The 1014757-nt window shown below is 37.6% G+C and overlaps 5 protein-coding genes, 2 long non-coding RNA genes, 2 other non-coding genes and 1 pseudogene across 17 annotated transcripts; 5 read left to right on the top strand and 5 right to left on the bottom strand.

Annotated features, from left to right (window-relative positions):
• The first annotated feature begins 43011 nt into the window (after positions 1-43011).
• Positions 43012-594345, top strand: SPIDR (scaffold protein involved in DNA repair). 8 transcript variants are annotated; one of them, XM_020992493.2, is made up of 20 exons: positions 43012-43196; positions 59162-59302; positions 62237-62306; positions 67170-67319; positions 79477-79646; positions 200583-200842; positions 208915-209015; positions 232551-232770; positions 367919-368129; positions 369838-370109; positions 467249-467410; positions 529262-529349; positions 530473-530616; positions 530716-530778; positions 549378-549579; positions 550598-550750; positions 573127-573223; positions 577359-577473; positions 577842-577895; positions 592059-594345. In XM_020992493.2, exons 1-20 carry the CDS (start codon positions 43149-43151, stop codon positions 592188-592190), a joined length of 2853 nt encoding a protein of 950 aa, XP_020848152.1. In that variant the 5' UTR covers positions 43012-43148; the 3' UTR covers positions 592191-594345. The 8 variants fall into 8 exon arrangements, with proteins under 8 accessions (XP_020848152.1, XP_078009554.1, XP_078009555.1 ...); XM_078153428.1 differs by having other exon boundaries at positions 577359-577456; positions 592059-592147; XM_078153429.1 differs by lacking the exon at positions 592059-594345 and adding an exon at positions 589403-589562 and having other exon boundaries at positions 577359-577456.
• LOC110212510 (putative monooxygenase p33MONOX pseudogene) lies at positions 386182-387047 on the bottom strand (annotated as a pseudogene).
• CEBPD (CCAAT enhancer binding protein delta) lies at positions 594161-596028 on the bottom strand. Its single transcript, XM_020992497.2, has one exon. It carries the CDS (start codon positions 595740-595742, stop codon positions 594693-594695), a length of 1050 nt encoding a protein of 349 aa, XP_020848156.1. The 5' UTR covers positions 595743-596028; the 3' UTR covers positions 594161-594692.
• A 15866-nt stretch (positions 596029-611894) lies between these two features.
• LOC110212511 (uncharacterized) lies at positions 611895-621294 on the top strand. Its single transcript, XR_013486227.1, has 3 exons — positions 611895-613828; positions 616152-616231; positions 620380-621294. It is a non-coding gene; the product is annotated as an uncharacterized LOC110212511 (long non-coding RNA).
• Positions 618734-784803, bottom strand: PRKDC (protein kinase, DNA-activated, catalytic subunit). Its single transcript, XM_020992492.2, is given in 87 exon segments — positions 618734-620586; positions 621459-621598; positions 622295-622483; positions 622793-622994; positions 623072-623143; positions 626574-626663; positions 630056-630148; positions 630624-630844; positions 633003-633070; positions 634690-634894; positions 636183-636326; positions 636679-636766; positions 637988-638199; positions 641430-641590; positions 642197-642377; positions 643796-643986; positions 644989-645163; positions 651720-651909; positions 653956-654067; positions 655422-655530; positions 656342-656566; positions 657068-657256; positions 661703-661841; positions 663605-663813; positions 669328-669507; positions 673014-673145; positions 675815-675927; positions 677142-677357; positions 678094-678277; positions 679070-679277; positions 681162-681260; positions 682311-682484; positions 683551-683700; positions 683795-683919; positions 691041-691152; positions 692522-692653; positions 693915-694066; positions 694672-694815; positions 695864-695983; positions 696400-696537; positions 698909-699057; positions 700001-700073; positions 700941-701006; positions 701335-701503; positions 702020-702198; positions 703089-703293; positions 704787-704914; positions 706610-706777; positions 707481-707585; positions 707984-708169; positions 708803-709006; positions 712550-712708; positions 714405-714537; positions 719612-719820; positions 720762-720985; positions 723254-723508; positions 732468-732601; positions 734144-734243; positions 736786-736880; positions 741205-741431; positions 745909-746016; positions 748588-748664; positions 748667-748739; positions 749766-749929; positions 750683-750773; positions 751816-751922; positions 755049-755208; positions 755480-755599; positions 756325-756411; positions 760546-760705; positions 761140-761255; positions 763162-763314; positions 764172-764309; positions 767224-767273; positions 767909-768077; positions 768444-768608; positions 769013-769159; positions 771753-771910; positions 772612-772642; positions 772741-772796; positions 774952-775051; positions 775144-775259; positions 775753-775861; positions 777107-777181; positions 777785-777877; positions 777978-778054; positions 784551-784803. Coding segments are annotated over 87 exon segments (12417 nt in total). The 5' UTR covers positions 784711-784803; the 3' UTR covers positions 618734-620381.
• Positions 784804-785510: 707 nt separating this feature from the next.
• MCM4 (minichromosome maintenance complex component 4) lies at positions 785511-807399 on the top strand. Its single transcript, XM_020992585.2, has 17 exons — positions 785511-785604; positions 785817-785923; positions 788154-788318; positions 789399-789562; positions 790079-790180; positions 790856-790951; positions 791057-791152; positions 792390-792528; positions 794899-795119; positions 795802-795922; positions 796881-797140; positions 798940-799305; positions 799635-799762; positions 800610-800817; positions 804187-804415; positions 806571-806704; positions 807053-807399. The coding sequence occupies exons 2-17, from the start codon at positions 785851-785853 to the stop codon at positions 807143-807145; spliced, it is 2595 nt and encodes an 864-aa protein (XP_020848244.1). The 5' UTR covers positions 785511-785604; positions 785817-785850; the 3' UTR covers positions 807146-807399.
• A 10750-nt stretch (positions 807400-818149) lies between these two features.
• Positions 818150-818222, bottom strand: TRNAA-AGC (transfer RNA alanine (anticodon AGC)). Its single transcript has one exon. It is a non-coding gene; the product is annotated as a tRNA-Ala (tRNA).
• A 3838-nt stretch (positions 818223-822060) lies between these two features.
• Positions 822061-822133, top strand: TRNAA-AGC (transfer RNA alanine (anticodon AGC)). The gene has a single exon. It is a non-coding gene; the product is annotated as a tRNA-Ala (tRNA).
• Positions 822134-873801: 51668 nt separating this feature from the next.
• On the bottom strand, positions 873802-884290 carry LOC144456978 (uncharacterized). The gene is made up of 2 exons (XR_013486226.1): positions 884149-884290; positions 873802-883315 (listed from the first exon to the last, which is right to left on the bottom strand). It is a non-coding gene; the product is annotated as an uncharacterized LOC144456978 (long non-coding RNA).
• A 23-nt stretch (positions 884291-884313) lies between these two features.
• UBE2V2 (ubiquitin conjugating enzyme E2 V2) lies at positions 884314-937193 on the top strand. 2 transcript variants are annotated; one of them, XM_020992491.2, is made up of 4 exons: positions 884317-884397; positions 922049-922197; positions 928345-928470; positions 934758-937193. In XM_020992491.2, exons 1-4 carry the CDS (start codon positions 884382-884384, stop codon positions 934902-934904), a joined length of 438 nt encoding a protein of 145 aa, XP_020848150.1. In that variant the 5' UTR covers positions 884317-884381; the 3' UTR covers positions 934905-937193. The 2 variants fall into 2 exon arrangements, with proteins under 2 accessions (XP_078009551.1, XP_020848150.1); XM_078153425.1 differs by lacking the exon at positions 922049-922197 and having other exon boundaries at positions 884314-884397.
• Positions 937194-1014757: the final 77564 nt, after the last annotated feature.

Here is a 1014757-nt window from a genome sequence, read left to right as displayed (position 1 = left end):
TCTGGTCTTCCTGGCACATCCCACCCCTTTCAGCTCTTTTCCTCCTGACCCTCTCCCACACATCCTGGCTGTATTAGCTGGAATCCATTTAAAGCATTATACTTTCATATAATATTTTCATCTTAATTAGGAACTCGACCACCAAAACAAAAAATACTTCTCTGGTTGTTTTTGGGGGGTTTTTTTGCTAGGCAATGGGGTTAAGTGACTTGCCCAGGGTCACAGAGCTAGTAAGTGTTATGTGTCTGAGGCCGCATTTGAACTCAGGTCCTCCTGAATCCAGGGCGGGTGCTCTATCCACTGTGGCCATCTAGCTGCCCCACAAAAAAAAAAATCTTCTAACCCCAAAAGAACAAATCTCCAAACACAAGCCATAAAGTTCATAAGATCATGGTCTTACAGTGGCCATTTAATCCCACCCACTCATTTTTTAGTTGAGGAAACTGGGACCCAAGAAGGTTAAGGGATTGCTCCTATTGAAGGCCCTGTCAAAAGGTGGCATCATAGAAGAAAAGCAGAAACATGGTTATGGCTAAGTATGAGAAGCATGGGTATGAAAAAGAAAGGACAGGGAAAAAGAAAGCAAAGAAGGAGAGGGAGAAAAAGGAGAGGTAGCCGAGTATCTGGATCATCAACAAGAATTATGGAAATTTCTCTGTTAAAGACTTTTACTGAAAACATCACAACTGAGAATCTCTTGCTCATTGTTCTAGTGACTTACTGTTGGGTTAAAATGCACTCGGGCAAGTGGACATGTGGAACTTGAACTAATTACAGGTGCTCTTTAACATATGGTCACTGGAGAGCACATATCTGATCAATTAGAGCAATGGTAGAAAAACACCTGCCACAGGTGATGTATAGTCCGACTAGGGGGTTAGAGGCTTTAAAAAATAAACAGAAATCTGAGTGACTGGGTAAACAATGATTAAAATTGGAGGTGTGCCACGCTTTCTTTTAAAGGCATTCCTAAAACTTTTAATAAGTGCTATCATATTCTGAATGCACTAGATAAATTTACTCTTGAAAGAATACTATGGGGAAAAACATTCTTAAAGTGGACAATCCTTTCATAATAGGAATAACAGCCCCCTAATATATTTGTTTCATAAATTTATACTTTCACATATGGTTTAAACTTAAAGAAATATCTGTATCATAAATACAAGTCCCAAGGACCCAGGCCTACCACCAGCACTCGGTGCTAGATGAATGAATGAATAAGCATTTCAGTATTTACTTTCAGTGTGGTCTTTAATCTCAATGTGGTTCATACTCAAAGATTTTGAATCCTGTGAAATCAATGAGGCCAGTGCACAGCTCATAGGTAGAAGTCATAAAAATATGGACATTCACACAAGTAAAGTATAACTTTGTTCAAAACCTAAATTCACAACAGCAATAAATCTATGTTAAATATAAACAAAAGGAAGTCAAGAAAAAAGCAGGACAATTTTGATAATACCAGATAAATATCAATGTATATTTTTTGCTTTGTACTTAATAAAATGGTAAATAAGTTTACAAATATGTATAATCACTGAATCTGTTTTGAAACATGCTTTAATTTATTTTCTTTTGTTTCTGTGAACATATTTGAATTCTAACACTTGTCAAAGAAGTGAAAGGGAAATTAATTTTAAAAATTAGTTTGGAACTTAAACTGTAATCAAAATGTTTTAATTTTTTTAAATTAATTAGCTAATTTATTTTTAGTTTTCAACATTCAATTCCATAAGCTTGAGTTTTAAATTTTCTCCTCCTTGCTCCCCGCCTCCCTGCCTCAAGACAGTGAGCAATCTGATATAGGTTCTACATATACATTCCTATTAAACATATTTTCACATTAGTCGTGTTATAAAGAAGAATTAGAACCAATAGGAGGAACCACAAGAAAGAAGAAATAAAACAAAACAGAAGAAAAAAAAAGAGCAAATTGTATGCTTCGATCTGCATTCAAACTCTATAGTTCTTTCTCTGGATGTCGCTAGCATTTTCCATCATGAGACTTTTGGAGATGTCTCAGATCCTTACATTACTGAGAAGGGCTAAGTCTATCAAAGTTAGTCATCATACAACTTGGCTGCTATTGTGTACAACATTCTTCTGGTTCTGCTTACTTCACTCAGCATCAGGCCATAGAAGTCTTTCCAGGTTTTTCTGAAGTCTGCTTGCTCATCATTTCTTGTAGCACAATAGTATTCCATTACATTCATATACCACAACTTGTTCAGCCATTCCCCAATTGATGGGCATCCCCTCAATTTCCAATTCTTTGCCACCACAGAAAGAGCTGCGATAAATAAAAAATTTAATTTAAAAAAAAATTAATTCTCCCAACCCAACATTCTAAACACTGTTATTGTGCTGAAAAATTGAGAAGTCATCAAAATTTTGTCTTTGCTACCTTCACAGGGTTCCATTCATTGCCCTATTTTCAAGTCCTATGCCCTTGGCAGACCCCTACTCATACCATAGTCCTAATTTGTTCTCAGCTATCTGTCAACTAACTATTTTCACGGAAGAAGCACAGAATATTGGAGTTCAAAGGAACCTTGAAGATTTTATTTGATCCTTATTGGTGAAACTTAAACTAGAAAACTGAACTGATTTGTCCAAGTTCTGAATCTTTCTAATGGTGGAATTTCAGACACTCTGAATGGAAAGTTGGAAGGTTTGCCACTCCCTCAAATCAACCGGGTAGGGCCCTTAAGATCTGGTTACTCATATGCTGATTTCATTGAAGTCCTGACAGTTTTTGCTTTTCATCCTCTCCCTTTCTATAGTCTCTCTTCTACTCCAGCCTTTTTTCACCTCCTGCTTGTGTTTCTACAAGAGATTTCTTGATGGTTTCCCTGCATATACTCAGTCTATTCTATACATGCTGCTAGAATATTCTTTCTCTTAAACTATTTCCTACATTTCCTGCTCATGCTCAAGAAGTTTTCATTTAAATAGCATTTTACTGTTTGCAAAGCACCTTATATGCATTACCTCAACTGATCCTCAAAATTCTGAGAGATGATGCACATATTAATACTTTCATCATATACATAAATATAGCATACACATATATGCACATGTATATACAAACACATATGAATACATATACATGTGAGGAAAATGAGGCTAAAAGAGGTTGACTTTTTCTTATTTATCCTGTCTTATCTTCTAGTCCAGGGGTGGGGAACCTATGGCCTGGAGGCCACAAGTGGCCTTCTAGGTCCTTGGGTTTAGCCTTTTGACTGAGTCCAAGTTTTACAAAACAAATCCTTTTATTAAGAGGATTTGTTCTGAGAAGTTTGGATTCAGAGTCCAAGTTTTATAAAACAAATCCTTTTATTAAAAGGATTTGTTCTGAGAAGTTTGGATTCAGTCAAACGGCCACACCCAAGTGCCTAGGAGGCCACATGTGGCCTCGAGGCCACAGGTTCCCCACCCCTGTTTTGTCCCTCCACATTCTAGTCAGAGCAATTTCCTTACTGTCCCCAATACAATCTTGTTTATTCTTACTGCTGTGCTCCGGTTAAAATGCCCATCTGCTTTTTTTCTTGACCAATCCATATCTATGACTTCCTTCAAGAATTTACCAAATAAATTTTTTCAAGGAATTTTCCTGGCCAAGTTCACCCTACACTGATCAATTCCTTGCTATGTGTTCCATAGTAGCTAAGAAGATAGACTACTTAGTTTGTATTTTGCTTCTGTTTTTTCCTTCAAATAAAATGGGAAATATAGAAATTTGGGAAATTGCTGGAAAAGATAGGGAAAAGATGGCAAAAATACAGGAAAAAAAAAGTTGGGGAGTAGAAATGCACAATAAGTGGGGAGATAAATAGAGAACAGAGCTCTCTTCAAGAAGTTCAAGGTACCAGATCTAGATAAACTGTATCTTGGGGTACCAAAAGAACCAGCAGGTGTGATTACTGAGCTGTAGATTGTAGTCTTGGAAAAATATTTGAGGGGCCTGTAAGAAAGACAAATGACTTGATTTTCCAAAAATGGAAGAGTTGGTAAACAATAGACTTTGATTCCTACCAAATTCTAGAATGTATTATTAAAGGAATCTTTAGTGACCATCTAGAAAAGGAAGTAATGATCACAAAGTGCCAAGATGACTTCATAAAAAAATAGATCATAACAGGCAAACTTCAATTTTCTTTTTTATAGAGCTTAGTAACTGGTAGGAGTCTACTAGTAGAGCAGGAGAATGTTGTTTAGCAAAGTAGTCAGCAGCCTCTTGTCCTATTCTTTGGACAGACCTTATATCTCTTCTGAACTCCAGGCCCACATATCCAACTGCTTACAACAAACCTCCACCTTGATGTCCCACTGTTACCCCCTCTCAAAATTTTATCTTTCTTTAAAGTTTAACTCATTTTATCTCCTGAAGGAAACTTTCTCTGACGGCCTCCTCCCTTAGGTACAAATCATCTTATATTTACTTCACCTGTGAATCTCAAACTCTAAAACTCAGCTTATTATCTTTCCCACAAAACCTGCCCCTTCTTTGACTTTGCTATTCTGTCAGTGGCAGTATTAATTATCTAAAACCTTGATGTTATCTTTGATTCTTCCATTACCTCACCTCTCTTAGCCAAGATGCCATTAATTCCTCCTGATTTCACCTATAAAACATCTTTCGCAACCATCCCGTTCCTTCTACTCCTGCCTCAGCCCTAGTAGGGGCTATCTTACCTACCTGGACTATTGCCAATAGCCTTTTGATAAGGCTTCCTGACTCCAATCTTCCACTCCTCTTTCATATTCATCAGACTATGTTCTTTATTCAAAGATATGATTACGTCACTCCTCTGATCAAAAATCTTCAGCAATCTCCTATTGCCTACTGACTGATATTCATACTTGGTTTTTTTTTTTGGCCTGGCATTCAAAGACCTCTATAGCCTGACAACACTCTACCTTTCTCCCCTGAGATCACATTATGTTTTTTCCATGTATTTCCTGCTGCAACCAAACTGCATTACTTCCTGTTCTTTGAACTTTCCCATCTTCATGAATTGGCTCATGTTATTCCTTATGTCTGGCATTTCTTCTCTCCCTTTTTGCCTGCTGAATTCCTACTCATCCTTCAAAGTTCAACTTAAATTCTTTCTCGCCCAAGAAGTTTTTCTAATTTTTCTTCTTAGTAATAATCTGCCCCCAAGAGCACCTTTCTGTAATCCTTTATAATGCATTTACAAAGTATTTTGTGTTGCAGTTATTTGCTTTTGGATTCTTATCTCCCTAGTGATAAGCTCTAGGAGGAAAGATAGACTTTATATAAACTTTGGATCACCCCTGGTGACTGACATAACTTTCTGCACACAATAGCTGCTTAATATTTGTTAATTACTAAAAGGTTCCAGGAGGGTGTATTCGGTGTTCTTATATGTATATAGTTCATTGATCAAGTAGTTTGGGACTGAAGGCACAGAGAAAACCTAAAAGAAAATGGTTGTGATGAATTTGTGTCCCAGGAAAGCAAAAACTGTATACTTGATTCTATCTTCTGAGTCATTATTTCCCCTTTGAGGTGTGCTGGTAGAAACTAGTAACATAGCAGAAAAGATTATTTCTCAATTCTCCTCGAATTCTAAGATTCTGTGATCTCCTTTGATATAAGTTTGACCTGCTATATGACTGATGAATTTTCATGAAATAAGATACGAAAGGCTAAAAAGAATCTTTTTGCCTGGGAGATCTTTTCTGAAGCATGTCTTATTCTAAGAACAATTTATCTTTTTGTACTGTCTAATGTTTCCCCAACACGTGATGGAACCATAAACTGGGCCCTTTGCTTTTAGGGGATCTCTGCAGAGATTATCTGTCCAGGACTTTTGATTCTAGATACCCTGGACTGCAAGATCCTAGAGAAATTTGGCAAGATAAATGTATAGCTGATTTTTTATAATTTTGCAGTTTTTCATTTGTTGATTGTTTGACTGTTTTTGAATACTAATACCTTTTATAATATTGAAATCTGTATAAGTATTGATATACTGTTGCCTGATACTGATAACCTGATGCTGATACTATTTTGTACTACTGAATCTTATGTAAATAATGATATTGTTTCATGTGAGAAATCTGGAATTACTAGATTGCTACTTCGTAGTAGAAATGTTCATGCTCTTTTAGCATTTAGAGAGACAGTGCCCTGAGATGTATTTGGAGCATGCCTAGATTGTCCACCACTCTGTGTCCACCACTATGGGGGTTGGATTTTAAAGACACTCTTTCTGCCTCATCTTATTTCCTGCACAGAGAGCGAAGGTCACAGCTCATCCCCAGCAGAGTGGAGAGGGGAAGGACTTCCTCTGCTCTCCTCTTTTACTCCCAGTTACATTCACTCTGAGTCAATCAGGACCCAAACAATGATTAACTGGCACATGGTCTGGGACCTATTGTTGGCCAATCAACGAGAGAGAGCCAATGATTTGGCTTTAATGTGCAGTCCTTAAGGAAAAAAAAGGTTTCAGGGGTCAAAATTTAATGCAGAGCACCTGCATTTAAGGGTGTAATGCCCTATATTAGCAAAGGGAATGGAAAGAAAGAGAGAAAAAATTAATTAATATTAATGTTATTAATGTTAATATATTATTATATAAATCTATATAAAGGAAGGAAGAAGGAAAGAAAGAAGGAAAGAAAGAAGGAAAAGAAAGAAAGAAAGAAAGAAGGAAAGAAAGAAAGAAAGAAAGAAAGAAAGAAAGAAAGAAAGAAAGAAAGAAAGAAAGAAAGAAAGAAAGAAAGAAAGAAAGGAGGGAGGAAGGGAAGGGAGGGAGGAAAGGCAGGGAGGAAGGAAGGAAGGAGGAAGGAAGGAAGGAAGGAAGGAAGGAAGGAAGGAAGGAAGGAAGGAAGGAACTGTGTTGCCCAACCTTCTAGTTCCAGTTGGATCCCTAGCCGGGCAGTTTCTGTTTTCTACTCACAGAGGTTGTTGTTTTGTCCTTCATTCTAGAAGAGGACCATGACATCAGAGAGGTGATGCCATGACATGCAAGTGAATTGGATTTAAGTGAGAGAGGTCTGTGCAAAGTCACCAGCCTCACTTTCTTCCCCAGAGCCATCTAGGTCTAGTGGTAAGATATAGATCAGGATGACTGGAGATGGCCCTGGATGCAGTGAGAGACATTGGCCTTTTTAAGAGAAGGTCTTTAACATGTCTCAGTTCACTGAGGCAATAACCCATTCCTGTGATTAAGGCTAGGTAAGAAATGAGGCAGAGAATGGCCTCCTTACCTAGTCAAAAGAAAAAAATCAATCTGGCAGGGGAAAGACCCTCAGTGTTTCTGGCCAAAACAGAAACAATTGCTGTTTACATTCACTCTGGGCCATGCACATATACATCAAGGGAAAAAAAAAAAACAAAAGGGAATGTAGCAAAAATTTTAAAGAAAAAGCATCGTTTGAAAGAGATGTGACAAGACATCCCCATCCTATCACTTTGCAAAGAGGTGAGAGGTCCACAAGTGTACATTGCACAAATTTTTAGACATTTCAATGTATTGCTCAGCTATACAGATTTTTTCCCTCTTTTTTTCTTTAAAAAATACTACTTATTGTATGGGATGGTTCTCTGAAAGAGTGAAGGAAAGGTATACTGAGGAAAATTATGATAATATTTTAAAAAACAAAAGATATCAATAAATACCTTAAAAAAGTTGTCTTCCTATTTCAGAAATATCCGTATAGAGCTTCCCTGACCATGTGGAGCATTCCCTAAAGGGATTTAGAACCTAGGGTTGACTGACTCCTTAGGTGAGAAACCAGACTAACTTGGCTTGGTGTCTGCAATCAAACCTAGACCTGATGGAGATGGGATACTTCACCTTTTCCCTTTTCCACTACCACCATCTCCACCTACCCAACTCTTACACCTATGTGGAAAAGAAGATTAATGGGGGCGTGGGATAACTTGGATGTGCCAAGTGTGGAAAATAGTGTCTCAGAGGGTCATGAACCCAGTGACCTCCTGCTGTCTCTAGAAGAGCATTACACCAGAGATCCAGCAATACCTCTCCAGTGACTGAGACCTGTGTATATTCTTCTTTCTAAATCTCTCTTTCCTTGTTTCTTAATGTCTCTGGATATCTGAGCATAAGCCTTATGCCTAATGTTGTGTGAGAAATGTTCCCACAACTAAGACCTATTGCTTTTATAGTGGAGTTCCTGATCAACTTGATGAGCTATAGGGAAAATTGTTTTGAGTTTATCTCCTTGATTGGGATGAATTTATAGGCTTGGGCTATGATGAATCAATTGGGAATGAATTGGGTGGCTCTAACACTTATGGGTCAGAGCCACCCTCTTTGAATTTACCTATAAAAATGAGGCTCAGTTGAAAATGAGGATCTTTTAAAAAGAGCTCCAGAAGAACTAAAAACAAATTTAGATGCTGAGAAAAGTTTTCCTCCCTGGGAACTGCCATTGTTTGCTTTAGGGCAAATATATACATACATACATACATACATATATATATACACACACACACACACACACACACACACACACACACACATATGAGTTGCATTTACTTTTATCCACACACACCAAGAAGAGAATTCCTGGAATCCAAATTTTTGGTTCAAGCCTTGGAAAGGGAAGTGGTATAAGCCCTGTGACAAGAGTATTTTTGGCTCAGGCTTCTTGCTGCAACAGTGATAAGAGAAAGACTGTAACGGGAATGAAACTCTAGCTCATACTTCTTGTCACCACTATGATAAGAAGACTGCCCCAGTCTCTATTTTGAGCTTCCAAACATTGTTCCTGAAAGCTAGAAGGTCACAGCACCTGCAGAATTAAGGTTGGGAAACAACTCACAGCTCCAATTTTGACCAGAGAGTGAGTGTCCTTATTTTCCCCTTTTTGTTTCTTATTTCTAGACATGTATACCCTTGTCTTTCCTTCTTGCTTTCTATAAAATTCTATTTTCCTATGTTGCCTATGTATGTAGAATGTGATACACTCTACATAAGGTTGCTTAAGCTGATGCTCTAGGCTCACTGACTTTTGTACACAGTTGAGCCTGCACTCTAAGAATAATAATTTTTAAAAATTAATAGTTACCTATCTCTGCATCATTGATTTAATGATTGATAGCAGTATCTAATCAATGGACTCACAGATAATTTTTATCTCAGCTCTTAGCTCAAGATATGGCAGTACTGCAGAGGGTAACCACATAGACAAATAGTGATAGTCTCAATCCCAAACTTCAGCCATCTAGAGAGAGGTGGATAATACCTGAGCTACCACCAGCCTTGGACTACCTCTGTAGCAACCCCAGGTTTGAGAATTTGGGGATCCAGCCTCCCAAATAAGAGGCCATTGGGGCAGAGAACAAATATGATCCCTGACTTGGCAGCAAGGAACTAAAACCACCGCATGGGAAAGTAAAAGATGTGGATTTTGCCTTGTCTTATTTTCATGAATTATTTGGATACTGCAGATCTGATGGGAGGAAGGTTGTCTCAAATAATCTCAAATTTATTAATTTTCTAGGATTATTCCAAGATCTTAAAGTAGAGCTAAAAGGCTAGAGTCCCATACACTTTTCTAGGGTGAAAGAAGGATTCTCTAGAATGTTTGGGGGAATTGCCTAATATTTTCCTTCTGGGAGAGTCCAAGCTCTCAGGGTGGTATTATAAAGCTACAGGCCCATACAGTATGTACCCCCAGGATAAAAATGGTACAATCTACAATGTTGGAGGGTTTATCAGTCTAACAGTCACAAGTTTATTTCCCTGCTGAGGACAGTCCAAACCACAAGTTTGGTTCTCTGACTCTAAGGAACCGTACAGGGCCTTGGAGATAAGTAGGATTGGAGAGGGAGGAGAATTGTCTTGATTATTTTTATGCTACTGTGAGCCTTTTTTGTATTTTCTGAATTTGCTGTGGTGGGATAAGATAAAGATTAAAGATAAAATAAAGAACCTGATATTCCTTGAAGCCCTGAGTGCTTTAACAGGAGCTAGGGACCCTTTAACCCACAACTATAGAGATATGGATATGAGTTAAATATTTCCCAGAGCTAATTCTCAAACCAGGGAGGTCTTTCCCCTTTTGGGGGCTTTCCTGGAAGATAAGTCTAATATGTATAAGCCCATAGCTTAGGGTACTGGATCACATGATATTCAGTTTGATTTTTTTGTGAAATTATCTTAAGTCTTGAATCATCTGCAACATATCTGGATACATTTGTATAGTACTTTACAGGGTTTTCTTCATTTTTCAATCAATTTTTCAATCATGTCCAACTTTTCATGATCCTATTTGGATTTTTCTTGGCAAAGATACTAGAGTGGCTTCCCATTTCCTTCTCTAGCTCATTTGACAGATGAGGAAACTGAGGCAAACAGGGTTAAGTGACTTGCCCAGGGTCACACAGCCGGTGTCTGAAGCCAGGTTTGAACTCAGGAAGAGTCTTCCTGACTCCAAGCCTGGCACTGTACTCACTGTGCCATTTAGCTGCCCCACTTTAGAGTTTACAAAGTGTCAAATCTTGATTTCTGCCACCAGGCACAGTCTAGGGACAGGCAATTGAGCTCTGGTATAGAGGATCAGGTTGTAAAATCATTGGATTGCAAATCATAAGACCATAGATTAAAACTGGCAGAGACCTTAGGCATCATTGAATCCAACCTCTTCCTTTTACACATAAGGAAATTGAGTCCCAGAGAGGTTAAGTAACTTGTCAAAGGTCACACTAATTGTTTGAGACAGGATTTGAATTCAGTATTTATGAAGTTCTTACTACATGTGAGGCTCTGTACTAAGTGATGGAAATACAAAGAATGGCAAAAACAAACAAACAAACAAAAACGACTCAGCATCTTTGCCCTCAAGGAACATGCAAACAACTATAGACATAAAGGATGCATACAGTATAAATAGGAGATGAACTCAAGAGGAAGGCAGTGGAAGAAACAGGAAACCTCTTGCAGTGGTATTTGAGCTGTCTTTTTTTTTTGCAATATACATTATTATTATTTATTAATTTATTGTTATTTTCAGAACACGTAATACAATAGAAATATAGCTGAATATATCTCTGAAAGACCTCTTCACAGTCTCAGACATTGCTGGAACAATGATTTTTTGTCACTCTGAATGGTACCAAGTGCGGCCACAAGCTATTGGATACCTAAGGGAGTGATGTAGACACTATCCCTGCCTATTTCCCTGCCAGTTAGCATACAGGGAAAGAGAAACAAAGATCTGTCCACAGCAGGGAAGTTTCTCTTCAGGAATCTACTCAGGTGACAAAAAGTGCTCTTCTTAAGTTCTAGAGGATTGCCTCAGTCTTATTTTCACTCTGAGCAACTTAAGGGAAACTAGGTGGCAGAATATATAGATTGCTAGGCCTAGAGTCAGGAAGACTCATCGTCTTGAGTTCAAACCTGGCCCCAGATTCTTACTAGCTATGTGACCGTGGGCAAGTCACTCAACCCTGCTTGTCTCAGTTTCTTGAACTGAGTCTTGAAGGAAGCCAGCGAAACCTAGAGGCAAAGGTGAGGAGGGAGAGCATGCCAGGCATGAAAAGGCGTGGAGTTTGGAGATGGACAGCGAGGTGTGAGGAATAGCAAAGAAGACAGTGATCCTGGATCATACGATATGTGGAGGGGATTAATGTGTAAGAAGACCAGAAAAGTGGGAAGGGGCCAGGTTACCAAGTGATTTAAAAGCCAAATAGAGGATTTTATCTTGATACTTGTGTTTATTGAGGGAGGCAACAGGGTCAAATTTGTGCTTTAGGAAGATCATTTTGGCAACTAGATGGAAGACAGACTTGATTGGGCAGAATCTTGAGGCAGAGAGACCAACCAACAGGTTCTTATAATAGTTCAGGCAAGAGGTGAAATGGTCCTATACCAGAAATATATAAGAGATGTTATGAAGGTAGAAATTACAAGATTTGTCATCAGATTGGATATATGAGGGATGAATCAAGGGTGATACTAAGTTGCAAGCTTCAGTGACTGAAAGGATGGTGGAACCTTCAATAGAAACAGGGAATTTAGATAAAGGGGAGAGTTTTGGAGGTGGGTGGGTGGATGGGAAGGATATGAGTTCTGTTTTGGACAGGTGAAGTTTGAAATATATGGAGCATCTAGCTTTAGATGTCCAATAAGCAGTTGTTGATATGAGACTGGAGGTCAGAGGAGAGTTTAGGGCTGGATAAGGAAATCTGAGAATCATCTTCATATATATATATATATAAAACAAAACATAACATAACATTATATAATTATACATAATTATATATTACATGCATATTTTTTTTTGGAGAGCCAGATGGTAAATATTTGCCAGCATAGCGATGACTACAGACCAAGTGTTTGGGACATATCATTGTTTATATATCTTCTTTGCTATATTCTGGGTCTAGACTCTGGAACACAGGCCTGCACTGTGAAATCAACTGGCTATATTGGCATACCCCTAGAGACAAAACTCTTGATTAACTGAGACAATGCCGAGCTCAAAGCTGAACCTTAACCTTACCTAAGTAAGGGACTTCAGTTTGTGGTAGAATCTTGGGAGAGGAATTTCAGAGACACATAGAAAGAAGAGTCTCAGGAAGGTGGTCAAGAGAGACTTTGAATGTTGGACTAGAGTACTTGGAGACACGCACGTGTACAGCGACCAGCCCCATTATGTTCCTTAACTTTAAATCTTGAAATTCTAGAGGCTCCTGAGAGGGGATCTCCCCTAGCTAAGACCGTTCCTTCATCTTGGTTTGAGCTAAAATCTTATTTCCTTCCCACCTGAAGAGCTGATTTATTTTGGCATATTTTAATCTAATCCCCCATTTCTGTTTGCTGTTTTGCTTAGATAAATGAATTAACTATTCACTGTTTTTTATGGTCTTTTGTATAAGGAACTACATACCCTCTCCCTTAAAGAAGATCAGAGAATTCATTTTCCTTTTAAATACAGCCTAATAATCCTACACTAGACATTTTTGAGAGGTGGCAGATGGATATATTTTAGCTTGATACTTCTAAATATAGTAAATATTACCTAGCTTCTAATAGCACCAAATCTTGCCTCTCCTTCTTTCTAACTAGCATGCTGGTCCTGCTCCTACTCTTGGCAAAGGTGAGCCAGACCTTAGATCATAAACAGTCCCACTCACATACCTTACATATATGTGTCATATATTTACCAAAAATAGTCTTATTCACTGTTTATTGAATTTGATTTATCATACTTGACTTTAAATGACTTTTGACTAGTCCCAACAAAAAAAATTGATCCTTAAAAGACAAAGATTTATCACTGCTGAGGATATTCAAAAGAAGATACTGCAGGTTCTGCAGGAATTTTGAGGAACACCAAAAGAAGAGTTCCAAATACATTCTGAGCTTTGTCAAAATAGATATAATAGCCTCCTAAGGTGACTGCTTTCAAGGGAATAACACTCATTTGGAAGTATAAGTTCTTTTGTTTATTTGTTGGCTTATTCATTCATTCATTTCTTTGTTTATTTTAAGATGTATTACTCATGGTATTTGAAATACAAGGGAAATTTGAAAGGCATTTTTTTGTCTTTGGATGGTTGAAAACAATGCATCTCTCCATAAATAATGCCACTGGAACATTAATAACAATAAAATATTTTCAAGTTCTGTTTCAGATTATCTAAGAACGTTTCTTCTTTCAGCTAGGTGATGTTAGGCTAAGTAAATGTGCTAAGTTCCATGACCTTCTGAAGACCAATAAGCTGAAGAAGATATTAATAATGCAAAAGAGATTGTGTGGGAGGTGATCTAGGCCCTTATTTCTAGAAGATCGATGTATAGAAGACAGTATTTCCAATAGCTTTCCTCCACTCCACCAGAAATCAAGCCATTTGGATAATTCCCCAAATTCGTCTTCTCACTGTTGCTTTCACGAAGAGAGGTTGTGGCACAATGGAAAGAGCATCAAACTAGGTGTCAGGAGACCTCAATTCCTGTCTAGGTCCACCACCTTGAGCAAATCATTTTAACTCTTTGGATCTCACTTTTCTTGTGTGTAAAATTGCAACTCTAAAATTCTATGAAAGCAAAATAGCAAAGAAAGAATAAAATAATGTTGTCAACTGTCTAAAAACATTTCCACCAAAATGCTATTTTTTAAATACAAGTAATGCTTTTCTTCATTTTTTAGCAGTGGTAATAATTGGAGTTCTGACACTATAATATTCCAGAATTAGTAAAGGACTCAATTATCTATAGAAAAGTTTACTAGGGGGGCAGCTAGGTGGCACAGTGGATAGAACTCTGGCCTCGGAGTCAGAAGGACCTGAGTTCAAATGTGACCTCAGACACATGATATTCACTAGCTGTGTGACCCTGGGCAAGTCACTTCACCCCAAGGGCCTAGCAAAAAGAAAAAAAAAGAGAAGAAAAGTTTACTAGGGCATTACTGGAACATTAGTATTTCCTGTACCTGGAATTCCCTCCCTCCTTACCTTTACTTTATAGAGTCCCCATCTTTCTGTAAGATGATACTCAAATGCCACCCTTTGTGTGAATCTTCTCCTGATCCCTTAACTCCTCATGCCTTCCTTCCTGCTGTATCTTGTACTTAACTACTTTGTATATATTTAACATTTATTAACTTTATATACATATATACGTATATGTACTTGTCTCAGAGATTATTTTATCCTTTGTATTTTTATCTCCAGTACCTAGCAAGGTGGTTGGCACATGGTAGATGTTTAATAAATATTTGATGAATTGATTTTATAGTAAAATTATTCCCAATAATAATAGTGAATAAATTCATTGTTTTCTATATTACCTGCCTTTAATTCTATACTTACTGGAGGTTAAAAAAAAACAACCACAACCAAAAACAGAATAAAACAAAAACCTTAAACCACATCTTTTCCAAATGTACAAGCCTCTGAAAAATTTATTGGCAGAAACATTTTTGCATTTCTTCTTTAGTCTAGGTTCTGATCAGCTACAAGTTTTAGCTGATGTAGACTATCCTTATGAAAAAGATACAGTGTCTCCTTCAAGCTGCTGTTGTGTGATGCCTTTGTTTTCCTCTCTTAGCTGGATGTGCCCTTTGTTTTCATTTGGACAGACATTTGCATGGCTATGATATTCAGCTTTCATTAGGACCCTTGGAGTGTTTCTCTTGAAATAAAGCAATATTTTGAAGACTGCTTCTTTGCCCTCAATATTTTAACTTGTTACTCCTGCTACAAACTCTGTTATTAATTTGAGACATATGTAAAATGTAATCAAAGCTTTATGAGGAATGTGAGTTGAGTGTATGAAATTCTTCTTTAAAAAGAAATAGTAGTGGCAGCTAGGTGGTGCAGTGGGTAGAGCACCGGCTCTGAAGTCAGGAGGACCTGAGTTCAAATATGGTCTCAGACCAAACACTTAACACGTATGAGCTGTGTGACCCTGGGCAAGTCACTTAACCCCAGTTGCCTAAAAATAAAAACAAATAATAAAAGAATAGCTGTTGGTGGGGGTACATTTTCATCACATACTATGAATTACTGTTAGCAAGATGATCTGAAGACTTATCTTTGAGAGTAAAGTAGCAATTTTGCCATATTTGCTAGGCAGCATTTTGGTATTGTCTCCAGCCACAATATCTTTAGGTACTCCAGAAGTAACGCAGGGGTGAACCAGAAACAAACATTGAAAAGATCTTAAGTTAGTCTACAGAAAACTTTTGAAGTGGACTTTTGTTATCAATCAAAATGCACTCTGCAATACAGTACAGCATTATTTAACAATAAAAAGTAAGGCTGTGCAACCATAAATGTGTTGCCTTTAAAAAAAATAGAAAATGGCAAATCAAAGTCTAGTCGCTGTACTTCAACTGTTTGGGATATTTTCAAATATTGTGTTATATATGTATGTGTGTATATATATATATATATATACATACACACATATATATCCATATACATGTGTGTATATGCTTATATCACATATATATGTATGTGTGTATATACCTATATTATACATGTGCGTTTGTGAGGGTGTGTACACATACACATACATAAGAAAGATCTATCAATCTTTAGAGGTCTAGATATATCTAGAGATGGATATATCGATGAATCAATCTCCCTTCTTATGCAAATGATTCACACTTGAAACATTTTACGTATGTTTCCATATATCCATGTATATATGTATGTATACACATGTTTATACATATATATTGATGCCTACCTCTCTGGTAGTCAGATTTTAGGCAATTCCAGCTACCCATAATATAGCTGAAAACCTATAAGTAAGGCAGCAAGAGAAATTAATGATCACAAAGGTTTAACTCCAACTGAGAAGGTAGAGTTCCCCTTAAGCCTTTAACTAGAAGTTGACTTAGAAATGTGCATAAAATGCAATTATTGATTCAATATCTTAGAAGTCTGATTCCATTCAGTTGTTTTTAGATTTAGGGAACAGTAATTTAGAAATAACATGAGAAGTTCCCAGACAGGGATTCTTTATCCATGAAGAACAAACATTTTTAATGATTTTTGATAACTATATTTCAATATAACTGCTTTTCTTTATAATCCTATGCATTTAAAAACATTCTAAGAAAGGGTCTATAAGAGATCCATGACACAAAAAAAGATTAAGAATGCCTATTCTAGGGGCAGACACACTAAAAAGCAGTATGAAATGACAGCTGCAAAAAGAAAGGAAAATAGCACTATAAAAATCAGGCAAAGTGTATTAGTATAGCATAAGATCAAGCCACCATATATCACTCAGTAGGGAGTAATAGTTTATACATTACAGTATAAACAGGGGAGGGAAATGAACTGATAATAATAATAATTGATATTCACATAATATTTTAAAGCTTTCAAAGTGTTTTACATATGTAATAGGTGAGGGCCCAGACTTAAGAATCTGCTCTGATTTGTCCCTCTTGGTGGGTTACACAAAGAATTTACCTATATAACCTGCTGACTGCTGCTCATCTAACATGTGGAACTTTGAGCCAGTATCAAAGCATGAGTGAATAGGCCCTAGTCAGGAGGGGTGAGGAACCTGCAGCCTTGAGGCCACATGTGGCTTTCTAGGACTTCAAATGCAGCCCTTTGACTGAATCCAAACTTCATAGAACAAATCCCCTTAATAAAAGGATTTGTTCTGTAAAATTTGGACTGTCAAAAGGCTGCACCTGAGGACCTAGAAGCCCACATGTGGCCTAGAGTCCACAGGTTCCCCACCCCTGAGGTGCATAAGTAAGTGACTGTGATTATGAAATATCTTCTAGTTGACTGAGAAGCTGGAAGGACAAATAATTCAGTAGAGACTGAGCCAAAATTTTGTACATATAAAAGGTTTGAGAGGACAATTCCCTCTCAAGGCCACTTTTGATTAAGAAGTCCTATGAGCCACCGTTCCCTATTTGGCCTCCATCTATCTCTATGCATACGGTGCTTCTGCTGTGTTACTTCATTCCTAGGTGACTAAATATCTTGACGTAAGAGAAGAATGCCTCCTAAGACAGGAAAAGCCTGAGTATCTTGAAATGGGAGCACCCAGGTTCCCCAGGAGACCAGGAAATCCGCCAAAGCCATCAAAGAGATATTGCTGACAATTGGAGCCAGTAGCAGCAGTAGCAGCAGAGTGGGTAAAGCAACCCAGGAGCCTAGCAAAGCCTAGCAAGGGACCTTCCCAGCTGAGCAAGGAAGTAATGTGTCTGTTGGTAACACTACACCCAGAAGTTGTGTAACTGATGGGAATGCTGAGAAAGCAATCAAAGAACTTTCGAAGACAAAAGGAACCTCTTTATCTAACATATTCTCTTGCTTTCAGTTTAAAATCTTACTTTTTCCATATATCTCAATGCAAAAAACTTTTCTAAAAACGAACCATGAATGATATACATATGGATGTACATCTTTGCTTGATGCACCCTAATTTTCACAGTTTGCAATATGAAGCTTGAAAACACTAAAAAGCAATGCCCTTTAGCCCACTTGTCAAATTCTAACTCTGTTCCATATGCATACTCCAGAGACACCATGGAGGAATCATATCAGGATTCAACACAGATCCCCAAAGTCTGCAGTTACCACAAGCGTGTGTTTCTTGAAACTTGGCAGACTCCAGATACAGAAAACTAATGGAAGAATGGATAGATTCTAGGGTTGATCTTAAGGGGTCAAGAAGAACAAGTAGGAATACAGAAAGGGAGCTAGGCAAAAGGAAGAGTGGGGTGCTATAGTGGAATGTTTTGATACAGAGGTTGAAAATCTTGAATCTAAATCAATTCCATGTAAATCAATTAATTTTAATTTAACAAACATTCACTAAAAATGCAGAAAAATATAATTCAAGGTAGAGTATGATAGGAACGATGTAGGGATCCAGATTGTGTGCTCTAGAAAACTTTGAGGAGGGGGAACCATTTAAAGCAGAGAGAAATCAGGAAGCCTTCATGTAGGAGACAGTACCTAAGGTTATCCTATAAGGAAATGGAGAATGCCAAAGGTAGAGATGAAAAGGGAATAGAGTACAGGTATGGAATTCAGCTTTTGTGAACGCACATATAACACCACAAATGGAATAGTCTCTTCTGATGTCTCCAAAATTTAACAAGAATGTTATAGTAGGACCTACAAAGTATAAACAGCCACCCTATTTCTTGGATTTGTCTAAATCACCCCAACCTGCTCCTATACTATCAGGTCTAATTTCCTAGAGACAGATCACTACCACATGGTTACATTCCCATTTTCTCAGGGTGATAGGGATAATCTTGCTGAAAGAAAATATACTTCCCATACTGATCATGATGGCTCTTTTAGAGCCATTGGATGAAAAACATCCAATTTGTTTTCTTTCCAAAATACAACCAATCATTGACAATAATGACACTTCGGGATCTTAAAAATAACCATTTACTTAATAATAATTCAGAAGAAGTAATAACATTATAGATAGTGCTATATTAAAGCAAATAAATGAAGGGAGGAAGGAAACAAGTGTTGATTAAGTGCTTACTGTATACTGTGCTGAATGCAAGCAAAAAGAAAAATAGCCTCTACCCTCAAGGAACTTACATTCTAATGGGGGAAGACAATGTACAAATAGGAGCTGAAAGGGGAGTGGGGTACCTAGTGCAGGGCATGGTTTTGAAGTCTGAAAGCCAAGAACAGGATTCCGAGGGGAATGAAGGCCAGCTTGGGACCCTCCACAAAATGGAGGCTCCAGGAGGAACTTAACAATGTGAGAAGGGAGCCTTACAGAGGGATATTCCAGGTTGAGAGCGCCTCACAGTAGGTTGGGTGTTTGAGGACAAGGACATATCTACATGTCTATCTACCTATCTACCTGTCTATCTATCTGTCTACACACACAGACAGATACACACACATATATAGATATGTGTATAGAAAGACAGACACAGAGACAGAGAAAGGATATATCACAATACACATAGAAACTAGAGCACATTCTTTCACTAATACACTCAATAGCTATAGCAAAGAGTGGACACACATACTTACAGGAACCTGGTAGAAAAACAAGAGGGAAGAAATTCGTTTGCTTAAGGTATCTCACAACTCTAGACTGCAAGCCTCAATGTTATTGGTCCATTCAGGAACATTTGGACCCATGAAACTGCTCCTCTACTCAGAGTTTGGCTGTTGATCCTCACCACCCAACTAGAAAATTTTTTTTTCTTCTCCACTTGAGTTTAGCTACTCTAGGTCTTTTCATCAAATAACCATCACCTCATAAAGGACTTGTAGAAAGTGTTAGAAATTGATATGGGAATATGTTTTGACTTCACATGTCATGTAAAAGGCTGCTGGGGGCCAGGATGAGCATCTTCCATCTGTCCCAAAGCAACCACTTCTATCTGTACCAGCACAAGACGACACCTTCCATCTCCTAATGCCAGCCCAGTCTTCCAAATAGGACATGGAGAACCTCTGCAGGAAAAAAGAGCAACCTTCCCTTCAGCTTCAGGTCTCCTATCTCCCACTGCCCTGTCCTTTGTGGGTAGAGGAGTGATATTCTCCACTCAGTGATGAACATTCTCACATCTGGTCATACTCTTCACATCTGAGCACCTCTACAGGCAGCTAGGTAGCACAGTGAATAGAGCTCTGGCCTTAAAGTCAGGAGGACCTGAGTTCAAATCCAACCTCAGACACTTGACTCTTACTAGCTGTGTGACCCTGGGCATGTCACTTAACTCTGATTGCCTCACCAAAAAGAAAAAAAGAAAAAGAAAAAAACACATCTGAGTAACTCTGTCTGAATAACTTCATGTCTGAACTCCTGTAGATCATCATCAAAACCCCACTCAACACCCTTTACCACTCAATTCCTCATTCCTATCACCTTCAACCTTTCTACCTCAAAATTTCATCCTAACTCCACCCAGCCCTTTCACTGTACCCTCTGGAATGCTGGTTTCATAGGCAAAAACACTGCCCCCTCCCATCTTAAATCTATACCTTTCCCACTCCTTCCACCTACTAGCCCTCACTGAAACCTGACTTTCCCCTGATGACACAGCCACTCTGGCCACCTCTCCAGTATTGGTTGTACCTGTATTCGTTCTACTTGGCTCACTGGTTGAGGTGAAGAAATTGGAATATTCCCTTTTCCCCATTGCCACTTCCAGGTTCTCTCCCTTTCTCCTTCACTCGGTAACCTCTCTTCCTCTGAGATTCATGCTATTCATATCTCCTACCCAATGAAAATCCTGGTAGATGTTATCTACAGACCCCCCCCCATCACTCTCCTTCCTTCCTCAATGAGTTCAATGCTCAGCTTACAATTTTTCTCCTTCCCAACTCTTGCCCTCATAATAGGGGACTTCAGTGTACATGTTGGTTCTCCCTCAAATGGCCTAAACACTCAGTTCCTCAATCTACTCTCCTCCCATGAGCTACTTCTCCATACCACCTCAGCCACACATAAAGATGGTCATACCCCTGATCTTGCTATCACCCACAAATGTACTACCTCCATGTTCAAGAATTCTGAAATCCCTTTATCTGACCATAATCTATTGGCTTTTTCCCTCTCCCTCAAGTTTCCCTTATATAACCATTCTCTTCATGCTACTATGACTTCCAAACCCTTGACCCTTCAATTGCCCCTCTCTCCTCTTCTCCCCATTCTTGAATCCTTAGTCCTCTTGTATTGCTGATTATGCCCAGCCAAATCTCAGCCTTGGATCACTCCCTCCATGCATCACCTTTACACCTATACGTGTACTGCTGAACAAAAGTGGAGAAAAATCACATAATTATTCTGTCTCCATCCACTACAAATTTATGTTACATAAGCTCAGCTGGGCCCTTACTATACCTACTATGCCTCCTATATCAATTCATTATCCCACTGTCCACAGCATCCCTCCTCAAACTTTCCATGACTCCATCTCTTCCCTTCAGCTGAGAACTTTGCCTCATATTTTACCAAAAAAAATTAAGGCAATTCACTGTGAACTCCCTATTCTCCCCTCTTCTTCATCCCTTATCATTCAGGTATCTTCTGCCACTTTCTTTTTCACTCCTGTTTTACATGATTAAGCGACCTTGCTCTTTACCAAGGCTAACCCCTTCACACGTTCAAGCAATCCCATTCTATCCAGTCTCCTCCAACGTATTGTCCCTTCTTTCATCCCCATTCACTTATTTGCAATCTACTGCCCATAAACATGCCCATGTCTCCCCTATCCTGAAAAAAAAAAACTCACTTGATCCTTCCATTCCCGCTATCATCCTATATCTCTTCTACCCGTTGGGGCTAAACTCCTCAAAAAGTCCCTCTACAATAGGTGTAGAATACAATACTCTACTTTTCTCTGTTCACTCTTTTCTTAAACCCTTACAATCTGACTTCTGACCTTTTCATTCTGCTGAAACTACTCTCTCTAAAGTTACTAATCATCCCATGTAGTCAAGGGAGGGTTTTCCTCATGGTGGGAGATCTGTATGTTTGGAGGCAGTGAGGAATAAGGAAACAGGGAAAAATCAAAGATGAGAGACCAAAAGAGAGAATGAGTGTTTGATAAGGCAAGCTGTCCTAAAGAAGACAATAGGGTACAAGTGGAGGTATTGGTTTGGATATATAGTAGGTTCATTTTACTCTGAAACTAGAGGTAAGCAGAAAAGAAAAGGTGAATATCTAAAGAGGTTCTCAGAAGGGGAGTTGAGAGAGAGCCTCAATCTTCTTAGTAAAGTAGGTGATGAGGCCATCTTTTGAGAAGAAGGGGTGGGGATATTGGGGGACTGCAAAGGGAGAGGAAAGGTTGGTAGAGTTGCTGAGGGCTGTGTGGTAAGAAGTCAAGCACTGAAATTATGAGGGCCCAGTTGAGATTAGATAGCATGAATTTGTAGGGGACTGAGTAAGCATAGTTTTGTGACATCCTTCAGCTGTTTTCAGCAGTTCAGTAACAGGAAACTCTAAAAGAATGGAAGTGATACCAGAGAGGCAGTGCCATGAAGAGGAAAAACACTAGATCTGGAGTCAAAGGATCTTGGTTCAAATTCCACTTTGGTCAGTTGGTGCCTAGGCTCTTGATAAGTTGCTTTATTTCTTTAGGTCTGCATTCACTGATCTGTAAAATGATGGGGTTGGACTAGGTGATCGCTGAGCTTGCTTCTAGCTCCAAATCTGTGATACTATGATGTGGTTGATGTAGGTAGAGAATAGGGAGGTATCAAAAGACTTGTTCATAAATAATAAGAAAAAACTGGTTAGGAAGAAATGAGGCAGTGAAAAATACAGAATGACAGGACATTATGATTAGAGGGACATTTTAGATCTACAGCACTATAAAATAAACCTAAATTTAAAAAAAACTATTTAAAATAATAGACAGTTAGGATTTCCATTACGGGTTTCTATAGATTTAAAAAATTTAAGCAAACATTTCAGTAGTTTATATGTTGTTAATATTTATTTGTTACTTAACAGGTAAAATTCTAAGAGCTACAAATTGTCTAATTTTTAAATATGTCATGCTTTTAAATTACTTTCTTACTCTTTTTTTTAACCTGCTTTAATTCCAGGACAGAAAAAATTAATCCTAGAACTACATTAATTGTGTCATTTATAACATGCTTTGAAAATTAATAAGGCTGTGAAAGAGATTAACAACCACATTATTTTGGAATAGAATTTGGTTCCACTGCATATGAAGAGCAAGTCAAACCAGTCAAACCTGATTTCCTTTTTTGGGAGGATTATTAGATTAGGAGAATGCTATAGATACAATATATCCTGTTTCCAGCAAGGCATTTGTCATAGTTTTCTCACAATGATCTTGTGAACAAGATAGAGGGTGTTGGCAGGACTTAAGGTGGTTTAGAACTAGTTGAATTTTCAGATCCAAAGAGTAGTCAAATGGACTGATGTCCTAGAGGAAGGTCTTTAATGGAGAGCCATGGGCTCTACTTAATATTTTTATAAGTGACTTGGATGAAGAAGAATCTGGGGATTGACAATATTCAATAACAGAACTTTCAAAAAGATTCAAAAGGATTCAAAAAGATCCTAATGTGTAGAACAATAGACCAAATGTAATAAGATAAATATATATGTATGATAATTTAATAAAGATAAATATAAAAAGTGGCCTGGTCATGTAATGACAGTGACGATTAACAGATACACTTAATAGAAGCCTACTTTTCAGAATGAGGAAGGCGACAGTCTGCTGTGTTCTAGCAGATTTCAGCCGCCTGGAATAGTGTACTCAATTCTAAGCATCACATTTTAGGAAATACACTGATAAACTGGAATTCATTCAAAGAAGAATGACCAGGATAATGAGAGACCTCAAATCTTGCCATAGGAGGAATGGTTGAAGAAACTGTTTACATTTAGCTCGGAGAAGAGAGGACTCAGAGGATGCCATGACAGTTGCCTTTTGGGATTTTAAGATCTATCAAATAGAAGAGGGATTGTTATCTCTGGCTTCATACACAACTAAGAGAAATTGGTGATAACGTTAGGGTTAGTTTTCAGAACTGATTTAAGAAAAACTCCAGAACGATTAGAGCTGTCCAAAAGCAGAACAGGCTGAGGGAGCTCCAGATCACTGAATGATTTCAAGCAAAGGCTATATGATAGTTTGTCTGGGATTTTATAGAAGAGATTCTTGTTAAAGTGTGGTCTACATAAGGATCCCTTCTAACTCTCTGATTTTATCATTTTTTAAAAAAATATTTTAAAGCTAACCAAGCTTTTTGGAGTGCCTCAGAAAAGGGAATATAAACAGTATAAGGGGTAAGAACTGCATTTTGTTGTTCTGTTGTGTCTGACTCTGCATGATCCTGATGGGGTTGTTCAGCTATTTCAGTTATGTCTGAGCCCTTGTGACCCCATTTGGGGTTTTCTTGACAAAGATATTGGAGTGGTTTGTTATTTCCTTCTCCAGCTCATTTTACAGATGAGGAAACTGAGGCAAAGCAGTTAAGTGACTTGTCCAGGGTAACAGCTATTGAGTATCTGAGGCCTAATTTTAAAAAATTAAATATTTTTGTTAATCAACAAGGATCTGCCTTCTCTCTCTCCCACACCTCCCCTTTCCCCCAAAAAATGAAAAAGAAAAATATAATCCATGTTACAAACATATATGCAAGCAAAACAAATTCCCATATTATTGAAGGCAGATGTGAAGGCATTCTACCTACTGCACTGTCTAGCTGTCCAAGAGCTATTTATTTGTTGGCAAACTCTTAATCCAACTCTCTCTAAGGACTGAAGGGTTTCGAGAATTTACCTGAGGCCAATTAGCTTATTTTTTGTTTGACACTGACCTTGAAGGGGACTGGTGGAAAATGAAACAAAAAAATTAAGCCAAGCAAGTGAGAGAAGGAGAATCAAGGAGGGAGGAAGAAAGGATAGTGCAGCCTTGAAAACTGATGGAGAATGAGAGAGGTTTAGAATCAGAGAGATTTTCCAGTGGGAACCTCAAGGCAGAACTCTACCAGAGAAGGAGGGTGGAGTTAAGTGATATTAGACATGGCTACAAGCCAGCAACAGAAACTCAGAACTAGCCAGTTAGCATCTGAGATACAGCAAAGAGGCTGTGGTGAATCTACCAAGCATTGAATTTCCTCTCTGCTTTTCCAGGGCAGAAAGCCTCTCACCTGTTAGGTAACAAGATATTAGCTTGTTTTGAGCAAGCTCAAATTGGATTGAGAGCTGATTGTTAAATTTTCAATGAGCATTTTTCAGAAATCAGGATAGCTACAAACCAAGGTTTGACTCTCCCCCCCTCCCCATTGTCTAGATGGAGGAAGTGTTGATAATGCTGATTCAACTTAAAATGAGGACAGCGAGGCATGCTGTCATCACCCCCAGACACACAGTGAGCCAACTGTTAAACATTTCCTGGTATACCCCTGCCTCCACCATTAGACACACGAATGTGCACTACCCTTGCCTCCACTCACTCCCTTTGTATCAGCAGACCATGGCTACTTTTAAAACTGTCATTTCTGTAAACCAAATGGTTTTTAAATATTTTCTCAGTACAATTGTGTCTATATATTAGAGTTTGGGTGGCCATTCAAATCTGTGCTGTTTCTGTTTACCTGAATGTTAGTAGTGAGAGCAGGAACTGAGGGAGGACAAAGTGCTGAGAGGGAGTATTGAGTTGCCAGAGGTTCAAAGAGCCAAATATTAAGGGAGACTTTGGTTTATTTAAACAAGGAAAAATCGTTGAGACTTGCGAGAAATGCTGAATTATTAGGTTCCCACATAAGTTGCAAAAATACCAGGAAAGGTACTGAATGGCTAACTAATTAAGGGGAGAGTGACATTCCTCAGGTCCTTTAAGACAGCAGGGTTCCTGTCTTTACAGCCCAAGGCCCAAACCAGTTCAAGTCGTTTGGGTGTCAATGTCCAAGCACAAGAATCTGCTACTACTCAGGCTCTGTGAATCTCATGCATATGCTAACTAAAGGATCAGGATTTTCCACCAATTGTAACTCGGACTGAGGTTTCTCTAATTAGTATATGGAATTGTGAACCTAGCCAATTGTGAAACTTTTGATAGTAACTCGGACCAGTCTTGGAGGGTGGGGTAAGAGGACCAGACTAACAGTATAAAGCTCGCTCTCGCTTCTATGCTCAGTGTTTCCTTCTTGGCAGGGAGCACACCCAATTCTTGTGAGAACTGTTGACTCTCTGCTGGTGAAGCAGTGGGCAACGGCAGCTTGTCCCCTGCTCACTCCTCAATCTTGCTTGTCCTGCAGGTCCTTTATAACAGGACTTTATACCCCTATAAGCCTGATGGACTAGGAGGGGTGAATAATACACTAGGCAGACACTCTCTTACTTTTGCTCAGAGAACCATTAGGGACTTGAAAAGACTGTGAAGAGGAGGGGGCATAACTTATATGGATATTCCTAGGCCACCGGTCCTGGCTCAGACGACCGGTAGTACAGCTGTTGTACTCCTGAGTGCCACCTTCTGGTTACATAGGAATTAATGTTCCCTAAGTACATGATCCTGATTACAGCTACAATACACTGCACTGATAAAATATACCTGATCTGGCCCGTCAATTCCCTTGACTGTTTAACTTGCAAAGTTCCTCCTAAGTCACAGGAGATTGATAGAGGTAGAAGAGAATGAATGAGGTTAAAACACTAAGTCAGGGCAACAACTTTGGTGTGATGGCTATCTCATGACAAAATTGTTGTTGTTGTTGTTTATTCTTCATTCCCCAAGAAGATCATAACATCAGGGAGGTGATGCCATGACATACTGGTGGATTGGATTTAAATGAGGGAGGGCTGTGCAAAGTTACCAGCCTCACTTTCTTCCTCCAGAGCCATCTGGGTCCGGTGGCAAGATACAGATCAGGATGACTGGAGATGGCCCTGAATACAATGGGAGACCTTGGCCTTTTTAAGCTAAGGTCTTTAACATGTCTCAGTTTGCTGAGGCAATACCCATTCCTGTGATTAAGGCTAGGTAAGAAATGAAGTAGAGAATGGGCTCTCTACGTAATCAAAAAAACAAAAACAAAACAAACCCAAACCCAAACCCAAATCAATCAGGGAGGGGAAAGACCCTCAGCTTTTCTGGCCAAAAGAGAAACAATTGCTCTTTACATTCACTCTGAACCAATCAGGGCCTAGAAAATGACCAAACAGGGCTTGGCTTGGGACCCATTATCGGACAATAAATGACAAAATTACTTTAATAAGAATGAAAAAGACACATTTGTGTTAGTTCTACAAAACATCTACTGAGGTTTGATTTAGCATATTTAATTTATTATGTTTTAAACAAAATCTTTACCTTTTGAGATAATTTCACTGCAAAGCCCGCATAAAAGAGAGACAGTGTGATGAGAGGGAGGCGAGTACTATTTAAAATGGGATTTTTCATCTACGGTGTTTTGTTATTGTCGTTCTTAGTGAGTAAAAGCGATGGCCCCCGGAGGCAAGCCTGTGGTACCCAAACTCGCCTCACAAAACGACTGCAGCAGTTTCTCTCTTCAACCAACCGACATCGGGCTGCTGCTGTTGTGTTGCTCCTCTCCAAACCTACACTCTAACTTTAGCCTCTGACTCACCCTCCTCCCAACTAATGTGTGTCCAGGCACAAGTTCCTTCAAGAATCTCTGTCCCAGGGCAGGGAGGAAAACAATGCTACAATTTCCAAAATTTCAGATCCATTCTTTACCTGCAGGGAGTATTTGAATACCTGGTTACCTTCAGCTTTTGCCTAACCTTAGGGAACTGAGCTTTCATCAAGCAAACCACCTTAGGATGTTACTAGACAAAAGACTATATTTTGCCTGTACCCCCATAGAACTTTCCAGTTAAACTCTTTGTTTTCCATCAGTTCTTCTGCTTGGTTTTCCACTCCACGAACATCATGCTTTCCCAAGGATAAGCTCATCACCTGAAATCTCATCAACATGAAGTTGATCCAGATTTGATGCTCAATACCTTCTCAGAGGGCAGCTAGGTGGCATACTGGTTAGAGTGCTGGGCCTGAAGTAGAAAGACTCATCTTCCTAAGTTCATATCTGGCCTCAGACACTTATTAACTGTGTGACTGTGGGCAAAATCACTTAACTCTGCCTCAGTTTCCTCATCTGTAAAATGAGCTGGAAAAGGAAATGGCAACCACTTCAGTATCTTTGCCAAGAAAACTAATAGGGTTATGGAGAGTCAGACATGAGTGAAAAGCATCCTCGCCTCTCTGATTAGAGGGCAGGAAGAGTAATAAACTTTTTCCAAAGCTTCAGAACTTTTCAAGTAAACTTTTCATTTTCCATTAGCTGCTCTGCTTAGTTTTGATTTCACCAACATCATGCTTCTGTACTAGTTACCTTTCGGTGGTGTCCCCTCCCCACTTTTTCTGCTTCCTTTTGTATACTGTCTTTCCCCATTATATTGTAAGGTCCTTGAGGATAGGAAATGTATAATTCTTATTTGTATCCCCAGGGCTTGGTACAGATTTGTCATATAGTAGACATACTTAATAAATATTTATTGACTATGACCATAACCTCTACTTAATTTTAAAATGAACGATGATGCCATTTCTCCATATTTCATTTTCCCTCCAAGAAGACCTTGATAATTCCAAGAAAATATTAGATATGTTCTTATTTTCCTTATATTGTAAATGCAGGCATTTCTGAAGTGAGATAGAACAATGGTTCCAGAATTGGGGCTGATGGGGATGGTATTTGAACCCCTAAAAGGAAAAGACCATGAATTTTGGATCTGGACCCCAAAAAGGAAAAACCCTGAACTTTCCCACATGGTCAAGTCTCTGGCATATAATCCAGAGGCCATAATCCACTCAACTGGCCTTTCATTCTCCCAATTTTGTTCTATTACCTCCCAATCACCCCTGGCAACTTCCTACCCTTAATCCTATCTAAACTCTATTCTCCCTTGGCCACATGGTCCAGGTCCCTGGTGTTCTGTTACCTCACAGTCACCCCAGTTTACTGACCACCCCCATCAAGATCCTCCCTAAACCCCTCCTCCAGTACTCTAAACTACTTGGCCACTCCTAGATCCCTCCCACAGTCTTTCTGCATATAAATCCATCTTGCCTCCATTAAGGCACTCTGATTAATAAAATCTAGCCAACGCTCAAATTCTTAAAATCTGGCCCATGGCTTATATTCAATCTAGCCTGCTTGTCAATATGAGCATCACAAATGTTCAGATTCCTTAAGAGTCTGGCCAATACGGTGAATCTTTAATAAACCTTGTCTTTGGCTGAAAGAAGGCTTGGTCAAATTCATTTGGGCAGGACCTATGTGTCGCTATTTTGGGGTCCCAGCATCCCTAAACCTCTAAACCCCAACAAGGCTACTTGCTTGTTTCAATAACGTCTTACAGGTCAAAGTAATTATTCACCTCTGGTTAACTACATATATGTCAGTAAAATAGATATTAATCATTTGCTTGGTCTGTATATATTCTCAAGGAATTCTAGAATAAAGTACTCTTTACTTCTCATATCATAAAGGTAACTCAATCTAAATACTGTAAAGACTCAGGGTCAGAAATTTATGGATTCTACTCTGGCCTTCTTACCGGCTCACATTTCTTTCATAATAATATTTTTTCCAGTTACACATCAAGATAATTTTTAGCACTCATTTTTACAAGATTTTGGGTTCCAAATTTTTCTTCCCTTCTCCCCTCTTCTCTTCCAAAAATGCTAGGAAATTTGATATAGGTTATACATGTGCTATCATGTAAAACATATTTCCATTAGTCACAGTTGTGAAAGAAACAGATCAAAAGGAAAAAAAAACATGAAAAAGTATGCTTCAATATACATTCAGAGTCCATCAGTTCTTTTTTCTGGATGTGGATAACATTTTCCTTCATGAGTCTTTTGTACTTGTTTCTGTGCTTCACATTTATGGATAAATCATTTAATTTCTTGCAAACACTACCTTGTAATTACATTACAAATTATCTAAACAATTTATATGGGTACTGTTGCAGTCTACGGGTGCTGAGAACCCCAAAATTCAAGGGCAAAAGGCTTGGGTCCTGCCTCAAAAGATTTCCACTCAAGTCTTCATTCAGTCAGAGATAAGGCCAATAGAAGTAGGCAGCACTTTTAAGAACCAGCACATTTGTGACACTTGCCAAAGGACCAGACTCTTAAGGCATATGAGCAATTTGGTAGATGAGACTGACCTTTTTTATAGTGTGGCCAATAGCTTGGGGTGATTGGGAGGTAACAGAGAAGGGATCTAGATGGGATTAAAGAGTGCCGGTCTAGGCGAGGCCAGGTGCAGACAATGAGGGCCACAATGAAAGGGCAGTTGAAAGGATTATTAACTGGGAAGGGTCGGGTGACTCAGGCAAATGCCAGAGATCTGGTTCAGGGGCTTTGGGGTCTTTTTAGGGGTCCAGCTCAAATCCCATCCCCCATCACGTACCTTATAAGCTAATAAGTTTCTCTTTACTACCAATAAATCAAGTAAATCAAGGCAAGAGAGTTAGAAAGGTCACAAAGTAGACACAGAGCCTAGAATGCATTGTTTTCCCTAACTAGTCATAGCAGTAACCTTAGCAAAATGTTGACCTTAAGCTGCTCAGTCATGCTAAGCCTCCTACTTTTACTTCTACTATTAAATTTGAAGGTAAAATTTATGTGAGAATTTCAAGTTGTTCAATTATATATTTTATTATACTTGTTTTCTTTTTCATGCTTATGTTAAACACTTCCATTTTTGGAGTTGATTACATTTTAAATGCTCTTTAGATGGAAAATCCAGAAATTTTATTGACCTCATTATAGCATGGAAATGACCCTGGCTTTTTTGAAGGTTATCACACTGTATCCCACATTTGTGTATGGACTATTTTCTATATACTTTATATAAACAGTATTCTGTAGCAGACCACTTTTTTTTAGTCATATAATTGGCTAAAATGCATAAAGAATTTTTTTAAATTTTGGTAGAGAAAATGCAGCATTTAAAGTTCTCCAAAAAGGTTTTCATCTTGTAAACGAAACAATGACTTATAGAATCCCTGAGGACTAGGTGTGTCACATTTCACCCCTCCCCCAGGATTATCTAAGGGTTGGGGGACCTCCTCTCTGCCAGTGGCTCAAGCCATACCAACTGTGTTCCTTCCCCTTCTTTAGGGGATCACCAGTTTCCTTTAACCACTTAATAGTCAAATTAGCTTTTTTTAATGACAAATTATTTACTTTCATTTTTTTTTAGAGATGAGGAAAAAAAGTCGGCAATTTGAGTTTTACATTGAGAAAGTCTGAAAAAGATGTGCAATACCTGTGGACTTCCCACTTCCATGAAGGGAAAGGTTGTGGGTGTCTTCTCATATCTCTTCATTTGAGTCTACTTGATCTTCATAATTTTGTTATAATTTACTTTTGATTTTTTTGGTGTGTAGCTGTTCTTTCCATTTGCGCTGTTGTGTTCTGTGTATATTATTTTTTTGGCTCTGCTTACTTCACTCTGCATTAGTTCATATCCAAATTAGCTTTTATAAATCAATATTCACTTCAAAGGTATAGCAAAAATAAACACACAGACATTCCTTCCAACACGACAGGGGCATAATCTTCTGTATAGTACCACCTGTATCTCCTGGGAGGGAAGGGCAAAGTTCACAGATTAACTCAATTCCTACATAGTATTATTCCTACCAAGTTCCAAGTTCATCGGTCTCCCTTTGATTTGCCTCCCAAGACCTTGGTTTCTTAGGGCTTCCCCGCTGGGTAGTAGCAACATCCAGTCTGGAATCCTTAGTTCCAAATTCTCCAAAGCTATGTTGGGAATAATGATGTTATAGCATGAGCAACTCCATTTTATTTTAAGTCTACATTTTGTGATTAAATAATTGTCATGTAAGTTGTTCCTCTGTAATAAGATAGGCATTTGTGAAGTTTGGTAATGTGTGTGTGTCCCAGATCTGGCAAACAACTACTAATGACATGTCTGTGTACCAAATCTGGTAACCAAATGACATGTTTCTGTTAATGGCGTACGTGTCCCCCAAATTGGGTAGACAACTTATAAATACTTTCTAGATATATTAGCTTTGATTGTTAGTTTTCTTTTATTATTAGGTTAGATTAGGTAATCAATCAATTACTCATCAAAATTTGGATGTAACTTGTAAATGCCCTTAACCAGAACCATAAAGACCTAGCTACTAGTCTACTTCTGGGTGGCCACAAGAACTGATTTCTTGATTTCCCATCTTGGAGATGAGAACATCTTATATTCATTTGAGAGTAGTGCTATTGACGGAGACTTGACAAAACAGAGAAACTTGCCACTTTAGATAGAGACGGAGACAAATAGACACTTCCGGCTGGACAGAAAGGGAGTCTTATTGTGAACATCAATACAGGACATGCTTTGTTGTTCAGTCATTTTTTTAGTCATATCCAATTCTTTGTGACCCCATTTGGGTTTTCTTGGCAAAGATCCTGGAGTACTTTGCTTTTTCATTTTCCAGCTCATTTTACCAATGAGGAAACTGAGGCAAACAAAGTTAAGTGACTTGCCCAGGGTCACACAGTGTCTGAGGCCAGATTTGAACTCAGGAAGATGAGTCTTCCTGGCTCCAGGCCTGGCACTCTATCCACTGTACCACCTAGCTGCCCCCTCATGCTTACTAGGACCTTTAGGAATCAGGTTGGTGGTTTGTTTTTAAAGGGGTTAATGTTTGTATTGTTTGTCTGCATGCATTAATGAGTGTAAGTTTTATTGGTGTTCTATTAGCTCCAATAAGTACATGGAGTGGTAAATCAGTTTTATGTGTGCACCATGAGTTACGATGGCTCAGGCTCCCAGGTCCAAAACTCTACTCCCAGAACTAGAACTCAACAGGGCAAAGGAAAAAAGATTATAACCCCAAGCCCAATACTCAGAGCCACATGACTTGGGGGGAGGGGAAGGCATCCTTTCCCAACCTGGCTTGCTGCCTGGTATGTCTTCTATGAAAGAGTGAATGACTCCTTCAACACTAGACTCCACTTGGAGAGCAACTGCACCTCAGTTAGGTAGATTTAAAGATATAGCCAGTTCCTGCTATACAACCAATGGAAAAAAGCTGTTCCATCCATGTGGTAGGCCAGCACAGGAAGTCTTTTTCCAGAAACAGGTTTCTAGCATCACCCATATGAGTGCTTAGAGGTCTAGGTATGTGCCAAAGTCTATATGCCTATACACACACATACATATGTATATACATAAACATATATGTATATACATAAATAAATGATCGCTTGATAGTTATAGTCTCTAAAATTGTTTTAAAAGATAATTATAGTTCCTACTTGCTTATTCCAAAATTAAGAAGAAAATTTTGAAAAGAAAGGAATTCTCTCTTGAATCTATCATAGCCACAACATGTCCTTCCTTTCAGGGCCTTCTAAAAATAAAGCAAAACTATACTTGTAATGAGGAACTAGCCAAGCCCAGCCCTTATGTACACATACAGCTTGGATGGCTGGTGCGATCCCCAGACAGTCTTTGGAGCATACACAGACATTCTGTAATTGGTTTGCCTCTTCTCAGTGGTGAAGAGGTAGGCTTTTGATTGGCTACTGAATTAGAACTGAGAGGCATCTTTTTTCTCCTTCTTGCCTTGCTATATTTCAATGAGAAGGCAAGGACCACTGGAAGTTCCCTTCAGGGAGAAAGCCTTAGGACTTTATTCCCACCTCTCGGGCAATGCTTCCATATAGCCTGTGAGAGCATGGCCCTACTGTTGCTTCCACCTCCACTGGGTTTATTTTATTCCTCCTGCTTTTAGGGGAAGGAACATTGAAAATGGCCACAACCTTGTAAGGACAGAATAGTAACAGTCAGAAGTCTATGAGTGGGAGTCCATGCTGGGATTTGCAAAAGGTGGAGCACAGGTGAAGCAGCCACTAAACCACTGAAAAGAAACCTGCTTAACCTAGAACAACTACAGCAGAAATGTGAATTTATCTATCCCTTGACTATGACACATTTGGAAGTGAACTTGGTAGGGTGACTGCTTTGCTGCAAGTGCTTTAAGTGTGATACCTACTATTTCCAGGAACTATAAATGGGATAATGTGACTCCCTCTTCTATCCCCCTCCCACCTTTTTTTGTAACTCCTGTTCTTCCAATATCTTTACAATACATATCCCTTTGTGAAAGCTAACCATGTTGATTGTTTAAATGAGACTGGGGCATTAATCACTGGTAGCTAATATTGAGAAGAACATACTGGAATGGAATCTTGAGGTGACAGCATTAGAGATTCACTCCCAAGTCTTGGAGGCAACCCTAGAACCATGGGAGCGTATGTCACTGGGTTCAGGGCAAATGATCCATCAGTAAGAATATGGGATATCCATGCCTGTTCTTTATATGGACTGAATACTTCAGAAATTCCATCTTTAAATCAATAAGTTGTGCAGTTATCAGGCAATTATTAAAAAATGCTAATTACCTGATAACCATATCATTTCTATATCAAGTAAAACATAAGATATAGGCTAACTAAAGGTGTTTGCATCTGTCTCTGAGATTATCCAGTGTATAATACAAGCGAAACTAGATAAGAAATGTATATTTAATGACTACTATATACAGAACACTGAAGATACAAAGACAAAAATGTAAAATGATCTATCCTTAAGAAGCCTACATCTTACTACAGGAGACAACAGATTAGTGAGGAAGAATGGAACACTAACAACAAAGTTGATCAGGAAAAGCTCAAGAACCTGAGCTCAGCCTTGACTGAAGCTAAGCATTTTAGGAGATAGAAGTGAGGAAGCAGTGCACTACAGACATGGGGGACGGCACAGTTAAGGGGCAGAGGTAAGAAATGGAATACTGAGTTTGAGAAACAGCAACTAGGCCATGTTGGTAGAATGCAAAATGCATGAAGGGGAGTAATGTGAAATAAGAGCAGAAATGTAAGCTGTATCTACATGCTGAAGAATAAGTCCCTTCAGGTGGTGTGATCCTCCACACCTTATCTATATTTCTCAGTCAGTTTTAGAGTTGAAAGTTGTACAGTTGTAAAGATGATATCTTTTCTTACTTTTTAACAATGATAATTTTAATGCATGCAGAAACAATTCTTATTATGATTTCATAAAGATAAAATATGGGCTTGTAGTAGATGCTCTTATTTGTAGACACAGACACTCTGTATCAAGCCCCATAAAATTGTAGAGGTTTCCCCCGCCCCCCAGAATGAGATCTGTAACCATTCAAAATAGGTTGACTCAATAATCCACACAGGAAAAACCAAATGGATAAAGAATGACTATTGTTTATACTATAATATGCTGTTGGATGGACAGCCCATTGAGTTGTTCTCTCACTAAATTTGTCTTGGATCAATGTTCCAGATATATAATGAGCTGGACCCACAATTGAACAGAGGGAAAAGAGCAGGAGTCAAGGAATAGGAACTAGATCTGTGATTCCATTAGCATGCGGAACTATTTGATGAAGAAATTACCTTTTATCAAAAGAGGTCAGCACCCTCTCTGCAAAGAGTGGCCTGGAGCAGAGGCATCAAACACTGGTCTCTGCCACACTCCTTATTATTGTTGAAACAGATTGAAATGTAATTGGGAAATAATTAACAAAATAAATAAAAAACACAGTAGAAAATAATGTTAATAAGTAGTTTTCTAAGTTACCACGCAGCCTGTTAGGATTCTTACGTTCAGGTTTAGTGGCCCCTTTTCTATTTGAGTTTGACACAAGTGGCCTAAAGCTCTGAGGGACTGACTGACTTGCCTAAAATCACAGAGCCAGGGTAATTCAGAGGACAGATTTTTACTCAGGTCTTCCTGGCCCTGAGGCCAACTGTTTAACCATTATGAAATGTTGTCTCTTAAGAACATCATAAAATTATTAAATTGATTATATTATGGCTTACTGGAAGTAATAGATGTAATAATTTCAGAATCAGTTATTTATGTGCTGCATGACCACTGACTTACCAGGGCAAGGTCAAAGTAAAAACCAAATGAATACAAAGGGAAAAGAGGAGAAAAAGACACTGTGGATACTTATAGCAACTCTAACCTAAGCTGTTGAAAGAATGTATCAATTCGGAAAAAAAAAAAGAAAAATGGACAAAAGTGAAAATATTGATTACCACTATTTCTTAGAAAATTTGGACAGAAAATAGTCACCACAGCCAATAGGCCAAAAGCCCAGAAACTACTTTAACCCAAAGACATTTGATCTCCTTTCTAAGAAGAGAGATATGATCAAACATCAGTTCATATTACAAGCCTATTTTCAAAACATAATTAAATAACAAGATGGAAGATTGTGATTAGAAGCAGTATCTCCTCAGAAAAAAAGTGGGGATGGGGTGGGGGAGGAGAAGAACTAACCACTGAGAAGAAAACCAACCTTAGAGTTCCAGCTAAGCCACAACATTTTAATTTTAGACAAAATAAAAGAGAACAATAATCAGACAAGAAACAGAATATATCTGGTATTTCTCCTGTGATATAGGATCATCATTTGGAAGCCTCCATCTCAGTAGCCAATGTATTACTAAGTGAAGAAGTGGCAAAAGATGAAGTTGAGTAGAATGCCTAGATTTGAGCAAATAAATAGAGAAAAGTATGTACAATTTAAAAGATACTCAGGAACTGATTTTCAAGATATGTCTAAGAAGGGAAGAGGCTGAAGGAATGGAAAAGATCTTGTATCATATATTTACCAAGGAAAAGGCAACCAAGCCTATATTTTATCTTAATGAGAATTGTTTCTGCATAGTTTGAAAGTATTGTTGATGAAAAAATAAGAACAAGTAAATCTTTACAACTATACAACTTTTAACTCTAAAACTAACTGATATATATGTGTATATATATATATATTTTCCTATGTAAAGTTCCTGCTGTGCTTATTCATAAAACAACATATTTGAGTTGGTTGAATACAATGGCATCTTAAAGGCTTTTATTTTCTTTTTTTAAGCTGGAAGTTTATTTTGTTTTAAAGTAAATAGTATTTTATTTTTTTCCAATTATATGTAAAGACAATTTTCAACATTCATTTTTTATGAGATTTTGAGTTCCAAATTTTTCTCCCTCCTCTCCCCTCCCCCCTCCTCAAGAGGCAAGCAATCTGATATAGGTTATATATGTTCAATCATGTAAAATATATTTCCACATTAGTCATGTTGTAAAAGAAGAAACAGAAGAAAAGGAAAAAAACATTAAAAAAACCCCAAGTAAAAATAGTATGCTTTGATCTGCTTTTGGACTCCATCAGTTCTTTCTCTGGATATGGATAGCATTTCCATCATGAGTATTTTGGAACTGTTTTGGATCACTGCATTGCTGAGAAGAGCTAAGTCAATCATAGCTGATCATCTCACAATGTTGCTGTTACTGTGTACAATGTTCTCTTGGTTCTGCTCACCTCACTGAAAACATCAGTTCACGTAAGTCTTTTCAGATTTTTCTGAAAGCATCCTGCTCATCATTTCTTATAGCACAGTAGTATTCCATTGCATTCATATGCCACAACTTGTTCAGGCATTCTCCAGTTGATGGGCATCCCCTTAATTTCCATTTCTTTGTCACCACAAAAAGATCTGTTACAAATATTTTTATACATGTAGATCCTTTTCCCTTTTTATGATCTCTTTGGGATACAGACCTAGTAATGGTATAGCTGGATCAAAGTGTATATCCAGTTTGATTTAAAGGCTTTTCACAAATAAAGTGTCTCCTATATTATATATTAAAATAATGTAAAATTCTGTGATAGATAAAATTACTTTATAAATATATTTATAATTATTGTTCAATGATTATAGGTATCAGCATTAAAGTAAAGCATAAAACAAAGAGATATATGTTCATGTAAGGTGTTATCAGTGTCATGGAAAATATTCTGCACAAAATCCAAAAAAGAGTCTTTATTAATGAGAAGGTTTTCCAAATGTTTCTATTTGTAGATGATATGTCATGTATTAACCAGGTTTCCAATAATTTCTGTGGCATTTTGCATTCTGTTACATGTGGATAAGGAGACATGATACCTTATTGATGGAGAGAAGGTTGATCAGGATGATGTATAACTATGTGACTTAGAGAAGTGGGGGCAGAGCTTAGGAAAGAGACATGTGGTTCTAGAAACACTCATTGGGAGAGACACAAGTGGAGAGAAGCTATAGATATTCAGGGAAAGATGGCTCCTCAATATGTGCCTGATTTTCAAGAACATGCCTCCCCAGTGATCACTTGTATGTATATCTCTTCTGGTGAAATCAGGTCCTCTTCTGGGTTGAACTGATATATTAATTTACTCAAGACAGTTCATATAATTTTTTTAAAAAATGTTTTAATTAATGTCTTTTTAAAAAATCACTGTAATTTTCCCCAGTATTCCTTTCCCTCCTCCATTTAGAGAGCTATATCCTATAACAAATATTTTTTAAAACAAAAGCAAGAAAAAAGAAAAAGAGGGAAAAAGTCAGCACAAATGATCAGAATATCAATAAAGTCTGGAAATTTGTGCAATGTATAACATTTGAGGACCTCTGCAAGGCGACTGGGAGTGTATATCTTTTCTTTTGAGCCATGTTTATTATTTATAATTTTTCAACATTCACTTGGCTCTTCTTACTTCAATGTGCTAATATGCTTATCTTCCTCTTTCCCTAGTTTTTGAGTTTTGCTTATTTTATTGGTTCCTTTTTCTTTCTTTCTTTTAATTAGTTTTTTAATTATTCCCTTCTTTATTTTCTTCTCAGTTAAGTCAAGTAGAATCTCCCTTCCTATCCTTTGCTTCAACTTATATCATTCATTTGTTTTAAAATGGTCATTTCCTGTGCCTTTTCTAAAAAGAATTTCTTCCCCTCATTCTCGTCATTATTTATCTTCCCTTTCTGCTTATTTTAGATTTTTATTCTATGATTCATAGCCCTTATACATACTTAGTTCTTCTTTAGTCTCTGTATTCCTCACGGAAATAAAGTTTCTAAGGTTCCTATTTTGGATTTCTATTTCTAAACATTTCTATGCTATTACCTTGTACATCTTACCCATTGGCCCTTCTTTTGTGTCTCACTCTTAGAATAACAGTTCCTGCATGTGATAGAGAAGATATTGCCACATAGTAGGAATTTTCTTATATCCCTTATGGTTCAGTTAATTTGACCTCCTCATGGTCATTTTTCTCCCATTTGCCATGGAATCTCCTCCCAGTATCCATGCTCCCCAATTCCATTCTTCAGGGTGCCATATGCTCCCAGAAATTGATTCCTCTCCTCCTAAGATAGGGTAAATAGTCAATCAATTGGAGAGTAAACACATTTTAAGTTCCCCATTTCTTTTATAGAGTATCTTTCTTCCTACTATGTGGCAATATCTTCTCTATCACATGCAGGAACTGTTATTCTAAGAGTGAGACACAAAAGAAGAAGGGCCAATGGGTAAGATGTACAAGGCAATAGCATAGAAATTGTTTAGAAATAGAAATCTTGACTCCAAGGCCGAGGCTTGCCCCGTTTTTTTTTTCCTTCTTGCATTATGGTGTTCAGGTTGTCCTGCTCTGGGAGATTTATATTATTTAAGTTGTCTCTATGTATCCCATCTTTGAGATCAATATGGAGATTATGCTTTCATTTAACATTATTTTTTTTCTCTTCTTCCAGACTGTCTTTTATTTCTGTGTATTTCCATTCTTCATCAGTTATTCTCTCTTTTGTGCCTTTGGTTAGCCTTGGCACTGTGGATTCAAGTTCTGTTTTGCCAATTATTTTGGCTGAGCAGGACATAATTCTGCTTTCACAATTCTTTTTTCTCTTTTAAGTCATTTGGAACATTCTGCTGTGGTTCCATACTCTCTTAGGGTTGGGGCAGCTAGGTGACGCAGCAGACACAGCACTGGCCCTGAAGTCAGGAGTATCTGAGTTCAAATCTGGCCTCAGACCAAACACTGATACTTACCAGCTGTGTGACCCCGGGCAAGTCACTTAACCCCAATTGCCTTAAAAAAAAAAGGAATTCACAGGGTTTTTTGCCCCATCAGGTACTGATTTTTTTCTCTTTGTTTTTCAATATTTATTCATAGATGTCTGGACCCCAATTTAGGTGATATTGAGGCCATATTCACTACTGTTTTAATATATTCCCTTATGGTTTATCTCCATATGTTCAAGGTATTTAATTTCGTTTTCTTCCTCCAGAGATCTTTGATAATTTCAGTCTTCTTTTCCTCTTCTTTTCCTCTATTACTCCCTTTCTGACTCCCTATGCTGCTTCAGCCTTCTCCCCTATGCTGGGCAATTCAATTCACCATAAATTTCTTTCCCAAATGACTTCTGGGATGGGGCAGAGTACGGTAGACCTCACCTCAGCTGCATGCTGAGCTCTTTTCTTAGGGCTTAATGGAGTGCCACACAGCCACACACAGCATCTTTTCCTCAGTTCTTAGGCTGAACTATTGTAGCACTGCTGAGTTGCTGTCACAGATTGAGAGCAAGCTTCTGCCTTTTGGTACTCCCAGTCACTAAAAGGAGTAGGGTGGAGCTGAGTTCTACTACACACCCATGGGTTGGCTTGTGCAGTCCTGCCAGAGATGTGTGTGTGTGTGTGTGTGTGTGTGTGTGTGTGTGTGTGTGGTGTTACTTAGGGTTTTAGAGTTTAAGGACTGGCCTTCTCTGCTGTTAGTTTATCAAACTGTTACCTCTTTAGGGTTGGTGGTGTCCTCGACCTTGGAGACAATTGAAACTGATTTATCACTTGCTCTTGAGTCCTACTTTGGAGAGATTAGACAAGTTCTAAGGATTGGAGAAAATGTCTAGTTGTCTATTTTATTCAAGTTATATAACCTAATCTGCAAATCTCCAATTTTAGTTTGCTGTTTTGATTAGATAAATGGATTTATTTACTATTTGTGATAATCTTTTATGTAACAAGTATTTAGTGGGAAGAAATAAGCTGGTAAGTAGCTTTGGTAACCTCAGGATTAAACATCCTTAAAAGTGAAGCAACTTTCCTTCTTAACTCAGACTAGCACTCCTAATCTGAGATATTTGAGGGGGATAGGAGCTATAATTCTAGTCCAATACTCCTCTCAAGGACTGGAGGAAAGAACAGAGGCCTGTCTATTTCTCCTCAGCTAGTGTGCTGGCTAGATAGGCACCGCCATTGGCTGTCAAATGCTCTGCAGCAGTGGGCCAGGTTTCTGATAATATCTACCCTTGCTAACTATGATCCTTGTCTATATATTTAGATAACTCATGTGGACATAGTTACATAAAATTGTAAACTCTGGAATCTTATGAAGCCTCTCTGTTGACACCATAATTATTTGAATGGGATCAGCTTAACAACCCATACTGGAAAAATAAACTGGACAGAAATAAATTAATATTGCTCAGTTTATGACATGTTGCCAGATAATTTATAAATTTGCATATTTTGGTTGATCACTTCAAACAGACAATGAACCAGAAGAAATCATTGTGTTTTGGAGGATTTTATTTTTAATGACTTTAAACTGGGTGCTGAAGCAATATCTCACCTCATTAAAGTTAACATTCTCTCGGTGATGATACATGGCTGCACATCACAATCTCAAAAGAAACAAAAGCTGAGTGACTCAAATGGCAATGACTGGTCACATGGTCAGTGCAAAGAGACTGCAACATATTACCAGTTATGACTTGTGATAGAGTGGCATAAAGGACACGTCATCAAGACATATGTGACTGAAAAAGGAGGTACGTTGTAGAAATAACCTAGTGTGGTAGAAAAGAGGCCTGCATTGGAAGTCAGAGAATTTGGGTTTAAATCTTGACGCTGATACTTATAATTGTATGACACTGGGCAAATTACTCCACATCTTGGTGTCTCGGTTTACTTGTCCGTAAAATAAGGCTGGATTAGATTACTTCTAATGTTCCTTCCATCTTAAATCTGTGATCTCATGATCCTCTGTATCAACAGAGACAATAGACACACAGCTAAAATGCTACATTGGTACCTCTGAGCTTCTGAAGAACCAGAGATAAGCCTGCAATATTGGGTCCACTCTCGAAGGAGGTTTTATGGAAGAACACAAACACAAGAAATTTATGGAGGGATTTATGCACATCAATGAAATTACTGCTAGGCAGATTTCTTACTTATTCGCCCTTAATTACCCCATTCTCTACTCAGGTTTTTCCTCAAATGGTAGCTGGTTATCAGGCAATTAGTGTTTCTGCAAAATTACAAATGGATGGATTCCTTACTTGCCATTAATTAGCCTTTTGTTAAAACCCATTCTCTACTCAGCACAGCTAGGTGGAAAAAAGCCAGGAGTCAGAGTCTGGAGGACTCTACCTCTACTACTTCCTAGCTGTGTGACTCTAGGCAAGTCACTTAACCCTATTTACCTCAGTTTCCTCACCTGCAAAATGAGCCGGAGAAGGAAATGGCCAACCACTCCAGTATCTTTGCAAAGAAAACCCCAAATGGGGTCACAAAGAGGTCGTGACTGAACAACATTCCCTACTAAGGTTTTTCCTCAAATTTTGTTTGGTTATCAGGCAATTGGTATTTTCCCTTTTTTATATCCCCAGCGCTTAGCACAGTGCCTCATACACAGTAGTAGCTTAAAGAATGCTTACTGAATATATGAATGAATGAGTGGGTGGCAAGAAGCCAAGGGGGAAAATGCCACGTCGACTTTTCCAAAATTTCCCATGTTTCCCATGGTTGCTAAGGACTGTGGAAGCCATCTGGCCTCTCTTTCCAACTGGCTATAAAGCTCTCACGAAGAGGGTCGCCTTTGCCTCCAAATTGGAGTAAAGACCTTCTTGCTTTGGAAGCACCCCGCCGGAACACCACAGAAGAGCCCCGGGCCTGGACTGTGACCTTGGCGCATGCGCAGTCCGAAGTCCGCCCCTTTCCTCTCCGGCGCTAAAGAGCTCTATGGAGAGACTTGACTGGGAGAGAAGCTCCGCCCCTCCCCTCATGCGAACCAATCAGAGGGAGGCGGCGCAGCGCGCCAAGCTAGAAAGGGACCGGCGTGGCTGGGCTGGTTCGTGCTCCGCCTTCTCCTTCTTGGTCTTCCGGGGAGTTCATCTCAAACTCTCTTTTCCCCTCCTTCCGTATCAGCCCTCCCCCCATTCCCAACCCCGGCGTGACGGAGGCGCTCGGAGAGATGCCCCGTGGCGGTAGCAGCAGCCGCCTCTGCCGCAGCGGCCGGAAGGTACGGTATAGCGGCGGGAGCAGGAGCGAGGGTCGCGGGCGACGAACCTGCTGGGCCCGCTTCCAGCTAAGTGCTCACTCCCTCCTCCTCCCCCTCGGTCATCGTCGCCCGCTGAGCCAGAGCTGCCTGCCAGTCAGGAGGCGGCCCCCTCCGCGTGGCCTGCTTTGGACTCGCTGAGACTACGAGTCCCAGGCTGCCCCGCCGTCTCCAGCCCTCCCATTGGCCCCGCCGCCTGAGGGGGCGGGGAGGACACCTCCTGCTCCGACCTGTTGCGTTTCATCTCCTGTGTTAGCCCTAGATCTGGACCAGTGCGGGTCCAAGACCCGAGGCGGGAGCATGTCCCGCCTTTTCTAGACCTCCCCTGGAATTTCACTGTCGCTTGGCATTCATCACTGTCCCTTTCTTTCATCCTTTCTTTATTCATCCTTCACAGTAGCTGTTCCAAAGCTTTTCGATCCTCAAAGATCTAGAACTGGAAGGAATTTAAGACGTCAGTGCAGTCCAGACCCCCTAGTTTTACAGAAGCCCGTAGACCAGCCGTTCCCAGAGTGTGATTCTGGGGGTCCCTGAGACCCTTTCAGGAGGTCTTCGAGGTCAAAACCCTTCTTACAATTCTAAGACATTTTAATTTCAAGTAAAATACCAGTTGACCTAACCTGCATAAGCAAAAGCTCTTTGGCGTCTTCAGTAATTTTTAAGCGTAAAGAGTTCCAGACTCTAGCGTGGCCTCTCCGTGCACCCTGCACACACGTGTGAATTCTTTTAGCCGGGGCTCCTGGGAGTCTTACGTCAGAGGTTTTCCCCAGGGATTCACAATTTCACCTCCACCCCCATCCCCATGGATAGATTCCAGGGGGTCAGAGAACTTGGAATGGAAAAAAAAAGTGTATATCTTCATTTTCACTAGGCTCTAACTGACATTTAGCATTTCCTTCAATTTTTAAGAAACATTATTCCATGAAGGGAGACCATAGCCCCATCAGACTGTCAAAGGGAATAGGTAAAAAAACTCTTGTCTAAATAGGTCATTAAGCAAGAGTGGTCTATTAAAGTGGTGGTTTAAGATGACCAATTTTGTTATCAGTATGTAGGTTGCATCCTAATGCTTTCAGTTATCTCATTCATCCTTCCTGGTGGTCATTCTAAAGCTTTTCTGTTCTCATAGTTTTATAGATTTAGTTCTACAAAATGAGAGTTGAGCTGAACCTTGAAGGAAGCCTGAAGTTGAGCAAACAGAGCTTCCCAGGCTGGGGATAGCCAGTGAAAAGGCATGGAGTTGGGGGATGGAGGGTCCTGTGTACCAGAAACAGGAAGTAGGCCAGTGTTGCTGGATCTTGGAGTACATGGAGGGGACTAAAGTGTAAGAAAACTGGAAATGGAGGAAGAGGCCTATAAAGTGAATAGGGTGGATTAGATGATATAAGGTCCCTTCCAACTTTATGTTTATAATCCTATGATTTTCAGCTGTCTGTGGGACAGCTCTACCACATTTTCCACTAACCTTAAAATAATTAAACTTAAATTCATCATATCACTTCTGCCCTTTCCTTATCCCCTTCCAAGCTCTTTTTGCTAATTTCTTTACTTTTGTTGAGGGTGTAACACTGCCTTTTCCCCAGTCATCCAGGCTTGAAACCTTACCTTTTCACTTTTTTGCTGATTATAACCCCCCTTCTCCCCATCCTAACAATCACAAATTGTGTACATTTTTCCTTTCCGCTCCTCCCCCTCACCCAGTTTAAATTCAGATGACATACCTGGATAATAGCTTCCAAACTAGTTTTCCTGTCTCCACTCTTTTATACTTTGCTATCCCATTGACATCCTCTATAACCATTTTGATCTTTTCAAGCTCTTGTGGAACCCAGTTTCCTAGGATATAAAACCTGGCATTCAAAGCCCCAGCACAGTTTGGTCTTACCATACCTTTCTAATGTCTCCAATTATTCCCCTGACCAAACTACTCTATATAATTTCATTGCATTTCCTGTCTTTCCTTACTATATTCTTTCCATCTGGAATTTTTTTTTTTTGAGTGAGGCAATTGGGGTTAAGTGCCTTGCCTAGGGTCACATAGCTATGTCAAGTGTCTGAGGTCACATTTGAACTCAGGTCGTCCTGCAGGGCTGGTGCTCTATCCACTGTGCCACCTAGCTGCCCTTAGAATATTCTTTTAGCTCTCTGTGTTGAGATCCTACACATTCGTTGAGGCCCAGATCAGATTTCATTTATTTATGCCTTTATCAGGTCAGCCACCTTCTGAATTTCTGTAGCACTTTGTTTATGCTGTTTTCATTTCGTTTGTCTAATGCTATTTATATACTCTATTGTAACTATGGCTCTAAACACAGTACTCTGTAGGTAATTGAATCTTAGTAAATAATTTTTGGATAAAAGAAAAGGAAATTTTTTTTTGGGAAATTATAAGGCATCATGGAAAAAACTTTTTAGTAAGAATCAGGAGACCTCAGTTTTAGTTCCAGTTGCTCTGTGACCTGGGTCAAATCACTTGACATTCCTGGGCTTCTGTGACTCAGTGATAAAAGAGGAGAGAGTTGGTAGGGGCCTAAAATAAGATGGTGGAATAGGAAGTACAGAGAATAGGTTTAATCAGGGGGGAAATTATGAATGTAAATCATCAATTGTGAGTGTATGTACATTTGCTTATGCTCAACTAATGCTTTTGATGGAATAATGGTTGTGAAAAAAGCTTTTTAAAATGTTTCTATTGTATAAATGCAAGGGATTATTTGGATGAGAAGGAAGTTTTACATACTTTATTCAGGGATTGAATCTGAATCTAGTTTTGGAATTGATTGCCGTTGATGGCAATATATTAGGTCGTTGTCATCTTAATTGTTTTTATTGTAAACTTTATCAAAAAATCAAATAACTACATGAAAGAATAAATTAATGCATAAATGATAAATTCCATGCTATTTATAATTTTTTTGAAAAGAAAACAGCTTTATAAATTTTAACAAAATAATAATTGTTTTGGTTTTTTTTGTGTCCCCTCCAATCTTTTTTCTGTCTGTACGCTTCTTAGATTTCCTTGCTATTGTTTTATATATAGCTGTAGTCAATGTATATATTCTCATTTTATTGTCTTCTATTTCAAATATTTGTAACATATCATAGAATTCAAGCTAGAAGGAATCTTAAAGGTCACTTATTTCAATATCCTTGTTTTACAAATAAGGAATCAGATCTAGAGAGGTTCAGTGACTTGTCTCATAGGTAGTAAGTGTTATAGCTGGGATGTAAATTTCAGCTCTCTGACTGCAAATTTACTTCTTCTACCCCACTGAGGGGTGTTGTGACTCTCTAGGGAGGTAATGGATGTAAAGCACTTTGAAAACCTTACAGGGCTATATAAATGCAAATTGTTGTTGTTATTGTTATTATTATTATTAGCCTTCATTCACCAGACCTCTAGTCTGGTCATAACTTCATTTCTTGAGCTTACAGTAGCACTCCTGCTGAGCTCAAACAATGTTTATAGAGAAATTGTGGGGTGTGCTGGTAAATGTTTATCAGTTGAGCTATCTAGCCACCTATACTTTTAAGTTTGGTCTGAATTATTAACACTTTTTTAAAAGTGGACAGTCAATGAAACAATAAATCAAACTCTGATTTGTAGCCGTTTTTGATTTCTGAGGTATAAACGCTCACAGTGAAATGGAAACCTGTCTAAGCTGGCTTCCTCACTCTTCCTACCCTGAAATATTAATTTTTCTTTGTATTCTTCATATTTTTATGGCACAATTGTATTACATTGATTATATCAACATTTATGTGGCCATTTCCTAATTGTTGAACATAGAGGTTGCTTGTTGTTATTACAGATAAAAGTGCTATGAATATTTTTATACCAGTAGGTCTTCTTTCTACCTTTTAGTAACATCTTTGTAGGCTATCTAGATCTACAAACACATGTACATACATAACAAAAATGTATATATGTAGTTATACATATATGCACACGTTTGTATAAACACATGCCCACATACGTATACACAGACACATATTTTAGTGGGATTTCTCATCCCCACCCCCAGTTAAGGATCTTGCTTCAGACTACACTGGAAAAAAAATGAGGTATTTTAAAAAGAAGTTTCTATATTGTTTAATTCATTTTCTTTTTAAGGACTGGACCTATGATTTCACTAGTGCAGGGAGCTTCTGGTGTGAAAACTTCTTCTATCCATCAGCAGCTAATATGGAACTTAGTCTTGGGGAGTCACCTGGAGCATTAAGAAGTTAAATGACTGGCCTTTGGTCAGGTAGCTATCAGGGGAAGGATCTGAATCCATGTCTTTCTAGACTATGTGAGATAATGTGATTTTAATCTCTTCTCCTCTCATATTACTCAAACATATTATTCCATTATCTCATCCTTCACTTGTGTCTTGGATGAATAGGTGGTCATACTCTTTATCAAGATGAACCCTACAAATGTGTCCTTGATCCACTCCCCTCTGGTCCTCTCTAGCTGGTTGCCTTTTCTGTCATTCCTGCTTTCTTTCTCTTTCTGATCCTGAGTCTCCATATCTAGTGGGTCCTTCCCTACCACCTGCAAACACAGCCAAGTCTCCCCTATACTTTATAAACCCCCTCTTTTGATCCAACATTCTCACTGAGTATTATTCTATATCCGTCATCCTCCTCCATTAAACTCCTTGAGAAAGACTTCCTGCATGCCTCTCTACTCTCATCTTCCAAATTTTCTACTATCTGGCTTCTGCCGTTATCATTCAACTGAGACTGCTATTTCCCAAAGTTAGCAATGATCCTTTTTAATGATTTATAGGAGAAGAGAGGCAGTATAATGTAGTTTGTAGGGTGCTAACTGCTCCTTCTCAGGCTCCTTTGCCTTGATCTTCACCCAGGTCACTGGCACTCATTCCATATAACCACTCCATTGCCAAATCTTGTCATTTCTACCTTCACAACATCTCTAATATATACTCTAAGCAAGAGGTGATGAGGGCCTGAATTAGAAATGGTAGCCAAGTGAGTATACTCCACCATTTCTAATTCAGGCCCTTATCACCTCTTGCTTAGACTATTCAAATAGCTTTCTAACTGACCTTCCAGCCTCAAATCTCTCCTCACTCCAACCCATTCACTACCCAGATTACAGTGATTTTCCTAGAGCTCAAGTCTGGCCATGTCACTCTCCCCTCAGCCCCATTTACTGAGGGGGGAGTGACATGGCCAGGAGTGTAAATCGTGTGTTTGTTGCCACACAGTTTTGTTTGCATAGAATTTTATTTTTCAAAAATAAAATTTGTCAATTTTATCGATGTTACTTTACTCTGAATTCTTTTGTTTGGTAAGAAGTTTGAACTATTTTCAAGTGATTATGAATAGTTTCTCTTTATCAAAAAGCAGCATGGTGTAGTAAATCAAGGGTTCACCTAGGAGTCAGAAATAAATGGTGATATCGAATATTTCTATAAGTCTTTAAGTTTTGCAAAGCACTTTACATACATTATCTCATATGATCTAGAAAGACATGGATTTAAATCTTCCCTGTGATAGCTGCCTGACCATAGGCCAGTCATTAAATTAAATGAGAAATAAATTAATGTTCCAGGTGACTCTCTAAGACTAAGTTCCAGATGAACTGCTGATGAGTTAGAGGAATTTTCACACCAGAAGTTCTCTCCTCTGGTGAAAATCACAGGTCCGGTCTAAAGAATACAGACAACACTTTGAAGAATTCTTTATATCCTTTGATCATTTATCTGTTGGGAAATGAGGGTTATTCTTGCAAACTTGTATTAATTTCTTATAGATTTTCTAAGTTAACCAAATGGAAAGAGACTAGAGCTAGATAGAGAGACCTGGGTGTCGTCTGCATAGAGATCATAATTGAACCCAGAGGAGCTGATGAAATAAAGTGAGATGGTTTAGAGCAGGTTCTCACTCCTGGTATAGAGGGAGAAGAGAAGAGGGCCCAATGCAGTGCTTTAGGGATTACCCAGTTGCTGGGTATGATGTAGATGAAGATCCAGCCCAGGAGACTGAGAAGGAACAGGCATACAGGTAGAAGAACCAGGAGAGAGCAGTGTCATGAAAACTTAGAGAGGAAAGTGAATCCAGGAGGTTATTAAGCAATTGAAAGCAATTTTTCATGTGGTTTTTAATAGTTTCTTTTCCACCTTCTTGCACTTGCTTCTTTTGGCTAGCTCTACTAGTTTGATGGGTTACCTAAGGAATAGAAATCTGGAGATAACAGAGCATTCACTTAATCAAGGCTTTATTTCTCTAAAGCAGGTCTACTCAAGGTTTGCATCAGAGTTTATAGATTGTTACTACATTGAAAGCCTCTTTGAGGGCAGAGTACAATCTCTACTAACGAGTTTTTGTTAGCCTTGTTGTTGTGTAAAGTTATTTCACAGATTAAAACTGATTGATGACTGTAGTCCTTCCTCCCTAATATCTGGTATTTGAACTTGAGCTATCTCCATCTCTCCTTAGTCTTTTCTCCTTTTGCTCAGCAAAGGAATTAGTGATTTTAGAGAACTTGGTAACCATGAAAGGTTTTGATGACATTTTTAGGAGATGCTGGTGGCCCCTGAATTCAGATTGCTTTTCCTGTGAGTGGACCCTTAATTTCCGAAGCAACTTGCCCCACCAGAGTAGAAGTAAAGGTTTCATTGGGATGTGTCTCCTCTGCCCCCCTCTGTAGTGCTAGATACCAGCTGTGTACAGATCAGCCATAGACTGACTATGGGTATCTGTAGGGATGATTTCTCTAGTTACAGTACTTTGTAATTAGAGAGCTGTACTTGCCCTTTTGATGAAGAACCATTAAACTTCTTTGTGTTAAGTAAGCAAAAAGATAATGTTTCACTGGCTTTTCTTCCTTTGCAGTTCAGAGGACTTGGGACTATCTTAAATGCGCCTGATGCTTTCCCCCCCCCTCAAATATGACAGTAAATGCAGAGTTCTGCACCCCTGGTCCCTCACCTGTCCTAAGAAGGGAAGGAGGTTAATTTTTCTCATCTCTTCTTTGGGACCAAGTTTCATCATTGTAATTATATAGGATTCAGGTTTTTTTCCCACTTCCTTTGAAGGAAGCCGGTAGGGAGAGCATTCTAGACATGGAGGACATCCAGTGAAAAGATGTAGGGTCAGGATTATTGCCATCAGTTATATTATTTTAATGTTTGTACAACTATCTCTCTTCCCATCAGTCCCTTGGCTGCTTCATAGTCTACATATTCATTCTTTCCTGTGGCATTGTAATATTCTATTATATTCATGTACTGAAATATGTTTTAAGCATTCTCCTGGTGAAAGACATTTGTTTGTTTCTACCTCTTTGTTATCACAAAAATTACCCCTTAAAATATTCTGAGATAACCATCTATCTATCTATCTTTCTCTCTCTGTATATGTGTATACATATACATATATACACATATATATATATACATACATATATATGTAGTTTTTTTATAGTCTGGCGCTTTAAAAAGTCTTTCATTTTAGCTTGAAGCTTTTTAAGTGCTTTGATACTCCATGTCATTTGTATTCTAGGTGACAAGTAAAAAGATTCAGCATTTTCATTGTTTGGCTCATACAGGCCCTGTTCTATGCCTGGAATGAATCCTTCTCTTTCTTCAAGGCCTGGTTCAGGGCACCACTTCTTCCCATTTTGTTTGTGTCTCCCAAGTTTGTGGATTCCTTAATTATTCATAGTCCTTATACCTGTTGAATTGTTTTACCTTTGGTCTTTTATAAGCCACATTGTCCCTTTACTATAGACTCAGATTTTGATTTTTTCTTTGCTGTGCTAAATACAGTAAACAGTATATAATAGAGCTAGACTTTGAAAATAGTGAGCTCTGTGAGGAAAGGGGTTAGCCTCATCTCTGGGCCTTGAATTCTTCCACTTTATCATTATGATCATCATAGCTAACACTTATATAGTGCCTGCTACGTTTCAGGTACTTTGTTAAATACTTTACAATTAGTTTCTCATTTTGTCCTCATAAGAACGCTGGGAAGTAAGTGCAATTATTATTCTCATTTTGCAGATGAAGGCACTGAGGCAGATGGGTAAAGTGACTTGCTCAGGTCAGGAAGCTATTGTCTAAAGATTAATTTGATCTCAGGCTTTTCTGACTCCAGGCTCTGTGCTTGATGCGCTGTGGCGCCACCTAGCCACCACTACAGTGCAGGATTGTCTGGGCGTTTTATTATTTCCTTAAAGGATATTTTTCTTATTCTGACTTTAATGTGATAATTCTAGGAAATTACAAGATCTTGCAGACTGAATTTACCACCAGTTTGTGCTGGGGTATCATAATAATAATAGCACCTCCGTACTGCCTGGTAATCCTTTCATTCCACTTTTATTGCCTTTCACATTCCAAATAATCAATCAGCAAGCATATATTAATTACCGCCTCTGTGCCATGCACTGTTCTAAGTGCTTTGGATACAAAGACGAAAATGGAACAGCTCTTGCCTTAGGCTGGTGGTGGTGCAGTGGACAGATGAGCCCCGAGGTAGGGAGATTTGAGTTAATATCCTGCCTCAGACACTCACTACCTGTGTAGTACTAGATAAGTCATTTAACCTCTGTCTTCCTCAGTTTCTTCATCTGTAAAATAGTAATAGTAATAGCACTTCCCTCCTAGAGTAGTTGTGAGGATCAAATGAAATAATAATTGTAAAGTGCTTAGCATGGTACTTGCCACATAGTAGGTGCTATAGAAATACTTATTCCTTTCTTTCCTTCCCAGTTCCCTTCAAACTCACATACCATTGAGGATACAGAATATACATATACAAGTTCTCTGTGCATCCCCATTGCTTTCTTTATACTATTGTCCTCTTTCCCCCCCACATGAGGATTGTTTTTCTTGTGTTTTCAAAATTCCATTCTTAACAATTTCCTATGGCTGATTTCCATCAGGGGCTCTTACCTATTCATTCTCTGAACCCTTTAAAACCAGTAACCAGGAATTCTTGGAACTGTATGCTAACACAGTGCAAGCAGGTCCTTATCGGTCTTACCAAGCTGGAAAGTCTTCTAGTATGGGCTTAGCTACAGCCTAGAAAAGTTCAATGAATCATGACCAGAAATTTGGCTCATATTTGATTAAAAAAATTGTTTTGGCCACAGCAGTTCATGAATTTGACCAGTAAGGTATAGAGGGATAGCAGTGAAATCACAGACTTTTTGAAAGTGTTCAGGTATTGAATATATTCATGTTTCCTAGAAAGAAATTTGAAAAAAAATCAATTGACAGTTAAACTTTGTAGAGGGAACACAAAACTTAATGCAGCAAATACTAAAAACAAAAACCTATATTCTATGTTAGGATTAATCATGGAAGATAGTGGAATGAGAGAAGTATAGGAAAATGGAAGAACAGAGGGAAGTTAGGAAATAAGTACAGAGTCTATCAGAGTCAGTAAACATTAAGTTCCTACTTTGTGCTGGCACTTGTGCTAACCTGTGAGGATATAAAGAAAGGCTTAAGACAGTCCTTGCCTTTAAGCAGCTCACTGTCTAATGAGGGAAGACAATACACAGACGCTAAAAAGGGGAAGGGGGTGGAAGGTTACCCAGTGGGAGGGGGCTTGATGAAATCCTGCAGCTGGGAAGGGAGATGATCTGAGGAGGTAAGAGTTTTAGAGTTTATTTCATTTTGAAGAATTATGAGTTTCTAGAGATTGTGAAGTCCAAGAAAGTAGCCACATTGAGAAATGATGATGGCCTGGCTACCGAATTGAACATCAGGGCCTGATTTAGAATCCTGGCTTTGCTCCTTGTTGTCCATATGACCTAAAAAGTGGGACCTGGAACTGAACATCATATTCCAAATATGGTACCTCTCTGGGCCAAGTTTTTCCCATTTATGAAATTAGGTAGAAGATTTCTTCTACTTTGAATATTATGATCCTCCTGAAAGACAGGGATAGGAAGAAAGAGCTACTAGGTGTCTTTGGGGAAGAAAAAGGAAAAAGGGGATGATAACGAGAGAAAGAATAGGTTCAGAGGTTTTTATTTGGTTTGTAGGTGTAGGTGTAAGTTACTGCTTCCTTTTGAAATGGTTTTAACTGCTAATTGGTGGTAGAGAGATCCTAGCATAGAGTTTCCTTAATTCTATCTTAGTGGAGTTTAATTTTGCCGGTGAGAACACATTCTAACTATCTGTATCGTCGCAGATCTTGAATTGGGGAAGGGACCTTGGAGGCCATGTAGTCTAGTCTGTACTTGGTTAAGCATCACCATTACAGCATCGGTAACATGTGATCATGCAGTCTTCATTGGAAGACTTCTGGTGAGGAGACATTAAATAGTAGATTTCATGTCTTGTAAGATGCCTTTTATGAATATATCCAGCAGGGGGAGTATGTACTCCTAGTTTGGATTTAGGAAGGTGAGGAGAGTGAGGAGGTTGTGTGTAGAATAAATCATAAAATAAATCTCTTGAAGTTTACACTTGTGGCTTAGTCCCAGTTTATATCTTTTTACATTTTTGAAAAAGTATATGTGCCCTCCTTGCTTCTTTGCAGAGGTTGAGGACTGTGGGTGTGAAATAGTAAATATGCTGTCACCTTTGACTATGTATTTGGTTTTGCTGCATAACTTTTTCCTTTTTAAAAATCTTTATTAACAAAACAAGACTTATGGAATAGGGGATGTATATATTCAGAAAGGAAGGTGACAAAAGATAACTTTGAAAAGTATGTAGGACTTGTTTTGGGGTCCTTGTTTGTCCTCACTTCAGTGGCTAGAATAATCTTAATTCCTTCCACAGTCTTACCCTAGTCTGCTTTTCCAGAATCAATTTTGCATTTCTTCCATATCTACATTTGAATTTCTTAGAATCCAAGACTGATGCAGAATTAGTATTAGCAGGGCTTGGTAAATGACTGAATAAAGTTGCCAATCTGGAGCCACTGGCAGAAATAATGATTTCAATCAATTAACAAGCATTTATTTAATGTTTACTGTGAGGCAGGTTCTGTGCAAAGTAATGAGGATACCAAGAAAGGCAAAAGCAGTCTGTTACCTTAAGGAGCCTATCTTCTTATGGAGGGAGACAACATGTAAACAAATAGGTACTTATAAGATACGTACAGAACAGATGGAAGGTGATCTTTTAGAGCAGCTGTGAGACCAGGAAAGGCCTCCTGCAAGATGTGTTTGAGCTGAGTTTTGAGCCACTGGAGTTTATTGAGTATGAGAGTGATATGCGAAATGACTTTGGCAGCTCCGTGTAGGATAGATTGTAGACTTCAGTTAAGGAGACTGATTAAAAGACTTTTATAATAGTCCAGGTGAGAGGTTCCTCTCCAGGCTGTACCCTGGACTTCATGTAAGGAGGGTGCCCAGGACAGCCATACCTCTTTCTTTTCCAGGCTGCCATCCAGAGTTCCTCTGCCGTGCCTCCCTCTTTCCCTCCCTCCTACTGGGTACTTCTTTCTTCCTGTCCCTTCTCCTTCTGTTCCCTTCTCTCTGTCCTTTTCTGTTTCATTTTATGTATTATTTTCTCCCAATAAAATGTAAGCTCCTTAAGGATAAACACTATTTTTCTTTCTGCTTGTGTTTCTGCCGGTGCTTAGCATAGTACCTGGCACGTAATAAATGCTTGTTGAGTGACTGACTGAACTAAGGTAGTGGCTGCATGAATGGAGATCAGAGGGGACACATGAGAGTTGTTGCGAAAGTAGAAATGACAAGATTTGGCAGTGGATGGGATATATGGGGTGTGAGTGAGGGGGTGAGGGTGACACTAAAGATGTGAACCTGAGAGAATTGTGTTATCCACAATAACAGTAGGACATTTCATAAGGTGGCACAGTTTTTGGGAAAAATTAAGCCTAGTTTTAGACCTGTTGAGTTTGAGGTGCCATAGAGACCTTTAGATAGAGGCGACCTATAGGCATTTGAAGGTTTGTGTCTGGAGCTTAAAAATGTTAGGATAAAGATTGAGGAGTCAACTGGATGATAACTGAAGTCCTGAGAGAGCGTGAGTTTGTTAAGAGAATTGAGAGAAGAGAAAACAACCAAATGGAAGAATAAATGAATAAAATATTTGTTAAGTACTTTCTGTGTGCCAACCAGTGTGCTAAGCATTAGGGATACAGATAGAAAAGCAAGAGAGTGCTTGTTCACAAGGAGCTAACATTCTGATTGAGGGAGACAGCACACACAGGTTGGATGTAAGTAGATAGAGAAATCTATTTGATCTGAAATCTAATCTGATCCTTGGGTTTCAGCTTCAGAGAAGATGGCAATGCCTGGGAGGGCCAGTGGCAGGCCGGGTGATAAGGCCTGGTGGTCCTGCAGCAATTTCCTGGAGAATTTATTCCTGTGAGAACTTATTTTCTTAGGGAGGTGCAGTACCATTAGACCGCTCTGCCCTCTGTGGCCCAGCAGATGCCAATCCCACAGCCTGAGGTTAAGGAACAAGATGCCTGAGTTGCTGCTGTTGCCCTTTGCACCATCTGTTATCAGCCAACATCACTGTCATGGTTAGCAGGCTTGGGTGGCTGTGGTAAATGAGGAGGAGACAGTGGGTTCAGAGGAGCCCACTGGTGGTGGGAGCAACATCAGGAATGCAGGTGTAGGAGCACGGTCCAGACCAGATCCAGAACCTTGGGAATCTCCTCACTTAAGGTCATAAGGAAGATGAGGAGCTTGAGAGAGAAACAGAGGAGGAGTAAGAGAAGAAAGAGAGTCCAGTGTTTCTGAAATTGAGAAAGAAAAGATCATGCAGAAAGAGAAGGTGGCAAATGCTGTCAAGAAGTCAAGGAGCATGAGAAGTTTTTGCTGTTGTTCTGTTGTTTCAGTTATATCTGACTCTTCATGACCCCATTTGGAGTTTTCTTGGCCAATATAACTGAAGTGGTTTGCCATTTCCTTCTCCAGCACATTTTACAGATGAGGAACTGAGGCAGATAGGGTTAAGTGACTTTCCCTGGGTCACACAGCCAGTGAATGTCTGAGGCAGGATATGCACTCATGAAGGTGATGAATCTTTCTGACTCCAGACCTAGCACTCTACTACACCACCAGGCTGCTCTGATGAGAAGTTTAGGCCTCCAGACTTTTTTGGTTGGGAGGTCGTTGGTGGGCTTTGACTAAGCAGTTTCAGTAGAATGGTGGTGCCAGATTGCAGTGGGCTGTTGGGGGCCACTGATTAGTGAGGAAGTACTAAGCGCAATGGCTGACACATAGTAGCCATTTGATAAATGCTTGTTGACTTGAGTTGGGAACATCAGACGTAGATAACTTTTCCCAGAAGTTGGACATTGAAGAGGAATAGAGATATAGGACAGTTACTGGGTCAAGGGAAGACTGTTTTAGGATTTTTTGTTTTTGTTTTTTGGTGAGACAGTTGGGGTTAAGTGACTTACCCAGGATCACACAGCTAGGAAGTGTCAAGTGTCTGAGGCCGGATTTGAACTCAGGTCCTTCTGACTCTAAGGCCAGAGCTCTATCCACTGCTCCACCTAGCTGCCCCTTAAGGCTGTTTAGGATTGAAGAGAATTGAGCATATTGATTGGTAGAGAAGAGGGAGAGAAGATAAATGCTGGAGTAAGGTCCTGAACAAGCCAGGAAGGAAAGGGATTTCCCTTAGCAAGGAGTTGAGATAGTTCTTGCACTGACCCTGGAAGAAGGAAGAAAAGAATTGGTGATGATGATGATGAAAATTTTTTTGAGAATTGGAGAAAAGTTGAAGGAGTCCCTATCTGGCCTCAAAATTCACAGTGACTTTGGAGACTGTCATTTCCTGTATAAGTAAGAGCGTGTGAGTGTGAGAGAGTGTGTGTGTGTGTGTGTGTGTTTGGTGGGGAGAGAGATTAGAAGCATGGGGCTTAAAAGGAGAGGGTAATTTTAGTACAGTTCCTGTGGAAAATGATAAAAGAACTCTCTAAGGCTAGAATAAGAGGATTTGCCAGGTAGCAGTGAGGATCCTGCACATATTAAACATCACATATTTATAGTGAATGAAATCAACTCAATTTAATGACTTTTTCTTAGTTACACATACAAACCTGAGAGTATATTTGTTTTACAGAATGCTTTTTCATTAGTGTAGGAGCAGGGGAGCACCTCCTATTTTTGGAGCATGTGAATATGATCACATGTTGGATATATTGGGAGCAGGAACAGAGCAAGTATATAGGAGCTACCCAGAGTTGAGGATTAACAGGTTGGGAATTGGCAGGAAGTCAGGGGTGTGAGTAATTCTAGGGTTGTGGCTTAATGAATCATTCACAGGACACACAGTGGGGTCAAGACTGAGTTTGGAGACTAGGGAAATCAGAGCAGGGGAGATGACTGGGAGTAATAGTGACTGAATTGAAGGATCAAAAGTGTTGCTGCAGGTGACAGACACTTTTATTGTGAGTAAAAAAGCGAGGGGTGAAAACAATCAGAGATAGTAGAATGTTATGAAGTCATCAGTGATGTCTAGGGTGTGACCATGCTAAAGTAGTCTGGTGGAGGACTTACTGGACATAAACAGTGGTGTGGTCAACATCATAGAGAGGGAAGGTAGAACCGAGGTGATGGAGTAATAGTCATAATGATAGCTAGCATTTGTATGGTGCCTACTGTGTGCCAAGCACTTTATGAAAGAGGCACAAGTTCCATCTTCTTCTTTCCTTTCAAACAAAACTACTCCAAGCATATCTAGAAAACACACTAGACCAAATCTTGACTAGCAAATCCAAGAAAAGAGTCACAGTGAGTCATTTTTCTAGTGTAGGAGACAGGCTGAGAGATCTGTGAACATTCCTTCCTTTTCTAGATGTTTATTAACCATGACATTGTGATTTAGAACTTTCTCATGAATTGAGATCATGCTCATTGACCTATAACTTCCTTTTCCTTTGTTGAAAATTGGGAGAACCTTTGTTCTTTTAAATCCTTTGGTACTTCTCCCATTCCCTATAATTTTTCAGGTATCACCAATGATGGTCCAATAACTATTTCCGATTTCTTTAAGTACTCAAAGATGTAATTCATCTAAGCCAGATGACTTGGATTAGTTAAGGGCAACTAAGTGTTCTCTTTATATCTTTTCATTTCTCTTAGGATTCAAGATAAGTAAGTGATTCTAAAGTGAGGGTCTGACCATGACACCACCTGCTCAGTGAACTTGGGGGCTCTCTTTTGCCTTCTGAATCAAATACAAAGTCCTTCCTCTGGCATTTAAAATTCTTTATAAGCTCACTTGTTCTCCTACCTTTACAGTCGTGTCTTCACAAACTCCGTGACCCAGCTACAGTGGCCTGCTTATAGCGTCCTGAACATGACCCTTCATCTTTTGTTTCCATGTCTTTGCGTTGACTGTCCCCTGTGTCTATTATGTTCTCCCTCTTAGGTCTGACCCTTAGCTTCCCTGGCTTCCAGGAGGGTAGGCAAAGAGAGACTTTGGCAGTTGATTAGGTGGGTATCATATGCTTCTAAGTCATTTGTATTAATTTGAAGTTTGGTAGTTTGTGAAAAGAATCTTAATTATGATTGAAATCCAGGTGAGTAATGCATAGCTAGGATGTAGCCAAACTGATACTTAACTAACCTGGGAAATGTTTTAGGCATCTGAATTAACAAAGAATATAATTCTTACCTTCTTCCAATTCTGATTGAGGAAAAGTTTCAGAGATGGAAATACTGCGATAATCTAGAATGTAGGTTATTACCCTGTGTCAGTTGGTGTGTAATACTATAATGTACCACAATGAAAGTGCTTTTCAAAATTGGATGTGTTTTAAAGCCCTCTAAAAGTGACTTGAAGATTCTTTTTTACCTTCGATTCTTTGTGTAACTTTCTCCTTTAGCATGGTTAATTGAGAGTTTACTTTTTATTTGGCATAATACTGATTTGTTTGTTGTTTTCACTTTTTAAAAATATTAAAAATATTTAATATTTAATATTTAAATATTTAAAATATTTAAAATATTATTTTTACAGCGAAGAAAGACGTGGGATACAGAATGCACACTCTTTCCAGGAGAGAGTGTATCTAGCTTCGGAAAAGAAGATGCAAATACATCCCTCTCCAAAGCATGGCTTAAGTGTGGTGATGGCTTTCAAAGTGACTCTGTGCCGCCGGTAAGGGTCTTTTCAAATTACTCTCCTTGAAGGTCAGAGATGGTTTTCCAGCATGTTGTAGTGGAAGGAATGTTGATGTAGACGTGTTGAACTGGAAGTCATGGGACTTGAATTCCTTTTCCAACTTGACTACTTACTATCTGGGTGACCTTGGGCAAGTCCGTCCATCTCCCTGGATGTCAGTTTCCTAATCTGTAAATTGAAGGGATTGGACTAGATGGCCTCTGTTGTCCTTTCAGCCTTTAAATCTTTGATCGTTTGGTTCAGTGTTTGAGTGGGGTATGATTTAGGACAGCTGCTATCTGGGGTTTCATGCATTTTTAAAATTTATCGTCTAATTCTCATCTTAGCTGTACATAATAAGCCTGACTTTTCTGCTTCCTCATACGATTCTGTTTGAATCTAGTGACCTTTTCATGTAGAATTTTAAAAACTGGGGAATTACATTAGGCCACAGCAACAGAAAAGTAAAGGATATTAGAATAATAACGTGTTGTGGTATCTGTTGCTACCTTCTTTGCCCAGAGTGGTAATTGTGCTCTTTACCTTAGGGCTTTACCTTTAATCTTCAGTACTTTTTAGAGTGTCTTCTTCTAGCATTTCTTCACCTGCTATTGGAACAGGTTGTACTATGGGTTGAAGGATGACATTGGATTGTGGAATTAAAAAATTACATATTTGCCTAAAATGTTAATTCCTGAGCTGCAACAGTCTGTCCTAATAGTTCTCTCCAAGGGTTCTGTTGGGGTCCATTGGAGTGTTCTTTTTGCATTGAATTGTAAACTACTCAGTACAAAGGATTATTGTAGTCCCTATTGTTTCCATCTTTGAGTCTTCTCCTTAATTTATATAGTGCTTACTAAATTCTAACTGAGTGGAAATGTTCCCTAATTTTCCATACCATTTATTATTACCTGCTACCGCACTACTGGCGTCCTCAAGTTGAGAGTCTTCTTTCAGATTTTCTGGTTTACTTTAATGTTGCATTGGCTTTTTTTTTCTTTTTTAACAACTTTATATAATTCAGGCTGATGAAATTGCATCTCACCAGCATTCTTCCCTATGATCAACAAAATATTCTGATTTTTCCTCTTATTCCAGTATTCCTTCCTGTTAATGGAGTTGGTTTAATTTTCTCCTCAGGTTAGATGTAACTGCTAGTTTCCAGGAAGGCTTAATTATGACTGGAGAAGGCCTTGCAGTCATTTATTCTTTTCTCCTCCACTTATTCTCATATCTAACGATCTTAGACTGATGGATATTTTTGAGATTAAAACCAAAAAATCAAAGTGTTAAGAGTGAGGGCTACCATGCTAGTTAGGAGGCCTAGTTTGGTTTAGTTTAGTTTATAAAAATAGCTCTGCCACACTAAACTTTTTGTAGTGGACTGGGATGAGAACATTGAACTTGGAACTCAGGAGACTGGGTTCCATTTATATTTGTTGAATTGGATTGAATGGCCTTAACACTTAGCAGCTGTATGACTTTCATTGGGCAAGCCTTTGAGCTTCAGATTACTTGTCTGGAAAATTGAGATGGTAATATTTGTGCTATTTTCTATATGTGCTATTCATGAGGAAAGTACTATATAAAATGCTATAAAATATTAACTATAATAACATATTCAATTGATAGTTGATTTCTACCACCCCCCCCTACACTTTATTATGTGTTCATTCTTTGAAGTATTTTAGTTTTATATAAATAGTTCTATTTATAGTAATTGTCTTTATTCAGAAGATTGCTTAGTGGGATAATTTAGTTAATTGAATATTTGTACTTGTAACTGATAATTGGAAATCTATGTACAGTATATCTAATAACTTTTAAAGAATTGGAACATGGTAAGACATGACCTTAAATTGTTTTGAACTATCCATCATTTCATTAATGGGTTACTATTTCCGCTGATGCAGATCCCAGCATCTCCATGTTTTATGTTTTGAGGAATAAAAAAATTACTTCCCTAGTTGTCAGCTTTCTGGTGATAGGCCTGTCAGCATATAACAGCTTAGCTTAGGGTAGAGCTTGTCCCACCTTCCACTCTTCTGGCATGACCTTTGGCATGGTTACCTTCACGCCACCTCGAAGTTACAGAGTAGGACATTAGTGGAGCATCATAACATGTACATTACAAAAACTATCCTGAACATATTTTAATTCTGAATTCCTAAAGCATTGCAGGTTTTTAAGTGTGTTAGGTTCATTTTGAATGTCAGTTATCATTTTTTATATTATTGTACATAAAACTTAAGATAATATGCTTTCTTTTTGTTTAAATTGTGAAAAAATGGTAGTTTACTGTATAAGGACTTCGAATCAGAGAATTTTAGAGCTGGAAGGGACCTGTATGATATATCTAGTCCAACACCCTCCTTTTGCAGATAAGGAAATGGAGCCTCAGAAAAGGGAAGAGAGGAGGGAACAAGTATTTATAAAGTGCCTAATATGTTCCAGGCACTTTGCTGAGCACTTTACCATTATTATCTTCTTTGAGCCTCACAACAGCCTTGGGAAGTAGATGCTATTATTATCCCCATTTTGCAGTTGTGGAAACTGAGGCAAACAGGGTTAAGTGACTTGCCCAGGGTCACAAACTTAGTAAGTGTCTGAGGCTGGATTTGAACTCAGGTCATCTTGACTCCAGGCCCAGCTTTCTATATACTTTACCACTTAGTTGCCTATGACTTGTTCATAGTCTTAGCTGTAGTTAATGCTTTATTGTTTTGTTTTTTTAAAAATCATGATATAGCATAATTGTGCTGTGAAGAATACTTCATTTGTTAAATAAAAGCCAAGGGAGTGGTAATGACCCAGGATTGCTGTGGTGGGCAGTAGGATGTTCTTGTCTCTTCTTAGTGGATAGTATATGTAGTATTGTTGCCTCTTATTTATAGACACTTGAAGTTCTTTCTTCTTACTTTTTGCCCACAGATTATAGAATTGTCCACTGAGATGGCTGTTATGAAGAAGCACCTTGAATCCTCCCTCAAGCCTAAGGAAGGTAAATTTTTCTCCCTGATTTCAAGATAGTAAAAGGCCTCCTCTGACATCTCATCGTGATGCATTCTTGAAGGATATGCCAATTAAGTACAAGCTTGGGCAGGTCCTGTAAACCAGGAAGGATTTGCATACGCACTCAATAATGGGATTGACTATCCTAAACTCACAGAATTTCCTCACCTGGGTGCTGGTGGATTGATACTTTTTTTTTTCTTGGCCACATCCACTTTTGTTAAAATTAGAGAAGAATGATGATTTTCTTTGGTAGAAGGATTGTCCACACTGATGAAAGCACAGATCTTTGCAGTACTGGAGGTTTTTGGTGTAAGAGGCGACTACTTTCTTTGCTTAGACCTGGGGCCTGAAATAAGTCTGGCTGAAAGCATATGTCCCAAGTTCTTGAGATTGTGTTTCTGGCACTCGATGTACAAGAGATTTAGGCCAAAAAAAATTTAAGGGGTCACTACAGACTAATTTTCCCTATTTCCTGAGTTCATATTGAGAGTGGTGGTTCTTAGAAACTGAAAAATTCAGTTCAGTTCACATTTATTAAGAACTTACTTACATATTAAGAACTGGACATTCTGGTAGGCACTGAATCTTCCAATCTGAATCAGTTCTTTTGAGAATCACTGTATGCTATTACTAAATAGTTGTATGAACTCAGGTAAAAACTAAGCAATACTTGTTTATGGCGTACTCCCTAGGGACAAGGCACAGTGTGATAGATCTCATTTTCCCCACGTGTAAATGAAAGATTAAAGCATGATTCCTGCTTACAAAGAGAAATTGTGGACATAATAGCTATAATACAGAATTGGATGTAATAAGTTTAAAGTGGTATGAGACATAAGGAGAAATTTTATTTTCAGTCATAAAAGAAAAATTTAATTATGTTTAGTATACCATATTAAGACAGAAAAGGATATTCATACATTTTATAAAGGTTTTCTAGTTAATTTTCTAGTTAATTCTCACTTAACCAAAAATCAAATTAATCAGGCTGTCAGTTTACATGCTGGTTAATCTGGTTAATCAAGATTTTACTGTATATTTATGGAATACTTATCTGAGGAACTCAGTGTATGATTCATAACACTTCAAGTCTTGTGTCATGGAAGCCTGTCAGTATTGTTGTGAGATACAAATATGATCCATTTATTCTTCAGAAATTAGTAACAAAAGTATTAAAGCAAATAAAGCTACATAAACATTTTTTCCCCCAGAAATGACAAAATGAACTAATGATCATTGTGGACTTAAGGTGTCTTGATTTCTTGGCCTAATCTGTATTTACTGGATAGGTGGTTATTGAAATTTTTCATCCCATTTGTAATTCCTTCAAGAGAGTAGAAACGAAACTCTTTATTATTATCCTTGTGTCTTTCTCCAGTGCTGAGGATAGTGCTTGGCATATAATAAATGCATTGAATGAAGGGTTATGGAATGAATATCATCTTTATTCTTCCCTTTCCCAAAGCCTTCTTTCATCTGTTATGCTCCATGTTACCTTTCCTAAATAGCATTTCCCCCCCTATTTTTCCTTTTTTAGGCAGTTGGGGTTAAATGGCTTGCCTAGGGTCACACAGCTAGTAAGTGTCAAGTGTTTGGTCTGAGGCTAGATTTGAATGCAAGTCCTCCTGACTTCAGGGCTGGTACTCTATCTACTATGCCACCTAGCTGCCCCTAAATAGCTTTTAAAAAACAGTTTATCTCCCTCTTGTCATTACCATGGAATTTAAATGTTGGGAGAAAAGGAATGAGTGGGGGAGGGAATAAATATTTGGATAGCACGTACTATGTGCCAAGCACTGTGCTGAGCATTTTGCAGATATCTGATTTGATCCTGACGACAACCTTTCAAGGTTGGTGCTATTATTGTCCAAATTTTACAATTGAGTTTCGAAAGTGAGGCAGACAAAAGTTACGTGACTTGGCCAGAGTCACACAGCTAAAGTGTTTGAGGCTGGATTTGAACTCATCTTCCTCATTCCAGGTCTAGTGCTCTATGTACTGCACCACCTTGCTGCCTCAAAAACAGCGTAGGGGTAACAGGAAATCAATCAGAAGTCAACTCATTAGTCACAGGTTACTAGTGGTAGTACCCAGTCTTTGTTGGCAGCTCCACATTGGGGCTTTGTCACGTTTTTAGAACTTAAACCTTAAATTCTGATCTCTAGCATCCAGATCTCTGGCTTTAGGCACATTGTACTGAACCTGAGGTTCTCTGATGTTTTCATTCAGTGACAGATCCCTCCCCTTCACTCAGCTCTACCAAAAAAACATGTTAAGATAGCCACCCCACTCACGATCACCATAGCAACATCCTTACCTTTTGTCTTTCTTATTTCAGAATAAATCAGATCTTACCTTATTTTGTTTGATTAAGAGTAGGACCAGGTAGAGGGAATAGAAGGGGAGGTAGCCAGAGAACAAGATGCAGTTAATTGCAGAGAAGTATGTAAGGAGCTGAATATAGCTCTTCTGTTATTCTCTGAGACACTAGAATCATTTTGACAAATGCCTGTTAAATGCCTTCTGGCACTAGAGAATCACTTACTGTAAGGCACTAGACCAGGGGTACAAAGATGGGGAAAAGAATAATGTAATTCTTGCTTTTAAGTAGCTGAAAATCTAGGAAAAGGGTTATAGGACATGACATGTATTTATTTGTACATTTGGGGGGAAAGGAGAGACCCAAAGCTCTACAGGGAAGGAAGAGAAAAACTTTCAGCTGGGGAGATCAGGAATTGTGTTTCATAGCCAGCATTTTTGGGAAATGTGGACAGAATAATTATCTCCTTATAATGAATAGCTTTTTAAAATTTTTTTTGCTTTTCTCCTATTTTAAAGTTTTGGTTTCAAAAACTAACATTAACTATTTTATTGAGTCCACTACTATAGGCAGGGTACCAGAGTAAAATTGTGCTAGAGGAAAGCTCAAGAGGATTCATATCATCGTTAACAAATATTTATTGAGTACCCCATGAGCATTCTTGGAAATTATAGCCTCATAATTCATTGTCATAAAATTCCTTTCTGAGTCCTTTGTCCATGCTTCAGTGGCTTTGCTAGTCTTTTATAAAACTTTTGTATCAAGTCTAAATCTTTTTATTTTTTAAAAATTTTATCACATATTTAATCTCAACAAAAATGAAGAATATACAGACTACAGACAAGAACTACATTTCTGCAGTACATGAACTTGGAATATTTTGCATTTTGGTAAAAGAAAAAAATATAACCCTTAACAAAATCATAGTAATAATAACTTATTTGTTCTGTCCCTCCCTCTGGTCTCTTTTGTTTCTGTATGTTTTCTTTGGTTCACAATTAAGATAGATATATTATCTTTTTCTTCAGATTTTTTTTTTGTGGTTTTATGTTTTTAAATCATTGATCCAATTGGAATTTTTATAGTATATACTGTGAGGTGTCAGTTTAAATTTGTTTCTTTTTCCCATTGCTATCCATTTCCCCTCAAATTTTTATTAAATAATTCTTAATTTTCCCAATGTCTTGTAGTCTTGCATTTATCAAATGCTAACTTTTCATACACATTTGCATATACTTTTTTTTCCTTCTTCTTTTTTTTTTTTTTTTTTGCTTTTTAGGCAGTTGGGGTTAAGTGACTTGCCCAGGGTCACACAGCTAGTAACTGTCAAGTGTTTGGTCTCAGGCCAGATTTGAAGTCCTCTTGACTTCAGGGCCAGTGCTCTATCCACTGCGCCACCTAGCTGCCCCTGCATATACTTTTCATATATATTTAGTTCTATTTAGCTACAACTATTTTGTCTTTATTGGCATTTCTCTATCCTTCTTAGCTGCATTACCTGCCATTCTGTCTTTGATTCTGTTAATCTTGCTTTTAGTTCATGGTATTTTATACTTTTTCTCCTGAAGTCATTTTGCAAGGCCTCTTCAGTAGATTTTTAAAGGCTATGCCTGAGAATGTATGCTCTGGTAGGTTCTTCTAAGATGAAAAGGCCAGGATTTTTTATTGTCTGAGGACAGCTTCGCTGAATTTGGGAGATTCATCACCAAAAGCTTGGCTACCCTGTGACTTAGTTTAGTCATAGCAGCTCCTGAAGAATGTCTTCTAAGTCACATATGGGTTGCAATCTACATTGGTAGAGGCAATACCTATTCTGATTAATCAGATTCTTTGAAATATTTTTAATTTGGGAGAATTTTGTCATCCTTTTCTCCCAAGATTTATAACTCAGTTCTTTATTTAATTCTTTTTATGCTCTTTATTTTTGGGTAAGTGGAGGCTGATTTTTATTATTTTAGTTCTTTGCATATATCTATTTATGATTTTTATTTCTCTGGATTTCTTGTATTTCTAGTGCTGCTATGGCTGTTATTGTTGTAATATTTGTACTTTTATTTTATCACCCACCTTCTTTTGTTTGTTCATCAACCTTTTGATGAGGATTGATTTTCATGTAAGAATTGCACAACTTTGTTTCTTCTCCCAATTTCTTTTGCTACTTTTGAAGGGGAATCATAAGGAGCCAGGCCTTCTTATGCTCTCTCACTCTGCAATCTACTTCTCTGTCCTCCTTCATCTTATTTTGTTTCTCTTACATGAAATTATTTGTTTTTTGCCCTTGTAATAGATGGTGCTCTGGGCAGATGCTTGGCTTATATCATTATTGAAGTAGGCTTATTTTTTGGTAAGGCATCCCTTCATTTATGAGAGCCTGGTAGAGTGTCTAGCATATATTAGCCATTTAATATCTATTAAATTGAATCTTAAATCTTCATGCAATTAATTAACATTGATGAAATAATTCATTTTGATCAACAAACAGCTTAATTTAATTGATTTTTTCTGATTTTTTTGTGTTTTCTAAAATAGTAGCTTTTCCATCTGAAGCTTCAAAGGGACCTTCTGACATAATATGGAGCTCTAGTGGGAGTGATCTCTCAGAAGAAGATAAAGAGATGCCATGTCAATCTCAGAAATATAAAAGATGTTCTCCCAACATAGATGACAGCAGCAGTGAAGGTAAGTTGATAGATTTTTAAGAAATTCAAGTTCTGTTGCATTTTTTCTTCAGAACCAATGATAATGATATTATATGGTTTGGCCAACTTGTGTTTTTGATTAAAAGTGTAAGAATTAATGGTTAGAAGAAATACTTTCTTGGTTTAGTTATGATAATGTTTTAAATTACATTCATTAGTGTTCTTGGTCATTTGTAGGTCATATGAAAGCTAAGAATTTTAATTATGCTAAAAGCCTTAGATGAACTAAAGTCACATTTACAGCTTTTTAATTATCTGTATCACTTTGGTGATGCTGGACAACATTTAAAAAGGTTTATTTGAAAGGCACGCATTAGAGAGGCCAGTTTTTCCCTTAGTTACTGTGCCTATAATTCTAGGAACTGAATGTGACATAGTGTCAATGATGTAATTAATTGCATTGCTATTTACTTTGATGCTTTGAAAGATCCTTGGTTTCATTCTATGTAAATTGCAATCCCACTGCACTTTGTTGTTATGAGAGATTCTTGTTCATATTTTCACTTTAAAACATCTGTGGAAAATGCCGTCTTGTTCTTTTAGTACATTGTTGATACCGTTGTTGTCCTTCTGTTGCTTCTCATCATTACTCCATATAATCTGAGTTTGAATGAACCTTAGAGACCATCTAATCCATGTATGAATAACACAGGACAAATGTTCCCCTGGCCTTGTCTTGAGGACCGTTATTGTGGGGAATCCACTGTTTCCTTAGGCAACATGTTCTACTTTTGTTCAGCTCTAATTATCAGGAAGTCTTTCCATATGCTGCATTAAAATTGGCCCTCTCTAGTTTCCAGTGATTAGTTCTGTCTTCTGGGGCCAAGCAGAACAAGCTCATCCCTCTTAACAATCCTTCCAGTACTCAAAGATAGTTATCATATATCCATTCTTCAGGCCTCCACATCTTCTCTTTTCCAGGCTGTCCATCCCCAGCTTTTTTAATCAGTCCTCATATGGTATGATCTCAATGCATTAACTATTTCCTCTGGACACTAACCAGCTTATCAGTATTATTCTTAACATTTTGTGCCCAGAAGTATTGGAACACCATTCCAGATATTCTCCAAACAGTGAAAAGTTATCTAGGACTGCGCCCTTCCTAGATTTGGATACAGTCTAAGATGACATTACTTTTCTTTTCTTTTTTTTTAGTTATTGTAGTATGATATGAAACCTTTACAGAAGAGAAATTGTGGCCGAGTTACAATTTGTAGTGGGGTGAAATAAGGGATCTTGTTGACACATTGAATTTGTAGTTTAGTAAAATGACTAGATCAAAGGTTTTTAATTTTTTTTTATGTTAGCCTTTGGCTGTCTAATGAAGGCAATGAATCGTTTCTCAGAATAATGTTTTTAAATACAGAAAATGCAATAATATTACAAAGCAAACCAGTTATATTGAAATACAGTTGTCAAAATATGAAAAGAAACAAGTTCCTGGATCCCAGGCTACAATCTCTGGTCCTAGTTATTTTTCAGGTAAAATGCCATCTAGTTACTCCTTCCTTATATTTTATTTGTGAAATTGATATTTTTAAATCTAAGTGTAAAATTTTACATTTATCTCTATTAAATTTCATTTTATTACATTCAGCTTCATATTTTAGCGTTTCAGATGCTTTTAGATCCTGACTTTGTTTTCCATTGTGTTTTAGTGACCCTTCTCAGCTTTATATTATTTGTCTTTCTTTTATAATTTTTTTGATAATTAATTTATTTTTAGTTTTCAATATTCACTTCCATAATATTTTGAGTTTTAAATTTTCTCCCCCTTTTCACTGCTCCCTCTATCCCAAGATGGCATGCAATCTGATATAGGCTTTATTTATACATTCATATTAAGCATATTTTCCCGTTAGTCACGATGTAAAGAACAATTAGAACTAATGGGAGGAGCCATGAGAATGAAGCAATAAAACAAAACAACAAAGGAAAAGGAGAGCAAATAGTATGCTTCTATTTGCATTCAGACTCTGTAGTTTTTTTTCTGAATGTGGATAGCAGTTTCCATTGTGAGTCTTTTGGAGTTGTCTTAGATCCTTGTATTGCTGGGAAGAGCCAAGTCTGTCAAAGTCAGTCATCACACAGTGTGGCTGTTACTGTGTACAATGTTTTCCTGGTTCTGCTCATTTCACTCTGCATTAGTTTATGTGAGTCTTTCCAGGTTTTTTTAAAGTCTGCCTGTTCATCATTTCTTATAGCACAATAGTATTCCGTTATATCCATATACCACAACTCGTTTAGCCATTCCCCAGTTGATGGGCATCCCCTCAATTTCCAATTCTTTGCCCACACAAAAAGAGCTGCTATAAATATTTTTGTACTTGTGGGTCCTTTCACTATTTTTATGATCTCTTTGGGATATAGACCTAGAAATGCTATTGTTGGGTCAAAGGATATGCACATTTTTATTTATTTATTTTTTATTTTTAGGCAACTGGGGTTAAGTGACTTGCCCAGGGTCACATAGCTAGTAAGTGTCAAGTGTTTGGTCTGAGGCCGGATTTGAATTCAGGTCCTCCTGACTCCAGGGCTGGTGCTCTATCCACTGTGCCACCTAGCTGCTCCGGTATACACATTTTTATAGCCCTGTGGGCATTGTTCCAAATTGCTCTCCAGAATGGTTGGATCAGTTCACAACTCCACCAACAATGCATTAGCGTTCCAATTTTCCTACATCTTCTCCAACATTTATCATTTTCCTTTTTTGTCCTATTAGCCAATCTGATAGGTGTGATATGGTACCTCAGAGTTGTTTTGATTTGCATTTCTCTAATCAATAGTGATTTAGAACTTTTTTTGTATTACTACAAATAGCTTTAATTTCTTCCTCTGAAAACTGCCTGTTCATATCCTTTGACCATTTATTAATTGGGGAATGACTTGTATTCTTATAAATTTGACCCAGTTCTTTATATATTTTAGAAATGAGGTCTTTATCGGAGATACTGGTTGTAAAAATCCCTTTCCAGCTTTCTCTTTCCTCCTAATCTTGGAAGCATTGGCTTTTGGCAAAAACTTTTCAGTTTAATGCAATCAAAATTATGTATTTTGCATTCATAATGTTCTCTATCTCTTGTTTGGTCATAAATTCTTCTCTTCTCCATAGGAAAGTAAACTGTTCCTTGCTCTTCTAATTTGATTATAGTATCACTCTTTATATCTAAATCCTGTACCCATTTTGACTTTATCTTGGTACAGGGTATAGGGTATTGGTTTATGCCCATTTTCTGCCACATTTTTTTCCAGTTTTCCCAGCTGTTTTTGTAAAATAGTGATTTCTTATCCCAGAAGCTAGAGTCTTTGGATTTGTCAAATAGTAGATTAGTATAGTCATTGACTGTTGTGTTTTGCATATCTAACCTAGTCCACTGATCCACAGCTCTATTTCTTAGCCAGTACCAACTAGTTTTGATGATTGCTGCTTTATAATATGATTTAAGATCTGGTACAGCTAGGGCACCTTCCCATGCATTTTTCATTAGTTCCCTTGATATTCTGGACTTTTTGTTTTTCCAGATGAGTTTTGTTACTGTTTTTTCTTAGCTCTATAAAATAATTTTTTTAGTAGTTTGATTGGTATGGTGCTGAATAAGTAAATTAATTTAGGTAGAATTGTCATTTTTATTATATTAGCTCAGCTTACTCATGAGCAACTGATATTTTTGAAATTATTTAGATCTGACTTTATTTGTGTGAAAAGTGTTTTGTAATTGTATTCATATAGTTCCTGGTTTTGTTTTGGCAGGTAGTGATGCCAATGATTTGTATGAACTTATTTTATATCCCACAACTTTGCTAAATTTGTTTATTATTTCAAGTAATTTTTTACTTGATTCTCTAGGATTCTCTAAACATCCCATCATTCATCTGCAAAGAGTGATAACTTGTTTCTTTTTTGCCTATTCTAATTCCTTCAATTTCTTTTTCTTCTCTAATTGCTACAGCTAACATTTCTCACACAGTATTGAGTTATACTGGTGATAATGAATATCCTTGTTTCACCCCCCTGATATTATTGGAAATGCTTCTAGTTTCTCCCCATTACATATAATGCTTGCTGATGGTTTTTGATAGATGCTGTCTATCATTTTAAAGAAGACTCCATTTATTTATGTGCTCTCTGGTATTTTTAATAGGAATGGGCATTGTATTTTGTCAAAAGCCTTTTCTGCATCTATTGAAATAATCATATGATTTCTGTTAGTTTTGTTGTTGATATGGTCAATTATGCTGATAGTTTTCCTTTTTAGGGTATTTTTCTCCTCATTGGCTTTTTTGGACCTCTTTTGCCATTTGGGTTAGGCTATTTTTTAAGGTGTTATTTTCTTCAGTATTTTTTTGGGTCTCCTTTAGCAAGCTGTTGACTTGTTTTTCATGATTTTCTTGCATCACTCTCATTTCTCTTCCCAGTTTTTCCTCTACTTCCCTTACTTGCTTCTCAAAATCCCTTTTGAGCTCTTCCAAGGCCTGGAACTGATTCATATTTTTCTTGGAGGCTTTGGATATAGGAGCTTTGACTTTGTTGTCTTCTTCTGGTTGTATCTTTTGATCTTTTTCACCAAAGTAAGATGATATAGTCTGACTCTTTTTGCGCAGCTTGCTCATGATCCCAGCCAATTACTTGAGTTTTAAACTCTTTGTTAAGGTACGAATCTGTTTCCAGTGTGGAGAATGTACTGTCCCAAGTTTCAGGGGTTTGTACAGCTGTTTTCAGAGATCCTTGTAGGGCCCTGTAAGTTTTCAGTTCTTCCAAGGTGGTATGATAAGGGGCGAGGTGTTTACTCCTTTCCTGGCCTGCGACTACAAGTACTTCTTTCTGTCCTGTAACTGTGAGGAGGGATTCCTCTCCACAATTACTACAAGCTCCACCAAGCCAGCGTTCCTCCTCACCCCAGCACTGCTGCCCAGAACTGTGGCACAGATCCAAACAGGGGGCAAAGCAAGAGATTCCTGCCTCAGCACTGGCAAAGAGATCCCTGCAATCCCTCTTTGATCAGCCACTGGATTCCCCCTCAGTCTGTGGGCCGGAAGCTTGGGAAGCAGCTGCCCCCCCAGCGCCACACTCTTGGGGAATAGAGCTGAAACCCCGCCTTCCTTTCTCAGCACCGACAGAAACAGACTTTTCCCACTGACCTTCTAAGTTGTCTTTGGCATTGGTGGATTGAGGAGTCCAGAAACCTCCACAGCTGCCCGAGATTCAGTCCTCTGAGGCCTGCTCCAGGTTCGCTGTGGCCTGCGGGCCCATGCCCTGCTGCGCTGAGTTCCCAGCCTGGCGTGATACACCTTTCTGATCAATCATCCAGGTTGTCTTGGGCTGGAAATTTGTTTCACTCTGTCTTTTTGTGGGTTCTGCTGCTTCAGAATTTGTTTAGAGCCATTTTTTATGAGTATTTGGAGGGGTTTGGAGGAGAGCTCAAGCAAGTCACTGCTTTCGCTCTGCCATCTTGGGCTCTGCCTCCCTGATAGTTTTCCTAATATTGAACCAGCCCTGCATTCCTGGTATAAATCCTACCTGGTTGTAGTGTATTATTCTTGAGATAAGTTGTCTTTTTGCTGATATTTTATTTAAAATTTTTGCATCTATATTCTTTAGGGAAATTGGACGATAATTTTCTTCCTCTGTTTTGGCTCTTCCCGCATTAGGCATTAGCACCATATATGTATCATAAAAAGATTTTGGTAGGATTCCTTCTTCACCTATTTTCCCAGATAATTTATATAGTATTGGAATTAATTGTTGTTTAAATTTTTGATAGAATTCACTTACAAATCCATCTGGCCCTGGAGATTTTTTCTTATGGAGTTCATTGATGGCTTGTTCAATCCAGCTTTATATTATTTGGAAAATTTTATAAGTATGTCATCTATACCTTTCTTTAAGTCACGGACAGAGCAGATAAGTTCTTATTGTTGTAATTATGGTGCTAGTCCAATCCATGCCTTCTTTATAACAATTCCCTAAGTAGTCATCCATCTTCTACTTCATGACCTTCAGTGACGGGGATGTTGTTGCCTCATGAGGCAGCCAGTTATACTTTTGTATAGTTCTAATTGTTAGTGAATTTTTCTTTATATCAAGGAAAAAATATTATCTATATTTTCTACCTGTTCCTTGTAGTTTCTTGTCTTGGGGGCTAAACAGAACAAGTCTGATCCTTTTTATCATTTTTTTTAACATGACAGTTCTTGATAATGTTACACATAGCCGTCATAGGTTCTCTTCCCCAGCCCTCAGGGTTTTCCTTTAGATTAAATATCCCCAATTCCTTCAATCAGTCCTTGCCATCATGGTCCATAATCTTCCTGGCAAAATTCTAGCACACATTATTAAAAGGTGTGAGCACCATGTATTTGGAAGGCATTGCTTCAATCCTTGCCATTTTTGTCAATTGCCTTTCTAATGTGTTATGTTCACACATTATCTTTTTAATAATATATGTTAGATATAGCTATAGATGGCAGAGTGGGTAGAGTGATGGGCTTGGAGTCCTGAAGACCTGAGTTCAGATGCAGCCCCAGACACTTCCTAGCTGTATGATCTTGGGCAAGTCACTTAAACTCTGTCTGCTTCAGTGTCCTCATCTCTGGGTATCATAATAAGATCTACTTCCCAGGATTGTTGTGAGGATCATCAAATGAGATAATACTTGTAAAGTACTTGCAAAACCTAAAGTGCAATATAAATTCTAGCTATTGTTGTTGCTGTATGTTATTAGAATTTTTCTAGGAACATAAGCCAAGGTCATCAGCTCATAGTTTAAAGAATCCACTTTCTTTCCCTTTTTGAAAATTGGAACAGTATTTGCCCAAGTTCATCCTGAACCAGTTCTGTTGATCAGAGGTTTCTGAGATTACTAACAATGGCACAGCAATGACATCTACAGATTTCTTTATATACCCTTGTATACCTACATTTAAGGGGCCCAGGAGACTACAAGTCATTGAGGACAAATAGATGTTCTTTACCAGTTCTTTTTATTTTGCATTTCAATTCATTGTTAATTATTTTTGTTCTTTCATTCCCAGTTTGTAGATCCATCTAACTTGGAATAGGAAAGAAAAATCAGAATAAATTGAGAGTTAGGCCTTTTTGGATCTTCCATTATAATTTTCTAATCTAACATAATGTCTCATTCCTTCTTTTTCCTCTTAACTATAACATAGCTTTAAAACAGTTTTTGTTGTCTTGAGCATTTATTGCAAATGCCGCTTTGTTCTTGGATTTAGTGTTTTTGAAATTATTCTTGTAGGAGCTTGTCACACGTTATTTATCCTCAGTCACCTGGCTTTCGTAAATCATTTTTTAAAATCTGAGTTAGTTGCTGGGTTCTTTGTTACATCAATATTGTTCTCTTCAGGTAGCTTTTTTATTCCTTATCAGGAGCATTAGTGTTTATGCCTTCATAATTCTCTTTTTGAGAATGTTGTACCCATCTTAAGCCAGCTTGGAGGCAGCTAGTTAATGCTAGACTTGGATCCAGAAAGGCCTGAATTCAAATGCAGCTTCAGACACTTAGTAGCTATGTGACTTACTTAATTCCTCCCACTCTTAGTTTCTTCATCTCTAAAATGGGGGAATAATAATAGTACTTACCTTCCTGAATTGATGTAAAGATAGAATGAGATAATATTTGTTAAGTGTTTTGCAGACTTTAAAGCGCTATATAAATGCTAGCTAGCTATTATCAATGATTTTTCTGTTGAGTTATAGACCATGATTTAATATCCATTCTCTGAACTCTTTGAAATCTGCTGTACCCACATCTAGGTGTGTGCCAGCCTATACCTGACTTTAACACTATTAATAATAGCTCACAATTCTATAGTGCTTCTAGGTTTATACAGCACTTTCCTTACAACAACCTTGTGAGTTACATTGTCTAAAAATTGCTATCCACATTACACAGATGAGGAAATTGTGTCTCAGGGAGGTGATTTGCGTAAGATAAACATGGCTAAATGTCGGGCGGGACTTGAATCCATTCCTCCTGACACCAAATTCCATGTTCTTCCTTCTATACCACGTAGCTTTCTCCCCCCTTGTATGTCATGGACCTTAAGATGCTATGACTTCTCTTTCATGTGGCCTGATCAAGATGGTTTTAAACTTGAAAGTATTCTTTGCTTTCCTCAAATTGTCCCAGATTGCATTGTCTGGATTGTTCCTTTGCCTTTGTATGTCATTATATTAAGTCCTTATGATTTTGTCAGACTCTACCAGATCAACTTTCACCTTGTCTATAACTTAGTCTTAAAGGTGTCAGAGGCAGGATTTGAAACCAGGTCTTCTTGTCTCTAACTACAGTTTTATGGTAACTGAGCTATCTTACTTTTTCTTTTCCCTGTTCCACCAGCTATCTCTCACACATGTGGAAAGGGATGAATTTGTAATCCTCGGTGACAGAAAGAATATTATAAAAGGCAGAGTAGACTATATAAAAATAAAAAGCTTTTGTACAAAAAATACATGCCTCTAGAATAAGAAGAATGGGTGATGACCAGGGGAAAATAAAATAATGCTGTAGGTCACAATGAATATGAAATAGTCATTGAAATATGAGGAGATTTTTATGAAATAATACATTGAGCAAAACAGAACTAAAAGAAAGACACAGATGTCACAACCATGTAAATGCAGACAACTTTAAATGACAACAAAACTATCAGAAACATTGGGCAATTTCTCATTTGCCTAGGAGGTAGATACTTGACAACCTGCAACTTCAGTTTTCTTGGAACACGGCCGAGAACTAGAAAGTAAGCAAAAGAGAGTGCTGAAATGATTATGTGCTTTGGGTAGTATGCCTGACTGTGTAGGAAAGTCCCTAAGGTCATCACTCAGACTTTTATTATCTTTTAATTTATACAAAGTTTTAGCAACCTTGGTTTTCTGGTTTCTTAAACCTTAGTACTTTTGAGGCAGCAAATCAGAATGGAGGAGTGCTGAAAGTAAAGTATAGAGGTACTGATTAAAGAAGTAAGAGATGATAGCAAAAGAAAATTCGGGAAAAACTACTATACCACTTTAAAGACCAATAATTGAGGGCCATGATATTATCCCATCGTCAGGAAAAGATTATATTATGTTCAGTATACTTTCTTATCCTTAAGAAAGCATGTAATTATGTAATGCTTTTTGGATTCAATAAAAAATGGCTAAAGTTAACATTTTTTCTACTTAAAAGAGTAGATTGTATTTTTCTGGAAAATCCATTTGTATGAGACAGGCTTTTTTTTGGGGGGGGTGTGGAGAGGATTGGCTGAGGTGAGTTACAGACCTATTAATTTATCAGCATAAGAAACTGCCAATATGGGAACTTCCTCTCACCAGTGGCGACTATCTTAAGAGAGTTGCTTGGGGAACTGAGAAATTATGTGATTTGCCCATGGTCAGACTTTATCTGAGGCAAGACTTAAACTCTGATCCTCCTGACTCTTAAGGCTGGATCCCTATCCACTATACCATGCTTTCTCTCCATGTAGAAGATATCCTTCTTTGAAGTTAATATATTATGACAATTATCCACACTAAGTGGTTGTTGTTCTACTGGACCCCCAGGTAATTTTCCCTCTTTTTGGGGGGAGTTTAACCTTTGGCTCACTGTTCTCTTCTCCTTCCCAATTCCTGCCTTATACTAGGAGATTTCAGCAACTATGTTGATGCTCCCTCAAATGCCTTAATTTCCCATTTTCTCAGTCTCCTTAAATCCATGACTTTTTCCTTTACTGTACCTCAGCCATATACGGGATGGTCATACCATGGATCCCACCATTAATCATGAGTTTTCCAATTCCTTAGTCAAAAACTTTGACCTTCTTTGGGATCATATTCTCCTATCATTTCATCTGTCACTATGCCTCATCTTTCTTAAACTTATTCTTCACCATCATCATGACTTCTACCCCTCTGTAGTTTCTTAGGCCATTATTCTAGTTCCAACTTCACTTTCTTCTCTTCCTAGTCTCAACCGTATAGTTAACTTTCTTAACTCCATACTATCATCAGCTCTCAAACACCTCACTCCCTTGGACTGCTGCCACTCACCCCTCGCCAAACCCCAGACCTAGGTTTGCAACTTTGGTGTTATACTTAATCTCTTCATTTTCCCTCACTTAACATATCTAATCAGTTGCCAGATCTTGCTGTTTCAAAATAAAATTGTATCATTTTAGATTTTCAAGGCTAGTGCAATATCATGCTTGTTTTTCTATAATAGCACTAGCATTACAATTTATAGCTTTAAAAGTGGTCTTTTCTTTTTAATTAATTAATTAACTTTTAGTTTTCAACTTTCACTTCCATAAGCTTTTGAGTTTTAAATTTTCTCTCCTTTCCTCCTTCCCTTCCCAAGGCGGCATGCAATCTGATATAGGGTATACATATACATTCCTATTAAACATATTTTCAAATTTGTCATGTAAAGAAGAATTAGGACCGATAGGAAGAACCACAAGAAAGAGGCAACAAAACAAAACAGAAGTAAAAAAAGAGCAAATAGTATGCTTCAATCTGCATTCAGACTCCATAGTTCTTTCTCTGGCTGTTGATAGCATTTTTTATCATGAGACTTTTGGAGATGTCTTAGATCCTTGCATTGCTGAGAAGAGCTAAGTCCATCAAAGTTAGTCATCACACAACGTGGCAGTTACTTGTGTACAACATTGTCCTGGTTCTGCTTACTTCACTCAGCGTCAGTCCATAGAAGTCTTTCCAGGTTTTTCTGAAGTCTGCTTGCTCATCATTTCTTGTAGCACAATAGTATTCCATTACATTCATATACCACAACTTGTTCAGCCATTCCCCAGTTGATGGGTATCCCCTCAATTTCCAATTCTTTGCCATCACCAAAAGAGCTGCAATGAATATTTTTGTACCTGTGGGTCCTTTCACTATTTTTATGATCTCTTTGGGATACAGCCCTAGAAGTGCTATTGCTGGGTCAAAGGGTACGCATGTTTTTATAGCCCTTTGGGTGTGGTTCCAGATTGCTTTCTAAAATGGTTGTATCAGTTCACAACTACATCAGCAATGCAGTAATGTTCCAGTTTTCCCACATCTTCTCCAACATTTATCATTTTCCTGTTTTATCATGTTAGTAAATCTGATAGGTGTGATTTGATACTTCAGAATTGTTTTGATTTGCATTTCTCTAATCAATAGTGATTTAGAGCAAAAATGATCTTTTCAAATGTGTAACTTGGAGTTATATTTCTCTGCATTTGAATGCTTCTTCATGTAGTTATTGATAATTTGTGTTTCTTCTTTTTGGGAACTCCTGTTCCCAAACATCCTTTGATCAACTGCTCAGTAGATTATATTGTTTTAGATTTTCTGAATTCCTTTAGGATATTCTATGGAAAGAAAATGACAGTGCAGGTTTTCCTGTCTTAGAAAGAACTTGGGAAGATTTGGGATCATAACCACAAAAATCATCTATTCTAACCCTTTCATTTAAGCGATGAGCAAAATGAGGTCTATAAAGATTAAGTGACTTGCCCCAGATTACTCTGGAAGTAAATGGCAGAACAGAGATTCAAATTCCAGTCTTGTAACTCCAAGTTCAGTGCAAAGTCTTTCCCTGCCACTTCTCAGTGTTGGCTGTGTGCCACATGGGGTGACTCAGGGTATGTGTGGTGACCCCTGACACACAACTACTGCCCTCATTTCTAGCCCTCTTGTTCTTGTCCTGTGGCAAGTGTCCTGAGTATTCTTAAGTGGTGGCTTCTGAATACTTTTTGTCATGTTTGAGCGACTTGTGTGTTATCTGAAAGATTAAAATATCTAATTTTAATTTAACGAAATTTTGCAAAGATCACGCCCAGTTAGGCTTCACTTACTACATCAGTAATTTCTTTAGTGTAAAGTACTCTTAGAAAATTCTTTCTATAAATGTATATTGGCAACTTTCCTCCATCTTAGATCATTTGAATTATCTGAGTCACTGAGAGCTGAAATTATTTGAAGTGATAGAAGCAGTGCTTGAATCCAGGTCCTCTTGATTCTAGGCCAGCTCTATCGCTATACGAAATGACTATTTTAGCTCATTCCTCAATGTTGAATAAAATCTATGTAGGTATTTATAGAGTTGAAATTACAGTTCATTGTAATTTAGTGTAATTTGTATTGTCAGGTGAGCCTCAATTCATTGACTGGGAGAATGATAGTAATAGTGAAGAAGGTGGTGATAATGAATGTCCTGAATTTGGAGAAAATGAGAGTGCTGTGGAAATATCAGACTGTATTTCCTGTGCAAGCAGCAGTCCTCGGACTAGTGAGGAGAGAGAACACGACTTTTCTCAAGTAAGTATATTTTTCATTTCAATATTGGAATATAAATTAATCTTTTTTCAAAAAATCAATATACTTAATTGTTTTCTGTCCTGTGTGTTTGTTGACAAGTAAATTCTCTCCCCCTGCTGTCATCTTGGAGTTAGGGTTTAAGTTCTTTTGTTCCCCCTGAGTTTTACCTGGTTTAAATCTAAAGAAACCACGGAAACAAGAAAAGGCCTTACTATATTCAGCCTTAATAGATTCCTGGGAAGACAGGACCTCTGCAGGATGTTTAGAACCTAAATTCTTAGTTGTAACATTGATCCAACTGTATTAGGTCACTTTATTGACCTAAAGGTGAAGTGCAGTTTAAATGTTCCACATTCCCCCTCCACATAGCAGATTAACCAGAAATTGGGGCAAAATCCAAATTTGTTCATAAATGTTAGTAGAAATAAACCATTTTTATTAATAGTTGAACTGACTTTTAACAACATTTTCAAAATTCAGACATCAATACAGGCATACTGCTTTTAAGAATCACAAAAATTCAAAAGAAGAGGAGTGAACAGCTGACTGACAATGGAAAAGAATCTTAGAATCATAAAATTTCAGAGTTGTAAAGAACCTCAACAGTCATCTAACTGGAAAAGAATCTTTTCTACAACATAAAGGAAAAATTGTCATTGGTTTTTTCCCAGGCCAAACATGAATTCCATGTGATGAGTTTCTAGAAGTCCTCATTTATTTCCTTGTTCCGTTTGTGTGGCCCCAGTGTAATCTGATGTGCAGCCTCAGTGTGATCTGATGTATGGTCCAGTGTGATCAACTTGTCTCTGCCTCCGTTGATCTTCGCCCAGATGTTCTTCATCATATTCCCCCTTCTTTTTTTCCTAGATTTCTTCAGTTGTGTGCATCTTCTTAATATGTAATTCTGCCCTGTCCATTCCCTTTTCCTTATCTTTTTCCTTTTTTAATTCAGTGTACCCTTCCAGAGCCCTGCTCAAGCTGTGGTTGGAGGTAGTGCCTCTGTTTCTTGTATAGTTTGCAGAGATCACAAACAGTGCTCATTGGTCACATCTTTCCCTCCTCTGAGGCGAAGTTCATGTGGACCTGGTGTCCAGAACTCATTGATGGCAGCTCTGCAATCCCTTATCTTCTCATTTATCTTGGGTTTTACTTCTTAACCATTTTTTGTTCTGTTCTTCTCACTTTAGAGGTTGTTCCATGTTACTTCCAAAAGAATCAGAGAGAATAGTGCTCCCTTTTCTCTGTTATGCGTCCTCATCATTCCATCAACCCAAATAGTCTGTGGGCTCGCTACCCCCTTTTCATTTTCCCCTTGCTTCCAAAATAGCAGGAAAGAAGTCCTTTGTGTTCTTCTTAGTGTTGATGGTTATCCTCAGCTTATCTGGAGTTTTAGTTCTCCTAATACTTCTTACCTGTGACTATGCCAATGTTTTTATTTTTGTTATTCATTCTCTGTCCTTGTTTTTCATCTTCTTTACCTGCTTTTTAAAGGCTTGGATTGGCTTCTGTGTCTGAGGTGAAATTTGAACTCGGGTCTTCTTGATTGTAGGCCTAGCGCTTTATTCACTATACCACCTAGCTGCCTGTAGATAAAGAGAGGTGGGACTAGCTTATTCGAAGTCACACAGGTAATAAATGACAGAGCTGGGCCTGAATTTTAGGCTGGTTTCCTTTTAGCTGCCTGTAGATAAAGAGAGGTGGGACTAACTTATTCAAAGTCACACAGGTAATAAATGACAGAGCTGGGCCTGAATTTTAGGCTGGTTTCCTTTCTGCTTGACTGAGTCTTGGACTGAAAGTCAGGAGACTGGGGTTCTAGCTTCCCAGTGACTTGCAGCAGGACTTCATATATTCCCTTGTATTGTACTTAGGTCTTCATTTTTAAATTAGGAATAATTGCTCTAGGAATCATAGAGTATCAGTAGTAGATGGGACCATAGAGATCATTTATCCCTCCCTGTCTTTTCATTTTTACTAAATAGGAATCTGGATTCCAGAGAGTGAATATGTTAAGGTCACACAGAGAGGATTTAGGATTTAGATTCAGCTCTCTTGTTACTATCTTGTATGGTTTGTGCTTTGCCATATATCCTCCCTGCTTTCATGTTATGAAGCTGTTATAAGAGCCTATGAGGTAATACTTAGAACAGGGGTCCTTAAATAGAGACCCATGAATTTTCTTTTTAAAAAATTTATTATTTTGACAATAATATTTCAGTATGGTGATTTCCTTTGTAATCCTGTGTATTTTATTTTATGCTTTTAAAAACATTATTCAGAGAAGGAGTCCATAGTCTTTACCAGACTGCCAGAGGAGTCCATGATCTTTACCAGACTGTTAGAGGAATCCATCACACAAAAAAGGTTAAGAACCTCTGTGCTATAATTTCATTTTAACTCTGTTTGTACAGCTCAGTATTGTACCTGCAGGGCTGTGTTTGGAACCTGACTCAGGAAGGGATGGTCATTGAATTAGCAAGTAGTTCCACTGTACAGACCTCAAGAATAACATTGTAGTGGGCTGTGTTAGATAGACACATGAATTTTTTAAAAATTTATTTACTTTGAGTTTTCAACATTTACTTCCACAAGATTTTGAGTTCCAAATTTTCACTGCATCTCACCCCTCTGCCACCCCAAGATGGCATGCATTCTGAATATCCCTTCCCCTAGTCTGCCCTCCCTTCTATCTCTCCCCCCCTTCTCTTATCCCCTTCCCCTTCTACTTTCCTGTAGAGCAGGATAATTTCTGTACCCCATTTCCTGTATTTTCTTGTTTCCCAGTTGCATGTGAAAACATTTTTTTTAAATCATGTGTTTTTAAAACTTTGGGTTCCAAATTTTCTCCCTTCCTCCCTCCCCACCCACTCTCATTGAAAAGGCAAGCAACTCAATATAGGTTATACGTGTGTAGTTATGCAAAACGCTTCCATAGTAGACATGTTATGAAAAACTAACTCTATTTCCTGTAATCCTGTCCTGCCCCCCCATTTATTCTATTCTTTCTTTTGACTCTGTCCCTCCTCAGAAGTGTTTGCTTCTGATTAACCCCTTTCCCAATCTGCCCTCCTCTCTATTACCCCCCTGCTCTCTTGTCCCCTCCTCCCCCTATTTTCCTGTAGGGTAAAACAGATTTCCATGCCCAATTGAGTGTGTATGTTATTCCCTCCTTAAGCCAAATCCTATGAGAATAAGATTCATTCATTCCCTCTCACCTTCCCATTTCCCACTGTTCCTCCACTGTGTGAAGCACCTGAATTTCTTGAAGAACATTCATACATAATATGAATCAAAAGTTGCAGTGACACTCTTTTTGGGACAGCAGGGTGTGTGGGGGTGTCTCATGAGTGATGTGCTATAGTGGAAAGAGTGAATTTGTGGTCAGAAGACCTGTGTTCTCTTCCTGGTTCTGTGGCCCTGGGCAATTCACCTAAATTCTCTGGGCCTCATTAAAATGAGGGAGTTGGCCTGGGTGATCTCTCAGGACCATTCTAGATCTAAATCCTCTCATCTCTGCAATGCTTTCTTTCAGGACCCTTAATAAATCCAAATCATTAATTTCCATTTTCTCCAGTAGACGGCACCCTAGCATTAAAGTCATTTTCCTGTAACTCATGTTAGCAATGCCTGCCTAACTACTTCCCTGTAGAGAGCAGCAGAGACATAGCAGATGGCGTACTTTTATCTGTGTATATTCTTAAGGAAGTATGAAGGAAATTGGATTTAAATGAGACTTGTTATGTAATTCCAAAGTTCGTTATGTAGTGACAAATGTGGAAATACTGTGCAGGTTTATAGTCATAGTAAACAGCAAGCAGCCTCAGCATTTTCAGGCCCTGGGTAAGGTGAGCAGTTGAGACTGGCTCATAAGATTAAAGTAGGTCATGTACTATTGAAAAGAAAGCTAATACAGCTTCACCAAGTTAGAAGATTTGTGACTGAATTGCAGATCCTGGTTATGGAACAAATGTTATATTCTTTTGCCCTGGTGGGTCAGAAGAACAGTTCTGAAGCTAAAGGATAGTGGGGCATGAGAAAGCTCTCCTAGCAAGATGTGGAAAAGTTTAGGGGTGCATGTAAATGGCCTTCTTTCTGAGTTATTGACCTAGGAGATAGATGAACTAAAAGATGTCTGAACCCATTGATGTACTTGGCAAAATTTGAAAGTAATAAATTCAATCTGATGATGTCATTTTTTTATGTCAGTTTTAATAAGGAATCATAACATCTTAAATCATAGAATTGTTCAAACAATGCTTTTTAGGTTATGTGTGGGCTATAGTTTTTACAAAAGCACAAAAGGTCTGGGCTAAAGTTTAGAAAACTCTCCACATTTTATGTATATTTATACTAAAATTTATATTCCTATTTCTGATCTCATCAAGTTTTTAGATATCATTCTATTTATAAAAATTACTGAGGAAGGCAACTTCATTCTTGAAATTCTTGCCAAAAATTGTTTTCTTATCTTTCTCACAAATCGCTTCTTAGTTGGATGAGCTCTAAGCTTAGAATTTGTAGTACTGAATAATTGGAACTGTGGCAATCATTGGTTAATTTCTTTTCCTCCTTCTTACCATTCCTTACTACTCCTTCCACCCCCACTTCCCCCTACTCTCATTTCTTTTTTTTCCCCATTCCCTTTTCATAATCAAATGCTTTAGTCTTTGGTTTAGGAGACTCATAAATAAAACAAAAAGCCTTACTTTGTAAACATTTCTCTTGCCTTTTAGCAACATTTTTTTCTCTTCAGAAAAAGAAATGGCTCCTATAAATCATCATATGTAAATATTTTATAGTGTTCTTGGGTTTCTGGTTCAAAAATTCCTGCTTAAGGAATATAAAACTAAGTGACTTTTGAAGACATGCCTTTGCATTCACTTAGGTGAGTATCTTGGATTTCTCTTGCTTGGAGAGCCAGAATGGGTCCAGAGCTTTCCTAGTGTAGTACAAAGTTCTCTGAAGGTTCCCACTAGTCCTGTGTAATTTTGCTTATAGAGTAGTTTTCTAACCAAAGCATTTTGGTCACTATGCATTTTGTATTATAAAAAGATTTGGGTGAGAGTATTTTTCAAAGAATTGGAAAACCTTGATACAAAAAGCCATTGTACTACCATGGATCAGAAAGTGACTGTAGGAAAATGATTTCTCACACAAAAAATTGTTCTACTGGCATAAAAGTTTGTAGGCATTGGAAGGCAAGCATAGATCTGAAGAAACTGGTCAAAATAGTTAGACAGAAGTACAGAATAGAAGTATACTCTTGACGGTTTTGTAGATCGGTTGGGAGTTTTTTTGTTTCCATGGACCCCCTAAGGCTCATGAATGTAATATGGTCTAGACACAGGGATGGGGAAGATTGCAAGGTCACATGTGGCCCTCTAGGTCCTCAAGTGTGGCCCTCTGACTGAATCCCTTGGGGCTGCTCTTGAGGACCTAGAGGGTCACATGTGGCTTCTGAAGCCTCAGATTCCCTGCCCCTGGTCTAGAGGAACTGAGCTGTGTCATCCAGTGAAGGACAAAGTTAGGAGCTTAGACTATCTTCTGGAAACCTTGGCTATTGGAAGAGGGGTTTAGTGTGTAACAGATTTATATCTAGATTGTCACAAATGAACTTTGTTGGACTGCGTATTTTTCAGATGGCTAGGCAGAGAAGAATGTAAAAAATACATGGACTTTTATTTATGTCTTATTTGGCTAGAAGTGATGTGATTTCATTTCTTGATAGTTGCCTTCTTGATGACTAGCTTCTGATGAAATTTGCATTTAGACAAAGAGTATTATTCTCATCAGGACTCTCAGAGATAATACCAAGGCAGAATAGTCATGCTGATAAAATGTCATCTGCTGTTGGCAATTTCTTGCCGTGTGTGTGTGTGTGTGTGTGTGTGTGTGTGTGTTAAGAGAGAGAGAGAGGGCTATAAGAAATGATGAACAGGCTGACTTCAGAAAAACCTGGAAAGACTTGTATGGTCTGATGCTGAGTGAAACGAGCAGAACCAAGAAACGTTATATACAATAACAGCTATGTTGTGTGATGACTAATATCGATAAACTTAGCCCTTCCTAGCAATACAAGGATCTAAGACATCTCAAAAGGCCTCGTGATGGAAAATGCTATCCACATCCAAAGAAAGAACTATGGAATTTGAATGCATATCGAAGCATACTATTTGCTATTCTTTTTCTCTTCTGTTGAGTTTTATTTCTTCTTTCTGGTGGTTTCTCCTATTGGTTCTAATTTTTACTTAATACCATCATTAATCTGAAAATATGTGTAATAAGAATGTATATATATAACCTATATCAGATTATGCGCTATCTTGAGGAGAGTGGTGGGGAGGAAAGGGGAGAAAAATTTTAAACTCAAAAGCATATGGAAGTGATTGTTGGTAAATCAAAATAAATTAATTAGAAAAAAGAGAGAGAGGTGGGGAGAGAGAAGATGCGTGTGAGGATGTCATGGAGTTTAACGGCCAAATGTTCCTTCTCTCCTTCCCTTCATTACTTATGACCTGAAATTGATCATAAGATCTTAGACTTGGAGTTAAAAGGGAAGTGAGAGGTTATCTCATCCCACCCTTTCTTTTTAGTAAGTGACTTTTCCTGAGTCTGTGAAACCTGATATGTGAAGCGATTTCCCCAAGCCATGTATAGAAAGAGGTGGCAGAGGGGCCACTTGAATCTAGTTCCGCTGTTTCTAGAGGTAGCACCCGTTTCACTCTACCAAGTTCCTGGTTGCCTGAGTTTTACCTTACTAGGAGCTATGCATGGCTCTACCTTGACCATTGGGGTAGTTCTGGATGGAAGGATTCAGGACTTGGCAGTTATTTAAATGTGCCTTGTGTCATAGATTTTTGTGCCTGTGCCTTCTTACTCCCTTTTATTTACTTTGCAAATCTTAAAAGTGTTAATAAATTCTAGTTTTTATTACTGTTATTAAATTCTAAATTCTTTGAGAGTGGGCTGTTTTATTTCCAGCACCTAGCACACAGTACCTTCTGTGAGATAGGCACCTAATAAATATTTATTGAATTTAATTTAGACAAATTACAGTGTTAGTAACTATCAGATAATCATTTGAAAATTTTGGCCTTGTCTGTTGACATTTGATGAGTGCATTTGCACAAAGTCTTAGTTATAGCTAAAAGTCCTTATCTCCATGATTTGGCTTTATTCCCCAGAGAGAGGATTAGAAAGTATTTTTTTTAAAATACTCTTAAAAAATTGTTGTTTAAAAAAAGAAAAATGTGATTTATTAGAATCCTGATGTAGAAACATGCCATTTGCAGAAGGTTGTGCTTATCTAAAATTGATCTGTCCAATTGTAGAAAAATCATTAAGATTATTGCCTCTGACCTGAGCTAACCAGAATAAGGCAAACACTTTCCTAAGCCTACTTCAGAACCAGCATCATCAAAATCAAGTTCATCAAGCTCAGATACCTATTAAATGCCTTTTAATCTTTTTTGTTTTGTTTTTTGTTGTTGTTGTTGTTGTTATAGGTTAATATCAACAGTTAGAGAAGACTTGACGTTTGTATTACTTATAGCTGGCTTAGATTGTTAACGTTTTGGTTAGTTTTGAATGGCCCAGAGGTGTTATTGTTTGAATATGACTGATGCGCAAACTGCTATATAGAGTTTTTGATCATTCAGTGGCCAGTGAATAGGAAGAGGAAAAGGAATAAGTAAAAAATTATTTTTTCTAGCCTGGGGAGCTGGGAAATGATGTTATTAACATCCAAATAGAAATCAGCACATGGCAGGAGATATGGGAATGTAGTATGGAGAAGAGGACAGAGCTAAAGAAGTATATTGTGGGGTCCTCTGCATAGATATGAAAATATTATGCTGGAATATTTTAAAATGATTATTAACATTTAAGAATCCTTCAACATTATTAGTACTGAATAGGATCTTTCAAGGAACTCTTCAGGATTTAAATTGGTTACAGTTAGATTTCAGGTTTGTAAAACATTTCTAGGAACATGGTCAGATGAATTTTAATATTATTTTACTCTGTATAATAGAACTCATGTGATATAAGCCTCTGAACCTTAAATGAATGACATAGTGGAATTTTTTAATTTTTCAAAGAAGCCTTACTCTAGGGCTCTGTGTTTTTGCTTTTGTTTTGATCTGTTATTTCATTGTTGGGGAGAACTTACCCCATGGATGCTTAGTTATAACTCTTCTCTGAGCCAGTCTTAGAGAGTTGACAGGGGTATTGAGAGGAAAAATGATTTGCCCATAGTTGTTCAACTAGTGTATGTCAGTAGTAGGACTTGGACCTATGTCTTCCCAGCTCTAAGGCCAGCTCTTTATTTACTGTGCCATGTCTGTCAAAGCTCACTTAGATAAATTGTTGTCCTATACAAGTCCTATCTTTGAGCAGTTGATATCCCAACACTATTTTGGTATCCAAAGATTATGATGATGACATCATCATCATCCTCCTCACTGTTATCTCCATTTTACAGATGAGGAAATTGAAGTTGAGCAACCTTTCCAGGGTCACATAGCAAATAAATATTAATATTCACACTTGAATCTGGTCTCTTGATTCTAAGATCAGTGCATTTTGCACTGAAATGTGTATAGTAATTGATCTCATATACTAGAGTAATGAATGGATGTGTAAAATGCTTTAGATATTCCAGTTTTAATTATTAAAGTTGTTTTCACAGAGGTAGGTTTTCAGGTCAGTGCCCATAAGCAGCTTCTAATTATAGGGAGGACAGCTTAAGAGATCACCCCCATTTTTAAAAAAATTTAATCTTGATAAGAGTAGTTGATAACTATTATCTTCTATAGCTAATGGAATTGGTTTCCATATTCACAGAGAGTCCATTGTCATCCTGTCATTGAGAACAGATAAGTTCTGCCTTGAAGATAAAGGCAATTCTCTCATCATCTCTTTCATCTTCTTTTTAAAAATGCATTTTCCTTAATTTTTAATGCTTTTCTGAAAAGAATGGTAGAGACATGGAAGTAAAGCTTAGTGTGTATTATATTAGTCATTGCTATGTTGAGAGAGATAACATGATGTCTTCAGTTTCCTTTATTGTTGCCATGTTAAAAATGGACAGTTGGATGCCTAATTACTTGCCAAGCAGTGACAGAAGTACAAATTAATTTCCAATTTGTAAAGTTAAATATAATTTTCTCCTTTTTGGGGGTTGGGGAAATAAGAACCTTGTAATTCATTTCAACAATTCAAAAAGAAGTTATAATAATACTTTCCCCCATATGTTATACTTTGTTTTTAGAGCATTTTACAATCAGTTAATTGACAGATGACCTTGGAGGTTGAGGTCAGTGTTTTGCATTGTCTTAAATGTTGTTGGCAGTCTTTTTTGTTTTTTTTTTAAACTGTTTTAGCTTTGTTTTACAGATAAACAAATCTTCAACATACTAGAATTCACTACTTTTCTTCCAGTATGTTCCCAAACTACATTTATTCTTTGCAGTATCTTAAGGGCACCTGATGATTCACTATTACTGTTTAAAAGTCAGCCCAAATTTTTTTGTTTTTGTTTTTAAGCTAATGAAACAAAATTTTCATATGGTCGCAGCCAGGTATGTAAAATAATTGACTCTTGCCATGTTAATTTGTAAAAATATATTAAAACTTTAAAATTCATATAGTTATTTGCTAATTCCTACTGATATCTCCTGAAAATATAAAGGAAAATGAAGTAATGTGATCATTGAATCATAAATTTTAAGTTAGAAGAGGTATTAGCAAATATCTACTCTGTGCTTTCATTAGTATAGGGAACTCCCAGGGGACAAAATTACTTCTGCCATTGCAGATCTGCAATTTGTAGTCTTAAAGAGCTGCCTAGAGCTTTGAGAGGTTAAATGACTTGCCTAGGGTCACACAGCCAGTATTTTTGTTATGTATAAATTGTGCTTTTGTTGTTGCTCACTTCCCTTGGCATCAGTTCATAAAACACTTCCCAGGTTTCACTGGAACTGTCCCTCTTATTTCTTTCTTTCTTTCTTTTCTTTCTTTCTTTTTTTTTTTTGCTAGACAGTGGGGTGAAGTGACTTGCCCAGGGTCACACAGTTAGTAGGTGTCAAGTGTCTGCGGTCGGATTTGAACTCAGGTCTTCCTGAATCTGCAGTTGGTGCTTTATCCATTGTGCCACCTAGCTGACCCCTGTCCCTGTCATTTCTTATGGCATAGTTAGTCTTTTATATTCACATGCCATAATTGTTCAGCTGCTTCCTACCACCTAATAAGAGACTTAATTGAAACTGAGGCACAGATAGCTTAAATGTTTTATCAGTTTGGCAAAGGTAATAAATAGATGATCCGGATTCAAATTATAGACTCACTGAGACCAGATCTACTTCTTTTTCTATTATGCCATGCTTGTATCCATTCTTTTTATGTTTGTTTGTGTGTATATGTGTGTCTATATGTATATATCTCTATCTATCTAGTTTCCCCTGATAGAATATAAAGCCCTTGAGAATAGAGGTGGTTCTATTTTGTGTGTGTATTCGTATCCACAAGGCCTGCATCAGTGCCTGACACATAGTAGGCATTTATAAATGGATTTTGTAAGTATAAATAAAGATCTTTTAATTAAGCAGAGATGGAGAACTCAACAAAGAAAATGTCTTTAGTGAAACACTGATTTACATTATCCTGTTCATGTACTTTAGGGAAAAATGAGTCTTTTTTTTTTTTCAACCTCTCAAGGTAAGACAAATATTGTAATTTCTGCTGTGTTTTCATTTTACTTTCCATGTATAGATTTCCAAAGGATTTCAACTAGAATATACTGATGGTAGGTTAGTACCTTACCCAAACAGGTGTTTAACATTCTTTAATGTTTATTTTATATATTCTTTTTTTTGTTTTGTTTTGTTTTGTTTTTAGGCAATTGAGGTTAGGTGACTTGCCCAGGGTCACACAGCTAGTAAATGTCAAGTGTTTGGTCTGAGGTCGGATTTGAACTCAGGTCCTACTGACTTCAGAGCCAGTGGTCTATCCTTTGTGCCACCTAGCTGTCTCCCCCCCCCCCCCGGTAATTTTTATTATCCTATCCAGTTAGTCTCACAGCCTTCACTAAATGCCTCATATATACATGGCTACACTACAAAGGCAAAATTACAAACAATTCCTGTTCTCAAGGACCTTTCATTTTTCTTCCTTGAGCAGTGAGCAGAGTAGAATGAGTAAAGTTGCAGTCAGTACTGGAGACAGTGGCCAGGAAGGCTGTATTATCAGGGGGAAGCCAGGTTTTAGTGATAGCTAGAAGATGAAAGGAGTGGGAGAGGAAGTGACTGAGGATGAAGCTTTGTTTGTCTCCTATGGAACAGGCATTCCAGAGGGCACAAAGGAAGGGCTGGGCGGTTGGTGTTTGGTTGAGACTTTGGGGTGGGAGGGTTTAGGGGGATGGGAATGAGGAATTGGATGGCAGCAGCGGGAAATGGGTTTTGGATGATGGTCTGTAGGAGTTCAGAGTTGCTGAGACGTGAAGGATATGACCAGGTGTGAGAATGTTCATCCTGAGCAGAGGGTGCCATTTTTCCTGTATGTTCATCATATCGTAGCCATTCATCTTTCCCACTGCCTCATGTCTGCTAAATTTGTTCTTTTTTTCTCAGTTTGACTTTGAGTTGCGCTGTCCTACTTTGTTTTCTCAATGTATTACCAAGCTCTGGTCTCACTTTCTTCTCTCTACAATATTGATATGCAGTAATTGACCAGTTTGTATACTATCCTGTCCATTTGAATTCTTCATCTCCTTCATCCTGCTGGTGTCCGTGGACTGCAAGTCCTCAGGTCTGGGTCATTTCTGTTCTCTTCCACCCTCCCATGTTTGTGAACACCTCTGGAGGAAGCCATGCAATCTTGCTAACAAGGTCTTTTAAAAAGTCTATATTTCAAAATGCCAGACAGTTTGTATTTTGGTAAAATGTGTGTGTGTGTGTGTGTGTAAATAACAGTAACCACATTAAAAGAGGAATCATTATAGAAGCACTATGAAATTCATATCTATTGAATTACACTGTAGGTAAAATCTACATAGTCTTTTGAGCAAAAATTTAAATTTAGCTCAACGGTAATGAATAGTTTAAAATGTTCATTTAATGCTGTAGAGTCAGTGTTTTTCTAGACAGCACCTTGTAATAGTCATTTCACATTGTAAGTTTTCTTAAACTTGGAAAGCACAGAATTTTCAGAGTTGAAAGGGACCTTGGCAGCCAGCCGGTGTAATAACCCACATCCCGGAAGGAATCTCCTCTGTGTTCACCTTTTAAATGCTCATCCAACCTCTTCTTAAAGGTCTCCAGTGAGAAAGGACCCACCGCCTCTCAGCAGTCATTCCACTTAGGGATAATGCTAATTGTTAAGTTTTTACTGATGTCAAACCCATATTTTTTTTCTTTGTGACTTTTACCAGTTCCTTCTGGTCTTGCCTCTGGGGCCAAATAGAACAAGTCAAATATCTCTTCCACATGACAGCCCTCAGATACTTGAAGACAGCTATCATTAGTAATGTGTTTTCCTTGCTTTTTTATCTTTAAAAGACAGAATAAATTGTTGCAGTTCCTGGTAAGTGAGGAAGATTTCCCCCCTTCATATATTAAGATATTACCAGAAAAGAATGTGGATAATGCAGTGTAGCCACCTTCTTTTCAATCCTTTTCTTGGCCTACTATAACTTGTTGGATTTATAATAAAAATTTAAGAGTTAAATATATTAGTTTCTCTTTTTAATGCTATAGCTTGTAATGATTAATTTTAGATCGTTCTCCTCTTGGGCTTCATTATAGGATGGAAAAGCCCCCAGGTCTGTTATGGCCGAGCCAGAGGAGTGACGATGTACTGGGAGAACTGGTCCTGGCTGCAGGCTTTCTGCTTTCTGAGGTCAGCCTAAACTGGTTTGGGGAGGCTCATCACTAGCAGGCTAGCCATTTGGTGATGAATTCTTTGGCCATGACAACCCAAATATAAATAGTATATGCTTTCTTTATTTTTATATATGTGTGTGTGTATGTAAATGTATACATTCACACCTATCTTTTTGTTTATACACACTATATACACGTGTTTATAAATACACATACCCCTGAGACATTATCGGTTGGATATGCAATTTGGCAGGGTTTTATTTCCCCCTATGACTAATGTCAGTCTGCCTCATGGAGCCATTCACATTTATGGCTTTTTTCACTTTTTTGTAAGTGATATTTGGTTCTGAAATACCTAATTAAGATTAGGGGATAGTTTGTGGCCTTGGAACAGATGATATTTTATTCTCTATCTCTAGGAATCGTACTAGCCTTAAAAGGTTAGATTCAATAGTCTCTAAGATCCCTTCTACGTTTAAATCTATGATTCATAAATGACAAATGACTGTATCATATCATGTGGATATATATGTGTGTGTGTGTGTGTATGCACATATTTCATGTAAATATATGTACATACAGGCATACATGTATATATATCTGTGTGTTTATTAATGAAATCTCTCATTCTATGAGTGAGTAATGATGGTCTTGTTCATACCATGGTCAAGCGAAATTAGTATCAGAAATTATATCCTTAACCCTGGCCCACCAACTTGCTCACATCTCTTTGTTCATTAGGGATTTAGGTTCAAATCTGTGGCACACGATACGTAACACTATTTATATGCTGTAGGCAGGACATTTTTGTGCTTAAAGACCAAACCAGCACATTTATTAAATGTGGGTAGATACAGATTATGAATAGTCATCTGTAATTGGAGTGTCTTTCAGGTCTATTTTTACAATCCAACAAGCTTGACATTGGAAAAATGTAATCATTCCTTAGTGTTGAAATGACAGCGATTAGGGTTTTTAAAAAGGAATGAATATATGAATAAATATGTAGTATCAGATAATTTGTTTTAAAAGCAGGAGATTACTTACTGCTATGATTCCTTAATAGAATGAAGTGGAGAAAGTGTTTCAGATAAAGTGAGTGGAGAAGTTGAGAGTTTCACTAAAAGCCCTTTTTCATTGAATTCTGTGCTAAAAGGCAGTGAGTGGTTGGCTTAATCCAACCCTGTGAACAGAATGTGGGTGCGGGCCATTTGCATGGCAACGAGGAGCCAAAAGGATTGGAAAAAGCCACAGAAGATCCAGTAGCAATGTAGGGCAGAGACAGGAATATGCTGCTCATTTTGGGCTTCTTCTTTGCTCTAGACTATTTACGTCAGAGTCTGAGCAGCCCCCTAATCCTTCGGCTCTGCTCTGTTTAATCTTTGGCTTTTCTTAAGAATTGCTTTCCTTCCAAACTCCTCTGGAAAGAGGGGGGAAAAAACCCCAAATCCTAATGTAGCCAAAGATAGTATTTTGGGACTGTCATTTCCTGCTCTGCTGCATGCCAGATATATTTGAAATAACTTAAAAAGTTGTCATTTTGATGATCTAGAGGTGTGGAGTTCTTGACAATTATAAGTCAGCATGTTTGACATAGACAGTTTTAAAAGTTGTGTTTCAGGTATGAGTATTCCTAGGCCATCTAGAACCATATACAGTTTGGTTGATAGTGGATCTGCTGAGGACTGAAATGATTCATAGTGCTGTTACTTTAGAGGATTGGATTCTGGCTTTGAGGTCTCACCTTCCTGGTTCTAAGGTTCTGTTCCTAGTCCAGGGTGAATTTGCTTGGGGGAAGGATGGGAAAAATGAAAAGGTCAGCTGTGTTTGCAGTATTCCCTTTGAGGTAAAAAACTATTGCTTAGGGTATGACTTTTTGGGTGAGGAGGGACTGAGCAATGAGGAAGTAAAAACTAAGACCTACCTTCTTTGGCAAGTCCTGTGATCTTTGTCTAAATATGACCTACCTTGGAGAGAATTTGGCTTCAGGGTAAGAGATAGCAGAGAAACTAGTATATAAGAAGTTAGTAGAATAATTTTGTTTGTATAGCCTCAAGCCTGGTAGAAGTCAAAATCATCTAGGGATTCATTTATAAGTAGATTTAATACAGATCAGTAAACACCAAAATCTTGCAACAGAATATTTATTTTTAATTTCTATTTAAGTAATTGATTTTTAAAAATATGACAGAAAAAGAAATTGCATATGAAATCTTGAATCTATTATACAGGGTATCTAAAAGTCTTTTGTTGTTGTTGAGTCATGTCTAATTTTTCATGACCCTATTTGGGGTTTTCTTGGTAAAGATACTGGTTTGCCATTTCCTTTCCCAGCTCATTTTATTGAGGCAAACAGAATTAAGTGGGGGGCGGAGCCAAGATGGCAGAGTGAAAGCAGTGACTTGCTTGAGCTCTCCTCCAAACCCCTCCAAATACTCATAAAAAATGGCTCTAAACAAATTCTGAAGCAGCAGAACCCACAAAAAGACAGAGTGAAACAAATTTCCAGCCCAAGACAACCTGGATGATTGATCAGAAAGGTGTATCATGCCAGGCTGGGAGCTCAGCGCAGTGCAGTATGGGCGCACCCCACGCGAACTTGGAGCAGGCCTCAGAGGACTGAATCTCGGGCAGCTGTGGAGGTTTCCGGACTCCTCAATCCACCAGCTGTGGAGGTTTCCGGACTCCTCAATCCACCAATGCCAAAGACAACTTAGAAGGTCAGTAGGAAAAGTTTGTTTCTGTCAGTGCTGAGACAGGAAGGCGGGGTTTCAGCTCCATTCCCCAACAGCGTGGCCCTGAGGGGGAGCAGCTGCTTCCCGAGCTTTCGGCCCACAGACTGAGGGGGGAATCCAGTGGCTGATCAGAGAGGGACTGCAGGGATCTCTTTGCCAGTGCTGAGGCAGGAATCTCTTGCTTTGCCCCTGTTTGGATCTGGGTCACAGTTCTGGGCGGCGGTGCTGGGGTGAGGAGGAACGCTGGCTTGGTGGAGCTTGTAGTAATTGTGGAGAGGAACCCTTCTTCACAATTACAGGACAGAAAGGAATACCTGTGGTCACAGGCCAGGAAAGGAGTAAACACCTCGCCCCTTATCATACCACCTTGGAAGAACTGAAAATTTACAGGTCCCTACAAGTATCTCTGAAAACAGCTATACAAACTCCTGAAGCTTGGGACAATACATTCTCCACATTGGAAGCAGACTCTTACCTTGACAAAGAGTTTAAAACTAAAGTAATTGGCTGGGATCATGAGCAAGCAGCGCAAAAAGAGTCAGACCATAGAATCTTACTTTGGTGAAAAAGAAGATCAAAATGTACAACGAGAAGAAGACAACAAAGTCAAAGCTCCTACATCCAAAGCTTCCAAGAAAAATATGAGTCAGTCCCAGGCCTTGGAAGAGCTCAAAAGGGATTTTGAGAAGCAAGTAAGGGAAGTAGAGGAAAAACTGAGAGGGATGCAAGAAAATCATGAAAAACAAGTCAGCAGCCTGCTAAAGGAGACCCCAAAAAATACTGAAGAAAATAACACCTTAAAAAATAGCCTAACCCAAATGGCAAAAGAGGTCCAAAAAGCCAATGAGGACAAGAATGCCCTAAAAAGCAAAATTGGCCAAATGGAAAAGGAAGTCCAAAAGCTCACTGAAGAAAATGCTTCCTTAAAAATTAGAATAGAGCTATTGGAAGATAGTGACTTTATGAGAAATCACGACACAGTAGAACAAATCCAAAAGAATGAAAAATTAGAAAACAACATGAAATATTTCATTGGAAAAACAACTGACCTGGAAAATAGATCCAGGAGAGAGAATTTAAAAATTATTGGATTATCTGAAAGCCATGATCAAAAAAAGAGCCTAGACACCATCTTTCAAGAAATGATCAAGGAAAACTGCCCTGATATTTTGGAACCAGAAGGCAAAATAGAAATTGAAAGAATCCACAGATCTCCTCCTGAAAGAGATCCCCAAAGGAAAACTCCTAGGAATATTGTAGCCAAATTCCAGAGTTCCCAGGTCAAGGAGAAAATATTACAAGCTGCCAAAAGGAAACAGTTCAAGTACTGTGGAAACACAATCAGGCTAACACAAGATTTAGCAGCTTCTACATTAAAGGACCGCAGGGCATGGAATATAATATTCTGGAGGGCAAAGGAGATAGGATTACAACCAAGAGTCACCTACCCAGTAAAATGAGTATAATCCTTCAGGGGAAAAAATGGTCATTCAGTGAAATAGAGACTTTCAAGCATTCTTGATGAAAAGACCAGAGCTGAATAGAAAATTTGACTTTCAAATATGAGACTCAGTGGAACATGAAGAGGTAAACAGGAAAGAGAAATCACAAGAGACTTATTAAGATTGGACTGTTTACATTCCTGCATGGAAAGATGATATTTATAACTCATGAGAAGTTTGTCAGTATTAGGGTAGTTGGAGGAAAAAAATTATATGTATGTATATGTAGATAGATAGAGGGCACAGGGTGAGTTGAAGATTAAGGGGTTATATCTGGAGAATAAAATTAAGCAATGAGAGAGGATTATACTGGAGAAGAAGAAAGGGAGAGGTAGAATGGGGTAAATTATCTCACAAAAAAACCAGAAAAGTCTCCTACAGTGGAGGGGAAACTGGGGAAGGTGAGAGAGAATGAGTGAATCTTATTCTCATAGGATTTGGCTTAAGGAGGGAATAACAAACACATTCAATTGGGCATGTTAATCTGTCTTACTCTACAGGAAAATAGGGGGAGAAGGGGACAAAAGAGCAGGGGGGATAGAGAGGAGGGCAGATTGGGAAAGGGAGTAATCTCAGAAGTAAATACTTCTGAGGAGGGACAGAGTCAAAAGAAAGAATAGAATAAATGGAGGGCAGGATAGGATTAAGGGAAATAGTTAGTTTTTCACAACATGTCTACTATGGAAGTGTTTTGCATAACTGCACATGTACAGCCTGTATTGAGTTGCTTGCCTTTTCATTGGGGTGGGTGGGGAGGGAGGAAGAGAGAAAATTTGAAACCTAAAGTTTTAAAAACATATGTTTAAAATAAATGTTTTCACATGCTACTGGGAAATAAGAAATACAGGAAATGGGGTACAGAAGTCTATCCTGCTTTACAGGAAAATAGAAGGGGAAGGGGATAAGAGAAGGGGAGAGAGATAGAAGAGAGGACAGACTAGGGGAAGGGATATTCAGAATGCATGCCATCTTGGGGTGGGAGGAGGGGGGAGATGGGGTATAAATTTGGAATTCAAAAACTCGTGGGAGTGAATGTTGAAAGCTAAAAATAAATAAATTTGTTAAAAAAACCCCACCAAACCCCCCCCAAACAGAATTAAGTGACTTGCCCAAGGTCACACAGCCAGTTAGTGTCATTAATGTCTGAAGCTGAATTTGAACTCATGAAGAGGACTCTTCCCATATTCCAAGCTTAGTGCTCTATCCATTGTGCCACCTGGCTAGTAGCCCTGCCACTAAGTCTTAGTGCAGCTTTAAACTTTAATAACTTAAGAAGTCTACATGCTACAAACTTATAAAAAAGATTTGAAAGGTTTATCATTTAAAATATTGATATATTTCTTTTAAAAATTTAACATAATTGCTGTGCAACCATCCCTCTAATTGATTTTTGAACTTTCTAAAAATTTTAATCAGCTGCTGTTCAGTAACGTAATAATGATCAATAATAATAGTTAAAACTTAAATAATGCTTTAAATTTTGCAAAGTGCTTTTCAAATATTATTTTATCCTTAAAATAACTGTGGGGGTACGTGCTATTATTATTTACATATTACAGATAAGGAAATAGAGGCAGATGGACGTCAAGTGACTTGTTCAAGGTCAAGCAGCTACTAAGTGTATGAGGCAGGATTTGAACCCAGGCCTTCCTGACTCTAGGCCTAGTTCTCTAGGGACACCCTGCATACAGTTTTGCTTTTAGAACCTATAATAAATTCAACATATTACTTTCAAAGCTTCCATGCTTATCTTTGTTTACTTCCAAATTTCCTTCTGTTCTTTTCTGTGAACCTTTTTTTTTTTTACCAGTTTTAATGATTTTTTCTTCCTATTGACAGTACTGTTGCTAGCCCTTCTTTCTTCTCAAATTCCTTCTCTATTGAAAAAAAAGAAAAAAATCTTTGTAGTAGCTTATTATAGTCAGGCAAAACAAATAATATCAAAAGCACTGACCGTATCCTGACAAAGGGTTTCTCATTCTTTACCTTTATTTAGTCCATTACTGCTATCAGCAGGTGGGTAGTTTGATACATCGTTGGCCCTCTGGAGTTGTGATTGGTCATTGCATTGATCAGATTTCTTAGTCTTTCAAATTCTTTTTTAAATATAATGTTGTTATTGTAGAAATTATACTCCTGGTTCCACTTACCTCACTTTGCTTCATTTCATACAAGTCTTCCCAGGTTTGTTTGAAACTGTCCTTTTCACATTTCTTAAGGCTCAACAACGTTCATTTATATTTGTATATAATAATTTTTTTAGGCATTCACCAGTTGATGAACACTCATTATTTCCAACTTTTTGCTACAGCAGAAAGAGCTTTTAGAAATATGTGCATATATATAGGTTCTTTTCTTCCTTCTTTGATCTCTTAAGGGTATATGCCTAGTAGTGGCATTTCTAGGTCAAAAGACATGCACAGTTAATCTTGGTCTGTAGTACCAAATGGCTTTCCAGAAGGTCTAGACCAGTTCACATTTCATATTTCAATTAAAAAAAAGTCTTCTTTTCCTGAAATAGTACAGCAGTGATAAAGACTTCTAAACAAATTTCACAAAGGTTGAAATTCATGTTGATTGGGGTTTTCTTTATGATTTATTTAAAAAAGGAACCTTATACTGTAAACATTGTATGAATTTATGCCTATCAAGGTGTTTGCACCAAAAATCCTTGTCTCTAGTTTGCCATTCTTGCTACTAATAACCAAATATTTCTATGGAATTAAGAGAAATGAATTCTTTAGAAGATAGTAAATCACCAGCCATATCTTTTATAAAACACAAGCCACCTATATCTTTCCCTTTTATTGTTGTTTCTCTTACTTGTTTGCTTATATAGACTCTGAAGAGGCTGTTACTAGATGTTGATGATATCAGTGACCACCAAACATTGAGACTTTCCTACCAAGAAATTAACATGTATTTAAGCAATACTTGGTTACTGCAGCGTAGTGTAAAGAGTGTTAGATTTGAATTCAGGGGGTTTGTGTTTGAAAACTGACTGTGCTACTTAAATTTATGATTGGGTAATTCACTTCTCTGGATCTTTTTCTTCATGTGTGAAGTAAGACGACTGGGCTAGATGACTTGAAATCATTGACAGCTTAAAATCTTTGATCCTGTGATGTTTGAAGCATGGATGATTGGCTGCGTAATCTTCAGAGTATCTATGTAAACAAAATATTTTGACCAACAATTTCACATTCTTCAAAAATGGAATTTTAAATGATAAAATGCAAATAAATTTATCATTTTTGTTAGCAGGTGGTTTTGTTCAGCTTTTGTTCAGATTAAACCTTAGAGATGGAATTGTCAATTAAATCTTAGGAATCAAAATAAAGGAAAAGTTATGAAGGGACATATGTGACCATTTTGTCTGTCTGCCTCCTAGAATAGGATTGTATGTTTCCCTTCTAGGTGTTTTGTTAAGTTTTATTTTCAGTGCCCTGAGGTTAGTACTCCCAACTGATAACTACATATCTGATTTCCAGTTTTGTGTGAATTCTGTTTTTAGATCTGAATGGAAGATTGTGATTTTCTCTTAGTATACTCTTCCTATTTGTACAAATATTCTCCCATAAACCTTAGTGGGATTCACTCATTGAGCTGTTAAGTAATTGAGATGTGCTCTGTATATCAGCGGAGACTCTATTTAAACATTTTTATTTTTAGTTAACATATATATTTTTATTGCCATTATAGCCCTTTGGCTTAGTATAGTAATAGTCTGCTCTAAGTGCTTATAGATAGAAGATTTATTAACTGTCTTGAAAGGCAAGTTTTTTTTTTAAATAAATGAATCATCCCAAATTTATAAATAACAATTGCTTGTCTTTCATATTAACTTTGTCAAACTATTGTTGTTGTTTATTATTTCAGTTGTGTCTGACTAGTTGTGACTTCATTTGGGCTTTTCTTGGCAAAGACACTAGAGTGGCTTGCCGTTTTCTTCTCCAACTCTTTTTACAAATAAAGAAACTGAGGCAAACAGGGTTAAGTGGTTTGCCAGGAGTTACACAGCTACTGAGTGTCTTAGGCTGGATTTGAACTCAGGTCTTCCTGACTCCAGGTTCAGTGGTCTGTCCACTGTACCACTTAGCTACCCATTGGCCTGTATTAAGAAATCAGTAATTAAACATCAAAGGAGAGCTCAAAGGAATGAAACAAACAGTAAACACTTCTTAAGTAATTACTTTGTGCCAAGCATTTTGCTAAGCACCAAGAATACAAAGACAAAAGTGAGATAATTCTTTCCCTTAAATAGCTTACCTGGAGTAGATGATACATAAAAAAAATGGAGTCTAAAGAAGAAGGATATGCGTCTGGGAATCACGAAGATAAAGACTTGAAAAATAGAGCAGACCACCAACATGCCCCTTCCAAAGGCAATGGTACTGGTTATTTGATTACAGTTCTCATAGAAAGAGGTGAAAGAGGAGTGGATAAGGTAGGAGGGGCAGTGACAGGATAGAAATGGCCAGAATGCAGATAGGGCTGCTTAGTTTTAGGCAGTGCACATCCAAAAGGGTTAGCTCTCTCTCTCTCTCTCTTTTTTCTTTTTTTGGTGAGGTGATTAGGGTTAAGTGACTTGCCCAGGATCACACAGCTAGTAAGTGTTAAGTCTGTGAGGCTGGATTTGAACTCAGGTCCTTTTGACTCCAAGGCCAGAGCTCTATTCACTGTGCCACCTGGCTGCCCCCAAAAGGCTTAGCTCTTTACAGGCATGGTCTTTGGTCAGGTTTGGAGGCTGAAGCAACAATGATGGCAGGGCAGAAAGTGGTTTGAATTAAGATTCAGAGTGCACTGTGTGTATGTAGGTGGCAAAGAAGAGTCCAGCTGGTCTGCATTCTGAGATACATAGATATAGTAATATGAGAGCAGTAAGATGCTATAAGATTGTGGAGCATCTTGATGTCAAGCAAAAGAATATGAATTTTACTTGGTAAGCAGTAGTGAAGGCCTAAAGACTTTTGAGCAGAAAAAGAATGTAATCACATATCTGCGTAGGTTGACAGTGTTTTGACAGTTGTATGACGAATGGGTTAGAAGAGAGTAGAGTCTGGAAGAAGTGTTAGGAAGGTGTTACAATAGTCCAGGTGGGTGTTAATGAGTCTTGTTCCAGGGTGATGGCAGTGGTAATAGAAAAGAAGTTTTTGAGGTTGATGTTGTAGAGGTTAATTTGATAAGATATGGAAGACATTGTATATGAAAAGTAAAGGAAAAGGAGAAAAGTCAAAGATAGACCCAATGTTGTGAACATGTAGACTGGATGAATGGTGGTGCTATGCATAGAAATTGTAGAAGAAAGAGTGGGTTTTTTTAGAGGGAGTAGGGGGAGGGTAAGAACCTAATCTCTATTTTTGATTTGTTGAATTTGAGATGTTGGTGAGACTTCTAGGTAGAGAGTGCCATGTCCTGTAGGCCTTTGGAAATATTCATCTAGTGTTCAAAAGAGATGTCAGGACTGTATAAACGGATTTGGGAGTTCTGTACAAAGATGGTAGTTGCACCTGTAGTAGTGAATTACCAAATGAAATTGCATAGAGAGAAGAGGGACAAGGGCATTATGTTGGGGAACAACCACATTAAGAAGACCTGTGGAAAATTAGGAACAAGAAGACTATAAGATTTTATGATTTTATGATTGTAAGATTATAGATTTAGAGCTAAAAGGAATTTTAGAGATCATCATTAACTGTTATTTTTTTTTAAAGATGAGAAAACTGAGGTCCAAAGAGAGGCAAATCGACTTATTCACTCAAGTAGTAAGTGCTAGAACTGAACCTATGTCCTTTGACTTCAAACTGAGCACTTAAAAAATTGGTATTTTTGTTTTTATAATATCTTCATTTGCTTTTTTTGACCTCCTCTCACCTCTTCAATAAATCATCCCTTATAACACCAAAGAATAAAAAAAAAAGTGTTTTAGCAGAACCAACCAAAACATAACCAAGTGACAGTATACAATATTTCACACCCAGAGTCACTCATCTCTGCAAAGAGTGGTAGAAAATGCATTTTCTTTCTTTTTTTTAAGTAGTATTTTATTTTTTCCAATTACATGTAAAGACAATTTTAACACTCATTAAAAAAAATTGAGTTTCAAATTTTCTCCCTCCACTCCTCCCCAAAAAAGCAAGAATTTTAAATAGATTACATTATGTGCAGTCATGTAAAACAGATTTCTATGTTAGTCATGCTGTGAAAGAAGAAACAGACCAAAAGGAAAAAAAAACCCATGAAAAAGATCAAGAAAATAAAAATAGTATGCATCAATCTACATTCAGATTCCATCAGTTCTTTTTCTGGATGTGGATAGCATTTTTCATCATGACTCCTTTGGAATTATCTTGGATAATAGGATTGCTGAGAAGAGCTGAGTTTTACATATTCGATCATCACACAACGTTGCTGTTACTGTGTACAATGTTTTCCTGGTTCTACTCATTTTACCTTGCATCAGTTCATGTAAATCTTTCCAGGTTTTTCTAAAATCTGCCTGTTTGTCATTTCTTATAACACAATAGTGTTCTATTGCATTCATATAGCACAACTTGTTCAGCCATAGCCGAATTAATGGGCATCCCTTCAATTTCCAGTTTTTGATATCACAAAAAGAGCTGTTATAAATATTTTTACTTCCCTTTTTTTATGATCCTTTTGGGCTACAGACCTAGTAGTGGTATTACTGGATCAAAGGATATGCAATTTGATTGCCCTTTGAGCATTGTTCCAAATTGATCTCCAGAATGGCTGAATCAGTTCATAACCCCACCAACAATGCATTGGTGTCCCAATTTTCCCATATCTTCCTCAACATTTATCATTTTCCTTTTCTGTCATATTAACTTTTTCTGTCATATTAGCCAGTCTGATAGGTATGATGTGGTATTTGCGTGTCTCTAATCAATAATGATTTAGAGCATTTTTTCATATGACTATAGATAGCTTTGATTTCTTTGTCTGAAAACTGCCTGTTTATGTCCTTTGACCATCTATCAATTGGAGAATGACTTGTATACTTAGAAATTTGACTCAGTTCTCTATATATTTGAGAAATTAGGCCTTTATCAGAGATACATGTAAAAATTATTTCCCACCTTTTCGTTTTCCTTCTAATCACGGTTGCATTGGTTTTGTTTGTACAAAAGCTTTTAAACTTAATATAATCAAAATTATCTGTTTTACATTTCATAATGTTGTCTGTCCCTCGTTTGGTGAAAAATTCTTCTCTTCTTCATAGATCTGACAGATAAACTATTCTTGCTCTCCTGATTTGTTTATAGTATCACCCTTTCTGGCTAAATCAGGTACTTGTCTAGGCCTTGTCTTTGTGTATGGTGTGAGATGATAGTCTCTACCTCGTTTCTACCATATTGCTTTTCAGTTTTCCAAGCAGTTGTTGTCAAATAATGAGACCCCAGAAGTTGGGGTCTTTGGGTTTATCAAACACTAGATTACTATGGTCATTTACTACTGTGTTTTATATTCCTAATCTATTCCACTAATCCACTACTCTGTTTCTTAGTTGGTACCAGGTAGTTTTGATGATTGCTGTTTTATAAGATAGTTTGAGATCTGGTGTGGCTGGGCCACTTTTCTTTGCATTTTTTTTCATTAATTCCCTTGATATTCTTGACCTTTTGTTCTTCCAGATAAATTTATTATTTTTTCTAGTTGTATAAAATAATTTTTTGGTAGTTTGATTATAGCATTGAATAAGTAAATCGATTTCTATAGAATTGTCATTTTTGTTATGTTGGCTTGGGCCACCTATGAGCAATTGATATTTTTCCAGTTGTTTAGATCTGACTTTATTTGTGTAAGAAATGTTTTGTGATTATGTTCATATAGTTCCTTGGTTTGTCTTGGCAGGTAGACTCCCAAATACTTTATATTGTCTAAAGTTGTTTTAAATGGAATTTCTCTTTCTGGACTTTGTTGGTAATATATTGAAATGCTGATGATTTATGTGGGTTTACTTTTACATGCTTTAACTTAGCTAAAGTTGTTAATTATTTCAAGTAGTTTTTTAGTTGATTCCATAGGATTCTCTAAGTATAGATTATATCATCTGCAAAGAGTGATGATTTTGTTTCCTCATTGACTATTCTAATTCTTTCAATTTCTTTTTCTTCTCTTTTGGCTATGGTTAACATTTCTAATACAATATTGAATAGTAGTGATGATAATAAGCATCCTTGCTTCATCTCTGATCATACTGGGAAGGCTTCTGGCTTATCCCCGTTACAGATAATGCTTGCTGATGGTTTAAGATAGATACTGTTTATCATTTTAAGGAAAGCTCTATTTATTCCTAAGGTCTCTAGTTTTTTTAATAGGCATGGGTGCTATATTTTGTCAAAAGCTTTTTCTGTACTTATTGAGATAATCATATGATTTCTATTGGTTTTGTTATTGATATGGTCAATTATTCTGATAATTTTCCCAATATTGAACCATCCCTGCATGCCTGGTATAAATCCCTCCTAGTCATAGTATATGATCCTTTTGATATATTGTTGTAATCTCCTTGCTAGTATTTTATTGTAAATTTTTGTATCAGCATTCATTAGGGAAATTGGTCTTCCTGTTTCAGATATCAGCACTATATTATATGTGTCATAAAAAAATTTAGTAGGACTATTTCTTCTCTTTTCCCAAATAGTTTATATTGTATTGGAATTAATTGTTCTTTAGATGTTTGGTAAAATTCACTTGTAAATTCATCTGGCCCTGGGGATTTTTTCTTAGGGGGTTAATGGCTTGTTCATTTTTTTTTTTCTAAAATGGAGTTAAGTATTCTATTTCCTCTTCTGTTAATCTGGACAAATTTATATTTTTGTAAATATCCATTTCACTTAGATTGTCAGATTTATTGGCATACAATTGGGCAAAATAGCTCCTAAATATTGCTTTAATTTCCTCTTTGTTGGTGGTGATTTCCCTTTTTCATTTTTGATACTGGTTATTTGGTTTTCTTCCTTTTTTTTTTTTAAATCAAATTAACCAATGGTTAATCTATGTTATTGTGTTTTTTTCATAAAACCAGCTCTTAGTTTTATTTATTAGTTCAACAGTTTTCTTGCTTTCAGTTTTATTAATCTCTCCTTTGATTTTCTGAATTTCCAATGTGACATTAATTGGGGCTTTTAAATATGGGTTTTTTTTTTTTAGCTTTTTTAGTTGCATGCCCAGTTCATTGATCTACTCTTTCTCTATTTTATTGATGTAAGCCTTTAGAGATATAAATTTTCTCCAAAGAACTGCATTGGCTGCATCCCATAAATTTTTGTATGTTATCTCATTGTTGTCTTTCTCTTTTATGAAATTATTGATTATTACCATGATTTATTGTTTGACCCACTCATTCTTTAGGATTAAAGTGTTTCGTTTCCAATTAAATTTTAATCAATCTTTATTATTGCATCATGATCTGAAAAAGATGCATTTAACATTTCTGCCTTTCTGCATTTCATTATGAGGTTTTTATACCCTCATACAATGGTCAGTTTTTGTGTAGGTACCATGTCCTCCATAGAAAAAGGTATATTCCTTTCTGTCCTCATTCAGTTTTCTCCAGAGGTTAGTCATATCTAACTTTTCTAAAATTCTATTCATCTCCTTAACTTTATTTATTTTGTGGTTAGATTTCTCTAGTTCTGAGAGGGGAAAGTTGAAGTCAACTTCTGTATAGTTTTATTGTCTTATTTCCTCCTGTAACTCATTTAACTTCTTTAAAAATTTGGATGCTATACCATTTGGTATATATATGTTTAGTATTAATATCACTTCATTGTATATGGTACTTTTTTTTTTTAGCAAGAAGTATTTCTCTTCCTTGTCTCTTTTGATTAGATCTGTTTCTGCTTTTGCTTTTTCTGAGATCATGATTGCCACGCCTGCTTTTTTTTACTTTAGCTGATGCATAATTATTCTGCTCTAGCCCTTTATCTTTACTGTATGTGTATCTTTCTGCTTAAGTGTGTTTCTTGTAAACAACATTTTGTAGAATTCTAGTTTTTAATTCACTCTGCTATCCATTTCTGTTTTATTGATGAATTTATCATATTCACATTCATAATTTTGATTACTATTTTCCCCATTTATACTTTTCTGTCCCTCTCCTTTCACCCAGTCCTTCCTCACCAGTGTTTTCCTTCTGACCATCACCTCCCTCAATATGCCTTTCCTTCTACTGGCCCCCACCCTTCTTTTCTTGTCCCTCTCTTCTTCTACTTCTCTGTAGGGTAAGGTAGATTTCTGTACTCAAGTGTATGTTATTCCATCTTTGAGTCAAATCTGATGAGAGTAAGGTTCAAGCAATGTTTACCCCCTTCCTTTCTTCCCTTCTACTGTAGTAAGTCTTTTGTGCCTTGTCATGTAATATAATTTACCCCATTCTGCCTCTCCCTTCCCTTTCTTCCGGTGGAATCCTCTTTCACATCCCTTTTTTTATATCATCCTGTCATAGTTAATCCGTACTCTCTTACTATGTATACTCTTTCTAACTGTATCTAAGAAAGACAAAGAAGAGTTACAAGTATTATCTACTCATGGAGGGGTATAAGCAGTTTTAACCTTATGAATAGCTTATGTTTTTTCTTTGCCGTTTACCTTTTTATGCTTCTCTTGAGTCTTATATTTGAAAATCAAGTTTTCTGTTTAACTCTGATCTTTTCAACAGGAATGTTTGAAAGTCCCCACTTTCATTGAATATCCACTTTTCCCCCTGAAAGATTATGCTCAGTTTTTCTGGGTAGTTGATTCTTTGTTGTAATTCAAGCTCCTTTTTCTTCTAGATTATCATATTCCAACCCTTCCCATCCTTTAATGTAGAAGCTGCTAAATCCTATGTAATCCTGACTGAGATTTTTCAGTATTTGAATTGTTTCTTTCTGGCTGCTTGAAGTATTTTCTCCTTGACCTGAGAGTTCTGGAATTTGGCTGTAATATTCCTGAGAGCTTCCATTTTGGGATCTCTATCAGGAGATGATTGGTGCAGTCTTTCAGTTACTATGTTATCATCTGGTTCTAGGATATCAGGGCAGTTTTCTTAATAATTTCTTGAAAGATGCTGTCCTGGCTCTTTTTTTGGATGATAGCTTTTAGGTACTCCAGTAATTCTTAAATTATCCCTCCTGGATCTATTTTCCAGGTTGGTTGTTTTTTTCAGCGAGGTATTTTACATTTTTTCTACTTTTTCTTTCTTTTGATTTTATTTGATTTATTCTTGATATCTCATAGAATCAATCATTAACTTCCACTTGCCCAACTCTAATTTTGAAGGAATTATTTTCTTTAGTTAGCTTTTGTACCTCCTTTTTCATTTGACCAATTCTGCTTTTTAAGGAGTTGTTTTCTTTTTCCAGGCTATTAACTCTTTTTCATGATTCGTGCATAACTCATTTCTTTTCCCAGTTTTTCTTCTGTCACTCATATTTGATTTTTGAAATCCTTTTTGAGCTATTTCAGGAGGACTTTTTGGGCCTGAGACCAATTTGTATTTCTCTTTGAGCTTTTGTATGTAGGTGTTTTGACTTTGTTGTCTTCTTCTGAGCTTGTTTTTATCTTCCCTGTTGCCATAATAGTTTTCTATGATTAGGGCTTTCTTTTTTTTTTTCTTATTTTCTAGCCTGTTTTGTGACTTTTAAAGTTGAGCTATGCTCCTGGGGTGCTGTTCTAAGCTTCATGTGCTGGGGGCACCACGGGTCTTGTCACTAGCTGTCTGAGCCAGGGCTTCTGGGCCTGGTGGTTGACAGTTGTGCTGGGGTCTTTGGGCCTGCCAGGCCTGACCACTAGTGTGCTGTGTCAGTGCTGGAGGCCTCTCCACTGCCTTGCTGTGCTGCTAACCTGCTGAGCTGGGACCACTGGACCTCAGTTGCTGATCTGTTCTGGGCTTAGAGGCCTCCCGCTGGCTTGCCAGGACACCATTTGTTCATTTACCTAAGTGAAATAGACCTTTCCTGTAGTCTTTCTATGTTATCATGGCCTGGAAAATTACTTTACCCTCCCTTTCATGGGTTCTGTCACTCCAGAATTCATTTTGAGGTGTGATTTAAAGTTGTTTCTAGGGAAATTGGGGAGAACTCAGGCAACTTCCTGCCCTTTCTGCACCATCTTGGCTCCACCCCCTCTATTCGGAATGTGTATTTTATAAACTCTTCTGGTACCAGCTTGTAATTACACAGGATGCAGCGTTTGATGACATGTTATTTTTCTTTCTTTCTATTTGCATCATTGTAATAATTTTTTTATCTTTGTTTTTTAGAGGGGGTGGTTAGGCAATGGGATTCAGTGACTTGCCCAAGGTCACACAGCTACTAAGTGTCAAGGGTCTGAGGCCAGATTTGACCTCAGGTCCTCCTGACCCCAGGGCTGGTGCTCTATCCACTGTACCACCTAGCTGCCCCAATAATTTTTTTCTGGTTTTCCTTACTTTTACATCATTTCATGTCTTCCTATATTTCTCTGAATTCTTCATATTCATCATTTTTTATGGCACAGTATTCTGTCACATTCATGTATCCTAATCTGTTTGTCCATTTCCCAATCAGTGGGACTCTGGGAGAGGGGAAATGCTGTGCATGGAAAATAATTAGATGGACATTTTGTCTGAAACACAAAGTACATGAAGAAGAATATAAATTATGAAAGAAGCCTAGAATAGTAGGGCAAAGCCATAATTCTATTTGGCTTTAAAATCCCGACTGACTATTTTGCATTTTATCCCAAAGTCTATAGGAAATCACTGAAGAGTTTTGAGTAGGCGAGTGACAGTCAAATCTGTGTTTTAGGAATTTTGCAGCTGTATGGAGGATGAATTGGAGAAGGGAGAAACTGGAAAGAAAAACCCAGCATTCTTTGCGGAGGAATGATTTGTGAGGTAGGAGAAGTAGTAGAATATGACATCTTTGAAGCTGGAGAAATTCTTCAAGGGGGGTGCAGGGGGTAGGGTAGGATCATTAGTTTCTAATGTTTCCAAGAGTTCAAGGAGGATGATAACTGGGGGGAAAACCAGCTGTTTTCATGATTTTAAGATCATTGGTGATATTAGACCTTTGCCCTGCAGTAGTGAGTTCAAATGCCTGATCACAAGGGATTGAGGAGAGGGTGGGTAGTTGAGAAAGTGGTTGCAACAACCATTCCAAAAACTTTAGGAGTATACTTCCTTTTGTGGGCGGAGGGGTTTGTTACTAAGGACAGAACGATCAAGGAGATGCTTCTTTTTTCTTTTTTAGTATTGAGAAAAGAGGGGGGAAATTTTTTTTTAAAAAGATTGAAAATGCATGAATTGAAGGAGCGGTTGAGTGCTGGAATAAAATCCCAATGCAGCCAGGTGGGGAGTGAGATAAGCATGGAGAGGAGGATTAACCTTAATGAGTGTCAGGGATCTCTCCTGTGACCAGAAGGAAGGAAAAATAGAGTATGGTAGTGGGAATTGTTGAGGAATGGAGGAAGGAATAGGGCATTTCCTGTAGTATGGCCTGAAGCATCTCAGTGATGCTGGAAATGGGGAAGGGATAAGAGTCAGGTTGGTGGGGAGATCAGAGAAGGATAGGTTTGGCACAGTCACTGTACTTATTGTTGGGATGAGATGAGATGTAGATTGAGAAGGATTACTAAGCGGTATTTAAGATCCTCTGGTGACATTGGGGAACTGATAAAATTAATTTGCTTTCATGCATTTCTCCATTCCTGCTCTATAGCCCTAGAGCTGAAATGGAGACATCAGATGATGAATATTGCCCACGTATTCAGTTAAATTCAGTAAAAATATACGAAATGTCTACAGTTGTGGGAGACATTGTGCTAGGGCTACAAGGACAAAAACGACATTGTTCCTGTGCAAAAGGGTTGACATTCCGCTGGAGGGATACAACAGGTACAATAAGTAAGCAAAAACAAAGTATGTTTATATATCAGTTCTTTTTAAGAGAGGGAGAGTACATATACCGGGAGCATCATGAAAAGTCTCATAAAGGAAGTAGTAACTGAACTTTTCTTAGAAGGAAGCTAGGGATTCTACAAGGTAGAAGTTAGAAGGAGCACATCCAAGACTTGTAGAAAGGTAACATTTGCAAGTCAGAAATATCAGGAAGTTAGAGAAGCAAGGGAGTTTGAGACAGTAGTATCTAGCCAAGTATTGAAGTGTTAAATCTAGGGGCTGATTGCTGGTTTTGGAGACACATGAAATTAGAGTAGGAGAGGTAGACTGAGAGAATCAGAATGTTATGAGACCAAAGCTCTCTGAAGGTAGAGAGTATATTTTAGAGTCAGAGGTAGTATGAAAAGTGAAAATATAGGAGGTTGAAGTTAAAGAGTTGAATTTGTTTTCTGTGTAGTAGCAGTGTGATTTTTAAAGATACTGAAGTATAAGAGGTAACTGTATTAGTGCCTATCTAAAGTATGGTGGAAAAGGCCTTTAGAGTGGCAGTGTCAGGGGGATCAGGTTTTCAAGGAAGTTGTCAACATGAATGTTAATGATGGCAGGGGTGGGTGTTGAAAGGAGAATCATGAGCCAAAGACTAAATGGCTGAAAAAGTTGGGAGAATGAAGAGACTTGGGTAAATGATAGCAGTATAAGGTATTCAAGCCATTTGCATGGATTTTAAAAGGATTTTTAAAAAAAGAGTGGCGGTAGAAGAATGGTCTGAAAGTGGCAGTGGTTAATGAGAAGTGTGCCTGTTTCTTTCTTTGATTCTTTGGGTTAGGAAAAAGGAACAGAGGAGTGGTTATCATTGAAACGAGTTGCAAAGTGTTGTCTTCAGGTCAAGCTAAGTTTTAATGAAAGGGAGGTGGAAGGAATTTTGGCTCAGAAGGTCAAAGCTATGGGGGAGTTGATCAAGAGTAGAGCTAGAGTTCTAATGGGTCAAGTGGATAGTGATGGGTGATTAGCACACTGAAGTGAAGTTGGATAAAGGAGGAGAAAGGTTGATTGGAACAACATTACAATAGTAGGTGCACCCTTAAGTGATGGGATGGCTGTTTGGAGCTTAAGGAGCCAAGAGAACATGAGATAGACTGCCATGGCGTTTTGGTAGTAGAGATTTCTGGGAGTCATTTTTAATTGCTCCTATAAATAGTTTATACTTCATTTGGTGGGTGATGAGGAGCCACTGAAGGTAATTTTATAAAGCAAAATGTCCTTCTCGGGCTACCACTTCAATATGTGTGTTTTCTCCCCCTCTTTAGAATGTAAGCTTCCTTTTCATATTTGTATCACTAACACTTAATATAGTGCTTGATACATACTAAGTGCTTAAGAAATGCCTTTTTATTCATTCATTCTTCCAGTCATGAGTGAATGATGTGATCAGAATGAAGTATCATGAAGACTGTAGGGGCAGTTGTGTGAAGGATGGATTAAAGAAGGGACACATGAGAGTGAGGAATACTTATTAGGAGCCTGTTATTATGTATGATCTAAGGGAAGTGTGATGAGAGCCTAATCTAGAATGATCAAAGCTGGAAAGTAGAAAGGGTAGAATGGACATGAGACACTGTACACAGAGAATCCACAAGACCTGTTACATGCTTGGCTACAGAGGGTGGGGAAAGGGTAGACTCAAAGACGATTCTTAAGTTTGGGTCTTGGATGACTGGGAGAATGGTCTGGTAAACAGAAGTAGAAACATCAGAACCAGCACTTTTGGGGAGAAAGATGAATCTTTTGACTATTTTGGGTAATGTCTTTTTTCTTTCGTAGGAATTCTGCTTTGATGTGTTTGATTGTCATCTTCTAGTTCTTATTTTTCTAAGCTCTTCATCATCGTTACCATTTATCCACCAGGTGTAGTATTCTGTTGTATTAAGAACTCATTTGAGCTACGTTGTTCTCATGTTTATCAGCATCTTATACCATACTTTGAAATACTGTTTAATTCATTATTTTTGAAGGCTATTTTTAGAACAAGTTTTAAAGTCCCTTCTTTATGGTCTTTATAGTTATCACTGGAATTTTGAATACTGTTGCTCTGCAATGCTAGGTTATCTGGCCTCCTTGCTTTTTCCATCTGACAAATAGATTGTATTAATATTCCAATTATGAATATTATTTTACTATTATTACTCAGAAATCAGAAGTCTCATTTGTGAATACATACTTAGATTATATTATTCACTTGTAAGAACAATTTATCTTGTACTTTTTTGCATGTGTTAGAAAATTTTAATCATACACGTACTCTGTTCTACAGCTTTTTAATCTTTAGACCTGTTATATTAGGACAAAACCAAATCAATAAACATTTATTAAATGCTTACTTTGTGCTGAGTGCTAGGAATAAAACTTGAAGCAGAAAGAAAGGCAGCACCATCCCTCAAGGAGCTTACATTCTAATAGAAGAAGGCAACATATATAAGTGGTGATTGGGGATAAATGGGGGGAAGGAGGAAGTCCCTAGGCGTGGGCATGGTAGAGCATGTCCGTGAGTTGGGGAGGAGAAATGAAGACAAGACTGACTTGGATGATTTCCTTAAAATGGAGGTTCTGGGAGGACTGAGCCTATCAAAGGAAGGGGGCCACAGGACCAAGAGTACTCCAATGTGAGAAAGCCTGGGGTTGGATCTAATTTCTAGGGTAAGGAGCCTTCTGTGCCATAGTAGGGAAAGTCCCAAAGAGTCAAGAATAGAAGCCTAGAAGGAATGAAGCAGGGGGGATTTATGTTTCATCATGTTAAGTTGACATCATGCAATTTGAAATGAACTTTTTAATCTAAGAAAGATGTCTAGTTTCCTAAAAATCTAATTCTTGTTCTTTCTCTTATTCTTTAGGTTGATCTGCTACTTTTTTCTTTTCTTATTACAAAACATTCTTCTTTCCCAATTCCTAAAATATTTAAGATAATGAGTAGAATTATTGAAAACTGGAATTACTTCATTATAGTATCTTATTTTACTGAATTGGTTTTTTTACTAGCAAAAATGTGTATAGTCTAAATGTAAGAATTTGATAATGGATTTAAAATAAAATATCAAAACAAGAAAATAAAAGTTTCCATATCTTTTGTTGCAGTTCATGCTACAAATATCCAGGAGTCAATTTTGCTGGTATTCAGGAAAAGACAAGTAGCAAGACAGGAATTCCTGATGTGTGTGCTGATGTGTGATAAGATTAGTTAAGTTCTTACCAGAGATCTCTGAGCAACAAGTGGTTGACTTATTGAGGTGATCCATGGGAAAGATGGAATGTGTAATTTAAGATATATTCACAAAGTCTGAGGTGATTTTTTGGAATGAACTCCTTCCTCATCACTGGCTATTAAATCATTCTTCAGAGTTCAGTCCGGGTGCACCAGTGTCTTCATGAAACTTCTCATCCTTCTCACCCCCCAACCCCAGTTTGCTTTTGTCTTTCTTTTTTCTGTATCACCTTCTGCCTTTTTATCCTAATCTCCATATGTGTTGTCGTCCCCAAGGTAAGCATCTTGAGATAGGGCAGCTAGGCGTTACAGTGGTTAAAATGCTGGGCCTGGAGTCAGGAAGACCTGAATTCAAATGTGGCCTCAGATACTTAGTAGCTGTGTGACCCTGGGCAAGTCACTTAGCCTTGTTTGCTTTAGTTTCCTCATCTGTAAAATGAGCTGGAGAAGGAAATGGCAGAACACTGCAGTAGCTTTGCCAAGAAAACCCCAAATGGGTTCACGAAGAGTTGGACACAACTGAACAACTACATATGATAATATTGTTGGAAGTAGGAGAGCACTGATATAATGGTAACAGTTCTGAGTACCCCTTAGTGGTTAACAAGGCAAACTTAAAAATAGTAATAAAATACCACAATTTTAAAAAGTGTTTACAATGAATGGTAAAAATGACATGAAAGTCATATGCATTTGGATGCATATACCTTGGACAGACGCTGTAGATAGATAATTAACTGGGTCTAGAATTGAATGCTAGAAGAGCAGACTGGATTGCTTTTAGGAAATTATCCAGTCCTCTTAATGACCTCAGATTTCTCCTTCAAACAAAAATCTAGTTTTTTAATGCCATTATTTCTCTGGAGTTGCTGTGTGGTGGCTGTGAGTTGTAGACTATTGCAGTCTCTAAAGAATTAAAGTCTCCATTGCCAGATGGCAAGGGAGTGAGATTCATGGTTGACATGAGCAGGCTGCAGCATGTTACCAATAAAGAATTACTTGTGAGAAGTGGTATAAAGGTCACTATGGAAATATGGATCTAAAATGGAGGTGAGCCTATCATGTAATGTAAGCCAGTGACAACTGATGGCCAGCCCATGGTATATCAAGAAATCTAGAAGAACACCCAGCACATTGGATGGACCCCACCAAGGATATATAGGAGGATGTGGACTATTAGTCACACAGATTGAATCAGCATGAATGGGCTGTGATTTTCAATTTTGTAGGAAGGGCACACATAGAGTAAGGTACCTTTTTCCTTTTCAGATATATATGGAGAGTGTGTCCTATCCTGGAGCTGAGATTTGTGCTAAAATTAAATAATTATACATGATGGGGCATCATTTTCCTCTTTTGAGAAACTGATATTTGGATTAAGAAAAAAGAAAAAAATCGAGGAAACTATATTTTATATATATTATATTAAGCATTAACATGTATAATTTCTTATTTTATTGTAATAGTAGCCATCATTTATATGACATCTAAAATTTTTAAAAATTTTAAAAATTTTAAAATTAAAAAAATTTTTTATATGACATCTTAAAGTTTGCAAAGTGCCTTATATATTATGCTTATATGTTTACATATATAATTTCCTGTTGTATTACAAAATTATTAATAGCTGTTATTGAATAGATAACAATTTAAAGTTTACAAAGTAGTTTACATGTATTACATATATTTGTCATATAACTTAACATTTTATTCTAATAATAGCTTACATTTCTATTTGCACAGTGTCTTATATATATTTACATCGTAATCTCCTATTTTATTCTAACCATAGCTATTATAATATTTTAAAATTGGCCAAGTTTATGTATGTTATCTCATTTGATCCTAACAACTCTGGAAGAGTTGTTATAGATTAGTAAAAAGGCCGAAAGAGACCTAGGGTCTGAGGCAGGCTTTAAACTTGTCTCCCTGACTTCAGTTTGAGTGTTCTTTCTTACCTTCTTACCTATCTTACCTTACCTTTTTTAACTGTCTCATTTAATAATCTCCATCTCTGGTCGAGGCTTCTATCTTAGACTCTTAATTCTTTATCACCAACTTCATGATGGATAGTTTTACTTGGATATTCTACTCTCTCCCCATACTCAATTACATATATGTAATTTAATCATCTTATTCCTTAGCTCTCTCTCAACACACAACGAAAAAGAATTTCACTTCAAGACATCCCTTTTTCTTTCTTTTTTAAAAATAAGTTTTTATTGATATCTTCTGTTTCTTACATCATTGTAGTTATGCCAAGTATCCTTCCCTCTCCCAGAAAGCCGTCTCATATAAAAAGTATTTTTTAGAATGGAAAAAAAAATCAGCACAACTGATCAATGCATTGAAAAATTCCAAAAACATTTGCAATGTATAGCATTTGTGGACCTCAAACCTCCAATGAAGGGGTAGATTGGAAGTGTCCTCTCATATCTCTTTATTTGAAGACTATTGCTTTAGCTGCATCCTAGAAATTTTGGTATGTTGTTTCATCATTATCATTTTCTTTTTAGATAGTTACTGTTTCTATGATCTGTTTTTGAGCAATTTGTTATTTAAGATTTTGTTGTTAAGTCTCCAGTATCTTTTGTTTGTGGTCCCTGAATCAATTGCTGTTTTTATTGCATTATGGTCTTTAAAGGATGTATTATCTATTTCTGCTTTTTTACATTTGTTTGCAATATTTCTGTGCCTAGTACATAGTTTTTGTAAAAGTTCCATGTGGTCTTGAAAAATATGTATATTCTTTAACTGTCCCATTTAGAAAATGCCATGAGTCTTTTAACTGTAGTTTCTCCAGCAGTTTGTTCAGTTCCATGTTTTCCCTTCTTTTTATCTTTCTGCTAGGCTTATTCAGAACTGGGAGAGGGATATTGAAATTTCCTATCCCTGTTGTGTCTGTGTCTTCTTATAGCTTAGATAATATTTCCTCTACGAACTTGGATGCTGAGGCATTTGGAGCAGATAAGTTTATTACTGGTATCAGTTTGTAGTTTATGGTTCCTTTCAGAGTAATATAGTTTCCTTGTTTATCCCTTTTCATTTTTTTTTAATGTTTTTGCTTTGTCAGCGTGATTGTAACACTTGCTGTTTTGGATTCGCCTGATGCATAGTAAATTTTTTTTCCCATCCCTTCAGTTTTATTTTTGCCTGTCTTTGTTTTATAAATGTGTTTCTTGAAAGCAACAGATTGTAGAGTTTTGTTTTATCATTCGATCTGTCACTTCATTTTATTGAATTGTTTAATACATTCATATTTAAAGTTATGAGAGTTAAGTTTATATTTGCCTCCATCTGTCTCTAATATTGTTTTTTTTTTCTTCAAGTTACAATTTTTTTTGCCCTCTTCTGCTTCAAACACAGTACTGTCTTCCTGCAGTTACTTAACCTTAATCTGTTTCCACTGGCTTTCTACCCCTGACCTTTCCTGTTTTTTGTTGCCCCTTTCCTTTTGGGTTTTGCTTATTAGTTCCTCTTTTTCTCTTGCTTTTATCTTTTCCTACCTTTTTTTTCCCTCTGTTGATCAAGTAGATTCTCCCCCTTCCTGTCCTCCCCTTCAACCAGTTCTAGTCATTACTTTTAAAAATTTCACTTTTTTGTGTCCCTTTCCAAAAAGAATTTTCTCACTCTCTTCATTATTCTTCCTTGCTTCCTTCCTTCCCCCCCCTTTTTCTGTCTCTTTCTTTCTTTGTTCTCTAGACCCTTATTCTTTGATTTATGATCTCTTTAATTATGTAATCTCTCTCTTTTCTCTGCATCCTCATGCTATTGAGGTTTGTAAGTTGTCTGTTCTAGGTTCTCCTCTCTAGGTGATTTATACCACTGCCTTGTCGAGCTTACCCTGTAGATTCCCCATTTCCATTGTTTCTTACCCTTGGAACAATGCCAGTTATTCCAGGTTTTAGAGAAGACCCTGCCTCTGATAGGGCCCCTCCTCTACCACATCCTTGTTTATGCAGCCCACTACTAATTTATACCCTCCTAGTTACCTTTCTTTCCCCATTTACCTCAAAATCTCCTGCTTGGGTTTGTGCCAGGGTTGGGAAACCTTCAGCACTGAGGTCACATGTAACCCTCTAGGTCCTCAAGTGCAGCCCTTTGACTGAATCCAAACTTCACAGAACAAATCCCCTTAATAAAAGGGTTTGTTCTGTAAAATTTGGGCTCAGTCAAAGGGCTGCACTCGAGGCTCAAGGCCGTAGGTTCCCCACCCCTGTCTATGTTCTGCTCTGCCAGATGCCAGTTGCCCATAGGAGTTCCAATTCCCTTCAGTAGACTTTTTAAGTACCAGAGAGTTGTCTACCCTGGCACTGGCTCTGCTGGTGCTATGGGGTTGTCTGCACAGACACTAGTAGTTTAAAATTTTGCAGTGCTGGTGCTTTGAAGTTGTGACCTTCAGGCTTTTGCTTCTGTCCAAGCTGTCTGTCTGTTGAGGCTTCGGCATATTTCTGTGGCCTGGACCTAGGGGCTCCATGGCACTGGAAAGAGGTGTTGGGGGGGGAGGGGAGGTTGTAAGGCTGTGTTTGGTCCCAGGGTCTGCTTCCAGTAGCATGGGGACTTAAGGTATGCTGAATGAGTTCAGGATCAGTAAGCATCAGTTCACGGATTATAGGGGTTTTTTACTTACCTTCTTTTAGATTCTTGGTGTTTTAGACCATGCAGACAGCTGAGTTGCTTTATCTTTGGTGCATAATTTCTGTTTTGGTAGAGGTTTGAGAAGTTGTGGGGATCAGAGAAAAATGTCTAATCCTCTATCTTGTTGTTCATGTGACCTAGAGGTCTTTACTTTTTATTTGAATGCTGTGATGGTCTTAGTCATCTAGTATTGAAATCTTGGAGTAATCTTTGACTTTCTCTTCCCTTTCAGTTCTACCTCATGGCAGTCATCAAGCCCCATCAGTCAATTCTTTGTAAAGTCTCTGAAATGGATTTCTCTTTCTATTCTGGCTTCTGGGATGGGCCTTTCTTTTCTGGACTATGACACGTGTGAACTAATATGCCTGGACTATTACAGTGAATCTAACATTTATATTTTCAGTCTCTTTCCTTTTCAGTCATCTTGTATACCACAGACATTTTGATTTTCCTGAAGCACTTGGCCTTGTGCCCTGTTGACTGTAGGATAAACTCGGAGAATCATAGAATTTTAGAATTGGAGGGAACCTTAGCAATCATGTCATCCAACTTGCTCATTTTATAGATTCATATTAGTTAGTGGCAGAGTTGATTCAGTGTTCATTTCCACAACACCAGAATATCCATGACTTTTTAACCTACACAATCTAGCTCAAATGTACTTGTCTGACATTATTGTTTGCTGTTCTTCTTCACAAACCTATTGTTTGAGCCAGATTGGTTTTCATGTCCTCTATGTCAAATGCACATCAGCTCCTCATATTCTCTCACATCTTTTTCAGGCACTCCTGCCTTCTTTGTTTATCTTGTCCTGCCTATCGTTTAAGAACCTAACTTGGGGCAGCTAGATGGCACAGTGGAGAGAGCACCGGCCCTGAAGTCAGGAGGACCTGAGTTCAAATCTGGCCTCAGACCAAACCCTTGGCACTTACTAGCTGTGTGACCCTGGGCAAGTCACTTAACTCCAATTGCCTAAAAAAAAAAAATTAGAATCTACCTCCCCTTCAGCTTTCACTGACTGACAATTCGGGGCTGCCATGATCTTGACTTCTGACGTACTGTGGGAGCATTTCTTGTCAACCAGTCATTTGGGACTTGTCAAATGTTACTGTTGACTTTATATATCAAATGCTATGTTGACTTTATATATCAAATACTACTGTTGACTTTGTGTGTGTGTGTGTGTGTGTGTATATATATACATACATATCTCCCCCCCCCCCCGTTTTGCTTCTAAGCTCTTTGGGGCCAATGACTGTCTTTAATTTCATTGTATCCTCCATAGCACTTTTTACTTTGTAGCTTTCGCACAATAGGTATTCAATAAACATTTGGTTAATGTTTCAGTTTTTCAAGTTAGCAGAAAGGTGAATGTGAAATCCCACCTATGGAATGAATTTTGTCTTTTTTTCCCTCCAGGTGAAGGCCATGATATGCAGTATAGATTTTAATTTGAGCATTTCTAGACCTAAGACAGAGAATTGCCAAGATAAAACCGAGAAAGGTTAATGTGGGAGAAGTGTGCTTAAGTATAGATTACTTTACTTCCCTTGTTTGTTTAGAGATGTGTAGACAGACTGCAACTATAGGTTGGTGTTGATCTCAGTTCCTCTTCCTTCTTTACCCCTTGAAGTACAAATACCTATTGATGACCATTATGGTTGGTGTTTCTTTTAAGGTTTGTATGTCATAGGATGAGGCTCTCAGAATTCATGGGCTCATTGTGTTTCCCATTATTTGTTAATTCTTTCAAATTGATTTCTTTAAACATTAGAAGAGAGTAAAACTAGAGGCTTTGTACCAGAGTGTTGGTAAAAGCATTATTCTGAAAATCAGAAAACTTGGATTCATTCATATCCAAATATTGCCACTTACCAGCCATTTGATGTTAGGCAGATTACTTCACCTCTGAATCTAAATTCTTCCATCTATAAAATTGTGATAATAATAATTGCATTCTTTACTTTTCAGTACATTACTTTTTAAACCATAAAAAACTGTATATATGTGAACTATTATGCTATTATTATTAATATCACTAGTTGAGTTAAATTAAATGATAGCCATTGTTTTGTTTTTAGGCACCATTTCGAGAGGGTAATTTGGAATTCAACTTTTCTTTTAATGTTTTGGTGCACTTTGATAATATTTAAGATAAAGAATGATTTGTTCTCAAATGATGGTGCTATGGTATCACTACAGATTAACAAAGAGAAGAGAGTGTATTTAAAATGTATCTATAATTGGTAGTATCATCTGAAAACACAGATTGTAGGCATTTTACTGTGATCTATCAAATTGAAATAAATTTTTATATTTGAGGAAGGGTTTTGAGAATTGCAGCAATCTTCCACTTTATCAGGTGTAAGAATTTGAAACTTGAGTAGGTGAAGCAAATAAATAAGTTGAACCATTTAGTAGGTAATTTTTATAACACATTGCTAGGCCAGTCTCATCTTGTTTGAGCTAAAAGTCTCGTGCATTTGTGTAGTGACTACCAACTACTTGGCATATTATTTAAAAATGAAACATTCATTATTGTGGGAAGTATGTCATATCCGCTTGCCAATTCAATCCTCCTAAGAGATTACAGAAGTCTCTAGTGGTGTGCCCATTAATCAAAGGGGAGTGGCGTTAAGGAAAAAAAAAAACAACCAAAACTTCACAAACCTGTGGATCGTGTTCTTGGGAGAACTTTCAGACTAATCTTCAACTTAACCTGTAGCCATTTGCCAAGTAGCGTGTTAGGAAATAATCCATATTAATGACACTGATGTTTAGAAGATGCCTTTCTCTGAAAGTCTCAAGCTCTATTGCATATGTATGTCCTAATTATCATCATGAAAATCTAGTGAGGTAGGGTGAGGGATTTGATATCCCTTTTTACTGCTCAGGAGACAAAGGAATAGAAATATTTTGACTGGAAGTAAGCTGGTGTATCAATTTTGGAGGAAGAAACACACCTCACAAGTATAAATAAAACTTTAGAAATGTCTCCCCTTAGGAAATGATAATTCTGTTATGTCTTGTTTAGGGGTAAACTATGAAGCTTGTCCTGTCTTCATCTCTCCCTCTGCCTCCTTCCCTTTTTTCTCACTTTTCTTCCCCCCCTTCCTTTTCTTGCCTGGGTAGCCCAAGATATCTGCTTCTTTATAACTAGGCTTAATTTGAACAGAATACCAAATCAATCAATCTTTTTTTTTTTTTGAGAAGCAAAGCATCCTAATGCATAAAATCCTCACTGTATTTGGAATCAGAGGGCTTGGATTTGTTTGATGTTTGGCTTTGCTGTTTATTACCTGTGTGACTTAGGACAAGATACATCACTTCTCTGGCTCTTAGTTTCTTCATGTGTAAAATAAGGGGGTTGGGCTAAATAAATTCTCCAGTCTCTTCCAGTTCTAAATCTATAATTCTAAGAATGATGGTGAATTCGGTACTTATAATTCTTGTTTTTTGTTTTGGGTAGGCAGGGGGGTTAAATGACTTGCCCAGGGTCACATAGCTAGTAACTGTTATGTGTCTGAGGCCGGATTTAAACTCAGGTCCTCCTGAATCCAGGGCCAGTGCTCTATCCACTGTGCCACCTAGTTACCCCAGGGTACTTATAATTCTTTCTGAGACCCTTGGGTAGTATGCAGTTTTCAACTTTCCACCTGTTGTGTAGATTTGGCAGCTTTTGCAAGAGTGACTAGATGTAAGCTACTTATTTTTTTCTTAATATGTATTTTTAATTTTATCATTTAACTGATTACATATACACATATGTAATTAAAGTCCTTAATTCATCTATGGGGAATATATAGGAAGCAATGATCCATTCTTATTCTTGTAAGGATGTCTAAGAAACAGTTATTTGGCTTACCATATTATAGTTAGACACTTAAAAAAACTGACTTGTCTCTTGTTTTTTTTCTGTTCTAAAAAATTTGAATTGTCTAATTATGCACACACACATACATGTATGAATTCATTTTATGTTACCATAGCAAAGTGAACTCTCCATTTTTTACATACAAAATAACAATATCTGTTAGGTTTTAAGTATGTGATTGATATTAGATGTTCTAGATTGCATGATTCTTAAATGCCAGAGTTTTCTGGTTTCTTGAAATAGTTCTGATTATAACCTGTTGAACTGCACAAAACATAATCAGTCTGAACAAGTGTGCTTTTTACTTAAAGTATGGTTCTCAGATTAGCTTTAAAATTCATGTTGCCACATATTTTATGTTAAGTTCATGTTAAGTGTAAAATACATTGAAATATGTTTGTTCAACAAGGAGTATGCAGAATGGACTTTTTTTAATTCTAACATGGCTTGCCATTATCACGCAGTGCATTTTGGTACCTCATCCTCCCGCTTATCAGTTTATGTGTACTTAGGAAATGCAAATTTACCTTAAAGTTTGTTCAGAAACCTTAATTACGAAGATAATGTGCTAGAAAACATATTTCACTGAAAGTTGATTATACTAGTTGATTTGTTATTTAATTTGTTCTTGCCTTAGTTCACATGCCTTAATATTGTGTAAAGCTTCCTGAGTTCAAATCTGGCCTCAGTCACTTACTAGCTGTGTAACCCTGGGCAAGTCACTTAACCCTGTTTGCCTCAGTTCCTCATCTGTAAAATAAGCTGGAGGAGGAAATGGCAAACTTCTTAATATCTTTGCCAAGAAAACTCCAAATGCAGTCACAAAGAGTCAGACACCACTGAAATGATTGAACAATGGCAACAATTATAAAATAATTATTATAGTGTTATAATTTTATCATTAAAGGAAAAGGGTTTAAAGGACCTTTTGCCTATAGATGATAAGCATTTTAGAATTTCAAAAGTAACGAGATTAAAATTTGCAATGTTGTTCACTTCTTTGATCTGATATAGATAATGAGCATCAACATTACTATTAATTTGGTTGTTTAGGTATGTAAAAGATGTGAACACCAAGTTGTACTTTCCCAGCCACTAGAAATGCTATACTACAAGAGGAGGACTCATTTCAACACAAGCTTTAGCAGCTTAAAAGTTAATAGTTTGAACATCTAGGCCAAAAATCATGGGACAAGAGCCAAGAGAATGAATAGTCCAGTGATCCCTACCATTCAGGCTGTCTTTTGCCTGCAGGATGCTTTGTGGTTTGGGGGTTGTCTGCTGTGAACTCTACAGCAGCAAACTTAGGGTTTTCCCCCACTGTACAGGGTGATTCTTTATGAGTGCTTCTGCTCTGAGTGGTAAAGGAATAACTCAGTCTTTTACTAATGAATTTTTTTGGGGGAGGGGAAGAAACAGGGTGATGGTAGGAAGAGAAAGGGAAGTATAGAAAAAGAAAGGGGAGCGTTCTTTTTACCTAGAAGGAAGTGTGTAGACTCCCTGGCGAATGAAGCATTTACATACCTTCTTATTTGCATTTTACCTTATGGTAGATTTAGCATAACCTGTATAGGAATGACATAACTTTACTGCCAATTACCTGGTCAAATAGCATCGCGTGAGAGTTCTGCATTGTGGCTTCATTTTTGCTTTAAGGCTTTCAGCGGAAGTGAGTCACACATTGTTTCTGAGTTTACACGCTGTCCCTCCCTTTGCTCACTGGCTAAAGGTGCATTGGAATTTTCCAGGTACGATGTTGGAGGAGATGCAGAGGGAGGAGGAGCAGAGCGTGGGTTTGATGTTCTTGAGAGAAGGATTGAGTGATTGTTTCACACAGACTTAGATCTTTGAAGCATTGAATGACTGCACTGGTAGGAAAAATTTTAAAAAAAACTTTAACAATACACACATACCATGTATTCAAACACCATTGTTGACTTTGCTGACTACTATTTTATTAGTGTCTATTTCTCTTATTGATTTGAAATGTATACTGAGATTCTCCTCAGCAGGATTTCAACACATTTTTGTGTTTATGCCAAGAACACAGTGTTCTGTTAAGTCATTCAGTGACGATAATTACTGGAATAAAGCCAAGCAGGGTCAAGTTCATTCAAATAAGTCTGAGCGTAGCTTCTCGCTGAGTGAGGAATGCTAGTCTTGTCTTCACATGATAGGTGGGTTTGGGATGTTGGTTGTTCCAAATAAGAGCTAAAAATTATTCCATTAACTTTTTGTTTTTTGAGTTTTCTTGTTAGCGCTTCCTATGTGAACAGTGCCATGGTGCAGAGATCATACCATTGTTTGGCTTCCTACCTGGACCAATGAAATTCTGAAGCTCTGCGAAAATGCCTATTAGATTGGAACCTACTTCTTTCTGCCAGTATTTGATCTAATAATGTCTATTTCTGAACACCACTGTCATATAAGCTATTTATTTAAATGCTGAATGAAGTACGTTCAGAAAGTCCTATTTTCAATTCTAAACAGTGATGAGATAAACAGAAAGGAGGATTGAAGATAGAGAAGAATTACATCTTGTCTTGAATGAAGAATATGTATGTAAAATCTTTGTTTGAGGATTATATTCTGTTAAAATGGGAGTGAATGGAGGAATTGAGAGAGAGTTTATCCCCTGTAGTTTTATATGTACTTTACTCAAGTCTTTTGCTTGTTTATCATTTGGGCTGCTAGACTCTTTCCAGACATTGTCACTTAGCACCTGTATGGTCTATAATATTGACCTTGGATGAGTACAGAGAGCCCAAAAAAGCTGAGTAAGGACTAGAATGGTCTGTTTCACTCATCTGACACTTAGCAGTATGCTGCCTTGTGTTATTAGAACCTGTGTGTGTCCATCTTCTGCTAGATTGCAGACACGCTATGCCTGAAACCATTTTTTTGTGTGAGAATTTAGCAAAGTGCTAGACATAGAATTCAAACTCAGTGATTATAGGTGGTGAGAAAGTAATAAAAGCTTGCCTTGGTGTCTTCTGGGGTATAGATAATTTCTGATAATATGCAGCAAATTAACATATTTGCTCTTACTGACCTGAAACCAGAACTGTATTTACTGATGACTGGTGCCTCATTAGGGGCAGTTTTTATATTGAAGTTCTTTTCTAGTTTGATAAAATTAATACATTTAAATATAGAATTAGAAGGAACCTTTAAAAGTCAGCAGGTTTAACCCTTTAATTTTATAGTTGAGGAAACTGAGGGGAGAAAGGTTAAGTGACTTGCCTTACTGAGGTTACATAATAAGTGACAGAACTGTGATTTGAACCTGAGTCTTCTGACTCCAAGTAGAGCAGTCTTTCCATTGTACTACATTGCCTCCTAATGTTGCTGGAAGTTAGCTGGAATTAGATTAGTTAGCACATATACCAGAGGAAACAAGGCATACCATAGAGAGGTAGTGTCATGTAGCGGATAGGATACTGATTGGTCCTTCCCAGTCTGTTAGATCTTCATCTATGTTGTGCGCACTAACTATAGGTGTCCCCTAAGCTCTGTCTTAGTATCTCTTTTCTTCTCTCTATTCTGTCTTGCTTGGTGATCTCATCAGCAACCATGGGTTCAGTTATCATCTCTATGGTCGTGATTCTCAGATCTGTTTATCTAGCCCTAACTTCTTTCTTGATCTCCATTTTCACATCTCCGACTGCCTTTGAACATCTCAAAGTGGATACCATGCAGAGACATCTTAAACTCAACATGTCCTAAAATGAGCCCCTTCTCTTTCCCCCCAAACCCTCACCTTTTCTGAATTTCTCTGTTGCTGTAGTGGGTACCACTATCCTCCCAGGCACCCAGGCTTACAATTTAGGTGTTCTTGACTCTTCCACTCTGTCACCCCGCCTATCCAAGATGTTGCCAAGTTCTGTTGATTTTCACTTCATAACATCACTTTTATGTGCCCCCTTCTCTCCTCTGACACAGCCACCGCCCTGGTACAGGCCTTTATCACCTCATGCCTGCAATAGCCTGCTGGTGGATCTGCTGCCTCAAGTTCCTCCCCACTCCAGGCCGTCCTTCACTCAGCTGCTGAAGTGATCTTCCTTAAGTGTTGGTCTGACCATGGCACCCCCTGTTCAATAAACTCTCATGGCTCCCTTTACCTCCTGGATCAAATATAAAATCCCGTTTGGCTTTTAAAGCCCCAATACACCCTGATTTCTTTCTGCTTTTCCAATCTTCTTACATAATGGCTTCCTTGCTCTTCTTCCGTCTCCCAACTTTGCACTTTTTCACTGACTGTCCTCCATGCCTAGAATTCTCTTCCTTCTCATCTGTGTCTCCTGGTTTCCTTAGCTTCCTTTGTCTCTCCTAAAACCCCAACTTCTGCAGAAGTGTTTCCTAGGCTCCCATAATGCTAAATATCTTCCCTCTGAGATTACCTCAAATTTACCCTATAACTATCTTGTCTGTACACAGTTGTTTTTGTATATTGTTTCCCCGATTAGAATGTGAACTCCATGAGGGCAGAGACTGAGTTTTTTTGTTTTTGCTTTTCTTTGTATCCCCAGTACTTGATATAGCGTTTGGCACATAGTAAGCACTTAATTAATACTTGTTGGACTGAGAATTAGGAGACACCCGAGTTTGAGTCCTACCTCTGCCATTTAGTAATTTCTCATCTGGAGATAGTAATACTTGTAGACCTCATCTCACAAGGTTGTGTGTGTGTATATGTTGCAAACCTTTAAAGTGGTTTATACATGTCAGCTTCTGTGACTATTCCTATTAGACCAACTGGTAGCAGCACCGGGTCGAGGTTGCCTATCATAACATGTTGACAGATATCTCAGTTAGTATAAGGAATACTGTTTTTTATACTGTGTTTGACACTGAGAGCAATTCCAACTGTAATGAATTAACATATTTAGTGACTTTCTACAAGGAATACCTGTGACTGCAGACAAAAAAAATTTGCTATTGTGACACCCATTGAAGATTCATGGAGTCAAAAAGGAGGATTAGTGAAACAGCTATGTGGGATAGACTGATGTCCCATATTCTCTCCCAATTTCCATCAGTCATTTTAATGCTAAAGGGAAGGTGGGGCTGTATGAGCACAGTTCCTCAAAGATTAGAGGGCTAAACCCAGAAGCCAGAATGGTGGTTGATGAGGTCTTAGAACAATTAGTCATTGTAAAATCCCTTTTTTTCCAAAATGATTTTCTCTGACCAAGCCTTCAGAAAAGCAGCATACTGGAAAGAGATCTATCAGAAGACAACCTGAATTTGTATCTTTGACTTATTGCCTATGTGGATTTCAGTTCCCTGTCCAGTGAGGGGGGTGGCTTACATGATGACTCTGGTCTTTTCCACCTCTAACCAGGTGGATCCTAAGCTCTCTTATAGTTTTGAGTCGGTGTAATGCAATGGATAAAGAATGAATGAATAAATAATGAAGTACTTATTAAATGTTTACTGGGGGCTAAGCTCTGGGAGAGAGCAAGAGAAAGTAAGAGAGTGCCTGCCTTCATAGAGTTTATATTCTAATGAGGAGAGACTACAGATAAAGGGGAGCTAGTGGAAGGGAGGAGGTAATTATGCTGAGTCATGTTTGAGGGATGGCTAAGGAGTGATGTGGAGGCCAGGTTCTCACCAAGATAAGGCAGAAACTCACCTGAGGTCAGGCAGAGTCAAAGCTTCTGGTGGGGAGGGGTTTGAGGAGGATTAGGATGAATATAGGCGGCTGTTTTGAAATCAGAAAGACCTGGCTTCAAGTCCCACCTCTGTTACATCCTGGGCATGTGATCAGTCCTATGGACAAGTCACTTCACCTTCAAAGGTCCAACTGGCAAAGATCTAAAACTATGCTGGAGAGAAATTTCAGGTAGAGAAGTTATCCTCATCTCAACACAATGAAATCATAGGACAAAAAAAGAAGGAAAAACGCCTCTTTTCGGTTTTGATGGAAATAATCAAACATGGTACACAGTTAATGAATGCTCAAGGATAATGCAACTTAATCCCTTTGACTAACCTCTTACAGGGGTTATATGGTGGAGTTAAATATACATAAATCAACAAAGAACACTCCATTAAATATCAGAATTCTTAAGTGTGATTATTATATGTCGTGGCAACTTTGTCCCCTTATGAGAGTTTTCCTCAAAAATTAAAATGGAATCCAAGGGAATACTATTATTCCATAGACAGATATTTGCTTTATGCACAATTGAGTGAATGTGTCTGGTACATAAAATGAGACCAACTAATAGCAAAAGTAAAACTTGGAATAACATGGGGGGCTCTTTTAATAGAGCATTCAAGGAACTAGGTAGTAAGATGACAAAGAATGCTCCAGCACTATAAATATTCAGATGTGTGTGCTTGAGTAAAATGGAGGAATGTCAAGAGAAATGTGGAAGAAGGTGCAGATTTAACAGGCAGCTAGATAAGGAAGTTAAAATTTCTGTGCTAGTAAGTTTTGTATTCATCTTATACTTAGGAGTCTTGCATCTAAATTTCTGGGCCTTGGCTCACTTTGGTATTTGGATCTGAGGGAGGGAAAAATAATTTCACCAGGTTCCCATGGTCCAACACCCACGCCCTACCTACCTGTCAGAACTTGCTGTGCTTATCTTGACTGTGTGGGAGACTGGTTTATCAGCACTGTACTTTGCTAGGTATATCTGTCTTGTAGATACTTGAAACATTCCGTTAGGTTTTAGGAATAGAAGCTCGGGAAAAAGAAAGTCTGTGGAGGTGTTCAGGAGGGATGCAAGGAGGAAAATGTGCTTAAATCAGTTGTCTTTTTCTGTTATCTTGGCTTCCTCAGTCTTTCATTTGCTTTGTGGATAGCATTCTTCCTGTAAAATCGTGGAGCAAGTTAGCATTTACATTCTTCCCTACATAATTTTTGGTTCTTTTGTTTTAATTTAGCTGAATATCCACAAGGGAAAAGTAACAGAGAGCTACTCCATGTTCTTTTTTGAATAGGCCTTTTAGAAAGAGGCTTAGAATTTGGAATTCAGGAAAAAATAGGACCACAAAGAGGGAGGGGCAGAAGAGAAGTAAAACCATGTCTGCAAAGCAATTTGGGCTTTTGAGAGAGTTTGTTTTATTTCTTTTAAGGAGCTGTGGGGTCATCATCCTCATCATCATAAGAGTAGGTGATAATCAAGAAGTTTAAATACCGACATGCTTATGTATCTTACTAATTCTGCTTGGTTGTGTTTAGTCATTTCTCTGAGAAATACTGTGACATATTGATTTTAGTCTTTTTTTGTTAATATCTTTTCCTCTAGATAGGTGATAGTCAGCAATCTATTAATTATAGTGGTATCACTACTATAGTAAAATGATAGTATACCACATTCATAATTTAACTTAAAAAAGGAATGTAAAAATTGAGAAAGAATCCCTTATGTATTGAAATAATTTTCTTAACTGCATCAGAAGTTAATACAAAAACTGTACTTATTCTTCCTTGTCTAGGACAAATGTTGCTGTTGGGATAAGAGATGTGCCTTTAGACTGCTTGCTTTTCAGGGAAATCTGGGATTTATGGGTTGGGACTAGGAATTATCTACACTCTTCTTCACCAATACAATTATACAAGAAGGTGGTTGTGGGGGATTTTTTGGTTCTGTGCAGTCCCTTTATAATTTGTCATTAGCCTAACCTAAATGGTACATTCTAACTGGTACCTGTGGCATCATGTGACAGTGGAAAGACTCCTGGATTTGGAGTCAGTGCTCCTAGGTTTAAATCCTTGCTCTTTACTAGCTGTACAATCACTTTATCCCCCTTGATCTCAATTTCCTTATCTGTTAAAAAATGAGGGAGTTAGATTAGATGACCGCTAAGGTACCAGAGTTAGAAATGACCTCAGTAGGCGTCACGACTAACCCACAACTGAAAAAGATAGCCATTCTGATGAGCTTGTAAGTGGTGTTCATCCTACTTTTTCTTGGAGAACTTCAAGGAGGAGGAACATGTTGTCTGTGGAAGCAACCTGGATAGATCCAATTGATAGGAAGTTTTTCCTGACATTAAGCCTAATTCTACCTTTTTGCAAGCTTCTACATACTACTGCTGGTTTTCCCCTCTGGGGCTATACAGAATAAGTTTAATGCTTCTTCCATATTGCAACTGTTCAGATATTTAGACATCAATCACATGTATCTTCTCCACTCTCCTTCCCCCACAAGGTGTCTTCCTTTTCAGGTTGAACATTCCCAGTTCCTTTAACTGATCCGTCTATGGCATGGACTCAGAGCTGTTCATTATTCTGGTTGCTCTTCCCTGAATTCTCACCAGCTCTACAACTATAATCATATGAAATTCTTTCCCAAATGAAAGCTTATTGTCCTTCATTTTAGAATTTTATGTATAGTCATAGTGGAAAAATAAAGTGCTTATATTTTTTTTTTTGTAGAACACAACGCCAGTTTATGTTGTTCCGGATTTCAGGCTTCTCCAAAGTTTCCGCCTTTACGATGTAATTTTATCTATTGACATCTAATACTTTTGCATGTGTTTGATTTCATAGGTACTAGTGGTGTGAATTTGAAGGGTAAAGATATAAATGTTTACATTTATTAATTTCTAATATAACTTTGATTTACTTTGTTTGCCTTGGCAGAGTAGGAGAAGAACTTACATCACCTCTCTTATCACTGTGCTGGGAGAAAACTCATAGTTCTAAATTTTCAAACTCTTCATGAAATTGTGGGGTCAAGGTATCTGTCTCTGTTTGTTTGGGATTACTGAGTATTTGTTTTGTGTGTCAGAGCAATTCTGTGATGCACACAGTTGGAGTTATCCTCCCTTTCCAGCTGGTTCAATCCTGTTTGCTGGAGTAAATGTCTAATGAATGCAGGGGTGTGAGTTAGGTTTCATTTTTCCTCAAAGGTGGGAGTTGGTGTTTGGTTTCCCCAAATTCTTGCTCTGAGCCTCCTAGAAAATCTGTGTAATCCCAGTAAATAAACTTAAACAAGATTATTCTAGCCAGGTAACCCACCAAGTTCTCTGTAGAGGTAGCAGATAGTATTTTGCAGTTGACTGTTTTCATTAGAGCGAAAGTACCTAAACTAAAATAAACTTCATCACTTTATACTACTTCAGTTTGCTAGATGGGGCAGTAGATAGAGTATGGGACTTGGAGATGGAAAGACCCAAATTCAGATCCTGAATTTGTTAGCTATGTAGGCTTGGACACCTCACCTATCTTCTGCCTGCCTCAGTTTCCTTATCTGTTAAAAATGGAGATAATAACTCCTCCTTGGGGTTGGTGTGAAGATCAAAGGAGATAACATAAAGAGATTTACAAGTCTCAAAGTGCTATATAAATGCTAGCTGTTGTTATTTAAAGCATTTATTCTGGCCTTCTTACTTATCTTTGTTCCACATCAATTCAATCAAGTATTTGCTTTAGGGTATCTGATTATCATCATGTACAAATCTAGTGCATGGAAATTATGCCCTGGTGATCATCGCTTTGATGCTGGCAAACTATACTCAATCAGTGTTTGTTGGCTTGATGAATAAATATTGATAGTGCATAGGACCTCATTGTCATAGGTCTAGTTCCCATTTTAATGATAACTTTGGCTTATAAGTCAGGGGCATCTAAGCTCTGGGCCTGGAGTCAGGAAGACCTGAGTTCAAACTGTGTGATCCTGGGCGAGTCACTTAACCTCAGTTTCCTCATTTGTGAAAAATGCTTAGCAATTGCCTGGCAGGTAGTAGACTATGTAAATGCATATTGCCTTTCCCTTTCCACCTTATTCAATAACCTGATTATTAACATGTAAAATACAGAGACTTGCTCCCCAAAAATATTCATTGCAGTTATTGGAGTATGTTCTGTTCTGTGTCTAAATGGAAGGGGGATTCCTTATGGATGAGCAGGTTAAACAGATGTTAGTGATTGTTAATGGCATCATGCAAACTATATTAAGCCTTAGGATACCTTAGGACTGCCTACTCAAAAGAGATTGGTCATTTAATAATCCCCTCAGGAAAAAAACAAGTGGATAAGGAATATCTAGATTCTACATAGAAGCATCTGTAATGTAAGGGACAAAACACCAGAGCTAGAGTCGGGTCACCTGAATTTGAATCCCAGTTCTGCACATTCTTGGAGAAGTTACTCAGCTGTTCTGTTCCTCAGTTTCCTCATTTGCAAAATGGAATAAAAATAGCTGTAACTTCCTTTGTAGGACTGTTAGAGTATCAAGTGAAATGTAAAAGTACTTTCTTGAATCCAGATGTTGCATATAAATGCCAATTATATTGATTATAATAATGATGATGACGACTTGGATGGGCAGTCCATTAAGTCTGTCCATCAGTACACGTATCTTGGACAAACACTGCAGATGGACAGTGATTTGAACTGGAGGAAGAGAAAGAGAAGTAATAATCATTGTGCTAAGCTTCAGGGATCCAAACAAGTTAAGTCAACAAGCATTTATTAAGTAACTTATATGTGCCAGGCACTGTGCTAAGCACTGGTGATACCAAAAAAAAGGGGGAGTGGAATATATTCCATGTTCTCAAAGAGCTCACAATCTAGTGGTAGAAGCCATCTGTATACCACTAGGTACAAACATAGGACATATGTGTGTATATAAAATATATGTATATAAATATATATGTATATAAATTAAACATACATATTTATATGTATGTATATACATACATATATAATATTTGTGTATGTATGTATGAGACACTGACACAGGACCTCCCAGCATGGTGTGCCCTCATTAGAGAAGGTGCTGTGCTCTATGAGCAAAGCAGAATTGAAGTAGCTTAAAAGAAATGCAAGATGTACAAATTTAGAGAATCTATCCCAAATGTTCATAGACTATTTGTGTCTGACCTGTAGTCGAGCATCTTGAGCTCGTATTGGTCTGATCAGCTGACTGATGCATTTTAACTTGACTGTAACATAGTGATGTCATTTTGGTCCTCTTCAAGAACGAAGGACAACAACTCTGTGTGTGTGTGTGTGTGTGTGTGTGTGTGTGTGTGTGTACGTACGTATATGAAATTAGAGATAACCTTAGAGGGAAAGCGCTAACCTATAGGAGGACCTGGAAAGGCTTCTCGGAGGAGATGAGATTTTAAGAAAGAGATTTCAAAGAAGCCAGGAATGCTGGGAAATAGAGATAAGGGAGGAGGGAATTCCATATAAGCGGGACAGCCAGACAAATAGAAAAAAAAAATCTCCAAGCAGAGAAATAGTTTCTAACATGAAGGAGTTTACACCTAACTAGAGGGTTATAGTGTTTATGCAGATTACAAATGCAGAGAATTTTGAGGAGAAAGTGATGCTAACAGCTAGGGGAATCTGGAAAGGTTATCCTTAGGAGGTAACTCTTGAATTGAGTTTGATGGAAGCTAAGATTTTTAAGAGGTAGAAGTGAGAAAGGGGAGTGCATCCAGAAGTAAGAGAAGTAGATTTTCAAAAAGAGGGTATAGAACAGGGTCTGCAAAATATAGGCCAGTGAGCTGTGCTTCAATTCCTGGGAAAATTCTACAATGGATCGTTATAGGGAATGTTGACAAATATCTGGAAAGAGAAGTAATGATTGCAAAGACCCAGAGTGGCTTCATGAGAACAAGTCATGCCGGACTAGCCTCTTGCCCTCATCCTGTGGCCTTTTATGCCTCGTCAAATCCCAACCATGGGTTATCCCCACCAGTCACTTTCTCCATTCCTGCTCTTGTGCTGGTAAAACCTGCTGGAAAAGGACTCTCAATGCTGAGTTTGGGGGACAATGAGTAGGTTAATTTGACTGAAATGCAGTGTGTAATAGGAAGCAACTAGGCTGGACCAAATTTGGGAAATTATTTAATACCATGATTAAAACCTTATTGCTAATGGCTCTACCCCACCCATTAAAAAATCTCCAAGAAAACACTCTGGTTCTATTAGGCTGTGAATCATGCAATACCATAATCTCAGAAGACTCAAAATCTCAGGTGGCCCAAAGGGAAATGGAAAGTTGCATGTTGGACACCCTCATGGGTAGCATGATACATTGGAAAGCATGTCATGTTTGGAGTACCATTTTCTCATCTATTAAATAAAAGGGTTGGATCAGATGGCTTCAGAGGTCCTTTCCAGTTGTAAATCTCATTTCTAAGTAGTTTCTAGTATGTTATTAGTGATGGTGATGTGAACAAAAGTAGTGAACAGGGCACTAATCAAGGATGTGTAGAACCAGAAAAAGAATGTGAAAAATCTATGTTTAGATTTTCAAAAAGAGCGTATAGAACAGGATCTGCAAGGTATAGGGCCAGTGAGCTGTGCTTTAATTCCTGGAAAAATTATAGAATGGATCATTATAGGGAATATTGACAAATATCTGGAAAGAGAAGTAATGATTACAAAGACCCAGAGTGGCTTCACGAGAACAAGTCATGCCGGACTAGCCTCTTGCCCTCATCCTGTGGCCTTTTATGCCTCGTCAAATCCCAACCATGGGTTGTCCCCACCAGTCACTTTCTCCATTCCTGCTGTTGTGCTGGTAAAACCTGCTGGAAAAGGATGTCAGCCATGCCATTTGGGTCCACTACAAATCTGTGTTGTTTGTTCTTACCTGGACCCTCATTGATCCGTGGCAATCCCTTTTTTAAAAAAATTAATTTATTTTGATTTATCAGCAATCACTTCCGTATACTTTTGAGTTTAAAATTTTTCTCTCCCTCCCTACCCACCACCCTCCCCAAGACGGCACACAATCTGATATAGGCTGATACATTTACATTCCTATTAAACGTATTTTCATATTAGTGATGTTGCAAGTAAGAATTAGAACCAATAAGAGGAACCACCAGAAAGAGGAAACAAAACTCAACCGAAGGAAAAAAAAATAGCAAATAGTATGCTTTGATCTGCATTCAAACTCCATAGTTCTTTCCTTGGATGTGGATAGCATTTTCTATCATGAGGCCTTTGGAGATGTCTTAGATCCTTGTATTGCTGGGAAGGGTTAAGTTTATCAATATTAGTCATCGCACAACGTGGCTGTTATTGTGTACAACGTTCTCTTTGTTCTGCTCATTTCACCCAGCATCAGATCATAGAAGTCTTTCCAGATTTTTCTGAAATCAGCCTGTTCATCATTTCTTATAGCACAATAGTATTCCATTACATTCATATGCCACAACTTGTTCAGCCCTTCCCCAATTGATGGGCGTCCCCTCAATTTCCAGTTCTTTGCGTGGCAGTCTTTTTATTGACCTTATCACATGCTGCACAGTGGATAGTCCATGACAGGGGTGGGGAGCCTGTGGCCTTAAGGCCACATGTGGCCCTCTAGGTCCTCAAGTGCAGCCTTTTGACTGAATCTAAACTTCACAGAACAAATCCCCTTAATAAAAGGATTTGTTCTATAAAACTTGGATTTAGTCAAAAAGCTGCACCCATGGACCTTGAAGGCTACATGTGGTCTCAAGGCCACAGGTTCCCCCTTCCTGGTCCATGCCTTTTCTTGTGTCATGCTGTTATCTCTACCATCTTACCCCTCTTCTAAACCAGAAGGCTATTGTCTGCTTTACTGAGAAAATAAAAGCAATCTGTTATAGTTCCCTTTTCTCTGTTATAGCCCAACTTAGAGCCACTTTACATTGTCCTGTTTTCTCCTATTTGGTTCTAGTCTTTGAGGAAGAGATGACCATTCTCCTGGCTAAGACCAACCCATCTACTTGTGCTCTTGATTCCATTCTATCCTGTCTCTTCTTTTTTTTTAAATTTCCATTTATTTTGTTAAATATTTCCCAATTACATATAGAATTTTAACTCATTTTTAAAAGTTTTGAGTCCCCCCTCTTTGAGTAGGCAAACAGTTTTGTATTGATGATACATATGAAGTCATGCAAAACATATTTCCATATTAGCCATGTGGCAAAAGAACACACAAACAAAATAAAGCAATACAAGTAAAGAAAGTGGAAAAAGTATGCTTCATTCTGCATTCGGAGTTCATTGGTTCTCTCTCTGGAGGTGGATAGCATCTTTCATCATGGATCCTTTGGAATTGTCTTGGATCATAGTCTTGATCAGGGTAACTGAGTCTTTTGCAATTGATCATCATTACAATGTTGCTCTTAACTGTACACAGTGATCTCGTGGCTCTCACTTCACTTTGCATCAGTTCATGTAGGTCTTGCCATATTACTTCTCAAACCACTCTCCTCATCATTTTTTTCTTTTACAGCTAGTAAATGTTATGTGTCTGAGGTCAAATTTGAACTCAGGTCCTCCTGACTCGAAGGCCAGTGCTCTATCTACTGTGTCACCTAGCTGCCCCCTCATCGTTTTTTTTTTTTTTTAGTCAGTTGGGATTAAGTGACTTGCCCAGGGTTACACAGCTAGTTAAGTGTCAAGTGTTTGGTCTGAGGCAGAATTTGAACTCAGGTCCTTCTGACTTCAGGGCCGGCGCTCTATCCACTGTGCCACCTAGCTGCCCCATTCCCTCATTGTTTCTTATAGTACAATAGTACTCCATCACAATCGTATGCCACAATTTGTTCAGCCACTATTTGATTGATGGACAGCCCCTTGATTTTCACTTCTTTGTCACCACTAAATAAATAAATAAACGAGCAAGCAAGCAAATAAATAAATAAATGAAGCTGCTATAAATGTTTTGGTACAAATAGATCCTTTCCCCTTTCCTTTGATCTCTTTGGGTTATAGACCTAGAAGTGGCATTTCTGGGTCAAAGGGTATGCAGAGTTTTATAGCTCTTTGGGCATAGTTCCAGATTCTTCTCCAGAATGATTGGACTAGTTCAACACCTTTATCAATAGTGCATTAGTGTCCCAGTTTTTACACGTCCCTTCCGGCATTTGTCATTTTCTTTTTCTGTCGTGTCAGTTGACTTCATAGGTGTGAGGTGGTGTCTCAGAGTTGTTTTAATTTGTATTTCTCTAATCAGTAGTGATTTAGAGCATTTTTTTCATATGACTATTGATATCTTTGATTTCTTCTTCTGAAAACTACCTGTTCATATCTTTTGACCATTTATGAACTAGGGAATGGATCCTATTTTTGTAAGTTTGCCTCAGTTCACTATATATTTTTAGAAATGAGCCCTTTATTAGAGAAACATGCTCTAATCCCTCTCTCTCCCCCCACCCCATTCCTGTTTTCCTTCTACTTTTTTTTTTTTGGTGAGGCAATTGGGGTTAAGTGACTTTCTCAGAGTCACACAGCTAGTAAATGTTATGTGTCTTGAGGCTAGATTTGAACTCGGGTCCTCCTGACTTCAGGGCCAGTACTTTGTCCACTGTGCCACCTAGCTGCCCCTTCCTTCTACTTTTGACTTTTTTTTCATGTAATTAAAATTAGGGGCAGCTAGATGGCTCAGTAGATAGAGCATTGGACCTAGAGTCAGGAAGACCTGAGTTCAAATTATGCCTCAGACACTAGCTGTGTAACTGTGGGCAAGTCATTTAACTTTGTTTACCTCAGTTTCCTCATCTGTAAAATGAGCAAGAGAAGGAAATGGAAACCACTCCAGTATCTTTGCTAAAAAGACCCCAGATGGAGTCCCAAAGAATCATACACAATTGAAACAGCTGAACAGCAACAAAAATCAGAATTGTCTATTTTACTTTCCATAATCCTCTCTATCTCGTTTGGTTATAAACTCTAACCTTACACATAGATCTGATAGGTACATTTTTCCATGCTCCGTAATTTTCTTATGCTATCACCCTTTATGCTGAAATCATTTATCCATTTTGACTTAATTTTGTTATACTGTGTGAGATGTTGGTCTATGCCTAGTTTTTGCCAGACTACTTTCTAGTTTGCCCAGTAATTTCTGTCAAATGATGAGTTTTTACCCCAAAGCTTGGATCTTTGGATTTATCAAACACTAGATTACTATGATTATTTACTCCTGTGTATTATGTACCTAATCTGTAACACTGATCCACCACTCTATTTTTCAGCCAGATCCAGATTGTTTTGATGATTACTGCTTTGTAATATTGGTTGAAATCTGGAATTGCTAGGCCACCTTCCTTGACCTTTTTTTTTTCGTTGATTCACTTGATATTTTTGATCTTTTGTTCTTCCAGATGAATTTTGTTACTATGTTTTAGGTTTATAAAATAATTCTTTGGTAGTTTGATTGGTATGGCACTGAATAAATACATTAACAGTTAGAATTGTCATTTTTATTATATTGGCTTGCCCTACCCATGAGCAATTAATATTTCTCCAGTTCTTTAGATCTGTCTTTTTATTTGTGAAAAGTGTTTTGTAATTGTGTTAATATAATCCCTGAGTTTGTCTTGGCAGGTAGACACTTAAGTATTTTATATTGTCTGCAATTATTTTAAATGGAATTTCTCTATCTCTTGCTGCTGGGTTCTGTTGGTACAATATAGAAATGTTAATGACTTATATGGGTTTATTTTATATCCTGCAATTTTGCTGAAAAGTTGTTTATTGTTTCAACTAGTTTTTTAGTTGATGCTCTAGGGTTATCTAAGTATGCTATCGTATCATCTGCAAAGACTGATAGTTTTTTTTCCTAATTGCCTATTTTAATTCCTTCAATTTCTTTTTCTTGTCTTATTGCTATAGCTAACAATTCTAGTACAGTATTGAATAAGATAATGGACATCCTTGTTTCACTCCTGATTTTATTGGGAAGGCTCTTGGTTTTGGATAGATACAACTTATCATTTTAAGAAAGGCTTCATTGTTTCCTGTCTTTGTAGTGCTTTTAATAGGAATGAGTATTGCATTTTGTCAAAGCTTTTTCTGCATCTATTAAAATAATCATACAATTTTTAGTGTTTCTTTTATTGATGTGGTCAATTATGCTGATAGCTTTCCTAATGTTGAACCAGCCCTACATTCCTGGTATAAATCCCACCTGGTCATAGTATACATAGTATACATAGTATACATAGTATACATAGTATACTTGATTGCAAGTATTTTATTAAAAATTTTTCATTGATATTCATTAAGGAAATTGGTCTAATTTTCTTTCTCTGTTTTTACTGTCCCTAGTTTAGGTATTATAACTATATTTGGGTCATAAAAGGAGTTTGATAGGACTCCTTTACCTATTTATTTTTCAAATAGTTTATTACTATGGGGGATTAATTGTTCTTCAAATGTTTCGTAGAATTCACTTGTAAATCCTTCTGGTCCAGGCTATTTTTCTTAGGGAGCTCATTGATGGCTTGTTTAGTTTCTTTTTCTTAGACAGAATTGTTTACTTTTTCTAAGATAGGATCATTATAGTATCATATTTCCTCTTCTGTTAATCTGGGCAATTTATATTTTTGTAAATATTTATAAATTTGGATTTTTTAACTTGGATTTAACTTGGCATACAATTGGGCAAAATAGCTCTTGGTTATTGCTTTTAATTTCCTCTTCGTTGGTGGTGAATTCACCCTTTTCATTTTGATACTGGTAATTTGGTCTTCTTCTTTCCTTTTTCTTTTTTTTAAAATCAAATTAGTCAGTGGTCTGTTTTATTTTGTTACCAACTCCCCCCCCCCGTATCCCAAACAGCTCCTAGTTTTATTAGTTCAATGGTTTTCTTACTTTCAACTTTATTAATCTCTTTTGATTTTCAAGATTTCCATTTTGGTATTTAATTAAGGATTTTTAATTTGTTCTTTTTCTATTTTTTTTAATTACATGCCCAATTTATTGATCTGTTCTTTCTCTCTTTTATTGATGTACACATTAAAAGATAATATTTCCCCTAAGTACTGTTTTGGCTGCATTTTGGTATGTCTTCTCTTTGTTGTCATTCTCTTTAATGAAATAATTGATTGCTGCTATAATTTGTTCTTTGGCCCACTCATTCTTTGGGATTAGATTTTTTAGTTTCCATTTAACTTTTAATCTGTGCTTCCATGGCCCTTTCTTCAGTGTAATTTTTTATTGCATTATGATCCAAAAAGGATGCACTTAATATTTCTGCTTTTCTGCATTTTTGTGAAGGTGCCATATAAAATTGAGAAAAGTGGACACTCCTTTCTGTTGTCATTCATTTTCCTCCAGAGGTCTATCCCTTCTAACTTTTCTAAAACTCTATTCCTCTCCTTCTTTCTTATTTATTTTAAGGTTAGATTTATCTGGTTCTGAGAGGGCAAATTTGAGTTCCCCCATTTGCATAGTTTTCATTTCTATTCACTCCTATAACTTATTTAACTTTTCCTTAAAGAATTTAAATGGGGGCAATTAGGTGGCACAGTGGATAGAGCATCAGCCTTGGAGTCAGGATGACCTGAGTTCAAATCTGGCCTCAGATACTTGGCACTTAACTAGCTGTATGACCGTGGGCAAGTCACTTAACCCCATTACTTATCCAAAAATAACCGAAACAAACAAAAAAAAGAATTTGCATGCTTTGCCATTTGGGGTGTGTGTGTGTGTGTGTGTGTGTGTGTGTGTGTGTGTGTGTGTGTGTATACACATATATACGTATATATGTATGTATGTATATACATTTAGAAAGTGAGAGAGAGAGAGTATTGCTATTACTTCATTGTCTATGGTTCTTTTTAGTAAGATGTAGGTTTTTGTTTGTTTGTTTTTGTTTTGTTTTGGGTGAGGCAGTGGGGTTAAGTGACTTGCCCAGAGTCCCACAGCTAGTGAGTGTTGTGTGTCTGAAGCTGGATTTGAACTCTGTGACTCCAGGGCTGGTGCTCCATCCACTGTGCCAGTTTGCTGCCCCCAATAAGATGTAGTTTTACCCGCTTATTTCTTTTAATTGTGTCTATTTTTGCTTTTGCTTTGTCTGAGATCATGATTACTATCCCTGCCTTTATAACTTCAATTAAAGCATAATAGATTCTGCTCTAGTCCTTTATTTTAACTCTACATGTCTCTCCATTTCAAGTGTGTCTCTTGTAAACAGCATATTGTTGGATTCTGATTTCTAATCCATTCTGTTATCCGTTTCCATTTTATGGGTGAGTTCATCTCATTCACATTCACAGTTATGATTAGTAACTGTGCATTTCCCTCCATCCTATTTTCTTCTATTTATACTTCTTTTTCTCTTCTTATCCTGTCCCTCCTCTAAAGTTTGTTTTGCTTCTGACCGCTGCCTTTTATCTGCCTTCCCTTTTGTCACACACTCTTTCTCCCCACCCCCCATGCCCTTCTCCTCCTACTTTCCTGTTGGATAAGATAGATTTTTATTACCATTTGAGTATCTATCTTTTTCCTTTTTGAACCAATTTCGTACAAGTGGGGTTCAAGTGTTGCCCTCCCATTCTCTCTTCTACTGTAAAAGCTCTTCCTTGTGCACTTCTTTTATGTGAGATAGTTTTCTCCATTCTTCCTCTCACTTCCCCCTTCTGTGAAATCCCGCTTTCATTTTTATTTTACATCTTCCCAATATAATTGACTCATTCCCACAGCCCTTTTCTATATAGAATCCTTCTAACTGCCCTAGTAATGATAAAGTTCTTAGAATATACATATGTTATCTTCCCATATGGAGAGGCAAACAGTATGACCTTATTGAATCCCTTATGATTTCTCTTCCATGTTTACAATTTTATGTCTCTCCTGTGTCTTGTATTTGAAAGTCAAATTGTCTGTTCATCTCTAATATGGAATCAGGAGTGCTTGAAAGTCGTGTATTTCATTCAATATACATTTTTCCCCTTGAACAATTATATTCGGTTTTGTTGGCTAGGTTATTCTTTGCTGTAATCCCAGCTCTTTTCCTTCCAGAATGTATTCTCAGGCCCTTCTCTCCTTGAATGTGGTAGCTGCCATATCTTATGTGATCCTGAGTGTAGCTCCATGATATTTGTCTCATAGAATCACTAGCTTCCATTTGCTGAGTTTTAATTTTTAAGGAATCATTTTCTTTAGTGGGATTTTGTACTTCATTTTCCGTTGAACAATTCTGCTTTTAAGGAGTTCTCTTTTTCAGCAGATTTTCGTACCTTCTTTTCTGTTTGGCTAATTCTCTGTTTTTGGGAGGGGAGCCGAGGCAGTGGGGTTAAGTGACTTGCCCAAGGTCACACAGCCAGTAAGTGTTATGTGTCTGAGGTCGGATTTGGACTCAGGTCCACCTGAATCCAGCGCTGATGCTCTATCCATTTTACGATTTTTTTTCACATTATTTTTTGTGCCTCTTTTCTCAAGCTGTTGTCTTTATAATTTTCTTCCTTTGCTTTCATTTCTTTGTCTGTTTTTTCCTCTACCACTCTTATTTGATTTTGAAAAACAATTTTTACTTCTTCCAGAAATTCTTGTTGATCTTATGTCCAGTTCACATTTTTCTTGGAGGTTTGCTTGTAGCTGTTCAGACTTCATTGTCTTCTTTTCAATTTGTATCTTAAATCTTCCCTGTCACCATAGTAGCTTTTTACAGATTCTTTTTTTTTTTTTGGTTACTTGCTAATTTTTCTACCCTGTTTCTTGATTTGGAACTTTATGTTAATGGTTGGGCTTTATTCCCATCATGGTGGGTAGAGGGGCACTGTCCCAAGCTTCAGGTTTTTTCACAGTGATGTTTTCAGAGCTGATTCTGGGGGTTTGGAAGTTTTCAGTGCTTCCAAGGTGGAGTGATCTAGGGAGATGTGTGGTCACCACTCTCCTGGTCTGCACTCTGGTTCTTACCTAGAAAGGGCCCCTGATCCCTTGGGTTTGCTATCAGTATTGCAGGTATCAGTCTTTTATCCATTGGGACTGGAAGTGACCCACTCCTGCTTAAAAAAAATTTTTTTTTAAATTAATTTATTTTGATTTATCAGCAATCACTTCCATAAGCTTTTGAATTTAAAATTTTTCTCCCCCTCCCTCCTTACCTTCCTCCCCAAGAAGGCATGCAATCTGATATAGGCTATACGTATACATTCTTATTAAAAATATTTTCACATTAGTCATGTTGTAAGGAAGAATTAGAACCAATAGAAGGAACCACAAGAAAGAGGAAACAAAACAAAACAGAAGGAAAAAAAGAGCAAATAGTATGCTTCAATCTGCATTCAAACTCCATCATTCTTTCTTTGGATATGGATAGCGTTTTCCATCATGAGATTTTTGGAGCTGTCTTAGATCGTTACATTGCTGAGAATGGCTAAGTCTATCAATGTTAGTCATTGTACGATGTGGCTGTTACTGTGTAAATGTTCTCCTGATGTCACGCTCAGCATCAGTTCATATGAGTGTTTCCAGGTTTTTCTGAAGTCTGCCTGCTCTTAGTTTCTTACAGCACAATAGTATTCCATTACATTCATCTACCCCAACTTGTTCAGCCATTCCCCAATTGATGGGCATCCCCTCAATTTCCAGTTCTTTGCCACAACAAAAAGAGCTGCTATAAATATTTTTGTACCTGTGGGTCCTTTTCCCGTTTTTATGGTCTCTTTGGGATACAGCCCTAGAAGTGGTATTCCTGAGTCAAAGGGTATGCACAATTTTGTAGACCTTTGGGCATAGTTCCAAATTGCTCTTGAAGATGGTTGGATCAGTTCACAACTCCACAAACAATGCATTAGTGTTCCAATTTTCCCACATCTTCTCCAACATTTATCATTTTCCTGTTTTGTCATACACTAGCCAATCTGATAGGTGTGATGTGGTACCTCAGAGTTGTTTTGATTTCCATGTCTGTAATCAATAGTGATTTAAAGCATTTTTTCATATGACTATAGATGGCTTTAAATTCTTCATTTGAGAACTGCCTGTTCATATCCTTTGACCATTTATCAATTGGGGAATGACTTGTATTCTTATAAATTTGACTTAATTCTCTATATATTTTAGAAATGAGGCCTTTATCAGAGACACTGGTTATAAAAATTCTTTCCCAGTTTTCTGCTTCCCTCCTAATCTTGGTTGCATTGACTTTGTTTGTCCAAAAACTTTTCATTTAATGTATTCAGAATTATCTATTTTGCATTTCATAATGTTCACTATCTCCTGTATGGTCATGAATTCTCCTGTTCTCTATAAATCTGACAGGTAAACTATTCCTTACTCTCCCAGTTTGCTTATAGTATCAGCCTTTATATCTAAATCATGAACCCATTTTGACTTTATTTTGGTATATGGTGTGAGATTTGGGTCTATGCCTAGTTTCTGCCATACTCTTTTCCAGTTTTCCCAGCAGTTTTTGTCAAATAGTAAGTTCTTGTCCCAGAAACTGGAATCTTTGGGTTTATCAAATAGTAGATTACTATAGTCATTGACTACTGTGTCTTGCATACCTAACCTATTCCACTGATCCACCACTCTATTTCTTAACCAGTACCAAGTAGTAGAGAAAGAGGAGATCAATGAATTGGGCATGCAACTAAAAAAACTAGAAAAAGAACAAATTAAAAATCCTCAATTAAATACCAAATTAGAAATACTGAAAACCAAAGGAGAGATTAGTAAAATTGAAATTAAGAAAACTATTGAACTAATAAATAAAACTAAGAGCTGATTTTATGAAAAAAAACGGATAAACCTTTGTTTAATTTAATTTTAAAAAAATTACCAGTATCAAAAATTAAAAGGGTAAATCTACTACCAAGGAAGAGGAAATAAAAACAATAATTAAGAGCTCTTTTGCCCAACTGTATGCCAATAAATTTGACAGTCTTAGTGAAATGGATGAATATTTACAAAAATATAAATTGCCCAGATTAACAGAAGAGATAGTAAAATACTTAAATAACCCCATCTCAGAAAAAAAAAATTGAACAAGCCATTGATGAACTCCTTAGGAAAAAATCTCCAGGGCCAGATGAATTTACAAGAGAATTCTATTAAACATTTAAAGAAGGATTAATTCCAATACTATATAGACTATTTGGGGAAATAGGTGAAGAAGGAGTCTTACCAAATACTTTTTATGATACAAATATGGTGCTGATACCTAAACTTGGAAGAGTCAAAACAGAAAAAGAGAAAAATATAGACCAATTTCCTTAATGAATATAGATGCAAAAATTTACATAAGAGATTAGCACGTAGATCACAGCCACTTATCACAAAAATAATACTGTATGACCAGGTAGGATTTATACCAGGAATGCAGGGCTGGTCCAATATTAGGAAAACTATCAGCATAATTGATCATATCAACAACAAAACTAACATAAACCACACAATCATCTCAATAGATGCAGAAAAAAAGCTTTTGACAATATACAATACCCATTCCTATTAAGAACATTAGAGAGCATAGGAATAAATGGAGTCTTCATTAAAAGAAAGAACAGCATCTACCTAAAACCTTCAGCAAGCATCATATGTAATGGGGACAAGCTAGAACCATTTTCCGTAAGATCGAGGGTGAAACAAGGATGTCCATTATCACTACTGTTGTTCAATATCATACTGGAAACGTTAGCTCCAGCAATAAAAGAAGAAAAAGAAATTGAAGGTATTAGAATAGGCAAAGAAGAAACAAAGTTATCACTTTTTGCAGATGATATGATGATATACTTAGAGAATCCTAGAGAATCAAGTAAAAAACTGCTTGAAATAATAAACAACTTTAGCAAAGTTGCAGGCTATAAAATAAACCCACATAAATCATTCACATTTCTGTATATTACCAACAAAGCCCAAGAGCGAGAGATAGAAAGAGAAATTCCATTTAAAGTTACTGTAGACATTATAAAATGTTGAGGAGCTTACCTACCGAAACAAACCCAGGAACTATATGAACAAAATTACAAAACACTTTTCATACAAATAAAGTCAAGTCTGTTAAATTATTTTTTATTTTTTGTTTTTTGGTGAGGCAATTGGGGTTAAATGACTTGCCTAGGGTCACACAGGTAGTGTCAAGTATCTGAGGCCAGATTTGAAGTCAGGTCCTCCTGACTCTGAGGCCAGTGCTCTATCTGCTGCACCACCTAGCTGCCCCCAGATCTAAATAATTGGAAAAACATCAGTTGCTCATGAATAGGCCGAGCTAATATAATAAAAATGACAGTTCTACCTAAGCTAATTTACTTATTCAGTGCCATACCAATCCAACTACCAAAAATTATTTTATAGAGCTAGAAAAAATAATAACAAGATTCATGTGGAATTTAAAAAGGTCTAGAATATCAAGAGAACTATTGGAAAAAAAATGCAGGGGAAGGTGGCCTAGCCATTCCAGATCTTAAATTGTATTATAAAGCAGCAATCCCTCTTGACTGAAAGTGCTTCTCCCTTTCCTTGAACTATGACCAGAAGTGGGTATCAGCAATACAGCTGTCAAACAGCATCTGGTCCTGGATCCAGTGCTAGGACTGAGGCCCCCTGTAGTCTCTTTCTAACCAGTTGCCAGGTCCCCTCACCATTTCTGCCTTGGGAATTCCCAAAGCTGTTGTTTCTGTCTCCACAACCTAGTCCTATCACTGGTGTTTCATTCATGTAACTCTGGGCCAGCTTCCTCCTCCATGTCACAGATCTCCCTTTGTGACTTCCTGTGTTGTCTTGGGCTGGAAGAATGTCTCACTCTAACCTTTTGTTGACTCTGCGACTTCATGATTTGATTTGAGGCATTATTTTAAAATTCTTTGGAGGGGAATATTGGGAAAGCTCAGCTGAATACTTTTTCCTGCTCTGCCATCTTGCCTCCACCTATCCTATCTCTTCTGAAGTTTTATTCTTTAACCTTTTTTATATCTGCTGAAGATTATGGACCCCTTCTCAGAATAATCTTTTTAAATGCATAAAAAGATACATATTTTACAAATAAAATACACATCAAGGATTGTAATGGAAACCAATTATGTTGAAATAAAGATGTAGATATAGAGACAAATACATATGTATAAATATATGTGTATATGTATATATGTATGTATATGTATATATGTATATATATTCCCGTCAAAATTCCATGAACCCTCTGAAATTTTCCCATAGGTACATGGGCTTGAGGTTAAGAAGCCCTACTACAATCATATATTTTCTCTCTCTCTCCCTTACCCCCTGTGATCTCTCTGTATATGTAGAGAGAGACACACACTAACTCATAGATATAGGTAGATAGATATAGATATCTATATACTTCACTGCTGTAGCCTTATAACTTATCTCTCTGTTTGTCACAGATTCCTAGAAAGAGTCATCTATACTCATTACCTCCTTTCTATAACTCCTACTCACTCTTCAGCTCATTGTGTTCTGACTTCTAATCTCACATTCTACTGAAACTACTTCTATCAAGCTTAACAGTAATCTCTGAACTGCCAAATATGACAGCCTTTTCTCAGTCCTTATTAACCTTTCTTCATTTTCAACACTTGACTCCTCCAAACTCCTGAGACTCCTCATTTTTTGGTTTTTGTGATAATGCTTTGTCATAATTCTTCCTGACAAAGATCACATAATTAAATGTACAGAATTACTCCAGCAATGAAAATGAAGTTAACACAGAGGAGCAAATAAACCCTGGTCAAATAAAACAGTTTGTACCATCTTGTCAAAGTTAAATGACACATCTCTACTTTCTGTTGACCATAGATAATCATCATTTTGGGAAGAATGTATTTTGTTAGGGATGTTGTTTGGAGAGACTAATTTTATCAAAATGAAATATATTGATACTTTTTTTTGGTAAGTCCTTTTTGGATCATTCATCTCCCACCCACTATGCATGGATGTCTCTCTATTCCAGCTATGTGCAGAACTACTTTCCATTTTCCACTACACAAATACAAGATGGTTGGAAACAGGAATGTGCAAATGTCGTTTTGACTTTACCTATCATTACATCTTTTTTCCTTTTCCTTCCTTTAAGAATTTCCTTAGAAGCCACCTTTTTTTTTTTTTTTTGGCCAAGGCAATTGGGACTAAGTGACTTGCCCAGGGTCACATAGCTAGTAAGTGTCTGAGGCTGGGTTTGAACTCAGGTCCTTCTGACTCCAGGGCTGGTGCTTTATCCACAAAAGCCACCTTTCAAAAGCTTTCCTTGATTAATCCAGCCTTACTCAGATCACTACTTCATCTTCTTAGAGGACTTCTATTATAGCGTTTTTCATTTGTTTATAGAGAACAGACTAATTAAGCTGCATAATTAAGGTCTGTGTCTAGTTTATGCAGAGATCAAAGTAAACATGAAGTTATGCCTTATACTAACTTGAGTGTGATGAGAGAAATTTTTTAAATCCCTTTTAAAATTCATGCCAGCTCTCTGATAATTGTTTTTTATGACTTTTCAATGAAATTGGAAATTTTCTGCTAGCTTCTTAACAAAGTATTAAGTCCTATAATGGCTATTATACTTGTGTGGTATTTTTGCCGCTACAGGTTACATTATGTTCTACTAAACTCCTAATCTGCTACCTCATTGTGGCTTGGAGGTAACCTTGACTTTTCAGAAGTGTATAGAACAAAATTTGTACAAGTCCTAACAAGTTGGAAAGGCTTCAAGTACAGACTAGTCAAAAATTTGGGTTTTTTTTGAAGGACCTACCTACCTATGTTTGGAAAGGTTGAACAACAGAAGATTGACCACCAGAAGATGGTTTTTGTTTCTGTGTCCATGAATGAAAATGTTCTACAAAGTCTTGAAGGGCTTGTGACTTGTAGTTACTGGAGGCAGTATTCACGCTTATTATAACCTCCATCCTTTTGATATATTTTAGGAAGAAGTTGTATCAAGGAATGTGATAACTTTTTGGGAAGCATTTGGAGTAAACATGAGGATGTCATTTTTAGCTTTATTTTGGGCAAAGGTCAAGGCTTCTCAGCTGACTTTAGTTTCTGGACAGGTCATCAGACGCAGCATCTCCCTTAGAGAATATTTTTGGTCTGCCCCAATTAAGGGCAGTCCAGACTGAGTGAATAAGACTAGTCAGGCTGATTGGGAAGGCTGTCGGAAAGAAAACATTAACATTGACAATCTTACATTGTTTCCTGATGGCTTTTATTTTTTCAGAAATTAAGAACTTACATTTATTCATTTTCATTAGAGGGTATAGGAGCATATGAAGGAGGAAAATCTGGTATCATCTCTTACTGCTTTTCATTTTGAGAAACAATGTCACCATCAATGGATAGACTTTTGGACTTTGTGTCAGGAAACCCTGAGTTCATATCCAGCCTCAGACACATGCTAACTGTGTGACACTGGCTGAACTTCTGACTTAGTTTCTTCATTTGTAAAATGGAGATTAGAACTAGCACCTGCCAACCAGGAATATTGTGAGCATCAAATGAGATAACATTTGTAAAGTATTTTGCAAACCTCAAAGCACTACATAGTTGCTGTTGTTATTATTAGTATCATCATCATTGTCATAAAAAAAAAGCATCTCTGGAATGTGTAACCTTACTGTGTCAGTGGAATGATCTGTAATGTCTTTATCAAGAGGAAAGAAAGATTTCAATTTAGAATTCCTTGAAAAGCTTCCTAAAGAGACCTTGATCATTTAAATAATCACAGAAAGCCCTTCTTAATTCTAAGAATAATAACAATTGAATGTTTTATGATTATTACAACTAGCATATTCAATATTTCTGATATTTGCTAATTGTATTATTGATATGCTATATGTATACTTAAAAAAATACTTTGTAACATACAAGATTGAATCTGTCTGGTATTCACATAAAATCAGCCCCCTCTGTCCCTCTGATTGTACCCTCTGACTAGAGGACAAGACCATGGGCTCCTTGTATAAAGTGATGGCTCAGCACAGCTTTCTCCCCCTTCCCCACCAGGTACACTGCTTTTGGACTTCTTTGGAACTCTGAGTCCCTCCCCAACTCCCTCCTTCAGCTTCCTTTTATGGATTGTCTTCCCCAATCAGATGGTAAACTCCTTTAGGGCAGGACCATCTTTGTATTTGTATCTCCAGGATTTTTGTAGTGTCTGACATACAGTAGACACTTAATAAATAATTATTGACTTTTATTGCCCCCTTTGTAATCAATATGTATTCATTTATTTGAAAAAATTACTTAAGAAGCTACTGTATACAGTGGGAGGCACTGGGGAGATAGATAAGACATACTTTTCCTAATTTAGCTTATGATCTAGGGGAAGGAAAAGTTACAAACACAGTTAATATCTAATATACAATCTTAGGGGCTAAGTGTTTTGGAGATGTATTTATTGCACAAGATAACATTGAGAGGTCTGAGGGAGAGGATAGAAGAAGAGGAGAGGAGAGGACACATCTCAGGCATAGGAAACAGTGTGATCAAAGGTGAGAAGAGTGCAGCCAGGTGTAGAGTAGGGCATGGCCCAGTTTGCCTAGATGACAACACATTGTCTGTGTAGGCAACAATATGAGAGAAGTCTGGAAAAGAGAGATTGGCTCCTGACTGTGAAACATCTGTAAATATCGGGCAAAGGAGTTTGAACTTTAGTGGGTAGGTACTGGGGAGCCACTAAAGAGTTTTGAACCATAGAATAACCAGATCTATCCATAAAGAAACTTATTCTGGCAGTAGGATGAAGGATAAATTGGAAGGGAGGGAAGAGCGGAGATTGGAACATTCTTTGCAATACTGTGCAATAATCCAACTGAGTCATAGTGAGGGCCTGTACTGTGGTGGTGGCAATGAGAAAAGAGAGGAGATAGATGAATGCAGTGGGTCTTGTGAATTCAGAATCAACAGGACTTGCTCTTGCTAACAGCCTGCTGGAAGTCTCTACCCAAATGCCCTGTAGGCATCACAAACTCAGTGTTCAAGTCAGTATTCCTCCAAACACATTCCTCTTTTAAACTTTCTCATTTCTGTCAATGGCACCACCATTCTTTTAGTCATTGAAGTTCACAGGCTTGGAGTTACCTTTGATCCCCCCACTCCTCCAGTCCTCCTATCTAATCAGTCACTAAGTTTTCTCTCTCCTACTTTGGAGACATCTCTTGTATCTGTCCCCTTCCCATTCCGATAGCTTCAACTGTAGACCCTCATCACCTCTCACCTAGGTAACTGTAACCGATTCACTGATCTCCCTACCTCCCCCTTTTCCTCCTCCTTTTCCCCAACCTTCGGCTTTATTGTTATCGTTCTGTCATGTCTGACTCTACGTGACCCCATGGACTTTGCCCAAGGGGTTTTCTGGGTAAAGATATTAGAGAGGTTTGCCACTTCCTTCTACAGTGTGTCTGCATTTTACAGATGAGGAACTGAGGCAAATGGAGATTAAGTGACTTGCCCAGGGTCACACAGTTACTGTCCGAGACTGGATTTGAATTCAGATCTTCCTGATTGTAGGCCTGGTGCTCTATCCACTGCACTACTTAACTGCTTCCACCAAATTGATATTCCTAAAATAGAGATCTGACCATTCTACTTTCTAGAACTAAGAAATCTTCAATGATTCCTTCTGACCTCTAGGATAAACACAAAATTCCATTGCTTGACGATAATGGCACCTATACATACTCTTTCATATGTACTTCTTTCAGTTGAACTGGCCTGGTAGCTGTTCCCTATACAGGGCATTCCATCCCTTCTCACTTGTTGTTCCTGTGCTTGGATTGCCTTTCCTCTTCCCCTGTGTGTCTTAGAATCCCTAGCTTCCTAGAAAGATCGCAACTCAGTTGATCTCCTCAATTATTCCTTAATAAGTGATTGATTATATTTAAAAACCTTTTAGTAGACTCTGCTGTTTTGCAATCTGGTATGATCTTTGAGAATCTAAGGTTGTCTGTGCCAAGATGAGGTAACGGAATTGGACTTTCATGGAGGCATAGTCCATGTTTATATATATATACACATTTACAGTTTGTGATTGTAGAGATCAAGAGTGGCATCTTTGCTTTTATGACATAATTCTGGTCATATCTCTGATTTCTTTGATGCTACAGCCATAGCCACAAGTGTAACGCCCATTATAACTGTCTTCTTGTGATATCACTTGATATGGTTTCTTATCCGTTTTGTAATACAATTTTTTTGTGTGTGTTTACAGTACAATTTACAGAGCTTGTTTTAGAATGTTAAATTTTTCATGTTCATAGGACATCTCCCCAAATAAGCTGCTTTTATATAGTGATTGCATCTTCTATTTTTTGTATTCTAGTTTAACAGTTATTAGTGTAGTGAAATATAAGTGGAATAATTAATAATTTTTTGAGACACTATAAATAATTGCTTAATCCCTGCATAGAGTCTGATAAAATCCATCTAGAGTAAAGGTTCTTAGATTGGGGTACATAAACTTGCTTTTTAAAAAAAATTTAGTAACTATTTCAATAGAATTGGTTTCATTTGCAATCTTATGTGCTTTATTTCATGCATTTTAAACTTTTTGTTTATAAGGGGTCTGTAGTCTTCACTTGACTGCCAGACCCCTGTGACAGGGGTATATGATCCCAAAAGGCTGAGAATACCTGATCTTGAGATTTGGACTTATAATAACTACGGTAACTAGGGTTATCTGATGATATGCTAGAAAGTAACTCACTAGTCACGCATGTCGGTATTAACACTAAAGTTTCTATGCTTAGAGAGGGATGTTACATGTTATGAAGCCATATGAGGCAGCTAGGTGGTGCTGGAGTCTGGAGTCAGGAAGACCTGTATTCAAATCCAGACTCAGATGCTTACTAGCTATGTCATCCTGAGTAAGTAACTTAAAACTTTTTGCCTCAGTTTCCTCAGCTGTAAAATGGGGATAATAATAGCACCAACCTCTCTGGGTTGTTGTAAGGATCAAATGAGATAATATTTATAAAATGCTTAGCACAGTGTCAGGCACGTAGTAGATTCTATATAAATTCTTATTCCCTTCTCCCTTCCCTCATAAAGCTCTTTGCAGATGTGATCTGTTTCTAGGACCTTTACTTTAAGCTGTTAAGAAGTTGGTTTTAGTATATAAGTTCTCTTTTAAATGTTAGTTATATTACAGATTAACATTATATAACTCATCTGGCTTCCAGGGACTTTGGTCATTCCACCCATGCATAGGAAGCTACTGAAATCCTATAAAAGGGAATCTTTGAAAATTTAGCAGAAAAGACAACATGGGTTTAATAAAAGGAATTAGTGCCTTACTAAATTTATTAAGGCATTTTGAGGAGGCAAATAAACCATGTATTCTAAGGGGAGCCTAGTGACCCTAATGTGTTTAAAATTTCAAGAATTTTTTCCATCTCTAAAACTGATTCTCTGACAAGCTCGTATACCAAAGATTGTAAAAGGAAAACAAAGTTATAATAGAAATGAGGATAATTTTTTTAAAAACGCATAGGAAATCCTTTTGGAAATAGGAAATAAAGACTATCGATAAAGGAAATAAAAGGTTTTGATCATTTTTTTCAAGTTTATGCTGTGTGTATCCTCAGGGTTCCTTACTGAGCTGGTCTTAAATGGTAAATAGTGACATTGCTACATTTTCATACGGTGCTAGGCTCTTTGTGGTATCAGACACCAAACCGATTTAGGGAAATTGCACTAGGCTGGGAATAGAGAGAAGAACAACAGATGAGCTTCAGTTCAGGCAAAATGTAATGCAGTTCAACTCAACTTGCTTTTTTTTTTCCAGTGTGGTTTGGACTAAACCACTGAAGACCCTCTTAATCCTAACAGTCTCTGATTCTATGGTTCTGTGAACATTAAATTCCTTACAATCTAAAAGGCACCGAGTACACAAAGATAAAAATGAAAAATAATCATGGCCCTTTAGTTTACATTGTATTGGAATGTAAGTTAGCTGATGAGTAAAAAAATAATATTATTATTATAATGATTTGAGAGAAGAGGGAGCAGTGGCAACTAGAAACATCAGAAACACCTTCCTTTAGTGGGTGGCAAATGACCAAGGCTCTGAAGATAGCTCAGGATCCTAAAAAGCAGAGATGAGGAAGGAAGTACATTCAACACTTGGGGAATAGCTTGTGCAAAGGCGTGGAGGTAGGAAATGGAATTCTGATTTTGGAGAATAGCAAGTAGGCCTGTTTGGTTGGAATGCAGATTATGTATGGAAGGCAGTAATGGGAAATTAGGGTGGAAAGGTAGTTTGGAGTCAGATTTCTGCAGGTCCTTAAATGCCTAGGAGAAGAATTTGTATTTTATCTTAGAGGCAATAGGGAGCCATTGAAGAAGTTTGAGCAGGCCACTAGCAACCTCATGGAAAATGAATTGGAGAAAGGAGAGTACAGAAGTCCGTTAGGAGGCTCCTCTGTGTGTGTGTGTGTGTGTGTGTGTGTGTGTATCTCTTTGCCTGTTTGTCTATCTATTTTTCTGTCTATCTATATTGTTTCCCCCAATGAAAGTAAGCTTCTTTTTTATATGTTTTATTTTTTCCAATTATATGTAAAAACAATTTTGGCATTCTTTTTTAAAAATCCTGAGTTCCAAGTTCTCCTTCTTTCCTCTTCCCTCCCCCCAGACAGCAAATAATTTGATATAGATTATACATGTGTAGTTATGCAAAACATACTTCCATATTAGTCATGTTGTAAAAGAAAATGCAGGACCCCCCCCAAAAAAAACCCGACATAAAAACCAAGAAAATAAAAAATAGTATGCTTCAATCTGCAATTCAGACTCCATCAGTTCATTTTCTGGAGGTGGATAGCATTTGTCATTATAAGTCTTCCAGAATTGTCCTGGATCTTTGTATTGCCGAGAACAGCTAAGTCACTTACAGTTAGTTGTTGTACACCATTGTTTTTACTGTGTACAGTGTTCTCCTGGTTCTGCTTGCTTTGTTAAGTTCATGTAAGCCTTTCCAGGTTTTTCTGAAAGTATCCTGCTCATCATTACTTAATAGCACAATAATCTACCGCAATCATATACCACAACTTGTTCAGCTATTCCCCAAATGAGGGGTATTCTCTCAATTTCCATGTCTTTGCAACTCAAAGAAAGCTGCCATAAATACTTTTGTACATATAGATACTCTTCCTTTTTTTTTTTTTAAATTCTTTGGGCTACAGACATAGTAGTTGTATTGCTGGATCATAGGGTGTGCATAGTTTTATAGCCCTTTGGGCATAGTTCCAAATTGCTCTGCAGAATGGTTGGAATCAGTGTCCCAGTTTTCCCACATCCCCTCCAGTGTTTGTCATTTTCCTCTTCTGTCATATTAGCCAATCCCGTAGGTGTTAGGTGGTATCTCGGAGTTGTTTTAATTTGCATTTCTCTAATGAATAGTGATTTAGAATATTTTTTCATATGACTATAGATAACTTTGATTTCTTTGTCTGAAAACTACCTATTCATATCTTTTGACTGTTTGTTGTTGTAGTTGTTGTTTGTCCTTGAAGAGGACTAAGGATGCAGTGACCATTTATCAATTGGGGAATGACTTGTATTCTTATAAATTTGACTCAGTTCTCTATATATTTGAGAAATGAGGCCTTAATCAGAGAAACTTGCTGTAAAAAATTTTCCCCTAGTTTTCTGCTTTCCTTCTAATCTTGGCTCCATTGGTCCTTCCTGCAAATAAACCCTTTTGTATGGAACTCAGGGTGGGTTATTTTTTCTTAAATAGCAGGGGCAGAAAGGCAGCATGACATAGCCTGGGAGACCTGGGTTCCATCCAGCATTTGGTACATAGTGGCCAAGAAAGGTCTTTTACGCCTTTTTGACCTGAAGAGAAGTATTTGTAGGGGAAGTTTTCCTCATAGGAGTTTTTCCTACATCAATGAAATCCCACGTCCAGCTCTAGCTGAGCTTTTTCTTAAACTCTGAGCATCTCCCTTTTAATAGTTCTTTTTTTTTTTCCCCTTAGCTATGTGCATGTTAGATCAACACAGATTGATCAGAGGAGTGCTTTTGCCTTTGCTCTCTGACAGGTACTGTAAAAACACATAGAAAAGGGTGAATCACATCAGCCAAGTAGTGTTTAAAACTTAACTCTTTAATTTTATTCTCAGAAAAGCAAAAATATTCTGTTCTTTAATTTATTCTGGGAAATAATGAGTTGAAAATTTTAGTGATGAAGTGATGGCTAAGCACATGTAGGCTGTTTTTCTGGTTTTTACCTCTGTGTGTGTGTGTGTGTGTGTGTGTGTGTGTGTGTGTATGAGAATGTGTGTAGTAAAATTACTCTCTGCTGGTAAATTGTTCAGTGTTATTTCTGGGCCTTAGGGAAGGGTGACTAATATGTCTGTTAGAGAGAAGAAGATGCTTATCTTGAATACAAGGACCTGGGGTTCTATGTGCAGTTGGAACTTTTGTTTCACTGGAAAATATGATAAATGAGTAGGCTTTATATGCTTATTAAAGTTATTATTTAGTTATTTAGGAGGGGAAAAGTTTCCTTTAATGAACTTTTTGTGTGCATTTTGCCCAGGAGAGCAGCTGATCATATTTATAATCCCTTTGTATTCTTTTGAAATACATCCCAGCTGTTTACAGCTACTTAAATTTTATTTTTTTGTCCTCTTTGGCATAGTCGAACTAGAGTGAAGCTAGGCTATGCCTGCCATATAAGATGACTTTCTAGGTCAGGAAGTCTCCCCTGTGTAAGATCTTTCTGTTGGAGCTCACCTGAATAAGCTATTTCCCATACATTGACCTATAAGACGGAGCCTGTCCTATGAACTGGAAGAGCATCCTGGATGCTTTTTTCAAGGGCAGTATTCAATGTTTTTAATCCCACAACTTCAAAGAAAGTTTTTGGTTTTGTTATATGCAGAGCAGAGATCCCACCACTGGATGAGAGACTCTGCTAATTGGTTAAATCTGTTCTTTTGTCTAATTACCAGTTGGTAGCCGTAGCAGTTTCTGTAAAGTTCATAAATGGAATTCTCGGCCGGAATGTTTTCATCATTTATTTGCAATATATCTATGATCTATGATCTAGATTGCAGAATTATTTTTAAAATGGTCTTTCTTGGTAAGTCTTTTTTCAGTGCCACCCCAGGATTTGGAAAAGAATATAATCAAAGAGTTCTCTAATACTTATTTTTAAACCTCAAGTTTTATGGACTAGACCTGTCTTAGATTAGATTAGGGCAAGGCTTGAGGCAGGGAGACCAAATAGGTGGCTCTTGCAGTAGGCTGGGCTAGAGGTGAGGGAGACCTGTACTATAGGGGGTGAGGTAGAACAGAGAGAGGGAAACATATGTAAGAGATATTGTTGGATGGAGGGTGCTAGATGCCTTAGAGAAAGATAGGACCAGAAAAGATGTTGCAAGAATTAGGGATCACTGTTTGATATATCTGCCCCAGTATTCACTATACAATGTCAAGAGATCTAGAGAGTCTCCCAGTATGCTGGGTGGACCCCTGTGGAAGATTAAGGAGAAGAATCAAACCCTACCAAAAGGTGTGGTTCAGCAGCTTTCTGTACCTTTGCAGAGAGTACTCACATCGTTGAGATCCCAGATAGATCTAAGTTTTGAAATGCTTCTCCCACCTTTTTTTTTTTCTGGGATTTTCCTGACTTTTAACAAATTTTTTAAAAATTATTTAATTTTTTTTTTGCTATTAACTGAGGTTATTTGTTTAGATGAATTTGATATGCAATCGCATTCTCGTCAACTGTTGTCTAGTACTGTAAGATCTGTAGAAATCTGATTTTGCACTACCTCTTGTGCCTTCCTTTATATTATCAGATATCAGGCTTTGGCTATCTTTTGTCTCTCTTCTGTTTGAGAAGACAGTAGAGAGAGAATAATCAGAGAGGGAAGAAATAAATATTATAAAAGAGGAAGGATAAAGGCTTTTCAAAGTAGAGCTGGTAGTTTATGCAGAGGTGTCAAACTCAATCCCAAGTGTTGGCTGGAACCAGATTTAAATGTAATTGGAAAATGCTGAATAAAATAAATTAAGAAAACAATAAAACATAGATAATGTTAATTTGTGGTTTTTTCCTTTTTTCACTCAATATGTGGCCCACAGGGATCCATTTCTATTTAAGTTTGATACAAGTGGTTTGCAGGGTCAAATGTAGGTGTGACATTAAAAAAAAATTCAGTCACTAATTAAGCACTTACCTTGTGCCAGTCACTGCACTAACTACAGAATATAGAAAGAAAGACAAAAACATTGCTTATTCCCTCTAGGAACTCATATTCTAATGGGGGGAGATAATATCCAAATATTTGTGCATACAAGATAAATACAGAGGGAAGGCAGTAGCATGAGTAAGGGGAAGGGGGGAGGGGGAGGAGTGTTGGGTGGGACTGGTAAAGGCTTCTTGGAAAAGCAGCAGCTTGAGTTGTGTTTTGAAGGAGGCCAGAGAAGTCTGGAGGTGAAGGTGAAGATGGGGGAGCATTCCAGGGCACAGCCAGCGAAAAGGCAGAGTTTTGGATGGATTATCCTGTATAGCAACAAGTAGGCTAGTGTTGCTGCATCAGAATATCTCTAATCCATAGTAATGGGGCAGCTAGGTGACACAGTGTATAGAGTCAGGAAGACTCATCTTCTGAGTTCAAATCCAGCTCCAGGCTCTTACTAGTTGTGTGAGTCTGTTTGTCTCAGTTTCCTCATCTGTATCCTCATCCAGATGAACTGGAGAAGGAAATGACAAGCCATTCCACTATTTTTGCCAAGAAAACCCCAAATGGAGTCGTAAAGAATCAAATATTACTGAAAATGACTGAACTACAAAATCCATCATCATCATCACCACCATCATCATCATCATCATCATCATCCATCATCATCATCATCATCATCATCATAACTAACATTGCTGTACCTAGGGTCACAAAGCTAGTATCATAGAGTATGAATAATATGTAAAATAACTGGGAAGGTAGGGAGGGGCCAGGCTTTTTTAAAAATTAATTTATTTTGATTTATCAACAATTGTTTCCATAAGCTTTTGAATTTAAAATTTTTCTCTCCTTCCCCAAGACAACATGGAATCTGATATAGGCTATACATATACATTTCTATTAAACATATTTTCATATTAGTGATGTTGTAAGTAAGAATTAGAACTAATAGGAGGAACCGCCAGAAAGAGGAAACAAAACACAACAGAAGAAAAAAAAATAGCAAATAGTATGCTTCGATCTGCATTCAAACTCCATAGTTCTTTCTTTGGATGTGGATAGCATTTTCCATCATGAGGCCTTTGGAGATGTCTTAGATCCTTGTATTGCTGAGAAGGGTTAAGTCTATCAATATTAGTCACCTCACAGCATGACTGCTACTGTGTGCAACATTTTTGTATTTTTTGGCTTTTTTATATATTCTTTAGCTGAGCAGTCAGCTATTTATAGTTTTTCCAAGTTGGGATATGGTTCTGTGTAGAGTAGAAGGTAAATAGAAAAAAGTAAGGTGATCATACAGAGAATGGAAATGTCTGTTTTGGAGGGAGGTGAGGGGGAGGTTAGTGGTTCATGTCATGGGGGTAAAAAGGAAGGGGTGACCAACATTCTTACTCTTCTTCATGCGCTTTGTAGTAATTGAAGCATAGAGATGGCCTTCCGGTCTTTTGTACTTTGTGAGCCTACTTTATCACCTGATATTTTGCCAGGAGATTTGGTTTGCAAAGAGTATGAATGAACAGTGTGTAAGAATGACAATGTGCCCCACAAAAGTGATTGGATATTCATAGGTTAATTTCCCCCCAATATTTCATGTTTTGTGGATTCAGATTTATAATAGCAAAAATGTTCTTAAGCTTCGTGGTGTTTTAAAACTGTATTTGAGACCACAAGTAGTTTCTTCATGTATCCTCTGAAGTTCTTAGGACACTTAATTCTCCCTCTTGACTTCCTCTTTGACTAGTGACTGCAATTTCCTCTACAGGAAAACTTCCCGCTGGGTACTGTTCAGCTCTGCCACTTCTGTCTTGGATTACCCTGTGTTTTTTATCTAAAGCCATAAATGAATTGCAACATTTGACCATTTCATCACAGAATAAATTGGGGAAGTCTAGCAGGAAATCACAAGTTGACCGGCCCAAACAAGAACTTTGTGTCTCTGGGTTGCTGTGTCATGATAAGCAGTTAGTGTTTGGAGCAGCAGTTATAAGTGGCCCTTTTATGAAAGGATTGCAACTCTCTGGTGACACATGTTTGGGAGTCATTGCTTTGGAGAACTAAAGGAATTCAGAGAACAGATGGGCAGAGGAAAATGACCTTACCCCCAGCCCTCACACATTCCTCTCCTTACCTTTATCCCGCTGCCCCCATTCTTCCTCCTCTACTTCCCCCTAAACCAACATTTTCCTGGATTTAGTATTTGTTTAAAAAAAAAAAGCAAACTAATAGCTTATAATACCGTAAGTTTAACTGAACTTGACCCAGGGTGATGACTGGTTCTGGTTTTTACTGAAGGTCATGTCCAGTTCCTTAAGTAATACGTAACAGAGGTTTTGTCAGTACATTTAAAAAAAGTGTGCCTCTCTGCAGTCATCTTACAGGAATCTACACTTCTGACTACATTGGAAAAAACTTGTCTGCCATGTTTCCTTCATCTCTCATCCTTTCTCTCTCTCTCACTTGTTTTTCCCCAAGTGCTTTTGCCTGGCAAGTTCATTATGTACTGTTGACCTCATCTTTTCTCTACAAGTGCCCTCACTGATCAGGAAGCATGATTACCTGCTGAAAACCTGAGTTTCTTGCAGCCAAAACAACATTCCAGAGTGATAGCATTTCACCCATTAAACTACAACACATGTGAAATCAGTCATTTTTGTTCTTTCACCTTGCTGGCTTGCTCTGTGGTATAGAAACCAGTGTTAAAAGGAAAAGTTTTTGGACCTTTCAAAATACAGAAGGGACCACTTTGATTTCCCTCTGAATCAACTGCAGAAGCCAAAATCCATTTCCATTTTATGGTGCCTTTAGAGAGAACTATTAACACTAGATCTTCCAATGCTTAATGGAAAGGTACCTTGTTAACTTTTGTACGCTATTTACCTTCTGTTAGAGAATAAGCAGTGAGTTTTTAGTAAAATAGTACATTAAATTCATTTAGCACCTTTGATCTGAAATTCAATTATACTCTATTTTATTTGTCCTTAAAACATCTCCTTTATAAGAGAGGGTAATTACTAGATTAGGGTTGGGGGGGAGGGAAGGAAAAGAAGGGAATATAGTGCCTACTACATGCCAGGTAATATGTTAAACACTTTACAAATATTATCACATTTGATCCTTATAATGACCCTGAGAGGTAGGTGCTATTATTATCCCCATTTTACAGTTGGGGAAACTGAGGGAAATAGGTTAAGTGACCTGCCCATACTCCCATAGTTAGTACGTATCTGAGGCTGGATTTGAACTCAGGTCTTCCTGATTCTATGCCCAGTACTCTATTCCCTGAGCCATCTAGCTGCTTCTAAGTCCTACCGTGAAAGTGTAGGGTAGATAAATATTTATTATATCCTGCCAGAAGAGCATAATGTAGTAGAAAGGGCCCATTCGAATACTTCTCTTTATTATCCCTGAAATAATAAAGGGGCAAATCACTTAATCTTTTTGAGCCTAGGTTTCATCATCATCTGTAAGATGAGGGGGTTAGAGCTAGACAACACTGAGGTTTTTTCTCCTAGCTCTAAATTCTATATTTCTGTAAATTAGCATTTTTCTGCTCAGAACTCTTGAGAGTCCACCAGATATATCATTCAATGTACTAGAATATTAATTTATTAACAAACAGAAAACAGTAATGGGATTTCACAGTTTTTTTTTCCTTAATAGGATCTCTCATCACTGTCAATTAACATTTGATGAAATCAGATAATGTTAAGAGTAGGAAGAGACTTCTTCTTGCCATCCAGCCTATCACCCTATCAATGTCAGGTCTCTTTTATACATTGTTTATCAATCTATCACCTGCATTTATTGAGGGGGTGCTCTGTATTAGGCCCTGGAATCATAATTACACTTGAGGCATTTCTTGCCCTCAACCTGCATCTGTTTTGTCTCATTTAGCTTCTGCTTGCACATTTCCATTACTGTGAAATTCAGTATCTCACTGTTCACTCCTTCTACTTTTGAATAGCTGCAAAATCCTTCTTCACATTGGTCGAAGAGGAGTTACACCGAATATGTCTAGTTTATTCAATTCAGCAAACATATGACACACTTAATTCAATTTATAAGAGCTTCCTAAGTGCCAGTCACTGTGCTAAGTCTAGAGATTCAAATAAGAAAAAGAGACAGTCTCTGCCTTCAAGGAATTTGCAATCTAATGGGAGAAGATAATACACAAAGGGAAGATGAAAAGAGGGGAAGTTGTAACCGGGGGTTACAGATTTGAGGATACCCTCAAGTTTCAGAGGCCTAGGAGAGCTGCTGACAGAGAATGGACTTTGCCACAAGGTTGGCCATCAATAGAGGAAGGCTTTGGGAAGAATTTAGTGCTCACCCTCCAGCCCTCCAATCAGAAGGGAGAGGTAAAAGGAAACAGCCTTTGTCTTCAAACAGCTTATTTCTACAGATCGATGGAGTGTGAATATAATATATAAAGAAATAATGTACACATATTCTTTTTTTTTCTTTTTGAAGGCAGTCGGAGTTAAGTGACTTGCTCAGGGTCACACAGCTAGTAAGTATCTGAGGCCCAATTTGAACTCAGGTCCTCCTGACTCCAGGGTCAGTGTTTTACCATGCCACCTAGTTGCCCCAACATTAGATATTGGAGTTGGAAATAACACTAATAATTGTGGAGATGAGAAAAGGCTTTTAATGGGAGATGGTGTCTGAGCTGAGCCTTGAAGAATATTTAAGATACTGGAAGGGGGAGGCAAAGAAGGAGTTAGGAATTGGAAGGAGGGGGCAGCCTGTGTGGAAGCCCAGAACTAGGAGATAGAGCATATAGTTTGGGGAATATCAAGTAAGCCAGTTTATCTAGAATATTGAGTATTATGTCAAGAGGAATAAAACAGAATAAGTTGGAAAGTCAGGTTGAAGCCAGAATGTGGAGGACTTTAATGGTTTTTTTTATGTTACCTTCATTTCCCATATGTTCTTTCCCCTTTCTCTACCCGGCCAGCCTTAGTCCCCCACTTCTACAAAAAAGACAGGGAGAGTTTTGCATTTTCTCATCTCTCCTTCACAGATGAGTTTGGATATTATAATTTTATAATCTTTGGTTTCATTTTCTGTTCTTGCCATTTGTGTTTTTGTAGGCACTGTATATTTTGCCATCCTATATCTCTATCTATCTATCTATCTATCTATCTATCTATCTATCTATCTATCTATCTCTATCTATCTCACTATATATTTTATTACTTCACTGTATCAATTCATGTGTATTCCCACATTTCTCTAAATTCTTCACATTTGTATTTCTTATGGCACTGTAAAATTCCATCATATTCATCTATAATTTGTTTTACCATTCTTCAGCTAATACACTTGTCTTTAGTTCTTTGCTATGACATAAAGTGCTGCTATGAATAGGGGACCTTTCTCTCTGCTTTTGACTTCCATGGGGTATATGCCTAGAAGTTAGAATTCTGGGTCAAAGGATATGGACATTTAGTCACTTTTGGAAATATATTTTCAAATTGATTTTCAGAATTGTTATATCAGTTCTTACTACGATCAACACTGTATTCTCTTCAGGTACCTGTTTTTCCCTACAGTCTAAGTAGAGTTTTCGATGCCAGGCTGAGGAGTTTCTATTTTTCCAGGAAGCCTAAGATTATAGCTTTAAGGCTAGAAGGGCTCTCAGAGGTTTAGTGCAGCTCCTTTTTATAAATGATGAAACTGAGACAAGGAGGGTTTCTGACTTGCCCAAGGTCACATTCTAAGGATGTGAGGTGGGATTCAAACCCAGGTTTTCTTGACTCTTAATTTCAGCACCCTAATTACTAGAAGGGGTAGCTAGGTAGTGCAGTGTATACAGGCCTGGAGTCAGGAAGACTCTTCTTAATGAGTTCAAATCTGGCCTCAGACATTTACTAGTGGTGTGACCTGGGCAAGTCACTTAACCCTGAGTGCCTTAGTTTCCTTATCTGTAAAGTGAGCTGGAGAAGGAAATGGCAAACCACTCCAGTATCTCTGCCAAGAAAACCCCAAAAGGATTCGTGAAGAGTCAATACAACTGATCAACAACATTCATTAGAGAATAATGTTCCACTGAAGATTTTTTAGCAGGGCAATTACTTGGTTAGACCTCTACCATCCTTTGAAATTTTGTTGTGTTTGTAATCTTATTGATGTAGCTACTCTTTCAGCTTTACATTTTGCAGACCCATCCATGCCGTATCAACCTGTGAAGCCCTTGTCCATGTCCTGTAAATTTACCATTGCTCTTGGTGTGATTTGTAACGAATTCTTGAGTGTCAATGATGTTTTATGATTTACAGTCACTTACAGCACCATTGTTAAGAATATTGATGCAAAAAAAGTGAGCTTTTGTTTTTGCAAGATTGTTGTGGTTATTAAGCACACTGCACAATTTCCCAAAGGCAGTTCAGGCCACTTTCCTCCTATTTAATTCTGGGAAAAATGTCTAAGATTGTGTACTGGTGATCAAATGAGATAATTGTGTGTAAAGCACTTTGTAAACCTAATAGTGCTGTATAGTGCCAGCTATTATTGTTATTGTTGTCGTTGACCATTTGTAGTATTATTCCTGAGTAAATAAACTGAACTCTTGAGTGATTATGATTTTCCTTTAGGAAATGCTGCAGTGTTTGATGCTATCCTCACAGTGTTACAGCATCTGGAGGGTGTTTTCTGTAGTGAAGATTCTTAACCTTTTTTGTGTCACGTACACCCCTTGATCCCAAGTTGGGTAAAGCCTATAGACCCTTTCTCAGAATGGCAGGCAACAAGCATTTATTAAATGCTTACTATGTGCCAGTCACTGTGCAAAGTCATAGGTGTATAAATATAAGCAAAGAGAAAGATCGTTTTTGCTCTCTTGGAACTTACATTCAAATAAGGGAAGACAACTCATAAAAGGTAGCTGAAAATCAGCGTGGGAATGGGGAAGGGGAAGAACTATTCAGTGGGGAATATGGTAGCAAAGTAAATAGAGGCAGAAGCATAGTCAGCAGTAGGAGAATGAAGCATACCTGGCCTGGGCTAGAGTCCCTGGAGGGATCTCATCCATCAGAGAAGGGGGCCATCATGGTGGAGGCATGTTTCAGAGTACAAAGGTCCCATGTGTTAAAGGAAGTTCCAGCTAAGAAAGCAACTAAGTCATGGTGTTGGGTCTATAGAGTCAGGAGCATTTAAAAAAAAGTTTTAAAATTCATTTTAAAAAGGCATAGAATTACAAAGAAAACCAATTATGTTGAAATGGTTATCGGAATATTTTTTAAACAAACAACTTTTAGGATCCCAGGTTAAGAAGCTCTATCCTATAAGGAAGTTCTCCCATTTGTACTTTATGTGTGTGAAGCATTTTCAATGACAATGGCAAATTCTTAGCCCCTGTACCCCCCCAAAAGAGGTACAAAGCTCTCCAAGCCCTTCCACTGCAGAAGTAGAAGCTTAGGGGCCATTTTGTCTTTTTTGTTTGTTGTTTTCTCAGGTTATTGTAAATTCTCAGGCCACGTAAATCATGACCAAGGATTCAGCCTACTGGTGATGAGTCCTCTGGGGCCTCAGAAAGCAGACTATTGTTGGAACTTTCTTTGAAGCTCTCCTAAGTATTGTAGAATCCGTCAAAGTTTCTTCACTGACGTAGCCATCAAGGCCTCAGGGTCACCCCAATGCAGTGATGAGGAAATCAATCACAATTTTGTGGCCTGGATAATTAATCTTTGCCTTAGGAAGATTATTTTAGCAGTTGGGTGGTCAATCAGTTGGAGAAGGAAGAGGCTAGAAGCAGGGAAACAAATAGGGGGCTATTAAAATAAACAAGACAAGAGTTGATGAAAGCCGAACTAGAGTAGTGGCTTTGTGAGTGGAGAAAAGGGAATGGCTGTCAGAAATGTTGTGAAAGTAGAATTAGTATGACTTGACTGTTGATTGAATAGAAGAGTGAGAGAAAAGAAAAAGAGACAAGAATGATTATGAGATGGTGAAGTGGAGTGACAGGAAGGGTAGTCACCACTCTTAGGGAGGTTATGGGGAGGGTAGATTTTGGGGGTAAGACAATGAATTTCATTTTAGACATGCTGATTTAAAAGTACTAATGTGACATAAAAGTGACTGTTTCTAGCAGACAATTGATAGTCTAATCCTTTATGTTGAACTTACATAAGGTGTTTGGGGAGAACTAGCACCTCTGGTGTGAAGGCTTACTGAGCCCTTTTCAGGGCTGTACATCTGTCTTTGGTGTCCACCTTTTACCTAGTTCTCACCTGGCTCCAAGAAGCTGTAGCATGCACAGCAGCCACACCCTGGTAAAACTATCTCAGCAGGTGGCTAAATCAGTTTGAGGGGTAACTGACAGTCCTCAGACCCATCAGTTAGTTATGGGGATGTCTAACCGAAGCATGTGAAGATCTCCCCCAGCAGAATGAGTGTATGAGAACCTTTTGTTCCAATGGCCATGAAGGCAGCTGAAGTAGGGCAGGTGCTGTGTGGCACTTAGAGTTTGGTCAGGCATGCATTCGATGACCCCGCATTCCGGGCCATCACTGGTTGTGTTGACTTTTGTCCAGCCACTGGACTTGGATGACTTAGGAAGAGAGAGTGAGACTGACAACTTTGCCCATCTTTGCCTCACCTAAATCCAATTTATGTGCATGTCAGGACATCACCTCGTGATGTCATTGGTTCTCTTTGAAAATGAAGGATAAACAACAACATTTGTATTCCCAACACATAGCCCAGTGCATGGCTCTTTAAAAATTTTTTTTAACATAATATTTTATTTTTCCCAATTACATGTTAAAACAATGTTTAAACATTTTTTAAAAAAAGTTTTGAGTTCCAAATTCTGTCTTTCCCTCCATCCTTCCCTTCCTCCTAAGATGATAAGCAATCTGATATAGTTTATACATGTGCAATTATATAAAACATTTCTATACTAGTCATTTTGTACAAGAAGACTCAAATTTTCAAAAAGAGTGAAGGAAAGAGAAGGAAAGAAAGAGGAAAATAGCATGCTTCAGTCTGTATTTAGATAGTATCAGTTCTTTCTCTGGAGGCATATAGTATGCTTCATCATTAGTCCTTTGGAGTTGTCTTGGATCATCGTATTGCTGAGAATAGCTAAATCATTCACAGTTCTTCATCGTACAATATTGCTGTTACTGTGTACAATATTCTCCTGGTTCTGCTTGCTTTACTTTTCATCAGTTCATGTAAGTCTTTCCAGGTTTTTCTGAAATCATCTTGCTTGAGATTTCTTAAAGCACAATAATATTCCATCCCAATCATATACCATAGCTTGTTTACCTATTCCTCAGTTGATGAGCATCCTCTCGAATTACAATTCCTAGCCAACACAAAAAGAGCTACTGTAAATATTTTTATACAAACAGATCCCCCCCCCTTTTTTGATGTCTTTTAGATATAGACCTAGCAATGATATTGTTAGATCAAAGGGTACACACAGGGTATGGATCATAGGGTAAGTTCCAAATTGATCTCCAGAATGGTGGGATCAGTTCACAACTCTACTAACAGTGCATTAGTGTCCTGTTTTCCCACATTCCCTCCAACATTTATCATTTTAGTTTTCTGTCATATTAGTCAATCTGATAGGTGTGAGGTGGTACTTCAGAGTTGTTTTAATTTGTATGTCTCTAATAATGCTTTAGAGCATTTTTTTATATGATTATAGATAGCTTTGTTTTCTTTGTCTGAAAACTACCTGTCCATATCCTTTGACCATTTGTCAATTGGGGAGTGACTTATATTTTTATAAATTTGACTCACCTGTCTGTATATTTGAGAAATGAGGCCTTTATCAGAGATACTTGTTATAAAAATTCCCCCAGTTTTCTGCTTTCTTTTAATTTTGGTTGTATTGGTTTTGTTTGTTCAAAGCCTTTTAAATTTAATATAATCAAAATTATCCATTTTACATTTTATGGTGCTCTCTGTATTTTCTTTGGTCCTAAATTCTTCCTTTGCCCTTGGATCTGACAAATACATTATTCCATGCTCCCCTAATTTGCTTATGGTGTCACCTTTTATGTGTAAATCATGTACCTATTTGATCTTATCTTAGTATATGGTGTGAGATGTTGGTCTGTACCTAGTTGCTGCCATACTATTTTCCACTTTTCCTAGCAGTTTTTGTCAAATAATAAGTTTGCTCCAAAAGCTTGGATCTTTGGGTTTATCATATACTAGATGACTATGGTCTTTACTGTAATGTAATGTGTACCTAATCTATTCCACCTTTTCTACCAACCTATTTTTTATCCAGTACCAGATTGTTTCGATAATTACTGTTTTGTAATACAGTTTGAGATCTGGTATGGCTAGACCACCTTCCTTCACAAATTTTTCATTGATTCCCTTGATATCCTTGGCCTGTTGTTCTTTGAGATGAATTTTGTTATTGTTTTTTTCTAGCTTCTGTAAGATAATATTTTGATAGTTTAGTTGATGTGGCCCAGTGCTTGGCTCTTAGTAAATGCTTAATAAATGTTTGTTGACTGACTTCAAGAGGAGTTTCTAATCTGGTAATGGAGGAGGGGGAAGGAGAAAGAACATTGAGTATAACTTCTGTTATGTAGAAATGGTTGTCAAACCACTTTTCTGTCTTATTATTGGCTAACTCAATGTTTCTTTTGTCGTATTGTGTTGTTATTAATACCTATGTACAAATTCCAATTTAGTGGAGCAATCAGGTGAACACTTAGAGTTCTTTGAGACTTTAGAGACAAAAAAAATTATCTCCATTTCAGTTATGGAGAAGTTGTAGCATAGAGTGTCATTATTAGCCTAGGATCCCAAAGTTAAAATCACAGCCATTGTGATATGCTAAGCTTGTGAATTTCCTGAACCCCAACTGAAGTAGTAAATGAATGTTTCAAAAGTATTTTTTTTCTGTCAACAATTTAATCAGTTCTCTTTCATTTTGCAAGATGGCTTCTTTTCACTCCAAACCATTTCTCCTCTCACTACTTTCCAAGGAATATTTTTTCTCTCCATGCCATGTGCTTCTCTTCTTCTTTTAGATAAACTTAATGGGATGATATAACTTGTTTTTAAGTTTAGTTACAAAGAGTTAAAGAAAAAAGTGATCAAATTGTTTAAAATTAGACAAGGAAATTAAATTAGCATGATGAGAGAGTATTCTCTTTATTCATGAGGAATGTGTTGTTTCTATTGTGTATTTCAGGATATCAAATTGGTACTCTTTGGCTCATTTATGGGATGTTTTGGTAGTCCAGTTCAATACAGCAGCTCTTTTTTCGTTATTTGTGTTGGCATTTAAAAGTTACTGAAACTGGGAAAGGGATAATAAGTTCTGCCCTGAAGCTGGTATAATCATTTGCTATTTAAAATGTTTTAATAGCTCTTGATTGAAGTTGTTATATAAAGTAAACACTGCCTAAGTTCATTAAATATTTTTTTTCACCTTAGCTCTTCAGATTTATCTAGATAAAATTTCTCAAAATTTTTCCTATGAGGTTCCAATTTTTGATGTTAACCTGTGACATAGTGAGACGCCTATTGAACTTTTAGTAGTTCATAGTACCATGAGCTCTGTTTTTTAGAGCTTAAGTACAAATAGTTTTTCAAAAAGTAACCTTGGTTAAAAAGGTAAACATCATGAATTATTGGTGTGGTAATTCTTATTTGAGTCATTTATAATGAATTAAAACTGTCTTTTACATAAAATACTTTAAAAATTATTATGAAAACATCAGCCCTTGAAAAGTTTTTGTCCTGGGTGTGTGTGAAAGAATTTGGCATGTGGTTGGTACATATAATAATTTTACTTGATTTTGGCACTTCATAGGGAAAATACATTTAAAGTGACTGAAGTTTCCAGGTTCAAAAATTGGCTGTAGCATATGTGCAGTTTTTTTTTCAATAAAAATATGAAAGCTTTTTATCATGTAGCATATTGAACAGGAGCTATGGCCAGATTGGTACAGGGGCTCCAAAAGAAATCCATCATTTGAGTAATTTGCAAATCAACAAGGATTTTAGTGGAGTTGGTCCCAAGCAACTGCTGTTCAAAACGTTTCTTGAGTATATGTTAAAGGTGTCATAATGTTGCCCAGAATGAGAATTACAGAACTTCGGAGTTGGAAGAGACCTCTGTAGACATCTAGTTCAATGCAATCTTGAAAAAAAATTTCCATTACAGTACATCTGACAAGTGGCCAGCCAGCATTTTCTTCAATACTTCCACTGAGAGGGAACTCACTGCCTTGTGAGGCACCCCTTTCCACTTCTGCATAACTAATTGTTTGGAAGGTTTTCAAGAAATAAAGTTTAAATTTCCTTCTTTGCCATTTCTACCCATTGCTCCAAGTTCTTCCCTCTGGGATCAGACAATACAAATTAAATCTTATTAAATCTTTCTTCAACATGACAGACTTTACACTACTTGAAGATGACTGTCATGTCTCTCTTGAATATTTATTTGTCTGGTTAAACATCTCCAGCTCCCTCACCAGATACTCATGGCATAGAGTTAAATCATGTAAAATATGATAAGTTATGTAAACATTTTTGTTGTTGAGTCCTTTCAGTCATGTCCAACTCTTTGTGACTCCATTTGGGGTTTTCTTTGCAAAGATACTGGAGTGGTTTGCCATTTACTTCTCCAGCTCATTTGACAGGTGAGGAAACTGAGGTAAGCAGGGTTAAGTGACGTGCTGAGGGTCACACAGTAAGTAACTGAGGCTGGATTTGAGCTCAGTTCTCCCTGATTTCAGGCCTAATGCTCTATCCACAGAGCCACTTATCTGTTGTAAACAGTTTGCAAACAGTTTGCAAACCTCTCTGGGTTTTCATGATACTGATAATTATCCATATCACAGCTCCTAACGTTGTGTTTAGGCTTCATCCTAGTCCCTTTTCTGTCTCTTATGAACCTCATCAGCTCCCATGGCCTTAATTACTATCTCTGTGAGGATAATTCACAGATCTGTACATCCAGCCTATCTCTAACCCAAGATTCAGCTCTGTGTCACCAGTAATTTGGACATTTCAAACTTAATGCCACGGATTCAGCTTAAGATCAAAATGTTTACAGCAGAACTCATTATTTTCCCCCCCAAACCCACCTCTCTTCCAAGTTTCCTATTTCTGTAGGAGACACCAACATTTTTTCAGTCTTCCAACCTTGGTGTTACCCTTGACTATTTCTTCTCCCTCATCCCACAAATGCAATCAGTTGCCAGATCTTCGCTGTTTCTGCCTCCACGATATCTCTCACATCTGACCCCTCTACTCATGTAACCACCACCTTTCGTGTAACCTATTGCAGTGACAAAGTATAACTAATTGTGAAACAAAATGTAACAAAAACAACTAAGCAAATTGTACATGGCATGATTTTTCTTATATCTCAGACCAAAAATCCCCATCAAATTTCCCCCCAATCTGATCCATCCTCTCCATAGTTGTCAAAGTGATTTTCCTTATGTGCGCATCTGACCACATCACTCCCTTACTCAATAAACTCCACTGTCCCTGTCACCTCTATTAAATACAGATTCCTTTGCTGGACTTTTAAAATCCTTTGCAACTTGACTTCATTCTATCTTTCCATCCTCATTGCACATTACTCCCTTTCCCACACTTAACAATTCAGCCAACTATCCTCTCTTTTTCTCTCATCCACCACCTTTTGAGTCGTCCATCCATCTCCACGTACTGAATGTGTCCTCTCTTCACCTGTACCTCATCAAATCTCCATCTTCCTTCAAGAATAAGGTCAAGAACCATTTTTTCCACTTAAGCACCTATCACAGTACTTAGCACATAGTAGTTGCTTATTAAATGTTTATTGATTTATTCGTTTACTTGACCTGCTATAAAAGCGCAAGCTCGTTTTTACCATTCTAGTTTTTATCCTCTGGACGTTTTCCAGTTTATCAATATTCTTCCTAAATTGTAGTGCCTATAACTACGCTCATAACTCCAGATATGGTCTGACCAGGCAGAATAAAATGGGATTATGACCTCTTTATTTCTGGAAGATCTCTCGTAATGTAGACCAAGATTGCATTGACCTTTTTTTGGCTGTCATATCACACTGTTGACATATTGAGTTTGTGTTTCATTGGTCTTTTTTCAGACAAACTACTGTTTAACAATACCTTGTTCATCTTGTACTTGCGAAATTAATTTTTAAAAAACTAAAGTTTAAGTCCATATTTGTCTCTATTAAATTTTATCTTATTTGATTAAGCCCAATCAGTCAGTCAATCAACATTTATTAAGTATCTGCTATGTACCAGAGAGCAGTCAGGTGGCTCAGTGGATAGAGCACCAGGCATGGAGTCAGGAAGACCTGAGTTCAAATGTGACATCAGACACTTACTACATGGGTGACCCTGGCTAAGTCACTTAATCCTGTTTACTTCAGTTTCCTCATTTGTAAAATGAGCTGGAGAAGGAAATGGTAAACCACTCTTGTATCTTTGCCAAGAAAACCCCAAGTGGGGTCACGAAGAGTCAGATGCAAATGAAACGAATAAACAAAAAAAAAATTGTAGTGGTCACTGTACTAAAAGCTGGGGATGCAGAAAGACTTAAAAGATAATACCTGCCCTCAAGGAATTTACAGTCTAATGGAGATTAAGCCTGTCAAGAGCCTTTTGGATTCTTTCATACAGTATGTTAGATATCCCTTCTGGCTTTGTATCGTCTGCAGATGTAACAGGGATGCCATCCAAGTCTTTATCTAAATTATTGAGACAAACGTTAAATAGTTCAGATCCCTGATTCTTTCAAGTAGAGACTTCCTTCCAAGCAGACCTCTAACCATTAGTGGCTATGCTTGAAGTCCAGCTGTTTACCTCACGTAGAATTCATCTGACTGTATTATTGTGAAACCACATTTCTCCATCTTTTCCAAAAGAATAGCAGAGATACTTTATCAAAAGCTATACTAGAACCTAGGTATGTTATATTGGTAACATTCCTCTGTTCTACTATTTTAATAACCCTGTCTTTCCACGTATTTGCATTCACTGAGATCTGGCTTCTCTTTGATGCTAGATCCTTGGCCATCGTCTCCAACAGTGGTAGGACTTTGTCTCACATTTCCAGTCCTACTGGTCCTGGAGGGGGAAGATGAATACTCCTTGCTTCTCATTGTCTCTCCACATTCTCTCCTAGCCTTCTTCTCTCTGGAACCTTTCCTTTTTTGGAATCCATACAATTAAAGGCTTGCTTTCAATCAGAATTATGGCAGTCATCGTATAATGATGCCCAGGTCATTCTCCCTTCTTTCTCAAGGAGTTCAGTAACTGGCTCCCTATATTTCTCTCCACTCCAAGTCTTGCTATTATACTACGGCACTTTAGTATTCCTGTACATGCCAGTCAGTCAGCAAACATGTATTAAGTGCCCATTGGGGATCTAAATAAGAAAAAGAAAGACATTCTTTGCCCATAAGGAGCTTACAATTGAATGGGGAAAGACTACACAAAAAGAAGCTGAAAGGGTGGTGCACCAGGGTGGTTTGGTGTTTGAAGAGGTGAAACCAAGCAGAGCTACTGATGGAAAATGAAGATAGAAATTCTTCAGTTATTGTATTAACGGCATTGCCCTCTTTTCTGTAGAATATAGGAAAACATTGTGCTTCAGGGCAAAGAGTGCTGCACCTGGAGGCAAAAGACCTGAGTTCAAATACTATCTCTTCTATTGCTCTCTGTATGACCTTGGGTAAGTCAATTCCCTTCGGTGGGCCTTGACTGTTTTCTTATCTGTACAGTGAAAGAGTTGGATTAGATTGACTTATAGCTCTACATCTATTTCAATATTCTCATGTTCCTGAACTTGCTATCTATCCATAGCCTGTGTACTCTTACTTTTTCTAGGAATAATAATGTGAGGCCCTATACATATTCATCCATCTGATCAACTTTAAATGCCTTAATTTAATTGAACTTCTCTGACAAAAGCAGTTTAACAGTAGTAGCAGTAGTAGTAGCAGTAGTAGTAGTAGTAGTAGTAGTAGTAGTGGTGGTGGTGGTGGTGGTGGTGGTGGTGGTGGTGGTGGTGGTGGTGGTGGTGGTGGTGGTAGTTGTGGTTGTTGTTGTGGTTGTCCTTTGTTCTTGAAGAGGGCCAAAATGACACCACTATGTTAGAGTCAAGTCACAGTGCATCCGACTGTGGCTGATCAGATCAATACGAGCTCAGAATGTTATGTTCTCCCACCGGTCGGGCACAAGTAGTCCATGAGAACATTTGGGGTGAATTCTCTAAATTTGTGCATCTTGCATTTCTTTTGAACTATTTCAATTCTGCTTTGCCTGTAGAGCAGAGCACCTTCTCTGATGTGGGCACACCATGCTGGACAGTCCTGTGCCAGTGTCTCCCATGTCACACAGTCGGTTCTAAAGTTCTTCAGAGAGACCTTGAGAGTGTCCTTGTATTCCTTGGAGAATAAGCAGAATAGGGATTTAACTTTTCTGGAAGTTAACAACTTAATAGAAACTGGTTTGCTGTAACTGATAATTAAAAACTTTTTTTTGGTGTGTATAGCCTAAGTTTAAAAAAAAACTTTAAATAAGTCTAAGTTTCTGTATTTATCTTAAGATCACTAGTGATATATATAAAATTTAAGGACACAGATTATAGTTTGAACAAAATAAATTAGAGCAGTCTCTGTGATACCCAGGAGTACAGATGAACATTTCAAATTGCCTTCCTTTTGATGTATTTCCAAACATTTTGGATTTTGTTATTTTGACTTGAGAATATATTTTCATGTCTAAATGTCTTGACTGGTCTTTTTTTGTTTGTTTGGCTCAAGGGTCTATGAAATAGAGAATACCTTCCCATTCTCAGTCTACTCAGTGTATCTCCCTCGCAGTTTCATATTAGATGTTGTCCCCTTTTCTTGCGTCTGTTGTTCTGGAAAATTCAGCTTTCAATTATACCTAATTCAATAAAGAAGACAAACCCTCCCATTACAAGAAATACTATTAAAAAGCAGACAGCATTTTAATTATAATAGATGAGTTGGTGTGTTTGATAGCCAAGAGTTGGCAGACAGTTCTCAAGGCATGCTATTTTCTCCCTTGGTATCCTGCCCTTGCTTTGTTTGTAGGATGCAATTGCACTCATATGGAAACGTCAGTTACCCGTTTTTGTCTTTGTATTTCTTTGTGTGTTCAGAACTGTTCTGTGTGGCAGAAGAGATCCAGCATTGTCACGGGCATAAAGAAAACCTTCTGTGTTGGAAGAAGTAGATAGCCACTGTCTTCTCCATATTTTTGGGCTTTCAGAAGGTTCTGGTTTAGTTCCTTTATTTTCAGAATGTGGTTTGCACTGAAACTAATTATTTTGGAATAAGGAAGAATTCAGAGTATAGAGAGGAGTCCTTAAGAGGGAAAGCATACTGTTTGCCTTGGACCAGGGCTTCTTATCCTTTTTTGGTGTCGTGGACCCTTTTGCCATTCTAGAGAAACCCGTGGACCCCTTCTCAGAATAATGCATAGAGCATGTGACCCCTTCTCTCCTCTGACACGTTTGCCACTGGGGGCAGGCTCTGCTCACCTCATGCCTGGATTACTTCAATAGCCCGTTCATTGGTATCTTTGCCTCAAGTCTCTCCTCATTCTAGGCATTCCTCTACTCTGCTGTCAAAGTGATCTTCCTAAAGCACAGATCTGATAATGTCACCTTCTGTCCTCAATAAACTCCTGTGGCTCCTTGTCACCTCCAGGATCAAATGCAGAATCTTCTGGCATTCAATGCCCAGATAACCTTGCCTCTCACCTCCGGCCTTTCCAGTCTTCTTGCACCTCACCTCACCCCCTCTTCCTTACCCTAACCCCTAACCCTGATCCTAAGCCTCTCCCCACATATTCTTCCATTCAGTGACAACTGGCCTCCTTGCTACTCCTAGGACACAATGCTGTCGTGATTTCATGCCTGGAATATGTTCCCTCCTTATCTCTGCCTTGTGACTTCCCTCTTTTCCTAGCTAAAAATCCTACCTTCTACAGGAAGCCTTTCCCAATCTCCCATCATGTTAGTGCTTTCCTTCTGTGACTTATCTCCAGTTCATCCTGTATGTAGCTTGTTTGTATGCAGTTGTTGTCTTTCCCGTTTGAGGCAGCCAGGTGGTGCAGTGGATGCAGCATAGGGCCTGCAGTCAGGAAGACTTGAGTTCAAGTGAGTCCTCAGACACTCACTAGCGGTGTGATCCTGGGCAAGTCGTCTAACCTGGCTGCCTCAGTTTCCTCAACTGTAAAATGGGGTTAATAACAGCACCTACTTCTCAGAATTGTTGTGAGGAGTAAATGAGATATTTGTGTAGTGCTTAGCACAGTACTTGGCACATACACAGGCACCTATGTAAGTGCTATTATTGTTGTTGTTGTTATTGCTGTTTTTAGACTCTGAGCTCCTTGAGAGCAGAGACTGTCTTTTGTCTTTATTTGTATCCCCAGCACTTAGCACAGTGGCTGTCCCTTAAAAGGCTCTTAAAAATGTTTACTGATTGACTGAATTGCAGAGGAAACTGCTTATATTTTATACATATAAATAAATTATAATTATATATTTTATAATATACAATAATATATAATACATAATATAATTTATGTGTTGCATAAATTATATTATATATTATATAAGTAATTGTCAAAACATTAAAAAAAAATCACAGACCCCACTGTGTCCCTGTACAGAGGCAAGGAATGTAGGTACAGAATGAGACATGCGTTTGTAGACTTGGCCAGTGTGTTGACTTTTTTTACTTGACTGTACTTATATTTGTATTATAACCATGTATCCTAGCAGGCATGGGGAACCTGTGACCCTTGAGGCCACATGTGACCCTCTAGGTCTTCAAGTGTGGCCTTTTGACTGAGTCCAAGTTTTACAGAACAAACCCTTTTATTAAGGGGATTTGTTCTGTGAAGTTTGGATTCAGGCAAAGGGCCACACTTGAGGACCTAGAGGGTCACATGTAGCCTCAAGGCCACAGGTTTTCCCACACTTGGCTAAGGGATGGGGGTTCTTTTAGGGAATGGAGGAATCACTGGGAAACCAGTTTTTTTCTTTAAAGAAAACAACCTCAATAGAACATTTAAAAAGATAAAAAAGAAGTCAAAAAGAAAAAAGAAGTCCCCCAGTGCTATAGAATAGTAATTCACTTTCATTGCACTGAGAGCCTTGTCCAGTAAGTTCCATCAGAATCCACAGAAACAGTTAATGAGATTTTGTGAGATGGAACACTTTTGTGCTCCTTTGACGGACTCTAAGATCCTATAGTATTTGACATGTAATAGACTTTTTTTTTCTGTCTTTAATTTCTGCGGGTTTATGTCAGCTACTTGGTCAAAAGCTATTGACAGTTTAATCACTTATCTTGCATAATTCAAAACTGATATTCAGAAGTGCTGAACCAATAAACCAGCAGTATGTCGCTCTGCCTGTCTTCTCACAGTTAAGCCTCCATCACTGTCCCCGTTTTTTTTAGTCAACTCTGCCAACTTGACAGGTGAGAAGTATAAACTTGGAGTTGTTTCAATTTATATTTATTTTACCATATTTGTAACTTTGCCATATTAAACTTATATTTTTTAAATCACTCTTAGTGATTTGGAGCATGTTTTCACATGGCCATGTGTAATATAAATTTTTTAAAAATAAAATTTGATAATTTTTTAGTTTTGGAAAATGTTAGTGCATGTCCTTTGACCATTTATCTTTTTGAAGATAGCCTTGGGTATCATATTTGTGCCAGTTATCTATATGTTTTGAATATCAGAATCTTCTTGGTGATATTTGATGCAGATATTTTTCCTACTCTGACATTTCTCTAATTCTGTCTTCATTTACTTTTTTGTAAAACCTTTTTAATTTTATTTACCTGAAATGGCCTGATTTGTCTTTTATAACCTTCTCTATTTCGTGTTTGGTTAAAAAGTCTTATGCTAGCCATAGTTGTATAAGATAGCTCTTGGCATTCTCTTCTAATGTTTTAAAATTTATCTGGGGCAGGGGGCAGCTAGATGGCACAGTGGATAGAGTACTGACCCTGGAGTCAAGAGGACCTGAGTTCAAATCCCAGCCTCAGACATTTACTGGCTGTGGGCAAGTCACTTAATCCCTGATTGCCTCACCGAAAAAAAAAATTTATCTGAGGCAACTTCTTGGAGGGAATAGAGAGCTAGTCGAGCATTAGGAAGAAGTGGTTCCAGATCTGGCCAATGAGACTTACTGGTTAGTTAAAACTTACCAGGTAGCCTCTCAGGGCTTCAGGAAATTCTCAGAGACTATAAATTGCAGGGCCAATACAGACCTGCATCAGCAGAGGGAGTTTCCTGCAGCCTTAATATTCCAGTGAAGAACTATCAGTCACATGGTCTCTGGGCTGAATGCAGCCCACAACCCTAATCAGTACCACTTGAACCAGATTAAAATGTCATTGGGAAATATCAAACAAAGTAAGTAAAAATGCAATACGACTCAATAATGTTATTATCATTATTATTATTATATTTTAAACTAAGTCAATATGAGAGCCTCAGGAATCCTTATGTATGGATTAGTGGCCCCCATTCCTATTTGAGTTTGATATCATTGTTCTAGTTTTGCCACAGCCCCCCAACATTGGCCATTTTCCTTGTTTTTTGAGGGGGTGTTCCTTTTTTTTCCCCCTAATCTTATGGGTATGAGGTAGAATCTTAGAGTTGTTTTAATTTGCATTTTTCTATTTATTAGTGATTTGAAGCATTTTCCCCCAGAATTCCTTTTTTAACATTGAGATTCAATTAGCCTTTTCAACTTTCACCCATTGCTCCCAGCACTGGCTTTTACAGCAGGCAGAACACGTCTAGTTCCTTTTCTACATGGCTGGCCTCCAAAGACCTGAAAAACAACTGTCATGTCTTCTCTCTGTCTTCTCTTCTCTAGACTGAACTTGTACAACCTGCATAAGCGCTTTCTTCTCTAATTTTATGAATTTTTAAAAATAAATAAAAATGCATTTTCTTTCCCTACCTCCCTGCCTTGAAAAAGAAAAAGAAAACTCTTGTAACAAATACTACATAAGTACTTGTACACAATTCAGTATGATTAAAATATTTTGGTGGGAACTGTCTAAATGTTAACTAGTGAAAAATAAAATATATTTCTACAACAATTTGTCCCACAGACATATTTTAACTCCTAGAATGCCCTGGAAGTTGCTTGTGTTCATAGACAAGAAAACCTTGCTTATCAAATTTACAGGAGACACAAAGTCAGGAGGGCAAGATAGTTAAAGTGATAAATAACACATTCAGTATTTTGAATGATCTTGGCAGGCTAAAATGTTGAATCAGATCTAATAACATGAACTTTAATGGAGATAAATGTGAAGCTTTACTCCTGGGTTCAAAAATATCAGCTTCACAAGAATAGGATAAGGGTAGGTATGGCTAGATAGCAGTTGATATGAAAAATACTTAATGTTTTTGTGGATTGTAAACTCATTAAGATTCAAGGACATATAATATGGGGACATATAATATGGCAACATTAAGAGAAACCTTGTGTCCTGGGCAGTGGAGGTAGTAGCACCACCATGATAGGCATCATGCCATATATGGAGTTCAAGGCAACACATTATAGGAAAGGTTAATAAGGCATTGGTCACAGGGGTGGGGAACCTGCAGCCTCAAGCCACATGTGGCCCTGTAGGTCCTCAAGTATGGCCCCTTGACTGAATCCAAACTTCACAGAACAAATCTCCTTAATAAAAGGATTTTTTCTATAAAACTTGAACTCAGTCAAAAGGCTGCACTTGAGAACCTGGAGGGTCACATGTGGCCTCGAGGCTGCAGGTTCCCCACCCCTGGTATAGGGTATCCAGATGAGGATGAGCAGGATGCTAAAGGGCCTTGAGTTCCTGCCATATAAGGACAGGTTGATGAAGTTGAAAATGTTTGGCCTAGACAAGAAAAAACTTAAGGGAGACATGAGAGCTTATATGTAAGTCTTTGAAAGACTGTCATATAAAAAAGAGATTAGGCTTATTCTGCTTGACTTCAGAAGGCAGAACCAAGAGTTATGGGAACTTACAAGAAAGCAAATTTAGGTTGGGTGTAAGGGAAAAAATTCTTAACAACTAGATCTAGCAGAAAATGGAATGGGCTGCCTTGGTGGGAAGTGAGTTAGTTTCTTTTCCCTTGAGATAATCAATCAAAGGAAGGCTAGATGAATATGTGTTTGGGGGTATGGCATAGCAATGATTCGTGTTCCAGGTCAAGTTGTCCTGAATGGCCTCTGAATTCCCTTACAACTATGAGATCCTGTGATTCAACAATCAGGTTTTTTGACATGTCAAATCCAGGTAATTAGATTAGTAATTTACCAGAGTGAGATCAGACTTTGAAATTTGCCTCAAAAGAGGTAACAGATTTTTTTTTCCCTTGACAGTAGGAAGAAAGTTTGGGTATTAAAATCTACTGACTTTCCATGTGATTATACTGGCAACGTAGTTTCCCCAAAGAAGGACGTTTGCCCAATACCCCATATGCTATCTATTGTCGAAGGATGGAATGTTCTCTGAAAGGTTCTGTATCCAGCTGCTGTCCCAAGAATGTTTTAGTACATGACCATTCTGACACATACCAATGAGCTCTCATTCATAGAGGTTTTTTTATGGGTTGGCCATTTTTTCCAGTTCTGGCTCTGGCATTACCTCTTGTATGATTCTGTCATTCCCTTAGTTAGAAATGTTCCCTCCCTCTTTACTGGCCTTTGGCCACTGTGACTTCTTTGTACTTAATCACTTTGTAGCCTGAATTATAGTTATTTGTGTATATATTTCATCCCCTACCACATTGGAGAATCCTTGAGGTTAGCAAATGTGTTTTATTTCATCTTTGATTTTTCCAGTGCCTAACATGAATACAGCTGATATTTTAAAAAAATGTTTGTTGCCTTTGTGGATTCATGTGACCTCTGTGCATGTCTCTCATGCACTGTCCATTCAATTCAGTAAGCATTTATTAAGTGCTGATTCTGTGCCCTGATGATACAAATATATGTTTACAAATCTACTACCCTTGACCCTGACCACCACTTGGCTTCCTCATACTGGTCCATGTGAGTCCTAACACTTAGATGTCCCTGCCCTGTCTTTGTGACCTCACTTAGAATATAAGCTCCCTGAGAGCAGGTGTTGTTTCATTCATTGTATTTTTTATCCCAAAGGCCTAGCATAGTACCTGGCACATAGTAGATACTTAATAAATGCTTGTCAATTGGTTGATTAGGACCTCTGTTTTTTATTTTGTTTTTTGAACAAATTGCCCTTCGTTTTAGACGTATCTCCTGGGAAATTACTTTACCTCTATTTTCTATTAACAGATACATACATACATACATACATACATATATATATATATATATATATATATAATATACATACACACACACACACAGACACACACACGCTATTTCTCATTCATAGAACACAAACTCCTTGATATCAGGGACTGTTTTGTTTTGTCTTTGTAGCCTATACATATTTATATGTATACACACACAAATATATGTTTGTGTATATATATGTATCTAGCACAGTGCCTAGACCAAATAAGTGCTTAGTAAATGCTCAGTGAATTAGATTTATTTGAAAGTAGATTTTCTGCACCTGTTGCATTGAATTATAGATACTAAAACAAGTAGGATATTGAACCAATTATCAGTAAGTATTTATTGAAGTTTTGTAAGCCATTCATGGCTTCAGCCACATTCCCAGCTTCTGAAAGCTACAAAATAGTGTCACCCATCTCATTAAATTACTTAGAATGAGAAATAAGCATACTTTATATTAGCTGAATAATGATGGCTACTCATTCTTGTTAATTGTATATAGATAATGTGATTAATAAAGTATAAATTTCATCTGAAAGTGTAATTTAATTCACTGCAGCTTTTTGTCAGTATGTATTTTTCTCAAACAATAGATATTAATAGTATAATGACTGTCATGTCAAGGTTAGAGAAATATTTTGATGTTAAAAAGTCTTCCAACTCAAAAAGGTTGGAAGTCACTGAGCTACCTGGATCAGATGAAGTGATTTGTCTGTAGTCACACTATGAACTAGTAAGTGGTTAAACCAGGAGTTAGACCCCGATCTAGAGATCATTGCAGATTGAGGAAAACCTTGGTCTAGGCTTAGATTGATTTTATTTTTTGGTAATCAATTTATATATCTCTTTTAGGAGAATTGTATTTTAGTACCTATCTATCTATCTATCTATCTATCTATCTATCTATCTATCTATCTATCTATCTATCTATCTGTCTATCTCTATTTATTGTTTGTTTGTTTGTGTTAGGTAGTTGGGTTAAGTGACTTGCCCAGGGTCACACAGCTAGTGTGTCAAGTGTTTGGTCTGAGGTTGAATTTGAACTCAGGTCCTCCTGACTTCAGGGCTGGTGCTTATCCACTGCTCCACCTAGCTGCCCCCCTTTAGTATTTATTTAAAAAAAATATTTATCTTTTGTTTTATATTACTAAAATATATCGTATTGGAAAATGTATGTGATATAATTTTAGAATTTTCATATATCAGGGTGTTTTATTTAAGGGATGAGGAAAAAGGGGAAATCTTGGATTTTTAAAAATTTATACTTTGTATTTCTTATCTAAGTATCTCTTTTCACCCAGAGGATTTTTGGTCTGAGATTTGAGAAAAATCATCCCATGTAAAATTTGCTTACATTTTTTTATTATGTTTTACTTTGCATTTAGATTTACAAATTCTTTAATTAGTTTCCAAAGAATCAGTCACTTAGTAAACATTTACTAAATATCTGCCATGTGCTGGGCATTGCTCTAAGTTCTGGGAATACAAATACAAAAAAAAGAAGACTGTTCCCGCCGTCCAGGAGCTTACTATTTAATGGGGGAAGACATCTACTGAAAAGAGGAGGGGGCAAGGTACCATGGAGGTGACATGATGTGTCAGAGAGATGGAAAATGAAGGATGGCTGGCCTGGGAGCCTATTTTAACTGGAGGTGCTAGGAGGAGTTCTCTGCTTAGATCTTCAGTCTGAGGGGCTGCAGAGGTCAATGGTCCTGATGAGGTGTTTAGTTCTAGGGCTGATTTATCCTGCAGTCTGAAGAGATTCCTGGGACATAATGAAAAAGTCCAGAGAAGGCCATTGGGGTAGGAAATGAAGAAAGGAAGAAGGGGAATTCATCTTTCTCTAAGTTCTTGCTAGCCTCAGATTATTTGTTTTAATTTTTAAAATTTGTATTCAAGTATAACTGATATTTCTTCCTAAAAGAACATATCTCACAATTATAAAACACTGTTATTAGTAGTTAAAATTTAAAAGTATGCTTTTCCTGTTGATTGAACTCCTTAGCATTTTGTTATTTCCAAGTAAACAGTACTAGCATGACTTCATAAATCAAGCCTGGGACAACTTTGCAGTCACATGGGCTTTAAAAGCATCATCCAAATAAACAGTGTTTTGCTCAAATACACAATTGGGGCCAAGTCTTTTTATGAGAGTGGAATCTTTCAAGAACTCCTATGGCCTATCCTAGTTTTAGAAGTACTTCTCTCAATAAGATGCAGACAAATTTTCATTTTTCATGCTGTTAAAAGAATGGCAAACCGCCAGTCGTTTATTCAGAGATGACTGATTCTCTCATAATCGTGGTCTCGTCCACTGTAGCTAATAAAATTCCAAAGAGCATATTAAACTTGATCTTTAGCTATTGAAGCAGTGATTAAACAAGAATTGTGAAACATTAAGCCTCTTAAACTCCCTAATCTTCAATTCCTGGGTGTCTCTTTCTCTTTTTTAAACCTTATGGTTATGGAAAAATGCATCGAATGACATAGTTCCTCCTTTCTGGACAACTCATTTCACCTCTCCTCATGCCTCCTTTCCTTTATTAATGGTTAAGTATTCACTCCCCTCTGAAGTATTTTGGCTGGAACTGTTTTTTGTTGAAAGTCTGTTCTATTATGGGCTAGTGCCCTGTGTTTAGAGTTCCAGGGTTTCATTTTTGTTTGTCTTCTAACCAATAGGGCTATAAATATAGGTCATTTTTCCACCTCAGTTTTCCCTTCTTAACATTAAGATGTTAACATTTACCTCCTTCCAATTCCTGGGAATTTTGGGGAGATTTGTGTTGCTAAAATTCAGTCCTTTTGAAGAAGTGTTCTTATAGATAAGAAATGTTAGTACAATAAAATCCCACTCAGAAGTCAGAATTATAGCAATTTTACCTCCTGAACATAAGCCCCATATCTGGAAGTAATCTAAAAAGGGCTAGACACAAAAAATGACAGTAATCACTGTTGGAGGGTTATGGAAGGACAGGTACACTAATACATTGTATGTAGAGCTGCGAAATTGGGGAATTTCATCCACTGGGGAATGGTTAAATAAATTGTGGTACATGAATGTAATGGAATATTATTGTGAAGGAATGTATGATGAATACAGAGACGCATGAAAAGATCTGTACGGACTGATGAAGAATCAGTCATAGCCAACAAAACAGTATACACAGTGACCTACAACAATGTAAATGGAAAGAACAGTGACATGTCAGAAAATCAAAAGTAAATGTAACAAAATTGTAGCGATCAAACAGGATTTGAATGAAGGTATATGAGAGTATATGCCCAGTATTTTTGGGAGGTGGGAGATCCATGGGTATTACACATTGCACTTCTTTTAAGACTTTTTCAATGTATTGATGAATTGTGTTGATATTTTTTTTCCTCTCTAAAAATACTCTCTCATGTAGAGATGGTTCTTCATGAAGGGAAGGGGAAGGGATGCATGCAATACTATGGTAATGTAAGAAAGAGAAAATGTCAATAAAAACAAAACAAAAAAGGGCCTAGGCTCTGGAAATAACCGTCACAAAACCTGTGCCCTAAAGTCATTTTATTTTTTAACTTCTTAGGTTCTCATTCAGAGCCCTTTTGTGTGTCTGTCTTTTTCTTTCAATATAGACTTAGGATTTTATTAGAGTAATGAATTCTCAGTGAGAGAACTAGTAATTTAGATCGCCACTTGGGCTGCACTATGTTGTCTAAGAAAATTATTTGGAGACACTGAGAGATGAAGTGATTTAGCCAGGGTCACACAGCCAGTGTGTGTCAAAGGCAGCACTTGAATCCAGGCATTCCTTACTTTGAGTCCTATTCTCCTATCACTCCTCACTGTTGCTTATTTTTTCTTATTCTTTTTTTATGCTGCATTTTAAATAGTATTTTACTTTTCCCCAATTACATATAAAGATAATTTTAAACATTCATTTTTAATAAAATTTTGTGTTTCATATTTTTCCCTCCCTTCCTTCCCTCCTCCCCTCTCTAAGATGGTAAGTAATTTGATATAGTTTATGTATGTTCAATCATGTAAAACATATTTCTATATTAGTCACATCGTGAAAGAAGTATTCTTATTCTTAAGAAATTTGGTATTTGATAGCATCTGAATACAGATTGAAACTTACTATTTCCACTTTTTTCCCCGTAGTTTTTCCCTTTTGTTCTATTTCTTCTTTCACGACATGACTAATATGGGAATGTTTTACATGATTGCACATATATAGCTTATATCAAATTGCTTGTTGTCTTTTAGGGGAGGGAAGTAGAGAAGGGAGAAAATTTGGAACTCACAATTTTGTTAAAAAAAGTGTTTAAAATTGTATTTATGTGTAATTTGGAAAAAATAAAATATCATTTGAAAGTCAAATTTTCTATTCAGCTGTGGTCTTTTCATCAGGAATGCTTGAAAGTATTTAACTGAATGACCATTTTTTCCCCTGAAGGATTATACTCAGTTTTGCTGGGTAGGTGATTCTTGGTTGTAATCCTATCTCCTTTGCCCTCCGGAATATTATATTCCATGCCCTGCGGTCCTTTAATGAAAATATCATTTAAAAGGAAAAAAAGAAGAAATTTGTTGTATTCCTAGCCCAATATGGATTGAATTCATGAACTAAAAAGAATGTGTTTTTGTGAAGAGGGGGTTAGATAAAAAAGGCTGTTAGAAGGAAGCAGTGGCCTGATAGCCAGCAGTCCGGTAGTATTTACTGTGTGCGTAGTAAATACACAAGATTATGTACACAAGTCACACAATCTCTTGGGGTCCCAGTTTCCCCAACTAGAAAATAAGGAGGTTGGACTAGATGCCCTCTAAGGTTGTTTTCAGCTCTCATTCCATGATCTTAGCATCAAGAGAAAAACCAAAAAAAAAGGTTAAAAAACAAAAAACAAAGTTAAAAGTAGAATAATACCAAAATAAAGTAGAATAAATGAAAGTAGATAATGTATAGATAAAAGTATAGTAGATAAAATATAAAAGAAAAATGTGGTAGATAAAAAAGTAGGTAAAGTAGAATAATACCAAAATGGTAACAACTGAAGGGGAGAGTGTGATATGTATACACATTATTTACATTATACATAAACTGTACATACATATTATTTATCTAGTATTCATATGAACCCTGTAAGATAGGTAAAGCAAGTATTATCTTTATTTTACCATTGAAGAAATTGAGGCTCAAAAGTGATGAAAAATTGGACAGCTATTTCATGGTAGAGTCAGGGTTAGAAGCCAGGCCTTATGACTCCAAATCTAATGTCCTTTCCAGTGTATTACCTTACAGAACAGTATTTCACGTTTTATAATGATGACTCAAGACAAAGGTTAAATTCTGTTCATTGTGTTTGGGAAAGAATGGCAGAGTGACTAGAGATCTGGTTTCCTAGTCAGCAAGAACAGGCTTTTCTTCTGCCATACTATTTGTGTGATCTTGCTGTGAGTTTAATAACTTTGATAACCCTGGGTGCTCTTATTTTGCTTGAGAGAATTCCATAGGAGTAAAATCATAGATCCTGACAAAAATCTTGGACGACCTGTGCCTAAATCTAGCCTCAAGTTGCTTAAGCTCTGTTCACCTCAGCTTCCTCAACTATAAAATAATACCTACCTTGCAGGGTTGTTGTAAGAATCAAATTATGTAATATTTGCAAAGTGCTTAGCACGGTGCTTGACACGTGGTAGGTACTATATAAATACCATAATAATGATGGTGGTGATTAGTGTTTAAATTTTAAAAATAATTTCCAACAAAATATTTGAAAATAAAAGTCTTAATGCTTAAATGGATAAATTTCATCTATCTGGAAAAATTCATTTGTTTAGCAGTATGGTATGATGGTTAGGGAGTGACCCTAGAAGACAGGAAGACCTGGCTTTATATCATTCCTCTGACACATAATGTGTGAACCTGGGCAAATCACTTAGACTCTCAGTGCTCAAGTCTAGACAACTTCTTTGGTAGAAGGAGGCCTCTCACCTGAGAGTTCCCTATGGCAATTAAATCAAATCATACATGTGTGTATCTTATATGTATGTATACATATGTAGGTATGTTATATGTATATATACACACATATCATATAGCAATTAAATCATCTCTATCCTTATTCTTTGACATTTCCTAGACAGACAGTTATTTACATATCTAAATTGTGGAGTTCTGTATTGAATTATTGTTGTTGTTCAGTCACTCAGTAGTCTTTGTGACTCTGTGGACCATAGCATGTCAGCACTGTCCTTGAGGTTTTCTCAGCAAAGATACTGAAGTGGTTTGCCATTTTCTTCTCCAGTGGATTAAGGCAGACAGAGGTTAAGTGACTTGCCCAGGATCACACAATTAGTTAGTATGAGAGTCTGGATTTGAACCCAGGTCTCCCTGATTCCAGGCTCAGTGCTTTATCCACTGAGCCACTTAGCTGCCTCCATATTGGATTACAGAACTGTCTAATTTTTAAAGGAGAAAGGGAGCTTGCAGAACAAAAGGGAATGATAAGGGGAGCGGGGGAAACCCAGAAATGTGACTTGGAAAGAAACCTATCCTACAATCAGGCAGCTTGGTTTCTAGTCCATGACCCCATTGGGTATGGCACTTTCTGTTTCTTTATTTTACAGATGAGTAAATTGAGGACCAGAAAAAATCTGGACTTCTTCCCTTGCTCCTTAGCTCCTGTCTTCCCTGACTGCCTACTCTAGGCCTCTTTCCTAAAACACATTTTCTTGCTTCCATTTTTCCCATCTCATTCCCTTTGTTTCATATTATTAATCAACATATTCTCTTTTATTCTGAAGTTTAATTGTATTCTTAATGTTCATCTCTGAATTCTTTTCTTTCTTTCCTTTTTTTTTTTTTTAAAAACTCAGCCTTCTGGTTGGGAAGTTTGTGGGGGTTTTTTGTTTGTTTTTTGTTTTTGTATGCAAACAAACACCTTGTCACTGCTTGCTGCCAACTTATCTCTTGCATTTTCATTTGGGAGCCTTTATGAAATGGACAACATATTTGTAAAACAGTAATCCTTCTGTTTGTTTTCCTCCTACCTTTGAGCAGGTCCCTTTGAAAGTGGTACTTGTCTGAGGACTCCTCAATCCCCTGGGGTGGGCAAACACTGTGGGTTCTTTTTTTTTTTCCCTTCTGTGATTCTCTGGAAACAAGTCCTGTAAATGTGACTTGCAACAATGTTTGAAACAAGGCAAATAGTTGATCTTATACTCCTAACATGGTTACAAACCCTGTTCTGCACTTTCATCCCTAGGCCACCCTAGATGCAGATGGGAAAGGAGCCAGTTTTCTTCTAAAGATCTAAAATCACTGCTTACCCTGGAAAGGCGCATATTACAAGACCTATCCATGTCTGCTACTCCCCTAGGCTTGGAATGATTTATTCCCCTGCTGAACCAGGACTGACACCTTGCTCAGGGCCCTTCTTGCTATCGTGGTTTCCCCAACTAATAATTCCTTTCCTTGAGGACAAGGAATTATTTTTATAATTTTTTTATCCATCCCTACATTTCGTTCTTTAAACTCTGTGTGATTTCTCCACTTAACTTAGAAACTGCCCTTTAGCCTTACATGTTCCAGTTAGTTCCCACATGCTGAAATGCTGTCTCTAATCTATTCTGAGAGCAGAGATTTCTGAAACAAAAAGGTGCTTTTTGGATCCTAAATTGATATAGCCTGAATCCTCTGTTGCTTGTTTGGCTTGAAGGTGAACTTGGAAGAGCCAAGTTTGTAGGGAGACCAGCGGTTGGTGAAGGTGGTACTGGGTGTGTCTCTCGTTAAACCTGTTTACCTTAAAAAAAAAAAGAAAAGAAAAAAGGGATTATTCTCTTGAACGTTTGAGAAAATGTACAGCTTTTGTTTCTTTCCTTGCTCCCTACATCCTGTGTTCTGTCTAAAGTTTCAGTAATCCAATGGTGCCCTTCTCCCATCCTTTGAAAAATGGGAAGCTAATTAGCATTTCTGTAACATTTATCTAAATCCTCCCTCCTCCCCAGTTTACAGATGTGGAAACTGAGGCCTAGAGAGGTTAACATGCCCAAGGTCATGCCATAAGCTAGCTAGCATTTATATAACATTTATCTAATTCTCCTTCCTCCCCAATTTACAGATGAGGAGACTGAGGCTTAGAGAGGGTGACTTGCCCAAGGTCACACAGGTATTAAGTGACAGGGACTGGACTTTAACCCAGGTCCTTTGAATCCAAGCCTTAAACTCTTTCAACTCTGCTGCATGGTGTCCAGACCAAGGAAAGTGTTAGTTTCAGGCCCTGGTCAGGTCACACTTGGAGTATTCTGTTCGGTTCTGGGTACTACATTTTAGGAAGGGCAGTAGCAATATCTTATGAATGAACCCACAGCCATTTAGTAGTGACTGTGTAGACATTTTAATTTCATTTTTAAGAGGAGTGAGTTATTCCATTTTTACATGGAGAATAGAGTTTCTTGGCTTTTTAAAAATGATACATAATATACTTAATAATCTTGCTTCTAAATATCTCACCAAGCTCATCTTTTGCCAGAAGCTATATGGGAACAGAGTTCTTTGTGTTAATTCTCATTTCAGCAGTTTTGCCATCTCTCCTTGCCAAAATAAATTGAGCCTTGTATGGAGTCCATAGTGTGCTTTTGTTGTCAGCTAAATATCTTTCTTTCAAGGGCTTAGGACACCTTAAGAATATTCCCACTACTACAGTAACATTTTGGCATTTACAGAAATAGAAACTGAGGCATAGTGAAACAAGATATCATAGGATTCCATCTCAGGACAGGAGGCAGCAGAGAACAAATTCATTTGCTACCTATACCTACCTGTTGTCTTCATTTCTGCTACTTTTGAGCCTCATTTTGGGATATAATGATTTATTTCCTTGTTATTCATACCATGAAATTATATAGTATTTCATGCTTTACAAATAATCATTTCCTTACTGATTTTTTAGTGAACTCTATTGTTTCAAAGGCTTTGTTTTCCTGACAGGCATGTTTTTGGTAAGCAGGTATGATTGACTTTATTTCTTTGTGGTGGTGGCGGCTTAAATTCCTTAGAATAGAAACTTCAGTGAATCTAGTGCTAATATAGAAACTAACACAGCTGTATTCCTGTGATCTCATCAGATCTTACAACCTCTGCAGGTTTAGGCCTGGTCAAAAATTGGTTAGAAGGTCTTTAAGAAAAAAACACCCATCTTCAGGATGTGGTAGAGAGGATGAGTTCTGAGGCAGCATGAGCCAACGCCCAGATGTGACATTGCAGGGCACGAGGTTTCACAGGTTCTTAATCACAGAATCCTTCAACTGAGAAGCTGACTATCCTTGGATTTATTTGTAAAACTAAAGATAGAATACTAGTGCTTTTCCCTGACGTCTGAGATGGATAAAATATTATTTTATTTTTTTCCCACCTGAAATGGCCCTATTGTAGAGTACCTTAATATCTTAGCTTTCTCTTTGATTACTTTTCTCCCATTTTGTGTTCTGCCTGAGTGGGTGTGGTTCTTGGTACCTGGTGTTTGTTTAGCTTAGAACAAGGACCTTTAGGCAGAAAAGTGAGATTTCAAAATGAAGTGATCATTAATTACATTGTGCTGCATTATACTGTTGCCCTGAATCTGACCTCTGAATTTAATCTTTCTATAAATTTTAAGGATTAAAGTGTGTGTTTCGTGTTTCATTATTTCATTTGTCATTGCAGTTAGCTCTACCCCCAGGTTGCTTCTTAATCTTGAAGCTTTATTTCTGACTCTTAGATACCACTTTTGTTCCTATATGTGGCAGGTTTTTAGACATGAAGATTTATAAATGCTATATCAATGTGAATTGTTGTTGATGTTCTTTGTCATGGTGATGATAAAATGGTAGAATTCATTTCTAACATAATACAAGTTTTACCTTTTATTCAGCATAATTTCTTCTGTTAGTTCTGAGCAATTTTGGAAAATAAAATAGTAAGAAAGATTCAAGAAGTAACCTCCAAGAGTATTTAATAAAGGAAAGATTCCGTATGTCCAGTATTCGTATTAATATAATGCTTTCTTTGATTTAGAAGCTTGGAAAAAAGATAATTCCTCAATTTTGGTACCATTTAAGAGTGTTAATCAAGAAATGAATAGAAGTAAGAACTCCGGGGGGGAGGGTGTGATTTTGATCCATCGTACTTTACTAAACAATAACGTATAGTAATGTAGTCAGCAGCCTAAATTTTTAGAGCTAAAATGGAAACTTAGGCATTATCTAGTTCAATACATTTTGTACACTTATACGTTAGGAAAATGGGAGCTAGAGAGACCATGTGTCTTGTCGAGAGTCATACACAGGGAATAGTCAAGCCAAGATTAAAACTAAGGTCTTCACCAAATCCCTGTCTTACTAGGTGCTGGTTAGAACACTTGAGCAAATGATAAGTGGCAGTACATTCTTCCATGTTGGTAGACGTGATTGAGCACTGAACCTGGAGTTGGAAAGAAGAAAAAAAAAGGCTGGCTTCACATCACAGCTGTGTAGCATTAGTAGTTAGGCAGTTGAGTAAACCACTTAATTTCCCTGATCTTCATTTTACAAAATGCAAAGCAATGTACTAATATAATATACTGCTATATGAATTTTAATGTATCTGTACCTTTTCTTCAAATCTGTCTTGTGTGGAATGTAAGTTTGATCCAGAAAATTATTTTTAGTGTGTATGTGGGTGTATATGTTTGTATACACTTAAACACGTGTATTCTTCTCTATTCTATCTCCACCATTTTAGTGGCTTATATCTAGACAAATATGGTAAGAAAAGTTTTTTTTCTTTTCCTTTTTTCCTTCCTTTCCTTTCTTCCTTTTTCATTCTTCCCTCCTTCTTCTTTTGTCCTTCCACATTTCTTTTTCTGATCTTTAGTTCTCCTTTTCTTTTTTTCTTTTCCCAGATTATGCTTTAGGTTAGTCAGTACCTTAAGCCTGCCAAAGACCAGTGCTTAACCTTTCTGGTGGAACTCAGGGCAAAAGAGGGGGCTGACTCCTGTTACATCAGCACTTATGCTGTAGTCTTTTGGCAGAGCCAAAGTAACCGGATGATCAAATTCAGTACAACCTAGCACTGCTTGATTGCCTTGAGTATGCATTATTTCTTAATATGTGTTAAATGAAGGTTGAAATATTGTTAGCTGGATAAGCTCACATATGCATGATGAAAGATTTGTACAGTCTGTTTTCATGCATCTTATGTACTTCTTCCTTATGTACCTCTTGGCTCACTTTCTACCCAGACTGAATTTCCCTTGCATGCAGTCTATGTAATATGCTATTCTTCATGGTTACAAGTGAGTGATAATAGAAATGCTAAAGTACAAGCGGTAATTTCATGTATTATAGCAAAACTTTCCAAAATAAAGACATCTTATGTGCATATGAACTTTCTCTCTTTCTTTTTTTTGCTTCCTTCTTCCTTCCTTCCTTCCTTCCTTCCTTCCTTCCTTCCTTCCTTCCTTCCTTCCTTCCTTCCTTCCTTTCCTTCCTTCCATTGGGGTTAAGTGACTTGCCCAGGGTCGCACAGCTACTAGGTATCAAGTGTTTGGTCTGAGATTAGATTTCAACTCAGTTCCTCCTGACTTCAGGGCCAGTGCTCTATCCACCTAGCTGCCCCGTTCATATGAACTTTCATTAGGAAGTTGATTAGAGACACTTATTCCATCGGAATTTCAATGGGTGTATTTTGATTTGGTGCAATATGGTCAACCTATTATGGTTGTCCCACTAATAACCATTTTTGAACATGCATATCTTGCTTTTTCATGTTGGAGCCTCATGTTCTATGACCAGATTAAAGAATTGTAAATAGGGTAACATCTTAGGAAAATTTATGACCCATTTGATGGTGTTATATTATAGTAGAAAGTGCACCTAGACTTGAAATTAGAAACCTTGGGTTCGTGGGACCTTTCATTATTCAGCAGCAATCTCTGCTGACCCAAGGCTCTGTTCCCTTTTCCCTTCTACCTTTATTCCAGAGAGAACAACCTAGGATCCATGGATCTATTTCAGGGCACCTGCGAATATAGATGGGGGAAAGATTACATTTGCATTTTTTATTAATCTCTAACTGAAATTTAGTATTTCCTTCAATTATTTAAAAACATTCTGAGTAATAGGCTTCACCAGAACACCAAAGGGGTCAGTAATACAAAAAAAAAAAAGTGGTAAGAACCATTGCTCTCATTAGCTGTCAACTTGACAATTGCATTTGGCCTTGTGTCTCCAGTATCTTCTACCTAGCTGCTAAAGTAATTTTCATTTTTGTTTTTTGTTTTTTTGTTTTTTTGGCTAGGCAGTTGGAGTTAAGTGACTAGCACTCTATCCACTGAGCTACCTAGCTGCCCCTAAAGTAATTTTCACTCAAAAAAATTCCAAGTTGCTCTTTTTTGCCTGTAGGCTACAATATAAACTCTGTTTCACTTTTAAAGCCCTTTACAACCTAGTCCAAATCTATTTTTCCAGTGTCATTGTGCATTCTATACTCTGCATTCTGGCCAAACTACCGTCTCTCTGTTCCTTGGACATGACACTCCACCTTCTGTCTCTGTACCTTTGTACTGGCCATCCCCAATGGCTAGGATGGCCTCCCCTACTTCATTGAACCCTTACGTCTATTACTCAGCTCAAGCCTCACCTTCTCCATTAAACTTTCCTTGATCCACCCCAAATGCTAGTGCCTTGCCTCCCAAACTACTTTAACTGGTATTTTTATTTGTGTTATTCTCTTTATAGTTATTATTTATAAATTTGTATACTTAACTTTTTGTTTCCCTTTAAGGGTGAAAGCTTCCAGCATGAGAAATCAGTCCTACATTTTTCACCTCAACTATTGTGCTAACTTCTAACCCTACTTCTAAATGTTTTCCTTTGCACCGCTCCTGTCTACCCTCCCTCCTCCCAGTTCATCCTACATACTGCCAGGAGATTAATCTTACTGGAATTTGGAAATGTGGTTAAGATTGAACATCTCCTGGTTCTGGGGTAGTGTTGAGTGGTTATTGGTTTGGGGACAAAACCTGAACTATATCTGTATGATCATTAAAGTAGGTCCCAGAGTAGGGGGCTAATAGGGTTTCCTCTTTCTCCATACCTTAATGTTGCCATTTGGAATTTTTAATGTCTTTTTAAAAAACCATTAGTTCAAAAGTTTATAGAGGGGAAAGAAAGAACCTCAACATCTTTGACTCATAATTTCTGACCAACTTGTTACCAAAGAAGAGTTATGTTAAAATGACAGATGATATGTATACTTTCTTTTTTTTAGACTGGGCATTCGAATACCTTTGACATGTTTTACCAATGTAGTGGTTTTTTTTTTGCTACCAAATATGCTTGTTTGTCTTTCCATTTTTATTTGTATAACCCTCTCATGCAACTGGAATAAGTCATCTTATTGAAAGCTTTCATTGGATCTCCTTTGGTTAACTTTCAGAGAGAAGCTGGGGAAAATACTGGAAAAAATAACAGTAGTTTCAAAGAAAAATAAAAAGCAAACCTTCACTCTGGTACTAGAAATCCATAATTCATTCCAAGTAATCCTTTTATAGTAATGGTGATTTAAGGAAAGAGGCAGAATTTCCAAGGAGCAAAAACTTTGCACTCCTGTGTCAGGTTACTACAAGGAATGGGCAACTTACCATGAACTGCAAAGCTTTTATTTTTCCTTGCTGGAAAACTTTTATGTAAAACAATCTTGTCATTAAACTGCTAAAGATGACAATCCTAGTCACAAGCCCCTCTACTCCTCTCACCTTCTAACCTCAGCATATTACTTAGAAAATGGAAAATTGATTTCTCTTTTTGTTAGAACCTGAGGCTTTTAGGCTTGCTCCTTTGACTGCATTCTCCCCATCTGGTGAGCCTATGATGCCCTAGGATCCTAGAAGGAGTACATAGCCACCTATACAAAGCCAAGGTCAGGAATTAGCGTATGATGGCAGAGCTGGACTTGAAAACTTAGGTTGAAGGCACAGGGCAGGAGCTCTGGAATCAAGATGGGACTTGATAGAAAGGTAGGTACGTATTGAATTCTCTAGAATGGCAGACTTTCTGTTTCCGTATTGAGAGAGTGCTCAAAAAACTTATATTGGGAGGCCCCCAAAATACATTTTATAGAAGCCATAAGTTTTGCTAAATTTTCCTTTCCAATATTATAGTTGATCTGTGATTTCATTCAGTGTGTTGCATTTTATTCCCAACAGTGCAGATAGCAGTCTGTCCATGTCTGCCCATTTTGAGTAACTCCAGTCCATGCTTTTTTCATAAATTCACCACAAGTCAAGGGAATCCTCTACGTTTTCCTCATAATAGCAGGCATCCAGTGGGCCACTTGAATTGACCCAACAGCTCACTTTTTCTGATGTAAACAGTCCATATTTTTGGCCTTTTAACGTTAGTATATTTCTGACTCTTCATCTTGTTGTCCAAAGCATTATTTTTTTAAAATTTAAATATTAGGGATTCTTGTCATTCTTTGTTAAAAGAAATATAACCTTGTTTTGCAGTTATGTGGTAGTGTAAAAAAGACTGGCTTTGTAATTGGAAGACCTAAATTTGAAGCCTGATACTAATACTTCCTACTTGTATGACCTGAAGTAAATTACTTTGTCCCTCAGGCCCTCAGTTTCTTCATGTGTAAAATGGAGACCTAATTCAGAAACCTATGGAATTGTCATCAAATTCTACAATACCTTTTGTAAAACTTTATGTAATCTTGTTTGGTGATTGCCCCATCATAGCTTTAGGTGATGTCTTCCTGTAAATTTGAGTTTAGGGGTCGTGTGAGGTCTTTAAGAGACTGTAGGCCTAGTTTTTAAGCTCATGACTGGCTTTAGCATTGATTTTGATGATATCGATAGATGATGATATATTGATTTATATATTTTTTTGCACATAGTAAGCACTTACTAAATACTTTTAAATTCATTCATTCATTTCTTTAGAAATTAACCTTAAATAAATTTACTTCTCTGTGCTTCATTTTTTTGGTTTTTAAAATCAAGACAACATAGACACAGGAAGAGGTTGTTACTACACATGAAATATTCTTCCAAAAATGTTATATAGTTATCAGTTGACATTATTTTTCAAGGAGAACCATGGAGCTTTAATGTAATTATTATAATAAAGCTATAAAAAATAAATCATTATTTTAAGTAAATCATTTATTTCTGTAGGCATTTATTATATTCCTGCTATGTGCAAAATGCCAAGTTAGCTTTGTGGGAATGGAAAGACAAAAAATGAGAAACAGTTCCTAGATTTAAGGAACTGATTTTGCACTAGAGTCTAGTTTCTACTGAAATTTTTATTTTCTCTATTCAGGTATAAAACTTTGGATAAGTTTTAATTTGAGATAATATTTAGGGACACTTTTTAAACTTTTGATTTTTCACCAACAGTCCTTTGTAGTCATTCAGTGACTTTATAAAAAATCATCTTTATAAAAATAATTGTTCCTATTGAATTTAACTGTTGGCTTTCGCCTATGCTTATATTGAACCAAGAGAAGATGTTTTGTGATTTAGAGTCATAATTGAAAATTGTGAAAGGTCCCTTCCAACTCTAAATGTATGATCCTAAATAATGGATGTTACCGGGACTGTGTTTTCTTCACCGTTACTTATTTTCATTTCCAATGTATGCTATGTAAAATAGCTATAAAAAGTTAACTTAATAGCTTAACTCATGTATCTTCTGAAAGGCTATACCTGATCAGCCTTGAGTAATAATACCAATAGGTGACTTTACCATGTTTCTCCATCTGGTTTCTTGATTTCCTGATGTGAAGATATCTTCTTAATATACTCCATGCTCTTTTCTTTTCTTCTATCCCCATCACCTTCTGCCTTTAGCAGAAGAATTTCTTTTTGTATAAGATAGATTCTTTCAAAGCAGAATTCTATATCTGGGCTCTATCTTGCATTTTTCCAGTATTCTCTATCATATTAAATAAGCCTCCTGACATTAGAATGTCTTTTATATGTTGTACATAGATATTTGAGGCTTTTTTTTTTTTGGTAGGTTCTGCCTTAGATATTGCTTTCTCTGAATTTCTAGGCATCTCTACTACATTCACTCCTCTATGGTGTAGCTATTCTCTATAGTATCTGGATTGTGGGTATACACAGGTGATTTTCTCCCTTTCCCCTTTGATTCAGTTCAGAGCCATTTTGATTAATTTGCAACACACTAGTCTTGTTCATACTTACCCACACTGATTTATTTAAATATTTTACTTCCTTTTCTGTTAATCTGAGCAATTTATATTTTTGTAAATATTCATCCATTTCACTAAGATTGTCAAACTTATTGGCATACAGTTAGAAAAAATAGTTCCTAATTATTGTTTTAATTTCCTCTTCATTGGTGGTGAATTTACCCTTTTCATTTTTTATACTGGTAATTTGGTTTTCTTCTTTCTTTTTTTTAAATTAAATTAACCAAAGGTTTGTCTATTTTATTTTTTTTCATAAAACCAGCTCTTAGTTTTATTTATTAGTTCAATAGTTTTCTTAATTTCAATTTTATTAATCTCTCCTTTGGTTTTCAGTATTTCTAATTTGGTATTTGATTGGGGATTTTTAATTTGTTGTTTTTCTAGTTTTTTTTATTTTAGCTGCATGCCTAATTCATTGATCTCCTCTTTCTCTATTTTATTCATGTAAGCATTTAGAGATATAAAACTTTCCCTAACAACTGCTTTGGTTGCATCCCATAAGTTTTGGTATGTTGTCTCATTATTGTCGTTCTCTTGGATGAAGTTATTGATTGTTTCTATGATTTGGGGTTTGACCTAATCATTTTTTAGGATTAGATTATCGAGTTTCCAATTAATTTTTAGTCTGTTTTTCCATGGCCTTTTATTACATATAATTTTTATTGCATCATGACCTGAAAAGGATGCATTTAATATTTCTGCCTTTCTGCATTGGATTGTGAGGTTTTTATGCCCTAGTACATGGTCAATTTTTGTGTATCTCACAGTGGTTTAGTGCCTATTGTTCCTGTCCAGAGCTGTAGTCTTTTCTCTGCCAATACTGAGCTATGTGACCTTGGACAAGCCAGCTAACTTCATGTGGCCTCAGTTCCTTAGTGTAACATAAGCTCCTTGAGAACAAGGATTGGGTCACTTTTGTGTATTATATCTACAGGATCTAGCAAAGTAGATCATAGGATCACATATCTTTCATTGAAAGGGACCTCACACATTTATACAACCTTCTTGCTGGTCCTTGAAATGTAATACTTACGAGAGTACTTATGCAGAAGAGTCTCTTGAGAAATTTTCAACACGTTTATTGAGTATCTATTGAGTGTCCACGAAAGTTAATCAGTGGTAGTACCCATTATATGCCCTCATAGAGTTCATATTCTAAGATGGACAAATTTTCATAGATAAAACCAGAGTAAAAGAGCCACATGAGGCTGACCAATGTGAATAAGGTAGCATTTTTTGGTCAAACATATAAGGAAATGCCTAAATTTGTTTCTATAACAAATGACATTTTTAGGGATTAATTGGGGAAATTATGAAAAGTACCGAACATGAATGCTAAAGAATTCTTTTTCCTCTCAGGACTTGGTAATATCCTGAATTATGCTATTTTGGTAAAAATATTATCCTGGGAATTTGAAATCAAAGCTTAGACAAAAAGATTCATTTTAGAAAAAGAAGCTGTGACTCATTTATAGTTTCTTAAATTATTTGTTAATAGCTATATAAAATAGTATAAGAGAATATTTAGTTGCATTATGCTAAGAAATTAAAATTTACTTCTCCTTTAAGAGAGTCTTATTAGATTTGGTTTAATGGGGAAGAGAAGATGCTTATTAATTTTTGAAACTTTTCACATAAAATATTTTAAACCAGATGTACATTGACAACCTTTCAAATATTTGATGGCAATTATCATCTATGGCTCCTCTATCACTTCTTTTTTCTTCCTTAAAACCATTCCTTCAATAGTTCCATATATGAATGTAAGCTCTTTCAAGCCAGAAACTACTTTTCATTTTGTTCTTTGTAACTCCAACTGATGATTGAATGTTCATTATTCAGCATAAACCTGAACATAAAATAGTCTCATCCTTTTAGGTGCCTACTTGCTAAGTCAGGTATGAACTCATATGAAGCATACAATCACAACATGGTATTCTAATGTTCAGCAAACCCCAAAACTCTAGGTACTGGGAAAAGGATTTACTATTTGACAAAAACTTCTGGGAAACTGGAAAGCAATCTGGCAGAAATTTGTATTAGATCAACATCTTATACCATAAACCAAGATAAACTCAAAGTAGATGTATGACATAGATATAGGTAGACTAGAGGAACAAGAAGAAATCACCTTTCAGATCTAGGATAGAAGAACTTCAGCATTACCATGGAGGCAAGTGGCTCAGTGGATAGAGTGCTGGGCCTGAAGTCAGGAAGACTTGAGTTCAAATCCAGCCTCAGACATGCACTAGCTATGTGACCTTGGGCAAGTTACTTAATCTCTGTTTGCCTTAGTCCACTAGAGAAGGAAATGGCAACCACTCCAGTATATTTACCAAGAAAATCCCATGGACCAATATATTGACATGATATGGTCCCTGGGGTTATGAAGAGTCAGACATGATGGAACAGCAACAACAATCATTTCCTCAGTGCTTTTCTAAACATAAGAAATGTGTATCTTTGAATTTATTGAATATTGGATTAACATAGATGCAGCCTAACTTGATGAGACTAGAGCAGAGATAAGTGGATCAGAATACTGTTATTTACTTACATGATGCTGTAGGGCTACTTGTGAAATCTGATCACCTTTTTTGCTTCTGAATAGAAGTTGTTAGTAAAGGTATAGAATTTTTAGTGTTATTTTTAATAGACCTTTTACATTTCTTGAGAGATCTAGAATAGTAATATACACAGATGAGGTCATCTATTAATTCAGTTACATTTATCTTCATTTCTCTAGATAAGTTCCACTGAAATTTTGGAATATTCCTCAGATGTTGAAAAACAAGAAGATGTAAAGAATGTGTTACCCACCAATTTAGGAGCTGCTCACAAATACCACTTGAATTTTGGATTAGATTTAGAACAAGACAAAGGAAGACCTGCAAGTGACTGGATAAAATCTGCACAGGTCCTTTTACATACCCCTAAGAAAGAAACAGATAAGACTCCTAGGACTCCAGAAGATTCTGCAAAAAAAAAGAAAAAGAAACTATTAAGGTAAACTTATGACTTTTTTTATTATTTGGCTTTTGTAGTTTTTCTCTTTAAAAGCCCCAATATTTTTAAAATACTGTTTTTTTTTTAACTTATTTGCCTGCTTTTAAGGGGAAACTGGCAGAATAAGATTGCAGTTCTTATAAGCAATTAAAGAAGGCCTATGATTTGCATGAGAATTTCTACAAGTTCGGCATTCACAATTTTAGTAGTAACCATTCTGTACTCCCTTAGATTCAGTGACACTGCTTATTCTTGGTTTCTTGCTGTTATTCTTTCCTCTCCTACTCAGTGTTATTATCACTGCATTTGGTCATTATCAAAAACAAGTGTCATGTGTGTTATGAATACATGTTGACCAGTGTCAATGGAGGATCCATTTTGTGGGACATGAATTTGTATAGAGAAACTATGTCCAACCATTTGATAATAGTCTAGTGAGAGAATATGTTTAAACAAATATTCTCCACCAATTTTAAGATGTCATTTTTCTTCATAATTTCTAATAAATGTGATGAAATGAAGGCTCTTTTATAAGCCTTTAACATCATTTCATTATAGTCAAGTCATGTCAGCAAGCATTAATTAAGCATGTACTATGTGCCAGGCACTGTACTATGTGCTGGTTAAGCTCTTTATAGAGCTTTCTGTCCTACTTAATCAATATAGGCTCCATTTCTTTAGTGTCACCACCACCTTCCTTGGTGTCATGTTTGGCTCTTTCCTTTCCCTTGCCATACATATCTGATCATTTGCAAAGTTCCGCCTTTTCTACCAATTTGTAGTATGTCTTTCACCCAACTCCACCTGTCTATTACCGTTTGGGACCCCAGTTGTTTCAGGCACTTACCTCTTTTCCTCTAGACTATATAATACCCTCTTAATTGGTCTTCTTTTTCTAGTCTGTCTCTTCCCTATTTAATCTTCTTAACTGTTACCTAAACAGTCTTCTCTGAGATCTGCTATTATCATACCACTCCTCTATTCAAGGACCTTTCATTGACTCACTTTACCTACTACTGGAGAGGCATCATATTGTAGTGGAAGGTTTGCAGGCTGAAGAATCAAATGAACTGGGTTCATTTCCCAGCCCTAGTACTTACTAACTCTGTGATCCTGGGCAGGCAGCTTAACCTTTGTAAGCCTCAGTTTCCACTTCTGTAAATTGATAATAATGAATGAACTATCCATTTAACAGTATTGTCAGAAAAAATGTTTTCTAAACTTTTTTCTCCAAGGTCACTAATTCCTAGAAAGAGTCATTTACATTTACATTCGCTTCCTTACCACCCACTCATTTCCCGATAACTTTCAATTTTTGAAAATCTCAGTTGAAACTATTGAAACTTCTCTGTGAAAGTGCTTAAATGCCAACTCTGGTGATCATTTCTCAAATCTCATCCTCCTTGATGCTTTGTAGCTTTTTGACACTGTTGACCTCCTTTCTTGTCTTTGATAACTTTACTCACTGACCGTTAATATCTCACCATTTGTGATTATCTCAGCTGAGCTGGGAGGCAGGTACAAATTTCCCTTTCCTTACATTTGTATTTGGACTAAGTGATTACATTTTATATTTTTGTTCTGGAGCTGTTTCCTTTGGGGGGGTGTTCGTTCAGCATGTACTTACTAAATGTCTACAACATTTAAGGAATTGGGCTATATGCATGGTACCAAATACAAAGGTCTCTAGCTCTGAAACTATCGACAAGTCACTTAATCTCTCTGAGGTTTAGCTTCCTCATCTGTAAAATGGAGATAATAATACCTGTAACAACTCTTTCACAAGGTTATTCTGAAGTTCAAAGAACATATTGTGTGTTTGGTGCCTTATAACCTTTAAAGTTCACTATAAATTTTCAAGTATACATAATTAGATTATGGTAATTTAGTTATCAAGCACAGATTTCTGAATGATCAGATGAGCAGATTTAAATGGTTGACATGGATCACTGAATTTATGTTGTGTATTATGCTTGTGAAGCCTTTCACAGCATGGGTGATAGTTAATCTTATAAAGTAGGTCAATAGTTTCATAGGTCATTGATCATAGGTACTTTCATACTTTAAATACCTATCAGTACAAAATTTGGAATTATCCTTATTAAGGCCTTTTATAAGATGTGCTCTACACCTCTGTGTAAGTATTAAAAATGTAAGTATTTATGATATTACTTATATACTGGTTATTTAATATTGCTACATGCACATACCCTACAGTGTAGAAAATTGCCTAAAAGAATTTTATTCAACTTACTCAATTTTTGTCAGATCCATCCTTCATTTACTCTTTCTGTTTTAGTCATCTCTACTTTCTCTATTCCTACTCACAAAAGATAACCTTTATCTTCGAGTACGTACATGGGATTTCCCATTAAAGTCTTGAGAAAACCCAAATTAAAAGACGATGATCTTTTATTTTAATTTTATTACCAGATTTCCTTTAGTTCTACCTTAGATCTTTATTTTATTTTGAGCATATTCTTGCCTAATCAGTCTTTTTCTTATCCTATATTTGAGGTAAAGGGCAGTAGGGATTCTAGCCATGTACTATTTTGCCTAGTAATATAGCCTTGTTCTAAATCAGAGATGTCAAACGTGTTGCTGACAATGCTGCCTGAACCAGATTAAAATGTAATTGTGAAATATTTAACAGACTAAATAAAAACAAAATAAAACAGATAATGTGTGGTAAGTGCCTCATAAACTTTAAAGTTCACTTTAAATTTTCAAGTAGACATAATTAGATTATGATAATTTAGCTTATCAAACACAGATTTCTGAATGATCAGTTGAGATTTAAATGGTTGACAGGGATTACTGAATAGTCCCTGGCTACTATAGTGTTTCTCTTCAACAGATGTTCTGCTCTATAATAGTTAATAATAATAATAGTGAGTGGGGGCAGCTAGGTGGCATAGTGGATAGAGCACTGGCCCTGGAGTCAGGAGGACCTGAATTCAAATGTGACCTCAGACACCTGACACTAGCTGTGTGAACCTGGGTGAGTCACTTAACTCCGATTGCCTCACCAAGAAGCAAAAAATAATAATAATAATGATAGCTAGTATTCATATAGTGCTTTAAGGCTTGCAAAACACTGGGTATATATTATATTATTTCATTTGATCCTCACAACAACCCTGGGAGGTAGGTATTTTATTATTATTCCCACTTTACAGGGGAGGAAACTGAGACCAATATTTCTTTCTTGTATGAAGGTTGGCCTAGATTCCCAAAGGTTATGCCAGTTGAGCTGGAAAGGCTTCAAGTGCAGTTTTGGCAAGAGAATGTATCAGCTGTCCAAGGACTTTTCCTAGTTAAATAGGGCGAAGCAACCCAGGAAATATGGACATGGCAACCCACAAAAATTTTTTTTAGAAGTTCAAAATGACTGCCAGTCTTGTGCTACTCTCTTCCAAATCTACACCGATGATGCTGGAAAGAAGCAGAAGGGTCCTGGATTCATATAATTTAGACTGTATGTAGATATAACTTTTGGTACTCTAAATATGAGTTCCTTATTCAAAGACCAACAGATTGATATATTTCTACAACAACTGAACCTTATCAGGAATGACATTCTTGCTATCAGTGAAACCAGAAGAAATGAAGAGTTTCAATGAAATTGAAGACTGGCTTACAGGTTTCTACAGAGGGAAATGAAAGAGCTGGTATAAGTGGTTTCATGGTATATATAACAGCAGGAGAAATTAATTTCATGGGATGTTTTGGCCATCTCATCTTTCAGTGCTCATGCCGAGCACAGGCAAAAAGACTTCTGTTAAGATAATCACTGCTTATGTGCCAACATTTGTTGCAGAGGATGAAGAAGTAGAGAAATTTTATAAAGAATCTGACAAGGTATTCTCAACCAGTTCAACATCATCCTTAATCTTTGGTTGCCGCAGGACCGAATAGCAAAAACAAATAAATAAATAAATAAAATAAAATAAAATAAAATAAAATAAAAGGAATTAAGAAATTAAAGAGGCCAGAGCCTTGTTTTATGTAGCCTTACATCTTATGAATAATTTTTTCCCAGAAACAGTCTTTTGGTGCCAGTCATGATAAACTTTATACCCAACAACATCACACAAAATGAAATATATCTTAAGGGACAGGAAGTACTTGATTGTTGATGTGGATGGGAGTAATTTCAGAATTACTTGTCCATTTGTAGTCAGATTATAGACTAATTTGAGAAAAGGTCAAATTAGAAGAAAGGATAAGGAAGGTGACAGTAGAGTTAGAAGAACTCTAATGTGACCTGTTGAAGCATATCTTTGATGCTGAAAAAAATAGAACATGGGTAAAAGTGAAGACACTAACTTTGATTATCAATTTTTTTTTTAAAAAAAACAGCCTTATTGTTCTTTGATGTCTTTACATCATAATTATTTCACATGGCCCTCTACATTGAATCTTGCCTTGTGACAAAGGAAAACAGTTGAGCAAAAATAGTCAATGCAGTGACCACATCTGATAATTAAACAATACTGTCTCCTAGTAGTGCTCTGGCTGTCTGCCAAGAGAAGGTCTGTTTCATTATCTTTTCCGTGGTAACTTCACTGGTTTTATGTTACTTAGAGTTTTACTTCTTTTAGTGATCTTTTCATTTACATTGCCATGGTTATGTATATTGTTCTCTTGGGTCTGCTTATTTTGGTCTTCATTAATCTATATAAATCTTCCCATGTTTTTCTCTATTCATCATTTCATACTGTGCAATAGTATCCCATTATAGTTATATATTGAGCATCTGGGTGAGGCAGTGGATAGAGTACCAGGCATAGAGTCAGGAAGATGGGTCTTCTTGAGTTCAAATCCAGCCTCAGACACTAGCTGTGTGACTCTAGGCAAGTCACTTAACCCTTTTTACCTCAGTTTCCTCATCTGTCAAATGAGCTGAAGAAGGAAATGGCAAATCACTCTTTGCCAAGAAAACCCCAAATGGGGTCACAAAGGGTATGATTCTACTGAAATGACTGAACAACAGTAGTAATATATGTGTATATATATGTATATGTGTGTGTGTGTATGTATGTGTGTGTGCATATATGTATATATATATATACACATATATATATGTGTGTGTATATATATATATATGTATGTATGTATGTATGTATTTTTTCCCCAACTATTCCTCTATCAGTGAGCTCCACCAGTATCTCACAGCTCCCCACAGTATTTCTCACAGCCCATCCAGTATTGATTTTTCTCCTCTTTTGTCACCTTTGCCACTTGACGTGGTGTGAGGTGAAACTTTAGTTACTTTAATTTGTATTTCTCTTGTTATTAGTGATTTGAAGGATGTTTTCATGTGGTCATTTACAGTTTGAATTTCTTCTGAAAACCTGTTTTAGATCTTTCAATTACTTATCTTTTGGGGAATGACTGTCCTGCTTTTTGTGTATCTGGTCTATTCTAAGGATCTCTTTTCCTGTTTTTTTTTAAAACAGCACCAAATTGTTTTGATGGTTACTATTCAGCAAATTATAATGCCTCCCCATAACCCCCATGATCAAATATAAAATCCTCCATTTGGCTTTTGTATCCACCAAAGTGTAGTCCAACTATGTCACTCCCCTACCCAGTAAACTTTAGTGGCTCCCTATCGCTTTAAGGATCAAATACACATTTCTCTGTTTGACTTAAAAAGCCCTTCATAACCTATTCCTCTCTTACCTTTACACCTTAATCTCCAATGTGTACTCTTCAATCCATTGACACTGGCCTCCTTACTGTTCCATGAGCAGCAAGGCTCTAGGTATTTTTTTTAGCGATCCCCCATTCCTGAATTCCACCTACTGACTTCTCTGACTTCCTTTAAGGCCCATCTAAAATCCCATCTGTTACAGAAAGCCTTCCTTAACCTCTCTTAATTCTAGTGCTTTCCCTCTGTTATATTTCACCTGTACATTTCTTGCTTTATATATATTTCTTTGCATTTTGTCTCCCTCATCAGATTGTCCTCCTTGAGGGGTAGGGACTATTTATTTTTGGCTCTTTTAGTATTCTTAAGGCTTAGCATAGGATACTTACAAGGTTAAAACATTTGACTTAAGGTGACCAAAAGTTACTCTTGTATAGTTTACCTCTTTGCCAAATGGAATACTAATTCTTGACTAATTTAATTACAGTAGGCTCTTCATAAATGTTTTTTGATTGATTGAAAACCGTTTATAATCTGACCCTTTCATAACTTTTCAGTCTTTCCTAGACTTCACTCCTGACCCTCTGACTTTATTTTTCATGCCATGAAAGTCTCCTTACCATGGAAGTTCACTTCACTCTGGATTTTTTACACTGTCCCTGTGGTCCTTTCCCTTGATTGTCCAGTTCTTTCCAGGAACCCCATTTGAAAGAGAATGCTCAACTCAGCCATGTCTTCATTCTTTCCTGACTCTCCAGGATTTCTCTACCATGCCCTCACTTAGGGTAACTTTTATGTGTTGTCTTCCCTCACTAGAAAGTTATGTCTTAGAGGGCACAAGGAACTGTCTTATTTTCTCCTATATTTGCATTCTCAGCTCTTAGTATAGTGCCTGACATCTTATACCTTACCTGGCTCCAAGGAATTTAAAATCCACTCTGGCCTACTTTCTGTTCCTGGAACAAGATACTCTGTCTCCTAACCCCAATACATTTTCATTGACTATCCCTCATGCTTGAAATTCTCTCCCTCATTGTGTCTGCCTCCTGGCTTCCATAGCTCCCTACACGTAGTCTCAGCTTAAATCTTACCTTATCCGAGAAGCCTTCCCTAGTCCTTCTTAATGGTAATTCCTTTCCTCTGAGATTATCTCCAATTTATCCTTTATATTTCTTGTTAGTATATAGCTATTTGCATATTAACTTCCCTATTAGATTGTGACTTCCCTGAGTATAGAGATTATTTGTCCCTGTCTTTGTATCCCCAGCACTTAGTACCATGCCTAGCACAGAATAAGCGCTTGCAGACTTTTCTTGACTTGTCTAATATTTTGTAGTATAATTTGAAGTCTTATAATACTATATTCCCTTCACTTGTACTTTTTCTCATTATTTCCCTTTAGGTTTGGACCTTTTGTTCTTCTAAATGAATTTTTAAATATTTTGCATAATTTATTATAAAGTTATCCCTAGGCAATTATTGGTTAAGCACTATATTTGTAAATGGATTCTGGTAATGTCATTTTTTTTACTACATTGGCGCATCCAAAATACAAGCCCTTATGCAAATCTCCCTTTATTTATATAAAGTGTGTTTTGTAGTTGTATTTATGTATGATCCATGTGTCTTGGTAGAGTACTTCCAGATATTTTATGTTTTTTGTAATTACTTTGATTATAATTTGTCTTATCATTTCTTCTTGGCTTTTATTAGTACTGTATAGAAATACTCATGATTTTTTGTGGATTTATTTTGTGTCTTGCTGACTTACTGAAGTTATTGTCTTAGTTTCTTTGCTGATTCACTTGTATTTTCTAAATAGAACCTCATGTTATATGCAGATAGTTTATTTTGTCTTATCTTTGATGATATGTTTACCTATACATTTATTCTCATTTTTTCTTACTATAGCATTTCGATGATTATACCAAATAATAGTAGCATTTTGCATCTGTTTGTACTTGAAAAGCTCCTAGAGTTTTCCTATTGATACAAGTAACTCCTTATTAATTGTATATGTATTCTCCATAAACTTGCAAATGTACATATTGTTTCTTCTGATAAAATTTAAGTTCCTCTAGATCAGAGGCTGTTTCATTTTTGTCTTTGAATGCCCAGAATGTATCACAGTGATTGGCACATAATAGGTGCTCAATAAATGCTTTTTTACAGACTGATTGAACTTGAAGTTGTCTACCACAATAGAAGTACAGATCTATATTTCTTTTTTTTTCCTCTAGAAGTCAAAGCTCTCTTTTAGAGATAAAGCTCTGAGGAGAATTCCATGACAAGATACTTATAAGTTTAAAACATTTGACTTAAGGGGACCAGAAATTACTGTTGTTGTATAGTTTACCTCTTTGCAAAATGGAATACTAATTCTTGACTAATTTAAACATTTTTTTTCCCTCAATAGGGGGGGACTAGCAGAAAGGTTAAATCGATTACAGAACAGAGAGCGGTCTGCCATAACTTTTTGGAGGCATCAGAGTTCATCTTCTAACAAAACGCTTCCAGGTAAAACTTGCATAAATATGTATGCTGGGAAATTACCAGATGAACTTATGTGGACATTTCAATTGCATTATTGATTATGTATATTATACTTTGTAAATGGATTATATTTTCCTTATGTTTCAATCATTCTCTAATAAAATTTGCCAAGCGTACAAATCCATACTCCTAAGATCAAACAAGAGCCTTAAAGCCACAGAAATTTTTCTGATATATATATATATTTAAACTAATTTTGAAAACCTTTCTATGATGCTAATGGAGTAGAACACTGAATACACATACATTTTCAAGGATTCAAGGGTAGTTCCTTTCCTGAACAACCCTTTCTCTATTCTTCCATTTGTCCTTTGTGGGGAGGGGTAGCAACTTTTTTACCCTAGAATCATTTCTCTAGGTTAGAGAACATTAACCTGGAGTTTGTGAATTTGTTTTTCATTTTGATCACTATATTTCAGTATGATTGACCTCTTTTGTATTTTATTTCATGCATTTAAAAACATTATTCTGAGAAGGGATCCATAAACTTCACTGGACTGCCAAATCAGTCCAGGATAAAAAAAAAAGTTAAAAATCCCTGTTCTAGGAGTTCTTTTTTTTTTTTAATTTATTTTATTTATTTTTAGTTTTCAGCATTCACTTCCATAAGCTTTTGAGTTTTCAGTTTTCTCAACTTCCTTCCTCTCTATCTCCCCAAGACGGCATGCATTCTGATATAGGCTCTACATATACATTCATGTTAAACATATTTTCACATTAGTCATGTTGTAAAGAAGGATTAGAACCAACGAGAGGAACCAGGAGAAAGAAGAAACAAAACAAAACAACAAAAGAAAAAAAAAGAGATCAGATAGGATTCTTTGATCTTCATTCTGACTCCAGAGTTCTTTTTCTGGACGTGGATAGCATTTTCTGTCATAAGTCTTTTGGCGTTGTCTTAGATCCTTGCGTTGCTGAGAAGAGCCAAGTCTATGAAAGTTTGTCATCACACACTGTGGCTGTTATTGTACAATGTTCTTTGAGTTTTGCTCACTTCACTTGGCATCAGTTCATATAAGTCTTTCCAGGTTTCTCTTAGTCTTCCTCTTAACATTGTTCACCTAAGCACATCACCCCAATTATGTCTCTCTGAAAGGTCTTTCTTAATTTATGAATCCATCTAAAGCCAAGTTCCTGCTAACCTAAAACAAATCTGTTCTTTTGGAATATTTTCATTTGGAGTCCCCACTATAGGCTTGCACTTTTTTTTAAACTTTGATTTATTTATTTAAAGCTTTTTAAAAAAATTTTGAGCTCCATATTCTCTCTTCTTCCCTCTAGCCCCTCTCCTATTCACTAAGAAGCAAGTGATATATCAATTATACATGTGAAATCATGCAAAACATATTTTCCTATTTTACTTCTAAATTAAATTTGTAATCGTTCACACTTTTAGATGACCTATACACTCAAGAACATCTGTGTTCTTTGAGTGGTGTGCATGCAGGGATCTTCCTTGAGGCAGAGGCCTGCCATCAGGTACCTATCTACCTGTCTAAGGCACCTGTTTTACATAGCTGTCCCTCTTTTTCCTTGCCACATGTTGAATTTTACAAATTATGGTGCTAACTCATATTTTTTTGAAGTCCATTTTATTTGGTTTTATTTTTTAGTCAGGAAAATAACATCCTGAGTATAAAAATAAGTCTGATTATTGAGTCTTTAGTCTTATATTTCATAAAATGTCAACCAGAACAATATGATGTTTTACCATTCAAGAGCCCATCATACTCATAGTGCTTTTTTGTTGTAGTGATCTTTGTTATTGTAACTCATTACAGATGTTGAAGGCATGTGCTTAAGCATCTCACATACCATTAGCTTTGAGAATTGGAGTAACTTTTTTGGTACTACCCTCACCCTTTTGGTCTCTGTTTTCCCAGTACCTGGCATACAATAAACACTTAATAAATGTTTATTGACTGACTCAACAAAATGATCTCTTCTACTAATAATCTAAAGTGATATAGTTATGCCCTAATAATTTTAACATTTCTATCAACTCAGGGAATACAAAGAAGGGTAAAGGGCAATTTGCCATCAAAGAACTCACAATCTAATGAAGGAGATGACAAGCAAAAAAAAAAAGATGGACAAAGCTATATACAGCATAAATAAGAAAAGATTAAGAGAAGGAAAGGCGCTAGAATTAAAAGGGGTTGAGAAAGGCTTCCTGTAGAAGATGGGATCTTAGCTGGGACATAAAGGAATCCAGGGAAACCAGTAGGTGGAGATGGAGAGGGAGAACATTCTAGGCATGGGGGGATAGCCAGAGAAAATGCCCAGAGCTGAAAGATGGGGTGTCTTGTTTGTGGAAAAGCCAGGAGGTCGGTGTCACTTCGTTGAAGAGTATGTATTGGGGAGTAAGGTGTAAGAAGACTGGAAAGGTGGGAGGGGGCTAGGTTATGAAGGGCTTTGATTCTGCAGGTGATAAGGAGCCACTGGAATGTATTGAGTAGAAAAGGTGACATAGTAGTAGTTGGATGAGTGGGGATGGAGGGAAGTTTAAGAAAAAAGAGAGCTAGAGAAATGAACTGGACATCTTGCTTTTCCTAAAGTGCCTATAGGGAGGAAAACCCTAGTTGCACAAGAAAAAAAAAATCAGTACATTATCTAATTGTATATTATCCATAAAGATATTAGAAAAATAGACAGGTGAATTGAACATTAATTAAGCACTGCTGTGTGTCAAGCACTATACTAAACGTTGGGGATATAAAACCAAAATACAAGAACAGTCCCTGCTCAAGGAGTTCAGATTTTAATAGGGAAAGACAGAACATACTGGGATAAGCTGTGTGGAAGGAGAGCAAACTTAAGAGTGAGCTAGAGGTGAAGTGAGAGATTTTGTATATTATGAGAGACTTTGTCAAATGAACTGCTGAAATCTAAGTCTACTCCATTAGCATTCCCCTCACTTATTAATGGGCAGCTAGATGGTGCAATAGATATCGAGTGCCAGGCCTGGAGTCAGGAAAACTCATGTTCCTGAGTTCAAATCTGATCTCAGACAATCCCTAGCTGTGTGACCTTGGGCAAGTGAGTAAACCCTATTTATCTCAGTTTCCCCATCTGTCAAAAGAGCTAGAGAAGAAAATGGCAGGGGCAACTAAGTGGTGCAGCGGATAGAGCACTGGGCCTGGAGTCAGGAGGACCTGAGTTCAGATCCGGTCTCAGACCAGACACTTGACAATTACTAGCTGTGTGACCCTGGGCAAGTCATTTAACCCCCAATTGCCTTGCAAAAAAAAAAAAAAAGGCAAACCACTTCAGTATCTTTGCCAAGAAAGACCCCAATGGGATCACAAAGAGTCGTTCATGACTGAAACAACTGAACAACAGCAATCTGACTTATTCCCCTGGTCTTTTCCTCCGTATAACCAGATAAGTCTATCTATTTATAGTCCTGTCATACTAAAGCTTCTGTTTTTCCTTCTTTGTTCTTCACCCAAATGCTGTCACCGAGCCTGCGCATTTTGATGCATGGTCTTCCTTCCTAAAGTTTGTCATCTTGATATATAATGCTTTAATCTGTTTCTTTTGAATGAAAGACAAATCCTTCCTTTCTTCCTTCCTATCCTTCCTTCCCTTGCCATGTTATAATCACTAGTCATAGCCAATCAAGTCTTAGAGACATCTTGTTTTCTTTTTTGTTACTCATGCAACGTACATTTATGTGGATAACAGTCTATAATTAGTAAGACTTTTTTATATACAGAATTCTATTTCTCCACTGATAGTCTTATTTCCCTTGTGTCCTATGTGCTACTTTCTGTGGTGTCTGGCTTAGCAAAAATATGGGGGATAATTTTCTTCCTTCTCATTTCTTTCTAATTGAAAACCTATATGAACAGATCAACAAGACTCCAGCCATCTACAGCCTTTGTATATGGAAACAGTAGTTGTGTTTGGTACGTGTTAAATTCAGAATTAAAAAAAAAATTGGGTTGACTTGAAGACCTATGAAGAAACTTCTAATTCTGAGCTTCTAGAATTCTTTGTGGTACTGTCAAAACAAATCTCTGGCTGGGTTACAAGCAATGGCTGGATAAATCATGACCATTTCATGTGATATGCATGCTGTCAAGCAAAATTTACCTTCCACTGGAGGGGGCAGTTTGTTGTTTTCTTAGTTACACTGGACATTACTAATTTTCTATCATTATCTTTATAAATGTCCCAGTCCTGACTCAGCATAGTGCACTGTACCGGAAAGACAGGAAATTCCAAAGTTCTTATAATGTCTTCTGTAGCTTTGAGTAGAAGTGTTCAGTAAGAAAAAAGCTATTGTTTAACTGAGTGGAATAGGGAAAGAATTACATTTTGTAAGAATTCCCCCAAACATTGGTTTGCTTAAGTGTTTATCAACCAGTTCCCTTTCAAATAGTATAGCCAAAATGGGAATGGGTTGTATTACTGTGGTGGGCATGGAATGCAACATAAATCTCAAATGCATACTAGTCAAATAAAGGTATTGTACCAATCCTCAACTGTTATTTAGTGACTGTAGTGTACAACTCACTCTACTTACTGGATGATATAAGGAATACAAGAGAAATAGACATGCTTCGTAGGGTTGACCATTTAGTTGAGGAGAGAGGGCATACCTATATGAAATAGCTAATAACAAATGTGAATGTATGATGATTTCATGGAAGATGGCTGAAATTAAAGTAATGGGGGAGAGGGTGGCCTGCCCTAATGGAGATCTGAGACTGGAAGGATCAAGGGAGAGAAATGGGTAAAGGGAAAGCCAGAAGAGGGAGAATGTCTGCAGCCTCCATACAGGAGGAAAAGCATTTCAACTATGGAGGGTAAGGGGACGGCATCTTCTGAGGCAAAGAGTCAGGATATGGAATGCAGAGTTCAGGGAACAGCAGGCAGGCCAAGAGGTTCTGGGAGACTGGAATAGTGAAAATTGTTGGAAAAGCACAATCACTTTAAAATCTCTCACATTAAAAACAGGCACATATTTGGCTCTGATTACATATTAAGCTGAAATATAATTTCTTTCATATATATTTATTTCTTTGTTGGAAGGGTTCATGACTTCAAAATAGAAAATGATAAATGAATGAAAAAAGCATTTTTTGGTATATTGTCTCCAAGAATGTATGCTAAAATTATGGTTTGAAAAATATTTTACTAATTAATAAATATTAACTACTAATTACATAACATTGCATATGTACACACATACCCCACACTCAAGATACTTGTTTTCTACCATTCTGACTTTCAGTGAGCTATTCAAATATAACCAAAGACCTCAATAAAGGTCACAAATAACTCCCTTTGGGCCTTGTTTCATTGTCACATGAAGTGATATTTCTGATACAATATAAGGCTCTATTTTTTTAGATTAGGGTGACCTTTGAACCCTCCCTCTTTGATCTCCAGTCTTTATGGCAAAGAAATGGCCTTTCTTCATCACAGTCATGGATTAATATCATTGACTGAGTATGTAAATGCATCCAGTCACAGCATACACCTTTTCTAACAAGAGGATTTTAGAAACCAAGTGATTATTTTATGAACCACACCTTTTTTTGGGTTCTTGTTGTTGTCCTTATGAAGTGTACTTGTCCCACCCGATCTTTTCTTATTTATGTCCTCCAGAGCATGAGACATTATGGTTTACAAAATTAAGCCATTTATTGTATGTTGTAATCCCTTGATGGGAGGGATGGTTTGGGGTTTTTTTTTCTTTTGGTCCTTTTCATCTTTTTAGAATTATTCAGTTCTCTGGTAATGAAAAAGAACACATATTCATTTAATGTAATATAATACACAAGTGACCTTTCTCCACCAACATTTTCTACCTTAAAAAAAAAAAAGAAATCTGAACATTTTTGTTGCTTGAATGTTAATTTGTGTCTTTTCTCATTTTTTATTTTTTAAGATACTTCCCTGCCCTATACCGTACCCTTCCACTTCTACCACCCAAATGCACTCTTAATAATCAAAGCCCATTCTCCTGTGCCTTCTCTTCCTCTAGGGCCATTAGAAAGTCACACCTTGTTTTGTCAGTCACGTTGGAACTAGTCCCACCTGCTTCCCAGATTTTTTTTTAGTTTATTTTCCATGACAATATTTCATTGCTATTTATTGAGAAACCATGTCATTTTCTTTCTTCCCTGGTTTCTGACAGGGTGGTGGTAGAGAAGCTCAATTGGGTATGTATCAGGGGGAGAAGGGGTGGGGAGAATAATTTCCAAGACAGATACTTGATTGTCTTAAGCTATAACAAGTATCTAGATAGTATCTCCAATGAGTTTTCATTTGATTGTATTTGTGTGATGTCAAATCCACACTAAAGAAATGGAAACATAGGGTTGAGGCATGAATTAAGTTCTAGGCACATTAATGTTGGTCCTGCTTCTCAGTTTTTTACTCTTTGGCATCTGCTCAGGAACAGCTGGGACAAGTATTTTCACAATGCCTTGGATATCAAGAATCGTAAACTAAAAATAGCCATGTATGTTCCTAAATGAAAACCAATAAACTTCAATATCACATCCTGCAATCCTAAGAAGGCTTATCTGTCTGCTTTTTTTTTTTTTTAACTCAAACTGCTATTAGCGTAGAGACATTTTTCAGGACAAGAGGTATTAACTTTTTGTTTCATAGACCCCTGTGGCAGTCTAGTGAAGCCTAGGGACCCCTTCTCAGATTAATGTTTTTAAATGCATAAACCTGCAGGAGTGGGGAACCTGTGGCCTCGAGGCCACATGTGGCCCTCTAGGTCCTCAAGTGTGGCCTTTTGACTGAATCCAAACTTCACAGAACAAATCCCCTTAATAAAAGGATTTGTTCTGTAGAACTTGGACTTAGTCAAAAGGCTACACTTGAGGACCTAGAAGGCCACATGTGGCCTCAAGGCCGTAAGTTCCCCACCCTTGGATAAAGTATAATCCATAGGATTACAAAGGAAACTAATTATATTGTGATAATGATATATTTATTTTTCCCATACAAATTCACAGACCTCTTGAGATTTTTTTCAAGAGTCATGAAGGACGTCCCCCAGGTTAAGAACCCCTTTCTAGTGATTATTGGTTTGTATATTTTTTGTGGATGCAAGTTTTATCTAAACCTTTAAGGAAAAGGGAATCTCTTTCTGTGGGAATATTTGAGCTTTTCTATAAGGTTTTCCAAACCAGTTGTATTTTAAAAGCATACCAAAAATTTCTTCATGCTGAATTTAGCTCAGAATTGACAAAGCCCCAATTATACAAAAGCAGACTCTTAAAAACCATGTAGGTATTGCAAAATAAGATGCTATCGGGCTTAACCAGTGTTGAGGTTTGTGAGATCTCCCTCTTGGCATATGCCCTTATACTCTTCCATCTTGTCATTCTGCACTTCAAAAATATTGCAGGACAAATTTGTGGGTAACCTAGAACCATCTCATGAAGAAAAATGCCAGGACACTTTACAAAGTCATCCTGACTATACATATTTCTCTTATATTGTGGGTGGCCTACCCAGGCCGTTCTCTGGATTAAAAGTGCCTAGTTCTCCTCAGTAAAAGTGTTCACTTCAGCCTAGGGTTTGTCAGAGTAACTTCCAATTATCAATCTAAAATAGACCTTTAGCAAGACCCAAGTTTACAGAAAATAACTCAGGATTTTAGGTATCTTTCATTCCACTTTCTTCCTCAGATTTAATTTCCCTTATGTCCCTTTTCCTTAAACAATTATTTCCTGAGTCCTCCCACCATGACTTTTACAAAATTACATTCACCACCTCTCTAATTTTTTGGTGCCGCATTTTATTGCACATTGTCGCCTTTGTGAGTTGTTGGGGTTTTTTGTTTTGTTTTTTGTTTTGTTACTTTTCCAGATAGAAAACTGGGCACCAAACGCTGGAACAGATGCCCTTTCTGGTTTCTGACCCTCTCAGATCTCAGGCTTTCCAGGCTGAGAAAATTGCCAGATATGATGCAAGGAGATAAAATAATGGAGTCACGATTATCTCAGATGTAAAACTTTTCCTTCCAAATTTGAAAAGTTATTCAGAGTCCCTTTCTGTAGTCATTGCTGCCTTTGCTATTCAGTTGTAGGCATCACTGGCTGCTTTTTGTAAGTTGTTTTGGCTGAGTTTTGTGTTTTTTATATCCCTTCCCTGGTAAACTTGAGAATACTTCTGAAAGTTTTAGAGTAGTTTTAAAACCCTAATTATTGGGATGGTTTAAGGAGAGTGAGTTATTAATCTTTACATTTTATTGCTTGACAGTAGTCAAGTGGTATGCTGAGTATTGTATGAAGGTTTAAAGGAAAAGAGGAAAGGATCATAGAATAGCATCAGGACTTCATGCTCTCCCGTGTTATCATTGCCTCCATACCCTCCCAGTCCTGGTCAGTCTCCAATTCCCTTTTGTCAGGTTGATATTCCCCATCTGTAAAATGGGGCACCTACCCTCCAGGGTTGTTGTAAGGGGGAAAAATGAGGTTATACCTGTAAAATGCTTTACAAACCTTGAAGCTTTATGTAAACACTCGTTCTTATGTAAGCTGTAGAGGGACAATGTGGTGTAATGATTAGAAAGCTGGACATATATGAGCACAGATCCCATCTCTGATGCTTGTTAGCTGTGTGACCATGGGCAGGTCTCTTAAAATCTCTCAAGCTTCAGTTTCCTATTGTAAAATGGGGACAATAACTATAATATATACTTCACAGGGTATGTATGTTCCTAAATGAAAACCAATAAACTATAATATCACTTCCTACAATCCTAAGAAGGCTTTATTTCTCTGATTTTTTTTTTCCTCACTCAAACTGCTAATAGCACAGAGATTCTTTTTAGGGCAAGAGTCCTTAAGTTTTTGTGTCATGGACCCCTATGGCAGTCTGGTGAAGCCTAGAGGCATTAGATAATTCCTGTCTTCAGGAAGCTTATGGTCTAATTTAGGCATATGAAATACTATAGAAATTGCCTGATATAAGATAGAACTTGATAGGAGTATATATTTAAGAGCTAAAAAGTACCATAATAATTCTGAAGAAGGAAAGATCATTTCTGACTTGGGAGATCAGGGTAGCCTTCATGTAGGAAACACATTTGAGTAGGGTCTTAGAAAATGGTTGGGAATATAGCAGAAAGATGGAGACAGAGCTGTTGATGCGACAGTCATTTGCCTTTTGTAAGTGCTTGATCAATATCTTTTGAATGAATGATAAGCCTCTTTATTAGCCACACTTTGACAGGAGTGGTAGTTTTAACCCAAATGGGGACACGGCACTCTATTCCATCCTAGAATAGCTATGTGCTTAGGTTAGGGATTCAGATAATGTTGTCACCTTATGTGTAGGACCAAGCAGAAACTTCTTTATCTTCAGTCCACAGGATGGGGCTGTAGTGAAATCTTGGTCCTTCATTACATCATCAAATTGTTGTGGATTTATACCAGAAGCTCTTTCAACTTTCTTAAGGCAGACAAGTGTAATAGAGGCAGCTGGATGGTACAGTCGATAGAACCCAGGGCCTGGAGTCAGGAAGCTCTGAGTTCAAATCCAGCCTCAGGTATTTACTAGCTGTGTAACCCTAGGCAAGTTTGCCTCAGTTCTGTCATCTGTAAAATGGGAATAATAATAGAACCTACCTCTCAGTGTTGTTGTGAAGAAAAAATGAAATAATATTTGCAAAGCACAGTGCCTGACATCTAGTAGGTGCTATATCAGTACTTATTCCTTTTCCTTATTTCCCTATAATAACTTAGTATTATAGATTTAGTGCTAGCCTCACACGTCACCTAGTCCATCTTATAAATGATGAAACAGAGGTCCAGACAGGTAAAGTGAAGCCTGAAGTTATACAGGTCATTAAGTAGCAGGAATAGGATTTGAGCCAAGCCCTTCCGACTCCTGATCCAGCACTTGTGACACTTGATTTGAGGCCTGACTTGTGCACTTACTAGCTACTGAACAAATTACCGAATTGCTTTGAGCCTCAGTTTCCTCATCTATAAAATAGGGATAATATTTACATGACCCACCTCACTGGGTTGTGAGAAAAGGGCTTTGTAAAGAATGTATCTATATCTATGTCTACATTTAGATGTAGATCTATAGGCTATATCAGTATCTTTAGCTAAACATACATATTTCCATATATATGTGCACACATTTTTCTCTATACATGCTTTTATATATATATACATATTTCTATATGTTCACAGAAACAGATTTCTCTATATATATTTCTATATATTTTGTTGTTGTTCAGTCATTTCAGTCAGTTCCAACTCTTGGTGACCCTGTTTGGGGTTTTCTTGGCAGAAATACGGGAGTGGTTTGCCATTTCCTTCTCCAGCTCATTTTACAGGTGAGGAAGTTGAGGCAAACAGGGTTAAGTGACTTGCCAAGGGTCACACAGCTAGTAAGTGTCTGAGGTCAGATTTGCATTCAGGAAAATGATTCTTCTTTATTTGAGGCTCAGTGCTCTCTTCACTGTGCCACTAGCTGCCCATTTCTATATGTACACACACACACAACATATATATATATATATATACGTCTGTATATACACACATTTATATATTTCCCTCTCTATACACACATATGTTTTTCCATATATATTTATACACATACACACGTATTTATGTAGCTGTGTGACCCTGGACAAGTCATTTAACCCCATTTGCCTCAGTTTCCTCATCTGTAATATGAGCTAGAGAAGGAAATGACAAACCACTCTAGTGCCTTTGCCAAGAAAATCCTAAATGATAGGGGCAGCTGGGTGGCATAGTGTATAGAGCGCCAGCCCTAGAGTCAGGAGGACCTGAGTTCAAATCCGACCTCAGACACTGACTAGCTAGCTGTGTCCCTGGGTAAGTCACTTAACCCCCATTGCCCCCCCCCACAAAAAAAAGAAAGTCCTAAATGGGGTTACCAAGAGTCAGACATGACTGAAATGACTGAATAACAATAGTTATCTGTCTACCTATGAAAATGTGAGTTAGAGAGAGAGAGAGAGAGAGAGAGTGTGTGTGTGTGTGTGTGTGTGTGTGTGTGTGTGTGTGTGTGTGTGTGTACTCAATACATCTATCTATGTGAATCCTTTGTGGGGAGTGGTGATTTCTTTAATATTTCCCTGTAGTTCAGGATTGCAAAGCTTGAATTCCCCTGCAGGTCTTTTCAGGGAATCGGAATCAGGATAGGTTTGGCCCCATGCCTAGTTTCACAGCAGATGCCAGGGAACTCTTCTGAGCTGCTTTGAAATGCCGGCAATAGCCTTGTTCTAAAGTTACCCTTTCAGTTAATGGAGTGGGAGAAGCCATGCTCTGGTGATCTTGATTTTCTGTGTAGAAATTGAAGAGTAAGGGGGAAGGAAAGCTCAGAGTTAAATAATACCTCCTAGATTGGAGGATCTAAAAATGCCCATACTAATTTAACTGATGCAGCATTTTTTACTTTGAATTAAAGGGTAACTAGGAGTGGAGAATGCCATGCTTATCATTAACTAACTAGCTTGCTTTGGTAAATAATAAAACAGTAGTTTGTTTCCTTGCAAAAGGATTGTTAAAGCAGCACAGAAGGTGGAGTTTGGACCTCCCTGATGGAGACAGCTTCACCTCTGACCATGTTTGGTTTTTTTTTTCCCAAAGAAAGACCAAAAAAAAGAAATGGTTTCTTTCCTACAGTAAATGCCTGAATTTCCATTATAATCTTTTGTTTTGTAGTAAGCTGTATTTTTCCCCCCATTTAAAAGAAGCTCAGACTGCTATTTAGTTTAGGTGTAAGAAGAGAGACTGGAATAAGGGATGAGGAAGAATGTTGAATTTCTAGTCTGAAATCTCTCCCCCTCCTTTTATTTTGCTTATTAAAACAGCCATTTCATGTTTATTCCTACAATCATCTTTAGGCCCTTCTGACTTATCTAACACATCCTTTGTTCCAGTTAAAGGAAGGCTGATTATAACTTCTTTGGACTTTTTCAGTGCTGTTTTGGCAGGAGAAGATTTAGTTTAGTTCCTCTTCTTGCTTCCTCTTTTCCCTGGGGTCAAATGTGCTGCCTTTGGAATATCTCCAGCTTCTCTCTGACCAATAAAGCCAGAAAACCAATTACCGGATTCAAGCTTGGATTTTACTCTCTATAATACCCAAATCTCAATGCATCCAATGATATTTAAGTTGGTTGTTGGTGGCTTTGGAGGAGAAGAGGTCAAATGAACTGTTAACACACAATCACCTGAATCATTAAAATCAGAAAGCAGGAATATAATATTGGGCCTCTAGAATATAAGGCTATGACTTCATATCCTGGATATTTGTGATTCTAAATGACCTTTTTAATAGTAAATTAGCAGAGGTATGAAAAGTTCATCCTTAGAGGTTATTAGACTATCAAAGCATTTAGAATTTTTATTGGGAATAATTAGAGAGCTTAAACAACTCGACTAAGGATGATATAATAGCCAATTCTTGATTATTCATGGGGCTAAATAGTCCATTTTATAGGGTCATCTAGCTCTCTTGCTTCTCCTTCTCCTTACTTTTCCCCTTCATCTTAGCCATTTAACTCCTTGTTAACACCTCCAGAAAATGATTTGTATAGGATGTGAGACACATACCAGTCTCTAGGTTCCCTTCCAGTTCTAAATCCTATGAAGCACTGTCTGTTTTCTCATTTACTCTTAAGAGTAAAGAAGAAGGCCTCCAGGGTGAGGAGTTTGATGCTGTTGGACAATTCTTTTGGATCAACTGTGGATTTCATTTATCTAGGCTTTCACTGTCCCTCAACACTATGGATAATTTAAAAACTGTTAATGTAATAGTATTTTGGGATCATTTTCTTTTAGCTTTAAGTTTTGAAAAAAATCTTTCCTTTGTGCTTTTTAATTTTTTTCCAGAAATAAGACTGCAAAATTACCATAATGGGATCAACCATCTGAGGAAAAACTTGCTTGTTGGAGGAGTCTGTATTTGGTTTGGCAAAAATTTATATTTAGGGGGTTAAATTCAGCCACTGTTAATGACACATATTATCTATATGTTGAAAATCTTGCTTTTGGCCTTCAAAAAGGTCACTGTTATTGGCAAGGCAAAGTTTTCTTTGGCTTTCTAAATTGCTTATCATTTTTCTTTCCAACATAGTTCACTGTTACTCTGGCATCTTGCTACAATGTGAAAAAAATTTATATATTGTACTTAGTAAAGACTTATTGAATTGAATTGATATGCTCTTTTCATCTTTTTGAGGCAGTTGGTGGCTCAGTGCCTAGAGCACTGGGCCTGGAGTCTGGAAGACCTGAGTTCAAATTCAGCCTCAGACACTTCCTAGCTGTGTAACCCTGGGCAAATCACTTAACTTCTGATTGCCTGACAAAATGGCTTCAGTGGAGAAGGAAATGGCAAACCACTCCAGTATCTTTGCCAAGAAAATCCCAAATGGGGTCATAGTTAGAGACAACTGAAACAACTGAGCAACAGCAGCGATTTTTCCACCAAGCTCGTTGTTGCTTATTCCTCAGCTCAATTTTTTTCTTTTTTTTTTTGAAAGAAGAGATTATGGGATTTTATGCGTAGTGTCTTCTTGAATAAGCTGCTGTCATAGTTCAAGCTCAGTCTTGATACCCTTGACATCTCTCTCAGGAGAGATTCCAGGTAGGGTGAGTGCATCCTGTCCTTTCAGCCCTTGTGTTTGCATGATTTTCACTGAAGTAAGAATACCCGGTCTGTGGATTTCTGGTTCCTGATTAGACTCTAGTCATTCAATCAATCAATCAGTAAGTACCTTCTGTGTACGAGCACTATGGTAGACCCTGGGGAAGAAACAAAGTTTAGATCAGAGCCTTTTCCTTTATGGACCAAGTCTGGTTAGAGGCAGTGGATGTGCTCTAGTAAATTTGAGTTAATCTTTTTTTTTTTTATTAAGTTCCTTTATTAGTTAGGAAAAGTCATTTCACAGAATCTTAAATTTGGAAGGACCTTAGAGGTCATGGAGTCCAAGCTCTAATACGTCATCAACACATTATTAAACAGTCTCTGAACAAACACTTCAGTGACAATATTCCACTGGAAAAAAATTTGGCCCCTGGATTTAAAAATAAAATCACATTAGAAAATGCAGCAGATTATTTAAAATCACATAAGCAAAGGAGAAACTATCATGTGTCTATGTTGTTACTACTAATAAAGTCAGTCCATCGCTCAAGTAGTATTTATCAAAAACCTAATATTTCCTGGGCATTGTGGTAAGCACTGGTGACACAAAGAAAGGCATAATAACAACAATAATAATAGTAATAATAGTAATAGTGATAATGATAATGGATCCCTCCTCTTAATGAGTTTATCCTCTAATGAGGGAGACAAGCTGCAAATAATCGTGTACAAACAAGATATAGAAAGGATAAATTGGGAATAGGGTCAGAGAGAAGCTACTAAGATTAAGGAGGGCTGAGAAAGGTTTCTTGCAGAAGGTGAGACTTTATCTGGGACTGGATGGAAGCCAAGGAAGTGCCACTGGATTACAAGAAAGTTAGGAAGAAACTAGATTATGACAGACTTTGAAAACCAAATATATGGTTCTATATTTGATCCTGAAGGTAATAAAGAGCCACAAGTGTATTGACTAGGGAGTGATATGGTCAGATCCACATTTTAGGAAGATCAGTTTGATAGTTGAGTAGTAAATGAACTGGAGAGAGTTAAGGAAGGTAGACCAACTAGCAGGCTATGCAATAATGCAGATGATGAGGACCAGCACCAGGGTGGTGGCAGTGTCAGAGGAGAGAAGGATGGGTGTGTGTGTGCGTGTGTGTAATGTTGCATAGATAGAAAGGACAGAATTAACAAATGATCAGCTACGGGGTTAAGAGAGAGTAAAGAGTCAGGAATGATAACTAGATTGTGAGCTTAAGTAAGTGGGAGGATAATGGTGCCTTCCAGAGTAATAAGGAAGTTTTGAACAGGGGAGGGTTTTAAGGGAAAGATAATGAGTTCCATTTTAGACATGTTGAGTTTGCAGATGTCTGTGGAACATTCAGTTTGAGATACCAAGTCAACAGTTGGAGATGTAAAACTGGAAGTCAGCAGAGAGGTTAGGACTGGAAAAGAAAATCTGAGAGCCAGATGCATAGTGATGATAAATATTAATTCAAAATATTGATGATATAGTAATGTCAAAATAGGGCAGCGGGGTGGCACAGTGGATAGAGGGGTGGGCTTGAAGTTAGGAAGACTCATCTTCCTGAGTTCAAATCTGGGCTCGGATACTTCCTAGCTGTGTGACCCTGGGGTAAGTCACTTAACCCTGTTTGCCTCAGTTCCTCATCTATAAAATGAGCTGGAGAAGTCAAAATATTAATGATATATTAAATTCACAATGTCACAAAATTGGGGCAGCTAGGTGGCACAGTGGATAGAGCACCCACCCTGGATTCAGGAGGACCTGAGTTCAAATCCAGCCTCAGACACATAACACTTACTAGCTGTGAGACCCTGGGCAAGTCACTTGACCCCATTGCCTAGTGCCCCCCCCAAGTCACAAAATAGTATATCCTTAAATATAGTACTACATTAAAAATTCCACAGTATGAATGTTTTTTACTTCCTCATCAGGAATTCTTGTTGTAATGATTTGGCTAAACTTAAGCCATTTTCTGGACAGGTAGGTGGTACAGAGAATAGAGCACTGAACCTGAAGTTAGGGAAATATGAGTTCAAATTTGGCCTCAGAAACTTATTAGCTATGTGACACTAAACAGATCACTTAACCTCTTTGTCTCAGTTTCCCCGTATGTAGAATGGGAATGATAATAAAAGTACTTACCTCCCAGAGTTGTTTTGAGGATAAAATGAGAAGACTTTTAAAGCACTTTGCAAACCTTGAAACACTATATAAAAGCTAACTATTATTATTTTTATTATTATTACCTTAATATTTCTAACTTTACGTTCAAGGAATTTTTTCCTTTTGCCTGCATATATAGAGCCATGTTGTTTAATCATTTTTCGGTTGTGTCTGACACTTCATGACCCCATTTGGTGTTTTCTTGGGCAGAGATACTGGCATGGTTTACCATTTCCTTCTTCTCATTTTACAGATGAGGAAACTGAGGCAGAGTTAAGTGACTTGCCCAGGGTCACATAGCTAGTAAGTGTCTGAGACTAGATTTTAACTCAGGAAGGTGAGTCACCTAAGTTGTCCATATATAGAGCCTTAGTTTCAACAAATTTTAGGATTTCAGTGTTTGCTTATTTTATCGATGAGAAAACTTATGTTCCTCTGAAAAGACAGTAACACTTTTATATTTTGGATGGAAGGTTATGGGCCTGAAAATTAAGTAGTAAAATGCCTAATTTTTACAGAGCAGTAGAAATCCTACTCATCATTCATTGTAACATATAGTTGGGTAATTAAAAGAGTTTTAAAAATCCATTGATTGGATGCCAGCCTAATGATTTATTCAAGTGGTGGCTAGCCTAACTTACCAAGTGACATTGGGTGAGTTGTATCGCCTTTCTAGGGGTTAGTATCTTTATATACAAAATAAATGGGATTCAGCTATATGCTTCTCCAGAGTTATCTAGCTCTGACACCTCATCAGGGACTGATAGCATTTCGAATAGTGTTATTTGAATTTAGCTAAATGTTTGTTCATGTGGAGGAGAATGTGGAACTTTCAGCTAGTGTAAACAACAGGGACAATGTAAGATTATTTAGCCCCAACTCCAAGAATGCTTTTTTTAGAGCACATAATAAATAAAGCCAGACAAAGTGCGTGCTGTGATGTAGAGGTGCTGTTGTATGGAATCAATTTTGATTTAATTCTGTGAATTATCAGGAGTTTGAAAATGTGTAATATTGCATCTTGGCTTTCCTGGGTGCCTTCAAGGCCTGAATAAAATCTCACTTACTAGAAGATACCTTTCCTCATTCTTCTTTAATTCTAGTGACTTCCTTATGTTGATTATTTCCAGTTTATCTTGTTTTGTTTGAGGCAGCTAGGTAGTGCAATGGATATAGCACTGGGCCTGGAGTCAGGAAAACCTAGTTTAAATCCAGCCTCAGACACTTCCTAGCTGTGTGACCCTGGGCAAGTCACTTAATCTCTGTCTCAATCCACTGGTTAAAGAAATGGCAAACTACTCCAGTATCTTTGCCAAGAAAACCCATGGACAGTGTGGTTCATGGGATCAAGAAGAGTCAGATAAGACTGAACAATAGTAACAAAAGCAACGTATCTTGTTTATACATAGGTGTTTGCATGTTATCTCCCCCATTAGATTGTGAGCTCCTTGAGAACAGAGACTGTCTTTTTACCTTTTTTTGTACCTCAATGCTTAGCATAGTGCCTGACACATAGTAGGTATTTAACAAATGTTTATTGATTGACTGAGAAGGGTTAGACAACATCTAAAAGCTTTAGGGACATCATAGTATAATAATAGTAACTAGAATAGTAAAATAATCCCATATTTTTTTCTTTCTTGGTATGATACAATTTTCTAATACGTTTATGTTTTAAAACATTGATGAATTCATGAACTCATCGCTCTCCTTCTTACCGGTTTTTAACTGAAAATTAATTCTACACCTTCTCATTCTTCCTTTTAATTTGAAGTACCATTGACAAAAAGGCCTCCTCTGAGCCAAAAATATTGAACAGAAGTACACAATGAAAAAAAAAAATCTATTTGTAGTTTAATGTTTGGTCTGTCATGCTTCCATAAGCAATAAGGAATAAGGAAGTAATGCACAATGAAAAACAGACTGTATAATCACAGTTGAGGCTCTGTTGATCAGCTCTATCTGACTGAATAAATACTAGCTGTCGAGAACCTCCTCTTTGAAAGTACATAATGCAGTATAGTTTTTTGTCTGCTTATTTTCCTTAAAGACTAACATGATATGTCTATTATGATTTTAGAATTTTCATACAGTTTTTGGAGTTAGAATGTAAGCAAACTAACTTATGAATCCCTTGAAAAGGTATTCTTCCATTAACAGTTTACCTTTATACTGGAAATTACTGGGTAATCTACCAGATTATGGTGATTGCAATTAGGATAACTCTGACCTAGCAGGATTTGTCGATGGTTGTAAGGGGACAAATTAGGGTTTAGTTACGAAAATCCCTTGGGACTGTAGAAGAGCATTTAGATTGTTTGGTCAGACTTGTTGTTTAGATTTTTTTTTTTAAGCTTTGGTTTCAGATTTCCATTTCATGTTTAGAATTATTGTGGCTTTGCCCTAAGAATGTTTTAGACTGGGTGAAAGGCAAAAAAAAAAATGCGGAATGGAGAAGTGAGAGCATTATTGTTTACTGTTCAGTGAGTGAGTCCTTGTGGTTAGGAAATGCGTCTGTTTGGAGATTGCTGGATGACTTGAGACTTGATGGAGGACTGTAATTCTTTAGACGCAAAGAAATCTTGTTCTATCAGGATGGGAGTGTAAAGTTTTTCCAAAATATAGTTTCTGTGCACCATAAACTGTATCTTCTGACTTTCCTCATGAATTTTATCCAGTAATTATGTGTGAACTGAATTTAATGGTAGCTTGTTAGCATTTATGGAGAGGATTAGTATTATAGTTTTGAGTGAAATTTCAAAGTAGTTATAATGTTTAGCAGCACAGTAAAATTAATTTGACAGATATTTATTCGGCAAGGCACTAGGTTAATCAGTGTATTTGGGTAGCTAGGTGGCATAGTGGATGGAATGCAGTACCTGGAGTCAGGAAGATCTGAGTTCAAATTCAGCCTCAGACTCTATCAATATGACCTTGGGCAAGACACTTTACCTCTGACTGCCTCAGTATCCTCATCTGTAAAGTGGGGATAATAATAGCCCTTCACTCTCAGAACTGTTGTGAGAATCAAATGAAATAATATTTGAAGTGCTTAGTGTAGTGCTCTGCATAGAGTAGTTGCTACATAAATGCCGCTTATTTATTATTATCCTCATCATCATCATCATCATTGTTATCATCGGTGTTTGGATGTTTTATATGCACTATTGGCTTTTCTTTTCTCTTACAGCAGGTTTACCTTTCTGATCATAGTTTTCATATGTTCATATTAAAATTAATTTGCATTTCCTGAACAAATACTAACTACAGTTGAGAAAAGCAGTAAAGAAACCTAAAAGCATCCTGGCCGGCAATGAAAAATGTAATTAATTTGTGTGTAGTCTACACATACAAGTACTTGATGTATAATTTACTGAGTTTGTGTTAAAGTTAGGGAGACTATAGTAATAAATAATAGTAATAAGAATAATAATGATATATTTATGTAGCACTTTGAGGTTTGTAAAGCGCTCTACTCATTAGAAAGAGCTTTTAGAGGAAGCAGCCTGTTGTCAATCTTGTTACAGCTTCTCTCAGAGCAGTTCCTTTTTTCCCCACTCACTCAGCTTCTGTCCTGGTGGAGGGCCTCACAATCTATCCTGGATTGCTGCAATTGTCTTCTATCTGGTTTCCCTGCTTCCAGCCTCTCATTTCCCCACACAACTGTTTTCCTGTAGCAAATGACTTACCATGTCAGCCTTCTCTTCCTCCAACTTCGGAAACTCCAGTGGCTCTCTAGGATCAAATATTAAACTCCTCTGACTTTTCAACCCCTTTACAAACATGGCTCCAACCTATACTTCTCATGTCACAATACATTACTCGCTTTCTTGCACTCTGCAGTCCAGCCAAGTAGGCCCTTACACATGAAATCCCCTCTCCCTTTTCTATGCCCTTGTCTCCATTCCTGGAATGCATTTTTTCCAACTTCCACCTTTGAGAACCCCTGCTTTCCCTGAGAGCTCTGCTCAATCACCACTTTCTACACGAAGCCCTTTCCTAATTCCTTTCCTTGGATGTTAATGTCTCCCCTTCACAGATTACTTCATATTTATTTTATATATATGTGTAAATGTCCATGTTGTCTTTTCCAATAATAATAATAATAATAATAATATTGCTATATAATAATAATATTATGAGTTAAATAATTTAATATTAATTATATAAATATAAAAATATATTTATATAAATAAACAAAATATATAAATAAAATATAAAATATAATATATAATATATAAAATAATAATAATAAATAAGCTCTTTGAGTTTAAGAAGTTTCACTGATGTCTTTGTGTCTCCAGAGATCAGATTACAATCCTGCCACATAGTAGATGCCTAATAAATGCTTGTTAACCTGATCTAGCCATTTTGGAGAGCATTTTGGAACTATGTCCACAGGGCAATCAGACTGTGTCTACTCTTTGATCCAGTAATACAACCATTGGGTCTGTATCCCAAAGAGATCACAAAAAAGGAAAAAGGACCTACAAGTACAAAAATATTCATGGCAGCTCTTTTTTTGTTGTGGCAAAGATTGGAAATTGAGAAGATGGCCGTCAATTGGGAGTGGCCGAATAAGTTGTGGTATATGGGTGTAATGGAATACTATTGTGCTATAAGAAATGATGAGCACATAGATTTCAGAAAGGCCTGGAAAGACTTACTTGAGCTGATGCAGAGTGAAGTGAGTGGAACCAAGAGAATATTATACATAGTAACAGCAACACTGTGTGATGATCAGCTATGAATGGCTTAGCTATTCTCAGCAATACAATGATTCAAGACAATTCCAAAGAACTCATGATAAAAAAAAAACGTGATGAGTCTGAATGTAGATTGAATCATGCAATTTTCATTTTATTTTTTTCATGGTTTTTTTCTTTGGTTCTTTTTCTTCTTTCACAACATGAATAATATGGAAATATGCATGTATATATGTATGTGTGTGTGTATATATATATATGCATATGCTTAGTATCTTAGGGAAGGGGGAGGGGAGGGAGGAAGAGAGAAAATTTGGAACTCAAAAATTTTTTAAAGTGAATGTTAAAATTTGTTTACATGTAATTGGAAAAAACAAAATACTGTTAAGGAAAAAATAAAAAAAAAATGCTTGTTAACTGAGAATATAAAAGTAAAGATGTTCTGAATATTGAAATCTTGTATTAGCTAGAAGGGTAGTAGTATTAAAGAATGAAGAGAGATTGGAAATTATTGACTTACAGATAATAGTAGAGTTTTATGGAATGGGTGATTTTCCTGAGGGATTTATCCTTCTGTAAGATAATTTATTATTGACTTTTAATTGGTTTAACTCAATGTCTAAATGCCTATTTATGAAGCAGTTTATCTGTTTTCAAGTTACAACTCTGTTGACTCCTATTCCTCTTACTCTGAGAATGTGAGTAGAAATGACAAATCTTATATAACACCTCATTTAAAAATGATTAATAGGAAATACCTTGAATTATTACCAAAACACACTTAATACGAAAGTAGAAAGGCTAATAATGGAGAGCTTCAAACTTTCTTTCTGGATTGAATTGCTGATTTAATTCATCATATACAAATCTGGGTTTTGTCTCCAGACATCTGTTTGTTCAACCCTAAGGTGCCTAAAAAGAATGAGATGAGAAATGATTAATATTCACCTTTAAAATAAAAGAACTTTATACTATATGTGTACCATTTGTATGAATAGAAATTACTAGGGTTCTTGGTACTTTTTTCCCTACATATATGCATTTACCATCACAGATTAATTATTATGTTCCCAAATCTGATTGCTTTCTACCTTTTACTGTTATTTCACTTTGAAGCTACTGACTGAATATTTGAGTTGCTGGAGAGTGAGGGATTGAGGATAATTCTGAGGTTACACACCCGGGAGACTAGGAGATCAGGGGTTCTTAACTAAGGGGGGTGGTTTATGAACTTGTTTTAAACACATTTTGATGACTGTATTTCTATATAATTTATCTCCTTTGTAATCCTATGTATTTTATTTTATGCATTAAAAGCATTATTTTGAGAAAAGGTCTATAGGCCACCAGACTGACAAAGAGGGCCATTATACAAATAGAATATTAAGAACCTCTACCTTAGGCAGAAATAAAGAGGTACTTATAGAGAAAAAGATTTGGGACAGATAGTTAATTAGTTCTATTTTGAACATGTTGAGTTTGAGATTTCTTTTTAATATCCGTTTTGAAATTCCCAACAGTCCAGTGGTGATGTAGGACTGAAGGTCATGGGAGAGAATAGGCCTATACACACACACACACAATGTCTGTGAGATGATAAAACCAGGGGAGCTAATTAGATTACCAAGAAAAAGATTGTAGAGGAAGAAGAAAAAAGGGTCAAGGATAGAGCCTTGGCAGTCATTTGAAATTAGGAAATGTGTTTTGGTTAATGAGCCAGCAAAGGAGACTGAGAAGAAACAGTTGGACAGGTAGGATAAAAGTCAAGAGAATCTTATCATGAAAACTCAGAGAGAAGTCACTGTCTAAGAGGAAAATGATTTTCAACATAAAATGCCCAGAGAGGTCATGAGGAATTACAGCTGCAAAAAGAACATCAGATTTGGCAATTAAGAGATCATTGGTAACTTTGAAAAGAGCATTTTCAGTTTAGTGATGACATCAGAATCTAGATTGCCAGGGGTTGAGGAGTGAGTTGGAAAAAAAAAGAAGGGACAACAAATATAGACAACTTTTTCTAGGATTTTGGCTAAGAAAAGGAAAAAAGATATAGGATGACAGCTTAAGGGGATGGCAGTCTAACAGGTTGGGTTTTTTTTTTTTTAGGATGGAGAGACTTGAGCACATTTAAAGACAAAAAGAAAAAAAACCCAGCACATATAGAGAGTGAAGATTAGAGAGAGAAGGGTGGGAGGCTAGTGGGAGGGAGGAATGATTGACAGAGGAATGTACTAAAGATGTTGGGAGAATATGGGATGAAGTGCAGATGTAGAGTTAGCCTTAGCAAGGAGGGGGGCCACCTTATCATCAGAGTATGGAAAAAAGGAGGAGAAGGTAAGGAAGTTTTCAAGGACTTTTGAAATGAGAGAACAGGAGGAAAGAAAGTTCATAGTGAATAGCCTCAATTTTCTCCATAATGTAAGAGGTGAGGTCCTTGGCTTAGAGAAAATGGGGAGGGGGAAGTGTGAAATTTGAGAAGAGAAAGTTTGGAATAGTTTCCATAGGAAGTGACATGGAGAATCTACTTTGGAGGAATAAAATATAAAGCATCTATGAAATATATGTGTAAACCAGCTGATGGGAAAAAATTCCATCCAAAAAGTGTTATGCACCATTGTTTTCCTGGAGAATAGGAAAAACACACACATAGTTTAAATATTCCATAAATACAAGTTATGAATAGCTAGATAGCTATACATATATATATAATATATATATTTGTATAAATACACACATACATATATACATATACACATATATTACATAAATGGATTAATTTATTTTTTACTTTTTCACATTTTTATGTGCAACATATAGGCCTGTTTATATATTTTTGATGGCTAACAAGAATGTTGTCCATATTTTGCCTTTGCAGAATATCTATAATCCGTCTATCGCCATGTTTTCTCTTGAAGTGGGAAAAGGGAGGAGGAATTCTTTGTATAAGTGCATCTTTTTGAACTTTTTTGTTTCTTTCTTTTCATTTTGTAGGCAAAAAATCTGGAGTGTTGATTGTAAAGATTATAGAGATGCATGAAGAATGCACAATGCAGATTGCCATCTGTGAGTTGTTAGAGATGTCTCCTGCTGACAGCCCTTCTAAAGATGCTATCCTGGACCCTGGAACCCAACTCAAGGTCCTGTTCACGAAGGAAACTGCAGTTCACCTAAAGGGAGGTCCACAGGATATCATCCATATCTACCCTCCCTGGTAAGTACAAAGAGTTGATTGTAGTAACTGCAGCTTGTAACCTTGTCTCTTTCAAAAAAAGCATTTTTATCTGGAACATTTTTGTCATGTTATTATAGAGAAGCCTCCTGCATAAGGGAGCCAGGTTTCATCTTATGTTTTATGTAACAGAGACGATGAACTGTCTTTGGCGGCTTATTAGTGCTTCTGGCAGGCAGATTAGTGCCTGGAAGAAAAAAAAAATCAAGATTCCTGCCTGCTAAATGTTGTTTTAAGAATTGATTGCTTTTGTTTTATCTTTGTTTTTGTTTGTTTTTTAAAATTGTTTTTCCAAGAATAGCATTAGTGGCCTAATACGATGACTGATTAATATAAATATATTAATAATAAATCAGTGAATTTCTTACATAATGCTGGATTTAGCTTCCTGAAAAGCACCAAATATATGTGACAGTGGGATGCTAATTTTTGCAAGTTTTAGTACTGTCTTTTGTTTTTAGTATAACCACGTTATCTTTAATAAAGTAATTTCCCCTTAACACTCTTCCCTTTCTCTGTCCTGTTCCATTCCCCCCTTACCCCCAGTAAAATCATTAAATCCTTACCAAAAAGAAAGAAAAACATTTTAGGAAAGCCATCCAACACAGTGACTACATCTGACAACATAAACATGTTTCATATTTGAGTTCCCTGCCTCTCCACTTGAAGGAGGAAGATATGTTTCTTTAGCAGTTTTTCAGAACCAAAATTATTCACTATCATTCATCCAGTTTTTATCATGTACATTATTATGTCATTGCATATATTATTATTTTGATTCTGCTTTTTTTACCCTATCACTTCATACAAGTCTTTCCATTTTTCTTTATATTTCTCATGTTCATAAATTTTTTTGGCAACATTTGTATACAAAAATTTGGTTAGCCATTGCCCAAACAATGAACATTCATTTTATTTTCAGTCTTTTTTTGTTTTCAGGCTTGGTTTTGCTATAAATGTTGCTATTTTGTTATCTATAGCATCTTTCTTTCTTTCTATCATTGATTTAACTTTAGACATAAGTTCAGTAGTGGGATTCTTGGGCCAAAGGGTATGAACACTTCAGTCATTTTTTAAAAATTCTGAATTGTTTTCCAAAGTGACTCTGGACCATTTCACAGCTCCACAAAGTATGTGTTAGTGTCTTTGCTCTTTCCTCTAATGACTGTCTCCATTTTTTTTCCTTTTTGCCAATGTGATAGGTGTCGGATAAAACCTCAATTTCTTTAATTTGCATGTCATTTTATTATTTATGACAGTCTTTTATGGTTGTTGATTATTTGTATTCTCTCAAACAGTTCGAGAATTGTTTTTTCAAAGCCTTTTGACCAACCACTGGAGAGTGGATCTTGGACTCATATGCAGAATCAATTCTGTGCATATCTTATATATCAGACTTTTATGGTAGATATTTAAAGGAAAGGTGTTTTTTTTCCCCCCACTTGATAGTTTCTGGCAACATCGATTTTAGTGTAAAAGCCATTTAACTTTTGTGTAATTGACACTTTATTTTGTTCTATATTTTCACCTCTATGCCTTGTTTAGTTAAGAATTCTCCCCCTAAGGCTGGGACTGACGGTACTATTGGGTTTTCAGAAGCTGGTGGATCTTTTAAGCTTGGGAGTTCTGAGCTGCTATATGGGTGTTTGAACTAAGTCTGGCTCCATTATGGGGAGCCTCTGGGAATGGGAGGCCACCAGGTTTCCTAGGGAGGGGAATACTGGCCCAGGTTGGGAGTGGAGCAGGTCAAAGCTTTTGAGCAGATTGGTGGTGGGTTTGGGTCCATGAGTCACCGCTGTACTTCCTGGGTGAGATAGAGAGACCAGGCTCCCCTCTCTCCATCCCACTCCCCAAAACATATACCATATCTATGAAAAGAATCTCTTGTTGTCCACAACATTTTTTTAAAGGTTTGACCTTTTATATTTAGGTTTTGTATCCATTTGGAGCTTATTGTAGTATGTGGTATAAATGTTGACCTGAACCAAACTGTCTTCTAGTTGTCATAGCAGCTTTTGTGGAATACATTCATCAAACACTGGACTACTGTTGTTTCTTCTCTTCCCAGTCTCACTTATCTAGTCTGCTTCACTAATCTACTTTTGCATTTTTTTTAAACCAATACTAAATGGTTTGGGGAATTACTGCTTTATATTAAAGTTTGAGAGCTATTAATTCTATGCCTCTTCTGTTGTTGATTTTTTTTTTGTATTTGTCCTTGAATTTTCTAGACTTTGTTCTTTCAGATGAATTTTGTCTAATTTATAAAGTAAACCTTTGGTATTTTGTTTTGGTTGTATAGTCATTTTATTAATAGTCATTATTATAGTCATTTTTATTATTGGTATACTCTAGCCATATACAATGAATCTCTCTCCAAATATGTCTTCCTTTTATTTGTAAGAAGTGTTTTATACTTGTATTTATATAAATATAAACTGTCTTTTGGTAGATTAATAGCTGACTTTGTAGTAATTTTGAATAGAGTTTCTCTTTTTATCATTTTCTCCTGGTTTTTCATTAATACTATGTAGAAATGTCACTGATTTTTGTGAATTTGTTTTGCATCTTGCCATTTTACGGAAGTTATTAATCACTTACTTTCTTTACTGATTCCTTGTGGTTTTCTCAGTAAGCCATCATATATATATATATGTATATACACACACACACACACACACACACACACACACACACACACATACAAATAGAAACTTTTTTTCCCTCCTTTTCAGTATTTATGCCTTTAATTTCTCTCTTTCACCTTATTGCTATAGCTAGCATTTCTAGAATTATTTAAACTATGGGACAGTAATTTTCATAAGAGAAGAAATTCTAAGTCTTTGTGAAAGTAAGAGTAAGCATTCGTTTTTTGATAATATTCAGTTTTTCATTGGCATCCCCTCTCTGCCACCCCCAGTTGCTTCTTAGAGTCACAGAATTTTAGAGGTAACAAGTACGTTAAAGTTTCTAACTCTAACATCCCACCTAATGTAGCAGTTCTCTCTATGATATCTCTGACACATGATCATCCAGCTTTAGCTTAAACACATTCTGTTTTTAGCAGCTCTGATTACTTAGAAAGTTCATATATTTATGTTCTATTTACTCTTGATTCTTTTCCCTGGAGGCACACCGAATACTTAGACTCTGTCTTCCATAGCACAACTCATCGGATATCTGCAGACTACTGTTATATCCTCCTGTGTATTCCCTTCCTCAGGATAAGCCAATACAAATCCTTGAACCAACCCTTGTGTGTTCTCATTACAGCAGCCAAATGTCACAGTGAACAGAGCACTGGACCTGGAATCAGGAGACACTTGCTATGTGAGGATAATAAGAACAGCTAGCTACCTCCAAGGGTTGTTGTGAAGATCAAATAAGATACTTGTAAAGCAAAACAGTTTTGGAAAGGTGTTATCTAAAAGCTTGCTATTATTATTTTTATGGCAGTTTTCAGACTATCCACTATCTTTGTTACCCTTTTCTACTTATAGTTTTTTTTTTCCTTTAGGAAGGAATAAATTGAACTTGAAATTAACTGGATTCATTAAAATACAGTCAGTGAAGATAGCATAAGACTTTTAAAAACTTAAAAGACTGAAAATGAGGAGCTTCTATTTTCCTGGCTGTTCTGTTTTCCAGGCTGTTTTATCTGAAATCTACTTTGGTGTAGATAAAGGTAAAACTCAATCATGGGAAGCATATTTCATTTTATCTGGGGTATATAGCATTGAAGGGGCAAGAGTTCTAAGTATTCCCTGCAGGATCAATTGACAGTGTTAGTTCAAATTAAAGTGAGGAAGCCATTGACTAAAAAGCATACCTGACAGCTGGTATTCAGATATTCTTATCATAGCAGAAAGCCTCAGAATGGATTCTTAACAAGTATCAACTTAAAAGATACCTCTATTCAAAACTCCCCCCCAAAAAAAAAAAGTATTAATGCTTCTTAAGGAGCTGCCTCACTTCATTTATTTGCCGTTCAGAAGAATAGGTAACATTAAATTACCAGGCACATAGTAAGGACTTAATAAATGCTATATGCCTGGAACATAGTAAGTGCTTAATAAATGCTTGTTGATTGACTATGGACTTTAATTCTTCAGGTTCTTGTGGGAATTATGTTCCATTTAAATATTTTAAAATAATTTTTTCAAAGATTGTTTGAAGTAATGCTTAGACTTAAGGAGAACTTGGGATAAGGAAAGTTTCTTAGTATTAGAAGACTTTTGTTACACTGATACTATTTGGAAATGAATTAATTTTTAAAATATTCATCAAAAATTTATAGCATCCATTTTTTGTGTTTCCTTAAACAAATCTCTTAAACTTAAGACCCTTAAGCAAAAATGATTCATGAAGTGGATGAATCTCTGTTTCTGGCACTCTTTTTTTTCCTCTGAGTTTTCACCCAGAACATTGAAAACCATAGGGGCTTTGTTGACTTAACTGAATTTTGTACATAACAATAGAGTTTCCTACTCGGTACTGCATATTGAATGTTCTCTGCATCATTTCTGCTTGTCTTTCACCTCCAAACTTTCTCTCTCACTACTAGTTCCTCCTCCTTTGCCTATTACAAATATGTCTAAGTGTCCTCTTTTCTAAAACAAATCCTTTTCCTTGACTAGGCATCCAATTAAATATCAAATCATTTTTCTCCTTCACTGTTAAATTTCTAAAAGGGAATAGCTCACCTTTACCTTCTCTGTTTCATCACTCGCTCACTCCTGATCTCTTTGTAATTTGGCTTCTATCCCTACAACCCTGTTGAATCTCATCACTCTAAGGCTACTAGTAATCAACACTTCTTTCCCATGTCCAGTGTCCTTTTCTCTGTTGCTATCTCACTTTACCTTTCTGTAGCATTTCATGATATTGAACACCTTCTTATTCTTAAACCTTCCTTATTCTCTGCCTCAGTGATAGTAGTTTCCCTGTCATTGGTTCACCTTCTTTTATCTCACAAATGTGAGAGTCCTCCATGATTGTCTTCAACCCTCTTCTCTGTGTATTCTCTTTCCCCTAGTAACTCCAACTATTCCTAGGATCTCAGTTATCATCTTTTTGCAGATGATTCCCAAATGTATACATCTAGCCCTAATTTCTCCTGTGAGTTCTTGGCCCTCAAATCCAAATACCTCCTGGAATTTCCCCTAGATGTCCTTTTGGCTTCTCAAACTTAACCTGTTCCAAGTAGAACTCATCATCTCTCTTCATTTACTAACCTCATTGCCAAATATAGCCCTCTTTCTACCTTGACTATTTCTGCTGATAGCATATAGACTATTTCTGCTTTCTAGTCATCCAGATGACATTTCATCATGGTAAAACCGTATCACATTTTTGATTCTTCTATCTCCATCATCTCCCTGTCCTCTGATCAAAATTTTCTCTCCGTTACCTGAATTCATCCCTTCTTCTCCAATCGTGTTGCTGCTACATTGGTATAGGTTGTCTTTACCCTACTACTACCACCACTACCATCATCACCAGGAACTCTGCTAAGTGCCAGCAACCTAGTAAGTGCTGTTATTATCCCCATTTTATAGAAGAAGAAACTGAGGCAAGCCAAAGTTAAGTGACTTGCCCAGGGTCATGTAGCTAATAAGTGTCTCAGGTCAGATTTGAACTCAGATGTTCTTGACTCCAGGTGTAGTGCTGTATCCACTGCACCACCTAGCTGCCCAAGTTTCTTAACTTTTTTTTTTTGGCTTCTCTCTTCTCTTATCCATAATTCACACAACTGTGAAAATTATCTTCCTGTAGGTCTGATAATATCACTGTCTTTCCTGTAAACTTTCAGCTGATCTCCATTTCTCTTTGGACAAAATACTCTATGGTCTGGCACTTAACACTTGCTACAGTCAGGCTTCAGTCTATTGTTCATACATGTTGTCTAACTCTTTTTTGTGTACTGTATGTTCCAGTTGAACTGGCTCTTCCTCAGTCTCATCCTATCTTCTCTTCCAAAAGTTCCACATTCACAGTGGCCATCAAGACTATAATGTCCTTTGTTTTTATCTTTACCTGTTGAAAGTTTTTTTCTTCTGTAAGACCCAGCACGCATATCTCCTGTGTGAAAACTTCCCTACGTATTTCTAGATAAAGTGTTTATTTTGTCCTCAAATCTTCTCATCATATGTTGGATTCTTTCTTTGCCCTTACCATGTTTTACCTTGTATCATCCTTATCATTATACCTGTCATATTTCCTCATTTATTTCTCAAAGGCAGGGACTGTGTCATTTTTCACTTCTTATTTTTTTTTGTATTCTCTTAAGAACATAGTACTTAGCCCTTAGTAGATACTTAATATGTTAATTGGGTTAAATTTTTATATTAATGGGATCATAGATCTAGTCTTGGAAGGCATCTTAGAGACCATTTAGTTCAGTGCCTTCATTTTGTAAGTGAAGAATGTAAAGACCAGAGAGCTAGTTAAGTGATTTTCCCAGAGTCACTCAGATAACAAACATCAGAGGTGGAATTTGAAATCAAGTCTTCTGTCTCAAAAGTCAGTATTTTTTTCTGTTACTTTATGCTTCTTACAGATACATCTAAAGAGAAAGAAGGACAAGAAAGGAATTTATAAAGATGCCAGTCAGATTGGGTGATATCAAATCTAGCATATCCCCTCTTCATTTTCCAGCTCTTTTGTTTCCTAAATTATCTTAATGGTTTGGAATTGGAATATGTCTGCACTTTAATTCAGAATTCTTTGTCTTTGGCCAAATGTAGAATGAAATTAGTCTGGATGCCACTTAAAAATAGCTCTCCCTCTTTCTTAAAAATTGAAGACTGGATTTAAAAAAAAAACTACATTAAATTGGGAACTTGGCATAGAACAAAAAAGTATTTCCTCCCCTTGGGCCATCTCATCTTTCCCCACCAGAGAAGTGTTGTGTTCATCTAAATTGTTCTTTTAAAAGAGAGACAGTTTACAAGACCAATGGCTTTAAAATATCTCCTGTTTTTACTTAAATAACAGCAATAATAACAATAAAACTTTATATTATTAATTGTAGCTTTGTCTCCTGAGAACTTGAAAGTTAATTGTGGGCCTTCTAATAAATCTTTACTAAATCTCTGTGAAACAAAATGGAGAAGTTGAAACATTTAGATTTTGGAAGTGATTTGCCTAGGATTACAGTGGTAACATTACTTGCATTGCACAGTACACATGGATGTATAGAATAGTCAGCAACTTTTAAAAGGGAAAGTTCTGTGGTAGTTCTATATTTAAATTGAGCCAAAAGGAATATTTTGGCAATGTGATCCTGGGACAGGAAGTAGAAGATGTCTTAAAAAGTGGAAGGAAAAGAACTTTGCAAGGCTTAAGGATTAGTTATTCCATATTAGACTATGGCAAGAAGAGGGGACTTAATTGATTTTATAATATTATATAATACTATATTATATAATGATATATCATTATCATATCATATAATATTATATATCATGTAATAATATGATAATAATACTTATGGGAGCCTGAATTATTTTAGCAGCTCCTTTTTAGGAGCTGGTTTAAGTAGGATTGATACAACCATAAGGACCAACCCATACTATTCAACTCCTTCAATAATATTATTATTGTTGTTAATAATGATAGTTAGCATTTTTATGCTGCTTTGAGATGTGCAAAGCAATTTGAAAATATTAGTTCATTTGATCCTCACAACAACCCTGGTAGTCAAGTGCTTCATTATCCTCTTTTTACATATGAGGAAACTGAGGCAGACAGAGTTTAGTGAGTTGCCCAGGGTCACACAGCTAGTAAGTGTCTGAGGCCAAATTTGAAATATGATCTTCCTGACTCCAAGACCAATACTTCATCCCCTATACCACCAGCTCACCCAACTTGAAATTCTTTTGTATTCATACATATCACCTAGTAGCCAGTTTTCTGTTAATGAGCTTTGCTGATCCAAACATATGGTAACTAAAGGTGTGGGCAGCCAGGTGGCATGGTGGAAAGAGTGCTGGTCCTGACGTCAGGAAGACTCATCTTCCTGAATTCAAATCTGGCCTCAGACATTAGCCATGTGACCCTGGGCAGGTCACTTAACCTTGTTTGCCTCAGTTTCTTCATCTGTAAAATGAGCTGGAAAAAGAAATAGCAAATCACTCCAGTATCTTTGCCAAGAAAATCTCAAATGAGGTAGACAGACTGAACAATAACAATAACCATATGTGTGAACCAAGACCTTGGTAGTACTATGCCCTTTAAAAAGTTTGAGAGCCATAGTTTCTGGGTAATTAATCATTTTATTAATAATGCTAGAATATTATTGATAACAGGGTCAGTGACAGTGTCAAATGCCAAAGGCCTCTGATGGAACCCATTCCATGCTTTATATGCCCTTAGAATGGTGGCTTTTGCTGAGGGTGGCAATTGACTCGGATTGGTTAATAAGTAATGAGACAGAATGAATATTATAATGAGCAATATTATAATGAGAGGTGGACCTAGTCTAATGAGGGGCTAGGGAACATGACTTTGGTCATATAATTTACTTCTAAATCATCTCCAGTTGGGCAATTTAATCAAAGAATTTACTTCCATCCAGACCTGAGTAGAACACTACGGGCTTCCCTACCTGGATGAGGTTTGAAGGAGATTGAGGAGAAAGTTAATTAATCTCATATCAGCAATGGCCTTCAGAGACTAAAAATTTACAGACTTCTGAAAAAATCCTGGTCCTAGTTCAGTAATTGATTATTAATATGAAAGAGAAATAATTATTCTCTCAGGACCTACTTCTGTTGATAAACCTGAGGACCTACTAGGGTCCTAGACCCTTTGTGCCATGATTGGAGTAGAACTTCAATGGAAGTCCCCGTTCTTCAAAGAAAATTAATTGGGTTATTATGTTTTTATCAGAACATTTATAAGAAGAAGACTTTCAAGTTATCTCTAGTAGTAAGTACAATGATAATAAATCTCTATGAGATGTAGGGAGAAGTTTAAGTTGACAATAATTGCCCTTAAGAGTTTCAGTTAAACTTTATTCCCTATGGACAAAACTGCCAAAACTTTGACTTCTTTTCTTAAAAAAATAAAAGTTGTTATTAAAGCACGAACAAGTTATAAAAAGTATCTGAAAATAGAGGTGTTATTTAAATTATGAGCTTTCTGTTTTTTAAGATATAATTTATTTGAGGAATTTAACCACAGTTAAAAAACAAAGGAAATTAAATATAAAATGCTATGTTAAAATAAGGTTGAGGTTTAAGTTGAATCAACAAATCACAGAAAGCCATCACAAAAATGGCTTCTTCAATCCTTAAATTATCCTGAACTGTCTGAGACCCTGATAGGGTGGAAATTTTTTGGAGTAACATTCAGTCATTATGATAGAATGAGATGACCTATTTTTGTAAACTTTTAATAGTATAAGTCAAAGTTCTTCAGAGAGGCAACATTCTATGGTAGCTAGAGTGCTGGATTTGGAACCAGGAATACATTAGTTTAAATCTTCTGACACTAGCTTTGTCACCCTGGGCAAGTTACTGAAGATCTTTGAGACTAAGTTTCCTTATCTATAAAATGAGGAGGTTGGACTAAATATAGCCTTAAAGTTTCACCCAATTTTAAAGCTATGATCCTCCATTATGGGGACGGGTTCAAGAACACCATGCTTAATTCCTTTCCTGACTTTGATTCTGACTCTCAGAATTTGGCAACCATACCTCAGTTTCCTTCTCATCTTGGAACTTCCTTTTATGCCCGGGGCTTTCTCACCATAAAATATCCCTCTGCCTCAACAGTCATTTCTCCCATTGGTGAGTTCTTTCTGGGTCTCATTTTTGGGGACAAGCCTAGGTTGGCCATGTTTAATTTCCCTCCTGGATTGACTTCTGCCTTTCATGACTTTGGCACTTTACCTTCACATGGGTTCCTCCTGTGACTTCAGCCCCTTTTGGCCCCCTTTAGTGTGTTGTGTTGCCTACTCAGAAGTAAGCTATTTGACGGCAAGCAGTGTCTTTCTTTTTGCTTGTGTTTGTATCCTTACACTTAGCACAGTGCCTGAAGCTTAGTAAGCATTTAATAAATGTTTATTGCCTTGCCTTCGTGCCATCTGTTGCATGAGAATATACTTAGATATGAATTAAACTTGGTCCTCTGACTCTATATCTAATAGTCTTTCCCTTGTAGCAGACTGCCTTCAAGTTAGAATTAAACTTACCTCCCTCAGATCCCATATACTAGCACATTTTAACCTCATTTATGAACTTAACGACATTCTAGTCTTTGATATAGTTACTAGCATATGTTTAATATAGTTACTTGCAGTATGCTATATTGTAATCTTAACAAAGATGAAGACTATGTTTTATTTATAATTATATTTTCCCTAGGGCCTCGCATAGTGCTGTATGCACAACTGCTTAATAAATATTTGTTGAACTGAATGAATAAATCAAAGTGTGTCCCTCAGTGTGTACATGCTTTCAGATGGTACAGCTCTAGTGATTTAAAACCTAAGAAAATGGAAAATTTACATGAACTGGTACAAAGTGAAGTGAGCAGAACCAGGAGAACATTGTACATAATAACAGCAATATTGTATGAAGGTCAACTGTGAATGACTTATCTATTCTCAGAAATATAATGATACAAGACAGTTCCAAAGGACTCATGATGAAAAATGCTGTCCACCTCTAGAGCAAGAACTGATAGAGTCTGAATGCAGATTGAAGCATAATTTTTAACTTCTTTATTTTGGGGTGTTTTTTAAATTCTGTTTTCTTTGACAACCCAATTGATATGGAAATATGTTTTGTATGACTGCACATGTATAATCCATATCAAATTCTTGGCTTCTCAATGAGGGGGAAGAAAAGAAGGGAAGGGAGAGAATTTGGAATTCAAAGTTTTAAAAAATGAATGTAATTAGAAGAAAAATAAGTATTAAAAAAATGAAAACTTGGAAAAGAAAATAGTTTGACAATTCATAGAAAATACCCTATCATTAACTTCTTGTTATCAAAATCTGATACCTGCTTATAGTCATGCCTCTACTTACATTGATTTTAATGAGAGTTTATTGGAAAGAAAAATAGTTATTAAAAGCATGACGCTTTCTTGATGAAAATAAGAGTTTGGATTGCATATGCCAGCATTTAAAAAAAATTTTATGAGTACAAGCATTTAGCCTAAGGAGCATAAGCAAAAAAAAAAAAAAGCGAAACCTTTTGCTAAAACAGGTAGTGTTATAGATACAAGGTTAAAAAGTGTTCTCTGCCACAGTAAATATCCAGTCTAATGATTGGAAGATAGAGATATTTTTCTGTTTTGATCATTTTGTTTTGCTTTGGGATTACATTTTTCTAAGACCTACCTTCAGTAAGATTAATACACAAAGTTTTGTTTCAGAAGAGATTTGTATTAACCATTGTACATATTTTCTTCATCTAGATATCTACGTTTTTATACAGTCTCTCTATTTGTATAAGGTGGAGAAGAAAATAATGCCTTTAATCATTGAAAATAAGTTAGTTTTTCACAAGCTTCGTGGTAAATGTAGTGATCATTAAAGTGTCAGATGTCTTCAACTTGTAAATTAAAAATGAAAGGAAATGCTTACAATGAAAGAAAAAGATTATATCTTTATGCAAGTCCTGAAATTTCAGAAATATTTTAGAGGTTTTAGATGCCTTTGTTTAATATGGATTCGTGGAATTATTTATAATTATGGTACAGTCCATTTTGCCAGAATTAAGGAGAAGCCTGACATTTTTTCATTATGTACCTCAAATGAAGGAAAATTGCTTGTTTTCCCCAAAATATTGTTATTTGTCCTCCATTCTTAAAGAGGACCGTGACATCAGGAATATGATACCATGACTTGCAAGTGAATTGGATTTAAGTGAGGAGAGCTGTGCAAAGTCACCAGCCTCACTTTCTCCTCCACAGCCATCCAAGTCCAGTGGTCAGATATAGATCAGGACAACTGGAGATGGCCCCGGATGCAGTGTCAAAAAGGACAGACTGTTTCACTTCCCATCTTAATTTCCACTGACACTAGGAGACCATTTTAGATGTGCCTAGAAGGGGGAGAGGATGATTTTTTTTCTTGTTGTAGGTTGCTACTATTCTATGAATCCATGGGTTTTGAGTGATACAACTAAATCAGATCATCCTAAAAGTGTTCAGAGATGATGGAGGGAGAACAGAGACAAAATGAAATCAATCTCCTTGTGTTTTTATAATGACATTTTCACCAGCATTGATAGGGAAACTGCCACATTTGAAGTCAACCACCTTTTCCAGTGTATTATGTGAGAAAGTAGTAAGGGCAGTTAAAAATAAGATGAAGTCAGGCAGAGTGAATGGACCTGACCAAATATGCACAGATGGAATTCGTATTGGATGTGATAGACTTTTGAAGTTACTCTGACATCATGGTTCAAGATGCCTTAGAGAAGGAAAATTTCCAAAAAGTTAAAAAGATGATGCTATCTACATCCAGAGAAAGAACTGATAAATAGAAGTTTGTATAGAATGATTTTACATATATATATATGTGCATATATATATCTATATATAGATATATACACACACACATATACACATATAAATAATGGATCCCTCAAAATAATTAGTAACAATAGCTGGCATTTTCATGATGCTTTAAAACCTTCCTTACCCAGCCTTTGTATTCTGTTGTAAGTTCATGTTGTTTCACATGCCTGAATGTAAATTCCAAGGAATGTCAGATTTTTTTTATCTGTCTCAGGACTGATCAGAGTCCATAGTCACCATTTAGTGAAAACTTATTGATTGATTAAAGATATGCAAAGCAGTTTGCAATATTATTTCGTTTGATCTTTACTGTAACTCTGTGAATATCAGAGTTGAGCTGTTACCAGGTCTTGTGGGAAATCTGTTTGCATAATGTTTTTTTTTTTTTAACCAGGCTCGGGCTGACCACATCCTGGCTACGCAAAAATAACCCAATCAACAGATTTAAAATATAAAGGGCATTCAGTTCATTTACCTCCAGCTAAGGCAATATTTCCTATCCATATGGGCTTGGCTCTTACACTGTAAATTAACAATTCTTGGTTTGGTTAAAATGTTAATCCCCTTGTTTTTACATGTACATACCAATAAAATGGAAAGAGCCTTGCCTTGACTGTCAGACGATTTAGGCTTAGATCCCATCTCTGTCTAGCCTTTGGCAAGTCATTTAATTTTTCTCAACCTCAGTTTCTTCCTCTGTAAAAATTATAGGGTTGAACTAGAGCCTCTAACATCCCTCCACCTTTAAATTTATGATTTTGTTAACATATGCACCTACATGAATACCCTTGGATACACGTAATTGGCAGTTCTGTTGTACTTATGTTGTGACAAAGATAGTTGAATCTATCTGTATAACCCCAGAGCCCTGTCTTTTCATATCCTGATTGGATTTTTAAAGTGATGTAAAAAACTCTAGTGAAGTCTGTGTTCCAGAAAATCTGAGAATTATGGAATTCCTTCTTGAGGGTAGCAAGTGGAATTGAAATGCCAGGGGCCAATGTGTGAGCCCTGATGGATTTAATTAAAATATTTTCCTCTCATCCAAAACAGAAGTGATCACAAGTACACTGCATATGATTTAAATGTAAAATTATATTTGTGAAATAGCCCTAAACACCACAAAATAATGTTAATGCCAGTTTGCTGACTTTTGAGAGGTGAAGAAAGATTTATAAAACTTAAGAGTCTCAAGGTCATTTTAGAACACATATAAGGAAGAGAGAATAGCTGTTTAAGTTAAAAATGTGCAAAACATTGGAAGCCTGTGATCTGAAACTCATTGTTTTTTATGTCAGCTGTATGGAAAGTTGCTGTCAGGGAGGTAGGCCATTTTTTTTATCCAGCTTTGAAAAATTCGTTGAGGAACTTTATTGTTTAAACAATAAGCTTTTAGTTAAATATTAAATATTATTAAGTGAATGGAATGCTTCAAGTCCAATGCAGCCTTCTAATTGGCTCATTTGTAGTCCTTACTGTAAAGACAAAGGTTATAAATTCTTGTTTTAGAAAAATTATACCTTTTTCTTTTTTAAAAGGAAAATAAAGGGATCTGTCTATCCACTGTCTTCCTGGCTAGAATTGAACTTAGCCTCAGAGTGTCGTATCATGGGAAATCTAGTTAGTTACCTATGATTTTCTGCTTCTAAGAACTATAAGAAAGTATTTAGTATCTTCTCCTTTCCTCCCTTAAATTCCCCTCTTTAAGCTTTCTTCCCATGCTACTTCACTTTCTTTCCCATGTATACATACTTCATGATGTTATGTTAAAAAACAAATTTTAAATGATCCCAGATATATTATTGATATTACAAATTCTCCAAGTACAAAAGAGGCTTACATCAAGCCTAAATCTGTCTTTCTTTTACTTCTGCCTGTTGCCCTCCAGGAACAAGGAGGACACAGCTGATCCTTCCACATGAGCCCTTTAAATACCAGAAGACAGCTATTCTTTTTTTTCCCCTTTCCCCACTCAGCATCTCTACCCTCTTCTCCAGAGTAAAATGCTCCAGTTCCTTCGTCTGGTTCGTGTACAAAATGATCTGGAGATTTCTGACTGCCCTGATCACCCTCTTTTGCATGTTTTCCAATCTATGAATGACCTTCCTCAAATGTTGTGCTATTCCATCTTAGAATTTGTGCTAGAAGAAGAGAGGAGAATTGGTCAGAGTCACACGAAGAACCTATATTTTTGGATTGCACATTTCAAAGGGTTCAGAAAAAGAAAAATAAGACTAAAATTCTAGAATGGAATTTAGCCATGGAGGGATGGGAAACTTTCAAAAACAAAATTTAGAATATATAAAAGGAAACTTTCAATGAGTAGAAAAAGAGAGAGCTGTCTAAAAATAACAGTGTGGATGCCAAAGGTGTTAAAAAGCCATGTAAGAGATGTTAAACTGCCCATACCCTTTGACCCAATAATACCACCACCAAGTCTGTTTCTCAAGATGATTAAGAAAAAAACAAAAGAACCTATGTGTACTAAAATGTTTATAGCAGCTTTCTTTGTGGTGACAAAGAACAGGAAATTGTGGGGATGCCTATCAATTGGGGAATGGCTGATTGTGATGGAATGCTATTATGCTATAAAAAGTGACGAGCTCAGTGATTTTAGAAAAACATGAATAGACTTGCACGAAATAATGAAGAGCAAAATGAGCAGAACCAAGAGAATGTTGTATACAGTAAGAACAACTTTGAGCGATCAAGTCCTTTTCACTATTATCAATACCCAAATTAATTACAAAGGAGCTGTGAAGGAAGACACTACCTGCATCCAGAAAAAGAATTGATAAATAGAAGTATGTATAGAATGATTTTACATACACACACACATACACATATATGTATATATATATATACATATATATGTATATATATATATGTATATATATATACACACACACACACACACACACACACACACACATATTTGTGTCTAATAGTAGCCATTTCTAGGGCAGGGGAGGAGAAAAAATATATTTACATGATAATTTTATTACATATTTAAAAGGAATAGCTAATTGTACATAATACATTTGTAGTTTCATGTGCGATAATCTTTTTTTTTTATTATACAGTGTTATGGAAATGTTTGTTTTATTCCACAAATTAAAAACAAAAATAATTTTTTTTTAAAACACATGTATAAGGTGGTAACAAGGGCAAGTAACTGAAACTGACCACAAAAGGATGACATGGCCAAATCCAGCAACAGTAGTTTTGGGAATAGGCAGCTTCAGTTCTTTCATCTGAAAAATAGCAAAAATAATATCCCTGATCAAATAGGGTTGTTGTGAGGATCAAACAAGACAATATATTTAAAGCACTTCCCAAACCTTAAAGCTCTGAAAAGAATGTAAGATGGCTAATATATAGGATAACAATCACTATCCAAAAAGACCCTCAGCAGATTAAAACATTGAACCAAATCTAATAAGATTACATATATATTCCTATTAAATTTCAAGTATTATACTTGGGTTAAAAATCAGTGTCACAAGTACTAGTTTGGGAAGGTGTGGCTAGAAAGCACCTTATCGGGAAAGAATTGTGGGGTTTTTCTGTTCTGTAAGCTTATAGGGAGACAGCAAGGTGATAGGATAACCAAAAATGCTAATGTAACCTTAAGACTGCTGTAAGAAAAGTATAGTGTCCATTACTAGGGAAGGGATAGTGCTGTTATATTCTGCTCTGGTCAGACCACATCAATAATTCATTCAGTTAACAAGTTTTCTTTTTTTGTTTGTTTTTGTTTTTATATATTTGCTAAGTATAAGCCATTGTTTCATAAAAACAAAATAACTCCTGCCATTAAGGATCTTGCATTCTGTTGGGAAAACAAGCTGTACACATCTGGAATATTGTGTCTGGCTCTGGGTGCCACATTTCTGACAGAGCATTGATAAGCTGGAGGCTGTTTGGAGGAAGATAACCAAGGTAGAGAAGTATTTTAATATCTTACCATATGAGAATGGACTGAATAAATGGGGCATATTTAACCCCAAAAGAACTTAGAATGGATGGACATGAGAGTTATCTTCAGGAATTTGAAATGTTATCATGAGGAAAAAAAGAATTAGACCTATTTTCAAAGAGCTGAACTTAGGACAGTGGGCTGGAATTGGAAAAGTACAAATTTAAGCATTGTTTGAAGAAAAACTTCCTGAGAATTAGAGCTAGCCAAAAGTGAATGGGGTTGCTTTAGGAGGTAGTGAGCTCCCATTTATTGGAAATATTCAGGTCTGTATGTGGGGATTTTGTACAGGGGATTTTTGTTCGGCTATGAGTTGAACTACTAGGCCTCTGAAATCATTTCCAGCAGTGATTATGTGATGATCCTTGGCTTTGCTTTCTAAACTCCTTATGATAGTCTTCTGTGTCTCCATTTGATAATGTCAAAAGTGCATTGTTGAATTTGACCGTCCTTGGAAGCTCCATCTTCCCATCCTGGATACATGACCCAGGAAGACAGAACTGTTCTTTTTGTCAGGTTTATGTCAGGTGCCTCAGTACTCCTCATCATAGAGTCACCAGCCACCATACTCTTCTCTTTTTCCCCTATCCCATTATTAGATGACCTCTTACCTGGTGGCACAGTATCACGATGACTTGTTCATTGAGAGATGATCCCTGAGGGTGACTTCTGTGTTCAGGGGTGTTCAGGGAGGGCTAGCATCTCTGGTGTGAGGGCATGCTGAGTCCTTTTCAGCACTGCTTATCCACCTTTGGTGTTCCCCCTTTCACGCAGCTCTCACCTGTGACTCCAAGAAGCTGTAGCATGTGCAGTGGCCACACCCCAGTAAAACCATGTTGGTAGACAGGCTAAACTAGATTGAAGGTAACTGACAGGCCTTGAACCTGTCAGTGAGTTAAGGGGATGTCTACCTCAAGCAGGTGAAGACTTTCCACAGCAGAATGGGTGAAAGAGAACAGTTTATTCAATTGGCCATGCAGGCGGCTGAAGCAGGCCCTGTGGAGAATTTAGAGTTTGGTCAGACATTGGAGTTGTCAAGGTAATCCACTGCATCCTGGGCTGTCTCCCGTCATCTTGATTTTTGTCCTAGCATGGACTTTGATGGCTTAGTAAGAGAGCATGAGACTGACAACTTTGCACAACTCTGCTTAAATTCAATCTCTCACTAATGACATCACCCGTGATATCATTGGTCCTTTTTGAAAATGAAGAATGAACAACAATAGCTTCATAGTCATTATACGACTCCATATGTTTAGTAGTCTTTCTTCCCTTCTTTCTCTGTCACATCTGTCGATTTTCCAATGTGACACAGCTGAGAATTCCTACCTGCTTCTTTGTATTGTCTCTTTTTTGCTCCTCTCTTCATTGGCATATTTCTTGAATTCTTTCAAGAAGCATTTCCTTCTCTGTATCACCTGAAGAATAGAAATTTATTCCCTCCCAGCCCTTACACTTTCTCATCTAGTACCAGCTCACAAGTTGTACATAGGTTTTAGATAGAATTGGCAGAAACACAACACACCCTCTGCTGGCACCAGCATATTTTTTTCCCTGAATATTTGGTTTCAAAGTAAGTTTCACATTCTTTTGTCTTCTTTTGGGTAGTTTTCTTGGCTAATTCTTGTGGCTTACTACTGCAGCACAAATTCTGTCTATGTGACATGGGACCCAAGATACAAATATAATGAGATCACCTACGTCATTTCACCCTTCTGCTTCCCTCTATTTCTGTAGATTCTGTGTTGTCTGGCATCACTTTATTTAGTAGGCAGGAACACATAAGACATCGAGACATGTCAAAATCCTATTGTCTAATGAAAGCTGTAGACCGTATTTTCCCCTTACTGCTACTCTACTTGTATCTTGAGCCAAAATATCTCCCTTTGCCTCAGATACTTACTTGCTGTGTGACCCTGGGCAAGTCTCTTAACTCTGTTTTCCTCAGTTTCCTCATGTATAAAATGAGAGAAAAATGGCAAACCATTCCAGTGCCTCTGCCAAGAAAACCCCAAATGGGGTCACAGAGTCAGACATGGTTAAATCAACTCAGCAGTGGCAATAATAATTTTCACATTTTTTTTACATTATCTTTTGACACTTTCTAAGCATGTGGAGGTATCACTCATGGCCCTCTTCCACATCTTTTCCTTCCCAGGGCAAATACACACGGTTCTTTATGTAGATGGTTTCGAGACCATCTTCTCATTGTTCTGTCTCGAGCCCTTTTCTCTTATCCTTCTATAGTACTTCATTTGGTGATCTCAACAGCTCACATGGATTTAATTAATTTAATCACCATCTCCATGCTAATAATTCTCAAATCTGTCTACCCTAACTTCTCTACTAACCTCCAATCTTTCATCCCGGTTGCCTTTTAAGCTTAAACTGAATGTCCAGTAGACAACTGTGTGGCTTAAAATCCACATGTCCAAAATAGAAGTCATTGTCTCTCCCCCCTTCCCTTCCCTGTTATTGTAGAGGGCAGTGCTATCCTGCCAATCCCTCAGGCTCAAATTGAGGTGTTATCCTTGTCTCCTCACTGTATCTCACCCCCGTATCCAATTTGTTGCCAAGACCCATTGATTTTGTCTTTGTAATATCTCTGAAATACTTCTCCTTCTCACTGACACTTCTTCACTCCTGTACTATTGGAGCAGCCTGCTTAAGGGTCTCTTCTGTTTCAAGTATCACCCCACTTGGAAGGAGGGAGAGAATTTGGAACTCAAAAATTTTAAAAAATGAACGTTAATTTTTTTACATGTAACTGAGAAAAAAAATAAAATAAGGAAAAAAGAATCAGCCTAAAAAAGAAGTATCTTCCCACTTCAATCAATTCAGCCACCAAAGTGATTTTCCTAAAACACAAATCTGACAGTATCACCCCTCCTACTCAGTAAACTCTTTTGATTTCCTGTTTCCTGTTTACAAAATGCTCTGTTTGACATTCAAAGCCCTTTCTAACCTAGCCTCTCCCACCTTTCCACCGTTTTCTTATACCTTACTCCCTACCACGTACTCTTCTATCCAATGACATTGGACTCCTTGCCGTTCCACAAATGAGATACTCCATTTCTTGCCTCTAGGCATTTTCTCTGGCTGTCCCCCATGCCTGGAATGTTGTTCTTCCTCATCTCCACCAACAGAGTTTTCTGACTTCCTTTACGTCCCAGCTAAAATGCCATCTTTTCTTAACCCCTCTCAATTCTAGTACCTTCCTTCTTATAATGATTTCCTTTTGTTCTATACACAGCTTGTTTGTACATATGTGTTTGCTTGTTGTCTCCTCCATTAGATTGTGCACTCCTTGAAGGCAGGGACTGTCTTTTACCACTTTTGTCACTTTTGCCACAGTGCTTGGCACTTATCTTTGGCTAAATAAATGTATATTAACTATTAATTCACTGTACTTGCCTTCTTCTGAATTCATCCCAGTTTGAATTCAACAGTAGTCCTTCCCCAGTAGAGGAAAACTGACAAAAGTCTTTCCCAGTTAATGGTTATTGGGTTAAAGCTCTGTTTTCCTGCACTTTCTACCCTCCAATGCTAAGTTTATCATAGAGAGAATTTTTGGAACGTAGCACTTGATAAACTAGAGCTTGTTTCTCTAAATGGTATTTAGAATATTTCATAAGAGTAAAGAGAAAAGGAAAAAAATCAAAGAACATGTGGCATTTTGAAAGCAGTGCCTCCTCACTCCCAGATTGCTTAATTAACTCCCCCATAAAGCTGCTGTACCCAGTTGTTAGGGGGGCGCTGTTGATAGAATAACTTAGTAGAAAAAAAGATATATCATTCGGGGGGGATAAAAAACAACACCCAAAATATTACTCGTGGCAGGGCTGATATTTATTTTCACCCAACTTTCTGAAAACTTGGCTTGCCCTTACAAAGGAAGAGGCGTATGGTGAACAGTTTACCTTTGGAAGTGAACACATGAGTTCAGATGCCTCAGTTACGTAGCATGTAATTTATGAGAAAAACAAAAAGGACTGTATCTCCCTTTGTTTTTCTGAATTGATTTTGAGCACATACCTAGGTCCTTTATCCTACAAACAGAGTTTGTGAGCTAATAATAATAGTAACAATGACAACTTCTTATATAACACTTTAAAGTTTTCAAAATACTATAGACATTCTCATTTCATTCTCACAGCAAGCATGTGAAGAAGGTGCTGTTTTTAATCTCCATTTTACAGAGGAGGAAATTGAGGCTCAGAGAGAGTAAGTGACTTGCCCAGGGTCACACAGGTAGTAAGTGTCTGAGCTAGTATTCTAATTTGGGTCTCCCTGACTTCAAGTCTAGCCCTCTACCTATTCTAATTCTATCTCTGCTACAGTCCTACTGTATAATCCTGTTCTGGCTTCCCGAAAAAATTGATTGTCCTCCAAAGAACTACTGTGGAAGGATCTGGCCCAACAATCATTAATTTTTACCCCTGTTCTTGTGTGATGAGTCAGTGTCATTTACTATTCCCATTTTACAGATTAGGCTACTAGAGGAGCTGAGCAATTAGAGAGCTAACTAGATTGCTCCAGGCCATAAAGCAAAGCTGTGGCCAGATCACATGAACGTTTAGAATTCCAGCCTCCCAAGTGTGTGTTGGCCATGTCCCTTTATCCCTATCATCAGTAATTTTTACAGGGAGGGCCAAAGGCTCTACTACCTGACTCTTCAGAAGTCTTTTTTTTTTCATAATGCCTTTCCAGTAACTTCCAGAGGAAGAGCAGTTTTAGCTTCATGTGGAACTTGATTCATAACCTTCTTTATCACTGAGGAAGTGGGATTGGGGTCAAAAGACAGTTTGTGTCAGGAACTGGAGATACTGACTTGGAGTATTTGAAAGCTGTAATAACGTCCTGGAACTACCCTGAATAGAAATACAGCTGGAGTTATTCATCAGCTTCGGTCTTTTCTTCACTCCAGCCCAGCACAAGGGAGCTACCAAAGAGAGTGCCAACAGGGAAGGCAGACTGTGTGGCACTTTATAAGGCATTTATCAAGCCTAGATTTCATGTATCAGCTGGTAATTGGCACCTTGTAGCCACCCACATTAACCTTTTTTCTTTCCCTTCCCCCCTACGTCCCTAATGCCTAGTGCTTCCCAAGATTCATCAACGGAGAGCATGAGACAATGCAGCTGGGCAGTCAGGTAATCAAGTCTGTTGCCACATTTTCATTTAGTTCAGAACTATCATTAAGGAAGAATTAAAAGTTTTTTTCTCTCTTCTTTCCTTCCTGTCCATGAAAAAAACCCATACATTGTTGAGGAGAAAAGTATGTCCATGTTTAAAGTAGAATTTCATTAAAATTAGACTTTTCCCATGGAAATTGAATTCCAAAATTCATTCAGGAAGAGTAAGTATGGTGGTGAATTGTAGTTATAATAAAATGTCAGCTCTCTTAATTTTTCTGGATTGTTAATTTTTTCCCCTAGCTAGTTGAGGATTAACCTGTTAAGTTGGTTTAGGATGTAAAACTTTTAAAATTGAACTCTATTCTTCCTTGCATTCTTAAACAGAAGACAACTGGACATGGGATTCTTTGTGCCCACATCTTTGAAGTATGCCTATAAGTGCGGATAGTATGGTATGTAAGGTGGAATGGGTAGAGACCCTTACCTAGAACTTGCTTCATTAATAAATTTCCTGATGTCAACTTGCGTTTTGGTCATTCATTCATTCAATGAACCATTACATACTTAGTGCCTATTATATTTACAGCACTTCAGTGGATGCTGAAAGGAGTCAATTTTCTCTTTTCAGAATGACACACTGAGGCCCATATAGGTGCGTGCCCTTATGGGCCAGTGTAACGAAGCTTCCTCTCTATAAAGTTAAATAGGGAATCCTGCACTGAAGTGGCCTCCTTACAAGAGATTTCCTTTCCTTCCAAAATTTATCTCCTCCTTCAGTATTGCTTTCAGTGATTTCATTTGAATTATAAACACTGTAAAGATACATCATGAACATTTACCATGAAAGTGCTTGGCATATATTAACTTGAGATATGTAGTAATATGAATAAATGACCAAAAAGGACATCGGGAAATTTATTAATAAAGCAAGTTCTAGAGCCATGGATGAGTCAGTCACCATTCAACCTTCTGTATTACACTATATGCATTTATAGGTATATTTCAGTTAACCACACAGATCCATTACTTTGATCTTGCTAACACAGTGGATCTACAGATCATTATCATTCTTAGACCCCTCATTTGTAAGGTGAGAAGGTCCAAGGACATTTCTGGCTACAATGTTCTGTGAGTCTCTTTTTTTTGTCAAGGTATGAAAGGAAATACCCATCAGTGTTCAGGGATTTTTTTGCTGAGATGTTTGAAGACCTACTCTGAAGTCTATAAATTTTTATCATTTCTTTTCATCTTCCTCCTACTCCTATTCATCATCATCATTATTGTCATCATTACCATCAAAAAGTGGCATTGTTACAAATAGGCACCAAAATTTTGTCCAAGTTTCCCTTACTGTCTGACTTCAAATGAAATTCAGGGTTCAAGCAATGTCAAAAATTATATCCATAATATTAAAACAAGGAGCTAAGTCCCCTCTGGTATCCAAATGATAGTTTAACATCCTTACGAAATCTTCTTTAATATTGTATATAATTCTATGTAATACCCTGGTCCACAGATTGAATCATAGTTATATAATGTCTATCCTCTTAGAACTTGAGTCATCCCATCTTTAAAATGAAGATAAAACCTATAGTACCTACTTACCTCTTGAGATTGTTATGAGTCTCAAATGGGAAAAAGTATATAAAGCATTTTGCAAACTTTAAAGTGCTATATTAATACCAGCTGTCAACATCATGATCTAATCTAGAGTGGGAAACCTGCGGCCTTGAGGCAACATATGGCCCTGTAGGTCCTCAAGTGTGGCCCTTTAACTGAATCCTTTAACTGAAACTAGTTTGGATTCAGTCAAAGGGCTGCACTTGAGACCCTAGAGGACCAGTGTGGCCTTGAGACCATGGGTTCCCTACCCCTGATCTAATCTATATCAAAACATTGGGAGACAGGAATATAGTAAAAATTATTTCCAAACACTAATCTTGCTTCCCTAGACTAGAGTATGCTTCTCAGTACTGTTGTTGAGCAATAGCATAGATTTGGCATTCTCAGGTAAACTTGTCGTTGTGAAATGGACTTTCACCAAAGATAACAGAAAGGTGATGGAACCAGTCTATTTTTTTTTTGGCCATCTATTTTAGCTTTCTGGAAAAAAAAAACCAGCAGGTAAATGAGTAACCCCTTTTAAAGTCCAGTCCTAGAATGATGAAATGCTTCGCTCTCTTGGGTTACATATTTATAATATGTCATTTAGGCTACTGTAAGGATATACAAAATAAGAAATGAGAATAAGAATATGTTATGACTTGGCTTAACCTAGTTGGAGTTATACCCTCTAGGGTACATTTAATTGAGGCATTAGATCAGTCCAGTCCTACAGACATTAGAGATGTCCTGTGTTTTCAGACACTAAAACTGTTGTGAAGCATGTCTCTATTTGTACACATAGACATCCTGTACAGCAGAGCTATTCAATTCCTTCCCTCCCTCTTTGTAATCACCTTTTTTTTTTAAACACTCAGAGTTTAGCACAGTTACTGGAACGTTATGAATTGTGCTTAACAAATGTATGTTGAATTGAAATGTTCTTGTTGCTTACTGACTGTTCACTTTATATAACCATTCCCGCCACTTATAGTTATATCTGCCTTTTGCCTCTTGTCTCTGAATAACAGTGTCAGGGAATGTGAGAGTTGGGATGGACCTCAGTGGCTCTCTAGTCTAAATCATGACCAAAAGGAGCCCTCTCTACAGCGTATGGAAAAAAGTGGTCATGAAGCCTCTACATGAGGACCGTGGAAGGACAACTCATGCCCCACAGGGCAACATGTTCCACTTCTGAACAGCTCTGTTGAGGAGTTTTTTTCTTCTTCCTTACATCAGCTCATTTCTTCTTTACAATTTCCAACCATTTCTGCCGATTCTGTCATCTGAGGCCAAACTAGAAAAGTCCAATTCCTCTTCCTCCTTTGTATACTTGAAGACAACTATTATGAAACTCTTAGTTTTCTCTTGCTCAGGCTAAATAACCCCAATTCCTTCAGCCAGTCCTCATATGGCATAGATTCCAGGCACTTGAAGATATTGGTTGAACATATTGGAATCTTCAGGATTCCAGATTATCAATATCCTTGAACTGTGGCACCCAGAAATAAGCACAATACTCTGAGATCTGACAAAAGCAGAGCAGAGTGAGATTATCACCTCTTTTTATCTGGAAGCTGTGAATCTCATTAATTCATTCTGAGATGAATTAGGTTTTTTGAATGACACGTGTTGATTAACTTATAATGATCTTGCAGTCCACAAAAAAAACCCCCCCACAAACCAAAAAAACCCAACAACACCCAAATCTTATCCAGAACAAATTTCTCTATCCATGACTCTCTCCCCTATCTACTGCTTGTCTTGATAATTTTTTTTTTTTGCACAATAGGGTATTCATCATTAGTGAACTTTATCTTATTAGTTTTAGCCAAGAACTCTAGCTGGCCTAGATTTTTTTGGAGTTAACGTGTAGTGTCTTCACTATCCCTCCTAGGTTTGTCTCATCTGTAAATTGGTTGAACATCTATTCCTTTATCTAAGTCATTGATAAAATGGTTAACCAAACCATGGTTAATGTACTGTACTATAATCAGTACGTAGGCATATAGACGCCGGGGGTGTTCTACTAGAGACTCCTGCCCTATTGACATTTAACCTGACTTCCTTTAAATCCCAACTGAAACCCCATTTTTTTACATGATGTCTTTCTCAACCTCCCCTAATTCTAGTGTCTTCCATCTATTAATTGTTTCCTATTTACTTTGCATTTTCTCTATAGTTGTTTGCATGTTGTCTCCCCCCATTAGAATGGAAGCTTCTTGAGGGCAGGGACTGTTGTTTGCCTCTTTTTGCTAGTGTAAGTTCTTAAATGTTGTCACTGGGAATTTTGAGCACGTAGGATCATTCAGTATAATGGTACTTTTCCTTAAGGGATACTATCTTAAGGGAATAAAATCTTGAGTTAGTTTTAAACAGTGATTTAAATGTCTTTTTTTAGTGGATAAGCTAATAAATGTCATCTTAATGCCACTTATCAGAACATTAATATATTGCCTCTTTAGAACAGGACCATTTAAGGCATCAGAATTACTCACCTTTAGAATATTGAATTCTCCATTTTCATTTAAACATAGCATCTCTACACGTCTTGTCAGAATTGGTTTATCTTTCTTTCATTGAGCTCTGGGGGCTGCTCAATTGATGACTCAGACCCAGAAATCTAAATTGCACCCACTCTAAGCCTCTCAATAAGTATCTCCCTCTGATAGTAACCCTGGGACATGGGAACAGTTGATACAATGGCTCCCCCTCATTCATGTTCTAGTTGTCATCTCTTTTATGCTTCTTACTTCATTAGAAGGACTTATCTCTAGAGTTTACTTCCTTTTACATGATGATTTTCTGGCAGGTCACTTGGAGAATCTGCAAAAATTGTTTCCCAAGTTGTACCCATGTTTGCAGTGTATCCAGAGGGAGAAAGTGGAATTCATTCATATGCTGCTGTATTTCACTATTTCATGTATGTGCCTTGGCCCCTTAAACTAGATTGTTAAATTCTTTGAGGGTAAATCTTTTTTCATAATTCCTGTGGTACCCGACACTATTGAGAATGGTAAAGATGTTCTAATTAAGCTTAAAAGAAATTAGCAATTGATATTTATCAGATTATAGAAGTACTGTCATGTACTGTAAACTCTTTTACTAGAAGACTAGTTTATCCTCTTTGCAAATTATCCAGACCTTTTGCTTCTTCCTTCTCCAATCCATCTTTTTTTTTCTCCCCTTTCTCTAAACTTATTAAAATCTCTTACTGATTGTGGGCAGAAGATAAATAAAAAGTGGCACTTATTGGTAGTTCTGGTAAAGCCTTCAGGTAAAAAGATGGAATTATAGAAGAATTTCAGCTTTCTGTGCTTTTTACCCATCTTTCATGGTCAAATTACATTATATTTTCCTTTTTTTTTTTTTTGGGTGAGGCAATTGGGGTTAGGTGACTTGCCCCAGGGTCACACAGCTAGTAAGTTTCAAGTATCTGAGGCCGAATTTGAACTCAGGTCCTCCTGACTCCAAAGCCAGAGCTCTATCTACTGTGCCACCTAGCTGCCCCATTTTATATCTTCCTTACTCAATTTATAATCTCTTATTTCATGGTCTGTGAAACATTTTTTAGTTGGTGTCTCCCCACTGACAAAACGAGAAATGTACATTGCCAGGCTCCGGATAGCAGTGATGTCTGTAGTTAATGTCAGCAGACCACCCTCCACCATGATGTTGTGGAAAGAACACTGAAGTTGGTGTTCTTACATTGCCTCCAGCAAAAAGAAAAAAAAGTAAACCCCTTGGGGACAGGAACTATCTTGATTTTTTTCCCATCATAAAGGATGTCTAGCACAGGGTCTAACACTTAATAAATGTTTATTGAAGTTATGGTTATTCAGTCATTTCAGTCTGTCCAGTTCTTTGTGACTCCATTTCCGGTTTTCTAGACAAAGATGCTAGAGTGGTTTGCCATTTCCTTCTCCAGCTCATTTTACAGATAAGGAAACTGAGGCAAACAGGGCTAAATGACTTGCCTAGAGCCACCCAGTTAGTAAGTTTCTGAGACCAGATTTTAACTCAGGAGGATGAGTCTTCTTGACTGCAGGCCCAGCACTCTGTCCACTATGTCACCTAGCTGCTTATTAAAGACCTGAGTTCAAATATGGCCATGTGACCCTGGGCAAATCACTTACCCTCTATTTGCCTTAGTTTCCTTAACTGTCAAATGTGGAGAATAATGGCACTTACTTTGAAGGGTTTTTGTAAGGATCAAATGACATGATATTTGTAAAGGGCTTAGCAGCCCACATGACCTCGAGGCCATAGGTTCCCCACCCCTGGCTTAGTGCTTGGCACTAGTAAATGCTTCTTCTCTCCCCTGGACTGAAGTAAATTGAACTGCCTTAGGTCAGAGAGCCTCTGCTACTTACTGTGTGTGCAATCCTGGGTCAGTCATGTCTAGGGCTCACTTTCCTCATCTTTAAAACGAAGGGCCAGCGCTAGGTGATCTGTGATGTGCTGTCCAGATCCAAATCCATGATCCTATGATTTCAGCCACAGTTTGTGTTCCATCTGTAGGTACAGATGAAATGGTTTTTGATTCTGGGTCAGGTTCCCTTAACTCCCCTCAAACATTTCTCACTTTGTTTAGAACCTGGCTGTGAGGCAGTATTTGTGGTCAAGAAAAACAAAAGATTTTGAAAAGATTAGGACATGTCAGATTGTGAAGGACTATTTTCCTGGGTGAGATTTCTTGGCTCTTTGGTATTATCTTTTACTTAAAGATCACAGCATGGTCACATCTGTGCACATGGACACATCTGTGTCATGTGCAGACTGAATTACTACGGAGAATTACCCTTGGACAAAGTGAAAGTTGATATGTCATTATCTGCTTTGTGGCTGTTTATTATATCATCCTGAGAATGTTGGGATTTGATAAACACAATATGTTTTACATGCAATTAATCATCTAACTTTTATTATGTGGGTTAGCATGATTTGGGGTATGCTGGTAAATGTTTAACAACCAGCTCTCCAGAAGAAAAGAAATTTATGCACAGCATACTTTTATTTTTAATCTGTATTATTAGCATTTTCCTTTATCCTTTCTTAAGTCTAGAGAATCAACAAAACAACAAATCAAGCCTTGATTTGTAGCATTTACTGATTTTAAGATGTAAATATACTGAAACAGAAAATTTAACAGTTGGCTGTCATGAGGTAGTTGTAACTAGCTCCAGTACCTCCCTGATATACATGCTCTTGTTGAGAGGAAAGCAGGAGATGGAAGCTTTCTTTGAATTATTATAGAACAACTCTCAAGAAAAGCTTCAGATTAAATTATTGTTTAATTAATACCGATAACAAAATTATGTTGACCTACATAAAAAAGCAGAGACAAAGACTGCCTTTAACTTAAGATGGAGTGAAATTTTATACTAATCTTCAGTCTGCAATTTGCATGTTGAAGGTTTTCAGAGACCTGAGCCTTTTTGGTTAATTCAGCAGGCTTGATTTTTATCATCCCCAGAAAATCTAACTTGTGATTGATTAACTTGGTTTAGAACATGAGGCGAGTTGGGCTCAGGTCACAGGTCCACAAGAAACAATTAGATTCGTCCTTTTCTGTGGCCACAGATATAACCCTAGTATAGGCCAGTGATCTAAAATATTTGCCTTTTGTCCCAAAGGGATCTAGATGGTAGAAAGTAGACATTAGAAATCATTAACCGTCACTGGAACACAAAGTATATAATACCTCTTGGCAGTGGTTCAGTACTATGTTTGTATGCCAAGTTAGCAAATTACATCTATAATTAAGACTGGGATAGTGAAAAGTGCATAGGACCTGGAATCAGAAGACCTAGGTTCAAATCTCAACTTTGTCACTTAGTACCCAGCAGATCTGGGTAAATTACTTGGCCTCTCTGATTCTTAGTTTTCTTATCTCTGAAATGGGTATAATAATACTTACACTAGCAAAATACCTCACAGGACTATTCATTCTAATTCAATAAACATTTATTAAGTGTCTGGTATGACCCTTTCTAAATCTTAGTTCCTCGTCTGCAAAATGAAAGGCGTGGACCTCGCTAAGGGTTTTTCTACCTTTAAATCTATGTTCCTATAATCCTACCAACAATAAGACTTGGGGAAGACATTTTGTAGGAGGTTGGAGTTGGATTTAATCATGATAATAACAACTTACATTTGCATACTGCATTAAGGTTTACAGGTATAACCCTGTAAGTTAAGTAGTACAAGTATTAAATCTCTATTTTATTTTATTTTAATTAAAAAAATATTTTTTCAACATTCGTTTTTTAAAAAATTTTGAGTTCCAAAATCTTCTCTTCCCTCCCACCCCACCTCCACTCATTGAGAAGGCAAGAAATGTAATATGAATTACACATGTGAACTAATGCAAAACATATTTCCATATTAGCCATGTTACAAAAAAAGCAAGAAAAGTAAATAAAGTGAAAAAAATATGCTTCAGTCTGCAGTCAGATTCCATCAGTTCTTTCGCTGGAGGTGGATGACATTTTTCGTCATAAATCCTTTGGAAATTGCATTGATCAGAATAGCTAGGTCATTGGCAATTGATCATTATACAGTATTGATATTAGTATGTATAATGTTCTCTTGATATTACTTCACTTTGCATGAGTTGCATGACTCCTTCTTTACTTATTTTCCCAAATAGTTTATATAGTATAAGAATGAGTTGTTCATTAAATGTTTTGTAGAATTCACTTGTGAATCCATCTATTCCTGGGGATTTTTTCCTTAGGGAGCTCATTTATGGCTTGTTCAATTTCTTTCCCTGTGATAGGATTATTTCCATTCCTTTTCTGGGCAATTTATATGTTCGTAAATATTTATCCATTTTACTTAGATTGTCAGACTTACAGGCATATTGTTGGGCAAAATTGCTCCTAATAATTGCTTTAATTACTTCTTCATTGGTGGTGCATTTATCCTTTTCATTTTTGATATTGATAATTTGGTTTTCTTCTTTCTTCCTTTCTTTTTTGGTAAATAAATTTTTTTAGGCTACTCTCTCTCTTTTTGCATGTGAAATTATGTAAAACATTTCCATATTGGCCATTTTGTACAAGAGGACTCAAATAAAAGAAAAAAATGAAAGTGGAGAATATCATGCTTCAGGCTATATTCAACCAATATAAGTTCTTTTTCTGGAGGTGGATAGTATGCTTCATCATTAGTCCTTTGGGATTGTCTTGGATCATTAATTGCTGAAAATATCTAAGTCTTTCACAGCTCTTCACCAAACAATATTCCGGTTACTGTGTAGAATTTCTCCTGATTCTTCACTTTCACCATGCATCAGTTCATGTAAATCTTTCCAGGTTTTTCTGAAATCATTCTGCTTGTTGTTTCTTATAGCACAGTAATATTCCATCACAATCACATACCAAAACTTATTTGGCCATTCCCCAGTTGATGAGTATCCTCTCGATTTCCAATTCTTAGCCAACGCAAAAAGAGCTGCTATAAATATTTTATTTAATTTTTATTTTTAGTTAATAATTTTACAATGATATAATAAAATAAAATAATAATTTAATTATAAATATTGTACAAATAGCTCCTTTCCCCTTTTTTTTGAATGTCTTTGGAATAGCAGTGGTATTCCAGTTTTATAGTCCTTTGGGCATGGTTCCAAATTGTTCTCCAGAATGGTTGAATCAGTTCACAACTCCACCAGCAGTACATTAGTGTCCCAGCTTTCCTACATCCCCTCCAATATCCAATATTTTTCTTTTTTTGTCATATTAGCCAATCTGGCAGGAATTAGGTGGTACTTCAGACTTGTTTTAATTTGTATTTCGCTGTTCAAAAGTGACTTAAAGCATTGAATTCTTTGTCTGAAAGCTCCCTGTTCATTTCCTTTGATCATTTATCATTTGGGAATGACATGTATATTTATAAATTTGACTCAGTTCTCTATGTAGTTGAGAAATGAGACCTTAATCAGAGATACTTGTTGCAAAAATTTTTTCCCCAGTTTTCTACTTTCCTTATAATTTTGGTTACATTGGTTTTGTTTGTGCAAAACTTTTAAAATTTAATATAAACAAAATTATCTACTTTACATTTTGTAATGCTCACTGTATCTTCTTTGGTCCTTAAATTCTTCACTTATCCATAAATCTGACAGATAAACTATTCCATGCTCTCTTAATTTGCTTATGGTATTGCCCTTTATGGTAAATCATGTACCCATTTTGACCTTATCTTGGTATATGGTATGAGATGTTGATCTATATCTAGTTTCTGCCATATTGTTTTCCAGTTTTCCCAGCAGTTTTTGTCAAATAATGAGTTTTTGTTCCAAAAGCTTAAATCTTTGGGTTTATCATACACTAGATTACTGTGATCATTTACTACAATGTAATTTGTGCCTAATCTATTCCAGTGATCCACCACTCTGTTTCTTAGCCAGTACCAGATTGTTTTGATAATTACTGCTTTATAATACTAATAGAGATCTGGTATGACTAGATCACTTTCTTTGGCTTTTTTTTTCATTGATTCCCTTGATATCCTTAAGCTTTTGTTCTTCCACTTGAACTTTATTATTTTTTATAGCTCTATAAAATAATTTTTGATAGTTTGATTGGTATGAAACTGATTAAATATGTTAATTTAGGTAGAATTGTTATTTTTATTATATTGGCTCAGCCTACCATGAGTAATTAATATTTTTCCAATTGTTTAGATCTGACTTTATTTATGTGAAAATTTTGTAGTTGTGTTCATGTAGTTCCTGGGTTTGTCTTGGCAGGTAGACCTCCAAGTATTTTATATTGTCTACAGCTATTTTAAATGGAATTTCTCTTTCTCTCTCTTGCTGCTGGACTTTGTTGGTAATATATAGAAATGCTGATGATTTATGTGGGTTACTTTGTATCCTGCAGCTTTACTAAAGTTGTTAATAATTTCAAGTAGATTTCTAGTTGATTCTCTAGGATTTTCTTAGTATAACATCCTGTCATTTGCAAAGAGTGATAGTTTTGTTTCTTCCTTGCCTATTCTAATTCCTTTAGTTTTTTTCTTCTCTTATTGCTATAGCTAACATTTCTAGTACAATATTAAGTAATAGAGGTGATAATGGACATCCTTGCTTCACTCTGATTGTATTGGGAAGACTGCTAGCTTATTCCCATTGCAGATAATTCTTGCTGATGGTCTTAGATAAATATGACATCATTTTAAGATAAGCTCCATTTATTCCTATGTTCTGTAGTGGTTTTTTTGTTGTTGTTATTGTTGTTGTTTTGGTTAGGCAGTGGGGTTAAGTCACTTGCCCCGGGTCACACAGCTAGTAAGTGCTATGTGTCTGAGGCTGGATTTGGTCCTCCTGAATCCAGAGCTGGTGCTCTATCCACTGCGCCACCTAACTGCCCCATGTAGTGTTTTAATAGGAATGGGTGCTGTATTTTGTCAAAAACTTTTTTTTGCATCTGTTGAGATTTCTGCGGATTTTGTTATTGATACAGTCAATTATGCTGATAGTTTTATAAATACCATCTGATAATAGTGTATGATCCTTGTGATATGTTACTATTATCTCTTTACTAGTATTTTATTGAAAATTTTTACATCCATATTCATTAGGAAAATTAGTCTATAATTTTCTTTCTTTGTTTTGGCTCTTCCTGGTTTGGGTATCAGTACCATATTTGTGTGGTAGGACTCCTTCTTCATCTATGTTTAAAAATACTTTGTATAGTATTGGGATTAATTGTTCTTTAAATGTTTGTGAATCCATCTGGTCTTGGGAATTTTTTCTTAGGAAGTTCATTGATGGTTTGCTTGATTCCTTTTTCTAAGATTTCATTATTTAATATTGTATGTCTTCTGTTAATCTGATATTTTTGTAGATATTCATCTATTTCATTTAGATTGTCAAATTTATTGGCATATAATTGGGCAGAATAGCTCCTAACACTTATCTTAATTTCCTCTTCATTGGTGGTGAATTCATCCCTTTCATTTTTGATACTAGTAATTTGGTTTTCTTTTTTCTTATTTTTAATCAAATTAACCAATGGTTTATCTATTTTATTGTTTTTTTTCAATAAAAACCAGTTTCTAGTTTTATTTATGAATTCAGTGGTTTTCTTACTTTCAGGTTTATTAATCTCTCCTTTGACTTTTAGGATTTCCAATTTGGTGTTTAAGGGGATTTTTAATTTGTTCTTTTCCTAGATTTTTTAAAATTGCAGCACTGATCTGTTCTTTCTCTTTTTTATTGATGTAAACACTGAGAGATATACATTTTCACCTAAGTACTGCATAGGCGGCATGTTATTTTCTTTATTGAAGTTATTTATTGTTTGTATGATTTATTCTTTGATACACTTATTCTTTAAGATTAGATTATTTACTTTCACCCAGAAAGGGAGCCTTATACCCTGAACACCTCCAAGTCTGGAAGTCTCCTTTCCTGTTACCTTGGGTTTTTTATCAGTGCCTCCGTCCCAGAAAAATTATTTTACTACCACTGGGATGGAACCATTAAACTTTGGGATTCAGAGTATCGGGGGTAGGCAGGAAAGAAGAAGAGGGATGATTTGGGAATTCTGAGTACTTTTCTCTCAGTATGAAAGAGTACTTATAAAATGTGGAAGAACTGGTTAAGAATATATGGAGATGGTCTCTCTCTCTCTCTCTCTCTCTCTCTCTCTCTCTCTCTCTCTCTCTCTCTCTCTCTCTCTCTCTCTCTCTCTCTCTCTCTGTCTTTCCTCTAATGCTGCCAGGTCTTTTTGCTTGGAGTTTTCTGATGATAGCAGCACTGGGCTTGTAAGGACAAATGAAGGTTAATATATGGAACTTCAGGGTTTGGTCTGAATTGTATAAAGAAACATTTTAACCCTGGATATGGGAAATGTCGAAAGTGGAACTCATTTCCCCTTCCTCATGTTAACTTCAAAGAATGTCTTAGACTATGGTGACTATACTGTGTGTTACTTTTGTTATGTTAATTAAATTGAATTTATTGTTCTAAAACGATTAGATTATTTAGTTTCTAATTAATTTTAAATTTGTGTTTCTACAGCCCTGTAGTGAATGTAATTTTTATTGCATTATGGTCTGAAAAGGATGCATTTATATATTTCTGTTTTTCTGCATTTGCTTGTAAAATGTTTATGTCTTAATACATGGTCAGTTTTTCGGAAGGTGCCATGTACAACTCAGAAAAAGTTATACTCCTTTCTGTTTCCATTCAGTTTTCTCCAGAGATCTATCATATCTAACTCTTCTAAAATTCTATTCATCTCTTTAACTTCTTTCTTATTTATTTTATTGTTAGATGTATCTAGTTCTGAGAGAGAAAGTTGAGGTTCCCCCACTAGTATTGTTTTACTATTTTCTTCTGTAACTCATTTAACTTTTCCTTTCAGAATTTGGATGCTATGGTATTTGGTACATATATATTTAGTATTGATATTACTTCATTGTCTTTGATACCTTTTAGCAAAATGTTTTCTTGCTTATGTCTTTTAATTAAATCTGTTTTTGCTTTTACTTTGAGATCACAATTGCTATCCTTGCCTTTTTTTTACATCAGTTGAAGTGTTATAGATTCTGCACTGGTCTCTTGTTTTTACTCTGTGTGTGTGTTTCTCTGTTTCAAGTATATTTCTTGTAAACAATATATTGTTGCATTCTGGTTTCTAGTCATTTCTGCTATCTGCTTCTATTTTATGGGTGAGCTCATCCCATTCATAGTCACAGTTATGTTTACTAACTGTGTATTTTCCTCCTATCCTATTTTTTCCTCTGTTTATTCTTTTCTTTCTCTCTTTTTATCCTGTCCCTCCTGAAAAGTCTATTTTGCTTTGACCACTGCTTCCCTTAATCTGTCCTCTCTTCTATCTGCACTCCCCTACCTCCCTACCCCCATCTTCTCTTATCTCCTTCCCCTCCTACTTCCCTGTGTTATTTGCTCTTTGAACCAATTCCAATGAGAGTGAGGTTCAAACAGTGCCTGCCCTCCATTTCCCCCTCCAATGTGAATGCTCTTCTTCATGTTCCTCTTTTATGTAAAATAATTTTTCCCATTCCTCTTTCCCTTCCTCCTTCTCCCACTTTATCACTGTTTCTCACCTGTTAGTTATTTTGTGGGTTTCTTTGAGATCATCCCATTATAGTGAATTCACACTCATGTTCTCTATATATATGTGCTCCTCTAACTGCCCTAATAATGATAAAGTTCTTAGGAGCTGCAAGTATTATCTTCCTATTTAGAAATGTAAATAGCTTAACCTTACTGAGTTTTCTTTCTTATTTATCTTTTTGTGCTTTTTCTTAAGTCTTATATTTGAAAGTCAGATTTTTTTTTATTCAGTTCTGCTCTTTCCATCAGCAGTGCATGAAAGGACTTTATTACATTAAATATCCATTTTCCTCTAAAGGATTGTACTCAGTTTTGCTGAGTAGGTTATTCTTGGTTATAATCCTAGCTTTTTGGAATTTCAATATTCCAAGCCCTCCACTCCTTTAATATGGAAGCTACTAAATCTTGTATGAGCCTGACTGTAGCCATAATATTTGAATTGTTTCTTTCTGGCTCTTTGGGATAGTTTCCTTGACCTAGGAGCTCTGGAATTTGGCTATTATGTTGCTGAAAGTTTTCATTTTGGGATCACTTTCAGGAGGTGATCATTGCATTCTTTCTGTTTCACCCTCTGGTTCTAGGATATCAGGGCAGTCTTCCTTAATAATTTCTTGAAAGATGATGTCTAGGCTCTTTCTTTGTCCTGGCTTTGAAGTAGTCCAATAATTCTTAAATTGTCTCTCCTCAATTTATTTTCCAGGTCAGTTGTTTTTCCATAACATATTTCACACTTTATTTTATTTTTTCTTTCTCTTGGCTTTGTTTTATTGTTTCTTGATATCTCATGGAGTCATTGCCTTCTAGTTGCCCAATTATAATTTTTAAGAAATCACTTTCTTCTTTTTCTATTTGGCCAATTCTGCTTTTTAAGAAGTTCTTTCTTCAGTGAATTTTAGTACTTCTTTTTCCAAGTGGCCAGTTCTGGCTGTTAAGATGTTATTTTCTTCATTATTCTTTTGTACCTTTTTTTACCAAGCTGTTTGACTCTTTTTTTGACAATTTTCTTGTATCACTCTCATTTCTTTCCCCAATTTTTCCTCTCTTTTTTATTTGATTTTTAAACTTTTTTGAGTTCTTCCATGAATTCTTGTTTGTCTTGTATCCAGTTTACATTTCTTTTTCCTTTGATCCTTTACTTATAGCTGTTTTGACATTGAAGTTTTCATCTGACTTTATGTCTTTATCTTTCCTGTCACCATAGTAGCTTTTCATGGTTAGGTTTTTGTTGTTGTTTGCTCATTTTTCCAGCCTATGTCTTGATTTTTAACTTTATCATAAAGTTGGGCTCTGCTCCTGGATTGGAGGGTACACTGTGCTAAGCTTTTGTTTGTTGTTATTATTGTTTTTTGTTTGTTTTTTTCTGCTATTTTCAGAGCTAGTTCTGGAAGTCTGTAAGTTTTAGGTGCTTCAGAGATGGTATGATCTAAGGAGATGTGTGGTCACTGTTCTCCTGGCCTGTATTCTGATAGTTACCATGGCAGGGACCTTGATTCCCTGAAGCTGCAAGCATTATCACTCCTTTTGACCCTAGAACTGTGACCAAGTGCCCTGCTCTTCTGTGGCTGCAAGCATGAGAGCTCATCTTTATCCTGGAACTATGACCTGGAACTCTGTATAGGCATTCCAAAAGGGTCCTGCACCCAGTGCAAACAAAGAATCCTCTGTAATCCATTTCTGACCAGTTGTACGACCCCCTTACAGCCTCTGGGCTGAGAGCTCCCCATACTGCTGCTGCTCGGTCACAGCCACCTTCAAGGCCCACCCTGGTGCTGCCGCAGCTTGTACTTAGAGCCCAGTGCCCACCCCAGCCTGGCACCTACCCCCACCCCAGCCCTGCACCCACTCCTGTGTCTCACACCTCTCCTTCCAACCTTTTAAGTTGTTTTTAGCTGGGAAAATGTCTCCCTTCGACCTGTTGTTGGCTCCACTGCTCCAGAATTCAATGGGAGGCATTGTTTTAAAGATTTTGGGGAGGGAATATTGGGAGAGGTCAGCTGAGTCGCTGCCTGTACTCTGCCATCTTGACCTTGCCCTTAAATCCTCATTTTAGAGATGAGGAAATTGAGGCTCTCTAACTCAAATGATATATGTAGTATCAAAAACAAATAATAAGTGTGAATATTTGGATTCAAACCCATGTGTTCTGGCTCCAAGGCCAGTGCTGTTTCCAGTATACCATACTACCTTTGTGACATTGATTCTGTTTCTAGGGAACCTATAATTTAATGGGGTAAAAAACATGTATATAGATAACAACTTAATAATATTTATATGTTACTTTAAGACTTGAAATGTGCTTTTTATATGTTATCACATTTGATCCTCACAACAACCCAATGAGGTAGGTGCTTTTGCTATTCCCATTGTACAGATGAGGTTAAATGACTTGCCCAGGGTCACACAGCTGGTAATTGTCTGAGGCAGTATTTGAACTCAGGTCTTCCAGACTCCAGCTCAGCCACCTAGCTAGTAAGTATGATATTACAGAGAGTAATAAATACTATGAGACATTTGAGGGAAAAGAAATCACTTCCATGAAGGAAGAAGCAGGGCTAGGAAAAGCTTTATGGAAACCATGGCTTCTGGATTGGGATTTGGAAGAAAGGAAAGGGGCTTCAGCAGGTGATGATTGGAAAGAGGGCATCTCTTTCAAGCATAAGGAATCACATGAAAAAAGGCACAAGGACAAGAAAAGTCAGAACAAGGATAGAGAACAGAAAAGTTTAGTTTGATTGGAAGTATAGAGTCCTTTAGGAGTATAAGGTTCTCTCCTATCTACTCTGGATGTGTCTTGTTTGCATCCCAACTAGAATGTAAGCTTCTTGAGGTTAGGTATTATTTTATATTTTCTGTTGCTGATTGATTAGGTGATGGAATAAGAACAGTGATTGAATAGCTTGGAGGCAGATTATACACAGCCCTAATGCTAGCATCAAGATGAAGAGCTTTATCAGATGTTACAGGAAAGGGCTTTATAAGTATGAGCTATTACTGTAAGTTCATTAGACATAGATCACATTATTCATAAAATCTATTCCAATAACTGCTGTTCTTTAAATCTAATTTGGGGAGTTATTTTGAGACTGGAAATGGAATTGGCTATTGTTTTAATTACTTCTAAACATCAAAGGGAAATATTGTGTTTCCACAGAATTGAATATGGTGTTATCTAGAGTTTATACTAAAACAGTATAATGCCAAAAAAAAAAAAGTCTGTTTATAGCAGTGTGCCAATATTCAGAGATGATTAACTTTGGCACTCAGTTGGGAGATTTGTGACAGTGAATAACACTAAAAAAGCTAGTTCAGGCTTTTTTTTTCCTGTTTCCCATGTATATACAACTTTTTGTTATATTCTAACACTACTATATAATTTGGGAGGGATTTGAGAAAGTCAAACATTCCAGGAATTTTGTAAATTCTTTAAGTATTATTGAAAGGAGTCAGCCTCAGTTCCCTAAGGATTCAACTGCAGGAGACCAAAATTTGGTTCTTTGGAAGCCAAGTTTGATACTTTTGTCAAAAGATTCTCACTTTCCCCCTCACTCCCACCCTTATGCAGATATATTTTTGACAACTATGAAATTCTGTACACATTTCTCCCAGAGGTAATCTTTCTGGTTTGGAATGAAAATTGATAACCGTGGGTAAAAACACATTGCAGGCAGGCCTCAGCAAGCTGTTTTGTAAAATGATTATTTAAAAATATTCCACATGTTTATAAATGTCCTCAGTCAGAGAATGTTATAACTGCTTTCTTTGTTAGACAGCTTCCTAGGCTGTTCTAGGCTACAAAGAACTGCTCAGGAATTAAGATGAATGTACTATTTTATGCTGCCCAAGGAATGATAGCACTATCTTAATGTCCTAGCTTCAAGCATGAAAAAAGAGACTTGAAACTGAGCTCTGATTGGTATGAAGGAGCCTATATCATAAAATACCCCTAAAAAGAACAAAGTAGAAAATAATTTATTTGTTGGACTCAGGACATTTCACTTGAGAGACGTAAGATCAAAAGTTTTTGAGATGAATAAAGTGGCTGAAATTGAGCATCAGGAATTTTTAGAGGGAGGACCATTTCAGCATCTTAGGCAATAGCAGGAAAGAAATGTGTGAATTAGGTTTTTTTTTTAGCTGTTGGTGTCATTTTAAGAAAAATGTAATTTTTTTCATCAAATTGGTTTTAGACTGTAGAACGCATCACACAAATTAGTGACTGCCTCTGATGATAATAATATTTATGTAGTGCTTTGTGGTTTGCAAAGTGCTTTACATATGTTGTCTTTTTTGATCCTCATAACCCTGCAAGGTGTATCATCATCATCATCATCATCATCATCAATCATTGTTGTTGTTCCCATTTTACAGATGAGAAAACTGAGGCCCAGAAAGTTTTTAGTGGTTTACCCAGAGTTGCACAACTAGTAATTTTCTGAGGCAGGATTTGAAATCAGATCTTCCTGACACCAACTCTAGTGCTCCATGAAATATTTGCTTACCATGACGACAACAAGATGTACAGAATAGAGTGCTGGATATTGGGCCAGGAAGACCTGGATTCAAATCCTGCTTTGGACACTTATTAGCACTGCGCCCCTAGGCAAGTCACTTAAACTTTCTGGGTCTCACTTTCCATATCTTTACAGTGAAGAAGTTGAACTCAGTGACCTCTAAGATCCCTTCCTGCTCCTGATCTAGGATCCTATGAACCCTTGCTACCATGATGAAATTACTTATTCGGTGTGGGTACGTTCTCTACAGCCTTGTATGCCACAGAAAATTAGTTTTTTGTGACTTGCCTTGGCCTTTTAAAAAATCATAAATTATCTTCTGTCTCTCTGCTGGTGATAAGGTTAATAATAATATTATCTTTAATTAGAAGTTACTTGAGAATCACTTATGAAATATGTGTAAATTATTTTGTGCAAAAGTGAGAGGCATTATAGCCAGCTAATGTCTAGAGCATGCACATGTAATCAAAAGAAACCTAGATTTGCATCTCACCTCATACCTTGCCACCGGTGTTACCACAGGCAGGTCAAAGTGAGTGTAATAATACTTGTACTGTCTGCCTCTTTGGATTGTTCAGATCAAAGAAATAATGTACATATAGCACATTGCAAATGTTTGGAAAAAACTATGTAAATATCAGTTGTCATTGCTATTAGTCTACTTATGTTCCTTGGGAAAATCCCAGTAAAGACTATTTCATTTAAAATATATGCTTACTTAAGATTGTTATATGATTTATTTCCTGAAATCTTATACTTTGTTATTGACATACTTTATGAGTAGACAAGAGTCCTATTGAAAGCACCAGAGCTGTGGGGTTCAAACTGAGGAAGGCAATGAGCTTAGTTCAGAAAGAATAGGTAAGACTTGTGTTAATCTGTTTGGCCTTTGCTTTGAGGGAGCTGTGCTCAGTTTTTGTCCCTGAAGTTGTATATTCAGTTGTAGTTCATAAGTAAAATCAAAACTATTTCTAAGGCCTTGTGAGAAGAATCTGTTCCAAAGGCCTGCTTACCATATGTTGCCTTCTGGTTGACTGCCTCCCTACGCCTCAGTGCCTTTGCTTTGACACGTACAAAGCCTAATTCTTGATTTCACTTCTCCCAACCTGACTTGGCTTCCAACTTCTAATTTCTGTTAATGGTACTACTTATATCCCTATTATCCTGAGCAAATCACTCATTCTCTCTGAGCATCAGTTTTCTTATCTGTAAATGAGAGATTTGGGCTGGATGACCTCTGAGGTCCCTTTCAATTCTGAATTTGTGGTCTTGCTTGTAGCTTGGTCATCTAAGTTCAAATCCTGGATGTACCTCTCCTCAAGGACAGAGCTGTGTCAGTCAAACTAATTCCTATCTTGCAGCTAACAAAGAGCCAATACTTTAAAAATATATTTTGGTGATTTTATATATATATATATATGTATATGTGTGTGTGTGTGTATTATATAAAATATATATGTGTGTATATGCACATATACATTAGTATTTAATTTGATTTTTTAAAAATGCATTTTATTTGTAGCTTTTATTTTTAAACCTAAATTTCTCCCAGTATCCCTCTCCTCTTCTTCCAGGAGTGATTTCATAAAACAAATAACATTTTTTTAAAGAAAAAGAAGGGAAAAAAATCAGTAAAAACGGATTAGTACATTAAAAAAATCAGAAAATGTATATATTCTTCCATACTCACCCACCTCTCACTTCTACAAAGGAATGTATGCATGTGTGGGGTGGGAGGTGAGGAGTGTTTTCATTTCATTGCTCTTCTTTGGGGCCATACTCATGCTTTGTAATTCTATAATGTTTCAGTTTTTTGTTTGTTCTTTCCATTTACATCAGTGTAATAATTGCATATTATTGTTTTCTTAGCTCTTCTTACTTCATTCTTTATTATTGGTTGCATGCATCTCTGTATTCATCATATTTGCCTTTTTTTTACAGCACAGTAATGTTCCATTAGATCTATGTATCATGGTTTCTTTCAAGGATAGTATATCATTTTAATGTCTACTACCTGATTCCTCTAAGGCTCTAAGCATAATAAGTATTTGGTGAATAGCATGAATAAAATTTAAGATGTTTTCAAACCCTGACCTAAATGTGGGGTCTGAACTATGCTTTGAATTAAAAGAGAATGTGTTCATGGGCATGAAAGATAGATTTGTTAGATTTGAAGCACACATAAATAGAAATAAAATAAAACTTAACATCTGTGAAACTCACCATTTCTGACAAGCATTCATCTCTTTTCCCCCTAATTCACAAATAAAAATACATTCAGCAAAGTTCTAAGGGAATGAATGAAGGAAAAGTCCAAATCAGGAGGAAAGGAAGAAGCTGACTTCAACTATTGATGTATTAATAATGTTTCACAGTTTTATGGCATTGCAAAACCTTATATCTTAATTAATGTTTGAAATTGTTTGTCTTTGGTCCTCTCCCCCCAACAGAACACCAGCTCATTGGGAGCAGGGATTGTCTATTGTTTTTGTCTTTTTATCCACAGTATGATGCCTCGCCCATAGTAGGTACTTAATTCATATTTATTGGCGGTGGATAGGTGAGGTATTTGACAAGGTTGAGTGTGCCCTACCTAATTTAACAGTAAATGTTAGTAAAATGCCCTAAATCCTAGATTATGACATTTGTTAACTTTGTTAAAGTTAAAAGACTACATTTAAAACTTTCCAGTTCTTATAAGTGAGGAAATTCCAAGCATTCTGCAGTGACAGATAGTGTTAGGGGGCAACTGGTTGGTGATGTCTGCTATGGAATGGTGAATAGCTTTGTTGCTGTAAACCAAAAATGTATGATCCTGCATAAAGTGCTATAAGCAAGAGGGATGCCAATAATATATGGTTAGTTCTATATGCACTTCTATATATGTGTGTCTGTCCATATATATATATATGTGTGTGTGTGTGTGTGTATATATATATGCACACATACACATATGTGTGTATATCTGTATATCTAGAACTTTTATATATATATATCTGGAACATATATGTGTGTACACAATTCTGAGTTTCAGATTTCATGTAATGAAAAGAGTTAAGAACTTGCATAGTAAAATATACCTTTTGACAGGGAGTGGATTGGGGGTAGAGAGGAGTCCCCAATCTGTGAATTAACTATTTTAGGCAACTTTTGGTATGGAAAATTCTTCTATCCATGCAATAGGCAACTCATTTTTAGCTTAATGTCTTAGATTGTTGCTTGGGGGCACTGAGAGGTAAGGTAGATAGATAGATAGATAGATAGATAGATAGATAGATAGATAGATAGATAGATAGATAGATATTACTGAACTAGACACTGTAGGAATTTTAGACATTTTAAAGGTTCCTTTCTTCAGATGGTGTCAAGGATATCACGATGGTAGGATACATGATCATAGCGCAAAGTGGTATCTACTTTTCTCTCTGCTTGGATGAATCAGACATTCTTAAATCAATTTTGTTCCATAGACCCCTTTGGCAGCCTAGAGAAGCCTATGGACCCCTTCTTAGAATGGTGATTTATTGGCTACATTAATAATTACAGGAGATGATCAATTTCATTTAGAGGTTAGTAAAAATAAAGATAAAATTTTTTCGCATCCATGTTCCCCCCCCCCCCCCCCCCCCCCCCCCCCCGGAAATCTATCTTCAGTAGGTATGTGGATCTCAAGTTAAGATTGCTCTCTGGAATGTCTGTCCCATAACTAAACTTCCTTTTTTCCTAAACCTTTGTCTTTCTTATTCCTTCCATCTTCTGGCTCTGGAGTCAGAGGATCCATGTTAAATTATGTAGCAGTGCTCTCAATACATATGACTTTGTCAATTAACTTCCCTGGGCTTCACTCTCCTTATCTGTAAAAAATAAGGAGGTTGGACTAGATAGTCACTGAGGCCAGCTAAATCTGTGATCCTGTGTAAGCTATGTATCCCCAATTACAGTTGCAGCAATCTAGCTACTGTGTCAGAAAATAAATAAAATGGTTGATAAAGTTGCACTCTCACACACCTTAGAACATAGTTTTTCTCAGACTCGATTTAGGTTTAATATTAGAACTGTGGTCCGAACATTTGAGATTCTTTATTCATGCTTCCTCTGCTGGAATTAATTACTTATAAGAACTCCTCTCAGCACCTACCCATTGACCGGAAAAAATCTTATTCATAACCCCCTCTTGACATTTTTGTGACATGGTGCCACTAACCTGTAACTAAATTCCTTTGGACCATTTGTAAAGTACACGTAACAAACCTGAATGCTCTCAAACTGTAATTTAATGGCAGGTTGTCATAGAGAAACTCTTTTTCTTCATATAATTGTTGATTGCCTTTAACCTCTTAAGTACCAGCCCCTAAAGAATCAAATTCTAGATCAGAAGGTGGAAATTGCCCTAAAGCTGTTGCCATGAAGCTATTTTGAGATAGAGCTTTGGATTTCTTATTTCCTGGAAAACATTTACAAATGTCAATGAATTTTAAAAAGCAGTTGCTGATTTAAGTACAGCACTTTATTTTTAACACTTGGACTGTAAGTGCAGAAATGTTAAATATAAATACATTCAGTGTTCTTATTTTTAAAATATTCTATTCCCTTTTTTCTTCTTCCTTTGGTATTTTTTGCTATATTTACAATCCACATGATAATCATAAGTAGACCACAAGTTGAGAATACTAGTTGGTGCTGCTATAGTATTTGTTTGTTTAATACTCTAAGAAAAAAATGCATAGAGATAAATTGTTAGTACCTCAGAGATATTTAGCATATACAGAAATGTTAGTCACTAGCTTTTGAAAATGAAATGTAAACAAATTTTCTTGGCACTTTGATAGCTGAGGATTCTGGAATTGTGCTTTTCTTCTCAACTATAATGGATTAATGTTGTCTTAGGTATTTGCTTAGGATGGTTTTCTTTTTGTCCAGAAGGAATTTTATAGAATTTTTTTTGGACTTTAGTCTTTGAGTGTGGTCCATGTAACATTATTTAATAACTAGTATTTTTCTTATTCCTAGCAAGTAAATACAAATCTTCATTCGGCTTTAGAATCAATAACCCAATTATATTATGTTATATTCTATGTGTTAGAGGAGAAAGAAGAGAAAATGTTTCATTTTAGGAGAAAAACGCTAAGAAGATTACGTGTGTATGTTGCATAGGCACATAACTTTTATCATTATCTCATTGATAATTGCTTATCCTCCTACCATGCCTACTTTTAGAACAATTTTTCAGAAGGTTTCTGTAAAGAAAGTGAGAGGAAGACAAATTACTCACTGAAAGAGATTCCTTCTGTTATTTTCCTCTCCTTAAAAGGTTCACTTGACTGTAAAAAAATTTATGATTTTACCCTGTTTACTTATGTGTTCTTCTCCATTAACAACTTTGTAATTTAAAATCTGCCCTAGCCCTCAATACTAATTCCATATTTTGACCTCTTAGTAGGGTGAGTAGTTTCTGAAGAGGCCACATGCCTTTATGATTTACTTTTTATTTTGAGCCAACGGAAGCAGAATTCACTTATTTCTTCCCTGTCCCTCCATCCCAAAAGAAGAATAGCAAAAAGTCCATCATTGTATTTGAACTTTTGACTGAATGTCCTGTCAGCAACTCAAATTCAGTATGTTCCAAACAGAATTAATTCCTAAAACCTATCCTTTTTCCAAACTTCCTGGTTTCTATTGAGGACACTTCCATCTTTCCATCACTCAGGTTCAAAGCTTGGAGTTGTCCTTGAACCTTTCCCTTAATCCCTCCCCATCCAGTCAATTACCAAGTGTAATTGGTTCAACCTCCATAATATTTCTTAACATTTGTCCACTTCCACACCCTAGTACAGGTCCTCATTGCCTCTTACTTGGATTATTACAAGAGCTTTTTAACTGGTCTCCCTTACTCAGGTCCCTATTCCATCCTTCACAAAGCTATCAAAATAATAGCCCTTCAAAATAAATCTTAACCATGGCATCTCTGCTCAAAAATCATTAGTGTCTCCCTGTTGCCTCTGGGATAAAATACAAAATCCTCAGTTTGGCATTTAAAGCTTTCCACAATTTGGCTTCTGCTTGCCATTTTAATTGTATTTCTTGTCACTTCTTTTCATTCATTCTCTGTTCTAGTGAAATTGGCTCGATAGCTATTCCCTATAAGCGACATTCCATCTACCATGCCTTAGAAAAGATGGTTCTCCTCCCCATACTCCAGCCTGCCATGCTACTGTAGAATTCACTCTTTCTTTACCACCATCTTAAAGAATCCCTAGGAAGGTTCTACTTTCCTTGTAAGGTCTTTCCTGAGCCTCAGCCTCATCTGTCCTCTCGCCTTCTTAAAGTTACTTCGTTATTGCTGTCGTTCAGTCATTTCAGTCATGTCCAACTCTTTGTTACCCCATTTGAGGTTTTTCTTGGCAAAGATACTCAAGTAGTTTGCCGTTTCCTTCTGCAATTGGTTTTGTAGGTGAGGTAACTGAGGCAAATTAAGTGACTTGCTCAGAGTCACACAGCTAGTAAATGTCTGAGGCCGGATTTGAATTCAGGAAAATGAGTCTTCCTGATTCCAGGCTTGACACTATCCATTGTGCCACCTAGCTGCCCCTAATAACCTTCTCTTTCTTAAAATTACTTTCTATTTGCTCATATGTGTGAATGTTACATCTTTATTGTAGTATGTAAGCTTTCTGAGGACAGGGAATATTTCAATTTTGTCTTTGTATCCTTGGCACCCAGCACCGTACTCATACACAAATGGATCTGATTTCATCTTTGTATACGTTCTCTTCAAACCTGAAAATCACATCATATCTAAGGCTGCCTACCCTTTGCTACTCCAAACCAGGTTCTCCCCTGTCATTAATAGTCAACTCAACTTGTTTGTCCTTTTTTAATAAAGTCTCTGAACTTTGAGGATACCAGTGAAGAACATGGACTATTCATCCATTAAACCTTACTCTCATCACATGAGCAGTCTAGTTTCCCTTTAAAAATAAAAAAGACATATATTTCTTCAGTAAAACTTTTTGCCGGGGAAGCTAGGTGGCTCAGTGGATAGAGAACTGGACCTGAGTTCAAATGTGGCCTCAGACCAAACACTTGACACTTACTAGCAGTGTGACCCTGGGCAAGTCACTTAACCCCAACTGCCTAAGCAAAAAAACAAAAATAAGAAAACCCAAAAAACTTTTTGCCTAGTTATTCTAGCTTAGTTATTTATTAGGTATTTCAGCCTGCTCACAATCCCCATGTTCCCTTCCACTGTGTTCTGTGACATACTCTTACCAATTTTTAATTATTCATAGGGGCTAAATGCCTGCTGAGTAGATTTGCATTGAATTTAATGAGCATGGTCTAGCATGGTCAAAATGTCTAGTTAGAGTTCTACTCTATAAAATATTTGTTATAACCTGCCAATTAATAAAACCACCATTTAGGGTAAAGGTTTAATTAAAAACAAACAAACAAACATAACTTTTAAATCTAGGTATGTAAGGTTGCATACAACTGATCTTCCCTCTGGGGGTCTAGTTGATGATGAATATTGAAGTAACTGTTATTCTAGGGTACAGAATAACTTCCTGCCAAATAATGAAAACAGCACATGAAGCAAATTGGTGTTATTGAACTATAATTTCACATTGTTTCAGTCTTTATGGACAATTAAGCACCTGGCCCAACAGTCTGGTCACTACCAGTTTATCCTAATATCCTATAGAGGAACCCCATTGCTGACTGTTCTGTTTATGAGACTAATATAATCCTAGAGACACAAATCTCCCAGAGATGCCATTAGAAAATTTTGCCAATGCTACAACTTTGTCATTGTTTGTAGCAATTTGCCATTGCTACGACTCTGTATTGTTCACTCTCTGCTGCTACTAATTGAATGGCACTTTCTAAGACCACTTGGTTACCTCTCCTGTGCCTTGTGGAATGACTTTTTCCTGTTTATCCCCATATTTGAGGTTAAGATGTTACCACTGGAACATTTTTATTTTTTATCATACATCTACTTTGTACAGCGGAACTGGCCATTAGATCCTTTCAGAATTTCTAATATTGCCCATTCATGGGATGTTACCTACCTAGTAACATTATTCTGACCTTGTAATGAAGGTGGGGATGTTCTTTATTCATCTTTTATCTTCAATGCCAGGTATAATGCCTGGCACATAACAGGCACTTATTAAGTACTTGTTGGTGAATTGATTGTCTGTCCCACTGATACCATGTTTCTACGTGCTGACTTATCTGGAATCTCATATTGCCACATATGATTAAGTTATGTTAAATAAAACAGAGCCTATGAAACCGATCACATTTTCTAATATCATAGGAATATTGTATACAAGCCCCAAAATGTGCATTACTTTTCATGCAAAAAAAAATCCACTCAGCTGTGCAAATATATAAAAGCAGATATTTGCTTTGACTAGATGAACTAACTTTATATTATATATTATATATTATATATTATATATTATATATTATATATTATATTATTATATCCTAACTTTATATTTCCAACTCAGCTGGGGCCAGGTGATTTTTGGATAATTAAGAGGAAGATCTTGGATCCCTCCTACTGTATACCCCCACCTCTAACCCCTGAGTTAAAGTGTTTAAATAAAAAAAAATTCTCCTGTAATCATTGAATTAGTTCAACTGGATAATCTTATGACTTTCTTGGTTTAGGTTTTAAAGATCTTACAGAGTTTGATTGGTCCTACAAGTTATGAAGCCTATCTTGAAGTAGGTATCAAAAATATAGTGGCTTTGAGAACTATAAAAAGTCTGACTGATAACTGACCAGCAGAGGGAAAGTTCTTAACAAAGAGGCGGTAATGGCCTGAATAACTCCTGTGAGAAACAGACCAGAAAGTGCTGGTAACCATAGTGGCCCATATAGGATGGCTCCATTCATCCCAATATGTGAAAAATAATTATGGAAAGTTCATAGGTATCCTAGGATCTGGAGAGGAAACAAATAGAGAGTATGTCTTCCAACTACATCATTCTAGAGATAAGATCCAGAGAGATTATGTGTTGCCCATGGTTTTGTCAAATGGATAGAAAAAGGTTTTGCTGGGTTTTTTTCTTTGTTTTTCAAGTTTTAATGGTTTTGTTATTGTTCCAAGTTAAACCCAGTATAAGTTGTTACTTGTTTTAAAAATTCAAGCTCTTATCTTGGCATTTAGGGCCCTCCCTAACTTATCAGCAACCTACCTTTCTAGGCTTATTCATAGGATATAGCGTCATGTACTGTATTGTTTCAGGAAACTGGACTATTTACTCCTCCCTGATCATATCCCACTCACTCTCACTCTGTCCATCCTCATCATCCTTCATGCCTCAGATACCTGTCTCAAATAGGTAGAGATGTGGGAATCCTTTTCTTCCTTCAAAATTCAGCACTGGTGCCACATCCTTTATAAAGTTTTCCCATATTCTCCCTGTTCACACACCTCAGACTTTCTTAGTGTACTTTGTTTAGCTTTCTCCTGTGCCATTATCACATTCTACATTGCATCATATTTAATTCTGTTTGTGTCCTACCTCCTTTATTGAATTATAAGCTCTTTAAAGACAGGTTGGTTGTTTTTTATAGTGTAGCCCTTGTGATATGTACTTATTGAATGTTTATTGTTGAATTGAAAACAATTATATGTGATGATTCCAAAACTTTTTTTTTATTTTAGTGCTTTACTGATGCTCTTTAAATAAAAAATTGCTGTCACTTCCCAATGACCCCCCTGTCCAATGAAACCCTTTTCAGCAACATTGAAGGACAGTTAAGTAAAATACGTCATGTATTGGCCATGTCTGGCAATGTATGTATACCTCGCTCTCTCCCTGCATCTTATACCAAAGAGAGAAGTGTTCCTCACAGTCAGTTCCCTAGGGTCATGACTGGTCAGAGCATCAGAATTCTGATGTCTTTCAGAGTTGTTTTCCTTAACTTTATTGTGGTCGTTGTCTAAATTGTTCTCCTGGTTCTGCTAACTTTGCCTTCCATAGCCCGATTCCTTTCATTCAAAAAAAATTTTTTTACTTTAAATTGATATCTTATTTTTATATCACCCCTTCATAACAACTCTATGTCATTATCTAATTATACTGTGAGGAAACAGACTTTTGGAGGTTAAGTGATTCACTCCTGGCCATAAAATTAGTAAATGTAGAGTTGGAAAGGAAGTCAGAGCTAGAAGTTAGTATAAATTGCTCATTTTGAGGAAACATAGGGCAAAAGAGGCTATGGTCTCACAGTAATTGGTATAATTGGGTGTAGTAAGTGCTGGAATCGGGATTCAAACCCAAGCTGACTGACTGACTCCAAATCTACCACTCATTCCACTGCACCAGGAAGGCTTACTGTAAACCCAGGGCTCTTTCCCTTTCACTCTTGTGCCTGTGACTATTTTGCTTCTTAAAGGAACAGAAACATGAAGAAATATATTACACTATGTCTCTAATAAGATATCTGTGACTGAGTAGTAGAGGAGTCCGCTTAGAAGAAGAGCTTTGAGAAGGACAGCAGGATCTGTTTGTGTGACCTCAGCAGCGATGAGGTCTTTCTTCTTTCTTCTTGGCACAGATACACAAAGGGGAAGGCACAGCATGAACCGTCTTATCTCATGGTTATTCTCTATCCTCCTGATTACAAACCATGGGCACAGCCTTGAACTCGTATAACATCTCAAGTAAGTACTGTTAGTGATGTGCTTTTGTAATCAAAGTATCCAAGATTGAATCCAGAGTCCTATGATCCAAAATCACAGCACTTGAATGACAATTTTTGAATACGGAATAGAGCATGAAACACAAAAATAGCAAATAATGCACATGATACAGCTATGTTTATGAGGCCATTCATCATATCTTTCCTGCTTCTCTAATCCTCGCTGCCATTCCCTCATGGAATCAGTAAAGGATGTTTATAAACCTTTCCAAACAGCAAGTTTGTAAAATTTTCCACGTTCTAAGCTAGCTAATAAGACTCGGCTGCCTTGTTTACATCTTCATATACAACATAGAAATTATAAATCACTTCTCCTGTCTCTGCTAAAAGAATGTGATATTGTAGAAAGGACATTGGATTTGGAGTCTGAAGACCTGGGTTTGAATTTGTGACCCTGAGCAAGTAATTTATGAGGGTAAAAGAGGAGAGTGTAAAAACTGGCTTGAAGCTTAACATTAAGAAAAAAAAAAACTAAGATCATGGTAACCGGTTGCATTACTTCTTGGCAAATAGAAGGAGAAGAAATGGAAGCAGTGTGAGATTTCGTATTCTTGGGATAAAAAAAATCACTGCAGATGGCAACTATAGCCATGAAATTAAAAGACACTTGCTCCTTGGAAGAGAAGCTATGGCAAATCTGGACAGCATACTAAAAAGCAGAGATATCACCTTGACAAAGAAGGTCTTCATAGTCAAAACTATGGTTTTTCCCGTAGTAATGTATGGCTATGAGAACTGGACTATAAAGAAAGCTGAGCACCACAGAACTGATGCTTTTAAATTGTAGATAAGACTTTTCAGAGTTCTTTGAACAGCAAAGAGATCAAATCAGTGAGAACTTAAATTAGTTCAGAGTATTCTTTGGAAGGAAAAATACTGAAGCTGAAATTTAAGTATTTTAGCCACATGATGAGAAGACAGGACTCACTGGAAAAGACTCTGATGTTGGGAAAGATTGAAGGCAAAAGGAGAAGGGGATAGCAGAAGATGAGATGGATAGATGGTGTCATGGAAGCACTAAACATGAGCTTGGACACACTTTGGCAGATAACAGAGGATTGAAGGGCCTGGCATGATCTGGTCCATGGGTCCGTATGGTCACAAAGAGTTGGACACAACTGAATGAATGAACAACAGGAACAAAAAGGCCTCAGTTTCCTCCTGTCTAAAACAAGAAGATTGAACTAGTCAACCTGTAAGGCCTATTCCAACTCTAAAGTCCTATTTTGATGATGATGATGATGATGATGATGATGATGATAATAATAATAATAATACTGATAATAGCTAACATTTCTATAGTGCTTACTACGTGCCAGGCATTGTGCTAAGAGCTTTATGATTATTATGTTATTTGATCCTCACAGCAACCTTGGGAACTTGTTTCTATTATTATCCCCATTATTTTTGTTGTTGTTGTGGCTGTTATTTAATTGTTTTCAGTTATGTCTGATTCTTCCTAACCCCATTTGGGGTTTTCTTGGCAAAGATACTGGAGTAGTTTGCCATTTCTTTCTCTAGTTCATTTTACAGATGAGGAAATTGAGGTAAACAAGGTTAAGTGACTTGCCCAGGATCACATAGTTAATAAGTGACTGAGGCCAGATTTGAACTCAGGAAGATGAGTCTTCCTGACTTCAGGCCTAGCAGTCTATCCACTGTGTTGCCTACCTGTGCAGATCCCCATTATATAGAGGAGGAAACCAACTCAAAGAGAAGTTAAATGACTTGCCCGGGGTCACCTGGCTAGTAAGTGTCTGAAATTTGAGCTCAGGTCTTCTTGACTTCAGACCCGGTCCTTTATCTACTATCATCTAGCTGCCCTAGCATTCTAAACAGCACAAAAGCCATGGTAGCTTTCTACTACATTTTATGTTTACAGATATTATTTTTTAACATTAAACTTTATCCTTACTTTCAGATTTACAATTTCTTTCTCCTTCTCCCACCATTTGACAAAGCTAGATAAACAGATCTCCATTATAAACACGTATAATCAAGAAAAACTAACTCCTACGTCAGCCATGTCAAAAAAAACCAAAATGTCTCAATCTGTACTCTTGAGTCCATCACCTCTCTATTAAGAATTAGGCAACATATTTTATCTTGAGTCCTCAGGAATCATGGTTGGTCATTATGTCAATCAGAATTCCTACATCTTTCAAAGTTGTTTGTATAAGTCTTCCAATATTTCTCTGATACAGTCCCCTTCATGATGTCTTACAGCAGAATATAATGTTCTGTCACATATAAATGCCATAACTTGTTCAACCGGTACCCCTCATGATGGGCATCCCTCCTCCTCCATTCTTAATTCTTTGCCACTACAAAAAGAGGTGCTATAAATATTTTTATCTATCGGTATTATTTGTCTCTCGAGTATGCTATGTGCCATTATCTTCCCGAGAATAGCTAAGTGAGACGGCTGGATAAGCCTTATTCCATTCCTGGTGATCTCTAGATTTTTATAGGTCTGTAAGTGATGCATCTCTGACTAGCCTGACCACTTCAAAGCACAAATTCAATTTTTCTTTGTTAGGCTTTGGTTTTGTTTTTGTCAAATTACTGAATTATTCCCTCTGCTCTCTATTTCATTTTGCCTGATAAAGAAAATAGATTTTCTTGTGTTAGTAATGTTATAAATGTGGTGTGTTCCTGAATATTTAATTGTTATGTGGACCCTCAGAGCTTCATGTGCCTTCGGGGGTTTTCAGCATTGAAAATAATCTAGGCTTCAACAATTGGTCATCCACGTCCCAGGGGAGGGAGGGATAAGTAAACACTTCAGTGGTCTGTACGTTGTACATGAGCATTCTGGAAGGCATCTACAAATAAAGAGACTTGGGTTTTAGTCATACTCTATCTCCTTGGTAGCTTTGTGGTCTTGGGAAATCACCCTTTTTCTCTGGGCCTCAGACCTCTCGCCAATCAAATGAAGGAGTTGAGCTGTATGATCTGTGAAGTTCCCTACAGCTCTACCATTCTTGGTTCCTTGAAACCAGATAGAATACTTAGACGCTGCCCTTCATAGCACTTTACATCTGACACTTATCACATTCTGCTTCATAGCTATAGATGTACTTACCTTCCCCTTCCTGGTGTGTAAGCAAGCTCCTTAAGGGTAAGGGCTGTATACGCAGTTAATCAACCAACAAGAATTTATTGAGTATTTACTATGTATTGGGCACTATTCTGGGCACTGGGAGTACAAATATAAAAGTGATACACCTTTTACTCTCTAATATATTACATTTTATTCATGTTTTTGGTCTTAGTAACACCTTGCACATCCTTGAGGTTCAATAAATAATCTTTGGCTCGAATTGCATGGTGCATGGGGGGGGGGGGAAAAAGGTTGGTAGAATTAGCTGTTCCTTCCCTTTTATAAAGAGGTGGCTTTTGTTGTCTGCTCTTTCGAGCCCATCTGCTGCTGCTTAACTCATTTGATTAAGAGCATTGTGAGCCCAAGGTCATGGGATTAGCCAGACTGTGTGGGATTGAACCCATGCTCTGTTCCATGACCACAGCCTACATCTCTATCCTCAGCTGACAGTTTGGAAATGTGTGTTGTAGGTCAGAAGGGAGGCTAAGAGAATATGAATTGATCAGTGGGGATTCATAACCACTGCTGGAAAAACAGGTTGAAATACCTTGCCCTACCAATGGAGAGTTGATAGGATCATCTTCAGATGTGACAGTTTTAGTATTGTTATTATTTTTTAAGTTCAATCCTGTGATTTCATTGGTGGGTCCAACTCCCAGAGTGGAAACACCTTCTGCTAATGGTAACAAGCAGTTAACTCATCTGTAATTTATGATCTAAGAAGGCTGCATGGAACACCAAGAGGTTTTGGGACTTGCTTATGATCCCACAACTAGAATGGGTTAGTAGCAAGACTCAAATCCAGATTTTCCCAAATCCAAGACAGTTGGCTATGCCACATTGCCTCTTGTAGAGATCATTTGATTCACTGTGATGTATTTGAAGCGACTTAGGTTTCCTGGATGTTGTACATTGGAACACATGCAACCATCCTTGCCCAGGGAAGCCTATAGTTGATACTTTAGATAAACAAATACCATCTTGTGTTTTAACACCTTGTATTCATAGAGTGCTTTTAACTTTTCAAAACATGTTTTCTTTTTGTACTCTCATTTTCATTTCTTTCTCACAAAAATACTGTGAAGTCGTTAAAGCTGATAATATTGCTTCCATTTTACTTATGAGAAATCTAAAGCAAAGAGAAATTCACTGACCTATTTAAGGTTTCACAGATATTTGGCTGCAGAATTGCAACTAGAACCTGGGTCTCCTGACTTCTAAGCTTATGTTCTCTCAGCTAGATCAGTGGTGAGCGTCAGTATCTTAGAACTGCAATTTAAGAATTTCTTCTCTGTGTATACTTTTCACTTTCCTATTTGAGAGTGCATCCTATAAATGGCAGCAGATGGGACTGAAGATACTGGTGTGTGACTAGAATTCTTTTTGACTCTATGTGAGTGTGAAAACTGCCCTTGGGTTGTATCTGCACTTGTTATTTGTGTGGTTTGGTACATTTTGTCATTGCTTTTTTAACTTAACAAATTACCTAATACTTATTCTTTAAAAAAATCAGCCATCCCTGGTTACTACATCCTAGCAGGATCTAAAATTGTGGAAGTTTAGGGACTAGGCATGGAATTTAAATGATACCTTTTAGCAGGCCCCAAATATCCCAGATAAAACTTTATTCATGTTTTTTCCTACCTTTTGTTCCTCCATGTCTTTTCCTCTCTGGTTCGATCTTTGGGTAGTTCCGGGAAGACTGGAGAGAGGAGACAGTGAAGAAGATTGAACCTCAACAGGAGTTGAGTTGTTGGGAACCACAAGTTTAGAGCTAGAAGGGACCCCAAAGGTCATGTAGTCCAGTTACCCTCATTTCACAGATGAAGAACTAAGGCCCAAAGAGATTAAGTGATTAACACAAACTCATACAGGTAATGAATAATGAAAATCAGATTGGAACAGTAGGACCTCAAAGCTTCTTGCTTTCATCAGATCTGGAGTGGACCTCCATGAAATGTAATCACTTCAGTGATCTTTATTTTCTTTCCACTGGATCCCAAAGGCCCTGAAAATCTTTTCTTTCTTTTTTTTTAATTACTTATATTTTTAAAGAGCAGTAGTAAATACAGCAAATACATTTACCCTTTATTGGGAGGTGGGGGTGGGGTATTATTATATGTGAAGCATTAACATAAAGAGGTTCTTAATGTGATCCAGTGCAGGCCGCAGCTGTTATCACATCCAGCTAGTTCTGCTGGAGACTGGAATTTCCAGACAGTTCTGACCACTGAGAGGTGGAATGTTGCACTGACGTCAGCAGCAGCTCCTGGGAATGTTTTGCATTCTTCTTCCTGGCAGTGGTCAGGTGGCTTCCAGCAAGAAGGAAGGACAACAGCTTCCAAAGAAGAAAAAAAAGAGAGCGAGAAAGGGAAAAGAACAGTTTATAATAAAAGTATTGTGGGGGAGGCACTTTTATTATGAGCCAAATGTGAAATTGGAACCAGATGTCTTGCATTCTGATGCTGCACGAATGTTAAATACATCTATTAATGACTGTAATAGCCGAGGTATTTGACTATCTCTTGAACTTTAATCTTGATGATTTGTTTTTAAAAATGAATGAAAAACAACTTCTTGTAACCAGGACTTTAAATACTAAAGTTGCTTTCTTAGTACCTTAAAACAGAGAAATTGTCCTAGGAACAATAGGAAGACAAATATGTGCGATTACTAAGGTTTTATGTCCGCTGATCTTTTAAAAAAAAAATTCAGAAAACGGAGTTCTCTGGAAGCCATTCAAGGACTTCTTTTGTGACAGTTGAAGAGATTCTAAGTCTTGAGAGAAGGAGTAAATTTTCGGTGTAACATTCAATGAGCACTATCACAGTAAATACTTTTCCACGAAATATATATTTCATTGTTATTTCTTTACGTTACTGTCCCAAACCGAAACATATCTGAAACAAAAGTTAGCAGCATGGTAATAGAATAACAAAAAAATGGGTTCTTCTGAGTCTGCAAAAACCTTGAAAACTGTCATAATGACCTGTAACTTTAATCTGAACTCACTTTATATTTGGTTTCTCTTCCCCTCTCAGTCATTTAAATGCCTTTGTTAGGATTTTCTATGGTAATAAGCCAAATGGTGTTTGGTAATTACCAGTAATGTATATAGTGTGTGTGTGTGTACACATAAATATATATATATTATATATATATACACACACATGCTTACATACATACATTCCTTGCTGTTGAATAAACTGTGATGAATTCCATCCAATTTTATTTTTTAATGGTTGCTATTCAGTAGATTTTTTTCTTTTCATTTTTATGGTTAAAATACTGCTGTTCTTTGGGCATCGTTATTAAGCTTTGATCTCTTGTCCAGCTCCCCAAACCCTTGATTTTGTGTTTCTGTTTAATAGCAGCTCTAAAACATGGGGAAAACCTGCCAGTCTGAGGGTACTTTCTGTTATACATTGAGTTGGAAAGCTTGCCTTCTGTTGCAGGCGTGGTGTCTTTTGTGAGGAATTTCCAGAAATGTGGAAAAGTGCTGACTCACAGTATACAATCTACTGATCCAACTCAGGCAGGGCTTAAGAGGGGTTTTTGAATAGTTGGCTGAAGTAAGCAAAATATGTTGCTGTAATGTACTGTTTTATTTTTAGCAAAGGAGGTGGGGGTAGCCGAGAATGTGGTGCTTGGGATGAGATCCTTCCTAATAGCTTTAAAATGACTAAAAGTTCTGGAGCAGTGTGGTGTGTGTGTGTGTGTGTGTGTGTGTGTGTGTGTGTGTGTGTGTGTGTGTTTTCCCCTGTCTATTATTAGAATTTGGAAAACAGGTTGTTGTTTTTTGCAGTTACCTACTATTCCTTTTTGCTTCCCTAAAAGCCTTCTTTTTGTCTCTTTCCCTACCCCCTCCTCCCCACCCCACCTCCTCTCCTTGGCTTATTAGACTGAGACCATGACTAACAGTGTGATGTGTCAAATAACATGCCAAACATGTTGTTGATGAGATGTTCAATAACATCATGTGTTTGTAATTTTAGTTGATATAGAGTTCTGTCAGGTAAATGTCAGGGTCTCTTAATTTCTTTTAAGATAGAACATTTCTAGCTATTTTATTATTTTTAGTACTTGCTTTTGATAGATGGGATTGTACCTCATGAGTAGGTATTGAATCAGATGTATTAGAAATATACATTTGAAGGATTTGACAAATAGCTTCCAGAAATATTGGTTCATATTTCTTTTGACCAGAAGTGATTCTCAGTGTTGGAGAGACAAACTTGCATACATACATACATACATACACACACACACACGTATGTACAATTTTGTATGGCTAGTGTTTTTAGCTATAGGATAAAGCTTTCCTTTCTCACTGTACCGTTAGTTTTGCTGCATTCACATATTTCATATGGGCCTCACACTGTGATAATATTTTATTTTATGTGGTCTCTAGCCAGGCACCTATGGTGGGTAAGTGTATGCCACAGATAGATTTTTTTTTTTAAAGGCAGTTGGGGTTAAGTGACTTGCCCATGGTCACACAGCTAGTAAATGTCAAGTGTTTGGTCTGAGGCTGGATTTGAACTCAGGTCCTCCTGACTTCAGGGCCGATGCTCTATCCACTGCACCACCTACGTTCCATCTGCCATAGATAGATGTTAAGGAGAAATAGAAGATGTGTTACCTCTCAGCATTTGATCTTAGTTAAATTGAATTAAACATTTATTAAGAGCCTGCTATAAATAATGCAGGGGACCTAGGTGGCACAGTAGATAGAGTGCCAGACCTGGAGTCAAGAAGAATTGAGTTCAAATCCAGCCTCAGGCACTTACTAGCTTTGTGACACTGGGCAAGTGACTTAATTCTGTCTTCCTCAGTTTCCTCATCTGTAAAATAGGCTGGAGAAGGAAATAGCAAACCATTCCAGTATCTTTGCCAAGCAAATCACAAATGGGGTCACAAAGAGTCAGGCACTATTGAAATGACTAAACAATATTAATAATTGATAATGAACTGGCTAGGCACAGTAGATACAAAAAAAAAAGCCAAAATATGATGTCTTCTCATCAAAAAGGTTACATTCTTATGATCCGCTGGGAAAAAAAATGTGGAGGCAGGAAACATACCTGAAAGAGCCAAAGAAGAATCTAAAAAGAAAACACGTTAATTTAAATAATAAATTATAGCCTCTGTATGGAATTCATAAGTGGGTGATGTTAAAAGAAGTGTGCCAAGCTCCATTGGCATTAAATGATGTTGTTCATTTGGTTGTATTTTTCAAAGGCAACTGATGGAACACCACCTGCACTTCAGAGAAATGCTTTTCTAAATGAAGTGTTGAGTGACTATTTGTTAATTAGTTAAGAATTATTTTTAAAACATTTTAAATGCTATTTTTCTTTTGAAGATTGACTATGGGGAAGGCAAATCTTCATTTGTTAGTGGTCACATGTTGCTGGAGTAGAACATTGTGGCTTCATGAGTAGAAGGCCAATTTGAAAGTCAAGTTGTAAATTGCCGTCTTGGTTTACTTTGTCACAAAAGGCCAGTTAAATAACTAACATGTCCATCAGCTTCTTCATTCTATCCAGTTTTAAATCTAGGGCTCTGTGATCTACCAAATGAGGAAAAGGAAATACTGACTTATTCACAGGATAATTGTGCAGTTATCAATAAGGTGAGCCCAGTATTAAAGAACGTCCAAGCAGACTTTTTCTTGCTCTCTAAGGAAGCATGTTTCCCAATCCTATCAGAGAAAAGGACCTTTTTCTCCCTCCTTTGATGGTCTGTGCTAGAATCAGAGTATTCTGCTGCTGCCAGTGATTCATGCCAGCTCCCTGCTTTTGCTTTTCTCGGAGAAGTAAAGGAGGGAGTATTTTTTTTAAGACAGAGGTTCTTAACCTGGGGCCCACAGACCCTCAATGAGTCCATGGATAGTTTGCATGGGGTTCATGAACTTGGACAGGAAAAAATACATCTTTATTTAAATATAAATAGGACCACAGAGTTTTCCTTTTGAAATCCTATGTATTTTATTTTATGCTTTTAAAAACATTATTCCAAAAGAGTCTATACGCTTCACTAGATTGCCAAAACGTTTGGTGATACAAAAAAGTTTGGTGATTTAGGCTCTGTAATTCTGTTCACAGAGAGTTCGTGGGCATATGATGAACAGATCAGTGAAACAGGATGGCCACGTAGAAAACCATTCCACTTTCAGGAGGAGATGAATTCTTTCCCCTTGATTCCCCTATAAATAACCTCAGACTCTGTGGCATGTTTAATTTCTGAGACACCAAGCACACATTCAGAGTGTTAGGCAAAATAAACATCTGCAGTGCAGAGATCCTCTGCTTTTTGGACCCCTCTTCTGCAACCTGAATACAGGACTACTTGGACATTGCCTGTTATTTTAGCACAGAGAATTTCTCTCCCAAGATTCTCTAGCAATTCTCTCACTATTTGGACTTGCTATTCTTCCAATATGATTATCTGATAATTTTTCAAAGTATTGTGTTCCTTTATTCTTATCTTGCATTGAAGTATGCCTCTTGGAGCTCTCATTAGGTGTTAATTACCTTCGCATATTTCTTTTTTGACAGAAATATATAATAAAACTTGGGGAGGAGCTTTATGTGTGAAAGCACACAAGACATGTAAGCAGTCTTAAATGCTTAGAACTACAAACCTTTTGAATCGTATACTATCGTATACAGGCATTAATGATTAAAGGGGAAAAAGGTTTTATATTAGTACTATTCATTGATCCTTTTTTTAAACTGACATGCTATCTTGTAAAAAGGATTGCCTGTGTATTAAGATTCAATTGTAGACTTTCATCTATGTATTTTTTAATTAGGCCAGTATTACAGACTTTGCTCAGTATTACAGAGATTGCTCAGGCATTATAGATTCTGGAAGTTTCTACCAAGCTGATGAATTTATCTTGGTTGTAGCAACTCATGTATAATATCTGTGAAGGTAAATATTCTACATTAGTGAAAAGAATATCCACACTAACAAAATCATGGATGATTGAATTGAGTGAATTTAAAATTGTTTATATTTTAAAAGTTTTAATGATTAATGAATGTAGAGCATTTCAAGTAACTTTATTTAAATGGTTTTTTCAGTATAGCTTTATAATATTTATTTCAGAATGAGTCATAATTACTATAGTTAAGGTAGTGGCGGTCAAATGAAATCACCTTTAAGGTTGAATGATAAATATAAACTTGTAAATAATGTTACTTTTTTTTTTAGGCAATTGGGGTTAAGTGACTTGCCCAGGGTCACACAGTTAGTAAGTGTCAAGTGTGTGGTCTGAGGCTGGATTTGAACTCCTGATTTCAGGGCCGGTGCTCTATCCACCGTGCCACCTAGCTGCCCTAATAATGTTACATTTTAAAAACATAATAGGATCTAGTAAACAGTTCGTTTGATAACAATAGATAGGCAAGAAAGTTATATTAATTTCTGTTGTTAAAATCATTCTAACTTCATCAGCTGTCACTTTCCTTGCCTGGTCCAGTTCTTATATTTCTGGCCTCACTTCATTCGACTTACTCCATAATGAGTATAGTACAACCTAGTATAGTACACTAGATTATTAGTAGTTCCTCAGACTTGATATTCTCTCTCCAGTTTTTGGGTCGTTACACAAGCTGTGCCCCATTCCTGCTCCTTCTCCATTTCTTCCTCTCAGAATCCTTATCATCCTTCAAATACATCTCAAGTACATGAAACTTTCTCTAATGCCCCTAGTTATTATTATACTATCCTTCCTCATTTTTCTTTTTCTTTAAGGAATGCATATTCTTTTCTCATAATAGAATGTGGATTACATTCAGTCAGGGCCTATTTCATTCTACCTCTTTCTATCTTCACATAACACAATGCCTATAACATAGTAATTGCTTAATAAATGTTTGTTAAGTCCAATTGCATTGTTGCTGCCTGGTCCTGTAAGATGCTCAACATTTCATATGTTTCAAAGAATGAGGTACAGGGGCAGCTATGTTGTACAGTGGTTAGAGCATCAGCCCTGAAGTTAGGAGGACCTGAGTTCAATTCCGGCCTCAGACCAAACACGTGACAACTTACTAGCTGTGTGACCCTGGTCAAGTCACTTAACCCCAATTGCCTAATTAAAAAAAAAAAAAAAGAATGAGGTACAGGATAGTCATGTTCCAGAATTATTAAAAGTATCAAATTAAGCAGCCTATTATAGACATTAAAGAAACCCACTACACCTTTGTCAGGTGATGGTGTTACTTTTTTGTGTGTTGGTCATTCTGCATTAGGCTTCATCTAATGATTTTTTCGTAGGAAAGTCAGATGTTTACTTTCTCCTGTCTGGAATAAATATTCAAGAATGCTGTTTCTTCTAGCATGTGGTTTTATTTATCAGGTAACACTGTTACATTACATTTACATAGCTCATTCCTCTTCTTACCAGTTCACAAAATCAGATTTTAGAATTGGAACAAATTGCAAAGACCATCTTCACTAACCTATACTAGAAATATAATCCCCTCTCTGGTACCCATGGCAAGTAATCAATCTGGCCTTTGCTTGAAGACCTCTAGGGAGAAGCAACCCATTTTCTCCTGAGGCAGTCCATCCTACTTTTAGACTACTCTACTTTTTAGGAAGTTGGGTCCCCTCTCCCCATTCCATATCAAAGCTATTTACTGCTTTGCATTTTCCACCAGTTACTACTTATCAGTTTAATGAGCGTTTCTTATTGCAGGTATATTATGCTAAATGCTAAAGATTCAGAGAAGAAACAAAATAGTTCCTGTCCTCAAGGAGCTATAAAATATCTGGATTTTTTGCTTTTGTTTTTGATTGCTTGTTTTTTGGTTACCTGCGAGCTCAATATGAGTCAACATTGTGATGTAGCAACAACAACAAAAAAAGCTAATGTGACTTTGGATTGCGTTAAGACAGTAAAGAGTGGCATAGCTCTTATGAATGTCTGCCCTGGCAAGAAATTATCTTGAGTTTCTTTTTCAGTTCTTAGAGTCATGTTTAGGAAGGACATTCATTGATATTTGGCAGGTGTCCAAAACAGGCTAACCATTATGGTGAAAGGTTTGAGTTCAGTGTCCTTTGAGGATCAGTTGATTGGACTGAGAGTTTTTACTGGGGAAGAGAAGATTCAGGGGCATTTTCATAGCTACTTAAAGGACTGTGATCTGAAAGAAAGGTTAGATTTGTTCTGTTTGGCTCCCCAGGGGAGACCTGGAAGCAATGGGTGTAAATTATGAAAAGACAAAGTTAGCTTTGAAATAACAAAAAGACTTTTTAATAACCAGAGCAGTCTAAAAATGGAATGGGCTGTCGTAATACATAGTAAGTTTTCCCCATTGTAAGTTTTCAAGCATAGTTTTTAGATAACTGCTTGGCCTATTATAGTAAGGATTGTATTTTAGGTATACTTTGAAGTAGATGGCTCTTCCAACTCTCAGATTCTGAGATTCTGTGATTTAAAGTAGTTTATCCATACTCTTTATAAGATGATAAGGTACACAATATTGGCGGCATTGCATCTGGATTACTTAAGGTCTGTGATTACTTACGTGAATTTCTAAAGAGCACAAATAAGCAATTTATAAAAGTGACAATCTTGGTTGATTTTGGCAGCTCACCTACCAGTGCCCTCCATGTAAGAAAAATGCCCTTTACCTCAACCACAGACAACAAAATCTAATTTCAAATAATGCCTTTTCCATTTGTACTGTGTTTTTGTTGTTCAGTCATGTCTGACTCTTTGTGACCCCATTTGGAGTTTTCTTGGCAGAGATACTGGAGTGCTTTGCCATTTCTTTCTCCAGCTCATTTTACAGATGAGGGAACTGAGGCAAACAGGGTTAAGTGACTTGCCCAGAGTCACATAGCTAGTAAGTATCTGAGGCCACATTTGAACTCAGTTCTTTTTGACTCCAGGCCTGGCACTCCATCCACTGCACCACCTAGCTGCTCAGATGTATATTGTAGCCTTGATATAAACAAATGAATCTGGAATTGAGAGGGGAAAACTACAGCCACCAGTGCAGATGGTAACTATCTAAGACTTTGATGAATGCTAGAGAGTTGCCTAATAAAAATTAAAGAACTTGTCTAGGGTCATACAACCATTAAGCTCTGCTAGTGGGATTTGGATATAAATGTAGATGTTGCTAATTTCAAGCCCAGCAGTCAAATCAAGGCAACATTGTGCTAAGTGCTGGAGATACAAAGAAAAAAATCTAGTCCCTGATTTCAAGGAGCTTCTGGTTATAATGGGAGAGACAAAATGAAAACAAATATGAATAAATAAGTTATATGCAGGATAATTTGGAATTAATCTTAGAAAGAAGGCATTAAGGGGGATTGGGAAAAGCTTCTTGCAGAAGGTGAGCTTTTAGCCGGGACCTGAAGGAAGCCAGGGAAGTGAATAGTATTACTCAGTACATCAGGCTGCCTTCCTACTCTTTAACTACTGTGATTCTCTATATCCCACTATTGCACTGCATCCTATCCATTAAAGGCATGAGAGGTTGTCAAAAGAAATAATCCAGGGATCTCACGGGCTCACCTTATTATGACATGGAATCCTGCAGGTGGTGTTATGTGTGAAGACATTGTATGAAACGTGTTACATGACTTTCAGCAAGACATCTTACTGATGTTCTCATTTTTGCCATCTTCAAATGACATGAGCATTTAGGCATCTAGATATGTTGCTCATTGGTGCAGTAGACATTCCTACTTAATTTTACTTTCAGTCTTTTTTTTTCAGTTGTGTCTGACTCTTCGTGACCCCATTTGGGGTTTTCTTGGCTAAGAGACTGGAGTGGTCTGCCCTTTCCTTCTCTAGTTTATTTTATAGATGAGGAAACTGAGGCAAATAGGGTTAAGTGACTTGCCCAAGATCACACCGCCAGTAATTGTCTGGGGCCAGATTTGAACTCAGGGAGATGAATCTTTCTGCCTCCAGGCCCAGCACTTTATCTATTGTGCTATCTAGGTACCCTTCCTACTTAACTAGATTTATCAAATTTTAAAACACGGCTTTACCATGAGTAGTCATTTTACTTATTATGATAAGTAAACAACACATTTCTACCCTCAAATGTGTAGAAAAAGGGCTTTTAAAATTAGTGTTTTTAAAGGACGCTGAAACCCTCCTGTAGTTCCTATAAGATCCTCCAAGATTTCAGTCCAGCCCCAGAATGTTTTGTTGTCACATGGCCCTTCCAGAAATCACTAACAGTAACTCAGCAAACACACCCTATAGTTCTTGACATACCCTGGGGGTAGAGGTTGCCTTGACCTGGTAAATTGTGAATTGAATTCTTTAAGGGCAGCCAAATATTCACTTACCATCTCCTCACCTTTCTTGCCCTTAAAATCCATGTTCATTATTTTTCATCTTCCCAGCTAGATTATTCTCCTTAAGAGAGAAAACAGAAGTGAAATATGAATTCAGTGGTTTTACCTCCTCACCATGTTCCATTATCATTGTCCCAGCCACCCTAGCCAACCTTTCTTTCCCTTTTTTGAGTTTCTTAGCTCCCAAGACAGCTAAAATAAACTTGTTTTATCTTGTTCTTAGTTATGGTCAGCCTTAGTTCATTCTGGGCATTGGCAAACCTGATGTCATTTTGTTTTTTTACCTTAACTATGAACCTGATTTATGTTCATTCTCCATGACCTGCCTTTGCTTTCTTCTTCTTTAAAGTCTAAGTTGGTGGATGTGTTTCCTGTGTACTAATGCTGGTCTCTTCAAACAGCTTCTCCTTTTCTTCCTCATAGAAATTTTTGTATTTGTATTTGTAGAATTTAATTCTGGAGAGCTTCCTGTCCCTCCAGGCCTGACTTTTAGAATTTTATAGAATTTTTGGCCTGGGTATCCTACTTTTCTGAACCTTTGATATCTGTCTTGCCAAAATTCATTCTGAGGGTTGGACTATACCTACTATTCTTCTACCTTATAATAAATTCTAAGACCTACTGGTCACTTCTTCCCAAGATTCCATCATTTTTACTTCATCTTACAAGTTACTTAGGGTCAGATCCAGAACAGCAATTTTCCTTGTTACTCTGCATTTTGAAGGATATAATTATGATTGATGCCACTTCTCTCCTGTTTTTGTCGGAGAGAGTTCCCCTAGATGTCTATGTAATTGTTCATCAATATAATTAATGTATCCCTGTGCCAGATTTCTGATCCAGTTTCCAAACATCTATTTTTGCCTTGCCCAGGTTTTCTGTAATATATGTGTTCACAACAGTATTCCTCTGTTTTCTCACTCCATTAATGCTTACCCAAATGCACTGTACCATGCTTCCCTTCTTGGGTTTGTTCATTACTAATTAAGGTATGCTATCCAATAATCTAATCATTATTAATGTTATATATCAATATATCATGTTATGTTATTAAATATATTTATATTAGTAACATATGATAATTTAATCTTATCTAATTAAGGCATAATAATTCTATAGCACTTTTTATGACAGTAAATACAGGAAACACTGGATAATAAACACTGGAAACAAAAGTAATGCACAGTGATTGAGGAATGGCTAAATAAATTGTGATCTATGAGTATAATGGGAATATCTCTGAACAGATGATGAATATGAAGAATTCAGAAAAAAAGGGAAGACTTATATGAATGAATGAATGCAGAGCAAACTGAATCAGAACAATAGTGTTCATAACCACCGTAATATAAATGACTAAGAGAGGCTCCAAAGAAGAGATAAGGAAATGCGCCCCCTTCCTTTCTTTGTAAAGGTGGGGATATAGGGATATAGAATGTTGCATAGCTATCAGATGTGTTAGTTAACTTTATTTTTTTTTCTCTGTTCCTTGTTAAAAGAGGTGGCTCACTGGGGGGGGGGAAGAATACAGTTGGAAATGAAGGTGATGACAAAACAAGGTAGAGTTTTTCAACATAATACAAAGGCAGTATGGTTCAGTGGAAAAAGCGACGGGCTTGGAATCAGAGAACATTCATTTAAATTCCTGTTGTGCTACTTAATACCTGTTGGACCTTGGGCAAATCCCTTAGCTTCACTAGGCCATAGTTCCTCATCTCTAAAATAAGGTCCTTTTAAGCTAGAAATCTATGATTCTGTGATTCATGAATAAGGTATGTATCTTTCCAGCATCACATTCCAGTCCTGAATTTCATTCTCCCTAGTCTCATAGTTATACTTCTGCGATCAAATCTTCCTCCTTACATTAAGATCTCCATTTTACCTTTTTATCCATATTTTTATCTAAGCCTCTGAAGCCGAGGATTTTATTGCTAGTTCTCTTCTTGGATGTTGGGTCCTGTGAATTATGATATTCTCCTGGTGTTTTCCTACCTGTGTTGTACCTGCTACTCCCTATGGTATCTGATTTGGCAGAAGTGCATAAACATTTTTCTTTTACCTCTTCCCTTTTCAGTTTACAACCCCCTGGATCAGATTTGCATGGTTCCAGGCAAATGTATTTTTAACAGCCTTTTTCAGACATACTGAATCTCTGGCCAAGAGCCCATCATTCACGTATTTTAAGCTGTGGTCCAGTATTCCAACTCTTGTTCTAGGATACCATTTTCCTGACCATCTGTTTACTTCATAAAATGCATCCTCAACCTCAATTATCCCGTACTTTAGGATCTTTAAAATTTTCCCATCTAACCATTGAGCATCTTGAGAAAGCCTACTGTAGTCTGTGGTAAGTCTTCCTTGTTGATCTGTCAACATGTCTGCATTCTGATATACTTGTTGTAAGAAAAAAAAATCACCTTTGGACCCAGACAATCCTTTCTTACTAATTGAATCCACTTGTGACCTCTGTGTGGCACATTTTTCTGAAGTTCTGTCATTATCTGAAAGGGATATGACCTGTCTTGAACTTACTGTTGGCACTGTCTTGGGCACTGATGATATGAGACATATATTAGGCTCTATAAATCATGAATCTCTGGTTTTCCAAAAAGTATCCTTGCAAACGATGGCTGGAGAACTGTAGCTTTCTTTCTTTAGGGTATTGTTTTTTGTATATTATATCACATTGCACCAATTACTTGACATGACTTCCTGAGCAGTGCCTTGCCCTGAAGTGAAATAAAGAGGCTTCTCTTCTTTGGAGGGAAACATAGCATTTGTGGCATTTCAAAACTGAATATTATCCAAGTCATGTGACCACAGAGATTCCTGTGACTGGGGTCTCACATTAGAGTCAATTTGGACACAATCCATATGCCATTTGAAGCCCGTCTTGTGTACCACTGAATGGTGGCCCCAGAAGAATTTTAGATGATATTGAATAGTAAGAAACCCCTTGGAAACACCTCATAGACCATTTTTTACAGAGAGGGCTTAGTTGTAGGCTTTTTGGCAAATTAAATAAAGAGATTCTTGCTTCAGAAGTATTCTTTTTCTTTCCTAAAATCCTATGATTATCAACTGCTATCACTGTATAAGAATGAATAATGGATTAAAAAACAGAACACTCTGTCTTGGCTGTTAAGGAATGTGTTGCTGTCAAGTGAAGAAAGTACATAACTCAAAAGGAAGATATCAGGAATGATACTCAGGCATTTTTTCCTTCTCCCTACTGGTACATTCTGTATTTGGGAACACTCCAGTTTGTGTGTTGTGGATGAAAATATAGGCCATGAAACAGGAATGGGGAAGTGTTTTCCTATTAATAATATTTTTTTTCATATTAATGTGAGCCAATGCCTTTAGCTTTTGGAAAAATGTAACTTTCTCTTTGTTTTAGTGTGAAAAGAATAGGGATTGACAGGAAAGGAATTCCAGGACCAAGTCAATCTTTTCTAGTAGTTTAAAAAAATTGTCTTGAATAAACTTTGTTGTTTGTGTCTAGTTATTGTAACATTCACCTTTAATACATTTATGTATTTACTCCTGTAGCCTCTCCTTTGGATTTTTCTTTTCTTCCCTTTTCCCCTCTACATTTCAGGGCAAACTGTTTTTATTTGTTTGTTTGTTTGTTTATTCGTTCATTCATTCATTCATTTATTTATTTGCATGTTTTATTGTGATTTATTTACTTTTGGTTTTCAACAATTACTTCCATAAGCTTTTGAGTTTTAGGTTTTCTCCCCCTCCCTCCCCACCTCCCTCCTCAAGACGGTGTTCAATCTGATATAGATTCTATGTATACATTCCTATTAAACATATTTTCACATTAGTCACTTTGTAAAGAAGAATTAGAACCATAGGAGGAACCATAAGAAGAAAAAAAATAGAAGAAAAAAAGAGAGGAAATAGTATGCTTCGATCTGCATTCAAACTCCATAGTTCTTTCTCTGGATTTGGATAGCATTTTCCAAGGGAAGACTATTTTTAAATAAATTTTTGGTTTTGTTTTTTCAAATATTATAACCATCAGATTGGCAAAGCTTACGAGAGAGAGAGAGAGAGAGAGAGAGAGAGAGAGAGAGAAGAGAGAGAGAGAGAGAGGAGGGAGAGAGAGAAAATGGCAAATATTGAAGGGATGATGGGAAAGCAGACTATTTTTTAATTCCATGTAATTTTCTCCCATTCTTCCCTCATCAGCACTTTCCCTCTTCTCCATCCACCCTCACACATTTTAGTGAGAACAACTGAAGTAATGTAAATGACCATACTTGCTAAAAGTAAAAGAGTGGTTTATCAATATTTCTACCTCTTTAACATTTCTTACCTTGTTTTCAGAGGCCTAGTTGGTATAATCATGGCTACAGTTGTAGACTTCCTGTAGTCTCCCAGCTCACTTGTTAGAATCAGGAGCAATTTACCTTCATAATCCACCTCACTCTCGATCTCCATGTAACATAGTTCAGAAGGACCCAGCTTCAAATCTTGCCTTTGACATATCCTGGTTGTGTGACCCTGGACAAATTACTTTACATCTGTCCTTTTCTCTTTTCTCCTTTCCTCTAGGTTATGTCCTTTGGTAATATCATTACTTCCTGTGGGTACAGTGATCATCTCTATGCAGATGATTCCCAGATCTGTAATCCTTTTTCTGAGTACATCACCAATTGCCTTTTTAACATCTGGAACTTTATGTCTAATGGGCATCCCAAACTAAATATGTCCCAAATACAACTCATTGTCTTTCCCCTTTCTCAGCTTTCTTATTATGACCAAGGGTATCACCATCTTCTTAGTCACCAGGCTCAAACCCTTGATGTTCTTGACTCCTCTCCTCACTCACTTCATATATGCAGTACACACACTGTTGACAAACCTTCATAACATCAGTAGTATAAGTCCCTTTTTACCCCCTCACGCCTGGGCTATTACAAGAGACTTCCAGCTGGTCTCCTTGTCTCAAGTCTCTTCCTTTTCCAATCCAACACCAAAACAGAGGTTTTCATATGCATAGAAGATAGAAGAGTGTATATGAAACTGTGAATCTGCATTTCATACCAGTTGTTTGCTTTACTATATAATAAATTCCACACAGTATTTTCAAAAATCTTGCTTGTCTGTGCTTCCTTTTGAATGCTCTTCCGTTCTCTTCTGTATATTTTTAAAAAATGTTTCAATGCTACTGGACCATCCCTATTGCTGACCTCTGTATTGTATCTGTATATTCTTTTCAGAGGAGAGTGAGATTCATCTGATGCCTGCTCCCTCCTGTCCTACCCAGTCCTTCCTCCATGTTTATTCACTCTTTTTCTTACCACTCCAATTATGAGACATAGATAATTCCATTCCCTTCTTCCTCCTTTCTACACTAACATATTCCTTTTACCTTCCCTTTTCTTTTCCCTTTTCAAACCCTCAAAACAGAACTAATCCAGATCCTCTGCTTTTCTCATTAATTCCCATCTAACTCTTTGCAGCTATTAAGATTTTAAAAGGATATGCTTTTCTTCTCTTGTTAGAATGTTAGCACTACATCATCATATATAGTCCCCTCCAATTGCTGAAAGAAATTTACCTTCTAGATTTTTTTTGACTCTTATGTTTGTATTTCAAAGTTCCTGTTCTTCCCTGTGCTGGGGGAAAACATTGCTTATTTATCATTATATTGAAAAAAAAAACACTTGTAATATGTAATTGGTCTTCTTTGTCACAAATTTCTTCTCCCAAATAACAGTGTTCTGTGTTTAGTCCGGATCTTAATTATACTTTATTTCTGAATTTAACTACCTGATGTTTCTGCTATGTACTTTTCAAAAACAGCAAAATGTTGCTTTCAAAATGGGTGGAATTGGAGAATTGCATTGTAGTGTGTGCTAAGCACTTAGGGCTTTTCATCTGAATTCCATGGTGCCAGTTTCCTGGTTTTCTAAAACAAACTTAGTCACAGCACTTCCCACTGTGTCTTAACTAAATACTACCAAGTGCCCTTCCCCATTCTCTGTCATGGGACATATATTCATAGCCGTAGAGCAGGTTTTTATTGGGCTTGATGCCACGAATGTAAATTCCATGGCCAGAACAAAAACTGAGATGTTCCCCTGCTCATGGAATAATGAACACCTTAGAGCCTGCTTTTGATTTAGTCATACCTCTCTTTCTGTCTTATGGAGCATTACTAAATTATATGTGTAGTAGGAGAATCCTCACAGAATACTCAGGGACCAGAAGGGTTACCTTGACAGCCCTTTTTATATAATTACGGGGCTTCTCATGGAGATTCCTCAGTATTACTGTATATTTTAATGAATCAGTTAGCACTTTAAAGGTATTTAATAATGCACCCCTGAAGTTCTACTTCTCCATTTGTGTCATTTTATTCACAGTATGTTGAATCTGCTGTTAAAGTACTAACTTCCTTTTTGGGAGGGGGAGGGTGGGGAGAATTGTGGTACACTCAGTGTTATCTAATTTGTTTTCTCTTGTAATTTCTGAAAGCTTTCTTAGAATCTTCCTACAGGACTGGGAGCCTCCTGTGCTTTCCTACAACCTGGAGAAGTGATAAAAGCTTTGTTAAGGAAAAAAAACCCAACCACACAGTTGTGGCTAGAATTTTTCATCATATAAGGTCAGATAGGAGATAGCCAGCATATTTGGGATATGCCTTTAAACGCGTTGCACAGGACTCTTGATTTCATTCAAAATCATAGGATTTGGGGGATAGAAGGTACTTTAGAGGTCAATCTACTCAAAGAAGAATTTTATTTTGGATTCATTTATTTATACATTTCATTCAGAAGATGGCCAGGTAGATAGAGCACTGGGCCTGAAGTCAGGAAGATCTGAGTTCAAATCCAGTCTCAGACACTTACCAGCTTTGTGACCTGGGCAAGTCACTTAACCTCTGTTTGTCTCAGTTTTCTCATCTGCAAAATGGGATACCTCTCAAGAGTTATTGTAAGGATCAGTGAGATAATAATTGCACAGTGCCTGGCATATAGTAAGTGCTATATAAATGTTAGCCATTATCATTATTCTTTATTATTATTGTTATTATTACATGCAACACTGTTGTGTGTAGATAAGACATTGTATGATCCCTGCTGTCATGAAATTTACACTAAGAGAAGGATAAGACCAAGTATGGATAACAGTAGCCATACGCGAGCAGCTGGGTGGTGCAGTGGATAGAGTACCAGGCCTAGCATCATCTTCCTGACTTCAGATCTGGCCTCAGACACTTATTAGCTTTGTGGCCCTGGGGAAGTCATTTAACCCTGTTTGCCTCAGTCTCCTCATCTGTAAAATGAGCTAGAAAAGGAAATGGCAAACTACTCCAGTATCTTTGCCAAGAAAACCTCAAATGGTGTCACAAAGAGTCAGACATGACTAAAACAACTGAACCACAAAGAAGTGCTTTAGAGATTAGAAAAACAAAGTATTATATAAGGGTGGGAGTAGAGGGAGGTCATTGCCACTTAGGAAAAGAGAGCATTTGAGTTGGGCATGAAAAAATTGGTAGAAATTCAGCAACTGAAGAAGTAGAAGAAAGGTGTTAAAGGCTAAGAAAAAGTATGAATTTCATGAGGACATGGGATATGATTGGGGATGGGTCCCAGATAGTCCAATTTGGCTGGACCATAAAGTATGTGGTGGGGAAAGTAATATGAAATGAAGAGTGGTACCATGTTATAAAGAGCCTTGAATGCCAGTCAAAGGAGTTCTGCAAACAAAAGATTAGTTTGTAGTAGCATGAAAGCTGGATTAGAGGGAAATAGAGTAAAGACAGGAAGACTAGTTCTAAGACTTAATTATGTTGATGGTTCCATGATCTCATCTGCATGGGTATTTTCTCTTCCATTGGTGAATGTACCACACTTGTACTTTCTCATCCTATATAAATCCTGTCTATATCCTTCCACAAATGTTCCAGGGAAAATCTATCCAAAAATAACACATATTTATATATACTTTAAGTTTTAAAATACAACATCCTTGTGAATTAGAGTAATAATTATATTTTATGAATGAGGAAACTGAGACCTCAAAATGTGAAATGACTACTGTTACACAGCTAATGCCAGAATGGGGATTCAAGCAAGTTTCTCCTTTCTGTCTCCACCAGACCACACTGCCCCTTTTGGCGTAACAGTAGAAATGTCTGTAAATTGACATCTTTTGGGGAACAAGGATTCTTTTTTCCCCTTATGTTTTAGGATAAACTGCTACATGACTTTTATAATCTCCTCCTGTTTACAGCTTAAAAGCTTTTCAAAATGGGCAAATGAGTGTATTGTTTAATGTAGCAACCAGCAATTATGAGCCCTGGACCAGATTGGAATGAGAAGGAGGAGTCGGTCATTCTGACATCAGTGTTATCATGTCATCCTCTCTGGGTTAACATTAACACTGGTGTGGCAGCCAGCCTTCCCATTTAATCCATCGATAAGCATTTATTCAGAGCCTACTGTGTGCCAGGTCCAAGCAACCAAGGCTCTTTTCAGATGGTGAGAGAGAGTGTGAGAAGTCCAGGTCTACCCAGTCCCACTTCGGTTTCTGCATCCATCACTGTAGCTCTGAGAGCTAATGGTGACCCACTGGAATCCTAGCCAACCCAGGGAATGAACAGGCGGTGCATATCAACTGCTTATTGGCTATAATCCAGGCCTCTTGGTAGTTCCTGGTTTAAAGAATATGTTCCTCTCTTAATTCCCTGAAGAACTCAATGCTCTTTTCATATTGCTAATAATTTGGTTCACTCAGAGAACAACTTCGTGAGAAAGTTAGCGATTGCAGATGATGTAAGATAGGGTTGAGGTTGGGGGGTGAGGTAGGAGATAGTGGTCAGCTAACTTCTTTCAGAATTTTAGTAATGTTTCTAAAAAACCCAGAATTTTAATAGTATTTCTAAAGGAGAAAAAGCAATCAATTTCACCACCAAGGACACATGTAAAGTAGCTCAATAGCCCTTTCTAACAGCATGCAGAGTAACATGCCCCAGTAAAACAATACTTCAGGTGTGAGCCTCTTGTAGCAGGAAGTTTTTACTTCTGAGAGACTTTATTAAAGGTGTAAAGGCTACTCCTGGGTGAATTAAGTGATGACACACCCTGGGTTGCATTGGATTTCCTGCTAGTTATGATTTGAGGCATTCTTCCCGTAGGAGGGTGAATGCTGTTCCAGCAGCATTTGCTTGTAAAACTGAATCCAGCCATTGTGTTTGAAGCTTGGCTTTTTGCCTGCTCCAAAAGTACAGAGCAAACTTTAGCCAGTTACTCCCTATGAGTATATGTCCTCTGCCCAGAGCAGGGAAAGGAAAGGGGAAAACCCAAGGGGTGACTGAGTTCATTTACATACCATGCCAGAGGATAACAGATAGCTAGCTGCCTTGTCATCACATGATCCAGTGGAGATTCCTGATATCCCACTTACTGGAACACTAGGCAGCTTAAGGAAAAAAAAGAAAAGATAAACAGGGGCCACCGAATTTTTTCAAGTTGTAGTTTTAGATCAATTTGGTATTCCTATTATCTACCACATTATTCAGTCTTGCTGAGAAAGCATAAGAAGTTTATCTTCCTTTCCTCTTTTTTTTTTGTTTGTTTTAAAGCTTGAAGCAAACTTCCCCAAAGGGGACAACAGAGAGATTACATGATGCTGATAGTGCTACTCTTCTTGCCTTGCCCATTGTTACTGATTGATAGGGTCTCCTGAAGCTTTGGGGGCCCGCCTGTGCTGCCTTTACCCAGCTAGTGTCAGAGCTACCATCACAACCCAGTTCTCTCTTGGGGCTGGACTACAGAGGTAGGTTAGAGGGATGCTGACTCTGTCCCTTCTTCCTGAAGTAATGGAAAAAAAGAGGCCTGACAGTGACTCAGGCATCCTCACTGTGGCATATGAGGCAAGGATTGTTTTCCTCTTTTTGGAGCTGTGGGGTAAAAAAAAAAAAATAAAAGTTCTTTGACATATAGGAGAATCCTCTTGTTATGCAGCTCCAGAGCATATGAAAGCACTATGTTTTAGGAGCAAGAATCAGGGCCCTCAGCCAAGTTGAGTACTTCTGATTTGGCTTTGAGGGGCAGGGGGAGGTAAGCAGAAGCTATTTAGTCTCTTTAACTACAGTATGTTTCATGGTAGGCACAAGAGCATTCCCTAACACCTTTGTTCTGTGTGATAGTGACATTGAAAAATAGAAATTAGAGGTGCCATAGTTCCTGGGTATACTAGAGTACTCCAATGGATCTTTGATTTCAAAGTGGTTATTTCCTCCGTTGATACAGACTACAGATGATCCATGCTTGCTAAGCATGATCTTGATCCATGGTCCCCTATAAGAACATCACAGCGGCCCACCCACAAACTGGAGGTGAGGAGGGCTCCTTTAACTCTGCAAAACAGGTTACCTGTTTTGCTTTTCTAATCTGGTTTTGGCCTGTTCTATAGGAATAGCAGCAGAATTTTAGGTAACCTAACTCTGTTCACTGAAGTTCAGAGAACTTCAAATAAGAATACTGATTTTTATTGTTATACTTTAATTTTATACTTATTGCATGTATAAAACTAGAGTTTACTTTCAGCAGTTAGTCAGCAAGTATTTATGTAGCACCTGTTCATTCACATCAAATTAATACTGATTAAGTGGCTTCTAAGGGCAGAGTACAGGCATACTTTAGAGATATTGTGGGTTCAGTTCCAGACCATTGCAATAAATCTAATATTGCAGTAAAGCGAGTCACACAAAATTTTTGGTTTCCCAGTGCACCTAAAAGTTATATGTACACTACATTATATTCTATTAAGTTTGCAGTAGTATTATATCTAGAAAAACAATGTATGTATCTTAATTTAAAAATACTATATTGCTATCGAATTGCTTGCCTTCTCGATGGGGGGAAGGAGGGGGGAAGGGAGAGAATTTGGAACTCAAAGTTTTAAAAATGAATGTTAAAAATTGTTTTTACATGTAACTGGGGGAAAATAAAATACTAAATAAAGAAAAAGTTTAAAATACTATATTGTCCAAAAATGCTATCATCTGAATCTTCAGCGAGTCATAATCTTTTTCTGCTAGTGGAAGTTCTTGCCTTAATGTTGATGGTTGTTGACTGATTGGGGTAGTGGTTGCTGAAGGTTGGGGGATGGCTGTGACAGCTTATTAAATAAGACAACATTGATATTTGCCATGTGGATTGATGCTTGTTTTCATGAAAAATTTCTCCATTGCATGGGATGCTGTTTAATAGCATCCACAGTAAAACATCTTTCAAAATTGGAGTCAATCTTCTCAAACCCTGACACTGCTTTATCAACTAAGTTTATGTAATATTCTTCAATATTGTTGTGTTTGAGGGAATAGGAAGGCCTGAGGAGAGGGAGAGAGATGGGGGAATGGCTGGTCAGTGGAGCAGTCAGAACATATACAACATTTATCGATTAAGTTCACCGTCTTATATAGGTGTAGTTCATAACACTGACAACAGTAACATTAAAGGTCACTTGTCATAGATTATCACAACATATATAATAAAAATGAAAAAGTTTAAACTATTTAAAGAATTACCAAAATGTGACAGAAACATAGTGTGAGCACATGCTGTTGGAAAAATGGTGCCGGTAAGACTTACTTAATGTAGGTGGCCACAAACCATCATTTTGTTTAAAAAAAAAGTAATATCTTTAAAGCACAATAAAGCAAAGCACAATAAAATGAGGTATACGTCTGCTATCTAAGGAGCACTATCCTTGATTCTGAAGAGGATAGACAAGATCTCACTAATTTCTGCCCTCCAGGAACGTAAAACTTTCATTAAATAACAATAAGACTTAAACGTGCACAAAACAAACAGAACCCACATGTACAGAGTCAACCCACAGCATAGTAATGGCATCTAGACAAAAGATCTAAGTTCCTGGGGCTGCTGTATTATATATAGAACATATACACATGGAACAAATCTAGCTCACTTCCCAAGCTAGTGAACCATCCTTTGTAATAAAGAAAAAACAAGAACAGAGGGAGAAAGAATTTCAGGAAGACTACACAATATGGCAGTGGTGTCGGTCAAAATAACAGTATTCCATGCTGTGGGTTCATTTCCTCATCTCTTCTTCAAGGCTGAGCTGGATGATTATAATTATCTAGCATTTGGTTTAATTGTCATTCTTTCCATTTATGTTGTTGTATTTATTGGGATATTTTAAACCAAAACTGATATTATATAACTTGCTTGTTTTACCTTTATCCATCAGACATGACTCTGAAGGAATGATTATTTCTATTTTTTTTTTAAAGCAGTAAGCTAAGAAGGCAGTTACTTGGACCAAATAGCCTTCCAAGGTGACTATTTTAAAGGAAACAATGACCATTTGAATTTATAAGTTCTTGTCTACTTGATTTTTAATAAAATTATTTTGTCATCCTTATGTTATTATACTGTGATATATGTATTTTTGGGGCAGCTAGGTGATGCAGTGGATAGAGTGTTGGACCTGGAGTGAGGAAGATGCATCTTCAAGAGTTCAAATCTGGCCTCAGACACTTACTACCTGTGTGACTCTGGGCAAGTCACTTCACCCTGTTTCCCTCAGTTTCCTCATCTGATAAATGAATTGGAGAAAGAAATGGCAAACCGCTCCAGTATCTCTGCCAAGAAAACCCCAAATGGGGTCACAGAGAGGCAGACATGACTGAAGAGAATTAAACTACAAATATGTATTTCTGGTGTCCTAAATAAATAAATACACACATACACATACACATTTATAAAGTTTATAAAATGTTTTACATACATTATCTCACTTGAACTTCACAAAAACTGTGTAAAGTAAGAATTATAGTTATCTCCATTTTACAGAGGAGGAATTTGAAGCTCAGCAGAGTTAAGTGAATTGTTCGTGGTTACGTAGCTATTATTAAATATCAGAGGCCGAATTTGAATTCAGACCTTGGCCTTCCTGACTCTGAGTGTAGCAGCTCTTCCATATTTCCTGACTTCCAAATGTAACCCTCTAATCTGTTATATCTTGCTGCTTCTGTATCCCAAGAAAATGCAATGACATGTTTTTCTTCTCAAGATAATTCCCTTAAGAGAGTTTTTTTGGAGACCAAATTTTAGAATCTGTAGATTCTGGATTCTGGATCTATAGATGGGGTATGTATAAATGTATCCTGTGAGTGTGGGGGGGAATGTTTTCATAAGGTACATCTAGCAAGATTTTGTTGCTTTTATTTCTCTGAGTTGATTACCTTCTTTCTCTTAAGTTAACATTTGATGTTAGGTATGCAAATCATCTTAAACTAGCTGACGTGCTCTTTGAGAGACTAGGCTAAGAAGGGATTTGTGTTTCAAAGAATTTCGTAAGGGATATTATTAAAAAGGTTAGGAGGTGAAGTTATGACCATAATTTTCTAGTGGAACAGAGCTGATAAAATTATTCCCCAGGTTTTTCTGTTGGCTGAGAATGGATGGGTTGGCCAGAATCACAGGGGAAAAAAATTGTTGACATCATCCAAAGAGCAAATTCATTGAGTTTTTTGAAAGATATATTGGAGTAGAAACTAGTTAAAGGGGAAGAAGGTTTAAATGTTATTTTGATGTAAGTTTCAGTTATTTCTCTGTGTGCATGAAAAATATTCATAGTGTTAAAACATCAGTTCACAACCAGTAATGCAAATTACTATATGATATGTACTTTTAAAAGGGGGAAGGGGGTTATATGTGTATATCATAGCTCTCAGTAGACTAAGTATATCCGCAAGGTTGTGAACTTTGTCCTTTGTAAATTTTGTATCACCCTCCCCCCCAGTGTCTAACTTAGTGCTCTGCAAACAGTAGGCATTCTATAAATATTTGTTGAATTGAGTTGTATGTGAAGTCTAAGGGAGCAAAGGTTACTGATCATTGGGGAAAATTTCCTGAATGAAATGATATTTAAGTTGGGTTTTAAAGAATGATTAAGAATCAATGGAGAGCGGAGCTGTATGTGATGGGGTGATTCTAAAAAAATACAACTGCATAGGGAGAGATAAAAAGGAGTAATTATCTCATGCAAATGAGGCATGAAAGGAAGAATTAATACAGAAGAAGCAAGTGGGGCTGGTAGTGCTGGAACCTTACTCTCATCAGAAATGGGTTAAAGAGGGAATAACATACACATCTCAAAGGGTATAAAAGTCTTCAAAATATAGAAAGAAATAAGAGGGAGAGGGGATAGGATAAGGGAGGAACTTTTAGAAGGATGTGTTGATTAAGAAAGGAGATAAGGGAAAAACTCTTTGGTAGATTAAGGTGAGGGTGGGGAGACAGAAAAGGGAGGGATTCTTTAAAAGGTGAGTAGATTAAGGAATGGGAGGGCCAGGTAGGGGATAGAAGTAAGTTAGAGTGAGGAGGGATAGCTTAAATAGAGTGAGAAGGACAGTGAGAAAAAATAGGATGGAGGGAAATATACAACAAATACCTGTAACTTTGAATGTGAATGGGATGAATTTACTCATAAAACAGAAATGGATAGCAGAATGTATTAAAAATCTGAATTCAACAATATGTTGCTTATAAAAATAAGAGATATACACAGAGTTAAAATAAAGGGTGGGAGTAGAATTTCTTATGTAAAAAAAGCAGGGATAGTAAAGCTAAAATAGATTTAATTAAAAGAGGAAAAAAATAGAGAAACTATACTATGTGTCACGGATGTTATTCAGTATTGTTTTAGACCATTTAAAATAACTAGACAGTATAAAATACCTCAGAGTATACCTGTCTAAACAGATATAAGAACTATATAAACATGGATATGAAACACTCTTTCTACAAATAAAATCAGATTTAAATAATTTGAGAAATATTCATTGTTCATAAGTAAGCAAAAGCCAGTATGATAAAAATGACCATTTTATCTACCTAACTAATCTGTTTTTCAATGTCATCCCAGTTAAATTACTAAAAAGTTATTTTCCTGAGTTGGAAAAATTAATAACAAAATTTATTTGGAAGAACAAAAGGTCACTTTGTCAAATTTTAAGAATATGAGTCATACCCCAATTGATAATCAGGGATGTGAACAGGATGTGAACAAAACTATATATAATCATATAAAAAATGCTCTAAATCATTATCGATTAAGAAATGTAAATTAAAACAACTTTGAGATATTATCTTACACCTATCAGATTGGCTAAAACGATAGATGCCCTGCAGTTGGGGAATGGCTAAACAAGCCGTGGTGTAAAATTGTGATGGAATACTACAATGATGTAAGAGATGATGAACTGATTGATTTAGAAAAACATGGAAAGACTTGGACCTATGAAGAAAGACACTGTCTACCTCCAGAAAAAGAACTGACAAGTAGATATATTCATAGTATGGTCATATATATATATATATATTATATATATATATATATATGTATATATATATATGTATATATATGTATATATGTGTATATATGTGTGTATATGTGTGTGTGTGTGTGTAGCTATATATTTATGTATGTGTATATATATTCACCTTTAATTTTAGCTTTCTGTAGGGTGGGGGAAGGGAGAGAGGAAAAAAATGTTCACTGTAGAGAACAAAAAAAAACTTGGAAGCACAGAAAAGCTGGGTAATTTTGAAAAGTGTGTAGTATTTATTGCATAGGTTTTCTTGAAATGGAAATTTATTGTTTTATATTGAATTTTCTCTTATGTTCTGCTGTATACGTGGAAATGTTCTTTTTTTTTCTTTCTCATTTAAGTTTAAAATGAATAAAAAAAAATTTTTTAAAAGAGTCATTGGAGAGGAAAATTCTAGGTATAAAGCAAAGAATGCATTCCAACCATAAGGTACAGAATAAGGAAGTGAGTCAATCAATCAGCATTTATTAAACACTATGTACAAGGAACTATATTAAGTATTAGAAAGGAAATGTGAAGTATCTATAACCTACCAGTTAGTAGACCAGTTTGATTAGCTGCCTGAATGCCAAGCCTGGAGCCAGGAAGATTTATATTCCTGAGTTCAATCTGGCCTCAAGACTTCATAGCTGTGTGATCCTGGGCAAGTCACTTAACCCTTTTTTTGCCTCAGTTTCCTCATCTGTAAAATAAGGAGCTGAAGAAGGAAATGTCAACACTCCAGTATCTTTGCCAAGAAAAGCCGAAATGGGTTCATGAAGACAACTGAAAAAACATATTGGGTATGGAGAGTACATGAAGGTAGTTAGAGATAAAGGTAGCAGGAAAGGGTGGTTCCTGATTGTGGAAAGCCATTAAGGTCTGCCCAGGAAGTTTAATTAAACTCAGTGGGCAATAGAGAACCATTGAAAGGCTTTGAGTAGAAGAGTGACATAGCCAGATTGATGCATCAGAAAGATTAGTTTGGCTGGGATGAATTAGAAGGGGTGGATAGTGAAAGCAGGAAGAGAGGTTGGTAATTGTTTATGGTTAGATAGTAAGTGGCCTGTACCAGGGGAAGAGCGGTGGCAATAAAGGAAATGCAAGTGATATTACAGAAAAATCAACAGAACGTGATTTCTGATCAGTCAGCAATAATACCAGCATTCTAACTTGGGAGATTGAGTGACTAGTGGTACTCCTGAGAAACATATTGAAGTCAAGAAAAGGATCAGATTTTGGAGTGGAAGAGAATAAGTTTGGTTTTGCACATGCTGAATTTGAGATGCTAGTAGAATATAAGTGGAAAGTATTTGTCAATAGGAGACACAGGTCTGGAGCAGGGTTGGAAATACAGGTTTGGGTGTCATATTTGCAAAAGTAACACTTCAAGTTTTAAATGAATGAAATATCCAAGCAAGATAGGGCCCGTGGAGAAAAGGAAGAAATCCTGAGCCAGCTACAGATCCATATTAAGGGATAAAAAACAAGGAACCAGAGAATTGTTTTTGTTGTTGTTTAGTCATTTCAGCATTCAACTCTTTGTGACCCCATTTAGAGTTTTCTTGGCTTAGGGTTTTCTTGGAAAAGATACTGGAGTGGTTTGCCATTTCCTTCATCAAAATGATGAAAGATGAAGAAACTGAGGCAAACAGGGTTAAGTGACTTGGCCAGGATCATACAGCTAATAAGTGTCTGAGGCCAGGTTTGAACTCAGGTCTTTCTGACTCCAGGCTACCCAGCTGCCCATAAAGAATTGCCAAATAGAAGTAAACCCAGACCCTGTGAACATAAGTTTTAAGCAGTGTGGGAAAGGTGTATGATGATTTTTGAAATTCAGTTTCCTACTGAAGGTATTCAGAAGGAATTATTATTGGTAAATTTTTGTTTGATTTGTAACTATATACTATCTGAGGAAATGAAATGGAATGCATACCTTATAGTGGCAAGAGGAATTAAAATAGTGATCAAAAAATAGTCTTGAAAAAAATTTTTCCTTCTAGGTCAATTGGTAACTGAGCAATTAAGTGTTTATCCTGTAGCATGTCCTACCACTTGAGAACACCATTATTCTTCATTTCACATAAGACCTACCCCTTGAAATATGGCAGTTTTGTCTGGTTTTTACTGTTCCCCTGAAACCAATAAAAGTATCAAATAAAATAATGATTAACAAAAACACTGAAAGTAAATGATGGTGAGTTTTCTCAAGTCAAGTGGAAATTTCTGTTGTTTGTTGTTTTGCTACAAAACAACAACAACAAAAAACGAAACTATTCTCTTTTTTACTAGATGAAGAGGTATAGAAGAGAAGGAAGAGAAGTGATTATTTTTAAAATAATAAGATAATATCTTCCTTGTTGAAAAAATATAAACTCTAATTATATCTGGGATATTCTCTGAATAGGGCTACAATACCACTTCTCGTTACTTTTATGTAAGACATGTTTTGTTTTAAAGACATTAAGTTCCACATTTTTCTACCCTATCCTTTTTCAGTTATTAGTACTTGTTACTACTTGATGGTCTCGTGGAAAAATATGAATAAAAAAACCTGAAAGTTCACAAGCAGGCTGAAGTCGCGTAGTTAGAAGGAGACACTTCGAAAATTGTTATATGTAACATAGGTATTTAGAGTGCAATAGTTACAGAGCAATAATTCTCACCTCACTGCCTCATAATTGTTCCTTTTTCAACCAGTTAGCTAAGGTTCTCATGATGGTGGAATGACAAGTACAAACTTCAGTATTTCTGGTTATGTTCGTGACTATTAACAAATTGTAATATGCTTCAAAGCTCAATCTTAATATTGCTCAATGAATTTTCTATGGAATTTGGACACACTTTAATTTTATTAAAATAATAATCTTAGGTGACTTCTCCCTCCTGACTCAAAGATTTTATCATCATAATTCCCTCTTCACCTATGAATCTGCCAGTGGTAGAAGAAAGCTATCTCTGGATGATTCATGTTCCTTCAGTGTGTTCCAGATGTAACTTGAGTTGGTTGGTTGAGTTGTGTGTGAACTGATGGCTTCATTATTTTCGTTAGAAGGTTCTGATTAATTTATCAGTGGGGATACCTTCTTTTTATTTTGCAGTATCTCACAATTGGAAGGCTCCTCAAAGGTCATCTAATTCAGTTCATCTGAACAGTAGTCCCCTCTAAAACATCCCAACAAGTGGTCATTCAGCTTCTTCTTGAAGATCTCTAGGATTGGAGTACTTAGCTGCTAATGTCTCCCCTCTCAGATTACCTTCTATCTACTCTGTATAACTTTTGTTATTGTTTAGTCATTTTCAGTTGTGTCCAACTCTTTGTGACCTCATTTGGAGTTTTCTCGGCAAGGATACTGGAATGGTTTATTCCTTTCTCCAGCCATTTTACAGATGAGTACACTGAGGCAAACAGGGTTAAATGACTTGCCCAGGGTCACACAGCTAGTAAGTGTCTGAGGCTGGATTTGAATTCAGGTCTTCCTGACACCATTCACTCTATCCATTGCCCCACCTAGCTACCCATATACCTTTTAGTGCCTATTTATTTATATGTTGCTTCCTTATTGGAATGTAAACTCCTAGAGGACTGAGTCTGCATTTTTTTTCTTTCTTTTTTATCCCCTGTGATTATTAGCATAGTGCCTTGCACATAGTAAGTACTTAAAAATGCTAATTAAATAACTGATTAAAAGGCTATGTGTTCTACTTTTGATCAGCACCAATTATTAGGAGGTTTTTCCTTATATCAAGACAAAATCTGCATCTCTGCTACTCTCACTTTGCTCTTAGTTCTGCCTTCCTGAGACAGGCAATTTAAGTCTAATTCCTTTTCCATATCTTGTCCCCTCCTAAGTCTTTTCTCCAGGTTAAATATCCCTATTTCCTCAAGCTGATTCTCATATAGCATCACCTTCAGTCCATTTACCATCATGGTCACCCTCTTCTGGATTATTTCCAGCTTTCCAATGTCCTTGCTAAAATGTGGCACCCAGAAATTAATGGGATACTTCAGACAGCAGAATTATCACCTCCCTCATTCTGAACACTGTGCTTTTATTAACATAGCTTAAGACTTTATTAGTTTTCCTGGCTGCCATGTCATACTGTTGACTCATTTTGAGCTTTCAATCCTCTGAAATCTCCAGAGTTCTTTCACTCAAACTGCTGTCAAGACATGCCCTCTCTCTTGGTATCTTTGAAGTTGAATTTTTGACCTTTGAGCATATCTTTGTTTTTTAATTAAATTTCATCTTATTAAATTTATCTCATCATTCTTGCCCGAGCTTCTTTTTTGTATCCTTATGATGTTCAAATTTCAAATCAACTGTAATCCAGAATGTTAACTTTCCCTCCCAGCTTTGTCATCTGAAACTTAGAGAAGAATTCCTTTTATTTCGTCACCCAAATCATTGATAAAAATGTTTACCAGCACAGGTCCATGTACAGAATCCTGGAATACTCGACAATATACCTTTCTTTAGAGTGACATTATCAGTTAATAATTTTTCTTTGGATTGGAGGAGTATCTAAGTAACCCTAATAGGGTTTTCCTCTAGCTCACACCCCTTCATCTTGTCCATAAGAATATCTTGAGAGGCTTTTGTCTCTTGTGTTCTGTTATGTGTTTAGCATTCATCTGTTCTCTTGGGCTATCCAAAAAGGAAGTGATGTTAGTCTGTCATTACTTATTTTCAAAGTGATGATTGCCATTTCTGTTTCTCTAAGTCATCTCTTTAATAATACGTTCAGTAATTTTACCAGGAATCCAATTCAAGCTTTATAACTTGTAGATTCCATCCTCTTCCTCTTTTAAAAAATTAAGACTTTTTTTCTTTTTTTTTACATGGTATCTTTCCCATTCTATATATTTTTTCATTCTGATTCTCAGTTCCTTCAGTAAAATTTGATTAGATTTGAACAAATAGAATATGACTGAGTGTTTAGATAATTATTTATCTTTTCAAACTTATAAATAATCTTTGATTGTATTTGAAATTTAAAATGCAGTTAGAAGCGTGAACATTTGAAAAAGAAAAAGAAATTTCTTGGGTAACTTAGAAAATTTTTAGGAAACTCTTCTCCTCTTTTCATCCTTCCCCCCATCCCATAATGATAAAATACTCTGCCTTTTAGGATGTTACATAAATCAGGATTTGCTTAGGAACTGAATGTTCACAGAAATTCTCCAGTGACTTTCAGTGAACCCATTATAGGCTCAAAATCAGAACCAGTATTCCTAGACTTCAGATCTTTACTTCTAAGAATAATTTATGTTTATTCTTTGTCTCTATGATAGCTGGGGTGGGGAGCAGGGAGGTACTCTTGTGGAGTGAAATAATTTCTGACTCTATACAAATTTATGCCAAATTGATCGGGTATTAAAATATTTTGGTCTTGATCTTAATGTAATTCATCTTTCTAATAGGTTGGGTTAAAACGAAGAAAGACCAGTTAATAAGTATGATAATAACATATTGTCTTTATCTAGGTATGAGGTAATGGGTACATGAACGAGGGTAGTCACCCTGGGCATGGAGCAAAAGGAGAAAGTTCAAGTGATACTGTGAAGGAAAAATGAACGTAACTTTTAAATTAATTGGATATGGCAGAGAAAGGGAAGAAAGAAAACAAAGATGATTTCAAGCTTTTGAGCTTGGACACTTGAGAAAATGATAGTCCCTTTGATAAAAATGGAAAAAATAAGAGGGGAAAAACAACTTCAGAAAAAATGTGATGATGTTAATTTGGGGAATGTTGAATTTGGTGTGGTAACAGGAAATTCAAGAGAAAATTCCTTTAGCACTTGGAAATATGGTACTGAAGCTCAGCTAGATTAGAGCTACTACTGTTGTTCCTTTCATTCTGAAGTTTCATTCAAATCAAATGTGAAAATTATAACTCTATATAGATTTTTTTTTCCAGGAAGCATATTGAATACTCCCACTTTTCCACACCTCTAGTCCTATCATCTCCTTAGTGTGTTGTCTTCTCCCATTAGAATGTAAATTCCTTGAGGGCAGGAACTGTGTTTCTTTTTTTTTTTTAATTGTATCCCCAGTGCTTTGCACTGTGCCTAGCACATAGTAGGCACTTAATATGTTTTTTGGATTGTATTGGATAGGATCATCCTACTTGTATTTGCATTCCCATCACTTTGCAAGGGGCCTGGCATATAAATGTTCTGTCTAGCATTGCTGATTACAATTATGTTTCCCAGTGTGGCTACTTTCATATTAAAAGAGAGAGAGAGAGAGAGAGAGAGAGAGAGAGAGAGAGAGAGAGAGACAGACAGACAGACAGACAGACAGACAGACAGAGAGAGAGAGAGACAGAGAGTGAGTGTGTGTGTGTGTGTGTGTGTGTGTGTGTGTGTGTGAAGTTTCCCTCATCTGCAAGATACCATCCTCTGAGACTTAGTTCAAGTAACCTCACATAATTAGTTACTGGAGAACTATGGGGAAACATTTTACAGGAGATAGCTACCAGCTGTTCTGTCTGTATTGAGGACAAACACAGTCTTCAGCACCAGAGATCCAAATTAACATCCTCAAAGTGTCAAGAGTGTTTAATGTTAGAAGAAGTTACTGTGGATGGTTTTAGAACCTCCAGAAGGTGTGCCAGCAAATGTTTAACAATTGGTTCTCCAGAAATGCACAATACACTTTCAAGTTTAATCTGTATTAATATTTTCTTCATTGTTTTCTTCAGGCCATCGAAAAATAAAATAAAGTAAACTAAGCCCCTTTTGTTGCATTTGCTGATCTCCAAAGTAGAGGCTCAAACTGAAAATTTAACAATTGCCTCTTAGGAGCCAGTGTGAGCTTACTCCAGTACACCTCTCGATATTGGATATATGCTCATATTGCCTTGAAATTGATGTGGCATGGGCCATGTGAGCTAAAATCCCTCGGATCCATCTGAGTCTCTTTCAGGTTGCTAACAATTTTATCCGCCACCCTCCCCACCCCACCCCAAAGTCTTGACAAAGTCCATGTCATAGGATACATTGAATTGCTAAGTGTGTAATACTAATGGCATTTGAGTGAGGACTTGGGGCTTTGCCTTACTGATTTTCTCTGGAAATCTAAGAATTTAGGGAAAATGATTTAATTGAGCTTTTAAAAAAAATTAAATCCCTATTCCAACATCTCTTAGAAGGATATGCCCCCAGATCACAGACTGCCAAGTCCAACTAATCTGAAAAGATTTTAAGTGGAGACCTGTCTATAGACTGTAGTGTCTGCTATTTGAGGACCAGTCTAGTCTAGGCTAGTTCACATAAGTTCATCACTAGAAGAATGGACACCACATAATAGGAATTTTTTTGAGTCACAGCAATACATGACCCTAAATGATATATTTGGTCTTTTGACTCTTTTTTTTTAACATCAAAATTTAAAACATAAAGAAGTTTTGTTGTTTTTTGGAGAATTTGATATTTTAAATTTTACAATCCTGTACAAACTTGATTAATTTTGCAAGCAAGGTTACCTCCAGAGCCCTCTTGAAACTTGTAGAAAGCATTAAATCATATGTGCGATGTGATGATAGTTGTTTCTGCTTAGCTATGCCTGCAGATTTGGAATTATTAGCTTTTTTTTTTTTTAAGTTCTTGTGGCATCCTCCTAGTCTCTTGTCAAACCAGAGATATAATTGGAACACCTGTGTTCACAGTCTTGCAATATTTTCCCTTCCCTTCACTAGATCTTTATGTGTTCTTAAAGTGGTGAAGCATCTTGTTGGGGGCTACACAGTCTTTACCCCTCACTACTTCAAAAACAATTTTCTCACACTGGGCAATCTGTGTCTTTGTTTTGTTTTTCCTGTAGGAGATTAGGTTAGGTAGAAATCAGAACAGGCTTCCAGTCTGCTGTAATCCAGATTTTTTCCTTCTGACAGCTGAGCTCATTTGTGAATGTAATTAGGAGGAGTTTAATATAGACGGATGGGATGGGGTTTGGAGGAAACATTTTGGAGAGTTGTGCCTCTTTGATCAGAGGGCTTTCAAGAATAGTTAATTTTACAAAAGCTTGAAGCAATATTGACCCAGTTTGAATAACCCAGGCACATGTAGTTTTAATCAGTTCTTAGGTATCTTTCTCAGGAAGACCTTCAGTACAAGGCAAAAGCCAAGGTTGCTGGCTTTGGTTGGCTTTTACATCAGCCAGTGTTATCAGAAATGACATCAGGTGCCTTTGTTCAAAGTTCGTAGGTTGTTTTACTTAGAAAGCCTACTCAAAGTTTGGAAAATACTGAATACAAATACCATCTCTCAACACATCAGTAGCCCTGGATCAAATAAAAGCAGCTTTTCAGTTAGTTTTATAACATGTGTGTTAAGTCATTCTACATTTTTAATACACACTCACGTTTTCCCCCCCTCTCTTCTCCATTAAAAACCTGGTATCTGTTTTTGCTCTCTACAAGCTATTTCTCTGTTTCCTTCAACATCTTAAGTTCATAAGTTTAGTAACCAGAGATATTTTTGAAAAAAGAAAATGAATAATTGAAGCTGCCTGACCCCCAACACACTGTTTTGTTTTTACTCCCATTTACCAATCCTAGTTCTTGTACTTAGTCAAGTACTTTGGCCTATGTAGCAAGTTATCTATCCTGTCTCAGAATAGAAATATATACAAGGTCATGACTATAACTTAATTCACTAAACCTCTTTATGTCCTTCTTGAAATTGCATGTCTGTATTACATAAAGACTGTTAATTGCTACTAGTTCAAAGCAGTTGTCTGAGGAATTTTTGAGCTGCAATTTTGGAATATTTTTGTCTATTAAATAAGAGGGTAATTTCCTCAGCCTGTTTTAAAGTATAACATTGGTTAGGATGTGTTCTACCATGGAACAGTACTGCCGGGAATCTCACAGACTATTAAAATCATTTTTTTAAAATGGAAATTCCTATTATGGAATAACATAGCCCATGTGAAATGTTATAGTAGGAACTGAGCAGAGAAACAAAATAGCATCATTGTGTTTTTAGTTCAAGTCAAAACCTACAGTGATTTTCTCAGATAAATATCTAGGTTGCTGCCTTACTTTCGTGTTAGCAACATCCTGTTCATTTTTACTTTGCTCTATATCAGACAGTGCAACTGATTTTGATTTTTGGATAGGATTTTTTTAAAAAATGTAATCAGCTTTCATCTTGCAATTTTGTGGTGCATATAGAAGTCTAGACTATCTACAAAATCTTTCCCTAGGAATCCTTTATCATTAGGACGTGGTTTTGCTTACTATGCATATTGTGATTGCTAAGGGAGAGGGAAAGTATATGAGTCATGTAAATCAGTTGTATAATTCAAGCTTGAAATTCACATTTTTTCATCTAGGCAAAAATTATAGTGGTACACAAAACCTTCCATCTATCACCCATTTCACACTTACCAGTGTCATAGAAATAGCAATCATCAATTGCTTAAAGCTATATAGCATCTGTGCTTACCTGATAGTATTGATTTTTGCTAAAAATTTTCATTTTCTCATAGGATAATTATTGTTCTTTTATGATTTTATTTTGGTCTGAGCCCTGTGGGTTTGGGCTGATTTGCATAACTAGTATAAATATAGTTTTTATATCAAAAGCATTTTTTAATAGTTTCAAACCAACAAAAAAAACCCAAACAGGTAAGTTTACCTTTTTTGTCCTCAGTCTCTGATTTTGAACTGACGTCCTTTGAAGGTCACATTTTAGATGGGGTACTCAGTTAATCAGTAAACATATATTAAGCACCTGCTATGTACCAGGCGCTGTGCAAAGCCCAGGGGATGCAAAGAAAGACAAAAGAAAGTCCCTGCCCTCAAGGAGCTCACAGTTTAATGGGGGTGGGGGCAACATGCAAACAACTATGGACAATCAATCCATATACAGGATAAACAGGCATAGAAAATTCTGTCAGGTAAAGGCTATTAAAAATCACTCTAAAGGACAACACATTCTTCCTGGACCTCATAAATGACACACATGTTGATGAATCATACACAGTATGTATGAGAAGCTGTTTTCACCTGAGCTGCCCTTAATTTGGGTTACTCGGGTTTGTCATGATTGTTTTAGAGCAACAACGTATGATGCCCTTGCCGAAGAGAGAACAGTCAGCTTTCTTTCAGGAGCAAGCAGGGCCTTTACAACACTCGTGTTCCTCTCTTTGTCACTTGTGAGCCTGGGCACCCATCTCAGTGTCTAGAACACCCTTCACCATATCGCCTTTCATGACAGTGTCTGGAGTTGATAGCAGTGAGCAGCATGCCCTGTTTAAGCAGCACAATAGAAAGATAGACATAACTGTAAAAAAAAAAAAAAGATAAAACTCTTGCATACAGTTTTTATAAGGTTCATTATTCTTATGTTAGATGGGTAGTCAGGGAACATTTCCCCTCCCCCACAATGCACAAACAAGATTTCTGCTTCTGTTTCATCACTGTTACACTGATGGACGCCAAATTAAAGACAAGAACCTTGACTCAAAAATTTAGTATTTGAATAGAATATAGTTCCTGGCACATAGTAGATGCTTAACAAATATTTGTTGATTGATGATGCATAATCAATATGTACGTCTTTTGCCAGGGATTGAAAACAGGGTAGTTGTGCCAGAATATCCTTATGTTGGGCCAACAAAGCAGTGGGAAGAAAACAGGAGCAAAGAGGAAAAATCTGTGGTGACTTGATAGTACCAATTGCAAACCATTATCCTTCCTTTGATTATAGCCTCTCTCTTTCTCTCTGTGGCCTTCTCCCATTTCCCCCACTCCTGCATTTTGAGCAATGGTTTTATTGGCCTGGCCTTCTGGATTAGCATTTGAGTGTCCATTGGAAGTAAATGGAGTATCTTGATACTCTGTGAGGTGTCTTGAGTGGGAAAAAATAAGATGTACATAAAGCTGCGCAAGAGAATTGTATCCAGCTATTGTATTTCTCTGTCATCTATATATCATCCCGCATGGGGATAAGAATTTACTCTCAGGAGTAAGATGTATCTCAAAGAGGAAGTGCCCTGGGATTCAGCTCAATGAGTATTTATTAAGTGATTATTCTGTGCCAAGTACTATACTAGGTGTCGTAGGGTTATAAAAGTAAGTAAGTATAAGACAATGTCTCTTTTCTCAAGAAGCTTATAATCTAGTTGAGATAAGAGGCATAATTGGGGCAGCTAGGTGGCACTGTGGGTAGAGCACCGGCCCTGAATCCAGGAGGACCGGAGTTCAAATCCAGCCTCAGACACATAACACTTACTAGCTGTGTGACCCTGGGTAAGTCACTTAACCCCATTGCCTAGCCACCCCCCCAAAAAAAAAAGAGATAAGAGACATAATTTACAGAAAGGGCAGAGGACTGTTGTTTCTGGCTGCAGGTATATGTTGCAGTGGCTTTTTCATGATTGGAATACAATGCAGATTTCTTAGCAACACTGCTTATCTCCTGATGAGAAATTAGTGGCTAATTATGCATTACTGCTAACTTCTGTGGTTAGATAAAACCTGAGCTCTTTCCTGTCTAAACTGTACTTTGGTTAAGATGAATTGTAATCAAAGTAGGGGGTTACTGATGGAAGTGGAGAAGACAAGTATCCCTTACTTGGCTTGTCTCTATCTCAAGAGGGAATTGCATATATGCGGTGCCTTGACGTGGAGACCTGAAGAATGTGTATGGTGTAGCAATGTACATTCTTAAAGTGTCACATACTTAAAGTGTCAGTGTATGTAAGATCCCATTTATCCTAGCTTTTCCTTTTGACCTGCACCTGTAAGATAGATGCCAAGATGGCATGGGTGGATAGGTGGATGGTATGTGAAGGATGGTGTTTGGTCTGGGGCCATCCAGACTACTGGCCTAAGCAAGTTTGCACTTAATCATTAATCAAGGCAATTTCACCCCAGACATACAACATTCACTTTGGTGGCTTCTCACATGTCTTTACACAGATGCCAAATTGCTCAAGCAGTATGGAATGAGCCCTACTGTACCACTCACAAGACTTATTAAGTGTCCACTAAGAATTGGATTCTGACTCTCTGTTAAAGATGGGAAGAGACTAGGACAAAAGGAGACTTTTAAAAAAAACTTCTAGGTACCTCACAAGCAGTAAGTCATTAATTACAGCTTTATTCTCCTCTCTTTCTTCCATACTAAAATGGGTAGTACACACAGTGTCTTTGGTGAGGCCTTCAATTTGCCCTGCTGTCAGGATGTAGTAATCTCAAAAGTTTGGCATTTTCCTGAGTCAGGTTTGAAGAGATTAGAGTCACTTATTTATTTCTAGGCTGCATTTTTTATACCCCGTATATCTCTCTCCACACCATCTACTTACTGGCTTCATTCTACCAGGTATGGATTATGTTATCTTTTTCTCATCTGTGAGGGGAACAATTCCTGAAAAACCACAAGTGTCAGCCTATAAGCTAATTAGTTACAGGAGAAGAGATTGTTCTACCACGATCTGAACAACTGCTGCTTTTTTTCTGGAACAGAGGTGTGTTATATCAACATTCCTGGAGTATCACATGTTATCCCAGGGGTGAAAAAGAGCCATATGATTTCTCCTAAAACTCATGTCTGACTGTTTCTGTACTATAAGATAAAACTTAACATTTTTACTTCTTTTGTTCAGTCATTTTCATTTGTGTCTAATTTTTTGTGACCCCATTTGGGGCTTTCTTGGCAAATATACTGGAGTGGCTTGTCATTTCCTTTTCCAGCTCCTCATTTTACAGACAAAGAAACAGAGGAAAATAGGGTTAAGTGACTTGTCCAGGGTCACACAGCTAGTAAGTATCCAAGGCCAGATTTGAACTCAGGTCTTCTTGACTCCAGTCCCAGCACGACTTTTACATAGGATGCCCCAAAAGTATTAGTTAAGCTTTATACAGGATGCCCAAAAGTCTTAGTTAAGCTATGAAAGCTTAAAACTGCACTGAGACTTTTGGGGCACCCTGTGTTTGGAGTTATAGACACTGTTTTTAAGGACAATCAATAGCAGAATATTTTGCAGCCTATTTGTGTCCGCTGCGTACGTTTCTCCATTGTCCTTTGCATTACCTGTAGCTTTGATTACTTCAGGGTGCCGGGAATATCAGGCAGCAAGCATTTATTAAGTGCTTATTGATGAAGCACAATTGGGCCTCAAGGTGGTACAGTGGATAAAACACTGGACCTGGAGTCAAGAAGACCTGAGCTCAGATTGGCCTCAGACACTTACTAGCTGTGTGACTGTGGGCAAGTCACTAAACCTGTCTTTGTCTCAGTTTCCTCATCTGTAAAATGAGGTTAATAACACCTACCTCCCAGGGTTGTTGTGAGGATCAAATGAGATAATAATTGTAAGGCACTTGTTGTAGTTCCTAGCACATACTATGCATTATATAAATGTTACATTTATATATAACATTTATATAAATTACATGTGTGTGTGTGTGTGTGTGTGTGTGTATGTGTATGTGTATACACACACACACACACAACAGAGAGAATCTGATTCTTGGTAGACACTTAATAAGTCATCTGAGTGGTACAGTAGGGCTCATTCCATACTGCTTTCATACACACACACACACACACACACACACACACACACACACACACATATGTATATATATATTTATATAACATAAATGTTGTAATAGCTATTATTAATAGTATTATTATTACTATAGGTCAGGTACTAGCTAAATACTAGAGATGCAACAAAAGGAAGAATCACGGTCCCTACCCTCAGGGGGTTCACATTCTAATGAGTCAACATGCAAATAACAACGTAGATATAAGATATAGAGTGTGGAAGGTAACCTTGGAAAGCATTTATAGTGGTGGATGAGGGTGTTAGGGACTGGAAACAGACTTCTACAAATGAATGTTGAAGGATGCCAAAGAAAGTAGGAGTTAGAGGTAAGGAGAGTGAGCATTCCAGGCATGAGAAACAGTGGCCAGAGCCAAGGCATGGAATTGGAGGCTAGAGCATCATTACAAAGAATAGCAAATAATCAAATAACATATCATAGAGTATGGGAAGGGGAATAAAATATAAGAAAACTAGACATGTAGGAAAGACCAGATTGCAAAAGATTTTAAATGCCAAATAGAGGATTTTATGAATGAATGAATGAATGAATGAATGAATGAATGAATGAATGAAAACATATTAAGTACTGTAGCCAAGGACTATGCTAAGTTCTAATTATGCAAATATAAGCAAGTAAAATAGTCCAGTGATAAAGATTCTTAAAGAAACTTCCATTTTAATAGGGGAAGACAATACACTTATGGTGTAACAGCCAGAAAGAGGAGTACTTTGATTAAGGAAGTCAGAAAGAATGGTGATTGCAGCCATAAGGTAATTGATTGATGCATCCTTTTCAGGGATAGTAGCAGTGATTTGATTACTATTTGCAGAGCTAGAGTTGAGGTAGGAAGGATGGCATGTACTTGGAAGCAGGGTGTGGAGATGACGGAAAAGTTGCATGGTCAGCCAGAGATGGAGCAAGATTTTTATCAAAGTTTTCAGTGAGCATACCCTTGATACTTGTATAGACCCTTCTTATAAATCTTTATATGAATGAAAAAGTAGGCATATATGTCATTGGACTTTGATATTTCCTCAGTCTCCTTTTGGAGGGTAATTTTATCATTGCTACCATTTCCTCTTTGTTCTTTTGGTATCATGCCCATTTTGAAATCTTAAAATAAATCCTAAGGTGCATTATAAAATTCTTTTGCATCTGGTACTGATTTCTTCTGTGTGCATTTGGTCAGGTCCAATTGCTTTCCCAACTTACTGGTCTTCTACTTCCTCACTTAGAACTGTGGGTTCTGAGGTGATGGTTCAGTTATCACCCAGGATAACAATATATTGTTATGGAAATGATGTCAGATCTATTCCATTTGTTGTCTATCTTTTGGGTTCATCTATAAATGCTCTTGGGATGATCTGGCTTAGTTGGGTCTTCCTAAACTAAACTAAACTAAGCTATCTACAGGTTTGTTTTTCCTTCCACTGTTTCTTTTTAATGTTTTGTGACATAATATCGTTCGTAACCTGCCGCCATTCTGTGACATAACATTTTGGAAATGTGCTTATATTCAAAATGATATTAGCCTTTACCACCATGTTTCTTCATGTAGCATGGAGACTAAACGTTTGCTGACTGACACAATTTCTAGGCTTTTTTGATCCCCTCATTGTAGTGAAATTTCCTTTGATTTTTACCATTGCAGAGAAGTTTAACCAGCATCACTGTGGTTAACTTCCCTCCCTCTCTCATTTAGCAGTGTTATTAGTTTGTTCAAATATGCCAGGTTGGAGCTGTCAAAATTACATGGAATGCCATCTTCCTGTCATTATCCTTAATTAGAATTTGGTTTTCATTCTTACCTTTGATTTAAATTGGTCTTTGGTTCTACTGAACTTAGCTGATTTGTAAATTCCTATTCCATTAGTAAACAGTCATTTCCTCTGTTAAGACGTGGCCAGTTTCTTTCTTTTTCTTTTCTTTTTTATTCGGGGATGGTAGTTGATGCTTTCCACCTCCAGAGCCTCTCTTTTTTCTGCAGTATACTTTTAGTACTCTTTTACCTTTACTTAATCAGCATTTATACTGTGACATGATTGTTTTGAGAGACCATGTATAAGTAGTTCTATGTTCAGACTCCCGGAAAATATCTTCCTTTCAAAGACAGTGAAGAAAAAGCTCCCCAAACAGCGTTGGGATTGAAGGGAGGAATGAGATAGAGTGGTAGCTCCCCTTGACATAAGGAGCTCCTCAGTCAGCAAGATCAAGGATTCTGACAGAAGAGAGAATACAGTACACACCAATGGACATCTAAATGGAAATCTAAAATCTACATAAGTGAAGGCAACCTGCCTACTACTAAATAAAATATATAAATCATAAAGTAAATTTCTCCATAGGAGTTCTGAATGTAAGAAAGGACAGTTGCCCCATGGAGACAGGACTCTAGTTGTGAATTATTTCCCATTCACTTGAAAATCAGTGTAGTATATAGTGGAAAGAGCAATGGAATTATTGGAAAACCTGAATTCAAATCTTGTGTCCACTACTTGTTAGTATTAGCCATGTGATTCTGGGCAAGTTTAACTTCTCTGGATCTCTTTTTTCTCACATATAAAATGGGGATGATAATACATGTTATTTTTACTTTATATATACTACCAACTGATATAATGTAAAGTAACCTGTAAATTTTAGAGTGCTGTGTAGCTACTTTGATGGATGACTTTATTAAAAATCTCACAAATAGTACAGAGTGCAAGCCCATGCTGAGTAACTTCTGTCCATGTCCTCATGTAAATCTGCTACATGAGGTCAGCCTAACATACTGGAGGCCTTTTTGTGCAACGCCGTGAGTATTATGATTGGCAATCTGTGAATCAGTCCATCAACAAGCATTTATTGCTGTTTATGTACACCTCCTACGCGCCAGGCATTGTGCTATAGGTTGGAGATACACACAAATGACAGTTTCTTCTCTCAAGAAGCTTGCATTCTGTAGAAAGATCCAACATATGTAACATACAAACATGTAAAGATAGGGACTGGATCTGTGATTTCATCAGTTTAGGGAAGTCCCGGGTGAAGAAATTTCCTCTACCAGTGTAGGTCAGCACCTTCTCAAACAGCTACCTAGAGTACACAGAAGTTGTGACTCACTTAAGGTGTCCTGGCTTGAAGGTTAAATCTCTATCCACTACTCCGTGCTGTGTCTCAAACCCACATAGAAGTAGGTGTAAAATTAATTCTTGGTAATTTTAGAAAGAAGGTCTTAGCCCTTGAGGGAAGACATCATGTAGGAGGTTGCTTTTGAATTGGCCTTTGAAGAAAACTACAGATTCTAAGAAGTGGAGATGAAGAGGGAGTGTGTTCTAGGCTTGATGGGGACAGTGCAAAGTCACAGAGCTTAGAGATGGAATGTTGCATGTGAAGAATGGTAAGAAGGCCAGTTTGACTAGACTATAGATTGGAAAAAGGGGGAGTAAGTATAATAAATCTGGAAAGATAGGTTACAGCCAGGTTGTGAAGAAATTTAAATGCCAAAGAGAGGAATTTGTATTTGATCCTGGAACTAACAGGCAACCTGTTATTGAGAAGGGGAATGGTATAATTGGATATGTGCATAGGTATCTGTGTGAAGGAAGAATTTCAGATGGGAGAGACCAGAGGCAAGAAGACCAATTAGGCAATTCTGAAGTCCAGAATTAAAATGGGGGCCACTTGTGTTTCCATCTACTCGTTAGCTTTCTTTCACCATCCCTATAACTTTTAAGCCAAAATACCCTTTCCTGGCCACTGTTTCTCTATATGTGTTATTTCTCTCTATCAAAAAAAATGTAATTTCCTTGATGTTGAGAACTGTTTTCAGTTTTGTATTTGTATCCCTAAGGTTTGGTCCAGTGCTTGGCGCATGGCAAGCTTTTATTTAATAAGCAGTAATATGGACGTTTTTCATTCATTCATTCACCCAAATAGAGGGAAGAGAACAGAATGTAATAGATGCTGTGGGGATAGAATCAACAAGATTTGACAAGTAATTAGATATGGAAAATAGATAACCAACAGTCAGGTTGTAAACCTCTGTAAATAGAATTTCTTATTTGTGTGTGTGTGTGTGTGTGTGTGTGTGTGTGTGTGTGTGTGTGTGTGTGTGACGGACTCCTTTGTCAATCTGGTGAAAACATTTTCGCCAAATAATATTTTCAAATATGTAAAGTAAGATAAATAGGATTACATAGGAAAGTAGTTATGTTGAAAAAAAGTATAGTTTCTTTTTTTCTCCATCCACTCAAAGATCCCTGAGATTTTTCCCTGGACGCTTTTGGAGTTCATAGATCTTAGGTTAAGAACCCCTGAACTAGAAGGATGATATTGCCCAGTACACTCCAAGCTATACTCCTGAAACTCCCAGACTTTCTCTCCAACACCCCAGAAACCTCTTTATCCTGAAGGGTCACAACTCTCAGACTATACACATTTGAAGTACTCTCTGTTCTGGTGGCCTCTCCCTCTGATTTGGCAAATTCCTCTCAGAACCTCCATTTTAAGGAAGGGACACAGACTAGCCATGTCTGCATTCCTTGGAGGCTGTGATCCTGACTTTTCTGGACCTTCTCTAAAATGTCCTTGTGCTAAATACCTTCTCATCTTCCCCATCTCTTTCAAAATTTTTAGCTTCTTTTTGTGTGTTTGTCTTCACCTGTGAGAATATAAGCTCCTTGAGGGCAATGGCTATCTTTCCTTCTGCTTGTGTTTGTATTTCCAGTGTTTAGCACATTTCCTGGTACATAGTAAATCCTTAATAAATGCTCATTGACTTGACATGCTAATTCAGCATATTTGGATAAGTTTTTGGAGAAAGATAGTAAGTTCCATTTTACCCATATTGAATTCAAGATATCTGTGGTGCATCAAGTTTGATATATCCTGTAGTCAATTGGTGATATGGATAATGAGCTAGCAAAGGAGAGTGAGATAGAGTGGTCAGACGAGTGGGTGGAACCAGTTTTAGTTGATTAGGGAGATTGGAAGCAAAATAGCAGGGGATTGAAGAAATTCTTATTTTTAAAAAATATTAATTAAAGCCCTCTCCCCTGAAAAATCTTTGTAATTTTTCTTTTACAAAGATTTTTCAGAGGAAAGAGCTTTATAAATGTTATACTTTGTATAAAATTTGTACTCTGTAAATGTGGCATTGAAAGGCAATATCTTTTAGTGGATAAAGTGAATAAAGAGCAGACCTCTGACATACGGCGGCTGTGTAACCTTAGACAAGTCATTAACCCTCTCAGTACCCTTAGACAATTTTCCAAGAGTATAAATTGAAGGCAAGGTACTTCATCGGTAAAGGAAGTTCCACACTAGGAGTTTCCTACTGGGATAAAATCCAGGGGTCTGGTCCAAAAATAATGAAGCATGCTATTTATTGAACTTTAAATAGATCCTGGTGGTTTACAGATTATTTCCTTCTAAGGACAAGAGTGTTCCCAATAGGTAATGCAGAAATTAGCATGATTAGCAGATTTTGTGAGAGATGGTATAACTAATCATTATTTTAAAAATCTTAAATCTCTTACTAGGAAAAGATAAATAATGAGTATGGGCATTTATTAAACATTAGACAGGGATAGAATTACAAATTAACCTTGCAAGAGAACTATGAGATACCCATGTGTGTATTGTCATATCTTGTGCTGTATCTGACCTTTATCTGTTGATTTTAATATCCTTTGTGGTTTCTAGTGACGTGGTTTGTTTTAGACTTTGAGGGATTTCTGTTCTTGTTTATTTCATCAGTTTGTCAGTGGTTCATTATACAGTCTTCCATTAAACAATTAACCATAAAAAAGCATAAGGAAAATAAAAACATCTAAGTGGCATAAAGACATCAAGATATTCATTTGTATGAATGGTGGAAACATTTATCTGAAGTTGTAGAAAAACTGTTTTAGAACATTTACATTTCAGTCAGTCCTAAAGGAAATATGTTGTTTAATTATCTGACATGTTTTCAAGTGTGCCAGTTTTTTTTTTTACCAAAGATGCATGTCATATTCTCTAATGTATCAAGTCAAAAATTTCCCCTTGCCTGTATATGATTAGTTACTTACTATAAAATGCACAATTATTTATCTTGGAAGATTTTTTTTTTGTGTAGGCTAGAAAATATAGCATTGACTTGAGACAAGCATCTTTACTGCTGAAGGAAATTAGCATGAGTAGGAGAGAGAAGGCAAAACACAAAGAAATATAAATAAAAATTAAATAAAGGAGAAATATCCATCAATCTGGGGAATCAGGATCAACTTTTATGGAGGAAATGTTATTTGAGCTGAGTATTGAATGATGTGTATGATTTTGATAGGCAATTATGTATGTCTACAGGATTGGGGTTGGATCATGAGTGGCAATAAGAACAAAAATATCAAGATTTATCATGAGAAAAATAAGAAATGCTAAAAAGATAACAAAATCAGAAAAGCCTGAAAGGACTTTTATGAACTGATATAGAGTGAAGCAAACAGAATTAAGAGGACATTTATGTAATGACTACAATAAAGTAAATGAAACAACTTTGAAAAATTCAAGAACTCTTATCAAGGCAGTTACTAACCATGATTAGAGAAGACTGATGATGGCCTTTTCTCAATGCTTATAATTGATCTCTATATAGCATTTAATATGATTGACCTCCCCCATACTTCTCTCTCTTTTCCTCTTCCCCTCCCTCCTTCCCCCAGTTTTCTCTCTCTCCCTTCTCCCTTCTTCACTTCCTCCTCTCATCTGTCTGATTGCTCCTTTTCTGTCTCCTTTACTGAATATTCATGCACATTAACAATGGGTCCCCCAAGATCCAGTCCTGGGTCCTCTTCTCTCTCTACTGTATCACTTGGTGATCTCACTAGCTCCCGTAGCTTTGGTTATCATCATTCAGTTATCAGCATATGTAGCTGACTTAAAGATAGAGCTAGAGATGGGGATAGAGATAGGGATAGAGATGACATCTAGTCCTAGTCTCTTTCATCAGCTCCTGTTCCACATTGTAAACTTAGAATTGCACATTTTAAACTTGATGTTTCACAGACATTTCAAAATCAGTTTGTCCAAAACAACTCATTTTCTTTTTCCCCAAACCCTAAACCCTTGCCTCTTCCAGACTTTCCTGTTATTGTTGAGGGTATCACCAACTTCAGTGTCATCTTTGACTTATCACTCTCCCTCTCCCCCTCTTTCACTGCCCTATCTAATCATCCAATCAGTTGCCAGATCTCATAATTTTTATCTCCAAATATATCTCATACCTGTCTTCTCCCCACTCACAGCCAGAATCCTAATCCAGGCCCTCATCACTTCTTGCTTATTACAGTTTTCTCCTAATTGGTCTCCTGGCTTAAAAATCTGTCCTCACTCCTGTCATGCACATAGCTGATAAAGTGATTTTCCTCGAGTGACCACCGTATTATCTCCAGGATAAAACTTGGCATTTAAAGCTCTTCACAACCTGGTCCCTTCCTATCTTTTCAGTCTTCTTCCTATGGTCTTATATGGGCCTTCTTCCAATCTGCACACACAATAATCTCCTGTCTCTGTGCCTTTTTACGCTGGCTATCCCTCATAACTAACGCTCCCCCTCCTCTTAGAAAAACTGGCTTCCTTGAAGACTTCCTTCCTTCCATCAGACTTCAGTTTTGACAATGTCTTTTCCATTCTACCCAGCTGCTAATGACTTCCTCACTAAAGTTAATTTATACGCACTTTGTGTGTATCGTGTATTTACATATATACATATTTCCCCAATTAGAATATAAGGGTCCTTGAGGTCAGGAGCTATTTTTTTTTCTTCCCTTTGTATTCCCAGTGCTTAGTAAAGTGCTTGGCATATAATAAACATTTGATAAGTGTCAGTTGATTGATTGATGATAAAGGTATCTGCCCTCTATTAAGCAGAAAGATGATGGACTGGAGATATAGAATAAGGCATGTATTTTCAGACATGGTCATTTATATGAGTTGAGAATGTCTACCTTTCTGTCAGAGAAGTCTGGAACAGAGCTGTGATCTCTTTCCAGGGGTGGGAAAAAAAAGATTTTAATCTTAGGCTAGAGTATTATGCTGGACTTTTATTAGAAGTAGTAAGCCATCAGTGTCCCCTTATCAGTAAGAAGTTTTAGCTTTTTTACCGTGGCATACTGAACTGAGATGGTCAGTCAGTGACTCTGAAGAGATGAAGCCCAGAATTTGGTGGCAGGGAATAGGGAAGAATACCTATCCAAGAGTATAAGCTCAGAAACTATCATAAGAACATCTAAGAAATTTTCAGAAGAGACTTCCATGATTAGCCACCAAGACATACCTAGAAATCGACTGTGCAGAAGCCACCATGAAATCAGTAGGGACTAGTGGAACGATGTGTCCAGAGGAGATGCCACAACCTGCAGGGAGCAGGCCAGTGAGAGTAGTGCAATAATTGGGTACGGAGGCACACACCTGTAATCCCTGCTTTTGGAGAGACTGATGCTGGCAGATCTCTTCAGCTCAGGAGTTATAAACTGCAATAGGCTAAGCCAGTGGAGTGTCGCATTGTTTAGCACCAGTATGGTGAGCCTTCAGAAGCAAGAGCCCATCAGGCTGCCAAAGGAAGGGTGAACCAACCCAGGGTCAGGAATCTCAAGAGGGAAAAGAGCAGGGGAGAGGGGGAACAGAGAAGTAGAGGGAGAAGGAGAAATACAATAACATTATTGGAGACTCTTGAGTAGCTCCACCACATGTATTCTGGTGCTCCTTACACATTCCCATTACCTGTGATCCCAATGAATGCCCGTTCTTCCCACTGATGGTAAGTGTATTTTTAAGAGAGTGTGTCCCCCTGGGTTTATGGGGGAAAGAGCCTCTTGTGACTTTTTTTTTACTATGTTATTTCATTAAATCCCTTCAGTTTGAATTAATTGTATCCTTTGGCTAACTAGAGAAAAGGTGAACAAATTAGTGGGCGCTCATGAGCTGTGAAGGGCAAGCTAGGTGGCTCAGTGGATAGAATGCCAGGCCTGGAGTCAGGAACACCTGAGTTCAAATCCAGCTCCAGATACTTACTAGCTGTGTGACCCTGGGCAAGTCATGTAACCCTGTTTACCTCAGTTTCCTCATCTGTAAAATGAGGAGCTGGAGAAGGAAATGGAAAACTACTCCAGTATCTTTGTGAAGAAAGTCCCCAAAGGGGGTCACAAAGAGTTAGATGTGACAGAAATGACTGAACAACAACATGAGCTGTGGTTTGGACTTCATGCAGTCCCACCACACACTTCGAAACTGGGGTAGAAATGATCTAAGACACTTCTGAAGGATTGGTGATGAAAAATGCTGTCTACCTCCAAGGAAAGAACTGCTGGAGTCTGAGTGCAGATTGAACCATAATTTTTTTTTTAACTTTACTTTTCTTGATGTTTTTATCGGAGGTGGGGGAAGGGGTCTGTGTTTTCTTTCACAACATGACTAATATGGAAATAGGTTCTACATGACTACACATGTATAACCTATATCAAATTACTTGCCTTCTCAATGAGGAGGGAGGGAGGGTTGGAGAGAGTTTGGAACTGGAAAATTTTTTAAAAACATGTTAAAAATTGTTTTACAATTGGAAAAAATGCAGATTAGAAAATTGGAATGTAATTTGGAATAGGAAAAATTATAATTTGAAAAAAATAAAAGATTAAAAAAAAAAGAAACAGGGGTAGATATTGTGGGGACCTCACTTGTGTTGGACAGTGCCCCAAGTGCTACATTTGTAATTCTAATTTTACTTTCTGTGAAGGCTCAAGTCATTGATTGGCTTGTACTTTAAACCTCAAGTCATTAGTCTTTTTTTACTGTAAGGATAAACAAGCCATCTTTGTCTTTCACACTGGCAACATTGTTAATTGAAGAGAGGCACATTATAAGCACTTAATTTTTTTTAAATTCACTCATACGTTCATTCACATGATATGGAGAAGGGGATGGATGTAGAATTTACAGTGTTTGACAACTAATTGGTATATGGAGGGCAGACAGCCAATAATGACAAGCAGTCTTCCATTTTCTGCTTTCCCTCACACTGAAAGCTTTCGGTGTCCCAACTCTTTATCCTTCCCAAACTAAAAGTCATCTCTTTGTATCTCCAAGTTTTGTAAATTATTGTTTCTATATGAAGATACAGAATCTTGGTGTGGTTAACACCTTTATTTTTTAAGTGGCCACACTATCTCTGAGGTTGAAAAAGTAGAAGCTTATTTAGCATGATGATTGATTACTCTTTTAATCACCTGGTTACTTTGTTCTCTTGTTCTCTCTGAGAGGAAGTAGTTGCTGAGTAGCAAAGTCTATACTTGCCAGTTTCTTATATTTTGTGTTTCCATCTGAAAAATCCTCTTAAACCTATTGTTTTAAAAATATTTTAAATAGATGCTTTCAGGATTTAGAGTGCATATTTTCCTTAAACATATTCTTGGAAAATGATAACTTTTTCCAGAAAAGGGCATTTTAAGAAAATAAAATATGATTTTAAATGGCTATATTCTAAGATGAATTTGCTAAAAATATTTCCTTGCTCAACTTGATGCAAGAGGCAATTACTCCATTTTTTTTCTCAGTTCCTCCTTAGTGCTAGGAAGATTAAGCAAACTCAAGTACAGGTTTTGTTTTATTTTAGGTTAATTTCCACCCTGTGAAATTATTTCTGAGTGGATTTAAAATTAATTTGCCATTCCATGACTTGCATACTTTGAGTAGAACTTAAACTGGAGCATAGAGAACTGTTTCCCAAAAGTTCCTCAGTTCTTTAAGGAAGTAGTATTTGTTCTTTAGAGAAAATACAAATATTTATGCGTTGTCACTTAGGTTCCTTTAATGGTCTTTATCATCAAGAAATATTTTTTTTACCATTAAATAAAGGGTTTTTTAAAAATTTATAAATTTATTTTTACAAGTATTTATTATTATTCTCTCTCACTCCTCGTCCATTGAGTAATAAAAAGAAAAAAAGAAAACCCTCACAATAAATATGGATAGTCCAGCAAAACAAATTCCTATATTGTTCTAACTCTGCTTACTTTACTCTGCATTAGTTCATAGCTGTCTTCCCAGCATCCTCAGAAACTTTCCATTTTGTCATTTCTTGTGGCTTAATAACACTTCGTTAAATTCAGATACCATAATTTGTTCAGTCATTCCCCAGTAGGTGGACATCTCTTTAGTTTTGGGCTACTACAAAAGCATTGTTATTAAGTATTTTTGCACATATGCGTTCTTTTCCTCTTTCTTTGATCTCTTTGGGGTATAGGCCTAGTAGTGGCATGAATGGGCCAGAGGGTATGGACAGTTCAGTAGCTTTTGGGGCATGATTCCAAATCAGTTCCAGAATGGCCAGACCAGTTCAGAATTCCACCAACTTTGCACTTTTCTAGTATATCTCTTTTCCTGCATTCTCTCCAATGTTTGTCATTTTTTTCTTTTGTTATCTTTGCCAATCAGATGGATATGAGGTAGAACCTTCACAGTTGCTTTAATTTGTAGTTTTCTAATTATTACTGATTTGGAGCATTAGTTTTCTTCCTTTGAAAACTGCCTATTCATATCTCTGACATTTATCAATTGAGTAATGGCTCTTAATCTTATAAATTTGAAACAGTAAGGAAGAGTTCTTTAAAAGGGACTAAAATGTAGCCCATAAAATGTGTGTGTGTGTGTGTGTGTGTGTGTGTGTGTGTGTGTGTTACTTTGGAGATATATTGTGTCTTTAAAACATATACATATATAAGAACATAAGCCTTCAAAACTGAATCCTTCTTTGCCTGGCCTGTATCTCTTATCCTTCTAAAAGATTAGCTGTTCTCATACAGTTTACCAGAGGGAGTTCCAGACACAAATACAGCTTCTGCAATGAAATTCACAACTTTTTTTTTCCATGTTAAGTTTTTACAAAATTAAAGCCTTTTGAAAAAATGTGCTTGCCTCATTGTTTCTACCACTTCTCCAGCCTCGGGTATAAATGTATCCCTTCTTTCCTTTCCTATATACTATACCATTTTTAGTTATATAAATAATGAGTATCAAAGAGCCTGTACAAGTACATGTTCATTTCATTTTTCTTCCATAAGAAAATAATCTTAAATCCATGGGGTTAAAAGGTATCTCCAAAAGGTCAGTCTACCTTCCTGCCTTGAAGCATTCAGGGCATTTAACTATTCTAGGCAGATTGGTATCTACCCTATCTTCAGTTCCTGAGGGGGAAAAAGATTTCTTAATCTTTTTTTGGAAACCTTGTACAGTATTTTATATCCTTCTTATGCTGTGAAAATGTTCCCATATATCTAATTTAAATATCTGCTGCTGCTTAAGCATGTTTCAGTCAATCCTTGGTGTAGTGGAAAGAATGCTGCATTTGAGTTCAAATTCCATTTCTAACATTTATTAGCTAAATAGCAAGTTAAAGACATCTTTTGCTTTTCTTCTCTCTGCACCTCCTCCAATTCAACCAATTGCCAATTCCTGTTGATTCTGCCTTTGCAGTATTCTTTATATCTGTTTCCTTATCAACAAGTCCTATCATACTGCTACCACATCATCATCTCTGTAGGTCGGTAATTATAATAGTCTCCGAAAGGTCACCTCACTTTTTCAGGTAACCAGCCAATATTATCTTCCTAATGCACACCCCTCCCCCAAAACCTTTCATAGTTCCCTATTGTCTATAAAATAAAATACAGACACCTTTGTCTGGTTTTAAAGTCGTCTGTAATTTGGCTGCCGCCTATCTCAAGAGAAGTGATATTTGTAAAAGTCTTTAACACAGCACCTGGCATGTGGTAAGTGCTACAGAATGCTTATTTCCGCCTTCCCTCTCCTCCTTTTCCAGTCTTCTGTTCCCCTTCAGACACTGTATTCTTTGTCAGTGGACTGAATCTCATCTTGCCCTCCTTGCTTGGAAATCACTTGCTCTATATCTCTGCCCCTTTTGAAGACAAAAAATATTTCATTTTTCTCTCAGTATTCCAGCATCCCTAGTACACAGTGCATTGCATAATATTTTAAATGAATAAAAGACTGCATAAATTAAGAGGCGTTTATTAAGCATTTACTACATGCAAAGTACTTGGGATCCTAACAGAAGATAGGGAGTCCGTTTTCCCAAAGAGCTCACATACTAATAGCAGGAGACAGCACATATAGTAGCTACTTAGTAAACTTTTGTTGAAATTGAAACACTTTCCTTTGAGAATGAATTCAGGAAACCACATCCTTCCCTCTTTCTCTGATTTCCCCAGCTGAAAGTGATCTCTTCCTCCTGAAATTTCTTATATCACATTGTCTAGAAGACTTTTTTTTGCCTTTATCACATTTTTCCTTCTGTCATGCTTGTGTGTATCTGATACCACCATTAGATTCTAGCTTCCCTGAGGGCAAGGTCATCTTGCACATAAGAAGAGCTTAATAAATGTTTGTGTTTCATATAATTTGGATCTACAGAAATACATATGTTTTTCTATCTCTTTTCCCTACCATACATGCATGCACCTTTTTCCATGGGCAAGTTAGGACAGTTCATTAGGAATCTGGTGAACAGCAACCTATCTGGTTTATGTTTGGTAAGCCAAGTTTACTTAAAATCTCACTATTTATATGTTTTGTAGAATGAGAATGTCAAACTTTTAACAAAAACATAATTGAATTTTTGGTCACATGTTAAATTGATAATTACAATAAATTATAATCTTTTATGAGAGTAGAGTTGTATACTGGTGAGCACTGGGTTTCCACTCCCATCCTCATGAGTTAATTGGATAATTGGTTGGTTTATTTATTTAGGGAAGCTAACATAATTTGAAGCTTAACCTATATTTAGCTTGGTATCTTTCTTTGATTTGGAGAGATCATATGAACTAGAGATTATAGGTTACATTTTACTACAGTCTAGGATAAGATAATATGGTTAAGAAATTAAATCTGTCCCAAAAATGGGGAAAAATTCCTTTAAAAAAAAGATTGCCTAATGGGGAGGATATTCTTGTATAACAAGAATACTTCCCTAATTTGGAAAACTGATCCTTTGTACTGGCCTTCCCCATTGCCTGTACGGTACACCTTCTTAGAATCCTTCGCCTCCTTTAAGATGCACCTCAGTCACCACCTTTCTCACCCCCCAAGTCTGCAAAATCTCCATACCTTGTGTTTTAACTACCTTGTACTTTTTTTGTATAACACATATATATTCTATGTATAGTAGTGTATTTACTTGTTATATCCCTGGATAGAATGAGCTACTCGCAAATAAGAATTGTTTCATTTATTGTATGTTTATCCCTCTCACCTAGCAATGTCTGGCACATAGTGGTGCATAATAAGTGCTTGTTGATTACCACATCCCTTTACTAACTAATGATCTATCTAGCAATAATAATAATGCCATAATGACCTATTTGCTTTCCTTCCTGCTACTTGTTAGAATTTCTCATTTCCCTTCCCTTCCCTACTCTCTACTACAGAGATCCCAGCTGTTTGTTGTGCTCTGACCTCCAATCCTCACCCCTATCTTTTACTTCATCCCAGTGATAGCCAGTATATTTAGTGACAGGAGTAGTGGTAGCTATCAGAAAATGAAGTGTACACCATAAGCCTTTCTTATGTACCCTCAGCCATTCTCAATCTCCCTTGTATACCCCCAGTTTTAGAAGGCTTCTGAAACAGAGATGATGGTTACTTTAATCCTTAATAACAGAAAAATCTTTAGTAAACATCAAAGGAACAAAGGGATGGGAGAGAAGCCATACAATTTTATTTTATTTTATTTTATTTTATTTTATTTTATTTTATTTTATTTTATTTTATTTTATTTATATTTTTTTTTTTACCAGGAATGAGGGCAACCTGTATTACAAGTAGGGTGTGGTAGCAGCATTAAGGGAAGTTGGTAGGTTAGTCCTTTTGGCTCTGAGAAGGAAAGTAAAGGAGTTCAGAGGAAGCCACATGCATGAAGTAGTATTCCCTGGAGATTTATACTGGCAAGGAGCCCAGTACTTCTCAATTCTTTATCCACCTGGTCTCTTGGAGTTATCCCCACTGTTTCTGTTCCTGCATCTCTCCCACTCAGCCCCTGACCAGCTGAAGCTCTGGAACAGAGGCAATCACAAGCCCACTGCCAGGGCCACAGTTCAATGCAGGAGGGGAAAGATTGGTTCCTGACTTGAATTTTGAATGCATTTTCCCATAGAAACATTATTATACAGTGATACAGGTTTTGTAATACTGTACATTCAGTATTATAGATTTAGATTGAGAAGGGATCTTAAGGATCATCTGAATCAATCCCTTCATTTTAAAACTGATGAAACCAAGACCTAGAGAGGTTAATTCACTTGCCCAAGTTTACACAGATGACAAACAAAAGTTAGTATTTGAACGCAGCTCTCTTGAGTACAGATCTAGTGCTTTTTCATTATGCCTAAAGGACCTTTAGTTATATTATGCCTTACTTCAGTTAGATTATGGCTTTAATATGCTTTTGTGGACTGTCCTGGGGACCAGAATCAATGTTTATGATACTGTTGCTATGGGAAAATATATTCTAAGATCCAGACTTGTAAACTTCTTACAAACTTCTGAGAATGTGACTTGTATAAACTGGAGGGTTTTTTATACTCATAACAAGCAAGACTTTTAGTTTATAAAAAAATTAAAGAAAATCAAAGATTATTATTTTTGAGGCAACATTGTCAGCTAATGTGTAAAAATGACTTGATGTTCTATTTAGAATTAGATTTTCTCTAACTTATGAGATAACATGTGTGTGTGTATGTATATATATAATATAATATATATATATATATATATATATATATAAAATTTAATAAGGGCTCACCCAAATACCTTGTTTTTTAGAGAGAAGGTAATTTGAAAATCTTTTTTTTAAAGAAAAAAAACTAAGTTCTTCTTCCTTGGAAGATATGAACCAAAAAAGTGCTTATTCTCTTCCTAAAAAGCAGAATAAAATTTTGATTTGATGGTCAAGTATCCTGTACACTTTCATTAATTTTTTTTATGGTTTTTGTTGTTGTTTACATTTTACATTGGTTTTATCTAGCAAAATGTAGATAAGGAGAACTAAAAGTGGCTTAGAATTCCATAACTATATACTAGTATTTCAGTTCACAATTTCCCTTTTTGGCTATTTCAAGCCTAGACAAATGCTTCATTCTTTACTTAGACTATTCTATCTATCTACCAGACTATATGTTCTTCTGTACTTATATGTTGAAAGCATCCATCCACAAATCACTAACAAACATGGCTACAAAGGAAGGTTCTGGGGCAGTATGTGTTGCCTTCAAGTATAGCCTCTTGGAATACTCCCTATGACAGCATTTGAATCCCAGAGGTCATAGCTGAAAGGTCTCTGCCCACGCTTAATTCAGTCATTCAAACATTTATCAAACCCCTATAACGTGCATCATTAAACATTAAGCACTGTTCAGTTCTGGCAATATGACAGCAGGTATGACCGAGAGCATGCTCCTAAGGAGCTTACAATGTAATAGGAGAAAAATAACACATGTACTAATAATTGTGAAGCAAAGGAATGTGCTAAGTGCAAAGGACACCTGTAAGCAAAGTATAATGAGAAATCTGAGGAGGAAGATAAGATCTCTTTCAGCTGGGATTACAGGTGAGTGTAAAAATCGGCCCAGAAAAGTTCCTATGTTTTGATGAGGCTTCCTCATAGTCAGTCTATAGCTAGTTCTATTAGGAAAGTAAATTTAGTATCTGCAAGGAATGTAAGCAGCTCTTAGTGGAATAGGTGATATAAAGAAGAGGGCTCTTGTCACTTATTCTTTGTCCATTCATTATCAGCCTCCTTCACCCCACCCCCCCAAAAAAATAGCAGTAGAAATGAGAGATGAAGTCTTATGCAGCTTCAGAAAGCTGGCTAGACTTTTTAGATTCGCATATTGAAGCCCATAAAAGCACAATGGAGTTTACTCAGGCCAAAAAGTAAATTTGTTCTCTTTTTGCATTTTTAGTCTCTTAGCACTACAAAATTCAGTCCTCCTGAGTGCTTCCTTGAAAAATAATTCTGATTAAAATTTTGGACACATCCTGCTACATTTTGCTGTGCTATGGATGCTATGTGACTTCTGATGTTTTTCAATACCTCCAGCTTGCTGAGACCAATCTATGCTATTCAAGAGAAAATATACTTAATGTGTGAACAGCTTTGCTTTAATCCAGTAAACATCTTACTCCATTTTGTATTGAAGGCAGTATGCCTTTTTATTATTGTCTTGCTAATTTTGTGTATTCAGCTGGGGTTTGTACTGTTTGAAACTGTAAAAATGGTTTTTAGTTAGTTTTCTCTGTTTGCCACTCCATGTCAGTAATTGAATGGAGGCCTGTGACCTTTGAGGACCAGACAGATTTGGAGTTTTGAGCTGATTCCCTTAAATCATCGCATGTCTGTATGGCACTCTTTTTCATCCCTTGTCTTCATGAGTTTCCTGGATGGCCATTCAGCATAGGCCCTTTTGTTCTGAAATTTTTCTCAAAGTTTCAATCTAACAGATCAGTTTAAGAAGTTTCATGGGTTTTGTGGGATTTTTTTTCAACCATTTGACTTGCATTCCAACATTACTCTTTTTCTCCTTCTGACCTGGGACACCATATTGTAACACTATAGTTTGGTTTTCCTGTCATATCTTATTGCAATTTTTATTGCTTTTTCTCTAGTCTTATAAAAGTGAAGGATTTGACCATTAAAAACATTATTTACAAGTTAAAAATGGCAGTCTTCATTAAAATGACCTGTACTACAAGGATATACTTTAGTAATACAGTACAGAGATATGTTTATTTTTCATGCCTACTAACCTAGAGCTATAAAGATTTTGGGTTTTTCTTGTTTTGCTGGAATGTAAATGTTCTGGACTTATTTTCAGGTTGTTAAATTCTTCAGCTAACCAGTGATTGTTCTATTTCTTCTTAAAGCACTTGTTTATCAAACATTTCAATCTCAATCACTGTAAATAAAACTAAGTAAATAAATTGGAGGGATATGTAAACTGGAGTGAGACTTTGAGGCTTTAGTCTAGTTAGGTCACTTTGGTCTTCTTATGTTACTAGTGAAAATGGGCATAATTGAAAATTAATATCTGAGTACTGACCTACATATTTCTTTGGTTAAGTTCGGGTTTGTTTCCTTTATGTTTTTTCAGTATGGTATTTTTATTTCTTTTACTTTTTACTTGAATTAAATAAAATTTCCCCTTTTTTGGTTGAATAACTAGAGATTCTTAGGAATTTTACGGTAATAGTTGCTTATGTATTAAAAAGTACATAAACGTATGAATTGAAATGAGTGACACTCAGAAGTTCCCTTGAAACTTATCAATAATGAAACCACTTAAACTTTCTGTTTCAACAACTTTATTCAGTTCTGTATAAATGTTGATCAAAATTGGGTTTGTTCTGAAAAAAATATTTACCTCTTTAAGTTTAAAATATAAACTCAGATTTCATGACTCTTTATGTAGGCAATTTATAACAGGAATCCCAGTTTTTAGCTCATCTGGTGTGATGGTTTGTTAAAAGAATGTACTTCATCCCTAATTCACACCAAGGCTCACTGGTAATTTCCTGTTGAAGGGGTCAACTTTTTCTTTCCTTTTGAAAAGTGGGCAAATGGAAAGCAACTTTGTTCTGATTGAAGAATGTAGTTACAAAGGGGAGATGGTACTGACCTAGATGCAGCATTACTTTCTTCATACATCTTTCTCCTCTGTTAGAGTGACAGGAAAACAAAAAAATTTTCTTCATGAGAAGAGGGCTAAAAAAACCAGCTAAATTGTATCCCATTTTTAGAATTATTAGAAAACCAACAGAATTAGTTGTCTGGTAGCAGATAGAGAGGAAAAGTTGTGAACAACTAGAAGGTTGAGGGCAGACAAGTTGGAAGAGAAGCAATAGAATATAAGCTTCTGGAAGGCAAGATATGTTTTTCATGTATCCCCAGTGCCTATCACAGTGATTTATAAATAATATTTGTTGAATTGTGCCAATATCTGAATATCTCAAACCATTTCTAGGGAAGGTCTGATTCCAGGATAAAGGACCAGAGAAATGTTCTATTTAAGCCTAGGAACAAAACCAGGATATATTAAGTAGTGCATAGTGATCCCTTTTACCTAAAAGTTCATATTACTTTACTCTGACAAGATTATCCGTTTTACCGCATCAAGTTTGTATGTAATTGGTTTATTAAGAGGTTTTTAAAAAAAACAACAAAGCAGAGTTGAATAGAAAAGCATAATGATCTAGCTCAAACAGCCCAGCTGCTTGGACCAACACTCCTCACCTTGTAGTAACTCTCATAGCCTCATTGTGGGGAAAGTACCTAAGAAAATAATTAGCCTCTTGAGTGCTAGACTTGTGACCCATATAATGTAATGTCCTAGCATTATTTATTTAGAATGTTAGTGATCCAAAACATATTTTAGACACTCTAAAGGCTCTTTTCTGCCTGTAGCAGTAAACAAGAGAATGAGAGAAATCAAGCAATGTATCCCCAACACAGATTTATTTATTTATTTAAATTTATTTTATATTTAGTTTATGGAATAAAACAAATATTTCCATAATATGGTGTAATAAAAAAGATGATTGCACATGAAACTGCAAATCCATTATGTATAAATTGCTGTTCCTTTTAAATACATAATAAAGTTATGCGTGTGTGTATGCATATATACATATAAAATTATTCTGTGCATACTTCTATTTATCAGTTCTTTCTCTGGTTGCAGATAGTGTCTTTCTTCATGTGTCCTTTATTTTTAATTTGTGTATTTATAATAGTCAAAATGACTTAGTTGCTCAGTCGTTCTTAAAACAATATAGCTGTTACCATATACAGTGTTCTCTTGGTTCTGCTCATTTTGCTCTTCATAATTTTGTGCAAGTCTTGCCATGCCTTTCTAAGATCATTGAGCTCATCATTTCTTAAAGCACAGTAGTATTGCATCACATTTGAGGCCTAGGGCAACAGTTTTATTTGTTGAAAATTATTTATTGTACTCAAATTATTGTGATGTAAAGACAGAGAAGGATTAATCTGAGATTTTCCTGATTAATCCCAAAATTCAATCCTGGTGGCTTTGAGATAAGTCTGGTCTGGAAGAATGATCAGTTGTATTTTATATCAAAAACTATTATGCTTAATTTATAAATGAAAGAAATCATGATTCAGGGCAGCTAGGTGGTGCAGGGGATAGAGTGCTGGGCCTGGAGTCAGGAAGACTCATCTTCCCAAGTTCAAATCTGACCTCGGATACTTATTAGCTGTGTGACCCTGGGCAAGTCACTTAATCCTGTTTGCCTCAGTTCCTTATCTGTATAGTGAGCTAGAGAAGGAAATGGCAAACCACTCCAGTACCTTTGCCAAGAAAACCTCAAAAAGGGGTCACGAAGAGTCAGATACAACCAAAAGAACTGAACAACAACAGTAATCATGATTCAGGAAGAAGTTTTTTTTTTTAAATTACATATTGTTTGTAATAGGCTCCTACATTAGTATAGTTAAATGCATGCAGCAAATAACAAAATTCCAAATGTTACTGAGAAATCAACTTGAGAGTTACCATGTTTTTCTTCAGTTATTTTAAAGGCCTCTGAAAAAGGCCTTTATATAGTCTACCAACAGCATCGGACCGAACAAACACTTTTGTACCTTGAAAAGGGACCTTATTATTCCCATGAGAAATATTGTAATTATTTTTAAAATTATAATTTCCCAATGACCCTTTCCATCAAATGAAATTCTTTATTGTATAAAATATATGTTGTTTAGAAATAAGCCATGAAGCTTAAAGAATTTTGCATCCATATTTAATCTTTTTGTATGCTTTGCAGTCTTCTAGAAAGTACATGGTATCAGATATGTTCTGTTCATACTGTGCTTTAATGAGGAAAAAGCATCATCTTTGTATATTAAAGACAGGACAGGCATACTCTACTATAAATATCAAACCTGTATGTCAATGCTTTATCAACACTTCTCAGTTAAGTTTTTCTGATTTGGGAAGTGTGAAGGTTGTATGGAACTAGCAGGAAGCACGAAAAGCTCTATGTCAAAACATATAAGAGTCAGCTACTTTTAACAGTGTATTATAGAGAGCTGGGCCTGGAATCAAGAAGTTCTGAAGTCAAATCTGGCTTTAGACACTGTATGATTTTGGACAAGTCATTTAACATGTATTTACCTGAGTTTCCTTACCTGTAAAATGGGGATTAAAAAAAACGCTTTCATCCCAGGATTGTTGTGAGGATGAAATAAGATGAAATTTTTGAAGCTCTTTTGCAAACCTTAAAGCACTATTTAAATGCCTATTATTATTATTATTATTATTATTATATCTTTTTTAACCTTTGTAGATGTTTATAAGTAAAATGAAATTAGTCTGTTGAGAACCAAAATAAGTATGAAGTTTTCTTCTCTTGACTTCATAGGGATACTATCTAGTCAAAACTAATTATTTTTAGGTATTTCTCAATTTTTTTAAAAATTAATTTTTCCTGTACATACCCATTTATGTGTTTAAAGTGTTTCCTCAAATATGGGGCTTTAGATGTTTTTGTAGCAAGAAGAAACCTCAAATATACTAGTTTTCCTAGAACTTTGCTCATTTTTGTCATTTCACTTTCTATATGACTGAACATGTGATGGGTTTAGTTCTCATGTTGGTAGAAATTTCTAGAAGTATATGGGTGTTCTTGTTACAATCCAGATAGGTTTATATTATATTTTATTGATATGCTTTTATAGGCTTGTTATCCCTTGTACTGTTTTTCTGATGATATCCTTTTACACACAAGAGATGAGGAACAAAAGAATGAGAAGGCCCCCAGTCTTTTAGATGGACAACCTCCAGGGGTAGATTGATGAGGGGATATGAACAAGAGTCTTTTTAAAAAATTCATTTATTTTTATTTATTTATTTGTTTGTTTGTTTGTTTCTTTTTGTGAGCAAGAGTCTTGCAGGATGGGCAGGCATAGATCATAGAGTCATAGATCTAGAGATAGAAAAGACTTCAGAGGACATCTAGTCAAATCTCCTTGTTTTGTCTGATGGCAGTGAAGTAACTTGCCCAACATCACAAGGGTAGTAACAGTCAGGGCAGGATGAGAAGCCAGGTCTTCTCACTGCAGAATTGGTGATTTTCCACTTTATCACATCTTTAGAGTCCATATCCCCATTGCTTAGGTCACGGATCCATTGCAGTATAAATGACTGGTTCAAAATTTCTGACCTTTTTTTACTACAACTAGCACAGGAGTCATGCTTAGTGATTACTTAGAACACCAAAGATTAAGTGACTTTTTTAGGGGAATACAGTTTGTATGTATCAGAGGTATAATTTGAACCCAGGTCTTCCTGGCTTTTAGGTCAGTTCTCTAACCACTACTCACACGTCCTCTGCAGAATATGTCTAAGCCACCTTAAAGAGACCTTGCAACTCCAAAGTTTCATGAGTCTGTGAACAATGATGGAGAAATGCTAAGGAGTGAGCAAGAGAAAGTATGAATAGAACATATCTGATACCATGTACTTTCTAGAAAATTGTAAAGCATACAAAAAGATTAAATATGAATGCAAAATTCTTTAAACTTCATGGCTTATTTCTAAAAAACATATATTTTATACAATAAGAAATTTCATTTGATAGAAAGGGTCATTGGGAAATTATAATTTTAAGAATAATTACAGAATTTCTCATGGGAATAATAAGGTCCCTTTTCAAGAAACAAATTGCAGAAACAATAATTACATGATGTTTCTTCATTCATTCATGCTAAAATCCTAAGAATCCTGTGATTATGGAGTTTCTTCTGTACAAGTTGAGAATGAATTACAAATTATTTCATTCTGAGTCTTTGGTTCAGCAATAGGATGACAAGTCTATAAATCTTCATTCTCATGTTAGCAATGTAACCCTCCTTCACTTCTCTCTGGGCTGACTTCTAACTCTCCAGCCAGCTTTTTCCACTATGCTTTAGCATCTTCTCATCCTGACAAATTCCACCATCCCTGTGGCCCTTTCCTCTGTTTGTTGGTTTCCTTCCAGGACCTTCATTTTAAAGTAAGGCCACCCATTTTCATTCATTCATTCATTCATTCATTCATTCATTCATTCATTCATTCATTCATTCTTCTCTAACTCTGCTCCTGACTTTCTGGACTTTTTTCTCCACCATTGCTCTCCTACTCCCACTGCCCTTTTTCAGCTTCTTTTTTTTTTGTGTTATCTTCTGTCATTGGACCTTCCTTTTTGCTTCTCTTTGGATCTTGAGTACACAGCATAGTGCCTAGCACATTGTAATAAATGCCTCTTGCCCATACGCATGTACACCAGTCCAGCCTTCTCATACCTACATACGTCTAAAACTTTTTAAATACCCTTTCCTTCCCTGCTCCTCTCTCCCTCAACAATCCAACCAATCCCATTCTATTCAAGGGGGCAAAATTTGCTTTCTTTGCCAGCTTGGTTTAGAAAATTTTTTTCTTCCTGAAAGATTATGGAAATCATAATATATTGAAAACTTAGAAGGAATACAGTCATTCATTTAGCTAGATTACTAAACATAGCTGGCATAGAAAAATAAAAACTTTCAAGACGGTTACATGCCATAGGAAAATAAACAAAAACAAAACATCAATCACAAACCTCATATTTCCTGAAAATGGTTTCCAAACACCTTTAATGGTAGTAGAAAATGAGATCTAATGCTTTTTTTCCCCTTCTCTGGTCTAAGTGACATAACAAACATTTCTATTAAAATGTTTCCTGTTTACTTGTGTGCTAAATATAACATTGTCTGGTGAGGAGAAGCTAAAAATCTTCCTTATTATAACTCAACTGTTTAACTAGTTTTGTTTCTAAGATTTACTTGTAAAATATTTTCCTAAGTGGACATTTTCATTAGTTAAGCCCTATAGCTGGTGGAAAGAGTTCTGACCGGGAGACAGCACACTTGGATCTCACTGCTGACTCTCTCTCTTTAGCTCTTTTAATCATAGAGAGGTTAAGTGAACTGACAAAACCAATTACTCTTTCTATAAAAGTAAGAAGAATAATTCCTATCACTATGACATTTACCTCTTTTGGCTATTGTTAAAAATATATATTAAGTGGTTAGAAGTCCTTGTAAGAAAAACTTAGTGTAGGACCAGTGTCATGATGGTGTTTGTTATTTTTGAAGGTTATATGTTGAATTTATTATAGACTATAAAATAAAAGAAAGCTCTGCATAATGGAGATTTGCAGTTTTATTATACATTCTTTTTCCTATTCTGTAATGTACATAGAAACACTCATTTTATTTGATGTTAAATTCAGAACAAAAGGAAGTGAGGAAAAATGATTTTCCCACATAAATTTTGTACTAATTTTATCTAATACAGTGAAGGAGAGAGGCAGCATGGCACAGAGGATGGTAAGCTGGCCTTGGAGCCAAGGTGACCTGAGTTCAAATCCTACCTATTGGCTGTGTGAATCTGGGCAAGTCATCTAATCTCCCAATGCTGTGGGAAACTCTCTAAGACTACTGATTGCAGAGATAGTACTAACTTGAATTCATAAAGTGAGTTTCTATATACCAGTGCATTCATAGGTCTAATCTCTATCCCTAACTATAAAGAAAGCCATACAGTTTTCAGATGAAGAAATTAAAACTATCTACAGTCATGTGAAAAAAAATGCTCCAAATCACTATTAATTAGAGAAATGCAAATTAAAATAACTCTGAGGTACCACATCACACCTATCAGATTGGTTAACATAACACAACAGGAAAATGATAAATGTTGGAGAAGATGTGGGAAAATTGGAACACTAATACAGTTTTGGTGGACTTGTAGACTGATCCAACTATTCTGGAGAGCAATTTGGAACTATACCCAAAGGGCTATAAAACTATGCATATCCTTTGATCCAACAATACCACTACCAGGTCTGTATCCCAAAGAGATCATAAAAAAAGGAAAAAGAACCCACGTGTACAAAAATATTTATAGCAGCCCTTTTGTGGTGGCAAAGAATTGGAAATTGAGGGGAACTGTGCATCAGTTGGGGAATGGCTGAACAAGTTATGGTATATGAATGTTATTGGATACTATTGTTCCATAAAAAATGATTGTGCAGGCAGATGTGAGAAAAACCTAGAAAGACCTGCATGAATTGATGCTGAGTAAAGTGAGCAGAACCAGGAGAACTTGTGCATAGTAACAGCAACATTTTGTAATAATTGATTTTGTTAGATTTAGCTCTTCTGAGCAATGCTGTGATCTAAGACAGTTCCAAAAGACTCATGATGGAAAATGCTATCCACAACCAGAGAAAGAGGTATGGAGTCTGAATGCAGATGAAAGCATACTATTTTCTCTTTTTGTTTTTGTTTTTTTCTTTTTCATGGTTTTTCCCTTTTGTTCTGATTCTTCTTTCACAACATGACTAATGTGGAAATATGTTTAATATGTACATAATAATAATATAGGCCTACATGTATAGCCTATATCAGATTGCATGCTGTCTTGGGGAGAGAGGAGAGAAGGGGAAAAATTTAGAACTCAAAATCTTACAAAAGTGAATGTTGAAAACTAACTAACTAAATAAATAAAGCCATGGATATTTTCATTGGTATAGCATTGAATCTCTAATTAACTTGAGAACTATTAACATTTTTGAGAGAGACATTATATTTAGTATTTGTCTGTCCTTTCTACATGCAAGGGATAGCCCTTCAGGTGGTCATTTTTTTAAACCAATTTTATAATGTGTAGATTTTTTTATGTTTTATTAATATTTTGTTTTTAATATTAAAAACACTTGTAAGTTACTTCTACATCTGAGAGATCTCTTACAACAAAATAAAACAAAAACAAAAAAATAGCGACCTCATCTGAAAGCACGTATATTTTGCATCTCTGACATCCACCTCAACTCTTTTTTTTAAATGAACAGAAACTTGTGTTCTCTTTCTCGCTCAACCCTCCAACCCACTGAAAAAAGAAAAGAAAAACTAATTTCTTGTAACAAATATGTATACTCAAGCAAAACAAATCTCTTCAATGGCTGTGTTTATTATTAAGTGATTATATTTAGGCAAGAATTTAAGGAATGGAGAGACAGTGTGATAGAGTGGATTGCAGGCCCACCTTGGAGTCAGGAAGACTTGGCTTCTAACCGTTAGATAGGTGACCATGGGCAAGTTGTTTAATGTGCCAAACAGCTCCCTTAAGATATTAAGTTGTTGACAACTTTCCTCCCTCACAAACACATCAAAGAAATGATAGGTCTGCCCAATCCTCAAAAAAAAAAAAACCCAAAACCCAAAAACCAGGCAACTTACAATACAGTTACAGGATGTAGTAATTTTCTGTTAGTCCTTGGATTTTTAAAGTGTTTTTTAAGTTAATAAAACATATTCTTAGGTAAAACTTATTCTGTGTAGACTTTGCAGAGTTGTCTTCTGATAGTTCCCTCCAAAATGATAATTGACTTTAGAGGCATGATTACAGCATATTTGCTCTGTGTTTTTGCTTTTGGCAATTATGATGTGTTTCCTTAAAAGAAATCATAAGTTTTCTGTGTTATATAAAGGCATCATTTCTTATATTATTTCTTTAATATTCCATCAAATTGACATATCTGAATCATTTAGCAATCCTCCCCTCAATAGGCATCTATTTTATTTCCAAGTCTTTGCTAAAAACAAACAAAAAATAGTGCTATAAGATTATTATTTGTGGTTACTTTCTTCTCTGTTTACCCTCCTTAGCCCAGTAGTGACCCCTCTGAATCAAAGGATATGAAAGTTTTCATCATTTTCTTTGTATAATTCCAAATTAATTTCCAGAATGGATGAGCCAGTTTACCCCTCCACCAATCGTGGAGATTGATACACATGCTTCCACAACCATTCTAACATTGACTATAGCCATCTTTTTTCATATCTGCCAATTTACTGAGTGTGAAGTCGTTTTGATTTGCATTTTTCTGGTATCAGTGATTTGTAATATGGTTGTTAATGATTTGCCATTTTCTCAGAAAGCGTTTGTTTTGTATCATTTGACCATATATCCATTGGCTCTCAATCTTGCATATTTTACAGTCTTCAGAATTGAAATTTAGAAAGGATCTCTAGTCTAACCCACACACAAATGGAATCCTCACCTTAATACACTCAACAAGTGATTGTCTGGCCTTTGCTTGAAGAGTTCTGTGCCTTTTCATTGGCCTTATCAAATGCTTAGAATGATTTGGCCCCTCATCTCTGCTTCTTAGATCCCATGATTTCCTTCACAGCTGAGCTCAAATCCTACCTTTTGCTATAGACCTTCCCCAGTTTCCCAAAAGCATATAATGCTTTCCCCTTTCAGATTGCCTTCATCTACTCTATATTATGTATTAACATCATATCTTCTATGTATTCCTGTTAAGTAAAAATTATTTTTCCCATTAAAATGTTTATTTCTTAAGGGAGGGACTTTTTTTTTTTTAACTTTCATTGTATCCCCAGCACTGGGCATATTACCTGGCATATAGTAAACACCTAATAAATGCTTGGTGGGGCAGCTAGGTGGCACAGTGGATAAAGCTCCGGCTTTGGAGTCAGGAGGACCTCAGTTCAAATCTGGCCTCAGATACTTGACACTTGCTAGCTGTGTGACCCTGGGCAAGTCACTTAACCCTGATTGCCTCACCAAAAAGCAAAAGTTAAAAAAAAAGTGCTTGGTGACTGACAAGGAGAGGAAATCTACCTCCTTTTGAGACAGCTCATTCTGCTTTTGAATAATTTTAGAAGTTCTCTCCCCTCAAAGTCTGCTTTTTTGAGCCTTTCACTCATTTGTCCTCGTTAAGCATCTGGAGCCAAACAAAGCAATTCTAATACCTCCTCAAAATGACGTCCCTCAAATACTTGAAGACAGGTAACATATTCTCCCTGAGTCTTCTTTTTTCCCAGACTAAACATGTCCAGTTTCTCCAACCAGTTCTCCTAGATCATAGACTCAAGGGCTTTATATCCTGGTTGCTGTCCTCTGGATAGTCTCCAGTCTTTCTACGACCTTTTTGAACTGTGGTGTCCAGAGCTGAACATGATACTCTAGATGACGTCTGACCTTATCCCTGGGAAGCTCTTCCCTCTTAATTCAGCTCAGGATTGCATTAGCTTTTTTTGGTGGACACATCAGAGAGGTGACTCACATTGGACTTGCAGTCCACTAAAACCCCCAACTTTTTTTCAGAACAGTTGCTATCTAACTATGCTTGTCTGATCTTAAACTTGTGAAGTTTATTATTTTTTTTTTTGTATGGAAGTGCAAGATTTGACATTTTTTCCTACTGAATTCCCTTTTGTTAGGTAGATTCAGACCAAGGTACTAGGCTGTTCAGATCCTTTTGGATCCTGCCTCTGCCAACCACTATGTTCTCTATCTCTCCCAGCTTTGTGACATCTCTGATTGTTTGATGAGCTTGTCATCTCTGCCTTTATCCAAATCATTGATAAAAATATTGAACAGCACAGGGCCAAGCCAAGAGCACTTGACTGGCGATCTCTTGCCATATTGATAATGGACCATAACAGCTGACCACACAGCCGATTGTGAATTCATGGGCTTGTCTTATCATTTAATCCTCATCTGTCTTTTCTGCAAGAATTGTAGAAGTTACTGTATCAAAAGCTTAAATCTAGGTAATCCATATCCACAACATTCTTCCCATCAATTAATTTAATAATCCTGTCAAAAAAAGGAAATGAGGTTAATGATCTGTATTCCCCATTTCCCTTTTTACATGTTCCTCAACCATCTATTCAGTGACCCACTCCAGAATATTCCTAGGAATCGATGTCAAAACTACAGGCTTGCGTTTGTTTTCAATGTGTCTTGGATGTTAGACTCTTACAGAGAGATTTGAAGCACAGACCTCACCATCACTACCACCCTTAGTCAACAGCTTCCTTTCTTTAAAGTATTTTTTAAGTTAATAAAACATATTCTTAGGTAAAACTTAATCTGTGTAGACTTTGCAGAGTTGTCTTCTGATAGTTCCCTCCAAAATAATAATTGACTTTAGCATGATTACAGCACATTCACTCTGTGTTTTTGCCTTCAGCAATTATGATATGTTTCCTTAAAACAAATCATAAGTTTCTTATCCCTGTAGCTTTTCATTCTAATTTCAAAGATTTTTAACAAAATGACCTTAATGTCTTGACCAGGTTAGCCCCCTGCTTAAAAACATTTCATGGTTCCCTGTTGCCTATAGGATAAGACAGTAATTCCTTACCCTAGGATTTTAGGTCCTCCACTAAATGACTCCACCCTAACCCTCATAGTGATATTTTGTGCCCTTCCCTTCCTGGACCCACACTGTAGCCACACTTGACTTCTTGTTGTCACTGTCTCTGCACATTTTCAAAGGCTGTTCCTCAGGCCTGAAACATTATGTCTTTCAAAATTTTCCCAGAGTACCTCATCTAATCTCTCCTTTGCCCCATCTGTCTTTGTGGTATATCTATTTGTGCACATGCCCTATCCCCACTAAGAAGAATATAAACTCCTCAAGGTCAGAGACTGTGTCTTATTTATCTTTGAAGACTGGGTTTTTGAGTAATATGTAGCACTTATTAGATGCTTGCTGAATTTATTAAAAGGGTCCCAACTCCCATTCTTGGGCCCTTTTCAGTAGCTTGTTTCATTGAAGAAGGTTAACAAACACACTTTTAACTCCCACCATGTAAGTATTCTATAATTTAATTACCCATAATATAATTTATAATGCCATATATATTTGTGGCTAGCATTTCAAGTTACTTATACAAATTATAGAATTGTCCAGTGAGAACATATCGAATTCTTGAACAGATGTTTTAGGTGGTCTATTTCCTTCTCTTTAATGCTGTTTTCATAGGATCTCTGCATTGGAAGAGACCCTACAGATTATTTTATCTAATCCCTACTTGAGCACAAATCCCCTCTTCTGCATTTCCAACCAAGTCATCTAGTTTTCCATGAAGATCTCCATTGATGGGGAACATACCACTTCCTACTCTCAACTCACACAGCCATCCCACATGTTTAAGCAGTTGTCAAATATTGTTTCTACCTTCAAAACATCTTTCATATGTTCCCCCTTTTCTCCAGCCTGATTCCACCTAGTCACCATCCTAATAAAGTTTCTTATCACCATTCACCACGGAGACTACAGCAGTACCCTTCTAGTTTACTTCTCTGCCTCAAGTTTCTCTCCACTCCAATCCATTTTCCACTCAGCTGCCAAAGTGATTTTCCTAAAGTGCAGATCCATGTCATTCTCCTTCCCAATAAATGCCAATAGCTTCCTTTTGCCTCCAGGATCAAATGTAACATCCTCTGTTGACACTGAAAGGTCTTCACAACCTGATCTCTTTCCACCTTTCCAGTATCCTTGTTTTTGTTAAGTTTTTCCTTATACTATGCTGAAATCTGCCTCTTAGCCATTTCCACCCACTCCTGTTAGTTCTGGTTTCTGTAGGGCCCGTGAATCAGAGAACTGGGTTCCATAATAGGAAGAAAAAGAGGATGGATAATGAAAAGTGAGAGAAATACTTTTTGGAAAGCAGCACAAAAAATGAAATTTAGAAAAATTAATGAATAAAACTAATTTTAGGGGAGGAGAGGAAAAGGAAATCTATTTGGCAAACTGAGAGAATAAAAAAGGATGGAGGGAAGGGGAGGATTACATAACCAGATAAAAGCAGGAGAGAAAAAAAGAAACTAATAATTAAAATCCAAAGGGAAAGGGGTATCAAATGAGAAGGTTGAAGGGAAGAGAACCATGAGGAACAGAGCCATCTTACAAAAGATCAAGGTAAAGTAACTGAAGGAACATAGTATTATATTTACAGAAGAAGAGGACGAAAAATCGTAACTTGAAAAAAATATTGTAGATAGAAGAAAATTTAAACCTAACTCTCATAACTTTAAATGTGAATTGATTAACCAGTGCAATAAAATTAAAAAGAGTGACAAATTGGCTAAGCAAAAGAATCCTTACAATCTGTCACTTACCAAAAAAAACCCCACATTTTAAAAACAAAGACATATACACAAATTAAAAGTGAGGGGATGAGAAAAAAATTTACTGTGTATCAAGTAAGTTTTCAGAAAGCAAGAGATGCAATCATGCTATCTGATAAAGCAAAAACAAACATCCAAAAAATAAAGAGGGATAAACAAGGAAACTATATTGTGCTAAAAAGAACTATAGACAGCAAACCAATATTAGATATAGATGTGGATATGGATATAGAAAATAACAAAAACATAAGAAGCAACAATAGAAAGGGAAACCCTATTCCAAATAACTGCAAAATTGCATAGAATAGCTAGGGATTGACCTATCACATCACACAAGGAACTTGCATAGATTCAATTACAAAGTCTTCCTTAAAGAAATAAAGAACAACTTAAATAGTGGGAGGAATATTCAGTGCTCACAGCCAGGCTCTGCCGATATAATAAAAATGACAATGCTACCAAAATTAATTTGTACTTTTAATGCTATAGCACTCTGATTACCAAGAAGAACTTTATAGAACTTGACAAAATAATTACAGAATTCATTTAGAAGAACAAAAGATCTAGAATATTAAGGGAAATGATGAAAAGAAGTAGGGATGAGAGGGACTGGCATTTCCAGACCTCAGACTATATTATGAAGTAGTAGTAGTCATTATAACCATCTGGTGTTCATTAAAAAATAGAGATCAATGGAACAGAATAGACAAGGGAGAATCATTGGTGACCGCAGAGAAGTTTTAGTACCGGGCTTAGAAGTCAGCTTTTAAGTGGACTGTGGAGTTTATGGGATGGTGAGAAAATAGAAGTGCATGTTGATTTCTCTTTTTAGAAATTTAACAGTGAAGGGGAAGATATAGGATGACAGCCTAAGTGAATGGCATGGTCAAGGTAAAGTTTTTAGGTATAGTGAAGATCATTTATTTGTGTACATCTGGGAAAGAGCCAGTACATGAGGAGAAATCAGAAAGAGAAGAGAATAAGCACTTTTCATTCCATAGGTATTTATTAGTTTCACTCTGCTAGGTACAAACAAGATAGTCCCTGCCCAGGGGGCCTACATTTTGCAGAGGGAGGGAGGGATGTGGTATGTACATAGAAAAGTAAATATAAGAAGTAAATAAAATATTAAAAATAAATGTAAAGTAATTTCCACACCCGGATGAATGGAGGCAGGGAGAGGTGTAGGTTGGGAAGGTGCCATAAACTGAGGAAATCAGGAAAGGCTTCTTATAACAGGTAGCCATTAACTAGGCCTTGAATGGAAGTAAGCTTTCCATGAAATTAATGTGAAAAGAAGGCACGTGAGATAAAATCTGAGGGAAAGTATGGGCAACAGTAGATAGCATAGTTTTTAGGCTATCCTGAAGAGTATGTGAAGTGGAATAATTGATAATGAAATGGGAAAGTAGGTTGCATCTGGGTTGGGAAGGCTTTTAAATGCCAAACAGAAGAGTTTATGTTTGATCCTGTATGTAATAGGGAGACACTGGAGTTTATTGAGTAGAGAAGTGACATGATTAGTTGTGGGCTGTAAGACTATTACTTTGGCAGCTATGAAGGATGTATTAGAGAAGTACCAGGCAGAGAGACCATTGAGAGGCTATTGTAATAGTTCAGACTAATGGTGATGAGGGCCTGAACTGGAGGAAGCTGTAGTATAAGTAGAGAAAAGGGGATGAATTCAAGAGGTAATATGGAGGTGAAATTGATAAGACCACAACCAGTTGGCTAAGGGAGGTTAATGAAAATGAAAGGTCAAGGATGGTTCCTAGATTGAGAATCTGGGTGACTGGAACATTGATGATGCCCTCATCAGAAATAGGGAAGTGGAGAGTATTGGGTTTAATGCAAAAGATAAAGAACTCAGTTTTGGACATGTTGTATTTGGGATACCTATAGAATATTAAAGTGGATTTTTACAACAGACAGTTGGCGATATAGTGCTGGAGTTCAAGAGATAAATTATATTAAGTGATTACTGTATACCTGGCACTGTGCTAAATGCTTGAGATGCAAAGGGAGGCAAAGACATGGTTCCTGCCCTTAAGGAGCTAATATTGTAATGGGGGAGATGACATGCAGAGATCTATATGTATATAAGATATATGCAGAGTAGATGGAAGATGACCTTAGAAGGAAGTCACTAACAGCTGGGTGGGGAGTAGAGACCAGGAAAGATCTTCTGTAGAAGGCGAGATTTTAGCTAAATTTTAAAGGAAGCCAGGGAAGATAAGAGGTATGGAGGGAGAACATTTCAGGCGTAGGAGACAGTCAGTACAAAGGCATAGATTTATAAGTTAATGTCAAGTAGACCTATGTGTCTGAATCACAGAGTACATGAAGGACATTAACATGTAAGAAGACTGGAAAAATAAGAAGGGAGCAGGTTGTGAAGGGCTTCAAATGACAAAGGACTTAATATCTGGTCCTGAAAGGGACCAAAAAGAGAGGTGTTGGCCAAGTAGGGGGTGACATAGCTAGAGCTATGCCTTAGAAAAATCACTTTGTTAATAGAATGGAGGATTGATTGGAGTGGGGTAGAAATTTGAAGGAGACCACTGAAAAAGCTATTTCAGTAGTGCAGATAAGAGGTAATAATAGTCATAATACCGTGTGCCAGGCTAAGAATTTTACAATTTCTTTCTCTTTTGATTCTCACAATAGCCCTGGGAGGTAGGTGCTATTATTACATTTCATAGATGAGAAATCTAAGGCAAAGTGAAGTGTCCAGGGTCACACTGCTAGTAAGTCTGAGGCCAGGTATGAGCTCAGGTCTTCCTTTTTCCAGGCCTGGTGCTCTATCCACTGTGCTACATATAATGAGGACCTATACAAGAATGGTGGCTGTGTGAAGGGAGAGAACAGAGCATAAAAGAGACATGTGAAGGTAGAAATGAGATAGGACAACAGATTGGAATGTGAGTGAGGAACCAATGATGACACCAAGTTTGGAAGCCTAGGTGGCCACAAAGATGGTAGTCCCTCAGCAATAACAAGAAAGTTGGGAAGATGGAAAAATGTTTTTGTGAGTGCGTGTGTGTGTGTGTGTGTGTGTGTGTGTGTGTGTGTGTGTGTGTGTGTGTAAGGTTTTAAGATAATGGGTTCTGTTGAGTTTTACATGCCTATGAGACATCCAGATAAAGCTATCAAAAGAGCAGTTGCTGATTTAAGACTGAAGCTCAGGAGAGATACTAGGCCTGGATGTATAGATCTGGGAATCATCTGCATAGAGATGATGGTGGATCCAATGGGAGTCACTGAAATCACTAAACAAGATAGTCCAGAAGGAGAAGAAAAGCTGCTCTGCGACAAAACCTTAGGGGACTCCAGCATTTTGATAATTTTACAGGATGATAAAAATAACTCTCCTATGTCTCTTGGAAGTATGTAAAGCACTTGAATACCTTATCTCATTTGAGCCTTATAACCACCCTGTGAAATAGTTGCTTTATGTATTATTCCCATTTTACAGATGAGGAAATTAGACCCAGGCAGAGTTTTAACTTATCCACAGTCATACAATCTGTGTTCAAGACAAAAGTTAGACCAAGATATTCCTGCCTCCAAGTCTAAGATCTGTTCACTATATATCATGCTGCTTCTTACAGGTTTTAGAAGATAGGATCATAGGATTTAAGAACTGGAATGGACCTCAAAGATAAGCCTAATCTCATAATTTTACACATGAAGAAACTAAGGCCCAGAGAGATTAAGCGGCTTGTCCAGGGATAGGTACATAGGTAGTAAATAGCAGAAGTTCAGATTCTAATTCAGTCCCCACTGACCTCTGATCTAGTGTTATTTCTACTAATATGTGTTCCCTCACAGATCATACCCAGAGACAGAAAGTTATACATAAGACTAAAAGTGTGACTTCACTGCATAACCTCAGAAGCATTCTTCCTGGCATTAATGAGTTGAATATTTATGTAGTTACAGAGAAATATGGACTCAAACTACCATGTTTTCTGACAAAAACAACTCAAATGCAAAGCAATTGCATTTCTTTGCAAATGGTCTCTTAATCAATCTGATTGGTCTTTTCCCCAGTAAAGTTGAATTCATGGCATTTAACTGGATTTGATTATCAGACAGACGTGTTGCTTGTGTGTTTTTTATAATAGAGGGCTTGGGCAAGTCCTCTTAGGATCTCCATGGTGAAGTGTGACCCAGTTTTTAGAACAGAAGAGTGGGAAGCAAACAGCTTCCCAATTCTGGTTCCAGCTTCCTCTGTACTTTTGGATAAATGACTTGCCAGTTGTTTTTCCTTCTTTTAAGCAGTGTTAGTAACATTGACTGTCCATTAACACTTTAATCAATACCTTTGATGAAAAAATGAAAATTTTTCAGCCAATGTTTGAAAGTCTTTGGATATCACAGTTCACTTAAAAGTGCTAAGCCATTGTTTTATGTTGGTAACAAACAACCTTGATAAATCAGTGAAAGAAGACTAGATTTATAGTTTGCAGGTACGTCATTTGTTTCTGAAAACCTGCTGTTTTTGGATATAGTCTTACGTCACCTCTGTAACATGAAGAGTCCCCAAGGATTTATGAAGTAAGAGTCCTGAACCAGCTTCTGAACTTGGTTCAGTTAAAACTTCATTGCCAGGGCAGGAGACTGCTTTGGCCAAATACAAATGTATGTACTGCTGCCAAGTGATACAAATTTAATTGAAAAATAACATTGCTCACTATAAATTCATCAGATTTTTTCCCATCTTTTGATAAAGCTTAAAATATTCATTTACTATTTGTTTCCTTTTATTAACTGCCTCTTAGCTGACTTTGCGTTCTTTGAGTTTAAAATGAAAACCACAACTTGAAACCAATAATATATCTTTAATGATTGATAGAAGTACAGTCAGCTCAGTGTTCTATTTCATATTGCCATGGGATGGTGGAATTTTGAGTTATGACTTGATCAAGAATATTTAAAACTGTTTTGGAACCAAATGCATTTTGAAAGTAAAATCTTCTATTGAAGGGTATGTGAAGAATGAAAAGGAAATATGAGTATAAAATTTTGTATAAGTAACACATGTGTTGATAGGTTCAATTTACAGACAGGTATTAAACATCTTTTAAGTGCATCGCAAAAGGTCAACAGTGATACCTCCTCCTGCCAAAGTAGAAAGGTTTCAAGTACAAGCCAAGTGTCAAAAGCTCATGCTTTTCACTAACAGATCTGCGTAGTTAAATTCAGGGAGACTTATTATCAGAGAACTGACCATTAAGTGATGAATTCTTTTGGCCACAGAAACTTGTGAAACATTACTAAGGTATTGATGAAAGGGGTTTCCCCTTGCATCAGTGGAGGAAATCCTTGCTCACTGGGATACAATGAATTCACTCGCAGATTCTTACAGTGTTGATGTGTGTGCGCTAAGGGATGGACTAAATTTAGAAGGGATGTTGGCCCTGCTTCTTCACGATCCTCCTAGTCTACCAGGAGACTAGGATGTGTATACACATCGCTGTAATGCAAAATAATATTTGATATGTACTTAGGAGTGGTAGCAATAAAATGCTTACTGAGGCCTGAGAGTGAGGAAATAATTACCAAAAAGGAAATCAGAGGAGGCAGTATTTTAATTGAGCTTAAAAGGATGGCTAGGGTCTGAAAAGCCTTTCCGTTAAAGAAAGAGGGGAGGACATTCCTAGAAGAGACCAGCGCTTCTTAAACTGTGGGTGGTGACCCCATGTGGGGTCATGTAAGTGAACGTGGGAGTCGCGAAAAACTTGGCAACCGCAATAGGTTTCTGAACACCCAACAACCAAAAACTAATTCGCAATCAAACTTTTAATGAATCGGAGGTGTTTCTGGTAGCACGTGCTTGTGTTGCATCGAGCGACTTCACTGCCGCCTTAGTTCTAAACACATAAGATGCGCACTTTGCACTGCACGTGCTGTCATACCACGCAACGCCAACAAATCTGCCACAAACACCTTGGATCAGATTCAAAACTATCGTATGTTATGAATTGCAGTGTTTTTACTGTACATACAAAATCGTTAAATGAATTTTGGCTTGAGATTAGGACAGAATTTCCAACAATTTCTGAAATGACCCTAAACATACTTCTGCCATTTTGTACTACATATTTATGTGAAGCAGCATTCCAAAATATCGATCAACTCTGAAAAACATTGAAGATCCTCTACATACTACAGTATCAAATATTCCGCCAAGATTTAATTCTTTATGTAAAAATAAACAAGCACATCCATCTCATTAGTATGCAAATTTGTTTTCATCTTTAATAAATCGTAAAATTATATGTATACCAAAGAATTGTTTTTAAAATAAGTTTCTTCATGATTTATTATCAATAAATGTTTGATTTGTATACCTGTTTTACATACCTATATACCTGGGCCACGTAAAAATTTCTCAGGCAAAAAGGAGTCACAAGTAGAAAAAGTTTAAGAAGCCTTGGAATAGACAAAAATGTGAGAAAGAGTTGTCTGAAAGGTAGGGAGAGAACTAGGAGAGAATAGTGCATGGTACATAATATGTACTAGACATAATAGGTTTGTTAATTGACAGTTTGAATTTAAGCCCAAGTCCTCTGATCCAAAATCCATTACTCTTTCTAGCAGCAGCTCTGCCTGTCTGTCTATCTGTCTACCTATCTATCTGTCTATCTATCTATCTATCTATCTATCTATCTATCTATCTATCTATCTATCTATCTGTCTATCTATCTGTCTATTTATCTAGCAGATCAAGGGTCTGTTTGTCCTTGGAAATTATTCTCATGTCTCTCCCTTCTGCAATCCCTGTTCACCAAAATCCCTATTACTAATATTTATCAAAGGAGGCATTTGGCCCTAGACTATAGTACTATACTGCATACTAGAAATACAGTATTTACATGGATTAGATTAGATGAGGTTCTTGCCTTCAGGAATCAAACAGTCTTGTAGCAATCATACTAAGCCCAATACCATTGGACATATAAAGTTTATATAAGACTCAGAGCCTGCTTTTAAGTATAAAGAAGGGCCATAAAGGAAACTTTAGTGTCTTTGTGGAATTCAGTACCTTGGCCTCTCACCACACTTCTCCTTCCCCAAAAACAATTAATATAGAATATATGCCTTAATGCTACCCAGGCAATGTGCCCATTATCTTATTTAATAGTATAAACTTATGTGCTGGAAGAAAAAATAACTTGCATAAAACTGAAAATTATTCTCATAGCAACAGGCTGTGGGATGTAATCACTCACAGTGGAATCAGGAATCAGATATTCTCAGTGGTTGAAATGGCTGTTTGCACCTTCAAATATGACTTAAGTCTGAGACAAAGAACACAGAATCATTCCTACTAACTTCATAAGAGATATAACAGACAATAAATAGGAATAGAGATAGAACACTGAGGAGAACCCCTCCTCTACCATTTTATCATCAATTTAGAAATTAGAGGGTCTGGAAATGTGGAGCAGCCTCACAGGCCTTCTAGTAACACTCATAGCAAAGCCATCACAAAGGAGGTAATAACTGTGTGGGGAGAGGGATGGAAGGGATAAGTGATTAAAGCTCTCTCTCTGGGAATTATAGATAGAACTTGTAAGAAAGGGGTTCTTAACCTTTTTTTGAGTCACAAAATCCTTTGGTAGTCTGGTGAAGCTTATTGATCCCCTCCTAGAATAATATATTTAAATGCATAAAAGAAAATATACAGGATCACAGAGGAAACCAATTATATTGTAATATAGTTAACAAAATATTAAACAAACAAACAAACAAAAAAACCCCAAACCCATAAGTTCACAAACTCCAGGTTAAAAGCTCTTTTTATCTTTTTTTTTTTTGGTGGGGTAGTTGGGGTTAAGTGACTTGCCCAGGGTCACACAGGTAGCAAGTGTCAAGTGTCTTAGGCCAGATTTGAACTCAAGTCCTCCTGACTCCAGGGCCAGTGCTCTATTTACTGTGCCACCTAGTTGCCCCAAAAACTCCTTTTGTAAGGGCCCAGTTGAGAAGGAAGGAAGAAATGAAGGAAACATTTATCAAGTACTTACTTTGTGCTAGGGAGTGTGCCAGGCACTTTACAAATATTATCTAATTCAAGCCTCACAACAACCCTGGGAGGTAGGTGCTATTATTATTCTCATTTTACAGCTGAGGAAACTGAGGCAGACAGGTAAAGTGACTTACTTAGGGTCACACAGCTACTAAGTACATGAGGCTGAATTTGAACTTAGGTCTTCATGACTCCAGGTCCAGAGCTTTATTTTCTACATGGGGTCTGTGATACTCCCAAACTCTTATGGGAGATTTCACCAACTAGGACATTCCTTCTGCCAAGGGCGGCTAAGTTTTTCCCCTTTTGAGGCTAGTTATTTTACAGATGTTCATCAATTTACTAACTATAAAAAAGAGTAGGTTTGACATTCTGCAAAATTGTTGTTATTTTTCAAATTTCTGAGCTCCTTCCCTGCAAGCACCTGGAGGTTGCATTTTGAATACGCATTTATTTCATTCTTGGCTAGCTGATGCTATGTCAAAGGGAAATCTTGAGTACCAGAACTAAGGATTTGTCCATGTTAGCCTTGGTAACTGGGAATCTGTTTAAAAGCTGTCCTTCCTGAGGGCTTTTCAAGTCTGTATAGGCTGGTTTTTACCCCACCAAAGTCTTCTTCCAAGTATGTAAAAGAGATCTAGCTTGTTTTCCCATGGCAGAACAAGGCAATCTAAGTGTAGGAAGCTTGACTAAGAGGTCTCTGGTAAGGCCCTCCTGAATCCTTCTTGTGTCTTCTTAAGGAAGTGTAAGCTTCCCTTGAGAAGTTTAACCCTTTGTTCAAGTTAACTCTTCATTACCAAAGCTTCCATGGATGAAGGCTTTGTTTCTCTTTGACATGGCATTAAAGTAGTCACTAGTAAAACCCACCTTGATGAAGAAATATCAGCGATATTTATCAACCAGTTAATACCTCATTGCTGTTAAAGTAAGTTAATACTGGATTTGCACACTTCTAGTTGGCTTTTTGAAAAAGAAACAGATGATTCCCCCCCCCTCCAAAAAAAAAGAAACAGGTGGACAGAAGAGCTAAAGAGAACCAAAAGTGAGAGATGGAATGGGGAGAGGATTGAGACACAGAGACTTGGATTATGTTCGAGAGAGAGAGAGAGAGAAGAGAGAGAGAGACTGAGCATCTGCTGGGCCCATCAGGAAACCATAGGGCTCTAGAAATGGTAGCAGATGAAGGCGGTGGCAGGACGATAAGGAGTCCTAGACCAAGCCAGGAGCTGTTGGAAAAGAAAATGGAAGCAGTGATGGTGCAACAAAGTAATTTTTGGACCAAAGACCCAAAACCTAATAAAGGTTTTCCTGGACTGATAGAGGAAAGGTATTGCTAACTCTGTAGCAACCCCAAATTTTCTTCTTACTCAAGGTAGGAGGGAGTGGACCTCAACTTCAGAGTAGTACTAAAGGTTGAAAGTGCTGTGTAAGTCCCTAGGGCGGGTGGGACTCATGAGAGAGGAAAAGAAAGCTGGCTATAACTTCTTATAGGTTCGAGTGCAAGTCCTTTGTATCTTGTTGTACTTGTGGAGGGGTATAAAGCCTACTCTATCTTTGATGTGATGTTAGCTTGAGCATTTTCCTGGGAATTGAAGTCCCTTTAACTTTTCCTTAAAGACTTTGATGGGAGCCAGATTGGTATGCTTCTGGGGAAAATGATGGCTAGGGACAAAGCAATCCCAATTCTGATCCCATGAGAAACTCAGGGTGGAGATATGAGTCAACAAGAGATTGTATGAGATACCTGCTAGATTGAATGCACCTTGTGTAAATGCAGAGCTTCAGTTGTGGACACTTAGTTACCTAAACTAGGCATTTCAATGTAATTTTTTTAGTGCATCTAGCCTTAAAACATCAGCTTAAGAGGTGCCCATTGAAATAATTATTGTGAGAGCTGTCAACATTGTTGACTTTAGGCTGATTTTTAAATTGCCATTAAAGTGATCATTCTTCATATACTAGATTAAGCAATATGTGTATATATGCGTAATACAAATACATACATAATTCTTTCTTATCTCTTCTTCTTATCCAGGCATAAGCTGCTTCTTCATGATAAAAGTATTCCTATTATTATGAACACATACTTTTGCCAGAAAGTTGTCATCAAAGAAGATTCAGACAAACTCGATAAAATGCACTGTCTGGGGGTGTTGCCTACAAGAAGAAAAATCATTTCCTTGGCTCAGATGTTTAGATTTAAAAGCCAAATACATGATATTGCTCAGGAATCAGAAGGACATCAGGTAAATTCTTCTTGGATTAGGAAAATAAGTCTTTGTCTCAGTATTAGTTGAGAAGATTTTGTAAGTCATTGACATCTTTTGTCTCTAAAGAAATAAATAGCAAAACATGTTAGGGAGTTTTATTGTTCTTCACTGAATGGAAGAAGGATGTTTGACCCATCCAAGAACTTAGTGTTCAGTTGTGTTCTATTCTCATTATTTTTAATCTCAATGTTATTATACTGATTATATTACATTTTACTCATTTATTTAATTATGTAGAAGTTAGGCTGTTTTCCTCAACTTAGTACCAAATTGCCTGGTCCATTTGTCAGACATGTCTTAGGGATCTTAAAATGCTCCAGTACTTTGGTTTCAGTTTCCTTCTGAAAGCTGCTATTTTCCTTTGAGTGATTCTAACTTCATAATTCACTGCTCTTTGGTTTTTGGTTGAATTTTGAACTATATAATGCTAGAATTAGAAGAAATGGAATTAAGTAGAATTGAGAGATTTATGAAGAAATATATTCAGGGTTTTTATTCAGCTATTTTACAAGAGGTCAGGTAAAACATTTGAGCAGTAAACTCAATTATCAATGGAAATATTGAAGGGAGATGGTTATGATGATGAGAGATATATTCATCTTTTATTAATTTACATAATATCTGGGATTTAAAATAGTTTAAGGTAGATTAAAGCTCTGAATATAAAAATGAAAAAACATTATTTGATTGAATTAAAAGCATTTATCAAGTATTTACTATGCATCAAGCATAGGAGATACATTTATCTACAGTCCCTGCCCTGAGGAGCTTACATTCTAATAGAGAGAGATAAAACACTTAGGAAAGTAATGCACTGGGCTGGGAAGACAGAATAATACTGAGAGGAGCCTAAGGGAAGTTAGCTGACAAGCCCTCTCCAGAAGCAGTGGTAGTATTGATTTGATCACTGTTCTCAGAGTAACAGGTGAGTTACTGTGTTACAGAGACAGAGGGGGAGAGTTGCAATACTTTGATGGCAAAGGAAAGGTTCAGATGGGATGTGAAATATGGCATTTTGTCTGGAGATGGATACATTAATATTTTATTAATTTAATTGGTTTTTAGTTTATTGATTGTGTTTTATTAATTTGTATTTGTATTAATTTATGGAATAGGTCTAACTTGTTTTCACTGGCTGATTCTGCAATCAGGACAAAATATCCCCAGGGCTGTGGTTCCAGAGTTGAGTAGATTAAATCACTGAAGGTTCAATCTCAGGAAGAACAAAAAGATAAAAATATCTAGGACAATAATAATAATAGGTTACACTGCTCACTGTTCTCTCTGTTCCCTCTGCTTGTAATATCTGTCCCAGACATTAATAGTTGAAGTAGTGGAATCCAAAACAACAGTTCTGTCTTGGAGACCATTGTGTTCCACCATGTCTTTAGTGTTAACAGTTTTTTTAGTTGAACATAGAGGCGTTAAGTTTCTAGGATATACTCGGTTTGATGAATACCTTTTAAATCACTTTATCCTTTAAAAAAAATGGAAACAGGTTGAAATTTCCCTGAGTATGACAATGATAAATATAACCTCCTTGAGGACAAGGACTGTTTTTATTTTTTCTTTGTACTTCACGTAGGGTTTGACACATATTAAGAGCTTTGATGATTGATTATTAATAATGAAAATACCAGTAATAAGTTAAATCCCGGTTATTTCTCTCGAATGTCTTTGCCAGATAATGTGCACTAATGTTACTACTACCAAGACAGGGAGACCTCATGACTTCCAAGAAACAAAACAGGACATTCCAGCGCAGCTCTCCATAAGGGACTCCCTCTTGGATGTGGTCGAAAGCCAGGGAACAGCCAGATGGAAAGGAGTGCAGGTCCAGGTGGTAGTGCAAAGAGTATATTACCTTCCTATACGGGATGTCTCCAGATATCAACAAGGAAACAACTCTGCTCAGTTGGCTGCCACATTGGGAAATGCAGACCTTCACAGTGCTCGGTGAGTCGCCCAAAGAACCTTGGCATTCTGGTTCCATAAGCTAGTGTTTACTTTCATGTGAAGGAACTGCAGGGTCCTATTTCTCAACTCAACTCTTTGGAGCAAATGTTTAGCTAGGCCTAGGAACCTTATGGTTTATTTGAATTGGAAAAATAAATTAATAAACAACTACTTTGGAGACTTGATTAGGTGGTAAGCCAAGCCCATCCGGAAGGCAACACGTTTATATTTGAACCTGGTGTATTAAGAGGGGTTACTTTTGATAAAGAGGATTTTTGTAGTTATAACGTGTAGTTTTTAAAACAGAATAGTTTACACATTCTTTTTTCAGTATCTCTATTGTTTATAGGATAAAATACAAATTCCTTAGCTGGCTATTTAAAGCCCTCTATTATCTGGCTCTAAACTGCCTTATTTGACATGATTTTTCTTCACATGTTCTGTATTCCAGCAGTCCAGCCATACTGGACTATTTAGCTGTCCTCATTCTTTCATATCTGTTCATTCATGCAGATTATCTCTTATGTCTGTATATCAGTCTCTCTATTTCAACCTTTCTAAATCCTTTTCTTTTCAAGGCTCAGCTCAGGTGATATTGGCTTCATGAAACCTCTCAGGGTCCCTTCAAATAAAAATATTCTCTCCCCCCAGTTATCTTCTCTAGCCCTTGGTTATCTCATTAAATGAAGGTATTGAATGCAACGATCTCAAAGTTCTCTTCCAACTCCATAGCTATGATTCTGTAATCACATGGATGTTATCTTTCATTCATAAGGAGCCTAAGAGGTTTCAAACATTCTAGCAGAGATACCTTCACTACTACTCTTGGCTAGGACTAGAGACATTTGGGAGCAATGCTTACTTATACTTACTACTTACTTATACTTATTACAAGCAAGTGCTTGATTTTTTAATAATGTGGAGCTAGAGAAATTTTGGAGTAAAATATTAGAAAATAACCTTTCTTGCACATTGTGTGCACATTTTTATTAATGCTTAATTTAAATTCATCCGTAATTTAATATTTAGAGAGGGATAGGAATATCACTAGCATCACAATTTTCTCACAAAAGTCCCTAGTCATATTTTATGGAACTCCAAAGTTCTGTAGAATGCAGATTAAGAAAACTTGTCATAACTTCATCCCTTGTATGTAGTTAGATCATTAGAAAACTTCATATCTGGAGTATATTATAATAACTTCCTGCAGAAATGCCTTTAGTGTATTAACACTTAATATAAGGCCCTCAGCTTTTACAGGGGGTTAGCATAAAAAAGTGCCTGTGTAGAAATGGCTTCTGTATCTCTTACAAAATTTTAGTTGGAGACATAGCCTATTATGTTGTCTAGTTTGCCTTATATGAAGATTTATGTGAAAAATTGTGCCAGCTTAGTGCCAGGAAGATGTTTGTTTCTTCAGAGCAACTTATGATGCTTCGTTTTATTAAACAACGAGTCCTGTTTAAGCCAGTGTGTTTCTCTTTTTGCCCTAATAACCAGAAAGCTCAGGGCTTAAATTGTTGTTCAACTACAATGAATAATAACTCATCCCAGATGCAAGAATCCTGCACTCCCCTTTTCAACCTGTTTTTTTCTCCTGTACTTTATTTTTAATTGCCCTTTTTTACCACTGCAAATCAGTTCACATCCTTTTGAAAATACAAATAACGCAAAAAATAATGAGCAAATAATTAAAACTTTGACAGAGCCTACAAAATTCATTTTAAAGTGCCCTCATGATGGCAACCATCAGAGTAAGAGGGAGAGACTGAAGAAGGAAGTTGTGTACGTCTTCCTCTTTTCTCTTCTATCTTGATCAGCAGACGACAGGCCTTTTCCAAAGGCTACATAAGCAGTACCAGCCATTGTGTCTCCTTCACACAGTGCTTGTTGCTGGATATACTAAGCCAAGAGTCCAGTGATGTGTAATAAGTACTTTCCAGTTTAAAATGAAATCAAATATTAATATTGCTTCATTGTCTGTGGTGCCTTTTATCAAAATGTAGTTACTCTGTTTATCTCTTTTAATTAAATTTATCTTAGCTTTAACTTTGAGATTATGATTACTACCTCTTTTTTTTTACATCAGCTGAAGCATAATAAATTCTCCTCCAACCCTCTATTTTAACTCTGTATCTCCCATTTTAAAATGTGTTTCTAACTAACTCATAGATATCTAGTTTATATCTAGCTTATTTAAAATTCTATTCACTTCCTTGACTTCTTTCTCATTTATTTTTCAGTTAGATTTATCTGGTTCTGAGAGTGAAAGATTAAAGCCCTCCACTGTTATAGTACTACTATCTATTTCTACCTGTAATTCATTTTTTTCTTTTAAAAATTTAGATGCTTTAATATTTGGTGCATATAGATTTTTTTTCTATTCTATATTATGGGAATGCTTATTTTATTTAAGTCTAGAATAAAATAAATACTTTTTTTAAAATAAAAAAATCAAATAACATCTTTCAAGTTCCACTTTTATTTTTCAAATTCTACTTTAAATTTTGTTGTGAAAGAATATGGCCTTAGGCTATTTATTTCAAGTATCTAACCAGAGAGACAGCATGACATAGTAGATAGAGAATTGGCCTCAGAGCCAGAAATATCTGAGTTTAAGTCCTACCTGTAACATGTATTGTCTGTATGACCTGGCAAATCATTTAACTTCTGAATGTTCTAGGAATTCTCTAAGAATATCAGGTAGAGAAAAGCTGCCAGTCTCTATTGGTAAAGGGAGTGTCCTTTCCTCCCTATTTCAGTGAAATCAAAGGCCTGTCTCTAACCCCATTTCAGACAGTGGTCTTCATCTCTTATCTATAGGGTTTTCATGAGGATCATGTGAGATAATGTATGTAAAGTACTTTGTAAACCTTCAAGGGCTATATAAATGTTAACTGTTATTATCAGTCACAAAGTGTGCTGAGGACCTCAAGCTCTTTTCCTGGTGTGTTGGGCTATTTTCACCACTGCCTACTTCATGTATGTCATGTAGCTATTGACCCCACTTTGTTCAGATAGCTATAATCCAGTTGAAAAATTTAGGGGGGAAAATAAAGTTTTAGGCTAGATTTAAGCTAGTATTGTACAAATAGATGAGTACTGAAACTTAAAATAAATGTATAATTTGAGTTGGCACTGTTGCCTAAGATCATCCCTTCGGTATGATATCTGGTCACTATAAAAATGTTTATTTGTTGCCTAGCTCAACATCTTGAACATAGTGGACAAGCAGTAAATACATGTCTGTAGATAATGGCTCAGTACAGTTTTACTGAGGTAGAATTTCTTTCCTTAGTTAATAAATTATGGGGAGATATAGTAAGGTTGCACCAGTGAGGGAAAAAAAGTATTCTTCATAGCATCCTTCACCTTTAACAAAAGCATTAAGTTCAGTTCAACAGACATGTGCCATGTGTCTGCTGGGTGCAAGGGCTAGAGATTGGTGTGGTGCAACCAAGGATCTCTGGCACATGAAACAGAAGCTGGAGCCAACTCCTGCAGTACTCAGGGGACAACAAAAGACACCCCAAACCAGACAATCCAGTCTGAGGTTAGATAATTGGCACTCCTGAATCACAGCCCAGTTGGCAATGCTGCAGGCTCTTTATGCTTTATTTTGACATTCTTGTAGTCCTCTGGATTTCTGAAGTTGCTTGAATTCTAAAAGAAAAAGATCCTACACTTGCATAAATCCTAGGGCAACATTGCCTTTATTTCAGTTTGGAATATGTCTGATCAATCAGGCAGTGAACAAACATTTTTTAAGGGCCTGCTATTTGCATTAGTTTTTGAAGTTGTTACTCCCTAAGGAAAGGGAAATAAATATCTGTTTCTGGGCCTCAGTAGATCACGTTGCTGCCTTGAGGTAGGTTTCATTGTGATTATCTGGTATAGGAATGGATTAGATAAAAGCTTTGAATGATGTGTAATGTTAAGTTTTTAAGATGTGCACATGTGCTAAGCTGGGAAATGAGTTTCCTTTGTGAAACCTGCTCCACCTGAGTAGGCAAACCACATATTCAGTGGAGGTGGAGAGCTGAGGCTGAGTCACACTGGCAAGATAGCGTGATGAAACTAGCTTCATTACTGCTTCTGCTGTATTTGTTTTGTGAGTAATCAAAACCAAGCTCAGTATCCAACGCTATCCCTCCAGTCCTTTCCATGGTACCTGTTTTTCTTGTTAAATGTATGTGTGAGAGTTGAGACCTAAAGCATGGTGAATCACTGCCAATGTTGAGCCCTGAATGCTTTGGATAAGCAACTTGGAACACATACTAATGCATGTACTGGCAAGAAGATCTTGGTGGTAAAGGACTGAACAGGGTAAATCTTAAAAAATAAGAGACTGAGGGAAGAAGAACAGTCAATGAGATTATAGCCTCTCACAAGGGAACAGTAAGGAGAAAGATCACAGATGTTTTTGGACTAAGTGATAGCTAACTATGCTTATTTGAGGGTCAGGTTTTTCTGGGAGCAATAAAAAACAGAAAAGTACTTTTCCTTAAGGAAAATTAGTCAGAGCATTCAGAAAAAAAAAATTGAGGCAGAACGAAATATGCGAAAGAGTACTACAGTGAGAAGACCTGGGTTCTAGTTTCAGCTCTGCCCTCTTGCTGGCGATGTGACTTTGGATAAATCATTTAACCTTTCTGACTCCCAATTTCTTCTTCTGTAAAATGGGATTAATATCTGCCTTGTCTACCTCTTAGGGCTATTATGAGGACCAAATAAGCTGATGGATTTAAAAGCACTTTGTAAATGGTAAAGAGCCATACAAATGTAAGATGGGGCAATAGCACATTTAAAATATATGTGCCGTTGGACAAATCTCATTTTATCTGTTTTCAGCTATGGGCTCTGAGAATTTTGAATACTTAGGCTTTTAGGAACCAGACCTAATGAAGATACAAGTGATCCTTAATCTTGTCTAGAACCCCATGCTATGTGGAAAAGATTCAGCCCTCTATTTAAGAACCCAGGAGTTCTTAACCTGGGATCCTCGAACTTGTGTGTGTTTATTTCAATAAAATAGATTTTTTTTGTAATCCTATGTATTTTAAAAATATATTTAAAAACGCTATTCTGAATAGAGGTCCATTGGCTTCGGCAGACTGCCAAAGGAGTCTATGACAGGAAAAAAAAAAGTTAAGAACACTTGGTTCCACTAATTAAATTACATGATGTGAAAAAAGAGACAACAGGGCCTGGTGGATGGAGAGCAGGTCTTGGAGTCAGAATGACCTGCATTCAAATGCAGCCTCTGACACATGCTGGCTCTATAAGCCAGTGGAAGTCCCTTCACCTCACAGTGCCCTAGGTAACTTTCTAAGACGCTTAAGTTGCAGAACCAGGTGCATATCTATGTGTTGGCAGAGTGTGCTCATCTAAGAACTTCCTTCACAAATGAGCTCACATGTCCTGAGGATCTCCCCCAACCCCACAAATGATATGAAATAAAACTGTTCAATTATGTTAGGGCCCTTGCTTTATGTTTCACAAATGAATACATACAACACTCACTCCACTGAAATACACTAATGCCTTATGGTAGTGTGAAGGTGACTTTGGGATTATGTCAGTGAAGCAGTCCCTAGGAGGCTGAAGTCTCAAAGTACAGACCCAGCAATGGCCTGCTGTCTGGGGGCTCACCTACCTGCTTCTGGAGAACCACTTCATTAACAGGTTGATCATAGGGACATGAATTTTTTAGCCACAGAAATTCATGTCAAGACATGAAAGGATTGCAATCCATGTCATTGGAACATAAATGCTTGTTGATTATTCCCATGAGAAAGAAAAAAAGGAAAGATTTATCTAAAACAGGAGTTCTTAACATAGAGTCCATGAACTTGTAAATTGTTTTAAATTTGATACCTGTATTTCAGTGTAATCTATTTCCTTTGTAGTCTCATGTATTTTATGCATTTAAAAACATTATCCTAAGAAGGGGTCCAGATTATTAACACAAAAAGGGTTAAGAACCTCTGGTCAAAATTAACCTATGTGGAGACAAGGAAATTCACTGACCAACTTAAAAATATTTTTAAAAAAGAAGATGCAAGTCAGGGCAGGTGACTGCGGAGGAATATATATGTAACCCGATGTTTAACCTCATTTACATAATGCTCTTCTCATTGGTGGAGATTGATTATTCAGTGCTTCATACCTATGAGAGGGGCGAAATTATTGAATATTCCAGAGAGAAAAGATCCTAAATTTCCTGGTTTCTAGCTTTGAGAGAGGACACATTATTCTAGGAGACAGAGACAGAGACACAGAGAGAGAAAGAGAGAGATTCAGAGAATGAAATTCAAGGTCATATAGCATTGAATTAATTGCATCAAATAAAAGCTAAAAGAAGGAAGATACAACCATAATCTTTTCATTGAAACATAAAGGTGACTTTTAATTATATCATACATACATGTGTTTTGCTTTTCTGAAAATTAAGTGATCACAAGGTAAAGAAACATCTTTGATAAAAGGATAAGAAAACAGACTTTTGTAAACAGTTGACCGCCACAAGACATATCTTACAGTCACACAATTGGTTGAGAGGTAGTGAAAATCACAGAATCATATATTTAGAGCTGAAAGGGATCTTGGAGGTCAAAGAGTATACCTTCACATTTTACAGATAAGGAATATGAGGCATAGATAGTTGATAGAGAATTTATTAATGAATTATTATATGTCAGGTGCACTGGGCTAAATGCTGGGGATACAAATACACTCAAAGAAGACAGGCCTTAGCCTCCAGAATATATTCTAATGAGAGAAGACAACATATATAAGGGTTCTTGAAAATGGGGGCAAGGAGGGAGGAAAGTAAAGAAATTACAGGGGCAGTTTGGCAGCTGAGGGGGAGGTGGAATCTAGAGTGGATAGGATAACTGAGAGGAAGAATATCTGGGGTCCTGACTAAAGTGGTGCTGAAAAGAAATTCATCAGTGAGGAGGGGAGGTCTCCAGGTTGCATGGCCAGCCTGGCAGAAAAAAGGTAGATAGAGGGTCAAGGCAGAGGTTTAGAGACCTTTAACTCACTTGTTCAGTGTTAACACAAGTACGTAGATGGCAGAGAGGAGATTTAAGGTACCACTGTGTCTGTTGTTTGTGGGTTACCAAAAAAAAAATGGAAATTTTAAAGACTCTCCTAAAAAGAGTGATTATCTCTTCATAGCAATGCAAGAATCTCAAACAACCCCAAAAGGCTTATGATGAAAAATGCTTTCCGCATCCAGAAAAAGAACTGCGGAGTCTAAATGTAGATTGAAGCATACTATTTGCTCGTGTGTGTGTGTGTGTGTGTGTGTGTGTGTGTGTGTATGTTCTTTCTTGTGGTTCCTCCCATTGGCTCTAATTCTTCTTTACAACATGACTAATGTGAAAACATGTTTAATGTGAATGTATATGTAGAGCCTATATCAGATTGTATGCCATCCGCAAAGAGGGGGAGAATATTTGGAACTCAAAATCTTATGGAAGTGAATGTTGAAAACTAAAAGTTAATTAATTAATTAAAAAGTAAATATAAAAAAGGCATATGAGATTCTATGGCACATACATCTAACTTTGTTCAGTAATCTTTTGAGTACCCAAATCAAAGGAGGTAAAAAAGAGAAAAACACATAGTTCAGCTAATGTGTTCATCCATATCTTGGAGGATGACCTAACTTCTCCCCACATACTCTCGCTTTCCAAAATAAAAAAGTGATCACAAGGCCTGGGTATTCTTGTTCTAAAGATTATTTAATGCTAACCCTTTACAATGACTAATTCTAGTCTGGAATATAATGTGACCAGACCCTAAAACATGGATGAGTTAACAATGACTTTTTCAAATTCATTAGTCCATCTTTTGCTGGATACTAGAGGCGATAAAGTTATAAAGATGTAGTCCTGTCTAGCTATCATTTATATAAGAGCATTAAGGTTTGCAAAGTACTTTGCTTATGTTATCTCATTTGATTCTCACAATAGCCCTTGGAAGTAGGTGCTATTATTGTCCGCATTTAACCAATAAGGAAATTGAGGCTGAGAAGGGTTGCCCAGGGTCATGTAGCTAGTAAGTATCTAAGGCAGAATTTGAATTCAGATCTTCCTGACTCAAACCCAGCACTCTATCTACTGAATCACCTAACTGCAAGAAAATTCATTAAGCTGATCATACCCTTCGACCTGTGTTGTTGTTGTTTGCCCTTCAGAGGACTGATAACTTCTGGAAGGTGATATCTTGATTTGCAAATGAATTGAATTTAAGGGAGGGAGGGCTGTGCAAAGTACCATCCTTACTTTCTTCTCCTCAGCCATCTGGGTTCAGTGGCAAGATATAGAGATGGCCCAGGATGAAGTGGGAGACCTTGGCCTTTTGAAGCTAAGGTCTTTCCCAGGTCTCAGTTTGACTGAGGCAATGCCCATTCAGTGATTAAGGCTAGATAAGGAATAAGGTAAAAAATGGCCTCTTTAACGTATTTTAAAAAATCAGTCTGGGAGGGGAAGATGCTCAGGGTTTCTGGCCAAATCAGAAACAACTGCTGTCTGAGCCCAAACAATGACCAAGTAGGGTTTGGGTTGGGACCTATTGTTGGCCAATCAATGAGAGTCAGAATGATTTGGGTTTAAGGCATGGTCCTTGAAAAGAAATGTAGCCTGTAAACTCTAAGACATCTTGTCAGGTTTCAGCGATCAAAATTTATATTCCTACAATTTTTACAGCAAGTGTCTCTCAAATATATAGAGAACCAAGTCAAATTTATATGAATACAAGCCATTCAGGGACAGCTAGGTGGTGCAGCGGATAGAGCACCGGCCCTGGATTCAGGATGAGTTCAAATCCGGCCTCAGACACATAACACTTACTAGCTGTGTGACCCTGGGCAAGTGACTTAACCCCATTGCCTAGTGAGGGGAATAAAAAAGAATACAAGCCATTCCCAATTGATAAATGGACCCTTTGGCTTACCTGTCCCACCAGTGAACAATATCTTGAGGGAGTTTAAATAAAATAAAATTAAATTAAATTAAGTATCATAATTATAATATTCATATAAAATTCACATAATATAATATAAATAAATTCTAAATAAAAAGAAAATTTAAAAGTTCAAATATAAATAATAATATCCATAGCAGCTGTTTTTGTGTTAGCAAAGAACTAAAAAAAAATTGAACGCCCTCTGATAGGAAGATGCCTGAAATAACTAAGGTGTGTGTATGTAATTGAATGTTGTCATGCAGTACAAGTAAATGAATATGAAGAATTTGAAGTAACATTGGAAAATTTGTATTAATGAATAGAAATTAAAATAAACTGAATCAAGAGGACAAATATAGACGACGACAACAACAAAGTAAATGAAAAGATCACTAAAAAGAGGTAGAAACTCTGCGTAACTGAAAGAACAAAACAAAACAGAAATATCCCAGAGAAGCAATAATGAAATGTATCTTCTCCCTCATGGCAGAGAGATGAGAGCCTGCTAGAACAGTATGCTATGTGTCAGCCACTCTCTCTGTTTCTGCTGGTTTTACTTCTTTTCTTTTTCACAAGAGAAGATTCAGTCTACAGGTGAGGTGGGAAATTATTTCAGTATATAAAGACAAAAGGGCCTCAGTAAAAGGGGTTGTTTTTTTTTCCCTAAATGTCAAGTACAGAAGAATGGGCTATTTCCCCAGGAAATACCTTTACAACAGCAGAAACAGAGACGTGGCTGATGGTGGATCCCATGTTGTCCATTTTGTCTCCCATCTCTCTGCTGTGAGGGAGAAGATAAGATCCATTATTGCTTCTCTGGGATGTTCATTGTTTTTTCTACACCTTCGCTTTTATAGGAACCTTGAAGTCTTTTCCTTTGGTGTTCAAAATGGGTTTGAGTTTTCACAAATCTTTTTATCTTCTGCTTTTACTCCAAGACATTTTTCTACTTCCTTAAACTGAGCCTCAGAAAAACTTTTACTGCTCATGAGTTTTCTGTAAAATGTATCAGCATATGTCAAAACCTATGAAAGAGAAGTCTGTATAAGGCAGGGTGGGCTGTTTTCTGGGGGGCTTCTTGGTGTTGTCTCATTGAACAAGCAAAAAAATTCCCATGAAATGTAATTAATTTGATGTTTTGCTACAGTCATACCTGAGCACAGTCAGCTTGAGTGTTAGTCATAATAATTTTCTCTATGCAGTAACTAAAAATGTTGCTTTCTCAAGATAAGGAAAAGCTTATCTCCCTGAGACAGATACCTAGTATGCCAACCTTGAAATTAAAATAGACCTGTTGGATTCTGAGCCATCCTCCTTGTACAGAATCAGAGATAGGATTCTGGGATCTAGTAAATCAAAAGATCATGTCCTATGAATTGTGAAATATCCAAAAGGTAGTCCATATTTCAGCAATAAGAAACACTCAAGTCTCTCCTGTCACTTTTTTGAAAATTTTTTTGAGGCTTTTGGGTGTTGCTGATGAAAAATTTCTGCTTTCTCCTACTATTATTATAGGTTAAGTCATTCACAGTTCTGTAAGTAGGTAGGAACAGGTGGAGAATGAGCCCCATTTATAAGACATTTCTGATCATGGTGATTAAATAATCAGTCAGCATAGGCAGTGACTATAATAAGGTATAAAAGCTAAACATTCCAGGGAATCAATTATGAAATATATCTTCTATCACATGACAGAGAGATGGGGGATTACTAGGACAATAAAGTATGTATTGTCAGCTATTTTCTGTCAGTATCTGCTGTCTTGCTTAATTGCCTAGTGCTCATTGAACTTGTTGAAAGAATCATAGAATTATAGAATTTCAGAACCATATGAAACCTTATCGATCAGCTAGTCCAACTCATTTTGCAGATGAGGAAACTGAGGCTCAGAGTAAGTCAGATAACTTGCCCAGGAGCATATTGGGACAATTTATGGCAGTTTCTGTCAATAAAATCAATAAACATTTATTGAGCACCTACTACATGCCAGGCACTGTGCTAAATTCTGGCAAAAAAAAAAACACCAAACAAATGAACAAACAGAAAAAACCTCTGCCCTCAAGGAGCTTACAATCTAATGATTTAGAACCTTCAGTCTTTATTCTTAGTCTGTTATTCTTTCTATATGCTTGATTTTCTTCTTAAAAAACTCACTTTTTCTCTGTTTGAGATATTTGGAAGAACAATGGCATAATTATTACCCCTTATAAATACTAGTACCTCCTTCCTCGTTATATCAAGAGTACATTGGGGTAGTAGACTATATAACGTATACTAGACTTTTTACATAGGATGGCATGGTCTCTCACTCCTGAGTACTACTAGCATATAGAGGTTATGAATTATGCCAAATAGTGGTACCACTGGCATAAAAATAACTCTCAGAAACAAATGATGACAATGAATTGTGAAAAAATTCTGACAGTGAAATGTGTTCCATTTCATGCAAAAAAAAAAAGCCCTAAACTCTATTTAGGCAGAGTTCATTTTCTCTTTGCACTTCGTATTCTTGTTTTGCTATTTGATATAGTCTAAAAAGAAACGAAGCCTGAAGTAAAAGCATTGCTCTGTTTAGGAAACAAAAAGACTTCTCCAAAACTATCATTCTTCTTTTTTTTTTAAGCTTAGAGTACATTGCGAACATTTTTAACCACTTCAGGAATTTAAAAATATATTTTAAATTTTGAAGTAGTTTTACATAAATATTGAAAACCCATTTGTACGTACACCGTTAAAACCTGAAAAGGAGATAAGAGGCATTTCTAACATGCAGTCAGCCTCTGTTTAAATCATTTGAATTACTGATTTCCTGTTTATCTTCTACTTGGGGAAGAAAGAGGCCCACTAATATCAAATATAATGTAATTTAGATCAATTAAATGTTCTGTTTAGATATACTTGTATAACGGGGAAGAGGGAAGAGGAATGTCATACTGTATACAGAACAAAGTGAGACCACAGTGAAAATATTTTGCCAGTTGTTTTGAAAGATGCTCACATGCTTTTTAAAAATAAATCTTTCAGAATAAACAGTGATCTGTGCCCTTTTTTATATGAAAGCATATGCTTTTTTAAAAAGAAAATCTTCAAGTGGCAACTCCTAAATTTGCATTTCATCAACATTGACTGAACACTTACTTGGCAAGATGTCAGGTACAGAGCGATTTAAGCAGAATTAAATCTGTTGAGCCTCTTGTAGGCTACAGACCAAAGAGTGATGTGGAATAACAAACACACCTACAATTGTACAAACACTAGTACATAACCCAATGACAAGGTAGAAGTCAAACAGAAGGAGAGAAATATGTTGAAACACATCATCATTCCTTGGCCTTAGAGGCCCTTGAATCTGTCACCTCTGTGCTACATTGGATAGCAGCGTAATCAAATGTAGATTCCTGTTCTCCTCAGTTCCCCCACAATTTGACCTACTTATATTTACCAATGCTCTTGTTTCATAAATAATTAATGATCATTTATTAAAAAAAAGGTGTGCTTTATTTAAAATTCATTATGTGAAAGAAAATCACATCCCTGCCCTTGTGACAGTTAAAGGAAAAATAAAGTTTATTATTAAATAAAGATGTTTTATGAAAATACCACAACATGGAAACTAGTGTAACCACACATAAAACGGTGGTCATCAGTGGCAATTAGTCTTAAGAATTGAGCAAAGAAACAAAAAGTTAAAAAAAAAGCCAAACACTTCACATGGATAAAATGTACCATTATTAAAAGCAGAGGGAATGAGACAAATGTAAGGAAATCATTTCCATAAATGGTAGAGTGGTGATTAGAAGCAGTAGATTATATTTGAATTTGTTCTGAAGGAAGCAACATGTATGCTGAACCAGCTGTAAATCACTTTGAAAGTTCATCAGTGGAGTAGGCCTGACTCCATAGCTGTATACACAGCCATGTTCACATATTATTGATCTCCCTGGATTGTCACATTCTCTCTTCCTGCTTGTGAGACTTTAATTTCTCTCTAATCCAGTCAACTCATATTCCCTTTTCCTAGGATCAGCAGTGGATCATAGAATCCTAGATTTATTGGAGTTGGAAGGGACCTTAGAGATTGTCTAGTCTGACCCCCCTCATTTTACGGATGAGATGACTGAAGCCTACCAAGGTCAAGTGACTTTGTCAAGGTCAGATAGATATACTAAGTGACAGAACAAGCTTGTGAATATAGGTCCATTGAAGTGGATTCTAAATCTAGCAATCTTTCCATTATACCATGGTGGCCTGTCTTCTAAATCTGTTATTCTGAATTAAGGATGTGCTTTAAAGATCTTCATATTGTACACTCACAGATTTAGAGTGGAAGTCCTTCATTTTATACATGAGAAAACCAAGGCTGAGAGGTTAAGTGACTTGCTGGGCGTCCCAGAGGGAGTGTCTGAAGCAGAATTTGTTCCCTGATCTTTCTGACTCCAAAACCAGCAATCTATTCACTACACACCCTCCTAGCTCCAGCTGTCTCTCTAAACATTCGCTTGGTTTATTCACAAGCATTTATTAAGTTTCTACTATGTGCCAAGCTCCGTACTAGCCATTCAAAATACCAAAACAAAAGTGGGGCAGTATCTATCTTTTAGCAGCTTGTATTCTGTAGTTGAAATTTCCTCATTTTAATGAATTGGGGTGTTTTACATGTGATGCCAGAAGGACTGTAAGATGTTTGTTTTTTTGTTCATTTTGGACAGGACCTGTGATTTCTCCAAAGTAAGGGAACTACCTATATCTGAGCAGGTCATCATCTGGCCTGCAGCTTCTAATCTTAGAGAGTCACCTGGGGCATGAAAGGTTTAATGACTTGTTAAGGGCCACACAGTCAATAGGACTGGCCACCAGTCTGAGGCGGAACATGAGCCAACCCTATCTTCCTGACTCTGAGACCAATTTTCAATGAGCCCTCTCCTTATATATGTTTGTTTGCTTTAAGAAACCTAAGTTCATACTGTAGTCTCTCCTTTTACCTGTACTTGGCTTGTGTCTATTTGAAAACTCAACTGCTTTCTTAATCTGTCTCTTAAATCCACCCCTTGGTCTCACCATTGCCCATTTCTTATCCTCTGCCTAACCTTATGTCTCTGATTAACTTGTGAAATGCCTTCTTGAATGTCATAGTGCCACATCACGTCACATCTCTAGGTCATTTGGCCCTGTTTTTGTCTGTTTTTTTTGCCCTTAATCATTACTCTAAGATCTACTAATCTGTTTTCTTTGTCATTCTGTTTATCACAACAGAGTGATGCATCCTTTATTTTCTTGACCTCTTAAACTCTAGTTCTCACGAAGTTCCTTTTCTTTTTCATTTGTTATATTGTCAAACTTTCCAGACCTACCCTCTGTCGCATTTACTAAAAGCATGATCATCTCCTACTTTTACTGCTTAAACTTCCTCTTTGGCATTCCCATTTGTTCTCATTCTGACTCACTTCTGAGGTTTAAATGGGGTGGAATCCAGAGAACTCTGCCTGGTTATTGTTGGGTTTTGTTTTTTTTTTCCTCCTCAAAAAAAAAGTTACTGAAAAGGGGAATTCAGAAATGGGGGTCTTTTCTGAACGGAGATGGAGGAAATCCATCCTGTTTGCCTCAAAAGCCTTCTTTACTCTTCTTTCACTCCTCATTCTTACTCAAAAGAAGACTTCAAAAACTTACTCCACCATTTTGCAACCACAAGTTCCTTACCGATCACAATATTTTATCACCACAACTTGTCCTCTTAGTCTTTCTTCATCTTAACCAGTATTATTTCCTATTCCCTTTATAGGGTTCCTTCACTACTTCTGATCTCTCTAAATCTTAGTCCCACCATAGTTTCCAGGCGAAAACCTATTTTCCATTCCCCCACAGTACAAAGATCACAAAGGGATAAGTTTTTTACATTTATAGAAAAGAGTCATTTTGGCATCTTCCAGTCACTCCCTGTCCTCTTCTACCTGCAAAAAAGGTGACAAAATAATGGCAGCCAGTCTTTGACCAGATTGGTCTTGAAGATGAGACTGTCTAAGGAACCCACCCTCTTCCACACTTCTTTTTCCACTTTCATGTACATCCTCCTTGATTCTTTTTTAAATATTTATTTTTAGTTTTCAACATTCACTTTTATAAGATTTTAAGTTTTTAATTTTCTCTCTCTCTTTCATCTCCTCCTCCCTGAGACAGTGTGCAGTCTGATATAGGCTATACATGTAAGATCATATTAAACATATTTCCACATTAGTCATGTTGTAAAGAAGAATTAGAACCAAAGAGAAAAAATATGAGAAAGAAAAAAAAATTAAAAAAGAGAAAATAATATGCTTCAATCTGCAATCAGACTCCATAGTTCTTTTTCTGATGTGAATACCATGTTCCATCATGAGTCTTTTGGAGTTATCTTAGATCATTGCTAAGTCTATCGACGTTAGTCATCGCACAGTGTTGCTGTTGCTGTGTACAATGATCTCCTGGTTCTGCTCGTTTCACTCAGCATCAGTTCATGCAGATCTTTCCAGATTCTTCTGAAATCTGGCTGCTCATCATTTCTTATGGAACAATAGTAGTTTATTACATTCATATACCACACCTTGTTCATCCATTATCCAATTGATGGGCATCCCCCCAATTTCCAATTCTTTGCCATGATAGAAGGAGCTGCTATAAGTATTTGTGTACATATGGGTCTTTTCCTCATTTTTATGATCTCTTTGGGATACAGACCTCAAAGTCATCCTCCTTAATTTTTTTTTTATCTTGGATAAAATATGCAGAACAAAGTCTACTAGATTTTAATTATTTCCCTTGCAATCTAGTTCTATAGATCAGTAACTGGCTGTGGCTGACTATACTTTGAGAAGTTATTCAGACCAACTTTGGGACATTACAGAATAGGTCTTTCTGCATTAGAAAGATTCAAGCTTTGCTACAGATATTTAAAGAAACAATTACTACTTCCCCAGGAATATTATCTTCAGCAGAATTGTAAATGGATGACATCGTTTCTATGTCAAGTGAAAGGCGGAGGAAAAAAAGAAAAATCTAAGATACTCTCTCTATGTAACAGTGATTCACCACAAAGCAACTTTGCACATATGAAAAGCAAGCTTTAGAACCCTGTAGGAGTCAACGCATTCATGTCCCTTGGTTTGATGTTATGGGTTCACAGAGATTGTTTCTTTTCTTCCATCACAGGGAGGTTGATCTTAGGTGGCTTGAAAGCTGCTGGGTCTTCTGCAGTTCTAGTAGCCTGAACCCAAATAATATCCATTGATGATGGCTTCTGAGTACCTCTGTAGGACTGGACACTGAAATCCGAGTCGGATTTCCGAAGGGTTCTTGGTCCAAAAAGGCTCCATTTCTCAGATGAGGGTTTGTCTCTATCTCCATTTCCAGAGTCCATGCTGCTGACATCTAGGCGATAAGGAAGTAGAAGATCCATGAGTAAACCAGTCTCCTAAGCTTTTGCTTGGGAGAAGAATAGAGTGTACTACTTGAAGAAGACTAGGTTGAAGAAGTCAGTCTTATCTTCTTTTGTCATTTCATTTTGCAACTTTATTTATGGACTGCCTCTGCCACACAGTGGTACTTGGTTTCTTCTGTGGTGAGGCCTTTATGGGGAGTGTATCCTGCATCTGTCAACCCTGCCTGCTGCTCAAAGCAGTAGATGCTCTCTTGTGTTTGTTTTGTAATCAGAGAATTCATGATGACTTGCATAGCCTTGGCCTTTACCACTGGGGCCTTGTTCATGTGGTCACTGGAAGCTGAGGAGGTTATGGAGAAACTATTTTCTCCTTCCTCAGGCTTGGAAAGCTGTTGGTACTTCCAATCTGGGATGACCGGCTTTTTCCACAGAACCTTACTGCACATGTCAGATGAAGTCAGAATTATCAGTGTGGGATCCTTCAGGACATTATCATAACTGAATGCCCGACGATGCATTCCAGTTGGCAAAGACATCTTGCCTAGAAGTCCACCTGTACTGTATTCAGTAGCAGGCACATCTGGCACTCTGGATATTCCATGAAAGACTGTGATCCAGGTGTTCCTCTAGATAGATATCCAGAACTCTGATTCCCATGGCGAAAGTCTATGGAAGTTATGCAGATAGGACAAAGATGTCAAAAGGAAACATTCTGCAGCTAGTGATGAACTAGCAAAGAAAGAGCCCTAAGTAGCTCTCATGCAGAGGCTCTACAGACAGCTGGGTTTCTGTAAAGAGGGGGGTGGGATGGAGGAAAGGGGAGACAGAAAGAGACCGTCCGCAGCCAGAGGCTCCACCACAGACAGGAAGCCGAGACTAGCAAGGCTCTAGGCCCCTGTCACTCCCTAAGTACCGAAGCATGGGGTGGACCAAGGCCGTGAGGCAAGTAGCGCCAAGACCCAGACAGACCTCAACTAGGAGAAGTAAAGTCCATCCTCCTTAACTCTTAATACATCTAGCTAGTTCTGGACATCTCGAGATGGTTGTATCAGAGTCAGTATGTCTAAAACTAAACTCATTATCTTTTCTGTGCCCTGAAACCAATTTCTTCTGACTCCCCTATTAATTATCTTACCATCCTCATTGTCAGCTAAAACTAAAATCTTGGAAAAATATTGAACTCTTCCTTCTCCCTAAGATCCTATACTCAGTCACTTAAAAAATTCTATCAAGTGCATCATGTTGAGGTTTTTTGGTTATTTGTTTTTGCTTTTTTAGAGGCAGCTAGGTGGCACAGTGAATATAACGCTGGACCTGATGTCAGAAGACCTGACTCAGAATCTAGCCTCAGGTACTTACTAGCTATATAATTCTGGGAAAGTCACAACATCTGGTTGCCTGAGTTTCCTCATCTATAAAATGGAGATAATAATAGTACCTACCTCCTGGGGTAATTGTGAGGATAAAATAAGATAGTATTTGCAAAGTGCTATGTAAACCTTAAAGTGCTATAAAATGCTAGTTGTTATTATTATCTGTTGACTAGTTTTGCTGAATTTTTTTTCTTCTTTCTCTTTAAAAAAAATCTTTGTTTTAGAGGATGGCAGTCTGGAGGTCTGGGGGAGGAAATATGTAGGCAGGAATAAATATGTAGGCAATGTATAAGTCTTTTTTTTTTCATTCTATTGATTTTGTCTGCTTTACACTTCTCATTTCTCACAGTGCCATGATCCTAGTTCAGTCCCTCATTACTTCCCACGTGAAATAATGAAATACTTTGCTAAATTACTTGGTTTATTCTTCTTCAGTCTGTCCTACTCACTATTACTGGAATAATCTTCCTAAAGTTTTGATCATTCATTCTTATGCCCTAAAACCTTTAATAGCTCTCTATTACCTATCAGAAACTTCCAGACTCCTTTTCCTCAATGACCTCAAGCCTCAATTCTCACCTCTTCTTTGCTTAAACCCTCCAGGACAGTCAGTCTAATCTACTGAGTGGCCCAGGAAAACTGTTAATTCCTGTTGCTCAGACTTGTCTCATGCCATTCTCTCTGCCTGAAATATGTCACCCTCAAAGAATCATAGAATATCAGAATCGGATAGGACCTCAGAAGCCATCTGGGTCTGCCTCTCCACATTAATTTATACTTCATTCCTCTCCCTCTACATCCTGTCTCCAACTATGAGATCCTATCCCTGCTTTAAGGCTGAGCTTAAATGCTGTTTTATCCATGAAGCCTTCCTGGATCCCTCACAGCTGTGAGTGATTTCTTCCTCTCCTCAACCCTCAGAATACTGGTTTGTACCTTTCTTTTGACAATTTCCCCCTCTATTCCTTACCCTTTTTCTTTGGAAATTTTGTTTTGTTGCTTAAAGGAGCTAGAAGCTTCTTAAGAGGCTCCACCCCCCCCACCCCCACCTTGCCTGCAGTCCTGATCTTGAGGCAGTATTGTGGTCACATTAGAGTATCCCTCCAAAACTTCTATATAAGCTAGATCAGAGGTGGGGAACCTGTGGCCTCAAGGCCACATGTGGGCCTCTAGGTCCTCAAGTGTGGCCCTTTGACTGAATCCAAACTTCACAAATCCCCTTAGTCAAAGGATTTGTTCTATAAAACTTGGAGTCAGTCAAAAGGCCACACCCAAGGACCTAGATGTGGCCTTGAGACCACGGGTTCTCCACCCCTGAGCTAGATTGTAGACCACCATCTGCCACGTGTTACAGTTGTCTAACACAGCTTAAACTCTCCTCAGGAATGTGTTCTCTCAGGACCTACTACAAGAACTTTTAGAGGTTGTAGTTGGCATTTAGTGAACAAATGGTAGAATCATTGACTATTAGAATTAGAAGGGACCTTAGAAGACCTGTAGTCTGTCTTCTCACTCAGTGGATGAAGCCCTTTTATCTTTGGCTCATACACTTCCCGTGGTAGGACCTCATTTCCTTATGAGGTAATCCAGTCCAGACTCAGTATTTCTTAAGTGTCTAAGAAAGTAGGCATCAGCAATTCCCCCTATATGTCCTTGACATTTTGATACTTTTCTGTGTGCCATTTTGCTAGGTGGCACAGTGGATAGAGTGTTAGGCTTGGAGTCAGGAAGTTCTGAGTTTGAATCTTGCCTCAGATGCTTACTACTAGCTGTGTAACTATGGGAAAGTCACTTTACTCTCTCAGCCTCAGTTTCTTCATCTGCAAAATGAGGATAATAGCACCTGTATCACAGAGTTGTGAATATCAAATGAGGTGACATGTGTAAAGCATTTTTTAAATCTGAAAGAGCTATTAATAAATGCTATTATTACCATCTGATTGAATGAAATAAGTGTTTCATGGTAGAATGTTTTTTTTGTAGGCAGTTGGGGTGAAGTGACTTGCCCAGGGTCACACAACTAGTAAGTGTCAAGTGTTTGATCTGAGGTCCGATTTGAACTCAGGTCCTCCTGACTTCAGGGCCAGTGCTCTATCCACTGTGCCACCTAGCTGCCCCCCATGGTAGAATTTTAGTCTCATATTTGAAAGGGGAACTTATATATGCACATGTATACACACTTTCATTGCTTCATAAATGCTAAACAATAACCTATGCCCTTTGGCTGATCTTTCCCATTTCTCAGACGTATGTAACCAGCATGACAAACTTGACAGGCTCAATGAAATTGTGAAGCAGAAATAGAAATCTCTGGGTTCCTTTTTTTTACATGCTAAACCAGTAATTCTGGGGAGACAGGGTAAGGGGGAAACACAACAGCTTAACGAATTGGACACAGACCATGATTATGAAAATGGGATTTTTACATGAAGAGAAGATAGCAGAGGTAATTTTCCAGAATTGTAGCCAGTCACAGTACATGAAGCCGTCTCGCTGGCGTTTAAGCTGCAAATGGTAATTTTCCAACACCTGTTATCTGTCAGGATCAAGTACACTTCCAAGGTAACCCTTCATAAAAGGCATGGAATTTTCCCCCCCATGTTCCTGACCCTCTTTCCTTGGAAATTTTGTTGTGTTACTGAAAGAGGCTGGAGACCTCTAAAGTGGCTCCACACCCTCCCTTGCCTGCAGTTCTGATCTTGAGGCAGTATTGTGGTCACATTAGAGCAGCCCTCCAAAACTTTTATATAAGCCAGATTCAAGTTCTGGAATGTGTTTTTCTAATATGACAGCACAGAGAAGAGCTATGGAATACAGGCAGAGCAGACAGGACTGGGCAAATACTGAGGGGGATCATCCCAGCCCTGCGCACTGTGTCACAGGTCATTCACTCCAACCAAAGGCGGCCTTGGTAAGAGCAAATTTGGCCTGTCTTGACTGCCCCCTTCCAGCTGCTGCACCTTAAGATCCCTTAAGCCACCCTCCCTCCATTTTTTTTCCTCTCTGATGAGTGACCTGCCTTGCCCTATTTTCCCAGCTGCTGCTAAGCCCAATGGCACTCTGTTCGCAGGCTGTTCAGCCAACTGGCAGTTGAGTCTGCTCACCCTTGTTGTACTGATTTCTGGCTCCCCAGCTCTGATTGACTGGGGCCAAATCAACTCTGTGCTTCCCAGAAAACTGGAGCAAGTGAACCCCTACCCCACCCCCTCCAAGCAATCCCTCAGCTTAACATCCTTCATCATAGAAGTAGGAGGGAAGATGACATATAAATAGATACTGCCCTTGCTTCCTGGAAGGCTTGCCCTGACAGTGGTATCCTAAAATTTAAAATAAAAGTTAAAAAATAAGGACAAATCTTTATTTGCAGGGGCAACAAAAGAAAGGAGGTTTTCCTAGACCAAAAAAGGAGGCTACCCCACATCTAGGCTTAACTGGCCCTTGAAACTAGCTTCCTGATCAGTCACTTGCTTCTATTCTCTTCCCATTCTAATCCAACCTTAAACACAACTGCCAGATTAATCTTCCTAAAGCAGATTAACGCTCCTTTTTAAAAACTTTCAGAACCTACCTTTGCCCGTGAAGTAAAATCGAAACCACTCAATGTGGCATAGATAGCATTCTACAATGTGTCACCAACTTGTCCTTTCACCTTTATCTTTCACTAAATAAATTTCCTATACATTTCCATTAGATTACGTGTCATTCCCTACATGAGTCCTGTGCTTTCAAGTCTCCATACCTTTGTTCGTGCTATGCTCTCTACTTGGATGTCTCTTCTGCACTGCTTTAAATCACAGCCATCCTTGCAGGCCCAGATAATTCTTCCTCCAATATGAACTCTTTCCTGATTCCTCCCTGTTACCATAAAAGCAAGTGTATCCTTCCTTTGAATCCTACTAGTACTTTCTACTTAGCATAATCCAACTTTTTACTGCTACTATCTTTGTTTTGATTTTATTCCCCCTCTGGCATGGTGTGGAGATGACCCTAGCTCCTCAAGGCTGCAACAGTGGCCTAATCTCAGGCAAGGTCTACCAGGCAGGAAAGGCTTCAGGTGTGTTCCTAAAGACAGACTGGGTCAGTCATGGAGAACCAGCATAATGAAGTATGGAAAGGTTCTTCAGCTCAGCAGAAGTTTGCTTGATCTAACTGACGAATTCTTTGGCTGTGGCATTTCATGACATTGAACTGTAAGCTCTTTGAGAGCAGGGAGTCTTATTCATTTTTGTATCCCATGCAAAATGTCAACTTTATGAGTTCAGATTCGATGTTTGATTGAAATGAGATACACGTAAGCAATAGAACAGATAATAAAACGAGATTTACTTAGCCCAAACACAGAAAGTATGTGCACCAAGGATTCAGTGGCATGTGGCCTCTACAGATGTGATGCCTCTCTCATCTTTACATGGAAGTGCATCTGGTCAGCAGGGCAGGATGTAGCCTTCAGACATCCACTAAATAAGAGAGCCCTCCACCAACTACATCCCTCATGATGCTCCTAGGTGATCCCAAAGCCATCTCAACATGACCAGGGACTACTAAAAAGATTAGTCTAGGAAGGCACAGTTTTAGCCTTCCCCTTCCCCAAGTCAACCAAGTTGTGCTTTTCTTTAGCTTTTTCTACAGGGGAAGGAGAAGGAAAAGAGAGCAGAGAACCCTGGTAGACTTTGGTCCTATCACACATCATATTAAATATTAATATGTATGTGTCTCTTATCTTCCCTACTGAATTGTAAACTTTTTTTTTTTTGGCTAGGCAGTGGGGTCAAGTGACTTGCCTAGGGTCACACAGATAGTAAATGTCAAGTGTCTGAGGCCGGATTTGAACTCAGATCCTCCTGACTCCAAGGCCAGAGCTCTATCTACTGCACCATCTAACTGCCCCAGGATTGTAAACTTGTTGAAGAAAGAAAACATATCTTGTATTTCTTTCTATAACCCATAGCATCTATAATAATTCCTTATACAGAGTAGGCAATAATAAATGCTTATTGAATTGAATTCAACAAATGCCTGTTGAACTGAGTTATTGGTTCAATGAGTTAATTTATCAACAAGTATTTATTGAACACAAATCATAAAGGAAATTACTCTTATTCCTGTCCTCCTCCAAGATCTGGAATCTTTTAATATCTGAGGATAAGCATTTCGGGGAGGGAATTAGTGAGGTGTTTTGGATATTTTGTTTAAATGTTATGATATTTAAGGGAGGGATATGAATATTTTGTTTAGATGGTTATGATATTTAAGGGAAGGATGTGATGAGTTGAAGAGTGATACTTACTAAAGGTCAGCCCAAAGTACTTCAGGGAGGTCACCTTCATCCTTAATGGGGCCAATATGTGCTCAAGCTCTGTTATAGGGCAGGATTCAGAGCACAGGATTGTACAAGGGCAGAGAAAATGTTTTTACAGAATTATTCTTAATATAAAAGGTTTTGAAAGCAGAATCACAATAATAGTTCCTTTGAACCATTTGCTGAATGAGAATGGAACCAGATTATAGATTCCTTCATTATAATGGAGTTCCTAACAATGAGAATTTACCTTTATATTTTTCTATATTATTTAAAGTCATTATTTTTTTCTTCATGGTAGCATGGTATAATAAAATGGTTTCAGAACCAAGAAGACCTGGGTTCAAACCCTGCCTCTGATACATATTAGCCTGCTATCCTCAGGCCAACTCTGTAATAATGTATTTCCCAGAGAAGAAATCAGCCTGTATTAACAGAGGTGATTTCCTCGACCCAGAGTTCTTTATACCAATGAAATTGTGGGTCCAGACTCTATCCCCTCTTTTGCCCCATAATAACCTTTTGAAGTTGTTAATCCTCAGAGCAAGGACTGCTCTTTCTTTGTAATCTCAGACGGAGCTTAGCCCAGTGCCTGGCGTAATAAGTGGTTAAAAAATGCTTTTGGAATTGGTTCATTGCGTCACATAGAACCAAAGGTTTCCACAAGGTCGTGGTTATCAGTAGTGGAACTGATAGGTCTTAGAAAGCTTTGGAACCATATCTTATGAGGATTGTTTGAAGGAGCTGGGGATACTGCAATTGGAGAGAGAAGAGTTAAAGAAGATATGTTCGTGGTCTTCTGATATCATATAGAGATGTAAATATGTAATGAAGAATATGTAATATGTAAAAGAAGGAATTGAATTTTCTCTGCTTGACCTCTGAGGGCAGAGTTAATGATGAGTGGGAAGTCAGAGGGAGGATGATTTCACCTTACCATCCACAAAGAGCTCAGTTTCACTCAGTAAAGAAAATTCCAAAAGTTAGAGTAGTCCCAAAATGGAATGGGAATGGACTGTGCCAGGAGGTAGAGAGTGTGCAGGTCACCTGCCTCCATGTTGCCCTTGGTGCAACCAGTTAAGTATCAGGGCCCAGTCAGAGTCCCTTACAATTTTTTTATACTCAGGTTATCAGGAAACCATGACAACATTTTGATCCTTAGTCCCCAGCACTAATTAAATCATCAGGGTGGCTTCAATCACTTCTAAATAAAAACTAGCCCAGTCCAAATAGAGGAGAGCCTTAGAAAATTGATCCTCAGACCCTGTCTAATCGTACTTGGCAAGACTTTATTACAGTTAAGTTTGAATTACAGTACAGTATGTACCTGAAGTAAGTAAAACGAGATAAGTTAAAAATCTTCTATAACTTACAAAAAACAAATTCAGCTTGATCATTCCTCCAATTAAACCAAACTAATAAAGGTTTAAGGTTATCAGATGGTTAAGGAGGGCCTGACGTAGATAAATAGGCTGCTCTCTCAAGAGATAACATTGTACTCATTATGAAAAATAACCAAATAGATTCACCAACAGAAAAAATGACATCAAAATGGCACTTTGATCCCTACACAAAGAGAGAGCATATGAACAAATATTTCCTCTTTGTAATTAGGGACAGGGTTTCAGGTATATAAAATTAAACTCTTAAGATGGAGTATACTTGTGACAGCAAATTTTTATTGACACTAAACAAATCTTTTAGAATATTTAATTAGTATCACAATGACCAACCACAATTCCAGAGGACTAAGAAGGATACAGGCTGCCTTCCTCCTGACAGAGGTGATAAACTCAGAGTAGTTTGAGACATAATTTTTTGGGACATGGCCAATGTGTGAATTTGTTTTGCTTGACTTTACATGTTTGTAATAAGTTCTGTTTTTCTTGAATTCTCAAGGTGGGGGGAGAGGGGAAGGAGGAGGTTGGAGAGAGAAGGCAGATCTTGATCTGAAAAAAATTAATTTAATTAAAAAATAATATTTGATCAGGATGCATTTACTGTTAAGCAGTAGATACAGAATTAGTAAGGCTGGAGTTCAAACCCTATGTGAGACACTTACAAACTCTGTGAAACTCTAGGCAAGTCACATAGTCTATCAACCTCAGTTTCTTTATCTGTAAAACAAGTATAATAATGACACCTACCTCATGGGGTTGTTGTGAGGATCAAATGAGATAATAAAAGTAACATGCTTTGCATATCTTAAATCACTACATAAATGTTACCTATGATTAGTTATTATTATATTCTGATACATAACACCATAATCTCAGATGTCCTGAAGACAAAGGCATGTATTTGGCACACCTGATGAAATCTGACTCTTATTTTAACATGAATAACATCTGCCATGGATGCTAATCATACCCTTAAAAACTTTTGGCAGACAGAGGAAATTTCATTTCACCTTGGCAGTGCTACAGTCTATCTCCCAGAGAAGAACACACGCAAGTGATACATGAGATAGGGTGTCCTAAAAAAATCTTAGCTCAAAAGTTGTGGGTTGCTTTAATAGATTAAAAACTGCACTAAGACTTTTGGGACATGCTATAAAAATACAAAAAGTCAGTCAATAACTTGTAAATTCATGATTATAATGTCAAAGGCAGGATTCTTGTAGTTCACTTTCTCTATTAAAATAACAATGGGGGCAGCTAGGTGGCACAGTGGATAGAGCACTGGCCCTGGATTCAGGAAGACCTGAGTTCAAATCCGGCCTCAGACACATAACACTTACTAGCTGTGTGATCCTGGACAAGTCACTTAACCCCATTGCCTAGCCCCACCCAAAAAATCTAAAATTCTGTAACTAAAATACAGACCTTCCAAAACAAAGTGATGCTTCTTACAATGCATGTATCATTAATTTGCTTTGCAGATCCTTTCTTATAAACTGTTAAAAAGATCAAACTCAGAAGATGTAATAAAAGAATAAATTTCACAGAATAACATTAACCATAGTACAACTTCATTCATTTGGGTTTCACTAACTGGGAATAAGTCATGAACCAACTTGCTCTTTTGCAGTAAAGGGTTCCTACGCTCACTATAAGTTCACATAATGTCTTCTAATTATTTTTCTGACCTCTCCATTCCTGATATCACAGTACCTAATAGCTATTCAAATACTGACTGATTTCATCCCACAGTCATTTGGCACATGTTTGGAAGGGGCATTGTAGCTAAGGCTCCACTCTGGTAAATATATAGACCAATGGGCCTGGAGTCAGGAAGTTCTGAGTTCAAATCAAGCCTGGAATATTTAGTAGTTGTGTGACCATGGGCAAGTCACTTTAACTCTGTCTGCCTCAGCTTCAACAGTAAAATAGGGATAGTAATGGCAACTACCTCCCAGGTAGGGAAGAATCAAATGAGATAATGTTTATAAAGTGCTTAGCATGGTGCCTGGCACATAACAGTTGCTCAATAAAGCCTTCCTCTCTGTATATTCCCTTCTGTTCCTTCCTCCCTTCCTATCTGCCTTCCTTCCTTCTTTCCTTCATTTCTTCCTTCTTTCCTTCATTTCTTCCTTCTTTCCTTTATTTCTTCCTTCCTTCCTTCTTTCCTTTACTCCTTCCTTCCTTCCTTCCTTCCTTCCTTCCTTCCTTCCTTCCTTCCTTCCTTCCTTCCTTCCTTCTTTCCTTCCTTGTTCCTTCCCTTCCTGCTTCCCTTCTCTCCTTTTGGTTTAGGGTACATGGGATCATGTCCTTAGAGATTTAAAGTTGGAAGGAATCTTTGGGATCATCTAGTCCAATGTGCTCCAATAGATGAGAAAACTAAAGCCCAAAGAACTGAAGCGATGGAAATTCAAACCTAGATCCTCCTAATCTAGCTACCTTTCCGTGGTGCTGTGTCTTAGCTTTGGACCATGGGTAGGGTGCAGATATACTGAAGAGTAGGGATGGTATTTTGCGTTGGTGGAACATCAGGAGCAAAGCATGATGGGAGATAGTGAGTAGGTTCGTATAGGGGAATAGTGGTAGAAAGGTAGATTGGAGGCAGATTATAGAGGGCCTTGAATACCACTGATGAAAACAGTTGAGCTGTGTCCCATTTTATTTTTTTGTCAGAAAGCAGTAGAATTAAATTAAACCTTTTGTTATGTTTTTCATTGTTAATTACATACTTCACCTCATCCAAAGTGTCCTGTGCCTCTGCACCGGCTGCCCTTCCTTACCTCCCCAACCCCCATACCTATAATTCACTTTCTACCCACCTCCACCCCTCACCTCTGCTTCTTGGAATCTTTGGTTCCCTTCAAAACTCAGCTTGGTCACCTTCAGCATGAAGCCTTTGCTGATTCCTGCCTACCTAGCTTCTAGTGCATCCCTCCCATACTACCCTGCGCTCATTTCACTTATATTTTATGTATATTTTTATATGTCCATGCTATCTCCCCCATTAAAATGTATGCTTCTTGAGATTAGGGACTGTTTTATTTTTAATCTCCAGAGTTTAGCACACTGCCTAACAGATAATAATAATAATAATAATAATAATAATAATAATAATAATAACTACAATAACTAACCTTGATATAGTTCTTTAAGATTTCCAAAATGATTTACAAATACCTCATTTGATCCTCACAACAATCCTTGGAGGAAGGTACTGTTATTATCTCTGTTTTACAGATGAGGAAACTGAGGCAGACAGAGGTTAAGTGATTTGCCCAGGGTCACATAACTAGTAAGTAGCTAGGGCTGGATTTGAATTTAGGTCTTTCTGACTTCAGGCCAGTATTCTATCCATTTATTAACTGCTTGCTAATTGATTGAAAGGTTAACTAAAGCTCAACTACTCCCACTCCAAATAAACATCTAGCCTACTCTATGAACAGATTTTAAGTATAGATCAGGAGTTCTTAACCTGGGGTCCTATGAAGCTGTTTTTTTATAACCATATTTCAATATAATTAGCTTCCTTTATAATACCATGTATTTTATTTTATGACTTTAAAAACAAATTTCTCAGTAAGGGTCCAGAGGCTTCACCAAGGGGGTCCATGTTACCAAAATGGTTAAAACCTCTTGGTATATATAGTGTAATGAAATAGACACTGCTAATTACATAGTCCACTTAGAATTTTGCTAGATACAGAAGCTCAAGTTACCACATAGAAAATATTATGTAACTCTGGCTTGACAGATTTGGTTTCATTAGTACAGTTCACTATTCACATTCAGGTTCTGTTACTGCCTGTGTAACATTGGGCAAAGTCAGTTAACCTCTGTGGGTATTAGTTTCCTTATGTGTAAAATGAGGAGGGTTGACTACATTATCACTATGGTTCCTCTTAGTTCTAACATCCTGGTCCTCCATGAGTCTATTACTGGTAGTAGGTTGTCCCAATCAATTACCAGTCAACAAACATTTTAATGCCTACGCCATGGCCAAAACCAGTCTTTGCTCTCAAGGAGCTCATGGTCTAGTGGAATGAGGCAGCAAGCAAACAATTATGTATAAACAAGATGTAGATAGGATCAATTGGAGATTACCTCTGAGGGAGGCACTAGGATTAAGGGGGATTGGCAAAGGCTTCTTGCAAAAGATGGGATTTTAACTGACTTGAAGAAAGCCAGGGAGGCCAGGAGACTTAGCTTCACAGAGACTGGAGATGGAGTGCTTTGTACAAGGGAGAACAAGGAGGCCAGTGTTACTGGATCATAGTGTACATTGAAGGGACTAACTTGTAAGAAGACAGAAAAGGTGGAAAGGAAACAGGCTATAAAGGGCTGGGGCAACATCACACAAAGTTGAGTCCCTATGGACAATAATAACCTCCTAGATATCATTTCTTAGTGATTGCCAGTTCCACCCCATCATACCTGCTCCATCCCAGTGATTCTGAACCCCTAGTTGCCATTGTTCAAATCCTGTTCTCCATCACCCACTGGCTACTCCCTTATTCTCCTCCTCCTCATCCCAGTACCCCCAACCTTCCGCTCTAAAGCTACCTTGCCTGTGCTCTCTGGAATGCCTGTTCCATAGATAACAAGTAAAAGTCTTACCATCTGTCCATATTCAGTCAACTTCAGGGGCTCTATTACCTTCATAACCTGGCCCCTTCCTACCTTTCCAGTTGTCTTATACCTTCCTCCCCTCCATATACTCTGTAATCCAGGGACGATGGTCTTTTTGCTGTTCCATGCACTCCCATCTTCCCTCTCTGGGCATTTTCACTGTTTGTTTCCTATGACTGTAATGCTCCCCCTCCTTATCTCTGCCTCCTGGCTTCCTTCAGGTCTCAGCTAAAGCTCCACCTTCTTTTCTAATCCTACTTAATCTTAGTGCCTTCCCTCTGCTAATTATTTTCAATTTATCATATATATATGTATATGTGTGTGTATATATATATATATATATATATATATATCTTAGTTGTATACTTACCGTACGTACACACAGACATGTGTGTGTGTGTGTATATATGTACATATATACATATATATATGTATATATGTACATATATATATATATATATATATATTTATATTTGTCTGTGAGCTCCTTGAGAGCAGGGACTATTTTTTGCTTTGCTAAGTGATACTGCATGGCCCTGGTCAGATAACTTAACTTCTCAGTATACCAGGCAACTCTCTAAGATTGTACATTGCAAAGAAAGTACTGATCTGTATTATTGGTAGTGGAAGTTTCCCCATGTCAGTTAAATCACTGATCCAGTACCCATGCTCCCTATCTCCCATGTTCTTATCATATTGTGTATGTTCCAAAAAAATCTGTATTAATCAAGATGATATTTTAAATGTTACCAGGGAAACTTCACCTGGTGAGAAGCAAATAATTTCCTTTCCATTTATGCTAAACCATTTATCTGTTTCTATAAATCCAGATCTTTACATCAATTTATTGGCAAATATGTGTAACACCTGATAACATACTATATGGAGGGTGCTATGGAGGCTTTAAAGAAGGATGAGATCTACCTGGTCTCTGACTTCACTGACTGATGTAGCTGAGCAGATAAGACACAGAGAGAGAACTGACAATAGGCTATATGTCTTAAAGGCCAAATAAATGGTAGAAGCAGTGAGTGTTCCAGCAGTTAAAAGGAAGTGACAGTGGGTTTGAGCGGCCAGAAAAGGCCCCATAGAGGAAATGGGCCTTGAGCTGGCCCTTGAAGGAGAAGTAGGAGCTGTACAGAATCATGCAGCTTTATAGCTGGATGGGACATCAGGGATCATGTAGTCTAGCTTACTTCATATTGTAGAAAGGGTCAGGTCTGGGGAGGATGGCATAACCAGAGACAGGGAAGTAGGAATGGATCACAGGTCATAGTATCCTAGACTTGAGCATCTAATCCAAATCCCTTCTTTTATGGATGAGCAAAGTAAGGCATAAAAAGGTTAAATGATTTGTCCAGGGTCACATGTGTCATTAAGTGGCAGAGCTAGGACTTGAACCCTGGTCCTGTGACTTCAGATCCAGGACTAGGAAGGAAGGAAGGAAGGAAGGAAGGAAGGAAGGAAGGAAGGAAGGAAAGAAGGAAGGAAGGAAGGAAGGAAGGAAGGAAGGAAATATGTATATTTCTTATATGTGTATATGTTTATATGAAGAAAATATAAGGAGGTACTTTAAGTGCTTTTCAAATATTAGCTCATTTGAGCCTTACAACAATTGTAGGAGGTTGGTGCTATTATTACCCCATTTTACAGTTGAGGAAATTAAGGCAGATGGAGGGTAAATGATTTGCTAAGGGTCACACAGCTAGTAAATGTCTGAGGCCAGATTTGAAATCAGGTCTTCCTGACTCCAGGCCCAGAGCTATATCCGCTGAACCACCTACCTGCCTCTTAAGCAAACAGAGGTTAAGTGACTTTTCCCAGGGTCACACAGCCAGTAAAAAATCTGAACTCAGGTCTCCCTGACTCCAGGCACAGCACCATATTCATTTTGCTATCAAGCTGCCTCTAGGCAGCCACTCAAATATTTAATTCATTACTATGATCAATAAAATATGCTTCCTACCTTCAAAGAACTTAATACGAGAGATGGTGGCCAGAGAGGGTAGGAGAATGAAGGAAAGGTCTTTTGAGAACTGGGTATGAAATATCCAAGCACAGGAGCAAAGATATTTGATAAAGTGTGTTCCTAGAGGAGGCAAAAGGAAATGAGATTAAGAAAGCAATCAGCAAACATTTATTAAGTCTCTACCATGTGCCAGGCAGTGTACTCAGCACTGGGCATGTAGAGACGAAAGCAAAATATTCTTCTGGGAGAATTAAATATGTAGGTATATGGGTATAACAAGTACATAAAAGACACCTAGGGATGATGATACCCTAGTTGCTAAAGGAATCGAGAAAGGTTTCATGCAGAAAGATGATGTTTAATCTGAAGGAAAGTGGGGATTCTAAGAGACAGAGGGAGGGAGGGAATAAATTCCAGGCATGAGAGAGTCAGTGCAAAACCATGTAGAGACAAGGCAGCTAGGTGGTACAGTGGAAAGAGCTCCAGCCTTGGAGTCAGGAGGACCTGAGTTCAAATGTGGCCTCAGACACTTGACACTTACTAGCTGTGTGACCCTGGGCAAGTCATTTAACCTCTATTGCCTCACCAAAAAAGCAAACAAACAAACAAACAAACAAAGACCCACATAGAGATGTGTTCAGGGCTGTGCTGTAGCCAGCTCCCTCCTGTGAGCCTTTTGTTAAATTTTCAGTGTAAACATTTATACCTTAGAAATGGGCAAATATTACAAATCAGGGCTTGATTTATTATTTTATTGATTGTCTAGACTTAAGAAAATGATGGGGGAAAGTATGACACACATACATTTTTTCCCCTGGAGGGCCAGTTGTTAAATATTTACCAATATACTCCCTGGATATGTTGTATATGAGGAGTAGTAAGAACTAATCTAACTTTCCTTGTCTTATAGATGAAGAAAGTGATTACTCAACATCATACAGATAACAAGTAGCAGAAACAGGATTTGAACCCAGGTCCTTTGACTCTAAAATCCAATGATCATTCCACTCAGTAGAGTAGTCCCATCCAGTAACCTTTCTCTTCTCAGTGATATGGGCAGTAAGGTCATTTGCTAAGAGACTAAGGGATGGACCCAGGTTGGGGACTTGAGTGAGGCAAAAGTTCTGGCCTACGTCATAGCAAGTAACCCTAAAATGATGTCAGGAAATAGAGAAAGATAAAATTGGAAAGGCCAATGAGAATCGGAGGCAACTAGGTGGATCAAGTGAATAGAGCACTGAACTGAGAGTCAGGAAGACTTGAGTTCAAATCCCAATTTAGATACATAGTAGCTGTGTGACTGAGTAAATCACTTAACCTCTGTTTGTCTCAGTTTCTTCATCTGCAAAGTGGGAATAATAACAATAGCACCCACCTCCCAGGTAGGGGAGGAACAGAGATAATATTTATCAAGTGCTTTACAAATCTGAAGAGCTATATAAATTCTATTTAGGGTTATTAGAATCTAAGTACAAAGGACTTTTTATTCTGTATTATAAAGAGGATCAATCAGTAAGCATTCCTTAAGCATTCATGGATGTAAAGTCCCTGCCTTCAAGAATCATATTTCCATGGGGAAATAAACAAAAATATATACAATGTCAAATCTGAGGTCATGGGGGAGGGCCTTAGCTCTTGGGGTGGGGTTAGAGGAGAGTAGGAATCAGGAGCCACGTAAAAGGCTTTCAAGGAAATGGGATTCTGAGAGGTGGAGATGAAGAGGGAACACATTCCCAGCAGTGGGGACAGCCTGTCCAACAGCACAGAAACAAGAGACAGACTGCCAGGTGTGAGGAACAGCTGCAAAGGGGAAGAGGTCAGCTGGAACTGGATTGTGAAAGTCTTTAAATACCAAACTGAAGGGTTAGGATTTTATCCTAGGGGCAATAGGGAGCCACTGCTGCTTTTTGAGCAAGGGAGTGGCATGGCTAGAGGTGAGCTCTAGGAATATTTGACTCTTGTGTACTTAGAAGAGAAAAATAAGAGGAAAAGTAGAGAAAAGGCACTTTGACTATATTTACAGAAAAGCTGAGCAGAGAAATCAGTCTTCCTGCTAATTATTCCCTAATACTAAGTGAAAAGGTAATAGATACCTGCTTTATAGTGCCCAAAGTTTAAAAAAAGGGGGGGGGTTAAGGATAATGTATAGGGAGCTCATTATTTATAGGTTTTAGAGTTGGGCAAAACTCTAGAAATCACCTAGTCCTCATTTTATTTGCTCTTTTTTCAGATGGGGTAATTAAGGTTCAGAGGTACTAATAGGCATCCTCTTTCCCTCCTCCCCTCTCTATGTGGAATGAATTCCTGCGTCTGAGAACACAGGCTTCCCTAGGTATCTGAGATACCCTCACCTCATTGGCAAAGCACTAGAAAAGGGGATTTTTCACCTCCAAGGTGTCTGTGGATAGATTACAATAATTCTGTGAACTTGAGTGGGAAGAAAAAAATTACACTTTATTTCGACTTTCTCATTTAAATTTAGAATTTCCTTCCATTACGAATGTTGGCAAGAAACGTTCTGAGAAGGGGCCCATGGGGTTCACTAGGCTAGGAAAGGAATCCATAACACAAAAAAGGGTTCAGAACCCTTGCTCTGGTTCCAAAAGAGGCTCCCCTCAGAGTAACAGTTCCATTCATTGGGCATCAGTTTTCTCTTCTCTCAAGGAAAAGACCATCTGCAGTGAGAGGAAAAGGTTGCTAGGAGATTGGAGACTCTTAACTCAGAGGTTGTCATTTCCCCTTAGCACTGAAGAGTCAGTTTCCAATCAAGCTAAGCATGTCACCAGGTCACATAGACGCCTTAAGATTTCTTGTCTAGGAGCTGAGCTGGGCGTGTTCAAAGCCAGCCATGCCCCTTCCCTGATTCTCTCTGTGACCCCTCTTTTTCCTGTGCCTTCGTCCCCTGCCCAAGGGACATCTCATCTCAATTAAAGTTTTAATCAGGGAAATAGGGGTAGTGACTGGACATGTGATTTCACTCATAGGAAACTCCTGGATGACAAAACTTCCTCTGCCAATGACAGTATATAGTGTTTAAGATGATTAATGTGGAAGCTCGCTATAAAATGGATTGGGAGAAGGGGGAACTGAACGCAAAGGGGTTCAGTAAGGAAAGTTTTACAGTAATACAGGTAGGAGGTAATAAGGGCCTGAACTAAGTAAAATGGAAATGGAAGTAAAAGATATTATTTTTTTAAAAAACCCTTATATAGAACCTACTATGTATGAGGCACTGTGCTCAGTATTATACAAATGTTATCTTATTTGATCCTCACAACAACTCTGGGAGGTAGGTGCCCTTATTATCTGCATTTTACAGATGAGGAGACTATGACAAACAAAAGTTAGGTGACTTGCTCAGGGTCACACAGCTAGTGTCTGAGCCTGGATTTGAATTCAGTTCTTTCTGAGTCCAGGCCCAGCTTTCCATCCATTGTACTGATTGTCCCAAAAGCAGAATTGACAGGACATTATAACAGATTGGAGGGCAAGGACTGTTTCATTTTGGTATTTCTGTTTCCAGTGAATACCAGAGGGCTCTGGCACAGCGCAGATGCCTAATAAATAAATGCCAATTGATTTATTGGATGTGGTGAACACAGGAGAGGTAGAAATCAAAGACTGCTCAGGTTTCTACTTCTGAATGATGGATTGAATGATGTTATCATTAATGTAAATACCGAAGTCACGAGAAGAGGGAATGTTGGAGTGAAGAGAGAAGTTTAGTTTTAGAGGTGGGTTAGATTCGAGTTGATGGAGTGAGATTCAATGGAAATGTTCATTGGCTGGAATGTGGGCCTGGCATTGCAAAGAGAGTCCAGGGCTAGAGAGGTAGATATGTGAGCTATTTGCAGATAGAACTGTTCTCAAATAAAATATCCTGAGCATCAGCTTTACATAATATGCTCATATCCTGGGCCAAGACAAAAATCCCTGTGTGTATTAGAAAAAGGTATCTAATCTCAAACCCTGTTCCCTGTTCCAGAGCACAAAACAAATGCTAGGCCAGCTCGCCACGTTTTCAGTGGAGAAGTTACCAACTTAATGGATGCGTTAGAAGCTAGCTTAGACTAAAGCTTTTGCTGTGGAGAAATTCAGCCATCACATTTTGTACATGAGTTGAAATCCTAATATTACTACTAGTAGTATATAAATGTAAAATATGTTTTCTTTTTAAATATACATACATATATATATGTATATGTATGTATGTATGTATGTATATATGTATATGTATGGTTTTGTTGTTAGGCTATTTTTCTCCTCTTAGTGAATTATAGAAAGTAACATCTATGTAATCAGAAAGAAGTTGAATACTGTTGAAAAGTCAGTGCTTACAATAAATTTAATTATTAAAATCTACGGAGAAAGCCAAAATGTTCAGTGATTTCTTTTATAACCTTTACTTTAAAAACTCCTCCCAAGGTAGTCTATCTCTGTTTCTGAGATAGATTGCCCATTTGTGTGTGTGTGTGTGTGTGTGTGTGTGTTTTTTAAAAAAAAATTATCTAAGAGTGTCAGGAGAACTGGCTCTGCGAGTCAGTAGATCATGTGATTTCTGTCATCCTCATCATGTGCCCTCCCTCTCCTTCCAGTACGGACATTCAGTGTGTCTCTGCACATGTTCAGTAAACAAACTTCACAGAACCAGACCGGGCTGGTTCAGAGCAGCCGCTTCATTCACCCAGAGCCCTTGGAAAGGGCTTCCTTTGCGCAGCCTTGACGTACAGGCTGAAGGGGGATGGAGAAGTTAGTATTTATGTTTTCATTAGTTCTTTTTATAGCAGTGAGCCAGCTGTAGCTGGTTAAGGTTAGCCTGGGCCCTCACTTAGTGTGCAGGTCTCTTACGCAGAATAAAGGGTTTCTGATGGAAACAGAATTTGTTACTCATGGTACCACTGGCTGTGTTTACGTGAAGTCACTTAGGGCTGTCATAGGAGATGATTTAGAATGTTTTTTTTTAAACACAAGCACTCCAGCACCCCTGGATGCTATTTAGGTACACCCTTAACGACTCACAGACATATAGGCAGTTTTTCTCATTTGGGTTTACATGCCCAACCTTTCAAGTCTCATTATTGTATAGAAATGAGATCTAGAATTGGTTACTTGGGATCTTTTCCATTTGGCACTCTGAAAGCAGGGTGGGGAAAGTTGTTTTTCTCCTAGCCACATCCAAGAAGCATCATTTTATGGGGGTCGAGAATAATTTATGTGGTCTTTTCTGATGGTTTGATTTTGCTTTAGCTTTGTTCTAAGTCAAGAACTCTGATCTGAAGTAAAAATTAACTTTTTAAAGATTCATTAAAGGTCAGCTAGTTGGAAATACAAAGAAAATCATTTTTGTGGATGGAAATGGGAAATTAGCCACACCTTGAGTCAAGGATGTTTTTTAGTTTCTTACGTTGCTTGTCTTTGAGTTAAAGGATATAGTATTAAGTGGCTCAGAATCTGTGGGGCCCAACTCCCCAATGTGATTTGAAACTATAAACTCTTTCTTCCCTTTATATTTAATAATAGCATTTACATAATGCTTTAAAGTTTGCAAAGTACTTTATATATCTTATTTGGCCCTCAAGAAAATCTGGTAAGGTAGGATGTAATTTTTGTAATTGTTCAGTCTCTTCAGTCATGTCTAACTCATTATGACCCCGTTTGGGGTTTTCTTGGCAAAGATACTGGAGTGGTTTGCCATTTCCTTCTCTAAGTCATTTTACAAATAAGGAAACTGAGGCAGACAGGGTTAAGTGACTTGTCCAGGGTCATACCCTAATAAGTGTCTGAGGTGAGATTTGAACTTAGGTTCTGCTGACTCCAGCACTGGCGCTTTGTCTACTGCACCACCTAGCTGCCCAGGATATCATCATCCTCGTTTAATAGAGGAGGAAACTGAGGCACAAAGAATCTAAATGACTTGCCCAGAGTCACACAGCTAAGTGTCTAAGACAGAGTTTAAATGTATGTCTTCCTGATTCTGGCTCTATTCACTTTGTCACCTAACTGCCTTTATTTATTTATTTATTTATTTTTATTTAGCTAGCCAAACTAATCTACTTGCTGATTCCCATACACAACATTCCATTTCCCACCTCTTTGCTTTTGTCCAAGTATTACCTCCAGTACTCTCTCAAGTACTCATAGATCCATGCTCTTACTGGTGTGGATATTCCTTCTAGTAATGTGGATCGCAGCCTCCATGCTCCTCCTCTCCAATGTTTCCTCTTGTCCATATCTTTCATGTCTTTTTCTATTCTTGTCATCCCAAGAATATCAGCATTAAGGCACAAAGCCTCTCACTGTAACTCAGACAAGGAAAAAAAGTATAAAGGATATCATCAGAGAAATGTGGGAGCGAAAAAACAAAACAGAACAACGACAACCATGTACTAGTCATGTGGGAGAGGCATGGAGAATGTCGGCTGCCTGCTGTCCTCAAAATCTGAGATGATCAAATATCCCACAAAATGATATTTCTTACTGGCTTTAGATTCACGATAAAACCAATTCCTCCAATTCCCTTATTTGCCTTTCCAAGGAGAACCTGAGAATCGTTCTTCCAAATAGCTACAGCTTCCATTTATCTTCTGGTTTTGTTTATTGGTCAATTAAAGAGCTTTTAGCAAGTTTCCTATGTGTCAGGCACTGTCCTAGGCTCTGTAGATACATCAGCCCTTGCCCTCAAGGAGTTCACATTCTACTGACACATATAACATGTTCACAGGTAAGTATACACAAGATTAATGTAAAATAAATATGAAGTGATTTCAGATTTGAGAGTCCAGGGATACTAACAACTTTGGGGGAATCAGGAGAGAACTCTTGAAAGTGGCTTCAAGCTGAGCATTTAAGGATGCCAGGGGTTGTGAGCAGTGGACTTGAGGACATATCTTGCTTCATGTGTTTTTCTTTCACTTTAGTAGAATGGAAGTCCCTTGAGATTAGGGACTGTTTCATTTTTGTCTTTGTCTGCCCAGTGCCTAACATGGTGCCTGACAAATAGTAGGCACTTAAGAAATGCTTAGTAAGTTGCAGTAAGTGGAATTCTCCGTGATCTTTCAAAGATCACTGATTCAGCAAGCACATTCAGAGCTCTTGCTGTACCTTGGGATGTAGTTCTCAGTTTCTCCACATGTGAAGTCAGGGGGTTGAGCTGTTTAACCTCTAAAATCCCCACCAGCCTATCACTTTGAACTCTTTACTAAGGTCATGCTTCTTATATATATATATGTCTTGGCACTGATCCTTCCCTGATTAAAAACTGCCTCTTTTCTTTGTGTTCTACTTTATATCTCATTAATCTGTCATTTTATTGAGTATTTATATACTGAGTTGTTCGTAGATCTGTCATTGATGGATAATGCCATTTTATTGTGTTTTATTGATTACCCATCAATGACAGGTAGTCTGTCATTTTATTGAGCTTTATTGATTATCTGTCTGTGACAGGTGATCTGCCATTTTATTAAGCTAGAAAGTACAAGAAAGTTTATATTAAATTTTTTTCACATTAAAATTTATAATTCCTTATGTGATATAAATTTTTTTGTATGTGCCCCTTTATTTGCCTGTTGTTTTCTCTGTGGATCTTAGTTAAGAGCTTGGTGTTTGAGTTTTGATTATTTCTGTTCACTTAGTACATAAACTTGAGATGTTGGTTATATCTATTAGCAGCTCAGTATATGTGAGAGACAAGGCACATGCACGAAAGCCAGTGTTTCAACATGTTATATCAAGTCACTTTCTCATGAGAAAGATCCTGTTTCACCTGCAAATTAACATGAATGCAGCGTGAGTAATTATGTCCATGGTTCTGTACAGGCATCATTTTCATTCCTGAGTGCTTAAGCATATACTATAGATGTTATTTGAATGATAGATGCCCAAAGCTGGAACTTGAATGAAAATGCTGTTGTTTAAAAAAAATCTTTTATACTCTGTAGGGGAAAGGTGGATAACATTAGGTTCAGTGAATTATATGTGCATGCCTTAGTAATCGTTAGCATGCAGCTTCCTTCTCTTCTCTGAGAACCTAAGATTCTGCCACCATTACTATGGAGAACGGAAGGGAAATCTGACATCCTTGCTCTCGTCTTTCTCCCCTTGTTTTTCCTTGTGTCCCCATATTCCTCTTAACTAAAACTAACCACATAGTGGGAACAGCTACAGGCCTTCCTATTAACAAAGGCAAAAAGAATGATGCTTTTTCATTTTAATTTTATCTGATTACTGCTTTCAGTCATTCAACAGGTATTTATGAAGCACTGACTATGTGCCAAGTGCTATAAAGGGAAATATCATAGGTCTACATTCTTTAAAGATATGCATTTAGGCATGCTGCACCTAAATATTGAGTGTCTGTGATGGCGGCTCAATTGCTGGGAGTTAAATTTGCCCATTTATCTCAAGCTCCTGATGCTTTTATATTTCATAACCTTGTTAATGTGAGTGTATTTGGCAGAACATACAAATCCTTCCACTTTTCTGAGAATAAAAAAAAGTGAATGTGGGGCAGTGCTGGGTTTATGAGGAACCCTCTAACAAATATATGTTAAGGCGGATGGCAGCACAGGAAAAAGGTTATCTGAAAAATTAGTGAGTCTTTGTTTTCATGAGTTCCAAGTAGTTATTGTATACGAAATTGATTTTTTTAAAAGATTTAATAAAAACTTTTTGAAGTAAAAATATTTTTGGAGGAGAATTCCTGATTTTTCTCCCAGGGGTTTACATTACTCTCAGAAGTGCCAAGAAGTAATGAGCAATTTCCTTTCATAATTACAATTTATTTTCAAGGAGGCCAATTAGTTATCACTTAGTTTTAAAATGATATTTACCATGTAAATCCTTTAAGTCATCCTAGTGAGACAAGTATCTAGAATTCACCTAAGAACCATGCTATAGAATTGAAACTTGAACAACTTTATTGCTTTAGATGAGTTAAGTGATGATAACCATGAGCATTTACAGTATTATTTGAAAATTAGCCTTGTGAGGTTTTAAGACATAGAACTGAATGTCCTGCCAGATCTGGATGCAGGAGACACAGATGTAAAAGTGATTTTTTTTTCCCAAAAAAATTGAACATGTTTTGGGTTAGAGTTTTTGGGATAGAACTAGCCTTAAATGAATGGAGAGGGAAGGAAGTGAGAGGAGCAGAGGATTGAAGGAGTACGGGCTCTGAATGTGTAAGGTGATTCTTCCCTTTCTATTCTGTAGAATATATGTATAGCACTATGATTTTTTGCCTGTTCAATTCTGTGATCCGTCTCTAACTCCAGGGAAATACCAAAGGGTACCGCCATCACATCTTTTCCAACCAAATTGCTAGAGAAAGTGACATCTGTAGAACTTGAGGTATTTGAGTTGCTCTTAGGAAATGGGGCAGCCAGAGTACTGCCTCCTGTCTTGCCCCATTTGTACTACTTGTGCAAAATATGCCCAGCCTATATGTGAATTACTGTGGCCAGTTGAGTTAGGCAATGTTAAGTAGAAGGACTGGTTCTATGTAGCCCAAGATGGAAGGCTTCATGGTATACAGGAAAAGAGCATGGACTATAAAGTTCAGATCCCACCTCTGATGCTTGCTGCCTTGAGTGACATAACCTCCCTGGGCCTCAGTGTTCTCATCTCTAAAGTAAGGATGTTGAACTGGATGGCCTCTGAGGACCCTTCTGGCTCTGGGTCCATGACCCTATGATAGGTTATCAGAAAACAGATTTTGGCTCAATATAAAGAACTTAATAACAACTTAGAGCTGTACAGTAATGGAATAGACTGGCTAATGAAGTAATGAGTTCACTGTCATGGGGAATATTCAAAGAGAAGGTAGAAACCCATCTCAGGAACTTAGAGAAGGTATTCACATGTTGGGGGAAGGCTGAGCCAGAAGATTCATTTACCTGTCAAGCATTTGTTAAGCATGTAAGGCACTGGGCTAGGCATTGGGAATATAAAGACAAAGACAAAACAGTTCTCGCTGTCAGAGATCTTATATTTGACTAGAAGGACAACAGGTATACAGATAAGGTAATAATGAAATGAATAGGAGGTAGTCAAAGTAATTTTAGTGGTTGGAGAAGGAGATGGATAGTGCAAGGATCAGGACAGGCTGAGGTGAGCTTTGAAGGAAGCTCAGGTATTCTGAGAGGCGGAGGTAAGGAAGATTACAGATCAGTATGGCAGATAGCCCATGCAAAGGCTTGGAGATGGGAAATGTGATGTCTTCTGTGAAACACAAGTAGGTCAGTTTGGCCAGAACATAAAGTTTAGGAAGGGAAGGAATGTAGAAAATGCCCAGAAGGATAGGCTGGGATCTGATTGTGGGGTCCATTCCCACTCGAGGATTTTATTTTGTTAGAGGCATATTCCATATGTAGCTACTGTCAGTTCACTTAGATTCTTTGTTTCTATCATTTGCTACATACTTTTATTTTCAGAATTAAACGCCAACTATGTCACAGTCCAGTAAAAGTTGAACACACTCCAACATCTTTCCGTTTCCAATCAAGAACATAAGATGAGAACACAATGCTTCTGCAGAGGGGAGCATTCTTGATCAGTAGGAACATTGGAAAGAGCACTGAAGACATTATTTGAATGTTTGAATACCTCTTGTTGGGCACCCACACTGATTGGCTTTAGATAAAAAAAAAAAGCTACTATGTTATTTTTAAAAGGATGCCGAGTTGAACCTGAAACTTTACACAGAAAGTCCTGTGAGAGAATGTGGTAAGCATAAGCACTTGAAAAAATAGTTATCTTTTCTAAGATCTGGTGACACTGGCCTCTTTACTGTGTCTCCCACAAGACCCTCCATTTCTGACTTTGGGCATTCTCTCTGGCCATCCTCCATGCCTGCAGTCTTCTCCCTCCTCATCTGCACCTCCTCGCATCCCTGCTTCCTTCTTTTGTTATTGAGTCATTTTTCAGTTGTGTCTGACTCTTCATAACCCCACTTGGGGTTTTCTTGGCAAAGCTACGGAAGTGGTTTGACATTTCCTTCTCCAGTTCATTTTAGAGATGAAGAAACTGAGGCAAACAGGGTTAAGTGACTTGTTCAGGATCACGCAGCTGGTAAGTGTCTGAGGTCAGATTTGAACTTACAAAGATGAGTCTTTTGACTTGAGGCCCTGCACCCTATCAACTGCACCACCCAGCTGCCCTCACCTAAAGTCCCATTTTCTTCAAAAAACCGTTTTTCTTTTTCTTCTGGCCTCCCAGTAAAGCTGGTGCCTTCCTCCTGAGATGTTTTTTGTTTTTACAGTTTATCCCATCTATAGCTTAAAAATTTGCATGTTTGCATAGTCATTTGCACATTGTCTTCCCCATTATGTTATGGGCTCCTTGGTGGCAAGGACTGTTTTTGCCATGTTTTGCATACCCAGCACTTAGCACAGTGCTTAATAGGTGCATAATAAATGCTTGTTGACTTGACTTATCTAAATGGAAGTTTTCCTGAAAAATAAACCACAAATATAAGGGAATTGAGCCATCCACCTTCCAGATGGGCATAACTATATCAAATTCTTCATGTATTTTATTTGTTTTTTAGTTTTGGGGTATTTTTTTTGGCAGTTGGGGTTAAGTGACTTGCCCAGGGTCACAAAGCTAGTAAGTGTCAAGTGTTTGGTCTGAGGCCAGATTTGAACTCAGGTCCTTCTGACTTCAGGGCCAGTGCTCTATCTACTGCGCCACCTAGCTGCCCCTCTTCATGTATTTTGGAGAGTAGGGCATTTATATGACATATATATGCCTCATTCTTTTATGAACGCATAAATAATATTTCCCTGTAGTTATACATGGCTGGAAAGTGAATAATTGAGTTCTCTAATTTCATTTTTGTGTTTTACTTTCTATGGAATCCTTCATATTGGTGAATAATTTCCATTCCAGTAAGAGAGAGGAAATAGTTCTTGGGATTAAATATGTGAATTCAGTGCTTACTAAAGAAGCTTAAACTTAGCTTCCTGATATCAGTTAATTAAATTCCTATGTTATAGTTCATAAGAAGTATAGAAATTAATGCAAGAAATCTCTTTGGTCAAGAATTTTGCATTTGTGGGAGAGGTCTCCATTAGTAAGGTATTTTGAGGAGGTGGGGACCCAGACCTTTTATTTCATTGGCAAAGGGAACTTCTGATGAAAAAACTCCCTCTACCAAAGCAAACTATCAACCGTTCTTTAGATTAATAGTCTTACAGTGTTACCTGAGGGAGTAAGAGATTTAAGTGACTTCCCAGAGTCACACAGCCAATAAGGTATCCAAGGAGGGATTTGAACCCAATTCTTCCTGACTCCTTAGGCAGGTAGGTGGTACAGAGGGTAGAGTGCTGGACCTAGAATTCAGGGAGACCTGAGTTCAAATCCAGTCTTGGACATTTATTAGTTTTGTGACTCTGGGTAAGTCATTTATCCTGTCTGCCTCCTTTTCTCACCTGGGAATCATAATAGTACCTACCTTCCAGAGTTGTTTTGAGGATCAGATGAGGGAATATTTGTAATACACTTATCACTGTGCCTAGCACAGAATAGGCACTTTATATATGTTTCCACCATCACTACCACCCCCTTTCCTAGAACACAGGGAATAATCATAAGATTGTGCTTATATGCAAGTATTCACTAATTACCTCCAGGTGATCTTGTTCATATGCTTTTTTATATAGTTAAAAAAGAAATTTTTTAGCACAGCAGAAGCATGCGTATTTTTCTGTAGAATATTGAAATTATGTTAGCACAGTTTATATCCTAATGCACTTGCATGTTTTTAATTTGTTTAACTAAAAGTTGTCTTTTTTAGGACTTTAAAAATATCACTATTGAGGGGAAGGAGGGAGAGAATATGGAACTCAATTTTTTTTAAATGAATGTTAAAAATTTTTGTTTACATATAATTGAGGGGGAAAAATTAAATTAAAAAAATTGACTACAGCACCAAATAACAGGGCATAACAGAAATCATATCTGAAGATGTTTCTTCAGAAATGACTGATTAGGGGGAAGCTAGATGGTGCAGTGGATAGAGCACCAGCCCTGGATTCAGGAGGACCTGAGTTCAAATGCAGCCTTAGACACATAACACATACTAGCTGTGTGACCCTGGGCAAGTCACTTAACCCCATTGCCTAGCCAAAAGAAAAAAAAAAAACAAAAAAACAACAAACAACAAACAAAAAGAAATGACTGATTACAATATCTGTGATTTTTGATAGACACTTTTTTCTCATGCATGACATCTGGTAATGGTAGTGAAGATCTTTATCTCTCCAAATATGCTTTCATTGCTCTTCAGTACTGAACTTGCCTACTCTGAAAATAATAACACTGATTTCTGCCCTTTGCTATGCTATGAAACAAATAATTAGTAAATAAGCATTTATTAGCACACACCTACTGTGTTAAGTGCTAAAATAAGAGTTGGCCAAAGTTTTCACTTTAATTTTTCCACCTGTATTCTCTATATGGCCCCCCCAAAAAAGTTACCCAAGATCTTCTTTCTGGTGGACAAGTTTGTCACAAGCATTTATTAAGCTCTTACTGTGTTCCAGACACTGTGCTAATTACAAATATGAGCAAAAAAAAAGATTCCCTCCCCTCAAGGAGCATAGGTACTCAAGCCAGGGCATAGTGGCAAAGTCTAGAGGGTCAGAATCACTTTGGGGGGAAAATGAAGTCTGGCAGGCCTAGACCATTCCCCAAAATGGAGGCCCTCAGAATGAACTGAGAAGGAGGCCAGCCTGGTAGAGAGGACGTTCTAAGATGAGAAGGCAACTGAATCCTAATGGCAAAGTCCAGGGAGACCGAAGCATGACTTAGAGGGGAATGAAACAAATACATGCAGATGATGATGATGATGGTGATGATGATGATGATGATGACTATGACGACAATGACCAACCAGCCTTTATATAGTGCTTTAAGATTTGTAAAGCACTATCTGTCTATACATACATACATATACATATACATATATATGTATGTGTATATATATATATATATATATACACATACATATATATATATTTGTGTGTGTGTTGTATATATATATGTATATATACACACATACACACACACACATATACCCCCACATATACATATTGCATTTGATCCTCACAACAGCTCTGAGAGAGAGGTACTGTTATTAACCCCATTTTACAGTTGAGGAAACCAAGGCAGACAGATTAAATGACTTGCCCAGAGTCACAAAGCTAGGGAATATATGAGGCTGGATTTGAACTCGGGTCTTTCTGACTCCAGTTCTAGTTCTCTGTCCACTGTCTCACCTAGCTGCCTCTTTGTACACTCTCCTTCTCCTCAAATTTTCCTATTATACTTTTCCTGTTATTTTCCTCTACCCCTTCATATTGTACCTTACAGTAGGCCATATTCTATATGCATTATTGCATATTCTACATACAGTGTGATAGACTGTAAGCTCCACCTTGGAATACCTGACAACTGGCCTAGAGCCTTATATATAATAGATGCTTTAGAAATGTTTGTCAATTTGCATTGACCCTGAAATTGTGTTCTTACCAGTTGTACTCTAACGAAGAGGGACATTATCTTCTTCTTTATGAATCACTCTGTATTAGAAGTTTTCTACATATATTATACCATATCCTGTGTTTGGCAAAAGAATAGGCAGTTTGACCAAATTGACCTGTCTTCCACTTCTTGGAGTTAATGGCCTAGGGTATTAACATAGCTTGAATAAAGACAATCAAATGAATGTGAGTATGTTCAAGGGTACTTTCAAATGCAGAAATGCCAAGAAAATTTGTTTCCTGTCCTAAATAATTATCTTCCCAGAGCAACAAAGTCCTCTGTGCCAAGTACAGGCATACAGACAAAATATTACAGCCAATGTTGTTTTTCAATATGTTCATAAATACCTCATAACAGAATACTAGTATAAAATCATGGAATTATAGTTTTAAAGCTAGAAGAGCCAATAGAGGTTGTCTTGTCCAAACCTATCATTTTATAGATGAGGAAAGAGACCTTGAGAGATTAAGCAGTCTTGCAGTGGTGACTCAGTTTAGATCAGAGATTTAGGGCTGGAAGAAACCTTGAAGGCCATCAAGTCTAACTCTTCCCTTTACAGTTTAGGAAACTGAGGCTGACGGTTAAGTGACTTGCCCATGGTCTCACAACTAGTAAGAGCCTAAGGCAGGATTTGAAGTCAAGATTTCCTGACTCCAGGTCCATCCCATTGTGCCATCTAGCATCTTCACCATCTAGTTGCCAGCAAATAGATCTGCTAATTTTTTAAAAAATATTTGGACCTATTCAAGCCACTTAACCTCTAAGTTAACTCAGTTTCTCTAAAAAGTGAATTATCCAAGAAGACTTTTGAGAGGCTGAATAGTATGGTATAGAAATAAGTGTCAGGTTAAACTAATTGAGCCCTCAGTTGAAGAGACTTTGGAAGCTCTTCCAAGCATCACAAAGACTTTGGAGGACCTTCCCAGAATGGTAGAGGGTCCTTGGGCTAGATGGTTGGCCAGCATTCAAGAGACCTCTGTTTGTTTGGGGATTCTAGTGGCCTTGAGGAAAGGACTTGCACGTGAGTTTTGCCAGACCAGTAAGGGAGAAGGCAAGACACAAATGGATGAACATGCAGACCAGAGAGAGTCAAAGAAGAAAAATACAGGGCAGAAGTGGCCTAGAGCAGAGACCAGACCAAACCAGCAGATGTAGCAGTGGTCGAGAGTGAAGTCCAGGATGCAGAGTTAAATGTCCATCCCTCTCTTCAGAGCCTTCTTCCCATACTGACTACTTCAAAGAGTGTTTGAATGTTTATTGTTATCTTTGTGTTACATGATGCTTCCGATAACTTACGTGACTGTTAGCAGTGATTTTTGTCTAAGCCTATAAGTTCATAGTTTGATATTGTGAGAGGGAAAACCATTCCATTGGAGAAGGGGATTTCCCTGCTTTTGCTCCAGAGTGGGGCCAAGCTGATTGGAGAAGGAATTTCTGCATTTTTGGTTGTTGCTGAAAATATTCCAGTGCATAACCTTTAGACCTATAGGGTCATAATAAGGAAATGAACCAGTAATGGAGAGGAGTGGAAGTTCACTTATTTGTCCCCAAGTGCATCTGAAACACACTGCAAGCCCCAGAGGACTATGTTAGCAACTTAGAAAAAAGTTTTGTGGTCTCAGAAACATGATAAAACTCATGTCAGTTTTATGAAAGAAATTCATGAATGCTTAAGTGAATAGCAGTACTGTATTTGAGGAGTTTTTTTTATGTATAATTCTGAGCACTAAGATATTGTTTTAATCCCAAGGAAAAGTGTTTTTTCTTGAAAAGGTTTTTCACATTTTGCCTTTAAGTTGTTCTCATTTATTCTATGTTTATTTCTGTCATTAAAAAACAAAAACAAAAACTGTCCTGAAAGAGTTGCAATGATCTCCTTCCTTTCTGTTGCCACTGAGTTTTATCATTATCAAATAGTGCTGAATGCTTACATAGCATCTTACAATAGCTGGTGTGAGAACCTTCTCAGCATTGCTTGACATCTGAAACAGCCTTCTTGTATGCATCTGTCTGTACCATTCCAGATCTCAAGTGTAAGCATATCTTTCCTACCCTTTATCTCTCCCTGCTATTCTTCTTGACTGCATGCCAGTGTTATCCAGCTCTCTAAATCATTTCAGGATATTATCTTTACAAAAGGTCCCTATTCAAAATAAGGTTTCTTGGTATGTTTTACCATCCCTTTTTATGGGCCCCTGGTGTCTAAATAATATGACTTCTAAATTCTGCAGTCGTGGTATTAAAAGAATGCACATTCTTAAATACTTTTTTTTTAAGTTTGACTTGATAGCAGCTAAGTATTTTAACTACTACATACCAGATGATCTATTTCATGGGTTACAGTCAGCACCGGTTGAAGATGGACTTGCCTGAAATCTTCGTGATATTATGCCCACAGCATTCTCCCGATCTTATTCTTACAGGACTCTACCACTCTTCTGTATTCATGATGCCCCTATTTCCATCTATTCCTCCTGTTCCTAGTAGGTGCTACATAAATGTTGTTCAGTTGTTTTTCAGTCATTTTCAACTCTTTGTGACCCCATTTGGTATTTTCTTGACAGAGATACTGCAGTGGTTTGCCATTTCCTTCTCCAGCTCATTTTACAATGAGGCAAACAGGGTTAAATGACTTGCCCAAGGTCACAGAGCCAGTAACTGTCTGAGGCTGGATTTGAACTCAGCAATATGAGTCTCTTTGACTCCAAGCCTAGTACTCTATCCACTGTGCCACCTAGCTGCCTGCTAAGTAAATAGGGTAATGGTATTTCCCCTGAAGTTGTTGACATGTCCTAACTTTGGAATATTAGTGGCATAAAATATAGCTTCCTTTTTTTGAACTAATATGTGAAGAATAAAGACAAGAAAAGAAAGTTTAAAAAAGTTCTCATGACAGGAGAAATTACAAAGTTAGTGTAAAAAAATGAAGATTATAGAGTGATTATGGATGTGATTATGGGTCATTCCCAAGAAAGAAATACAGTATTATAGAAATGCCTTTAGTTGTCTGATTCTTGAGCTGCTTTTGAGTTAAAACACACAAATGAGATGGGTGTAATGTACGGTCACAGGCATTGGGCTTCCCTCCATTTAATAAATGTGAAGCTTTGAAATCTAGCTCTGATGTTGAGTTCAGGGGGCCAGAGAGTCCTCAGCAAGTTGCTGACTTCTCTGTTCTTTAAAACCATACTTCCTTATTACAGTGGCATGGTAGCTAAATATCCTATTAGGAAACTAGTTGCTGAAGTGCTGGGAACCTTTGGAGGAAGTGGTCGTACCATCTTAGAATTCATAAGGAGGGAAAGCCCAGGTACAGTCTAACATACTCAAATTGTTTGGAGAACTAATTCTAGAGAGTTCAGAGAAAGGGTAGATAGGTAACATCCCATAACTTAAAATTCTGCAGGGGAAGTCATCTCAGAAGGAATGGGATATTGCCAAGAAAGAACTTTTTTAAAAAAAATCATAATTCATTATTTATTTATTTTCTGCATTCTTTTCTTTTTAAATTTTGAATTCCAAATTTTCTTCCTCCTTCCCTCACCCACTGAGAAGGCAAACAATATGATAGCAATTACACATGTGAAATCATGCAAAACATATTTCCATATTAACCATTTTTTTTTTCAAAAAGCAAGAAAAAGAAAGTGAGAAAATTATAGTTCAATTTGCACTCAGAGTTCATCAGTTCTCTCTCTGGAAGTGAATAGCATTTTTTCATCATGAGTCCTTCAGAATTATCTTGGATCATTGTATTGATTAGAGAAGCCAAATCTTTCACAGTTGATCATTATTATAACATTACTATTACTGTGTATAATGATCTCCTGATTCTTCTCACTTCACTTTGCATCAGTTTATATAGGTCTTGCCATGTTTTTTTGAAACCACCCCCCTCATCATTTCCCATAGCACAATAGTACTCCACCACAATCATACTCCACTTGTTCAGCCACTCTTCAATTGATGAGCATCCTCTCGATTTCCAATTTTTTGCCACTATCAAAAGAGTTGATGTAAGTATTTTTGTACATATAGGTCCTTTTCCATTTTATTTGATCTCTTTGAGATACAGATATTGTAGTGGTATTGCTGGGTCAAAGGGTATGCACAGTTTTATAGCTCTTTGGTCATAGTTCTCCAGAGTGGTTGGAACAGTTCAGTACTCCAGCAACAGTTCATTAGCGTGCCTCATCCCCTCCAGCATTTGTCTATGGTACCTTTTTGGCAAAATGTAGTTTCCCTGATTATCCCTTGTTATTAAATCTGGTTTTGCTTTTGCTTTGTCTGAGTTCATGATTGCTACACTTGCCTTTTTTTTTTTAGCTTCAGCTGAAGCATATTAGATTCTGCTCCAGTCCTTTGTTTTGACTCTGTGTGTATGTGTCTTTCTGTTTCAGGTATGTCTCTTGTAAACAACATATTATTGGGTTATGATTTCTAGTCTATTTTGTTGTCTGATTACATTTTTATGGGTGAGCTCATCCTGTTCACATTCACACTATGATTACTGTGTATTTCCCTCCATCCTATTTTCTTCCTCTTCTCTCTCTCTTTATCCTGTCCCTCCTCAAAAGTCTATTTTGCTTCTAACCACTGCCCCACATAATCTGTCTTTCCTTAATCTGTCCTCCCTTTTACCATCCCCCATTTTCTCTTATTTCCTTCCCCTCCTATTTTCCTATTGAGTAAGTTCTATTTCTATATGCAACTGAGTGTTTGTATATATTTTCTTCCCTCTTTGAACCAATTCCAGTAAGAGTGAGGTTTAAGCATTGCCCACCTCACCCTCATTTTCCCTTCCAATGTAAAAGCTATTCTTTGTGTACGTCTTTTATGTAAGAAAAAATTTCCCAATTCTACCTCTTCCTCAGGGCAACTAGGTGGCACAAGGGATAGAATGCTGGTCCTGAAGTCAAGAAGATTTATCTTCCTGAGTTCAAATCTGGCCTCAGACAGAGTGGGTGACCCTGGGCAAGTCACTTAACCCTGTTTGCCCCAGTTTCCCTATCTGTAAAATGAACTGGAGAAGAAAATGGCAAACCACTCAGTATCTTTACCAAGAAAACCCCAAATGAGGTCATTAAGAGTTGGACATGACTGAAACAACGGAACAGCAACAACACCTCTCTCTTTTCCCTTCTTCCAGTGCATTCCTGTTTCTCACCCCTTCATTTGTTTTGAAGATCATTCTAATATAATCAACTCGCATCCATGTTCTCTGTCTATGTAAAGTCCTTTTTATTATTTTTTATTAATTTATTTTGATTTGTCAACATTCACTTTTATAAGATTTTGAGTTTTAAATTTTCTCTCTCTCTTTCCCCTCCCCCTCCCTGAGACAGTGTGCAATCTGATATAGGCTATATAGGCTATACATGTAAGATCATATTAAACATATTTCCACATTAGTCATGTTGTAAAGAAGAATTAGAACCAAAGAGAGAATGAGAAAAGAAAAAATAAATAAAAAAAGAGAAAATAATATGCTTCGATCTGCATTCAGACTCCATAGTTCTTTTTCTGATGTGGATAGCATGTTCCATCATGAGTCTTTTGGAGATGTCTTAGATCTTTGCATTGCTGAGAAGGGCTAAGTCGTTAATGTTAATCATCACACAGCGAGGCTGTTACTGTGTACAACATTCTCCTGGTTCTGCTCACTTCACTCAGCATCAGTCCATACTAGTGTTTTCAGATTTTTCTGAAGTCCACCTGCTCATCATTTCTTATAGCACAATAGTATTCCATTACATTCATATACCACAAGTTGTTCAGCCATTCCCCAATTGATGGGCATCCTCTCAATTTCCAGTTCTTTGCCACCACAAAAAGAGCTGCTATATTTTTATACATTTGGATCCTTTTCCCATTTGTATGATCTCTTTGGGATACAGCCCTAGAAGTGCTATTGCTGGTAAGTAAAGTCACCCTTATAATGATAAGATTCTTAGGAGTTACATGTATCATCTTCCCATATAGGATTGTAAACAGCTTAACTTTATTGAGATCCTTATGATTACTCTTTCATGTTTACCTTATCTTTCTCTTAGGTTTTGTGCTTGAATGTCAGATTTTCTATTCAGCTCTGTTCTTTTCATTAGGAAAGTTTGAAAATCCTCTAGTTCATTAAATGTCCATTCCTCCTCCTCCTCCCGCCCCCGAAGGATTATTATACTCAGTTTTTCTGGGTAGGTTATTCTTGGTTGTAATCCTGGCTCCTTTACCTTCTGGAAAATCATATTCCAAGCCCTCTGCTTCCTTAACACGGAAGTCGCTAAATCTTGGCTTCACAATATTTGAATTCTTTCTTTCTGGCTGCTTGAAGTATTTTCTTTTTGACCTGGGAGCTCTGAAATTGGGCTGTATTATTCCTGGGAATTTTCATTTTGGGATCTTTTTCAGAAGGTAATCAATGGATTTCTGTTTTATTCTCTGGATCTAAGATATTGGAGCAGTTTTCCCTGATAATTTCTGAATATAATCCAATATCTGTAATCATATAATAATCATAATCTAGTCTTTTTATCATGATTTTCAGGTGGTCCAATTATTCTTAAGTTATCTCTCCTCGACCTATTTTTCAGGTCAGTTGTTTTTCTGTTTTCAGGTCAATTCACATTCTCTTCTATTCTTTTTTTAGTCTTTTTGACTTTGTTTTATTTTGTTTTATTGTTTCTTGATGTCTCATGAAGGTATTAGCTTCCACTTGCCCAATTCTGATTTTTAAGAAATTATTTTCTTCAGTGAGCTTTTATATTTCTTTTTCCTTTTGGTCAGTTCTACTTTTTAAGGAGCTCTTTTCTTCAGTGAATCTTTTATTACCATTAGGCCAACTCTGTTTTTAAGTTATTATTTTCTTTAGCATTTTTTGTGACTCTTTTACTAAGCTGTTAACTATCTTTTCACCATTTTCTTGCATCACTCTCACTTCTTTTCCCAGTTTTTCCTCTACCTCTCTTATCTCTTTCTTTAATTCTCCCAGGTATTATTCTTGGGTTTGGGGCCAATGAACATTTTTCTTTGAGGATTTTTTTGGTAACTGTTGTCATGTCATCTTCTTCTGAGTTTATGTCTTGGTCTTCCATTGTAGTAGTTTTTTTACAGTCAAATTATTATTTTCTTATTGTTGTTTCATCATTTTTCTAGTCTATTTCTTAACTTATAACTATATGTTAAAGTTGGCTTCTGCTCATGTTGGAGTGACACTTTCCCAAGCTTCAGGCTTTTTTATGATGCTATTTTCAGAGATAGTTCTAGGGATCTACAAATTGTAGGTGCTTCCAAGGTCACGCGATCCTAGAAGAAATATAGTCACTGCTATCCTGGTCTGTACTCTGTTCTTTACCCAGGAAGGGTCCATTGCAGCCACAAATGGTAGTGCTTTTTTTTTTTTGCCTGGGAACTGTAAATATGCCCCCTGCTCCCTTGTGACCCACCCTCGGGCTCCTTTCCACCCTGGAACTGTAACCCAGAACTGCCAATCAGTGCCAGTTGTACCCAGTGCTAGCAAAGTATCTCCTGTAATCTCATACTGACCAGTTGTCCAGCCTCCTCGCTGGCTCTGAGCTGAGAGTTCCCAAAACTGTTGCTGCTGCTGTGGCCTCTCTGTGTGTAGGCTCCTCACAGGCTTCTACTCCAGTGCCACAACTTTTCTAACTTTCCTTCTAAGTTTTCTTAGGATAGAAAAATGTTTCATCCTGACCTTTTATTGCCTCTGCTGCTCAAAAATTTGATTTGAGGCATTATTTTAAAGTTGTTTTGAGGAGAATGTTGAGAGAGTTCAGCTGGGTTGCCTCCAATCTGCCTTCTTGGCTCCCTCTCAAGAAAAAACTTCAAGATTACATACAAACACAGTTAATTCTAAGGAGGAAGAAAGTAGAGAACTGCTGAAGAAACTGATGTGGCCACACAGGGAACTCGACTTAATTTTTTTTTAAGCCCTATAGAAAATGGTGAGAAAAGGGCAGATTCCTGAATATAATTACAAAAAAAGCAGAATAATCTTATAAGAATATAAGGAACATTAAAACCCAAGATGAGCTGAGACATGTGAAGAACATTAACAACAAAAAGAGTTTGTAAAAGACTGTGTTGGCAGGGGCAGTATGGATGGGAAAGTGATAAAGGATAAAAGAGAAGACAGCTAGCACTCCTTTGCTTCTGTTCACTCTTCTAATGGAAATGATCTTCAGATTGCTAAGTATTTAACAAAAATAGTGACCAGGGAATTGAAATACAAGGTTATTGGAGAATGAGTTAAGTATGAAAGCACGTAAATTGCCTTAATAAGTTTGAGTCACAAGGCCCGGAAAACTTCATTCCAAGTTATTAAAAAAAAACTGATGAATTTCTTTGCTAAGTTATAGTCTGTGATTTTTGAAAACTTTTTAGAGAATAGGAGAGTTCCTTATTAGACTGTGCTATTCAGATTTCATGGGACTGGTGGTAGACAAATATCACCATCCTGTAAAATACAAATAGCCACTGACCATAACTTGGTCATACAGCCATCCTTTTTAACCTCTCCTGAAGCAGAATCCACTATTTCCTAGAGCCAGCCATTTTATTTTTGGACAGATCTCATTTTGTGAATCAAGCATAGACCTGCCTCTCTGCAACTTCTAGCCATTGCTTCCAACTCTGTCACTGGAACAAAAAAAAAAAAAGAATGTCTAATTCTTCATTACGACAGCCTTTCAGATTTGCAACAACTGCTATAATGTCCCTATCTTTCATACATGCTTGCATGTGGCGTGTAGTCACATGCATGTACATGTTGTCCTTTTTTAAGCCAAACAACCTGTGTTTTTTTCTTTTTAATTTTTTTTATTAATTCATTTTGATTTATCAATAATCACTTCCATATGCTTTTGAGTTTGAAATTTTTCTCCCCCTTCCTCCCCACCACCCTCCCCAAGATGGTGCACAATCTGATATAGGCTATAAATTTATATTCCTATTAAAGATATTTTCACATTAGTGATATAAGAAAAATTAAAACCAATAGGAGGAACCATCAAAAAGAGGAAACAAAACTCAGCAGAAGAGAAAAAAATAGCAATTCTACTTCCAGAGTTCTTTCTTTGGATGTGGATAGCGTTTTCCATCATAATGCCTCTGGAGATGTCTTAGATCCTTGTTTTGCTGGGAAGGGTTAAGTTTATCAATATTAGTCATTGCACAACGTGGCTGTTATTATGTACAACGTTCTCTTGGTTCTGCTCACTTCACTCAGCATCAGACCATACAAGTCTGTCCAGGTTTTTCTAAAGTCAGCCTGTACATCATTTCTTATAGCACAATAGTATTCCGTTACATTCATATACCACAACTTGCTCAGCCATTCCCCAATTGATGGGCATCCTTTCAATTTCCAGTTCTTTGCCACCACAAAAAGAGCTGCTGTGAATATTTTTGTACATGTGGGTCCTTTTCCCATTTGTATGACCTCTTTGGAATACAGCCCTAGAAGTGCTATTGCTGGGTCAAAGAGTATGCACATTTTTATAGCTCTTTGGGCATAGTTCCAAATTGTTCTCCAAAATGGTTGGATCATTTCACAACTCCAGCAACAATGCATTAGTACAACCTGTGTTCTCCAACTGATTTATGAATGATATGGGCCTTGAGCACCTCTGCCATCCTGTCCACCCAACACTGAATGTGCTTCAGATTGTCAGTGTTCTTCCTAAAATGTGGCACCCAGAAGTAACCAAATATGTTATGATGAGAGCAGAGTACAGTGAGATTATCACTTCATTTGTTTATCGGAGAAGGAACTTAAGAGATACTTTTTTCCAACCTATGCTTGACCAAAAATTATATTTTTTACAACATCCTCAAAAATCTTTGCTTGAAGCCCTCCCCTTAGGGGGAGCTCACTACCTTATGAGGCAATCCATTCCACTTTTGGAGGAAGTTTTTCCTCATACCAAGTCCAAATTGTCCCTTCTGCAAAATTTCACCACTAATTCCTAGTTCTGTGCTTGGGGACTAAGCAGGAAAATAAAAATTCTTCCACAGACAATCCTTTCTATACAAATGCAGTTGTCATGTCCTTCTACCTATATCTTCTCTCTTTCCCATCTGGCCTTCACCCTTTTGTACTTGTAAAGTTTCTTTTTTTAATTCAAATATATTTATTGTAAGATACACTTATCTTTGTTACAACTCTTTTATTAGATTAGACCTATCATTTTAGCCCTTTATTCTTTCCCATAATGTGTTAGCTTTGTTTTCCCAGCTTTGTATTCTCTGCACATTGGAGAAGTATAACATCTTTGCTTCCATCCAAGTCATGGAAGAGCAAAAGATCAACTTCCTTCTGCCTTGACATTGATTCATTAATTGGCAGCTCTGTATCCAGTTAATCAAGTAGATCTCAGTCTAAATATACTATAATTTACCTCCTTTATTTTCAATTCAGTAAGCATTTATGGAGCACCTGCTGTGTACCAGGTAATGTGCTGAGTGCTGGGCACAGAATAGAAGATAGAAACAGGAGCCTTATGAATATGGAAGAGGGACATAGTCCCATAAAAATAAGATTAGGGTAATGCCATAGACATAATGTCATTAGATTTCAGTAAAGCCTTTGGCAAATCCTTTCATGCTGTCCTTCTAGATGAGATAGAGATCTTATTCCAGCAATCCCGCCATTGGGAAGAAGCTCCATTTTTGTGAATGAAGAAAAAGGGAAGGAAGAAAGGAAGGAAGGAAGGAAGAAGAAAGGAAGGAAAGAAAGAAAGAAAGAAAGAAAGAAAGAAAGAAAGAAAGAAAGAAAGAAAGAAAGAAAGAAAGAAAGAAAGAAAGAAAGAAAGAAAGAGAAAGAAAATGCATGCCCATTGATTAGGGAATACCTGAACAAATTGTGGCATATAGATATAATAGAATATTATTATGGGGAGAAAAGTGACAGATATAAGGAATTCTTAGGAATATTGAAAGATTTATATGAACTGATGCAAAGTAAGCAGAAGCAAGAGAACTTTATACCCAGTGACTAATATAACACTACAGTACACTAAATGGCAGCCCAACTCAGAAGAGTCGCAATGACCCAGTCTTGGCCTTAGAGAATAGAGATGTGTGGTTTATCTTAAGTGTTATTCTTTTGTACGAGGGATGGGTCAGTAAGGAATGGAGTATATTGTGGTTTAAAAAAATAAAAACTTCATTTAGACTCTTAAATACCCAGAAACATTTACACAATTCTGATACCACCACCGCCAATCTATCCTTATAAAACCCGTTGCAAAAAGCTTAAAAAAGTCAAGTAAAACAAATCAACAAAACAAGTATGTCTGATAATGTTTGCAGGATTCTACATCATGATCCCCCACCTCTCCACTGAGAGAAAGTGTTATTCATTATTTCTTCTTTGGGACCAGCATTTTTCATTCCAAGTAAGCTGTTTGGCACTCTTAATGTTAACAGTTTTTGTTTACACTATTATCCTCTTTCAAGCCTTTCCTTGCTTTGGTTCTAGCTCTTCTCTTTTCACTTCAGTCCTCCCTTTCTTCCTTCAACTTCTCTGAAGTCCCACCATGTTTCCCATCCCCAGTTCCAAACTCTGTCCTTCCTTACAGTTTCAAAGCCCTCTATGTTACCTTCCCTATTCTTTCTCCCACTTCTTTAGCTCAAGTCCTTTGAGGTCTCCTGATTCCTGTCCTATAACCTTCTCTTTCAGGAACCAGTTTATTTCACCAAGCTTTCTGTATGTGTTTACCTGTCCGTTGCTACTATGAAGCAATCATATTGCCATCTTCTTATGTAAGGTGTTTTTGGGGGGGTTAGGAAACGGGGTTAAGTGACTTGCCCAGGGTCACACAGCTAGTAAGCGTTATGTGTCTGAGGTCAGATTTGAACTCAGGTCCTCCTGACTCCAAGACCAGTGCTCTATCCACTGCGCCACCTAGCTGCCCCTCCTATGTAAGATTTTACAAACAAATTTATATTCTAAACTAATATTGCCTTTGCCTACCACATCTCTTCATTTTGCAGTAAGATTAAATATTTTTAGCTTAGGGTTTTTTTTGTTTCCTCATTAGAACAACTGACATATCAGTTCAACTTTCTTCGAAAATGGTAATATTCTATGTTGTCTTTTAGTTTATCCATTTCCCATTTTTCCTGTTAATGGCTTGTTGAAACAGTTTCTATTGCATTTGTCTTCTCATTTTTTCTTTCTTATTTGGTATTGATTTTCAGTTTTGCTCTAACAAGTTAATGGTCTAACTGTATACAGACAGCTGGTTCAGAAATGTTTTACACATAGTGTAACCAATTAGAATATAATCAATCCATTTGCATTTGCTGAGATGCAGGACTCACCACGTCCTTGTTGTTGTTATTGTTGTTCAGTCATTTAGTCTTGTCTGACTCTTTGTGACCCCGTGGACCATAGCATACCAGGCCTTCCAGCTCTCAAAGTCTGTCCAAGTTCATGTTCAATGTTTCCATGATACTGTCTATCCATCTCAACTTCTGTCATCCCTTTTCCTTTTGCCTTCAATCTTTCCCAACATTAGAGTCTTTTCAAAAGAGTCCTGTCTTCTCATTATGTGGCTAAAGTATTTAAGCTTCAGCTTCAGTATTTGACCTTCCAGTGAGCAGTCTGAATTAATTTCTTTAACTATTGACTGATTTGATCTCTTTGCTGTCCAAGGGACTCTCAAAAGTCTTCTCCAGCACCACAATTTGAAAGTGTCAGTTTTGTGGCATTTAGCTTTCCTTATAGTCCAACTCTCTGAGCTATACATTGCTAGTGGAAAAATCATAGCTTTGATTATATGGAACTTTTTTGGCAAGGTGATGTCTCTGCTTTTTAGTAGGCTATCCAGATTTGCTATCACTTTCCTTCCAAGGAGCAAGCATCTTTTAATTTTGTGGCTGCAGTCTCCGTCTACAGTGATTTTTGAGCCCAAGGATATAAAATCTGACACTGCTTCCATTTCTTCTACCTTTGTTTGTCAGGAAGTGATGGGACCCGCTGCCAAGATCTTAGTTTTCATCATGTTCGGTACCTCCCAATTGTTCTCAAAGCTAAATAGTAGTGATACTTCCGCATTACCAATAAGCCTTTGGCCTCTTTCATTTCTTGTTCCTGAACCAGGTTTTCCAACATTTTTCTTTACTAGTTTTCCATATGCTTACCTTTGCATTAAAGTCATAGAATATTATACATTCTGATATAATTTGAAGTGTCTTATTGAGTTCATTATAGAATTTCCCTGTTAAAGCATGACCACTGGAAAATGGGATGGCCAGGAGTCTCATAAAATTATGTTTCTTGTTGCCCTTGGTTTCATGATAGATAACAAGTCAAGGCAAGGTTATATCCTTTATTTACTGCTTCAGGGAGCATCTGTGAGAAATCCTTGCAATTAACTACACCTTTCTTTTTCTGATAGATGTATTTATAGTGAGAATATCCGTGTTGATATGATTCAGTTCTTCTAGTCACTGAACAAAGCTTTGTTCAGACCACACTCCAAGGCTTTCCAGCATGGCAAAACCTGCCAGAATTTGGACTGACATAGCCATAAAAAACCAAGGATTTTACCCACTTTCATGGCCACAACAAAGAATCAAATTAGGGCTTTGTGGAAGACCAATATGAAAAAGGCAGTGGATAGAGCACTGTGCCTGGAATCAGGATTACCTAAGTTCACATCTGACCTCAGACACTTACTCACTGTGTGACCCTGGGACTTAACCTTTGTCTGCCTCAGTTTCCTCAACTGATAAATGGAAATAATAATAGCATCTACACTGCGAGGTTGTTGTAAGGATCAAATGAGATAATATTGTTTTTTAAAAAGAGACAAATAGTGCTTAGCACAGTGCCTGGCACATAGTAGGCACTCTAAAAGTACTCATTCCCTTCCTTGATGGTGTTTTGGCAAGCATAGATATTCAAGTGTGTGTACTAGAGTATAGCATTAAGTCTTAAGTGTGGCTCTTCAGTTATGCTAATGTCAGTGGCAAGATGGGACTAATCATGATGATCTCCTGGACCTCTGCCACCCCACCAGGACAGAATTACTGCTTATTGCTTGTTGTTTCACAGCTTTCCTAAGCATGCCATGTTTGAAGCATAGATTAGATAACCAAAGTATTCCCTCTGTAGTTGCTCTTTATTGAGCTGAAGTGAGATAATTTCAAACACAGTAAATGGGGTTGGGGGCGGGGGAAGCTTTAAGGAAATATAACTTGATATAGCTATGAGTTCTGGGAAGTCATAACAACAGTAGGCATATCCATCTAGCTATCAGAATGAAGTGCCACATTAGAAGCAGAAGCTTTAGGAAGCTGATCTGGTCTTTTTACTACTCAAGTCCTTTCAATGAATCCCTCTTGCTTACTGGAGAAAACCCAAACTCCCTAACCTGACATTCAAGGCCCTCCAGAATTTTACATCACCTTGCAAATATCGACTTCACATGTACCACTTGACCTCACAGATTCTGTATTCTGGATAAATGTCCACTCGTGCCTCAAACATGATAGCAGAGTGGTGCAGAGGAAGGAGCTCTGGATTACGATGCAGTCAGTGGACATGAATTTGAATTCTGTTTGTGTCACTACTTACTCAATGTTACCATGGGCAAGTCACTTATCTTCTCTAGACCTCAGTGTACTCATCTGTAAAATGAAAAGATGGACTTGACAACCTGTGAGATCCTTTGTAGCTCTAAATATCTGGTCCTATATATTCTCTCCATCCCTTTCCCATTTCCATGGATGAAGCATTCCTTTGCCTTGGATGTTTCTCCTCTACTGAATTTTTCCCCATCTTCTGAAGCCTCAAACACTGTCTTCTCTATGAAGACTTTCTTTATTTCCCCCAAGTCAATGATGTTATTTCCTCCCTACCTCCCCACCCCAGGCTTCTTAACTCTTCTTCATAGGAACTTAAATTTGGAGCTGGAAGGAATCTCAGAAGTCATTTAGTCTAACGCCCATTTTTATATATGAGGAAACTGAGACCCAGAGGGATTAAGTTCAATTCAATTTATTAAGCATTTATGAAAAAAGGTAAAGAGCTTACAGTCTAATGAGGGAGTCAAAGTGCAAACAACCATGTGCAAACAACCATGTGCAAACAAGATGCAGACAAGAAGTGATGGTGAAGAAGAAGGCCATTCTAAGCTATGCAAAGACAGAAAGATGGAGGAAGGAAGAAGGAGTTAGGGTACTAACTGGTGGGCCAGAATGTTGGAATGTAGACTGCACTGAGAGCAATAATGTGAGGTAAAGCTTGAAACACGGATTGGAGCCAAGTAGTGAAGAGCTTTAAAACCGTACTAAGGAATTTTTAGATCATCCTATAAGCAGCAGCACTACTACCCAAAAAAAAAAAGATGCCATTTATGTAATATGCCAATTTATTAATGTTCTGGGTTCAGCTTTTTATATGAATGTGGTGGGATATTATTACATGACAATTTTTAAAAAACTAAACAAGCATTTATCTTCTCTCTTTCCCACCTCCCCTTCATTGAAAAAGAAAAACCATTGTTAACAAATATACAAGGTCAACCAAAACAAATTCCTACATTAGACAAGAACAAAAATTGTATGTTACTTTCTACATCTTGAAGTGTCTAGTCCATTGCTCTGTGTATAAATCCTTGATAAATATGTATTGACTGTCATTGAATACGCATGACTGCAGGAGACAGAATTACAGATGACACAAGACCATACTATTACTGGTTATAGCAGTACATAATCTACAAAAAACGAAAATACAACATTAGTTCAGGAATTATAATATTTTGTTTTTTGTTTTTTTAAAAAAACAACATTAGTTCAGGAATCAGGAGACCTGGGTTCCAAGACCCTGGGTCTTGCACTAATTAGTTCTCTCCATACTGTGACCACTGTACTCTGGCCATCTTTCCCATCTGCACTCCATCCTTAATCCTTGGACTTTGTCCTTACTCTGGACTCCGGTAAGTGAGCTTCTGCCTTATCCTCCTACGAGCAGGCCTCCAAGTCACTTACTCGTAGGCCATCTTCACACCGTCTGACAAATGGAGTATGCACCCCCTATTCTTCCTCCCTTTCATTTGTTGTCTTCCCGTATTAAAATAAGAACTTTTAAAGGCCCGGGACTGTCTTGCTTTTATTTATATCCTCCTCTGCTCTTACCATAATGCTTGGCAAATAGTAAGTACTTAGTGAATGCTCTATCTTGACTGACTTTTTCTGTCTGAACTTCAGTTTCTTCATCTGTACAATGAGAACATCAAACCTTCTATAATCTGTGTAGACAGTATTTAAAATATGGACAACTAGATGTGATTACACACACCTGTAATCTCTGTAACCAAGGATACTGAGGCTGGTGGATCAATTGAGTTTAGAAGATCTAAACTGCAGAAGGACTAAAACCAATTGGGGGTCTGCACTAAATCTAGATAGTCAATAAACATTTATTAAGCACCTACTGTGTGCTTAAGCCCCATGCTAGGGGATACAAAGAAAGCCGAAAGACAGCCCTGCCCTCAAAGAGCTTTCAATCTAATGAGAGAAACAACTTGAAAACAACTATGGACAAACAGGCTATATACAAGATAAATAGGAAATAATCAGTAGAGGGAAGGAACTAGAATTAAGAGGGATTGGGAAAGACTTCCTGTAGAAGGTGGGATTTTAGCTGGGACTTGAGGGAAGCCAGGGGAGCCAGGAGATAGAGAAGAGAAGGGCCAACATTCCAGGTTTTGAGGACAGCCAAGGAAAATTCCTGGAGTTGATAAATTGAATATCGTCAGTATGGTGAGGATCCAGGAATTGAGAGCCCCTAGGCTGCTTAAGGATGGGTCAGCAGAAGGATTGGTCCTGACAGTGGCCACTGAACTTTGTGGAGACTCAACTTCCAGAAAGAAAGACAGACAAAGAGAAACAGAGAGACAGAGAGAAGTAGGGAAAGAAAGGAAAGGAAGGAAGGAAAGGAAAAGAAAAGAAAATCAGAAATATCATTGCAATATTGAAAGCATATTGGCCTTTTTACCTACAACCAAACACTTGGATGGCCATCACTATCAGCAACACCCGTGCTGGAATAGCAAAAAGGCAGATTAAAAAAAAAAGTATAAAGAATATCTCTCTTTAAAATAGCATGTACTCTATGCCTGATTTCCCCTTTATCCATTTGCCTGTTATAGAACGTACTATGTTCAGCCGGTTAATTAGCTACAGTGTTCTTCACTTCCTGTTCTGACTTGTGTAACATTACTGTTCGTGTTTACATAACTGTTGCCTTCTATTCCAGAGGTAGCTATAATTCAGTAGTAGGTGAAATGTTTCCTGTGTATATTGTAGACAGGAAGCATTGACATTGAAAGGACCTCTGATCTTTGTGTGCTAGAGAGCCAGGATAAATGCCATCATTAAAAAGGGAAAGATTTGTTGTTCCTGTGTCAACCAAAATATTCCTTCAATGAAATCGCGCTCCACATGGCAGAGCAACGCCTGTATGCTTCATCTTTTGAATTATTAGGGTTTTTTAAAATAATTTACTTTGTTCAACTATATAAACTTTTTATAGTCATCCATCACAGTCACTGACATGGAGATGCTCTTTAATTGCCAGTGTTTAAGTTATAAGTACAGTGTCAACAGAGGCATAGCGGGTGTGGTGCCAGGGTGTTCGGGACCTGTGGGTTTCCCCTCAGTGAGTCCTGGCTACAGCAAGGCATGTGTGGTGAAAACGTCTGCCACAGCTGTGACATCAGCCCTCTCTCATGTACTTCGTTGTGCTGTCTTTGGTGGCAGAATCAGGGTGGTGATGGTCAGAGGTGGGAAATCTGGGAAATGAGCAGCAGAATGGTGTCATGGAAAGGGCATTGGATTTGGGGTCAGAAGACAGTTTAGCTAGCTCTCCCACTATCCATACAACGAATATCTCCGAACATTACTTTTGTCCTGTGTGAAATGGGAAATCGTATTTGTACTTTCCACCTTAGAGTGTTGTTGTGAGAAATATACCTTTTAAACTATTAAGTTTCATATAAACATGTGAGTTTTTACTATTATTATTCATAACAAAACTAATTCCATTTTGGATGTTACAGCCCAAGCTTCCAGACTTTTCAAACAAGGCGAATAGAGACAAGAAGATATGGTGTTAAGTAGAATGGAAAATTATAGTAATTGTTACATTTTTCAAGAAACTTTGTATGATTTTGTCATGTGCAAAGGAAACCCCTTATTAGAGACATTAAGACTTTAAAGTTAACATTTTGCTATAAAGTTTTTCTTATAGTCAATAAATAAGACACATAGTTGGATCTTGAGTTTTCTAAACCTTTTCTGTTAATTATGTTACTAAAGATAGAGGGGGCAATGTAGTATGACAAAAAGAGTGTTGCCTTTAAAGTCAGAGGACCTGGATTCAAATCCTACCTCCTTTACTTGCTTTCTGTATCAGTCAGTCAATAAATAACCATTTATTTACTAAGTGCTAAGTACTGGGGATACAGAGAAAGCCAAATGACAGTCTCTGGCCTCAAGAAGCTCACAATCAAATGAAGGAGACAACATGCAAATAAAGATGTACGAACAAGTTTATATATAGATTAAATAGAAAATAATCAACAGAAGGAAGACACTCGAATTACGGATTAGGAAAGGCTTCCTGTAGAAATTGGGATTTTAATTGGGACTTGAAAGAAGCTGGGAAAGCCAGTAGACAGAGATGAGGAGGGAGAACATTTCAGGAATGGGACAGCCAGTGGAAATGACCTGAGCCAAGAGATGACTCCACCTTTGTGTTGTTCAAGAGAAAGGATTAAGGCCAGAGTCATGGGATCAAAGAGTACCTGGTTGGGAAGACGGTGTAAGAAGACTGAAAAGGTCAGGGGGATGGGGTGTGGGTGTGGATAGATTTTAAAGGGATTTGATGTATCAGATCCTAGAGATGATAGGGAGCCACTGGAGTTTATTGAGTGGGGTTGGAGGTGGTGTTGAAATGATTGGACCTTTGCTTTAGTTAAATCACTTCACGAGCAGATTGAAGGATGACTGGAGTGAGGAGAGACTTGTGATAGGCACACCCACCAACAGGCTGTTGCAGTAGTGACCTTGGGCAAGTCACAACCTCTAAGGACCTCAGTTTCTCCTTGTGAAGTTAGATTGGACTAGATAGCCTTTAAGGTCACTTCTAGCTCTAAATCTAAGATCTCATGTAGTTTGCTATAAAATACTATTTGCAAAAGCCTGCCTGTTCTCTTACTATACCTTCATTGATGATGCCTTCAAGTGCTGTTGAAAATTATTCTCACTAAAAAAAAAAAAAGTTCTAGAAGTATAAGAGTAGGCCGATTGGTATGTGTTGATCACCTTTTTTGAGATAACAGTAAGGTCGAAGACTATTCATAAGCCTCTGGTATTCTCCCTTTTTTCAGATACCTTATGAGTCACCGCTGACTTCAGTCTCCTCTTTGTACTTGGTGTAGTTCAGCTGCTCTCCCCAGCTCTGTTTTCTTTGGTACCATTTCTGCTTCCTCATATTATAGCACATAGGGACTTTTGTTTTAGCATCCAAGTGTAGTAATTCCATTATCATTGCTATAGAGAAGAATTTATTATAAAAATCTTTATGGATCTTTTCTATTTAAAAAAAAGGGCTTTATCCTTCTAGCTTTAATCTTAAATGCCCTCAGATGGTTTTGCTTGATTGGGCCTTTCACTAAACTTTCTAAAAATTTGATTTTTCTTCTACTGCTTCTTGCTCTTTTATGAGGCAATACCACTTACAGTCTCTTACAGTTCTCCTCCATAAGATTCTACAAATAAATGTATAGGATCATAATGTCATAGATTTAGGGCCAAAAGGGACCTCAGAAGTCAACCTCCTCACTTAACAAATGAGGAAACTGAAGTCTAAGGATATTACACAGGCCCTAGGTCACACAGGTATTAAGATTCAGAAGTAGAATTTCAAACCAGGTTCTCAGACTCAGCCTTGGGTACCACATCTCATTGCTTGTCCAGGGCATTGTGTTTGCTGGCTGTGCTTTATAGGCTCTTTTCGTCCCCTGTTGTGGTGAATGATTTACATCAGTTAAACTTCTTTGGGAAAAGATGATAATCTGTTGATGTCTATTCTTTTGTCCATTTCTAATGTTTCACTATCAATAGCTTGTTTAAATTGGTCAGGTTGGAGTTACCCTCTGCCCTAGATATTACTCTGTGTGTGTATGTGTGTGTGTGTATGTATATATATACACACATATGTATGTATAATATTTTATATATATGTATATATGTGTGTGTGTGTGTGTGTGTGTATATATATATATATATATATATATATATATATATATATATATATATATATATATATATAATATATATACAGTATTTACTTATCTGTGGAGATAAGGTTAGAGTTCAGTGAGAAGAGCCTTGAAGGAAGCTGGAGGTTCTGTGAGATGACAATTGGAGAGAATGCCTTCCAGGCCTGGGGACACCCTGTGCAAAGACCCAGAGATAAGAGATAAAATGCCTCAGACAGGGAGCAGTGAGTAGTCTAGTTTGGACAGAATGTAGAGTGCATGAAGGAAAGTGATATGCAGCAGTGAGTCTGGAAAAGTAGGCTGGATCCCAATGGTGGAAGGCTTTAAATGTCAAACAGAGAAATTTGTATTTTATTGTAGGGATAAGAGGGAGTCATTGGAGCCCCTTGAGCAGGGATGTGGCTTGGTGAGGCCTGTGCTTTATGAATATCACTTTGGCAGCTTTGTGGAGAATGGGTTGGAGAAGCTAGTGAGTTAATACAAAGGGAGCAATTAAAAACCTAATTTATTAATCCAGGTGTGAGATGACGGAGCACTAAACTAGCATGGTGATTGTGTGTGAATGAATGAAAAAAGCATTTATTAAGTTCTTACTATATGCCAGTCACTGTGCTAGCACAATTCTTTCTACCCAGATTTTTCCAAAATTGTCTCATCGTTTCTTGCAGTGCGATGATATTCTGTTACATCAATCTAAGACACCTCCTTAGATTCTAGTTCTTTCTTTTCCCTCTTTTCACTTTCCATTCAGAATCAGGATATTAGTTTTGCTTTGACTATTCCCTCCCTAATATTATCCTCCCTCTTACCACCTCTCTTTTCCTGCTTATCTCTGTTGTTTTATTTATTTGTACATCTAATTCTATGTATGTTCAAACCTTATTTTTCTGTTTCAGATAATAGTGAGGTTCTCTCAACCCCTTCCTCCATGTTTATCTACTCTTCTCACATACTTCAATTATGAAGAATAGCAAATTCCACCTCCTTCTTCCTCATTCCTATAAGGGGGTATTCTTCCTTTTACTCTCCCTTCTCTTTCCCCTATTAAAACCCTTAGAATAGAATTATTCTGCCATATCTGACTTTTCGTGACCCCGTGGACCATAATATGCCAGTATTGTCCATAGGGTTTTCTTGGCAAAGATACTAAAATGGTTTGCCATTTCCTTCTCTGGTGAATTGAGGCAAATACAGGTTAAGTGACTTAACTTTCTCCATACCCTTTGAAGACATTACAGTTCTGAAGGAACATTTGTTTCTTCTCCTCCTATTAAAATGTTAACACTACAATATGATTACCACTTCTTCCAATAGCTCAAACCACTTTACTTTTTTGGGTTTCCTTGGGCTTATGTTTTTATTTCAAAATTTCTACTCAGCTCTGGTGTTTTCATCAAAAATGCTTGAAAATCTATTCCATTAAAGGTCCATCTCCTTCCCCCTCCCCCTTCCCCCCATAGTTGTGCTATCCTAACGTTATTTTCCTTTCCTTTTGATTGTATAGGTAGATTAAAGGAATATCATAAATGTAACACACCTGGATTTCAGTGAGGGATTTGGCAGTCTCTCATGATAATCTTATGACAAGTTGGAAAGATGAATGGATAATGATACAGTTAGTTGGATTTGGAACTGGCTGAATGAGTTGAACAAAAGACTGATGACTAATGGATTCATATCAACTTAGAGGGAAAGAATGGAATACTACAGGGCTCCACTCTTGATCCATTTCTGCTCAAGTTTTATCAGTAACTTAGATGAAAGCATATAAGGCATGTTATAAAATTTGAGGACATCAAGAAGCTGGAAGGATAGCTATTAAGTTGAATGATCAAAAAAATAACTAAACAAGCATATGTTCATGTGAAAAGGAGCCTCATATGTTAGTGTACTGAAAGTTCAATGTGAGTCAATAGTGTGACATGGCAGCCAGATAAGAAGTGTAATAGAATCATAGCATTCAGAATGAGGGAGGTGAAAATCCCATTCTGGATTCTGCCCCCATCTAGGTCATATCTGTAATATCATGTTTTAGGAATGACATTGACAAATTAGAATGTGTCTATAATAGGGCAACTAGGAGAATAAAGGATATTAAAATCATCCTATACCAGAATTAGTTAAAGGAACTGTAGATATACTTTTTTAAAAATTATTTTATTTTTTCCCCAATTACATGTTAAAACAAATTTTAACACTTTTTTTAAAAGTTTTGAGTTCCAAGTTCTATTCCTCTCTCCTTCCTTCCCTACCCTGCCCCTTCTCTGAGACGATAAGCAATCCAATCCAGGTTATACTGTGCAATAATGTAAAACATTTCCATATTAGTCATTTTGTATGAGAAAACTAAGAAAAAGAAAGGAAGGAAGGAAGGAGGGAAGAATGAAAGAAAGAGAAAGAAGGAAGTTAAGATAGTATGCATCATTCAGTCTATATTCAGACAGTATCAGTTCTTTCTCTGGAGGAGGATAGCATGTTTCATCATGAGTCCTTTGGGATTGTCTTGTATCACTGTATTGCTGAGAATAGATAAATCATTCACAGTTCTTCATTGCACAGTTTTGCTGTCACTATGTACAATGTTCTCCTGGTTCTGCTCACTTCACTTTGCATCAGTTCATGTAAGTCTTTCCAGGCTATTCTGAAGTCATCCTGCTTGTCATTTCTTATAGCACAATAGTATTCCATGTAGATGTATTTTTAGATGGTCATTGCCATGGAACCAGATGAGGACAGTGATGGTAGGTGGACAGAGGGTCATAGAATCCAAGCTGGAAGGAACCTTTAGATGTCATCTAGTCCACCCCCTCATTTTACAGAAGAGAAAACTGAAACCCAAAGAGCTTTAGTGATTTTCCCAGGATCACCCAGGAATAATTGGTAGATCCAGAATTCAAACCCAGGTTCTCTGATTCTATGTCCAGCCCTCTTTCTACTCTCCTATGTATAGCCTAGAAAATAGAAAAGCATGTATAGTCATGTAGAAGAGAGATTAGACTTGACTATAAGGTAAACTTGCATTTCTTTTGGTGAAATCACCACCCTCTCAATAATCCAGAGTTGAATACTGAGAATTTGACATTCTCTCTTCCTCAATGTAATAAACATTTATTATTATTGTAATAATAATAACAGCTAGGTACTGTGCTAAGCATTTTACAATTATTATCTCATTGGATCCTCACAACAACCCTGAGAAGTAGGTGCTGTTATTACCTACATTTTGCAGATGAGGAAACTGAGGCAAACAGGTTAAATGACTTGCCCAGGGTCCCACATCTCTTAAGAGTGTGAGGCCAGATTTGCACTCAGTATTCTTGATGCCAGACCTGGCATTCTGTACACTGTGCCACCTAGCTACCCACTTAAGCACTTATTATTTGTATGGTACTCCTTCAACATCCAATTAGTACCCAGGTTCTAGTCATTTTACCTCAACAGCGTCTTTCCAATCCATCCCTTTCTCTTCTCTCACATTGCCATTACTTGTTTTTAGGCTCTTACCATCTCTTGCATGCTCACTGAAATCATTTTCTAAAGGGTCTCCCTGCCTCCCATATACTCCCTGTTCAAATCATCCTTGACAAAGCATTAGATTTCGACCCAGATCTTCTCACTCCCAATCAGTACCCTGTGCTCACTGCCCAGAACTTCCTTTACATTTTCCTCCTGTGCCGTGGACTCAGGAGCTAAAGTTCATTGTTCTAGATACATATTCTGAAGCATCACAGCAGCTGCAAAATATATAAGAAATTGAGATGACTAATGACCCTGGGATACCTGTTTTAAAGTAAATCCTTTATTTCTGTTCTGTTGCCATTTGTCTCTTCTGAACGTGAACGGTGCCTGTCCCTTCTCCCCCTAAAGCCAAACTTCTGGTTCAACGAGAGTTCTCCTTGGTTTGGCCCTAGCTAGTCAAAGTTTTATGACATTATGCAATATTTATCAAATGATGATGATGACTGGGTAAAAATGTGGTTTTGTTAAGGTTTGATTAGTTTTAGCTCTGGGACAGGCAATGGAAATAGAGCTTTTATTTATCATGGATTATACTAGGGACGTACAAATGAAAGACCACTGTTGTTAGAGTGCTGCTCGTATTGTCATTTGCGTTCAGTTGCTCATTTTAAAAAATTTTCAAACCTGTAGCTTCTCCTTCCATTCCTTTCTGCATGTTTTTAAAATAATTTCTCTGTTGACATCCCACCAAATAGAAAGCCAGAGGGGAAAAGAAAGGAGATAAAACTTCAAACATCATTTTGGCCGCTTCCTGGTAGTAAACTGGAAACAGCTAACACTAAATGGCATAAGAGCATAATGTTCAGCTGCACTTATTCAGTTGTTTTGGTGGTGTCTAACTCTCTCTGATCCCATTTGGGTTTGTTTTGTTTGTTTTGTTTCTGGGCAGATACTGAAATGGTTCACTATTTCCTTCTCCAATTCATTTGACAGATGAGGAAACTGAGGCAAATAGGGTTAAATGACTTGTCCAGGGTCACACAGCTAGTAAGAGTCTGAGGCTGGATTTGAACTCAGAAAGATGAGTCTTCCTAATCTCAGGCCTAGTACTCAGGCACAAGAGTTTAATGTTTAGCTTTGGTTCTTGTTCAGTCATTTTAATCGTGTCCAACTCTCCATAACCCCATTTGTCATTTTCTTGGCAAAGATACTGGGGTTTGTCATTTCCTTCTCCAGCTAATTTTACAGATACAGAAACTGAGGCAAACAGGATTAAGTGACTTGCCTAGGGTCACACAGCTAATAAGTATCTGAGACCAGATTTGAACTCAGGAAGATGAGTCTTCCTGACTCCAGGCCCAGCAATAAAAGACACAAGAGTATAATGTTTAGCTTCATATCCAAAGCCAATTCTGTGAACCTTTCCATTGAGCCATACATTTAAAGTGGTGCAGTGCGTACCTAAAACAATTTGTTGAAATATTCTGTAGATTAGGTTGGACTTGGACATTGGGTAAAGGTCACAATCCTATAACTGACACAGTGTGACACTGTGCACTAGTTACCCAATCTTCATGTGTTTTCATATTAAATATTTATAAGGCAGAAATGAAATAATAATAATAATAATAATAATAATCTGACACATGTGTAGTACCTTAATGTTTTCAAAGCACTTTATGTATGTTTACATGCCTAGGATCATACTGTCATATATTATAGAGCTAGTAGAGAGGGGCTTAGTCCAGTCCCTTTATTTTAAAGATTATGGGACTGATGGAATTGTCCACATTGTTTAGAAGGAATTTCTAAGGCATAGTGGGAAAGAGTGACTTTCTAAAGGTTGAAGGACCTGGGACTTTAGCCCAGATCTTCTGACTGTGGTTTTAACCTCGCCATTAGACCCATAGTTTTTAAACTGCATTCTGGAAAACTCTCCCCCAGGTATCTGAGTTGGTCTCTTGTAATAGTAATGTTTATGTTATAACAGTGTCTCTACTCTGCTTTATATTTATATAAATCTATTAATTAAATATGAATATATTTACATAAATTTACATATAAATGTTTTATATATATATGAAAAACCAATCAGATTTTATATATATATATATATACATATATGTATATATATACATATATATATATATACATATATATATATATAACATACAAAATCTCATTGGTTTTTCATTATTCTTCCCATTAATTTTAGTGATGCTAGGGAAGGAGGGGGTCAATAAAAGGGAACATGACAAATGACAATGTGTGAAATAAGGAAAGCTGAAAGCTTTTTTTTTTTTTTGTTTGTTTTATACCCTGTCCATATGTGGCACAAGCCAGAATAGTTTGAGAGCTATAGCAGTATCTGGAGCATTTCACTTATTTGAGTAGTGATTCTTAGCCAGTTTGGGCCACAGACCATTTAGTAGTTCTAAAGGCTCCCTGGACTATCTTATCTCTCTGTCCCGATTGCCACAGCTACCCTCCCCCACCCCCCACTACCAGTCCCTCAGATTTAGTGCCTGTGGTCTCACTCCCCAGTAACATTTACCTCATCTATGGCATTTCAGGTTGTAATGTGGGAGAGACACTGTGGGGAAGTACGAGTGGGATCTGTGGGTTCTCAGCAGGCAGTTATTTGGGTAACAAAGAGGAGAAAAAATATGACCACAGTTGGCCCAGAATTCAAAAGCTCTTACTGAATTCCTGGTAGTAAAATGTCTGAGTAAATTCCATCTATCTCTGTCACCTGGTACTGACTTGGGCTCGCACCTGCACAGCAGTTTATCTCACCCAAGCACTTTGGATCAGCCTTTGGGCCATGCCAAATGAGCTACCACTTTAGAACAAATTGCTAATTATAAGTTCCTTGAGGGCAAGGACCTTTTATGTTACTTTTTTATTCCCCCCATGCTCCTAGTACTAATGCTAGGTGAGAAGAAAACAGAAGGCATTCCGTAAATCCTTCTTAAATATTTTCCTTGTGTGATTTCATCTTTGCCTTTCCCTCGGCATTTAGCAGTGTTCCCACACATAGAGCAGATTCCTATTAAATGAGTCCACACCAGGTGATCTCTCAGGTCCCTTCCTACTCTTATAGGGTGATTTGTTGATTATTAATTAAGCTAGGGCAGTTAGGTGGTGCAGGGGATAGAGAGCCATCCTGGAGGCAGAAAGACCTGAGTTCAAATGTGGCTTCAGACACTTACTAGCTGTGTGATCTTGGGCAAGTCTTAACTCTGTTTGCCTCAGTTTCCTTATCTGTCAAATGAACTGGAGAAAGAAATGGCATACCATTCCATTATCTCTGCTAAGAAAACCCCAAATGGGGTCACAAAGAGTCATGGGGTCACAAAGAATCAGGCACAACTGAAATGACTGTACAGCAACAAAGTTGTTGAGAGTAAGACCATGTCATCTGGGGACAGCTAGGTGGCACAGTGATTAGAGTGCCAGACCTGGAGTCAAGAAGAATTATCTTCCTGAGTTCAAATCTGGCCTTAGACACATAACACTTGGTAGCTGTGTGACCCTGGGCAAGTCGCTTAACCCCATTGCCTAGCCAGGAAAGAAAGAAAGAGAGAGAAGAGAAGAGAAGAGAAGGAAAGAAAAGAAAAGCAGAAGCAGGAGGCCAGCTCCCATTGTGGAACATTATACCCAGGTTTATTTTCTCTTCACCTTGCTACTACTGGCCAGTCAGTTTTACCTTGAGAAAAATTATGTTCCCAAGCCATTCCCCAATTGATAAATGGTCAAAGGATATGAACAGACAGTTCTCAGATGAAGAAATTAAAGCCATCTATAGTCATATGAAAAAATGCTCTAAATCTAAATTGATTAGAGAAATGCAAATCAAAACAACTCTGAGGTACCACATCACACCTATCAGATTGGCCAACATGACAAAACAGGAAAATGATAAATGTTGGAAAGGATGTGGGAAAATTGGAACACTAATACATTATTGGTGGAGTTGTGAAATGATCTAACCATTTTGGAGAACAATTTGGAACTATGCCCAAAGGGCTACAAAAATGTGCATACCCTTTGATCCAGCAATAGCAGTTCTAGGGCTGTATTCCAAAGAGGTCATACAAATGGGAAAATGACCCACATATACAAAAATATACATAGCAGCTCTTTTTGTGGTGGCAAAGAATTGGAAATTGAGAGGATGCCCATCAATTGGGGAATGGCTGAACAAGTTGTGGTATATGAATGTAATGGAATACTATTGTGCTATAAGAAATGATGAACAGGCTGACTTCAGAAAAACCTGGGAAGACTTATATGGTCTGATGCTGAGTGAAGTGAGCAGAACCAAGAGGACTTTGTACACAATAGCAGCCACGTTATGCAATGACTAAGAATGTTAAACTGAACCCTTCTCAGCATTACGAGGATCTAAGACAGCTCCAGAGGCCTCGGGATGGAAAAGGCTGTCCACATCCAAAGAAAGAACTATGGAAGTCGAATCACTCTCACTTATTTTTACCTTCTGTTGAGTTTTGTTTCATCTTTCTGATGGTTCCTCCTATTGGTTTTAATTTTTACTTACAACTTCACTAATGTGAAAATATGTTTAATGGGTATGTAAATGTAAAGCCTATGTCAGATTGTGCGCCGTCTTGGGGGGGGGAGAAAAAGGGAGAAAAAATTTTCAACTCAAAAGCATATGGAAAAAAAATTAAAAAAATAAAAAATTTTAAAAAGAAAAAAAGAAAAAAGAAAAATTGTGTTCCATGGGTATAGACTCCTAGGCTCAAATGTCATCCAGTTGTGCTAAAAATCTGTGCCTCTGATCACAAAGGAATGCTGTGTGAGGATCATACATGTAGCTCTGGAAGGGATATTAGACTCCAGTGAGTCCAACTTCTCTTTACAAATGAGGGAGGAGACTGAGGCTTGGGGAGGGTTCAAGGACTTACCCAAGGTGATACAGGCAGCATTAGAGTCAGGATTTGAACTTAGGTTCTCTGACTCCAGTGCCAGGGATTTTTCCACAGTAGAATAGCAAAATCCATTATTTCTACTGGGAAAAACATACTCAAACTGCATATCCTACTGAGGCATCAAACATCCAGTTCATCTCATCCAATACTTACAAGCAATGTAGATACAAAGATAAAACAAAACAGTTTGGTGGTGCAGCAGATAGAACGCCAGGCATGGTATCAGGAAGACCTGAGTTCAAATGCAGTCTCGGACACTTGCTACCTGTGTGGCTCAGGGCAGGCCGCTTAACCTCTGTCTGGCTCAAGTTCCTCGACTGAAAAATTGGAGTAATAATGGCACCAGCCTCCCAGGGTCATTGTGAGGATAAAAAGAGAATATTTGTAGAGTGTTTTAGCACAGAGTTTGATGTATGGGAGGTGCTTAATAAATGCTTATTTCCTCCTTCCCTTCCCTTCCCTCCCTTCCCTTCCCTTCCCTTTCTTTCCCTTCCCTTCCTTCCTCTCCCTTCTTTCCTCTTCCTTCCCCTCTGCTCCCCTTCCCTTCCCTTTCTTTCCCTTCCTTCTTCTCCCTTCTTTCCCCTCCCTTACCCTACCCTTCCCTTTCTTTCCCTTCCCTTCCTTCTTCTCCTTTCCTCTTTCTTCCCCTCCCCTTCCCTTCCCTTCTCTTCCCTTCTTCCTTCCTTCTCTCCCTCTCCCCCTCAGGAAGTTTTCATTCATCCAGGATACTAGTCTGTGGTCAGTAACATCCTTCATGTGGATAGGGCCATATATTATTTCAAAATACCAACCAAAGCACCCCACACAAATTCTAAATTTTTTAAAGTATGTTATATTTCTCATGCTTGAAAAGTCAGGGACCACGTAGCCTGCCATCAGAACCAGTTAAGAGAGGCATTGTGCAGGAGTGGATAAGACACAGAATCAGAAGACCTGAGTTCAAATGCATGATGTGATGCCAACTTACTATAGGGGCCATGAGCCAGTCCCCTCACCCTTCTTGAGCTTCTTTTTCTTCATCCATGAAATCCTGGCACTGCCTACCTCCCAAGGTTGCTGGGAGGGAAGTGCTTTGTGTACTTCAAAGTGCTGTATAAATGGGATTTGTTATTATAGTAAAATACAAGTGCAATTCACTTTTTTTTTTCTTGGCCCTTTTTCTTTGAAGAACAATAACTTAAATCTAAGTGCAGTGAGATGCTTATCATACCCACAGTACTATTTGCTCCTTCCTTAAAGACCCAGCATGCAAAAGGATGTGAAAAGGGTAGTTTAAAAAAAAAAATCTCAGCCGTGCAGTAGTTAAATGAAACAAATAACATGCCATTTTCCAAAAATAAAATGTGTGAGTATAGAAAAGGCATGTCTCAGGTTTTTTTTTGGCATCCTTTAGTTGTCAGTTTAAGCCAAGACAGATTGTTATTCCTTCCTGCTCACTGATATTAGAAAGTTTACATGTAATATTGCCTCTCTTTTCCTTTTATTATTTTTGGGGGGGGGTTGCAAGGAGAAAATACGATTTTTTTAAAGAATAAAAACACATTTTCTTTGCAATGGATATTGTCCTGTTAACATCACATTGAGTTAAAAAGATAAACAACAGGATTAACTGTTTACTCTAAGTGAGCACAAGTCTGGTTGTTTTTCAGGAGAAGAACACAATGTACTGTTGTATCTGGTTTCCAGAGTTGGTGTTTATCATAATTCCTCGCACTGTGGTTGGTAGAGTTCTGGAAAGGCTCTCTGCCCCACCCACTTTCAGTTCTCTCTGTCTCTCTCTGTCTCTCTCTCTCTCTCTCTGTCTCTCTCTGTCTCTCTCTCTCTCTCTCTCTCTCTCTCTTCTTTCTCTCCCTTCCTCTCTCTCCTCTCTCTCTCCCCCTCTCTCTCCCTTTTCCTCTCCCTGTCTCTCTTTCTCTGTCTCCCTTGTCTCCCTCATTCCTCCTCCCTTACACCCTCTCCTTTTTCTCTTACTGCTTCTTCCCACCCATTACTTTTTTTTCTTTCGTTTATCCTTTCTGTTCCTTCTCTTCCTTCCTCATTTTGAGGCCTCACCAAAGGCCTGTGAGGTTGAAAGATGTCCTGTGTGATCTGTGCAGCCCCTAAATTGACACTGACCTAGAATAAAACAGTCAGGGGCCGATTCCGGGAATTCTCGATGGGCTGCTAAGAACTGCTACCATAACTCTTGTAAACAATTCCCCATCCCATGTGTGTTTTCTCTCTCTCTCTCTGTCTCTCTCTGTCTCTGTCTCTCTCTCTCTCTCTGTCCCTCTCTCTCTCTCTCTCTCTCTCTCTCTCTCTCTCTCTCTCTCTCTCTCTCTCTCTCTCATGCACCTATGAAATTGAGCCAATGAATGAAAACAGAAGAAAAACAAGGACCAAACAAACACACATACAAATTCTCTCTCTCTCTCTCTCTCTCCTCTGTCTCTCTCTCTCTCTCTCTCTCTCTCTCTGTCTTTCTGTCTCTCTCTCTGTCTCTCTCTGTCTCTGTCTCTCTCTCTCTCTCTCTCTCTCTCTCTCTCTCTCTCTCTCTTCTCTCTCTCTCTCTGTCTCTCTCTCTCTCTGTCTCTCAAAACTTTAAGGAGGAATTGAGTTGTAGCCATGCCAGAACTCCCCACACAATCTGTCGGTTTTGTTTTCTCTCTTTGTCATTTTTCCTGCTGCCTTTACAGATGAATAATAGGTGTATTTTTAGACATTTTTAAATGTTCTGTTGTCGGCATGATGGGACATTAAAACAGAAGAAGGGGAAAAATCCTTGGAGACAAATATTAGCTGCATATTCAACCTTTTTATATTTCTGTGATGACACAAATATGTTTGAACAACGAACCTCTTATTCATTTACCTTTAACTTGTTGACAATGAGTCCTAGAATCAGCCTTTAGCCTGTGCCTTATGTGGGAATTGCTTAGAAAAGGGATAGCTTTCATTTGGCAGCAATTCAGGTAAATCTTTCCAGTAGGCTGGGCAGTCTCCTTGGTGCTTAGCAATGCTATGTTATAGAAGCTAAAGCCATTAGCAGCTCCCCGCAGCTGAAAAATGAGTTAATTCTGCTATAATTCTGTAGTCCTTCTAATATCATTTTCCTTGAAGTTTTTATGTACCTTACTGGAGCTGAGTGTTTTTACAAGCTGTTTACTTCCAGCTCCAAAGAGGTGCTTTACCCTGCCAAAATGCACTGTAGTAGTTAAAATGATAAGCTCAACATCATGAGGTGATCACAAGTTCCTGTTTTGTTTCACATGTGACAAGACCATTTTCTGTACTGCTGTCATAATGCTGTCAGTCACCTTTCATCTTAGGATCTCAAAGCACTTGAAAACAAGTAGGTTCAAGAAGACTCTGGTTTGGGAAGTTGAGTTTTGCACAGGGTGCAACAAAGAGTAAATCCAAAGAACAGAATGCTTTATTATCTAGTAATCTAAACATGTTACCAGCAAGATAAATTTGCCCAGGAATTATAAAGTCGTGATAAAAATCTCCTTTACCTAGGATGAATTTTATCCTATTTAAATAAAGGCATTTGTAGGAACACCATTCCTAAAAGGGGTTCAGTTGCCAGACCCAAATATCAAGTATGTGAGTAGCAACTTTTTGTCCTATTGATGCATCCAGGAATTTCTCTGTTGGAATAGCATGGATTTCTTCTGAGGCTGACCCCTGTCCTAACCACTAACATCATACTTCCTCTCTGTGAGACATTCGGGTATTTGCTGTCCTAGCATTTGGCTTAGTGGTTCATTGCTAAGAATAGCATTATGTCACTCTCGTGCCAGGGAAGGAGAGCCATCAACAGCACTTGGTGCTTACTGAAAGTCACCTGTAACCGAAGCTTGGTATTCATTTAACATTATTGAATCTACATGTACAATCTTATTTAGTGGGGACTGTTGAGGGAAAACCAAAATAACATACCATATCTTCTTCAAAAGGTAGAAGCTCAGCCTAGTTAATAAGTGATTCACATACCACCCCAAAACAATAGCTCTTGTAGCATTGGAGGTGGAAAGACCCCTGCAATTGGAATCAGAGGAGAGCTTGAATCTTTATTTTGTGACTTTCTACCTGTGTGACCCTGGTCAAAAAACTTCCTCCCTCATACTAACCAATGTCAGAGATAGATGTTTAGCTCTAAGTCCTTGATTCTATATAAAACTAAAAATTTGAGTGTTCTTAATCAGCTAGTATTCATTAAATTCTTACTGTCACAGGCCAAGAGATACAGATACAAAAAAATTAAACAATCCCTACTTTCAAAGAATTTACATACTGTTGTGAGAAATAACATGTATGTATGTGTGTATACATAGATATAAATATATATACACAGAATAAATACAATATAAATTGTAGAGTTTGGACGGTTAGGAAGATGGGGCGTTAGTAGTTGGGGGCAGAGAGGAAAGGATTAAGAAAGCCTTCCTGTAGAAGGCAGTGTTTCAGTTGTACCTCGAAGGAATTAATGGAGTCTGAGATGAGGAGGTGTTAGCAACTTCATGGGATAGGTAGGTGGTGCAGAGGATAGAGCACCAGGCCTGGGGTCAAGAAAATCTGAATTCAAGTCTAACCTCAAACACTTACTAGCTGTGTGACCCTCAGCAAGTCACTTTACCTTTGTTTGCCTCAGTTTCCTCATCTGTAAAATGGGGATAATAATAGTACCTACCTCCCAGGGTTGTTGTGAGGATCAAATGAGATAATAATTGTAAAATGTTTAGCACAGTGCCTGGCACACAGTAAGTGCTATGTAAATGTTAGCTATTATTATTATGTAAGATAATAATTGTATGGTGCTTAGCACAGTGCCTGGAACAGAGTAAGTGCTACATAAATGTTAGCTATTATTATTATCTGAGATAATAATTGTAAGGCACTTATCACAGTGCCTGGCACACAGTAAATGCTATGTAAATGTTAGCTATTATTATTATAGTTACTCGTATTCAATCATTTCCCATGTCTTCTGCACTCTGTCTTCATAACGTCTTTACCATTCATCGCTTTCTCTCTCTTGTCATGGCTACTATCATAGGCTGTGTCATCATTTCTCACCTGGACTATTTCAGTAGCTTTCTGATTGGTTGCTCTGCCTCCATTCTCTCCCCTATCAAATCTGTCCTCCAAACAGCTTCTAAAATTTCTACCCAAAGCACAGGTCTGACCATTTCACTGCCTTATTCGAAAATCTTTAGTGGTTCATCTTCTAGGATGAAGTAAAAATTCCTCCATGTGGTCTTTCAAATTCTCTCCAATCTGGCTGCAGCCTACCTTTCTAACTTATTTCACATGGCTCCCCTCACCACCTTCATGTTCTGGCCACACTGGCCTCCTCACTGTTCTCCAAAGCCAGTGTTCTATCTCCCCTACTATGCTTTCTGAGGCTGTCCCACTCCCCCAGCCCTGCAGTGTACTTCCTCCTCTCCTCTACCTCAGCCTTCTTTCAAGACTCAACTTATTCATCACCTTCTCCATGAACTTTCTTCTGATCTCCCCTTATCATTTCTTTCTCTTTCCTTAGATTATCTGGCATTTATTGTTTTATTCCCCAATAGAGTGGAAACTTCCTGGAGGCAAGAACTGGCCTCTGCTTTTGTCTTTGTGTCACTATGCCTAGCATAGTGATAAGTGGCAGAGTGCTGAGACAAGGACAGTTTCCTTCACAAGCGACCTTGGATCCATGCCATATTGGTTGGTTTGGTTATTGTCCTTCGTTCTCAAAGAGGACCAAAATGATATCACTATGTTGGAGTCAAGGTACAGTGTGTCTGACTGTGGCTGATCAAACCAACATGGCTCTACCACAGACTGGGCACAAATAGTGCACATGAACATTTAGAGTGGAGATGGCTCTACAAAAGAAACATCGTGTTTCTTCTGAGCTACTGCAATTCTGCTTTGCTCATAGAGCACAGCACCTTCTTTGATTGGGCATGCCATTCTGGGCAGTCCTGTATCAGTATCTCCCATGTCATAGTTCTTCAGAGAGACCTCTAAAGTGTCCTTGTATTGCTTCTTCTGACTTCCATGTGAGCACTTGCCTTGTGTGAATTCTCTCTAAAATAGTCTTTTAGGTAAAAGTACATTTGGCATTCAAGCAATGTGACCAGCCCATTGGAGTTGCACTCTCTGCAGTAGAGTTTGAATGCTTGGCAGCTTAGCTCAAGAAAGGACTTCAGTGACTGGTACCTTATCTCGCCGGGTGATCTTCCATGCCATAAGAGCACTGATGAAAAGAACTGGGGGATGTTTGCTCTGGAGAAGAGAAGATTCGGGTAGAGCTGCAGCTTCAAGTCTTGCAGTCTTCAAGTATTTGAATAGCTGTTTTATGGGAAAGGGAGGGGTCAAGACTTTTTCTGTTTGGCTCTAGAGGGAGCAAAGGGTGGAATTTTCAAAGAGGCCAATTTAGGCTTGATATAAGGAAAATCTTCTATCTTAAAGTTATCAAAAATAAATCAGCTACCTCTGGAGGCAGTAAGTATCTTCTCTTTCAGGAAGATATCCAGTGAGAGGCCGGATGATCACGTATTAGGGGTGTTGTAGTGTAAATCATTCTAAGCCTTCTAACTCCAGAATTCTGTGATCCTGCTCCTTGGCTGAGAACTGGCATTGGAATATCCGATATGGCCTCTTCAGCTTGCAGTTCGTTAACTTTGATGGTTGATTGAGGGTTTGTGATAAAGCAGTTTGCTTAGTGAATCCAGTAAAGAATGTGTCCTGCCAAATTGAGTATTTTGATCACAAGTATCATTTGAGGGCAGAATAGAAAAATTAGGAAATGTGTATCTCTTGTATGCTTGTAAAATTGGAGATGGGGGTGAGGTGGGGTTCCAGCTCTAGATTTTGTGATTATTTATGCTACGACCCAACTCAGGAGAAGCTAACAGAGGCAGGAACCAAAGTCCAAAGAAGTGCCCAAGATTACGCTGTGCTTAGTGGCAGAGCTGGAGTTTGATGCCAGGGTCTCAACTTCTGTTTACGTGCTTTTTCCTCTGCTTTGCACAAGGAATGCTAAATTTGGAATCAGAGTCCAAATTGCAGCTGTGTGATTCTAGGCAAAGAACTTTTCTGGGCCTTAGTTTTCACATCTCTGAGAAGACGGGATTGGGTGAGAGGACCTCCAAATGCCATCCAGCCCTGTTTTCTGTAATAATAGTAGTAATGGGAATAACAGCTAGCATTTATGTGGCACTTGAAGATTTGTAAAGCACGTTAGATACATCTTTTAATTGGATGCTAATAGCTCTGTGAGGTAAGTGCTGCTATTATCCCCATTTTATAGATGAGACAACTAAAGCCAAGAGATTAGAGTACCTTAGCCAGTATCACCCAACTAGTAAATGTCTGAGGCAGAATTTGAACTCATTTTCCTTTCTCCAAGTTCAATCCAGTGCACCACCCAGCTGCCTCTCATCATTTGTGCTGTCATCCAGCTGCTTCTTAACACTAGACCTTAGTTTCATAGATTTAGAGCTAGGAAGGACCTTTGGGGCTCTCTGGTCTAGCTCCCTCACTTCACAGATGAGGTAACTGAGTCCTAGAAGGTTCAATGACTAACCCAAAATCATACAAGTAGGATTTGAATCCAAGGCCTCTGACTGTAAATCCAGCATTCTTTTCACTGTACCACTTGCCTGCAGAGGGCTTCGCGAACCAGTTCTTACTGGTTCTACTCTGGGTTGGTACATGATTTTCCTAACAGTCTTAATTTTTTGAGTACCTATCCGAAACTGGAGACTGGTATAATCTATTAGTGTGAATGCTATATAGTGTTTCTATAAGTCACTGGTAATCATGGAGGAATGTCACTGAAGGGACAAAACGTGGTAGTATTCAAAATTGGTTGTGTGGAGGTCTTTAAAACTAAAACAACATCAAAGAAACAAACATTTTAAAAAGTGCTTAATGTGTGCCACTGCATGAGTTGGGAAGTTTAGACGATAATAATGATTGACGCTTCAACATCAAAGGCTTAATTTGAACCCTGGTTTTTCTTGACTCTGTTACTCTTTTCATTACGCCACACTGCCTCCCTATCCTTATAGCCCAGGAGGGAATTAAGGCATAAATAGGCTCACAAGAGGAGGGAGAGTGTTCTGTGTTTTGAGTTGGGAAACCTGAGGTTATCAGAGCCCAGAGCCCTAGGTTGAAACAGCTTCAGGTTGGAGGTTGTAGTTGCTCTCCCTACCGCACCCCCACTCCGAAACAGTCCAAGGTGTACTTTTATAATCATTAACAAGTAAGTGTTTAATAGAGCAGTAGCTCACTTACGTAGGACCAGAAAGAACCAAACTGAGTTATTAAGAATTCAATCTTAGAGTCATAAGAATTTTAATGCAAATCAAAAATACAATCCATTTTATTTGGGTTTTAAGCCAGTGGTCTCTAATTTTCTTTTTAATTCTGAAGACCTACAAGTAAAGAAAAAATCTTTGAGCACATATTTCTATGAAATACTTATCTGTAAATTATATCCATGTATTGCCATACTAATAACATGTACATTATAACGGTACAAAAAATAAAAATGAAAGATATGAGATAAAGATGAAGTAACATTTGATATTTTATTGAAGCATTAAAGTATTCTGCTCTCATTAATATGTAATTAATGATTGTTAATTACCAATAATGAAATATTTTTTAGGGTACTACGATTGAAGAGCTTCATTATTTTTTAAAATCTTGGTTTAATATTTTGTGTTACTGTGATTGTACCTCCAGTTATAAATTCAGTTTACTTCAGTTCTTAGTTTTGAAGAATACCATAATAGAAAAAGATGCCTCACAAAAAGATAAATACCATTGAAAGAAGTATAGCCTTGGTTATTCTTATTAAAGCATGATACTTATTTTATACAAAGGTTTTGATGAGATTCAGCTAGTGAATTTCCATCTTTCCTCATGTTCTTGCAAACCAATTGGAAGGTGTTTTATATACATATGTATACATATATACATGTATATGTGTATATTTATACATCTATATCTATATATATATATATCTATATATGGTCTGAGGTCGGATTTGAACTCAGGTCCTCCTGACTTCAGGGCTGGTGCTCTATCCACTGTACCACCTACCTGCCCCAGTGTTATATTTTTAATAAATGGCTTCAAAACCAACTGATCCTCATTTTCTGGAAGATTTCCAAACAAGTTAGAATATTCTGTTTCTGGTGTTTTAGTTATACAGAGGAGCATTTTTGTAGGTGACACATTATTTTCAGTCCCTCAGACAGGACAGAGTAAGTATCCAAAAGGGGAAAGTGGTCAACAGTAGCAGATGCTTCAGTTAAGTCAAGAACGATGAGGTTTGAGAAAAGGCCAGCACGTTTGGCAAATAAGAAACCACTGGTAACTAGGAAGAGAGTACTTTCAGTGAATCAGGAGTCATGGATAATGAGGAAGTCAGGAAGGTGGAATATACAAAGAATAGTGCCATCTTCAAAGAAGCTGGGAAGAGCGGTGGGTTTGGAAGGAAGCGTAAGGGAATGAGAACTGCATTTCCAATTAACATCTGTCCTTGCCTGAGAATTTTGCTTGGGTTTTTGCAACAGGTGCCTGAGTAGGATTAGGTTGTAATCTCCTTGGAGAGTGGATACAGCTGAGGGCCAGAGGTGGAAAGTGTTGAGCTATAATAGATTAAGAGGGTGATAGGTTGGCTGTTGCAGGTAAGGTGAGATATGATCCATCTTCCCATCCTCCAATTGGTTGATCACATGTCTCAGCACCGTGCCACAGTCCCCACTTTGCTATAAGCCAAAGATTCTTAATCTTTTTGGTGCCATGGACTTCGTGGCAATATACTGAAGCCTTATGGACCTCTTCTCAGAATATTTGTTGCCTACATTAAAAACTAAATTTCAATTAGACATTAGTGAAAATAAAGACGTATTTTTTTTTCTCACCCAAGTTCATTAGACTCTCTGAAATCTATCCGTGGACCTCTGTGGACCGAACAACATCACTGTGATTTGTAAGTGTCTGGAGGCTGGTCCAGTTTCTTGATAGTACCATTTTAAGCCCTGCATATAATCGTGGTTTTAGGTTTTAGTTCTCATCCATATGTTGGACATGCTTTGTCTTTTTTATTGGTAGGTCCTGAACTTTCGAGACAAGATCTATCTCAGGTTCTGTGAGAATACTGGCTTGGACAAGGTGACCTCAAAGATCCCTTCCAGCACTAGATTCTGTGATTATTTGTGCAATGACCCATCTGCTTCTTACTTAGATGAGAATACTTCCTGAGTCTGCTGTTATTCGTTCTACTATTAATTGCTACGTGACCTAGATCATTAAAGTGTTATCTATGACCCTGGGCAAGTAATAGGACCATTGTATTTAGACCTGGAAGGAACCTTAGAGACGATTTAGTCCAGCCTCCTAATTTTACAGATGAAGGAAATGAGGCCTACCGAAGTTCGTGATTTGCCCAAGTGATTTGCCCAACTGCTCATAGGGAATAAGTAGCACAGCTTGGATTTCCAATCCAAGTGTTCCAGTTCCAAACCTAGCATTCTTCCCTGCTCCTAACTTATACAATAGGGATTATCATTATTGTACTACTCACCAATGCACAGCATTGTTGTAAGCAAAGTATTTTATCAACCATAAGGCATTATAGAAAGGTGGACTGGTTTTGTTAGTAATCCATTAACCAACAAGTATTTATTAAGACACCTACAATGTTCCAAGCACTCTGCTAGGCAGCAGGAGTGGGGAACCTATGGCTCAAGGCCACATATGGCCCTCTAGGTCCTCAAGTGAGGCCCTTTGACTAAACTCAAACTTCTGTGAAGGGGCATGTGTGGCCTCGAGGCCCTGTCTAGGGATGTAATACAAAAGCAATTCAGCCTCTTCCATCAAGGACCTTGCATTCTGTTGAGAGATATAACACAGCATGTTCACAGATAAGTAAAATATGGGATATAAACAAAAGAAATACACAGTGATTTTGGGTTGGGGGAGGAGCTATCTATTTCTAGATTTCTGATATGCTTGAGTGCTTTGTTTTGATTTTTAGTTTTGATTTTGGTAACCCTATTCTAGAGCATTACAAAACATGAAATTTTTTTCCCGATTCAAAATAATAAATTATAATAATAGCTACCTTTTATATAGTAATTATTACATACGAGTCCTGTACTAAGCACTTTATAATTATCTCATTTCATCCTGGTAGGTAGGTGCTGTTATCATCCCTATTTTACATATGAGGAAACTGAGGTAAACAGAGGTTAAAGGTACTTGCAATGGATCACTAGTGTCTTGAAGCTGGATATGAACTCAGGTCTTCCTGACTTCAGGCCCAGTGATTAGTATCCACTGCACCGCCTAGCCATCCCCAAAAAAGAAATGTCAAATACACAGAAAAAAATATGCAAGGACCTTTGTTGGTTTTTTTCTTTGAGATACAAAATGTTTAACTTGCCTGTTTTTAAAATTGAATAGAGAATGTAGTCCTTAATTCACTAAGTAAAATTAATACTAAAGATATATGTACTTCATTGACAGGCAGCATGGTATGGTGGTAAGACCGCTGGATCTGAAATGGTGAGAGGTACGGGTACAAATCCTGACATTTAGCAGCTGTGTAGTAATGGACAAGTCACTTAACCTGTCAGCCTGTCTTTTCACCCATAAAATGAGGATGATTCTACCTGTAGTACTTACCTCAGAGGTTATTGCCAGCATCCAATGAGATGATATATGAGAAGCCAGCAAAACAAAAAAACAGGGGAGGCAGAGATAAAGCCTGGTTTAGTAGGTTTTAAGGTTAATCTTAGCCAAAGGTCACACCCTTCTGTTTACTCAGGCCAGGGCTTCAGAGTGTTATCACGTATCTCCCACTCTTTGAGAATTGATTACCTGATTAATCACTGTTCACCATTCTTCCACTACTCTAATGTTAATCTTAGAGAGGTTCTATTCATTGGAATTCTCCCCTCATTAGTCTCCAGAAATCAAATTGAGGTATAGATTTAGCCCTGAGGCTGTATATTCCCTGCCACTGACCAAAAGAAACACATTTTCCATTCTCTGTCTCTCTGTCTCTCTGTCTCTCTCTCTCTCTCTCTCTCTCTCTCTCTCTCTCTCTCTCTCTCTCTCTTTCTCTTCCTCCCTCCCTCTCTCTCCTTATATAACATATATGTGTGTCTATATGTGTGTCTATATGTATATATACACATACGTATATGTGTGTGCATATATACATATATTCACATACATACACATATACATACATATATGCACATACACACACATATACACATACACACATACTGCCTTTGTGTATGTGTAATTTAATTTATGGTGGACCTCTCATAGTCAATAATCAGTAAATATTTATTAAATTCTCACTATGTGCCAGGCACTGTGCTAAGCACTGGCGATACAAATTAGGAAAAGAAAGGCAGTCCCTGCCCTCAAGGAGTTTACAATCTACTGGGGGAAAAGAATGCACAAAAGAAAGCTAAGGCAGACTTCATAGGGTTAAGAGATGGGCTGGTTGGTGCAGACACCCTAAAAATCATTTTACTTCATCCTCTTTTGCTGTTGGGCCAACATAAACATGCAGTTTTTGCAACCCACTTAACGTTTTCCCAAATTTCTTCCTTCCACACTACTAGATGAATTTCTGTCCCACATGACGGAGCGGTATTTCATTTCCAAGGATGAAATTTTAAGTTGCGGCATTCTTCTGGAGAATTGAGGCAAGAGTATCAGCAGCATTAAGAGAGGAAGAAAAATATTCTCTCATAGGGTCTCTCGTTAACCTAGTTACTGGTTCTAAATTTCAAAGTGATACTCAGTTAACTAATGGGAAGATACCAGCACCTATAGTGTTGTATTTGTAATTGTAAGAAAGAGAGAACATGAGGAAAATTATCCCTGTGTGGGTGTTATATGTAATGCCTAGAGTTGTAAAGCAAGGAAATGTGCCCAATAGTGGTAAAGGGTTCTCTTGTTAACTCCCAATCTGTCTGGTCTCCCCTCTGAAAGTTTCTTTTCTTGTTCTAGGATTGTTGACTACTTTCTTTTCTCTGCCAGGCTTGAGGCGGCTTCCAGTCATGCTGTTGCTATCTCTATCCTGTTCTTCTATCCTACAAAGGACTTGCTGCTGTGCCTGGGTCTCCTGTGACCTCTGTCTGCTCACTTCCCACTTTGATCTTAAAACTTTGTCTGACAGAGGCAGACTAAAATTCCACCTTTGGCACCATCTAAGGCCAGGGATTTAGCATCTTGCTCTTTCAAAGCTGACCGCTACCATCGTATTCCTTGGCTGACACTTTCAGGTTTTGCACTATGCTTAAATGTCGAATGGACCATCATTTTTAGCTGTCAGTGTGAAGCACCACCTCAGTAAGAAGTTGTCCCTCCTCCAGGGACAGAACAGACACCCTTCAGGAGTGGAAAAGTCATAAATGGCACAGATTAGGATTGGGGGAGGGGTAGAGGAGGGTGGAATGATGGGCATGTTCTGTAAGGGGAGTATTCCAAGTAATTTGTGTTCTGTTGCACATGGAATCACATACTGGAGATTATCTCTGGGGATACAGGAAAAACAAGCTGATGAACCAGCTCTAGTCTGCTCAGATCTGTGGCTCCAGCCCTGATTTAAAGAGATACAGCTGTGTCCAATAAGCTGGAGGCCTTCTTCATTTGCATTGAGAAATGGATTGACTTTTGTATGTGTGTTACTGATAAGTTAAATCCAGTTTGGGTGGCGTCCTGAAGGTCGAAGTTTCAATCCAGTTGTACGAGTAGGAGTAAAAGACTCCACCTCAAGACTTGATCTGACAAGTTCCAGAATTGGAACTGTGTAGGCAGAAAGCTGGGCCTCTAGTGATTGAGTTGGGGGGTGGGTAGGGGCAAAGGAAGGTGGTAGTGCAATCTGTGTGTCTAGATATTCAAGAATGAGAGAGAGAGAGAGAGAGAGAGAGAGAGAGAGAGAGAGAGAGAGAGAGAGACACACACACACACACACACACACACACACACACACACACACACACACACGCAAGAGATGAGAGCCTCCCTAGGGTAAAATGATGATAAAGTTATCTAAGTTAGTCATCTAAGATAAAGGCTAGGGTTAACCTAAGGCAAACAGACTAGATACAGTTTCCCTTCCATTCCTCCCAACACATTTCATTAAGAAAGAAAGAAATCTTGTCTTCTAATTGAGTTTTATAAAAGTAAATTCATAAAGATATATGTGTATGTATATACATACATGTATTTTTATACATATATATATTTACATCTATATATGTGAATAAATTAAATATGATGCAGTGGGTACCAATAAACATCTTATTAAGGGGTCAGATCTTATATCATCTTTGTCTCCCTAACCTTAAACATAGCAGTAGGTGCTTAGTGAATGAATATATAATTAATTTAAGGCAATACTCATTGTGGAGGTAGTGTCTTTATGGGAAAGTCAGTGAACTATTTTTAAAGAAAACAAATAACAATTTAGGTTATCTTCTTTTCATTTCTGACCTTCCAAACTGGCATTTGAATAACAAAGCATTTTGGATGGAAGTAGTAGGGATGGTGGGGTTCATTGGGTCAACCTGGTAAAGATGATCATTTAACCCACTACCATTTTGATCCAGAGAAAACACTTTAGTTGTATTAGAATTTAGTTGTATTCTCTTTTGAGAATGATCATATGTATCCTGTATTAGGTATAAATACATTAAAGTGAATTGTACTTTCTATCACCTGTAATATAAGAAAAGTGACTTCAACCCAATTATTTTTAATTGAAAATAAAATTACTAAGAACTTCACGAAATAAAAACACCTCAGTATTAAAAAAAAAAAGGGGGGGAAAGAGGTTTGTAAATGAAATGGAACTATTATGGTTGGGGGTTATTTTTTTAGGTATACATTAAATTTAATCTGATAGTAACAAAGATTCCTTGCTTGTTTGTGTCTTCTTTTTGTACTTCCTTCTGTTTTCATCTGTGATTCACTCCGTTTCAAGCACACATAGGTATGATTGGAAATTTGTTTAACAAATTTTTTTGAGTGCCAAGTGAATTCAAGCCATAGCAAGGTGTATTAGACACATCCCGCCTCCAGGAACTTCGGATTCTAAATATTAACTATATGGGACAGTGCTAACTTTCTGTTCATCCCCATTCATGACTATGATAAAACTAATAAAACCTTTCCAGACTTTGAAATGAAATCCCCAGCTAGTCCTGGTCATCTAATAAAACTATTCTCTGCTGACTAGTGATAAGAGCATTTCTTTTCCTTTTTATTAGTTCACAGGTGCAGTTTTATTTAGCTAACAGTGTATAATACATAATCTACTGTATGTCATTTTAGTATTATAAGATTTTAAATGTGTTAGGGGTTTTTAATTGAAGTTTGGGCCAAATTTTGTTGCATAAGTAACTTCCTTGTTACAGGAAACTAACATAGATTCTTAAAATAAAAAGATCAGACTAGAAAGCTACATTATTGCTCTGAAGTTCACTTTTTTAAAGTGTAACATGGTGTTCCAAAACAATAATAGCTATTAGCTAATACTTATATAGCGCTTACTATGTGCCCGGCTTTTTGCTAATTGTTTCACAATCATTATATCATCTGATCCTTACAACAACCCTGGGAGGTCGGTGCTGTTATCCCCATTTTATAGATGAGAAAACTGAGGCAAACAGAGGTAAAGTGACTTACTCAGGATCACACAACTAGATAGTGTCTGAGGCTGGATTTGAAATCAGGTCTTCTTGACTGCAGACCTAGCAGTCTATCCACTGTGCCACCTCGTTGCCTAAAGTTATCTCCAAATACATCAGGTTATTGTTTTTAAGTTTTAGTTTTTAAGTTATTATCGCCATCATTAACTTTGAATGCTTACTTTTTGCAAGGGTTTACAGACTGAGAAGAAAATCCCTATTACAATATAATTTAATAGTGAGCAAGTATAAAGAGCTCAAGTATATTCTGTTGGTATAGTATCTCAGGTTCTCTGACTCTCAGGATCATAGGAGCATAGATTTAAGCTAGAATAAAGTCATCTGATCTAAGCTCTTCAGTTGCTAGAGGGGGTAACTGAGGCCCAGAGAGTTGAAGTCCCTAGCTCAAGGTCATGCCAACTCCATCCAAATCCAGTGTTCTTTCTGCTGTACCAAGCCGCCTCCCCTCTCCACATATACACTTTCATACATATAGGCGCACCAAAGGAAAGGGATGAGTGGTTGTATTCGGGTCAATGATGATTTCATAGACAAAGCAGAATTATGTTTTACATTGGGACAGCATTAATAGTTCATTTATTTTCCTTTCCCAAAAAATAACCAGCTATAGACATAATTTTAAACTCTAAGATTATCTTTTTAAATTTATTTTTTAATTTATGGAATAAAGTAAGCATTTCCATAACATAGTATAATTTTTAAAAAGATGATTGCACATGAAACTACAAATCTACTATGTACACCTTGCTATTTCTTTTAAAAATATGATAAAGTTATCATATTCCAGCTTAGTGTCTGAGATGTTAGAACTTCAGGTCATCACCTGCCTCAGCAAGGCATCAAAGTAGGCCTTTATTGGTCTATAGTGTTATGTATTTTCCTTTACTGTTCTATACAATATTATGTATTTCATCATATAATATGTATACATTTAATAGCCATTAAGTTACCATCTTATTATTTTCCTCTTTTAAAAAAAATAAATGCATAATGACACTGGTAAATGTCTCCATATATATTTCTCAGACGAACAGTGGGTTTTATTAAATTTATTGCTGCATGTTGTGCAGCATATTGCTGCATAAGGGGAAATAAATTTGTCGATAAATCTCTTCTGATGCAATAAAATACTGAACTAAAATGTAGATTTATTTTCACTTAAATCTTTGTATATTTGACTAAAAAAGTTAACAAAATACTATTTTAGAACATTTCTTAGATAAAGGAAATAATTACATTATGGAACCATTTACAGAAAGAAGGAAAATTTCAGTGGTAAGTGTTAATCGGCTGAAATGAATGAATCTCTGTGGAACTCCTTAAAGTGTACTTAGTGAACCAATAACCTTTAGAAGTAAGGAAGGTAAATGGAAATTATAAGTACCTCACAAAGGTCATGATGTCATAATTAATTTGAGGATTCCTGTGAAAACCCTAAACTCAATCTTTCTGTTTCCATTTCACTAAACAATCAGTAATGTGATACTTGTTCTAGAGATTATTGTGGAGATATATAGAGATACATACATATATATTATATAGCGACAATATATAAAATATGTAGTCACAATTGTGTAATACAGAAGGATTGTTGAACATTGTTACTAATTGCAACATAAGAGCTAATACTTCTTCATAACTGCTTTTTGTAAGAAAGCGAGCCACTAGATCAGAATGTAGAAACTTCCCATTTCAGTTGAAGTGATACGGTAATCAGTAATGGAAATCTGAGGATTTAAAACTACAAATTAAGGAAAGAAATAAAACAATTGTTAAAAATGGAGACTATTCATTTTCTATGATTTCCAAAGAAAAATTATATCTCGGATAGCTATCAGTATTTTCATTTTTTATATAGAATTGATACAGAAAGTTAGATCTGGAAGATATCTTAGAAATCTCTTACAGTGTCCTTATTTTTGTTATTGTTCAGTCATGTCAGTTGTGTTGTGTAACCCTATTTGGGATTTTCTTGGCAAAGATACTGGAGTGGTTTGCCATTTACTTCTCCAGCTCATTTTACAGATGAGGAAACTGAGGCAAACAGGGTTTGGTGACTTGCCCAGAGTCACACAGCTAGTAAGTGTCTGAGGCTGGATTTGAATTCAGGAAGAGGAGTCCTCCTGACTCCAGGCCCAGCGATCTATCCACTAGGGCCACCTAGCTGCCCTTCTTTTACCTATTCAGAAACTGGACCTCTGAGAGGTTAAGTGTTTTGCCTAAGGTGTAAAAGATCTGAGATCTCATCAGTGTAAGGATTCTCTATGCTCACATGGTTAGCCTAATCCTTGGAGTGGGCAACCAAATGGCCTAGTGGATAGAGTGCTGGGCTTGGAGTCAGGAGATCTCTGAGTTCAAATCCAACCTCAGATCTTACTAGCTGTGTGACCCTGAACAAGTCACTTAACCCTGTTTGCCTCAGTTTCCTCATCAATAAAATGAGCTGGAGAAAGAAATGGCAAACCACTCCAGCATCTTTGCCCAGAAAACCCCAAATGGGGTTACAGAGAGTTGGACAAAACTGAAAAATCACTAAGCAACGAACACTTGGAATCCAAAGACAAATAAGGGGAAACAGGGCCCCAAAGACTGAACATTTCAGCCTGTGGCCTAGCTCTTATGGACTGAGTCAGTTTGATTCTGCAACTATGGTATATGTTGATATAAATTATTCACTAAGGGCCTACTGTGTTCCTGAAATGAATCCATTCACCCCTGCCTTTTAGAATCACTTGCCTCCCTTCAAGGATTACATTCTACAGAAAGGCTTTTCTGATCCCTCCCAGCTACTAGTGTTTCCCCTTCTAATTATCCTATATTTTTTTTCATATATTTGGTGTTCAATTACATGTGTATATGCACTTTTCCCTAATAGCATGCAAGTTCTTTGAGCCAGGGACTATTTCATTTTTTCTTTTTGAATCCTTAATGAATACCATAGTGTCTAACACATAGATTGCAAGCATTGAGAATACAAAGGAAAAAAAATGAAAAAACAGCTCCTACCATCAAGGAACCGATATTCTCCTCTATAAAAGTTTTTGTCTCATATTTTCCCAAAGCATTGCTTCTACCAGTGCTGATCAGTGTTCCCACCCTTCTTAGCTTCTTGAGTTGCTTTGTCCTTTTAGTCGGTATTTTGGTGACAAACCTCTCAGCCCTAAATGAGACTGATCCTTTGGCAGCAGACATTTGCAATCTGTTACTGGGATGTTGTTGAAGCCATGCCAGTTAGGATTACCTGTGATATTTATGCTCCAAGAACTCAGGGTCTCCTCCAGCCAGAACAAAGCATCCAAGTAGGACTTCAGTGGAGAAATACTAAAAGATATTGAGATAACACAGGAATTAGTTCGTTTAATGAAGAGACTCAATCATCTTTCCCAAGAGACATTATAGGATAATAGGATTTAGAGGTAAAAGGAACATTACAGATCATCTAATCTATAAAGGTTCTTAATCTTTTTTGTGTCAGTGGACCTGTTTGGCAATCTGATGAAACCTATGGAACTCCTCTAGAAATAATCCATAAAACAAAATACCAAGGATTACAGAGGTAACCAATCCTATTGAAATGTTATTTAAAACACACACACACACACAATTTTTTAAGTTCACAGATCCCAAGGTTAAGCACCCCTAATCTAATTTAATCCCTTTATAGTAGAGGAAACTGAATTTCAGAGAGGTTGTACCAACAGGCATTTATTAAGCACTTAGTATGCACCTGGCATTATGAGAGTCTCTGGAGATACAATGACAAAGATGAAATAGGGGGCAGCTAGGTGGCGCAGTGAATACAGCACTAGCCCCGAAGTCAGGAGGACCTGAGTTCAAATCTGACCTCAGACCAAAACACTGACACTTACTATCTGTATGACCCTGGACAAGTCACTTAACCTGAATTGCCTAAAAAACAAACAAAAATGAAATAGTTCCTGCCCTCCAAGAGGTTATATTCTATAGGAGAGAGCAAATAGAATATAAATAAAAAGTAAATAGTTATACTGATACTAGTAGAATGCAAGCTTGTGCAAGGATTGTGTTGTCACCCATGCCTGGAATGTTCTTCCCTCTCATCTTCACCTACTGACTTCCCAATTAAAATCCTATCTTCTATAGGAAGTCTACGTAACCCTAGAGCCTTCCCTTTTTAAAAAATAATTTTCTATTTATCCTGTATATAACTTGTTTGCACACATCTGTTTGTTATCTCCTCCATTAGATTCCCCTCAAGGGAAGGGACCGTCTTTTGCTTCTTATTGTATTCTCAGTGCTTAGCTCAGTGTCTGACACATAGTAGGCACTTGAAAAATGTTTTTTGACTGGCTAACTGATTTATATGCTTAACAAATGTGTTGAAATGACTTGAATTACCTAAAGTCACATGGGTACTAACTAGTAGTGGAGCCTTCTGACTCCAAATCCAGTGTTCTCTCCACTGTGTCCTCTGGGAACTCCCATTCTAAAATTAACAAATTTCCCTTAATTTCACATCTCTTACTCTCATATATTCCTTCCATCTTCGGGCTCTTGCTGAGACTCATACTTCCCCGTCCAATGACTCTGCATCCCTTGACTGTCCTTTCCATCACTTTTTGCACGTTCTTTCATGGCTCCTGACTCACTGGTCCTTAAGAGAGAATGAAAATACTCCTTGTTCCCCATGGGCATTTCCAGATTCTTCCTCTTTAGCCATGATTCAGCAACCACTCCTTTGAAGTTCACTCTCATCATGATTTATCACCCATTGCAGATCCTCACAGCTTCTAGGTTCACTCTCTCCCCAAACTGTCTTGCATTCATTTCCTATATGTTATACATACACTTACATGTGTATGTTTACATTGTCAACCCCATTAGAAAGTAAATCCTTTGAGGGCTGAGACTAACTGAGACTTTGATTTTTTTCTTTTTACCCTAGCCCAGCATTTGGCATATATAATATTCTACTTTCTGTTTCTTTTGTTCTTATCCATGATATCTAGAATTTTATAGTGTTTGCTTAAGGAATAATATTACTTGATGAATTACTACAACCCCAAAGCCAGAGCATAACAATATGATGATTGAATCATTTTATTTTATTTTATCTCTTTTCTCTTATATCACAATCTCTTTTCTTTATATCACAGTTATGATGTGGGGGAGGGGATAACCTTTCCCAATTCTAGATTGAACCTTCTTTTGTAACAAAGAAAAACGCTTGAGCAGAAATTCTCTCAACAGTGAGTATATCTGGTAGTTCTTGGCTTCTGCTTTGAGCAGAGAGGTATGTTTCATTATCTATTCTCCAGGACCTTCATTGATTTTTCTGTTCCTTGGAGTTTAGCTTCCTTTTAGTCATCTCTCCATTTAAATTGTTGTGGTCTTTCTTTGTGTAAATCATTTTCTTGGTTCTGCTTGTTCTACTTTGCATCAGTTCATCCAAATCTTCCCTTTTCCTAGAATTCTTCATATTTTTTAGTTCTTACTGCATAGTAAGATTCCATTATATTTTTTACCATAATTCTTCAGTCATCCCGCAGTCAAGGGACACTCACTTTGTTTCCAGTTCTTTGCTACCACAAAGAATGCTGCTATGGATATTTTGGTATATATTTGACCTTTGTTTCTGTCCTTGATCACCTTGAGGCATAAAGCCCAGTAGTGAATATCTGGGTTAAAGGATACAAACAATTTCATCACTTTTCTTGCCTAATTCAAAGTTGATATCTAGTCCCTCCAATATTGACAAATCTCATTTTTTGGTCATCTTTGTCAATTCATATGCAGTGAGGTAAAACTTCAGATCTGTTTTAATTTACATATCTCTTACTATTAGTCATGGTAACTGTATATCACAAAGATTTTTAATGTTGCTTTTCAATCTGTGCTTTCTGGCACACTTAAAAATTTTTTTTTTATAATTTCCAAATATATTTGTAACATAGAGCCTAATGTTTTGCCCTATATCTGTGGGAAACTGTAAATGCTTTCATGTTGCATACAATCCTTGATTGCACAAATTTACCTTACTGAATTATGAACCTAAGGGACTTTGAATTGTCATAAATGATTTCTCAAAGATGGGATTCTTGAAATTTATCATATATACCTTCAGTGGGCATAGCTTTCCTCATTGTCTGCCTCCCTGGACAATAATCAAGAAGTTATCAAACACTTATCTTCGTGATTACAAATATCAAGGCACTTGGGAGACAACCACTCATACCATCATCTCCTATCTATTATGATTTGTAATAATTTTTGTAAAGTTCTTAGCACCATGCCCAGCACATAGTGTATGCTATATAAATGTTAGCTATTGTTGTAGTTATTATTATTATTTTGTTCATGTGCTGCCAGCTAGTGTCCTGGCTCCCCTTGCCAAATGTTCAATGTGAAGAAATGTGACATGTTAGAGGAAGCATGGTGTCTTATATACGAGTACAGGAGAGACCTGTGTTCAGATCTCAGATAGTGAGCTCATAGGCAATTCACTTGAACTTTCTGAGCCTCAGTTAACTCATGTGTAAAAAGAGTATGAATATGTCCGTAATACTTAATTCACAGCATCGTTGTAAAGATCAGATAAGATACTATTACAGTGCTTTGCAAACTATAAAGCAGTTTATGAATGTCAGCTATTATCATTGTTATTATAAACGTATGCTAAAATTTAACTCCTGAGAGAAGAGCCTAATTCGTCCTCTCATTGTGCATTGCAATGAAGCTTTTCTCTGTTGCCCAAGAATAGCACAAAATATAAATTTTTTTGTCATATAGCCATCATGGATGGACTAGCAGCTATGACATTGGGTCTGGGTACCAAAGATATATTCCCTTTTTCTTTTCCTTTCTTTCAAACCACTTTGGGGGGGATAGTTTTATCCTAAAATAGCATAACAGCTCCTGTTTAATTTTGTGTTTAATGAATGAAACCCGAAATCAGAACCCAAAGTATAAGTTAATTGATTGAGCCGTAGACTTTGACTTGTCTACCTAGAATACCTGTATTTATAATGAACCAGAAGTAAACACTTGAGATTATTAAATCTCAAAATTTTGGACTAAAATAGAAAATGGGAATTCTGTTTCGTAGATGCTGCCTTCTTGTCCAGGATGCTTATGGGATATTCAGTGAAGTACATTTGGAATCCCTCTGTTCTCCTCCAGAAGATATCTCTCAGCACAACAGACAGTGGGAAGGAAAATTCTGCAGCCTGGGAGGAATGAAGATTTTACAGAGGACCACCAGAGGAAGGTTAGAATATACCTTGAAAGCGCTAGACTTCTCTCCATAATTACTGGCACTCTCTTTATCTTTAGATTTATTTCCAAGAAGAGACAAAAAATATCAACCAAATTCTGGTTAGTAAACATTTATTAGGTATCTACTGGCCTAGAACACTTTGTCAGGCCTTGCGGGAGATAATAGTAACTATAATATAATATAATTAATTAATTAATTAAAATAAGAGATAAATAAGAAAAAGTCCTTTGCCTTCATGGAAACTTATACATAGTAGGTAGTCAAGATTTGCAACTGACTTTAATACAAAATAGGATATAGTAAGATCATTTTCACCAAAGGGATCAGGGAAGCCCCTATGGAAGAGGCAACATTTGAGCTGATTCTTGAAGGATGAAAGGATTTTCAGTGGATAGATGTAGATGAGAGAAGAGGGAGGAAGAGGAAAAGTAGTTAGGTGAATTGCCTGAAGGGGGCTAATCTGGTATTAGTGTAAAGTTAATTAAGATTTAATGTCTTATGAATTATTATCTCCCCTTTTTTAAAAAATGCTTTTTGTTTTTTGGGTATTGCTTTAAAATTAATCTGTCTTATCATCTGAGCTTATAATAATGTCTGGAGGGGGGAACCCATTATAAATATATAGCATTTTGCTTTTGAAGAAGCTAACATCAGTGCCCTACTGTGATTGTATGTAGTGGTTCTATTTAGCATAGAAATCATTAGAAATCACGTATGTGTCACTAACATTTCTTCTGAATTCAACAGAGAAAAATTATTACGGACACAGTGCTTGGCATATAGTTAAATACTTAAAGATTGTGGGGTTTGTTTTTCATTTATTCATTAAGTCACAGGCCTTTTTTTTGTGCTCTACAAAATATAGCATTTTGGAGTTGATTTTTAATAAGTAAAAATGTAGGCACAAACCCTATCAATTACTCAATACTCTATTGGGTATGTATTAGATGTGTTCTTTCCAAAAAAAATCCTTTGTCAACAAAAAGTATTTTACCATTATTCTAAAGTATTTTCAGTATGCTTATGACTATGAAAGTCACCAGATATTTGGAAGCATATTCCACTAAATGTGGAAACATTATATAGTCCCGATATAGGAGTTTGACTCAATTTCAACAACTCTACTATGGGCAAGGCATTGTCTTAGGCATCTTCCCATTCATAATAACAATCATCATCATCATCATCATCATCATCATCATCATCATCATCATCCCTGCTGTCAGAGAGTTTACATTCTACTTGGGGAAAATCACCTAATTATTCCCTACTTTAGCTTTCTGGTCTTAGTAGTTTCCTGTAAATTGTTGATAAGTTTAAAATTGAAATATCTATGTAGCATCGTCTCTGGGCTTACACTCTCAACTCCCATTCAAACTAGCTCTTAGATCCCCAGAGGGCACTTGAGTACTACTTCTCTTAGGGAGTAATTTGAGAAAACCCTAAGGACTTTGGGTTTCTAGTTCTGTGTCTTGCAAGCCCCTGTCCAGTGTTATTACCCATTATCAATCAACTAGTAGAACTCATTTTTATTAGCTTTTAGAAAAGCTATTTGCTAAGAAATATAGGAAATGGGGTACAGAAGTCTATCCTGCCCTACAGGAAAGTAGAAGGGGAAGGGGATAAGAGAAGGAGGGGGAGAGATAGAAGGGAGGGCAGACTAGGGGAAGGGATATTCAGAATGCATGCCATCTTGGAGTGGGGGGAGGGGCAAGCGGAGTGAAAATTTGGAACTCAAAATCTTGTGGAAGCAAGTGTTGAAAACTAAAAATAAATAATTTTTTTAAAAAAGAAAAAAAAGTATTTGCTAAGAAAGTATAGCAAGAGCAATACTTAACAAAAACAATTCCCCCTGTTCCCCCCACCATACCAGGACACACTCTCCCCTTGCAGACAACACAAGGTTCCTGAGGAGAGTGGGTATACGTATTTAAGACATGTGTGACCAAGGGGTACTTTCTGATTCCTGGCTCCAGAAGACCTTTTCTCCCTTCATGGAATTCTCAAAGGTCATCCTTAGGTGTAGTTTCCTTCCGGGCTCAGTGGATGGGTGTCTTTCTAGAATCAATAGCCAGTATTTCTCTCTATTATGAGGGAGTCAAAATTCCTGAAGCTGCTTTTATACAGACTGCCTCTCCACCTCCACCTATAAGTATCTCCTCTGCTGTTGGTCACTACCACTCCGGCAGATTCTGCTACTGACCCCAGCTGCCAACGGGACCTCTGATGGCACTGAGGCCACCCAGAACAAGGGCAGCTGCTCTTACCTGTGCCCCCAACCCCAAACAGCTCAAAGCAGTTCTGTATCAGTGGCAGCCAAGAAGGAAGAGAATCAAGGTGAGCTGTGTGGCGGGTCATTCCTTCTGTTTGCATACTCAGTTCTAGCTTAGCAGTTTATCAGTCATCAGTCTTTCTGATTCCTCAGCCAAAAGACTCTGGGTCACCAGCCATGACCAGCCCCTCAGTCACACGCAGGCAATATCTAAGCATGTTCTATATGGTGTACCAGGACAGGCAAATCTGGCTCAAAGGACTGGGTCATCATCAACTAGTTCCCCCGCATTGCAGCTTCCCAGAATAAAGCTATTATCTCTTCTCCAAGGTTAATTGGTAATGCTGTGTTAAATGGTAAGCTGTGTCATCTCCTTTCGTAACTTTTTTGATAAGAATTTAGAAATTCAATTTGTAAATGCCTGCTGAATTTGTAAACTCAATTTGTAAACACCTATTTTGTGGAACATGTATGGATAGATACTCTGAGCTATTCACCCCCATCCTCAAAGCTAAAGCACAGGATTCTTACCTCTGTAGCATGAGATAGGGTGGAAATGCATTCATAGTGCTGCCTTAGTCCTGAGAGCATACTGAAGAACACACTTTTCCAGTGTAAAAATGAGCTGAGTTACCAAGCCAACCTGTGAAGGTCTGTTCAACTCAGGATACGCTTGAAGGGTTCAGTCCAGGTTTTGTGGTTTGATCTGGAAGCCTAACCACCATTTATGACATTGTTTCCATGGGAAGTTTTGTTCCAAGATCTAAACAGCCTACTTAGGAACAAACTTTTGGAATACAACCCATTTGTAAGTTGGGGATGGCCTATATGGTCTTTTTGTTTGGGTTATACTGGTTTGTGTGTTTTTGTATGATCTTAAATTCTTCTGTACATAGACATTTCCATAAAAAATGTTTGTACATTCTGCCCCCCCTTTCATTACATAGCCAACTAAATAATATTCAGGTTATTTTTGAAAGTTTTTGGAAGTAGCATTTCTTCAAAACAAATTATTAAAGAGTTCTGGAATGCTGAGCTTCATAATTGGCTATTGGTGATATCATCCATTGTCAGTAATCCATCCATTGCTTAGGAAGTACACGAGACTGATTTTTTTTTTCATTTTTTGTCCTTCAGAAAAGGTCTGTTTCATAGCAACAATAATAAACTTCAACGAGTGGACTTCTAGGAACTTTTTTTACTTTTCCCAATTCAAGCTGAAATGATTAATTATATCATTCCAATATCTAATGCAGTAAATAACTTTTTCTGCCAGTTAGATGTCTTTGGGGAAATCATGGAGTTTTTCAGATCTGGGTCACCAGATTTCATATGGTCTAGGTTTACAGGGACCGAAAAGTTATTGCTTTCTGACAGTTGTTTACTGACTGTGTTAAAAATGACTTGATCCTTTCAGGCCGACTGGGAGTGGGAATGCTTCCACCTAGATCCCATTTAAAATCTGCTGGGGGACCACTGTGCCATCATAAAATCAAATCTAAGATTGATACCATTGCTGACAGTTTCAGGAAGGATGAAAGGAAACTGACACCATCCGTTTTATTTTCTACCTCGTGAAAACAAAGGGAGGTGGGGCAGCTAGGTGAAGTGGGTAGAGCATTGGCTCTGAAATCGGGAGGACCTGAGTTCAAATCCCAGCTTCAGACCAAACACTCAACACTCACTAGCTGTGTGACCCTGGGCAAGTCACTTAACCCCAGTTGCCTGGGAAAAAAAAAACAAAGGGAGGATCAGAGAGTACTGGAAGGTTTCATGGCAGAAAGGTGAAGAAGAATGAATTCAAAGAAATGCCAGTGAAGAATTTTCACGATAATGTAAGGCAGATTCATTAACAGGTAGTTGATCTGTTGTAGTTTCTTGGCACATGTTCAGTCATTTTCCGTTGTGTCCAGCTCTTCTTGACCCCATTTGGGGTTTTCTTGGTCGAGATACTAGAGTGGCTTGCCATTTCCTTCTCCAGCTCATTTTACAGGTAAGGAAACTGAGGCAAACAGGGTTTGGTGACTTGCCCAGAGTCACACAGCTAGTAAGTGTCTGAGGCTGGATTTGAACTCAGGAAGATGAGTCTTCCTGCCTTCAAGCCTGGCACTCTGTCTGCTATGTCACCTGGCTGCCCTAAGTAGGCACATAGTAGGCACCAAATAAATATTTCTCAAATTAGATTGAAATCTCTTCTAGAGACCTCATTGAAATTCATTTAATTTTCCTTACTTTGTTCTTCCAAACAGATAAATGTAGGAACTCTGGGCGAAAGGATTAATGAAGTCACAAAAAGTGAGCAGTCATACTATTTTATTCTTCTAAATTTACTTGTGTCAGCCTTAAGTTTTGACTTGTGTCTATAGTAATTGTTCTTCCATTTTAATATACCAGCTGAGGCAGTACTTGAAAAAATTAAATTTCTTTAAGTTATTTTTGTACTTGTAACCACAGCACTTAGCTCAGTGCCTGGCACAGAGAAGGTGCTTACTAAATACTTTTTGATTGGCTTATTATGGAAAACATAACTAGACTTCAGTTGTTCTCAAATATATGGTGTCAAGGGGCAGCTAAGTGATGCAATGGATAGAGCACTGGCGCTGAAGTCAGGAGGACCTGAGTTCAAATCCAGCCTTAGACCGAACATTTGACACTTACTAGCTGTGTGACCCTGGGCAAGTCACTTAACCCCAATTGCCTAAAAATAAAAAAAAAATTAAATTCAAACATATGGGATCTACAAGCTAAAAATTCAGCTCTCATTTTATTTCCAGTGCTCTAAAATAGAAAGAAAGAAATAAACCCTTTTCTCCCTATGTCTTTTGCATCATTTTTTTAAATTAATGGGTCAATTCAGTGGTTGAGTAAAACATGTAACTACTAATTCATAGTATTTTGTTTTAACTATACTAGGTCATAGTATCTTATTTTATAAAGTGAGTGAATAATAGGCAGCTTTATGTTCCTTCTGCCTCTTAAAAGAAACCCTTCCGGGTACTGGGGTAAAGTGGATTTCATTAAATTTATTTACTGATCCTTTATTGAATGTCAAAGACAATAGGGAGAAGTTTACCATTTCAAGGAATTGAAATTGAAGTATCAAATATGGCCACATGACTTTTAAGAGCTTGAGGTAGATTGTTCTAAAGGGGACCCATAAAGCCTGGAGCTGCAGTGATTGCTGGGAGGCAATCTGAGTTAGGACTAGTCTTCTGAAGGCTCAGTGGAGGAGACTCTTGTGTTTCTAATTGAAGAAATATATATTAAGTGCCTATCACAATTACTGTGCCAGGTCCTGAATCAGACCCAGTACTACCCTTTCATCAATGATATCTGTATTATCTGTACAAGACTCTTGAGCATTGTTTAAAAGGAGGGATAGAGTGTGATTTGTCAAAGAAAAAGATACCTTCCAAGGCTGATGAAAGGGTGGTGGGTTTGTAGCCCCTGTGGCAGGACTGCTGACTTTTTTGAATAAAGTTGATGTTTCCATCCTGCCCAAAGTACCATAATAATTTCTGAAAGGAAGTGGTGTTGGTGATTTCTGAATAGGATATAGGATTAGGTATAATATTATAGCTTAGAATTTTGAGGATGAAAATCATCCCTAGAGATAATCTTATCCCTAATACAATGAAAATGAGACTCAAGACAGGATAAGTGACTTGCTCAAAGTCACATTTCTCCTTAGCGATACTGCTGACACTAGACTGTAGATCTCTGGACTCCTCATAAACAGATTTTATTGGATAGAGAAAATGAATTAAAATGGGGTATCATAAAATAGGGTGTAGTAAGATGAAGTCAGTTAGATAAGAGAGTGATTGTCAAAGAGATTCAATTCTCATTTTTTATGTTCAAATCTCATTGTATTACTTTAATTAAAGAGAAAGTGAAACCTTTTTACAAAAAGAGAATTGAAGTGATAAAAATAAAGATTTGAGTTTAAATGGATCAATGATGCCACATATAAGCCAGTAGAAAATTGAAGCAATAGCTAATGCAATTCAGTAGGCATTTATTAAATATTTGTGTGCAGATCACTGTGCTAAGTACTAAGGGAAATTAGAATTTAAATAAGGCATGGTCTATTCCTTCATGGAATTTATGGTCTAGTGGGCGTGACATAAATACAGAGAACTCTAATCTTGAATATTATTAGATAAGTGCATTAAGAAGATACATATCACAAAATCATAGATTATAGGATCATACATATAGACTTAGAAGGTACATTAGTGTTCATCTAATACAACCTGGGGCAGCTAGATGGTGCAACAGATAAGAGCACTGAGCCTAAAGTCAAGAAGAACTGAGTTCAAATCCAACTCAGGCACTTACTAGCTATATGACCCAGGCATATCACTTAACCCTTTTGCCTAAGTTTCTTCAACTTTAAAATGGGGGTGATGACAGCACCTACCTCTCAGAGTATTGTAAGGACCAAGTAAGATGATATTCATAAAGTGCTTAGCATAGTGCCTGGCATATAGTAGGTATATAAATGCTTATTCCCTTCCTTCCCAAATCCTTTAACTTTGTGGATAAGAAAGCTGAAGTTCAAAGAGATTAAGTAATTTGTCCAAGGTCTCACATTATCTAAGTAATAGAGGTAGGATTTGAACAACATTTTCCAGATTCCAGGTCCAGCACTCTGTCCACTATATAGACTTGGAATCTGGAAGACATTACTGTTAATTATTTCCTATTTGTCCTACATACAGCTTGCTCTGTATATAGTTGTTAGTGTTGTGTCTCCGCCGTTCAATTGTAAGCTCCTCCAGGGCAACGATTGGCTTTACCTTTTTTTTTAATCTCCAGATATTAGCATGGTGCCTGGCATGTGTTTATTGATCAATTGAAAGTGCTCGGCAAATTCTACAAGCAAAGTTAGTTATATCATGGTGGGAAGGAGGGATGAAGAATCAGGGAAGACTCCTGAGCGTTTTTAAGCCTTTTTTCCATTTTCATGGTTCATTGATCTTGGTCTCGGTGTTCAGCCATTTTTGAGGTTTTGCCTTCCGTGCTAAGAATTTTATTTCCCACAATTCCCATTTCTTTACTCAAACTTCCTACCATTTTCTTCATGTTGTTGACTTTGGACAATGAGGAGAATGAGGAGCTGTGATCTTTTATAACCTTTTCTTCTGTCATCTTGTTGGAGTTGGTTTTAAAAAATGGGAAGGAATTTAGTTGTTGAGGAAAGAGAAGGACATTCCTCGGGAACAACAGTATGATCAAAATCCATCAATCAATCAATCAATCAGTATTTATTAAGTGCCTACCATGTGCCAGGCAAAAGACAATGAGAGAGAGTTTCAAGCAGGCATGTTGAAAGGACACAGGTGATAGTACTTAACTAGAGATAGAATGTGTTGACAGGAATAATATGAGATGAAATTGACAAAAATTCTAGATTGTGGAAATTCTTCTAGATTGTAAAGAGCAAATGAGTTTGAGCTTGACTTGGTAGGGAGCTCCTGAAGAATTCTCAACAGAAGAGTGATATGACCATATCTAGACAATTTCGATTTCAATTTGATTCAATTCAATAAACATTTAGTAAGTGTCAGGCACTGTGCTAAGCACTGGGGAAACAAATAAGAAAAAGACAGTTCCTGCTCTCGAGGAGCTTTCAATCTAATGGGAAGAGGAAGCTGGAAAGCAGGGGAAGGGGGAGAACATTACGAGGTACCTGCTAAGGGGGTCATGGAGTTGAGACCAAGCAGAGCTGCAGATGGAAAGTGGAGTGAGCTACAGAGTCCAGGTTCTGCCCTCTGCGAAGGAAATCTTTGGTTGGAGTTTAGTACCCTACCCTTCAGCCCTCCAATCAGCAGTGACAGAAAGCTAAATGAATTAAGAAGGTATTGAGTGTATGCAACACTGAGATAAACAGTTTGGTGAGGAAATTTCTAGTGATCAGCTTATCCTGGAAAGAGCATCTTATTCCATGGAGTTCCAAGCAGAGCAACAGATACAGAGTACACATAGTAAAGTTTAGTCTGGCAGTAATATGGAGGATATATTAGGGGAAAGATAAGAGGGGGAGGCAGGAAGTTTAGCTAAGGCCAATGAAGAGAAAGACCAACAAATCATTTGCTCATCTAATGAACCAATCATGCATTTATTGAATTTAAAGCACCATTCTGAGTACTCTGAATCATCCAAGGAAGTATAGGCTTGGTCCCAATTCTCCATAGCCTAGTTGGGGAAATCAGACATTTGATTTTTTTTGAAAGGTTATTTCATTGGCCTAGAGAGCTCTTGATTAGAAAATTCCTTCTACCAATGCAGATCAATGACAGTCCTTCAACTTAGAGTCTTACAGGGTTACTTCTGGCTCTGATAAGTTAAATTACATGTCCATATAGCCAATATGTGTCAGAGTCACTACTTAAATCCAAGTCTTCCTGATTACCAGGCCAGCTTTCCATCCAGTATACAACACTGTCTGTAACTAAACCCATTCTACACATAATACCATAGCAGTAGTTAAGTTCCAAATGAGTGATATAGTCAAGAAGTACTATGAGGCTTATAGTGAGGAAGAGTTCCCTATTGGGTCTGAGTGCTCAGGGAAGACTTCACCAAAGATGATGGTACAATGGAAAGCAAGGCACTGATGGCAGACCACCTACCTTTGTTTTACAGTTCTGCCATTTGACTTGGTACAAACCATTTGAATTCTCTGAGCCTTCATTTTTTCACTTGTTAAATGAGGTTAGTAATAATTGATTTCTGACATCCTAGAATGAAATGTGATTAATGAGTGTAAATGGTTAGCTTGGCCCACCTTACTTAGGAAATACCTGTTGACTGATTGGCACGTGAGACTTAAGATAACTTTAAATGGATAATAAGGATTCTGATTGGTATTGGAGGTATTGGAGAGAGCTTTGTAGGTATAAGAACTGAAGGGACATCAGATTTGGCTTAAGGAGAGAATAACATACACACTCAATTGGGTATGGAAATCTGTGTTACCCTACAGAAAAATAGGAGGAAAGGGAATAAAAGGGGGGGTGATATAAGGAAGGGAAGATTGGGGGAGGGGGTAGTCAGAAGAAAACACTTAGGAGGGACAGGGTCAAAGGAGAGAATAGAATAAACGAGAGAGGATGGAGGAAATTATAGTTAGTCTTTCACAACAGAACTATTGTGGAAGTGTTTTACATGACTACACATGTATAACCTATATCAGATTTCTTGCATTGTCAGTGAGGATGGGTGGGGAGGGAGGAAGGGAAAGATTTTGGAACTCAAAGTTTTAAAAACAAATGTTAAGAATTGTTTTTACATGCAACTGGGAAATAAGATATACAGGCAATGGGGTATAGAAATCTATCCTGCCCTACAGGAAAATAGAAAGGGAAGGTGATAAGAAAAGGGGGGGGGGGTGACAGAAGAAAGGGCAAATTGGGGGAAGGGCTATTCAGAATCCATGCTGTCTTGGGGTGGTGGAAGGGAGAGATGAGGAGAAATTTTGGAACTCAAAATCTTGTGGAAGTGCATGTTGAAAACTAAAAATAAATTCATTAAAAATAAAGATAAAGGGGGGGGAAAGAACTTAAGGGAGCTATGACATTGAAGAAGAAACTGGAACATTTGAGGAACAAAGATTAGTAGGTGGAGTAAAGCTAAAAGGTTCTAGCATATGGCCCACTGCTAAGTAATTTAGTTGGGTTTTATTTTGGTTTTGGTAAGCCTTGATTGAGAATCAGAGTAGAGTAGCGGTGACTTGATTAAAATATTGGTGTTAAAATAAAAGATATTTAGAATTGGAATGTAAAGGAGACTGGAATAGAATTAAAAGACTTCAAATAAGACCTGAGGAATACCACTTGCCAACTTTTATTGAACTCCATTCCTTGTTCCATGGAGTTTGAGCAGCTGGATTAGGTAGACTTGAGTCCCTATGGCTAGTGTTAGGCTTGGAATTGCCATCCTGCCTCTTTCGTTGTTGTTTTTGTTCAGTCGTTTTTCAGTCACAGCTGACTCTTCGTGACCCCATTTGGAGTTTCCTTGGCAAAGATACTAGAGTGGTTCGCCATTTCCTTCTCCAGCTCATTTTACAGATGAGGAAACTGAGGCAAACTGGGTTAAGAGATTTGGCCAGGGTCACACAGCTAGTAAGTGTCTGAGGCCAGATTTGAACTCACAAAGATGAATCTTCCTGACTCCAGACCTGGCATTCTAAGCACTACCTATTTAAGAGGCAACTGAAAAACTCTACACACCATCAGCCCTCTACCCTTACTACTCTTTCCCCAATCCTCCCACCTCACCCCCTTAAAAAGCCACTTACCACCAGAATATCTTGATGCTACCCGTATGAGTACTGTTTACTACATAATAGAAGCCAAACTGTGGTGGATGTTTTGTAATATGTCACTGGTACACCATCACTCCTGTACTTTGGTTTTCTTGTCTTTGAAGAGGAAAAGGAGATAAGGCCCCAAATTATTCTGAGGGACTGTCATCACTGAATAGTAGAAAAGCATTAGATTCAGAAAATGTGTGGTCAGATCACCATTTAATAGTTGTGTAGGCAAGTAACTGGACTCATCTGGGCCTCAGCTTCCTCACTGACAAAGTGGAGGGTTGTTCTAGAAAGACAGGGTGAAGAGTAGAAAGAGCCCATTCTGTGTTTAGTCAGAGGACCTGGGACCAAGGCCCAGCATTGCCAACTTTCTACTTACAGAGTATCACTAAATCTGTTAGGCCTCAATTTCCTATAAATGTATATAGTCTATATAATATAAATAATTTATCTATATAAATCTTATATATCTATAAAATAAAGAAGCTGGCCCAGATGACCTGTAAGTTCTCTTTTAGCTCTAAATCTATGAGAAGAAGGCTGTGAGGTGGTCTCTAACAAATTATGCCAAAAGGAGTATGTCAGGCCTTCACCTTCCTTCTGAATTGACTACCAAAGTGTTTAAACTCTCCACAATTGAAAAGTTGAGGTGACTCCATGAATGCTTTTGATATTGGCAAGGAACTTTTTTCTTTTATCTGTATTTTTTAAAAAAACAAAAAAAGCCCTTCATATGCTTTAACAGGAAATATGTGATGGAGAGAGCACTCCCTGGTGCAAGAAAATATAGTAGTAATTTCCTTCCTTTGATTTTCCCTCTTCAAAAAGACAGCCCTCTCAAAGAGGTACCCACTTCCCTTGGGGTTTGAGGTCCACAGTCCCTTTGCTAATTACTGTGGTTACAAACCATGCTTTAAGGGACACACTTAAACCATCTTTCATGACTTTTAAAATGATCTTTTTGTTCTTAGTCGACTCACTCCTATTTTTGGACAGAGAGAGAATTGCTTATTTAAGGACAGGTTAACTCTTTTAGGCATAAATGCATTCACTGTAATAACAGTAATAATAATAGTTTACACTTATGCAGAGATTTGGGGATTGCAAAGGATTTTTTCCATATGTTCACAATTTCATTTGAATAGTAAAATTGATGTTTTGAGAAAGTAGGCATGCTTCTTATGTGAACAACTTTCTCCTCACATATATGATGCCTGTAAATAAGTTTGTAGTGTTCTTTTTTTTGTTCTTCTTCTTCTTTTTTTCTTTTGGTGAGGCAATCAGGGTTAAGTGACTTGCCCAGGGTCACATAGCTAGTAAGTGTTAAGTGTCTGAAACTGGATTTAAACTCAGGTCCTCCTGACTCCAAGGCCACAGCTCTATTCACTGCACCACCTAGCTGCCCCTGTAAATAAGTTTGAAAGCATAATTTTTAAGTTTCTCTGATGGACTTTAGATTTTTACTGGTAGATATTTTTCCATTACAGGAGTTTGGGTTAGAATTGATTTTTTTAAAGCCCATTTAAAGGTAATATTTATAAAGAAAAGATAGTAACTGGTGCTTTTCCAAAAAGGAAGAAATTTAAGAGTAAATGGACCTGGATGTTAAGTAATTTTGTCCTATTTTCTTTCAGGTAACATGTAAGCATCTCATCTTTGTACCATGCTGTACCATACATCTTTGACCTGCAGTGAATATCATTTTCCTTTCCTCATTCCAGAATTTTGAAGCCTCTGAAACTCAATAGCAAAGAGAATAAATGGCTTCAAATTTGATTTTTACATACAGTTTTGCAATTTATTTTTTCAGTAGATTTTGATTGAATATAATTTCTTAACTGAACAAAAGCTGATTTGTTGGAAAATATTTATTTTTATCAATGGTTGATTTTGCAGGTGAAGTTTTTACAGTATGTTCTCTTAAAGCAGTGTTACTAAGTAGTTATTTACCGTGACATTTAAAGATAAACTAATTACATTCTTATTGCCATGAGGTTTCTGGATGAATTCATTCATCAAACAAACAATTAACTGTAATAAGTGCCTAGAGTATACAGCTTTGGTTGCTAGGGGAAGACACACAGTTAAAACAGGATATCTGCCCTCAGGGAGCTTTCCTTTCAGTTTAGTTAGATGGGTAAGAATCAAACACAAATTATAATGCACAGTCTTAGAGGATTAAGAATTATAGCACAGTGCGAAGACCGAGAGCTAAAAAGGAAGAGATCTATATACCTGGTATAGACTAACAGCTCTAAACAAGACATGAGGAAATCTACATTCTAGACCTGACTCTACCTCTACTCACTGGGTGATTTCACTTTTCTGGGTGTCTATGACTTGATGTATAAAATAAAGGTGGCAATTATAGACCAGATGATTTCTAAGTCCTCTTTTCCAGCTAGCATACTCTAAGATTCTAATTAAAATAAACTTTACAGCAGTCTATAGTCATAATAGTAATGGTGATGGTGGGCAGCATGGTATAATGGGGAGAAAGCTGTCCTTGGAGTCGAGATAATGACACTGGGCTGTGTGACCCTGGGAAAATTATTTATCCTCTCAGTGGCCCAGATAACTCTTTTAAGAAAATAAGCAATTGGCTGTCTGCACTGATAGAGAGGGTTTTCTTTCAGGGGGAACTCCCAATACTAATGAAACCATAAATGTGGTTGAAAACAACAACAGCAATGGTGATGGTGATGGTGGTGATGACGACAGCAACAACAGTGACTGTGGGTAATCACTGAGATTATGATTTTTTTTATGCAGGGTATTTTAAAGTTTAAAACATAATATATAAAAATCTCCATAGAAATGGTTATTTTTGTTAAAATTTATTGCTAGGTGAACAGTTCTGTCTTCAGAATTGCACAGTTTGGTAATAATTTTTAATGAATTTCATGGCATCATTTTTAACATATAATGTTTAGCACAGTGTAAGTACTTAATAAATGTTTTTTGACTGACTAGTTGACTGAATGTATTTCTGGCCAAATTCTGTGAGCCTTATTTTACAGGTGAGGCAGGAAGAGGCCAAATTCTAGGCCCACCCTCCTGCAAAATAAGTAGCAGGATCACAATCAAAACCCATACGTCTTTGAGTCTTAAGTTAATTTTTTATCCCCTTCCCCTGCCACATAGTGAGCTTCACCGCTTTTCACTAATTCTACTGCATAATTTAGCTTAGCACTTAGCATAGTGCCTGGGACGTAGAAGGCACTTAATAAGTGTTTATGGATTGATAATTTTGAAACAATATCTTATTTGTGTCATTTTCATAAACTACTTAATTTGATTAGAGAAAATCTAATATTGAGTGTTTTTCATAAAAGAAATCAGGTAATTAGAAATAGGAGAAGAGGTTTTACCTCCTTTTCAAATGGAAATATTGAACACACTTTTTAAGTCAAGGAGCTGTGTGGGAATTATGTAACTTAAGTGATTATAGGCAGTACCATTTTACTCTTGCTGTGAAATCCTTATGGATCTTCTCAATGAAATGATTTAACAAAAAATAATAGTACTAATGGTTGTAGAACCTAGGCCAAAGAACGTTGGAATATACAGCAGATGACTGGTTGGTTGGTTGGTTGAAGAAGCCCAAATTACATCACTATATTGGAGTTAAGGTAAAGCGTGTCTGATCGTGACTGAACAGACTAATATGAGCTTGGAATGCTCTACCACAGCTCAGGCACAAATAGTGCATGTGAATATTTGGAGTGGAAAAGTCTCTAAATTTGCACATCTCACTGCAATTCTGCTTCACTTATAGAGCACAGTGCCTTTTTTGACGCAGGCACACCATTCTAGGCAGTCCTTTGCCAGCATCTCTTATGGCATACAATCAGTTCCAAAGTTCTTCAGAGAGACATTAAGACTATCCTTGTATCGCTTCTTCTGACCATCATGTGAGGTCTTCCTTTCATGAGTCCTCCATAAAATCTTCATTTAGGCAAACATACATTTGACATTTGAATAACGTGGCCAGCCCATCACAGGTACACTCTGTGCAGTAGAGTTTGAATGCTTGGCAGTATAGTTCGAGAAAGGCTCTCAGTGTCTGGTATCTTCTCCTGCCGAGTGATCTTCAGAATCTTTCCAAGACAATTCAAAAGGAAGCAATTTAGTTTCCTGGCATGGTGCCGATATACTGTCCAAGTTTCACAGGTGCATAACAATGAGGTCAGCACAATGGCTCTGTAGACCTTCAGTTTGGTAGTCAGTCTAATATCTCTTCTCTCCCCCACTTTCCTTTGGAGGCTCCCAAACACTGAGCTAGCTCTAAGCAATGTGTGCCTTAGCCTCATGATCAATGTGCACATCACTGGAAAGTGTACTCTCGAGGTAAGTAGCTCATAAGATAGAAAACAGTTTAACAAAGTTGCTCACTTTGCCCAGAATACCAGACTTATGAAGACAAATCTCATTAGAAACAATGAGAGGGAAGCCATACCCAGAAGAAGAATTGAATTTGGGACAAGAATTGGTCAGAGGTGTGGGCTAGAAAAAACTTACCTTAAGTCATGAAAACAAAAGCGCTGAAGTCAAAATTAGTAGCATTTTAGATGGAACTTCAGAATAGAACTGGCCTAATTTGGAACTGGGCAGCTAGGTGGTGTAGTGGATAGAGTCAGGAAAGCTTGAGTTCAAATCTGACCTCAGATACTTATTAGCTGTGTGATCCTGGAAAAGTCACTTAACCTGGTTTGCCTCTGTGTCCTCATCTGTAAAATGAGCTGGAAAAGAAAGTGTCAAACCACTCCAGTATCTTTGCTCAAAAAAACTCAAATGGGGTCTCTAAGAGTCAGACATGACTGAACATACAGTTTGGAGCTGAATCAAAAGGGAAACTGATAGAGAAAAAAGTATTCAAAGAAGGGAAAGGCTGTTCAGGCATTGAGGCAGAGCTGTCCTGGGGTCATCTATTAACAAAATTATCACCCTTAGACTTCAGGGAAAGATCCTTGGGATGCAGAAAATTAATTATGTATCTCTTCTATGTGATCTTTATATTGGTGATAATGAAAGCCATAAAATGGAGTCGCTCAAAAGGAAAGCAGCAGACGGTGAAGAATACATTGGAACACGCAGTTGGCTGATCACAGGAAGAAAGATAAATGAGAACCACACACCACCTGAAAGATCCCCTTTGAATCGTGTAGGCCAACTACTAGCCATGGTCAAGGTAACCGTGTTAACAATTAGGAAGACAGCCTATCCCAATGAACACAAAATAAAAAACAAATAGTTACCTAAGAGCTGAAGAGTGGTCCCAGTGCTAGCTGCTCTTTATCCAAATTAAAAAAAAAAACACAAAGTTGTTTCTTATTAGATAGAAATTCTATTATTATTCATATCATTCGTGTATGAGGCACCTAGGTGCTGGATGTGGAGTCAGGAAGACCTAATTCAAATCCTGCTTCAGACACTTACTAGCTGTGTGACTTTGTATAAGTCACTTAACTTTTCTCTGTTTTAAATCCTTATGGGGATAATTGCACCTGCCTCCCAAAGTGTTTGTGAGGATCCTAAGGCGATAATATTTTAAAGCACTTTGCAAACCTTAAAGTGTTATATAAATGCTAGCTATTATTTTTGTTGTTGTGATTGGGAATGCTTTACTACCATCCTCATGTTATTTTTATATTAAAACCAACCTTAAAAATAGTAATATATATATAAAACATTTCTCCCCACAATAATCCATAAATATTAATATAACCATTTAATATTGCTGGACCTGGAGCCAGAAAGATCTGATTTCAAATCCTGCCTCACACACTTACTAGCTATGTGATCTTGGGCAAGTCACTTAACCTCTGTTTGCCCCAGTTTTCCTCAGTTGCTTCAGAACTGTAAAATGGGGATAATAATAGCACCTACCTAACAGGGTTATTGTGAGTATTTAATAAGATAACATTTGTAAAATGCTTAGCACAGTGCCTAGCACATAGTAGGTTATATAAATGCTAGTTATCATCATCATCATCATTATTAACAATAGCAACAACGACAAATTATGAAACTGAGGAAGAAAGATTAATTGGCTTTACCCTGGGTAGTGGCCTACTAGGCCACATGGCTAATAGCAGACCCAAAAAATGAACCACAATCTTTTGAATTTCAGCTTTTCCTTCTGCATTTTGCTCCTTTATCAAGCATGCTATGACCAAACGAGCAAGTTGGACTCCTGCAACCTGGTGTAATACTTCCTTGTATGCCCTGTAGTGCTGAGTATAACACGAGTGTGCTGTAAATGTCCAGTGAATAAATGAATCTGGGCAAATCCAAATTGAAACACCCCATAGGACCCCTGGAGCCTTCTCTTTACTAGTCACAGTGTTGTCAAGATCAGCAACAAAATGGGGTCATGGGATCACGGATCTAACGTTGGAAGAAATCTTGCTTGCCATTAGGTTCTCAAAGGTAGTAAACATCAGAGGTGAGATTTGAACCCAGGTCCTTAGTCAGTCAACAAGCATTTTTATTAAACACTTACTATGAGCCAGTCACTGGGCTAAAGTTCTTTGACTGTAGGGCCAGTGTTCTTTCCACTGTCTTGACTCTTAACCCTGATTCAGACATGTAGGCCAGCCTTCGACACTCAGAGATTTTGATGTAAGTATATCATAGTAGTATGTAACATCAAAGCAGAAGGGAACTTGGAGAGGTCAGCTAGGTGGCCCAGTGGATAGAGTGTCAGGACTGGAGTGGGGAACTCATCTTCATGAGTTCAAACCTGGCCTCAGATACTTACTAGCTGTGTGATGCTGGGCAAGTCACTTAACCTCGTTTGCAGTTTCCTCATCTGTAAAAATAATCTGGAGAAGGAAATGGCAAGCCATACCAATATCTTTGCCAAGAAAACCCCAAACGGAGTCATGAAGATTTGAACGTGACTGAACAACAAGGATTGGGAGATCATCTCATACAATGCTTTTCATTTTAGAGATGGAAAATACTGAGAGAGAAATGCTTTTCTCTCTCACTTCTCTCCCTAGAAAAGTGAAATAGTTTACTTAACGTCACAAGATTACTTATTGGCTTAGATGGGACTCAGACCCAGGTCTTCTGATGTAAATCTAATATTCTTTCCATTCCGCCCTGACCCTCTAATAACTGATTTCTCTGTTCTCGGTTTCTCTTGGAAAGTAGAGGATCATAAGATTGTAGATTTAGAGTTAGAAGGAATCAGGTCATTTAGTCCAACCTCCTCTTTTTACAAATTAGGAAACTGAGGGCACTTGTCACTAAGAGAATTAAGTAGCAGGGCCAGGATTTGAACCAGGTCTTCTGACTCCAAAGCCAGGTCTTTCCATTACCCCAGAGAGGTACGGATAAAAGTTTTCCAGATGGAAAAATTTGGAAATTTTTAGACAAAAAGAAAGGGGAAGAAGATCAAGATGACTTATTTTTAAAGAATTATAGTTGGAGACAAAAAGACGTTCATCCTGGGCACAGTTGGGGAGGAAGGAAAAGAGTGCAATTGGAAATGAACAGATATCACCAGTAAAGAAACAAGGACAAAAGAGAAGTGATGATTACATTAAAGGGCTAAGAATACAAAGAAGAGAATTTTTCCATACTATGAACCAAGAAGGGATGAGGTCAATAGATGTAACTTCAGTATAACAGTCTACTCTCGGATCACTATCTCGCTTGGTAGTAGAATTAATTTACTTAGCAGCATAGCAAGCATACTTTAGTGGTAGAAAACAACAAATAGAGCTTTTCCAGTAACTTGTTCTTTTGCTTCCACACAGATCCCAGGATTGCAGATTTAGAGCTGGACCAATATTGTTATTGTTGTTAATCATGTCTGACTCTTTGTGACCCCATTTGGGGTTTTCTTGGCAAAGATACTGGAGTGGTTGGCCATTTCCTTCTCCAGTGGAGTAAAGCAAGCAGAGGTTAAGTGACTTGCCCACACTCACACAGTTAGTGTCTGCAGCCAGATTTGAGCTCAGCATCCTGATGCCAGGCCCACTGAGCCACCCAGTTGCCTCCTAGATGCAATATTACTTTTCATCTAACCCAACTCCCTCATTTTACAAATTGGAAGACTAAGACAGAGAAACTTAAATGACTTGCCCATAGTTACATAGGTTAGTAAATGGCAAAGACAGGATTTGAACTCAGGTCTTCTGACCCCAAATACAACATTTTGTCCATTATCCCTTTCTATCCTCTACCTCACCCTCAAATAAAGTGATGTGTCCTAAAATATATATGAATAAGTTGATCATCCTTGCCTGTTTAAAAGCTGTGCTAATATATTCAAATAAGTTGGTCTTCCTGGTGATTTTGTATATTCACAACAGAATGAATATAAATTGATAAATTAAGATTAGAGAAATATGAGTAATCAGAATAATATTAGAATAATTGAGTTGACTCAATCCTTTTCTTTATCTTTATCAATTTAGATTTTTAGTGGAACACTTCTCAGATCTTGATAAGCTTACTCATAGAATCTTTGTATTAATAGACAAAAGTAAGAATATCATACACCCGAGTGACTCTGCCACTGATTTCTATTCTGCTTTTCATTTTTCTTCAAATGACAACTGATAGGGAACAAAATCAACAGCAAAGCAAGAGACTTTCCATTTTTCTCTTTCCCCACAGAAGGGATCAGTGGACAGGTTAATTTACAGTGAGATTCCACACTTTTGATGTATCCAAGTTGACCAGACTAGCTCAAGTTAAAATATGGTTTTGTTACTAACAGTTGATACTATGTAGGTTGTTGACTCTGAGACCAATATTTTTAATAGTGAGAGGACAAGTGACATTAAATGTGCTCCCAGGACCCAGTTGATTTTTTGAGAGTATTGTTTTGTTTTGCATGGTATGCATTATGGAAATAAAAAATAAAATTGACTTTTTTTTATCCCCCTCCTTCCCGCATATCCTCCCTTCTCTTCCTCCCCTGCCACCACCCCCAATAAATGACTTTTGGGAAATAGCTGAGGGGAAAATCCTCAAAGGTAGAACCCTGCCAAAACTAATTTTATAAAAATTGTGATTACTAGAAACTGGCATTTAGTGACATTTTGATTACTTACAGTTTAGGGGAATTCATTTTCGCAATTTTCCCCTTTGCTTTGTACCCTTAGCCCCCGAATTAGAGATCTTGTTATTTATTGTCTGTGATGTTAACATTCATTTTGGTTTCCTGTCTTTTCCATTCTTTTGATTTAGCACTAGTTTTGTGTAGGCTATCCTAGCATTTATTTGAATAACAGGGAGGAGAACCAAAAATCCAGTAAATAATTACACGGAAAGTCAATTTATTTAGTTGTAGTTGGGTCTTGTTTTTTTTCCCCTTGACTTAGCCACTTATTCATGAAAAACTATTTGAATTCTTTTTAAATGGTAAAAAGGCATTTTTGTCTTTCTTCTCTTTCATAATGATCTTCTTATCCCTCATGTAACTAAAAAACTTTAACCTTTCATGTCCTATCAGGGGCCCCACTATGGTGTTTTATAAAATGTCTCTGTCATAAGGTTATTAATTAAAATTTAATATGAGTTTAAACTCATATTACTGTAATACCTATAATGATATTTACTCCACAATATCTTAGTTACTAACTACTACTATTCTGAGAGGAGTAAATAAGGCCTTCTTTATCTTTAAAACAGAGCCTACTGCAACTTCATTTTCACAAACATTCAGCATCTGCTGTGTGTTTAGCACTTTGCTAAGTTCTAGGAAAGGTACAAAATTTAGATAAGAAAGGATCTATGTCCTTATGGAGCTTAGAGTAGGAGGATATTACCCATTCACAAATAGCTATGATTCACAGTAACATGAAAAGTGTGTTAGAAAGGTGAAAACAAAAGGCTGTGAAGGTCTGAGGGAGGAATATCCTTGCATTGAGGTTGCTGAGGAAAGGCTTCATGACCTATAAGGTAGACTTCAAAAGGGTGATTTAGTAGCAGCCAGCAGAATTCAAAGTAGAGGAGGAAGGTGTTGGTCTAAGGAATGGAGACAGGAAAACTCAGGGAATATTTGGGGGATCCAAGTGGTGTAGTATGGCTGTAACCTAGAATGAGACAGAGACCCTAAGAGAAAGTTATATCAGTTAAGGCTGGAAAGGTAGAACATCCCTAGGTTTTAAAGGTCCTTAAATTTTAGGAAAAGGAGGATAAACTTTAGTCAGGAAGCTAATAGTTACTGAAAAATATTAGGCCAACGAAAAGTCTCATCAGAGTTTTGCATAAGAAAGATTAGCCTGGCCTCCAGCTGAAAGCTACGAGTGGAAGTTGGGAGAGAATAGAAGCGAAGAGGCCTTGTAAGAAGCCATTGCAATAATTCAGATGATGGTAAAGAGACCCTGTTCTTTATTGGTGGCAGTGGACATAGACAACTATTGACTGATTGATTAGGACTTCAAAATTAACTTGGGGAGGCACAGTGGAAAGAGGGGTGGCTTTGGAATCAGAGGTTGAATATCAGCTCTGCTCATTTCTATCAGAGTGATCTTAGTCACAGCCTTAGATGAGAGAGAAGCAAGAGGGTTTTTTTTAAGGTAGAACCAACAGAACCCGGTAATTAATTGGATATGAAGAAAGGGAAATGAGAAAGTAAGGTTTCCGACATGGTGGGCTAAATGAATAGTGGTGCCATTGACAAAAATAGTGAAGTCAGAAGAAGGAGCAGGTTTTAATAGAAATCACAGAATCTCAGTGATGGAAGGGACTTTAGAAGCCCTGTAGTCCAACTTTTACCTGAATAAGAATCCCTTCTATAATATACCTGAAAATTGGTCAAACACCTTTTGCTTGAATACCTCCCTACTTCTCAAGGAAGCACATTCCATTTTGTGATGACAGTAATTGTTGGGAATTTTTCCCTTATTTGAAGATTAAATTACATCTTTGGCCCAGTGTGGTGATGAACACGTCTAACCAACCTCTTGCAGCTACCTGTGAGGCTGAGGCTGATAGAGCTCTTCAGCCAGGAAGTTCTGAGCTGCTAATGTCCACATTGACTTTTAGCATTAATAGCCAGCTCCCAAGAGCGGGGAGCCTAAGGGGCAAACTAGCCCAGGTCAGAAATGGGGCAGATCAAAGCTCCCATGCTGGTCAGAAGTAAGATTGATCCTAGTGTGTCTGCATTTCTGGCCTGGATGAGACAGGGAATCCAGTCTTTAAATTTTTTTTAATTTTAAAAACTTTCTAGAGGCAAGCAAAACTAGTTTAATCCCTCTTCCTTGTGATCCTCCCTTAAGTCTTGCCTTCTGGTTTTTTTTGGGGGGGAGGGGGTCAGGCAATGGGGTTAAGTGACTTGCCCAGGGTCACCCAGCTAGTAAGTGTTATGTGTCTGAGGCTAGATTTGAACTCAGGTCCTTCTGAATCCAGGGCTGGTGCTCTATGCACTGTGCCACCTAGCTGCCCCAAGTCTTACCTTCTCTTGGCAAACTGCTAAAGTTCCTTTAGCCAGTCCTTATAGGGTGTCCATCATCCTTGGTGGCTTTCTCCAGATAAGCTCCTTTTTTGGAGGAAGATTGAAACAAAACGCATTAGAGATCATGTGGCTATTTAGCTTTGTTTTGGATATAGGATCATAGATTTAGAGCCAGAAGAGACCTTAGAGATCATTGGGTCCAACTCCCTCATTTTATTTACAGTTGAGGGAACTGAAGGCCAAAGATGTTAAATGACTAGCCCAAGGTCACACAGGTAATAAGGAGCCAACCTGGGATTCAAACCCAGATTCTCTCACTTCAAACTTAGCATTCTTTCCTCTGTACCATACTTCCTCCCCTAGTTAATTATGAAGTCCTAGTGAGTTAATCAGTCAGTAAGCATTTATTAAATGCCTACTATATACCAGGCACTGTGCTAAGCTATGAGGATACTGGGGGGAAAAAAAAAAGACAAAAGACAGTCTCTGCCTTAAAAGAGCTCACAGTCTAATGGGAGAAACAAACAATAACTATGTACAAATGGAATAAATAGTAGATAATCAGGAAGAAGGCACTGAATTTAAGGAGGATCAGCCCAGGCATCTTAGAAGATGGGATTTCAAATGGTGCTTGAAGGAAACCAGGGAACCCAGGAGGCAAAGATGAAAAGGGACAGAGTTCCAGGCGTGAGAGTTCACAGACTTTGAAAATGCATGAAGATGGAGGATCTTATGCAAGCAGCTGCAAGAAGACCAGTGTCACTGGATCACAGAGTGTGTGGGAGTGAGTAAGGTGTGAAAAGACTGGAAAGGTGGCCAGAGTGGCCTTAGACTTGTCAGTGGAGTAAAAGGTTAAATCATCTACACTAAGTTTGTGTGCATGGGTAGTGTGGGCAGGGGAGGGTTGCAGATATGAGGCTGAGATGGGCAGGGGGAGAAAGGGTGTAAGAAAAGAAGAAAAGCTTTGGGAAAGTAAGATAGGAAGTCAATAGAATACTGTAGAAAGATTACTGAGCAGTGTTGAGAGCTCAACTAAGGACATGTACCATCAGCTTGAAATGAGTGTGAAATCATCATGATTTCATAACTTTCTGAAGTGATGCTCAGCAGCCCAGTAGCAAGGTAGAACAGTTAGGTGGTAGAGGTTAACCAGAGATGAAGATTAGCAGAACAAGAGTAATGGAAGGGATTCCTGGTTGGAAGCCAATGAATTCAGCATTGTGGCAGGCCATGGATTCAAGCCTGGTTATTAAGAAAGTGAAGTCAGAGTAGGAAAGATCACCTGGGAGAAATAGGAGGGGGTCAAGATGATGAAGAATAGACTGAGTCCGAGACAAGGTAGAAGAGTTGTGGTCAGTGTAGAATGCTCAAAGATCCAGATGCTGTTGCCATTCCACTTAATTGTGAAGTTTAAAGGGTGATAGATAGTCTGAGAGATGGCTAGAAGTCCCTGGAATTGAGGGATGGTGCAGTCAAGATACTACAGTTGTCTTCAGCATGCATAGTGTAATCTCTGAGGATCATGGCAGAAGATGGAGTGATGAAGATCATGAAATCATAAAATTAAAAAACCATCCTGGGGGTTGGTAGATGACAGCAACAGGGATGAGTAGGGAATAAAATAAACAGATAAACAGGAAGCAATCAATGTTAGTTTTCTCTCTTAAATTAGTTTCAGAGGAAGTGGCAATTTAGACAAAAAGCTGTCCTTTGGCCTGCCTTGACACATCTCTGCCCCATCTTAACATACTACCCATCAGTTTTATACACATGAAACCAGATTAAAATGAACATGCATCATAACAATGAAAAGGAATCACAACAATGAACCGGCCATAGTGGGGATGCCTATGAAGGGAAGGAGAACCAGTCCTATACTTGATCTTTACCACTGAAAATTGTATTCTCTAACAATGTTGGCTGGGAGTGAGTTGGGGTGGAGGATTTGGTAAAGATAGGTGGCAGCTGGCTGCTAGCATCTACAAGCCTACTCACCTGATTTTGATTAGGTATTTGCATAAAAATGCTGACTTGAGAGCAATGCAACCATATTTGTTTTGCTCTTAGGTAATGGAAAAATTACTTTGTTACCCTCTTTTTAGCACCAAGGTTTTTCCTTGTAAACATGGTTCCACTGAGTGGTTTTTGATGCTTTATTAAATAGGTCAGAAAAGCATTTCTACACTTGGTAAACAGTGTTTTCTTTTTTTCCACTTAACCATCCTTTTAACCTTTTTGACATGAAGACTTTTTCTTAAGTCTGCCTTTGAAGCCAAAAACTAAGGAGGGCTATTTGAATTCATGGCTGCAGAGGCAAAAAAAAAAAAAAATCTAAAAAGAGGCAACTTTTTTTTTTATGGATCACAACACAATTGTAAATAGTTTTTGGTGAAAAAAAAAATATAACCAGTGATGTGTACTGACAGATTTTGAGTGGAGGTGTGGGTTGTTCCTGCCTCCACACTTGTTAGTGATTCAATCCTATGACACTATCGAAATAATGAGTACCACCCAGGGCAGAAGAAACTTAGAACTGTTTGCAGAGATGTCAGTGTGGCAATATGTTGCAGGAGTTCCTTATACACGATGCAATTGACTTTTTTTTTTGTTTTGAATTTCCTGCTGGGGCACAACAGAAATGTGTAGAAAGGTTCATTTTCACATAGTTCTGCAAGCTGGTATTTTTACATCTCAAACCATAAGAAAAGAACTTGGATTGTAAAGGGACACTTTAAGATTCCACTTGGCTGATACCCCTCCTAGTTATGAGACCGCACAGTTCTACAAACACACTGGAGTCAATTTTGTTCCCTTATATAGTGATTACGATGGTATATATTGGAACAAAATTAAAATCTTAACTTTGGCTCTGTCTCATGGTTTGCCTTCATGAGTCTCTGAGGCTTAAGGTAGCATGGGAAGTGTGTCATGTCAAGATTTTGTGAACTGCTTTTATTTAAAAAAAAAAAGTACCTTACCACATTGAGCTAAAACTCTGGAGCCTCTTCACTAAAGATCTTAACAGTTGCCTGCGCTGACAAAACTTCCATCTTCGTGTGAGAATTTAATTGCTGTAAGATTGAGTTTATTTTTTCTACCATTCTAAAATGTTCCCCTTGGCATCAAAATCCTTAGGGAACTGTCACATTTGAGGTTGCCTCCTCTAGGTAATTTGCCCAAGTAACTTGAAATAAAGTCTATCTGATAGAAGGACTGGCTTCTCTGCTTATGGGTCTAGGTACTCAATGTGTGGCTCATAGGAGAAATGTGACTAATTTAACCCTGGCATTTAGCTTTTAGATTTTTAGCAAAACAACTTTCTACCTAATTTACAACGCACTCCATGTTCTCCAGTGGCGTGAAGGTGACCCTGGTTCTTGAAAGGTGTGGCCAGCAAAGTACAACTCCTGGCTGTTTCCTTCAGGCTGAAAAGGTTTTGGGTATGGGCCTGGTGCTGGGCTCCATGGTTGTCATTCTAGGAGCAATCTAACTAATTTCAGAAGTTGATTGCAGGGTAATGAATTTCTAGACCACAGCAACTCTTGAAGACTATCCATCAAGTAAGGAAACAAACATCATCTAAGTCAGTAGAAGGAGTACCTGCACTGACTCAGCAGAAATCCTTGAAATAATGAAAAGCTAATTCACATGAGCTAGTTGGCCACTAAGGCTTAAAATTTCTTTGCATACCAATACCATTTTGTTCTGTTTTTAAATACATCTTATTGATGTCATTTATGTTTATTGTGCAGCCATTTTCTACCCTCTCCTCTACTTTGAACCTTTTCCTGTAAACAAAGAAAAATAACCAAGGAAAAAGATTTGGAGTCAGGAGGACCTGAGTTCAAATCTAGCCTTAGACACTTGACACTTACTAGCTGTGTGACCCTGGGCAAGTCACTTAACCCCAATTGCCTCACCAAAAAGCCAAAAAAAAAAAAATCAATAAAGAAACCTTGTCTGATGACATACAGAGTATTCTGTCCTTGTAGTCCCCTACCCTTTTGCCATGAGGCAGAAATATTTCTTTATGTCTTCTCTAGGACCTTCATGGGTTTTTCCATTACTCATAGTTCAGCTTTCTTTTTGTGATCTTGTCATTTATGTTGTTATAGTAATTGTGTCTATTATTCTTTTGATTCTACTTACTTGGCTTTGCATCAGTTGATACAAATTTTACTTATTTTTAGTGATTTGGAGCATGTTTTCATGTAGTAATCAAATTTTTTTTTCAAATCTTTTTAATCTCTTTGTTCATTATATTTGACTGCTTAAATGCTCATTGACTTGTTAGCTATTGGGGAATGGATCTTTGTATTAATTTGTGTCAATTCCTTGAATATTTTGGACATCAGATTTTTATTGGTTCTTAGGCATAGAAATCATTAACTGCATTGTTCAAGGGAACTCTGAGAAGACACTACATCTATCAATGCACTTCCTCTGCAATTTATATTTCTCTAGGTCACTCCCAAAGGGGGTGGGTAGGTGGAGCAGTGGATAGAGTGCAGGGTCTCAGGTCAGGAAGACTCAGCTTCCTGAGTTCAAATCCAGCCTCAGACACTTACTAGCTGTGTGACCCTGGGCAAGTCAGTTACCCCTGTTTGCCTCAGTTTCCTTAGCTATAAAATGAGTCGGAGAAGAAAATTTCAAACCGCTTTAGGATCTTTGCCAAGAAACCGCAAATGGAGTCAAGAAGAGTCGCACGTGACTGAAAAACAAATGAACAACAACTCCCTAAGACTATAAATTGCTGCAGAGATGTGACCCTATCTCACACACACACACACACACACACACACACACACACACCCCTTTACCAAACTTGAAAGTCTCCCAGTTACTTCTAGGAACAATATGAACTCTTCTGTTTGGCATTTAATACTCTTTACAACCTGGCACCTTCCTACTTTTCCAGCCTTCTTAAACTTCCGTGCATATACATATTGGCTTACTTGCTGTCCTTCCCTATTTCATTTCCCATCTCAGTGCCTTTGTATTGGTTGTCCCCAGTACCTGGAATGCTCTGCTTCCTCACCTCCTCCACATCTTGGAATCCCGGGTTTCTTTCAAGATATAGCTCAAATGCCACTTTCTACATGGTCTTTTTTTATGATATTCCCAGCTGCTAGTTCCCTCCCTCCCCAAACTACCTTGAATGCTTTTTGTATACATCCTACTTGTATAGGGACATGTTTCTTCCTTTAAGCTTCTGGAGGGCAGGGACTGTTGGACTTCCATCTTTATATCCCTAGCACTTAGCACTGAGCTTGGCACAGAGCAGGCATTACTACATCCTGGGCGATATCTGGCCAGTGGACCTGCATGGCTCTGGAGGAGAAAGTGAGGCTGATGACTTTGTGCAGTTGATCTAAGCTGCTGTTCCTTTTATATGACCCTCTGACATTTTTTATCCTTTCAGACCTATTTTTAAAAATTTTTTATGGATTTTCTTTTAATTTCTTTGATTCTCTTAGTCACTATTCTGCTAGTACCTTTTTCTTGATTTGAGAATTGCCTTCATGATGAGGAAGGGGCTATTGTTATATAGCCTGCTGGTTGGTCTCTTTGCCTCAAGTCTTTCCACACTCCACTCCATCCTCCTTTCAGCTGTCAAATTGATTTTTATCAAGTGAAGATCTGACCATGTGAACCCTTACACCCATTCAGCAGCTCCATAGGGCCTCTAGGATCAAATATAACAACATTCTCTGGCTTTTAAAGCCCTTTATAACCTGTCCCCTTCTTACCTTTCCAGTCTTCTTAGAGCTTCCTCCCCTGCACATACTCCATGATATGGTGACACTGGCATCCTTGCTATTCCTTGAACAAGACGCTCCATCTCCTTACTTCCAGGTGTTTTTTACTGGCTGCCCGCAATGCTTGGGGAATTCTTTCCATCCTCATTTCTACCTCCTGGCTTCCTTAAAATCTCAGCTAAAGTCTCACCTTCAGCATAAAGTCTTTTCCAGTTCTCCTTAATCTTAGTGCCTTCCCTCTGAGATTATCTCCAGTTTATCCTGTATATATTTGGTGTAAATAGTTGCTTGCATGTTGTCTTTCCCATTCAATCATGAGGTCCTTGAGGACAGCTTTTGCCTTTCTTTGTATCCCCAGTGCTTTAGCACAGAGTCTGACACATAGTAGACACTTAACAAATGCTTATTGACTGGACTAACAAGGTGTCTTCTGTACTCTCTCCTTGCATTGTATACTTCAACATTCCCACTTCTGCCTACTCTCCATTTTTATTTTCAAGGTGGCTTCCTCAAAAGGAACTGTGAAGGGGAGCTCAAGTGGGTGTGCATTCAGCTGCTTGCACATATGCTGTTCCCACAACCAGATGTATCATTGTTATTTTTATTTAACATTTATTGAGTGCCAGGGCTTTTCCTATCCCACCACTCGATTCAAGCATTAGTTGAAACACTGAGGTCTGCTGTGTCTCTGGCAATGTACCATAACATAGGCAAACAGGAGGAGAACTGGCCCCAAATAACATCAGTAACAAGAAAGGCAAATTGTACTTGTTTATAAAAATGTGGTGAAATCTGGTTGCATCCCTAGTCTCCACTACCTTCCCAGGCCATTCTCATAATTGCTGTGGCCATGGATTGATCAATTAATCAGCAAGCCCTTATTAAACATCTATTACTATATGATGGGCACTGTGTTAGGCACTAAAGATACAAATATGATGAATGAAATAATCCCTAACAGAGATAATAAGTACATATATACATATATATATTTTACACACACACACACACACACACACACACACACAGAATAAATACAAAGTAGTTAACTACAAGATGGTATGGGAGGTAACAAGGGGGAGGTAGGAGGATCAGGAAAGGCATTGAGCATACCTTGAAAGAAGAGATGGATTTCATGAGGAAGAGGGAGTGCATTCCAAGGCTATTGTGTGGCCAATGCAAAGGCATGAGGAAGAGGAATGGAGTTAATACTCCATATATATGAGAAACAGAAATGTCAGTTTAGCCTTTCAGAGTACAGGAGGTGGAGTAATGTCCAGTGAGTCTAGAAAAATTGACTGAGGCCAGGTTGTAAAGGTCTTTAAAAGCTCAACGAAAGACTTTCTCTATTTTGGATGGTGATGAGATTTGACCTAAAGAGACCTAAAGGGAAGATGATTTAAGGCGTGTGGTTCAGGGCAAAGAACACACTTTATTTTAGGTCTGAGGACCTGGGTTTGAATCCTAGCTCTTCTTGTGACAGTTGCTCCATCCCTCTGAACCTCAGTGTCTTTATCTGTAAAAAAAAAAAAATGAGATGGTCTGTACATGACCTGAAAGGTCCTTTCCAGCTCCATGTACCTTTGGATATTGTCTGCTAAAGGGGATAAAGGACAACAAATAGGGAGGCAGGTTGAGCTGCTTGGTGGCTGAAATAACATGCTTCTTCTAAGGCCAAGCTTACTGACTGGAGGGCTAGGAAATTAAAAGGATGTAGGTGTTGTATGGATTTTGAATATGCTTTTTTTTTAAATTTCTCCAAGTCTAAACTTGATTTTTGAAACCTTGCTTTTTAATGAATTATAGTTCCCCCAGCAAATAAAAGATTTTTGTGACCAAGTCGTAGAAGCCTTACTTCCATTTCCATAGTACTCCAACCTTTTTCATTTAGTGACCAACAGACAGCCCTCACCTCCCCTGCTTGCACTGTCAGTCCAGGGTCTCCTCTGCATTTCTGCAGCTCTTTAAGGCTTGAATGAAGAAATGTTAACCCTGAGAAGAAGCCCCAGGAAGTGGAAAGGGGCTGTAGTGTTCATCTCCCCAAAGTTTGGAGCCCTGCAGGTCCATCAGGACACTCTCACAGCTTTTCTGAAAGTCTTTGACCCTCACTTTAAGAAACACAGCTTTGAATCCAGTCAGACTTCTTCTCCTCTAGAGTCTGGTGACATCTTTCTCAACATTGCAAACTTACCTCTTCTTAAATTGCTGTTTCCTTGGTGTGAGTATTGGTCCACAGGAAGAGATGGGATAATAGGAAATAGTTCAAGTATTTACAAATAACTTGGTTGCACGGAGATACTTCTTTTTTTTTCTTTTACAAAGAGTGAAAGTTAACTTTGTAAGTGGCACGTTAGAGTCACATAGGAACTTTGAGTAAGTTTATTAGGTACTAAGCGTTAAGTAGGAAATCATTTTGTAGTGGGGAAACATTTAGATCATGTCTTCACAGGCAAATAAATAAACTAGAGATTTCCTCCTGCGTGTTCTCTTCTTGTTGAGATTTATAGCAATCTTTATATTCCCTAATGTAGCAGATATGGGTCTCTTCCTAAGGAGAAGGACTCTGAACCCTGAAAGGAAGATGCAGCTGCTTGTCTTCCAAAAAATGATGATGTATATAAACAAATTAGAGGAACAAACATGAAACTTCCTGTCCTGTCTATGGTGAAGGGAAGAGTTCATGACCAAACAAGACCTAGAAAGGATCACAGAAAATAAAATGGCTAATTTTGATTACTTAAAATTTTTAAAGGCTTTGTACAAAGAAAACAGAAATAGCTTAAATTGGAAAGGAAACAGTTAACAGGGAAAATTTTTCTATTAAAGCCTTATTTCCAAGATATGCAAGGAATTATTTCAAATTTATAAGAATAAGACCTGTTCCTCAGCTGATAAATTTTCAAAGGATAGCAACAAGCACTTCTCAAAGGAAGAAATCCAAGCCATCAAAGGCAATGTAAAAACAAATCTCCGAATCACTAACTAGAGAAATGCAGATTAAATGCAGATTAGAGAATGTAAATTAGACAAATGCATATTAAAGCAACATTGTGGCTCTACCCCATGCCTATCAAGTTGGCAAAGATGACAAAAAATGATAAATGTTAGAGGGCCTGTGAGAAAAGAGGCACATTAATGCATTTTTGGTGAATTGGTAAAACTATTCTGGAAAGCAATTTAGAACTATGGTTAAATGTCACTAAAATGAGTATACTCTTTGACTCACTACTAAAGCTTTACCAAGAGATCAGAGAAAGGTAAAAAGAATCTAGATGTTTGAAAATATTTATAGCACCTCTTTTTATAGTGGCAAAGAGCTCTAAACTAAAAGATTAGACATCATTTGGGGAGTGACTGAGAAAATTTTGATATATCATTGATCAATAAATATTTATTCAGTGCCTACTTTAGGGTGTTAGGCACTAGTGATACAAAAAGAAGCAAAAGATACTTCCTGGCTCTGATTCTTATAATCTGTCCAATACCTCACAGACACTCAGATTCCTTAAGAGTCTGGCTAATATGGCAGATCTTTAATACACCTTGTCTTTGGCTGGAAAAAAAAAAAAGATACTTCCTGCCCTCAAGGAATTTACAGTCTAATAGTCTAACGAGGGAGACAACATGTAAGCAAATATATTACAAGGCAAGCTACATACGGGATAGATAAGAAATACTTAACACAGGGAAGGCACAGGAATTAAAAGGGAGTGGGGGAGGCTTCTGATAGGAGGTGAGATTTTATTAGGGACTTATAGGAAGTCAAGGAGGGCAGTAGCTGGAGTGGAGTGTTGGAGGCATGGGGACAGCCAGAGAAAATGCTCAGAGCTGAGAAATGGAATGTTTTGTTTGTGGAACAGCCAGGAGGCCAGTGTCACTGAATCAAAGAGTACATAGTGGAAAGTAAGGTATAAAGAGACTGGAAAGGTAGAAGGGGGGTAGGTTCTGAAAGACTTTGAATGTCAGCAGAGCATTTTGTATTTGTTCCTGGAGGCAATAGGAAGCCACTGGAGTTTACTGAATAAAGAGGTGATATGATTGGATCTGCACTTTAGGAAAATCATTATGGTGGTTGAATGGAGGATGTATTAGAATGGGGAGAAATTTGAAGTGGGCCGACTTACCAGCAGGCTCTTGAAATTATCCAGTCATGAGATGGTGAGGGCCTGCACTGAAGTGATGATGTCAGATGAGAGAAGGGGACATATTTGAGAGATGTTGCAAAGGTGAGATTGATAGACGTTGGCAATAGGTTGGATATGGGTGCCAGGGCGGGGTGAGGTGAGGGTGGGGAGCTGGTGAGAGATAGTGAAGAATTCAGGATGATTCCTAGGTTGGGAGCCTGAAGAGCTGGAAGGATAGTGTTGCCTGCTTTAGTAATCTGGAAGATTGAGATTGAGTGTTGGGGTAGAAATTTAAAGGTAGAAGGTAATTAGTTCTGTTCTGGACATAGTGAGTTTAAGATGTCTACTGCACATCCAGGTTGAGATGTATGTGAATGTAATGAAATACTGTTGTGTCACAAGAAATTATCCAAGGGATGGTTTCAGAGAAACCTGGGAAGACTTGTATAAACTGATACAAAGTAAAGTAGGCAGAACCAGAAGAACAATGTATACAATAATTGCAAAAGGCTTAAAAACTCTGAGCAGTGCAAAGTCTAACCTCACTTCTAGAGAACCGATGTTTAAATATGCAACCACTCTTGATGGGGAGGTACACAATGAAACATAAAATTTAGGGCATGGAAAATGAAAGAGGGGGCAGCTAGATGGCGCAGTGGATAGAGCACCGGCCCTGGATTCAGGAGGACCTGAGTTCAAATGTGGCCTCAGACACATAACACTTACTAGCTGTGTGACCCTGGGCAAGTTACTTAACCCCATTGCCTAGGCAAAAAAAAAAAGAAAAGAAAATGAAAGAATTTGTTTTACTTGACTATGCATATTTGTTAAAAAGAGTTTTTCCCCTGGTGGAGGGAATAGCAGGGAAATAAATAGCAGAGAGAAATAAATATTTGTTAATTGAAAAATAAAATTTAAATTTAAAAGAAATCATGATGTGGCTAATTCAGTAATAATCAAAGGAAGAAGGAACATGTAATGGTTGATGATCACTGAGAATTCAATTCAGTAAACATTTATTAAGTACTTACTATGCAGCTGGATAGAGCACTAGGCCTAGAGTCAAGAAGACCTGACTCAGACATTTACTAGCTGTGTGATCCTGGGCAAGTCACTTAACCTCTATTTGCCTTAATCCACTGGAGAAGGAAATGGCAAACCATTCCAATATCTTTGCCAAGAAAACCCCCATGCATAGTACAGTCTGTGAGGTTCCAAAGAACTGGACACAAATGAACTACAACAACATGTGCTAGGCCAGGGGTGGGGGAACCTACAGCCTTGAGGCCACATGTGGCCCTCTAGGTCCTCAAGTGAGGTCCCTGACTGAATCCAAATCAGTCATAATTTTTTTGCTGATGGAGGGTCTTGCCTCAATCTGATGGCTGCTGACTGATCAAGATGGTGGTTACTGAGGGTTGGGATGGCTGTGGCAGTTTCTTAATTGATAACAATGAAGTTTGCCACATCATTGACTCTTCCTTTCACTTGAACACTTAGAGGCCACTGTAGAGTTATTAATTGGCTTCATTTCAATATTGTATCTCCAGGAATTGGGAGACCTGGAGGAGAGGAAGAGAGACAGAGGAACAGCTGGTGGAACAGAGAGAACACACTCAGTATTTGTTTATTAAGTTCGCTGTCTTATATGGGTGCAGTTCATGGAGCCCCAAAACAATTACAATAGTAAAATCAAAGATCACCGTAATAGATCTAGTAATGAAAAAGCTTGAAATATTGAGAAACGTAAGAAAATGTAACATAGACGCAATGTGAACACATGCTGTTGGGAACATGGTGCCAATAGACTTGTTCGAAGCCTGGTTGCCATGAACCTTTAATTTGTAAAAACAAAACAAAACAAAACAAAAAAACCCACCATGTCTGCCAAGTGCAATAAAACAAAGCACAATAAAATGAGGTATGCCTGTATAAAGGAAGGCTTTGAGTTTAGTTTATCACTCCACCCTCTGGACCTCCAATGAGAGGGGAGAGGCAGCTTAGGGAGTTGAGAGGGTATTAAATGTCAAAAACTGACTCAATTAATATGGTGAGGAGGAGATTTCAGGTGACCCGTTTGTCCTGGTTGAGGTATGATATTCCTTGGAGTCTAAATAAAGCAGAGCTGCTGATGGAAAATGGAGTTACCTGGAAAGCCCTGGAAGTTTTGAGTTTCCTATGAAGTCTTTGGAAGGGGTTTATTATTCTTTCCTCCAAAACTGAGACTGAGGCTGCTCTTTAAAATCCCCAGAGAGGCAGTGTGGTGTAACAGATAGGGTGCTGGCTTCAGAACCAGGAAGACCTAGGTTTTGTATCTTGCCTCTTAGACATACTGTCAAGGCACTTGATCTCTCAGTGCCACAGGCAACTCTCTAAGACTTTAAGTCGCAGGGAAGGTGCTGACTTTCATTAATAAAGAGAATTTCTTCGTCAAAGAATTTCCTATACCTGTGAAATCATAGGTCTAATTCTTAGCCCCGTGGGCTTTTCCTGGGGCATAGATCTAAGGTGTGATGGAAAATTTCTCACAAGGCAGCATGATATAGTGGAAAGAACTCTGGGTGACTTGGAATCAAATGACCTGAGTTCAAATTCTTGCTCTGACATTTGCTATCTGTTTGACGTAAAGTAGGTCACTTACCCTCTCTAGATCTCTGTTTTGTTGTGTAAATTGAAAGTGTTGTTGTTCAGTTATGTCTGACTCCTCATGACCTCATTTGGGATTTTCTTGTCAAAGATACTGGAATGGTCTGCCATTTCTTTCTCCAGCTCATTTTACAGATGAGGAAACTGATGCAAATAGGGTTAAGTGACTTGCCCAGGATCACATAGCTAGTCAGTGTCTGAGGCAGGATTTTCACTCAGGTCTTCCTGAGTCTAGGCCCAGCACTCTATCCTCTGCTCCACCTAGCTGCCCTGTAAAGTGAAGAGGCTGGACTAAATTGTTTCTAATATTCCTTTCAGTTCTAAATCTAAAATTCTATGAATTACCAAACCTAGTGACTACTATTTACTTTGGTTACTACTGTAGGAAAAATTGATGCTGCCAGAAGGAATTTAGAAGCATTGCTAAGGATTGTGTTTATCAAGAGTATATGATATGCAAGGCCTTGTAATAGTGGCTGGAGTTAGGGATACCGTGACAAAAACTACGTTCCCCAAGAATTCTCCTGGGAAGATACCACATGTACACAGATAAGTAAATGCCAAGTAATTTCAAGAGGTAGAAAAACTAAGAACTGGAAGCCTTTCTGGATTCTCCCCAGTCTGTTTAAGAGTTGGCATCTGAACTGTGCTTTGAAAGAAGATAGGGGTAGTAAAAAGAGAGGGGAGGTGTGAGAAGGAAGTACATTCCAGACATAGGGGATAGCCGGTGCAAAGACATGAAGGCCTGACTTGCACTGTTGTTTGTGGGAAAACAACAGGCCATTTTAACTAGAATGGAAAATACACAAAGTGTTGGGTGAGAAACTGCAAACTGTAGGGGCACAGCTCTAATGTTGAGTTTCTTTTTCAGACTGTTGCTGACTAAATGCAAAGGCTTCAGAAGAAAAAGCAAAATTAGGGGAGTGGTTGGTTCAGAGCATTGAGAATTGGCTTTCTGGATCAAGGCTTAAAGAATAGGCTCTTAGAGAGGAATGACATCTATCTAACAAGAGCTCTTGAAGATATCAAGTGTTAAAATATTATGTCTTGAATATCTAATCAAAAGGGCTTCAAACTTAAAGAGAATAGGGAAGGAGGAAACTGTCCATATGTGTCTGTCTGTCTATCTAGACAGGGTGTCCCAAATGTCTTAGTGCAGTTTTAAAGCTTTAATAACTTGTAAAGGATGGTGCTACAAATTTACACACACACACACACACACACACACACACACACATACACAAAGACTACTTGAAAAGTCAACTACTTGAAATTGTAAAATATGTATATTTCTTATTAAAATTAAGCATAACCACTGTCTTGTGCTATACATCACTCTAGTCAATTTCTTAACTTTGTAGAAAATTTCATCATCTGCTACTTAGTGACAGAAAGAACAGCATTTGTAATCATAGCCTTAAGAGTACCCAAAGAATAACATTTTCATATGTACATAATAGTTTGGGTGTAACTCCCATAAGAAAAAATCAAATGGAGATTAGATTAGGTGGCTGAGGTGGCCAAGCAAGACCCTTACCAATCTGAGAAAGTATCATCCAGAAATTGTCACACATAATGCATAACAGTGTGTCTACTCTTGTTAAAATTAAACATAAGAAATGATCATTCAGAATTCACAAAACTAAATGAGAAATTCAAGTAATTAAATCTTCAAATGATGTTTTGTAGCATTATTTAGACTTCTTCAGTTATTAAAGCTTCAAGCTGCACTAAGACACAGATCTACCAAGCTAGAGACCATTCTGAGTAGCTACATACATCAAAGGCTAAATAATAGAAGAACGGTGGTAGGAATACCAAAAATAATAGAATAATATGAGAGATGCCCAGAAATTCACACATGAGCAAAGCATGGGTAACAAGCAATAAAATAAGTTAGAGATAGTAATGATATCAGCCCAATTTGACCTCATAATTATTGCTGAGACTTGGTGGGATACAACACATAAGTAGAATATGGATTTTGATGGGTATTTCTTTTTCAAAAGAAACAAAACATGTTAAAAAAAAAAAAGCGGGGTAATATGGGGGAAGCCAGACTAAGAAAAGGGTGAACAGTATAGTATTTTAAGAAGCCCTATTCTTAGAAGGAAATCAAGGAATCAAAGTGGAACAACCAGGTAGGAAATATTTGACAAAGAGTAACACAAAGAAGAGCAGAAGCACTATTGTCATCAGAGCACACTACTGATCAGCTGGACTGAAAGAAAATATAGATGAGTTCAAGAATCAATCAATATGCATTTGTTGTTCAATCATTTTTTCAGTCATGTCCAACTCTTTGTGACCCCATTTGGGGTTTTCTTGGCAAAGATACTGGAGTAGTTTTCAATTCCTTCTCCAGCTCATTTTACAGATGAGGAAACTGAGGCAAACAGGGTTAAGTGACTTGAGCAGAGTCACACAGCTACCAAGTGTCAGAGGCCACATTTGAATCCAGGTCTTCCTGACTCCAGGCCAGGCATTCTATCCACTGTACAACCTAGCTGCCCTGGTGCATTTATTAAATATGTACTGTATGCCAAGTGTTCCACTACTATGTGCCTCTGTCTGTCTCTAAGCTAGAGAAATGAAGGCAAAAGTAAAATAGTTCCTTCTTCCATTCTAATGGGGGAGAGAACATGGATGTAAATAGTGATATACACGTGGCGCAGAGGATAGAGCCCTGGCCCTGAAGTCAGGAGGACCTGAGTTCAAATCTGGCCTCAGACCAACCACTTGACACTTACTAGCTGTGTGACCCTGGGCAAGTCACTTAACCCCTATTGCCTTTAAAAAAAAAAGAGAGAGAAAAAAGAATAGGGATATACAAAGCAGATATAAGGTAACTGAGCGAGGTTGGGTGGGGAGGAGCAGCCACTAGTACCTGGGGGTACCAGGAAAGCCCTTACGCAGAAAGTGATACCTGCTGAGTTTTGAAAGAAACCATAGATTCCAAAAGGGCAGGAATAAGAAGGAAGTCCATTCCAGGTCTGGAGGCTAGCTGGTTCAAAGGTGCAGTAAAGGGAGATGGAGAGTCATGTGTGAAGAATAGCAGGCGGCCATTTGGCTGGAGTTTTGAATGCATGGAAGGAGAATAATGCCTGGGTGAAGAATGAAAGCCTGGAAAGGTAGAATGGGGCCAGGTTTTAAATCCCCCTAAAAGACTAGTTTATACTTGATCCTTAAGGTAATAGGGAGGGAGTCACTGGAGTTTACTGGGGGTGGGCTTGTCACTAAGTTGTGGTTTAGCAATATGACTTTGGTAGCTGTGTGGAAAAATAGATTGGAATGAAGAGACTTGAGTCAAGGAGAACATTTAGAAGTCTATTGCAGTATTGTAATAGAAAGAAGATTTGGCAATCAATTAGATATACAGGGTGAGTAAGAATAAGGAGTTGAGGATGACAGGCAAGATTTTGAACCTAGGTTACCAGAAGGGTGGTGACATCCTTAATAGTAATAGTGAAGTTTGGAAGAGGGGAAGGTTTTGGGGAGAAGATAATCATTCAGTTTTGGACATGAGTTTGAGATTTCTATGGGATATACAGTTCAAAATGTCTGCTAGGCAGTTAGTGATATAATTCAGGAAAGAAAGTCTGGATTTATAGATCTGGAAATATTTTACATAGAAATGAGAATAGATCCAATGAGAACTGATGGAATTCACATGAAAGATTGTGGAAATAAAGGAAAAGAGGGCCTAAAACCAATCCTTGAGGGAAACCCACAGTTGGTGGGCATAACTTGGATGGAGACCCGGGAGCAGCCAGATAGGTAGGATGAGAACCAAAAAAGAGCAGTGTCATAAAAACCTAAAGAAGAAAGAGTATGTAAGAGAAGAAGGTTGTCAGCAATATCAAATGTTACATACATATCAAAAAGGACAAGGATTGAGAATAGGCCATTCGGTTTGGCAGTAAAGAGATCATTGATAACTTCAGGGTTGTCAGTTTCTGTTTAATGTTGAAGGGCTAAGCCAGATTGCAGAGGGTGTAGAAGAGAGTGAGAGGAGAGGAAGTGGAGAGACTTGAGTGTAGACCACTTTTTCAGTTTAGCTGGGGGTGGGGGAAGGGGGAGAGATTTACAGGATAATAGCTAGTAGTGATAGTAAAATCTAGTGAATTTTTGTTTGGTTGGTTTTGGTTTTGGTTTTCTTTTTTTTTAAGGATGAGGAGATGTAGATATATTTGTAGTCAGCTAGGAAGGAACCAGTAGATAGAGAAAGATTAAAGATTAGAGAAGATGGTGTGAGTAGAAAGCAATCTGCATGAGGAGAAAAATTCACAGGTCACACACATAGATGGGATGGCATTTTCAAGAAGGGTCACTTCTTCATCCAAGATAGGAGTAAAGCAAGAGACAGTATAGAATGATGTCAAAGGAATGTAAGATGAGAAGGAGAGAAGAGAAAGCTTTTGGTGAATGAGCTCAATTTTTTGAGGCATGTATAAAGTAGTCTTCAGCTGAGAGGGTGAGAGTGTGACTTGGAAGGCTTGAGGGGAAAAGAAGGTTTGGAAAAGCTTCTAGGTGAGATAATCACTTAGGGAGGAATGGAAGGATTGCCTTACTGTAGTGAGAACCCAGTTGACATTGGATAACATGAATATGTCATGGAGCCAGTGAGCATCGTTTTGTGACTTCTTCCTGTTCTGTTTGGCAGCATGTGGTTAATGAATAATGAAAGTGGAGAGCAGGAATAATCTAGGCTAGGTATTTGACAAGGAATGATCAAAAGGAACAAAAAATTGAAAAGTATAGTGTAGAGCTATCACTGTTGACACCTTGGTGTTGTAGTAGATAGAGTGTTAATGATAATATCACAGACTTCATAAGGTAGTTGTGAATGTATGTTAGCTATTATTGTTGTTGTTGTGGTAGAACTGGTTTACCAAGAAGTTGAGTATAGGGAGAGAAGAGTGTGTTCAGAGCAGGAGTTATGGCCTATGGGAACTACCAAGGCATGGAGGGGTTGGAGGTTATGGTGGGGATGAAGAACAGAGTTAAGGAGAGGTCGAATGACACATTATGATCAGATAAAGTACCTTCAGAGTTCTGAACTTGGAAATGGAACATGTGTGGGTGATGGCAAGATTAAGAGCATGACCATCCCTGTGTAAAGTTGAGGTGGAGCAGAAGGAATTAGTCATGGGATTTGAATAGATTGAGGAACTGGGAAGTTAAGGTAGTGGAGAGAACCTCAGTTTGTATGCCTTGCACAAGACAGTCACTTAATGAGTATTTTTTTTAATCAAATTGAAGACCCAAGCACTGAAGAGAGGCACGATTTCTCATTGATTTGGTGGGGATAGATCCTGACCTGTTATTAACAGGTATAAGGAATTCCCCAGTAAGAAAATTCCCTTTACTTAAGCAAATTGGTACCTGGTCTGCAATTATTACTAATGAGTTTTCTAGGAGCCATAGAAAGATGAAAGGGCTGACCCAATGTCACATAGCCAGTATGTATCAGAAGTGGGACTTAGACCCATGTTCCCACTCTGGGACTACTTCTTTGCCCACTATGATGTAACGTCTACACTATGCTGCTTCCCATAATATCAAGGATGAACTTCAGTTTTCTGACATCTGTTGGAGCCATGTCTTTGCCAAAAGCAATGTGGTGGACAATTTTTTGGCTTGCCTTAAGGATAATATCATTCTTTAAAAGGAAGAAGAACCGACAAGGGAATACTCTATTCTGGATTTTATCCTCATTAACAAGAAGGAGCTGGTTGCTGAGGTGGAAATGTTGAGAACTCTGAAAGGAAATGACCATTCTATCTTAAAATTTGTGAGGGAGAACGAAAGAAAAGCTGGACATGGTCTGACAGACAATACCAGATTTTGGAGAGTAGGTTTCTAAGAATTCAGAGAAAAAATAGATACAATGCATCTCATGGATGAAAATTCTACAAGCAAATGCAGGCCAGGAGTGTTTAGAAACTCTCAAGAATTAAATTCTGAGGGCATCTAGGTGGTGTTGTGAATAGAGCACTAGCCCTGGAATAAGGAGGACCTGAGTTCAAATGTGGCCTCAGACACTTAATAACTGTGACCCTGGGCAAGTCACTTAACCCCAATTGCTTCTCCCCCCCCCAAAAAAAAACCACCACAACAACAAAAATTAAGGAAGCAAAAGAAATAATTCTAATGAGCGGGGGAGGGGAGGAACCAACCACCTAGAGCTATTAAAAAAAAAAAAAAGCCCGTGTAGGTGCCCTGGGTACTCAAAGACAAACATATTTTTTGAAAGATACATACAGAAGAAGCATGGACACATAATAAGAACAAAACTGTGTCACAGACCCATAAGAGTACTGTCAAGTGTGCTAAAACTCAGAATGAGCTGAGGCTGGTGTGCAAAGCCAAAAATAACGAAAAGGGGCTCTGTTAGTTATCCTAGGGAAAAGAGGAAAAATGAAGAAGGAATAGAGGACATTTCCTTTAGGTGAATGGAGCAATGATGAGAGCTTCTTCAGGTTTGCAGAAGGGCAAATGTTCCAGTTTTCAAAAATGAGAAGTGAGCATAGTCTGAAAACTATAGGCCAGTAATCTTAACTTCTGTTGCTTGCAAAATTTAGTATCATTCAAGAGGAGCTAATGTGGTGTAGTGGATAGAAGACCAACCTTGGAGTCAAGAAAACCTGACTCCAGGACCTGCCATACATACTTATTAGTTCTGTGACCTTGGGAAAGCCAATTTACCTTTCATTGCCCCAAATGACTCTGGGACATTTAAGTTACCTTCTGCAAGATGCCCTTCCGAGGCCTTGCCACCCTCCCCTTGATGCTGGTCCCTTTCCTCTGAGACCCATTTAATCTGTATATATGTGTGTGTGTGTGTGTGTGTGTGTGTGTGTGTGTGTGTGTGTGTGTGTGTGTGTGTGTGTGTGTATATATATATACATATATATATATATGTATGTATATATATATATACATATATATATATATACATATATATATATATATATATATATCTTGTATATACAGTTGTTCCTTCCGCATCACTGGGTTTAGGGGCACGGCGCCCCCTTAATCTGGAAAATCTGTGTAAAATATTTTGGTGCTCCCTTCATACCAGAGAAGAAGTCTGAATTTTGCTTTTTCCTTTATGGGGTGTTTCCAGGGTTGAGTATTTGGTCATAGGTTCTGTGTCATCTACAGCGTCCACAAAACTCTCAGAAAATTCCCATTTAATTTCTTATGCTGATCGGCAATGTATCAAAACCGGGATGGGGAAAGTCTCAATGTGGAAGGGATAACTGTACCTTGTTGTCCACTTATTGTCTCCCCTGTTAGAATGTGAGTGTCCTGAAGGCAGGAACAGTATTTTTGCTCAATGCCTGGCACATAGTAAGTGCCTAATAAATGCTTGTTGACTGCTGGACTTACTGAAGAATCGATGACTTGCATAGGCGAAGGAAAGTTTCACACTGGTATTTCCCTATATTGATTAAATTACAGGTCCAGGCAAAACAAGAAAAAAATCACTAAAAGAATTTTTAGTGAACATCTAGAAAAGAAAGAGATTGATCACAAAATGGCAGGAGGCTTCATCACACACGGATTAATGCCTGAATAAGCTATTTTTTTAAAAAATAGGCTTTTTAAACTAGTAAACCAGAAACTCATATATATATATATATGTATATGTATATATGTATGTGTGTATGTATGTATGTGTATATGTATGTGTGTGTATGTATATGTGTGTGTACACACACACACGCACACACACACATATAGTTTAGGTTTAACCAAGCATTTGACAGTTTCTTGTGCTGTTCTTCGGGAAATGGTAGAGAAGTATAAGTTACATGATAGTATAATTAGATGGATTTGGTCCTGGTTGGAGGGCCAAACCCAGGGTGGGATATCACCCTTAGGAGGACATAGATAGTTGAGGGGTCTAGGGAGCTGTGCCTGGCCTTGTGCCAAAAAACATTTTTGTCAGTAACTTGGATAAAGATATGTAAAGCAACGTTATCAAATCTACAAGTGATACTAAGCTAGATAATGCACATGATAGCATAATGGGGTCAAAAAAAAAAGATCCGCACAGCTAGAACATTGGGCCAAATCGATCAATGAAAAATTGAATAAGGATAGCTATAAAATCTTACATGTGAGTTCTAAAAGTCAATTTCATAAGTACAAAATAGGAAAGGTATTTCTAAAAAGAAAATTGTCTAGAATGATCCAGCAGTCTAGGACAACCTTTTCAGTTGAATGAGAAGGAAGAGGGAGGGACGGTGATGGAGCCAGCTCTTACCCTAATGAGAACTGATTATTTTCAGTGTGAACCTTTACACCTTGGAAATCAGCAGATGCTATGAATCAAGGTGTGATTTATTGTGTTGTTGATTGTCTAGACTTAAGAGAGTGATAGAGAAAATGTTAGTGCAGATTGAACTTAAAAGTGTGTCATGGGTGCATTTTTTTTTTCCTTTTGAGAACAGGTTGTTCTCCCTGGAAGGGAGTGTGTGTTGGTATGGGTCAATGAATTTAAAAGTTTGAGAATCATTACCTAAAATAAAGGAAGTTCATTCTGTAGCTTAGCACAAAAAATCTGCTGGTTTTTAGCTATCATTTTTTGATGTATTAAGGCAGGTTGCATAGGACAGGTTTCACTGCAGAGCAATGGAGAAGAAAGCCATTGGAGGTCACACTGGTGTGCTCACTTCTAACCTTTCTCAGCTCCTGACTCTCTGTGCTATTTTTCTACCTTGTCGCTGTGAAGGTAACTTCTCCCCAAGGGGAGGAACGCCACCCCTCGTTTTTTCAGCACCGTTTTATGTGTTATCTTCCTGCATTAGAATGTAAACTCTTTGAAGGCAGGGACTGCCTTTCTTTTTACTTGTATTTATATTCCCAGTGCTTACTACAGTGCCTGGCACATAGCAAGCACTTAATAAGTGCTTTTTCTTTCTATCACACCACAGAGACTAATAGGATAAGAGCACTAGCAAGTACTCCACAAATATAACCCACTGTTAAAGTGTCTTCTTTCATTTTTCTAGTGGATCAGTGTCCACAGATACTCTGATATCCTAGACTTCTTTGGGGAATAAAAGTTCTTATATTCACATTTTGAATCTATCATGGCTAACTATTATTTACCTTTTTGATTCAATAAGCATTTATTAAGTGGTTACTGTGTGCAACACGTTGCTAGGTCAAAGAGGGTGGGGATAGTGACATACAAAATTGAGATAAATAATCTCTGGCCTGATGGAATTAAAAATCTTGATAGGAAATAAGTCCCCTACTCAGATAACCATAATATGTGATAAAGCTTTGGACATAGTTACCGAAGGCACCGAAGGATGGCCAGATAATGGGGATATGAGGTCAATCATTTGTTCTGCCACAGGGTTTATAAAAGTCTCACACTAGAAACCACATATAGGTTTGGCAGTGTTTCAGATGGCAAGAAGCCAGTAGTAGCCTTTCAGTACTAACTTAATCACTAGATGGCCTTTAAAGATCCTTTCAACTCTAAGATCCAATGATTCTGGATGGGTGTCTCTTCAATGGCTTTTTCCATATTATACATCTCATCTATGACCGCATAGTCATCTCAGTATCAAGCAATCTGCCTGCAATCTTGTATTGGCCTTTGCTGGTCTCCACCAAAAAGATCCCTTTCTGGCCAGTTTCAGTGAGTGAATACACAGACTCTCCTGAGAGATGGGAACAGTTCTAACCAGGAAAAGGCTAGGAGGATTTGTCTTTCTCTTCCAAAAACCAAGAGCCAGTTGTGGCCCTTCGGGGTCCACCACACAGCTTAAGGCACCAGGATTTAGAAAGGTTTCTGAACTCTCAGTAGTTAACACACTGTAGTGTACCTTCTGTGCCCGAGAACTAAAAGTCTTGGCTCTGTTTGACTACAACCGAAACATCTGTGTGTTGACATCATTTCAGGCTCCTGAGCCATCCATTGTGTGTGGATCCTTCTGGAGAAGGCCTCAGGGCAGTCTCCCTCCTTTTGTAATATTCGTGCATCTTTTTTTCTGGTTAGATTTTTGACAGCTTCCAAAATATTACTAAAGCAATAAAATCCACATTAGTAAAAATCCCTCTTTTTTCACTTTGAAAAAATAATTTTAGTATATGTTAGCTTCTGCACCTCTTTGCTGCTAACCCTTTATATGCAAAGGAGAAGAAAAACAGTTCAATCTTCTGAGTCCTTTTTTCTTTCAAGGACCGAATTGATAAATAGGCAGTAGATCAGAAAGTTTATTTAAAGTATGCTTGTAATTCTCTGATGCAAATGAGATTCAGTGTTTTGGTTTTATTTCTCCATCAGTGACCTCTGTAGCATTAGCTAAAGTAGAAAGTTAACTCATACGTGTGTATCACTACTACAAACATTTAGTTGTTGTTATATTTACTTCAGAACTTATAGTGTATCTTCCAGCATGACCAAGGAAAGATCATACTCCTTTCTTCCTTTCATCCTCCTTTTAATTCCCTACTGAGACAGCAACGGTGGCACAGTAGAAAGAATACTAGCTCTGCCATCTGGCTTCCAGTCTCATCATTCAAGTGAAACTGTTCAATCCTAATTTATTAATGATCTCCTAATTGTGAAATTTAATGATCTTTTCTCAGTTATCATCCTTCTTGACCTCCCTGCAGCTTCTAATACCTTCTGCTTGATAATCTCTTCTTTCTAAGCTTTGAGACACTGCTCGCTCTTGTTTTTCCTCCTAGTGTCTGAACCGTTCTTTCTCAGTCTTCTTTGCTGGATCTTTGTTTAGATTATCCTCATTAACCATGGGTGCCCCCCAAGGCTCTAGCCTAGGTCTTCATCTCTTCTTGTTTTGTTCTATTTCTAGCTCCCATGGATTCTGCCATCATCTCTATGCAGATAATTTTTCCAATTCTGACCTCCAGTTTTGCATTTCCAATTGCCTATTAGACATCTCAAACTGGATGTCCCACTGTTGTTCAGTCATTTCAGTCATGTCTGACTCTTTGTGTGCCAGTTTGGAGTTTTCTTGTCACAGATGCTAGAATGGTTTGCCATTTCCTTCTCCACTTCGTTTTTTGAATGAGGAAACTGAGGCAAGCAGGGTTAAATGAAGGGAAGCTAGGTGGTGAAATGGATAGAGTTCCAGGCCTGGAGCTAGGAAGGCTTGTCTTCCTGAGTTCAAATCTGGCCTCAGACCAAACACTTGACACTTACTAGCTGTGTGACCCTGAGCAAATCACTTAACCCCAACTGCCTAAAAAAACAAAAAAGAAAGATAATAAACCAAAGCAAAAAAGAGCCCAGATATAGTATTTTTAAAGTTATGAAATAAGAGAAACAAAGGAAAATATTAGGAAAAAAATATTTTAAAACAGTATAAAAAGTAGACAGAGGGAAACAAATCCTGAGAGACAATAAGGAAGGTAGAAAATCAATCCCTCCCTCAAAAAATAGCAAGAGGAATTTAAAGAATAGATGAAGCACACCTCAAAAATCCAGGGAAGCATTAAAGAATCTTGAGAGGAGATCTTGATGACAAAACTTCAGCAGAAAGGAAAACAGGATAGGGAAGTGAAAAACATCAGTTACTGCAGCCAAAAACATGTTTAGCACACTAGAAGTCAGAGAGGCAGCTAAACGCAGTTGAAATGGAGCAACAAGCTCAGAAAATAATTCAACTGGAAAAATATTTGGAAGTAATGGAGATGAAGAAAGTGACAAATTTGGAGGACAGATGAAGGAAAGGAAACCAACACTGTTGGGATCCTGGAAAACGTCAAAGAAGAAAAGTATCTGATCACATGTTTTAAGAAATTGAACAAGAAAATTTCTGAGCAGTAGGAAATAAATGACATTCTGCAAATAAAAATAGAAGCCAGACAATGATAAATTCATCCAGACGTAGCACTATCAAGCTTCAAAATTATAGTTACAAAGTATCTTTCCAGCAGCCAAAAGAAAGAAAAACATCACACACCAAAAAAAAGCCAATAAGGGTCCTGTGAGATTTTTCAACAGAAAACCAGAAGTAACCAAAGGATTTGAAGCATTACATTTTTAAAAATCTAAAACATGACTTTCAACCCCTGAAACTAATACCTGAGTTTCCCAGCAAATCTAATCATAATTCAGAAACAAACAAAAAAATGAACATTTTAAAACCAAAATTGCTAGGACCTCAAAGAATTAATGGAACAAAAATGATACTTTAAAGGAACCTTTTCAAGTGAGCTGCAGAAACACCTAGACTAGCGAGTACCGGGAACAAGAAATAGCCTTCACCTCTGATGAGCTCAACTGTCATGGTGGTAAGATTGCGGGACCTGGAACCAAGAGTCTTGATTTCAGCTCCCACTTTAGACACTAGCCAGTGGATCACAGTCAAGTCATTTATCTTTCAGGATCTTAGTTTCCTCATCTTTCAAAGAGAAATAATAATGCTCCTACTAGCTATCTCTCAGGCTTGTTATGAGGGAAGCAATTAGTCATCAATCATTTATTAAGCACCTTCTGTATGCCAGGCACATTGCTAGGCACTGAGGATAAAAAAGCAAAAGTTTTTGTCAGTGAGGTCTTTACATTCTATCAGTGGAAACTGTCTAAATATCTCTGTCTCTGTAGTTTTTTATCTGTATTACTATTATTATTCTAGCTGCATTATTGCTACCCGTAACTATTAGTTAATGCACATGTATTATATTTATGTGCATATATTAGACATGTTATATGTATATTGTGCTTTTATATATTATAATATATAGCATATTAGGTAATATAATTATGTCCAAATATAAATATAACATACAATATGTAATATATTATACACATGTATATATTATATAATATAGGTTATACATAATCAGTTTTTGAACTTTGTGTATATATGTATAGACTTATATACATCTGTTCACATCATATACATATACATCGTGTACAGATACATGCATCATATATATGTATACATCGTATATACACATATAACTGCATCATATATACATCACACATATATGCACACACACTCTGTGTGTATGTGTGTGTATGAAAGATAAATACAAGGTCAGGGAGTAGGTACTCGAAGCTGAGGAAATCAGGAAAGACTTCATTTAGAAGCTGACATTTGAGCTCAGCCTTGAAGGAGATTAGAAGTTCTCAATGGTAGAGGTGAGAGGAGTACTGTGCAGGTATCGGGTGGGTCAAGACACAAAGAGGGGAAATCGAGGGCCATGTATTTAAAACAGTAAATAGGACAGTTAAACTAGAATGTAGGCAATGAGAAGGGTAGTAATAATTAATACAACTAAAAAGGGAGGTTGGGACCAGGGTGAAAGGCTTTAAATTCTAAGCAGAGTTTATATTTGATCGTTGAGGGAATAGGGAAACACTGGAATTTATTGGGGAGAATAACAGAAGGTCGGACCTGCATTTCAGAAAATCACTCTTTTAAAAAAATCATCCTATTATGTTGTGTAGAAGATGAATTAGTGTGGGAAGAGAATTGAGGCAGAGAGACTATTGCAGTACTTCATATGAGAGGAGATAAGGACCTGAACTCATGTTGTCACTGGTATGTGTGTGTGTGTGTGTGTGTGTGTGTGTGTGTATACACACACATATGTATATATATACACATATGTATATATGTATATATACACATATGTATATATGTACGTATATATGTATATGTATATATGTATATATACACATATGTATATGTGTATGTATATATATATGTGTGTGTGTATACATATGTATATACACATGTATATCTTGATTGATATATAATGGCTTTACAAGCCTTGAAACACTATATGCAAATATGAGCTATTACTGTTGTTATTTTTATCACTATTAATTATTAGTGTGACTGTGGGCAAATTGCTTCATTTCTCTCAGCATCTCTTTCCTCATCTTTAGAATTAAGGAGTAGGATCTAGTGATTTCTGATGTACCTTCAAGCTCTAAGTCCTGTGAACTACTGTCAAAATTTAAGACTGTTAACTTAAATGTTAACAGATTGAACACCCCTCCACCCTCACACCCCCAAGGAATTCTAGAATGGATTAAAAAACAGAATGTATGAACAGCAGAACATGTTGTCTACAGCAAACACAATTATACAAAATGATCACAAGGCTTTAAAGTGAAAGGGTAGATTAAAATATATTGTGTTACAGCTAGCTCAAGGAAATCTGGATTTACAGTGTTTATAACTCAGAGAATTGAATTCAAACCAGTAAGAATTAATAGAGATAAATATGGAAATGAAACATGTTTAGGACACTACTGATAATGAGCACATGTTAATTTTAAACATACATGTACCAAATAATATAGCCACTAAGTTGGTAAAGGAAGAGTTCACATTCTTATTAGTAGAAATAGTTAGATAATTAGTCATAGGAGGTTAATTGTAGGGGGATAAAACAATCCATTCTCAGAACATGATAAATCAAAGAAAAAAAAATAAATTGGAGGGAAGTTGCATTTTTCAGCCCTGTTGAACTTAATTTAATAAAAACATGGTGAAGATATAATGGGGAAAATAAGAAATAAATATTTTAAATATATAGGAAGCACAGGAATTCAACATGTTCTTAGTCACAGAGAAGTCTTAGATAAATTTAGAAGGGCAGAAATGTAAAATGCTACATGTATAGACCTTCATACAGGAAAATGAGAAACTGGCAATGATAATGTGATCAACATGGAAATTAATTAGGGTTTAGGTTGTAACATTGTGTCATAAGTTAGGTCCTATTATGATAATTTTTCTGATTTCTGATATTTCTGATAGCTGAACTCTCTTAGATTTCATGTTATAGAAAACATGTTATAGTGATGCCATAGTGTTAATGAAATGAAAACATAGTTAACATAAAACAACTCTCATTACACATCCCTTGCATGTGTAAGAATGAGGTTCTCTAAAGAGAGCATTACTTTGCATATTTTTAACATGAGGGCTCATGAGTGGTTGGGTTGTTAGCTTTTTCTGTTATAGCACTTCATGTCCTCATACTCTGCTCACCAGCTGTGTTTACTTTTTCTTTAGAAATGTAGTTTTTCAAGTTTATCTGCCTTTTCTCTGTTAAAGTTCTTAAGACTAACTCACTCTTCTGATGCAATAACAGTGAAGTGTTAATTAACTATGTTAGTGAATTTTTGGATGATAAAATATAACATTAATATTTGGGCCTACTTCTTGTAGGAAAATTTGTCCAGAAAATGTTGGTATTTTTATATGTACTTCCGCTATTTATTCATAGACATGTCACAAAAAATTGTTTCAAAGTTGTATTTTTTAAGCCTTAGTAGATCCAGAAACAAACCTAAATCCCCCAGTAATATTTGACCTGTCACTGAACTGTTTCTTGATAGTTTATTAATAAATTAACACTACTTTTCTTTTTGACTGGCCTAAAATTCTAGATCAAGCTACTTATAACAACTAGTCAGTTAAGTCAGTTTAGTTATTTGAGTATTGAGTAGAAAAACAGCAAAAGGATGATTGAGTACCTCATTTTATTTTCACTTTTTAATGGACTATGTTCATTGACAGGATTTGTCATAGAATGTTCTTTCAGACTATAAGAACTGTTTTGCATCAGTTCTGAGAGAGAGAGAAAAAGAGAGAGAAAGAAAGAATGAAGAGAGATGAGGAGAGAAGAGGAGAAGGGAGGAGAGGAAAGGAGAGGAGAAGAGAGCTGGAAGAAAGATTTTGGAGTCCTACGACCTTCATGTAGCAGTCCTGCTCCCCTTTTTTTCATTGTGCTCTGTCTTCTACTTCTTTAACTTCTTCATCCCTGCCCCATTCATCTTTTTTTTTTCCTTAGTCTCTTTTTATAAACCTCTTCATTGTATTAATTGACCTAAAGTATCTTTTTGGTGTTTGTCTCCCATTTCCAAACTGAAAAATGGGGTAGAAATCGGAATTAGAGTTAGTGTTATGGATGGAGTTCAATGGAAGATAAGTCTTATTTAAGCTAAACAGCTTCATGGTTAAATTAGTATCTATAAATGAATGAAGGCTACTGTTTAGAATTTGATGTGAATATAAAAATTAAATTAGTGTAGCAAGAAGTCTTGCCTTACTCTCCTAGAGCCAGGATGGACACATCTCCCCTTAGGGTTCTAGGCATATCCCTGGGGGCTTGAAGGTATTGCTTCTCTAATGCTATCAACTCAAGCCCCCATTCCAGTGTGTTCACACTCTCCCCACTGTTAGTCATCAGTTGCTATCACCCCACTTCCATTTAATTACTTAACACCAATCATCTTTTGTAAAGGGTGTTTACTTCGAAGTGACAGCTAGGTGGTGCAGTGGATAGAGCACCAGGCCTGGAATCAGGAAGACTCATTTTTATGAGTTCAAAACTGGCCTCAGACTCTTACTAGCTATGTGACCCTGGACAAGTCACTTAACTCTGTTTGCCTTAGTTCTTCATCTGTAAAAGGATCTGGAGAAGAAAATGATAAACCACTCCAGCACCTTTGCCAAGAAAACCCCAAATGGGGTCATAAAGAGTCACGCATGACTGAACAACAACAATTTACTTCAAGATTCAAGAACACAAGTACAAAAATTGCCCCACAATACTTCAGGCCCACTCTTCCTTGTACCACCTAGGTCTTTGGAGAGAGTGAGCTCAAACTTCACAGTTTCTATATCCAAATGAGGTACCTCTGTTACTGCCTCACTAGATCTTACAAACTAGTGTTCAAAACTTAGTACAGACTTTTCTCCTGGGCTTCCTGGTGCCTCACTCTCCTGATTGTTTGAAACTCATAAGATTGTAACCTCCAATCTCTTTCACCTAAAATGAAAGAGCAAATGCCAAACACCAAGGCAAAGGCAAAAAAAAAAAAACCACAAAAAAACAAGGCCTTTATTCAAGGGCCACCTATTGGCTTCAAATGGGAAGGCCCTGAAGCCTGTCCCCTTACAGGATTGCCTCTTACCCTATTGACTCCAAATTAGAAAAAATTAAAACAAGAGAAGGTAGAAAGTCAACCTTTATACCTTTTGAATATGCCTCTATCTCTGGCTCTGCAGCTACAGCCAGAGAAGCTTCTATTCGCCACGTGTTTAGGAGAGTGGAATCTGAGTTACAGAATGTAACTTCCATCTCCTCAAAGTCTATGTGGGAATTGTTATCAGTCAAGCATTCTGCACTTAAGGACTCTTGGCATAATCCTGGCTCAGGGTGAAAGGTGGCCAGTGCCCCATTACTCTAATTAGGCGACTCAACACTCCTCTGTTTTACATAGTAAATACATCTATACCTATCATGTTTCTGTGATGCCTTAAAAAAACCTGAGATGTTCATTTAACATCCCTAAATAGTTTCTTGATATCAGCATTCCTACAGGCTCAGATAACCACCCTTTGCATCCTTCCTTCATCATAGATGCAGATTAGCCTTATACATAGTTTAAAGGCTGTCTTCTTTTTGCTGGAATTGGAGAACAGAGATTGAATTTTTTATATATTATGTATATTAAGATGGATCTGTGAGTTCCCATGTAAAGAAACTCCCTCTACCGATGTAGACTGGCATCTTCTCTTCAAGTGATAATCTTGGAATAGTAGAAAGTTACATGTCACACCGTTAGTATGAGTCAGAGGCAGGATTTGAACCCTGGGTCTTCCTGGCTTTGAGGCCAGCTTTCTGTCCACCACATCATAGCCACCTCTATGTATTATTACAATAAGTTAAAAATCTAAAAGTGAGTTTCTATACGATCTGAGTGATGAATTTGAGCTTCTTCAGTCAGACAGCCTGTGGGCATGCATCCTAGATTTCATAAAGTAGCAATGTGTTTTTCAGCCTGTGCTCTAAAGTCATCCTGCCAAAAGCCACCCCAAGTGGAGCAACAGAGAAGACATATCAGGCCTGTTCCAGATGTCCCTGGCATAGACCATATGCTGTCATTCTTTCTCCATGTGTGACCACATTGCTTCCCTTCCCCCTCTTCACATTCTCCAAAGCTATTGATTTCTAGATCACAGTTGAAAGGATCAGATGAAATCTTGACTGAATGTGGCGTGAAATGTGGCTTTCCCCTTAAATGATCACTAGCTAATTTGACCTACTTTTCTGAGCACTTTAAAGGAATCTGCCCGACTTAGAGACCAGGCTGCAAAAACTGTCAACTTTAGAACTCTCAACAGAGAAAGTAAAGATTTCATCCGGCCTCCTCCCCATCTGCCTTGTCTTCCCACGGCTACCCACCAAATGTGAAAAATAATCAGTTTAGGATTTTTTAGTTAAAAACTTTTATTATCCAAATTTGAAAACCCAAGTTTTTCTATAGATTTATTTCACAGAATTTTTAAAATAAAATATCTACCCAGAAACTCATTCTGACTGAGTGGTTTTGTCAGATTTGTAATCATTGCATTGACATCATAACTCATTTCTGTGAGTACTTTCTAAGTGGAGGTTCAAGTCCTTTGTAAAAAAAAAAATTAATTAAATAGTTTTTTCCCAGATGGTAAAGCCTCTTTGGAAAAGAGAATGTTAAATTTAAGACAGTGTTTACTGTCAGTTATCTTGCTTATTGTTATTTGACGCTTCTTTTAAAGGGATGACTTTTTTAAAAGAATGCATTTCCTGTGTAACAAAATGAAACCTCATGCAGAAGTGGAGTGGGGCTCTTTTCATGAAGAGTCGAGAGTGTACTGTAGTGGGAAGAACAATAAACTTTCCTTCTGCCAAAAGTTAGCTGCAGCAGAAAAGTTTGACCTGATGAAAGGTTGGATTCATTTAAATGGTTATGTGGGCTGCCTAAGACTGAAATCTTGTTCACAAAACAACAGTAACTACTTAAGCTGTGTCTATTTTTTTAAATGAGAAAAAAAATCAATTCTTGTGAGAATACCCAGTTTAATGTTGTAGGGAATCTGCTTTTAAATATAAATATTTAATCTATAGTTACTATTATAAGTTGCAAGTAGCCAATGATGCCTCCCAAATAAAGCTAATTGGTTCCAGGCAAAATCTTTTTTAAGGCTTTTCCTATTGTAGAATACCCATTTACAATTCACTATTAATTTGTTATGTTGTACTTACATTGTGTTTGTTATTAAAAGCCATATAATGTGTGATTTGAGTTACTTATCATTGTAGTTATTTTGCATTTTTTACATTACATTATTTTGGTAAATCAAACTCAGAATTGAAATAAGAGAATTAATTCATACTCAGTGAAAAGAATACTGGGTTTGGAGTCAGGATCTAGGCTTAAATTCTGGTCTTGTGTCATTTTCTACCCATGTGACCTTGGGCAGATCACTTTGGGCCTCTGTTTCCCCATCTGTAAAATGAGAGAGTTAGACTGGATGACCTCTCAGGTCCTTTAAATCCATGTTCTATAAATTATTAATAGTGATCTCTTCTTTTGGGGTCCAGACCTATAATTTCACAAGGAACTCCTCATAAGGAAATTCCTTCTTCCAATGCAGATTGTCAGTAAGGCAACTTCTAGCCTTAGTATTTTCTGGAGCACTGAGGAGTTACTTACCCAGAATCATACAACAGGTAATTATCAGTGGCAAAACTTGAATTCAGGTTTTCCTGATTTTGAGCCAGGCTGTCTAACCTCTACTACCCCACCTTTCCTCTCCTTGCTCTAGCATAAAGATTATAAGCTTCTTTAAGAAAGCCATCAAAGTCATGTGTGGATTAGGTTTTTAAACTAGACTGCCGTCGGTTGGGGATTCTTTTTTTTTCTTTAAGAAAAAAATTGTCATAATTGGATTCTTCATACTCTTGATCTTGATCATGGCTTTATTGAATAATAAAGTTGCTGTTTCTCTTCTTAATTAGACTTTTCTGAACTTTTAGTACAAGAAAAAATTCCATTTCCTAATGGTTGGTTGTGGAGAAATCTTAAGTTTTGGAAGAGCCCACTCAGTATTTGTCAATCTGTGATGAGTAGCTCACCCATCTTCATTTTCCTTGAGCATCAGGAAAAAAAGGGAAGTGACCAGCTTATTTTTTTGTTTATTCCTTCCTCCCATATAACTGAAATCATATGATTATAAAAGCTAGCCAATCATTCTCATTCATTCTAGGATGGTTTTGGGTGGAAACTTTAATTCTCAAAGGACATTACTTGAAAAAGTAGTTATTTAGGGGTAGATTTTCCTAAGCATGTGACAGCTTTTATTTTTCTCCTTTTTTGTCCTTGCTTTTCTACCTGCTCTCTAGTCTAACTGTGCTGGAAATTTCTTTACCATTTCATCCTGTTCTTGTCCAAATGCATTTCCTCCCCCACATGTCCCAGGCCAAGATGCTTTGCCTTTTTTGTGTGTCACAAGCACCTTAACAGTCTGGTAAAACCCATGGACTCCTTGGAATGTTTTTAAATTCACAAAATAAAACAAAGGAAACCAATTATATTGAAATGCAGTATATATAATATATGTGTGTCAATATAATATGTATATATGTATACATATATGTGTGTGTGTACACACACATACACACACACACATACACATATATATATATATAGATATCTATATATATCTATATATAGATATATATATTAAAGTTAATAGGCCCTCCCTACCCCCACATTAAAAATCTGTACCATAGAGAGAGAAGCAGGGTGAGCTCCACATGTGTGGAAGACAGATGACTGCCAACATATAATTTATTATCCACATAACCAAATCTTTCAAGAGTTTTTGCTGTGTTTATGATGTTGTTTGGGAATGTCTTCTGATGTTTTCTCCTCTGCTTCTTTTGCTCCAAAATTTTTTTAATTGTAACAGAAATTATCAGTTTACTCATTATATTTCTTGTAATAATAAAAAAGATTTGCTTAGAACATTGAGAGAGGTCCAGTGACTTGCCCTGGTCACAACGCTGGTACGTTTCAGAGAAAATACTTGAACCCAAGTCTTCCTTGATTCCAAAGAAGACTCTTTATCCACTATACTAAGCAGCTTCTTACCAAAATGGTATATAGATCATTTAAAGTACTACTCCATGTGTATATTTATCATTTACCTAGTTGCCAGTATTTTAATTTTGATGTTAAATAAACCTTTTAAAATTTGATTTAATAGAAATCTGTATTTGTTTGTACTGTTGTTCGAGGAAGAAGCGTAGTTGTTCTCAGGTCCTTATTTTAAAAATGCTTGTCAAGTGATCAAGAGATTGTTTTGTTTGTTCTTTGTTTTCAAAGAGGACCAGTGACATAACAGGGTGATGTCTTGACTTGTGGATGAATTGGAATTAAGTGAGGCAGAGTTGCACAAAACCATCCCCTGCACTCTATCATCCAGAGTCACTGAAATCCAGGGGCAAAGAAAAGTCGGGATGACTGGCGCTGGCCTGGGATGCGGGGATATACCTTGGCATCTTTGATGTCTGACCAAGCTGCCTTCATGGCCACTGGAACAAATTGTTCTCATCCACTCATTCTTCTGGGAAAAGTCTTCACATGCTTGAAGTAGACATCCCCTTAACTCACCAATGGGTTGGAGGGCTTTGTTTGGTTACTCTCAACCTGATTTAGGCCATCTGCCAAAATGGTTTTATCAGGATGTGGCCATTGCACATGCTACAGCTTCTTGGAGCCGCATGTGAGGGTTGGATGAATCAGGTCAGCACCATGGGAAGATGAGCAGCCCTGAAAAAGGCTGGGCAAGCCCTCACAGCAGAGGTGCTAGTCCTCCTTGAATAGCCCAGCCCTCCCAACAAGTGACTGTATCATGATGTGCGAAATGACCATAAAACAAAACCAAGCATTTTTGCACAGTCACATTGAGGACAAATTTTCAAGTAGTTTTTAAGTTTGGAATATTTTATGAATTTTGAGAGGATTCTGAGTCCTGAATGATTGTGAATGCCTATGATTCCTAATTCCATTTTTAAGGAGGTTTTTTTTAATATGTAAGAGAATTTTTTAATAGGAAAGTACTTTCCTTTCAAAGTCACAAAATAGTAGCAGTTATACTACAGAATTCCCAGTTTACTATGTCACTATATCATGGTCTTTTTAAAATATGAAATGAGGGGCAGCTAGGTGGTGCAGTATATAGAGCAACAGCCCTGGAGTCAGGAGGACCTAAGTTCAAATCCGGTCTCAGACACATAACACTCACTAGCTCTAGGGAGGTCATTTAACCCCAATTGCCTCACCAAAACAAACAAAAAATAAAATAAAATATGGAATGAGGTCAAAGTGGTCCAAGTTCTTCTGAAACCAAATTTTAGGATATCATGTGGATTTAGACTTGAGAAAAAGAGTATACTTAACCCTGCCAAAATGCAATTTCTATTTTGTAAATAAATGAGCATTAAGTTTGTTGAGGCATTTCATTGTATCTGATTATAGAATCTAGATTGTCAAGTGAAATTTGCCTCTAAGCACTTCACATTTAGTTTGTAACTCCTTTTTCCTTTCCTGATGTTGGGTCCTTCAACTTAAATCAATGTGCATATATTAGATATGCTTTATAAAGTCAATGAACATACATAGAATTTATTTATATATTCTTAATATATTACCAGCACTTAATATATTTAGCACACTTTAATGGTAGCAAAGAATTGGAAAGAAAGGGGTAGTACCCATTGATTGGGAAATGGCCAAACAAATCATAGTATGTGAATATAACAAAATACTATTGTGCTATAAAAAAAATAATGAAAATGAAGATTCAAAGAACTGTGTGAAAGACTACAGCATGAAGATAGCACAACTAGGAGAATAGTTTACACAGTGGTAACATAAAGGAAAACAAATTTGAAAGACATCAATAAAATTTATGACTTCAAAGATTGATGGTAAGATGTCTCATCACAGAGACATTTTGAGTGTAGAAAGATGCATATATTGTCAGTGTGTTGGTTTGTGTTTCTTTGCTGTGCTTCTTTGCCACGAGAGAGTTTTATTGGTGGAGAGATAGGCATGGGGAAGTAAAAGTGATGTAAAAAAAAGGAATCAGTAAATCTTCATTTACCAAATCCATTGTTTCTTCCTAAAAAGAGTCTTAGACCTTGCTGTAACTAAATATCTATGCTCAGATCTTAACAACAGTATAAATGATTCACTGACATGAGTGAACTTCATATCGTTCAAGTATAAACGTTCCTATAAATAATGCAGTGGGATGTCATGTTCGGTCCTCCCTTGGTTTCTGTGACAATGTATTTTCCTCCTACCTCTTTCATCATTCCCTTGTTTTCTTCACTGGCTCTTTCCTGGCCTTTTCATGTTAGTTCTCAACACCTTGATCATGTGATGTTTGATCATTGCTTGAATTATCATGAATGACTCCCCGATCTATGCCTCTAAACTTATCCTTACTCCTAAACTCTAAATAGATTTTTTTTCCAACTGTCTCCTATCTGTAGAGGTATGTCTCACCAGTCACTCATTCATTCATGTCCAAAACTAAATTTATTTTTCTCCAAAAATGTATTCCTCTTTATGACTTTCATATTTCTAATTATGGCACCATTTGTTTAGTTATCACATGTTCAAAATATTGGGATTTACCTTTGATTCTTTCTTCTTCCTTATTGGCCATATCTCAGATAACAAAGTGTTAAAACAGTCAATGATTCCATTCTAACACACAGTATTTGTCTGTTCAGTATGACTTTAAGAATTGTAGTATAAATACAACTCAAAAAGTTGTACCTGACTATAGTAATATCTGGTTTTTTATTATTTTGCTACTGAAAATCTTTGAGATCTAAGAATGTGTCAAAGAAACTTCAGCAGAACTTACTCAGAAAAGTAAAACAGTGACACCTCAAGAAAGACTCATGTCCCCCAGCTTACTCAGTGATATTTACTTTTTCTCATTTATTTTTACAAGCATTTGTAAATATTTCAGTGGTAATTTATGGGCTAGCAAAAATGTCATAGCCACTTTAGTTAAGGCCGAAGTTTTTATTTCTATTTTTTGAGGTTCAGTTGTTGCAGTCATTTCCAACTCTTTATGACCCCATTTGGGATTTTCTTTGCAAAGATACTAGAGTGGTTTGCCATTTCTTTCTCCAGATCATTTTACAGATGAGGAAACTGAGGCAAATAGGGTTAAGAGAGTTGCCCAGGGTCGTTTAGCTAGTAAGTATCTGAGGCCAGATTTGAACTCAGGTCTAGAGAAGGAAATGGCAAACCACTCTTTGTCTTTGCCTTCCTGACTATGGGGTTGGCCCTCTATCTACTGTGCCGTGCTCTTATTGTTCAATGTATAAGACATGTCAAACTGATAACTCCTTAAAGAAAATAAAAGTAGATCTAGTGTTAGTCCAGTTTTTTCACAGATAAAAAAAAATTAGTCTCTAACAAAAATTAATAATAGAAAAATTGGTGGAAGATTTGATTAAATGAATGGAATCAATGGGAAACAAACTCTCAAGCTAGAAGCAAATCACAAGAACATGAAGCAAAACAAATATAACTCAACTATTGAAAAAATTTAACCTGACAAGCCAAGATTACAGAACAAGAAGATAAGATGTAATCTGAGAGTTATCAGATTACCAAAAAATTCCAATGAAGCAAAAGTCTAAGCACTGGTTTTTTGGTTTGTTTTGTTTTGTTTCCAGAAAATCACTCAAGAACTTTCCCAGAAATAGTGAGATTTAGGAACAAACTAAAGATCAATATAAGCTACTACATGCCGTCAGAAAGAAATGTCATATTCAAATTTCCCAGACACATTCCAGAGCTTTTTCAATGTTATCTATAGAAACTCAAGAAAAGCATTGTATCGTTATGACGAAGATTATACTCACACATGACATAGAAAACCCCCCACAAATTTAATAATTGTTACTGACTGTCATATGATTGAAATTCACCACATATTGCAGAAAGGATTTTAAAGAATACAACATTCAATATTATATTGGCTATAGAAAATATACCCAAGACAAAAAGACACTTATAGTTTTTAAAATGAGAGGCTGGGGGAAAAAATTTTAACATGCATCAGCCACCTCTTGAAAATTTAGAGTTGCAGTCATAATTTTGAATAAAGCTTAAGTGAAATTTTACATCATTGAGAAATAAACATGGAAAATATCATGATTAAGGAACCATTAACAGCAAAAAATATATATCATTCTAAATATGCAACTAATGACAGAATAACATTTTCAAAGGAAAAATTAACTAAATTACCAAAGGATCTAAATAGAAAAACACTAAGCAGATGTCAAGGCTCTTTGTGACCCCCTTATGAAGTTTTCTTGGCAAAGACACTGAAGTGGTTTGCCATTTCCTTCTCCAGTGAATTAAAGTACAGAAAGGTTAAGTTACTTACCCAGGATCACATAGCTTGTAAGTTTCAGAGGCTGCATTTGAACTCAGGTCTTGCTGACTTTAGTCCCAGGGCTCTATCTACTGAGCAACCTAATTGCCCGTATATAGAATACAGTAAGTCAAACAAAAATGTAAATAAAAAAGAAGTTACTGAAAAATGTAAAGAAAACAATCCTAGAAATACAGATTTGATAACTATAGGAAGAGAATTAAATTGACTTTTCATTCAAATGTGAATAGTACAATAAAATTATCTGCATTTTAAGGCATAGAGAACTTATAAACAAACATAGAAAACTAGATATTTCAGTCTATAAAGGAAATGTGATTTTTAAAACAATGAAGACCAAAAGGCAGACTAAAAAAGATTCCTTCAGAATAATTGAGTTAATAAAAAAGATACAATAAAATTATATTAAAGATAATGACAGTAGTACATTGCAAAAATGTATGGGATTCAGCTAAAGTAGTTCTTAAAGAGAATATTATTTCCCTGATTGCTTTTATTAAGAAGAGAGAAGAAAAAAAGATTAAGCTAAATGTGCAGCTTAAAAAAACTTCAAACTAACAAATTAATATATCAAAAATAAGTTCAAAGAAAAAATTCCTAAAATCAAAGGACAAATTAATAGTGCTGAAAGCAAAAACAATTAATAAATACTTAATAAGCAAAACATGAGGGGTATGGATTTTTAAGCCCTATAAAATTTATAAACCATTAACTCATCTAACCAGAAAGAAAGAGGAAAATCATAAATATGACAGCAGCAACAAAAATAAAAACGATGATAATAAGCCATATTATTTTATTAGTAAATAAAGAAAAGGCCCTTGGTACAATACGACACCTTTTTATTTCAAGAACATTAAAAAGAATAAGGGTAGAATAATTTTCCCTTAAAAACAAGAGAAAGCATTTGTCTTCTTTTGCACCCAAGAACCAGTGTTATATATAATGAGAAAATTTTAGCACTTTTCCAGCTCAGAACAGGGATTAAAAATGTTGATTAAGCACATAGAAGTGAATTGCTTTAACCTTTTGGGGATGAAATACCTAATTATGGAAAAAAGTAACAAAAATATGTGTAGCCTTGGACACAATAGTCCCAGTACTAGAACTTTGCCCCAGGGATATTAGTAGGGGGAAGAGGGGGACAGACAAAACCTTTCATTTCAGAATCATTCCTAATAGTACTATTTGTTATATAAATAATTTTTGGTGAGGCAATCAGGGTTAAGTGACTTGCTCAGGGTCACACAGCTAGTAGGTATCAAGTGTCTGAGGCTGGATTTGAACTCAGGTCCTCCTGACTCCAAGGCCAGAACCCTATCCACTGCGCTACCTAGCTGCCACTATTTGTTATATTTCTTAAAAATTGATTGAGGAAATAGCTGGAAATTATGTTACATGAATGTAATGTACTACAAGAAATTTGAAGAATTTGAAGAATTCAGATAAAAATAAGATTTATGTGTTGCAAAGAATCTAGAACTAAAAGGATATGCATATTCATTGCAGCTATCTAGTTAAAGATAATGATAGCAATAAATCTAGAGTGTGTGTGTGTGTGTGTGTGTGTGTGTGTGTGTGTGTGTGTGTAGTAAAGGAGGTCAAAAAGGATCATGAAAACAGGGAAGTGTGTAGGTACTATGTTCAAGTCAATACACACACACACACACAGACGCTTTCACACACACATACATCTTTACTGGTAGTATTAGCAGTTCTAGAATTTCTAAATTTGAAGGGGCCAAATTGACCTTCTAGTCCAACTCATAACTGAAAAAAATAATTCCCTCTATGATATACCTTCAAGTGGTTGTCTGAGGAGGAGGTGAAGAAGCTATGGAAGAGGTGGCCCAAGAGAAAATGTGACTTTCTTTGGTATAGTGTCTACTGTTCTATCTAGCACCATACTCAGGATCCTAGTAAATACTTTTTGAGGAGGAAGAGAATTTTTGCCTTCATGCACTATTTTTTTTTCAATCTGCTGTTTTCTGTTTTTATTATTTTAAGGGCAGTGGGACTTTTTAGTCTGATTGATAGCTTGTGGCCTCCATTGATGCCTTTGAAAATTCCTGGCCAAAGTCAAGACTGTGCAGAGGTAAGTCCAAATAAACCTTGGGTTCTCCTGAATAAATAGTCGGTTCTCCTTCCATGATAAAAGATCAAGGGCCAACATGTTTAATACTACTTCATAGATCTCCCCATTCCTGTGTTAGGCCATGTAAGTAGAAATGGGTTTCTGATCTCTAAATCAGTAACATCCAAACATTTAGGGGTTTTTTTTTTCATCATATCTCCTTTCCCCACCAAACTATAAATACATTCTAAACTCATTTGAGGTATATTTTAAAATAAATCATCACTACAACCAAAAAGCAAAAGATACCAAAATCCACCAGAGACCCTTTTGTTACAATTTAAAATCTTAGTTTTTGCCCTGACCTCCTAAATACTTCCCATCGATCTCCTCTGCAAACTCTCAAAAAAGGTAGGGCTTATCTTTCTCCATTGCTTATCAAAATGTTTTCTCTCTATTTCTATTAAAACAAGGCATTCCCAAAGTACATCTTTATTACCTGTGTGACCATGAGACAAGGTACTTGGCCTCTCAGTTCCTCAGTTTACTAATCAGTAAAGTAGGGCTAATAATACTTGTACTACCTACATGACATTATTGTTATCAGGGAAATGCTTCATATACCTTAAAGCCCTACATAATAAACTATTATTATTCTCTGCTTTACATTTACTTATAGAACCAACTCTCAATTATCCATAAGAGAGAAGGGAGGGAAGGAGGGAGGGACAAAAACACTGATAAACGAAATCCACTAATAAGCAAAATCTTCAGTTTAACCAATAGTTTATGCTCCGTTTCCTACCAAATCATTTCCTGGAGCTGTTAACAGGTGGCTGTTTTTTGTTTGTTTGTTTTTTTTATCTCTACTCATTACCTTTCCTTATAGCACAGCCTGACTGACCATGGTTCTCAATCCTCAGAGCTTTCCATAGTGTACGTAAGTGTCGCCCCAGTCCTCTTCGAGCCAAGAGCTAAACCTGGTGTTGTCATACCAGTCAAACCAGCATGGTGAATGTCCAAGAGGAAATGAAGAACTATTTCTGCAGGACAGTTATCAAGAAAGTGTTGATTCCATGGTAATTTAATTTGAAAATCATATTGGATCCTTTTTTTTTTAGTTCTTTCCTCTCATTTTATACAGATGAAAGCTGATCAGAAGCCTCCCAGTTTCTGTTACATACTCACTGCTTGTCCAGAGCCAGGAGAAGTTGGTATAAAAGTAGAAAACACAATTTCTAATATCTACCGGCCCCCATCCATACATTCCTTAAAAGACATTGTTAAGGTAACGTCTTTGTTTAAAATTCCCTCTCCCTTTTCTTTTCCCCTGTGCCTTTCATACCATTTATCTTACTTGTATCCATCTCTTTAAATGGTGTTTCAGACAGGTGGTCTTGGGGGTCATCGGTGCAGTTTCCAGGCCCAAGTGATATATCAAAGGCTTCAGGTAATCTTTCTTATCTAATAGGCGCCATGCTCAAAAATGTTCTGAATGTGAGGGAAGGTGATTTTATTGAAAAGGAATTTGAATTTTCGGAGATCCATCAGAGCAGTAATGTAGTAACACTTTTCAAAAGAACAACAGAAAATCTTTTAACTCTGTTAAATCACTGGAGTTCAGCCATTTTCTGATACACCAAGCTGCCCAGAAAAGGGAAACAAAGGATAGATAACCTCTTGCCAAATTAGAAATAGTCTTAACCACAGTCTTTGCACAAAGCTATGTCGAAAGAACTATTGACAACCACCACTGGAGTCCATGTGAGTTCCTTAAAATGATTCTTATGAGTGTCAAGCTCTGTCCTGGTCCAGACTGATCTTGTCATCTGTTTACCAGCCACACAACAATATTTCTTTAGACAGCTGGAAGTTGGCTAAAAAAGAGAATATTCTCAGTCAGGCTAGAGATAATATGATCCACATCCTCCTAGAAACCTAATGTTGATCATCACTAAGAAAATAACATTAGTGCTAATCCAGGTCACTTAAGAGTGACTTAAAACTTCCCATTGAAAAAAAAAATTTTTTTTGTTATTTCTTGCCTTCTAAAAAATTATTTTTTTTAGCAGGTAAAACCAACCTCCCTTACTGGTCGAATGTAAACAACTCACATAAGGAAGTAACCACTACAGTTTAGAAAAGAATTATTAGTCTCATAAAAAAAAAACCACTATAACTTTATCTGTTTTATGAACCACTGAGCAAACAAAATAAGACCAGTTTGATTTCTCTGTAGCAGAGAAACCTAATTGAAGGTCAGCTTATCCTTTGGAAATTTCTTTGCGTCTTATGGCCCTCTAAAGCCTCTTTGGTTTCAAATTTACCTAAATTATGCTACCTACCTCCTGACAGAAAGATGATGGACTCAAGAGTGTAGATTGAGACATATATTTTTGGACATGGCCAATTCGGAAATTTGTTTTGCTTGACTCTACATTTTTATAACAGGGGTTTTGTTTTTCTTTCTCATTTGGGGTGGAGGCTAAAGAGGAGAGGTAAGGAAATGGGAGGAAGAAAAGACAGATTTTTTTGTGGATTAAAAAAAATGTAATTTTAAAAATAATCTTCATGAATGAGGTTTGTAAGCATGTTCCTGCCAAACTGATTTATATCAAGTTGACTGCATGAGGAGAGAAGTTTTCATCTTTTAAAAATAAAGAGGGGTAGCTAGGTGGCAAAGTGGATAGAGCTCTGGCCTGGGAGTCAGGAGGACCTGAGTTCAAATGCGACCTCAGACTCTTGACACTTACTAGCTGTGTGACCCTGGGGAAGTCACTTAACCCTGATTGCCTCACCAAAAAGCAAAAAATAAAAATAAAGAGAAAGAAACTTTCAAAAAGGCAAAGACTTTAAAAATCCATTTCTTTGAGTTATTCTGAAAGAGACAATATAGAAAATGCTGTGCATGAATAATTGCCAAAAAAAAATGCTACCTACCTATATGTACTGGCTACCTACATGAAATTCTATGATTCTCTAACTTGTTACACTAGATAATATGGTCCTAGCAGCTTTTTATATAGATAATATGGTCTTATCTAAGACTTGATGATGTGGTCATAGCTGGAGAATTTAGCTAGTAGTTTAAAGGGATTAAATGCCTTTTTTTTTTTGTTCCAAATTATCTCCCTTCCTCCACTCCCTCCTCCACCCATTGAAAAGGCAAGACGCTTTAATTACATTAATATTTCACAATTAGACATCAATACTTTTTTTTTAATCCTTTGTGCATAGTAAGATGCAATAAATATTTGTTGAATGAATATCAGAGAAATCCCTGAAGTGGCCATATGCTGTCCATTGACGATCCCTTAGGAGGGGGAAATCTACTGCTTTGCCACATGCATCTCTTTCTTCTTACTGTCTCCTGTTCTTCCTTTCTGACTTCCCACTTATTTCCCTTATTTCTCTCCTCAGCAAAGCATTCCAATAGAGAACGTCAGCATTTCTTATCACCGCCCTCGGTGGCAATTAAAACTAATTAGGTCAATAACACTGGTGTAGTCAAAAGTCAAAAGAACTTTAGTTTTGTTGTCAGAGAACCTCGACTCCAATCCAGCCTCTGACTCTTATGACCTGTAGAATTCTGGACAATTCACTTAACCTGCTTGGTATTCAGTTTCCTCATCTTTATAATGAAAGGATTGAATCAAATGACCTTGACATCCCTTCTCACTCTAAATCTATGCTCCTCTGACTTCTGAGATATCTTTCAGCTCTAAATCTGTGCTCCTATAATCATTTCCATGGCCTCTTAAATGGCAGAATAACAATCCATAAGACAGTAATGGCAGAGACTTTTCATCTTCTCCTCTCCCCCAAACCACTATTCCCATTCCTCATTTTGACCTATGTTAAAGCTAGTAGGGACCTAAGAAGTCATTTCTTTTAACCTTCTTATTTTACAAATGAGGAAACTGAGAGTCCAATAAGGGATTTGATTTGCTTCTAGGGTCTTTATCTAGTAAGTGCCTGAAAGGTGAGTTGAACCCACTTTAAGCCAGAGATTCTCACACTTCTGTGCCTGGAGCAATATCTACAAATCACCATCAACCATAAAAGCTGTGGGGTTGCTGTGTGACCTCCAAAATCAGTGTAGTGCCCTGACACATTCCAGTCAATAAATTAGAGATCTTGAAAGAGACACAAGGTTGGGCATGAAAGAACCTCATGCACACCAGAGCCAAAATCTGGAGCCCTGATCTAGACCATCTCACGAATGAAATAGCCTCTGAACTAACAAATTCCTTCGTCCCTTTTCTTCAAAGCTTTCCTGAAATCCCATCTCCAGGGAGCCATTTTTTATTAAAAGCTACTCTTTTTAATTCCACCATGTAATAGTGGGCATGGTGCTTTCTAGTCAAAGTTCATTCCAATGTATTAAATTGTTTGATCCTCACTGTCCTTTTAGGTAGGCAGGGCAGGTCTCATATCCTCATATTTCAAATGAGGAGAGGAGTTACAGTAAATGAGAGAACTGGGGAAGAATCCAGGCCTTTTGACTCTCGGCTCATTATACTTTTGAAGAAGCGGTGCTGCCTTGTCACTTTCTCTCTTATGCAGGAATTCTGTTGCAGGTCTTTACATATCTGTGGGGTTGTTTTCTCCCTGTTAAGATTATGAGCTCTTGGAAGGCCAAAACTGCGTCTTATCTATGCTACTCTTTCAAATAAATCCTTCCCCTCACGTTTATTTAAGGGAGAAGTCATGAAAAGCAATGAAGAAAGGGCAGAAGAATGTAAAGAAGAATGAAAAACTATCTTGAGGAAATGACACATATACTTGTGTTCTGTTACTTGGTTATTTCCATGGCTGTTTCAGGTTATTGGACAGTGGTCGTTAAGAACAAAGTTTTGAGTCATTACAAATGGAGCTGAACTGTAAACATTGTCTAGAAAAATGCAGTGAGGAAACTGGCATTAGAACTCTCCCACCCCTCCCCAACAGTGCATATTGGAAAATACCTTGCACTTGGAATTGAAAGATCTAGGTTCAAGTCCCAGCTCTGTAATTTTAAATAGGTTACATTGCCTTGCCTAGCATCCATTTCCTCTCTGTGAAATGGATATTTGTATTGCAGCTCTAAAGAGCCATCTAAATGTAACCTGTTCATTGTTTTAATTATCATTGTAAAAGCATGCTTGCTGTCTGTTGACTGACTCTCTTTCTGTATAAAATGTCATAAGTTGTAACTTGTCTGTCCTTTGTCACAAAGGTTTGTTTTTTACCTTCAACATGTTATAAGGATGGGAATCTAGGTGGTGAAGTGGATAGAGTTCCAGGCCTGGAGCCAGGAAGGCTCATCTTCCTGAGTTCAAATATGGCCTCAGATACTAACTGTGTGACCCTGGGCAAGTCACTTAACCCTGTTCGCCTCAGTTTCCTCATCTGTAAAATGAGCTGGAGAAGGAAATAGCAAACCACTTCAGTATCTTTGCCAAGAAAACCCCAAAAGGGGTCATGAAAAATCAGACATGGCTCAAAAATGACTGAACTGAATGTGTTGTAAAGAGGCTCTTGACTGAACAAACTCATTGATTAGCATCAGGAAAACAAACTACAGATAGTCATTTAAATTTTTTACTTCATAGAGGAAATAAATGTCTTCTCTTCCAAGACCTTTTGAATGCATAATCCTACCAGTAGCTAAAGAGAAAATCAGAGTATCCTTTTTAATTTTTTCATTGCTGTTATTCAGATTAAGAATTCTATTATATGAGGAAAAAAATGATAAATAAATTCCATCTGTGCTGTTTACTGTGCTCTATTGTAACCAGATCCTCCTGTTGTTGTCTTTGGGGCCTCTGTGTTCAGAACAAGTTGACATGATAACTTTACTACTACTTCTGATTAACATTCTTCTTTTGATAACAGTGATTTTTGATCACTGTGCAAATGCTTGCTTTCCTTTTTTTTCCTTTTTCTTTTCTTTGACTAATTCTCTTCTTATATGTTATGTGAGAATAGTGCCTAACACAATGCCTGGCACATAATATATGTGATACTCAGGAGCCCGGTTCCCGTTTCCCTGAAATAGGTTCTCATTTTCCTGAAAAGGCAACAAAATTTGTCTCTGGGACTTGATTGTGCCTCTGCCTCCCTCGATGGGGCAATTTTCTGGTTACCTAAAGGCATAAAAAGTCCCCCCTTGTAGAGTCAAGGCCTCTCTGACTGAGTAAATCACTGAAGACCACAAGTTATCCTATCCTGCCCTGCTGACCAATTTCCATTTGGGGGAAGGGGGTGGGGCCCCACTTCTTTGAGAAGCTAAGTGCTTCTTTTATCTTGATGTGCTGGTTGCCTAGCCTTGCTTGCTAGGGCAAAGTTAACCTCTTTTGTTAACTATTCTATGACTTTCGAGTCCCTGTTTCATCTCAACAACAAACCTAAATGAATAAAAAGTTGGCATTAGGCCTTCTCCTAACTTTTGGTATAGTCAGAGCTTATTAAACAGCGTTTGCTAAATTGAAATGATTTGCTACCTGTAAACATCACAGAATCAGTTATGGCATTGGATGGAACCTGAGAGGTTATCTAGGCCACATCCATAGTATCCTCTGGAACAAATCACCATGCAGCAGCAGAAGCCTCCCAGGGAGGGGGAAAACTGCTCCCTCCTGACTACTCCCAGTCTGTTGCTGGGAAGGACAGGAAATTTTTCTTCACGATTCATCATTAATCTGCTTTTCTACAATTTCTACTCATCACTCATTATTCTGCCCTCAGCCAACCAGTCTAGTGCCTCTTCCACAATGACTCTTTCATTTAACAATCATTTATTAAGAATAAATTATGAACAAGATACCAAAGGTACAAAGATAAAAATGGCAAGAGGCCCCTGCCCTCAAGACACTTAGATTTTATTGAGGGATAGAACATGTAAATTTATAAGTAAATCCAAGATAATCTGATGACAGAGAGAGTGCTAATAATTATAGGGATTGACTTTGGGTAGGAGGTGGCATTTGAACTGAGTCCTCTCATGTATCTCCTACATCTGTCTTCTCCACACTACATATCTTCAGGCCTTTAAGTGAATCTTCGAACAGGATTTTACTTTTCTTTCAGAAATACAAATATTCACTATAAAAATAGGTGGATTTAAATTATCAGTACCATCAAAAATATCACCTAAAACAGTCCTATAAACTGGAAGAGTATTCAGTTAAGATATTGGTTAATGGACCATCTTAGTCACCTTCCACTGAAAACAGTCTGTGGTTGGAACGTCCATCCCAAAATGCGACATGTAAAGTCAGTCATGACATGTACTCCAAGTATGGTCTCACCCTAGCAAAGAACAACAGGACTATCACCACACTTACCTGTGTACTACGCCTCTCTTAAAGCAGCCTAAGAGTGAATTCAGTTTTTTTGTTAGTATGTTACACTGCTGATTCGTATTGAGTTTACAGTCCTCTGAAAGACCCAAATATATTTTTAGATGAACTGCAGCAGTCTTACCATGACTTCCCATCCTGTCCTTATGTAATTGATTTTCTGAATCCAAGTACTAATACTTTAAGTTTATCCTCATTAAGTACCATCTTATTAGACATGTTACATTAGTCTAACCTATTAAGGTCTAAATAGGGTAGAAGGTGTTCAGCTAAAGCTTCCCTTATCCTCTGGAGGGCTTTCCTTTCCCTTTCAAAAGCCTCTTGATCATATTTGCAAAAGTACCATCAAATAATTTAAAATTTTTCAATTAACAAGCACTTGCTTTCTGTACCTCTTACTCCTCCCCCACCGTTGGGGCAAAAAGAAAAACAAAATACTTTAACAAATATGCGTAGTCAAGAAAAACAGATTCCCACGTCAGCAATGTCCAGAAATATATGTCCGATTCTTTATCTTGACTTTGCCACCTCTCTGTCAGAAATAAGTAGAGTACTTCATCATTGGGACTCTAAAATCATTTAGTCATTGAATCATTCAGAGTTTTAAAGTCTTTTGAAGTTAATTGTCTTTTCAATGTTGTTGTTGCATAAATTATTCTTATATTGCCACTCAATTCATTCTGCAGTGAGTTTAGAGGAGCCTTTCCAAGTTTCTGTGAAACCATCCTTTTCATTCTTACCCATCAGTAATTACTTCCACCAAGCCCATTGCAACTAACAACCTTTCGATTTACCTTAATATTTCACTTATCAAAAGGTTGAGAAAGCAACTTGGAGAAATTCTGTCCTGAATCTGATTCTTACTAAAAGAGTTAGTCACTAACTGGTTACTGAGGGTAGAAATGATAGGCACTTTTGGATTTAAGTAAAAATAGAGCTAGAGGAGAGAAAAGCCAAGCAGAGTTAGGAATGCTAAAGTGGAAACAGAGTAGGGCCACCAAAAATAACTAAAAGGTAAAGGGTGGCAATAAAGCTGTGTTAGGAAAAATAAGAGGATTAGAGAATAGTTAGGAGTACTAACTGGGGTGGATGAGAGAGTGATAATTGACAATAGAGAGAAGGCAGACCTGATTCATTCTTATCTTTCTTGTGGTTTTTTTTTTAATTTACACCAAGGAAAATGACCTTTATTCTCAAAATTATAAAACAAAAATGGCAGCACCTGGCTGCCCTTAATGAATTCAAATTCTTTGGCCACACACAAACTGTGTGTTTGTGTACTAAAAGGACTGGTTGGGTTGTATGTGTGCTTTCTGAGCCACTCCAGGTGATAATACAAAAGATCCAATGACTCAAAGAGTAGTCATTAATGGTTCAGTGTCAACTTGGCAAGAGGTCCCATGGTGCTGTTTAACATTTTTTATCAGTGATTTGAATAAAGATATAGATGGCTTGCTTATCAAATTTGCAAGTGACAGAAGGGAGGGAGAGCACGTAGAGGAAAGAGCCAGGATCTAAAATAATCTTGACAGGCTAGAGCATTAAACTGAATCAAAGTCTTAACACTTGGGTTCAAAAAATTAACTTCGAAAGTACAAAATAGAGGAAAATGGCTTGAACAGTTTGTTTGAAAAAGATGCATTTTAAAGGAAGTAGTCCAGGCATGGGAGATGGTCAGTGCAAAAGTGGGGAGACAAGGCCCAATAAGGCTAGAAGAACAGGCGGAATCTGGGTTATAAGGGTTTTAAAAGCTAAACAGAGGAATTTATATTTTATTCTAGAGCAAATCATTGAAGTTTGTTGAGTATGGAAGGCTATGCTTAAAGGAGACTACTTTGGCAGCCATCCGTACAATAGAGTGGAGTGGTGAGAAATTTGAGGCAAGGAGACTGATTAGGTGGCTTTTCCAATGTGTAAGTGGGAGGTGAAGAGGCCTTAAACTAAAGTGGTAGCTGTATGAGTGGAAAGAGGGTTAAGACTCGAGAAATATTGTGAGGGTAAAAATGGCAAGATGTGTGGTACAGTTCAGTGAAGAGTCCAGGATAATATCAAGATTATGAACCTGGAAAATGATGATTCTCTCAACAGAAATAAGGACATTTAGAAGAGGAAAGGGTTTGCAGGGGTGGGGAACCTGTGGCCTCAAAGCCACATGTGGCCCTGTAGGTGTTTGGGTGAGGCCTTTTGAACCGAGTCCAAGTTTTACAGAACAAATCCTTTTATTAAGGGGATTTGTTCTGTGAAGTTTGGATTCAGTCAAAGGGCTGCACTTGAGGACCTAGAGGGCCACATGTAACCCTGAGGCCTCAGATTACCCTGGAGGGTAAAGGTAATGAGTCCAGTTTTTAGACATGTTGAATTTAAGATGTCTTAATGATAGGTCCTTCTCTGTATTCTTCAGAGTTCCCAAAATAGTGCTAGGACCTTTTGAGGGACATAGTAATAATTAGTAATTATCTGATAATTAATTGTTGACAGACTTTGCCAGTTTTTGTTTATATATTTGTTTTTTATCAAAATTACATTTACGAGCAATGAATATTAAAAATGGTTTTACATGTAATTGGGGGAAAATATTTTTTAAAATCACATTTACAAAGAACTTAACTTTATGTTCATTTGCAGTTTAAAAAATGTTAAAAGTCAAATTATCAGTGGTAACAATTGAAGATTCAAGGTTCTTTTCCTAGTATAACAAAATGCTCTATTTGTAATTGTAAGAATATTTTTAAATTCTTAGCTCAATCAAATATTTAAATTTCAAATGTGAAAGATGTACTTGTAAATGACCCTGTGTTATTATTTTCTGGAGCATTTTTCTTTTCCTTCCCTTTCTGAATTAGCAGAGGACTTACATTATCTGGAGATAGGTACATTTATTTCTGTCAGCATAATTTTATGAATCATATAATTCTTCTCAAGCAAATGAATCATTCTGAAATTTCTTCATGTTATTTCTTCACGAAAAAGGGAAAATATCCCCTTTTAAAATTATGTATGACATTTTTACTCTTGAGAAAAATGCACATTAGCAGTAAAAACTTAATTTATCCAATTAACAAGATCACAGAATGTCAGAGTTAGAAGGTAACTCAGAGGCTATCTAGTCCAATCCATTCCTGAATTTGTGATGAAGCCTTTGATTTAAAGTCGTCCAAAGAGCTGGAACCCATTGTCTTCCAGAATATCCTGCTCCGCTTTGAGATAGCTGTGATTGTTAGGAAGTTTTCCTTATGTCGGTTCTAAATGTGCAGCTGTGACTTCTACCCATTCTTCCTACTTTGCTTTCTAGAGCCAAGCAGAGCCTGTCTTTTCTTGATTATCAGCATCCAAATTTTTGAAGATAGCTAATATGTCCCAGCTGGGTTTTCTCCAGTTTCTTTAGCTAAATCCCATATAGCAAGAACTACAGCTCCTCTACTGAGTTGTACTGCAGCCCCTAACCCTTGTTAGGACCCAGCTATGTGTCAGTGTGACAGCCACTTAACCTCCTGGCCACTATTTCCTCATTTGTAAAATGGGGGTGATAATAGCACCTGCCACACAGGGTTGTTCTGAAGATCAAATGAGATAACATGTAAAGTGTTTCAGGAACTGCTAAAAGTGCCTTTTAAAGTGCTGTATAAGTGGTAGCTATCACCATCGTCATCTTGGTTCCCCTCTTCTGGAAATTCTTCAGGTGTTCTTAATGTTCTTAAAATGTGGCAGCCAGAACTAAATACAATATTCCACTTGTGATTGAGCAGCAGTGAGTACAATAGGACTGTTGTTCAGTTCTTTAGTTATGTTTGACTCTTCATGACTCTATCTGGGGTTTTCTTGGCAAAGATACTGGAGTGGTTTGCCATTTCCTTCTCCAGGGGATTAAGGCAAACAGAGGTTAAGTGACCTGCCCAGGGTCACACAATTAGTAAGTGTGTAACACAAGATTTGAACTCAGTTCTACCTGACTCTAAGCCCACCACTCTATCTACCTAGCTGCCTCCACTATCACCTCCCCAATAATGTCCTAGCCCAATTCTCCTGTGTCGCCTCCTAGTTGTGATGAAATGTTTGATAGCAAAGGAGCTAAAACCATTATTATTTTTTTTAAATAGACTTTTATTTATTTATTCATCTATCTATCTATCTAATTATGGTTTGGCAATAGGGGTTAAGTGACTTGCCTAGGATCACACAGCTAGTAAGTGTTATGTGTCTGAGGCCAGATTTGAACTCAGGTCCTCCTGAATCCAGGGCCAATGCTCTATCGACTTCGCCACCTATATGCCCCTTAAAACCATTATTTAGAAAGGAGTTTAGGTTATTTTTTTTTCCATCTCTGTCCTTATTACAATGCTAATTTGAAAAATGTTCTGTATGTTTTGAAGAGATATATTTGGCATCTAATACATTCAAATTATTCTAAGAAGTGTTCTAGGTCAAATGGCAGTGACTATGCAGTTATTCATCCTGAATTTGCCATTAGCATGTAGGTAAGATGCTATATGCTAAAAGGGCATGTGGCAATAATAGCATGATCAGTATTTATACTTGCCCTCCTACACCAGGTTTCTTTTTGTCCTCCCACTCTGTCCCTTTGGGCTCTAGCTGAAGCAACCAGAATAAAGAAGGTACATGTCACTTGTTGGCTCTGGGGTCAACTTTGGATTATCTTTTCCTATGGAAGGAAGAGTTAGTGAAGGTAACAAAATGAAATGAAATCTGGTCAACTAGGTGAAAGGCAATCCAGGGAGCTACATCAGAGGTCTCTACCTCTACCTTCTCTCCCAAGTTTTCTTGCCAAGAAAAATGGGGCCACAGCCCAGCAACTTGATGGCTGGGTGGTGCAGCCTAACAGTAGGGTATGGCTGCCAATGGGTGTGAATAAATAGGAGTTGATAATACTTTGATTACAACCCCAATTAATCAAAACCCACCTAACCAGAAACCTCAATTAGAAAAAAAGGTTTCCCTTCACCTCACTTCTTCAAGAAAGATATAAACTAAAAGATCTTTGAGGTCAAATCCATTTCTGATTCAATGGAAGGAACTAGAATTAGGTATATATTTAAATAAGCAATCACAGTGATAATATACTTTAGGTATAATTAAACCATGTCCCTGAAGATCCCAGCACATTAAAGAAAAATTTACTTTATATTCATCTCACTCTAATTAGTAAGAACAAAATGGGAGACTCTATCTTATAAATATTTTCAACAGTAAGTGTAAAATTTTTTAAATGCCTTTCTAGTTATTTAACAAAAAAAAAAAATGGCCATACTACATTGCCCCCATCCTCTTAGAATTCTAGTTTGTTGAATTTTCACTGTAATATATGTGTCATTTTACACAGAAGATATTTTATCTTCTTCCTTGTGACCCTCTAGAGATGAGCCATAGTTAGAAGATAAGAAGAGGGAAAAAAAAGGAGGAAGACAGAGTAACAATCAGAAATAATACAGTGTCTGCTCAAAAAATAACTGGGTCCTCAAAAGTCTAAAAGAGAGTTTGGTTTTTCTTTAGCCCTCTTAGAAAATTTATTAATTGTCAGTCCCCTTTTTCTGCTTCTCAGAATTTCTTCTCAAAATCTCCCATTTTCTAATTTCTTCTTTCTCAAACATAGAAAGTTATTTCTATCCCTTGATCTCATCTCTTCCCATTGCCCTCAGGGCCTTGCTTCTGAAATTATCTATTCTCTATCATTCATCTTCAGTCTCTCACTCTCTCCCCACTGGTTTCTTCTCATCTGCCCACAAACATGCTAAAAATCACATAATTCCATAGCTGGAAGGAACCCCAGGGGCCATCACGCCCAGCTAATACGTGACTGAGGCCCTCTCTGCAACATCCACAGTTAATGGTCATCCAACTTTTCCTTGAAGATCTCTATAATTGAAGGTCTTAGGATTTTCCCAGTTATTAAAACAAAACAAAAAAACCAAACTCTATCCCATCCAGCTCCCCTCCTATATTTCTTCTCCCTTTTCTTACTGGATTTCTTGAAAAAGTTATCTGTACCTAATGATTCTATTCCCAGAGGTTTCCATACTGTGCCACATTTGCTCCAATCATTTTCTCTATCCCAGTGGAACCTTGGACTCGACCAAGGACATGGATCTCTGATGGTAAGCCTTCACTTTATCTTGCCTGGAAACAGACCTCCACACCCCTTTCCTGTCTTCTTCACACCATGCCACCAAGCATCTCCTTCAAACCCCTATATCCAGCTCCCCTTCCCACATAGAATGTAAGCTTATTGGGGTCAGAGACCATCTAGCTTGGTTACATTTGTAACCCTACTACTTTAATACAGGGTATGGTACCTAGTAAGCAGTTAGTAAATGCTCTATTTACTACTTCACCAGTCACTCTTTCCTTAACCCATTGCAGGCTGGTTACTATTCCCACCACTCCTTGACTGAAACTACTTTCTCAAAAGTCACCTCCAAATCCCCAAATCCAATGGCCTTTGTTCAATCCTATACTCCTTGATTCAATTTAATAAATATTTAAGAGCTTTTCCCTTATATGCTAGAAGCTTGGGCTCACAAAGACAAAAACTAGGTAGTCCGTGCTCTGACAGATTTTACATTTTGTGGTAGGTCAGGGTAGAGGAATGAGTAAACTATAGATACACATGGGGCAGGCTTGCAGGGGAAGTAACACTGAGCTGAAGGAAGACTAGGACTCCTAAGGGTAGAGATGAGGAGGAAATGAATTCCAGGTAGGGGAGATGGCCTGTGGAAATGCCCAGGGGCAAGACCTAGAGTGTCAAGTTCAGTGAATAGCTGGTAGTCCGGTTTGGCTGGAATGCATAGTTCATGAAGGGAAGTAGTATGAAAGTAAGGGTGGAAAGGTCAGTAGGATCCAGATTGCAAAGGGTCTTAAGTGCCAGGCTGAGGAATTTCTATTTTATCCTAAAGACAGTAGGGAGCCAACTGACAATTCTTGAGCATGAGTGAAATGATCAGATATCTATATACCTTGGGGAAGCTATTTTAGCAGATTTGTGGATGTCCAATTAGAGTATCTCTATGCCAATAACTCCCAAATCTACATATCCAGTCCTCTTATCTCTCCTGAGCTCCAATTCCTCATCTCTTACTGCCTCTTGGACATCTCCCCCAGATGTCCTAAAACTCAAAATGTCCAAAACTAAGCTCATTATCTTTACCTATAAACCCCTTGTTCTTCTTAATTTCCCTGTTTCTATTCTTCTAGTTCACAGCCTAGGAGTTATCCTCAGCTCTTCATCTTCATTTACTTCCCACATCCATTCAGTTACCAAGTCTCATCAAGTTCCCTTCCTTAACCTTTCTCCCATCTATCTCATTTCTACTCACACCAAAACCATCTATTCCAGGCCTTATCACCTCTGACATGGACTATTGCAATATCCTCTTTAAAAAATAAAAATAAGAGTTTTTATTGGTGTCTTCTGCTTCTTACATCAGCATAATTATCCCAAGTATCTCTCCCTTTTCCCTTCCCCAGGAGGCCATTCCATATAACAAATAGTATTTTTTAAGAGAAGGGAAAAAGAATCAGCACAACTGATTGATAGATTAAAAAGGTCCATGGGGCAGCTAAGTGGCGCAACGGACAGAGCACCGGCCCTGAAGTCGGGAGGACCTGAGTTCAAATCAGGCCTCAGACCAAACACTTGACCACTTACTAGCTGTGTGACCCTGGGCAAGTCACTTAACCCCAATTGCCTAAAAATAAAAAAAAATTAAAAAGAAAAAAAAGAAAAGGTCCAAAAACATCTACAATGTGTAACACCTGCTATCTCCACAGAAGGGTGGGTTGGGGCATCCTCTCATATTTCTTCCTTTGAGTCCTGCTTGATCTTTATAATTTTGTTATATTGTTTTAATTTTTTGGTGTGTGGTTGTTCTTAACATTTACATTATTTCACCCTGCATGAGTTAATGTAAATCTTTCCATGCTTCTCTGTATTCATCACTTCTTACAGCATAGTTTCATTCACATACCACACATTTAGCTATTCCCCAGTCAATGGGTATCATTTTTGTTTCCAGTTCTGTGTCTCTTGATTGGTTTGCCTTGCCTCCAGGATCACCCCTCTCCCATTCATCCTCTTCACAGCTACCAAATTGATGTTGCCAAAATAATGAGACCTGACCAAGAGGCACCAGTAGCTCCCTAGCTGCCTTTAGGATAAAATATTGACTCCTCTGTTTGTCCTATAAAATGCTTTAAAATGTGGCTCAAGCCTTTCTTTCCAAACCTATTCTACATTATTCACTCTCTGCACACCAGCCAAACTGGATTTCTTGCTGTTCCACATAGACAGCATTTCACCCTGTAGTTTTGCACAATGCGTCTCCCGTGCCTTTTGTTGTTCAGTCATTTTCAGTCATGTCTGACTCTTTATTTAGGGTTTTCTGGGTAGACATCCTGGAGTGGTTTGCCATTTCCTTCTACAGTTCATTTTGTAGATGAGGAAACTGAGGCAAATAGGGTGAAGTGATTTGCCCAGGGTCACCCAGCTAGTAAATGTCTGAGGCCAGATTTGAAGTCAGGGAGATGAATCTTCCAGACTCTAGGCCTGGTGCTCTATCCACTGCACCATCATGCCTAGAAAGCATGAATCCTTACCTCTGCCTCTAAGAACCTTTAGCTTCCTTCAAGTCTCAGCTCAAGGGCAGCTTCCACCAAGAGGTGGATCTAGACAAGATCTCATTGATATTGTGACAGAAAACAAGTCAGCAGAAGAGAAACGACATGAAGAGTCCAACAGTGGGTTTTTGGTAAAGGCTACAACCATAGCCTACGGGACCTTAATTGTGTTAGCCTTCTTCAGCTTCTGGGTCTAAATCCAGAAGCTTTCCCACTCTCTTTGTGGCTAAACCACACTCCTCATTCAGAACAGGAGTAAAAGCCTTCTCAAGGATATCGGACACATGGCCTGGGTCAATAAGAATCAGCAAATGCTTGCCCATTTGAATGAAGGTCATTCACCCATTTCAAGAACAGTTTCTTGTATTTTATTTTACTTTCTGGTGCTTTATTGATAAGGCACTGTTTCACGGGTGTGTTGTCAGGCCTTTTCTGCTACCCAACCAAATCACTGCATATTTTATAGACATCCTGTATCTTATTATCTGTGAAACATTTTGTTTCTCCTTAGTAGAATATAAAGTCCTCAAAGGGAAAGACTCTTTGTCTTTGCGTCCCCTGTGCCTAGTTTAGTGCTTGGCACATAATAAGTGCTTAATGAGTGCTCGTGGATTGCCAGGTTGGAGGGGAGACTAGAAGGATGAAGAACAGTTAATAGGTTCTTATAGTAGTCCAAATTAGAGGTGATGAGTACCTAAATTAAAGTAGTAGCCATGTGATCAGAAAGAAGGAACAGATATGAAAGCTATCAGGAGGCAAAACTGACAGAACCTTACAGCAGATTGAATCTGTGGGACAAGGAAGGGAGAATAGTCAAGGATGACTCAATCAATATTTATTAAACACCTACTAACTACCGTGCTCTGTGCTCAAGTTATATGACCTAGCAGATTTGAAGGAGGGTCAGGAATAGTAGGAATGTTAAGTTTTATATTGGAATGTTGATTTTGAGATGCCTGTGCAACATCCAGGGAGAAGTGTCCAACAGATAGTGGACAATGAGGTATTGGAGTTCAGAAGAGAGATTAGGACTGGATAGAGAAAGAGAAATTCAGTCATCCTCTGTGTCAACATGATGCTTTAATTCACAGGAATAGATGCCATCATCACCCAGGAAAAGAATGTAGAGTGGTAAGAGAATGGGACATAGAACAGACCCTTTTTGAAAATGGGAAACCCAGCAAAGGACACTAAGAAGGAGTGGTTATATTTATAAAATGGAGGACCAGAAAGGAAAAATGTTGTGGAAACTGGTAGAGTAGGAAAAAACTATCTAGGCCAGGTGTCAAAAACTCCAGAATCATCAAGGAGGAGGATGACTGAGAAAAGTCCATTGTTGTTATTAACATTCACCATAAAGCAATCAATGATAACCATGGAGAAAGCAGTTTCAATCAGTGGTGGATGAGACTGGAAACCAGACTGAAAAGAAATAACAAAGTGAATGGATAATAAGAAATTAGAAGCAGCAAACACATACAATTCCTTCTAGGAATTTGGCAATGAAAAGGAAGAAAGATAAAGGATGAGGAGATGCAGGGTCAAGGGCAAATTTTTTAAGGATGAGGTAGAGCAAAGTGTGTTTATAAACGGCAGAGAAGGAACCAGTAGATCGAGAGAAATTGAAGTTGAGAAAGAAAGATGGAACAAACTTCTGAAGGAGAAGCAAAGGAAAGGCATTGAGGACCCAAGGAGAGATGTCAGCCTTAGGAAGGAGAAATGCTACTTTCTCAGAGGAAAGGAGGAAGAAATGAGTGAAGATATAGAAAGTGCTCCTTAATCACCCTACCTCATCTGATCCATTGTCCACCCTGAATTTATAGATGCTCTCTCCCTGTTAGCTTCTAAGACCTTATACCATCCCAGTTCACCTACCTTTGATTGCTCCTCTATATCCTCTGCTGAACTCTTCTTCCTCCCAACCACTTCACATTGAGTTCTGACCATAGTCCTATTACTACAGAAGGAACCTCCGAAACCATCTAACCCATCCCTAAGATGAATGAACAAAAATCCCTGATCATTACTTGACAGTTTCTAGGAAGGGAGAACCCATTGCAGCTTTCTATAGCTCTAATTGTTAGGGAAATTTTACATGTATGAGTCTTAAAGTTGTCTTTTTTGCACCTTCCACTCTGGTCCTCATTCTGTCCTGTGATGTCAAGCCGAAGCCTTTTCATTAGGATAGTCTTTCAAATACTTGAAGACTGCTAGTATGCCCCACCCCCAACTCTTCTCCAAGATAAATATTCCCAGTTAGTGAGTCCCTGTGAAATGATCTCAAGGCCTTTCACCATCTTGATTGCCCTTCTCTGAATGCTCCTCAGATTATCAGCATCCTTCCCAAAATATTACATCCAGAACTGGCTAGTCTTTATCTCTTTTTTTTTTTAATTTTTTTGTCCTTATCTCTCTTAATGCAGTCTGAGGTTGTATCAGCTTTCTTGGGCACAACATCACAGTGTTGAATCTTATCGTGATTGTGTTCTACTCAAACCCCTAGATGTTTTTCAGACTAAGTGCTACATAGCCACACCTCCACCACATCTGATCCTTGTGAACTTTACTTTTCTTTGAACGTAAGAGTAAAGCATTTAAATATATCCCTATCAAATTTCATCTTGTTAATTTGACTCAGTATTCTGGCCTGTAAAAATCTTTTGTGATCCTGTCGTCCTGTGCGTTGCTCATCCTGCCCAGTTTGTATCATCTGCAAATTTTGAAGAACATGCTATCTCTCCCATTATTGAGTTATTGGCCAGGAATAGGTCCCTCTTAACCAATCAAGTCTGCTGGTGATGCTGTCAAGCAAATGGCCAGGAAGTGGAATTGAAGTGAGCCTGAAATAGTGGGCCAGGTGAGGCAGGGATTAGGAAGCAGGGCCTCAAGGTAGAAGTCTCAGAGTTGAGAGGGTTAAAACATCCAGGGCATGGTTGCTGGTCCTGAGGAAAGGCCCTTGGTGAGTCTGGTTAGAAGATGGCTATGGTTGTTGATTGATTAACTGATTACCACGTAAATCAGGTAGTGTAGAAAGGGGTCTGGGGAATGAGGTGCTAAGAAACAGAAGGTCTGAGTTCTATGCCTTCCTCTTCTAGTGATCTTAAACAAGTCACTTTATTCAGCTGAGTCTTGGTTTTTCCATTTGTGTAATGGAAATGCTTCCCTCTCCCCCCTATCCAAAGAGAATGTGTGAGGTCAGGGATTATTTTGGATTTGGTTTTGGCATCCCCAAGTTAGCACGTTGGTTAACCCGTAGAAGGCACTTAATAAATATCTATTCAATAAACGAACGCTTGTTCCAAAGCAGTGACGTTGGTGTAGAGGTCATAATGTTAAGCCTACATTTATCCTTTCTTCTTTAATTAGGCATTCAAATATAAGTGTGAGAATCATGGACTTTTAGAGCAGAGAAGAACCTTAGAAATCATATACCGGTATGGGGAACCTGCAGCCTCCAGGCCACACGTGGCCTTCTAGGTCCTCCAGTACAGCCTTTTGACTGAGTCTAAGTTTCACAGAACAAATCCTTTTATTGAGGGGATTTGTTCTGTGAAGTTTGGATTTGGTCAAAGGGCTGCACTTAAGGACCTAGAAGGCCACATGTGGCCTCGAGGCCCACAGGTTCCCCACCCCTGACTAGGCCATTGCCTTATTTGAAACACAAGAAAACTGAAGAACAAAGAAGTTAAATGATTTGGCCAAGATTATTTAGCTATTATTTTAGCTGTTTAAGAGTTTATTAAAGGTTTTGCATGCTCACATAAATGGAAAAAAGATTGGTGTGATAACGGATTTCTCAATGTACAGAATTCATCTGATCTCTATCAGCAAATCAGTATTAATATGGGCTTTCAGCCAAGGGATCATCACCCTCTCTTGGGTCTCTGGTACCCAGTGTGGCAGTTAGTTATTTGTAGCTTCTTATCAAAGAAATAGATGTTTTAAAAATATTTGGTAAAATGGGGTTCTCCTATCTCTGGTAGTAATAATTGTAGTGGTCATAGGTCACTATATTTTATCCTGAATGCAAGTGTAGCTTTTAAGCTAAAAAAGGTTTTGCTCTGTTTTGAATTGATAGTTAAAAAGTAATCTTCCTGTGGACCAAAGAGAAATTTGGCTGACAGTGACCGATGCCACACTGCAGTTAGAAAATGCTGGCCTCCCAAAGACTGTGCCAGTGTGTGTGACATCGTCATGCGTAATCACCCCTGAAGTCATGGAAGCCCTCACAGATGCAACATCACATTCCATCTTCTTCAAGGATGTCCTACAAGAAAATGGTAATATTAATGGTTTGGGCTCAAAGATGGGCAGGCTAGAGGCAAGAAGTGATACTATATGCCTCCAGATTTTTCTAGGTCCCAGATATAGAGATGTTAAGTCTCTAGTTTGAGATAATGGAGACTATTGTCGTAATAGCCATACTCTATGAGCTCTTTGAGATGGTGGTGACTTATGGAATGGTTGACCTCGAGTGAGTGAGCATTACTTCTCTGCACATATGTCCCCTCCCTTTATCAGGCACAAACACTTACTTGTTCAGCACCTAAACAGACTAGCCAGGCTCTGGCCTAACTTTTTTTTTTTATGTTGTCCACTGTAGTTTTGGATTGCTCTCAGGAGCTACAACTCATTTTGCATTCTGCTCCTACTGCTGTTGCTAAGATGAGTGCACAATCTAGCCCTTGGAAGTTCTTAGTGCCACCAAGGGTTGACACTCAGAGCAGGCTGAGAAGCCTGTTACACGTCTCAGGGACTACTCAGAGACTACTTCCTTGTGGCTGCTGGAAGTCACAGCCAAAGGACTTGGAAGAAGCAACACACCCTCCTTTAATCTTCGTCCAAGATGTGTGACAGATGCCAACTAGATACTTAGATAGTTGGGCTGCTTTTGACCAACTTGACATGGAGATCCAGACTACCAGAAGTTATTTCTAGAGAACGCTTTTGAAAACAAGTAGAGTTTAAGAAATTGTAAATGTGTAAGCTTGAATTGGCCAGCCTGTTTTTCCAGGGATCAAGCTAAAATCCTAACTGAATTGTGTTTGGATCCAGTGTTTGCATGGTTTTGGGGGTTTTTTTTTCAACCTAGTATAAATGTACTTGTTGAGAGGCCTTGGGGCTTACACATAACACAATGCACATTTCATTGAAGACAGTCTGTTGGAATAAACCTGACACATGACTGAGCTTTCTCTTATGACTCTCAGTAATTGGAAAAGGGCATTGTCTTCCTTGGCATGAACAATTAACTTTTTTCTTCATTGCTATAATAACCTTCAGTGTTTCTGTTGGCAGGTAGACTTATTTGTATCGAACGAACTGTCCTCATGCTTCAAAAGCCCTTTTTGTATGTGGCTGCTAGTGCTGACACCTCTGAACTGACTAGCCCAGTGATACTAGATGAATTGGATTCTACCACTCAAGTGAACTGCATTTGTAGTGTACAAGGTTGGTAGCCACCTTAATGGAAAATATTGTTTCATACATTTAAAGGTATTGTCTTGTGAATCATTTACTTTGTGTGCCAACCAGTCTTGACTTCCAGAGGGTTAAAGTCTTTTGTGTTACTGATTGTCTTGGTTTACCTTGGTTTACTTCCCTGTGAAGTTATAGTAAAAATAAATAAATATTTATAATAAAAGGTTACCCACAAGTATTAAAATTAGCAGAAATAACAAGCACTAATTTTGAATCAAGTGGAAGTAGAGTTTAAACATTTGGGGTTGAAGTCCTCAGCACAAAAATGGCCCCCCAGTCCTGTTCGTAGATTTTGGAAGGGAGTGTTATGACCTTCCTTCCCCTCCACAGCTGACAAGGTGGCCCCTTTCACCTGTTTCTCCTCCTCCTCACTTGGAATATGATTCATTTATTACAACTACTATTTGTGCTTGAGCCAACAAGGTCTTAAGTGTTGTACACCATATTTTTTTTTAAATCTAACTTTCCTAAAGAATAATAATGATGAGGCCAAATTCTTCCTGCCAATATTACTGAACAATCCTGGGAAGAATATTGATTTATCTTTGGAGTTGAGAGAGTAGAGGAGAATGGATCTTCTTCTCCCCTCAAGGAAATGAGATTGGTGGTATTTTGCTGGTATTGGTGCTAGTGTTTCATGGGATATATCCCCAAATGCCAACCATAGGGTCACAAGTGTTGTCCACTTTCTGCTTATGCATGTGGAAGATTAAGTATATGAGCATTAAATATCCCCATTCTAAAATAAAATGAAACGAAAACGAAACCTAGGAAATTTGCCTTGCCTCAATGTAAGATTTTGCTGGTAGAAACAGAAATGTAGTCATATCAAGGTCTGATGATGGCTAAAGAAAGAGTGGGATTTTTTTTATTGGAGAAATAGAATTTTTGTCTGAGCCATCATCTTTTTCTTTTTTCTTTTCAAACACTGGATTCATTTATGCCAAATTTGCTTTATGTTTAATAGATACAACTAAGCCAATAAGAAAGGTAATTTTTATAGGAAATTTTCAAAGATTTCAAACATGAAATCTGAAGGTTAATGGACAAGAGGGGAGACACTCAAGGTATACTAAAACAATAGTAATAGAAAATTATTTGTAGACAATGACAAGTTAAAGTAAAATTAAGAAAAGGACAGGAACTAAGAAGAGAGATATTTGTCTATTTAATACATATCTTAATTATAAGAGCTTACTTATATTACATTATCAGCTATTTGCTCCTATAACCTTTCTCAAAGAATGGTACCTTTTTTTTTTTTTTTGCTTTTTGGTGAGGCAGTCGGGGTTAAGTGACTTGCCCAGGGTCATACAGCTGGTAAGTGTCAAGTGTCTGAGACCGGATTTGAACTCAGATCCTCCTGACTCCAGGGCCCATGAAGTTCTTTATATTTTTATGCTTTTTATCATCCTTTCATATTGTGGTGAAAATATATCATTGTTATGCTTACATAGTTTTGTGCTATTATGTTTATAAAGTTTTGTGTTCATTTTTTTAAGAGGTATAGCAGCTAGGTAGGGCTGCCAAAGATTATAAAGGGAGTACTACCAGAGACATCTGTTTAACTGTTTCATGTAGTACCTAACACAGTGCCACACCAAAATAGAATTGTAATAAATACGCTTCTTTTAATAATTACTGCCTTCTCTCCTTTGACATTGCCGCCATTCTGGTGTAGGCCCTCGTCACCTCACACCTTGATTGTTGTAATAGCCTGCTGGTGGTTCTGCCTGCCTCACTCTAATCCATCCTCCATTCAGCCACTAAAGTGATTTTCTTAAAATGCAGGTCTGCTCCTTACCTCCTAATCAATAACCTCCAGGGGCTTACTGTTGCCTCCAGGAGCAAAACCAAAATGCTCCGTTTGGCATTCAAAACCCTTCATAACCTAGCCCCCTTATACCTTTGCAGTCTCTTTCTTACACCTCACTCCCCAGCATGTACTCTTCAGTCTAAGGACTGAATTTAATCTAAGGCCACCTGGGTGTTCCATGCAAAATACCTCTCATCTCTTGGCTCTGGGCATTTCTCTGGCTGTTCCCTATGCCTGAAATGCTCTCCCTCCTCCACTTTGACTACTCACCTCCCTGGTTTCCTTTAAGTCCCGACTAAATCCTATCTCCTACAAAAAGCTCTCCCCAACCTCTCTTAATTCCAGTGCCTTCCCTGCCTTAGTAATTTCCTGTTTATCCTGTTTATAGCATGCTTTTGTACATACTTGTTTGCATGGCCCTCCCCCCATTAGATTGTAAGGTTCTTGAGGGCAAGGATTGTCTTTTGCCTTTTTTTGTATCCCTAGGACTTAGCACAGGGCCTGGCACATAGCAGGTGATTAATAAATGTTTATTGAATTGAATTTTAATGGTGATAATTCTGGTGCCTATCATATAAATAACATCTCCAGACAGGATAGCCCCACACAATTTATTCTCAAAAGCCAAAAGAGTAATTCTCTGTTGTATCTAAATGGTACCCTCCAAGAATCTCAACATGTGCACTTCCTTTATGAAACTTTTTCTGACCTCCTTCTCATCCCCCAACTAGAAATGATCCTTCCCTCTCCAAATCTCTCATGCCTCTCTAGTTCGCTTTTTTCACAATTTGGCCTGTACTGTAGTTATTTGTGTACATATCTTATCCCCCACTAGGCTGTAGGCCCTTTGGAGGTAGCAGCTGTCATTTTCCATCTCTGTGTCCCCAGGACTTTGTGTCTTAACTCAGAGACATACTGGCTATGTGACCCATATGTGACCAAATCCTTCATCTCTCAGCGCTCTGAGAGGTTGTCTAAGACTAAGGTGCAGATAAGATGCTGACCTACATTAGTAGAAGGATTTCTTCACCCAGGAATCCTTTATACTAATGAAGTCACAGATCCAATGCCTATCCCCAGGACTTAATGAACTACCTTGCACAAAGTAGGCACTAAGCAAATACTGAACTGAATTTCAAATTCTATTCTCTTTATCCCCCTGACCCTGAGGATGGTTAGCATCACTCACTATGAATGTTGACAAATGGTAGAGACATTTGAAGGGACTTTATTATGGGTGGGAAAAAATGAACTTCAAATTCTAAAAGGAGTATTTTTTACTGTACAGTGAAAATGCCCTTTGGGTACTGAGATAGTGCCAGTGGTTTGTTATTTTTGGCAAGACTTAGTTTAATGCATTATTAAGTCTTCTTTCCACTTGAGCTATATTCTCTACATTCTGAAGCAATAGATAGCTCATTCTTTAAGCAAATGACAAGGGGGAGAGTCTAACCTTAGCCTGACTCTGCCCCTTGTAGCCCCAGGGAATTTCTGATGCCCCACATCACCATAATTTAAGTCTATGGACAGAGAATTACATGGATCCTTTACACACACACACACACACACACACACACACACACATACACACACACACACACACACACACACACACAACACACACCCTCTCCACATGGTGGAAAATACTGAGCTTGCTTGCGAATATTTGTGGCTGTTACTAAATATACTATTTCCCTTGATGTGCAGGAGGCCTTGGGGGGTTAAAGCTGTTGCCATCAATTTCAGGTTTTATACGTTCTTCAATATTATCATCCCTGTGCAGCTCCAAAGAACAACTAAAGCCTCCCATCTGTGCTCAAGGGACCAAACTCACAGGCCGCCATCTTCAGAGCCCAAGGGAGGATTCACTTACCATTGTTTGTTGTTGTTGTTCAGTCAGTCGTTTTCGGTTCTGTCTGACTCTTCGTGATCCCATTTGGGATTTTCTTGGTGAAGGTACTGGAGTAATTTGCCATTTCCTTCTCTGGCTCATTTGACAGATGAGGAAACTGAGGCAAACAGCATTAAGGCACTTGCCCAGGGTCACAGTTAGTAAGTGTCTGAGGCCAGATTTGAACTCATGAAGATGAGTCTTCCTGCTTCCAAGCCCAGTGCTCTATCCAACATGCCACCTAGTTGCCCCTTACTAACCATATTTCCCCCTTTTTCTTTTAAGCTTGTTAGCTACTTTAAGCTATTGTGTGAGGCTAATAACTAGGACTGTTATCCTCTTTGAAATAAGAGGCTCTGTCTTTGTGGCGTGATATAGAAAAAGTATAAATTTTCCAAGACCCTCCCTGCTTGTTGACAAGGCTCATGTGGACTTTTTACAAATTAAAGCAAGTAAGACAGGAAATGATAGGGTTAGGAAGGTGTCAGTGCTTTTCCCACCCTCTTCCAAATTTTCCTGTTTCTGTAAGGTTATCACCATCATCCTTAACTCCTCACTCTCAGAACCACATGTCCCGTAAGTTGACAAATCTTGTCATTTCTTTTTGCTTTTTTTTTTTTTGCTGCTTTTTTTTTTTGGTGAGGCAATTGGGGTTGAGTGACTTGCCCAGGGTCACACAGCTAGTAAGTATCAAGTGTCTGAGGCCGGATTTGAACTCAGGTCCTCCTGACTCCAGGGCTGGAGCTCTATCCACTGCACTAAATCTTGTCATTTCTACCACCACCTCTCTCCCATCTATATTCTTTTCTTCACTCACACAGATGTTATTCAGTGGTTTCAGTCATGTCTAACTCTTCATGAACCCATTTGGGGATTTCTTGGCAGGAATACTGGAGTGATTTGTCATTTCCTTCTCTAGTTCATTTTTCAGATAAGGAAACTGAGGCGCAGAGTTAAGTGACTTGCCCAGAGTCACACAGCTAGAATCTGAGGCCAGATTTGAACTCAGATCTTCCCCACTCCAAGCCAGGTATTCTATTCACTGCACACCTACCTGCCCCAGGCATACAGGTACCACCTTATTATATCAGGCCCTTAATCACTTTTCACCTCAATTTTTCAGTAGCCTCCTAAAATTGGTCTCCCTGCCTCATTTCTCTCCTCTTCAGTCCCCTCCACATCTTCTGCATAGCTACCAATATCATTTGCCTAAAAAATGACCGTGTTACTCCCCTACTCAATAAACCTCAGTGGCTCCCTATTACTTCTAGGATCAAGTAAAACTTTTCTTTTTCTACTGAAAGTTCTCTAAAACTTGGCCCCAGCTCACCTTTCTCATTACACATTATGACTCTTCTGCACTCTGGTCCAGCCAAATGGGCCTTCGTGTTTCTTATACACAACATTCCATGTCCTGCCCCAGTCCTTTTACCCTGGCTCTCCCTCATACCTCAAATGCACTCCCACCTTATCTCCGCTTTTTAGAATCCAAAGTTTCCTTCAAGTTTTATCATAAGTACGACCTTCTATTACATGAGGCCTTTTCTCATTCCCCAAACCTCTGGTGCCTTACCTGCCTCCACCAAAATGATCTCACATCTGTTTTGTATTTATGTATCTCCCCTCATTCCCCCAATAGAATGTAAGCTCCTAGAGACCAGGCATTACTTCCCTTTTGTTTTTGTCGTATGTCCTCTGTGCCTGGCTTGTAATAGGTGCCTAATAAGTGAGAGTTGATAGTTTATAGTCCTTGTGAAGGAATCCTAGGATTTTGAGCTGGAAAAGATACTAGAAATCATCTAGTCCAACTCCCTCCTTAAACAGAGACCAAGAGGGTTGAAGTTATTTACTCAAGGTCATGCAAATGTGGATGTGAACCCAAGTTTTCTGACTCTGGCTCAGTTCCCTTCTTTTGCCTCATCTAGACAGAGCCAATGGGCTATTCAATTATTATATTAATCAATCAATAAATAAACATTTATTGAGCGCCTTCTGTGTGCCAGGTAAGTGCTAGGGATACAGAAGGAGGCGAAAGACAGTCCCTGCCCTCAAGGAAGTGAAAAGTTATTTCTTCTGTTGTCCTTTATCCCCTGAGTGGTATAGACTCCTATTTGTGGCTGAGTTAGTTCTATTTGGTCTCTTTTTTTTTCTTTTCTTTTCTCATTCTGCTTATTAAACACACTGTAAGGAAAAGATTTTCTTTGGCCCTTGCTCTTTATGTTGATTTTTTTTCTTGATCTCTTTAATTGAGGCTACTTAAAGATTATCACTGGCCCTTCCTTCAAGAGTTATATTTATTGTACTGATAATGGAAGAGATGAGCCCCTGCCCCAGGAGTGCTCTGTGTACTGTTTATTTTAGTTCTACAGGGAAACAGGATTAAAGTGCACTCACAGTTGGTGATTAAAAGTTATGGGACTTGGATAGCAATACTTTAACAAAGATGCCCTGGGAACAAAGCTTCTTTAAACAAAGTTGGACAAGGCTTTCAGGCTTTGGAGAACGTTCTGTTGTTTGCAAGGGCTGAAGTGGGAAGGACAGTGAGTGGCACTGTCTCTGGTTCCGGCCTGGCTGGGAGGAGAGCTGCATCTTTGGGGCTGAAGCAGAAAATACCACTTGGATAAGCTGTAGTGATTGATGTGCAGCTTTGACCGTCATTGAGCTAGTTACCATCCTGAGAAGGACAGAAGTGACCTTTGCATTAGGTCTACCATAGCCTACCTTGCTTGGTGAAAAGGAAAGGAAGGAGGGAGTGTGCCCTGCCATAGTGTAATAATACCTTGTGCCAGCTCTCTGATTTCTAGCTCTGAAAATGGTAATAATAAGTAGCAGCTAAGTGACACAGTGGATAGAATGCTAGGCCTGGAGTCAGGAAGACTCATCTTCCTGAGTTCAAATCTGGCCTCAGACACTTACTAGCTATGTGACCCTGGACAAGTCACTTCACCCTGTTTGCCTCAGTTTCCTCATCTGTAAAATGAACTAGAGAAGGAAATGGCAAACGACTCCAGTATCTCTGCCAAGAAATCCCCAAATGGGGTCACGAAGAGTCAGATGCAACTAAACAACAACAAAAAATAATTTCTGATAATAAAATGCATTGGAATGCTTCCTTATTGTTAATATACATGTTACCAGCCTCCATTTCCACATCTACAAAATGAGCACAATAATAGCACCCACCTCCAGAGTCTAGTATGAAGTTCAAATGAGGTAACACATGTGAAGAGTTTTGTACACCTTGAAGCACTATGTAAATGCTAGCTATTTTATTACTGTGGTTTGAAATCTTAGAATATTGGCTAGTACATTGGCTAGGCCTTGCTTTTTGCTGTGTGCTCACGTAAAGATGTATGTAAATAATTTGGACATTCTGAGGATTTGGTGATTTAACTGGTGGGAGTGCTCTCTTCACCAGTGCCCTTTGCCATCCCTTCCTACCTTCTCATCCTGGAGGATTCTTTTCTTTCATTAATCCTCTATATAAGATTCTTCCTCTTTCTCATTTAATATCTTTGAGGTACTAGTATTCATTTGTTATCTCTCATTTTTGTTATATGACTGGCTCACCTTTTCTAGTCAAATTTCTCCTCAGTAAGGCCTTCTATTCTGTTTCTCACTTACAGCATTGTTAATATGCTTCAGGCTTCCCACTGATCTTTGGGTTACCTGAGAATTTGATTTTTCTGAGATCCTGGTGTTTCATAATTTCCAGCTATATAGCATCACTAGGAGAATGTTCATGCTTAAAGGAGGGGAGAGGGTGGTATTTGTAGCAGCAAGTAGATTGGGATCGTCAAAAGTGCTTTTGAAACTTCCCAAAAATAATTCTCTCCACTAACCTCCCACTCTGATGTACCAGTATGGCTTGTAGGTGACCTTGGGTTCTTGAAAGTTATCTTGGTGAAACTCAACCCTTGGCAGGTTCTATCAAATAAAAAGACTTTGAGGAGGGACCCAGTGTGATGCATGTCTGTTTTGCAAGGACTGACCTAGCTGAATTTGAAGAGACTCATCATCATGTTGGCTTCAGGATCATGGACTTTTTAGCTGCAGCAATTCTTAAAGAACATCTACTAACTCAGAGAACAACTGTGATCTATTCTAATAGAGGTCCTATACACATCAATTCATTTGCAGTTCTATGCAGTTCTATGTAATCTCCTACCATTCAATTCTGGGCTTATACCAAAAAAGAGTGTGTGCGTGTGTGTGTGTGTGTGTGTGTGTGTGTGTGTGTGTGTGTGTAGATAGAGAAATTTGGCATTCGTGTAAATATATTTAACTCTAAGCAATACAATACGATGAGTATTGACCACAACACAGTGCTCAGAGGAGGGTGAGATCAGTCAAGACTTCTTAAAGAAAACAATATTTAAACTGAACCTTAGAGAATGGATAAGAATTAGATAAATAGGGGCAGCTAGGTGGTGCAGTGAATAGAAGTCCGGCCTTGGAGTCAGGAGGACCTGAGTTCAAATCTGGCCTCAGACACTTGACACTTACTAGCTGTGTGACCCTGGGCAAGTCATTTAACCCTGATCGCTTCACCAAAAAGCAAAAAAAAAAAAAAAAGAATTAGACAAATAGAGCTGTACAATTAATAAAAAGTTTGCAGACCATTCCAACTAGAAAAACTTTAAAAAACTTCTTTTTTTAATTTGATTTACACTTTAGGTTTTGTCATCATTACAAAACCCTTTGAAACCATCTTGCTGGCCAGTGGAGCTAAGTCAATCAAATGTGCAAACACAGCGGTTATCACAAAGTGTACCTCTGCTTAGGCAGGACTATAGTGCTTCCAGATCTCCTGATAAGAACCAGTCTAACTAGGGATTAAAAAAAAAACCACCAGCCTCAGCTGCAAAATAGGAAACCAAGATTGGTCATGCCACGTACTCATTAACTCCCACATCCAATCAAGTTCCCTGGCCCAGGCACAGACTTCCATTGAGTACAAGGACTCTGAGCCTTCATCCTGCAATTACCATCGAGGGCCCTGCCAAGGCTAGCCCAGCTTTAACTCCTTCATGTTAACTGTGACATAGTAATTAATTAAATTTAAATTCATGTGTGTACTAAGAGGAGCCATGCTTCCTTTCTTCCATCCCTTCGGCTTCATCCTCTTCCTTCTTTCTTCTTCCCTTCTTCTCTATCTCCCTGAGCCTCCAACACACCCACTTTCCTTATGGTCCTTTTCTACAAGTGCAGTGACCTGAGGGTACCATAGTATGTTTGAGGTAGAAGGGACCTTAAACCCCTTCATTTTGCTAAGGAAACTAAAGCCCACAGAGGTCAAGTGATTTTTCCCCCAAAGGTACAGAAGCAGTATGAGGCATTGCTTGGCTATAGAAGCTCACATCTTCTGGCTCCCGGACCGTGTTCTCTCCAATCCACCACGCCACCAGCTTCTTGTCTTGATGTCATGTGAATCACAGGACTGTACTAATTTTAGTGACTTGCTTAGTTTTGAACATTTATCCTGGACTGGGTCTGAAAGATACTTGTGGAAGCCAATTAAACTGTGAGTGATTCAAAGGCCCTTGTGAAGATGGTATGTTTATGGAATCCCTGTGAGTAGAGTGCCATAGTAAATACTAAAATTTGTGAATGTACCCATCTTTTTTCCATATCAACTGGGGAGTTATTGATCCTAGGATACCTAAAATTTAATTATTTTCTTTTCTTTCTGAAATTGACTAAGTAGATTGGTATAGTAAAAATTTCACTAGATTTGGACACAGTCAACTTGGGTTCAAATCTCAGTTCTACTACTTGTAGTTGTATGACCCCGGCCAGTCACTTAACCCTCTTTGCCTCAGTTTCCTCTTCTAGGAAATGAGCTGGAGAAGAAAATAGCAAACCAGTCTAGTATCTTTGCCAAGAAAACCTCAGAATGGGGTCATGAAGACTTAGACATGATTGAAACAACATTGGGATAGCATACTTTTCTTGTGATGGCTTATCTCACTTCTAGCCTGATACCTTTTTTCTCTTTATTCTGTAAAGAATAGGACTAGATTAAAGTAGTATTTTATGTGTAAAGAGGGAAAATGGAACAGTAGCTATAGTTCTATAACATCTTTTAGAAAAGAAGGAAAATAGTTTTATTTTGCAATAGAGCTAACTGTTGATCTCCAAATGAAAGCAATAGAAAAGTTAAATGCTTCATCCCTTCAATCAGGAAATGTAACAGAGCACATGGGCAGCTCGGGAACACCATAGTGCACAGAGTGCTGGGCCTGGAGTCAGGAAGGCTCATCTTCCTGAGTTCAAATCTGGCCTCAGACACTTGCTAGCTGTGTGACCTTGGGCAAGTCACTCAACCCTGTTTGCCTCAGTTTCCTTATCTGTAAAATGAGCTAGAAAAGGAAATGGCAAACCACTCCAGTATCTTTGCCAAGAAAACCCCAAATGGAGTCATAAAGAGTTGGACATGATTGAAAAACAACTGAACAATAATGAGGTACATAGATGAACAAAGAAAAGACTTAAAGACTTTTCAGAGAAACTTTGAAATTAAATATCTTAAGTTCCACTATAGGTCAAATTGACCTAATCACATAGCCTGCAACATGGTGCGATAGAAGGTAGGCATTTCATAAATTCCTGTTGAGTTGAATTGAATTGAAAGAACCATCAACCCAAGAATCAGAAATACTGGGTTTAAGTCATGACACTTACTAGCTGTGTGACCTTGGGCAGATAACTTGATGTCTCTGAATCCTTGTTTTCTTGTCTGTAAAAGAGGATGACAATAATACTTGCCTAGCTGTTATGAGGAAGGTGCGTTGTCAACCTTAAAGGACTACAGAAATATGATGAATGCTCATTATCATTACCATTTTTCTACTTTGGATTTATTCTTTAAGCAAGAAGAAACCATTTAATCCAATTGATATTTTTAGGCACTACCAATCCTATGATGGTCAATATTAGTACCTACCCTAATGTATTGTGAACATCGGTTACTGTTGGTAATGCTATTATTAGAACTAACTTCTTCCTCTTCATCATTATTTACAAGCATTTATAGTAATTTTTTTGTTTCATAGTATTTTCATTTAACATTCCTCAAAAGACTTAGAACTACATTTTTTTTCTGTCTTACATGTGAAGAAAATGAAACTTTTTTTTTTAAATTCAGAAAACATCTGTTAAGTGCCTAACTGGGTACAGAACTTCATGCTAGACGCTGTGGTATAAGGTGTGGTCTCTGACCTCTGGGAACTTATAGTATGGTAAGGAAAACAAGACACACGCACAGCTCTTATAATTAGTGTGCCATATAGTTAATTATCTGTGTATTAAAGAAATTCCAAACAACCTGCTATGTGAATTCCAAGGAGGAAGGTTGTTATTAACAGAGAGAGGGAGGCTTCCTGAAGGAGGTAGCATTTTTGTTGGACTTTAAGGGACAGGTAAGCATCTGGCAGGTAAAAAGGAGAAAGGAGGGTATTCTGGGCATCGGAGCAGTGCATGGAACTCAAGTGACAAAGAATGGGAGATGCTTGTTTGGAGGGCTTTGAAAGAAGCAATATGAGATAAGGCTGAGAGGGAAGCCACCAGATTATAGAGGGCATTGAATGCCAGGTTAAGAAAATTGAACTTCGTTACTGTTACTTCATAAACAGTACTGAAACACTGAAGATCTTTGAGTTTCAGAGTGATGGGAACATATATAGGGAATATTACCAAATAGGGAAGGTTAGTCTTGTTAGAAAGCTATTATATATGCATATCATATTTCAAGGAGGTGGAGAGAGGGTGAGAATTTGGAACTGAAAATAAAAATTTTGAATTAAAAAAAGAAAGCTATTATGGTAATCCATCTTTAATGATGACCTAAATTATTTTAGTGGCTGTAGTACTATAGTAAAGGAGGAATATGAAAGAGATAGATTCAACAGGACTTGGTAACTGGCTGGATATGAAAGATGAAGAAAAGGAATGAGTTCACCAAGATTTCAGACACTGGGAGACTAGGTGAATGGCAGTGCTCCTGAATAGTGAAGTCAAAAGAAGAAGCAAGTGTTAGTTATAGTTGATTAGCAGGGTTTGGCATAAGCATGTTTTGAGGTATTGATGGGACATTTGGATAGAAGGTCCTATAGCCAGTCATTCAGATGTATGGGGCCAATACTTAGAAGCCACATGGATGGATTCAATTATCATCTCTGTGCAAATAATCCCAAGATCTACATATTCATCCCTGGTCTTTCTGCTGAAATATAAGTCACACATCCTCAAGTGCCTCTTGTCTAATTCAAAGTGAATGTCCTCCAGGCACCTCAAACTCAATTATGTCCAAAATGGAACTAAATTTCTCTCCCTATCCCTATAACTTTTTTTTTCTTTTTGGTGAGGCAATTGGGGTTAAATGACTTGCCCAGTGTCACACAGCTAGTAAATGTTATGTGTCTGAGATCAGATTTGAACTCAGGTCCTCCTTTCTCCAAGGCCAGAGCTCTATCCACTATACCACCTAGTTGCCCCTTCCCTATCACTTTTAAGGGCACCACGTCAACCCAGTCACCCAGACCTTCAACCTCAGTGTCATCCTCACCTTCCTACTCTCATTCACCTCAGATATCCCATCCATTGTCAAATCTTCTCATTTCTACCTTCACCACATCTCTAGCACATATATCCTTCTCTCTATCCATACACCTGTGATTATTATTATTGCTCTTTGTCGTTTATTCTCGAAGAGGACCACAACATCAGGGAGGTAATGCCATGACATGCAAATGAATTGGATTTAAGTGTGGCAGGGCTGTGCAAGGTCACCAGCCTCACTTTCTCCTCTGGAGCCATTGGGGTCCAGTGGCCAGATATATAGATCAGGATGACTAAAGATGGCAGTGGGAAACATTGACCTTTTTAAAGCTAAGGACTTTCTAGTTCTCACTTTGACTGAGATAATACCCATTCAGTGATTAAGGCTGGTTAAGAACAGCTACAAACCTAGTAAGGCCCCCATCGCTTCTTGCCTGCCATACCACAACCAGCCTTCTAACTGATCTCAGTCTCTGATCTCTCCTCCAAATCATCTTCCACTCAGTGCCCAAGATGATTTTTCTAAAGTATAGGTCTAACTATGCCATTCTCCTCTGATCAAGGAGTTCCAGTTATGACCTCCAGTGTCAAATAGAAAGTCCTCTGTTTGACATTTAAAACTCTTCAAAACCTGGCCCCTTCCCAACTTTTTATATTTTACCACCCTCCATGCATTCTATGGTCTAGATTATTTGCTGTGCCTGGAATACTGTGCCTCTCTCTTTCTCCCTTAACTTCCCTGGCTTCCTTCAGGACTCAGCTCAGATCTCTCTTTCTGCAGGAGGCCTTTCCTGATTTCCATAGTTACTAATGTCTTCCCTTTTCAACGCTTTTCAACATGTATGTACCAGCATATTTGTGCCATATCCCCCATTACAGAGTATGCTTCCTGATGGCAGGGAGTGTTTTTGCCTTTCTTTGTATCCTCAGTATCTGGGCACATATGAAGTGTTTAATAAATGCTCTTTGGCTGACCAGCCATGGTGATCCCAGTGTTTAATAATAACATTTATATAGCACTTCCTATGTGCCACGCATTGTGCTGAGCACTTTATTAGTTCATTTGATCTTCATGACATCCCTTGGAGATAGATGCCATTATCATCCCCATTTTGCAGATGAGGAAACTGAGACAAACAGAAGTTAAGTGACTTGCCCAGGATCATTCATCTAGTAAGTATCTGAAGTCAGGTCTTCTTAACTCCAGGGCCAGAAGCTTGATCCACTGAACCACCTAACTGTTAGAAGTTGGAGTGTTGCCCCAGTAATTGTGAATTATTAGACACTGCCTTCCAGCTGCAGACTAGCTGAACTTTATCATTAGCTGTTGTTGACTTCAGTCTGCTTTTCATCCTAGTGACTTAACCATTTGAAGTAATTTTGCAAGTTTAATTTCATTAACATGTGCCAATTTTCCAAAATCAGAGACTATTGTTCCTGTAACATCCTCCAGCTCTAATTAAATAATAATCATTCATTCATGTGTGTACTGCATGATTTATTTTAATTGACAAGGCTGGTTTCTTGCTCATAATCCTATTGTCTCCTCTCCGGATCAATTTCTTCCTCTTATTTGTTTTCCTCGGAGTAAGGCAACTTGTCCACCATAGTCACTGAAAAAGATCCCACTTCTTTCTTTTTTCTGAAAAGTTGTACCACATTTTGCATTTTCCCTCCTCTTTTATTAATTTCAACACTTTGCAACAAAGGCAGCCTGTTTGTTTGGTTGCTTTTTTTTGTCATTGTATAAATAAATTTTGTCATTGTATCAATGACATCCAGAAACCTTCTTGTAACATTATTGTGTGGGTCAAGGTTTTCAGCGTTTTGCCTGTATTGGAGACCTTACTGATTCATAATACCCAGTGGGGAAAGTATCTGATTTTACTAGTTGGTTTTAGAGTCATGGTCATACTCCTCCAGTAAACAGGTAGACTTTTACTCACTTGACTATGGTGTGACTAGTTTTTTTCCCATTTTGGTGAGAGAAGGGAATAGCAGTGGACTCGAGGTGAAGGCTATTTATCCACTTGTGGTGTCCACCTTGACCCAACTGTTTACCTGTAGCTCCAAGCAGCGGTACCATGTGCAGTAAACCGTTATGGCAGATGGGGCTAAACCAGGTTGAGGGTAACCAACAGATTTGGGATATCTACCCTAAGCATGTGAAGACTTTCCCCAGAAGAATGGGTGGTTGAGAACAATTTGTTCCAATGGACATGAAGGTGGCTGAAGCAGGCACTGTGGAGTGAGTGCTTAGAGCTCGATCAGTCAAAGACACCAAGGTCATCCACTTCATGTCCAGCCACCACCAGCTGTCTTGACTTTTGTCCTGCTGCTGGACTTCAGTGATTCAAGAAGAAAGCATGCGGCTGACTTAGTGCAACTCTGCCTCTCTTAAATCCAATTCATTAATTCACAGTCAAGTTAAGACATCACCCCTTGATGTCACTAGTCCTCTTCAAAAATGAAGGAGGAGGAGCAGCGAGGTGGTGCAGTGTAGAGAGCACTGGCCCTGAATTCAGGAGGACCTGAGTTCAAATCCAGCCTCAGACCAAACACTTGACACTTACAAGCTGTGTGACCCTGGGCAAGTCACTTAACCCCAACTGCCTAAAAAAAAAAAACAAAAAAACGAAGGAGGAACAACAGCAATGGAATACGATCCCCGTATGCTTCTCAGTAGTTTGGTAGCATGTAGAGAAGGCAGCTAGGTGGCACAGTGAATAAAATGCCATGCCTGGAGTCAGGATAATTCTTTTTCCTGAGTTCAGATCTGGCCTCAGATACTTCATGATGTGCTTGCCACCCAGGGCCTCATCACTGAAGCAATTATCTTAGGCATTTTACCTCCTCATTTGGATGTTTCTTAAATATATTGCCTGCCTGCATCCATATTCCCGATCCTATTGGCAACTTGCATCTGACTTGAAGTAGGGAAGAACTCAAAGCTACTTTTAATGAACTTTGGATGATTTTAAGAAGCATCTCTGTTATTTTACCAGGGACCTTATTGGTTGCATTGTATGTGTGTGTGTGTGTCTGTCTGTCTGTCTGTCTCTCTGTGTCTGTGTATGTAAGTGTGTGTATATTCTTAATAACTCTTTACTTGTTAAGAGCCAGAGCTCCCCAGGAAGGAAACTGAGACCCAAATTTTGATTTAGAAATATTCACCAAGTGATGACACTGTGCGGACCGTTGTACTAGGTGAAATATACAAAGAAATGGAAGATAAACTCATCCCTTTGATGGACTTAGAGACTATTGGGGTAGGCAGAGTGTGCACAGGTAGAGGGATAGAAATGTTTTTAAAAATACTTCTAAAAAAATCCAAGTGCATATAAATAATACACTTTATAATAAATGAGATATTTGTAAAGTATTTAGCACAGTGCCTGGCACATAGTAGGAGCTTAATCAATGCTTATTCCTTTCCCTTCTCCCTAAATAATAATAGTCTACCTTTCCATGGAACTTTCAGGTTTGGAAAACACTATTCTCACAGTAGCTTTTTTAAAAGATAAATAACATCTATATTATGATCCATGTTTTATAGATAAAGCTCAGAATTAAATGGCATGCCTGTGGTTACAAAGCTAGTGTTTATCTAAGGTTTAATTCAGAAGGTCTCCTGACTCCAAGTCCAAGACTCTTTCCACAGCCCAAGAGTACATATCTCTTCTCCCTTTTGGGGCTTTGTTGTTATTCATCCTCCATTTTTGAAGAGAACCAGTGACGTCACTGGGTGATCATGAATTGGATGTAAATGACACAGAGTTGTACCAAGTCCTCAGCCTCACTCTCTCCTCCAGAGTCATCAAAGGCCAGTGGCAGGACAGAAGTCAAGATGACTGGTGATGGCCTGGGATGCAGTGGATGACCTTGGCATCTTTGATGCCTGACCAAGCTCTAAGCACTCCACAGCGCCTGCTTCAGCTGCCTTTGTGGTCATTGGAACAAATGGTTCTCACCCATCCGTTCCTCTAGGGGAAGTCTTCACATGCTTGGGGTGGCAGCTGCTTCCAGAGCACTCGGCTCACAGATGAGGTGGAAATCGAGTGGCTGATCAGAGGGTTATTGCAGGAATCTCTTTGCTGGTGCTAAGACAGGAATCTCTTTTTTTGCCTGTGCCTGGATCTGGGTCACAGTTCTAGCTGGTGGTCCTGGGGTGAGAAGGAGCACTAGTGTGGTAGAGCTTGTAGTAGCGGTGCAGAGAAAATCTTCCTCACAGTTCCAAGACAGAAAAGAGTGCTTGTTGTCACTCATAGACCAGAGCACAGGCCAGGAAAGGAGTAAACACCTCTCCTTAGAACATACCACTTTGGAAGAACGGAAAATTTAAGGCCCCTACAAGTATCTCTGAAAACAGCCGCACAAAACCCCCAAAGCTTGGGACAGTACATTCTTCACACTGGAATCAGACCCCTACCTTAACAAAGAGTTTATAACTCAAGTAATTAGCTGGGATCATGAGCAAACTGTGCCAAAAAAGTCAGACCATAAAATCTTTCTTTGGTAACAAAGAAGATCGAAACATACAACCAGAAGACAACAAAGTCAAAGTTCCTACATCCAAAGCCTCCGAGAAAAATATGAATCAGTCCCAGGCCATGGAAGAGCTCAAAGGATTTTGAGAAGCAAGTAAGAGAAGTAGAGGAAAAACTGGGAAGAGAAATAAGAGTGATGCAAGAAAATCATGAAAAACAAGTCAATGGCTTGCTAAAGGAGACCCCAAAAAAATACTGAAGAAAATAAACACCTTAAAAAATAGCCTAACCCAAATGGCAGAAAAGGTCCAAAAAGCCAATGAGGAGAAGAATGCCTTAAAAAGCAGAATTGGCCCAATGGAAAAGGAAGTCTAAAAGCTCACCGAAGAAAATACTTCCTTAAAAATTAGAATGGAGCAAATAGAAGCTAGTGACTTTATGAGAAATCAAGACATTGTAAAACAAAGCCCAAAGAATGAAAAAATAAAAGACAATGTGAAATAGCTCATTGGCAAAACAACTGACCTGGAAAATAGATCCAGGAGAGATAATTTTAAAATTACTGAACTATCTGAAAGCCACAATCAAAAAAAGAGCCTAGACGTCATCTTTCAAGAAATTATCAATGGGAGCAGCTAGGTGGTACAGTGGATAGAGCACAGACCCTGAAGTCAGGAGGACCTGCATTCAAATCTGACCTCAAACCAAATACTTGATGCTTCCTAGCTGTGTGACCCTGGGCAACTCACTTAACCCCAGTTGCCTAAGAAAGAATGAAAGGAAGGAGGAAGGAAGGAAGGAAGGAAGAAAGAAATTATCAAGGAAAACTGCCCTGATGTTCTAGAACCAGAGGGCAAAATAGAAATTGAAAGAATCCACCGATCATCTCCTGAAAGAGATCCCCAAAGGAAAACTCCTAAGAATATTGTAGCCAAATTCCAGAGTTCCCAGGTCAAGGAGAAAATATTGCAAGCAGCCAGAAAGAAACAATTCAAGTATTGTGGAAACACAATTAGGATAACACAAGATTTAGCAGCTTCTACATTAAGGGACTAGAGGGCGTGGAATATAATATTCCGGAGGGCAAAGGAGATAGGATTACAACCAAGAATTACCTACCCAGCAAAACTGAGCGTAATCCCTCAGGGGGAAAAATGGATATTCATTGAAATAGAGGACTTTCAAGCATTCTTGATGAAAAGACCAGAGCTGAACAGAAATTTGACTTTCAAATACAAGACTCAAGAGAAGCATGAAGAGGTAAACAGGAAAGAGAAATCCTAAGGGACTTATTAAGGTTGAACTGTTTACATATCTGCATGGATAGATGATATTTGTAGCTCATGAGACCTTTGTCAGTATTAGAGTAGTTGGAAAAAAATTTATATGGCTAGATAGATAAATAGATAGAGGGCACAAGGTGAGGTGAAGATGAAGAGGTGATATGTGGAGAATAAAATTTAGGGGTGAGAGAGGATTATACTGGGAGAAGGAGAAAGGAAGGGGTAGAATGGGCTAAATTATCTCACATAAAACAGACAAGAAAAGGCTTTTACAGTAGAAGGGAAGTGTGGGGGAAGGTGAGAGGGAATGAGTAATTCTTATTGTCATTGGATTTGGCTTAAAGAGGCAATAACATACACACTCACCTGGGTATGGAAATCTGTCTTACACTACAGGAAAATAGGGGAGGAAGGGGACAAGAGAGCAGGGAGATGATAGAGGGGAGGGCAGATTGGGGGAGGGGGTAATCAGAAGCAAACACTTCTAAGGAAGGACAGGGTCAAAAGAGAGAATAGAATAAAGGGGGGTGGGATAGGATGAAGGGAAGTATAGTTAGTTTTTCACAACATGACTACTGTGGAAGTGTTTTGCATGACTACACATGTATAACCTGTATCGAGTTGCTTGCCCTCCCAGTGAGGGCATGTGGGGAGGGAGGAAAGGAGAAAATTTGGAACCCAAAGTTTTAAAAACAAACGTTAAAAATTGTTTTCACATGCAACTGGGAGATAAGATAGATGGGCAATGGGGTATAGAAATCTGTCCTGCCCTATGGGAAAATAGAAGGGGAAGAGAATACGAGAGTGGGGGGAAATAGAAGGGAGGGTAGATTAGGGGAAGGGGTATTCAGAATACACACAGTCTTGAGGTGGGGAGAGAGATTAGATGGGGAGAAAATTTGGAACTCAAGATCTTGTGGAAGTGAATGTTGAAAACTAAAAATAAATTTAAATCTTAAAAAAAAAAGAAATCTCAAACTGGATGTTCTATAGACATCTTACATTTAACATGTCCAAAACTAAACTCATTCTCTTTTCCCTCAAACCCTTCTGAACTTCCCTGTTACCTTTAAGGGCACCACCATCCTCCTAGTTACCCAGGCTCGCAATCTACATGTCATCCTTGACTCCTCACTGTTTTAGGGGCAAGACAGGAAGTGCTTTGTGGGTGTCCATCTCCCTGGAAGGATTGCATTTGGTGACTCTCATCTCATCCAAGTGGTGTGTGCGTCTGTGTTGTTCTTCTCTCCTGGCTACCCAGTGAGGTCTAGGCGGGAAAGTTAGGGGAAGAACAAAGGGAGGGGACAAAAAGGAACTTCCAATAACTGCAGCTTTCTCATACTCGATTTCTAGCACTGTGCCTTTGCATTGGCTCTCCATCATTCCTAGAATGCTCTCCTCCCTCCTACTCCCAATTTCTTGGAATCCTTGGTTTCCTTCAACACTCATGTGAAGCACCAACTTTAGCCTGAGGCCTTTCCTGATCCCCTACCTTATTTTCATTCACAGTTACCTTGAATCCATTTTGTATGTATTGTGTATATATCTATAGATGTATATGTTGTCTCCTGCATTAGCATGGTGAGAATGAAAATTCTTTTAATGTAGAGATGATTTCAGTTTTATCTTGGTGTCCCAGCATAGCACCTAATATGTGATAGGTGCTTAATTAATATTTGCTGATTGATTCTTCTAATCCCTTACAAAATTCTGCCTTCTTCCAGAATTATGTGGAATTAGTTAGAACAGATTGCTCCAATCTCTCTTGTCCCCTTGGCACCAATGTACTTAGTCTGTAAGATCTCATGATATAAAGAACAGAAAATAGGCAGGTAAGACTAGACTATAAAGTGTTGTAGAAGGAAGTAATATATAAGAAGGCCAAAAAGATAGGATAGAGTCAGATCGTGAAGAGCTTTAAATACTGAACACAGGAGATTATATTTGATACTAAAACAAATTAGGATCTACTGGGAGTTTATGGAGTAAAGAGGGTAACATGGCCATACATGTGCTTTAGGAAAACCACTTTGCTGGCTTTGTGGAGGACAGATTGGAGTAGGGAGAAACTTGGGGCTTGGTAACAAATTAGGAAACAATTGAAATAGTTCAGGAGAGAGCTATCCAGACCTGAACTTAAAGGAGCTGCAATGTGAATCAAGAGAAGGGCTATCTGTGAGAGAAATAGGGGTAGCAATGAGTAGATTTGGTAGTTGAATGGATATGGGGGAGTGAATATGAGGACTTATGGATGACACCAAAGTTGTAAACCTGAGTGACTAGAAGAGTAGTGGTATCCTCAACAGTAATAGGGAAGTTCAGAAGATAGAATAGGTTTTAGAGGAAAGATAAGGATTTCTGTTTTGGACATACTGAGTTTGAGATGCCTCCAGGATTGTCCAGTTCAAAATATACAATAGGCAAGTGGCGATCAATGGAACTGATGCTAAGGAGAGAGACTAGAGCTAGATGTATAGATCTGAGAGTCATTGAAGAAGGGGAATGGCGGGGAGGGGGAGGGAGGGAGAGGCAGAGAGAGAGAGAGAGAGAGAGAGAGAGAGAGAGAGAGAGAGAGAGAGAGAGAGAGAGAGAGAGAAAGGTAGGTTTTCATTGAGCCCGTGACAGTTGATGAGGTCAGAGAGAGAAGAGAGCCAAAGACAGCATTGGGAGATACCTACAGTTAGTAGACAGGACATGGATAATGGTTCAACAAATGAGACTGAGAAGAAACTGTTAGAGGCTTATAATGAAACACAAGAGAGAGTAGTATCACGAAAACCCAGAGAAGAAAGAGTGTACAGGAAGAAATGTGATCGACATTGTCAAAGGCTGCAGAGGTCGAAGAAAGACCGGTAGAGTTGGCAGTTATGAGATCATTCATAACGTTGAGGGGAGCAATTCAGAGTTAGCTCTGATAACCAAAATCAACTGCATCTTCCAAACTTCCCTATTGATGCCAAGGGCCTCAACATCCTTCCAGTCATGTCGGTTCACAGTCTCAGAGTCATCCTTGACCCGTTTTTCTCCCTCACCCAAGATCTTATATATCTGCCGTATCTGACCCCTTCTCTCCACATGGCCACCCCCTTTATCCAGACCCATGTCAACTCTCTTCTGCACTATAGCAGTGGCCCTCCTAATGAGGCAAGGGACCCATGTCTCTCACCCCTCTCCAGTCCATCCTCTCCAGAGCCATCTGAGTGATACTCCTGAGTGCTCTCTTGCTTAATAAATTCCACTGGCTCCCTATTATATTCAGGATCAAATACAGTCACCTCTGTAGAGCATTTAAAGTCCTCCACAACCTGGCTCCAGCCAGCCTTTTCAGATTTATATATTACTCCCCTTCACACTGTTCCTGGACATCCAGACAGGCCATCTAGCTGTTGTTCCTCAAACACGATATTGCATTTCCCATCTCCAGGCCTTTGCTCTATCTGTCCCCCATGCATGGATTGTCTTCTCTCCATATCCTCACCTCTTAGAATCCCTAGTTTCTTTTATTTATTTTATTTTAGTTTAGTTTTAATTTATGGGATAAAACAAGCATTTCCATAACATAACATAATAATAAAAAAAAGATTGCCCATGAAACTGCAAATCTGTTATGTACAACTTGCTATTCCTTTTAAATATATAATAAAGTTATCATGTAAATTTCTGTTTTTCCCTTTTTTCTTCCCCTTCCACTCTAGAGATGGCTAAGGTTAGACACAAATATGATAAAAATCATTCTATACAAACTTCTGTCTACCAGTTCTTTTTCTGGATGCAAAGAGCATCCTTGTTTCTTTCAAAGCTTAGCCTCAGTGCTACTACCTCCATGAGGCCCTTCCTGGTCTGCTCCCTCCCCAGGTCCCAGAGCCTTTACCCAGGGGTGTGCTTGTAAATTTTAACAACCATTCAGAAGTGGGGAGAGGGAACAAAGTGGTATTCAGGGCACTTTTTTTTTAATTTAACCTACATTATTAACATTTTCTCCATCACTTTCTGAAGTCTAGATGATCAGCAAAAAAATAAATAAACCAAGCCCAGATTTATAACATTTCCCAATTTCTGAGGTATAAGTGTTCACACTAAAAGTATAATAATTAGCTCTCAAGAGCCAATTCAAGCTGGCTGCAACACAGTGTAGGCTCCACCCCTAAAAATTACCTTTTTTTTGTATGTGTACTTGGTATCTCCCCGGATAGAATTAATTTTTAGAGAGCAGAGATCATTTCTTTTTTGTCTCTGTAGCCATAGGGCCTGGTATATATGTGGCATTTAATCAATACTTGTCAATTGCTTGTCTTTTTTATTGCGTATAGGCATTGTGGTTGGCGTGAACGAGAACACTGCTTTTTCCTGGCCTGTATGTAACAGATGTGGCAATGGGAAACTGGAGCAGGACCTCTCAGAAAACAGGTAAGAACCAATGTGTACTGTTCTTTCAAGCCCCTCTCTAAGGCACTAAGTAAGGCGGGAAGGAAGTCCAAAAGGAAATTGGAAAGACTAATGTAGCTCTTGTCCTCCCTCCCTCTTACTGCCAAGGGCATGCTCCATCCTGCCTGAAGGATCTGACTGCCCAGAAGCCCAAGTAGATTTCAGCGTGATTATCAGGAGATGCCTAAAGGACAGGCATAGCTGGAGAAATAACTAAGCCCCCAGTGGCCCTTGGAAAACGCTCTGATACATTTTGGGTTCTGTCTCAGCAGCATGGGGATGCTGCTGTTTCCTAGGGCTCCTCCTACCTGAAATATGGGGGAGGACAGATTGGGATGTTTTTGTCCTAAATACCAGTCATTTACAATCAGCCAAGAGGATGAAGGAAGATTGGGGCCAGAAAAGAGCAAGTGAGAAATCCTGATGGCTGTACAATTTGTCCTTTAGGGAAGAAAAAAAAATCCAGGCTTTTCCCTTAGGGGGAAAAAAAAAAAAGACTGAGCAAAAGTCATCTGACATTGGTATTTGCTATTAAGGAACGTGCTTGTAAATGAGTGCGTACACACCATGTGGCCAGCAGCCACAGCCCTTTTTCTACTGAAGTGTCTAATAAACAGATTTAAAAAACAAAACAACTACTTGTCACAGAGATTCCTCGTCTGCTGAACTACACAAACAACTGTTAATCCCGGCTCTCCTGGCTAGTTTCAGTTCACTGCTTTTCCCAGTCAATTCTCTTGCCTCCTCTTTGGATGTCCTCTTCATCAACATTTCTTAAGTACCTACTGTGTGCTGAACCCTGGGAATGCAAGGACATAAAGACTGGTACAGTCCCTGCCCTCAAGGAGCTTATACACCAGCACAGCAGGTATAACTGCCTTGGACACAAATAACTGTAATACAAATGAGAATGTGGTGAGTGCCTCTGAGAGATCCAAATGAAGGGGTGGGGGGAGGATGCTGAGAGCAGTCCCTTCCAGCTGGGGGATGTCAGAGTTGACATAGAAGCCAAACGGCCAAATAGTAGTAGGCAGGAACTTTTTATGGAAAAAACATAACACACACACACACACACACACACACACACACACACACACACAGATGAGCACCGTCATTGCCTTGCGAACGCAAAACAGCTCCTTTCAGTAAACTGGGTTAGTGACTTTCATTTAGAAGCGGAAACTTCCCTTCTTGGCATTTCAGAGATAAATACAATGAGTGTAAGCTACCCATAAATCTCAGCAGCTTACTGTATAGCCAAGAGAAGAGCAAAGCTAAGTGAAGGCAAATTTGATTTCTTCAGGGAGCTGTGGGGGTACCCCTGGTTCTCAACCCTCCATGAAGGGCCTTGTGTTTGTGCTCCATTTGGCTGTTTCTCCTATCATTTTCTGTCCCTGATGTGAACATTTTGGGGGATGCCCTAGCTGTTATTCTGTATTGCCCCTTCACTGGAACCTCATTCTCTTGCAACCAATAACTAACACTAAGGGGATGACAGGATGTCATGGTGGGTAGTCAGGAATCAGTCAGTCAACAAGCATCTATTAAGCGCTTCCTGCATGCCAGGCACTAGAGATACAAATACAAATAAATACAATGAAATTAGTCTCTTCCCGAAAGGAACTCTTGGACTTAATTTTGTATAAGGAGGACAACATATACACATGTAAGTACATAGAAGATCTAAGTCACTACAGAATTTGGGGGTTTGGAGCCAGACCTGTGATTTCACTGCTAGAAGGAACTCCAGATGAAGAAATGTCCTCTAGCAATGCAGATCATTGAGAGCACTGCAATTTATGATATTAGTGATGCCTGGAGAGCTGAGGTTAAATGATTTGCCCAAGGTCACACTTCCCGGGTATCAGAAGTAGGATTTAAACCCAAATCTTCCTTACTTTGAGGCCATCTCACACTGCCTCTCAGATAAGGTATAAATAAAATAATATAAGGTAATTTGGGGAGGAGAGCCATTAGGAGCTAGGGGGATCAGGAGAAGCCTCCTGTAGTAGGTGGTGTTTTAGCCGATCTTTGAAGGAAATGAGGGATTCTGAGGGTGCACATTCCAGATATGGGGGACAGCTTGGGCAAAGACAGAGACGGGAAATGAATGCCGTAGGTGAGGAAGAGCGAAGGAGGCTTGTCTGTCACTAGACCAAAGAGAATATGAAGAAGAGCATTAGAATATAAAGCTGGAAAGGACAGGAGCCAGGTGGTGAAAAACTTAAAATGCCAAACACAGGATTTGTATTTGGTGCTAGACGCTATAGAAAGTCACTGAAATTTACTGACTGTGTATGCCCCTTCCACCACCTTGTATAAAATGGTCAAACCCATGCTTTAGGAATATCACTTTGAGAGCTTTGTAGAGTTGAGAGAGGAGGCAGAGAGAACAATTAGGAAGGTATGGCAATAGTTCAGGCACTAGCTGTATGACCCTTAACTGGTTTGCCTCAGTTTCCTTGATTGTAAAATGGGCATAATAATAACAATATCTACCTTACAGAGTTGTTGTGAGGATCAAATAAAATATTTATTGAAAAAAAAAAACACGCACTTAGCACAATGCCTGGTCCATAGTAGGTACCTTAGAGATGTTTTTTTCTCTTCCTTACCCTTCTCTTCCCTGAGAGGTGATGAGGGCCTGACATGGATGCTGGTCATGTGAATGGAGAGAAAGGGACAGATACAAGAGTTGTCGTGGAGGTAGAATAAACAAGACTGTGAGATGAGGGACAAGCGAGAACTCCAAGGTTGCAAACCTGTATGACCAGAAGGATAGTGGTGCCCTAAGTGAAACAGGGAAGTTTGTAAAAGGAGTATGTGGGGGGGGGGAGGTGGATGATGAGTTCTTTTTGTGTATATTAAGTGTGAGGTGCTACTGGACATCCGATTTGAAAAATCCAGTAGGCAGTTGGTGATCATGAAGCTCAAGAAAGGGGATGAGATTGGATATCTGGCAATCATCTCCAAAAAAAACCCAAAACTGTTTATCAAATGATAATTGATGAGGTGATAAAGAGAAGAGACCTGGGACAGAGCTTTGAGGTACACCCAAAGTTAGAGAACAGGATATAGATGAAGATCTAGCAAAGAAAAGAAAAGTGAGGGTATCCTGGAGGAGTGGGGGAAGATAGTATCAACATCTGCAGAGAGGTCAAAAAGAAGATGCCATCAGATTTGACCATACAGAGATCAGTGATAACTTCGGAGACAACAGTTTCATTTGAGTACTGAAGTCACAGAGCCAGAATACAAGGTATATGAAAGTGAGTGATAGTTGAGGAGGTGATGGCATTGAATACAAACAGCTTTTTCTGAGAATTTGTCTGTTAATGGGAAGAAAGATGGAGGACAATGGCAAGAGGGCATGGGCGGGTCAAATGAAGGGTTGTTTTTTTTTTTTAAGGATGTTGGGAGACAACAGAATGAACCAGTGGATTATATGAGAGAGAATGAAGATCAGGATTAGAAGAGATGAGATTGTCGAGATCTGCTGGGGAAGATGGGATCAAGGGTGCAAGCACAATGGGAAGCCTTTGGGTAAAAGGGAGAGAGAGAATTGGGGATAATGGCAAAGGGTTTTGTGATATAGAGTAGGGGAGAAGAGGGAGCTCATGGAGGACTTTTTTTTCCCAATAAAATATGAGGTAGGGTCTTCTGCTGAGAGGTGGGAGAAGGCAAGAGTGTGTGAGATGAGGGGAAAGGATTCTGAACAGCTGCCGAGGGGAGTGTAATGGAGAATCAATTAGGGAGCAGCAATAGGGTTGCCTTGCGTGGAGTAGTGGAGGTGGCAGATAGCGTGAATGCTTTGGACCTCCACATCCCACCTCTAACACCGGTCTGGGTGGCCCTGGACAAGTCACTAGCTTATGAGTACCCCCAGGCAACTCCCTAAGACTATAAATTGCAGATGTGCACCAGGTGTTTCCTATATGAATGAAATCACATGTCTAGATTTTTAAAAATGTTTTATACTCTTTAACATAGCAGATGTTAGTCCTACTAGGTTGAAGATATTAATGGGTATATGAAAGCATATCTATTTCTCACATATCTGACTCTTTTTTTGTTGTTGTTTTGTTTTCAATCTTGCTGCTCAATTTTTAAATACCAGAGGATCCTTTCACTGTGGCCGATGCACCCTCACTGTCACATCTCCCCTTCTCAAAATGCACCTAGAAGTGGTTTTGGCCTGCCCCTCTAGACCACAGGGTAATATGAAAGTAAAGGTATGAATGAATTAAACTATTGAGAGAGAAGTTTGTTTACATCTGGCTTGCACCATGGCCTAGGGGAGGTGGGGATACTCTACATCAGTAACTGAGGGGGTGTTTTTGTGTGGTGGTATTGATTGAAACTCCTGGAAACTTCATTGAGAAAAGTGAGCGTGGCCCAGGGGAGGGCTTTTCCATGTATATGACTGAAATAAAGACCATGAGGAGATCCTGATAATTGCAGATGTCTAAGCCATGATATAAAAGACAGGACACAAGGTTCTAGACTTAACATATTAATTTTCAGAACATGACTATTTTTAACATGAGTGCTCATGTTCATGGGATTTTAACACACTCTCCTGTTGTCTCTTTTCCTGCAGCTGTTGCAAAGGAGTATTTCTTCACTCCTGATGTTTTCCTCCAGTGAGGATGGGGTAAGTACAGGTGATTAGAATCCAAGGTAAACTGATTTGATTTCTAGAACATATGCAAGCCCTAAGAAGGTCACCTCCCCCCAAAAGCACAGCAGCTGGGAGTCTGTTCTCCTTATACAATATTAGTAAGAACCCTGCCCCCACTCTAAGGTTATGTGTATGCTAAATAACTTTGAATTAGAACATGAATAAATAGAGCGAAGTAAGGAAAAAAATCCATGGCTCCCAAGATGATCTTATAGAAACAGATAACAAAGGGTTTTAATGGTGCCTCTTTGGAGAGCAATATACTTATAAACATAGGGCAGCTAAGTGTTTGGCTTGGAGTTAGGAACTCATCTTCTTGAGTTTAAACCCAGGCTAGCTATATGACCCCTGGACAATTCACTTAACCCTGACTACCTCAGTTTCCTCACTTGTAAAATGAGCTGCAAAAGGAAATGGCAAATCACCCTGGTATCTTTGCCAAGAAAACCCCAAACGGGGTCATGAAGAGTCAGACACTACTGAAAAACTGAACAACAACGACATACTTATAAACCTCGAATACAAGTGAAACTAGCTGGAACAATGGATGGATTCAGAACACCTAAAATCCTGCCTCAGACACTTCCTTAGCTGTATTATACTTGGGCAAATCACTTAACCTGTATCTGCCTCACTTTTTTCATCTGTAAAACTGGAATAAACATAGCACCCACCTCATAGGGTTATTCTGAGCATCCAGTGAAATAAACAACAGATGTACAGTGCTTTGTAAACCTTAAAGCACTCTCTATCAATGCTAACTGTCCATCCCCAAATTTCAGTTTCAAAATATGTTTCACGTCCATGAAACCACATATTAGACTACAGTAGGACCCTTGCCTTGGCTACAAGGTTGGACCATATGGCCTTGAAGATTCCATTCCAGCTCCATGATTTTATAAGGTGTTTTATAATAGATGGATATTTCAGTGTACAAGTAACAGGCAAACTTGCCATTATCTCTACCCAGAATACTCTAGTAAGTACAGATATCCCTTCTACCTTGAGAGGGTTAGGGGCATGTTGCCCTGCCTCAATCAGGAAAATCTGCATAAAATTTTTTGGCCCTCTTTCATACCAGAAAAGAAATCTGAATTATCATGGTACTAAAAGATAAAATATGTTGATATTATATAATACCATATGTGTATTTTATGCATTTCTGAGTTTCTAAAATTTTTCTGTGTCATCTGCTGGCCTTCACAGGTCATCTGTGGCTCCTTAAAACTCCCAAAAAATCACCATATAATTTCTTTAAAAAAAAAAAGATTTATTTATTTTTGGTTTTCAGCATTCATTTTTATAAGATTTTGAGTTTTAAATTTTCTCCCCTCCCCCCCCAAGATGGTATGCAATCTTATATAGGCCATACATGTACAATCATATTAAACATATTTCCACATTAGTCATGTTGCAAAGAAGAATTAGCACCAAAGGGAAAAACCATGAGAAAGAAAATACCAAAAAAAAAGGAAAAGTAGTATGCTTCAATTTGCATTCAGACTCCATACTTCTGTCTGTGGATCTGTTTAGCATTTTCCATCATGAGTCTTTTGGAATTGTCTTCAATTATAGTTTTGCTGAAAAGAGCTAAGTCTATCAAAGTTGGTCATCACACAGTGGGTGGCTGTTATTATGTACAGTGTTTTCCTGGTTCTGTTCACTTCACTCAGCATCAGTTCATGCAAGTCTTTCCGGGTTTTTCAGAAGTTTGCCTGCTCATCATTTCTTATGGAACAATAGTATTCCATTACATTCATATACCACAGTTTGTTCAGCCATTCCCCAGTTGATATCAAAACTGAGATGTGGAAGATGTGGAAGAGATAAGTGTATTGTCAAATGTATCTCATAGAATGAACTCCCCTCAGAAAGTCCCTACATCAGAGTCTCTACAGTCAGTCAGCTAGTAGTTAAATACCTACTGTGTGCTAATGGCTGTAAGTCAGTGGTGTCAAACTTAAACAGAAACAGGGACCACTAAGCCATATGTAATGAGCCACATATTGACTTAGAAGACCATACCTGTGTGTGCATTTCTTTTTCTTTTTTTTAATTAACACATCGATGCATTAAAATTAGATAGGAAAGAACCACGTTTTAATCTGGTTCGGCCTGACCTTATGGGCCACATTCAGCTCCAGGGACCAATACCTCTTCTCTAAGTATCACTTACAGTCCAGAGACGGTGGCTTCCTCATGAAACATTAGCATCCCTAATGAATTAGGAGAGCTAACCCTTCCCTGGGAGGGATGCTGTTGTCTTTACAGGATCATGTGATCATCCATCTAGGGATCCCATCAGGAAGGGACCCCAGATCCCAACTCCCCTCATTTTACAGGTGAGAAACCCTAGGAAGATCTTTTGTTGTTGTTCAGTTGTTTTCACTCCTGTCAGACTCTTGGTGACCCCATTTAGGGTTTTCTTGGCAAAGAAAACTTAGGCAAGTAGGGTTAAGTGACATGCCCAGGGTCACACAGCTAGTAAGTATCTGAGGCCAGATTTGAAGGAAAATGAGCATTTCTGACTCTAGGCGCAGCACTCTATCCACTTCACCACCCAGTTTCCCTAGGGAGATCTAGGAAAGCTAAGTAAGTTGCCTAAGATCATACAAGTAGTCACAGAATCAGAATTTGAACCCAGGACCTCTGGCTCCTGAATAAGGATTCTTTCTACTGTACTTCTCTGACTTGTTCTTATGTGTGTACATGTTGTCTCTCCCCCAGCAGAGTTTAAACTCCTTGGGGATAGGAACTACTGATTTTGATTTTGTACTCCCAGTGCCTAGCATAGTACTTGGTACTTAATAATTGCTTCTTGATTGATTAAAAACACCGTTCCACAGCACCCCACCTTCGTGTCTGTGTTCCACCAGGACCCTGACAGAATATTTGTAAACATTATGTATAGCTCTAGGGGAAGACAGAGCATGTGAGGATTTTGTATGCTATCAATTAAATATGTTTTTAGAATTATAGGGCAGCAGGGCTGAGATAATTCTTTTAATTTAGCTGCCAGAATTCTAGGATGCATCAACCAATGAGAACCTCTTCTGTGATGTTCAGAGATAACCCCAGAATCTCTCTCTGCCTTCAGTTCAATTGTCTGCCATTTTCCAATGCTTCCCTTTCTCTCTAAAATTATTGCTTCCAATAGTTTCACAGCATTTCTATAGTAACAGCTTCATTTGACCCACTATCCTCAATTTAGATGTGTTGACCCACTATCCCCAATGTAGATACCGTCATCCTGTTCCTACCTCCCAGTGACCAGGACTGACAATACTTAGGGATGAAGCAATATTTTATGTTTTAAATTTGCATTTTATCTAATCTGTCAAATGTTTTGCAGATATGAGTTATTATTTTGAACAAGCTAAAGGAGGGGCAGAATCATCATCGTCCTCATAAATAGGGAAATGCTGAGCACTCCCTTGGGTACTTAGTGCTAGCTGCAGTGCTTTGTCTGGGGCTTTGTACGCAGGGACTTCTTTCCCATCCCAAGTTGGATGCATAGATCAAGTACACGCTTGATAAATGGTTCGTTGGCTGCTGGATGTCTTGGTTGATTTGGCAGTGGGGACTCAGCAAGTATCAGTTGACTGCATTGTACAGAAATTAAAATATAATCTGTTCTAAATACATTCACTATGCCAGAACATAGATATCACAAACATTTTGTTTTTAGAATTTCCATATTTTGGGTTTGTTTGTTTTTTTAATATTTTGAGCAAGAGACATTAAGTAGGAAATTGGGGTCATTTACAAAGGGAAAAGAGAAAAATGATGGAGAGTGATGGGTTAACCGTGCAAGACTGATTGGCTGTATTTAAAAGGAAGAAGAATGGGTATTAGGGATGGCAAATTAGGTTCTCAGGGATAAATCCCCTGTAGGAAAATGTGAGGAACAAGAGGTTTAAGGACTTTCATCCCCTAGATGAAGATAGAACCAGGTAGGAGCATCATCGTTTCCTTGAGAAATCATATAGACTTTGGGACAAAGGCTCCTCCTCTCTCTCTTTCTTTTATGCTCTCCTTCTTGGGCTGAGACCCAGAAGATAGGAGGACACACTGGCAGCAGTTCTTTACCATCCATCTCATTCCTTCCCAACAGTGGCACTATCACTCCTCCAAATATTTTACAATAGCTTATATGCAAGCTTATGCGACTCTTTCATTTTTATCTCTGTAATGCCCTGCACAGGGCCTTGCAAATAGTAGTTGACAAATGCCAATTGAATTGATTGAATTGGATTTCTAATTTTCCGTTAACTCCAGATTTCCTGAAATTTTCTGAAACAGAAATAAAGGGAAGAGCAGACTTGGGAATCTTGCCTAGGAGCATGACATAGTCTGATACAGGATCTGTTTACAGTCTAATATTTGTTAGTGATAAAAGCAGACATTTGTTAGTGACAAAATCTGAAGTTACTTAAAAGGAGGGCCCTTGCTTCACCTGGGCCTCCACACAGTGTGCAGGGTGCAGTTAAGGTCTATTTCAATCTACTGCCATAGTTGCAGGTACCATCAAGGCCTGTCCAGTGTAGTAATGTCAGCCTCTAGTTATGGAGGATGGATATAACATCCTATGGGTTTTGCTCTTAAGAATCCATATCCCTGAAATCTTTTTTAAAAAATGAGTAGTTCCGGTAACCACCACGACAACACTCCCTGTGTTTGGTTAATGGGGCATGAGTGTTAAGTTTTGTGCCTTTAACTATCTTGTATCCGAGTCACCAACTCAGAGTCTTTTAATTGGCTAAATATTGGACGTGTCGGTGCTCAGATGTGGTATTAGAGAATGAAGAGTTTACTTCCTTGGCTTTTAGCGACAAGGCGAAATGGAAGAACAAACCTGCTAGGCCGTGTTTACCCAATCCACTTTTGCTACATGTGTAGCCATGTGTTTATCTGAGAAATACCTGGGAGGTTGCCATCTGTCATTATGTTGTGCGCAGCGTCAGAAAGGAAATAAACGATCGTCCCATCAGAAACCACTTATCATTTCACAAATCATAGATCCTGTTCACCATGAATGACCCCACACCTGCCAATTTTGACATTTCTAAACAAAGCCATATGTGCCATATTGACTAAAAAAAAAAAGTTTCAACTCAGACCCTTTTTCCTATTCGTGACTTAGAAAATCTGCAGCAAGTGTCTGATGTCATCCATTCTGTGCAGTCTAACAGAGGACTGCAGAATGTGTTTGTCCAACAGCCCTCTGTTACAATAACAGCAGTAGGTATAATAACCTATATTTGCAAAGTGTTTTATGTTTTTTCACATACATACATTATCTCATAATTTCCTCTGTTCTCTACTTCTCCAGAATATTATTGGAAACAGCTGTGGTACAGGAGAAACAACATTGGATTTGGAGTCCGAAGAACCGAGTTCAAATCCAAGCTTTGACCCTTTCTATCTGTGTGTCCTTGGGCAATAATAATTTTGTTGTTCAATCATATGCAACTCGTCCTGACCCCATGGACCATAGCATGACAATACTGACCATGGGGTTCTCTTGGCAAAGATACTGGAGTTGTTTGCCATTTCCTCATCCAGTAAAAATAATAATAGCTACCATTTATATAGCACTATGTGCCAGGAACTATGCTAAGCATTTTAAAATTATCATCTCATTTGATGCTTACAACAACATTGGGAGGGAGGTATGTGCTATTATTATCCCCATTTTACAGATGAGGTAACTGAGGCACAGAGGTTAAGTGACTTGACCAGGGTCACATAGCTATTAAGTGTCTGAGGCTGGATTTGAACTTGGGTTTTCCTGATTCTCCAGGTCATACTCTCTGTGCCTCCTAGATGCTATATGCCTCCAGGATGGTCAGTTGATTTCCCTGAGTCTAGCATTCTTCACAACATTAACACAACTAAAGGGATTGTACTAAATAACCTCTTGGGTTTATTCACGTTTTAAAACTTTAAAACTCTGTGATCATGCCAGTGAACTCAGGACCTTCTTTAAAAATTGGAAGTGTATAAGAGTTGGAGTGCCTTCCATAGATGTGCGTCCATCCCTAGCAGGGTTTGTGAATACCCTTTACTTTGCCCTGTCTCCAACTGTCACACTCAGGCCTTCTTGTTTTTTTTCTTCTTGCCTCAGATGAGAGGTGATTGTCAATAACCACGTGTTTATAAAGCATCTGTCTCTGAGGAGGAGTTGACAGGTTTATTTATAGCCCATTCAGTCCTCACCAAGTACCCTCTGAGGTGAGTTCAGGTGTGCCCTGTTTTATGGAAACCTAATGCGGCATGTAAACATCCAAATGGACAAAATAAGTAAAGATCTGACTGTAATTTTCTTAACAACAGAAGGAATTGCCCTAGGTTTACAATTTCATTGTTTGTAATTATTTGACTGGTGAGCAGCTTTTCAAAACCACACCTATTTTGTAAAGCAGCTGGTGACCCAGTGGATAAAACGCTGGGCCTGGAGTAGGAAGACCTGAGTTCAAATCTGGCCTCAGACACTGACTTGCTATGTGACCGCGAGCAATACACTTCACCTCTGTTTGCCTCTGTTTCCTCATCTGTAAAAATGGGGAATAATAGTGTCTCCATTCCGGAGCTGTTGTGAGGAGCAAGTGAGATAATTGTAAAGCACTTAGCACAGTCCTGGTACATAGAAAGTGCTTTAAAAATGGAAGCTTTCATTATTGTTACTATTATTGTTGTAGCAAAATACATCCTTATAGAGCAAATATTCACATCCTCATGGATCAGATGGAGAGATTGAATCATAGAGGTGACTGTAACCTAAGATATAGTCTAATTCCCACATTTTATAGATGCAGAAACTTGAGACCTAGAGGAAGGAATTGACTTACCCAAGGTCATACAACTAACTAAAGGTGGCAGACCTGGACCTCAGACCCCAGTTCTTCAGTTATAAAAATAGCTAACATGAATACAGAGCTTTAAGGCTTACAAAGTACTTTCCATATATTATCATCTCATTTTACCCTCACAGGAAATCTGTGCAGTGCATACTGTTATTGTCTTCATTTTATAGATGAGGAATCTAAGGCTGACAGGTTAAGTAACTTGCCCATGGTGTCTTGGTTAATTTAGTAAATATTTGAGACACGACTTGAATTCAGGTCTTTCTGATTCCCGGTCTAGCATTCTGTCCTCTAGGTCACTGGTGTCTAACGCAAATAGAAATGGATCTCTGCAGGCTGCATATTGATTTTGTTGTTCAGTCATGTCTGACTTTTCATGACCCCTTGGACCATACCATCCTTGGGGCTTTCTTGGCAAAGATACTGGAGTGGTTTGCCATTTCCTTCTCCAATGGATTAAGACAAACAGAGGTTAACTGACTTACCCAGGGTCACGCGGCTGCTAAATGTCTGAGGCTGGATTTGAACTCACTTTTTCCTGATTCCAGGCCCAACACTCTATCTACTGAGCCATCTAGCTGTCTCATATACTGACTTAGAAAACTACAAATTAACATTATCTATGTTGTATTTTTATTTATTTTATTAAATATTCCCCAATTACATTGTAACCTGGTTTCAGCTGCACCCAGGAGTGTTGAGGGTCATGCCTGTGGGCTACGTGGTTGACACCTCTGCTCTGTATCTCCTAGCTGCTTCAGTCCAGCTTCTTCCCCTACATCATGCTGCTTCCCATTTGCCTGCCAAAATGGTAAATTAAACTAGTGTCCAGCCAGGTAATAGTCAGTGGTCAAATGTTTTTTATGTTCTTGTAACTCAGCACTGCCAACCCAAAGTTGACCTCTCCTTCCTGAGTTCATCTGTGGCCAGAAAGGAGATGGAGATATTCCAAGGTCTGTCTGAAAGTGACACTTAAAAATAGGGACCTGAAGTTCAAGGGCTCTCATCAGATTAAGACAATGACCTTGGAGTGGCCACTCTTGCAGCTGGGGAAGCACAGGAAGGATGGAAGGGAGGGGCATCTATAATTGGGAGGCATCCTGAGAATTGGATATAACTGGTGGTTCATCTGTTACCATCTTGGGCCTTCCGTGTTTCCTGAAACAATGGGTGTCTGTTGTGATGCTGGGCAACATGGTAGAATGGGAAGAACACCAGCTCCAGAGGTGATCGGCCTCTCTGGATTCAAATCACCCTTCCACCACTGACTCCTTGTGTGACCTAGGCCAGGAAACGTCACCTATCTTGGCCACAGTTTCTTCATCTGTAAAATAAGGATTTGGGTTAGAAGGCCTCTGAGGTCCCCTCCAGCCCTTGGTCATGATGTGGGGTCGTGACATAAAGGGAATGATGGCAGCTACTTCAGTATCAGCTGCCACCATTAAATGAGGACCACAGTTTACCTACCACCTCCAGAATCAAATAAAAAATTGTTTGGCATTCAGAGCCCTCCATAACCTGCCCCCTCCCACACTTTCCTAGTCTTTTCTTTTCACACACATCCCCCTACGCGCACCCCACTCGCTACACACACGCGCACACATGCGCGCGCACACACACACACACACACACACACACCCATGTACTCTTCAATCCGTTGACGATGGTCTCCTTGCTGTTCCCCAAACAACATATTCCATCTTTCAACTCTGGGCATCTTCTTTGGCTTTACCCAGTGCCTAGAATGCTTTGCTCATCTCCGCCTCCTTATTCCCCTGGCTTCCTTTAAATCTCAGCTGAAATTCCACCTTCTACCAGAACATTGTCCTAATCTCTCTTAATTGTTGTGCCTTCCCTATTAAGTATTTCCAATTTGTCCCAGCCAAACTTGTTTGTACATGGTGGTTTACTTGTTGTATCCTCCATTTAATTGTAAGCTTCTCGAGGGCATGGATTGTCTTTTACCTTTCTTTGTGTCCCCAGGTCTTATAACAATGACTGGCACATAGTAGGTGCTTAATAAATATTTATTGGGGCAGGTAGGTGGTGCAGCTGATAGAGCTGGGAGGACCTGAGTTTAAATCAGGCCTCAGACACTTGACACTTACTACCTGTGTGACCCCAGGCAAGTCACTTAACCCCAATTGTCTTGCCTAAATAAATATTTATTAACTGACTGGCAAAAAAAGAATGCTCTATAAGGGTGTTAAGATTTAGAAAGGCGCTCCTTATGTACTTGGAGGTTAGTCCATGGTGAGGATTGTACCAAAATTCAAATTAAACAAAATTAAGTTCCTGTTGCCAGGTACTATGTGTTTTAAGCCATAGACAGCCTAGCTGTGGCAAACACAGCAATAAAGATAAATCCATCATTATTTTTAACCACCCACTGTGTCTAAGGCACTTCACTAGTAATAGTAGGGCTAGGATTCTTATTCTGAGTTTTAAAAAATATTTTGAGGACTGCATTTCAATAGAATTAGTTTCCTTTGTAATTCCATGGATTTTATTTTATGCATTTAAAAACATTCAGAAAAGGGGTCTGTAGCCTTTTCCAGACTGCCAAGGGGCATGTGATTCAGAAAAGGTTAAGGACCCCTGCTGGAGGGGATACAAAAAATGTGAAGGACATGGTCCTGCCTTAGAAAACTTAAGAGTCTAGTTGGAGAGGCAAGACATGTATATATATATATATGAAAAGATGAAACGTTAGAGTAGAAGATAGTCCAGAGTCCAGGGGTGAGGAATCCAAAAGGATTTGGGTTCAGTCAAAAGGCTGCATTTAAGGATGTAGAAGGCCACATGTGGCCTCAAGGCCGCAGGTTCCCCATCCCTGGTGCAAACAAATAAAGGGCATTGGCGATCAAGGAAGAGATTAATGCACTCAAAATATTTTGGCTTCAAAAAGGAGGTGAAATTTGGACTTGACCTTAAAGGATAGGGAACATGTCATTAAAAGTAGAAGATCATGGAGAAAATTTCCGAAAGAAGTGACATTGTGAACAGAAGCACAGAAGTGGGGCTATAGTCTATTTGGAGGGACAGTTGAATTCAGTGCCACCCCGTTTGTTCAGTGCCCAGCGGTGTTGTGAGTAGACCAGTCTGGCTGGAAGAAGAGGTTCATGTAGAGGCAAGTGACAGAGAAAGCTGGGAAGGTATGTTGAGGCTAGATTTGCAGAGGGGAAGGAGTGGTGTATTGAATAACAAGCAAGATTCCCATTGCTACCATAGCAGACACTCACTACTATTTTACTAAATTTATGTAAGAAACAAACATTTTTTGACAGGGACAATGCAAGAATTCATTTTGCTTGGCTATGCACATTTGTTACAAGGATTTTTTCTTTTTTTTAATGGAGAAGACTTTTTTTTGTTAACTTAAAAAATAAAATTTAATCTTAAAAAATGAACATTTTTTTAAGTAGCTTCCTAATAGGTCTTCCTGGATCCACTGTCTCTTCCTCTAGTTCACCCTTTATAGTATGACCAGAGTAATCTTCCTCAACCAGTGACCTGGTCATATCAACTTGAGCTCTACTTCGTATGATACCTGCTTCATAAAGCCTTCCCTCATTCCTCTCATCAGTAACTTTTTCACCCATAAACCTTACAGAGCACTTTATTTTCCTCACCCTAAAGTACATATGTGTTGCATATGTTATTTTCATCGACTAGGGGAAGGAGAATGGAAGGGAATGAGCATTTCTGTAGTGCCTCCTATGTGCCAGGCACTTTTTACAAATATTATCTCATTGGATCCTCACAAGAACTGGTGCTATTATTATCCACACTTTACACTTGAAGAAATGAAGGCAAACAGAGGTCAAGTGACTTGCCCAAGGTCACACTGCTACCAAGTACAGTAAGTGTCCAAAGCTGGATTTGAATTCAGGTCTCCCTGATTCCAGGCCCAGAGCCTAGAATCCATTGCTTCACCAGCTCCTTCACAAGGACAGGAACCCTGTCGTTTTTAAACTTGATTATCTCCCAGCACAAAGCTCTTCACATAGTAATAATTTAATTAATTCAGCAACTATTTATTGAGGGCTTACTATATAGCAGTCACTGGAAATAGAAGGAGAAAAGTGAGATAGTTCCTGCCTTCAAGGAGCTTATATTCTATGAGGGAAACAATGTGTTCCTATAAGTAAATACAAAGTAAATAATTTCCCAAGAGTAACTAGCATGAGGAAATGGGGGAGGAAATCAGGAAAGGTCTCATATAAGAGGTAGCACTGGGGCAGACTATTATTTATTTGTTTGTTTATTTATTTTTGGCTAGGCAGTGAGATTAAATGACTTGCCCAGGGTCACACAGCTAGTAAATGCTATGTGTCTGAGGCCGGATTTGAACTCCAAGGCCAGTGCTCTATCCACTGCACCACCTAGCTGCCCCTGAGGCTGACTTTTAAAGAAAGCTAGGGAATTCTGAGAGTCAGAGTTAGGAAGTACATTCCAGGTGTGGGACAGAATGTACAAAGACAGAGACTGGGATGGATTGTTATTTATGAGGAACAGGGAGGCCATTTTGGTTTGACTGTAAAGTATGAAGAGGAATAATGTGGACTAAAGTGCTTTAAATACCAAACAGCAAAATACGATTTTACTCTGCAGGTATCAGGAAGCCATTGAAGATTTTTGAGCAGGGGAGGAAAAGCTCAGAAGGAGCAGAAAACAGCTTCTGTCCTACTGTCTACTCTGTTGAATTCAATTGAATAAGGGCAGTTATGAGTTATTTGGCTACCTTTAGAAATAAAAATCCAAGAGCATAGCAGTTGTGTCTCTTTAATGGAGTTTATTGACTCTTTCATCTTATTGCATTTTTTCCCTGGAAGGTCAAAGTACTTTATACCTTCTAGTAGAAGGGGTAGATATTACTGCTTTCTTTGTTTTACAGATGAGAAAACGAAGATAGCTTGGTGGACTTATATTGGAGCAGTGTCAACCCATGTCTCCTAAATCTCAATTTGCTTCCCAAGGTCTCAGAATTATAACATGACCCCCTTTATATTGGTAGTGAGAGGTCACTTACAAAATAGAGTGTATTACCAGGCATCCATATATTGTAAACTGTCACATAGGAAATTTAGGACTGATATGTGGCAGATCAACACTTTTAATCCTAATCACCTGATTACAAAACCATCTTTAATCTGAATAGAGACTTTCCCATGAGACAGCACAGTATTATTTATGAAATCTGTCACTCCGGAAAGCCCAGGCCAGAGCAGCAGGAGGCTTGAGAATGCCCTAAGTACTAAGGAAAGGGCAGTTGCTTGTTTTAAGCAGTCCTGGGGCTATTTGTTTGCAAATCTCATTTCTTTTTAACAAAGTTAGATAAAGCAATAAAACTTTGTAGATGTCATATATTTCACTGAAGATGAGCTTAAAGGCCATGAGCTAAGAGTAACAGTAAATTAAAACCAATCCAAATGGAGAGAATTAAAACCCAGATAGTAATCCTGGCTTTCCTTTTCCTCTATGACCTGGAACATGTGACTTCATCTTTAGGGTTAGACCCTAATTCTAATGAAGCTAGCTGTTAGCATCAGATCATTTTCTTTAACTATCCTTATTCCCATCTAGCTAGTTTTACTGAAATGTTCATGACGTTACTGAAGTGACCACTGGCAGGGCCTCTTCCTGACCATAGTTCTTACCCCTCATCTCATGAATCAACAGGATTTTTGCTCCTGCCCCCTCTCCTGAGGACTTTTGGGGCTTCAGCAGCCTGCCTTGAGTGGAAGCTTGTTCTGTACAGAGGTCAAACAGCCTGGATCCATGCTGCCCTTGGCACAACTACAATCATGGTTGGAACTAAAGGCCATGTGAACTACCTGGCTCAGGTTCTCCCACATCAATAACAGGATCAAACGATAGATGAATTGTAATAATAATAGGTCACATTTATATAGTACCTACTATGTGCCAATACTGTGCTAAGTGCTTTAGAAATACTGTCTCTTTGGATCCTTACGACTTTGGGGATTAAGTACTACTTTATCCCCATTTTACAGATGAGGAAACTGAGGCAAACAGAGGTGAAGTATCTTGTCTAGGGTCACACAGCTAGGAAGTATCTGAGATCAGATTTGAACTCAGGTTTTCCTAACTCCAGACCTAGCACTGTGAGACTGGTCATCCATACCATCTAATACTATCTCTAAAGGTGACACCATGACACCAGGCTGCTGTATTCCAAAATCCCAATCTGAAAAGGTTTAGGGTCTTACCGTTATCCTTGACATGCTTCTGGACTCTGTTTTCAGCCCTTGGAGAAAAGGTCATGTTTTTACCACCTACTAATAAAAAGCCTCCTGAAGGCAGGCACCTTTCTCTGGAGAAAGTTTTTTTTTTCCTTCTGGAAATGGATAGGATAACAATGAGTGATAACTGATATGAGGATTAACCAATAACCACAAAGCATTCAGCAAACAGAAGAGCATAGAGCTAGGAAAAGGATGGCTTAGTCCAGCAAAGTAGAACAGAAAAAAATGATATCAAGCTAAGGGGGAATTGAGGCATTTCATCAGGAAATACTTTGACAGTAAGTACTATTAGATTGAGGAAGTCTCCTAAAGGAAGGGAAGGACAAACTGCCAGTGTATTTATTAGACCACACTACTAATGGTATGTCTTTCTGTACTATCGGATGTCTAGAGGAGCCTTTCCTACTCTTTTTATATTTTCTATGATTCCTCATCTAAGGGCAGTCTGTAAGATACTTAACCAACATTACTATCAACAGTAGAACCAAAAGGAAAGTGTTGGTTTTGTTTCCTTTTTTTTTTTTAAACAAAAATATAATTCAGTTAGAGAAATGGGTCTAGAGTAGGGGTGGGGAACCTTTGGCCTCAAGGCCACATGTTGCCCTTAGGGCCACACCTGAGGACTTAGAGGGCCACATGTGGCCTTGGGTTGCAGGTTCCCCAACCCTGTTGTAGAGTCAGGAAGACCTGAGTTCAAATGTGACCTCAGACACTTACTATATGACCTGGGCGAGTCATACTCTGTTTGCTTCAGTTTCCTCGTTTCAAGGACCAGATGAAATATTTTTAAAGCACTGGATCTGGCACACAGTAGGTGCTATATATGTGCTTATACAGTTTACTTAGTTACTTCATTTACCATAAATCTTTCCATTTTAACTTATGAATTTTTTTTCTTCCATTTGAGTGGCAGAAGGTCAGTTACCCTACAGAAGACCTTAAGCTGTGTCTGCCTCTTTGAGAACAAAATATAATCCTATTATGTGCTTTCATCGCTACAGACTTATGAAGTGAAGAGTGTGCTGGGAAAGAAGGTGGGGCCGTTAAATTGTTTTGTCCAGACCTTAACCAACCACCCCACAAGCTGCATGGGATTGGAGGAAATTGAACTTCTACCAGCAGGAAGAAACTAAGATGAAGACTGCCTGTTGCCATAGTGTCAATGAACTTTGCAATGTTGTTACAAAGTTGTTTTGTAGTTACTTGTTAACTAAAGACTAAGAGGATTTATATTCATTACAAACAGGATCTTGAAATGCCACTTATTTTCAATTTCTCTGGGAACACATTCGGAAAATGAGTCATTAATTATCAAAATACACTTTTTTCTATACAATCATTAATTGTATCATCATCATTTACAGTTGTAGCAAAATATATCAATGGAGTTTAAATATTGCACTAAAAGCTGAAGACTTCTAAATGGATTTTGATGTTTTAAACTTGGAAAGAAAATTAAAATTTTTAAATGTCATAGTTGGAACAACCTTTTACTGGCATTCTAAGGCTTCCCCCCCCCCCGCAGTGCTTGATTTAACACTATCTCCTGTAGGAACATACACTTCTACAATAAATATCCAAAGTTCAGTAACTTTGTTATTTTTAGAAAACATACTGAGAAACTGTAGCAAAGGTGAAGTTGTTTCCCATAAAATGTAGATAGTTAACCAGTATGCTATCATAGATCTACTGTATTATAATAGAAGTGTTAGATAAGTTTTACAGCCTAATCATACTGTGAAATATGGACCCAGAACAAAGATTAGGTAGATTTAAATACCTCTGTGAGATTCTAAATCTCCCCAACTACTGAAAATTCCTTTTACCTAAATCGAAGATAGGAATATGGTTATCTCACTCTTCCTTTGTTGGCAGTGATTTAAATTGAATGTGGGGCCAGGAACTAATGCTTTGCACCCTAAAAAGATTTTTTGTATTGCTTGCTTTCCAACAATGTGACCAGAAACATCACGCTGCCAATTTTAGAGTATTTACCTATTTTACCTTAGGAAAAGTCAATGCAACAGCTAGGCCCAAAGTGTCCTTTTTAGGTTTGAATGTATTAGGCTAAGAAAAGATAGAATTATTGTCTCCTCCCACTCACTCCCCTTTTTACCTTCTGCCTTCTTTAAAGAAACTGGTTGGCTTTTTTTCATCCTTTTTAAATTTCACCCAGGCCTTAAAGATCCCTAAATGTAGTCGGGTTTTCTGCTAGAACAAACTAGACACTAGAACATACTTTTAATCACCTGAAGGTGATTACTACATACTTTATACTTTTAAGTTAATTTGCAGTTTTTTTTTCAGAAAACCTGAGGCAATGTAAACAAAGATGGGCAGATGAAATCTACCAATAATTAAAAATTATTTTAGCCAATAACCTTCCTACCTGCATTGGAACAGCTAACTAATTGTAAGGTCACCTAATTTGATTCTCACCTCCCTTCTAAGCCCTTCCCTGATCGATTTTTTTAATTAAAATACTAAAACTGTGTTTTGTGGCCAGAAACCCTCTCCCCACCTCCCACAGACACACCCAGAAGTTTAGGGGAGATGAGCTTGGTTTATCTAAAAAAGGAGTTAGTCACTTACTCTGAATAGGTTAAGTAACTTCTGGGGAAAAAAATTATCGTCACAGAATTGAGCTAGTTCACGATTAGATCGCCACCCTGCAAAATATTTTTCCCGGTATGTTAAAAACAAATATTCCAGGGTACATTTGAATATAAATTTATAGTGACACATGGCTTAATTTCGGTATGTAAAGGTTTTCCAATACTCTTAAAAGTATCGATGGGTATAGACTTGGGGGGTTTGAAATACCAATTATGGATTCCCCTTCTTGCTAATAAACTAATTTCAACCGCCAGGGCAAGGAAGTTTGAGCTGCTGAGCCTTCCTGGTGTTGACTCACTCGTACAAGCCACAGGGGAATGAACTTTTACACCACGGAGTCACGTGAGCTACCTGCATGTTGGTGCAAGCAAGTTTCTCAGTAGTATGTCCCAGCCTCTCCCTACTGCTGCCAAAGGTGTGGGTCCACCTGTGGCCTTTCCCTACGAACCTTTTCTTCCAAGGTCATTGTGAATACAAGAAGCAGGAATGATTTAAAATGCTTTTTTTTATTCTTAGAAATACTGTAAAAATTAATATAAAAAGTTGAGCATGCTCAGGCTTTTCCTCTTATCTACAATACAAAGGTTGGGGGGGGGGTTTAATCTTTTTTTTTTTACAAATGTACCATAGCTGCATCAACAGAAGTAAGATGTAGAAAAAAAACCAACAAAACGAAAGTTACCATTACAAAAATAATTTAAGGAAAACATTTTATAGCTTCTCTTGCAGTTTGGTTGTGTGTTAATCCAGAATGTAGCTTCATCCAGCTACTGCGTTCAAAACAAACAAAACCACCAACAATTTCACGTTTCTTGCTGCATGCCACAGAACAGGCTGCGAAAACACGTGGGGTACTTTCTGCTACAAGGTGATCTTTGGAGTCTCTGAGGTATTGATAGTTTGACTAATCGTCTCTGTCCCTCTTCCCACCCGCTCCTCTTCCCCGTGCCGCCCCCCCAACCCCGGCCCCGTTCCCTGTCGCCCCTCGACAGCTCCCGACACCCCCACTTCGGTCCCAGTTACCGACAGTCAATGCCCGAGGAGGCGGTGCCGGCTTGGAGAAAAGAAGAACTGGGCAGCTGTTTAAAAAACTGTCTCAGGCTCGATAAGTCCCTGGTCAGCTGCTCGATCTTCTTGTGCAGCTTCTCGTTCTCCGAGGAGAGCTCCACGAGCTTCTGCTGCATCTCCTGGTTGCGCTTTTTGGCCTTGTCCCGGCTCTTGCGCACCGCGATGTTGTTGCGCTCCCGCCTCTGCCGGTACTCGGGGCTGAACCGGTCCAGAGACTTCTTGCCGCCGCCGCCGCTCTTCTCCTTGCCCAGATGTGGCGGCTGCGGCGCTGGCGCCGCAGGGGAGCGCCCACTGGAACAGCTGGAGCTGGAGCTGCAGCCCGACGGCTCCGGGGAGGTGGGCGGGGTGGGCTGGCCGGCAGCCGACAGGTTCATGATGGTCTGCGCGCAGGTGGCGATCTGCGACGGCAGCAGGGACGACGACATGTCGCTGTCGCTCCAGTCGGGCTCCTGCTTCAGGGCGCCCGGCGGGGACGCGCTGGTGCCCGCGCCCAGGAGGCTGGCCATGGCGCTGGCGAAGTCCTTGTGCGCCGGGGGGTGGGAGTGCGCGGGGTGCCCGGGCAGGTACTCGTAGTCCCCGGCGCTGGCGTGGCTGGCCGTGCCGCCGCCCCCGCCGCCCCCGCGCTCGGGCTTGTGATTGCTGTTGAAGAGGTCGGCGAAGAGCTCGTCGTGACACAGCTCCAGGTTGGGCACGGAAGACATGGAGTCGATGTAGGAGCTGAAGTCGATGGCGCTCTCGTCGTCGTACATGGCCGGGGCGGCCGCGCTCAGCTCCGCCAGGTTAGCGCCGCCCCCGCCGCCGCCGCCGCCGCCGCCTCCCGCTCCTCCTCCCCCGCTGCCGTGCTCCTCGCAGCCGCTCAGGGGGCCCCGGCCCGGCTTGCAGGAGGCTCCCAGACCCCCGGAGCCGCCGCCGCCTTTATTGGTCTCGTAGAAGTTGGCCGGCTCCATGGACCAGTTCCTGTAGCATGCCGGGCTGTCGAGGCTGTAGAGCGCGGTGCTCATGGAGCCGGGCGGGCACCTGCAGGGAAGGGCCGAGCCCCGGGCTGCGCGCGCCTGAAGGACGGAAGCCCGCACCTGGGGCTGCTGGAGCTTCGGGGCTGGGGCTGGGGCAGGTACCCGGGCCGGCACACGCTGGGCACCGGGCGCGGGACGCTGGGTCTGGCCGCTCGCTCGCTGGCTGGCCCCGGGACTCCCTCGCTCACTCCCTCATCCCCCACCGGCTTCCTTGGCTTTTTCCCCCCTGCTTCCCACGGCCCAGATGCTTGTCAGACTCTCACCGGGTCGGTGCAGCCCAAACCGGTCTCTTTTCTACCCCCGGGGTTGTGACGTAAGGCCCCGCCCCCGGGTCGGCGCCCGGTGTTATCCGAACCCTGGGAGAGCTGGTGCGGGGGCGGGCGAGCGGGAAGGGGCGGGATCGGCGGGGACTGGATGCCCCAGCCCCCTCTGGCTCCGGACTGGGCCGGCCGCCTGAGGGGGTACGCTGGGCTACCCGGGAAGTGAGCGCCTTCGGAGCTGCGTGCGGGGCTACGGGCACCAGCCCACCTCGGAGCCGTGGGGGCCACGTGGGAGCGGAAAGCCGTGGGGCCGAGGAAGCCGGAGCTGCGCGCTCTTCCTCCTGCTGCTGTCCTCCCTTCCTTCCCGCCCTCCCCCACCCCCTTCGGGATACGGCCAGGGCCTGGCTGCTGGGAAGGACCCTCCCTCTGCCAGCTTTTCAACGTGCAGGACTCAGTGTTCTCATCCCCTCCTTCCTGTTTATGGGTCTTTGAACCACCTCATTCCTCAGGTGAAAGGAGGGGAAGCCAAACCACTGGACTGGTCCGAGGGCCCGGTGCTCCCTCTTCCTGGGGGAGCCAGGTCACTGGGCCATTTAGATAAGGGGGGAAGGGGCAGTGGCCATTTTTCCACGTGATCCCTCCCAGGAGGTAAGGGACTAGAGGATGAAGTGACAGGCAGCCCCCGGGAATTAGCGCACGTCCCAGGGGGAGGGAAAAGTGAGAAAGAGTGCGCTGGCATGGACTCATTCGCTGCCTAATGAGGCTTTAAATGCAAGCAAATGTCTCTACTGTGCATAAGGTTACAAAGACACAGATAACGAAATAGTCTCTTGAGGCAAGAAATTGAGTTTTGTTATTTGTGTATCTATGCATGTAACATTTGACCCATAAGCCAGCGTCTCTTCGTGCCTCGTACAGCTGATAATATAACGAAAGGCTTCGCGCAGTTTAGACGGGGCACACATTTGTAGCTTGTACGTGGACTCTCCTCTTTCGCCCTCGCCCCCACCCCCAGCTTCAGTGAGGACGGGAAGCCGTTAATATTTTTCAGTCACACACAGCATTATCGCCGCTGCCGATCACGTTTCCAGAATCATGCAGACCCTGGTGGAGCCTGAATTCCCTGACCAGAATGTGTTTAAATTTGTAAACAATCTCTTCATATCCGCTCTCCTGTAGTATTCCGCAGCTGCTGCGCAAAAGCCCTTTGACAAGCCTGCCATCTACTTCGATATCAGAGAAACTTACTCCCCTTCACTTAACTATTCTTCGGTCTAAATGACACGCTTAGGTTGGAATCATTATCAACTGAGGAGAGGAAACCGGGCAAGTCCAAGAGTCACACCCACCACCAGTTAATTTTCGGGGTTGGGGGGGATAGGATACAATGGTGGAGGCTGCTGTGACACATACACACACTTCTGTCAGCTAGACAACAGCAGCAGCCGCCCATCTTTGTCAGCCAGCTGGGAGAGAAAAGACAGATGTCATGGCAGGGGGAGGGAGGAAGGGAGAGGAGCTTCCTAAGGTTCAGCCAAGATGTTTGCAGATAGTAAGATGAGCAGGGGCCATTCCACCACTCCATGCTCTCACTAAAGCAATGGCTCCTGCCAAGTTTTATAAACTTACTGCAAATAGGCGTTTGTGACTTTTTTTAATCATTATTTTGAAGTCTCTTCAATATACCTCATATTTGCCTTAGCGAAGTTTAGTAGAAATATTTCAGGAAGTTCTGGGCTAGGGGAAACGTGCTTGTGTCGCATCGTTTAATTCACCAAGAGAGTATTCTAACCATTTTCCCACTTAGATGTCCCGACATCTGGAGAGCAGTCTCAAAGTGCATACCCGAAATGTTTCAGCAGGCCTGGAAACTTAGGTCCTTTCACCCAGATTTGTGCTGTTTCCAAAATGACAGTCACAAACCTTGTTATGTCTCAGGTTATACATGTAAATAAATGCACCCCAGATGCAAATTCTCTTCAGCACAATACAAGCTTCTGTTTGCTTTAAACTCTTGACCAAAAGGCAGTTGAACTGTGAAAATGAGCTCATCTTGCCACCAGTCACCTCCACTTGGCTTCGTGTTTGTTCCTTGTGTGTATCTCCCCACCTCCACAAGCATGGGGCCTTGCTTCAGGAAGTGGAGGCCATATAGTTCCGTGTGTCCTAATAACCACCAAAGTGCTATTATAACTAATGGGTTCACAGGCATAAATTAAATAGAAAGGCTTACAAAAATTATGCTTTAGAAAGTTCTATGTTTCTCAGCTGTTCTTCTGTCTACTTCTTGGCAGAAAGAACATCCATTTTTGCATGTTAACGAACATGTTTCTGGGCATGAGGCTACTAAAGAGTGCCACCTTGTGGTTTGGTCTTGCATCAGCCTTATTAAGGCCTTTTAATTCCCCACCTCCAATTATTCTGGTAAGACATTCTTTTGAATTGATAGCATCTTTTAGTATCTTGAAAATGTTTGTCATGATTACCTATTATCCAGTATCTTCACTTCCACAGCTCACCTATTCTGCAGTTGTTATGCAAACCTGTACCCCCACACACACATTCAGACCAAATAACAGACCCTCCAAAAGTAGTTTTAAACACTCAGTTTCGCAGGATAATTCAGTTGTACAATTTATTACACGCCTACTATGTACAAAGCTAGGCTGCTAGGTGACACAGTGGATAGAGCACTAAGCCTGAAGTCAAGAGGACCTGAGTTCAAATGTGGCCCCAGATACCAGCTGTGTGACCCTGGGCAAGTCATTTAACCCTATTTGCCTCAGTTTCCTCATCTGTAAAGTGAGCTGGAGAAGGAAATGGCAAACCACTCTAGTATTTTTGCCAAGAAAACCCTAAATGGGATCATGAAGAGTAGGACACTACTAATGGACAAAAAATTGTACAAAGCATTATGCTGGACATCAAGGGGCACAGAAATGAATAAAAAAGGGGTCTCTATCCCCATAAAACTTACAGTTTAGTAGAGTAGATTTGTCATAGGTCAAGGATCTGTGATTTCTTTCTTGTGGAATCTCATTTAGCAGATAAATATCAGAGAGCTAAAAACTTCAGAGAGGCTACACGATTTGTCCATAGGCACACAGCCAGTAAGGGATGGAGGTCTTCCTCCAAGTCTAGCACACTGTGCTGCCTATTTGGGCAGATGATATACATAAAAATGATAACTATAATATAGTTTAGAATACAAATTTACAAGCAGGTTACAGTGAAAATCATAGTTGAAACTTGGAGACTTTTTGGACGTGGCCAACGTTGAATTTTGCTCTGCTTAGTTATGCATATTTATTCAAGGGCTTTGTTTTACCTTTCTTTTGTTAATTGAAAAAAAAAATTTAAAAGGAAAGAATTAGTGAGAGAGATAATGAACTTCTGGTTTGGTGTACCAGGGTTGGCTTTATGAAGGAGGCTATACTTGAACAAGACCTTAGGACGTAGTTAGAATTTCAATAAGCAGAAATGGTGGGGAGGATGTTCTAGACATCCAGCAGTGGGAAAGCAAAGGCAAAGAGTCATGAATAAGATGTATATCGTATCATTTGTTGTAAGTTTAGTATATATAAATATAAAGTTGGGTGAAATCAAGCTGGTGAGGTAATCCATGATCCCATCAGTATGGGAGTTCCCTCCAATGACGCCTATCCATGGCAGCTAATCATGTGTGTCTCTTGTCTGCATCCTTCCACAAGTTCACCAAAAGTGCCAGAGGCCTTCTTCTCTTCCTGTTGACATCATGAGGGTATCAGTGGAAAACTTTGGCTGTCCATCTGTCTTCCCTCACTATTGCCACATGACCAGCATACCTCTCTTCGTTTCATGCAGTTCTTTGATTATATCTTTTATTCCTGCCCGTTTTTGGAGTTCTTTACTGGTTAGATGGTATAGCCTACTCACACCCCCCATGTGCCTCCCCATTTCCCTCTGTGGGATATTCATTTTTTATTCTTCAGATATAATGGTATTCCATGTTTTGATGCCATATAGCAACACCAATAAAATGGACCTTTGCTTTCATGGGAAATTCAGGATCAGTTTAGTAATTTCTTGAAACAATCCAGCTTGCTCTTCTCCTCATATTTAACCACAACTTATCTTTCTAATATTGTCCATTCTATGTAGGTGCCCTGATAAATGTTCTCTAGGGTGTTCATCCAAATGCAAGTTGAAATCTGTACAATAGACATTTTCAACCATCTGATCTTTCCTGTGTGGTTGAACAAGCCAAACTCCTTTGATTACAGGTATCTTTCAGAAGGCTCTATCGTGTTCTAGAGACTGAAGTAATTAGCTTAATGACATCTAAAACCAGGACTACCTGGAGAACCTCACAGGCAAGATCCACCAGGAATCCCTCTTGAACATGGAATCTAGACTGAATCTTCTCCATCATAGTGCTTATACCTTTGGTGAGTATACCTATTTTATGCCTCACCTAATATTTGTAATCAAAGGGTTATTAAGCAGTATTATAAATCATATTTGCGTGTATTTGTGTTTATGTTGTCTTTCCCATTAGATTTGGAGTTCCTTGAGGGCAAGGAATGTTTTTGTCTTTCTTTATATCCTCAGTACTTAGCACAGTGCCTGGCACATGGTGAGCATTTAAGAAATGCTTATTGATCTGTTGGCTTCAAGATATCTTCAGTGATTTTTAGGTGTGTATGAGAGAGATCTTTTTGAAAAAGAGCCTGTAAGCGTTTTGTTCTATGGAATCAAATGGGTTTTTTTCATATTCAACAAATAATAAGCACGGTGACATCTTATATTCTCTACATCTTTCAGTCAGTTGAACAATAGTAAAGATATAGCTCTTTGTTGAGTATTGCTTGGGAAAACCTGCTTTATTATCTCCTCTACCTTCATCCTGTATGATCTAGATTCATGTGTAGATGTTTCTTATAAAAAATTTTCATAGATGGGAGAATAGGCATGTGAATCAGTAGTTATTGACTACTGATCTCTCAGCTAACTTTTTTCAGAATTAAAATCAGAGATGTTCTCCCCATGCCTTTGATGTCTTCCTTGTCAGATACCTGGTGTATCAGTCCCTTGATATGCTGACATTTGTGTTGCTCTCAGTACAGGTCTTCTCCATATATATTTAGTCTAATCCAGCTGCTCTTCTAATCTTTGTTATCAGAAATGACCCAATCAATCATTTCCCACTATCTGTGGCCTCCAGATTTCTCTCTAGTGCAAGCCTGCCATTGGACCAAGATTCCCCTCCCCAAAACTTCCTGCCCTATCAGTGTCTTCTGCAATACAGGCTAGCACTACTACCTACTGACAGGAGTCCCATACTTCCTTCTCCTAACTGCTGTGAAGCAAACATCCAAGGACACAACATCACTATTTGCCACATGGTCAGACCATAAGGAAGGACTTTGAACAGTCCCTTCACATCTCTCCTTTAAAAGACTTTTCTCCACCAACTGACACTCTGCCTAGTACTCACTCTTCCATGATAACAATGCTCCCTTCTCTATCCTTTCCAGTACTGGTTGCATTTTTACTGATATCATCCCACTCATTGGTTGTAATGGGGGAGTTGGAATGTTCCTTGTTCCTCATTGCCACTGCCAGCTCCTCTTTTTACCACCATCATTGAGAATCATGAATTGCTGAATTCTTTCCACTGAAGTTCACAATATCTAAATATATCATCCACTTCAGATCGTGTTGGCCATATCTATTGACACCTATGACATTCTTCTTTCCTCAGTAAATTCACTGCTTTGCTTACAGTCTTTCTCTCCATCCCAATATTTGTCCTCCTATTTGTGTTTGTTCAGTCGTTCAGTTGTGTCCAACTCTTTGTAACCCTGTGGACCATACTTGTCCATGGGGTTTTCTTGACAAAGATATTGGAATGGTTTACCATTTCCTCTTCCAGTGGATTTCATATTAGAGGATTTCAACATACACATTCATTTTTCCTCAAAAACTCTTAATTTCTCAGTTCCTGGGGCAGGTAGGTGGTACAGTGAATGGAGGTCTGGCCTTGGAGTGAGGAGGACCTGAATTCAAATCCAGCCTCAGACACTTAACACTTACTAGCTGTGTGACCCTGGGCAAGTCACTTAACCCCCGTCACCTTACCAAAAAGCAAATAAATAAATAAATAAATAAATAAACTTCTTAGTTCCTCAATCTACTCGATTCCCATGATGTATTCCTCATCTGTACACAGAGATGTTCATACTTTTAGTTTTGCCATCACCCATAAGACTTCTACTTCCATGTTCATGAACTCTGAAATTCCCTATCTAATCATAATCTTTTATCATTCTATTTTTCCCTCTGCCTTATAGCCCCTAACACTGTTCTTCATTCTCACTATGACCTCTGTTCTCTCTACCCCTCAGCTCTTTCCCAGGCCATCACTCCTGCAGTAGCTGTACTTTCCTTACTTCTCTATCCTAATCCCTTGGCGAACAAAGTCAATACTGCACTATCATTTATTCTTGAATCCCTTGTTCTTTGGCCAGTCATGCCTTGTCAAACCCAAAACCTAGATTACTTTTACTTTGCTCCTATTTGTATATCCATGGATGGCGCTGGAGGAAATCATGAAACCTTGCGGAATGAGTTTCTAACAAATTTATGTTATCAAATCTCAACTGAGCCCACATTTCAGCAAAACATCCATTCTATTCCTCACTGATCAATTCCTATCATATTCTCCACAACAGGTGTTTCAAACTTTCTTATCTTTCCTCAAGACTTCCATGGCACTCCTTACCTAAACCCTCTCTGTTGAACACTTCATCTCATACTTCACTGAGAAAATGGACTATTTGATATGAGCTCCCTTTTCTCCCCTTCTTTTTTATCTCAAAATCCCTTGACATCATCCCCACCCCCAGTTCTTTTTCTAGTCTCCAATGGTGTGGCCCTTTGTCATAGCCAAGTCCGACCCCTTTATAAATACCCTCGATTCAATATCCTCCCATTTTCTATAGCAGACTGTCCCACCTCAATGCCCACCCTCCCTATGTGATGGTTTCTTTCCTGTTACTTTCAAGATATTCAAGTCTCCCTTATCATTTTTTTAAAACCTCCCCCTTCCCACTTGCTAATATCATATATATCCTCTTTCTTTCTTACCATGTTCTTCTGAGAATTCATTAAAGAAAAGTAAAAGGATTGCCTTGCTGCAGTGAGGACTCAGTTGATATTTGATTATATAAATTTATAGTGTATCCAATCAATTTGATTGGATAGCTTCCTTTACCTCTGTTTAGGAGCATGTGAGTAATGATGATCAAAGGACGAGGGAGTAACCTAGGCTTGAGATTTGGAAAAGCAGAGTCAACTATGTGGCAAGGAGGCAAGGGAGTTGAGCGCAGAGTTGAACAGATGAACTGTAGAATTGATTGGAAATGGAGGAAAATTGTTAGAGCAGGGGAAATGCCTTGAAAAAATGAGTTCTAGGTCATGATGAAGATGAAAAGTAGATTTAGAAGGGATAAGGCATAGGGAGAGGTGGAACCTCACATTATGGAAGTGAAATTCATGTGATTGATGTCAGCATCTGAACTGTTACCATCCCAGTGTGGGACTGAAACAGAGCAGCAGAGTAGGTCTTAGTATTTGAAGATACTGGAAAAAACTGGGATGTCCGGGTGATTGAGGGAGCATCAACATCTGTGTCGGACTTCCCTAGTGTAAAGGGAGGAGTTGAGGAAAAGAAGAAGACAGTGATCCAGGTACTGAACTTTTGGGGAAAAGTGGAAAAATAATCTGGGTACTAGTAGACAGTGACCGCCATAGTCTTGTTTGGCAATAAATTTTAAGAGTGAACTTCAAAGGTGGAGAGATTGCCTAGTGATGTTAGTAAAGGAAGAGTTTGAAAGTGGCAGTAGAGAGCAAGGAATAGTCTGATTCTTCCTCCATGTTTTCTGTGATGAAGAGGGTGGCTAAGGATGCACTGTCACCTGGGGGAAACTGAGTCTCTATGAGTGCCAGAAGATAGAAAGAACACAAAAGGAATAGGTCCAAAATGGAGTATACTTTGTAATTTGATGAAGAGCAGAGCCACAACAACGAATTTTTGCACCTAGAGCAAGCAACCCCAGGGCAGCCTCAGTTGGTGGTGAGGAAGATGTAAGACAATCCCACATTCAGGAAAGACAACCTAGGATCCTGGGAGATTGCTGATGGGGAGGCTGCCACACTTGGGAAAGAAGGGCAGGGTGAATGAGGAGCTCCCTCCAGCCCACCATCTGGTAGCTGTTGTAGTTAAGTATTCCTGCCAATTAGGTGCTGAGATCTGTTGTTTCTAAACTGCTAAAGGGTTGAAGATGCTTTTAGTGTCCTCTAAATTCAGTGCCCTGAGCAAAGTCCTGGTCACCCCATCCTACTTATGGTTCTGGTGAAGGCCTGTGATAATGGAATCACAAATGTTTGGACAATTGAAGTATTTTCTGATTCTGTTGTTCTTAATCCTTTTTCCTTGGTAGATAGTCATTTTGGCAGCTGTGTGGAACAGTGGGTAGATCACCAGGTCTGGAGTCAGGAAGACCTGAATTCAGATCCAGCCTCAGACACGTATTAGCTGTGTGTGACCCTGGGCAAGTCACTTGGCCCTGTTTGCATCCATTTCCTCAACTGTAAGATGAACTAGAGAAGGAAATGGCAAACCACTCTGGGATCTTTGCTAAGAAAACCCCAAATGGGGCACGAAGACCCCGTGTCATGAAGAGTCAAACATGACTGAAACAACTGAACAGTCATTTAAAATAGTCATTTTAAATGCTCCAGAAAGGAAGTAAGCAAATTCAGAAGTTGCAGTACCTGGCATTTACAGTGATTTCCATGTACTATTAAATACAATTGAGATGTTCAGTTGATGGAGTAGCTGAGTTCAAGCTTTTTCCAGGCTTTAGTTCACAACTTAACACTAAAAATGATTAAACATTTTATTATAATTTTATCCAAAGGTATCAGGGTTATAAGGCATGTCTAGCTTTTCTCTTGGGAATGTAAAAAAAGGAAGTATTGAGAAATATTTATTGAATCTGTGGGTCCCTTGTTCTATTCTCTGATGTTACACAGCTAGGTAGTGAAGTGGAAAGAGTGCTAGATCTGGTATCAAGAAAACCTGAGTACTACTCTGACCACGGACATTAGCTGTGCAAACTCAGGCAAGTCACTTAACTGCTTTCTGCCTCAGTTTCTTTATCTGCAAAATGGAGGTGATAATAATAGCACCCACCTTCCAGGGTTGTAGTGAAGATAAAATGAAGTAAAATTTATCAAGTGCTTTTCCAGGGCTGCTAAGTGGCACAGTGGATGGAGTGCTAGGCCTGAAGTCAGGAAGACTCATCTTGCCAAGTTCCAATCTGGCCTCAGACACTTACTAGCTATGTGACCCTGGGCAAATCACGTAACCCTTTTTGCCTTAGTTTCCTTATCTATAAAATAAGCTGCAGAAGGAAATGGCAAACCACTCCTGTATCTTTGCCAAGAAAACCCCAAATGGGTCACGAAGAATCCTACACAACTGAACAATAGCTACAAACCTTAAAGTTTTAACCTCTCCTCGTCATTCTGTATTAATTTGTCTATAGCTCATTTTTACTTATCTGTGAGGATGTATTCACCCAGCACAGTGTCTGACACATGGTAGATGCTTAATAAAAATTTGTTCATTGAGCCACTGACCTTCCATTTCTTCATGAAAAGCAGCACGATATGGCTCAGAGTCAGGAGACCTGGGCTGAAATCCTGCCTCACAGGCCAATCTCTTAATCACTGAGTCTCTCTTCTTATCTATGTAATGAGAATACTAATACCTGCACAACCTAGCTCATGGAATTGTTCAGAAGAAAGGACTTTATAAGCCTCAGTGTCACATAAAAACAAATTATTATTATTGATTCATAATGTTATATAATGCCACATCCATATAACTAAATGAATTTTAGCAGACTCTGAAAAAAATATATAAACCATAGTTTAAAGCAAGTATTTGATCAGACTGGCCAAATCTTATCTACCATAGAGTTGCTAACATTCTTAGTAATAAAAACCAAAACATCAGGCAGCTTTTCTCCCTGGCCTGACATATTGAGGATTATTTACTCTACTTCTACCTGCCACTGAGTCCATGTCCCATTCAGATGTGCTCTTTGGACTTGCTAGTCACCTGACATAAATTAATGCTCAGCCTATATTCAGGGAGTTGTTCTGAAGAAATGTTTTATTGGAACCATAATTCCTGACCTAGATCACTTTACGCTGTCACCAGTAGACCTTGTCCTGTGTCAGGAGTGCCCCCAAGATATGGGTGACACGTAAGCATCAAAGGTCTTTAAAACTTGATCTTAACATGTATTATACTCTGCATGCCTGTCGTCTGTGACCCCACTTTAGTTGCCAAGAGAGAGAAATGATTTTCCCCCCAACATTTTACTGGTCCTATACCTGATTAGAAGACTCTCAGGGTCATAGTATATTAGATTTACAACTGGAAAAGAAACCCCTCATTTTATATATTTGACTCGGGCAAAACTGGAATTGGAACCAAAATCTGCTAAAATACAAATTCATGGCTCTTTCCGTTGTACTATCCTGACCATTTTTTCTACTGGGACAAAATGTTCTCTGGTAATTGCTAAAAAGAGTGGCCTGGGACTATGCAAAGAGGATAAATACAGTATCTCTGAAGAGCTAGCATCGATCTGTTTTGTTGTCAATCCTGAAATGTCTTACTGGACTTTGTAGTGAACTACAGAATATGTTCTGACTAAGTTTTAAGCTTCACAACCAACTAAGAAGGCTCATATCCCATCCTGCTGTCCACTGTGGCCATCTTGCCATCTTCCCTGCCTGTGTCTTCCTGCCTGGATAAAGATGACCTCTAGACCATATTTCCAGAAATCATGCCCCCAGGTCCCTGGGTCTGAGCTAAACTCATTCATGAGTGAGTTCAAACCCACCTAGCTTACTGTATGGAGTCAGCACCAGACCAGAGCATGCTTCACATCCCATCCAGCTATCCACCTTGCCATCGATATACTAACACTCCATTTTCCACCTCCTGCTTTGCATGCATTAATCAAATCCATATTAACTATTACTTCTGGAAAGGTCACATTGATTGGTCACCCTTATGGACCATGTTCACCATCCTGTAACTTCTCAAACCAAAACTCCTTTCCTGGGCTACCATTTTCCTGAATGTATTGTTACCATAAGTTCTTGGAGAAGAGGGTCTATTACACTTTTGTATTTGTCATCACAGTGCTTACTAAATGCCTTTTCATTTGTTCAAAGGTGCATCAGTATGAATAATTACAACAGGAAGAGATTTAAGTCCTACTTGTGGTGTGCTGGTAAATGTTTAACAACCACTTCTCCTGGGGGGAAATTTATATATGACACTTTTTGGGGGGTAGGGAGGCAATTCAAGGTTAAGTGACTTGCCCAGGGTCACACAGCTAGCAGGTGTCTGAGGTCAGATTTGAAGTTAGGTCTTTCTAATTCCAAGGCCAGTGCTCTATCCATTGTACCACCTAGCTGCCCCACCATGTGATACGCTTTTAAGTTTAATCTGCTTTTTTCACAATTTTTCTATCACTTTCCCAAGTCTAGACAATCAACAAAACAATACATCAAGCCTAGTTTTACAGTGTTTGCCGATTTTCAAGGTGTAAAGGCTCACATTGAAAATTTAACTGTTGACTTTCAGGCAAGAATGTATACCTACAGGATGGTTCTAGCACCCCCTTGAACCCAGCACTTTTGTTGATTGTGGCTACTTACAGACAGGCTGGAAAAAGCCCCCAAAGGGTTAAATGACTTGGATTTGAATCCAGGACCTCTGCCTCAAGCCCAGCAGCCTTTGCACTGTACCCAGCCACAGAGCTGATATTCTGAACGGCTGCTTTGAATTCAAGATCCAAATCCTTTTTACTGTAACATGAACTTCTTGATTTGCTAAGTCTTCCTTAATTTATGACTACTTCTTTTTAAAAAAATCATTTTAATTATCCTATTTCCCATCATTGCCTTTGATTTTTTTTCATAATTAAGACAGATACACTCAGGTCCTTTTTAAACTCTTCTGCTTTCTATTATTTTTAGTACTCTCAAGTGTTTGAAAATTTTTTTTAAAAAAATTCTTTTCCTATTAATTTAGTCTCTTTTTATTTGGTTAGCAGCTTTTTTCCTGTGTTTTAAATAACAATTTAAAAATCAAAATAATTTTGTGGTTTGCTGCTTTGTGAGGAAGTCTGTAGTGAAGATTGTTATTTGGTGGTTATAAAGTTCATATTATGATAATCCTATAAATCAATTAATAATAAAATCTTGCTAAGAGAATGATGACTAGAATATCTGTAAGATGAGAAAACTAGCAAAAGTCCCCACTGGCTGGCTAAGATGCTAAGTATAATCCTTCTGGGGCAGGGTTGAGTTTTTTTGGTTTGTTTTCATCTGTACAGAAGTAGTTCTTGAGGCTTTTAGAACCTTAGAACTTAGAGTGGGAGGACTTTAAAAGATCAACTTACCTTGAAAAAAGTGGGTCAGGCATGGTAGTGTTAATAAGCATTCTAGACCTCTACTTGGTCTGCCCAGGGGAACTTTTCCAGTATTCTGTCAAGACGGTTTAATTTGAGACTTTTCTTGGCCTTATGCTAAAGGTTACAGGTTTGTATCTAGTCTAGAGGTCCAGGAAGTAATCCTATGGCACACTTACATTTGTAATTTTAAGCAAGGTTCACACCTAGGAATAGGAGAGAGGCATTCAATTGGGAAATTGATCAGGACCCACGTGTACCAACTCTGGGCCACATAGGCTTTGCCAGACGGGAGGTGTTCAGTGTTGGGAAACAACTTAGAGAAGACTATTAGACCCTCGCCTGCCCTGGGGGAGTAGCTGGATCTTGTGTTATTACACCTGTGTCATTACATGGTCATACTTACTATCTTTGTGGCAGTCCTATGCGGGAGTTTTCCAGAAGGAGAGTGAGAACTCAGAAGATGTGGCAAATGGCAAGCATATGGCCAGCACTATCTCCTACAAATCTTTAATAGGAGTAAAGCTCAGAGTCTCAGCTTAATTTGGCACCCTGTGAATGGATCATTGCTGTACTCTCCTACTTTTGAAAGATCAATGAGAATTATAAGTGAACGTTGCTAACTCTAGTTTGTGTATGTGTGTGTGTGTATTGTTCAGATGTGTCATTTAATCTTTGGTAGGAACTCCTCGATGATGAAAACCCTTCACCTGATATAAATTTTACCTTCAATTTATAGTCAGAGTTGCCTGGGGCACTGTGAGGTGAAATGATTTATGCACAGCCAATATGTATCAGAGGTGAGACTTGAATTCATGTCTTCCTGACTCCAAGACTGGTTTTCTACCCATTCCTCCATATTGCCTCCTTTGACTCTACTTTTAAGAAAACTTTCTAGACTATCATACAAAATAATCATTTTTACTCAAATTTTGTCATTTTTTGGTGTCAAGCTGGTAACACTTATTTCATTTAGAAGGGAATACCTCTTTTTGTTTTATTTTTTAAAATTTATTTCATTAACTAAAATCTACCTTGTCACCCTTCTCCTTTCCCCTTCCTAATTGAAAAAGAAAGAAAAACAAAACCCTGTTTACAAATATATACAGTTAAGCAAAAGAAATTACCTCATAGGCTGTGTCCTAGAAAATATGTTTCATTCAGCACTTTGAGTTCATACCTGTTTATTAAGAGATGGGTGGTGTGCTTTATCATGAATCCTCTGGAACTTTGGCTGGTCTTACATTGATCAGAGTTCTTAATTCTTTAAAGTTGTTTATCTTTACAAAATTGTTGTTATCATATAAATTGTTTTTCTGGCTCTACTTACTTTACTTTCTATCAGTTCATATAAGTCTTGCAAAGTTTCTCTGAAAACCCTGTCTTCATCATTTCTTACAGCACAACAGTTGGGGTTTTTTTGTTGCTTGTTTTTTGGTTAGGCAGTGGGGTTAAGTGACTTGCCCAGGGTCACACAGCTAGTGAGTGTTATGTGTCTGAGGTCGAATTTGAACTCAGGTCCTCCTGAATCCAGGGCTGGTGCTCTATCCACTGTGCCACCTAGCTGCCCCACAGCACAACAGTTTTACGTCACATTCCTGTAACGTAATTTATCCAGCCCTTACCCAATTAATAGGCATCTCCTTAGTTTCCAGTTCTTTAACATTGCAAAAATAATTGCTATAAATATTTTGGTTATAAGGATTTTTGCTATAAATATCCTTAGTTTGAGTGTGTTTTACTTAGGACATTGCTCCCTTAATCTACCCTCCCTTTTATTCCTCTCACCCGTCTCCCCTTTCCTTTCTGATCCCTTACTGAATGAAATGTAATTCAGTACCCAATGAGTGTGTGTTCTTCCCTCCTTTGACCAGTTCAGATTAGAGTAAGGTGCCAATATTGCCCATTCTCCTCACCCTTTTCTCCTTCTACTTATACACCCTGATTATATGAGATAATTGTCCCCATCTTTCTTCTCTCTTTTTCTCTTTCCATTCTTCTTTTAATAATAACCTCAGCTCCTATTTGAGAAAAACTGGTGGGAAAATTAGATAGCAATATGGAGGAAAGTAGACTTAGACCCACATCTCACACCACATAAAAAGATAAAAACTCTTGCTTCATCTCTTCTGGGAATTTTAGGTGAATGTGTTTTTCTTTGAAGCTCTGTTTGTAGATGTTTTGGAATTATTCTGTATTTCTGGGTTTGTGTTTTGATCATCCCTATCACCATAATAGCTTTTCATGGTGGGATTTTTTTTTTTTGCTTATTCTTCAAGCCTACTTTCTAACTTTGGACATTATATTAAGGTTGGGCACTGTTTACTTCTGGAAGGAATATCTGGGCTGAGCTTGAGTTCTCTGGGGTCCTGCTGCTGCTTTCCAGGAGTGTTGAGTGTTACACTCTGGTTCCCTGCCCTGTTTATTCCACCATAGGCTTCAGCATAGGCCGGAGGCTGGATGTGAGATCCTCACTCCACTCCTAGGGTCAGAGCCACACAGCTACTCCTTGCTTCTGTACAGCGCAGTACAAATTCTAGGGCCTGTGACTGCCCCTTACCCTGGAATGTCCTTAGGTAAGTCTCTTCCTTAGTCCACCCAGATTCAGGGTGGACTACTTGGGCCTGGGTAGTGAGCAGCAGAGCTGCCAGTTGGCCCCTGTTCCTGCATGGTGCACAAGACTAGGACCCTCTGTGCTGGATCTGGGACTCCTTCTTGCCCAGTTGAGTCTTTCACTACAACAGAATGTTTAATGTGGTCATTTTTAGGTAGGCCCCATCCCCAGTATCGCTCACGTGGACTGGAAGAATTACAGCGTGAGTACATTCAGTTTGTTGTTTCCTAGCTCTCTGCCAAGGAGTTGTGGGGTTGAGGTCAGCTGAACTTCTTTCTACCACTCTGCCATCTTGACTTCACTTTTTGTTTCAGAGATAATATATGAAAAGCACTTTGCAAACTTTAAAAGTATTCTATAATGTTAGTTGGGCAGCTAGGTGATGCAGTGGATAGAGTTTCAGACCTGGAATGAGGAAGACTCATCTTCCTGAGTTCAAATCTGGCCTCAGACACTTACTAGTTGTGTGACTCTTAGGCAGCTCCCTCAGACTATCAATTCCAGAGCAGGTGCCAATCTGCACAGGGAAAGGGAGTTTCCTTACTGAAGTACTGTGCACCAGAAATCACAAGTACAGAACAAAAAACCATCAATATGTTAGCTATGATGGAGTACAAAGGGACTAGCTGGGGATTATGCTACCTAAAATGAAAGAAAAGGGATAGTTTGTTTTCTTAAAGTATTAAAATTAATCATAATCTATATAAGCTTTGATAGGAAAATAAAATGATCATGTGAGGAAAATATATTCTCCCCCAGTATACACTTTAGAGGTTAGCCTGGGAAACAGGTAAGCAGTTCTGAGATACTTTGACAACTTACCTTTGACACAAATCACTCATTACTGCAAGCAACACTGAATTGCTGCCATGTGCGAAGCAGTGTGCTTGGTTTGGGGGACAACCCAAGAGGGGTTTCCAAGTTGAATAGAAGTGATCCCTGCCCTCACAGACCTTACACCCATGAAGTCACAGAGCTCGGACAAAGGCTCCTTTTTTTTTTCCTTTTCTTTTTTTTTTTTTAAAGCAGTGCAGAAGAATTAAAGCAAGGTTGTCTCCAAACATTCAGGGCTCTATTTGCATAGGCTGAGTCACATATTGACTTAGCAAGCACTTAGTGAATCATTTAGCAAATCTGGGCAAAGTTGAAACCCTCATAAATAAGAAACTTATCAATGACTGCTAGCTTCCCAAGCTTGAGAACCTGGGGTGGCTCTTGGTGCATCACCCTGCTGGACCCTTTGGAAGGTAACTAAGATAAAAGATGGCTGAGCTCAGGCAAAGCTAACCCATATATATATTAGTGTATTTCAAATCAGCCATTTAATTCAGTCAAACATTCATGAAGTGCCCACTGTGTTTAAGGAATTATGGTAGGTGCTGGGGACGCAGAGACAAAAACACAACAGTCCTTTGCACTTCAGGAGTTTACATTCTGTTGGATTCATTTTAAACCAAAGGCCATTTACTTGGCTTCTGTTACTGCCACACTGGATTTTCTGCTGCACTGGTAGTATTTAAAACCATTGTTCTCCTGGCGCTTCATTTTCTAAAGAGGTCATGTATCCAGCGCACCCCCCCAGGACATTAATAGAAGTGGACCTATCAAAATGCAATTTTGCCACTATATTAAAACCCATTTACTACATACAAGAAAAATAAAATAAAGTGCCACCTGGAAGGTGGATAATACTGGCTAAGTTTCTAACTTGAAAGGGGCACACTCATTAGGAAGGAGAAAGGGAGTAATATTGCAATTTCCACTTGAAGCTACTTTTTCTTGTGTTTGACAAACTGACAGCCACCACAGCATAATTCTGGGAAGAGCCATCATGTTGTACAGCCAAAAAAAAAAACCCCACATGTGTCACAAGTTTAAGTGGATATCTTTAAGTAGATATCCTAATGAAGCATCCTTCTTCCAGATTTTAAATATTTGCATTGTCCACATTGAACCTTTAGCCTTTCCCCCCTTAACATTAGAGAGCTATTCGGCAAGCCAGATGGTCAATCATATCTTTTGCAGCCGCTGATGAAATCCTATGCTGTTAATTCACACGAATTAGCCAGAATTAACCTCAGAGTCACAGTGAGAGGCAGTCCCATTACGGCAGGTGTGTGCTGAGCTGTTAAATTTCAGTGTGAGCCTTTACGCCATGGAAATTGACAAATGCTACAAATCAGGGCATTACTGTTTTGTTGAGTATCTAGTCTCGACTTAAAAAAAATGATGGAGAAAATGTTAAATGTTAATTAAACTTAAAAACGTGTCTCATTTCACCCCCAGGGAACTGGTTGTTAAACATTTATCAGCATACTAGTTAGTGCATGTAGGGCAGTGTGATAGCCACACAGATGAATGGGCCAAACATCGCCCATCTACAAAGCAGATGAAATCTAAAGAGCTCTGGACTATGGAAAACCATGTGTAATTGTGGGGCCAATTGGAGCCCCATCCTCGGAGAACATGTAGAGTGCTCTGCTTGCTGCCAAATCAGATGGGATGGCCTGGGGAACCTGCCTCTCGATGGGTGTGATGAAATGTAATGGAAGGTTCCGACCTCCGCTTAAGAGCATGCACAGCTATGACTTTTTCTAGTCTACCAACCACATGGTGAAGAAATGCTTTTGATTGCCTACTGGGCTGGAATTGGGAGTAAGTTCACAGGACTCCTTTGGGAGCAACTTATCACTTTGTCCTGCTCTGGTGTCCAGGGAGGAGGTGTTGCTGTGTGCCTCTGAGAAGGGGCCTTGGGCCCCTTAATCACCTGGAGTCGGCATGAAGCTGTGAGAGCACGGCCATGCTGTTGCTGAAAGGTCATACCCATGGCCTCCTCTTTCCACTCTGGGTGGTATGAAGTCCTGTGTTTGCTTCTGTCACCATATGGTGAAGAAGTATTGGAAATGAAACAGACTAAGCTGCCCACTTGTAATCTTTGAAAGATCAGGAGAGCCATCAAACATCTGGGAGCTAGAATCCATGCCAGGGATTGTGGACAGTGAGCATGGTTCAGTGGCACCAGAGCAGTGAGGATCCAGTGAGGTCATTGGACTGACCCTGAAATCATGACACTAGTAGGTCCTACGATAGAAGTGAAGGGGTGGGGGCAAATGATTTCAGATTGAACCCACTTACCACAGGCACTGAGGTGGCAAAGGAGGGAGTGTGAGTCTCAGAGGGGAAATGTTTGTACTTCTGCTTTTGTTAGATCCTCTCAGTAAATAACCCTTTGTAAAAGTTGGTCGAAGTTTACTGGTTTTATGAAACTGAAGTGCTAACTACTGGAAGGTATCAGTGATACAAGGGAGATCCTAACGGTACTTGATGATTGATATGATGGGAAAACGTGCCAGAATGGTAAATCATTAGAAAAAGCCACCCCAACCCTCCAGGGCTATCCCTAGATCCCCAAGTGGGAATCTCTACTTTATACTACTTGCTTTAAAAAAAAATGTAAAAATTCTACAAGTTTCTTCCCAAACTGTTTTGTATGTCTACTTCCTCCCAAACTTCTTTTGGTTCTCTTCTGTCCATTGTTTAATGTATAGAGAGGGATCTGGTGAATGTCCAAAGTGCATGACCCTACTCAGCTCATGGCTTGGAATGGAAGTGTCTTGGACAGCTAGGGAGCTGGGCAGACATTCTGTCACTGGGGCCAGCATTCTCACCACGGAGTTAGGAAAAGCCTTTTTTAGTTGGAATTGCAGTGCAGTGCAGTGAAGTCAGAAAGGTCCAACGGAGTTTTACCATTTTTCCTGCAGTTGTAACTTGTGAGGATCCCTCTGTAAAATGGAGATCCAGTTTCAGAGAGTATCTTGTTTGAGTTCTGTTGTGTTTGTGGAAGTCCTTTTTGGGTGGGGACATTTAATTTCAGAATAAATAACATTTGGAAACTCCCCAAACTTATGGGGTAGCTAGGTGGCACAGTGGATAGAACACTGGCCCTGGAGTCAGGAGGACCTGAGTTCAAATCCGGCCTCTGACACATAATACTTCCTAGCTGTGTGACTCTGGGCAAGTCACTTAATCCCAATTGCCTCACTTAACAAAAAATAAATAAATAAAAGTGCATTTTTAGGGGCAGTTAGGTGGCGCAGTGAATAGAGCATTGGCCCTGGACTCAGGAGGACCCGAGTTCAAATATGGCCTCAGACACATAACACTTACTGTGTGACCCTGGGCAAGTCACTTAACCGCATTGCCTAGCCAAAAAAAGGAAACCAACCTCCTCAAACTTAAAAGTCCATAGATTTAGAGCCTGCAGAGTTCTTATAGGCCATTGATTCCAACACCTTCATTTTACAGATGTGGAAACAGAGACCTATTCAGAGCCACACAGCTATTAACTATCTGAAGCAGGATTTGAATTTGAGTTTTATGACTCTAAGCTCAGTGCTCTATCTAGCTCTATCTAGCTACTACCTAGCTCTTCCTTCTCCTAGATTCCCTTTCTCCATCACTGATACTTACCCAGTACCTATGTTTGAAACAGTTCGTAATTGCTTTTCCTCTCCCCACATCAAATCACCTCACTAAAGCCTAGAGGTTCCACCTTGGAAACATCTCTTAGCATGAATAACTTTCTTATTCTAACCATGATTATCCTGGTGCAAATCCTCATTACCAAATGCATGGGCTATCATAGTAACAGCCTCCCAACCAGTCTTCTCATTTCTGGCCTTGGCTCCCACCAATCGATATTTCATGACTAATATTCCCCATCCACTAGAGAACAAAACATCAGTGTTGTTCCCTATTGCAAACCTCAAAACCTCCTTTCCGACAATCCAAATTCTATATTTCCTTCAAGCTTCAACACAAGATTCTCTTGAACATGTCTTAAGACTAAAAACCTTTCACTGTATGCATTCTTGTACTTTTTCCTTGGCAAAATGGATGGAGTTCCTAGTGTTTATTGCATGGACTTCAGTTAGCTTGTCTTAGAGTTTCTTTATAATTGTTTTCTGCTTACTTTTAGATGATAAGCTCTCGAGGGCAAGAACTGCACCTTCTTCTCCTGCATAGTCTACTATGCCTAGCATAGGAAATGGACACCAGGTAAGTACTTGGTCAGAGCTTGCTGATCAAGGGCTGAGGGCCAACCTTTTGAATGCACAAATAGTCCTTTTTTTTGATGGATTGCTACAAGTGGTATAAAATGGAGATTCAGAGACAGCTGGCTATACTTCCTGACTCCCCCTCCCCAGGGGATACCCCTTCAGGGTTGAAGTGGCTTTTTCTAATGATAGATCATTTGGGTGTGCTCTCCCCTAATATCAATCACTAAGTACAGTTAGTATCCCCTTTGTATCACTGATATCCTCCAGTGATTAGCATTTAAGTTTCATATAAGCAGCAAACCTCAGTTAGTGAGCCTTACTTAGTGAACTTCTGCATGACAAAACATTTCAGGATGCATGGAGCAAGCTGGCCAAACATCATGACACTTCAGGGCACCGCAGGGTAACATTTGTCTTGTTTGCCAAATGATTCTGACATTATACTCAAAACTACATGTAAAATAACCCTCTACCTTAAAGAATATCCCGAGAAAAAGATTCATCGGAGTAGTGTTCCATGTTTACAATTTAATAAGCATTTATTAAATGCCTACCAAATGATGAAGTCATGACATCATAACACTACAAAGCTAATTTCTACATTAAATGAAAACAATGTTACACTTTACCTGCCATAAGCATCTAAATACCTTTCATTCATTTTCTTATCTATCAGACTGTCAGCTCCACGAGGGCATGTTGGAAGCCGCATTCCAAACAGTGCTTTACACACACCAACTGTTCGATGAGCCGGTCCCTAAGGGACAACTGAAAGTGTTTTGCCTTCCTAATGTACTACATAAAATGAGTTACAAGTCAGTACACTGTCATTAAAACAATAGACTGGAAATTTTAGGACAAATGCAGTGCTGTGTATTTTTAGTGCATTTTTATTTGGTTATTTATTGTTTGGTATGACAAAGGCATCCTTCGGACCTAATATATTTTGATCCTAATATATTTTGTTCCCAGAATACTGACCACATTGATGCACTTCATTCAGGGCTGTCCTTTCAGATTCACAGTCCTTTGGGGGGAAAAATGATTTTAATCTATTCAGTTTCCTGGCAAAATCTCTCAGCTTGTCTTTGAGATCTCAATTTTTTTCTACTGGTTCCCACACCTGGAGCCAGAGTTCCTGCAAGCCTAAGGCATTCCCTGTGGTTGTAGGGCATGCCAAACTCTGATGCTCTATCAAGAAACTTGGGAGCGAGATGTAGTAAAACCAGGCTTTAGTCCAGCAGCAAAAAAAGAAAAAAAAAGATGCTTCAGTTTCAGAAGTATAAAAGCTCTTCCTTAAAAACTAAATATCCTTCTTCCCATTATAATTAGTAGGGATCTCTTTAAATTTACTCTAGGTAATCTTTGAGACTGACTACGATCCCTGGAGGCGTACCACAGCAAGCAGCAGCACTGGGACATTTCCAGGAAGGAGATTTTGAAAAGAGCATTAGGAAGGAAAGCAGCCAAAAGAAAAAGAAATTAGGTTGGCATATTGCATCCTGCTCATTTTGTAGATGATGTCCTCTCCCCTCTTGCTGAGGGCCTCCTTTGGGTATGACGCAGCACAGCATTGATATTGCTTCAGGTTTCGTTACTCCTCCAGATGTCTGGCTTGAGCCTCAGTGAAGTTGTGCAGAATGAGTTCCACGAGACTGCTCCTAATCACGTGATCAACACCTGGGACCTAATCTCTTATTAGTCTGGTGGCACCCAACGATGGAGATGTGATCAGCTGTTTTTGTGGGGATAAGCGTTTCTCCCTCTACCCATCTCAATAGGTCGAGAGTGAGCTCTAGCGTAGTTACTGAACCTGAGGCACGACTGGTAGCTTTAGTGACTTGAAAGGTTGGGAGTCAGGACTGTGGGAATAGGTGGCTTGGGAGGTGACAGTATTTGATCTATTTTCACTGTTATTGGATACCTGTTGCTACTACAATTCACTACAACATGAGGTTCTTGTGATAAAATACTGACTTAAAAGGAAACACATCAGTGAGGGCTAAGAGCTGTTGGTTTGGGTGATAGTGACCTTACCATGTCATCAGTCTTGGGGTAGCTCCAGGTATGACATTACTATTTGCAAAATCAAATAATCTTGCTTGCAACAACCACAAGCCTAAGTTTTGCTCTTCAATTATAGGCCAAAGTAGTCAGACACGTCCCTCATAAACATGTGATGAGGGTAATTCACCATCTTGACTGAGTTTTTTGGTTTATTTTTGGGTGAGGCAATCAGGTTTAAGTGACTTGCCCAGGGTCACACAGCTAGTAAATGTCAAGTGTCTGAGGTCAGATTTGAACTCAGGTCCTCCTGACTCCAGAGCTGGTGCTCTATCCACTGCACCACCTAGCTGCCCCCTGACTGAGTTTTACAATTGGTTTTTGAACACAAGGTAAGCTGCAGCTTGGGGATTTTTTTTTTTATTGTACTCATAATTAGTTATGTAGTCATTTCCAAGCAAAAAGCTTTGATTGCAGACACTTCCATACAGTAAACTTGAAGTGACATTTCTTTTATTGATATAAAATGTAAAAAGTAGTTCACAAGTTCAGCAATTTCACACAATGCAGATAAATCAAACTCATTCCACATTATAAGGAAACAAACATTTAAAATCAGGATTGGATATATTCAGTTGCATTTGCATATGTGAGGGAAAAAAAATCAAAATTATAATAGCTAAAGAAAATGGAGTATTTTTTGAACAGTCCAAATCAAAAGTTAGCTAAATTCTGGTCTGATTGTCTCCATGATGCAGCAAAGAGTATCCACTGGATTTTATACATAGTAGATTTTCACATACATGATCTCACTTATTTTTCCTGAAAAGATAAAATATTTTGGCTGAATAAATGTCATTTGTTGAGAACACTCTTCACAAAATATAAATGTTTCAGTGCCATAATGGGATCCATCTGACTATACTAGAATTAACTAGTGACACAATGCATTACTAGAGAAGTTGAATTATTCTGTCGAAACTACTTAAAAAAAAAAGACAACCAACCTGTATTATTCATTTTCCTTTTAACAAGCCCCAACTCTAGACTTTACAACTTCATACCTGCCAGACATGCTGTGTCCAATATTAACTTTATTATACCTATCATCATTTAAGCCCAATTTTATTTCACACTGAGGTCTACGAATGGTTCCAAAAAATTAGTCACCATAAAAAGCATCACTGTCCTGAGGACATGTTAAGGGGAGCTGAGACTTCAGTGCTTACTAAAGAAGTGATTTTTAATTACACAATCTTGTTAATTCTAAATGAGTTCTTCACTGATCTGTAATGCTTGCAGTTTTGTGTTTGAAGTATGGAATTTCTTCAAATGTAGAGTCATTTTTAATATTTCACAAACAAGACGCATTGTACTTTGGTATCATTTGTCAGCATATGTGGGGATTCATTGAAGTTATCTTTGTGCTGAGGATAAGAGAGGAATGTAAATGTATAAGTTTAACTCAAGGCACTTTTTATCTTTTCTCCTTTATGGATCAGACTAGCAGAAATTGGTCATATAGGCCAAATTTTTCTCAAAGATTTTTTCTTTTAAGTAAATCTGCCAAAACTGAGAAGAGGAAAAAAAAAACCCTATAAAATGGATCCAAAATAGGACATTAGTATGGGTCTACTATTGTTTTATTTATAAAGAAAAGTTAAAAGACAGTAATTACAAGCAGCAAATAATGTATGCTTTTGGTCTTTTTTTTTTCCCCCAGATTCTGGCTACGGGTGGGTCATTACCTCCCATTTCTATGACCAGTTTGAATAATACATGAAAATTTCAACCTTATTAGTTGTCAGTTTGCTAAGAAACTTCCCAAGATGATAGTGGATAAAATCACAACGGATGTAGGTGGATAGCTAACTTGAGCATCTAGAACATGCTTAAATGAAAAAGACCTATAGTTTTTAAAAAGCATCTCATCTTTGGTCTTGGTGTGGGCCTATATTTTTTCTCCTGCTATAAACGTTATTCTTACTGTTATAATGGCATTAGTTTTTATCATGACCATGAATCACATTCAATTCCACAAAATGAAGTTCAAACTAGGTTTCTTTTCTTCAGTGCTTCAGGGCCTATTTAATTCTAAGAACTTCAGGTAATTTTTCTTTGATACCTTCCTCTTCTCTACAGATTTACATCCAGGGCTCCCATCCTGTCCAAGTCCTGCCAAGCACATTGGGGTCTGTAGCCTGATCCATAAGACACTTGACTTGAGTCTCTTCTGAAAGCCCGTCTTCTGGTTGTTCAGCACGAATGTTGTAATCTCTATTTCCTCGAGCTACGGACACATAATACTCAAAGGCAGAGACTTTCTCATGGCCCAGGCGTAATTCATCACTGAAAAAAAAAATCACATTATTTTAAACCATGTATTTGTTTCTTTCTATGGCTGTATTCCTTACTGTGCTATGATAATCTCTTCATTTCATCACTTACAATAAATTCAACAACCCCAATTCCATGGAATCATAGGATTTTTAGAAGAGAAAAGGACCTCAGAGATCATCTCCTTAAGCAAAAGCTACAGAGTTCATCAAGTTTTTCTCTGGCCATTTTCCTCTTAATTCCCAAGAATAACTTTCTCCTTCGGGTTATGGAAGTAAAAAGCGGTTTTGGACACTTACATTTGCTTGAAATTTCAGGAAAATCGTTCTTAGTATTGGGGAGGACCTTTCAGATCATCCAGAGGTACCCCTGACGGATGCACTGATCCTCTCTACAGCATCCCTAACAAGGCATTATCATCTAGCCTCTACTCAAATACCCACAATCATGGAAAACTCAAGTAATCCATTCCATTTTTGGAAGGTTTTGATTATTAGAATGAAGAACAACTTCGTACTGAGTCGAAATCAGCATTTCTAAATGACAACCTAGTATCAATAAAGATAAGTATCAGAGGTTAAGATGTAACAGGAGCCAATGCTTTCTAGTTTTCCTGTTTAGTGCTATGCCTATTAGGCTTCCTTAATTTTACCCTTAAAGAGCTAAAGGAAAAAGAAAACTTTGTAGTATACAAATACAATATTCTCTTGGATGGTCAAATGACTCTTTTTTTTCATCCTTCTCCAACCCCCCTCTTCACCCCAGAAAGTCTCAGATAACCTTTTAAGACTGGTTTAAAAAAAAAGTTTATTTTCTTCATCTTAGCAAGGGCAATTTTGGTCATTAACACAAAATCGAACAAGTCTCATATGAGTAACACTTACCAAGTAATGACTGCAGGATTGGCTCCTGCTAACTTTCTCTTAGCATAATTTATTTTCTGCAAAGGATACCAGTTTATTTCAGTAATGTTGATTTCTCTGGTCCATGATCCTCCTTTTTTCAACATCTTTTGTTCAAAGTTCTAAAGACAGAACAACACTGTTTTTTCCTCTATGTAGCAATTATATAATCATGACCACAATCACACAGAACAAATTCCCAAACAAACTTCCAGAAATGGTTTCCAGGCAAACTGATGTCTATGCCTAATTATAACTAGGCGGTGTTAAAAATGTATACCAGTGTTTATGAATTTAATGACACAGTAGATTGAAGTTATTTTTGAATATATGTTCAGTTACACATGAAGAGGTTCACTAACTTTTATTCTTTATGGCTTACAAAGAAACTCTGAGGTATATAAGGTGGGGGGGGGACAAAATACTAAGTAATAAACATAAATATGTGATTCAGGTAAGCTCACTGTTAGATGTTTCCAACTTTCAGACATTATGTCACAGAAAGGACATCCAAAGAATTACCTTTCCACCCACAGCTCAACTATGTCAGCCTCCACTGAGCTTTCCTTTCCTCTGCCTTAACCAAGATGAACAACTATTTGTCCCTCTGGCTTCTGCTCAGTTTTTATATAGCTAGTTTTCAGGCAAGATGAGCCTGACATTTATCATCTACAATTTAAATATTAGTTTCAAATAACACTATACAAAGCAATAAAAATACGTAAAAGCTTTACTAAAGTTATAATCTGATGCCTCTCAGGTTTATAATTCAGTGAGGAGACAGCAGAATAAAAAAACTTAATATAACCAAAACCTACCTTCCAATCTAAAGAAGGTTCCTTTACAAATACATCCATGGTGCTGATGAGAAGATCTGGATCTAAGCGAAAGGCTCTTAGAGCATGCACCATGACACTGTAGATAAGACCAGTTTCTTTCATTGGTAACATCAGATTGATAAATTGGCGAGTTAGACGAAAAGGCATCAACTCAGGGACTGGTAGAAACTAAAGAGGAGAAAAACAAGGTCACATAGAAAATAAAAAATATTTACTAAAAATCTCAAAATACAAGTTTACAACCATCCTTTAACCATTACTGCATTTGTATGGTGTTTGTATATAACATGAAGGAGGATGTGAACCCTGCCTTTCCTGTGAATATATTGCACAGAAAAGAAGAGGTGTAAAAACCCCAATAATCAAATTTATAGGGTCCTGCCATAACTGCTTCATAATATTAGACTGCTATATGACAACTAAATCAACAGAAAAGAGCAGCCCAATACCATACTTCAGAGGCTCTAAAAAACATACCTGTGTAGCTGATCCAAATGCATGCCCAAAATCTATTCCAATCATGCCACCTGTCTCCATGTTGATCATGAAATTGGATAGATGCCGATCTCCAATCCCTAGAATCCAGTGGCTGATACACATCAGTGCATGAGAACTGGCAAAATGGGATCGAAGAGCCAGAAAGGCCTCAGGGGTTGTACTCATTTTAACAAAGGCCCTCCTATGGAATTCAGAAGCAATGTCTCATTAACTAGTACAGACATATGGTTTCAAAATAGTTAAAGGAAGTTTACTCACCTTAACAAATCTGCTGGTACTTTAGTCTCTCGGTTTCTGAAAGATGTGGTAGCTTCTGTACGATTGGCTCGTCTATGATTAAATAATACAACTTTATTGAAATTGAAATTCAGCACTGAAATTCTTGAGATTTAAATTTTAAAATGTTTGCTTCAAATGAAACTCAAGTATCAAATGACTGTATTTGGATGATCTGTTCATAATCTATTTTACTAGAGCTAGTATTTCCATAGGGCCTTAAGATTTGCAAAGCACTTTATGAGTATCTCATTTATCCTCACAACCACTCCAGGAGGTATGTGCTATTATTATCTCCATTTTACAGATAAGGAAACTGAGGCAGATAGAGGTTAAGTGACTTGCCCAGGGTTACATAGCTAGTAAGTGTCTGAGGCCAGACTTGAATTAGCTTCACAGTTGTATCCACAGTGCCACCTAGCTGCCTCCACATATGACTGAAGAATTCTGATCAACTATTAGGATAAAATCACATCATCTCAATAGAAAAACAACTATGGTGAAAGTATAACATTAACTTCAACTTGTTAGTGTACAGATACAGTGATAAATCCCAAAAGCTCATGTCCTGTGGCCTACTTTACAGGAAAGCACTGTTTTCGCCTCTCCTTTACAGTTGCCATATTCTATTCTGTAATACAGTTAATTTGTGTATGTGTCTTATCTTAGAGGGTAAGTCCCCTTGCCCCTCCTTCATTCAGGGCTACCTGGAGCCCATGGGTCAGCATGGCAAGAACAGGTGCCACTGATGTTGCCATTCTCCCCCCTCCCCTGACCTGGTCACCCTGACTGGGCTTCAGGAAGTATTAGCCACCACAGGAGCTCTTCCTCCAACCTTCCCTCAAAGACCCCTTCTTCCCTTTTCTTGATCGTGGCTAGCCATCAGTCTCTATCACATTCCTGTGCCTTTGGGAGGACCCAAAAAAATCCCTACTACATTCTGACTCTTTGGCTGGCCCATTCCACCCTCAACAGCCACAGGTTAGAACCCTCAATCCTTCTCACTCAGGGCCAAGGAGACATCAATCAATCAGTAAACATTTATGAAGCACCCACTATGTGCCATGATTGTTTACTGCTTCCGTAAGCTATGATTCATCAGCTATGATTCATCAACTACGATCCGTCCGGTAAGACAGAAGACACCTGTCCTGCCACTGTCCTAAAGTCCTCTGGGCCTCACCATCTGCCCTGGTGCACCCCTACGCATTGCCAATTGCCCTGCCCGCACATTCACAGGGTTTCCAGGCCTTCCCATTTGCCCTGAATCTGAACCCTTCTAGATGTGTTCTTAGTCATAGAAAGCACTCAATAAATATTTTTCCATTCAATCGTTCATTCCCTTAAGAGAAGAAAGTAGCATTGTGGTTTTCACACAGGTATAAAGGTAGGGACAGGATATCTGTGTTTTCACTGGTATAGGAAACTCTGAGGTACGGACACTCCCTCTCCTCTATCAATTCAGGTTGGTAACTGATTTCTGCAACTAATAGTCTTAGAGAATTGCTTAAAGCATAGACAGGTTAAATGACTTGCCCAGGGACTCTCAGTCATCGTGTAAAACAGGCAGAACTTAAAGCCAGGTCTCCCTGGCTCCAAGGCCAAGTCTCTAATTCAATATGCTGTACTATCTCTGTTTTTCATATAACAGATGCTTAATAAATATTTTTAAACTTGAATTAATAAATATCATTTAATAACATTTAAGAAAAATGCAAAAAGAATAATATTACCACAACATACTATTTTCAAGAAAAAATGTAAAGCATATTAATTTAGAAATATGAGCATCAAAACACACTAACTACTAAGAACCTAACTTCTTTCATTAAAATATATTATACTTAACAGTAACTAAAATTTTCCTAGAAATAGGAAGAAGCAATAATAATAATAATAATAATAATAATAATAATAATATGTAACAGTAATTTACACAGCATTTGAAGACTTACAAAACACAATGCTTTCCTTATCACAACTCTGTGAGCTACATAATATGGAACTTGGCACTCACTCCTCAACTGCCACCTGCAGGCAGGAGAGCTGAATTTTGTAATGCAAATTTACAGAAATCTGTCTATACTGTCTCTGAAGTTACAAAAGATCCCTAAGTTGTCAAATCCAATGGTCTTTTCTCAGCCCTCCTCCTTCCGGACCTCTCTTCAACAAGAGATGCTGCTGACCACCTCCTCTTCCTGTGTCTTCTCTCATCTCTGGGTTTTTGTGTCACTGCTCTCTCTTGGGTCTTTTCCTTCCTGTTGGACTGGTCCTTTCTGATCTCCTTTGAGGGATCTCCATCAATATCATGCCTGACTGTGTGTGTTACTAAGGCTCTATCCTGGACCCTCTTCTCTTTTCTTTCCCTGCTCTCTCACCTGGTGACCTCACCAGGTTCCATGGGTTCACCTAACATCTCTAATGTAGATAGACAGCACTTAAATATATAAATCTATCCTTGGTTTTGTTTTTTTTTTTCTCCTCAGCTCTGGTCTCCAGTTGCTTACTAAACTTTTCAGATTCCAAACTTCAATAGCAGATTCAAACAGTCTCCCAAAGTTTGTAAACCATGTTGACTCCTCTCTCTCCCTCATCCTACATTTCCAGTCAGTTGCCAAATCTTCCCACTCCACTCCCATGGCTACCACCATAGCGTAGGCTCTCCTCACCTCTCACCTGGACTTCTACAAGAGCTCTCACTACCTTAAGACTTTCTCTATTCCAATCCATCCTCCAGTGCTGTCAATGTGATCCTCCTAAAACACAGACCTGACTCTCCTAATTCAATGAACTCTGATGGTTCCCTAATACCTTTAGGATCAAATATAAATTCCTCTATTTGGCATTTAAATCCCTTCACAACCTCGTTCCAATCTATCGTTCAAGCTTTATTACACTCTGCTCCCTTTCAAATACTCTCTGGTCCAGCCAAGCTGGCCTTGCTGTTTTCTCTTCCTATAACACGCTCTCTCTCATTTCTGTGCTTCTACCAGCTGGTATCTAAGTGTGCAGCACACTCTCCTTGTTTCTATCTCTTAGAATCCCTTATTTCCTTCAAGATACAGCTTTCTACATGAAACTTTCCATGCTACCTCCTAGCCACTAGCAACTTCCCTGCAAAATTACCTTGCACATATTTTATAGATATGTGTATTAACACAGACACATACTGGGTATGGAATGTAAACTTCTTGAGATGAGGAAATATCTAATTTTTAATCTCTGTATCTTTAGTACCAGGCTTGGTACATACTAATTGGTATGTACTTGTTAATCAATTAGCCATTCATAGAACAACTTAATTTTTTTTTTTTTTGGCAATTGGGGTTAAGTGACTTGCTCAGGGTCACATACCTAGTTATGTTTGTTCTGAGGCCAGATTTGAACTCAGGCCGTCCTGACTTCAGGGCCAGTGCTCTATCCACTGCGCCACCTAGCTGCCCCGGCCAATTTAATTTTTTAAAAAAGGAAGGAGCACACTTACCTGTACATTAACATATAGGCACCAATATCTTGTTTTCCAGTTATTTTTGCTAGCCAGGTCCCGTATTCCAAATGTGGGGCTTTGGGGCCACTAAAAATAGAAATTAAAAACAGGATTCAAAAATTAGTTTCTCTTTAGGATCATACAATTTCAGAATATCCCCCCCCCCCGACAATTTTATATATAGTTTGGTGTCATTCTCAGTAGAAGAGTGGGGGAAAAAATTAAGCTTTTGCTATATTATGTTACAGAACATTAGCCTCTGTTATTCTGGATAGTGGACATGAAATTTAATGTATATACTGTCCTTCATTTGCAAAAAAAATCTTAAAAAACTATAACTCTATCCTGCTGTCTAAATATACAGACATAAAAAGAAAAACAATCTGACACAATAATTTCCTGCTTAATACAATCGCGCCGTATTGCAATCGCACCTCACTCAGCCCATGCCTCCTCAGACTACTTCTCCACCTCCTTGTCAGACGCCTGTCAATACCTCCACCCTGCAGCCTCCTCCTCTCACTGGTGAGTTCCTTTCCAGGACCTCAACTGGACAATGTCCCCATACTCGCCATGCTCATTTCAAACCTGGCTCAGCTCCTAGAACACCCCCTCTTCTTTAGCTCCATTTGATGGGCTCTCTTTTCCCATTAGAGTATTAGCTCCTTGATGTCAGGGGGATGTCTTAATATTTGCCTCTATCTGTATTCCCAGCACTTAGCAGAGTGTCTGGCATATAAAAAGTGTTTAATAAATATTTTATCTAGCTAGCAACCTAGACCATAATTTAACCCTCTAAACTGTAAAAGAAAATGTCTATAGATCAAGCCATACTGATAAATGCACAGTATTATACCATATTCTCATGTTTTAAGTGGATGAGGAAGGTATCATATTGCTGTTTTAAAAAAAAAGACTGGGTCTCTCTATCAGGCTGGAAGGGTTGAGGCTCCTTGCAGGCCTATAGCTGTTTCCAACCTGGGTTGGTTTGCCCCTCACTACTGGGAGCTTACCACATTCATGTCAAACTTAGTGTAGACACCCAATCAGCAAAGCTCACTGTGGCTCAGAACTCTCAAGCTCAATAGAGCTCATCAGTCTCCCCTTTCCTGGTAGCTGACACTACAGATGGGCAGTATCATGTGCCTCCACACTGCCATTTTAAAAACACATGTAAACATTTAGGGGGTGGGGGGAGAGGTTGGTTCAGCCTATTTTTTACCCTATTTAAAATATTATCCTTTCTCCTCACTTACAGATACATATCAAAGCCTAAATTAAAACAAGACTTAATTATTTTAAAATAAAAATTGCTGCTCGAGAATTGGAATTTAGAATGCTGTCCTCAACATCATCTGTGAGAACATGTGAAACGCTTGGCCCACTGGGAAATATACAGAATTGTATAGGTTCAGCCAACTTTGGTACATACTAATTGGTATGTACTTGTTAATCAATTAGCTATAAAGACTAATCATTTTTTTCCACAAATGTAAAAAGTGTTCACTTATTACAAGGGAAGTTAGTATTTCAAACACTTATGATAGAAAACAGAATAAGCATTTATGAAGCGTTTATCGTGCACCAGACGCCACACTAAGCACTTCACATCTGTCGTCTCATTTGATACATTGATGGTACACTTCCTGTGACTCATTACTGTAAGTCAGTTTCTAAATTGACCTTTTGATTCAAGTCTCCTTTCTGCTTGTTCCTACAAAGAGTAAAAAAAAATCTTTAGCTTGTAAAACTGGTAAGAATGTCACTTAAAACTGACTGAAGGTCTCTTTTTTAAACAGGTAGAAAAAAGACAGCCATGTTATACTGTACCTGGAAATCACTTTCATTTCTATGAATGTATACAGCTGCCTGCTGCAGCTCAATGTTGTGATTCCATTTTATGAACGGAGGTGTGGAGGCAAGAAGATGTTGACTAACTGGTGTCTCACAAGCCAACGTGTCAGACAAACTCAGAATTCTTGGCTTTAGGAGACAGACTTTTCAATACCTCTAGAGAAAAATTTTTCTCTTCTAGGAGAAGACAATTCAATTACTTAAAAGGGAAACATTAAAGAGAAACACCGATTGTCTTTCTCCAGTAAGGCAATCCTGGCTAATAATTATGTTACCCAGAAGGAAAAGCTTCACCATACTCTACCTACTTTTACTTGAATAATTCCTGATGGAAGATAATCAAGCCTTAATCATCCCCAGAAAAAAATGATGTCACTATTTATAGAAATGGGAAATCACCCAGGCTCAAATACTTAGTGTAATTTTTTGGTCCTCTCTTATATGCTGTAGGGTCACTAAGGCCTGCTAATGCTTCTGCCAAAACGACTCTTGCTCTTTGTTTTCAAAGGACACAAAACTCTGCTTCAGACCTTCATTTTTTCATGCCTGAGCTGCTATGGCAGACTCCAAACTGGTCTCCCAGCCTCTACTCTTTCTCCCTCTTGTCCAATATATCACTCCTTCAATACTCGTATTCCCTGCTTATAAATTCTCATAAACTCTTCCTTTTAAGGTTCATCACCTTCATAAACCCTCTGGAAAAATAGGATGCATCGTTATTTCTAGCAAAAACAAAACACCCCCTCCCATACTTCTCTCCCTCCATGCTTTTATTCACACTTCTCCCTCTCTTAGAGAAATTACCCTCCTCACGTCTTATATCTTCACCTATCTAAATCCGATTTTATCCAACCTAAATTCTTTACACTGGACTTCAAATCCGTGAAAGAAGCCAAGATAATTTTCATTACATGCTAATAACAACTGTTGACACTGTTCTTCTACTTTATAGAAAGGTAAGTCAGAAAGGGTCAAATGTATGTAAATCAGAACCTAAGTCTTTGACCTGTGACATGGTTCACTGGCTCAAATGACTGATCTGTAACATCACAGATGAGAAGAATTAGTGACCGTTTTCAAACTCTTTCAATGCTTTTGGACATTCATAGGCCACATTTAGAAATGTCCCATTTTCTCTCATGGCACAAAGAACAAACACCTACTCTATGCTAAGAGCTAAATTCTTCTAAAACAAAGAATTTACTTATTGTTCTTCCCTCTTTTCCCTGCCTTAACTGATCCCAGTCAATGTGAACATCCTGAAACAAACACACAATCTCTACGAGGTCACAGGAAACAGGAATACTCTCACCTGTATTTCTTGTGCTTGAGTGAAAGGTTTACACTTGTTTCAGAAGTACAATAAAATAAGAGTGTCATCTCATAAGGAAGCAAAAAGAACAAAGGACAATGACAGTACCTCATGACAGTATCAGAGAAGACAGGCTTTTCTTTTTTTAAAGGAAACAACACCTCAATTCATAGTGGGTCAGATTAAGAAAGGAATCTGTAAATTTAATTTATGAAAAAAATCTAGCCTTTTTAGACAAATTGAATTTTCAGCTTTCACACATACCTAAGGATTTAAGTCTCAAAGCTTCAGGGCAAGTAAAACCCTGTATTACCTTTCATAAGCAGCTTTCTCCTCTTCAGACATATTATTTAAAAGAAGCTCCTTTAATGTACAGGTGTTTTCTATCCATTCAATCAATCCTAATCTGAAATAAAAATTCAAGGTATGAATAAAACTCCAATTTAAAAAGTAACAAATCAACAGATGTACACGTACATTTAGACACAAATAGTTTTTGTTTTTTCCTCTGGATCAGTGGTTCCCATTTAGTGGTTCGTGAGTCCCCTGGGCATTTGTGACAACTGTTCAAAGGGTTTGTGCTAAAAATTTCATCTAGAGGCTAGATAAATAAATCCAATGGATTTAAGCAAGACAGAAATTCACATGACCTGGCTACCCACCTTTTCTGAGATAAAAGTCAAATCCCCTGCTTTTTTCAAGCAATCCAGTGTCCTTCCATTTTCCTGACATGTTTACACCCTGAGAAGTCAGCTGGCCAACCATCCAAGAGCATGAAGGGAGGACAACTCATCAGGCAGACTTTCCCATGAAAGGATTTCTTTTCTTACTATTTCAAAACTGGCGATTTTTCAGACTTACAAACCTCATGGAATTCCTACCTGGTGGTCATGGGGACGACGTGGTAAGTTTTTAACCGCATGTTCCTTTGGCTACAAGCAGCATCTCGTGAAAGGATGATATTCATGACCTCAAACAGTTGCTCGATGCGCTGATCCTGTCTCAGATCCTCCCCTCCCTTCACAAGGAAAGGATATTCTTTCTCATCATTGCCTCGGATGGTGATACGTTTGGGCTTTCTGATGGATGTCATTACTTTGACCTTAGAAAAATATTTAAGTGTTTTAGATGGAGCTTCAAAGAGTGAGTATGAATCGTGCCACTAACAGAGCCAGGAAACCTGAGGCTTCTTACTGGGTATTATTCTGTGGAATTTTGATCTCATTCAGTCCCACAATTAGGTTACTCACACAGTCATGACACATAGAGGCAGGTTTTAGTCTGATTTAAAGAGAAACTTCCTAACATTCAATGCTATCCAAAGTGCAATGGGATGCCACAGGAACACCCTAGGGGGACCCTCACTGGGGACACTAAAGAGGTCAATCCTGTTTAGGGATGCACCTGACCACAACGGCCTCTGAGATCCCTTCCAAATCCAAGATTCTTTGGTTCCCATTCTGAAACAAAAGCCTTCATTTGACTAGAATATTTCTAGATGGATCATGTATGACTTTACGGAGGAAGTGACCCCTGAGCTGAGTCTTAAAAAAAAGGAGTTTTAACAGATGGAGATGGTTGTAGCATAATGGGAGCAGGAGTTGGGAGTAATCCATTCAAAGCACAGGAGCTAGCACGAGAAAAGGCACAGAGACAAAAAAGGACAGGATGCAAAGGGAAGACTATTTTCACTTCGGCTGGAGAAGCAGAGTACATGAAAGGGCTGTGAAATGAAGCTAGAAAGGCAGGTTGAAGCTAGATTGTTAACAGCCTTAAATATAATGGTGAGGAGTGAATATTTTATTTGGTATCCAATGAAGAGCCATGGAAGATTTCTGAGAAAAGAAATGGCATAAAAGTGATGCATTAGGAGAATTAGGTGTTAATTCTACATGAATATTAGCCTGGAAGCACAAAGAACAGATAAGAGGTCATTACAATCAGCTAGGCAAGAAATTATGAGCTGAGAGGTTTGCAGTAAGACTGCAAATAAGGGGAGAGAGGAGGGGCCATTTCCAACATAGTACTGAATACTGACTGGATGTAAGGAAAGTCACAGATGACTCTCTGGTTTCAAATTTGGTTGACTGGGAGGATGAGAGTATTATTAACAGAAATAGAAAAGGGAAGGGGGGCTGCAGCAGATTTGGAAAGCTAAGTTTAGTTTGGGATGGACTTAATTTAAGGGGCAACTGGATAATGACATGGCACTATCCAGCAAATGGCCAGAAACGTGAGACTGGAGCCCCAGGAAGAGACCAGAAGTACAGACGATAAACTCGGGGGTCAGCTATAAAGAACTAATAATTGAATCCACAGAAAATGAGCTTGCCAAGGGAGAAAAGGAGCAAGGGGAGTGCCTTGCAAGATATTCATAATATTGCCCAAACAGTACTCCATTTCCAAACTCTGTGCCCTGGCTTTGACTGTCCCCTATACATGGAACACACTTTCACCTCATTTCTGCCCTTTCAGACACCCTAATTTCTTTCAAAATTCAGCTCATGTACTCCCCTCTACAGCAAACCTTTCTGGGCCGCCCTGCCCCAGCTGATCACTTTGTGTCTGTGCATAGGAACATGCTATCTCTCTCAACAGAATGTAAGCTCCTTCAGAGTAAGGGCTATTTCACTTTTGTCTCAGTATCTTGGTGCCTAGAACAGTACATGGCACAGATCTGGTGCTTAAATGTTTGCTGACTAATTACTGGCTGTGCACTCTTGGATAAGTAACTTTCAATACAATGCAATAAACATTTATTAGATACCTACTGTGTGAAAAACACTGTGCTACATGCTAAGGATAAAAATATTAAAACCAGTTTTTAAACCTTCCTGAGACTTTATTCATCTGTAAAATGGAGATAATACCACCTACCCTGACCACCTGTCGGAATGGACAGAATGTTGGGCTGTGAATTAGAAAAATATGAGTTCATATCCTGCCTCAGACACTTACTGGCCGTGTGACCCTGAGCAAGTCACTTAACTTTCCCCAGCTTCAGTTTCCTCATCTGTAAAATGGGGATAACAATTACACATCTATCTCATAGAGTGGTTTAGGATCAAATGAGATAAGATATATGCAGCATCTTATAAATATTAAAATGTTATATAAATGCTATTATAAAATTAAATAATATATTTTAAAAAATTTTTTTGAACTGTAAACACATATCACTTTTCCACATAAGAGAGGTTCTGCTATCACACAGCAAAAATCTTAATTAAAGAAAAATAAGATAATGTGTGCCACCTTACCCGTTCATCAAATCCAGTTATTTTTGCATGGTATTCTGGTAATGGCTTCCCTTTGCCATCATATTGACCTAAAAAGAAAAAAAGGTGAAAGAATGGATTGCTGAAAACAAATTCTTATTAATAGTGCTGTATTTTTAAAATGTATTTCTCTAACTAGGAGATCTAATATAGCATCCATGTTATACATGTAAAAAAGTATGAAAAATTCATAAAGAAAATAGGAATCAGTTTTCTCTTAATAGCAAAAAATAAGCAATATTAGCTCCTGGAATTCCGTTTAACTGCTTGTATGGAATATACAGCCCACCAATATAAAACCAATCACAGCAGTTTGAAATGCTGTTGTTCTGAGGAGACAGCATCAGACTGGGAGTTAAACTGCTTCACTTTTACTGACCGCTGAATTACCACTGCCTAAAAACACAAAAGCGAATGCAATTTCAGAGATGTTTTCTTCTGGCCATTTGAAAGCAGAGATTGGTTCCTTCTTGGTATTTGTATCCCTAGCACGGTTTTTGGCACATGGCAGACTTACTAAACGCCTCCTGAATGACTGAAGCACAGCGATAAGCTAGACAGAAATCTTCTTTCATTATACACTCCTGTTACGTAGATTCATTCATAAATCTAACCTAGAAAATCCATGCCATATTCAAAAATGGCCAGGGGGGTAGGTAGGGTCATCATTCAGCTAATCTTCAGACTGTCTACAGCTGTCATCAAAGGATACATAGTTTGGGTTGCAATACCAATGCACATTCCAATGAAATAAGTTAACTTTATTTGTATCCATTTTTAATCTAACCTAAAATAATAACAAATACATTCTCTCCATTAATGTATAAAGTGTTGTCAGTTTCATAGTTCTGAAACAATTTTTATATAAGTGCCAAGTGACTTTAAATAATGCACTTATTATTATTAAAATTAGAAATACTAGCAAAATGTAACTTCCATACTTCACTGGATCTATGATCTCCCTGATGTATAGGTAGTAAATTAAAGCAACTCTGAAAAACTCAAGAACTTTGATCAATGGCAGTGGCCAGTCATGATTCCAAAAGACCAATGATGAAGCATGCTATCCAGCCTCCTGACAGAGGAGTGACAGACTCAAGAAGCAGAAGGCGACATACGTTTTCAGAAAGGACCAGTGAGAGAATTTGTTTTTCCTGACGACACTGCTTTTACAAGAGTTTTGACTTTCTTTCTTTCTTTCTTTCTTTTTGAGGGGAGGTTGGACATGTTAAGGATGGGAGGGGAAAGGGAAAGGACAGGAGAGGCCTGAGGAAGGGCAGTGAAGACTTTTTTTTTTTCCAATGCAAAGATGCGAACAAAAGGAAGGACAGAAGAAACCACAGACAGGTAGGACAGCTTTGAAAGTTATATACTGAATTTATTATATATTTTAAAAGAAAAGTTAAGTTTTATATAATAGGGATTTGCAGTTTCACATACAATCCTCTTATTCTATTCTGCTACGTCTATGAAAATGCTACTGAAGGTCAGAATTTTTTTAAAAAAGGAAACAAACCTTTGAAACAACAAAAACAAAGGGAACTAAAAATTACTTCTATTCAGGTAGCAGAGCAATTCAGTTCACTTTAACAAACATTTAAGATCTTAATATACATAGGGAATTAATATGTGTATCCAGAATCTAGAAAACAGAACATTGTTAACCTACCAGGAACCTCTAGCTCATTCCTCAAGAATTCTACTTTGAAGTTGCTCATCCAGGGTGAGCATTCTTTCAGATTCCCAGGTGGTCTGGAGTCTTCCTTCATTTTATCAAGTAAAGCTGTAGCAATGCTGTTGAAGTCACTGGGTTTCATAACTAATATCTTTGAACCTCTTTTTCCAAAGTATTTGTCAAACTCTTTTCCATAGGTCTGAAAATAAAAATTTACCTTAAACATTAACGTTCAATTCAAGGCTGGAAAAAATGCCACAGATAATTAGTTGTATTATATACATTTTCAATATAATAATAACATTCTTATGATTACCCATAATCACTTTCCACCTCTTAGAATCCCTAGTTTCCTTCAAAATTCAATTCAAGTAGACTCTACTCCATTAGAGTTTTTCTGATGCCCTCCCTCTAGCTGCTAGTATTGCTCCCAATACTATCTGGTATCTGCATGTGTGTGTATTTGCACATCAGACTATACCTGACTTTTCTTTCCTATGTCATACATATACACGCATGCATATAAACATATGTATATATGCACATACACATGTATACACATACATGTGTGCATGTTCTATAAATGTATATAAACATGTATGACATAGGAAAGAAATTCAGGCATAGTTTGACATGCTCTCCAGGTTTTGGGAGATTGTATGTCAAAGGATTCAAAGGAATGATAAGTAGGCTCCCATGCACTAAAATTACACAGATATTTTCCAGTAGGAAAGATCTAATAAAACGGTTTCTGAGCACAGAATGAGAAATAATTACAATGAGGTGAAAAGAGCCTGAAGAGGCTGATGAGGAGGCACAGAGCACTTACTGACCAACTCAGATTTTCCAAAGCCACATAGGAAAGAGGGAAGGGCAGGAAAGGAATTGATAATAAATTCAAAAGGGTGACATCTCAAAATAAACTAGGGCTAAGGAGAAAAGTGAGAGAAAATAAAAAGGGTTTTTTTGGTTTTTTAGCTACTTGAAGGCAAAGAGAAGGATCAAAAAAGAGACTGGGCAATGGCTGGGGAGATGGCATGATGATAATTAATGGGAATTTGTGTGCAAGTATTATTATCTTTACTTTAAAAACAAGGAAACTGAGGCCCAGAGATTTTAAGAGACTTGTCCATGGTCAAACAGCAAGAGGTGGAGCTAAGATTCAACCAGAATTCTGGTGACATCAAATCTAGAGCTCTTCCCACAGTACTACCCTGCCTCCTAAACCACATATAACCTATGGAGTTGAGAAACCAAACTTGGAATATAGAAGGCAAACGATAGCTTTGTTGTACTTCCTAACAATCAACCTATAACATATGCCATCCTATATAATACAAGAAAACAACAGAGATGAATATGGCTGAAGAAAGAATCTAACCTGAAGGAAATCTGGGAAGTTGACAGACTTAATTTTTAGCTTAAATTATCATTGAGAATCTCGTAAAAAGACGTATTACTGAACTGAATGAACTTTACATACGTACCTGAATAAACTTCTTTCTAAAGGCCCCAAGGCCAGGAACCCCTAAGTTTCCTAAGATTGCATACATTTCTTCATACATTTTTTCAATTTTTTTTTTATTTACAGGGGTTTGCATCAATTCACCTCTGACGTTATCAACCCAGTCCTACATGGAAAAAATAGTAGAGGGAGGAGAAATACTAAATTATAAAGCACACATTTTATTTGATTTCTCATTTTGAGTCTATATTTTACAATAGCTATAAACAGGACCACATATGATGATGATGATAATAATAATAATAACTATATGCTCAATGGCATTGTAGAAATGGTTACAGGACACTTTAAAAAGTTACATAATTAGGAGGAAGAAGAAAGGAAAGTGGGCACTTACAACTACCTCAATGGTTCTAGGCATCCTTGAGTAAGGTAATACCTTACTCTCCCTATACCACCCCCACTGTATGCAACCCAGCTGGGCAGCCACAATACATACTGCTATTGTTTCTTTTTACCTTAAAGAGTAATTCAGGATTAGAGAGCTGCTCTAAGGCATTAATAAAATCTTGAACCACTCCTCCTTGATCCAATTTACTTTTTATCCTATGAAAGAAGAAATTGCCAGGTTTAGGAAGGTAAATGTCCTCTCAAGATCAGTCTATTTGCTGTAAACATCAGATTCTTGTTTTCAATCTAACAGTGTTACATTACAGGCAAGAATAAAGCAAATATTTTCTGTAACAGCAGAAAAACGTACAAGGTTCTTTAGCCAAAATTTACCTTAGTGTTTTGGTTTCTGGAAGCTAAAAACTGAGATCTTCTTGAAAACTGATTGTGGCTTCTTTTGATATATGCAATTTGGTATTCATAATTTGTCTCTAAATTTGTACTGTGAAAAAATCACCTTCATTAGCAATCTCCATCCCCCCTCCCCTTTTTAAAAATAACTTGCTTTTAGTTGTTCAGAAGAAAAGACTGTGAGGTGGGCAAGCAGTAGGCAGGAGCAGATGGTGCTCCAGCCCAGCCATGCACAAAATACTTATTCTGCATATACACCCTTCTTTCTTAACACTGCCACTCTCTTGGTTTAGCCCCCAATCACCATACCTGAGGTGTTACAAAAGCCCACTAGGTAGTCCAGCTGCCTCAAGGCTCTTCCTAGGCCAGTCAATCCTCTACCCAGTTACCAAATTCTTCATCCTCTATTTTTCTTTTAAAATTACAAGTAATCAAATAAGTCATCTGGTGATAAAAAGCTTAACTCTTGGGAGCTAAAATATAATGAAGTTTAAAAAAGTAGCTTAGTAATAAAATAACTACTGTTAGCAGCTTAACTTTTTTCCTTCAGAGACAGATAGAAGGAAGAATACTGAAGCTTCGTGCTGATAAACTGTTAAGAGGTCTCTCCACTGAACATGAACAGTTTCAGGTACTAACTTTAAAAACGATACCACCTAATCTCTCTTATCTACAATATGAATACCAAGGACTTGGGATGGAATGCCATAACTTGAGAAGAATTTGGTGAGACTAAATGAGAAATTTTAAGGAAAGGGAGGAAAGGGGGATCTTTTAGATAAAGGGGAGAAACCATACAAGAAAAATCACATCCAGCATGGAAAAATTCAATAGTTCTCTATTAATCTGACATTTTGCACTCTGTGGTAGGCTGTGCTTCTTGGTCACCTAAATTTTCCACATGCTATTATTATATCAATTGCACATCAAACAACATTTTACAAACAGGATAAGATTTGTTTATTTTACCAAGCCCATTATCTTTAACTGTTTATAGGATTTTATCAGAAAATTAAGTTATATCACCTTGACACAAATTCCTTCTTCTTGTGACCAGCAGAAGTATCTTTAAAGGAATAGTTTTCACTGCTTATCATAAAAGGATAGACGATAGCCTGGGGATAGTTATCAGCAATCTCTGCTATGGTGTGCTGCACGGCCACTGCTTCTTCTTTATCGAGCAAGGCCATCATTTGGCTGATCCAACCAATGAACTGCCAGCAGGGAATGCACGACATCTAAAATACACAAAGCTGTCACTAAAATAATTTCTGTAATAATCTTGGGAAACAACAAAATATAAACTCCTGACTATTTTAATACTTATCTTTAAGGAAAGCAAATTTCTATTTCTCCATCGAAACCACATTAATATGCTACTTGTTTAAATGGTGATGACAACAAAACAACCTTCTGTTTTTAATAATAATAATAACTAACATTTATATAGCACTTGTCGGCAAATGCAACATAGAGGACGCCAAAAAATGTCAGAAAATATTCAAACCTTCAACTCAAAAAGAATCATCATACAGAAATATGTAACATCAACATAGTATTGTGTACTTATTTCAATATTCAAAGGATTTGTTATTTCATCAGGGCAGAATGGTATTCTTTCTAATGATACAGATTACAATTCTCCTGTGTATTAGTAGACTTTAAGAACTGCTGTTAACATTGTAAACACTAACAGCAATATTGTCTGAAGAATAATTATGAACAACTAGGCTATAAATATTCAAATCAATTACAAAGGCCCATGAAGGATGATGCTATCCACCCTCAGAGAAAGAACTGATAAACAGAAGCATGCATAATGTAGTTACACACACACACACACACACACACACACACACACACACAACACATACTGTATCAGATGGTAGCATTCTCTAGTGGTGGTGGGGGGAGTTCAGAACTTAAAATGTAACAAAAAAATAAATGAAATTAATTTTTTAAATTGCTGTGGCTAAAAAAAATCATCACCCTACAGCCAACTTGGTGAGCATAGGCTGGCCTCCAAATGGCAGATATGCAATCCATTATCATGGCCATACTCCTAGGCTTTCAAGGACCCATTAGGGCTCCTATTCTGCTGAAAATGCCTCTGAAAACTCAGGGTCACTTCTATGCCATGAAGAGGCAACAGAGCAGGGCTTTAATGCAGGAGACTGTGCTACCAAAATACATCTCTTTAAAGATCACAGTTACAGATCTGTTTCAGAATTCAACATGTAAGCCTCATGTTTTCCAATGAAAGATAAATATAATCATAGAATTTTAGAACTGAAGAGTAACTATCTCATAGATTAAGCCCTAGAATTTGACAGATAATAAAACTAAGGGCCAGAGAGGTGAAAAGACTTGCCAGAACTGAAGAACGTTACTAGCTAGTAACAAAGCGAGGGCTAGGACCAAAGACTCCTAACCTTTGAGCCAATGCTCTCCTTCCACTACATGGTACTGCCCTTCTCCACTATTATAGTACAACCTTTATGGAATTACAACCTAAAACTCAACATATGAGGGCAGATTTTATTCATGCAAACTGTTTTCTTCTCCTTGCTTTGTCAGCTTACTGGTCATTAGCATTTTCATCAGATCCAAAGCAAAGCAAGGAATAAAAGATGTAACTCAGATTCATCAAATTTAGAAGACACTGGTGAATTTCCCAGTTCCTACCAGCGCCCGCCCTGCACTGCTGATAACGTACATGAAACACTTCAACTACGTGCAGCTACAACCCTCAAATTCTCTCCCACTGCAGGACGTGACTTGTACACCTGAACTGACTATCCATGCTGTACTTCAAAGGACAGAGCAAGGAGAAGAAGGTAAGGTGGAAAAGACCTAGGACCAAGTGTGGTCTTTGATGGAGAAATCCTCTCTCTGTTCCCTGCAGCTGAACATAACTGACAGGCAAACAGATATAAAAAGTGGTCATGGTGGTAACAACAGTTGCCTCCGAACCATGCCTCCCTGCCAAAGTACCTGTGCCACTAACTGGCAGTCATCGGTCACTGTGGATGAAAACTCTACTTTTAAACATCCATTTCCTTGGGTTCATAAGACTTTAATAGCAATATCTTATCCTGTTACCAGCTTTCATGGGAATAAAGGGGGAAACATAAAATTTTCACTTCTGTGAGATTCACACTAGATAATCTTTACACTACCTCACAGCATTAAAATGCCACAACCCCATGATTCTTCCATGCCACCCACCCCTTCTGCCCACCAGTCATGTTTAACAGAAAGTGCTGGATTTCTCAAGTGTGTATTGCACAGGTTTTCAAATAATTTGCTTTATACTTATGTATACATATATGTATACATGTACACACACGTATGATTTTATTTAAATGTAAATTAAAGATTTATAAAAAATTATAAATGTTTATAATCTGCTGACCGGGAGAAAGGGAAAGGGAATAAGCATTTATATAGTGCCTACTACATGCCAGGCACTGTCCCAAGCACTTCATAAATATTTTCTCATTTGAGCCTCACAATTCTGCAAGGTAAGTAATATTATGATCCCCATTTTACAGTTTAAAAAACTGAGGAAAACAGACATTAAATTGCCCAGGTTCCCATAGCTGGCGTCTGAGGCTGGATTTGAACTCAGGGCTTCCTGATTCCAGGCCCAGCAGTCTATCCATCATGCTGCCTACATTTAGTAACTGGTTACATTTAATACTGTTGACTATTAATCATATTAGAACTATATGCCAAGCTCTTCATGTCCAAGAAATGGGATGAATTTAATAAAAGTGTAAAAGACTATGATTTTTATTATGAAATCTTCCCTGATCCCACAGCACAAAGGATGCTCTCCTATCTTGAGTTTTCGTAGAACACTTTGTCTGAATCTCCTTTGCCTCACTAACTCCCACCCCTCCATCATACCCTACCTTGTATCACACTTATCTATGTACAGGTCATATCCCTCACAGTAAAATATAGACTCCTAAAGGACAGGGACAGAATCATCTATCTTTATATCTCTAGCACTCAACACAACGCCTTTGACAGAAAAGATGCTTAATAATATTTGTTGCAATGACATTTAATTTATTCAAACTATTTTTTTAACAGTGATTCCCATGTATATAGTATAAATTATAATTTAACTCCAAGGAACAACTGTCTGATCTTTGGGTAGTTCAGTTTTTACAGAAAATCCATGTCCCAGTCCCCAAGACACCTACAACTTTATTCTTTTTAGTTTGTTTTCAGACACATTGTTCCCTTAACACCACAGGGAAAACAATGCAAATATGGTCACTTATTTATTTTACAGTAACATGAATTAAATATTTTTATGAAATCAGGATGAAACTAAGCAAAAATAGACATTTATTAGGAAATGCTACTAAATAATTACTACCGTATGAATAGATTTAAATATAAATGGGACTGTTTTCAAATAAAGTTCACTATGTTAAGAGAAAGACTTGCTGACCTCTTTAGTCATCAGGCCCAAGGTCTCTTCTGGATACCGTTCTAGAATCTGAAGCAGTCGAGGAAACTTTAGCCTGGCTTCCTTAGAGTTTAATTTTAAGGCTTTTAACATCCTGTCCACCACAAGTGCAGGATATGTTCGCAGCTCCACAGTATCAACAACTATCAAAATAACATAATCAAGAAAACATGTTAACAAAAGCCTACATGACTGAAGACAAAACCCTCTCTCCTTGGGCCACACGCTGGTGTCCCTTCTTCTCTGATCACTTCTTTTGACCAACAAACATCAGACACATTTCTGGACTATGAGGAAAAGGTTTTATCTCAAAACGAAATCTTCTCAGTTAGATTATCCATCCTGCATGAAACATCATGTCCTGGGCAAGAAACATAAGGAGCATCTGCTGGTTATGGAATTTGTTCCAGGAGAGAGATGCAGACCACATGAGTCACAGCCACAAGTGAAAATATGAAAGTTTAAACCATACAAATGGCAAGATAATAGGACAGTGGAATCTATTCAAATGCAGACACTCTTGCTGAGGATGTCATGACCACTCTGAAAACCGGTAAGCTGGACACAGAACTTTTGCCCTTATTTTCTGGTGTAACCAGTCAATCAACAGGCGTTTGCCAAACACCAATATGCCCAGGACAACACTCTCTCTTCTATATGTACAGTAACTTTTTGCCTAATTTCCCACCTGATAAACATCATGTTTTGCAAGAAGACCACTTAATAGATTTCTCCAGATTCTCTCTCACCTGAGGCACTTTCTTCCTCTTTACGGAGATGTTTGTCACAGAAATCTACCAAGGTCATGTAAGCATCTATGACTCCAGCTACATCAACGTGCTCAATAGTATGAGACTGGACTTCTTCTTCAGCTCTCCTTGCAGCTTTAAAAAGATATTCAAATGCTTTTTTGTGCAGACCTCCAATAATCTAGAATTCAACCATAACAAAAAACAATCTAGATGTGTGACTGTGAAACTTAAAAAAAACTATTTTCTACTAACAATGAAAAGAGGTTCATTTTTGTTGTACTCTTTGACAACAAAAGTCATGCATTAAGATGCTGATTGGCGACCTGAAAAAGATTTAACAAAAATCCAGCCTCAACAGGAACCTCTTACTGAGCGACCTAAAGTCCCAGCAAAGGAGGACAGCTCCTGTCACATGCAAGCCTCTGTTCTTCATGGAAGACTGCGATTCTGTTGTCCATTAAGTGTGGAGGAAAAGAGCTAAAAACAAAGGCTGCTTAGCTAAAAGACATGTGTCTTCCACATCTGACCCCAAAGATACAAGGAATAGTTAGGCTGTCTGAAGACATTATTTAAAAAGAGGCACAATTTGAGAGTTTAAAACATTTAGAAAACACGTGTAGTTTGTCCTTCATCCTTGAAAAGGACCAATGACATCGGGAAGGTAATGTCCTGATTTTCAAGTGAATCGGATTTAAATAAGGCAGGGCTGTGCAAATTAACCAGCCTTTCTCTCTACCATCTGGGTCCAGTGACAAGATAGAGATCAGGACAACTAGAGATGGCCCTGGATGCAGCAACAGACCTTGGCCTTTTTAAGTTAAGGCCCTTCCCAGGTCTCAGTTTGACTGAGGCAACATCCATTCAGTAATTAAGGCTTGGTAATAAATGAGGCAAAGAATGGCTTCTTTTACCTAGTCCAAAAAAAAAAAAGTCAACCCGGGAGGGGAAGACCCTCAGGGTTTCTGGTCAAAATGGAAACAACTGCTGTTTACACTCACTCTGGGCCACAAGGGCCCAAACAATGACTAAGTGAGGCTTGGTCTGGGACCTATTGTTGATGGGGCCACCTCCAGTCATCCCAGATGGCTCCAGAGGAGAGAGTGAGGCTGGTGACTTTGCACAGCCCTGTCTGACTTAAATCCAATTCTCTTGCAAGTCATGACATCATCTTCTTGATGTCATGGTCCTCTTCAAGAACAAAGGACAAACAAAATCCTGTGAGGAGTAGTAGTTTCCCTGCTGGTGACCCAACTGGCCAGTTCCAATTGGTCAACACAGCTCCTTTCTTCTTTCCTTCTCTTCCTTTCTTTTTTCTCTCTGTCCACATAAGGTGTCATATCGTTATCTATGGGTGCTCTGCCCAAAGGAATGTAAATTATGATTGCTGAAACCTCACAAGATATCTTGGGGTTTATGGACTAGATTTCTTTAAGGACCATGCCTTAAACCCAAATCACTCTGGCTCTCACTGATTGGCCAACAATAGAAAACACTTAGTGACACTGACCTATACCATTCTATTATAGCAAGCAACTTAAATTCATGTATGTACATAGTATTAAAACATTAAACATTCAATTTCCCACCATCATTTACCTTCTCTGCATCCTCTGAAGTGGCTCCAGAAAGCTCTAAAACTTTTTTAGCTTTACTTTCTTCGATTTGGGCAAGACAAGCCGGCTCACTACTGAGTGCGCTAGCCATGATGTTGTAAGTGATACCCAGGAGAATGTTCTGATTACGGAAAGTCAGATTATTCTTGCTCTGGTGGCTTGATATGTTCTCATCTGGTGGATTCACACACCAAAAAAAAACAAAGGAAGAAAAAAATTTTTTAAGCAAATGAACCCCACGAATTTAAAATAATTCTGTAAGATATAAAAATTGTTTTAAAGAACTATTCAAAATAAGATTGGCTAAAAAAGTACAGTAATATTAAATAAGGCTGCCTTCCAGAAAAGGGCAAGGACTGATTTCATAGTGATTGATAAATTACTTCTGAGTTGGGTGAAAATTTTTCCATCAGCAATAACTGTATCAAAATCCGGAGAAACAAACCCCTTAAATTATAAAAATCATCCGACAATCAAAAATAATACAATTTTCATTTCATCAGCTCAAACTAATTATTAAGTGATAAATTATATTTTTTGTAAAGATTCCTTAAAAATAACATAAAATCACAGATGAAAATATTCCCAAATTCATTGATTTGGGGCACATATAGGAGCAGACATAGAAGTAAAAATTATGAGCATTCTACAAGATTGGACATAAATAGTTGTGAAGCAGGCAGTCATAGCTAAAGCGATTTTTTACATTCTCTGTTCCATAGGCCACATTATTAAATACTCTAAAGCCAAAAGGAGAGGTTAATTCCCCAAAGGGGATATAAAGGTTATGAATTTGGTTTTAACAATATTTTCTTCTGAGAAGTTTAAAGTGCTCAGCAGTAATATCAAAATGAGACCCACAACATTTTTAGGAAGAAGGAAAAAATTCTATGATTCTCATTTCATAAAGAGATTCATGTTCTAAAAGTCATCCTGAACCTGCTCCCTTGGCTCCAAATTTTCTTCCCTTTTCTCTAGAAAAGTCAATTTTCACCTGGTTTTAGAGAATGTCTAAAAATTAACTTCTTAATTGTCGAATATCGTATAAAAGAAAAAAGTTTCAGATAAAAAATGAAATGTGAAAGAACAACTTTTCCATTTTTTCAATAAATATTCCATAGAGATGTAAAACAAAACAAAACAAAAGCTAGGTCTTGTGCAGAAGAATATAAATACCCAGTAACGAGACGGTTTTCAGCACCGTGAGAATCTGCTCAGAACTACTCTGTGTCTGACTGCGGCTGTGGCTCAAACGACAATAACTGTGAATCCATTTCACCAACCAGTCTTCTCTTGTTTTAGATTCTCTATGCAGTTCCTTTAATAGTTTCATGGCAACTGAAAAGTTGTTCTGTAAAAAAAACAAAAAAGCATTATAGTTCATTGTATAAACAATTCAATTTGATGATTATACAACAAATAACTATGTGAAAAGAATTGTGAAAGGCTGAAGGAATTAATTAAAAATGCTATATTTTCCTCACAGAACCTGTAATCTAGTAGAGGAAAAGTACATATTCAAATAATTGTACAGCTCTGTCTCCACGCAAACAATGGATCCCATGAAATTATACCAAGTCTTAGAATTTATACTATTTAAAGTTTTAACCATGTAAAAAATGGTAACGGGTTCCACTCCATTGGAAATATGCAGTATGAAATTAGTATGACAGGACTCATTATTCACAACAATCAGGACCTAGCTGTATTACACATTAGAAGAAGTCAGAGGGGCCTGTGAGATTTAAGGAAAGGATCTGGCTGGGGAGTTAGGAATCAGAGAAGCTATCACAGAAAAGGCAATAAATGAGTGGGCCTTGAAAAAAAAAAAAGAATGTCAACAGGTAGAGATAAGGCCATGGAGATGGAGCCAGTGCCATATCAGGGCATACTGGCAGAGATGAGAGAAAGAACAGGATGAGACAGGAAAACAGCAAGAGGTCAGGTGTGCATGACATGTAGAGAAAGCCAGTACTACGAAAGAAGACTGATGTCAGAATGTGAAATTCAGACATCAGGGGACTGAGGACTGAGTGATCTTTTTGTAAATTTGTCAATAAAGGAAAGAAGATAAATAGGATAATACCTTGAAGTCTAGGAAGGTGATTTTTAAATTTTTTTTTTTAACAATAAGAGAGACTGGAGGCAGCTAGGTAGGCACAGTGGATAGAGCACTGGCCCTGGATTCAGGAGGACCCGAGTTCAAATCTGGCCTCAGACACATAACACTTACTAGTTGTATTGACTCTGGGAAAGTCACTTAACCCCAATGCCTAGCCGAGAAAAAAAAAAAATTTAAAAATTTTAAAAAAAAATAGAATAAGAGAGACCAGACTCTACAGGCAGACAGGAAGGAAGGAAGTGGTAGAGAAGAAATAATAAATATGAGAAAAAAGGGATTTTTGATTCAGCAGTGTCTAGAAGGTGGTGATGGCAGCAGATGGAATCAAGAGCAAAGATAATGAGGGCTACTTAATCCTCTGTGACTGGAGGGAATGGTGAAAGGTCGGGCAAAGAAACAGAGCAAGTTGTAAGGTCTGGAAAAGGGAAACTAAGGTAGTTTGGATGAATGGCCTCAAGATTTTCAAAAGAGATATGACTATTTATAATAAGAGAGACAGATGAGGACAGAGTTTGGAGACTGAAGAAACTGAAGGTCTGGAAAGCAACTGTGGGATGCACTAATCTGTATGTTAGTCAACAGTCAGTCAAAAGAACTTGTTAAGCACCTGTTATGTTAGGCCACACACCATGAGAAGTGCTATAAAGAAAGGTAAACAAACAATCCCTGCTCTTGAGGAGCTCAGACTCTAATGAGGGAGACAATATACAAATGACATATGTACAGTGTACAAGGAGATAATCAACAAAGAGAAAAGCACTATGATTAAGAAGGATCAGGAAACACTTCTTGTAAAAGATAAGAGGATTTTAACTGGGACCTGAAGGAAGCCAGGAAATAGAGATGAGGAAGGAAAGAATCCCATGCATGGGGGACAGCCAGTGAAAATACATGAAGTCAGGAGATGGAATGTCTTGTGTGAGGAACAGAAAGGAGGCCACGGAGGCAAGTACCACTGGACTGAAGAGAGCACGGGGGACAGTTAAGGTGTAAGAAGACTAGAAATGTAGGAGGGGGACCAGGTTATGAAGGACTTTGAATTCCAAAAAGAAGATTTTATATTTGATGTTAGTAATAGGAAGCCACTGAAGTTTACTAAATAAGGGGGTGATAAGGTCAAACCTGTGCTTAAGGAAAATAAATTTAACAGCTGAGTAGAGGATGGACTGAAGTAGGGAGACTTGAGGTAAGGGCACCAGTCAGCAATGGCCCAGCATAAGGTTATGAGGGCTTGAACCAGGGCAGTGCCACATCAGAGAGAAGGGGCTGTACATGAGAGATGTTATAAAGGGACAATCAACAAGACTTGGCAACTGACTGGATGGGGGGGAGGTGAGGAGGTAAGGACGACACTTAAGTTGTCAGACTGAGTGACTGAGGAGAATGGTGGTGCCCTTGACAGTAGCAGGAAAGTACAAAAGAGAGGAGGTTTTAGGGGAAAAGATAATGAGTTCAATTTGGGACATACTGAGATATCTCAAGACATCCAGTTTGAGATGTCTAATAGGCAGTTGGAAATGCAAGTCTGGAGGTCAGGAGAGAGGTTAGAATTGAATAAATAGATCTGAATACCATATGCATAAGGATGAGAATTGAATTCATGGGAGCTAATGAGACCATGAAGCAAAATAGTAGAGAGGGAAACGAGGGTCCAGACAGAGTCCTGGGAGACACCACAGGTAGTGGGCACAACCTAGATGATGACCCTAAATGGAAACTGGAAAGGAGTGATCAGAATGGAACAAGAACCAGAAGGAGGAGTATCACAGAAACTTAGAAAGAAGAATATCAAGGAGAAGAAAATGACTGTCAAGAAAGATGAAGACTGAGAAAATGTTATTAGATTTGGCAATTAAGACATTATTGGTAACTTGGGAAACAGTTTTGAATGATGAGGTGAGAAGCCATCATTCCACAGGGAGTTAAGAAAGGAAGTAGAGACACTGATTACAGATGACCTCAAAGAGTTCAGCCATGAAAGGGAGAAGAGCTACAGGACAATAGCTCTCATGGATGGACAGATCAAGGGAAGGTTTTTTGAGGATGGGGGAGACATGGGTGTGTTTTCAGACAGTACAGAAACAGCCAGTAGACAGGGAGAGACTGAAGAGTAGTGAGAGAAGAATGACAGAGGAGGCAATCTATTAGACGAAAGGGGATGGAATAGGAAGGTTTGTGCAGGGAGGGGGTTAGGCAACTAGGAGATAGTGGAGGAAGACATCTGAGTGATATGAAATGAGGAGGAAGGGGTAAGAGTGAGAAAAATGTGAAAATGGATGCAAGTGAATAAAAGGACTGCTATTCAGCAGTATAAGTCCCACTTGGGTTTAGACAGTAGTCATTTTTTTCAAAACTTTCTCCAGGAGCACTTGGAAGCTGAGACAGAGAGAGCAGAAAAACAGCAAAAGTGGATGTGACTTCACTTTTTTGGGTGGTTCAGAACTACGATTCCAATGGCATGGGGAATGCCCCATCTGAACGATGCAGAACGGCAGTATCTTCAATTTAGTCTTAGAAGACTGCTTAGGCACCTCAAAGGTTAAATAGCTTGCCTATCCTTACACAGCCAATATGTGTCAGAGCTGGTTCCTGGCTCTAAAGTCAGCTCATAACCACTACATCACACTGCCTCAACTACTGGGATGTAACTTTCTGGTCCAGAAAGTGAAATTACAGTATCACTGTAAGGTAGGCAGTGTATTATTACCTCCATTTTATACACAAAGGAACTAAGGCTCAGAAAGGTTAATTTGTTTTTACCTATAATCACAGTCTAATAAATATCAGAGTTAGTGCAAGAATTCAGGTCTGACTCAGAGCTTGGTGTACTTTCTACTACCAAAACACCTGAACTTACAAAGGAGGTAAAGCAGAAGGTAATTATTCAAATTACAAAGGGATTCTTTGATTCATTATAGGTAGGACTCACCAAAGATTTCCTTTAAAAAGCCACCTTAGTATAGTTTCCTTATCTGTAAAATGAAGGTGCTGGATTATGTGATTTCTGAAGCACATTTCCAGCTCTAAATTCTATGACCCTATGAACCTTTACCAATATTTGCTAATACTTATTATAATAAAGTAACAATTTCTAACGGTAAGAGAATATTTTCTGAATTTAGGTACTGAGTTGAATTTTTCCCCTTTGGGAATGGGACACCATTTTAGTTTTTATGAGTTCCTCCATCTCCTACTCTCTCCCTTTTGGACAAAGGAAAGAAACCCAGCTTGTCAACTACTGATTAAGCATGTATGTTAGGAAAACCAAAAGCCCAACAATCAGCAGGTTTTCTAAGTGGCAAAGAATGAAGCTGGGTTTGTAGAATGGGCAAGAGAGCTAACCAAGACAATGTCACCTTTAAGAAAGGGGGTTTAGTGGGAAAGACAGAATTCTCTGGTAGATTAGACGAGAGTGGTACACTGGGGAATAAGCTTAAAGAATAGCTTAGAAAGTTCCCCAGAGAAAAGAATTAGGAGCAAAGGGTTCAAGTTGCAAAGAGTTGGACTTTAGCTTGGCATGAGGAAAAACTTCCTTATGATCAGTTACTCAAAAGTGTAATGTGTTAATTATCAACCATGATTCCAGAGTACTACAATGAAACATAACTACCCATTGCCTGACAAAGAGGTGAAGGACTCATGGCGCAGAATGAAACTTATTTTTTGGACATCACTGATGTGGGAATTTTTACTTAACTATGCATATTTGTTATAAGGGTCTTGTTTTTCTCTTTTCACGAGGGAAGATGTGGAGATGGATTTTGGTTAATCAAAAAAATTAAATTTAAAAAGTGTAATATGTTGCTTTTGGGAAGTAGTGAGTTCATCCTAATTGGATAATTCTTTGAGCTAATTAATGGATGACTTTATTTCAACATGTTAGAGATGGGATTTTTATTCAGGGATGGATTGGATTAGATTGGCTCCTAGGTCTCATCCAACTCTTGAGATTCTGTGAATTCTAGGCACCACCTCGCCTCTAACGGGGCGTCCCCTCTCTTCATTTTCTGGACTTGAGCTTTGCTTTGACTTCAGCTTTGCTTTCACTTCATGATGTAAGGAGATCCTGATAAGAAACTTCCTTCTACCAATGCAGAATACAATCTTCTCCACAATTTATAGGATATGTTGCCTGGGGATAGTAAAAAACTTGCTCAGGGTCACAAAGCCTGAATGTGTCAGGAGCAGGACTTGAACCCTCTCTTCCTGCCACCAAGATTAATGTTCTATCCACTGTTTCACTAACTCTTTTCTATGACCTTTCAATTACCTAGAAACCGATTGTTAATATTTCTGCACACTATTCAATCCCCTTGGGAATAAACCCTAAAAGACACATGCTTGTAGGCTGTAGCAAAGAACAGCAAGGGCAAAAAGTGAAAAGAGGAATTTCAAGAGAGTTACAAGAGAGATAAAGGCTTCATTTCTAAAATACATAGAGAATTAAGACAAATTTATAAGAACACAAGCCATTCCCCAATTATCAATTGGGGTCAAAGGATATGAACAGACAGTTCTCAGATGAAGAAATTAAAGCCATCTATAGTCATATGAAAAAATGTTCTAAATCACTACTGATTAGAGAAATGCAAATCAAAACAACTCTGAGGTACCACATCACACCTATCAGACTGGCCAACATGACAAAACAGGAAAATGATAAATATTGGAGAAGATGTGGGAAAACTAGAACACTAATACATTGTTGGTGGAGTTGTGAAATGATTCAACCATTTTGGAGAACAATTTGGAACTATGCCCAAAGGGCTACAAAAAGATGCATACCCTTTGATCCAGCAATAGCACTTCTAGGGCTATATCCCAAAGAGATCAAACAGATGGGAAAAGGACCCTCATGTACAAAAATATTCATAGCAGCGCTTTTTGTGGTGGCGAAGAATTGGAAATTGAGAGGATGCCCATCAATTGGGGAATGGCTGAGCAACTTGTGGTATATGAATGTAATGGAATACTATTGTGCTATAAGAAATGATGAACAGGCTGACTTCAGAAAAACCTGGAAAGACTTATATGGTCTGATGCTGAGTGAAGTGAGAAGAACCAAGAGGACTTTGTACACAATAACAGCCACATTATGCGATGACTAAGATTGTTAAACTGAACCCTTCTCAGCTTTACAAGGATCTAAGACATCTACAGAGGCCTCAGGATGGAAAAATGCTGTCCACATGCAAAGAAAAAACTATGGAAGTCAAATCGCTATCACTTATTTTTACCTTCTGTTGAGTTTTGTTTCGTTTTTCTGATGGTTCCTCCTATTGGTTTTAATTTTTACTTACAACTTCACTAATGTGAAAATATGTTTAATGGGTATGTAAATGTAAAGCTTATATCAGATTGTGCACCGTCTTGGGGAGGGTGGGGGGGGAGGAAGGGGGAGAAAAATTTTCAACTCAAAAGCATATGGAAGTGATTGTTGATAAATCAAAATAAATTACTTTTTTAAAAAAAAAGAGTTACAAGAGAAAAAGGAGGGAAAACATAATTAGGGATTTGATTTGAGAAGCTTTCAACCCAAGGAAGCAAAAGCAGGTTTAGAGATCAAGAAAAGTAGAGGGCTTGGTACCTTGTTTTTAGAGATCAGTAAATTTTAGAATACAGTAAGAGGGAAAGCTCTATGGAACATTATCCTATGTTTAAAAAAAAATAACACTCCCCCCTACCTTAAAAACAAAAAAATCTAACACCCCCCACATTTTAAAAACAAATGTGACTGGTTTCTGGAATTCCATAATGTCATCAAGAAACCAAAGAAGGCAAGTACCTGCTTTCTGGCACTCTCGATCATCTTCATTTTCATAGAAAACTTGCAGCTTCTAATCATCGAGTAAATATCTTCTTCCTGCTTCTCCATTGCCATCTTGTCACTGAAAATTCCATCTCCATCAACTTCCATACTATCATCAAGTTGCAGACAACTAAGCTTCTCCTGAATTTTGTTAAGAAAGAAACATCTACACAAGGAAAAGGAAAAAAATAACAGATCCATGAAAGGAACCAAACTTACCAGTTTTTCCTAATCTAACAGAATCATGGAGGTACTAAGTAATCACAACCTCAGAGTTCCCATCAGTAAGATTATTATTTTAAAAATTTCAACCAATAGTGTTACAAACTTGGTTTCAAGAGTTCAAATCTTTAAAAATCACTGTTTCACCACAGTCTCTCATAGATAAAGGATTTAGTAAAATACAGACAATTCTCACTCCACAAAAGTAGACCACTGTGCAGACCTTTACATAAAGTGATTTTCACATAATGCAAATTTGCCCATGCATGTGGGGAAGGGCAGGAAGGGTGCCACATGCCCATGGAAGAAGGGAACTAGCAAATGGTTCAAGGACATATGGAAGCTGAGAACAGAAAAGCGAGAGCAGGAAGAACACATGGGGGGCTGAGACCAGCCATTTGGGGGACTGGCTGGAACTGAGAGCAAGAACACATTCAGGGGTGGGGGGGATTGCACTAGACATAGACACAAACGTAAAAGATAGGTGATATGCAGGGGCTAGGGACAGACATGCATGTACCAGAGCACAGGCAGACAGAAAACACACACGGGAGCCAGATACACAGGTATGTGGGCAGAGATGGGCAAAGGGCTCCTCTCTCCCTGGCCCCAACCCAGTGTGACCATGGCCTCTCTCAGTCTGTTCTTCTGTTCTGACCTGGAGGGTTTTTTTCCTGGTGTGGAGGGTTGGAGACCAAGTAGTCCCAAGCCGAGGGGGAGGAGCAAAGAGAGAGAAAGTACGGTAAAGTATGGGTGCTTTTTTGGGAAATACAAACTAAAATTCTTTATATAAAGGTGAGTTTGCTGATGCAAATTTATGTAAAGTGAGAACTATTGGTATACCACCTGCTGCTTCAGTTTCCACAGGATAATGAGTATGAACTCACAATTTTATATTTTAATGAATCTGTTAGTCCTTGTGTTAGGTCAAAAAGTATTCCCCCAGTCCTCATTTTTAGCCTACAACAACAGAACATCTAGGTTTCTAACAAAGTGTAAAATGCATGTTCCCTTTAGCAAGAAGCATTAAACTGTTTTAAGCTTAATAGCTTAACATACTCAACTCTTATAAAAGAAAGAATTTTCAGGCTGTAACCACTTGCTAAAAGCAATATGATTAACATGACACATCCATGACATAACCTGTGCATTTATCATGATTCAGATGCAAGAGGATTTTTGTAGATGTTGTTATTAGGCTATTTCTTTGAATTCAGTGTAGAGTCCTATTTTAATTATGGAACTCAAATGAATGAACTGAAGAGTCAGAATGCATGATTAAAGAACTGGATAGCTGAACACTCAGAAGTTAGCAGGAACACAAAGAAAAAGACCCAAACACAGAAGAGGGGAGATTTTCTCCGTGGGCCCATTTGGTGTTTGTGTTTTTCTTGTTGTTCTCATGGAGTATGAAGGTATACCATCTTGTCTACATTCAGTGTTTACTGGTTATATAACTGTAATCACAATAACTGAATGAGAAGGCGTTACATAATAATTGGTAGAGGTTTCCTCGGTTCAATTCTGTTACCTAAAATGTAGTAGGGAGAGGCAGAGGGAGGTGGAGGCTAACAAGGAAGGAGGTGTGCTGCTGCTGCAAACAGTGCTCCTCTTATGTGTTCTACTCACTGATGCTGCCACTGCCAGAAACAGCTTCACTTTCAAAACCCTGTGTATAGCCAGCATCCAGGTGCAAGGGATTCAGCAGAAGCTTCAACACTGTGGTGAAGCACTTGCTTTCCTTACTTAGGCTTCTGAGGGGAGGGAGGGAGAAGGGGAGAAAAGAGGGTGTAGGTTGGCATGTTAGGGAGCCAAAATGTATAACTAAAAAATGAAAAATTCTCTTAGAAGAAAAAATACATAGATCTGCACAATAAGGGATACCTATATTTTAATCAAACCTCAGATTTCTGTACAGTGTTTAAAAAAAAAGCAATTTGGAGAGTTTAGAAAATAATCTTTAGTTAATTCTTTGACTATCTCATCTTACCGATTTGTAATGATGTCATCCCAGATGTTCATTGGGTCCATTTTAGCATCTGGATATCTGTTTGTCCAGATTCGCAGAAGTCTCTTAAGGGGCGCCTGAGATGATAAATTACCTAAAAATAATTTTAAAGGATGACTACACCCATAACCTAATGCCAAGCATCAATCAACAAAGTGGTGGTTAACACCAATAAATAAATAAATAAATAAATAAATTAAACCTAGCTTAAATTTCTTGGCTTGAATAGGAAAAAACTTTTTTCTTGAACAAAAGAATATTCAAAGTTAACATACAGTTTGTTTCTGGCTTTTTAAAAATTCAACTGTTTGAAGGAGCAGAAACAGAACAGCTAAAAGAATGATACAGTGTCAATATTTTCTCTAGTATGGGAAGAAAAGCTGGAATGGAAATAAATGTATAAAGGGATGTGGAGTACATGTGTTGAATGATTTTCCACTCTACAGTAACAATTCTCCTTAAGCCTAAACTATACATAACTAATATTCAATTGCTGCTTTTACTTGTCAAAACAATGGAATAAATCTTAAAAGTATCTACTAATGCACTGCTAGGCAAGAAAAGAAATATGAAAATAAATGAGGCTAGTACCTTTGTTCTTAAGAAGTTAATAATCTAGTGAGAAAATTATTTACACAAATAACTAAAATACCAAATATATATGAGAAGAAAGTACTCTGAGAAACTGGAGGAGGATGAGATGACTGTTGGATAGATGGATCAGGAAAGACAGTATTTAAGCTGGTTTTTAAAGGATAAGTAGGATTTCAACAGGTAAAGATTTAGATAAGAGGAAGAATACAGGGAGATAAAAAGGAAAGGGGATTCCAAATACAGAGAGAAAAAGGGCAAAAGCATGGGAGAAATATGTTCACAAAATAGCAACTAGTCTAACCTTAAGTCCAATTACACAGAATATATATGAAGGGAAGTAGTATAAAATAAAGGAAAGGTAGATTAAAGCTAGATTATAGGAGACTAAAGTGCTACACTGAGGAACATGTATTTTGGTAAGAAATGGGCAGGCACTGAAAGTATTTGAGAACACATACAGTAATATAATCAGATTTGTGCATTAAGTTTCATCTGCAGGTCTGTGCAGGACACAAAGAAAGGGAAAGACACTCAGAAGCAGAGAAACTGGTTAAATGTCTACTGAGTAATTTTCAAAAAGATTTCCACAGTTTTGTACAAATAATAAAAGTCAGATACAAGAACAGGATGCTGTATCATCAACTGAAAATTATTTTATTTCTAAAATCTTAAAATTTTGATTCACTACTTTAAAAGTTTATATTTATCAAAAGTACAATAAAACTACTGTTATAAAGTGAAAAATATTTCACAGATTCACTATGAACATAACAAATATATTTTCTACTTGCAAAATGTCGGATTCCCCAAGATGATTATAATTATACAGAAAAGGACAATAAGAAAAAAATTACCTTGTTTACTCATAAAGCTGATAAAATCTTGAATTTCTATTAAAGCTTGCACAGACTGTAGTTTGGTTAGTCTACTTTGGTGTAAAAGAGCATCAATACTGGAATAATTCTGGGGAGAAAAGTATTTACATAACACAAATTACAGTATTAAAAATTCAACATGCTCCCTTAAAATATGAAAATTCATGACTCGTCTATAGCTAAACATACAGAATCTGTGTATGTTAAAAAAAACTTTCATAAATCTAATTAATCATTGCCTTTTAAATTTTAAAATAATCTATATTTAATAATTTTATATCGATGCTGTATATGTTTATTACATACTTGTTGTCTCCCCCACTGAACATAGGCTCATTATGGGTACGAACTGTTGCATTCTTGGTGCCTGGTAAATAATAAGCAATTAATGAAGACTTGATTGATTTTGATGGGATCTAATTTTAAGAGACCCAAACCACAAATAAATCAGCTGTTAAGCTTAGTAGCACCTAGTTCAATGAAATAATTAATAGCTACCTCCACACGGGGCCCCAAGACCCTTCAGTGAAGAAAGAAAAGGAAAATAAAATTGGGCAGATAAGGAAAATATTCAAAAAGAAAGGAGGAATGGAAACAAGATAAGCTCTTATCTTATTCCACAGAGAACTGTGCTCCACACAGTTGCTCTGAGAGCAGATCTTAGCAAGCAAGTAGATGTTTTAAAGGACTCTGAAGAAGTCAGGAATATAGGAACTAATTGATAGAGAGAAAAGAACAAAAAAAAGTTTAAGTATAAAGGGAAAAGAACAGAAAGAAGAAAGAAACAAGTGAAAAGGTAAGAAAACAAAAGGAAGAAATTGATGTTAAAAAATAAGGATGAATTGTTATTAACAATTACTAGTATTTTAAAATAGTACATTAAAATATATTTGCATTACCTGCATAAAAACCTGAATGCTATTTTCAATATAATATTTTGCTCTGTCAAAATCATCCTGCAAAATGTAAAGAAGACTCAATTCCTGGCTATAGTGAACTTCTATGAGTGTCTTCTGGGATTCTTTCTTCATAGCTTCATCAATGAATGTTAAGAGTGACTGGTCACTGGCACCCTGAAGCAGTAACTTTAACTTACTGCGAATCATGTACGGTAGATAAGTTTCCTAAAGAAAAGAAAAATCTCGCTAAAATTAACAATATATACATATGTGTGCATAAAATCAGTATTTGGTTCCTGACAGTATCTCAGGTAAAGGTCTGAAGATTAAATGACTTTATTTAATGACTGAAACATTTTTAGAAAGTGCCAAACTTTAAAGGCCCTGCTTATTTCATTATAAATGAACAATAATTGCCACAACCATGCAGAAACATGTTCCCCTACCAGCTTAGAGTTTGGATGTCCCATGCAAACTAACATTTATAAAGAGAAACAAAAATGATAGCTAAAAAGAACCCTAAGGAAGATAACTGAAGTAGCTGAACCTGATTATTTCATGCATGCACTCTAATTTTAAAATTAATTTCACTTATGTAAAAAGGACTAACTAGAAGGGATAAAGAGTTAGGCTGGTTCAGTACACTAAAGTTTAACAATGGATCCAGAATCTTCAAATTGAAGTATTAACTACATCAATTGTCTTTTAAAAGGAAGCTTTGCAAACCTGATAAAATGGCTCACTCCATATTTTGCTAAGGTCTGGAGGATTTTTACTATCGACACTGATGGTTGAACAATACTCCAATGACTTCCATTCAGTGAGGTGATTATAACATTCAAGAGATGCAAGTTCCCAAAAATCCTTTTCAGCTTCTGTAGGTTCACCCTCCAACCACTCTTGTGTATTTAAGGCCTAGGAAAAGAAAGTTGCCAAGATAATTACAAAAAAATTTAAGGATAGGCATTAAAAAAGAGATTGGAGAAAACAGATTGGAGATGATGAGACTATTTACTTTCTCATGCCTAAAGAAAATGGAACAAACTGGAAGATAGTGATTTTTCATGAAAAACAACAAAACAAAAACCAAAAACCAAAAAAAGAGAAAAAAGAAAAAGGGCCTCTTGCTACAAATGTGCTGAAAGACTACTTACTAACCAAGTAACAGCCTTTTTTTGAGGAGTTACTGATGCTGTCAAATAACTGGGAAATTTAAAAAATTTAACAACTATTCAAATATTTCACAAGTTCTTAAGAATAAACCTTGGAAAAAATCAGAAATATGACACTTAAAAAGAAAGGGGCAGTCAGAAACAAAAATGTTTTGGTTTCAGCTTCCTCAAAAGACCTTTCAGTTCTAAAGTTATACTACAAATACTATATTCTACATATAGAAAAGGAAAAACAGCTCCAACATGATGGGAAAAGCATAGAAAAGAATGGCAAAAAAGATTTTGTTCACAGTCACTGCTAGCAATGTTTTGCTATCATTTAAAACTCAAATATAATTAGCAGATATTCTAAAGTAATACTGTCACTGTACTTAATATTACTCCATTTTTTTGCTAGACTGCTACATGCAATTCTTCTATTCACACTATAAAAGCATATGATGGCAAAGAATAAGGTTCAGAGAAGAGGCCAACACAGAATGTTAACTCCTTAAAAGCAAAACTGTTATTTGCCCTTGGTATGCCTAACCCTCAGGACAGTGGCCTGGCATATAGTAGGTACTTAAAAAATGCCTGCTAACTAGAGCTGTGGAAAGAGCTTTGGACTAGGATGTTGGGACTGGAATTCTAGATACTAAGAACCACGAAGATCTGGCTCGTTCCAGCATACCATGATTTTTGCGATGAAAAAAATAGTAAAAGAACTCAAACTAGAAAGAAAGCCACATTAACATTCTCTGATTATAGAAATACATGTTCTGTAAAGGATAGTGGCCAATTATTGGCCACAACCATTTTGTACTAGAGGCCATAAGATTAAATTTGTAAATTGAAGTATGAAAAATGTTGATTTTTTGATGGATCTATAATCTCATATATGTGGATTCCTTTTAACAATGATTTAGTTTTTGTTTATTGTTTGATGGGATAGTGGAAGGGAAAGATAATAAATTCATATAAATAAACAGAAGAATTTTTAAAAGATCAACTGTTCTTATTTTGTCTTCCTTACTAATCTGAACATTTTTAAGGTGAAACTTCAAGGTTTTAAAAAAATTTTCCTTCTTTTGTAAATAAAAAATATTTTATCGATGCCTTTTGTTTTTACATCACCTGTCTCTCCAAAACCACCCTTTGTTACAAAAATAAGAGAAAAAAAACATAACTAATCAACCTATCAAATGAATCTGACAGTATATGCAATATTCCACACTGAGTCACCCACCTCTGTAGTGGAGGTAAGTATATTTTCTCAACTCTTCTCCAGTGAAACGTATCGTGCTCAGTTTTGTGTTTTGTTTTTTTCCATTTATGGTGTTTCCTGGTTCTATTTACTCTGAATCAGTTCATGAGTCTTCCTGTACTTCTCTTAATTCTTCTTTTCATTTCTTATAGAACAGCAATATTCTGTTACATTCATCTACCATAATTTGTTTAGCCACTCCATGATGGACACTTACTTTGTTTCCAGTTCTTGGCTACCACAAAAAGTGCCATTATTATTTCTGGTGTATATGATTTCTTCCCAATTTTGACCTCCTTGGGGTATAAGACTAGGAGTGAGATATCAGGTCAAAGAGAATGGATATTTCTGTCATTTTTTTTTTTAGTAATTTCAAATTGCTTTTCAGAAGAGTTGGACCAATTCACAGCCCCACCAATAATGTATTACTGTACTTATCTTCCTATAAACCCTAATTCTACCTTTTGTCATCTTTGTCGATTCATTCAATATAAGGTAAAATCACATCGCTTATGATAATTTGCATTTAGCAGATTCTTCGTGATCTACAGAAATCTTTCATATAGTTAACAGTTTATAATTCTTCATTTGAAAACTGTTCATATCCCTTGACCACTCATCCCTTGGGGAATGGCTCTTGGTCTTAGATATTTGTGTTGATTCCCTAGAAATCTCAGACAGTCAATAAACATTCATTAAGAAGCTATGTGCCAGGCACTGTTCTAGGATGTCTGAATCATGGAGTCTGACAATCTAGAGCAAGACCTCAAAGGCCATCTACTCTAATTATTAATTTTATAGAAGGGAAGTCTGAAGCTTACAATGATCATGTCACTTAACCAATGTCACACAAAAAGGATCCAACATAGGATTTGAACCAAATCCTTGAGTCAGCCAAGACTTCAATATTTTTGCTTATTCTAGATGTATTCTTTGTGGAAAAGTTTTTCAATTTCATATAACCAAAACTAGCTATTATTTTCCATGTTTGCCTCTATCCCTGGTTTAGTTCAATATTCTCCTCCAGTTGTGAATAGTACTTGATCTCATTTACTACAAACTTTTTTTTTAAATGATGTAATCTTTTATACTTATGCTGTGTATCCACGTTAAGCTTACTGTAGCATAATAAGGTACAAGATGTTGGACCAAGTCTATTTTCTGCCAATTTCCTCATTTTCTCAGGTCTTGTCAAACAGGGATTGTTTTCCTTAAGTACTTCATGTTCTCAGGTTTACTGAAGAAGTCATTGAGTTCGATTATTTTTATTATTTTTCATTTTTTGTTTCTCTATCAATCAACATTTGTTTCGGTTTGTTTAATTTTCAGCTAGCACCAACAATTACTGCTTTATAAAAGAAATTGAGGTCTTACCAAAGTACCATTCCTTCTTCATTGCTACTTTTGCAGAATTGTGTTAATTTTCATTTCTATTACTATTAATAATCTGAAGCATGTTTTCATATGGTTATTTATTGTATGAACTTATAGACTAGTTGATTCTCTAACTTGGTGGTCCTAACATGTTGCTATGTCTAGATTTGGCACATAGCACAATCATTTAAATGAATGCTTGTTGACTGTTGACTACTGTTCTCCACAATGCCTACCTTTGCACTGAAATTGAGTATTAAAGAACAAATGATGTAATTTGGAGCATCTCATCCAATCCATAGTACAATTTCTCTCTTGTCATCCTCTGCAAAAGATGTTGGTGCAACTATTTTTACAGTGATCCTCCTGCAAATAACTACAATGAGTGTTGCATTACAAAGTCACCAAATATATCCTGAAACTATATTTCTTGCTGCTTTTAGATGAATGATAAAACCAACTCCACTAATTTCTTTATTTGCCTCTCTAAAGGCATCCTTTAATCTTCTGGTTTTACTTACAGTGCGAATATATATATATATCAGTGTTGTTTCAGGTACTCTAGGACTGTCAGTTCACTGAAGAAGGACCTCATATTAGCATAGCAACAGCTAAGTTAATTTTTGTAGACAATTTAAAAACTGTGGGATTCTTGGCACCATCTATCTCACCTCCTTCTTTTCTAGCATTCTGCTAGAATGCTAGACCAAGGGCCATTTTGTACTTTGTTTCATGGAATGTCAGAGTCAAAGAGTACATCGCCCTAGTGGTCGGCATTACCTACTGGAAGTGAGCCTCTCCAATCTTAGCTAGGCTGGTTCTTGGAAAGCAAACAGTCTTTGTGGCTGGAATGGTGCTCAGAACCTTTACAGCATGCTGGGACCTGCCAGGGCTTGTGTTCCAAAGACATCAACTTCAAGAACCTAGTTATTTCTATACTATGATTAAGCATCTAAAAAAGTCTAGATGAATAATTTAGATTCAACATAAGAAAATAATTCCCTGACAGTGACAGCTGTGAAACATTATAATAGCTTTCTAAGAAAGGCTATGGAATTTCTTCTGGAGGTCTCTGAAGAAACAAGAAATTTTTATTTTGTTTAGGATGGTTTGAATATGTTGTTCCAATAGACAATGAGAGAAAACAGGGCAGGAGAGGAAGGGCTAGAACCTTCAAAGTCACTTCCAGCCCTAAGATTCTTTCATTTGAACATATAACTACCATAGAACTTACATAATTATAATCTAGTCTAAATTTCAAGGAAAAAATTATAAAATTTCATGGTAATTATCGACAATTTTCTAAAGGCACAAAGAAGTTTTTGTGTTTTGGCCTCTAATCACTGATTAAAAGACTTATTTAAGGAATAAGTGATGCTAGGGCAATAAAAGTGAATTTGGTAATTCCAAAACCAATTTCTACTATTAAACTACAGATTAAATCCAAGAAGAAAATTTGAAACAAAGGGATTTGAGAGCTCTAAAATCTCAAACTAATGATTGCAGTTTTTCCTCTTTGGAAAAACACAAATGAATATGTGGAAAAAGGTATTTTCAATTGATTCATTTTACCTCATCATACTGTTTAGCAGCTTCAGAATAGTCATTTTTGGCTTCTGCTAATAATGCATTCTGTGTTACTTGCTTTGTTTTAATTTCACCACTGAAGATGCCACGAAGAACATCATACTCTCCTATAGATCTATATAACCTTAAAAAGACAAAAGCAAGAAAAGCACTTGAATATGTGTTTTAGAAACAAATATTATGGCACTGAAAATCTACTAAATCATTCAATAACTGATTAGCTTAAAAGAAAAAGTTACTGCTCAGTTTAAGAAAACTTAAAATTTACTTAGTATGCTAACAATTATTACAATTCTGACATTACCATTAGTTTTTATTATGTTAGAATAATTTCATCCTTCTATGTGCCTAATACACAATTAAATAATTCTGAAAATATATTATTTCCAAATATATTTGGAACATATTTCCAAAATACATTATTTCCAATGTGTAGGTAAGATGATCTTAGTAAGGAGATATCATGTACGTACAGATCTTTCACTTTTATACATTTGTCAGCTTCTCATATTAAGGTTTAGAAAACCAACTACACAAGCAGAGAATGGGGTGAGATGTTACTAGATAGTGGATCATTTATGGAGGTTTTTTGGTCCCTATACCCAGTAAATAGCATGACATGGCTTATGGGGAAAAAAAAGGTAACACAACGTCAAGCTGCATCAAGCACAACATCAAGAAAGAGAAAGGCACTAACTGAAGAAAGCAGTTAGAAATGCTTAACCTAAAACTGAAGGATTTGGGGGAGGCATGATGGCAATTTTAATACATGTTAAGAGTTATCATTGGAAGAAGAATGGTCTTTATTTTGCTTGGCTCCAAAGGACCAATGAAAACCCAATGGCTACACTCACTAGTCAGTGATGTCTCTGCCACTGGAAGCACTTGAATAGAAGCTAATCATTAGGGGATGCTACAGAGGGATTACTCTAGCAGGTAGTGACCTGGATCAGATGGCCTCTATGGTTATATAATGTCATATCACAATAATACTTCTCATCTGGCCACCTCGCCTCTCAAGAACCTAGGTGAGAAACCCAAAGGAAGAAAAAATCTGAGCAATCACAAAAAAGTAGGTACTAAATTAAAGCTGATAAACATAACTCACATAGCTTTTTAAAGATGGCAAAAGAACTTTCCTTACAATAGTCCTGTGAAAGAGGTAGTACATGTATTATCCCCAGTTTACAGCTGAAGAAACTAAAGTTGAGAGGTTCAGTGACTTGCCCAGCACCACAAAGCCAGTAGGTGTATGAGGCAGGATTTGAACTCAAGCCTTCTTGACTTCTAAGTGCAGCCCTCTATCCACTGTGCCACTGCCTGCTGTACATAAATAGGTATATACAACCTACAAATTACAGCTAAGAATGAGATTTGGGTTCAAGTTCTATTTACTATCTATAAGATGTTTAATCTTTCTGGCTTATAGATTCCTCATCTGTCAAATGAGGACCCCATCCACTCTACAGACTTCATTCACATCATTGCTACAAGAATACAGCGAAGTTGGGGCAGCTAGGTGGTGCAGCAGATAGAGCACCTGAGTTCAAATCCAACCTCAGACACATAACACTTACTAGCTATGTGATCCTGGGCAAGTCACTTAACCCCATTGCCTAGACAAAAAAACCAAAACCAAAAACAAAAAAATTTTAAAAAAAAAGAATATAGCGAAGTTACATAATGTATGTAACAGCATTTAAAGAACAATAAAGTGTAATCTAAGATATTTTTATGAGTTTAATAACAAAAGGTTAAATTAAGTTTAAAATACTATGATTAAGAAAACAAGAGTATAATACATTTTAGAAGGATTTCCATCAAAAAACCAAAATTTATGAAGTGTGGGACAAGCACCTGCAGGTCTTGTTCTCAGTCAATACTCACTTAGCAAGTTCAATCCATTTGATGACATCTGGAGAGAGCTGGGGTTTTCCCCGCATTCGTTTAGACGGTGGTTCTTCTGCAGGAGCAAGATGAATCAGTGCTTTTTCAAGAAGGAGGATGCCTACCGGCTGCTGCAAGCTGGCGAGGCAGCTGGTGCTCACAGTGGATGAGTCAAGGCTTAGGAGCTCTAAGTGCTGGTAACTCACTTCCTGTGAAGCCACAAACATTTAAATATTTAGTTCATGGCACTGGAACTGTATCTTCTTGGGAAAACGACCTATTTTTACTAGATGTTAAAGAAAGTTTTGACGTAAGTAGAAATAACACCAAAGTTATACACCACGAGCTTCCATTAATAAGTTTTTCCTAAAAGTCCTACTTGCTAAACAACATTTTTGTTTTTGTACTATCATAGCAGAACTTCACTTAAAGCTCCCCACCCATTAAATAAGCAAAACAGTAGAACCATACATTTCTGCAACTGCAGTGTCCTTCCAGGTTTCTAGAATTTTGTGCTAACATAAAAAACAACTGAGAGCAATGAGAAGAAACAGCAGTCCAAAACATTTTCAAAACCTCTAGTGCCTTCTTCAACATTATTAGATATAATAACCAATCTATTATTTAAGGAATTTCTTTCTATTCATAGATTATTCCCAAGAAATCGCCAATATAACAACTTTTTAATACAGCATATAAGAATTATTGTACTGACATTTTTATTTCAGACTTGAATTTGAGAGTTGACTATAGGCTGTATTGATTAAAAATATACCACACTAAAATGTGTAAGTTAATTTAATTCTAAATGCTTCTGCTATTATTTTGCACTGCTCAAAAATTAAATAAGAGGAAAAAGAAAGCTTAAAATACAAGGTTCAATAAAAGAAAATTGAATAAAAATTTTAAGCCATTTTGAATTTATATAGCACTTTTTATTAAAAAAAATACTTTTACCAAATTCACAAAATTTCTGTAAAGTAATAATAGGCAAGCTATTAATTACAATTACAGATTAGAAACCAAGGGATGAAACACTTATAGCTAGGTTTATGTTAACCTAGGATGAATGTCTTTAAAGTAGAATATTTTGCCCATTAAGATGTATTTGTATTTCTGAATGCACTATGCGCCCAGAAAAGTGATGTGGTGAAACAAAATGCAGGCACATTTACAAACTCGAAGCACTGAGCCACCAACAAATACTTTTTTTCCCCAAGATACAGAACTGAATTCTCTTGAAATACCTGGAGCCACTTGATTTCAATGTCAAGTGGAAAAAAAAATGAATTCAATTAAAATCACTAAATAGAGAGCTGATAAAATATTAAGGTAATCAAGTAGCTTAGGGCAGAGAGAAAGAAGCAACGTGCACAAGAATACACATAGGAAGCTTCTGTTGGGAGGCAATATGGTATAGTTGCTAGAAAGTTGGCCATCAACCCAGGAAGTCCTGAGTTCAGGTTGTACCTTTGACATTAAGTGGTTTAGTGAAGCTGGGCAAAATGTTTAACCTGTCAGTACTGCTGGCAACTCTTAGGACTATAAATTGCAGAGAAAGTGCCAAACTGTAGGGCAGAGGGAGTTCCTTTACCTGGTAATTCCTTACACCATTGAAATCACAGGTCTAGTCCCCATCCCTAAAGAACCCTGAATCAATCACTTGAAACAAATCACCTGTAAAGGAAGAGGAATGGACTAGACAGCTTATTAAGGCCCTTAAAACTTTAAGTGTTGTGGTCTTGCATGTGAACAAGAGACATAGCCATCAATGGGAAGATGGCAGAACTGTGGCATATGAATACAATGGAATTTTATTGTGTCACAGAAATAAGAAATATAACAGATTCAGAGAAATCTGGAAAGACCTATTTGAACTGATAACCACAATGATAATATGAGAGGACACAACTTTGAAAGACCTCCGAACCCAGCAAACACTTATGACTTCATAAAACTCGGGCTGAAACATACCTCCCACCTGTTGGCAGAGGCGGTGGATTAAAGACCAATCGATTGATGTGTTTTGTTTGACTACACATATTTGTCACAAGGGAGACCTCTACTTGGCATTGAGTGGAGGAAGTTTAGTGTGTATTGATGAGATGGGGGAAAAAATATCAATAAAACATTTAAAATGCACTGAAGAATAGACCCAAATCTCACACCATATACCAAAATAAAGTCAAAATGGGTTCAGGACTTAGATATAAAGGCTGATACCACAAGTAAACTGGGAGAACAAGGAATAGTTTACCTATCAGATCCATGGAGAACAGAAGAATTCATGACCAAACAGGAGATAGAGAACATTATGAAAAGCAAAATGGATAATTTTGATTACATTAAATCGAAAAGTTTTTGCACAAACAAAGCCAATGCAACTAAGATTAGAAGGAAGGTAGAATATTGGGAAAGAATTTTTACAACCAGTCTTTCTGATAAAGGCCTCATTTCTAAAATATATAGAGAATTAAGACAAATTTATAAGAACACAAGCCATTCCCCAATTGATAAATGGTCAAAGGATATGAACAAATAGTTCTCAGATGAAGAAATTAAAGCCATCTATAGTCATAGGAAAAAATGCTCTAAATCGTTATTGATTAGAGAAATGCAAATCAAAACAACTCTGAGGTACCACATCACACTTATCAGATTGGCCAACATGACAAAACAGGAAAATGATAAATGTTGGAGAGGATGTGGGAAAACTGGAACGCTAATACACTGTTGGTGGAGTTGTGAAATGATCCAACCATTTTGGACAACAATTTGGAACTATGCCCAAAGGGCTACAAAAAGATGCATACCCTTTGATCCAGCAATAGCACTTCTAGGGCTATATCCCAAAGAGATCAAACAAATGGGAAAAGGACCCACACGTACAAAAATATACACAGCAGCTCTTTTTGTGGTGGCGAAGAATTGGAAATTGAGAGGATGCCCATCAATTGGGGAATGGCTGAGCAACTTGTGGTATATGAATGTAATGGAATACTATTGTGCTATAAGAAATGATGAACAGGCTGACTTCAGAAAAACCTGGAAAGACTTATATGGTCTGATGCTGAGTGAAGTGAGAAGAACCAAGAGGACTTTGTACACAATAGCAGCCATGTTATGCAATGACTAAGAATGTCAAACTGAACCCTTCTCAGCATTACGAGGATGACTTATATGGTCTGATGCTGAGTGAAGTGAGCAGAACCAAGAGGACTTTGTACACAATAGCAGCCATGTTATGCAATGACTAAGAATGTTAAACTGAACCCTTCTCAGCATTACGAGGATCTAAGACATCTCCAGAGGCCTCAGGATGGAAAATGCTGTCCACATCCAAAGAAAGAACTACAGAAGTCGAATCGTTCTCACTTATTTTTACCTTCTGTTGAGTTTTGTTTCATCTTTCTGATGGTTCCTCCTATTGGTTTTAATTTTTACTTACAACTTCACTAATGTGAAAATATGTTTAATGGGTATGTAAATGTAAAGCCTATGTCAGATTGTCCGCTGCCTTGGGGAGGGTGGGGGGGACGAAGGGGGAGAAAAATTTTCAACTCAAAAGCATATGGAAAAAAATAAATAAATAAAATAAAATGCACTGAAGAAAAAAAAGAGTAGATAACATCTATTATTACATTGTGAAACTATATATATCACTTAAAAAACAAAAAACAATGAATATAAAGTTCACTATTTCGTATGCAATCTTCTTCCCTAAGTGAAGTGATTGACAGAACAATAGAACTGAGGTCAGGAAGACGTGAGTTTGACTCCTATCTCGGACACTTAACTAGCTGTACGACCCTTGGCAAATCACTTAACCTCATTCTCAATTTCATCAGCTGTAGTATGGGGATAATCATAGCATCTTTATCAAAGGGCTGTTGTGGGGCACAAATGAGATGACATTTGCAAAATACTTTAAAGCACTATACAGATGCCAGTTATTTTTCCCAGTTTTGATTTGCACATTAAATTTTTTGTGTTAATGATTACATAATCAAATAGAAAATCTGATTTCTTCAAAATTCAGGTAATTTGATTGTCATATGGGACACAAACCTAGGTGACTCACTTGGGATCATGTAATGCTATCTTAACCTGTTTAAAAAACAAACAAAAAATAATTCCCTATTTGACTAACTTAGTTAGAGTTGGGCCCATACCACATAAATTATATGACTGATATAATTCATTCCAATAGTTCTGTTTTTCAGAGATAAGCACCATTCTCAAATAGCATGACAAATTTTCATTTATTCACATATTCCTAATCAGACATGTCTAAGTTTAAAAGATTCATCTTAAAAAAGAAAATAAAGATTAAAGGTTTAATTGAAATATCATGAATAGATTTATTTCAATCTTGACTACACCATTTGAAAAATACAAGTAAGAAGTAAGAAAAACTCCTCAATAACTGGCCTGCTTGTGATTCTTCATGGTGTGGAGGTTGGCTTATGTTCTCAAAGGTCTTGGCAACAGGGCAAAAGTGTTGGCAGGTTCTACAGGTAGAGAGGCCTAGAGTAGGGGCTGGTGATAGGTCTGTTCTCTAAGGGCCACCCTAACTAAATTCAGAAAGGGTCACCACTAGGACGGCCACAGAGCAATATATTTTTCTGCCATAGCAACTGCGGAAAACCAACTAGATCATTTACTAAGTTATGGAGAAATTGTCTTCTGAGATAATGCAGGGATTTGTATAGACCTATAACACTAATCTGGAATTGAACTAGGAATTAAGGAAATAATATGGGATATGTGATAAATGGAAAACTATTGTGAGACAGTGGCTCGGGGAAGCTAGGTGGCGGTGCAGTGGATAGAGCACCAGCCCGGGATTCAGGAGGACCTGAGTTCAAATCTGGCCTCAGACACATAACACTTACTACCTGTGTGATCCTGGGCACACTTAAACCCCACTGCCCAATCAAAAAAAAAAAAAGACAGTGGCTGATCCCAGGAATCCCAAGAAATTGACAAGACATTTTTTTTTAACTTCGCATGGGTGGCAAGATACACAAAAAAATGATTCTATCTAAAGTAGGTATGTCATTATATATCACGAGTGTGAGAAGGCTACAAGGAACTAATGTAGCACATCATTTCAACTTACAAAAATCATACAATACAGGAAAACAAAAAGTATATTCTCTCAGAAGTGGAGGCTTTCTTATTACTTTTTTACTTCGTACAACACTTTGAAGAAAAAGTGTTATTTAAGTTCTATTAATATGCTTAAGGGTCATGGATCATGTATTGGGTCTTAATGAAGTTCTTGATTTTTTCAGAAGAACTTAAAAACAAGATGAAGTAAAAGATCACTGTGTAGAAAAGTTAGTAAAGTTCCATGTTCTGAATGGTAAAAGTATTGATATTTTTTTAACCTAAAATAATAAAAATTATAATCTGCATAAATTCTAAATTAAAATGTTCAAGAAATTACGGAATAAAAAGCTCACTGCAGTGCAACCAAATTTTTGAAATGATTTCAGCATAAGACAAAAGCAAACTCATTTATAAGGAATTCCTAGTCACTCTGTCTCACATATCTATTACCTTTGTGAAGGCAAAACAAATTTAACATTTATAATATGTTACAGACTTAGACTCTTCTTTATTCATTCTTAGAGTAGTACTTTTGAGACAAAGGCTGAAGTTACTCTATATCACATTAAACAGAAGCAAGTAAAAAAGGGCTATGTGAATATTTGTACCTGGATACAGGAGATGAAAGGTGGAAAGAACAACATCGTGCTACTTAGAAAATAGTTGAAATCCAGAAGCAACTTCTCTGTAATGCTTCTTTTCTCAGACGGGCTCTTACATTTATCCACCTCTTTTAAAATTCCAGTAAACAAGCTGCCAAAGAGCTGCTTTGCAAGGGCCGGGTCTCGCTAAAAAGCATAATAAACCAGGTGTCAACAAACAAAAGTCTGAAACAAAAGTGACATATTGCCAAAAGTGCTATAATGAGTTTCATTTAGAAACTGTCTTACCAATTTACCTTCTCTCAAATCTATTTTAAAAGTTACAAAAATTTAACTTAGTTTCTATTTCAATCCATTGGCTTAAATTTACACAGACACTAGTACTCTGATAAATATTCAAGCAACATTAGACACAAATTTTTATTTTACAATATGAAACTTAACTGATCAGTGCCATGAGATTAGGTGTAGCGGCAAAAGAAGCAGCTGTTTATGGAATAACACAGGGACTATCTTACACTTCTAATATACTTTTTATAAATGCATAAATTGTGATGAATGAGTTCACTCTCCACAGCACACAGCTATTTATTTTGGGTAAATCAAGTCATCTGAGGTACAGTGAAGGCCCAGTGCCTCTGGTGCACAATAACACACAGCTTCTTCCTATTCCTCGTTTATTTCCGGCTGTTTGTTTGTATAACCACAATGTTTTATGGAATTACCATAGGAAGTGCTATACTGACATTTTTACATAAAACTCTCATTTGAGAGCTGAACACCAGCCAGACCAATTACAAACAAAACAGATTAAATGTGTGAATAGTTTTCATTCCATTCCTTGGAGTTGCTCTCCCCATCCTATCACCACTCCTTAAAGTTGCTCAAAAACTTGTGAGAGGAAAACAAATGGTGGAAATTTAAATTCCATGAAGAAAAATTACACAGAATTTTCAGTTTCGAAAAAGAAATCAATTCATTAAACTTTTAAAAAAATGTAGGTGAAGTAATAACAGGTTAGTTACTAATTCTACTTTACAAATCAAAACCCAAAAGACAGAAAGCACAAGTCATTCCTCATACTTGGAAGGTCCTCTTTGCTCTTCTCCACTGTCAGACTCCTTATCTTCCCACACTCAGACGCCTCCAAGGAGGCTTCTCTCATCCTCCCAGTTACTAGTACTATTTCTCTCATCACGTTACCTTGTATTCCACTATCTATGTACTTCTTGTATATTTCCAGGGGTTCTTTGAAGGCAGGAATTGCCATTTCATCTTTGTCAAACATTCCCAGAACTAGCAACGTCTTGGACATAGTAGATGCTTAGGAAATGTTTGCTGAATGGAATTCAATTAATTTAGACCTGAGGTCCCCAAATTTATTTGGCCTATTGCCCCCTTAAAAAAAAATTACTCAGTGCACTGCTGGAAATCTACTTTCTTCAACCCTTTACTTTAAAAAAAAATTGCATCATTTCAAAAAAAATGAATTTTTTAAAAAATGAAGCATCTTAAATTTAATTATTTATTGTAAATTTGTGATTTTTCAAGTTTTTGTATTGAAATTTTGATGATGCAATATTGTGTGATGCAAGCACATAGTACTGTACTGTAAACAAGTCATTACACGCACATATTCCTTCCAATGCACGGTGCATGACATGCTCACCTGCCAGCACTTGCTTGTTAAGAACTGTCAGAAGACTTGACCAGTGATTGGTTGTAACTTGCATTTTATGTGTTTATTTGGAAAATAACGTAATCACTACAATTTTTACTCTGTTACACAACAGATGAAACATGTACAAATGGTTTTCCAAAATTTTCTTTTCTTCTCTTTTTTCCTTATGCTTCTACCACACCCTTATTTTTAATTCCATGCTTCCCAATTACACCTGAGGCTACTCCCCCACCCCCACCCCGGGGGTGGTATTGCCCACTTCGAGAAACTCTGGTAGATAACTGAAAGAGTCCAGCTAACACTGAAAAGTACTTGACTTTGCTTTAAAAGAGCATTAGCTACTTTAAAATCATCATTAGTAGAAATTACATGATGAACAGAGGTAGGCCAAGGTGTCTGGGGGCTCCCGGTCAAGTCAGTCAACATATTAATGACATGAGAGACCATCATGAGAAGACACATTTCCTGCTCTTCTGAAAGAAACTTACTTCCCAACAATTATCAAAATCCTGACTTCATTATGAGGTTGCTCAGACAAAATTAATTTTTGCAGCAAAGCACATAAGTGTCTTATCATGACGGTTTTCCATTTGAACATAAAATCCTACACTTGCATCAAGGAATCAACTGCCTAAAGTACAGAATAGATGCAGTAAAACAACAGTTTCTGTGAAAAAGACTGTGGGGATTTTAATCTCCTGAAAGCTCAACATGAATCAATATGGTGAGATGGCAGCCAAAACAGCGGATGCCATCTCAGGCTGCATGGAAAGACAGTGTTAAGAGGAAGGGGAGGGATGTTCTGATCTATTCTCTTGTCAGACCAGCTCTACAGTATGTGCTTCAGTTCTGAGCAAGACATTTTAGTGAGGGGCCCAGATAAATTGGGGAGCATCCAGAAACCATCAAGATGCACAGAAGACTGAGTGATGCAAACTGGGCCTAGAAGACCAGCCCACCTCTAAAACTTATTAGCTGTGTGACCCTTATATATACACCTACACACTCAAATACATACACAGATGCACACACATAAGTACTTGTCTCCCCATTAGAATGTAAACTCTGCACTTGCCTCCCCAGTACCTAGTCCAGTGTCTAGCACACAGGAGGTTTCTGACATATCTTTATCGACTGGAGTGAAGATGATACAGGAAGGAAATGACAACTGTCGGTTGTCTTCAAATACTGTAAGAATAGGAATTACAGTTGGTCTGCTTGGTCCCAGAGGGTAAAACTAGAAACAGTGGACCTAAGTCACAAAAAAGTAAATCTAGACTTGATAGCAAGGAAGATCCCATTAACAAAGAGATTGGCCAAAGGCGGCTCGGGCTGCCTTACAAACAGAAGAGGTTTCTTCTTGCACTAGGTTTCTAGGAATAGTGGTTACTCTTCAGATAAAAGATGACCTGAGGTCTCTTCCAATTCTAAGGTTCTTTCTTTCTGTAAATTAATGGCCTAACCTAATTTTCTTTGGTTCTGTGTTAAGGGAGATATTAGAGAAAGATGACCAGGGAGTTAGCATGGTGGAGTGGAAAGAACACTAAACTTAGAGACACAAGAACAGAGTTCAAGCTCTGCTACTATCTGTGTGACCTTGGCAAGTCATTTTACATTTCTGAGCCTCATCTCCTTCATTTGTAAAAGGAACTGATTGGACTATGATCTCCAAGGTACTTTCTAGCTCCATATCTATAGTCCTATGATCTAATGGTAAGAGAAAGGAAAGAAATAGTCAGACCTGTATAGGTAACATTCTGATACTACTGAAACAATGCCCAATAAACCAATGAATTTTAAAAAAATCACAGATGCAAATTTTTGTAAACACGAGAAAAATATCCTGATTTTTCGCACTCAAAATACAAATTACAGAACTTTCCTGTCCAATTTTCTATAATCTCTAAAATAATTTCTTCTAAATATTTATTTACAGAGAACCAAACACATGCAAAACACACTTGATATTATTTATAGTTAGTGAATAATAGGAAGTTAAGGTAGCGCTGACCTGGGCCACAGCTTGCAGAGGACTGATTAAACTGCTGTATTCAATCTGAATGTCAGGCAAATCTCCTTGACGATAACTTCTATACAAAGTAACCTGAGCATCGTGCTTCATTTTCAACTCATTTTTCATCTCCTGCATAATTAAGACCCCCCCAAAAAAAATTCAAGAAAATAAAATTTAATTGATGAGACAGTTAAAAAAAAACTCTTCTATTCTGTTAAAAAATAAAGTGTTAATGCAGGCAAAGTTAAAAGTCTTATAAAGCAACTGAAGATATGAAGCTTCAAAGAAAAGTTTTTACTTTTTGCCTCTATATGCTTCTGTACTTCAAAAAAGCATCTGTGATTTCATTTGTGGCACCTGAACAGAAGGTTTAAATGATTTGCTCCCAAATGGAATATCTGCCTGCAATATAGAAATCCTTTCTAGTTTTGTAGGGCTGACCAAAGCTTATGACCTCTTCAAGAACCCAAGGTTATGGGTTTATTTATTTATTTATTTTTGGCTAGGGATGGGGTTAAGTGACTTGCCCAAGGTCACACAGCTAGTAAGTGTTGAGTGTGTGAGGCTGGATTTGACTCTGGTGCTCTACCCATTGTGCAACTTAGCTGCCTGGGTTAAGGATTTTTAAAAAACATACTCTTAATACTTCTCAGTCTTAATTGCATTATAGTATTTCATTACAAATATGTACCAATTTAATGATTCCTCTGCAATTTATACATGTAGTTTGCTTGCAATGAAAAATAAGGCTATGAAAACCTTTGAAATGCTTGTGGTTTTTTTGTTTGTTAACACTTTCAGGGTATATTCACAACAGAATTAATGGATCTAAAGAGTAATAAATTAAAGATGTCACTATTTTGTTAGTTTAAAATGCATACTATAAGATTATTAGCTAAAAGGAGCCTACAAGTTTCCATTTTCACCAAAAATAAACGAGTTTATCTGTTTCTCCACAACCTCACCAGCACTGATTATTGGTTGGGTTTTTTTGTTTGTTTTCCAATTTGATGAATATAAAATGGTGCCTCAAAGTTATTTTAATTTGCATTTCTTCATTAGATAGGTGAAAATTTTTTCCCCCAATTTCAAAGATTTTTCTTTCCTCTTTTGAAAATTTCTTGTGCAAATCCTTTGCCATTCATCTATTGTGGACCGAGAGTTATCTTTTTAAATCTTTAGCAACTTGATATATGTGTATATGTTTTGGATGTTAGCTTTATCTGTTGCACATCATATATGATTTCCCTTTTATATTTTAATTATATTTCTGTAGTACATAAAATTTTTATTTTAATACAATGAAGGACATTGATCTTATCCTAAAAAATCTCCCTTATTTAGCTATTTTCTCTCCTTCAGATAAATATATTACTCCATCTTTACCTCTCAAATTACTTTGTAAGATAACTTTGCATTAATGCTTACATGTTACATTCTCCAAGAAGTACATAATTTCACTTTGTCTCTATGTCATCAGCACCAAGCACAGCAACAGACATCAGATGTGCTAAATATCTGATGAACTGAGCTGCTCTAGTTTCTGTTTCCTCTAGGTTTGTCAAACACTAATCTTCTGTGTATGTCTGCCTAGATCAAGAACAGTACCTCTACTTTGTTCCACTAATCTATTTCTGTACTTTTACCAAAAGTTACTTCCCCACCATTATGATGCTCAAAAGCAGAATGCTGGTAGAATCAGCCTACATCTGGAATTCAAAAGAAATTACAATCATTATATATCAAGATGAAAAAAAGGCAATGTTTATTGTGAAGCTATTTCAGTATTCACTGTTAAAGATAGACTGTGGTAAGGAAGACAAAATAAAGTTTTGGTTGAGAAGTTACTGTGGTCTTCAATTTGGGTAAAAAACACTGAAACTGAAGAAAAGCATCATCTAACCAGTCCCCATAAGTGGATTTGGAAACACTAAAACAAATCTGAATGATACTGACAACTCATGAATATCACTATATTCTTATTTCATATTTTCTTTAATGTGGTTTAAAGATATACACGTTTACATTCCACAAAATGGAGGTATGAGTGAAAAAGCAAATTCAATTATTTCTGTTGCTTCCAAATTTTGAAAAGGTTTATTTTTCATTCTATAATATTCAATCAACCTTATAACAATTACTACTTCTTTTATTTTAACTGAAAAACAGCGTGGGGGGCAGTGAGGTGGCATAGTGGATAGAGCACTATCCCTGGAGTCAGGAGGACTCGAGTTCAAATCCAGCCTCAGACACATGATACTCACTAGCTGTGTGACCCTGGGCAAGTCACTTAATCCCAACTGCCTCACCAAAAAAACCAAAGAACAAATACAAAAACAAAAACAAAACAGTGAACTAGGTTGGGGAAATCAGCATCTGAAAACAGTGATCAGATGTGTAAAATGGACCATTTGGAAACTAAAAGTTAAAACATATTTAATTTTTTTAAAAAAACACCTTTTGTAATATTTTATTGATGCTTTTTTTAAAACATTATTCTTACATTCCCATAACCCTTCCACACTGACAGAATTTTCCCTTTGAGAAAATAAAATTGAACACGCTCAGAATTTTGCTGCCTCAGTTTACCTTAATTTCAACTGGGACATCTTAAAACAAAAAGAAACTGGTAAGCAAAATATACGAGCTGACATATCTGTATCTCAACCAAGTCTGACAATATATGCAGCATCATGCACACCTTGGCCATAATAATTCTCTGTTAAGACATGAAAACAGATTTCCTTGCCAGTCCTCTGGCATCAATATTTTTAACCAAACTCTTTAAAGATACAAACCTTTTCCCTTTTCTGTTCCGCAACACCTTTTCTGGCATAAATCAAATTAAGCTTCTCTTGATCCTTTAAAAATCGCCTTCGCAACCTTAGGATTTCTGCCCGTTCATCAATACCTAAAGCCATAGGAAGAAAAAGTTATTATTAACATCAAATAATAGCAGAGGACCCAATTGGCATTGAATTTTTATACATATTTTAAAGTCTTAATTTCCCTTAAATTATTTAAATAATTCCATAAGAATTTCAGCACCTTTTCTAAGAAATAAATTCTCTAAATTATTAGGGAAGATGACACATACGAAAAAAGTCTAAACGTAGATGGGATGGTTTAAAGTTACTTAGTAAAAAATGAGACAAATTATTAAAATATTCATTTCATTTATATGTCACTACCAATAAACTTGTGAAAAAAATCAATGAACTAAACTTACTTCAGGGAAATGGTTTAAAGAAACAAGGAGGCTACCCCATCTTTACTCACACAATTCCTCCTAATACCACCATATCTCAATATCTGACATTTTCCACACTGAAAGAATCTGGGTCTTGGCCCATCCCTGATGACATTACCTTTATTAATCTTTGAGATGGTCACCTCCAAACTCTTTATGAACTCATACAGTAACCGGCAGCAATGTTTAAAACTCTCAATCTCCTAATACTTTTCCTTTGGCAATCCCTTGATATTTAGAGTAAAAGATTTCCTCTAAATAAGGTTTCATAGGAGAGGGGAAAGAATAATGACAGGAAAAAGGGCTGTCAGTAATTAAAAAGCAAGTGGTGCTGACAGTTAATAGTTCCTTGCAAGCTGGCTACTTATATTATAGCCCCAGGACTACTTGTGCGGCCCCGTACTTTTAATAATTTTCAGAAGAGATATGAAGGAAAAAGAGATGAAAAGCAGTGAGAGTCAGTCAACTCAGATGAAGGGAGAAAATAACAAGAGAAGTATTCCCCAAAGCTAATGTCCATGAGCTCATTTAACTTTCTATCCACCTTGAAAAGAACAAGCATATTCTACTTATAGTCTCTATAGCATAGCTGCTATTTCAAAGCAGGAGAAAAATGGAAGGAGAGAAGAGATTATGAGTACTTTCTCCTCACAGTCTTCCTTCTACAAATGAAAGGAGAAAGAAGTTTACCCTGCATTTAATTTGCTTTAAGAAAAAACAAATGTTAAATGCACGTCTTAACGCAGAAATGTATGTGCATAAATAATGTAGGTGTGATGAATGTCAGTGTTACACTACTCAAACTACTGATCTGAAGTGTAGAAAGTTTCAAGTTATGTCAGTCACTGTATTTTAGTTGTATAGCATTACTTTACCTTTGGTTTTGTTATCTACTTCATCTCCTGGCAATCCCAATCTTTTTTTTCCAAAATTAGGTCCCACTGATTTCAAGGCTGCCCTCTGAGGTTTATCAGTTCTCTTATGAACAAACAGCAAGGAAGAAGATAATGATTCAAACAATGATGTGTTTGTATATTCTGCAAATGTGTCAATGCTGCTTCCAGTTAGCCAATTAAAAGAGTTTCTTCCAGCTGTAAAAAAATTATAACTCCATTATAGTAAGGCTATTATTTGGATTCAGACATACAATAATCCTTCTCTAATTACCAAATATGGAAAAAGTTTTATAGAAGATAGTTTATAAATTAAGTATCAGTGCTATCATCATAGCAGTATGATATAGTGAATCTAGCATTAAGACTAGGAATTAGACCTGGATGAAATCCTGGATCTGTCACTCAATGGCTTTGTGACCTTGAACAAACCTGGGCTTTAGTTTCGTCATCTTCAGATTTAACATATTTGATTTATTATCTCTAAGGCTTCCTTCTGCCTCCAAAATTCTATTACATACAAACACTATTACCAGTATTATTAAATGGAACCACTGTACTTGTCAAATAATTACAAAGCATATCTGTTTTCATACCCACCATAACATAAAATTGTGAGTCTAATAAAAAAATTTCAAGTTTACATAATCAGTTTTTTATCTGACATTGCATTTTTTTGGAACTATATTAACTAACGGAAAACACAGAGAAATATTTAACAAACCCAGTGATATGCATGTGTATATCTGCAGTGAAACAAAAGCAATCAATTTGTATCTATTTATAATATTTCATTAATTTCAAAAGATATTAATTTTAGTCATATTTTCTCTTTTAAATTATGCTATTAAAATTAATATGATGGCACATAATTTGTCTTTGCAGAAATGAAACTAAAGAATCATCTAAAATTAGGGATCTAATTGATATTTACCTGTATTTTGTGTAGGAGTAAATTCGTAATGTTGTTGGGTAGCTCTTATTTGTTTAGTCTGGGGAAGCGAAAGGGAACCATCTTGTGATCGGTTTCTAGCAGTATTCTGAGACGCCTGAGTCTCAATAAACATTGGGGTGAGAACAGTACTTCGATAACGCCAATCAGAATCGATACTATATTCCTGAATGTGAACAAGTTTGAAATGATATTAAACAGCAGTAATGTTTTCCCCTTTTATCAATTATAAATTATTTTAAATTCAATATTGCAAATAGCAAATTTATTTTCATTCAACTCCCTAAAACACCATCCTGTCAACTTAATATCAGATCATTCAAAAGTGTATTTCCAAGAAACCCTCCCTCTTTATCTCTACGTCTCCACTTTCCTGGCTTCCTTCAAGTCCCAGCGAAAACCTTACATTCTACAGGAAGCCTTTCCTAAGCCTTCTTAATTCTAGCTCCTTTCTTCTCTTAATTATTTCCTATTTATCGTATGTAACTTCTTTGTTCATAGCCGTTTGAATGTTACCTCCACCATTAGTGAGCTCCTATAGAACAAGGACTGTCTTTTACCTTTTTTTTAAATCCGCAATATGTAGAAGGCACTTAAATGTCTAATGACTGACTTTAATTCATTTGCTCAATATGAACTTATAATTTATTTTCTGGTAATTATATAAGAAGGGATAAATAAGCATCTGACACATTCAGTTTCATTGTTTTAAAAAAGTATTCCATCTTTCTAGTCTTTTTATATACATAATAACAACAAATTTATATACAATCAGAAAGATTTTAGTCCAACTTATATAACATTAAAAAGAATTAAGACCTCCAAACTCCAAAGTTACAACTATTTCTTGACATATGTGTTGCTCTTTTGTAGTTTTCCTTTGTACTCTAAAGGAATTTAACGTTTTTTTAAAAAGTTTAATAGTGTGTATTTGTAACTATGTACAAAAGTACTTTACCTGGAATTTACATTCTGAAAGGGGATGTTCAAATATATGTCTTGAATAATCCGGGCTCTTGCTGGCCATTTCAAGTAGAAAATTTGTTGCTAAACTCAAATAGTGCATTTCTATTTTAGTTGAGTATAAGGACCGCAGGGCCAGTAAGCGATCCATTATGTTCGATGGTAACCTGGTTTCGTGACTCCAGAAATTCCTAATAATTAATCTATAAGGGAAAAAAGGTAGAAAAAAACACCCCATCCTATTACTAAAAGTAATATACTATACAACATGAAATCAAAGAGATTTAGATTTTTAGACCAGCAAATATGAACAATCCTTTATTTCCTGACTAAATTATTTTTTTCTGAACTGTTTAAAGATTAAATTATATCAATATATCAGACAAAGAATAACTTTAAAAATCCAGATTTTAATATTAAAAATAAAGACTAGCAAAGGACATGAACAAGCAGTTCTCTAAAGAATTGCAAGCTATAAACAACCACAGGAAAGATGGCTCTAAATCACTAATAAGGCAAAGCCAAATCAAAACAGCCCTGAGGTTCCACCTCACACCCTGAAAACAAGCAAAGAAAGAAAGATATAAGAAAAGTCAATGTTGGAAGACAGGGCACACTTGGTGAAGTTGTGAATCACTACAACCATTTTAGAAAGCAATTTGGAATTATGTAAATAAATTGATTACAGATCTTTTACTCCAGAGATTCCACATACACTTTTATACTCCAATGAAGTAAACTGATAAGAAGAGAATCCCCATACACACCAAAATATTTACAGCTGCACATTTTGTGAACTGGAAACAAAGTAAATGCTCATCGATTGGAAAATAACTAAACAAACTGCGTTACATAAATGCAATGCCATATTACTTTGCTATAGGAAATGAAGAATATGATGAATACAAAGAAACATGAAAAGATCTCTATAACCTGGTAAATAATGAAACAAGCAAAGCAAAGAAAATGATAAATAAAATGACAACAACGGAAATAGAAAGAACCACCACAATATAATCAAAAGTGAATGTTGTAAAAATACAAAGAATAAGCAAGATTCCAAAGAAGAGAAGAGATAAAATATCCCTTTCCCATTCCTTTACAAAGATGTAAGATCCACAGATAGGGTGAGCACATGTCACATATTTTCAGATTTTTTTCAATATATTAATCAATTTTATAGACTTTCCTCCCATCTTTTTCTTTTAAAAATATTTTTATATAAGATGATGACTCTCTGGGAGGAAGAAAGAGGAGAGATGTCAGGAGAACAAAACAGATGATGTAACAAAACAGAAGATATCAATTGAAAGGTATTTTTTAAAAAGTTCAAAAAAGACCAGATGAATTAAACTGTAGCAAAATGTGAGTTAAAATAACAATGAATTCCATATACATTATAATGCTTTTTGATATTATGTACGATAATGACCATCACTTCACCCAAACGCCTTGCCCCTGGATATAATTTACACTTGTGCGGAAATGTATGAGATTTTTTCCCCCTTTGTTTTTAAGAAATCAGCTGGATTATCATCTTGCTTCAATACAAAATTATAATAATGGTTAATTCAAAATTTTAAGGTCTCAAACATCTAATCTAGAATGAGTATGGTAACAGCTTTACTTGTATCTAAGGTTAATGAAGAAATAAATTAACATTTTAATTTCATATCTTAATTCACTTTGACACAAAAAATTACATTCTCTGCCCAGTGTGACCTCCCCTATAGATGACAGATAAAATGTAAAGAATTTTAAAATGATCTGATCACCTCTCTAACACTATTATAATTTGCAGAATAAGTGCCTATCTGCAATTGGTAGAAGCTTCTTCATGAGGGAAGTTCCCTATGCCAATGAAACCACAGATTCAGACAGAAAAGAAAATTTTTTTAAAAGATAGTTAAAATATTACAGAGTTAAATTTAACTAAACATTAGGGAAAAAAAGGCAAGAGGAAGAATTCTGTAAAACAGTTATCTTGAAATAAGTCTCTCAAGCTATGATAAGTTCTACTGACACACAAACAAGTATTAAAATTAACTTCACTGTCTTAGTTTTCATATTCTAGAAGAATCACCTACTGAAGTTCAAGATTATCATCCATTAGTCCTTGAAGCAGTGCTTCTTTTGCCAGTTTAAATACTTCCTGGGATTCTTCATCAGTCTGGCTTTCTGGGTCCCTTTAGAAGATTAAAAAAAAAAACCCAATTATTAACTTCTACTCAGCTAGTTAAAAATAGTATGACTGATAATCTATTCTGAAGCAAGAGACTGCCAGTTCACTTCCCATATAAGTGCTATTTTAAATTAAATTAAAAGGAATTTTCTTCAACCTGTTAAGTAGGTTACGTTATGAAAGACATTTTGGGTAGATATAGGCAACAATTACACAGAAAGAGAAGGCATAGATAGACTGCAATTTGCATTAGGTGAGTGAGTAACCCTATAGATGAAATTATGGTTCCATAGAAGTATCAAAGTATATTTACTTCCAGAATTCACAAAGATCAATTTCTATATAGCAAAGAAGCCATACTTTCTGTGAGGCAAATTGCAATGAGTAAAAGGAGTAACCAGGATAGTTTTGTCAAGAAATATGACATCACCCTATCCTCTGTGAACATCTTTTATCACCATCACTGACACCTCACTATGACAGGGAGAGTTGTCGTAGAAATAATGCAACAAGAAAGGGAAGAACAGGAACAGGGGATGAAGACAATAAAAATATATTAAAAGGCTCTTCTGGGGCCACTACAATAAATGGTGACATTTATTTTGCCCATTCTAAGAAATGACGGGTAGCAAGCTACCTCAACGCCTGCATATATATTTATATACCTGTACATATAGTGATAGATCTAGATATACAGCTTTCTCCCCAAAAAGAAGAGAAAAATAGATATACAATACCTCCCTCTTCTGGACAAATCTTGGAATAGCATCACAAGAATAAAGTTTTAGGGGAAGAGACTTTCACAATTCACCTCTGACAAAAAAATAGAGTCTAAACATACTGTTTACAATTGGTACAGAGTCATTACACAAAGACATGTTTTAGAAGCAGTTTCACTGCCTTAAAAAATAATCTAATTTTATGTAATAGTCTTGTATCATGTCATAAAGCATCAGCACCCTTGAAGATATTCTGCAGAATGCCAAATGCATCATCATCCCTGAAATACAGGGTATTATTAAGAAAGGAATGAAACTCTGCTAAAAACCCATACCTGTAATTATCATGAATCCACATCAGGATGTTATACATTTTTTCCCGACACACTGGAGAAGGATGAGAAATGAACTCTACAACACAACTGAGAAATTCTCGTAGTTCTGCTGGTTTCAGTTTTGCTAGCATTGTATAAATTATATCCAAACACACTTTTTGTCTTTCATCATCTCTAGAGTGAAAAATACCAAAACCACTAGTTACATAATCTTCCTTACTTTACTTTATTCATCATGATTATTTTACTTTCTTCATTACAAAGGATGTATCAAGCACTCCTGTGTACATGAGCATGGGTAATGTAACTAAAAATGACTTACAAGAACACTGACCAATTGTGTCCTTATAGAGCTTTAGAGAAAAGCATGCCTCCCCTCTCTTCAGCAGAGAGATTGTGGGCTGTAAGTGCAGAACAATGCATTCATTGTCAGACTGGGCCAATGTATAGATTTGTTTTGCTTAACTAAATTTCTTTTATTATTTTTAATAAGGGCTTGTTTTATTGGCCTGAGAGTGGGGAAGAGACCACTGGTAGTTGTAGCTATTTAAAGAAAAGCACAATAACAAAATTAAGTATTTTTTTAATTTAAAATAAGTATTTTTTGAAAAAGGAATTACAACATCAAACTAAATACCTAGAAGAAGGATTCTATGATAAAGAAATGGGTTTCAAACACCAATGCTTTATACATAGCATGCACTCAGTATTTACTGAATTTGTTCTAATTTTAAAATAGAGTTTTTATAAACTACCTAGGCAAATATCAAAATGTATCTGTTCCACAAAATTACTCTTAGCTCTTTGTTCCCCCACCATGCCTTTCTGTTCATTCATTATAAATCTATTAGTAGCCACAGACATAAGTCTGCTGCATGTAAGCTTCATCTGCTCTACATATTCAAAGACATCTGCTCCACGCTCTCAAAAAGGACTCTTCAATTTCTGTCTCTGGATCAACATATTCAGAAGCATAGACTCTTAAGAACTGGATGGGGCCTTGGTAATCACCTTCTCTGAGCTCCTCATTTTGCAGATGAAGAAAATGAGAGCCAAGAGGTTAAATGACTTGTCCATGTAACCACATAAATAAGTTAGTGGAAGAGATAAGACTAAAACTGACCAGCTGGAATTGACTCCCAGATAGAGCTCTTTTCCACTTTATTTATACTTCAATGACTATTCCATGCACTCACTGACCGTTGAGCCAAAGCACATGGATCACAACTTCCCTACTCACCGATGTCTCATGATCTGGATGAAATCCTTACTCTTCAACTGTAAGTAGAGATCGTGTATTTCTTCTGCACGACACAGTACCACTTCCAAACATAGGGTTTTCATCACTCCATGAAATTTTGGCAGCAAAAAGAACACAGCATTCATAAACCTTGAAATTGACATTATTAATAAATAGGATGAAGAATAACAACACTTTCCCATCACCAAAAACAAGAAAATGATCATATAACTCAATATCTTACCTATCAGCAAGAGGAGGGAAGGTCTTCACTACTTTATTTAAACATACAATAAATTTGTCCTCCTTAGTATTCTGATGTTGCTTCAGTTGTTTGACAACTAACTCAAAAACTGAGTCCTCCAGCACCTGGAAGATTAAGTAAACTTTAAAACAAAGAAAAAGACTGAAAACTTAAGGACATGTTCTGTCAACTACTAGTGACAAATTATACTTTTAACTGTTTCAGTGATCATAAATGAAAATTAATAGATTCACCTAGAAATAAAAATATAATAACTGACATCAGTAGTACTTTTAAGCTTTGTAAACTGTCCACTTCACCACAAACCTGTGTGATAGGTATATTAGATGTTATTATTCTCATTTTAGTTAAGGAAATCAATCAGTTCAAGAAATTAGAGGCAACTAGGCAGCACAGTATTATGTACCATACATTAGGTTAAGGTACTATAGATCACAAGGAGCTTATAATTCGGTAGGGGATGAGAAGTAGGCACAAACAATGATAGTTAGAATGTATGATGGGCACAGGAGAGATTAAGGAGAAAAGAATGAGATACTGAGAGGGCAGAAAATACCTTTCAAGCGTTCTAATTTTGAACTTCTCACAGAGAAGCATAAACTGATAACAAAATACCTAAAATAACATTCTCACTGATTTTTTTCTGAAAATAAATACACCTAAGATCCAAGTATGAAATTAATCAGCAAGATGCCGCTTCAACTAAAAAGAGTTGGTATGAGGGGAAAAAATCCAACAAATTTGTTACTAGAAGGTACTAGTAAATAAAATAGTAATACAGCTGAATACAATACAATAGCTAAGGATACACTTTAATTCTAAGCTCCAACTTTCAAGAGTTTGCTAAAAGTATTTTAAGCAATTATTAAACTGTGTAAAGACTTCACTTTAATGTGAATTTTTAATTTACTCCTTGATTAAATTGGATAGACTGTGCCGGCAAGAATTCACATTGCATGTCAAAATAACTACCCATTACTTAAATAAACTTTTAAAAACTTAAAAATATCAACAGTTATTATTTCCCCATATATCCCTCAGTAACGCAGTTCAAGAAATACCTAACACAGTACAGAAGAGGTGGGGAAAGCTGCAAGACTGCCTTTGTTTCTTCCCTACTTCTAAAGATGTGCTCATTGGAGTGGGTACTCATATTTTCTACCAACACAGACCATATGTCTTGGTAGTTAGCTCCAGTCAAAAGACCCCATTAAGCAGTGGCAAAATTTCTGGTGACAGGGCTACTGAAACTAAGAAAGCCTCATTCTTAGAGAAGAGAACATGAAATGTTTCCTGGTTAAAGAATTTCTGGCTTGGTAAAGCCTGTCACAACTTGTACTATTTCTAGCAAAAGCCTTTTATAAGCCAGGATAACCTCAAAGAGGCAACAGAGTAGAACTACCACTGCTTCCAAACTTAAAGGCTTTTTAGTATTGAGATTATCTTTACAGCATTCAAACTGATGAAGTCAGATTGTGTTACAGCCAGGACATCTCTAAATAATTTCTTCTTTTTTTAAAAAAAAATTTTTAATTTATTTTAGTTTTCAACATTGACTTCCATAAGCTTTTGAGTTTTAAATTTTCTCTCCCTCCCTTTCTGCCCCATTCCCCAGGACAGCGTGCAATCTACATATACATTCATATTAAATATATTTTCATATTAGTCATGTTGTAAAGAAGTATTAGAACTAATGGGAGGAACCATGGGAAAAAAGCAAAACAAAACAAAACAACAACAAAAACAGATCAAATAGTATGCTTTGATCAGCATTTAGACATCATAGTTCTTTCTCTGAATGCAGACAGCACTTTCTATGATGAGTCTTTTGGAATTGTCTTAGATCCTTCCATTGCTGAGAAGGGCCAAGTCTATGAAAGTTATTCTTCCCACAATGTTGCTGTTACTGTATACAATGTTCTTCTGGTTCTGCTCACTTCACTCAGCATCAGTTCATGCAAGTCTTTCCAGGTTTTTCTGAAGTCTGCCTGCTCATCATTTCTTATAGCACAATATATTCTATTACATTCATACACCACAACTTGTTCAGTCATTCCCCAACTTATGGGCATCTCTTCAATTCCCAATTCTTTGCCACCACAAAAAGAGCTGATATAAATATTTTTGTACACATGGGTCCTTTTTCCAATTTTATGATCTCTTTGTTCACAACTCCACAAACAATTCATTAGTTTCAATTTTCCCGCATCTTCTCCAACATTTATCCTTTTGTCACGTTAGCCAATCTGATAGGTGTAATGTGGTACCTCGGAGTTGTTTGATTTGTATTTCTCTAATCATAATAATTTAGAGCATTTTTTCATATGACTATAGATAGCTTTAATTTCTTCATCTGAAAACTGCCTGTTTATATCCTTTTGACCATTTATCAATTGGGGAATGACTTGCATTCTTATAAATTTGAGTTAGTTCTCTATATATTTTAGAACTGAAGCCTTTATCAGAGACACTGGCTGTAAAAATGTTTCCCAGCTTTCTGCTTCCCTTCTAATCTCCATTGTGTTGGCTTTGTTTGTGCAAAAACTTTTCAATTTAATGTAATCAAAATTACCCATTTTGCATTTCATAATGTTCTCTATCTCTTGTTTGGTCATAAATTCTTCCCTTCTCCATAGATCTGACAAGTAAACTATTCCTTGCTCTCCTAGTCTGCTTATAGTATCAGCCTTTATATCTAAAGATGTACCCATTTTGACTTTATCTTGGTATAGGATGTAAGATGTTGGTCTATGCCTCATTTCTGCCATACTATTTTCCAGTTTTCCCCAGCAGTTTTTGTCAAATAGTGAATTCTTCTTCCAGAAGCTGGGGTCTTCGGATTTATCAAACAGTAGATTACTACAGTCACTGACTATTGCGAGTTACATACCTAACCTATTCCACTGATCCACCACTTTATTTCTTAGCCAGTTACAAGTAGTTTTGATGATTGCTGCTTTATAATACAATTTAAGATCTGCTATAGCTAGGCCACCTTCCTTTGCATTTCTTTTCATTAGTTCCCTTGATATTCTGAACTTTTTGTTCTTACAGATTAATTCTGTTATTATTGTTTCTAGCTCTATAAAATAATATTTTGGTAGTTTGATTGTTATAACACTGAATAAGTAAATTAATTTAGGTAAAATCGTCACTTTTCTTATATTAGCTTGGCCTACTGATGAGCAATTGATATTTTTCCAATTATTTAGATCTGACTTTATTTGTGTGAAAAGTGTTTTGTAATTGTGTTCATATAGTCCAAAGACTCAGACTGACTCTAAGCCAGTTAGAGAGATTTATTATGGTTTTGAGGTTTTACACTCTGGTGAGAGGCTAAGTTCCTTAGAGGAATTAGCAATTTCAGTAAGCCAAAATGACAATTTTACAGAGGGTAAGACGCTGATTATACAATCAAAATTTTCATAGAATATAGGAATATGATTAATATTAAAAAGGCAGGAGGAGTTTGTTGAGGGATTAGGTAATAGGGGATGGGTCCCAGCCTTTGTGGAACTGTGCTTGCGATTACCCACAATGCATACAGAACTACCCCCCCCCACCATGTATGATACATGTATGATAATGATATTATAATAAGCCTCACTATGTCCTAAGTTTATTCTAGGTCAGTTTTTACTGTTACTGCCCAGGTGCTATCTTAGGGTGGGCCCTTCGATGGTTTGGTGGTTAAGCATCCTGCTCTACATTCTGGTGCTGCTTTCTGATTGGCTAGCTATTGTTGTCCTGTCTGGTCAAGAAGGATGATGTAGTTGTGGTTGAGCGCATGGACACACCTGTTTCTGTGGGAAATATGTGAATTGGATCTGGGGGCAGAGGCTAGCTAGAGGCAGTGCAGTGGGTCTGCTGTTCATTGAAGCCTATGATTGAGCCTGGGGGCCTGTAATATATTGAAATCAGACTGTGTGGTCAAAGCAGGGCATGCCTGCTGTTCAGTGGGGCTCATAAAGAAGTTAGAATACTGGGGCTGCGAGCAGCTTTATTAGGATTCCATATTACACTGACTCACTTTTCCTATTCCTTGTAATAGTTATAATATGTACAGTATAATGGCTGGCCACCTAGCTAACATTTTATTTTAAACATGCAAATTGAAAACAAATTATAGTTGACTCTCAGCATTTATAAAATCACAGAGCTGAAAGGGACAGCAGAAAAGGGGTATTAACAGTTTTTGTATCATGGACTCATCTGGCAGTCCAGACAAGCCTATGGATTGAAACACTGTCATTAAAACAAAAAAGTTTCCAGACTTCAGGTTAATAATCCCTATGTTAAGAACCTCTATTTTAATAATTATCTAATCCAATCTGTTACCTGATCAAGAATTCCTTCTTCAACAACTTCAGTAAGTGATCATCTAGCCATTGCTTCAAGACTTTGAGAATCTGCTAACTTCCTACAGCAGAACATTCCTCTTTGGGATAATTCCAATTATTAGGAAGTCTTCTTCCTCACCATCAAACCTACAATCTGCCTCTCAGTAACCTGGTCCTAGTCACTCAGTAATTAATAGTACTCAGTTACTTAGTAACACTGTGCCTAGTTCCCCTCTTGGTAGCTAAGAGAAATAATTCTAATAATGCCCCTTCCAAATTATACCCTTCAAATATTTAAATGATAATAACTAATATTTACATAGAACTTTAAAGTTTGTATAGCACTTTATCTCTGAATAAATCTCACATCCTGGGCATCTCCAGTTGCTCAGATCTATATCTGGCCACTGGACCCAGATAGCTCCAGAGGAGAAAGTGAGGCTATTGACTTTGCACAACCCTCCCTCACTTAAACGTAATTCACTTGCAAGTCATGGCATCATGTCCTGTCCTGTCCTCTCTCCACATAATGTATCATGCCCTTACCTGAGAGTGCTCTGCCTATAGGAAGGTAAATTTTGAAGGCTGAAATCTACCTAGATATCTTGGTGTTTATAGGCTAGATTGCTTTCTTAAAGATCGTGCCTTAAACCTAATCTACGCTGGCTCTCACTGATAGGTCTCTACACAAGCACCATTTAATGGATATTATTGGCTCAGAGCAAATATAAATAGTAATTGTTTCTCGGGGGCAGCTAGGTGGCTCAGTGGATAGAGCACTGGCCCTGGATTCAGGAGGACCTGAGTTCAAATCCGGCCTCAGACACATAACACTCACTAGCTGTGTAACCCTGGGCAAGTCACTTAACCCCCACTGCCCACCCAAAAACAAAACAAAACAAAAAAAATTAGTAATTGTTTCTCTTCTGTCCAGAAACTCTGAAGGTCTTCTCATCCCAGTTTGATTTTTTTTTTTAATTAAAGGGGCCATCCCTTGGCTCACTTCTTAAACAACCCTCATCAATGAATTGGAATTTCCTCAAAATGAAAACTCAGAAAGGCCTTAGCTTAAAAAGACCAAGGTCTCCCACTGCATTCTGGGCCATCTCCAGTTGTCCTGATCTATATCTGGCCACTGGACCCAGATGGCTCCCAAGGAGAAAGTGAGGCTGGTAACTTTGCAGTGCCCTCCCTCACTTAAATCCGATTCACTTGTAAGTCATAGCATCATCTTCCTGATGTCATGGTCCTCTTCCAGAACGAAGAATAAACCACACACAGCACTTTATGTGTAAGATACACTGTCCCTTTAGGATAAATGGTATACTTTAGTGCTTAAAAAGGGCAGAAAACATAACTGTTTTTTTTTAAAGAAAAAATATTAACTGTCAAAGTATGTAAGATATTGCCAATGCTGCAGCTCAATATTCTGATAGCTAAAACAGGTAGGAAAAGAACTTTGATTTACTAAAACTGTTAATATATGTTTATTCAGAAACCATTTTCAAAGAGCATTTTAGCAATTTTGGACTGAAAATGAACTATGGCATAAATGAAAAGGTTTAAATACCTCTTTGTGTGGGAACAGTTTGATTTTATAAGAGGCAAAGAAAGATCTATTTCTTACTGAGAACTGAAGAAATGAGCATATGAAAAAAATGAGTATAAAGAAACAGTGGACCAGCCTGGATTATGGCTAAAACTTTTAAAAAGGAAAAGAAAAGAAATTTTATACACACATACAAACATTTAGAGGCTGAGGTATAAATTTTTATTCATAGAGGAAGTCTGAGGTGAAAGGGGAGCCCCTAAGAAGAGTCAGGAGGATCCTCATCTAAGCCCTAGAAATAGACAGTTAAGAATTTGAGAGAAGACTCTGACACAGCAAGCTGAGAAGAACTGAAGAGGCAACACTGGAGCAGAGAAGAGGCTCCATTCGTGCTCTCGCAATGAGAAGTAGTCAGTTGACACAAGGCTTCTGCTGAGTTATTCCTAATTGGTGGGAGAGAAAACTGACTTCGCTGTCACCAGCTGGTGCTGTCTGGAACTGAAGGGAAGTGAAGCTTTTAATAAATGCCAGCTGCTCTTTGCCTTCACCTCTAAATTAAGAAGGAAAGGCAGAAGAGGCTTTACAGCAGTCTGTATCCTGGTATTTAGGCTTGTTTCTGGCTTAAAGAATAAACCCGAGAGCTGTGTTGATGGGAGCCCCACCAGCATTTGGATGAGTGAAACATTTGGCTGATCTGGTCTGCACAGCCTAGTGATGGCCAGTTACATGAGTTTTACAGTTTTTAGGCTTAAAGAGAACTGTTATTCACGGAATATCTTTTAAAACTCTTTTAAAAGTGAAAATGTCCATTAGTTCTTTAGTCACAGAATACTTCTCTAAGCTTTCTTGGGGAAAATAATATGCTTTTCTAAATACACGTAATGGCTTCCCACAAGCTCTTTGGCTTGGCATTTGAGGCCATTTAAAAAAAATACATTCTAACCTACTTTACTTCCCCTTCATATGCCCTGTATTCTATCTAAACTATACTACTCTGCATGCCTTAAATATGATCCACTCTTCTTTCTTCTATCTCCTAAACCTGAAACATTCTACCAGTTAAAATCACCCTTTCTTTCAAGTGCCACGCTCTTTATGTGGCTTTCCTTCTCTAAAATACTCAGGTAAAAGGGATCCCTCCTTTCTCTAAGCTCTCATGGCACTGTTCTTTTTCTTTGAATTTTCACATTCTACACTAATGGATCAGAAGTTCCTTGAAAAAAAGGGATTATTTCTTAGTGCCCACAAAAAGACTTTCTATATAGTACATATTCAATATGTTGGTGGAATTATAAATTATCATAAGAAAAAGTAATTTACATAAAAGTTCACTTACATTTTCCTTCTTAGCAATATACTGAAGAACTAATCCCAACACTTCTGCTGCAGCTGCATACACTTCTTTATACTTTACAAAAGACATGTTGTTGACCAAAGCTTGAAAGTACCTACAGATTACAAATAGAGGAAGCAAATTTGTATAAAATCATTCAACTAGTTTGCTATGATCCAAACTACACATGAAATGAAGTACTATAAGCTTTTCATCACAACCCAGAAAGGAGAACTGAAAATAAATTTTCAATGAGGATGCTAGTCCAAGGTGCAATGGTATCAAAACACCAAGAAAATCCTGGACATTATTCAAGAAAGCTTTTGGAAATATTAATCTATTATTACGTAAAAGCTATGATGCAACTGTATATGGAAAACTGTGTGAAGTACATCTTTACTTCAATGGATCTATGTATTCATTAATATAGGTAGTCCATCTAAAGAGAGTACCATTAGTGAAGATTGTAAACTCTCCACACATTCTTATTCTGTGATTCTTATTCATGTTTTTTCATAAACTCTCCAGAGATGATCCATCCAAAATGCTAAAGCCTTCCTTCAGTTTCCTTAGTATTTTGGACATGCCATTATGGTACTAAGGCTGCCCATCAGTAGATCTTTTTTGCAATGTGCCTAGCTCACCTCCTTTCCTAGTCATAATTATCTCTGATGAAACTGGAAGGACAAAAAAAATGGACAAAAGAGCAAAACTATCTACAAAGATTTTTGTAACTAACTGTTTTCACATCAAAACTGTGCCATTGAAGAACCATCACAACTTGTATCACAATCTTGGTTATATTAATAATAGATGAAAATAGCACTGAAGAAAAATTAAGAGAAAGCAGTTGGACTAGATCAAATGTACCAGGAGGAGGCCTATAATGAAGTGCTACAATTATGAGGGCAGTGAGAGACTGATTCTCAAGGTATCAGAGGATACAGAAAAAATAGCAAAAATGTGGGACCAAAAAAAAAAAGTATCTGAGAAAACACTAATAATACCTCTCTTCTCTTATATATAAAACTTTTACGTATGTTGAAACCTTTAATTAGGAGGACAGGAGTTGGGAGTAAGAGGAAGACTGTGAGCCATCTATCAAAATGATTAAGAAAAGAGGTTGTTACATAAGGACCATTTTATGAAGTACCCAGGTACCATGCATTCTCAATTCTTTTAACATCCACTCATGAATCCCTGGACTTTTCCACCGCCTGCCTAGAGCCCTCCAATTGCTGATTTTCTGCCCATAACCAACAAAACTAATTCCTACAAAATAAAATTCCCAGAAATATTTCCCATATAATTACAACACAATCCTTCATACTAAATGTCCTTCTTAAATCATTAAAAAAGCATAGTTTTTATTGACCTGGATTCTGGTCCCTGGCATTGAAATTTTAAATAAAAAGCTTTACTAGATTTTGCTCAATCTGGCTCAACTACATTTTAACATCAATGCGAAAAGATGTGATTCTCACCTTGTACTTTCTATACCACTTTTTGAATCATAGGGAGGTAAGTTATTTGCCATTATGATTCCTAATAACTGAATTCCTACAGAATTGTCTTTTGAGTTGGGGTCTCTATTGGAAAACTTTTCAAATATTATCCTGAAACACAAGAACAAAAGGAAAAAAAACTATATATAAATGGTCCATTAAGTTGTAAATTAACATTGATAAAAATACTTTTGAAAAGTATACACCAGAAAATTCAGAGACCTATGGAACCTTTCCCTATGAAATTCTATAATTTTATTGTTTTTCCTTCACATCCTTCTCACATACATTGTTTTTGTTTTGTTGTTCAGTTGTGTGCGACTCTTTATGACCTCATGGACCACACTGTCCATGGGATTTTCTTAGCAAAGATACTGGAGAGTTGCACTCCATCAGAGTGGCTTGTTATTTCCCTCTCCAGTGGATTGGGGCAAATAGAGATTATGTACAGCTAGTAAATGTCTGAGGCCACATCTGAACTCGAGTCTTCCTGACTCCAGGCCTAGTGCTCTATCCACTGAACTATCTGGCTGCCTCTATCATCCATTACTTTATGACTGACTTTTCATTTATTTGCATTCAGGTTAATCTAGTGTTTTGCTATTGATACATTTGAATATGTTCTTTCTTCCCTTTTCTCTACCTGTCCCCTCAAATTTATCTCTAAATTTCATTTAATTATTTTATTAAAATTAAGATGCTTTTAGAACTGTTTCACTCTTAGAATTATGTACTTTTAAAATTATTCTAAGGGTATCAAATAGCAAAATACAATGGGATAAAATGGATAGAATATAAAAGTAATGAAGGGGCAGCTAGGTGGCACAGCAGATAGAGTACCGACCCTGAAGTCAGGAGGACCTGAATTCAAATCCAGCCTCAAACCAAACACTTGACACTTACTAGCTGTGTGGCCCTGGGCAATTCATTAAACCCCAATTACCTAAAAATTAAAAAAAAAAATTTTAAATAGTAACAAGTCTTATTATAATTTTCTCAATTGATTAACTTAAATGATGTTAATAAAATCCAAATCATAGCTAAAATAATGTATTACCATACATAATCAAACTAAGTCCATGTGTATTTAAGTGTCTGAACACACAAAAAGACACTATATTTACCTAAACTTGTAGAGTTTATAAAAAGAAAATCAAATAATATGGAATAAAAGCAATCAGGATTGAGATTTAGCTCAACCAATATCCTGTTCAATACAACTAAATTTTATGGTTTATTATCTGTCCCTTCCACTCAAACATAAATGTTTATAAAACAATTACCTTTTAAGAAATGTACCTTCCTAGCAATTAGTTTTTAAACATCAGTTTGTGGGGTTTTTTTTTAAGAAAGCCTCCTGCTAACTTCATACCTGTATGGTATAGATAAGCAATCCTTCCAGCATTCAACAACAGTTTTTATGATTTCAAGGTTGTGCCTAAACACAGCTCTTTTTGGGTGAAAGACGTGTTTCATCAAGAACTGAAGTAATCTATTTGCCAGCAGTTCCTCTTTAGGAACACCCTGAAATATATGGAAATTATATTGTCATATGTAAACTTAAAATATTTAATAAAATACTAAAATATTTTAATAAAAATGCAAAAGTCAATTCATAAATGAATTTTCTCCAAATTCATGAATCTTTGGAATAATGAAATAAAAATTACCATTAGCCATCAAAAAACATTAAATTGTGTCCTGTACACATTACAAAGGCATATACTTTAAAGTGTTTAAAACTTTTCTCGTTCTGAAAGGAGTATGCTTCATTTATCTGAAAAATTCAGTCTTCAGGAACATATAATTCTCCAATGATACTGAATAAATGAGGCATCACTGTAGTTGAGAAATGCTTTGCAAACTTCAAATACCACATAAATGTTAACAATTATTATTTTTATTTTATTTTTGTTGAAAAAAGCTAACAACAAAAATGTTTTTGATGTCAAAACAATTAAATTTAAAATTTTGAAATCTCTTAGGACTAAGTTATTCACTTTTAAAATATTTACCCATTTTGCAAAATGCTAACAATACGGAAGCGTATTTGATAAAATGGATAAATTACATGCTATTAGGTATTTGTAAAAATATTGAAATAATTCAATTATGTATAAAATCATTACTTTGGGTGTAGCGATGCTTGTCCACGAAAGAACAACTACTACTATCTCTACCACCATATAGTGAATCCCCTCTCCTCCGTTATTTTCAGAAACAACCAGCTGTAGCAAAGGATTAAGCCAGTGTTTTGCATATGGCCGGAACACCTAGACAAAAAATTTAAAACCAAAATAAAAGGGTTATTTTTTAAAAAGCAATACTGAATTTTGAACACCTGTTCCAACAGTTAACTTTTTATATTCAAATCCGAACTAGGTCCAAAATATAGTCAATTCAAGAAAATAAATTCGGCTAAAAAGATTCTTTATTCAATCTATATCTAAGTCCTTAAAACCATAGATGAATGATAACAGTTTACTTTTTTATGCAATACTATTGCTGGGGTAACTTCTACAGAGATTAAAATAAAGTAACCCACAGGAATCCTTCTTCACCTGAATGACATGCAGACCTAGTTTGTGGTTCTAAATGACTTCGGTATGTTTCAAAAATTTAAACTCAAATCCAAAGGATGAACTGTTGCCACCCCTGAATAAGAGAAAAAAGGTGTCATGGAACCTGAGAGAAATTCCAAAAGAACACCTTATAAAGGGTTCTAGAAATGACAATATCTTCAAGTAATTTCCCTAGATAACTACTTTTAAGAGGATAGTAAAATGCTTTGGCTTTGCAAGCCTGAAAGTGCCATATAACTATTAGCAATTATTATTATTAAAGATTCTATATTAATGAAAACCACTGAGTTTTGTTGCCAGCCAAGTACTCTGTCTGTGTGTATTCTAAACATCATATTGCTCAGAGTAGTAAAAATGCAAGCATCAAAATTTACACAGAATGATCATCTTTTTTTTTTTTTGGTATAGACCTGTGAGAAGAATTCCAAGTGTGCTAAATTCTTCCAAAGATAAAAAGGGACTATATTCCAGAAATAGTTTATTGAGTATTGTGACTACTTTTCTTTCACAAACAATTCTTTGGAGGAGGAGGTTGGAAGAAGAGGAACCAGTAATGGGGTTACAAACACGAGAAAAAAGGGTTAAAAAATAAGAAAAGAGTGGCAGATAGCTCAGAAAATATGAGATCTTTTTTTCTGTTCTGAATGCATAAAAGAAATGCTTATCTTATTTAGTGTGTTTAAATTCACTACTAAATAATGAAACGAAAAATAAAAAAATTACACATAACATTACTTACTTCTTCAGTATTTATTATGAGTTTAGCTAAGAAGAGACGAATGTTTAGTGGTGTTGATGGATTTTCCAATTTACTATGAAGAAACTTCATCCATGGAGGAAGATTTGTTGGCTCTGAACCCTGAAACAATATAAATATGCATATATGTGTATATGTGTACACACACACACACACAGTACAAAGAGCATTCACTAGCACTGGAATCAGAGGAACTGGGTTCAATCCAATCTTACTTCTAAAGCTAACTACTTATAATACCCTAGGCAAATCACTTAATCTCACAAGGCCTCATTTTCTTTATCTGTACAATGAGGGTTAGATTAGATGCCTTCTGATGTTCCTTCCACCTCCAGCTACACGATTCCCATGTACACTCAAAATTATATAGATAAAGAAAAAAGACTGAAACTACCTGTTTATACTATATACAATTACTTTGAAATGAGGTAACTAAGAATTTATTTATCCAGAACTTATTTTTCAACATAACCTCAACAAACAAAATAAATGAAAAGGATGTGGGAATGAAATAATACCTCTTCTATGTGAGGTGTGATATGATTTCTCTGCATATGCTTAATCAGGGCTGTCATGGTTGTCATACACTCATGCTGATTTAGTTCATCCATTTCTAACTCCATTACATCATCCTGGACTGTAGAGTCAATACGTTCCTATAGAAAAATAAGAAATCAAGAGATTGCTATATTATGTTTTCAACTTCAATGTATATGCCATTCTTTAAAGAACGCACAAAATAAACCCTCAGTACAATAATATTTTGGAGGAACTACTGAATATTATGAGATTTCTGGTTTTAAGAATATAATAGGCAAATTCCTGATCCTTCTTTGCTTCCAAACTCATTTCCTTAAAGCACCATTTTCTTATTAACTCTAGCCTAATCCACTGATTCCTTTTGCGTTCTTGCCTCCTATGCCTAAATATCCATTTATATAAATATTCGCTGTACTCCACAAGACTGTAAACAATCTGACATCAGGGACCAGCACATTCTATTTCAGTTTTTCAGGACTGACAGGCTTTCCTCTTAGGCTATTAACTTAGGGAAGAGAGAAATGCAAAAGAGGAACAGCTAGATAATAACACACAGAGCAAATTTAGGCAAAGGTTTTTTTTAAAGATTTTTAAAGAATTTTATAGCCTGAAAACACTAAAAACTACCTGAAAATCTTAGGAAGTCTTGGAGAATGCTGAAAAAATGTCTGACCTTTAAGAATTATTCAAGTACTAAAGCAGAAATAAGCAACCTTGTGAGGAAGTTGATTTATTGAAGACACCTACTCTATTCCAATCAGTATCAATCAATTTGATATGATTTTAAGTTCTGTTTATTTGGCCCCAGAGCTGTGAGTTGTAAATTATATCACTTGTGTAATCCCGGGAAGCTGGCTGAAGATGCTCCACTCTTGTTTTTCCTCATCATGGTGACCCAAGCCCAGTGTTGTGGAGGTGAGTCAACTACATGGAAAGTCCCCCAGATTATTTTTGTGCCCCTGGACCATTCTCTCTTGTCCAACATGAGCAGAAGCCCATCTTATGACCATCGTTTGACCATCTACTCAGTGGAAATATTCCTTGCTTTGCCCAACTCGTGACTTTGCTGATATATCGTTTTGCTTATTTTAGGCTATGTGTCATATATCAACCAATGAAATTATTCTGTACCTGGTATAGCTGTTCTGGAATGTTTACATATCTAACCCTATAAAAGCAGGGCCCTGGAAGAAGGAGGCATATCAGATCATCGTGAGGATGATCTGAGGTTCACTTCATTGGAGGGTACCATGGACCCTTTAATAAAGTGCCATTGGCTCAGAGCTCTGCCTCAGTTTCTCTTACTGTAGGCTGGATAATTTTTTATCACCACACTTGCACAAGTGGGATGTTGACATGCTGCCCCTAAGTTTCTGGTTATCTGAGTATTGTGGCAGTGACCACGAGTAGGTAAGAGTTTTCAGAACATTTTCCTGCTCAAAACTATCTCCCCATACATTCATTTCGGTTGGCAAGTTCATCTTAAAAACAAAACAAAACAAACAACACTATTGTTGAAGGGTTCAGATCCTGATTTATTCACATCTTACCTACTTTAGATCAAATAAGTGGGCTAAGATGCAAAAGTTTGCATCTAAAAAGAGGCCATTTGGAGTATAGCAAACTTCGATTCGATTGAAGACAACTGAGGCATTTTTGGAGGCAGCCTGGAGGATGGGAAAGAGGTGTATGCGCGCACACATACACACACACAAATTCTCAAAAATAAAGTATTTTCAACGATACATTAAAGACCCTAGTGATACCTAGGCATGTGACTATTATCTTCTGCTTAAAGCATAAGTAATATACCCTTTTAACCAAATTTTAGTTCAAAGTCTTCTTTCTGCTCTCAAAATAAATATACTGTAGCACGAAAGGAAGCATACTGGGAGATAATTACAGAGGGAATGCCCTAGCACTAAGGAAGACCATGAAAGACTTCCTTCAGAAGGCAGAATTTTAGGTGATGCTTGACGGAAGGCAAGAAATCAGTGAGATGGGAAATAAAGAGCAAAGAATCCCCAAAATGGGAGGCAGGCAGTGAAAATGCCTGGAGTTTGGAAGTGGAGTGCTGAGTGTGAGTGAGAAGAGCAAGGAGACCTGTGTCACTGGACTGCAGTACATGCAGAAAAGAGTAAAGTATAAGAAGTGTGGGAAATTGGGTATCGAAACTTTTTCAACCAACACAGATCACAACCCACCTTATCACTTAGAAGAGAAGTCCTAAACAGCAGCCTGAAGTACAGAGGGATTAAGAAACTCATTTAGTGTCACACAGCCAAGCAGTAGCAGATGGAGAAACTTGCCTAGTCCTAACTAAGCCCAGCATTCTATCCACAATACTATCTGGTCTCTGGCTAACGCGCACACGCATATGTTTCCCATTGCACGTGTATAAAAAGAATCATGTACTAAATTTCACATCATATACTAAGCATACTTAAACTAATTTTTCTCCAGAAATATATTTCAAAATGTTATTACCCGTCTCCGGAAATGAACAACAGTAGCTTTAGAATCTTGGGTACTGTATGAATAGCTCTGTACTCCAGTAGAAAAGTCAAATTGACTCATTTCCTCACTCAGACTACTGTCTGCCATATACGACAATGAAGACAAATAATGAGGCCCCTCTTTAAAAAAAAAAAGAAAAAGGGGAAAAAAAGCATGAATGAATAAAAAAAGCATTTACCATGACAGAAGTGAAGGAAAAAAATCTATCTTTGCCTAAAAGTATCATTAGCAAAGAACTACTTTGTATTGCACATATGGATTTGTAGGTCATTCTAGGACCTAGTGTAGAGAATATGTTTTTGCCAAGATTTCAAAAAATGTTTGTAATAAAAATAAACCATTAACAAATATGTCATGATAATTATTTTACAGATGAAGAAAGTGAGGCAAACAGGGTTAAGTGACTTGGTCAGGCTCACATAGCTAGTAAGGGTCTGACACCGAATTTGAACTCAGATTTTCCTGACGCAGGCCTGGTGATCTATCCACTTCACCATCTACCTGCTCTAATTCATTCTTAGATGGACAAATTAATTGATTTTATCACTTTCAAAATTGTCATTTTGCACACCACATAAGGAAACATTCAATTAATTAAACTTTCACCTGACCCAATGAGTATAGACTTACTGAACAGAACCAATAATTCCTTATTCTGTCTAAAGAACATGTCCTACTTATGAAGTCTTATCCCATGGAATTTTTGGCCTCCTACTTGGCCACTTATGTTTCTGTGGGAATGACTTGAAAAATATTCCTCTTTTCAAATGTCATATCCAAGCATTACGTATTCTATGTATAATTTTTAACATTAGCAGTACTTTCCTCCTGACAAAGAACAGATTTAATATGAAGAATGAAACAAACATTTTTGGATATGGTCAATATGGGAATTTTTTTTTGCTGGATTATGTATATTCATATTTGTTACAAGAGTTTTGTTTTACTTTTTCTTCCCTCAAAGAGTAAAGTGAAAGGAAGGGAAAATAAATGCCTAACTGAAAAAAAAAACACATTAATTTAAAAAGTATTAGCAGGAGCTACTTTTTCACTGTTTCTCACCTGGATCTCCATTTGCTGCATCTCTGGCTTCTTTTCTAATAGCAATATATCTTCTCTTTCTTTCCATAGGGACCTGTAAGACAAAGAAAATGAAAACATCTAAACTTTGGCCAGGACGCTTTTTGATATTTTCCAAACTTCAGATTTTATCTCCTTCCTCGATGTATTCAAACAGATGACTCCCTATGCTTTGAATACACATCACGTACAATCTCAGAGGCCATTCAGTCAACTTGTACCTAAAAAAATATTCCCTCTACAACATACCCAACAAGGAATCTTCTATGCTTTCCTTCAAGACCTCTCTGAAAGAGCCCAGTAGTTGTTAAGGCAGTTCATTCCACTTTTGGGTAGTTCTAATTGCTAGGAAGTATTTCCTTACATTTACATTTTGAAATACAAAATTTACTTCTTTGTAACTTTTCTAGCCATTGCTTTATTTTTTTGCCCTCAAATCATTAATATCTGTCCTAATTGTGGCACCTAAGACTGAACAAAGCATTCCAAATGCAGTCTCATTATAAAAGGGGACAGTGGGAGAGCTGGTGCAATGGGAGAGCACCAGACTCAGATTCACCAAATTGGAACTCAAATCCTTTTTTTGGGACCTTGGGCAAGAATGAGAAGGCACAGAGGAGTTTTAAATTACACTGGTGGAGGGAATTCTCACACCAATGAAGTCAAAGATCCACCAAAGTACCACAAGTAGGAGAAAGGACTGAACATGAATCAGCACCATAACTTCTCAAGTTGTTTTTTGTCCAAATGCCTAACATCATTTTATCTTGTTATCATTTGGTCCTTCTCCTAAATATCAAATGAAGGGAAAAAGTCAATTGAGAATTTTGATAAATTGGGTTCCAATTAAATTGCAAAATGATTAAAAAAATGCTCATCAATATTTTAAAAGCTACACTGAATGTAGAAAGTCTTTCCTTACCTCAACTTCTACAGGAAAAGTATAGCAATGTTTCAGGTCTACCAAGTTTTCCAAAATAAGCAAGTTCTGCAAAAACAAAGAATAAATAGAAATATGCAGTATGAACAACATGACAAGTAACAGAACTGTGACAATCTTTTCATTAAAGCTATGTAAAGCCAACAGACAGTATTTGACTACAAGAAGACATTTTCCAACAATGCTATCAGGGCCGTAAGAGAGAAAAATCATAGCTATAACAATCACGTATTTAAATTCATCCATATCCACCCAGAAATACTATACAAGAAATCTGATCATCTGACATACAGTTTTCAATTAGTTTAATGTAATTCCTCAAATCTGACATAAATAACAATGTTAGCAATAGTAAATTCCTCCTGAAAGGGCCTACCTTTTCTGGTTTTTCAGTAAACAGAAAGCCCTGGTAAAATTTCATTTCACTGAATACACGGCAGAGAATTGCAATGGCACAGTTATATGCAGCACAATGGTAATGTCTTCTCTTCTCCAGTAACTGAGTCTCACCTGCCATATTTTCTGTAAATGCATCATAACACAATCTGTAAAATACACCCAAAATTATGATTAATTTTCCATTTGAACCAAACACTATGACTTAATGATATATCTTAGCCTCAAATGTCACTAGTTTTCAATTCCATTAGACACTCCTATATTCAGTCAATCTCATAACAAGTTGATATTGCTTTGAAAAACACTGTATTTGTTACAAATTCATATATAATTATCTTAAATTACATAAAATTAGCACATTATTCAACTTTATATTGTACTACAAATAATAGTTCTAAAAGCCTGTCTCAAGCTACAGGAGAAAAGAATCACAAAAAATTAAAAGTGAATGCGATTCTTTATGAAAGATCATGATTGAGTGAAAAATCTCTGCTTCTCACGAATAAATATATCCAAGTTTACTAATAACAAAAATTAAGAACTATATCACCGAAAATGTCAGCATTTACATTTTATTATCAGATATATAAATTTAACATCTCTTCACAGTATATGTCAAAAGGATATATATAAATTATAAAAGGGCTTAAGTAAAAACTTACTTAATAAGTGTCTTTGTGAGTTCATTTCCTTCTACAATGGAAGAACCATGGAAAACTTGATTAATTCTAGATTCTTTGGAGTGAACATCATCTTTCGGGAGACGAGAATATAATACCTCAAGCATCTTATAATAGCCCAACTTTTTGGTGACTTGAGTATCAAAGGTAGATTCACTAAACTAAAAAAATTGAACACAAAAATCACCATCTTGTCATATAACTTTCTAGCAGTCATTATCTCACTAATAAGATAAACATTAATACTTCTAGCAATACCAGTACCTTTCTGTTCCTCTTTCAGAATATATGTGTGTTTACACACAAACATACACCATTTAAGAAGCAATGCTTATTAAAAGTACTAATATAAAAATTCTTAATGCAATTGTCACATAACTGATTAGTTAGTTGTACCAAGGCCAAAAATTTAGATATAAGTAATTAGACATTATATAGGTAGCATCATAAATTTCAGGGTGTCCAGATACTTAGGCCCGAGTAGCAGTATGGAAAGAATGCTGGACTTGGTGTGGGGAAAAATGTGGGCAAGTCTTGACTCTGATATTATTTGTGTCACTGGCTAGTCATTTTTCTGAACCTCTCGTTCTTCAACTATAAAATGTGAATATTTGTACATGTACTATCTACTTCACCGGATTAAGGAAAGCACTTTGCAAACCCTAAAACACTATAGAAACCGGAGCTATTATTAAGTACATGTGGCTGTGTACAAGAAATAAAAACTGAAAAAAGTGAAACCACAGGTAACTTTGTTCATAATTATTTTCACATGAAGTTGTACTGTACAGGACTCTGAAGAATTAAACTAGTTAATGTTAAGATTGTACTCATGTTTACAGTTTGTCATTTCGGTGTTTACCAAGTATTTGGAAATACACACAGACACTCACAGACCCTTTCAGAATGGAGTTAGTGGACAATACAGAAACTGTTTCTTAGCAGAAAACATTAACAGTATAATTAATCAGTATATTGTTCTGAACAACATTAGTCTAGGTGATCTATATTTTAAACACAAGCAACATTTAATTTATTAAATATGTGGTACCTTTATAAATCTGGACTTCAGTACATCAAGGGCTTCCACTATAATACTACTAAAGAATTCCCGCAAAGCAGCCAAGCTGCAATGCCACAAAAGAGTCAGAAGACAGCGATCCACAATTGCCAGGCGGGTCATATTTGAAAGATCATCTTTCTGGAACATTCTGTGCACAATATCCAGTAGAGCTACTTGTGTGGCACAACTACTCCTGAGAAAAACAAGAATTTTGGGCTCTTCCTATTATCAACCAAAAAGTGAACTTGATAAGGTACAAAACTGACCAAAATGACAAAGCAGAAGCCATTTAATACATAATAAATGGAATGAAAACAGAGCCATTATCATCCACCTCCTAAATCACTGTTGTTCCTCTCCTTGTCTTCACCCCCATATTCCTTCTTCCTTTCTAAAGTGGAAGAAGCTGAGGAAACCACATTAAGAAAAATTGTCAATAATCCAGGAATAAGACTGTGATGGCAAAGATAGTTTTCCATTCACCATCATCACATTATATTATTATGTGTTCAACCTGTGTATTCCACTGTGTCCAGATGAGATTGGGAAAGACTTACATATACTCCCATCAATAAAAGGTGGAAATTAAAATTTAAAAATGTGGATATGTATGAATCACCTTGTCACACACATGAGGCTATTCTGCACCACAACACTGCTGACCATTTAAGTAAAGATGTCCGTAGGCAATGCTGCCACTTAGTGATCAGAACTTAGAAACATTTTGACCAAAATATCTATTTTTGCTTCAGCAGTTAACATAGGCATTTATGCACATACCATGTCTATCACTTTTCTTCTGTCTTTCATCCCTCATAGCTCTATTAAATACACTTCAAGCAATCTTTCACATAGCCTCTTCATTAACACTCTTTCTTCTTCCTCCTTCCTTCTAAATCTTACCAGGGGCAGGAAACCTGCGGCCTCAAGGCCACATGTGGGCCTCTAGGTCCTCAAGTGTGGCCCTCTGACTGAACCCAAACTTGAATGGATATGATCCTCCTAGGTTCTCAAAGGCTAAGCCAGTAGAATAAGTGCTTTGGCAGGTCCTATAAATCTAGAAAGGATTCAACTGCCAAGTCCAAGGATAAACTTCATCTCTATTATCCAAAGACCAGCCTCATTAAGGTCAGTGAAGTTCTTTATAAGTTGAATCACAAGACGATTTTTTTTTTATTATGGCACCTACTAAGTTTTGTAAGTCATCTACTAAGTTATAAATACATCACTGAACCAGCAGAAGGAGAACCCATGGTTATTAAATTACAGACTTAAGGACTAAAATATCATCATCATCATCATAAGAGTTCAAGTTTAAATAGTAAATCTAAACATTTAGAAAAATGTTTTCATATACATTATATATTCTTTGGTCCTCACAATAGCCCAGTGGAAGGGATGGTTCACTATTATTTCACATTACAGAAGAGACAACAGTAGTGTTCTGGGGAAAAAACTGCATCTTAGAGACCGAAAACAGGTGTTTTGACCCAGCTCAGTCGCTTACTAGCTATGTGACCTCGGGGCAAGTCATTTTATCTTTCTGAGTTTCCTCACCTGCAAAATGGAAAAAATATTTGCATTATGTCATCTCACAGGGCCACTATAAAAATCAAATTTGATACAATATGTATAAATAAACTCTAAATTATCTGTATGCACCTCATAAATTCAAAAATAATTTACCTTCTAGAAATCCTTTGGAAAGTAGTTTGAAACAATTCTTCTATTACATGCTTCTGGTCTCGACAAAGAATTTCTGTCATGAATTGCAATAACATAGGGCTCTGGGATAATTCCAATGCATCTAGAAACTGAGAAAATAAATTTTAGTCATAATATTACTATTTCTTTTTGATATGTGCGTGACTAATGAAGAAATAATTGTTTTAGGATTTCATTTTACATATTTTCCATTCACTCTTGACTATATATTCTATATCCTAATTAGAACTATCTTTTATTATAAAGTCACTATCTGAGTAAACAGACAAGAAAAGACAAAAAACTGGCCTTTATTACACACAATTTACATGTGTTAATAAACCAATATTATGATATGCAAACAAGCATTTCATTTGAGTATAGTGTCAAACAAAAAATATTTGTGAAGGACCTAAAAACAAAAGAAAGTAAAAGTTTGAAAACTATTTTACAATGACCCAGGAAAAGCATGTGTGTATATGTATATATTTACGTATGTATATGTACATACGTGCCAACATACGTATATATAAAAATGGTGAAGAATAGTTATATAGATATATTTTATTGGTGGGAGGTAGAGACAGGCCTGCAGAATGTATCCAGGTGGAGGAAATCCCAATAAACAAACCACCCTGCTAATATAAAACAGCAATTTATTTGTTACTCACAATTTTTGAAAATTGCCTTGGGACAGTGTGTCCACGATCACAGCAAATAAATAACTTTATTTTTATGTAAATATGAAGCCAGTAAGGATCAGAGGTAATGCTGAAACCCAAGACTTCTTGATTTCAAGGCTAACCACCAATTCACTATATAACAAGCTCTTTTTTCGTAACTTTTTTTTTTAATTTTAATTAACAAAAATCTATTTTTTCCGTCTCCTTCATGGTTGTTCTTCAAGTTAATTCTATTTCTTAATGTTTCAAGTTGTTTGTTTTTACAACATTACAGCTAACATGTAAATTGTTCCCCTAGTCTTGCTTACTTCATTCTGCATCAGTTCAAATCTTCCCAAGTTTCTCTGAAACCATTCCCCCTTCATCATTTGTTACAACACAACTGTATTTAATTATATTCATATACCATAATTTGTTCAGTCCTTCCCCAACTCTGCCATCTGCTACAAATGCTTTATGCATACAAGTTCTTTTTCTCTTTCTCTGATCTCTCCGGGGTATTTACCTAATAGTATTTTGCTATATGAAAGGTTAGGCACAATTTACTGACTTTTTCACACAGTTCCAAATTGTGCACCTCTACCAATAGTGCATTACTATACCTATTTTCCCAGTGCCTTCAATATTTGTCATTTTCTTTCCTTTTTTTTTGGTCAACTTTGCCAATCGAAGCAGTGTAAGGTTTCTTAGAGTTACTTTAATTTGCCTTATTCTAATTACTAGTGATCTGAAATATTTTTCATATGGCTACACAATGCTTAGACTTCTACCTTAGAAAATGCCTATTCATATCCTCTGACCATTTATCAATAGGGGAATGGTTGTTATTCTTACAAATTTGAATCAGTTCCTTGAATATCTTGAAAATAATACCCTTAGCAGAAAAACTACCCATTACTAATCTTACTTAATAAAAACCATCTTAAAATACTGAAACTTGCTTTCAGAATTATTCCAACTTTTAGAATTAATCAGTTATTCTTCTAATCACAGTAAAATGTCTTTCTATTTTGTGACATTTGCATTAATCATCTCATTTTTGTTCTTAAAAATAGGAAAGGAACTGAATAAATGATTAACAATCGATATTTCAGATTTATACAACTACGTTCATTACTTAACCTTTTTTGTGCAGTCTACATAGTTGTTGTACTTCAGAGTTCCGTAGACAAACTCATGAGATGTCATAGGGAAATTGGAAGCCACAAGCTTTTCAAGAGCAAGCTTCAGGTCTTCAAGTCTTTCCCCAGTAAGATTGGTAAAGAAGGGAAGAATGATCAAAGCTTGACCCTGTTAAGGAAACATCAGCAATAACAGCCACATGAGATTGTACTTAAAGAGGCCAACAGTCTATTAAAAAGCTTATTTACTAAAAGTAACTAAAATAAGAGCTCAAATGAAATTATCTCAGTATAATGCTTTAATTTTATTGCAAGGGCAAAACCTGAATCAATGCTTCAATCTCAGCCTTCTTTCTTTTAGGTCACTAAAATCTTGGCAAACCCCATAGGAGACTATGAATATATGTGTGTGTGTGTGTGTGTGTGTGTGTGTGTGTGTGTGTGTTGTGTGTGTGTGTGTGTGTGTACACACATATATACACATACAAACATACATATATACACACATACACAAACATGTATACACATACACATACAAACATACATGCACACAACCATATATAGAGTATAATTATTCTATAAACTCACCGGATATTTTCTATTAATCCATCCAGACATTATATTAGTCTGTATAGATCTATGACATTAAGGAGGGAGTCAAGCCTGCACCTTTAGAGCCAGTTCAGAGCTGCCCCATACCGGGGCAGAATACACCCTATCTTCCTCACTGAGGCTGAAAAGCACTCAAGTGGGGAAGCTGAAAAGTAGATGTCTTGCATGATTGCCAAAGTTCTCTCTCCAAGACCATAAGAATTTTTCTTTCTCTACATCATCTTATAAAAATTCATGTAAAAGAAAAAAACATAACTTGCCTTTAAATTCAGACCCAACTTTGGATCATCTAATAAACTGGTATATGTGGTGAAGACGTCCAAGAAAGCTCCATGATTTATACTAAAAGATACAGATGAGTCTATCTGAAGGGATTAAAAATCAACAACAATAATTTGGACAGTTTCTATACTTTCCCAAAAGACTATTACTTTCTCTACATTTCCCCCATATTTTAAATTTCACAAATGGAATATAATTCTTTAGGCTTTAATTATTTTTTCTAAAATATTTTACAAAGTAAGATAAAACAGAAAGCACTCTAAAAAGCAAAACTCACTCCACAAATACAAGATCCAGAATATCCTATGGTAGAATGAAAATGACAAATACTGCTATTACCAAACCAAAATTTTAAAATGCAGTTAATCATAACCTATCTTCATTACACCAACATTTTAAGAAACCTCAGAAAGAAACTGCTTAATACACACATGGAGACAATTGTAAATACAAGAGCAATTTAAAAATAACTGCCAAATACCTGTAGAATTTTAGCCATCAGAGTCAAAACTGCCATTTTGCTTTCTGGAGCAGAATCTTTCGCCCACCATGTATCAAGTTTCTTCCAGTTTTGAAGAATTGTTGCCACTAATTTCATTCCTTGTTGCTTCCGTACAGCTCGATCCCGGAAGCTCTCATCTAACATACCATTCAAAATGGCACCCACCTGAAATGAAAAGTTTTCTTTTACACTCACTGAGTGACATCTTTTAACACATCATCATTTTTATGGAGTATTTTTGTCTCCTGAGACTGACAAAAAATGCCCCAAAATTGTTTAATTTTGCATAAGCCAAAAAAATTTTTTTTTATGCCATGGCTACTTACAGTCAAATATATTCTAGGTTGATAAAGAAGTTACTACTAATGACAGTCAGAAAACAATCTTCTGCAACAGACACTAACAGGTAATGTTACTGCTATGCTTAGAAAAGAAGACACAAATTTTAGGGAATTGATCTACTCTACCTTAATAGGGTAGGTAAGGTAAATACACAAACAGAAATAGTGTACATTTTCATTTTTTTAAAAAGTTCATTTTTTTTTAACTAAAATATTAATCTTGCCCCAATAATTAGCCTGCTCAGGGCAGTGCATGATACCAAAAACCTGGCATAAACTAAATATTCTAGAAAACGAAGCACCATGAAGAATTAGGGAGTCAAAAAACGGATGAGACCTAGAAATTACCAAAAAGAGGTTTCAACCTCCACTAGTGCTTTTTTTTTTAATGACAAGATATTCTGGGTAATTTGTGAAAATTTCTATATATAATTATTCAAAGAAAATGATTCAATACCATTTTGGCATTATCCACAGATGATTTCATAAGCTGTAATATAGCAGTATCAAGATTTTTGAGTAGTTCAGTGTTGATGACTTCTGAGAATAGGCTATAGAAATATTCTCCATGGAAGAAGCTGATTAGATTCTTCTGGGATGTTCCCGAGAGTGGCACAGAGAGTACCACTGTATTCAACAGAAGATTCACCAGCTCTTCACACTGCGAAAAGTAAGAAAAGTTGTAATTTATCCTCATTTTAAAATATAATTTAGAAAAAATATCTTTAAATAGTTGGTATTTTTGAAGCAGAAAACAAGTCAGTACTAAAGAAATTAAATGTTCGAGGTAATATAATTCTTGACCTTTTCCTTTTGAAAAAATTTCTATTTTATCATCTAGCTGGTAATTCTAGACAAAAATGACAGAGGGATCCTTTCAGCCACTGATATATACTTTCATTTATAATAAATATACTGAGGAACACTGAGTCCAATCTCTATGAAAGAACCTGAATTCTGAAATTCAGTCACCTTAAATATCACATATATGACACTCCTAAAGAGAATGTGGACCCATTTTGTCCAAAGAAAAGAGTTGCCATATTTCAAGTCTTTGGAAATGAACCTCAAAGAATATAATTTCATTTCTATTCTGCATAATGTAAGTTTGGAAAGAGTTTTAAATTCCCATGTAGCCCCACTTCATTCAACTTCCCCCATTAACCCTCAGACCCTTCCCTTCACCTTTCCAAATGTTGGCATAGAGATGAAAAGATCTTAAGAAAAATTTTAGGTGAGGGGGCGGTGGTGTTAAGGAATCTCTATGTTCTCTCAGGGGTTTTTTCCCCAAAGAAAATGTTTCATAAAGTTTTCATATATTGCTACATACTCCTTTACTCCATTAAAAAGTATGCAATGGGAAGAGTTTTATGTAAAATCATTTTAAATTAGTTAATATGACTCATACAGGAAAAAAACACACAAATAACTTTAAAAACAAGAAAGCTGAGAGGCAGGATGCCAAAGCAGATACAGAAATGGACCAGAGTCAGAAAGACGAGAGTTCAAGCTGTTTGACCCTGTCCAAGTCACTTAATCTTAGTGTCCCAGGTACCCAGCCTGGTACCTTCCTTTCCTTCCAGTCTTCTCACATATCACAGCCCTCGCTGCAGACTGGCCTACTTGAGATTCCTCACATTCTTTCATCTCCTATCTCCAAAAGTTTGAAGCAGTTATCTCTCATCCCTGGAATTCACTGTCTCCTTACCTTGGCCTCCTGGCTCTAAGTTCAATGCTCATTTTGCTACACAATGTAGTGGCCAGCAAGTCTAAAAGTCTCTTTACATTTGGAGGGATGCTGCTACTACTAAAAATTTTTATATTCTGTATATTAGTGTTCGTGCGCAAGAAAACACTAAACTACATTTTTCTCTTTTCTTTCCACTAAAAAAAATTAATTACATCTAATTAAATCTAATTACAATATAATTAGAGCTGTAGAAATTTTTTTAAAATTTTCAATTACTATCAAATGAAATAATTATTCTGAAATAAAAACAATTATACTCAAATTCCATATTTAAAAAGTTATTTTCAATAAGTTTATGGATTATTTTTTTCTTTATCAACTCTTTCTGAAAACAGTGTTTTCTCTATCTGCTTAACACTATGAAGTGTACTAAATTATTTAGTCAATCAAAAAGGATTTATTAAGAGCTTACCATGTGGCAGGCATAGTGATAAGTGCTGGGGACTTAAGGACAAAAACAAAATTCCTTCCCTCAAGAAGATCACAATATATTCCAATGGAGGAGATATTCAAATAGCTATGACTATAAAATACATATACAATATTAGTAGAGGGTAATCTCAAAGAGAAGGCACTAGAAGCTGAAGGGAGGGGGCCACTAGAGAAGAACTTTTCCAGAAGGTGGGATTTGAATTGAGTCTTAAAGGAAAACATCCCAGGCATGTAAGACAGCCAATGAAAAGGCACAGAGTGGAAGATGTAGTGCCACGATTGAGAAACAGAAAGTTGGCCAGCAAGTATGGCTAAATATTAGATGGAAAGAGGGGAGAAAAGTATGAGGAGAAAAGAAAGGCAGAAAGGGCTAGGTGTGAAGAACTTTAAGTGACAAGAGATTTTATATTTAATCCCGGAAGTAACAGGGAAACAATGACTGAAATATAGTGAGTAGGAGGGTGAACAGTCAGATTTTTACTTTAGGAAAATCACATACAACTGAGCAGAAGAGACACCAGAGTGGAAAGAGACTTAAGACAGGTAAAGGGGTGCAGTACGGTACTGTCTTTGTGATTGGAAAGGGATGCATATGAGATGTTGTGAAGGTTGAAATAACAAAACTTGGGGGCAGCCAGGTGGTGCAGTGGATGGAGCACCAGCCCTAGAATCAGGACCTGAGTTCAAATCCGGCCTCAGACACTTGACACTTACTAGTTGTGTGACCCTGAGCAAGTCATTTCACCCCACTGCCTAGTTTTAAACAAAAAAGAAAAGAAAAGAAATAACAAAACTTGGAAACTTACTAGATGTGAATGTGAGTGAGAGAGTGAGGATGACACCAAGGTTGTGAGCCTCAGTGAACAGTAAAATGGTGGTACCCTCAATAGCAAAAGGAAAGTTAGGAAGGGTGGAGGGTGTGGGGGTAAAGATAATGAGTTCTGTTGTGGATATGCTGAGTTTGAGAGGTCCACAGGACATTCAGTTAAAGATGTCTAAAGAGGGAGTTGGTGATATGAGACTGGAACTTAGATGAGAAACTAGAAGTAGATACACAGATATGTGAATCACCTGCACAGATACACTCACTGAATCCGTGTGAGCTAATGAGAGAGTATAGAGGGAGAAGAAAAATCTGTTTATTACACAATTTATTCTTTCTTTTTAAAAAGTTTTTAGTCTACTCGTAAACTGGTAATAATTAACAGACCTTTATTCCTTTAAGTTGATAAGCTTGTAGACTCAGTTGCATCAAAAAAAGGGAATGTTTAAAGGTAAATTTGAAATTACTATTTTAATAACAAAATTAAGTAAAAGTTACAAAGTTTAAAAAATAATGATGTTTAAAGGTAAATTTGGTTTTATTTTAATAAGATACTTTTAAATTTAATATACCAAGCATGATAAATTATGGAACAAATAAAGTTATGAACAATGAAATTTCATGTTCCTGTAAAGACATTTTAGACGTGACAGGAAAAGAAAAAAAGTACTTGAGATATTTTTCTTTACCAAAAAATTTCCAATTTTACTAACAGAAAACAACAAAAAAGGCAAAATGCTTATTTTCTCTTCCATGTTCTAAAATTTTTTCATGAAAATCTGTATCTCTACTCTGGCAACCCTAAACACTACTTGAAGTTGGATAGCACAGGTTTTGGCAAGGAGACAAGAGCATGAAGAACAGAACATATATCATATTACACAGGACTGGGAAAGCAAACACTTGACCTAAATTAAGTAATTTAGGACTATCTTTGTAAGAAGTAGTCACAGAACTCACAACAAATACAACATTTCTCTGGTGTTTTGAGATCTTCTGAAATAAACCAGAGTAAGATTTAAGTTCCCAGCCTCATATCAAAGACAACCATTTTCTGAAGGATTAGGGATATTCATTCCTACAGTAGTCATTTAGCACCAACTACTAAATGAAGTGCTAAATTCTACAAACAGAAGGAAAATGTGAGGTTACATATTTCTATAACTGACACACTGCATCACAACTTTTTTTTCTCCTACCAATCCTCCAAAAGCAAAAGCCAACTCCAGAAGTCCACTTGCCAATCGTTTACTACTGGTTTCTAATGAGGGAAGGGCAGTCCTTTCATCTCCAGGGGCAATGCCTTTATAAACAACAGACAGGAGCTTAGAGCCAATTGGATGGGGCAGATTTGTAGCCTAAAATAAAGAGATATTCAATAATAAAATATTAGGCAATATTACAGCTATAAAACTTTTCCTAAATAAAGTCCATAAAAAAGTATTTTGTTTTAGGTTTCAACATATAAATTGATAAGGGATAATAACAAACAGTTCTCAAGGGAAAAATCTAAGTTATCGATAAACTTGTATGAAAAAGTACCCCAAATCACCAATAAGAAAAAGGCAAATTAAACACACTGATGTTCAATCTTACATCCACCAGACTGGCAAAGATGAGAGAAAAAGAAATTGATAATTGCTGGGAAGGCTATGGGAGGACAAGCACACTAACACACTGTTGGTGCAGCTTTGAATTGGTCCAAATGTTCTAGAAAGCAATTTGAAACTATACCAAAAGTCAATATAACTGTGCATATATCCTTTGACCCAGAGATACCATTATAAGAGTATACACCTCAAGGAGATCAAAGAAATTTAAAAAGGTCTCATATGTACAAAAATATCATAATAGTTTTCTGTTTTGGCAAAAAAACTGGAAATCAAGTTTTCTCATTAAGTAGAAAATGGTTGAACCAACTATGGTCTAAGTGTAATGGTTATAACATTCTTATGGTACAGGAATGCAATGGATTATTGTGCTACAAGAAATTATGAAGGGGACAGGATATGAGAACCCTGGGAAGACTTGTATGAACTGATCCAGAGTGAAATGAGTAAAATCAGGAGCTATATTTATATGATGATGACAGCACTATAAAGGAAAACAGATTTAAAAGACTTAAGAACATTAATCAATGCTGTAACTAACCATGACTCCAGAAAAATGGTAACTAAACATGTCTGACACTTCTAAGTAGAGAGGTGAACTATAGATGTATAGATGTGTAGGTATAGAATGAGCATACATTTTCAGATACAATTAATATAACATTTTTTTTACTCGACTGTACTTATTACAAGGGAGGACGCAAAGGGTAGGTAGTGATAATTATACAAAATGAAAAGAATGTCAATGAAACATTTAAAAAATATAAATGAGAGTAAAATTAAGTTCAGGACACACAGGCAAGCAAGACATTTAATGGTTAAAACCACATTAAACTTTATATATTTAAAATACTCAAGGTTTGATATATACCCCTCCATTTATGATCTTCCTTACACGTGGAAATATTATTTGTTGATGATAGTCTAATAATAAATTTTTAAAGGATATATATCTTGTTCTTCATGAATAAATGTTTTTTTACTCTGCAAGATGTTGGACTTGGTAATGTAAACAGTTATATTTTCTAGGGTCAATTTAGCCCACATTGGCTAATTCTACACACACTATTATAGATCTTTTTTTAAAATTATTTATTACTAACTTCCTAATTCTGTAGGTGAACACAGAATATTATAAAGAAAATCTATAGAAGTCAACTGGTGATTTAACACAAATAATTTCAGAGAAAACCATTTGCAAAAATTCAAGTTTCTTTTAAACTTTACTTTCATTTTAAAATAAATTCAAGTTATCTGTTTGGGAGCGTATACCTGTGTCACTAACATGATAAAATGACAATACCTTAAATATTTTTGCAACTCAAAATATACAGAGTTCTCTGCATATTAAAGGTTCTTGACAAATAGTACAAATGAACACAAGAACTCAATATATTCAGGGTAAAAGACATATAAATAATTTACTTTCCATGAAAATGTTTACCTGAGACTCTGCTGTAGAATGCAAAAGACCTGCTTTATGGAGCTGTTTACATGCTGACAGGATAGAAACCAGATTAGCTCTATCAAATCGAGCATCTGGATTGTATAAATCAACAGCACAAATGACTTCAATGCTGGCCAGGTAAGAGAAAAGGAAAACAAAACAAAATTAGTTTGATCTCAATAAATTCTATCAACACAGAAAAACTGCTATATGAATTCATTTAAAAGTGTAACTATTGGTTACTTGGTACCTTTCTACTAGTACTGGAATCAGATCATGGGTAGTACAGCATGATCCTAATGCTTCTGAGACAGCTTGGCTAAATCAGACATAGCTAAAGTTTTGACATGTATCTTATTATCTATGATTAGTTCTAGGCTTTCAATGTGGGCTCTGAATTCATAAGCAAATTTTATTAGTTAACATTCATTAATTCAACAGACTGAATACTACATGTAAGTCTTCAGACTTATCTTCAATAATTACATGATCTAATAAGAGTCATAAGACACATTAAAAAATAGTAAAAAATACACATGGCTTAGGTGGAGGACTAGATATTTTCTCTGATTCACATCACATGACCTCTCCAAAATAGGAATTATACAGCCTAAGATACCAAAAGCCCTGATGAGCTAACAGCAGAGAATGTTAATTTCCTAACCCTAACTCAGCACCCCTTCCTACCCTACCCTTCATGGTCCTTGGAAAACCAAAAGCCAGAAGCTTGCTAGGCTGGGACGGCAGTGAAGCTCTACTACACAGGAGTTCAGTCAAAAAACTGAGGAAAAGAGAGCCTTGAGGAAGGACACCTGTGTACACAGGACTGTGTAAAGCTCCATTCCATATAAAGGAAAGAATGCAGGATCCAGCTAGGGCTAATACAATCCTTACAGAAATCATTTGGGGCAGAGACTGAGGCTGGAGAAATGTGAAATCACACAGCTGGGAGGTGGCTGGGAAATCACAATCAAAAAGGAAGGAGTTTTAAAGTGAGCAAAAGGGTGCCAGAGGGGGAGAAGAGTGAAATTATCAAAGATCTTGATAAAAAAAAAAAACTCAGGCAAAGACCTTGAGCAAAAGGAGATAAACCAATGGTGAAGATATTAATAAGAGAATGGAACAGATGGTCTCAAGATAAGCTAAAAGAGGACAAATATCTGTGAGTAAATGTTGCAAGACAAGGGAAACGAATTGACACCTTTGGAATCCCAAGAGAGCATGGAACCATAGCAGGATGTTCCTGAATGTCTTAGACTAGAGATAAGAATTGCAATATTAGAATTTATGGCCTACACAACAGAAATAATTGTCAGAACAGAATACCTTGAATCTACTCACTAAAGAAACAAAAGAAGGGACAACTGTTGCAAATGCAAACATACAGAAGGGAACAATCTTAAAGGGGAAGAGTGAAAAGTACAAATGTTAAAAGAAGAAATGATCACCTTACAAGAAAAACATATTGATCCCAAAGACAAGATGCAGAGAGACAACCTAAGAATTACAGATCTCTCAGGAAAACATGACAAGTCAAAAAACCCAAATGCTATAATGCAAGAAACAATACAAGAAAACTGCCCACGATGTCTAAAACAGAAAACAAATATCTATCAAAAGACCCCAAAAATCTTTAGGAAAAACAATGCTGTCTTGCAAATTACAAGACACACAGTCTTTAAATTTTATAATTCCAATAATGACAATAAATTTTCCAAGCAGCGAGGAAAAGAGGTCATCAAATATAAAGAAAAGTCAATTAACACAAGACTATTATACACTCACTAGGAACTGCAAAGAGGAATGGAATAATGTGTTCTGAAAAGCAAGGAGCAATGTGTTCAAGTTGCAACCCAAGGTGACATACCCTGCAATCCTAAGCCTAACCGTTAATGAAATGGATGGACATTCAATAAAAAAAACATTTGAAGCATTCCTAGAAAGAAAATCAGACCTCAACAGATTATGTGCTTTGCAAACAACAGACATACAAGAAAGGTAAAGAAATATAATAACCAAGGACAGCAATAAAATAACAACAGAGTTACTACTGAACGACCATAGCAAAGGCCAAAGGTTAATAATGAACTAAACAATCAGGGACATAGGAAAATTCCTACCATGGGGGAATATCCTCTCTATAACCATTAGGAATTCATATTTTCAAGAGTGAGGTACAATAGAAAAAGGGGGTCAAGAGCGACCTCTGAAAGTTAATAAAACAAGAACTGCTATGAGGTAACCAGACCCAAAATAAGGTACCTTTCATGCTTTAATATCATGAGGAATATAGACACTAAAAAAAACTAAGTATAAGGACCAAAGAATGAAAGTCTAGAATAGAGAGAAGGGGAAGATAAATAATGAAGAGAACAAAGGAATGAAATCTCTTTTTAGAAAAAAGGAGGGAAAAATGAAATTTTTTAAAATTAAGAACAAAACAAGTTGAAGGGGAGTAGAGAGGAAGGAGGAGTAACAGAGAAAAAAAAGAACAGAAGAATGAAATAACTAGATAAGAGGAAGAAAGAAAAAGTTAAGCAAAACTCCAGGGAAAAAAGGTAACAGGAAGCAAAGAGTGGTGATTTGAAGGTGAAGGAAAGAGAGTTGGTGGGAATAAAGCTGCCTTGATATAGATTAAAAATAACTGAAGAGACAAAGCATTGTGTTTATAAAGGAACAAGAAGAGAGGAGGAAGGGGGAGGGGGAAAGGGATCCAATTTTGGTGGGAAAAGATACAAAGTGTCTTGGAGGTTTATAGGAAATAAAAATTACTTTGAGCTGGGGAAATGGAGGCAGAAATCAGGATAGGCTTCTGAAAAGCATTAATATATGAAAGGAGCCTTTGAAGACTGGCTAAGAATTGGAACTTGGAGCAGAAGATATGAGAGTATATAAGTGGTTCAGTTTTGCTGGAATGCATGTTGTATGAAAGGAAGTAGTGGGAAATAAAATCATAAAGGTAACATCAGTTCTACTATAATACTTGTTTTGAAAACATGAATTTGTTCCAACTCAATGGATAAATTACACTTCATAATAATTCAAAAGCTGCCATTATTCTGATGGCAAGAAATCCACAAGAACTTCAGGTCCTTGTTAAGATAAAGGGCCATATTTATTTTATAACTTCTGGTGAAATAGGAGCTGTAGGTGGAAGAAGGCTGGTCCATTATGTCATCCTCGTGATCTTTCCCCCACTCCCCAAAATTTTATAAGTCTAGGCCCACAGGAAACTGGCCTTAGGCAGAGTAGCAGCTGGAGACACTTCACTGCCACTACTTATGGCTGTATTAACTTATTTCTTCACCATTTAATACGCATAAAACTGAGCTACCATTTTTATTACGTTCCTATCTTTTTTTTAACATGTCATTGATGAAGCTACTGAGCACTGTGTCCCATCTCCATTCTCCCCACAAACCTCTGTTTTTTATTGCTCAATTGTACACAGCTGGTACTTTTTTGAGAAACCCATAAGTCAGTTATAGCAGAATTGACTGTACAATAGTAGCAAATCATGGAAGGTCCTGAATGCTAGGAAAAATACTGTAATTTTTTATTTGATGAGAAAGCCATTTTGAGTGAGCAGAGTTTATGTGATAAAAAGTACATTTTTTAGGAAGAATAATGTGGCATTGGCACATATGCTCCCCTGGAAATAAGCAGTGACTAGAGGGAGACACTCTAAATTGCAACAGTTTAAGCCAATGTTCTCCAAAGAGAGGGCAGAGGCTTAACTTCATGGGATAAGTAACCAGCCAACTCAAGGCTATGGCCGTGGGGTGCAACCCAGCTTCTCCAAACAGCTAACTATAGGACTTGTCTCCAACACAATCAAAACCTATCCTTATTCCCACAGGCTCCCTCAACTCTGCCCCATTCCTCTACTGTGCAATCTCCCAACCTTTACCTTGCTAAGCCAGGCAAAATTCTCTAAAGATACATATAGTCCAACCACTACCTCTCGTGCCCATAGCATTAGCAGTAACATATTACTGAGAAAACTCTACCATCCCTACAGCCTATCCATCCCCTATCTCCCAAACAACTTCTGGTTTATGCAGTTCCCTTCAGAGGACAGGACTGGTGGGTAATAGTCCTGCCTCCCCTGTTTTTTGTTCTTGGAGGGCCAGAATAAGTTAAAAAGAAGGAAAAGTTGTAATCTACATCACAGAATTCATTAAATTATCTTCACCCACTCCCATTTGTCTTCCAAACTTCTGTTATCACTGCAAAGGGCACCAATCTCCTTCCGGTAAGCCAAGTTCACAACTGCAGTGCCATCTTCAACATCTCACTCTCCACACTACCTATCCAATCAGTTGCCAAATCCTTTCATTCATTTCTACCTCCACAACACCTATTTTATCTGTCTCCTTCCTTCTACTTGAACTTCTTATTCTACAACCATGATGCTACATAAGACCCTCATCCAACAAGCTACTAACTGGTATCCTTGTCTCAAAGTCTCTCTCCTCTTTACACAACTACCAACACGATTTTCCTAAAATGGAGGCCTAATCAGGTCTCTCCTCTATACAAAACATTATGATGGTTCCCTATTGATTCTAAGGATTAAAAATTATCTCATTTTTATCCTTTTCTTTCAAATTCCTATTTTTTGTGTAAGCTTCATAATATACACAATTATTAGTACAGTTGTACATATATGTAATTTATAAATAAGTAATTACACACATTGAGGATGTGTTCTCAAAATTTTTTTACTCAAAAAAATTTGGAGACTACTAGTATAATAGAAAGGTAATAAAAGACCAAATAAGCAGGGAAATGGAATGAGGTCAATATAAAAATAATCTGAGCAGAGGAAGAACTGACAAGATTTACCTTTTCATTAGCTATGGGAGAAAAGGGAGAAAGAAAAATCTAAGATGATAACAGAAGTTTTAAGCCAAACTGCACCATGAACTGTACCTTGAACAGAAATATCTAACTCAGAAAGAACAGGTTTTAGGAGGACAATGAATTTGGTTTTGACCTTTTTAGTTGAATGTACTGGTGAAACATCCAGGCTGAAGACGCATGGTAAAAAGTAGGAAATAATTTATCCTAGTGTTCAAATAACTCATTTGAGAAAAAAACATTGAAAATGACACTCCTCCTCATCTCTGGTCAGTATCATTAAATAATTTTTACTGCAAGGTTGCATTAACAAAGTTACGATTTTTAATTTAAATGCCTACCTTTGTGGAGTTATTCTTTTCTTTATGTTGATTTCTAGAGATTCCTTATATGGAGATTTTTTTAAGGCTTTCATAAGGTTCACACAGACATTGGGAAGATTATTCATTACTTGTACATCAGCTATGTTAAAGCCAATACTTGATGGATCACACAATGTTTTGACTAAGAGTTCCATAAAGTAAGTGTTAAGTAAATCCTTCTCAAGGAGCTGTAAAAATGATTCAAATCAATAAGCTGTTTCAGTCAACAGTTATTAATATCCTTCTATAATACCATAACCTCATTAACTTCATATTTGCAAAACTGGGCTAAGGGTCTTTCTAAGATCACTGGATCATAAAATATAACAAAGGATAGAATGATGAGAGAAAACTAAATATTCTGAGACATTAGGTTTCTTTTTACTCCAAGAAATGTATATAATATGCAAGCTTCATTTTATTCATTTTATTTTTCCTTTCAGCTAATGATTAGATGCTAAAAGGCAACCCAAGAAATACTAAATAAAAATCTGTATTTAATAGGTAATTTGTAAATATCACTTTAAGCACAATTATTTAATAGAAATGAAAAAAAAATCCAAAGGACTATTAAAAGTGATCCAAATTGTGTTCATCTACTACATCCACCTCAATCATTCGGTGATACAACTGAGTTTGCTCTGTTACAACAGCTAATCCCCTTTCACCACTGCTTTTTTCTTATAGCCCTGAAGGCAATTCCAAAAGATGAGTTCCAAAAATAGTTTGGGCAATGGCAGCATTACTGGAATAAAGGCATGGCCTCCTAAGCTGACTACTTTGAATGATAACCTTTTGAATGTATAAATCCCAGTATTTGTCTTTTAAACATCTCTCTACTTTTTAGTTTATGTGCAGAATTCTGGTTTTCACAAAACTAGCAATGATCAAAACCATAGCATGAGATATCCTCCTGCAATATTACTTTTGACCAATTCCTAGCAGCTTGATCCTCGCCTCCTGCAATATCCTACAATTTTCTTTATTGTTTGGTTAATTACTTTAGCTTTTTTTTAAACCAATATGTTTAATAATCTTAAACCTGGAATATACTACACAACAAGCATGATAAATAAAATGACTATTATAGAGGTTATTGATTAAACAGATTGCTTTTTGAAGTTCCTACCTTCCAGACATCCTGACAAGTATTTAGAAGCATTGAGGAAAATTCCATAATTCTGACCACAATTGTACATTTGCTGTAATTATATTCTTCTCTTTCTTGTGGGCTGAACACATTGCCTTTCATGCCAGTGCCAAAGCATTTTTCTGCTGCTCTAATATCATGAAGAGCAATATTTTTCAAGAAAAAGCCCACAGCTTTCAAAAACGAAGACTTTGCTTTTGTACCTAGAAATAATTACATAAGATAGACAATTATTACACAATTCTCTAGTTTAAAACAAGTACAAGCACTTTATTCTAAAACCAAAAGAGCCTTCACAGAAAGGTACAATAAAATGAGTACTAAATTAGAAGGGCTGTCACAATTTAAGACACTGCTAAGTTGGTGAGTGTCCCAAGGATAACCAGGATGATGAAAGGGTTTTGAATTCATGCCATACAAGTATCAGTTGAAGGAACTAGGGATGTTTAGCCTGATGAAGAGAGGAGGGAGTAGGGGTATAAGGAAGGGGACAGGGAAAAGGAAGGGGACATATTTCAGCGATCTTTAATTACATGAAAGATTGTCACGTGGAAGTATGATTAGATTTGTTCTACTTGGCTTCAAAGAAAGTTGCCAGAAGCAAGGTGCAGAAGTTGCAAAGAGAACAATTTAGGTCAGTGGTCAGAAAAAACTTCCTAACAATGAGAGCTATCCATCAGTGGAATGAGCTGCCTCAGGTTTCCCTTCACTGGGTATGGGATGTGGGGGTAAGGGGCTGTCTTTAAGCAGAAGATGGGCAATCACTCCTACGTGTTGTAGTGGAGATTTTTTTAGGAGACACGAGGAGAAACCAGATGGCTGTTGAGATTCCTTTCACTTCTAAAATTCTATGCTTCTGTAATGGCCCAATAAAAGCTGGAAATGTAAAGCTTTCACTTATCCTCCAAACAGTATTCAATTTCTGATTCTACAGTAAAAATGTAAATTATAAGTTTCATGAAGAACTAAAAATATGTATTTAAAAGTACCATAAAGACAAAGCAATTTTCTAGCTTTGGACTTCAGACTATTAAATTTCTTTTTAAAAATGAAAATGCAAATACCTCCTGCTAGTTAAGTGACAACATAACATACTAGTAAGAGCAAGAAAGGTACATTAACGCAGTGGATAGAGCACTAGCCCTGAAGTCAGGAGAACGTGAATTCAAATCTGGCCTCAGACACTTGACACTTACTGGCTGTGTGACCTGGGCAAGTCACTTAACCCCACTGACTAACCAAAACAAACAAACAAACAAAAAAGGTACATTAAGAAGTCATTGAAGAATTTTAAATGCAAAGTGCTCAGAAAGCCTAATGATTCTTAATTTTATAAACATGAAGTCCTCTGCCTAAATGAAGTTACTATCTTTCAAATGGGGTACCCTTTCAACCTGAGACAACAGTGATTCTTCAACATTTTGGTCTCTGGATAATTGTAAATAAAAGACCCTAAAGACCATTTTATCCTACCAGTTCTCACAAGCCAGATTTTAGAAGGACCCTTTAATCTACTTCTCTCTCAGCCATGTGTTCCTTGTTATATGTATAGAAAAAGAAGACAAAGAAAAGGGGTCAAAATAGATTGTGTAGGAGGAAAGAGAAGGGAGAAAAAAAAAGACCTTCGGGATAAAACTCCATTCAATTCCACTTTACTGCCTTCTACATTCCTACTCCATAGAAAGTCCATTTCGTTCAAAAATAAATGAGATCATTCAAAATAAACAACCTGTCTCTTTTCCCCTTTCTTCCAGTACTGTTTGAACGATTCACCTAGGCATCAATATGTCAAATTCTTTGATTCACCTAGACACCAGGATGTTCCGTACTGTATATATTTTCAGACCATGGACAATGAATGAACAGTGGCCACACACAGAGACCACAATTCTACCAAAATTAACCCTATCATTTTTGAAAAGCATAAGACATTTGAAGCTGCAAGCAAATTAAAACATAAAACTACAGAAAACAGGAAAAAAATTAAAGGGCCCCAATACATGCTTTAATGTTATACAAATTAAAACTTTGAAAACATAACATCAGAAAGTTAAACCAGCACACTACTCATAAATCCCTCTAATTCCTAATACCCTACTAATTTCTTTAAGGATCTGTGATTTCACTGGTATGGGAACTCAGTACCAATTAGATCCAAAACCTTTTTGCCTTAGAAGATTTTTTTTTTGAGTTAACACGGCCAAAAAACTGACCACCAGGTGTCCAACCCTCTCACAAGATGCTTTCCCAAACTTAGCTATCTTAGACATGTGTCCAGTTCACTGACAAGCCTTTACCTGAAGCTTCCAGGTTGGCAGCACAAGCCAGAGGCACTACTCTGCTAGAATTCTTTGGAATTCTTATTCTGTGTTTTCTAAGTCCATGTTGTCTAAGCCTCTGCAGTAGGACTAAAATGGAGCAAAAAATTTCCCAGAGTAAAAATCGAAAATTACAGCACAAATTTTACCTACCTAATATTTCTTGTGCTTTGACAGCTCTCTCTTCAATAAATGTATTATAACACTCCAAAGCTGCTAAAAGCATATCCATCCACTGCACAACAGCTCTTAAAGAAAAGGGTCCTTGCAAATCAAAGAGGGTAGGTTGAGCCAAGATTCCTGACAAATGATCACTAACAATACCTGCTCCTTCAAATCTATTTATGAGGAAAGAAATGTCTTCTTTTTTGAGAATGTCAGTCAACCAACAAGATGGAGATCTGTTGCCTTAAAAAAAAAAAAAGAAACAAGGTTTAATATTACCAAAATCAGAACATTTTACTTGGAACCAAATTTTGTTTTTGTAATCAAATCATTATGACCAACAAAAGGAGCAAAAGAATAGGAATAAAAATTTTAATATACTTGGAATATAAAACTAATCAGAAGAGATCTTATTTTGGGTTTTATAATATTTCACATAAATTTTCAGGCCTAAGGCCATAAATATATTACCTTATCACGATAACTTTCTATATACACATCTCTTTCTATATAAATGTATCTTTCATTTTTGTTGTTATTGTTCCCGTTACTTCACACAGTGCAAGTAACTCAAGGAAAATAAAAGCCTTCTACCAATTCAAATGGCCATCTGCTTTATAACTTAAAGTGTTGCTTAGGACACTAAAAGGTTAGAATCACACAACCAGGAACGTCAGAAATAGGGTTTCAACCAAGGTCTTCCTAGCTCCAAAGGCTATACATCTATACCCATACAATTAAAATCTTACCATACATAGTGTCAACAAAGGGAGCACGGCAGAGTAGAATGAAGGTAAACCTCGGCTGTGGCATTTGATACTGATGACCACCCTCTTTCCTCTCTGGCTTTTTATGATACTCTTCTTTCTTGGTTCTCCTACCCTTCAGACCACTCCTCCAACTCCCTGCTCCATCATCTATATACCAGATTAAAAGTAGTAAACCCCACAACCCTATCTTGGGCCTTTCTTCTCTTTTCTCTATAGATGACCTCATCAGCTCCAATGAGTTCAACTAACATTTGTATGCAGACAACTTCCAGAACTCACTCACTCACTCTCTTTTTCTCCCTCTCGGTATGTATGTATGTGTGTATATATCATATAATTATATAATATACACAATATTACATAATTTTATATCATATAATTATATATAATAATTATAACATATAATTATACTGTATAATTTTCTATATATGGGGGGGTATAAAAGAACACTACCACCTTCCCTCCAAGCTCCCAGGTGCACAACCTTAGAATTATTCTTGGTGGCTGCTCACTTCCTCTCATTCCACATATCTATTCAGTTGCCTGGTCCTGTTTTTCTATTTCCACATCTCTCACATTCCAATCCCTTCTGTCCACTCACATGGCCTTGATGGTTGCAATAGCCTCCTAATTGTTCTTTCACCTTTCTAATCCATCCTCCATACAGGTACCAAAATTATACTCCTACAAATATAAGCTGGACCACATCACTCCTTTATCAATCAACTCCAATAGCTCTCTATTGCCTCTCAGATCAAATGTAAACTCTTCTATTTGGTATTTAAAGCCCTTTATAAGCTTGCTTTCACATGTCTTTCCAGTCTTTTTAAAAAATACTTCCACTCAGACTCTGTGGTCCTGTCACACTGGTCTTTCTGACTGCTACACAATGGCCACATATCATCTCTGTCCTTTTGCAAGCACTGTCTGGAAAATACTCTCTCCTTACTTCCACCTCTAGAAATCAACAATTTCCTTCAAAGCTGAGCTCAAATGTCATCTCCTACATGAGGCTTTTCCGGAAGCCCCCAGTAGTTGGTGCCTTCCCTCTCCACCCCATCCCCCACCCTCACCAATTACATAATCTCCCTCAATAGAATAAGTTCCACAGGTGCAGGGGCTGTTTCATTTGTCTTTCTATCCCCAGTGTCTGGCATACAGAAGGTACTTAATAAATACTCTGTGGCTATTTATTAGTATGACTTGGGTTCTTGTCCTGCCTCTGAAGCACAGTAGCCAAGCGATCCTGAGCAACGCACTTTAACCAATGAAGGAAATTTCCACATCAATTCTCCATACAGATGAAATCACAGGACCACCCCAAAACAAAATACAGACTATAACAGTTACTACAAACTTAGGAAAATATTCTACCAAAAGTCATTATTTCAAGTACTTAAAGCCTTCTAAAAAAGACTATATCCTTTTGTAACAATTGTCAGAGACATAATTTATATGTTAACTCAAAAGTTTTACTTTTTAGTAAATTATATTTTTAAAGATATTTTAATACTCTGCTACCTCCCAAATAGAAACAGAACAAAAAAATTCTAAAAGACCTCTACTTAGCATATTTGACAAGATCAAAGCATTCTGACTCTGGGGAGTAATATACAATATATGTTTACACATACATAAGCATATACATGTATACAAACACATATATGATTTTTCTCAACTTTGGAACAGGGAGATTGAAGGGTCACTGACTCATAAGGGATTAAAAGAAACAGTGAGTCAAATAAATAAAAAGCAACTTAATATAGCATTTTGAGTTTTTTAAAATAAATTTTATATTTCTTATTCAGTCAGGTTTTTAAATTGACAAGAAATTAAAGTTGCATCCAATATATACAATTTTTAAAATTTTAATTATTTCAGTTCTCTATTCTAACCAGTGAACACAAAGGGAGGAGGAAGAAAGAGAGAAAAAAATCTGGACAGAGCTTCCAGCTAAGAGGACTACCTGAAAGAGGCAGCCTGCCCTACTCCCATGTATCTACTGTAGCCAAACACTGAAGTTCTCACTGGACTGAATAATGATCAAGAAATTCAAGAAGCAACTACACCCTGGAACTACACAAGAGGTCAATCAGAAGCCCAAAGGCAATAATGAAGTTCCCCTTAGACTTCAGCACAGCGGTAGCCTTCCAGACAACCAAAGACTGCCAGAGACACAAACAGCCTGCAAAGTTCTGTGTTTGGAAACCCCAAGAGTAAGGGCTTCACTGAGAAAGCCATCTGGGAGACCTTGGAGAGGTAGACATCAGTGTCCACTGAAGTGACAAACAACACAATGCCACAGTGCTCAAACCAGGACAAGTTTAAGGTCCCTAACATGGGAGAGTCCTGAAGATCTAGGCAGGCCTAACCTAAGGAGGTAAAGGTCTATGTAAAAATCCAAGGGACCCAAGACAATAACACTTCACAGAAAAGCAAAGCAGAAAGTAAAGCTCGGCCCTAGTACAAAGTTGGGGAATAATAAAGTTAGAGAGATAAGTAAATTAAAAACAAAAAACCACCCACCAGTACAAAAAAATTATCGCAATTCAAATTCCATAACCACTACAACCAGAGACTCAAGAAAAAAGTGGATTTTCTACAAAGATTACATGAACAGAAGAAATAAAAGCATTTTTAAAGAAAAAATTAAGAGAGGCAAGTGACAAAAGGAAGAATTAGAAGGATCATAAAAAGCTTAGAAAGAAAGTGGCAAATCTTACCCAAATAAAAGACTCTCTGAAAACTCAGAGATGAAAAAGAAATCAATTACCCCATGAGAGAGCAAGAATTAATAGAACAAAAAGATTGGGGAAAAAAATGGAAGAAAATTTAAGCTATAGCTGATATCAAAAACAACTGACCTGGAAAGGATAACTTAAGGAATCAAGGAAAGATAATTTAAGAATCATTAGGCTTCCTGAAAACCATAATTAAAAAAAAAGCCTGGGTACTATATTTCTAGAGATCAGAAATGAAAACATTATAGGTCTATCGGAACCAGTGGACAAAAGTTTCCAAAAGTTTCAAAATTTCTACCATTTGCCTCCTGAAAGGAACCCTCCCACCAAAAAAATCCTAGAAAGTGATAATCAAAATCCAGCGTTTCAACCTCAAAGAAAAAGACAGCAAAAATTCAAAAAGATGCAGTTCAAGTATGAAAGAACTACATTCCGGATGATATAAAATCTTGCATCATCTACTAAAAAACATAAGAGATCTTTGAATTCAATATTGAAAAGGCAAAAGATGAAGGATTACTATCAAGAATAACTTATCTTGCAAACCTGAGTATAACTCTATAGATAAAAAAAAATGGACCTCAAATAGAAGGGACTTTCAAGGATTTCTAAAGAAAAGACCACAGCTGTGTAGGGATTTAAAACACAAACACGAAATCCCAGAGAAACCTAAAAGACAGTCATCTGAATAACTGGAAGGTGCTGTATGACTATATAGAGCTAATATTCTAATAAGGGAGAAGAAATAACTGTCCCTCCAGAATTTTAACATTTTCAAAGGTTATTGAGAGAGTTCAATAAGAAAAATATAGGATCTGAGAATGGATTGGTTCTGTTCTAAGGGTTTTAAGAGAGGGGTAAAAAGAAAGATAAAAGGAAAAGAAATACATGAGTTTAGAGAGAAGGAAATCAGAGATGGAATTTGCAATTTATCATAATTGGAGAATGTAAAAAATATATATAAATACAAAGGAAGTTGTGGGAGGAACTGGCATCAGATGAACCTTTATCTGAAAGTGTTTATAAAGGAAGGTTGAACACAAATACACACATATACAGTTTGATGTAGAAAAAAAATCAAACTTAACAGAAAAATAAGCAGGGATAGAAAGGAGGGAGAAATGGGGAATTAAGAAGAAAGATAATATGTGGGAGAGAATAGTTACAAGCAAAATAAACTTCCAGATGATTAAGGAAGACTATAAGGAAGTAAAAAAAAAAATTAGTCTCAATAGAGATGCCTTAGATTGCCTCTTAGACAACTGGGGAACAGCTGAATAAACTGTGTTATATGAATGTAATAGAATATTACTGCACCACAAGGAATTATGCAAGAGAAAATTTGAGAGAATCCTGGGTAGTACAAATTAATGCAGAGTGAAGTGAGCAGAATTAGAACAATTTGTACAAGGATAACTTCATAATGGAAAACAACTATGAAAGACTGAAGAACTATGATCAAAAGAGGGAGGAAAAAAGGAACAAGCATTTCCATGGCACCCACTGTGAGTCAGGCACTGGGCTAAGTGCTTCACAAACATTATCTCATTTGATCCTCACAGCAACCCTGCAAGGGAGATGCTGTTATTATGACCATTTTACAATTGGGGACACTGAGGCAAACAAAGGTTTAAGTGACTTCCCTAGGGTCACACAGCTAGTAAATGTCTGTGGCAGGATTTTAACTCAGGTGTGCCAGACTCCAGGCCCAGCACTCTATCCACTTCACCACCTAACTGCCTACAGCAATGATCAACCATGTTTCCAGCAGACTTATGATAAAGAATGTCAACTACTTTCTGAGAGAGAGGTAACAAATATAATATGCAGAGAGAATCATTTCTGGACATGACCCTTCACAACGTGAATTCATTGTTCTTCACCAGGCTTATTGTTTTATTTTTTTCTCTTGTTTTTTAATTGGAGGTGAGGGGAATAAGGAAGGGAAGAGTTAGCCATAATGATGCAACAAAAAGGGGGGGAAATAACATTTTTTAAATACACAAAAGAAAACAGAAGAAAGCTCAGAAAGAAGTATAGATAAGCAGTACAGCTTTAGAAACAATATGTACAATTTATGAAATCTTGTGTTTAAAAAAAGCAAGCAAGATGAACTGGAAATTCACATTTTTACACAGAATCAACTTTCTATGTTCTGTTTCATGTGTGCCAATTCTCCTTTTTCTTGCTGAAGTTCACAATTTTAAAAAATTTTTTTAAATTTTGGGGAAAGGATAGAGAAGAAGAATGGCAGGGGGAGGGGGGGAGCCAAGATGGGGGAGTGAAAGCAGCAACTTGCTTGAGCTCTCCTCCAAACCCCTCCAAATACCTATAACAATGGCTCTAAATAAATTCTAAGGCAGCTTAACCCACAAAAAAACAGAGTGAAACAAATTTCCAGCCCAAGACAACCTGGATGATTGATCAGAAAGGTATATCCCGCTGGGCTGGGAGTGCAGCACGGCGTGGGTGCACAGGCCCCAGCAAACCTGGCGCAGGTCTCAGAGGACTGAATCGTGGGCAGCTGTGGTGGTTTCCAGACTCTTCAATCCATGAATGCCAAAGACAACTTAGAAGGTCAGTGGGAAAAGTTGCTGTGGTGCTGAGAGAGGAAGGCAGGGTCTCAGCTCTACTCCCCAAGAGCATGGCCCTGGAGTGGGCAGCTGCGTCCCGAGCTTCCAGCCCACAGACTGAGGGGGAATTGAGTGGCTGATCAGAGGGGGATGGCAGGGATCTCTCTGCTGGTGCTGAGGCAGGAATCTCTTGCTTTGCCTGTGCTTGGATCTGAGTCACAGTTCTGGATAGGGGTCCTGGGGTGAGAAGGAACGCTGGCACGGTAGAGCTTGTAGTGGCTGTGGACAGGAAACCTTCCTCGCAGTTCCAGGACAGAAAGGAGTGCTTGTGGTCACTAATAGACCACAGCACAGGCCAGGAAAGGAGTAAACACCTCTCCCCTTATCATACCACCTGACAAGAACTGAAAACTTACGGGTCCCTACAAATATCTCTGAAAACAGCTATATAAATCCTCGAAGCTTGGGACAGTACATTCCCAACGCTGGAAGCATACTCTTACCTTAACAAAGAGTTTAAAACTCAAGTGATTGGCCCGGATCATGAGCAAACAATGCAAAACAAGTCAGATCACAGAATCTTTCTTTGGTGACAAAGAAGATCAAAACATACAACCAGAAAAAGACAACAAAGTCAGAGCTCCTACATCCAAAGCCTCCAAGAAAAATATGAATCAGTCCAGGCCTTGGAAGAGCTCAAAAGGATTTTGAGAAGCAAGTAAGAGAAGTAGAGGAAAAACTGGAAAGAGAAATGAAAGTGATGCAAGAAAATCATGAAAAACAAGTCAACAGCTTGCTAAAGGAGACCCAAAAAAATACTGAAGAAAATAACACCTTAAAAAATAGCCTAACCCAAATGGCAAAAGAGGTCCAAAAAGCCAATGAGGAGAAGAATGCCCTAAAAAGCAAAATTGGCCAAATGGAAAAGGAAGTCCAAAAGATTACTGAAGAAAATACTTCCTCAAAAATTAGAATAAGAGCAATTGCAGGCTAGTGACTTTATGAGAAATCAAGACACTGTAAAACAAATCCAAAAGAATGAAAAATTAGAAAACAATGTGAAATATCTCATTGGAAAAACAACTGACCTGGAAAATAGATCCAGGAGAGAGAATTTAAAAATTATTGGACTATCTGAAAGCCATGATCAAAAAAAGAGCCTAGACATCATCTTTCAAGAAATTATCAAGGAAAACTGCCCTGATATAGTAGAACCAGAGGGCAAAATAGAAATTGAAAGAATCCACTGATCTCCTCCTGAAAGAGATCCCCAAAGGAAAACTCCTAGGAATATTGTAGCCAAATTCCAGAGTTCCCAGGTCAAGGAGAAAATATTACAAGCTGCCAGAAGGAAACAATTCAAGTACTGTGGAAACACAATCAGGATAACACAAGATTTAGCAGCTTCTACATTAAAGGACCACAGGGCATGGAATATAATATTCCGGAGGGCAAAGGAGATAGGATTACAACCAAGAATCACCTACCCAGCAAAACTGAGTATAATCCTGCAGGGGAAAAAACGGTCATTCAGTGAAACAGAGGACTTTCAAGCATTCTTGATGAAAAGACCAGAGCTAAATAGAAAATTGACTTTCAAATATAAGACTCAAGTGGAACATGAAGAGGTAAACAGGAAAGAGAAATCATAAGAGACTTATTAAGGTTGAACTGTTTACATTCCTGCATGGAAAGATGATATTTATAACTCATGAGACCTTTGTCAGTATTAGGGTAGTTGGAGGAAAAAAATTATATGTATGTATAGGTAGATAGGCAGATAGAAGGGATGACCACAGGGTGAGTTGAAGATTAAGGGGTTATATCCGGAGAATAAAATTAAGGGATGAGAGAGGATTATATTTGGAGAAGAAGAAAGGGAGAGGTAGAATGGGGTAAATTATCTCGCAAAAAAAAAACAGAAAAGAAAATGCTCTTACAGTGGAGGGGAAATGGAAGAAGGTGAGAGGGAATGAGTGAATCTTATTCTCATAGGATTTGGCTTAAGGAGGGAATAACATACACATTCAATTGCGTATGGAAATCTGTCTTACCCTACAGGAAATTAAGGGGGAAGGGGACAAGAGAGCAGGCAGATGATAGAGAGGAGGGCAGATTGGGAAAGGGGGTAATCAGAAGGAAATACTTCTGAAGAGGGACAGGGTCAAAAGAAAGAATAGAATAAATGGGGGGGCAGGATAGGATTAAGTGAAATAGAGTTAGTTTTTCACAACATGTCTACTATGGAAGTGTTTTGCATAACTGCACATGTATAACCTATATTGAGTTGCTTGCCTTTTCAATGAGGGTAGGTGGGCAGGGAGGAAGGGAGAAGACTTGAAACCTAAAGTTTTAAAAACATATGTTAAAAAAAAAAGTTTTCACATGCTACTGGGAAATAAGAAATACAGGAAATGAGGTACAGAAGTCTGTCGCGCCCTACAGGAAAATAGAAGGGGAAGGGGATAAGAGAAGGGGGGAGAGATAGAAGAGAGGACAGACTAGGGGAAGGGACATTCAGAATGCATGCCATCTTGGGGTGGGAGGAGGGGCAAGATGGGGTGAAAATTTGGAACTCAAATCCGGCCTCAGACACATGACACTTAATGGTTGCGTGACCCTGGGCAAGTCACTTAATCCCATTGCCTAGCTAAAAAAAAAAAATTATAAAAAAAAGAGTAAGACTCTTTAGTGGTAAATATCTAGGCAGTTAAGGATATCACATGTTGAAACAGTAGAGTACAGTCACATTTATGTCACTGTGTATTAAAAATAGAATATAATGTTGAATACTGTATTATCAGAGTAGTTTTACTTTTTAAAATAAAATTAAATGGACTTTAAAAAATGAAAACTGTGGTAGAATTAAAAAATCAAACTATTTAATAAAAAAAGTTATAAAATTCAAAATAATTTCCTCAATATCATCATTCAACAGCAGCCATTTATGCAACTATTTAATACCAGCTCTTTTTAGTTAATAGACTTTTAAAAAAAGCACACACTAAATACTAATATGCTACATACCACTCAACTGAAATAAAAGCAAAGTTTTTCTCATATAAACCTCAACCTCTGCATAAATTAGCATTTTATAACACAACATTGATTATGGTACCTGGAAGCAAAGGAACAAATTTATAAAACAGTTCTATGGACTTGTGTCTGCATTCTGTCTGGGGGCGTCCACATTGTGCCAAAAGCCACTTGACGAGATCCAATAAACATAGTGTTTGAACAGGTGGAAATCCGCTAAAATAACAAGACAATAATTACAAATTAGTAGACATTACTCACACTACAAATTTTACCATAAAACCCATGTTAACATGTTTCAAAACCCAAAAAGCACACCACCACCACCACCACCACAACTAACATTTACATAGTGCTTACTATATGTCAGGCATTATGCGAAGGGCTTTAAAATTTATTATCTCATTTGATCCTCACAACAACCTTGCATGGTAGGTGCTATTATTATCATCCTCATTTTGCAGATGAGGAAACTAAGGCAAACAAGCTAATGGCCTTGGTCCAAGATCACACAGCAAATAAGTATCTGGGCTGAATTTGAACTAAGGTCTTCCTGACTCGTGGCCCAGAGTTCTTATCCAATGAAGCATCTTACCCTCTTCTGACTCCCTGCCTTTTCACTGGCCATTTCTCATGCCTAGAATGCCCTCCCTCTGCCTCCTATTTCCTTCAATATTTGACTCAACTCTTATCTTCTGTAGGAGGCCTTTCCAAGTTTTTCCCACTGCTAGTGCCTTCCCCTTCAGACTACCTTCTATTTGAACTATATATTGCATATGCATAATTTTTTGCATGTTTTCTTCCCCATTAGATTATGAGCTCCTGAAGGGAGGGTCTATGTTTCTGCCTTTTTTTTTTTGTAACCCTAGTGATTAGAAAAGAGCCAGGCATACAACAAGCACTCAGTGAATGCTTGTTCACTGACTGACTTCTGTCAGTCTCTTCTCCCCAAATATCACGTTAAGCTGAGAGCATCATGACTTTTCATCTGGACTACTGAAATAGCCTATTAATTGGTATCTCATTAGGTAATCTCTCTCCTCTCCAATTCATCCTTCACACAGCTACCAAAATAATCTAAGGCATGGACCTGTCACCATGCCTCACCACTGGTCAAAAAAACCTTTACTGACTTCCCACTGCCTCAAAGACTAATTAGAAGCCTCTTGGCCTTCAAAGCTTTCCAAAGCCTAATTTCTTGTCACAGTTTTCCTCTATTACTGCCCTTTACACATGCTGTGTTCTAGCCAAATTGCCCCACCAAGCTTTTCCTCAAACTTGGCTTCGTTTTATTTCTGTCTCCACATCTGTGTGTAGCTGGTGCCCCATCCTCACTTCTAGCACTTAAAATCTACCTCTGACACAGTCTTTCCTGACTCCCTCCAGTGATTGGTGTTTTATTCAATTTGGTTTGTATTGATTTATGCACAAGTTTCATTAAAATGTGAGCTCCCTGAAAGGCAGGCCCTTCTATTTTTTTGTCTTTATATCATCAGTACATAAGCACCCTGTAAGCACTTAAATGTTTGTTGAATTAAATTCAGTTGAATTATTAAGCTATTTCTTTCACTCTTGTCAAATTCTGTAATTGTTAGTACTGTACAATAAGGGAATAGGGATGGGCAAAAAGAGAAAGAATCTCCTCTCCAAAAGGTCCAATAAACTTGAAACCAAGTATTTCACACCATAAACCATGTAATCCTTTCTAATTTTATGTTTAAAAAAAAGGCTAGAGCAGAAAAACAGAACAGTACCAACCGAGGTAGGCGCCGTTTTTTGGGCTTATTTAAGTTGATGTGCTTCTTTTCAATTATGCGCGTCAGGTGATCAATAGCATCACAACACTGTTGAATTGTACCTGTTCTCAAAAAAAAATTGAACTACATGCATAAAAATGATTTAAATAGGAATTTTATTATACCAACTGAAATTCTAGTCTTGAAGGAACCTCAGAACTCATCTACCTCATTTTACAGATGAAGAAAATGAGTTCCAGTTAAGTTAACAGAATTGGCCCCAAATCACAGAGGCTGTAGGTGACAGAGGCAGGAGAGGAACTAAGCCTTCTGATTACAAATCCAACTCTTTTTGTCACACCACTGTCTCCCTATCAATCTTCCATGTATCATTATTAAAGGGCAAAAAGTATCCTTTTCCCATAGATTTTAATATTTCTCAGACCTCAAAATGTTTTCAACAAATGTATAATCTCTACGTCCATTGTTCAATCAAAACACCACAGACTGTCAAAAAAGAGTATATTCTACTGCTGGTGAGAATTGAGACCAATAGAAAGGCATTTCGGCTATTTTATGTGGACAACATTTCACTTATCAAGTGAAATATCAATATTCTAGAGCTATGATGTAAAAACAATAACAATAATAGCTAGCATTTAAGTAACTCTTTAAGGTTTGCAAGGCATTTTGCAGATAAGATCATTTGACCCTCCCAACAATTCTTTGTTACTTGTATTATCCCCATTTTATAGATGAGGAAACTGAGGCAGACAGAGGTCAAGTAACTTGGCCAGAGTCATATGGGTAGCAATTGTCTCTGAAGCTCAATTTTAACTTAATATGTCGAATGGGGAGAGACACAGGCTTCTCAGTGATCACAAAACCTGTGCAATGACATTTTAATAACCTTAGGCCAGACTCTACTAACTTAAAATTATATGTGCATTTTAAATAATAACAATATTTAATAAGCTCATCAATTCTTCCCAAATTAAACTAAAGCATATAAGCAAATATGGAGGAAAATGGAGAGAAAAGACAGATTTAGTAGAAGCCCTTCACAACCCTCGCTGCCTTCCTCTGGATATTATTCAGCTTGCCAGTGTATTTCTAAAAATAAGTCTTCCAGTGGCCTATCCAAGGCAGAACACGGTAAGATTATTACCTCTCAGACCTAAGATCTTTTTAGCTTTTTTGGCTGCTGTGTTAAATGGCTGACTTCTACTGAGCTGTAGTCCACTACAATTCCTTGATATTCACAAACTGCCTTATCATTTATCACCCAAACTCTAAATAGGAATTAACAGGTTCACTCTTTTATCAAGTGTCAATTTTTTTTTAACATGTTCTATAAAAGATACTATTTTATCAACTTTTTAAAAAAATTTAGGTCTCCCTAGTTTATTTCAATAATATTGTACATTTTCTGGTTTTTCTGAGCAAGAACAGAATCTTACTCAATGTGACAATCACTATGAACACATGGGAATTTTCATTAAGCTAACAAAGGATTCTACTGCATTCTGGCCTTAATTAAAGTCTCCAACTGACATTTTCCCACAGCAAATACACTAGCTAGTTGTTAGCACTATATTAGGCTTTTGGCATTGAAGCCTGTTAAGAATTATGAATACATAAAATGTGCATATAAAATATTTAGATTTATTTTATTTTTATCTTTCCTATTCTTCAAGACTTAAAATTACAGTACAGTATAGATTATATTATTTTTAATTAGACTGAAATATTGATTGTGGCAAATAGATATAAATGTATAAGAGGTCACTGATGTTATTAGTGATTAAGAACATTCAGACCCAACCTGATGAAATACTGTTAAGCCACAGAAGGTAAAGCATAAAAATAACACCTTGGAAATGGGCTTAGGTATCTTGGTGGGTGAATAAGATTCTCCTTTTAGCAATCAGAGCAATCTAGGCATAATAAAAGATAAAGGCACGAGAAAAAAAAAAACTTTATGTTCAACTTAGTGAAAAAGAACCATAATATTTCACAACTGCAAAAAACTTTAGTATCACTAGACCAATCCCTTCATTTGCAGGTGAAGGCTTAGAGAGGTTAACTTATTATAGCTCATTAATATTATGAGTTTCTCTTCCATTTGCTATATTTTTTCTTGTTTTTTTATATTGGTCAGTTCCTTGTTCCCCTTCTCTGGAAGAGAGACCCAAGTTCACTGATTTGATTACAGATATCTGTTTTGTACCTTGCACATATGAAGTATTGTGTGGAATACAAGGTGTAAATACATAAAATATGTGCCCTATGTTACTCCATTAAGATACTGCACATGGATGAAATTTTCTGAAGCTTTGGCAAGTGCTATATTTTTTTTACTTTATCCGTTAAAAAAAAAAAACTTCCTAAAGTCTCTTGCTGATTAAACAGAGGCTTCTCACCACAAGTTTAACCACTTCTTTTGATTGAAGATTTCTTCTGGCCAAAACAGCTTATTTAACTGTCTCATAAAGCATAAAGGGGCTATACTCTCTCTCCATTGTTAGAGGGAATAGAACTAAGTTTGCATTCACAAGCTTAAGACAATATTTCATTTTTAAAGTGCTACCTTATGAAAGATTTTTGTTACACTGAAAATACTCAATAGAGTATTAAAATACAAAAAAATTAAATACAACTTACCTAAAGATTTCTCATCTGCATGAGTTAAGGCCAAACTTTCCATATAAATGACTAAGGCTTCAAAGACGAACTGTTCTACAAGGGCCTCCTCTTCTCTGTAAAATAAAAAATTGGAATATAGTAAATAAGAAATATGAAGAGGCCCAAAAGTAAAACAATTTTAAATGTATGTTAAAAAATTAGTAAGATAAAAAGGCATAGCTCTGCAGCTGAAGTATTTCTCCACCAGTAAAAATTTCAAAATCAGGCCGTAAGACTAAGCCCCAATTACAAAAGGATGCATCAAACAATGGCAAAATAAGCTTAAGAGCTTGCAAAGTGAACTGACATAGGCATCTGATATAATCTTCCCAACAACCCCATGAAGAAGAAAGTTCAAAAAGATGCTTTTTTTTTGCCTTAATAAATGTCTGTACTTTTCAGCCATTTAACATTATGGGGTGTACATCTACCTTAAAATCAAGGAAGGACATTTGTTTCAGAGTTTAAAAGAGACACAGTCCTATTGAACTCTTAGCCCAGGTCGTTACCCTTCTGCAATGTTTCTTCAAGAAAAATGTGCTGACATGTCAGCTCCACAGACCATCCTCTTTGAGGAATTAAAGTTGAAAGTGACCCAAAGAGTAATGGTGATATGCATGGCTAGTATGTGTTATTAGAGATATTATTAAAGGGATGTATGACAAGAAAAGAAAGTGAGCCAATCTCATGTAGAGAATGGTGTCCACTGGTACCCATACAATAATGTAAAGATTGAGAAGGACCCCATATGTTTGGAGAGCACTTTATGGGGTAAGCACACAAACAAGAGTTACATAGGATGAAGAGTGGATTCATTGCAATCTCTCCTGATAAGAGCAAAGCTATCCATTAAAGAAATAAAGAAACTAAGGTAGAAATCTCAAAAGACAATTAAGACAAAAATGAGCATAAAATTTAATATATAAGATAGATTACATAGTAAGAAAAAATAAACCTCATTCAATAAAATTAATGAGGTTTGAAAATATGTTACCACCCCAAAACATTAAGTAAAAGCTAGCATTTTGGCTAAGGACTCTAACAATACAAGATTTTTGAAATCCCTTGACATATTTGCTGTTTTTCATTATAACTTGGCTACAAAGGTCAAGAGGGATTTATTTATCCTGCCTTTTTTTAAAATCCTAGTCTATGACAGGGTTTTCACCAAGAACAGGCAGACCAACAGTAGAGAGCATTCTCTGAACTACAAACTCCTACAGTGTCTGGCACAGTGCTGTCCCTGCTACATAAAACTGGAAATGGTACCCATCTAATGCACAGTGTTTTCCCCACAACTTTCTTCCTTCTTAAGAGGACTTTTTAAAAAAATTTTCTTGTATTCCCAGTACTTAGCACACTATATGCCTGGCACACAGAAGGCACTTAATAAACTGAAAGCACTTGTTGATTGGCCAAATGACATCATGGTCTCTCCATTTTGATAACTCAATTAATTCTACTTCAGGTAATCTCTTATTTACAACGATCTCCTTTAAATCTCTTCCTCCCCCCCCCGTTTTAATTTAAAAGAAAATTTTTAAGAATACTTTGTTTTAAAAGCCAAGATTGCCTTCTCACCCTCTCATTCCAATCCCCCTCCTTCCAAATTGAGAACATAAGAAAAATAAAACCCAATACAAACAAGTAGAATTAATCAAAACAGATTTTCATTTTGGCCAGGTCCAAAAAATTTTTGTTTCATTCTGCACTAAGTCCTTCACCTCTATCAGGAAGTAGGTAATACATTTGATTACTAATCTCTTAGAATCCTGGTTGATCATTATGTTGATACAAGTTCAGCACAATGGTATTCCATCATGTTTATATACCATAACTTGTTCATGTATTCCCTAGACATGTATTCTAGACACCCGTTCAGATTCTCATTCTTTGCCACTTCAAAAAGAGGTATAAACTTTTTGTACATCCTTAGTTTGTTTTGCATTGGACTAATTCCTCCCTAAATTTACCCTCCCTTTAATTCCCTCTTTTCCCTTCTCCCCTTTCTCTCCTGTTTCCCTGTTGAAATGTATTTCTGTACCTAACTCATGTGTGTGTGTGTGTGTGTGTGTGTGTGTGTGTGTATTCATCCGTCCCCACCATCCCCTCCTCGTTTGTAGAGATGTCTGCTTGTACACCCTGATTATGCGGGATAATTTTCCTAGTTTCCCTTTCTCATCCCCCCTCAGTGTATTCCTTTACCACTCTCTATTCTGAAGGTCATCAGAACAGAACTCTAATTAGACTCCATGAGCCTTGATGATGACAGATTTCAGAAGTGACACATCTAACATTTTCCCATAACTGAATGTAAGCAGTTAATCCTTATTTAGTCCTTTATCATTGTTCTGTCATTCACCTTTACGTGCTTCTCTTCATTCCTGTGTTTGAACTCCAGAGTTTCTTTACAGCTGTTTTTTTTTCCAATAGGAATACTTAGAAGTCCTGTATTTCATTAAAGTTCCATTTTTTTCCTCCTGTACTCTATTTTGCTGGGTAAGTTATTGTTGGCTGTAAGCCCACAGACTACGTATTCTGGAATATTACATTCCAACCTATGCACTTCATTTTAGTGGTGGCTGAAAAATCATGCATGATCCTGACTGGCTCTTCAGAATTAGAATTTTCTCTCTGGCTGCTTGGAGTCTTTTGTCTTTGACCTAGAGGATCTGGATTTTGGCTATGATGTTACTGGGAGTTTTCATCTGGGGGATTTTTTCATAAGATGACCAGGAGAGTCTATTTTCACTTTGCTCTCTGTTTCGAGGAGATTTGGATAGTTGTTTTGTCTTTTTTAAGATTTCTTGAAATATGTCTAGGTTCTTTTTTTGGTTATGACATTCAGGCAGTTAAGGTATTTTAAAATTTTTTTCTCCTCAATCTGTTTCCCAGGTCAGTTGTTTTTGCTATGAGATACCATACACCTTCTTCTATTTTTCAGCCTTTTGACTTTGTTTGATATTTCTTGTTGCCTCATGAAGTCATTAGTTTCTATTTGGTCCATTTTAACTTTCAAGGAGTTTGTTGCTTTGGCAAGATTCTGTAGTTCTGGTGCCAAGCTGTTAATTCTTTTTCCAATTCTTTCTTCCATAGCTCTCATTTCTTTTCCCATTTTTTCCCTCAAGAGTTCTCATTCCACTTATGAAAACATTTATAAATTTTTTTTAACTCTTAGCTTTATCTCTCCTAGGAATTTAGCCCAAACTTTATTTTTCTCTGAAGCTTTGCTTATAGATGTTTTGGAGCCATTCTCTTCTTTTGGTTTTGTGCCTTGAGCATCCCTACCATCATAATATCTCATTATGGTGAGATTCTTTTTGTTTGCCTATTTTCCCAGTCTACTTCCTTTACTTCAAACTTGATGCTAGGTCTGGGCTCTCCCACAATTCTAGAGGGAAAGTCTGGTCTGGGGCTGTTGCTGCTTTCTTAGAGAATATAGTGCCTACTATGTGCTAAGAACCATACTAATATTTGTAAAATATTACAAATATTACACTGATTTGATCCTCACAAAATCCCTTAGAGGTAAGTGCTATTGTCACCCCCATTTTACAGTCGAGGAAAACAAAGCCGACAGAGGTAAAATGACTTACGCAGGGTCACGCAACCATTAAGTGTCTGAGAACAGATTTGAACTCAGGTTTTCCTGACACCAGGCGAAATGCTCTAACTACTGCACCACCAGCTAGTGGCACTACCTGAGAGGTGAAGGACTCAATGTACGGAATGAGACATGTTTTTTTTGGACATGATCAATGTGGAAATTTGTTTGGTTTGACTATATAATTAGTAAAAAGGTTTTGGTTTGTGTTTGGGTTTGTAGATTTCTGTTGATTATATATATATGTATGGGTGTGTGTATGTATGTATGTATATATACACATACATGTGTTTTCGAAAAACAACATATTCGAGAGAGAGAGAATGTGTGTACATGTGTGTATAAATAAATGACCAAGTTTGACCCCATCAAGAAAGTCAAAGAGGAGCCCAGCTGAGAAGACACTTTGAATTCTTCTTCAAAGAGGGAAAGGATTATGAATATAAAACACTAAAACGAATGTCAGAATTTTTAAATGTGTTGGTTACTTTTTCTGAACCATTTTTTTCCTCTTTTTTATTCTTTATTAAACTACTGGGTTCTCTAGGGGAGGGAGATACATTAGCAAATGTAGACGTAAAGACAAGAAATATCAGTATTTATTTTTTAAAAGTATGGATGTGTATAACAGTCACACATAATACATAATTAAGTATAACATAACACACATCAATAATGTATAATATAGTCAAATAGTCAAACATATATTCCCTGTTCAAAATTAATTTACTAATCCCAAATCACACTAATTATTTAAATACAGAAAAGATAATGTTCAATTTTTGTTCACTTACCTAAATTCTCTATAGATATTGTTAAAAGCAAGTGCGGCTCCTAGTCTCTTGAAAGCACTGGGGTGAAGTGCAAAGCTGTACAGACGCTTAAAGAGTGATTTAGTGTTCACAGGACTTCTCTCTTGCTGCTGAGGTGGTGTTTGCTTAATGGACCATTTTAAGAACTCTCTAACACACTGACCACAAAAATCTCGCAAGGTACTGTCAACAGGATCCACTATGCCATCCTAAAACAAGAGGCAAATCACTGTGTTGTAAACTTTTATTTCTATGTCATAGGATTACTGTTTTAGTATCATAAGTAACTTTAGAAATCCCTAAATCCAATCCCCTTACTTTACAGATGAGGAAACTGAGGTCCAGAGAAGCGTGACTCTTGCTTAGGGTCACAAAGCTAGTAAGTATCCAAGTCAGGAGCCAAACTGAGGTCTTCTTGACTCCAAATTAAATGCTCTATCCATTACACTATGCTGCTTCACATATAGGACTATTATAAAGATTCTGTGTTTGCCAGAAAAAAATGAAGTTAAATAATTATTCATACATAAATTTTTGTCATAAACAAAAACAATGCAGCTAAAATTAAAAGAGGTACATAAATATGAAAAAATCTTTCCAGCAAATCTTTCTGATAAAGGTTTCATTTCTAAGATATATACAGAACTCATTCAACATTAGAGCCATTCACCAAGTGATAAACTGTCAAAGGATATATACAGGCAGTTTTCATGGAAGAAATCCAGGCTTTCAATAGCCATATGAAAAAAATACTCTAAATCACTAATAATTAGAAAAATACAAATTAATTTAACTCTGAAGTTCTGCCTCATACCAATCAGATTTGCAAAGTGGACAAAAAAGGAAAATGACAAATGCTAGAGGGGCTGTAGGAAAAGAGGTAAATCAACACTGCTGGTAGAGATATGAACTAATTCAATCGTTCTGAAAAGGAATTGGAACTGTGCCCCAAAAGCTATTAATGGAGCATACTCTTTGATTCAGTGAAACAACTAATAGGTCTTACATACCAAAGAGATAAAAAGAAATCTGTAAGAGAATAGGTAAAGATATATCTATACTGTATTTAAAACAGCTGTGAAAGGAAAAGAATCATAGCTGTGTTTCTGGAGAAAAACACAAGGTTTAGGAGTATTACAAAGCTGATACACAAAGTAAAATAACTAGAATAACTGTGTAAAAATAGAGTACCTCTATTTGGACACAAAAATGAATAGTCTGGAGTAGGGGTGGGGAAACTTCAGCTTCAAGGACACACGTGGTCTGGAGTATACATATAAAAAGGGGAAATATCTAAAAGAACTAATCAGCTTAATACACAAGAAATAAAATAAATCATGGCATTAAAAGTAGACCTGCCTCTTTGATCATGCAATGCCCACAGCTTAAATTAATTACTCAAAAATCAAGAAAATGGCAGAGGATTATGGAAGCTAAACAAATTCATGTTTTAACAAGCAAATGTCAAGAAATAATGCTAAGAGGGTTAAGAAGGTCATGGGAGGCCTTCTGGTGAGATGGCAAAGTTAGGAGCTCCAAATGAATGCAGCTGTCTTTACCACCAATTCAAAAACAATAATAAATAAATATATCAAATGAAATAAAAGAGAAAAAAAATTAGAAATAAAAATAAATTCTGTCTTGGCGATCCCCATAGAACATTTTAGAGAAATAGCAAAGGCTGCACTGTCAGCTCTGTGATCCATCTATTCATTACCCATCCCTACCCTTAGCACACTAAAGGCACCTCATATTGTTTTGCTATTTGTTATTTTTCTCTAAATGCAACATATCCCTACTATACTTTAAGTCAGGTATGGTAAACCTGTGGCCTTCTAGGTCTTTGGGTGCAGCCTTTTGACTTGAGTCCAAGTTTTACAGAACAAATCGTCTTATTAAGGGGATTTGTTCTGTGAAGTTTGGATTCAGTCAAAGGGTCACACTTGAGGGCCACATGTGGTGTTAAGGCTGCAGGCTCCCCACCACTGCTTTAAGTTCTGTGAGTAAAAGAACTTTGTTTTTACTAAATTTATTTTTTCTAATGCCTCACACAATATTATAAATATAAAAAGTTTTAATAAATGTTTGGCTAACTTAATTATTGAGCAACAGGTATATGACTAGAATGTTTATGTTTATTGGACTAGACGTACATGAAGAGTAAAGGATATCTGACACACAGCCAGTGGGCTTCATAGCATCCATGTAATATCAATTGCTCTAAAGGATATTCTCCCTCCTCCACTCCTATCCTGGTGAGACTAAGTGGACACTGCACAGAGAACTTACAGAAGGATATGGAGAGGAGTCACACCCATTACATTACGATCTTGAGAGCAGGGGTTTTCACATCTTTTTTTTTGCAGCCTTGGTGCTCAGCAGAGCCTGGCACACAGTTCGTGCTTAATAAATGTTTACTGACTCTGACTCCTGACAGTAGAAAATGTGAACGGGTTGCAATCTGCACTGTGGGAAGGAGTACCCACGTCAATTAGATAGCTCCATCGAAGTAAACTACCTTTTATAATTTTTAAAAATCTAGGATCCTAAATCACAAGATTTGGAGCTAGAAAGATGTTTAGACCATCTGGTTAACTTTACAGATGATGAAACTGAGGCTCATAAAGGTTGAATTCATTGACCAAATTTACACAGGCAATGAACAACAGAACCCAGGTGTTCTGAACTCAAGGCTAGCAACTTTTCTATTTTAAAAACTACTCTTCTGAAAAAGAGCATAAAAGAATGAGAGTAAGAGCCAGAGCAACAGCAAAAGTATGTGAACGCACAGAGAGCTCCAATCTCAGAACCATCTTTCGATTCCCACCCTGATACATATGGATTGTGTGATCTTTAACTTAATGTCTTAATGTCTGGGCACTCTCTCAGAGAAGAAGCAGGTAGGGTGGAAACCTGAAATGACAGAAGGTTTTTCATCCAGGAATTCCCTAGTCCAATGAAATCACAGGTTCTGTTCCTATCTCTAATATTCCTCCTCCACTCCTCCCTTTCCCTTGTCCTCTCTCTCCATTCTTCTCTCTCTTTCCCATCCCTCCCTCTCTCTTTCTCTGTACAATATATACACATACACATACACACACACACACACAGACACACACAAACTTAAAGGGAAACAAATTCCTCTGAAACTGTCTAGTACTGTCTGCAAGCAGCAGCAAGAAATTGAAAGAGTCATGGACTTATCCAACCGAAGGATTAAATGATCTGATTACAATGGATCACTAAAAATAACTGTATATGTTGACCAAATGATTAATCAACAAGCATTTATTAAGCATCTATCACACACCAGCCATAGTGCTAGTTGCTGGGGACACAAAGACAAAAACGAAGCGATTATTGCCCTCAAGGAATTTATATTCTCTCAAGGAAACAACAAATGTGTACACATGTGTGTATGAATACACAAAATTTATTCAAAGTAAAAAGAAGGCAATTTCGGGGAGGGAGTTAATAGCAGCTGTGATCAGGAAGGCTGTCCTCTAGGAAGTGGCGCTTAAGGGAAGCTTGGAAGAAAGGCAAACATTCTAAATCATTTACTCTCATGGCCTCCAAGGCGTCATTCACTTCTCAACACCTCAAACTCTGACTTCCAGGCTCATTCCACTGAAACTGGTCTCTCCAATTATCAGCGATGATAATTCTTTGCATCACAGTACCACAGGCTTTTGGGAGCTGTGACATATACGTGGATGATGGATTGGAGTGGGAGAAACTTTGGGGAAAGTTTCTTGTCCAGAACTCTGCATCACTTCTTGGCCATTCCCAAACCATACCTGCTTATAGTCCTGCCATCATCTTCATCCCTCTCCAACCAAAACCTTGGACTCTGCCCTTGAGATTCTGATATGTAAATGTTCACATTATCATGCCCAGAAACAGACCACTTCTCCACCATGCAGGCATCCTCTTCTCCTCTTTCTTGCTCCCTTTTACTTTTTTCCCCCCCAAACTCCTTCACAGCACGGACTCTCTTAAATGCTTATATTTCTAACTTTAGCACAATGCCTGGCACACAGTAAACATTTAAGAAATGCTTTATCATTCATTCTTTCATACAGACCAATTAGGGGGCTCTTGCAATAGTTCAATCGAAAGGTGATAAGGGCCTGAACTAAGGTGGTGACAGTGTGAGTGAAGCAAAAGGGATGAGAGATGCTGTGGCCTTGGAATTTTTAAGACTGGGCAACTGAAGTAAGAGGGTATTTTGGGTGATGAAGAGTTGAGGACAAGTCCCAAGTTGCAAACCTTGGTTAATGGAAGAACAGAAGTGTCCTTAACAGAAGTTGAGAAATTAGGTAAAAGAGTGGGCTTAAGGGAGAGATGAGTTCCACTTTAGACATGTTGAGGCTTTTTATTTTTCTGAGAAAAGTCAACAGTTTTAAGTTATCTTTTGACTTGACCTAGGTTAAGCCTTAGCCTACTTGTGAATATTTTCTTGCCACACAGGAAAACTTTTAAATTTTACCAACAAGGCATTTTGACTCATTAAAATATATTTTAACGCCTTAAACAAAATAAAATATTTTAAAACCCATATCACCTAATTAGAAATTAGTTTAAAAAATTATTTTGTTCTCTTTAACGATCTATTTGTTAAAAGTCCAAATATACACTCTATGTTATTGGCCAACAGAAAAAGCAGAGAAATCAATCACCACCTACCAGAATGGTTTCTAGTAACGTCACTGTGTCCTGACTTTCAAACTTCTTGTTGTTGGTGAACCAGTGAATCATTTGCATGACAAGTGGTTCATACAGCTGCCGTGTCACCTAGGTCATAACATTATAAACATTCATTAGATACACCTGTATCTCTTTCTTTTCAAATTAGAGTAGCTTATCTGACATTCCAAATAGGGCAGACTATTACTATATCATCACAGCAATATGCAGTCCAGAAATCATACAATTACAACATTTTAGAAGTCATTTCATCCAACCCTTAACTGAAGCACAAAACCTTTCTACAACATTCTTGACAAGTTATACAGCCTCTATTTAAAGACTCATAGTGACAGGGAGCTCACTACCATAAAAGGCAAGTTACTCCATTTTTACACAGTTCTCATTTTCAGAATGTTGTCATTTAAACAGAGCTAGAGTACAAGGGATAATTTCCACCACCCTGTAATTCTACGCAGCAGCTCTAGTTCTGCTCTAAAAAGTCTAAGAGAATAAATCCAGTTCCACATGAACATGCTATTGAAGACAGCTTTCATGCTCCTAAATCTTTAGCCTAATTTCTTCAATAACTCCTCAGATGGCAGGATTTTCTGCTTATTGTATTATGCTGGACAAATTCCAGTTTGTCACTGTCCCTCACAAAATGTTGAACAGAACGCTCTAGGTGTGATCTGGATACTAGACTTTTTACTAATGCAGCTTAACTACTACTACTTTTTTGCCAACTACATCACTAAGGCTGTAATGTAGCAAAAACTTCTCTCTTTTTCACAATGATTACAACTTGGGCATACCATACGCATTCTATACTTATTCTATTAATTTTCCAACCCTGAACACATGATCTGATTTTTACTGCTATTTAACTGAACTTCAGGAAGATTCAGTACCTTGGTTTTGCCTGTCAACATATTTTTGGATATTGATTCTAACATTCAAGAAATTAATTATCCCTCCCCACTGCAAATTGGTAAGTGAGATGTCTATAACTTTACCTAAGTCACTGAGTTTTTAAAAACTGAACAACATGTGATCAAGGACAGCAAGCTATGTGGATTAGCTGGAGACAAATTTTCAATCAATTAAAATGGTTTACTCCAGGGTGAAGGAGATTCAAGAATCAACTCAGTTCATGGGAAACAACATTCACTAGGTATGACCATGTGACACTCTACATAATTACATACTATTGCCCAGCCTGTATTTTTCCTATCTTGTTCCACTACAAAATCATTAGAGAGTTTGTCAAATGCTCTGACAAAATTCAGTTATATTTCCAATATTTCTCCGATCTACTAGTCCAGCAAAAGCATCAAAAAGATAAGGTTAGTCAGGCATGCTTTGTTCTTAGTAATGTAGGGATCACTACTTCCATTTATAAGTACTCACAAAACAATCAAATGTAATAAAATGTTTTAGAATTTTGGTGGGGATCAATGTCAAATCAAATTACGATTCCAAGTCTACTGTTCCCCCTTTGTGAAAACTGGGACTTATTTATACATTTCTAGTTTTCCAGCACAGTCTCAAATTTTTTTCACAATTCCCTAAAGATCATAGACCACTTTAATAATTACATCTCATGAGTTCTGCAGGAAGCTGGGATAGCATCTGTTCAGGCAAGAATTTTGAATTTAGAGCAACTAAGTGATCTCTTACTATCCCCTCAAAATATGAGCTTCAACTTTCTGTGGGATATGTTTATTCTTTTAGTCATATATTGAAAAGATGGAAACAAATGAGAAGTTGAGTTTTTTTCTGTCAACCAAAAATATTATATGATTCTCCCTGAGAAATATTTCTTTCTTGTTCTTTTTAATGCTGAAAACATTGTGCTGTACTTTGCATTTTTCATGAGCCTCAGTTCAATCTTAAACTTAGCCTTCCTAACATTGTTTACAGGTTTGTACCACTCTTTTATTTACTTCCTGGTTTATTACTCTCCTTCAAACTTTTATATGTGTCATTTCAAAATCTGAACTCTAGAGATTAAGTGCCTATAGTTAACTACATGAATCTTTTTTACATTCTCATCAAGATTGCTTAAAAACGTTTCTGAAAGCCTTCTTCTTGAGCTATCTTCCCTTTGAGAATTTCAGGCAATGGTATAATCCCTGAACCTTTACACTCTAACTGTAGAAAATGTAAGTGGTAGCTGCTGAAGCAATTTTTAACAGAGAAATAAATTTATCTAAAGATTACCTGTCACTTTCCTTTTTCTGATTCAGAGCTACACTGAATAGGAATCTCCCTATCTACTTATTCTTTTCTCCTTCCCTTAAAATCCAGGGAAGCTACTTTAAGGTGATTACTGGTCACAAAAAAGTAAGTATCTCCACTACACTCTAATAACATGACAGAAAAAATCTCAAATATTGCTCCTATGCTTGTAAAAAGAAAAGAGAAAGTCTATTTCCAATTAGATATTTTTTCTTTCCAAAGGTGATCACCACTACTCCTTTAAAAGTCTTACATTCTAGACGTTTATCTTAATCTCATTTCAAAAATCCACTGTATTTTAACATTCAAAAACGCATTTTAAAAAAATGACTTTTCATTATTTTAGTTTACATAAATAAATTAGACATGAAGATATCACTCTGTTCATACATTAGTTTCATACTATAACCCAAAGTTAAAAATAATTAATCTATTTACCTGATCTACATCACAGGCAAGTCGAAGTAGCACAGGAAATGTTTTCTTATATAGCTGATGCATGGGTGGGGAACCCAGCTTTCTTCAGGTATTTGAGATGCTTTTCCCAACATAAACATAACCATGCTATGTAACAGTTCACAGGCTGCAATCTAATATAAGAAAAACAGTTATCAAAATTGTGTATATCAGTATTAGGTCAAATGAAAAATGTTTATAGCATTTTGTAAAAATAGGGCTTAAAATAAAACCCAAAGAAAATAAAGTAAAACCAAAATTTAAAAATGCAACAGATGAGTACTATTTGACTCAAATACAAATTAATTTGAGGAGACACTTGTGAAAACATAGAGCTTCTCCCTTTGTTCACTTCATAGATATGTTTCTGCCCAAACAGTAAAATATCTAAATTTAAAAGCTTTAAAAAGGACAAAGACATTAATTTTATTTTTAGTATATTACACTTATGGTTAATAAATGCTAACATATTCCTTGTTCATAAGAAACAACATTAATCTAGAATATATATCTGTTCATTTTTGGTTACTAGGGAAGCTGAATCATAAAAGACATATAACATAGCCAGGACAATAAATAATGTTTTAAATTTGAGGTTATCTGCCTTTTCAGTTGTCTTGCATAAAAAACTGTCTCTATATTAATAATTTGCATATGTCCTTTGCATACTATATTTCTATCATAAAGGGTTTTTGATAGTCACATATCAAAGGATCTGTAATCTCAATGACATGAAAATTCCCTTCAATTACAAAAGTTACAACTCACTTATAACTGCCCAACTTATGTAAATTTTATCCATGTCCTCCCATAAACTGCAAGAGATGAGAGAGCCAATCTGGTGGGAAGACCCCCCACCCACTATAAATACAACCAGAAAACAAAATTTCTCTTAATTATTTGCCAGCCACTTTTCTTACATGTTTTCCCTTTCAACTGTTTTTACAATTTGATTTTTATTATCATTTTGGAGAGGTAGAATAATGTGTTTTCAGACAGATGCACAGATAAAAATAAAACAATTATTATAATGGAGTGGCTGAAACAGATTCCCCTTCCTAAATGCTTGCTTGTGACTCTTAAGAAAAAGTCTTTTAAAAATTACAGTCATTAAAATCTCACTTAAAATGATATCACTGAAACAAAAAAAATGAAAATACTTTAGTTTTTCTGTCACTAGACGAAAGAGCCAGTTCTGTGACCCGAGGCAAAAATACATCCAAATATATTACAGGCTTCATTTCTGCAAATGGTACTGCAAAGCTCAGTTTCTTCTCTGAATCCCATGCCAAACACTTCTTCATAATTTCATCTGAGGAAGCAGCTATTAAAAAATTTAAGAAAAATAATTTATATTCATAATCTTTCTAACACTGAAAAAGGATTATACACTTAAGAAGTTAAAAAGGAGAACATCAGAAGGAACTTGAATGAGTACAAAAAGGGCAGTATAACATTATTTTGTAGGATAAAAGTCTAAAATTTAACTTTACACTGGGATCTGAATACTGTTTTTGATATTATTACTATTTCAATGGTAAGCACTTTTAGGTGGTAAATTTATCTCAACAAGATGTGTTAAAATTCAATATTGCTGGCAGCTTACTACACTTTCAGAATAAGAGCTAGAATATTTGGGAAAAACTTTTTCTAAACTTTCAAAATATTTATCAAATATCACATATAACTATGAAGTTCAAATTTTTAAAAGAGATGCTTATTATATGAACATAGTACTTCCTACCAAAAACGACAAACAATAATTTCCTCAAATGTCAAGGAGAGGTTTTAAAAAGCTGATTGAAATTCTTAAGTTAACCAGAATCAGTAAAGAAACCAGAGTGAACTGTTTTCATTTGATTCTGTGTAAAAAACCAAAAACTAGGAAGGACATATGACAGAATCAGCCTAAAAATCACTGATACAATTTGTTACATAATATCTTTCATGCAAGCAATCAAAGCATTTGACAAACTAATAGCCATAATTTTAAGAGTATGTACATGTATGTAGCATAAATAAATTTAGAAGAATTCTTTGAAATTAAATATACCTGGAAGCAACTTAACAGGTTTACCTGTAACAAGATTCCTATTTATTTGTCCTCCCAGAGATCCAAGCACTCGAATCACTCGAGCTCTCACAGCTTCCAAGGACATCTCTTCATCCTTTCATGTTTGCACAAAGATTAGTAGAGGTAATTTTGTAACCATTTAAAAATCTATTAGGGACTTGGCTTTTAAAAGAGAAATAAAATAATTTTTCTAACAGTGATAATACTTTGAGCTCCTTTTACGAGCCATATATAATTGATATGTAATATCTTAGCATAGGAGACACAACACTATTTAAGATGCACCAAAAAATCAGCTTCCAGATGTCCGAGACCAATGTATCCTTCAATATGAAAGCTTCATCTTCAATTTTTGGCATCAGAGGTGGTGTATCACCACAGAAATATATTAATAGCTGCTAAATTCAAAACAAGGTCAAAGTATTTCATTCTGTAGAATGTAAACTCCTTGAGGGCAGTTTTTTCCCCCTTTGTATCCCTGTTCTTAGCACAGTGTCTGGCACATTATAAATGTTTGTAAAACGAATGAAAATGAAAAAGTTTACAGGATGGGTATTAGTCATATAAGAAGTCTGCAAATCTCTTAGTTAAGGGCTGCCATCTTCTAGTACTAGCTTCATGTTCTTTAGCATTATAGGCTCTGGATTTTGCAGGATTTAAAATTTTAAATGGATAACACCTTTTACATCAATTCTTTCTATAACATTTTCAACTACCTATCTATAAGATAGTCTCTTAGGTGCAAAACATTTTTAAAACAACGACCATCAGGATAGTTAGCCAAGGAATCTTTATATATGAGTGAGTTTTGGGACCATAATTTCAAATACATAAAAGATGAAAACTAGCTAATTAAAACAGAAAGTCACATTACATTCTCAATCACAATCCATTACATTATGGAAGTAAGGAGAGCAAATGCACTGAAAAAATAACCAAAATAGTAGTTATTGTACAGTATAATCTTATTACTATAACTTCACTAAAATAATTACTATATTGAATTATTCAATCTACTTAGTATATAAGTAAAGATTTAAAATTTATATTTTAGTTATTTTTTTCAATCTGAGATTACCACCAACTCTTACGTTCCAGTCACTGAAGCGTGAAGTAGAAAAAAATAGTTTACTTACTGATAAGATGGTCTTTGATTTTTTTAGATGCTTTACTACAACCTTATTAAACCCTTTCTGGGCTGCACGAGAAAGCACTGTGATTTCCCCATTATCTCTGTTATCATCTAATCAAGAAAAGAAAAATTCATTATGAATAAACACTTAATATACTTACTACCCTTTTTTAAAAGCCTGCAAATTCCAAGCTTAATTTGCAATTTTAAAAGTAATTTCCTTATTTAAATTTCAAATGAGTACAAATCTTTTTCATCAAATTAGTAAACCAAAATATTCAAAAAAAAGAGATGGCCAAACATTTATTACATTTTCTACCAGAAACATTTATTTTTAAAAAAAGAACTTTTTTGCACACTGTATACTTATTGCTCTTTCTACAATGTAAATTCTAAAATGTTCACCAATTTTGAAAAATTTAATGTGGTTTCTTAATCATTATTATGCTAACAAGCATAATTTGAACTTTCTCTCCAAATCTGAACTTTCATATATTACAATGAAACACAACTAATAACTTAAATCTTTCTTGATACACTGTGAAGGGATATTGAAGGCATGACAACAACTGATCACAAGAAATTTATAAATCTTTCTTTTAGTGAGTCTCACAAATAATATTCATCCATGGCAATATGCGTTTAATATGAGCAATGTTTCAAAAATAAAGTCACTATCTTCTCTTTATTTGGTGGTCTCAATTCCCACATAATATATTGTGATAATCCCTTTTCTATTTGTTAATGAATCTGACTCTTTCAACTATTTTCTCCTATCAAATATAATGCTTTTCTCTCTTTATTTCAAATAGGCATTGCCATCCATTTCCTTTCTAAATATTTATTTTCACTTGGAAAAATCCCACTAAGCCTACTTCCCTCTCCTACAAATGACTTTTTTTCCTTTAAATCTCTTCTCAAACCTTTTTTCTTCCATAACACCTATTTTCAGTCTCACATTATTAAGGTTCAAATAAAATAAACCGACTAGGTCACCTATACAAAATGTAACAAACAATAACAAAAAATAACAGCAATCAAAACTAACTAGGTAGAAGTTCAACAAAATTATTACTGATAGCTTTCATAGGTCAACTTCTTTCATTCATTCCTTCAACTAAACAACTGTTTGAATGATGCCAGTATAGTGCAAATAGTATCAGCTCCTATCTATACAACAGTTCATATTATACAGAATGCTTTAATGACATAAGAATCATGGAACCTAAGGTCTAGTTCATTCTGGCTCTAGTTGCATGTGGGCCCCAGTTTCCTCATCTGTACAATGAGACAGGTAGAGCAAATGGTCTTAGGTCTCTTCAAATTACAGTAGCACAAAAAAATTCATGAAGTCTCTAATTCTATTATGTACTAGGCACAATGGTAGATGATGGTTCACCATGGTTCAATAGTTCTGACTGCTGAAATTACAATTTGTTATATCTTAAATTAAGACATGAGTGAATGAATGGCTTTTCCTCAGATTTTTCTCAAATTATATTATATTATAAATAATAGAATTTAATAGATGAAAAAGAACTTAGAAAAAACATGGTCTAACCCCTTCATTTTCAATATAAGGAAGTACCAAAAAGAGGAAATTATTTGCCCCATGTCAAATGGCTAGGTAAGAGACACATATTCAAGATATTTAGGGAATTAATATAAAGAACAAATGCCATTCCCCAATATGAAAGGGTCAAAAGATATGAATAGTCAGTTCTTAAAAGAAGAAATATAAACTACCAACAATAATGTTTCATTATGACTAGTAAGAAAAATGTCCATTAAAATAATTTTGAAGCTTCATCTCACAATAAATAATCAATGACAAAAGATGATAATAAACTTTAGGGAGAAGCAGTAGGAAAACAGGAATGTTAAGACATTGTTGGAAGAACCGTGAATTTTTTCAACTGCTCTAGAAAAAATTTTGAATTATATTCAAAAAGTCACTGAACTATGTATAACCTTTTGACCCAGTGATAAAGCTACTAGTTGCACATATCCTAAAGAGGTGAAAGAAGAAAAAAAGGCTTCAGGTATATGAAAACTTTTAAAAACACTTCTATGGCAGCAAAGAGCCAAAAACCAAGTGGATATCCATTAATTGGGTGTATAGCTAAATAAATTCTGGAGAACAAAGGTAATGAAATGCTATTGCACTGTAAGAAATGGCAAACATACAGAATTCAAGAAAATTTACGTTACTTGTAGAAACTGATAAAAAAATAGAGCAGTGCCAACAGACCACTTGATTCAGTGACCACAAATCTGCACAATACAGTGAAAAGCAGCATATTTAGAGTAGAAGCTCATGTACAAATCCTGGCTCTACTTACTCTGTGTGGCCTTTGTCAAATCAACTTAACCTCTCTGTAACTTAATGTTCTCACCTATAAAATAAGGGTGGTTGGAGCATATCATCTTTATCTTCCCAATATCCATAGATCCCAATCTATGATACCTGCTGTAAAGGAATATAATACTGAACAATATCAGAAATATGATCAAAATTGTGAATAATTTTGGCCTCAGTGGTGAAACATGCCTTCCATGCCACAAGAAGGGCAGTACAATGTAGGTTCTGGCCAATACACAGTAGACTACTGATAAAATGAGAAAATATCATCAATATGCTATTTCTTTTGCTATACCTATACTTCTTTGTTACAAGGGAGAGTTCTATTTTGGTAGGGGGGGCAGAATCAAGTCATTGGGAAGAGTCAGTGATATTTTAAAAATCATCAATGGAACATTTATTTTAAAAAACAAAAAGCTATCATTCTTGAAGTTCCTCCCACTAGTTCTAATTGTTCTTACACCATGACTAATGGGAAAATATGCTTAATATGAATGTATAAGTAGAGTCTATATGAGGTTGCACACCATTTTGGAGGGGGGGAAGTAGAGAGAGGGGTAGAAAATTTAAAACTCAAAACCTTATGGAAGTGAATGTTGAAAACTAAAAATTAATTATTCAAAACAAAAAAACTAGTTCATGATAGAGTCTAGCCTAGAACTTAAGTCTGCTGACTCCTAAGATACTAATTTTTCTACTATATTATGTTGCTTTGGGAAGAAGAAGCATTACATCTATCATTTTTCAGTACAGTGAAAAAAGAACATAATTTATACTCAAATTATCTGTTAGAAGAATGTTAAAAATTACTTTGTCACTAATAAATTTTCTTTTCTAATTTAAGTTTTACAAGTCATCAATTTTCCTTGACTTACCTGATAATGCTGAGGTTTTCAAGTAACTGTCAAGACAAGGTAAAATGTCTTTGTAATGTGGCTGGATTGTATGTTTTGGTACGTACAATGACCACTCTTCTAGGGCATTCAGGCCTACTTCTGCCAGTGGGGTATAACTCAGGCCCAATTTAAAAGCCATCTGCATATTAATATATACAACAAAGTAAATGTCACAGGGAACCAGTAAGAACTAAGGAAAAAAATTTAAAAATAAGAGCTAAAGAAACAGATCGGCTTTGATTTGAGAGGTAACCTACCAACCAGATCTTTTATCATGAAAATCTTATTAAGTTCTATATAGCAAAGAGAACATGCAAATGGTTAGAGTATAGCATAATGTTTAATATGGTTCTCTAAAGATTAGTAATCATTAAGGAAAATGTAATTTGACTTATAATATAGAGACCAACCTGTAATGCAGGAACATAAGCTTTAATATCCAGTTCAATGATGTCATGTGGCAAGCACAGTACAAAGTTCAAACAGGAGGCTAACAGTTCATCTTTATATTGCTTCATTTTTACTGATACCTTCAATAAAATGACAGTAATTATTCAAGTAATAATGTTTAAATAAACATAGGCTGTCATCTGAGGACATATTTAAAAGTAAATGGTTTTCCCATTTATGGCAGATTAGGAATTAGATTCTAGATCCTCTGCATAAGATATTAAACTATAAATTTAATACTGAATTATCATCACAACCCAAGTTACTTATAAGAAAAGCTGAAAGACAGCACCATAGCTAAAGGTAATCTGACAATTATAAGGGACAACTAACATCTTTAATATTTAGAGGATTTATAGTATATATGTTTTCACTACAGCCAATGATTTTTAGTATATTCTCACTTGGATTCAATAAGTGAATTTTAAAATAATCTACAGAACCCTGTCTTTGACTGTTATGGTTTTTTCTACATATTGTTAATTTTAAAATAATTCCTCACAAGATAGGAAAATAGCTCTTGAAAAATCTGTTAAGTTCAACAGTACTCCCTCCACCAAGGCAGCTCACAATAACTCAATGAATTTATGGCCACTGTAAGTTACTGTGGATGAAAAATTCATCACCATTGAGGCAATTTTGTTATAAACCTCTCCGAATCTAATTGAGTCTTCAGATGATAGATATCTATCACCAATCATATATCCGAAGCCTCTCCAACCTGCTAGAACCTTTGAGAAATCAGGGTCACTCTTTGTAACAATTAGACAGTTTAATATTTGTGTAAAACTTTTTAAAAAGTTACCTCTTTCCCAAACTTTGCAAATAACGCAAAACAAGAATACTTTTCAGGATCTTCAGGAGATTTTTTGTGACTCTTTGGGCTTAGTCCCTGTCAAAGTATAAAATCATGTCATACATAAATGAAATGATAACCTAGTAGTTATCAACTTGCAAGAAAATTATTGCATGGGACCCAATTCATTAAATGACTTAGTATAATAAATGATAAAATACAACTTCTGTTGGCTGAATAAGTATCTTGCACACGCATCTATTATCACTTTTGCATATACACTCCATTGTGATTAATAAAATATAAATTCATTTAAAAGTACTATTTAATTCATAGTAGCTTTCTACTGACTATTTTCTCGAACAACAAATATATAAGTTAACACAACTACTATCAGGAAGACGTCTGTGAACTTTTTAACATTTATGAAGGGATCGTCATACTCTGAAACACAGTACTATAACCCTGAAGTCAGCAACTTTTTTTAGAGAGGAATATGATTTTAATTTTCCCAAAGTGTAATCTAGATGAAGTATGCTATCCACCTCTTAATAAGAGAGGCAATACCTTGTGCAATGACTAACTTTGAGAGACTTAGCTCTTCTCAGCAATGCAAGGATCTAAGACATCTCCAAAAGAGGATCTAAGACATCTCCAAAAGTCTCATGCTAGAAAATGCTATCCACATCCAGAGAAAGAACTATGGAGTTTGAATGCAGATTGAAGCATACTATTTGCTTTTTTTTTTCTTCTGTTGAGTTTTGTTTCTTCCTTCTTGTGGTTTCTCCTACTGGTTTTAATTTTTCTTTGCAATATGACCAATGTGAAAATGTTTAATAGGAATTTTTATGTAGGGCCTATATCAGATTGCATGCTGTCTTGGGGAAGTAGGCAGGGAGGGAGAGGGAGAAAATTTAAAACTCAAAAGCTTATGGAAGTGAATGTTGAAAACTAAAAATATATTAATAAAAAAAACGAGAGAGGTGATAAACTCAGGGTAAAAAATGAGACTTTTTTGGACATGACTAATGAGGGAATTGTTTGGTTGACTATGCATTTTTGTCACAAAGGTTTTGTTTTTCTTTTCCCCACCCTCTCATCTGCTCTCCTGCTCCCCATTCCAATTGGGGAGTAGGGAAATAGGAGAGGAAAGAAAATAGATTTTTGTTCATTCAAAAAACGTTTAACTTAATTTTTTTTTAAGTTCAAGTTTTTTAAGGCTGGATAAAGAGCTCATAAGATCATATTTTTAGAGCTGAAGCAACCTTAAGGTTCCATGGTTCCAACATCGTTTCTTAGGACGAGGAAATTGAGGTCCAGAGATGTTAAGAAATTTGCCCAAGGTCTTGACCATACCACCACACTTACATACTGATCCTTCAAGTCACTGATCAATCTCTAGGAAGATGTAAGGTAGTAGAGCTGATTGTGAAAGGTGGAAAGATTAATAAGCATTTATTAAATACTTACTATGTGCCACTGTAGAGATTTTATTTCATGTAATCCTCAAAAACAGCCATGCAAAGGTAGGTGCTATTATCATTATTATTATTATTATTATTCCCTTTTTCCACAAGGAAACTGAGACAGAGGTTAAATGACTTGCCCAGGGTCATACAGCCAGTAAGTGTCTGAAAATGTATTTGAACTCAGGTCTTCCCAACTCCAGGCCCAGTGCTCTGCCAATCACCGTTTATTTCTTAAGTACCTACTATGTGCCAGGCACTGTCCTACATGCTGAGAAAACAAAAGTGAAACAGCCCCCGCACTCCAGGAGCTTACATCCTATTAAGAGAGGCAACATGTACATATACAAGTATATTCAGAATACATACAAAATTATTTTGGAAGGAAAGGCATTAGCACGAGAGGTCGTTAGGAGAAGCATCAGGTAAAAAGGTCACACTTACTGCAAAGCTTCTAGGAGGCTGAGGTGAGAAGACAGTGCATTCTGGACAAAGGCACAGATATGTGAAATGCAGTGTTGTGTATGAGGAACAAAGAAAAAGCCAGTGTGGCTCTGCCACAGAGTAGAAAAGGGAATAATATATAATCAGCCTGGAGTGGCATCCTAGAGGCAATAGAGAGCCACTGGAATTTACTAAACAAGGGGGTGACAAGGGGCAGCTAGGCAGCGCAGTGGATAGAGCACTGGCCCTGGAGTCAGGATGACCCGAGTTCAAATCCAGCCTCAGACACATAACACTTACTAGCTGTGTGCCCCTGGGCAAGACACTTAGCCCCATTGCCTAGCCCCCCCAACAAAGGGGGGGAGAATGACATGGTCAGACCTACATTTAAGGAAAATCACATTGGTAACTATGCAGAGAATAGACTGGTAAGGTAAAGACACTTAAGACAGGAAAATCACTTAGAAGACTACTGCAACAGTCCAAGTAAAAGGTGATGAGAATCTGAACAAAAAGGTGGTAGTGAGGTGAGAGGAGGCCAAACACAAGAGTTGTTACAGAAGTAAGAAATGACAAGGATGGCAACCAATTGTATATGTGGGGTGAAGGATAATGAGAATAATTAACCTAGCTGACTAGAAGAATGGTGATACCTCTAACAGAAAAAATTCAATTCCATAAACATTTATTAAGCACCTACTATATGCCAGCACTATGCTAAGCACTGAGATACAAAAAGAACCAAAAGCCAGCCTCTGTCCTCAAGGATCTACGGAGCGAGGGGGAGGGGGGGGAGCGCATAGAAGGAGTTTGGAAGAAAAGTAGGTTTGGGCAGTAGGAAAAGAGGAAAATAATGAGCTCTATTTTGAATATGTTAAGTAGGAGGGCAAGATGTCTATGGAAATTTGAAAAGTCCAAAAGGCAGAGGTAATGGATTCAAGATGCATAATGAGATACACATTACTGCATACAGACAATCTGGGATTTTTTTTTTTGCCTGACCATGTGTATTTGTTACAAGAGTCTTTTCTTTTCGCTTTTAAATTGGGAGGTGTGTAGGAGAGAAAACAAATGCCTATTAACTGAAAAACAAAATAAAATGTAGGAAGAAAAGGGGGCAGCTAAGTGGCACAGTGGCTAGAGCACTGGCCCTGGAGTAGGAGGACCTGAGTTCAAATCTCAGCCTCAGACACTTGACACTAGCTGTGTGATCCTGGGCAAGTCACTGAACCCTATTGCCTAGCCAAAATTAAAAAAAAAAAAAGACTCAACTAAAATGACTAAAATGTAGGAAGGAAAAAAAAAGAACCGTAAAGCTTCCTGTGGGCATGCACATTTTTCCTACTGCCTCTTTGTATTCCCAATACTTAGCACAGTGCTTGGAATATAAGAGACTAGAATATAATGGGTACCTGACTGATTAAACAACAAAAGAAAGAAAAATCTAATCAACAATTGGAGATATAGTAAAGGGAACTCAGCAGAGATAGTTGTCTAGTTGTCTAGGTGGTGCAGTGGATAGAGTTCCAGCCTTGGACTCAGGAGGACCTGAGTTCAAATGTGGCCTCAAGCACTTGACACTTACTAGTTGTGTGACCCTGGGAAAAGTCATTTAATTCTGATTGCCTCATGCAAAAAAAAATAAAGAAATAAAGAACTGGCTAGATATACAGATGCAAAGATGATAATTAAATCCATGGGAGCTGATAAGATCTTCAAGGGAGAGAGAAAAGAGGTCCCAGAAGAGAGCCCGGGATTCAGCCACAATTATGGGGCATGATACAAATAACATAGCAAAAGAGATGAAGGGAATTCAGAGAAGGAGGAGGAGTCCCAGGAGAAAAGAATGTCAAGAAAACCCAGAGGTGAGAGAACATTCAGCAGGAAAGGATGTAGGATTAGCTACCAGATGGGAAATTCTAATATAATCTTATATAACAGATCTATCACCTGTCTAGAGAAAAAAATCTACACCATAACACGCTGATAATTAATCACTGAGGAACATGACCCTGAAACCAAAATAAATCACTACATGCTGGTTATTATGCACAAATCATTAAGAGAGGATTGCTAAACTAAAAAAACAAAATGTGTGATAATTATATATTTTTTAAAACTGGACAAACACAAATTGGCTTATCAATGGAATAAACTCAGTAGAGATGCTTTAGAAAAACTGAAACCTAAGCACAAGCCCTCATTTTTGGTTTTTCATTGATGTGAACTTTTATTAAATTGAGTGCCAATGGATATGAATAGAACATATATAAAAATTTATGTTATTTGTAAAACAATAAAGTTTCCTATAATGTCTTACCTCAAAGTATCTTAATTTTTTGGCATTTCTTACTGCAACAGCAAGTAATTTGTAGAATCCACTAATGAGAGGTAACCGTGTAGACTGCAAAATCAACTCATACCCAAATGAGTATATCCACGGTTCAAAAAACTGAATGTGCTTCTCAGGAAGGATTTCTCTGCAAAAAAAATAAAGACATATATTTTAAAATGTATATGGGAATTTATTTCGCAAGTATTTTTTATCCAAATTTTGAAATTATAAGGGATATAAATTGAACAAATCTACTTATTTCATTATATAACAACTGATACTTCTAAGGGGAAGATGTTTGAGGAAATTATGTCACCCTTTCCTAAAAAGAAAAATGGCTTTCTGATACCAAAAGACTGTCCATTCAAATCTTCAAACTTTAGGCTGCTTTAAGTATATTAAACTGCTCATCATGATAATTTCCTGTATATCTTAATGACCAACCTTTTAAAATTGTTTTAAACATTCAGTACTCTTTTAGTTACAAAGCCCTGGATGTTTTTATAATTGTTACACTACATCATGGCCACTAATTATAGTAAGTTTCACACTTAAATAACTAGAGTTTAAAAAAAATACCTGCAAAACTCCACCAGATTAATGAAGGCAGTAAAATCTTTAGGTTTAGCAGGATGCAAGTTTGCAGCTGGATCTGAGGTTGGAATTACCCATACACCACTAGCTTCATTCTCATCCTGAAAAAATAATTATACCATTCATCCAACAAATATTTACTAACTGCTTACTATGTAGAAGGCCCCAAGAAAAACTGTTTGGGGGTGTGAGGGCATGACTAGACCTTTTCTGTCTAATGAGCTGTCTTTACCTTAGGTTAGCCTCCTCCTCCATTCCGCCCTGTCCCTTCTCTGGAAACGTGATATCTAAAAGCTTCTAGTTTTCTAGCTGAATGAAAACTCAAGGGTACTTCCATGTCATGAGTTATCAAAGCAGGGCTTCAGTAGGAAAATGTATCACTAGAGAACTTTTTGAAAGAGAAAAATAACATATCATCGAAAAGCTAAGAGTCAACCTTGTAACCACTACCATTTACTGATGAGGCAACAAAGGTCTATCAGCACTAACTGATTTGCCTATGGTCATATAAGTAGTAAATAGCAAGGGTAAGACACAATCTAAATATTCTGAGTCTCAGTACTCTTCTTCCTATTATGCCACAGCAGAAGAAAAACAATCTCTATACTGTGTCCTATCCTAGCAGATATAATCATTCCAATGTAACTAAACTTTAAAATACAAGTAAACAAGGCAAATCATCAAAATCATTTACTGTAAAGTACAATTACTCTTGAACTTAAAAACCTTTTCTGAGACTCAAGGACCATATCTGAGGTTCAAAGGAGTTGCCACTAAATAAAAATGTCATGTACCACAGATTAAGAGTCTATGTTTCTCTGGGTAAAAAGAATACATATTTATCAGAGGTATAATACAAGAAGTTAAGCCATTAATAACAAGAACCCTCCACCTGTGATAGAAGATAATATAATATGAAGCATTAAAAAATAAGCTCCATACTTTTAATGTATTTCTTTGTCTTAAACATACTTCTAATTATTATTACTCTGAATCAAATTAACCTTAATGCAGGTGTGTTAACTTTTTTTAAACTTCACCTCACCATGTCATGGTTAAATTTTTCCTTTGAATCTCCCAACTCCCAAGGCACTAATTTAAAATAGTATCTTTTCTTCTTTCTCCTCTTCAAAGTTGCCTGAGAAGAAAAGACCAAACCACTGGCACACTGCATTACCGACCTTGTAGGGTTGTTTAGAGAAAGTGCTTGGTAAGTCTTAAAGTGTTATGTGAATTCAAGCTGTTATTTATTATGTTAATTTTGTATTCTATGTTGCATTTTTCTACGCAAAACTTTCATCACATCTTAAGATCTGGATATTCAAAGAGCTTAAAATAACAACATTTATACAGCATTTTAAGGCGTGTGCAGGCTTTGTATATGTTACCTCACTTGATAAATCCATTTTACTCTTAAGGAGAATTATTTAGCATCATTTCCTGTTACTGTTAGAACTATCAGACAAATCTGTTGTTATTGAAAACTTTTTCACATTTTTGAACACACAGAACAACTACTTTTAAGCATTTAAATAATGGTTTTTTGCCACATTCAGCTGTGCTAAATCTAAGACTTCGTTCATACCAGGTATCTCCTAAGCTACTATAACTTACCAGCCACTGTGGTGTTTTCAAAGAGTTCATAATCTAAATATGTGGATTTTCCTCATTTATCAAATGAGATAACACATGCAAAACACTGCACACACTTTAAAGTGCTATGTAAATGCTGTTAATCTCTCTGAATATTCAGATATTATGATGTGATAAAAGTTTTCCACAGAAAAATGCAACATATAATACAAAATTAACATATAATAAATAATAGCCTGAATTCATATAGCACTTTAAGGTTTATCAAGCACTTTCCTTTACATAAACCCTACAACATAGGTGGTGCAAATATTACTGTCTCCATTTTATTTATGAGGAAACAAAGAGAGGTATCATTAGCAGCATGAAGGAATACGACAAGTTACAGAGGTAAGAGCATGGAATAGTTCTTACCTCCTGATCTCCGACATTCTGCTTTTCTAGTTTAAGATCTAATTTCTCAACAATCTTCAAAACTGACTTTATAAGTTCATCATACAGCAAACGATTCAGAGACTGAAGTGGTGAACTAACCAACAGAAATGTTTCATCTGCTAGAAGAGAGTCCTTTAGAATAAATAAAAATAAAAGGTCTGAACCTCAAAATGTATGGTATAAATACCATAGAAGTTTTCCAAAAATAAATAAAATGCATTTCCCTTATATAAATACTCAAACACTTTAATTGTAGAAATGGAAATAAGGTAAGTTAAACTATAACTTTTTAAAAATAGGATTAATTTTTTTTTGTTCTTTTTGAAATTTGTTATTTTAAATTTAGAATTATTCTAAATCATGTTATTCTAAAGCATCAATAAAAACAAGCACCCAAATTTTATAAAAATCAAACATAAATACAAACTCCAAATTATTTAAAATATGTTTAATTTAAATTTTTGTTATTTCTATTTAATTTAATAAAATAGTATCCTTACTTGATATGTCCCCTTTGGATCTAATTTTCTTATTTTTAATCCCTTCGAATTTTGTCAATATTCTATTACTTTCCACTAGTGAAATTTTCTAGCTAGGTAGCCTGGATATTGTCTTACATTAGTAGGAAATCATAACTACAATCATTTCTTCATTTTCCCTACTAGGCTATCACAACATAAAATACCAGAGTTTACTTCTTACAACAACTATGATATATTTGGAAGTCTTCAATGAGACAACACCTAGACCTCAGAATGTAAAGGAAATATTAATAGTGAAAATCTAGAATAGATAAAGGAATCAAGATAAATCTGGGGAGGCAGCAGAATGTGCATTAAGAAAGAAAAAGATAAAGCACTTACTATTTTAATACAGTACCCAGGTTGGCCAAAATACTTCATTAATCTTACTAATATTTATCTACAAGTTCAAAATTATTAAACAAATAAAGAATGCTGGACTCTTTATGATTTCAGTGCGATTTTTACCTTCATTTGATCACAGCTCAGTAGATTTCTGAAAAGCTCTAAATAATCCTTGTATGTAGGTACTCTCCATTTCCCTGTTCTAACCTCCCCTGATGTAGGATACTCTTCAGACTCAGAAACCTCTTTACCAAGGGCCTCCTAAAGAGAAAATTACATATTAGTGCCATTTGCTACAGTCATATAAATAAATAACATTACCAGCAACTATAAACATGTAATTGAACACAATCTCTTAGACAAAGACTTTCATAATACCATTGTGTACAATACAGAGATATGAAATAGATGACAGCTCTATTGGGAAGATAGGAAGAAGCTAAAGAAATCAATGCCACCTTGGGAGGAGGTCTTAGTGAAATAACCCAAGTGTTTATCCTTTGCCCTATTCTGTTCAACTTATTTTATCAACTGTTCAGATGAAGGCATAGATATCCTGCTTATTAACTTTGCAGATGACAAGGAACTAATAGCTAATACAATGGATGAGAGAATAAAGTTCAAAAAGATTTTTAAAAGCTAGAATGATAGGCTTTAACAAAATGCTAAATTTAAGTTCAAAAAAATCAATCACAACTATAAGTGGTATGAATAGAAAGTAGTTACCTGAAACACACCCACACACAAAACACAAAATAAGGATTTTAGTGGACTACAATGCAAGCTCAAAGTAAATCAACAGCACAATAACAGCCAAAAAGCTAATGCAACATTAGGCTATATACAGAAATACAACTCTGAAAGATTTAAGAATTAATATGAATGTAATGACTAACCATAACTCCAAAGGATGATGAAATACCTCCTGAAATAGGAGTTTAATTTACGGGTTTAAGGATTTATGAAGCAAAATCAAATGCATTTTTTCAACAAATGTATGGATTTAATTCAACTGACTCTTCTTATTTGTTGATTGGTTTTTTTTTTATTTGGGAGGAATTCTATAGGAAGAAGGGAGCTAGAAATTGGGTTGCCAAAAAAAAGGAAAAGGTCCCTGAAGCATTAAACAGAAGGAAGTTCAGAAGGAGACAAAGATAAGCAAGATAGCTTTGAAAGTAATATGTTGCCTGATAAAAAGACCAGAGTGCAATAGAAAATTTGATTTTCAAATACAAGACTCAAGAGAGACATAAAAAGGTGAACGGGACAGAAAGAAAACAACATGTTATTAATAAAGGCAAACTGTTTACATCCCTACAAGTGAAGATGACACTTGTAACCCTTGAGAACTGTATTGTTATTACACCATGTTAAAGGGGTGTACATAAAAGAGGTGGGTATAAGTTGACTTTGATGTAATGATAAAAAAAAATCTAATCAAGTGGGTTAAATGGATTCAAGTAAGTGGATTAATCTGATCTAAGAAAATGTACTGAGAAAGGAGGAGGCAGACAAGGGTAAATTATATTACAGGAAAAGGCACAAAAACCTATTACAGCAGAGGGAAAGAAGGGAGGGAGATGAGCATTATTTGAACCTTACTCTTGACCAAAAGCTGATGAGAAGGGAATAACATAATCAGTTAGGTACTAATATTGATAGACTTAAGCCTTCTCAGCAATACAGGGATCTAAGACATCTCCAAAGGCCTCATGATGGAAAATGCTATCTATGGAGTTTGACTGCAGATCGAAGCGTACTATTTGCTATTTTTTTTCTTCTGTTTTGTTTCCTCTTTTTGGTGGTTCCTCCTATTGGTTCTAATTCTTACTTAGAGCATCACCAATATGAAAATATGTTTAATAAGAATATATATGTATAGCCTATATCAAATTGCGCGCCATCTTGGGGAGGGAGGTGGGGAGAAAGGGGGAGAAAAATTTTAAAACCCAAAAGCTTATGGAAGTGATTGTTGATAAATCAAAATAAATTAATTTTAAAAAAATAAAAATATTAAAAAAAGAAAGTAATATGTTGAATTTATTATCTACTTGAAGGAAGAGCAAGCTGTACAGAAGGAGATATTTGCAATTGCATATATGGTCCTCTTTTTCTGTTTTGCTTTATAAATGAAAATGTGTGTTAAGTTTGGAATAAAAGGATACAACTCTTAAAAATTTTAAACTATCATAGTTTTTTAGACTTTGATATTGAAACACTGAAATTTTTTCAGACTTCTCCATAAAATGTACTATAAAGAGTTTAGCACACTTTTTCAAAATGTACCCTCTTACTTCATTAACCTCATTTCTCATTCTGATATGCCTCTTGGATGAAATATTCTCACGCACTGGTCAAGCATTTCCTAAAGACCATGTTTTTTGGGGAGGTCAAAATGTCTTTATAGTAAACATGAAGTTATGCTTGGTACTTTCCAACACATCACAAGTCTGCCCATTCTTCAAAATGTCATCTAATTTTTTTAGCCTAAATGATAGTTAATAATTAATAGAAGGCATCATATATAGTGCTAACACCAGCTTTAGTATCAAATGCTAAAAATCTCACAAACATATTTAACTGTTAGTTACCAAAACTTAAGAGGTGAAAAGGAGAACAGACTAGATTACTTTCATGAAACTGCAAAGCACTTTTACTAATTCCAAGCTTCCCATAAGCAGAGGATCATCTTTTCAACAAAAGTATTTTATCAATGTGGCTGTATGGCAGTGGGATCTAGAACATCCCTGCCTTTGAAAAACTAAAAATGAATGAGCCTCAGAGACCACTGAAAAGGGATATGGTGAGTGTAAGCAGGCTGCAACCTATAACCAATAAGCAAGTCTGAAGAACAGGAATAAAGGATGTCATTATGGAACAGTATGATCCAAAGAGAAACAAGCTGGTCATGTGGTAAGAGAAAAGGGATGACATGTGGATGGCTGGAGTGCTTCACTGGTACCCTCACAAAACCAAGAGAAAGCAAGGAAGACCTCCAGTACGTTGAGTGAGCCTCCTGTGCAGCAAACTTCTGGGAGAACATAAATGAGCAGAAAAGAAAATGTGGCAATCTGTATCATTGAGGGAACCCCCAAAATGATGACATCAAAGATCCATTCACATACTTGAAAGTTTCCAGAAACAAGTCTTTAAAAATATATGATTCACAATTTACCTTTCGAAGGATGACTGGTTTGGAACATACTCTGATTAAGCCCTGATGCACTTAAAAAAAAAATTCAAACAAAAATTAGTGAATACTTCAGAACATATATAATTAAAGTCAACAAACAAGACCATTTTTGAGATAGATTTATTTTATGATTTCACCTGAATCATCATCAACGTTTCAAATCAGAGGTTATATGTTCTTTTTGTTAACAATATTGGTCTGTTACAAGATTAAGCTCTGAGGGCAGAAACTCTTAGTTTAACTTTTCATCTCCTTATATTCTAGCACAGCACTTCTCAAACTGTGGGTCGTGACCCAGTTTAAGAAGTGCTAAAGGGAAAAAAAAAAAAGAAGTGCTAAAGGAGTTATGAGTGGAAAAAGTTCAAAAAGCCTAACCTAGCACACTGCTGTGCACACAGTAGGTATTTAATAAATATTTGTTGGTTAACTTGCATTCTATGAAATAGTAATAGATCCTTAAGCAAGAAACAGACTCTACCTCACTATAATGACAGGAGTAGAATCTGCTCAACAAATAACTAATGACACAAAAAAGAAGCTCCTAAATCGGGCAACTGGTTTGTTTTTTCGTTATTTAAAAAATATATACACACAGAGATATATAATTTCTCATAATCATAAAGAAGTTTAATTGTTAAAAAAAGAAAAATTAATATCCTAAACTTACCCACAGTACTAATAAAATTCCAGAGGACTGGTCCTTTTTCTGCCAAGGCGAGAAAAACTTTTACTATAGCTCGGCAACAGATTGTTTGCATTTTAATACTGTACTGTGGAAAACTGTCTATCTGCACCACTATCAGACGCTCAAGAACTGGAGTATATACCTCAGGAACCTAGAAGAGACAGAAGAATCTCAGCTAATAGGAAACAAAAATAAGTTAAGTAAAACAATTAGCTAAAGTCAAATAATCTAGATTCTATGGTAATTCAAGATGGGATTAACCAGATATAATTTTTACTCTGCTAGGTTTTGTGTCATTGTAGTTATTAAAAGCAAAATGAATGCTTCTGACAGCTCTTATTCTACTGAATGAATCAATTTTCTAAAAGAACCTGAAAGTTTACAAAAATTGCTTAGTGGGCACACGATGGCTATCTTCAAATATCTAAATGGCTGTCATTTGGAAGGGGATTAGATTTGTTCTACTTCGACTGAGAAGGCACAACTGCACATCAGCAATGATAAATATTTTACTTACTGTATCAAGGTGAAGTAAGATGCTTGCAATAGATTGGAGAAAACTTGGGAGCTGATACATGTGGTCCTCTACAGTATCTGTCTCAGTGAGGAACATTTGTTTACAGCGCTGAATGAGCTCAATATACATGAAGTCAACATCCTTTGCATTTATAGCTTTACAAGGCTTTAATGACAGAAAAAAACAAAATGTTACTACTGATTAACCTCACTACATTCTTGATGCTACAATACTTAATATACAATATAGAATAGTGAAACACATTACCTAACCTGAAGATTGACAAATTTAGTAACATATAGAAAGTCCTCACATTTAAACTCAGTTAACTCTTATTGATGGTGTACTTCCAAGATGGCGTATAAGAATTATGCTAAAGGAAATTTGGGTATTTTAAAATAGTCTTCTTTCTAGCGACACAAATTTATTTCTATAACCTCTCTTGAATTTTAACTTTTTGGCACAAATGTCGTGACCACAAACTACTACTTTAAAAAAAAAAGTATTTGAGCAGCTATATTCCTACTTATACTTCTACCATTATGAAAGAATGTTAAGGTAAGGCATACTCCTGCAAATAGCCCATATCCTCGAATGGCAATGGATAACTCCTTGCTAGTTGAATCCACATTTCTGATGATTCCATAGAACTGTTCTGTGAAGTACCGAAGTATGCTCTTGTGAGCTTCTGCATCTTTGGCCACCATTAAAGAAACCTGAAATTAGATAATTAACCAGTTATATTTTTTCAACTGGAATAGTATATCAACTCCAAATAAAAGATGTATACTCCAAAATGTATACAACTGCATTCATATTTATTTTGTAAGTGCTGTGTCATTATATTTATTCATTCCTAAGTTATACAATCACAGAATTGTAAAAACTAAGGGTTGGAAATCACCTCAACACATTATCTAATCCATCCCTTAAAACTCCTTTACAATAATCCTCAACAAGTAGTAACAAAGCCTATACATGAAGACTTTCAAAGATAGGGAGAGCTGATTACTTCTAGAGAAACCTACAATGTTTTTGGATGGCTCTAATTGTTAGAAATAACCATCTTTAAGTATGCCAAAATAAAATCAGTGTCCCTACAACTGCTACTCACTAGCCTTGTTCTACGGCTAACTAGAAAAGACTAGTTTCTTACACGTGACAACTATTCAAAGATAATACTTATGTTATCCCCTAAAAGTCTTCTCTTCTCCAAGATAAGTATTCCCAAAGCATCAACTAATTCTCATATAGCAATCTCACTTCATCATTGAAGAGATCTGTGACTTTATTGGCATGGGTGCTCTTTTCACATACAGAAATTATAACCTCTCTATACCTTAACAGATGATCTTCATGAGTTGCTGTGATGGATGACAAAGTCTCTCTGAACTTAGTTAGGCTGGCCTTCAGGTGACAGGCATAATTCATCACTAGCCTTAAAACTGAAACATTTCCAGCCATATCCATATTGCTACACCCACAACCTGTGCTCCATCAGCATAGCTTTCAAATATGCAGGATAACCTCCATGCTGAGATAAGGCACCGAAGAAAGGTTTGAGTGGAGGAACTATGCTTTAAATCTTAGTAATTGGTGGGAATTATGGGAAGCAGATTTCAGCTCAATATCAAGAACAACCTTCTTCAGAGCTATCCAAAAAACAGAATAGATTGTCCAAAGAGGCAGTGAATTCCCTTATCACTAAGGGTCTTAAAACAGAGGCTTGGTAATCATTTGTTGGGAGTGTGCTGAGAAATGTACTCATCATTTCATTAGGGATTGCACTATGACCTTTCCCACTCTGTTCCTAGGATAGTCACATACATGAGACAGCTAAAATGAGGGGAAAAGGGAGGGAAGGGGAGAAAAATTTAAAACTCAAAAGCTTATGGAAGTGATTGTTGATAATTCAAAATAATTTAAAAAATAAAATAAAATGAGGTGAAAAAATGAGTTTTGACTGAGAGGAATAGTAGGGAGAGGGAGGGAAGGGGAGAAAGAAGCATGGCACTCTGGGCATTAGGACAGGCCTGGATGAGCAGCCAGAATAGGGCCTCATCAGTGCACTGTTATCCTGTGGAAAGATAACAAACAGGAGGTGGAGAGAAAAAAAACAAATTTCACATATTTCAAAATTTGGGACAGATTTGCATCCAGGAAAGGGGTGAAGAAACAATTTTTTTCTCCCCTTCCCTCCTAAATATATGATTTCCAATCCCCCTTCTCAGGACACAGACTAACACTACTAGTATCATATAGCTACATTGAGAAGTTAAGTAGGTTTTTGTATGCTAGCCTCATAACCCTCTAAGTCTCAAGCACCTGGCCTAGAAAGGTACTTTTCTAATACAATCTATTCCTAAGCTGGCATGCTACCTCTACTGTTTCAATTTTCTTCACTAACTAGCTTGGTCACCAACAATGCTCCCATTGACTACCATATCACTGACCCTTTCAGTTAAGACTTTCAATAAAAACTGCCTAATCAATGATCACAGCACTATCTGAAGTCACAGCTTCCCTCCACCCTTTCCTTACCAACTGTATATAGGCCCAATCCAGATATCTAGAGGCCTAAATCCTGTGACCATTTCCTACAAAGACTTAAGTGTGGAAAAATAAAAATAAAAGCTGCCCAACAGCCTCAGCCTCAAGACTAGGTTGACTCACATGCATTCTGAGGGCCAATTCCATTAATTTTCAAATGACTTGACCAAGGCTAGACTCATACGCTGAGTTCGTCTGTCCTTCCCAGAGAAGACTGATGATAACGGGGTCCTAGACCTTCACTTATGTCCTAGTTCTCACCTTCATCTCTAGGCTGCCATCACATTCTGATACCTGATTCACTTCTACTCACTCAAGTACTGGTCCAACATTCCCATAGCCCAGTATAAGACAGAAGATAATGAAGGGGAAAAGCTTGTTCCACTAAAGTCAAAGAGCAAATGAAGCAAGCAAACTTTACTATGTAAACGTGCATTAGAACTTCTGCCTTTCCATTCTTGAGGCTTCACAGACATGGGCAATGGGAGAACAGAAACTGCGCCTCTTCATAAACAGGCCTGGGGCATCCCACCTGACCTCCACAGCTCCAGGCTTCACAGCTCCCTTGATTTCATACCAGGCCCCAGGTTATGCTTATACTTCAGACCCTGTACCTCATTCCTCATGAGGGATTCCTCTTCCCATCTAATATGGTCCAGATCCAGACCTGCCTCCTGGTAAGAGAATCTGATGCCACCCAGATTGGGGCTTAACTACTCTTTGAAGCAACTTTAAAAAGAGATGTCGAAGTTTCAGTACCTGTTTAAGAAAGGAATCTAAGGCTGAATGTGCAGCTTTCTTCAGTTCTCCATGTGTATGGCCACACCACTTTGACATTATTTCAAATAAGGAAATATAGTTGTCCAAAAGGCAGGTGCTAAACTGAGATGCATGTAAAGTGAATAAGCGCAAACCACCTGCAATTGGAGAGGAAAATGCAAATGTTATTTAAAATTAGAGGAAAATGTAAACTACTACACAAGGTCACTAGCTGGCCCCAGTAAAAAAAACAGTTGTTTGTTGTTTTTTTTTTAAGGTCAGTGATTTATTCAGTGTAAGAGGTTCCTGGGGAGGACATGTACCTGTCAATACAGATTGGCACCTGCTCTGTACCTTATAGTCTTGGAGAATTACCTGGGCTTGGAAGATGTAGTGATTCATCCAGATACATATGCATCAGACGGGGGACTTCAATCCCCAGACATTCCCTTAATCCAAGACCATCTCTCTAGCCTCTACACTAAACTGGATCTCTTTAATTTTTAGGGTCACCTCAAACTTCTATAGGCTTAAAATATAACTAATGAAAATACTAAATGCTCTCAGAGATAAATTCTAAAAGTAAAAAGGACGTGCTTCTGTTCAGCTTATGCCACTATTCTCTTAAAAGAAAAATACACAAGTATCAAATATCAAAGTGTAAGTGATGAGAGGTACAGATGACACTGGGTTCTACCTAGTACAGAAGAAATACAGAAACACCTCAAGCCTACTGTGAATTTTTTGGCCCTGTTACTATACCACCTACTTTATGCCAGTAGTATAAACCAAAGGCTGCAAAAAGACTTAACTTGGTTAAAGAGGTCAATTTACAATTGAATGAAAACCAGAATCTTACCTAAAGGCACAGCATATCTCTTCAGATCAACCTATTTAAAGCAAAAGATTTGCCATGAAGGTACTTTTTCCAACCACAATTAATTTAAATAACACAAAGTTACCAAAGTAACCTTAAATATCCTCCTACCTGAGGGCTGATGGCCTTCAGTGCAAAATCAAAAATTTCCTTTGACATCTGAGGATCTAAAAGAACAAGAGAAAACCTATGTCCAAACCACAATGAATGTTTTGAAATAGTATTTAATTTCTCTTATCTTTTCATTTCAAAGAGTTTTATAACTAAATAAGCAGTATTATCACTACTCTAGTTATTGGGTTGTTTGGTTATTTTTTAAATAGTGAGTACACAACTGCAAAGAAATTTATCAGATTATAAGAGGAGTTGACTGAAGTGATGATAGCTCCATCTCCTTAGTGGAGAATATCAAGAATGTTTCTAGGGCAAGCTAAAGAATCTAGGCTCTCATCCCTACATTATTATATATTGCCACAGGGAGAGTCATACCTCAGATTTCATCAGCAGAGAGAAAGGTACTACTTAAACAGTCCTGAACTCTAAAATTGCCCTTTCTGATCAATACTTTGCAATTAGCTTCCAACCACACCCACTTGACTGAAGGTACCCAGTTAAAGATCTTATAATCGCTAAATTTAAAGACAGACTTTCAGTCCTCATCTTCTCTGACCTCTGCAGCTTCCGAACCTGCTTACCTTCCACTCTTTTCATGGACATGCTCTATCTATTCCATTAGCTTCTGTGATACTGGCCTCTCCTCCTGATGTTCTTCCTACTTGCCTGACAGCACCTTCTTAGTTTCTTATTCTGGACCACCATCCATCTCCCACATCCTACCTATGTGGCAGCTCCTCTCTCCTTCTTCCCACCTCAACCACTCCCCCCCATTCTGTCCTGGATCCTTCATTTCTCTCTCTACAGTCTCTCTGCAGTTACCATTTCTACACAAATAATTCTTTAATCTATATATCCCACCCTAACTAACCTCTGTCCTCAATGGCAGCCCCACATTTACAACTGTCTGTCCCTTCAGCACTTCAAACTTGACATGTCCAAAACAGATTTTATTATCTTTCTCCCACACACCTCTCCTTCAATATTCTCTGTTTCTACTGAGGGTACCACAGTCCTTCCAGTTACCCATTTTTTACACCATCAGTTATCCTTGATTCTTCTCTCTCTCCAACACTCTTTATATCTAATTATTTGCCAAGTTCCATTGATTATATCTCCACATCTCTTGCAAACACCCCTCTCCTTTGTACTTAGACTGGCACTATCCTACGCAGGTCCACATCCTCTTTTATGTGAACTATTTATAATAACCTTCTAATTGGTCTCCCAGGTTCCCACCTCTTTATTCTCCAATCCATCTACCACACAGCTGCCCAAATGGCCTTTCTAAGCTACTCTAAAATTTCCAAAGGCTCTCTACAAATGCTAAGATAAAATGCAAAAACCTTAACCTAGCACTTAAAGCCTTCTACAATCTGCTTCCAATTTATCTTGTAGATTTCTTTTCATATGACTCCCTTTCACTCACTCTAGGTTCAAACCAAACTGGACTGCCAGCCAGCTATTGGCCAATTCAGCATTCTACCTTCTGTCCCTCTCACTTCACAAAAGCTGTTTCCCCAAACAATACTGTTTTAAGAACGACTGTGAGTGAATAAGTTATTTTGTCTATTATAAATACCCAAATTAACTATAAAAGACATATGAAGAAAGACGCTATCTGGGTCAGGAGAAAGAACTGATAAATAGATGTATAGAATAACTTTACACATATATACGTATTTGTATCTAATGGCAGCCATCTCTAGGGTACAGGGCAAGGGGAGGAGGGGGAAGGAAAAAAAAAGAAATTTACAGGATGATTTTGTTGTATACTTGAAAAGAATAGCAAGCCGCGCACAGCAGATATGCAATTTCACGTACAATTATCTTTTTTATTGTACTATGTTATGAAAAGCTTGTTTTATTCCATAAATTCAGAATAAAATTTAAAAAATAAAATGCACTCCCTCCATTTCTACTTCTTAGAAATCTTAGCTACTTATATCAAGGCTCAGCTTAAGTATCACCTCCCTTTTCTCAACTCCTTCCTCCACCTTCCCCCCACCCACCTTCTCCCCTCCTCAAATTACCTTATATTTATGTACTTATCTGTGCACTTGTATTCCCACTCGATCCTCCAACCCCACCCCCCCCCGGCCAAGCTCCTAATGCTTTTGTGGGGCATGGACTATTTTCTCTTTTTTGTGTTTCTTCAACCCCTTGCACATAGTACTGACTAAACTGGTGTTCAATTGAATGACACACCTTCATCCATAGATTTAGTGAAGTTATACATAAGTGACGACAATCCCTTCAGGCATCCTGCTACCACAGGGAGTTTGGGCTCTCTGGTTGTGGAAGTCATCTGGAAGCAAGGTTTTAAAAGCTTATTATTATAATGCAACCATGTTTTTGAAAAACAGGGTTACTCAAATTTCATGGTTTGCTATGTCTTACCTGTGTTTTTAGCTCACCCAAGAAAGCACGGAAGAGTTTTTCCGAGTTGTTCACCATAACACTAGGATGTACTTCTTCCCCTAAGACTCCCAGGAGCTCATATATCTTCTCTAATACTGGAAAACAAAATTTCAAATGAAAGCACATTTAAATAAATTGGCAACAAAAAAATGTGTAAATGTGAAGAAATGAGTCAAAAAATAAATTCAGTTTTACCCTAACAATCAAACTACAATAAGACATACAAATACACTTAGCTTGACACAACAGATTTATTCCTGAAAAGATCTGTCCAAATTAATTTTGGGGGAAAAAAATAAAATTATATTTTAAAAGCCCTGAAAAGTTTGTTAAAGGAATCTTTAGTTAAAACATCCCCAAGAAAAATAATTAAAAAGTGAATAATTATTCCTTAACTTTCTTATAAAGTTCAATTTAACAGAAATTTTAAAAATAAAATATATACTCCCTTACAAGAAATGTATGTATGGAAATGTGTGTGTGTGTAGGTATAGATATCCATAAATATATATGTATACATCTTCATAATGGTTATTAGAGCTAATTAAAGTATCTTAAACTCAGTAGGGGGAAAAAAAAGCCTCTCACCTGTATCTGCTATTTTTGTTTTCAAAGCAAGTTCTCCATAGAATTTGCTAAAGAGTTCTCCAAGGTGGAATTCTTCCAAATGTCTAGAACTTCGTAAAGTTTTGAGCAACTGAGAACACATAAAATAGCACTTTTAAAGAAAAGAATGGGGAATAAAAAGTAGAGACCATAATTTAGTCGAGTGGTAAAGAGTGCTGTGGCTCTGAGGAGGAACTAGAGATACAAGATGACATCATGAAAAGAGCACTTATTTTGAAGTTATTTATGTCTGACTTGCTATTTACTAGGTGAGTGACACTAGGAAAGTTCCAGGAATCTTATTTAGAACTGGAAGAGACCTTAGAAGTCACCTAGTCCAATTTACTCTAAATTTTATAGAGAAGAAAACTGAGGACTACATTAATTGACTTGCCCAGTGACACTGGTAACTAGTAGCAAAGCTAGATTTCAAACCAAGATCCTCCAGTTCTAAATTCAGTGCTTGAATGGCACTACTCAAGTAACTTAATCTCCTTGAGCCTCAGTCTCCTTATCTGTAAAATGAAGATAAGAATATGGTACCCTAGAGGAGCCCTGAAACTATCTACCTACTCAAGTATATATTCAATGGCAATTCAATTAATTAAAAAATATTTCTTAAGTGCCTATTATGTTCAAATATCTAAAACCAAAGCAGACCTCCCAAAAAGATGCAGAGAAGAGCAGAACCCCCTAGCTCTCCAACTGCTTGGATTCTGAGAGATAGTCATGGGAAGAATACTGGATTTGGAGTCAAAGACCTGGGTTCAAATTCTGGCTCTGCCACTTACTACCACCTACATGAGTTCTGACAAGTGACAACCTCTTTGGTTGTGGGTTCCAGTTTCTTCATCTATAAAATGACATGATTGGACTGGATGACCTCTGAGGATCTTAAACAGTTTTAATTCTATCCTATCTATTCCTCACAGATCACAAGGAAATACACAGGTAATTTTTGGAACCCCCAGTTGTTATTAAATATCAAATCAACCTTTCACTTACAGAGAGGTTAAGAAAAATAAAGTAATAATTAATTCATTCCCTTTTTACCTGTTCCCTTTACTCCACACTAACAGCCTATTTCTATTTAAGAGACTATTTCTACTTCTGCTGTTTTAAGGAACGTAGTAGAAGACAAGTTATCAAGGTGCTGAGGAATGGAAGACAGGAGAATGGAGATGCTTTCTGAATTGAACTTTCATTCAGGTTGCAATCTATTACTACAATGCTCTCCCCACCCCTCTAACCCAAACCAAAAAATCCACAAATTTTCTACTTCATAAATTATATGTATAGGACATAATATTAATACCCTTACAAATACAAGGATTACCTCAATAAGAAGCTCCAGGGCTGGAATCTTACATTTTGCAGCTTTATCTTTTGTGTAAACACTGGTACACAAGCTCTAGGTTTAAAATGAGACACCAAAACCATCAACAAGCTGGAGGAATCAAGATTCGGTGATGACTCAAATTAGGTCATAAGGAAAAGTTACATGAACTTACATTATGAATATACTTTTAACAACTAAAATATTGTATTTTAACATGCAGAACATGAGGCCCACAACAAACAGCCACAGTCAGTTCCTTGGTGCCACTGTGAAAAACAAAATATTGGACCAGATGGAAGATGGGTCTGACCTATTACAGAAATCACTACATACTTTTCCTCCAGATCAATTTGTGATCTAGCCAAAGAACAAAAGCATTTTAGTAGGATTTTTAGAACACACACGTGCGTGTGCATATATGTGTGTGCATGTGTGTCACGTCTCATATTTCATCTGCATAAAATTATATTCCATATGTCTTCAATAATAAAAAGATCACAGGGAAAAAAATTTTAAATGGTATGGTCACTGAATTTTTAATATAAGGATACCTAAGTGAGGAAATTTCCCAAACAGAAAAGCAAAAATGTAGGAAAAACAACTTATATTCCAGTTTTTTAGAAAACAAAATAATTTAAAATAGAGAGCAAATGTCAACCAATTTTTTTTTCTTACCTTAATTCCAAGACAGTAAGGTTCAATTTTCTGCCCAATTTTTTCTAAAAAAACGCATAAAAATTTTAAGGCTTCTTCTCTGCAATCCCGAAACTAGAATAAAAAAAAATCTGTATTTACTTTAAAGTGGAAAACTAAGAGCTTTTCCAATATAGAGAAATATACAAAGAAGGCAAAATAATTTTTAACTTACTTCTTCAATGCTTAGAGATTCTCGAATAAATACAGGTAAACCAAACTCCTTGGAAAAAATCAAGGAAGTCTGTAAGGCTGCACAAAGAACAAAAAAATGGTTAAGAAACTTCCTAGGAATCACCTTGTAAAGCATACACCTACTGTAAGAGGCAGAAGCATAGTAGCATTAAAGAAAGGCTAGAAAGGGCTAAAAAATAATCCTGGTCAAATTGCTTAACATTTTTGTGACCAGATTAGAGACGAATTTGTTTAGTTCTAAATGCAGGTGATTAATATAAAATCAGTGACAAATACCAGACAACAGGTATTATCATATAGTTGGTAGAGCTATGAAGTGATTCAGCCAATTTGGAAAGCAATTTGAACTCTGCCCAAAAAGCTATTAAACTGTGCTTACCCTCTGACCCAGAAGTACTGATAATAGGTCTACACCTCAAAGAGGAAAAGGACTTATGTGTAAAAAATATTTATAGCAACCCTTTTCATGGTACCAAAGAATTGGAAACCATGGGGTTTCACATCAATTATGGAATGTGAGACTTAAATGAACTGATACAAAGTGAAATGAGCAGAACCAGGAGAACAAATTATATAACAACAATAACATCCTAGAGACAAACGACTTTGAAAGACTTAGGAACTTTAATCAACATAATAATGCTCAACCACAATTCCAAAAGACTCATGATGAAACTTGGTACCCATTCTCCAGATACAGCACTGATGGACTTGAGATTTTTTTTTTTGGACATGGCTAATTTGGGAATTTGTTTTGCTTGACTATATACGCTTGCAATAGTTCTTGTTTTTATGGGAGATGTGGAAGGGCGGTGAGGAAAGAAGAAGGAAGAGAATTCAGAGCTGAAAACAAAATTGAATTAAAAAAAAACCAAAAAAGCCTAATATAAACTAAAACTGCAGCTATCCATTGGCAACAAATTGAAGGAATTAAACGTACTTTATTTGTTTATTCAATTTTAAAGACTTTTTTTTTACTTTCTTGATTTCTAAAGAATATGCAATAATTTCACTATAATTACTGGAGATACCTTGGGACAAGGGGAGGGGAAATGTCAAACAGAAACCAAAGTGAGTGCTCCAAGGAGACATGCAGCATCATGACACACAGGCTGTATATCACATAAAAATAAGACACAATCACAGGTTGTTCTTACTTCTGCCTAAAGAATGTAAAAAGGTTTACTAACTTCAGGTAAAACACAAATCAGGATGGAGACAGATAAAGGCTGGTTCAGGTACTTCATTAGTATAGAACTCCCAGGGAGAAAACTCCTTCTTCTAATGCAGGTCAGCACTTTTGTTACTTATAGTCTCTGAACTTCGCTGCACCTGGCAGTCTTAGAAAATTGCCTAGAACAAGAGGGTTAAGTGAGAGGCCCAGGGTCATACAGCTAGTATGTGACATAGGCAGTACCTGAACTCAGGTCTTCCTGGCATCAAAGCCAACTTACTAGTTCTCACACCACATTGCCTCTCAAGGCACAAATACATTTTTTAATATATGCATTCACCATTACTTTAGTTGTCTCTTAATTTAAATGTCAAAAATTTTATATTCATATACTCTTTCAATTAAAGTTTGAAAATTTTATTAAACATAAGAAACTATTTAAGGTGTGCTTCTTTAACAAACTGCAAAGGCAAAAAAAAAAATCATTCAAGGTAATAGTACTGACTGACAGGTGTCCTCACCATCAACTTTGAAGGCCAACTATGACATTGTTCATTATATATAGTGCTGAACTTATTAGGCAAATATTAAAGGACCACAGACTTCCAATGAAGGAAACCACTACCTCCAAAGGCAGCCCATTTTAAACAACTAAAATTGTCAGAAGAATTTCTTTACATCAAGCTATCTTTAAGTAACTTCCACCATTTGCTCCTTGTTCTTTCCTTGGGGTCTTTCAGCACTGTTTTACTCACTCTTTGGCCTTACCCCATTCTTCTTCACTTATCTGTGTGTACAACTTATCCAACCATACTTCCCCACCAAAGACAGTAAGCTCCCTGAGAGCAGGGGCTGTGTTTAATTTAGATCCCCAGTGACTAATAATACCTTGCCCACTTTATCTTAGTAAATATTCATCCAATTCAATTGACATTAGGAGAGAAAATATATACTAACCGCCGATGGTGCACACCAAGGGTGGGGAACCTTATGCCTTGAGGCCGCATGTGGAAGTTTGGATTCAAAGGGCCACACTTGAGGCTCTAGGGGTCACATGTGGCCTCAAGGACAAAGATTCCCCACCCATGCTCCACACTATAAACTTTATGTGTCAAATCATATTAACCAATCTTTCATAATCAATTTCCTTAAAATCGTAATGAAGCAGTAGCTTCAGTATGTAGGTAGAAGAAAATACTGAAAAATAAAACTGGACCTTAAGAGGGGGTTTATTTAGTACAGCCCCCTTCTTCCAACTAGAACCATGCCAAAATCAGGCTAAAATTCTCTGGAGAAAGAGATTCCACAACCTTGGAGTGCCCTGGTACTCTCCTCATTTTTAACAACCATAACTAGCAATTCCTCATAGCTAAACCAAATCCCTTCACCTATAAATAGGGTGAATAGTTGAGCAGAATCTCTTACAATATTCCTTTTCAAGCTTGAAGACAATCATTAAATTTCCCAGATTAAATCTCAATCTCAACAAAGTAACATTTTTGCATTAATCCAATTCTCTAGCCCTTTAGTTATGCTCAGGATTTCACTGATATACAACAATATACAAGCAAGACAGAAGAATGAAACTACTTTGCTAGCAAATATGCTCTATGAATATAAAAGAATGTGGGTATGTTTTTTTTGTTGTTTTTGAGACCTGAAGTTCATTTTTCCCACCTAACAGAGTACTCTTCTAAAGTCTAGGACTACATTGTTAATCAGGCATCTTAATGAAAACCACAGAACCTGTTTTAAAAGGGATCTTGATGGCAATCCAGTCAAACCTACAGCTGAAGAGAATTTTTCCTAACACCTGCCTGATAAGCAGTCATCCAGCCTTTTCTTGAAGACCTCAAGAGGCTTAATCTACTTTTAGATATTTCAATCAGTCATTTTGTCCCACAAGCCTAAATTAGCCTCTACAACTCTCACTCCCTTGTTTCTAGTTCTTTCTAGGGTCAAGCAGAATAATGAAGTCTAATCTCTCTTCAAAGTAACAGCAATTCAAACACTTGAAAACAACCATTCCTTCTCCAAGCTAAACATTCCAAGTTCCTTTACCCAGTCCTCATGCGGCATAAACTCAAGGCCCTTTACCATCCTAGTTAGCCTTCTCTGAACACTCTCCCAATTCATTAATGTCTTTCCTAAATGAGGCACCCAAAACATGGGAGTAGTACCTAGCCTCCAGACATGGTCTGACCTCCCTATTTGTGGATATTATGCTTCTCAATGCAGCAACCTAAGATCACATCAGCTTCAGTAAACTAAAACCTACAAATCTTTTTAAGACTAACGGCAGTCTAAGCACACTTCTCCGTGCCCCACCCCACCCCCCAAAATCAAGAAGCATTTAGCAGGCACAGTGCAAAGCTCTGGGCACACAGAGAAGGGCAAAAACAAACAAAAAAAAGCCAGGGTTCTCTACCTTCAAGATCACAGTCTAGTGGGGAAAACAACATACAAACCAACCACCACGTACAAATAAGATACATACAGGGTAAATCAGAGATAATCACAAGAAGGAAGACACCAGCATTAAGGGGGAACAGGAAAGGCTTCGTGCAGAAGGTAGGATTTTAGCTGGGACTTGAAGGAAGTCAGGGAAGCCTGGGGACAGAGGGAGAGAACTGGTGGCATTCGGGGATATCAGTGAAAATGACCAGGGCTGTAAGATGGAGTATCTTCTTTGAGGAATGAGGAGACCAGTGTCCTGGATTACACAGTATGTGGAGGGGAGTACGATATAAGAAAACTGGAAAGGTGGGAGACCAAGTTATGAGGGGTTTTAAAGCCAATAAGATTTTATATCAGATCCTGGAAGGAAAAAGGAGTCACTAGAATTGATTGTAAAAGGGTTATGAAATATGAATGTGTTTTTTAAAAAGATTATCTCTATTAAACTTTATCTTATTTAATTTTGCCCAATGTGCTAGCCTGTCAAGACCTTTTTGGATCTCACTTTTATCATTCAACATGTTAGGTGGTGGTCCATTTAGCTATGATGTGCAAATCTGATAAGCAAACCTTCTATACCTTTATCCAATTCAATGTTAAGAACACTTAATGGCACAAGACCAAGCACAGATTCCTTGGGACAGTCTTCCAGGTTCCAAATAAATTCTAAATAGTTCTAAATCCACATCCCAGTATTACTAATTCCTAGTCCACATTTCTTTAGTTTCTCCCTATGAACAGTTTGAAGGACTTTGCCATAACCCAGTGGACTATATTTCCCACATGTGACCCTTTTTTTGGACTAAATCTGTGTTTTCATGGGTGACTGTACGGAGCTTGCAATGAAGTTATTTTCTCTATAAATCCAGAGTAGCAACTACTTTGTAAGAGTGGTTAAGTGATTTGCCCAAATTCACAGTCACTATGTGTCATTAACAGACTTGAACCAAGCTGTTTTTAAATGGAAATGTTTAGTGACTTTAGTCCACTGATGGACCCAAATGTAAATGTTTTTAAATAAGCTAGTGAGGAAGTATTACAATGGCAAACCGACAAAGTTCTTATGCTAGTCTGGTCAACAAAAAAAACTGAAAAGCACAAAACCTTTTTTTCACCCCACAAACACTAAATTGTTTAGTAGGTTCATCAAAAAATAACTTTGGCAAAAGGTTCAAAGATAAAGATGATTGGGAGTTGGGGGGTGGGGAATAGAAAGAAAAATATTGCCTTCAACCTATCTCGATTTTACACCATTATCATTCTCCCTACTTCCCACCAGGGGGAAAAAAAAGAGCTGTCTGGCATATTTATTCAATTATAATGAATTAACATTAATTTTTAAAATCTTGTTTTCTGGAAAGTTGCATCATACCAAATGAGATCACTGGAGACAGTGACAAGTCAGAAAAACTTGAACTAGACAGCACTGTTCCATACACAGCCCTGTACAGTAAAGAGAACACTGGCTTTAGAATCATTAAACCTGTGTTCAAATCCCAATTCTGCTAGTTACTGCCTGTGTAAACTTGGGCAAGTTACTTAACACACCCCCCACCTTAGTTTAAGCTTTTGTAAAACGAGAATAATGTAGAGGGGGGATACTCAAATATGAAATAAACTCCAATTACCTCCAGGATCAAAGCCCTTCACCTGGACCAATCTTATTAAAATTTACTTTACTCCATGTACTCTACAACCCAGCCCCAAGGGACTGGCCTTCCTTACCTAGGCACATCATCTCCTGACTCCTAATTTCTGGCTCCCTCCCCATTACCACAATCAGGTTTCCATCAGGACCCAGCTCAAATCCCAACTTTCTACTACAGGTTCCCTGCTCTAGAGACCCAATGCCTTCCCTTCTGAGATTACCTTCCATCTACTCTGTATTGCTTTCTTGCTTGGACACAGGGGTTTGTATGTTGTCTCCCCCATTAGACTGTTAACTCTTTGATAAAAGGAACCCTACGTGTTTGGGCTTTTTTTTTGGCGGAGGCCTTTCTTTGGAACCGCAGAACTCAGTACCTGCCTGGCACAAAATGAAGCTTAATAAATACTTCACTCAAGTAAATAGCACATGCCCCATGTACAACCGGTATCAGACTGCTTGCCATCTTGGGGAAGGGGAAGAGAAGGGGAAAAAAATGTGGAACTTACACTCTTTCAGAAAATGAATGCTGAAAATTGTCTTTACGTGTAATTTGAAAAAAAAACATTACTTTTTTAAAAAAATAGTACACGCCCACATTCACTGGTAGCTGTTTCCCATACCAATGAAATCACGGGTCATGAAAAGGAAAAAAGGGGGGGGTGAGATAACCTTTCAGGTCCCTTTCACCTCTAAAACTATGGTCCTAAGAGTCTACCTTTTAGGAGCAATCCTCTTAGAACTGCTTCTTAGAAGCAACGACTCACTTTTGGGGAGCAATCAATCAACATTTCCCAATGTTGTGCCAAGCGCTTACGAATGTGCTCTGAGCACAAAGTTAAGTTTCTGAAGTTTGCCCCCAATAACAAAGAACAAATAGATGGTCAGTAAGTAACCCAAGGAGGGAAGTTAAAAATACCAAGATTTTTAAGAAACTGTCATGAGAGATGAATATGTTGCCCAAGCAACAGACGCTTGTGGGTTAAGCCCCAGTAAAAGATACACAGACACAGCCAGAAACGCATAAGGGAGCGGTTAAACTTGAGGTCCGGACGTAACACCCAGGCCCGGGGAGATGGGGGGGGCAGGTTCCCCACGTGCCGCCGGGGGATCCACACCCCGCGCACCCCCTTCTCCAGGGCCCGGCAGGACGGGCCCTTTCCTAAGATCGGCACCAGGAGAGGCCGGCAGGGACAGCGAGGGAGGGGAAGGAGAAGCTTCTCTCGCCGCCGGCCCGGGCAGCCCGATGGCCGGAAGCGGGCGCTTCGGGGACCCACCCAGGACGGTGGGGCTGGTGCAGAGCACGCCCTCCTGGCCCACGGCGCGGATGAGGTGGTAGGCGGCCAGCCCGGCGCTGCCCGGGTCCCCGCCAGACAGCAGCTCCTGCAACTGCAGCAGGGAGCCCTGCAGCCCCCCGCCGCCGGCGGAGCCAGACATGGCGCTGTCGCCGCCGCCACAGAGAAGAAACCGGGAGGGCCCAGCAACTGCACAACACAGCCACGGGTCGGCCCAGCCGCCGGGGACCAATCACGAAGCGGAAGAAGGGCACCGGCCGGCCAGGGGAGGGGAAGACCGGCAGAGACGCAGGACGAAACCTTTCTCTCGAGAGGGGGGAGGGAAGGGAATAAGGGCCAAAGTGGGAAGGGTAACAAGAACAAGACGATTAAAGATAATTTGAGTTACACTCTGAACTAAGATAGTGACTGCAGCGAGGTTAGAAAAGTGAAAGGAACATGTTTTGTTGAACAGGAATATATTAAGCAACACAATAGGCGATTACTCAGTGGTACGGTCCCGGGAAGGATGAAACTGAATCCAAAAGAGCAACGTCGGACTCAACTATTGGAATTTCAAAGGGGTACTTATGGAGGATTATGGATTTGGATCTGGATCTGTTCCTTTTCTTAGACATAAGTTAGAGACCAAAAATATTATTGCTAGAAATTTTTCCTCTGAAAAATCAGGTATTCAAGTAAACGGATTTGTATGTACACAAAATAAAAACTCAACCCCTCATAGGAGAATGGTTTGCTCTGAGCCGCTAGTATTCCCGCGAAACAGGGGTCAAATTGAGATGAAACCACATGCACATTATGGAGGGGGGAATTGGCTAATGCTTAGTTCCGATCCCCTACTGGTTGCATAAGGAGGTAAATTCATTTCCCTTATTCTTATACTCAGTGGTACCTCCCGCAGGGACCTTTTTTTTTTTTTTTTAAGAAGGGTGACTGCAAGGATTGGCGGGAACCCTTAGGGGCGGGTCCTAAGTTTCCCGCGAAGTATTGTCCGGGTGCGGCGGCTTCTCTTGGTCTTGGGGTCCTCACCAGTCAGGTAAGGCACCTTCGTGGGGAGGGGTAGCGGGCGGCGGGTTCTGATTTAAGTCCCGCAAAGCCAGGAAGGTGGAGGATGGAAACTAACTTGGAGCGAAAGGGAGCTAGAGGCGGAGACCGGGCGGCGAGGGCGGCTTCCCGCCTCGGAGCAGGGGCGGGTGGGCTCCTAGTCGGCCTCTGAGTCCTGACCTGTGGCCTCCTTCCCCGCGGCAGGTGAATCCGCCTCAGACCGCGGCCACTCTTCGTCATGTCCTCGTCTCCCGCCTCGACCCCAAGCCGCCGAAGCAGCCGGCGCGGCCGGGCCAGCAACCCTTCCACGCGTGAGTTTGGACCGGTGTCTCCCTTCCCCCACCGCCGGGTTCCGGCCTCTTGCGCCCACCCTCTTCCCTGCCGTGTAGAGTGGGGAAGAGCAGACTCCTGAGCCGCGGCCTGCGGTTTTGCTTTTTTTTTTTTTAATTTGCAAGTCCCAGACTTTCCTGACTCAATTAGTTTTGAATTCCGTTCATTTTTTAAAAATTATATGCCTGCTGTTGTGCCAGAGCACTGGGGTTAGGCTCCGGAGAGAAAAAAATGTGTGTTTATGCTAGTTGGAAGATAAGACTCAACATATTTCTTAGATTTGCTTTTTTTGCAGGAGCCTAGGTAGACTTAAAACTTTCCAGACTGACCTCTGGTCTTAGTTAAATGTAAGTTAACTTTTTTTTTGACATTTTGTTTTTGTTGAATTTTTTTTCTCCATTACATATAAACAAAAAAGATCTGCATGTGTTTTTCCAATCACATAAAAACAATTTTTAACACTGATTTTTTTTTTTAATTTTGAGTTCCAAATTCCCTCCCTCCCCTTCTGCTCCTTGACAAGGCAAGCAGTTTGATATAAATTATACACGTGCAGTCATGCAAAACGTATTATTAGCCACGTATATTAGCCACGTTGCAAAAGAAAATGCAGACCAAAGAAACCCATAAAAATAAAAGATATTTTAAAAAGTATGCTTTGCTCTACATTCAGATGCCATCAACTATTTCTCTGGAGGTAGATAGCATTTTTCACCTTAAGTCCTCTGGAATTGTCTTGGATCACTATTGCTAAGAGTAGTTAAGTCATTCAGAGTTGATCATCTTACAGTGTTGCTGTTACTGCATATATAGTTATCCTGGTTCTGCTCATTTCATTTTTCATCAGTTCATGTAAACTGTCATTTCTTATAGCACAGTGGTACTCCATCACAGAATTAGTTTCCTTAATGTAATGGTTATCACCTTCACCTAACACAGGAAAGGTCCCCTGTATGAAATGGGGCAGAAATACAGGTCTGTTCTTTTGGGCACCTAGGTGGCCAAGTGAATAGATTACCAGACCTGGAGTCAGGAAGACTCATCTTTCTGAGTTCATATCTGGCCTCAGATACTTCCTTGCTGTATGACACTGGGCAAGTCACCTTAACCCTGTTAGCCTCAGTTTCCTCATCCGAAAAATGAGCTGGAGAAGGAAATGGCAAACTATTCCAGTATCTTTGCCAAGAAAACCCCAAATGGGGTCATGAAGAGTTAAACATAACTAAAAATGACTGAACAACAAACATGACATCAGAATCATGGCACAATTTGTTCAGCCATTCCCCAGTTGATAGGCATCTCCTAAATTTCCAGTTCTAGAACTGCCAGTTTTAAGAAGAAATCAAAGCTATCCATCTGTAGTCATATGGAAAAATACTCTAAGTCACTATTATTAGAGAAATGCAAATTAAAACAACTCTGTGGTACCACCTCATACCTATCATCAGATCAGCTCATATGACAGAAAAGGGAAAAAGGAATGTTGGAGGGGATGTGGAAAAATTGGGACCACTAATGCATTTTTGGTCAAGTGTGAACTAATCCTACCACCTGCATTCTAGCAGGAAATATAACACATACCTAAAATGGTACATATGAGATAAACCAAGAGTAAATGGAGGAGAATCTTAGAATTCTTGCTTTCCTTTAAAACTTAGTTTAAGGGGCATTTCCTGCAGAAGACCCATCCTTGTGTCCTGCCTGCCCCTCCCCCACTGTTTCCCCTTGTTTTTAGTCTATCAGAGATTAGGGGGAGAACATCTTTGGCATGGGAAGCAGCCAAAGCAGAGAGACAGGAGACTGGTTGCTTTCTGTGGGGAACAGGGTTGTGATTTTCATTAATGAAGAGCTCCCTCAGTGATAAAAATCCTACAACCTTGACATAAACGTGCATTTTTTTTTTTTGCTTTTTTGGTGAAGCAGTCAGGGTTAAGTGACTTACCCAAGGTCACACAGCTAGTGTCAAGTGTCTGAGGCTGGATTTGAACTCAGGTCCTCCTGACTCCAATGCTGGAGCTCTATCCACTTTGCTACCTAGCTGCCCCATAAACATGCATTTTAAAAGCAGATCTTACCCAATTCTACACATCTTTTACATATACTTTGTCATCACTTGATAGTTGCCCCACTATCTGTTCCATGAGATAAGCAGATCCTATGAGAACAGAGATAAAAATGGAGTCATTTTACATTTCTATTTTTGTGTCAAAGCTCGAAGCGAGAATGCCAAGTCTTCTCCATCTCAGAGGCGCCGGCCAGAAGATTCCACATCCACAGGAGAGCTACAGCCGATGCCCACTTCACCTGGGGCTGATATGCAAAGCCCTGCTACCCAGGATGCCTTGTTTTCCAGCCCACCACCATTTCGTTCTTCAGGTAGGTTCCTCAAGGAATTGTATTTTAGCCTAGGCTGCAGGAGTGTCATTCTGGAAATGACTTAGCCATTAGTTACTAGTTTATCAATATTTGAAGTAGTTATGGTAATCAAAAACATTTAAGTATCTACTAGGTACTTGGTGGTATCACTTTTCTGACTTCATGTCTTTTCCACCAACAGTAGAGGAGCTTAATGCAGAAAATTGGACATATTAGCTCCTTCTGAGATGGTGGAAAAGAAAGCCATAGTTGAAAACGATGATCAATTGGAGGGGTGGCTAGATAGTTGGGCTTTCTTGTTGATGTGGTCTTTGGAACAAACAGATAATGGTTGATACTATAGCCACACTTACATGGTTGGGAGCTTTAGGGTTCTTTTATGCTACAGTATGGGTGGCAAAGTAAAGTCTGTATTTCTTTTCTGATAACCAGTATATGTATAAATTCCATTCCAAATGTCTAGTTTTTCTTCAAGTCAACTTTGTTTTTGACAGAACCTTGGCTCTTAACTTTTGCTTGATTCTATATTTATTGTCTCTCTTGACATTGCCTAATTTTACCTTTTAATTTCATTTTTTATTCTGAATTTTGAGAAGAATCTTTTAAATAAATTTTTATGTATTTTGTTTATTGATAAAGACAAAAGCTTAGGTGATAAATGACACCATTCTGTCTGACAAAGAATATTCTATCATGAAACTTTAGCCAAAGAAGACAGTGCCATTAGTATGTGTCTTAGATAAGAACATGATTTGATCTTATAGTAAAGAACTAGAGCTTCATTTTTAGTACTTTCTTCTTCAGTTTTGAGATCTATTTGCTTCTGAAATCTAAAATCTCTCATTAGGTGTGAATATACAGCTGAATTATGACAAATTAAGGATGTCTAGTTAAAAGATGATCAGTCATTTTATGGAAATATTTATTGCCTGCAATACCTGGACTGGCCTGAGTCAAAACAAATTCCTAATCTTCTCTATAAGGGCTTTTCACTGTCCAACAACATATGGTACTTTAATTTCTAGTTAGATGTGCTGCCATCTATAGGTCTCATTGTAAAACTTGTTTTGATTTCTGTAGCTATTCCTATTGAATTTGATCTCAGTTCACCTTTGACATATGGTACTCCCAGTTCACGAGTAGAGGGAACTCCAAGGAGCGGTGTTCGGGGAACACCAGTGAGGCAGAGACCTGATCTTGGATCTGCTCGTAAGGGTCGTCAAGTAGATCTGCACTCTGATGGGGTAGGTGTATAAATCCTATTTTGCTCATTGGTTAATTTAGAGAAGATGCCACATATGCAGTAACAGCAATATTGTAACAACAAACTTTGAAAGAGTTCACTACTCTGATCAAGACAATTCCAAAGGACACATGATGAAAAATTGTCTCCACCTCCAAAGAGAGATCTGATGAACTCTCAATGCAGATTGAAGTGTTATTTTTTTCACTTTCTTTACTGTTCTTGGGTTTGTGTGTGTGTTTCTTGAGTGTGTTTTCTTTTGCAGCATGGCTAATATGGAAATATGTTTAACATGACTTCATTTGTATAATCAATATCTTTGCTTTCCTTCTAAATAGAGGAAGGGCAAGGAGGAGGGAAAGAATTTGGAACTCAAGATCTTAAATAAATGTTAAAAATTTAACTTGTAATTGGGAAATATCTAACAAAATAAAATATTTTAAAAAGAAAAAATAAAGGATGTTATGTGTTAAGTTATTGCTGAAGAGACTTAAGGGATTTGTTTTCTTCCCAATAGCCAGCTGCAGAAGATACAGTCGCAAGTGAGCAGTCTCTTGGCCAAAAACTTGTGATTTGGGGGACAGATGTAAATGTAACTGCATGCAAAGAAAATTTTCAGGTAAGCTGTTTGAGTTAAATAACTACTTTTTTTTTTAATATCTTGACACTTTTTGGTCTCTAGAAATGTTATAAGAAAGTAACAGGCAATGTGTGGCAATTGAACTAAGGTCCCTTTGAGTTCTAAATTCCACAATTCTGTAAATTTCTGAATGGCATTCAAATCTAAGGAAAATATCACAGTGGGTTTAACATTGAGATGTGCTTCTGGTTTTCAGGAGATTAAAAAATGGATTGTGAATTGTGGCTAATATTTGCTTACTCAAACCTTTTAATCTATACTTGAATGCATAATTTATAAGGAAAGAACATAGATGATTAGGACTTTAATTGAAGACAGTGTGGTGTGGTGGAGATAGAGTTGGGAAGACCTGGGGTCAACTCCAACAACTAATACAAATGACAGTGCATGAGCAAGTCACTTAATCTCCTGGTGTCCCAGGCAACTCTTTTAAGTCTGAGAACAGGTGTCATCTATATTGGCAAAGAGAATTTCTCATGGATAGTACTTTATACTAGTGAAATTTCAAGTCCAAAAAAATTTTAGGTGGCGCTTTTTTTTTTTTTTTTGCTATAATGAGCGAAGTATTGCCACTGACTAAAAGATAACTGAAGCATGCTCATTGCCTAAATTATAATTGGACTAATTTTTCTCTTATTTTTCCCCATTATTTAGCGATTCCTTCAACGTTTTATTGACCCCTTGGCCAAAGAAGAAGAGAATGTAGGCATAGATCTCACTGAGCCTTTATACATGCAGCGACTTGCAGAGGTAATCAAAGGTTTTTCTGGGGCTTTTTTCACTACAAGCAAAATTTTATGTATTATGCTTAAGCTTAAGTGGGTAATTGTTTACCTTTCATTTTTAATCTTGTAGATCAATGTTATTGGGGAACCATTTTTAAATGTAAATTGCGAACATCTAAAATCATTTGATAAAAATTTGTACAGACAACTTATCTCCTACCCACAGGTAAGAAAGAAATTATTTTAAAATGAATTTGTTTTTGCTCTTATCCATGTTAGAGCTACATCTAATAGAATCTCCAGGAAGCTAATTGGCTGTGTTGCTCAAATAAATTTCTTCTTAAGTTTTTTTGTTTTTAGGTGTCAGAACTTTTAATGTCTTTGTAATCATTTAAGATGGAAATTTTTCAAAAATGTATTACATACTTTATTATGTTCTTAAATCATATTATGTATATTTCGCTTTTTTGGTGGTTTGAGTATGTATGTCACTGTAATATAAATTATTGCTCAGAAGAGTGATTCCCTCAGGGTCTGTTAAAAGATATAAAACTATTAACCTTTACTGTAAATGGCCCCAGTTTGCTGTGTTTTTTGAGTTACTTTATTTTCTCTGTATAGTTTTTTGTTTACTCCCTAGTCACATCTTGCCACTGTTAGTGTGCCTGCTATGTCAGGCCCCTTTTACTCCTCTACTTTTTCTAAACAAGTATGGATTCCTTGGGTACTATATCCCCTTCAGTAAACTTCTTAGAAAAATAGTATATACCTACTTGCTATTCACTTCCCACCACATTGTCTTTTTTCTAACTAAACTTTTATACTCACTGCCCCCCTAAACATGTCTTATGCTAAGCCCTGGAGAGTCAGTGAGCTGCATTTAAAACTGAAGAGAGGGAACCTCTGTTGCATTTGAAAAATTGTATACTCTTTTTAGTGGTCCCATCTATTCCCTTACACAAAAGCATGCTTTTTAACACTAATAATTCTTCCATTGAGTATCCATGGTAAGAATAATGGAAAACTATAATATCCAAAGAATCAAAATTGCAGATGACATAATGAGCAATGAAAAGAGATATGGTGAGCAAGAGTAAATTAATCATCAGGAAACGTGTGATTAGAAGAGGGGGTTGGGCTGTTGTATAACAAGCAAATGATAATCAGTGCACCATCCAAATATACACTGGCCCTTACAGAATATTAACATGACACAAAGGACATTTACAATTCATTGGGTAGGTTTACCATGAAGAATTTGTAGGAAAGCATAGGCAAGAGTCCCATTGAAGGTGTGGACGGGTTTTATTTTGTACCTATGAAGAAATCACAGGATCCATTGTATACTAATTAATCCTGACATGTCCTATTAATATGAGATTTTCAGTTCTGCACACTACTTGAAAATAGATGCAAATACATTTTCAAGTTTTTAAAATACATTTTTTGTTCATTTGGTATAGGAAGTTATCCCAACATTTGACATGGCTGTCAATGAGATCTTCTTTGATCGTTATCCTGATTCAATATTAGAACATCAAATACAAGTCCGACCATTCAATGCACTGAAGACTAGGAACATGAGAAACCTAAACCCAGAAGGTAACACTTTTATAATTGGAAAGTGTACTCCTAACAGAAAATGAAAGACATTTTAGTAAAAATCATCAAATAATATTACCATTTGTTAATTGAGTTTTGTGGTGATTTTCAAAGTATTTTGGTTCTAACTCATCCTAAGATGATTCAGAAATTCTTCTATTTGAGTTTTTCAATGATTTTCTTATATGGATTTGAGTAAGATGGGACAGTATTAAATTTCTTTTTTTCTGTCCCATAGTGAATTCATACAAACTCATCCACTATTACCATAAAGGTTGAACTTCAAGTTGAGAGGAAATTATCTGTGACCATTAAATTTACTCTCCAGGAAGCTGACAGTTGTTTATGTCTGTCTTGGAGAAAACACACCCAAATGAAAACCAATCAAGAAGTAATTGTTGAGCCAACTATGCACCAATCATGGTGCAAAATATTTGTATACTGTGGAATGTAACAAACATGTAAAATGTACACTTCCTGTCCTTAAGGAGTTTGTAAATTAGTTGGGGGGAAAGCTAAAAATATGAAAGTTAATAACAGTACAAGAAGCTGAAGCTGGAAGGGGCCTTCAGAGGTCATATCGTCCAACTCCTTCATTTTCCCAATAGGAAACAAGGGTCCAGAGAGGTTTTGGATTTGCCGGAAGTCACACATGTCGCAGGTGACTGATGTGGGATTCAGACCCAGGTCTCCTAGTGCAAAATCCAAAACTCTACACTGAAAAATAATAAATGGTAAAAGATGTCCCCAGACAGTGTATTACTAATAAATAAGCTGTACATTTGTTTATAGCCACTCACAGGAAGAAGAGTTCTCTGAAGGCTTGGAACAATTTCATGTAATGTATAGGATATTAGCTGGACCTTGAATGGTAGCCAGAATTTGAATAGGCAGAGAAATAAAGCAAGCATTACAGATAGGGGTAAAGGAAGGAGTTTAGGCTAGAGAATACTATTCGGGAAATTGAGTATTTGAAGAGAAGACTACAAAGATAGATTGGGACCAGACCATTGAAGGCTTTGAATGCCAGACTAAGGGCTTCCTCCTGTTTGAGCTAGAAGGTAATAGAATAATGATGAAGGCTGGTAGAATGTAAATAGAGGAGGGGCAGCTAGGTGGCACAGTGGATAGAGCACTGGCTGTAGAATCAGGAGGATGTGAGTTCAAATCCAGCTTCAGATACTTACTAGTTGTGTGACCCTGGGTAAGCCACTTAACCCTGATTGCCTCCAAAAAAGAGAAAAGAAAGAAATGAGAATATAAATTGATGAAGTAGATGACTGGATTGAATGACTCCTTCCTCCTTTTTGCGTTTATTTGGGAAGAGTAGGAAAAGAAATTTTCATGGAAAAGGACAGCTAGGTGTTAACATTGTCTGCAGAGGCAGTCCAAGTTTCCAGTTATTTCAAGAAGAAAAGCTCAGAATACCAGAGAGTTTGACCAAAGATAGAGTCAGGGACAAACAACAAAGCAATTAGGTGGGTGAGAGTGGAATGAATTTGAGGATAATATGAATGATCAAAGTGTTGGTGTATGTGGCAGAATGAAGGCATGTTAGAAAAAGAAGAAAAGGAGAAATGGGATGATTGATTCACTAAGCAGAATGAATTAAGGAAGGAATAGTCCAGGTTACTTGGAGTAAGGGGTGGAAGCAACAAATGAAAAGACAAAGATAACATAAGGTATAGTATAGACATCTATACATCTGAACACGCAGAGTAGAGTCAGATTCAGGCAAAACAGTAAAGCTTAGGCTGTTCCAAGTAGAATATTCATGTGTTAGAATGTGCCTCAGAAAATAAAATCTAACCTAGACATAGGAAACCTCTGCACAGGTATCATTGTAGGAAGTAGGGATGGGTAGGTCCTGGTGAAGTTGAAAAGGCCTTCTCAAATCTAAATTATGCAGGACGAAGTCTTTGGTTATTGGAATATTATAATTTGTTTAAATGAATCTTAGAAGTATAATCCAAGAAGAGTATTTCCTAATCTTCTGCTGCCTCCCCTTTATTTTAGTTCTTGATAGATAAAAAGCTTATCAATTTTATATGCATCAATCAGTCAACATTTATTCAGCACCTATTTTGATTTAGGTTCTGATAATACAAAAATGAAATATAAATATGAAGAAGTACATAGGAGATAAGCGACTAGATAATTTTGGAGAGGACAGCACTAACAGTTGAGGGGAATTGTGTAGATGGTGCCACTTAAACTGAGCTTTAAAAGATACTCGAAATGGTAAGAGATGGAGGTGTGAAGAGAGAGTTTTCTGGACCAAGGGTAGCCTGTGCAAAAGCACGCAGAGAGGAGGTGGAGGAAAGGACCATAGTCATTAAACTGTGATGCACTTTTTTTCCCTCATTATAGATATTGATCAACTAATTACGATCAGTGGCATGGTAATCAGATCATCCCAGTTAATTCCAGAGATGCAGGAAGCATTTTTCCAGTGTCAGGTTTGCGCCTTTACCACAAGAGTCGAAATTGATCGTGGCCGGATTGCCGAACCATCTGTATGCAAACACTGTAACACAAAACATAGTATGGCACTGATCCACAATCGCTCCATGTTTTCTGACAAACAGATGGTATGTTGTAGCCTTTTCTTGCTATATAGTAATGTGGGGTCTCACAGGCAAAGCATGAGTCTCAGACACTGCCCTTAGGCATCTGTTTTTACTGCTCATCCTCCGAACCAGAAAAAGTCAAGTTTAGCTTGGCTTACTCTTCTTCACACACACACACCCTATACCCCTTCCCCCAATGCAATTAATCGTCTTGATCTAGAATTATTTTTTTTTTTGAAGTACTTTGTTTTGTTCTGGGTGGAGTTAAAATTCTGAAGAGTTGTGAATGTTAACAGAAAATTGTAAATGTTTTCCCATGTGGTTTCCCAAAATTGTAGTATTTTTAAATGCTTGAATAGTATATTTCTAATCATAGTCATTGCTATCATAGCCAAATTCCTTTTCAGTTTTTGGCATTTTGATTCACTTTTATATTTTGCAATCCTTACACAACAGTGAAAAGTAAATCTTAATGAAATTTGATTTTCCTTTTTGTGTTGATTTTTTAAAATTATGGGTTTGGGTTACAGAATATCCACTTAGAATTAAATTCAAATAACACTTTATAGAATTATTCTATAGAATTGTTTTTCACTATTTAGGGAGTTTGGCTTTCTCCTGCGTATCTATTCTGTTAAAAGTAAGAAATAGTTATTTAAATTTTGCTTAGAATTAACATTAATTTTCAGTGTTCTCTTATCAGATCAAACTGCAGGAGTCTCCCGAAGACATGCCAGCAGGACAGACTCCTCATACTGTAGTTCTCTTTGCTCACAATGACCTCGTTGATAAGGTTCAGCCCGGTGACAGGGTGAACGTTACAGGTGAGATGGATGTACTTTTGCACTAACCCAACCAGTAAAATATCAAGATGGTTTAGTCTTAAATGGGAAGGCAGAATGAGGGTCCATAAAGACTATATTTAACAAGCTAGAATGATGGGTCTTATCTAATAAGATAACATTTAATAGGAACAAATATAAATCTATACACTTGGTTTAAAAAAAAAATCAGTTGAACAGATACCAGATCAGAGATGTGTGGATATTCATAGGGGAAGGGGTGGGGGGAATGGCTCAGACTCAAAGCTCGTTATCCAGTGAAAGCTAAAGCTTGGTCTACATTGGTGGATGCAGTGTCCAAACCGAGGTAGATGATCCAGATGTCCACACCAAGGCAGGAGTATTTTGATTAGTTCTGAATACCACATTCCAGAAAAGGCAGTGAAGCGTCTCTTGTCCAAGATTACACAGCTGATTAGTGACAAGGCCAGTACTCTTGATTTCCAGGCTAGTGTTCTTTCTACTGATGCTTTTGTGGGAAGATAATGTGGGGGGGAACCCATTATTAGTGCTAGCCAATAAAATACAGTGACATCGATATATTGGGGAACAGGGAATCTTGGCAGCCCTAACTAGACCTTTAGTCTAGGCAAGGGAGTTTGAAATGAACCAGACAACTCAGGTGGCATCTTGCCATCGTTTAAGTGCCTGCAACATCATTCTCATCTCCTGGACTAAATGTACAAGGCTGTCAGCTTACATTTAGTTCAGGAGAACTAAAGGTGAGAATGGTATTGCAAGCATTTAAGTGAAGGAGGAGGATAAAGTGTTGACATCTTGATCTTCAAACACATCAACTTCCTTTTTAATTGTAGCTTAAATGATCTGCCAAGGACAAAGTACATTCTATCTCTTCAAATGTTTATCAAAGGAAGCAATAGAAAGTTGAGGTGTATATATAGGGGAAACATGGTAATGTTCTGTGCCTGCTTCTGCTCAGGGATCTATAGAGCTGTTCCTGTTCGAGTCAATCCAAGGATGAGCAATGTCAAATCTGTCTATAAAACCCATATTGACGTCATTCACTATCGTAAGACTGATGCCAAGCGTCTGCATGGTGTTGATGAAGAAGCTGAACAGAAACTTTTTTCAGAGAATCGTGTGGAAATGCTGAAGGAGCTTTCCAGAAAACCAGATATTTATGAAAGACTTTCTTCAGCCTTGGCTCCAAGCATTTATGAACATGAAGATATCAAAAAGGTATATAGGAACTTTAAATTATAATGACAGTAATACACATTGTATAGTGCTTTGAGGTTTGTGGAGTGTTTCACAAATATTATCTTTACAATAACCCTGGGAGAAGTAAGTGTTATTATAAATAGCCCATTTTATAGATAAGGAAACTTAGACAGGTAAGATGATCTGTCTAGGCACACACAGCTAGTAAGGTCCTAGGCTAGATTTGAATTCTGGTCTTCCTGACTTCATGTCTAGGACTTTGTCAAAGATGACATCTAGCTGCTCAAGTGTACAAGCTACAAATTTTTGGTGAGAAGTATCCTGCAAATAGTGTTTTTTATTGTGAGGTAAAAGATAATCATCACCTAAATTAACTAAAATAATGTCTGGAGAAACAAAAGGTCAAGAATATCAATGGAAACAAAAAAAATGGGAAGGAAGGGAGACTAGCAATCTCAAATTTCACTACAAAGCTCTAATTGTCTAAACAGTTTGGTACTGGGTGAAAAATAGATGTTGTTCAGTGGAACAAATGAGGTTCACAATTTTCAGAAACAAATGAGCCACAGTAACCTAATGTTTGATAAACCCAAAGATCTCAACTGTTGAGGCAAAAAAAAAAATCACCATTTGACAAAAATTGTTGGGACCAGTAAGTCCCAGCTGCTACAATACGTCTACAACCTTGTTCCCTGAGGACAGAAGGCAAAGTGGATAATTTATAAAATTTAAGTTTTTGTGCAAACAAAACCAGTTCAGAAGAAAAGCAGGAAACTAGGGCCAGAAACCTTTTCAGCAAGTTTCTCAGATAAAGGTCTCATTTCTAACATACATAGGGAAATAATATAAACTTATGAGAGTAACAGCCAATTCCCATTGAAATGGTCGAAGGCTAGGAGTAGACAGTTTTCAGATGAAGAAATCTAAGCCATTAATAGCCACATCAAAAAAAATGCAAATTAAAACAACTGAGTTTACTAGCTTACACCCATTAGGTTGGCTAAGATGACAAAAAGGAAAATGACAAATATTTGAGGGGACGTGGGAGAACAGATACATTAATGCAGTGTTGGTGGAATTGTGAACTGAAACAGCCATTCTGGGGAGTAATTTGGAACTATACCCAAAAAACTATTAAACTGCGTACGTTTCATAATACTGCTACTAGGTCTATACCACGAAGATCAAAGAAAGAGAGGAAAGACCCATATGTATAAAAATATTTATAGTAGCTCTTTTTGTGGTGGCAAAAACTGGAAACTGAGGGAATATGCATCAATTGAGGAATGACTGAACAAGTTATATATGAATGCAATTGGAACACTGCTGTACTGTAAGAAATGGTGAAGGGGATGGTTTCAGAAAAATCCCGGTAGACTTGTATGAACTGATACAAAGTGAAGTGAGCAGAACTAGGAAAACAATTTACATAGTAAGCAGTATCATAAAGATACTTAACTATGAAAGACTTAGGAATTCTGATCAATACAGTAACCAGCCACATTTCCAAAGGCCTCATGATGAAACATGCTACCTTCCTCCAGAGAGAACTGGTAGAGTCAGCATGCAGATGAAAACAGATTTTCTTCTTTTTCCTGCTTTTTTAGGGAGATGAGGAGAGGACATGGCCAATGCAGAAATTTCTTTTGTGTCACCATGCACATTTGTAACAGGTTTTATTTTTCTTGCCTTCTCATGAGTGAAATATGGGAGACCTTGAAACTGAAAAAATTTTAATGAATTTTAGAAAAATGAAATTCAACCTAATACTTAACTTAAATCTAAATGTAAGTAATGCTCACTCACATTCTCTCTAGGGTATTTTGCTTCAGCTGTTTGGAGGAACAAGAAAGGATTTTAGTCACACTGGAAGGGGCAAATTCCGTGCTGAGATCAATATCCTTCTGTGTGGGGATCCTGGGACCAGTAAGTCCCAGCTGCTACAGTATGTCTACAACCTTGTTCCCCGAGGACAGTACACATCTGGCAAAGGCTCTAGTGCTGTTGGCCTTACTGCATATGTAATGAAGGACCCAGAAACAAGACAACTGGTCTTACAGACAGGTGCCCTGGTCTTGAGCGACAATGGTGTTTGCTGTATTGATGAGTTTGACAAGATGAATGAAAGTACAAGATCAGTACTTCATGAAGTAATGGAACAACAGACTCTCTCAATTGCCAAGGTAATGGTTCCATTGTCTGCTGTAGGAGAGCATTGTGTACATGAAACTAGTGTCTCTGGGTACAACTCCCTTTGACTCCAGTTGGATATTAGTTATGAATTTTGTAGCAATGTTACAGATGTTTATAGATGAAACTTTCAACACTTCCAAATGTATTTGATTTGGGTTAATTTCTGAACGTTTTCTACAGAGTCCTCTTGTTTATTTACTGTATGCCACCTTTTTATAGTGAGCATCGTTCTGTCACCTAAAGGTCTGTATTTGTCTTGGGTCCTGAAGATAGCATAAGTGAGAGAGACCCCACTCACACAATTATTTTCTTTTTTCAGGCTGGAATTATTTGTCAGCTGAATGCTCGAACTTCTATCTTAGCAGCAGCTAATCCTATAGAGTCCCAGTGGAATCCTAAGAAAACTACCATTGAAAATATTCAACTTCCCCATACTTTATTATCAAGGTATTGTCAAAGACATTTATAAGCTAGAAACTATACTGTGTAACATGCTGCTTCTAATACTATGCTAAATCCTTTTTTCTGAAGTGAATATTTTTTTCTTACATTAACTAAAACATTCTCCATTAGTATTAAAATAATATTGACTTCCCATAACATAAGTATGTTCTGTTTTAGAATGAACATCTATATGGCCTACATTTTCTCTCAAATATCAGGCAAGAGTATTTGCATAATTAATAGATGAATTTTAGATTACAAGTATGTTTTTGTTTTGCTAAATAAATGTATTTGCTTATGCTATGCACCTAGACTCAGATGCCAAATAAATCCATTTTTTGGACATGATGGGAATTTGCTTGGCTTGACATTCGGGATTTGTTTTACTTAAGCATGCATATTTATTGTAAGGGTTTTGTGTTTTTTTTCCCCTCCCGGGGGAGGAGGGAGAAAAATAAACATTATTTAAGCAAAAATATTTATACACACACACACACACACGTGTGTGTGTGTGTGTGTGTGTGTATGTGTTTACACCTAAATTTTTTCTGTTGTTTATAATATGTAACATGTCATTCCAGGGGAGAGTTTACTTTCCTACCTCTGTTGCATGACTGCCTAATTAGCATTTCTTGAATCTGAAATCTTTGGAGTTAGTAGGCCAGAAGGAGTGCCGAAGGCCAGTAGAGCCCAAGTAGAAGTGCTTATCTCCTTGGTGGCAGACAGACACCATAGCCAGTTTCAATAGGCCTGCCTAAAACAAATGAAGAACAAGAACGTTTAAAATTTTCCTGTGGTGGGGGTTGATGAACAAAAGAAGCCAATAGATATTTTTGTTCACCCTCTTTAGATTTGATCTGATTTTCCTCATGTTGGACCCTCAAGACGAGGCCTACGACCGCCGTCTTGCCCACCATTTGGTGTCTCTGTACTACCAGAGTGAAGCACAAGTAGAAGAGGAGTTCATGGATATGGCAGTCCTGAAGGACTACATTGCATATGCTCACAGCTCTATTACTCCTAGACTAAGCGAAGAAGCAAGCCAGGCTCTAATCGAGGTAATATATTGACTTTTTAGAGGCTAGAAAGAGGTTTGTTGGTTTTTGTTTGTTTTTCATTCAAAAACGTATGTTAAATGTGAATTCCCACTCTCAAAAAGCTCTAAAATCCAGTGGGGAAAAAAGATAAGTACCTAGTGAAGTCTGAAACCAAATAGAATGTGACAAAAGATGCAAAAGATACAAAGTGCTTTGGCATTGGAGTGATGGGAACACTGAATTTAGAGTCAGAAGATCTGGTTTCAGTTCTGAGCTCTGCCACTTATTACTCTGTGACCCTGGAGAAAGTCATTTTTAACCACATTGGGCCTCAGATTCCTCATCTATAAAATGAGTGAGTTGGGTTTTATTCTAAGAATAGTAAAGAGCTATTAAATATCTTTTAGTAATAAAATGCAGATGTTAGATAAATCCCAGTGTCTTCTGTGATGAAGGTTGTGGTTTAGTAAAAGAGATGTGAGATAATAGTTTTAATATATAATGAGATCAGCACCCAGGAGAAGTGCAAGCAAGAGCAAGGCTTTCTGGACGCATTTGAGTTGGGCTTTAAAAGGATGAGTAGGAAGTCTAAGTAGTATAGGAAACAGGGTGAGAAAAATTACGAAGGTGGGAAAGTATGGAGGTATTAAGTAGCCCAGTTTGGTTAGAGTATAGAGCACATTTTAGGTGGGAGATCTGAAAGGCAGGGTAGTGTTTAATTGTGAAAAGCTTTGAGTGTCAAAAAAAAGTACAAACTTTATTCAGGCAGTAAAGGATGAGAAAAGGAATGATAAACCAATCCAATAAACATTTATTAAGTGTCAGGCATTGTATAAGTTCTAGGGATACAAATGATTAAAAAACCAATGCCTGCCGTCTAATGGGGAAAAGGAGAGCCATATGCAAATGGAGGCAGGAAAGTGGGGCTGGGGAGCAGCAGATGCAAAGTCTAATATAAAGATGGATTTATAATGAGAAGAGAGTCGAGGCAAGAAGACCTGTTAGAAGGCAGCAATCCAGGTGGATGGCGAATATAGATTTGCTTCTGTGGAATTAAGTTATATAGATTGTATAGTAACTTAACTCTTAGATGCATAACCAGACAACTGTCAAAATTAATTTCCAGTAGTGTTTTCCAAGTACACATTGGCATCTATCTATTTCTGTATTTGTATACTAATTTTTACCAGTCTTCCTCAGGATCTTTGTTCTGTGATGTAAGTTTAACCAACCTTAAAGAAAGGTTGAAAATGTATCCACTAGAAGAGTTCAGCACATTTTTTTAATTTGCTTTTTGGTGAGGCAATCAGGGTTAAGTGACTTGCCCAGGGTCACACAGCTAGTAAGTGTCATGTGTCTGAGACTGGATTTGAACTCATGTCCTCCTGACTTCAAGGCCAGAGCTCTATCCACTGTGCCACCTAGCTGCCCCCTGCACATGTTTTGGTTTTTTTTTTAAGATAGCCTGAGAGCCTTTGTGCACTTTAAGGATTTTGGTCATTTAAGTAGATTCTTCAATACTTGATCTTACAGATGTGGGAACTCTCCTGACACTGTAGATCACAGCCCTTCCATGCCTTCTCATTTTGACAACTCTTTTTCATATCCTCCCATAAACTCTTCTTAGGGGATCCACCTAACATAATAGAAGCTGTCCTCTGGTGTTTTTGTTGTTTAGCACTGCATGAGTACCAGGGAAGCATTCGACTTTTCTGACTGTTATTCTTGTTTTTACTATATAACCAGCCCCCTTTTTCAAACTTTCATGTCCTGAATGATACTTATTTTGCTGCTTATCGCATGTAAGTCCTTGTTGGTTATATACTGTGCCCTCTTTGTGTCTACCTTTGTTGTTGTTCAGTTGTGTCTGACCCTTTGTGACCGTATATGAGGTTTTCTTGGCAAAGATACTGGAGTGGTTGGCCATTTCCTTCTCCGGTAATTAATGCCTACCCTACATCTCTCCATTGCCCTTTGGGTCCACCCACACTTCTTTAAATTCATACTCTTGGTGCCTTACTGTGGCATGGAGATGATCCTGGGTTCTTGAAAGCTATGCCAATGGCATGCACATGTGTTCTTGTATGCTCTACTATACTAGAAAAGCTTTAAGTAAAATTCTGGTGAAACTCTTGGTTTTAAATGAAAGGATCTTATCATGTACTATCACTAGAATAATTTTGGTGTTAAAAAATGAGTTTTTATTTGACCCCAAGTTGAATCTATAGACGATTGAAAATATGATGCTTTTAATCAGATTACCAACTATCCCATGGAATGATTTGTGCCTTTGAAAGCACAAGGAAACCAACTCCTTTATATCACTTTCCTTTCCTCTCACCATCATCTTAATTATCTGTAGTCTGGCTTCCTCATCACTTAACTGAAACTGCTCTCTCCAAAGTTACCCTTCCCTTAATTGCTAAATCTATGAGACTTTTAAAAAATTCTCAACCTTCTTGACCACTTTGCTGCCTTTGACATTTTCAGTCACTCCTTTGACATTCTTTTCTTTCTAGGTTTCTGTGACACTACTCTATCCTGGTTCTCGTCCTCTCTGGCCATTCCTCAGTGTCCTTTGCATCTTTGTTCAACTCGTGTCCAATAATGATACGTGTCCTCCAGTCTCTGTCATAATTTTTCTCTTGGTGAGCTCATCAGCTCCTTTGAACTCAATTATCACCCTGTACTGATGCTTCTCTATTTATCCATCCCCTTTCCTAACCTTCAGACTCCCATCTCCAACTACCTATGGGACATCTCTCAAACTGGATATCTCACGGCTGTCTTTAACTCAGCATATCCAAAATGGAGCTCATTATCTGCCCTTTCATGCTCTTCTTCCTGTGTTTCTTATTAAATTTTGAGGGCATCACCAGCTTTGAAACCTAGGTGTCATCCTTAACTTTTCATTCTCTCTTACTCCATCCCCCCATATTTAATCTGTTGCCTAATTCTGTCAATTTTACCAGAGTAAATCTCTCATATATCCCCTTCTGTCCTCTGAAGCTGCCACCATCTTAGTACAGACCCTCTTCACCTCAGGCCTGGATGCCTCAAGTCTCTCCCCACTCCAGTCTGTCATCCTCCTCTCACTTCCTAAAGTGCAGGGGTGACCACTCCCCACCTCTGTTTTTTGCATTGCCCTGGTGACTGTAGCAGTAAGCCTCTCTCTGTCCCTAACCTGACCAGTTACTGAAAACTAGTACATTCTGTCCCCAGAACTATGTCTTGAGCTCTTCCAATGTGGTAGAGCACTCCCCCCAGGCCCAGGGCCACTTTCACCCCACAATGAGGCAAAAGCACAATTCATGTGGAAGAATTTGTGTTGATGTCTAGTTTTAAAGCTGTAACCAAGGCCTTTTTTTCTTTACATTCTCCCCAAACTAGGCATATGTGGACATGAGGAAGATTGGAAGTGGCAGAGGAATGGTTTCTGCATATCCCCGACAACTGGAGTCATTGATACGTTTGTCAGAAGCTCATGCCAAAGTGAGATTTTCTAATAAAGTTGAAGCAATTGATGTTGAAGAAGCAAAACGCCTCCATCGTGAGGCACTGAAACAATCAGCTACTGACCCAAGGACTGGCATTGTGGATATATCTATTCTCACTACAGGTTTGTAGTTTACTTATAACAAAAATCTTAAATTGGCAATTTTTAAAATAGGAAGTTAATTGATCCTTCGTGGTTTTTAAAAATTGTTATTTTAAAGGAGAATACATTTGTTAAACAGTACATTGCACTGTCAGCATTACAGTGGTGCAAATGCAGAGGTAATTGAAACTACATAGAATCCACAAGTCATTCATATTTTGAAATGCAATTAAATGCATAAACATTCAGGAATTGCTTAGACTCCATTTTAAACATCATAGGAAAACTGGGAAAATTGAGTGAGGAGGTAGATTCTAGGAAAGGGCCAGTCTTAATGAGAATGCTTAGAAAAGCCGTGTGTAGGGTTTTGGTTTTTTGAGACTAGATCTCCTTAACTCACTTAAGGTTAGAAGTACAGTGCTGATTGGCATGGAAACTTCAGCCTCCTCCATTTTTCCCACTTGGGCTGGTTCAACTATCCTTAGTTAGCCTGGTAACCCTCCACTCCCAAGGACTCAGCATATTGGTGCCAGACTTAGCACAGACACCCAGTTGACTTTAGTGCTGTTGCATCGCAGAACTTCCCAACCAAGCAGTCTACCAGCTTTAGCCTTCCTCGGTTTCAAGGATCATAGGTGTGCACCACACCCCGCAATAAATGTATTCTTGAGGGGTTTGGATGACCTGAGCATAGGATGGCAGAAACTTTCCTACTATTGCCAGAAGCAGGATAACCTCTATTGAGAAATGGATTTTGGTTTTTGTGTGTGGTGTATATATGTATATTAATTATTAATATATCTTATACACCTAAAATTCATCTGAGAAATTTGGTAAAAAGATTATTTTCCCTATTAATTTTGTTTGTGTAGAAGCTTTTCATGTCATGTAATCAGTTCTCTCTTTTTTCTCCTGTAATTGCCTCTATACCTTGTTCAGTTAATAGTATATCTCTTACCCATAGCAATAAAAGATGTATGATCTGTTTCACTTCTAATCTTTTTATAGCATGATCTTTAATATTAAGGTCATATCTATTTAGAATGTATTGTGAGATGTAGTATAATATGTTGGTCGAAGCCTTTTTTCTGTCTGACTGCCAGTTTTTATTAAATGGGCAACTCTTTCTTAAGTAATTTGTGTTTCCTGGTTTATTAAAAACTGGGTTTTTTAGTTCTGTTTCAATTCACCTTTGTTTAGTCTGTTCCATTGAGCAACTTTTGTATTATTATTATTTTTTTTTTTTACCAATATCAAATGATTTTGATGGGTATTGACTTATAATGTAGTTTGAGGTCTGGAAGTATTATTCCCCTATTGTCCCTACTCTTTTTATTATTTACTTTGATAGTACAGATCTTTTCATTTTTCTAAATTAATTTTATTATTTTATTGAGTACTCTAAAGTAAGGAAACATCTGAATAGGATCCAGGCAGGAAGAAACTTGGAAAAATTCAGAGAAGTTGAGGGGCAGGTAGAAGCTTGGAGCAGAAAAAGTCAGTGTTAAATTTATGGTTAGTGATAAAAGAATGACCTTTAATTCAGGGTCAACTGATGGCAACACAGTCAAATGAATTTGACACAGATAAAGGAATATGTAATAAAAGAGTAACAATTTTTAAGTTCTTATTTTGAGCCAGTGAGATCATAGGAACATAAGCTAGAAGTCCAGTCTCATTTTACAAATGAGGAAATAGAGGCCCAGGGAAATTAAGTAAGACTACAGTGGTTCTCCTTAATCATTAACTGTTAAGTATATTACAGCCTCTGAGGAGGCAGCATAATGTAGGTGAAAGCTTCTGGGGTGTGGACTTGGGTATTTGACCAAAATCTTCAGGTAAAACCAAATGGTAGCCTGGCAAAAACTAGATTTAAGCCAACACCCAACACCATATGGCAAGAAAAATTCTAAATGAATACATCACCTAAATATAAAAAGTCATGTTATAAATAAATTAGAGGAACAAGAAAGAAATTCATTACCTTTCAAGTCTATTTATTAGTAGCAATGTAGTCCCAATTTAGGTGCTGATTAGCTGTGTGACCTTAGGTGAGTCATTTAATTTCTCCCTATCTCTGTGTATATACTGTGCACTTTAAGACTTGGGGAAAAAAATATGTTCCTCTATTTAAAAGATAATCCTAGATTTACTTTAACTGAAATTTTCTTTTTAGGAATGAGTGCCACATCTCGCAAAAGAAAAGAAGAATTAGCTGAGGCTTTGAAGAAACTTATTCAATCAAAGGGCAAAACACCAGCTCTAAAATACCAGCAACTCTTTGAAGATATTCGAGGACAATCTGACATAGTAAGTATTTTGCATATGTTTGGAACTTCTATTTTTATTTCTTTTTTTTCCTAAAGTTAGACATATTCAGTAGTAAAATATAATTGGAAAGAGTAAATTTGGAAACAATCTAAAATGCAAAAATGTCCTATAAATAAAAGGGCTTTTTTATTTTTAAAAAATATGTTTAATAGAAGTAATTTAAAATGTTAGAAAATGTAAACCAGCTTCTTAAAGTTAATTTGATTCTAAAGGTAAATGCTGTTGGGTGATAAATTAACTGGAAAATTGACCTATCTTGAGCAATTATATGTAAGATTGTGTGTATGTTTTTAGACTTAGAAGATATTTATTTTCTACTTCCCCAAGGCTATTACTAAAGATATGTTTGAAGAAGCTCTTCGTGCTTTGGCTGATGATGACTTCTTGACCGTGACTGGAAAGACTGTTCGATTACTCTGAAGAAATAAGATATGAACAATAATGAGCACTATTATCTTCTGTTTTTCTACATAGATGTTTCACTTGATTACTTAGGTAAAACTACTGCGTTTCCTTCATTATTTGCCAGTCAGCTAATAGCACTGCCATCAGTGTAAATAACTAATTTCTAAAAGAGTACTAAGCTCTGGTTTTCAGATATTAGATGTCCATTCTTAAAATGAAAATGTTCATTAGAAATGCATTAAATAAAGGTTCCTTTTTTGTACACTGTACTTTTGAAATTGATGTTTTTTAGTATGGGCCCTGCTAGAGGTTGTGCTTTGTATAAATTTTAATACAATCCCTTCTACATGTCTTCATACTATGAAGGTCTTACCCATAAATCTTCCACAGATGATCCACCAATATGCTGAAGGCCTTTCCTTTTTTTGTGTCTCAGAGATACCAGTACACATACAGAGTGACCATGCATTGCCTCTTAATTCTCTATGTATATATCAACACTTTTTGTAGCAGTAAAGAACCAGAAACAAAGTGATTGCCCATCAGTTGGGGAGTGGATAAATGAAATTGTATACAAAAGTAGGATATTTTATTATGTAGCAAGACATAGTGACCATAAGGAATTCAGAGAAACAGGGAGCTTTGGAGAACTCAGTGCTGTAAAACAATCAGCACCAGAAGAGTCAGCTGAACTGAGCAATTGTAATAATATACAGTCTGCCAATTGTATAAGTTTTCAAATAATATCAATAAGTAGTCTCTTTTTGTTTGTACTTTTTGCTTGTTTCAAGGGAATGTTCAGTTCTAAGCAACGAGGAGGGTTTATTAAAAAATGACTGATGTGAAAACAAAAGACATTTCAGAAATAGCCAAATTGGCACATAATTGTAATGAATATTACTGCATCCTAAGAAATCAATATGAAGAATTAGAGTAGCTAGCATTTATATAACACTTTGATAAGGTTGGGGGGGTAGAGGAAGTACAATAGCCTTGTGTGGTAGGTGTTATCCCCATTTTACAAATTAGGAAGCTAAGGTTGACTTTCCCAGAATATGGCAGCCACCAAGTGTTTGAGGCAAGATTTCAACAGGGCTTCCTGAGTTCAAGAGTAGTATTTTATCCAGAACACCACCAACCTGCCCAGAATACCAAGAAGCATGGGATGACATCAGTTACACCAATATTGTTGAAACATAAAGTGCATAAAATATCTGGAAAGTCTTGATAGATTGTGAAGGGTTTCAAGTGACACAAAAGCTTATTTTTTAATTTAAAAAACTTTTTATTTTGCCTATGGCAAGCCAGCAAGTATTTATTGAATAGTCATAAAATATTTGGCAGTATATTATTTTTATCTTTTTTCCCTTAATGTAAAAACAATTATCAGAAGGGAAGCTTTTCAAATGCTCTTTCACATGAAATTCTAAGCTGTTTTTTTTTCCTCTCCCTTGAAAATAAAAAGAAAGGGTTTTGGTTTTGTTTGGTCTTTTTGAGCCTTCTGCACACCATCAAAGGAACTGCCCCACTATTTGGAAGTCCAAAGGTAATTTCTCTATAAGAATCAAGAGTTTTAGTACCTAAGAAGTTATCATCTAGAGGCCAACACCCCACACCCCCTTCAGCAAAGATCAAAAGAGACACCAGAAGGAACAGTGATCGAGAACCAAGCAGATGAAACAGTGGACTCTTCATTTCAGAACAGAGCTACACAAGATGATGGTCAGAAGCCAGAGGGCACTGAGAGAAAGGTCATTCTCAGGAGCCAAAAGTCATCATAAACTCCAAGAAGCCAACAAGATATCTTCCCTGGCCTCTTAGGAAAAGAATACAGAGTAGACATAGCAGAATATGTGGCCAGCTCAGCTGGGTAATTCACAGGAGTGCTGAAAACAGCTGTACTTCCAACATCTAAATTAGGTAGGTAGGCCTATAGGAGCCACACGGGGGGATGAAAACAACCTCTGTTGGAGATTGTGCAAGGTAGAGACAGAAAAGCCAAGGCAAGTACCTGTGTTGGTCTCTTAGCAAATAGAAGGAAAAGCCAGGAATTGTGGCAATTAGGTAGCATAGTGGCTAGAGAACTAGGCCTAGAGTTAAGATCTGAATATGCATCTCACTTTAGACATTTATGTGACCCTGGTCAAGTCACTTCTGTCTGCTTCCATTTTCTCAGTTTCAAAGTGAAGATCAAATAAGATAATGTTTGTAAAGCACCTAGCAAAGTGTCTGGTACACATTAGCTGCTTAATAAATGTTTCCTTCTAGGGAGGCTGGGAGATCATTTGAACTTGGGAGTTTTGAGGTTTTCTTTTTCAGTTGCGTCCAACTTTTTATGACCTTATTTGGGATTTTCTTGGCAAAGACACAGGAGTGGTTTGCCATTTCCTTCATGATTTTCTTGCATCGCTCTCATTTCTTTATCCAGTTTTTCCTCTACTTCTCTTTCTTGCTTCTCAAAATCATTTTTGAGCTCTTCCATGGCCTGAGACCAATTCATATTTTTCTTGGAGGCTTTGGATGTAGGAGCTTTGACTTTGTTGTCTTCTTCTAGGTGTATGTTTTGATCTTCTTTGTCACCAAAGTAAGATTCTGTGGTCTGACTTTTTTTGCTCTGTTTGCTCATATTCCCAGCCAATTGCTTGACTATTAAACTCTTTGTTAAGGTAGGGTTCTGCTTCCAGTGTGGAGAATGTACTGTCCCAAGCTTCAGGGGTTTGTGCGGCTGTTTGCCAGAGATACTTCTAGAGACCTATAAATTTTCAGTTCTTCCAAGGTGGTATGAACTAAGGAGAGGTGTGTTTATTACTCTCCTGGCCTGTGCTCTGGTCTGTGAGCGACAAGTACTCTTTTCTGCCTTGGAACTGTGAGGAGGATTCTCTCCGTACTGCTGCCACAAGCTCTGCTATGCCAGTGCTCCTCTTTGCCCCAGAACTGAGACTCAAAGCCAAGTACAGGCAAAGCAAGAGAATCCTGCCTCAGCCCCAGCCAAGAGATCCCTGCAGTACCTCTCTGATCAGTCACTCCATTCCCTCTCCATCTGTGGGCTGAGAGCTTCAGAATCAGCTGCACTGAGCTCTTCTCTCACCAAGATCAGACAGACCTTTCCTATTGACCTTCTAAGTTGTCTTTGGTGTTTGTGGGTTGAGAAGTCTGGAAACCTCCACAACTCCGCTTGATTCAGTTTCCTGAGGCCTGCTCCAGGTTCACTGAGGCCCCATCTTTGCCTGCATGGCCCATGCTAAACTGTGCTCCTCTCTCAGGCCTGCACAACAGACCTTTCCAATCAACCATCCAGGTTGTCTTGGGCTAGAAATTTGTTTCATTCTGTCTTTTTGTAGGTTCTGCTGCTCTAGAATTTGTTTAGAGCGATTTTTTTACAAGTATTTGGAGGGGTTTGGGGTAGATCTTGAGCAAGTCACTGCTCTTACCTGAAATATTTTTTAAAATATATTTAACAGATGGGAACACTATGGAGCAACTTACAGGAGGATATGACACCTAAAACAGTTTTTCTTCTTTAAAGCCCATGTGGGGTCCCGATTGGGAAAAAGCCATTAACTTAAACTCTGTGAAGAGTTTAAGCCAAGACATCATGACCTGTTAAAAATCATGCCTTAGATGCTGAATCATATTTTAGACACCGGGTCACAACTTAGATACTGTGATCAATGAAAACCATAACAAGAATATTGTGACCAGTATATGTTCAATACACAAAATTGTGTTTGGGCATAACATTGGCTTAACACCCAAGTTTATTACTAAGCAGAAAACCAAAAATATTCACCAGTCAGTAGTGATGCACTCTCTAACTCCTCTCTTTGCTTTCCAAAATAATCACCAGGCTTTTCTGGGGTCTCTAAGAAGTTAAGACTGTTTTCACCTGGGAGCTGCTCCAGATAGTCCCTTATGTGTAAGTGATAATATCAATTAAAATACTTCTTATAATCAAATTGGATTTCTTGACCTCTTTCTTCGGAATCAGAACAACTCCTGATTGAGGAAAATATCCCAGAGCACAGGGATATTTGGCTCTTGGAAAGATAGTGTAGAGTTCCTCATCGAGGGGAATTTCAGATCCAGACCTTACACCCCATGAGGCTAACGAGAGCACATTTCCTATATATCCCAACAAATACACACACACACACACACACACACACACACACACACACACACATCCATGCATGCATGCTTGGGCAAAACACAAAGTAACTGAAAGGCCACAAACACATTGGTAAGTTAGGGGAATGTCTGCCTCAAGCATGTGAAGGCTTCTCCCCCTCGAATGGGGTGGATGAGAACAGTTTGTTTCAGTAACCCCACAGGCTGAAGCAGGAACTGTGGAGCACCTAGAGCTTGGTCAGACATCCAAGATGCCAAGGTCATCCATGGCATCCCCAGTCCATTGTGAGTTGTCCTGACTTTTGTTTTGCCACTGGACTTCAGTGACTCTGGAAGAGAGAGTGAGGCTGAAGACTCTGTGCAACTGTGACTCACTTAAATGCAATTCACACATGAGTCAAGATGTCACCTTATGAAGTCACTTGTCCTCTTCAAAAACAAAGTACAAAAACAATAATAATAATTCCTGTATTATGTCTGTTTTATAGATGAAGAAATTGAGACTCAAAGAGACTGAGTTCTTCCTTGATTCCTGTCAAGATTATTTTGAAGCTGTATTTGAATAGTTTTCTTAGATATCTTGACATAATGTACCAATATTTGCCACATTACATTATTATTTCTGTCAGTTTCTTTTGATTTTTTTGATGACATAAAAATGCAAATAACTACCATGGGTCTATCTTAAATTCCACTATTTTTCCAAAAACCATTACTTCCACTTTGTAGTTGTTGATCATCTTAGGTGTTCTAGATATATGGTAATGATATCTACAAGTAAAAATATTTTGACGTCTTCAGTTCTGATACTCTTCCCTCAAACTTCTTTTTCATGCCTCATTACTGTTACCAACATGTCTAAAATTGCAGCAAATAAGACATGGGGAGTGTCAGCAATTCTGTTTCATATCTATGTGTAGTGGGGCTTCTTAAAGTGTTTCTCCAATGAATGTAATATGAGGTCACAGTTTCAAATGTATACTTTGGGTTTTTTTTCTTTTATTAAGAAAGTCTCCTACATTGTTAATGTTCGTGACAAAAGGATATTGTAGTTTATTGAAGTACTTTCCTGCCTCTGATAATATCTTGTCTTTGTTTCTTTATCTCATTAAAGTAAATATTTAGGTTTTTTATTTCTATTAAACTATCCTTATGTTTCGGTTATAATTTCTCCTTTGTAATGATGGATTATTTTTGTACTACTATATTACATTTGTATTTTTACATTTTGTGTTGATAATCATTAATGATTTTTGACTATATTTTTTCTCAACCTTATCTTTGTCTGTTTTAAAGATCAAAACCTATTTGTCTGTAAAGGATAGAAGGAGGTAACCTTTGCTAGTAGTCTTCCATCTCAATAAATTTTGGGGAAAAAAATCTATTTAGCATTAAAGGATCTTTTAAAAAGACAAAAGGGGAGCCAAGATGGTGGAGAAAAGGCAGGGACTTGCCTGAGCTCTCCCCAAAATCCCTCCAAACACCTTTAAATTATGCCATAAAACAATTCCTGGAGCAGCAGAACCCACAAAAGGATGGAGTGAAATAATTTTCAAGCCTAAGGTCAGCAGGAAAGGTCTGCCGCACCTGGGGAGAGTGGAGCACAGGCCAGCACAGATGCAGCCCCAACAAACCAGGAGCAGGCCTTGGGAGCCACCGAATCAACAGTGGTAGCAGGTGCTTCTGGGGCTCTCAGCCCACAGACAGTAAAGAGGTTTAACAGAACAAACTGGTCAAAGGAGGTCACAAGGGTCTCTTTGCTAGCACTGAGGCAGGACTCTGTTGCTGTGCCCACACTCAGATCCAGGTCACAGTCCTGGGTGGCAGTCCCAGGGCGAGGAGGAACACTAGCACAGCAGAGCTTGCGGCCCGCTGTGGAACAGGTACCCTCATCACAGTTCAAGGGCAGAAAAGGGTACTTGTTGTCGCTCACAGACCAGAGCGTGGGCCAGGAGAGTAATAAGCACACCTCTCCTTAGTTCATACCACCTTGGAAGAACTGAAAACTTACAGGTCGCAGGAAGTATCTCTAAAGACTGCTGCACAGAACCCCCGAAGCTTGGGACAGTGCACCCTCCACCCTGGAAGCGGAGCTCTACTTTAATAAAGAAAAGTCAAGAAACAGGCTGAGAAAATGAGCAGACAATAGAAAAAAATTCTGACCATGGAAAGTTGTTATGATGACAAGGAAGATCAAGACACACTCAGAAGAAGATAAAGGCAAAGCTCCTACCTAAAGCCTCCAAGAAAAATATAAATTGGTCTCAGCTGATGGAAGAGCTCAAAAAGGATTTTGAAAATCAAGTAAGAGAGGTAAAGTTGGGAAGAGAGATGAGAGTGATGCAAGAAAATCATGAAAAACAACAGGTTGGTCGGTAAAGGGGATGCAAAAAAAAATACTGAAGAAAATATAACACTTTAAAAAACAAACTAAGTCAGATGGTAAAAGAGGAAAAAGAGAATGCCAATGAGGAGAAGAATGCCTTAAAAAGTAGAATTGACCAAATAGAAAAGGAAGTCCAAAAGCTCACTGAAGAAAACAATTCCTTAAAAATTAGAACTAAGCAAATATCGAATGACTTTATGAGAAATCAAGAAATAATAAAACCAAAAGAATGGAAAAAATAGAAGACATTGTGAAATACTGGAAAAACTTCTGACCTGGAAAATAGACCCAGGAGAGATAATTTTAAAATTCTTGAACTGCCTGAAAGCCATGATCAATAAAAGAGCCTAGCCATCATCTTTCAAGAAATTGTCAAAGAAAACTGTCCTGACATTCTAGAACAGGGGTGCGGAACCTGCGGCCTCAAGGCCACATGTGGCCCTCTAGGTCCTTGGGTGCAGCCTTTTGACTGAGTCCAAGTTTTATAGAAAAAAATCCTTTTATTAAGGAGATTTGTTCTGTGAAGTTTGGATTCAGTCAAAGGGGTCCTAGAGGGCCACATGTGACCTTGAGGCCACAGGTTCCCCACCCCTATTCTAGAACCAGAGGGTAAAATAGAAATTGAAAGAATCCACCTATCCCTTCCTGAAAGATCACAAAATGAAATCTCCCAGGAATATTATAGCTAAATTCCAGAGCTCCCAGGTCAAGGAGAAAATATTGCAAGCAGCCAGACAGAAACAATTCAAGTATCATGGAACTACAGTCAGGATAACATGAGATTTAGCAGCTTCTACATTAAAGGATAGGAGGGCTTGGAATATGATATTCCAGAGGGCAAAGGAACTAGGATTACAACCAAGAATAACCTACCCAACCAAACTGAGTATAGTCCAGCAGGAGAAAAATGAATGTTTAATGAAATAGAGGACTTTCTAGCATTCTGGATGAAAAGACCAGAGCTGAATAGAAAATTTGACGTTCAAATACAAGACTCAAGAGAAGCATAAAAAGTCAAACAGGAAAGGGGAATAAGGGATTCAATAAGGTTAAACTGTTTACATTCCTATGTGGGAAAATGAGACCTGTAACTCATAAGAACTTTCTCATTATTAGGGCAATTAGAAGGAATACATATAGAGGGCACAGTTATGAGTTGAATATGAAGGGATGGTATCCCAAAAAAAATTAAGGGATGAAGGAGGAATGTAGTAGGAGATTGGGAAATGGAGAGGTAAAATGGGGTAGCAAAGTAGGAGGGGAAGGGTGAGTTAGAAGCAAAATACTTGAGGAGGAACAGGGTAAGAGGAGAAAAAGGATAGAATGAACAGTGGGGGAGAAATAGGATGGAGGGAAATACAGTTTGCAACAGTAAATGTGGAAAAATTTTTGAGGCAAGTTTCTCTGATAAAGGCCTTTTTTCTCAAACACATAGAGAACTGAGTCAAACTTATAAAAAAAAAAAAGCCATTTCCCCAATTGATAAACAATCAAAAGATATGAATAGTTTTCAAATGAAGTAATCAAAGCTATCTATGGCCATATAAAAATGCTCTAACTCAATATTGATTGGAGAAATGCAAATTAAAACAATTCTGAAGTACTACCTCATACCTATTAGATTGGCTAATAGGACAGACAAGCAAAAAGACAAATGTTGGAGAGGATGTAGGGAAAATGAGACATTGATGCATTGTTGGTGGAGTTGTGAACTGATTGAACCATTCTATAGAACAATTTGGAACTATGAATATACTTTGATCTAGTAATATCGCTACTAGGACTGTATCCCAAAAGAGATTTAAAAAAAAAAAAAAGGAAAAGTGTTGAGGGCTGATCTTAAGAGTCTGATAAGGGTTTAAGATCCAAGGCAGAGTTTGACCTCTGCCCAGGCTTTTACCCAAAAAGGCTCATGGATTAAGTGGTATAGCTCCCCAATTCCTTCCTGATAAAGAGGTCTCTGAGACATTCCTTCTCTCTCTTTGAACCTTAGATTTACATATTCACTCCTCTATGCAGGTGGCACCAAGGTGCCTGGGAAAACCTTGGAATCTACAGCCCAATCTAGGAACCCTGCTAAGGAGGAAATTCATGATTGTCACATCCTCAGCAGATGTTCTGGGGAGTATCTCACGGGAAGGACTCTTTGAAGTTAGGCTAGATCTTCCCTATATATTCTGTGCCCTCAGATGAATAAACTGAGTCAGTAATTCTACTCCGCCTGGCCCATGTCATAAGTTATCTCATGCCTCTCCGTTCGGTGTGCGATCTGGTTGCGGGCAACAGAAAAGAACCTATATACACAAAACTATTTGTAGCAGCTCTTTTCTGGTGGCAAGGAATTGGAAATTGAGGATATACCCATCATTTGGGGAATGGCTGAACAAATTGTTGTATGTGATTATGATGGAATATTATTGTGCTATAACAAATGATAAACAGGATGCTCTCAGAAAAACCTGAACATACATGAGCTGATGCAAAGTAGAATATGCTGTGTACAAAGTAACAGCAATATTGTAAGATTATGAGCAGTGAATAACTTAGCTATTCTCAGTAATGCAATGATCCAAGACAACTCTGAAGAACTTAGGATGAAAAATACTATCCATACCCAGAGAAAGTACTGATGGTGACTGAATACAAATTGAAGGATACCTTTTTTAACTTTATTTTTCTTGAGGTTTTTTTTGGGGGGAGGGGTCCTGTTTTCTTTCACAACATGAGTAATATGGAAATGTTTTGCATGACTTCACATGTATAGCCTATATCAAATTGCTTGCCTTCTCAGTGGGGAAAAGGGGTGGGGAAGGAGGAAGGGATAGAATTTGGAACGCAAGGTTTTAAAAATGAACGTTAAGAATTGTTTTTTCATGTAACTGGGGAAAAAATACTAAATAATTTTTTTAAGTACAAAAGAATTTGCTTATGAGTTTTTCTGAAGCCCGGCATCTAACCACAGGGCAGCTCTTTAATGGTTTACCTGACATCTTCTTCTAAGATTGGTCTGTTTGGGCTTTTTATTCCTCCTTTTGTTGATTTTGGTATTTTTTTTTCTCCTCTGTGACTCCTCAACTCTTTGCAGTCTGGCTCATGACTGACTCAAATGAAATTGTCTACTCCTTCAATCATCCTGTAAATGCCCAAGGTGATGGCCATTTCTCATTCCTTACCCTTCCTAAATTCTCTGCAGCACTTGATACTACTAACTACCCTCTTCTAGAAACTCCTTCATCTTTGGGTTTTTAATGACGTTGTTCCTACCTAACTACTCTTTAGTCTCTTTTGCTGGCTCATCTTCTACATCACACCCCAAACTGTGTGTACCCCAAAGCTATGCATTATGCCCACTTCTCTTTCTTTACCCACTCTCACTAGAGGACTCCATAAGTCCCCAAGGATTTATCTTTTCTATGCAAATGACTGTGAAATTGATACATTCTGCCCTAATTTTTCTCCAAGAGCCCCAGTCATGCATTTCCTACTGCTTATTGTGTAATTCACAATGGATGTCCTATATACAATTCAAACTCCACAAGTTCAAAACAAAATCATTATTTTGGCCCGCTAAGCTCATTTCCATTCCAAACTTCCCAATTAACCACTCAGGGTGCTACCATCCTTCCAGTCATCCTTTGTTATATTTGACTCCCAGCTTTCACTTACTTCACATGTATGATGATTTATGGCTTATCATTTCTACCTCCACAAATACAAGTTCGATGTGCTCCCCCTTGCCACCATAGGTTCTACCTATGCCACCATCACTTAATCACCTATCTTTTGAGGTTTGTTCAATCCTACCACTCAATCAATCAACTGTTGCCCTACCGACCTTCATCCGAGACTCTCTCCTCCTTTCTTCGATAAGTGTAGTGCCTGGCTTCGTCTTTCCTACTCAACTCCTACTTCAACATACATATTAATATTCCTTCAAGCACTCTAACTTCACATTTTAACTTACTTCCCATGAGCTGCTCGTCCATCCCATCTCGGCCCCACACAAAAAATGGTCATTTGATATTATCATTCATAAATACACCATTTCCATATTCACTAACACTGAAATTCTCCCGCCCTTCGTGGCCCATCTGGACCCTTTGATGGAATCAGTGCAACCCTACACAATCCTCTTCTCGGGTCCTTTGTCAGCTTATGCTTATTGGATCATCTCCAGGATCAAATGTAAAACCCTCTATTTGACATTTAAAGCTTGTCATAACCTGGCCTCCCTCCTACCTTTCTAGACTACTCAAAATTTACTGGTGACGCCGGCCTCCTGGCAGATCCCCCAGCAAGGCACTTAACCTACCATTTCCGTGAATTTTCATTTTCATTCCTGGATTTCTCTCCCTCCTCAAATTTGGCTCCTGACTTCTTTAACGTCCCAGCTGAACACCCACTTTCCACAGAAATACTTTACTAATCCCGCTTAATTGTAGTCCCTTCCTTCCTAAAAATCCACTTTTAAGAAAAGTTTCCCCTGCCCTAAGCAGTAAAACACTTGGAGAATGCGGGCATCGATCCCGCTACCTCTCGCATGCTAAGCGAGCGCTCTACCATTTGAGCTAATTCCCCTCTCTGAGAAGCCTGAAAACCGACTCAAAGCTCACAGCCTCACTGCCGCTCAACAGGGGCGGTTTGGTGAGTGAGATGCCGGCAGATTTCGGATTCATTCTTGCTAACTCATTTCACTACTCCATATCTCTCATGCGCTTACTCATTGCTGGCTATCAACTCTCTGAGCTCTGGGGAAGGGGAGGAAGGAGGGGAAAGGGGAAGAGAGGGGGAGTGGAGGGGGGAAGGGGAGGGACAGAGGGAAGAAAAGGAGTGGGAGAGGAGGAGGGAGAGAATATAATTGGAAGTAGGTCGGGAGGGGAAGGGAGGAGGAGCAGGGTTAGGACTTGTACTTTTCACATTTTCTCCCTTTCCCTCTACATCCTTACCAAAGGCAGAATATAGGATTCGGTTCACAAAATCACCACGTAGACGCACAATCTACTCCCCTCGCAACTCCCTTTCTAGAATCTCATATAATGAGAATTGCCCAGGGTCACAAAGCCAGTACTTAACAGAGGCCCGACTTTAGAGATCTTTAAGGCTCTCAAGCTTGTGCTCTATCCACTCTGACATTCCGCATCTCAGGAAAACTAGATCTAAAAGAAATACCACCATCTATTTTATTTTTTATGGCTTTTTAAAAAATTTTATATAGTATTTTATTTTTTCCCCAGTTACATGTAAAAAACAATTTTTTAAGATTCGTTTTTAAAACTTTAAGTTCCAAATTCTCTCCTTCCCCAACCCACCTCACTGAGAAGGTTAGCAATTCGATATAGGTTACACATGACCACCACCTATTTTTATAAAACCAAGGAACTGGAGAATAAAAAGAAAAATCGTAGAGAACTGGGGCACAGGCCCTACCTCTTACAATGTAAATAAGCACTCTACTATCTCAACTAATTCTCTTCTAGGAAAAGTGAAGAAATAACTGAAAACTCCGTTTTACTGGCTCCCAGCAGGGTTTGTTTACTGCTCTGAAGGACAGCTTGGGACACTTTTTCATTCATTCACCCAACTGATCAGCAGGTATTTATGAATCACCTATATGCCAGGCCCTGTGCTGGCTAGTCTTGGGATGAAAACACAAAAATTAAACTGCTTAATAAAGTCTTGTTGATCAAGCATTGAATTTACAAACCATACATGAGAATGGGACCTATTATGTCACAGACATCTTAAACTCAACACATCAAAACCAACTCATTATCTTTTCCCTCAAGCCCTCTCTTCCTATCTTTCCTGTTACCATCAAGAGCACCATCATTCTCCCAACCTCAGAACCTAAGTGTCATCCTTGATTCTTTATTCTCTCTTACTCCCCCATAACCAATCCCTTGCCAAGTCCTATCAATTTTACGTTAGTAAATGATGAGGGCCTGCACTCACAGCTGGTATATTGTAATAGCCTTCTGTTTGGTCTCCCTACTTCCTCCCTACTCCAGTCTATCTACTCATCTGTCAAAGTGATCTTCCTATAGCACAGGTTTGACCATGTCACCCCAACAGCTCTTCAATAAAAGCCATTTCCTCTCTGATCACCTCCAGCATCAAATATAAAATCTTCTAGCATTCAAAGCCCTTTATAACTTGGTCCTCCTCACTTTCCAGACTTCTTACAACTTAATCTTCCCTACCCCAAACTCTACAATCCAAAAACACTGGACTTTTTTTTTTTTGGCTAGGCAATGGGGTTAAGTGACTTGACCAGGGTCACACAGTTAGTAAGGGTCAAGTGTCTGAGGTCAGAAACATTGGACTTCTTAATCTTCCTTAAACAAGAAACTTCATCTTCTGACTATGCATTTTCATGGCTGGAATTCTCTCACTCCTCATCTCTGCTTCCTGACTTGCCTGGCTTGCTTGGCTTCCTCCAAATCCCAACTAAAATTCCATCTTCTACAAGAAGACTTTCCCAAATGCGTTGATACTAATGTCCTCTCTCTATTAGTTCTCTGTCTCTGTACGTATGTGTGTGTATGTGTGTATTATACATATGTGTGTGTGTATAATATATATGCATACACACAAAAACAAGATATACCTCTCTATGTATATATACATACATACATACATACATACATACATACATACATACATATATATAATTTTGTTTGTACATGATTGTGCCTGGCTCATAGAGGACTTGATATATTCTTGTTGCCCTTATACTACTTGAAGACAAATTCCCTTAGACTTTAAGCTGCAAAGAATGTGCTGATCTGCACTGGTGTGGCAAAGTCCTAACCAGGGATTCCCTATGTTGATCAAAACATATATCTATTAGGGGAAAAATGTATTTTATACGTAAGGGATAGGGACCAGACCTGTGATTTTATTGGTATAGGGTACTCCCAGGTGAGGAAGTTCTCTCTACCAATACTGCTTGGCATTTCTACTACTTTGTCTTAGAGAATTATTTAACTTTGAGAAGTTGTGTCTTGCCCTTGGTCACACATGCCAGCAAACATCACAGGAATGAACCTAGATCTCCTTGACTTGAAAGACATCTCTATCAACTATACGACATGTATAGTTGCAAGGCTACAGGTGGCCTTGAAGCCTCAGGTTCCCCACTCCTGAACTATACCATGCTGCCTTAATTTTCAAAGTATTGTATTCATATGTATACATGTTATATAACTTCATTAGAATGCAAGGTCTCTGAGGAAAGAGCTGTAATTTTGTGTTTGTATCCACAACTTAGCCCAGGGCTGGCACGTAGTATCTGCTTCATAAATACTTGATCAGTTGAGTGAAGGAGTGAAAAGGTGTCCCAAGCTTGAAGAAGAATTGGCTAGTTACGCAAAGCGAAAAATAGCTAATGTGAAAAAGCGACAAATCATTAAAGGCATAGGCTGCCCTCTAGAATAGTAAACAAACCCAGTTGGGAGCCAGTAAAACTGTGAGTTTCCAGTTGTTTCCTCATCTTTTCAAGAATGGGAATTATTAGTTGAGATGGTAGAGCACTCATTTACATTGTAGGGCTCATACCCGAGTTCTCCAGGATTGTTCTTTTTGCTCTCCAGTTCTTTGGTATTAAAATAGGTGGTGATTTTTCTCTTAGATCTACTTTTCCCGAGACGCAGAATGTCAGAGCGGATAGAGAGCGTTTCTGAATCTCCAGGGCCTTTCTCTATTCTGGTCGGGCCTCTGACGCGTATTTGATCTGGGGCAAGTCACATTATATGAGATCTCTGAAAGTTGGCGGAAGTGGAGGAATAGCAACAGAGGATCAGGATAGAATAGAAACTGTATGACGTCTCTAGGCACTCTGCTTGAGCATTAGCACCAAGCCATCATAGAGGAAAGTTCGGGCAGGTTCCGTTCTGCAGTGACTGGGTGAAAGTTAAAAGCCTCCAGCTTAGAGGTATATTTAAGTCCGCTCATAGTCTTACAATTCACAAATGAGCGTAAGACCATTCATTTTTTACATTCTAATTTTAAGTCTTGGGTCATTTCTTAATTTGACCCAGGTGAATTCAAAACAGCAATCAAGGCTTTCAGATACAGAGATTAAAAAGACGAAGTGATACCTGGTGATTTTAAACCTAGATACTTTAACGAGTAGAATCACGCATTCTGCTTTTAGGAAGGATGTGGGAGGGGAAGGTCGTAAATGTGCAAGGTACAAGCCCCAGCCTCCTTCTTCTTCTCCACCACCTCCTCCACCTTTCCCTGCATCCTGCATCGATTGAGGTTGATAGCCAGTCAGTGCGTGGGAGAAATGGGATGGTGTAATGAGTCAGCCAGAATGCATCAGAAATCTGCTGGTGTCCCAATGAGCATTCCACCCCTACTAGGCGGTGATGAGGCTGTGGACTTTGAGTCGGTTTTCAGGGCTTCTCAGAGAGGGGAATTAGCTCAAATGGTAGAGCGCTCGCTTAGCATGCGAGAGGTAGCGGGATCGATGCCCGCATTCTCCAAGGGTTTTAGTAACACTCATTTCCTGCAAATTTTCCCATTTTCTTTCAGAATTGAATTGTCCAAAGCAGAAACAAGGTGAATTCGGACATTTTAACAATTCTCTAAACCCCCACCCCCATTAATTTGCTGACCAAAACCTCATCTTCCAAATGGCCATCAGAACTTAAAAAGTTACTTCTATGAAAGAAAACAGAACTTTAACTTCTATACTGTAATGTGGTTTTCTGAACGTGTGTTAAGTTGCATGTGTACCTCTGACATTTTGTATTTAGTACTTTTTTGGTATTTAGAACTTTCAAGTTAATTTATTAACTTGAAATTAACGCTTATTAATTGTTCGAGAAAACTAGGGCTACCCAAATTTGTACAGTTGCACTCTCCTAACAGGATGGGTGAGGTGTTCACACAGAGCAAAAGCTGTCCTGGGGATTTGGGGAAAGGGAAAGCAAGGAGGATAGGAGCAGGCATTTATTAAATGCCTAACTTATGCCAGGTACTCTGTGAAGCAACGTGAAGCCTCTTTTAATTGGGGAGTCAATAGAAACAGCACAAGACTGGTGCAAAAGTGAAGGGAAACAGGAGCAGGGAAAGCTCTCTTTCTTTCCCAGGTACCAAGAAAATGAGTGTGTCGGTATTCTATAAGGGGAAAGGGTTGGTAAGATGATTCCCATTCCAAATTGGCAAGAGTGATTAGATCAGTCAATCAACTAGCAAATGATTAATATGTACCAAGCACGGTGTTAAGCCCTGAAAAACAAGTCCAGGAAAAATCATTTTCTAAATATCAAAATTCGTTTAACTATTTCCTCCTTACCTTCTATTTTTCTACACTCCTCTTCTCTCCCCCCAGTTCCTACTGAACCTGCTCTTCATCCTCAGCAGATATCTTCAGTCTCTGAACTCTCTCTTCTTTCCTCCCAATCTACTATTAGCAACAACTTCCTTTGGTTTCATAGAATCATAGAATATCAGAGCTGGTAATATTTCAAATAAATCTTTCATTTTACAGATAAAAAAAAACCTGAGCCTAGAGAAGTTAACTTATGTACAAATCAAGCAGCTGATTGATTAGTGGTCAAATCAAGATTAGAACCCCTGTTCCTGGAGCAGCTAGGTGGTACAGTGGTTAGAACTCTGGCCTTGGAGTCAGGAGGACCAGCGTTCAAATCTGCCCTTAGAGACTTGACACTTACTAGCTGGGCGACCCTGGGCAAGTCATTTATAACTCCATTTGCCTCACCAAAAACAAAACAAAAGACCTGCTGCTCCTTCTAAATGATATTAATGACAACTCACATTTATATATGTCAACTTTGCTGTTTATGGGGTAGCCCCTTTCTAACAATGCTAGATTCCATTTCCACAAGGCTCTTGCTAGAAAACTAGAATTCTTGACTTCTGCCATCCCTACCACCTGCCCTAGATAAACCTATCACCTTTCTCTATTCTCTTGAGCTATGAAGCATTGCTCAAGGAAGATACTACCTAACTTAACATTTCTTAATGTAGGTGTTGCTATTGAAATATTGAATATCTTCACAGAAGGGCTTTTGGCTATCCCATATCCATTTACTTATCTAGCATACATTTATTGAATGCCTCATATATATATATATACAGTACATTGTGCTAAGTGCTGTAAGTTTCAAAGATGACACATTTCTCAAGAAACTTACAATCAAGTAGGAGAAGTAAGACAAGTACAATAGCTATAATTCAAGAAATATGTATCAAAGGAAAGCTGCAAAGTACCCTCTGAGAGGAGGGATCACAGCTAGGTCAAAGGATCTGGGAAAGAGAGCAGGTATTCTAAGCAGGGGGAAAAGCATGATGAAAAGTCCCCAAGGGACTTTCCCCAGGGAAAGTTTGGGGATATGTTTGAATAACAACCAGAAATTCAGTTTAGTGTAGTATAAAGCACAAGCAAAAAGTAATGTGTTTAGTTCAATGCACCCTTCTCAGATAATTCTAACCAAAAAGAAAGAAAGAAAAGAAAGAAATTAAAGACATTTAATAGAATCTTAGAAATGTCAGCTATGACAGATCTCTGACAGTTACAGAATGGGAACAGAAAGTAGCATACATATTTCTCAGCTATTCATAGCACTTTTATATTACTTGATTGTGCTAGAGCATGAAAACTATATATAAAAATGCAGAAAACCAGAAATATTAAACAATTCTTTATTGACCATAGCTCAAGGAAGGATCTTTGAAGATTCAGTTCAATCATTTGCAGTTGTGTCCAACTCTTTGTGACCCCATTTGGGTTTTTCTTGGCAGAGATACTGGAGTGGTTTGCCATCTCCTTCTCCACCTCATTTTGCAGATGAGAAAACTGAGGCCAACAGGGTTAAGCGACTTGTCCAGGGTCACACAGCTAGTAAGTGTCTGAGGCCAAATTTGAAATCAGGAAACTGAGTCTTCCTGACTCCAGGCCCAGCATTCTATATACACTGCACCATGCAGCTGCCCCTTCTTTGAAGATTGTATTCAAACAAATGGAGACTCAATAACTTAACCTTAAAAAATAGGTAGGCCAAAGAAAAAAATAGAAACAATCCATAGTATCAACATAGTGAATGGACAACAATGGGATAACATATTAAAACTTTTAGGATATAGCCAAAGCAGACCTTCAAGGAAAATATTCAGCAAAAGAAAGAAAGAATAGCTCAATAAATTAGGCTTGCAACTAAAAAAATACAACAAAACTAGAAAAGTAGCAAATCATCTTATGGTACATAATGATAAAATGCTACAGACTTTTTCAGTATGATCAGGGGTAATTGAAGGATGTTCTTTGTCACTGCTATTATTTGATATAGTTCTTTAAATGCTAGCTATGGTAATAAGACAAGAAAAAAGAAAAGAATAAGCCTAGGCAAAGAGGAAGCAAAATTATTTCTGTTTTTCATATGATATGATCTACTTAGAGAGCCCTAATGATTCAACCAAAATTAATTGAAATAATAACTTCAACAAAGTTTTAGGACATAAAATAAACTCACATAAATCAGTTTTGTGTACCTTACCAACAAAAAGCAGGAGGAAGTGATAGAAAGAGAAAGTATATTCAAACATCAATCGCTAATGGGTAGGCTGAGCTAATGTAATTAAAATGACAGTTCTACCTAAATTAATTTACTTATTCAGTGCCATACCCAATTAAACTACCAAAAAATTATTTTATAGAGCTAGAAAAATAATAACAAGATTCATTTGGGGAGCAGCTAGGTGGCACAGTGGATAGAGCAGCAGCCCTGGAGTCAGGAGGACCTGAGTTTAAATCCAGCCTCAGAGATGTGACACTTATTAGCTGTGTGACCCTGGGCAAGTCATTTAACTCTATTGCCTAGCAAAAGAAAAAAGAAAAAAGAAAAAAAAGATTCATCTGAAAAAACAAAAGATCCAGAATATCAAGGGAACTAATGAAAAGAAATGCTAGGGTAGGTGGCCTAGCCATACCAGATTTTAAATTGTATTATAAAGCAGCAATCTTCAAAACTACTTGGTACTGGCTGAGAAATAGAGTGGTGGATCAGTGGAATAAGTAAAGTACACAAGACACAGTGGTCAATGACTATAGTAATCTGCTGTTTGGTAAACCCAAAGACCCCAGCTTCTGGAAGAACTCACTATTTGACAAAAACTGCTGGGAAAACTGGAAAATAGTATGGCAGAAACTAGGCACAGAACAAAATCTCACACCATATACCAAAAATAAAGTCAAAATGTATACACAATTTAGATATAAAGACTGACACTATAAACAAACCGGAGAGCAAGGAATAGTTTACCCATTAGATTTATGGAGAACAGAATTTATGACCAAAAAAGAGATAGAGAACATCATAAAATGCAAAGTGGATAATTTTGATTACATTAAATTGAAAAGTTTTTGCACAAACAAAGCCAATGCAACCAAGATTAGAAGGGAAGCAGAAAACTGGGAAAGAATTTTTACAACCAGTGTCTCTGATAAGGGCCTCATATTTAAAATATATAGAGAACTAAGTCAAATTTATAAGAATACAAGCCATCCTCCAACTGATAAATGGTCAAAGGATATGAACAGGCAGTTTTCAGATGAAGAAATTAAAGCTATCTATAGTCATATGACAAAATGTTCTAAATCACTATTAATTAAAGAAATGCAAATCAAAATAACTCTAAGGTACCACCTCACACCTCTCAGATTGGCTAACTGGACAAAATAGGAAAAGGATAAATGTTGGAGAAGATGTGGGAAAATTGCAACACTAATGCATTGTTGATGGAGTTGTGAAATGATCTCCCATTTTGGAGAGCAATTTGGAACTATGCCCAAAGGGCTATAAAAATGTGCATATCCTTTGACCCAGCAATAGTACTTCTATGGATGTATCCCAAAGAGATCATAAAAGTGGGAAAAGGACTCACATGTGCAAAAATAGTTATAGCAACTCTTTCTGTAGTGGCAAAGAATTGGAAATTGAGGGGATGCTCATCAATTGGGGAATGGATGAATAAGTTGTGATATATGAATGTAATGGAATACTATTTGCTATGAGAAATGATGAGCAGGCGGATTTCAGAAAAACCTGGAAAGACTTACATGAACTAATGCTGAGTGAACAGAGCAGAACCTGGAAAACATTATGCACAGTAACAGCCACATTGTTCGATTACTAATTTTATTAGACTTAGCTCTTCTCAGCATTGCAAGGATCTAAGACATCTCCAAAAGACTCATAATGGAAAATGCTTATCATATCCAGAGAAAGAAATATGTAGTCTGAATGCAGATCAAAGCATACTATTTACTTTCTTTTTTTAGTTCTGTTTTGTTTTGTTTCTTCTTTCTTGTGGTTCCTCCTATTGGTTATAATTCTTCTTTACAACATGACTAATGTGAAAATTTTAAAAAAAGAAAGTATATTCAAAATAACTCTAGAATATATTAAATATTTGGGACTCTACCTACAGAGGAGCTATATGAATTCAACTACAAACAATCTTTGCAGATATAATAAGATTCCTAAAAATTTGGAGAGATATCAATTGTATGTTTGCATCATGCCAATATCACAAAAATGACAATAGTGTAGAAATTAATTTACATATTCTGGGTCATACCAATCAAACTAGAAAGTTACTCTTCTAGTGCTAGAAGAAATAACACAATTTACCAAAGGGTACAAAAAGATCAAGAATCTCATTGGGAATAATTTTTTAAATTAATTAATTAATTTTTAGTTTGCAACATTCACTTCCATAAGCCTTTGAGTTTTAAATTTTCTCCTCCTCATCCCTCCCCACGATAGTGTGCAATCTGATATAGGCTCGACATTTATATTCCTATCAAACATATTTTCACATTAGTAATATTGTAAAAAAGAATTAGAACCAATAGGAGGAACCATGAGAAAGAAGAAACAAAACAAAATAGAAAGGAAAAAAGCAAATAGTATGCTTCTATATGCATTCAGACTCCATAGTTCTTTCTCTGGATGTGGTTGGCATTTTCCATTATGAGTCTTTTGGAGACGTCTTAGATCCTTGCATTGCTGAAAAGAGCTAAGTCTAATAAAGTTAGTCATTGTACAATGCGGCTGTTACTGTGTATAATGTTTTCCAGGTTCTGCTCATTTCACTCAGCATTAGTCCATACAAATCTTTCCAGGTTTTTCTGAAATCTGCCTACTCATCATTTCTTATAGCACAATAATATAGCACTTATAGGGAATAATTTTTTTAAAGTAAAAAACAAGAGGACCTAGTAGCAGCAGACTGCAGTCTATACTATAAATCAGAAATCATCAAAACAATGTGACAGTCACTAAAAAATAAGTTAATTGACTAAACAGATTAGGAATGCAAGATCCATGAGCAAACAAATATAGTAGCATAATGTTCAGTAGACCCAAAGACCCCCCAATTACTGGAGTAAGCATTGAATATTTGACAAAAACTATTTGGAAATCTACAAAGCATTCTTTTGGATCTCCTTTAGCAAGCTATTGACTCGTTTTTCATGATTTTCTTGCATCACTCTCATTTTTCTTCCTAATTTTTCCTCTACTTCTCTTACTTGATTTTCAAAATCTTTTTTGAGCTTTTCAATGGCCTGAGACTAATTCATATTTTTCTTAGGGGCTTTGGATGTAGGAGCTTTGACTTCTGTTGTCTTCTTCTGGGTGTATGTTTTGATCTTCTTTGCCACCAAAGTAAGACTCTATGGTCTGACTTTTTTTGCACTGTTTGCTCATGATCCCAGTCAATTACTTGAGTTTTAAACTCTTTATTAAGGTAGGGCTCTGCTCCAAGTGTGGAGGGTGTACTGTCTCAAGCTTTCGGGGTTTTGAGCAGCTGTTTTCAGAGATACTTCTAGGGACTTGTAAGTTTTCAGTTCTTCCAAATGAAATTCAGTGATGACAAAATTTTTAAACTTAACAAAATTAGTTCACAAGATGGGGGGGAAGAGTAACCTAGCACTTATGATCATATGCTAGCAAAACTGAGAATTTAAAGGAAATGATTCCTTATAAAACTGTAAAACATTGAAATTAATGAAACAAAAAATAAAGATCTTAAATTACTTCATTGTAAAAAGTAGAATTGAACAAATAAGAGCAACTTCCAAATGGGAGGACTGGATGTGGGGGTGGAGAAGAAAGCATGTCCAGACACATTTGCAGGTGTATTCTGCTGAACATTTGAAAAGCTATTAATAGCTATGTTACAAAAATACTTGTTAGCTATGTTACAATAGATTGAGAAAGAAAGCATTCTATCAATTTTTTTACAAGACATTTATATACCTACTACCAAAATCAGAGGGAGATAAAGCAGAGAAAGAGAACTCTAGACTAATATTGACAATAAATATAAATTCAAAAATTATCAGTAAAATCTTAGTTAAAAAAGGCTGCAGTAATATATTAAAAAGATACATTGTGGCCACCTTAGATATGAATCAGGGATGTAAATATATTAGGGGAAAAAATCAACATAAGTAATTTTATTAAACACAAAAGCAACCAAATCCATGTGTTTATATAAATAGATGTAGAAAGAACATTAAACATAACATAGCACTCATTTTTACTAGAAACTCTAAAAGTTATAAGCATAGAAGGAAACTTTATTATGACAAAAATACATATCTAAAATCAAAAGTTAACATTATATTCAAAGGCAAAACACTTAAAACTTTCAATATAGGAATAAAGCAAGGATGACTCTTTTCATTTTTATTTGACATATTGCTAGAAATCTCTGGACCAGAGTCTAGAAATGCTTGCAATAGCAATAGGACAGGAGAGAGAAATTAATTATATAAATATCAGGGAAGAGAAAATAAATTTATTTTTCTTTGCAAATAATATAATGGCTTACTTAAAAAATCCCGGGGAATCAACAAAGAAGCTAATTGAGGAAATTAAATATCTTTAATAAAGTAGCATAATATAAAATAAATCCACAAAAACATCAGCATTCTAAATAGCAAAAACCAAGGGCAAGTGATAGAGAAATAACTGAAAATAACTGAATAATATAATAATTGAAAATAACTTAAAATACATGAAATGTCTTGGAGCCAATCTATACAATTATAAAACACTCTTTACAGATACAAAGGAAGACAAATAATTGTAGGGATATTTGTTTCTCACTACTGAAATGAGCCATGCCAACAGAATAAAAATGAGGGCACTATCTAAATTAGTAGATTTAGAGCTATACCAAACTACCAAGGATGTGGCAGTGCCAACCATCTCTTCAATGCATCCCAGAGTGTCTATTCTCTGTAGTTTCTATGAGCTCTTCTTATTATATGAATAATGACATGAGTCTTTCAGTTATAATTTTTAAAAACTTGTAAATGCTCTCCTTCCTCATTCTAAGGAAGGTAAATTAATCATTATTTCCTGCTATAGGTAATACACATGCACATATGTATATATAGATTTATTAATAAGTAAGGTCTTTAACCTCTTGTTAAAAATCTTTATATATGGGAAGTTTATTCCTCCTTCTCTATGGAATCTGAGTTGGGAGTTCACATGTAAAATCTCAAAGGGGAAAAATGTTTTAAGCACTTCTGAGGGCCTTTGATTCTTCTACTGAGAGACTTACCCAAGGCCATTTATCTGGTACTTGCCAGACAATTGGCATGTATCTCATAAGTATTAATTGTCTCTTGCTTTTTGTTTTTCATCCCTAAAATAAGTCAAGAATGGCTCCACCTCTTTCCATAATAGCATCATAGACAAAGTATCTATCTGAGGCCAGATTGTTCCACAATACATGGCATCACAAATAAGGCCCTTTATATTCCCCTTGTTAGTCAACTTTAAACAAATTTAGAAACATTCCTGGCCCATTCATTCATTCTCTTCAATCGGTTACTGTGCTCAAAGATGCCAAAATATAGATCTGGCAGAGGAGGGAGCAGATAACAGCTTGCTTCCCCAATCACCCATCCTGCAACCTCTGAAAAGGAGGAAGAATCTCTAGAACATAACAGAGATAGGAGTTTTCCTCACATAGGTTCCCAAAGTGGGTGATACTACCCCCTGAGAAGAATAATGTGGGGGGGTAATAATAGCCTCAGTATAATTGGGGAGCATTAAATAAAAATAAGGGCATGGTGGAAGCATAAGAAAAGAAGAGAGCACAAGAACATTTTGAAAAACCATTCATACATGTTTCATCTGTTGTAAAACAGAATTAAAGTCATAGTGATTACATCACTTTCCAAATAAACACACAAAATGCAAGTTATACCCAATAAGTTACATGATGCAATATTGCATCATCAAAATTTCAATGCAAGAAAAAACCCACAAATTTATAATAAATTACTAAATTTAAGATGTGTCATTTTAAAAAATTATATTTTTTGAAATGATGCAAATTAAAAAAAAACATTGAAGGGTTAAAGAACATAGATTTCTGGGGGTGGGGGGGGCTGAGTAATTTTTTTTTAAAGGGGTCAGTAGGCCAAATAAATTTGGGAACTTCTGAGTCTACAAACAGGGAAATCTGGGAAGTCATCTCTGGAGTTGCCCTAACACTATATACACTGGGGTCCTACTATACCATGGTATCAATGTGATTACATATTTTGACCTCTAGCATTTTACTCTTGATTCCAGCTGGTTGTTAATAATATAATTGAATATCTCTCCTTTGGACACTTAAGTCATGTGAATAGGTTTCCTTTTCATTTCATTATATGGACTACCACATAATCCCTCTTTTAAGACAATATTTGCTGCCAAATGAAGGAATTGGAATAGGTAGGAGAAACTAAGTGAATCTCTTCTCATTTTTAAAATCCTAAATCTCTGAGAGCCTTTATTCCAGTTGGTGCAGTGAGTGATCCTAATTTAAGGGGTTACTTTATGGAGGTAGACAAAATAATAACAAAATTCACGTGATGTAACATAGGTTCAGAGAGAAGTAACTTGTCAGAGGTCATATGGCTGGGGCAGGAATCCAGGACTTCTACCCACAAAAACATTTTTTCCCCACTATACCTTGTCTCTTTCCTTAGGTTCCTTTTTCTTGTAGATTTCTTCCTTTAAGGCACCATACTTGTCTTGAGCTGGGAGTGAGGTTCTGGTAGCAGGCTTTCTTTCATGGGCCTTGTAATAAAAAATGGATGCTTCCAGATATGAGAAGACAGATGAAGAGAGAGAAAATTTGAAGAACAAATAGAAAGTATTCTATTGTTCCTGCCTTGCCAATACTGGGTATACATAATTCTTTTTCTCTTTTTTGCTGTAACTCCCAGGTTGACATGGGAGTCTGTGACCATGTCAATTATCCTTGCTTCTCCTTCACTGCTTACTATAGTGCTTTGCATATAGTAGGTTTGTAATAAATAGCTGTTGAAGGAACAAATGAATAGGATTCTACTCACCAGGGAATGGAGACAGCATGATCTTGTCTTGAGCCAGTGACCGAAGTCCGACTTCGGGCAGAATACACAGCTTGCATAGAAAACAAAGGAGCTGGCTACCCACAGTTGCAGGCATAGTATCATATGGATTTTGCAGCCTTGGCCCAAAAGCTACTCTAACAGCAGACTAGTGTCAATGGTTACACTAGATCGGGGTGGCGAACCTGCTGCCTTAAAGTTACCTTAAAGCTCAAGTTCCCCACCCCTGCACTAAATGAACTAAGTGAACTAAGGCTACCAGAGACAATGACCAGCAAAGATGGAATCCCTGTGCCAGTTCTTGTAATACCAGATACCATAAGAGAAAGTAAGCGCTCCTTTAGCAGCTAACCAAATTGTAGGGCTATCAGCTGAGCCTCATGTGTATTTGACAGAACCATCCATATCATACTCATGCCTGACAAGATTATGTTTAGAGAGTTTTTGTTTTTGAGGTGGTACAGTTCTGGATGATGAAGTCTAAGATATAACTAATCTAGTGGAAAATGAACTGGAGTGAAGCTGACTATCATTAAAGTTGAGTAGGTCAAGGGACTATGAAGAACTATAAATACACTTATTGCCTGAGAAGGAGCTTACAAGCTGGAACCGTTTTCTGTTTTGTTGGGAAGGCAGCTTCTTTTTATTTTTGCAGGCAAACAGGGTTAAGTGACTTGTCCAGAGTCACATAAGTAGTAAGTGGCTGAGGCTGGATTTGAAATCAGATATTCCTGACTCCAGGGCCAGAGGGCAGCTTTTTAAAGGAGAGAGCGATCAGGTGTATTCTAACCTCAGAGAAAAAGAAGGAAATGTAGGAAATGCTCACTATGGAGTGCTAGAGTGAGTAAAGTTTCTAGGTTGTTTCTCATTGTTGTTATTGAGTTGTTTCAGTTGTGTCCAACTCTCCATGAACTCATTTGGAGCTTTCTTTGCAAAGATACTGGAGTGGTTTGCTATTTGCTTTTCCAGCTCATTTTCCAGATGAGGAAACTGAAGTAAACAGGGTTAAGTGACTGGCCCAGGGTCACACAGCTAGTAAATATCTGAGGCTGGATTTGAATTCATGAAGTTGAGTCTTCCTTACTCCAGGCCCAGAACTCTAGCCACTGTGCCACCTAGCTGCTCCAGAAATGCAGTAAAACTCTACAAATATGTGCCCAGTGGGGTTTTACCTGGACAGCCATCTGAAACTACATGGTCCAGTGGAACAGCATCATGAGACTATGCAGAGATTATGATCCCCGTGGAAACCAATTGGAACCAGACCCAACAAAAGTTGCATGACGGCATCACCAGAAGACTTTGATGGCCCTGTACCATCACAGACATAACCTACTTTTCCATGAACTGTCTCTTGGCCATAAATGCTCCCTACATGTAATACTTTCTTCACATGCATCTTAGAACATGTGATCACTGCTAGTGTGCCTCTCCACATGTGTGCTTTTACCATACATATGCCTGATGTGTGTACCACTCCATCTGTGTACTCTAGGTACTGTGTACTCTATGTATATGTCTCTCCATGTTCCTTGTATGCTTAAAGTCTTCCTAATGATGGTGTGTGTGAGAGTGTATCCCATGTCTATGAGGGAATATTTTATTGGTACTTTTCTTACTGTGTTTTCATTAAACACCTTTGCTTTGAACTTGTCTCCTGGCTTACTAATAAAGGTAAACACATTGCTGGGGTCTTGTAAACCATGGTTTTGAGTGGATGAAAATCCATGGTATACCTTGAACTGGGTAACTGTGTCAGGGACCCATTCAGTAAGCTATCTTTGTATCACCTCTACAACCTAACATAATGACACATGGAGACAAGTAATATAAAAATCATTAATGAATAATAATGTGCCAGGCACTGCGGTAAGCACTTTATTTTATTGGGGAGGCAACTGGGGCTAAATGACTTGCCTGGTTAGTAAGTCTGAGGTCAGCTTTGAACTCAGGTCCTCCTGATTCCAGGGCCAATGCTCTATCTACTCTACCACCTAGCTGTCCCTATGCTGAGTGCTTTATATCACATTTGATCCTCACAACAACCCTGGGAGGAAGGTACTATTACATCCCTTTTTTACAAATGAGGAAACTGAGGCAAGGATAAGTTAATGAGTTGCCCAGAGCACACAGCTAGTAAGTATCTGAGGCTGAATTTGAACTCAGATTGTCTTGACTCTCGGCCGCTCACTCTATTTGCTGTAACACCTAGCTGTCTTTATGAATTAATTTTTTTCTTATACATATACACAAGGCATAGGTAAAGATACACAGTAGTGAATAAATATTTGCTGATTGAGTAATGGCTATAAATTCAAAAAATAACTACTAAAATTAATGTTAGTTTTACAGAATAGGTGTTTGATTGGAAGTTACAGGGAATACCAGCAGTACGGCAACAATTTGGACACTAGATGTTTGATAGTAAGGGTGACATACTATAAAGCCTACTTACAACTTAATACCTAAAGAAAATTAGCATGTCATTATCTAATCAGTGGGCAAACATTGTCTATTGAAAACATGTTAGCACTTAGCCGAGCATCAACTGCAGATATTCTTTTAAAGTGCTTTTGATGATATGGTGTATATAGTGTATATTTTATAGTAGTATGGAATCTAAAATTAATAGCAATGTATTGGTAAAAATAAAAATTGGAGAATATTGCATTCACTTTACCACTCCTCCCATGATAAGGAATTTTTGCAGCACAGCAGGTTCTCAGATAATCATTGTGTGTAGAACCATAGACTGCTCTTTGGTTCTTTCTGAGCCCTCTGCTGAACCAGGCTGGCTGTAAATTTCTAACACTGTGAGTTCTGTGTGCTTACATGTGCTTGTGGTATGGGGAATTAGCTCAAATGGTAGAGCGCTCGCTTCGCATGTGAGAGGTAGTGGGATCGATGCCCGCATTCTCCAAGGCTTTTTAAGAGAAGATTTGTTTCTCTATCAGTAAACAGCACTCAGTGATGAGGAAAAAACCTAGGCAAAACCATATTGTTCTGAACAGCCTTGCTTTTCAATGACTGTCACCAGTCGTCTAAAGCTAACCCTTTCTTCAGACTCAGGTAAGTGAAAGTAAGTGATTTGTCTGTAGTATGTGTTAAAGATTGTTTCAGTGGTCTTCTGACTCAAAGTTCAGGATTCTTTATTCTATATTTCATCCTAGTGCTATAGGCAATGACTGAAGGCAAATAGACCCTTAAGGTGCTTACTGTTCTAATGCAGTTACAATATATACAATATATGCAATACAGATATATACAAGATACACACAAAATAGGTACTTGGTAACTTTTGAGGGGAAGGCACTAGCATTTGGGATAGGGAAGCAGGAATGGCCTTCATAAGTGTTTGAGATGAATCTGGAAGGAAATTAGAGATTTCAAGAGATGAAGAGTGAGAGCATTCCATGCATGGGATACAGCTAGTGCAAAAGCATGGATGAATATTTGTCTGAGGGGTAGTAAATAGGTCACTTTGGTAATATTATAGGGTGCATGGAGGGGGGTAATGTGTACAAAGACTGGAAAAGGTAGAATGGTGCTAGATTTTGAAAATTTTTTAATGCCAGAGTAATTTCTATTTTATTCAAAAGGGAGCCAGTAGTTTATTGACTAGTGGGGTGGCATGGCCAGACTTGTGCTTTAGGAAATTTATGTTGGTGTTTGTGTAGAACGGATTGGAGTAGTAGGAAGTAGGGAGATCAGACAGGTAAGAGGTGGAGGTAAGAGGTGAAGAGGTTCTGAAGCAGGGGTAGTGGCTGTGTGAATGGAAAGAAGGGGATGCATTTTAGAGATGTATTGTTGTTCAGTAGTGTCTGACTTTTTGTGGCTCCATTTAGGGTTTTCTTAACAAAGATACTGGAGTAGTTTGCAATTTCCTTCTCCAGCTCATTCTACAGATGAGGTAACTGAGGCAAAAGTGTTAAGTGACTTGCCTAGGGTCACACAATTAGTAGCTGAGATCAAATTGGAACTCAGGTCTTCCTGACTCCAGGCCCCATGCTTTATCCATTGTGCCACCTAGCTGCTCTCTTATAGATGTAAAGAGAGAAACAATAAGATTTGACAATTAATTGTCTATGTACAGTAAGCAAGAGGGAGAGATCAAAGATGACACTTAGGTTGTCAAACTGGGTGACTAGGATGGTGGTCTGATGCGGGGGGGGAGATTCTTCACTTTAATGGAGAAGTTGGGAAAAAGAATGGTTTTTTGGGAAAATATGATGATAAAATATAACGAGTTCTAATTTGAATATGTTCAATCTGAGAAGTCTACAGGCCATCTGGTTCAAGATGTCTAATAGGCAGTTTATTATGAGAGTTCAGAAGAGAGAGTAGGGCTGGGTTTATGTATGTGGGAGTCATCTGTTTAGAGATGGTAATTGAATCCCATAGGAATGTGGGATTGATGAGGTCTACAGGTTTAGGAGCGCTAGAACCTGTGTGGGTCCTGCCCAAAAGAATTTGACCCAAACCTTCTTTCAGCCAAAAACAAGGTTTATTAAAGATCCACCATATTAGCCAGACTCTTAAGGAATCTGAGTATCTGTGAGCTATTGGCTAGATTGTAAAAATCTGAGCAGTGAGCTCAAAAACTGAGCTAGATTATAAGAATCAAAGCATCTTAATGGAGACAAGATGGACCTTATATGCAGAAAGACTGTGGGAGGGATTTAGGAGTGGCCAAGTAGTGGGTGGGAGGGACACTGTGAGGTAATAGAAAGCCAGGGACCAGGACCACATGGCCAAGGGAGAATGAAGCATAGCTAGGATAAAGGGTGGAAAGTGTGTGTGGGGGGGCATAGGGAGGTAAGACAATGGAGGGCTAGGCTAGGTTATGGGTGGGAGATTGGGTGTAGCCATAATGAAAGGCCAGTTGATGGGATTATAGTCTCAGGCAAATGCCAGAGATTTTGCCATGTGGGAAAGTCCAGGGTTTTTCCTTTCTGGGGTCCAGATCCCAACACCATCAGGATGAGATCATAAAGTGGGATAGAATAGAAAAAAAAAAAGAGAGAGAGAGAGAAGAGGGCCCAGGAGAGAGCTGTGAGGTACACTCCTAGTTACAAGGAATGAAGATATAGCCAAGAGGACTAAGAAGGAATGGCCAGACAGGTAGGAGGAAGATTAAGAGAACAGTCACAGCAACCCACAAGAGGGGAAAATCAAATTACTATGGGGAAACAAAAATGAGTAAAAAAAAAAATCAATAACCAAGTTAAGAATCGATTTATAAAATAGGTATATTCAAGGGTTAAATAGACTGAACCAAACAAGAACTTAACTGAATAAAAACATTTTTGGCTAACAGTGTTACATATGCCATTCATAAAACATAGTGCATCACATGCATCACAAATGACAAATACACTTTTTTAAAGAAAATGAATACATTTTAGAGAATTATAAACCATCCTTGTGTAATTAATTGGATGAACTGAAGATTTTTTAGGTTGAATTTTTCATTATGGTGTATGAATTATGTAGTCTGAAATGGAACATGTGACTCCAGAAGGACTACAACTAAAAAATCTTTAGTTATCAAAATGCTCCTCCTAGTGGCTATTAGTATTATTGCAGAATAAGGATCAAAAAACGCTGAGCTGGAAAAGACATAAAGGTCATTTAGTTTAATCCCTTCGTTTTATATATGGGGAAACCAAGATTCAGCAGGTTGGGTGACTTGTCCAAAGTCACAAGGTAATGATTGCCCCAAGCAGAATTTGAACCCAGATCCTTTGACAAGCTAGTGCTCTTTCTACTATAAGTCAAAGGAAATGAAAACAGATGAAGAAATAAAAATTACAAACAAAAAAGAATGTTTTTCCCCTTTTATTTCTTTGCTTTTTTGTTCAGAATTTTATTTTTACAATTTACATATAAAAACAAATTTTAACGTTCTTTTTTTACAACTTTGAGTTCCAAATTCTTTCCTCCTTCCTCCAACTCCCCTCCCAATTGAGAAGTCAAGGAATTCGATATAGGTTATACATGTGTAGTCATGCAAAACATTTTATAATAGTCATGTTAAGAAAGAAAACATAGGCAAAAAAAAACCTCAAAAAAAAGAAAGTAAAAAAATTTTTGCTTCAATCTGTATTCAGACACCATCAGTTCTTTCTCTGGGGATGGATAACATTTTTCATCATAAGCCCTTCAGAGTTGTCTTGGATCGCTGTATTGCTGAGAATGGCTAGGTAGAATAAGATTTTAAAAACATAAAATACATGTGTTTATATTCTTAATCAGTAGGCATCTGATAACGTTTCTATCATTGATAAAATACATAGAATTTATTCATTAAAAGTAATAGCAATAATAACTCCTGTTTTTACAATACTGTTAAAGTTTAGAAAGCATTTTTCTCACAAATCTATGACACAGGCCATACAAGTACAATTGCCCCACTTTAGGTCGAGCTGTCATCACCTCTCTCTTAGACTACTGCAACAGCCTCCTATTTGATCTCCTTGCTTCAACTCTGTGAAGCCTCTCCCTCTTCCAAGCCACTCTCCACACAGTTGCTGTGATTTTCCTTAAGTGAAGACATGACTTCCCCTACTCAATTAATTGTCATTCCACTACCCAACAAATTCTAGTGGTTCTCTATTGCCTCTAGGTTAAAATAGAAATTTGATTTTTAAAACTCTTATCCTATCATTCCAGCCTTATTATACATTACTCCTCTCCCTGTATTCTATAGTGTAGACAAACTGGCCTATTCACTATGGAAGACTTTCAAGCTGAACTTTACTGAACCCACTTAGGTATCATGGTGGGGAGGAAATCCTGGTACAAGTACTTCACCACAACCAACGATTGTATTTATTTATATGTTCTTAATATGTAGATGTTGTTTCCACAGATAGAATATAATTTCCTTGAGCATAGGGATCGTCTCCTTCTTTGAGGCTTTGTTAATTGACCATGGTAATATGTGTTACTAAATGTTGAAGGCAGATTTTTTTTTTTCATTCATTTGGTGATTAAGTAGCTACTGTGTGCAATTCAGTAAGACAGATAGTGGGAAGGCACAACGAGAAATAAACTGATAAACAGGGGATAGATAAATGATTGCTAGAGTATTTATCAAGAGCTGACTATGTGCCAGTCACTGCGCTGAGGATACAAAGACAAGCAATTAAGACTATCCCTGCCTTCAGGGAACTTACATTCTAATTTAGGAAGACAACAAATAAAGGGGAGAAGGTGTTTATACCTGGCATGGTGAGGAGACGGCTGGTATGTGGTGCAGAGGTCTGGTTCTGGCAGAGGTGAGACAAAAGCTCATCTATCAGAGCTTGGCATCCCTGGGATAGTCATGGTCCTTTTGCTTAAGGAGCTTAAAATGCGGGAGTGATAAGACACGTACACATGTAAATGTAATTTAAAATTACATTATTATAAGTTACACAGCGCTTCTTAAACTGTGGGTCATGAAATTCGGCAACAGTAAAAGGTTTTTGAATGTTCGACCACCAAAAATTAATTAAAAATCAAATGCATAACAAATGCAAGGTGTTACTGACATCGTTTTCGGGTGTTGCCTCTTGCAACTTCCCTGCAGCCTTGGTTCTGATGTGAGAGGCACACTTTGCACTGTGCATGCCCTCACTCCCACACAGCGCTAAGGAACACTGCCAAAAGGGGAAAAGGGGTTGAGAAGGGAAAAAGTTTAAGAAGCCATGGAAGACTAAAAAGTGCAATGAAAAGTAAGGGCAGAAACTGGCTTTTGGTTTTTGTAGCCCAGTGTCTAGCATAGGGACTCCCACATAATAAATGTTCATTGTTGAATTGAATGGAATCAGATGAAGGAGAGATCACATCTAGCTAGAAGGATCAGGAATTTAATTGTAGAGCTGGGACTTTGAAGGATGGGATGTGTGTCAATAGGTCGAATGGGATTGGGTAAAGGTTGCTAGGTTGCTCAGTGGATAGAGTGCCAGATTTGGAGTGAGGAAAACCTGAGTTCAAATTCAGTCTCAGACAACTCTGGGCAAGTCACTTAACCTTGTTTGCTTCAGTTTTTTCACCTGGAAAATGAGCTGGAGAAGGAAATGACAAACCATTCCAGTATCTTTGCCAAGAAAACCCCAAATGGGGTTTTTAAGGGCACAACTGAACAACAACAAAAGGCATTTCAGACATAGGGAACAGTATGAGTTCAGGGTACATGTGGGAAGCAATGAATAACCCACCTCTGATCTTAAATCTAGGTGAAGAAAATGTGCAGCCTCTGCAGTGCTGCCCTACCTCAATTCTCTTCTCCACTAGTTCTGCCACAGTAAATGAGATTCTTAAATTGTTCATTCTTTGGGGCTAACCTTGAAAGTCACTGTTAAATATTCACTATTAGTCATGGACATTTTAATTTAAAGGACTTGTCCACAAAAAGCACATTGTAAGGCTTATTAAATAGACTTGAGATGAAGCAGTTGTTCGTAAAAGCCATACCAAAGCTGAGCTTTGAGAGTTTGGATGAAGTTCAGAGAAATTTCTTAAAGTGAGGGGGAATGCACACTGACCCCAGGTAAAGACCTTGATGGGGATGCTAGTAGTAAGGCTTTCCAGGAAGAGATGATGAAATAAGAAAGGAGAATGCACAAAAGGAAACTGAGTCTGGCTTAAGCAAAACTTGGCCGCCTTCACAATATTGCTTAGGCATGACTGGCAGTGTTTTGGGGGCATAATATAGAGACATAGGGAAGCAGTGTGGCATAGTGAAGGGAGAGCTGGCAAAAAGGAGAGCCACAAAAACGTGGGTTAAAAATATTACACATTAAAGATGCCACACAATTTCCCAAAGGCAATCCAGGCCTCTTCTCTCATCCTACTCAATTCTGGGCTATATAGTTCATTGTCCATCTGCAGTGTCTGTCAAAAGATTTATGAACTGACAAACCATGTCTATGGATTATCCATCCAGCTGCATACGATTGCCTAGAAAATAAGTTGTAGAATATTACGTATCTAAATTTAGTTCTAGAAAAAGGAAACAAAATGTCCATACTTCTGTAAGTCAAAGACACATTTTAGCCACTTCTCACCATGCACATGTAACAGGAGTTGGAAGTATACTTCATGGAGTATGTGTGGGGATAGGCCTTCTGGCCAACTCATAGAGCATGGGTGTTCCTTGGCAACTTTTAGGACTCTTAAAATTTCCTAATAGTCAGATAGGTCCAAAAATAGCTGCTTCTAGAGGTACAGAGTTCCCATTTATTTGGAGATCTTTCAAGCAAAGACTGATTGACCATTTCTCAGGGAATTTTTTTTTTCAGACACAGGTTAGATAAGCTGGCCACTGAGTTCTCTTCCAATTCTGATACACTGTGATTTTGATTCTATGATTCTGCGCTTTGCACAAAGAATTACTGACAGAGATATCATTGAGGATGCATATGACTAGAAAGGGAGATATGCTGATGATGTTATGAGAGTGGAGAAAAACAAAGGGACATTTATTTTGTTGAAATCAATGTTGTTGAAAGGGAAGCCTAAGTATTGCACTAGTATTCATGAAAAAGAAGAAGAAAGTCTTCATTACATTGGGTAAATTTTCTTTGGAGAATTTGTAAAAATACTTCTGCAAGGAGGGAAGTATCCTATGCCCCCAGTCCAATAATCACAGAAGACCTAGATATTTAATCAATAAAAATGGAAATTAGATATGAACAAGTTCTTAAATCAATTTTGTGTGAATGAAGTGCTTTGCTCACTGAATGAAATCAGAAGACGTGTAGGAAATTTATTGGGAATATCTGAAAGAATCAGCCACTCCTTTGGGCCCATGTATTTCCAGCAGGAACTTTCAAACAATGGGCCAGTCTAGTACCCAGCTGCATTTTTGGACTTCTCCATCATGCCCCCAGGAACTTCACCAATAAGAATATTACCATCGTGCAGGACTGCATCAGTTTGGGTACTCATCTTTTACCAGTACCCTCTGATTGGAGCAGGGGTGGGATGGAGTGAAGAGCTCCTCCTAAAGCCTCCATTTAAGGAGGAGCCTAGACCAGCTATCTCTTCCTTTCCCACATGACCGTACTTCTCTAGACATGCACCTAAGCTGAGTATCTTCTACCCCTACTCCTTTCAGCTTTCTTTTGTGTGCTCTTTCCCCCATTAAGTCATAAACTGCTTGAGGGCAGGGTTTGCCTTATTTTTTTTTCCTATTTGTATCCCCAGTGCTTAGCATGTAGTAGAGTTCAATAAATATTTGATTTGATAGTCCAGGAAATTTCCCTTGGAAGGGGGGTTTGTAGGGTTTTTTTCCTCTTCCCCTACACATCTCCAACTGACCAGAGGATGACTTTATGAGCTTGGAAAGTTAAGAAGATTTGGACTTTCCATCTGCATTGATAGTGGTATCCTTGGTGCAGCAATGGCTAAAGACAGTGTTTGCATTAGTTGCTGAGAGACATGCCAAAGAAAGGAATCTTCAGAACTCTATTAAGTCAGTAACCTTTATGGAAGGGGAGATAGCTACACCTAAAAGGAACTTTATAAGGATTCCATGAAGAAAGGAAAGGAATTCCAATACCCAAGAGCTTTGCATAACCCTTAGACCATTTATCCTCTCTAAGTTTGAGCCGTAAATTTGGACTCTAAGTTGTGTATGGCAAAATGAAGGGAGTACCTACATCAAAATTTGTTAATAGTTGAGGCCTAAGTTGCAGTCACACAAGTCAATGATGATAAAATGCTGCAGCTGCTAATATCCAGCAAGTGTCTTCTGGATTTTCTGTGATTTGAATTTTTTCTGAGATCATGCACTTCTTTGACTGGTAGTTACAAAGTATTACTAACATTAAGGAGACGGGCTTTTACAGTTTGAGATCATTGAAAGCATTGTGCATTTCTTGGAGTGCAATCCAGCTCAAACTCCTATTCAGTTCCTGATCCACTCATTTCCATCTACTTCATTAATACTGATAGATTAATTCAAAGATTCTTTCAACCCAAGTTTAAGACTTTACATGTATCCATTTTAATTTGCCCCAAGCTCTGGCCTATCAAGAACTTTTTGAATCTTGACTCCGTCATCCATGGTATTAGCTATTCCTCCTAGGTTTGTGTCATCAAATTTGACAAGTATGTCCTGGATACTTAACCTTTGTACCTCTATTTGCTCATGTAAAATGGGTAGAATAATGGCACTTACCTTTCAGAATTGCTGTGAGGATAAAACGAGATATTTATAAAGTGCTTTGCAAACCTTAAAGCACTAGATAAAATGCTAGTTAGCTACTCTTTATCATTCATTCAATAAACATTTATTAAACACTTTCTATGTATAAGGTACTTTGCTAGATACTATAGACACAAATACAAAAAATGAAATAATTCTTGCCTTAATGGAATTTTCATTTTGCTAAAGGGATATAATATGTAAAAAGTGTTATAAAGATGACCCCAGACTCAGTTCTGAAGACTGGTGTCTCTCAAAGACTTTTTATTAAAGAGGTTGAAGTGCGTCCTTTCGATTCTCTTGAGAAGTGGGCATACCTCCTTTGGAAGGGGGAGAATTGCTTGAGTAAAAGAAGCCAAAGCAAGTTTTATAGTTAGTAATTGCCTAACTCCCCCTTCTGGATCAGGATTGGCCCTAATCCTTCTGGGTTACAATATTCCTTATATGCCCCACCCTTAACATACATCATATACCTAGAACTGTGTTATCACAACCCTCCCCCCCCCCCCGAAGTTAGCCTGTCTGCACTGATTTTTTATCTACTTATGTGGAAACTTAACTCTTTCATTTCTCACATTTCCTATCTTTTTTCTTTTCTTGTTTTAAAGTAAAGATTTGGTTTCCACACCTTCCCAATTACCTTATCCTCTAATCTCCTTAACATGATTTCGCATTCTCCATCACTGGGGAAAGTCTCACTGATACATAAGGTATCCTTATATTGCCAGAGCCTGCCCTCTGAACTCCCACTCTAGGTCCTACTGGGATAACCTTTAGTGAGAGATGTCTCTATCAACTGTTGTACCAGTCCCCTAGTACATGGAACTATACAACATCCTACAGCAGTTAATATTCCTGAATGGATACAGCCATTACTTTCCATTTGCCAAACCAAGGTTCTAACCATCCCTTTAATCAGTTATCTATCCAAGAGTTCTTTGCCAACTCCTCAGCTAAAGTGGTTAAACCTTGCAATGCCTTACTGATGGTTCTGTCTGGGGTTGTATTGCTGGGCAACATTTCATCAAGGGATTTTGGGGACTTAAAACAATATGGGAAGGGAGGAATTGACCAACAAATTGACAAATTATAAAGGGGGCAGTCCCCTTATTAAGTACAGATATAGAGACCCAAAAGTAATGATAAATTGTCCATTTAAAGCTTCAGAAGTCTCTTCTCATACAGCTGTGTGACATTCTGGACATCATCTGGTGAAGTCCTCTGGTCCAAGTGCCATTCAAACCGTGTCCAGCAGACTCTCCTCCTGCAGAGATCTTCCTTTTTGTATCTACTCTCCCACAACACTGATCTCAGCACAATTTTTAAATCACCTTGCCAATAACCAGGGCAAATAATGAAAGTTAACTCAACCCCCATGTCTCCACCATTACAAGGTCAAAATTGGAACCTTGGCCAATTCTCATATTTTAAGAAACTCAAATTAGAAAAATTAGAACCTAGACTTACACTCTGAATTACTTCTAGTTTTATACCTTGCATTAATTGATTAGTCATTACTATTCACATTCCTCCATCAGGAGGACGAGATTCCACTAAGGAATTAATAACAGACTCCAATACATAGTAGTTAATTTAAAATCAGTACATATCAAATAATAAAACAATCTCAACTTCTGGTCATGTACAAATAAATAATCCTTAATTAAAATGGGTGCTTCTTTCAAGGCATTTACAAGATATCATAAGCTATTCTTCTTTTAATATTAAATGTAGCAAACTGAGACAACTTTAATATTAACTAAGTAACAGAATAATATCCTAGTTACACAATCTCCTGGCCTAATTATCCCCTAATGATGGGGTATGGGCCCAAGCCCAGACCTTTGCCCCTTGCACCAGAAAGAATCTGGCTCCCATTTGTCTATGGTCCCCAGAAAATCCTTATGCTTCACTCAACTGGCCTATATGGTCTATCTCCAACAAACCTGGCTGAAAGACCTGAGCTGAAATCCTTCAGATGGGGCCCTTGTGTTGTGATCTTGGAGTCTCAGCATCCCCAAACCTCCAGACCTCATCATAACCATTATGAGAAATTAAAGGATCCTGACTTATACAGGAATATACTAGTAACAGATCTCAAGACTAAATACTTAATTCCAAAATTCTAGGCCACATAACTCAATCTTATGTTGCATCTTACTATAATAACCTCAGATGTTCCCACCTCAATCTATTATTTTAATAGATTCGATATTTATGCTTACAAAACTTATAGGAATTTGCCATGAAAGAACAGGGACATAACTAAAGTAAGGGAACAATGCTTCCCTAGATTCATATCAATTCCAGGTAGAAATTATATATATATATATATATATATATATATATATATATATATATATATATATATATATATATATATATATATATATATATATATATATATATATATATATATATATATATATAAATAAAATGACCAACTGCATTGAGCCAGGCTTAAAGTCTGCCAGGTATCATAGTGGAGAAATTGAGTCAGGAGAATCGTACCTCAGCCATGCAGAAAAGTAGTTCTTCCAATCTTCCCATGAGAACACCCTCTTGTAGCTCATAGGTGCAGCTCACAAACCTCTTTTCAGATTGCTGATGTCATGCGTCACTAGCTCGATCAGTTCCTTGTTAACTATACCTGGAGTTAGACTTTGAACAACAGTTTATTAACAATCCCCAAGATTTTGGATAGCAAATTCTCCTCATCAGGGTTTCAGGTGTGATTATAGTTTCACATTAATTAGGGAACATCTCCAAAGTGAGCTCTAAGAAGTTTGCATAACTTCCTACATGTGTTCTGGTTCCTAATAACATCCCGAGTAAAATCAAACTTCCATTAAGATCATAAGTTGCTACTCTAAATAGATTTGCTTTCTGTTTCTCAAGCTTATTTATCCTTCTCTAACCATTTCTTAACCTGAAAGAATGAGACACTTTCAGAGCTTGAATCCTATACATATGATAAGTTCAAACAGTAATTTTAACTCTTGCTAGGCCATGGAATGAATTCAGATCAAAATAGTTAAGATCTTCCCTACTTATAGCTTATATGCTTTAGCATTAATCACTAGCCTTAGATCTCTGATGCTGCTTCCATTGAGACTATTTCTCTAAGAACACTCAGTTAAGTCCAATTCAAGGACACAACAAACCCAGGAATGAGACTTTTAAGTTCATAGTAGGTTTAGACATAATTTTCTTACAAATAGAAAGTTAGTAGGCCCTCTAAAAGAATATCAAAGATTTCATCAAAACATTTTCTTCACAAAAGTATCTCTTTTTCTTAAAAACAGCTTACAATTTCTTAATTACCATAAAATTCCTAGTTATCTAAATTCTTTAGTCAAAAGATGCCTGTAATAAGCCACTTATTCAATAAGAGTGCCATAACCCCTGCACAGGATTGATAAGAATTATGAGATTTTACAAAATCTCTTTCTTTGCATAATTATATAGTTTCTTTACATACACACACACATAAAATATTCTTACACAATAACTCCAAATAGCTTAGTTAACAATTTTAAACTTAAATTCAGAAATACGTAAGCAGTATATTAAAAACTTGAAACTGAACTAATTAAAAATCTTTCCTTCTTTCTGGACTCCTTCACCAGGTCCAACAGTCACCTGGGGCCACTCCCACCCCAATAGACTGGCTTTTCTTTTTCTATTATCTATGCTAGCCCATCCTTGTCTTTTTACAGGTCTGACAGCCTCAGGCCACATCCAGATTCAACCTCAATGACACTCCCAACCAAGGAATTTGGTGGATGGTGGCCTAGATTTCCTCAGGCCCACTAGTCCCTGCCTTAAGAGCCTGGCCCATATAGCCCAGTCCCCAACAAACCCAGTCTTTAGCCTAAAGAAGGCCTGAGTTAAATTTTTTTTTTAATTTCTAATGGAGGCCCTGATGTATGAAAGAATATTTCATTAATTCCAAATCAATACAGTAAGTTTTTCACAATAAAATGTTTGTGCCACAGGGCATACATTATAAAATTATTTCCACAATTGTAATAAACTTCTGAACAACCCATTACCACTTTAGATGAATGTACTCCCAAATCACTTTGTACAGAGAATCATTCATCTCATCATTAACATGTTGGAACTATAAGTTTAAACCACCACATATTTTTATAATAGTCAAGATTTCAAATGAAAATCTACTATCATATTAAATATCAATATCATTATTATCATATTACCAAATATGCCTCATTAGGTATTTAACAATTTCAGATTATCTCCTTTTTATCACTAAAAGACCCATTCCAGGTCAAGAGTTACTTTAACACCATTTCTACCTCACAATGGTCCCTCAAATTTTACAATCTAAGAGTTTTAGAAATACAGTACAATTTAGAAATATCATAATAACTTAAACAATAAACTTCAGATAACATCAATTGCATTTCCAGATTATCATATATAGAAATGATTGCACTTATTACTCTTAGTACTTTTAACAATTACATTAACTAATAATAATGCCACATCTAATATATGCCATTGATCTTTTTTTTGTCACATAACAACCATTATTTTTTCCCTTTATAGAGCAGTAAACTTAAATCCAATCAGATCCAAATTTATAATCCCTAATGATAAACATTTAAAAACATTTTTGTTTTAAATCGAATACTCTTGGCCTTTTAAAAAGAAATATTCTCCATAAATTTACATATTCCCTTAAAAAGACTTGTGGTGAAAATTCCTACTCTAAATAATTCTCTCTCCTTTTCTTTCCTACTTCCTTAAGGGAACAAAGAAAAAGTCCCTTCTTAGAAGCTTATCAGATACAGCCACCTTCCTGAAAATCTCAGGCTTCAGCAATTTGAACAGGGTGTAACCCTCTATAACTTTATTGGTTTTCAAATCAAGCTACAAAATTTTCTTTTTTCAATCCTTCTGCTTAAGACAGACTGCTTCCTCATACCTTCTCAACTTAAACCATCTAAAGCTATCCAGAACAACCATCTAAGGGAGGGGAACTTAAGACCACCATCAAAATTACACTCACCAAGACTAGACAGCTTTCCTTTGCAAATCTGAAGGGAGATAAGAATTGAATAGCACTCTCCCTCTCCCCCCCCCTTCCCAAACCACTTTTACAACTTTACTGTGGATTCTGAACAATTCACTGAAATCTTATCCCATTAAAAGACAGAAAAACCCTTATTTTTTTTTCAAACTCTAAACACATTGCCCCCATACCAAATTATTGGTGGGAGGGTCACAAAGTCAACAACTCAAAATCTTAATCTTGGGATCCCATTAAACTTGAATTCAAATTCTTCTCAGCCCTTTTTTTTTTTCTCTCTGCCCTAGCCATCTTGGGTAGCATGCTCCAAATCCTTATCAGTAAAGGCTGCTTGCTGTCCCTTCCACTAACTTCTATTATATTCCTTGGCATTTTCAATTTGGGATCTCTTTCAGGTGGTGAGAGGTGTATTCTTTCCATGGTTATTTTACCTTCTGGTTCTAGGACTTCAGGGCAGTTTTCCTTTATGATTTCCTGAAAGATACTGTCCAGGCTCTTTTTTTCATCATGATTTTCATGTAGTCCAATAATTTCTAAATTGTCTCTCCAGAATTGATTTTCTAGGTCGGTTGTTTTACCAATGAGATATTTTGCGTTTTCATCTATTTTTTTCATTTTTTTGTTTCTGTTTGACTGATTCTTGCTCTCCCATAGAGTCATTAGTTTCCATTTGTCCAATTCTAGTTTTTAACAGACTGTTTTCTTCTGTTAGTTTTTGTCCTTCCTTCTTCAATTGGTCAATTGTATTTTTTAGGGACTTGTTTTCTTCAGTGTACTTTTTTTTCTAATTGGCCAATTTTATTTTTTAAGAACTCTTCTACCTCTCTCATTTGACTTTTAAAATCCTTCTTGAGCTCTTCTAAGAAGGCTTTTTGGGCTTCAATACAGTTCATATTCCCTTTTGACATTGCAGATGTGGGTTTGTTGACAATGTTGTCATCTTCAGAATTTCTGTCTTGATCTTCACTCTTCTCATAATATGAATCTATGGTATGTTTCTTTTTACTCATGGTGTTTCTTTATTCCCTGGCCTTTAAAGAGATTGAGCTCTTTGCTGGGGAACAGAGGGGACTGACCCAAGCTTCTTGTGTTGGGAGCCTAGGTCTTTGTCACTAGCTTTGCGTGCTGGGGCCTCTTATGCTGGCAATTGGAGGCTGTAGGTTTCTGGCCGCTTACCTTGTGTTGGGCTGGAATCAGCAAGGCTGGAACTTTCAGGCAATTCTAGGTTGCCTGCTTTACCTTTCCTTTAGCTTTCTTCAGCTCCTTTTAGATGAGTGCTGCAGGGGTGTTTATCTGCCTGGGGCCCCCTGCAGTGTTGTCTCCCTAGTTTCTCCTAATGCACAGGGAGATTCCTTTGCAGTCGAGTGCCAAGACACCTGGTGGTTTTCTGAGCTTGTTTCTGCCGGTTTCCCAGCCCTCACTGAGGCACTCGGAGGTCCAGGTGTTGGTGTTTGCCTGCTCTACCACCTGGGCTTCAGGATTTCTTCATGATTGGAGGCTGCAGGGCTCCCACAGCTCAGCTGGTGTTGGGTTGCAATCAACAAGGCTGGGGCTTTAGGAAGACTCAAGGTTGCTTTCTTCAGCTCCTTTCAGATGAATGCTGCTGGGTGCTTATCCACCTGGGACCCTTTGTAGTGCTGCTTCCTTTATTGTTGCTGAGGCACTGGGAGACCTGTTTGCTGGGCTGCTGTGCTGCTGCTCCCCGTCTTTCTTCTAGTTCAGCTGTTCCAGGGTTTTTTCCTGGGGTGATATTTTCTGGGTTTTCAGAGGTTGATAGGGGAGAGTGAGGGCAACTACCTTTTTACTCTGCCATCTTGGCTCCCAAAAGCGGAACTTCCACTAACTTCTGAGAGATTCTCTCCCTGCCTTTTTGATTCTAATATCAGTCTCCCACTGAAAGCCTGAAACAGGAACTCTTTCCCACTGTTGCTTCTCCAATCTCATACCTCAAAAGTTACCCCAAAATTTCTCTGGCAGACACAAAACGTCCATAGACAGACAGACAGACATCACATGCACGTGATTCTAATCCTAACCCTGACCAGTCAAAAGAAACTCATTTTGTCTCAGGGTCCCCTTTGAATGGGTCCCGAGGTTTCTCCTCCCCTTTTCCTTCAGTAGGAAAAGTTTTTCCTGGGCAGTCTTACTACCTCAATTTGCTTTCTCCCCAGCTGGCTACTTTGAGGTATCTCCAAAAGGGGTTCCTTGAGTCCCTTCCCTGGCGCCTTTTCCTTCGAATTCTTCTCTCCAATCTCTAAGTCAGATCTATTAACTAACACTTAGTTATCCCAGACAAAATGACTCCCAGAGATAAGGGATTCCTGGATTAACAAAGGCAGAATTTTGCTGCTAATTTCTTCCTACCTTTGTTTGGCCGTTTTCTTCTTCTTCTTCTTCTTTTTTTTTTTTTGCCAAGGTTCAACATCTCTCTGTAGCAACCACTGCCCGTGTTTGGGATTTCACGAGCCCCGAGGAAAACGAATTCTATGTACTGGAACCGTTAAAGTCAACGGGAGCGCTCTTTCTAGCCCACTTAGATCTCACCTTTCTCGGTGGTTGCTTGGGTCCCGGGACGAGGCCCCAGATTGTTATAAAGATGACCCCACACTCAGTTCTGAAGACTGGTGTCTCTCAAAGACTTTTTATTAAAGAAGTTGAAGTGTGTCCTTTCGATTCTCATGAGAAGTAGGCACACCTACTTGGAAGGGGAGAATTGCTCCAGTAAAAGAAGCTACAGCAAGTTTTATAGTTAGTAATTGCCTAACTTCTCCCTTCTGGATCAGGATTGGTCCTAATCCTTCTGGGTTACAATGTTCCTTATATGCCCCACCCTTAACATACATTATGTGCCTAGAATTGTGTTATCACCTCCCTCCCCCACAGAGAAGTTAGCCTTTCTGTGCTGATTTCTTATCTACTTATGTTGAAACTTAACTCTTTCATTTCTCACACAAGTAAGCATTTTATACAAATGACCAGCCCCCAAAAAACCTCTTCCTCTTGCCAGACTTCAAAGATCCATCCCCCTCCCCGTCCTGTATACTCCCTATATAAACCCTAGCTCAACCCCTGATGGCTGCTGCTTGATTTGGATGTGAATATCCCTGGCAGCCGCGCGCTAATAAAGTCCACAATTTAAAATTAGCTTGGGTCGTCAACTCGCTCATTTCTCGGTATAACATTTTGGAGGCCCCAGCGAGATAGCAGCGTACCGTGTCGCTGCAGAGACCCACCTGGAGAGGACATCGGCCTCGGGAGGGGGAATTGTTCTGTTCTGACTTCTAGGGGAGCCGGCCCCTGATGATGTTCCAGGGCCCCAGGACTCAGGACTAGGAGAAGCCTCCCTCCCCGACTCCGACTGTACCTCATTTCGGCCATCATGGACCTGGTAACCCTCTGGAGGTAAATGTTTGCAAACCTGTTTTCTGGTGGGGAACGAGTGCCAGACGTGGCAGAGCACCTAATTAGTGCCTCAATCCCCCAGGCACCCCGAGACGTCGGGACTATGCCTGTATCTGGTTCCTGGTACCCGGTTTCTGGTTCCTGGTTTCTGTCTTAGTTCTGTTGGGCCCGTGTCTCGTTCCTGGTTTCTGTCTCAGTGTTGGTCTATTAGTTTATATGTGTAGAGATTGTGTTTTTAAGAGATTCTGTTTTGCAATCATCTGCCTGAAGCCACCTCTGTTTCATACTGAAAGACAGGTGTCAGACTGGATTGCAGACAGTTTTCTCCAGGGCAGTTCCTTTGACTTCCATTGGGAGGATGTGTTAGTGTTCAGGCTCTTATTGTTTGTCTGTGTCTGTGTTCTGCAATAATGGGGGGATACGGCCAGTACATCATTTCCCTCCCTTTTGGGTTGTTTGCAGCCAGACAGCCAAAGGCTGCAGCAGGACTCTGAAAAGTTGCCTTCATTCTCCCCCTCTTCCTCCCCAGGTAACAGCAGCTTCAAAGCAGTGCGTGGATGGGAGAGGGAAAGAGAGAAGAATACTTTATTATTTAGGTTATATGGTTGGTAGAGGGCAAGTTGGGAAGGATTTTTGAAGTGTCAGGTCAGAATTAGAAAGGAATGAGATATGTACAGGTTTTAAGGGGATTTTAAATCATTAGAAAGAAAGGCAAGGAAGTTTAAGCATGTAGGAGAGAGGAGTGTGTGTAGAAAATTTGAAGGGAATATGATTTAGTTGCATGGTGTGACTGGAGGTTTTGAAAGTGAGAAGGTTTTGGGACTTTTGCATGAGTAATAGTTTCTCTCTCTCTCTGCATTCTAACTCTGGCCAAGTTTGAGTGTGGAGACAAAGAGAAAAGTTCTTGTGTACCATAACATAGACAAATGGTTTATATGCTGAGGACTACAGCTTGCTGGGTTTAGTTGATATTTTCCCACGAGCCCCAGCTCATCCAAATTGGTAAATATGTGAGGTTTTCAATTTCAGCATTTGTTACACTGTTTTGCACTTAGGTACATTGAAGGAAACTCAGACGAGTGGATTGTTTTGAGTGCACAGTGAGGGCAGTTTGAGGAGAGATAGAGGGAATTATGTCCACCCACCTTTCAGGCTAGATCCCCGGGTGGGTTCTTTTAAAGACTGGTCATTATGGGAAAGAAAAAGCAATCAGAATACTGGTCCAGTACATTTCTAAGCTTAACAAGGGTATTGCATTTGGGAATATATTTTTGTCTACCCCTCCAAAAACTAAATAAATAGGGGAGAATGAATGGGTTAGAATAAACTTCCAAATTTTATTTGCTTTTAAGAGGAAGTTTCACCTATAATTCTTATCAAATCTGTGTAAACGTTTTCTGTGTTGTGAAATTCCTGAGTAAATGAGAATTCTTGAGATAAAAATTGAGTAAATTTTTAAAGTTTGATAATATTTGTTATTGTGGTAATGTTCTTATTATAAAAACTGAATTTTTTTCTGTTTTTGACTAAGGAAATTTGATGTCTAGGAATTCTGTAACAACTAGGAATTTAGTTTGTTATGGTACTTTGGGAAGTTATTTATGTTACTTGAGGACATTTTACATCAACTTAGTTTTAATAAATTCCATTTTTAAAGGTTTATTTTTACTTTAAGGTAGAAAGGAAAGATATCTATCACCTTAAAAATTTCTAACAAATGTTCTTCATGAAAGTTTAGTGATTATTCCTTCTAACATCAGGATAAACTGTAAGCTTTTTTAGAAAGGGAAATACTTTTTACAAAGTAATGTTTTGCAAAATCTTTTTGTATGATTTTTAGAAGGCCTACTAAATTTCCATTTGCAAGCTAATTTGTTGCAATAATTTAATACTGATAACAATTATGTCTTAATCCACTGTGAATTTTCTAAGTTTCATTCCTATGTAAAGTGTGTCCTTGAATTGGCCTTAAATGGGTGCTTTCAGAGAAACAGAGTCAATGGTTCCTGCTTCAGGTAGCATAAGAAAGGGCACTGGTCTCAAGAATGTAGGTTTGAAAGTTCAATGCCCCACTCTAAGTTTTTAAGGGGTGGACACGTAGAAGTGAAAAAGATAGGACAGCTAAAACATCTTAGCAGATTCTGGAAGTTTTTGAGATTGATCATTAAGGAGTTTTTAAACACCTCCTTACAATCTTGTCACTCTTTCCCCCACTTCCTCCCCTTGAGTCAAGAGGGTATCTCTGTGTGGGGATCCCAAACAGTGCTGGGTTTCTCTATTAACCCCTTTCAGCCCAGATCAGATTAGGAAGAGAGTGTTTTACCCCCTCTCCCCTGCCCGCAAAATTCACCTTCCCCCACCTGGCTATAGGAAGGAAGGGGAGGGGTAGCAGCTACAGCCTGGAAGTATCTTCCAGCACACAGCCATGGGGAGTAAAAGGGGATGGGTCAAGGTAAAGAAGCCAGTCTATAGGGATGAGAGTGGCCCCAGGAGACTGTTGGACCTGGTGAAAGGGTCTAGAAAGAAGAAAGATTTTTCTGTTGGGTCAATTGTATTAGTTATGTTGCTGGAAGGGCAATTTCTTTTATAATCTAGAATGTTAAATTAATTGTGTCTTCAAAAAAAAAAGGAGTCAATTTGGCTGTTGGGGCATTTTATATGATCCTGTTTTGTAACATTTCCTTTTAAATATTGTAATTCAAGGAAGTATAAAATTTTCAAATTTTGTCTCTATTGAAAGGGAATTTTCAGTTGAAATTGTTTTGTTATAATTTATGAAATTTGTGAGATTGTTAACTAAGTTATTTGGGGTTATTGTTTTAATATCAAAACCTAAGATTGTTAATTGATTACTTGTGTGTGAAAAGGAGGGGCACATGGCAATTCCCCTTATTTTGTAAACTTACCAGGATCCCTGGAAACTATGGGGGGGGCAAGGTCATCTGCCCTTAAAAAAAAAGTGCAGCTTCCATATGTTTGTTTGACATGTGGCATGGGAAGGGAATTTTCTTAATTGAATGGGTTGTAAATTCAATAGAGCGGGAGGGTGTCAAAGTGTCAGTTGAAATTATAGACCAAGATATCTGTGTTTCTTTTACCATTAACATGACATAGCATAGTCTATGTCCATAAGATACCGAGATAAGAAAAGTCCCATTGTTCTGGAGAGTGTTTGGTCCCAGACATCTTGGGCTCAGTGATAACACAGAAAGAATGTTGGTCAGTTCTATCTGGTCCTGGAAAGGGGTGTTTTTGGTTCACTTGAAAAAAAAAAAAAGAATTAGCTCAGGTTTTTGGCCCTTATTGGGGTTCAATTGATTATACTTACCTCAAGATGTTCCCATTGTTTAAAGGAATTATGAGAGCAGTAGTATTTTTCTGTGATCAGTCTCTTACTATTACCAATGTGAGATTAAATTCTTATTATCTAGGATTTGTGATTTTATGGGACAGACATTTACTATTGTTTTGAGCTTTGATTACCAGGGTACTTGTCTGAGTTGTCATAAAGCCAATAGTAGAATGGCATGTGCTGCAGGCTGATAACTGATAAAGGTGGAAGTCTTCCTGGGAAGACTTTTGAGGACAACCTTGGACACAGCCTAGATAGGATCTTCTTGACTCTATTTCCCAATTGTGCTATTTCCTTTTTGACAAGGGAAATCCCCACCTGATTAATCCCAGGCCCTGCTTTTAACATCCAGTGACTACGTGATTACCTATCAGATATGACTCATGCCTGGAATCAAATGGAGCTAAGGAAGTTCTTTCCTTCTGATATGATATATGACCCTGTCCCTCTGGAACATCCCTGTGTTACCGTAATAGGATGCAAGTACATTCATGGCCACATAATAATAATATAGGGATAACATCCCCCTAAGGAGGAAATGTTTACACACAATAATAGGACAAAGGTGTAATGTGATAGATGTCTAATTAAATAGGATAGCAAATTTTGAGAAAAGCAATAGGATTAGACTGATATGATTGGCTTCCAAGATGTATCTATCATAGCAATCCAAGCTTTAAGCATGTTTAGGTAGGAAGATCACAGTTTTGGATTTTTACACTAAGCCAGAGAAGCAGAGCTCCCTTTTTGAACTGCCTATGAATTAAACCGATTGTACATGAGCAAGGAACTTAATGTTAGTTAATATAGGTAATACTGATTGTATTGATTTGTATGATTCCTGTCTAAGGTTTTCTTTGTTACCCTGATTACATGTAAATCTCTCTTTTCCAAACTAGTCTATTGTGAGCTCTCTGATTGGTTTAATCTGTACCTGACTTAATGTAATTATGCAATTTTGCGAATTATGAGTAAACTTTGTTGTATTGTTTGAACCTAGTCCTGTGTGACTGGGAAAACTGAACTATCTCTATGTGCCTTTAACTAAAGACTTATGAGGGATTCTGGAATACTTAGGAATTTAGTTTCCTTAATACTACTCTGGAATTTGTGTTATTTAAGAACTTTTGTACCAATTTAGTGAGGTTTTATGAACAAGAGTAGAAATGCATGCAAGCATTTTAGGGCTCATTTTGGAAATGTTCCTTAGGCAATGTGACATCTTAGGGTACTATAGAACTGGGACTTGTGTTCTGTGTGTGTTCCTATATGAGTTAAGTTTCTTTACAATTCAGGGGTTTGTGAGAATGTTATTTTGTTATTTGGGTAATATCATACTTGTTTAAAGTTGTGTTACAATTAATAATGTTAAAAGGGAAATGGCTTGTGGTTTATCTTGTCCATGTCATCAGAGAAACATGGCATGACTGAAACATTTAAGATCCTATATGCACTGTGTTAAAATGGATTCTTTCATATATCTATGTATGTATTGGGGCCTGTGGATTAATGTAAGGTATGCATATTGTTGTTTGCTCTTGTTTCCTATTTAGTGGGGAGTTGGCAGTATGGGTCCGGCTCTTACGGCAGTCCTCTTCCTTGGATGATTCCTTTGCCAAAAACTAAAAGGGGGGAGTAGGAACTCAGGGCAGATGGCACTAATTCTTCCTTAACCAAGTTCCTGCAGGGACTCCAGAAAGAAAACACAGAGGACTCTTCTAAAATCTGTCCAGGACACCTACCAGTCTCTACCTGTCAGCCTGTACCCGCTTTCAGCCCAGGAGACCCAGTCTTGGTCAAGAAGTACACTGCCTCTGGCCTGGAACCTAAGTGGAAAGGTCCCTACACCATGATCCTGACCACTCCAACAGCCATAAAGGTGGACTCTATCCCTGTCTGGCTTCATCATTCGCGAGTAAAGGCAGCCGCTTCATCTACCAGTCCTGAGAAATGGAAAAACGATACCTGGTCCAGATCCCCTCAAGTTGCGTCACTCCCGAACATCCCCTTCCTAACCTTTTCCCTTGTTTTTTTAATCCTTTGCATTGGACATCCTAATCCCCATGCTCCTTCCCTGGTGCCCTCTTCAATGTTCCAAAACCACCGTGCTCTGTCATCCCTTCCAAACCCTTTCTCTGCCAGGGATTAAGGGTATGTCAGCCTCCTGAGTACTTTGACCTGACAGCATCTTTTACCCTCATGGCCAACTCTACTCATGTGACTCTTGTTATCCCTAATCAACAGTCCCTCCAGTGGCTCACACCCCAGACCTGGGGTTTGTATGCCTGTAAGGGGGGAGAAGAAGGAGTGCTCCTCACTGTGTATAAACAGGTCCCTGAGAGGTCCCCTTTGCCCATCGGTCCCCTAGGAGGACTGGCCCGCCCACCTGAAATTCCTCCCAAATCCTCTGACCCCCACTAGGATCCCCTCCGACCAGCTCAGCACCCCTCAGCCACCTAAGATTCTTCCCGATCCTCTGGCTCCTAGTAGGACCCCTCAGGCTGATCCCCCTCACCCCTCAATTATAAGACTTCTCCGAGCCATCCATAGCATTGTCAACTCCACCTGGCCTGACCTAGGACCTAGCTGCTGGCTGTGTATGGATGCACAACCCCCATACTATGTGGGAATGGCAGTTAATGGTTCTGTTTCCCATAGCCCAGACTCGGAAAATTGTCGGTGGGAACAACCTAAGTTGACCCTGGGGGATGTCCAAGGAAAAGGTACCTGTCTTACCTCATCCACCACATCCCTGAAAACTTCTCCTTACTCTCCTGTCTGTAATAGTACTGTGGTTGTTCTCCAGTCCTCCTCCTCTTTTTATTCAGGGCCATCCGGCACTTGGTGGGCCTATCTGGATGGGATCACACAGTGTGTCTCCGCTGCAGTGTTCCTAAAAGAATCTGAGCCTCTATGTATATTAGTCTTCATTATCCCCAGGGTCTCCCTTCTTCAGGGCCTGGAGGGTTGGGAGTACTTCAGTCATGAGGGCAGTGTGTCCTACTGAAGCAAGCGAGCCGTTCCCCTCCTCATCCCTATCCTCAGTGGGGTTGGGGTTAGTGGGATCAACTGCTGTGGGTACCGCTGCCCTAGTCCGAGGAGAGGCCAGTTACCAGGAACTTAGTGCTCAGGTCGATGTAGACCTCAGTCAGTCATCTGGAGCACTCTATATCCCAACTGGAGAGACAGGTCAACTCCTTGGCAGAGATGGTTCTGCAGAACCAGAGGGGTTTAGGCTTATTGTTTCTCAGGCAAGGTGGCCTTTGTGCCGCCCTAGGGGAGGCCTGCTGTTTCTATGCCAATAACCCAGGTGTAGTTCAGGAGAGCCTTTCCCTGGCACGGAAAAATATTGCAGACAGGCAGAGGGAACGAGAAGGGAATGAAAATTGGTACCACAGCCTGTTTCGGACTTCCCCATGGTTAACCATTCTTATTTCTGCCTTAGCCGGGTCTTTGCTCCTCCTTACTGTAGCCCTAATTCTTGGTCCTTGTCTAGTTAATCGGCTCCTTGACTTTGTTAGATCCTGTATTAATTTAGTTAAGTTACTGTTGGTTAAAGGTCCCCGTTATCAGACCCTGGTGCCTGCCTTCTTTGCACCCTATAATGAGGCAGCCCCAAAGAAGTGGGGAATGTAATGCAGAACATTATTTTACCATTTAGGTAGTAGAACCCTTTAGGCCATGGAAAACTCCAAATTCCTTAGCAAGACCCTTATCTGGCTGCTCAGGCTCCAGCCCTCAGATCATATCTCTGGAAACCTCCAGATTCCTTAGCAAGACCCTTATCTGGCTGCTCAGGCCACAGCCCTCAGATCATATCTCTGGAAGCCTCCATTGTGAGAAAGTTTGCACAGCATTATGGTATCTACACAGAGGGAGAAGGGTGTCCTTGACCAGCCCCCAAAAAACCTCTTCCTCTTGCCAGACTTCAAAGATCCATCCCCCTCCCCGTCCTGTATACTCCCTATATAAACCCTAGCTCAACCCCTGATGGCTGCTGCTTGATTTGGATGTGAATATCCCTGGCAGCTGCGCGCTAATAAAGTCCACAATTTAAAATTAGCTTGGGTCGTCAACTCGCTCATTTCTCGGTATAACACTAAGTCTTTCTTGCTTTTTCTATATAATGTTATCATTATATAAATTGTTTTAGTTATGCTCACTTCACTCTGTATCAATTCACAGAGATCTTCCAGTTACTTCTGAAATTGTCCATTTCATCATTTCTTCCGTCACAATAGCATTCCATTACATTCATTTACCACAATTCCCCAATAGGAGGATACCCTCTTAGTTTTCAATTTTTGACTACCACAAAAAGAGCTCTAAATATTTTTTGTACATACATATATTTATGTATATGTGTATGTGTGTGTGTGTGTTGTTTATGTGTGTGTGTGTGTGTATATCTCTTTTTCCTTTTTCTTTGAAGTATAGGCCTAGCAGTGGTATAACTAGATCAAAAGGTATGTACAGTTTGGTAACTGATCAATTCAGAGTTCCACTGATAGCATACTAGAGTACCTGTTTTCTTACAGATCCTCCAACATTTGTCATTTTCTTATCTTTACCAGTCTTTGAAGTAGAACCTCAAAATTGTTTTAATTTGGTTAATGTGTTCTCTAAGAGGGAGCTACAAATCTGAATGTTCTGCTTTCCTCCTTTCCCACCACCATTTTTGAAAAAATGTCACCCTTTGCTAATACTTATTTTTTTCCCCTGGTTTACCAGATATGCATTTTAATGTTTTCTTGTGTCCTTCCAGCCTACTACCTTCTTCTAGGTTTCTGCTTCCATCAGTTCATTTGACAAAAATAAAAGACTTACAGTATGTAAAATAAGAGACACCATTAAGCCAAATCATCCCAAGGACATTTATGGATGAAAATAGGAGGAAAATATTGATGACAGAAAGATCTATAAAGATGCATACAACAAATACTTTTTTCCATACATAACAGTGGAGCTGCCACATTTGGATTATATTGTCACATTCTGCATACTACATGAAGAAGTAAAAAAGGTGCTAAAGGAAGAAAAGATGGAAAGAATATTGTCTAGATCAGGGGTGGGGAACCTGCAGCTTTGAGACCACATGGGCCCTCTAAATCCTCATGTGTAGCCCTTTGACTGAATCCAAACTTCACAGAACAAATCAGTTTGGATTTAGTCAAAGGGCCACACTTGAGGCAGAAGGTTCCCTACACCTGGACTCTAGACTGACTATACTGTGAATGTCTCTGATAGAGGTGACACAATTTTGAGGGTATTGAGGGATCTTTTCTTGAAATGTTTTTAAAATAATAATAATAATAGCATTTATATAGTGTTTCAAGGTTTGCAAAGCACTTTACAAATATTAACTCATTTGATCCTCACAACAATCCTGGTGGTATTGTTATCCCCATTCTGCTGATGGCAGAAACTGAGGCAGGCAGAGGGTAAGAAACTTTCACAGTTAGGAAGTATCTGAGGCTGGATTTGTGCTCAGGTCCTCCTGACTCCAGGGCTGATGTTCTGTCCGTTGCACCACCTAGCTGCCCCTTGAATACCGTCTTGAAATTATACTTAATTTTTTGGATCTCTGTAATTTCTTTTTCTTTTTCTTATATAATTTATTTTAGTTTTCAACCTTTACTTCCACAAGATTGTGAATTCCAAATTTTCACCCCATTTTGCCCCTCCCCCCACTCCAAGATGGCATGCATTCTGAATACCCCTTCCCCTAGTCTGCCTTCCCTTCTATCTCTTCCCCCCCTTCTCTTCTCCCCTTCCCCTTCTATTTTCCTGTACGGCAGGATAGATTTCTGTACCTCATTTCCTGTATTTCTTATTTCCCAGTTGCATGTGAAAACATTTTTTTTAAACATGTGTTTTTAAAACTTTGGGTTCCAAATTTTCTTCCTTCCTCCCAACCCACCCACCCTCATTGAAAAGGCAAGTAAGTCAATACAGCCCATACTTGTGCAGTTATGCAAAACACTTCCATAGTAGACATGTTGTGAAAAACTAACTCTATTTTCCTTAATCCTATCCTGCCCCCCCATTTATTCTATTCTTTCTTTTGACCCTGTCCCTCCTCAGAAGTACTTCCTTCTGATTACCCCTTTCCCAATCTGCCCTTCTCTCTATCATCCCCTGCTCTCTTGTCCCCTTCCTCCCCTATTTTCCTGTAGGGTAAGACAGATTTCCATACCCAATTGAGTGTGTATGTTATTCCCTCCTTAAGCCAAATCCTATGAGAATAAGATTCCCTCATTTCCTCTCACCTTCCCCTGTTTCCCCTCCACTGTAAGACCTTTTCTTGTCTGTTTTGTGCGATAATGTACCCCATTCTACCTCTCCCTTTCTCCTTCTCCTAGTATAATCCTTCTCACCCCTTAATTTTATTCTCCAGATATCACCCCTTCATCTTCAACTCACCCTGTGCCATCTATCTATCTATCTATCTATCTATCTATCTATCTATCTATCTATCTATCTATCTATCTATCTATACATACAATTTTTTCCCCTCCCACTACCCTAATACTGACAAAGGTCTCATGAGTTATAAATATCATCTTTCCATGCAGGAATGTAAACAGTTCAGCCTTAATAAGTCTCTTATGATTTCTCTTTCCTGTTTACCTCTTCATGTTCCACTTGAGTCTTGTATTTGAAAGTCAAATTTTCTATTCAGCTCTGGTCTTTTCATCAAGAATGCTTGAAAGTCCTCTATTTCACTGAATGACCATTTTTTCCCCTGAAGGATTATACTCAGTTTTGCTGGGTAGGTGATTCTTGGTTGTAATCCTATCTCCTTTGCCCTCCGGAATATTATATTCCATGCCCTGCAGTCCCTTAATGTAGAAGCTGCTAAATCTTGTGTTATCCTGATTGTGTTTCCACATACTTGAATTGTTTCTTTCTGGCTGCTTGTAATATTTTCTCCTTGACCTGGGAACTCTGGAATTTGGCTACAATATTCCTAGGAGTTTTCCTTTGGGGATCTCTTTCAGGGGAGATCGTGGATTCTTTCAATTTCTATTTTGCCCTCTGGTTCTAAATATCAGGGCAGTTTTCCTTGATAATTTCTTGAAAGATGATGTCTAGGCTCTTTTTTTGATCATGGCTTTCAGATAGTCCAATAATTTTTAAATTCTCTCTCCTGGATCTATTTTCCAGGTCAGTTGTTTTTCCAATGAGATATTTCACATTGTTTTCTAATTTTTCATTCTTTTGGATTTGTTCTACTGTGTCTGTGATTTCTCATAAAGTCACTATCTTCCAATTGCTCTATTCTAATTTTTAAGGAAGTATTTTCTTCAGTAAGCTTTTGGACTTCCTTTTCCATTTGGCCAATTTTGCTTTTTAGGGCATTCTTCTCCTCATTGGCTTTTTGGACCTCTTTTGCCATTTGGGTTAGGCTATTTTTTAAGGTGTTATTTTCTTCAGTATTTTTTTGGGTCTCCTTTAGCAAGCTGCTGACTTGTTTTTCATGATTTTCTTGCATCACTTTCATTTCTCTTGCCAGTTTTTCCTCTACTTCTCTTACTTGCCTCTCAAAATTCCTTTTGAGCTCTTCCAAAGACTGGAATGGATTCATATTTTTCTTGGAGGCTTTGGATATGGGAGCTTTGACTTTGTTGTCTTCTTCTGTTTGTATGTTTTGATCTTCTTTGTCACCAAAGTAAGATAATATAGTCTGACTCTTTTTGCAAGGTTTGCTCATGATCCCAGCCAACTACTTGAGTTTTAAACTCTTTGTTAAGGTAAAAGTCTGCTTCCAATGTGGAGAATGTTCTGTCCCAAGCTTTGGGGGTTTGTATAGCTGTTTTCAGAGATACTTCTAGGGACCTGTAAATTTTCAGTTCTTCCAAGGTGGTATGATAAGGGTTGAGGTGTTTACTCTTTTCTTGGCCTGTGCTCTGGTCTTGGAGTGACTGGCCACAAGCAGTCTTTTCTCTCTTAGAAGGTTTCCTCTCTACCGCTACTACAAGCTCCACGGTACCAGCTCTCCTCCTCACCCCAGGACCACCACCCAGAACTGTGACCCAGATCCAAGCACGGGCAAAGCAAAAGATTCCTGCCTCAGCACTGGCAAAGAGATCCCTGCAGTCCCCCTCTGATCAGCCACTTGTTTCCCCCTCAGTCTGTGGGCCGGAAGCTCAGGACACAGCCACTGCCCTGAAGCCCGTGCTCTGTGCTCTGTGCTCTGGAACTGGCTCTGACCTAGCTCTTCTCTCACCGAAAAACACACTTTTCCCATTGACCTTCCAAGTTGTCTTTGGTGTTCGTGGATTGAGAAGTCTGGAAACTGTCACACCTGCCTGTGATTCATTCCTCTGAGGCCTGCTCCAGGTCTGCTGTGGCCTGCACGCCCATGCCAAACTGCGCTCCTCTTTTCGCCTGGTGTGATATGCCTTTCCGATCTACTATCCAGGCTGTCTTGGGCTGGAAATTTGTTTTACTCTGTCTTTTTGTGGGTTCTGCTGCTTTAGAATTTGTTTAGAGCCATTTTTTTACAGGTATTTGAAGTGGTTTGGAGGAGAGCTAAAACAAGTCACTGCTTTCATGCTGCCATCTTGGCCCTTTCTTGAAATTTTTGAAGAGAGGATACTAAATGCTTAGAAAAAATTTCATATTTTGTTGGAAAAATTCAATAATCTACTGGCTCATGACTAAATTTCTATCTCTGTAAATCTTCATGAGAATAACATATGCACACTTTTTGCTGAGGTTTGAGAAGGGAATAGACAGGCTTTTACAAAAAATATCTCCAGTGGACCATGTCTGTAGAGTCTCAGAATTGACTGAAAGATATAGGGAATGAGAAGTACCACTGTGTTTATTTTGTTTTTTGTTTTTAAGTTACAAAAAAAAAAATTGATTCCGAAGAGTAAAAATCATGCCTTTAAGGCTTGGTTCTTATGCATACTTTTAAACCATACAAAGACAAAAGAACAAAGCTCTTTGTTTGATAACTCTCTGATTATTAATATCAAGCAAGACATAAACCTCTCACCAATCAAATGAATCTGGCCTAACTACATACAGACGGAAAAAAAGGATAAAGAACAGCTAATATCCATAATAGGTAGCTGGATGGACAATCCATAGACCTTGTCCATCAGTCTATCAGTTCCCCAGTAAACAAAAAAGGATCTCATGATGGAAAATGCTATCCACATCCAAAGAAAGAACTATGGAATTTGAATGCAGATTGAAGCATACTATTTGCTGTTTTTTTTCTCTTCTGTTGAGTTTTGTTTCCTCTTTCTGGTGGTTCCTCCTATTGGTTCTAATTCTTACTTACAACATCACTAATGTGAAAATATGTTTAACAGGAATGTATATGTATAGCCTATATCAGATTGTTCAGCATCTTGGGGAGGGTGGTGGGGAGGAAGGGGCAAAATATTTTAAACTCAAAAGCATATGGAAGTGATTGTTGACAAATCAAAATAAATTAATAAAACAACAACAACAACAAAAGAGTATCTAGTTCTTTGTCTTCCCAGCACAGTGGAAGAGGAGTAGAATCAGATTATTCATGCATGGCAGGGTATAAGAAACTGGTGTTTGTATCATTCTTTGCTTAGTCACTTCTCTCTTAATTTTAGTACAGCAGGGAGCATTGACTACTCAGAAACTAGAACCTGAGGACATTCAGGCCAGGTTCACGCCACCCCTGGATCTACTTGTATCTCTTCCATCTCCATGATTTCTTCTGTACCAACCTGATTGTCACAGCTTGTAATCTACATACTCAGCATGATTTAAGCTTGGCTGTCCTGTGTTGCCTCTGCCCCACCTGCCAACACCCACACCTCTCAGATATGTCACCATCTATATCTTACCCCTCCCAAGTGCCTATGGTAGCCTCTTTTCAATGGCCTCCTGGTTGTATTCTTACCTAGACTCTGTCCTAGGTGATATTACAATGTGGCAGACTTGCACACAGCTTTCTGGGAAATGCAGTTGCAGGCTACTTATTGAATTTACAGAGCAGTGAGCCTTTGGGACTTTTGAGAAACATCTCCCCTATAATTTTGGTCCTGGATTCTCCCTGGTCATTCCCACTGGCACTTTATTGAAAGAACTAAAGATAGCTAAGTAATAGTGACTGGGGTGGCCCCCAAAATAAATTTACTAGTTGGGAGCTTCCATTGGTGCCTCCTGAAGGACGTTCCCCCCTTTACTACTGCCACTGCATATTGATGCCTTCATCTTTCCCTTCTTATCCCATACTACATAAGTACATTTTCTAGTGTTTAGCCACAAAGGAAAATAGCATGCAGAAATGTCAAAAAGAGGGCTTCAAGTAAATGAGAGTACATCTAATGGAAACTATTCTAGCTTATAGTGTAGTAGTATTCAAACTTCTAAACCATTTTCTAACTAAAATAACTATCTGATACTAGAGCTATTCTCTAACTAAAATCCCTGAATTTCACTGTTGAGGCTGCCTACAAGGCTAATTTGTTGGCTCAGACTCTTAGATGGATGGAATCTTTGGGGAGGGGCCATTATTTGTGCTGGCCTATGAAAGGAAATCATCAAAGACTCAGTGGCATTTTTTTTCTTTTGCCTTTTTCCTTTTCTACCTTTTATTCAGGGACACCCTGAGATTATAGCATTGTTTTTTTTCCTAACCCCCTGAGATGAGTCATTAATGGTTTCCTTGTGGTAGGGGTAGGCATGTTTTACCCATACGTGGTAAATTTGTGGATAAGGTCATTTTTGAGCCTAGTCCTTCTAATTAGAGGAAGAGGGTGGTTTCCTAGCCTAGATGATATGTTCCCAGAATGCAGCCTTCTAGTTAGAGAAGGGGGATTTCCTTAACAATTCTAGCCTTGGGGTTTGCCTTGTGAGTAAGCTCAAGTTTGAGAGTTCAGGTATCCAGTGGAACTTTCTGAGCAGTATGTCTTTTGGTAAAAGAAGATGTAATGTATAAGAAGCTTGACAGAGATAGTTTCTGAGTAATTAATCATTTTATTAATCATGTTAGTGATAATTAATAAAAAGGTCAGTGGCACTCTCAAATACCAAAAACCCTTCATAAAAACCACATAAAACCAATCAACTCTGATTGGTTAACAAGTAATGACAGAATGACTATTATAGTGAGAGGTGGGCTTATTCTAATGAGGGTCTATGGGATGTGACTGATCACTCAGTCTTGGCTATTACCATAGAAGAGAAATAATCATTTCTCTCCAAAGATAATACTGTATATGAAGAAGAAGTAGAAAAAGTTTAAAGTCATGTTATGAAATTATAAGGGATTTAGAATTTGCACTCCATTATGTTGATATATTCTAAAGGTAGAGGTCTAATGGGAAAAAGGTTTTCTGTTTTACAGTCCCAAGTATCCAGGGGGATCCATGCAGGAATTCAGCAGACTACTGGGGTATTTTCTGAGTAGAAGCCCAAAGTTCAGCACCCTCCAGGGAGGAGTCCAGACCAGGGTGGGTATGGGTGGGTGGAGTAACTCTGTAGAAATCTTTGGACAGACAGAATTCACTAGAGTGTTGGGGGGTTGCCTGTGGAGTGACTCCAAGTTCAGTTCCCCTTTGAGGGTATTCAAACCACAAAGTAGCCAATACAAATCTTGTTTGTTTTTTTGGTTTTTTGCTAGGCAATGGGGTTAAGTGACTTGCCCAGGGTCACACAGCTAGTAAGTGTTATGCATCTGAGGCGGGATTTGGACTCAGGTCCTCCTGACTTCAAGGCCGGAGCTCTATCCACTGTACCACTTAGCTGCCCCTGGCCAATACAAATCCTGATGAAGTAGAAACCTGTGGTGAAGTGGGACTCACTAGAATATGTAGGTGGGTTGCCTATTTAGTGACCTCAAGTCTGACTGTCTGAAGGTAATCTAAATCACAGGGTGTCACTAAGTCTGGAGGACTTTAGAACCTCATGGAAAAGTGTGACCCACTGGACAGGAAGGAGAATTGTTTATGGATAATCATGAGTACTTGATGTATTTTCTGCATTTGTTTATGGATTCCATGAATCCTTTCTGTTTTGCACAGGGGGTGAGATAAAGGCTATTCATACTTGAGTAATTGGCTGTTACATTAAGTACTTATAAAGGAGCTAGAGATTCTACTACCCACATTTTTGGAAACCTGGATACAAGCCATGTTCTGAAACTTCCCAGAATAAACTCTTGGTCAGGAAAATTGTAGCCAAAGATATATGTTAGGGATATATGTTAGATATGTGCTTCTAGTCCCCAGAATCAAGCCTAGACTGTGTAAGCCTAGAGCTTGAGGGCTGTGGGTTCTGAAGTGTGGATTCCACAACTGGAAAGCTCTTTCTCTTAAAGAATTTTGGGAATATTAAGTCTGTCCACAGACATACCCAGTTACATATACACGTGTGTGTGTGTGTGTGTGTGTGTGTGTGTATCCTAGGTGGGAATCTTTCTTGCTGCTGTTTCCTCTCATGCTTTCATTCCTATCTAATTTAGCTTCTGGACCCTATCTCCAACTTTCTATTAATCCTTTACTTCTTAGCACTGGGATTTGTGCAACCCCTTTTCTATCATGAACAAATTTTCATTTTCGCACAGGGTGCTCATTAGGCTTCCTAACACAATTGAATTCTGTCTTCCATGATAATTTGACTTCTCTCACAATGGAATCTGTTTTTTCAATTCCCCCCTTACTCATATAGTGAGGGAAAAAGGAGCAATATAGACTTTACTTCCTACTTTGACTTCCAACAGTTGCTACCCCATAATGACTAACTACCCTTTTGAAATTCAAGCAGTAGGCCTTATTGACCGTGGCAGTTTCCCGTGGTCTCCCGTCCTTCTTGGAGACTGATTCAGAGGACTATAGTCAGGCCTTGGCCTAGGAGTTTTCCTTCTTTTTCTCTAGTCTAAACTTCAACTGGAGTTACGGTGTCTGACCTTGTTGATCCTTTAATCTCAACTCTGTGGGTTCAGAAAATTTGCCACACTTAATTACCTTTTCTCCTTCTTCTCTTGTTATTGTACATTAGAGCTCAATTTTAGTTCCTTTTCCCTCTTTCTTTCTTATTCCTGCTGCCAAGCACAATTTACTATATGAGAATACTTTCTAGTGCTTATTCACAGAGAAGAATAGTCTGCAGAAATATAAAAAACAGAGCTGCAGCTAATTCAGAGTACATATAAAAGAAACTGTTTGGCATATTACTACATGAGTAGGAAGAACCTAGACTTCCTGAGCTCTTTTCTAGCTAAAGTTCTCTGGGTTCAAATTGGTTCCCATGGTCAGAGCTGTAGAAATTCTGGCACTCCAGCAAATTCAGTTTGGTTAATTGAAATTACTCTGTAAGAAGGCCCGTCCTCCCATGAGTCTAGTCATGGATCCCATTACAGTTGATGGATCCCTCAATCCCTATGAGAGCACAGTGGTGGGAAAAGGAAGGCCATAGGAGATGAGAAAGATCTTCAGAGGTGGTGCTACATTGTACAGGGCCCAAAGAGGATTGCGAAGTGTGTAGGAGGCCAAAAAAGAAGTGTGCCTCTTAGATATCGGTGCCTTAGGTAGAGGCTTCAATTGCCCTGTTTTAGTTGTGGTTATGGTCATGATTATCTCCAGACTTAGAGTCCGTGTCACAGCATGCTACTCTCTTCCCTTTTCCCCAAAAGAGACTGGCATCTTCCGTCCCAGATCATGCACTGTGCTGATTTGGAATTCATCTCCTTGAGTGCTCTTGACTGAATTATTTCATGCCTTCTATGATTATCAAACAATCATAGAAGCTATTGATCATAGGTTAGTCTTTGATGTTCTACTCATATTCTTACCTAATTACTTGGACTATTAGTGATCTTACCTTCTTCTGCTCAAAGAAGGGAAGGGATAAAAGTAGCTAATTTAATCCAATTGTCACATCATTCTCAGAGTTTACAAAAAACAATTTAATTATACTCTTGCTATCTTTGTCACTTTCTTCTACTGATCTCCAAGAGTCCCAAGATACTCTTTCTTAATCTATTTCAGTGCCTGGTTCAGTCTTCTCTATCCTATTCCCTATCATCATCTTAATATTGCTGATTCTAATAATTCTAATCTCTGGACTCTACTTAATTCTAATGACCTTTATCTCCACTTAATTTCAATTACCTACACCTTATACTTCATTATGCCTTGAAAGTGGTCAGTTGCCAGTGTCTATAATGCTTAAATTAGAATGAGATCTTCCTTTCTCTCTGCCTATAAATATTCTTGGATCTCCCCTATCCTAAAAATTCTTTACTTCAGCTAAGGTATTCTCTCAAACTACTGTCTTCTTTCCCTCCTTCCTTTCATTGCCAAACTTAACTTAAAAAAATATCTAGCTATATCTGATACTTTTACTTTTCCCTTGCCCTCCCAACTCCCCTACTACTCTATTGAAACTACTTTCTTAGAGTTCTGAGACCTACTTGCCATATCTAATGGCTTCATATCCTTAGAGACCTCTTCATAATATTTGACATAAGTGACCACTCCTTCCATCTTGAAACTCTTTCCTCTCTTGGCTTCTGTGAAAATATATTCCCATGGTTCCCCTCCTACCTTTACCTTCTTTGTATCTTTCACTGGTAACTTTTTCCTCCTATTCCCTTAAATGTAGACATTATCTAGTGTTCTTTCTTTGGCCTTCTCCATATTCTCTCCCTTGGTGATCTCATTAATTTTCATTGGATCCATTATCATCTTTATGCAAATATCTTCTAAATCTGTATGCCTGCATTGCTCCACCCACCTCACTCCCCGGCACTTCAGACAATGCGGACAAACATTTCCACGTGGAAATCCTGCCAGGATCTCATACTCAACATGTTGAAAACTCATCATCATACATCCACAACAGTTTCACCTCCTGCCTTCTATACTTCTGTGAATATTAATTATAACTACTAGTTATAACTTACATTTGGATAATTCATAAAGTCCTAGACATGAGGAGAGGAGAAGTAAAAGATCAAAGAGCAAGTTCAGGCATGAGTGAGGTGAAGCATGGCTGGGATCCTTCCTAAAATGGGAGGACAATTGTTTAAATAATCTTTGTTTTTAAAATTTCGAGTTCCAGATTTTCTCTATTCCTCCCTTCCCACTCCCTCATTGAGAAGGCACACAATTATACATGTGTGGTCGTGCAACACATATCCACGTTGTGAAAGAAAACATAGACAAAACAAAACAAAAAAACTCAAGAAAAATAAAAAAGTTTTAAAAAAGTGTGCTTCAATATGTATTCAGACACCATCAGTTCTTTGTTTGGGGATATATATCATTTTTCATCACAATTCCTTCAGAGTATTGCTAAGAATAGCTAAGTCATTCATAGCTGACCATCTTACAATATTGTTATTACTATGTACACAGTACATTTCACTTTGCATCAGCCCATGCAAATCTTTGCAGGTTTTTCTGACAGCATCCTGCTCATCATTTCTTATAGTACAATAGTATTCCATCATAATCACATACCACAACTTGTTCAGCCATTCCCCAATTGATGGGCATCCCCTCAGTTTCTAATTCTTTGTCCCCCAAAAAGAGTTGCTACAAATATTTTTGTGCATATAGATACTTTTCCTTTTTGTTTTTTCTCTCTCTTGGGATACAGACCTAGTAGTTGTATTGCTAGATCAAAAGGTATGCATGGTTTTATAGCCCTTTGGGCATGGTTCCAAATTGCTCTACAGAATGGCTGAATCAGTCCACAACTCCACCAATGGTACATTCATGTCTCATTATTTCCCACATCCCCTCCAACATTTGTCATTTTCCTTTTCTGTCCTATTAGCCAATCTAATAGGTATGAGGCAGTACCTCAGAATTGTTTTAATTTGCATTTCTCTAATCAATAGTGAATTAGAGTATTTTTTTTCATATGGCTATAGATTACTTTGATTACTTCATCTGAAAACTATTCGTATCTTTTGATCATTTATCAGTTGTGGAATGGCTTTTATTTTTATAAATTTGACTCAGTTCTCTATATGTTTGAGAAATGAAGACTTGCTTCAAAATTTTTTTCAGTTGCTATTGCTAACTCTATTTCCCTCCAGTCTATTCTCCCCCCATTTATTCTATTCTTTCTCTCCTTTCACCCTGTCCCTTCTCAAAAGTGTTTTGCTTCTGACTACCCCCTCCCCCAATCTGCCCTGTCTTCTATGATATCCCCTCTCCCTCTCCCTTCTCTTATCCCCTTCCCCTCCTACTTTCCTGTAGGGTAAGATAGATTTCTATACCCAATTGAACATGTTATGTTACTCCCTCTTTGAGCCAATTCTGATGAGAGTAAGGTTCACTCCCTTTCCTCTCACTTCCCCTTTCCCCTCCACTTTGGCAGTAAGCTCTGCTAAGCTAGTGCTCCTCCTTACCCTGGGACTGCCACCCAGGACTGTGACTCAAATCTGAGTATAGACAAAGCAACAGAGTCCTGCCTCAGTGCTAGTAAAAAGACCCCTGTAATCTCCTTTTGAGCAGTTGTTCGATCCTCTTCCCATCTGTGGGCTGAGTTCTGGAAGTGGTTGCTGCTGTCTTTGCTGATTCAGTGGCTTCCAAGGTCTTCTCCTGGTTTGCTGGGTCCAGGGCTCTGCTGGCATAGCCTATGTTGGACTGGGCTTCACTCTCATCCTGGTTCAATGGATCTTTCCTGCCAGTCTTGGGCTGGAAATTTATTTCATTCTGTCTTTTTGTGGGTTCTGCTGCTCTAGAATTTATTTAGAATCATTTAAAAAAAGTATTTGGAGGGTTTTTTTTGGAATGAGTCACTGCCTTTAATCTGCCATCTTGGTTTGGCTTCCCCCCCCCCCCCCCCCAGCTTTTTGCTTTTAACCAGTGTGAGTTCTTTAGTACTTTTGGAGTTAACAGTGGTTGCAAAACCTCTGTGACTCTGGTCATTTGTTATCAGAGTCGACAGTTTGGTGGCAGGGGTGCAAACCAAAGTATGGTACCTACAGAAGCCTTTTGAGCTCCATTGACCTGTACCTGGAGAGTGGGCAATTTTCCTTCTCTGATTCTAAAGCTTCTGTCTTTGGTCAAGCTCTGCTCCCTTGGAGGATTGAAATTTTGGTTGTCACACTTTAGACAGGTTTTGTTTGGCCACTCCCTGGGAGGGGTTTTGGGTTTCTGTCTCTTACAGGGAATTTGTTTCAAAATACATCTGATGATCTCTAGAAATGGGTACCACTTTCTTTCAGCCATATAAACAAAGGTGGATGACAATGTGCCTCAGAAAACAGCAGCCTAAAGTCTGTATCATGGGCCTAAAACCTGTAGGTTTGTAATTAATTGGCAGAAATTGACCCAAGACAGCTTCTGTCACCACTAACCAACTTGGGGTTCTTTTGATTGGGATAAAATAAATTACCTTAAGAAATGTCTTGATGAAGGTAGCAAGAAAATTAAATATCCCAAATGTGATGTTTTAAATAAATGGCTACTCAAAACCACCAAGGGGAGAAGCCTTTTGTAACTTAGATTCCTTTAAGAAAAGCTTAGATAGAATTATCCTGTCCATGTGTCTGTCTTACCATTTTGTCTGTGTTTGTGTCCCAGTAAGAAGGACTAACTCCCACTTTAGGCTTTCTGAGGGCTATTAGGCTATAAGAAAAGAGAAAAAAGAAAAAAAAACAACCACCCTGCAAAACACTTCATTTTTGGCTTTGGCCCCGTTGGAATGACAGAAATAAAGCCAGATAATCAAAGTTTGTGGAACTGTTAAAAAACATCTTGGTAGATTTTGGAGGTTAAGGAGATAAATCATTAAGGAGTTTGAAGATTTATAATTTTTAAAATTGCAGGGAGGAACTCTGCGGATTTTGGGTAAATCCAGGAACCCACTGCCTTCTGAAATATCTTAGTAAGTTTTGGGGTACCACTCTGCAGAATTTGTTTCAAAGAAGAAATCAGAATTAAATCATATAAAAGTTAAAATGGCATTTGAACTTCCCTTGAAGATTGATAGCTTCATTGTTTTAGCACAATGAAGGAAAGTAGCTAGTTTAGAAGTGATCCCAGAGTGAGGATAGGTGTAAGGTTAGCACTATATAGCCACCTCTTGTTAACCCTTCCTTGACCATGAAAAGAGAAAAGATTGTTTAAACCAAAGATCTCCTGTGATGACTTCCCCTCCCCTCCCCCAATGTAGAGACCTTCTCCCTCTTACCCTGTTAACCCCTCTCATCTAAAATCAGGTGTCCAAATACAGGTATTAAAAGAAAATGCTAGAAAAATATAGGGAAACTTGAATTACATTCCGGTTGCAGAAATTTGTTACCTGTGTAATCTCAAGCAAGTTATCTTACCTCTGCCCCAGTTTCCTGATCTGTAACAATGGTACCCACTTCCCACGGTTGTTGTGAGGATCAAAATGATAAAATGATTGTAAAGTGACAGGTGCAAGCTAAGTACTATATTACTGCATTTCTTTAATTAAATCTAATTGTTACAAATCTAAAGTGGGTTTAAAAATGCCAAAGGTAATAAGATTAATGATGTTTTTATATGGGATAATCTGGAAATGCAATTGGCTGAATGGTTGTCTCATGAAATTTTGTTTCAAGTTTTAAATATATGATATTGTTTGTGTTATTATTGTATTTTAAGTTCTCTTGTGAAATCTGAGAGACCATTGTAACAGAGATGCTGTTAGACAAAACTTCCCTTTTAATTGGATACTGTTAGACTATGCACTGGGCTTTTAAAAGGATGTAAATGTAAATATTTGAAAACTTCAGTATTTAATAAGGCATATTTTATTATAAAACAGATGATGATAATGATAACACTGTTTACTAAAATACTGAGTTTTCATTTGAAAAATTTTGGCTGTTACGATTTTGAATTTATAATTGTGAATTTATGAAAAACTTTATTGCACTGTTTGAACCTAGCCCTGCATGGCTGGGAAACTGAACCATCTCCATGTGCTCTTTAGAGACTCTTTACCAAGGACCTTTGTTATGCTGACCAGAAACATAGATCCAAAGACTGATGCAAGGAGTTTTCTCACAACTGTACACCTCAAGCAATTTATATGTCTTATTTGAAAACTGGCCCCATAGTGATCAATCAATTGTTGTTTCTAAGAGCCCCTACCAGGTCCTTCTGACTACTCCCACAGCTGTCAAATTGTGGGTACGGACTCCTGGATCATCTGAAGAAAGCCCCCGATCCTGAGTGAATGGCAGAACCCTCCAGGGACCTTAAGGTTCATCTAATACAGACCCAGAAGCAGCCAACACCTAGATGAGACAGCTGTGCCAAGATTCTGGATGAATGCTGAGTATACTCTCCTTTTTTTTCCCCTCTTCCCTTTTGTTATGTGCCCAACCACCAAGACCTTGATTCCCTATTGGAAGTTTCTCAATGATACCTAGCAGACACGTCTCCAACAGGTTCCCCAATGGAACTGTCCTCCTGGGATAAAAAAAGCCATTCCATCATGGCTAAGGGGGACGGCCTAATTGTTAGATTTGCCATCTTAACCCCTAAGCTTCCGAAGCTGCCCTTAACTAGATGCCTTGTCCTGGCCCAATTGGCCTCTTATGGCCTCTTGGCTTATACCTGCCTCTCCTTTATTGGTTAGAAGGTGAGGGGTTCTTTCAGATCCCCTCCCTTTGACCAAAAGGGGGAAATATTAGGATCCAAGTCCACCCTTCTCTTTTTACTTTTAGGAGACACCTTGTTTTCCAGAGCCAGAAAGACCCAGCAAGAAAGCTGTGCCCTGAGCTTGGCATAACAACAATCCTTTGCACTCACTCTCTGTACAATCTTCTCCTGATTCTGCTCACTTCACTCTGCATTAGTTCATGTAAGTCTTCCCACGTTTTTCTGAAACCTTCTTCTTTGTCATTTCTTACAGTACAACAGTATTCCATCACAATCATATACCACAGCTTGTTCAGCCATTCCCCAATTGATGGGCATCTCCTTAATTTCCTTTTTTTTTTTTTGCCAGCACAAAAAGAGCCACTATAAATATTTTTGTATATATGATTCCTTTTCTTTTTGCTTTGATCTCTTTAGAACACAGACCTAGTAGCAGCATTTCTGGGTCAAAGGATATGAATAGTTTTAAAGCCTTTTAGGTATAGTTCCAAATTATTCTTCAGAATAGATAGACCAGTTTATAGATCCACCAACAGTACAATTACATTAGTATACCTATTTTCCCACTCCCTATCTAGCATGTTTTTTTTCTTTTCTGCCATGTTAGCTAATTTGATGGGTGTGAGGTGGTACCTTCGATCAACATTTATTAATTATTAAGTTTCTGACAAACTTATTCTGTATTCTTCTCTTTAGTGCATACAACTTGCCCATACTCAGCTACCTCACTGTTTGTAGCACAAAACACCCTGGCTCCTTTGGCTGCACAAAATTGGTGCTGCTTTCAAAACAGGCTGCCTTGATCTTGTCCCAAAATCTTCACCCTTCAGGAGAGGTGGTTCTACTTACTAATTTATCTTCCAGTATTCTTGTACAACAGATGTCTCGAACACGAGTTCAAGTTTATGACTCTTCCACCCTCTCTCTTTGACCACCATTTTGGAATACTGTCCTTAATGTTCACTTATGGACAGAACTCATGGATACCCCTGGGAAAAATACAATAGATTTTGTTTTTGGCTAGGCAATGAGGTTAAGTGAAAATACAATAGATTTTCACAGAGTCCTACAGTCCTTTGTAAAAGTATTGGTAGGCTAAGGATCTGCCATTGGGACCATCTTTACTGATGGTGTACCAGGTAATACCTGGCTGCTGCTACTTGCCACTGTGTTACCAGCTGCAGAAAAAGTTGTGGCCATGTTACAACATGTTAAGGATGGTATTGCTTTCCTCAGCAGATCCCTTACATTGTCCTTTCATCATTAAAGCTTTGGACTTGTTCATTAGCTCCTTCTTGGCAGTCCAGGGTTTACTAACTAGTTTCTAAGAAGCCTAAATGACCCATTTTAAGACTATTCACACAATACAACTACCACTCCGTCTTCTTTACAGAATGACTAATTCAGTATGTGACACTGCCCCAAAGTGTCCACAGCATGGTATGGTCTTTTCAAAATCATAATTGTCATTATCCCAATCGATATGTCTCCAACCAAAGATCTTCATTAAGGATCAAAGCCTACCTGTTCCAGTTCTCCCATAACTGAATTACTATGGCAACTATTCATTCAATACACAAATATACAATGTATGAGAGTTCAACAAAGGGACTTCAACACTCACAATCATACAGCATATTTCAATGAAATTATATTTCATTTCACTAATGTTATTTTAGCACAGAATATGTCACTTCAGTAATAAACCAAAATAAAACAAGGACACTTTGACATGTAATGGTAACTTGAATCAATTTGTCTGGCTTGGAACTATTTGCACTGAGAAAAAAATGGCTTTCAAATTATGGCCTAGAGACTCTGGAAGAAAGGGGAGAGGGAAGAAGAAGATTTAGCAATGAAAAGATTGTTGCTCATTTTGGAAAGAGAATTTTAAGCTGCTGTTGAGGAATGAAACCAGATTACAAATAGGTGAGAAGTGAGTGGGATATAAGAAAACAGAAGCAACTTATGAAGACCTTTGGAATGTCCTAGTAATAGACAATTAGGGGTAGTCTAGACAGAAGGATGAAGCCTCAGGGTAGTTTAACAAGAGACAAAGTTGTTAGAAGTACAGATAGGTAGGTAGAAGGTATTGAATATATCCATTCGTGAAGAGCAAAGAGGTGACTCAGAAGGCATATACACATATGTATACACAAATTTATGTATATGTATGTATGTATGTACATATATTAAAAAGAAGGGACTTTTAAAATATATGCTGTTTCATTAAATATTTCCCAATTACACATAAACATTTTTTAACATTAATTTTTAAAAATTTTGAGTTCCAAATTTTCTTTCTCCCTCCTGCTCCTTCCCACCCATTGAGAAGGCAAGCTTAATATATTGATTATACATGTGAAATCATAAAAAAAATTTTCCATATTAGCCATGTTACAAAAGAAAACACATACACAAGCCCATGAAAAATAAAGTTTAAAAAGTATGCTTCAATCTCCACTCAGAGTTCATCAGTTCTCTCTTTGGAGGTAGATAGCATTTTTCATCATGCATCCTTTGGAACTGTCTTGGATCACTGTCTTGATCAGAGTAGTTAAGTCTTTCACAGTTAATCATCATTACAACATTGCTGTTGCTGTGCACAATGATCTCCTGGTTCTGCTCACTTCACTCTGCATCAGTTCATATAAGTCTTCCCAGGTTTTTCTGAAATCATTCTGCTTGTCATTTCTTATTGCATAATAGTATTCCACCACAGCTGGCTTAACCATTTCCCCCAAGTGATGGGCATCCCCTCAATTTCCAATTCTTTGTCACCACAAAAAGAGCTGTTATATTTTTGTTCCGATAGGTCCTTTTCCTTTTTCTGTGATCTTTCTGGGATACAGACCTAGTAGTTACATTGCTGGGTCAAAGGGTAGGCAAAGTTTTATAGCCTTTCAAATTGTTCTCCAGAATGGCTCAGTTCACAACTCTACCAATTTTTGCCCCAATCTTTCCATACCCTCTTCAGCATCTGTCATTTTCCTTTTCTGTTATGTTAGCCAATATGATATAAAGGTGTGTGGTAGTATCTCAGGGTTGTTTTAATTTGCATTTCTCTAATCAATAGTGATTAGAGCATTTTTTAATGTGACTATTGATGGCCTTGATTTATTCTTCTGGAAACTGCCTATTTATATCCTTTGACTATTTATCAATTGGGAAATTGATTTGCATTTTTACAAATTTGGCTTAGTTCCTCATATATTTGAGAAAAAAGGCCTTTATTAGAGAAATTTACTGTAAAATCCCCCTAATTTCCCATTTTCCTTCTAATTTTGGATGCATTAATTTTGTTTGTGCAGAAACTTTTTAATTTTATGTAATAAAAACTATCTATTTTACTTCCTGCCATCCTCTCCATCTTTTGCTTGTTCATAAACTCTTCCCTTATCCATTGATGTGACAGGTACATTTTTCCATGCTCCCTAATTTGCTGATAGCACCCTTCAAAGCATACATACATTCATAAAATATCATCATCATCATCATCAACAAAAAACTATTAAACTAGTTTCATTCTTAACACACATAAAGTATTGAGTAAAATGCTAAATATGGCCTTAAAATTCAACACAATTGAATTCAATTAACATTAAATTTATATTTTGTGCTTAGGTGCTAGGGTTGTAAACACAAAAATGAAAAGGTCCTTGCCCTCCATGAGCTAATTTTCAATTGATATTTTAACTACATACATTTTTGTTGAAATAACAATACATATCTTAACAAAATAATAAAAACTTATTTAATGGTCAAACAATAAGTATCAGTGGTGGTATCTGAATCCAAGTCTTTCAGACTCTATGTCCTGCACTCTAAGTACACCTTGTTGCTTCTCATAGTAAGCTTCAGTATTTAACCAACAATTACTTAGATGTTAAAAGTGGTGTAAAAGATGTCATAAAAGACACATTTGACTGGAGAAGTTATGTCTGTCATGTAGTAAAAGTGAAGGATAACAGATGAATAGCTTATCTGACACAACAGTATCTAGAAATATTAAAAGAACCAGCGAAAAGCCTGCATTGAACAGATTCTCTATTAGACTGTAAATTCCTTGAGGGCAAGGACTGTCTTCTGCCTCTTTTTGACCCTGAAACTGTTCCCTTATAACTGACCACAAGTACTCCTCCCCTTCCAATTGCAACCTAGAACTGAGTATGGGCATTAGAGTTGCTAATAAGCACCACCTGCACCCAGTGCCAGCAAAGGGTCTTCTGTAATCTCTTTCTCCCCAGTTGTCCAACCCCCTTACCATCTCTGGATGGAGAACTTCCAAAGCTCCAGCTTCCTCAAAGCCCCACAGCTGATGCTCCTACCTGCTTTGGCCTTTGCCCACTGTAGTGTTACAGACCTCTCCCTATGGACCTCTTAAGTTGTCTTAGGCTGGAAAAATGTTTCCCTTCGACTTTTTGTTGGTTCTCCTACTCCAAAATTTGATTTGAAATGTTAAAGTTATTTGGAGGGGAATGTTGGGACAGTTCAGCTGGGTCCCTACTCTGCCATCTTGGTTCCCTATCACAGACTTTTAGAGAGGCGTAATCCTAGAGATCATCTAATTTGTTGTTTGCAAGGAAAAAAATAACTGGCACTTGATTTAGTAACAGACTTTGGTTCAATTCTTGTTTTTGCTACTTACTACCTTGTACAAATTACTTAGCCTTTGAAGGCCTCAGTTTCCTTATCTATAAAATGGTAGTGTTGGACTTTCCCAGTTATCTCTTCTCTAAAACTGACTGATCCTTTGTAGACCTAGCAAGGGGACTAGTGGGCCAAAGGTCATGATCAACTTTGTGACTATTTTATGCTACAGAGTATTCCTCAAAAAGCTTGCCAACAATATAATAGAGTACCTGTCTTCCTTGAAGACACTTTTTAAAACAATTATTTTTATCTATCTTTGTCAATTTGATATGTGTAAGGTGGTGCCTTAAAGTTTTTACTTGCTAGTTTTTGATTATTATAGAATTTGAACTTTGTATCTCTCCATTCTGGGCACCTAGTAGCTTCTTGGACAAAGTAGGTACTTGATACATTTTTTGCTGATATAAACTTTTAAAGTGGCTATTAACAATATGTATTTTTTATTTCAAAAAAGATCTATATGGCCATTGAGTATTTCTCCACCCTGTTATATATCTAGGGCTCTCAAACTCAACTTTATAGTGATGGGGCAGAGTGTCAAAACAATCACCAGATCAAAAGTTCAGTCTGGTTGGCCAATATGACAAAACAGGAAAATTATAAATGTTGGAAAAGATGTGGGAAAACTGGAATACTAATGCATTGTTGGTGGAGTTGTGAAATGATCCAACCATTTTGGAGAGCAATTTGGAATTATGCCCAAAGAGCTATAAAAATGTGCATACCCCTTGACTCAGCAATAGCACTTCTAGGGCTGTATCCCAAAGAGATCATACAAATGGGAAAGGGACCCACACGTACAAAAATATATATAGCAGCTCTTTTTGTGGTGGCAAAGAATTGGAAATTGAGAGAATGCCCATCAATTGGGGAATTGCTGAACAAGCTGTGGTATATGAATGTAATGGAATACTATCGTGCTATAAGAAATGATGAGTGGGTGGACTTCAGATAAACCTGGAAAGACTTGTATGGACTGATGCTTAGTGAAGTGAGAAGAACCAGAAGAAAATTGTACACAGTAACAGCCACACTGCTAGATGACTAACTTTGACAGATTTAGCCCTTCTCAGCAATGCAAGGATCTAAGACATCTCCAAAGGCCTCATGATGGAAAATGCTATCCACATTCAAAGAAAGAACTATGGAGTTTGAATGCAGATCGAAGTACACTATTTATTTTTTTTTTCTGTTTTATTTTGTTTTCTCTTTCTTGTGGTTCCTCCTATTGGTTCTAATCCTTCCTTCACTAATGTGAAAATGTTTAACAGAAATGTATATGTATACCCTATATCAGATCACAGGCCGTCTTGGGGGAGGGGAAGAATTTAAAACTCAAAAGCTTATGGAAGTGATTGTTAATAAATAAAAATAAATTAATAAAACAAAATTCAATCTGGGCTATATATAAATGGCTTTGTCACAGCCTCAAACCCTACTGGACTGGCATACCACTAGGAATGATACCAAATGCTGCCATGAGAAATCCAGAAAGATATCTCCAATACACAATTCTCTAGCTGTTCCATGCTAGTTGAGTTTCTGGAGAAGTGTAGAAACACTCACTTAAGAGAAACTTCTAGAAAGCTAGAATTACCCTTCTCATCGAACTCTAGAGGATTACCTGGGTCTAACCTTCACTCTGGAATACACTCAACCTACCTTGAGGTACCAAGAATGTGGCAAGCATACTTAGCTACCTGGGAACAGATCTTCCCACATCTTAAATACCCCTGCCAACAATGGCTTCTGTGTGCCTCTGAGATTCTATATTTCATCTGGTCCTACTGCTGGAGGAATTACTGTAAAAAACAGGATCCCTAAACAAGAACCTAGGCATCAGGGACATATACAGACTATGTGATTACTGGAGCTGAGGTATGAGATAAGGAGTTTGCTGAAAATAAAGAAGGTCCAAGTACTACAGCTTGGCTAAAAGTTTAGCACAGAAATAGTAACAAGGCTGAAGAGATGCAGTGTGGTATGATAGAAAAATCATTGGAATTGGGAGTGAGGAAACTTGGATTTGAGTACCAGTTCATGAAAGGGAAAACCAGCCAGAGTAGTCTGGGTAGAGATAGATTCTTTTGTCCAGATTGATGGAGGCAGCCCAGTTTCATGATCAGGTCACTTTGTCAGCAGGAGGAGCTGAAGACTTTTTGCCCACCTCTTCTTTAATATGTCCACCCCCCTCATTGATTGTTAACCAGAGTTGATTTCTACCCTCAGGTACACACCCCTTTTCCAAAGGCTTTTTTAAGCATTTAATGTTCTGGGGGTGGTCTTTGGTTTACATGAGAAAGCCACTGACCTCAATCTATTAATTATTTGCTAGCTAAAATTAATAGATTATTAATTATCCAGAAACTATGTTTCTCCAGACTTTTCATTTGTAATAAGTTATACCATTTACTCTGTGAATGAGGAAAGTGTTTTATAAACTTAGAATCACATCAAGTAAGCTATCTGAGATCAAACCATTTGAATTATAGATTCAGAAGGCCTTTTTTCCCCTTCTGTACAGAGTCTATTTAGCTAGATAGGTTTCAAAGGGTGGTTTAGAGCTAAGTCTCTAAGTGAGTGTTAAGTGGCCCTAACTGGGGTATTTAAGAATAGAGAGTCAACTGGGTCTCTACATATATAGCCTGTGAAGGACATTAGTCAAGTTAAAAGGTATTTATTAAGTACTTATTATGTGCCAGGCAATATGTTAAGTTCTAGATATAGAAAAAAAGGGCAAAAAACAGTTGTGGCTCTGAAGGAGCTCAGAGACTAATGGCGAGACAACAGGCAACCATAATCTACCACCAAGATATATGTGGAGATAATCACTGGAGGAAAGGCACTATCATTAAGGGGATATGGAAAGGCTACCAGTAGAAGGTGGGTTTTTATCTGGGAATAGAAGGAAGCCAGGAGGCAGATAGGAGGAGGGAGAGAATTCCAGGCACAGAGAATATCAACTGAAAATGCCTAGACCCAGGAGATAACAGTATCCATAGCAAGGTGGTCAGTGTCCAGCTTTGTTCAACAGCACATAAGTAGAAGTGAAGGGGGGCAGTATTTCAAGGCTAAGACCTGGCAGGGCAAGAAAGGAGAAAGGAAAAGGTCTGGAGAGAAAAGGACAGTGTAGAGTTGAAATGGTTTACCAAAGGATCAAGACAAGAGAGCAGAGGTGAAAGTAGTCAATGCAAGGATGAAGGCATGGGGAAGAAGTGAGAAGTGGAGTGATTGGAGGTCAGATGAAGGGACTGGAGGTCAAGTGACCATAAAGAACTGGATTGAGGTTGTAACTCTGAGGAAAAGGTGGAAGGACCAAAGATTATCAGATAAAGGAATTTCAGTGTTGATGAATAGGTGAATAATAATGATACAGGAATTTCAGAATCAGCATTTGGTTTGTTGGTTAAGATTCTATGAAACTGAAAGTTTAATAATAATTAGCCTATGTTAAAAGACAATACAATTTTTTTAATGATATCCATAGAAGCTTTATTTACTCTAGTAATGAAAACTGGGCATAAAGATTCAATCATTGAGAAATAGCGGAATAAATTGTGGCATATATTAGCATAACAGAATATCATTGCAACAAATATGAATAATACTAAAAATTATGGGAAGACATAAGAGATGTAGTGAGAAGAAAGCAGAATTAGAAGAATATATACTAAGGCAATACAATTTCACCAAGAATGACTTATTCATTCTTCATTTAAACATTTATGTACAATCCACTGTGATAGATGCTAGTGGAAAATACTGAGTTATTGGATAAGACACCATCTTTGCCCTCGCAAAACTTACTTTCTAGTAGTGGGATAAGGCACCAACTATAACACAACATACATAAGTGATTACATACGTGTTAAGTGATACTTTTGGAGTTATGATCATTACGATGTATTTGGGTAGAAAATCAGGGACGACTGGGGCGCAACATGCTAAAAGAGGGACTTTAAACAAGGATTCCGATCTTTAGGTAGAAGCTGTAGTTGTTAAAAAAAATCAGATTAAAAAAATTTTTTAAAAAAGCATCAGATACTGCAGTATGGTAAGAACCTTTAAAAAAAAGTTATAGCTACATTTAATAATCTAGCGTCTTAATTTTCAGATTGTGAAGGGCAGATACAAATACTATCAACAGGACAAGATTTAGGACTTTTGTGCGGAGCACTAAAGGGTCAGGCACGTGCCTCTAAAGCGTATTTAGGATTAGATACCAACACACCACCTCCCAAAGCAACCTGTGTGTCTTGGGACTTTAACTCTTAAGAAGCAGCAGCATCCCTGGTTGCGCTCCAGGTGGCTGGGCGCCCTTTTCCCCCTCTCTCCTTGACGCCATACAACTAGGTAGAAAAAGCTATTCTTCCTTATCAGTTAGGTAAAAGTTAAGGGGCTCCCCTACATGGGGCGCAAGCCTTTCCCCCTCTCCAGCTTTCTGGGCTTCCTCTAGCCCCTAGGACCCGCCGTTCCCACGGGTTCCTTTGTATCTCCTCGCCCCTCCCCCTCCGGGCATCCGCCAAGCTCGGCTTCGGGGGGCGGTGGTGGGGTCTGAGTTCCCTTGGGTTCTTTGTATCCCCTCCCCTCCCCCCCCATCCCCGGTCTGGGCAGCAGCTAAGCTTGGCTGGGGGGAGGGTGGGCTCGCCTTCAGGCTCTGCATCTTCTCTGTCTCCCTTCCCCTCCCCCCCACCTGGGGACGTTAACGAATCTCGGCCGTTGGGGGTGGGGTATCGGAAGTGGGATGGTGGCCGAGGCTTCCACAGGGTAAAGATACGAATTGATAAGAACCAGTCCCAAAACCCGGGGAAGGTCATCTCACCCGCACCGGGAAGGCGACGGGTAAATGCTGCGGGGAGTCGAAGGGGAGCCCAGAGCCGGGAGGAGGGAAGCTGTCGGATCCGCCTCATTCGAGTCAGTTGGAACCCTGGGGGCGGCGGGGTAAGGGGGTGGGGGCCGGCAGGGCAGGCTGCGGCGCGCGCGCGCCCGGAAGTGACGCCGCATGACGCGGCGGGGCGCGTGCAGGGCGGCAGAAGTCCCGGCTTGCAGGAGAAGATGGCGGTCTCCACAGGTCTGTTTTCGTGCCGGTTTTCTTCACTTTTTTTTGCTCTCCGGCCCAGTTCTTCTCCCACCTCTCGTACTGTTGGTGGTTTGGAAATGGGAGAGAGGGCGAAGGGTTTCCTTCTCATGAAGACGTGGGGTTTCCCGGTCGGCCTCAGAGCCGTGGAAGGCGGCCGGCGGCTGGTCCCCGGGGCCGGGGTGAGGGGCTGAGGAGGGCTGGGGGGTCTGGGGCGTTGGGCCCAGGAGAACGTCGGAGGAGAGTCGGGGCCACCGCCACCGCTCCTGCGCCGCCCCGTGGCTTGCGATCCCGGCAGCCTCGACCCTGGTGGCGATGGGGGGTTGGGGAGGGATGGGCCCTCGAGACCCACGCACTCTAGCGGGGACAGAGCTGGGGGTGACGGGTGGCCGCTTGTCCTTTCGCCCTTTTAACGGTAGAACTTGGGGGAGAGCAAGAGGGAGGAAGGAAGCCATGGAGGACCTGATTCCTGGTTGGAAGGGCCACGCTGGTGTCAAGTGGAGGCTGTGAAATTAAGGGGCACCTGGGATTTAGCAGAGGTGGTTTTTTTTTTGTACTTTGGTTTCATAGAAATGTTGACACTTCTCAAAACAGGAACTTACACATTTTACTGAAAGCCTATTAGTGTTATATTTCTTTTTGTTTTGTAGCAAATGGCTGTGCAATGCGAGTGAAATATTAGCTGAGCAAGATAAATTTGTTTTAAGAAGGCTAAAACCAGTTATTTCTTTGATGACCTGTTAAACTTCCTTCCTGCCTTGTGTACATTTCAGCTTTCTTTAAAGAAACAGATATCGAAATTAATAAATTTGTTAGTATTAACAGGGTGGTGATGTTTTAAAAAAATATTTGGTGTAATGTTTTTAAAAATTGCTTTGTCAAGCAAGACTTGGTTAATAACCATTTACACACACACATATGACTATAAAACTCGTTGAAAAGAACATTTCTTCTATCATTCATTTTAAATGTAGTTATGAATACTTATTTGAGCACATAAGGGTATGTGATAGATTTTATTTTAAGGTAATATCTCAGAATACTGTGCAAATTGCTGAACATCTGTGGGCCTCCTAATCTGTAGAATGAACTAGATGATCTCTAAGGTCTCTTCAGCTCTAAATCTATAAACTAGTGATATATTAGAAATAATCATTGAATAATGTTTTAAGTCTCATTTTCATTTCATTTACCATGCAAGTGTCAGTTGATTTATTATTTGTTGTTAATGTTATATACTGTATAAACATCACTCAGGTCTAGTGTTAGAAATGTCAAAAGCTCGTTAATATTTGTTACTGTCTCTGTGACCATTTTTAATATTGAACCAGATTTTTTTTTTCAGTATAACTTTTTGAGTGGCCCCTTTCTCTTTTTAAAAAGTTGAGTATAACTACCAGCAAGAGGAGGGGGACTGTCTTAAAGTTTTATAGAAATTAATAAAAGTATATAATTGAATTTTCCAGTTTACTCTTTTTTGCTTTACTTAATTAGGGCAATAGCCCTTTCTTAGGTAATAACATATATGAGAGAATATTATATATTTTTTCTACTAAAATAGCTAAGATTATGAAATCATAGCTAATAGCTAGCATTTATATAGTGGCTATATAGTGCACTTATTTAAGTGCCTTAAATTTTGCAAATTACTTTGCATATGTTATCTCATTTGACCCTCACATTGACCCTGAAAGGTAGGTGTTATTAATATCCCCATTTTACGAATGAGGAAACTGAGGCACAGAGTTCATGAAGTGACTTTAGAGTCATAGAGTCAGAAAATGCCTGAGGCCTGATTTGAAAAGTTGTGCTGTCTCTGAGTCTAGCATCCATCCTATCCTGTGCTTACTAATTGTTGTTAATATATCATTATTCTTTTAGTGTTTTTGAAGCTTATGTTGTCCAGCTCTTATTTCAAATACATTATTTTAAAAGAAAAAAAATGCTGTCAAGTTTATTCTTATTGGTGGGTTGAAGGCTTATTTATATTCCTGGATTTATGGAATTTGAAATGATTTAAAACCTTTGTGTGATTTGGCGAGGGTTATTATGTTTTGTGAAAATATGGAATTCTTCTTAAAAATCATAAAGCATATTTTAATTTTCTTTTCAGTGCTTTCCCTCCTTATCTCCAATTCTTGGTTTAAGTTGCAGCTAAAATCCCACCTTCCATAGGAAGCCTTTTCCAATCCCTTTTTAATTCTTCTGGTTTCTTTCCTATGTTAATTATTTCCTGTTTCTCCTGTATACAGCTTGTTTTTACATAGGTTTGCTTGTGGTCTCCCATGTTACCTTTTGAGCTTCTCCGTTGCAGGATCTGTCTTTTTCCTTTCTTTGTATCTCCAATTCTTATCATAGTGCTTGACACATAGAAGGCACTTGAATGCTTATTGACTGACTGAATATAGCATGGGTAAATTCCAGATAATCTGAATGTTAGGTCATTCTAGGCATTGACAGGGTTGGACCTGAAGTGAATGTAGAAGTAGCTTTTTTTTTTGAATGGCCCTGCAAAGGTAAACATAAGTTATTTTTTCATGTCTCCAGTCAAGTGTGTAGAAAACCTAAAAGTTAACTTAAAGCTGTAATCTTAAAATAACAATCATTTATGCTTTCAACAAATTAAAAATTGGACAAGTATGTAATGTGAAGTGATATAATTTATAATGTATACATAAATGCTAATTTTTATTTTTATGCAGATATTTAGACCTGACTACACATGGAATTGTCTTTGAAACTTAAATATGTGATTCCATTTTCGTGTTTCTAGGAGGCAATTTCAACAAACATCTCTAATTATAATGAATTTGAGGTTAGAAGAGCATCTTGAATTAAAGTATGAATGCTTTCATAAAAGTGAAGTAGTTTCATGTTTTTCTAGAAGAACTCCAGGTCTTTGCTTTAGAGAAAACATCCTGATGCCTTTTTTTGGGGGGGGTGTGATTGATCCAATATTTCATTATTTTTCATTCATTTAAGAAGCATGGAGGCAAAAAGGTGAAAATAGTCTTTGCCCTCAAGGATGTTCTTATTCTAGTGGAGGTGGTCTTATTTTAGGAGCGCCTAGCAGTTTATTAGTCATTTTAGCATTATTAGCAAGAATGTTGGAGGATTGTAAATAATACTTGTAATAATACAGCAATAACTCATAAAGTATCTTGTTATGTTACCTTTTTATACAAAACTAGGTATTAAATCTTATCCCTCCAAGTACATAGTGATGTATATAGTACATCCCTATCATTGTAACATGCTTTTATTCTCATCTCCTGATATCAGTTACAGTGTTACAGTGGGGTTCTATTGCACTTGTATGCTAAAATGAAGAGATTATTAAAATGCCTTTAAGAGTGTAGGGGATCAAGAAAGGTGGTGGATATTTTTTTTCTTTTGAGATGTGGAGCATCTTTTCAGGGTTTTTGAAATTTGTCTACCATGTGGAAACTTCATCCTCAAAAGTAGGTGAGGGATACTGTTACAAGTGATAATTTGACTTCAGCCCATATTCCCTGCAAGTAAAGCTCAAAAACTAAGGGAAAACTTGCTCCATAGTTGTCCATTGTATCTTTCCTTGAGACTATCAGAACCAGCTTAGATTTTCCAGAACAGGTCTTTGCTAGCAACTTGAAGCAAATTATAGATCTTAATATGATGGAATTATAATCATCAGTGTATATGGACACATCGAACTGATAGTTACCATTTCATTATACCCCAAGCTGATCTGAATAGAAGACTAAAATGAAATTTAAAAGGGGAAAATATACATAGGAACACATTGAAAACTAACACTGATTATTGGCCTCACTCAGGTTTTATAAGCAAGCCAAAAATTAATGGGAAAAGTGTGACCTCTCTTTCAGGCAATATAGTGTTATGAATATGAAAAACACCTTTTTGTATGATTGCAGTGTTTTTGAAAAAGTCTGCGTGTACAATGGAATATAAATAATTCTAATAAAGTGGATAAAAAGTATGTAGACTTAAGAGAAAATATAAGGAAATAGAATTATAGCATGTGTATGTATGTAAAATTAGAGTTAAGGATATTGATTTTCCTTAACTGAAATTATAAATAATTTTGGCATATTATCTAATGCCTTCCCATTCCAGTGTTTGTTCAGTTGATTAAAAAAAGCCCAGGTAATAATAGACTTCTATTAAATTTCATCTTAGATCTGGCCATCATTCAAGTGTCTCTAGATTTTTTACTTGACATTGTTATTCAGTATATTAGCTGTTCTAAAAAAGTTCTTGCTTTTAAGTTCCTTAGTTTATTTAGAAAATTATTCAGAAAACGTAGTAAGATTATGAATATATTAGTTAAAGGAAGGCCTATACAGATCTGTGTTAATACATGAATTTCATATTGTAAATCCACGCATAGTATGGTAAAGTATTCTGTTCCTTGTATTTAATGTATCTTAATTCTGGTTAGCAATTATTTTAAATTATTGGTTCTCATACTAAGTGAGTGGGTATGATCCTTGGGAAATTTGGGGTTTATGGAGGTTGACATATATTAGGAGTAAGGTCATGGTGTTACTTCCTAAGTCTTTGTTTCAGCCCTATTTATGTCCCTTCTATCTTTTTCTTTACTTTTGTACCTATTACCTGGGTGGGGCTGATGTGGAGATGGACAGATTAGCTTCTTTTGCTACCCTTGTCCTCCTGCTTCTCAGTTGCTTTTTTCAGTAGCCCTTTGCAGACTCTCTGGGTTTGCCAAGTTTGTCATAGTTCCATAGATTACAAAGAAAAACTCAGTGACTTCTCTCTTTGTGCTTATTGGGTAACAATATAATGAGCTAGGTAACACTAATAGGAAGTGATAGTGGATTTCCTGAAAGTCTAAAACTGACAAACCTAAGCTTTATCTGAAGTTGCAACATTTTATTCCTCCAGGGCTTTGATTCTGATGGTCATTTGCCCTTGTGTGATTTTTGTCCCTACAGGAAATCCTTCTTAGGTACAATACGTTTCTCTGATCTTTTTTCTTTCCTTGAAAAATTCTATCTTGTAGCATATTGAACAGTAGAGTGGTACAATGAAATGATTATTGGGGCTGGGAGATAAAGGATCAATGTTTGAGTTATACTTAACTCTGCCACACTTAGCTGTGTGATCTTAGGCAAATGACTTAAACTCTCTGAATCTTAATTTCCTGTTTTTAAAATGAATGGTTTGGACTTAGATGATCTCTAAGGTAATTTTCAGTTATCAAATCTATGATTCTAAATATTTGTGTATATACCTCATCTTTCTGCAAAATTATAAACTACTCAAATTCAGTGACTTATTTTAGTAATCATTGTATCCCCAGTGTCTGCTATGTAGGCACCACATAATAAGTAAATTCTGATGGAATCATTGGTGACCCACCTTTGTGACTGATGGAGTTTTTCGTGTAGGCATAGATTTCAAGTAGATATCCACTGTAAATTGGATATTGAGTTTTTGTTTCATGAAATGAAGTTATTTTGCATTAGCCTTGTTTTCTTCTACATAGTCCTAACCAAGTCCTGAGCTTGTTTCAAGATGGTTCATGAACACAAGGAGTTGAGTCTAAGTTTTTGAGGGCTGTGTCAGCAGAGTGCATAAGATGTATGCAGAGCTTGTACTCTGCTGACATAGCCTTCAAAAACTCAGGTGTTGTTCTGGCAAGAGACCAAACCAAATCTGCTTCCTGAGAACCAGCTTGACTAAGTATGAAGAGGGTCATCACCAGTAGGATGGCCACTTGGATGATGAATTCTTTGGCTAAGCAGTTCATGAAACAAAGAAAAAACACAAAATGCCCCTCATCTCTGTGCCATTCCCCATTTGTGCTGACTGTGGCACTTATGGAAAAGGGGCAGAGGATTCCCAGAATCACATAGTTTTCAGTTTGTTTATAAACATCGACTTAGCCATGGGTATTCTAAATATGAGATCCTTATTCAGTGACCAAGTAGATAGAATACTGGGAAATTGAATCATAACACTTTTGACATTTTTGTTGTAAATGAAACCAGGAGACAGAAGGAAGTTGTAGCTGAGTAGAGGGAAGTATGGCTCACAGGTACTCCTTAGAGAGAAATTGACTTTATCATATGGAGAAGAGCAATAAGAAGCAGCATGGGGCACTTAATCATCTTGTCAAATAGTGGTGATAGAAATCTGGGAGTGATACCATATAATGTATGGTAGGATTCAAAGAGAGCATTGGATCAAATAGAATAAAGATCAAATTTAAAGGCTTACACTTGGGTTAAAAAAATCAACTTTGCAAATATACAGTTGGGGAGCATGGCAAGACGTTTGTTTGGAAAAAAGATCTAGGAAGGGACGGCTAGGTGGTGCAGTGGATAGAGCACTGGCCCTGAAGTCAGAAGGACCTCCGTTCAACTCTGGCCTCAGACCAAACGCTTGACACTTACTAGCTGTGTGACCCTGGGCAAGTCACTTAACCCCAGTTGCCTAAAAGAAAAAAAAAGATCTAGGAATTTTAGTGGAAAACAGGCTCAATTTGAATCAGCAATGTGCTGTGACAACCCAGCTATCTAAAACTATCATAGGCTATATTATGAAAGGTGTAGCTTTAAAATTAAAAAGAATTTTTTTCACTTAACAAATTTACTTCATCTTTCAGTCCTCTTCAAAAAGAAAGGAAAACAAAACAAACATGTCTAACAAACATGCATGTCAAGAAAAAACATTCCCACGATGTCAGTGTCCAAAAATATCTCAATCTAAGTTTATCAACTCTCTATCAGGAGATGGATAGCAATTTTTATCATGAATCCTTTGGAATTGTGGTTGGTCATTAAATTGATCAGAGTTCTTAATTAAGCCTTTTGAAATTGCCTGTCTTTACAGTATTATTGTATATATGGTTCTTTCTGCTTACTTTATTTTGTACAAGTTCCTGTTTCTCTGAAACCATTCCCATCACCATTTCTTATAGCATGATAGTTTTACATTCATTTACCATAATTTTTTCAATCATTCCCAGTTGACAAGTATCTCCTTAGTTTTCAGTTCTTGCTGTCACAAAAAGAACTGCTAAAATATTTTTATACATACGGGACATTTTCCTCTTTATTTGATCTCTTTTGGGCATAGGCCTAGTAGTGGTATTGCTGCATCAAAGAGTATGCACAGTTTATTAACATTTTGAGCATAGTTCCAAATTGATTCTCTTCCAACAGTGTGTTCATGTACATGTTTTCCCACAGCTCCAGCATTTGTCATTTTCCTTTTTTTTGTTCAACTTTAAGAAAGGTGTAGCATCAAGGATTAAAGTAATATGGTAGTTCGGTTGTACTTTGCTGTGGTCAGACCATATCTGAAGTATGTGTTCTGTTCTGGGTACCACATTTTAGGAAGAACGTGGACATTGTCCAGAAGAGGGCAAGCAATATGGTAAAGGTCTGAATTCATGCCATCTGAGGATTGTTTGAAGGCAGTGGGTATCTTTAGCCATGATAACAAAGATTTAGGGGGAATAACCTGATAGTTATCTTCAAGTATTTGAAAGGCTGTCACATGGAAGAGGCAGGATAGGAAACTACTGGTTTTACTCTTGTGGTAGTCATTTCTGAATTGGCTATCTTTGTACAGTCAGACCATCAGGTTGAGCAGAGATTAACATCAGTGTGTAAATCACTTGCCACAATGTAGACTAAAAGAGCTTAGTAAATGTCATTCAGGCAAAGCTGCCAAATGGAGAGAGATGACGGATGAGGGAAATGCCAGTTTTGAATAGAAATTTGTATATAAAGTCTTAATGTTAAATTATGAATGACAACCTTAAAAAATAGTGAGAAGTAGTGGAACAAAAGTAAAGTTTACAGAACCCAGTTAAACTAGATGATATTGAGTATTTAAAATTGAACTTGGAAGGAAAAAAAGTCTGTCAAGATTTCTATAACAATCTTTTTTCCATCATTAATAGTAGAAGGAGTAATCATTTGGACTCTAGCAATGTAGTTGGACCCCAATGTATTACATGAGGATGCAACATATAGAGTGTTAAACATTTTTTTGTGGAGCAAAATGAAGCCTTAAAGACTACTGCAACAAATTGTTTTCCCATGCCTGTTAACATCATACAAAATTCCTTGAAAGATGCAACAAGAGAAATAAGTTCATTTGATCCTCTGATAATAATTGAATGAGGCCATCAGTTAGAGACTTATGCTTGGCAAAGGTATTGCCCTATAATGTTTAGCACAGAGTCAAAAATGAAAGAGGGTAAATTCTAACAAGATGCTCCTGTTTTTGGATGGCAGTATACTAATTTCATCAAACCCCCCCAAAACTGCAAAGTATCTTGAATGAGATCAATAATCTCTCAGAAGAATTTATCCTAATACCATGTGGGAAAAACCAAGTGGTTAAAGAATGCCTCTCAGAGGATTTTAGCTTCATGGAATTAGAATTAGATGAGACCTAAGAAACCATCTAGTCCAAACCCCTCATTTTATAGATGAGGAAACTGAGACCCTGAAAGCTTAAGTGACTTGCTTAAGGTCACACAGAAGGAATCAGAAGCAGTATTTGAAATCAGGTCCTTCTATTTCTAAACCAGTACTCTTTCTGCTGTACTGTGCTGGATGGACAGCTTATGGAGCTGGTCCTTCATAGAATCATAGGCTTAGAGCTGAAAGAGACCTTAGAGTTCATCAGTTCAGCCCCTCAATTTATAGATAAAGCAGTTGAGGCTGAGAGAAGTTAAGTGACTTGCCCAAAGTCAGTGCATTTATTAAGCACCTAATATGTATCAGGCAGTGTTAAAAAAAGGAAATGTAGAAACAGTCTTTGGTGTCAAGGAACTTGAAATCTAACGGGGGAGACAACATGTCAATAGCTGCATACGCACAGGGTATATACAGGATAAATTGGAGTAAATCTGTGGGGGAAGGCACTACCATTAAGGGGATCTGGAAAGGACTTGCAAAAGGTAGCATTTTAGACTTGAAGGAAGTCAAGGAAATCAGGAGTAAGAGATGAGGGAGAGAATTCCAGGCATAGGGGACAACCAGTGCAAATGCTTGTAATTAGGAGGTGGAGTGTCTTGTTAAGGAATAGCAAGCAGGCCATTGTCACTGGTCACATAAACTAGCAAGTGACAGAACCATTATTTAAACTCAAGTCTTGCATATAAATCCATTGTCTTATGAACTATACCATATTACCTCAGCATTTATATTTTGGACATGTACTGCAGATTAACAATTAAACTAGGTTCAGCATTGAATAACAGAGAAGAAATAGGCTGAATTGCCTTTCAGAAATTGTACAGTGGCTTTTAATGATCCCAATTTTATTTCTTTTTTTTAAAGGCAAATCTCTTTTACATTAACATTCCTCAAATGATGCTATAAAATTCTGCATCATATCCTTCAGTTTCTGAGGAATTAAATATGTGAGTTTCCCAAAGGACAGTAGAAGGTGCATGGTCAAGTGTGAGTAGGCTGATACATTACCTGCAGAAAACTGCACAAGAGAAGTGCCAAGGATATCATTAGAGAAATGTATGACCAGAAAAGAAGTATGGAGAATGAGGAATTATTGTTAGACAGCCTGCATTCTACATTGGTATCCATGAAATGCAAGAGCTCTATGCTCTGGAATTTAGAGGAAGGTCCTTAGTTGGTTGTTTGGCCTGTCTGTGGATGATTTAGTGGATATTTTGCTAGAGAACAAATAAACAATTGGGAATTCCTGAATTGAGGACTTGGGAAAGAATGAAGCTCACATGGCTAGGGTGTGATGATCTGTTCCATTGTAGGGAGCCCCACATTGATGAAATCATGAGGCAGTTTTATTTGAGGTCATCTTATTTTTCATCTCAGATTGGTATTATAAGTTTCTCATCTTGTCACTCCGTAAAAAGACTATTAACACCAGCAATATTAAGAGAATTTTTAAAGTGATTATTTGTGATAACATTATCAAGAAAGCAAGAATAAGAACTCCCAGATCCTGAGTTTCTAAATTAATGACTGCTTGGAGATTTTGTTCTTCTTTCAGATATACTCCTTTAAGTAATAGAAAAATGTTCATCATATTGAAAGTACTTTAGATTTTAACTCCAGCAACTGGAATATTTTTGTGTATGCCAGTAAAGTCCCTAACTTTCATAATGAGAAGCAGCATGATATAGTGCAGAGGTATTAGAATGGGCCAAATTAGATTAAAATGCGATTGGGAATTGTTTAACAACAACAACAACAAAAAGTAATAGGGGTCAGCTAGGTGGCACAGTGGGTAGAGCTCCAGCCCTGGAGTCAGGAGGACCTGAGTTCAAATTTGTCCTCATCCACTTGACACATACTAGCTGCGTGGCCCTGGGCTTAACCCCATTGCCTAACCCCCCCCCCCAATACAACGTAGAAAATGTTTGTGGTTTTCCGACTTAGCACAGATATGTTTCTGTTTGATTTTCACCCCACTGACTTAGTGGTTAGAGGCTGCCCTTGGAGTCAGAAAGTTGGGTTCAGGTTTTGAATTTGACACATACTGGCTATGTGATCATGGACAAATGCTTTAAACTCTCTATTCCAAGATAATCTCTAAATTATAGTTGAGTTGCTGATCTGCATTGGTAGAGGGAATTTCCATACTACTGTTTCCATATACCAGTGAAATCATTGGTCTTGAGCACAACAAAAGCATAAACCTGTTACACAATACCAGACACTATTCACAGGTGTTCTTGCCATTTGATACTTTAGTTATAGGATCGTATGGTCGTGAATGAAGAATTGGGAGTGACTGAATTTGTCATCTTGTCCAGCCCCCTCGTTTTACAGATGAGATAACTGAAGCATTGAGAGGTTAAGCGACTGGTGCCAGCTCACACATGTGGAATTTGAGCCCTAGTTCATCCATAAAATGGGCACAACAGCATTTAGGATTGTCGTGAGGATTAAATGACATAATGTTTTAAGTGTTTTGCAAAACTTAAAAGAGCTGTTTAAGTGTTGTTAATTATTAATAGTAATAATAATAATAATAATAATAATAATAATAATATTGATTTAATGTTTCTCTGACTCCAGAGACAATGCTCTTTCCACTGAAACATGTTTCTCTTGGAATCTCTTGATTCCAGAACTCAAAACCAACCTCCTTATTTAATAAATTTATTCACCCTAAGTTGATTAAAATCTTTCATTTACTTATTCCAAGTAATCATAGGATTTAGATCTGGAAGGAAACTTGAAGATTAACTTGGACCTAAGAGGCCAGTACTTTATTTTACAGGTGAGGAAACTGAGGCCCAGAAGGGCAAAAATGTCTGCCAGAGGTCAAACAGTTAAGTAATACTAAATAGTACTTATATTCCACCAGAGGAAATACTGAAGCTGTTGGAAAATCTTTGATTAACACATTTTGTGTTTATTTTTTAGCAACTGTTTGGTGAAAAGTTTATTTTGTTGTAAAATGTTTTTTTCTTACTAGAACAGCCTTGAGATAATCATGTTTGTTTTGGGTTTTTTTTTTTAGTTCCCATGGGATAGTAACCATGCAGTATCCTGCAGGAATCCTTTATGTAGAGCATTTCACAGAATTTACTTATGTCTTTATTTTAGCTCTTACTATTTATTTGATAGAAAAGGTTTTAAATATAAGCAGCTGCCACGTATCTTGTCTGGAACACCTAGTCATAGACAAGTAAGCATTTGTCATCCTTTGTAGTAGTCTTGTTTCTATATATGGTGATATATTTGGTATTAGACTCCATTAAGATTATTGGAAATCATTAGCACCAGAAAAAGGTATTCTTTTCTCTGCTCTGTAATGTTTCTGTGTTCAGTTTCTGTTTCTCTACATTGCAGCATTTCACTAATAAGCTTCCCTTGGAGGGGTGTGTGTGTGTGTGTGTGTGTGTGTGTGTGTGTGTGTGTGTGTGTGTGTGTGTGTATCTGTGTCTGTGTCTGTGTGATAGCAGGAAAGAAGTAAATTATATTCATACAAATTCACTTCTCAATTTGTTTAAAAACAATTAAATGGAAGTAAATTATTTATTTCTCCTTTTATCTGTTTGGGAATGCTACTACTTGTCTTTAGGGTTATGATTTTATTACCTTGACTGTATCTTAAAGAGTATTCCCAGTGGGATTTATTTGTGAAGATATTCTTAAGATAATCAAACTATTTTCCATTTACTGAGACAGTTTGTAAATTTTTAAATTTTGTATGTCTTTTATTTGACAGGAATATTACTCTGATTTTCTGTTTTCCTTTTCTAAATATCTAGGGTTAAAATACAGTGTGACCAACAGTATTAAGTCAGTGGTGTCAGCTGATATTTTAGCTATTCCATAATGTGATTATGGTGATTTTTATAATAGTATTTTTAAAAAATTGTGTTTATACAAAGCTACTGACCTGCTGTCTGTTTTTGTTCAATGTGTTATTTTTCTAATAGTGTAATTGTAATCTACACTTAGTAAAGATGGTGTTAAGGATGTGTAAAAAAACCCCAGTGATTATAAGTTTTTCCTTGTATAAAGCTGTGCAGGTATCTAATCAGTGACCTTATTAGTTATCTTATGATGATATAATTGACCCATAACAGCAATTCTAATTCTTGGTTGTCCAAAAATGAAAACAATAGTATAGATCAGAAAAGGCAAATTCATTCCCCAACTTGAACTTGCTAAATCAGATTAGAATATAATTGGGAAATGTTTAGCAAAATAAAAATATAATACAATATAGAAAATTTTAATTTGTGATTTTCTAAGTCATATCACTTTCCTCCATTTTTCTTTTTTTTTAAATAAGTTTTTAGTGAAGACTTCTGTTTCTTACATTATGATGGTTATCCCAACTATTCCTCTCCCAACCCTTTCCAGAAAGCCATCCTATATAACAGCTTTTTTTTTTTTGGGCAGTTGGGGTTAAGTGACTTGCCCAGGGTCACACAGCTCGTAAGTGTCAGGTGTTTGGTCTGAGCCCGGATTTGAACTCAGGTACTCCTGACTTCAGGGCTGGTGCTCTATCCTCTGCGCCACCTAGCTGCCCCAACAATTTTTTTAATGGAAAAAATCAGTATAACTAATTGATGCGTTGAAAAATTCTGAAAACCTGTGCAATGTATAATACCTGTGGACCTCCCATGTCCACAGAGGAGTGGGTTGGTCATACCTCTTCATTCAAATCCTGGTTGATATTGTAATTTTGTTACATTTACATTTGAATTTTTGGTGTTTTGTTTCCCCTCTCCACTTTTCCTATTTAAGTTTGACACCACTGGTGTAGGTAATCCAAAACAGAGGATGTTAAAAAAATAAATGGAAAAAAACCTTTCCAGTTCAGGTACATTTGACTATGATGGTCTGAAATTTTGCTTCATAGTGCTTCAAATGACATAATAAAGATAACCTGTGAGTACCCCAACTTTGGATAAACTGTCCTTTTGAAATAAAGGCAAGTTTTACTTCAAAGGGCAGTGGCCTTTTTGTAAAGAAGTGAAGATAACTCCTCTGCAGTTTTTTTCCCTTAATAGTATTTTTTTCCAATTACATGTAAAGATAGTGTTCAACATTCATTTTTGTAAAATTTTGAGTTCCAAATTTTTTTCCCTCTCTCTTTCCTTACCTTTCTTCCCAAGACAGCAAGCAGTCTGATATAGTTTATACATGTACAATCATGTTAAACATATTTTCACATTAGTCATGTTGTGAAAGAAGAATCTGAACAAAAGGGAAAAACCATGAGAAAGGGAAAAAAATGAAAATAGTGTACTTCAATCTGCATTCAGACTCCATAGTTTTTTCTCTAGATGTGGTTAGCATTTTCTGTCATGAGTCTTTTGGAATTGTTTTAGATTATTGTATTGCTGAGAAGAACTAACTCTGTCATAGTTAATCATTGTGCAATGTTGCTATTGCTGTGTACAATGTTCTCTTGGTTCTGCTTACTTCACTCAGCATCAGTTCATGTCCGAATTTTTCTGAAATCTGCCTGCTCACCATTTCTTATGGAACAGTAGTATTCCATTACATTCGTATGCCACAATTTGTTTAGCTGTTCCCCAATTGATGGGCATCCCCTAAGTTTCCAGTTCTTTGCCACCACAAAAAGCTTCTGCAGTTTTTGTAAGCTGAAAATAGGCAGTTTCTAAAAAGTGAAAATGGAAAGTTTTTCCTTTCAGTTCTTCTTGTAAAATAGGCAGCTTGTGGAAATAGCTCAGTGGAAGAAATGAGAAAGGCCATAGAAGAGTTGAGAGTAGAGCAGCTGCATTGTGAGAGTCAAGATTTTTTTTGGGGGTAAGCATCTGTGATAACTTTATAGATGTTTTTTGAGAACCAACTATGTTTGTTATAGTTAGTGTCTTTATTCAGTAGTAGAAGTAATTACTTTTAGTGTGGAGGCCATCTCCTGTTTCAGGTAACCTTTTGGTATGTCATTAACAAGTATAGTTACATTTTGGGTTCATGTAGTAGCTACTACTCATTATATATATATTTTTAACATGACAGTTCTGCCAAGATGTCTTTTTGTAATTGTATGTAGTTATTATCAGGTATTAAATAATCACTATCACATATTATGAAAAAAAATGGTATCTTTTATGTATCTCAGTGTTCTATATTTGTATTTGCAGAAGGGAATATTATTATCCATTTCCTAGTACCATGAACTAAGATTGGTTTATTTTCTAGTTACTTAATGCATTTCATTGAGTGATTTAACTAGTCAAGAAGGCTTAATTTTTTTCAGCAAAAGTACATTTTTACTTTATATTAAACATTCACAAAATAATATCATTTTCATCTTAAGACACCACATATTTTAAAACAGTGATTTATTTTGGTATTTGCATAGATTAGATTTGTATAAAAGTCTATTGTCGTGCAGATACTTTTACTAAAGTATCTGAGAAGTGAATAACCTGATGTTTTACTATGTTAATTAGAGCTATTTAAGGAATTTTTCTTACATTGTGTTACTATCAACTGGAAAAGTAGATGTTAATATTTTATTTTATTTTTGCTTTTTTTGTGAGGCAGTCGAGGTTAAGTGACTTGCTCAGGGTCACATAGCTAGTGTCAAGTGTCTGAGGCTGGATTTGAACTCAAATCCTCCTGACTCCAAGGCTTCAGGTCTATCCACTGCACCACCTAACTGCCCCCGACGTTGATATTTTATTGAATTAAATAGTAGCTTTATATATGAGGAATATTTTTTCTTCAATAACAGGTATTCAAAAATGTTTTAACCAAACCTCTCTGGAAGTTTTATTTTTGTGAAACATAATTTCAGTTAGGTTTAGCACAAGAATTGTAAACTGGGTAATGCATCTAGTTTGTCTCTATTTTTTTTCTCCCATTTATAGAAGAGGAAAAGAAAGATAATTTTGTGGGTTTTTAAAAAATCTCAACTGATTTCTTAATTTAAAGGAAATTATTCCAAAATGAAAGAACATGTACCTGCATTTTTTTTAAAAAAAGCTACTGCTATTAAAAATTGAGATTGTTACTTCAGCACACTGAAGAATCTAGATATTTAAGGAACTTCCACTGGGGTAACTTTTTTAAAAACATCAGTCAGCAAACATTTAGGTTCCTAGTATGTTCCAGACTCATCAACATGGCTTGAATGATTTCAGTCCCTAACCCTAAAAATAGAATCACATAATCTCAGCATTGGAATATATGTCACGGGCCATTTAATCCAACCTGTACCTGAGCATGAATCCCTTTTACTAAGTCTACCTCACAAAGGTCATTGACCTTTTTCTTGATGATCTCCATTGAGAATCTACTACTTCCTAAAGCAAGAGGTTCTTAACCTGGGGTCCAGGGACAGATTTCAGGGAGTCTATGAACTTGAATGGGAAAAAAAGTATATGATTATTTTCACTAACCTCTGTAGCATTCCCTTCTGTTATGAATGTAGGCAACAAACATTCTGAGGAGACCACCAGACTGCCAACATGGTCCATGACATCACAAGGGTTGAGAACTTTTAAGTTCTTAGTTTTAAGGCATCCCATTTCACATTTAGATAGGACATTTTTCCTTGTATCAAATCTTACTTTGCCTTTTTACAACTTCTATATATTGTTTCTAATTATTTCCTCTTAAGCAGAGCAGAGCATATTGAATCCTTCTTTATGATGACCCTTTAGATATTTTAAAGGCTTATCTCCCCATGTTGACTCTTCTTTGGGATAAATATTCCCAGAATGAACTTGAGGGTCTGTCCTGAATTGCCCTACTTTAGATACTCTGCAATTTATAAATGCCTTTACAAAATACAGCACCTAGAATTGAGTGTTGTCTGACCAAGCAGAGATCAGAGAAGTACTCTGCCTCCTTTCTTCCTACACTGATTCTTTTAATTCAATCTAGGATTGCATTAGCTCTTTTTTATTTTTTGGTGCCATATCATTGTTGATTTACTCATATTGAGGTTGTAGTGTGCTAAGCCCCTCGATCTTTTTGTATCAGCTAGCCATACCTTCCCTGTTTTACATCTCAAATTTTTTTTAATCAAGTTTTTTGAAATTTAAGAAACTTCTCAACTTTGAGTTTATCCTTATTAAGTATCATCTTACTTGATTTGTCTCGGTGTTCTAGCTCAGGGGTTGACAAATGATAGTTCACTGGCCACATATGGCCTGCCTCCTGTCTTTGTACTTACTGCCCATGAGCTAAGAATAGTTTTATATTTTATTTTTTTGAATCTTTTTAAAAATAGTATTTTATTTCTCCCCCTCCCCAATTACGTGTCAGGACAATTTTTAGTATTCATTTTTATAGGATTTTGAGTTCCAAATTTTTCTCCTTCCAGATCAAAAGGAAGAAAACACAAAAAAGAATAAAGTTAGTGAAAAAAGTATACCTCGATATGCATTCAAAATCCATCAGTTTGTTATCTGGCCATGGTTAGCATTTTCCTTCTGTGAGTCCTTTGTACTTGTCTTGGATCATTGTGTAGCTGAGAAAAGCTGAGTCATTCATAGTTGATCTTCACACACTTGCTGATACTATGTATACAGACAGAGTAAAGGTAAAGGGCTGGAGCAGAACCTATTATGCTTTAGCTGAAGTAAAAAAAAAACTCAGGGGTAGCAATCCTGATCTCAGATAAAGTAAAAGCAAAAATAGACCTAATTAAGAGAGATAAGGAGAAGGAATCCACATCTTGCTAAAAGGTACCATAGACAATGAGGCAATATCAATACTAAACATGTATGCACCAAGTGGTATAGTATCCAGTTTCTTAAAGAAATTCAGTAAGTTATAAGAAGAAATAGACAGCAAAACTATACTAGTAGGGGACCTCACGTGTCCCCTCTCACAACTTGGTAAATCCAACTGAAAAATAAATAAGAAACCAAAGTGGTAAATAGAGTATTAGAAAAGTTAGATATGAGAGATCTTTTGAAAAAAACTGAATGGGAACAAAAAGGAATGTACCTTTTACTCAGCAGCGTATGGCACCTACACAAAAATTGACCATGTGTTAGGGCATAAACCCCTCAAAATCAAATGTAGAAAGGCAGAAATATTAAATGTATTCTTTTCAGATCATAATGCAATAAAAATTACATTCAACAAAGGGCCGTGGAAAGATAGGCTAAAAATTAATTGGAAATAATCTAATTCTAAAGAATAAGTGGGTCAAAGAACAAATCGTAGAAACAGTCAGTAATTTCATTAAAGAGAATGACAACAATGAGACAACATACTGAAATTTATGGGGTGTAGCCAAAGCAGTACTTAGGGGAAAATTTATTTCTCAAATTCTTACATCAACAAAACAGAAAAAGAACAAATCAGTGAATTGGGCATGCAACTAAAAATACTAGAAAAAAAGCAAATTAAAAATCCATAATTGAGCATCAAATTGGAAATTCTGAAAATCGAAGGCAAAACTAATAAGATTAGAAGTAAAAAAGAAGCTATTGAGCTAATAAATCTAGGAGCTAGTTTTATGAAAAAACCAGTAAGATAGACAAGCCATTGGTTAATTTGATTAAAAGAAGAAAAGAAAACCAAATATCCAGTATCAAAAAAGAAAAGGGTGAATTCACCACCAATGAAGAAGAAATTAAAGCAATCATTAGGAAATATTTTGTCCAGTGATATGCCAATAAATCTGATAATCTGAGTGAAATAGATGAATATTTCTGGAAATGTAAATTACTCAGGTTAACAGATCAGGAAATAAATGCCTAAATAACTCCATCTTAGAAAAAGAAATTGTACAAGCCAGTGATGAACTCCCTGAGAAAAAATTCCCAGAGTCAGAAGGGTTCACAAGTGAATTCCACCAGACACTTTAAGAACAACTAATTCCGATAGTATATAAACTATTTGGAAAGATAGGTGAACAAGGAATCCTACCAAACACCTTTTATAATACAAATATGGTACTGATACCTAAACTGGGAAGAGCTAAAACAGGGAAAGAAAATTGTAGACTAGTTTTCCTAATGACTGTTGATACAAAAATTTTGAACAAAATACTATCAAGGTGATTACAGCAATGTATCACAAGGATTATACACTATGACCAGGTGGGATTTATATTAGGAATACAGGGTTGGTTCAATATTATGAAAACTATCAACATAATTGACCCATATTAGTAACAAAACCAACAGAAATCGTAAGATTATCTCAATAGGTACTGAAAAAGCTTAGTAAAGCGTAGGAATAAAGGGAGCATTCTTTAAAATAACCAATATCTCTCTGAAACCATCAGCAAGCATTAATTGTAATCGGGATAAACTAGAAGCCTTCCCAGTAAGATCAGGGATGAAGCAAGGATGCCCATTATCACCACAGTTATTCAGTATAGTACTAGAAATGTTAGTTGTAGCAGTAAGAGAAGAAAAAGAAATTGAAGGAATTAGAATAGGCAATGAGGAAACAAAACTGTTGTTCTTTGCAGATGTTATGAGGGTATACTTAGAGAACCCTAGAGCATCAACTAAAAAAACTACTTGAAATAATTAACAACTTTAGCAAAGTTGCAGTATATAAAATAAACTCCACATAAATCATCAAAACTTCTTTTTATGAACAACAAAGTCCAACATCTACAGATAGAGAAATTCCATTTAAAATAACTGTAATATAAAATACTTTGGAGTCTACCTGCCAAGACAAACCCAGGAACTGTGTGAACATAATTACAAAACACTTTTCATAGAAATAAAGTCATATCTAAACGATTGGAAAAATATCGGTTGCTCATGGGTAGGCCAAAGCCAATTTAATAAAAATGACAATTCTGCCTAAACTAATTTACTCCTAAACTAATTTACTCATTTAGTGCCATACCAATCAAACTACCAAAAAATTGTTAGAGCTAGGAAAAATAACATGAAAATTCATCTGGGAGAACAAAAGATCAAGAATATCAAGGAGATTAATGAAAAAAAAGATACAAAGGAAGTTGGCCTACCAATACCAGATCTCAAACTATATTTTAGCAGTAATCAGCAAAACTATCTGGTACTGGCCAAGAAATAGAGTGGTGGATCAGTGGACTAGGTTAGGTACACGATATGCTCAGTGACCATAGTAACCTAGTGTTTGATAAACCCAGAGACTACAGCCTTTGGGATAGGAACTCACCGTTTGACAAAAACTTCTGGGAAAACTGGAAAACAGTAGGACATAAACTAGGTTGTAGACCAACATCTCACACCATACACCGAAATGAGGTCAAAATGGGTGCATGATTTAGCCATAAAAGGGTGATAGCTTAAGTAAATCAGAAGAGCAAGGAATAGTCTACCTGTCAGATCTACGGAGAAGGAAAGAATTCATGACTGAACGAGATAGCATCATGAAATGTAAAATAGATAATTTTGATTGTGTTAAAAAGCTTTTGTATGAATAAAATTAAGATTAGAAGGAAAGCAGAAAGCTGGGAAACAATATTTACAGCAAGTATTTCTGATAAAGGCCTCATTTTTCAAATATACGGAGAACTACATCAAATTTATAAGAATATAAGCCGTTCCCCAATTGATAAGTGATCAAACAATATGAACAGGCAGTTTTCAGATGAATATATCAAAGCTATCTGTAGGCATACGAAGAAGTACTCTGTCTAAATCAGTGCTTCTTCAACTGTCGGTTGGCAGTAGTAAAAGGTTTCCAAATGAGCAGTTACCAAAAATGACCTAACTTGGAATGAATCCTAGGTGTTTCTGGCACCCCTTTCCTGTGTTGCATGGAGCAACTTCACTGCAGCCTTGGTTCTGAATACAAAGCATGTGTACTTTGCACTGTGCATGTCGTCAGGCCATTCAATGCCAACCCCTCCCCAGTGGAAAAACTTTAAGAAGTCCTGCTCTAAAATCACTTTTGATTAGAGAACTACAAGTTAAAACAGCTCTGACGTGCCTGCCTCTCACCTATCAGATTGGGTAATGTGACAAGGAGAATAAGTGTTGGAGAGGATGTGGGAAAATTGGGACATTAATGCACTGTCAGAGTTGTAAACCAATCCCAACCATTCTGGAGAGCAGTTTGCCCTATGCTCAAAGGGCAACCAAACTGCATACTCTTTGATTCAGCAATAACACTGCTAGATCTGTATCCCAAAGAGATCCTAAAAAAAGGGAAAAAAACTACATGTGCAAAAATATTTAGAGCAGCCCTTTTCGTGGTGGCAAAATACTGGAAATCGTGGGGATGGCTATCAATTGGGGGAATGGCTGAACAGGCTGTGGTATGTAAATGTAATGGAATACTGTTGTGCAGTAAGAAGTGATAAGCAGGCAGATTTCAGAAAAACCTGGAAAGACTTGTATGAACTGATGCAAAGTGAAATGAGCAGAACCAGAAAAACGTTGTACACATTTTTATATTTTAAAATAAAAATTCATTAGAACAATTGCGACAGATTTTATGTGATGCTTTCATCACTTTGTACTGCTGCTCTTTGCACCACGAATTGCCATGATGGAGTTAAAAACTTAGTAACATTTTAAGTGCCGTACATATTGCTGTACCAGGATATTTCTTTTTTCTTCCTTTTTTTAAGAAGAGAAAAAAAAAGTTTAATTAGCTGTTACTGAAGACTTAATGTTTCTTAATGAATTCAACCTAAAAAAAAATCACAAGGCAAAACATACTTATATGTGAAACTTAGATTGCAGTACATTTGGCAATAACGTCACAAGTGAGGTTGAATGACACTTCCCATTCTGTTGGAGTTAAAACAAGCAAGCTCTCCAATCCCACACAAATTTATATCAGATACATTTTCTGAGCTGAGACTATAGTTATAGCAGTGTTTTTTAGACCTGTATGCAAGTACAAAAAATTTCCGTGTTTTAAAATCCATTTAACTATGCAATTTAGGAGCTTCCACCTAACCTCCCATTGGAAGTGCTTAATGTGCTGTACTTTTAATTTTCAGAGTTATGTGTAAAATCACATTACAGAATAGCATTAACAGATAAACATTTTTTGATAAGAAATACTAACTTTGAACTTGAATTAAGCAAAATGTTACCTTAATAAAAAAATTATATTTTTCTTATTATATCTTTATTACAAATATTGTACTTAACTATTATAAAAATTCTTATGTTTTGAATTTTGTCAATAAAAATGTGTAAATTTGTTTTCTTTCTTGTTATAAAAGTATGGTATTCTTGATTTTGCCTCTTGGTCTATAAGGCCTAAAATATTTGCTGTCTAGTTTTTTATAGAAAAAGTTTATTAATGCCTGTTCTAGTCTGTTATGATTTTTTAAATCCTGATTGTCACCCACTTTGTTAAGCATTCTTTCCAGATTTATGTTGTCTGTAAATTTGATAAGCATACTACATATGTACTTAACCGAATCATTCTTGTAGTACTCCTTTGGAAACTTTTCAAGGGCTTTATCTTGTGCTGGAGATTTCTGCCTCAGTGAAAACTCTGTGTCCAGAGTGGGTTGGCTACAAGAGAAACTATGGACCTTTACCTGCCCTATGGAAGAGGAAAGGAATATTATTCTGCTATTCTTTCAAGACTAAACACTGACATGTTCAAAACCAAATTCCTCATTTTTCCTAACTCATTTTGTAATGTTTTTGTCCCGGGCATCTTTATCCTTCTAATCACTTAGATGTGCAACCCAAATCACCCAGAATTCTTCTGCTTCCTCTTGCTTACTATTTGCAGTTGCTAAGTCTTCTCCGTTCTTTGTACGGAACTGCTGTCCCATTCACTTATTTCTCTCCACTCGAACTGCTATTACCCTCATCAAATCAAGTCCTCATCAATTCTTTCCTGGACTGACTACTGCAATAGTTGCTTAATTGGTTCCTCTGCATTCACTTTGTTATGTAATCTGTCTTCCACTGAGCTACCAAAATAATAGTCCTTATAGCATTTCTACACCCAGAAAGCTTCAGTGACTGTTTCCTCCGGGATAAAATATAAATTCCTTTGGCATCTAAATTCACAATCTGGCTTTAACCTGTTTTGCCCGCCTTCTTTCCTCACACTATACTTGTTATTCCCTTTACAGGAAACAGAATCTTCCACCTTTGTGTCTTTAAAATTAAAAAAAAAAATTAAAATTTTTTACAATCAACAAAAATTGGCTTCTCTTTTCACTCCCACTGAGGAAGAAAGAAAAATGAAAACTTTGTTTCAAACGTGTATAGTCAAATAAAATAAATTCTCACATTAGCAAGGTCCAACAAAAAAAGTTTCAATTTGCCCTCCAAGCCCATCACCTCCCTTAGGACGTGGGTTTCCTGCATTGATCAGAGTTCCTAAGCTTTCAAAGTTATTTGTCTTCACAGTTTTGTTGTTAATGCATAAATTGTCCTCCTACTTCTGCTCACTTCACTGTGTATCATTTTGTACAAGTGTTCCCAGATTTCTCTGAAACCATTTCTTTATCATTTCTTATGGCATACCAATATTCCCTCATACTCATGTACCATATCTTGTTCAGCCATTCCTCAGTAGATGGGCACCCCGTTAGTTTCCATTTCTTTGCCATGGCAAAAAGAACTCCTCTATGTATTTTTGTACGTACGTTTTCTTTTACTCTTTCTTTGACCTTTTGAGTATAGACTTCTTATTGGTATTGCTGGATCATAGGGTATGCATGATTTAAATAACTTTTTAGGCCTAATTCCAAATTGCTTTCCAGAAGGTCTAGGCTAGTTCTCTTCTCTACTAACATTACATTAATTTACCTGTTTTCCTGTACTTGCTCCAACGTTTACCATTTTTCTTTATCAATCTGATGGTTTTAAGGTTGAACCTTAAAATTGTTTCAATTTGTTTCTCTGATTATTAGCAATTTAGAGTATTTTTTTTTTTGGCAATTGAGGTTAAGTGACTTGCCCAGGGTCACACAGCTAATGTTAAGTGTTTGGTCTGAGGCTGGATTTGAACTCAGGTCCTCCTGACTTCAGGGTTGGTGCTCTATCCACTGCACCACCTAGAGTATTTTTTTCATATGGCTAATAGTTAGCCTGAATTTCTTCCTCTGAAAACTGTCTGTTTCATATCCTCTGTTTATCTATTGGGGAATGACTCTTATTCTTACAAATTTGAATGAGTTCTACATATATATGTTAGAAATGATATCTGAGAGATGCTGCAAATATTTTACCCCCATTTACCTGCTTCTCTTCTAATTTTAGTTACTTTGGTTTTATTTGTGCATTCAGAGTCATGACTGTTAATTGTGTATTTCCTTCCATCCTATTCTTACAGTCTTCCTTCTCTTTGTTTCCTGCTCCCCTCTTTTTAAAGAATAGGGTGGTGAATGAGAAAAGATGAGTTTAATATCATTTAGTGAAATCTGCTTTTGTTTCCTTGTCACTCTTCTCTTTCTCTCACTTAGACCCAGATCATAGGTTCTTATCTTTTTTTTTTTTTTTTTTTGCTTTTTGGTGAGACAGTCGGGGTTAAGTACTTGTCCAGGGTCACACAGCTAGTAAGTGTCAAGTGTCTGAGGCTGGAGTTGAACTCAGGTCCTTCTGACTCCAAGGCCACAACTCTATCCACTGCACCACCTAACTGCTCCCCCTTATCTTTTCTTTTAAACTCTTTGAGAAGCCACCCTTTTTAATTTGTTTAGAACTAATAATCCCTTCCTTAATCTTCCCTCTCCCACTTTCCTTTTTATCCTTTTCGTCTTTGTTCCCCTGTTGAATGAATTGTATTTATGTACCCAAGTCTGTGTTTATATTCTTCTCTTTTAATTTTTTTCTTTTCTTAAAAAATATTTATTTTTTTCAACATTTACTTTTATAAGATTTTGAGTTCTAAATTTTCCCCTCTCTCCCTTTCGCCCCACCCCAGCGGTGTGCAATCAGATACAGGCTACACATGTGCAATCATATTAAACATATTTCTACATTAGTCATGTTGTGAAAGAAAAATCAGAACAAAAGAAAAAACCATGAAAAAGAAAAAACAAAAAAAGAAAATAGTATGCTTCGATCTGTATTCAGATTCTGTAGTTCTTTCTCTGGATGTGGATAGCATTTTCCATCCTGAGTCTTTTGGAATTGTCTTACATCATTGATATCTTAGATCATTGCATTGCTGAGAAGAGCCAAGTATATCAAAGTTAGTTATCGCATATTCTTCCCTTTTGAAAAAAAAAAAGGTTTTTTTAAACCAGTTCAAAGGAGCATGAGGTTCAAGTGCCTGCTGGTTGTTCCCTTGTTTGTATAGTTTTCTACTTACGCACTCTGATTATGTGAGATAATTTTCCTCCCTTCCTCCCCTTTTTAATCTTATAATTTTTCATTCTTCTCTTAAGATCATCTAGACATAACAGAACCACTTCCAGGCCCTCCCTCTCATTAGATTTTCCCTGTTGACCATTGATAACAATAGAATTCTGAGGTGACACATTATCTCTTCATATTAGAATAGATGCATTTTATTCTTGTCCCTGATAATTGTTCCCTGATATTTACTTTTTTGTGTTTCTCTTGACTCCTGTGTTTGTATTTCACAATTTCTATAGAGCTCTGATCTTTTTGTGATGAATGCCTGGAAGTCCTCTATTTCATTCAAGGTCAATTTATTCCCTTGTAGCATTATACTCAGGTTGGGTTTTTTTTGGCAAATTATTCTTGGCTGTAAGCCTATATTCTTTTGCTTTTTGGAATATCATGTTCTGAGTTCTCTGTTCCTTTATAGTGGTAGCTGCAAAATTGTGGGTGATTCTGACTGGCTCCTTTCTTTCTGGCTGAATGGAACGTGCAGAATTTTTTCTTTGACCTGTAAACTTTGGATTTTGGGTATAATGTTCCTGGGGTTTTTCATTTTGGGGTTTCAGGAGGTGATGGGGATTACTTCTATTTCTACTTTGCCTTTTAGTTCTAAGAGATATAGCCAGTTTTCTTTTATGATTTCTTTAAATTTCTTTAAATTGATTTCTAGGCTTTCTTTGGTTGTGATTTTCAGGCAGTCCAATGATTGTCAAATTCTCTCCTTGATTTTTCTTATATATCAGTTATTTTTGTTATATTTGTTATGTTACATTTTCTTTTTGTTTTTTCAGTCTTTTGATTTTGTTTTAATATTCCTTGTTGTCTCATGTGTTCTTTGGCTTCTGTTTGGTCTGTTCTAATTTTCAGAGAGTTTATTGTGCTTGTAAGGATTTGTACCTCTCATTCCAGTTCTTTTTTTCTGTACCTCTCATTTCTTTTTTAGTTTATCCTCTGGTGCTTTCATTTAACTAAAAAAAAGTTAAATTCTATTTTTAATTCTTGCTTTATCTCTTCTGGGAATTCTAGTTGAATTTGTGCCCAAGATGTATTTTTCTGTGACCTTGCATGTAGATATTTTGAAGTCATTCTCTTCTGAGTTTGTATTTTTTTTTTTAACTTTTTGTTAGGCAATCAGGGTTAAGTGACTTGCCCAGGGTCACACAGCTAGTAAGTGTCAAGTGTTTGGTCTGAGGCCAGATTTGAACTCAGGTCCTCCTGACTTCAGGGCCAGTGCTTTATCCACTGCACCACCTAGCTGTGCCTATTAGCGCCCTTATTGTTTAAATTCTTCGATTCCTAACCTGGGTTTGGGTCTGGAAAACACATCTCTGAGTTTGCCCTTGAATGGTTCAAGTCTGTTATTGCTGGACTTGGTCACTATTATCTAGCTGGAATACTCTTCTGGTTCAGCGTGACAGAGCTTCACATTTCACTTTGGTCTGACCTAGTTTTTCATCTACAGGCTTCAGACTGGGGCTGAAGGCCAGAGCTGAGACCATATCCTACTCTTGGGCTCAGAGACACACAGCTTCTGAATTTGCTCCTTGCTTATTTCACATAGCCTGTGGTCTGTGGCCTCTCTCTTCACCTTGGAATGCTACTTATAGGATATGGTTCTGTCCTTAGTCTGCCATGGATCTGTGACCTGGAACTGGATAGTGGTGACAGCTGCCAGTTGACACCTGTTTTTATACCTTGCATAAAGTCACTTCCTTCTTTGTGGCTCTTCTTTCCCTGGTACACAGCCTTGGTCTTCTTTCAGTCCCTGTGCTATAGTTCCAACGCAGCTATTCCTGGCTAGATCCTGCTGTCTGTGACCACAGACCTCTCTGTCTCTATCTTGACCTGGGCTGAGAAAAATTACTGACGGTGATTTTTTTCCCTTGGATTTCCCAATCAGGAATCTGTCTGGTGCATTTTCTAGAGCTTTGTGGAGGAGTTGTGGGGGAGAGCTTGGCTAAACAACTATCTAGCTATTCCACTATCTTGCCTCTGCCCACCTCTGTCCCTTTGTATATGTTTTTCCCCATGCCTGGAATGTTCTCCCTTATTACTTCCACCTCTTTCAATTCCTAGGACACTTTAAGTCTTGGTTTAAGCGAAAACAATTTGAAGAGTTCTTTCCTGGTTCCCCATTTAGCGTGCTTCATCCCCAGTTTTTTTCATGTTTGCTTAATATATAATTTACTTCTCCGTGTACAAGTTAAACTTCATTATAATGACTGTCACAGACCCTTTAGGATAGGATCTGTTTCCATTTTTGTCTTTGTAGGTACTTAATAAGTGCTTATTGTATAAAATTGAATTTCTACTCTATAATACACCTTCTCCCCCCCCCCACACTGTTCTTGGCTTTACTTGGTATATGATTGCAATGGAATATTATTTTGCTTATAAGAATATTATTGTGCTGTAAGAAAGGACAGGCAGGATGATTGCAGAAAAACCTGGAAAGACTTACATGAGCTGATACATAGTGAAGTGAACAGATACAGGAGAACATTGTACACAGTAACAGCAATATTGGTCAATGAAGAACTATAAATGACTTACCTATCTTCAGCAATATAATGATCCGAGAAAATCCCAAAGCATGCTATCTGCCTCCAGAGAAAGAACTGATATTGTTTGAATACAGATTGGAAACATGCTATTTTTACTTTTTTTCATTCCTTTTCATTTATTTGAGTTTTGTAGAGAATGACTAATGTGGAAATGTTTTACATGACTATACATATATAACCTATATCTGCTCATTATCTGGGCGGGGGGGAAGGAGTGACATATAATTTGGAACTCAAAACTTTAATAGGTTTTAAAACTATTTTGACGTGTAATTGGGGGAGGGAGGGGCAGCTAGGTTGTGTAGTGGATAGAGCACCAGCCCTGAAGTCAGGAGGAGCTGAGTTCAGATTTGGTCTCAGACCAAACACTTGACACTTACTAGCTGTGTGACCCTGGGCAAGTTACTTAATCCAAATTGCCTTTAAAAAAACATGTAATTAGGGAAAAATAAAATATTAAAAATGGAAAAAAGAAATGAAGTATTTTTAGTTGAGTATTCTGATTAATTGGTATTCTGCCCTGGTCAGACTACATTTTTGGGAATTGTGTTTAGTCCTTGGCACTACATTTTATTTGATGTAGAATTATTTTAATTTTTATTGACAATTACAAGTATTCAGATATACAAGTAAAAATATAATTCTATTTCTTCTCTTATTAGTTGTTAACCCCATATATACATCTTTCAGATAGGGGTTAATTCATAAATAACAGAATAAATGTAATATCTTGGATGCTTATTTTTCTTTTTTCTTTCTCTTGAAAATCTGATTTTATCATCTTTGAACAGTGGTGTGTATACTGCTTCATTCCCAAAGTTAAGAAGTTTTGTAATGATAGTAGTATTCCTTTCAAGATTCTACTTATTTTGGATAATGCTCCAGGTCACCCTCCTCATCTGGATAATTTTAATGAAAATGTAAAAGTGGTCCACTGCTTTGGATGCAGATAAGGGCTTGGCATTGCGAGATTTCTGGAAGTCCTGCAATGTTTAACCATGCAGTGCAGAATATTGCTAAGGTATGGGAAGATGTAACGAAACATGTGAAGAGAATTTGGAAAAAGTTAATTCCAGTTTTAATGGGTTTGACAAGGATTAAATGTTGGAAGAAGTGAGTAACAAGATTATAAAATTAGCACAAGAATTGGAGCTAGAAGTAGATGAGAATGATGTGAAGGAGTTGATTGAGTCTCTTGGAGAAGAACTGTTGATTGAGGATCTGTAGCTGCAAAGACTGCAGAAGAAGAAAGGGAAGCTTTGGAACTGAGATTGGCAGAAGCATTTCATCATTTGAATGATTTTTTTCTTGTATTGAAAGGATAGATCCAAATACTTCAAGATTTTTAAAAGTTCAAAGAGTGTTTGAGGATAATATTGCTTGCTGTACTTAGATATATGAGGGGAAAAATAGAACCACTGTTTAAACATTTCTCAGTAGCTTCATAAAAAAAAGTTGTACAGCCAACCATCAATGATAAAGGCTAGGTACTGTGGATGGGGAAAGGATAACATACTGCACACCTACATCAACTTTACTGTGTGGTACTGTGCATACTTTATCATGGTACAGTATTTAATATGTTTGCATTTTAGTACAATATATGATTTGTGTAAAGGTATTATTTTGTGCATGCCCTTGTTATATAGGCTAAGTGGGTAAGGGGAAATTCGCATTAGTAAAAATTGCTTTCTGTATGTGTGTGTTTGTGTGTGTGTGTGTGTGTGTGTGTGTGTGTTAAATAAGAAATCATTAGCAGAAGGAAGGCGCTGAATTTAAGAGGAGTTGGGGAAGGCTTCCTATAGGGATTCTAGATGGACTTAGAGGAAGTCAGGGAAGTCAGTAGCAGAGTGGAGGAGGGAGAGTGTTGCAGGTATGGGGGGACATCCAGAGAAAATGCTCAGAGCTGAGAAATGGAGTGTCTTGTTCTGGAACAGCCAGGAGGGCAGTGTCATTGGATTAAAGAGTATGTGTTTGGAGGGGAGTAAAGTGAAAGAAGATTGGAATGGGAGCAGGAGACTAAGTTATAAAGGGTTTTGATTGTTTTTGGAGGGGGGCTAGATACTGGGGTTAAGGGACTTGCCCAGGATCACACAGATAGTAACTGTTAAGTGTCTAAGGCCGGATCTGAATTCAGGTCCTCCTGACTCCAAGGCTGGTGCTCTATGCACTGTGCCACCTAGCTGCCCTTATAAAGGGTTTTGAACGCAGAACTGATCATATTATGTATTTGTTCCTGGTGATAATAGGAAGCCACTAGATTTTATTGAGTAGGAAAGAGGTGACGTGACTGGACTTGGCATTTTAGGAAAATCACTCAAGCTGCTGAATGGAGGGTGTTTTGGAGTGTGAGAGACTTGAGGCAGGCAGACTAAGCAGCAGGCTATTGCAATAATCAAGACACGAGGTGATAAGGCCTGTACTAGTGTGGTGAGTTAGAGGAGAGAGGTGGGCACATTAAAGAGATCTTTCGAAGGTGAAATCACAGGCTTTGGTCAACAGAGGGGTTGAAAGATTTTGAGAAATGCAGGATGAGAACTGAGGGATTGGGAGGATGGTGTTGTCTTATGCAGTAATAGGGAAGATGCTGGTGGAGGGGGTGGGGAAAGAGTGTTTTGATAATTAAATACCATAGCCATTTCCTTGTTTAACTTGTGAACTTCTCAGTAAACCCGAAACTCTTCTTTAGTTTTGTCAATCTAGCGCTGAGTATGGGGGAAAAACAATTCTATATATCTCTTTGGTTCATTTATGTATTTTTTTTTCTAGTTCTTTGTGTGTGTATACCTCCTTTGTTTAAGGTATACCTTCTTACTAGAGTGCATGTGCTATGTGGGATTGGGTTTAGATATTAATAGTTAGCTATTAATAATGTTCTACACGTAGTTGATACTTAATAAATATTTGTTGACTTTAATTAGGCTTTATTTGACAAAAATCATGGTTGGCTTGAAAGCCCAAACTAGTTTTGTATTCCTATGGACTCTTTTTCCTTTTTTTTTTTTTTTAGTTAATTTATTTTAATTTATCAAGAGTCATTTTCATAAGTTTTTGAGTTTTAAGTTTTTCTCCCCCTCCCCAGGACTGCCTGCAATCTGATATAGGCTATACATATACATTGCTATTAAATATATTTTCATATTAGTCACGATGTAAGGAAGAATTAGAATCAATATAAGGAACCATAACAAAGAGGAAACAAAACACAACAGAAGAAAAAAAAACAGCAAATAGTGTGCTTCAGTCTGAATTCAAACTCCATAGTTCTTTCTTTGGATGTGGATAGCATTTCCCATCATGAGGCCTTTGGAGATGTCTTAGATCCTTGATGCATTGCTGAGAAGAGCTAAGTCTGTCAAAGTTAGTCATCAAACAATGTGGCTGTTATCGTGCATGACGTTCTCCTGGTTCTGCTCACTTTACTCAGCATCAGACCATATAAGTCTTTCCAAGTTTTTCTGAAGTTAGCCGGTTCATCGTTTCTTATAGCACAATAGTATTCCGTTACATTCATATGCCACAACTTGTTCAGCCATTCCCCAATTGATGGGCATCCTCTCAATTTCCAATTCTTTACCATCACAGAAAGAACTGCTATGAATATTTTTGTACGTGTCCTTTTCCCATTTGTTTGATCTCTTTGGGATACAGCCCTAGAAGTGCTATTGCTGGGTCAAAGGGTATGCACATTTGTATAGCCCTTTGGGCATAGTTCCAAATTGCCCTCCAAAATGGTTGGATCATTTCACAACTCCACCAACAATGCATTAGTGTTCCAATTTTCCCACATCTTCTCTAACATTTATCATTTTCCTCTTTTGTCATGTTGGCCAATCTTATAGGTGTGATGTGGTACCTCAGAGTTGTTGTGATTTGCATTTCTGTAATCAATAGTGACTGAGAATTTTTTCATATGGCTAGATATTTTCCTTTTAAAGAAGCTTTTTATGTATGTTTGAATATTTTACTCTTTTGTATAGCTAGTCTATGTATTGCTAAGCAGCTTTATTTACTGCAGCTTAAATTAGTTTTGGTTTGGATTGGTTTAGAAATGACACAGTCTCAAGTTTGATTTGTGTATAAGTATATAGTAAAAGTATTTATTATTAAGATAGTAAAATAAGATTAAGATTAGTAAGTAGAATAGAATTAGAGTTAGTAAAGTCCCAGCAGGTAACAATAACATACTTAAGTCTCAGTTGGTATTAAATCTTGCCACAATCAATCATCACCATCAGGGGAACTATCTACATCTGTATCACATGGGTGGGGGAGTCCTGGTTTTCAGCTTCCAGAATCCCAACGGGAAAATCCTAGGCTACATGTTTACTACACCTCGGGGGAGACTCCAGAGGTGAAGTTGGGGCTACCTGCTATTAGTAGTTCCTTTTAACAGAAGGCACTTTGCCAAAAAATATGTCATCTGTGGGAAAAGAGCTGCTGTCAAAACTATCCTTGAGAGTATTCCTGTTTATGAATATCCAGTTCCTGGAAGGGTGGCCAACCCTTCCTGGGAGCAAATACCATAAATTGTCCTTCCGTGTCTAACTAGGAATAAGATTAACATGAACTAAGAGTCAGGGTCAAATTGTGGGCATACTGAGTGAGGTCAGAATGTCTTTTTTGAATTCATTCATCACAGTTTGTTAAACTTGTTTGTAGTATTTTTGTAATTGCAGCTAAAAAGATTCAAATTATAATGAAATATTGAATCAGATACTAATAGATAATGTGTACTAGTCATTTGATGCAGATCTTGCTTAGCATAACTGATTTTATATGATGTATTAATATCACTGTACTCGTGTCTCACTATACTTGGTGATCTCATCAATTTGTTTAGGTTCCATTAGGATCTCCATGCAGATGGAGTATTTTAGCCTTTTCCTAACTTTTTCTCAGATTTTCGCCTCATCAGAATAAAAACAATGTATCACTTATTGTATAAAAAGCTTAGCCTTCCCTTTTTGTGACAACACTGTGTATTTGACTAAATGAAGGTATTTGTAGCTTTAATGTTACTAGTATTGGATTTTCACTCATCTAACAAATATTTATTTAATGCCTCCTAATTGCAGGGCATTGTGCTAGGTCAGAGGTGGACAAATGTTCTGTGAAGTTTGGATTTAGTCAGAGGGCTGCACTTGAGGACCCAGAGGGCCACATGTGGCCTCAAGGTCACAGGTTCCCAACCCCTGTGCAAGGAGCTGGGGATACTAGTATAAAGGATGAAACAATCCCTGTTTGCAAAGAGCTTATATTTTTTTTTGTTAATTTATTTTGATTTATCAACAATCATTTCCATAAGCTTTTGAATTTAAAATTTTTCTCCCCCTCTCTCCCCAAGATGGCCTGCAGTGTGATTTAGGCTATACATGTATATTCCTGTTAAACGTATTTTCACATTAGTCATGTTGTAAGGAAGAATTAGAACCAATATAAGAAACTACAAGAAAGAGGAAACAAAACACAGCAGAAGAAAAAAATAGCAAATAGTATGCTTTGATCTGCATTCAAACTTTCTTTGGATGTGAATAGCATTTTCCATCATGAGGCTTTTGGAGATGCCTTAGATCCTTGCATTGCTGAGAAGGGTTAAGTCAGTCAAAGTTAGTCATTGAACAATGTGGCTGTTACTGTGTACAGTGTTCTTCTGGTTCTGCGCACTTCACTCAGTATCTGTCTATACAAGTATTTCCAGGTTTTTCTGAAGTCTGCCGGCTCATCATTTCTTATAGCACAATAGTATTCCATTACATTCATATACCACAACTTACTTGGTTCAGCCATTCCCTAATTGATGGGCATCCCCTCAATTTCCAACTCTCCACAAAAAAAAAATGCCATAAATATTTTTGTACACATGAGTCTTTTTCCCATTTTTTGATCAAAGAGCTTACATTCTAATGAGGGAAACAAAAATACATGTCAAGTCAAGTCTGCAAAGCACTTATTAAGTTGCCTGTGCCAGGCACTATGTTAATCTCTGGGGATACAAAGAAACACAAAAACATAAGGCCTTACTCCCTAGGAGCTCATATTCATAATGTGGGAGACAACATGCAAAAACTATGTACAAACAAGATATAGAAAGGATAAATCGGAGATCTTTAGCAGAGGGAAGGCACTAGCATTAAGGGGAGTCTAGAAAAGCTTTTTGTAGAAGGTAAGATTTTAGCTGGGACTTGGAAGCTAGGGAGATAAGGAGGGAGAAAATTCTACACATGGAGGACAGCCACTGACAATTCATAGGGCTGGGAGATGGGGTGTCAAGGAACCCCAACTAGGTCAGTGTCACTGGATTGCAGAATGCTGGAAGAAGGTGGGGAGTTAAGGTGTAAGAAGACTGAAAAGGTAGGAAGGGGTCAGGTTATGAAGGTCTTGAAAAGCTAAATAGGGTTTTAGTTTTGAGGTATAGGGAATTACTGGAGTTTAAGGAATAGGAGACAGGTAGGCAACAATAATTTATTAATTGTTAACTATATGCTAGACATTGGAATGACGTGGTCAGACTTGAGCTTTAGGAAGATTAGTTTGATGCCTGACTGGAGGATAAAGTGCAGTGGTAAGAGATTTGAGGCAGGGAAAGCAGCCAGCAGGTTATTGCAGTCGTACAAGTATGAGATGATGAGAGTCTGCACCAGAGTGGTGGCAGTGTCTGAGGAGAGAAGGTAGTGTAGATGAGAGATGTACTTAGTTTTCCTGGGTAAGTTATTCTTGATTGTATGTTTATGTCTTTGCCTCCAGAGTATTATATTTGAAGCTCTCCTCTTTATAGTGGCAATTATTAAATTATATATGATCTTGACTCAGGTTCAGAAGTACTTGAATTATTTCTTTTTGGCTTCTTGCAGTATCTAGATTTTTCTTTTCTTTTACCTGGAAGCTCTGGATTTTGGCTATAATATATCTGAGAGTTTTTATTTTGGGGTTTCTTTCAGGATGTGACCCGAAGATTCTTTCTGTTTCCACTTTATCTTCTGGTTCCAAGAGATCTGTGTAGTTTTCTTTTTAAGATTTTTTGAAATGTATTGGCTAGGCTTTTTTGGTTGACTTTCAGATGGTCCAGTGATGTGTCAGTTTTTTCTCCTTGATCTGTTTTCCAGATGAGTTATTTTTGCTATGAGATACATTTTCTTCTATATTTTAAGTCTGTTGAATTTGCTTTAATATATCTTCTTGTCTCAGGAGTCATTTTTTATTTGGTCCATTCTGATTTTCAGGAAGTTTGTTGCTTGGGCAATGATGTGTACCTCTTGTGCCAAACTGTTAATTCTCATTCCATTTCTTTCTTCCATAGTTCCTCATTTGTTTTTCCAAAATTTTTAAAAGGTTCTCATTTATTTTATAAAAACATTTTAAAGTTATTTTTTCAATTCTTGCTTCATCTCTTCTAGGAATTCTAGTTGAATTTGCACCCAGGCTGTATTTTTCTCTGAGACTTTCGTTGTAGATGTTTTGGAGTCTTTCTCTTCTGAGTTTATGTCATAACCATCCATTTCAGCATAATAGCATTTTATGATGGGATTCTTTTTTCATTTTACTCATTCTTCCAGACTCCTTCCTGACTTCCAACTTGAAATTAAGGCTAGACTCTTCATACTTGTGAAGGGAATATCTGGGCTGGTGCTTGTTACTTCTTTTTTGCAATGTTGTGTTATTCTAGGATCTGAGGGCAGACTGGGCACTTGCAAGCTTTCAGTGATCCCAAAATAGTCTGATCCAGGGCAAAGTGTGATTGCTACACCTCTAAGACCACCTGACCCCTATCCCTCCCAGCTCTGTAAAGTTTTGACCTGGTTTTTGGTCTGTCAGTGCAAGAGTAGACTGCTGCTGGATTCATCCACTAAGTTCTCATGGTTCAGAGGGACAGAATTGTAGGTTCCCTTTTGGTCTGGTATTCCTACCCTGGCTTTTCCTTTGAAGGCTTCAGCTTCAGACTAGGTTAGAAACTGGAACTGAGACCCCACTCTGCTTCTAGGGTCTGATCTATATACTATTGTTGTTGTTTGTTTCTGAACTTGCTCCTTTCTACATACAGTTCCTTACCCTGGAATGACACTTCTGGGCACAGGTCTCTTCCTCACTCCACCCTGGATCTGTGATCTAGAACTGGGTAGCTGGTGACAAAGCTTCTTGGTGACACCTGTTTCCATCATCCATTAGAATGGAAGCTCCTTGAGGGCAGGAACTGTCTCACTTTTGTATTTGTATCTCCATTGTCTAGTATTTGTCTGGGCCATAGTGGGTGCTTAGTAAGTGCTATTTCATGAATTAATTAGTTGTTGATTCTACTTGATTGTCCATAATGGACATAACAAAGAAGCAAAAGATAAAACCTGAAAATGGACACAGATCATTTTATTTATATGCTTCTGAAGTAGCCTTATAGGCAGTTGGTTATTGTACAGCATGGGGGGAGGGACACTAATAAAAAGTCGGGCAGCCAGGTGGCATACCAGATAGAGCACTGGGCTTGGAATCAGAAACACTCATCTTCAAGAATTCAGATCTGGCCTCAGACACTTACTAGCTGTGTAAGCCTGGGCAAGCTGCTTAATCCTGTTTGCCTCAGTTTCTTCATTTATAAAATGAGCTGGAGAAGGAAATGGCAAACCACTCCAGTATATCTGCCAAGAAAACTCCAAAATGAGGTCATGGAGAGACAGACATGGTTGAAATGATGGAACAATAATAAAAAGCCAACTTTTTGACCACATGATTTTGAACAAACCTCTGGTTTTGCTTTTATCTTCTAAATTTATACACATGAACAACTCAGTAAAGCAGATAGGTTTTTCAGTGTACTTGTATGTTGGTGAAACTTTTTTTGTGGGGAACGAATACTGTATGCTACTTTGGAACCCTAGGATTTTATAAAACACAGCTCAAGAAATGCTGGTATATTTTAAAACTGATAAACCGAAAAACCTCCATTCTGAATCTACTGGATAGATGAGAGTTTATTGTAAGACAATTTGTCCTGCGGTTCTATCCTTATATTTCATTGTTCTGTGCCTTTTGTCATAGACTTCTAGAATTAGATGAATCTTGTCCAGCTGCCTACCTATTTGAGCAATATCCTGTACAATATCCAACCTTCATTTGTGCTCTGTCACAATACATCTATTGACCATCTAACTCTACTTATCATAAAAGGTAGTCCATTCAGTTTTTGATAGTTGTAAAAGCTCTCCCTTTGGTTATGCTGCAATCTGTCTTATAATTTCCATCAGTTGGTACAAGAGCTGCCTTCTGGAACTATAAAGAATAAGGTGAAGCCAACTTCCATGTAACAGTTCAGCTGTTCTGAATTTTTGTTTTTGTAAAGTGTATCTGCTTCACTCATAAAGTTGTTAATGTAAGTCAAAATAAGATTCCTGAGCAATTCAGGTGTATTGTATTAGCAATTAATTTTTTAAATAGCAGCATGTTAATTTAATATAATTTTTTAGGCAGTTGGGGTTTTGACTTGCCCAGGGTTACACAGCTAGTAAGTGTCAAGTGTTTGGTTTGAGGCTGCATTTGAACTCAGGTCCTCCTGACTTCAGGGCCGGTGCTCTATCCACTGCGCCACCTAGCTGCCCCTCAGCATGTTAATTTTAGAGAAAATTTATGATAACCTAGAGTTGCATTGTTTCTTTTTGCTAATATAGTACATTAATTATGGGGGGAGATGTATCCCAATATATGGGACAGCTAGGTGGCATATTGGATAGAGTTCCCTGCCCCTGGAGTCAGGAAGACTCCTCTTCTTGAGTTCAAATCCTGCCTCAGACACTTACTAGCTCTGTGACCCTGGGCGAGTCACTTAACCCTGTTTGCTTCAGTTTCCTCATCTGTAAAATGAGCTGGAGGAGGAAATAGTAAACCACTCCAGTATCTTTGCTGAGAAAACCCTTGGAACTTGGAACATAATTTTACTGTTTTAGATTGTAGAAATTTTTTTCTTTGATATTTTATTGGTCATACTTAAGATTTGTTATAGAATACTAGGTCATGAATACATCCCCTGATAGTGATAATTCTTCTTATGGGAAAATACAGCCAAATTTATGATAATCTGCTTTATGGTGTTTTCAGACCTACATTGTTTGGGAAAAAGTACTATCAATATATTAAATCTGTAGCTAGGATGTAAGAGCTGGAAAATTAAAAAGTATATAAAAGCAGTAATATTCAACATAGTCCTTTCTGTAGCACTTAGGAGCAGTTGTAAGAATTTTTCCTTTCCTTGGAAAAGAATTTAAACATTCATTACTAAAAAAAAGTGAAGATTGTTTCACTCACCAAAAGTTAAATTGAAATGTATGTGGATATTCAATAATTGTGAGCTTTTTACATTTCCATTTCCTTTGTGTAGGAGTTAAAGTTCCACGTAATTTTCGCTTGTTAGAAGAACTTGAAGAAGGCCAAAAAGGAGTAGGCGATGGTACAGTTAGCTGGGGACTTGAAGATGATGAAGATATGACACTTACAAGGTGGACAGGCATGATTATTGGGCCACCAAGGGTCAGTCTCCCAAGTTTTTTCTGTTAATACTGATCTTAACTAATAAATGACTCATTGAAAAATGTTAGTATAAGAAATAATCACTATCAACCATAATTTAAAAATGTTTCCTATGTACTAATGTTTAATCTAGATTTGCAAATTCATTTGCAATAAAAAGGTGCTTCAGTGTATTTTGCCATTATTTCAGTCATATTGCATGGTGAAGGTATATCCTTATGTCTCTCTCAAGGTTATCAACTCTTATTTTAATTTGTAGGGTTTTTTCCTGGATTGAAGCAGCACATTCCTCATTTCAAGGAATTCCCTCACTGAGGGTTAGTCATTATTTTTTGAAACCTATGATAAAATTCTTTTTGGTTTGATAAATTCAACACTGATTCAGATTTTTCCTTCATTTGGTGTACTTATTTTGATATCGAGAGGGGCATGGTGTAGTGGATAGGAAAGCTGGCCTTGAATTCTGGAAGACTTAGGTTCAACTTCCTCTTCTTACATATACTGACTATGTGACCCTGGAAAAGTCACTTAACATCTCCATGCCCCAAGTAGTTTCTGTGAGGTTTGAACTCAGAGAAATATGTACTGTTCTGCATTGGTAGAAGAAATTCCTCACTGGGAAGTTTTCTGCATTAATGAAATCATGGGTCTGCTCAGAGTAAATTTTCTTTTTACACAGTGGCTGCTACATTATCAGGCTACTAATAACAACTCTGTGTATTTACACTAATCAGTGACAGTGGTACCATCACATATAGATTTCTTAAAATTATAGTCTCTAGTGAAGAAGTACCAATTTTACTAAAGAAAAGAATAGTATCTGGCCTAGACTATGTGTATACTAAAAGAGGGTAGGAGAGCAAAGGCTTGCAAAAAAAGCAGATCTTATCAAAAAACATGTCCAAGAGAGATCATTTATGACTATCAACTTCTATGCCTACTATCCTAGTGATTGCTTGAAGAGTCTAACAGTAGGACAACTTGTCATTTCCTTTGGTTGTTGTCAGTTGGTGAATAAGCATTTATAAAGACCTTGCTATGTACCAGGAATTTTGTTAAGCCTTGTTACATCAAGCAAGGCATAAAACAAGGAAAGTGTATGCTTGCCAAAGATATTTGCTACTGTTATGAAGCTGGTTTGATGGGAGGTTCAGAGGGAAGAGGAATTCGCTGTAGTTGGTGAGGGTCCTGTAATGTCCTTTTTTGAGGATGTTGTGCTGATTTTATCAAGCCCCAGAACATTGCAGAGCCACTTAAATAAGATCCATAATTAATTGTAAAAGTTTGACCTAACTATGCATGCAGAAAAAAACAGTGAATGAATATTATGAGGTTGTGCTGTGCATTTGGGTGGACAATCCACAGAGTTTATCCATAAGTACATATATCTCAGAAACTGTTCATGGGTAAGCTGGGCTTAAAAAGTAAATAGGAGCAATGAGAATGGGCTAGATTACTTTTGGGAAATTACACATTTAAAATGACCCTAAATTTCTTTCTGAAATAGAGTCATCTTTTTAATACCACAGTTTCTAAAGAGTTTAAAGTCGAGAGTCATTCAAAAGGCAGTAGAGAGGCACGTGAGTGGACATAAGGAGGCTGTAGTACATTACAGTGAATTATATGAGAGAAGATTTGTAAAGAATGTCATCAGAAAAATCTGTGATCAATAAAGGAGAACAAAGGAGTAATTGTTGGACAGGCCATGTGTTCTATTAGGTGTTTACTCATGCAATATCAAGAGAGCTAAATGAATGTCAGCAGCAAGTTGGGTGGAACTCCTGTTGAGAATTTATTGAAGGATGGGGCAAAAGTCACATAGGATAAGAGAGAATGGATAGCTTGTAGTTTATGTTGGACTACTCTATCAGTGAGGTCACAGGTCCTTTTAAGAAATAAATCATAATGTGGCATATTAAAAGTGTATTTTATCTATTTTTGCCTGGATGGGGTAAATAACAATGTTAATTTCATGGGAGGAATATTTTGTTTTTTTTTCAGTTTTTATTTTGCTATGCTTGTGTATGTTTAAAAGTTACCAGCTTTTAAACCAACTTTCCACAATAGGTGTTAAGGAAAATCACATAAGTTCTAGCAAGGAGTATTGTTTTTCATATGTTTCTTTATCAGCTTTGCTTTACACAGTACGTATTAGTGCATATTGAGTTTGTTGAAGATAATGACTTAGGACACTTTAGTTTATAATTTAATTAGTATGAAATTAATTTTCTAGTTAATGGTAGTTAAATGTAAAAGATTTTTACAGTAAAATCCACTAGAAGTAACACTTTAAAGTATATTTGCTTCATTTTGTTAAGTCCACTGATTCTAGAACTCTTCCATCATTCCTGTGGATTCAAATCAATTAACATTTATGTAACTGAGGAGAAGGAGTTAGAATTAGAGGAAGCCTTAGAAATTATCTAGTCCAATCCCCTCATTTTACAGTTGAGGAAACTAAGGCCCATTTGCATAGTTAGTAAGTAGCAGAGCTGGGATTTGTAATCAAGTCCTTAGACTCCAGATTTGTTGCTTTTTTTTCCCACTTAATAATTTTTTCACTCTCCTAAGACAATCTGTTACCATCAGGATAAAATCTATTCATTTTGCTTTTGGTTCTCTTAGGCATCAGGGAAAGCTGCAGTGTTTGAATTATGGTCAAAACATTTATCAAATTAACCAAAGGTGCCAGTGGAGTACAAGCTCTGGCAGGTTCTACCAAACCGGAAAGGCTGCGAGTGTGGGCCTGGCGACGGACTGTCGCCTGAGGACCAGCCTTGCTCATTTCGGAGAGAGGCTCATCACCAAAAGGCTGGCCACCAGGTGATGAATTTTTTTTGGTCACAACTCATGAGACTATCTACAAAGGTGTTCATGGGTTGTGATCTGCTTTGGAAGAGGGAGTTACCAACATTGAGAAATCGCATTTTGAAGAAAGCAAAAGATATGCTACAGTGCCTTTATCCCCACTCTTCACTTCTCATACTCTAATATTTGTGAGGAATTATAGATTGTTTTTCAGATATCTGCAACTATATCAGTGGTGTTCCAAAATCAGTCAGTTACCTCATTACCATTTTTTAAAAAATGCATTCCTTTGTCTTTTAAACCTTTTGCAAAACATTAAATTATATAGATGTGAGCTATTATTATTTTCAAGTAAGTGTGCTGAATTTCAAAAATGCATACTTGAGGGGGAACCAGAAGGTGAGTGTACATGTGAAACCTAATTTTAAATTCTTTTTGTCAGGTAAGTTAAATGGTATGACCATACTCCATGAATTTCCACCCTTTTCCTCTTCCAGGCTCATATTTTGTAAAATAGGCATACATAGCTGGTTCTTTTCTCCTTAATCCTTTGACTTAGGTTTATATTATTCTTCCAGTCTTTCCTTTTCCTTCCAGGGAGTTTTTATAATTTTTGGTGCTCTTGTTCTTCAGTCATCTTTTATGTTTCTATCTTTGACTCATTCTGCTTTTGTAGTGCTACTTGTGTGTATTTTTGCAAGCTTGTTTAACCCCTAATTCAACTAGATTACCAGTTAAACACTAGATTGCCAAATAGTACTCAAAAATCCAGACAACACTTAGAACAATGTTTATGTTGGTATATTCAGTGCATTCAGGCTTCCAAACTTGGAATATCAGGATTATATCTTCTTGTAGCTTTGGCATTGGAAGTATAGATTCATACCATTTTTTTCTTGGTGTTAAAAAAAATTCTCTTAGCTTTAAACTACTAGGATTGACTCCCATGGTTGGGGGATGGCTGAGTATTCCTATGGTCGGCTGCACAGGAGAGGCGGAAGGGCTAAAGGGAATAGGACAGGATTATCTTTGAAGGGAAAATGAAGGGTGAGGGAGGGGATAGCAGATTGGATTGGTTCCAGAGCCAGTGAAAGCAAGGGGTGGTAGGATGATAGCATCCATGGCCTGAAGTGGAAGGACAGCAAACATTATAGGTAAACATAAGATACTTGAGGTTGGGACAGTGAGAAGGAGTAAAGATACAAAATCTGCTTGGGAAAGGATTGGTTCTAGTTAGAGGATGGTAAAAATATTGGGGCAAGGTTAGCATTAATGGAAGAGGAGTAGAAAGAGACAGGTAGTATTCTCCATTGCAGGGGGAATGTGTGTGGGGTAAAAGACAGGACAGAGGCCCCTCTGTTGATGAGGACAGGGAAAGTAGGTAGAGGGGAAGAAAAATAACCAGGATAGTGGGGTAGGTGTTCCCAAAGAAACATTAACAAGTTGCGGACTGCTTGTGTTTCTGAGGGATGTTAAACTCGTGGTGTATTCTGTTCCATATAACTTTCTAAGACACCCCACCCACTGTTATTCACTTTTCTGCTTTGTAGCCATTTCTTACCTTGTTTTTCTTTCCTTCTTTCCTTCCTTCCTTCTTCCTCCTCGTTCCGCTCTCTCTTTCTGTCTGTCCATCCACCCATCCAATATTTTGCTGTCTCTATTTCACAATAGCTTAGCAACAATTTTAATTCTTCTTATTATGCTTCTTGACCCTTTCAATGTATTGAAACAATTTTTAAAAATTCTGTACCTGCTTATGTCTCTACCTTTTCTGTATAAAACATATGCTACCCTCTACATACTTTCTTTTAATGACTTATCTGCAGGTAGTAGTTAATTGGCCCAAATTTAAGTCACAAGGAGGAATATAACATAGAAGTCTTTGAACTGGCTAGCTAAGTCATGAACAATTTAGAAAACTGGTACATCAGCAACATTAATTATTAAAGAAATACTAGGTAGTGATAAATCTTGCTTTTATGTCTCTAAGTGCAAATAGATAATTTAGTAAAACAAACTTAATGCATATATCAATAGAAATATGAAAAGGAAAGTGAAGTAATTTTGATCATATATTGCAAAAAATTATTGACTTACATGTTTGAACAACTGTGGCTAAAAATCTATTATGTAGCTATTCTAAGTTATTTCTATAGATCAGGGTTTCCCAAATAAACTTGAACTTTTTTTATATTAAAATATATGGCTGGAACCCATAAGTATTGATTTGAGGAGTGTTGGGTATGGGATTACATAGGATTAAAGGGATTACTAGGGAAATTTTGAAGCAAAAAATTAAAGTTTCTTTTAATGTGTGTTATAAACATGATGCATAATTTGGTATACCATAGGAAAGGTATTGCTAATTGCCATTTTTTCATGGTACTTCCAGTAATGGTCATGAGAAATAACTAGATTTCTGCAATACATAATTTGGGAAATGCTTATGTAGACCATTCTGGAATGGATGCTGTTAGTGGTAATCACTACCATGAGATTGAGAATCAATGCTGTAGTATGTAGAGGCCACATTGTGTAATTTTATGCTGCAGGATTTGTTCCATTGAGGCACTCCCCCCCACCCCCCAGCAGTTCAGTTTCCCTGGATTCTTAATGTGCAGGTTGTATCTGTATATAGCCCTCATCAGTATGTAATAAAAATAGCTCATATTTACATAATACTTTAAATATCTGACCAGTGAGGGATATAATCCAGGTCTTCTTATCTGACTTTGACAAAGGAAGAAGCTGAAGCTCACAGAGGTTGTGACTTGCCTAGGGTAGGGTCATTCAGTAAGTGTCCAGCCAATACTTGAACTTATGTCTTCTGACTTCAAGGTCAGTACTCTTTTCACTATACCATATTGGTATCTTCATTCAGTTCTTTCATGCATGAAGCCTTTGGTAGTAGAAGTTACTTTTAACATTTCATGTGAGACCAAACAGGGCTGATTTTATAGCAGAATGCTAAATTTTATCTTCAGTTTCATTGAGCCTTGTTTTAAAGAGTATTACTGATGCTAAAATAACATATATTTTAGAGGAAGAGTTGCTTCTAGAATTATTTGTTTTTGACTGTAATTTATAAGATAGTTACTCTCTCATTTTCTTATTATGACGTTGATGATTTTAACTGTGGAGATTTAATAGCCAAAAGAGAAATTCAGCCTTCTTCTCTAACGCCTTCCAAAACCATGAACTGTAAAACAACATATTTAGATTAGACATACTTCAGTGCATTTATTTGGTATCTTTTGAATAAGATTATTTTAAAGTTTTGTCATTTAAAATATCATCAGTTCTTAATAAACTATTGATCTTTTTTTTTTTACCTTCCAGACAAACTATGAAAACAGAATATACAGTCTGAAAGTAGAGTGCGGATCTAAATACCCAGAAGGACCTCCAACAATTAGATTTGTAACAAAAATTAATATGAATGGGATAAATAATTCCAATGGAATGGTAAGTTGAAATTATCTCTGCCAAGCTCCACTATAGAAGCTCTTAATAGAGTTCTAGAGGAAAAAGACCCTTAAACTTATAGCAGAAAATTTCTTGATTGGCATTTACAAATATCTTGTTTCTTGTCTTCTTTGCATGAACTTAGCTCCTCTTATACCAACAGAAATGGGGTGTTTGGGTGAAGCTTCCTTTTTTTTTTTTTTAGACTTAGACTTTTATTCAATCTTATAGTAGCCTTTGCTCATTTCAGTCTATTCAATGGAAAGGAGAAGGGAATAAGCATTTACTAAGTACCTGCTATGTGCCAGACACAGTGTTGAGCACTTTACAAATATCTTATTTGATCAAGGCAAGATACTTATTTTTCCCTTGAAAGTTGCTTTTAGTCTGAATATAGACTGCACAGTTTTCCAAATCTGACTTGTATTGAATCTGAATGCATTAGTTTATTTGTTGTATGCATATAAGTCTACACACACACACACACACACACATACACACTTTTCCCCTCTCCTTTTTTTTCCCCTTACCTCTACCAAAGACATAGTGTGTTCTGAATTTTGTAACTAATATTCAGATCTGTTTAGTATTTTCTTTTATTTAGAAATATACATGTTCTTATTATTGGTATTACATTTATAGGGAACTTATATTTAACCATAAGATGATAGATAGAAAGCTGACTCTGTAGCTAGGAAGACTTTGGTTCAACACATTTAAATAAAAAGCTCTATGACCCTGGGCAGGCCATTGAATCTCTCAGTGCTCTAGTTTACTTCTAAGGCTGTAAAGTTGCAGAAAAGGTGCCAACCTCCACTAGTAGAAGTCACCTCATTTGGCATTTAATACCATTTGTTTTGGTATTAAGTTGGTTCTCTTATTAATTCTAGGTGACCACTGGGCTCTTTGGCTTGTGATCTTATCCAGTTATTGGAAATGATTGAATTTCTTAGGAATGAGGAAGTTAGCTATGTAATATTTGAATGTCAGTAGGGCAGCTTAATACTGAAAACTTGGGATGCAAATGAAGAGAATAACTAGAATCTTAATTACATCTTCTTAAAAAGCTTGATAAATGTTGGTCAGTTTTTTAATGTCCTGATAATCACTCGGTGCATATTAATTTAACAATAAGTATAGCTAGCATCTTCTGTAATGGATTTTTTTCTCATTTTTAATGTTTAGTAGATCATGTTTTGAGACAAAAAAATGCTAGAAAACCCTCATTAAGGGATCTAGGAAAGAAATATGTTATAGGGCTGGGGAAGGAGAAACATGAAGGGGCGGGCGTGGTAAAGACTGCATTTAAAAAAATAATAGAAGAAATGTTTTAGTTAAATGGAAACTGCCCAGCTTTATATTCTCAATTGTTAAATTGTTAGTGTTTCTGAGGAATTGATAATGGTAATCTGAGTTTGGATGAGGAGGGTAGTAATTTTTAAGCATTTTGCAAATGTGTGTGGAGTATTATTCTAGCTTATGAAATATATTCAGCCATTCTTGATCTTATCATGCTTCTAATTCTTTATAAATATTATTTTCTTAATGGAGGCTTAGCTGCCTTTGCTGCTTAGCACAGAACCTTCAAGCATCTAATAATTGTTTGTTGAAGTGAACTGAATTGTCATTCTGTTGTAGTTTGGGGCAAGGTTTGTCCTTCACATCTGGTGTTTTAAAAAATAATCTTGTAAAAGAACCTTGCCTTGATTAGTAGAAGGGAGCGTGAGATGTATCTATCTGCCATCACTGCAGTCATCCCTCACCTCTCTTGTTACTGAAACCATATGGAATAAATTATTTTGCATTATATTTGTGTGAAAGAAGGTTCTTAAAATTGTGATTAAAATATCCTTAGAAAAGGCATTGGAAATAGGTCTTTTTCTCCATTTTATTTACCATGTGTACTTACATAATGGTGTTATGGATAAGTCTTATTATTATTTATGTATTTATATTTACAGGATGAGAAGCAGAGTGCTGTAGTAAATTGATAGGCCTTGGAGCCCAGAAACGCCTGGGTTCATGTCCATACTGATGACCAAGGGCAAGTCTCTTAAAACCTCCATTGACTCAGACATCCTTTAAGACTGTAAGTTAGAGCAGGCCTCCAGACTGTGAAAAATGTAGAGAAAACATCCTTTGGCCTGCTGTAAGCAGCTGCAAATTGTGCAGGCTTGAGTTAGAGATAAATTGCAGATAAATTGATGGAATAAGCTTCCATATAGGAATAGCATTTGGCTATAGATATATTTGTTCAGACCTATGATGTATGTGAGTTTACATGTGTTTGTATATTTTAGAAGTGACTTTTACTGGAAATGTAAGTACTTCTCAAGTGTCCGTGGAGAGTGGCTTTGAAAGAGCAGTTGTTTTTGAGAAATTTTATTGGAGCTTTCCTTTGAAGCCAAGGCTAAGAATTAAGGATTAGGATTTGAGATTTATAGCCCAAACAGATCGTGCTCTGCCCCCTGAGTTAATTTCAGGCTGTGTTTAGAGGCATCAGGTAGCTTTCAAAAATCAGGAGTATTAATCATTTCTGATTCTGAATCAGTTAACCTCTCAACCACTGTTATCTAGCCAAATTAGTTTATTTTGATTGAAATTAAATGAGTATAGATGTTTTAACTATAACATAACTCCATAAAGTTTTCACACCATAGGAATAACTTAGTTAAAACATTATAACCATGGAGGAGTGTAGGAAGAAGCAGTGCAGTCCAGGCTCTTCACACCTGCTTCAACGAAGTTCTAAGAGGAGTGCCAGACTGAGGAGTGATCCTGAAGTCTAAGGAGAAACTACCTCCCTGGGCCTTAGTTTCCTCACCTGTAAAAAGAGGGTTGATTTTGATGGTCCTTGGGGTCCTTGCCAGCTCTAGATCCTTGAGGATCAAATGAGAATGAATCAAGTATCTTATAAAATATAAATGTTTATATAAAGCGCATTATGAAGAGAGCATTGTAAATAGGAGGTGAGGAGACTAGACAAGGTTTAAACAAGGCCTATCCTCAAGGAGTCTTAGTCTTGCAGATCCTAGAGGCTATTTCATAGAATCATAGATGTGGAGCTGGAGAGGACCCCAGGGACCATCAAAACCAACCCTCTCTTTTCACAGATGAGGAAACTAAGGCCCAGGAGGAAGGTCATGCTAGGATTATTATCTCATTTTTACTAGTAGGTGAAGTGACAGCCTTAAGATCACATAGCTAGTAGATTACAGAGCCAGGATTTGAACCTAGTTTTTTTTTCACTTTTATATCCTGTTCTTTGCATACTACACTACACTGTGAACCTCTCAGTAAGCAAATGAGAAATGTTTGGTGAATTGGATTAATAACTTTACCTGTAGTACAAAGTGTTAACCATGCAGGGACTTTTGTTTTTGATCTTTGCATGCCTTATGCTTAAAACATGCCTAATAGTAGGTGCTTAACTGAATATTTGAACTTAACTTTATTGTCTTCTACTATGGTTCTTTGTATATACTTTTTTAAAAAAAATTTTAGGCAATTGGGGTTAAGTGACTTAACCAGGATCACACAGCTAGTAAGTGCCAAGTGTGTTGGTCTGAGGCCAGATTTGAACTCAGGTCCTCCTGACTTCAGGGCCAGTGCTCTATCTACTGGGCCACCTAGCTGCCCCCTCTACTGTGGTTCTTTGAAAATGAAACATACAGTTGTTGGCATTTAGGGTTATGTATAGAGGAGGTTGAATTCTTTATTTTTTTCCTCAATAGTAATTAAACTTTTATTTTCAGATTTCCTCTTGATGCTGTTTCATTGTATTATTGTATATTTTTAAGTACACCTAGGCACCTAATTATTTGCTTCTGATGATGCATTTTGCACCAGTAGATTTGTAATGTGCCTTTAAAATAATATGGGTCTGTGTTTATGAAAAGAGAGTAGGCAAAAATATTTCTTATGGGGATGTTATCATTGTAAAATATAAATTACAGAGTTTAAATTGCTGTGGGATCTTGAGTTTGGAGGATTATTGTGTATTATCGACTGATGAACTGCAGGTTGTATTCTGACATGATATTTATTTTCCCATAATCATCCTCCCCATCCTTTACTCTCACCAAAATCTTTATTGAGAGTTTATGAATATTCTTGTGGAGTCTGTTTGGTATTTCACGGGATTTGCAATCACTTATGTTTATTTAACTGCTATTATACAGCTGCAAGTATTTGTTTCTGTTTCAGAAATATCTTGGGTTTCTCTCCATTAATTTTATAAACTATCCAGTTATAGAGACTGTTTACAATAGTCTTAAGAAGATTGCATTATAAACACACTATATTATATGGCATTCTCCTAATTTTTAGTAACTCAAAAATTCTACAAAGAATCTCTATTCTTAGATAATTCCCACTTACTGCCTCTGTTATGCAGAATGTATTGGATTAATTGTGGACAATGGAAATAATAGAGTATTTTCCAATATATAAAAAAGATTGTTTTTAAAACAGAATTCACTATACACTAAAAATGAAAGGGACATTAGCGATCTTCTAGTCTAATACTTTCATGTTACAGATAAGATTAGGTCCAACAAGGTGAAAGGGTGTGCCCAGTGTGATTCATTTTATCTCATTGTTTTCCATTATAGAATGAAATAACTATACCTTGATAACATGTATGTGTCTATCTGTGTCTTGGGATAGAGAATGATAAAGGAGAGAATAACAGTGAATCTTCCTTGTTTTTCCAGTCTGGTAAAACAACCCTATCCTGGTATTATTTTCCTCTCTACCAGGCCTTGAATCAGTCCTCACCCCAATTCAATGATGCTGTGTCTCTTCTGCCTTTGAATCTCTTGCTCATTGCATCATGTAATATCTCCAACATTGGAAAACTCACTATCTCCGGTCTCCCTGGTTTGTTGAAGTGGCCAAATGGTGCTTAGACTACAGGATATTCCATTGATCTGCTACAAATTTGTGTTAACTGACTCTAATTGGGCTCATTGCTTTAAAGCCTTCCTGATTCATATTTCTCAAAGTGGCCATTCCAAACTTTATTCTCCCGTTCCCCAATTCTACCTCCATTCAAAGCAGATGATTTCACATCATACTTACTGAGAAAGTCAAGGTCATCTGCCATGAACTCTCACCACTCCACTCTTCTAAGCCCTTTTATGTTTTCATGTCCCCTTCCTCCTTTCCTTGTGCCTTGAAGGATGAGGTCGTTTTATTCCTTGCTAAAATCCTTCCCCCCAACATTATTCTCAGTGACTTTGCTCCATCAGTCACTGCATCTCTCTTTTTAATGTTCAACTCCCTCTGCTGGCTCCTATCTATTTAAAATGTACTAATTGTCTCCCATTCTAAAAAACCTCCCCTGGTACCTTTTACCATTTTCTACCTTTTTCCCCCTTTTCAGTGCCAAAATTCTTGAAGTAGTAGTCAGTACTACTCAACTTAAGTCATTCAGCTCTTTGTTGAACTACCTTCTTTATTTTTTAGGAAGTCCTTTTGTATGTGTATCTGTGTTTTTTGATTTGCTCTGTCCTTGACTATTTTCTCTTTATACATTTTCTTCCTTTACAATTTCATTGATTCTCCCAGCTTTCATTATCACGTCCATGACATGTCTTCTAAATCTACATCTCTAGTCCTGACTTTTGCAGAGCTCAAGGGATATATCTGCCATGTTTCTAACGTGTCCAAAATTGAATCTAACTGTTCTGTCAACTGGTCCGTATCTCTCCATCTCTACAAGATTATCAGTCATGAGAGACTTCATGAAATGCTCTGATTAAATCTAAGTACTCATCTACAGCATTATATTTTAATAACTTTTTTTAATGAAAAAGAATTGGTGTTAGTTTGAGATCTTGTCCCACTCTCATTTTACAGGTAATGCTAGCTCATAAATATAGAATATTTACATGTTTTCAGAGTTCTGTCTTTCTTTACAGTAATCCAGGTTATGTGTTTTTCCCATTTTACGGATAAGAAAACTAAAGTTTTGAGATTATACTTTTTTCCCGCCAAGGCAACATAAAATGTAGTAAGTAAGAACCAGGACTTGGATTGAAGTTTAATATGTCATGTTGCCTTTCTTTATAGATGAGGAAACTGAGGCCCTGAGAGGCTAATCATGTTGCCCAGAGTCATATAACTTAGAGCTGGGGCTAGCCACCCAGGTCTTCTGATTTTGGGTCCAGGAAAGATTGAAAGTGAAATTTTAAACTTAGAAAGTTATACCTAAAATGATTTATTCATCTTTATAGCTATAGCATTTTATGTACATTATTTATTTGTGGTCTTTTTTCTTCTAGGTGGATGCACGATGCATACCAGTGTTAGCAAAATGGCAAAATTGTTATAGCATTAAAGTTGTACTTCAAGAGCTAAGGCGTCTAATGATGTCCAAAGAAAACATGAAGCTTCCACAACCTCCAGAAGGACAAACATACAGCAATTAATTTTAACAAATCTCAAACTTATCTAAACCAACAACCTTCTACTCATGTTAATGTCTTGATTAAATCTCACAATGCAAAGCCCACACATTAAAAGAATTCCAGCTGATATACGTGACCTGGACATTTGTAAGAATATATTTAATATATGTACTCCCATTATGTTTTCAGGCACAATGGGAAGAAAAATGCAGCACAATTTTTTTTTCTCTTATCAAGGCACTATCATTTAAGCATAAAACCTGGAGTACTCCAAATGCAATTCAGGTTTTACAAGATGAAAGCATGACAAAGAAGTGTCAGATTGCTGTGGAGTAATGTGTGTTTCAGAAATCTAATTTCTCAAGAAGGAAAATTATAAATGGCATGCTTGATCCATCTTGCTTAGTGAAAGAGCTGCAATTTAAATTGTTTAAAGTAGCAGGTACAATAAATACTGTTGCTAATTTTGTTTAATTTTTGAAGAGGTGTGGGTACCGACTACTAGTAGTAACAAAGAGTATGTTCAGGATTGTTTTGATACCTGTATTTATAAAAAGGGGGGAGGGATTGAGGGAGGGAGATGGATTCCTGTTTAAAGCAGCTCTTATGTGTTACATGTAACAGACATGGTAAATACTTGTTTACAGTCTTTGTTCTGATAAACCATGAATTTAAGTTTTAAGTGACAAAACAAAGGAAATAGGTGTATGGATATGTGATTCTGAGATTAAAGTTAGTCTTAAAATGTAAATAAAATGTGGAAAGTATCTTCAGAGGCTGTGCCATTTCTATGATATTGCTGTATTATATGTACAATAACTTGCCGAAGTAGCTAAAATCAGAATTATTGTATCTTGTTGATCTCTTTTGTTTGTTCCCCTATTTTTGTATACTAGTTAATTGGACCTTTGGATAGTATTGCTAAGAAGCAATTACATAATTGGTTTTAGTCCGTCTTTGAGAGAATAGAAATCCCTTCTATCGTGTTTTAAAAACCTCATAGTTTTTAATCACACCACGATTTTCAACATCAGTCTCTTACACTCCTGTTTTTACATGCTGTTTTAGTTCTTTTAAAACCCTTTTTTCTTTAACATTTTTCTGTGAAACTTCAGGTTGTTCCCACTAAAACACTCAGTTACACGGAAGTATATAAGCATGGTCTCTTCTTTTGACTATATTGTCAGCCCTGACTGCTTATGGTACAATGCCTTTAACTAGAATGAATTTCAACCATACATCACCCAACACATTTCCAAATCATATTTTCCTTTCCTGTGGTTTTAATAATAGTTTTCACATTAGCAGCCTAGGTGTACCATGTAGTATGTTGAAATGATTTGGAATCATCAGTGGAGTTTACAGCAGTGTACTACCTTTCTTTCATCAGATTATGTAGTTCACTAGTATAAAAGATACTACTTTGGCTAAATTGATATATTTTAATATGCTTCTAACCGTTAACTTTAAAATTATTCACAAGGAAGTTTAAAATGTTACTAAATACACACATAGACACCACTACTTATGTAAAAAATGTTTTGGAATAGTTATTACTGATTTTAAAATACATTCTACTTTTAAAATGTTAACTGTTAAATGGTTGGGAAAAGAAGGAAATTGATGTGGATTACCATAAAACTTTGTAAGATGTTCAAGGAACTCTGGCAGTCTCGATCAGTGTGCCTGTGATAAGTGCTTTTTCACTGTGAGAGACTGTCTTGCCCTATGTGGAAGCTAGTAAAGCGTAGTAGTGGGAATTTTAATTATTTACTCTGGGAACGATGTATTACTTTAAATCATCTGTATGCTGTTAAATTCTTTATATATTGGTGAGGCTGAGAAACTCTGGAACTACATTCTTTTGTGTTCCTTCTTCTCATGCCCACAATTGTGTTCAAGTGTTGGTTTTCCAGCTATATGTTGTCTAAGTTAACTTAACAACGTATATTTGTCATTAATTTTGGGGGACTATGGATTTCTGCAGAAACTTGCATGCCAGTTAACAAATTTAGGAAGCAGAATCCATTTTTGCATGCTACAATTGAGCTGTATGTAGCAGTCAAAGCCATGCTGGTTGGTTATAGAAGGGGGATGATGTAGAACCACTCCTACGTAGAGTAACAACTAAACAGGGCAGTTTTTATGCAGTTTTCCCTTTGTCTCTCTCGAAAAGAGGCCAAGGTTCTAGGAGTGTATAGTATTAAAATTTTTAAGTGAACTGTACAATTGCCTTAGATGATTGTTTAAAAGGTTAGTAAGTGAAACCCTTAAAGGGTGATCATATGCTAATAAAGGATTGTAAAACACCTTCTTGTTGTCCTATTAGGTCAGTGTTCTGCTTTCTGAATTGGTCATATATTAAACTCTCCCCCCTGTGACCCAGCATATCTGAACTAATGAGATTTATATTCATGGACATACTATGATTTTCCAATGTCTTGGAACAACCATTTGCAACCTACAAATATGTAAAACCTTTGGGGTATGTTATAGGGCCTTCGTCATGACATTAAAAAATATCTAATCAATAGTTTGTGTGCTCAGAGAGTAGATTAGCTTGACCCATGTGTATTCCAGTAGGTAATTTCATAAGAAAAATATGGCATAAGGTACTTAAACTGATAAAAGTAAAGGTTCTTATTTTTTATGCATTTTATTGATAAGTGAATATTTAATTTTATTTAAATACACTAATATTTCTTCTATATAACAGAAGGAAAAGCTAGAAAACACCAATACTAGTTGTAAAAGATTTCATGTGTATGGCTTGATAATTCTGATTGAGCATATCAATCCAAAACATAAACACTTGATATCATAGAATTTGGTTTAATAGGAAAATAAAGCTAATGTTTAAAAATTATTATATTTTTAAAGGATACAAGCAATAATGATAATACCTAAATTTAGCTTAAGGCTTTGTAAGCACTTAGGAAAACTGAAATTTTATTTCCCGAAACATCTTTTATAGACTCAAATTTTAGATGTTTAATTTTGTAAGCCAGGGATAAGTCTAATAAATGCTTTATGTTGCAGAAAGATGTAAAAGGCTAAAATTACGAGTGGAATATAATCTGTTGCACTCAATTAGTGTACCACTTAGTTTATTTGAATTTTAGCTTATTTTCTTAGATATCGAAATGTCAGATTATTTTTTGTTAAACATGTACATTCTAGTATGTTTCAGGCATATCTTATAGTATTTTCACATTAGAATGGGATTCTAATACTTGACATTTTTTATTTTTATTTTTTACTTATGTCTCCTTTCCCTAATCTCATTCTGTTCTTTAGTTAACAGGTAGCCATTACTTTTTCCAAATACTAGCTTGATAGAGGTTTTTTTCCCTTCATTTTCTTTTTTTATTTGAAGAGTTCATCTTTCAGGGTTTAAAAATGTGTGTGTGTGTGTGTGTGTGTGTGTGTGTGTGTGTGTGTGAAGTTATACATGGAAAAGGAATGTATATAGTAGGAGGAGGTGCTTGGGAAAATTTGGTTGAATTATATTTTTTATAATGGTCTTTCAAATCAGAATGAATAATTTTTATCGGAAGTTATCAGATATATTAAATGGGAGTATACTTGTGATAGTGCTTCTTAGAAAATGCTAGGTATTTTAAAAAAAGTAATTCTAGAATCACAGAAAATAAAGATGACAGAATGGTTCCCATGAGACTTTTTCTAGAGGAAGCCTGATAAATAGAAAAGAAGAATCTGGTATATCAAATTAATGAAAAAAAATGGCAAAACCTTTGTTTTGAGAAGTAATGCTGTTGTACTTTTTAAAAAGGTAGATATGAAAACCCTACTACCGTTAAATACTAACTGGGATGTATGCTATCTAAAATGTTTTATTAGCATATATACCCATCACATGCAAAGTCTACTCACTCAAACCCAAACCAGGCTAATTTCTGGTTTGTGCAAGTTTTTGATGAATCTCAGTAATAAGTCTGTTTGCAAATGTCAAAAAAGACCCTGGGGTTTACCCTTTCTACAGTGAATATTTGAACAAATATGTAAGTATTGTGTAAATGTCGTATTTGTTGTAAACTGTCAGTTATGAGTCCTGAAAGAACCTAGTTTGGGTTCTGATTAAATTAATATTTATTCTTGTTTTTGCTGAGTAACTGGTGGTTACTTTCAAGATTATTCAATTAATTATCTGAGTGCTTAATATATACTGTGCTTTGGGGTATGGCAGGGGTTTGAAAGATAAAAGAAAGATCATATCCTTAGGGAGTTTACTATTTATTAGAGTACAAGTAACAAATTAATCACTGGAGTGAGTTTTTATTTTTTGTGGGATATTGTGATCTGTTGCTGGGACTTAAAGGGAGACTTTGCGAAAGAGTTGAGGGGAAGGTATTGCCAAAATCATTAGGTCCTTTTTGGCTAGTTTAAGAGAAGGGCATGTGGTGGCAACATTGAATGGAGCATTGAGGTTTTTAAAGCATGGGCAACGATGAAGCAACTAACATCTTCAAAACAAGAAGGGGAAGGGATGTAATCAGGGATGTCTCCAAAGGCTCCAGCCTAATGGTTTCCAGGCCATGTCAAGAGGAGGAGGAAGTCTATGATGCAAGAAGCTGCTCTTGGCACTTGGTACATGTTCATACCAAACCTCCCAGTTCAATGGGTGGGACTGTCCATATTCATCAAGGAAACTAAAGAGAACCAGGTATTTTATACAGGGAGGGGTGTAGTCCCACTCATTAATCTTTTGTTTTTCCACTTCTAATGAGATGCACACAAGTGAAGAAGGAGAGTGGCTAGGGCAGAGGCAGTCTGGTAGGAAAGATGTAATATGCATATGATTACATATGCTCAGTTGATATTTCAGAATGAGGAATTCTATTTCTGTAGTACAAAGTTAGTAACATGTTAAGTTTCTAAAAGTAATTTGAAGATATGCCTACATTTATCTTATTAACTCACTTCTTAACAAGGCTAAATAAAAATGCCTAAGAAAGGGAAGGTATAGTACAAAGTGTTTTAGGATTTGGAGGGAGAGGACAAATCTTGTTTGTCAGGGATGAGGGGAGCTGAAAACTTAAGTGATGGAGACATTTGAGTTGAATTTTGTAGGGTGAGTAAGATTTTGTGAGAAGATGGTAGGCAAGCATACATACCATAGTGGAATTTCCACTAGAGTTTGAGTTGGAGGACATAGATTCAAACACTTGATTACTTTTGTCATCTTGGATAAGTTTTGACCATCATGGGCCTCAGTTTCCTCATCTGTTAAATGAGAAGATTGGACTAGGTGATTTCTGAGCCCTTTTTTTAGCTCTTGATTCTTTCCTCAAACCAAAAAGCAAGTGACTTGAGGTCTATAAAGGTACTTAAGTATGTTCTTTCAGAATACATGGTAAAGAAGATTGGTAATCAAGTTAATCCTTTTTTAAAGAAAAAAAAATGAAAGCTAACTATAAATTAATGATATTTATGGCAGAAATCAGTTTCAAGTATCGAAAGATGTTTTCATTAGAATAAGTGTAGAGCAGTGGTTCTTAACTCTTGTTTGGAGCAGCCAGGTAGATAAGGAGACCCTAATTAAAATCTAGCCTCAGAAACTATGTGACCCTGGGCAAGTCACTTAATCTTTATCTTGATTTCTAAATCTGTAAGATGGGGGAAAAAATAGCACCTACCTCTTTGTGAAGATTAAAATGAGATCATATTTGTAAAGTGTTTTGCAAATCTTGTGGCACTGCATAAATGTTAGCTACTATGGATCACTTCATCAATATATTGAAACCTGTGAACCCCTTTTCAGAATAAGTTTGTTGCCTGCATTTATAAGAGAAGGAAATAATAAATTTCAGTTGATGTTAGTGAAAATAAAGATGTATTTTTTTCCTGCCGAAGTTCACACATTCTCTGACATCTATGACCCCTTTTGGGGGAGAGCCATAAGCCCTAAATTAAGAACTTTTGGTCTAAGAACCTTTTAAGGTGGCTAATATAACTTTAATTTGCAGGTATAAGTTAGAATTTTGTTTAAAAATGATCCCTGTTTATAATCAGACCTGAAGAATTAAGATTTTGTCTCTAACTCCCATGGCTCCTAGATTGATAATTTTATGTGCTGTTGTGGGAAGAGTACTATCCTATGATTCAGGAAATCTGGGTTTTAGTCCTAATTGTACCACCAAAAATAATACCTTTGCAAAATGTTTGACCTTATGGGAGCCTCAATTTCCTCAGTAAATTGAAGCTGGACTAGGTTATCTCCAGGAATCTGCCCACCTCTGCTGTTTGAAGGAGTTTGACCTCAGGGAAAGAGATTGAGAGCCTAAAGGGACAGTAAAATAGAGGTGTTTGGTTTTTTTTTTCATGGTTAGAGCAAACCTGAACATATTTATGAGTGGCAAAAGGATTAAGTAGTGAGGGCTGTAGCTTGATGTATAGGAGAGAATTCTGAACTTGTCTGGAGACTTGGATTTACATTTTGTTAGCTGCAGTTGTGATAGATTATCCTTACTGGAATACTGCAAGGAAATGTCTTTGTATGCCTTGAAAGTGCTATATTAACAATTTTAATTATAATTTTAAAGTTTACACAGAACTGTCCTTAAAACTTTCTATTCAGATTTGGTTCAGATGCTCAGTCATGTCCGACTCTTCACGATCGTATATGGGATTTTCTTGGCAAAGATACTGGAGTGGTTTGCCATTTCCTTCTGCAGTACATTAGGCAAACAGGCAGAATAAGTGACTTGCCCAGGATTACACAGCTAGTGAGTGTCTGAGGTTACATTTGAACTCAGATCTTCCTGATTCTAAGCCCAGCACGCTATCCACTAAGCTGCCTCAATCTATTGAGATAAGTAATATAAATTGCCACGTTTTACAAGTGTGGGAAACAAGTTATAAATGGCTATTGGGTAGAATTTGAACCCAGTTTTCTCGACTCCTTACTCAGCACTTTATGCCCATATTTGTGCTGCCTGAGAATGTGACTTAATATATTGAGTTACTGAACATACAGAAGGCATGATGTAGCAAGGTCCCCTGATATATAACATGGTTTTTAGTGACTAATCTGCAAAATTAACCTAGAAAATTTACTATAGTGAATTGTAACTTCATTCTTAGCTAGGAAAAAGATTAAACCACTTCTATTTAATTTTGTCTTGACTCATAATCTGTCCAATGGGCTTACTTATTTTGATACTGTGATTTGTGATTTTATTTGTTTTTTTTTTGGTTTGTTTTTGTTTTTTGCATAGGCAATGGAGTTAAGTGACTTGCCCAGGGTCACACAGCTAGTAAGTGTTATGTGTCTGAGGTCAGATTTGAACTCAGCTCCTCCTGAATCCAGGGCTGGTGCTCTATGCACTGTACCACCTAACTGCCCCAACTGTGATTTTTATTAATGTGGGTGGTTTCTCCGCCAGGGAATATTGCAACTTCTTCATGCCTTTTCAATCTTTCTGACTTTTTGTTCATGCTTTTCCAACTAGGATCTAATTAATTACACTGTTAAATTCTGTCAATCTATACTGTTTAAACCAGTGTAGATTGCACAATTTAGTCAGAAATCTTAATTGTAATAGAAATCAAATTAATATTTTTCATCAGTGCTAAAATATGAGCATTACTTTAACAGTTTATCAAGCTTGCTAGAAACTTGCTATATAAAGATGTCTGGATTAGAAGTCAGGAAACTGGGGTTCCATTCCTGTTTCTGGCACTGACTAGTGTGAATTTCGAAAAGTGACTTCTTTAGGGCTCGTTTTCCTTATTAAATTGAGGAAGTTAGGCTAATTCCCCTTCCTTTGAACTTTACTTGACATTTTAATGTGATTCTGTATCATGATATAAAAATGTTTTTGTTTAGATCTTTTGTTTTTATATCCCCTTCATTTCCTAGTATGTCTTTCTCCCCCACTTCCACATTATAAGCTATATACTATGTTCATGGTCTTCTATCTCTACAGAGAAGAGAGAGAAGTACCGTCTCCTATCTTTGTTACCAAGCATGGTTGTAGGAATTACAGTGTTTATTTTTAATTGTTGTTTCCATTTACATTGTAGTCATGTATGTCATTTCCTGGTTTTGCTTACTTCATCCTGCATCAGTTCATAAAAGTCTTCATCTATATGTAATCATAATTTCTCATGGTCCAATAATATTCCATTTGTGTATCATAAGGTGTTTAGCTATTCCTCTGTGTGGGCAATTTACTTTGTTTCTAGTTCTTTCTTACAAAAAGTGCTGCTATGAATATCTTGGTTTGTATTGGACCGTTCTTTTTGTCTTTGACCTCTGGAGTATATGCTTAGCAGTGGGACCTTTGGTTTTGAGGGTGTGAATGTTTTAATTACCTTTTTTTTTTAAAAAAAATAGCACAATTCCAGGTTGTTTTCCAGAATGGTTGAACCAGTTCACTCACAGAGTCAGGAAGACCTGAGCTCAAATCCCACTTCAGAACCACTTATTATTTGTATGACCCTGGGCAAGTCACTTAACTTCTGTCTGCCTTAGTGTTGTCATCTGTAAAGTGGGGATAATAATATCCCCTACCTCCCAGAGTTGCTGTGAAGATCAAAAGAAATAATATATACAGTACTTCACAAACTTTAAAACTATATAAATGCTATCTGCTGTTATGTTTTTAAAAAAATGTAAATCTTACCCAGAAATTCTTGGAATGATATTTGCTCTAATTGACCCTGTGCCTTTGATCATGATTACTAATTATGCTGAGTGGTCATTTTCTTTAAAAAGAACCTTATGATCTAATTTTACAGACATATTGCAGGTTCTGAGCAATATAGCATAGTTTATTTTATCCCTAATACCCTTTCTGAAGTGACAGTGAGGAGAGGCACAGTTCCTGCCTCTTTTTTTTTTTTTTTGCTGAGGCAGTTGGGGTTAAGTGACCAACATTATCTAAATTGCATTGTACTTTTGTTTATTTTGTTAAACATTTCCTAATTACATTTTTTTTTTGGTGAGGCAGTTGGGGTTAAGTGACTTGCCCAGGTTCACACAGCTAGTGTTAAGGGTCTGGTCTGAGACTAGATGTGAATGGAGGTCCTCCTGACTCCAGGGCCGGTACACTATCCACTGTACCACTTAGCTGTGTCCCCCCCCCCCCAAGGTATTTAATGTTTTTTTAAAAAATTATGTTTTATTGAAAAGGCAAGAAAAACAAAGCCCTTTACAAAATACATAGTCATGCAAAACAAATTCCTGCATTAGCCTAGCCCCCCCAAAAAAGTTTCAGTCTGCATTGAGTCCATCACTTCTCTGTCTGGAAGTGGATGGTATGAGTCTGAAGGTGTTTAATCTTAATTTGCAGCAACAAGATGTGTACTTGAAACAGATAATACAAACTAAACAGCAAAAGTTTGTGCCAAGTGAATGCTGTAGGAGTTTAGAGGAAAGATAAATATAAACTAATGATTTGGGGAAAGACTTAGAATTTAAGTAGGCCTGAAAGATGGTTGGGAAAGGAAGAACAGACTCCTAGGTGGGAATGAGTATCATATGCCCTGGGGACATCTGGGAAACTGGCCTGCGTGAAGCATTTATTTTGGGGAAGTAGTATTTGGATGCATAGGGTTAGATCAGATTGTAGAGAATTTGGAATATGTAGCCCAAGAATTTAGATTCATCCTGTAGGTGATAGGGGTATTAAAAGTTTATTGAACAGGGATGTCATGTTATGAAAACATTTGTAGAAGAATCAATCAGTTTTAGCCACAGCCAAAGATATTCTACTTTAATGGGGTAGTACTTAGATGGTTAGGATTCTGGTCATGACCAAGAGCTAACTTTGAGAAGAGCTAACAGAGAAATGTAGAATCATGACTAGAACTTTTACTCCCAGCCCGGTTATAGTCTCTCAGCCTGTTTCATTTTACATATGATTAAAAGTGAGAGGGACTTTATGTGCCAGTCAACAAACGTTTAAGCACCTCCTATGTTCCAGATACTGGAAAATAACAAAAACAATAAAAAAAAAACCCCGTCACCACCCACCCCCACCCCCACCCCCAAAAAAGGGAAGAAAAATTCAGTGCTGAGTCTTACAGGGAAGGCAACGTGCAAGCAACTATGTACAAATAATAAGGAAGATAAATTGGAGACAATCAACAGAGGGAAGGCAGTAGTAGCACTGAGAGGAATCAAGAAAGGCTTTTAATAGGTGGGATTTTAGTTGGGACTTGAAGGAAACCCATAGGTAAAGAGGAGAGAGAATTCCAGGTGTGGGGGACAACTAGTGAAAACGATGGGATTTGGGAGCAGTGTCTTGTGCCAGGAACAGAAATGGGGCCAGTGTCACTGGATGACAGAGTCTGGTGGGAAGTAAGGTGTAAGAAGATTGGGAAGTTTATGAAAGGCTTTGAACATCAAAGAAGATTTTACATTTGACCCTGGAGGTGAGTGCATACCACCACAATTTACTAAATGGGGGAGAGGAGACTAGGAGTGGTTGGGACATGGGAAAGAGCTGTGTTTAGGAAGACCAGAAACTGAATCTTAATATGTGCTTAATATTAAGCACATAGTAAGTGCTTAATAAATACTTGTTGATTGACTGCCACATAGAGTCATATGTAAAATGAGTTGGAGGAACCAGATGATCCCTTCTAGCTCAAAGATTTGACTTTGAACTCTTTCCACTAAACTGCTTAAACTTTTAGTAGTATTGCCTTTGGTGTTTGTTATCAGCAGTCTGAAGTATAGTACTGGTGCTATGTATATCATGGTTTAATTTATACTTAAAATTTCCCATTTCAAACAGTGTTTTATAAGCCTTTGCTTCATCAGCTGGTGCTAATTTTTTTTTGTCTGACATTTCCATGGGACTTCATAATAGCCAATAGTCAATATTAGTCAGTAGTCAACAATTAAGCACCTATTACATGCTTGGCCCTGTGCTAAGTGCTCAGGTTATGAGTACAAATAAAAATAGATGTTCTGCCCTCAAGGAGTTTCCAGTGTAAAGAAGGAAGACAACATACACCACGAAGCTGAAAAGGTGGGAGAGGAGAGAAGGTATCCATGTGAGGCATAATGGGAGTTCCAGAGAAGTCTAAAAGCAGTGTAGCTAGTGGGAAATGGAGGGAACTGGGCTGAACCTCCTCCTTAAATATTACTTTGATTATTTTAGTATTACTTCTTTCTCCTACTGTAAAGATAACGTGTCCGTAACAATCCTAACTATTGCCTCCCGTTTAGGCAGCAAAGGTAGTTGGGAGCTGTTGATGGCTGGAAAACAAGATCAATTAATTGAGTACTCATATATACGTTTTAAAAACAGATTTTTAAAAAGTATATTTCCCCCCCAGTTACATGTTAAAACAATTTTTAAACTTTTTTAAAAAAAATTTGAGTTCCAAATTCTATCCCTCCCTTACTCTCTCCCCTCCCGTCTCTCTAAGACAGTAAGCAATCAGATATAGGTTATACATGTGCAATCATGTAAAGCATTTCCATATTAGTCATTTTGTACAAGAAGACTCAAACGAAAAAGAATGAAAGAAAGAAAGTGAAAAATAGCCTGTTTCCAGTCTGTATTCATACAATATCAGTTCTTTCTCTGGAGGCAAATAGCATGCTTCATCATCTTGGGATTTTCTTGGATCATTATATTGCTGAAGATAGCTAAGTCATACACTATTCTTCATTGAACGATATTACTGTTACTGTGTACAACATTCTCCTGGTTCTGTTCACTTCACTTTGCCTCAGTTCATGTACCTCTTTCCAGGTTTTTCTGAAATCATCCTGCTTGTCCTTTTTTATAGCACAATGATATTCCATCACAATCACATGTCATAGCTTGTTTAGCCATTCCCCAATTGGTGGGCATCCCTTCAATTTCCAATTCTTAGCCATGATGGAGAGAGTTGCTATAAATATTTTTGTACAAATAGGTCCTTTTTCCTTTTGCTGTCTTTGGGATACAGACTTAGCAGTGGTAGTGCTGGATCAAAGGGTATGTATGCACCGTTTGGTTGCTCTTTGGGCATAGTTCCAAATTGCTCTCGAGAATGGTTGGATCAGTTCACAACTCCCCCAACAATTTCTTCATGTCCCAGTTTTCCTATATCCCTTCCAACATTTGTAATTTTTCTTTTTTGTCGTAGTACACAATCTAATAGGTGTGGGTTGGTACCTCAGAGTTTGTTTTAATTTGCATTTCTGTAATCAATAATGATTTAGAGCATTTTTCATGTGACTGGCTAGCTCTGAAAACTGCCTATTCACATCTTTTGACCATTTTATCAGTTGGGAATAACTTGTATTTTTATAAATTAGACTCAGTTCTCTATATATTTGAAAAATGAGGCCTTCATCAGAGGTACTTGTTGCAAAAAATTTCCCCCAGTTTTCTGCTCTCCTTATAATTGGTTGCATTGGTTTTGTTTGTGCAAAAAATTTTTAATTTTATGTAATCAAAATTATTTATTTTACTTTTTGTAATGCTCTCTATCTCTTCTTTGGTCATAAATTCTTCCCTTATCTATAGATCTGACAGATAAACTATTCCATGCTCTCCTTATTTGCTTACAGTATCTACTCACGGTGTATGGTATGAGATGTTGGTCTATAGGCAATTTCTGCCATACTGTTTTCCAGTTTTTCCAGCAGTTTTGGTGAAATAATGAGTTTTTGTTCCAAAAGCTTGAATCTTTGGGTTTATCATAACCAGATTACTATGGTCATTTACTATAATATAATTTGTAGTTAATCTATTCCACTGCTCCACTACTCTGTTTCTTAGCCAGTACCAGATTGTTTTGATAGTTGCTGCTTTATAATACAGTTTGAGATCTGGTACGGCTAACCTGCCTTCCTTCACATTTTTTTTTCATTGATTTCCTTGATGTCCTTGGCCTTTTGTTCTTTCATATGAATTTTGTTATTATTTTTTTCTAGCTCTGTAAAATAATTTTTTGATTGTTTGGTATAGCACTGAATAAATAGATTAATTTAGGTAGAATTGTCATTTTTATTATATTGGCTTGGCCTACCCATGTGCAATTCATATTTTTCTAATTATTTAGATCTGACTTTATTTGTGTGAAAAGTTTTGTGGTTATATTCATATAGTTCCTGGGTTTGTCATGGCAGGTAGACTCCCAAGTATTTTATATTGTCTACAGTTATTTTAAATCAAATTTCTCTATGTCTTGCTGCTGGGCTTTGTTGATCATATAAAGAAATGCTAAAACTCAGATTTTTAAGCAAGTTTTTGTTCAACCTCTCAACTTGGCTTAAAAATCTATATGAGGATGAAAATGCTCTCTGCTTCCAGAGAGAAAATTGATTAACTCTGAGTGTAGATTAAAACATTTTTGTTTTATTTTTCTTGCTTTTTAATTTTTTTTGCAAACATGGTGAACATGGAAATGTGTTTCTCAAGACTTCACATATATAATAGGTGTCACATTGCTTGACTTCTCAATGCCTGGGGGAGGGAGAGAACTGGAAACTCAAAAAAAGAATGTTAAAAACCAAATCTATGTGGATACTCAGTTCATTGAGCTTGACAACCTGTGGGAAACTCTTTCCCTAAACTCAGATCATTTCCCTTGATCTAAAGGTAAACAGCTTTGGTTGATTTTGTAGGGTCTCTTTTTAATATTCCTCTGTCTTTTTGGTGCTCTTCCCCTACTCCAGGTCTGTAGTTAGGTGGTTTGCCTGTGGCCCTTGGTCTCACATGGGAGAACCCAAGCACTGATACGAAATTATTCTCATGGTGAATCATGCCTTGAATCCTTGCCTCTTACTCTTTAGGTTCTCAGTTTGCACATCCTCAATTTTGAAAGACTGCAACCCACATTATATTGTCAGCCCGGCTGTTGGCCCTTTCTGGGTCCAGGGCAAAAGGGAACGGTATAATTGTGTCATATTTAAAGCAAATTTCTGTCTTTTTTTGGCCCAGTAGCAGGCACAGAATGTATTCTAGTAAAAGCAGAGTAAGGCAGTTACATAGTAATTAGGCATTCCTCCAGGAAAGGGGTAGAGTTCCTCCTTTGTGAGGAAAAAATGAATGGCTTTAGGTCAGTGGGAAGCCCCTATAGGGGGGCATCCAAGAGTTTCCTAAACACACTGGATTTGGCAGCCAAGCTACTGATGTGTAAGAGAAGCAGAAAAGAATAGTGGAAAATGTAGAGAGAATCAGAAAGTACTCAGTTTGATTCCTGCCTTTGCCACTTAGTACTTGTGGGTGGTTGTGGGTAAAATCACTTAACCTTTCTAAGTCTGTTTCATTGTGTGTGAAATGGGGGTAACAATACTTTTAGCACCTACCTCATGAGGATTTTGGGAAGCTCCAATGAGATGCTGAACATATGTCAATTATGTGAAGAAAGTGAATTTATAATGTGATTAATATTGAAATATAATGACTCAAAGAACCTTATGAATTTGGGTCACAAAGTGGCCAAGTGCATACACATTTTATAATTGTGAAATATTTAATTTGCTCAAACTTTGGCTAAAAAGCCCCACAAAAGCTGAGAGTTGTAAGGGAATCTCAGAGGCCTCTTAGTTTCACCTGTATTTGAGCAGTATCCATCCATCAAACTTTTACTAAGCACCTGGTATGTTCTAGGCACTGTGGACGGTGCACACGTTGTGGACAGATGACCCATCCCTTAAAAGAGTTTACATTTTATTGAGGAAAACCTACAGATAAGCGTGATTTTCAGGACAGGGGAAGCACTAAGAGCTATTGGGACAGGAAAGGCAGCAGTGTTTGGGCAGCGAGGTGGCAGAGTGGATAGAGTGTTGAACTTGGAATTAGGAAGATTTATCTTCATGAGTTTACATCTGGCTTCAGACCCTGGGCAAGTCACTTAAAAATGAGCTGGAGAAGGAAATGGCAAACCACTCCAATATCTTTGCCAAGAAAACCCCAAATAGGATCACAAAGAGTAGGATACGACTGAAATGATTGAACAACAAAAGGAAGGTGTTTGGCTGAATTTTTAAGTTAACTAATGATTCTAAGAGGCAGAGATGAAGAGGGAAGCATTCTAGGCATGGTGGACAGCCAGTACAAAGGCTAAACAGATGGTATGTCAAGGACAGAAGTTGCAGCGTCATGTACAAGCTAACAAGAAGGCCAGTTTGGCTTGGTAGTTTGAAGTAGGATGGAGTTAAATTGTGGAGAGTTTTAGATGCCAAACAAGAAAAATTTGTATTTGATCCTCTAAGTAATAAGGAACTTAGAGCCTACCACCACCTTCTGTTGACTGCCTCAGGGCCTTCTCCAGCTCTGGGCCCTTGTCTACTTTCTTCTTATTCCCACCAAGATCCTACCACCCACTTCTCACTTCTGTGATCTTCTCCAAAACCTGGCTGTGGTTTTTAGACTCTCTAGAATGGTCTTTCTGTCTCCCATCCCCCAGAGCAGACAAGATACTATTGCCCCCTGACCTAGCTTCTGTACCTCTTGCTTCTTCATGTTCTGAGTTGGGTCTCACAGGACATAACATGAAATTGAACTTTGAGGGAGGACCACACAAAGTAATCACAATTCCCTCAACAGACTTCTTTCCAACCACTGATACTATGCCTGGACTTATTCTTCAAATGTTGGCATACTCCCGCTTCCTTGTACTCTCACCATCCCAGTCGTTCTGAACTCCAGCTGCCTATATATAGACCCTGTCCCCTATCTCTAACTTGGATACTCCATCCATTCTCCTCCTCCAGTGTCCCACTCCAGATCTGCCTTTCCCTTCTGTGATGCCCTTTGGGATGCCTGCTACATAATCAACAAAGTTCCTTTCATCTTAAATCTCTTCCTTTTTCACTGCTATTTTTTTGGGGGGCAGTCTTTCTCTTTTTAGATCTTTATTATTTTTTTCTATTTAGAATTTTATTTTCCCCCAGTTTCATGTAAAAACATTTTTTAAATTAATTTACTTTGATTTATCAACAATCACTTCCATGTGCTTTTGAGTTTAAAATTTTTCTCCACCTTCTTCCCCACAACCCTCCCTAAGATGGCACACAATCTGATATAGGCTATACATATATATTCCTATTAAACACATTTTCACATTAGTGATGTTGTAGGTAAGAACTAGAATCAATAGAAGGAACCACCAGAAAGAAGAAACAAAACTCAACAGAAGAAAAAAAAATAGCAAATAGTATGATGAGATCTGCATTCAAACTCCATAGTTCTTTCTTTGGATGTGGATAGCATTTTCCATCATGAGGCCTTTGGAGATGTCTTAGATCCTTGCATTGCTGAGAAGGGCTAAGTCTGTCAAAGTTAGTCATCAAACAATGTGGCTGTTATTGTGTATGACGTTCTCCTGGTTCTGCTCACTTCACTCAGTATCAGACCATACAAGTCTTTCCAGGTTTTTCTGAAGTTAGCCGGTTCATCATTTCTTATAGCATAGTAGTATTCCGTTACCTTCATATACCACAACTTGTTCAGCTGTTACCCAATTGATGGGCATTTGCTCAATTTCCAATTCTTTGCTGCCACAGAGAGAGCTGCTATAAATATTTTTGTACATGTGGGTCCTTTTCCCATTTGTATGATCTCTTTGGGATATAGCCCCAGAATGATATTGCTGGGTCAAAGAGTATGCACATTTTTATAGCCCTTTGGGCATAGTTCCAAATTACTCTCTAAAGTGGTTGGATCATTTCACAACTCCACCAACAATGCATTAGTGTTCCAATTTTCCCACATCTTCTCCAACATTTATCATTTTCTTGTAAAAACAATTTTTAACATTCATTTTTAAAACCTTAAATTCCAAATTCTCTCCCTCCATCCCTCTCCCCCCCATTGAGAAGGCAAGTAATTCGACATAGGTTATATATATGTCGTCATGGAAAACATATCCATAGTTGTCATGTTGTGAAAGATAACGTAGACAAAGAAAACTCAAGAAAAATAAAGTAAAAAAAGTATGCTTCAATCAGACACCATCAATTCTTTTTCCAAGGATGGATAGCATTTTTCATCAAAGTCCTTCAGAGCTGTCTTGGATCAGCCGATCATCTTACAATATTGCTGTTACTTTGTACACAGTACATTTCACTTTGCATCAGCTGTGCAGGTTTTTCTGAGAGCATCTTGCTCATCATTTCTTATAGTGCAATAGTATTCCATCATAATCACATACCACAACTTGTTCAGCCATTCCCTAATTGTTGGGCATCCCCTCAATTTCCAAGTCTTTGTCCCCAGAAAAGAGCTACTATAAATATTTTTGTACATATAGATCCTTTTCCTTTTTGTTTTTTAATCTCATTTGGGATACAGACCTAGTGGTGGTATTGCTAGATCAAAGGGTATGCATGGTTTAATAGCTCTTTGGGCATAGTTCCAAATTGCTCTACAGAATGATTGAATCAGTTCACAACTCCAGCAACATTCACTACTATTTTCTACCCCACAATGAGACATTACTGCCTCTTGGTGATACTGCTAGCCTCTTAACTCTTTTTAGTCCTAGCTACACTTCCATGCTCTTCTTCTCACTGGTCAGGAAAGGGAGTCAGAATATCCTTTGTTGCACACTGCCACTTCCAAACTCTCCCTCTACCACCTTCATTCGGCTCTCTCTGCTGCTTTGAGGTTAATGTCATCCAAATTGATCCAGATCCTGGTGGTTGTTACCTACTGATCCCCCAGGACATTCTCCTTCCCTCAATTAGTTTCACTCATTCCATATAACCAATCCAATGCCAAAACTTGTCATCTCTACCTTCACAACATCTCTGTACAGTTTTTTCTTTCCATTCACAGCTATCACCCCAGTCCAGGTTCTCATCACCTCTCACATTGACTATTGTAGTTGCTTTCTGTTTGGTGTCCCTGCCTCACATCTCTCCATGCATCTACTCAGCTGCCTAAGTGTTTTTCATAAAACCCAGATCTGACCATATTTTTCTCCCTGCTCAGTAAATTCTATTGGCTCCCTATTACCTCTAAAATCAAATATAAAATCCTCTTTTTGTTATTTAAAGCTTTTGATAACTTAACCCCTTCCCACCTTTCCAGTTTCTTATACTTTATTTCCCTCATATGCTCCATGGTTCTGCTATGGAGGCCTTTCCTCTGACTATCCCTTATGCCTAAGAGTGCTCTACACCAGTACCTCAGCCTCAGCTTCTCTGGCTTTCTTCAAGACTCAGCTCACTCTAGCTTTCTGCGAAAGGCATTTCCTATTTCCTCCAGCTGCTAGGGCCTTACCCTCTGATACCTTTCATCTGTAGTATATATAACTTACATGGACCTAGTTATTTAATGTTGTCTTCCCTGTCAGAATGTGAGCTTCTTGATGGTGGAGAACTCTTGTTTTTTGCCTTTCTTTGTGTCTCCAGCACTTAACAACAGTGCCTGACACATAGTGCTTAATAAATGCATTTTCATTTACTCATTGCTTCATTCAACAGAGAGCCCAACATGTTCCAGGGGACATCACTGTAATTTTTGAAATCCCTATGTATGAGGGCAGGCATTGAGGTGGAGTGGAAATTGAGAGTCAGATACCACACTTCTTGAAATAGTGAGTTTCCTTCCTTTCTTCCTCCTTTCCTTCCCAATACAGTCCCTTATTCCTATCATTTCCATCTTCTAAGACCATACAAGGTAGAAACTGCTTTAAGTCTGATTCCGTTCTCCTCAGGGACCGAGATAAGGGAGGGTATGACCTGAGGTGCTGGAGAGGGGGGATGCTTTATCAACTTTTGTTCTGGCCATAGCTTTGTAGAACATATTGCTGTGGAAAAGCTCATTTATGTTAATTGATTAAGTGAAACTGGGATACTAATCACTGGTGGTTAACATTGGGAGAGAACACACTGGACTGGGGCTTTATAAGAGCTGAATATTAATATAGCACAAGTTTTTTTTAGCCATTGTCTAATTGGGGGGCATATATTTTATTTTCAACTTTATTTATTTATTACAAATAATACTGCTATTATCATTTGTGTACATATGAGTACACCTTCATTCGGCTCTCTTGCTGCTTTGAGGTTAATGTCATCCAAATTGATCCAGATCCTGGTGGTTGTTACCTGCTGATCCCCCAGGACATTCTCCTTCCCTCAGTTAGTTTCACTCATTCCATATAACCAATCCAATGCCAAAACTTGTCAGCTGAGGCTGAGGTACTGGTGTAGAGCACTCTTAGGCATAAGGGATAGTCAGAGGAAAGGCCTCCATAGCAGAACCATGGAGCATATGAGGGAAATAAAGTATAAGAAATTGGAAAGGTGGGAAGGGGTTAAGTTATCAAAAGCTTTAAATAACAAAAAGAGGTATAGGACCCAATAGTTGGCTTTTAGGTCAAAGATTATGAACAATTTCATAACTTTTCCTATAAAATTCCAAATATTCCAGAAAAATATTTGAAACAGCAGCTCCATGAGCAGTAAATTAGTATACATCTTTCTACAGCCTCACTATTTTTTTCTATTTAGAATTTTATTTTCCCCCAGTTACATGTATAAACAATTTTTAAATTAATTTATTTTGATTTATCAACAATCACTTCCATATGCTTTTGAGTTTAAAATTTTTCTCCCCCTTCCTCTCCACCACTCTCCCCAAGACGGCGCACAATCTGATAAAGGCTATACATATATATTCCTATTAAATGTATTTTCACATTAGTGATGTTGTAGGTTAAGAATTAGAACCAATAGGAGGAACCACCAGAAAGAGGAAACAAAACTCAACAGAAGAGAAAGAAAAATAGCAAATAGTATGCTTCGATCTGCATTCAAATTCCATAGTTGTTTCTTATAAAATTCCAAATATTCCAGAAGATTATTTAAAACAGCAGCTCCATGAGCAGTAAATTAGTATGTGTCTTTCTACAGCCTCAGTAACATAGAATTTTCCCATCTATCCATTTTGATGGATAAGAGGCAATACCTCAGAATTGTTTTAATTTGCAGCTTTCAGATAAATAGTGATTTTTAAACAAATTTTCCATGTTACTTGTAGTTTGCATTTCTCCATTTTATATCTTTTGACCATTTGTCTATTGGGAAATATATAGAAGCTCTCTTTTTTATTTCTTTTTAAAATTATTTTTAAAAATTTATTTTTGACATTTAAAAAATTTTGAGTTCCAAATTCTCTCCCTTACTCCCACCCCTCCCCACTACCCCTCTCTACTCATTGAGAAGGTAAGCAATATCAAATCTATTTCTTTTGACTCCAGATTCAGTGTCATCTTTGACTCTTCACTCACAGATCCACATCCAAGCTGTTGCCAAGTCCTGTTATTTTTACCTTTACAATAATAATGATAGCATTTATATAGCACTTTAAGGTTTGCAAAATACTTTACAAATATTGTTTCCTTTATATCCTCACTATAACTCTGGGAAGGAGGTGCTATCCCTGTGAGTGTCCAGGATCATAGAGCTAATAAGTGTCTGAGACTAGATTTGAATTCTGGATTTCCTGACTCCAGGTTCAATGCTCTAACCATTGCACCACCTGGCTGCCTCTCATCTGTGTTGTCCGTGAAATTCATAAGCCTGCATCTATTTTGGTCAGTAGGATATACATATAATGATGTTTGTATATTTCAGACCTAAAACTCACTAGAATGAATTATCAGAACTACATAATGGGATACTTCTACACTCCGGTTATTTTATTAAAGTCTTTGAACATTGACCTAACCAGCTAAAGGTGAATCTACTAGCCAGTAGTAAGAGACCTGATAGGAGCTTGTCTGCTTATCTGTCCTTGGTAATATTGTCATGTTGATTGAAAGCTCCTTCAACTATTTAAAAGGGAGCTATAATAATGCATTCTTTCCCCACAAGCTCTAGCCAGAACAATTGGACTTTGAAAAGGATTCAGTGATAGGTCATATGATTGGATTGAGGGCTAGAATTCTTGGGTGATAGTACATAGAATAAAAAACCTAAATACTCTGCCACTGTTGTTGTTTGTACCTAAAGGAATGATGTTTATACCTTGTAGTTCCTCCTAGATTGTTCGCAAGAAATTCAAATTACGCTATTGTCCAGGGAGGGAGCTAAGAAGGATGACTGCCCTAACTGGTCCTGATGAAATTAATCTGAACCATGATAGGAATGTTGGGGTTCCTGATCCAAAAGAACAGGATTTTCTTGGTCCAAAACTGACCTGTTGACATTTTAGAAAGCTGACATGTATATGGTATTTTAAGGTTACAAATCACTTTATTCTCTTCCCTCCTCTCGTCCTTCTCTTAGCTTTTCTGGTTTCCTTTAAGTTTCAGCTAAAATCCTACCTTCTAAAAGAAGCCGTTCTCCATCTCCTTTAATGCTAGTGGTTTTCCTCTGTGTATTATGTCCAATTTATCTCATCTGTATCTTATTTTTTACGTGGTTGTTTGCGTGTTGTCTTCCCTGTTTGACTTTAAGCTCCTTGAGAACAAGGGACTGTTTTTTACCTTTCTTTGTATCCCAGTTCTTAAGCATAATGCCTCGACAAAGTAGGTGCTTAATAAATGCTTGTTGACTGACTGACATAAATTACCTTATTTCAGATGGAGGAATCACCACTCCCTTTCTACAATGAACCTCTCCCAGGTTGAGCTGAGTAACAGGCTGTGGAGATGTGAAAAAAAAGGGTTAAAACCAAGGAAAAATGAACATAGGATTTCCTCTCTCTATTTTCTTGCAGCCTGGTTAGAAGCCAAGTTACCCCTTTCTTTTTTGAATTCCTGCCAGAAGCCACATCACTTTTCTATTCTCTTTATTGTCTTTTGTTGACACCAGAGGCCACATTGTTCTCTCTGGGTCTGGCTCATAGCCAGGCTTAGCTATGGCTCTTTATTGTCTTTCTGTCTGGGCTTGGAAGAAGCTATGATTTGTATTCTTCTTACATCTTGTGTGCATGAATGCTTTTGTATTTGTCTTTTTAGGGTTATTGTTAAAAATTACATTCTTAATAGATAGAAGTTGTTTTTTGAAAGATTCACATCCTTATACTGAACTACAGAAATGTCCCCATGTCCATATTTTGCCAATTCCTTATGAAATACTCATCCTGCTTTCCGAAAGTGTGTTCAAAATATACTGAAGGAAAGTTTTTTGTTTTTTTGTTTCTGTTTTGTTTTCAATTGAGGGAGAGCCAGATAGCCCTACCCTCTACTGGCAGGTAACTAAAAGATTCTCAGAATTTCTGCTTGGAGAGAGAATCAGTTGAACCCTGATGTTTCTCCCCAAGGCAGGGTTCAGGTGCTAGAGAATAAAGAAACAGTGTTCACAACAGGCCCCCTTTTTTCTTTCTTAAACACTCCTGTGTGGACCAGAAAGTTGGTTGACAAACCCCAAATCATGAACGGAGTTTTTGGATGGCAGTATGTAGAGGAAAGGACCTGGAGCATTGTGACACTCTTTCTTCTGGTACCTGGGTCTCTATTTCTTGTAGTGTCTCCAAGACTTCTGAATCTTAAGTTTAAGGATATGAAATTATACAACTGACCCATGGAAGACACTGGAAAGGTTTTCTATTGGTTCAGCTCTAACTGGTGCTGATGAGACTAATTGGAATCCTGGGGAGAATCCTGGGATTCCTGACCTACAAGATCACTCACTCAACTAGCTGAAATTGGAGCTGGTGGAGAAATACCTGATGGTGAGGCAAGCAAATAAGAAAAATACAAATGAACCTGTCTTTCTTGTTCCATTGTTGCTTAATGATAGCATGAACCATGTGGAGAGGGACTATTCAAGTAAGTATGGGCCAAGGTGAGTAATAGTATTGTACTTCTGTCATTTGGTAGGTATCTGAGCACACTAATAGCTTCATTTGGTGATCCTCAGGTTGATGGATTGCTTGCTAAAATCCTGTCTGTAGTCCTGTCCTCTGACTCATTTGACATAGCCGCCAATGACTAAACTGGTTTTACAATAATCAGCAAGCTCAAATCCAGTTGATGTGATCCAGTCTGTCTAGAGAGAAAAAAAATGTGGAAGTATACTGATTCTGCTGCCCCCATTCCCTTTTGAGGCTAAATATTACAAAATAATTTAAATGAATATTACAAAATAGTCTAATGTCCTTAGTCTGAATGAGAAAGTCTTTCTTTAACTGTCAATTCTCAAACAATGCATGGCACTGAAAACTTTTTACATCATTTTTAGCAAAGGCTTAACCACTTTCTTTGAGGAAATGGGAAAAGTTTAAAAAGGAATGCTAAGCATCTGGAAAAATGGATTAAGGTGGTAACCAATGTAAACAGTGTGTGCCCATGTATAGTTATGCATATGTCTACATGGGTTTGTCTAAATGTGACTCAGGAGGAGACTTCGATATCTTGTCTACCCCTTTCCAAGGGAATCCTTTGATTCCTTCCTGGAGGGAAGCAAGATAAGTGGCCATGAAGCTGGCTTCTCTGTTTTCCTCATAGAAGAAGTACTGGATGAGAATATTTATCCACTTTCTAAATATTCCTAGCTTAGGGGACTTAATTTCATTCTTAGGTTCATACTACTTTTGCTGGTTGCAATTCCTTAGAGATGAAGGGGTGCTTCAAGCTTATATCCAAAGACTTCCAACCAAATGCCAGTTTCACAAAAGACCATCATAAAGAGTAAATAGCAAGTAAACCTATTTATCCAAACAGATAGCAAATACGAATCAGAGAAGTTACATAGATTAGAATATATTAGACAAATATATAGAGTATGAATGAGTTCTCCCGCTGGTAGTGAGAGATCTCAGCTTGAGTGAGGAGAGGAGAGGAGAGAGAGAGAGAGAGAGAGAGAGAGAGAGAGAGAGAGAGAGAGAGAGAGAGAGAGAGACAGCCTAATTTCACCCAAAAGTAAATTCCCTGAAGCTTCTAGGGAGAGAAGTTGGAAATCATGGACATGGTAGGGAGCCTACTTTCTCCTACATTTCTGCCTTCCAGTCTATTCTCTTTCTCATTGGGTGTCTCTCTAAAGAAGGTCTGGAACTCCATGTTATCCTCTCAGAAACAGAAAAGAAAAAGAGCTTCTCTCATGTCCCAAGCTCTGCTGCCAATCTTGTCCCTCATACAGGCACGCAGTGTTGAGTTATCATTCTCTCCACCAGTGAGGAGGGTCTTATGCAAATATCCCAGGCTTGAACTCAGGGTTACACTAGATTCAGAGTAGAGTGGAGTATACCTTAATCAGGTTAAAGTCATTACCTATCTCTCCACTTAAATGTACTGAATGGTTAGGAAAATGATTCTTCAGGATTCAGGACATATTAAGCGACTATTTTTTTTTTATGTGATGAAGCAATACTTCAAGCGTTTTTGACCTGAGCTTTGTTTTATCTTATTTTGGAATTTTGTCTTTTTAAAAAATTTTATTTTAGTAATATATAAATTATGAATGTGGAAATGGTTTGTGTCAGGGAGAGATTTTGAAAGGCAAGATGAATTCCTATCCCTTTTCAGTAGCAGAAATACCTAGAATTAGAATAATTTAATGTATTACAAATCCATCTTTGTCAGCCTTGAGCCCAAAATAATACAGAATTTTTGCTTCAATAGAAACATAGTTTAACTTCTATATAATGCATTTGTCACTTCCAAAGATTTCCTTTTGTCATTTTAGAGGCTCATACATCTTGTTCTTCTGGGATTAAAAATATCATAAGTGGGTTTGAATAAGTGAATTGTCCTTTTAAAAAGTCTTCTAACAGAAACAGGAATGTTGTTTAGCAAAATGAAACTTGGGAGTTTTGAAATGAATCTGATGTATCTAATGACATTGGGAAATTGTAAAATGAGGATAATGGGAGAGTTTCTGAAATGAGAATTCCCCCCAAAATATTAGCACTGGGGAAGGCAGAGTTCATTGTTGTTATTGTTGTTCAGTCATTTCAGTCATATCTGACTCTTTGTGACCCAATTGGGGTTTTCTTGGCAAAGATACTGGAGTGATTTGCCATTTCCTTCTTCAGCTCATGTTACAGATGAGGTAACCGAGGCAAACAGGGTTAAGTGACTTGCCCAGGGTTACACAACTAATAAGCATCTGAGGCCACATTTGAACTCAAGAAGAGGAGTCTTCCTGATTCCACATTTGGCAAGCTATCCACTGTGCCACCTAGCTGCCCAGAAAAACTTCCTAAAAATTAGGACTGAGGCCAAATTCAAATTCAGCTCTAACCTAGTGCTCAATACACTGTACCACTTAGAAACCTAAGGAGAAGGCAGAAGGATTATTACTATTAAAAGCTATGGGCCTGTTGGTAATACTTTTTTGCTGCAGGAAACAGAGAACATGTTTGATCTATGAAGTAGGATGGATTTAGAATCTGAGGACTGAGGTTTAAATCCCAGCTCTACCACTTACTACCCATGTGATGTTGGGCAAATTACTTCATTTTTGGAGGCCTAACTTTCCTCATTTGTAGGATGAATGGTGGCCTCAATGACCTATAAATCCTCTCTGCTAGCTTGAGATCTTTGGTTCAGGTGGCATCAGATTTACAGAGTGAGGATGAATGGGGGTTCTGAAACAAACCTGCAAAGGGGGGGGGGAGAAGATGAGGAATAAAACATGAAATCCTGGCTGTCAAGGAGTTTATCATATAATAGGAAAGATAGGCATGTACTTAAAATTTCTAGGCTATAAAGTAATGAAAATGAATTTAACTCACAAGGGACTAATATCTTAAAATCTGAAAATTGCTGGTAGATATTATTTGATAGAACATGGCAAATGGCCATAAAACATTGTTAGGTTAAAGAATTGATTTCCCTGGGGGTATGTTTTAGTTTTTAATTTTCACCTTCATAATCAGCATTGATTTTCTCCTCCCCCTTTTTAGAGTTTTTTTTTTTGTGAGGTTGATCAAGCCTGTTGCTGCCAGTCCTGACAGTGCTTTTAGTCTATGTGATTTAAATAAAAGGACATTCTGATGCACACTGTCTGGTGCTTCTTGATTGTTCTACAGGGTATGGAAAACATTAGTTTTTGGGACATAAGAAGCCAAAAGAGAAATGTTGTATTTTCATTTATTTACTTTGGGAAAACTGTATCTCAGAAAAGACTCTTTTTTAAAAAAAGTATTTTTATTTATTTTATTAAATATTTCCCAATTACATGTAAATCTTTTTAAACAATAATTTTTTAAAAAATTTGAGTTCCAAATTCTCTACCTCCCTCCTGTCTTTCTCCCTTCCTCGAGGAGGCAAGCAATTTGATATTTGATTATACATGCAAAACATATTTCTATATTAGCCATGTCGCAAAAGAAAACAGAAGCAACACAAAACAATAAAAATAAAGATAATTTTTTAAAAAGTATGCTTCAATCTGCATACAGAGTTTATCAGTTTTCTCTCTCTGGAGGTGGATAGAATAAATTCTTTGGGATTGTCCTGGATCATTGTGTTGCTGAGAAGAGCTAAGTTGTTCATAGCTCTTCATCGTACGTTTCTGTTATTGTGCATAGTGTTCTCCTGATTCTGCTCACTTTACTTTCTATCAGTTCATGTAAGTCTTTCCAGGTTTTTCCGAAATGTCCTGCTTGTCATTTCTTATAGCACAATAAAGTATTCCAACACGATCATATGCCACAACTTGTTCAGCCATTCCCCAGTTGATGGGCATCCTCTCAATTTCCAATTCTTTGCCACCACAAAAAGAGTTGCTATAAATATTTTTGTACAAATAAGGTCCTTTTCCTTTTTCTCTGATCTCTTTGGAATACAGAGCTAGTAGTGCTATTGTTGGGTCAAAGAGTATGCAGTTTTATAGCCTTTTTGACATAGTTCCAAATTACTCTCCAAAATTGTTGGATCACTTCACCACTCCACGAACAATGCATTAGTGTTCCAGTTTTTCTATCCTTCAGCGTTTGTCATTTTCCTTCAGAAAAGACTCTTTAAAAAATTTTTTTAGCAAAATGGTTTTTGTTTCATAAGTTTGTTTCTTCTGGTTTTTGCCTTTGGTCAACTATTAGGTTGTTGTGGTGTCCTCTTTTTAGCCTTTTCTGACTTTTAGTTGAGGTGAATAAGTCAATGAACAGCTATGATTGAACAAAACAAGGGCAAGGTTACCTGAAGTACCTAGAAAAAAGTTTTCAATCTTGTCATAATTTTTGCCCATAGAATCATATATTCAAAGTTGTCAGAATCCTTCAATGTCATCTAGTCCTTCATTTTACAGATGAGGAAACTGACACCCATAGAGGGTAAGTGACTTGCCCAATGTTGGACAAAGTGACAGAGGGCGAGATAGGATCAGAATTACAGAATCACAGAATTAGAATTGGAAGGGCCTGTAAGAGTGGCCTTGTCCAACTCACAGAATTAGAATTGGAAGGGCCTGTAAGAGTGGCCTTGTCCAACCCACTATCTGAAAAAGAGTCCCTTTTACAGCATTTATGACAAGTGGACATCTGATTTTTCCTTGAGGCAACCCATTCTGCTTTTGGATAACTCCAGTTGTTAGAAAGTTTTCTAATTTTGTTTCTTTGGCCATAAGCCAAAAGAACAACTCTCCTCTCCCAAGTTCTTACCAACTCCACACCTTATACTGGCCCTGAGCCACAAGTAGACCGTTCTCTCCACCAGTGAGAAGAGTCTGATACAAATTAGGCTTTAACCCCAGGTCACATTAGTATTCTTGTAAAGATAAATAATACCCAGTATCTATGTTTAAGGAACTTAAAACCAATCTAGATGTACTGTATGGTCCTTTTTTTAAATCTATAATTTAAATTTAAAAATCTATAATTTTAAATCTATAATTCTATGATCCTATTAAAATATATCTAAACCAAGGTTATATCACCATTTGTGAGCCCATGCCAAAGCTTGGCTAGTTTTTAGGGGTTGTCTATTTAACATTCCATAGACATTTAAGGCAATGTGTTTCAATCTGTGCTAGAGTAAAGTGTATCATTCTGTGTCAGAGAGAAGCACTCGGCCTGATACTATTCTTCCCCTGAATACTAAAATTTCAGTCTCCAAGGATCCCAACATTAGGGATGGATGACTCAGTTGATTTACTGTAATTGTTCATGTAAATTCATTTCTAGTGTACTTAATATGGAGATCACCAAAGGAACTTTGGTGCTTTCTCTCATCTATCCTTACAGATCCCACTAATGCCCAAATCATGAAGCCACGTGGCTCTTTTCTTGCTATCACAATACTTAATACACTTGGTTTGGTTCATCTGCCTCAGTCAGTAAATGTAGGCCTGTTTCTTACACTGTAGCCATGGGCTTTATTTTTCTTCTGTTGACTATGGGACTGTCTGTGTTACTTTTTGTCAGAGTCAAAAACTAATTTTCTAAATGTTCTAAATGAGTTCCAGCCAATAACATTTTATTCCCTTATCCTTTTCAGCTGGTGAGTCACCCCACCTCCTCTAATGCAATTTATTGTTTGAAAGCACGTCAGTGTGCCAGGTGATTTATGAAACCTTTTAGAGGGTTTTTCTTATTGAGGACTTCACAAAAGTCTATCTCCAATGACTCATCATGGTGTGGAGGCTGACTTGGATTCCAGAAAGGAAGCTAAGGAAGAGGAGCATAAGCTCTGACAGATTCTACCTGCTGAGAAAGCCTTAGTGTATGAGGCTAATGACAGGCTGCATCTGCCATCCTAATACATTTGGATCTTTTTCTATATGGTGGAGAGCATGTATGTTTCTACTAATTGGTTCAGCAGGCTGAATCCTGACACTTGATATTCCATCACAGATTCAGCTGCTGCTGTCTATTGGGCTTCAAGAAGGGACGATATGGGAGGGCATTTGACAACATAGTTCCATTCTCCATGGTTGACATATGCTTGACAGCATGTGATTCTCATGCAGCCATTAAGCAGTCCTGGGTATCCCTGCTCCACACACCCCTAGTCTCCACTCCAAGACCCAGGCTCAATCTTTGCTTTGTTGAGATAAATGAATTAAAAAAAGAGAAAGGCTCCCTTTTTCTTTTTAAATAAGCCAGGACAAAGAGGGTAGCTCTTCTTTGGGGTATTCAGGGCGGACTAGCTCCTGTGGTGTGAGGGCTTGCCGAGCTCTTTTCTTTTTTAGGCAATTGGGATTAAATGACTTGCCCAGGGTCACACAGCTAGTGTCAAGTATTTGGTCTGAGGCCAAATTTGAACTCAAGTCCTCCTGACTTCAGGGCCGGTGCTCTATCCACTTCACCACCTAATTGCCCCTTGTGGAGCTCTTTTCAAGGCTACTCATCCACTTTTGGTGTCTATCTTTCACCTATGGCTCCAAGAAGCTGTAGCATGAACAGCAGCCATACCCTTGTAAAACTGTTTTGGCAGACAGGCTAAACCAGGTTGAGGAGGGTAACCAACAGGCCTCAAACCAGTCGATGAGTTAGGAGAATGTCTACCCAAGCAAGTAAAGACTTCCGCTGGGGAATGGGAAGATGAGGACAATTTGTTCCAGTGGCCATGAAAATGGCTGAAGCAGGTATTGTGGAGTGAGCTTTGCCAGACATCAAAAATGCCACGGTCATCTACTGCAGGCTGTGCCATCACCATTTATCTTGACTTTTTTTTTGCCACTGGACTTTGATGACTCTAGAAGAGAAAGTGAGGCTGATAACATTGTGTAACTCTGCTTCATTTAAATCCATTTCACACAGGAGTCAAGACATCACCCTGTGATGTCATTAGTCCTCTTCAAAACCAAGGACAAACAACCAGTTCATCTCACAACAGTGTGTCAACCTTTTTATCCTGAAGGCAGTTCCATCAGTGAAACGTATTCTTCAGGAAGCATCAAGGGACTAATTCGTACCCTCCATTGGAAGGAATTCTCACCACCCTGTAAGCTTAACAAGTTGAGAAGGAAACTCCACTAATCAGCCCCCTACACTCAAATGATAGCCTTATAAGGTTAGAAATGTTTATTTTTGTTTTGAGGATGTTTGTTTTTATTTTGAGGAGGATACTATAATGAATACCTGCCTTTTCCCACCAGCTACTAGTCCAAGAACCCACTATTTGTGCCTGACCTGTGATAGAACGTTCCAAGCTCATATTGGTCTGATCAGCCACAGTCAGACACATTGTAACTTGACTCTGGTATAGTGATGTCATTTTGGTCCTCTTTGAGAAGGAAGGACAACAATGAATAAATCCAAGAACAAAGACCTTCCTGACCACTCCCTTCCCCCTTTCTCCAAATCAGGAGGAGATAAGTTATTCAAAATTGGAGTAAGTCTTGGGGCAGAGCTGACCTGGCTGAGAGTACCTCAAACATTTCACCCCTTTATGACTAGCTGCTTTCCAGGGATCTACTGAATTCTATCTTGACCATCAGGCAGGATCAGGGACTGGACAATTGTTCTCTATCATGAACTTCTCCCCTCCTTTCCCCTCCAACACTTCACTTCTTTCAGGGATTGATAATCAAATCAACATGGCATTTGTTCTTTGAAGGATATGATAATTTACTGTAGGATCTATTGGAATACCAATAGCTAACAGTTATATAGCATCTTAAGGTTTGAAAAGTACTTTTGTATACAGTAATTATCTCATTTGATCCTTAAAATCTCCCTGTGAGATAGGTGCTACTATTATCCACATTTTACAGATGGGGAAACTGAGGCTCAGATAAGTTGCCCAAGGTCACATAGCTGTTAATCATCAGAGGGAAGATTTTTCTAAAATTACATTTTTTTTCCAATCAGCAAAAATCTGCCTCTTCCCCTTACTCCCTCCTGGTTGAGAACTAAAGAAAAACAAAACCTGTTACAAACATATATAATCAATCAAATTTGGAAGATGGCCATGTCCAAAAAATTTTGTTTCATTTTGTACTCTGAATCCTTCTATCTATCCACAGGTGGGTAGCATGTTTCATCATTAGTTCTCTGAAATGATAGTTGGTCACTACGCTGATGAGGAATCCTAATTCTTTCAAAGTTGTATGTCTTTACCATATTCTTACTGTAGAAATTGTTCTTCTGGTTCTGTTCAATTTCACTCTCCATCAGTTCATGTAAGTCTTCCCAGGTTTCTCCGAAATCATCTCCATCATGTCTTACAGCACAATAATATTCCAGTATATTTCTATACCATAACATTCTTCCCAATTTATAGGCATCCTTCAGATTCCCATTCTTTGCCACCTCAAAAAAAAGCTATGCATTTTTGGTACATTCTTAGAATTTGCTTTGCTTAGGACTAATCCCTTACATAATTTATACTTTCTTTAATTCCCCCTCCCACCCTTTCCCTTTCCTTCATTTTTTCCTGTTGAGTGAAATGTATTTCTTTATCCCAATGTGTGTGTTTGTGAGTGGGTGTGTATATTATTCCTTCCTTTTAAACAGTTAAGATGAGAATGAGGTTGAAGTGTCAGCCTATCCCCTCCTCTTTCTTTATATAAATGTCTACTCGTGCACCCTGATTATGTCACATAATTTTCCTTAACCTTTCTTTCCCTTCCCCGTAATGTACTCTTTCCCCCGCCCTTCCCTTCTTCTGTTAAGATCATCAGGACATAACAGGACTACTCCCAGACCTGGTCTAATTATGCTCCCTGTATGATCTCAGATGATAGGGTTCTGAAGTTGATAGTGCTGAGAGGTTGATTATAGGGGCCAGGGGAGACACATGTATCATCTCCCTATATGTGAATGTAGTCTAGTCTTGTTTAGCTCTTATCATTATTCATTCATGTTTGACTTTTTTATGTTTCTTTTAACTCCTATGTTTGAACTTCAAAGTTTCAATGCAATGCTATTTTTTTTTCCAATCAGGAATGCTTGGAAGTCCTCTATTTCATTAAAATTTCATTTCTGTTTGTTCCCCTGTAGTATTATGCTCAGTTTTGCTGGGTAAATTATTCTTGCCTGTAAGTTCATATCCTTTGCCTTCTGAAACATTGTTTTCAGAGCTCTCTGCTGCTTTATAGTGGTTGTTGCTAAATCTTGTGCGATCCCATCATACTCCTTGGTAGTGAAATTTTTTTTCTTTTTTTTTAGCTGCTTGCAGTATTTTTTCTTTGTCCTTTGGATTTTGGCTATGATATTCCTGGGAGGCTTCATTTGGGGGTTTCTTTCAGGAGGTAACTGGAAGATTCTTCCTATTTCCCACTTTACCTCATACTTTTCTGTTCTTACCCAATATTAGCTTAAGCAATGAACTATTTCATAATATAGTTTGAAATCTGGTTATGTGTGAATGGACAATTTTAAAAATTACTATGTGATAAGTACTCTAATAAGTATTGGAGATTCAAATAAAAAAGGAAGATATTTCCTGCTCTTAAGACCTTACATTTCTCATTGGGACAGAGAAAATGTATAAGATCTATCTATTTAATCTATATTGATAGATAGATATTAGTTTAACTGTAGGGCAGATAGAAAGGCTTGAGAGTTCCAAGGGTTCAGCAACTGGGCAAGTCCCAGGGATCAATACTAGCTCCACTGGGGAGTGGTATAAGGACATCATGAGAAGAAAGAGGGTATTGTAGCACCAGAAATATGAGTTGTCAGTGTATTCTATATGTGCGCACACTTTTCCCGGGGACACTAGGTCCAATTGTGGGAGAGCACACCTCAGATTTTCTGGAGGAATGTTTTATGGATGTCATAATAATAAGGCCTAAAATTTGTATAAAACTCTAAGGTTTACAAAGTGCTTTACAAATATTAACCTCATTTGACCATTATAACAACTCTGAGGGGTAAATGCTCTTATTTTCCTGATTTTATAGTTGAGGAATTGAGGCAGGCGGAGGTTAATTTATTTTCCCATAGTCACACTTCTAGTAAATTATTAGAGGCTAAATTTGAATCCAGGTCTTCCTCACTCCAAGTCTAACCACTGCACTAGTGGTTTATCCACTATCTTTATCATATTATCAGTAACTGCCTTTGCTTTGGACTAATTATGTTAGCTGGCTGACAATTAATGGCGAATCTACCAATGGGGATCCATGAGCTATAATATTAAAAATGTGGATGCACAGAGTATCTGGAATATAGGGTAATTGCTACTCATGGGACCCAAACCTTGAGTGCTACTTCTGTGTGTGTGTGTGTGTGTGTGTGTGTGTGTGTGTATTCAAGAGGGAGAATAACAAAGGGTACAAGAGGGGAATAGGTAAGACCATTCCTTAGTTTAGGGGAAAGGTAAATAAGAAGTTTTAGGACCTCCCAAAAAGGATGATTTCCATGCCCAAAGGTGGGTTTACAAGTAGCTAATGATATATTACATAGAAGAGAAAGGATGATTGGGGGGGGGGTTAGATCATGGGAAGATTATAGGTAGGAAAGAAGAGTAGTTGTTTGTGGGAGGCATCTAAGAAAAAAATGAGATTTTGTTTGGAACCCAAAGAGTTGAGCTAAGTTTTGTTGTGCGTACTCTTGATGGGCCCAACGTTTAGTGGTGATACCAAGTGTGCTACCAAGTGCTCTGCATTCCACAACTATAGGAGTGGGGGACTGTGAGAGACTACAAAACCTGCTAACATTGAGAGCTATCCAAAAAGTGAAATGGATTACCTAGATTGGTTCTTTGTTATTGGAGGTCTTCAAGTAAACTCTAGATAACCACTCGTTTAAATTATTGTAGAAAGAATTCATGTTTGAGTATTCCTTCCTTCAAAATTTAGTTCAAAGGCAACCTACTGTACTCATAAGACCTTTTCTGATCCTGCCCTACACCAGCCTTCAAGCTATTAGTACATCCCTTGGAAATGACCTTGTATTTACTGTGTACATATTTTGTATATACTTATTAAATCAATCAACAAGCATTTCTTTTTCTTTTTTAAATGATATTTTATTTCCCCTCCAATTACATGTCAAAACTTTTTTTTTAACATTCGTTGTTTTTTTTAAAGTTTTGAGTTCCAAATTCTATCCCTCTCTCTTACCCCCCCGATAGTAAGTAATTTGATATAGGTTATGCATGTGCAATCGTATAAAACATTTTCATATTAGTTATCTTGTGCAGAAATACTCAAACAAAAAAGAGAGAAAAAAACAGTATAAACAATAGTATGCTTTAGTCTATGCAAACAACATCAGTTCTTTCTCTAGAGATGGATAGCATTTTTCAATCATGAGTCCTTTGGGATTGTCTTGGATCATTGTATTGCTGAGAATATTCTTCATCATACAATATTGCTGTTACTGTGTACAATGTTCTCCTGGTTCTGTTCGCTTCACTACACATCAGTTCATGTAAGTCTTTCCAGGTTTTTCTGAAATCATCTTGTTTGTCTTTCTTATAGCACAATAATTTTCTATTACAATCTTATGCCACGGCTTGTCCAGCTATTCCCTAATTGCTGGGCATCCCCTCAATTTCCAGTTCTTAGCTACCACAGAATGATCAACAAGCATCGTTTTAAGGCAGCTGGGGTTAAATGATTTGTCCAGGGTCACATGGCTAGTAAGTGTCAAGTGGTTGGTGTGAGGCCGAATTTGAACTCAGGTCTGCCTGACTTCAGGGCCGGTGCTCTATCCATTGCGCCACCTAGCTGCCCCTCAACAAGCATTTCTTAAGTGCTATGTTCTTGGTACTGTGCTAGAAGGGGAAGGAAATGCAAGGAATAAAAGTATCTCTAATCTCAAGGACTTTACTTTCTAACATATTTACGTATTGTATCCCTTGACAAATATTAAGTTCCTTGAGGACAAGATCTCTTTTATTTTTGTTTTTGTAACCCCAGTAGATTTTTAGGAATTCCTGATAAACAAACAATAACAGAAAGCAACTAAAAGATGAGAATCATCTAGTTTTTTTTCCTCCCCTTCCAGAGCCCAGTGGTATTACTTGAGAATGGTGGTGAATTACAGTTATCCCTTCCACATTGTGGGGGTTAGGGGTGTAGCACTCTCCTGTGATCTGGAAAATCTGTGTAAATTTTTTTGGCTTTCCCTTCATACCAGAGAAGTCTGAATTTTTTCTTTTTTCTTTATGGGGTGTTTATGGTATCTTATTGTAAAATTTGGGTTAAGTATCTCTGTGTTATCTGCTGGCCTTCATGTGGTTTCCGCAAAACTCCCCAAAAATTCCCATTTAATTGCTTATGTTGACCTGTGATATATAGGATTACTGTATTGCTTGGCTAAATTAAAAAAATATAAACATATATTTCTATTTATATATGACATACATGATATATATAGCATATATGTGACATATAATTATATATAAATAGATAATATATTTACATATATGTAATTGACTTCAGAGGAGAATGGTATATAGCAGAAGGAATTGGAGGAAGAAGGATGGGAGGAAACAAACATTTATTAAGCACTTACTGTGTGCCAGGTACTTTACAAATATTATCTCATTTCATCCTCATAATAACCTGGGGGGTGGGTGCTATTACTATCCTCATATTGTGGTTTAGCAAATTGAGGCAGATGAAAGTTAAGTGACTTGCCCAGGGTAACACAGCTAGTAAGTGTCTGAAACTAGACTTGAACTCAGGACTTCTTGACTTCATGTCCTGTACTCTATCCAATATATCACCTAGCTGCCTGAATTGAATTTGAGGGTGATTTAGAGTTTCTTTGGATTTTTGAAGAAAGATAATTATTGAATTTTGGAAGGAGAAATTTGGGAGAATTTGAAGAAAAATTAAGGGAAAATGATTACAGTTGAAGAAAGAAGGGAAAGAAAAGGAGACTTGGAAAATAAATAGCTGGTTAGTAGAATGGTGTTTGAGAACAGGATTTGGATTTTTGGACCATCGTTTGTGCAAGAGAAATGACAAGCTGTTGGCCAGGGATAGTGTGCGCCTAACAAAGGCTGCTTGGATTATATTCCCCTGATATCATGCAAGTCCAATCAACAGAAAAGATTAGGGAGGAGGAAAACTGGCCATTGTGGAAGCATCAAGACCCTGGGACCATTTTATTTTCTCTATTAGAACAAAATGCCAAGTCTATAAGAAATGAAAGGTCATTGGAGGCCCTCTGAGGCCAAACTGCTGACTGAGTACTTACACAGCATGTACTTTTCTATTGTATTATTCCTCTCTTTTATGTGACAACCAATGTTCAGATAAGTTACAAAAATATATCTAAAAACTGCATACTCTGTCCTGATCTTTCCTTTTATGGAATATTGATTGCACTCACCTCTTGTAACTCAGCTGGCCATTGATTTATTTCTATATTTTATGGTGTATATGCTGGATGCAAAATGCTACATTCAGGGCTCCTTTGGCTAAGATGGGGATGTTCTGTCTCTCGGTCTAGTCAACAGGCTTTCCCTTCAATTGCTTGTTCTGCAATTGCTTATATAGTCAATAAAGTGTTTTTGACTGGTTTTTAATCTAAGTGCAGAATGAAGCTCATTTTTTTTTCTATGCCATGTATATTCACCATGCTAGATACAACAGAGCAGTAGTCTTCAAAGTGGGGGCTGGGGTATAATTCTCAGGGTGTTGTAGCCCGACCCAAGGGAATATGTGATTAACCAGGGAGAGGATAGAAAGATGAGTTGTATCTCATTTCCCTCATGATAGCCAATTATGGCGCTTATTTCTAACACAATCACATCTATCCTCATCCCCCAACACTCCTCCACTGTGCTCCTTCCTTCTGCTGTGCAATCCCAATCTCCCCACTTCTACAATTATAACCCAAACATCACCCAGTCACTAAGAAGTGGCAGCTGCTTCTCAAAGCCGTCGAGATCAGCATATGGCTGTAAATTTCTACCCGGTTTGAAAGTAAGCTCCTTGATAGAAGGGTCTTTTTTTTTTTTTTAATCTTTCTGTGTATGTTCAGCACCTAGCACAGTGACTGGCACATTGTAGATACTTAATTAATGCCTGTTGATTGACTGAGGCCTGGAGGGATCCTGGAATCATAAGATAATAAGGGAAGGGGTCTCCGAGGCTATTTTGTCCACCCTCTTTATTTTATAGTTGAGAAAACGGAGGCCTAGGGAGGTTAAGAAACAGGTAGCAGCTGTAAAGGTCTATCCGTATTGGGTCTGACTTATTCCCTCACGGGCACAGGAAATTTTTTTGGAACCCAACTAGCGACTTTGGAATTTATAGTCTTCCCAGGCTAGGAAGATACAGAACTATCGCATGGTTTGAACTGGAGGGTAGAGTTATGGCAGCCTGGGAAGTTTTTAAACTGGTTTACAAAGGGATGATGAGAACTTAGCTACAACAGTGGGATTCGGGAAGACGACAAACATTTATTAAGTACTTATTGTGTGAGGCAGCTAGATGGCTGGGTAGATTAAGGGCAGGGCCTGGAATCAGGAAGACTGGAATTAAAATCTGGCCTCAGACACTCACTAGCTGTGTGACCCTGGACAAGTCAGCTTTAATCTACTGGAGAAGGAAATGGCAAACTACTCTAATATCTTTGCCAAGAAAACCCCATGGACAGTATTAGTGTGCTATGGTCAAGAAGAGTCAAACACAATTGAACAATAACAACAATATGTCAAGCACTTTGCTAAGCAAAGTGGGGATAAAAATATAAGCAAAGAAAAAGACAGTCCCTGCCCTCAAGGAGATTATAATCTAATTGGGGAAGACAAAAATAAAAAGGCATAAAAAAGAGGGAGAAGGTACCTAGATGGGAGCATGTTGATGAAATCTGGGAGTCAGAAGTACCCTGGCAGAGGAATGAAGAATGGCTGGCCTCAGGATCCCCAAAATGGAGGCCCCAGAAGGAACTTGCCAAGGAGAAAAAGGCACCAGCATGGTGGAAGAATGTTCTAGGGTTAGAATGCTGAAGGAGTTGAGGAAAGTTCCAGGGTGAGAAGGCAGCTGAGTAATGGTGGCAGTCCAGCTAGAAGCACAGCTGGGAGGACAGATGCAGAAGCAAGAGCTTCAGCAGCAAAGGAAAATGCTTGGCGTGAAGACTGACTGTCGGCATTGAATGGCTGGAGCCTCATCTTTTTAGGCTTTTTTTTTTTTTGGTGGGGCAATTGGAGTTAAGTGACCTGCCCAGAGTCACACAGCTAGTGAGTGTTATGTGTCTGAGGCCAGATTTGAACTCAGATCCTCCTGACTCCAGGGGCGGTGCTCTAGGAGTCTCATCTTTTGTTCATGTTTCTCATTGAAATAATCTGGCTGAGAGGGGACTGAACTGCCTTTCCCTAAAAGAACACTGAAATGTGGTTAGTTGCCTTACTCCCCTTCCCCCTTCTGATTTATTACCCAACTAAAGGCAAGAATCTTTATTGTTTACCTATTAAAAAAATATTGTGTTGAAGCTTTTAGTAGTATTTTAAAACCAGAGATTAACTCTGACCTAGCAGATAGAAAGTATTCTGGCCCGGGGTTCTGAATTTTTATGATTTCTTATTTTTTAAAAATGTTTTTATTGCTATTTGCTGTTTCTTATATCACCATATAATAAACAGTACTTTTTGGATAGGAAAAGGAAGAAAAAAGATCAGCACAGCTGATTGATACATTGAAAAAATCCAAAACCATGTGCAATGTGTAATATTTATGGACCTCCCACCTACATGAAGGGGTAGGTCAGGGGTATCTACTCATATATATATTCATTGAAGTTCCATTCTGTCCATAATGCCCTCTGCCCACCTCTTCATTGTTACCTCTACCAGATTTCCGCCTTTACCCCTGTCTCCTTGTATACTTTTAGAATGAAGTCTCTTACTAATCTCTTTGTTGTCATTTTGTTGTTCTTACTGGACTTGCCTGCTTCATTTATTTACTCTTCCTGCATTTCTGTTGTTTGAAGTGTTCAAGAGGCAAATAATGTTTTCAGTGTTGGTTTTCTTCCTAAAAATGCTTCAAATTTTTCCCTATTATTGAACATCCATCTCTTGTCCGGTATAGATAAGTGCAGATTTTCAGGATAGGTCACCATGGACTACATCCTAAGCTCCATTGCTTTTTGGAACACATTGTTCCATTCTCTCTTCCTTTTTCTAGAGGATGAGATGTAGTTTTGTGTTATTCAATTGTTCTTTCCTTTGTATTTGAAGGTCTTTCTCCCGATGGCTTGCAGAATCTATTTCTTAATTGACTTATTAAATTTAATCATGTGTCTTGGAGTTTGCAGCCTTGGGTTTTTTCTCTTGAGGTGATCTGTGAATTCTTTCAATTGGAATTTCATTGTATATGTTCAGAAGTTTTAGGCAGTTCTCTTCTATTGTTTCTTTCATTATGGTATTAATTTTTTTTTCTTGTCGTTTTCTTCTGGGAGATGTATGGTACTTAGGTTGTCTCTGTGTATCCTGTCTTGGAGTTCAGTATGTTTTGTTTGCATAGTGGGTGTATTTTCTTTTGATGTTGTAGTCTTGCTTCTCTTATTCTGAATTATTTTTCACTTTCTTAAGCTCTCAAATTTACATCCCAATTTATTATTTTCTCTTGTTACTTTGGTGAGACTTGCCATTGCAGATTCAAGTTTTTCTTTCTTGTTCAATGTTTTTGTTGTGCAGGGCATAAATCCTGCTCTTATACTTTTTATTTCTCTTTTAAACCACTCAGGAATAGCATGTTGTGTTTACATGTTCTCCTCAAATTCCACAGGGTCCTGTCTCATTAAGTGCTGGATTATTTTTCTTTATTTGGTCGTATTTATTCACGGATACATAAACTCACTTACTAGATCTGGAGGCCATTATTTCCTTCTGCTGTTACTGTTTTTCATGTTGATTTATCTGTTAATGTTCAAGGTCTTTGCATTTTCTTTTTCTTGAAATCTTTGGTACTTTTAGTTTCTCCCCCACTTTATTTTCCTTATCACTCACTCCTTGTCTCCCTCCCTTCTGGTTGTGATTTCCTTTAGAACTAAATTCCAAAGTGTTTTAGCCTCTTTCCACACTGAGCAATTCAAGGTTCAACACCCTAGGCCTCTGCCCCAGTTGACTTTTGAATGGTCAGAGTAGCGCTAGCTGGATGTTGTGTTCTTTCCTTCAGACTCAGTAGAGTGCTGCAGAAGCACCCTACCCCCAACCCCTGCCTACCTGCAACTCATGGTGTCCTATCCTGGCCACCTGTCCCACTGCCCCTGATTCTCTGTTCTCTGGTCCAGCACCAGCAGTTCAGAGCCTGTCTTCCCCAGACCTTTGCATTCTGGTGCTTTGCAGGTTGCCACCACCATCAGTGTGGCTTTTACTTCTGAAGGGCTATGACCCAGCTGACTACCAATCCGGGGTCTTGCAGCACTGGAAAGAGGAAGGGATGGGGACCAAGGGTACCGAAGTGGGTTTTTATGTAAGCCTGTGTTGTGTCCTTGGGTCTATTAGCCCAGTCTTGCTTCTAGTAGCATGGGAGGTGGGGGAGGGGTGTGGAGTGAGCACAGGATCAATGAGTACCAATTTCTGGTTTTGGGTTTTTTTTTAAACCTTTTGGATTCAGGGTGTCCTGGACCATGGAGACCACTAAAATGGCTTTATCTTTGGCACATAATTTCTGATTTGGAGAGATTTGAGAGATCATCAGAATTGGAGAAAATACCAAGTCCACCACCTTGTTGCTCATGTGATCTTATGATTTCTTATTAATAAACTGTATTTCTTTTTTTTTTTTTTTGGTTAGGCAATGGGGTTAAGTGACTTGCTCAGGGTCACACAGCTAGTAAGTGTTATGTGTCTGAGGCCATATTTGAACTCAGGTCCTTCAGAATCCAGGGCTGGTGCTCTATCCACTGGACCACTTAGCTGCCCCGTAAACTGTATTTCTTAAGCTCCTAAAAGGGTAGAGAAAGGAAACTATGTGAACCTGGGGTTTACTTTGCTCCTAGACTAAATTCTGGGGCTGATCCCTTTGCAGCCAGTCTGGGTCCCTTTAAATGAATGCTGGTGCTTGAGGAAAGACTCTGAAGCCTGGCCTTATTGAGGAGAAAAAGGAGAAGGTGAAAGGGAATAGAGGGAAGTGACCATAGCAGAGGTCATATGCAAAAGCTAACTCCTTGGGAGGAGATAGATGTGGTATGGGAAGATCAGCCTCTCCTCTGAGTTTAGAGGAAAGAAAATCCTCCTTAGACATATCCTGCCCTTCAAAGACACTTCTGCTGGTGTCTTCTCCCCCCCCCCAAAGAATTACAAAGCTACGTTTAATACTTTGGGGTAAGCCCTGTAGGAATAAAAAAAAATACTGGGAGAGGGTTGCCTCCTACCCCCAGGAATGTCCTGGAGGACAGAAAGGCTGACTAGAGGGAAGGATGCACAGAGAGAGCTCACTGCAGACCCAAGGTGAAGGGAAGATCATCAGTTCTGGGACTTGTGAGATGTGCTTCCAGGCACATGGTTGATAAGCAAGAGAGATGGGCATGAGCTATAGAGTTACTTGGGCTCTTCTTTCTTTTCATTGGCCTTTTGGTTGCATAAGCATCGGTCAGTCAGTCAATAAGCATCTATTAGGATTATGCTGTTGAGATACAAAGAATGGTCAAAGCAATCCCTGCTTTCAAAGAACTAACATTCTCTGGGGGAGACAACATGGAAATAGCTGGGTACCGGCAAGATCCATACAGAACAGACTTTAGCAGCTGGCCTGGGGCGCTGGGGAAGATCTTCTGTAGAGGGTGGCACTTGAGCTAAGTTCTGAAGAAAGCTGGGGATTCTAAGAAGTAGAAGTGAGGAAAGAGAGCTTTCTAGATACTGGGACAGCCACAAGAAGGTACGGAAACCTGAAGTGTTGTGTTCAAGGAACAGAAAGGAGGCCAATATAGGTGGATTACAGGGTATGTGGAAGGGGCTGGGTTGTAAAGAGCTTTAAAAGCAAAGCAGTGGATTTTATGTTTGTTCCTGGAGGCAATAGGGGGCCACTGAAGTTTATTGAGTAGGGGGATGACATGATCAGATCTGTGTTTTAGGAAGATCACTTTAGTAGCTGAGGATCAACTAAAGTGAGGTGAGACCTATCTCAAGGTTATTGGAATATCCAGGCTTGAGATTATGAGGTCCTACACCAGGGTAATGGGTGCAGCAGAAAAGAAAAGGAGATATGTAGGAGACATGAGAAGAAGAAAAGACATGTTTTGGCAATGGAGTGGATATGTGGGGTGAGTGACAGCGAGCCATCAAGGAGGACATCCTGGCTGTGAGTCTGGGTGACTAGGAAGGTGGCGGTGCCCATGACAGTGATAAGGAAGTTCAGATAATGGGAAAATGGGAGTTCTTTTTGAATATGTTGACTTTGAGATCTTTATTGGATGTAATATAATAATAATAATAACTAGTTTTGATATAATACTTTAGGGTTTGCAAAGCATTTTATATAAGTTATTTCATTTGATTCTCACAACAACCCTGTGGGGTAGGTGCTATTATTATCCCCATTTTACAAATGAGAAAACTGAGGCTGGGAGAATTTAAGTTACTTTATAAAGTCATATAGCTAGCAAATGTCTGAAGTAAGATTCAAACACAGGACCTCCTGACTCCCAAGTTCAGCACTCTGTTTACAGTGTTGCCCATTTGCCTAAACACTGAGTTCAAAATTTGCAATAATTGACAGTTGGTGATAATGGGCCTGCAGCTTGGAAGAGAGAGTAGGGGTCAGAGATGAGATTTGAACTGAATGTCTTCTATCACACCAGTTATAAGTATCTTAAGAGGGAGAGTGGCACCCTGTCATTGCCTGTACCAATAATAAGAATTTAGAATATTTTCAGAGCATCTGGAAGCTCATCCAATGCCAGCTTTTCAGGGAATTATTTTTTCAAGTAGGTTCAACTTCTTATAACTTACAGAAATCATATTCTAGAAATTCTGTTATATTCTAGAATGTGGCAATCTTTGGGCAGAAATGCTCTCGTGAAGATCAGAGTTTGGACAATTTGTTGATTAACTACTACAAGACCTACTCCATCTGATCCATTAATGCCTCATCTTGGATCTCCAAGTCAACATAAAACTTGCAGTTGAGGGACAGTCAGTCTGACTCTTGCCCTTCTGGATATAGCTGTAGATTTCTCCTGGCCAGGATGATGGGGAGATTTTTTTTTTCTTGACCTCTGCTTTGACAGGCTAGTAGTAGGTCTTAGGGACCTGTAGCTGCCAAGGCCATGAGTGTGACATGATATTTGCTGTTATTTCAAGTCCAGTTATCTTGGATCTTGGACCCTGTGGGGAAGCGGGGAGTTTTGTTGCAATTCTTCCCATCGCTCCTCTTTTTCTGGGAGGCAGTAATTCTGGGCATCATTGTGTCACTTTTGTGTGATACATCGAAATGTATGATAACATTTTGACAGACACAAACATCCTGATCAAATTGCTCACATCCAGAATTCCAATCCCATTTTAAAAAATTAATTTATTTTGATTTATCAACAATCATTTCCATATGCTTTTGAATTTAAAATTTTTCTCCCCCTTCCTCACCACCACCCTACCCAAGATGGTGCACAATCTGATATAGGCTATACATATACATTCCTATTAAACATATTTTCACATGAGTGATGTTATAAGTAAGAATTAGAACCAATAGGAGGAACCACCAGAAAGAGGAAACAAAACTCAACAGAAGAGAAAAAAATAGCAAATAGTATGCTTTGATCTGCATTCAAATTCCATAGTCCTTTCTTTGGATGTGGATAGCATTTTCCATCATGAGGCCTTTGGAGATGTCTTAGATCCTTGTTCAAATCCCATTTTTTGATGCTTACTATCTTTGATGCTTAATGTCCCTGCGCCTCAGTTTCCCCAAAAGTAAAATAAGGGGGTTGGATCAGATAGCCTTTGAGGCCCTTTATAACTCTAGTTCTCTGATCCTAAGCTCCCTGGTGCTAGACCCCACACCACTGCCAAGGCTTTCCACCTATTCCTACAAGAAATTTTTTTGCTCTGTAGTCTTCCCTCTCATATCACTTCCCAATAAGATTACCAGGTTTGTTTCCCATTTCTGGATGGCACTGTTCATAGTCTTCCAAGGAAAGATTTACTTTTTCAAGGAATATCATGCCTAATCTGATGAGTAGACAGAGCTGTATCTCCTCCATCAATATGGCTGGATCACCCTATCGCATACTGTGGCATTCTGTTCTAATTCCTCAGGTCACTTGTCCACACATAATGTGTCCTTTCTTGTGAACTATGTCATCCATCTGTAGCTTTTCTTAGCACTTATCCTACCCTACATACAAAACCCTTCAAGAGTGATAACAGCAAGCAAGTAGGAGGCTGATCCAATCCAAGTACAATGCAACCCATGAACAGTCTGTACAAATAGGTTTGCTCTCTCTTCTATACATCCACTTGTCCCTGTGACAATGGATTCATTTCAGCCCTGAACTACAGACACCAAATCTTTGCCCCCTACCAGTAATTGTGTGAAAAAAGAGCAATATATAATCTAGGAGATCCTAGACTCACAAAGGTAATGCTTTGAAGTATTACCTCCTCTACTTAGTAGGGTATGGCATGGACCCAAGGAGAGAACATGAAAGTTATGTTCAATGTGCAATCCTAGGTATATCCCATGAAGAGAAGAGGAAGGACCTGTGGTAATGTACATCTCAGGATGCTCTGGGACACCTTTTTAGGCACAATTATGTGGGCATGCTCTTTAAAGGCCTTCTTTTTAAAAAAATTTTATTAATTTATTTTTATTTATCAACAATCTCTTCCATAAGCTTTTGAGTTTTGAATTTTTCTCTCCCTCCTTTCCTCCTCCCTCCCCAAGATGGTGCGTAATCTGACATAGGCTATACATATGCATTCTAAAGGCCTTCTTCCACCAATGTTATCCTGAAAAGCTACAGTCTTGAGCCCCAAGTAAATGATTGAGGGTTTAGGATGGTGTCCCATGCCATGACAGAACCAATTTGACATACTAAGGCCACATCCAAGCAACATGTGAAGAGCAAGTGTGGTCATGACACTGCTAGCTTGTAGGAGTTTCTCTCTCTCTCTCTCTCTCATGCTCGTGCATGTGTGTGTGTGTGTGTGTGTGGTGTATTCAGAGAGACAGAGACTTCCCCATGGGGAGTAGGGTAGTTACAGGATCATAGATTTAAAGCCACCCAGGGTCAAATACCTGGTAAATGGCTGAGCCAGGATTCAAACTCAAGTCATTTAAACTACCACATGACCCATGTCTCTCGTTCCCTCTTGTAGTATGTCCACCTTACCTCTGAGCTCACTTTCCCAGCTTTATACACTGTTGTTTCATTCTCCAAATCCTGCCTCCCATCTCATCCACTGAATGTGACAAATCTGGGGAACTTTAACTTTGGCCTCTGTTGAGTGCTGCTTCAGTCTGGACATCTCTCTGACCTTGGATCCCTGGTGATTCCTCTTAATCACCCCACCCACTGGCTAAATTTCCTAGAGTGGGCTGGGATAGGACAGCTTTTGCTTTCTTCTTCTCTGACTGTTGCTTATCTCTTAGAGTCAGCTTGGGGAGGTCATTCTCCATAAACTACAGATAAAAGGCCAGCTTGTCATGCTGCTGACAATGGTATTTGGAGGATTCCTTTCTTTCCCCTAGGGAACCTTGGCTGGCATTGAAAGAAGATGGTTAGCAGTCTTGTGCTTTGTGGCATCCTTACCATTCAAGTGGGGAGCAAGATAGCCCCTGGTGACTGAGGCCCAGAAAGAGGGGAAATGTGAGAAGCTAAACATTCTTTTCTCTGCCCAATAGTATAAGCTAGAGCTGTGTGAAAGAGTCCCTTGAAAGCCAGAGAGCAGACCAGACTGCCACCCATGACAAAGAATGAGGTAACTGAGAACTATTCTTTGGTGAGAGTTTTCTTTTTCTTTCCTTACTTTCTAAGTAAGGCAGAATGATGGCTATCCTGATGCCCATCCTTTAAATCACACACACACACACACACACACACACACACACACACACACACACACTTGCAGGTTCTTTAATGAATACAAATTTTTAAAATAATCTGTTACAAAGTTTTGGAAATTATTTATTTTAATTCTAAGGCGATGAGAAAGAAGAGGAAGAATATATTAATTTGTGGATGATTATGCTTATCTATACAAAACTGCAAAAATGAGAAATTGAGCTAGATTTTTAAACATAGTGTTGGCACATCACTGAATTTAAATTTATTGCTGATTTGTGCCTTTTTATTACTAAAAGGCATTTAGTGTTAGAGACTATGAGAGACATTTAGTAACAAGATCAAGGGAAGGAGAATGAGTCTCTAAATTTGCTGTAACACATTGCTCCAAATTCAAACTTGGCTTTATTCTGAGGGTCACCAAATCACAGTATCTCAGAGTAGAAAGGGATCTCAGAGGTCATCTTGTCCCATCTGTACTTTCACAAGAATTCCCTCTATAATATTACTGACAGTCATCCAGTCTCCACTTAAAGGCCTTCAAAAAGGGGGAACACATTATTTCCGGAGGCAGTCTGTGCCTCTCTTCTGTACTGGTTAGCTGTACTGGTTACCATTAATTGTAATAACAAAACAAAACAGAAAGAGGAAAAAAGTAGTTCAGTAAAACCAACCCTTACACTTCAACAGTGTTTGATGGTATGTGCAATATTTCACGCTCATAATTCCCTACTTCTGCAATGGGAGGAGAGAGGTGCATTCTCTCAACTCTTCTCCAGAGACAGTCTTCTTGGTCATTATACATGGAATTAAAAAAAAATTTTATTTACATTGTTGTCATTGTGTATATTTATTTCCTGTTTCTGCTTCCTTTATTCTCTCAGTTCATATAAGTCTTTTTATGCTTCTCTGAATTCTCCGTATTGTTCATTGGGATGAAGTCATACTCTCCTCCCCATCTAGGGTCCTCAAGAGCAGAGTTGGCTCTAGGGTAAAATATGAAATGAAGAAAGTTTCAGTCTTCTACATTGTTTGACCTTTCATCCCTTTAGTGGTACCACCATCCTCTTCCATGTGCTCCAATGACCTATTTTCTCTAGCTTCTCCTTCCTAACCTCCCATAAAAAGTCTTTTCAGCTAGTTGTCTTGTTGGAAATGATTTGATAAACTTTATCAAAAAATTTACATAGATAAAGATATTTTGTATAATCATACTAATCCTACGTTCATGTACAATTGTTTAGGGTGCAAAGATTTACTAAAGAACAAAAGAATGAATCTCTATGGTTGTTTTTTAGGTGTATAACCTTAAAATCACGCATGAGAAGATACCTGCTTATTGTACATACAAAATGTACCTCTCCCCTACCAATTAGCATATGCATTTTCTCAGTGTTCCTCTGAAGGCAGTGTCTTCTGACTTTCCATTCTGAGCTGAAGGAGTGACTGTAATGGTGAGGATATCAGACCAGATGTGAGAGGAGGACACCATGGTAGGCCAGCAGGGGGTTTTCACAAGATTGGGTGGTTTTGGCATCCAGTGGAGGGCAAAAATTAAAGCTTTCCATTAAAAAATTAGAATGGCAGTGTATTGTAGTAGAAGGAGCCTTGGACTATTCAATTCAAATAAGGATGTTTATTGAATTAAAATGAATTAAATAGACGGGTAGTATGTGATAGTGGAAAAAAAAATAGCTGCGTTATCAGAAGATAACTCCATACTGGGCTGGGTCAATGGTACTTCAAACTAGCTGAGAATAAATTAATGGTCAATCAGTAGTTAGTGAATAAATATTTGTTAAGCACCCATTGTGTGCCATATACTGTGCTATATTATGAGGATACATAGGAAGGCAAAAAGTAGCACCTGTTCTAAAGGAGCTCACAGTTAACGAGGGAGACAAAATGCAAACAGCTCTTTACAAACAAGATCCATATATGTTATATTTGTATGCATATGTACATGCACACACATTGAAAAGGGTCAGAAAAGGCTTCTACTAGGAGGTGGGATTTTATTGAGGACTTGAAGGAAGCCAGGAACATTAGGAGGCAGAGATGATGAGGGAGAGAATTCTAAGCATGGAGGACAGTCAGTGAAGGTCAGACCTGATTGGAGGAAGGGCTGAATGTGGAGTGCCCAATGGAGTTAGTGACAGTTAGGCTGGGGGTTATAAACACCAAGAAACATACCTTTTGGGTGTGGAGGATGCTGAGAAGTACAGCTGATGAGAATTCCAAAGTTTTGAATTATTGCTAGATCTATGAGAGGCAAAAGAGGGGAAGAGGGGTCTGAGTGGGGTTTCTCTGAACAACAGAGGTTATAGCATCTGGTTATGGGGAAATGGCTTTTACTTAGCTCATTGACCCAATGGTCTGAAGCCAGGGTGGGGAACCTGCAGCCTGGAGGCCACATGTGGCCTTCTAGGTCCTTGGATGCAGCCTTTTGATTGAATCCAAGTTTTACAGAACAAATCCTTTTATCTTTTTTGTTTGTTTGTTTGTTTGTTTTTTTAGGCAATTGGGGTTAAATTACCTCCCCAGTGTCCCACAGCTAGTAAGTGTTATGTCTGAGGCTGGATTTGAACTCAGACCCTCCTGACTCCAGGGTTCGTGCTCTATCCACTGCGCCACCTAGCTGCCCCTACAAATCCTTTTATTAAGGGGATTTGTTCTGTGAAGTTTGGATTCAGTCAAAGGGCCACACTTGAGGACCTAGAGGGCCACATGTGGTTCTCCATCCCTGACAGCTTCCTTTGTAGGAGTGCTGGCCCCACCCCAGAGGGCAGAACTAGAAATATTGAATGGAAGTTGCCAAGAGGCAGGTTTAGACTTGAAAAACTTTCCAATAATTCACGCTATCCAGATTAGAATGGGTTATATCAGGAGGCAGTGATTTCCCTATACTTGAAGTTTTCAAATCAACTCTGGATGAACACTTGGGCATGTTATAGAGCAGGGATTTTTAACCTGGGAGGCTTGAACTTTCAAAAAAATGTTTTTTATAATTGTATATCTTTGAGGCTTTACTTGTAGATGTTTTCAGGTCATTCTCTTCTGTGTTTGCTTCTTAAATTTCCTTGTCACTATAATAGCTCTATATGGTGGTTTTTTTTGGTTTGCTTATTCTTCCAGTCTTCTTCTTAACTTCGGACTTTATGTTAGTGCTGGGCTCTGTGCACTTCTGAGGGGCTGGGGTGTGTGTGGCCTCAGCTTCTGTCCTTTTGGTCCACCTGCTGCTTTAACAGCTTAGTCTGGAGACCTTTAAACTTTCAATGCTCCCATGGTGGTGTGATCCAGGGGGAGGTCCATTCACTGCCCTGCTAAGTCTGAGCTCTTCAAGTCTGTTGGCTTGTGTGTGGTTGAGAGTTTCAGTAGACTGCTGATGGATTCAGTCATTGTTTGCCTGCTTGGAGGCTTTGCAGGTTTGGAGAAATTGAACTGCTGGCTTCCTTTGGTTTGGGATTCATTCCCTGATTATTATATTACAGGTTTAGATACAAGGGGCCAAAGGCTAGAACTGAATTACCACTCTGCACCTGGGATAAGAATAACACAGTTATATTTCAGGAACTCATTCCTTGCTCAGTACACAGATAGGTCCCTACTCATGATCACTCTTTGCCTAGGATTTGTGCATTGGATCTGGGTAGTGAATGAAAGAGTTGTCAGATGGTACCCATTTCTGCACCCTGCTCTAGTTCTGGGATCCCCTGAGATCTATTTCTGCCCTGCTCTTGTGTCCCATCTAGGCTCTTTTTTTTTTCTGTTCCTAGGTGCTGAAATATTCACTTTTGCTATCACCATGTATAGTCCAGGCCAGCCCTTATAACCAGTGTCTACAGAACTCTTTTCCTGTCTTCCTAAGCTTCCCGGGGATGGAAAAAGGACTTACTGTGACCTTTTTTCTTGGTTTTCCCAATAAGAATTTGGCATGATGTGTTTTCTAGGTCTTTATGGAAAAGGGATAGTGGTAAGTTAGGTTCCACCATTTTGATTCTGCCTCCAACTATTTCAATATAATTGGTTTCTTTTGTAACCCTATGCATTTTAAAAACGTTATTTTGAGAAGGGGTTCATAGCCTTCGCTGGACTGCCTAAGGGATCTGGGACACACATACAAAAGTTAAGAATCCCTAGTATAGAAGGATTCTTATTCAGAGTCAATGGAGTTGGAGTTAATGGCCTCTGAATTCCCTTCCAACTCTGAAATTCTTTGTTTTTGTGATCCTGGTTGCTTTGTAGGGATTTCAAAGTGCTGACTCATTTGCAACTTTTGCACTTTTTTAGCCTCAATTTCCTTAGAATAATGTTAATATTATTTTCTGTAAGATGGGGATAATAATTCTTGCCCACCTACTTCACATTTGTTAGAGAGGATCAAAAGAGATCGTTGGACAGCTCTTTTTTAGCCATAAAGGGCAACATAAATGTTAGCTATGGTTATTATTAACAGAGAAGTGGTTAAAATCATTCTTAAACCATTGAGAATTTCCATTATTTTGAGTTTTTGTGATTGACTTTATTCATGTCTTTCCATTCTTTCTAACCATAAGATTAAAAAAAGAAGTATAAAAGTATAAAAATGTTAAGACTAAACCTGAAACTCATGGCACTGAAGTACCATGGCATATCTTACAGTTCTTGTATTGGCCTGCTAGGATATTTCATTTTTAAATGTTTGTATCTTCAGCCCCCACCACAGTGCCTGAAACAAAGTAGGCGCTTAATAAATATTTGTTTATTGATTGATTGGTAGGATCCAAATTCTGGGCACAGAGTTTTAAAATAGGATCTCAGAAGAAGGAAAGGTAAGAGAAGAGAAAGCCAGGGGTGAGGACTAGGAATGAACTTAAACAAAATTTATTTGCTATCTAGGTGTATACATTTTCCATTTCTGCTATGATTGGAGCAAAATATAGTACCAGAAAAATTGATGGGTCAGTTACATAGTGAGGGAAAGAAGTAACTGGATAGGCACATGCTCCATTAATAGCATGCAAAGTGAGGAGGACTGGAGAAAACCCCCAGCATGTTGAGTGATTGACCCTCTATCGTGGGTTTATGAGGGAACATGAACGTGAGTTGCAGGGGATAGGCAGATGTGGATGGGCTACAAGTTGCATTGATGGAGGAAGTACCTACATCATTGGGATTACATAACCATTGAGGCATTGAAATGTTTCTAACACATTCGTGTAGGGAAAGAGCAAGATTTTACTCTGGCCATCATATGCCACAAAAGCAAGAGTTTTTAATTGCATTATAAAGGCAAGAATATGAACCAAGAGGGTAGAGAATGGTGCTCTGGCTCTTTTAACCTAGATTTTGTTCTGGTTTGATTTCATTTATATTCCCTCTGGAGAGGATCTTGAGAGGGAAGTTGACTTCCCCCCATGCTCCAGACTTCTCCAGTTCTTATATGGCTTTTTGGTGGGAAGAGTCTCCAACATGAGTTTAGAGATGTAGAAGTTAAATGGAAACAACAAATAATTTTCTAAACTTCAATTGTCTGTTAGGTTGTCTGAGAGGATGGACTTCAACTCCAGCTTCGACATGGGGAGCAAAAAAATAGATTTAATTTTAGCCTGGAAACATGCTTGCTGGCTTTTGTTGTCTGGCCTTTTGCTAGGAGTAATGATTCATAGTGTTGGCTCTGGACTAAAAGATCTGTTAGCCTTGTTAGGGAGAGGCTTTACATCTACATTTCTAACGATGACCCTGAAAAGGTGAAGACCAGAAAATGGTAGCTCAGTGACCACAAAATGAGGAGAGGTGCCAAGTAGAGATCAGCAGAGATTAATATGGTGACATTACCAGAGTACATCAGCAGTATTGAAGGCATATACCACATATACTTCCTGCTGAGTGTCTTCCTTTTATTCCTTAGTCATGTGTGTGTGTGTGTGTGTGTGTGTGTGTGTGTGTGTGTGCTCTGTCCCCCACTGGTAGTTTGGTTACCTTTGGGAAACTGTATCCCATGTTTGTACGGTGGAGATCTTTCTCTTTTTTTTTTTTGCCATACTACTTGATTAGATTTTTTTTTCTTCTGAATTAAAGTATAAAAATATTGATTGGGATGGATTAGCTGTGGTTTTGATTGTGTACTGACCCAAAGAGAGCTTTGAATATTGGGCAGACTATCTAGGAACCCACGTGTGAGAGAGGGCACTCCAGTTACTGTACTCAAAACCAAAATAAAAAAAAAGAGATCTTAATCTGTGTGCAGTGAATGGGAGTGGACGGGGCATGGATTGTGTTTTGGTTGCTTTATACATACCCAGACACACACACACACACACACACACACACACACACACACACACACACACACACACACACACACCCCCTCCACTGTTAATAATGTTATCTGCAAATGATAGTTGATGTTCTAAAAAAGAATTATTATAATTGCAGGAAGAAACAAATTCAGTTACATAATGATGTAATGCCATGAATAGGAAGGGGCTATAGAGAAGTTTAGAGGGCTTTATTTAGTATCATGCTAGACTGCTTTGCGAAGCAAAATAAAGTACTGAGGAAATGATTACCTCAGGGTTAAAAAAAAAAAGAATAGCACAAAAAAGCCAAAAAAGAAAGAAAGAAAGAAAGAAAGAAAGAAAGAAAGAAAGAAAAACATCCACATTCATTGAGGGATTTAAAATTGGTTTTTACTGTGGACTCCAAGGATAAAAAAAGTATAGGATTAATTAAGCATCCACATGCATAGAGGGATTTAAAAGCGGTTTTCAGTGTGTACTTACTGTAGTTGAGAAATAAAGCTTAATCTTGGAAGACAATAGCCACAATCACAGGAGAAATTTTTAGGCAGCCAGCATTAGAGATGCCTTCTTGGATGCATAGATGATTTACAACCCAGGAAAGCAAAAACAGAGAGAGTTTAAATAAAGATTGTAACTATTATAATGGTCTTAACTACAATGGCTTTCTCTTCCTAGTACAATCAGAACCACAGAATTTCAGGATTAGAAAGGACCTCAGTGTGCACGTGATGCAACTCATTCCTAAGAAGGAATCTCATTTCTGACATAATAGAAAAGTGGTCACACAGATTTTATTTGAAGATCTCTAATTAGTGACAACCTGCCTCCTCTTGAGGCAGCCCATTCCACCTATGGATAGTTCTAATTGTTATGGATTGTTTCCTGACTATAGCTTCAAGGCTGTGGCCTCACTCTCCCACTGCTCACTCCACCGGCAGGTTGAATTATCGAAACTTGGCCACTACTTCTCTTCTCTTCTCAGGATTCTGAGGGTAACTGAGGGTTCGAAAATGGTTTTCTAGTATTGTTTGTAAGCCCCCCCACCCATTTAAATGTGTTTCCTCCAATATTGCTTTTTTGCATCTCTTCAGTATCATTAACCAATTAATGTCAATTAGCTTTTCTAAAAGGATATTTATTGAGAAAGTATAGCAAAAAATGAAGTATAACAACCTCTCACTCTACCCTCTAAACACCTTGACCCCTGAGGAGAGTGGGTTCCAACTTAGAGTGAATTGCTACGAAACATTTTTCCCCTCTGCTTCCCCAAGTTCACTTTTATGTGTGGTATAACCAATAAACATTGCTTCCTTATTTACAGGACACAACATCTTGGCTGCCAGGTCAATTTACTACTGGGTTGGATCAAGCAGGTTGCTCATCATGGCTGACTCCTTACTGGACTTAGCTGCTTCAGTGATGTCAACTGGGTGAAACTCATCCCTCAAAATGCAGAGGAGTCCAAGCTGAGTTGAAAGCAGAAAAAGTTTTATTGGGAGGAAAATCAGACACTAGTGGTGTGGCACTCCAGTACAAAGTACAAAGGAGCCCACAGGCCAGGAGAGGCAGGGGCAATTTGTTTGAAAACCACAAAGGGGAGGTTCAGGAAGGGGTTAGGGTAAAGAATGGACAGTCTTTCCCAGGCACAGGTGTGACACAGAAGCAGGATGTTTTGCAGGAGCAGCTAACCACAAGGCTGGTTTAGGCTGGTTTGGAGTGCACAGCTCAGTAAGGTCAGCCAGTAAACACCAGCAAAGGCATTTGGGAGTGAGCAAGACTTTGGCTCACTGCAGGCTCCTGATTGGCTCCTTTTGGCTAATAGGCTTACTCTATGTCCAGTGCACCTGCCTGGTAAGTAACTTGTAGAAAACAGACATCTTAATCTTGGGGGTTAGTTGTCATCCTTTGTTCTTGAAGAGGACCAAAATGACATCATTATGTTGGAGTCAAGGTACAGTGTGTCCGACTATGGCTGATCAGACAAGTATGAGCTTAGGAACATTTGGGGTAGATTCTCTAAATTTGCTTATCTCATGTTTCTTTTGAGCTATTGCAATTCTGGTTTGCTCATACAGCCCAGCACCTTCCTTGACATGGGCATGTCATGATGGGTGGTCCTTTGCCAGTATTTCCCATGTCACACAATCAATTCCAAAATTCTACAGAGAGACTTTGAGAGTATTCTTGTATTGCTTCTTTGAATCACTATGTGAGCACCTTACTTGCATGAATTCTTCATAAAATAATGTTTTAGGCAAATGTACATTTGGCATTAGAACAACGTGGCCAGCCCAATGGAGTAGAGTTTGAAGCCTTGGCAGTTTAGCTTGAGAAAAGGCCTCAGTGTCCAGTACCTTACCTTTTTTTTAATTAAAAAAATGTTTTTTTCTTTAGGCAATTGTTAGGGACCTGTAAGGATGTAGAGGGCCACAGGCTGTTCATGAGGTCTCACTGATGGGTGGAGGCCCCTCTCCGGTGCTGATCTATGAGCAAAGATCACCTAGTTCGGTGCTCCATTATATGGATCTTTAACAATCTTTAACTCCCCTGGTTATTGTATGGTCATTAGCAGTTTATCTGTGATTGGAGTCAGATAAGTGCACAGGATGTGCATGCACTGTCCTTAGCACAGCATGAGCTCTATGTCATCATGACTTGAGAAGAAGTTCCTGTTACTTTACTACTTAAGGGAATGCTTTGTTAAAATTAAATGGAGTTGCTTCCATCTTGTCTCCCACCTCATCAATGCGCATTCGAGATAGAAGGTTAAGCTGGTCTTATCCCTTCAAGGTTAGTATAGGATCCTTGCTCTTGTGGTGAGCTGAGCTATTTGTGACAGGCAATTAGGATTAAGTGACTTGTCCAGGGTCACACAGCTAGTAAGTGTCAAGTATTTGGTCTGAGGCTAGATTTGAACTCAGATCCTCCTGACTTCAAGGCCAGTGCTGTATCCACTGTGCCACCTAGCTGCCCCACCAGTACCTTATCTTGTCAGATGATTTTCAAAATCTTCCTGAGACATTTCAAATGGTAGCCATTCAGTTTCTTGGCATGGCACTGGTAGACTGTACAGGTTTCACAGGCATACAAGTCAGCACAGTGTCTCTGTTAACCTTTAGTTTGGTAGGCAGTCTAATACCTCTTCTCTCCGACACTTTCCTTTGGAGCCTCCCAAACACCGAGCTAACTCTGGCAATGCGTGCATCAACCTCATTGTCAATGTATACATCCCTGGAAAATACACTACCAAGGTAAGTGAACTTATCCACAGTATTCAAAACTTCTCCATTTGTTGTAACTGATGACTCCATGTACAGATGGTGTGGTGCTGACTGGTGGAGCACCTGTGTTTCCTCGGGGCGTATGCTCACAGTGGCTAGCAGACTCTGTTACCAATTGTGGTGCTTCTGAACTTTTAAAGCCCATGAAGTTGTAATCTGGTCCATCCCATCTCTAGTACTCATTCCTCCAACATGAGGAAGTATAGACACAATAGATACAAGAAACAGAGGCACCATGTGTTCACAAACACAAGGGGCCTTTTGGTTACTGGGGAGAAAAGTCTTCAACCAGAGGTCGATAGCAGTTCTTGCCTCACTCACTAACCAGAAAGAGATATTTCTTCAAACCTTTTGTATGGACATCCGGTTTCAATTCAGCAGCTAATTAAAAAGGCTTTTTTGTTGCCACACTGTAAGCCACAGGAAACAGTCAGAAGATATTTGTACATCCTCCAAAGCAGGAAGGAAAAGGGCCCTTCTATCACACATTCCAGAAACAGGTTCAAGCCTGTTGGTGGGATGGTAGCAGGCAGAGCATATTGCTTATGTTTTAGGGACTGGACCCTCCATTATACTTATTACTCACCACTACATCTAAATTTTGCATCTTTGCTATTTCTACCCATTATACCCAATTGTGCTCTCTGGGGCCAAGGAGAAACAAGTGAATTTCTCTCCCATGTCAAATACTGGAAGACACTCATGTTTTTTAAGTCTTTCCTTTGTTGGTTAAATATCCCTAGTCCTTTCCAGCAGTCCTCATATGGTACAAACTAGAACGCCTTCACGATCCTGTTTGCCCTCCTCTGGACACTTTCTAGCTTACAGACATCCTTTCTAAAATGTTGTTGAATACAGTACTCAATATTATGGTCTGAACAGGGTAGATGTAGGAGTATTATCACTTCCCTGTTCCTGGATACTATACCTCTCTGAATGAAGCCTAAATTCAAGTGATCTTTCTTGGTTGTATCACACTGTTCTCATGTCCCTGGTACTGTTCAGGGTGCAGAATTTATAGTACCTTAGTACTTGGGAGGGGTTCAGTGTAAAGACATAAGTGGGAAAGACCTTAGATGCTGTAGAAATCATTTCACTGTGGACTCAGTCTATAAACATGAATGGAAACTAACTGCCCAGGCATGTTGAGGGAATGGCAGTTCCTCCAGGTACCATTTTCACATTTGGCTTGCTCAGGCCCTAGAAGTGCTTCCCCAAATGCTTTCTTCCAGACTTTGGGCTAAGAAGTTTCATTGATTCTAAATATGGCAAGTGTGAAGTGAAACAAATAAGTTGGGATGTAGGAGTGGAGAGGACACAGATAAATCCAGGCAGGGATGGCTAAATCTGCTAAATTATGTGAATCAGTGGGATTTTAGAAGAAAGGAAAAGTTTTTCTTTTTTCTTTTTTTACTCTCTGATTCCTGAAATTTTATTCTTAGAGCTTCATTCTCTCCCCTTCCCACTTAATAGTATTTTATTTTTTCCAATTACACGTAAAGATAGTTTTCAACATTCACTTTTATACGATTTTGAGTTCCAATTTTTTTTCCTCCCTCTTTCCTTCTTTCCCCCCTCGCCAAGATCACAAGCAATTGGATATAGGCTATACATGTACATTCCTATAAACATATTTCCACCTTAGTCATGTTGTGAAAAAAGAATCAGAACAAAAGGTAAAAACCACGAAAAAGAAAAAAACAAAAACAAAAAAAGAGAAAATAGTATGCTTCAATCTGCATTCAGATTCCACAGTTCTTTCTCTGGATGCGATTAGCATTTTTCATCATGAATCTTTTGGAATTGTCTTGGATCATTGTATTGCTGAGAAGAGCAGTCTACCAAAGCTGATCATTGCACAATGTTGCTATTGTTGTGTACAACGTTCTCCTGGTTCTGCTCACTTTACTCAGCCTCAGTTCATGTAAGTCTGTCCAGGTTTTTCTGAAGTCTGCCTGTTCATCATTTCTCATAGCACAATAGTATTCCATTACATTCATATACCACCACTTGTTCAGCTATTCCCCAATTGATGGGCATCCCTTCAATATCCAATTTTTTGCCACCACAAAAAGAACTGCTATAAATATTTTTGTACATGTGGGTTCTTTTCCATGTTTTATGGTATCTTTGGGATACAGACCTAGTAGCAGTTTTTCTGGATCAAACATCAGGCACATTTTTATAGCTCTTTGGGCATAGAGGAAAAGTTTTTCAAAGTCCTGTTTGCTTGAGAAAAGGGATTTTAATATCTAGGTCAGGGTCTCTTGTCTCTGTCCTAAGCAAGAATTCGTAGCTTCCTTCAAGGTTCAGCTCAAGGGTCACGTCTTACATAGTATTTCCCTGATCTCAGTTGTTGGTACTTTCCACTCTCAAATGGATTTGTATTTACTTTGCAGTATGGAGTGCTCCTTGTTTCTCAATCAATAGACTACAATCTCTTTGAGGGCAGGGGCTATTTTGTTTTTGTCCTTATATTTTCTGTGTCTAATACAATTTCTGGCACATAGTAGGTCTTAATAAATGCTAAATGAGTAAATGAATGAACCAAAAAGGCCCATCAGTGGATTTTAGCAAAATCACAGAAGCTTTCTAAAGACTGAACTATGTAAATTTTTTCTTTTGTGTCAAAATACTGCTGCTTATATATCACCAATGGAATCACAGTCAGAACAATGTTAAATGATTTGCAGCTAGCAAATGAGATTTGGACTCAGGTACTTTGAATCCAAATTCTATGTGTTTTCCACTGAACCATGATACCTTTAAGTTTTTTTTTCTTCCTAGACACAAGAATGGATTTGACAGCCATTAGCATTTTGTACTAATTAAATGAGCTATTTGTAATAGAACATCAAAAGAAATTAAAGCATGCAGTGATACTAGCTCAGTTGGTTAGAACAAGGTGTTAATGTGACCAAGGTCAATGGGGTCACTTCCATTGAGGGTAATATAGTCTGGTTTTGTTCCATGAAAAATATAATTAAATCTATGTGCAAAGCGCTCATTGACTTCTGCGGCTATGTAGCCACAAAAAAGTAAGACTGTTGGTAAGTTGCTGCTACTCTGTGTTGCTGTTATCTGGGACTATAACCTGAGGCCCCATGAAGAAAAAAAATCCGTAACAGAGCCCTTTCACTATTGACAAAAACAAGGCTTGTTTCATTTTAAATGTCTACAACACCAAATTCCTTTGGCATTCTATCCCCCCCAAAAGTTTTTAAATTTCATTTCATCTTCAGTGTATGGTAAAAAAAAATGACAAGGAGAGCATCCACTAGAGAAAAGTTTGAAAGTAAGAAAAAAGACTTCCAAACATAATTTTCACTTCTGCACGAAGGCAAAAACTTTAATTTAACACTGTGGCTTTTAGATGGCTTTGCACGCCACCTAGATTTTATTATTGGCTACTCTTTGAGAGGGGCTCCTTATCCACTTTGGTAAGTTCTGGAATTGACTTGTTACTGCGGCAATTTCTCCTTGGAGGTCTCGACCTCCAGATTCCCCACATAAACAAGACTTCACATGAGCCATCTGTTGTTGGAGGGATCCTACACACTGTTCATTTTATGTTCCAGTACCCCTGAGTCCACCCAGAGGTACCATAGTTTTAGTTAAATGCTGGTGTATTTTTCAGCACTCAGAATATAATCAAAATACTGTTTATGGTCTTGTTTTTGTTTTTGTTGTTTTTGTTGTTGTTTTGAATATATATGTGTGTATATATGTGTGTGTGCATGCATGCATGGGCACATTTGTCAAAGGAGGGGAACCACAAGATGTTTGTCTTAAAAAAAGTTTATATTACATGGTTGAATTTGACAAGGAAACAAAATAATGAAGGCTAGAAGTTAAGACCTTCCATAAGAAGTGGCATTAAAAGTAAATGTGTTTTGAGGTCTGCTTGAATTGTTATTTATAAAGTGGGGTAAATGTGTGCAGGCCTTCCGACATGCCATTTGGTAAGCAAAGAACTGAATAAGTCTTTCTCTAGGGAACTTTTATAAGCTGAAAGTAAAAGACAGTATGACTACATACTAAATTATATAGACAGCTTTGATGCAGGCAAGATGGGAAATGGTGGGTGGTCATGATGGTGGGAAATCTGAATGTAATAGCATTTGGAGGCAAACAGAGAGTAGGGTCTTAGTCTGCATAGCATCCCACATGTTTTGGATGTTTGTATATTTAATCAATCCCACCTTAAGAAATGACTAAATAGCTCTATTCCTTATTTTCTCTAGAAAAGTGTTAATAGGACAGTGTAATAATCTAGGATTTTTATTCCTATGAAATTATAGGAGCATGACAACTTTATGGATCTAGTATGTTTTTCTGCTTCTGAGTCTTCTAGCCTGATTCCATCGTCTTTTCTCTGTGGAAGGATCAACTGTAATGAGAGATCTGTGTTTCCCCACAATGAGGCAGCAAGATGATCCTTTTATACAGACACACATTTCTCTCGTATATATGTATATGTATATATACACACACACATGTATACATATATATTCTTTCACATATGTATATAGGTGTGTATTTATCTACTTATACATATGTACATAACTATGTATATATATTATCTATCTATATCATCTCTGTATGCATATGAGAGATTCCTAGAGTAGAAACCTCCTCTAGTAATACAGAAAGGCAACTCATCTATAACTTGCTTTTGATCATATCAAGAGTTCCTTATACAAATGAAATTACACATCTGGAGGGTAAAAAAGGCCTGCTAACTTTGGCAGATAGGCACATTACACATATGTAAATATTCACATATATATCTTTTACACACATGAAATTATAAAAATGAAATAGCTAACCATTAAATTCTTGACCATCATGTCTAAGAACATTTTAAAATTTAGCCCAAAAATTCAAGGAGAAATTCAAGTCTCTTAAGGTCACACAATAGAGTTCAGGCAGGGCTTTGCTTCCTGGGGTATCAGATAGTGATGGATGATGATAAACTCAACTGAAAAACAGACTTAGTTGCCTGCAGTTAATTAATTTCCTGTATTATCCAAGATCTTTTCTTCATTCACCTGGGAAATGATGTAGAGAGGAAGGTATTTTGGGGAGTACATTTCAAAATAGCATGCATCATGTTTTCTTTTATTTCTTCATCTTCTTTTCCCCTTTTTTCTCTTCCTCTTCTTCTTCACCTTCACCTTCTTCTTCTTCTTCACCTTCTTCCTTTTCCTCCTCCTCCTCTTCTTCTTCTAATTTGTTTTGCTTGTCTATACCTGTTTCTAACAGGTTTTATGCTTCTTTCCTTCTCAATGAATGGGGCAAGGGAGAGAATTTGGAGATGAAAATAAGATAAAATTGAATTTTAAAATCATGCAAATGCAAGGTACTTTGCTTTGTGAGCCACTTATTTGTTCAGACTCTAAGTATTTAGTGATTATTGGTCCAATATCATAGTCTCCATATTTGGAACTTATTCCAAATTTATATATACATCCCATATTTGGAATTTATCTTTGTTAATAGCATGCTATTTGCATTAATCTTGGATTGACATTCTTAACATGAAAAACTGCTTGTGAAAATTTGGTTTCATTAAAGCTGTAATATAAGATTATCTTCTTAACCCTAGCCAGGAGAGAGGCCTTAACTGAGAACAAATTAAGATTAAAACCAAAAAGCCACTCGTTTTTCATGCAGCACTTTGCACTGAAAACATAAATATGTGCAGAAGTGAGAAAATGAAAGTTCCCACCATAAAGGTAACCAGACAGCCTTTATAGTTTGTGATACCTGATGCTATAGTCAAAAACCTATCATTTCTTTGAGTGGAAAACTCATAGTCCTGTCAAAGATTGACAAATCATCTATATCTCAATAGATAAGGAATAGAGAGTTGCCTGAGTCTCAGACAAGTTGTAATTTGTTCATGATTATACAACTTGTTAATGTCAGAGATAGAACTTGAACCCACATCATTCTGTCTACAGCCCCCATGATTTGTATACTCCTTCACATTGCCTCTCATCATTGTAGGTTATTAGATTTGTGTCTTAATAGGCATCTGTATTGTGGTGAAAAAATTTTTTTTCAGGAGTAGAACTCCAACTTGGAAACCAATAGATAGAGCTGTCCAAAAATGGACTGGGCTATTTTGGTAAGTAGTGAGTTCTCTGTCACTGGACTTCTTCAGGTAATGTTGGATGACCGCTCTTTGGGTCTATTTTAGAAGGGAAGTTGAGGTCCTTTCCAATCCTGAAACTTGGTGAACTTTGACTTCTGTAAGTTTTTTTTCCATGTCTAATGGACATTGCATTAACTTAGGGGTTTGTTTTAGTTTTTGAGCAGCATTATGGATTCTGAACGTATGCTAAAAATGAAGATTTTATAAATTTTGTGTAATTAAACAAAAAACATAAAAATTACTTCTCAAAATTACTAAGGAAAATTGTCTATTGCCTTCTCTTAATTATCCTTAGCTTTTCAATCACTGAAAGTTCTTTTTGAGAGGTAGCATCAGAGACATTTAAGTTTGGCTAAGTGAGCATTCATTCCTTTGGGAGACTTAATTCACTTAACAAGTTCATACATTTTAAAGTTATCCATCTCTAAATTCCTAAAAAGGAGAGGGGAAATGCCACATTTTAATAATTTCCTCATATGGAAGTAACTCAGAGGTGTTTTCCTCTAGTGCCCCCAATCCCAGTGTGTTAGAGAGAGACATGTCCCTTAGAGAATAACACAAGTCATGATAGGGCCCTCAAAATCAAAGCTCACATTTAAAATGCTTTATATTTCATCATTGTGATCTGAGGAATCGACTTGATTTGTTAAATTTTTCAGGAAATTGCTTTCTCTCACTGTATGTTTAGTGGTTGAAGTGACTTAATTTTATAACCTCCTTAAAGATAAGGACAGCGTCTTACTTTTCTTTGGATCTCTTAGATCTTAGCACAATTTTTTAAAAGTTGTTGCTCATTTGTTTTAGTTGTGTCTGACTTTTCATGACTGAGTTTGGGGTTTTCTTGGCAGAATGGAGTGGTTCACCATTTCCTTCTCCGGTTCATTTTACAGATGAGGAACTGAGGCTAACAGGGTTAAGTGACTTGCCCAGAGTTACACAGCTAGTAAGTGTCTGAGACTGGATTTTTAAAGTAAAGGTAGCTTAATGTAGCACAGAGTACAAGAGTCAGAAGCTCTAGGTTCAAAATTGGCTGGTAACACTTAGCTGTGTGACCCAGGGCAAGTAATCTAACCAATCCTCAGTCTTCTTATGTGTAAAATGGGGATAATAACTACTTCATAAGAAAGAGCTTTGTAAACCTTAAAGCACTTATGTATTTTTTTTTTGTTACTTGTTACTAGATGTTCTTTCCAAGGTTACCAATGATCAAATCATAAGATCTTAGATCTTGAACTAGAAAAGACCTCAGAAGCTATCTAATCCAACCATTTTACTTTAAAGGTGAGGAAAGTGAGGCTCAGGGAATTTGGGGGCTTGCCCAAGGTCCTCTGAAACATTGCTCTTTCTACTGTATCATGGAGCATTTGACATTATTGAATACGTCTTCCTGGATATTCTCTGTTCCTTAGGATTTTATGATACAGTTCTCTCCTGATTTTTCTCCTGCCTGTCTGGTTGATCTTTTTCAGTTTCCTTGGCTGGATCATCAGATATGTTCCATGTCCTACAGTGGTCAGACCCCTGTATCCTCTTCTCTTTTCACCGTACACACTCATGATCTCATTAGTACCCACAGGTCCTGACTCATAGTGATGACTCAGGTGACTTCCAGATCTCTTCATTCTTCCCTACTATATCTTTTTGAACGCCTGTCCCGTATCACCAAATGCCTACCCATAGACCTCAAACTCAACAGGTCCACAACAGAACTCATTGTCTTCCTTCAGTCCCTTAAGCCTTTCCCTCTTCTGAACTCCTCTGTTTCTGTTGAGGGCAAGTAACTTTCAGTTACTCAGATTCATAAACTTGGATTCATAAACTTTCCTCTTACTTACCTCCCTTATTCAGTAAGTTTCCAAGTCTTGCCTCTCATCTCTCCCACCTCTGCTTTCAATATTGCCCTTCTCTTCAGTAACATAGTCACTAGGGCAGCTAGGTGATGCAGCGGATAAAGCTCTGGGCCTGAAGTCAGGAACATCTGAGTTCAAATTTCATCTCATACACTTACTAGTTTTGTGACTCCGGGCAAGTCATTTAATATCTGTTTGCCTCAGTTGCCTCATCTGTAAAATGAGGATTATAATGGCACTTACCCCCTATGGTTGTAGTGAGGATCAAAGGACCTAGAAATTGTAAAGCACTTAGCATACATAGTGCCTAGCACATAGTGGATACTATATAAATGTTAGCAATTATTATTATGATTCAGACCCTCATCACCTGGACTATTAATAGTTCTAAATTGTTCTTCCAGCTTTGATTCTCTCTCCTCTCTAGTCCACCCAACACAATTTGCCAAAGTGATGTTTTTAAAGCATAGTTCTGACCATATTACTCTCTTACTCAAGAAGCCGCAAAGATCTCACTTTTGCCTGTAGGACAAAATATAAACTCCACTAATGAGTATCCCTTCATAACCTACCTCCAGCTTACTTTTTCAGGCCCTATGGCACACTGTATTCTCATATATATTCTACTTTCTAGCCAACTTAACCTTCTTGTTGCTCCCTGTATAAAATATTTCCTGTCTTGGTGCCTTTGCATAGATGTGGTATGGACTCCTTCCTGATTATTTTTGGTGCCAGGGCAGCCAAAATAACCAGTGTAAATATCAAACTGAATTCATGTAAACGGTATTCAGAATGAATGAAGGTGGTAGTTCTGAAATACTCCGCAAAGCCATAGCAGTGCTTCTCTGGCCCCTAGTGTCTGAGGACCAGGTCTACTATTTCAGCCCTCCCCAGGAGAGGAGGTTGGAGGGTCTCCTTCCTCTCTGCAATTGGCTCAAGCTCCCACCCCTTGTGTTCCTAAAATTTTAGGGGTCCAAGCACCCCAGTTCCATTTAATAATTTGTAATAGATTAGCTTTTACAGAGGAGTATTTACTTTAAAGGTAGAGCCAGAGCACACATGCAAACATGTCCCCGAAAACCTGGGGGGGCCTTAATCCCCCTATGCTACCTCAGTCTCTAGTTTGGTTATAGTTTTTTGGAAATGTAACCAGGATGATGATGGGCCTCAGTCCATGCCACATGAGGATTTGTTAAAGAACTAAAGGCAAGTTAGCCTGATAAAAGAAAACAGGGTTGGGGAGGGGGAAGACAACTGCCTTCAAGTATTTGAAGAGAAGTCATATATAGAAGAGAAATTACACTAATTTAGCTTTGTTACAGAGGGCAAAACAATGAACACCAGGCAGAAGTTGCAGAGAGGCAAATTTTTGCTTGATATTAAGAAAGCCTTCTGTTGTGCACAGCTAACTCAGCTCACCACAAGAGCAAGGATCCTATACTAACTCTGAAGGAATAACCTTCTATCTCAAATGTGCATTGATGAGGCAGGACACAAGATGGAAGCAACTCCATTTAATTTTAACAAAGCATTCCCTTAAGTAGTAAAGTAACAGGAACTTCTTCTCAAGTCATGATGACATAGAGCTCATGCTGTGCTAAGGACAGTGCATGCACATCCTGTGCACTTATCTGACTCCAATCACAGATAAACTGCTAATGACCATACAATAACTAGGGGAGTTAAAGGTTGTTAAAGATCCATACAATGGAGCACCGAACTAGGTGATCTTTGCTCATAGATCAGCACCGGAGAGGGGCCTCCACCCATCAGTGAGACCTCATGAACAGTCTGTGGCCCTCTACATCCTTACAGATCTCTAACAGCCTTCTTAACTGAAGTTGGAATAGGATAATTCAGGAGGCAGTGAATTCTCTATAACTGCAGTTAGTTAAGTAATGACTTGTCATGGTGGTTTTATAGGGAGTTTCATTATGCCAACTCTCTGCTTTTTTAAATTTTGCAGGGAGAAAGCATCAGAAAAATTCAACAAGATGCTTGTGGAAGTTCTTATTGTTTGTTTCATTTTTGAAGAGGACCAATGACATCGTGGGGTGATGACATGGCTCTGTACGTGAATTGGATTTAAGTGAGGCAGAGTTGCACAAAGTCATCAACTCTCTCTTCTGGAGTCATCAAAGTCCAGTGGCAAGACAAAAGTCAGGATAACTGGTGATGGCTCAGGATGCTGTGGATGACCTTGGTATTTTTGATATCTGAACAAGCTCTAAGTTCTCCACAGCACCAGTTTCAACTGCCTTTGTGGCTATTTGAACAAATTGTTCTCATCAGCCCATTCCAGTGGGGACAGAGTCTTCACTTGTCTTCACTTGCTTGGGGTAGACACCCACCTAACTCACCAATGAGTTTGAGGCCCACTGGTTACCCTCAATCTGGTTTAGCCCATCTGCTGAGATGGTTTACTAAGGTGTGGCTGCCACAGGTAAGAGTTGAGTGCTAGGTGGGCACCAAAGGTGGATGATCAACTCTGAAAAGGGTGTGGCAAACCCTCGCACCAGAGGTGCTAGACCTGCTTGAACATCACACAGACCCCAGGAATTCTAAGGGAACAGCCTCTTTTTGGTTGTAGGCAAATAACCATTTTCCTCTCCTCCTAAAGATCTATTTCTTAACGTTAGAGCCATAGAGAGGTCCTAATTTGTCATGCCTCAGGGTTGGTTCTGGTAGAAAGAACATTCAGTCAACCACAGACTTAAAAAAAAATTACCACAAATATAAGTAGAAGGACAACTAGATGGTGCAGTGGATAGAGTACTAGGCTTAGAGCCAGGAAGACTCGTCTTCCTGAGTTCAAATCCCACCTGAGACACTTACCAGCAGTGTGACCCTAGGCAAGTCACTTAACCCTGTTTGCCTAAATTCCTTATCTGTAAAATGAGCTGGAGAAGGAAATGGCAGACCGCTCCAGTATCTTTGTCAAGAAACCCCCAAATGGGGTAAGGAAGAGTCAGGCATGACTGAAAAAGAACTGAACAACAAATAAAAGTAGATTTTAACATTGTTGACACCATGATCATATGGACAAAATCAGTCAGTCAATAAGCATTTATTAAGGCCCCATTATGTACCAGGCACTGTGTTAAGCCTGGGAATACAAATACAAGCAAAAATAATGACAGTCCCCGACCTCAAGGAGTTTACTTACCTGTGTAATCTCAGTCTCAAAGCCCATTGGTATGAGGCTCTCCTGATTGGTGGAGATCAATAGCCCACACCTGTGTGAAGGGCAGGGTGGAATTAATTGGCCAGGAAAAAGGAGAGCTCTTCAGTTTTTCTTTGGACCCTCTTCCAGCTTGATAGTCTTTTTCAAGTTCTCTTTAAGTTTCGAGCTCTTTTTAAACTTTGAGTCTGGGAAACTTAAACTCTGGGAAGACATGACAAGAGCTGGCAGGCTCTCTCATGTCCCTATCCCCAGTTTACCACATTAGAGACTTTGATGAACTTCCTCTAGGGTTAGAGCTAGAATTCTCTCTCAGCTGAACTGAGTTGTCTTGTTCCCAAGGTAAGAGCACCTCACTCTGTATTGTCTGGTATCTGTTTTCCTGTGTATATTGTCTCTGATTTTCTGTTTTGCTATTCAGTTGGATAAATGGATTTCTTTGCTATTCACTATTTGTGCTCATTCTGGAACTGGTATTTAGTGGGAAATGGTCAAACTTCAGTTATAGAACTTGGGGTCCTTCTGCTGCAATATTGAAAGAGCAATCAGAAATTAGCTTGCACCTGAAAACCGTATCCCCTGTAGACTAACAATATTTAAGGGAGCAGGTAGATATAACCCTAACCCACTATTCCATTAATTCAAGAAGAGCAGAATGGCCTTGCTCCCCAAAGCTCCTGCTTACCCTCCTGGCAGGAAATAAAATCTCCCTCTGAGAGGGGTGGGGGAGATGTCTAGTTTGCCTCTCTTCAAGCCACACAACACCCTCACGCTATACATGAGGGGACAGCTCTCCTGACACATTCTAAAAGAAGACGAAAACACATAAAAGCAAACTTCAAAGGGAATAAGGGAGGTACCCTGTTTGAGATCTGGATAAAGATCTGATAGGGTAATGATAGAGGACAAAGTGAGTTAGTCATCAGCAAATCCAATCAGAATTTTGATCAACCAGTTTGTGTGATGCCTAATTATCATAGGCGATTTTAACTTGACCTGACCCAGATCTGGAAGGGGCCTTACAGATCAGCTACTTGAATCTCCTAATTTTACAGATGAGATCTCTCTCTGTCTCTCTGTCTCTGTCTCTCTCTGTCTCTCTGTCTCTGTCTCTCTCTGTCTCTCTGTCTCTGTCTCTCTCTGTCTCTGTCTCTCTCTGTCTCTCTGTCTCTGTCTCTCTCTCTCTCTCTCTCTCTCTGTCTCTCTCTCTGTCTCTCTCTCTCTCTCTCTCTCTCTCTCTCTCTCTCTCTCTCTCTCTCTCTCTCTCTCTCTGTCTCTCTCTCTCTCTCCCTCTCTCCCTCTTTCCAAAGTTGTTTTTGCACAATAGGTGGAATGCTCACCCTGGGGGAGAATCTGTGTTCAAATCTGGCCTCAGGCATTTACTAGCTATGTGACACTGGGTAAGTCACTTAACCCTGTTTGCCTCAGTTTCCTCATCTGTAAAATGAGCTGGAGAAGGAAATGGCAAACCAGTATCTTTGCCAAGAAAACCCCCAAAGGGGTCGCAGAAAGTCAAATATGACTGAAAAAACCACCACAACATGACACTTTTATTTCTCATCCTCTTGTGAAACATCATCTAGCTCATTAATATATATTCTTCTCCCTCTCCCTCTGTCTCTTTCCTCCCTTTTGCTATTCCTTCTCCTTCATTAGCATCAAATGAATTTCATTGTTTTGTCTGTCTCTCAGTGTGTTATTTCCCCCCCTTTTCCTGCTCCAGATAATTACCATACTCTTCCTCCTTGACTATCCTTTTATTCCCCAGTGCCTCACCATATTTACCTTTTTGTTGTGCTGCCCTAGGTAAGAACCATTTTCCATTTTGAGGGGTTTCCAGAGATATAATACTTCTAGAACTGCATGGTCTGAGTCCTGCATTTCAGATTCTTAGATATCTAGTGCTTTTTTTTTTTTTTTTGCTGCTGGGATCTACTATATGGTAAGCACTGTGCTAAACACTGAGAATATAAAGAAAGGCCAAAAAAACCCAGTCCCTTTTCTCAAGTAGCTCACAGACTAATAGGGAGATAACATGAAACAAGATAAATGCAGGATAAAATGGAGATAATCTCAGATAATTTCACTAACATTAAGGGAGTTCAGGAAAGACTTCCTATGGTAAATGGGATTTTAGCTAAAATCTGAAGTAAGACAGGAAAGCCAGGGGGAGGAGAGGAGGAAGAAGAGAATTCCAGGCATGGCACAGGGACAACTGGTGAAAAAAACCTAGAATCAGAGATAGAATTCCTCTTGGGTGAGGAGCAGGAAGGCAGTCAGAGTCCTTCGATGGTAGAATAGGTGGGGGTGTAAGGTGTAAGAAGGCTGGAAAAGGTATGTCTACATATGCAGGAAGGTCATGAAGGGCTTCACAAGCTGAACAACATTTTATATTTGATCTTGGAGGTAATGGGGGAATGACTGGAGTTTAATGAATTTATGTGTGAAACATGGTCAGACTTATGCTTTAGGAAGATCAATTATGTATGTCAATATGAATTGACCAGTCACTTAGGAAGCAAATTATTAACCACTAATGTTTTGGCACTGTGCATTAGTTCCATAGCTTCCCTCAGTTCTCTTCCCTAGAACCATCCTCCTCCACAAAGTTTGAATTGTCTAGGAGCATATTTCAAGTTGAACCCAGTCTAAAACCAATCTTTGAAATAATCTAGATCAGTGGTGTCAAACTCAAATAGAAACTGGCCACTAAATCTTGTCTAAGTATTCCTGCCAGCGGCATATTGATTAGAAAACCACATGTTAACATTGTCTGTGGCCCATTATATTTTTATTTATTTAGTTAAATATTTCCTAATTATATTTTAGTCTAATTAAGACTTTTCTCAGGCACATTGGAGCCACAATGCTGCCCAAAGGCCACATGTTTGACATCTCTGATGTAGATGAATTTTCAAGATAGTAAGAGGTTTAGCAGAGTTAGCTGGTTCATTCATTGGTACTATCATAGTATTCAAGTACTATCATAGTATACAATTACAACAATGACTTATATTTCTATAGTGCCTTAAAGTTAGCAATTAAAAAAAATATTAGTTACTCCTCTAGTTCGTTGCTTTCCTGGCATTCTTGTTCCACGTCAGATGTTCTTCGGTGCCTTGTGAGAGTAGGAAGAATCGGGAATTGGTAGGAGAACCCACATTAATGAGATGATGGATCCGTTGATCATAGGGTCATAGATAAAGAGCTGGAAGGCCATTTAGTTGAACTCTTTCATTTTATTTTACGGATGAAAAAACTGGGACACTGGGACCCAGGGACCCAGGCCAAGTGATTTGCCCAAAGACATACAAGTATTAAGCAACCAAGGTATGAATTAAATGCAAGTCCTCTGACTTCAGAGCCAGTCTATTTTCCAATTTGTTCCAATGGCCGCGAAGGCATCTGAAGCCTGTGATGTGGTGTGCTTAGAGCCTGGTTAGAAATCAGACACCAGGGTCATCCATTTCATTCTGGGTCATCACCAGTCATCTTGACTTTTGTCTTGCCACTGGACTTTGATGATTCTGGAAGAGAGAGTGAGGCTGATGACTTTATGCAACTCTGTCTTACTTAAATCCAATTCACACACAGGTCAAGATATCACCCCATGATGTCATTGGTTCTCTTAAAAAACAAAGGACGAACAACAACAATTTCTCACTATATGATGCTGCCTCCCAAGTACTGAAGTATTTCTAGTTAACCCTTACCAGAATTTTGCTGATAATTCATTATGATATGTGGATGGCCCAGGTTATCAAAGGCTACACTGGAGTAGTACAAGATCTGGCAGCTTAGGGAGCTCAAGTTGACTACTGTCATGGAAATGGACTGTATCTGTCCACCAAGGCCTACATTTACTCAATTTTGAGGAGAGGTTCATTCAAAATTGGTCACAACGTAAAGAATTATTTAGCCATGGTAGTTGAAATTTTGAGAGGTTGACCTCCGCAACAGTGGAAGGAGCATTTATACCAATGATATTATATATCTTTCAAAATATTCTTAGACCAACAGAAGTGGAGTATTGGTCTTATTTGACTTACTGAAACAACCTGGACCCTGCATGACATTAATTTTCCTTAATTGCCTAGATAATTAGTTTAGGTACTTGGCCAGAAGTATATTACTCTAGGGGCAAGTTAATTAATTGCTTTGTGTTTCAGATTTCTCCTTTTTAAAAGCAGGATACCAACCTACCACAAAGGACACCATGAGAATGAATGAGTTAATATTTCCAGAGTGTTCTGAAATTCTTGGGTGAAAGATGCTATATAACTAAAGAGAGTTATAATTATTATTTTAATGCCTCCAGAGGCCAAACCAGATAGAATTACCATGACCACACTTTCAGCTGGGGTTCCTCAGAGTCTGGCGATCCAGCTGTTCCAGATAACCAGAAATGTTTTCACTTCAGTAACTGTCAGACTCCAGGGAATGGCATTTCTTTTATGTTTCATGGCATTCACCAACTAAGTTTACATTAAATAAACTCTGAATTGAAAGCTCATGGGTAGTGTTTCTCAAGAAAAATATTTGTTTTTTTCACTTTTGTTCTATTTAGTCCAATGTTTCAGGAGGAATGGGCTATACTTCGTCTTTCTGTGAACCTCCAGTTTGTTTAAGGAACTCTTAAAACTAACTTAGGCTTTCAGAGGAATGTTGAATTTTGCTGTTGTTTGCTTGACAGGCAACTTAGAGCATTTCGGATTTATCTGTTTTCTCTTTAATAAAGCTTTCAAAGGGTTTAGTTTAGAAAGAAATTACAGAAAACCTTTCATAAAAAAAACTTGGCTCTGGTAACAAAATTAGAGAAATCATGGGGATATGCTGAAATGCTGAAATATAAAGTATATCAAATGGGTTGTATTTTGTGAAACAGACTGTATCCTACATTTAGGGCTTGAAGAGACCTTTGAAATTATTGAGCTGGATTTTTTACAGATGAGGAAACTGAGCCAAACAGAAGTTGTATGATTTGCAACTAAGTATCTGAGGAGGAATTTGAACCAAGACCTTCTTGAGTCCAGGTCCAATGTCCAGTTCCCTACACCACATTACCTCTCAGCTGTTATTGGTATTATCTACATTTTCAATACTTTTAATATTTCAGTGGATCCATGATCTTACTGAGGTGCCTGTTCTCTCCACTGGGGCAGACGATAAACTTGTTTACCTTTTATTCCTTGTGGTCCTTGTCCACATTCTTCTACAAATCTTTCTGAGTATCTACTCGAATGTTCTGGAGGCCTTTTGCTGGTTCATTTGATATTTTGTGAATGCCATGTAGCAGCTGTTCTAGCTCAGCTCATTCAGCTAAATTGTACATTGGACTTGGAGTCAGGAAGCCCTGAGTTCAACCCTGCCTCAGATACTTGCTACGTTTCCCTGGGTGATTTATAACCTCTCAACTTCAGTTTTCTCATCTGCAAAGTGTGGTCTCAGTGCAAATAATAAATACTCTGAAGTAGTTTCATGTATTTGGATTTAGTACTATTTGAGGTTATAATTAGGGCAAAATGGTCATTGGTTCCAGCCCAGTGGAAATACAGAGTGTGAATTTGATTCATTGGGACCTAGCACCTACCTTACAGGATTAATAGCATTTTCCTTACAGGATTATTGTGAAGATTAAATGAGATAATATTCTTAAAGCACTTCATAAACTTTCAAGTGAAGTATAAATGCTAGCTATACTTATGCTAATAGTCATGATGATAATAATTATTATTTGGCTGTACTTTTCTGATCATATACATTCTTGATAATGTCTTTTATTCTACTCATCATGAGCTAGCTATTGTTGCTAATATGTTATAAATGACTTATGACTCTTATGTGTCTTTCCATTGCCCTTTGGGTCTCTCTTGCACTTCATTTTCTGAGATGGTGGTACTTTGTGATTTGTAGTCATATAGAGTCACTAATGGAATATATGTCACTACTTCAATGGATCTGGGATCTTACAGATGTGAGCATTTGCTACAATTGTGCAAAACTGAACTCATCTGTGCTTTCTTGTCATGTACACCTGTTGCTCATGTCTTTCCTCCCTGAAATCTGCCTGATGGACTCCATCCAATGTACTGGAAGCCTTCTTTGTCTTGACTTTTTTACATTAGTTGGGTACCAGTGAAGGATTGGCTGTCTCTCAGTTATTCCTTATTGTTGCTACATGACTCTCCCACCTCTTGTCTAATCATCTTTCTTTTGAATGATATTCAAGATTATGCCACTAAGGCAAAATTGGAGTTAAAAAAAATGTGCTGTTGCAGTAGGGAGTAGCTTGTGATCATTGAAATAGCTTTGTAATTTCCTAAATAAAATCCAGTCCAATTTCCTCTCCCTGTTCAATCTTAGAACCTAGTTTATTGCCTGTCTGCTGTGCTTGTCTGAGATGTAAGTACTGGTGTTCTAATTCAATGTACTGCCTTGCCAATTTCATGTCATAATAGAGGTAATACATGTTCTTCAGCTATTTTTCTTTTCCTGTGTAGATTTCAAGGCTGATCTCCTTTGTGTGACCATGGATTTCCTTCAGAAGGACCTAGAGTGTTCTAGATCTCTGTGAAATCATCAGATTGGCACCCACAAATAGGAGCACTTGGAGAATCTCACCATTTATAGAGATCTTTCCTATTTGATGTTGCACAGGACATCCTCCATGGCGCTGATGAGCACCTTTGTCAAGCATCTTTCTCCCTCTTGTATGCCTCCTTTGATGTTGATACTCAGAGGATCTTTGCATACATTTGTTTATCACTGTGGCTGTTCTTATCAAGTAATTTTGTATAATCTGAACACGTGCAGAAATGATATTTTGTTGGAAGAAGATTTTTAAGGCTGAATTTTGCTTGATTAATTGAATTCTGCCCCCACCTCCTCCTAAAACTGGATCTTCCTATCACATTGAAGCCAGAAGTATAGTAGCTTTTCATGTGCCTGATACCGTCACTGAATGTTAACCTCTGTTTCTGACATGGGCTGGTTTGTCTCTCCTCTGGCAACCTTGGTAGCTCACCATATTGGTGTAACAATAGAGGGTACAGTTCTCGTGATCCGCAAATATATTAGGGAGAAATGACACATAGAAATAACTATAATATAAAATAATATAATTTATAGAACCAGGGATATTGTAATATAAAATAATTCATGAAAAATGAATCTAAGAAATCCAGACAAGATGCTATGGAAATTTCTGTGGAGGAATTGTTAAAATAGGGGGATTCATATTGGTGATAATATTTGAATTGAGATTTAAAGAATATTTAGAATTTTTAACAGGAAGGTGATGAAGATGGAATTCAAAACCTAGAGAATGCTGTGAGCTCAAGTATGGAGGTAAGTCAGTACACAGTCTTGCTTATTTCAAGTGTGGAGTTTGTGGCAGGGAATGGTACAAGTCTAACCACAAGGTGGCTCTAATTACCATTCTCTGGGGAGTCCCACACTTGCACTGGTGGCTTTTACATGCCCCACTATGGAAGAAATATTAAGACAATATCATGCTTTCTAGGGCTACCAGAGAGTCTGAGACCTGCTATTCCTCAAATTCACATATTTCTACAGGGGTATCACTTGCTGTCTTGGTGTGTATCTCTGTGTGTGTGTGTGTGTGTGTGTGTGTGTGTGTGTATGTATGTATGTATGTGTGTATGTAATGTGTATTTGTTGGTCTACCAAGTAGAATTCAGGCCTGAGCCCCTACCATTGACTAACCCCACCCTTTAGAACAGGGTGTAGTGCTGGTCATGTGAATTTGGAATAATAAAGTTGGTTCCTACAGACATATATGTGGGAATGATGCATTTAGCATTTTCCCTTTTTGCATAGAATTGCTCAATAACTAAACAAACAGTACTTAGTAAGTAAATTGATGGTATTTTCCTTTGTTAGTCCATCAACTGTATTATGCTCCCTAATTCTGGGTCTATCTAAATGTTCTGTCTTAGGATCTCTTCTATTATCTCTTTATACTCTCTTAACTGGTGAGATCAATCAAATCTTATGATTTAGTTATCATCATTATTTAGCTATTGAGGTAGTATGGGGTAGAGGAGAGTGCTGGTTTTGGAATCAGCTGTTTGTTTCCTTATTCACATCTCTATTTATGACATTCCTTTCCTCAAAACCCTTTTATGGTTCCTTATTATTGACCAAAAAATGTTTAAACATCTAAACCAAGTAGTTAAGACCTTCTACAATCCAGCATTGTTCTACCTTTTTGTCTTTCGAGACATCTGGTAATAAAGGCCTTTAGAGCAGTGGTAATAGAAACAGAGAGAGAGAGAGAGAGAGAGAGAGAGAGAGAGAGATCTATGATTTATTTTTAAATATTAATTAAAAAAAATTTTTAATTCCAAATTCTCTCTCTCCCACTCCTCCCCTATCCATTGAGAAGGCAAGCAATAGGATATCAATTAATCATGTGAAGTCATGCAAACATATTCACATATTAGCCATGTTATTTAAAAAAAAGCAAGAAAAAGAAAGTGAAAAAATTATGCTTCAATTTGCGCTCAAAGTTCATCAGCTGTCTCTGGAGGTGGACAGCATTTTCCATCATGAGACCTTTGGAATTGTCTTGGATTATTATATAGATCAGAGTAACTAAGTCTTTCTTAGTTGGTCAACCATTACAATATGGCTCTCCCTGTGTATAGTGTTCTTCTGGTTCTGCTTATTTTACCTTGCATCAATTCATAAGTCTTCCCGGGTCCAGAAATCATCCCCCCTATGATTTCTCATAGCACAATAGCATTCCATCATAATCATATACCACATCTTATTCAGTCATTCCTCAACTGATGGGCATCCCCTCCATTTCCAGTTCTTTGCTACCACAAAAAGAGCTGCTGTAAATATTTTTGTACAAATAGGTCCATTTTCCATTTCTTTGATCTCTTTGGGATACAGACCTAGTATTGGTATTGCTGGGTCAAAGGGTATGCTTAGTTTGATAGTCCTTTGGGAATAGTTACAAATTGTTTGAGAAGAGAGATTTTTGAGATTGATTTGACAGGACTATCTAAAAGTGAAATGGGTTTCCTTGAGAGGTAGCTAAGTCCTTTTCACTGGAGGCTGGCTCTACTGAAAGCTGGCTGAGTATATGTTGAGTATGTTGTATAGGGCATTTCTGTTCAGGGACAAATTCTACTAGATCACTTCTGATTGCTCCACAATTCTGAGATTTTGTGACTCCATGGCAACACAAAGCTCTTGAGGGAGGGAAATAGATAAAACACTCTGTTTCCTTGAATGCTGACTCACTAGTAAGCGTGCTGGGCGAAACAGAGAGACTCATTTTAGAAAAACTCAGGAAATTTAGCCACTGCACCCGTAGGCTTCTGGAGCCAAGAAGCTCACCTGGGTCCCACCATTCCTCTAACTCAAACCTAACTAAAGGCAGCCTTGTTGCTTTCTCAAAATAGTGAGTGTACTACTGCATTTTTAATGTCCAGCACTTCATCTAATACTAAAGCTGTTTGCTGTTGCAGTTATGGTACATTTACTCCCAATGTGTTTCATTCATTTCCTTTGGGGCTTTTAAAATTTCAGGTTTAACACCTCTGTACTATGAATGAAAAAGAAACTGTTTCTAGAACAAATTAATAGTAAAACAATAATAATTTATACAGGCATATTCTGCCTTACATAAATAATTTAACCAGATTAAATGAGAGATAAGATGACATTGTTGGAAACTCTTAGTTTCATGATAACTAAGTTATTGACTGAGCTATGTTCTTGGGTGGCCAAAATTCAGACTATAAAAGTTTAATGTAGGTAGCTCTTTATAGAGAATTGAGACTGCATAACCTTTATGATGCTAATAATAGTTTCTTCTACCCACAACTTCCTCTTTCCCTACCCCAGAGACCCTGAGCTTCCTATATGGCAGGCAGGACCCAGGGAATGACTCCCTCAAAAGCCTCTTTATGATTATGGCGGACCTGTGGAGGTGAGGCAGGGGTTAGGGTGGAGAAAGGGCCCTCTTGAAACCCTGCCAATCTTGTGCACACTTTTGTACCTTCCTTTTGCAGCTTGCTTTGTCCTGTAGGAACAGAAGTCAGTGGCTGACTACTACTGGCTACGCTTTCCCATTACAGGTGTCTAGTGAGAAGTTGGGGAGGTAGCAGATAGGCTGGTGATACCAGTGACTTGGCAATCCTGTGGTGGGATTTTTGTTTGATATCAATATGAAGGCCCTGGGTTAGCTACTCTGTATTGTTCTCCAACCATAGGGTGAAGGAGATTTGTGTTTGAGGGGAACTATCACTTGCTGTGTAATTTTGCTCTCTTATGGAGAAGTCTATTTCATAACCAGAGAAGATTATTAATATGACCACCAGGGGGCGAGGAACACCGTACACTTTCGATTATGAAAACCCATAGCTGACAATAGCCTTTTAGTTTTATCCTTTTAAAAAGTTGGTTAAAGAATGAATGGACTTGGAAATGGTCGTGAGAAGTTACATTATTCATCCTCCGTCTTAAACTAGCCCAGACAGGTGAACGTATTTTCAGAAACATCTAGAAAAGAATCTCTTGTCTTATAAACTAATTCCAGTGTTTAGCAGTCCTTGCTGTCTGGAAGTTCCTCCTGGCCATCTTTGTCCTTTAACACTGTGGCTTTGTTTCCTATAGAAACACATTTTCTTAACATTTCTTAGTTTCCCTTAAATCAGCTAGCATGTATAGCAGGATTTCAGCAGGCGATCATGTGGAGTCTCTTGTTTGCTTATAGTTCAGTTTATGTTTATTTCACATTCTAAGTCTGGCTCCTATTCACAGCCAAGGTTCTCTTTTCCAACATATCTCTCTGTGTTCACTTCCTTTTGTATCTGGAGATAACACTATCTACTAGCCATGGGGAAGGAACATGTGAGCATAGATCGTAGATCTAGCAATGAGGGCCATCTAGTTCAATCCCTTCATTTTACAGATAAGAAAACTAAGATCCAGAGATGTCACTTGACTTGCACAAAGTCACAGTGATAATGAGGAGCAGAGGCTGGATTCAAACCTGGGTCCTATGCCTTCAGCTCAGTGCTCTTTCCATTGCATGACATTGTCTGAGACAACTTTGACTTGTCTTTTTGGGTAATGCTGATCAATCTGTCCTCATACATTTCTCAGACTTTGCCTGGTTTCCAATATGACCAATAACATTTACTTGGAATATTACAGTCAACCAGAGAAGAGTAAAATAATCTTAGAAGGTGATGGGTTTCCCCTCATGGCATTTGAGCAGAAACTGGTCTATAAGAATTTCCTTTGGGGTATATATATTAATTGAACCACTAGGTGGCACAAAGACAACCCTCTGTCTCAGTTTCCTCCTCTGTAAAATGAGGTGGAGAAGGAAATGGCAAACACTCCAGTATCTGCCAAGAAAACTCCAAATGAGGTCTCAAGATTTGGGCATGACTGAAAAACAACTGAACAATAAATGTATCAATTAAAAAGATCACTGAGGTCCCTTCCAACTCTAAAATTCTGTAATTCTGGAGTTTCAGCAGTGAAGGGTTTTATTCTGTAGCATAATTCTACATTAGATGATATGAATTTTTAGTGGACTCAGCATGGTTGTGCAACTTCTTCAGCTGTGTTTAGCAGCATGTAAGAGAAAGGAGGGAATAAGCATTTATGTAGCACCTACTGTGTGCCAGTCACTTTTTAAAAAAACATATATCATTTCATTTGATCCCTACAACAACCCTGCAAGGTAGGTACTGTTATTATTCCAATTTCACAATTGAGGAAACTGAAGTTAAGTGACTTCCCCAGGGTCACACAGCTAGTAAATGTCTGAAGCCAACTTTGAACTCAGGTCTTCCTAACTTCAGGCATAGTAATCTATCCACTGTGCCATCAGATGCCTTGAGAGAAGGAAGAGAGAAAGCTGATAGTGGTGGTGAACCATGGTTGAAGACTGGTGTTCGTGAAGAATAGAAGGACAAGGGGGCAAGGTTGAAAGAGTGGAGGACAATGCATAGTTAAACTAAACAAGTTAACTGAGCAGATCAGTACTCATAAGGTGAGACCAGAGCAGCGATGATAACTGAGATAACATGGAAGGAACAGAGGTTGGAACAAGAACAAAGAATAAGTCAAGGAGGAGTGGTATAGAGGGAGCTATGGAAGGAGAGGAGATTATGACCAGACAGAAACTTCAGAGTTCAGGATCATGGAGATGGCACAGTTTGGGATGATGGGGAGAGCTATGTTATGGACACTGAGTTGGGTTACTGAGGGAAGTGACACACAGGTCACAGAAATTCAGGAGGCTGATAAATAGTGAGGTCAGGGTGGTCAGGATGTTGTTGGTCAGTCATTTTTCAGTCATGTTCAACCCTTTGTGACCCCATTTGGTGTTTTCTTGGCAAAGATACTGGAGTGGTTTGCCATTTCCTCTCTACCTCGTTTTGCAAATGAGGAAACCAAGGCAAACAGGGTTAAGTGACTTGCCCAGGGTCACACAGTAAGTGTCGGAGGTCAGATTTGAACTCAGAAAGATGAATCTTCCTTTCCTAATATCAGTACTCCACCGTGTCACCTACCTCCTCCTACCTGCATGCATTTTGAAGTCTGGAAGTATAAAGACAGGGGCTTGGGCAGAAAGAAAAATTGAGTCCAATACTAACATCCTTGAGGAAGGAGGTAATAGAATATGATCACCCAGCAGATGACAGTAACAGGAATCTGGACCAGGTGATATAAATGGAGGGAGTGAACCTCAAAGAAAAAGAGGTTATAGGATGGTGGCTGTAAAGGGAAGGTCTGGAATTGGTAATGGGGAGCTCAAGGTGTTGTGCAATATGAGAGAAGGATTAACCAGCACTGGGGGTGGTGGTGAATGGCAATGAAAAGTCTCTCAGAGAAAACGGAAAGAGCGTGACAGGAAGAGATTTCAGATGAGGGGGAGCTTGTTAATCATAGTGCAAAGGTCCCAGAGGCCACAGCAGAAGAGAGGGCAGAGAAGAATAGAGACTTGACATGAGAGTGAAGGGTATGGTAACAAGGGAAAGGGATTTTTTGCCTTGGCAGATAGCTTACTTTAATTCGTGATGGTGAAGGGAAAATGAGGTGGAAATGGAAATTTAATAACCAGATGACTTGTGGATCAGGGCCCTCACTTTCTAGGGTCATGATTCCATCTGTCTAGTGTGAAAATCCTTTTCTGCCTGTTTATAACTTTTCCAAGAAAAAGGCTGCTTTCCTCCATTTGAGTTCATAGCAAAATGCTTCCTTTCTTTTAGTGACAAAACCAAGAAATGAAAGGCAGTTAATTGCACCCGTGATTTATGTCTAAAGGGCCACCTTTTGAATTTCTAAGATTGAATAATGTTTACTAATTTTTGGTTGACTTGTTAGCTTGCAAATCACTCCAAATTCTCCCTTCAGTCAGTTCTGCAGAAATTAGCCTGTA

Source organism: Phascolarctos cinereus, unplaced genomic scaffold (assembly GCF_003287225.1).
Source record: "Phascolarctos cinereus isolate Bilbo 61053 unplaced genomic scaffold, phaCin_HiC Scaffold_4;HRSCAF=312, whole genome shotgun sequence".
Lineage (NCBI taxonomy): Eukaryota > Metazoa > Chordata > Mammalia > Diprotodontia > Phascolarctidae > Phascolarctos > Phascolarctos cinereus.
The sequence above is the reverse complement of the archived record's forward strand: the minus strand, read 5'-3'. Positions and strand labels throughout refer to the sequence as shown.

Excerpts from the sequence above, each read along its gene's own strand:
- MCM4 (XM_020992585.2), top strand. The coding sequence starts at position 785,851 with ATGTCCTCGTCTCCCGCCTCGACCCCAAGCCGCCGAAGCAGCCGGCGC. Across the intron at positions 788,319-789,398 it reads ACCACCATTTCGTTCTTCAG|CTATTCCTATTGAATTTGAT; the intron begins GTAGGTTCCTCA and ends TGATTTCTGTAG. Across the intron at positions 790,181-790,855 it reads CATGCAAAGAAAATTTTCAG|CGATTCCTTCAACGTTTTAT; the intron begins GTAAGCTGTTTG and ends CCCATTATTTAG.
- SPIDR (XM_020992493.2), top strand. The coding sequence starts at position 43,149 with ATGCCCCGTGGCGGTAGCAGCAGCCGCCTCTGCCGCAGCGGCCGGAAG. Across the intron at positions 59,303-62,236 it reads AAAGTGACTCTGTGCCGCCG|ATTATAGAATTGTCCACTGA; the intron begins GTAAGGGTCTTT and ends TTTTGCCCACAG. Across the intron at positions 467,411-529,261 it reads CAGAGGACCACCAGAGGAAG|GGCAGTGGGACTTTTTAGTC; the intron begins GTTAGAATATAC and ends TATTATTTTAAG.
- UBE2V2 (XM_020992491.2), top strand. Across the intron at positions 922,198-928,344 it reads TGATTATTGGGCCACCAAGG|ACAAACTATGAAAACAGAAT; the intron begins GTCAGTCTCCCA and ends TTTACCTTCCAG. Across the intron at positions 928,471-934,757 it reads TAAATAATTCCAATGGAATG|GTGGATGCACGATGCATACC; the intron begins GTAAGTTGAAAT and ends TTTTTCTTCTAG.
- CEBPD (XM_020992497.2), bottom strand. The coding sequence starts at position 595,742 with ATGAGCACCGCGCTCTACAGCCTCGACAGCCCGGCATGCTACAGGAAC.